Source organism: Myotis daubentonii, chromosome 8 (genome assembly GCF_963259705.1).
Source record: "Myotis daubentonii chromosome 8, mMyoDau2.1, whole genome shotgun sequence".
Taxonomy (NCBI): domain Eukaryota; kingdom Metazoa; phylum Chordata; class Mammalia; order Chiroptera; family Vespertilionidae; genus Myotis; species Myotis daubentonii.
Window position 1 is genome coordinate 21836907 of NC_081847.1, and position 927257 is coordinate 22764163.

Genomic DNA, 927257 nt, shown 5'->3' on the forward strand with positions numbered 1-927257 from the left:
GTGACACTAATCACTTCACTCACTACCCTCCCAGGAGGTAGGATCAAGTGAGTGCATGTGTACAAGGCACCTTAAAAGCATCGCGTTAACCTTACGTTCTCTGGGAGAAAGGCACTGAATTTCGAGGTACTGTGTCATGTGAATTCTTCTTCTGATATTTCAGAAAATATCAAACACCGAGGCCATATGTGCTTACATTCATACTTAATGCTGCCCCATTTAACAGTGTTTGGGGCACTAAAAACATTCCTTAAAATCTACTGCTACTTTAGATCAACAATATAAGGAGAATTATTCACTCACTGAAAAATATGGTATCACCAATAATGAAGAATCTTGAATTCTCTCTTGTTTTAGTAATTCAATTTTATTAATTGGAACATCTGTTGTTCTGATTATACTTCAGTGAAGAAAAATAAAATGATTAGGGCCAAACAGTCAGGAACATGATAACAGGAACAGCTAACTGCACTGACTCCAGTGGTGCCCATCTAGACCTGCTCAGCACTTGCTCTGGTACAGGCTGTGGTGTCCTGCCAGGAGCATCACATCCCTCCTTTATCTTGGGGGCAGGCCCAAAGTGCCATGAGTTCATATCCAGGGAGCAGATGGCAGGGAATGGCAAACAAGGGTGAAAGATAAATATCCCTCACTCCTTGGATGGAGCAACTCTGAGGCATGTTTCACCCAGTTTCCAAAAGGTCAGCAGCAGGATTGAGCTCCAGTTTTCCCCAGTGGCAACCTGTTTGATAAACCACTTCTCGTCAGCTTCTTCCCCTTCCCTGTCTCACTTTCCACTTCTTACCAGCCTTCCTGGGATCACCACTCAATCTACTTGCTTCAGTATTGTGAGGAAACCCGAATAAGAGCCTATTATTTATAGAGAAGCTACTATGTACAAGCATATCTAAGGGCTAATTATTCTGGCTTTCCTCCTACCTCAGTGCTCATGCCTTTCAGTGTCCTTAGTTGACCTTGTTTCTGCCAGACTTTATATCTTGGTATACCAAGGGACTCATCCTGGGGCACCCTCTCCTTTCCACTTCCTTTATCTGCAGTGTTCATGTACCAATAACTCTAAAATTTCTGTTTTCAGCCCTGACAGTTCTAAGCTCCTAAGCTTCAACTGCAGACTAACATCTAAATGTTCACAAGGCCAAGACAAAACTCTGGATGTCCCTTCCAAAACCTGCCCATCCATCTTGCCCATCTCAGGTTATGGTGTCGCCATCCATCAGTTGCAAAAGCTTAGGATTTTGATTCTTCCCATCCTCTCACTCCTCATCTACCCATTTGTCACCACATCTAGAACTACAACTTCATTTAAGCACATTTCTCATCTGGGCTACTGCAGTAGTCTCCTACCAAGTCTTCCTTCTCCATCCTATTCTCCACAAATATCTCTAGAAATCTTTTTTAAAACAATAAGTAAGCTATGGCATTCCCTTACCTAAACCTCCCAATGGCTCCTAATAATACTTATCATAAAAAACAAACTCCTTGTCCTGGCTTACAAGGCTCTACAGTTTCTTAGCCTTTCCTCTCCTAACATCTATATGATGTTCTCCTTAGATCATGATGTTCAAGTCTCCCTGGCCTTTTTACCTTGTTTCTTGAATATAGGAAATTAATTCCTGCCCAGAGCTTTACATTATCTGTTTCCTTTGCCTTGAATGCTCTTCTCTGAGATCTCTGTATGGTTATGTTCTTCTTATTCACATATCAGCTTAAATATGTCATCTTCATACAGAACTTTATAACCAATATAGTGCCTAGTCACTATGTTACCACAGAAGTTACTATTCCTCCTTCATGCTTATTTCTTTAATATATATTTTTAGCTTCCCTGAGTAGAAGTCAATAACAGAAACTTTGATTTATGGGCATCCCTCATATCTAGAACATAGATGAGTGAAATAAATAACAAGAATTATTATGCCTCCATTTTAAAGGTGGTAAAAATGAACTTTCAGATAATTATACAATTTGCTCAGACCAATAGAGACAGAGATTTAATAAACAAATCAAATCAGTCTGACAACAGAGCTCACAATTTTAACCACTACACCAAATTTCCTCTACCTATGGGTGATAAGGGAAAATGAATTTGAAAAATCATAATAAGCTTAGTTAGTCCAGGAACTTACTGCATCCACTTTTACAGAGTGCTTGTTTTTAAAAGACTCAGCATGTTTGAATTATTCTGAGACCTATAAAACAGCCATAGTTCTTAAGATATAAATCTTAATTTTTATGCTGTATGTGTTCAGCAGGAAGAGAAGAGAGCAAAACTATCTCTGTTTCTTTGTTCTCATCCTCTGCACAAGCCTAGTAAGAGATATCCAATAATTTAAACCACAGGATACAATTTTCAGACCATTTTTCATTGAAAATTTTAAGGAATTTATATTACTATACAACATAATTCATTCTGCATGGAAATCACTAGAAGAGTGGTCATACTCAGTAGGATTTCCTTTATGAGAATAAAATTGCATTTAACACATATGTATGTAATTTGGAATCAGAGTCACAATGATCTATAAACCATGGGATATAAATATATTTCTTGTGAAAAGCTGAATAGCATCAAAATAGAGATATTCATAAAAATGTACTACCCAATGCCCTGGCCAGTTTTGCTCAGTGGATAGAGCGTCTGCCTGCGGACTGAAGGGTCCCAGGTATGAGTCCAGTCAGGGACACATGCCCAGGTTGGGGGCTCAATCCCCAGTGTGGGGTGTGCAGGAGGCAGCTGATCAATGATTCTCTACCATCATTGATGTTTCTGTCTCTCTCTTCCTCTCCCTTCCTCTCTGAAATCAATAAAAATATATTTTTTAAAAATGTACTACCCAATGTGTATGAGGAAACCCAGCTAAAATTACACAGGAGACAATAGATCTTTTTGTTGTTGTTGTTAATCCTCACCTAAGGATATTTTTTCATGATATTTACAAAGAGTGGAAAGGAGAGGGAAAGACACAGAGAAAGAACTATTGAGTGAGAGAGACACATCAATTGATTGCTTCCTGCACATGTCCCAACCAGGGTCAGGGATCGTACCTCAGTGTCCTTTACTGGAATTGAACCTGGGACCCTTCAGTCTGGGGGCAGACACCCTATCCATTGAGAAAAACTGACTAGGGTTACAATAAACCTTTAAAGGAAAGTTCTCTAAATTTTTGATAGGTTTTATAATGAGGCTCAGCATGGATAAATTTCTTCAAAGCTTTCTAAGACACAATATATTTAATCACCTTAAAGAAGAAATCCAAGGAATAAAGGCATTTAAAATCTTAATCAAGAGGAGGCAGTCATCTACTTATATAAAAACCCTGGGTGTAACATCAGGTCCAGGAGCTTGACCAACTGGAAGGAAGTCAGTCCTGCAGGGGTCGTCTTGGAAACGGCTGCGCCCTCCCCCAGCTGTTTCCCCGGAGGGCAAGGTTTCAGGCAGGAACCCGCCTTCAGAGCGGAGCTTGGAAGTACTGAGTCCCGCCTTCAAACCAGACCTTGACAGTAGGGAGGAGGCAGCCCCATTCCTCACAGAATCTGCTGTTGGATAGCCTGCTGTCAGTGGCCTGTCAGCCAGGAACCCATTCACCTGCACCCCGGACCCTGATAGAAGGGAGGAGGGAGCCCCAATCCTCACGGAATTGACAGGCGGCCAGCTTCCTGTCAGGGGCCTGCCAGCTAGGAATCCTATTCACCTGCATATCTGTATAAAGTTTCAATACATTATATTAGAGGTCATGGTGGTACTGTTTTACCCACAGCGTCTACAGGAATTGCTGCAAATTTACTTCTCAGTGGAAGCACCTTTCATTCCCAATATAAATTACCGATTCTATTAAATGAAACTTCAATTTCTAGACTCGATATAAACAGTGAAGTTGCTGAAACTATTAAAAAGGCCCAACTTCTCATTATTGATGAAGGCACCATGGCATCTAGTCATGCTATAAATGCCATAGACAGATTACTAAGAGAAATTATGAGTCTGAATGCTGTATTTGGTGGAAAAGTTCTCCTTGGAGGGGATTTTCAACAATGTCTCAGTATTGTACCACATCCTATGCGATCGGCCATAGTACAAATGAGCTTAAAGTACTGCAATGTTCGGGGATGATTCAGAAAGTAGTCTCTTACAACAAATATGAGATCAGAGGATTCTGCTTATAGTGGGTGGTTAGTAAAACTTGGAGATGGCAAACTTGATAGCAGTTTTCATTTAGGAATGGCTATTATTGAAATCCCCTGTGAAATGATTTGTAATGGATCTATTATTGAAGCTACCTTTGGAAATACTATATCTATATATAATATTAAAATATATCTAATCGTGCAATTCTTTGTACAAAAAAATAAGCATGTTCAAAAATTAAATGAAGAAATTTTGGATATAATCGATGGAGATTTTCACACATATTTGAGTGATGATTCCATTGATTCCACAGATGATGCTAAAAAGGAAAATTTTCCCATCAAATTTCTTAATAGTATTACTCCTTCGGGAATGCTGTGTCATAAATTAAAATTGAAAGTGGGTGCAATCATCATGTTACTGAGAAATCTCAATAGCAAATGGGGTCTTTGTAATGATACCAGATTTATTATCAAAAGATTATGACCTAACATTATCAAAGCTGAAGTATTAACAGGATCTGCAGAGGGAGAGGTTGTTCTGAATCCAAGAATTAATTTGTCCCTATCAGACACTGGCCTCCCATTTAAATTGATTCAATGGTGGTTTCCCGTGATGCCTGCATTTGTGATGACTATTAATAAATCATAAGGACAAACTCTAGACAGAGTAGGCATATTCCTACCTGAGCCCATTTTTGCACATGGTCAGTTAGTTATATGTTGCTTTCTCTCGAGTTTGAAGAGCATGTGACATTACAGCTAAATTTCTAAATACTTCATCACAAGGGAAATTAGTCAGGCACTCTGAAAGTGTTTTCACTCTTAATGTGGTGTACAGGGAGATATTAGAATAAGTTTAATCACTTTATCAGTCATTGTTTGCATCACTGTTGTTTTTATGTCATGTTTTTGTTGTTTTCATATCATGTTTTTGTTGTTTTTATATCATGTCTCTGTTGTTGTTATATCCTTTTGTTACTGTTTATTAATAAATTTATATATTATTTTCATATACATTTTACTAATTTCCTTTCATCTCTCACACTTCTATTATAAAGAAAGGGCAAATAACAATATCAAAATATTTCCGCTAATTAATTCCCTTTTAATGTGCATGAATTTCGTGCACCGGGCTACTAGTATTTTTATAATTATAACAACAACAACAAATATTAGTTCTCATATCAGATTCCAAAACAATGACTGGCAATGGCACAAAGAGACATTATTTCGTCAATGTTTTCTCTCTCCTGCCCTCTTTCTAAGTCCCTTCACTTCCAATGAGTAGAGTTGCAAAACATCATAATCTAAAAGATTATTTCAGAACAAACTTAATATATATAAGTCAAACTGATGCAGAAACTGTGGCCAGCTACTAAGTGCCAACACAGTCACCTGAACTCAGCATGTTTCATTCCAACAGTCTTTCCTCCTTGTCACACAATCATCACACTAAAAGAGCAATGACACACAGGTTTATATTTCCATATGCTTTTACTTATTCTACATTGCTTTGTATGTTAGTAGCAATGGGAATATCCAAAAATTGAAGTCGCTGAAAAAATAAAAATAAAAATACTGAGAATTAGAAGGGAGATACCGGGTTACAGTTCTAAGGTACATGGTGGTCATACAAGACCACAATATCTCTGGTGGTGATTGTCAGGGACCAAAGTCAGATTAAGAAGCTGTTAAATCATTTCATCTGATCTCAGGTTTTTATTAATATAATTGGATATGATATAATATCTATCTTTTCTCTGAAGAATATAAATCAGTTACTATCACTCAAAGAGATGGCTCTGCAGAAGTGCTACTCAGAGAGAGAGAAAACCTGACATCAGCAAAGTAACTTGATTTAGATGCACAAGGACTGTGAGCTCTGTGGTCTGACCGCCAGGAACACCAGGAAGAATGACAAAGGAGATAAGGAGGGACAATGTTTCCTATGTGTAATTTCTACACTGTCGTCTCACGTACCTGTCAAAAAATCTATCACTTATATACTGAAGCTATTTCTATTACCATTGCTTTAAGGAAATATAAGAGTTCAGGTAAAAGGCTATATTTATGTAACACACACCTTCATTTCCAGTTAACTTACAAGCTTGTTATATGATTTTGGGTACTTTTTAAAGAATCTCATTTGGCCCTAACTGGTTTGACTCAGAGGATAGAGTGTCAGCTTGTGGATTGAAGGGTCCCAGGTTCGATTCCTGTCAAGGGCATGTACCTTGTTGCGGGCACATCCCCAGTAGGGGGCATGGAGGAGGCAGCTGATCGATGTTTCTAACTCTCTATCCCTCTCCCTTCCTCTCTGAAAAAAAAATCAATAAAATATATTTAAAAAAATAAAAAATAAAAGAATCTCATTTGCCTTGCTTCACTAGGTTTGGGAATCATACTGGTTTATTAAATGGCAAATATGTTCTGCTTGAGCTTATAAGAAACTCTAAGATTGGTGAGAAGATACAGGGCTTAATACCAGCTGCTCCAGATGTATTTCAATAAAAGAGCAAATCAAAATTTCTTATAAAAGTATCTCCAATATCCACTGAACAGCTACTATGTGAAAAGCCCAGGAAGTTCCAGTGATAGAACACTATCTGCAAGAGTTTTACAATCTGCTTATGATAATGAAACCCGATATAGGAAAAGAGAAAGAGGCCTTAAATGAATTATTATAGACAATGCATTAAGTACTTAAGAAGAAGTGGTTACTTTTAATTAGAGGGAAAGAAAGGGAGACTTCATGGAAAAGGTCACATATACTTTAAAACTAAAGGAAGAAGGTGGAGGAGACAAAGTCAAATGTGTTGAGTGCCTTTGTGCAAATGCTATGCTAGAAACCTTATCTAGAGGATTTGAATTAATACTCCAATAGTAAGTACGACTGTGGAAGATTCCATAATTGTCCCCAATTGTACATCCTCAACTTTAATCTATACCGTTTGTTCTGTGACATTGCAATTCCTCCATTAGGGGTGGATTGCATTTTCTGAGCCAATGATGTGACTTTCTTAGGCCAAAGTGATGCAAACAAAATCTTGAATCGTACTTGCACAGGTGGACAGTTGAACTTTTTACCATCACCAGAAGAAAATCAATCCTTGTATCCCAATGACCCTGCAAAATATGGGAGACTCATGGAGAAATATGAAGCTGGTGCAGTACCTGGAGCTAAGCCCAACCAATCCACAGATGCATGAGAAATAAATGTTTATTTTATGCCACTGAGTTTTGTGGTTGTTTGTTAAATGGAAGAAGAGCCAAGTTTAGAATCCTGTTGCATCAGAAACCTAAATTTATATTCTTTCTATCACACTGACCCTTAAGAGAAGGGGGAAACTAGAGAGAAGGATATTGCAAGATTAGGGCAACTAAATGAAAGAGAGCATGGAGGTAAAAAGGAAAAGTCTATCTTGGTTAAAATTGTCTATGATGACATAATACTTCAAGACTTTAGAAAGATAACTCTGGTCTAAATTTAGGGGAGTCTTGAATGTCAGGCTTAGAAATTTCAACGACATGAAAAGCCATAAAAACATTTGTATTATGGATGCAACCTACTGAAGTAAGGCAATCCCGAAAGCTCCATTCAGTACAAACACTTAGTGTGATCACTCATAGACTGTTGCAGTAATATAAGCAGTAAAATAATAGACAATAGACAATTATTTCTCACTTTTAAGCCAAGATTAATTGTATTCACCCTAATAGACACTCCTTATAGAATTGAAAGATTTACTCTTATTTCAAACACATCTTCTAGACTGGTCTAAATTTAAATTTACTCCATGAGTTTTAACTTTCAACTTACATCGACATATCTGTCATCTAATATTTATCAATTCATTATGTGTATATGCAGATGCATCCAGCAATTTGTAATGTGGTTAGAAGAAGTTGCTTGGCAGCTGGGAGATGAATCAGGCTAAAAATAAATAAATCTACTGCCTTTAGGCTAAAATGCTAACTAAACGAGGAAATGGCTATGATATGACAACTGTATTTACCAAATTGTGAATTACACATGATGAATGTTCAACGTCCTGGTTAGTTGGGAACCTTTCCAAGGGCTTAGGAAGAGTATATTTTAATTTACTCACTTCCTTTGACAAAAATTACTTGCTTATTCAAAACGTAACTACATATGATAAATTAATTGAATAGATTACAGGTACTGCAATATAGTCTAAAGTTCAATTATGTTTATAGTCATAACATATAGACTTTATGGTTTTTACTAAAGCCTAAGATTTACAAGTATTGAATTATTATTCCCATTGTATACTCATCACTATATTTAAGGAAAAATATTAGCAAAAGGAAGATTTTTTTCTTTTTAGCACAACACCCTCTAGTTTGTATTATATGCAATTGTTTTTGAGTCCCCTGCAAATCCGAGCAGATAAGGAGTCGCTCCCCAGGAATATAAAAGGTCAGTCTATGGGGTTCTAATATAGGGTAATAGAAGATTTGTCTTTGGGTGGTGCGCACATGGTACAACATACAGAACTTGTAACAGAAACCCACACCTGAAACCTATATATTCATGTTGACCAATGTCACCATAATCAATTTAATACATAAAATTTTTTAAAAAGGTCAATTTACAGACATGAGAAAGACACAGCTCCCCACATACCCTCTATCCCTACCCTTCCTTGCCACCAAATTTTATTCTATTACTCATGTTTTCCCCACCTAAGGTCCAAGGCTCTAGAGCAGTGGTTCTCAACCTGTGGGTCGCGACCCCTCTGGGGGTCGAACGACCCTTTCACAGGGGTCGCCTAAGACCATTGGAAAACACATATATAATTACGTATTGTTTTTGTGATTAATCACTATGCTTTAATTATGTTCAATTTGTAACAATGAAAATACATCCTGCATATCAGATATTTACATTATGATTCATAACAGTAGCAAAATTACAGTTATGAAGTAGCAACAAAAATAATTTTATGGTTGGGGGTCACCACAACATGGGGAACTGTATTAAAGGGTTGCGGCATTAGGAAGGTTGAGAACCACTGCTCTAGAGGGAGTTGGCTGTAGCTTATGTACATCAGGGGCATAGTTATTGTCCTTAAAGAAATTGGTTCTTTAATGACCAGATGCAGGCCTCAATTAGAAGGAATGTTAAGTACTACTTTCAACTGATATTCATCTGCAGATCAGATCTTCCCTTTCCATCTCTTAGACATACAACATTTCCAGGAATTTGGGAAGCATCAGTGAAGTCTTTTAAGAGTATATATTTTAGGATACTTTGATGAAGTGTGCCATTTATTTATTGTCTATGTTCTTTAATGAATAGAATGAGCATCTCAAAATTAAAAGACTTTTAGTAATCAGGCCCTGCATGATTGTGAAATTCCCATTCCTGATTACCATGGCCTCAGTCTTCAAAGAAATATGGTGAAAAGACAGATTATAAGTAAATTCAATTAGTGAGCATACAGAAATTCTTAAACTAAATTAAGACTATGGAAAGAACTGGGAGGAGACAAGAAAACTCTGAAATGAGAGTTTCAAGTGAGCAGAGAAAGATAGAGTTTATTTTTCTTTTTGAATTGTATAATACTTAGATTCAAACACTAAAATGACTTTTTTTAAAGTGTAAAACATAGACGCAGTCTAGACAAGAGGTTATATTTCCTCATTATTTATATATTTTTTTAATTACAAAAGGCACAAAGACAAAGAAAATGAATAAATCTAGATAAAAGAAACCCATGTTAGAGTTGAACTTTCTTTTTCTTGGGTGAGGCAATGTTCTTACCCAAGGACTATATTACTTATTCCATCATTTTCTGAAGAAGTTTCCAAACCAAAAATATCTTGTTTCCAGTAATTATTTCCTAGAAAGTCAACTTTCACAAGTGACTATCTTAGGCTGCTCCTATTCTCTGATAATTTAAATTTCTAAGCAAGGTTTCCCATCCAGAAATCCATGGTTTGTGTTGGAAAGAACCCAGACTCCATGAACGGTAGGATCAGAGGCTGCATATTTGGCTCTTTCCATCAGCCTCAAGGGCACAGCCAAGTTTGATTTGGGGGAACAAATTATATGTGAGTGTCGGGGGTTCTGCACCACTGGATGAGGAGAAGGCTAAGAGATACCCACTCCTTGTCCAGTTTCTCTCTCTGCCTCACAGTCTTACCACTGATGTTAAAACCACACACACCACACTGTTTCTTCTAATACTGTATCCTAATGTCATGTCAACATACTAATATATATATCACAATCTTAGACTATGTGTTTAGGGAGAATAATTACTCCTTCCTGCTTTGTCCATCACTTGCCTCTCTTCCCTGGTTCCAACTAGCTTCTGCTAAGTCCACAGGTATTTCCAGACAGTCACAGTCCACGAAGGCACCCACCCGACTCTCTCCCCCTTGGCTTCCCAGCATCCTAGGAAAGTAACTGAAAATCACCTCCCCAAACCCCTCCTCCAATTTTCCCTGCCTCCCCAGAGCCCCACTTCTTTATCCCTTTGTTGGTCATCTTAAATCTCGAAGGAAATAAAATTTTAATCCTCTCTCTGCAAATGGTTATTCACTCTTCAGTTAATAAAGAGCTGTCCTTTTAGAGTGGGAATGTTAACCAAAACCACATGAATGGTATCCAATATAGCAACCTGTTAATAACTTGAAGATTAAAAAGGAAACATAAAGTATAGTATTTTAAAAGGTTTTTAAATAATACTTTTATTTTCAGACCTAACATTTCAGCTTTTTAAAGGGAAGGAATATTTAAAAGTTAATTTATACTTCCTTCTACCACTCCTCCAATTTCACCCCACCCCCACTTCAGACATAGTCATCAAGTGAAAGGAAGAGACAGACAGACAGACAGACACATCCTAGATATCTTTCTGACGACTGTACCACAGAACAAACATGTCAATTATACAAACAACTATAAAATTCCAAATACAGAATAAAACATGGTATAATTTATATACAACATTTAAAATTTTATAGTATTTGTATTCAATGAACTATTCCGATTCAGTGTAGAAAGGCTAGAGACTTCATATGTAGTTTTGTTAACATAGAATGAGAATTTTTAAAGTCAGTGCTTATAATGCTTAATACTCAAAATATTTTTTGTTTTAAATTCTAAAGCAAATTAAGAGTTTTCATTTCTTAAGGTTGTCAGTTGACACTCACGGTTACACACGGCTTAAGGACATACGCTGCAATATTCTTTTCAGAAAGCAGCAATGAAAAGGACTCACCTGCATCTTTAAAAACAATAATTAGTATGCCAGGTTCCTTCCCACCCCCGCCCCGCCCCCCCCCCCCCCCAAAAAAAAAAGTAAAGGAGAATTTGCATACAGCAGAACTAGGAAGCTGGTCTGGTTCATCAGCATATTGTAATGCCTCCTGACAGCTTCACACACCGCCTCATCAACATCATCCTGTTTCAATTACACATTTTTGCCCACTTCACGTGTTAAGCCATCTTCACTTCTATCTCACCTCAAGCTGCGGTATTAAATTTAACTACATTTTGCCAAGTAGAGATGGATTTTCTGTAAGGCAGAAACCGAAGAATCAGTTACATTGTATTGTTGCAGGCCACAAAAGAAAGAGGAAAAGGCGGGAGTGAAAAGAACCAGGGTGGATTTTAAAGAAACAAATAATCCCTCCCCACAAAAGCCTGACCCCCTGAAACAGTGGCAGAAAGAATTAAGAATTGGATGGCGCACAGCATGGGGTCCCTCTGCCCATGAAATGGAAAAGGTCTTTTTTAAGAATAGCTGAGGCCGCTCACGCCCCTGTGATCATCCTACCAGTTCTCTCCACATCGCAAGGGTAATGAAGCAAGCTCTTTGATTTTACCAGGGAACTACTGAAAAAAGAGAAAATAAAGACGGCTTGAAAAGATGGGCTTTGCTTTAGCAAACACCCTAGAAACATGCCCCAATGTAACTGCCACCTCATGTAAAAATATATCTTCTTTCAATGCGATAAAGCAAAATAATTCCAAAAGAGCATGACTCTTATTATATGGCTGTATTCCTTTGTAAAAACTCTAGGCCGACTGACAGAAAGCTCCCTCATAGCACTGCAGAGTCGTCTTTCAAAAATAAGCATAATTGCATGAATATGTAGAGTTCAGAGGGCCACTGACAGTGGGTTTTCATAGCAACAGAGCAGGTTGGAAATCAGAATATAACAGATTTCTTGGTGTTTGGATGATTTGTGAAAGTTTCTCATTACCTTTCTCTCAAATTGACATTTCATCTGGATTGGTTAATTACCATTTTTCTGTTTCAGAGGCAAAAAATGATCCTGAATAATGCAATTGCAACTGAAATTGTCTTTACTTGAACCCCAGGTTGTGCAATGTTGGTGTTTTCTCACCCTCTTTTTACACTGAACTTAAAAGTTATTAACAAAAAGAGTGCCCTTTGACTCAAAGACCCCAAGCCTTTACTTTAAAATCTGTAAAAACTGGTGATTCTGGCCTGTTTGGGTTCTCCTAGGGTACAGAAAGGCTGGCCATGTCTGAGCAGATGACAATTTGAGGAGAGGTTCTCTGCCTCTCAGAGGCAGCTTCAGATTCCAACAGCAAGTTTGCAGACATCTAGGTTAAAAAGATGTGAGACAGACTAAAGTACAATCATAGCCCCAGCACTAAAATGATCAGTCTATGATTTGGGGAATGTTAATCCTACCTACCACTGACTAAGCTATGAAACATTTCCATTTTTAAATCAATGCCAAAGGTATTTAAAAATAAGTGGCATTTGCAATAACTGAAGCCTTCACATATAGAACTTTTAAAATCACCTTAGATTTTAATCGCAGGTCATTCCCCTCAAGCCCCTGCCCCATAATCTACTATGGAATAGGTATATGCTAGATTCTGGGCCAAAATGGAAAGCAAAACCAGACTGTGGTCCCTGTGGAAAAAAATCAACATTAATCAAATAATCAGATACATGTAGACATTGAAAAAGGAGAGATAGATATGGGGCTATGAGACACTTAGGGATTTGACTTGGCCATAGAGGTCTTGAAAAAAGATTGGGCTGATCTGAAGGGTAAGTAGGAGCTGATAACACAAGAAGGGGACAAAGACTATTCCAGAAAAAGGGACAGCATTGCAAAGAGCCTATGACGAGAGGAAGCATGGTGAACACATATAATAGAGAACATTTTTTTTTTTAGTCAACATGCTTGGAGAAAAATAGTGATCAAGTAGAAGATAAGACCAGAGAGAAGGTAGAGGCAAGAACTCTTAGGCCATGTTTAAGGGTAGGAGACAGAGATGGAAATAGGCAATGTTGAGATTTTTTCCCAGAATAATAACAACTACTCTTTATGTTTGCACAGATCACTCTGGTCACATGGTGAAGTGGCTGGATAGGTAGGTGAGTTCTGTGCTATTGTGTGCAGGAGCCTGAGCAGCGGTGGCAACAGGTGTCCATGGTGAGCTCTGGGTCTGGCCCACTGTGGTATAGCCGTGCAGGTTGCCTCACCCTTTACTTGTAGACATCCATCCTCTATCCTGCATTCACTGCCTTAATAATCTTAAAGCACAACTCTGACTATGTCATCTTCCTGTTTAGGTCCATTGGCCATGTCCTTACAGCAGCAGTCTCAGTCTATGCTGGCACCCAAGGCTTGATAATGGGATCTCAACCTACTTTTTAGGGCCCATTTCTACTTTCTTTCAGTCCAAAGCCCTACTACGTCCAAAGTGGTGTCCTTACCTCCCTGTGTTTATTTGTGTCCTTCAACCCATTTGGGATACTCTTCGCCTCCTGCTGGCCTGTCTCTCTTCATACTTGTATGCAGGCCAGAACAAACCTCCTACCTCTCTCTTTCCTTTCCTAATTCTGTCCATCCTTCCCCATCCAGCTTATGTACCTTCCTTGTTTTCTATTAGGAATTGCCAGACCATAGTAGTCTAATACAGAGCTCTTAATTTCTTCCACGTGCACTTCTTGTTATTTGGCATTTAATCATGCCTTATTTTACTATCACATTATAAATTGATAATAGTATTTTCTTTAGCTTTTCATAGGTATATGTTTTATTTCTCCACCTAATTAATGACGTGCTGGTGGCAGGAGCCATGTTATAGTTCTTTGAATCTTTCTCAGTGCCTGCCTGATACTTTGCACATTTGTAGGCCTTCAGTGAATAAGCATTGCCTGAAACTTGTCCTGAGATGTCCTTTACCTTTAACCATGTCAGTAGAAAAGGATTTTGGAGGGCACCACATAATCTATTTAGTCAGATTTGCAAAATTCACAAAGTAACAGATGTGGCAAAATTTCCAGAGTAAAATCAAACCTGAGACTCAAATAATGGATTTCACCAGTGAAGAAAAGAGATGTTTTAGAGTATTAAGTAACCTAGATTCAAATCCTGGCTCAACCAGTTACATTCTAAGAGATCTTCAGCAAATTCCTCACTTCTCTAAGTTTCTTCACCTGAAAACAAAGAATGCCAGCCAGCATACTATGTGCAAATGTATGATACAAGTCTAAGTAAACACTTGGAAAGAGGTCTGATGATTATATTCAAAAAAAGTGAATACTTTCTCCTTAACTATTATCATCATCCCTAGTCTAATGTGTATGCATGCAGTTATTTGCACATGCCGGGTCACACACACAGACACTTTAAGTCCTTTTTTTAGTTTCATTTGTGACTGCGTTGCCTTCTCAAATCTTATCTTTTTCTTCCTTTTTCTCTCTTTTCTTCTTCCTCTCTCTTTACTTGATGAACATCTAACAATAAGACTTTGGGAATCTCAATTGGAAAAATACAGCCACTATGGACAGCCTTTTCAATATACCAGTTACATTATTGAATGTAAACAGGAAGGGCAAGAGCTTCTACCTAATTCCCTTTCCTATTGTCCAGTAAGCAAACATTTCTGGACCAAGCCATTAATCCCCCCATTGTATTCTCTTCCCCACAGTCTAACTGGGTAAGATTAGAAATCAAGAGGGAAAAAAAAGTTGAGAGCTTAGGACATACTGACAATTCAAGCTCACAAAAAGTCTATGAATGCCTGAGGAACAAGAAAGGTTGGCCTTTCTCCTTAAAATCCATTTGAATCTGTGCAACGTCTGAACATAATGCTTATGTGTAATCTTCGTATATTTCAGTTGTGGTAAAATAATCAAAGCAAGACTGGCCCCATTTGATATGAGACTATGTAAATGTCCTAACATTGACTGTGCACTTAAGAATTGTATAGGTAGGCAGGCCACTCAATATATATCAGGTGCTTTAAGAAAAAAAGAATGCCAGCCAGTTCCAATTGTCAATATCTATTTATCACTTTTTAGATGTGCACTATTTAATGTCTTATGAAAACAAGCAAGCACTGCTCTGTGGCTGCTTACCAGCCCTCGAACAAAGTCTACTTAGGCTGCTGTATTTAATTTATTTTTAATAATGAAATTAATTTTTATGTATCACTGACATTCAGCCACATAATTTTCCTTATTAAAATTAATTCATTCCTCTATACAGAAGTGTAGAAATGAAATAAATGTGTCTTCCCAACCCAAAGATATATATGTTTGACTGATTTAAGGAATTCTAATCTAAAGCCATATTTTTTTTTAAAAAAAAGTCTTCCAAATTTTAATAAAATTGACCGAACCTTGAAAATATATATATATATATATATATATATATATATATATATATATATATATATATATATAAAATTTCTGAATCTGTTAGAGTTTTTTATGATTATTATTGTTATTTTAAAGAATTCTCTTCTCTCATTTCATTAAACTTTTGACATGAAAAAGTGAATGTTTCAAATAGATGGAAGAGATCTGGGCCACACTTAAGGAACCAACCAACAGTGGCTCCTATTAGAATGAAAATAAACAAACTAAGTCCAAAACTCAAAAACATTCTCTTACAGAGATAAACTGTAAGTGCTCTACAGAAAGGGAAAACAGCTCCCCAGAGAATGCCTGGGATTTGGGGAAGGAGCAATGTAACTGTTTCTGTGAGTCAAGTGGAAATACTGTAGAGGGAGGGGCTGGAAGAGTTATAAGACATGGGCAAAAGAGCTGCCAGAGAATGGAGCCAAAAGTAAGGCCCCATTTAGTTCACCAGCCTTGCAGACAAACACCAGGTCAGTTCTAAAAGGAAACAAAGAACTTTATGATAATACAGACCTCATTTGTAACAGGGGGTTAATTATACTTTTTAGGTATTTGGAATATATAAACTATATATAAACATATATATCCTATGGGATTTAGTCTTTAGTATTACTGACATCTTTCAATGCTTTAAGAAAATGAGTTTCTTATACATGACTAATAATATATACACTCTGCATTTCTAAAACCTACAGGATGTAATAATTAACTCAGGTGCTTCAAACTTCAACACTGAACATTGCTTTTGAAGAACTACAGAATGAAGATGGAGACATGATTTATTCCCATTTTCCTCATTTTCCTTCAGTAGAAAAAGGCTGAGAATGACCTCAAAAGGATTATCTGGAAGTTGTAATTATGCTTTCGCTAGAGACTCCAATAAATCAAAGATGGTTGTCTATTCTGAACAAAAATCTAGGAAGAAAACTTGTGACCTACCCCAGAGAAATATGAACAACTCTCTCAATCCTTAGAGAACAAACACGTCGCAACTGGAATTTATAACCTGGTGCTAAACTTGGAAAAGATGAAAACGATTACATGTTCTCTCTCAATTTTAAATGCAACACACCCTGTAGTAGAACCTCTGCCTTTGGGAGGTGCTGGCATGGAATCCTCTGGGACAGGCCAGAAGCTGATCAGCAGTGAGAATCTGAGTCCTTATGAGAGGAGCCTACGAGGACTCCACACTTGAAATGATTGTATCTTTGGCAATGAGGGGTATCCAAAGAGGCAGAAACAAGGATGAGAGTCAGGATGCCAAAGAAACATTTTGTTTGTGAATCATGTTAAAATACACCAAAGTTTTAAATGTTCCCCAAAAGGAGGCTCAGTCTATAACATAAAAATCTGTAACTTGAGCTACTCTTCTATGAGTATTTACTGAAGCAATAGTTATTTTAGGAATCCTACATAGGTTCATTGTACAAGATGAAATTATAAGCCAAATATTCACTGCACCCTTAGTGTGAACAACTTGATTTTTAAATGCCATTTAAAGCATTAAACTTCAATTTCTTGAAAATCCATGTAAAGGGGTTTATTGTACATGTCTTGCTGGTCACTAACCCAAGACTGATCAGATAAAATGGGAGTACCTCTTCAGATGGTCAGAAAAGCATGCTGTGCTTCCCTGTTGATTGCAGTACCTATGTTTTTTGTCAAGTGAATGTAACTGAAGCCCCTGATTTCTCCATTCAAGGTCTTCTTTGCTTACTCATTTCAGATGTATTCAAGGAAGTCACCTTCATCAATGATCCACTAATTGCTGCCACCCCTAGGTTTGTCCTTTACTAAGTTGTTTATTGTTTGTTTGTTTTTTCATTAGATCCATTACCAGGTAGCTGAGTAAAGGGCTATTTCTAATTGTTTGGCATGAAAAATCTATATAATAAAAGGGTAGTATGCAAATTGACTTTAACAGCAGAATGACTGGGAATGACTGGTCACTATGATACACACTGACCACCAGGGGGCAGATGCTCAATGCAGGAGCTGTCCCCTGGTGGTCAGTGCACTCCCACATGGGGAGCTCTGCTCAGCCACAAGCCAGGCTGATGGCTGCTAGCACAGCGGTGGTGGCGGGAGCCTCTCCCGCCTCCTCAGCAGCACTAAGGATGTCCGACTGCAACTTAGGTCTGCTCCCTGCTGGTAAGTGGACATCCCCCAAGGGCTCCTGGGCTGCCAGAGGGATGTCTGACTGCCAGCTTGGGCCCGATCCCCCAGGGAGCAGGCCTAAGCCAGCAGGTGGACATCTTCCTAGGGGTCCCAGACTGCAAGAGGGCATAGGCCGGGCCGAGGAACCCCCCCTCACTCCCCCGAGTGCACAAATTTTTGTGCACCGGGCCTCTAGTAAATAAATAAAAATAAATACAGCTGTTGTATCAGAAAATACAGAATTTAATGCTAAGCCTATTAAATCTGAATTCAAATACATACAGGTTGAATCAGAATAATAGAATCCTCTAAAGTGCAGAGTCTGGTGCAAGATGCCTGCTTCTGGACACCAAAACACTTTACTTCACATAGAAGTTAGCTACTGAGTGACTGAGCCTGTGTGTGTGTGTGTGTGTGTGTGTGTGTGTGTGTGTGTGTGTGTGTGTGTGAAAGAGAGACAGAGTTTGAGCATGGGAGAGAGAAAGTGGGTGTACATGTGTACCCCTGTGTAAAAGACTTTGCTCAAACCACAGACTTCATTCCCTTTTCTAGAGACATCTTTGAGAATCAAAATAACTCTAAAACTAGAAGTTATTTCATAAAAATATCTTATGTGTTTTTTCAGTATTTTGATCCATATTTTCCAAATCAGCCCTTTCTCCTCAAAATACATTTATCCAAAAATATATACTTTTGGTATTATTATAAGTAAAGAGAAGTATTAACAATGGCTTTGAGCTGCTATGCTTCTAATCCTCAGTTAGAACTTATACAGGCTTCTGGTTTTCCCCATTTCTTTAATGGACATGAAGGCTCACAAGAAGGTTGTGTTGATTTTTAAAGTTGAGAGCTTGGCCATAAAACAAAGTAAAAGCAGACTGTCCACAGGAACCCCACACTCTAACCAGTAATGCAAAGAAGTCTTTCTCACATACTGCACATGATCACTAATAAGATATGACCATCACAGAGGTTCTGCAGTGAAGTCCTGAATTACAAATTGGATGACAACGACTATTACTTTGACATATACCACTGACTAACATGGGCTCACACGGAATCTCCAACCACTCTGCTTCCAAGTTCTTATTTATAAAATAATACAGATATTATCAAATAGAGAATTGTCAGGAATCAGCCAAGCACAGTCCCCAGGCCACACCCACTTGCCACCTGTTTTTTGCACATAAAGTGTTATTTGAACACAGACACACCCCTTTATATCTTCTGTGGCTTCTTTCTCACTACAATGGCAGAGCTGTGTATTACAACAGAAACTGTGTGGTCTGCAAAGCTAAACATTTTTACTATCTGGTTCTTTACAGAAAAGTTTGGCTACTTCTGGTATATATTACACTGCAAGGCTGTCAGGAAGATTAAATGTCATAAATAGGAAAGTGATCAAAATGCTATTACTACCTCATATCGGTACTGCGTTTCATATATGTTGGAAAATGGCATACGTGTCATCTCATTTAACCCTTACAACAATCCTATGAATGAGCCTCAATTATTGTGTCTATTTTGTAGATGAGGGAACTGGAAGCCAGAACTCAGTAATGACTTATCACATGGTGAGATGAAAACACCAGGATGAAACCAAGATTTCCAGATCTAGAGAGTTCTTCACTACCAGCCTATATTGCCTTTACAGAGCTGGAAATTTTAATTGTTAGACACATGAGAATTTTTATTAATTAAAATATTATAAGCATTTAACAGCAATCAGACTATTAATCCCCAGAGGGAAAGTAGGGGAGGGAGGGGGCAAGGGGAAGAGATCAACCAAAGGACTTGTATGCATGCATATAAGCCAAACCAATGGACATGGACAACAGGAGGATGAGAGCATGAGTGGTGGTGGGGCGGGGGGAGGATGGGGATTTAATGGGGGGGGGGATGAGGACACATTTGTAATACCTTAACTAATAAAGAATTTTTTTTAAAAAGAATGCACACTTGTCAGGTAAGGAAAAAAATATTATGAGCATTATTTTAATATAGAATTTAAGGTGATACATAACAATATTTGCTGTAAGTGTGAACTGCTAATTTTTATCTACTCATTTGGGCACATGATTTGTTTGAACCATGGCTGGGAGTACCTTCTTCTCTATCATATTGATGTATTTGTGGTTTGGTTATAAGGTTCCAGTCAAAAACAACAGTAAGCCTGCTTAGTCTGAATGCAGTATTCGCAGATGGAGGTAGTCAAGGAACTCACCACAATTTTTGTGCCTGTGATAAGTGAGCCTTGTGAAGGAAGTCAACTCCATAGCCCTGGGAAGGGCTCAGCACTGAAAATTATACTAAAAATTAAAAATCATGACAGTTTGGTCTGGTAGGGAGGCAGCACAGAGTGACAAATGTTCTCCGCCTTATAGAAACACAGTCTCAGCCTTTATACTTTTCCAAAAGAAAACTGAGCCTTTTTTATGAAAATATTAAGATGTAATATCTGTTTAAAAGTTAAAAATTTGCCTGGCTGGTGTTCAGTGGTTGGGCATTGACCTATGAACCAGGAGGTTGTGGTTAGATGCCTGGTCAAGGGCACATGCCAGGGTCGCAGGCTGGGTCCCCAGTTGGGAGCATGCGGAAGGTAATGATGATTCTCATCATCGATGTTTCCATCTCTCTTACCTTCTCCCTTCCACTCTGAAATCAATGGAAGTATATTTTTTAAAAAATAATAAAAATAAAGCAATTTATTGATATAATTTAAGAGTTAGAGCCAGCATGACTTAATTGAATTCAGCACACTTCAACACACTATTTGAGTTTGTCCTGGACAAGGGGCTGTTCAGCGTCTTTTCCTCTTCAGGCTCTTCTGTGAAGCCTCTGGACTCTGTAAAGGTCAGGAAGCTCATTCTACATGACTGCCACCTCACCTTTCAGGAGATGATTAGAATTGTACTCGATTCTACAATGTCATACGTTTCAAACAGGAGCAGCAAACACATTTCTGAAATCTTGCATCCTACTCCTTCACCCTGCCAACCTCATCAATCTGATCATTAATTAGAAAGGGGAGACTAGAAGGGGGGAAGGAAAAGGCAGAAAAGAGAATACCGTGGATCTAAAATTTAGCTCCTAGATTTTTGCATCCTGTTTTATGAACTCCCTGTGTAGGATATCATTTATGTATTCACCTTATTTCAGGCAAACAGCTTTCTCACAGCAGCACCATCTAAGTTAAAATTAGAATGCGGCTGAATTGGAAGAGGAGCCTTGCAGCACTCGTGCCCTTCAGTATCAGCGCAGCTTGCTTTCTGCTGACAACAAGCCATCATGTGGGATGAATTCTAAAGACAACCAGAGGGACAATGATAAAGTCAATCTGAGAAGAATTAAAGCTGAGTGAAAGGGGAGGCCTCTTCTGCCCAAGCAGGTTATACGCAGTTGGAAAATAACTGAATGTGGGAAATAAGCTTTTTGTGGAATATATTTTATAAATCAATACTCAATTTAAACAGGTTCAAGTAAATGATAAATAGGATGTTACACTGTTGGAGGGCGAAAACGTTTCCTCAGTTTTCAAATTTATGGAATAAGCAATGATGCCCTCAGTTACTGAGCATTTTGGAAGTAGGAGGGATAAGTATTGGTCCTCATTTCACAGAAAAAGTGGACTATAGGAAAAGCTTTTCAGTTAAAGGAAAACAGTCAGTTGCCAAAAACAAAAACCAAAACAAACAAAAAAACACACCATAAAGTGCCAGCCTCACTAACTTGAATTCTTCTTGTACCAATTTTTAAACATATGAGAATTTTAAGTGTATTAAATATTTAGCAGAAATAAAATAGAGAATATAAATATCATTTAATTTAAAACTTTTATTTTAATCAGGCTGATTTTGGAAAGGAATGGAGGGAGAAAAATAAAGAAGGAAGGAAGGAAAGAAAGGAAGGGAAAAAAGAACAAAGGAAAGATTGATATAAAGGAATAAACTAGACTCCAACTTAGGGGGAAAAGTGGTCAAAATATTTGAAGCAAACATTTAGAATCATTAATGTTTCCATTTAACGTCATGAAATCTTGAAAATAATTTTAAAACAAAGCTATGGATGGATAATTTTAGAATGAAAAATATTAGATAAAAATAAAAAATTCTAATTGCTACTTCCCAACACATTTTTATTCCTTGTTATTTCTGCAAGTTTGGGTCAAATATTCTGAAACTGTGACCAGAGAGAGTCTTTATATTACCCCTATATCAAAATAGATGGCCTAAACTCTAACCTTTGACTGTCAGGAAATCAGCAAGTCACCAAGAACCATAACCCTAATGGGAAGTTAATTAAAAGGCAAGAAACCCAAGAAGAGAAAAGAGTTGGTTGACACCCACAAAATCAGGCCTAGGGGTATGGACCTATTAAAACTAAATTATTCATTCACTGACCACTTACTTCATGTTTATATTCTTAGTTTCATACTGGGCAGAGGGACATTAAAAAGAAAAACAAAGCAACACAAACAAGTTCCTGACTTTGCCAGTTCATCTTACGATTGAGAGGAGGAAGGCCACAAAGGGTAAGAAAGTGAATAATCACCAGCAGTATTGCATTCATTGGTTCAAATGACAAATGCTATGCAGGTTAGAGAAGCTCTTTGAGCAAGATCTCCAGTAAGCCAGGAAGAACCTTCAAAACCTGTGGAATTGGGCTAGAGGTAGAATAGGCAGGATTTGAAGAGGTGAATATCTTTGGGTTCCCCCAGAAAGAAGGCTCTGAGATAAGAAGCTCAGATGACAGTAGACAGGGGGTGGGGAAATGAGACAGGAGAAGGAAAGAAACAATAAGAAGCATTGTCATCAAGCCAGACACTATAGGGGGATACTGGAACCTGAAGTCCCTCAAGAAATCTGAGCATCACACATGGTTCAGAATTGCGCTATGAAGGAAGCAAGAGAGCTGGAGTATTTATCCAGTAGGGAAAGGGAATAATAAGCTGAAGAACCAATAAGACCCAAGGCCTTGGACTATGGGAATGGGAATGGGCACGACATCCTGGGACAGCAGGACAGTAGTGTAGGGAGAACTAGAGACTTCAGCCCTTGGACCATTAAGTTCACTGCTGAAGAGGTGTGTTGACATTAAAGAAAACTTATCCTAGCCTTCACTTAGGTAGTCTAGTGCTGAAAGCCATCTTAGGAAAAATCTGCTAATAAAAATTCCTCAACTTCAGATGAGAAAAATGAGATTCAGAGCCCATTAATGTGTTGTTTAATGGATCAAAGGTAGGTTAGCGCACACCTGAGAGAAAATACAGATCTCTTTCATCTTAGCATAAAGTTCTCTTTATTAAAACTTACATAAACCTAATATTTGTTTTGTTGGGACTTCATAAAACATGAATGCATAATGATTATTAGTAACCATTGCCTCAAAATCATAGTAGATGTTCTTGCTTGTTTCCTTTGTAGTCCTGATGTGCCCTTCCCCATTTGTGTCTGCTCTGTGCTCATTGCTAGAGTTGACTGCACAGCCCCTCCCACCAAGCAATCCCACTTCGAAGGCACATGTGCATGAAACAACATATGTATTACAAATGTTCATTTCAGCATTGTTTATAATAGAAGGATATTGGAAATAACTAACCTGTTGATAGGAAAATGAACAAAAAAATGACATCTAGAAGTTAAGATTAAATATAGTAGCTAATAATGAAATATAGGTAGATATATCACTATGAAGAGGTTTCAAAAATACACTGTTGAATGAAAAGATCAAGAATCTGTATAATCTGTATAACAGGAAACCATTCATATACATTTAAACACACAAACCATGATATATATGGCTTATGGATATTTCTATATCTTTGATAGAAATATAAAAATGCAGTTCAGAAGGTTTTACATCCAGCTCTTAAGAGCAGTTGCTCTGGGCAAGAAATGGGAAGAAGGAAATGAAGAAATGGGACTGGTGAGAATAATTTAGAATTGTCTCATTATTTTATTTAAAAAGGAAATAACGAGTTCAAAATGTAAATATTTTTAAAATTCTTGGTGGTCAATGCATAAATATTGTTATTCTCATTGCTTTTCTGAGCTTGAAATTTTTTTAAGTAAAAAAAAAACTAAACCTCTATAAATATCATCAACTTTCATTTTTTAAAAAAGGGAAAGAAATAAAAGTAAAGGTATCAAGGAAATTAATTAATATACGAGCAAATGTTCATGCCCAAGAATGACATAAAGGCTTGTTTCCAAGTGCAGAACTATAGAGAGAGGCCAACTGAGTTTGAATCTTCTATCCTTACTACTATGAGATCTTAGGGAAGTTATTTAACATCTCTGTGCCTGATTTTTCTTGTAGATAAAATAGGAATAATAAAAGAAACTACAGGAGAAGGTGTTTTGAAAAAAAAAAAAAGAGGTAATATGCAAAAGTATCTGGGAAAGTGCCTCCTACACAGGCAGAGCTCAGGGACACACAGAAGTGATCACCCTGCTTTGTTAGACTGCCTTAGACTTTCTTTACAAGAGTATTGTTTCTCTGAGTGAAACTACTTTTAATAAACTGATATGATAATTAATTATAAGAGGAGAAGATTGTACTCGTTCTTATCCACAGCACCAAGTCTTGCTTTCTAGCATAAAATACTAATGAATTTCAATAGCAAAGTTCCCATTCATTCATTTGACTAATAAGTTAAAACCTCATTATAATGTCATTCACTATACTGTGCAATTCAGCCCAGGAGATGTCTCTTGGGTCTCAGCTAGAAGAATTTAATTATTGAATTACCACGAAGACTTTTCAGTCAAGTTGTCATCACCTATGAGACAAACTTGAAGGATGAAGCTATTAAGGGTCCAGCATCTTTTTTTTTTTTTTTTTTTAGAATATAAATGTTCAAGAGTTGACATGGAGAACATATAAGACCTTAAAAAAGGCTTCAATTTAAACTAGTCAAGATAGAATGAAAGTAAGAGAAGGTAAATAATCAGGTAAAAATATATCTGAATTATCAGAAAGTTATAGTTGGAAAGTATCTATAAAATATATATAGATGCCAATGACATACAGAAATATGGCAGAGCCCTAGCTGGTTTGGCTCAGTGGATAGAGAATTGGACTGCAGACTGGAAGGTCCCCAGTTCGATTCCAGTCAAGGGCACATGCTCGGGTTGTGGGCTCAATCCCCGGTGGGTGGCATGCAGGAGGAAGCCGATCAATGACACTCTCTCATTGATGTTTCTATCTCTCTCTCCCTCTCCTTTCCACTCTGAATCAATAAAAATATATTTTTTAAAAAAGAAAAAAATATGGCAGAAGAGAAACCTGAGTGCTCCAGGGCAAAAGAAATCATTATGCATGTGGTTTTTCATTTGCCCACTGCATAGGTGAAACTAACCACACCGTTTTCACCTTATATTGTTAATTAAACCTTATATTGTCAGTGTTTCAGTACATTTACTGTCCACTTAAAAAAAAAAACACAAAAAAACAAAAACAAACAAAAAAACGAGGTCTCGTGACCACATATATTTTCCCCTAGGAGGGAAGTAAGAAAATTGAGTCAGAGTTTCAAACTTTCGCCATGCCATGCCACAGGACCTCCTTTTATTAATTGGACCCCTACCCTGAAGTTTGAGACAACAAACTCGAGGCCATTGGTGATCAGTCCTTTTTCCGAGGCGGAAGAAGGAGAGATTGGTTTGGTGAACTAACTCACTCCCACGGCTCCAGCAGGGCCAGTTTATGTTTTGAAAGCTAAAGGCATATGTTTGGTATGTAGATTATGACTCTGTCAGAGCTCAAATCAGCATGCATCAAAAAGTACCAACATTCACTAAGGGAAATGTATTATATTACTGTAAGCAATTTTGTTTTCCTATTTAAATGGATTTGTACAACACGTGAATAGAATGGCATAAAATAAGTGCACAGATCACAGATACCTTTTCCCCCAAGATACTAAGAAAGGGTTTTGGCTATCTGGCGCATCTTTCACAGAAAAATAAATGAACGCCGTATGTTTTAACTTCAAAAAACAAACAAAGCCCCAGCTTGCCCATCAACATTTAAGAGCAATTGAATAGCTGGATATTCACCTTCAAAAATGGAACTTTTCTTTACCTTATGCTAGATATTTAGTTACAGTTTAAAAGTCTAATATTTAAATTTTAAGTTCTGTAAAACTCAGTTTACACTATTATAAAATCTAATGCTATGTGGAAAATTGCTTTAAAATAGTGTCTAGGAAACCTATATAAATTTAAGATGCTAAAAATACATTTTCTTCATACTACAGTGTACGAGTATATATTACACACAGAGAAAAGTCATAGTTAAATCTCATCTCTCAAGAATCTCAAAATGCTGTTTTAATATAAGAAGTTAATTCTAACTTCTAGATTTAAACTTCTGTAATTAAACTGAGTATTTGTGAGAAATAAAAAATTAGTTTTCATGTAGGTATGGAGATAACACATTATTTGTATACTAGAGGCTCAGTCCTCGAATTCATGCACCTTGAAAGGAACTGTGGATGGAGAGGCTGGGGTGGTCACAGGGGTGTGTTTTGGCCCATCCTCCACACCCCTGCCTGGCCCCTCCTGCTGCAACCCCTGGTTCCTTGTCTGCCAGCAGCCCCAGTCCCGCAGCCGCATCTCCCATGAAGTGACAATGCGGGCCCCACTTGCATCCGCTGATGGTGCGGAGCAGGAGCAATTGGGGCCGTCAGCAGTGGGTGCAAGCAGGGCTGGTGCCATCAGTGGGTGCGAGTGGCAGCTGCTACCCCTATTGCCCCTCAGGAGCAGGGAGAGGTGAAGAAGCCCTCAGGAGTGATCAGGGCCAGTAGACGCCGGGTGGGGCGGGACCGTGGGGAGCAGGAGCCTGCTCCACCATTCTGCCCCAGCCAATGCCCACCATGTTCTGCATTCTGGCACCTGCTGTAGACGCCCACCATATTCTGCATGCACCCCCTGGTGGTCAGCGCACATCATAGCAACCGGTTGTTTGGTTGTTCCATCATTTGGTCTATTTGCATATTAGGGTTTTATATATATATATATATATATATAGATGTGCTTAAGAATATTCCTGCATAAGTATTGTTCAAGTTGTGAGATTGACTACTATAATACAATCAGAAATATATATGTTTGGTCTTGTTTCCAGTTCCTGACAGCTTCTAAAATCTTTGGAATTTCTTGAGTGATAGTGATGTTAGGAGCATCTTTTATTATTCATAACAAGTTCCTTTCAACTATACCTGAGTTTATGCTAAGGAAATAACTCTTGGTGGGCCCCTATATAGCTTCAGATGGGAGCTGATTGCCAGAGGAACTAAGTGATTAGAGGTTTGGAGCTTTCAGCTCCAACCCTGACTTATGAAGAGGGGAAAAAAGGAATTTAGAGATTGAGTTAATCACCAATGGTTAATAATTTAATCAGTCATACCTATATAATGAATCCCTAAACAATGGGATTTGGAGAGCTTCCAGGCTGAACACACTGGATGTTGTTGTGGTATGCCTAGAGAAGGCATGGAAGTTCCATGCATCCCCATATCCTTACCCTCTGCATGCCTTCCATTTTATTTTTCTTGAATAGTATCCATTATAATAAATCAGGAATAGTAGGTAAAATGTTTCCCTGAGTTCTGTGAGGCATGCTAAGAAATTATTAAACCTAAGGAAGGGATCATGGGAACCCTCAATGTCTAGCCACTCAGTGAGAAATACTGATGACATGCTCAGACTTTCGATTGGCATATGAAGTGGGATCATTCCATCATTCTGCCCCTTAATTGTGCCAACTGCACTAATTCCAGGTAGATAGTAGCATACTTGAATTAAATCATAGGACATCCAGTTTGTTGGTGTGAACACACGCACACACCACAAAATTGTTATTAGAAGCATGGTAAGTAAGAATAGCTCAGAATTGGTGTCAGAAGTGGGATTTACTATGCAAGCCATGGCTCACAGAAATATGTGGTTTGCAAAGAGAAAAGATGACAGGGCAGGGGATGAGAAACCTTTAATGCTAGACCAAGCTCAGATTTTGGTCAGTCTGAGCATTGGTCAGTAGCCTCAAAGCTGCCTACAAAGAGAAAAGTTATATCAGGACAACATAAAATAACTTTGGTCACCAAAAAAGTAATCAATGTGGAGGAAGGATAAAATCAAGAAACTGCTGAAAACATAAGGTATGAAGCAAAGGAGCTGTCTCATTTTATGGATCAACATTACCAACTTCCTAAAGAACATTTACTGGAATAGAATGTGAGACTAACTAATCTAGGGGTACTGTATTTGGTTTAGAATGCTGTAGGATAGAAGAGTATGTTTGGATCAATATAGGAATCATAGTTTATTATGGAACAATTACAGATAGCTATATGATCCAGACACACAGTAGGTTATTCATGAGGGAACAGCCAGGATGGTAAATGTATAAAATCTGCTCTAAGGTCATTTACTCTGAGAAGAGAGACTGTACAGCTCTGCTTATAAATGCCAAGTGTAACACCCCAGAGGAAGCAGTTTATATGCTGTATATGCAAGCCAGGTAGGACTGGCTTTGTGATAACTGACTTATTCACCCACTGAAATATGCTCATTACCCAGGTCATGGTAAATGCTGTGGTTAAGAGTGTACTTTTTGAATAAAACTCCTGGTAGCCTTACTACTTCAAAATCAAACAACAGTTCGAGAAGTCTTACCAAATTTGCTGTCTCAGCTCCCCTCAGGAGTCTTACAGATGTTAATAAAAACATTAATTTAATTATCAAGGGAATGCATAGAGGCAGGGGGAAGAGTTAAGGGACATATCTCACCAAGGTGGGATATTTTGAAGTGGTTATTAAAAAATGAGGTACATCAGAAAGATCATACATCATGACCAAGTAGGATTTATCCCAGGGATGCAAGGATGGTACAATATCCGCAAATCAATAAACGTGATACATCACATAAACAAATTGAAAGAAAAAAACCACATGGTCATATCAATTGATGCAGAAAAAACATTTGACAAAATTCAACACCCATTTTTGATAAAAACTCTCAGCAAGTGGGAGTAGAAGGATCATACCTCAACATAATAAAAGCCATATATGACAGGCCCACAGCCAACATCATACTCAATGGACAAAATCTAACACCATTTCCCGTAAGAACAGGAACAAGACAGGGATGCCCCCTCTCACCACTCCTGTTCAACATAGTACTGGAAGTGTTAGCCATTGCAATTCGGCAAGAAGAAGAAATAAAAGGCACCCACATTGGAAAAGAGGAAATAAAACTGTCCTTATTTGCAGACGACATGATATTATACATACAAAACCCTAGAGATTCCATCAAAAAGCTACTAGACTTAATACATGAATTTGGCAATGTAGCAGGATACAAAATTAACCCCAAGAAATCTGAGGCATTTCTATACACCAATAGTGAACTTTCAGAAAGAGAGATTATAAAAACAATCCCGTTTACCATCGCACCAAAAAAATTAAGCTACCTAGGAATAAACTTAACTAAAGTGGTAAAAGACCTCTACTCAGAAAACTACAGGACATTGAAAAAAGATATAGAGGAAGACATAAATAGATGGAAGAACATACCGTGTTCATGGATTGGTAGAATCAACATCATCAAAATGTCCATACTACCCAAAGCAATCTATAAATTCAACGCACTTCCCATTAAAATACCAATGGCATACTTCAGAGATCTAGAACGAACTTTCCAAAAATTCATCTGGAATAAAAAAAGACCCCGAATAGCTGCAGCAATCCTGAAAAAGAACAAAGTAGGTGGGATCTCAATACCAGATATCAAGTTGTATTACAAAGCCACTGTTCTCAAAACTGCCTGGTACTGGCACAAGAATAGGCATATAGATTAATGGAATAGAATAGAGAGCCCAGAAATCGGCCCGAACCAATATGCTCAATTAATATTTGACAAAGGAGGCAAGAACATACAATGGAGCCAAGATAGTCTCTTCAATAAATGGTGTTGGGAAAATTGGACAGATATATGCAAGAAAATGAAACTAGACCACCAACTTACACCATACACAAAAATAAACTCAAAATGGATACAGGACTTAAATGTACGACAGGATACCATAAAAATTCTAGAAGAATCCAAAGGCAACAAAATCTCAGACATATGCCGAAGCAATTTCTTCACTGATACAGCTCCTAGGGCACTTGAAACTAAAGAAAAAATGAACAAATGGGACTATATCAAAATAAAAAGCTTCTGCACAGCAAAAGAAACCATCAACAAAACAACGAGAAAACCCACTGTGTGGGAAAACATATTTGCCAATGTCATATCTGATAAGGGCCTAATCTCCAAAATTTATAGGGAACTCATACAACTTAACAAAAGGAAGATAAACAATCCAATCAAAAAATGGGCAAAGGACCTAAATAGACACCTTTCAAAAGAGGACATTCAGAAAGCCAACAGACATATGAAAACATGCTCAGTCACTAATCATCCGAGAGATGCAAATCAAAACAGCAATGAGGTACCATCTCACACCTGTCAGACTGGCTATCATCAACAAATCAACAAACAACAAGCGCTGGAGAGGATGTGGAGAAAAAGGAACACTTGTGCACTGCTGGTGGGAATGCAGACTGGTGCAGCCACTATGGAAGACAGTATGGAGTTTCCTTAAAAAACTGAAAATGGAACTCCCATTTGACCCTGTGATCCCACTTCTAGGAATATATCCCAAGAAACCAGAAACACCAGTCAGAAAGGATATATGCACCGCTATGTTCATAGCAGCACAATTCACCATAGCTAAGATCTGGAAACAGCCTAAGTGCCCATCAGTAGATGAATGGATTAGAAAACTGTGGTACATCTACACGATGGAATACTATGCTGCTCTAAAAAGGAAGGAACTCTTACCATTTGCAACGTCATGGATGGAACTGGAGAGCATTATGCTAAGTGAAATAAGCCAGTCAATAAAGGAAAAATACCACATGATCTCACTCATTCATGGATAATAGAGACCATTATAAACTTTTGAACAATAATAGATACAGAGGCAGAGCTGCCTCAAACAGACTGTCAAACTGCAGCGGGAAGGCCGGGGAGGGTTGGGGGGCAGGAGGTAGGGGGGTAAGAGATCAACTAAAGGACTTGTATGCATGCATATAAGCATAACCAATGGACATAAGACACTGGGGGATAGGGGAGGCTAGGGGACTGTCTAGGGCGGGGGGATAAAATGGATACATATGTAATACCCTTTGTAATACTTTAAGCAATAAAAAAATAAAAAATAATAAAAATATAAAAATAAATAAATAAATAAAATAAAATAAATAAATAAAATAAAATATTATTCAACAGTTTAAAAAAATAAAAAATAAATAAAAAATGAGGTAATATGTCTATCCTTCTCAAACTATTCCAGCAGGGAAGACTCCCAAGCTCATTTTATGAGGTCAGCATTATCCTGATTCCAAAGACAGATAAACACACTACAAAAAATTACATGCCAATAGCCCTGATATGCATAGATGTAAAAATCCTCAACAAAATACTAGCAAACCAAACTCAGCAATACATAATATATCATGATCAAGTGGGATTTATTTCTGGGGTGCAAGGATGGCTCAATATCAACAAATCAATTAACGTGAAACACTACATAAACAAAATTAAGGATAAGAATTATATGATTATATCAATAGATGCAGAAAAACATTTGACAAAATCTAGCACCCATTTATGACAAAAAAATAACTCTCAGCAAAGTGGAAATCAAGGGAACATACCTCAACATAAGATTAATTCAGAATGGCATGAGGACTGCTGGCTTCTATCATCATTTAGAAGAGCCTCATAGACTGCTCTCAACTGACCAACAAAGTAATGTTTGGTTTGTAAACAATAATTCCAAGGTGAACAGACAATAGCCTGCTTGGAAGGCCACCACTCTGATAGAAGGTTCAGATAAATCAGTTCAGCGGGATGAGGTGCAGGCTGTTTTATGATGATAGTCCCTGTATTTAATTTTGTACCAACTTATGGTCAGGAAGGAGGGTGATGGAAACCTGGCCTGTTAAAGAAACACCCACAAAGGGCATGGTCCTATGCAAATCACTATGGGAACTGGGGTGGTACATGAAGGTAAGACATATCAGTGTCCATCAGAAGAATCCTCTTCCAGGTTCACAAGGTGATTGGAATCAACAAGCAGATATCCTGTGCAATCACTTAAGGTTGCCAACAAGCTCCATGAAATGAGTGGAAATGGGGTACGGCAGCAATTCAAAAATGGGCTGTATTTAGATATCGTCCTCTTGTACCCTCTAAGGCACAAAATGCCAATAAAAATTGTCTGTCAGCCAACAAGAGACAGAGACTGCAGGTGGCTCTATGGCAGATGCCCCAGGGCCGTGGTCGGCAAACTGTGGCTCACGAGCCAAATGCGGCTCTTTGGCCCCTTGAGTGTGGCTCTTCCTAAGCCTTAGGAGTACCCTAATTAAGTTAATAACAATGTACCTACCCATATAGTTTAAGTTTAAAAAATTTGGCTCTCAAAAGAAATTTCAATCGTTGTACTGTTGATATTTGGCTCTATTGACTAATGAGTTTGCCGACCACTGCCCCAGGGGAAGGCCCTGAACATAGCTGGTGAGTGAGACTAAAGCAAGTACCCCTAAGAGATATACAAATAGCTCTTGAGAGGAATAGACACTGACCCTCCCTCCTCACCAGTGAGTTTTGTTCAACAAGTGGTAGGTGCAAATGCTCAGAGCGCTATAAAAGTCCTGAAACAGAGATAGCGCGCCAATGTGGACTGTTGAGTCAAACCTCTTCAGTCTTAGGAACATACTTTATAGACCATAGTGTCCAACGATTGGCAGCAAGGTATCTTCCTCAGAGTGATAGTTTAGTAGAGAATCAGAATGAATGACTAAAACATTGGTTCTCTAAGTAAGGGGATATAAAAGCATGAAGGGTTGGCTTAAATGCTTCATAAATGTGTGTTCATATTCAATATGAGTAGGGCTGAAGGAGTGTCCCCACTAGCTATCCCTCTGTTTTTCTGGTGGACCTTGGGAAAAGGAGGTGAGGGTGGAGGCCTATATGACTATGCAATTATTACTAAGGTGAAGAGGTCACTAGTTTGACAACTATATTTGTTCTTTCTTCCCCCATCATCTCGACTTTTTTTCCCTTCCTGATGCAGTGGTCTCAGATCCAGGGCTGCAGCTACAAGTGCTGGAAGCAGAGATGATTCTTAAACAGGAAACTGTGACTATAAATTTACACTTTTGTGTCAAGAGGTCCTAAGGGCCTGATGAGGTAGGTTGTGCCTTCACCCCTTCTGGCTAAACTGGGGTTAATGTTAAATGCTGCTGCACTGCCCACTGGTTAATTATCCTTCTTGTAGTAAAAGGAAACCCTATTTACGTCAAGTTATTATTCTCTAACCACTGGCTTTCATACTATCTCCTTTTGTATCTCAAGTAACAGTTAGCTCCGGAAGTCTCTAAAGGGAGACATGGCCCAGATCATTCTGACATAAAATAATAAATAGATTTCTTGTGTTGCCTGCAAGTCCCTAGCATCCTATTTGTGAAGAACAAGCTGTAAAGCTTTATTATTTCCCATAAAGTCTGAACAATCTGAACACAGAGGAAACCCATCAATATTTCCTTTTGAACACATTTACATGTAAGTTGTAAGCACTGGGCTAGCAGTCTCAATCAGAAAATAAGTCATAACACATTTCAAGCCCATAAAATTATTGCTTTATTTTAATGAGGTTTAACAATAAATTGAGCTTGGAAATAATCTTTGATCACAGATTCTAAATTAATGGGCAAAGACCTCACTATTATTTCATTGGCTTTTAGTTAGTCACATCAGGGCATGGATCCCAGGTTATTAAAAATCTATAAACTCCTTCTTCTCTGCTTTATTTCCCCCAATACTATTACTTAAGTGACAGGGTTTTGAAAAATAGGAAAATATGTGAAATACCTAAAATATTCTTTGTAGGTATACCAAATGTCAAATGCGGTCTTGACCTTCCCAAACATGGATGCTATTTTCCTGGCTTATTTATAACTATTAGCCAAGTTCCTGGAAGAGACCAATGAAGAGAGCATGAAACTAAATGATTTTTTAGTTATTCCAGTAACTCTACTAGTAATTACACATAATTAAACTTCAAGTGTACATTCATTCATTCACAGATTGTTTAAAATAACCTTCCTGGGCTCTGTGGATACAGCAGGAACAAAACTCCTGCTTTCATGAAGGTTACATTCCAGTAGAAGACACAAATGAAGAAATAAAAACATGAAATAATATCATGATGACAAGGGCCGTGACATCAACTAAAGCTGGGCCAGAGGATAGAGTGATGAGCTTACTGAGAAGCAGCATCCACTAGACTGCAGGCAGTGCTCTGAGTGTCACTCAGACAACAGCCCACAATCCTCAACATTCCTGTGAGTGCACAGCTATTTTTATCCCCATTTCCAATGGGCAACATGGAGGCACAAAGAAATTTCATAATTTTCCCCAAACCAGAGACTGAATTTGACCCAGAATGATGGGCTTCAAAGCCCATGTTCTTTACTCTTTTATGGGATGTGGATGTCAATGGAAAGAAAGTTCCAGACAGGAAGAAAACTCATATACATACTTCTAGTTAAATGGTTCTGACTTCAGGAAGTTCTAAGTTCTATCTTTAAAATGGATTATGCCACATGTTAATCAATAAAATAAAATAAATTGAGAGGAATTTACATAGCACTAAGAAGAAAAAGAAAAAGAGCAAAAGGAAACCCCAAAGTAGACAGGCTCTATAACACTAGACAGTAAGTCAAGTCTTTTGCGTATGGGAAGATAACTTGGAACAGAGGCTGTGATATAGATAGGTGTCTATCAAAAAGGTACAGCGAAGGAAAATAAGCAGATTAATACCATATAATGAATTAGTCTATGCTTACTAATTGGCTTCTGTATTGTATGACAATGCATGTTTGACATTGTGATTTGAGGACTAGAGATTCAAAAGTTTATCTTCCTAAAACATGGCTATCAAATTATATGAATTATTAAAAATGTTTACAAATCACTAAAATAATATGAAACATAAAACTCTTTCATAGGAATTACAAGGATGTGCTTTATGTGTCATTAGAAAATGTATCATTAGAAAATATTAGTCAGCTATTATACCAAACTCCTGTCAAGAAAGGCCTGCGCGCCCCTGAGGCCAAGTGAAAATAAGGTTTTCCAGATCACTCACTCTACTAGACAGAGAGAGAGGTACCATGTCCCTCCTCCACACCCCAGTGTACAGATGTGTTGGAATCCACTGACAATTTCCTTGGTCACTGTATGTGAAAACCACTTGGAAACATGAGGAAAGGGCAACATCACTAGATCGTTTCATTATAAGATTCCCCAAATAAAATCTCCATGAAAAAGAAGAAAGGACCACAGCCTGAAAATCTGACAATTTGCGTACTTGGCACAGTTTTATCAGTTAAATATCTGTGTGATCTTGGGCAAGTCACTTGATTCATTTCAGCTCAACTCAAGTAAACTCTCTGAGGGTGTGGTCCATGTTTTGCACATCATTCTTTTCCAAAAGATAAGCAAAGCATCTGCCACAGATCTCAGGAACCAGAGTTTGCTGAATGAATGAAACGCGTATCACTATTTACTATATGCCAGACAGATTGTTAGATGTAAAGTACACTGTCTTAAGCAACAAGGAGGAAGAACTCTTACCTAGTTTTTAAAGGGAGAAATAGGATTCAGTTGCTGACAGAGTGATTCCTAGATTTTTCTTCAAGCCTTAAAATGTAATTGTGAGACTCTTACTAAAAGCTCCATTGTCCTCAATAACAGTGATGAATAAAAAGTCAAAAACATGGTGAAAAATAAATAGGAACATCTATCATACAGGCTTTAAAATATTGATCCCATCATTTCTGAATGTAGTAGAGTGGTAAAAAGGAAAATAAGAGGGGGGAGGGGGAGAATGTCCTGTAGTGGTTAATCTCAAAATAGGCATAAGCATTAGAATGTTTCTTGGACTACTGTTAATGTGTTTAAGGTAACAGGTTTGGTGCCCATGACAAACAGTAAATTTGGTATATGGAGAAACCCCACTATTGCAGACAACAGAGAATTAAGTAAATGTTTGAAATAATAGCACTCTTTGGATGTGTGGTTCTCTAAATTTCCCCTCCCTCTATGTACATAGCTTACAATGATCAATCTCATAACTATGTGATATTCTACGTACAGAGCCCTGCCCATTCTTGATATATATACTTTGATGTGGGTTTCTCAATCTCTCATCATTCTTCACATACACTCTACTACTCATCATTCTTCACATACACTCTACTATTCAGGCATACTATTAAGAGGAAAATAACTAAGGTAATTTTTATTAATTTTAAAGCAACAGGGAGGACATGTCCTGGACTCGTGGAAGAGGAAGACCCAGTACTGCCAACTTGCCCAGCACAGCGGTTAGCTCTCCTCTGCCTCCCCTCCAGTTGCCTCTCAGTAGGTTTCCAGGGAGAACCCTGGGGCCTTCCATCCCAGTCCACCAAATCCAAACTCTCCCAGATTGCTCTCCCGCAAATAGCTCCACACACAAAAAAAGCCTGAATTCCATACTCATAAACCTATTACAATGCAGAAGGAAATCTGTGCTCAGAATAATGAGAATGTGCTTCTAATGGAGTACATGAAAAATCCGTATATGTGTGTACATGCCATACCTAACTATAGGAGTAACAGAACAAGAACAAAATCACCTGGCCATTTAAAGGGAGGCAGCAGTTTGGCATTGTATGCCATGATGTAGAAAGCAAAAAGCTGAGTGCATGTACATGGGAGGGATTTCTAAAGCAGCCCTTTGCCCTTCACACACCTTCAAATGGAAGGCTGAACTCTAAATTCAATACAGACATAATTTGAACGAGAATTTGCAAATATACGGTTAAGGTTGTTTTTGATGATCTTCACTAAGCAGAATACACACAGAAGGGGGATAAATCTTTCCGCCAAATGTCACCGGTAGGAAGAGGAAAGCTTCTGCAGGCAAGCTTTAGGAAATTATAGGGATTTCACAAATAGCATGTGATTAGAAATGGAGCAAACTCTCTGTGGTTCTGAAAAATGAGGGAGCAAATGGGAAGCACATGACCCCGCACAGCAAACATTTAGAAGGGCACTGCTGCAACTGTGAATAGGAAGTTACCTCGCCTTCCTTTAGCTCAAAGCATCAACACCGCATAGAAGCTGAATAAATCCCCCCCCTCAAAATGAAAACGGCATTTCCTAAGCATACAGAGCATGTGAGTGGCAGGTGCAAAAACACTGGGAACACTTAAAGGAATACCAGGTAAACATTAATATTCAATTACATGTTTTGGTTTGTTTTGTTTTCCTTCCAACCTTTCTTTACTAAGCTGGACTTCAGGTTCTGCTTGAACCTTATCGAGTAATCTTTTCTTTTTTAAGAAAAAATGATAGAAATTTACATTCCTAACATTCTTTCTGATCTAGTGTGCTATCTATGGCAAAGGTATGATAAAGTAGTATGGTTGCATTTCTTGATTTTAAGATAACTGACAAAGTATGACATTACCCCAAGTTCTATTTCATTTTCACCTTGTGTTTCGGCCTGCCCCTCTGCCATGTGCTGAGAAAACGTGATGGGCACCAACCATTCTGACAGTGGGCTCCTTGCACTGCTTAATAAAGTTCATGGCCATACTTTCTATATTATTGCTATTGCGACATAGTGAACATCCCTGACTTAAATGAGCAAACATTCATTATCTCCCAGCTTCTGCAGGTCAAGAACTCAAGAGTGGATTCACCGGGTAGTTCAGGTTCAGGGCCTTTCATGATGTTGCAGAAAAGCTGCCAGCCAGGGCTGCAGACAGCTGAGAGCTTGACTGGGATTGAAGGATGTGCCCCCAAGCTCACTCGTATGGCTATTGGCACATCTCAGAATATCTATTTCCAAGCTCACTCACCTTGTTTCAGGCAGACCCAAGTTCCCCGCAGTATGGGCCTCTTCAGAGGCCGAGTTCCCTCACCACATGGTAGCTGGTTTTCCTCTTTTCAGGGCTTCCACATGACATGGAAGCTGACTTCACCTAAGGAGAATGTGTAGTGTGTGCAGTAGTGACCCTCAAAAAGATAGGTCCATATCCTGCACCCAAGAACTTGTGAATGTGAATTTATTTTGAAAAAGGGTCTTTGCAGATATAGTTAAGTAACTGATCTCAAGACCTTGAGATCATCCTAGATTAGGATAGGCCTAAATCCAATGACAAGTATCCTTTTAAAGGAGGAAAAAGGGACAAGGTACAGAGAGACCCAGGGAAGATGGTCATGTGAAGACAGAGGCAAACATTGGGGTTCTGTCACCATAGCCATGGAGCCACCAAAGCTGGAAGAGGCAAGGATGGGCTTTCCCCTCGAAACTTCAGAAGGAATGGAGCCCTGTTGATATCTTCACTTAAGACCTCTGGCTTCCAGATTGTGAAAGGATAAACGCTATTTTAAACTTTCACTTTTGTGGTAGTTTTTTACGGGGCCCTAGGAAAGTAATGAGTGATTTGAGAGAAACAAAGTAAGAGATGGCAGCAAAAATGGAAGGGACAGTCTTTCTGTAACCTAATCTCAGTGATTCCATTACTCTGACATATTCTATTCACCAAAGGGAGTCGTTAAGTCCAGGCCATATACAAGGGGAAGAAATATCACAGGATTTGTAGTAAATCTTTCAAACCAATTATCTGAAGTTTTCAAAATTACTTCTAAAGAGTTTCCCTTTTCTGTTGGAAGGAAGCAGGGACAAATGTCCATGTCCTGAGGTTAACATAGGACTTTTCTTCATTGCTATTGTGACTTCCATATTTTCTCAGATACCAATCACTGCTCTACATGTTCAAGTGGATTGTTGTCATAAACTTTACTTAGTAGTGCTCTGGGTGTCATAATTAAACTCATCTAAATTAGTATTAACAGTAAATTTCCATGTGAAATAAGAAATTTCATGTGCATCACCTCACTTAAGAGTTGATTACATTCCCACCATACTCCCATAAGAGAGTTCACATGATTGAAGAGACTCCAGGAAAGGCAGAAGGAGCACCATTCTCTGAGTCCAGATGCCCAGGCTCTATCCTTTACCATATGGTCTGGGAAAAAGCAAGAATTTGTCTGGGCCTCAGTGTCCCTAGCTGTAAAACAGGAGGTCAGAAGAGGAGATCGTTAAATTCCTGTCAACTCCCGTGACAGCAGCACTCCCTCTAGTACCTCCAAAAGTCAGACTAAAATGAAAATTATACATATGTCAGACCTGAAGTTCAATATCTGCAGCAACGAACAATTGAAAAATGTATGGACCATCTCATTTTACAGAACAGAAATGATGATTTTGTTTTTAACCCCGTGGTAACAGCGCTTTCTCCCTGCCAGCAATGAATTTTCCCCAGTTAGTAGATGGCTCTCAGTTCAAACACCATCTCTTTGGGAGGCCTTGCCAGATCACCATAGAAAAAGTAGACATCCTCCCTCCACTATACATTTTATTGTCACACCTTATTTTCCTTAGAGCCCTGACATTATCTGAGGTTTTCTGCTTTTATGTGAATATGTTTATTATCTATTAGAACCTGATATTGGACTGGAATCTTAGTCATCTCCATCACTATAGTTTTCTGCATTCTAAAAGAGCACACTAATTCAGAGCAAGCACTCAATAAACATTGGTTGAATAAGTAAATTAGGTATGCTAAGTACTTTAAAGTAATAATAAAGCCAATATCTTTATGATGCTTACACTACTAAAAAGCGCCTCTGTGTATATCTCTAACAGTCTCATCTGAGGGAGATATTACAAACCCCAGATAACCACGGGTGAACAAACCTGGGCTCAAAGGTTAAGGGACTTTACTAATTAGAATGTCCTGGATTCAGAACTTCTCAGACCTTCTACCTGATATATAGTATCCTTGTCCCAGAGTCAACCTTTTATTCTACAGTACAGAGCTTGGTTCCATCAATATTTTCAGCTGGAAACACATCTCATCAAGCCACAGAGTGGTCTAATATTTCATTTTTGGGATTAGTGCTTAACTGCAAGGAGAATTAATACATTTACAAATTGTTCTGTGTTGCCCACTTTTGAATCAAGTCACATGTGCTAGTAATAGTTCAAAGAACATTTTAGTACTGGGCAAAATCTTCACTTAACAGCATTCACTACTTATTTCAATAAAGCTATTCTGCAATTCCTGCCCTTAACTACTCTGGGTCTGAGATTAACTTTTTCTGTTTGCTTGTGCCTGACCTTAGCGCATCCTAAATTACTCAAAGCAATTCTGATGGCTTTAATTGATGAGAGCACCTTCAGATATTCATCTTTTAAATACTTACAATGATTATCCCTGCACAACAGTAACTCTCTTTTTAATCTTAGCTGATAACTCTGATTAAACACATCCAAAGGCTGATTATCCCCATGGTGGTTAATGCCAGTGTCGCAGCTAACTGCTTATTTCACAGCAGGGATTGCCTTCGAGAGCCCATTTACATTATTACCCAGAATTGATTTACTCTGTTACTTCCTATTGATCACATAGGAAAAAGAAGGTATAGGCAATGTCCTGTGAAGGCCTGTGAAGATGTCCAACAATGCAAGCCAGAGGCATTTTACACTCAGCCGAAATACCACAATGTGAATGCCAGTACCTTCCAAAAAGTAATTTTTTTTAAAGACACTACTTACCATTAGAACTGTTTAGTTATTTCATTGCAAAGCCACCCGGGGATGGAATTTATGCTATCACAATAGGCCAAATAAAGAAGAGAGAAAATGAAAGGAAATCATCTAAGTGTGGGTTATGTGCGTGCCCTGTGGACAAAAATAAGCAAATTTTGCCCTAGTGCTCCAGTACCCTGCTAGAGTCCTCGAAGAAGCAGCAGGTTTGCTAATGGGATCACAGAAAGACTTCCAGTGGCAGCAGGCCTAGCTCTGCAGATTTCCATGATCACCTAGTCCTACCTTGTGTATCTTCTTGGCTGTCTTCCTGCAGTGACAGCTATGACTATGGCAAAGACAAGGCTTTCATTAATTCTTCCAGTTAATGTGTATCAAGTAACTGTGCAGGTTACTATGTCAGATGCTAAGGACACCAGATGAATGAGACTGATATGATGTCTGCTCTCTTAGATGTTATTCTGTTTAAGAAGATAAGCAATAAACAAATATAGATGCAGACAGCATTGCTAAATGTGAAAAAAAAATGACAGAGGAAGAGAATGTAGGAGTTCTCTTCAAACAAAGCCTTACCTTGTTACCCAAAAGGTTGCCTGTATTGTGTAGCAAAAGGGGTGTAGGGCAAGAGGCCCAATGGCAAGGGCTCTGCCCAGGAAATGTAGGTCAATGGTCCTCACACTTGAACACACATCAAAGTCACAGACTTTCTGATTCAGTAGGTCTGGGGCGGGGCCTGAGAATTTGCATCTCTAACAAATTCTCAGATGCTGCTGCCACTGCTACTGAGCACATTTGAGAACCAATGCTCTCTGGTTTCACAATCTTCCTACTCTTCCTACTGCCACATCCATCATAAGGATCACAAATATATGAAACTGCTTACATAAATGAAAGGGGTGGTAATTACAAAGAAATAGATCCCAATCAACATGAAATTCCTAAAGCACTAAAAGGAAATGAGCCAATCAGGTTTGATTTTAGGAGGAACAATCCCATCTCCCTCTCAAGAAAGGAAGATGATTTTTTTTTTGTTCTTCAAAAGCCATTTCTCTCTTTATGGAATATAAGTAATTTAATTATGGAAAAAGAGCTTGTGAGGGTCCTCAGGTCTCCATCAAACACTGGTGAAAGCAGCCTCTTAGCATTATGCCCACTCCGCTGCCTTCACAATCAAACCCCTGCTATGCAGCCCATGTGGCTGAAATGAGGCATGATTCTGGAGAACTCGCAGAAGCATCATCTAAGTTACCTACTCTAGAAACTGAATTTCCTCAGGACTACAGGCTCCCTTTCAACATCTTAGCTACCTCCACTGGAGGAAGCAAAAAATAAAGATTTGTTGGCTAATCATCTGATGGTTTGAATTAACTCTCCCTTCAGAGTCTGAACTTATTCACTTTCTAGCTCTGGCCCTATTGAGAAAAAGAGTCATTTTTTTCTAGACTTTTTTTCAAGGTGTCCTTATAATTTGAAACGTTTTGAAGACTTCAGATGATCCTCCCAAGGCAATGTTCTGTTGAGGCAACAGAAGTAAGGACTGTCCCAAGAAATAGAAGGCATGCAGTTTAGTCTCCATTCCGTCAATAGTGATCTAAGTAAGTCACATACATTCAATAAAATCCAATAGACATTTAAGGTCTCTCGATCTCAGCTTCCTCCATATAAAAGTGGAGATGGCCCTAGACCAGGAGCAGGCAAATTATTTTTGTAAAGGGACTGAGAGGAAATGTTTCAGGCTTTGTGGCCACACAGTCTCTGTTGCAAGTACTCAGTTCTGCCACATGACACCAGTTATACACAATATGCACGCAGATGGGCATGGCTGTGTTCTAATGAAATTTTATTTACAAAAACAGGCAGCAGGCTTGAGCAACACGTGCCATAGACTCTTTCCCTGGTTCAGGGATACTTTGCCATGCCTCTAATATGGACTCACGTTGTTACTGGGAACAATAAATTAAACTTTTTAAAATATTTTCAATTACAGTTTACATTCAACATTATTTTATATTAGTTTCAGGTGTACGGCATATTGGGCAGACAACATACACCCACCCCACCACCACCACCACACACACACACCTCCAGCACACAACTGGCACCATACATTGTTATTAGACTATTACTGAGTATATTCCCTATGCTGTATTCCATATCCTTATGACTACTTTGTAACTACTAATCTGTACTTCTCAATTCCTTCACCTTTTTCACCCAGTTCCCCAAACCCCTCTACTCTGGCAAACATCAGTCTGTTCTCTGTATTTATGAGTCTGTTTTTTGTGGGTTTTTTTTTCATTTATATTGGGAAAAACAAATTTAGCCTCTCTGTACCTGAATTCCTTTTTGTATTGTGATAAAATATTATCACTTGTCATGTTACTTCACCACAGAAATTTCAAAAGGGTTGATCAGCTAATGTTTCAAAGTACTATGATTTCTTGATGAAGGGCAGAAGAGAAGTACTAATTATTATCAACAGTACCTTTTGAGCTACCATTATCTGATTATTATTGCACCTGGAAACATAATAAGGACTCTGATTTTATACCGCTCTATGATATTCAAACATATAATGCTATGGTCTCCCACCCTAGAGTTGCCTTTCAAATGACTGATGAAAAACTGTAAGTTTGATGCTAATATTACCCTTTCACGACTTCCAAAGATTAAATAGAAGGAATAAAAGAAACAGATTCCACTATTTTATGCATACAAGTTTAATATTTTTTCCATTTATCTTTGATGATTATTCAGCCCTAAAGCCTAAAAACGAAGCATTCTTAAGAAATAAAACAGAGGTGAACTATGATGAAAATAACTGAATAAAGTCGATGATTTCTTTATTTTTATTTGTTCACCTCTAGGAAAAACTCGATTAAGAGTAAGTGTCTTAGACAAAAGTGTTTGACATTAGAAGTATGTTAAAATATGATTAAAAACACAAGGGATACTTGATACTAATTTCATCATTTCTCAGGAATATTAGTATACATTTTCTTTTGCATTCCCCCACCAGCAATTAATCAATCATTAACCAGCTTTCCACCTTCAACAATTAATTCATTTGATAGATAAGGCTCTAGCATCCATTAACATATACAAAGGGCTACTAGACAGGTGGAAAGTTCACACAGATAACAATAAACAGTCACACAATAAAAGTGCCCTCAGCCTGTTAACTACAGCATTCTGGATTTTGAAGGAAAAAGAAAGTACTTTTAGCTGAGTTGATAAGGGAAGACTTGTTTTATTGTAGAAGTGATATTTGAGCTTAGTGTGGAAGATAGCTATAATGAAGCAGAGAAAGAGCTTTTGAGATAGCCCTGAACACAAACCCCCACACAGACATACCATTATGAGCAATTCAGATCACATAAAAGGTTGTAAATAGTTCAAGATATGGCATTAAATCATGGAAGGCCAAAGATAAGGCTAACAAGTCTATGTTTAAAGTAAAAGCCTAGTGAAGGATTTGAGAGGAGTAGAGTTAGATTTCATTAATTCAGTCAACAAATATATTTGAACCCCTATTTTTCTAAGCTGCGTGGATACAGCAATAAATGAAAAAGATGCAGAAAAAAATATCTGCCTTTATTCTTGTGGGGGTGGGGGGACAGTAAATAAATAAAATAAACAAGTAAATGATACAGTGTATTTAAAAGTTAATACTACATAAGCAATTACAAATACAGCTGAGAAGCAGTTATAAATATGTTGATTAGGGTTTGATCAAGGGTTTGAAGTAGGTGAAGGAGCAAGCCACATAGGTAAGTAGAAGAATAGAATTCCAGGCAGAGGGAATGCTAATACAAAGGCAGTAAATATTAGCAAAACAGCCTTGATGAGTGAGGGAGAGGGTAGGAGACAATGTCAGAGAAGTACGGAGGATCACATCATCTAGAATATCCTAGACAATTACAAGGACTCGGGATTCAGGCATATTAATCTATATGCACTGGGCAGAATGGATTGCAGGAGGGAAAGAATTAGAAGTGAAAGCAACACAAAGCTATTCTCCAGGTGAAAATGTCTGAAATAATTCATGCGTTTGATCACTGGTTCATTCACATTAATTCAGAGACACTATGCCAGATATTGACACTCAAACTGTGACAGGGATGAACAAACCTTTCCCAGGTGACCCTGGCCCTCTAGTAAGAATGATAATAGCATAAATAGAAATATCCCAACATGCTGATAAAGCTCTAAAATTATAGAAATCTAAACTGTATCATGAACCCCCCAAATTTCTAATATTATAGAAGAGAAAGTCCCCACAGTTCCAATTTCATGAGCAGTCCTTAGTTCAGTCCCTACGTCATTTCCTTAGCAATAGCCTTCAATAAAATATGGGCCTATATTCTTTCACTCTTCAGATTACTTTTGAAAAGAAATAAATATTGGATATTTTACATCAAAACAAATTATTCAAAACATCCAAGCCATAAACTCAATATCTGAGGCTTATCATTCCACCAATCAGGATATCCTATATAATAAAAGCCTAATATGCAAATTGTCCCATCAACCTGGAGTTTGACCAGGGGAGGAGGGGGGAGGCGCAGGGCCAGCTGCAGCAGTGGCTGCAGGTGGCAGGAGGCGGGGGGTCGGGAGGCCCTTCCCACAGTGGAAGCAGGTGGCCGCTAGGGACCCTACATGTGCATGAATTTCATGCACTGGGCCTCTAGTAGACCATAAGTATATTTAATTCAAATATAAGCATTTATAAATAGATTAATTTAGCAAGCAGGACAAAAAAGAAGCAAAGACCGGTCCAAAATTACCCAGTTTGTCTGTAACCCATATGATAGCACTTTACAAACACGTTGCTGATGCATGAAGATATTATCACTGGTGGCTGGATGACGGGCTTTAGTGGCCCTGTAATGATAAACCCACTGCCACAGAGGACAGACAGGAGCTAGTCTCGGCTGTCAAGCTGTCATGGAGTTATTAAATATGGAGGGAAAATGACCCAAACAGTGTGTAATGAGCTCCCTTTTCATTCTCTCTCTACAAAAGCACATCTGTGGATTGCTAATGACTCTGAAATGGATAAACCAAATTGGTGAGAAAGGAAAACGTCTCTCAGGGAGCAGAAAAGGCAAAAGGAACACACAGGATGTTTAGAAAAATATAATTTAAAATATGAGGGCTTGTGAAAGTACTGTGCCATACTATAAAGTGGCATATAAATGTAAGCTATTATTACTCATTCTTGCATTGCCTCCCTTGCTTTTCTTTATGTTGTAATAAATTGTTAAATCTTACTAAATACAGAAAAGTATCAGGGCATTCACAGAATCTGTATGTGTGACTTTAGGAGGTGGCACTGCAATTCCAATCTGGCAATTTCTATTACATTTCCTTTGCATTTTTTACAAGACATGCCCTGTAGGCTGTGTGCAGCGACTTAAAGGCGTGCCAGGCTCTCACATCTCAGCTCACTGGGATTCTGTATCGAGTCCTGAGGACTTTTCATGTCTAGATTTCTTGTCTCACCTGCCCTGGGATGTGCAAGAAAGCCGCACCTTAGTTCAAAGGTATGACTCGATCAGAGAATTCCTCCGGCTCGTGTATTGGTAGTATTGACCTTTGTACCTCAGGGCCTGGCATTGTACAATTCTTCAACAACCCTGAACTAAGCTGAACTGGTTATTTAAAGAGATGTTAGACAAGAGCAAGCACATTAAACAAGATTGTCATAGTGTCAATCCATACACTAGAGCCACCATTTCATTTGATCATATTTAGAAATTCCAAGGTTACTTGTCTTCAGAAATCTCAGAGCTGAAGAATTTTTGATATGTGCTTTAATCCTACCAGACCTGAGGCCCTGAACCTAATTGTCCCCTATACCTGGGCTCCTGAGCATTAAAGAGAAAAAAAAACAACATGATATAGAAAAATGTTAGTTACATGCAAACAAATGGTTAGAATGAGATGGAACTTGGAGACATTGTAGAAAATAGGTCTACCTTTCATCTACCTTTCATCTAGCACCAATATTCCACCTTTGTGTGGAAATTACCGAAAAATCGGTACAGCGGTCTGGTAGGGTTAATATATATAAAAAAGTAGTGAATCAATAGGGAACCAGGCCTTATTCTCTGGTTTAAGGACAGATACAAGTCTAAAACTAATTGATCATCTGCTTGCTCTCAGGATGGTATTGGTTAACTATATCACAAAGGTATTATGTTGTTAACAAGAAAGAATGACCAATATTAATAAACACTGGGTCACATAAAACTAGAAATGAAATCACCTTTAATACTCAGGTTCTCTGAGTCATAGGGACAACTTCTCTGAACACAATGTACAGAAAGGATCTTATTTGACATAAAGATATCATCCAACTAGGAGTGAGGGGGCATTTGGCACAAGGTTAAAACAGTAACAAAGAAAAAAAAATGAGAAGTCATGAAAGGGAAAATTAAACAGTATACAGTTGATATACTTTCACTAGCAACCCACTGTGAGGAACATAGAATGTAGTATTATAGCATTTATAAAGAAAAATACCCTTTTAGTATATTACTATTTACTAAAAATCCTCAGATTTAAACCTATTTTCAAGTAATCTTTGCATTGTAACACTCTCTCTCTCCTCGCACAGATCCACAGGAAATCCATTCTTACACAACCTGCCTGTACAAGACCAAAGAGTCTCCTACAGATTGTAACTTTTTAGTCACGTTTTCTCCAGTGCTAAAACAAAAACGAAAACCAGCATTACATTTTTTTAAAATCCATGTCATACTTTTCCTTTTTTATTGAATTTATTAGTGTGACACTGGTTAACAAAATTATATAGGTTTCGGGGGCACAATTCTACATCACATTATCTGCACACTGTATCGTGTGTTTACTTTCACATAAAATGTACGCCCAGATCCAGGCAATATCATAAGAAGCAGGTACATGGAATAAAAAATTAATCAGTGCCTCAATTTTGGATCAATGCGCACCCTTAACTGTGCAATGAAACTCTCTACCTCGAGCCCCAGGCCTTGAAGACAATGTGATTAAAAAAAGAGCGTGTGCCTCTAGCCAGTTTCCTTCTCACTGGTCTCATTCCACACCACCCTACCCAGTTGGCTAAATGACTAACCAACAAGGTCAATCAAATGCAATACTTCTCTCTATTCAAATATAATGGAAATTTTGACCATTCCACATTCAAAGCGCAAATACATTCTCACACTGACAACCGCATTCCACTGGCTTTTCCCCGAAAGGGAAGTGTGACAGGTGCCTTGGCTATAATTGCCAATCAGCCCTTACATGGCAGCTGAAAACACAATACATCACTTTGATCTCCTTTGCTCTGAACACATCCACAATCAAGAAACCTGAACAAGGAATAAGAAATTGGCATCGTTTCCAGAAGCTGTCACTCAATGGCATTTAAATACTATAATATATTTTTTGCTCATATTTTTATTTCTCTATTTCAGAGACCGTCTGTCGAAGGTCTGAACAGAAAACACCTATAGTTAAACGAAATTCCCTTAGATATTTGGAAAACACATTTTATTACCAGGTACAAAACGTTAATATAAGCACATTTAATTAAATACCGCCACTGCCATTTCCTTCCCGAGTTACACACCTGAGAAATAAAACGAGGCAAGAATGCTCCTCGGATTCTGAAACAGTGTTCAAAAGAGTTGTACTCACATTTTGCAGGCAGGTCATAGCCGCATGTGATTTTCGCATGCCCAGTATCACAGCCGTTCAGGGTGCGACATTCAGCCAGCAAACAGGGGCCAGCCGCTCTGTGAATGCAGCCATCCACTGGGGGAGAGAGAAGAAAGTTAGCTCATTGTTGGCCTTTTGGAAATAAGCGAAAAATTTGATAAAGGAAGAGAAAAGTAACCCAGTTTGCTCCTATTGGAAATCACCTTAGCCCACAGAAGAAAACCATGGTGTCCAATCCCTCAAACACTATGTTCTCCCCTTCCCTACCCTACGTGTGTGTGCGGGGGTAAAGAGTACAGGGCGTGAGAAGGATTTTTAGAAGTAGTATGCTACTAAACGCTAAAAAATATATCTTCTTGAGGTGGGGGGGGGAGAGTCCATTATTTGAAGCATTTTGCAATTTCATGATGTAATTATTCTCATGTCCATTTCAAACTATCAAGTCCATGTCACTAAACACAAGGTTGGGAAGAAATACTAACACTTCTGTTTCTGAGCTGGTAAGCATTGCCTTCAAAACACAGACAAAAAACAGCCGAGAAGAAAGTGAGGAAAGCACTCTAGAACATTTGTACACACCTCAAAACCGAGACAGTAGAGTTAAAACTAATCAAAGCAAGAATCAGACCTCTGTGTTCCTCCTCCCCACTTCACCCCCACAACAGTATGACACAGCCATGACTGCGCTGCTATGGGGTGTCCAACAAGGCACTAAAAAGTGATGGGCAAGGGTAGCTTAGGTTGTGATAAACACCCATAGAACCACCCTGATTGGACAGGGACTGAAACAGAACTTGGCTGCCACTGCTCCTGCTCTGCTAAATGAGCAGGCTCCCCAACTGCAGGTCTCATTGCTGTCTGGCCTCCCATCCTGCTCCCCATCATATCTGTCCCCCCCACCCCAGTAAGAGTCACCTTTTCAAAACACAAATTGGATACTTTTGGAAATGAAAACTGCATGGCTGGATTGGGAGTGAATGCACAGGTGGAGGAGAGCTATAAGACCACAGGCACATAAGTCAGGACATTGAGAACTTGGGTTCTTAGTTGATTTTGAATGGGGTCCTTGGACAGAAAGGAAACACAAGATTGTACAAATGTGAAAATATATCAGGATATTAGGGGTCTGAAGACTGTCCCCCTCTCTCCACAGTTCACAACACCACATAATTGATCATGGATTTATTATCATTATTGTCATTATTTTGAAAGGAAGCTGGATATTTGACGAGAGATTGTCATTGAGGGACATAAAACTTTTTGAATGTCCCAGTGGCTTTGCGACCACTGACTGCCTTGAAGACATCACTTCTGGCTGAGTAAGCCTCCTAGGGAAATAGGCTCCTCCAGGCTTTCCTACACCACTACTTGCATATCTCTGAAGTTTGAGAATGAACCTGGGCCTCAAAGACACTCACAAAAAAAAAAAAAATGACATCACTCCAGGCTACTCTAAACCACAGTGTTTCAGAAAACCTATACTAAGATCCAGACACTTTTTTTTTTAAATTTCTTTATTGATTAAGGTATTACATATGTGTCCTTATCCCACCATACCTGCCCCCCCCCCCCGACCTCCGCAACTCATGCCTTCACCCCCCTGTTGTCTGTGTCCATTAGTTAGGCTTATATGCATGCATACAAGTCCTTTGGTTGAAGATCCAGTCTCTTAATCAGACATGTGATGCTCAAGCTCCAGTTTTCTTAGAAATCAGTGCCCATAAAGACACTGCTGCCCATGGCCATGGGTGGAACGTGAATAATGCTGGGCTCAGTGTGTACAGTGCATGTGCCCCACTATGGTAGTTAATACCTTAAACTCCTTAAGTGGAAATTTTATGTAAATATTAAAATAACTTTTTTCCTTGTTTAAAACTGAGGAATATAAAGAAGCAAGCAGAATATGAAAACCACCAATTACCACCCAGACAACTCAGAATTCTGCTCTTCATGTTTTCACTGTTTATGCACACACATACTCACACACATAATTTCCTCTCACAAAATAAATTTTGATGTATTTTGTTCAAACTCTTTCTTATAGCAATTTTACTTTTTAAAATATATTCTATGAAATGACAGAATTGCACATGATGTAAGTAAGAGATAGGCTAAAGTTGTTCATGTAGTGAAAACTGGAAATTACTCAGTTAAGGAGGTGGTTAAATAAATCAAAAGACTTATCAATGCAATGAACTATTATATAGCTATCCTATCTAATAAAGAGGGACTATGCAAATTGACCATCATGCCATCACTAAGATGGTGGCGTCCAATCCCCTCAGCCCTGCCAGGGTGGGTGGCAGGCGTGCAGTGTGGCCAACCCGTCCTCAGCCCCCCAGCGGCCCAGGGCTGGCCCGAGGTGCAGGCAAGCCTCAGATAGCGGCTGCCCAGCTACCCAGGGCCGCCCGAGGCTCTGGTAACCAGGGCTGGCCAAGGCTTGCACTGCTGGCAGTGGCAGCAGCAGAGGTGTGATGGGGCATCGCCTTCCCCTGATCGCCAGGTCACTTCCCACCCCTGAGGGCTCCCAGACTGTGAGAGGGGACAGGCCGAGCTGACGGCTCCCCCGCTCCAGTGCATGAATTTTCATGCACCAGGCCTCTAGTTTAAAATAACAGGCCAACTCTATGTGTAAATATTTATAAACATGAAAATATTTCTAAGTGAAATGCCATTTACAAGAGTATATATAGTATAGTCACATTTTCATTTATAAAGTTATACACACACTTATATACATATACAATTTATATACAAATACATATATGGTTTTGGAAAAATATATGCCAAAATGTAAAAAGTGATTATGAGATAGAAAACAGAAGGTGAGACTATTAAGGGAAAAAAATGACCCTAATAAGTACTTCAAGTATTTTATTTTTTTAAAATATATTTTTATTGATTTCAGAGAGGAAGAGAGAGGGAGTGAGAGATACAGCCATCAGTGATGAGAGAGATCATTGATTGGCTGCCTCCTGCACATCCCTCACTGGGGATCAAGTCCACAACTTGGGCATGTGCCCTGACCAGGAATCGAACTATGACCTCCTGGTTAATAAGTCGATGCTTATTAACACTGAGCCAACTACTTCAAGCATTTTAAAGTGAACATATTTTCTTAGCAAAGAGATAATGAGTTACTCAATTTTAAATGGATAACTAAAATGGGATTCGCTAGTGTACTTAATCATATGCTGTCACATATTGTCTACATTATTTAGATTGTAGCCTAATGCAGTTTTATAGATATCTAATTCTCGAAACCTTCAAGGTTATACCAGCATTCCTTTCTGCTGAAAGTCTAGCTAAAGAGCTATTTAATAATAATGACTATAACTTAAATGTATTGAGTGCATCTATGTGCCAGGCATTATAATGAGGACAACCTTTAAGGTAGATACTAACTTTATTATCTCCATTTTATAGGAATTTAGCAGAGGTTAGTAACTTGCCTACATTCACAAAATATTGGCAATGTGATTCAAAACTTCAGGTTTATTTGATATAGCAATCATGCTTTTTTTTTTTATTGCTTAAAGTATTACAAAGGGTATTACATATGTATCCATTTTATCCCCCCGCCCTAGACAGTCCCCTAGCCTCCCCTATCACCCAGTGTCTTATGTCCATTGGTTATGCTTATATGCATGCATACAAGTCCTTTAGTTGATCTCTTACCCCCCTACCTCCTGCCCCCCAACCCTCCCCGGCCTTCCCACTGCAGTTTGACAATCTGTTTGAGGCAGCTCTGCTAAGTGAAATAAGCCAGTCAATAAAGGAAAAGTACCACATGATCTCACTCATTCATGGACAATAGAGACCATTATAAACTTTTGAACAATAATAGATACAGAGGCAGAGCAATCATGCTTTTAACATTATAATTCACTGCCTTCAGGAATTGAATCAGACAGTCTTACCTCAATTCCTGCATGTGGCATATTGAACCACTACATTACATTAATTTTTAATTCACGTCAATTCTATTAATGAGTTATAATTTACAAACAATCATATGCACGGGTTTTCCAGTTTTGATGAGTTTTAACAAAATTATAAACTCAAGTAACCATGATGTCAATAAAGACACAAAATGTTTCCATCAACCCAAAAAGCTATCTTTTGTCCTTTCCAACAAATTTCCCTTCTTAGCACCCAGAGAAACCCTATGTTCTAATTTCATTCACCATAGCTAAGTTTTGCCTGGTACATAACTTCAACCTTCATATAAGAGAGGGGGAAGGAGGTGACCACTTCTTTCACTTAGCAAATTTTTTTAGATTCATCTGTGTTGTTGGATGGATTAGCACGTCATTCCTTTTTCTTCTTGAGTAATATTCCATTGTTGAATATACCATAATTTCTTTATCTGTATGTCAGGATAGTAAGAAGTTAGGAAAATTCCTGGGCAAGTGGAATAGGGAAGCTTAGAAAAGAAAATTAATCAAGGCCAACTTGTAGCTAGCTTGTGAAACGCAAGACCTTATCTCCCCAACCAAGGGCACTTGAGAGAAAATGGTTCAGACATAGCTTAAATCACCTTGGAACTGCAAAGGTGGGAGGAGGGGAAGAGGGAAAAAAGAAGAGTGTATCTCACCCACTGAACAAAGAAGTCAGCAGTCTTGGGAAGTCAGATGTTCTCATAAATTCTGGGAAAAGCCACAACAAAGTAAAAGGGTGACCATGAAATCTAGTCCATTGGCCAAAGTATCCTACGGAGGAACCTTGAAACCTGTAGGCAGAAAAGTATAAACCCCTAATCCTCCACCAGGCGGGGTACTCAGATTACACCCACTTGTGCTGTACATTTACTTGCTTTACTCTCTTAATAAATTTGCTTGCTTTGCTTCAATGCTGCTATCTGTCACTCATCTGAAATCTTTCTTATGAGATGGACAAGAGCCAAGGAGGAGAGCAGGCACCCCCTCTCTCTGATTCAGGGGTTTGTCCAATAAGAATCTGTTAAATGGACATTGGAGTATTTATAGTTTTTATCTACTACAAATAAATCTTCATTTTTGTAAAAGTCCTTTGTGGTTATATTTTTTTGTCCATCAAACAAATATCTATTAGTAAAATTACTGAGTCAGTATATGTTGTATTTTATAAAGAACTAACATACAGTTTTCCCAAGTGATTATACCAACTTATATATACCCCCATCAATATATAAGAGTTCAAATTTTGGCAATACTTGGGTCTTGTCAGCTTTTTTAATTTTAGCAGTTACAATGGATATAAAGGGGTATCTCATGATTTCTATTTGCATTTCCCTTATAATTAATGATGTTAAGTATCTTGCCAGGTGCTTATTGGACATTCATATATTCTTTTTGGAAGTGTCTGTTAATGTCTTTTGCTACTTTTCATTGTCGTTTTATTACTGAGTTGTGTTAAATCTGTTACGAGTTCCATCCAATTTTTTTAAATTTCAAATATTTTTTCAATTCTTGAGATTTTCATTTGGTTCTTTGTCTTACAGTTTTCAGGCTGGGACATGTAGACAAGCCAATTCACCTAATGTGCACATCTCTGGAATGTGGGAGGAAACTGGAGTCCCCAGGGAACCCATGCAGACATGGGGAGAATGTGCAAATTACACATGGGTAGTGGCCCGGGATCAGAATCAATTCTTTTTTATTCCTCATCACTTTATAACAAAATCATGTTGAATGAAATGTTTATATTCATTTATAGATTCTATATTCATATATTCTATAGATGCTATATTCATATATAGATTTTGAGGCTCCCCCACTCTGTGACTCTTTTCTTTCTGAATCCTCATATGACTTCCTAACTATTTTGCCAACCCTGAGTTCAGTCCTATGATTGTCAATGCCAATAAAACTATTGCTTTCTCTTTGAGCTCTACCAGCCACTTGCCATGTAGGGTAGGAAGGACCCTCAGGGGTCAAAGTCATTTAAGTGTGGATCTTACATAGTGTGACTTCCTTCTTTCAAAGACTGAATCCTCTTTAGTTTCAGCCTGCTTTTACTTGCTTTCTAGCATCCAAAACCAGTTTCTGTTGTTCTTTTTGAGTTTGTCAAGAATTTATAATTAATACTGATAGAAAAGCTAGTCTGATACAAGCTAGTCTGTCATCATCAGAAGCTGGAAGTATACACCACATTTTTGCTTGGTTAAATCATGATCTCATATTACTTCAGAGCTATATACTCGCATGGCTCTTGGAAAAAGTGTGTGGAAGAAAACGATGATGATGATATCCATTGTATCAATGCTGTGCTTGCTTAAAAGTGTTGTTGTGTATTAGAAAGAAAAACAAGTCTCTTTATATGCACAACCTCAATATTAGAGTTTAAATTTTTCTAATCTATTGTCAATTGTTTTGCTAGACTTCGTTTCCTAAAATACAAGTCTGATTTATTACTTCCCCACTAAAGTAATGTTTGCTATTCCTCATGTCTTATGTTGTAAAGCTCTTAATTCTAAATTATGGTCTTTTAGGCCCTTCACAAATGTGGTTCTAACTTACCCGCCTAATCTCACATCATCCCACTCTTTCTCCCTTGGCATCTCATCAGTCTGAACTCAGGACAGCTAAATCCTCACCATTCCCTAAACAAAGAGTTCCTTTGCACAGTACTCTCTACCCAGAGGATCTAGCTACTCCTCTCTTTTTTTTCCCAGCCTAGCAAGGACTTTCTCATTTTTCAACTTCTAGTTCCAGAGTTTTCTTCTCTAAAACCATTCACAACCTTCATAGGAAAAACTAATGCATTTTTTATGTTCTCATAATATTCTGTTTTATTTTGTTTTTATTAATCCTTACCTGAAGACATTTCTTCCATTTGATTTTTAGAGAGTGGAAAGGAGGGGCAGAGGAGGGGGAGAGAGAGAGAAAGAGAGAGAGAGAGAGAGAGAGAGAGAGAGAGAGAGAGAGAGAGAGAGAGAGAGAGAGAAGTGTCTGATAGAAACACATCAATTGATTGCCTTGCTCAGGCACCTGGACCAGGGCCAGGGATTGAGCCTGCACCCAGGTACTTCCCCTTGACCAAGAATCAAACCCATGACCCTTTGGTGCATGGGCCAATGTTTTAACCACTTAGCACACTGACCAGGGCTATTCTGTTTTCTACCCTAATTTTCATAGGTATAAATTGTTTAATGCTATTATATAAACAAAGCAGACTGTTTATATGCTAAAAAGTCTGTCTCCTCCCTTAGTCTGCTAGCACCAGGAGGCACAGGAGGTGGCACATTCTTTTGTATATCCCAGCGATCTTAATAACTGACATTTATAGCATTAAATTAAATATAATTAAATGTTGGAAAGAGTAGTGTGTCTTTTTTTAAATAATACTAAGAAAGTGATCAGTCTAGTTAATTCCAAAGAATCCGAAATTTAAAAGTGAAGTCAAATACACAGTTGTCTATTATAGTTACAAATCTAGCAATTAGTTTCTGCAAGGAAAGTGTTAACAATGCACAGAATCTGAAATTCATCTGCTTCTCTCAGACACGGTGCAGTCTTAGTTCCCTGAGTGTTAGGCTGAAAAGGCGGCGAAGGAACAGTGGCGAGATGTGAGATGCAATGCAGCTGCACTACTTCAGCCTCCTTCACAGATGGGGATAAATGGCCAACACTCAGGCTGGCACTGAATGGGTTCAGTCTGACCCAAGATGTCTGAGCCCGATTACAACTAAAAACCACCACCACCAACCAAAAACAAACCCAAGATCAAAAGAAGAAAAGTTGAACACAGTTTTCCAGAGAGCAAGATGACTGTTTATGCCAGTAGTTCTCAACCTTGGCTGCACATTAGAATCACCTGGGAATCTTTTTAAAATCCTGATTTCTGGGCCTCATCCTCTGGAACAGAAACAGAATTCCCGGAGGATGAGGCCCAGAAATCATGATTTTAAAAAGATTCCCAGGTGATTCTAATGTGCAGCCAAGGTTGAGAACCACTGGTCTATGCCTCTTACCCAACCAAAGAAAAAAAGACAACTAAATGCCAAAAATAAATATCTCACCAAACCTCATTTATTTTTCTTCCTGGGCATATAGCTAGAGAGCACTTCCCTTATAGTTATGTAGGGTAACAAGACTGAGTTCTGTTTAAAGGTTTATGAGTAAACTTGCCTAACTACATCATCCAATCCCTAAAAATCCTGCATGCAGTCTTCATTCCTCCACATGATCGTCCACTGTCTGCAGGCTGGATGTAGAAGATCCAGAGTAGTACAGAATCTAAGTGGAAAGTATCTGAATCCCTAAATAACTCTGTGGAACAGAGCTCCCCCGCCCCTACTTCCCATAATGGGCTGTCAACCAAGTGCTAGATAAACCTTTATCATATAAAGTCCCTGAGATCTGGGTATGTTGGTGATAGCAGTTTACCTTGACTAATATATTTTACTTCTGTTGTAAATATGGTAATGGTAACTTTTAGTCAGCTTGATTACTGCTACTTTTTAAACCTTTATGTAAAAAAAAAATCAGATTTTACTACTAGAATGAACATATCATGTTGGCCAAGTTCCTTCCCTTAGGTATGCCTCAGAGCCTTAGTCATACTAGACTATGAGCACTGTAGCCAGCCTGTCCTAATTAGTCACATAGCTGTTCCCTCTACTTTGTGATTACAACCAGTAGAAGAAAAAGGCTGAGGCCTGCCTGAAAACTGTTTGTGGTTATGGTCAACCAGTAATGGAATGATCGCTGAGGTCACTCACAGGGCTAAGAGGAAGCTGGCTGCAGCTTCTTCCAAAAACAGGCCTTTTGCTGCGCTGACACACCTGTCATTTACCATCCCGACAGCAGCAAACTGCTCGCAGGCAGATGGTTAACTCAAACAGGGGCCTTTGATTCCCAGCATATTTCCTCCAGTTTTCTAACAAAAGCTGAATGCAGAAGCCTTCAGCCTATTAATTAGGCCATCTTATTTTAGTTTCCTTACACGACAGCCCAGAGAATTAGACTGTCTGAGAGTGAGGTAGAAAGATGAGTTTCAGTTGTGCTTGGGGGGAAATTGTTTCTCACTTTCGTCAATTTTACCTTGGGGTTAAGATTTTGAGAATAGTTTTTGGGGATAGTCTTTATGTCACTATTTAAATAGCTAAAATAAAGAAAAAAGAGATGGAGCATAAAATTGCTTCAATTTTTCTGGCCTAAGATTTATTTTACCTCATAATTCCAACCAGTATTCTTCAGGTAAAGCTTCCCATGTTATAAACAATAAATAAATTAATCCTGAAAACAGTAGAGAAAAAACAAGCCACAAAGCACTGAACAGGAATCATCAGATATGGTGGACCAGGGATTGTAAGGGCTAGCAAAAAAACAAAAAACAGGAATTCTAAACACATATTTGGAAAAATACTAAAAGCACTATTTAGTGAAATCCAGTTATTTCAGATGTTGGTCCTATGAGGTCTCTTCCTTGTCTTACAAAGATAATTTTCTAAACCATTTTTAGCAGGGGGATTTTGAAGTTCTTAGATGCACACACATTCATTTAATCTTCTTCTGTAAATAAAAGACAGTAACTTAATCTAAAGCAGCCACACAAATCATATTAGCCTGAAAAAATAAGAGGCTCTCTCATTGAATATATCTCCTACAAGCCCAAGAGGATACAAAGGAGTTCTTTCTAAATCAAATCAACATAAATTTATTAAATAACTACCTTAAACAAAGCATTCTGAAAGAAGCCATAAGGAAATCAAATAATGATAATATGTCCCATCTTTGAGGATTTATTGGGGGCCTTCTGGCATGCCGACGTGCCAGTTTTCACCTTACCAGAGGCCATGTTGCCAAGGGAGGCAGGAAGGTTCTGGAGTCAGAATTAGAGGTTTGAATCCTAGCCCCACCACCCAGCTCCCTGTGCTTTGATTTCCTCATTTGTAAAACAGGCATCTCATACGACCTCTATTCAAAATCACAGGTGCTTTGTAAGTAAATTAATATATGACAAGCACTTTGTCTAATGCCTGACATGTTGCAAATGTATAATACATATTGGTTAGGCTATTGCACTTAATCATCATAACACATTTTACAGGTAGGATCTGTTATATGACTACTTAAATAATAAAGAAGTAAAAGTTAAGAAACTAATGCAAGATCATTTTGGAGCTGGGATCAGAGCTCATGTTTGCCTAAACTTAAAGTCTGTGTTCTAAGTCCTTCCTCTCTCCTACCTCCATTAATGCAAAGGGATATAAACCTTGGTCTCTCCCATAGCGAGCCAAGCAATTAGGACAGAAAGTCTTGGAAGCATATTTTCACTAAAATAAAACATAATCAACAATATATGGAATATCTTATATAGAGAATACATCTTTTAATAAATCGACAAACCTTTTGGGAGTATGCACATGTTAATTCTTTACAGTTCATAAAGCCCATTGACAAAATTACCACCTATTTAATTCTCAAAACAATTTTGCAAGTTGGTCTTGAACTTTATTATTTTTCCCACTTTGTAGCTGAAGAAACTCAACAAATGCAAGAAAAGATGGCTAAGTTCATCCACCCATTAAGTGGCTGATATAATTTAAGTTTCATGGCTCTCAAAGTGAGGTGAATATCAGCTGGGGAGTCTGATAAAAATACGGAGTCCTAGACCAACCCCAAATCTATAGAAACAGTCTCTCTGGCAGTGGGACCTTAGAGTCTGCATTTAATAACTTCCACAGATAACAGAGATACATACTGCCAACTGAGAACTTTGAGAATCACTCCTCCATGCAATCTTGCTTTCTTATCAAAGCTCAAGAAAGTGGTGAGCAGTTTATAGTCTATGGTGAGTAATCTGAGCATTCACTGGATATAAGAACTCTTGAGTCCTGGCTCTCATAAATCAGAAGACAACCCTTTCATTTAATTAGAGCCATGTCCTCATCTTCCTCCACTCGTTCTAATCAAATAGCCAAATACCCCCAGCCCTCAACGGCTTTCACTTAAAGCAGGAAATATTAGCCAGAACGAGAAGTGAAATCCAGTAGAATTTTGATTAGGCACTGCTGCACTCTGAGATATGATAATCATGAAATGCCTTGGGCAAGAACAGGTCCCTGGTGCATGGTCTCCAAAGTAAGGCTAATGGATATTCACATAGAAGATGGAAGAATATATTCTCACTTTTTGATATTCAGAATTTATGAGGTTAAAGTTTACTAATATTTAACATATAGACTGATGGTGCTTTTATATAATTTATAAATAAACACACACATACTTATAAGTCCACATAAACAAATAGGTACTGAAAGAGGTGCACAATAAAAAAAGTGGTGCCAACAGACATGGTGATTAAGAGTACTCTAGAACCAAACTGTCAGTCTCTGTCACTTAGAGTTTCTGCCTCTACATAATGGGTACCATATTAATACCTACCTTGTAACTGAATAAAGTAACACTTGTGTGGTGCCTGCGTAAGTACTGAGAGTCTTAGTGTAGTAGATCTTTCTCCCGCTGAAACTGCAGAATTATTCTCATCCATGGCAATGTGACTCTATAGGTTTTCCCATTAAGATATGTCATCTGTTTTGCCACCCCTTGAAGGCAGACTGGTCTTGTATCTAGTATCTAATTTTCTTTGACCAACAGAATGAGGCAGAAGTTACTCTATGTCAGTTCTAGTCCTAAGCCTTAAGAGGCCTTTCACACTGCTGCTCACTCTCTTGGAACTCCGCTCAGCTCCCAGGTGAATAAGCCCAGGCCAGCCTACTAAAGGACAAGAGAGCACATGGGACAAAGAGAAGCTATCCCAGCTGAGACCATATTAGACTAGCCAGCACTCAACTTTCCTGGCAACTGAGCACAAACACATGAGTGAGTTCAGCTAAGATGTGGAAAACTATCTAGCTTGTGACAAACCCATAGAATTATGAGTTATATAAATAGCTATTGCTTTAAGCCACTACAATTTGAAGGTGGTTTGTTACACAGAAAGAGCTAACTAATATACTTAGCCACTATCATCAGAAAAGATACAAAGCCAGAAACCACTCTCAAGTGAAGACACAAAGGAATAAGGTTAAATAGCTGTCTTAAACTCTTGGGAGGAAAAAAGCAATATAGTTGAAGTAATCGGGTAAAAAGTTGATTCCATTAGAGGTCACCTATAGGCTGCATGAAAGATTTATGTGTCAGGTAGTGAATAGCATCAGTGTTTCCTTTAGGGAAAAAAAAAGAAATAATCTGTGAGAAAATACAATACAATGACAAGGAAATGCACATCTTGAAGCTTTACAGATGTGAGGAATTTAGCTATTTGAAACAACCTTGGGCTGACTGAAAAAGCAACTTCTCTTCTGAACCTCCTGGTCTTGCTGGTCAATTTCACAATGACCATTATGAGGCTATGATCCCAGGAGAAGATGATAAATGTAATAGAATAAACTTCAACACATGTCTTAGTTCAGGAACTTGGAGCCATTTTCAGCTATGGGTCTTATACCTAGCTTTCTTCATCTCTAATCCAAAAGCTTAGCGATTGTTCTTTAAAATTCAGGCAACATTTCCATGTCCTAGAGAATCTAGCACCTTAACTAATTGTGCAGGTACACAAGAAACAGCAATTTTTGTTTATCCTGTTGAACTTGAATTTCCAAGTAAGAATAAGGAACTATTTCTCAGAAATAGCTACAGTAGACCTCACAAACTTTTTCTTAAAAAATCAGTCAGCTCTATCTCATTAGTAGATGTGAGAGTGAAAAAGTCATGTTGATTAACATCCTAATCAGATTCTGATAAAGACATTTTGAGTTGATGCTCACAGCATGGTAAACAAATAATTTTAAGACCTAACCCATGCATTTCAAGTCATTATGACAAACATTACTGGTTTTCTATTCATTACCAATTCTCATTTCCCTTACTAACAGAATCCCTATATTGATTTTGGTGGCTATATGACCAACTAAATATCTATATTTACCAGTAGTAGCTCTTTCAAAGATGAAAAAGATATGAGTGACCAAATTAGATGGAAGGAGATGGCATTGACTGGGCTTCCAAGCAACCTCCTTACAGAGGATATACCCACACAGATCTTTTAATTTATTATTATTATTATTAATATTAATATTATTATTATTTGTTTTTCCCACTCTTCTACTTTCATGCATAAGACTAAAACCTGGTATTCAAGCTTCAGTAGCCATTTAGTGAGCATGGGCATAAAGGTTACATTTTAGTAAGACTGTAGTGCCTATATCTCTGATGGCATCTATGGAGGTATCACATTAGCTTTGAATTACCTCTCATGCAATGAGAGAAAACTTTTTTTGTTAATGGGCTTGTCTTGTGTAAGCATTATCTGTAACTTGGAGCATAATGCCATTTTAAATATAAGCATATGTTTAATTTAGCTGAGACATGTTCCTTGAAATTCTGAGTAAGAAACTTCCTTTGATCATTAAAAAAAGTGTTAATTATTAGGAAATTCTGAGATGACAAAACTTCAGAAAGGGGACAATATAGTAGACAAAACTGCCAACAGTTCATTGGAGGGGTCAGGGCAGTCTTGACCATATCACTAAAGAAAAAGTAGCAGCTGGAAAAACCTAGAATGTGCCAATCTGGTGGCCATGTGACCTTAAGATGGCCTAGATTTCATGAGCTCTCACCAGGGGGACACATTTCCATCACCAATAAGACTGAATTTACTCAAGGTAGATGCTACTAAAGGCTCCAAAGAAGATAGTGAGGACCACATTTCTCTGAAAATCCACAGAGACAGTCTGAATGAGGGTAAATTCCCCACCCCATTGGTATTAATGGATAGATCTTCCAGACAGAAGATCAATAAATCAATCAGAACAGCTTTAAATAACGTATTAGACCACATGGATTTCATTGATGTTTTTAGAGCATTTCACCTCAGAGCATCCGAATATACAGTCTTTGCAAGTGACGTGGAACATTTTCCAGGATAGACCATATGTTAGGCCACAAAACAAGTCTCAATAAATTTAAGAAGACTGAAATCATATCAAGTATCCTCTCTGACCATAATGTATGAAACTAGAAATCAATCATAAAGACAAAAACTACAAAAAAACCACACAAACATATGGAGGCTAAATAACATGTTATAAACAATGAATAGGTTAACAATGAGATCAGGGAAGAAATCAAAAGATACCATGTTCCAAGCAGAAGAGCTCCCAGCAGGCAATACCAGTCTAGGCACCAGTCTGGCCAATGTGGATGGAGATGCGCTCACACATAACTAAGACTTCTAGGGCTTCCAGGGGCTGGAGCAGGGGAGAGAACACGTGACACAGACCTCCCACTGAGAGACTGCCAAGGAGTCCAGAGGAAGCCTGGAAAAATCTTAATAGAGACCAGGTCAAGTAAAAATGCAGAGGCAAGGAGACCTCCTCTTTCTGAGAAATAAATGAGGCAACTTTAATATTTCCTCTTCTATCAGAAACTTTCCAGGGCAGGGGACACAAGCTCAGAACTAGGAATGATGTAGGACAATATTAACAAGTGCCTCCAGGACGGCTTCATTTGTTCTCAGAGAATGAGACCTATGGAGAAAGGTGATTTTTCCTCAAGGAATTCAGCTTTTAAACTTGAACTGTATTAAATCCTTTTTCCTCATTGTCTTCCTAGGAAAGAAGTTAATATGCAATTTTGGGGTTTATATTCTCATTTGCTCCAGAAAGTACTAATGGTTTTGGGTGAGATGATAAAGAATTAAAAATCTTCAGGAGAGAAAATGAAATCTCTCTGAACTTTCACCTGGCTGTCCAAAGGAAAATGGTAAAAGCCAGTCTGTATAAATGTATTTGCAAAAATAAAAAATCTTGAGGCACACACAAAAAAATCTTGGTTTTCATGAACTCAGCAACTCATTCTGCTTGACTTTTCAAAGGACGAAGGCATCTGTAGGTCTGAGGAGATGAACAACATGCAGCCCTTTTCCTCAAAGTCCACAAATGCAGGTGGCACTTATTGCCCCAACCCAAACAGCGACTTTTTCTTCTGCCATAATTTATTGTTGAGAGGAGTATTGGGGAATAAGCTTATGTGAAGAAAAAACTTAGGGGCAAAGAACATTTTGGTCCTTTTGTCAGGAAATAATATTATTCTCTCTTTTTTACTTTTTTTTATTAAATAAAAAGTTGACCTCACTTATTAAAAAATAATTTTCAGAAAAGGTTACTTTCCCCCTGTATTTCACAACTTATCCCCCCTTTTTATTTTAAATAGAAAAAAAATCTACTCATACTCAATAGAGTAGTTCATAATTTTGATGAAATTTATATCCAGTAAAAAAAATTCAATATATGTGCCTGCATTGATGAATATTTGACCCCCAAAATATTCATGAAAATAAGTTAGTAAAAAATTCTGAAAGAGTAAAATAAGCATCATATCTTAAACTAAGTTTTCATATTAAAAAGTATTTAACCTAAATACTGATAGGAACAGAATGCATAGTGTCACATATGACTTCAATAACTACAGTTGCATTGCTATGTATTCATCTAAAATATTTCTAAATAAAGAGGTTCAGATTATTCCCCAGCCCCCACCGCCACTCCAGAGAATGTATCCATTTAGCAGGGGGGGGGAAGCATTTAAGAATGATATCCGTTGGGAATGAATGCAGCAATCTGCCATGTGGAACCTACAGGAGGGCCTTGGTGCTCATCAGACCTGCGGTGGGTATTCAGTCCCCAAATCCCAGGCACTTGTTATTTGAATGTCATGGAGGCTCCCACCTCCAGACTCTCAGAGGTGACCCCCTCCTGCAGGGATGCTGCCAAAGGAAAATACATTTGCAGGAGTAGATGGAGCAAAACTTTCTGTTTGCTTTCTCTTTTCCACTCCAGACCCGGTCACCAGGGCCAAAGCGCTTATTGTATGGTCTCTTCTGGACAAATTCCCTCTCGACCTATTCGTTCCCTCTCTGAGACGTTGCCCCAGAATGGCAGCTGAATGTGAAGAAAATGTCACAGAGTTTTCTGTTAGAGAAGGGTCTCTTTGATGAGAACTTTTGACTCACATACTCCCCCATTAAATTTAAAAAATACAGGGCTGACCAGTGGTGGGAGCCGAGAGGGAGGGGATGGGTTTCTCTATGCCAATAAAGAAAGTTTTGTTCATTCTTCAAGTTCATAGAAAAGACACTTCAGAGAGGATAAAGCCATGCCTTGGATAATCCTGCAGCTCACCAAAATGTCTATTTTCCTTTATCCCTAGCGGAACCATTTCCCCCCATGAAATACTTAGGGGAGAAGTTAAAATGAGGCACGTGTGCTGTGCTCCACAAAGGAGCCCTATATTTAACAGCGCACACATCCAACACCTCAAAAGGTTTTGAAGAAAGCTGTGTTTATTATGAGGGTTTATGAAATAAAAAGTACAAACTTTCTTATCCTGAATAATGCGCAGTGAAATTTACAGCCAAAATAAGGAAGCTGTGCATAATGTAACACTTGGCAGGAATTTTAATCAGTGGATTGGCAAGGCTAGATGCAATACTTCAGTTCCTTTTAGACATGTCTGAGCTTCCTTGATTTTAATACCACACGCTGGGCTTAGGGAGAACATTTAGGAGACTCTGTGCTTTCTGCAGGAGTGCTGACAAGCAACACCAGCTAAGTAGGGAGCAGCGTGGATGCGATAACAGTTTCAAACCCAGGGAATGAATGATGGCAAGAGACAGACGTGCTGTTATTGCAGAGCAAAGCAGCAGATTCACATTCTGATAAGGCATTCCGGCCACATTGCTTGAAGCAGGTGAAGATGCTTCCAGGTATCATTCTGCAATGGACTTTGTCAGGAGTTTCCACCCAGGACTGTTGCTCTCCCCCTTGAAGCTGTCCAGTAGCCCTCAATTCCTGAGCAGCCCAACAGCAGTCCAAACAAGTTGAAAGTCGGGTCTCATTCTGTGGACCCCAAACTGGCCATTCCAGAAAGTTATATATAATGTGATGAAAAGCTCCCGGGAACCTGTTAAACCCACCATCCCTGTCAGGATGAAACAAGAGCAATCCTGCCTCTGCAGCAACAAGCTCTAAAGAGGCCACAAAGAAAATACTTGATCCTCTGCACAACATTCTAGTTAGTAGTTAGTATCCAGTACTTTTCACATGCAATCTCAGGAAATGAAATGTTAAGAAAGAACACTCAAAAGTCAAACGGTAAAGACACAAATTATATAGTGGTCGGATCTAACTATCACTAGGAGTCTTTTTCTTTAAAATGTTTTCTTTTACTATTTAACTGTCCTTAAGTTTGTAAATGTAGTAAAGTCTGGAAACAAAAGATGTTTAAAAACATCCTTCAGGAACTCTGTAGGAAAGAAGATACATGAGAGATGGGGAGGGCAACTTGCTCTGCTCACAGGAATCAAAGGTCAAGGGACACAGAAAGTCCCCAACTCTTTGTAAACTGTTTTGCTAAGAATGTTTTCAGAAATTGATATAGAAATATTACCTGTTTATAGAGAATACTGGTTATTTTTATGCTATGGTATTTCTTTGCTAGGTAACAAAGAATGTATATACACCATAAATATCTGGAGAGTTATTATTGGGGGGCTTATGGTGCTGCAAGTTTTACTAAACCAAACATTAATGTGACTACAGTTTGGGACATCACTGCTTTATCAACCATACTACTGGTTCCCAACTCCCAATGGGAAGAGCAAACAGCTGAGATTTTGGCAAAGCCAGAAAACCACACCTCGTGGGCCCTGTAGAAGAGGAATCAGGTGTTGTTGTGTTTTTTGTTTGTTTTTAAATAAAAAAGCCATTTAACAGGGTGTATCTCTTTTTAACAAATAGTAAGATGAGGATCTTGATAGTTTTTGTTGAAAACGAATATTTGAACTGATGAAAAAAAATGCATTATCAGAGGGCTGAAGTTAAATCATGCTTCCAAATTCGTATGGAGCACTTGATACCAGATAAGCCAGGGAGAGTGTACATGGAAGCGTTTTGAATGGGAAGATACAAGTGCCCTGGAGAATCTGATGTCAGGTCCAAGGGCTGTGGGAGAAAATGAAATTCAAAGGATGAATATATGTAATTTAATTATGCTAACGAAAGATGGCTTGAGGAAAAATTCTAATAAATGAATTCAGGAGCATAAAAATTATTCCAGTATGATTGAAATTAGGTAAGAATGACTTGACAATTAAAGAAAAGCCATGAGACTTAAGTAATATGAGGTCAGCAGGCATAATATCTGGGGGACTAGGCATTTCCAACTAAGGAGAAAGCAGTAAATGCAACCATTTCGGAAACAGTTAATAAGAAGATAATCACTACTTTTATATGTCTATTTCTTTATTAAAGTAATGCTTAGCATCATTTTTAAAAATTGTTCCTAATTTATTGTAAATCTTTCTACCTCCCTACCCCTTTCATCAATACTATATATATATTGCAATATATATATATATATATATATATATATATATATATATATAAATATATATATATATATATATATATATATATATATATATATATATATATATATATAAATTAAGCTGCCCTTGAAGTCTTAACTGGTAATCTCCCCTAACTCTTCAGCCAGTTATTTCCAGTTACTGAGCTCAGTAAAATGCTGTTCAATGAGTTACTTTTCTATTACCTTATTTATTCACTCTTATTTAACACAATCCTTATGTACCTCCCGGGTTCCATGTACCACTGAGTATGTGGACAGAAATATATAGAAGCAAAGCCTTAAACACAATAAATATCTGGAGAGTTATTATTGGGGGCTTATCAGAGTTACATCATAATTAGGCTATTTAGCAATCTTCTTTGCCCTAAATCAGGGGATTTCAGAGTCTCTCCACTCCCCTGCAGACAGCAAAATCTGCCATCCAGTTGAAATCCTAATGTTGTCCTTATGTAACTTATCTCAGCCATGCCAATATCCATGTATGACCTCTTTGACTTTAAGCAGGTACAGCTTCCAGATTCAGAGAGGATAGACAAATTTCTTGTCCATTACTATTATTAGTGATTTTAGGCAACCTTCTTTGCCCTTTTTTAGTCTCTTCCCTTATTTGAAAAATGGAAATTAAAATTCTTATCTTTAAGAATTTTATTACTTGGAAATAAAACCTAAAACGAAGAAAATTATCAATGGAAGATTAGCTTGGATCAAGAATGCAGAGCACTTAGTGGTAAATGCTCATAAACAGCTATAAGCACCAATAGCTTCATCATTTTATGTAATATCAAGGGAGTTTTTGCATTAGTGTTGGTTTAGAAGAGAAACTAATGGGTCAAGAGCTGGTCTCAGTCCCAAATCAGAATGATGCATTTGTAGGTACTCCAACTTTAAGGTAGTAAGAAAAACTGAACCCCCTCCCCAAATTAACATACGTTGATAACAGTCTATAAAATTTCCAAATGAAATCTTGTAATATTATATGCCTAACCAAAAGGAAATAAACAAACAGTGGTTATTATAGGAGCAAAGGCAATTTTCTGTGTTGAGGAGGATGCCATGTACCTCATCTAGCCTTCTGAAAAAGTTGTCATGTAAAATTATTACACAGTCTTTTCAGCCCACTCAAAGCACATAAGGGCTGTCTGAAACATGGGTCTTGTAAATATGCCTGAATGTCAGGATTTTGGCTGTAACAGTGGAACTAGGAAGGACTCCAGTTGTATCTTTCTGTGTTCTTCCTGATTTATGAGCCAGAACCCTGGTATTCAATGCACATGCGACAAAACACAATGTTTTTAATCTATTGTGATTTTTGTAAAAACCAACGATTATCTAATTCTCATCCTTCATAACAAAGAGAATTTAGAAAGTAAAAAATATATTGCCTTCCGGCAGGAAAAAAAAACCACACACAAAACAATACTATATGCAATAAAGGACCTTTATTAGATCTTGAAATCATAATCTATATCCTAGAACTAGAAACCCAGAAGAATTATCGCTAACAATTTAATTATAAAACTAAATGTCATGACATACAGAATTAAACTAAATACCATGATATAGAGAATCTGAGAAATAGTTCAGCAATTAATGCATAACTATATATTGCATGGACCTTTAAAATAATTATTTGGAAAATTATTTCAAAATTCTAGAGAATTTATAAAGCCAGTGTAAAGCCTAGATAGTCTTCATTCACATTCTGCAAATGTTAATATTTTACCACATTTGTCACCATATATATGCCCATCATAAAATATTTACTCATTATACATATAGTCCCATTTTATATGTGTATATACATACATATATACACATATTATATGTTAAAAACAAATATAAAATACATAAACATTATATTCAAATATATATTTATATGTATTAATACGTATATGTTCTCATTAGCAACCTTTCTTCTAAACTGTTTGAGAACAAGATGCAGACCTGATTCCCTATTGTTCCTAAATGTTCCAGTCTACATTTCCCCAAAGCAAGGACACTGCACCCATAACCACATTATAACTCTTTAGGTTTCTCTCAGGAAATTGATGTTGGTACAACCCTACCATTCTATTCAAATTTTGTCAAATGTCCCAGAAATAATCCCTTTTACTTTCTGGGTCCGAATCCTATTCATCATAAGTGTAATTAAAACCTGTTTGGAACTGAATAATTTATGAAAGATAATTTCTTATTAGAATAACTGTTCTTCACCAATGTTTATTTTTCATGTTATACTTAAATTCCTTTGCCATCAGATTTGGCAGCCTCCCATAGTGCCACCACTGACCAGTTAAACTAGGCACTTCCATATTACTTGGAAGTAAAACCTAAAAGGAAGAAAATTATCAATCAGCTTTCATTGTTTGAATCCATGCATTTGTTAAAGAATATGAGAATAAATTTATATTGTCTCCTGGTTTCTGAAGAAACTGTATGTTAAAAAATGTGTACTGAAAGTTGTGCTCCCAACCTAAACTGGATATTTCATAGGTGTGCCTAACATAGTGTCAGATACACAATGTATTTTTTTGATAATTGCTTAATAACTTAGCAAATAAGTAGAATATCTTTAGGAAGATAGCCACTGAAACATTTTAAAGCACTTATGAAGAAGAATAAACATGAACTTGTATGAGAGAAAGATGGAAACTGTGAGGTTTTTCAAACTTCTAGGTTGACTACAAACCAACATCAAGAAAGCTTTTTGTATCAAGTTATTTATTTATTTTGATAATGTAATAGGGACTTTTCTCTATAAAAACTTAGGCTCACCCATCTAGCAGGAACCTTAATACTTTCTCATCAGTAACAAAGTACGACATCTAAATGTGGCAAACTCACTTAAGCCTGGATGCAATTCTAGACGAGTTGAAGGGCAAGAGGTTAAGCCACGGCTGTATTTATCAATATGCTTTTAAACCAATGAGTGGATCAAGTAACATACAGAGTGAATGGGAATTAAATGTAATTAAAATCACTGTCTCCACAGACAGGTCAGGTTATAACCTTTCTGCTCTCTAACCAAACCCCTCCTCTCACATGCCTCTAAGAATCATAAATAAAAGAACCCAAGATTTTCAAAAGTTTTTTTAGGATGCTATAATTAGTTTTTAAAAATCTGGTATAAAAATATAAATCAAACGTATTTCGTGGAAGGTTGTTAAAAGATACACACCAAACGAAATGCTGAAATTGAGATGGCATACTTTATATTTCATATATTATTTTGAGTTATTTTAAGGAGCTTTGATGGAGGCCAATTTGTCAAAAATGAATACAGTCCCAAAAGGGGGAGCAGCATTTCTCCATCTCTCATCATATTGGTACCCATAGACCCTTTTCCCCATTAGAGTATTTAGAGAACTTTCTGGGATTATAACCTGGAGTGGGGTAGAGGGGTAGATGGTGAAGAGAAAAATTGTACAGTATATTTAAGAGATATGTTCACCATAAAGAGTTAACTTTCTGTATTTTCTCTTTAGTTTCCATTGCCCTAGGAGCTGTATCAGTGAAGATATTGTTTCGGCATATGTCTGAGATTTTGCTGCCTGTGGATTTCTAAGATTTTTATGTTTTCCCATTTTATGTTTAAGTGCTTTATCCATTTTGCTTTTATTTTTGTTTATGGTGTAAGTTGGTGGTCTAGTTTCATTGTTTTGCACGTATCTGTCCAATTTTCCCAACATCATTTATTGAATACTGTCTTGACTCCATTGTATGCTCTTGCCTCCTTTGTCAAATATTAATTGAGCATAGTGGTTTGGGTCAATTTCTGGGTTCTCTATTCTATTCCATTGGTTTACATGTCTGTTCTTGTGCCAGTACCAGGCAGTTTAGAGAACACAATGGAATACTATGCTGCTGTAAAAAGGAAGGAACTCCTACCATTTGCAACAGCATGGATGGACCTGGAGAGCATCATGCTAAACTAAATAAGCCAGTCAGATAAAGATAAATATCTCATGATCTCACTCATTTGTGGAATATATTGAACAACATAAACTGAAGAACCAAAACAGATCCAGAGACAGAGATGCATCGATCAGACCATCAAATCTCAAAGAAAAGGGTGGAGAGGGAGGGGGGAAGAGGGAAAGATCAACCATATAAGCATAACCAATAGACACAGACTCTAGGGGGGGGGTGAGGGCACTAACGGAGAGGGGGGGCAAAGGAGGGGGTAAAGACACATATGTAATACCTTAATCAATAAAGAAAAAAATACTTTGAGGATTACATGAAAAAAAAAGTCAGCTTTCTTTCTATTAAATTCTAGCATAATAAGAACTGCACTATGGTAGAAACCAAGCAATTGTCTGATGATTGCTGAGTGGAAGCTACCTCAGAAGATGTGGAAGAGAATGTTCGCCTCTAATAGGTAAGAAGAACAGGCATTACTACATTGCTACAAGTCATACAGAAGGGAAAAGTGAATGTAGATTAATGATTAATAGTTCAACTATTATTCTTTTAAAAGAGTTCATCTATTTTTTACCATATATATATATATATAAAATCTGTGGAAAATATAGCACAGAAAAGTGAAAGTACAAAATTACCCATCCTACCACAGTCCAGAGATAACTCCTCTTAATAAGTGGTGCATTTCCCTACCCTTCTCTTCTCTGGTTTTTTTCTAGCATTTGTTCTCAAAGTGTAGTCCCAGGCCAGCCATATTTACATGATCTGGGAACTTGTTAGAAATGCGAATTTGGGGCCCCCATCCAGATATTCTGAAGGTGGGGTCTGACAATGTGGAGTTTCATAAATCCTTCAGGTGATTCTAATCATGCTATAAAGCAGGGGTCCTCAAACTTTTTAAATAGGGGGCCAGTTCACTGTCCCTCAGACCGTTGGAGGGCCGGATTATAGTTTTTAAAAAAACTATGAACAAATTCCTATGCACACTGCACATATCTTATTTTGAAGTAAAAAAACAAAACAGGAACAAATACAATATTTGTATTTGTATTTTCATGTGGCCCATGGGCCATAGTTTGAGGACCCCTGCTATAAAGTTTGAGAAGCACTGTTTAATATATAGATGTGAACAATCTAGGCCAAAAGCACCACCATTTTTCAATAGAGAAGTAAATAGTACTAGGTTTAGAATAAGATAAATCCATCAGTAAAACAAACCTTCTGACCCCTAGTTTCAAGAGTATATGTTCTTCTGCAAAAAGAAAAAGGAAAATTAGGAGAAACAAACAAAATTTTTCTCTTATTATTTCTCCATTCCTGGTCTTATTCCAGAAAGTATTAAGATGATTTAAGCTTCTGAGATCAAAGTAGTTTTGTCTATAGACAATTTTTAGGGCTCCATATGCTATATTTTAATTTGATTTCTCCAAAGTAAGTTTAACTCACAAGAAAAGAAGAACTAATCAGAGCAGAAACATTACCAGTTAGCAAAATTTCAAAGTAGATAATTAGATATAACTAATTTAAAATAGGCTTGCAATGAGAATTTGAAACCTTAGGCATTTTCCCCTTCATCATCTCAGAAGTGACATTGTTTACTGAAGAAACAGTAGGCAAATGGATAATTCCCCTTTAATAAGGTGAAACTTCAATGCAGACAGTACAGTTCTGTGCTACTGAAATTATGAGGTACTCTTGTCCATACCCTCTTGAAAGAGGAAGGAAAGAAGGCCAGCATGCTAACCCACACAGGCATTTCAGAAGACATCTGCTTACCAAAACAAGTGTGACTTGGAAGTCAGACGCAAGTTATTACAAGCCAGTGGCTTTACATATTGGCAGAGCATCGTTCTTTCCTGGGTGGTCTGATAAAGACTGGTCATTCCCCAGAATTATCACGTTCTTGAACTAAATACCAGAAGGAAAATGAAAAATAACAAGAGCAAGCCTCTCAAAGGGCCTTTCCATACTATTCAACATAGTCTTATGTATTTCTGTTTAAAGTTTTCTTATCACAGCTAAGCCAGAAGGCCATGCATACCATTACCTTTGTGATAATGATTTAGTTATTTTATATTCTTGCCCAGCCACACAGGTGGCATTTTTCCTGCACAAAGAAAACCCCAGAGGTGTGTCACATTCTCTCTGTGTGAGCAGCTCTGCTGGTCCTTCTGCATGTGCAGTCCAAAGTACTTTATTCTGCCAAACCCAGACAGAGAGTACTGGTTCATTTCCAGCTGTTGCTGAGGTTTTACATCTGATTTGATTTACTTGCCTGAAGTGGCTGTAACAAGCACCAAATAAGCCACAATTGCCAAGAGCAGAATATAAAATTAAAGGGCTTCAATTAATGAATAAGTAATAACACACTTAGAAGCGGATGCTAACTTGAATCACTGAATGAAACACTGTAACTTATTAAATTATATTTTTAAATGATTTTGAATCAAAATATTTAAAATTATGTAAATGTCATTTGGTACATGAATTTTTAAATTCATAATGTTAATGCATTAGACAATGTAATATAAAGCACAGATGTATGAGAATAACAATATGGCAAGACCCGTATGCATCCCCCCTGTTGTGAGAATGTGTGGGGGTGTATATGTGTGTGAGTTGTATTACATACATGTTAAAACAGGTATGTAAATTTAGTGGACATCAATGTACATCTTCTCTGTTATTTACTGCCTAGGAAACAAAGAAACCCAAGACAGCACTGAGAAAATACTATCTCAAATCAGAGACAGCAACTTTTAAGGTGAAAGTTCAAAATTCTCTACCAAGAGACCCAAAAAATAAACCAAGTACAACAATGTAACCCCCGTAGTAAGGACACCTCTCTCACTAGCCAGTACAGTTCCTGGGCTCAAGCCAAATCCACTGGCTGGCATTTCCCAGCAACAACCCTGAGCCACATATTTTAATAATAATGCTAGTAAAGGGCTGCTGAATGTATTATATACGGAAGCATGAACGGACTGCTGAACCTCAGAGGGGAGGCAGGGGAGGGTGGGTGGGAAGAGATCGACCGAAGTATATGCATAACCTGTGGACACAGACAATGAGGTGGTGAGGGCCTGAGGATGGAGGGGGACAGGAGTGGGTTGCAAGAGATTAATGGGGGGAAAAGGAGGACCTATGTAATACTTTCAACAATAAATACTTAATAATATCATAAAATACTTTTTTTCGTTCGTATCTGTCACTTTTAACATTTGAATAGTCAAAAATTTTCCCCTGATATAAAATTGGCATCAATCATTTATCTTTTTAATAATTTGTAATTGAAAGTTGATACCATGTAACAATTTTTAAACTGAATAATAAAAGTTGAACAGAAGGCTCTCACATGCAAAAAGAAAAAAAATAGTTTTCTCCATAAGCTAAGGTTCAGTCAACACGCATTGCCTATTCCAGCAGGGACACATAAATAAACCAGCTAACCTGTATCGTGGAGTAAATGTGTAAATGAACTAGGACACTTCTGAGGTGCCAGACGGAAATGAACAGCTGTTATGCATGGTGTCACTAGTCCCCTCTTATACTTGGATGGAGAAACAGTCCGGCTTGTGCTTTGAAAAGCTGTTCAATCATCACCCGTTAGAGTTAGAGTGTATGTAATGAGGTCACAATTTGACTGTATGAAAATCTTTGCCATCCCAACTCTCTGGACTCAGTTTTGTCCTCTGAAGTATAAATATGGTAGATGAAGAAGATCTCTGAAGTCACTGGAAGATTAAATATTCCATGACCGCCAAGATCCTACTACATCAGACACGACAAAGGAAGTCAAGAGCTATCTGGTGCAGAAATGCACCAGACACCTGGTAGGAAAACTAGATAAAAGAGAAATGGACTGGCTATGGGATAAGGAAATTTGGCTTTAAAACCAGCCCCTTACTTAGCTATGTGACTCTGGGAATGCCTCAGGGTCTTGATTTCCTCGTTAATAGAAAGAGGCAGGTGACCCGAAAGCCCCCTCAACTCTGCTTCCAGGCAATGAGCATCAGCCCCTGTGTATTAAGCAACAGTGACTCAGAAAATGAAACAACATCACAGACCTTTGGGATTTTAGGACAGCCTCGATCATTTCATAGAAAGCCAATTAGTTCATTATAACTAAAATGCTCAATGCAAGGACAATTTTCAGTGAAAGCAGATCAATGGAGTTTTATTGGTTAGTCACAGGGGGTGAATTTCTACTTGATCATTATGTTAATTTATCAACAATGATATGAGATACATTTACATAACAGCCCTGAAGTTAACACATAGAAATGTGGCTTCATTAATGAGAAGAGATAAAGAGAAGAAATATTAAAATATGTGTGAAAAGGTAAACACGGACTCAAAGCAAAATTAAACAAAAAATGCTCTTTTAATTTAGTAATAATGTTACTGGAATCTGTAAAGAATAACATTTGAGCAGAGACAGGTAAGATTTATTCATTCATTCATTCATTTATTTATTTACTTTTGTTAATCCTCACTGGAGAATATTTTTTCCATTGTTTTTTTTTTTTTTTTTTTTTTTTTTTTTTTTTTTTTTAAGAAAGAGTGGGAGGGAGGGGGGAGAGAGAGAAAGGGAGAAACACCAAAGTGAGAGACACACTGTAATTGGTTACCTCGCACACATGCCCTGGCCAGGCCAGGGATCAAACCTGCAACCCAGGTACATGCCCATGAAAAGGAATCAAACCCCCAACCATTAGGTGTGCAAGCCAATGCTCTAACCACTGAGAAACACCAAGCAGGGCCAGAGACAGGTACATTTTAACACCCAAACCCACACAAATATGATTTCATCTTTAAGATATTCATCCCTAAAGACTCATGTGTACATAGATAACTATTAATAACTGAATAAACACAGAAGCAAAACAGTCATGGACACGCACACAAGTACACAGTCAAAGCCACGCACAGCATCCACTTTTGATTTATTCGTAAGCACGGCATTAGAGAGGTAATTAGTGCATTTCTCACACTGCTATTCCACTGACAACGACCTATACTCTTTAGGAATAAAAAGGTAATTTTTTAATGTTATAGTAAATAGTTAACCATGCTCAGTCAATTTGAAAAGAAACACTGAAATAATCTATAGCCACCAATTCTGGATATTGCTGAGGGCAACTGTGGTCAGAGAAAATATTCAACACATTCCTATAATTAAAAAAGAGAGAGAGAGAGAGAATGCAATCCATCCTAGTAATTGCTTTCTGTGAAATCTAACTCTTGGCCCAAATTAATGAGTTACAGGTGTGAATCTAATGCTTTCCATTTTGCCTAAAATGTTACTGTTGTTTTTTCTGAGACACTTGGCCTCCAAAGATATTATAGTTAATTTATCATAGCATACCATCAATGTTCCGTGTTCACTAAAAAGGAGAAACGCAGCCTTTTGGCGAAATAGGGAGCTCTTGCTTTTCTCAGTGCCATCAAGTACTAATACAACTTTTCTTACCCACACATTTGAAATTCTACTTTCATTTTTTTAGATGAACTGCCAGACTAAAAGAGGTGTCAGAAAAATTTACTTTAAAAGGCAAAAAATTAATGCAGGCAAAGTCATTGCCCAAATTCACCTGCTGAACATGCCCCTGCTATTCAAATTGAAAAAAAAAAATTCAAAAACAGATTTTTTTGTTTGGAAACAAAAAGAAAAAGGTTTCAAAAAATAAGAGCAGCAGATGTAGCAGCCATAAAGTGGTTTTCAAAACTATAGGTCTTTTTTTTTTTTCAACCTAAGTAAATATCTTCTGGGATTAATAACTATTATTATTTATCATGTGCCAAACATGATAAGAAGTGCTTCTCACATATCTTGAGTTTTGTCAGAAGTAGGCCCTGAGACAGGAACTTGAGTGCAAGTAATTTGTTTGAAAGGAGGTCCCTGGAAAACCTGTAGGCGTGTAAGAAAGGGTCCGGAAGAGGAAGGAGGTACTAGCAAGCAGTTAAGTTCTATGGGCGACTGGAGCTCAGTCCTGCCAGAAAACTCTGGAAAATGTGTAGCACATGCCTCAGAGATACTCCATTTAAGAGTCGCTTTGGAAGGTATGACTTTTGTAGACTTTTACCTTTGTGAACGAGCCAGCCGTGTTCTTGGAGCCAGAATGAGGGCTGGGAGCAGGAAGTGTTCCCAGTAGGTAGAGTATAAGGTGTATAAATGAGGTCCCAGGAAATACAGGCAGGACTCCAACAGTCTGCTGCAACACACTATGTCACTTAAAGCTTCACAGTGATCTCATAATATGAATAATAAGACCCACAGTTTACATGGTGCAAGCTGAGGCTCAGGGGGGTTAGGCGGATTAACCAAGGCTAATATGATGAGGCAGAGACTGGCAATCTTGGGACACATGACTCCAAACCTTAGTCGTGACCATTTTGCTTCACTGTAATAGGAACGAGGATGAAAACAGGCTCCATGACAGCATGTCAGGAAGCCCAGGTGTGAGAGACAGCCACAGTACTAAAGGACTAATTCCTCCCCAGCGGCACAATAAGTCGCTATTGGGGCTGAGTGAAATGAATAGAAGGTCATATGCAACCGTGCGGTCCTTGCTAAGGACAAGCAAACAGATGAGAACTACCACCTGAGGTATATATCTAGATAATCATATAGGTATTTTTGCCAAAAGCTCTCCAATTCTGGGGTTCCTTCAGAGTGGTGGTTTGGATGAACCCAGGCCCTTTTTAAAGGGCACACAAAAGCCATCTTCTGAAAGGTCAACCACTGACGTGTGTGGGAAACACTGGTGGTCGTGGGAGAGTCTTTAACTTTCAAAGCTGTTGGCTGGTGTTTCAAGTTACTGTTTTATTGTTAAATTCGATGGGCAAATAATCTGACAGAGCTTTCCCCAATATTAAAAACAGAGAGAAGTTAGATAAGAAAAAACCTAATTTTGGTGGAAATAAGGGATGTGTTTGGATGATAGGAAATTAATAACAATGTCCATGGTAACTATGCATGCTGCAGCTGTCTTCTAGTTTGAAAGAAGAAATGTCACGGTATTGTATGAGATAAAATATTATGATAAAGTTACTTTCCACTGAAATTTTGAAAGATGTAAAATTAATATTATGACCAGAACACTGAAAGTCACCACTTGTAGGTGAAGGAGAGAAACTTCTAAATGAGGATCCCCAACAGACAACTATCTAACCTTTAATGAAAACAATTAAACCAATGGCAGAAAAAGAAAATGTGAGGCAATCATGTCTCCAAAATATTGATGGGGTAACCCAGCCTCGGTGGGGATCTCTGTGACTCTGCCTTGGTATCTAGCTGTCTAGTGATCAGGTAGTTTTTTGGGTTTTTTAAAACTGCAGCTGTTTATCACATGACCAGGCCTCTACCAAAGTCTGCACTGGGATATTTCATAATAGAAATGCAGTTATAAATTTATAATTACTCTGTGAATAAGCAAGAAGAAGAACCTGCTAACAAGCTGAGACACAGCCTCAGACTGAGTTCCCGAGAAAGAATCAACAGCATCGACACAGAAACCCAGGGTGGGAATAGGAAGCGGTGTTGTGCTTGGGGTGGACCTGCGTGAAGCTAGTTGGAGCCCATGCAGAACTGGTCACCTCAGCTGTGGCTGGAATCACAGACAAGTGAGGCCTAGAAGATTTGGAGAGACACACCCTGAGACAGGAATCCGGCCCATAGTAAGGCAGCTATCTCACTCTTGGGCTTCCTGGTATGTTACCATGCATGCCACCTTCACTTCCTGCATTTATTATTGAATGAACATAAGGTTCAGGACTGAAGTTGATAGAAAAATAATCCAGGACTTCCAATCTCTGTCCTGTTCTGCCTCCCTCCCTACCTCACCTCTGTCATTTACCAATCTTTAATCCTTGGTTAAATTGATTTCAGTTTTGATCACCAAAGATATATATATTCCAGTGTAAGCCAGGATATAAAATTCTATCCTCTCCTCCTCTCACCTTTTCTTCTGGTTATTTCCTTATATGTGTTGAGATTACAGTCCATTATTACTTCTGTAGAGATACCAATTCCCTCTCTAAGTCCTTATAAACTAGTTCTCTTGGCATGCTGACTCCTTTCATGCACTATTTTCTCTTAGGCATTTCATCAAATCCTCCTAAAACAACATTGTCCTAAGTGGGATCTTCAGACCAGACAAGTTTGGGAAGTGCAACTTATGCTGTCTCTGTCTTAGAGAATGATAGTGCATTCTATTCAGTGATACTTCAGGGAGGAAAAAAAAACAATGATTCAATGACATTTCAGTTTAATATTTTCTAACATATGATTATAAAATCCTATATAGGACATAACCCCTCTTATCATCACATAGGCCTAGTGTTCTAAGGAGTGGCATGGAAACTCATTTCTTCACTGCCTTTGTTACACTGATCTCCTTCTTTCCCATTTTCTAATTTGCAGCTCAGTCTGGAAATCGAGTCTGGAAATAGCGCTTCCACCTTTCCTACCCCTGTTGTTTGTCTCTGAATGCTTATCATCGACCAAATGATGTGAGCTCATTTTCATTCCAGTGTTTCACTGAGAAATGCTTCTGGCATCTTGGTGCTTGATGTGAAGGTATAATAACAACAGACTTTTTGCACAGTGGGATGGGTTTATTTCTGTCCCTCAAAAATCTCATCTCTATAGTGCTGGGGAAGCACTATAAAAGGATAAAGGAATTAATCTCCATTGGAATTGTGTGAACAGGGAAGAAGAGCAAGCTGTTTGCTACCAGTCTACTTGGATACCTGAAAGATAGAAAAAGGCAGCTCCATTTGCTTTTTCAGCCTATAAGAAAAACAGTAATGACTAGCTTTTTAGAGTGGAACGCCAACCTACCCACTGCTGAAATCCATTGATAAGTATGCCATAAATTCTAACCTCCATTATCATTCTTTAAAAGCCCAAAGATCAAAAAAGGGTTAGGGGTGAGGAGTCAGGTACTAATGCTGTTTTTCCAGTTTAGAGTAAGGTAATAGATCAAGATAGTGGGATATCAAGAATTTGACCTGAAGGAAATAGGAAGTCAATAATGACAGCCAACTGTCTTACAGCTGGAAGACAGATCAGGGCATGTTTACATGAGATGTTTAAGCTTTCTATACCTCTGACTCTTTAGTGTGTTACTGGAACACCCGCTTCATTCTTTTCCAAGTAGGAAGAGTTGCTCACCAAAATATACTAGCAACCAGAATGGAAAGACATGGATTTTTGCATCTCAGCTATTCTAGCACCTGGAAAAAAATCCACTGGGACTGATAAAAGGATTTAGTAAGTCTAAGCACTACAAAGAGGTGACAAAATTTTCCCTTCTACCTCCTGCCTTCATTCTGAATGTGTGGATTTGACTTTTCTGAGAAGAAAGTTATTGGCTCAACTCAAAACTTCAAGCTGCAGAAGGACTGCAAAAACAAGTGGTTATTTGTCCATGCATGCCCCCTTGGATCCAGAGGCAAGCACTGAGGATATCCACCCTGTGAGCCCAGCCCCATCCAGCCTGTGACTCAGTGAGAACTAACCTGGGTGTATATTAAGGTGTGAAGTTCTAACAAAAGAAGAGTCTTGGCATTAGCCTAAACCCCACATCCAGTGTACCCCGAGCAAACCCTCAGGGCTTGTATACTTACAGTTACAGCTAGATGCTAACCCCCAATATATGTGCCCAACCCAATTAGCAAGCTCCAAACTCAGTTCTCTGTTAGCATTCCATGCCATTGAGATTACTGTAGTCATTCTCTGAAGCTTGACTCACTGGGTAAAGAGCTTGGATACCCTTCCCAGTCTCTTCAGGGGATCACACTTCTCACGATGACTGTGATCATGGCTCAGTGCAGAACTTTATTATAAGCAATGAAAATGTTCCCCCCTCAAAACTTAAATTATTAATCTCCAGATATCCCTATTCATGAGAATGAGCCTACTAGAGAGCAGTGTTGCTCCATATCAGAGGAAATTCTGCCCTTTTTGGGGACCAGTTCCACTATCCCTGACTTCACTAATCTTTAAAATTCTTTCCTCCCACCAGACAGCCATGCTTCCTGGTAATGGCAACTGACCCCATGAGAAAGGTGTGCTGGATTAGAACACACATTGCTATTCCTTTTCTTTTTACCCATGTCCTATATGCAAACATTCTTTAACAGCACTGGGCACAGAGCAGAAACTTTAAATATGGGGAGCACTGAGTGTGAAGTCGAGGGGTTTAAACACCCACAGGACCCCAGTTCTGCTCACTATTCCCAAGAAAACACATTAATTTCAGGTTCCACTTTGAGGAGCAACTGTGAATTTTTCTTTTTCTTTGTCTATTTTCCAGATGACACAAGAGCTTAAACCTCTAGGAACAGAAGATTAATTGGCATAGGTTAAGCTTATCTTATTTTTAGGGATGTTCTTGGTTGAATATATAATGGTACAAACTGCAAAATAATATATAGCCATTAAAAAGATAAATTAGAATCTTATCAAGTCAAGACTTCAAAAAATGTTCATCATATATTCTTTTTATTTTACACTAGAGGCCCAATGCACGAAGATTCATGCAAGAATAGGCCTTCATTCCCCTGGTTGCCAGCACCGGCTTCCCTCTGGCATCCGGGACCCAGGCCTTCACTCTGGCTGCTGCCTTCCACCTTTGCTCCAGGCTGAAGCTGCCTCCTGCCCACTCTAGTCGGCTCTGTGGCTGCCGCCCAGAGGCTAGCCCTCGGCAGCTGGCCGGGGCTTGTGGGAGGCTTAGCTTCCTTTGCGGCTGGGGCAATGAAGGAAACCAAGCGATCTCCCCAGAGGAGGCCAAGCATCCCGCCTGAAGGAAGTCAAGCATCCGCCCACTCTGGCCAGCTCTGTGGCTCTGGCTTGCACTGCCATCTTTGTGGCTATGGGCGCTGCCATTTTTGTGACTATGGGCACCACCATCTTTGTCACAGAGTGATGGTTGATTTGCATATTACCCTTTTGTTAGTATAGATATCAGAGAGAGAGGGAGGGAGAGAGAGAAAGAGACATTGATCAGCTGCCTACTATACACGCCCCCACTGGGATCTAACCCACAATTTAGGCATATGCCCTGACTGGGAATCAAACCTGCAACCTTCAGGTGCACTGGACAATGCTCCAACCAACCAAGGCACACTAACCAGGGCATTCATAATGTCCTCTTAGGTAAATGAAAGAAGTTGCAGAGTAATATGTACGGCATAACTTCATTTTTATAAAACAAAACAAATACCCATTGTGTGTGAGGGAGCTACATATATTTAAATGAGCAAGAAGATAGTAGTAAGAAGATCCATACTAAATGGTTTGCTTCTGTTCCCTAAACCTTTTGATACTTCTAGTTGAATTTCATTTGTTACATTGAGCATGGTTTAACTTGTAGAATTTTTTTTAAAAAAATAACAGATTTTGGAAAGAGTATATTGAAGGTAAACCAGATATCATATGGGTATTTTCAGTTAGAGAGACATATAATAATTATTTTGTAAATTTTACAAATTACCTAATTTGTGATTTAAAGATTAATCTACACAATAATGTAGATTAACTACTCTATTGTAAAATCAGTCATCCTACATAGAGAAACCATTCTGATCTTTAGATTTCCTTTTTTCCCAATGACAATCACATTTCAGAGATTCTGAGCAATAAACCTGACCTATACAACTATGCCACTCATTTCTAATACCACATAAAAGTTCACTATTATTAATCTAAGGGGTTACAACACAGTAGCATGTATTAAACACTATCAGGCAAAATGAAAATAAAGATAAATAAAACTTGGGCACTGACTCTAGAGGTTCTGAGTCTAGTGAAAACCATTTTTCTCCTACCTGGGAAGGATGCCATGATAGTTCTTTGGGGAAAATAAGACACTGTCCTCCTAAGAGAAGAGTAACACCGAGGTAGTCCTAAAAGCAGCAAATCCCAAAACAAAGGGAACAAATTTAACATAAATGATGATGCCTGGAGAGTGGCACCTCAGGGATGAGGTCCTCCCAGACCTGGAGCAGTCTCAGTCAAAGGTGGGAGAATATTTATTCTATTAACAAGGAGGTCTGCCATCATTCTGGTGTGCATTATAGAGTGGAATTGAGAGCCTGGTTGGCTGGATGTCTTGTGAGGCATCAAGGAACCCAGTGAGAACTTAGTCCATGACTTGCCTAGACTCTAGACCTGATAAACTATTGAGGTGCAAATATTGAGATAACATTAGTCATGACAAGTACTTCATTTCTGCAATGCAATGGAATATTTGCCCATATTTTATAAATGATACTTGGTTAATTAGTTGGGTATTTTTGTTGTTGTTTTTCCAGAAAATAAAACATTGTCTCTTTTATCATCACACCAATCACCCTCCAGATTATTAAGAAAATTTTACATATGAACCCAAAAATATTACTACTTAGGTTCAACTGAGATGTCTTGCCTCCCCTAAAATATGAAGAGAAAGCATCAGCTGCTGGATCAAAAATTTAAATAATTAAACACACTGGGTAACTTCACCTAAATCCTTCAATTCTCAGCTCCAGGAACATTGGGGATGGTGCAGTATTTTCTTCTTACAGAAAAAGATTTTTCAGAGAACTTAGGAAAGGAGAATAAATCCTCCTTAATTAGTACCTACTAGTTGTACAGCCTAGATCCTCAAGTGCAGGAGACAGCAATTTAACTAGGAGTCCCTCAAACTTATTTTAGACGAAAATTTTGATCACTTTATATGATTGCACATGAGGTGTGCCAGCATGCTGAAAACATTAATAGAAGGATTATCAAGGTCAACTGCAAATACCACGATGTGTGGAAATGCTTCTCACCTCTCAACTAACAACAAAACCCGAGAAACCCACACATACTTATGCCCAGATGAAGAAACACAAATACATACAGGTTATGGCTGTGCTTTAATGGAAAGGATGATGACATGATGAAGAAATGTAATTACACAGTACCTTCAAAGGTTGCTTCTAGGCAAGACAGAAAGTAACTACGTTCTGCTACAAAAATGATAAATTAATTAATGCCTGTAAATATGGTTACACCTCATGAAACTATGCACCATTCTGTTAGGAACAAAGGCTTAATGACAACATAAATGATTCGGAGGGTGAAAGTGAATGGAGAAGTGTGCAGCTTTGTTCTACAACATAAAGACAAAAATCCACTCTAATATTATAAGAAGAAACACTATTTTTTTTCCTATGGAATAAAAAGAATCCACCATTATAACTTTTATGACTCCGTTGAGTTCTGTGACTGACATTTATATATAACTAACTAGAGGCCCAGTGCACGAAATTTGTGCATGGGGGAGGGGATCCCTCAGCCCAGCCTGCACCCTTTCCAATCCGGGACCCCTCGGGGGATGTCCAACTGGCCTGTTTAAACCGGCAGTTGGACATCCCTCTCACAATCCTGGACCGCTGGCTCCTAATCGCTCACCTGCCTGCCTGCCTGGTCGCCTCTAACTGCCCCCCTGCTGGCCTGATCACCCTTCACTGCCTCTGCATGCTGGCCCAGTCACCCTTAACTGTGCACCCCCCCCCCACTGGCCTGGTCACCTCCAACTGCCCCACTGCTGGCCTAGTAGCCCCTCACTGCCTCCCCTGCCAGCCTAATCACCCCCAACTTCCCCCTTTGCCAGCCTGGTCGCCCCCAGCTACACTCCCCCTGCTGGCCTGGTTGCCCCTAACTACCCCCCCTGCTGGCCTGATCACCCCTCTTGCCTCCTCCTCCCCCTGCCGGCCTGGTTGCCCCACACAGCCTGCTGTTCAGTCGTTTGGTCATCCCTCACTAACGCCCCTGCCAGCCTGGTCATAGGCAGCCATCTTGTGAGGGTGTGAAGGTTAATTTGCATACTACCTCTTTATTTTATAGGATATCCTGCTGTAGCTGGATAATACAATGGTATTATAATAGATAACATAATGGTATTATATTAATCAACTTGAATATTCATGAAAGATCTGGTTAAATATGAAAGCTGTTTGTTTGGAAAAAACACTTGAGGAATAAGGTAGCTTCATCAACATTAGATTTTCATCACAGATTTTATAGCATATCATAAAACATAAGTGCTTTCATGAGTGATAAAAATTGCTTCAATATTTGACACTCTGTGCTTCAAGGAATTCTGATTGGCAGCTGATTAGACTTTTGCTCCAGTTATTACCTTCTTTAGTGAAATTAGTAGCCTAGAAAATTGCATTGTAATTCGTCAAGGGGAAATTAACATTGTAACAGATCTTAAGGCTATGATCATATATTTACTTAGTATACAATATAAGTGTTTCTCAAGCAATTTCTAATAAAAAGTATGCCAGAGAGTATGTATTATTGATTCCTCTGGAATTATGTCAATCCATTTATGCACATTTGGTCTCTATAAATGGAGAAGTTTTATCTTCCTTGAATTCCCTGTGTGATGGCATTAAAATAAATTACAGCAAGAATGTGAACTCTCTGTTATTACTGTCTATTGCATGTTCTATTTAAAGTCATCTTGAGCACCAAGTACTTTTATAAGGATCCTTCAAATGCAACCAATACTAACAATATTTCATCCTAATACCAAATTAATAATTCATGGTCAGAATTTCTCTCCTAAAAACCAATGTGTTACATTATATGCAATGCTCTAGAAATCTTACACATGGAAGCATCATAGCTAAATAATGCTGGGAATTGGATGTCAAAGGTAGGTACAAATGTAGTTTACTAAAATAAGAAAGTTTATAAAGGTTACAAATTGAATCCAGCCCAAATTAAATTAGAATAAAGTGGGCTATAGGTATATTCCCATCAGTCTTCAGCAGTATATCCAGTCTTAAACTATATGTAGAGAAGGAAATGCATAGAGTGCATGAAAAATCGTAGGTGGTGAAATGAAGAACTATAAGAAATGATGACAAATTCAACAGATTCATGTTAAATTCATGTCTTATTTATGTTCCATTGGTATAGATAATACACTTAATACTCGTTAAATTTAAAAAGAAGCACCTAGAAAATATACTTAATTTTTCAATGAGCTGCATAGTGATATTTAATCTTAAAGTGGAGGAAATATTTAAACTGACAAAATATCATTAAAGGGTAAACCAGTTTCAAAAAGTTGGGTTTTATTTTTAAACTAGTGGCCCAGTGCACGAATTTGTGCACCTCGAAAGGAACCGTGGGCTGTGAGACTCTGGCACCGGTCCCCTCTAATGACAAAATATCATTAGAGGGTAAAGCAGTTTCAGATATTTTGTACTGTCAGTGGGTGCAAGCAGCAGCTGTGGGCCCTGATTGCCCCTGAGGGCTTCTCCACCTCCTCCTGTTCCTGAGGGGCAATCATGGCAGCAGTTGCTGCCTGGACCCGCTGATGGCACTGGCCCTGCTTGTACCCGCTGCTGGCACCAGCCTTAATTGCTCTTCGCTGTCAGCAAGTGCTAGCAAGGCTGGCGCCGTCAGCACGTGGGAGTGGGGCTGCCAGCAGATGGGACTGGGGGCCATGATAGGAGAGGGCAGATGGGGGCATGGAGGATGGGCTGAGACCCACCCCTGTGCCCACCAGAGTCTCACAGCCCACAGTTCCTTTCAAGGTGCACAAATTCATGCACTGGGCCACTAGTTTAAAAATAAAACCCAACTTTTTGAAACTGGTTTTCCCTCTAATGATATTTTGTCATTAGAGGGGACCAGTGCCAGGCACTGGCAGCGGGTGCGAGCAGCAGCTGCTGCCCCAATTGCCCCTCAGGAGCAGGAGGAGGTGGAGAAGCCCTGAGGGAGTAATCGGGGCTGGCAGAACGCCTCTCACACCTGCTGACAACACCAAGTGATCGGGGCTGGTGTCAGGCGTCAGCAGTGGGTGCAAGCGGGGCTGGTGCTGGCAGCAGGTGCAAGTGCCTGGTGGGAACATGGCACATGGAAGCAAAGAATTTTCAGTACCACCAGAGGCTCACCCCAATGACAGTGACCAGAGCCCCACCTTGGTCTGGCGCCTCTGCTCATCTGCTCCACTATTCCACAGAGGCTGATGCCCACCATGTTCCATGCTCTGCTGCCTGCTTCCAAAGCCCTCCATGTTCTGCATGCACCCCCTGGTGGTCAGCGCATGTCATAGCGACCAGTTGTTCGGTTGTTCCACCGTTTGGTCTATTTGGATATTAGGAATATAGATAGATGATAGATAGATAGATAGATAGATAGATAGATAGATAGATAGATAGATGATAGATAGATAGATAGATAGATAGATAGATGAAGCTATTTGTCACTGGCAAGGAGTAATTCTAAAGTAATAATTGTCCCTGTGAAAATAACATGTTTGGGATCCATATATGAGTATAATAAAATCATTATCAGAATATAGCATCTTTAAGTATCAAGTTGGCCTTTTGACCTTTCTATGCCCCCTTCTAAGGCTTTGTTCCTACCTGTCCCCACCCTGTTTGTGTTTGTTTATTTTGTGTCTGTTGTTTGTTTTTGGTCATCTACTCCAAATGGTAGCTGGTTTAATATTGTATTTGACATGTGAACACAGGAGTGTTACAATTCTGCCTCTAAAGCCCAAAATCAGGCAAGGAGATAAAAATAGCATCATGCTGTATATGCAAAATATGGACTATGAATAGCCTCAATGTTCTGTCATATAAACATTAATTTTAAATATGGTATTGCTGCCGAAACCGGTTTGGTTCAGTGGATAGAGCGTCGGCCTGCGGACTGAGAGGTCCCAGGTTCGATTCCGGTCAAGGGCATGTACCTGGGTTGCGGGCATATCCCCAGTGGGAGATGTGCAGGAGGCAGCTGATCGATGTTTCTCTCTCATCGATGTTTCTAACTCTCTATCTCTCTCCCTTCCTCTCTGTAAAAAATCAATAAAATATATTTTAAAAAAATAAATAAATATGGTATTGCTATAATTCATTCATTGCATATCTGATAAATGAAACAACACTAACTCTTTAGAACATTTATCTAGAGAATTTTGGAAAATTGCAATAATAAGAACATCTTAATTAATCTATACTGGGTTGAGACAGTGGGGCAAAACTTATCTTATGATAATCTGTAAATATAAAATGTCATTGGAACGCTAAACTTTAAAAAATAAGTATTGAAAACTCTATGAGGATGGATCCAAATTTTTATTAATGAGTTACCAAGAAGAGACAATCAAACCACTACAAAATAGCAAAAGAGCTTCAAAATGGGCTTTTGAAGGTCAGCATTCACATTTATTGATCACAGCTTTCTAGCTAATAGACTACAGTACTTAGATTCTTCTATTACTACTAACAGTTGGTGAGCAGCTGCATCACACTCTTAGTCAAGAAAATAAAGCTCTTGCCTCATGATGAAAACACCCCTCTCTAGGCACAGAAAATACAAAACTACAATCCAAATTCACTTCTGCTTCTTAACTCACAAGAGCACAAATTTAATGGCTAGCAAAATATACATATTTAAAATAATGAGAATTACATTATTTTAAAGTTATAATTTATTTATCACATATGTGCTACCTATTTGCTAAATACCTCATATATATTATTGCTTTAAATTCTCAAAATAAGAAAGGACACAGAGTCACCACAGGAGTTATTTCCCCTGTCAGTCCCACATTCGCAATGGCATGTAAGCAACCTGAACTACATTACTGTCTAAAATGATAAAAACAGTATAACTTATTATCTAACCATCACTATTAAATTAAAATTCCTGCTCCTTTTCCATTTCCTTTCATGAAGAGTAAATTATGAAATGGTATGTTATAAAGTAATATGAAATATTTTAACATTTCACTTGATTTACCAAAGTTCATCAAGACTGTCTTAATTCACCCTGACCAGTGTGGCTCAGTGGTTGAGCATGGACCTATGAACCAGGAGGTCACAGTTCAATTCCTGGTCAGGGAATATGCCCAGGTTGCAGGCTTGATTCCCCAGTAGGGGGTGTGCAAGAGGCAGCCAATCAATGATTCTCTCTCATCATTGATGTTTCTATCCCTCTCCCACTTCCTTCCTCTCTGAAATCAATAAAAATATATTTTTCAAAAAAGAACCTAACTGAAATTTACCATTTTCTTGACTTGTGAATGAAAGGAATAAATCAAAGTTGTTTCAGGAAGACCCGTGACTGGTTAGCAGTAGAAATCACAGGCAATTTTCATTCCAGTTGATACAGAGATCCTAGAATATTATTTAACACACATCTCTAAATATAGTAATATTTCGATCTAATGTCAGCTCTTATTATTTAATGTGTTAATGTAAAAGCACATAAATTACTATTTCACAAATTTATTGTAAAATTGTGATAAATATATTTCTATATAATTAGCTTCCTAAGTAATTCTTTGTGTTTCATCCTATGCATTTAAAATATTCTGAGGAGAGGTCCACAAGTACCATAGAAATCAACAACGACACACACACACACATACACACACACACACTTAAAAAATCCCTGCTAAAGCCTGGAGGTGGAATGAAAGAAGAGGGATGGAGAGCTGAGAACTATTTACAGCCCACTAATGGTTCATTTACTTGGGAGAGTGACAAAAAGTATGCTACTCAGAGATTATGAAAAATGTGTTCCTCATTAGACTAACTTGAACAACACTCTGTGAATGATGATGTATTGTGCCCAATACCGAAGCAATGGTGAAACTTAAGATCTTGAGTCAAGGAGGAATTTGAGTGATGGCTCAGTAAATCCTACTTTTGATGGCATACAGCTATGGTTGGCTAGAGGACTGTGAACTGTAAAAGAATTAGACACAACTTTTTTAGACTATAGACTTTTTATTGAATGATAGCTATTCTGTAATCAGCTTCTGAAGGAGGAAAATGGTGGAGAAATCCCCTCTGGGCTGTGTAAAGTGTATCTTGATTGCAGCTGAACAAAACCACAGTCCTGCCTGACCATAGGTCATTGGAAGACTACTGATTAAAGGAATTCCCCTAGTCTCAGGAATTAACTCTCTAGAACCTCCTAAGATAGTTGGATAAATAATAATAAACAATGTAGAGCAGGCAAGAATTTATTGATTGACATAAAACTGGTCATGGAATGAGTGAGTTAAGTTCAAGGAGAAGATACCTAGATCCTAATGATGTACTAATTCCTTTAAGAGATGAACTTTATTAAAAACAATTTTAAGTTTACTCACACACACAAAAAATTTGCATGAGTTACCTTAAGACTCTGCTAAAATGCAAATGGCTTACACTTATTCATTCCTCCACATTAGTCAGGAAACCCAGGGGACTTACCTGGAAACAAGTGAACAAAGGTGTTGCTGCCAAGGTTAAAGCTATGAATACCACTGTTAGATGAAATGACCGGTGACTCTCTACCAAAAGATGAGAGTGGATATTAATTAAGTATGTATGTTGTTGCTATATATATATATATATATATATATATATATATATATATATATATATAGTATACTTTACATATATCCACTCATCTAATTCATAAATCATCCTGATGATATGATTACTATTTTTATTATGCCCTTTATAAAGATGAAGAAACTGGGGACCTTGGTTTTTTGGTTTTTTGGTTTTGTTTTGTTTTTTAATCCTTGCTTGACGATACTTTTCCACTGATTTTTAGAGAGAGTGGAAGAGAGAGGGAAATATCAACTGGTTGCCTCCTGCACGCGCCCTGAGGAGGAGTCTGCAACCAAGGTAGGAGCCCTTGACAGAATCAAACCCAGGACCCTTCGGTCCGCAGGCCAACGCTCTATCCACTGAACCAAACCAGCTAGGACAAGGACCTTGATTAAAGTCAAACAAATCCTAGAGAATCAGGTTTGTGGCCTCCCGGTCTTCTAAAACAATGCTTTCTAAACTATGCTGAGTTCCCTCAGTATAAATAACCCTACAGAGGTGTAACCCCAGAGTGGCCTAAACTGGAGTGCCCAACAAGAACCACTGAAAGTTACAGCTTGAAGTAGGAAGGAGAGGAGCAGAAAAAGGTTCTAGGTGTGTTTAAAAGACTTTCATCTAATTCTTTTAGTTCTAACTGAGGCTGATTCTCAAATACCTAATTTATTTCCCAATTTATTCTTCTCCTTTACTTCTAAGAACTTTGGGAACTGAGGGGAAATATAGAGAAGATGGAAAGAAAGGGTTACATGACAGAGACAATATTCACTTTTCTACTTCCTTTCAATTTATGCTATATTTGTATGTATGAAATGCAATGGGATTTTAAATAACATATCTTAAAAATGGTCATGGAAAGGTTATTTAGACATTGATTTAATAGTATTCAATTTAAGATATAACAATAATAATGTAAACTACTAAAAAAATCCCATCATGGAATTCTATTGCCAGAGACCATCAATACAGAGGTATCATTGACAGGGAGGTTGCCCTCCATAAACAAAAAAAGGAATTGAGCTGCCTTTTCTTCCCAGGTTTAGGTTATGAAACAAACAAACAAAAAAACTTTAGAAAAAATTTTAATTCAGACTTCAAAATTTAAAAATCACAACTGAAAAGAAGTATTTCCCTGAGTTCCAAAATCCTGACAGGAGTTTGACAAGAAACATTTTTTGGAAGTCAACCATCTAAAACACTGCTTATTCATGATGCTGCCAAGGAGGAAAATACTGAGGCAAAAATGAGATGCAATCTCTCCTTGTCCAGCTGTCAGCGATGACAGAAAATTTCTCTTCTGCGGAAGAGATAAAACTTAAAAAAAGTCATACTGTTGGAAAACTGTGCCTCACCTCAGTAGGTCTGAGGAATATCTAAAAATTGCTGTAATGTGACAGCAGCCACCTGGACACCAATTCAAAAATGACAAAGATCATTTCTGTAGTACAATGTGAATAGTAGGGGATTGGCAGATCATAATGAAAAAAAAGAGAATACACATGTAAAACTACACGGGAGTCATGATTAGGCCTGCAGGGTATTGGGGAACACAGATACTGAACAAGGTGACAACTTACAAGCCTCAGATATGATTTTTTCCTCTAGTGTTCACTTTAATATTTCACTCAGTCTTCTTTTCAATGTAGCTACCAATTAGGCAGCTTAATGATAATAAATCAATGACTCTGGTAGAACTGCTAACTTGTGCAGGACTTGCACATCTCAGTGGTCCACTGGAACACTAACAGGTACCCGAAGAGCACTTCTAAAAAGTGACTACAATATCCTTCAGAGAGCATTTTTATTCTTCCTGAAGCTAGAAAAATCAAGGTATACCAGTAGAGTTGATAGGAGAAATACCCAAGGCGAGGCAAGCTCATCCTTTAAACCAGCATAGAAAGGCAGCTGGAATCGTGTTCAATGAAAACCTTCAGAACGCCCTTCTCTTCCCACCCTACTTTCCTTATCATCTCTCTTCCTGCTGGCTCTCTCTACTTTTTAAATTTTCCACTAGGCATATTATATTAACAAATCACATCTTGTTTGTAGAATATGAAAAGCCATCTCAACTCAGTGAATCCATGATAGCTGATCTACTACCAGTATTCTGCATCTAGGCTACTGGGCTTATTTTCTTATCTATAATTCCAGTATTCATATGTTTTCACTTGTCCACTATTCAGGGACTATACAAAAGACTCCATCAGTGTCAGTATTTTCTTCCTTTGGGTTGCCTTAACCTTACCTGTAATTGACCTGCTTTTGATCTTCTTCCCCAAATAGAGAGGGAACCATATTTTATTCGTTTTTGATCCTATAACATAGGGCATAGTTCCTTACATTTAGTAGGTGCTCAACAAATGCTTGTAGGAATAAAGTACAACACCCTGAAAAAGGTCTAGAACATTTTGTAACTATCCTCATTTTTCTAAAAAAATATGTAACATAAAGAAACCTTCAAGCACAGGTGCAGACTGCATGAGTAGTAAGAAGTCAGGGCATCCGGTCAGTCTGGTGATAGATCAAAACAAAATCTCTATGCATCATTTACTCTCTTCTGCAAGGCTCCCATTCAGCTGCCCAGGGTCACTCTTGCCTTGCTTATCCCAACATCACAGGTGTTTCCCCTAGAGCCCCAGAAAGGGATACAGTGGTGTGAGTTTAAAAGCTTCAGTGGCCCCCAGTGAGAGAAAGGAGACAGGAAGGGAGGAAAGCAAGGAGGGAGGGAGGACAATTGAATCTTCTAATATTTTGTTAATTCTAGATTAAAGGTCTTGCATAATAGAAAAGTACTCTTTTATATACATAAATTTTTATTTTATCTTTACTGCCCCTTTATTTCTAAACTATCTACTAGAGATCTGCTTAGCTTTAGACAATATGGCTGCATACATATTTTATTTTTTGGAGGGAGTGGTATGAGGGGGTAAAGTTGAGGGGCCTTCGAGCTGCCCTTTGCGGTGGGAAGTAGGGGAATGCTAGAATGAAGTGGGGAGAATTGTATAGTTTCAGGAAGTAGTAATTATATCCTCTAAAAACATTTAAGGGAATGAATACATGTATATTTAGAGATTCATTTCATCTCAATTTTACAGATGAAATGACAGAGTGAAAAATGCATCAACTCCCCATATCAACATTACTCCCAAATAAAAAATAAAATGAAGTTAAACTCCTCTCCCATTCATTATCACATCAAAATTGCATTTTAATATAATTCTTATTCTTATAGATGACAAGCTCTGTGTATGGTAATAATAGAATTACATCAAGTACACATAAAAATAAATAAACCTTGAAAACAAATTGTGCAGTATTTAAAAATTAATAGTTGCAGTAGAGTAAGACACAAATCAAATTCCATTTTTTCCAAGAATAATAGACTTTGTTTATAAATGTGTTCTTAAAATTTTGTGTTCTGTCAAATGTGTCTAATATCATCGTGGAAAACTCAGCATCTATTACCATTTGTCACCACATCCTTACATTTTTTTATTCCAATATTATATGAGAATTAATTTTATACTCTTGACTATCTTTCATCTTCTTGATTTGTCAAAGGATTCTTACACCCAGCGGTTAGCATTTATCTTATATCTAATGGCTGTCATGCAAGACTTCAAACTAAATCAAGACTACAATGTAATGAGGAAGTTAAAAGCATGAATAAATTATTGATCAAAATAAAAGATTGATCAAATGGTTGAAATAAGTTCTTACATTGACTTTAATGATAACCATTAATCAGAAAATAGTTATAATCCTATATAATAAAAGGCTAATATGCAAATCGACCAAATGGTGGAGTGACCAGTCACTATGATGTGCACAGACCACCAGGGGGCAGATGCTCAATGCAGGAGCTTCCCCCTGGTGGTCAGTGAGCTCCCACAGGAGAGCACCACTCAGCCAGAAGCCAGGCTTATAGCTGGCCAGCATAGTGGCGGTGGTGGAAGCCTCTCCCACCTCTGCAGCAGCACTAAGGTGAGCACGCCTAAGATGTCAGTCGGACATCCCCTGAGGGCTCCCAGACCGCAAGAGGGTGCAGGCTGGGCTGAGGGACCTCCTGAGTGCAAGAATTTTATGCATTAGGCCTCTAGTCTATTAATAAAAATAATTGATTGTCAGTACAATTAATACTTTTATGTAAACATTAGAGGCCCAGGGCACAAAATCATGTGTGGGTAGGGTTCCTAGGGCCTAGCCTGCGATCAGAGCCATCTTCCACCCCCTCGCCAGTCCCCATTCCTGCCCCACCGCTGCCCACCCTGGTTTCCTGTAGTTCCCCATTCACCATCCAGTGATCAGAGTCTGCGGGCCAGGGGGAGAGACCAAGAGGTCTGCCTTCCTCCTGCTTGCCAGTCCCCAGTCTTGCCCCGCTGCCACCCACCCTGGTTCCCTTTGGTTCCCCGTTTGCCATCATCAGAGCTTGCAGGCCAACAGGAGGGACCAAGAGGTCTGCCTTCTGCCAGCTTGCCAGTCCCCAGTCCCGCCCTTCCACCACCCATCCCAGTTCCCCGTGGTTTCCTGTTTGCCATCCAGTGATTGGAGCCTGCAGGCTGGAGAGAGGGACCAAGAGGTATGTCTTCTGCCTGCTTGCCAGTCGCCAGTCCTGCCTCACCGCCACCCACCCTAGTTCCCCGTGGTTCCTTGTTTTCCATGATTGGAGCCTGCGGAACAGGGGGAGGAATCAAGAGGTCTGCTTTCTGCCCGCTTGCCAGTCCCCAGTCCCATCCTGCCACCAACAGCCACCCCAGTTCCCCATTTTCCATCTTGCAATCTATCAGAGTCTGTGGGCTGGGGGGAGGGACCAAGACGTGGTCAATCCACCTCATAGTGATGGGTCAATCGATTGTTATGGTCGTTACACCGTTATGGTCACTGGCCTTTTATTATATAGTATTTTTTACCTTAGTATTGTAAAGGAAGCCTTCTCATTTCTGGATATTACTCTGATGGGATATTATTTCTGAGCATAGTGAATTCAGCATCAATGAGCTTTTGCTACTATGAGCATGATTACCATGGCCTCTGCTTCTTATTTTAAATATATTTTATTGATTTTTTACAGAGAGGAAAGGAGAGGGATAGAGAGTTAGAAACATCGATCAGAGAGAAACATCGATCAGCTGCCTCTTGCACATCCCCTACTGGGGATGTGCCCGCAACTAAGGTACATGCCCTTGACCGGAATCGAACCTGGGACCCTTCAGTCCGCAGACTGATGCTCTATCCACAGAGCCAAACCAGCCAGGCGGCCTCTGCTTCTTGAAACATTATAAAAAGGAGCACTTTAGTGACTTCTCCAGGTACAAATCTAGTTCTCTTGGGCCTTTACTAGTGCATTTAGTGAAGTATTGCCTGGCCTACACTATGACAAAATGCATAAAAGCACTTGTAACTTATCCTAAGTTATATGCAATAACTTGTGAAATAACAACAAGCACAAAAGGGTAACACCATAAAACACCAACTTGCCTTGTGCCCAAACCTGAAGAACATAGAAACTCCTCCAGTGATTGCACCACAGAGATATTTGCATTTTTAAACACTCTCTTTCAGATTTCCTGTAGTTTTTTCAGACAAGTATAAAGAAGATGCATGTTTACCTCCTTGTCCTCATTGCACTTTGCACTCACTAAGTATTCATCAGGGGATTGTTGGCTAGAATGTTAACTCCAGACTTCTGCCTGGGAGAGAAGACTAAAGCAAAAATATTCCTGCAGACCACAAGGAAGTAAAGCAAATTGAGTTTGAGGGGTGACATGGACCTAAACATTTTATTCTGTTCCTTATAAGAATTAGGCCTCAAGGCCATAGCTTCCTATCCAGAGCTGTTAAGTCTCAGGCAAACACATGATTTCAAACTGAAGAGAGAATAGCTCTAGGGATTTTACTTCAACAACAATGTTATCCTTATTTTGAGTATCTTAGGGGGGGAAAAAGGCCTTCAATATTATAAACCAGCAGGCTCTCCTACCGACTCCACTATCACCCCATGCCCCACAATATGGGTAGAGTTATAGGCATGCTATGTAAAACCTTTTCAGGAATTCCTGGTTTTTACCCAATTCTTTCAGTTCTGCTGATGGGACCATATATGAAAATAAATTTGAACCTTCAGTTGGGAGGGGGCATAACAAAAGGAGAGCCAAAATTGTGGCCAAATGTTAGGTATGAAAAACAGTCACAAGGCATGCTCTAAGTCTAAACCAAGAGAATATAGGAAGACATATTTGCCACAATTGAGTAGAAGCTTAAAATTCCATATTTCCTCTCAGTGTCGTCGTCGTCTTCTTCTTCTTCTTCTTCTTCTTCTTCTTCTTCTTCTTCTTCTTCTTCTTCTTCTTCTTCTTCTTCTTCTTCTTCTTTCTCTCTTCTCTCTCTCTCTCTCTCTCTCTCTCTCTCTCTCTCTCTCTCTCTCTCTCTCTCTCTCCATTTCATATAGATAACTGAGATTAAAAGATACTAAATATGCCCAGGCCAGTGTAGCTTACTGGGTTGAATGTCATCCCATGCACCAAAGGATCGACCTGTTTAATTCCCAGGCAAGGCACATGCCCAGGTTGTGGTTTCGATGTATCTTTCTCACATCGATGTTTCTCTCTTTCTCTCTTCCTCCCTCTCCTTTCCTCTCTAAAATCACTAAAAACATTTTTAAAGAAAAATTTTAAAAATACTAAATTATTTACAAGAAAAAAGATCAATAATAAAAACATGTTGATTTAAATAAATAAAAGTAAATGCCTCATCAACAGTATGTGATCAGAGCAACACATGGAACAAAAACATAGACAAATTCTATTTCAAGTTTTGATATTTAAAATATTCATTTGAGAAATATTTACTACATGCCTATTCTGTAGAAAACACCATAAGTAAATATAACAATAGAAAAGGCATAATTACTGTCATTAAGTGTCCATTTTCCAAAGGGATGACTTGTTTATTAATAAGTATATTCAAGCTAGTAATGTTACAGATATTACTTATGAGAGGGAAAAGTCTTACTTCAGGCCACTTTTCAGAAAGGTCTCTTGCTACTTTCTAGTCATAAGACCTAAGCTGAAGACAGGCTCCTCAACTTACCACTGCCTCCATTTTCTCATCTAGCAAGGGGGATAATAATAGTCCCAGTCACAGACTTGGTGTGAATCTTCAAAGGGCACATAAAGCAGAGCTGATAAGAACGCATGCTCTGATTGCTTCCTATGTGTCTCTCTTCAGAGTAGACTTGCAAGGCAAGGTGAAAAAGGGATGTCAGGAAGGGGAAAGAGGATGCAAAGACTCGGAGATGGAAAATCGTGGCATATTCAGAGAGCTTTGAACAGAGCAGTTTCTAGAATCCAAGGATCAGGGTAGGAAGACATCAGAAATAAAGCTGAAGAAACAGATCAGGGCCAGGCTGAGGCAAGATGAAGAGTTTACATCCGACCTCAGGTGTAATAAGGAGCCAAATAATATGTGTGTGCAGGAAAGTTAGATAAATGAGGTAATCTTTTAAGAATATTAAACTGGTGAGTATAAAATAGAATGAAATAGGGGAAAACTGGTTATGGTGTGAGGGGAGAGAGCATTTAGGAGGCTATTATGATACCTTAGCCTTTAAATTAAAATGTCTTGGATTTAGATAGTTTTAAATGTGTTTATGTGCTTGTAAGGGGAAAAAAAATTCTGTTGTTTTAAAACACCAAGTGTGTGGTAATTTGTTATAGAAGCCATGGGAAACTAACACAATTACAAATGTAATTTCTATTGAATAAATAGATTATTAATAAATTAACAAAATTATTATTAAAGGGTAGAGATATTTTGCTTTTTAAAAATATTTTGTTTTACCTCACATTAAAATATTCTTTAAAAGACCATTCTTGCCATAGGGTTCTTTGGAGATAGAAAAAAACATTGCTTTCAAAAAAAAAAATCTCTAAATCATTTATCTTTGTTTACTACCTTTTTAAAGAAACATCTGCATAAGATAGTAAACTCTTTTAACCAACTGCATACAGCCTTCTTGTTTTCCAAAAACTAAATGAAAAATCACTCAATGTAATCCAAAACAGCACACAGTCTTTTGATTTGTTAGAATTAGCTGTTGTATATTATTACTGGAAAATGAAACTTTGTTTAAATCTTAAAAGCAGATGACATACAATTCTCTTTAATAGTAAAACAATATTCATGCATTGTCATCTTTGTTTATTACTTGGAGAGATTTTAAGTGATTTGAAATGTGTGTTTTTTTACCTGAAATTAATATGTAATTTATATGTAGAGTATTTCAGTTGCATGTAATGATTGTGAATCTGTAGGAGAGGTGGATTTTCTAAATCGTGAGTGACTGGTTTCAACTTTTCTCCCCGATTCCCTCTCTCCAAGTCTTCAGAAGGGATTCCGAACTCACAGACTCTGGGAAGAGTCACACTACAAAGATGTGCTGTAAATTAGCTGTTGAGTCTGTGTGTTCTCTCTCCTGTCTGGCCACTTTTCTTTCTATCCTAAAGAACCCCAGTCCATCTTTTTGTTTCCTGGAGAGGCAGAAGCATTCTTTAAGGGCTGAAAATAATTAAATGCATTTCTTACTCAAATGCTCTAGTATGCAGAACCTATGATATCTTAAACACAACCAATCATACTGCTTTGTCCAAGAATTGCATTGTTTTTAATACAAAACTTTTTTCTTTAATCCTCACTCAAGAATATGTTCATTGATTTTACAGAGAGAAGAAGGGAGAGAGAAACATCGATGTGAGAAACATTAATCAGTTGCCTCCCATACCAGCCCCAACTGGTGATTGAATCTGCAACGTAGGTATGTGCCTTGACCTGGATTGGAACCTACAATCTTTTAGTGATGGGATGACCCTCCAACCAAATAAACCATAGGCTGGAGCAATACACAACTTTTTATGACATGCAGGAACTGCCTTTGGAGCAGTCGCAAGTGCTAGTCATTGTTCCTGGCACAGTTGCTATATAGGAAGGCTTCTTCATTATGGTTTTGTCAAATATGACAACAATAAATATAATATTGTCTCACAAACATAATGTGTCTAATTCCAGTCTACATCACTAAGTGTGAAGGGAGCAAACTTGGCTAAAGTTCCAAAGAAATTTATCATTAAACTATGAGGAAAGACTATTCATCCCGGGAAAGAGTCCACACTACATAGTGTCTTGTAACTTAAGATTCTTACAGAATAGATGATGAACACAGATCTCTCTATTCACATATCCAATTGCTTTGGGTAGATATTTCACAGGAAGTATCAAAATAAAAGCCATCTTATCTCACCCTTTCTACATTTCCCCCAATACATACAAACACATTATCCCCACACCCACCAGTTATTTTGGTAACTGGTACTCGCCCAACCCAGCTAGATACTTGGAGGCACCTCTAACCTCTCTATATTCCCATAGTAACCTATCATCCACCTTTATTAATTCAACTTCTTTTTTATCTGAGGAATCCATTTCTCCATTTCTTTTTTCTCTCTTTCTTTCTTTCTTTCTTTCTTTTTTTTTTATTTTCTCTATCTCCTATGTCACTACAATAGTTTAAATGATCACTTCTTAGCTATATGATGCAAGGAATTCCTAACTGGTCTTCTCTCTACACTATTTTCTATACTTCCACTAGATTAAGAGTACAACTCCCAAATGAAAGTCTGACCATAAACCTCCCCTTCCTGGAGTAATTCAAGGAATGCCAACAGATCTTTGTACCTCACACTAATTTCTACCACAGCCTTTGGTCTGGGTCTATAGAAGTATTTCTTAAACTCCAAACCTGTTTTCTTCTTACTTCACACTTTCCCCACTCTTTGAATATTTTTTTCTTTACCCAAACAATTTCTACTTATCCTGAAGGCTCAGATCAGACTTCTTTTCAGAAAAACCTTACAGATTTCTCTTTCTGCTACCCTACTCAACAATCAAAACTAAATGCCCCATTTCCAGGCTTCCACAGCATGATCTATTACTCAGAATGTGTTTAACTGTCTGTTAATTTATTTCTCCCATTCAACCACTTGGTAAGGCATTATTTGCCATTGAATCCAAAATGCCTGGCACAGTGCTTAATACATAGCTGGCACCCTTGAATTCTTGGATCAACTAGAATGAATAAAAGACATGGTTCTTAAGAATCAAAACATGTAGGAAAACACTTGGGAATGTTTTGGGGTGTGCTAATAGTGAGAATTTATCAATTAAATAAATACTAAAAATAAAAGAAATAAGCAAAAACTAACATATAAGCATTTTTATATTAAATTATATTTTTATCTTGGGGACAAGTTATAAGTTCCACTTCCCCCCAGACAGACTCAGACAGAGATTTGTGTGCAGAAAATTTATTGGATAGTTTTCTCAGGAGTGAGAACAACAGAATTGAACAGAAATATAATTATAGTTCGTTGCAAAGGAGATCTCAGCTTATCCTACTGGGACCTCTGAACCTGGGATGGCCTTTTAGAATTGGCCCCCATCAAGGCAATGGGGCAGAGCTGTTGTGCTCAGTCATTAATGACCATGAGCAGGGGCCATAACTGTGGTGAGATAGTTACTTTCAGAAAAGGTCAATTTCCATAGAGGACATTAGTTTTGAATTATTGGTAATCAATACTTTCAGCAACTGAGGAAATAAATGCTTCATTCTGGAAGCAGATATCTGGGTGGTACAGATATCCCAGAATACCTCTGACTCCTAAAAACTTTAAACTTTAGTTATGTAGAGGGCCTCTAAATTTCCATAAGGCTTACCACCTACCCTCTGGGTCAAACATGCCTTACCAAGTCTCACCACTTACTGCACATCAATCTGATAAAAATGGTGTCATCAAATAATAGACCAGTTTGATATTCAGCAGAACACCCAGAGAGTCCAGATCCCTGGAGAGAGCAAGAGAGATGACATAGCCCTGGGGCAAGACATACATTTTATGGTTGAAAATAAGGGCTTCTGTTCCTCTTCCCAGATAAGGACGGGGAAGAATGCATTTGCCAGATCATTGGCTGCAAACCATGGGCTTGAAGCTTGGCTGAGTTTGTGTTGAGGTTGTAGTAGTCCTCTATCATTCACCAGGATGTATCTGGTTTTTGTCGGAGACAGACTTATGTCAATCATCATCCACTTTGCTATCAGAGTCCAAATCTGTAACAGCATCTTTTCAGTCAGCCTTGGCAACAGAAACTAGATACCCCTGGGCTTCTCAGACATAACGGTGCTCCTCTCACTGGTTCTTTCATTATCATCTGGGTAAATGGAGCATCCTCTAGGTCTTCTTACAGAATATGGCCATCTCTTTGAGTTTCCAGCCTTCTATATATTAACCTAGCAAACCAATTTCTTTTGAGTTTTTTATTCCTTTATCCACTGTCTACCATAGCAATTCTGGCATTTCTATCTTTCATTCTATAAACCATCATTTTTCCCAAACTTCCAAGAGCCATCCTAGCAATCTATTTACACCATCTCCCAAAGTCATTACTAAGGTATTAAATGATTTATCGCTAGAGGTGGGTGTGTGTCCCTCAGCCCAGTCTGCACCCTCGGGGAATGTCCGATTGCCGGTTTAGACTGGATCCCTGTGGGGCAGCCGGATAGCCCTCTCACAATCCAGGACTGCTGGCTCCCAAACGCTCTCCTGCCTGCCTGCCTGATTACCCCTAACCACTCCCCTGCCAGTCTGATCAATGCCCAACTACTTCCCTGCCAGCCCAATGGCCCCTAACAGCCCTCCCCTGCCAGCCTGGTCCCCCACAACTGCCCTCCCCCCCTCACCTGCAGGCCTGTTCACCCCTAACTGCCCTCCCCTGCTGGCCTGATCGTCCACAACTGCCCTCCCCTGCTGGCTATCTTGTGTGAGGATGTGGCAGTCAATTTGCATATTACCTTTTTATTTTATAGGATGGGAAAGTACTCCCATGTTAATAAACTTTCCCTTATTCAACTTTATGTTACAGCCACTTTGATCAAGCATTCTCTGGCCAATCCCACATATTCTCTGCTAGTTCCTATCAGTACATATTAGCTAGAGTCCACAATTGTTTAATCTTCCTTCTATAGTATACCTAGCACTTCCTTGAGCATATTATGTTAGGGACTGACCCTAGGTATTGGTCTGATAACCTGGAGATTGGTTGAGAAAATAAAATAAATTATATTGTGATTCAGTTGTAACAGAGGCCTCAGCCAATTGTACGGGAAGCTCTGGCACTGAGATAGTACTTAAGAGATGCTCCTCATCTAGGCAACCGGCTGTGACTTTGTGCAGTCTATATTAATATCACTGGATGTTCAATAGCCCCAGGGAGGCAAGTATGACCATGGAGGGGGCAGCTCCCTTTCACAGAAGTCCAGTCTAGTAGAGTGACTTAGCTGTGAGTCCCTAGCAGACAGCACTCCCTTGTTGTCTTAGTTCTGAAAGGGGGAGCTGAATGGCACACCAGAGCATACATTCTAGGCAGTGTGGCAACGGGCCTAAATACAATGGGGAAAAGTTAAACACTCTGTGATTTTCCTTTTCTCTGGCATTGTGAGGGGATAAACAGCTCAGGTAGACTGCTGTCATTTCATGAGGTCAACACTCTTAGGATCGTAATTAAATGACTGTGGGATTTATTCTTCTTGTAAAGCTTCACATCATCATAAGAAGTAGAACATTTGGGAGAAAATAATGGTCCCTATGTAAGTATTTGAGTTCTCTGATCCTAGAAGGCTATTCTCTGAAAACTTTTAGCGTCTGAGACATTTCTGAAAGTGCTTACCCCAATGGTAGAACAATGAGATCAAGTTCTAAAAACTCTTTTGGTAACTTGGACTTAAACTTTAGAATTTTTTGGTAAAAGTGTAATTCTTCTGCATACTAAACAAGCCTCTTCCCTATTCACAGTTCCTAGTGATTTTAAACACTCAAATTTCTGATATTTAATGGATTTTTCAGAAAGTATATATCAACTTCCCTTTCATCATATTATGAATAGTATTTAAGACTAAAGACATGGACTCTAGAAAGTTTCAACCTTACTTGAGTTTCTAACATATTTACTATCTATTAAAATATATTTAGAGGTGTGTTAACTCAAGAACAAATTAAGTGTAAGATAGTTTACTATGTTAAATAAAATAATACAATTTAAATAGATTATTTTACTTGTAAAACCTTTTTCAATAAGTTTACCTTCTTTGACCCTTTCCAGCACCCTGTTAGATAAGTGGGAATTACTTTACACACACACACATCTATATATGGAAACTATGTGTGTTTCCATAGTTAATAAAGCAGATATTAACTTATTTTTTAAAAAACATGCATGACTATGAGAAATCTTCCAAAGGCCTAACCATGGTCTTTTTGCCTGAAAGCCAATGCTGTTTAACTGTACCATGTAGTCATCTATTTACAAGTTGACTTTCACCTTCAAAAGAATAGCTTGTTTTTATGTACCTAGAAACACATTTCCCAACAGAAAGTCTATAAAGCAAATAAAAATTAATCGGAGTTGGGGGTCTTAACTTTTTACAAATGCAAAACAGAGCCACAGATCAGAATTTCTCTCCTGGGGAGGCTACCTCTCCTGGTTTCATCCTTGAAGCAAGCACTGTGGGAGAATCTGAAGGAGGCAGTTCAGCTGATTTAAAGGAACATTTCTTATGTTATTCTGAAGCAGAAAATGCCTGAAGTTTCACATTTTGCATGTTATCATATACTATTGAAACCTAGGGCTGCATGAAGTTTTAAAGGATTGATACTTTTAAAGTTAGAGCAATTTCCATTTTTTAAAGGGAAGATCATTTCCTATCTTTTTATCTTGAACAGATACTCTTCATAATAATGATTACCTTAGCTGCCGAATATTTTCTCCAGGCAAAAGGGGGAGTAAAGCAGCATATGGTAAACTTATTCCTACCCCACAATCCACGTGGATGCTGACTTCAAAGCCGAGAGAAGCCCTAATGAAAATTAAACACTAATAATACTTCTTCATAATAGCACCTAGCAATTATACAATGCTTCGCACTTTCAAAGCATTTTATAATCATTAATTAGTTTATCCACACAACATCCCTATGACTTATGCCAGTATGATTATGCCCATTTTAAAGATGAGGAAGCTGAGATCCAAAGCAATTATGTGCCTTGCCCAAGGCCACTTAATGAATCAGCAGTAGGATCTGTACCTGAGTTCATCATGCTCTGCCTCATTTTCAGGACCAGCAGAGAGTGTGGAAATTCTTGAGATCCACAAACCACCTGCATGGATTAAAAACCTACTGCTATCCCCACTCAACAATGAGACCCTTTTCCCCCCCATTGATTCCTATAGAACATATCTCACAAATTAAGAAACTTCCCTTTAAAAATCTAAGTATCTAGTAAACTCATTTCAATCAAATAAAAAGAAAATTAAAACCCAGCACATTGAGAACATTATGTGGTCTCCAATATCACTGTTATGAGACCAGATATATTTGGGATGATCACTATGTAATGTTTGTTTTTTTAGCAGAAAATAAGTTGACAACCCAGCCCTACCCTGAAGCCATAATGAAATAGTCTGCTTGCTCCAAAATAGGACTACCCAGTAACACCAGCAACACAACTGCTAGTGAAATGAACCAATCCAAGGTGCCTAGGTAATTTTTTTTCTCCCTGAGATAGGCAGACAGTAAAAAATTGCCCTGAGCTCTTTAACTTTGAGGATATGTAAATCTACATAAGCAAAAGAAAACTATTCTGTAACTTTTGGAAATTTCTTCTAATATGCTCCCCATCTGAATCAGGATAGGCCAGGATATGTTGCAGTAACAAACAACTTTCCAATCTCAATGACATAACACAAAAGCGCTACTTCTTGCTCATGCTACTTGCCCATCTTAGGTTGGTGGGGGCTCTGCTCTATTTTGACTTCACTCAGATACATAGACTGAGCATATGGCTACTCTAACAAGAGAAAAGCATTATTACAAATTGCACACAACAAGATTTTGAAGCTTTAACATGGACATGACACATCATCCTCATGCTTCAGTGGCCAAAGCAAATTACATAACCATGGCTAACTCAAATGGGCAGAAAAGTGCAGAGCCATGTGTGCAAAGGAGGAGAACTATATATATGGGAATCACAGTTACACCTATCATCAAATATTTAGCTCATGCCTCCTCCAAGGTGCCTACGGAATCCCCCTCCCCCCCCCCGCCCCTGCCCCGGCTTTGATAGATAAATAGTAAAAATTTGCTTCCTCTTCAAAATAAAAAATGTCAGGGCGTGGTTCCTTTGGCCACAGAGATGTGGTAAGAGTCCAATAACAATTTTCTACTTTCCTTCCCCATCTCATGGCAACTAGCAAATGGTGGAGGCTCCGTTAGCCTATACCCCTGAGTTACGATGAGATGTGGAGAAGTACCTATCCCATCAATAGTGGAACTATCACATGAACAAGAAAGAACCTTGTTTATTGTTGATTAAAGTCCTGAGATTCTGGGTTGTGTTTTTTTTTTGGTTATGTCAGGCTAATACAACCATTCCTGACTAGTACATCACCTTAGAAGATAACATGAATTGATGACAGCCATATTTTCACCATTAAAGTCAGATGAAAAGCTTTATAATCAACAAGCTCCAAAGGAAGAAAAAATAAGTTAAATGAGGGTGACAAAATTATGCCTGATATCCATTATGTTTAGTTCTCTCTACACTCTCTTATCTTTTCTTGTTTTTGTCTTTCATTTTCTTCCCTCCCTCTCTCTCCCTCCTTCCCTTCCTCCTTCTCTCCCTTCATTCCTCCCCCCACTTCTTGCTTCCCTTTCTTTTTCCTTCTTTCCTTCCTCCCTCCCTCCCTCCCTTCCTTCCTTCCTTCCTTCCTTCCTTCCTTCCTTCCTTCCTTCCTTCCTTCCTTCCTTCCTTCCTTCCTTCCTTCCTTCTTGTTATTTTAAGCACTGAAAATCTTCAAAAAGCAACTTGATTAAAGTGAGCCTCTGGAATCAGAGATGTCTCTGAAATCATGGAATCATTTTAACAAGCAATTAATGAATAAAGGACTGCAAGTTCCAAGAACAAAGATATTGCTCCTGAGACAAAATACTTTCATAGTGCTTATTATCTAAAGACCTGTCCATCTTTACATGGTAATTCACATTGTTTTGCCAACCCCTTGGACCTTGGGTTTTTCTTACTATAATAATTATTATAGATGAATCATTGATCACTTCCTTGTGGTACACCTGGCACTTTAAATATGTATACTATCTCATTTAATCTTGTATATAATACAAGTCGTATTTTTTCCAATTTATAGATGAAAAGACTAAGATTCCAGGATAGACAGCCAATGAGTGGCTGAGCCAGTATCAACACCAGGTTCAAGTGGTATTAAAGCTCATAATATTCCCTATGCATCTCACTGCTTCATTTTCAAATTTTAGGTACTGGTTGCACAATTTCAGCATGGCTTCTATTAAACTCTGTGGTTGCAGAAATTTGAGGTTTAATATGATATGTGAGAAATGAGAGATGTGAAGGTGCAAGTCTTCAAAGGTTCACCCTAAAATAATATAATTCTGCCCGGCCAGTGTGGCTCAGTGGTTGAGCATCGATCCATGCACCAAGAGGTCACTGGTTCCATTCCCAGTCATGGCACATGTCCAGATTGCAGGCTTCATCCCCAGTAGGGGGCATGCAGGAGGCAGCTAATTGATGTTTCTCTTTTATCATTGATGTTTCTATCTCTTTCTCCGTTTCCATTCCTCTCTCTCTAAAATCTATAAAAACATATTAATTAACTAACTAACTAAATAAATAAATAAATAAAAACTTATGATTCTGCATTGTGTAAGAGGCACTCATCAAATGCCAGATTTGTCTCCTGGGGGAAATCCTGTGAGTTATATATACCACATGCCACTGACTGTCCATTCCCAATATAACAGCTAACAAATATTGAATGTTAACCATATAATAGTTATTATTTTAGGTCCTTTACACTGTTTAACATAGTCAAGCCTCACAGAAACCTTCTATGATAATATGTTCTACTATTTATGCTACAGGAACATTGAGGCACAATGAAGTAAGGAACTTGCTGAAGATCATGCAGTAGGAATATGAGCACAGTCAACTTGTTTCCAAATTTACGGACTTGACCATTCTAATATAGTGACTATCAAAAAAATCACACACAAAATGACACACACACACAAAATAGGTGAAGCAATGTCCCTTACTATGGAGGCAACTGCTATTCTAAATTCCCTTGGTTCTGCTCCTTAATTCATCCACAGACCCTCCTAAGAATCAGGCATTGTTTTAGGTACCCTGGACACTGGTGAAGAAAACAGTTATGGGGTGGGGAGCGGGGGTTGGGAGGGAAGAGCAGGTGCTGCACATTCCTCCTAGTGACCTTGGTTAAGTCATTTAATTACTCAGATGGTTAGGCACCTTATCACTTTAGTCAAATTAACACTTTTTACATAAAACAAGGGAGGACTGGAGAAACTTCCCTTCATGTCTCCCTGCAGCTCCAGAACTCTGAAGCCTAGCTGGCTACAATCCATCACCTGCCCAAGTACCAAGCACTCCCGTCTCCCCCTCATTATTGTGAGGTTTTGGCTGAAGTCATTTGGAGAAGGTTCTTTCTAACATCATCAATAATAGGAAGAATTCAAATTCAGCAGAGTCTCATAGCATCTCGACTCCATTACTAGGCACAAAAACAGATGAGAGAAGTACTTGGGTGAGCTAGTTCTTTAAAAGAATAGTTATTTATTATCCTTTAATGTGACTTCTAATATAAGTACTAGTAAACATCTTTGAAGCAACCTAAATGAGTCTTGTTTATGGCTTCTTGGTCTTTAAATGAAAGAACAATTCTTGCAGCAAAACAGAGGAGAATGGCACTCACATATTTTGCTCATAGAAAGTGGTTTGTGCTTCCCCACAGATCAGGTGAAGGATCATATTCACCACTCAGAGAACAGAATTTGTTTTAAAGACACAGAGAAGGGAAAAGTCTCAAATATAAGCTCATGGCTGATACTGGAGGCAGGTGAGTGATAAGTTATCACAGTGATTCATTATTCCAAGAGGTTTCTTATAAACATTAACCAACAAAGGTGGAAAAATTGGCTACTTGGAAATACACACTAATGACTTAGGATGAAATATAAATCATTTCACAGAACTATACTGAATCTGAAAGTTAAAAGCAATGAGAGAAAGAGAGAGAGAGAGAGAGAGAGACAGAGAGAGAGAGAGAGAGAGAGAGAGAGAGAGAGAGAGAGAGAGAGGGAAGCAAGAAGAGTGTTGCCAACCAAACCAAGGCTGAGTTCTAATCACAGCCCTGAGAGTGCTTAGACTGACAACGTCAAACAAAGTAGTTCAAGTAATAGGACTGAATGATATAAGACTATAAACTTCCCAAGAACCTTGATTTATCTTCCTTTGAGATATATTTGGGGACCATAACCAGATAAACACTAAATTGAAATTTCTTTGCAAAGCAATAAAACAGGCACTCTTGAGTGTCTACACTTCAATCATTTCTTTCCAAGGTTTTAGAATGGAAAGAGAGATTGTGCAGAGTGCAGTGACTTCACAAAGTGACTAGTTGGGAACTCACGATGCTACAGCATATTTCATTTGAAATGGGGCTCATTTAAATTCTTATAAAATGAAACACCCCAGACATTAAGATGAAGTAGAAAAAGTTCTTTCATTATGACAAATTACAGGATGATTCATTCATCCATTTTATTTCTGTGAGAGAGAAGAGAAAAAATAAATTATTTATAAAAATATCAAGGCATACTATGTCCCACAGCTGACTTCCTATAAGGCAGTGTTTATAACATTCCAGGACCTCCTTCCAAGGTGAAGAAGCTGCAAGTATGACTTTTCCTTTGTTTAAATCCTGAAAATGCTGACCCTCAAAACTGAATCACCGAGAGTGGCCTTGCAACTAACATCATTTTCTGGGACTCAGAGACCCTCTTGCTCAAAATAATACTATTCACTGAAATTCATTTAAAAAGACTTTAACATCCATTTAAAAAGAGTTTAATTCTACAACTACAGATACTTCAGGAGTAGATGACAGGTCATTGGAGAAACCAACACTGTGGAGTAAATGACCAGTTTTGACAGAGAATAGGGGAGAGGGAGGCAGGAGAAATACTCTGAGAGCATGAAAGAGTTGGATAGAAAGTGAGAATACTGATGACTGGCACTTTGAGAACAAACATTCGTGACTTCATAATTTTACTGAGCACCACCTAGGACAGCGTTCCAACATGACTGGGCTTGGACCTCCTCTGATGTACTTTCATTGGTTGCCAGGACTAATGGCCTGATGTTGCCAGGAAAGCCCCGAAGAGCAATACAAGATGAGAGAATTCACATTAAACTGAACAACCCCTTCATGTTCCTCCTATGCTCTATGCAAAACCTTGGTCACATTTGTCTCCTCCTTTTCTAATAATGGACCAAAGCCACTAGGCTTTCTGAGCCCTCTTCGCCATCATTATGCATTTTGTCACTCTATTCCCTACCTACTGATCCCCTGTACCATCTTACATACGTATGAACATTCAGACCTATCAGTGCCACATCTACTCTGCATCCTGAATCCACCCGGTTCTTTGCAGTACTCTGTCTTCTTGCCTGCCTTAGATGTTCCCTCCTTATATTGCTTCTTGGTGGACAGCTGCACTATCTTGCTCTCAAATCTGCCTGATCCCTGCTATTTCTCCAGTTATCTTTCTAAAGCATACATTTTTCTCCCCACTCCTGAATGGCAACCAAATTAAGCCTAACTTTTTATCCTTGCCTTCTAAGACTCACAAGATTCAAAAAAATCTAAACTTCATAGTTTCCCTCCTTTTCCTCTGTTTTTTTTTTTCTTATACGTGGAATATTCTGCATCTCATCTAAACCTTTTGAAATCTGAACTACCTTTAAACTTCAAATTGCAATGGCATCCACTCCAGAAAGCAATTCTCAATTCAGCCCCGGCTCCTCTCTCTCCACCTAACTAAATTTGACCTCTTTTCTGACTCCGAGTAACTTCTATTATTGCTGTTGATGTTAATATCTACTGAATGTGGTGGAAGCTGTGATATTCCACCCAGACTCTCTTTAGGAATGACGAATGTATTCGAGCATCAGCTGGGAGAGCTCCCAGAGCAGTGGTTCTCAACCTTGGCTGCACATTAGAATCACCTGGGAATCTTTTTAAAATCCTGATTTCTGGGCCTCATCCTCCAGGGAAATTCTGTTTCTTTGTTATGGGGTGGGGCCACAACATTAGTAACAAAGAAACAGAATTTCCGGAGGATGAGGCCCAGAAATCAGGATTTTAAAAAGATTCCCAGGTGATTCTAATGTGCAGCAAGGTTGAGAACCACTGTCCCAGAGGATACTCTGAGCTGTCAGCTCTCTTTGGGAAGCCCTTAGCTTCTTCCAGCAGCTGTACCAGATGCTATGCAAGGAGAGGAACAAAACCTGACCCCTTTCAGCCCAACCTGAGATAACTCTGAAGAGCTGCTCCAGCTCCAAAGCTCTTTGTGGGTTGAATGAAAACTTTGTTGAGACTACATTCCTATTTAACTACTTCTTTCTCCCAATCATGCTTCTCCATGCCACCCCCCCCCCCACACACACACACAGAGGCTTTGATCCAAAAAGTACTTCCTAGCAAACATGCTGCATGCTCCATCTAGGGAATGCAAATTTCAACATCACACTTCAACACGGTCAATTTTTCTCCTATTAAAGTCCTGTCTGTATTTTTTCATATTCCCCGTCACATGCTAGATTGCAAACTCCTCAGAGAGTGGATTGCATTTTCAGATTGTATATGTCTGCAGAGTTTAACACAGTCTATCAAGACTCAAAACTGTGTAGTGTGTGTCAATGAATAATTGAGGGAAAGAATAATTAATGCTTAAAATTAGCACCTCTGCAGTGCTGTAAGGTCTTTACACATCCAAAGAGTCATCAACATATTTTCCTTAATTGATAAGTATTTAATGAGTATTAGTTACAAATAGGGTGTCGAGTGGGATGCTCTTGGGAGGAGTGTATAGAAAGTAATACACGGCCGGCCCTCAGGAAGTTTATAATTTAGTCAGCAGGATAATTACAGCCCACGTTTAGGGCAGTGGTTCCCAAGTTTGGCTGCTCATTAGCATCACCTGAGAAGTTTTAATGACTCCCACTACTGGGTCAGAATTAATTGGGCAGGTGTGCTGCCTGGGCCTCAAGCTCCCCAGGTGATTCTAATGTGTCACCAAAGTTGAGAACCACTGATTTATAAAGCTTATATGTTCTAAGTACTGTCCTATGTGCTTAGACTAAATTAACTAATTTACTCTTAATAACAACATTAATAAGGAAATTACTATAATTATCATCATTTTATAGACAAAGAAATGAAAGCACAAAGGAGGGGAGCAATTGGCCTAAGCTCGCACAGCTGGTTAGGTGTGGAGTTAGAATTCAAACCCCCAAACTCAGGCTCTGAATATGTGTCTCTTCACCACTGTACCATGCTGCCGCGTGTCAGAGACAGAGGGAAATGTAAACTAATTCATGATTAGTACAGCTTTATACAAATATTTCATCATTTGAAAGATGTGAGGCCTTTACACTGGAAATAACAACCACCACCTCCACCTCTGACATTTGGATCGCACTTTGATTCTAAATATTAGGAAGGAAATCCAATTTCATCTATTAAGGGAGGCTGAGAATAATGATGAGTTTACAGAGGCAGATGGGGTGATAATAAGCTATATAAATACACTCAATATTTGGCTAGCACTTTGTAACTTGTAACCTAAAGTGGATTCTTATTTAATAGTTTTGCAGTACAAATGGAATACTCTTTGTAATTCCTTTAAAATTATTATTTCACTAAATAATTTTAAGATACTTTCTTCTTCATATCCAGAAACAAGTAGCAACAAGGAAAAGAAAAAAAAGATGGGGGAGGGATAATGGGAGCCATGTGAACCAGAGGAAAACATTAGGGTGTCCAGGTGTGCTTTTTCTACAGTAAAGACTCTTTAACACCCTCCTCTCTCCTTTTATTATCAACCTTTCTTATCTCCATAATTAAGACTTGCAAATAGTTCTCAAGTAAATAATTGGATCCTTAAATTGCTTTATTCCTCTCCATTGCTCATATCCACACTTGCTAAGTTCCCTTTTTCTCCATCTCAATTAGTTATTTTCTGTTGCACCCCTTATGCATTAACTAAGAGAAACAGAAGTATATCCCTGACCAAAATAAATTAGTCTATCACTGAGAAATAAAAGCGCAAGAAAAGATGTCCATCAATCTCTGTTAGGTTTAGAGCAGTTTTAGGGCAGGCATATGGATCAGAAGTTATTCTCATGGTTCCACATGTATATTTCTCATATATGTAGATGTATCACAAACATATTTCAAATTATAGAACTAGAATAAATGACAATACCCAAGTTCAAACCCTTCATGTGGTCAGAATTGAGACTTGAACATAAACTCCAGATGTTTAATGCAATTCCTATTATAGCACTGCTTTTAATGCCCCAATATAACTGAAGTTCAGAATTAATATTTGGGAATGATTCCCTAGGTCTTCAATGAGACTTGTAAAACAAAATATTTTTAAGCTCTTCCTCAGGAAGATTTAGGAACTCAAAACCTTTTATATATAGCTCAGAATATTTTAAGCTGCCTTGTAAATGCAATATCCATACATCTAGAATCATCAAAAAAATACAGTAACTGCAAAGGCAATTGATGTCTAAAATTTGGGATGTCCCTAGGAAGAGTGTTCCCTAATTTTGCCAAGTTTATAGTTTCAAAATTAGATTTTGTACCTTTCATTTATATATATATATATATATATATATATATATATATATATATATATATATATATCCCCACCCCCCGGGGATTGAAAGCCTGATTTTTGAGGCCTACTGCTGAGACTTAACTACTTGATAAATGAGGATTGTGTTAATTGTATTTAACTTGTTTTCTGTTAATGTCTAAACATCTGGCTAGATAATTTGCACTTAAAATTCTCTATAAACAACAAACAGTTCTTAACAGATAAAGCCCAGTATTTTTAAATGTGAAATTAATTAAAACTGCAAGCTCCAAGGCAGGCAAGAATAAAAAGACCATAATCCTACTACTTCCTTTCACACATAATAACATCCTACCTTTTGCCTTTAAAAAAGAAAAACTGACACTGTTTACATTTTAAATGTTAGATGAGTAGCTGAATAATCCACTATGTGATTTAAAAATCATACATTTTTAAACGTAGCCAATTTAAGAACAGAGAAAATATTAGACAGGTAAATGAACTAAAGCATATGTTTTGAAAAGCTTAATATTTCAGCCATACTATCATGTCTTCCAATTTTCTGAATTTCCCTAGGGCCTAGGCTAAAGGCCAAATGTAAGCTAAGAAAGCTGCACAGGTTTACTAAGAATAAGAAGGGGGAAGGAAGCAAGGCCCTTGGGTGTCATATATCAGAGTCCTGGGCAGAGACTACAGGGAGTGAGCCCAGGTCTGCAGAGAGCTTACTGCACACCAGACCCTGAGCCAGGAACTCAGGTAGAGCACAGATTTGAGATGCTACCTTGCTTTTCCCTTTGAAGACTGTCTTTGCTTTTAAATGTTCTTTTTGTTTTAATGAGATGTTATAATTAGGCAAATTATGACCCTCCACTAAAACAAAAGAATAATAAACAGGTCATTGCTGATCCCTGCACATAATAAAGACCACCAAACAGGACCAATGCAATATGTTAATCAGTAAACTTGAATTTCTACCAGAATATAATAATAATAATTACCAGAAAATAATTGCTGACTTTTTTTTAGTATGTGCTAGACAGTCTTCTAATGCTTTATTTATACTGTTCATTTTCTCCTTTAAACACTATTATCATAATTTTATAGATAAAGAAATGTAAGTACAATTATGGTTTATAGAGCTTAGATTTAATAAGTGGGTTGGATTTGAATCCAGGCCTTCTGTCACTAAATCCACATTCTTAACCACGATACTATCTGATGAAAAATCCTGAAGGCAAGTATACCAAGAATATAAGTCTGCAAACAGTGCAATTCCACCAAAGCCTTCTGTGACTCTCCTAAAAAGTACGTCTAAAAAATGCTTGTAAAATGAGTCTTCACTTCAGAATCAGCTATACTTTTTCTTATTTGCCTAATGCTTGAATTATAAAACAAGCTAACAACATTATCTTGCACACCTTAACAAGCACAAAGAATCATCATAATAATAATACTGTATTTTTGCATGCCTTTACCATCTTGAAAGCATTTTTATCTTAAATTAGATTATTATTATTAATGTATGCTTTTACATACATTATCTTGCTCTTAGGAAAAAATAAAATAAAAACGAAAGCAAACCACTTCAAACCATACTGGACTTTATTGAATAAAATTTGACATTCTATATTTCTAGAATTATTAAAAATAGATAATAGAAATAAATAAAATGTGTATTTCAACCCAAATACAATATTCACAATAAGTAAACACTATACTTATTCATGAATAAAAGACATTTTCTTTTCAGCATTCAAAGAATAACTATGTATAACTTTAGCATAATACTTTGCCAACATCTATGTTAATAAAAGCCTAAGCAACCATTCTGGTGGAACAACCAGAACAACCAGTCACTATGACGCACACTGACCACCAGGGGGCAGACGCTGAATGCAGGAACTGCCCCCTGGTGGTCAGTGTGCTCCCACAGGGGTAGCACCGCTCGGCCAGAAACCCGGCTCATGGATGGCGAGCACAGCGACGATGGTGGGAGCCTCTCCCACCTCCACAGCAGTGCTAAGGAGCAGTAAGCAGGCGGGTGGTAAGGAGCGAGGTCTCCTGGATTGCGAAAGGGATGTCTGATTGCCGGCTTAGGCCCAAGCCCCAAGGGGAGTGGGCCTAAACTGGCAGGCGGACATCTCCCAAGGGGTCCCAGACTGAGAGAGGACAGAGGCCAGGCTGAGGGATTCCCCACTCCGAGTGCAAGAATTTTATGCACCAGGTCTCTAGTGGGAAATAAGTGTATCAGTGGATAAAAAAAAAAACAAAAAAAAAAAAACCAAGAAAAAATGGAAAATTACCAAGGAGCTCACCTTTAATAAAAACTAGGAGGAAATTAACAGTGGTAAATATTTTATTCATTGAGAAAAATGAAATAAAAGATTACATTGTGTCTTTTTAGAAAATGACGTAAAAATCCCCATGGCAACTTTACCTACGCATTAACATAAGACTTTTATATCCAATACAGTACAGAAGGTACATATTAGATGAAATGGATGTCTCAGAAAATAAACAGTTTATAAAATTATTTTTAAATCCTTTAATGTTGTTTATTATTTGAAGACATACTGCAATAAGCCCCTTTCCAAAGTAAATTATCCATCCTATTAATTTTGTTTCTTCATTGTTGCTCATTTGTGTGCCAAATCAGATTTCCTCTGTTTAAAGCAGAGAGTACAACACTTGGATCTGGTTACGGAAAATGTCTGCTTATTGCTGCTTGAAATTTAAAGACAAGAGTGTGGCAAGATCCTGCAGTATACACAAGCTTTAGACTATTTTTTAAGAAATGAAAGGACAGAGGAACAAGAAACTTCTTAATCATTCACTGGAAAGAGATTATGAGATTATGTTCTTGAATATTTTTTTCTGGGTAATTCCATGTGTTAAAATATGAATTCTTGGTATTTTTCTCTCTGGCATAGAAAAAGTAGCTTCATTCTGCTTCATGGCCCATGCCCCCAGACAGCCGTGTTATCCACATGAATCAGTGATCACAGGCAGGAGAAGCAACATGGGGATATCTGTTTCCATGTAAATCCATCACTTTTCCTGGAACCGCAAGTCTGAACACATGATTTACTGGGAACTGGTCATTTGTGTAATCTCATATACATAAATATTTTCACAAAGGAAAAAACGATGCTTCCTAGTGTTTGGCATTTCAAAATTAAGAAGCAATGAAGTTCAGAGTAGGAGGTTCATGAAAAAACCCCTAAAAAAGATGTACATTTTCAAAAGAAATTAAGCCCCAGCTGGTGTGGCTCAGTTGGTGGGGCATCCTCCTGTCCACCAAAAGGTCGCTGGTCTGATTCCTGCTCAGGGCACATATCCAGGTTTCCCGCTTGATTACTGTTTGGGGCATATGTGGGAGGCAACTGATTGATGTTGAGAGTGTCTGTCTCTCTCTCTCTCTCTCTCTCTCTCTCTCTCTCTCTCTCTCCCCCTCTCACTTCCTCTCTCTAAAATCAATAAAAATCATGTCCTTAGGTGAAGACTGAAAAAATAAATTTAAAAAAGATGCACACTCTAACTTCTTGAATAACCACAAAACAAAAAGACACAAGAGAGGGAAGTCATGACCTTTAAGTATTCTGGCCCTCACCCCCTACCCAAACCAGCTAGTCCCCCAACAAGAATTTGTACCTCAGTAAATGGCATAATCTTTCCAACTGATCATGCCTTAAACCCAGGAATCATCCTGGACTCCTCACCCCAACATCAACACAACTACTACCAGCTGTTCAACTTCTCTAACATATTTTGAATCCTCCTGTTTCTCTGTTGCTAAAACTCCACCTCAAACTACTATCTCTCATTTCTTTCCTCCACTTTCATTCTTATCCCTAGAATGGTCTTTTTAAAGTCTTAAATGAGAACTTGCTAATTCCTCTGCTTAAAAACCTCTAATGGCTGCCATTGCAATTACAATGAGAGCAAATGGCTTTCTGTGGCACACAGGCTCCACCTAACACTGAAACCTCATCAAGTACCACTCCTTAAACTCTGTTCCTGACAAACTGGCCTTTTCACTGTCATTAAACAGAACTAACATCCATATCATCCATCCAGTCATGTTTCTTATCCCCTTTTTCTGGAGTACACATCCCTTAGATCAGTCTCTTTCTCACCTCAAAACACCTCCTTAGATAAAGTTTCCCTGGCCATCCTGCCTAAAGTAGCATTCATCTAATCTCCAGTCACTCTGCCCAATTACCTATTTCATTACAGTCCTTTCACTATTTGAAATTATATTATTCATTCACTTAGTTACTGATTAATTATTTACAAGTTATTTACTTCCAGAAGGCACATTCCATGAGAATAGGAACCTTACTTTCTTCTTCATAACTATTTGAGCACCCATAAAATCTATTATATATCACTAGAGACCCGGTGCACTAAATCCACACATGAAATCCATGCACTTGGGGGGTACCTCAGCTCGGCCTGTGACCTCTTACAGTCTGGGAGCCCTTGGGGGATGTCTGACGGTCATCAGTTGGACATCCTTAGCCACCGCTGTGCTAGCCAGCCATGAGTCCAGCTTCTGGCTGAGTGGCACTCCCTTTGTGGGAGCGCACTGACCACCAGGGGGCAGCTCATTCATTGAGCATCTGCCCCCTTGTGGTCGTGCACATTATAGTGACCAGTCATTCCACCATTCAGTTGATTTGCATAGTAGCCTTTTATTATATAAGATTAGCACATCATCAGTGATCAATAAATAGCTGAATGAATGAATGAGATGCAAAGTGTATTATTCCTCTCCTCAGATATAAATTTATCACAATGGCAGCACTTCCTCTACCTGCAGAAACCTCCAAAATACACAAGAGCTATCTCCTAGCAGTGGTTCTCTATGGGATCAGCAGAAATGATTTTGTCCCCAAGGTATATATCATAATATATGGAGAAAATGATCCTTGTGACAACTGGGGCAGTGAGGGAGGGCTACTGGCATCTAGAGTGTAGAGACCAGGGATGGTGCTAACTTTCTACAAAGCACTGGACAGCCCTAGAAAGCAAAGACTTATCTGGCCCAAAATGCCATTAGTGCTGAGGAGGGAACTGTGCTTTATATTCTTCACTTGGGCCTGACTCCTGGCATTGTAGGGCCAATTTAGAATAAGAAATGCCTTATCTTTCATTTCCCTTTACTCTGTAACTAACAAATGAGCATTGCTGTGGAATTTATGGAACCCAAGGGTGAAATAATACAGAGCCTTCACACAGTGTGTTATAGTGTGAAAACCTGATATATCATTGGTAGATATGTTCCTGGTAATTTTAACAACAATTAAAAATAATTCACCTGTCTACCATGAGGTAAAACATCTCCTTGTTCTTTTATTCATCTTCTGCTTCTGTTCTTTATTCTCTTCTTTCCATAATCTTTAACTGAGATCTTTTGGTATTCCTTAGAGTTGTTTTCAAAGCAGAGATAAAACTATGACATGGATTTATTGATTTACTGTCCTCACAAATAGGCACCATTAATAAAGTAGCTCTAGGATCATTTTAGCCTAATTGTTGTGTAGTGTTGATCACAATGGAAAAATATTTTATTTGAGGGCAAACATCTATTACGTATCATTAGCAGAAACACAAACATTAAGTTAAGGAATTCAGAAAACCTGTCTTGGTCTGCAAGCCATGGTGAGAAAGAGATGACATAAAAAGTAGGAGGCTGCCGAAACCGGTTTGGCTCAGTGGATAGAGCGTCGGCCTGCGGACTGAAAGGTCCTAGGTTCGATTCCGGTCAAGGGCATGTACCTGGGTTGCGGACACATCCCCAGTAGGAGATGTGCAGGAGGCGGCTGATCGATGTTTCTCTCTCATCAATGTTTCTAACTCTCTCTCTCCCTTCCTCTCTGTAAAAAATCAATAAAATATATTTTAAAAAAAAAGTAGGAGGCTGCAGAGTGTTTATGCTTTCATTTTCATAAGAGAAATGTGAGCACTGAACAGAATTAGAATTGAGACAGAAATGCCTCCTCGTGCCCTCCTCCTCATTACACTGGCCCTTGGCCACCTCTTTAGGCTAATGCAGGTCCAACTCTTATTCAAGACCAGCAGGATTGGTTGTGTTTATAATTTGGGCTTTTTGGATTTTAGAAAGGTAATCTAGTGCATCTATCACAAGCTATATAACACCCCCAGTAGCATCTGGGGCAATATCCTGCAATCAAGCACATTTATATTTTAGTAGCTAAACATATGAATATTAACATCAAGTATGATAAAAAATAAATATAAATAGCTCCACATTAATGAAGTTATAAAAATACTTTGGTTCTTTGAACTTTTTGGACTCTGAAAACCACATTCCAGAATTGCAGATAAAGGATTTTGAATTCTTTAGTAGTACAATGAGGAGAGACATACGCCAATGAAATAAATTTCCATTAGCTGCACTTTGGAAGAGAGATGGGGATAGAGTTGGAGAGAGTGATAGACAGAGGACGAAGGTCAAGTCATGAGAGATGAACTTGGGGTAGCATTACTCTAAGTCACAATACTTCTTAGGTGCCTTAGAGCTTGTTTCTCTCCAGTTGACAACAGGAGACAATAAAAATAAATTTCAATTTATGAATTCTTGCTACTTTAGCAGACCTACTTTAGCCATCTCTATAGACCAGGAACCTTGGGCTGGGAAGTGGATATGGAGCCCCTGTTGACTCTGCTTCTGCCTGGGTTCTCTCCCAGGCATTCTGCAGTGAAACACATTGGCCATGCAGAAGAGGGTACCAATACAGATTAAATCTGATTTACCAAAAGATGGTTCAAGTCAGAAGACAATATTAAAATATGCTATCTCAAAATGGAAACACTGGTTTTGTGTGGAGTGTGAGACTACAGGTGGCTTGATTTTTGTGAATGTGTGCACTTATCTATTTCTCCTCATAGTAGACATATATTACTTTTATAACAGATATTTGTTTTGTTTTTATGTGTGATTTTAAGTCAGTAGCCTAGCACTTGAAAAATAAAATAAATAACATCAGGAAATTAAGTTACTCTAATTAACAAATTAAAACAACAGAAAGTTAAAGAAAGCAAAAATCAATAGCCAAATGACAAAATAAAGTGTGTGTCTTTTTTTTAAATTTTTTCAATCTTATGACTCAAGGTAACTTTTAACTTAATTACAATTATTATTGGTACAGAAAGAACTATTTAAAACAACACACCTATATTTATATTCTCTGACATAAAACAATAATAATCTATTGGCACTTATGACACTATAATATTGGTCTAAGCATAGAATCACAGCAACTCCTGTTTTTCAGACCCAGGTTTTTAATTTTATAATGTAAAATAGTAATTATATATGTATATATATGTATATATTTTGTAATTTCAGTGTAACTAATTAATTTAATTTGTGGTGACAGCATAGTTGATGTTTATTGTCTGCTCACTAAAAGTGCTTGACACTATTGTAAACATGATACATATATTCTCTTAAACAATTTCCCCAAAAGGCCTATGAGAAGTATGGGATTATCATTTCAATTTTGGACATGAGAAAGCTGAGGCTTGGAAGTTAGGTCACTCAGATAATAATGGCCGAGTTCAGACTTAACAATATTTTTTTTCTTACTTCAAAGCCCATTTTTCTAACTACTGTGGTACATTTTTAATTATATGGACATAGAAAATATGACAGTTAAATTCACTTGTTTAAATTTAGTAAGCATCTCAGTATTATTCTGGCCATGGTTTCAAACAGTAACAAGTATTCTATCTATTTTATAACTCTAAAATTACTTTCTTATGGGATAGCCCTGTGAGTTGATAAGGGACCTAAATCCATAAGTAAACAACAGTAAATAAAATTTTCATTCTAGAATTCTTAGGTAATATGACCAGAAAAATACACACCCACACACACAAATAAACATAAGATTTCAAATGGGAGTACTCTATATTGCTGATAGGTATTGTTCCCCTATTTGCTTTTCTTTAAAAACTTGACAAACTTTTTTGTTGAAAAAATATTTCAAAGATACTTAGAAATAATTCTTATAAAACTGATTATATTAAGGTATTGAATAAAAATTCAGTTGAGAATTCTTTAAAAAGAAAATTTATAATTGACAAATCTGTAGAAGAATCAGAAACCATTAAACTTAAAGCAACTAAGTACATTCCTAAATAAATAATTACTGGAAAAAATTAAATTACCAGAGGCCTCAGAATATAGTACAAACCCTATGGTAGTGTCAGAAAACCTAATTTCTAATCTGCGCTCCCCTCAGATTGAGAGTGTGCACTTATCTATTTCTTCTCACACCAGACATATATTACTTTTATAAGAGATTTGTTTTGTTTTTATGTGTGATTTTAAGTCAGTTATAAGTTGATATTTATCCCCCATAAAAGATGTGAAAGTCCTGTGAATATTATTTGGAAATAGTGTCTTTACAGGTGATCAGGTTAAGACGAGACCATTAGTGTGGTCCTAAACCAAAATGGCTGGTGTCTTTATAAAAAGGGGCCCTTTGGGCACAGACCCACATGCATAGAGAGGAGTCCCTGTGAAGCTACAGGAAGAATGCCATCTACCAGCCAAAGGAACTCCTGAGGCTGCTAGAAGCTCAGGAAATAGTCCTTAAACGAATTCCTCTTCGGCCCTCAGAAGGAACCGGCTCTGCGAACACCTTGAGTTTGTAAGTCTGGCCTCCAGAACTGTGAGACAGCAGATTTGTGTTGTTTAAACCACCCAGTTTGTGGTACTTTGTTACAGCAGCCCCAGGACACTAACATATTCCCTAACCAGCTATTTGTAATGAGTCTAATGTATAGTCTTCAATCTTTCTACCAGGAATTGAAGAGAAAATATGCGTCATAACTGCCTCAGTGGGTCTTGCGCAAAGCAAAGGTACAAGTGCAAACTGTATAGCATTATCCAGGCTGAAGCACGATGAAGGCATGTTTAGACAGAGATTAAGTGGAATGCCCAGTTGGGGGTTATTTTTAAATGATATCAGCATTTTCAGGTAGAGTTAGAGACACTGATTTTCTTGGCCTCTTGTAGGTTTCCTCTTACTCATATGAATGTGAGGCATAAAGGCAACTTCCTTCTTGAAGACAGGAGAGAGAGAATTTGGAATATGATCAAAATTGCCTTTTGCTGAAACCCCTGATGTCCCTAGAAGAATGAACCTAGCCCTACCCTACTCCCTGCAATTCAGAGTTTGAAAGACCTGTTAAGATGGATCAGGATGACTTCCACCAAAACTCTGTGGCAGGAGAGAGCAATAAGAAGCTGAAATAAAATGGCCTTGAGGAAAGGGAGCACACTAACTAGAGGCTTGCATTTGGACATAGATGTTTTTGAGAGAAGATTATTGAAGAAGCACTCCAAACTCAGGCATTCTGACTCAAGGCCACCCTGCTTTGGGGAACAATGACTGGACCTTCAAATGTGAACCAAAGGGGTTGTGACCCTGGCACCCAACATCAGGTATCCCTGTGCTCTGGTGACAGACATATTCCTACAAAAGCAACTGGGCAACACGGAACAGACATTAGTGGCAGAGCTTTGCAAGGTGATCCTACCACAGCAAGACTGTGTGTAGCAACCAGAAGTAACAATGAGAATGAATGGCTCAATTCAAATGTGTTCTCTGCCTGCAGTTGGTAGGTAGAATGATTCTCCTTTGAATTTAGCAAGCTTTAAGTTTCCTGAATAATTAAGCAGGAATGGAAAATCTTAGGAAAGAGAAACTATTTTGATATACTGGTATGCAATTTCTTGAGCTATTAATCTGACAAAGAAAAGAAATGTGACTTCTTTCAGACCAAACTCAAAATATGGTAGAGACTACATATAATACCCAAGTCAGAGAAAGCGAAGCATGGATTAATATCCAAGTGGTCAATGAAGGTGCATGAGATATCAGGAAGGTGAGCCTGGGAAGGGTCAGAGAAAGGTTGTTTTTGACTGCCTTCCAATTGTGTCAGGGGGGCTGTGGTTGGATCTTACTGACAACAAGGGCTTAGAAGCACTAAGGTCATTTAAATACGAAGACCCAGAATTTGGTCCTAATTCTGCTAACCGTTTAAGTCACTTAAGGTCCACATAGTACAATTTCATCTTCTATAAAATATTGATGATAATAGTACCCTCCTCGTGAGATTGTAAGCATCACGAGAAACAATGCACATAAAAGTACTCTGCCAACCAAAAAATGTCATGCTAACAGTACACACTATCCATTGTTATACTAAAATAAGAAAATCAACCTGTACACCCTCATATTGAGTTACTAATTACCCATTTTTTTCAACAGTCATCTGCCTTTATAATTAGCAATTTAAACAACTTTAGAAGGATCCAAAAACATGAGATTCCAAGTATTAAACCATGCCAACATTATGAAATTGCATCCTATATACATGAGCATACATTGGTTTTCCATAGCTAAAACCAACCTCTTCCAGAGAGATATGAAGAATGCAAAATAATCTCTGCCAAGTAACCAAACTTGTTACATGCTATTGTGCAGAATGGGATTAGAGAAAGGGAAAAAAGTATCATTTTCTCCAACCTTTTTGATGTAATTGGTACCATCATCCACAATTATCCAAACTGCAAACAGTGTATTTCCCCTCTAGTGCCTCACTCTTCCATGCACTGCAAACTTTTAAGATGTAAAAAACCCTTTATGCCTGAGAAAGTTATAAATCAGAGAGTAGAAAGCATTAAAATAAGTGAAAAACAAAATGAAATTTGGCAGTCTCTTAAAAAACAAAACTACATAATGCCAAATAATCAGGAACAAATTACTTAATAATGTATTATGTCTCCTGCTCTTCTTCAGAGGAATGAAACTTTTAGAGATAATCTCAAAATAAAATAAGAAAAGCCACTGTCCTTAAAATTAGATGCTTCAACCCTAGTTATGATATGTGGAAAATAATAAATAAATAATATAAATACAAGAATAAACTGTTTTGCATACTCACAACTGTATACCTACTTTTGCCCCACCCTGTATGTTGCCTCCCATTCTGTAATAAGATAATACTGGCATGTCTTTGGTACTTTAGAATTAAGGCTCATTTTTCACTCTCTCACACTGTATTCCATTAGATGAGTGGGACACAGAATCATTTATAACATGGAGATGCGTATATAAAGATATCTAAGAACCTTGACCACTTTCATAGGCCCTTTGTTAATTAAATTTATTTAGTAAGTGAGGGAAGAAGTCTTGACAAATAATTTATTTTACTTTTCAATTTTTAATGAATAATAAGGATGGTAGGGAGTGATGCTATAAAGTATTGAAAAGTATTAAGGAGGAGCTAATCTTGCAGGATACATGATAATTTTCATTTCAGATATCTAAAGTTTTAGGTGAAATCTTAGTTACAAAGCACATTTACAAACAGCAATTAGTCTATGGATGGCAATACAATATCAGTGTGGCAAACAGAATCAACTTAATTTGGCAAACTTTTATGAACACCATTCTATGTGCCATGTACTCTGCTAGTTCCTAGGGAGATAGGGGTGGACAAGACACAATCCATGTTCTCAAGCTGCTTGGATGGCATAGAAGACACAGGTGTGTAAATTAATAGTTTAAGTATGATGTGAGAAGTTTAACCACAGTACAGAGGTAGCCCAGAAGAGGGAATAATGAACTATTACTTAAGAGGGAGGTAGATAATTACGTTGGGTGAGGAATATAAATGTGAGTTTTAAGTTTATTTTAATTTATATAGGCTAGAAATTAGTTGGCTAATGAATCAATCAAAATGATTGGGGAAAGCATCATGGCTCAGACACTAGAAGAGGTTTAAGGGATCTTAGTAAGAAGTGATTGCTAGGACTAAATTATGACTTTCATGACCCAAGACACTTTTGCTCCATTTAAAAAAATTAAAAATCATTTGTACTATTATTTTGGTATTAACATATATTAAACGTTTTATTAAACCAAAAGTTCACTCTTACCATCTGTTTTTAAAAGAAATTAAAACATTTTTGTGGGCTCCTATAAAATATTGTGGGTTCTCCATGCTATGCCTACTGTTATCCCTGGTGATTGACTTTTATGAGCCAAACACCCTGTAAGTATTTCACACATATTTCACTCTCTTACAGCTCTGTGTTTACAGATGAAGAGCCAGGGTTAAGGGTGGTAAACAACTTTCTCAAGGTCACACAGTTAACAAGACAGAATGCTCGACTTAAAGCATTTGGATTAGATCCAAAGTCTGAACACTTTCTCCTGCCATGTCAATTTTTCCTATAATACTCAGGACCGGTCCACAACCAATTTGTCTTCAGAAAATGAGAATGTGTGGAAGGAAAGGCCATGCATCTGGACCACACAAGCTTTAGAAATAGAGTGGTCTGTACTGAAGAAAGCCATGTTAATACAAATGCAATAACAAAATGAAGCATGCTCTGAAGCAGATGGAGGCAATGGACTAATGAATAGAAGCCTGGCTCTGAAGGCTGAGTGCTTGGGTTCAAGTCCCAGATTCAAACATGCCATTTGATTTCTCTGAGCCTTGGTCTCCTCATCTGTAAAACGAAAATGCCACAATGTCATGGTGATAACTTAAAGGTTAAATTGTTTAACACTTAAATAGTACTTAAAATCGTGCCTGGAACAGAGTAAAAACCTAATAAAAGCTAATTATTTGAATAAATTTTTGAATTTAGAACATCTTATAATGTACAATTGCAAAAATTAAAGTACTAGCTATATATTTTCCTTTTGACATTCTCTCAATATAATAAAAACATATCTTTATGTTTGTATAGTCTCCTATACAGATGTTTGACCAAAACTATACCCTTAATACAATCCCAAAATCTAGGAGATGGACATATCTAGCACTATTTTTCACATCGTACAACTGAGCAAATTAAGCTAATGAAAGATTAAAGTGACTTGATTGAGATCTGGAGTTTAGGGGGTGTATTCTATGGCCTTGCCACATTGTGAAACTAATCATTTCTTTCTAAACATGTTAATTTCTTATCCTGTCAGCACTATCTCCAGACAGTGTGATAGACTCAATAGCTGAGTTTCTCCTATTCTCCAGGCTCTTAATTCCCAAGACTGCTGCAAATGTCAATCTCCCCGTGCTTTCAACACCTTAATTCAATTGACAGCCCTACTCCTACTGCAGTGATAGCCATCTCTGTCTTTGGTACTACCTTCCCCCTCATGACATGGACTCCAACTCAGCTCATTCTGAAACCCTCTTCTGTCCTCCTCCCCACATGGGGCCAAGTGCCAAGTCTTGTTTCCTCATCCACAATGTCTCTCGCATCAGTTCCCATTACTTTCTATTGCTGTTGCCATGGCCTTTAGGACTTTATTAAATCTGCCCCTAACTATTAGAATTCAATTACTGCCTCTTGACACATAGTACATGACTCTGCTTCTGGTCTCTCCACCTTCTAACCCCTACTATGCACTGCCGCTGAAAGAATCTTCCTACAGATGAAAGTCCAGCCAGCTCAATTTAGCATTTTGGTCTACAGTCTTGTGCAAACCTATTTTTCCAGCCTTATCTCCCTCTTATGAGCTCACATCAAATCAAACGGGAATATTGCAGAATATGTCCAGCATGTTCCCCATTTGTGACTTTCCTCCTGCTAGTTCACAATCTAGATACCTTACTGCATTTATGTTTGTCAGAATTCTACTCATCCTCCACAGTTCCAGTAAAGTCCACCATCTTCCAATAATACTTGTATCTCTCACCAGCTCTCTTCCCATCTTCTTCCATCCCTATTTTCAATGTTTTAATAGTTATATTTATCATGCATTTTAATAGGGCTCAACCTAAGTGTCATCTCTTCTGGAAGCCTTTGCCATCCCAGCTTCCACCCCCTCCTATTCTTTCTTCTTTCTTGAGTTCTTTTTTCCATTCCTTTATTATTGTACTTACTATGCAGTTTAATAACTATTTGCAAATGCCTGTACCCTGCCAGAAGGTAAATTCCTCACCCTGACATACCCAGAACACTTCTGTGGATTTATTCTAATACACCAATATGTATTCTTTTAATCATATGCATAAATCAATATAGCTATCCCCATTTATATCTATACCTTGTGTTAAACTTTTAAACATATACATACAAAGCCAAAAATCTTATATAATTGATATAAATATAATACAAATATTACTAAAATGTGTTTAAAGTATAACTTTTCATCTATCAACCTAATGATTTATATGCTTTAAATCTTCACCATGGAGAATATGTATAACATTAAATTGGAGGGCAGTAGGAAGTCTGAAATCTTCCATTAAAGGCATTTCCTAAGCTTCAAACTGCTTTCCCTACATTTCCTCATATGCACTTAGGCTATGAAGAAAGCTTCACAGCAAATAAATTCTACCATTTTTACAGTAGATATCCCTAGTGAAAATCACTTAATTAACATGTATATCAATTAATATATTTAGTTATTCCAGAGAAATGTTGGGTAAACCAACATGAAAAATTAAGGATTCAAAATATTAACAAAATATATTTAAGCACTGGACATAAAAATTCATATCACCATCATAACATTATATTCTGTACTACCACTACCATTTTTTAAAGTCATAGACCACAGGAAATAAAACTCCTGGTAGTTCAACCCTATTTAAATAATAGCAGAAATGTTGTAATATTCACATAAAAATCAATTTGATATCTTCAAAAGATAAATATTTCTGGAAAAAAATGAATACTGTGAATATAAAAATATATTAAGAAGATGACTTTTGTTTTACATTTTAAACTAGAAGTAATAAAAGAAATATGAGGGAAACTTAACCCATAGCTTAGGCAAAATGGTCTTAAACAAAAATAATTTTTATTATGATCATGAGGTTTGAGAGAGTCTGCATATAAACATGCTGTTTGCAACAATGCTTGTGGGAGTGTCCATATGTTTAATTATAATGTTCAACTTTTAAACTCTAATTAAAAATTAACTTTCAACCCCAGTCCTTTCAGCCTACTTGGAGGCTGAAAGCAAGCAAAGAAAGGTAGAGAAGCTCAGATTTGTTTATGTTGGAAAACTATGATAAGAATAATACATTTTTAATTGTTCCTATTTGGACATAGAGTGCAGCAAAATAACTGAATATAACAAAAGCTTGATAACACTGAAGTATAAAATTTAAAAATACAAAATTTTCCATTTAGGTCTGTGAATATTATAGAATTGAGTATTAAAACCAACTTCTCTATTACTTATTAGAATTGCAAAATCTAAAATATATAAATTGGGAATAATATTTGGAGACTTAATAAAAAGAAGGAAAATAAAAGAGAAACCACTGGATGTTGCCACATGCGGGTAAAAAGCAACAATTGAGCTAATTATAGGCTTTCCCCTAAATGTGATTATCCCTAAGGCTAGTGAATAATGAAGCAGATTTCATTTCAGCCAACTTGCCTTCTCTATTTGCCTTGAAACAAGATCGTTGGGTAAGCCAGTTCCTTAGTGTTAGAAGCTTAATTTTCAAAGCAGATCTTCCAAAATGATTCCAGATTTAAAGATGACAAAGTTTCTTGATATTTTCACATGTTTTCTGAGGGCTAAATAAACACTTCCAAGTCAACTTACTCTTTGGGCACTTTTCTTTCTATATTTCTTCAAAAACATGATTGTATTTGAAAATTAAAAGATTAAGAAATGCTTTTGTGAAGAAATTGAATGCCAAGAACAACAAACTGCCTTCATTCCCACATAAGACTTATTTGGTTTCAGTCAAATGTTTACATAGTAATTTATTTACACAGTAATGGAAATATATCCACTGTATGTAAGCAATAATGATGCAGTTTCATCAAAAATTCATCACTTACTCCTCTGAGAAGGAATAAGATTGTAAAAATTGTTCTTTAAACTTAATGCTTTTGCAAACCATATTTCTGAGACCAAATAGACATTGTGAAAAGATGAGACTTACTATAAATTTTCAGTAAGCAATATTTAAAACCATGAATCTGAACACCAAATTTCAAATCACAATAATTTTACATTATGAAAAAATTCTGAATGCGAGGTGGTCAAATGATAACAGGTTGCACATGTGTAGGGCTTCACAGGTCACAAATCACATTTACAAACCCGTCTCATTAGATTCGCCAAATAATCCAATGAGGTAGGTATTATTAACTCCAGGCTACAGATAGGCAAACTGAATCTTAGAGAAGTTGGGCAATTTGTTTAAAGTCACAAGCTTAACAAGTAAAAAATCAAAGGAATCAAAACTATCTCTTCATATTTCAATTTCTTTATACTCTGCTTCCTCTAAAAATATAAGTGAAGCAACCAAAATGGGCACATAGTCATAATTTGTTGATTTTATTGGTGAAATAGGATAGGTAGAAGTACTAAAAAAACCAAAGGTACTGAAAGAAAAACTCCAATTTTAACAGACTATAATCATACATTGTATAAGTTAATTAACTGACAGGAAGCGGGAAAAAAGTCATTTAAGAAAATCAGTTCTCAGTAACGTTTTGGTTAAATCATAGGCACTCATTCTTTCTGTGAGAGTTTTGCCACTTTATTTCATTAATATTACTTTAGGAGGCTATCATCTGGATGAATAGTGATATGGGAAAAGGAAAGGTATAAATAATCATCACAAGTGGGAGAATTCACATTTATGTACTTAATAGTAAAATTTCCCATTAGAACTTTAAAAAAATATTTTTATTAATTTTTTAGAGAGAAAGGAAGGGAGAGAAACATCCATGAGAGAGAAACCTCGATCTGCTGCCTCCTACATGCCCCGTACTGGGGATTGAGACTGTATCCCAGGTATGTGCCTTGACCAGGAATCAAACCAGTGACCTCTTGATGCATGGGTTGACACTCAACCACTAAGCTACACCTCTTTTAGAGATTTTTTATCATGAATGGCTTCACTGTGAGATTTTCTTCTGTAGTTATATTTAGTTGTTTAGAAAAGGCAAACTGGGTTCAACTAAGACAGGGTTTGTTAAGAGGATATGAAAAGGAGGCAGAGTTCAGGCTATTTCTATAGGAGTTATAATAACAAACCATGGAGTCTAAGGTAGACCAGAGGAGAAAGGAAGACAGGAAAGGATGATGGATAGTGAGAAGGTGGCGGGGTCAATGGATTAGTCATCTCAGTAAGGTCAGATAATTATAATGGAGCTCCGAGAGCAAATAAGCCATGGTGTATTAGAAAATGAGATTTCATGAGTGATGTAATTTCTGGTGATACAGGGCCCAAGGTGTGATGGAGACAAAAGGTAAACATTTGTAAGGAAGGCAAGGAATTGAGAAGGTAAGACTTCTCAAATGGGATTCCAAGGGACAACTGCATGAGGCTAACATGACTTAAAATGGTGTAGAGAAAGAAAGTGATTCAAGAGAGAGATTCTTCAATGGACCAAGTAAGCTAAATAGGAAATTGATAACAACAATTAGAGAGGGAAGATTACCTATTTTACAGTAAAAAAAAAAAGCAAGTACAAATCATGATTCAAATTTCAATCCTTTACTCGTGATCAGAAATGTATGTAAACCACAGAAGAGTGAGACAGATGAGTGAATATGTGACATTAAATAAAGAAAATTCCCTTCCAATCCAGTCACTTTCAACTTCAAAAAGTGAGAGCAAAGATGGGAACAATACTCTGTTTATCACCTGCCATTTAATACATGATGATCAGTTCCTGTATATTTAATACAGATAAAACTTATTTTATATTTATGTCTCAAAGGTATTGGAAGTCCTGAAATATTTGTTAAAAATTTCAAAAATAAATTTTGGAAAGCCAAAAGTTTCATTAATATTAAAAATCATTCAAATGGAGGATTTTCATCTTAATAGGGAAATCTGACTTTTCATAATAAAGATAGAAACTCCTCCCTAGAGTATAAAAATCTTCATTGTTATTGGGATCATTTTATTGTGGAAAAAAACCATCAAAATACATATGTGTGGTATAGAATTCAATTGTTTAATTTGGTTCTGCATAAAATATAAATAATACATATCACATATAAGTCCATGTCTTTCAGCAAGACAGTATTTTCCCTGCTAGTTAGTATATACACAGACAAAACATTTCTGGAGAAAAATCTGACAATGTATAATAGTAAGAATCTTAAGAATTGCATAATATTGGGCATAGCAATTCTCCTAGTAATTCATTCTGAGGAGAAAACTACACATACAAACAAACATGTGCTTACAAGGATGTTACTAATGTGGTTACTTAGACTATGAATGATTAGAAACAGAACTAAACATGTAAATTTTGATATTGTCATAGAGTAGAACATTAGGCTATCATTAAAAATGAAGATGGAGCCCTACATTTGCCACCATGAGAGGATGTTTAGAATATATTAAGTAGATAAAACTAAATACAAAACAATACATATGCTTTAACTCTTTTAAAAAATATGTTTGTTATTAATATTTGTATATTTATACAGAGGAGGGGGGAGCCAGAAAAGGTATAAAGTGAAATCATAGTGAAATTTGGGATGGTAATTTATCTTATTTATTTGCATTTTCTAATTTTCCAAAACAAATCTATATTGTATACTTTGAAGGAAGAAAAAAACATTATATTATTTTAAAATTTATTTTTAGATTATCTTAGGTTGTGATGGACAGTTTAGATAATTGGCACATATAATGCTTTTAAAATTAATTATATATATACTAGAGGCTGGTGCATGAATTTGTGCAAGGATGGGGACCCTCAGCCTGGTCAGTGATTGAGGCCTATGGGGGGGGGGGGGGCAGCTGGCAGGGGTGAGGGGCAGTGGGAGGTTGGCTGGGGGGGGGGTAGAAGGGGCTGCTGGAGGTTGGCTGTGGGAGCACACTGACCACCAGGGGGCAGCTCCTGCATTAAGCGTCTACCTCCTGGTGGTCAGTGCGCGTCATAGCGACTGGTTGACCAATAGTTCCAGTCATTCCAATTGTTCGGTCATAACAGTCACATAGGCATATATATAGATAGATAGATATATTTGGTTATGACAGAGAATGAAGTTTTGTATTAATTTTATCCTAAAGCAAAATTTTTCATATTTGAATAAATCTACAAATGCCTCATGAGTGCTAATTATCTTATTTTCTTAATTATCTCACTCAAATGAGAGAGAATTTATAAGACTATACACAAATACTAGACAGGAGATGAAAAACTAGGGCAAAGAGTGCAAGGAAAAGTCAGCAGAAGGCCCCTCAGTTTCTTAACATTCCCTCAGGCAAAGTTATTTTCTCCTTCTCTGTACTCCTACTATCTTCATTTGCATGTTTTTAACAGCACTCATCACATCTCATTTATTATCTCTTTAACTGCTTGAAATTCTCACTTAGTCTCTGAGATCCTCTTTTCTAGACCTATCTCCTAGATCACACTTGGAGCTAAAAGATACTTATCAAAACTGTTTTTAGATGGAAGGAATTATTGGATTGAATTGAAAATCACACAACAGTCATCAATCAAACCTCATTTTTGGAAATCAATAACTCTATATTCATTATGTCTTATTAAGTACAAATTAGTAGTTTTTCTACCCCCGCCCTCCCCCCCAAAAAAAGAGAAGGTTTCAACATAATCACATTTGGGGGGAAATATTCTACATATACACAAATTAGGAAGGGATACAAATAAATGCTAATAGTGGTAAGAGGATGTCTGGCATCTATTAAAATTAATACATCAATAAATGAATTAATAATATAGTATTAATATATCCTCCTTACCCATGGGCAATATATTTTTTAAACATGTTTTTATTGATTTCAGAAAGAGAATGGGATATGAAGAAAGAGATAGAAATATCTATGATGAGAGAGAATCATTGATTGGCTCCCTCCTGCAAGCCCCCTACTGGGGGTCAAGCCCACAACCCAGGCTTGTGACCTCACCAGGAGTTAAACTGTGACTTCCTGGTTCATTGGTTGATGTTCAACCACTAAGCCACACTGGCCGGGCAATGGGTGATATATTTCAAGACCACCAGAAGATGCCTGAAATACAGGATAGCACTGAACTGTGTACATACTATGCTTTTTCCTATGTACAGATACCTATAATAAAGTTAAATTTATAAATTAGGCACAGTAAGACACGAACAACAATAATCTATGTATATAAAAGCCCAAGCGACCATTATGACCAGCTGACAAGAACAACTGGCCAACAGGCAAATAGCTATGAAGTGCACTGACCACCAGGGGGCAGATGCTTAATGCAGGAGCTGCCCCCTGGTGATCAGTGCACTACCACAGCCAACCTCCTGTGGTCCCTCCCCCCGGCCAGCCCTAATTGGGACTGAGCGAGACAGCCCTGATTGGCTGGGAGGGACCTCACCTGTGCATAAATTTGTGCACCAGGCCTTTAGTTTCTAATAATAAAACAGAAAGATTCTAAACATTATGTGAATGTTTAGAATGGCCTCCTCTCAAAATATTTTATTGTACTGGACTCAGTTTTTCACTTAAAGTAAGCACTTTATGGCTTCTCTTTGATATCTCTGAATTGCCAGCATCACTACTCTTGCGCTCTGGGGCCATTATTAAGTAAAATCAGTATTACTTGAACACAAGCAGTATATCTCAACAATCAATCTGAAAACCCAGACAGCTGGTAAGTGACTAACGGATGGGGAGTGCATACAGTGTGGAAACATTGGACAAAGAGGTAATCCATGTCCTGGGCTGGACAGAGATTTTACCACATTACTCTCAACAGCAAGCAATTTAAAACTTATAATTTATTTCTGGAATTTTCCATTTAATATTTTTGGAACTTGATTGACCATGGGTAACTGAAACTGCAGAAACCAAAACTACAGATAAGGGGGGCACTACTGTACATTCAATTGGAAATTGATTATAAATATATTCTATGACACAAATATGTCACATACTTTGCTTTTTTGCTGTACATTAATAAAAATCAAATAAATACTAAGAACATAAACAACTTTTCCCTAAAGAGGATGGCATGGTCCTAGCTATTCTTAGCTTTTCCAAATCACATTTGTTTTGCACTAGAAAGCTGTTAATTTAAGCAGCTAGAATGCAAAACTACTAAGTCAATTATATTCCCATTCCCTTTTCCTTTCCTCACCTCATCTTATTTTATTTTTAATTCACACTGCATATAAATAGTAATTAAAGTACAAAGCAGAATGTTACTTGCACATGTACATTTCATTATTATACACTAGGGGACCACTGCATGAATTCGTGCACCTTGAAAGGAACTGTGGGCCCCAAAGCTGCAGTGGGCACAGGGTTGGCTCTCGGCCCATCCTCCGTGCCCCCGCCCGGCCTCTCCCACTGAAGCCCTTGGTCTCCTGTCTGCCTGCAGCCCCACTCCCTCCATCACCACTCCCACATGCTGACGGCACTGGCCCTGCTCGCACCTGCTGACATTGCAGAGCTATTAGGGCCAGTGCCAGCAGTGGGTGCAAGCAGGGTCAGCGCCGTCAGCAGGTGCGAGCGGCAGCTGCTACCCCGATTGCCCCTCAGGAACAGGGGGAGGAGGAGAAGCCCTCAGGGGCAATTGGAGCCAACGCCAGGTACTGGCAGCGGGTGTGAGCGGGGCTAGTGCCAGCAGCAGGTGCAAGCACCAGGAGGGACCGTGGCGTGCAGGAGTAAAGAATTTTCAGTAACCACCAGAGGCTTGCCCCGATGACAGTGACCAGAGCCCCGCCTTGGTCTGGCGCCCCCTCTCACCTGCCCCACCATCCCATCATGGCCAATACCTGGCATATTCCACGCATGCCCCCTGGTGGTCAGAGCATGTCATAGTGACCAGTTGTTCGGTTGTTCTGCCATTCATTCTATGTGCATATTAGAGTTTTATATAGAGAGATGTTCTGTACTCTTAAATACATCTGACTTTTACAAAAGATTTAGCCAATATTTTTCTCTAAACAATAAGAAAACTTATAAAATATATGTATATTATAATTAAAAATATTATACATTGCTATAATTAATATACTGAGTAACATTATTACAATCATCTACCATTTACTTAAAACTCAAACTATCCCAGTAATGTTTTAGAATCACGCAAGGACCAAATTTAAGGACTGACTTGCCATCACTCAATTTTCTACATATGAAACATATCAAGATAGAGATTACAAAAATAAATGAACATTTTTTATATATATTTTTATGGATTTTAGAGAGGAAGGGAGAGGGATAGAGAGATAGAAACAACAATGATGAGAGAGAATCATTGATTGGCTGCCTCCTGCACACCCCCTGCTGGGGATCGAGCCTGCAACCCAGGCATGTGCCCTTGGCTGGAATCGAACCTGGGACCCTTCAGTCTGCAGGCCGATGCTCTATCCACTGAGCCAAACCAGCTAGGGCCAAACATTTTATTTAATATCATTTACTAGAGGCCCGGTGCATGGATTCATGCCCAGTGGGGTCCCTTGGCCTGGCCTGCGGGGATCAGGCCAAAACCGACTCTCTGACATCCCCAAGGGGTCCCGGATTGCGAGAGGGCACACGCCAGGCTGAAGGACCCCACTGGTGCACGATCAGGGCTGGGGAGGGACCACAGGAGGGCTCCAGGGCATGTCTGGCCCGTCTCGCCCAGTCCTGATTGGCCAGATCTTGGACCCCAGCAGCAAGCTAACCTATTGGTTGGAGCATCTGCCCCCTGGTGGTCAGTGTGCATCATAGCGACTGGTTGAATAGTTGAACGAATGGTTGGACACTTAGCATATTAGGCTTTTATTATATAGGATAGTAGAGAAAATACTGTGCGACCTGTTAATACTAAAATATATCTAGTGTTAGTAAATGATGCCTTTGCACATTAGTAAAATCAAATTATCTAAAATATGGGGAAATAAAATATCCAGATATATGTAAGAATATGTATATCTTGCCCCAGCCAGGTGACTCAGTTGGTTAAAGCATCATCTCATATACCAAAAAAGTTTTGGATTCAATTCCCAGTCAAGGAACATACCTATGATTCAGGTTTGATCCCTAGTTGGGGCACAACTGGTCAATGTTTCTCTCGCATTGATGTTTCTCTCTCTCTCCCATTCTATCTCTCTAAAATCAATAAACATATCCTTGGGTGAGGATTAAAAAGAAGAATATGCATGTTTTATGTATTATGATTTTTACTTCTTTTACATGCCGAGTTAAATGTCCTAAAGTTCCTAAAACCTAACAACTATAGTAAGTCCTCAACACCCACCAATACGTTCTGCAACGTTTAGTGAAATGATATATAACAAAATCAATTTGATCATAAGCTAATTGATATAAATAAGAGTTAAGTTCCTATGGCATCTCATCAATACTATTACAAAATAACATTGAATGAAACATCATCATTTGAGAACCAGGTGTGTATTGTAAGCTACTGTCCTTGACTTTTAGGGACTTCTTCCAACTTAGCTTAGTCATGTTATAATCATATTTAACCCTCTAAGATACAGAGGGCTTTATTTTACCTTCTCATTCAAATATCCTTCATGGCTTCCTCACATCATGCACTTTTATTTTGCCTAGTTTTTAAGGAACTCCTTAAGCAAACAGTGCCTACCCCATCCAAATATATTTATTGTGATTATCCAGTAAACACAATTGAGTGTCCAGCCATGCCTTTCTGCATTCATATTTGCCATGCCCTGCTACATCCAGTGTTCTCTACCCAGTGTCTTCCTTTCTGCCCAATGATTCTTGCTACCTTCATGTTAAGTTCATCAGGGAGGACGAAAATTTCCTCCACCCTTCTTGGTTCTTCTGGCTGGCCTACTAATTAAATTGACATGAGACAGATTAACTGGAGAAAACAAGCAAATTTTATTATGTATATACATATGGGGGTTCCAAAAGAATATGGCGCTCAAAGAAAAATCAGGCAGTTGTGGCTTATATGCCATCTTGAGCTAAGGAGAAGTGGGCAATGGTTTGAGACTTCAAAGGTGAGGAAGGCAATTCACAGGGACATGAAAAGGGTTAATATTTAGTAAATAAATGTTTGTTGGGTCATCTAGAGGCAATGGATCACAGAGAGTACTTTGGTCATATGGGCCTTGCTGGGTTTCTTCCTGTCTACCACACCTAGTTCATACTTATTATGGTTATATATGGTGGTAGTTCTTTTTATGACAGACCTTCTATTTTTAATTATTTCAGACAGTTTGTGGGAAGGTCAAGGATTCTTCCTGTGTCTTTTGCTTCTTAAAATATAAAATAATCCTCATGCCAGAGAGACACACTTTGGGGTGGAAATTTTGTTTCCCAAGTCTAAATCGCCAACCAAGTACTGAGCTCTACTTTCTTAGAAATATTACAGCACTTAAATGTGCACTCATTCATTAGGTAACTACATGATCACACATTATTTCATATTTTTTATATATTTCTAGAACTCTCAGCATATTGCTTGGTATATAGTTGGCTTTGAATAAAAATTTGTTCAACTACTGCTGCAAAAGGCTGTTATAACACTAGCTAGCCTGAAATAATATTGCTCCTGTCCCCAGAACTTGTCTCATAAAGGCATTACACTAAAGTTTTAAAGTACATAAAAAAGCTCTCTTCAAACTTTATGAGGCTGTACATTTTCTTCTAGACATCAAACTGTGCTAAATTAATGTTCTTCTTTTGCAAACATGGAGTGGTGATGTGTAGTTCATCATTGGATTTTGGGGTTTGCAAATTGCCCTAGAACTAGAGATGGCCAGATTGAAGCACAGATGCTGCTGAACTGGCTTTTAAGATAGGCACCTCTGAAAATATTCTACGTTTTATGCTATGAGATATACTTGTAGGGAGCCAATCTAGCTATACTATATAATTGACCAAAAGGAAACTACCAAGGGGGAGAGAGCAGAGAGCTGGCATATCATGGTTTGAGTAGAGCCTCTTATATTCCGAGACCAAAGAATTCTATTAATAGGCCTGTGCTCCTTTGAGGAAGGAGGCCATAAGGGAAAACTTATTTGAATGCATTAAATTCGGAACACAGGGAGAAGTTCAATGGCATAAAGCCCATGGATAATCCAGGCCATCCAAGATCAAATGACTCAAAATTTACAAAAATGGAGTAATAGTGATAGGGCCATAATGCATACAAGAGACAAAGAAATAAAAATGGGAGCGTGTAATCAGACCTCTAGCACATTGTGCAAATGGAGAATTTGGATTTTTTTCAGCAAGGGTGTGTTTACAATTCTACCCTGACAGCCAGTCAAAAGTATCAGGTATGCTATGAAGTTGAATGTGTCACAGCATCATAAGCAATTCTCTCATTCAAATCTTGCTCCTTGACAAACCTCCAAACCTAGCCTGAATATTCTGCTACCTTGTCTAGAAAGTATTTTTATGGGTAGAAGAGTGTGGGAACAAAATTTTCATTCATATTATACCTACAATCTTTTCCTTCTACTAGTCTGGTTAGGATGACTTTACATCCCATTTTGCACCAAATGGCCCCAGTTCATAACTATTTGCAAATTATTAATTATTAATAATATCCCCTTTTATGATAAAAAGCATCCCAGTTTGGATAATACATTTATGACCACTTAAATTTTGTCAAAACTGCTTAAGAGTGACCAAGAGATATGAATTATAAAATATTAAAAATATAATTCTTATAGGGCTGCAGAGAAGAAAATTTTCCAAATCCACAGTATCCAAATTCTAACTTTGAGAAGCCATCATATAAATGTATGCTATGGCCCCGCACAACTCTTCACCAAAAAATGCAAAGCAGCTCAAAGCACATGTCTCACAGATGGAAAGGTCAGTAAGGTCACCTTTGTGTATCAAAACAGCATATTTTTATAAAGTGCTGCAGAAATTTATGCCATACAACATTACGTAGCATTTAGGGAATGGCATACAGATGTACCATTTTCCAGCTGGTTGGTTTTATAACTTTTCTCCCTGAATTTCAAATATATTTTACCTGTATTTTCAGCTTAACCTGGCATCTGGCTAGCGACAATTAATATAGCTGAGGCATGGGGGAGAAACAGTACAGGAAAAAAACAAAAATGAACTGTCAAAAATAAGCTCAAATATTTCAATCATGATAATAAATGTAAATGGTTTAAATTCCTTTATTAAAAGTTAGAGACTCCGAATGGGTAGAGCTACATATAACTAAATGGTTACAGAAAGATTCTATCTAACAAGATATAGCAGTATAACAGACAATAGAATAGCAAAAGACAAGAGTAAATGGCAATATTACTATCAAATAATTCAATGTGAAAAGTATAAAATGGAACCAATAAAGAGTCTTTATTTTGCAAAGTTATGGTCAAATAATATTTCACTTTTTGTGACATTATGCTAAATTGCTTCAAAATCTATAAAGCAATAATAGATAAAAACAAGGAGATGTTGAGTATTTTTTAAGAACAACTGAAGATCATAGCAAAACTTTCTAGATATTTGAGTATATAAAATAATTAAATGATCAAAATATTTACTTATTAAAACAAGCCTGATCTAAAATTACATATATATGATATAATGTACCCAGGAATTATACCCCTGTATCAAGCAATAAATTACAGACAGTCCTCAGGTTACATTGGACTTGATGTACATTGTTTCATGGTTATACCGCCATCACCATTTATTTATAAAATAAAAAGTCCTGTCATTTCAACATATGTACATATGTGCTTTATGTTTTTTATTATTTATTTACCACAAGTAAAGGTCAGAAATTGTTATCTTTCTTTTAATTTTTTTTTATTGTTTCACTTCATTACTGCTGTGTATGTGCTCCATGTGAGTGCCGTAGGTGCTTATGTAGTTGGGTTCCGACTTACAACGAAAATCGTGTTACGTGGTGCCATAGGAACAGATCTCCAATGTAACGGATCTCCAATGTAACGGATCTCCTAATGTATATTGAAAAATAATGTATTATGACACACAAAAATTTAAATACAAAGATAGAAAATTATTCAAGATACTTCTTTCTAAAGCAATGAAATAAAATTATAAATTTTTAAATTATATCTATACCCTCTTCTAAACTAATTTAATTGCTCATAATTTCTCTTTAAATGCATAAATCATTTAGTTAAAATGCAACTAAAAGCAACAATACAAACTACTCAGAAATAAATGACAAAATAAGCCATACCAAAAAAAAGCTGTGAAATGAAGTAAAAAGTATTTTTTATGAAGTGCTACAGATACTTGTCTTACAACATTTACTAAGTAATGCAGAAAACATGAAACCTTACGTGCATATATTAGAAAACAAACTAATGTTAAATATAAACATTCAGTTCAAAGTTTTAGGAAAACCACTCCACAAAAATAGTAAATGTGGAAGAAATTACCAGTGAAAGAAGAGAAATATAAAATCAGAAAGGAATGAAGTGCAACCCCCCCCCCCAAAAAAAAAAAACACAGATAGGCAGTTTAATGAACTCAGAAAACAAATAAGTGAACTAAACAAGTACTTTAACAAAGAGACTGAAATTGACAAAAGAACCAAATTGAAATTCTGAAGATGAAGAACTCAATAAAAAAGATCAAGAATGAACTAGTAATGATAGGAAATAGAGCAAGACCAGGTGGAAGAAAGAATTAGTGATATAGAAAATAGTAATCTAGAAATGACAAGGAAGGAAGAAGAGAAAGTTGAGCATAAAAAACAATATTAGCGAACTGTATGAGAACTATCTGACTGAATCAGAAAGGGCAATATAAGAATAATAGGCATGCCAGAAGAGAGAGGGAGAATTGAACAAAGAGCCTATTAAAATAGGCTCACCAAAAAGTTGATGAGAACTTCCCAAATCTATTGAAAGAGATAGATCCTCAAATTCAAGAAGCAAACAGAACACCTAATTACCTCAATCCAAAAAGGCCTTCTTTAAGGCACATTTTAATTAAAACTACTTTTTGAGAGGTAATTGAGTCTTGAGGGTACAGCTCTCATGAATGGAATTAGTGTCCTTATAAGAAGAGATATGAGTGAGCTTGCTTCTCCTCTCTCTGCTTTCTCTCATGTGAGAATACAGTGAGAAGACTTGTTGTTTGCAAAACAGGAAGAGGGCCTTCACCAGACACTTGATCTACTGGTGCTTTCCAACCATCAAAACTATGAGAAATAAATGTTTGTTATCTAAGGCACCCAGTCTGTGGTATTTTTGTTATTCCAGCCTGCACTAATTTATGAAAATTTTATAGATAGATAGATAGATAGATAGATAGATAGATAGATAGATAGATACTAGAGGTCCGGTGCACAAAAATTTGTGCACTCGGGGGGAAGGGGGGGGTCCCTCAGCCCGGCCTGTGCCCTCTCGCAGTCTGGGACCCCTTGGGAGATAACGACCTGCTGACTTAGGCCTGCTCCCGGGTGGCAGAGGGCAGGCCCAATCCCTAGGTGCAGCCCCTGGTTGGGCTCAGAGCAGGGCCGATTGGGGAGTTGGGGCGCCGTCCCTGTCATGCACAGAGCAGGGTGGGTCGGGAGGTTGCGATGCCACCCTCAGTCACGCTCAGGGTAGGGCTGATTGGGGGGTTGGGGCACCGCCCCCTGTCACACTCAAGGTAGGGTCGATGGGGAGGTTGCGATGCCACCCCCTGTCACGCACAGAGCAGGGCCAATCAGGGGGTTGGGGCACTGCCCCCTGTCACGCACAGAGCAGGGCCCATTACTGGGGTGGGGCTCCGTACCCTATCACGCATGGAGCAGGGTCGATCAGGGGGTTGGGGAGCTCCCTCCTGTCACTCACAGAGTAGGGCTAATAGGGGAGTTAGGGCACCGCCCCCGTCACACACAGAGCAGGGCGGATCAGGGGGTTGGGGTGCTGCACCCTGTCACACTCAGGGCAGGGCCGATGGGGAGGTTATGGCTCTACCCCATCACACACAGGGCAGGGCCCATGGGGGGGGGGGGTTGGGGCGCCGCATCCTGTCACACACAGAGCCGCAGGGCAATCAGGGGTTTGGGGAGCTCTCCCCATCAGGCACAGAGCAGGGCTGATCAGGGGGTTGGGGTGCCTTCCCCTGTCACGAACAGAGCAGGGCCAATAGGGAGGTTGTGGCCCCACCCCCTGTCACACACAGAGCCGCAGGGGGATCAGGGGGTTTGGGTGCTGCCCCCTGTCACGCTGATCCCAATGCCGGGAGGCCTCTCCGCTCCTCTGATCCCAGTGCTGGGAGGCCTCGCGGCTCCGCTGATCCCGGTGCTGGAAGGCATATTACCCTTTTACTATATAGGATAGAGGCCTGGTGCATGGGTGGGGCCGGCTGGTTTGCCCTGAAGGGTGTCCTGGATCAGGGTGGGGGTCCCCACTGGGGTGCCTGGCCAGCCTGGGTGAGGGGATGATGGCTGTTTGCAGCTGGTCACACACCCTTCAGGGTGGGGGTCCCCACTGGGGTGCCTGGCCAGTCTGGGTGAGGGGCTGAGGGCTGTTTTCAGGCCGACTGAAGCTCCCAACTGCTCCTTTTTTTCTTTTTTTTTTTTTTATTCTGGGCTAGCTTTAGCTCTGAGGCTCCAGCTCTTAGGCTTCTGCTGCTGAAAGCAGGTATCTGGTTTGTTTCGTTTCTATAATCGAAACAATGTATAACTCCAGTTCTGAGATCCCTGGCTCGCTGAAAGCAGGTTTCTGGTGTTTTGTTTAGCTTCTGTATTTGTTACAATGTTTCTTAAACTGCAGGCTCAGAGGCTGGCAAGGCAGGCGGGGAACGTTGGAGTCCTCCGTCACTGAAGTAAGCAAGCCTCATGTTAGTTTCAAGCTGCCTGGCTGCCGGCCGCCATCTTGGCTGGCAGTTAATTTGCATATTGCCCTGATTAGCCAATGGGAAGGGTAGCAGTCATACGCTAATTACCATGTTTCTCTTTTATTAAATAGGATATATATATATATATATATATATATATATATATATATATATATACATATAAAGGATTTCCCAAAATTCACATAAGATTTGAATTTTGCGTGAGCATTAACAACAACAAAAATAAAAGCCTAATTTTACTTGGTTTATTGAATCAGATTATAATATCTGTTTCCCTTTGATTTCAATCCCTTCAATTTGATAATCATTACCAAATACCAATTATGGCCCAGGAGCAGGGACAATGAAGACCAATGAAGATCACGGCGTATGTGCCAGCAAAGCCGCGGAGGCCATTTACCTGATGTGCTATTCCGTACATAACCCTATACTGTATACTTTATGAATCAATAAAAAATTTACAATTTTTAATTATAAACCTGTGTTTTCTATCAAAATTACTTCTTGCGTGAATTTTGGGACACCCTATACAAGATATATACATACATATATACACACACATATATGTTTGTGTGTGTGTGTGTGTGTGTGTGTGTGTGTGTGTGTATATATATATATATATATATATATCCTTTCAGTAATGTTCTTGCATATCCTTACTATGATATCCTCAGAACTTCAGTCAGAACCTACTCATATCTTACATAGGACTCTAATAGGGTTAGTTTCAACTCTTTAGAAATGAAATTTTTTCAATGGCATAGTGTATAAGTAAGACTTGGGAGATGTTAGCACTCCATAATTTTCATAAATCCTAACACCGTCTGAAAAAACCACATCCGCTAAAGTAAAAAGTAATATGCTCTTACGCACACCCTGCTCCAAGATGAATCTGCTAAATGTCATTCCAACTTGATTGCTCCTCCTGTGTAAAAATTCTGGCTGGAACACGTAAACTTCAGGGGTAAGCTGTCCCTTCATCTCAGCCAGAACAAGGCAGTTCTAGCAAGGCCCACTTAAGAAACTAAACTATGGTCTTAACTGTGACAACTCCAGTTGACAACTAAGAACATGGGTGCCTCCAGCTTTCTGAAGGAACTTAGGCCAACTTTGTGAAAGAAGATTTGTTTCCAAAGAATTTGTCAGTCATAGATTGTTAGAGTTGAAAGAGACCTCGGGGAAAAATCAGTCATTCAATCTCCAATAATTTATTTAACAGCATTTATTAACTAGTATAGAATCAACAATGACTTCTAGTCCAAGCTTCTCATTAGCTAAAATATCACTGGGTTGCTAGTTATGATAACCCTGAAGGCATACATTTAAAAATGTTCAATTAGGTTCGGTGTATTCTATGGAATAAGGTAGAAAAACATACACTAATTTTGGAAGATTTGCACCCTCAAAATTTACTACTCTTAGCTTAAAAATGACTCTGATTTTAATATTTGTACTTCTACTAAACCAAACATAACTTGAAGAAGTAAATGTTAGTTTCTCAATGTGCTCTATACATGAAAGAACTAATTTCCCAACAAAACAATGCTGCAGAAAGAGGTGCTTGTGAGAAATTTGGGTCCACTTGAGTTTGCTGGATGGAAATAAAATCCTTGATGGAAGTAGAATGCTTTATTGGTTAGGATTAATGTAATGAAAATAGAAGGTGAATAAACTAAGAAAATTAAGTCAAATCCCTCCTTCCTAATTGTTAGAGAAGGGAAGAAGGAACATAATAGTAGGGCAACCCAATCTTAGGTAACAAAAGGGCAAAGGCTGGTCCTATGAAGGGATTGATCACGCCTTGTTGTAACTGTCTCTGGATAATAGAAGTAAAAAATGGTAAGTATTTATGCTTGCAGCATCTCTCAGTTCTGATCACTCTCTCTCTTTCTTGCCTGCTCTATATAAATCATGTTAGGATTAGGCATTCAAATTTGTATATCTCTTACAATCTACCTATCAGTTTTTAAAGTGAGGCATGTGCCATGGATAGGGATAAGTGCTTTAAATAAGTGATATCCAGTTCTCTCAACAACCTTGTAAGGTAGACCTTGATATTCCCTTTTCATAGATGAATAAGCATTGATTCAGAAACATTACATACTTGAACTAACATCACTGTCTTAGTTTGTGGTCCCAAATCAGGGCCTAAGATAAGGACTTGGGTGTAGATAGTTTATTTGGAATGTGATCCAAGGAAGCATAACTGATGAGGCAGAGAGAGAGAAAGGAAAAACTAATGTAAGGGTCACCTACTGAGGTTACCGCTATGGGGAACCAGGCCTTGAATCCAAGAGAACATCTGAGATGTCCCCCATGACTCCCCACCTAAATCCTGAGAGACTGGAAAGTATATCCAGGGTTCCTGACTCCACTGGTTGACGGTTTCTCCTGGGGCAATAACATGCTCATGCTCTGGCTGCTATTGTTATTTGGGTGATGAAGCTCCAGCAACATAGAAGAAGGATGTGGGCCGAAATCTCAAAGACATGCTCATACTTATGGTGAAATGTGGTTAGTCTGAGGTCAAATTGAACTTTGCTACTTCATCAGTGTCTGAAGTCATAGAAAAGCCAAGGGGGTGTGACACAGTACATCAGGGTCATCTGCAACAATCACACAGATCCTCAGTCCCTGGGCTTGCAGATAAGCCCAAAGGAATTGCATCATCCACGCATGCAAATTCCATGTTTTCAACTACATGCACTCAACCAAAGGAGATAGGGAGAAATCAAGGGTTCAGATGATTCTGACATCATTTGCTTAATGTGTATGTCTAAGAGTCAGTATGATTGCAGAACTGTGACTCCTCTTTTATGAAATTTTCATGGCAAAAAAATTGCCATCATGTTTTAGCATATGTGTTTTCATACATCTGGTGCTCAGCTGAAGAAAAGGAAATCTGCTTCAGTGCTGGAAGAATAAAATGGCTATGTTGACCTTATTAATATGTCTGTTAACTGTATTTTTTTCTGGGCAATGGAAAATGCAATTATCTTGCACTGGGATGCTAACTATAAAATGCTTGACTTTACATGACACAAATATTATCACACTGTATCAGCACAATTTTTCTCTCTGCAAAATCTTCCCATTTCATTTAACATTATGCTCATGCTACTGAGTTATGTGGTTTGAATGTATAAAACATTTGCTGCATGATCTGGAGTAAATGAGCGGTATGGGCACTGATCAAGAGTGGTATAGGGCACACTGCTGGTAGGACACCAGGAAGAATACTTAAGATGATCAAATCACAGAGGACGATAGGCAGGCAATGCAACAGCAGTTTAACAAACTGATAACAGGAATGAGGATCTCTTTGGGCATTCAATATTTGGGAATGGGTTGTTCCCTATCATAGTTTAATAAAACTAATATGTTAAGTAGTAAAACTGCATAATAGAAAATCTCAACAGAAAAGGGAGCACATGCTAAAATATGCCTACCATGTTTTTCACCTTCTGTACTCTTTCAGCTTCAATGAAACTAAACAACAGAGATTGAGTTGAGGTGCAGGTAATTTGTTTGGGGAAGTAATAACTACTGGTATAAACCTAAGTGGGTTTTGACCAGCATGGAAAGTATGACACATGAATGGTGAAGACCAATCTAAGGGTTTACACTCAAGCTAGTGACTAATGTGAGCAACTGGGACACAACTTATTGAGTGCCTTCTCAAGAAATGTGAAGAATTTACTTCAAGACCATCTGCCTGAGACACAGAAAAGAGGGGCATGTTATCACTTGCTCTTATCCGTATTGATCAAGAATTGAGTCAGGTATGAAATGCACTGGACTAGCTGAGGCCCAAGAGAAGTAGCCAAAAAACCACCAAGCAGAAAACACAGTTTGGGAGCAGATCTAACATGAGGAGTTAGCAGGCTACATCTCTGTTCAACTGATGCAACAGTAATAAATAAAGCAAAAAAGTGGGTTAGAAAGATGTGAGACTGAACATAAAAAATGTCTAACACTCATATTAAAATGTACCAAAGTGCCTATATAAATCAAATCCAGATGACAAAATTTTATACACTTAAATAATGTGAAAATAATATAAGCCCTGAATAATGGCATCAGCTCCCAAGTCCAACTCCATAAAAAGGACATTTTTAAAACAGAAAATCTTGTATACGAGCATTCCAAATTAAGAAAGCCATGCTACAAGGTGCTTGTTTTAATAAGGTTGAGAAAAATAAGTAACACAGTGAATAAAGAAACAACTAGTGCTTACACCAGTGGTTCCCGGCCTTAGCTACACACTGGAATCACCTAGAGTGCTTTAAAAATTACAAATTATGATTTGATCGGTGTGAGGTATGGCCAAGGCGTAAGAATTTTTCCAAGTTCCTCAGATGATTCCAACATGCAAACAAAGCTGAAGGACACTTAAGCAAAATACAAAGTAAAAACCAAAACTTTTAAATAACTCGGGAGGGCCTAGAACAGCTGTGGGCAAACTATGGCCTGAGTTTGAAATGAATAAAACTAAAAAAAAAAAAAAAAACCGTACCCTTTTATGTAATGATGTTTACTTTGAATTTATATTAGTTCACACAAACACTCCATCCATGCTTTTGTTCCGGCCCTCCGGTCCAGTTTAAGAACCCATTATGGCCCTCGAGTCAAAAAGTGTGCCCACCCCTGGCCTAGAATCTATTTTTAAAATGCAAGTATTTAGATCACATGCTTCCGCTGAGAATGTTTGGGCTTGCTATTGTTTTAAGATTTCCACAGGGGTCTCCAATATGACACTCACATCACCCTTTGAAACCGCTCAAAGTAGACTGATAGTTATTCATTTTATACTGGCAGTCGACTGCCAGGTGACCAGGGGATCAGTTTAACTTTTTCAATGTGTTCTTTGTAGATAAAGCTGTGCAATGACTGACAGAATAAATAAATTCATTGATAATAAATGAAGCAATCTGCTACTGGAAGTTTGCCCCCAAAGTATGCATTACTAAGTAAGCTTGAAGTCATTAAAATGTTGAAAGAGTAAAAGAACACTGACAAAAGAACATATGTCTACTGTGTGTTTGACTGGCATGACTTGTTAGCTTCAAGTTTCCTTTCTTCGGTAGAGAAGTAGGGCCTAAGGTCATGCCTTCCTAGTTTTCATTTTCAGCTAAAATGCATCCATCAGTACTTTGACCTGGCCACCCCTTTAAGGAAGCCAGAGTCTTGCCAGCTCTTGTTTACAAAACAAAATCTGGGGCATGCCAGTTTCCTCATGTTATCACCCAAAATGTCTTGAAATCCTAAACACAGATACAAGAGATCGCATCAAGTTTTTGTTTGACAGTTACAAATACTTTTTTATAATAAGAACAGTAATATTTGCTTTTGGTAGGTTTTCAGGCAAATGGGGGAAAAGAATCAAATCCTATTTATCCTTTGAAAAATGGAGTAATCAAGGTAATGGAATAATCCTTTTAGTGCCATTGCATATTAAGTCTGCTTGGATTTCCATCTTTCAAAAACTTAAAATACACTAAAATATTATTAATGCTAAAACTATTCAGAGCTGATCAGAATTTTGCTGAGCAATTAAGCTCACCCCTGAGAACATCTGCTATCATATACAATACTGTCAATTTTCTTCCAAACTGGTCTCTATCTCTAAAACTCAGTTAGCTTTTTCCACTAGATTATCTGAATTTAGAAGTTTATTTTATTTTCTTAAGGAATACCTCTAATCAACCTGCTTTGAAAAATTCTACTTAGCAGCAAGACACTTAATTATCTTGCTCACCTTTTGTTCAGTTGCTTTGCAAATAATGACATGAAACATTCCGTCTTTTAACTTGCAAGCTTTTCTTCTTCCTGATTAGATTCCACTTAAATAGCATCATGTTCCTTCAAGTTCCTCCAAGACGAAAGATTTTTCTTTAATCACCTGAAACCTGCTGGTCTGCCTCTTTAGCATTCTGAGATATCTCATTCAACAAACTTAAATCAACAATACCACTACTTATTCCTAACAGGTTGAGTACATTAATTCTCATCTTTTTATCAAGCTTTTATATTAATTCAAGTGTACAAAGATATGCAAAGTGGATTTTGAAATCCAAGATGATTGCAATGCATTAAAGTGGGCTTTTCCCTCAAGTCTCTTAATATACCTTCTATAAAAGGAAATGTTAACATAATCAAATTACATCTGTACAGGAAAAGCCAAGATTCTATTAAAATAAAATATGACAACTAAAAAAGTATTAATTAAACACTGAAATGCTTTCCTGTGAAAAGCTAAAAATGCAGGTATTAAATATTATTTTCAATTTGATTATAAAATATCATTTGCATCTGTCTAGGAAAGATAGGTATCAAGAATTGGATACAGTTGCTTCCCAGGGGGAAAAAAAGTACTGTGTGTTGTTTGTTTTTTTTAATATAGACAGAAACCTGAGGATTAAATGATAAAAACTGAGGATTAGAGCTTTCAGCTAGCAGCAGGTCAAAGAAATGCAGCTCATAAAAATCACAAGCATTTCCAAAAAACATAGGAAAGGGAACATTTAAGCTCAAGACTTAAAGAAAAAAAAAAGGAATTCTTAGATGAAACAGTTGAAAAGCCTGTAAACCTGAGCCATACACCTTAAGCCTGTAAAACTGTAAAGCTGTAGAAAAGTAATTATCCACAGTCACATCTAGCTTAATTTTCAATAAATTGACCTTCGTCTGCTAGAAATGTTTTGTTTTATTCAGAAACAATATTTGCACACCTGAAAATAAATAGAACTGCTAATATTTGGTTGTAATATTTTTAGAGTCTTGGTTGAAGAAAGACAAATGCATTTGCAATTAGATGCATTGTTGTTGAAATTATTCTCTATAACAATTAAAAAGGTGGGATGGGGTTCTTTAAATTACTTTTTTTTTTAAAAAAAGCAAACATTTGACTCAACAGGAGTCTAAGGAACAAATAACATTTTAGAACAAATGCATTTCTTAAAGTCATTATTCTGAATAAAAATCACTGAATCATCAATCCTGCATTAACTATAACACTAAAATCTTTGCCTCCAATTTATAAAATGAAACAAACACACACACACAAAATGATTTTTTTTTCTGTAAGTACATATCTTCCATAATAAACAGCCTTGTCCATGGGTATGCAGGGTTTAAGCAGGAGGCATTGTGACCAGGAAAGAGGTTCAGATCACTGCCTGTCTTGCCGATTAGTCCCCACCCCTGGTCGGCAAACTGCGGCTCACGAGCCACATGTGGCTCTTTGGCCCCTTGAGTGGGGCTCTTCCTAAGCCTTAGGAGTACCCTAATTAATTTAATAACAATGTACCTACCTATATAGTTTAAGTTTAAAAAATTTGGCTCTCAAAATAAATTTCAATCGTTGTACTATTGATATTTGGCTCTGTTGACGAATGAGTTTGCCGACCACTGCTTAGCATATATTCAGTGAATGAGTTCATCTGAAGGGTGGGGTAAATAATTAGTGAGGCAGCTGAGAGAGTTCAATACGATGAGAGCAGGTAACAATCTGAATGGGTCAGCCCATAACAAAGAAAAAGACAAGTGGAAGTCCAGGTAGCAAGTGGAGCTGAGTCCAGTCCCAGGAGCAATTAGAGCAAAAATAAGATACAGAGCCTGAGTCAGTACAGAAACAACAGTCTCTGGAATATCTCATGTTCCACAGACACTGGCAGCTGACCAGTACCATTTCACATCACTTTTGGAACCCTGAAAGAATCAGGCCCTTCTTAGAAGGCCAGTCTTGCTCCTACCAGCGGTCCAAGGCTAAGATGGACTTCGGGTGGGTTTAACCACCAGAAACACATCTATAATAATAAAAGCATAATATGCTCATTAGACGGGAGAAGCTGGGGCTGCGAGGGCTGAGATAAGCCACTGTGGCTGGGAGGGCCGCCTAATTTCTCGCATCAGGCCTCTAGTTTTTTAATAAAGTGGGTAAAGATCTAATTTGTCTAGTTGTCTAATATAGTTGTTAGGGGACATTTTCCACAGTCTCCTCAGTTGTGAAGTGTAGGACACTTACTATGATAGCAGTAAGTACAGTAATAAAAATCCTCTAGGATTATTTCATTCTGGAAAGGACACCTGAATAAAGGACCAGGATTGTGCATTTCTGAAAAAAAAAGTTTTACTTGCACTAAGGTGAGGCCTAATTCAAACCTTTGTCCGTAACATCATTAACCCATAGGTCTTGTCTGTTATAAAAACAATCTGCTCAGATCCTCAGGGGCAGATGGGAAGATAAGCAGAGAATTGGAAAAATTAGTATAAATTTTCATTTAATGTCTGTACCTTACATGACTGTGAGCATCGTGGAGCAGAAACCATTTTTAAAACATTGCTGACACTCAACAAATTTTTGTTTAATTAATAAATATAGGAATGAACATGAATGGATTCCCTAGCTCCAGGAAGAAGGACAATGATCAGTAATACCAGATATGCGAGGCCTGGTTATATTCTAATAATTGTGATTTATTTTAGTTCCCTTGGATGTGAAGATAGCTCACAAACTTAATTCCATACTACAATGAGTGGTGGAACAAACTGGCAGACTCAGGGTTTCTGGTGGCTTTTTTTCCTAGCTTTATTGAAGCATAATTGACAAATAAAATTGGAAGAGATTTAAAGAATAGAATGTGGTGATTTGATATGCATATCCATTGTAAAGGAGTCACCCCCATTGAGTTCATTAACAAATCCATCACCTCACCTAACATTTTCACTTTTTCTTTTGAGGAGTGGGGAGAGCAAGAACATTTAAATTCCACTTTCTTAAGCAAATTTTAATTATACAATATAGTGTTATGAACTATAGTCACCATATTACACATTAGATCATCAGACTTTATTCATCATCTGCCCTAGCAACCACTTTTCTACTCTCTGTTTCTATGAGTTTTACCTTTATAAAAAAAAAAAAAGATTCTACACTTAAGTGATACCATGCAGTATTTGTCTTTCTCGTTGTGGCTTATTTTACTTAGCATACTGCCCTCCCGTTTCATCATGTTCTCACAAATGACAGCATTCACTTCTTTTGTTAAGGCTAAATAATATTCCTGTGTGTGTGTGTTTATCATATTTTATTTATATATTCATTTGTTTTTTAATTTTTTTACTTTTCAATTACAGTTGATGTACAGTATTATATTAATTTTAGGTGTGCAACTCAGTGATTACACACCTATATAACTTACAAAGTGATCACCCTAATAAAGCTTGTATCCATCAGACACCATACACAGTTATTACAATACTAGAGACTCAGTTTATGGATTCATGCGCCTGTGGGATCCCTCAGCCTGGCCTGTAGGGATCGGGCCAAAACTGGCTCTCCAACATCCCCTGAGGGATCCTGGATTGCGAGAGGGCGGTTCTCAGGTGACGCACCCTGGACTTGGGCTACCTCCTCTCTGGGTCCAGCGTGTGGGTGAAGCAGATTTGGGGCCAACAGTGCACCAGCAGCAACCTAATCCACAGCCAATTCCATAAGGAATCAGGCTCTCTCATCTACTGGTTTGAGCGTCTGCCCCTGGTGGCCATTGGGCATCATAGCTACCAGGCGAATGGTCAGTCAGACAGTCGCTTAGTCATCTACACTAATAAAAGAGAAACATGCAAATTGACTGTACCTTCACTATGCCTTAAGCCACGCCCACCATCCAATCAGAGCGACTATATGCAAATTAACCCAACCAAGATGGTGGCCGGCAGCCACGGAGCTGGAGCAAACAGGAGGCTTGGTTGCCCCAATGATGGAGGAAGCCAAGCTTCCCGTGGCTCTGAGCTCCACTCAAAACAACAATGTTTCAATTATAGAAGGTAAATAAACCCCAGGTACCTGCTTTCAACCAGCTGTGGCCACGGAGCTGGAACAAGCAGGAGGCTTCCCTCCCACTTGCCCTGGCCGGCTCTGAGCTCCTCTCAAGGCTACAAAGTTTCAATTATAGAAGGTAAATAAATCCCAGAATAAAAATAAAAAAAGGAGAGGCTGGGCGCTTCTGTCACCAGGGGACTTTGCCAGCCTGAAAACGGCCCTCAGCCTCTCACCCAGACTGGCCAGGCACTCCAGTGGGGACCACTACCCTGAAGAGGGTGTGAACAGCCTGCAAACAGCCATCAGCCCCTCACCCAGGCTGGCCAGGCACCCCAGTGGGGACCCCCACCCTGAAGGGGGTGTGACCAGCTGCAAACAGTCATCAGTCCCTCACCCAGGCTGGCCAGGCACCCCAGCGGGACCCCCACCCTGATCCAGATCACCCTTCAGGGCAAACCAGCCGGTCCCCACCCATGCACCAGGCCTCTATCCTATATAGTAAAAGGGTAATATGCAAACTGACCCTAACAGCAGAAAGACTGGGAATGACTGGTCACTATGACACACACTGACCACCAGGGGGCAGGCACTCAATGCAGGAGCTGCCCCTGGTGGTCAGTACACTCCCACAAGGGGAGCTCTGCTCATCCACAAGCCAGGCTGATGGCTGCCAGTACAACAGTGGTGGTGGGAGCCTCTCTCGCCTCCTCAGCAGCACTAAGGATGTCCAACTGCAGCTTAGGCCTGCTCCGGGTTGGCAAGTGGACATCCCCTGAGGGCTCCTGGGCTGCCAGAGGGATCTCTAATTGCCAGCTTAGGCCCAATCCCCAAGGGAGCAGGCCTAAACCAGCAGGTGTTCATCCCCTGAGGGGTCCCAGACTGCGAGAGGGCACAGGCCGGGCTGAGGGGACCCCCCCCGCAAGTGCACAAATTTTTGTGCACCGGGCCTCTAATATATATATATATATGTATATATGTATATATGTGTGTGTGTGTGTGTGTGTGTGTGTATATATATATATAATTATTAACTATATTTGTTATGCTGTACTTTACCAATGACTATTTTGTAACTACCAATTTGTATTTCTTAATCCTTTCACCTGTCTTACCCATTCCCCCAACTGACTGTCAAAATGTTGTCTGTATCAATGAGTCTGTTTCTGTTCTGCTTATGTGTTTGTTCTTTACGTTCCACATATAAGTGAAAACATTGTATTTGTCTTCCTCTGTCTGAGTTATGTCACTCAGCACAATACCCTCCAGGTCCATCTATGGCAAGACTTCATTCTTTTTTATGGCTGAATCATATCACATTGTATACATGTACCACTTCTTTATCCATTCATCTATTGATGAAATTTTAGGTTGCCTCCATATCTTGGCTATTGTAAATAATGCTGCAATAAACGTATGGATACACATGTTATTTTAATTTAGTGGTTTGTGTTTCTTTAAATAAATACCCAGAAGTAGAATTGCTGGGTACTTCTTTATACTGGTTATAGCCTTTATTTTAAAATCTATTTTTTTCTGGTATAAGTATTGCTACCACTGCTTTTTAAAATTATTTTGTTTTCATTTTCATGAAATATCCTTCCTATCCTTTTATTTTATTTTTAGTCTGTGTTTGTCTTCCAATCTTAAGTAAGTCTCTTGTAGACAGCACATGTAAGGGTCATGTTTTATTAACTATTCAGCCACCATGTCTTTTGATTGAAGCATTTAATATATTTGCATTTAAAGTAATTGTTGCTCTATATGTATTTACTGTCATTTTATTATTCATGTTTATCTTTTGTTTTCTTCTCCTTAAAGAAACCCTTTAACATTTCTTGTAATACTGGTTTGGTGATGATGGACACCTTATGCTTTTTCTTGTCTGAGAAGCTCTTTATCTGTCCTTCAACTCTAAATGATAGCTTTGCTGGAAAGAGTAATCTTGATCGCAGGGCCTTGCTTTTCATCACTTTAAATATTTTATGCCAATGCCTTCTAGCCTGCATAGTTTCTGTTGAGAAATCAGTTGACAGTTTTATGGGAGCCCCCTTGTAGGTAATTATTTGTCTTTCTCTTGCTGCTTTTTAGATTCTCTCTTTGTCTTTAACATTTGGCATTTTAATTATGATGTGTATTGGTATAGGCCTCTTGGGATTTATACTGTGGGACTCACTGCACTTCCTGGACTTTCATGTCTATTTCAGTCATTATTTTTACAGATACGTTTTTAATTCCTTGCTCTCTCTCTTCTCCTATTGGAACCCTATGATGTGAATGTTAGTAAGCTTCAAGTTGTCCCAAAGACTCTTTAATCTATCCCAATATTTTTTCCCTATTCTGATTGGGTGTTGTCTGCTTCCTTACCTTCCAAATTCCTGATTTGATCCTCTGCTCCATATACGCTACTGTTGATTCCCTATAATGTGGTCTTCTTTTCAGTTCATGTATTTTTCATTTCTGACTGGTCCTTTTTTATATTTTCCATCTCCATTTTAATGTTTCCTATTTTTTTGATGAAGTTCTAACTAAGTTCATCACTCTTCCCCTAAGTTTATTGAATATCTTTATAACCAAAGTTTTGTATTCTGCATCTGGTAGATTGCATGTCTCCATTTTGTTTAGTTCTTTTAATGGAATTTTGTTCTGTCTTTTCATTTGGGACATGTTTCTTTGTGTCCTCATTTTGATCACCTCCCTGTATGTGTTTCTATGTATTAGGTTGAGCTGCTATATTTCCCAATCTTGGTAGAATGGTCTTATATAGTAGGTGCCCTATAGAGCCCAGAGGCATAACCTCCTTGGTCACCCAAATTGTGCACACTTGGTGCACCCCACACCCCCATGTGAGCTATGTACACCATCTTATAGTTGATCCTTGATTGCTCTTGATATACAATGGGAGGAATTTACACCCAGGCTGATTGGCTATAAGGTCTGGTCACCACCACCATGGAGGATCTACCATTCAGGGGCCAACACACAGAGCATGATATACTTCAACAGGGCTCTGGTCCCTGATTGCGTCCACCCCTTGAGTGTGTCACTGGTGGAGGTGGTTGGGTGGTGCTAGAGCAAAATCTAAAGCTTTCCACCAGGTGCACTAGCTCTGGAGGCTATCAGGAGGTTCAGCCCAAGGTCAATCACCACCTGTGTGCCCTGCTTGCAGTCACCTGGCATGAGCTACAAAGCAATCTGCAGATGGCTGATACTTTGCTGGGCTTGAAGGTACCCAGGAGAAGTCCAGCTGGAAAACAAGGCCAGCTACTGCTGGTGCTGGTCCTGAGGCCCCTTAGCAAGAAGTATGAAGTATGCCAGCACCAGATGCTTCTTATTTGGGGTTTTTAAACCTTTGCAAGATTTTAGTAAAGTCCAAAGTATGAGCCAAAACAGGCCATTTGTGTGAAAATCACTGGAAACTGCTTGGGTGACCCTACAAGTTGGGTGGGGCAGGGTCACAGGGAATCACCAGGGCAGGTAAAGAGTGTTAGCCAAGTTGAAGATTCTGATATGGCACCTGCCTGCTAACTCTGTTGGGGGAGGGCTCAGAAAAAAAAATAAAAAGGAAAAAATAAAAAAGGCTGCTGCCAGCATTTCTGTCTGGGGCAAAGCTATGCCCAGCCCTCACTGGACAATTCAGTTCCTCCCCTATGTCTCTGGTGCTTTTCGAGCTGCTGCCCCAGTGCTGAAGCTCAGATTAAATGAGTCCCAGTGAGTCTGTGTGCAGGCCTTTTAAGAAAAATGCCTGGGACTCCAGGAGACATCAATTTTAACCACAATCTTCACCGTTTTTTACAGCCAGAAGATATGAGGACTTCTCTTAGCGGCACTGACACCCTGGGCTGGGATCCTCCTGTGGGGATGGAACCCCTCTCTCCTCAATGGGGACTTCCACAGCCATAATGTCCCTCTCAATTTTAATAGCCACACATGGGTGTGGGACCAGCTCGTTCCACGTCTCTACCCTTCCTACCAGTTTTCATGAGGCTTCTTTATATCCTAAGTTATAGGACTTCTGTTCAGATATATTTCAGGTGGTTCTGAATGATGCTTGTTTTATACTTTAGTTGTGATTCTCATGTGGTTGTAGGAGGATATGAGTACAGCATTTACCTACTCCACCATCTTGACTGGAAACTCTCTATTCACCTGCTGATGGACATTTAGGTTGTTTTCATACCTTGGCTATTATGAATAATGCTGCAATATAACATGGGAGTATACATATCTCTTCAAGATAATGATTTTGTTTCCTTTGGATATATGTCCAGATGTGGATCACATGGTAATTCTATTTTTAATTGGTGGAGGAATCCTCATACTGTTTTCCATAGTTGCTGTGCCAGTTTACATTCCTCTCAACAGTGTAAAAGAGATGATTCCCTTTTCTCCACATTCTTGTCAGGATTTGTTATCTCTTGTCTGTTTGATAGGAGGCCTCCTTATAGGTGTAAGGTGATATCTCATTGTGGCTTTGATTGCCATTTCCCTGATGATTAGTTAGGTTGAGCACCTTTTCACATACCTTCTGGCTATTTGTATGCCTTCTTTGGAAAAACATCTGTTTAGCTACTTTGACCATTTTTTATTGTTTTTTTTGTTTGTTTGTTTTGCTATTGAGTTATATGAGTTCCTTATATATTTTGGATATTAACCCCTTATTGGATATGTGGTTTGCAAAGATTTTTTCCTATTCTGTAGGTTGACATTTTGTTGATGGTTTCCTTTGTTGTGCAAAGGCATTTTAGCTTGATGTAGTCCCACTTATTATATTTGCCCATTTTTGCTTTTGTTTTTTGGTGCCGACTCCAAAAAAAAATTTCTAAGACCAATGTTAAGGAGTTTACCTCCTATGCTTTCTTGAGTTTTATAGTTTCAGGTATTATTTTTAAGTCTTTAATCCATTTTGAGTTAACTTTGTGTATGGTGTAAGATAGAGACTCCCTCTCCTCCACTCTCTAACCCTCCCCTCCCCTCCAGTACCCTCTTATCCCCTCCCCTTCCCTCTCCTCTCCTCTCCTTTCCTTTCCTTTTATTCTTTTCTTTGTTTCCATGTTGCTATCCTCTGGCAGCCTCATGACTTTTAATAATATTCTGACAGTAGTAAGAGCAGTAGCTAGAATGTGTGCAGATTTTCTATTTTTATAGTGCTTTCAATATTTCTATTTTAGTGATTTGTTCAGTTAAGAAATATTTAGTAGTAAGTGTTGATTATTTGGCAGACATAGTTCCAGGAACTTGGCATACTATAATGACTAAGACAGACAAAAATCTCTGCCCCCATGATATTCACATTCTGGTAAACAAACAATATAAAGTAATAATAATTCCATGGACTCACAATGGATCCATATAGCCGTTTATATGAGGAAATTGAGATCTAGAGGCATTATGTGATATGGCCCCAAAACTCAGTTATCTAAAACAGAGCCAGAACTCAAATCTGATTTTATGATACCAAATCCTGATGTTATTCCTCCTGCGCATACCACCTCCATATCTTATACTAAACACTATGCAAAAAAAAACAAAAAAAACACACACACACAAAAAACCCTACCATCACAAAAAAACACACACACAACAAAATGGCTATTCCACCATGCCCAAAACTGCTGTTTATATTTATATTGATCTCTAATTTTACCTAAGACCATCATGTTCTAAAATAGATTTGTGTAAACATAACTGATAAAAACTGATACCAATTTGCATTAAACACATGCTTATAAATATTTTTAAACTTTTTAAAAAAGATGATTTTAATTATATTTTAGAGACAGAGGATTGGAGAGGGAGAGCAAGAAGGAAACGACATCCATCTGCTGCTTCCTACACACCCCTTACCAGGCACTGAGCCCCTGACCCGGCATGTCCCCTGACTGGGAGTTGAACTGGTGACCTTTTGGTACAGGGGACAAGGCCCAACAAATTTAGCCACAGCATCCAGGGCTCTTTAAACTTTTTATTAGAAGATAATAAAAAAGAATTTTCATTAACTGAACACACCCTTATAAGCAGCATAAAAAATAAAAATAAAACATCACTACCCTGCCAAACTCTCTCATGCCTCTTTCAGTTCCTATACAATTTCCATGGATAACAGCTATCCTGAGTTCTAATAACAAATATTTGTTTTATCTATTTTAGTGCTTTGAATAGAAGAAATTGTACAGTAGATACTCTTTTGCATCTGACTTCTTTTTCTTAATATTGTCTGTGAGAGCTATCTATCTATATATATGATTATGTGTAGTAAAGACAATTCATTCTCATTATTTATCCTCTTTACTGTTGATTGATATTAAAGTAGTTTCCATTTGGGGATGATATGGATAGTGCTGCTATAAAGATTCTTGTGGAGTCTCTTGGTGAATATTTCACATGTTTTTCTTGAGAATACACCTAGGGGTGGCACTGCTGAATCATAGGGTAGATATATGTTTAACTTTAGTAGATACTGTCAGTTTTCCAAAGTGATTTTAATAATTTACTCTCTTCCAGGTAGTAGTTTAGAATCCCAACTACTCCAGGTTGTAAATATTTACATTAGATGCTGAAATGCCTTCTAAAATGGGTACCACCAATTCATCTCTAAGATAACCTCACATTATTTTACTTGTTTTCCTAAAAATTCAGACATGACTGGCCTATATTTTAAAAACAGAAATAATATAGAAGATAAATATACTTAGTTATCCCATTAAACTCTTCTATGAGCACTTCCATGTACCAACAGGAACTACAGAACGTAAGAGGCAAAGAAACTTCAGAAAGTCTGGGGTCCCATACTATGACAAATGTCTTAAGAAAATATTTCTTAACTGAATATAACTAATCATTTAACTATAGGATAACAGTCTTTTTCTTCTTTTCCATTCCCTATACCTCTGTATTCCTGAAATAATAAAATAATATTCTTCTAGAATTAACAACAACTGCTTAATGCATACGGACAAGGTGGTAGGCAAGCAAAGTTTCTAGAAAACTGAATAATTTGTTTTTTTCCTTAATTGGAGAAAGAACCATGATTACAATTTACAAGGACTGAATGAATCTGCATTACAATAAACTAAAACCATTTTTCTGCATCTTTATTTTATTTTATTTTTCTGCATTTTGATTTTAACAGAATGCTTATCAGAGAACTGTAAGCAGTCTAACACTTACCTATTTTCTAATTCTGATGAGTGAAACATCAGAATTCATGAGGCCCTGTGCCATTTGTAAAATGAATCTTTTTTGCTCCTAAGCCTCCATGTAGAGCCCATGGAATGACAGGGACCAAATGGTATTTCAGAAACGGAGTACGTAATAGGTATTCAATAAACCTAGAGACTGGAAAAATGATTACTCTTGTATTAAAGGTGACATAAATATAAAAGGAAGCTCACTTTCTCCAGGTTATAATAAAACCATGCAAAAAATAACTTAAATCATCTGGACCTTATGACTCTCCTAATGCTCATTGGTTTAACAGTACATTTACAGATGCTGCGAAGTTACTGATAAGAAGGAAATGAGGCACACCTCCCATCTCCATGACCTTAATATTTATTAGAGATTTGATAATAACTAATGCTAGATAACTAGCCTAGCCATGAAGTGGAAAAACTAAGCCACATATATCTGTTTAGCCAGTATATTCTTTTCCTCCAGGCCTTAGTTCTTCAATTTACACTGAAACCAGCTATTTCCTAATCTGAGCTGCTTCTAATGTGCTTATGAAAAATGTATATACCTCTCCTCAAACTTAACAATTCAAAATCCTCAAGGTCAGATAAAGAAATCTGCATTTTTAAATCCTCACCAAAGGATATGTTTTTATTGATTATTTTAGAGAGAGAGAGAGGGGGGAAGAAGGAGGGAGAGAGAGTAAAAAAATCAATGTGAGAGTAAAAAACATCAATGTGAGAGTGAAACATGAATCAGTTGCCTCCTGCATGCGCCCCAACAAGGGATCAAATCAAAACCTAGGTATGTACCCTGCAACTGAATCACCCAGCCAGGGCAAGAAATTTGCATTTTTAACAGGTACATAAAGCAAAGTTTGAGAATCACTGCTCAGAATGGAATTGGAAATAAGTGGGAGGACAGAGGAGAAACAGAAATAATTTGAGCTATGTCATTTTTTTCTGTAATTAAAAAAATAATCACATAATTTGTTTCTCACTTTTTGACTAATCATTAGATTAATCAAGTTGTGACTTAAAAATAAAGATACCACCTTTAAGGTTGGATCCTCTAGAGAAATGGCTGAGGCCTGAGGTGCATGTGGATGGAGGTGAGCTGAAGCTAAGCCAAAATGAGCTAAAGAGGCAGCTGAAAGCTGAGAAGAAAGTAGCGGAGAAGGGGGTCCAACAGTGAAGCTCAATGAGATACAAGCCAATGTTGCTGCCACCAACCACATCACTGACAATGATGTGGCTGCCAGTGAGGAAAACTTGGACCCAAACCAATACGGCAAGATCTACAGACAAGCAGTCTATCAACTAAAGTCCAATGGGGAGGACCCGTAACCACACAAGTTCCATATAGATGTTTCCCTCACTCACTTCATCAAAGAATATAGTCACCTGCAGCCTGGGGACCATCTGAGTGATGTCACCTTAAAGGTGGCAGTTTGAATCCATGCCAAAAGAGCTTTTTGGGGAAAACTCAACTTCTATGACCTCAGAAGAGATGGGGTCAAGTTTCGAGTCATGGCCAATTACAGGAATCATAAATCAGAAGAACAATTTATTCATATCAATAACAAACTTTGTCAGGGAGGCATAATTGGAGTTCAGGGAAATCCTGGGAAAATCAAGAAGGGTGAGCTGAGCATCACTCCCTATGAGATCACACTGCTGTCTCCTTGCTTTCATATGTTACCTCATCTCCACTTTGGCCTCGAAGACAAGGAAACACCATATGTCAGTCAGGGATACTTGAACTTGATCCTGAATGACTTTGTGAGGCAGAAATTTATCCTATGCTCTAAGATCATCACATATATATGAAGTGTCTTGGCCCTCACTGGCTAGCTCAGTTGGTTAGAGGGTCCTCCTCATACACAAAGGTTGTAGGTTCTAACCCTATTTCAGGCACATATAAGAATCAACCAATGAATGCAGAAATAAGATGAACAACAAATCAATATTTCTCTCTCTCTCTCTCTCTCTCTCTCTCTCTCTCTCTCTCTCTCATTTCCTTGCTCTCTATAATCAATCAATCAATTTTAAAAAATGTAAATTTTTTTGATGAGTTGGAATTCCTAGAGATTGAAGCTCTCATGATGAACATCATCCCAGAGGGTGCTGTGTCCAAGCCTTTCATCACCCACCATGATGAGCTGGACCTAAGTGTATATATGAGAATTGCTCCAGAACTCTACCATAAGATGCTGGTGGTTGATGACATTGACCAGGTTTATGAAATTGGATGCCAGTTCTGGAATGATGGACTTAATATGACTCCCAATCCTGAGTTCAGCACCTGTGATCTCTACTTGGCCTATGAGAGTATCACAATCTTGTTGAAATCATGGAGAAGATGATTTCCAGGATGGTGAAGCACATTCCAGGGGGTTACAGGTGATCTACCATTCAGATGGACCAGAGGGCCAAGCTTACAAGATTGACCTTGCCCCACCCTTCTGAAGAATCAGCATGTAGAAGAGCTTGAGAAAGCCGTAGGAGTGAAGCCGCCAGAAACTAACCTCTCTAAAACTAAAGAAACTCACAAAATGCTTGATACCCATGTGACAAAAGCTGTTGAATGCCCTCTACCTTGGACCACAGCCAGGCTCTTTGATAAGCTTGTGGGGAGTTCCTGAAAGTGACATGCACCGATCCTGCATTCATCTGTGCTCACCCACAGATAATGAGCCCTTTGTCAAAATGGCACCGCTCTAAATACAGTCTGACTGAGCATTTTGGCTTTTTGTCACGAAGAAGGAAATAAGCAATGACCCCATGAGGCAGCAGCAGCTTTTTGAAGAGCATGTTTATAGATGAAAACTTCTGCACTTCCCTGGAATATGGGCTGCCCCCCACAGATGGCTGGGGCATGGGCATCGACCAAATCACCATGGTTCTTAAAGACTCGTACAATAATGTCAAGGAAGTACTTCTGTTTCCTGTCATGAAATTTGAAAACAGGAAGGAAAATGTAGGAATTGCTGATATATTGTCTAGAAAATAAAAATTGCAAGTCACATAACTCAAGCATCTTTGCACTTTTGCAAAAGATCAAGGACTCCTCGGGAATTCTTGTACATTGATATCCATTTGACTAATGCAGTTCAGTTAGCAGAAGAGATAAAAATGAATTAAGAATTCATTTTATAGGCCTTGTTACCAAATAAAACATTTGTCCTTAAAAAATAAGATACGTGGCCCCATCTTAAGCACACTAAATTAGAATCTCCTAAAAAAGGACCTAGAGCCCTGGCCAGGTAGTTCAGATGGTTAGCATAACACATCTTCCTGATTCACCAAGGTTGCTGGTTTGATCCCCAGGGCATATATAAGAACCAACCAGTGGCCCTAGCTAGTTTGGCTCAGTGGATAGAACATCAACCTGTGGACTGAAGAGGCCCAGGTTCGATTTGAGTCAAGGGCACATCTCTGGGTTGTGGGCTCAATCTCCAGTGGGGGATGTGCAGGAGGCAGCCGATCAATGATTCTCTCTCATCATTGATGTTTCTTCTCTTGCTCCCTCTCCCTTCCTCTCTAAAATCAATATATATATTGATTAAAAAAAAGAACCAACCAGTGAATGCATAAATAAATGGAACAACAAAGCCATAGTTCTCTCTCCTCTCTCTCTCTCTCTCTCTCTCTCTCTCTCTCTCTCTCTCTCTCTCTTTCTGTGTCACTCTCTCTTCTTTCCTCTCTCTAAAAATCAATTTTAAAAAAGAAATTTAGAGTCCATATAGTTGACAAACTTCCACAATTCTAAAGATCAGGAAAGTTCGAAACAATGTGGGAACGGCCGTACATTCTGTTCAAACAATTAGCCTTGGCCACTTGGAGAGTATAAACTTTGACTCTCAAATTTTCATAGAGTTTAATAATATAATTTTTTCTTAAATTCTTTTTATGATTGAAATAAACAAAACACAAACATTTTTAGGCTGCCAATATTCTTCATTTCTATAGCTGGCTTTTTTTGTTCATTATTTATTTTTAATCTTTCTTACTGGAGTAAATATATAAGTAAAAATCACACAGTGAACATGCTAAGGTAACCAGCATACAGATCAAGAAACTGAATAGCACCAGGACTCCAGAAGTGCACCCTTCTTGTCACTACCCTGTAATTCTAACCACCACCCTAACTTGTAATACCATAGATTATTTTTACTTGTTTTTGAAGTTTACTGAATAATAGAATTTGAAGAAAACTGAATAATAGTAAATATACTCATTGATGTCCAGTTTTTTTAATTCAATACTGACCTCATGAAATTCATCCATGTCGTTGTATGTACTTATGGTTGACTCACCTTTTTTGCTATATTATTCTTTTGTAACAATGTGCCACAATTAATTCATCCATACTCCTATAGATTATTTCCACTTTGGGATTAGTAACAATAGTGCTCTTATAAATATTATCGTGCATGTCCTTGAAGAACATATAGATTCATTTCTCTTAGGTGTGCACCTAGGCATGAAATTGCTGAATCAGAAGGTAAGTGCCTATTTAGCTGTTGTTTTGCTGCCAATTTTCCAAAATGGTGGCACTTCCCCCAGAAGAAAAGAACCTCAGTAGCACCAATGGTTGGTGTTGCCTGCCTTTTTCATTGTAATCATTTTCTATGGGCTGATTTCAGAGCTCTTTCCCTTAATGGCATGCATGGTCCCAATTTCTTTGTAGCTTTTACCCTTCACAGTTTATAACATTCACAGTCTATAATATTTGACTTAGCATCTATCTAACTTTTAAGGTACTAAATAGATTTAGCCATATAAAGGAGAGTCAGCTCACCCTAAAATAAATTTGCCTAACTCTATTTTACTTTTATTTTATAAGCGGAGGCAGACACAATCATTTTCAGTTAATTTCAGACTCCCTAGATATTGGAAGAAAAAAATATGGAGGACCTAAATTTTGGTAGATTGCTAAACCAAGTCTAGTAGATAAGTTCTTTTAAAAAGTGTGCAGTTTCACTAAACTGGGCTGGGGACAAGATTGTGTAGACATGGAAAGATATAAATCCCCCCACCCCCAACACACTTTTTTTGCCCCACGTTGTTCTTCCTGGTAGTAGTATCCAGCCAACAAAAATTCATTTTCAGTAATGGCTCAATATCTATACTAGTAACCAATGTATTTGTGAAAGCAACATAATGTGAAATTGAAGTTTTAATAGTTTTCTTTTTTTTTAAGAGAAAAAATGTAATTAACTCATGGAAGATGAGCTAACAACATTATTCAAGACTCTGGTATTATTTTTCATTTTCCCTGTATGCTAGCTTGTCACTGAAAATGTGGCATAGATTTAGCCAGAAATCTAACTCCCAAAAAGCATTTTGTCAGGAATACCAGTCCATTAACAAGACACCTCACAGATACTGAGATAGAAAAAGGATAGGAGAAAAAGATGGCCAGTTTGAAGGGAACCACGCCTGAGTGAGAATTCTTTTATTTTATTTTTCTTTCTTTCCTTTTTTTTTTTCTTTTTCGTTGTTGTTGAAACAAAACAGAATTTCAGATTTACATGCTGCCAAAGTATCACTTCTTGGCACTTCAAAGATAAATTGGGCTGGAAAGAGACAGAACGTTTTGTGTACTGCCCTGCAGTGTAGTAACCTGAAAGCAGAGAGTTGTAGCAATTTGCAGGGAGGGGGTTAATTTCAGACTGAAGAAAGATACAGCTAATCCACTCCCTCAGGCAGGGGATTTAGGAGGAGATTTAAGGGGGGAAAAGTATTGCACACAGAAAAATGTATGTTACTTCTCTATAAAGCCTACATTTTCCATACATAATCTTTCCTCTCCTGCTTCCCCCTACTAAGAACTAAACCAAGGTTATTATTTAAACATTAATTAAATTAGGCAGGGAGAAAGTTTGCTATCGTTTATATAACACAAACCCATATAACTTTTTTCTAATTATAAGGATTTCATGTTTGAACAAACACCTCTCTTCTAAGCTGCTGAACATATTCGGAGGTAAATTAAACTATTTGAGTGAGTTAAGCAATTACAACAAATTAGACAACAGCCTCACTTGCTCCCTAAACCACAAAGTCTTCATGAATGCTTTGCAGTGACCCTCAAATGGAACAATAAGAAAGATGTTAAAAGGTACTGTCACAGGAACTGAACGCTAAATGATACAAGCTTTTGTCTAAATCCATCCAAATATAGGCGACAAATTGCCACGTCATGCACTGGGGACCCTTTCTTGTAAAGACCTGGGTGATAATGAGATCCTTTGCCCTTCTGCAGTGTCAGGTCATATCAAACACAAATGAGCAAACTCTAGCCTGCAAATGCAGGGTGGGTGGGGCAAGCGTAGGCTTACAGTTGTTTGTACGGATAATAATACAATAATTAATAGATATTAATACAAAGGTGAACTGTGTTTTAACATACTCACAACTGTAAATCTACTTTTGCCTCACCCTGTATTTATTTAAATAATCATCTATTTATTTATAAAATGAATCAAAATACTCTCTCATTCTATTATTGTATTTTATCCAGTAGAAAGGTAATATAAATCATACAAAACTAACTCAAAATAAGCTTACTACTCCACCAACTAACTCAAAGGCCTTAATAAAATGTCACCTCTCTCTCTTCCCAATGCATCTCTAATGTATGTTATGCTTTACAACAGTGTCTCCTAAACTTCAGAATTTGGCACTGCTAAATATACGCTCAGTATTGACTCCAGAAGCCCAAGGTGGGAGTAATAAGAAATAATGCTCTGTCGCTATTCAATTATAAAATGTATAATCTTTCTCTCCTTCTGTATGCAATTCATAATGCAAAAGAAGTATCTATTATAGGGAGCTTACCAGATAGAATTAGGAGTTTTAATTATAATTCTAATTACTTATATTTGTAATATAATATAATATCTCAGTTTAATTATTTCCTTTTCTATCCAAATGCCTGGCACAATCTGAATGCAAATGTGACTTACTGAATCTTTACGTTGTTGTTTCTATTGCCAACTCTCTATATAAGCAGGCTTTCAAATATCGTCAGTTAGCTGACAATGTGCTTTATAGGCAGAGATAAAATCAAAATAATTAACCAGAATAGCACAGGCAGTGACTAATCAGGATACACACCCAGCCAATCAGAGTGGTCATCACCATCAATAACAAGCATGGCCAGGCAAGCACGTTTTGGCTGAAGAGCAGCCCCAATAAAACATGTTCTTCGAACAGTCACTGATATTTGTTGATCTTCCATGAGCTACAGCAGGGCCCATGTACATATGCACTCCCACACTCAACTATAAGTTGCTTTTCTTCTTTAATTATTCTACATTATATCATTGATATTTAGGTATCCTCAGCATGCCATCAGATACACATCTCGTTCATTCTTCTTAGTAATAATAATCTCAAATCATAGACATATCTTTCCTCTATTGGTAGATCATTTCTCTATTTACACATATTTAGGCTAACTTTTACTTAATCTAGTAAATATAATTGCAGTGTACACATATATCGTTGTGTACTGTTTTCTTGTTTTTAACTCTGAAAATTAAGATTGTAAGTCAGAAGATATGTGTTTATCTTTTTAACTGATTATGTGAGATTGTTTTCCAAAAGAGATTGCAACAATTCACACTAAGAGTTCCTATGCCCCTACAGGCTCACACATGCTGTGCTGTGGGTTGGGTTCCCTGGAAAATAGCCCTTTAGAGTTGTTGAGCCTGGAGGCAGAGTTGGACTTCTGTATCTCACATCATGAATCCAACTCAGGGAGAGGGCATAATCTTGGTCAAGACCTCTCTCTCTGACTGAGAAACATTCTTGGAGAAGGAGTCAATTAAGAGTTGTCAGCCACCTACACTCTAAGTAGCAAGAATAATTCTTCAGTCCTAAAGGGGAATCTGACCCCACCATATATGTAAAAAATTTATTTCATTGTTTTAAATTGAATTTCTCTAAATACTAATGTGGGCACATATTTCACATGTTTTTGGCCATCTGGAATTTCTCTTCTAGTTGTTCATACCCTTTGCCCATTTTTCTTTTGGCTATTAGCTTTCTTATTATCCTTTTGTATAAACTTTTTGTATTCTAGGGAGAGTAAATCTTTGTTATCAATATGAGTTACAAATCGTATGTAATTCCATTTAATTTGTCTCTTTTTTCCCCAAAATATATCAGGGGACTGACAGGAACAGGTGGCACACTCAAAGGTTTTAATTGAAAAAGTATTTAATGAAAGGGCTATGCCCATAGATGCAGGCAGGGTTACAGAAACCAACAAAGATACTAACAATAAGAAAGAGCTGCCTCTACTGCTAGGTTTTAGGAATAAGAAGAGAGAAAGTAACTAGCAGAGTCTGATAAAAGCTGGAGATGTGGAAGAAGAGGTGACTAGGTGATACAGTAAATAAAAGTTAGCTTCTTGAGGCCCGGGGTTAGCCAGAGAAGAACGTAGAGAATAATGAGTGGGAGGAGGGAAAATATAGAAGAATCAGTATGCCATATAAAACATTTTAACTTTCTGTGTAGCCAGTATTTCAATTTTTTAAAATCTTTTAAAGCATTGTTATAAGCTATTATTTTTTATAACTTTTGATTTTGAAGTACTAGTAGTTAAAGACTCACAAGAAGTTGCAAAAATACATAGAGTTCCTGTTTACCCTTCCCCAAGGAACATAACTATCTACACTAATAAAAGAGAAACCTGGTAATTGGCGTACGACCGCTACCCTTTTCATTGGCTAATCAGCGAGATATGCAAATTAACTGTCAGCCAAGATGGCGGCCGGCAGCCAGGCAGCTTGAAACTAACATGAGGCTTGCTTGCCTCAATGATGGAGGATCGTTGGAGGAAACCAACGTTCCCCGCCTGCGGCTGCAGGCCTCTGAGCGGGCAGTTTAAGAAACGTTGTAACAAATACCATCTGACTTCAGCCAGCAGATTCGCAACATTGTAAGCAAAGGCCAGAAACCCACTTTCAGCCACGGAGGCCTAAGAGCTGGAGCCAAGCCTCAAGGTAAAGCTGGCCCAGAATAAAAATAAAAAAAAAATAAAAAAAGGAGCGGTTGGGAACTTCAGTCATTCCCAGCCTGAAAACAGCCCTCAGCACCTTACCCAGACTGGCCAGGCACCCCAGTGGGGACCCCCACCCTGATCCAGGACACCCTTCAGGGCAAACCAGCCGGCCCCACCCATGCACCAGGCCTCTACCCTTTATATTAAAAGGGAAATATGCCTCCCGGCACCGGGATCAGCATGACAGGGGGCAGCGCCCAAACCCCCTGATCGCCCTGTAGCTCTGTGTGTGAGAGGGGGTGGGGCCCCAACCCCCTGAACGGCCCTGCTCTGTGCCTGATAGGGGGGAGCTCCCCAACACCCCCCCCCATGGGCCCTGCTCTGTGTGTGATGGGGTAGAGCCATAACCTCCCCATCGGCCCTGCCCTGAGTGTGAGAGTGGCGGTGCCCCAACCCCCTGATCGGCCCTGCTCTGTGGGTGATAGAGGGCGGTGCCCCAACCCCCTGATTGGCCCTGCTCTGTGCCTGACAGGGGGTGGCGCCGCAACCTCCCCATTGACCCTGCCTTGAGTGTGACAGGGGACGGTGCCCCAACCCCCCAACTGGTCCTACCCTGAGCGTGACTGAGGGTGGCATCGCAACCTCCCAATCTGCCCTGCTCTGTGCATGACAGGGGGCGGCACCCCAACTCCCCAATTGGCCCTGCTCTGAGCCCGGCCAGGGGCTGCACCTAGGGATTGGGCCTGCCCTCTGCCACCCGGGAGCAGGCCTAAGCCAGCAGGTCATTATCTCCCGAGGGGTCCCAGACTGCGAGAGGGCACAGGCCAGGCTGAGGGACCCCCCTCCCCCCCGAGTGCACAAATTTTTGTGCACCGGGCCTCTAGTAATAAATATAACCATAGCACATTGTCAAAACCAGGAAATTTACATGGGTACAATGTAATTCACTTGGATGCAGATCTTACATAGAGTTTTACCAGTTTTTACATGCACTCATTTGTGTTGTGTGTGTTTTGTGTAGTTCCATGAAATTCATCATAAGTATAAATGTGAGTACACATCACCACAGCCAAATACAGAATTGTTCCATCACAACAGAGAAACTGTATTGTATTAACCCTTAATAGTAATATCCCTCTCCCAACCCAAACCCCTGGAAACAGTAAAACCTCATTCGCTATAATTTTGTAACTGTTAGAATGTTATATAAATAGAATCATTCAATATGTAACTATTAGAAATTGGCTTTTTCCCCCCTGTCTACTATAATGCTATTGAGATTCATCCAAGTAGATGCATACATCAAGAGTTTGGTCCTTTTCATTACTGAGTAGTATTCCATGTACGGACATACCACAGTTTGTTTACCCATTTGTCCAATGAAGGACATTGGCTTGTGTTCAATCATTGGCCATTACAAATAAAGCTATTGAAACTTCCATGCCATATTTTTTGTGTGAATATAAGTCTTCATTTCTCTGAGTCAAGTGTTCAAAAGGGCAATTGCTGGATTACATGAATATTTATGTTTAACTTTATAAGAAGCTGCTGTTTCCATTTCTGGGAAGATATAGTAGATGCAATTCTCTCTATTTCCCATGCTATAAACAACTAAAAACTCTGAACATTATGAATAATTAAAAAATGCAAGCAAGAAAACAAACAAATAACAAAAATCCCACAAGACCACTCTGAAAAATGAAGTAAAAGACAGACAAGACCAAAAGGATGACAGAGTGCTGAGTTCTCTCCTTGCCCCATATATTCCAAACTTAGAGCCAAAGATATTGGTAACCCAGAAATGCCCATAGATGCAGACATAAAAGAAAAAGTCCAACAAAAGCCTACTGCCAGACCAGACAAAATTTTACATAACCAGTATATTCCAGCCTAACATAACAGGAAAACACACAAACACACACACACACACACACACACACACACACACACACTCTATGCCTCACTCTACCAGCAAGGCAAAGTAAGGAGCAGAGACCTCTACCTTTGTGAGGCTGCAATGAAGCAATCCCTACCCCACCCCCATTACAGAAGAGATCAGAGTACACCAATCAGGAAGCTAGACTTTTATCCTCATCAGATGATAAAGAGGCTTACACAGCATCACTGTGTTATCAATGGAAGTGAAACGCTTGGGGTGAGTGGAAAAGAATTTACTGAGGCCCTCAGAGGAGGACGGGATTTTGTGGAAAGCTTTATTAATGATGTAAACTTAAGGGAGTTTTCCTCCAAAGTCCCATCTTCATCCTTTTGTCACATCCTTCCAGCTGTGTCTCAGCAGAACTAGAATTAAGGCTACTGCCCAGAATTTCTGCTCCACATTAAAGCCCAGTCCAATCCAACATTTGGCTAGTTCAGTTTGTGTCCCCAGCTGCAGTCATTGTGTGTGGGGTCTGTCTGGCCATGGAGCATGCAGCTGCTAAAGCCACATGGCAGGCTAGCAAAGGGGCGAGTGTGGGTCATGGAGCAAGAGAGTGAGAGGGAACTACAAGGCAAGTGAGAAAAGGAACTCTTTGGGGATTTTATCCTTCCAAGATTTCACAGGCCTGCATTGGGGTCCACCTTTCTAGCCAATGGTCTTTTTCCAGGCTAGATTAACAGGCAAGCACCTCCCCTATTCCACTCCAAATTCATTGACTCCCGTGTTCAAACCCTTTCTCCAGTGATCTGCAGGGAATGGACAAGTGGTTCCTGGGGAGACTGAAGCTGTAGCTTCCTGAAGCTGCTTAGTTGACCACACTTAAAATGTTGGGCCTCCATTTTGCTCTTTTCCTATTATTAACTACATAGTTAGGATGATAAATGGAGACCACCACAGGAGCCAGCCCATCCACTCGCACCCAGAAGTAATGAGAAGGCCCATCCTTGGGTGGAACAAAGACAAGGTAGGGTACCTGAATTGTATTTCTCCCTGGCAGTATTTAGTGAGTGTCCCCTCTACCCCTGCCAGAGTAGTGTCAGAGGAATTTAATTAAAACAGAAGGTTTAAATAGGATCCAGAGTTGGATAACATAATACAAAAATGCTCAGGTGTCAATAAAAAGAAATCACTCATCACAGCAAGAACCAGCAAGATATCAAACTGCATGAAAAATAATGATCAATAAATGCCAACACCAAGATGGCACAGATGTTATCATTATCTGGCACAGACTTAACACATCCATGATAAAAATGCTTCAGTGAGCAATTACACTAGTACACTTCAAACAAGAAAATAGGAAGTCTCAGCAAAGTAGAAGATATAAAATGAATCAAATAGAAATTTTAGAACTGAAATACAGAATAACCAAAATAAAAGCCCAGGGAGTGAGCTAAACAATGAAGGGGACAGAAGAAAGAATCCGTAAACTGGAAAATAAAACAATGAGATGATCGGATCTGAATAACAGAGAGAAAATAAACTGGGAAAACAAAAGCACAAAACCACAGGGACCTAGCATTTGCATAATGTGAGTCCTTCAGGGAGAGGAGAAAGAGGGCAGAGCTAAAAGAGTGCTGGAAGAAATAAAGGTTGAGAACTTCTCAAATTTAGCACAAGACGTAAACCTACAGATTCAAGAAGCTGAAAAAACCTTAATTGGGATAATCCCAAAAAGATCCATGCCACTACACATTATAATTAGACTCCTAAAAACTAAAGACAAAGAAAAAAATCTTGAAAGCAGCAGAAAAAACCATTATCTTACTTATAAGGGGAAAATAATTCAAATGACAGTGTATTTCTTATTTAAACGAAGAAGATTTCAAAAAAGTGGCACAAATTTATCTTAAGAGTTGAAAGACCCCAAATTTTATATCTAAGTAGAAATATTCTTCAGGAATAAAGGGAAAATCAGCACATTCTCAGATGAAAGAAAACTAACAGGATTCGTAGCTAGCAGATCTGCCCTACAAAATTGGCTAAAATAAGCAGGAAGTGAAAGATGAAAATAGGACCATGGGACCATCAGGTAGAAGAAAAGACGAGTCAAGAAAAAGTATGCGTACACACAACAGGTTTTCCTTCTCCTCGTGAGTTTTCTAAATTCTGTATTATGCTTGAAGCAAAAATTATAACGCTATCTACTATGGTTTTAAATGTACATAGAGGAAATAGCTAAGATATTTATATTATAAATAGGGGAGGGCAAAGGAATGTAAAAGGAAAGAAGATTTCTATACTTACTTGAACTGATAAAAATGGTAATACCAGTAAACTGTGATTAGTTACAATAATCAAGACTGGGGGTATTGGTGGAGGGATAGAGACATAGATAACAATGGGACAGAAAGACTAGAGAACTCAGACACAAACCCACATGAATGTGCCAAAAGATTCTTGACAGAGGAACAAAAACATATTACCTTAAGGAAGAATAGCCTTTTCAAGAAATAGTGCTAGAGCAATTAGACAGTCATTGATATAAAAATGAATCATGGCCCATGTGTCACACCTTATATAAAATTTAGCTTGAAGTAAATCATGGACTTAAAGGTAAAACTTTCAGAAAAAAAATAGGAGAAAATCGTTGGAATTGAGGGATAAGCAGAGTTCTTGCGCTTTATACTAAAATCATAATCCATAAAATGAAATTTGGATTTCATCAAAATTTAAAGCTTTTGCTCTATGAAAGACCCTTTTAAGAGAAAATATTTTCGCCGAAACCGGTTTGGCTCAGTGGATAGAGCGTCGGCTTGCGGACTCAAAGGTCCTGGGTTTGATTCCGGTCAGGGGCGTGTACCTGGGTTGCGGGCACATCCCCAGTGGGAGATGTGCAGGAGGCGGCTGATCGATGTTTCTCTCTCATCGATGTTTCTGACTCTCTATCTCTCTCCCTTCCTCTCTGTAAAAAATCAATAAAATATATTAAAAAAAAAAGAAAATATTTTCAAACTACATATCCAACAAAGCACTAATAGCTAGAATATATAAAGAACTCTCAAAACTGCAGCAGTAAAAACGAAGGATCTCTTATCCATTGAGACAGCATGGAGGCACCTGGACAGTATCATGCTAAGTGAAATAAGTCAGTCAGAGAAAGACAAGCATCACATGATCTCACTCATATGTGGAATTTAATAACAAAATAAACTGATGAATGGAGTGGATCCAGAGACAGGGAAGCGTGGAACAGAATGCAGAATCTCAGAGGGAAGGCAGGGGAGGGTGGGTGGGTGGGAGGAAATCAACCAAAGGCCTTGTATGCATATATGGACACAGACAATAAAGTGGTGAAGGCCTGGGGCAGGGGGCGGGGTGAGCTGGAGGGGGTTTATGTGGGAAAAAAGGGAGGCACACATAATACTTTCAGCAATAAAGATTTATTAAAAAATTACAGATGACAAAAGAAACTAAACAACAAAAATCGATTCAATTAGAAAATGAGCAAAAGATATGAAGAGACATTTCACTGGAGAAGATAGACTAAAGGCAAGTAAGCAAATGAAAAGATCAGTCATTAGGCAAATGCAAATTAAAGCTACAGGAAGATATGATTATACACCTACCAGAATGGCATAAAAAAATAGTTGCAATACCAAATGCTGGTTAGGAAGCAAAGAAACTGGATCACTCATACATTACTGGTGGAAATGTAAAATGCTACAGAATCAGTGGAAAATATTCTTGCAGTTTCTGTAAAAAATAAACATGCAACAACCGTACAATATAACAACTGCACTTTGGGGCATTTAACCCAGAGAAATGAAAACTTTTTTGACACAAAAACCTGAACATGAATCTTTATATTCAAAATAACCCAAAACTAGAAACAATACAGATGCCCTTCAATGGGTGAATGGTGAAATGTACTTGGCACATCTATACCATGGAATACTACTCAGCAACATAAAGATAGCAACTATTGATACATGCAGCCATCTGAATGAATCTCTAGAGAAATATGCTGGTAGAAATAAAGCCAATACTAAAGTTACCTACTATAGTACTCCATTTATTTAACATTCTTGGAATGGCAAAGGGTTAAGGAGGGGATGGAGTGGAAGGGATATGAGTGTGGCCGTAAAAAACATGAGGGATCCTTGAGGTGACAGAAGTGTTCTGTATGTTGACTGTCAATGTCAATAGCCTGTCAATGATATTGTGCTATAGTTTTAAATGAAAAATTAGAACCTCTCTGCAAAGAAATAGAATGCAAAAACAGAGAAAGAACTTATAGAGAACTGATATTGTACTACAGTTCTGCCAAGTGTTACCAGTGAAGGAAACTGGGTAAGGCATATGTGGGTCTCTGTATTATTCTTTACAACTGCATGCAAGACCACAAATATCTAAATATAACAATTTTAATTAATAAAAAAATAAACTGCCAAATTCCTTTACAGAATGGTTTTTACCATTTTATTTTCATACCAATAATGATGAAAGAGATGCAATTTCTCTGCATTCTCACCAACATTTGTTATATTCAACATCTAAAAATTTCAGTTATTCTAATAGATGTGCTGTGGTGTCTATCATTTTTAACCCTTAAATATATGATGTATTAAAATAAAGAAGAGTTTTTCCTAAATATAAAGAAAGATCCCAGTTCCCTTTAGGAGGAGTTGCTGTCTCCCCTGCCAACTGCTGTATTTGCTTTCTTTATACTCTGAATGTTTTGTAACTCATCATGTTTTCCCTTCTGAACTTGGCTTCCTGAAAGCTTATGCAGAGATTTTTCCACCTGCAAGGGACTAACATACCCTCACTTATGCCACCATTCAGTCAGGCAGGCAAAGGGGGGGGGGGGAATGACCCTAGTGGTGATGCTTATAGAAATTGGATTAGGAGCACTGGAAGGTAGAGACAGAATTAAAATCAATTCCAACCCAGTTTGCCAAGGAGAAGGACCACAATCCAATCTAGACTAAGGAAGGTTGTGATTGCAGGTCCTGCTCATTAGGATGGCAACCGAGGGAAATCAGGTCCAGGAGGAACAGGGCAGACACACTGCTCACAAATCCTAGAACAGAGATGGTCAGAATGGTGCAGTGGGCACCAACTTTCCCCAAGAGTTTCAAAGCAAGACAGCAGAGCACCAGAGAAGAAGACAGCCTACTCCCCTGGGAGAGAGCTGGCAACAATGACAGGCAACAAATAGCAGAGAGAGGCTTTCCTGCAGAATCCCCTCCCTGAGCAGGGAAGAGCCAGAGAGGACAGAAACAACCAGAAAGCCAAGAGACCTAGACAGAAGGGGAGAGAAGACCCATTCAGTTTAAATTCACACAATCCGGAGGTCTAGGGAGTTAGATTCATTAAAATTCTCACGTCTCTTTATTTCCAGAAGTGGGACATGCATTCAAATATAGTTGAATACCAATTGTAAACACCAAGAATATAACCCAAGGTCAGAGTGTATAGGCCCAATTTTTACACTCAATTACTATTGCTATCCCTGACAAATGAGTTTTGGTGTAATCATCCTTTTGCTATCATGGTTAGTTAGAGAATGTTCATATTTTTATTATATCTATACCTTTTTTAGTGTAAAATCCCTTACCTCCCTGTTGGAAGTTAGTATTTGCATAAATAATAACTAAACCATATTAAGCAATAGAATGTTGAAGTAAAAAAAAAAGCAAGTTACATGTTTGGTGTAATAGGTTTTTTACTAAGAGGTGAATTTGACTCCATTTACATATTTAGACAAAATGAACATTTTTTTTTATCACTGCAACGAAGTGATGCTTGAGGACACTCCATTTCCTAATCTATTTTCATGTGGAGCATCATGAAAATCACAGATGTTTCAAAATTATGCCCATTGTTTTTTATAACCCAAATCCTAAGACATTAAAAAAGGGAGTTATCTGCCAACACATCTATCTAATAATCTTGCCTTTACCTGATCCAGAGCCAAAGGTTCTACCCTTGATGTCTAGATGGCAATAGTGTGTCTTGTTAATATCAGTATATTGCAGATTATTGCTAAGGACTGTTAAAGTTCAAAAAGTGTAAAAGATCATGCCTCACATACAGTTGATTGACTTCTTTGACCTAGCCTTATAATTCTTACCAGAATAATTTCTTGGGCATTTTATGTTTCTCATCCCAATTATTTTAAATCTGACTCCAAAGTTCATTCTTTATGCAGGACCTGAGTGTGATTTAAATTGTAGTAGAGACCATTGGCAGCAAAATCTCAGACATCTCTTGTGGCAATATTGTTTACGGATACATCTCCTAGGACAATGGGAACTAAAGAGAAAATAAATAAATGGGACTGCATCAAAATTAAAACCTTCTGCATAACAAAATAAGACATCAACAAAGTAACAAGAGAGCTCACTGCATTGGAAAAGATATTTGCCAATGTTATATCTTATAAGGGGTTAATTTCCCAAATTAACAGGGATCTCATACAACTTAACAAAAGGAAGATAAACAATCAAATTAAAAAATGGACAAAGGACCTAAAGAGACAGTTCTCCAAGGTGGACATACAGAAGGACAAAAGGCATATGAAAAAAGGCTAAAAGTCACTAATCATCTGAGAGATGCAAATCAAAACAACAATTGGGTACCACCTCACACCTGTCAGATGGCTATCATCAACAAATCAACAAACAAGTGTTGGTGAGGATGTGGAGAAAAAGGAACCCTCGTGCACTGCTGGTGGGAATGCAGACTGGTGCAACCACTGTGGAAAACAGTTTGGAGTTTTCTCAAAAAATTAAAAATGAAACTACTATTTGACCCAGTGATCCCACTTCTATGAGTATAATCTAAGAAACCCAAAACACTAATTAGAAAGAAAATATTCACCCCTCTGTTCATATAGCAGAGCAATTTTCAATAGCTAAGATTTAGAAGCAGTCTAAGTGCCCATCAGTAGATGAGTGATTAAAAAACTGTGATACATCTATACCACGGAATACTATGCAGTTGTAAAAAAGAAGGAATTCTTACAATTTGCAACAGCATGGATGGACCTAGAGAGCATTATGCTTAGCAAAATAAGCCAGTCAGAGAAAGATAAGTATCACATGAGCTCACTGTTATGTGGAATTTAATGAACAACATAACTGATGAACAAAAAGAGACCAGGGACATAGAAACATCAAACAGACTGTCAAACCACAGAGGGAAGGCAGGGTGGGAGGGGAAGGGATCAACCAATGAACACATATGCTTATATGCACAACCTATAGACACAGACAATAGGGTGGTGAGGGCGTGGGGTTGCAGGGGCAGGATGGGAGAGGTCAATGGGGGAAAAAGGGGACATATGTAATACTTTCAACAATAAAGAATTTTTAAAATTGTAGTAGAGGGGATACAATACTAGAGATTACACTTCAAAGTATATTTTTTCTATTACATGACAGTTTTTGATTTGTCATTTTCAAGTAATCCACGTGGAGTGTTTTATGTGTTCAAAACGTTGTTCCTTCCTGATCGTTACAATATTTTCAGGTGGAACCTATACAAACAGAGTTATCCAAAGTAAACAACAAAAATCCCTGGAGAAATCCTGTTCAGTACTGAAAATAAAAATATAAACTTTCCAAAATCGCACATAGGATTCAAGGTCACTGATAAAATTTAAAAAGTCCATAAAAATGTTAAATGTTAAAAGTCCATGAAAATTACTTTGAAATATTTGCCCATGTTTCTGGTCCATAATCATAAGGCAACTTAAGACTGAACTAAAATATCTCCAAAGTCAATACATTTAGAAAAAAACAATTTGAAAGTGGCAGGTTTTTAATCAGGTTACAAATATTAAAATAAATATAATAAAATGCATTTAACCAGTATCATCTATAATAATCTATAATAATAAAAGTATAATAGGCTAATTGTACCGGACTTCTTCCTAGACAACCTTCTCTAGATAAAGCCAGGGCTGCGAGGGAAGCCCAGGTCACAGGTGCCAGAGGGAAGACGGTGCCGGCAGCTGGGATAAGGAAGTCCGACTCTTACCTGAATTTCGTGCATCAGGCCTCTAGTTATCTTAGAATGTGCATAATTCCTCATATATAATTTATATACAAATTAAATAAATAGACAGAAATGTCCCTTGGTCTATATGCAGTATTACAAATTCACCATATACCTCTGTTTAGATGCCACTCTGTAAGACTTCCAGAGTGTAGGTCAGTGATGGGGAACCTATGACACGCGTGTCAAAGGTGACACGTGAACTCACTTTTTTGGTTGATTTTTCTTTGTTAAATGGCATTTAAATATATAAAATAAATATCAAAAATATAAATCTTTGTTTTACTATGGTTGAAAATATCAAAAAATTTCTATATGTGACACGGCACCAGAGTTAAGTTAGGATTTTTCAAAATGCTGACACACCGAGCTCAAAAGGTTCGCCATCACTGGTGTAGGTGTTAATCTATCTGGACAATAGCTTAATTACTGCATATTATCATAAAACAATAAAACTTCATTTGAATCTGACAGTCCATCTGTTAAAGTCCCCAGTATTTCAAATAAAAATAAATCATCCTGTATTCAATTAAAATAAATTTGTGAGGTTCCTTGTAGGGTAATAAGGTCAATTTCTAAAGTTTATTCATAGGAAGAGAGTAGATTAGAGGTTTTAAAAAAATCAAATCAAAATTCAATATATTGTATTAGTTTGCTGTTGTATGAACATTGGACGTATTACTGTGTAATTATTGCTAGAATAAGTGTTGGCATTCACCAGGAATCAATTAGTATTGCCCCAAAGTAGTGGTGACAGACAAGACAAAATATGACCCACTGTGATGCACATAGATCTACTGGAAGATGAAAAAATAAATTGTAAAACAGAATCTCAGGAAAATCACTTCAGAAAAAAATGACATTCAAACTCTTTAAATAATAAAGCTGGGTAATGATCCTGGATAGAATGAGTTGTGATATTACAAAATTTCATATTGTTTCCTATTCTTATCCTTCTGAATTCCTGGACAGGCTGCACTTCCTCTCTTTGTCCCCAGATGACTTGGGAAGCAGCCACAGAGTCATGCCTACATCTGAGTATTATACAGGTCAGTTTTTAACCCCATGTCCAACTCCTGTGTATTGATGTGTGTGTGTGTGTGTGTGTGTGTGTGTGTGTAAATTAAGTATAGCTTTCTATTTCCAAGAAAAAAAAATGTGGTAAGCAAACAATCTTTTCTGCCTAGTATCTCCACCAAACTCCCCTTCTTTCAAAATATCAAAACTTCTTTTAACATAATCCTAACAATCTTGCCTTTTAAAAGTCTCTATAGAAGGGTCTTTAAAACAGGTCCTCTCTTGCTCAAAAAAATCTTTGTCCAGTCAAAATGCACAAGTAGGATATTAATGGTTAAGGACTAAGTAATAGAGCTTGAATACTTAAATATGTGAATACAATGTTATTAAAACACTTTCACATTCAGGAGGCCAAAACAAAGAGAAATAAAAATAAAGAAAAGAAAAAGCTTCAAATTGGAGTGTTAGGTGAACCCCTGAGCTCTGTTTGACCCCAGAGTGGCAGGGAAGGGAAATGGCAACAGTCATTACTGTCTTCATTTGATGACACAAGAAACATCTCTGAGAATTTTAGTATTTCCCAACGGGATCTACAAATTATGCATGATTCATATCTTTAAACATCACTCCAGTCAACTTACAAAATAGAGAATTCATTGTGAAAGGTTTGAAAGTCAGACCTAACACCATTTATAATATATAACTAAAAATGTGAAAATTATAGTTATAAGATGTACTGATATTATAAACTTTGAAATTTTAGAAATAATAACATGAACAACAACAAAAAACAGAAAGTAGAGAGAGAAGAACAAGCAGAAAAGTGTATATGTGTTGATATTACACTTTTGCATTCAGAGGATTAGACATAATGCTTGAAGCAGATAAATCAAGTATAGAGATTTGAGTATAGAGACCAGATGTATAAGATTTCTGAACAAAGACCTTACTAACCAAGATTAGTAACAAAATGAGGAGGGTGGAGGGTGGTTTGAGCTAAATAGGTATAGTAGCTTCATCCTGTGCTATAGCTGACCACTTTTGAAGGTATTTATTCTAGTGCATAGGATTTAAATAAGATAATGTATTAAAATTATCAGATACTAGCTAGTATTCATTTATATAAAATACAATTATTTACTGGCTTAAATTAAATTTACATATTAAATTTACATATAAACACAAGCTGATAGAATATTTAATTTGTATCGCTTATGAATAAATTCTAAAAACACATTTATAATACTTATGAGGTTCAGTGAGATAACAGGCTATATTCCTAATGAGCAGTTTACTGTTCTCAAATATAAATACTGAAATTTGCCTTTACTTCTAAAGTTCATACTCTCACTTTGGGTAGAGATCTTTCTCAGTCATATCAATTAGTTTTTTTTAAAAATGCCGTTTTAGAATAGATACATGGCATCTGGACATATTTATGGAAAAATTGACTATCTGCTTTTGTGAATTTATGTGCCTCTGTGAGTGTCATAAAATAAGGAGGCCTAAAACTTATCATCTAACCCTGAATTCTATGATTATAGCATTATAGATCTTGTCTATATAATATACATATACACACAATTCAGTACCTTATATAACATTGTATTTTGAGAGTAAAAAATAGAGGCAGCTCTTTTAGGTACAATACTTAGTACAGTTATAAAGATTTTAACTTGTGCTATAATTAAAGAGCATTATTATAGATGCAGCATGATTTAAAGAACTTAAGAAAGCTGCGATATTATATTTAATTTTGCTTCTGATACTTTCAAGTTCTATTGTTTGATGAATCCACATTTATAATAGTTGCACCTTCCTGATGGACTGATCTTTTATAATTATATAAGGTCTCTCTTTGTCTCTAATAATTTTCTTTGTTCCTAAGTCTTCTTTAACTGATATTAATATAACTTCTTTTTAAAATTTGATGTTTGCATCCTGTATCTGTTTCTATGCTTTTACTTTCAACCAACCTAGGTTGTTGTATTTGAAGTGAATTTCTTGTAAATAGCATATTATTGGATTATATTTTTATCCACCATGCAAAAATCTGTTTTTAATTGGTATATTTAGACCATTTACACTTTAGTAGCTATATTGATTCACACACGATATAATTGGCTCATTTAAAGTATACGATTCAATGATTTTTATACATTCATGAGCTTGTTCAACCATCCCCACAATCAAATTTTGAACACTTACATTATACGCCAAAGAAACCTATTCTAATTAGTATTCACTCCCTGTCCCCCCCCCCCCCCCCCCCGCAAAACTCCCTCTCTAAACCCTGGGAACCCAGCCACATGCTTCCTGCCTCTATGGATTTACCTAATTGAGCATTATGCAGTCTTTTATGACTAGCTTTTTTTCACTCAGCATAAGATTTCCAAAGTAAGTCTATGTTGTAGCATGTACAAGAATATCATTCCTTTATAAGGATGAACAATTTTCCATATTCTTGATATAACACAGTTTTAAAATCCATTCAGCAGCTGATTAACATTTGGTGTGTTTTTTTTTCCCATTTGGGTGCTATTCTGAATTATGCTGCTATGCATATTCATGTACAATATCTATATGTTTTCATATTTTATGGGTATATAACTAGGGCTAGAATTACTGGGTCAAATGGTAAGTCCATGTTTAGCAACTTGAGGACCTGCCACATCATTTTCCAAAATGGCTACACCATCTTATACTCCTGCTAGCAATGCACGAGGGTTCCAATGTCTCCATATTCTAGTCAATAATTACCTTTTTAATAATAGATATTTATCCTACTAGGTAAGAAATAGTATATCATTGTGGTTTGGATTTATATTTCTCTGATGGCTGATAATGTTCAGCATCTTTTCATGTGCTTATTAGACATTTGTATAACTTCATTAGAGAGATATCCAGAACCCTTGCCCACTCTGAAATTGTACTTGCCTTTTTATTATTGAACTAGAGGCCCAGTGCACAAAAATTTGTGCACTCGGGGGGGGGGGGGGGGAGTCCCTCAGCCCAGCCTGTGCCTTCTCGCAGTCTGGGAACCCTCAGGAGATAACGACCTGCTGGCTTAGGCCTGCTCCCGGGTGGCAGAGGGCAGGCCCAATCCCTACGTGCAGCCCCTGGTCAGGCTCAGAGCAGGGCTGATTGGGAAGTTGGGGCACCACCCCCTGTCATGCACAGAGCAGGATGGATCGGGAGGTTGCGATGCCACCCTCAGTCACGCTCAGGGTAGGGCCGATTGGGGGGTTGGAGCACCGCCCCCTGTCACACACAGAGCAGGGAAGATCAGGGGGATTGGGGCGCCGCACCCTGTCACACTCAGGGCAGGGCCGATGGGGAGGTTATGGCTCTACCCCGTCACACACAGAGCAGGGCCCGTGGGGGGGGGGGGGGCGGCGCCGCACCAGAGCTGCAGGACGATCAGGGGCTTGGGGAGCTCCCCCCTATCAGGCACAGAGCAGGACTGATCAGGGGGTTGGGGCGCCTTCCCCTGTCACGAACAGAGCAGGGCGGATAGGGAGGTTGTGGCCCCACCCCCTGTCACACACAGAGCCGCAGGGCGATCAGGGGGTTTGGGCGCTGCCCCCTGTCACGCTGATCCCGGTGCCAGGAGGCCTCGCGGCTCCGCTGATCCTGGTGCTCAGAGGCATATTACCCTTTTACTATATAGGATAGAGGCCTGGTGCACGGGTGGGGGCTGGCTGGTTTGCCCTGAAGGGTGTCCTGGATCAGGGTGGGGGTCCCCACTGGGGTGCCTGGCCAGTCTGGGTGAGGGGCTGAGGGCTGTTTTCAGGCTGGCGGGTGACTGAAGCTCCCAACCACTCCTTTTATTCTTTTTCTTTTTTTATTCTTGGCCAGCTTTAGCTCTGAGGCTTGGCGCCAGCTCTCAGGCCTCCACTGTTGAAAGCAGGTATCTGGTTTGTTTGGGTTCTATAATCGAAACACTGTTTCAACTCCAGCTCTGAGATCCCGGCTGGCTGAAAGCAGGTTTCTGGGGTCTTATTTAGCTCCTATATTTGTAACAATGTTTCAAACTCCAAGCTCAGAGGCCGGCAGCGGCAGGCGGGGAACGTTGGAATCCTCCGTCACTGAAGCAAGCAAGCCTCATGTTTGCTTCAAGCCGCCTGGCTGATGGCCGCCATCTTGGCTGGCAGTTAATTTGCATATCACCCTGATTAGCCAATGGGAAGGGTAGCGGATGTACGGCTAATTACCATGTTTCTCTTTTATTAGATAGGATTGTAAGAGAACTTTATATATTTAGGATACAAGTCCCTTTTCAGATCAAACATGATTTGCAAATACTGTGATTTAAAGTATAAAGTCCAGTTTCTATAGCTTCGTTTTGTTGCTTTTGGTGTCACATATAAAAATGCATTGCTTAATGCAAAGTCACCTTTTGCACCTGTGACTTCTTCCGAAAGTTTTATGATTTTAGCTCTTACATTGAGATCTATTAAACATTTGGAGTTAATTTTTGTGAATGGTGTAAAGAGAGGGTCTAGCTTCATTTGTTTGCATGTAGATATGCAGTTGTCCCAAAACTATTTGTTTCAAAGGCTAGTCTTCCTTTATTAAATTGCCTTGCCAGTCAATTGCCATGGATGCCAGAGATTATTTCTGGACTCTCAATTCTATTTAATTGATCTATGTATTCATTCCTGTAATAATACCACACCATATTGATTATGTATCTTTAGAGCAAATTTTGAAATTAGAAAGTGTGAGTCCTCCAACGTTGTTCTTTCTTTTCAAGATTATTTTGGTTTCTGTAGGTCCCTTTCATTTCCATAGCCTACATACATTTAAAGTAATGTATTAACATACTAAGGCTTAAGTCTGTCATTTTATAACTTGCTTTCTGTCTCTTTCCTCTATTCTCTTTTCTTAATTTCCTCCCATTATTTGATCATTTTAAGGTGTCTATCTTGTTTGATTTATAGTATTTTTTAGTATATTGCTTTATATAATTTTCTTAGTGGTTTCTCTATATAGGTAACAGAACTTACATATTTGCACCTTACCACAGTGTACTAGTATCAGCATTTGGTGGGATCAACTTCCTGCTTAGGACCACTGAAACCATGGAGGGGGAAAAGTGTGCTTTTTCTTTATGGTGAATGGCAGATAATGCCAAAAAGTTTTTCTGTTGTTAGGCCATCCTTTTCTTGGTCCTTTGGCTAAGGAACCAGGATTTTCTTGGAGTTTTTGGCCTATGCCTATTTTGGTCCTGGACTAGAAACTTCTGCAGCACCCTGCTCAGGATATGTGAGGCAAAAAAATTCAACAAACTCACTGCTGTGTATTTCCTCAAGTCCTAGGCAGCCAACCTTCTCCTTTCAATCTCTCAGAGACTTTCTGTGCTCATTTGTTGTGTTATATTTATGCATTTTAAGTTGTAAGGAGAATGGTCTGGGAGAATGGGGCTTACTCATCTTGGTGAAACTAAAAGTAATATTTCATTTTAGTATTAAAAGTGCCCATTAGTGTTACCTGAATGGATACACCTTGATGTTTCCTGAAATAATATCTTAAGAGGGTTAGACTATTTGAGTGAAGATACCAAGTTAGTCCTTTTGTTACTACTATGCAGGCAAACATTCATTTGCATTTATCTAAAAGTAATTGTAAACATTTGAAAATAATTATATGGGTAAGTCGCTGCAATTAGTTAAAACAGTTGGATGAGAACACAACAGAATATTTCAAGCAACAGCTGAGTAGAAGATTTTAATCTCATTACAAATGATGTCAGCATTCTACCTGAGGCAAAACTAATTGCAGCATCTTCCACCCACAGTTCCAACTCATCACATACTCATGCTGGATAACCAGATGAGAGAAAATGTGCTCACAAAGGGATATGAAGCACACGGAGTTCCTATTTGGGCCTTTGCAGTCATGTAGCATGCTACTGCATGATCCAGTCAGAGTCTCATGCACATAACAGAAGGCGTCCATGTCATTTCCCAGTCTGGTCCCTCTGTGATGGCATGCTGGTAGAACTGTTCTTTGTCGGAACAGGGGAGCTATGGGGTTTTGGGGTGGAATGAAGCTAATTTAGAGTCTCTGTTCCGTCTTGGGTAAATTAGTTAACATCTGATAACTTGTTTTCTTGTCTATAACATATGGCTTCTAAAGTTGTGGCTTTCAAAGTGTCTGGCTCACCAAAAATGCTCCATAAGCACATATTTGACTCATTTTGCACTGACAGAACAGTGAAGCTAGGGCTCACATACCTCAGGGCCATGAAGATTGGCTTTGATATTCCCCCAAATTTTAATTTAAGGAGTAAAATCCCAACTCCGTAATACAGAATACCTACTAAGCACATTATGAGTTGCTAGACCTATCTACTTCTAAGGGAGTGTATCTACCAAAAATATTTTTAAAACTTGTTATCAAAACACAAACATGTAATTAATCTGAATCTGAATGAATATATATATATATATATATATATATATATATATATATATATATAAAGATTTTAACATTCCTGGTAAATTTTTCTCTACAAGTCATCAAATTTTAAGTATACTTTTCTAAAGATACATTCAAGGACAAATCTCAAAAATTTCTATTTTAATTCTGTACTTTACTTCCTGATAGTTGCTTGAAATTTGACAGGACTTTTAAAATTATATGTGGCAAAAGTAAAAATTCTTCCACACATATCCCTTATAAATAGGTAGCAGAATCCCAATATGTAAACACTTCCCATCCCTCCCTTTGCCCCAATGCTCTCTGTAAACTAAAAGGTAATTCTTGGTTAAGTGGAGTTTTCAAAGATCAAACTGCTGTCATAATTTCTACATCTTTGGCCTACAGGGACATGGGAGCACTTGAAATAATAAGTCCAGTTTATCTAAGGGAATGTTCTCTGGAAGAGTAAACCAGATTCTCCAGGTTGTAATCCTGGCTCACCACTGCTGGGTCAACAGCTCTAGTAAATCATGGAGTTGCCTGGGCTTGACCTCCCAACTAAGTGAGGATCCAAGCCCAGCATTCAACAAGTAATTTCTCATCTAGCCTGACCACACCCTTCAGTGTCAAGGAAAATGTTAGCACTATTACAAACATTTAATGGCAGAGAAATGAAAGCGCTGAGAATCTTGGTGTTTCCCAAAGGGTGATCTACAAATCCTGGATGATTCACAGGCAGCCTCTGAAACAAGAGAAACGCTGCCTGTGAGGGCTGAAGGTAAATACTGGACAAGCATGGGGCCATGGGAACAGTATAAGGCATAAATAATAGCAGATTTTTAGCAGGGGGGGGGGCGCAGGGAGGGGGGAGCGGAGGAAGATGAAGAAAGAGCAAAATAACTTCGGGATATATGACATTCCAACAAGTTTAGTTCTGTGGACAGCCACGGAAGGCCAGGAATTTTAACACTGATTAGTCACTTAAACTCTATGATGGATGGAAAACCATGTCTTAGAATTCTGAAATAACTTGGATAGTGGAAGAATTAAGGTTGGAGAAAGCTTCCCTACTGCATACTTCAAATTGGGCTAGGTCCTGCCTCATGCATTGCCAACATGGATGGGTATCACCCAGCTGCCCATACCCTAGGACCCTAACTCCTGGTGAAATTGCATTGGAGTGTGTATTTTTAACAAAACTCCCTACTGGTGTTGAAGCTCAACAATGTTTGAATCTGCTATCCTATACCACAAGGCCTTTTCTTTTATGTGCACTTAACTTTTCTTGTGGCTAAATCTATTTGGGGTGGGGGGTAAGCAGTGGTGTGTATTACTCTCCTGAGAAAGAGGTGTCTTCTCCATGACCTTATTCATACTCTCCCCTACCTCCCAGAGGATATAAAGAATCTAAGTTTTACTTATTATAATGATTAAAAATTATAAGTCAAGCATTATAAGAGTAAGAGAACTCAAATGAAAAATGAAGTCATTTTTGAAAAAAATTATCCACATGCCACTGCATCATTCCAAAATCAGATAAAATAAAATAAAAAACAACTGATGTTCTGATACAGGTTGAGTAGTCATGGTCTCTGACCTCCCTAATGAGAAGCCCTTGTCATTTTAAGGGAAAAGATAGAAAAGCATATACTTTTATATGTGAAAAGGATTAGAGAAATTAAATATTTTTATTAAATGTAATATTCAGTGCTATCCTGAAAACATATTCAATGAATGAACTAAAAAAAATGTAGTTTCAGCTTTAAAATAATGCCATACGTATCCATACCAATAGTCACCAAAATGTACAAAAGAATTTTGTTATACATACAAAAAAAGTTGTAAGATTATAGCCAAATTGGATAACACCTTAGAAAAAAGTTCATGCAAAGTTTAACATGATTAAAATTTAAATGAGATGATATTCAGCTATGTTTTTATATTTTTAAATTTTAATTTCATTTACTAAATATAAAATTATTATCTCATATATTACTTTACAAAATAACACAAGTGCCCTAACCAGTTTGGCTCTGTGGATAGAGTGTTGGCCTGCGGACTCAAGAGTCCCAGGTTAGATTCTGGTCAAGGGCATGTACCTTGGTTGTGGGCACATCCCCAGTAGGGGAGGTGCAGGAAGTAGCTGATCGATGTTTCTCTCTCATCGATGTTTCTTACTCTCTAGCCCTCTCCCTTACTCTCTGTAAAAAATCAATAAAATATATATTTAAAAAATTTAAAAAATAACAAAAGTCCATGGCCATATCTCAGTGGTAATCCACCCTAAAATTTATTCAAGGAAGTCATTCCCTTTTCCTTCAGCACCTTTGTGATAATAATTGCAATGACAGAATGATCACCCTCTATCACCTGGCATATTTATAAACAAAAATCTATTGTCAACTTTACATCTCTCATTTCCTCAACATAACTTATTGTGTCAAAAATTATGAGGTGTGCAAAGGACTGTTATTAACATATGCTCTATAGCTACTTCAATTACAAAGGAAGGAAAACATTTTTATGACATTCATGTATTGCAGTGGAAGCAAAACTTATCTTTTCTACCATATAATTTAATATCATTACTTAAATCAGTATTTAAGAATTAATGAAGAGATCACTGAACCAGAAGTTGATTTAATTTATACTATAAAACTGGGCACTGCATTAACAAACTGATTACCTTATTCTACCAGAGATCTAAGAATAATCAAACCTTAATTTTAATGTTTTCCCAGTTTACAGGATGAAATTACACAGACTGAAAGAACATTCTACTGCATGTACAAAGTTCTTACAGCATAGGATTTACTTATACAAAATAATAAACAATTATACAGGATGAAAAGGGAAAAAAAGTCTTATCTTCCTCCAACTTGACGATCACCTACATAAAAAGATAGGATGACAGTAAATATGAACAGTTCAAAAACCAATGAAATTAGTTACAGGTCTTCATTTGGAAGCGAAAGTTATGAGGACTCCATAGCATCATTATTCCTCAAAAAAAAACAACTACTGATAAAAGATGAGGGTCTCAGTTTACACCTTCAACCACACTCGACCATTCCTCCTTGCTTCCAGCTTCTGCCTCAAGCCTAGTTCACCTTGTGATACCAGCTGCTTCCAGGTTTCCTACCAACAAGGATTCCCTGGCCTTATGCATGATACTTTATTCTAGCTGTGTTATCACTCATTTCTTCATTTATTCAGCAAAAAGTAACAAAATTTTATGTGTGCTAAGCAAGGTACAAAATGCTAGGGACCCAAAAAGATGACTAAGATACATCCATGCCCTCAATGAGTTTACAGTTTTAAGATTGTAGAGAACTGTGTAAGAAAAGAGCTCCACTGTAAGAAAGAGCTCTCTCATCCCTCATGTGGAATAACTCCAAGGCACATACTAACACTGTTTCCCAGTAGAAATAACTTCTACTTGTTGCTCGTTAACTTGTTGACACCCATTTTTAAGCTTTATTTACTCTGTTTTACTCCCTCCACTTACCTGTTTGTGGTTTTAGGAATTGGCTCCCAAAGGAACTACTTGCATTCTAATCTGTGACTCAGGGTGTGAATATAAAGAACCCCAAACTGAGACAGTATGTTTTATACTTACACTACAGGCCCGATGCATGACATTTATGCACTGGAGTGGGAGTCCCTCAGCCTGCCTGCATCCTCTCGCAGTCTGGGACCCCTCTAGGGATTCTGCCTGCTGGTTAGGCCCACTCCTGGTGAAGAGCAGGCCTAAGCCGGCAATGGGCCTAAGCAGGCAGGCAAACAACCCCCGAGGGGTCCTTAGTGCTGCCACGGAGATGGGAGAGGCTCCTGCCACCGCTGCTGCACTCTCCAGCCATGAGCACAGCTTCTGGATGAGCAGTGCTCCCCCTGTGGGAGCGCACTGACCACCAGGGGGAAGCTTCTGCGTTGAGCATCTGCCCCTGGTGGTCAGTGTGCGTCATAGCGACCGATCCTTCTGCCGTTCGATCAATTTGCATATTAGGGTTTTATTATATAGGATATCTACAAGATAATCCTCCAAAGGTAAAAAGGCGGGGGGGGGGGGGGTCAAGATATAGTAGAAATATTTCATACCAGTATCCTGAATATAAAGCTGAGTTTGTCATCGGAGGTTACAGGTTGAGGTAGAACTATCATGAGGCAACAATTCACTCGTTTAGTCAATAAAGAGCAAAATATTTTTCATGTTCTGGCTCTAACAGTGTGAAGAAGAAATAGCCTTTACTCAGAAGAAATCAAAATCTATTGGGAAGGCTGACACTTGTAGTCTCGAAACATGGGCACCAGGTATCCTTCCCATTGTTGGACACATGCTCCTTAGCAATGTGACTTGCTGCTCCTCTCATCAAGAGACCTGGTCAACTTCCCGTCACTATGAATATGGGTTGGAAGTGATATCTGTTACTTTTAGTAGTTGCCAGTGGTCTTGGAAGTGGAAACTGACAGTTTCCACCCCTCCAATCCCCCACCCCAAAGCCTAGCCACCATGCTAGGAGCCCAGGCTAGACTGCAGAACAGTTAGAACCAATGGAGGAGACACCATCCCGGGCATTCCAGCCCAAACAAGGTCCCAGCTGAATACAGCTGGATGAGTGAACTCAGCTACCTTATCGAAGAGGAAAATGCCCCCAGCTGAGCCCAGCTAACTCACAGAATCGTGAGAGATAACAAATTGTTGCTTTAAGCCACAAAATATTGGGATGGTTTGTTAAGTAGTACAGAGAACTGAAACAGCAAGTAATCACAGTGCAGCTTGGTAATTCCACTAGAGTCAAGTACAAAGTGCAAAGGAGAACAGAGAAAAGGTAGTTATTGGGTGAGCGCCTACTCTAAGATATTACTGTTTAGGGAATGATCAAAGATACATAAAATGTGATTGCTGCTATAAATATACATTTTTGCTGGGAACACTGTCTATTATTTGTAATGATTAGAGAATAGCCAATTTATAAGCAGTATAACCATTCCTATGGATAATAAAAGTTGAGGGGGAAAAAGATATATAAGATTGGGCTAGTTGAAGGACAGGGCAAGTGAGAAGATTGGGAAATATGGGTAGCACAATGTAATCGTTTCCTTACTTTCTCACTCCACAGTCCTAAAATTTGTGCTCTAAATGTGTCAGATGACTATTGTCCCACCTTTTCTTTGAACCTATCAAAATATTAAGAGAACAACTTAGGCAGGGTAGTAAAATATTGCTTACCTTCTAATCACTATTGAAAATAAGATTTGCAAAATGTTTGCTTTCTTTTTTTCTCCCAGAGGAATTTTTATTCTGTTTAGGGCAGGCAAACCACATATTAGCCAACAATGTGCCCATTGCTACAACTGTCAGATGTACTGAAATGCTGACCATAATAGGTAACACAAGTTATACAAATTATTTCATATTATCATCTGTGACAGAGTTTTAGCATATTTAAAAAGAGTTTCAATGGCTCCTACTTTTTAAAATGGGGATGCATAGCATTTCATGCTTCAAAAATTAAAGGGGATCTGTTTTTCTGTACTTATTTAAATATAGTTTTTCTTAATATATTTATTCCTTTAATAATTTATTCCCATTTTTCAAAGTAGAAAATAGAGTACATTTATGAAGTTAAGGGAACAGTGGTTAGAGTTTACCTCTTTGTTTTTGATACTGCTAGAAACCAGTCAGTGCAATTCCATCTTTGTTAGGTGTCTTTGTTAGGTGTCTTCCAATATGGGTGAAATAATATGTATGTACATTTATACAGATATCTCTATGCCCATATATGTAAATAATAATTTATGGCTTGTATACCTTCTGAGACTTATTTTTAAAAAAAAAAACAAAAACAAAAAAACACACCTTTAATTCTTATTAAGGTAATTTTTACCTGAACATACAAAATTCTAAGACAGGAGCCTTATCTCTCTCCTCCACATCATCAAATTAATAGTGTTTTCCTAACAGCTACCACAATTTCTCAAAAGTGAACTTTAACAAACAAAGCATTTAGATGTTATGAAATGCACTCCCTTAATTTTCATAGAAGTTATTGCTTACACTCTGCATGATTGCTTAATTACTGTGACTCACTTATAAACAAAACAAAATGCAGAAGCAGACCTCACTTGTTCTCCTGCCCAAAAACCACATCCCATAATTAAATGGGAAGATGATGGGATATGTCTTTGAACAATGCAAGGGAGCAGTGGAACTGCTTCTTCCTGGTCATCAGTTTTGGGTGACAGTTGAATTCATAACTATAAGGGATCCTGAGGGCAATAAAGAGTAGATCACCTCAGACCAAGGTTGCTGGAGGAGAAGTGCACACTGACCTAGGAGGTGAGCTCATAGTAACAAGCATATGGACTCAGATCCAAGGAGCAGATACTAATGCATAAAATCTACCCAGGGCCCAGACAGAATTCCTGCTCAGAGGAAACTCATACACCATAGAGTGAGATGTTGTCCACAGTCAGAATAATTCCAAACCTGTCAGGTAAATTGTGTGTACAGGTAGGCAGGGACACCTAGACAAGCTTCTCCCTGCCTTCAATCGTCCACACTTAGATTCCATTTCTCAGACAGAGACCTTCTTCAAGTGGTCTTGTCATCATCATATGGACAGATGCTATCTGTGCTCTGTCCACATGCCCTCAGCTCTGACCATTTCAGGCGTGCCAGGCTGAGCTGACTTTCAATATCAAAACCTAAATCATTGTCTGATAACTGGACTTGCCAAAGACCACTCTGCCTACGCAACATGGTAAGCTTCAAGAGCTGAGGGATTACTGACCCTGAGAGAGTAGTTCTCAGCTATTGCCTGGCAGCAGCTGGTGCATAAATACCCCAGCTCCCTTATCTCTCAGGTAAGAGAACTCAAAGGTGCATGTATCAGGCATCCTCAAACTATGGCCCATGGGCCACATGCGGCCCGCTGAAAACATTTATCCGGCCCGCTGGGTGTTTTTGCCGCCGCTGCCTGTCCTGCTTAGCAGCCAACTCGTCCCGGGCCTGCAGTGAGCATGTGTGGAATGTCTGAGGGACAGTGAACTGGCCCCCTGTTTAAATGTTTGAGGACCTCTGTTACTATCCCTCAAAACTCCCTGGCCTCATGAAGCTCCAATTGTTCACCTCTTTATTGGCTTTCTTCCTTCTCTGTCCTAGTTTCTTACTCCTGTACTTGTGTTCTTTGGGTTCACCTTCTACATAAACACTTATAGTAGAATCTTTGAGGTTTGATTCTGAAGAACCCACATAAAAATCATCATCATCAACATCATCATCATCATCACAACAATAATAACAGCACTTGATACTTGCTAGGTTACTACCATAAGGACTTCAGGCTTTATTCATTTTTCTACTAAAATTTTAATTTTCAAAGCATGTACTTATATTACCCATGTCCTATAGCTGCGAAAAGAGGCAGGGGATGAAGGATAGAGGGATTTAAATAAGTTGCTGAGATCTAGATCACTGAGTTGATAAGTGAAAATCTAGATGTTGGATTCCAAACTTATGTTGCTCATTCTACTGTACCATACTGTTATCCAATAAAACCAAGATTAAAATGATTTAAATACAAAAGTTTACATGTTTTACCCTTCTCTATTTCTAAAAAAATATTAGAAGGTAGGTAGTATTTTAATCCATTTGGAACATTCCTCCACTTAATGTTTGTTTGTGTCTCCCTTTTGCCTCATTAACATTTTATAAGGAGTATGAGACCTCCTCAGGTGCAGGGACTGTCTTATTTGTGTCTGCATTCCCAGAAGCCAGTCTAATAAGTATGCCGGGAATATTAGTGGAACTTACCTGAGTTCTAGGTAATTTTATGATATGGAAATATTTTGAGGGAAGTTGATTTCAATAAGATTCAATCTGGATGCAAAGCAGATTTATGCTCTTGGTAGTGAAGTGAAATTTTACAAAATGACAATAGAGGTACATGGTCTTCCCACATGTGTTATTTATAGCAAGAATGATTTCTGCCTCAAAAGCATCTGATATTGTAATATACTGGTAAGTGGTGTTTGGATATAATAATGGAATATCTTAACATAAGTTAAACTGAATTTAGAATTATTGGGAAGAAGGCGAATTCTGGATTTTAGAACAATAAGTATTATAAGATCTGCTTCAGGTCACTAAAGATAACTCCCTTGGAAATGCAGGAAGCCACCCATTGTCTTCACTAGTAGAGAAGTGCAAACAAGGATCCCAGAACACTGATGAACCTTGAACCCATGGCAAGGTCCAGAGTTATGCACCGATTGTCTAGTCCAGACAATGGGGGCTCAAGTTATTTCCTGATCAAATAGTCTCAGAGTAAATCCTTCTAATATTAACTGACCTTTAAGATAGTCTGTCTGTTACCTCAATTACCTGCCTAAGAGCTAGATGTGTATCCAAAATTGAATAAAAGGCTGGGAAGGCCTGGGCACCAGTGGGAGTCCTTTCTCTTGCATTAGGCTTGCCCGCCTGGCCCCAATATTTCCAAATTATTATTTCTTGTCTCGTCTCTTTCATTTGCGTGCGGCCCCTTCTCCAGATCCCGAACCCTGAACCTCGCGGGACGTGGGGAACAGTCACAGGAAATATTGCTGATTCTGCCAAAGAACAGGTGATGGGCTTCTTTTTCAAAAGAAAAAAACGGGTTTTCTTGAAAATTTCACAGCCAATTTCTGCCCATTAACAATCCAATGTTTCCCCTAATGACATTCATCCTTTAACAAAGAAGTAAAGACTATAGCTTTGGACTGGGTAGTGGAGCCATGGCCTACAACACTTCACCATTTCAAATGTTTACAATCACTAATTTTAATAGTGCTGCAACCACCTATTTATAATTATACAATAGACATTCCTAAATGTATGAAAGAAATAAACTCTGATGGACAAATAAACATTTAATTATGTCAAAATACCAATTATTTAAAAAATGTGTATGAGTTAAACATTCAAATCCTAAATGGCTTCATCTTACAAAATATATAGTGCAACTATAATTAGATAAAATAAATTCATACCCCACATGTAAGAGTTTAAAAGATCTGAAACTGTAGGAGCCTAGAGACCTACTGGTCATATAAAAATAGACACAGGAAAAAGGAAGAAAATCCTGAGAGAAAAAAATAATTTTCCATAGAATAAAAATATCCCATAGATATGCTTCCAAATCACTTTTGTGTACTTTTTAATATAAAAGATTCTTTTAAAATTAATCTTAGACAAGCAGAATAAAAAATCTACAGTAATTTCCTACTTCATTAACTCATTATGTAAAATTTTACAACATTTAATTTGAAAAAATATTTCCCCAAAACAGAAGCAGCATGCAAATTGGAGTAATATTTACATGCAAATTATTTTCCACATTTTATTATGACATTTTTCAGTCATACAGCAAAGTTGAAAGAATTGTAGAGTGAAATCCCATATACCCACCATCTAGATTCTATCATTACCATTTTACTATGCTTCATATATCACATATTTATGCAACTATCCATCACTCTGCCTACTCATTAATCCATTTTGAATCTCAAAGTTATTTTCAGACATCAGAAAAATTCTCCCTTAATACTTCTGCATGCATATGATATATTTCAATATTTGCTTCCATTTTATACAATTTACATGCAATGAAACACAAAAAACTTAGTGTTCATTCACTGAGTTTTGACAAATATGTACATTTATGAACATACCCCTCTCAAGATACAGAACATTAAGCTACAGATTATTTTGAGGAAAAGAATAAATACTTGGGATAAGCTCTCTTTTCTTTCAAAAACAATCCAAAATATTCAGAATGTTTAAAGTAAAACAAAGGATTCCATTTTTTCCCTAACCTCAATAAAACTTTCAACTCGATCTCCACGGTGAAATAAAGAGCAGCATATGCAATGATGTTTGAAGATTAGCTTGGTTTACAGCAGGGATATAATGCCAAATGCCAACCGTGCCTATATTTGTAAGATACATGTAGGAGTAAGGACAGCATAATACAAAAGGCAGAGGCGGAGACTGGCCAACACACTGACACTCAGCTGTAGCTACAGCTGATGGGTGCCATCCAAGCACGGGAACCCAGTGACGTCAGACCTTCACGTTTCCAAGGAAGGTTGAAAACCCAGCCTTTTTGTGTGCTATACAGTGGGTCCTTGACTTAAGAGTTTAATTCGTTCTGTGACAGAGCTCATAACTCAAATTACTCATATGTCAAATCTTAAAGTGAACGAGTGAGACACGTGATGCTGGGCTGATGTTGTGGTGTTCACTGTGACGTTCGCTGCGCCAACTAGTGGTGGGGTATCTAAAGCTGGCTCGTAACCCAAATTTTAGCTCGCAACTCAAAGCAAAAAATCGGCCAAGAGATGGCTCGTATCTCAAAAAACTCGTTAGTCGGGACACTCGTAAGTCAAGGCCCCACTGTATATTGAACTTCTACAATGTTAACAATTACATTAAAAATCTTAAAAACATTAGGTAGTTCAATGAAATTGAGCTTATAAGTGCCCCCCTCCTCCCAAGTTTGCATTCTCTTGCTTGGAGTTTCATGCTATTTCATGGCTTATAGCTCCCTACAGAAATATATGTTTATTATGATGAGATCATATTCTGAGTCAACAGGTGAGTTTCAGAAACACAAGACTTATAGGATCCATGTTCAATATATTTTTTAAAATATGTTTTTCTTGATATTTTTAGAAAGAGGAAGGGAGAGAAACATTTATAGGCTGCCTCTTGCATTCCCCCTACTTGGGATCAAGCCCACAACCCTGGCATGTGCTCTGACCTGGAATTGAACCAGTGACCTTTTGGTGCATGGGATGACGTTAAGCCAACTGGGCCACATTAGCAAGGGCTATCAATATTTTTTAAAGTTTAAACTTGAGCAGTTAGATACATCAAATCCTATTATAATAGTAAAATTATAACAGATAGGATCAAGAGCAACCAAAAGTAAATAGTAATACAGTCTCTTTCTCCCCAAGAAAAATACCCATTACATTCCCACAAACAGAGCAGATAATATTAAGGATTTTGTAGATACCATTCCCTCTCAATCTCATAATTTGTTCACTTATTTATTCATTTAATAAATATGCATTGTGTATATATGTACCAGACAACAAGCACTGTCCTATGTCTGGGGATATAATAGTAAGAAAAATAAAGACCCAGGTTTTATGGAATTGCGTTCAGATGAGACAGACAATAAATGTACAATGTACCTTGTGATTATAAGTGATGGGAGAAAATTAAAGCAGGTTAAGAGTGAGAGAATTACATAAGGTGGTTTGAGAAGACCTCCACGACAAGGTGACATTTGAAGCAAAGTGAAAGGAAGTGAGAGAGAACCTTGAGACTATATTAAAGGAGGAGGGCCCTCTGCAGAAAGGACTTGCCAGACTAAATGGAAAGGTCTCAAATCCATCTCAAAAAAGTTTGTCAACAAATGCAAACTAATATAGGTGTGCTTCTCTTTAAAAATGCCCATCCCATCAGAGAAAGACACAAGTCATAGGATTTCACTTATATGTGGATCCTAATGAACAAAATTACCAGACAAAATAGAAACAGACTCATAGATACAGAGAACAAACTGACAGCTGTCAGAGGGAAGGGGGTTGAGAGGCTGGGTGAAAAAGGTGAGGGATTAAGAAAAAAAGCAACAACCCATAGACACAGACAACAATATATGCTGATTACCAGGTAGAAGAGTGTAATGGGGGCTAAATGGTGACAGGAGGAAACTTGACTTGGCATGAAGATACAATACAATATACAGATGATATATTATAGAATTCTACACTTGAAAACTATATAATTTTATTAACCGATATCACACCAACAAATTCAATAAAAAATTTAAATATATATCATATATACAGAGTATGTCAAAACTGAGAGAACAGTATGTTATTTGGGATTTAAAGATATGAAATTCTGCCGGGTCAGTGTGGTTGACCATCAACCCAGGAACTCACAGTTCTATTCCTAGTCAGGGTACATGCCTGGGTTTCAGGCTCAATCCCCATTAGGGGGCGTGCAGGAGGCAGCCAACCAATGATTCTCTCTCATCATTAATGCTTCTATCTCTCTTTCCTTCTCCTTTCCTCTCTGAAATCAATAAAAAATATTTTTAAAAAGATATGGAATTCTATCAAGGATTTATCACAAAGTTATTCAGAGGAGTCAATTCTAAAATTAAGATTTAACATGATTTACAATTTTTGATGTACACTTTTTGTGGAATGCATTACATGTGAGAAGGTATGCACTGCCAACAGAATTCATAAGTACTACATGCTGCATTGTAGAGTAGGAAGGGACTAATGGACAGTTGGCAGATCATCCTATATAATAAAAGGCTAAAATGCAAATTGATTGAATGGCAGAATGACTGGTTGCTATGACACACACTGATCACCAGGGGGCAGACACTCAATGTGGGAGCTGCCCCCTGGTGGTCAATGTGCTCCCACAGTGGGAGCGTTGCTCAGCCAGAAGCTGGGCTCATGGTTGGCGAGCACAGCTGTGGTGGCGTGAGCCTCTTCCTTCATGGCAACAGCGCTAAGGACCCCTCAGGGGATGTCCGACTGCCGGCTTAGGCCCGCTTTCCCAGGGAGCAGGCCTAAGCCGGCAGTCAGACATCCCCTGAGAGGTCCCAGACTATGAGTAGGCACAGGCTGGACTGAGGGCGCCCCCCCCCCCCGCCCCCGCCAATGAACAAATGTCGTGCACTGGGCCTCTAATTTTCATATAAGAAAATGAAATCTAGATGAAGTATAAAAATGTGAGCTTCTTGTATAATCTTTGGAGATTTTCTTTCCTTGAGTCTTTTTGAATGAAGTGTACGATTATGAACATTAAAGAATCTGTCTGTTGCCAACCCCTTCAAGGTGCTGATAGCAGGTGGTGCTAATGTACCTTGGCATAGGATTTTCTTGCTCAGGAGCTCAAAACAGGGAAGAGGGATTATGGCAACAACTTCACCTGACCCTGCTGTGTCTCTGTCTTTTGTCAGCCATCATGCCAGTTTCAGAAGAGTTAGAGCATAACATTTTAATCAGAAACTGGCAGAATTTGCCTTTTTTCACACCTGTCAAGACTGAAGGTAATTGTGTTCCCAGGGCCCTTCCACTTGAAGGAAATGTATGAAAATTAGAAATATAGCACATGCTACAAGAAGCCGCCAGTTTCTGAGTGCCTTTGTGAACTCTCCTTTCCGTTTAATATAAAGATAGAAAGGGAAAGGCAAGGAAAGGGAAGTTTGGAAACTCACGGTAAAATATGTTTGGCCACCTGCAAAGTTCCCACATTGAAGCTTCTACTGCTTCGTGCCTTGACATAAACTCGTCATAGTCTCCAATTACATTAATTGCTCATGTGGTAAAAACCCATCTGGGTAATAAACATAACCCCAGTTCACAGACATAATAAATCTGAAAATGTTCTAAATGCAAACAAGGGTAATATAAAGATGTTGTCCCAACATTTTGGTTTCCAAGATGCATTTTTAACAATTTTGGAGTCTTTTGAACGGCTACATTAAGTACAGGTGAATATTTCAATTATAGCTATGCTATTAATTAAGGACATTGCCATGACAACTTATAAAATGTAGGGGAAAATATTTACAATATTACAGATAAGTAAGTCTACACCATAATTCTCTGTGAATTGCCAAAAGCTGCCAGAGGGTTTAAAAGAATGCTAAATCAGTCTCCAGATGATGAAAGATCCTGAAGATGTTCCCGTGTGAAGCAGGTCTGCGTAGCATCCAGAAACCAGCAACAACGGCTGTTATGTCTAACACATTCCCCCCTGAACCTCTCTGCTCCATTAACCAGTGGAAAAATGTGAATCGGATCCTTATCAGGACTTATTATCTGTGTATTTGAGGACAAGCAAGACCCGAGTTCCCATTTTTCAAAGAAAAGTAAGCAACCTGTTAATATACCAGCAGCATTGTTTTTCAGTCCTCATGTCTTACCTAAAACAGAGGATTTATGGTACATATGCTAAATTCATCTTACTAATTTTGTTAAAACCTTATCAACTGGGAAAAATTAGACATAACTCTTTTCTTAAAAATATATTTTATTTTATTTCAGAGAGGAAGGGAGAGCGCGAGAGATAGAAACATCAATGATGAGAGAGAATCGTTGATCAACTGCCTCCTGCATGCCCCCTACTGGGGATTGAGCCCTGATCAGGAATCGAACCTTGACCTCCTGGTTCATAGGTCATCACTCAACCTCGGAGTGAACACCAGCCAGACTAGACATAACGTTTTTTAAGGAAGCATTTTATAAAATACCTTATTGGTATGAGTGCTAATATATGCAAAGATGAGTCCAATTCTTAAGAGTGCCCACTTACATACTTGGGGCTTTTCTATTGTCCTCTTTCCCTAAATGATGGGATCAAATTATTTTCATTCAAGTTCTTCTCTCACTCTTACCACTACCCGACTCTGGCACCTCCTCCTTCCCCTGGGAAAGTAGGAGTCAAGGGAGGATGGCAGAGAGATTACTTCTAAAATTCTATGTCAGGTTATCTCTATTTGGTTAAGAAAGCTGAAAGAGTTGTCTGTCACCCTGTATATGTGGGTATAAAACTCTGCCCAAACTATTTTTTCTTCTCCTCCCATTACATAGAAGAGAAGAGTGGTATTTTGAGAAGGAAAGTATTTTGGGTTCATTACATCCAGTTGATCTAACAAAATTTTGAAAAGTCACATGAGCTAGACAGAGAAATACCTTGATTCCAAGTATTTTCAAAATTTGTCTAAGTTAAGGTAAAATAAACCTATATCTAAGCCATTTGTTTAATTTATTAATTCATTCCTGTATTCATCTGTTAGTCAGTCATACATCAAATATTTACTGAGTACTTATTATGTGCCAGAAAGTTGTAGGCATTGGGAATACAGCAGTAAAACAAGACACACAAAGTCCTAACTCTCACAGAGCTTACATTTGGAGTGGGGTTGGGGCCAGGGAGACAGATAATAACATGTAGGCTCAAAAATAAATGAGAAAAATTTTTAGACTGTGATACATGCTATGAAGAAAAGGGAGAAGGGTCATTGAATAAGATGCTTAGTTAGTATAAGGGTGGGAAGCTGGTTAGTGACAGCCTGAGAAGGTAGCTTCTTAGCTGACATCCAAATGATAACAAGGGACCAGCTAGGTAAAGATAGAGCAGGAAAGAGTATTCCAAGAGTGAGTGGGAAGTACTCAGGTTCTAAGGACAGTAATAGCTTAGTCTGATCCTGGCACAGAAAGCAGGCCAGTGTGGTTGGAGCTGGGAGAGTCAAGGGTCAAAGGTGGGAGGTGAGGGCTGGGAGACAGGCAAGAGCAGGACCATCAGTAGCTGGGCCCGTTCAGGCCTGGATGAGCAGTGTGGAATTCACTCTAAGTGCAGAGTGGCTCCATTCGAGGGAATCAGGCAGGGGTAGTAGTATCATCTCATTTATGCATTTTAAATATTATTTTTGATGCTGCATGAAGAATGGACAATTCTGAGGGTATTTTACACAAGATGCTCAGGAAAACTGTACCCAAGTTACCCAGTTACCCATATCCTTAATATGCTCATTAAAATCCCCTTTATGGGGTACTTGACTCTCCTTTCCCTAATTCCTGTTTTGTAAAATTATCAAATAAACTATCATATTCAAGTAATTATCCTGATCAGGTTTTGCCTTTGAAGGAGGATAAACTAGGAAATTATATAATGCCCCCAAACAGCTCAGCACTCATGTGACCTCCCTTCCACAGTGGAGCAAAACTTCCCAATCACTATTCCAATGATTAATCACAGAGTGGAATGAGAGTGAACAAAAGATGGGAAGGTGGAAGGGTGGGAGAAGACGTATCGGTGTAAGAGGAAGTCTAAGCTAACATCATGGCCAAGAAGACACCCTGACCCTTTCTGACTTGACCAACAGTCACAATGATAGGCATTTTCATAAGAAAGATGTACAAAATGTCTGAGACATTCATTATCTTACACAAAATTTTGACAGAATTCAGTTAAAAACTAAACATGTTGAGACAGGCGCTGGCACAAAACTGCAACCTAGTCAGATGTACATCTTGATTTACTGCAGATGGCCACCAATCATTTTGCCAATTTGGATGTTCCCAATAAGGTTTCACAAACAGATCTGTTCTCAAACAATATCTGCCTTCAGTTGAAAGTGGAACAAGTATAAGAAATGTGACTTAATTCATACACACACACGCAATCACACAACAACATATACCAAGGTTACTAGTCAAGTTTAAGCCCAATTACTTTAGATTTTATTCACCAATATATTATTTGGTACTACAGAACTTGCAAATGACTATTTTAATACGTATTTATTTATAAAGATAAACTTTCCCCAAAAGACTAAAATAAATAACTGTAAAGAACATATATAATTCCCATATACGATTCTTTATTCTTTTTCAAGTATAATACGAAACCTAGTTCAATTCTCTTCTGTTCATGCTATGAACTTTTCTTCATTATTCTGAGCCTAATGAAGTCCTCTACTCAAGACATGAAAGTTTGAAAGTATTGGCTAGTCAAATTCTAATAATGTTAATGGAGATATGTGAGGTATAAAACCAAAAGTAACAAATGAACAAAGAAAAACAAAACTCATAAATACAGACAATAGTAGGGTAGTTACCAGATGGAAGGGGTAAAGGGTAGTAAAGGTTAAATGGGCCAAATACAGTATATGGAGATGGATGATGAATTGACTGTGGGTGGTGGGAACACAATGCTATGTACATACCATGTATCATAGAAATGTATACATGAAATCTATATAATATTCCTAACCAATGTCACCCCAGATATTTAATCAAAGCAATGCCTGTCTTTTTTAATTTCTTTATTGATTAAGTTATTACATATGTGTCCTTATCCCCAAATCACACCCATTCCCCCCCCACTCATGCCCCCCCTCCCCCATTGTCTGTGTCCATTGGTTAGGCCTATATGCTTGCATTTAAGTCCTTTGGTTGATCTCTCCTCCTTACCCCACCTCCCCTACCTTCCCTCTGAGGTTTGCCCAAGTCTTTGATGGAACTCCTTTTAGGATAAAAAGGTAACCCATAAAAAAATACCCAAATTGTGAAGAATAAAATGACTTAATCTTAAATTCTGAAGTGACTTTGGAGGTTCCTTCTACCCTCCAAAGCAACATAGCAGTACTATGAGACAAAATCATTCACTCTCTGCTTAAATATTTCTAAGAAGTACTAACTCCCAAAAGAGCATCATTCTGTTTGTTGTTGTTGTTGTTGTTGGCGGCTTTGGTTATTAACAAGCTATTTCTGATAATAAATCAAAACCTCTCTCCCTGCCTCTTTCATTCACTACCTTAATTTTGTCTCCAAGGACAACAGGGCATATACATCATTGCTCAGTTTAGTAACTGTCTTTTATTTATCAACTCAGAAATTCTCCCTTCCCTCCCCTCCATCAATTAACTTCAGGCTTCTTCAAGGATGAAATAATTATTTTAATTATTTTTGGACTTTGACACCCTCGTACATACTAGGTGCTCAATAAAAGTATACTGGAAGAATTAATAGACATAAAGCAATTAGCATGCCCTTCTAAAATACATCTGTACATGAAGACATTCTTTTTTGTTGTTTTTAATCCTCACCCAAGGATATTTTTCCATTGCTTTTTAGAGAAAGTGGAAAGGAGAGGAAGAGACAGAGAGAAACATTGATGTGAGAGAGACACATCGATTGGTTGCCTTCCACATGCACGGGGATCAAGCCCACAATCAGTACATGCCCTTGACTGGAATAGAACCCAGGACCCTTCCCTCTGCAGGCTGATGCTCTATCCACTGAGCCAAACCAGCAAGGGCTGAAGACATTCTTGATAAATAAAATTATCTATTTGTTGCCCAATCATACATAATTCCCATTATTAAATAGATAAAAATTATTTTTTCCTATATTTAAATTAAATTTTATATCAATGGAGGAAAATAGGAGAATGGATGAAATAAAGGTGAGAAAATATGCTTATATGTATTTAAACATCAGCGTATCTACTATTCTTAAAATTTACTATATTTAAAACAAAATTTAAGCCAAAGAACAAAAATTCAAACACAAGACCTGGAAAGCTATCCTGATTCCCCATATGGTCTTTAGTATTTAGCTCTTCTTCCTTTACCATTCAACCTGAGGAGGACAGAATTATCCTCCAGGACAAAGCAATGATCTCGTCTGACAGTGCTGCCCTTTCTCTTTTTTAGGCATTCTTTCCTGAAACTCCATGTGGTCCTCAAGAAACACAGTGAATTCCTTTCACTTTCGATTCACATTTGTTGAAAACAGATGGCAAGAGTGGTAAAGAGCATCTCTTCTGCAGAGGAAGAGCTAATATTATAGGGATTGACCAACAAATTGGTACTGGAACATTTAAGATGTTGAACATAATTGCTATTGCTTCAAGCTATAGTGCATAAATGTTTGCACATTAAACTATATCCAAAAAGTGAATGTTCAAGCACAAGTAATAAGACTCAAGTGCTTTACCTTGACTGAAAGGCAAAATATGACTGCTATGCCATCCAATGAAAAAATTTACAAAGAAATCGACTAATTATTCTAGTGCAAGAGAGAACAAGATATGAGAGTTTTAAAAGAGCACTATTTAGGGTTAAAGATGAAAAGGGGAATCTCATAATCTGATCATTGTTTAGGAATTAGGGATAAATGCAACTTTCTTATTTTTCTCCCATTTTCATCCTCTTTTTTCTTTTTCCAGGATCAAATGGTTCACCACTTCGTCTACCATAAGCTAAAAACAGTAATCATTTATTTTCCTACAAATTTGTGAGAGTCTTAATAATTAAGAAATATGCAAATATATAATCATAAGTCATGTTACTATATGCCTTTTACAGACTAAATACAACCTCACATTTGTTGGTCCCTCACACAGGCTGAATGGATAGCAAGGCCCCCACAAACTCAGCATAGATATCAGTAATCTCTGCTATAAAAGCCTAATCCCAATACATCAACCAGAACTGAAACTTTCATTGCACATCAATAATTCAGTATTCTGAGCAGTGTAGGCAGTAAATTTAAGCAGAGATGAAGTGACTGACACTCTAAGAAAATGCCAGTGGCAGGTTTTTGAGCAACAAGTCCACAGGTCACCACATCTGAAGCATTCTCTCTCTTAACCAAGAGGAAAGGCATTAGGAAAAAACAAAAAAACAAAAAAAAAAAACAACTTGTACAAATAGAGAATGACTCTCAGAGGCCTCAATCACAAAGTACATGCACTTATGAATACTAAGTAATGTTCTTAATGCACAAACTTTACACTAAAAATATATGTTATAAGAGGTGGTTTTGTGCATAAAATGTCAAAGCTATGCTTCTTAAAAACTCTGGATCTTAAAATCATCATACTACTAATGTGCTTTACAATAAGCAAGGGTTAGGCACTTAGTAAGTACTAATTGAATGTTCATGTTCATTCAATAAAGATATTAATGAATCTATCATGAACACAAACTGAAATCATCATATGATAAAGGAAAAAAACCAAAACTCATTGGAATGTGTCCACACAGTGAACGTGGAGTGCTGAGAGGAACTTTTAATAAAAAAAATCAAATGACAACTTTTATAAGGCCAGCTTTAGGAGAGAAAGAAAATCTGGGCTGGGAGACACAACTTTCCATTAGGACTAACTACTCCATGGAGACATGAGTAATTAACATATCTCCATTATCATTACTATCACTAATAAAAATTCCTACTGTATTCATTTCCTAGGGCTGCACTAACACACCACACATATGGGGGGTTAAAACCATAGACATTTATTCTGTCACAGATCTGGAGGCCGGACGTCTGAAATCAAGGTGTCAGCAGGGTCTTGTTCCCACGGGGCTGTAGGAAATAGTCCTGTCTTGCTTCTTCCCGTTTCTGGGGACTCCAGGCATTCCAGCTGCATGGCTCTAATCTCTGTCTCCACCTTTACACGAACTTCTCCCCTAAGTGTCCCCATGTCTCAAGTCTCCCTCTGATTTAGGTCCAACCTAAACCTAGGATGATCTCATCTTGAGATCCTTAACTTAATTTCATTTTCGCAAACCTTTCTCCAGACAAGGTCACCTTCACAGGCTGCTGAGGACATACCTTTTTGGAACACAACATTCAGCCCACCACCCCTTTCCACCCCTTCTGCTTCTACCTTCCTTGTTCCTCAACAGCAGATTGAAAATAAAATTATTTCCACAACTTTTCATATCATTTTGGCTATTTGCTTGGTATTCTCATGAAAATAAAAAGAGGAAATAACCAAAAAGCGCATGCAAAAAATACCCTTTCGGATAAGTCTACACTGTGACCATTGTATTATTATCAATAACCTTTGTGATTGCGATGCTCACGTTTATTTCTATGCATGTTACATTTGTAGGAGTTAAATGAAGCATAGCCTGCAGATTTGAACCACAATTCTCTTACTTTAGATTTAATAATTAATTGCCATTCATTTATGTATGACATAAATGAAAGAGTTAAGCACACACTTAAAAAGTGAAGATAAATCATATTTCAGTGCTGTTAATCAGCTTAGAAGGTGGAAGGATACCAGCATTTAAACCAATGCTGTAACATCAAAATGTCCTCAGCTAACAATTACAGCTAATATATATATATGGTATATATATTGCATACAAGCCTAACCAACGGACACAGACACCAGGGGGGTGAGGGCATGAGTGGGGGGGATGGGGTAATGGGGGGATAAGGATACATATGTAATACCTTAATCAATAAAGAAAAAAAAGAGGTGCTGAATGAGAGAAAAAAAAAACTTTTTCTTACGAAATTATCTAATTAATAACAAATAAAAAAGAAGAAAAATTTAAAAAAACAGCTAATATTTTTAACGTAAGGTTTCAACACTTAAACTGCTCTAAGTAAGCATCAAAACAAATCTTGAAGGAAATGAGAAATATTTGAAATCCTGTAAACAATAAAAAATAAATAATTTTTTAAAAGCCCTGGAGGTAAAAAATATCTATTTTTAGAGCTATTAAAATCAGTTTCCCACAGTGGCTGCACCAGTCTGCTGGGTGGAGAGGGCCAAAGAGGGGGCATGGGGGACATCTATAATACTCTCAACAATAAAAATAAATGTGTGTGTGTGTGTGTGTGTGTGTGTGTGTGTGTGTGTGTGTGTGTGTATATATATACTAGAGGCCCAGTGCACAAAAATTTGTGCACTCAGGGGGAGGGAGGGTCCCTCAGCCCAGCCTGTGCCCTCTCACAGTCTGGGACCCCTTGGGAGATAAAGACCTGCTGGCTTAGGCCTGCTCCCGGGTGGCAGAGGGCAGCCCAATCCCTAGGTGCAGCCCCTGGTCGGGCTCAGAGCAGGGCCGATTAGGGAGTTGGGGTGCCGCCCATTGTCATGCACAGAGCAGGGCGGATTGGGAGGTTGCAATGCCACCCTCAGTCATGCTCAGGGTAGGGCCGATTGGGGGGTTGGGGCACTGCCCACTGTCACACTCAAGGCAGGGTCGATGGGGAGGTTGCGGCGCCACCACCTGTCACCCACAGAGCAGGGCCAATCAGGGAGTTGGGGCGCTGCCCCCTGTCACTCACAGAGCAGGGCCCATCAAGGGGTTGGGGAGCTCCCCGTATCACTCACAGATCAGGGCCGATCAGGGGGTTGAGGAGCTCCCCCCTTCACTCACAGAGTAGGGCCGATAGGGGAGTTGGGGCACCGCCCCCTGTCACACACAGAGCAGGGCAGGTCAGGGGGTTGGGGCGCCGCACCCTGTCACACACAGAGCCGCAGGGCGATCAGAGGGTTGGGGAGCTCCCCCCTATCAGGCACAGAGCAGGGCTGATCAGGGGGGTTGGGTGCCTTCCCCTGTCATGAACAGAGCAGGGCAGATAGGGAGGTTGTGGCCCCGCCCCCTGTCACACACAGAGCCGCAGTGCGATCAGGGGGTTTGGGCGCTGCCCCCTGTCATGCTGATCCCGGTGCCGGGAGGCCTCTCGGCTCCACTGATCCCGGTGCTGGGAGGCATATTACCCATTTACTATATAGGATAGAGGCCTGGTGCACGGTGGGGGACAGCTGGTTTGCCCTGAAGGGTGTCCTGGATCAGGGTGGGGGTTCCGTTTGGGTGCCTGGCCAGCCTGGGTGAGGAGATGATGGCTGTTTGCAGCTGGTCACACCCCCTTCAGGGTGGGGGTCCGCACTGGGGTGCCTGGCCAGTCTTGGTAAGGGGCTGAGGGCTGTTTTCAGGCTGGTGGGTGACTGAAGCTCCCAACCGCTCCTTTTTTCTTTTTATTCTGGGCCAGCTTTAGCTCTGAGGCTTGGCTCCAGCTTTTAGGTCTCAGCTGCTGAAAGCAGGTATCTGGTTTGTTTGGGTTCTATAATTGAAACACTGTTTCAACTCAAGCTCTGAGAAACCTGGCCGAAAGCAGGTTTCTGGGGTTTTGTTTAGCTTCCATATTTGTAAAAATGTTTCAAGCTGCAAGCTCAGAGGCCGGCAAGGCAGGCGGGGAACTTTGGAGTCCTCCATCACTGAAGCAAGCAAGCCTCATGTTCACTTCAAGCTGCCTGGCTGCTGGCCGCCATCTTGGCTGGCAGTTAAGTTGCATATCGCCCTGATTTGCCAATGGGAAGGGTAGCGGAGGTATGGCTAATTACTATACTTCTCTTTTATTAGATAGGCGATATATATATATATATATATATATATATATATATATATATATATATATATATATATATATTAAAATAAAATCAGTTTTCTTTTGCCAGATATCAGAATGTAAACAATATGCAGGGAAGCAAATTGCTATAAAGCATACACAAATTACAAGGTTTTAGAAATGACTACTTTTGAGATCCAATTAAAAAATATGAAAGTGCCTCTTTTTCAACAAGGTAATTCTGAATAGTTTTGCAGGTTCTCTGACATTTGTGCCCTTTTTATAGACATTAGGGTTATGGCAGTTACTGATGGTCCTCAGCCCACCACCTTTGAGCTTCTTCCCTTTCCTGGAACTTCTAATTATCCTGCTGAGATCTTCCTGGAAGTGCAGAAAGCTGCATAAATGGAGGCTGGGACACCCACACATTCTCCTACATTTCTCGACAGACAGCTGACAAAAGTTGGGATAAAAATGCCCCAGCTCACATTCCGCACATTAAATGGCTATGTGCCTCTCTAACTCAGTTCCTTCACAGGTCCTGAGAGCAAACCTTGATTAGTCTTACCCAATTCTCTTACTTTAGATTTGATCCCCATTTAATCCTCATTTTGCTAACTGCTCAGGACAGAGTAGGAAATTCACATCTGGATGATGGGGCCAGACAGGGTAAGTGTTAGGGGAGTCTTCTCAGTACATTTATCTAGGTCTTTCAGGGCATGACGAGGAACCGTTCTCTCCCCTAGCCTAGATGTGCTGTGTAAAGGCGTGCTTGGGGAGCTGTGGAAGAAGACAAAAGACCAAATGCTAATGGGGGTGGACAGAAAAGGGAAAGGAGACTTGGATCTTCGATATCTTTGAACAACTGAATTAACCCTGGAATAGTCATATTTTTGGACTTCTTGAGATGTGAGATATTGAATCTCCCTATTGTTTAATCTTTTGGGTTTTCTGTCATTTTGCAGCCAAAAATTAAGAGAAATGCTTTTTCAGTGTGCAAAACACTCACACAGAATATTTCATCTCTCTATGTAAGGGCAGTCTAGCTAACAGTTCCTGTATTGATCTTTTAGCAACTGCATCACATATACTTTCTTGAGCAATGGAAACTTAATAAACACAATTGATTACAGCTAATCAAGGTTTACCCCCTTGGACCCAGTTATATATGGCAGAAAAATAGGCAGAGGAGGGGAAGCTACTGGAAAAGCAGTACTTAATCTGTGCTCTAGTTATTATTATATAAGGCCCTCTGCATATATCTATGTCATGGGATTGTATAGGGGTTAAATGAGATAACATCCATACAAGATTTGCCAAGAGCCTGTCATTTTGCTCTGTAATTATTGGTTATTCTATTACTATTGGTCAGAGAAGAGGACTCAATCCACACTAAGCAATAGTCAACACCTATTTTCTGGACAATATAAGACCAACTGGCTCTGGGAATAATCCAGAAGTGAGTTAAAGAGTTATAAAGAAAAGCAAAAGGATATGAAAAAGCAGGAGACTGGGGAGAAAATATAGCAGTTCAGGTTGTTAGTAGACAGACAGTGGTTAGTAAAGAGACTTAAAAGGCAAGCAGCAGCTAGATCACAAATTCTGTTTGCCATGTTAAGTATAGACTTAATTTGTAGTGCAGTGGGATTTCTTAAAGGTCAGGCTTTATGTTACATTAAAATTAAATAAGATTATAGAGGACGTTAGTTTATATTATACTGATGGCTACTGAGGATAGGATTGAGAAAGCCCATTTCTCTTGAATCAAGTCCCTTCTTCATGAACCAAGCTTTTTATTTCACTCAATCTTCCTGGAGATACTTATTTAGTCAGTTCTTTTTCTGACCCATAAAGGTTTGAAAATAATAATAAATTTAGAGACACTCATTCAAGTTCAGAATAGTGTGTCATCAAACCTTGCAGGCTCAGTTGAACCACATGTGAAAAACATTAAAATGTTCTGAAATGTGTCTAACAGATCATTAAGAAATAGCTTCTCAAACATGTACTCTTTTTTAGCTATTTTAATGTAAATCACAGAAAATGACACTGCTGAGATTCATGATTTTACAGTGTACAGGGTGAGTCATTGTCCCCAGAGTATTCTGTCTATAGAAATGGTATGTTAGCATATTTTCCTATAATGCTAGTATAATCCATTGATATATATTTCATTTGTGGTTTTCAGATTGGTTGTTCAATAGAAACCTGCTTTATTTTTAATCCCTATGTAATCAGGGTTGGTTGTAAGCAAAACTAGTGGATGTAAGGAGTGTTGTCAATATCTGTGAAGGGTTGAACCCCAACACTGCAATCCAATCTGAAAAGAAATATAAATCAGACTTGAAAGACTTCTGTGTATGAAGAGAAAATTTCAATCCAACCACTAACAATAGTTGAAAGCTTAATCTGAAACATGTAGACAAGATGGCTCCCTGGGTTGGGAGGGGGGAGAGTATAAGTGAAGGGACAGAAGGTAGATAAATTCTAAAAGGCAACACTGGATCTTCATAAAGTCAGCATGCCCTCAAAATAGTTCAATCTTTTGCAATGGCAAGATTTGTGTCATTTTTACCTATTCTATTTTATTTAACTGAGAAATAAAAAAAGAAAGATAACAAGAAAAGAAACAAGAAAGAATTTACAGTGTGAAAAATATATTTCCTATGCAATTAAATTCTACAACTGTCCCAATTGGGTAGAGAGAGACCTGAAAAATACTGACATCAGAGTTATTATGGGGACTTCCATTGCACCTTTATTGTATTCTAAGCTATGCAAGATATTTGATTACAGACATAATGAAAGTAGAAAAACATTTTTGTTGTTATTTTTCTCAGCATCCTGACATCAACCTTACTTACTGCCCTTTCCTTAGAAATCAATTTTGTGGTAAATGTTCCTCCTCAACCCCTTCAAAGCTCAAAGAGCATGATCATAAAACAGGTAGATTTAGCCTGGTCATCAACATGAATCCAATATCTTTTGGTTCCACTGAATAGAAAACCAGGAGGAGGAGGGGGAGAACATAACAGAACACTTAAAATTAATGGGAATAGCCCTAACCGGTTTGGCTCAGTGGATAGAGCGTCGGCCTGCGGACTGAGAGGTCCCGGGTTCAATTCTGGTCAAGGGCATGTACCTTGGTTGTGGGCACATCCCCAGTGAGAGGTGTGCAGGAGGCAGCTGATCGATGTTTCTAACTCTCTATCCCTCTCCCTTCCTCTCTGTAAAAAAATCAATAAGATATATTTTAAAAATATTAATGGGAATAGATGTTTTGTTTGACATTTCCACTTGCCATTGTTTGGAAATACAAATGATAACAACAAGTACGGGGAGTTCTTTTACAAGTAGAGTAGTAAATGGTAACTCCCCTCATAGATCAATGGAAAATCTGTCCCCACATCAACTGTGCTTAGAGGAACTGGACTTGCTGGGGAGGAATCATACATGTTACTTGTCCCTCTTGGTGTGGAGAAAGCCGTGATCACATCAGACTCAACCTGCCTGCTAATAATTGTAGGGAAAAGAAAGCCACCTTCTTTGTGAGGCCTCAAAGGGTTCTTCTGAGATAGAGGGTAGAAGGTGTGGTAGCTATCCCCCCACTTCCCTTTCTGGAACAGGAAAATACTAACTTGTATTGTTTTCCTTCAGGAAGAGCACCTATGAAAATAGGGACACATAGAGGGTTTTCGATAATACTTCTCAAAGCAGTAAACTCTTTTTAGCACAATTAATATCACACAGAGGAATAAGCTAAAAATATACTCAATCTTGGAAGTATGTAAGGTATGAAGTATCATAGTCCTTTGCTCCATGCATTCATTCAATAAATATTTACTGAATGCCTACAAATTAGGAGTCAAAAATATACCTATAAAAAAAACAGACCATCCCAGTGGATGTGGCTTAGTGGTTGAGCTTCAACCTCTGAACCAAGAGGTCATGGTTCAATTCCTGGTCAGGGCACATGCCAAGATTGTAGGCTGGGCCTCAGGAGGGGGCATGCAGGAGACTGCCGATCAATGAGTCCCTCTTATCATTGATGTTTCTCTCTCTCCCTCTCCTTTCTTCTCTGAAATCAATAACAATATGTATATTTTTAAAAGACCAAAATCCCTGGCCTCAGTGAGTTTATATTTTAGAGTTGGGACCTTGTAGTCTAATGTTTGAGGTTGAGACTAGATTCATGAGGGTGAGTTTTCTTTATTGCTTTCATCCACAGAATGAACCAGAAGGTCTTCTCAATCCCATCCAAAGAAATTAATGACTGGAAACCTGGGCCAAAAGTCATAGATAGAAGACAAAATATGCAGGAAACAAGGAGCGTGCATTTTAAGAGACCAAGAGGCCTATTGGGGAGAGAATGAATTAGAGGTTCCACAAAACAGAAAGGTCAGTGTCTGTGTAGTGTAGACCTAAGGAGCTGAAGGAACAAGCCCCAAGGAGTAGCAGTCTCTTATCCAAGACAGTCTCTGTGTAGACTGCCATAGGCCTCTCAAACTCAGTCAAGAACTTCCTTCCAGATGAACTGCTGTGGCTGACCAATCTAGAAAAGCTCTATTCATCCTTACATCTGACTTTAGCTTTTTGTTGTGTTGTTTGTTTGTTTTTTGTTAATCCTCAACTGAGGATATTTTTTCCATGGATGTTTTTTAGAGAGAGTGGAAGGGAGGGGAGAGATAGAGAGAAACATTAATGTGAGGGAGACACATTGGTTGGTTGCCTCCTGCATGTACACTGACTGGAGCTGGGGATAAACCTGCAACCGAGGTACGGGCCTTTGATCGGAATCGAACCCCTGACCCTTCAGTCTCTGGGACGACGCTCTAACCAATGAGCAAAACCATCTAGGGATGTTTGTTTGTTTGGGGGAGTAAAGATGTTTTTGTTTTATTTTTAAAAATAGACTATACTGCCCCAACCTTCCAATGTTAAAGGCATATTACACGAATTATTGATGCTACTTATGTGGCTATATTGATATTTTTAAAAAGAACAGGAGCCTAAGCTATGGATTTTTCTAGGTGTTTTTACCCAGTGGTTTTCAAGATATATAATAGCATTTTACCCAAAAGATGAATACGTAACACAGAAGCAGAAAGGCTCTGATTAGAACAGGAGCAGGAGTCTTGTCTGCCTTCTCATCACGGTGGCCTGTGAGGGGGCTCCTCAAACCCCAGGAGATGCACCAAGCACAAAGGGAAAACCTGACTGGTCTACATGGGCAAGGTGTGCTGTCTCTTATCCACACAATCCCACAGCATTGCCCTGAACCGGGGAAAAGTGATTGTCAGGCGGTACATGCTGCTTCAGTGTAAACAAAGAGAAGCCTGATTAAAAGATTTCCCATGGAATAACCAGCTGTCAGAATACAAGAACTGACAATATCCATGGATAATGCCCTGACAACCAGGGCTGTACTGACCACAATGATGCATTAGCAGAGGAGAACCATGGTGAGCTGAAAACAAAAAACAAATATATAAAAAATAAATGACTAAGGGTATTGTGAGTAGGCTAATTATCCTCACCACCAATTAGATTACATCCTTACACACACATATTCCTTATTCACCCACCAAGCATTTACAAAGTGCTTACTATGTGGCAGGATGCTGCTAAGTATTAAGAATACAGAGAAAAAAATACTATAGTAATTACTGTGAAAATGCTCACAGTCTTCTACAGGAGACAAACTTGTAGGAATGAAGCTATAAAAAAAATCTTATTTAAATAAATTTATAAAGTACTTAAATATACTATAGTACCAGGCATACAGTTAGCTAACTGTAAATGTTAGCTATTAACAGCTTCGTTCTCTGTTCCCATCCCCAAAAAAGACTTAAATTTTCAGGGGTGAAGACTCTGATAAGCAACCTAAGGTCAAGTAAGAGGCATCCAGAGGTGTAAGCTTTAGAAACAATGGAAGTTTTTGCTCTGGTGAGTATCTTCCCAAGCTGAGGGTGACAACTAACTTTCTTGGGGTAAAAAAAAGTCACATTTTATAATATATTCAACATGAATATATTCTGCTTGGGGGAAAATGGAGGTATCCAACCCACTTTTATTAAGTCTCTCCTTTGTAATGAATGATGTTAATCCTCTCTCCTGTCTCTTCAGGAAATTCGCAGTAAAACCTAAATTGATTGTGTGCGTGTGTGCGTGTGTGCGTGCGTGTGTGTGTGTGTGTGTGTGTGTGTGTGTGTGTCTAATGTTCTGCTTAAGGTTGGCCATGGGTGAAGACAGGAGCTTCTGAAGGAGGGAGTGAATAGAGGAGAGACTGATTACCGCAAGATTCATAAACAAAGCAAGAGAAAACAAAGCAAAAGCATATCAGTTACAGGTGAAAGATAGAAGAAAGGTGAAGGTGCAATGGGAACAGAAAAAAAATGAAAAACAGAGAAAAGGCAGCTCTATCTCCATGGGGAAGTCAGGAAAGGCACACAGAGTAGGTGGTATTTGAGCTGAGTCATAAAGAATGAGCAGCTTACCAGGGAAGATGGTGAAGTGGGAGGGGGAGGAAGGGATTAATTAGTGAAGAAGTATGTAGATGGTAGCCTGCTGTCTGTAATTCTGATCATTACAGCTGGAAAAGGAGCTGCGGAGAGAGCAAGAGGGAACTCAGACAATAAAGCATCCTGAGCTCCTTTGCAAGGATAAAATCCATCCAGCCATCAGATGAGTCAAAATAAAGTATCCAGGAATGGCAAATCATAGCATAGAAACTAACTTTTCTTGAGTTTTCTTTCCTTTTTGGCTGGTTTTTGTGGGGTTTCGAAAAAAGATACTAAAATGAAAATGACTTTATACTCAACCATTTTATTTTTATCACCATTTATCCCCTCTATGCCCTCTTTTACCTCCACCCCCATTTTTAAAAAAGAGTGTCTATTTTATGCTCTTTTATGATTTTCTAGGTTCTAGCAACCCACCTACAGACTCTGATCTCCTCATTCTCCACAGTTTGGACACCTAAAGTTTCAGGGGTAAACAGATCACCAGCCAGCAGAACAGTGACTGTTTTCCTGAATATATTCCTTATAATTGATCTCTTGGTTCTAGAAAAGGTCTCCTCATCCCTGAATTTATGCAGAAAAGTAGGAAAGTTTCTAGAGTTACAAAGAACTGTTTTTTTGGGTAAAAATTTTCAGTAAATAACAATTTACATTGCTATGATTTTCTTTGTTTTAATTGTAGCTTAGTCATTTCTCTTATCTATCTCTAGTGGAGAAGACCAAATGATCTTCTGTATCATATTCACAATATTTTAAACCAACTTAATTTTCATTTCCAGAGGCTGAATAATTTTCACCACTTCTCATATATATAATTTTCAGTTCTTCAGCATTTCCTCTGCTTCTGTAATTTCATGAATAGCCTGTCCTATCTTGTTCCAGGTTTAGGGGTTGTCGTTCTTTAAGAAGTCTGTCCTGTGAAATCCAGACTTCATTCATATATGTACTTCCTCTCTTAATGGCTTAATTTCACCTGAATTATATCCTGTGCAATGCTGATATAAACACTAGTCTTATCTCCCTCACTTGCTGAATGTTTCACAAAGGCAGGAACCATGCTTTATATTTTTCTATGAAATGCCAGTCTTCTTCGTGCCTTCTTCTCTCTTGGACCTTGGGACACCAAAACCTCTTTTAAGAAATAAGAGGAGAAAAATAATATAACTATCTCAATAAATACCTAAAAGGCATTTGATAATATTTAGTAGAATATTATCAAAATTCTGCTAAAAAGTTAAAGGAAACTCTAACATAAGAATAACAGAATTCATCTCAAAGACTGCATTACCAAAATTCAACAGTATACACTAAATAGAGTGAAACATTGAATCTATTTCCATTCAAATGAAGAAAAAAAAAGTTACTCCTGCTTCACCACTTTTGTTTCAATATTGTCTTTGAAGTTCTAGCTAATGAAATGAGACTCCCAAAGTATGTAATTGATAAAAATATTGGTAATAAAAGAGACAAGAGATCTTTACTTCAAATTTAAGAAAAAAATAGAGTTAATAAGAGAATTCAATATGGTAGCTGGATTCAAATAATAATTCAATTGATAGTATTCATTAATGTAATAATAACTAATCATTAGTGCATATTGAAAAAATAAATCCTATTCACAAAATCAATATAAACAAAGAAATACGCAAGAATAAATTCATAATAAAGGTATAATATCTTCATAAACAAAACTTTAAAATCATGTAAAAGACAAAGGAAGAATTAAAAAATAGAGTTACAATTTCAGTGTTTTGTGGTGACTGTTATAAACTGCCAAATGAAATTAAAATTCATATTTTAAATAGAAAGCCCAAAATATTTGCCGAAAAAAAGAGTACTTTCCTCATCAGATATTTAAGTCTATAAAGATGCCATATTCCATCTAGCATGATATGGCAACTGGAATAGAGAAAATATCAGTAAAAAATCGAGTCAAGAAAATATGTACTTAGAGGATGTAATGCATGACAAAAGCTGCATTCCAAATCAGTGGGAATGGATACTTATTTATTAAATGGCATTGATAGTTGACATCCATGTGGGAAGAAATAAAGTTAAACTCCTATCTCACACTATATTCTAAATATATAAATTTTTAAAAAACTCAATGTCAAAAAGTAAAATAACAGCATTAGAAAATAGGATATTTTAAGAACTCTGAGGTGAGGAATGTTTCTTAAGCAAAACAGAATACTCAGATGCTGTAGGGTTTTATAAAATGTGCACTCTTCTTTTCATGTATATGTCTCACAGTTTTTCAAGTTAGTTCTATTATTAAATATATCTTATTCTATTTTCACTATATTATGAAAATTTTTACTTGATTTCCTAAAACATTAATTCTGCAGGATAAGCAGAAAGATTATTTTCTTTTTCAGCTTACTAACCAAATTTGGTTGAATTTTTGGTTGTTGTTGTTCCAGAATACTTTTGGATACACTTTTTAACTGCTTTACTTCAATCTTCTTGAGAGCAATTCTTCCTCATTTTGATGAAATTCTCTTCTAGTTCTTTCATTATTTCTAATTAAATGAGACTCTACTCTGAGTTATCCAATTGTTCTTCCTCATCTAGAATATTTTCTTTTTTTAGTAAAAACAGGTAAACTAATTTCTCAATTTTTAAAAATTCTTAATTGCTTAAAGTATTACATATGTCTCCTTTTGCCCCCATTGACTTCTCCCAAGCTGCTCCCACCCCCCAGCACATGGCCTCACCCCACTACTGTCTGTGTCCATTGGTTATGCTCATATTTATGCATAAAAGTCCTTTGGTTGATCTCTTACCTCCCCTCTCCCTTGCCTCCCCTCTTAGGTTGGACGGTCTGTTTGATGCTTCTTTGTCTCTGGCTCTATTTTTGTTCATCAGTTTATGTTGTTCATTATATTCCACAAATGAGTGAGATCATGTAATATTTATCTTTCTCCAACTGGCTTATTTCACTCAGCATGATGCTCTCCAGGACCACCAACTTACACTGTACACAAAAATAAACTCAAAATGGATAAAGGACTTAAATATAAGATGGGAAACCATAAAAATCTTAGAAGAATCCATAGGCAGCAAAATACCAGACATATGTTGTGGCAATATATTTACCGATATAGCTCCTAGGACAATGGAAACTATGGACAAAATAAACAAATGTGACTATATAAAAATAAAAAGCTTCTGCACAGCAAAAGAAATCATCAACAAAGCAACAAGAGAGCCCACTGCATGGGAGAACATATTTGCCAATGTTATCACCAACAAGGGTTTAATCTCCAAAATTTATAGGTAACTCATACAAGTTAACAAAAGAAAGATAAACAATCTAATCAAAAAATGGACAAAGGACCTAAATAGACACTTTTTGAAAGAGGACCTACAGATGGCCAAGAGACAAATGAAAACATGCTCAAAGTCACTAATCATCCCAGAGATGCAAATCAAAACAACAATGAGGTACCATCTCACACCTTTCAGAATGGCTATCATCAACAAATCAACAAATGACAAGTGCTGGCAAGGATGTGGACGAAAAGGAACCCTCCTGCACTGCTGGTGGGAATGCAGACTGGTGCAGCCACTGCAGAAAACAGTATGGAGTTTCCTCAGAAAATTAAAAATGGAAATCCCATTTTACCCAGTAATCCCACTTCTAGGAATATATCCCAAGAAATCAGAACCACCAACCAGAAAGGATATATGCACCCCTATGTTCACAGCAGCACAACTTACAATAGCTAAGATTTGGAAACAGCCTAAGTACCCATCAGCAGATGAGTGGATTAGAAAACTGTGGTACACCTATACAATGGAATACTATGCTGCCGTAAAAAAGAAGAAATTCTTACCATTTGCAACAGCATGGATGGACCTGGAGAGCATCATCTATCTATCTATCTTTCTATCTATCTATTTATCTATCTATCTATCTATCTATCTAACCCGAATATGCAAATAGACTAAACGGCAGAACAATCAAACAACTGAACAACCAAACAACTGGTCGCTATAATGTGTGCTGACCACCAGGGGACACATGCAGAACATGGTGGGTATTGGCTGTGGTGGGATGGTGGAGCAGGTGAGCGGGGGCCGCAGACCAAGGCAGGGCGCTGGTCTCTGTCATCAAGGTGAACCTCTGGTGGTTACTGAAAATTCTTTGCTCCTACGCACTGTGGTCCCACCAGTACTCACACCTGCTGCCAGCAACATCCCTGCTCACACCCACTGCTGGTGCATGGCACCGGCCCCCATAGCTTGGCACCATCAGCAGGTATGATCAGCAGCTGCCGCCCCTGATCGCCCCTCAGGGCTTCTCCACCTCCGCCTGCTCCTGAGGGGCAATCCGGGCTGGCAGCCACCTCTTGCTCCCGCTGCTGGTGCTGGAGCCGCTGCTCACACCTGCTGCTGGCACCTGGCACTGGTCCTGATCACTCGGTGCTGTCAGCAGGTGTGAGCGGCAGCTGCAAGCCCTGATCACCCCTGAGGGCTTCTCCACCTCCCCCTGCTCCTGAGGGGAGATCAGGGCAGCAACTGCCACTCATACCCACTGATGGTGCTGGCCCCATTGGCACCTGCTGCTGGTGCCAGCCACAATTGCTCTGAGCCATCAGCAGATGCGAGCAGGGTCAGAGCTGTCAGTGTGTAGGAGCAGCAGTGGCAGGAGCAGAGCTGCTGGCAGACAGGGGACTGCGGGGGCGGGGGGGCGAGGTGGGAGGGGCCAGACAGGGAAGTGGAGGATGGGCAGAGACCAGCCCTTGTGCCCACTGTAGCCTCACAGCCCACAATTCCTTTCAAGGTGCACAAATTTGTGCACTGGGTCCCTAGTCTAGAATATTCTTAAATGAATTGTGAATAGTCTTATTGTCTGGATGTGTTTTGTTAGTTTGTTTGTTTAATTTTTAGGAAATACTGTTTTGAAAGCTGTGATAACGAACCATGGAAGACCGAGCTGAGGCTGCCCTGGGTTTTGTAGGCAGTGCTCTGTGCAAGTTGTTGAAGGCGTCCATTATTACCTAGGTCTTTTGGTAGATCAGACTTCTTTAATTCAGAAGGTCTTGGAACCGATGAACACACTAAGGCATCTTTATTCTAGTTCTTCTGGGATCAACAGGATTAGGAGGCCCCACCAAACAACATAAACAACAAGATTTCTTCATCTGTTGTAGCAAAGGTAACATTAGCTGCTACAAAAATGTAATGGTTTAACCCAGCAGGAGTTTATTCTATGCTCATGCAACAGTCCACTATAATTGTTTCTTGTTGGCAAGAGCTTTCCTGCACATGGTGATGCAGAGACCTGTACTCCTTCAATCTTGTGGCTCTGACATTCCCTCTGACCTCAGAGGCTTCAATAACCAGCCAACAGACACAAGACAGAATAGAGAAGTCACACCTGCTTCCTAATATCCATGACCTAAAAATGACACATATCATTTTCTTTCACATTCCATTTATGGAAACTAGTCACAGGCTCCACTTAGATGCAAGGGAAACTGGGAAATGTTATCTAGCTGAGTAGCTGCTTCTTGGCAATAATTCTCTATTTATGCGGGGCTCAATTTCAGTGTACTATTAGATGCCTATGTCATATTAGCCTAGGCCTCAGAGAGAGAAACTTTGGCCCTGGTCCTAAGCCTCTCACAATACAGGGTTGGGCAAAAGTAGGTGGTTTACTATCTTGAGTACGCTTAACACAGATTTTATTCTTGTATTATTATTTATTAATTATTGTATTACTTTCCATACCAACTACTGTAAACCTACTGTATGATGAGGCATAAAACTTACTTTTGATTCACGAAGTGATGAAAGAACAGAAGTTCTCTCGTGAGGAAGAGATCTCTTATTGCATTTAGAAAAGTACAAAGTCCATAAAGAGTTAGATGTGAAAGCCATGGAAAGTGATGTTTCAGATGTTAAAATAAATACAGCGTAGTATTTTGGGGAGTGTATTTTTTAAGCAAAAGAGAGAAAAAATTTCAAAGCATCTCATTATTATGTAAGAATAAGAACAATACAATGGTGGCTTGTAGTGCAACTGTGCAACCTTAAGGAAGACAAAAATATATATAAGCAAGCTATATGAGAGTTGAAAAAATTTTGTTTTAATAGTTTTTCATTCAATTAGCAACAATCTAGACATACAAGATCAAATACATTCAAGTATCTAATATTTAGTGAGCTTTTTATGCATCCTTATTTCAGTAGCAATTATCTGCTTAGGATAATTTCATTTAGAAGCTATGTGATAAAATAAGCCCCCACCCACAATTTGTAGACTTACGGTAAACTTTAAAATGTTTCATCATTGTGTTAAGCACTTAGGAAATGTAAAATAATTTCCCTCACCTAATTTGTTTAAATCATTTTGAGTCTTGGAGAAAAACTCAAGTAGATTAAAGAAAAAATACAAAGGGTGTTTTAGGTGTTTTGATTAACATAACTAATTACTATATACAGTATTTAAATCCTATCAATTAGGACCTGTTTAAACTTTTGCCACAAATCTTGAAAGTTCTCTGTCAAAACAGGCATTTGCTCAGAGAATTTATGTTTCATATGGTAACTGTAAAGACTCTAAGATAACTTTAAAGAAACAGAGAAAAGGAAATACCCTTGCAGAGCAGTGATGTTTCTCATTCATGTCAAATTATGAAAAGCTTGCAGTCAACAAATAAGAGACCTCACAAGACTTCACACAATATTTATCACAACCTCACTCACCAGATCCAGACCCACTTCAAAACCTTCAAAATAAAAGAAACCCAGCATGGGAAGCATGCCAACTCTTTTTGCCAAGTTGGCAGAGCCCTGCAAGTTTGAATGGGCTTCTCGATGTATAAGATAAAAGCAGGCATTTAGATCTTGTGAAGCCTCCCTGGGCACAATTAGACCTTAGGTGAAATTCCATCAACCACTGCCATTTGCACATTATATCAGGTATGCAGATGGCACAATTTAGGATTATGGCAACATGAATAGTTTTGGCTATGAAATCAAGAGAGAAAAAACTCTTAAAGTAAACATGAAGTAAGAAAGGCTTTTCCCCTCTGGAAGACGGTATTTTTCAGCTTTGATGTTTCACCTCTGGCTACTATATAATGTGAGGCATGGGAAACGAACTGGGTCTCAGGCAAAAGCAACTCCTCTCAGGTCAAGCACATGTATGCTCATGAGAGAGACAAGTACAGACTCGAGTGACTGGAATTCCTTCCTTCTCAGTGCTCTATCCACCGAGAACATCACTTCTGAGATATATCCTCGCTTCTGGGGGCAAGGTCTCTGTTTATTTCTAAATAAGTAAGCAATTAGAATTCTTCACGACTGACGTTAATTTTGCTCCCTCCACTTTTAACTAGCCGGTATTTCATTCCTTCAGTCTAACATGGCCCTAATGCTGTCCTGGCTTTACAGTCACCTCCCTCCCAGCCTTCCCCCAGTCCTGTTGTTATGCACACACAGCGTCTTATTCTCTGACACTGGGAACTCCCAGACTAGGAATTCAATGGTCTTTCTGGTCAGATGACAGAGCATGCTTCCTCAAGGATTGGAAACAAAGGACCACTCACTTGTTATATGATTTCCACAAATCACTCTGATGGTTCCCTTGCATTTAATTTTTCTTTAAATCCATCCTCTTTTGGAAAAAGAAAAGTAATCTGCCTATTTCTCTAGCTAGTATCATAGATAATGGGCCTTCACAGATACCCTTCCCTTGGCCTATGTGTAAAAACTCACTTTTGCTCTTCAGTCTACCCTGCTCTTGACCTCTCTAGGTACTCCTGCTGCTAGAACAGACTTCCGGTATCTCTCTGTCTTAATAACTCTGCATCTCACTTCAAATCCAACTGAAATCCTATTTTCCCCCCTCTAGCCTGTACCCCTTAAATAATGAACAAGTTGAAATAAGTTCACTCTTTATTGCGTTGTGTCCTGCACCAGTTAGGGTAGAGGTGCCATGGACAGCTCTGTGCAGAATGAAATTCTATTGCACCTCAGTTGTTAAAGGATTGTGTCCTAGAGGAGTGACTGAATCATATATGCAGCTTTTTCCCCAATGTCATCAGATTTGTATAATTTATGTGCTTATACTTAGCACTTTAAAATTCAAAAAAATCATTGGGAGAGCTATCAAAGTTGTGCTTTTTCATAACCCAAACTCCACAGATATCATGTTTAAATATTCTAAATGTTCTTTAAAGTTAATTAAGTTTTATGAGGTAAAATTTCTTTCAAAATATTTCATATTATCTCTAATAAAGACATCTGAAGTCATTATCCAGATAAAAATATTCAAAAAGACCATCTTAGCTGGGCAGGAAATAGTCTTTTTCCAAAAAGAAAAAAAAAATCTATATGTATAATTTTACACATAAAATTTACAATAAAAATTTAATTTTCTTACTCAGAAAATAACCCTAACTCTCCAGTTTGTTCCTGTTCACTCTTGCCCTCATCAGTGTCAGTCTTCCTCAACAACTAAATGCATTAGCTCCACGGAAAAGCAGTTCACTAGCAAACAGTTGACCTGGCATTCTTTCATTCTCTCTTGACAAACATCTCCAAGGATGGTGAGAAATAGTACAATCACACGGGTAATCATAAATTATCTTCTGACTTACCAAAAAAAAATGTTTACTGACCTGCAGTTCTGGAACTGACCGCACACAGTGTATCATACCATCTGCTCCCAAATCTACCTTTCCCAATACTTAACATGTAACATCAGGTTATTAAAAAGCTCACGTCTTTAGCATAAGTTTGTTTATGAAACTCATATAAAGTAGCAATGAGTAGAACAGAATTTTTAAAATAAGTTTATAAAAACCCTACTCTTTAAGGGAAACCAAACAGAAGTTCTTTGTGCCCTCCTGAAAACAAAATCTCTGTGAAGATAAAAAAGTTAACTTCTATTTCTATATCTCTTTTCCTTCTTCATCTTCTTCCATAAACACAATCCAATTATGAGTTCTCCTGAGACAGGATAAAACTCGCTCCAAAGTCATTACATCATCCCATCATTTCCATCATAATCTTGCATGTGATGCAAATTATTCACATTTAATGATACTAAAATATTCAGAGAGGAGAATTAAAAACTGGCAATTTTTCCACCACAAATTCCTTATGAAAAGGAGGTAAAAACACAAAAATAAGCAAATAAATGTGCTCTTTTCAGTGTGGTGATTTGGGAGATAAGCATCTCAATTTTCAAGCGCTTCTCTCCTTATCAATCACAAAATATTCATATTTGTATTTATCAAGGAATTAGACAGTATATTCTGAACACCCAAAAGACATTTTTCTTTTCAATGTAGTTTTCTCTTGGCATTTAGCTAAAAGCTAAAGAGAAACTGCTTTTAATCTGATCACATGCCCTGAACAAATGCAATCCCTGAGCAAGTTCAAAAGGCTGCCATAAATCTCAAAAACCTAAGCATCATGCTAAGACACTAGAAAGCATCGGGCTTTCTCAGGGAATCAATCTGTACCCTAAAATAATCTGAAATATTTTTAAAATTAGAAATGGATTTCCCCCTATATTTCTAAATAGCTGTTTGCCAATACAGATTTTTAAAAGAAATTTAAATATACCAGGGTGAAGTAAAACTTAAAGTTTTAATGTCTGAAGAAGTACATATAATTTTGTTACCTTTACTTTGTTTTATTAGAGCATATGGATTAAGTACGTATAAGTACATGATTGGTAAAGTTTTTCTGAACAAGAATCTGACTTATTGCAGAAACTTAAAAACAACATATTACTGTTAAATAGTACTAACAGCTGATATTTGTTTAATGTTTATCACATACCTAAGACTAATTTAAGTGTTTTACTTGTAAAAACTCCTTTAACCTTCACACAAATCTGAGTGGTAGGAATTATAGTTAACCTCATTAGCAATGAGAAACTAAGACAAAGAGAAGTAAAGTAAGTTGCCCAATATCAAACAGGTTGTATAAAATGAAGCCTGGACACAAGCATTGGCAGTCTATGGTCAGAACCCACTACATACTCTTTTAACCACTACATAATATACACAGCATAACTATCGTTCATCATATAGTTATTCTTTTATGGATGCAGTTTCTAGCATATTGTAAACTGCTAATGGGCAGAATTCCCATTTTATTCAACTTCATATATGCACACATTAGAAAATGTTTACTATACAATTAATAAAAGATATTAAGATTCATTCCCTACTCTGCTAAATAATTTTAGATACACATTATAGTTAGTGGCTTCAGTGTTAATTTAAAAATTGTTAATGTATATAATAAATGGTACAATAACTTTAATGAAAACTGAAATAAAGGGACTTATGGTACAGTTATAAAAATTCTACTTCCCTAACAAATCAAGTGCCTTTTACCTATCCATATTAATGTATGGTCCTTTTCATTTGTATAATTGGTCTTATTTTAGTGAGATCATAATTCAGAGTAGTTTTATACTGTTCTTTTTTTTATCATTAGATATAGGGTACTCCATAGTCTGAAACTTATTAAATTTGAATGTTTACACATAATTGCATTGAGTGGAAGCACATCAATTTATTTAACTAATCCCCTACTACTGGACATTTATGTTGTTTCCATTTTGTAGTCTTTAAGTATACTGCTATAAGAAGAAAATGACATTGATGCACATATAGATGGCTACATGGACAGATATTTGATAGGACAAGTACAGTAAAATATCAGTGATATATCTGGGTGATGGACATATGGGAGTTCACTCTGAAATTCTTTCAACTTTTCTATGTACTTGAAAATTACCATAATAAAATAATGCCTTAATGAATAACTATATTTATTTTGTAAAATGTCAGCTTCATGCAAACCAAAATTTTTGTGTAATTTGTTCATAGATTACTTCTAGTGCCTAGAACAGTACCTGGAACATACAGATATATGCCTCATAACATTTTGTTGAAAGTGAGCATTTTGAATATTATAATATGGAAATCAAGATTCTCTCCATCATTCTGAGTTTATTGTTGTCACTTGTGGGTTGTAGTTGTTTGTTGTTTAGTGACCTTTCTAAACAATGTGTATAGGCTGCATTCTTTGTCATATATGGCCACTGAGTTCTCTATGTTTGCTACTGATCTATAATAATAAAAGCATAATATGCTAATTAGACCAGAGGTCCTTCCAATGACCTTCTGGATGAAGCCAGGACTTCGAGGGAAGCCTAGGTCCCGGGTGCCAGAAGGAAGCCGGTGCCAGCAGCTGGGGGAAGGAAAGCCTACTCTTGCACAAATGTGCATCAGGCCTCTAGTTTAATAATAAAGGAAATTAAGGGGGGGGGAGGAAAGGGGGAGGGCGGGAGGAAGGAAAGGAGGGAGGGAGGGAAGGGAGGGAGGGAGGGAGGGAGGAAGGAAGGAAGGAAGGAAGGAAGGAAGGAAGGAAGGAAGGAAGGAAGGAAGGAAGGAAGGAAACTGAATATGATATTTCACCACCTCTGGCCTCTATTGTTTCAAAAGATAAGTTAGCCATTAATCACATTGATGGCCCTTTATACATGGTGACTTATTTTCCTCTTGTATCTTTCCTAATTTTCTCTTTGTCTTCCAACAGTTTTTCTGTTGTTGTGCAGATTTATTTGAATTTATCTTAATAATCGTTCTTGAAGCTTCTCAGATGTGTGGATTAATGTTTCTCATCAAATTTGAGAAGGCCATTATTTCTTCAAATAATTATTCTTTCCTTTTTTCTGTTCTCTTTTTGGGACTCCCATTACACACATGTTGGTATGCTGATTCTTATCTCACAGCTCTATGAGGCTCTATTTTTCTTCAAAACTTTTTCTCTCTGTTCTTCAGATTGAATCATTTCAAGTGATCTATCTTCAGAGTCACTTATTCTTTCTTCTGACATCTTTAATCTGCTACTTACTCTCTCGGGGCTTTTCATTTTAGTTACTATACTCTTTAAAGTCAGAATATTATAATTTCTATCTTGTTATTGATAATCTCTACTGATTGATTCATTGTTGTCATACTTTCCTTTAACTATTTAAACATGCTCCCTTTAGTTCCCTGAATATATTTATAATAGCTGTTCTGAACTCTTGTCTGATGAATTTTAAAGTCTTTGAATACTCAGTGATAGTTTCTATCAACTGATTTTTTGTTGTTGTTGTGGTGGTAAAAATACTCATAAATGAAATTTACTCTTTTAACTGCAAATATACAGTCCAATGTCAGTACATACATTCATATTGTTATGCAACATCACCACCATCAATCTCCAGACTTTTTATCTTCACATACTAAAAAGTTATACTTATTAAACAATAACTCCCCATACTCCTAGGCCCAGGCAATTGCCATTGATTTTTTTTTCTTCCTGAGTATCAGTCACAGGTTCTTGTTTCTTTGCATGTGTCTTTATTTATTTATTTTTTTGAAGTGGACAATTTAAATAATATCAATGGTAACAACTCTGGATTCTGATAATTTTCCCTTTGAAGGTTGTTGGGCGGTTTTTTGATTGCTTGTTTGCACTAGTTTGGGCTAAATCTGTGAGATATATAGTGCCATAATTAATAGGCTCTAATATTTTTGCTTAGACTTTTAAATTCCTGCTTTTATTGCTAATCTTATCTTGCTAAGGATTGCCCCTGTTTCATTGTAGGTTAGTTGTCAGTCAATGATTGAACAGTCATTTGGCTAAAACACCTTTGAACCAGTTAGGCTTCCATTTGCTGCTGATAAATCTTTGTACAGGTATAAGAGCTCATGCAAATTTCAGCCTATTCTCAAGTATTTCTCGCTTTTTTATTTTGCAGGGTCTTGTACGTGTCTTATGCACATACATACAGCACATAGATACCGAGCTGGCCAGGAATACACAAAATTCTTAGAGCCTTCTTGGTCTCCACTAGAAGTGTTCAGGCTCAGCCAGAAATAGGTTTGCCCCAACCCTAAGCACAACCTTAGACTTTGGCCCTTTACCAGGTCAAGATCATCATTTCTACTGACATCTCTGATGGCATGATCATCATCCATATCCAAGTCAAGGGGTCTTTTGACCATAGCAGCCCCTTCCTGGCAGAACTTTTACATCAAACAAACTGGGAAGGTGGGGATGGGAGCAAGAATGCAAGATCTCCAATATCCTTACCTGAGGTTCAGCAGTTGTTAAGGCATACCAGGTACATTCTAAGATTGTTATATTCTATTCATCAATTATCAGAGTTTTGAAATGGCTGTGTTTTGTTATTTTTTTAATCTAGCTTTATAGTTGCCTTCATTTTTATTTTGTTTTTTGTTTGTTTTTTTGAGAGATTTACCAGACTCCTCACTTTAAAATTGCTTGAAAGCTGCTCTTTAATCACTGTCATTTAGAAGAGAAATCCTCAAAGTGTGATCCTTACATTGGGATGTCAGCTTCAATAGGGAACTTGTTAGAAATGCAAATTATTGGGCTCCATCCAGACCAACTGAACAAGAAACTCTGGGTATAGGGCTCTGTAAGCTGTGTTTTAATAAGCCCTTCATTCAATTCTGATGCACATTAAAGTTTAGAACCACCAATTCAGAACATTTGTAATGATAATAATTAGTGGAATTTTCTATTGCAAGGGAAAATACTCAAATATAAGACCTTTCTGGTGTTTTACCAAAGTCATGTATTATTTGACAAAAGATTAATGAAGCATTGAAATATCCTTTGAATTCTTGGGTCTAATGATTGACATGAGTATTTTTCTATTTTTAGGACAAAAATGAGTGTTGCCTGGTAGGTACAAAAGATGTTCTAGACAGGATTTAAGAGCAGCAAACTAAATGTTATCCAGATGCACTACCATGGTACATTCAAACTTGTGAGAGTTGAGATTCAATATTTTCGCCTTCCCAAAAAATGTACACTTCTCACTATTATCACCTTTCCTCACTAAAAAGACTTGGCTATATGAGGAAAATGAAGATGTCTTTTTGTACAAGATATATATATATATATATATATATATATATATATATATACACACATATATATATATATATATATATATATATATTCTTAAAGAGTACGTTATCTATAGATTTGCATTATCTATAGATTTGCATTATCTATAGATTTTAAAGGTATTCTTCCTTTAACCAAAGTATCCTTGTAGTAATCATTTTATAATTATGATGTCCACATCCACATGAATGCATGTGTAAACAATGTTTAGTAGAAAAAAGCAGACTTTAGAATGTGTGTATTTGTGTGGTTTGTGTGTGTGTGTGTGTGTGTGTGTGTGTGTGTGCCTAGTGTTTAGGCAAAGTTTTAAAACAAAACAATACTACCTATTGTTTATAGATACAAATGAATATAGAACTAAGATAAACAAACAGAAAGGTGTACATCAAATACATGATAATGACTATCTCTTTCTGGAGGAGGTATAAAACTGAGAATACAAAGAAGATCTCAACTTTATTTCTTTTATTTAAAAACATGATAAAATCCTCACAAATTCTTAGTATAGAAAATACTATTTGCTCACAATGAAGTACAGGGAAAAACCCTGGAACTGAGAGGTAATTCTCAGATAGGACAGACAAGCCCAGAAATGACTGATTCTTCTGTTCCCGGAATAACTCTGAAGGTTAGAAGTTATTTCCAGAGACTGATAGTTAGACAGAAGGATGAAACATGGAAATACAAAGAATAAAATTTGTTATCCATAGAAATCAGCAGAGGACGGTGTGGAGACACATAAATCTATGGCTCCATCCTTATTCCCATAATTAATTCCAGGTTAATTTAAATTCATGAATTCACATTGCAATGGGTAAAAGATGGGGCTATGGAGTCAGAGAGTCTCAGTTAAAATACTGAATCTGCCAATATTTTTTCATCCTAACCTCTCTGAACTTTCAATCTTTCATCGGTAAAATCAGAATAATAACAGTACCCATCTCCTAGAACTATTGGAAGAGAATTGAAAGAACTATTAGAGATAATACATGTTCCATCCTTAGTATAGTGCCTGGCACAGAGCCAGTACCCAGGAATGTCAATTATTGTTATCATTCCTTCATGCATGTGTCCAACAGCTGGTTGGTAGGTGCCTACTATATGTCAGGCCCTTTGCAGGGTTCTGAGGACACAGCAAATGAATATGACAGACATTGGCCATGCCTATAAATTAACAAGGAAGAGACACAGCTACCTAAGAAAATACTAAGCAAAGAAAAACTTTGATGCAGACACAGCAGGGAGGGCAGCAGTCCTAATGTGTTTAGCATATGCGGAGGGCCTGCTGGAGGAACACTAAATGGAGACTACTACAGTTTATATGATGAATAGAGCTGGGGTTTGGGGGTAACAGAGAAGTAGAATCATTCCTACTTTAACAAAATCCGACTAGTGAATTATGCTTTTTCCAATTATAGTGGAAATGAAACTTGGAGCTTTATACATGGCTTTGTGGTCTATGTGTCCTGCAAGCTGACCCTGCAGGCACTGAGATCATATATACCACATCTCTGGGTCTGAGGCCATGGGTGTGGTCAACGTCCTGGAAGTTGCAGATATGGAGGGATATTTAACTTAGCAGAGGGCTTTGTGTTCCCCGTGGCTATGTCTGAGAACGAGGTTTTGTTTGTCCAAAATGACCCTGCAGCAGAAGCAGAGCGAGTGTTTTAGCTACCGGCACCTGACACATCACCTCTTGCTTAATATCTCCTAGAGAACGTTGCAGTTGTGCATTTCTCAATCCACCTGGCTCTTCCTCCCGGTTGCTGAGAGTTGAATTCACTGACACGTCCACTTATAAGTTCTGTTCAGCCCTGCGGCCAAAGCCCAGGGAGACCCAGATACGTAGGCAGCTTTAACCTTCTGTGAGCTGGAGCTTGACTCACATCACATTTTCAGACCTGGACTCTAGATACCAACATCAATGCTGACCCTGAGCTCCAGATTGGGTCAGGGTTTCCAAAGCGCCCTTTCACATCCAAGACCAAGGGCCCCAGGAAGAATACCAGGTCTCCTCTCCCCCCTGTGTGCCCAATAAGCTTCTGCTGGGTTCCTCCTTTCCCATTCCGCTTCCAAGCCTGGCTGCCTGCTGGACATACACATTACATGGGCCATTAATTCTGTTCGGTGGGGATCCCTTGCTTCTCCTCAGTGGCAAGTAATTGCCTGAAGAAAGAAATGTCGCTGTTTCTTGTTCCTTTGCCTGTGCCTCAGCTAAAGGACGTATTTTGCTAACCTTCACCTGGCCTGGGAATGTTGCATGAAGCTGGACTGCCTCACACTTTAGAATATAATAATTTCTGACTCGGCATTTAAATGCTTGGGAAAAAAAGGTTCCTTATTACTAAGCAGGATAAAATGAACCTCCAAAATAAACTTCTATCTATATTTATATGTAAAATTCTTGGGCTTATTTGGGGTTAATTGAAGCATAATTATCTATATTATCTTCCCACAAAAGACACTCTTCACCACACACAGACATTTATTTGCATTATTGTTATCCAACAATTCTGGTTATTCCTCTTTACTTGGATATAACATCACCATATCTTACAATTATCCAGTGCCTTTCATCTTTCAGTTTTTGACTATAATGATAATACTAATGACAACTACTACAGTAATAACTATTTATCTAACGCTTTGTGTTTGAAAAGCATTTTACAAAGAGCAATTAGCTATTCCACCTCTGTAAAGTAGTTATATATCATTATAACTACTTTTTTCAGAAGAGGAAACTAGGACACAAAATAATGAATTTGTCCTAACTCATTAGAAAAACTAACAAACAAACAATTAATGACTTTTGGCTAGAACAGAGCTGCAGCATTAAGCGAGCATGTAAAGCAAAGGGACTTTCTGAGTGGACACAGGTTCAGCAACGTCTGTGACCTCCTTGCATGTGCTGCCACTCAGAACTGGCAAGGTTCATTTCTCTCTATACCTCATTGCCTAGCTCCAGTTTGCAGGTAAATGAAGGCAGCTCCAAAGAATGGAGCTCAACAGAAAGAGTTCTTAATAGTGCCAAAGCCGAAGAGATTGTAAAAGTGACTTTCAAAGAAATTACCCCACCTTTTTTTATGGTGGAGGCACAACAGATACAGTAAAGAAAAACATTTTCTCTGTAAACTGAAGGGATATAATTCCAGACAAGAGGCTTGACCTGCAGTATTTTGCTTGGACCTTTATTTCCTGCTATGCACTTACAGGTCACATTTGGAGTCTCCTTGGGGATAAGGGATAGATATTTAAAACAGGAGCTCAATAATTTTTTCTTTGCACAGTTTTAAAAAGATTTTACCTTTAACACAAGTAGATAAGCTACACAAGCATTATACTACAGCTACTATATAATTAGGCAGCTATATAGACCTATACTGATAGCAGTATAAAGCACTTCCTACCTCTAAATTATTTGTTTTTAGATATGAATCTGTGCTTCTAAGCATTTAGGTACCATTTAGCTAGCCAGACAAAGTGGGAGAGTTTATAAAAGCCTAGAATTTTACCAAGGAGTAGCCATTTCTCAAAGAGGGCTTTCATTGCTTTTTAGCATTTAAACTATTTTGTAATTATTTATTCCTAGGTTAAGCTTGATTTACCTATCTAATTAGTTCCTGACAGAATGACTTAAATTTACACATTTTGTGTGAAAAGTTAACTATAAAACAAAAGTATAAAAGTCAGGTAAAATAATATTTACTAATTATAAAACTACATTTGAAAATATAATCCCTAGGGCAGGGTGGGTGTGAGGGGGAGCGATCAACCAAAGGACTTGTATGCATGTATATAAGCATAAGGGATGGATGTGGACAGCAGGGGGTGAGGGTGAGGACAGGATTGGGGGAATGGGAGGACATTGAGGGGATAAGGACACATTTGTAATATCTTAATCAATAAAGGGGGGGGGGAAGAAAATATAATCCCCCAAAATGATAAAGGAAACAAGTGAACTTAAGTGAGTATCCAGTTAAAAGCATAAACATCCAGAAAGACTGTCTTTTAGAGTTACAGATTGAGGTCAGATATGGAGGAGAAATCCATACGATAAAAGGATAAAAGATGCAACAGCCAATCAGTATAAACATCTTATTTGTATCCCAATTCAAATAAACATGATAAAAAAAACAAAATTATAAGATAGAAGGAATAATATGAACATTGATTGAACATTTTATATTTTTTTAGCTTTAAAATGGTAGTTTTATGATGTTAAAAGTAGAGAAAAATATAATCCCTACCTTTCAGAGGTGCATATAAAATATTTACTAATAGAATAATATGATTGTTCAATTTGATTCAAAATAATCTATGTATTTGAGTGGATGAAGGCAACAGGTGTGAGCACTGGGCAGGACGCATGGGAGCAAAGAATTTTCAGTAAACACCAGAGGCTTGCCCCAATGATAGTGAACCAGTGCCCTGCCTTGGTCTGGTGCCCCTGCTCACCTGCTCCCCCATTCTTCCATGGCCAATGCCCGCCATGTTCCGCACATGCCCCCTGGTGGTCAGTGCACGTCATAGTGACTGGTTGTTCAGTTATTTTGCCATTCGGTCTATTTGCATATTAGCCTTTTATTATAAAGGATCTTTTAGAAGAGTTTTAGATTTATGGAGAAATTGAGAAGATTGTATAGAGAGTTCCCATGTACTTCATACCCAATACCCCCTATTAATATCTTAAATGAATGCACTTGTTTTTGCATTTATAAACCAGTGTTGACATCTTATTATTAACTATGGTCCATAGTTTACTCATTTTTTTAGTTTTACCTAATTTTTTTTTTTTTTTTTTGCTCCAGGATCGTGTCTCCTTAAACTCCTCTTGGTTATAAGAGCTTCTCTGATTTTCCTGGTCTTTGATGAACTTGATAGTCATGAGATTTAGTGATCAAGTAATTGTAGGATGCCCTTCTACTAGAATCTGTCTGATAGTTTACTCATGATTAGGTTGGAATTATAGGTTTTTGTAAGAAAACGTAACAGAGGTAATGTGGCATTTTCATTATCATATCAAGGTACATCCTGTCAACATGATTTACCACTATTGGTTGTGGCTTTAATTACCTGGTTAAGGTAATGTTTATTAGGCTTCTCCACTATGAAGTTCCTCATCTTTTTCATAATTTCTGATAATGAGATCGTTTTAAAACGGGTTTTTCTTTTGTGAGAATACCTTGTGACCTGGGTGTTAAACACTTACATACAGAATAATTTTGAATGCGCCTCTCCTGTTAACCAGTACGACTAATTTTTGTTTATTTCTTGTGTTTGGGATTCTCAGAAACATAGGTAGTATAAATTTAGTACCAAACACAAAGAAGTTGTAAGCTTGTGATACTGAAATCTTAAGGGAGTCTTTCTTGTAGTTTTCTTGAGCTGGTGAAAATTTTTTTAAGTCCACCATCCCACTGAGAGTATAATAATTTGAAGAACTTGGTTTAAGTGAGGATCTCCTACTTTGTACGGTCTTATCTCTTATCTCAAATAACAAGTAGCCACATAGCTGCTGGTATCCAATTTCCCATCACTATTTGTACTACCACAGAGGCACATGCAGTATAGAGTTTATATTATAGTTTTAGTTCACTTTATTTTTTTCAGTACTTTCTTACTTATGGCACCCAAGAATTCCCATTTCTTGCAAGCTGATTGAAATGTTTAAATTAATTTTTATTCTGTTTTATCCATGATATATGAGTTTGCTGCAGGAAGTTTTTCTGATTTCCTTAGTCTGCCATATTTTCAGAATCTAAAGACTTTTCCTCAGTCTTGTTGGGTCTCTATCTCCTCAATAATACATGTGTGAAAATTTCTTCCCATGTTATCTGTTTTGCAATGACATCACCATGTTATTCACATTTTTCTAAGACACAATGGTTTATATCATTAATTGGTAAAATAGTTATCACAATGAACATAGAATATTTCTTCACATAACTCAGTGAAAGATTTAAAAAGAAGATGAGATGTATCATTTCAACTTAACTGCAATTAAGACATCTGTAATGCTATCAACAATAAAAATATATTAAAAAATAAAAATTAAAAATCATTTTAAAATATAGTGAACTTCAGCCATGAAAACTTAGGAGTAAAATGCTATTACTTATTTTTCTTCTAAAGATTGAGCACAATGACCACACAAAGGTTTTATGGAAGACCCACAGGCTAATGAAATGAAGCATATGTCAAGAAAATAACCAATTATCTTTAATAGTGCACAAAATTATAAACCTAAATGTGATTATTTTAATAAAACATAAAATAGAGGTGATGGTGGCAATGCCCACACTTTTATTTCTAAGTAACCTTCCATTTTTATGCCTTACTATTTTAAATTAGAAATATATTATAAAATCAATTTATTGTTTTCAATAAAAAGTCAAAATCAAGTAAAATATTAACAGTATTGCCCATAATTTTCATTGGTCATTGATTTCAAGCATGAGGTAGAAGAGTTTGACAGCTTAGCCAACCTATTTAAAAACCTTCCTAAAGCATGCCCTCACTTCTATTCTTAATGAACGTCAAATCTCATTAACTAGCACATTAGCACTTTAAAATTTGCCAATAGGTTTGAATAAGAAAATCAATTATGATAATAATATTTCTAATTGAAAGCTATAACTGGTTAAAGACCTGCAATATGACAAAACATAAATGAGACAATAGTGCCCTGGCCTGCTTGACTCAGTGGATAGAGCGTCGGACTGTGGACTGAAGGGTCCCTGGTTCAATTCCAGCCAAGGAAATGCATCTCCGTTGCAGGCTCTGGTCAGTGTCCATGCAGGAGGCAAACAATCAGTGTGTCTCTCTCACATAGATGTTTCTCTTACATAGATGTTTCTCTCTCTCTGTCTCTCTCCCTCCCTCCTGCTCTCTCTAAAAATCAGTGGAAAAATATCCTCAGCTGAGGGTTAACAAAAAATTAAAATAAAAAATAAACAAGACAATAGCCTTTCCCTCTTTCCATGTAATCTGTGGAATGCAAATTTTCTGCATTTCATTTCCCCAACTATACAAGTAAATATTGTTCTCTTTCTCTCTCAGAAATCAAAAACATATAATTATTATTTAAAAGAAAACTATGAGATCCTGGCTATATAAACACTAGAAATGAAAGGTAATACAATACTTAAAATAATTACTGTATAAATATGTATATAATCCTCAGGTTGACTGGGTTATGCATTTTTAAAAGTATTATTTTTTCATTAGAAATAAATATCTTTCCAGAGCAAACTGGTCAAAACAGAAATATCTAAACATGTCAGGGACCCAGAATGAGAGACAGTGATAGGTCAAAATTAAAATTAAGTTGCTACTATATGTGGTAGAAGCTGCCAAGGCACTACAGACGAGTAATCAAGTCTTCGCTCTCAAGAAGCTTATGCCCTAATTGAGAAACACACCCTTTCAGGTTCAATCAGCTATGGCCAGAATGAGGAGGACATTTAATCTGCACAGGGCTGCCCCTTTGACAGGGTTTTCAGATGGGACAGTTTCACTTAGAAGGGGGAATAGGTATGCAGTCAACATGATGAATAACTTCAAAATTTAGCTTCAGAATAGAGGAATCATGGTGACTGCAATTAGAGTGAAACAGACAAGGTGTGTCCTTGGAATGGCCATTACAATAGGAAAGTTCAAGCACAGACATGGCCTGGATTTCACACCTCCCTCCTTCCTCCACCAGGAACCGTCTGGAAGACTTAATGACAAATGGCAGACAGGATTAAAGCAACCAGGCCTGGGGCACACTTCTCAGAATAGAACTAGACAAGCTCATGTGGAATGAGGAAGACACATATTAGAAATCCAACTGGTGTGGGCAGCTGTAGTGTTGGTACCTAGACTGAGATGCAGGTGAGGTAATCAGGAGAGAAAGCAAGACAGGGGGGGCACTTGTGTGGGTGATGACTACCAGACTTTACCCAGGCTGTTCTGATGGAGTTTTGCTGCCAACACCACTAGCACCAGAGTTCCCTTCTTCTATTCTAACACTGTTCACTCCATATTAACTGGCATGCCGATGGTGAGAGGAAACTGCTCAGGTCTGGATAATGTGACTGCAGAAGAGTGAGGAAGATGACTGAAGCAGAGCAAGATATCTATAAAATATCTATATCAAACAGTAGGAAATATAATTAAATAGGCCATTTCCTCCTGCTCCTGGAAAGTGCTATACATCCTCCAAGATGGCTCTAATATCACCTCCTCGGGAAGCCTTCCCTGACTCCTCCAAGAATCTTTGCTACTTCAGTGTCAAGACTAGTATACAGGAGGCAATCAATACTGTGAAAGAGACAAAAAGAAAAATATTTAAAGAAGGAAAAGAAAAAAGAAAGGGAAAAAGATTGGTTGGTTCAGTATGTAACTGAATGTTGTCAGAACTGTCCTGGCTCCTGGTCCCTGCATCCCTGTTCCCTTCTCCTTCCTCATATCTGGGCCTCCTGGTCTCCTTTAGGAGGCCTAACCACCTGCAGTACCCAGGGTCAATCCCACCTGAGGTAGTCAGGATTTAAACCTTATGATCTATGGTTTAGCATTACATCCCTTCCTGCAGCTCTGTTCCTAAGACTGAGTCTTTCCTGACCAACCAGGCCAGAGCTTCTGAGTTTTTCTTGCTATGCTTCTCTCAGGACTGAGAGACTGTTGCTACTCCCAGACCCATGCCTGGGACCCCTCCACCTGCTGAGGATAGGCTAGCTGGCGGATTCTCCTGAGGGGCAACCCCCAACATACTACCAGCTTTAACTGGCCTCGATCCCTCACTGATGACATTATCCTAGACCAGGGGTGGGCAAACTTTTTGACTCGAGGGCCACAATGGGTTCTTAAACTGGACTGGAGGGCCGGAACAAAAGCATGGATGGAGTGTTTGTGTGAACTAACATAAATTCAAAGTAAACATCATTACATAAAAGGGTACGGTCTTTTTTTTTTTTTTTTTTTAGTTTTATTCATTTCAAACGGGCCGGATCCAGCCCGCGGGCCATAGTTTGCCCACGGCTGTCCTAGATTCATCCTACTACATCCAAGGCCTGGTCAGACCTCAAGGTTTAACAAGAGTGAAGCACAGAATCATGGTGGGGATTTTGAGCAATGGAGTGATTGATACCGGCCAGGAGAAAACCATTCTGTGTGTGGAGGGGATGGTGAGAGGGCACGCCACTCTGCTTGTGAATGCTTAAGAAATAATTTATGGCCCGGCCAGTGTGGCTCAGTGATTGAGCATCAACCCATGAACCAGGAGGTCACGGTTCAATTCACAGTCAAGGCACATGCCTGGGTTGCAGGCTAGATTCCTAGTAGGGGGGTGTGCAGGAGGCAGCCCATCAATTATTGTCTCTCATCGTTGAGGTTTCTATCTCTCCCTCTCCCTTCCTCTCTCCGAAATCAATAAAAATAAATAAACAAACAAATAGAAATGGTTTATGAAAGCATCACCCTTTAAATGTGTTGTTTTTCATGATTTCTTGGTGGCAACTCCTTTTTTGTGTGTAAAAAGAGTACTTTTCAGGATAGCTGTACTGCTCTTTAAAGAAGAAATCTGATGCTTGATACCTATTATGTTGATGTTAAGGTATCATTTAAATTCAAAAGACCCATGCAAAAAAAAAATATCCTTGGAACAACTGAAAGAACATATGGAATTATAACTGCTCAGATAATTAAGCCAAAAAGAGAGCAATGACCTGTCACAGGGAAAGGGCTGTGTTTTCTGCCAAATCAATAGATACACAATGGGCACTAAGTTAATATTTGTTGAATAAATGAATGGAGATGCACTAATGGTATCTCTTGCATAATACCAATAGCTTTATGATAATAGCTTTTGAAGCATGCAATTTGGCACCTCATATAAACTACTTTAACATATACATTGACATTAACGAAAAACCAGCATTAGGAATTCTCTCTGCAGGTAGAACAACAAATGAGAAAGTTCAGAGGACCAGTGACTAATCCCAGGCCACTGAACCTTATCAATTATGGGCCCACATTAAGGGACAAAAAGACAGCAGAGGTGGGGAAAACCATGCATTCCATCTGGGACTGTCTATTTAGTGGTAATTGCTTACAATTAGAATTTTAAAAAGTACAGTATTGATTCAAATATTATATATATATATATATATATATATATATATATATATATATATATATATAATCTCCATGTTTACAACAGCTGTCCTGTCCTGTATAGCTATGTGCATAAAAGCCAAACTTAAATTGCCACTCTGTCAGGAAATGTCACTTTAAAGGTCTAACATTCTGCCTCAGGCTTCAGCACTCAGGAGCCTGGGCAGACTGTAAGAAGACAAATCTCATAAACCTTGGCCTCTATCATCAGATTCCGGTCTTATGTTAATTACTGTGACAATGAAAGGGAAAAGACATTATCCAAATACATTTTATTCTGTTCTGCAAAGTAATGAGCTAAAAGGAATTGAGGAATCACCTCTTTAATTATATATTTTTTCTAATTCTGCTTCTTGACAATGTAAGGCTGACTGAAAAGATTTGATTTTATTATATATTCTAAAAGTACAACATCGCAGAATTTTGTTCATGTAAAACATTCTGGTACAGATGAGTGAACATGTATATAAAATGCAATGTGTTCTACGACGGAACCTCACCTACATAACAAAGGTATATGAATCCAGGCAGCAAATCCAAAGGTATCAGAAAACAGTGCCATTGTATCTACTTTCAAATTATCAGTTGGCCTTGAGCTCGGACTCGAACAAATTAAACTCGTAAGTCAAGGCCCCACTGTATCTTTGCATAGAAAGCAAGTCTGAAGAGCAACAATATATTAAAAATCACAAAGCAAAGGCAAAGAACCCCAGAGCGGGAGTCAACACACCTGCCTTTTCATTCAGTCATTAGCCTTCATAATGAAAATGAAAACAACAATAATAATAACAATAAATAAGTAAAACTCACCCCACTTGAGCACTGTGGCAGAGAGAGTGCCATGTATCTACCAACCATTTTCTCTCCCTGGGAACTCTGGGAGATCCCCTTCTTCCCAGCCTTCCTTGTAGTTATGTTGGGGGTCACTTGCCTGAATTTCGACCCATAAAACATGAGCATAAGTAAGCCATTTTCAAACTAGTCTATAAACATATTCCACAAGATCTTCCAGCTCTCTTCCTGTGGCATCCTTAGCGGCCACATATCATGTAGTATGTGTAGCTCAAGACATGGAAACTGCCTGGGTCTCTGTGTCACCACCTGTATGAGAACCTGAGTGGGAGCCACCAGTCCCACTAAGACTATGGCGTGAGCAAGAAATAAACCTCATTTTATTAAGCCAATCAGAGTTTTAGGTTTATTTGTTACCACAATATACTACAGGAGCAATCAAAGGACTAAGTGAGAAAACAAAATTTACTTATTTTATAAATCAATATGCTTCACAGCTATTACACTGAGTGGCCAGATTATTATGACCACCCCTTCAGTACTCCGTTGGGCCACCTTTTGCCTTTAATACTGTGATGATTCTTCTTGGCATTGACTCCACAAGATGTTAAAAGGTGATCTGACACCATGCCTGATGAATAGCACTGTCCAGTTCTGTGGGATTTGATGGTTGTGGAACCAGCTGCCTGATGGCTCTTTTAACTTCGTCCCACAAATGTTCAATTGGATGGAGATCTGGTGATTGTGGGGGCCACCTAAGCAAGGTAAAGTCTCCCTCATGTTCTTGAAAGCACTCCTGCACAATACGAGCACCGTGGCATGGCGCATTGTCTTGTTGAAAGGAGCCATCTCCATTGGGATACGCCATCAACATGATAGGATGAACTTGATCATCAATGATACTTAGATATGTTGTGCTATTAAGACATTGTTCCACACGAATTAAAGAGCCCAAATCATGCCAGGAAAACATGCCCCAAACCATAACACTGCCCCCACCAGCTTGAAGGGTTGTACTCATGCATGTGGGGTGCATGCTTTTATGCTGTTTCTGCCAAATTCTCACTCTGCCATCTGCATGATGCAACTGGAAACGTGATTCATCGGATCACATGACTTTTTTCCAGTGCCCGACTGTCTAATCCTTGTGTTCCTGTTGGAGATGTTTTATCTTGGTAACTTCAGACAGCAAAGGTGTTCAAACAGGCCTTCGGCTTCCATATCCCATACGATGCAGTGTATGGCTAATTTGCCTACAAACGTCAGGTGGTCATAATAATCTGGCCACTCACGTTCAAATATATCCCACATTCAAAGGCTGTTAAATCGCATTGTTTCCCCATATCTTCAGAAAAAAATCACTTTTACTGTTGTGGTAAACAACCTGTTTCCCTGTTTATAATGGTCTGGCCCTCTAGCAACTTCAGCGTGAAATTATAGCTAATTTGCCTACAAACGTCAGGTGGTCATACTAATCTGGCCACTCAGTGTATATAGGTACTACTGGTAGCTGTGATGGAAAGTTTACAAAAATTAATAGAAATAGTGCCCTCGGCAGCCCAGGATCTGTCTCTTGCTTCAACAGTGTTTGGACCGCACAGACCTAGGGATGCCCCTTCTACCAGCCTCCGGCCACTCTCCTGAATCTTATCCAGTCACCACCTTCAGAACCGCCTCTGAGACCAGCCAACGCACTGGTATTTTTCCTATCTTAACTACTTATTGCCAAACAACCATGAGCTCCCGAATTCGTCTGAATTATTCCATCAAGGTGGAGGCTGCAGTCAACCGCCTGGCCAACTGCATCTGCGGGCCCCCTACACCTACCTCTCTCTGGGCTTCTATTTCCACTGCGATGATGTGACTCTGGAAGGCAAGGGCCACTTGTTCTGCGAGTTGGCAGAGAAGCACTAGGGTGCTGAGCGTCTCTTAAAGTTGCAAAACAAGCACGGTGGCCGCATTCTCTTCCAGGACGTGCTGAAACCTCCCCAAGGTGAGTGAGGTGATACTCAGGATGCCATGGAAGCCGCCCTGGCCGTGGAGAGGAACCTGACGCAGTCCCTTTTGGAGCTGCAGCCCCTGGGTTCTACTTGTGCAGACCCTCAGCTCTGTGACTTCCTGAGAACCACTTCCTGGGTGAGGAGGTGAAACGCATCAAGAAGATGGGTGACACCTGACTCATTAAGAAGATGGGCGACACCTGACTCACCTCTGCAGGCTGCCGGCCCCCAGGCTGGGCTGGGCGAGTATCACGACTAGGAGCCTTTGGAGCCCAGAGGCCTTTGAAAGGCCCCTGTGTATTCCCCTGGTGTCTGGCTTTTACCTGAGCCCCCCTGAAACTACTAGTCATTCTTTTAACCACCCTGAAGCCCTCTCCCATGCATTAGACCAAATGAAACAATAAAGCTTTTCACAAGAAAAAAAAATTAATAGAAATTCTAAGATTTTGACATTCTACCATTACATAGGTAATGTAAAGGCTTCCTGAAGGGTAGAATCCAGTCACTATAGACCAGTCACACATTTAAAAAATTAGCATATGTATCTGCCTTTAACAGATCTGGAAAATATAAACAGAGATGATCCATTTCACCAAGGGTTTCATCTGAAATGACTGGGTGGTTGTGACCGCCACGCCTGTGTTCATTACAAAGACTATAGTCAGAGACACTGAGTTCCTGGAAAGAGTGGTCTTTGACCTACAGATGAAAATTTTATACCACTGTAGTGATTATCTCACTTTAAAATCAGAGCTAAGAGGACTAATTGTGACCACTTTTAAAAATCTCCTTTTAGGAGAACTCTCTTCTTGGTTATAGCCCTTGGTTATAGTGTAAGAAGGCTAAACATATTAAAAAAAAAAAACAAAACAAAACAAAATGCTAAGATTTTATGGGAAATACATTTTTGTATGCACTGATTTTGTCTAAATTTCAAGCACTACTTGTACAGTTTTAGAGAAAGCCCTCCTAAAGACCTGAGAAAATAGTACTTAATGTACCATTATTATTATTATTTTTTTTTTATTATTATTAGTTAAGGTATTACAAATGTGTCCTCATCCCCCCCATTAACCCCCAACCTCCCCCCCACACACAAACTCATGCTCCCATCCCCCCGTTGTCCATGTCCATTGGTTTGGCTTATATACATGTATACAAGTCCTTCTGTTGATCTCTTCCCCTTACCCCCGCCCTCCCCTACTTTCCTTCTGGGGATTGATAGCCTGATTGCTGTTTCTCAGTCTTTGGGTCTGTCCCTTTTCATCAGTCTATGTTGTTCTCTATAATCCACAAATGAGTGAGATCATGTGGTATTTATCTTTCTCTGACTGGCTTATTTCACTTAGCATAATGCTCTCCAGTTCCATCCATGCTGTTGCAAAAGTCAAGAGTTCCTTTTTTTTTACCGCAGCATAGTATTCCATTGTGTATATATACCACAGTTTTCTAATCCACTCATCTGCTGATGGGCACTTAGGCTGTTTCCAAATCTTAGCTATGGTGAATTGTGCTGCTATGAACATAGGGGTGCATATATCATCAGGCAAGAAGGGAATGGAATGAAATATACAAAGTCATGCAAAGGAAGGGTCTGAATCCAAGAATACTATACCCAGCGAGGCTATCAATCAAAATTGAGGGTCAAATCAGGAGCTTCACAGACAAAAACGGTCTACGGGAGTTTATTACAACCAAACCAGCCATGCAAGAAATGCTAAAGGGTCTGCTGTAAATAGAAAAAAAACAGGAAACAAAGAAGGAACGCAGCGGTAAAGAACAAAAATGGCGACTAACAAGTTTCTATCAATACCATTATTATTTTTATGTGGTATCAAATTGTTTAGTCAATCAAAAAAGTAGTCCTTTCAGAGACTTTTCAAGGGATATTAATTCAAGTCAATAAAAAGAATCCTTGATTAAATCTAACAGTAGTACATCAATTTAATTGCTCCTTATTGGTTGATTATTAGGTTTTACTTTACAAATATCACTGACAGGATTAAAAATATTTGTCATAGAATCAGAAGGCCAAAAAATAAGTATAAGAAGACTAAAAATATACTTAAATTTAATTTTTAAATACAGCCTTCCAAAAATTAGACATACTTTACAGCAATCTTAACATCTCTGGAAGTGCATAAATGAATTTAAACCTGTCATGACCTACTTTAATGGAAGTAATTACAGCCACCTTAAATATTTGTAATTTACCTTTATAATCATGCTAACTTGCTAATTTTAGACTTCAGAAATTAGAAAGTATGACAATAATTACATTTAGCAAAATCAATCATACATTTATGCCCCATAGAACAGTAAGCAGAAAACTGAGTTTGCCTATTCCTGAATGTCTTGCCACTGCTAAAAATTCATATTATATTTTTGCATACAGGTTAGAGGAACTATAAGAAAATACAGGCCCAGTCACTAGAATTAATTCTATAAACACCAACTATGTACACATATATTAAAACAAAGCAGGTTGACAAGACTTCCTAAACAACTGCCTACCTTCCCACTATAGCAGGGATTACTAGTTACCTACCCAAACCTCCACTCTGCCCTACCTCCTTAGAAAACAGAATTCTCTCTCTCCCTCTCTCTCTTTCTCTCTCTAACAAACACATTGCTTTTTGGAACAAAACTGCATGTATCCATTAATAAACATTTAATCAAGTTCAAGGACAATGTGAGACTTTAGGGAAACCTGCTTTGAAAACCTGACTCATGTTTTGGGGGCCACCTTTTTTATTTTTTGGCCTTCTTACTCCTCCTAACCCCCAAATGTATGATAGCTGGTGCTCCACTGGTCATCAGGGACCCTGACTTCACTGCACTAGGAAGGAGGAACAGAAAAGTAATAGCGTGGTTATATTATGGGATTACCACAACCTTTCTAGTTTACATCTATGCTACCTTCACATGAGATAGAAATATACTTCTATTTCCTATAAGCAACTATTATTTTGTATTTTTCTACTATCCTATCTAATAAAAGACAAAAAGGGTAATTAACCATACCTCTGCTACGCTTCCCATTGGCTAATCAGGGCAATATGCAAATTAACTGCCAACAAAGATGGCGGCCAACAGCCACGCAGCTGAAGCGAGCAGGAAGCTTGCTTGCTGCAGTGATGGAGGAAGCCAAGGTTCACCGCCTGCCGTGGCCCAGCTCTGAGCTCCGGAAGCAACAATGTTTCAATTATAGAAGCTAAACAAACCCCAGATACCTGCTTTCAGCCGGCCACAGCCTCAGAGCTGGGAGCGCCAGTGACAGCAATAATGTTTCAATTATAGAAGGTAAATAAATCTCAGAATAAAAAAAAAAGAAAAAAAGGAGAGGCTGGGAGCTTCAGTCACTGGTCATCCTGAAAACAGCCCTCAGCCCCTAACCCAGGCTGGCCAGGCACCGCAGCGGGATCCCCACCCTGATCCAGGACACCCTTCAGGGCAAACCAGCTGGCCCCCACCCATGCACCAGGCCTCTATCCTATATAGTAAAAGGGTAATATGCAAACTGACCCTAACACCAGAAAGACTGGGAATGACTGATCACTATGGCACACACTGACCACCAGGGGGCAGACGCTTAATGCAGGAGCTGCCCTCTGGTGGTCAGTGCGCTCCCACATGGGGAAGCTCTGCTCAGCCACAAGCCAGGCTGATGGCTGCCAGTACAGCAGTGGTGGTGGGAGCCTCTCCTGCCTCCTCAGCAGCGCTAAGGATGTCCGACTGCAGCTTAGGACTGTTCCCCGCTGGCAAGTGGACATCCCCGGAGGGCTGCTGAGCTGCCAGAGGGAAGTCTGTTTGCCATCTTAGGCCCAATCCCCCAGGAAGCAGGCCTAAGCTAGCAGGTGGTCATCCCCCGAGGGGTCCCAGACTGTGAGAGGGCACAGGCCGGGCTGAGGGATCCCCCACCCCCAAGTGCACAAATTTTTGTGCACCAGGCCTCTAGTGTATAAATAAAGTGATATTAACTAATATAATCAAACAGTCAAGCCAGGTTATAAAAATAGCCAAGAACAATAAATTAACCAGTTAACTGTCACGTGCCCAAAATGGAAACCATCCTTGTGTCTATAGATGCTTAAGACGTACAAAGGGTTAATTGTCTAGCTAATATGTCTGTTGTTTAACTTGATGAATTTGTTTATAGAGACTCAATTTTAACTTTACTTTATTCTATTTAGTCAAATTGTTGAAATAATAATATATATTGCAAGAAAGTCAGTACTAATGTATATTTATTTTAATAATGTTTACCTAACATATTATAAGAGACCCAGAGATAAAAATTTATGGGGAATCCAACTAATAAGAAAAGATTACCCTCTAATTCCCCAGTATACAAAATAAATTAAAATTAGAAATTCTGTAGATTTCTATTTTCTAAAATAATTTATGGAAGAAGAAAAGAAATATTCTGCTATAGAATATTCACTGACCTGATAATATGAAGAACATTTTTTAGTTTAAACTGTTTTCTGTTGTTTCTATTTCCAAGATTCTGTTTTTGAAAATCTATTAATTCTCATATAGAAATGTTACTTAAAAATGTAATTGCTAAATAGAATTGCACTGAAATCTCCTCATAAAAGCCAGGCAATTTTTTAGAAGCCTAATGCTCTGTACAATTATTTACTTCTACCGTATACATGAAAAGAGAGAGCAAGAGGGAAAGGGAGAAATAATGAGAAAACAAACCTATCTATGTCCATCTGGGCCTTAAATAAAAAGGACCCTAATTTTGGCTCAGTGGATAGAGCATCAGCCGGTGGACTGAAGGACTGACCCGGGTTTGATTCCAGTCAAGGGCACATACCAGTTGGGGGCGTGCAGGAGGCAGCCTATCAATGATTCTTTCTCATCATTGATGTTTCTATCTCTCTCTCCCTCTTCCTTCTTTTCTGAAATCAATAAAAATCTATTTTTTAAAAAAAGGGCCCTATTCTATTGTGTACTTTTCCCTCTCCTACTATATTATATAGGCTGGGCCAGGAAAACTTTCATCTTTCAAGAAATAAATAAATCTAGAAATATTTTTATTTTCTAGAAATAAAAATAATAAATAGGCATAAGATCGTAGTATCAAAGATAAATTTTCAGTATAGAAATCTCTCTCTTCCTAATCTCCTTTTGATCTCTTTCTCCTTTAAATAGGCTAAAAGAAAAAGCAAAGTGTCAATACTAATTTCTTTTTTAGTATTCACATCAATAACTGGCTGATATATTAAGCTCTCAGGCTACAGAGTCATAATTTTTATAGTCATTATGATGAAAAAATCCCCAAAGCCACAGCTCCCCAAATGTATTCAATGTGACTCTGTCCTCTGCTATGTGTCTTCATCCCAATAGCTTATAGCTGTTACAGCTTATGCCAAAGGTGTAAATACAAAGTTTGACAAGAAGAAAAACACTATTCCACATATTTTGAAGTCATATATTTCCATTATAAATTATTTTCTAGAAAATTATCATTTTTGAGATTGATGATTATAGCTAAATTAATTTTCTTTAAAGTATCACAGAACTTATTTAACATTTGTGGTTGGTATAGAAATAAAAGTATATTTTAAGTGATGTTCAGGACTTACCACCTCCTCCTCCAAGGAGACTGGCATTTGCTGTTTAAAAGAAAACAAAACAGAAGAAAGACATTAAATAATATATAAAAATATAATAGGCCAGATGTTTTAATAAAAAGTTAATAATGATCATATCTCTTATAAATACACATACTTTTGTATAAAGACTGCCTTTATTACTGCTTCATAATGGTATGAAAATTGAAATGCTTTGCTATTTTTATCTCTTTTTTCTCTTCAAATAACTATTTTTATAATGTAGTTCCTTCTAATAAAATGAAGCACATAATGTGATCCTTTTATTTTTCATTCTTTATCTAAATTAATCTTCTGGGTTCTCTATTTTATCAAGTAGAGAAAGAACAATGTTACTTAGACAATTTCAATGATTTCAAAGAACAATGTAACAAGAAAGAATAATAATTTTAATTAAATTAAACACAATCAAATAAAGCTATCTCAAGACACTTTGTAGTAAAACTCTTAAATAATAACAGATTTGTTACTTTTATCATTAACTTTTTATTGGAAGGAAAGAAAGAAATTTTAAGCATTTTTGTAAAGCAATGCTGTGACATATCTTACCCAGTTATCCATTATTCTAGCACACATATTTAGAGAAGCAAAATAATAAGCAAAATATAAGACAATTCCATTTAGAATTCTTTCAAGAGGTCAAATTTTCAGGAAGTTCCATGGCAGGTTTCTGTTGAAGTATTAAGCAACCTTATGCCTATGTTTATCTAGTCATTATAATAGCCAGAAAACAGAAGTTATACATTGCACTGACCTTTATTCCATAAAGTTTTATGTATCATAGGCATTATCTCATGCCATTAAAAAAGAAAGTAAGAAAGAAAATAAATCCCGTAGCTATATAAAGAAAGCATATGGCAACCAGGCTCCCTGTCTTTGTGGAGAATTCTGAGCTACCAAAAGATTAAAGAAAGCATCTAGAAGAGGTGTAGGGGGTCTTTAACTTGAATTTAGTGTGTTGTCCTTAGGACCATGTATTGCCACCATTAAGAGAAGCAAATAGCAGAGTATTAATGATTCCAGAAATAAAAAATATGGATCCTTTTAAGAGCAAATGCACATAAACTTATTTCCATGAGGTTAAATATGTGATGGCTTGTTAACTATTGCAGCACTAAAGAGAATATCATGAGAAAATGCCTTTGAAGATTTTCTCAATACTCAGTACGAGCACATCAAATCAAATACAGGGTCATCTAATTGTTGCTCTTGCCTTACTCTCAGTGCTTTTGTCACAAACACGGACTAGCAGTACCATTATTAGCATAAAGAAAACTCACTTCTGATGTCATAAATTCTTCTGCCACCCTATCATCTCGGGTCTCCAAACCTCTGCACACACAGTGAGAAAGCGAGTAGTTTTTTATAGAGATGGCAGCCAGCACTTAATGTCCAACCCCAAATTAAACTTTGTAACTGTTAAGCTAGAAACTTGTTGAAGGGACACTAGGAAAGATGTGAATTCTATTTTGGTCCCATAGCCCTGAGTACATGGGGAAATTTCATGATCAACCTATGTCTCTTGGCTAATTCAAACATTTTCTAAAATCTTAGCTACAGGCTTTTATAAAACTGCATGGCATTTCACACTCTTGCTCATTTTTTTCTTTTCCTATTTGACTGAGAACTGCTTCCCTATCTATAGGTTTTCCAGATCCCTGAAACTCCATCTGTCATCCTCCAAGTTTCATGTTTTCATTCATAAAGAAAAAAGGTATTTCCAACAGCAAACTATAACAGTAATGAATAGTAGCTTTTCACTCAAATGATCATGCCCAGAAGCACAATAACACAATATAGCTTACTTGCACCCAATGTTTTGCTCAATAAAGGTGGAGGCTGCCTGTTTTGAGTGCATAGCGGAAGGCCCATCTGTTTACTCAGGCACTTGTCCAATAGATGTGGGTGGATGAGTGGGAGTAGGTGTAGGAACTAAAATCCCAGCCTGGACAAACATCAAGTCAATTTGTGTCAGATGTGTGCTCATGTTTAGATGAGCCTATCTGGTCACATTTTAACATCAACACAGAAATATTTTATAAAAGTGTGGCATTCTACTTAATTTCAAGTACATTATCATTCATGTAATAGAATCTTAACCTAAGATGCTTAAATATATTCAAAGCAATTCTAATAACTGAAATCAGGATAATAATTTTTCTGAAGAATCCATCAAGTTTAAGTCTATTTTATCAATTTCTGTTCTCTAAAAAAATATTTAATGTGTACTTTATTAGCAAAAACATCAAGGTAATTGTCTTCAATAAAAGTGACATAAAAGTAGGCAAATAAAAAAGTGAACCTTTATTAAGATTTCTGAAATTACTTAACCTTCACAAAGCATGCTGTACATAACATAACTGATCTAAACACTTACTGGCCTGGTGAATTAATTATTTCTTCTTTTTACAAAAGTTAAAATGACTCTGTGTGTCTAAAATTAATAGTCATTTAATTTCTACTTAGTCATCTCCAATAAATTGTGGTATATTCCAATTAGATAGGAAGCCCTAAAACTAAGCTGGCCTGCATCTGTCGAACTCTCAATACATATTCTCTAATAATGAGATAATTCATAGGTTGAGTTCAATTTCTTTATTGACATATAAGAGGTACTTGTTTACTAAAATGTATAAAAAGAGCTAACTGTGGCCCTTTTTCTTCCCATAAAATTAAAGGCTATTAAAGAAACTCAAAGTTTATTTGATTAAGAAAGTATGAAATATACTTATATCTCTAAGTCCCTTGCTAGAGAAAATTTTGGATATGCCTCAAGTTATCCCTAGAGTTTCACAGAAAAAGAAAAGGAAAAAGGAACAAAGAAAACTTGAAGTTTATGAGCATGATGCCACTGCTTCTGAAATAAGATTACAAATGATCTTCTTTTTGCATGTTTACTAATAACACTACCTGCAGTCATATTTTCCTAAATAAAATGCCCCTTCCATCACTAGAGTAAGTGGAGGAAAAAATCACGCTACATTGCTTGTCTCAAAGACTGACTCGATGAGGAATTGAATGAGCCTTTACAAGTTAGTGACTCTGTGTATCACACTTTTTCCTCCTCCCAAATAACAATTCAAATGAGATAAACAGTTTCACTGTCTATAAAATAAAGACAAAACTGAACATAAAATGGGAGAAAAGGTTACCTAAATCTGATTTAAAAATGGTAAGTGTAGAGAATTTATTTACAATACCCTAAGCAAGAGGTTAATTTTTAAAGTTTATAAGAAATTGTTTTTTCCATATGAATTGTTTTGAAATTTTTAATTAAAATTGTCAAATTTCCATAAGTGTCAATATTCATTTTAAAATTATCAAAAAATAAATAAATAAATGCAATGTAGAAATCCTGTTCTTGGAATTATTAGCCTAAATAAAAAGTGATCTTGGTGTTGCCAATAGTGTCATTATTTTATGTTGGTCTCAAAGTACAAATAGACTATTAGATTACCCTCTTCCTAAAACAAAATCTCTTAAATGACCCTCTCTGTGGTGAATGCATCTTTTTAAGGATATATTATAATAAAATTGTGGATCAAATCATGAAAAATAAAATTACTATACTATAAGTAATCTATTCCAGGAAGTTCCTAGATGGAATATATGACATAACATTATGAGAAAAGCAAGACAAAGCTACAATTTATCACACAACAATGACAGCTCTTTTCTTCCTATGATCTCAGAACCCTTTTTAGTCTGTATAGGGTAATGGAAAAGGTACTGAACAAAGAGCCAGGTAATCTCTGCTTTACGTCTTCCTCAGTCACTAAATAGGTAGATGATGTGGGCAAGTCAAAGTCAACCATCTTATCTTCTTTCATCAGGAAAATCAGAATCTATCAGGGGTAGCAAACAGGTTTCAAAAAAATTCTAAATCATCAATTCGAAGAGATTATTCCTCTGATTTGAGAAATATTCTGATGCTAAACCTACACTCAGAGAACGATGATCAATTAATTATGCTGGTCACAGGCAGAGGGGGGCAGGGAGAATACAAATGGCAGCACACATGCCATGTATGAGGGATCACTGGATCGGATGTCTTCTCTTGCATTTGATTGAGCTTGACACAATGAAATTCTATTCAGCAATCTTAAACAAACCTGCTAACCCAGTGGTTCTCAACCTTCTGGCCCTTTAAATACAGTTCCTCATGTTGTGACCCAACCATAAAAGTATTTCCGTTGCTACTTCATAACTGTAATGTTGGTACTGTTATGAATCATAATGTAAATATCTGATATGCAGGATGGTGTTAGGCGACCCCTGTGAAAGGGTCCTTCGACCGCCGAAGGGGTCGCGACCCACAGGTTGAGAACCACTGTGCCAGCATTGTCCTTCACGTACCTAATAATGTCTGCCCTTTATGAGTCTAAAGAAATCCAGTCTGTGAAAAAATGTCAGGTAACTTGGCCTGATAAGTGTTTGGAACTATTTTTTTTCCACTTACCCAGTGATTTCTGTTATCTCTACAGTAATTATTTGTTTTCCTACTCCATTTCTACCCCCACCCAATGCTGTCTGGCAAACAAGCAGCAGCCTGGGAAACTAGTCGTTAAACATTGATTAAAACTATTTGTGCAGGGTTTTGTTTGCTTTTCGTCATTATAAAATAAATTATAATTGCTTTCACCCGAACAGGTTCCTGACCAGCTAGTTGAGTTTGTTTATGCTGCTTTCTTATTACAATAGAGGGCATGGGATGTCAGAATGATTGTAGGCAAACAATTCCCCTGGAGCTCCAGTGAAAACACCATGTCATTCACATGCCATCTATCGTAAAAGATAAAAAAAAAAGCTGAAATATCACCCTTTAGAATGGCACACGTTATTTTCTCTACACTTTGAAACTCAAAGTAGGAAGTGCTAAAAAATCTGTTAAAATGAAAACCCCAAGTACGTGCATAACTATAGAACCATTTTGTACAGGGAGCAACCATCTCAGCTGACAGCTGTGGAAATAGAGTCTACACAGACAAATACAACCACGGACTCGGTCGCAGTTTGTGCTTTACTAGATTCACACCTTCTGAACAAAATTAACAGAATGCATGAGCTTTGGGGCAAAGCTATAATTTCCTGCTTTGAAGCTGACAGAGAAAATGAAGAATAAGCTTAACCATCTCACGCGTAGAAACCAGGCATAAACACATGATCGATATTTTACATTCTGTACTTTCTGTAGAATTCAAAGGAACTGTTGATTATTTGAGAGTCTGTGTGGTTGTGTAAGCTGTTACCCACTACGAAGCCAAAAATAGAATACACCGAGCCCTACTGTTGATAAATAGGTGAAAAGGCATCAGAAATTGTGAAACTTACTTGGCAGGATTAGCAAATAGAACAAGAACAAAACAGGGTTGAAGTATGAGGGAGGAGCTAGAGCGGTCCTGCTTTGTCAATCTGGCTTTACCGGCTAGAATTCTGGGTGCGCAGTGGCTTCTAGGAATACTGCAACATGGGAGGAAAAACACTTATTTTTGTCCAACTCCTTCTTTTTACAAAGGTGTCAGATAACTTGTCTAGGATCAGATCCAGGAGAAGAACCCACCAGAAAACATTCAAATTGCAGAATCACATACAAAAATGGTAACAGAATACACATGCATGGAGGTCAGCTGATATAATTTTTAAAGGGGGAACCAAAGCACTGGAAGTTCCAAGCTCCATAATGCAACGCGATGAGTGAAGCACGTGGAGAATCAGCACAGCTTGTGCGTACCAAGCAGCCTTTCTCACACTGTGCTCCGAATCAGCTGTAATTGTGATGATAACACTGGCTCCGTTACAAACGGGATTACTTAAGTAACCCAATCTGGAGCTTTTTAAAGATTGAACAAGCGTGTCTACATAGGGAAAAAATGAGTTCAAATGTATATTAGCTTTGTGGTTGTAATGATACAAGACACTTGAACAGCAGTTTTAATGTACTTTGGACAAGAAAGGTTTTGAATACAAACCAATTCCCCGCTTGAAAAATGGAAGTTGTGCTTATGGGAGGGAATATGATACACTTTAGCCTGATGAAAACATAAGCCTGAACATGCACCCTCATTTACACACTTCTTGGGGAAACCAATTTTTTTTTTCAATAAAACCAGACAGTACCTTTGAAAAAAAAAAAAAAAAAACCTGTTTTGTATAATTTTCTTAGTTCATCTTTCTTATAATATTATAGAATCTCTATTTCTCTCCAATAATGAAACACCAAGTGAGCTTTGTAAAAAGGTTTATTTTAGACTAGAGGACCAGTGCACAAAATTTGTGCCCTGGGGGGGCGGGGGGGAAGGCTGTCCCTCAGCCCAGTTTGCACCCTCTCCAATCTGGGACCCCTCAGGAGATGTCCGACTGCCAATTTAGGGATTGGGCCTAAACGGGCAGTCGGACACCCCTCTCACAATGCAGGACTGCTGGCTCCCAACCACTTCTGCCTGCCAGCCTGATCACCCCCTAACCACTCCCTGCCAGCCTGATCAATGCCTAACTGCTCCCCTGCTGGCCCAATCGCCCCCAACTGCAGGCCTGGTCACCCTCAACTGCCCTCCTCTGCAGGCCTGGTCACCCCTAACTGCCCTCCCCTGCAGGCCTGATCACCCATAACTGCCCTCCCCTGCAGGTCTGGTTCCCCCCAACTGCCCTCCCTTCCTGCAGGCCCAGTCACCTCCAACTGCCCTCCCCTGCTGGCCTGGTCACCTCCAATTGCCTTCCCCTGCCAGCCTGGTCACCCCTAACTGCCCTCCCCTGCTGGCTTGATCACCCACAACTGCCCTCCCCTGCAGGCCATCTTTGGAGGCCATCTTGTGACCACATGGGGGTGGCCATCTTGTGCGAGGGTGTGATGGTCAATTTGCATATTATCTCTTTATTATATAGGATTGTACTTTAAAACAAATAAGACAAAAGAGCAATTCTCAGTCATAGCAAATAGATGAGGAGACTGATGTGAAGAACCTCAAAGATAAAGGATGGGGGTTAAAGGAAGTGCATGGCTGCTACCCTGAGAACACTTATTAAAGTGTGAAATCCATGGAGGCAGAGGCCATGTTTGCTGGTTCAACAGTACGATGCACAGGTATAGACAGAGAGGAATCACTGAATGGAAAGGAGGGAAATGAGAGAGATGGGAAAAGGAATGTCATATTTCTGGGACAGGTAAAAGAGCTATAATAATACAGTTACTTCTTCACAATTTTATAGCCAAGTGAGACTGTGCCAGGAGGGAGCCAAACAGAACTAGGTCAAATTCCACACTCTATCATCTTCCTTGAGAAATCTCTTGGATTCTCTGTTTCTTTTTTTTTTTTTTTTAATCCTCACCTGACGATATTTTTCCATTGATTTTTAGAGAGAGCGGAAGGGATAGAGAGAGAGAAACATTGATGTTAGAGGGTCACATTTATTGTGTCTGATCCTATACCAGGGCTGGGGATCAAGCCTGCAACTGAGGTACATGCCCTGCTAGGGCAGTTCTCTGTTTCTTTATTGGTAATTTGGTAATATAATGGTCATGGTATAGGTTTGCTGAGAGGAAAAAGGGTGATAAACTATATGAATGCACTTCATGGTGCCTGGCACATGCTGAAGCTCAGTGATTGTCAGCTCCCTGTGCCGGACCTTGATTACAGTGCTACTTCTGGCACTGAAGCTAGAATTGAAAACCACCACTAATACAAGCATTCAGAACAATCAGTTTTTGGGGCCAGGGCCATGCTCATCTTAGAGAACTACAGTCCTCTTCCCTCACTCTAAGATGCCCTCATCAGAGTTTTGGAAAGAAACCAGGACTTATGCAACAAAAGAGAGTTAGAAACAGGCCATGTTCAATTTCTTTAAAATTCTGGGTTTAGGTCAAGTAAAACAATAATTCTATAAGCCCATAAAGAAAATAGATGTCAATATTTTGCATACTATAACAGTTTTCCCCCCTTCTGGGTTATTTTGATTATTTAGTTTCAAAAGTATGCTGGGTATTTTATGTGAGACATCTTCTGTTTACTACTCAAGACTACTCTCTATACCTCCCCTTGTTCTCTTCCCAAAATGATCTCTACAGATGACATCAATGGGTCCTCTTACCCCTTGGCTCTGCTTGGGATTAGTCAATGGGGAGCCCTGGCAGGACTAGGTTGGATACTGAGAATTAGTTCAAGGATTTTATTTCCCTGGTTCACTCCCTGTAAGCTTACCTTGAGCTGATTCTGTCCTTGAATAAAGGTCACTGCTCTAATCAAGGTCATCTATATCTATCTATATCTATCTATATATATCTATCTATATATAAAGCCTAAGTGACCGACCAGTAGCTATGATGCACACTGACCACCAGGAGGCAGACGCTCAACGCATAGGCATGGAAACATGAAACAGACTGATGAATATCGGAGGGAAGGGGTGGGGGAACAGTGTGAAGAGTTTAGCCAAAGGTCTTATATGCATACTAGAGGCCAGGTGCAAAGATTCGTGCACCAGTGGCGTCCCTTGGCCTGGCGGGCAGGGATCGGGCTAAAACCAGCCCAGCGCATGGATTCATGCACTGGTGGGGTCCCTTGGCCTGGCCTGTGGGTATTGGGCTGAAACCAGAAGTCTGGCATCCCCCAAGGGGTCCCAGATTGCAAGAGGGTGCAGACCAGGCTAAGGGAACCCACTGGTGCACGAATCCATGCATCAGGCATCTAGTTTAGTTCATAAAATAACTTGCTCTCCTTTTGGGTTCTGATATTTCTCCCTCCACTGATTTCTGTGAGCTTAGACTGGTAACAATTATGCTATTGGGAGCCTCTGGTTCCTGAACAATCCCTTGAAGTTCTCCAATACCATGCCTGAATCCAACCCCTTTACTTACTCCCTTAACAAATAAGCCATCCTTGAAGCATTCTGATTTGGTTGTGCCAAAGTTCCTGACAGGATCTTGATTGAACAGACGTGGTTTATACAGACTTATCACAACTGGTGGCTAGTCTAAATCTCACATCCTTTCCCAGGCTCTCTCTTATTTCAGTTATGAGGATAGCTCCTGTCCTCATGTTCTCATTTGAGAAATAATCAATATAGAATACTAATATTTTACTTACTAATTAAATACACACACACACACACACACACACACACACACACACACACACACACACTAGAGGCCCGGTGCATGAAATTCGTGCAGGGGTGTGTGTCTCTCATCTTGACCAGCACCCTTTCCAATCCGGGAGCCCTCAGAGGATGCCCTACTGGTGGCTTAGGCCCACTCCCCGTGGTTCTCTGCTCTCTGCAGGGCCTGCCTGCTCCATACCGTAGTGACTGGCAAGCATGCCATGATGGGAGCTACCTGCGGGCCACACTTGCCTGCTCCCAGGTTGCCACGGCAATGGCCAAGAAGGCCATGCTGGGAGCTGCCTCCTCCCTGTTGTCAGTCTCCACGGAGGGGATGAGGTTAATTTGCATACTCATGCCTGATGTCCTGGTGGGCATCGTGAAGTGACAGTCAATTTGCATACTTCTTTTTTATTAGTGTAAGTACTAAAGGCCTGGTGCACAAAATTTGTGCACTTGGATGGGGGTCCCTCAGCCCTGGCCTGTGCCCTCTCACAGGCCGGGAGCCCCATGATCAATCGTCCCACAGAGGGAGGCCCTACCCATCTGCCACAGCACTGCCAGCCAGGTAGCTTGGGCCTCCCTTTGCAGGGTGATCATGGGGCAATGGTGGGGCCCTCTGACCAATCACATTGCACCCACCTTGGCTGCCCTGGCACCAGTTGGTGTGTGGTTGTCAGGACAGTCATTCCGCTGTTGATTTGCATATTATGCTTTTATCATTATAGATAAATACATAAACATAAAATATAAAATCACATCTATTAATTTGAACATGTGATTCAAGTCTTTTACTAAATAAATCCAACTTATCTTGTTATTCTTTTCCAGACTTTTCTTCATGTTCATATACTACACCTAATATATAATCCAAAATATTTATGGGTAAAAGAGTATATGCATTTTAAAATTTAAGAATTTAGTAAAAATTTTATAATTTGTAAAATATGTATTAGTATATTAAAATAAGTCAAATAGCAAAAGTTTAATATTAATAACTATAGGCTGAAAACCACACAAAGCCTCAGTTTCACTTGATGTCTGCCAATAAACAATCTGCATCAATATCTTGACATGTAGATGAGGTCATTGGACTGTTTCTGATTTACATGTAAATTACATCAGTGAAAAGTTCACATTTAAACCTTAAAAATATTCAGTCTGAATTTCTGATTGACTTTAAATACATAAATTTCAAAATGGTCTATTTTTAATGTAAAAATTATAAAGCCATCTCAACTGATGGTAAGCTTCTTAAACTGCTTTCTCTTCGTGTTTACTAGATACAAACAGTGACAGGTCTTAAACTTCAAAGCAAACCAATAACTTGGCTTGAAAAGATTAGAGAATGAAAGTTGAAACTGTTTTCTAATTACATTACTTGCAAATTTTAAGTATACTTCAGAATTTTAAAGATAAATAGGTTCAGGAGATATTAACTTATTAGAAAGCTACATAAGGGAAATTTATCAAAAACCCAAAGAGATGTAAGAATGCTTTAACTCAATATGGATTTCAAGGCCAAGTACAAGTATTTCTTTTTTAACCTACTCTAGCATATGAAGACTTCCTCTAATAGTGTCAATTTTACTTATGTCAAATTAAAGAATATTCAATACAACATGTTTCCATTTTCCCTTTTTTTCCAATTTGAACACATTGTTTCATAGCAACATTTTTCTTCCAGTTCCTTAACATCTTGGCATACAACTAAAGTGTGCTGGGTCACAGAGGAGCTGACCTGGCTTTCTATTCATCCTACCCTTAGATCATCAAGCAGTTCTGATCTAACTACTGGACCAATTTGGTCTTTTGGCATGGCCAACTTATGAAAAATTTAAAATGAGCACTTGTATGATTCATTTCTATCAGAAAGTCATACTCTGAGTCACCAAGCCAGTAGACAAGCTGACACATACTTTAGTAAGCTTACCATGGTAAAAATATGCCCATTATCACAACCAAATAAAGACATATACAAATAGACCATGATGACAATTTTCTGAACATCTATTATTTATTAAGCAATCTTTGAGTTGACCTGTATACTATCATCATCCAAGAAAGTAAAGTGGGACTTTACTTACCATATAACCAATGAGGAACCTAAGGCTATAGTGATACTAAGTTACTTGTCCCAAAAATATGCTGGAAGGCATATATTCAACCCAAAGCTTGAGCCCTTTTACCCATTATCTTACCAATTGTCTTATAGTACCAGCTTCTAAGGGATTATTCCATTTCTCCCCAGTTATTTCAAATTAGAATGATATCCAATACTCATGCTAAACAATGTATTCAAATAACACTAATGTCAAAGATAGTGTTACTATTGTTTTAATCTAGCTAGTGACCAGAATGGACAGCATATATCATACAATTTAAAATTATAAAATTTTAAAAACTTTAGTTATACTTTCCCCATGTTATTTACTAACTCCTTTGAAATATTACAATTAATAATCTGATAACATTAAAATTGACATTCAAAGAGATGAAAATTCTCAGTATGATTTTAGGCAACACAAATCATGATATATATATTGCTATCAATAAAGGGATATACTTCTTAACTCACAAGGCTTTTGACTTGAACTAAGTTAAATTTACCAAAACAAGTAGAGTACATTAAAGTTTAGCTTTTACCAAGTAAATGGAAACTGCCTAATTGAAGATTTTATATGCTTATAGTGAAATACACAAAATAAAAATAAATATATGCTCTCATTTTCCTAAATTTTTTCATTAGCACTCTTCATCTTTAAATTTAGGATTATCAAACAAAGAATATTTTTGATAACTTGAGGTAACAAATCAAACCATAATAATTTTCTCCTTTCTAAATTACAGAAGCCTAATAATTCTATTTAAAATTTTGGTTGCCTTCTATTAATGTTCAATGAAATTGTATATTGTTCAAGAATAAAATAGATATATTATTATGTTTATGTAAATCACATGCATCAAAAATCCACCTCTGAAACATGGAAAATATAACTTAATAAACATCAAGTTATATCATTCATGAACAAAAAATGTTTGCTGTATACCAGAGACAAATTATAATGTGCATCCTGTGAATATAAAAAATACCAATTACTTCTTTTATTACAGTTCCATCTGGCTAGCTGTGGATTCTATAATAGAGATTAGTTTTATTCTGGTGCATTGAAAAACACTGATACTAATCTCAGACAAAAGTATTACTGTCAGTAAGAAGCTGATTACTGACTACAGAGGCTTTTAACAAATTATTATTATTAGTTAACAGATTCAAGGATAACTAAATAATACTAAAAATAGTAGCATTTCCAATATCACTGAAATATCCATGGAGGTCACATTCCAAGAACCACCTTGGATGCATAAAACCTGGGATAGCACAGAACGCTATACATGTGTTTTTCCTATGCATACATACCTATGATAAAACTTATCAACTAGGCACAGCAAGATACTAACAATAATAACTAGTAATTAAATAGAACAATAACAGCAATATACTGTGATAAAAGTTATGTAAATGTGTCTCTTTCTCTTTCTTAAAATATCTTATTGTACTATGCTCACCTTTGCACTTAAAAGAGGCACTTTATGGCTTCTCTTGGGCATATCCAAATTGCCAGCACCACTAGTCTAGTGCTTTGGGGGTCATTATTAAGTAAAATAAGGGTAATTCAAACACAAGCAATGTGATACCTTGAGGTGGACCTGATAACCAAGATGGCTACTAAGTGGCTATCAGGTGGGGAGTATAGAGCATGAAGGCACTGGACAAAGGCATGTTCCACGTCCTAGGCAAGACAGAGCAGGAAGGAGTGAGATTCAATCACCCTACTCAGATCGGTGTCCAGTTCAAAACTCATGAATTGTTTGTTTCTGAAATTTTCCATATACTATTTTTGGACCAACCCACAGTCAATTGCTAAGGATTCTGCCACTGACTGGATGGACAGACATAGCCAGTTAAATCTGATTTAATATGTTAATGAGGAACAAAAGCACAGTGGATTAACTAAATAGAGAGGGAAAGACAATCTTATATGGTTTAATCCTCTCATCCTTTTTAGTAATGCTGTTTTGAATTAATACTTTATTAATACTTTCTTCTACTGGTAATCCATACCTGACTTATATTTTGCAGAATCACAGTAAAACCAAGCAACAGCTGAAAAAGTAGATAATTGAAAAGAAAATCTAATGAATGAAAGTTCTTATACAATCTAAAAACTGATTAGTTGCTCAGGAATCAAGGCATAATATTGGGGAAATACCTCATATTTAGTGTTAAAATTTTTTAAATGGTAATATGTTTTCTTTCCATTTCTAAACTTTGATTCTAATAAACATAGCCTTCATTATTTGCTTTTATGAACTAAAATGTATTTCTGATAATTTTTTAAAATAAGAGAATGAACTCCAAAAGGATATATGACATATATATTAAGCAGTTGGTTCAGCTTAGCTATTCTAAAGTAGTTGCTGTTACTCATGATTTTTAAAACATTTTTAAAATATTGAATTACATAGTAACATATCTATGCTTTAATTTAAATTGATCTTCCAACTCCAAACTTCTTATGGAGGTTCTGTAAGGCCCCAATGTACCTCTCCAGCCTCAGCATCCCACCTTCCTAGATAGATCCTCAGACCTTCCAGACCCAGACCACACACACACACACACACACACACACACACACACACACACACACCTGAGTCTCCTGCCAGGCAGAGTTAACCTACCACAACCACCAAATACCAGGTCCCTTCATCAATTCATGACTTGGTATAAGCAGTCTTTCTGCCTTCATTCTCTGTGTAACTTCTATTTTTCATTTAAGATCCACTTCAAATGTCATTTCCTTTGTGACACATTTTCTGACTCCCTCATGCACAATTAGATGAAGACCCATGTCATGAAAAGCTTTTCTATATAGCATTTCTCCCATAAAATTGAAATTAAGTGCCCTTCTGGGTCCTACTCCATTAGCTTGTGACCTCCCCAAGGGCAAGGATTAGGATTTACTCATCTTTTTTTTCCTATCGCTCCATCAGTGAAAATGGTTAGAGTCCAGTGTAGGATTGTGAGGATTAAAATAGAAATTTAACTAAAGCACTTAGTGGCACATACAAAGTATTCAACATATATTAGTTCTTTTTTAAGTATGAATAATCATGCCTATTTTGTAGTAAGCATTCTATAAATGTTTACTGAATGAATAAAACAGGAAGGAACAAATGATGGTTTCTAAAATGCATATCAAACAGACCTAAGTAAAACAAACAAAAAATATTAATGTGATCCATCTTTATCACTACAAAATTAAATACTCCTTACAAAGATTGAACAGAATGCTATTTTATTTATTTATTTTTTAAATATTTTATTAATTTTTTACAGAGAGGAAGGGAGAGAGATAGAGAGTTAGATACATCGATGAGAGAGAAACATCAATCAGCTGCCTCCTGCACATCTCTTACTGGGGATGTGCCCGCAACCCAGGTACATGCCCCTGACCGGAATCGAACCTGGGACCCTTCAGTCCGCAGGCCGACGCTCTATCCACTGAGCCAAACCGGTTTCGGCACAGAATGCTATTTTAAACAGCAATCAGTTGCTACATTATTACATACAAATAAAAATCAAGAAATTAAAATAAATGTATAAAGAACTTAATTGAACAGAAACTTAAGATTTGTTGAAATTCTCCTAAATGAAAATCTCCTAAAAGATTTTCTGAGTTGGTACTTAACAAAATGCTCTTAATAATTAAGTGTAGGCCAATAGTTGCTTGTCTTGCAAACTCTAATCATTTGAACATCATAGCAAACAAAAATAAAATAACACTGATTTGTTTTTAAATTTTATTTCCTGTTTTTTTTAAATGAGAAAAAGAATTTATTATTTTTAAAACATTGGTGTCCATTTTGTACATATACCAGGATTACTCTAAGTTAATCATTTTAGAAGCGGTGTTTCATGTTTTTCCCCTAATAATGTTCCACATAATGATTTCAGCAGGTATTCTTGAGGTCAGTTAGTGATACCATCATTTCTGCTTACTTTAATGTTAATGTACTTGAATTTACAATGTAATAAAAAAAGAAATTTAGATGATCAGCATGAACTTTTATTTTGCACTTGGAATACTGTGCCACAAGTCGTGGAAACGGAGCCATCATCTAATAGAAGCAGCAAAGATATTACCTGGAGAGCTCATTCCCAATGTGAATAGTGCCCGAGCAACCCTCTAACAAAGGTGAAGACCATTAAATATCTCTTATAAGCCACATGCAAGTATTTAACATAAAAAGCTCAGAATGCTCTCATTCAGTATGTCAAAATCCATCAGCTCTGTTAAATAATTCCTTATGATTTTGAACTTAATTTTATAATTTTCATAAACAAAAAAACCTCTAAATAAAAAACTGCAAATTGGTACAATTACTAGTATGTGCCAATTTAATTTTTAAGGGAAAAATTTGAAAGCCAAGCAACTAACTTCTAAATAAAAATTATATTTAATAGATAGATAGACAATACACACAACACATTTATAAATCTGGTTATGTCATAAAATTTATTTACATATAATTTATACATAAATACATTACAGATATGTTAATCTACTTAGATTTTTAACAAATATGTGTATTTTCTTCAGAAGTCAGTTCTTTTTTTTTATGTATATATATATACATATGCAAACATATCCTATCTAAGAAAAGGGTAATATGCAAATTAACCATCACTCTGTCACAAAGATGGCAGTGCCCAGTCCTCTCAGCCCCGCCGGAGTCCCCCAATCCTGGGGGGGGGGGGTGACTGCTGAGAGTAGGCAGCATGAGCAGCCTGGCAGAAGGCTTGCTTCATCGCCGGGGCATAGAACGCTTGCATAAGAAGAGAGGGAACTGGTGAGCTGAGCAGAGTCGAATGGCCCCCGACTCCCAACTCCCGGGCAAGGTCAAGTCCAGGCGGCCAGAGGGTGGAGGGGGTGGAGGATAGTGTGACAGGAGGAGCTGATGGTGGAGGCACAGGGGTGAAAGCCGGCCGAGAAAGAGAAAGGAAGCCCTTCATTGGAGTTCCTGAGAACAGGAAGGGAAGTTGTTTGCATTTCCCAGCCGTGGATGGGCCTCTGGCCAGGCTGGGGTGCAGAATGCTTGCGTCACGCCAGCGATGAGACAGTGTTCCATGTCCGGGCACAAATGGGCCTCTGGGCCGCAGAGAGCCCCTGGGCAGCGGGCATGGAGCAGCCAGGCCCCACAGAGAGCTACTGGCACATGGATTCGTGCGCAGGGCTACTAGTGTGTGTATATGTATACACACACACATACATACATATATGTATCAGAATTCTCAATCCTATGATCTGATTATTTGCCTTCTTTCAAAGGATACAATTTTTCAAAATCCCTTTTATTGTAAGGTCAATTAATCTAACTTATCTGCTTGAGCTCTGAAACAATCATTTCAAATGAATACACAGAACAAGCCTTAATTTCAGAAATTCTAAAGGAAATTAAAACTTTTATTAAAAGACAGCCCTTACAAATGTCCTATCCAACATGATATCAGAGCTCTTAAATTGATATCTTCTTCTTTTGATAATAAAGCAATAGTTATTAAAATAGGTTCTGAGGAATAAATTAAAGATACATCTAAATATATTTAAAATCTTCTAAATAGTCTTATAATATTAGTAACATTTCTTGACATTATTAATCTGGATTAATTAATTTGGATTATTTGTAAAGTATTTAAAGTGGCCTAAGATTCAAAAATTCTTAAGAAAATAATATATAAGCAATACCTAAAATTTACCTCTGGTTTTCATACATGCGGTTTTCTTAACTCAAAATAGGGCTTAAACTCAAAATATCTAAATAAATAAATTAAAAATATGGCCATTCTTCCCTCAGATAAATATTAAAATCACAATAATATTTAAAATAATAATTAAAGTAATACATACATTTCATTTATTTGCTTATGCATTCATCATAAGTAAAGTAGGGGCTTGTTCTTATTTGTAGTGAAGCCATGTCTAATTTATAAAGCTTATACTAAAAGAATAAATGAAAGGATGAATGGATGAATGAAGAATTTGGGACTCTAATGAATGCTTTGGATGAATCTAGGACTAAAAACCACTCCTATACACAGTTTTGTCTGGGCTACAGCTAACTTTGGGGTAGATCCTGACCCAGAGTTAGAATACATGCAAGTCCTACCTCTGTGCCTTACTAGCTGTGTGACCCCAGCGTATTACCTACTAGTAACTTCTTTGAGTCTCAATATCTTCCCTCATAAAATTAGTATAACACCTACCCTATGTATCTCAGAGGGTAACTCATTTGTACGCATGTTGACTATAAAATTTTCTCAACTTTTCTGTACATTAGAACCTTTTCATAATAAAATATTGGGAAAAAGTAAAAAGTCTTCCAAATGTTGAAAATATAAAAGCATACTATCTGATTGGTTTCAGAAGAATAAAAACAATTAACATAGACCCACTACCCACATATCTATAGAAGATATTTGAAAAAGTTAACTTTTTATTTAGAAGATTTTTAAGTCTGCTATTACTCTTGAATGACATACATCATTAAACAACAAGATTACATAATGATGAAAACATTTTCAAGTAGCTATTATCAGAATGCTCTCTCCATTGGTTCTCCTTTTGAAATCCACTCACTTTTTTTACTCATTCCTACAACATTGACTTTACTGTGCTTGGGACAGTTAAATATATTGCTGTGTGTAGCTGAAACAGGTTTGGCTCCATGGATAGAGTGTCGGACTGAAAGGTCCCACGTTTGATTCCAGTCAAGGGCATGTACCTGGGTTGCGGGCACATCCCCAGTGGGAGATGTGCGGGAGGCGGCTGATCGATGTTTCTCTCTCATCGATGTTTCTAACTCTCTATCGCTCTCCCTTCCTCTCTGTAAAAAATCAATAAAATATATTATATATATTGCTGTGTGTGTGTTGTTGTTGTTGTTGTTTTGTTTTTCAAAATACCTGCTTTCTGACAACCACTGATTGTCACAGAAAAGGTCAACCAAGTTGAAACCCTGGCTTTCATGTAAATCTATGTAACTCACCTTAAATAAAAACATTTTTTGGCATTTTGTCACCAAAAAAAACTACATACCTCAATGTAATTGAAAATATTTTCTTGATCATTCTTCATCTCATGAAAGAATATTCTAAGAATCCAACTATTTGAAAAGTTTTATTGTATAAAAGTAACCACATCGATGCCATTCTTTGCATATAAATCATAACATGTTGCAATAATTGGAAAGTAAATAAATAAAGGATGAGCTTCTGTGAACCCCTTTGGATTGTGGAATTCACACTCTTCATTTAGGATCCATCTCCAATTAACTCTGCAAATATTATTAAGCTTTTATTTATCCCAGACTTTTTAAATGATATAACTTGGAATAGTAGCTCCATTTTTATTCCTTTCTTGTCAATGAGATGTCTTTTACACCTTGCTATGAACCTCGCTGATGGATCCCTGTTTTCCAAATTGTACCCCAACAGAGGTATCTTAGACTATCTCCTTGGTGCATAGGAAAGTTAATTGCTGGATCTCCTTGTTGAATACATTTTGATTCCTCCCAAGAGAATGCTGGGAATTATAATAAACGTTATTGCTCTTTGTGGTGTTTTTCTTTTGGGAGGGGGGTAGTAAGTATGTGCATATGTGTGAATACACACACACAACTAGGATGTAAAGCATAAATGGATATAGAAGTTCACTGACAGAGACAAAAGTTCTCTATCTAAATAGCAGAGTTAAAAAAGAAAGGCAATATTTCTTTGCTATGTCCTAGCAAGTTCATAGATATTCAAGTTTAAATTTAAAAATTTCCAAATATTTATAGTAGGTCTTCACTGCACCAGTCACAAAGATGAAAAACAGTGGTAAACTCACACGGCTCAGGCAATATCCATCTGCTATACGAAAGTTCCCCAAAACTGTAGAGACCACTGTGCTAACGAAGTTTAAGTCATTGTAGTTTAGGATCAAAACTAACAAACAAAACCCAGAAAATAGTTCACTGAATAACTCATTTACTTACAGTTCAATCCTCTCATAACTTCAAACCATTCACAAACACTATCCTGAATTAGAAGTAGGAAGAAAAAGGTTCCTGAAATCTCCACTCTCTGATGCTACAATGATACATTTGACAAACCCATTATAACAATCTGACCTGACTTACAGTATTAAATAACTCCATTATCTAATGCTGAGGCCATCGAAAACTTGGAGCAGCAAACTAAAGAGTTAAGGTAGAGACTTATTAGACAGACAAGCATAATATTTGCAAAATAAGGCTAACAGAAACAGAAGAACTAAAAACCACGAAACTAAAAACCACATGAGAGTATGGAGTACTAATGGAAGCTCACAAATGATGACACTGAGTCATAAAGAGAATGTACATTAAGCTCTGTATTATTTCTTTAAGGAGGTATGGAAATGGATAATACAGTTTAAAAAGACATCCATTCATGGAGAGACTTCCATGTTAACATTTTAAAATGTTTCCCTTCAATCTGTAGCCCAGATTTTATGAGCTAATGAATAAAAGCCTAGATATCTCTAACTGTAAACAGAATTCTAAATTTTGTTATATTTGGTTAAGAGTGCTGCTTCCCAAAATCTTTCAATAATTCTTCAAAATTAGCTGGAGATACTTCTTTAGGCTTATGTGTCTTTAATCATGAATGATGAGCTCCTTTTGAAGTATCTGAATTGCTTTTAGTAAGATTTGCAATCATTCTGAACAAATTATAAAGCAGCCCAGAAGAAATAATGTGCTATGCTGTATTAATGCATTCCTAACTTCAGTAGATTAAGCGAAGATGATTATAAAAGTGAAATGTGTAACCTTATTCACTTCTTGCATCTATTATTGAAAAATTAAGAATTAAATGAAAGTTCTTTCAATGTTCATGAAAGGCTTTCTATTTGAAGGCTGTTTTTTTAAAGCTAAATTTTATAAAATACCTACTAATAACAAAGAAATCCTTATTAATATGCTATTACCTGACAGATAACATATCTGAGCCATAACTTTGATTATGACCTTAGGGAAGCAAGAGAATTCTTTCATTCACATTTCTAACACAGTCATTGCAAATTGGTGCCATTGTTGCTCAGCTAAACTCCATAGTAATTGATTGTGTAAGCTAGTATTTTTCAAAGACTGAGACATATGGTGATTTCAGATGGTACATAGAGACCATTTTTTTTATTTCAATAGATTTATATTTAGAATTAGGTGCTATAAAGAAGTATAGCTAAAAATATATATTTATCTAGAACATGAAGCTCATGGATATTATTAATTTTAAAAAAGTTAACTTCAAAAATGTAAATCAACTTAAAGTTATTTTAAAGTAAAATATTACATCAATATATATTTTAAATAGCATTAAATAAGTTGTACAGAGTGTGTATAGGTAAAAAACCATGATGTCAATTCTAAATAAGTAAAGTTAAGAACACAGGATGTAGTGTCTGCACTTTGAAAGTAGACATGCCCTCTTGTGTGGCATTTAATTTAGAGTTGTTTTCAACATATTTTTTGGATTAAAATATTATCTATTGCTCTTGTCTTTCCAACTAATCTGTAAGCTCAGTTACCATTGGTTCAAGTTGAGTGTTTTGCATAGATACAGACTTCATGCATTGATCTAGAGTTGCCTGTGAGAAACCAATCAGAAAGAATATATGCACTGCTATGTTCATAGCAGTGTTATTTACAATAGCTAAGATCTGGAAACAGCCCAAGTGCCCATCAGTAGATGAGTGGATAAAAAAGATGATGTACATTTACACAATGGAATACTATGTGGCTATAAAAAAAAAAGGAGCTCTTACCCTTTGCAACAACATGGATGAACCTAGAAATTACTATGCCAAGTGAAATAAGCCAGTTAGAGAAAGACAAGTATCACATGATCTCACTTATATGTGAACAAAATTAATTGATGACCAAAATGGGTCCAGAGGCATGGATGCATGGAACAGAATGACAGATATCAGAGGGGGGAGAGGTACAGGGGACAGGAAGTGATTAACCAAAGAACATATATGCATAACCCATGAACACAGACAACAGTGTGTGGAAGGACTAGGATAGGGTGGGACTGGGTGGAGAAGGCAAACGGAGGGAGGTGGGAAATGGGAAACATCTGTAATACTATCAATAATAAATAAAAATAAAGCTCCGCAGCATGGCTCAGTAGTTGAGCATTGACCTATGGATCAGGATGTCACAGTTTGATTCCCAGTGAGGGCACATGCCTGGGTTGCGGGCTCAATCCCCAATGTGGGGCATGCAGGAGGCAGACAATCAAGGATTCTCTCTCATTATTGATGTTTCTATCTCTCTCTCCCCCTCTCCCTTCCTCTCTGAAATCAATAAAAATATATTTTTAAAAAATAATATAAAAATAAAATAAAATAGAGTTGCCTGTTAGAGGCTTACAGATGTTGATAGCATTTCTTTCTTTGGCCCAAGTCAGCTTGTCTGATATTTCACTTCAGTAAATTTCTGGTTCTACTACCATGAGTTAGGCTTTAATATATAAAATAAGAACTGAAGTGAGCTCTTAAAAGTTTGGGTCTTTTCTCTCTAAAATGCTGTTACATCTATGAAAATATAATTAGAGTAAATGAGGCTTTTACTTTAGTAGATATTTAATTTTAGCCATGTTATAACAAAAAGTATTGTATCTATTATGAAATATTTGAATAACTTAGAGGTTAATTATTAATACATTATATTGCTTGGATACATGTTGAAGGTGTGCAGAGCAGGCATATTTGTATGTGTATGATATGCCATTAGCAGGCACCAATAGGAGATGCACAACCAAAGATCAAGTGATGGCACAGTGTCAGAGAAAGAGTGTAGAGAGTGAGAATAGAGAGACCACAAAACTCCTAAACCAAGTAGCTGAGTGGCAGAAGCAAATCACTTGACTTCTTTGAGCCTCAGCTTCCTCAATGAAGAGATTATTTATATAAGAAAAGTTTCCTTTAATGATTAAAGATGTCAGAGTAGAAAGAGAAAAAAGAGCCTGGTTCTAGAATATTACTGAGAACTAATCTACTGCCATCACAATTTTCTATGTGTGTCTGCTTATGCAAACAAGAACACGAACAACAACAAAAAAAATCTATCTTATGTAAGTTACTGTTAATCAAGGTATCTGTTACTTAGAGGTGTAAACATGTCTTACTAAGAAAATAGCAGTGAAAAAAATCACAAGGAAAAGAATACATCTGACTACATAAAAATGTAAAGCTTCTGAATGTAAAGGAAAGAAACTAATACACTTGCAATTAATATGATAAAGGATTAATATATTTACAATGGAAACTGTGTATATAAATATAAAATAATTGAGAAACTAACATTTGAAGAGACAAAAATATAAACAGAAAATTTATAAGGGATAGAGTGTTTTTTTAAACATATGTCAATTATTCACCCTTGCTAATAAATGCAAATTAAAATAAGAAGATAGCATTTTTTGTCCAGCAGATTACCAGAAACAATGGTTTTAATTAGAGTAACTATGGATGAGCATGGTTTGATTAAATAAGCATTATTGTACATTGCTAATAAGAATGTGAATTTTTAATGGCACTTTTGGAAGGAAATTTACTAATATGAATTAAAATATTAAAAACATAACAATGGGGGCTTGGTTGCATAAATTAAGGTATGAAAGTCCTTTTTAAATAGCATATGAACATTAAAATTATATTTATGAATTATATATATATTAAAATTACCAATCATACCTTGCTAAATTAAAGAAATAGAATATAAAATTATAGACATATTACCTATGAATATATTTTTTAGATTACATAAAACAATAAAAGAAAATGTTAGGCAGTAGATCTGTTTCTAAAATATCTATTTAGAATGAGGAACACAGTACATTCTACTTTTTGTGAGTTTCCACATTTTATATTTTTTAGTACATTACACTTTTCAAAATAATATAAAATAAGGTGAAGTGGAGGATGAACATCAATGGACAATGTACTCAAAGCATTTGATCAACTTCTCGTCACTGAAACATGTTGCTTATGCCTTAGCTTCATGAGGTTAGGAAAGCGAAGTTAGATAGATTAAAACAGAATTCTTAAGCAACTGCTTACATAGTGAGATGCTGTGAACTGGAACAACCACATGCAAGGTAGCAGGAAAAAATCCACTCTAAAGTAACACAGCCAAACAGCCCAAAGCTGCGGGTTATTAGTCAATGACAGCAGTGATCAAAGAAAGATGGCACCATTTCAAGATGAGGACCCTAAGCCCAGGGGGCTAAAAAGGCACAAGCATCAGAGAGGAACTGCAGGCCCTAAACTGCTGACAAACTACAAGCATCTTCAGGGCTGAAAATACAAGTGTCATTACGACCTTGGTGATCTAATGTCCATAGGAACTGTGACACCATCAATACCAACATCAATGAATGTAGATGGGCATGATTTTCATGTTAGGACAGAAAACAGCTCCATCTGCACTCAAGCACAGCTTTCCTTTAAAACCCCTATTTTTTTCAGAATTAGGTATTGTATTTCTCTCTTCTTGTCCTAAGGATCTACTAGATAAGGTAATTGAAATCAATAGTTGAGAAATGATACCAACCAGCACACATCCTGCAGTAGTTTGCAGCAACCACGGGTAAGGAGATGCCATTTTAGGAAAATCTATAACTACTGATGGTTAGAAAACTGGTCCCCGTACACAGAGGGCAAGGAGAAACCGAAGAAAGAGAAGAAAGAGGCAGACCAGTTCTAATTACAAGGTGGCAGTTTAAACAGAAAAGGGAATATACATACATGGCTTGACTTGGACAGCCTCAAGACGAGTGATCTCTGCACCCACCAGCAGAACCTTAAAATGTTACATAAAAGCCTTAACTGGATATTCAGTCTCATATTAAGTCCAAATGGTTTCAAAACCACCTTACTCTCTCAAGGTTATGTCCTTGAAACAGCTCGGGCTATGGGTATAGTGGGCACAACATACATTCTAAAGATAGGAGAATGGGTGAGGAACCTCCAGTTGACCAGGGGGTCATGTTCTTTCAAAGACCATCTCCAACAACCATGATAAGAAAATAGTAAGATGCAAGATGCACATTAAAAGACAAATATAGTAATTTATAAGGCAGCATTTTTGGAAGTACTCATCACTTTTAGGCAAATCTAAATGTGAAAAATCCTTATGTGATCAAAGACAACACAATTCAGTTTACCAAATGATTCTCTATGGCATTGTTTGGATAGTAAGTTTTCCAATACTAAAATCACTTTTTCAGAACACTGAGCTATTTCAGACACTTAGCCTTTATTAAATAATGCCATTGTCTATTTGTCCTTTTTTCTTTTTTTTTCAAGTTGCTTCTCATTATGTACCTAGAATGAGTACTAATCTCTTAGCATGAAATTCAAGATCTTCCACAATATGCCTCCAGTCTTTTCAAGCCTTCTAAATCATAAAAGCCCAACCATAATGCAACCATCTATCTGTGAAAAGTACCTTCTTGAGTTTATACTTCTACTTATATGGCTCCTTTTAATTTGGAATGGCCCTGCACAGACCAAGATATTATAGTAGAGCCAATAGCAAAAATGAGTACAGGCTTTGAAATAAATCAGACCTAGATTCTAGTTGCTGATTTTAACACCTGCTAGCTATGTGATATAGGCAAGCTGCCTAAGCATTCAGAACCTCTAATAAAAAAGTGAGGATATAACAACTACCCCAAAAGGCCTTTTAAATATAAATTCAGTCATGGCCAATGTACATAATCGCATGCACTGAAAGGTCACTGGTTTTATTCCCCTTCAGGGTGCATGCCAGGTTGTAGGTTTGGCCCCCAGTTGCTCGAGGTGCATGCAGAAGGCAACAGATCAATATTTCTTCCTCCCTCCCTCTCCCTTCCTCTCACTCTAAAAAAATCAATAAAGCCCAGCCAGTATGTCTCAGTAGTTGTGTGTTGACCTATGAACCAGGAGTTCATGGTTCAATTCTCTGTCAGGGCACATGCCTGGGTTTTGGGCTCAATCCCCAGTAGGGGGCCTGCGGGAGGCAGTGGATCAATGATTCTTTCTCATCATTGATGTTTCTCTCTCTCTCTCTCTCTCTCTCTCTCTCTCTCTCTCTTTCTCTCTCTTCCTTTCTGAAATCAATACTATTTTTTAAATCAATAAAAACATCAAAAATAAATTCAGATTTAGAGTATCTGAACCATCTTGGGTTATCAATAAATACTAGATAGTATTCAACTAGAGGCCCAATGCATGAAAGTCATGCAAGGGGCTCGGCCCTCCCAGATGTGGCGACTTGCCTAGGCCCTTGCAGCCTGGTTTCGTCCAGAAGGTCATCCGGAAGGTCGTTCAGCTCTCAGGTATAATTAGCATATTTTGCTTTTATTATTATATATTTTATTCCTTAATCCTTTCAGTCAGAATGAATAACTTCCTCCTCATCATTACTACTCAGCTTTGTTTATACTCCACATCTGACATTCATATCTCACATTAGCCACAGTATTAGAGTTGTATACATACTTCACAACTAGACTATATGCTATCAGTTTAAACATACAGGTTAATTTTTCTCAAAGCTGAGCACAGTTCCTAACATTGGATAGTACTCAATGAAAATTTATCAAATTTATTTGAAATGAATTCCAAATCCATGTGGTGCCAAACACGGTACTAAGAACTTAGTGAATACACAAAAACATGCCTGTTGATTGATCTGTTATATGTCATGATCTAAGGAAGTCCCTGAAAATGCATGCCAAGCCAGTCTACAAAAAAGAAATCTATTCATTTCTCTAGTTTAGAGCACCATTTTCAAATGAGGGGCAGAAAGAAATCAATCTGTCAAGCTTTTAACATACACTGAAGACATCCTTTCTTTTCCAAGGACTCAGATGAGGGGAGAGAAAAAAGCGCAGCATAAAAACCTACTCAGTTGTGGCAACCTCAGGCCACATAAAGACTTAGAAACTGCCTGTGCTTTGTTTAGCCTCTTCAACTAGAATCTCAACTTCCATAATGTCCCAGAGAAAAGATTCTCTAAGTTGTGGATTTCACTTACAGATTTGTAATAGTTTTCAAATTATTTCAGATTTAAGGTACATCAATCAATGTCTCAAGAAATAGCTTTATTACCCTCTAAAAGGCAGGAAAGTGATACACCCAAATAGTAATACTATCTTAAGAATTAGTGATGCCCAGCTGGGGTGGGTCAGTGGTTGAGTGTTGACCTATAAACCAGGAGGTCACAGTTTGATTCCCAGTCAGGGCACATGCCTGAGTTGCGGGCTCAATCCCCAATGTGGGGTATGGAGGAGGCAATCAAGGATTCTCTCTCATCATTGATGTTTCTATCTCTTTCTCCCTCTCCCTTCCCTTTTGAAATCAATCAAAATATATTTTTAAAAAGAATTAGTAATATTATAAAATTCATATTTACTGAAGAGCAGCATTTTCTTTATAAGCACAATCATTGCATTGCACAATGGAATATAATCATTGAATGTAAATCGAAAGCAACTTTACATTTATTCCCCATTGTCTTTTTAAAATATATTCACTGGGGCAGGTTTTTCCTTTACCAGTTAATAAAAACTCTAGCAGGCTCTATGATCTTTCTGAACATTCTTAGGTAATACAAAAATGCTTAGCTGCAGAATATAGTCTCAAATTAGCAAATAAAAGCTTCAGCCTAATGCATTAACCAGCACTTCTATCTTCACTAAAAGGTCAGACTATCCCTCCTCCCTTAGCTATGGACTGTAGTAAACTCACCTTTCCAGAGCCTAAATGAAAGAAGGGTGACAGAGGAAAGGGGGCTGCAAAGTTCTCACTCAACTGGTACTATGTTAGAATGGCTTTACTGGTACTTTTGTCTTGGCTTTGCCCATATTTAAATCAATCTCTCTCTCTCTCTCTCTCTCTCTCTCTCTCTCTCTCTCTCACACACACACACACACACACACACACACACACACACACACACACACACACATTTTCATGAGTTCTCATTCTTAGATGCTCCCTTCTGAGTTCCTTGATTGCAACTTCAGGGTTTTCAATGATCCATTCTGTTCCTCTAGCAAATGATCCCCCATCAGCCCCTGGTTTCCTGATGGCCCACTGCCCAAAGTCTCTGGCAGTGTTCTGTGCTTTCTCTGGCAGTCCTCTCAAGCAAAAGTAAAAGTTACTCCCTGGGTTCCATATCTGGTCTCCAGGATTCATATACCCTCGGACCATTTAGAGTGGAATTCAGTTGCTGTCCAGACACAGTTCTCTACTTAGATTCCAGAGATGATTTTAGCCAGCCTTTCGCTTTCAGATACCCCAGGTGGGCATCCCATCTCAACTAAAGGTGCTCCCAAAAGTCCAGAGGAGTCAACAAACTCTCAGATTGGTTTCCTCTGAAGCCTTCCTCTGTGAGGGGAGTCACTGCACACTCATAGGCACACACGCGTATACACACACACACACACACACACACACACACACAAATGCTTTTTCCTCAATGGAAGATGATACAAAAGGTGACAAATAATAGCACATGCTTTTTTTCCCAAATAAATCATCCTCACAAAATTATCTCTTGTTCCTTTCTAATATCTTTGGTGAGGATGGGACCCAGTAGTTTAATAGTTCCATTGAAAATATGCAGCTTGGTATTTCAGTGTCTGATATCTACTGTATCATGGTGGCTCAGAGAGAACTAAAAATAACATTCTGCTTTATCAGTATACAACTTATAGGCTTTGTTTCCTTCACACTAAATATCATTAACAGGTGACATTGTACAAGTATATAAATTGTTTATAGCTAGTATCTGCCTTTTTTTGCAGGGAGTTTATTATAATTATCATATCACTTGCAGTGCTGTTTGGTGAAAGTTTTTAGGAGAATTCAGAATTGAGAAACGTACTCACAATAAAATGCTCTGAAAGAATTTTTACACAATCAGGGCTCTGCTCCTTTACCCCATCCTTTAGCCCCAATGTGTTACTCTGTTTGGGTGCACTGGTCTAAAACTGGGAGGCCTTGAGTCATTCTGGCTAGAAGTTGGGGAGATAAATGTAGGCATCAAAGCAGCAAACGAATGGGGGCCACTTAAAGTTGGGGCATGTGAGTGAGGGGGAAAATTTATTCTGTTAGCCACTGAGGTTTGGGGAATTATCTGTTATAGCAACTGGCATTACTTTACACAAATATACTTTAAATTTTGCCCCTAGCTTTTTCCTTAAGATGATTTTAATCATCAATTACAAAAGCACTACAATCAAAAAATGAAAAAGGAAAAATTGTTTTTTTAATTCTTTTTCTTAAGCCATGTACAAGATATTGACTGGCCTAATCCAAGTTACAGGAAGAACTCTACACTACACTGTATGATAATTAAAGGGGAATCAAGTTCTGGGAAGAGGAATGAGTCTGAGGACTAGGGCAACTAGAAAAATGGGAAATTGGGGAGATGTGTTAATAATCTTGAGAGACAAACAAACTGAGTAATATTTGATGAAAAAAAAAAAACACAAACAGAAAGTAATGGGGAGGCAGATAACCCATGTCCTTAATAAGACTTGAACTTTTACTCTGAGCAAAATGGAAACCATTGAAGAATGTTGAACAGAGAAGTGATGTAAATTTTAATAAAACCACTTTTGCAGCTGTCTTGAGAACAAAATGTAGGATGTAAGAGTAGAAGCAAGGAGATAGTTAGGAGGTTATTTCAATAATCCAGGAGAGAGAAGGTGATGGCTTGGCCCAGGATGTTGGCTGTTGGGTGGTAAGAATTGGTGGTAAATTCTCTCTCTCTCTCTCTCTCTCTCTCTCTCTCTCTCTCTCTCACACACACACACACACACACACACACACACACACACCTTTCCCTCATATACAGTACACAATGATGGTCAAACTGCCAAGGTTTGCTGATAAACTACATGATATTACATGTGAGAAAAAAAATAGAATCAAGAATTTCTATTGCTTAGCTGGCATGGCTCAGTGGTTGAGCATGGATCTATGATCCAAGAGACCATGGTTCAATTTCTGGTCAGGACACATGCCTGGGTTGTAGGCTTAATCCCCAGTGTGGGCATGCAGGAGGCAGCTGTTCAATGATTCTCTCTCATCATTGGTGTTTCTCTCTCTCTCTCTCTCTCTCTCTCTCTCTCTCTCTCTCTCTCTCCCTCTCCTTTCCTCTCTGAAATCAATAAAAATATAATTTTTTAAAAGAATTACTATTAACTGAGATGGGAATGAAAACAAAAGAAGCTAAGTGGAGTTGAACATTCATGTGAAGATATAAAATTGGCAGTTGGTATGGGGATCTGGAATTAAGGGTAAAGATATGCATTAAAAAGGGAGGACATCTGTAATACTTTCAGCAATAAAGATAAATTATACATATATATGTATAAATTTGGGAGTAAGTATGTGTATGTATGTATGTATGTGTATATATCTATATTTATACACATATGTGTGTATATATATATATATCCATCTATATATTTAAATATAGATTGTAATAAAATTTGTGAAACTGAATTAAATAACCTAGGCAGGAATGTAGTTAGAAAAGAGACCCAAAGACTGTTCCTTGGACACTCCAGTATTTAGGGGTTGGGCTGATGAGAAGGAGCCAGCAGAGCCTGATAAGAAGCAGAGAGAAGAAAGCCAGGTGTATGTGGTGTTCTAGGAGCCAAGTAAAGAATGTGTGTCAAGGAGAAATGAGTGCTCAGCTGTGTCAAATGCTAAGTCAGGTAAGATAAGGACTGACAAGTAACCACTCGATTCAGCAATTTGAAAAATTTGGACACATGAGAATGACCTCATTTAAAATAAGTTCTTGAGCCAAGCTGGCGTGGCTCAGTGGTTGAGTGTTGACTTATGAACCAGGAGGTCACAGTTCGATTCCCGGTCAGGGCACATGCCCCAATTGTGGGCTCGAACCCCAGTGTGGGGTATACAGGAGGCAGCAGATCAATGATTCTCTCTCATCATTGATGTTTCTAGTTCTCTCTCCCTCTTCTTTCTCTCTGAAATCAGTAAAAATATATTTAAAAAAAAATAAATAAAATAAGTTCTTGATAAAAATATCTCCCTGACAATACTCTTCCTTTTTAGCAAGGTTATAAGTGGTTTTACTTAAATCCTTTGTTATGCTTCTATTTACTATATCACCTAATAATATTGTCCTGTTTTTCAATTTTTATATATTCTTTTTTAAAAGCATTGATACTAGTTATAAACCATACCAATCTTATAGTTTTTAGATAAAGTAAGGAGATTTGGCTAGTTGGTGTTTCAACTGAATTGTTTAAATGAAAAAATTTAAGCTGCTTGATTTCCGAACAGTTTTTCATTTTTAAGATTTCTGAGTCTTTTATTGAACTGTTCATGAAGCATACAGTAACTAGAAAGGCAATCAGCCAGCAGACATTTCCAGTATATCTGAGTATCAAGAACTAGCATGGAAATCTCTAGATATTATTTCTTCTACAGACCAAACTGATCTGTATCATGCAGTAATTCTGACTCAGTGTCTCGTTATCAGAATCTGAGAGAATATAGGATTTGAGATGAGTTTTAGCTTGAGAATACCTCTGCTTTTTCACTTTCGGCATATATGGGTGTATCAGTTATCTACTGCTATGTAACAAAACACCAAAAATGTAGGTTTAAAACAGAACCCATTTATTCTTGCTCAGGATCCTACAGATCAGCAATTCGGTGGCCAGACAGTTGTTCTTCTGGTGCTGCCTGGGATGCAGCTGCCAAGAAGTGCTGGCTGTCAGCCAGGGCACTTCGGTTCTCCCCCACACAGCCTCCCACCCTCCGGTAGGCTAGACTTGGCTTGTTTACAGTGTTCTCAGAGCACAATTCCAGTAGAGTAAAATGGAAGCTTTAAAATTTCTCAAAGTTTAACCTTAGAAGTTACATGAAGTTACTTTTATCACATTCTATTAATCAAAGCAAATCATAAGACCATCTCAAATTCAAGAGATGGGTAAACAGACACAAATAATGCATACAAGTAATGCACTAGCGAGGCAGAGTTCCTCCCAATCTCAAGTGTTCTCTGCCCAGGACAGAGTGCTTGGTTGCTCAGGCTGTGTCCCGCCCAAAGGTATCTGGCCAAGGGGGTAAGTCCTAGACTCTTGTCACTGAGTGGTGTGCCCCGCTACAGGGCTATATGCCTCCAGAGAAAGGAATATCTTTTTTTAATTTGTACAAAAGTGCCTTATGGCATAGAGGCAGTCACCTCTGTGAGCTTTGGATGTGGTCCTCTGCACAGGCTCTGAGATTCCTAGCTGCTTATGAGAGGCCTGGAGGGTCCATGGTACCAATAGCCCCTGGAGACTCAGAAATAGCTGCTGTAGCTTTCTCAGGCTAACCTTGTGGAAAAGTAGCTGAAGTGAAAGACACTCATTAGTTATGGCTCTTATGCAAACTCCTCATTCCCTCTCAGTTCTCATATAGAAAGAAGATCATGTGCTTTGCTTTGCCTAGAATTACCGAGAGAGACACAGAGCTGGTCACATCACTCCTCTGCTCATAATTTATAATATCTAATCTCTATTGAGCAGTTGCAATTAGCCAGTGTTCCAAATATATTACCTGCATTACATCATTTAATCCTCATAACACAGTACAATACAGGAATCATTATTATTTTCAATGATGAAACTCAGGTACAAAACAGGACCCAGACACCAATTCCAGAAAGTGTGGTGCTAAAATCCATGTCCTAGCCTCTGTACTATCTTCATCATTTCCTTATGTCTACAGAGCAAAGTTCAAATCCCCAAGTGTGGCAAGTCTGTCAATATTCTCAGAGATGACCTGTGGGATACGGTGTTGTAGTTTCTCCTCTGGAATGTTGAGGTCTTAGGTCTTAGAGGGCCTGCCCTAAGAAGTGGCTCCAGACTCATTTATCCAACCCCCCTTTATCAGTACTCCTTATCCCTGAGAAATCCCATGAATGCCTATCTGTGTGACTTGTCCATTTTGCCTTCTCAAAATGACAGAGAAAAAAAAAGTTCTTCACCCATTCTCACTTAATAACTAGAACGACTAGTATTTAATTCAGTTATTTATGTGTCTCAGGCACTATTCTAACTGCTTTAAATGATTGAACTAATTCAATCCTCACATCAACTCTATTAGTCAATAATATCTTCTATTTTATAGATGAAAAAACTGAGCCACAGAGAGATGAAGTATTCTACCCAAAGTTACACAGAGACAAGTAGCAGAACCCATAGCCAAGCCCTGAAAAATTGGTTCTCATGTCTACAACCATAACTTACACTCAGTGCTTTCTCTCAGCAGTATCTATATGTAGGTCCTAGAAATTTATACTTTCAAATAATATTATTGTACAAAAACCCTCAATGCTCAATGACAATATAATTTTGGGAAATGAAAAATTAATAGGTTATTTTTTATCAAGGGAAACTTTCTAAAATATTTTCATTAAAACATATTTTGAGTATTATCATTTAAATGCAATATTCACTTATATAAGTACTATTATTACTTATTGCTTAAATTATATGACTTCAGTTTTCAAAGTGATAACGTGAAAGAAGAATTGACAAACTGACAAGGAGAGAAGAGATACATATAGGAGATATTTAAAAATACGTTGAATTGCCAGATATGAAAAAGTGAAGGGTAACATCCAAAGAGAGTAGTTTTGACAAATAGTAGAAAGCTTAGAAAGCATCACCACTTATTTTTCTTTTTATAAAAATTTGTACTTTATATAGATAATTCATCCAAGGTATGTCACTAATATACCATACTTACTGGCTTTTAAAATTTGAGCCATTAGTTATGCTTTCTACTTATCATGTGGCTATAATTTTAAACCTTAGACCCTGCAAAACTGAACCTTCCATGTGTGTCAATTAAAAGTGATTTGCATGATATAAAAATCCATTGTGTTTTCAGGATACATGTTCAAAGTAACAATACTAAAAATAAAACCAAGCAATGCTAATGACTAAGATTTACTGAGTGCTTACTATGAGCTAGGTACACTCTAAGGGCTTTACAGAAATTGTGTCCTGCAAGTAATGTAGCCTTTCATCAATATTGTCCTGTTTTACACAGATGAGGACACCAAGATATTTAAATTGGCAAAGGAGGATTCGATCCCAGACGGCCTGATGACATGGCAAGGTCACTCACCATCCAAGCAATCTTGCTCCTGGTAGCTGTCCAGGCTACAGGTGACTAAATTTAATTCAGCTTTAAGTATCTACTACATGTCATATGCATGGTAATTGCTGAGGAAACAAACTGAAAAGATGAGGCTTCTGCTCTTAAGAAGCCCACTGTCCAGTAGTAGGGTGCATACGGAAGCACACTGTCACGGCACAGGGTGGCGGTGAGTGACAGGGTAACAGGGTGAAGCACCAAGTGCCTAGGTATATCATAGGTGCTCAATCAGTGCTAATAAAAATAATAACGCATACGCAGTTTAGAGCCAGTGGACAGGAAAGCATAATGAAGTCCTTCAGAAAAGAGGGAAGCAGAGGAAATTTTTACAAAGAAACAGAAGTTAGTTTGAAATTGGCTTCATGATACGATGGTACATTGTTTATATTTATTTTAATTAGACTAATCATGTGGTATAAATACAACATTAATGAAGAAAACAGAATCATCATGCGATCACTTTCTTCCTTACTCTGGGCATTATAATCACACTAATAGAGCGTTATGTCACTTGTCAAGGATAAATATAAATTTAGGCAGACTTCTGGCACTTCGTTTTCTCTTTTGCTCCAGCACATGGGTAAAACATTTGATATGTAGTCTGGCAATGAATGAAGTAGAAAATTATTGGTTTGTGTTCTTTATGTTCTGGATTTTATACAACTATAACTTTGGAGCTTAATTATTGGTTTAAGATGATTTCTTATAGCCCTGGCCAGTGTGGCTCAGTTGGTTGGACATTTTCCTGTGCACTGAAAAGTGACTGGTTCAATTCCTGGTCAGGGCAGATGCCTGGGTTGTGGGTTCAATCCCTGGTAGGGATCATGCAGGAGGCAGCTGATCAATGTTGTTCTCACATCAATGTTTCTGCCTCTCCCACTCTCTCTAAAATTCAATTTAAAAATCTTTTTTAAAATGATTTTTATAACTTTAGGAAATATACTTATATACTTTAAGTAACACACTTAGACCAATGGATAATTCTATTTCTTCCCAGACTAGGATGTAACTCTATGAGAACAGAGATTTGCTTAGCGCTCTCTCTCTCTCTCTCTCTCTCTCTCTCTCTCTCTCTCTCTCTCTCTAATATCTAGAATAGTACCTGACACATAGCAAGTGCTCAATAACTATTTGCTGAATAAAAAATAATTACTTATTAAGCTGCCATCCTGATTAGAATAGTACATCATACCTCTACTGTGAACTGTGAACACAACATTGAACAAGGGGATCATTATTGTAGTAGGTTGAACGGTGGCATCACCCCTCCAAAAAAATAAAAGGATATATCAACATCCTAATCCACAGAACCTTGGATATAAGCTTAATTGGAAAAAAGGGTCTTTTAGGATGTAATTTAGTTAAGGTATTGAAATGACATCATCCTAGATTATCTAGGTGGACCCTAAATCTAATGCCAATTGTCCTTATAAGAGACTAACAGAGGAGAGACACAGACAAAGAGCAGAAGACCATGTGAAGATGGAGGTAGATGCCAGAGCTATGCAGCCACAATCCAAGAAATACCTGGAGCCACCAAAAGCTGGAAGAAGCAAGGGGAGTATTCTTTAGAGCCTCAGAGGCAGTGCAACCCTGCTGACAACTGAGTCCAGACTTCTGGCCTCCAGAACTCTGAGAGAGTAAATTTCTGCTTTATGCAGCCTAGTTTGTGATCCTTTGTTAGGGCCACCCCAAGAAACTAATACAGTTATCAACATATCATCTGTGGAAGAAGTCTGCTGTAAGTAGTTATCCTATAACTGATTGAATTGAAAAAGTATTGGCACTCTACACTAAGAGTCCCCGATGTACAAGTAGGAAAATGAGAAATAACCATTAGCACTCATTGGTGAGCTGGATAAGAGAAGTTTCAGTAGAATGATGGGGCGGGGGAGGGGGAAAGGCCAATTACAGTGTGTCAGAGAGGCATCAGAAAAAGACAAATTGAATATTCTCAAGTATGGACCACCATATTAAAGAAAAGTTGTAAGGAAGATAAAATTTGTGGAAATGAAGTCAAGAGAGATTTATAAAAAGAAAAATTATATCATCTCTGTGTGCTGATAGTATATGCCAATAGAGAAGGTAAAACTGATGATTCAGGAGAGAAGGAAACACCGATAAAATAATGTCCTTGATTCACTTTAGGTTGTTTACAAGACTGACATCATCCCTGACTTTGGGGAGTTTTCAACAAAGTCATTATGACAGGCTTTATAATTTTTCCAGATTTATTGAGGTATAATTGACAAATAAAATAATTGTATACATTTAAGGTATATGGCATGATGATTTGATTACATATACATTATGAAATAATTACAACAACCAAGCTAATTAAACACATCCATCATCTCACAGTTACCATTTTCTCTAGTTTTTTGTTTGTTTGGTATGATAAAACACTTAAGATCCACTCTTGTCTCAAATTTCAAGTATACAACATGGTATTATTAACTTTAGCTACCACGTTGTACTTTAGATCCTCAGAACTTATTCATCTTGCAAGTGAAAGTTGTCACAAACATCTCTCCAACTTTCACATCCCCCAGTCCCTTGCAACCACTGTTCTCCTCTCTGGTTCTATGAGTTTGGCTTTTTAAAATTCCACATCTAAGTAAGGTCATACAGTATTTGTCTTTTTCTATCTGGTTTATTTTACTTAGTATAACATCCTTCAGGTTCATCCATGTTGTCACAAATGGCAGAATTTCCATCTTTATATGACTGAATCATATATACACAATGGAATACTACTCAGCCACCAAAAAGGGCATAAAAGGACATGTTTTTTATCCCTTCATCAATCAATGGACACTTAAAGTGTTTCCATATCTTGGCTATTGTGAATAATGCTGCAGTGAACATGAGATAAGAGAGTTTAAACCAATCTTTGCAAGTAGACCCCATGCCAGAAAGGAGAGGTAAAAGTGCTATTAGAGTGAATAACAGGAGGACCTAATACTGTGGAAGGGGATGATGGTGGATGTAGGAATCAGTGGAGCTTTTTCTGAAGAACCAATATCTAAGCTGAGTTAGAAAATGATAGATAGCCTTAAATATAAAACTCAAGACAAGGTTCAAAATAATTTCAGTTTGCCTCATTTAACTTGATAGTGCCTTATATACATTTCACAAGGTACACTATGGTATTTTTTCTCTTTACTTTGCAAGTAATGTAAAATAGATAGCGAATGGCATTATGGAATTTGAGAACTTAAATTAGAAGGTCCATATCTTTTGACTAAGTCAATCACAAGATTAATTTGGGATCCATTTATCTGCTGTATTTGTAACTTATTGGCAATAAAAACATAATGAATAAAACTACGCTCAGCCATTCATGACATATTAAATACTTAGAAAATCCATGAATTCCCTATAACTTCTAGATATATATGTCTTCAGTGATATATGACAATGGTTAAAAACATTGTGTATTTTCTGCCATAATGTTACAACATTAACTATGTATGCAAGCCATTTGCATAGATAGAGCTACATTGGGCACAGAAAGATTACCTGATGAATTTTTCTAACTCTTTTAAATCCTCTGGGAACTGCTTTCCCAGGTTGCAAAATAAAAAATAAAAAAAATGTTGCTCTGTCAAATCACATACAACCAAATCAATTCTCCAGACACTCCTGCAGAATACTAACACAATGTCTTGATGAGAGAATATTCAAGTAAACTGGCCATTTTTCTTCCCATTTCATCGCATTGCTGCCATATGCTAGTTGCAAAATTTTCTGCTTTTTGGGTCATGTCACCTCTTCAGAAAAATTAACAAAAGAAGATGGTTGCTTTGATTAGCTAGAAATGAGCAACTTTCTATCCGGTGAAGACTGAATTTTATGATTCTGATTAATCTGCAATTCTCTCTATCCCAAAGTACGTTGGTTCCATTTCAAAATCATGTATCTGTTGTTTGTTTTGTTTCACAAATTATATCCTTTTCTTTAAGAAACTCAATTTTTCTATTTTTTGTATTACTGGACACATTAGAAAATTAAATACTTGCCAACACAATAAAAAGCCTGTGTTTATTCTCTTTTAAAATTTTAATTTTAATATATTTTTATTGATTTCAGAAAGGAAAGGAGGAGAGAGAGAAAAATTTCAATGATGAGAATCATTGATCAGTTGCCTCTTGCACGCCCCCCACTGGGGATCAAGCATAACCTGGGTATTTGCCCTGACCTAGAATGGAACTGTGCCCTCCTTGTTCATAGGTTGATGCTCAACCTCTGAGCCTCGCCGGTCAGGCATGTTTATCCCCTTAATAAAATATATTGAAAACATTATCTGAAGACATTGTTTATTACATTCATTGCTAGTTATGCACAGGTTGTGTTTCAGTCACCTGAGGCTTTCTTATGGCTGTATTTTATGTCTCTTTACCATTTCTGTGTTCACCACTGTTTATTATACTTATTCCATCTCCCTCATTAATACCATAAAATTACAATTACTTGGAAGGCAGGTAGAGCTGTCCACTGACTCTTCTGTGTAAGAATATACATAATCCATTGCCCTCTAACAAGAAAATCTTCCCTATCTGCTGATGGATACACATTCATTAAAAATTCAATGCATGTAACATGCTTAGTCCAGTTCAAGGATATACTGAAGTGAGAGTTCAAAAAATATGTTATCACTATCACTATTGTCATTATCATTATCATCATTATTGTTTCACAGCTATCTTATTAGAAAATGCATTTCTATGAGTATAAACTTGTTTGCATAAAATTTTCAGCCTCTATATTGAAAAAAGAAGGCTTAGACTCTGAAGTAAATTCTTCCAACTCACACCTTATTAATAAGTAAAATGCATCAATTTACTCTGGCCACTAGAGGGTCATTTACCACGAAAAGGTAATGGTGGCAGAGTGCCCAGATCTAGCTCAAAACAGCAGAAATACTCAGAAATTTATAACAGCTGATGAACAAGAAATCTTATCTTGGCTACTGATTTAAGACTCCGGAAAGGTCTCATATATGAAGTGCTCCAAATAAATGATTTTTAACATTTGGCTTTTAATATATTAAACCCTCCTGTGTTACAATCCTATATAATAAAAGCCTAATATGCTAAGTGTCTGATCATTTGTTCCACTATTTGACCAGTCGTTATGACATGCACTGACCACCAGGGAGCAGACACCCTGACTGGTAGGTTAGCTTGCTGCTGGGGTCTGGCCTATCGGGACTGGGTGAGATGGGCGGAACACACCCTGGAACCCTCCAACGGTCCCTCCCCAGCCTCAGGGACTGGATGAGATAGGCTGGATATGCCCTGGATGAATCTGTGCACTGGGGCTGTTTCCGCCCAATCCCTGCAGGCCAGGCTGAGGGACCCCAGGGCCTCTAGTAATTTCATAGTGGTTTTTAAGAATAAAAAACCTAAAGCTATTGATTAGGCTCTAAAATTACAGCCTTTATATAGGATATTACTTTTATAAGTTGTCCCTCACATACTGCCCTCTTCATTCATTCAACACATCTTTTACTGAGTACCTACTATGAGGAAGGCAGATACTGCTGTGGGCACTGGAAATGTAGCAATGGAGCTCGCAAAGGTGGACACATTCATGAATGGATATACAACTAAACAGATGATCCCGTTCAAACAGAACAGCAGTAATACACACTATGAGGTGACATATGAACCACACTTAGAGGAAGTGAAGTATTAAGTCTACAGATAATGAGGGTAGATAACTGGTACAGCCCTCAGGAAAGAGTAGGAGCTTGCTTAACATTTTCCAGGAATAGCAAAGGAGGTGGGTGTAGCTAGAGCAGAAGGAAGCACAGAGAAGGCAGTTGGGGAACACATCACATAAACCCTCCAATGAGAAAGTCAAATGGTTTGTTCTTCAGTCAAATATTCACATTAAACTATAATCCAAATTTCCTAAAGAGGAGAATTGGGACTAGTAATTTCTCTTGCAGCAGACAGTCACCATGGCTGGATTCTGGCCTGACTGTTCCTCCCTGCTTTAGGAGGTATTATAAAGGTAATACTGAACCATTTCTGAGTCTGGGAAGCAGGTCAGTGAGGGCTCAGAGGAAACCACAACACAGCTTCCCTCAGCTGGTGTAGGGGAACTCGAGGGTGAATCAGAAGAGAGAATTATTGTCTTGGTTCTGTCTCTACCGGTGACATACAAGTTTGGCAAGTCATTCAATGGCTTCAAATCAGTTTTTTATCTGAAAAAGCAGGGCATTAGACTGAATAACTTCTAAATTCTTTTCCAACTTTAAAATTATTATAGGTCTTTCCATTTGTTTTTGCCTTGCAGAACTCCTAGTAAAATATCTCTTAAAAAAACAAGGAAAATATTAATAAACTTCTCTAATTCATCATTTATTACAATTCAGATTGATGACTGAATTTCTTTTATTGACATAATGCTACTTATGACTCTTGTGGATCTCATATTTGTTAAGCACAGTATTTGTAAGTAACAAGGCTGAATTTTGCAAAATATACAGGATGAGGCAAAAGTAGGTTTACAGTTGTGAGTATACAAAAGAGTTTATTATTGTATTACTTATTAATTATTGTATTATTTTCCATATGAACAACTGTAAACCTTTGTATGCAAATCAATAGTTTTGCTCCATGCTTATATGCAAATCAATAGTTTTGTGCTTTCAGTAGTTTTAAAGATTCTTTTCTCAGCTCATCCTTTCTTAAAACTAACTTCTTGTGACCTTTCTTCTGAGTTCTAAACTATTAAATAAGAGTTTATGCCTCAACAGATCTAGTTTTAATCCCAGCTCTGCCACTTGCCAGTGGTGCACCATGTACAAATTGTTAAGCGTCTCAGTGTATCCTTGCATATAAAATAAGTACCTGGAATAAAATTATCACACAAATGCTAGCTGCTGTTATTAATATTTGATTTATTATTTATTTTCATCTCCAACTGCCTATTGAACATCTTCCCCTGGATAACTTCCTCTCAATTCACGCTCAATATTGAGCATTAGGTACAATTGCCATAAAAGGAAAGCCAATAGCCAATAGACCTGTGGCTCAGAGAAGATGAAGTTTATTTCTCACTTGTGTAAATAAACTCAAGGTGGGCAGTGTGAGATGGTGTGGTCTCCATTGTAATTAGAAATTTCTATCACGTGGCTTCCATCCTCAAAGTCTCCTCACAGTCCAAGACTGCTGCTGGACTTCAGTGTTTCCATGTAATAGGCAGTGAAAATGAGGGTGAGGCGAAGGGTACATTCCCAAACGAGTCTGCTCCTTGGAGTAGAACAAAACATTCCCACTTACATTACCCACAACTTACTCACATGGCTACAACCAGCTGTACAGGAAGCTGGGAAATATCTCTGAGCCTGGCACATCATGGGCCTAAATAAAATGAGGATTTGAACACTTAGAAAGGGAGAATGGATATTGTACAGGCAATGGACAGATTTTGCCACAGAAGCAAACTGAAGACATTTTATCTCATTGAAACATATTTCGCCTCTAAATTTTCTATTTCAACAAACTATTACCATCCTCCCAGTCAGCATTAAAGGCTGGAAATATTTGCATTATTGTAATGCCTTTCAGTGGCCTGACACCCACTTCAAACGACTGCCAATGTGGCATTTACCACTCTTCAGGAGTGTACCCACCTCCCTTACACGGCAGAGCGGCCTCCCAGGTGCCCCCCGTACTTGCAGTCTCCCCTCTGCTAATCTGTCGTGAAGACTGCCACCAGGTCCCTGTTTGGAAGCAGAGCTCTGACCATGCCCCTCCCTTTTGCTAAGCCTTCACACAATCTGCACTGCCTGAAGAAAAGATCCAAATTCTTACTCTGCCATTAAGTTCTCTGTGACCTAACCAACCTTATTGCCCTGGAACCTGATATTCCATCTTTACAACTTCACCCGTGCTGTTCTACCTCCATCTCTACCAAACTATTTCAGTTTGTGTAACACCAAAGGAAGATGCTGGCATAAGGACTTGGGAGAAGACAGTTTATTTGGGGAGTTATCTGAAGAAATATAAGTAAAGGAAAGGGAAAGGGGAAAAGAGAGAAAATGCAATCATGGCTGCATTCAATGGGCTGGTTACCACTGTAAGCCACTGGAGCACTGCTGGAAGACATGGGGGTCATAGCACAAATTGTACTCCTGGAGGAGACTGGACAAGCCAGAGTTCATCCACGGATTCTTTAGCGTCTCCCACTGAAATATATTAGCTCCCAACTGCCCTCCAGGTCCCTGTGGCACCTGCAAGATAGCCAAGCAAGCTCCTCAGGTGCCAGAGAAAGCCCTGAGTCAGAGAAACTAAAGGTGCTGGTATCTGAGGTGAAAACCATCCGCATGCCAGGAACTGTCCACAGCTGCCATTGAACTCAGGAGGGCAGAGCACTGTACAATCTGCTACTGGGACCAAATCCCATTTATACTAATTTCATAGACCTGATCATGGCAACTCTTTCCTGAAGCTTTCTCTGATCTCCCAAACATGATTTGGTCACTACTTGATCTCTCTCCATTAGATCATTATTTTATTCTTGTGGAGATATTAAACACACTATCAGACTGTATGGCTCATAAACTCTGCAGCCAATCTTATATAAGTTTTTTACCTCACAGTATCATAAACAAGGAGAAAATAAACAAGTGCCATGGACATTTAAAGGCCACAGAAATCATTCTGATTATAAATTACAAAGGTTTGGCATGGTGTAAAAGAAATAAATACATGTACACAGGAACACTGTGGATTTCTTAGAACCTTAGAACCTCTAGCTCTGGAATTCATTTTAAGTGAAATATTACAGTGAGTTTAAATATCACTATGTGCTTGGTTTAAATAGTTCATGAAGATTAGGCTGAACTCTCAATTCATTAGTAATAGGCTAAGAAGAGCACTTCAGTGTGTAAAGCAATAAATATTATATATTAAAAGATAGCTCATCACTGCAACACAATATTAGACTTCCCTTCAGGGGTTTAGTTACTGGAGGACCAAGATGACTTCATCCAAAAGCATTTTACAAGCCAACACCAAGGTGAAACTCCATATAGACTCAGGAGTGTATTAGGTTATACAATAAAAACTGACTCATTGACTCTAGTTAATTTAAGAATTGGATGTTTCACATGCTATTTTAATGACCATACTTATTTTCACTCGTAATAAACATATACATTCCATTAATTCAATATAAGTACCTGTAAATAGAATCTAATGAACAACTCTTGCAGGCATTATCACTTCATTTCAAAGATGATAACACTGCTGCAAATCAACCCTATTGCCGATGTTTAATTGCATAATATTTACTGTCATTTAAGTTATTTACTTGCACTTTCAAAAACAAATTGATCTTAGTAAAAATATATAAGTATTATAAAATTAATATTGGGAAGATAAAATTCTGCACCAATATGTCTATCTAAAAAGCATTATTTTCATTTTATAAAACAGAAAAATTTAATTAAATCTAGTTAGTAGTCTAAGATTTATAAATACAAACAATTATTTTAAGTATTATATAGGGTTTCTGTCTTTGATAAAATGTTAAATGGCCACAAACTGAACATTATTAATCAACAGTCATATCTTTATGTTAATAGTATTACTGTCAAATATGAAGTTATGATGACTAGATTTAATAGGCATATATCTTAAAGATAGTACAGTCTGGTCTAAAAGGGTTAGTTACTCTAACTCCCAATCCATATTGGTATTTATTGCCATTTGTGTGAGTTTACAAAAAGGCTGTTCAATATTTTCTACTAAAGCACATTTGAGATTAGGTACTAAAATGTCTCACATGACAATATTATTTTATTAACATTTTCATTAAATTGCCCAATTAAAAGTATGTCCATCGCTATAGTAGACATTATCCTAGGGTTACAAATAAGAGAACAGAAATATTATCTTTTTCCAAATTTTATAGCACATTTACATTACACTATTAACCATTTCCATCAACAAAAGAGAACATTTCACAGTGAAGCCAAAATCAGCTAATTCAGCCATTTGGTATTTCAGTACTCTCAAATGGAGACTGAAGAACTAAGTCAATTTTTTTTATTTTTTTATTTATTTTTATTTTTTAAAAAATATATTTTATTGATTTTTTACAGAGAGGAAGGAAGAGTGATAGAGAGTTAGAAACATCGATGAGAGAGAAACATCGATCAGCTGCCTCCTGCACACTCCCTACTGGGTATATGCCCACAACCAAGGTACATGCCCTTGACCGGAATCGAACCTGGGACCTTTGAGTCCACAGGCTGACGCTCTATCCACTGAGCCAAACCGGTTAGGGTGTAAGTCAATTTTTAAAAAGCCTCAAGGAGTCAGGAAGAAGAAGAAGAAGAAGAAGAAGAAGAAGAAGAAGAAGAAGAAGAAGAAGAAGAAGAAGAAGAAGAAGAAGAAGAAGAAGAAGGAGGAGGAGGAAGAGGAGGAGGAGGAGGAGGAGGAGGAGGAGGAGGAGGAGGAGGAGGAGGAGGAGGAGGAGGAGGAGGAGGAGGAGGAGGAGGAGGAGGAGGAGGAGGAGGAGGAGGAAGAGGAGAGAACATCCATAATAGAGAAACCTTTCTAAGAGTTGTAACCAAACTATGTGACAGGAAAACTTGACATGTGTCATGGATATGATTGTGTATACATTTGGGGCTGAATGAACTTGAGAAGGAGCGGGGATAGAAGACTGTATCATAGAGGCAAAAGGAGAAAGTGAGCAGAGATTGCCAGAGGGATAGAATACATTGTCTAAGAATTCCTTTTTGAGAACAAGGTTGGTAAAGAGGAAAGGAAGAGATGAAGGAAAGTAAGGGAGAGTTCATATAAATGGTGGAAGCAGAAAGGGAAGCTGGGTCTCGCAACATCCTAGCACATGTGATATTACACTGTGTTTTATTACAACAGATTCCAAAATGTCTCCTTTTCTGAAAGAATCCCAGCTGTTCTCTTAGTGAATACGGGTTCCATGTGTTACAGTTTAAACACTTTTAGGGAAAATTATTTCGTAAATAGGATGACCTGACAACTCACATGAATATGAAGCTCACCTACTATTTGTTGGCGAAGTATTTGTGGAATTATTAAATTCCTAATAAAGATTTGCCTGGCAATGAAATGAGTAACAGCAATGCTGTACTTTTTTACATAATAATTTTGGAAATAACTTTCTCCAAAGATGCTTTCAGTTGAAATTAGAAGATTTGAACTAGATAGGTGCCAAAGATCTTTTCAACCAGAAGATTCTAAGATCTCAGTCAAATAAATAAATGGGTAATTCTAACAACATGCCAAAATTGACCCATCCCCACCTCATAGCCTCTCCAGTCAGAATGAGGACAGGAGAATAGATCCCATTCTACAGGTCTGTGTGAAGAATTCTTAGTTTCTACCATTAGTTTTCAAATAATGTGTATGCAATGAATTAACAATACTATTTTGCTTATAGTGGAACCAAGTTCATTTCTAAATAAGATTCTTAGATGTCTCTTTATTCCACAAGTGAGAAAAAATAGTCTATTTCTGTTTAACCACAAAGTGCAATAGTCTTAAAGACATGCAAATTCAGCAATTCAAACTATAATTCCAAGAAAAATATATATACCAGTGTCTTAAGAGTCTTCATTTCCTGTTTGCTTACAGTTAAGAGACTGAGTCCAGTTTTACCTGGCAGAAAAAAAATTAGCTGTCAAAATTGCAAACTTCTGATTTATAACAGAAGTAAACAAACACTAACTAGAGGGTGCTAGTATAATTTCCAAAATCCATCATGTCTCACATGTATCATTTTTCCCAAGGAATATGTTAAGTGCTTTGGAACAATATATTTCTAACAGTCTAAATTCTTCTTGAGGAATGCTGAGCCCTGGGCTTGACTGTGATGGGCATGTCTTCAAGGAGGATTCCAACTAGAACTAATACAGCTCTCAATCTCAACTTAAATACAGGACAGGCTCAGTCAAAAACTCCGCCTTCTTTTGGTACTGTGGGAACCCACACAAAGTTCAGACTCTTAGGTTGTCCATGAAAACATTTTGTCCATGCTCTAGCCAGCTTTCTCAGTGGATAGAGTGTTGGCCTGCGGACTGAAGGGTTCTGAGTTCAATTCCAGTCAGGGTTGCAGGCTTGGTTCCCAGTTGGGGGGCATGCAGGAGGCAGCCAATCAATGATTCTCTCTCATCATTGATGTTTCCATCTCTCTCTCCCTCTCCCTTCCTCTCTTAAATCAATAAAAATATATATTTAAAAAAAACTTAAAAAAACATTTTGTCCAACATTCTACATTAAAATGTAGAGGTTTTTTATTATTATTAAAATGAACAAACTTGCAAACAGACAGCTCTCTCAGGTACCTGTCTCTACTGTGTAAACCAGTGGAAAATCAACTGATATGAAGACGTATACCAGTCAAACACTGGTCATGGGATGTGCAACCTCTGGACTTCTTTAAGCTTTGGAGTAAGTGATCAGGTGGGTAGTGACAGTGTGATCCTATTATTTTCTATCTAACTAATGGTTAATAAGCCTATTTCATTTCCTTTTAAAACATTTAATCTATTATTGCATCCAATTTTAGGAAAGTTTTCAACCTATTTATCTGTTCCTATCTCTAGACATGTAGGCATTTATTTTTATATTGAATCAATATATAGCACTCCCTTCAAAACAATTTGCTATGATATAAACCATAAACTGTTAACACTGTAAAAGTAAAGCAGGGAACTCAGAGGAGGAATAAGAAGAAAAAAAATAAAACTAGCCTAGAACCTAAACATAAAAAAGAAGCCTAAAGTACTAGCAGATTATAGGTAGATAGAGAGAGAGATGTATAGATATAAATAGTAATATAGAGTGTGTGCGCATGTGTTAAAATAACAGACAAGTAAAGTTCAGGTTGCTGAAAGTATCTGAAGCTACACTAACAAGTGATAGACACTGCCTTAGGAAATGAATGCAGCCCTGAAGAAAGCCAAACTACCAGGACCCACATCCATGGAAATGGGCCTCACCTTCCCATGTCTAACTAAAAAAACAGATGCTGGCTGACTCCAACTATGTCCCAATGTACTTCAGAAGCCAGTCAGTCCAGGACAGCCTAGGATTGCTGTATTAGCCTTCACATCATCTCCAGATGGGGTTGGTATGTTTACTACTTGTCATATAGTGGGTACTCAATCAATATCTATTGAAACAGGAAGAAAGAAAGAGAGAGAGGGAAAGATGGAGGGAGGGAGGAAGAGGAAGGAAAGAAGGAAAGAAAAAATATGCTTGTAACAGGTTCTTCCTACAACACTGAAGTATATTTTTATATGTCTCAATTTTGCATTTGAAAGAAAAGATTCTTTTTTTATATGCATGAAAATTAAATCATGGTTCTATCCCTTATTTTCATAATGTTCTTATACTACAAACAAATATATAAAGCCCGTATTAATAAATTATATAGCAACATGCTATGTATTTATGAATGCATTATTTATTATACTAGAAGCCCATTGCATGAAGATTTGCGCAATAGGCCTTACTTCTCCTGGATGCTGACACCAGTTTTCCTCTGGCACCCGGGACCCAGGCCTTTGGTCCAGCCACAGCGGAGAAGCCAAGCCTCAAGGCTAGGCTTCTCCGCTCAGGCCGCAGCAAGGCTTGGCTTCTCCCATCCGGCCGCCTTGAGGCTTGGCTTCTCCGCTGTGGCTGCAGTGGAGAAAACAAGCCTCTTCAGTCTTCAGTCTTTGCTCCGTGCCTGTGTATGCAAATTAACCGCCATCTTTGTTGGGTTAATTTGCATACTCATCCTGATTGGCTGGTGGGCATAGCGGAGTGACATCAATTTGCATGTTTCTCTTTTATTAGTGTAGATAATTTAAATGTATAACACTTTAGCTTATAACAATTTAGAAATTGTTTTAAGTAATTCATCCATTTACACCAGGAGAAAAAACAGCAGTGAAGATAGGCTTGGATTAATTCTATATTTACAGTACTTTGATATAAAAGCTACAAGATATAGGAAAGCAAAGGTAAACCTTATCAATCTAAAGCTATCAACACCTCTGATGAGAGAAAAGAAAGCAAACAAGCAACAGGCAGCAACTCTGGGATTCCAGCTGGACTTTGAGTATGTTAATCATGTAATTAAGCTATCTTATTACTTTCCTAAGAATACCAGGAAAAGAAAGATGATGTGCCTTACACCTGTTACTGAAACTCCAATTTGTACTTTCTTTCCCTGTGTCACTAGCTTATCAGTTGAATCACCACAATTACTTGCTCTTTGGACACTGTTCTAGTTTCCTACATGGATTGTTGTTACACAGCTTGAGACACAGTTTCCTTCTGAATGTAAATCTCCACTGCATATCAGGGCCTCGCTTCAACCTGCTACCCTCTCCTCTGAGTCCAGGAAATTTTACAAACTAAGCAGTGTCAATATTTGGTTGAGTTCCAAGTGAAAATCACGGGAGTGGCTGATTTACAAAGTGGACTTTTTCTCAGAAAATCTGAACTGTATTAACACCCCAGCATGGTGTTGGTGGTTACACAATTGGCCAAGTTTGCCTTTTAAATAATCAGTAAATATCCATGCAGAGAATGACAGACAAATATTTGGTAGAAGTTAAAGGTTCACATTTAACTGCAAAATTCAAATGCTGTTAGGCTAACAAAAATGAAAAATCTTGTAGTGGAGAGATTTCTAACATTTTACAAAATCTAAAATGTACTCAATAATTCAGTACTTTGTGTCAAAATGTGATATAAAACTTTTCATCCTCTGATCTGCAAACTCCCCTAATCATATTTTCTTCTGTGCTTTTGTTTTGGTTATAATTATTAAAAAAAACTAAGCACTCATTGATTCATTCAACAAATGTTATTTACACACATACCTAGTGCCAATCAGTAATTTAGATACTAAGGAAAAAACTATATTCCTGCCTTCATGAAACTTGTATTCCCAAGTAGACAAATAATTTATATTTTGATAAGAGCAGGAGGTATTCTTACAGGATGGTCAGGGAAGGCCTCTATGATGAAGTGATATCTAACCAGAGACCAGAAGAATGTGGGGGTGCAAACCAGCTGTGCACCTGGGAAAACAGGATTCTCAGCAAAAGCTCTGAGAAGCATGAGGCTTGCATGTCTGAGGAAAAGTGTGGCTGGAATAGACTGAGTAGAGGACAGACAGGCCCTCCTTGAAGTGCAATGTGAGGGCCTTGGTTTTCCTTCTGACACAGCCTCTGGAGGGATGGGGAAGAGGGATGATGGACTAATCTGCCAGGGGTTTTACTTCTAAAGCACCACTCCAACTGCCACGCAGAATAAATATTGTTCTACAAAATCGAGGAAGCAAATTAGGAGGCTACTACAACCTCCATACGGAGCCTTGGTCCTGGGAGGCAGCAATGAAGGTGGTGCAGCAGATTTTCAGGCTATTTGGTTTTAAGATGTGAAAAAAAGAGGAAAGGAAAGGAAAGGAAAGGATGACTAACAAGGTTTAGAACTTCAACAGGAAGAATGAAACTGCCTCTCTTCTCCACAAGAGAAGAATAGAGGGCAAGAAGGTTTGGAGCAGGTCAGGGAAATTGGGGATCCATTTGGGATATGAACATGTGAAAGGTAACTTGTTAACTGTGAGATGACATTTAGAAATCTAAGTGGAGATGTCCATCAAGCAGTTGGAAACAGAAGTGGAGTTTAGAGGCGCGGTCTGGGCTGTGGACATAAATTTGGAGTTGTCAGTGAGTGGATGGTATTTAAAACCAGAAGACCAGATGCCACCCCTTAGGGAGAGTGCAGATAGTACAGGGAAGCTCATTAGTATCATCTGCATGACCTTATCAACCCCTCTGGCCAAGGACTAACAAGTCACCACAGGTTTGCATTTGTGTTTGCGTTCACAACCAATTTGCATGAAGCAGCATTGTTTTAGAGGAACAAACAGAAGCTGACTCAGACAAGGTGCTGCATTCACACCAAGTCCAAAGGCTGCCTCTGCCCATTGTGTGCATGAAGGTTTCACAGTCATAGCGATAGGAAAAAAAAGCAGTGCAAGAGCTTTTCCTCGAATGGAGCTTGGTATTTCTGCCACACTGAACTGTAAGATCCTGTTTTGTACAAGTCTACATACAGCATATTGATTTCTCAAGTGGCAAGCGCATTTCCGTAGAACATTATCTGTCCTGTGGAACTTATGTTGTCAATTTGAATTTCATTGCTTAGTAGTTTCCAATTTTATTTATCTTAAAATAATTTTAGGAGCTAAAGGCATAAGGAATTTATACCTGATTTTATATTTGTATATTTTATAGTAAGATTAAAATAGAAAATTATTTATATTAATACTAAGGGTCCATAGAATTCCCTTCAAAAGAATCCATAAGATACTCAAGTTTAGGAAGCACCAGTGACAGACAGATATCATTCATGAGACTAAAATAAACCTGGGCATGGTTCAAAAAGAAAGGGAGAAAATGGTTTTTAAACATGTAAGTATTAATATTGCAGGGAACTATGTATGAGGCAACTTGAAACTTTATATATAATATTTATATCATAATATATACTATAAATAAAAGCATATAACTTGTTATTTGTATGCATAAATAGGTAATTACATATACATACTTAGGGAGACAAAAGAACCCAGTGATTAAGAGCACCGGTTCTGAAGTTGGACTGTTTAGATTTTAATACCAGCCCAATCTTTTAATAATTTTATTTCTTCATTTGTAAAATCAATATAATAATGGTACACTTGTCATAAGATTGCTGAGAGCATAAAGACACATGTGCCAGGCACACAGTAAGCACTCGAGAAAGAGAGAGAGAGAGAGAAGACCAAGATAAGAGTACATTCTTCAAAACAAAAAAAGAGTAAAGTAGGTACAAAGACCAGGCAGATAGAATGACTCAGCCTTTAAGATAGGTAAATGTTTCCCTAGATACTGTCAACATTACTTTTTACCTAGAAAGCAAATGGTTCAAAATACAATCTTAAATTACAACTACAGATGATCTGTTGTTGAGGACTAAATACTCTATTGAGATAATTCAGGGCTGCTAAAGCTGGTATAGCTGACTCCCACCGAAAATAGTAACAATAGACTATGATTGCATGTATGGATGCTGTCACATCTTACAGGACCTGAGTCTCTGCCATTGGTTCCCAGTGTCCCAGGAGTTCCAGGAGAATATGCTCCCTTAGTCTCAGTTAATTGTAATCTGAGGTCACTGTTGTGCCAAGAGGGGTGTGCTATACACCTCATTTATGATCAATGAGTCCTCTTTCATTGGGTTTTTCATTCTGCTGTTGGATTCAAGTTACTTAGGGAAGACTATCAGGCTAAATTATGATGCCACACCGCTCAGAGCATCAGATTTAGAGGTTCTATAACAATAGAATTTAGAATTTTGAAAATTTATAAATTCTCAGAATCTATGCTAAGAACCTTATAATTGGCCTATTTAATCATCAGAAAAGCCTTGTGAGATTAGGATTATCATCTCCATTTTACAACGAGAAGACTGAGAAATTAAGAAAATTGCCCAAAGTTACAGAGCTGGTAACTACTTTAGGTTTCTTTGAGAGCTTTGATTTAGCAATTCTTATGTTTCCACCTCCCATTACTACTGGCGTGAATATAGGCTATGGATTCTGGAATTCAATCTTTTTGACTTGAGGTCTGCAACTGCTCCTAGTGGTTGAGACTGGCCTAGATCTCAAACTCTTCTGTGGCTTCTATGAATCATTGACAAAGAAAGTCAGTCTTTTGTGGGGATGAGAGATATAAAGAACTGCTTCCATTAAGGCCAAGGAGATCTCTTCAATTGCAAGGTTTTCTAAGGCTGCCTTGGAAGCAGCGCAGCATCAAGATAAAAAGGTGACTCCAGAGGAGCCTGGGGAGCAGAATTGGAATTTTCTGAGAGCACAAGGTCAAGCTGAGACAGACATCCTCACGGTGCTATGTTTGATTAAGGCCCGGATAGCACATGGGTCACTTCACAGGATTAAATAGGAGGAAAAGGCAGTTTCTTAGAAGTTGAATGCGATTTGAGCTTAGAAGGAAGATAGAATTCCTCATAGAAAGAAAATCATTATTTAGTTTTGGATGGCGGGGGATACTTCAATGAGACTTTTGGTTATGCTAAAGTAGGATTCTGGAGGCACTGATGTAAAATAAAAGTTAAAAGAAAAGTATAATAATAGAAAATTTCAACTTCTCTTGGCTTTTCATGGGTGGAGTCTGAGTCTTTTGGGGTTGAGAGCAAGCAGAGCTGCCAAGTTGTACACACTCCAGGGATGCCATTCCTATCACGGTCTCTGTGAGTTGTGCCCCCAGTGTGGTACACTTACAGCCTGTACAACTCTACTGTGAGGCTCTGGTAGGGAAGAGCTTAAATTCACAGAAGATGTGAAGTAGAGCAGATCTAGGGGACAGCGGGAGTGGCCACCAGTACGGAAAGCCTGGCAACAGAAATGGATACCAAACTTGACTGACTCTGCTACTGATTCTTAGTGACAGATAATGATAATTCCTCTTAGAAATTCGGTATCTTAGTGATACTGAATTTCAAGTGCTCTCTAAGGAATTCCCATCCTTTCATTTCAGATTTTCAGGATAGGTGTAACAAACTGAACAACGTTATGGGAGTAATGCAGTGGGAACAATGCAGAAGGAGTCATGTTTACGGTGGAGTTAATGAAAACCAGAGCCACAGTAGTAGGTAGACAGGTGAAAGGGGACTTTGCTTGAAAGGGACTTCAGTGGGGAATAGGAATTCAGAGTGAGCACAGCAGGTGACTAACCACTCCGGAACTCTCATCCCTGATGAATCATCAAGAATGTGATGAACTTCTTAGGGTTAGAGATGTAAGTCTTTGTTCCTTGTTTTGTTTTTTAACTTTTAAGGGGGGAAAAAAAAACCTTGCAGAGTATTTGGGAATCTTGGTTCATATTGAGTCTATGGGCCCTAGGGTTTCTAGAACAGAAACATAGTATCTTCGATCAAATAAAGAACCTGGCAAGTCCCCAAGGGAAGAATGCCAGCTATGCCGTCATCTGTAAACACTCTAAGATCAATACAGGCAAAGTCCTAGCTGCCTCAAGCTTGGCTACTTGTGCCCAGGGAAACGTTCCTGGAACAGATCCGTGAGGGTGACCTCATGTCAGCCCGTCTTGAGCACTGGGAACAGTCCGGCTATCTGGTCAGGACTGTCCAATCCAGGAGCTGGTGGAGTCATCTGCTTATAGTTTGGGCAGTACCAGAAAGACACTGAGACAAGCATGAGAGTGCAAGTAATTTATTTAGATGCCGATGCTAGGGAGCATGGGTATAAAAATGGGAAGTGAGAAAGGAAAGGTAAAGAAATAAGATTAAGTATTTATTATTTAGCAGGTTACATTTATGGACATCTAGAGCTTACTGTTGTTAAGGAACTTAGAAGACAGTATACAATAAACCCTGGTATTTATCCTAAATGAGAGGCAGGAGTGTTGAGCTTTGCTACTGAAAGTGTGGTTCAAGGGTTAACATCATCTAGAACAGTGGTTCTCAACCTTCTGGCCCTTTAAATACAGTTCCTCATGTTGTGACCCAACCATAAAATTATTTTCGTTGCTACTTCATAACTGTAATGTTGCTACTGTTATGAATTGTAATGTAAATATCTGATATGCAGGATGGTCTTAGGCGACCCCTGTGAAAGGGTCGTTCGATCGCCAAAGGGGTCGCGACCCACAGGTTGAGAACCATTGATCTAGAAGCCGTTGAAAGTGCAAATCATGGACCTCATCTCTGACCGAATGTTGTTTAAATTGAGGAAACCTGATGTTAACTTTGAACACTTCTGGTGTGCTCCTCTCTCCCTCCAAGCTGAGCTGGCTCCAGGAGCCAGAGAAAGCCCTCAGGCAACCAGTGGTAGGTACTTGCAATTGGAATCTTCCTGTCTACCTGCCACAGGAATGGTAAATGTTTGGAGATACGGGAATCACGATAGCTCTGCTACACCTCCAGGTCTCTCCTTTACTCCTAAAGAAATGCAGACCTGATTCACCTCAGCAGCTGGAGTTTCCATCCCACGTATGGTACTTGTTCTGTCCTTGAGCACTCTGAGAACAAAGCGTCCTCCATCCCAAGCAGTGTTTAAGAACACTAGCCTCATGGTCATAAGAATCTAACCAAGAGCCGGTCAGGCATCTCACCAAACCTGGGCAGGGGCATCAAGTATGGTGGGAACTTAGCCAAGCTAGATGAAATATGGACTCTACCTGAGGATGTAGTGACATCCTCTCTCCCATCTTGTACGAAACACAAGGCAACACAATATCAGTTATGATCTCTGGCTCTGCAGATAGATGGGGATTTGGATCCCATCTTCTCAACAGGTACTTGACCTGAATGACTATAGGTAAGTTACTTAATCTCTCTGGGTCTCAGTTGCCTCATCTGCAAAATAGAAATGATAACAAAAATACCTGTAACATAGGGTTTCTAAGAGGATAAAATGAGATTCTGAATATAAAGTGATAAACACAGTTCTTAACACTTATAAGGGCTCATTGAACATTGAGAAGTATATATGCAGGGTGCATGATAGGGGTGAAAGCCAAATGCAACATCATGGAAAATTAAACAGGCTCAGCTGCTGGGAGATCCAACAGTTATGTTCTATGAGCATATATTGAGGGCCCATCATTTGCCATGCATGGCATTGTGGCTAGGGAAAAACAAATAAACAAACAGAGCCTGGAGGTCTAGAGCAAGCCTGGCAAAGAGCCAGCCCATGCTCCCTAGCATTGGCATCTAAATAAACTACTTGCACTCTCATGCTTATCTCAGTGTCTTTCTGGTATAGTCCAAACTATAAAGGATTCCCGATGTGGCAAAGTAAGATCCTGTCAGAGGGACAAAAAAGTGTGTCATGTACCAGCAAGACTTAGCTCTAGACATGCATGACATGGGCAGGAATTACAGTGGGAATGAAGGCTCAGTATGTAGTTGTGATACTATTATAATAACCTGATTATTAAATAGCAGGAAAGAAGTAAAAGGAAGACTAGATAATATAGGCATGCCATTTATATAGCTTTACCAGAAAGCTGCAGTTAATATTCTCCTAGTCTGTTCCCAGCAGATCTCTGGGGAAGGGATTGGACATGAGACTTATGCTCAGTAAGGTCTGGGTAACATGGAATAGTGCTTATCTGTCATCAGTCACACCTGGGAACAAGTCAGTGGCCAGAATAGGTGTGGCCATTACAAGTGTGGGAAGATTTTAATATTTAAGTTCCTGAACAAAGGAACCCTTCTCTCTCTTGCTGCTCCGCCCTGACCCCTGGCTTACCAGCTCTTAGGCCCTGCATTCACCCATGTGGCCCACAGCCCATGGACTCCACACAGTGGACTAATGGACTTTAATTAGCCTGATGCTATATCTGACCCCTCTCCACCATGGAATGGAAACTCTAGACACTGGCCCTACTTTTGGCTCTACTGGAGCCCCAGCTACACCTTTTTCAGGAATGGTTAAGGGGAATGGGATTTTGCAACCCAAGAAATATAATTCCACGCCAATAAAAACCATTCACTCTCTCGTGCGAGTCTTAGAAAATTCATTTTCTAAAGATATTGCAAGAGCCACCCCCACTCCCACTAGTGGACCCACTGATTTCTCCAGCAACAGTTATTTAGCACAGATGTAGAACAGGAGGGTTACTTTGAAGTGAGGCCTATGTCTGAGGCCCATACTACAGACAGCCCTAAGATGAATTTATTACGAGGGCCAAAACTTGTGGGAAATAAAGACTTTCTCTGAAATCAACTACATTTCTTTTCAGTGGCAAATCCTACCTTATCTGAAATAGCCAGTGCCTATAAAACAAGTCCGCACAGATAGTAAGACTTCACTCAACTCAGAGCTCTCTATTGCCATGTATATGGTCAATGGGCCAGTATTGATACCCAGATGCATGATGGCATCTGCACACCTGGCTTTCTCTGAAATGGATTGAGATCCGGCAATTGAGCTTTAGGCAATTCATAAAGTCAGGGAGTAATTAAGGATGGTAGCTGTTCAGGTAAGAAAAATACTGCCACTGGAAATTCAAATAAGTATAGAAAACTTTATTTGCAAGATTTCTCTCAAAGAGGACTTGGAGGGGAGAAAAATCAGATTTCAATGGAGCCTGGGTAAGTAATCACAGAGGACTCACATGGGCACCCTGGGAGAGCTGGTGTAGGCTACTGTAGAATTTGCATTCTGTTAACTGGAATATGCAAATCTGGTGTCAGAGATTAACTGCTGGGTCAATAAAGAGGGTGACTTCTGGTTACTTCTGCATCCTTCCAGCATGTAAAGCTGGAAGATCTCCAAATGAATGTGGGACATTAACAACTACAATAGGTCAAAGACAATAGCATAATAAGAATAACAAATAATACTTACTGAGATCTAAATATAAGGTATGGCCCTGGATGGTGTAGCTCAGTTGGTTGGGTTTCATCCTTGAACACTGAAAGGTTGTGGGTTCCATTCCTAGTCAGGGCAAGATCCCATGTAGGGGGTGTGCAGGAGGCAGCCATCAATGTTTCATTCTCACATTGATGTTTCTCTCTCTCTGTCCTTTTCTCTCTTAAAAAAATCAATAAAAATATATTTTTTAAAAATAATAAACATAAGGTATGTAAATGACTGTACACATATTGTACAGGTATATTAACTCTCATTCAACAAGCCTATAAGAAAGATACTATTATTACCCTCGCCGTATAAATAAATTAAGTAGCACTAAAAGTCACAGTCAGTAGATGGTAGAGATGAGATTTGAACCTACACAGTCTGGTTTCAGAAGCTGTTCTTTTCACCACTATCACAGATAGTTAAATAAAACTAGTTTGTGGAAGCACCACATGTCTAGCCTGAATGGGATATCCACATGTCTTAGCCAAGCCATGATTTTGGTTAGGGTCACACCTAGAAATGTGAAGAAACAGCAAATATTTCCTTTCTGTCAGAACAAAAATAAAAATATTCTCGGACATGCCTAAATAAAAAAGCTCATAAAATTTAATTATTGTGAATCGTGTTTTGCTTAAATAAGAGTAAGTTTTCAGAATATAAAATCCAGCTAAAGCATTTGGCAGTTTCAGTAAATGTAGTCACCTGATGCCTCCCCAGTGAAATCTCCAAAACATTACAAATTTTCTTCATTTTGAAAGCATCCATGACAACAATTCTCATAGGAATTCGATTTTACTGAGAATGGCTGTTTAGTCTATTAAAATGACACATCGAAACCTAATCTTGAACAATATGACAAAGTTGTTGACTGCTGGGAATCAATGTTAGCAGTCAGACCACACTGACAAGCTGTAAGCAGACAGCTCATTTCAAAAAAAGGGCAGAAAGCCTCCTGTGAAGCCAGAAAACAAAGTCATCATCAGCTGTAGGGGTGACACAAAGTAAGAATGGTTTCCAAAGGGATGGGGGAGCGGGAGGGAATGGCAGATTACACCTGCCAAATAGATGAGTATAGATCCACAGATGAAATGCTAGGAGAAAACGAGGATGGAGCCAAAAGGGGCAGAGCAAGAAAGAATTTAAATGAAACTAAAATCCACATTCAATAGAAATGGTGCTGTACTTTTTTAATGTAGTTTTTTCACTGCCACCAGATACAGTACAGATTCTGATTAAAGGATGGATGAAAAATATGGTAGCTGAAAAAATGCCTGCAGACCATTAAGGCTGTAAAACTGTCTGCAAGGCTGCATCATAGTTTCTCATGAAGACAGAATCCACATTCGAATTCAACAACTTCATACTAAGGCCCATTCTAGAAATGGCTCTCTATTGGGTACTGAGGGATGCAAAACTGAAGGAGTGTGAAGCCCTCCCTGCAATGAAACAAAAAGTTAGAAATAAAATCACTGGAACCCTCTTTGCCTCTCAAAGGTCAATGATTAATATGTGATACACTCAAGTGTTTATCAAGCGACCAGTAAGATGATGACAAAGTTCTAGGTGGTAGACTTGAGGAAATTAGTCAGTTAACAAATAGTGATTAGATATTTACTGTCTGTATGGTGAAGGGCTAGCAAGGATAAGCTTATAACAAAGCCAAAGACTGAAACTAATATAACGCTGTCTTTCATTTATACCTCAATAAAAGGAAGGAAGAGAGGGAGGGAGGGAGGGAGGGAGGGAGGAGAGAGAGAGAGAGAGAGAGAGAGAGAGAGAGAGAGAGAGAGAGAGAGAGAGAGAGAGAGAAGAAAGAAAGAAAGAAAGAAAGAAAGAAAGAAAGAAAGAAAGAAAGAAAGAAAGAAAGAAAGAAAGAAAGAAAGAAAGAAAGAAAGAAATGCCAAAGACAGTATCTTCCTATCGTTCAGGAATGTAACATCTATTTAGTTGGAAAGATAAGGGCAAGATAGCTAACCAGACAATAATAAGGGGGAAAGGTTACAGGAGTTCAAAGGAAGAAGAAAAAATAACTAGGATACAGTTTCAGTTAGATAAAGAGTTTACAAGGTGACACACTAGTTAGTATTATCCCAGTTCTCAAATTCATTTACCACCCTGACATCATTCTTTCTACTGAGTTATCTCATTCTCTGTCTTGGCTTAGTAACAACATAAAATCCGAATACTCCTAAATCAAACTTTTTTCATTTGTAAATATTTAAATAATTAGTGTATGTTTCAGAAAGATATCTATGGAACTTTTACTGCTATCCTCATTGCAAATAAAAGGTTCTCTCCGATGAAGAATAAAAATCCACTGTTGGAAGTCTCTATGAGATAGGTTAAGAATGAGCAAACTGTTGTCACAGGTCTTTGTAATGCTACAAAAGAAAATACCTTCTAAGTTATTTGCCTGTTTTAACATAAAAATCCTCATTTTCTATCAGTTAAAATCACTCTGTTACAATCCACAGTAATGATTCAAGTTAGGTTGTCTTTTTTAGATAGTCCTGTTTTTTTTTTGTTGTTTGTTTTTTTTTGTTTGTTTTTTATTAGATAAAGTCAGCCAGTAAAATAACAGAAGGTATTTATAATTTTGACGTTTTAGTCAATGAACTGGAATCATGGTGTTATGAACTAACCTATAGACATTAGATTCTTCACAATTATTAATATTTTTATGTAAATATCTGCAGTTTGTAATTAGGTCTCTTCTCCAATAAAACTGTAACTGTGTGTGGGATGTCACAAGTAAAAGGTCTGTGACTGAATTTCACCATATATACAAATATTAATTTGTAAGCAGTCAGGCAAGCTGTTCTGTAAGCTCAGAGAAGTCCCAGCTTTCTGCCCATTTACTGTTTCTGACAAGCATCCTGGCATGAAATGCTAATGGAAGCGGCTTCAACTCCTTTGGACCAGGGGTATCATGAGCTCCAGTGGCAGGATGCCCTGCTGAGCACAGGACAGGACAAACCCTCCAACAGGTTCGGGGGCTCTAGGCTCTTCAACTGTCTTCATTCCTGAATAGAAATGTCTGTATAATATTTCTAACAAACCCGCACATGTACAAGTCATGTCACTAAAGAAATAATTCATTTGTATCATCTGTTAATGAATTCTTCCATGCTAATTAGAAATAAAGACATTTAATGCCTTTAGTAGCCATTTGTAAAAAACAAACAAATAAAAAAACCAACCAAACAAACAAACAAACAAAAAAACCTGGAGTTTTTTTTTTATTAATGTCTTCCCACTAAATAACCAGCCCTATTGTCTTAACTATCAAGTTATTTCAAATGCTAACTGACCACCCTTGTGTTCTTTCAAATCTCTACTCTTACTGAACTTTTTTGGTTGGGTCTATGAACTGCTGTTAGAGATGTATTTAAAAGTCTCACTATGATTTTGGATTTGTGAATTTTTGTTTTTCTGTATTTGAATTTTATAATAGGTGCATGTAAGTTTAGAATTCTTTCTCCTCTGGTAAATACTTGCTTTAAAATCTATTTTATGATGTAATCAAAGCTATGCCATCTTTTGTTGTTGTTGTTGATATTTGTCTGTTATATCTTTCTTTTCCTGTATTTTCTACTTTTGAACTTCGATATGTTTAGTTTTAAATGTGCCTCTACTCTGACAATATCTTTTCTTTATTTGGTAAGCTTATACATATAGATTTATTATAATTACTGATATAAATTTGGATTTATCACTAGAGTTGTGTTTTATACTTATCTGCTCTGCTTTTCCTTCCTTATTTTTTTAAACCTTTTTTTGTATGGATTGAATTTTCTTGTTTCATTTCTTTTGAATTTTTTTACTGGTTTGAAATTTGTATCCTTTTTTCTTTTTATTTCAACAGTTAATCTAATTACACTGGCTTCTACTTCTGTTGTGGCTATTGTTAAACCAGTTGTCATTCTAATTGTTGTTAGGTAATCTGTCTTTGTTCTCTAGCTGTTTAAATTTTTTTTCTGCCTTTGGTAATCTGAAGTTCAACTGAAGTGTTTCTAGATATAGATTTCTTTTTATCTATCTTGCTTTGTATGTGCTCCCCAAATCACTTCTAAAAAATTTTTAGCTATTATATTTTCAAATACTACCTCTACCACAACATTATCTCATTCTGGAACTCTGATTAAATGTATATTTTAACTCTAACCCTGATTTCTCTTAATCTCTTTTACATGTTGTGCCTTTTGTCTCTCTGTTCTGTATTATTGAATTTCTTCACATCTATATTTCACTAATTCATTCATTAGATGTCTTTCCACAGTCTACTTTATAGATTCAATTATTTTATATTTAATTTATAGTAATGTTCATGTTTTGTGTGTTTTTTTTTGTTTTTTCCAATTTCACTGGTTGTTTTCATTTACTTTTATTTTCAATTCCTCCAACTCTTTTTTGATTATATTAAACATATGTATTTCTATTCTGTATTTAATGGTCCCAATATCTGACATCATTTGGGTCCTTTGTGTTCTTACATGTTTTATAGGTTTTTATTTTAAGCTCATTTTTTAGAGCTTTATCTATGTGAATCTCTGATAGTGTTTTCCTCTTTATAGATTTGTAGTTTTCAGGCATCTGGAGGAACTGCTCACCTGCAACTCTCATTTTGTGGCATTTTGGACAACCAGGTATTTGGTTCCAGGGAATAGTCTATAAAAATGAGATGTATCTCTGTTATATAAGAATTCGATACTATTTTTATAGGGAATAAAAGACACCGATTCTAGTTTACATTTGTAGAATGAAAATTCTAGTTTCGATGATGCAATTTTATTTCAACTTTTATAGTTAGTGAATTAAAGTATGTTTCTATAAAAAAGTACATATTAACTTACAATCATTTGCTGAAGAGTTTCACATATATATTCTTTAGGCTATTAGAAAAAAATCCCATATTATGCCTTAATATTTAGGCAAGGAAACAATTTTAGAAGATGTGGAGAATGCTTTGCTCCTATATAAAAAAAAAACAAAACATTAAGGAAAGATCTAAACTATTATTTATAATAAGCTAGAAAGAACTTGTCTTTTTCCTTAATTATTTAAAATTACCTAGTAACAGTAATGTGAATTTGGAGGGGAGTACAATGAACCAATAACTTAATTAGCACTGCTTATGGACTTCTTAGAAGTGATTATTTTGATTTCTAGAGGAATTTAAACAAGTGCATAATTCTACATTTTTTTCACCTTGAGAAAAATTCCAATATAAAATAATTTCCTCAATATTACAAAATAAAATACAGATTTCCTTAATGTCTTCTGTCATTGTCAAACAAGTACACTTTTAAAGAGGAAGTGATATATTTGTAAATTAAATATGAATTCTAGATTTTGAAGTGTTTATAAATAAGCAATTTTGACGTATTAAAGCCATTTTATTGCCTTTGAATCTCCATAGACAGTCAGGCAGCTGCCTCTTCCTCTTTCTTGGACAGTAAAATACAGCTCCAATCTTCTGTGGTTGGCAAAAGGAACTATTATCACAACATGATTAAAATGAAGACTCTGGAACTCTTTCTCCTCAAAAGAAGAGGATTTTGTTTCAATTTTCTGCGTATGGTTGTTGGCTGACTAAGATCCTACTAGACAAGACTTATCAGAAAACACTTCTTAGATTAAGTAACTTTTTAAATGAGATTGCATGGACTCTGGAATTAAACAGGTGCATGTATATGTGTGAGGGGTGAGGGAATGGAGGGAGCTAGGCCTGGGAACAAAGAAGAGTCCTAAAGATAAGAAAACATAAAGGGAATTACATTTGTTTTCTGGAAAACTTAAACTCCACCAGAATACAACCTGCATGTCTCCAGATATTAACCCAAAGGACTTTATAGAACATTCATTAGAGCATTGTTTATGATTATTAAAAATATGGTGGTGACCCAAATATTATTTAGTAACATTATACTTATTCTTTGCAATATCATACCACATACCTATCTATATTCATACATATAGAAAGTTTTCAGAATATTTTTTCAGAAGAAAAAAAGCAAGTTGAAGACTATGTGCAATATGACTTTTGGGATATATACTATATGAGAAATATAATGAGAGAGGGGGAAATTTTTACCTTTTTTTCATGCCTTTCTTTACTGCCTGAAATTTTACAGTTACATATATTACATTTATTTATAAATTTAAAATTATATTTTAGAAGAAAGACTAACATTGTCTTTTTTTAAGTTAAATTAATCAGAGTATAAATCTATGTTTGCTACATTTACTTCTTCTTGGGTATGTTTTGTTTTATTTGAGAGCCATCCATCCGATCAGTGTGTTTATCTGTATTGATTCAATCCAAGCAAACTCAGCATGTTATTTCCTTTTCTTTTGTAAGTCCCCACCTGTCAGCTTGATGGGTAGCACTGTAAAAAGGCATCTTACAGTATTTTGGTTGGTTCAAAAATATGTTTGGCTTTTTTTCCTAATACAAATGTCTGCCATCACATACTTTAGTTCCATCTTTTTTTCTAATCTAGATTATGATTCTGTTTTGTTTCCCACTCTGCTAAACTATTATACTGGACATGTATGGGAGAGGATATCAATACTGTTAGTTCCTGCTTTGGATCCACAAATCTAAGTGACATCTACCAGCTGTTACCTTCTCTCAACAGGCATCTTGGCAACAAACTAGAGAGTTTCTGGTTATTTCAGGTCCAGTGTCTTCTTTTAGTGTTTGTACATACAGAAATATTTCCGTAGTACATAGTATGTATTAGCTGTTTTTCTAGCCACAAATAGCTATTATAGTTAGACTATCAGTGTGAGTGTGTGTGGGTATGTGCAAGTGTATATGTTTCTCATGCTTAATGTCTTTAATTTTTGTTACCTGGAATTAAATATTATGAAATCTCAGGGGCAGTGATTCTCTCGTATTCGTTTGTTTTTCTAAAAGAATTAAATTATAGTTATATGCTCTACAATTTTTAGTAGCTTTGGAAATACAACCCCAAAAGTGTTTTGGGATAAAATGTGTTCAAGATCAAATTGTAGAATTCTTACCATTTGCAACAGCATGGGTGGAATGGGAGAGCATTATGCTAAACGAAATAAGCCAATCAGAGAAAGATAAATACCTCATGATCTCACTCATTTGTGGAATATATTGAACAACATAAACTGATGAACAAAAATAGAACCAGAGTCATAGAAGCATCGAACAGACTATTCTAACCTATGAGGGAAGGTGGGGGCGGGGGGGGGGGGTGAGGAGGTACGAGATCAACCAAAGGACTTGTATGCATGCATATGAGCATAACCAATGGACACAGACCTGGGGGGGGGGGGGGGGGGCTGGAGGACATATGCTGGGGGGTGGGGGTTCCTGGGGAGATGTTGATGAGGGAAAAAAGGAGACTTATGTAATACTTTAAACAATAAAGAATTTAAATTTAAAAAAAAGAAAAAGAAAAAAGATCAAATTGTATTGATCCTAATTATTTGCTGCTCGTGCGCAATTGTTTCCTTATTCTGATTTTTACACATATAATGCTCTGTTCTAGCGTGGGTTCTCTTAGAGTAAGCATTAAATAAGAGTGGTAGTAAAATGAAAAGGAAGATTCATATTATAGGGGAAATTTGTGTGTGAGTGTGTGTGTGTGTGTACTTGCTATAGATGTTAAATCCCTTAAATGTTTTGATAGTTTATAGATTTGCCTCAGTGTGGCTGTGTTTGATAAGAACCCTGAGATGATGCTCTAACAAACATGAACACATGAAGGAACCAACAAGGATTCAGGAAGTCTTTCTGAATTTAAGAAATGGAGGGCAGTATCCAAAAATGTCAAGGCAGCCAAAATTCACTGGCAGAATTTTGAAAGAAGAAAGTCATAGAGAAGGGCTAGATTAGAAGATCTATAGAGAACACCTACTTATTTTCAGCTGAGGACTAATCAGCACATGCATATGATGAAACTACCTGAGGGGAATAATCTCTAGTACTAGCACATATTTGGGAAAAGTTTATTTTCCAATGAGCCAGAATTAAAAGCAAAAATCTCATAATTTACAGTGCATCAGGTAGAATACACTAAGGGTATTAAACTCAGTAGTGGGGAAAATTAGTCCTAGAAGCAAGTCTGCTCTCATCCTGCCTAACAGAGCTTAAAAGCAAATCCCAATAGAGTCAAGTTGTTTTTAAGTACCTGCAATACATTCCAAAACAAAAGTCAAGACATTGATTGAACATAAAATTATTCAATACCCAACATGGTAACTTTCACAATATCTGTCATCTAATTAACAATTATAATGCATATAAAACACTTATACACACACACATAAAAAATAAATCAGTCAATTGAAAGATATAGAACTCATAGAAATTAAAAACTAGTAAGCAAAGGCATTAAGAATCTTTATAAATATACTAGTGGCCCAGTGCACCGGTTCATGCACATTGAAAGGAAATTAATTAGAAGAAATATTTTAATATCATTATTTGCCATTTCTCTATAATAGAAGTGTCAGAGATGAAAGAAAATTAGTAAAATGTATATGAAAATAATATATAAATTGATTAATAAGCAATAACACTATGATATTACAACAACAAAAACATGATATAAAAACAATTACTGATACATTGATTAAACTTATTCTAATATCTCCCTGTATACCACATTAAGATCTCCTTCCCCAGATCCTGTTAATACTTCAGTTTTGATTATGTTAGGCTGCAATCTTTTGATAATAAATCTAGTACCATTATAAAGACCCCATTTACTATTAAGATTTCTCAGTAGCATAATGATTGCACCTACTTTTAATTTTAATTTATGACATGGCATTCCTGAAGGAGTAATACTATTAAGAAATTTGATGGGAACATTTTCCTTTTCGTCATCATCCATTGAATCGATGGAATCTTCACTCAAATAGGTGTGAAAATCTTCATCAAATATATCCAAATATTCGTCATTTAATTTATGAACGTGCTCATTTTTTGGACAAAGAATCACACATATAGATATATTGAAAGCTTTATATGTATCACACATGTGCAAGTCAATGTTTATTTTTAAATTGCCAGTGTGCATCATATGTACCGGCTGGTTGGTTGGTCAGACGGTTGAACGTACGTACAGTCGGTCACTTAGCCTTTTATATATAGATACCATATTTCAAAAAGTTAGAAAAAATATTTTATGTTAAGATTTGGAAGATTTTATTTTATTTTTTTAAAATATATTTTATTGATTTTTTACAGAGAGGAAGGGAGAGGGATAGAGACTCAGAAACATCGATGAGAGAGAGACACATCGACCAGCTGCCTCCTGCACACCCCCACCGGGGATATGCCTGCAACCAAGGTACATGCCCTTGACCGGAATCGAACCTGGGACCTTTCATTCCACAGGCTGACGCTCTATCCACTGAGCCAAACCGGCTATGGCGGAAGATTTTAAAACATCAAAATTCTAGAGCTGATAAATGCAATATACAAAATTTAAAATATACAGCAGATGGGATTAACAGCTAATAAGACAATACAGAAATAAAATTAGTAATAAAAGCTATCTAAAATGAAACAGAAAAATGACTGGGGGGGAAAAGAGAGCAAACAGAGCATCAGTAAGCTATGGGATAATTTTAAGCAACCTAATTTGCAGGTATTGAGTCCCCAAAGAAGTTGTATGAGAAGGGCAAAAGTAAATTGGAAAATAACAGAGAAAAAGCTTCAAGTAAGGTCCCACAGAACAAAGAAACTCAACTATATCAACAAGCATAAACAATATGAAGAGAGTTATAGCAAATTTATGAATTATAACTAAATTATTTTAAAAATTTATAAAGATAACCTTAAGAGGAACTAAAGAAAAATTATACCTTATGTAAAGTAACAAAGATAAGACTGATGGTAGATTTCTCAATGAAAACAAAGCAAGACATAGGACAACAGAGAAATCTCTTTCACCCAAGGACATGCTTAGAGAGAGGAAAGGAGAGAGAGAGAAAAAAAAAAAACATCAATGTAAGATGGGTTGTCTTCTATACACTCCCTGACTGGGGATCAAACCTACAACCCAGGTATGTTGCCCTGACCAGGAATCTAACCAGCAAACTTTTGGTGCATGGGATGTTGCTCAACCAACTGAGCCACTCTGGCTAGGTAAAATAATATCTTTAAAGTACTAAAAAGCAACAACAACAAAAACTTAAAATTCTACAGTCAGTGAAATATGTTTTAAAAACAAAGAAGAAATGGCGATGTCTTCAGATATTGACTTTTCAGATATATAAATGCTGAAAGAAATCGCTGACAGCAGAAGTGCACTATAAAAAATATTAAAGTCCTACAGGCAGAAAGAAAGTGATACCAAATAGATGAATACAAAGGAATGAGAGCACTGGAAATGGTAAAGCTGTGGGTAAATATACCAGATATTTTTCCTATTTTTGACATCTCTTTAAAAGATAATTAACCATTTACAAAAATTATAAAAATGCCTTGTGAAGAGTATAATATATTTAAAATAGCACAAAGATCAAAAGGGTGGAAATGAAAATTATTGCTTAATATACATGAATTATATTATTACTTGAAGGGTAGACTGGGATAATTTCAATGTGCAACCTACAAAGAAGTAACTAAAAAAACTTTTAAGTGCCTTGACCAGTGTGGCTTAGTTGGTTGAGCATCATCCCATGCAACAAAAGATCCCCAGTTTGATTCCTGGTCAGGGCACATGCTAGGGTTGCAGGCTGGATTCCCAGTAGGGGGCATGCAGGAGTTAGCTGATGGATGTTTCTCACACATCGATGTTTCTTTCTCTCCCTCTTCCTTCCTCTCTCTCTAATATCAATGAAAATATATTTTTTAAATTTTTTTTAACTAACAAGACAACAATATAAAACAAACAAGATGCATGTTTAAACCCAACCATATTAATATTTACATTAAATGTAAGTGGCCTATTATTACCAATTAAAAGTCAACATTGTCAGATTAGATTTTTTTTTTAAAAAAAATACATTTCATTGATTTTTCACAGAGAGGAAGGGAGAGGGATAGAGAGCCAGAAACTTCGATGAGAGAGAAACATCAATCAGCTGCCTCCTGCACACTCCCCACTGGGGATGTGACCGAAACCAAGGCACATGCCCTTGACCGGAATCGAACCTGGGACCCTTGAGTCCACAGGCTGACGCTCTATCCACTGAGCCAAACAGGTTAGGGCCAGATTAGATTTTTAAATCAACACCAAATTACATGCTGCCTATAATAAACCCCATTTAAATCAAAAGACACAAAAATGTTAAAAGGTAAAAGAATAGTACAACATATACTACGCTAACATTAACACAAGAAAACTGGAGTGGCTATATTATCATCAGACAAAACAGATTTCAGAGAAAATAATATTACCAAAAATAAAGAGTGTCATTTCATAATAAAAGGACCAACCCATCAAAAGGACATATTTTAGATATTTAGACAGATAATAACAAAGATTCAAAATACATGAAGCAAAAAATGATAAAACTACAAGGAAAATGAAGAAATCTACAGTGAAAATCAGAGATTACAACACTACTCTCTCAGTGATTAATAGATCTGCAGTTGAGAGAAAATCAGTAAGGGTATAGAATAAGACTATCAGCAAATGTGACTTAATTGACATTTATAGAACATTTCACCTAATGAGATCAGAGTACACATTTTAAGTACATATAAAGCATTAATCAAGATTGACAACATCTTGTACCATGCAACTCAAAAGTCTCAATAGTTGTCGCACTAAGCTATGTTATCCTATAACAATAAAAATTAGAAATTTGTAACAGAAAAATATAGATAATTCTCTAAATACCTTTCAAGTAAATTTTACATTTCTACATAACCCCTGGATCAAAGACAAAATGACAAGTGTCTTATAATTATTAGCCGTATTAAGTAAACCACTAATACGTTATGACTTTTTATGTTAGTCAAACCTACCCACTTCAAGAAATTAGGCAAATGACCCAAATAAATTCCTATTATACATTGGATTATTATCTCCTGTCTTTAAGTAGTTTACATTCAATTATCTAAAAATTTCTGAGGACAAACTATAAGCTCAAAGACCCAATAATGCAAAATTCCATTATGGTATGGAATTTTCTGAGTATAGCAGGAAAAATGAATAATGGCAGTAAAATGAATTCCCTTAGGGTTAAACAGATATATTTACTTTAAGGCCAGAACATTTGTTATTAAGCATCTCCAAATATCTGAAATCCATTAAGCAAAAATTAGCTTATCTGTGCTAAAATAAATACCAATGGGAGTGACTGATATACTAGATACCAAACCTTCCAAATACTTGACAAAACACTGTGCTAACATCATACATTGCTATGTTCTTCAAGGTAAAACATAGCTAAATCCTACCTAATAACAGACAAAGATGGTAATTAACTGTACCTCTGACACACCTCCCATTGGCTAATCAGCAGGATATGCAAATTAACTGCCAACCAAGATGGTGGCCGGCAGCCAGGCAGCTGAAGTGAACAGGAGGCTTGCTTGCTCCAGTGATGGAGGAAGCCAAGGTTCCCTGCCTGCCGCTGCCCAGCTCTGAGCTGCACTCTAAGCAACTATGTTGCAAATATAGAAGCTAAACAATCCCCAGAAACCTGCTTTTAGCTAGCCGGGCCTCAGAGCTGGAGTTGCAACACTGTTTCAATTATAGAAGCTAAACAAAGCCCAGATACCTGCTTTCAGCAGCCAAGGTCTCTGAGCTGGAGCTGAGCCTCAGAGCTAAAGCCGGCTCTCAGCTCCAGTAACAGCCATAGAAATTAAATAAGTCCTAGAATAAAAAAGAAAAAAAGGAGAAGTTGGGAGCTTCAGTCACCCGCCAGCCTGAAAACGGCCCTCAGCCCCTCACCCAGACTGGCCAGGCACCCAGTGGGGACACCCACCCTGAAGGGGGTGTGACCAGCTGCAAACAGCCATCATCCCCTCATCTAGGCTGGCCAGGCACCCAAGCGGGACCCCCACCCTGATCCGGGACACCCTTCAGGGCAAACCAGCCGGCCCCCACCCATGCACCAGGCCTCTATCCTATATAATAAAAGGGTAATATGCAAACTGACCCTAACAGCAGAAGGACTGGAATGACTGGTCACTATGACACACACTGACCACCTGGGGGCAGATGCTCAATGCAGGAGCTACCCTCTGGTTGTCAGGGTGCTCTCACATGGGAGAAGCTCTGCTCAGCCACAAGCCAGGCTGATGGCTGCCAGTACAGCGGTGGTGGTGGGAGCCTCTCCTGCCTCCTCAGCAGCGCTAAGGAAGTCCGACTGCAGTTTAGGCCTGCTCCCCGCTGGCAAGTGGACATCCCCCGAGGGCTGCCGGGCTGCCAGAGGGATGTCTGATTGCCATCTTAGGCCAAATCCCCCGGGGAGAGGGCCTCAGCCAGCAGGTGGTCATCCCCTGAGGGGTCCTAGACTGCGAGAGGGCACAGGCTGAGCTGAAGGACCCCGAGTGCACAAATTTTTGTGCACCGGGCCTCTAGTATAATATAAATGTTTTAGAAACAGAGGTAGCAACCTAAGTAATTTATAGGAGAAAAATGGAATTTTAAAGCTAGGAAAGATCTTAAAGATTATTTTAGTCTAATTCCTTCACTGCTCCAATTGCAATTAAATTGCAATTAAAAGCAGTGCTATCCAAAAGTAATGTAATGCAAATCACAAATATGAGCTACAAATGGAACTTTAAATTTTCTAGTGGTCACATTAAGAAAAATAAAGAGGAACAGCTAAAACTAATTCGATATTTAATTTAATCTAACATATGCAAAATATAATTTCAACATATAACCAATACTACAAATTATTAATGAAACAGTTTATGTCTTTTTACTAAGTTTTTAAAATCCTGTATGTGATTTACACTTACAGTACATTTATACTAACCATATTTCAATACTCAAAAGCCACATGTGGCTAGTAGCTACTGTAAGGGAGAGCACAGGTCTAAAACCATCAAGTGTTTCAATGAAGCTAGAATGAGTCCTCTGTAATTCTGATTCTCAGCAGGGAACTTTTCTAAATTCACCAGCCCACTTCCAAGGCTAATAAATCAATGCCTACCCTGATAAAATGGATTCCAGTAAACTCAATATTTCCTAAATTGAGTTAATTCTAAATGGCTTAAAATGTTCATAATGAAAACATGTTTTGCACTCAATTTTCTGTAATATATGATAGCTAATTGTTAAAAAATCTAAGAATGAGTATTCAAATAGAGGCAGTTCCATTAAGTCATAATCAAAGGTATCTAGTATCTGTATTATCTGTATCAATACATAATAGAAAAGCCATCAAGATTTTACTTCAATTTATGTACATAGGTGACAAAAATCCATTTATTATTAACACCAAAAAGATATATATTTCTAATCATTTCTTTCAAACACAGTAATGGAATTTTACTAAGCATTAAACTTTTAAAAATTGATTTTTTTCAATTACATAATTATGTACCCATCCTTTGTCTGACATTAATTTATATCTATTTCAGCAACAAGCATGTTCTCCTCTCTTACCTGAACCATTATTAAAGTACTAGAAGCCCGGTGCATGAAATTTGTGCACAGGTAGGATCCCTAGGCCTGGCCAGTGATCAGGGACAATCAGGTTCCCCACCTCCCTGCCTCCTTCTTCCCTCGCTCCCTCAGTGTTCCGCCACTGTCACTGGTCGCCCACCATGTTCCGCACCACCCCCTAGTGATCAGCGCACATCATAGCTAGTGATCAAACTCTGTCTGGGTCTCCCAGTCGAACTCCCGAGGAGAAAATTTGCTTATTACCCTTTTGTTATATAGGATTGGTATAAGATAGCCAATCTCATAACATGTCTTTGCATATTAGACCAATATTTTATATTAGTTCACTGTTTTTAATTCTATAAAGTACTTCCCCTCTATAAAACCAACATAGTTTTCAAATTTAAATTTTACTCATAAAATCTAAAGTATCTTAACCTTTGATTGCATAGAGAAAAACTAACAAAATTTGAAGAACGTTATTATTTTGCAATTACTAATATACAAGCTTTCCAACATTAGCATTCTAGTTTTCTAAAAACACCTCAACATGACTTTTATTAAATGTGTAAATTACAGTACATGAAATAAGAGTTTGCAACAATAAGAGATGGTACCTCAAATCACAGATACTAGTATGTGGTTATGATGGCTACAGAATGTTGATGAGCACTACCATCACCATTGTCACCACTTCTACCACCAAACTTCATATGTCAAGACTGCGGCTCAGAAATAATTTTATGTGCTTGACTTTTTTCCCAAGAAATGAGTTAAAAATTATCCCAATAAATTGTTTTTATGTATAATGAGCAAGCCATTATTATAACATTATAACAAATGAAGACTCATCTTGGTCTAATATTTAACTGAAGGCAAAATCATAAAATATTTTTGATGACTAGAAATTTGTTAAATTTAAAAATTACTTTAAAATAATAGACCCACAAAATTCCTTAGTTTTCTTGATATTAATTTACATATTTTGATGTCAAGTATTATTTTGTATTACAAAGTAAAGTCCAACTTCAACATACTAAATGATATTTCAGTGGCTTATTAACTCTACTAAAGCAATCAGTTTCTGATCTACATAAATGAATTAGAATCATCTGTTAACATCCTTATAAGAGCATTCTTATTCCTGTTTTTACAGAGGGGGAATATTGAGGTTGAAAGGAACTGAAAAGCTGCTGAATGACACAGAGACAGTAAGAGGCAGGGCTTGTAGTTTAAAACTTGTTGTTTCCAGTATACCAACCAATAACACTAGATGTATATATCTACATATCTATATTTATTCATATAGCTCTAGAGTAGCTGGGTTCAGATTGCAGGTAGCTCTGTGAATATTATTTTGTAAGTTATATAAATATCTAATCATTATGATGTACACCTGATATTACTATAATATTGTATGTCAACTGTAATTGAAAAAAAATTAAGAATATTCAAGGTGATGATTGCATAATTCAAATCTAAAACAGAATTTCTGCACAGACTAGGAAATAAATGCACAGCTTCCCAACATAGTAACCCTGAAGGAAATGGTTCTCATTTGGATCTTTTAACATTTTGTCTACCAAAAGGAAAGCACTTTTGTGGCTTCCGTTTACAGACTTCTATTTAAATTACTGTAAGCAGATCATTGTGTTTTGAAAGTTCAGTTCTTTTAAAAGACTTTCATTACAACTTAGAAGTTAATTCAGTGCTTTATTTAAAAAAGAATAATCATTTAAAATCATAAAGTTTCAGAAAATAGTCTGAATGCATATATATGCATATACATATACATATACATATACATATACATATACATATACATATACATATATATATATATATATATATATATATATATATATATATATATATATATATACCACAATGTGCCATGCCTTTAAAAAAGAGGAAAGCCGAAACCGGTTTGGCTCAGTGGATAGAGCGTCGGCCTGTGGACTGAAAGGTCCCAGGTTCGATTCCGGTCAAGGGCATGTACCTGGGTTGCGGGCATATCCCCAGTAGGAGATGTGCAGGAGGCAGCTGATCGATGTTTCTTTCTCTTCGATGTTTCTAACTCTCTATCTCTCTCCCTTCCTCTCTGTAAAAAATCAATAAAATATATTTAAAAAAAAAAAAGAAAGAGAGGAAAGAAAGAAGAAAAGAGGAAGAGAGTAAGGAAGGGAAGGCAGAAAGATTGAAGGAAAGTATAAAAATGTATTTGTATTGGTACAGTTTTGAAATATACAACAATTCACTATGTCAAGTCCAATTATCTAATTAAGGATATCTAAGTTTCTATTTGGAACTTCATTAAACGTCCAATTTTTTTTTGTGTGTGTGGCATTGATGAAATAAAAAATGTTCTCTGTGGAAGGAAGATGATAATTTAAAAAAAAATTAGAGAAGTATTATAGAGGAATATTTTTACTGAGGAAAACGAGAAAAGTCACATTCCTAGGGCAGAAAATTTATACTTGAAAAGAAGGTTTAGATTTGAAAACTACAGATTTCATATTTTAATACAGATATTTCCTTCTATCCTTTTTCACAACTGACTTCCCAACCAAAAGTTTCATGACTTTAGTGCCAAAATAGAGTTAATTAAAAAGCTCTATCTTTGTCATATGTTATATTGTATAAAGAAGTAATTTCCTCACCAGATTTTACTTATTTAGTTCCTTTGTTATTCTGTAAAACAATAGTCTTTACAGATAAGAAAAAAGTCTTTTCTCCTCTGTCTTCTTCATCATGAAAAGTTGTGAATGCCTACCATGCAATCAATCACTTTCATAGTCATTGCTAAAATTTGATATTTTAATGAGGATTAATAATCTGTTTAATTTATCTGTTTAACAATGTTTTACATAAAAATAGAGAAGAATATATTTAAGATTAGCTTCAATAGCTCATTCTATAAAACTGTCATTTATTATTTAGTAATGTTTCTGAAATATTCACTAATTTTAATGTGGAGTGGAGTGAATTTAGGAAAATAAATATGGTTGTGTATCATCATTATCATATCAGTGATATATACACAAGAAGGTCATGAACTATGACCTTTACCCCAAATCATATAATCATTTTACTTCACCTCTGCTATTAAATGATTTTTAACTACTTTAAGTTCAATTACAAGTTATACAAAACAGCACATAAGATTCATCTGCAGGAAAAAAAAAGTTAAAATAAATTAAAAATTGGACCAAAGTAACATCATAGATGATGCTAGAGTAGGAAGCTCCAGAACCTAGTCCCTCTATAGAAACAACTCTTGAGGTGTCAAGAACTGTCAGAGTAAACTATTTAATAACTTTAAGGTCTAGTGAAACACTTGCAGCATCCAAGGGAGTACTGAATGAAAAAGGGGTAAATTTCTTGGGAAATTTTAGCAAATTTTGGCATTTCACATAGCAGTTACCATCCTCTAGTCCCAGCCCCATGGCAGGAAGCCACGGGGACAGCAGATGCTGTTCTTGGTGCAGCTCACTGGTGCCAGGCAATAAGGACATTGCCCAACAAAAATAGAGGTTGTGTATTTTGATCCATCTGGCAATTCACTGAGGAACTGGCACAGGGGCCAGCTCTCATTGGGCTAAAGTACTTTCCTAGGCAGCATCTGTCAAAAGAATTTAGAAAGACAGGACAATTTTTTCTTTTCTTTTTGGATTCAGGCTTTAAAGGAATTCTTTGTAAGATCACTCGCTGACCACGGAACATATACTTTAGCGACCATGCATAACAAGGAATATAGGTTTGAAAAAAATTTTAAAAAAATCTCAACAAACAGACAACTGCAGACTTCATTAAATAACAAAAATAATCCCTGGGACGAAGAAGACTCTGATTTCTACAGTTACCACACTGCAATATTCAAAAAAGTACAACCATGCAAAGCCATAGGAAGGTACGGTCCATCTACAGGGGGAAAACAAAACAAAACAAAACAGAAACCATTCCTGAGGAAGCCGTCATTGAAACTTAACTATACAAAGACTTTAATTATCTTAAGCTCAAGAGGCTAAAGAAAATCATGAACAAAGAACAAAGAGAAATCAGGAGAATGCTGCATGAACAAGTAGGGAACATCAATAAATAGAAATTATAAAAAGGAATGAAGCAGAAATCATGGAGCTGCAAAGTACAATTACTGAAATAAAAACTTTCTAGAAGGATTTGACAGTAGAACTGGCAAAAGAAGAAATCAGTGAATTTAAGAATAGAACAATGGGAAAAAAAAAAGAATACAGCAATTGAAATTACCCAATTTGAGGGGCAGAAAGGAAGAATAAAGATAAATGAAGAGAACCAGGTAAAGGACACTACCAAGCATATTAATATATGCATCATGAAAGTTCCACAAAGAGAAGGATAAAGAGGCAGGGGGAGCACAAAAGAAAAAAATTAAATACAGTTAATTCTCTGTATACACAGATTCCCTATTTGTAAATTCACCTACTCAATAAAATTTATTTGTAACCCCAATATCAATGACCAGTGCTTTCACAGTCATACACGGACATTCACAGAGGAGCAAAAAATTTGAGTTGTCCAATGTGCATATTCCAATTGTCAAATTAGGCGAAGCTCTGTCTTCTTGTTTAAGCTCTCATACACAGTGTCCTTTCCACCATCTATTTAATGCCTCCCCTTTTTTGCATCTTTGTGCTTTTTGGTAGTGATTTCATTGTTTAAAATGGCTCAAGCATAGTGCTAGAGTGCTGGCTAGTGTTCTTAAGAGCAAAAGCCTGTGATATGCCTTTTGGAGAAAATTGGTGTGTTAGGTAAGCTTCATTCAAGCATGAGAGCCTTGGATGTGAGTTCAGTGTTAATGAAGCAATAATATAGTACATTGGGAAAAAGGAAAAGGAAATTTGCGGACCTATATGTGAGCCTACTCCAGAAAGTACTGAAGTAACATCTGTAATGTGTAATGAAGCTAAGGAAATATGGAAAAGCAGCTAAATTCATAAATTAATGAGATGACAACCAATAACAAAAACCATTGTGAAAAACATCATTCTGAGGCTAAAAGCTAAAGATATTTATAATAATGTTACCCAGGGTCAGAAAAATGTTACCCTCGTGGCCTAGCATTTTATTATTAAAAGAGAATACTGTACATAATTAATTGTTTATAAGAAATAAATATTGGTAAATGGATTAAAATCCTGTGGTATATTGACACAATGGAATGCTATGTGGCTGTAAGAAAGAAGGATCTCTTACCTTTGAGACAGCATGGAGGGACCTGGGGAGTATTATGCTAAGCAAAATAAGCCAGTTAGAGAAAGACAAATATCACATGAATTCACTTATATGTGGAATATAATGAAAAAAATAAACTAATGAACAAAACAGATCCAGAGACATTGAAATATGCAACAGACTGATGTATTTCAAGAGGGAAGTGGGGGGCGGGGGGGTTGGCCAGAAGAGTTTAACCAAAGAGCTTATATGCATTCTAAAGGCCTGCTGCAAGAAATTCATGCAAGGGTAGGCCTTCCTTCCCCTGGCCACCACCACCGGCTTCCCTCTGGCACCCGGAACCCGGGCTTCCCTCACGGTGCCAGCTTCATCCGGAAGGACATCCAGAAGAACATCCAGTCTAATTAGCATATTATGCTTTTATTATTATAGACATGCATAGTCCATGGACAAACAATATTGCCGGAAGGCTAGGGAGGGGGTGGAAGCAGGAGTGAAGGGGTCAATGGGGGGAAAAAGGGACATCTGTAATACTTTCAACAATAAAGATAATTAATAAATAAATATTAAATCAGGTGTCTTTAAAGAAAAGCACACAGAAAACAAGATTATGTGATGAATGGTTGACAAAAATGTATACAAAGGCTCGCAGAATCCTAACCTTATACTCCACTAGGAGCAGTGGCTCAGTATTCTCTAATTCAGTGTTTGCAGTGACTTTATGGAACCTAACTCCTTTGAATACAGAGAACCAAATGTAAAGATATGACTAGAGGCCCAGCGCACAGATTTGTGCACCAGTGGGGTCCCTCGGCCCGGCCTGCGGGGATCAGTGGACCTTCGCACTGCCACAGCCCGGCCTTACCCGCCAGCTAGTTGGGCTCCAGCCTGTTGTCCATGTCAATCTTGCACAGCACGAAGTAGTGCATGAGGTGGCAGGTGGCCGGGGAGGAGCCCGAGCCCAGGCTGGGTGCAGTGCCGCTCCCGCTCATCCTGGCCCTGCTGTGCCTGCTGCCACCACCTGAGCGCGCAGGGAGAGTGTCTGCAGGAGAGGCTTATGCCACCACAGCTGCACTCGCCAGCCATAAGCCCTGCGTATGGCACCCATCTGTCAGCTGACAGCGGGTGCACACTGACCACCAGAGGGCAGCTCCTGTGTTGAGTGTTTGCCCCCTGGTAGTCAGTGTGTGTCATAGCTACCAGCTGGTTGTCCAGTTGTCCAGTCACCCAGTAGTTTAGGCTTTTATATATATAGATTGAATCAGTAAGCAAAAACTTCCAACAAAGAAAAATCCAAGACCAAATGGTTTTTCAATGGTAAATTTTACAGATATTTACAGTTAAAGAAGAATTAACACCAATTCTCTCAATCTCTTTCAAGAAATAGAATGGGAAGTAACATTTCCTAACACATTCTATGAGGTCAGCTTTACTCTGATACCAAAGCATGATATCAAAAAGTAAAAACAGCCCAGCCAGCATGGCTCAGTAGTTGAACGTCGATCTATAAACCAGAAGGTCATGATTCAATTCCCAGTCATGGCACTTGCATGGGTTGTGGGCTCGATCTCCAGTGTAGGGGTGTGTTCAGGAGGCAACCAATCAGTGATTGTCTCTTATCATTGATGTTTCAATCTCTCTCTCCCTCTCCCTTTCTCTCAGAAATCAATAAAAATATGTATATTTTTTAAAAGTTAAAACACACAACGACCATATGACTCAGAAACCTACCCTATGCATATACCCAAGATAAATGAAAACATATATCCACACAAAAACTTGTACATAAATGTTTATGACAGCCTTATTCATAACAGCCAAAAGGTAGAAACAATCCAAATGTAACATCAAAAAATCAATGAATCCAGCTGGGTGGCTCAGTTGGTTGGAACAACCAAAAAGGAAGTTCCATCTGGGTTGGGACAACCCATCCATGTTTCCCATCCATGTTTCCCTGTTTCTTTCACTCTCTCTCTCTCTCTCTCTCTCTCTCTCTCTCTCTCCCTACCCCCTTCTTCTCTCTCTAAACAATCAATGAAAAAATATCCTTGGGTGAGAAAAAAAGAATAAATACACTAATTGTGACACACATCAGAATATTATTCTTCAGCCATCAAGAGGAATGAAGTGCTGATATATACCACAACTTGAATGAACCTCAAAACTTTACAGTAAGTGAAAGAAGCAAGGCACAAAAGGTCCCATAATGTATTATTCATTTATTTGAAATATCCAGAACAGATAAATCCATAGATACAATAACAAGATTAGAGGTTGCCAGGGGAGGAAGGAAGAAGAAAATAGGGAGTGAATACTTAAACAGGTATGGGGTATTTCGCTGGGATGGTAAAAGATTTTAAACCAAAGATGGAGGTTTTACACCATTATAATTACACGAAATACAACTGAATGTATACTTTAAAATGATTAAAGGTATATTATGTGAATTGCACCTAAATTAAGAGGAGGGGGAAAATAATGATAATCCGTGTTTTCCTGAGAAGAGTTACTTCCAGAGCAAAAACAAAACAAAATGTTTAGTGGCAATTCATTTAAACACGGGCTACTTTTCTGACCAATTTAAATATGTAGAACCTAGACAACAAACCAAAATATATTCAAATACAGCCCCAGCACAGTGCTTATATTACTAAAGCCGTACACTAACTTGCAATCATGGAGAGCAACCCAGGGCCTCCCTCATTCCTAAACTATTTACTCTTGGTAAAGCTCTAGTTTCTTGAGCCATGAGATTGGTTTCCCAATGCTAGGCTGATTGGGAACAGCAAATTAAAATGGAGACAGGAGCTGCTAAAGAATGGCATAAAGAACACTTCTGTATCAAAACTAGAGGCAGTTTTGCTTCAAGGATGGAGGCTGGCCCATTATAAAATGCAGATGTTAAGAATTCACTCAGGCAGCATCCCAACCTAGATATATCTAATGGAAAAGCAAATAGTCCTTGTAAAATAACCAGTCCAAGTGTAGCAGATGGTCTTCATGTTATCTCAAAGTCATCAAGAAATGGTTAACTTTTTGTCATTGTTGTATATTAAACAGAGAAGTGAGACATGTACTTTTCTAGGACTTCCACTGAATATACTTAAAATGAAAAGAGATTAAAAGGCATTTAAGAGAGAGAGAGCAACTCTTATTAGAAAAATTCACTTTGGTGCAATATCCTAGTGAATAACCTTAAAAGGATTTAAAAATTGATTATATTAATTAATCAATATTCAATAATATCTTCTATTGAGAAAAACAACAACAAAGTTTAACCTCATTAAAGGGCAATTATAAGTTTAATATAAAGAGTTCTGGGCTTATAGATACCTACTTACACATATCTTGTCTCTGCCAGCTCTTTGAGTAGCTGAGTTACTTTGCAAGCATTTGACCATTTTGTCTCATTTTCCTCTGCAGAACACAAATAATAGTATTTCCTTCATGGACAGTTCTACTTAACAGAGTAGCTCACAAACTCGGAGAATTCACAACTCCAAAAGATAAAAATAGTTTCAGGGAAAGTATGATAAATGATGACGCCAGAGGCAAAAGACAAAGCTAACATTTCCCTGGGAGAAGGGTCATGACTTCTCAAGCCACTGTTGGCAGAAGAATCCTGGTGGCAATTAATTGCTATATTTTTTCTCAGTTGAGTTTATCTACAGTCAGGATAACTCCCCCAACACATAGATTTGATCACATATTTTCTTGGTTTTTATTCTCAACCTTATTTTGTTCTAGACTTTTCTGGTGATCTCATCCAGAGCCATACCTTCATGCCATGTCTATCTTTGGCCTTAGACTCTCTTCGGCCCATCAAAAAAAAGACAAGTGAGAAGAGCCACCAAACAAAAGAAAGAAGAATCTGGGGTGAAGAATATGGCAGAATTCAATGGAAATAAATCTATCATCAGCACAGTAGTATTTTAAGAAACAATGAATTCTACAAACAATGAATTTATCGCTTGCTATTTCATGTCATGGCTCTGCCTAGAGATGGACAGATGAGACTATCAATCATTAAGCCACCACTTTCTAAGAATATGTCCTTGAGTAAGTCATTCTGTGTTTGTCATTGTCTTCAGCTAGTAAATGGAGATTTTTTTAAAATGCATATGTCAGGGTTATAGTAAATAGTAAGCTATATATGGAATTGAATGTATTTAGCAAAGGGCCTGGCACATACTAGTTGCCTAACAAAATTAAGCTCTGTTAGCTATGTACTAGGAGGCCTATAATAAATATTCATGAATATAAAAGTAAATAATGTATGCTCTTAAATACTAATAATGTGCAGATAATGCAATCATTAGTGCAAGACCCATACACCTTTACAAGTTCTTTGGTATAAGTTGTGTGTGTCTGAGCATGAATGCAGGTATGCTTCTATGTTTTAAAATCATTGGAACTTTGTAAAGGGCAGATTTTCATATTGAGTGCTGAAAAGGAATATCCTATTACTTAGCATTTCAGTAAACTAATTTACCACATATAATTTTAAAAGAGAGCAAATATGTCCCAGGTAAGAGACCAACATGAAAAAAGAAACACATACAATTAAAAGTTGGCTCCTGTCAGTAAGAGGCCACCCACTGCCCTTAATTGCTTCGGAAGCCCATTAAAATCAGTAAAGGAAACAGATACTAAAGACTTTAAAGTTCTTTCATGTTTACTTTTTTTCAAGTTAAAATGCTATCTTTGACATGTAGACTTTAAAGGGTTACATTACTAAGGATTAAACTGAGCCATTAAAGGAACAGGATAGCCCTATGTTGATGCATATGTTAAAATTGTGAAATGATGAAAGTAATTTCTGTGGCCTATTTTAACTATGGATCACAACAGAGTTAATGGAAGTTCATGTAAACAGCAATGAAATAATAAAACTGTAATTTGATAAAGGTACATCTATCCACATGTCAATAAAAACATATATAACATGTATAACTAAAATCATGGATCATTTTATTCCTAGAGCTTTATTTAAATGATTATTATATTTCCATCTAAAAAAATTTCCATTTTAAAATACACTTTACTTTCCTGAAAGAACTTTTTCTCCACTGATTACTAAGATGAGATGTCATACTGTTAGCTGAAAGCATTTACAAAGAGAAGTTTTCATTGTAACTTGTCACCAGTTTGATGCCTTCTATAAATCCCTCAGTATGCATTTTAACAATCCCTGATTTCTTTTTGACACCTATGAACAGAGCAGAGGGGTGGGATTATAGAAAGCACCCTTTTGTGTTTCTTCTTTCCTCTTACCTGCATTCCCAACTTATAATTACTGTGAAAACAGGCTTCTTGGCTAGGGAAGAACACCTAGGGATTTCAAAAGAAAATGCCTAAAGAAGTGAAGTCCATGATATGCTATTTAAATTCACTTAGCAAAAAATCCCCACAATCGTGACAAGAGCTACAATGAGCCCAACTGCACAAGCACTGCAAGTATGTGAAGTAAACATCATACGTATACTGGCCCCGTAACGCATTTGCCTTGCTGTGTAAGGTTCCATCTACTTGCTCTGGCTCTATTTTCACTTGACAGATGGTCACATCACTCATGAAATTTCCTGTTTATCTCCATATCTAAAAATCAACTGCAGTCGAATGTAGACTGGCAATAGACTGCTCTCCAATGATTATCCACACCAAGGGACACCACAAACCTTTCTTATTTCACATGGAAACAAAACATTTGTCTTTCTATTAGGACAACGTTAGTTCACTTTCCCCCCTGGTGCCAATTATGGCTGGTACAAATTATAAAATGTTAAAAGCCTGATTTTCCACATAGTTGTCTCAAACACAATTTTATTTTATTCAATTTTAAGTCAAGTGAAAGGTAGCTCTAGAAAAATTTAAAATGACATCAGTTCTTGTTTGTTGCCTGACAATGAAAAATTCATTTTCCAATGGCTTTCCTATTGATTAAAATGTTCCTGACATAAAAATCTCTGATTTTTATGGATTTGAATCCTAGAAGAATCAATTGGACTGTACTCATCAGTGTTAAATAATGTCAGAAATACAATGGATGTTTTTATTTACCAAAGTATTTTGGCATTTTAAACTTCTGTTAATGCAAGACCAGATTTCCAATAGGATTATCAAATGAGTAAAGTATTTAAATTACAAAAATTAAACAAATAGTTAATATGAACAAAATATGAAATTATAAGAGACTCATATATACTGTATTCACAAAGAATGACAATATGTTAAAATTGTAAAACCATGGTAAAAAATTTAATGGAAATAGCTCATTAAATTTCTCTATTATATATACACATAACAAATAAAGAAGGAACTAGAGGACATAATTTTAGATTACTGCTTTAATATATAAAGGTTGAACTTAATGAAAAGTTAGTTTTTATTTCTAATAGCCTCATTTTTATCTTTTTAAACTCACCTTAATTCAAGAATACTTCTCTGTAGCCAATATATACAATTTTTGAAGTGTTTAGAGAGGAAAAAGCCACCACAATTTCTCTAACCAATAATAATTTCTGAATTACAAGTTATAATATTTCATGAGCCATTGTATTTAAATGTACTATGACAATAAGTTAAGAAACTGATCTTAATAGCCAAAGTCATGTCATTTTAGAGCTTTACAAATATAAAGTTTTTCCATCTATTGGGATACATGGCTAGCTTTACCATGTATTGTGCTTGAGACAACTGTGTGGAAAACTCAGGCTTTTAACATTTTATAATTTGTAGTCCTCTCAAATGGCCAGTCTCTTGCAGTTGAACTCAAGTACCTAGCACAGATTTGTTTTTTTTAGGAGTTCTTTATATATTGTAGATATGAGTCCCTTTTACATTATATGTATGTGTGTGTGTATGTGTGTGTATATATATATAGTGAATATCTTCTCCCTGTCTGTGGTTGCCTTTTGACTCTCTTTTTATTGTTGTTGACACTATTACGTAAGTCTCCATTTCCCACCTTCCTTTACCCATCTCCACCCAGCCTCTGCCCCTCCTTCTTTCTGACCATCACCATACTGCTATCTGTGTCTATGGGTTATGCCTATATGTTCTGCACCTTCTTTCATCCAATCCTCCCAACCCACCTCCCCTCTGCTATCTGTCAGTCTATTCCATGTATCCAAGCCTCTGTTTCTATTTTGCTCCTCAGTTTATTTTGTTCATTAGATTTCACATATAACTGAGATCATATGGTATTTGTCTTTCTCTGACTGGCTTATGTCACTTAGCATAATAATCTCTAGGTCCATCCATGCTCTCATGAAAGGTAAGATTCCCTTCTTTTTTACGTCTGTGTAGTATTCCACTGTGTAAATGTACCACATCTTTTTTAACTACTCTACTGATGGGCACTTGGGCTATTTCCAGATCTTGGCTATTGTAAATAACGCTGCTGCTATGAACATAGGGGTGCATATGTGCTTTTGAATTGGCGTTTCAGGATTGTTAGGACAGTCCCAGAAGTGGGATTGCTTGGTCAAAAGGCAGTTCCATCTTTAATTTTTGAGAAAACAACATACTGTTTTCCACAGTGGCTGCAAGAGTCTGCAATCCCACCAATAGTGCACTAGGATTCCCTTTTTTCCAGATCTTTGCCAGCACTTGTAGTTTGTTGATTTGTTGATGGTAGCCATTCTTGCAGGTATGAGGTAATATCTCATTGTGGTTTTAATTTGCATTTCTCTGGTGATTAATGACTTTGAGCAATTTTCATATGTCTACTTACCATCTATATGTCCTCTTTGGAGAAGTGTCTATTCAGGTCCTTCAACCATTTTCAATTGGCTTGTTTGTCTTTTTGGTGTTGAGTTATATAAGTTCTTTATATATTTTGGATATTAACCCCTTATCAATATATCATTGGCATCGGTGAATATGTTCTCCCATACAGTGGGATCCCTTTTCATTTTGTTGATGGTTTATTGCACTGTGCAAAAGCTTTTTAGTTTGATATAGTCCCATTTGTTTATTTTCTCCTATATTTCCCTTGCCCTAGGCAACATATAGGCAAAAATATTGCTATGAGAGATGTCTGAGATTTTATGGTCTATGTTTTCTTCTATGATTTTTATGGTTTTGCAACTTACATTAAAGTCTTTTTATCCATTTTTGAGTTTATTCTTGTGTATGGTGTAAGTTGATGGTCTAGTTTAATATTTTTTGCATGTACCTGTTCAATTTTCCCATCATTTGTTAAAGAGAATGTATTTTCCCCATTGTTTTTTCTTGCTTCCTTTGTCAAATATTAATTGACTATATAGGCATGGATTGATTTCTGGACTCTTTTCTGTTCCATTGATCTATAGATGCCTGTTCATATGCCAGTACCAGGCTTTTTTTATTACAATGGCCTTGTAGTATAGTTTGGCATCAGGTATTATAGTACCTCCAACTTTATTCTTTCTCAGATTGCTGAGGCTATGTGGGGTCTTTTTAGGCTCCATATAAATTTTTGGAATATTTGTTCTAGATCTGTGAAATATGCCATTTGTATTTTAATAGTAATTTCGCTGAATCTATAGGATGACTTTGGACATTTTAGTGATGTAAATTTTTCTAATCCGTGAACACGAACACAGTTATGCTTCCATTTATTTGTATCTTCCTCAATTTCTTCCTTCAGTGTCCTATAGTTTTCTGAGTACAGGTCTTTTGCCTCCTTGGTTAAACTTATTCCTAGGTACCTTATTTTGTTTGTTATTGCAATAGTAAATGAAATTGTTTTCTTAGTTTCTCTTTCTGATAGTTCATTACTGGTGCATAGAAATACCACTGATTTCTAGATAATAATTTTGGATCTTGCTACTTTGACAAATTCATTTATTGGATTAAATTTTTGGTGAAGTCTTTAGAGCTTTCTATGTACAATATCATGTCATCTGTGAATGGTGTCAGTTCTACTTCCTCCCCAATTTGGAGGAAATTTTATTTCTTCTTCTTGTTAGATTACTATGACTAGGACCTCCAGTACTATCCTGTATAATAAGAGACTAATATGCTAAATGTCCTGTCATCCGGTCGACCATTCAACCAATCAAAGTGTAACTTGTTAATGATATGCTAAGGCTGCTCAACTGCTCACTATGATGTGCACTGACCACCAGGGGGAAGACATTTGGCCAGTCAACCAGTTTCTATGATGTATACTGACCACCAGGGGGCAGAGCTCTGACCAATAGATTATCTTGCAGCTGGGGTCCAGCCAATCAGGACTGAGTGAGATGGGCCGACACGCCCTGAAGCCCTCCCACGGTCCCTCCCCAGCTGGCCAACTCCCGTGTCTCTTCCTGGCCCCGATCGTGCACTGGTGGGGACCCTCAGCCTGGCCTGCACCCTCTCACAATCTGGGCTGAGGGACCCTGACCCCCAAGTGCACGAATTTCACGCACCGGGCCTCCAGTGTTTAATAAGAGTGGTGAAAGTAGACATCCCTGTCATGGTCTTGATCTTAAGAGAAATGCTTATAAATTGCCCATTGAATATGATGTTGGCTGTGGGTTTGTCATGTATTACATTGAGATATGTTTCCTCTATTCTCAGTTTGCTGAGGGTTTTGTATCATAAATGCACAAATTAATAACAAAGATAAAAGTCAAAATCCAAACATTTCAAACTATGAATCATCATTTGTTCATAAATTCAGTGTGCACAAAGGAACAAAAGGCACAATTTTTGTTTGCTTATAACGGAGAGCTTTCTATTTACTTGGCACTAAATTGGTCACGGGGTTACAAAGAGTGATGAGGGCCCTAGCTGGTTTGGCTCAGTGAATAGAGCATCACCTGCTGACTGAAAGTCCTGTGTTCTATTCAGGTCTAGGGCATATGCCCAGGTTGCAGGCTCAATTCCCAGTAGGGGGCATGCAGGAGGCAGCTGATCAATGATTCTCTCTCATCATTGATGTTTCTATCTCTCTCCCTCTCCCTTCCTCTCTAAAAATCAATAAAAATACATTTAATTTAAAAAAGTCATGAGGCAAGTCCCTGCTCTAGAAGACTAAAGTCTGAGGTAGAAGATATGTAAATATGAGGAAGTATAGGAAATACATGTATGGACTTCTGTTGTGTTCCTTCTTGCTACTTAAATTTGTTCTTAAGAAAGCACTAACACATTCTTAATCCCAAATTCAGTAAAAACGTCGTGGATTCCCTCACCCCAACTTTCCTATAAATGCATACTCTCAAATGTGCATCAAATTCCTGTTTCAACTTGAGGCAGTGTTCCTAAGATTATGGTGTGTTTGTCTCCAGTTATTGGGTTTTGTTTTTGTTTATTTGTTTGTTTGTTTTTTGATACTATTTTAGTAGCAAAAATAAGTGCATTTTTATTTTAGCAGTTATGCATTTATTTGAAACATTGATTTTCCTTTTTGATAGCTTTATACAGTTTAGTTTTTATAAAAAGCAAGGCAACAAGAAAACTAAATAAATAATAATGTAAGATTACTCAATTATGGCAAAAATTCTGAAAGTTTTCAAGAATGACTAAAGTTTGGAAAATCCTCAAGATGCCTCCTGAGAAAGAGAACAGCTGACAAATTTGTGAGTCACCCCTGCAAAAGAAGCCTTGTTAACCTTTTAGGATCAATCCTGTTACAGTATGTGTGGTGCCAAAACAAACAAAGCATTTTCCATTTTATCCCCAGAATTTGGTTTTGAAAAACAAATGATCATTTTCATCAGAGCTTCAAACCCTATCTAGTTCATGGATCTATATGGTTGCAACAAGTGCCTCTTTCTCGGTCTGTCTTTCTCCTATCTTATGAGTGTGAATTGAACACCTGAAGTTGATGCCAATCTAGGCAACAAGTACTATCAGAGGATGCGAGGAGGAGGGTTTTTATTTTTATGCTGAAAAATCTTAGCATTGGGTTTTAGTATAAACATAACAGAGATAGAGAATGTGTCCTTAAGTAAAGGGAGAATCACACCACTTCCTGATGCAACACATTTATACAGGAAACACCCCTTCAGTACTGTTCCTTACTACTACTTTCGTCTTCATTTTTATAATGTGCACTAGTAGCCCTGCGCACAAATCCATGTGCCAGTAGCTCACCAGTAGCTCGCTGCCACCCTCCAGTAGCTCTCCGCCTACTGCCCCACCCTCCTGTAGGTCCCCCTGCCCCCTTGCTCCCCCCTCATAACTTGCTGCCCTTCCAGCTCCTGTAGCTCTCCACCGCCCGCTTGTAGCTCGCTGCCCCACCCTCCTGCTGATCCCTGATCCAGTCCTTATGTGGTAGGTCGTTATGCTTCATGGAGTAACGACCATATGCATATTACATCTTTATTATATAGGATTGTTTTACTGTAAGTGATAAGAAAGCTGGTGAAAAATTCTGCCCAATATACTCAGCATGAATCCACAAAGGTTTTTCTGCCAACAATTATTCTTTAATAAAAGTTTTTTAAAAGTCATATTAAGTACTTAACTTTTAAGAAGTACTCCAACAGAAGATTTAGCATGTTTTCATTGGAATTTTCTTTTTCTTTAACTATCTCAAAAATCAAAATCCAGGTCAATAATCACTCACTTGAAATCCTTGGGAATAATGTGTTTCAGGATTCAGAACCTCCTCAATTTTACAAGAAAAATACAGTTTATGTACCATATATAACACAACATCCCGTGAGGTCTCAGAAAGCACCCTCTAATCAAACATATTAATATTTCTGTTATAAAATGTATGAATGGTCATATTAAGTAAGATTTTTTAAAACACTAAATAGACACATGTTAGTCTAGACCAGTCTTTACTTCCAAAAAGGTCCTGGTCAAGATATGTTTTGGTTTTGGATTATAGAATTGTAGATAAGATAGTATAGACCTGTACTGGTCGAGTTATAAATCAGAAGATAAACTAGCTTGCAAGAAATCTTTTTGAGATACTGTGAAAGACACTGCATGGATATAATCTAAAAGACCTCGGAAGTCCTAGCCATAGCTAGGACAAATATTTTATAATCTCTCTTATATGTAGAATCTAAACAAACAAACAAACAAACACACAGAAACAGAAAACACATTGTTGGTTGCCAGAGGTGGGGAGTGGGTAATGGGTGAAGGTGGTCAAATTATATAAACTTTCATTTATGAAATAAATATGTGACTGTAGTTAATAACTCTGAGTCATATATTTGAAAGTTGCCAAGAGAGTAGATCTTAAAAGTTATCGCAAGAAAAAGAAAACTGTAACTATGTGAGGTGATGGATGTTAATTAAATTTTTGTGGTGATTATTTCACAATATACACATATATTGAATCATGTTATGCACTTTAAATTTATATAGTGTCATATTTAATTATATCTAAATAAAACTGGAAAAATAATTAAGTGGCTAATTTTAAATCATTAATAATGTAATATAAGAATACCCATTGACTACACACTTAAATGAGTGAATTGTATGGTACGTGAATTATATCTCAGTAAAGCTGTTAAAAATTATCAATTTAGCAACATAAATGCCAACTGAGAACAAGTACAGTGTGAGCACTTATAGCATGCTATCCATTGAAGACCACAGATCCTGGAGCCAGCCTCCCTGGATTTGAATTGTGGCTCCACTGCTTCTTGGTTACATGACCCTGGTAAGTTATTTAACCTCTCTGTGCTTTGCTTTCTACTTTTCTAAAATAAGAATAACAGTACCTTCTTCACAGGGTTCTCTAAGGATTAAAAGAGCTAATATTTCTAACATGCTTAAATGAATGTCTGCCACATACAAAGCCTTAGCACTAGTCATTATTATTGGTAAAAGTGCCTGGAGAAAAGCACATCTGGGATTTCAGACAGGGTGGATTAGGAGCAAGTCATCCTACTTCTGACCCACTGAAGCAAAACAGCCTGATTTCTGAAAGACATGGAATTTCAAGAGCTTCTTGAAAAACATTTCATTGTGGGTGAAATGGAGCAAATATGGAGTTGAACAATGGCAATTGTGGGAAAACCTTTGTAACTAGAATGCAGGTGAACAGAAGGAAAGACACTGACAAAATTTGCCTAAAAGGGGAAGGAGTGGCATGCTGAGGCAGAGCAGACAAAGTAGTTAAGGGAGAATTAATAAAAGCTCTGAATCAGAGAATCAGGAGCTTGGGTTTTACCCTCTTCGGTGATTCTGATGGTGAATTAGGTGGCGAGGGCCTCACGAATCACCAAATAAACCACAATAAACCTGTGCCTGCTCCTACACAAGAATGAGTTGGGATATTTAATTACTGCCAGATATGGGCTTAACAAAGACAATGTTATTTTATTATCCACAGCTGCAGGCCATAATCTTTGGACGCTGACTTTGAGATAAAGGTTAATCAGAGAATGCTCTTGGGAGCAAAGGAAACCAGATTAGGCAGAGTGAAAAACTGGGTGGTGGTCTAATTGCAATGAAGGACCCAGTCAATCCCACCGGAATTCTGGAGCTGAGATGGCCATCCAGTTATACTGAACTGAGGCAAGAACCGCCTTTATAACCTCTGTATTGGCCTATCATTTTATTTGAGCTGCAAGTACAGCATGGAGTGCAGCCTCAAATAAGGCAGCTTCCACTAGCTGAGGGCATCTGACAGAGGGCCTGGGGCCACCACAGTTGGCACTCTTTGCAGTTGGGAGTAAGTACCCTATTCCTGGAGGGGATCCTGCAGTGGGACTTAGCATTCCTCACACCCACCTGAGGGTCCTATGTTGCAGCAGCAGCAGGGCCTGAAAACTGGTTAGAAATGCAAATTTTCAGGCCCCACTGGAGAGCTACTGAATAGGAAACTCTGGAGGTGGGGCCCAGTAATCTGTGTTTCAGCAAATCCTCCATGTAATTCCCATGCGTGTTAAATTTGAGAACCACTACTACATACACTATGCAAAATATGAAATGCACACAAAATCATTTCACTGCAGGAACAGTTGTCATACAGCCTGCACTTTGTAAATGCACGTTATGGAGTGATACTCAATTCTACTGGAAAATAAGAAAATGCAATCACTTGGAGCCCAGGCTTTGGGTCAATCACAGAGCCGTTAGTTTATAGACTCGAAGGTAATTACTAAGCTGTAGCAATATTTGATACAGCACTGTATATGTGACACAGATCAATGGGAAAGTGAGTTAATAAAACAATAAAGCTATATTCCTTGCAAAAAATCTATAAACATAAAAGAACATGCTAAGGGCAAAAAAAAATGTCAACTGAGTAAAGCAAAATGATAAGAGGTGGACAACTCTAGCCAATGCAACTTGTCTGGCATTTGACTCTCTCCTTGGGCTCCTAAGAAGATCCTCAGGTGAAAATAGCTGGTTGAGCTCAGAAAGGAGAGAGGAAATAGCCTCAAGGCAATTTATCTTTTCTTAAGAAGTGGTCTTTGTAGCTAATAGGGCTGTACAGAGTTGAAAAAAGTCAAGGAAAAGCTCCAAGTCTGCATTAGCTCTATGTAAGTGATAGCAATGAGACAAATTCTAAATAGTGATAGGACAAGATGGTGAAAATATTCTTCCTGGACATCTCATTCCAAGGATTCAATAACACAGGAGCTATGGTGTGGTTTGCAACTCATTAGGACATTCCAGGGAAACTTCTGGGGGGAAAAAAAAAGATAAATGAAGTATTGAATGCCCCACACCAATGGTTTCAAATATTGATGGTGTTTTCTTTGAGCCTGGTATTAGCAGCCTGAGCAACTGGAATGAAGGCTGTATCTTACATTACTACATTGCTCTCCCCTCTTCAAACCCCTTCACAGACATTTGTAATTTGACACTCAGAGGTAAATCTTTGAGATGTGGCTAGTGTGGTATCCGCATTCTGTATGTAAAGAAATGGGCCTGAAAAGGCTAAGGGACTTGCTTAAGGTCCCACAGCAAGCTAATTGAAAAGGGAGATATTTGTTATTAGCATTTCTATTATTCTTTACTGAATGTCTACTATGTACTGGGACTAAGTGAGAAGTTATACCAATATTTTATAAAGTCTTCACAAATCCCTTCAAGTTAAGAATTGCTATCTTCTTTCTTATTATTAACACCCAGAGAGGTTAATTAATTTGCCCAACATCACACAGAGAGTAAGATGGCAGAGGCAGTCCAGAGAAGTTGGCTCCATGCATTCCTTCCACTACACTATTTCAGGGGGTCTTGGGTGGGCCAGGGCATTATGTTTGGTAATTTGAATGTGCACCCAAGATGGGTCACTGCTGCTAACCTGCTACAGTACAGTTCTGGCCAGAATGCTAGCAAGAGTGTAAATGTGTGAACTCACAAAATTTAAATAAAAAGACATAGAAAGAGGACAAGAAATGAATTACTTTAAGATCAGGGAGTAAATAAAATGTAATACCCCAAATTCCTCAAGTTTCTGATAAATGCTAAAATAGTAAGTACTGGCTGGTAAACCATTTTAGTAATATGAGTAGCAGGAGCAAGAAATCTAAAGGCAAGGCACACATCAACTTTCACAGAAATAGAATAGTATTTCAGATTATAAAAGTCAAAAAGAATGGTATTTCTAAATAGAATGGTATTTCAGATTCTCAATGTCAAAACCTGATATTTTATTTGACTTGAGAATTTTTCTACATTTACAATAAATTATTTTTCTTGCCTTTCAGGACACTTGCCATGTGCGTAAATAAACAGTTTTATACAAAACAGTGTGACAATAGTGTGGCTTCTTCAAAAGGTAGTTAAATATTGATTTGCCATTCTCCTGGCATAATGACCAAACACAATACTCCATCAGTTTGTTGAACCAATGTCCCTAAGTGCTGCCAAACAAGTCAGCAATTAATGTCTTTGCTGAGTAGTTGGTTTCCACGATATCTACAAGAAAACGATTCTCATTCAATTGAAAGCAAAACAGGAGACAATCCATTCATTCACATGAAAGCTAGCTTGTCATTTGAAACTCACAAACTGAACTGGAAGCTCTTCTTAGGCCCCAAGACTTAGTTCCTCCTCCCAGCTGCCAATCTCCATTTCACCTAGAAAGCCCCAACCCCCCTCTTTTTGCTATTAAATTCCATATTAACACCTCCCAGCTGCCAAGCCTCCAAGCTCTCCCCTTTGTCTACCTTTATAGTGTGTGATCAGGAGCAAATGCTCCAGCAAGCTTAAAATCTTGCAGCTGCACAAAATACATTTTGGAAACAAAACCTTCTGAAACAGCGCATCCTTTAATGTTTAATTTAACCTAAGCCTATTGCTTAAAAATATTTGTCTATTGGCTGCAAAATTCCATACTGCTTGAAGGTTGTTTTTTTTCTTTTAAAGGTATTCTATAGTATAATTCACATCTGTCAGTCACAATCTGGTGGTATTTTCATTCACTTAAATATATATATATATATTAATAATTTTAATCTCATCTCAATATTTGTATCATCTATGATTTTTATTCAAAATTTATAATATTTTTAAATATTTTTTTTCATTTCCAATTTGAATCACAGTGGAGGAAACAATTTCCTTGTAGGAACCCCTCCTCCCCCAAGGAATATAAAACCCCAAGATCTGTAAATAGGAACTCTGAGGCCATAAAGAAAATGTTTGGACATAACACACAGATGAGATTTTACCCAATCTCTAATGTGAGATTTTCTGAAAAACACTTTTATAAATACATGTAAATATTTTAAATGCATACTTTCCAAATCAGGAGAAAGATATCACAACTCATTTGCACACAAAGAACATACAGTCCTGATCAGATAGCTAGTGTGTATCCATTTGCATGCTTAACCACAAATGAATAGAAAAGTAAGGATACCTAATTTTATAAATAAGTAGATTATCAATTAGATTATTGACAGATAGGTATATAAATGAACAGATAAAACACAAAATGCATAGAAGTGTGTACTCCAAACTATTTAATATTTTATTTTCAATCTCCTCCTGATAATATAAATCTAAGTCAATTATTATTGCCAACTCTGCAGCCCCATATTGCAAGTTCTTATAGAAAATATCTTTCTATCAGATGTCGCCAAAGATCGTATTAGCAAGACTGAAGAATGCTTTTGTCATATCAAATATGCCCAGCTGTTTATCGCATGGTAAAGTAGTGTTAGAACCATTTAAAGATGTGTCTGACATCATTAATCTATTTGACCTTTGACCCACAGATCTAAACTGTAACTATGGTGACTACAGCTTGACCTTACAATGCTGAGAAACTTTAAAGCGATGCAGTATTTCAGGCCACATTGTGAAGTTAGACAAAGGGGTAAAGAAGTGATGTGACAGTTTCCTGGGAATTAAGGTCAGCAGGTCAATTGTGCTGGAGCTTTTTGTGATAAGAAAACCAGTTAAAATTTTTGATCTGTTATAATTTTTAGAATAGTCCTTTGTCAGGTGTGGTGAAAAGTGCAAAGATATCAATTCAGTAAACTTTATGAAAGTTGGAAGTAAAAATACAATTAGTATTGACCATTCAATAATATAATATCCCTTCCAACAATTTTTAGATATAATGCAATATACCACTACTTTCTGGGTCTAAACAATGGCAAGTAAATAATTTCATCTGCAGATTGCTGCTCCAACGACAAAGTGACCAAAATGATAAAATGATGAGTTTTTTAAACACAGGGACATTCTCGCAATCCAATAGTCATTTAATGTCTATTAAATAAAAACTGCCTACATTCACATACAATATGTATTTGTATCAGATTATTCTCTGAGCAAAGCCTATAATAAACAAAAACATGTGCATGTATATGAATGTAGAGCTAGTGTAACACCACACCGTGGTGGCTACTCCTCCTGAATGTGAGCATCTCCTGTATTTAGGTGTGTTCTCACTGAATAATTAAAGCAGCGCCTCACATAAACATTGTGCACCTTTATTTTCAAGATTTTCTAATTACTCCAATAACAGGCTAGATTAACCTTTTCTCCAAAAAGGCATGTTCCGAGGCATTGCTTTATGGATATTTATCCTGAAGCCTGATTATTTCTATGCTAATCACTGGAAAGAAATTCTTCAGTGTGTACAGATGCAGGGGAAGGGGGTCGGCACAAAAATATTAAACAAGAGTATTTTCTACAAAAGGGAATCATATTCAAAGGGAACCCAAGCAACTAAATGTTAAAACAGTCATAAACAAATACCACAGACAATTCACATCTGCCATTCTTTTTGTAAATATTAGTGATAAAATCTATTTTGTTCTAAGGAACCTGGAAGAAGGTATCATATTTCAAATGCATTTCAGCTGATATTTACAAATAAGAGAGAATTTAAACATACACGCAAACACACATGACAAATCTTACCAGAATATATAAACACATGGAAATGAAAGAAACAAAAAACATTAAGTATTTCCTTTGTATTTTTGACTTGGAAGTTTGGAGACTCTAGAAAGCAGAACTGCTGAAAAAATAGATACCACTTGCTGCTTTATTTCCTTAACTTTCACCCACATATCTATTCAAAAGGGTAGGCAAGTGATTTTTCTCCCAAGTACCCCTTAGACTTTAGGAGTCTAGAAGTTTTGAAGGATTCTTTGGAATGGCAAAAGATTTGAAGACTTAAAAATGAAAATCCAAGTGTGGAATTTTGACAGCATGCTCCAGGAAAGAGCATGCTTCTAAACAAATCACACTGAGACACATAGTTATAAAGCCAAGGTAAATTCAGGCATGACCAGTAAAGAATATATAGCAAACAGAACCAATGAAATATTTGATCGTTTCTTTTTCTGCCTGGCTATGGTTTAGATGAAAATAAATCCTAAGTTCGAAACGTTTTAAAGTATGAGAAAACAGCCGTGTGGAGAAATACCTCATGGAACCCTCCAAAAAACATGAATATATTATCAGAAGGCTGGAAATATTCCGTAAGTTAGAAATAAAGGGGCAGGGAGATAGGGAGGGCTAAGAGCTGGGGGTAAGTTGGGAAGAACTGAATCAGAAAAGCAAAGAGACAATGTTAATACACTTCCCTTCTCTAACATATTACCTTTTAAAATATGACCAGTTTTAACCAAGAATTGCTAAAAAGCTACTATTAAAAAAGCCACAAGGCCCAGATGGTTTTCTATTGACATTTCTATAGATCTCCAAAGCACGTTTCATTCTCATGCTTCAGTCACTGTTACTGGTCTTGAAACACACTTAGTCATTCTGTGTTGTTATTTTAATACATTCACTACTGGTTATAACTTGCTAACATTTTGTAATGTTCTAATTAAGAATGACCAATAGTTTTCACTTACACATGTGCTTTCTTTGGCTTTGTTTCCATTTTTGCTGACTTTGAAAAGCTAAGTATATATAGAATTTGATGATATTGTGTACAGAAATAAAATGTATCAAACCAGTGAATTAAGATGAAATATCAGGAGAATAGACAGAAAAACTAGAAAGATGTGGAGTATTTGCACTGTTTTTTTTGTTTTGTTTTGTTTTTGTTTTTTTGTTTTTTTTTGTTTTTTTTTGTGTTTTTTTCAATTCTTTTTTTTTTTTTATTGCTTAAAGTATTACAAAGGGTATTACATATGTATCCATTTTATCCCCCCGCCCTAGACAGTCCCCTAGCCTCCCCTATCACCCAGTGTCTTATGTCCATTGGTTATGCTTATATGCATGCATACAAGTCCTTTAGTTGATCTCTTACCCCCCTACCTCCTGCCCCCCAACCCTCCCCGGCCTTCCCGCTGCAGTTTGACAATCTGTTTGAGGCAGCTCTGCCTCTGTATCTATTATTGTTCAAAAGTTTATAATGGTCTCTATTGTCCACGAATGAGTGAGATCATGTGGTATTTTTCCTTTATTGACTGGCTTATTTCACTTAGCATAATGCTCTCCAGTTCCATCCATGACGTTGCAAATGGTAAGAGTTCCTTCCTTTTTACAGCAGCATAGTATTCCATCATGTAGATGTACCACAGTTTTCTAATCCATTCATCTACTGATGGGCACTTAGGCTGTTTCCAGATCTTAGCTATGGTGAATTGTGCTGCTATGAACATAGGGGTGCATATATCCTTTCTGATTGGTGTTTCTGGTTTCTTGGGATATATTCCTAGAAGTGGGATCACAGGGTCAAATGGGAGTTCCATTTTCAGTTTTTTAATATTTGCACTGTTGAAATCCTAAATGTGAGGTGAGCCAAGAATCTGATTGGAATTCCACTTCTTATCATAGACTATCCTTCTCAGACTCAACTATGCAGCACATGCTGAACCACTTCTGGGAGTCTGTTTCTATTTTGAAGGTATTAAAATAATGCCAAGGACCTCACACAAGTGAAATATGTAGTTATCAAAGGTTAGAACCTTCTTGTGGGAAGTTCAGTGAAGAAAATTGGGACATAGAATGGGACCACGAAGAGGATGGCCTTGATTTGTAAGTAAAGGGAATTTATTGAGCTTTAAATTCTACAGTTTAAGAACTGCAACTCTGTTTTCTTTTCCATGGTCTTAAATAATCAGTATAAATTCATCCAAGGGGATAAGGATAAATAAAAAGAGATGTGAACAAGTACTTCTTCAATCTCTTCTATGGTTATCGATCTACTTAAGTTTCCAAATCTCTTTAACCAAATTTCATAATTGAGCTTTTCTTAGAAAATAATACATTTAATCCAGATTCTCAAATGAGTAGATATTACATTCTCTTATCACTTTCTTAACCTCTGAAATTGTATTCATAGTCTCTTTCTCATCCTTAATTTGTGGTTTTGGTTACTTAGAAATGAGATCTGCCAAAGTTTGTTAGTTTTCCTGGTCTTTTGATCAATGGCTCAGTTTGATTATTTCTTTTTTTTTTAATTGCTTAAAGTATTACAAAGGGTATTACATATGTGTCCATTTTTCCCCCCGCCCTAAACAGTCCCCTAGCCTCCCCTATCCCCCAGTGTCTTATGTCCATTGGTTATGCTTATATGCATGCATACAAGTCCTTTGGTTGATCTCTTACCCACCTACCTCCTGCCCCCCAACCCTCCCCAGCCTTCCCGCTGCAGTTTGACAATCTGTTTGAGGCAGCTCTGCCTCTGTATCTATTATTGTTCAAAGTTTATAATGGTTTCTATTATCCATGAATGAGTGAGATCATGTGGTATTTTTCCTTCATTGACTGGCTTATTTCACTTAGCATAATGCTCTCCAGTTTTATTTCTGTTTTAACTTTTGTCCAGTTCCCTCCTATTACATTTTTTATGCTTATGTTGTTCTATTTGCTGGCTAATTTTTTCTACTCTTGTTTTTTAATAAATGCATTTGAGATTATATATTTTCCTATGCTTATTGCTTTGGGTATATTACATAAATTTGTGATTTCCATTTTAATTTCCTCATTAGTACAGTTGTTAATAAGAGTATATTATATTTTTAAATCTTCCACCTGGATAGAAAAATTTAATCATCCTTCTATTATATTTTAAAATGAATACATTTCCATTAAAGAATGAAGTTATATGAGATTTCCCTCTCAGCCTATTTATGAAAGTCCCTGTATTTGAAAAGAATATGTATCCTCTATTACTTATCATGTACTCTTTCCCACATAATATCTCTGAATTACATAAGTATTTGAACAGACTGGAATCTCAGAGAGATTGCTAACTAACCTAAGTAACCTATATAAGTACTCACTAAGTAAGTGTTGATGCAAAAGTCAAACTCAGATCTTCCCAAAGCATACACGCTTAATAACTATAACAGATTGCTTCCAGAATTATCAATTCCCTTATCTTTCTCTCCCCAATAGACCATGAACTTGCTTACTCTCTGTCATAAAAACTGTGATAATCTGTTGCTTTGGTCAACCCCAAATGACCACTCCTCCTCGCATTCATTCTATTGTTCAGTGCTTTCCTCTTAAATTGGACTGGCCTGAGACTCACTAGAACATGGCTTGGTGATTCCACTTTTGCAATCTAATAAGAGTGCACATAAAAAATCAAATTACCCTGCTGGAATGACCACTAAGACAGGAGAAGCAGAGAGGCCACACAGAGAAGCTATATGGAGAGAGAAGTCCTGAAACTGCATGGAGGAGGGGAAAAAAGCCATCTGACAAGGAGAAGCCACAGTTCTACAACCTCAGCAAAGCTGCTCCAAGCACCCGTGCTGAGTAAGTAAGTGTGAAGAAGCCAACTCAGAGGATGGAGCTACAGTACACAGTGTGTGGAATAGAGACAGTCCTCCCCTGATTTCTATCCAAATTCCTGAATCATAGAGTCTCTGAGAAATAACAAAGTGGCTATTGTTTCTAGCTACTTAGTTTGGGGATAATTTGTTATATAGCAATTGAAAACCAAAACAGTAACCAATAGAGTGAGCCTTCACTAAATATTGTCAAATAAAAAACAAATGAAGGTAGAAGAGGGAATAGAGGGAATAAATGGTGATTGAAAAAATAAAATTTTAAAAATGAAAAATGAATGAACAATGAGTAAATAGGCAACTTGATTTATCATGGAGAGTGAACTTACTTTGTATACATAAGGAAAGCAATTTTATTTTTCTAGTGGAATTATTTCAAGTTCATATGACAGTATAACACAGGACAGCATGTGGTGGTGGTTGAGTGCAGTGTCCTACATCATTCAACAGCAAGTGCTCATTACAAGCTGCCTCTGTACTAGGCCCTGTGCAGGATTCAGAGATTATGATGATGAGCAAAACCAGACAACATGCCTGGCCCCATGAAGCTCCCTGTGTTGTAAGAGCATGGACAAGTGATTATACAGAAGTCAAACTGCATACTCTTGTGAAGGCCATAGAGGAGAGGACATGTAATTAGAATATATAGGCGTTCAGGCAAGCTGATGTGGTCATGGAGGCCAGGGAAGGCATTCAAGAGGATTTGATGTCCAGATAAATCTGAAGAACATGAAGGATTAAGGTGAAGAAAGAAAGGAAGAGTAATGCTGGGAGAGGAAGCCTGTGAGCAAATGCTAGCAGTGGAAGGGAGTCGGGCAAAGACCTATTAAAAATGTATAATAACCACAGATACAACATGTATATAATAAAAGTATTTTTATTATTTCGTTACTTAATAACTTCACTTTATTTTTTATCATCTCAATAGAGTGAGTGCTCACCAGTCAAATATGTAAAATGAAGTAAATAATTATAAAAAAACACATTTTTTTTCTTACTCTAATAAACAGGCACATTCAGATAGCTACAGATAAAATATAATCAGTTATTATTTTTAAAACTTACATAAAGGTAGAGTAGCCTAAAAATATTCTGTATTCAAGGTAAAGAAGGTCAATATAAATTGCTCAAAATCACAAACTATTAGAGCACAAGTTGTAATTAATATGAAGCATGAGATGGAAATATTTCCCATGAGAAATAATTCAATAGTTTCATATTTAAATGTTAGGATTCTAAGCAAATCTCTTTTATACTTAATAATTCCCCCTGAATTCAAAATGCATATAAATTAATTAATAAATGCATATTAATAACTTTACAAGGGTTTTGAGGGTCTTCACCTGCACATTTACACTATAATGTTTGAACATGCTTCCACATAGATTACATTTCTCTACTAAAAATGTAATTGTTTACCTAATAAAGCACAGAAACATTCTTCAGTAGTTTCTTAGGAAAAAGAAACTGCAGTTTTTATGTCTCCCTTGAAAGGAAATTAAATAGAAAATCCTGCATTTAAATAACACTAAGGCAGTGACACCAATGGATTTGGGGCCAAGAAATTCAAAGTTAAAGCTAAAGCTGGCACTCTGGCCCTAAAACAGGCTATTGTCTTGCCCCCACCCCAGCCTTGCAAATTTAATTAAATCCAAATTCAAACCCTTTGATTTAAGTGGTTTAGAAAGCTCCTATAGGAATTTCATCCTCTAGATGGCCTTTTGTGCTCCACTTCCTCTCATGCGACACAAAGAGTCTATGTACATTTTTTCCCTCTCTTAAAAAGAAAAGAGAGAATTTTGTATAAAGGAAATATTTTATCTCAAGTATTCACTGTCTTCCCAAATCCTATGAAACAAAACTTTGCACAATCCAGGCTGAAATTTCACCAAAAAGTACGCTTCTGCTTATTTAACTTAAGTGTGTGTTTTTAATATTTTTCAATGTGGATATGATTTTTCTCCAATTAACATTGTTTTCTAGTAATTAAAAGAGACTATATGACATGAGAATTTAATTACAACTTATACATTAATACTTTCCTCCAAATTATTCTTAAACATTACTTTGTAAAATATTAAATAGCAGGCTAATATTAAAGTTTAAAATAACATTTCAAAATGGTTAAAAAAAAGTTAATTTCCATTTATCTCTATGGTTTCTCACTGAAAAAACTCAACCAATAAAACAATTGGTTTTAACTTCACAAGACTTTATATTTCATTCTGTTAAAAATAAATCTGGCCTTAGCCTCCCACATTTATTTTCACCAGCCAAACATTTTTAAGTTGCACAAAAATTATAAAGTGATCTTTCATTTCATCTAAAACTGTGTGTAGATAAAAATGGAGTGTATTTCCACAATATGCATTTGTCAACTATATTTTAGATAAATGAGGGTGGTGGATTTAGTAAAGTACAGTAAAAGACCTAGAGATCCTATAATCTAAAACAAATACATGAGGCCCTGGCTGGGGAGCTCAGTTAGTTACAGCATTGTCCCAACACACCAAGGTTTCAGTTGGATCTCTGATTAGGGTATATACAAGAAGCACACAATGAATGCATAAATAAGTGAAACAAGTCTCTCTCTCTCTCTCTCTCTCTCTCTCTCTCTCTCTCTCTCTCTTTCTCTCTCTCTGTTCTCTGCCCCTTCCCCTCTCTCTCTAAAATCAGTCAACAAATCATTTGTTAAAGTAAATAGGAAATAAGACCTTATATACATATGTCATCATTGTATTCAAGAAACAGCGCATGTCTTATCATGGGATAACTAAGCCCCCAAAGAAAACTACAAGTGCTAACAGTAAACATGACATAGTAGACAGCTCTAAGAGCCCCTGGCCCGCCCCGCAGAGACATCAGGAAAACAAGCAAAGCTGTCAGAACCAACTATGGCGGAACTCTGGAAAACGGTCTGAGGTTTATTTTTCTATTTTTTCTCTCTTCACTAATTTTCAGAGAGAGAGAGAAACATCTATGAGGTACCTCCGGCACTCATCCCAACTGTGTAACAAACCTGCAACCTTTTGGTGTACAGGACAACGCTTCAACCATCTGAGCCACACCAGCCAAGGGCCAATCTGAGTTTATTAACAACCAAGCAAATACTGAATCAAAACAAAAGAAACTTTAAAACAGCAGAAACATTTTGTGATGTTTTCAACTGTAGGCTCTGTGCAAGCAACATGCTCAGGTTAACCCAGAGATGGAAAGCGGCCTGGCAAAGTATTGAAGGCAAAAGCCAATCTGCAAAGACTGGAAGTAGTTTTGGAGTATCTTTTCCTATTTTCTTATTCTTTCCTTTCTTTATTTCTTTTTCTCCACTATTCATTCTCCCTCTCTCTCTCTCTCTCTCTCTCTCTCTCTCTCTCTCTCTCTCTCTCTCTCATTTTTGTTTGTTTGTGCTACTTAGTATTCAAGTTAATCTCTGTCAAGAAACTAGCTGAATGTAAATTAAAAGAATGCAGACCTCATAGACCACATGTGACAAAGAATACAGACTTACAAAATTAAATAAAAAGTCACTAAACAGTTACAGCTTAGAGCAAGCAAAAAAACAAAACAAAACAAAAAAAAAACAGGGGAAGGGAAAAATCTGGTTTTCAGACTTACCATATTATAATATTAAAACTGTCCAGTTTTCAAAAAAACAAAACACACCAAAACTATGAAGCATGTAAAAACTAAAAAACTATGGTCCATTAACAGAAGAAATAAATAGAAACTAGCCTTGAGGAAGCACAGACATTGAACTTATTAGTCAAAGGCTTTAAATCAACTGCCTTAATAAATCAAAAGGCTAATGGAAACCATAAGTGTGATAAATAAACAAATAGTCTATCAAGAAAAAGATTAAATTTATAAAAAGGAACCAAGCAAAAGTTCTGGAAATGAAAAATTCAATAACTAAAATTAAAAACTCACTAGAAGTTTCAATTGAAGATTTGAGCAGGCAGAAGAAACAATCAGTGAATGTGGAGATAAATGAACAGTCTAAGAGAACTTTGGGACACAATGAAGCATACCAACACATGTGTAATGGTAACCCCAGATGAAGAGGAAAGAAAGAAAGAGGCAGAAAGAAGATCTGTAGAGATAATGGCCAAATATTTCCCAAGTTTGATAAAATACATGAGTCTACACATTCATGAAACTCAGAGGACTCCAAGAAGAGTAAGTGTAAAGATACACACAGAGCCACATTGTAATCAAATTGTCAAAACCCAAGGGCAAAAAAGAATCTGGAAAACAGCAAAAGAGAAGCAACTCATCACTCATTCAAAAGATCTATAAGATTAACATCTGATTTCACACCAGAAATCATGGAGGCTGTAAGGGAGCTAAAAATAATTTAAATTGCCAAAAAGAATTGTCGACCTACAGTCATATATCTGGCAAAATTATTCTTCAAAAATGAGGAGAAATTAAGACAGTCTCAGAAAAATGAATGCTTAGTAGAACCGCCCTTACAAGAAATACTAAAGTGAGTCCTTTAGACTAAAATGACAGTATACTGGAGAGCAACTTAAAATGATGCAAAGAAATACAGAACTCTGGAATAAAAAAGTAACCACATAGTAAACTAAAAAGCTAACATTATTGTATGTTTGGTCTGTAACTCCTCTTTTTATTTACAATAGGATTTAAAATACAAGTGCATAAAGCAATAATTACCCAGGTTAATGGATACATAATGTAAAAAGCTGTCATCTGTGATGACAACAATAACATAAGCAGGGAGGGGGGCTGTACAGGGGCAGTGTTTCTATATACTATTGATCCTAAATTGACATCAATTCAAACTAGGTTGTTATGAGTTTAGTATTTTGATTGTAATCCTCATGGTAACCACTTAAACTTTTTTTAAATATATGTTTATTAAAAAGGAAATGAAAATAGAATTTAAAAAATCAATTGAATAAAAAAAGGTAGTAATGGAGGGAAAGAGGAACAAAAAGGGTACTAAGCATAGGAAACAAATAGCAAAATGGCAGAAGGAAGCTCTTTCTTATCAGTAATTACTATAAATGTAAATAAATTAACTCACCAGTCAAAAGTCAGAAATTGCCATACTAGATTTTAAAAAAAAACAACATACTGGTAGTCAGAGATTGGCAGAATAGATTTACAAATACTAACCATGCTACAGCTATATGCTATGACAAGAGACTCACTAGATACAAAGATACAAACAAGTTAAAAGGGAAAGTTTCTGAAGGAAAAATATAATCAACTCAAACTAGGTTGTTATGAGTTTAGGATTTTGATTGTAATCCTTCTGGTAACCACTTAAACAAAATACAATTTAAATAAAAAATTATTATAAGTGACAAAAGACAATACATAGATAGACAATGAATGGATGGATGGATAGATGAATAGGCAAAATGATCAATACATCCAGAATTTAAAATTATAAACAATATATGCACCTCACAACAGATACCCAAAATACATGAAGCAAATATTGACAGAATTGAAGAAAGAACAGTTCTGCGGTAATAATTGGAGATTACAATACTCCACTTTCAATAATAAAGGAATATCTACACATAAGGCCAGTAAAGAAGTAAGAGGCCTTGAACACACTATAATCAAACTATACCTAACAGACATATTGAACATTCTACCAGAATAAAAATTCTTCTCAAGTGCACATGGAAAAATTTCTAAAACATACCATGTTGGCCCAAAACATATCTTAATAATTTATAAAGATTGACACATACCAAAGTATCTTCTCCAATTAGAATGAAATGAAGCTAAAAATCCATAACAGAGGGAAAGCTAGAAAAATTCACAAATACCTGAAAATTAAACAACTATACTCTTAACTAACCAATAAGTCAAAAAGGAAATTACAAGGAAACACTAGAAAATAACTTGAGACAAATGAAAATGAAAATACAACATATGAAAATATTTTGGATGCAGTGAAAGCAGTGTTCAGAGTAAACGTTATAATGGAAAATCTCAAATCAATAACCTATCTTTATACCTTAAGAAACTAGAAAAAGAACAGTAAACTAAAACCAGAGCTAGCAGAATGAAAGAAATAACAAGATTGCATAGGTAAATGAAATAGAGAATAAAAAAGGAAACAGAGTCAATTAAACTAAAATTTAGTTCTTTGAAAACATCGATAAGATTGACAAACCTTTAGTTAGACTGAGAAAAAGACAAATGAAAATAGAAATAAAAGTGGGAACATTACTACCAACCCTAGTCAAACAAAAAGGTTATGAGAGAATACTATGAAAAACTGTGCACCAAAAAATTACATAACCTAGAGGAAATGGACAATTTTCTAAAAACATGCAAACTACCAAAACTGACAAAAGCAAAAACAGAAAATCTCAACAGACCTATAATAAGAGATTGAATCAGTAATGAAAATCCCTTCAACAAAGAAAAGCCCAGGATCATATAGCTTTATTGGTGAATTCTACCAAATATTTAAAGAACAATTAACCAATCCTTTCCAACCTCCTTCAAGAAATAGAAGAAGAATGAAGACTTCCTAACTTGTTGTGTAAGGCTAGGCATACTCTGAACCAAAGACAGAATAGAACACTAGACAAAATGAAAACTATAAACAAATATCACTTATGACTGTGAATGGAAAAATTAAAAAATGCTCAACAAAATACTAGCAAACAAGACCAAGAGTATATTAAGAGGATTATAGCCATGACCAAGTGGGATTATCCCAGGAATGCATGGGTCATTTGACAAAAGGCAATCAATCAATGCAATGTACCACATTAATAGTAGGGAGGAAAAAAACACCACCACATGATCATCTCAATTGATGCAGAAAAAGCATTTGACAAAATCAGACTCTTTTGATTTAAAGAAAAAAAGTCAGAAAACTAGGGAATAAAAGGAACTTTTCCAAAATAATAAAAAGAAATTTTGCAAAACCTATAGCAAGGGTCACCACTGTTTTCAACATTATACTAGAAGTTCTAGCCAGAGCAATTAAAAAAAAGAAATAAAATGCATATGAACAGAATAAAAAGCAGTAAAACTATTTAAAACTATAACTATTTGTGACATAATCTTACATATATAGAAAAGCCCAAAGAATCTACAAAAAATTTTACTATAGATAACTGATTTCAACAAATAAGATTAATATAAAAATCACTTGTGTTTATTCATATCAGTAATAAACAATCCAAATACATAGAAAATCAAATTCTTTTATAATAGCACTCAAAATAATAAAATACCTAGAAGTAAATGTAATGATAGAAATGAAAGATTTGTATAATGTAAACTATAAAATGTTATTAAAGAAATAAAAGAAGACTAACTAAATAGAAGGGTATCCTGTATTCATAGATTGAAAGTCACAATATTATGAAATTGCAACATTACCTAAAGAAATCTACAAATTCAATGCAATCTCTGTCAAACTTTCAATAGTTTCTTTTTCACAACTAGAAAAAGCAATTTTTAAATTCATATGGAATTGTTAAGGGCCTGGAACAGCTAAAACAATATTGAAAAAGAAAAGCAAAATTGCAGGACTCATACTTCTCAATATCAAAATAGTAATCTAAATACTATGTTATTGGCATAAAATAGATATACAAAAAAAATGGAATAGAATTAGCAATCCAGAATCAAACCCAAACATATATATGCTCAACTGAATTTCAACAAGGGTTCTAAGACTATGTAATGTAGGAAGAATAGTATCTTCAACAAATGATACTGGGACAACTGGATAGTCATATACAAAAGAATGAAGTTGGATTCTTCCCCATTCCATGTATAAACTTTAATTTCAAATTAACAGATAACCCAAATATAAGAGCTAAAACCAACAAACTTTTAGAAGACACCATATATCTTCATGATCTTTGATTTGGCAACGGACTATTAGCTATAATACAAAAGCACAAAGCAATGAAAGAAAAAAAAATAGATCAATAGGAGTTCTTCAAATTAAAACTTTTGTGTATCAAAGGATACTATCAAGAGAGTGAAAAAACAACCCACAGAATGGAATAAAATATTTACAAATCATATATTCTCAAGGGTTTAATATCCAGAATACATATAAAAAACTCTTACAACTCAAGAATGGAAAATCAAACAATCAAATAAAAAAATGGACAGAGGACTTGAGGAGACAATTTCTATTTCCGAAAATATACAAATGGCAAACATGTAAAGACCCTCCACGTCAGTAGTCATTAGGGAAATGCAAATCAAAACCAAGAGATACCCTTTCACACACATTAGGATGGGTATAACCAAAAATGTAAAATAACAAATGTTGAAAAAGAGTTAGAGAAATTGGTGCCCTCACACATTGCTTTGGGACTGTAAACTGGTACAACTGTGGCTCCTCAGTTAGACATGGACTTGCAATGACCCAGCAACGCCACTGTTAGCATCTCTACCCAAGAGAAATGAAAACATATTCACCTAGAATTTTGTATACTAATGTTTATAGAAATTTATTCTTAATAGTAAAATGGTTGAAACTACCCAAATATCCAACAACAGATAAATGAATTAACAAATTTGGTATATATGTGCAATGGAATAGTCTTCAGCCATAAAAAAAATAATGAAGGATTGATATGTGTTATGGAAAAATCTCAAAAACATTATGCTAACTGAAAGAAGCCAGACAGAAAACATATATTCCCATTTATGTGAAATATCCAGATTAGCAAACCCATAGAAACAGAAAGCAGATTGGTGGTTGCCAAAAGCTGGGAGATATAGGAAAAAAATGTGGAATAACTGTTTAATGGGTCTGGGTTTCCTTTTGAGGTGATAAAATGTTTTGGCACTTAGATAGAGAGGTTGGTTGAAGAACATTGTGAATGTGCTAAATGCCACTAAATTGTCCAAAAAGTTAAAAGTTAAATTTTATGACAGTTACCAGCATGTAGTAAGTTATTATTATTACTCTTACATATTTCTATAAACAAACAGACAATATTCAGATCTGTAAAAACTCAGATACTCCAGAATGAAATCTTAGTATTTTGTCTCCTGGAAATGAATCTATTGGACATTACAGAAGTGGACAACTGGTCCTACTGCACAAATATCAATACTGAAGTTATAAGTATGACCTTTATTAAACAGCCAGAAAAGGAAGTCAAATGTGCAGGTAAACCAGAGATGTCAATAAATGCAAGCTTGAAAATAAACTTGTGCTGGGTACACAAAAAGAAAAGAAAATGCTAAGGTGAGTTGTGGACCAAACGATGTGGTGGAAAGAAGCACATATTCTTAACCACTGAGCCTTTTTTCTCCCTTTTCCCCATGCCCACTAGCTCTTCTTTTGGCATCCAGCTCATAGCCCTGGGGGTTTCTAGAAAACCTAGTCTGCAGATCATTCTGATAAAAATGGTCAAAGAGTCACGTAGGAGCAGTTAAATCACCACTTTCCACGTACTGGAATGACATGCTTACCAGAAACAGAAGTCTGATAATTAGAAATCATGAGGGAAGTTCTAACTTTCATTTTTGAGGTTTGAGATTTTATCCTTAAGTATCAATCATTCAGTTAGGAGTGAAATTTTAATTCATTAAATTTAATTCTGCAAAAGTACATGGATGATCTATTCTATGTCCAGATCCGTGGTAGATTGCAGAACAGAGGCCGAGGCTGGGGAAGGCGTGTTGAAAGCCATGGCAGCACACTCCAATGCGAGAAATGCAGATACAGTATAGGAGAAAGGGGCCACAGTCTCCATTTCCTCGTGTTATGGGGACACTGACAAATGTAGAGGGCTGCAGCGAGGCTCTGACTAAGTGGAATCGAAAGTATCTCAAAAACTTTACAGGACAGTTTAGGTATGGCAGACACTCCTCCTTTGTGGAGGCAGTGAGCATACACTCCACCCCCTCATCAAACCTGGAAGTGACCTAGGATACTTAACAGTCCTCAGAGAGCTCCCATGAACAGATCAGCTGTGGCACATGACTACATAGACAGTATAAATGAGAGGAGTTATTATTACTGAAAACTGAAAAGGTGAATTCAATTTCCCAAATCTCATTGGTATCACTACAGCCCCTGGCCACTAGGAAAGGCTAGGAAGCCCCATTTTTCAGATCTTAGTTCAGCAGCTTCTGTCCTGCCCAGGGGATATTTTCCTTTTATTGCCTCCCTGAAATCAAAGATGTCTGCTAGAAATTAAATAATCCTTACTAGAATCTATTGAGTGTGACCATAAGCCAAGCACCACACTAAACACTTGACCTACCTTGTATCAAACACAGGGACAATTACAGAATGTGATTTTCTAAAAGGAGGTGTTTCTGAAAGGCTTTTCTAAGAGAAATGAGGCCTGATTATAGCAATGACTAACAGTAAATGAGGACTTTATAGCTTGCAACTGGGTCTGATAACCACAATAACCCATTTGCTCTTTCCAAAAACTGCTTGAGGCTGGTGGGGGTAGCTGTTAACATCCCCAGGAGAGATGAGTGACTCACCCTGGTTCTTGTTACTAATAGCAGTGCAGGGTCTGAAACTCTCTCCTAGATTCCCAACACATTAGCCTTGACTTTCAGATACAAAGAATATTGCACAACGAGCCTGAAGTTTCATAATTTACTGCCTCACCTTCCTTTCTGAAATCTGCCTTGCCTTTGGTGTTTGTATGTGACCTCTGAAAGGATCTCCTGCAGATAGCTACTTATCTTCTCTTGATCTAATGTAAATATTTCCAAGCATTGCTGAAAAAAAAAATCAACTAACACAAAATTTCCAAGCACTATAACTTAAAAAACACACTCATCTGCAAGGCAATAAGCAACAGTGGGTAAAAAACTCGGGTTCTAGAGCCTGGGAATGAAGCCAGATTATAGTACTAAGTAACCTTCAGCAAGTCTTTAACCACTTTGTTCTAGGCTGTGAAAGGGGATGATGGTATTCACTACCTCAGAGAGGTGTCCGGAGAATTGAACAAGTTGATATCAATAAGTACAGTGCTTAGGATAGGACTTGGAACCTAATAAGTGCTCAAGAAATGAAAATCCTATTTAGCCCCAAATCTACCATCTTGTAAACTGTCCCCCTCAAGTAAATGAATCTACTTGAGAAGTTGCATTCACTCCTTAAGTTCCCACAGTGACGGTTTACTCCTGAGTACTTTACTATTTCCTAGATATGTAACAACACCTGCCACTGAAGAGCAAACTAAATAGTTATGTTGTTCCTCTTTGAAACAGATCCTTCACTTCATATTTCACTCTGCTTTCACCTCAAAACGATGAAAAAGGGAAATGGCCTTTCCCTTTCACAATGAAAAACTTTCCCATTTGAAGGGAAGAAACATATTACATTTGCAAAGATGAGTAGAATATTTCAAAAACTATGCCTGGCATCTATCAGAATGAGACAGATTTAAGTCAAAGAGGCAGCTTTGTGTGAGATCAGGGGCAAAACCAAAGTTTTTGGAGGAACAAAATCTTGAGAGCACTGGCTTATTTGCAAGTTCATTTGCATGAGTCTTGTCAATATCAAATGTACTCACATATTTACTGTGTGCCTGCCTGACCTGATAGATGAATAGAAATTGCTCTCTGTCCAAGTTCACCAGCAGTAAAAGTCAGCAGCAGCTGTTTGCAACCTACAGTTCTAAGGATAAGGCAATGAAAACCACATTTCATGGTTTTATGGGCTATATTTGGTGACTGAGGTTTGAACCCTACATTTAACCGAGAAATATTTAAGAATAGAATCATTTTTCCTTTCTTTTCTTTCGTTCTAGAGGTGAGAGCCACTAGACATATGACCAAACTGAGAGGACTGTAATAGATTTTCATCTTTGACTAAAGAAATTTTATACAGAAGTTTTATATGTATTGAATATAAAATACCTAGATACATTGTACAAATTGTTAAGCCTTTCATTTAAATTTTTATTATAGTAATAAGAGTTATATTTCTCAATATTTAATATACCTGGATTAGAAATTAAAATAGAAAAGATTTAAATACTTATAAATTCATTTAAAAATAACAATAAACCCAGTGTCCCTTTAAATAAAAAGCATATGGGGGTGGCTATTTTACAAACAAACAAAACATTTATTCAGAAGAGCAGAATTGTTTTACATTTCTGCAAATCACTTTAATGTCTGAAGTAAGAGAAGAGAACTGGGCTACCATTTTTACTTTGGCATTTTCAATTTCCTACGATATCACAGATTATAGAGCTTCTGTAAGACTCCACATGTATGAAAGAACAAGAGTAAAAAAGACAAATAACATCTTACTACCATCATAAAAATAGTTCTGAGCTTACAGAGCCTCTGCAGGAATCCCACATTTCATTAGAAACCACTACTTCCAACACAACATCACAGAAAAATAATTATTCAGAATATATTTTTTAAAAAACTGCTACAAATCAATTAGAAAAATACAAATAACTCGGTGGAATACAAGACAAAGAACATAAATAAGGCATTTCACAGAAAAGAAAACCCAAAGGACCTATAAAATGTCTGAAAAGTTGTGCAACCCACTAGGAGCAGAAAAATACCAAGGAATACAACTAGAATACCAGCTGTTTCGTGCTCACCAGATTGGCAAAAACAAACAAAACCCCTGAGAAGTAAGGACTACTGAAGCGAATGTTGCAACTATTTTAGAAATATAGCAAAACCTGACAATTGCCTATTTGCCACCGACTCTCCCTCTTTCTCCTTCCTAATAGCATATTTTGTTCAGGGGTCCCCTCTCTCCTGATAACATCCGTTAAGGGAAACTGGCCCTGTCCTCCAGCTAATCATCACTGTCCTGTTTAACCTTATAAGTAATCAGTTGAGGCATTGAGCTGCTATTCCATTTTAGTCAATAAGATACAAAAGAAAGCCAGGTAGGGGAAGTTTCTGGGAAACTGATCATTGTTTTGACTGCACATGATTTCTTGAAGCCATGAGGAGAGCAAGCCATTGAATCAATGTATTGAACGAACCTAGAGCAGCTCTACCTCTGGACTTCTTGTTATGTGAGGTAATAAATATCTTTATTTAAGCCACTTTGAACTCCATTGTCTGTTATTTGCAGCTGAAAGCACCCAGATAAAGAGAATTTTGCAGTATCTAGTATAGTTACCTATACCTATAGTGATCTCCTAAGATCCAGAAATTCCATTTCTAGGTATATAAGCCAGAGAAGCTGACCCATGTGGAGTAGGAGATATGTAGAAGAATGTTCCTTATAGTCCTGTTTGTACAATGGACAACTGGATGCATTTTTGCAGTTAATTAATAGATAATTTAATTATTATTAAAATAAGTAATAATTACTTTTAATTATAACAGATAGGTAATTATTAACACTAATGTATTTGTAATCCCTTTTTCTGTCCTTCTGGTAGTGAGGATACCACAACCTTGAATTATGAGATCAAGTCCACCCACTCTAAACCAACAAGCTAGAAAAAGCCCAGGTCACTGACCGTGTGAAGGGCCATGCCAACCCTGGATTATCTATCTGGACTTTTACACAGGAATCAACTTCTATATTGTTTAAGCCACTCTGACTTTAAGTTTTTGATGGCTGACAGTTCATCTTAATTTTAATTAAATAAATGGATTAAAAATGTACCAATAAATTATGACAGTGGATGCCTCTGGGGAAGGAAAAAGGTAAGTGGATAAGTGAAGAAGGTAAGCAATTTTATTATATTCTTACTAGAGGCCCAATGCACGAAATTTGTGCAAGAGTAGGCCTTTGCAGCCATGGCGGCTGCCTGTATCCCTCCCTTGCAGCCACAGTGGTTTCCTTGATCCTCCTGCTGCAGCGCTGGCTTCATCCAGAAGATCATCTGGTCTAATTAGCATATTATGCTTTTATTATAATAGATATTCTATTTTTAATTAAGAATCTAAAGCAATAATAAATAAATTAAATTGAATGTTATTCTTCATTGATTCTAGGTAGTGTACCCTTCATTGTTGTGTTATTTTCTGTACATCCCTGTGTTTAACTTCTCAAAAAAAAAATAATGACATAGACAAAGTTTACCAAAAGAAAAAAAAGAAAAAAGGAAAAGATAATGCCTTCTTGCCCCAAAAGAAAGAAAATGTGCACCTTCTATTTTTACCAAAAATATACATACATACACACACACACACACACACACATGTATGTATCATGATACAATTGATCTCCTATTAAATTGAAAATTAATACTACCCTGTGATTCTGAGAATGCTGGAATTGGGAGAATACATCCTTTTTTAGAGCAGTCTTGTAACTACAGCAAATTCATTAAAAGAATGTCAGCTCTACCCTGGCCAGTGTGGGTCAGTGGGTTGGAGCATCACCCCTTCAACTGAAATGTTGTAGATTCAATTCCTGGTCTGGGTACATGTGGAGGCAACTGATAGATGTTTCTCTCTCTTTCTCTCTCCCCTTCCACTCTCTCTGAATCAATTAAAAACATGTTCTTGGGTGAGGATTAAGAAATAAAAATCAGTTTTATGAACCATCAATTTTATCTCAAAGAAGTTACCTTAATAAACTCGATTGAGTACAAAGAGTTAGCTAGAAGCATTTTCATTATAATCATTATAATTTTAAAAAATCAGAAAGAACACAAATGTCCAGAAAGACATGCTAGTAACATGATCACTATCTATGCAAACAATGGTAAAATGGTATGCTCCCATTTTAAGTGGTGTTATCCAGGTATATTTGATAATGCATGTTCATAATTTTTTTAAAGAAAAAAGTTAGAAAGCAAGTAAGTTATAAAACTGAAAGGCTATATGTAACAGCCAGTGACACTGGGTATTGGGAATTCATATTTTTATATTCATCTTATTATGATCATTATTTTCTATCTTTTAAAAACAGACTATTAAACAGTATCATTTAATGGCTGTAGGTAAACTATAAAGTAAAATGCAACAGTTGATTGCAACAAGTCTAATGGAAATAGACAGTAAGTGATCAATTCATTTCTGATCATTAAAAACATTTATAGATGGTTCTGAAAAGCTTAGTCTCCTGAATCACTCTGTCTTATCTCTTAAATAGTATTCACTTATTTTAAAACTAGAGGTCTGGTGCACAAATTCATGCACCAGTGGGGTCCCTCAGCCTGGTCTGGAGGATCAGGCCGAAACCAGCTCTCCGACATCCCCCAAGGGGCCTGGATTGTGAGAGGGTGCAGGCCAGGCTGAGGGACTCTGCTGCTGCACTATTGGGGCCAGGGAGAGATGCAGAGATGCAGGAGGTTGGCCAGCTGGGGGAGGGACTGGGGGAAGGCTACAGGGTGTGTCTGGCTCATCTCGCTCAGTCCCAACTGGCCGGACCCCAGCAGCAAGTTAACCTAATGGTCGAGCATCTGCCCCCTAGTGGTCAGTTCATGTCATAGCGATTGGTTGACTGGTCAAATGTCTGCCCCCCTGGTGGTCAGTGCATGTCATAGCAAGCATTTGAGTGGCCTTAGCATATCATTAGCATATTACACTTTGATTGGTTGAACGGCCAACTGGTTGGCCAGACACTTAATATATTAGGCTTTGATTATATAGGATAAGTTTGTAAACATCACCTATTGGGGAATATTGAGAGGAAAATACAATTAGCATATATTTCACTAAAATCAAGCCTTGAGACCAATACGACAATTGGAGGTTTCTTTTAATTGATGAACAAAGAAATTTGTTTACTAATGAAGGATATTTTTCATAAAGGACAGGTCAAAGGAATAAATGAAATTCAGAAGAGCAAAGTATAAACAGAAATGCATGTTAGGATTCTAGCATATTATATGGTAGGTGCTACATCCTAAACTGTTTTAACTTTTTTCTTAATATTTTCTTTCATGTACTTTTTAATACAAATTACAATGGACCCTTAATGCCAGGTATTTTTATTCCATGTTGTAAGACCTATATTTGTTTTGGTTTCATATTTTGGATGGCTCCATTGCTTCCACTGACATTATAGTGTTAGACTACATGTTAATCAGGATACAAACCAGAAGCCTCTGAAAGCTGCTCCACATTCCTGGGGTAATGTGGGTGACTTCACTGTGGCATGTGGCCTCATAAATACACCCCTTTTTAATGGTCATGGTTTAGTTAGGTTATACTAATTCTCTTGGCAAGTACCAGATTTCACCCTCCTGAAGCAGATGATCTTCTTTTTATAGAGACTCTTCCTCAGTCAAGGGATTGCATTCCCAGATGCAGAATAGATAATAACTTGGGAATCCCATGGACTCGCCTAGAAGCCTACACCTGGCAGCTCTTGGAAAGTATTATTTTCCCAGGAAGGACCTAAGAAGGGAATGAGCAAAGTCATGTCATATTCCTCAATACCCCAAAGTAGTAACATATCTCCATATTTAAATATCCTTTCCCCTTCTCTGCAATCAAATTTTACTATTTTAGCCTACACTTAGCTTTCCACCACTCTTTTTCATATAATCACCATTACTGGAATACTAGTTTCATTATATTGATACTACTATTTTGCTCAAATCTTTATATGCCTGTTTTCCTTATTGGCCTCTATAATTCAGCAATCTCCTCTGTCCTTCCCTAAGATGCATTTACCACCACAGCAACAGATAAGGAGTTCAAAATTGACTTACTCTCTTCCCACAAATTAACATATTATTGTTTGTCTCATTAGCTTTGATTCTCTCCTTAATAGCACTTCAAAATATTTTCCTCCTTAAATTCAGTCAGTCTCATTTCAAACCCAGTTTTGTAGCTCAGAGTGCATTGGTTAAATTCCGCCTGACTTTCTCACCCACGGACTGAGAACAGGTTTCTTTGTCTTTTCTTTGGGATTGCTCAGGAACCTATATCTAGCTTCATGAGATGGATTTGGCCCACCCAAAATCTATTTGTGAGTAGATAAAGCAATTTTAGAAGGTTGGTTATGAAGTTTTTGGAAAACATAGAATTGAGTCAAAATGACAGGACTTATTTGTATAGCACACTTCTCCATCCTATAAGCATTTTTTGAAAAGCTGTGGGAAGACAGGGTAAACTAAGCAACAAACTCCAAGGCCCTTATTACAATGCATGTTCTACCTTCTCTTTCTTCACCACTTTTGTTCTGAGTGTCTACTGAACGTTCTCAAACCAAGACCTTCCTGTGACAACCTCACCACCCATTCCTTCCAACCAGCTAATTCGGAGACTTACTTGGAAGTAAAACCAATCTAAAGAAAATGAAGAGGACACTAGTGAGTTAGATAAAGTGCATTAAAAAATTGTAAGCTTTTTGAGCCTATATAGCATCTACTTCTCTTAGAACTACATACAGATATCACTTCAGAGTGCTCAGAACAAGTTCTTAGACTGGCACCTGCTACACAATTATTAGATACCAGCTATTTTTTAAATGGAGATAGTAATATTGTATTATTTAGTCAAGAAAAGAAAAACATTTTTTGTTTTTTCAAGAATACAGGATATAAATATGATATAAAAGTATTGTATACTTACTTAACATTTATAATCATTTATTTCTACATTTATAATATTTCTTTCTAAAATAAAGCTACTTCCACTTTCTATCAAAAATATATTTCTATATCCTGTTAGAAAAGTATTCTGGAAGCACAGAAGATGCAACATATTTTTCTCTAACTTCTTCTAAATATAAGTTAGAAAGATTTGTTTGCAAAGAACAAATAATATCAACAATGACAATGCTAATAACTTTACTGAATTACAGGGTATAAAGTATAGTTCAAACTGTTAACTTTTACCACACTTAAAATGCTAACGTAAAATTAAAGTAAATGCTTTAAAAAGATGTAAATCCTACTTTCAAAACAGTTTAGGCATTTAAAAACCAATGTTCAATTAGCATTTTTAACATCAAATGTCTGTCATTCATATTTTTCCTCTTCTCTAAGAGTCAGAGAACAAGCTTTGCTCTTTGTCAATAAGATATGATCTGTTAAGCTTACTTCTGACTTGCCCCAGGGAAGATGGGGAGCACAGAATTACCCTTAGACACTTCAGAGTGACAAATCTGTTCCTTGGGCCACTGAGGAAAACAAAGAGGGACTGCATGGGAAGCAACTCAGAGTTCCACATTGCTTCTACGTAAACATGAGAATTAAACAACTACCATAAGCTCCTCAGCTTTGTCCTAAATAAAATGATTAACTTTACAAATATAATTTAATAATTTTAAATTACTTTCAATTCACCATCATTTTTAAATTAAGAATAAATGATCATTAAAGGATACATTTTGGCAATATTTGTGCTCTTTTAATAAAAATTTGTCAAATCCAGATCTTGATTTTTAAACACACATAGATGAAACCCTAGCTAGGCATTTATATATTTGTAACACTAGCACATTTTAAATGTCAAACAAAAGGAATAAAGCCTTAACTACTGAAAGAATTATAAGATGCTTTTAAATTCCCCAAATCTAAGGTTATTAAACACTCAGAGTATAAAGGAAGTGAAACAGAGGGGACTATACATGTACTTTAATCAATATATATCATCTGTGTCATAAATCATACTCAGAAAAAATAGATTTATATTTTACAGGAAATTATCCAATGGTAAATGTGACTTAGTTTTAACTTACTTTTATTTGGAATAGATATTATAGAACATGCACTTTAGTCCAAATCTAATTGATTGCTAATACTTTATCCCTTAAAAAAATCTTTAAAATAATCAATTTATACCAGCTCCCAGGGCAAAGAAGTATTAAATGTAGTAAATCTGCTTCTCCTAGATAATACCAATGAGGGGCAATTTCCGTAGTCATTTATAAACAGACATAATATTAAACAGCCTTTGAGTCTACTTTAAACATGTGTCTTTCAGCATGAGACATGTTTATGTACCTAAGTAATTTGGACTGCAGGGACACGGCAACCAATCCCTAAAAGAGATCATTTTTAACACGAGGAGAACTACAGAGCTGTTTCCAGAAATAAGAGAAATTTGACAATTTCAAGAAACCTTCCTCTCAGAAAGTCTTTTGTGTACTTAAAATTAGCACCAATACTCTACAAAAAGTGAAAAAATGAGGTGATTAAGAGCAATATACTGCTATAGAAAGAATCACATGTCTTCCAGCAATCCACTTGAATGTAGTAAATACACATGTCAATAATCAGACACATAGTGATCTGTCCTTAGTACCTATTAGCCGTCCCTCCCAAGCTATGTTTTATTCTGACCATCTCCATGGATAAGGGTTCTGTCCTTTGATTTTTAATTACGCCTCAGAACCAGTCTTAGATACTGTTATCTCAAGGTCTGAGCATAGAGGACAGTGAGCAGAAGCATTTCTCAAATTGTTTCATTCCCAAAGATAAACTGTGAAAATATACAGCTCAACTTAACGTTGGCGGACTGTGCCTTTTGAACTGATCCTGGCCCCACTCATCACAGTGAAGATAAAAAACAACCATGCCCAGGGGTTAGCTCTGTTTTGCTAAGTGCTTTCTCAGATTTAGGAATGAACTCTTACACGCACCACTTTATTGAAGCTCATCATAGTAGAAGGAGGTGCGTCCCAGATCTCCACCTTCATAAATGAGGAAACGGAGGCTCCGAGGCTTGGCGTGCTTTTCCCAGGGCCATGCACAAAAGTGTCAGAGGGAGGCCTCAGGCACTTGGCTAGCTTGACATCCTTCTTTTCCCCAAGGTCCATATTAAAAGTCTCTTTTTTGGTGGTGTTTTTGCATTTTAAAACAAAAGGAAAAGGATGATAGGGTGCTGGAGAGTGAGGAGGGGTCAAGGACACATCCTCTATCAGCTGGATTGGTATAGTACGTGTCTGCATGGCCGACATGAAAGCCCTGGATACAGAGTAAAGGAGGGGTGACCAGCTTTCAGTTCTGTACTAGCCAGCTGCCTCACCCCATCACTTTGGGCTAGGTCCTAACCACAGTTCCTCCTTTTTTCCCCCAGGAAGCTAAAGGAGTGCTTTTTTTCTCAGTGGTGTTGTTGCTGTTGGTGTGTGTGTGTGTGTGTGTGTGTGTGTGTGTGTGTGTGTGTGTGTATGTGTATGTGTATGTATGTTTCAGTCACCCTTCTCCCAGTGCCTGAAGCTTAACAGCCAAACACGGGTATTGGGGAAAAGAACAGTGTAGCAGAAAATGAGCAGACAGGCGGGCAGGCAGAGAAATAACTGCTTTAATTTTGCTTTGATTTCTGTTTCAAGTCCTGTAATGACAGATCTCACTCCAGTGCTCTATGTTTTGGAAATATACTTAAAAGGGGAATGTGGTTGTTTTTAGATATATTTTAAGTGTTGACCGATAAAAAACAAATACCAGAACAGCTTAATATAGCATTTTACAAACCTTTTAGTATTCTAAGGCATCTGTGACCTGCAGAAATCTAATTGTTTCTCCAATACTCTTTGGAATTGTTCAGAAAGATGTGGTACAGTTTCTAACTGGTACATTAAGCATCTGGCCTGACTTTACAGAATCACAGATAGCTGACTGTGCACTCTCTCTTTATTTTATTAACATCCCATCGGCTCACGTTAAGATGTAGTACTGATGTGCCCTGACATGCATCACTACCTGTTGACAGAAAAAACTGGGCTAGACTTGAGAGGGTCTACAAACAGAAAATCTTTTAAAGATGTTTTGGCAATTTAAACAGAAACTCTGGCTTAAAAAAAAAAGAAGAAAGAAAGAAAGAAAGAAAAAAGAACAGCTTCAATTTTACAAATTTATAAAACATGCTCACGTTTCAGCATGCCAAATTCTCTGAAAATTAATCTCCAGCATCCATTCTCCCCTTCTCTAACTAACAGTGCCCCATTTTCCTCAGGGTCATACCCTCTCCCCATTCTCAACCATGTGTTTGAGTGGGATTGACCCCACCTACAGCTCTTACGGAGGCATATGCTCATCAACATTCCCTTCCACCTTCCTGTAATAGAATCTGGAATGAGCATATGAGCAAGTTTAAACAAATGAGATAGAGTGAATCCCAGGCTTCTGTGCAGGAGGTGACTGCCTTTCCCTCGAACACAGCAACATGGGAATGTAATGTGTGAAGCCTTAGAGGAGAGCCTGGAGCTGCCATGGGACCTTTGTACATCTGAGGAGGCTGCCAACACTGAGAAAAAGCAGCACACTCAGAGGCAGAGGGAAACTGCATTCTGTAAGCCGCTGTGTCCAGCTTTACCTGAACCAGACATTACATTTGAATTTCTCAGTTAGATGAACCAATAGAGTCCAACTGTTGACTAGACAATAAGGCTTGTCTGTTCAATCACTTGAAACCAAATGGTCCAAGGCATTTTACATACCAAAAGCCTGAGCTGTACTTTGTTGTTGTTGCTGTTTTTCATAGACTTTGAAGACTTTATTCTCATGAGGAATGGTGAGGTGAAGAAAAATCCTCAAGAATGCTTCTTTCTGGACTTAAAAAAAACTCTAATAAATTCTAAAATTAAATCACAAATACCATATTGGAGGTGCACTGAGGGTCACCTAGTCCTAGTAGCTTCTTTAGTAGGGATTTTCAATGAATCTGTGTATAATGAATGAATGAATGAATGAGTAAATGAGGTAGCTTAAGCCTAGACAGGTTGAAAAACCTAGATTAAGTTGTTCCATGAAATAATTATGGAATGTAGTCACTTTCAACTAGGTGTTGTTTATAGCAAAAGAGGTTTGGTTGTTTGTTGTTGATTTCACTTAGAAACACAAGTAAATGGCAGAGCCTGGGAAATCTGCTTCCAAATCCAATCTCCCCTGTTCATCAAGGAACATCTCATGTCTTCCCAAAACAAAACAAAACGCAAAACAACAAATACCTTTTCAACTCCCAATGTCTACTAGAACTCAACTGAGTTCTCAGCCCTGGGAACATGAGGTCATGAAATGAATGAGGACAACAGAAAAGAAATTCAACAAGAAAAATCTCCTAGTTGGCCACCTCCTCCTCCATTTCCTGACTACAAAAAAGGGAAATTTTGAAGAGTGTGAAGCAAGCTGTCCTGGGCCTTCTCCTTCCTCCCTTTGTGCACACTTCTACCACTTCTGACTGTGCCCTTTTTCCAGACACTCAGATGCCCTCATCTTAATAATGGCAGCTACCGTTTTCTGGGTACTTGCTATGAGTCAAGCCCTGACCTAATAAACTCATAAAGACTTAGTAATTTATCTGCAGCCATGTGGCAAAGCCAAGATGAAACCGGATATGTAGACTCTGAAGCCTTTGCTCTTGAACATGAGACTACTCTGGCTCTTCTTTTCTGAGTTGAATGCTCCTTGCTATAAGAATTAGTCCCTGCCCTCCTATCACAGCCTACAGAGCTTCATGCTAAAATTGCCTTCCTTCTTACCCCTCCCACCAGGACAACCATCCCCTTAGTGTAGCTAATCTCCCTTCAGTAACAAAGGAGGAAAGCAACCTGAAGTAATTTAGGGTAACTCTTCATCTTACCAGAGGCAGTACATAGTGTTTCAGAAGGGGTACATAATATTATAAGTTTTCTCCAACTGGCAGAATTTCAAACAGCAATGAGTTTAAAAAAAAAATGGAGGCAGTGAAAGTGTGTATATTTTTGGATTGGGTTGGGAGGGGGCTGTCTTGAGTTTGCCTCTAACGTCAGTACCGTTAGTACAGATTACAGTGTTCACAATATCTTACCTTCTTCTACATTTTCATTGACATCTTTAAAAAAAAGCAACAATACATAATTGGTAAATTCCTGCTGCCTTTATTTGTCATGTGATAAGAGCAAAGATCAAAGCAGATAATAAGAACTCAGATAACAAATGGTAGCCTAGAGACTGGAAACTTCAGCACTAACTCCCAGGCCAGTACCTTAGTTACGATGCCTATAACCAAAATTGTCCAATTCTCCTTCTCTTCTGTTCAAAATCTGCCTGAATGCAGACAAAACTGCTTAAATATGGATATAAGCCCACAGGAATTTGGCCAGGCAAAAAGTCCTTTTTAAATATAACCAACTCCCATCTGAAAATAGCTTCTAGGCATTATTTTTTTCATAAAATAATTTAATCCATGTATTTGTTATATCCACCCTTTATTGTGAGATTGTTATTCCCACGTCTCTTTCCTCCAAAATTTCAGCAGCTGCATCTCAGTGTAACTTGTCCTGCCTAACAATTTCTAGGAAATTGACTTTTCACAGATTTTAGAATTCTAAAACTCCTGGGTTTAATTGGTGTGTCCTCAGAGGCCCGCAAAAAAGTACAATCATAGAACAATAGAGGTCAATAACACCTCTTATCAAGGGTTCGCCTTCTATTTTGGTATCATCCATTCTTAGAGAGGAACTCAGAAGGTTAAACGGTTATTTAAAAAGCTTATAGAGAAAGTAAATGAAGCTAATGAAGAGACCATAATCAAATACTCCTGGAAAAGACAATTAGCTGCCTTCCTTCAGAAAAAACAAACAAACAAACAAACAAACAAAAAAACATTCCTAGAAACAAACAAACAAAAAATGCAAAAAAGAATGTTGTGAACCTCTAAGGATAAAACAAATAATATTAGTTTAAGAAAGTTGCCTTCCAGGTAAACATAAAATCAAAATTCTTCCCAGCAACATTTAAAAGTAAAACACGTATGGGCCCAAAGCAATTACTGATTAAATAGCAGAAAGCAGGCTATGAAAATCATAATTGAAAATATGATCTCCTTCCCTTAAATAAATCAGTTATTTATTTGAATCTTCTTTCTATTTATTTGTATAATAAATATTCACAGTTGGGATTACTAGCCTTCATGATTATAACATTATTATAACTCATTAATAATGAAAATAAAATGATGTAATATTTAATCTAATACAGATGCTTAAAAAGTAGCATTTTTCTATTGTAATATTATAAATATGCTTCTAACATGCTTGCATTTTTTTTAGAAGCTTGCTACCACTACCTTGTTGTAGTACAACTTTAGAAAATGTTGAGATTCCAAAGGGCTGCCTCCAAACCAAATGCCATCCTCGCCTTGGCAGGCCGAGGGGCTCATTTTGGCTTCTCTCACTCCCTCTAGCGTTTGCAAAGCCCATCTGCCTGATTATCCAGTTACCTCACTGAGCGAGAGCTCGATTTAAGTCCTGCCCACCTATGACATCACCCCCTTCTTCAACCACTGCGAGGTGAAGCTTTAACTTCAGACTTGGAGGTGGGCTGTGAGCAGTCAACTGGAATGCTCTCCCTCGCTCACTCCTCAGTGTAGGAGTGCCCCGAAGCAGGACAGCTCAGCCTGCATCTGCCCTGGGCTTTGTGTGGACTGGACGCGGAGCCCGGGAGAGGGGGAGGGTTATCACTCCAGTTCCCAGTCAGTGGAATTATACAGCTATAGCGGCAGTATATATGGAATTGCTTTTCTTCGTCTTCCTGGTAAGTGTTTCCCATATTTTTACTTACGTTTGTCCCAGAAAGTTTGCTTGGTTTTTACTCTCTATAAAGAAATGACTTGGTACCACGAGGCATCCAAATCCAAATGTTTACTCTGTCACCAGATCCAGCAATATATGTGCATGCCAGCCAGCAAGGAAAAATTTGACTAGATAGCCAAATGCAAGAAGTTACTTAAAACCTCCTTTCATTAAAAAATAAAATAAAATAAAAAGATAATAATAAACAGCTATGTTCTGGCTCTTGTAGTTTCTATTTAAAGAGTCTTATGGAGAACATTAAATTAGAAAGTTAAATGTTAAATATCAAAGAATACAAGGCAGATTTTTTTTTTCCACAGAGAGGAAAGCGAAAGGTCTTGCTAACTTGGTGTGTACTATATGTGTGGCATGATCACCAATTGCTGTTTTTACAACTGTGAAAGAAAATCAATAATCCCTCAGCCCATGAGTACGCAGTACATGAAAAGCATACATCTTGCTCACAGCGAGCTGAGCTACTCCTGGCGACTTCTTTGCCTCTGTAAGGATTAACAGCTACACCTAGATTTTAAAGCTGGCACTGCTATCCTGCCAGAGCCACTTCGGGCATTTCAGGTTTGCAAATCTCAACTAGTTAATTCAACTCGGAGGAGAGGGAGACTCTCTTCCAAACCATATCTCCTCTCCTGCACAAAGCCAAAATCCATCGCTTGGGCAAATGCAGTATGTGACTAGCATGATAATTGGCAAAGTCTACTCAGAAAAACTAACAAAGCTGAGCCTGGAAGCTATGCCTGATGTATGCAACGAGTTTGGGGTGGTGGGGGAAAAATGAGTAGAGCCCTCATCAAATGGGGTACGTAGACTATCCAATCATTTGCAACTTATAATAGGAAAAGCTTATTATATTGAAAGAAATACTTTGATACAACAAAGCTCTCAAAAAGTAGTTAAATGTATCTTCTTTAAAAAATTTTTTTTTCAGTGAATTAGGTCTGAAACAAAATGGTTGCACTGAGGTAAAGAGTGCAACAGGCCTGTATTTTCTCAATATTGTGGAGTGGGGGTATTCTTAATTATTTATTTATTTAGCAGTAAAAGGAAAATGAATCATTGATATTTGCCAACTGTAGAACCAAATTCTCACATGGCTTTAAAAATTAGCTATTTCAAATTTTCTTAATAAACCTATCTGCTCTAAAATGCACATATGTTATTTCACTAGCAGGAAACAACATGAATAAAATCACTAGAAAAGTGAGTCAGTGGTAGCAATGCCTTTCTTTTATTGCTAATTGTATAAGAATATCCTGGCCAATATAAACATAAAGAATGAATTTGTTTGTTTTCAGATATGATCATAATGCTGTCCCAAAGTGACAGATGACTGATACTTGTCTCTCTTTAAATGAGTAAAGAAAGAAATTAATCCTTTAAAAGTAAAATAAAATATTAATATTATCACTACTACCAATATTAATATAGCATGGTTTTTATAAGGAGATTAAATGAGAAGATTATGCCATTTAGTTTGCAAATATATGTGTGTGTACACCACAACATATACACACATACAGACACACATACATTTATTAGCCTGAGATAGAAAAACAAGGTTACAAAAAATGTGATTGCATGTATTTAAGTAAAAAAGTCACATCATAAATTTTTAAATACGGAGCTTCCAAAACACATCAAGTTGAAGGATCAGCAAAGATATTATTAAATGAATAAACATAATGATTTCATAAATACTGTGTTCCTGTATAATACTAACCATCATGTATTAATTGGGCTTTTTCATTTCTCTGCTCCTCTACACGCCCCCCCCGCCCCCCCCCCCCCAACACACACACCTTTCAAACCAATTATGGGTAGGTTCAAAATGCCCTATTAAATAAATACTTCCTAAACATTAACATTTGTGAAATACATAATTGGGCAGCAAATAAAGTTTTTACAGAAAGAAGAAAAACTGTAAGAAATTTTGTCATAACTGAATGTGGCAGCAAAATAGAAGGTATGTTTCTTTTGCTTTCAAGTGTTAATTAAGGAACCACCAATTCTATCAAAACTTTTTCAGAGCTAAATGAGGCGGTGTGAAATAAATTTGGTTGAAATCTTGTGGCTGTCAGACTTTGTTAGCAACCTATTAATTATCTTTACCCCAGTTTCTTCTCTAGACTATATTGCCCAATCAAATAGAAACTCCAATTATGTTCAGCATCTCCCGCCTAGGGATACAAGACCCTAATGAAAGCTCAGTGTCTCCAGATGAAAAATACAATTATCAGCTTGAAACATGCAAGAGCACTGCAGAGAGGTTTGTCTGTGCTTTTCTTGGCCACACAACCTAAGGCTGCCTCCTCTTTCTGATAATTTTCAATAATTTTAAACCCTACAAAAATCAGTAGCAGAGAACTTGCCTTGTATTAATAACATGTAAATATTTCTTCTTTCTGCTTTTTATTTTTAATATGCCAATGTGCTTAGCAATATTAAATGTTGTCATTTTTTAAAAATTTGGTTTAAAATTGCCATTTCGGTTAATCTTAACTTTCCTCCCCTTTTTAAAGGTGGGTGGGCTACTAAACAAAGAATGTGACTAATGGCAAGATCCAGAGCTAACTTAAAAATTCTGTATAAAGCCCCCCAAATATTCTTTTATTCAACCAGTTTATTTTAATAGCATTATAAATAATTGTTGGAAGTCAAAGGAAGATCATCATAAATGAAGTCAATGAGGGAAATAAAATGCAGTAAATTTCTCAAAGGCTGTAATTTCTTCCCTCCTTTTTTCCCCCTCATTCTTCTTTCCCTCTCAAACCCCCCACCCGCCGCCCCCCACCTTTTGCCCCAGAGGCCTTCACTGTTCTTCTCAACGGGAGGCTTTGTTGTAATTAAACCAGAGAAAAACTGGCCGGCAGCAGCCCACATCTGACTTGCGGTTTCTGAAAGCAGTGTTCTGGTAGCGTGTACCACCCCCCAGCGGGCAAAAACTCTATAGTAAATCTCTCAGCAATATTAATTCTCAAAACTGCAATTTCCTCTTTAGAACATAAAAGGGGCTGTTTCTCAACTCCTTCTAACGTTCTACCATTTCAAAAACTTCTAAGTCAACAAACCAACTTCCAAAAGAGAGGGTTTGTAAATGCCTTCTGGGGAATAAAACAAAAAACAACAAAAAAAAACCAAAAACCCTTCTTTCTCTTAAGATCCAAAATAGAAATAAACATTTCAGAAAGCATTTTTCAGTTTCAGAAAGCAGATCAACATCACTAAACTTGGTAGAACATCATAGTAAAACACAGTTTTGCAAACCATGTTTATATCGCACCCAAGAGCGAGTTTCAGGACTTTGATTTGTCTATTGACAAGAACACCGGAGAAAACAGATCTTAAAGAAAAATGAATGAAATATAAGTTAAGCAGAAGCTAAAGTTGCATTTGTTTTGCATATGCATAATCTCCTTCCTAGCCCCCAAATCAGGTGTCAGGAGTGTATAAAAAGCTTGCTGCAGGTATTGCTGTGCTTAAATGAGATGAGGGAGAAATTGCTCTCACGTTGACTGACAATGACAGCTTTTGTTCTTTATTCTTTCACTCTCCATGTGCACAAGTTACCGTGGCAACTTTGAAAAGAAAGCCCACAGACCATATTTGGTTAAACACCATTTTTAAAGTGTGCCACTGGACTGTGGATTGATCAGTTTATGCGTTGCTGTTTTGTTTTGTTGTGTGTTTTTTTTCCCTATTACTTTTGGTTTAAATCAGTAACACGCTACTCTGACATGAGAAAACAAGGTGTTTTATGATCTTGGATGTTCTCACCAGCCAGCACAGTGTTTGGCACACAGTAGAGCCAAATAGTTGTTGTATTAGTGTATGGAAATTTGAATATTAAAAATTTTAAGCACATCAACCAAATTGTACTCACAACACTGCAAACAGAGTTTCAAGTTTGCAATGGGAAAATATTTGCTTAACAAAAGCAAGCATAGTTTTAATTGTAGCTGCTCAAAGTCAATGCAAACTTAGAGCATGTCCTCTGCCCCAGCTCTCTACTGCTCACCTTTACCACTCTCTAAATTAATATCTTATTCAATCTTTACAAGTCTTGGTTCTCTAACTTATTGAGTCCGGCTTTAATATCATAAAAGGATCAGCATTCACTATGATGAAAGATAACATCCCAGCTTGCCTTTTGGTTTTAAGGATGCAACATTTAACTTCACAAGCCAAATACATGAGGCAGAATTAGACATCATTTATCACAAACCTGTTGGGGGAAAGAATCAGTAACATAAAGGGAGAAAGTAAAAATCCTTTGATTAGGAACGTTTATCCCTATACTGCACAAGTAAAACAGAAATTTCTTCAGGCTAGAAAACAGTCTGGATAAAACCAAGTATGAAAAGGCACACTTGCTTCTCTGGCTCTCAGCAAACCCTTCAGACTTCATGACCCTCATGAGGAGAGTTAGAAGTCCTTCTGCTTGCCTGGCATTCAACAAAAGAATTGGAACTTTCCTGAAATCTGATGATCGTGGAAAATTTAACTACCAGACAGGCTGCTTAGAAAGCATTTTGCTGTCACTATCAACTAACCTGATGTTCTCCAGTTTGTCAGTTTAACCATATATGTAGTGCATTTGAAATGCCATGTCCTTACAAAGACTTAGCATTCGCAGGTTGATAATTTTGTTGTGCCTTTGCTAGCAGCAATTTAAGCCTTCATAAGTAAACTGCTTTCCTAATACTCTAGATTACGATTGTGTGAAATCCAATTTACCTAGAAATATTCACAGACTTAGATAAATTTGATTAAGCATGTGGTTTTTCCTCAATCTCAAGGTTTTACTCAAAATAATAATGCATTTAACTTGGCTTAAGAGTTCTACATGCCATTCTACTTTTAGATTTAATATTTTAAAAAATTATCAGCATTAAGAAATCATTATGTGCAGCAAATAATTAAAATAAACTAAAACTATCTCAAAACTATACTTGGTTTAAGATTTTTTTTAATGAGCAATGATGTCAAATAAAAATCAATTTAAATCAAAGGTGGAAAATAAAGGATTTAGGGAGTTAGCAATATCAGTATATAATATAACCTTAATCTAAGTGATCAAAACAAGAAAATACCTTCTCAAACATTCCCACCTTCAAAATATTGCAGAGGAAAGGAGAAGGAATCACATTAACATATAGATTGCCCCAATTTCTTGATTTTATTTAAATACCAGTTTTCTATTCAGATTCAACTTGTTAAATTAATTTTCATAAAATATCTAAAAATGATAACATGCTTATCTATTTACATACTTTCTTAGGTGCATCATGGAAATAAATTGGAGTTTTTTCAGACTTGATGATTACATTATAAATGCAATTTAGAAAAAAACTCCACAATTTTTATTTATAAAAATAAACTGAATAAAAAAGGTCCCTATTAAAAATTTGACTTACCAGTGATTATATTTTTCTTCTTTTTGATACAGCTTTAAATACAACATACTAAATTACTAATTCCATTAAAAAATAATTTTAAAACATTTCTTTAAGTAGCCAGGTCTCCATTTATAGTTTTCCCCAAGTTACCCCATTAACAATATTTTTCTAAAAGATCTTTTTTGTTGTTGTTCAGAAGTAATGGCCTCTTTCAAGCCTACGCAGGCATAAAGGCTCTGAAGTCCATGTTGTGGAAACCTGGGCCACAGTGTCCATGCCAGGGGGGGGTATTTTTCCTTTCATCGTTCACATTCACATACATGTCTCCATGGGTGTGACTATGTAGAGCCAGGGCAGAAAGAAGGAAGTCTAAGCTTGGGGACAGGATTGCTTGTTTTGGTTGGAGAGATCTTTATAGCCTTTGATGTGCAAAAACTGGTTAGCACTACAGTGTCAAATATAAAAGGGAAGGAGAAGATGTAAAAAAAAAAAATCAAACATGAATTGAACTGTTTTGAGCTCAAGTAAAGGGAGTAGGGATTGGGGAGGGAATCTTCATGTCTGCAAGAGTATCCTTCTCTCCAGAGAAGCCTGTTTGATGTTTCTGCCTTTTGTTTTAATGCAGTTTAGGGGAGAAGAGAATGGCATTTTCTGAGAATTTAATGAGATTTAAGGCTTTCCATTAATCCCACATTATTACCACTGTTGTATTAATGGCAACGTAAGTTTACATATCAAACGGAGCAGAGGGAGCAGCTTCACAATTGTAAAACAGGGAAAATAAACACATTAATTTTCCTTCTGTTCACACCATTTAGAATTTTTTTTCCTTTTTTTATATTAAAAATGTGTAACTCAATCAATCAATATGTATATTTTTTCTTAGAGCTTGATTTGGTGAAATATTTATAGTTAGCTATAAGCTTTATCTCTGATTATCATTAATTATCACCTTAGACATACTCTTGGCTGACCTGACTAGAGGAACAATCAAAAGTTTAAAAATCTCCATTCATCAGCGTCATCTTCTCAACTTTGGAGTATGTACTCAAGTATGAGAAATGTCTGATTATTGGTAACATTTTAAGCAGGTTCTCACTTAAGATTTTTATATTGTTTTTTAATTAGTTTCTAATTCAATTTAACAAAAGTAACTGTTTTTCTAAGCTTAAATTAACCAAATTATTTTATACTTTGAATCATATTCAAGCTTATAAAACATTTACAGCAGATACTCTTTAAAATAACTTTTTAATTATAATTTCAACATTTTGGTTTTTCCATTTTCACATACTGAAAAAGCAACAGTTTTCAAGAAAAAAAAAATGCACTGTAGAAATTCAACAGCAATAATGAGCAAAGCCCTGAAGGTATCACAGTGAACCTTCACATTAAATAGTAAATCATTTAAACATTCCTCTCTGGGCACATTGCAATACCCACTTGAGACTACTTTATCCAACTGCTAACTGCTATTTTTGTTTCATGTTGCCTAAATAATAAATTAAATTTATCTGTAATTGTTTAAAGTTTTCTTTTGTTATTGCAGTTTATGATAGCATTGGTATCTGGTAACAAATTAAAATAAACTACATTTTCCGAAAGAACCAGAAACACAAAATTTTGCCTTGTTTAACATTCACTTTCATTCATGTTTGAATTCTGGAACAGATGCTATCCTTGTTGGATGCTAGGTAATTACAGGGGAAGAAGCAAATTGTTTCTGCTATTTTTTTCCTTAATTTCAGGGTCAAATATTTCCATGATACTCAGATGTTCCCTACATATACAGAAAGCCACTGAGCAGGTAACCCTGGATTACAGATACTGATCCTACCCACCTCCCCCATTCACAAAACAAACAAACAAACAAAACAAACACTTCATGTATATTATATAATGGACAAAGCAGTCATCATTAAAATCAGTGATCTCTTTGGTCAAGTCTTAAATCTTGTTTCAGAAATGGAAAATACACTTGTTGGAATTTTGCCTGTCCATATTGGAACCTAGAGAGAAATGCCTTGTCAGGTTTGATATGCTTTCCTAATGGTCATTCCAAGGATACTGATTGAAATACTGTCCTTTCTACTCAAAATACAGAGTTTTCAAATTCCATTTGCTAAAACAAAACAAAATTCTATTCTCCTGAAAAACAAATTATGACTTTTGGCCAAGAAAACCTGAAAACTAGAGTTTTAAGATAATCAACTCAAAAACCCCTCCAAGGAGGAGGGTGATGGAGTGCACATTCTGCACTTGGGAAAACTGAGGCCCACAGGAAAAATTAAGCAAGGTGTTGAGCAAATCAAAAGAAAAGTGTCTAAAGTAAACTTTTTTTTTCAACTCTTTAGATTGTAGGTTGTATAATTTTGTAAAACCATGTCCAGAAATGTCTAAAAAGTCACCATGGTATTTCTGTAAAAAAATCTTTGTTCTGTATTTGCTCACCTCTTTGACATATAATTGTTTTCTTCTTTTTATACACTTTATATCATATTATATCTAAGATTTAAAAGTGAACTCTTAATGATTGGCTTGACCTGAATTCCAAAGCCATGGAAGGGGCTTACTGCCTCTTAAATGAAATTTTGCTCTGTGTTTAATTCAAAGTGACATTAATGAACAGTTAACAGAAATTATCTGGTGATAATCTCAACTTCATCTCTTACTTTATTAATATAATAAAATGGGAAGTAAAAAACAAAGAGCTCATCTTATCCCTTTTCACTAACTACTGTGATAAAAGATGTTTTGCTTAAAGAAAGACTTAAAGTTAAATTTCTAGAAAATCTCTCTAGCATGTTAAAGTTCATTATTGGAAGTTCATTAAAACGTTTTCCTTTCACAGGAGATGCTCAGACCCAGTATGCTTTAAGGAAGAGAAATATAAAGGAAATCTATTATGCTTCCTTTTTTTCCCACGAAGACTATTTGAATTAAGTTTTCTTTACCTCTTAAAAAAGAATACCTGTTCTTGCATAACGTGACTACACCAGATATTCTAAGAAAGCAGCAAGAAGCAAAAGCTGGAAATAGCTATTTCACAGCAGGTAATCATACCTCAGGATGTAGCTACTGTACAGAGTTTATACTTGGATGACCCTGGATGGGAATAAAGGTGGGGGGTAACTGCCTGAAAAACCTATTACTATCCAGGCCTTAGCATCATGAATGGCTTTCTTCATGAGGATCTGAAGTTACTATCTCTGAGCACATTGCACAGAAGAGCCAATAAGAATTTCAAAAAAAGCAATTTCCACTAAGGGAATTAAGCTACACAAAAGAAACCTTCACACAGAAACTCTATCAGAAAGAAAAAAAAAATACATAGGAAGCCATGTGTTCTACATAGTAACAGGAAGCTGAATTGTTTCTGGCCCCCACTTTTTAATGAGCTTGCCCACCATGCTGAACCACAGCTGGAATGTTCGTTGACAACAGCGAGCCTGATCTGGAGGTGTGTGCGTCATAGGATTACTTGAATAAACAGTGAAGAGCATTTCCAAGGACAAAACAAGAGTTCATAAGTCCCATCCCCTCACCAGGAAAATAATATATGTGCATTGGATTTTCACTCACGCAAAATTTACTCACATCGTTGTTCAATAAGGTAGGAAGTATTTTATTTTCATGCCTAAAATTATAAAGGCTAATTAATACCTAAAAGTGCAGAAGAAATTATATTACACAATAGATCAATCTAAATCTATAATTTTCCAGCCATGGAGAAAGTTGAATCATAATCTAGATTAGAACTTGAAGAAAGATAAATGCATTGTGAAAACATATTGTGAGATAGAATATAATGAAAAATGTGCACAAAGCCATTAAACCATGTAGTACAAAACATATCACAAAATGGGAGCAAAAGCAAGACCTAGTGTAACATGAAATGGAATTTCATTAGTTGGATGTATTAGCTACGTAATTCATTCTTTCCCTAAAGTAGATGAAGACTTCTTCTGCTTTTCTTGCTAGAAATACCCATCTAACAATGTTTAATAAAATTATTAAAAAAAGAAATAACATAAGTAATGAAAGCAAACAATTAGCTATACTGGGATTCAAGATCTCAAAAGGTGTGTACCTATTCCTAAGTAGTAAAATAACTGATTTTTTTTACTACACATTTCTATTCCTGTACAGTCAACTTCATAAAAAGTAGACAAAAATTTGTTTTTTATAAACAGTAAAATTATTATCTTTAAATGAAACAAATTATATTCTTATTGTGTCAATTTATTCTGAATATTAAGAAAAAATTAAATATTTGATCAGCTTGGTCAGTGACTGGCTACAGAATTGATGTCAAATGAAAATGCTTTCAAATATTCAGCAAAACTTTAATTATATTTAACATTTCAAACCAAATGGGTTTGGAACATGATACTTCTTAATTTAATACCAGAAACATTTAAGTTAGAGAGATTATATGATTGTGTCCATTGTTTGTTAGGTAGCAAAAAACCCTAAGCATGCAAAAAAAAAAAAAAAAACCCTAAAATATTAGAAGTATTATAGATGTTTTAATTCCCACATCTATTTTGAATATAATCTGAAGTATGCTGATCTGATTGCTTTCTGTCTTTTTTTTTCTTCTTTTTTTTTTGTTTAACTCACTGCATTGTAGGGCTCTGAAGCTACCTGGTATACAGACCTCAACACTGCTGACCATGATCAGCCCAGCCTGGAGCATCTTCCTCATCGGGACTAACATTGGGCTGATCCTTCAGGTGGCACCTCTTTCAGTTATGGCTAAATCCTGCCCATCTGTGTGCCGCTGTGATGCAGGTTTCATTTACTGTAATGATCGCTTTCTGACATCCATTCCAATAGGAATACCAGAGGATGCTACAACTCTCTACCTTCAGAACAACCAAATAAATAATGCTGGGATTCCTTCAGATTTGAAAAACTTGCTGAAAGTAGAAAGAATATACCTATACCGCAACAGTTTGGATGAGTTTCCTACCAACCTACCAAAGTACGTAAAAGAATTACATTTGCAAGAAAATAACATAAGGACCATCACTTATGATTCACTTTCAAAAATTCCCTATCTGGAAGAATTGCATTTAGATGATAACTCCGTCTCTGCTGTTAGCATCGAAGAGGGGGCATTCCGAGACAGCAACTATCTCCGACTGCTTTTCCTATCCCGGAATCACCTTAGCACAATCCCCTGGGGTTTGCCCAGGACTATAGAAGAACTACGCTTGGATGATAACCGAATATCCACCATCTCATCACCATCGCTTCAAGGTCTCACCAGCCTAAAACGCCTGGTTCTGGATGGAAACCTGTTGAACAACCATGGTTTAGGTGATAAAGTTTTCTTCAACCTAGTCAACTTAACAGAACTGTCACTGGTGCGGAATTCCCTGACGGCTGCACCAGTAAACCTTCCAGGTACAAACCTGAGGAAGCTCTATCTTCAAGATAACCACATCAACCGGGTGCCCCCAAATGCTTTTTCTTACCTAAGGCAGCTGTATCGACTTGATATGTCCAATAACAACCTAAGTAATTTACCTCAGGGTATCTTTGATGATTTGGACAACATAACCCAACTGATTCTTCGCAACAACCCCTGGTATTGTGGATGCAAGATGAAATGGGTACGTGACTGGTTACAATCACTGCCTGTGAAGGTCAATGTGCGTGGGCTCATGTGTCAAGCCCCAGAAAAAGTTCGGGGGATGGCTATCAAGGACCTCAACGCAGAACTGTTTGATTGTAAAGACCGTGCAGTTGTGAGCACCATTCAGATAACCACTGCAATACCCAACACAGTGTATCCTGCTCAAGGACAGTGGCCAGCTCCAGTGACCAAACAACCAGACATTAAGAGCCCCAAGCTCACTAAGGATCAACGAACCACAGGGAGTCCAACAAGAAAGACCATTGTAATTACTGTGAAATCTGTCACCGCTGACACAATTCATATCTCTTGGAAACTTGTCCTACCTATGACGGCTTTAAGACTCAGCTGGCTCAAACTGGGCCATAGCCCAGCATTTGGATCTATAACAGAAACAATTGTAACAGGGGAACGCAGTGAATACCTGGTCACAGCCCTGGAGCCTGACTCCCCCTATCGAGTCTGCCTGGTTCCCATGGAAACCAGTAACCTCTACCTATTTGATGAAACTCCTGTTTGTATTGAGACTGAAACTGCACCCCTTCGAATGTACAACCCTACAACCACCCTTAACCGAGAGCAAGAGAAAGAACCTTACAAAAACCCCAGCTGGCCACTGGCTGCCATTATTGGTGGGGCTGTGGCTCTGGTGACGATTGCCCTTCTTGCTTTAGTGTGCTGGTATGTTCATAGGAACGGATCGCTCTTCTCAAGGAACTGTGCGTACAGCAAAGGGAGGCGAAGAAAGGATGACTATGCGGAAGCTGGCACTAAGAAGGACAACTCCATCCTGGAAATCAGGGAGACTTCTTTTCAAATGTTACCAATAAGCAATGAACCGATCTCAAAGGAGGAATTTGTAATACACACCATATTTCCTCCCAACGGAATGAATCTGTACAAAAACAATCACAGTGAAAGCAGTAGTAACCGAAGCTACAGAGACAGTGGTATCCCAGACTCAGACCACTCACACTCATGATGCTGGAGGACTCACAGCAGACTCTGTCTCGGGTTTTTTAAACCTAAGGGAGGTGATGGTAGGAACCCTGTTCTACTGCAAAACACTGGAAAAAGAGACTGAAAAAGCAATGTACTGTACATTTGCCATATAATTTATATTTAAGAACTTTTTATTAAAAGTTTCAAATTTCAGGTGACTGCTGCGATTGATGTAGTGGAGATGCCTGAACACAATTCTATATTTTAGTATTTTTTAGTAATTTGTACTGTATTTTCCTTGCAAATATTGAAGTTATAAACCATTTACTTTGTGTTCTACTGAGTAAGATGACTTGTTGACTGTGAAAGTGAATTTTCTTGCTGTGTTGAACAATCAGGACTGCATTCACATGAGATCCTTGTAGTATAAGCACAGGCCATTTTTCACTTTGGTATTAATAAAATGTAAAAAATAATACCTGGCTGAATGAGAAAAATTAAATTTCAAAAGATATTTATAAATTAATGTTCCAATTATTAAATTTGTATTATCCCAGTGGTTTTCAATAAATCAAAATATGTGAAGTAATGGGCAATATCAAACTTGCTGCATATCTCCATTTTCAGTCTAAGAAAACTAGATATCCTTAAGAAAGCAAGTATACCTTCTGAACTGAATACATCAGCTGGCTTAAAAGGAGTGTGAGGTCTGTTGTTAACAACACTTGGAGAATAAAGGACTTCACAAAAACAATAAAGTAAGCATGTTTCCAAGTTAGGGGAAAAACTTGTACTTAGAACAACATAAGAACTTAAACTTGAATAGTATAGTGAACACAGATATCAGAATTGCATTTTGGTTTTGCCTCTACCATCCTCATTTTTGAAAAGTGAACTCTAAAGATATAATTGTTAGTGTTTATAATGTTTTTATCACAAAGGATGTCAGACAAACCTTATACATATTAAAAACGTAGCATAACAATAAGAAATTCCCCTCAACAATGCAGAGAAAGTAGTACTTTAAATAAGTGAGCATTTAAAAGAAAAATAAATACTAGAAATCAAACTTAGATTCTGTTTATGTGAAATGTTTTGACACTGTACATAAATGTTCAATTTACTTTCACAACAACCAAGATTACTGCCCATTACTATCACTGTTTTCCAGATATTACATAATGAACTTGTAATATTTCTTTCTAGCTTCCTACTGAATTGTGAGCTATTGTTTAAAAACCACATCATTTTCTGTTGCCATGATTTTTTTTCCCAACAAAAAACCAAAGTGCATTGTACGCCCTTTGGCCAGTCTTGTATGTGCCTTGATCCAACGCTACATGTATTCAGCTTCTAAAATTCGACAAATTTTTCATACTTCCTTAAATATGAAAAATTATGGTCTTATTGCTGAATAAAACAAAAAAAAAGTACAAAATAATTGTGCTTGCTTTTTCGGGATTATGTTACTATCACTAAAGTAGCAAATTGCCCAGCACATTAGTCTAAGCACCCCCATGTATTTTTCTAGGCATAAAAATAAAACGTTGGCTACAAATAAAAAAAATAGCAGTATCTTGAGCTTGTGTATCATTTTACTTTAAAGAGTTCAGTGTTTCATGCATAAATTAATTTCCTAACAGCCTTTTTAAATACTCTTATTTTACTTATTCATTCCATTGATGGAAAACTTCAGGAGAGGTTTTGTGACCTTTCTGGTTTGTACCCTGCTGCCATTATCCTGCCAGACACTTTTTAAGGTGATCTCTGAAAAACTAATATTTTTTTAAATAGCTTTTGATACTGTTGTTTGTCATCAGAGGATTTGAAATCTCAGATGTACCACTTACCGGGTATGTACTTAAATACAAACCATTTATTCTTCTTAGCTCAGTTTCCTTATCTATAAAGTGGGGCTATTAATAGCATCCACCTCACAGGGTTGCTATAAGGATTAAATGAGGTGATATGCATGGAAACTGTACAAATGTTCAACAAATTGTAAGTTACTACTATTTGGTCAAGAAAAGTTAGCCAGGTGTTCCCAGGTTTTTGCTAGATATTGCTCCTTCTTACTATGCTAATGAATCTCTCCGCTGCCTAAGTAACCTCATTCATTATTCATTTACCATCTTCAAATGTTTTCCAATATTTTCTCTTTTGATTCCTGTTATGGAGGTTAGCTGTTTTCTAGGAATAACTTTGCAAAAATAAATGTGATTAACTTTAAATATAGGAAACATGTTCTGAAGGAAATTTGACTTTGCTTTCAGAGGTTTTGAGTAGTTCAGCTGCAGTCCTGACTGAAGTCAGGGAAAGAGCTAGATGGTTCCATAAAGTCCCTATAAACCTATGAGTTTATAAAAAGCCAAAATCCAACAGATTATATTGACTATTTTCCAGTTAGTATACCTTCCATGACCACAGGAAATTTTGTTTTCCTGTGCATTTAATAATTTTACCTGGGATAAACCAGAAACATGTCTTGTACCAGCAAATATAGAAAGCACAGAGAGGTTAAACCTTTATTCTTTAACTAGGCTTGCTACAAAATCCAAATGCTTCACTGAAAAAATAGATATCCTTTCAATAGAACAAAACCACAAGTCAACTTAAAGGGCACTAAATTAACTACAGATACATTTGCATATATCCCAAATGAAATATTCCCAATTTTTATTGATCAGATACTAACACAAAACTGTAGGGAAAATATCCAATCCTGAGTATAAAGCTGACAGATTTAACAAGAATACAACTGTTGAAGTTACCAAAAAAAAGAAGTAAAAATCACTGCCTTGCTGATTGTTTGACAAAAATCAGAAATTGTTTTTGGATGCAGCCTCTAGTAACCACATTAAATCACTGTGCTTACACTCTGATTCCCTATTAAAACGACACTGTGGTCTATATTTCAGCAAGTCTGTGTTAGTAAAGGTATTCCCCTGTGCCAAAGGAACTACTAAAAAACTCTGCTTTACTAACGACAGTTTCTGACTAAAGCATGTTGTACAGCAACATGCCAACGTGGCAGTTTTCACGAGGAATCCAAAGAGACCCACATGCTTTAAAACCTGAAGTGTGGGAGTTAAAGGCACCAATCCACCACTATATTTAATATTAGCTCATCTGCTGCTGAAAACAGTAGAGGCCTTTAAAATTTTAATTCCTTTCTCCTACTTAGCATGATTAGCAAATCTTAATTTAGCATGGTTTTGGAATTGAAGCTTCTGCACTTTATGCTTTTGGACTTTGGTTAAATTAGCAAAAGGTAACTCATGCTTATTGTGAGAGTGTAAAATGTATCTACAAGCAATTTCAATAGCCAATGATCTTCACTGAGTGGCTTCTATATTATAAACAGCAAAAGCTTTGCCTTCAAGAACTGTATTGTCTAGAGGTTGTTAGACATGAATATAATCTAATGGAAGTTTACTGTGACTGCAGTATCGAAGAAATAATTACATCTGCTTGGATGAACCAAGGAAGACTTCACGAAGGAGGTAAAATTAGGGCTAGGTATTGAAAGATATGAAGGTATTGAAAGAGAAAGCAAGAAAAGCAGATACTGCCCAGCCAGCATGGCTCAGTGGTTGAGCATCGACCTATGAACCAGGAGGATATGTTTCAATTTCTGGTGCCCAGCTTGCAGGCTTGATCCCCAGTGAGGGGCATGCAGGAGGCAGCCAATCAATGTGTCTCTCATCACTGATAATTATATATCTCTCTCCCTTTCCCTTCCTCTCTGAAATCAATAAAAAATGTATTTTTAAAAAGAAAGAAAAGAAGATACTGGCTATGGAGTGAAAATGGTAATCAAGTCATGGAGATAGGAAAATAGGGCAATAATTTTCAGCGGCTTTGTTCAGGATCACTTGGGGAGGCTTTATTAAGATAACCAGTCCTCAAAACAGAGCTACCAAATTTAAATCTCCCAAGTTAAGTAAGGTTCGGCATTTAATTTTTTTTTTAATTCCAAAGGTGATTCTGATGAGGCTGAAGACCACTGATTGATTTTATTTTAGTTTTATGTCAGGCTTTGTAATGTGGTGAATTTCATATTGAGAAGTCTGCTTGATATTATATGGCTGGTGCATAAACAATCAGTGTACTTGAGGGATATTTAGTAGAAATAAAGAATACTAGATGAAGGATGAATGAGGAGTCATCTTGAAGTAAGAAGACAAGTTAGAAGACTATACAGATTCCAGGCAAGCAGCAATAATGGCCTGAACAGGGGAAAATAGTTTTCTTTTTATTTTTTTAAAATATAATTCAAAAAATACAGGAAAGGTAGAATTCCTAGAAATTGGAAACTGAGGAAAGAATAAGAAAGATTTGAAAATGATTTTCAGCTCAGGTAAAAAGAATGCTGATGGGGCAATTAATGATAGAAAACACTAGAAAAGCAAATTTCAGAGTATTTTTGTACACACTGGGTTTGAATAGGTGACCATATGCACAGTACAGCTTTATACTGGCTAACTATTAACACTGCCCTCTTTAAACTTTCATAGTGACTCAGTTTAGATGATAAATTGTAATTGCCTTGGGTTTAACATATTTTAATGGTATCCCTCTGGAAATGTCTATAGGAAGTTGGAAATGAATGTCTGGGGACAGATCCTCAGCATCAGGAGAGGAATTCATACCTAGAAGGTTATTATCAAAATTGAGAGGTTAGATGAGATCACCAACAGAAAGTGGGCAGAGAGAGAGAGAAAATTGATGATCAAAGGATAGAAGAGGGAAGAAGAGTCCAAAAACTAAAACAAAACAATGTGGGGGGGGGTCACAAAGGAAGAAAAATCATGAGAAGAAAATATTATGAAATCAGGGAGCTAGAAATATTAAGAAAGGAGGAAGTAAAAAATTCAGTCAGGCCTGGCTGGCGTAGCTCAGTGGTTGAGCATCCACCTATGAACCAGGAGGTCATGGTTTGATTCCCAGTGAGGGCACATGCCCGAGTTGCGGGCTTGATCCCCACTGAGGGGCCTGCAGGTGGCAGCTGATCAATGATTCTCCCTCATTACATCTCTCTCTCTCTTCCTCTCTGAAAACAATAAAAAAATATATTTTTAAAATACAGTCAGAAATATAGACTGGAAAGAGGACACTGCTGAATATGGAAAAAGAGGAGATCTACAGGGATTTTGAATGCAGTGTCAGCAAAGCAATAAGGCAAAAGTCTCCAGGATATTGACAGGATAATGGGAGATAAAGAAACCAAAAATAATGATTACGACTCTAAGAAGTTGGGAGGGTGAAGGAATCTTGGTCAGTTGTGTGAAGGATCAAGATAGATAAAAAGGAAGTGAATTCCAGGAGGGATATTTGTTGACCACAGGAATAAGATGGGGCATACAGAATCAGGAATCTACAGTGAGGGCAGGAGCATATTTCATAGGAGAAAACATAAACAAACCTTGAGATGCACAGAGGTGTGGGCCAACTCACAGCTGTGACTCTAGATGACTGAAGTGAGTCTGACAACCTACAGTGTTGAAAGAGTCACCAGCAAGGACGACAAAATCACTCAGAGAGTTGGAAAAGGTTGGTATGATGGTAAGATCTCTAAAACCATTCCTAAGCAAGATCAGAAAATGTCCCAGAGATTAAGAAGAGGAAGAATGTGATGATATCAGGTGATGTTGATGTAAAATAAGCACTTCCAAAGTAAGGCTTCTGAATAAAGGTGATGTAATCACAGTCAGGAAAGTGGTCTTTCGGGGGCAGGAAAAATTTATTTGAAACTCCCTCTCCCCTCCCTTCATTTCATCAAATAGTTACAACAAGAGATGTAACAGGTAGCAGGGAGGGTCATTCTCAGGGAACAGATGTCAATTAATTCAAGGTGGTGGAAAAAACGTTAAGAAAAATGTTCCTTGTATGGGGAACTGGAACCCAAAGGTAAAGAATTTCAATGCTCTCAGTGGAAGCAGTTAGGAGATGGGCCAAAAAGGAGCTCAAATCCTTAGAGATACAGAACAGAAAAGGAGCACAGAGGAGGGCATTGCACCTAGGACTACAACAGATGATCACAGTTAAAAAAAAAAAAAAAAAAGAAGCATGTTGGCCATGAGAGATAGGTAGAAACTCCTATTAAATAGTAAAGACATTCTGAAAAGATGAAAGAAAAAGAGCTAGAACAACCAAATCACCCTTGCTCTATTGTTTGAACATCGAAACATAATTAAATCCAAATTTATCTCAAAATACACACTGAGGAAGTATTTCTATCCACCCACCCCAATTTCTACCAAGCTTTCCCACAAGTATCATAGGATTGCAGGTGAAGGGGCAAGTAAATCACATTATGGACCCCTCCCACTTCCTATCCCCCATCTCATTTTTACATTATTTGAGTGAAATGAGATTAGAAGTAAACCTCAGTGCTGCCTTGAAAGTTTTTTTTCTTCTTTTTACAGGCTTCAAAGGGAAGCATGCAGCCACAGGGGTGTGGAAGTTGGGGATAATGGGATTTTACAGACTGATTGTGTGTACACATAAAAGCAGGGCTTCCTTTGCAATGCCAGCTGGCCAGAGTGCAGAGGGGGCAGACTAGGAAATTACTACCCAAAGTAATTACCATTCTGTAAGTACAGCATAGCTCTAATAACTGTGACATTACAAAGCTGAGGCTAGTTCATATCAATGTTCCATTAAAATATATGGAACCACTGCTGGAATTCCACATTTTAATTTCATAGAGATGAGGACCAATGACAATTTTTTTTATTGTAAAGACTAGGTAAACAAAAGCCTAACAGAATTCTCTTTTTAAAATACGTTGTGTAAACCTTAACAATGCCTTACACATACAGTGGGCTTCCTAGACATCTGGTGATCATGCTGCTGCTGCTGCTCCATTCGATGAGGACCCTGTCAAGAACAGTGCTAAGTGTTTTATATATTTTAATATTGTTTAATTCACATAATAATTTTACAGGTAAGAATTATTATGTGTTGTGTGTTTTGTTGTTAATCCTCACCTGAGGATATTTTTCCACTGATTTTTAGAGATAGTAAAATGGATGGGAGAGAGAGAGAGAGAGAGAGAGAGAGAGAGAGAGAGAGAGAGAGCAATGTAAGACACATTGATTGACTCCCACTCGTGTCCTGACTGGGGCTGGGATCGAACCTGCCACCCAGGTATGTGCCCTTGACCAGGAATCAAACATGAAACCTTTTAGTGCTCAGTTGACACTCAAAACACTGGCCAGGGCATTATGTGTATTTTGAAGATGAGCAAATTAAGGCTTTGAAAGATCATGGAGATATTTTATTCATTCAACATTAACAATGATGTATTGAGTACCTACTAAAAAACTCTTAGGGCTGGGTATACAGCAGCAAACCCAAAAGAGATAAAGATTGCCCTAACCGGTTTGGCTCAGTGGATAGAGTGTCGGCCTGCGGACTGAAAGGTCCCAGGTTCAATTCTGGTCCGAGGGCATGTACCTTGGTTGCTGGCACATCCCCAGTAGGAGGTGTGCAGGAGGCAGCTGATGGATGTTTCTCTCTCATCGATGTTTCTAACTCTCTATCCCTCTCCTTTCCTCTATGTAAAAAATCAATAATATATATATATATTTTTAAAAGAGATAAAGATTATAATTGGGGGAGGCAGGAATTCAGATATTGCCTATAAAAACAAGTGAATAAAAAGTGAAAAACTGTGACAAGTGTCATGGCAGGGAAAAAAACATGGTTCTATGACTGAGCATAACAGGAGAACCTGTTTAGACTGGGTAGTAAGGGAAAGTCTAAGGCCTGAGGGATAAAGAGTCAGCCATGTGAAGAATGAGGTAGAGCATGTTCTGACCACAGGAAACAGGATGTGTTCAAGATTCAAGCGGGGAATCAGCTTAGTGAGTTTAGGAATGTCAGAGGGCTCAAGTTCAGAGAGAAAGACAGAGGTGAGCTCAGCGAGGCAAGGCTGGATCAGATCCTGCAGGGTCTTGTGGGCCAAGGCCAAGGTAAGAAGTCTGGACTTCATCTTAGTGCAAGAAAAAGCAATTGAAGGGAGTAGGTGGGGGAGGAAGAGGATGAGAATGATGTCTGGGATCAGACTATCAGATATCATTTGTAATAATGTCACTAGTAATTATGGAGAAGAATTTGTAATTTGGAACAGGATGGAGAGGAGAGAGGGGAAAAGATGCCAGATATATTTTAGGAGTTTTAATGACATCCTTCTTAAAGTTTATAGTTAGGAAGTGGTGGAACAATGATTCTGTCTGCTTCTAAAGTTTAAGCTCCTGACCATTCTCTTTAAATAGCAGGAATATTTCTTCAATAACTTTAAAAAGGAGTTTAAGTCCAGAAAAACAAAACACATTATTTTCCTTTCCTGAGATAAAAACCAGGAGACATTTTTAGGATTAAGTCTCAAAACATTTTAATGGGGCAAGTGTGAATTTTTCTACCAAGGCCTAAATTCAGCACCTGCCCCATGATGCCGAATAGTGACTTCTGGCCAATATTTAATTGCTGTACATTATCCCAAGAATAACTCCTGTCTTTACTGCAGCTTTCAATAAATTTAAACTCAGAGTTGGCAGACAAACCTTAGTGTTTACATTCACTACAACACCTTTTCATGATCCTTTTGTGTCGTCTAAGAGCCAGAATGGAGTTGCCACATCACCAAAGCTTTTTCCCAGGCTTGGTGCTCAATTTGAGATACATAATCCATGAATACAACTACCTCATCTATAAAGGTAAAGGAATGCCAAGATTATTTAATGTTTTTTAATAATTAATTATTTTTTAAGAATAATATTTGATTTGCTGAAATGCTTTATTTGGAGTATACTTATCAGACACATATAAATAGAGACAGGTATTAGAGATCTATGTTTATCCTATGCTTTTAGCCAATAACTCATAGAATCTTAGAGCTAGCTAGAAGAGATTTCATGAATTTTGGTGATGTGTGCTAACAAATCAAAAAAATTAATCCCCTCAATGTTTTAAAAATAGTACAAAATTTGAAAAAAAGTTTGTAGTCTAACTGTAACTAGTTTACAGTTTTTAGTGGAAAAACATGTTACTAGTTTGTGAATCAAAATATGGATCCAACTACTGAGCTGCACACAGCTTATAACACTCACCATGCAAGAGTTGAGGTTACATTTGTTATTGTTATTATCTGATATATGAATTATTTCACTTAATAGGTTATCTATATTCCTCATTAAAATGCAAACTCTATGAAGGCAAGTAATTTTCCCCTTGCTGTTTCACTGCTAAATCACTCCAACCTGTAGGATAATGCTGAGCACCTAGCAAACACTCCAAAAAATATTTGTTGGATGAATGAATAGAATGAACAAGCATCAATGGTGTGTCACTATCATCTGAGATAACCTTTGTTAAAGCTCTTTGTAAACTGCAAACCATTCTACAAATGCAAAGTATTAATCACCATCTTCAGGATAACTAGCATAGACAATTTACTAAGCATTCCACATCCATTACCTCCTTTACTTCCCAAGTCACAAAAGAAATGGAAGTTCAAACAGATTATGCAGCCTGCCCTATATTACTCCGTACAAATAGAACTAGAACTCCAAAAAGCAACTTGATTCCAAATGCAAGACTCTTAGCTCCAGTCTCCTGTCTTTTCTATGTTGCTCTCTTTGTTGTGAAATGCTGACCCCAAGTGTACACAACAAAATATATACTATAATACTCTATTATACTATATGTACAACTGGTATTTGAGATGATGATTATGAGCATTGTCTTTGAATTAGACAGATCCAGTTTCTGTCACTTACTTGGAATATGGCCTTGGGCCATTTAGCTAATCTTTCTAAGCCTGTTTCACCTTCTATAAAATAGGATAATAATAGGACCTCTCTAATTGTAAGGAATAAATTATATATTTCAAGCTGTGCACTTAACTCATACCTGGCTCTTAGTAAGTACCAAGTAAATTTTATTTTCATCTTTGATGATGAAGAAAGATTTTCCTGGTTTCTGATATTATAACTGACATTTGAACATAGGGTAACAAAAAGTAGGAAGTAGGGAAACAAGATAAGTAGCCTTCTGTGCATTTCTATTTTCCCTCTGTACCCTGCACTGATTTTACAGAAACAAATACTAACAGGGCATACCTCTCTCCCTCTCCCCCCAGCATAGTACTGGGATCATTCTATTACCTTACTACCCTCTGGTAAAGGTACATGTAGAAATGTCAAGTGCTAAAAAATATAAAAATAACAATTTTAAATAAAAGGTTTGTTATCTTAAAGCTGCTATAATGATAAAAGTTTTCATGTTTTCTAGAAGCCTAATAAAAATTTTTGTTGTATAAGAACAAATATCTAGATTAAAGTCACAGAGTTTTTACAGTGTATCAGTGTCTGAGCACCAGGGACAGTGTTCCAGATGAATCGGTCTCTGCTCCAGGGAATAAGTTTTATTGGAAAAGAGTGTTAATAGCCAGATACATGTCTCAGGCAAATACACAGTCTGTTGTTGTTTTTGTTTTAAATATATTTTTATCAATTTCAGAGAGGAAGGGAGAGGGAGAGAGAGATAGAAACATCAATGATGAAAGAGAATCATGCATCCACTGCCTCCTGTATGTCCCCACTGGGGATCGAGCCCACAACCCAGGCATGTGCCTTGACCAGTAATCTAACTGTGACCTCCTGGTTCCTAGGTCAATGCTCAACCACTGAGCCACACCTGCCAGGCCTACACAGTCTGTTTAAGTGCAATGCCAAATTGTATAATAAAGGCTATCTCTTTCTAAATGTGAATCAAAATTAGCATGCCGAGAGAGAGAGAGAGAGAGAGAGAGAGAGAGAGAGAGAGAGATCTATTCATCTACTAGAGCCCTGGTGGGGAACTGGGTGATGAGGGATGGAAGGGGCAGGGAACCTGGTCAGCCCTTATTGCTGGCCAGGCCTAGGGACCCCACCTGTGCATGAATTTTGTGCACCAGGCCTCTAGTAGATGCATTGAGCATCTGCTTCCTGGTGGTCAGTTCACATCATAGTGACCAGTCGTTCTGGTTGTTCCGGTCATTCCATTGTAACAGTTGCTTAGGCATATATATATATATATATATATATATATATATATATTCTCTGGTTTTATAAACAGATTGAAGCAAGACATTACTATTTCCTAATTTATTACCACAATGCCGATCTTTTCCAGGTGTAGGAATTTAGTTAACATTTTTTCTCAGATAATTCCTCTTTGAACGTTAACTAATAAATAGATTTAAAGGGTTAGGTCTAAGAGGGGAAAATAGATTTTAATATTAATTATAGTGCACATATTACCTAGAAGAAGTGTGCCAGTACACAAGCACATTAAGCTTTCTCACCTGCCCAGACAAATTTCATGAGGTCTCCGATCCTTCACCTTTCCTGACAGAGAGGTAGCAGTAAGAGCCATTAAAACCAATTATCACTTCATGGTCATTTTAGGACAAATAAGGGGAGAAAAGAGAAGAAGTTCTAATTAAATATTTAATAAATACATAAAAGTAATTTTATGTCATTTCAAAGAAAAAAAAACATTTACTTATGACAAAATGCATATGTGTGTAATATTTAAAGCTCAAATGAAAGAAATTAAGTGTAACTTCTTACCAAATGTTCACAAAATATTTAAGTATCTACTAGCTATAGTATCATTTCATATAAAAAAAATATAGGGTTAAGAATATCTTAAAAGGATGCACTGCTAATGGGAATGCAGACTGGTGCAGCCACTGTGGAAAGCAGTATGGAGTTTCCTCAAAAAATTAAAAATGGAACTCCCATTTTACCCAGTAATCCCACTTCTAGGAATATATCCTAAGAAATCAGAAACACCAATCAGAAAGGAAATATGCTCCCCTGTGTTCATAGCAGCACAATTTACCATAGCTAAGATTTGGAAACAGCCTAAGTGCCCATCAGAAGATGAAAGGATTAAAAAACAGTGGTACATCTACACAATGAAATGCTATGCTGCTGTAAGAAAAGAAAGAACTCTTACCATTCACAATAGCATGGATGGAACTGGAGAGCATTATGCTAAGCGAAAAAAGCCAGATGGGGAAAGATAAATATCACATGATGTCACTCATTTGTGGAATATAATGAACAACAGGCAACAGAATAACCAATTTATTCTTTAAAAATCTTTCTGGCACAAGAAATAATTTCAGAATATATTTATTATAATATACTAGAGGCCCGTGCACAAAATTTGTAATGGGTAGGGTCCCTAGGCCTGGCCAGTGATCAGGGCCAATCAAGTTCTCCACCTCTCCACCTCCCCAGCTCCCCACCTCCTCCTTCCCTTGCTCCCTCAGTGCCTCACTGCCACCACTGGTAGCCCACCATGTTCTGTGCTGCCCCCTGGTGGTGAGCGCACGTCATAACAATCAAACTCCCAGTCTCCTGGTCAAACTCCCGAGGGGACAATTTGCATATTAGCCTTTTATTATATAGGATATTTCAGAATATTTTCTAAAATTTAATGTCAACACTGAAGTGTTTTAATGTAGATATTAAATGTAGACATTAAAGTGTTATACAATTATCTTCCCAAAAGCCCAAGAAACTATTATTTTTATTTAAAAAAATACTGAAAAAGTGACAAGAAATTAGCATGTTCAAATATGTCATTCTTTCATATAGTGTAGTAGTTAAGAGCATAGAGCTTTGGAGTTGAGCAAACCCAACTTCAAACCATACTGGTTCTACCACTTACTAGCGAGCTAACTCTGTACAAATTACTTAATCTCTCTAAATTTGTCTTTCTAAACATTTCTTTATAGGATTGGTAAATAAATTTAAAGTATATGAAGTGCTGACTATAGTAGTGCCTGACACATTAATAAGTATATAGCATTTGGTAGCTATAGGCAATATATTCCAAGAGTTAATTGTGCAAATTCTGAAGACCTACTTCTTAGGTTCAAAGCCAAAATTTCCTATTCGTTACTTATTTGGCTCGGGGCAAATTGTTTTACATCTCTATATTAACATTAGTAAACACACAAAAACTACAAGAGTATCTTGCATATGGTAAGTGCTCAATAAATGATAATTTTAAAATTGCTTCAACTGAAGTTTCTCAGTAACTAAACTTTAAAGAGCATATCAGAGCAATTTTCTCTTCTGATATCTGAGTTGACTAGCATTAAAAATAAATGAATACCATCAATACAATCTATATCCATAATCTTTCCTATATGCCAATATGCAATTATATTGATCATGCTCCCAGTACAGACTCCCTAGTTTCAGGTTTCCCAGATACAAATCACCCAGAGATTGTGACTGAGCAGGTCTGGGTGGGGCCTTGGAATATGCATGTATAATTTGTTTCCCAGGCAAGTCCTACCCTGAATCAGTTGAAGTTATGCCCATCCACAGAACCTGAGAAGAAAATCTAGTAGTCACATATCAGAACAGAATTATTGTTTTAAGTATTACATAAGAGAAATGAGAATGTTAAAATATTTTGTATTCAACAAACATTCTTTTGGAGTATTTACTGGTAATAAATATTTACTGACCATATATTACAGTACATTGCACAAAACAGTACAGAGGGAGTTAAGTGGAAAATAGATCTATTGTTAAAAATTAACATTTTTGAGGTGAGAGTAGCAAAGAGAAAGGAAGATCATCCTTGGCAAAAAAAAACCTCATAATTACACACTGTTTCTCCTGAGGGCTTCAGAATTTACTGGGACAAGAGTCCTGTTGTTAAGAAGCATAGCTCTTTGAGAAGTCTGTTATAGTTATTTATGACACTGCTGCTATTGTGAATGAGCTAACAGAGCTAATAACTTAAGAACATTCAAATAACAAATTCACTACAAAAGTAATTTAAAGGGTATAACCATTTCTTTTCTTGACCCTCTGAACATTAATTAGTATTTAGAAAAATATTATAGTTTATCTTTTATGAGTAAAATTAGCACAAACTAGGATCTGTGGGCAACTTCCACAACTGAGGGATACGGAATCTACATCCTTCTAGAAACACAAGCATAAATGATTATGTAAGGAAACCCAAGTGCAGTAACACCAAAAATAGCACTACTATCATTCTACTGAATGTAGAACACATAAATTATAGTATAGCAAATGTGTGTATGTTTCAACATAATATATCATTAATTACATTACCCCGTGTGGTCAAGAATTACTGTTTAACAGTATAATCATTAAGTAACTCTCTATAATCTCCCGGCTAGAGAATTACTAGTTACTTGCATGCATTTGGGATAAAATGGATTTAAATGCAGTCATTATAGCTATTCAAATATTACTGGTCCATAGGAGCATGAGCTAAAATAAAGCATCTCATAGTATTACTTTAAATATGATACAAGGGAGCAGGCACAAAACTTCAGATTTTTCAGTTTTTCACTGCCCCAAGGATTAGGAAAATAGAAGGCCACTTAGGACAACTGAGTGCTCACTGCTGAGTGGTGAGATGATATGTGGAATTTTTTCTATTTACTTTTCTGATCTTCCACATTTCCAATAAAAAAAATAATCTTTTCCTGACCAGGGAAAATAATTCCTTTATTTAAGGATATTATCTGAGAGATCAAATTTATTTGAATATTACAGTAAGGCCATTAAAAACTTCGTCCTTGAAGAGGCTTAATCATGTTCCTCCTCAAGGAAAATTTGTCTTGAGTCCTCCTCATTTTGTTCAAAAACTAATAATATAAGAAATAATAATAATATACTAGTACTGAATTTCCATGTGCTACTTCCAAATGTAGGTTTCAAAAGGATGGTTTACAGTAACAATGCTAAGTGATAACAGTTTTATGGGTACTCCTCCTAGTCATCTGGTGTGTGAGCCAAAGAAACCCAGTAAGGCCTGGTGAATGAAAAATGGTTACCCTCTCTGGGCAAAAGGAGAGCCATAGCCTGCTAGTGGGTTGTCATTAAGAGTACAGGACTTAACCATGTAGGACTTTTATTACCCATCCTTTGCCCTTCTAATCTCTAATTTTTTTCATTTACTCCATCACCATTTTTTCTTTCCTAATCTCTCTTTAGCTTTGGCCTGTCTCCACAACCAGTTCCTTTAGGAGGCACTGAAAGGTATTGAATTTAAAAAGAGACAACTGTAGACAGACCTTGGACTATGTGGGGAAGATCTATGCAGCCTCCCCTACAGACAAAATGGGCATTTCCCAGAGCTGATTCACAATTGATTTGTTAAGGGATACTTCATCTGTAAGATAGCTTTAGTCAATGTTCCTGGAGCCTTTTTTCAGTTTTTTTGGAGTGCCACACCAATAAGCTTGGTCTAGTTTCCCTGACTTACTGCTGTTTTAGAAGGCAATAAGGATCCACACATCAAAGAATTCACCATGAGTCTTTAAAAATAGTAACACCCTCTGATGGTGTTACTCTCACCTCACAAATGTTGATTTTTAATAATAGGTCTATTTTCCAATTAACTCCCTCAGTATTGTTTTGTGCACTGTACTGTAATATATGGTCAGTAAATATTTATTGCTGGTAAATACTCAACAAAATGTTTATTGAATAAAAATATTTTTAACATTCCCATTTCTCTTATATAATACTTAAAACAATAATTCTGTTCTGGTGTGTGGCTGCTAGATTTTCTCCTCAGGTTCTGTGGGTGGGCACAACTTCAACTGATTCAGGGTAGGACTCACCTGGGAAGCAAATTATACATGCACATTCCTAGGCCCCACCCCAGACCTGCTCAGTCACAATCTCTGGGTGATCTGTATCATCAGGCAGGTCTGGGAAACCTGAAACTAGGGAATCTGTACTGGGAGCGTGATCAGTGTATAGTTGTATATTGGCATATCGGAAAAGTTCATGGATGTGAATCAGAAAGCACCTATCAAAGTAAATTCTGCACAATAGTCTGGACTAAGTAAGAAGATGTAATAAGTGCTCACTGCAAGATTTCAAAGAACATATTCCTCCAAGAATCAACACATGGGAACTCGGCAATGCCTCATGCAGAGCACTCTGAGGTCCTCAAACTGAAAGCTATTTGCTTTGGGTTCATATAGTGCAGAAGCAACTTAGGAGGCAAACGACATAAATGCCATCACCACATTCCAGTCCAGAAGTTTTTATTACAGTAAGTTTAGCTCAGGGCAAGCTGCCTCAATCAGCACATTGTGATGGCAAATACACTGACTGTAGTTTCTTCTAAGCGGTTTATAGCACTTGGGTTGTTTTTAAGAAGGATTCATGAAACAGCGCTAATCAACACTTTATAGTTAGAGCTGCTAGATGTAACACTCACAGTTGGTATGCTTTAATTGTTAAAATTGGTTGCTTTCCAGATGAGCACAGTTGATTTTAACTTTCAGTAAAATCATTTAAACTGACATGACAGATAACCCCTACCCTTCCACCACCAGCACCATCCCTTGAGATATAACTCAATTGTTAGAAAAGAGAAAAAAAACTATAAATGAATATAAATAACAAAATATTTACCAAAATGAAGTACCAGAAGCAAAGTCAAATAAGAAAAAATGTTTTCCAAAAATTTCAAAGACCTTTGGCAATGTTGAAACTTATATAGGCTTAATAAATGAAATCTTCTGAAAGTTGGAAAATCTTGGTTCTCTTCCCATCTTATTGTTGTGATCTTCTCACATATTAATTTACTAACCTCAAATTTCATAGTTCTAAAAGTATTCTGACAATTGTTATTCTAGACGATGTCCAAAAGACAGTTTCTCAAACCAATAACACCATAATTACTAAAATTATATTTTAAGTGAACAGATGAAGCCCAGACCATCCCCCAATTTCACTTTTTTAAAAGCCATATTTCCTCATCAAACCCCAAAGTGAAAGAAAACTAAAGGGTAAAAAAAAAGTGCCTGTCTCTTATCCACCCATGTTATCAGTTTAAGACAAGATGCAAGTGTCTTTCACTTTCCCCAACCAAAATTCAGGAACACAATGCAGAGGTCCCTTTGGCTTTTGATTTCAAATTTTATGTCAACTTTATTACATTAATGGGAGGAACATTCATTCTCAAGTTACACTAAAGTTTACACTTATACTTTACTTCCCACTCTGATTGTAAAATCCGCTTCCTTTCTTCTCAATAGTTTTTTTGTGTTTTGTTTTTGTTTTTGTTTTTTTTTGTTTGTTTGTTGTTGTTGTTGTTTGTGTGTGTGTGTGTGTGTGTGTGTGTGTGTTGGCTCTGGTCCACGGACCACACTTTGAATAGGACTAACCAGCTAGCTTCCAGCTGCAGCAGTTACTATCCAACTCAGGTCCAACCAATTAGTGACATTTGCTTCTCTAGCTTAAATATCTGTGGGATTTTGGTTAATTGGCAATTCTTAAATGGCTGCAACAATTTTAGGGCCTTCTCCTCAATTGACCTTCATCTTATCAACCTAATCAATTTGAGGAGATTGGAAGATGAAGACATTAAAGACATCTTTACTCTCAGTCTCTCTGCTCTTTAAGACCTAGATGCCTCCTGTTTTGCTCTCCTATATGACTTTCCCTTAGAAGACAAGAATTTTGGCCTATCCCCTTTTGGGAATGAATTGCTGGCTTGAAGATACTTCAAATGACAATTGTCAGTTGCCTTATCATGTACAGTTTACATTTGATAATTTCTGTAAGGCATTTAACAATGTTTAATTATATCCTCCAGGACCATATGGAGGACAACAAGCTGCATAGTAATGTTATTGGGTGTACTGAATAACAAAACCTCCAAAATTGTTCAAGAACATCCTGAAGAGAGCTCTCTAATAGCACCTCATAGGACTCTTTCCTGGAGCTGAAATTTTTCAAACATTTTATCAATATTTATATCAATTTATCAAGAACTTAAATAATGGCATGTAAGACCTTCCTAAAGAGAACTGTATCTTAGAGATAGAATTAATATGTTTAATGGCAGCAGATTTCAAATTCATGCATTCATACAAGAAAGAAATTATTGAGTGATTGCTATGTGCTCAGTGGCAAATCCTGGGCATATAAAAATAAAAAAAATATAATGTGTCTTCAAGAAATTTATGACCTAGAAAAAGAGATAAAGAAACAAATTATTATGCTGCAATGTAAAAAGTACTGCAATAGAGAAATGTGTACATGATTAAGAAAAATAGAAGTGCTACCTGACTCCCACTTGGAGAGTCCAGGAAGATTTAGGATGTGAAGATAAAGATATCACATGAGCAGTTGTTCATATAGGTCTGTCATTTGGGACACATACATGACCTGAGATAAAGATTTAGGGGAATCAGAGCATTGGTGTTCATTAAAGCCATGGGTATAGATGAGATAGGTCTAGAAGATTATACAGGAAAAAATAAGCGAAGTCAATGGATGGAATCTTGAAGAATAGCAGCCACTAAAACCTGAGCAGAAAGAGAGAGATACCCAAGAAGGAGACAGAACAAGAGTAACCTTACCAATTCCCTACATGTTGTAGTTCTTGGGGTTGTTTTATCAGCCCTATTTTTCTATATATGCACTCTTCTCATCTATTCTTTTGGTTCCAATTACCATTGATAATATGTTATTATTTTCTGCCACTTGAGAGGCAAGGTCATGTTCTAAGAGTGAAAAAGCAGAATTAGATAGGAACTTGAGAAAAATGATGAGGTACACTGGGGAATTCCACTCAACAATTCTTCGTTGAGCAATATGATAGGCCTTAGTGTATGTACATGGTGGGATATGGCAGTGAAAAAAACCCAACTAAGAAAAGGGGTAACCTCATCAATTCCCTAAAAGCTTTAGCTCCTTAGAGTTCTGTTCTTTGTCTTCTTCTCTGTCTATATACCTACCAAATAGTCACATGCACTCTTTGGGTTATGTAATGTTTATATGATAATATGTGGATGCAAGCCTCATGAAGCTTACATTCTAGTGAAAAATGGGCAGAGAATAATGAAATAACAACAGCAATTTATCTGGCAAATGATATGAAGAAAAATAAGATAGAGGAAGGAAACATAAAATGAAGAGACCTATATTTTAGATAGAGTAGACAGGAAAATGCTGAGGAGGTGATAAATTTGAGCATAAAGCCAATGAAAGTGAGAGAGCAAGTCTGCATCTGTATAGAGCATTGGTTTTTAACCCTGACTGCACATTAGCATCTCTTGGGAATTTTTTAAAACAAAAAGAATTTGTGGGTCCCACCTCTCAGAAATTCTGAATTAATTGGTCTGGGATATGGTCTTGGCACCAGATTTTTTTTTTAAAACCCATTTATTCTAATGTATAGCCAAGATGGAGTGGAAGAGCTTTAGACAGGTGTAATTACAAGTGCAAAATCCCTGAGGGAGGAGCAATGCTTAGAGTCTAGGAGAAAAATATGGGCCAGCTAACTCAGCACCATTATTCAAATAAAGATTTGAATAATGGTGCTGAGGATGAGCAAAAGTATTAAATTTTGTATTTATACATAAAAACACGCACACATACAATTTTTTGATTTTCAAGAGCAATACTTAGCAGCCTAAAGGTAGGATTGACCCAGTCCTAGGAGTTTGGATAATAAATGTAAAGAAAGAATAATAGATAATTCTTAAATAATGAGCTATTGGGTATAAACTGATGCATGAAAGAACTGAAGCCAAAACTCAAGGAGAAATGGGAGGGATGAAGTGACAGAGGGTACAGTGATCTCTTCAGACAAACCAAACAAGGTGAGTGGGGGGAACTCAGCTGACCACAATTCCAATATAAGCCAAAGGCATATGATGTCTATTAAATATCCTAAGGCAATCTTAGACGTATTTTAAAAAGTAGTGGTTGGCCCTGGCCAGTGTGGGTCACTTGGTTGGAGTATCTTCCCATACATAGAAAGGTTATGGGTTCAATCCCAGGTTGGGAGCACATATGGAAGGCAACCAATAAATGTTCTCTCTCACATTGATGTGTGTGCATTTTTCTCTTTCTCTTCTCCTCTCTTTAAATCAATAAGCATGTCCTTGGATGAGGATTAAAACAAATAAATAAATAAAATAAAAAATAAAAAGTAGCAGTTGGCCTTCATTAGATAATCACTAACTTCCCTTCTGCCTATAGAATGAATATTCACTTGAACTTGGGAAAGTAAAATCAATCCATTATGGAAGGAAGTAGCCTAATCTGCTCTGAGCTGAGTAAAAATGTTTGGAATATAATATGTTCAGTTCAGATGAGCCATTTTATGAGAGTCTCTGATGAGCATAGAGAGTGTCTAAAGATAGCCCATACGGAAAAATAATCTGGAAGTCATTTCTATTAGGAATAATAGTCTTTTTTTTAACCTGATGAGTATGATGACCTAAAAGTTGACATTCATAAGTATAAGAGAGTGGAAAAGGTCCCAGGCATAATAGAGGAGTTCCTATTTCTTTATCTTAGCAGTAAAGTGGTACAGAATAATGAATAGACTCAAAATGTGGTCATTCTGGTAAATGTTAAAAGACTAGAGTTATAAAGCTAAGAGGTCACAGTATTTCAAGGGGCACCAATGTAGATGCTGAATTCATACAAAAGAATCATAGAAGGGACCATGACATAACTGGCCCCTATCTTTCATTAGAAGACTCCCAATGCACTTTATGAATAAGCCCCTGTATGTTTCTAATGGGAAATTTTGTTCTGACTAATATGTCCTTTAATGTATTGGGAGCTGTGAGAAGGGGGGAAATGGAGAAGGGTGTCAGGGAGGCTGAACTCATTAAGAAATATTTGAAACTATACTAAATTGGAAGACTATAAACTTTAAAAATAAACAACTTTGATGCATATTAAGCACCAATTATATAGGAAACATATCGGCTGAAAGGCTCCTCAAATGGTAGAGTCAGCAAGATGGAAACTCAATGATTAGGAAATACACACATCTTGTTCAAAACCCATTTCTTCAGTAAATGAAAGTCAAATAGGGCAAAGATGAGTGTGAAGTCCTACATCTTGAGGATGACTTCTCTTCTGGACATGGAGCACCACTGTGGCTTTCTGAAGAGCATATAAAGAATGTGACCCCTGAGGATGTGACCATTCCACCCTGGAAAGCAAGCTCTGAGACGTGGTGGAAGCTGGCAAGGTCTGTCTGTAGCCAGAGTCAGGCTGAGGAAAAGATCCACTGATCACTTCAGCCGGCTCTTGCTTATCTCCTGAAGCCTTGGGCATTTCCAATGGGAAATCGCTGGTGGGATATAATTTGAGATAGGCACAAAAATAGATTTTATTGCAAAAAATGTCCTATAGCAAAGCTGTGTTACTCTAAAGAAAGAAAATTGAAAAGATAAGTTCTCCATGGAATTCAATTCACTATCGACATGTTCTGCCCTTACCTTGACTAAAAGCCAAGTAAATGGTTCTACCTCTCCACTGACCTATAGGGGAGGGGCTTTGGAGTTTGGTTACTTACCACCTCCTTTATTGAATGTTTAACAACACTTCAGGGGACACAGAAGAAATAAATGCATTTTACCAATTTATAAGATAATCTCCACATTAGAATTCTAATGTATGTAAAAAGGAATAATAAAATTAAAAATAACTTATGCAAAAAAAACTTAATCCTTTAAAACATCAATAGATTTAGTAAGGATATTAAAATACTCAGGTAAAGCAAGTTGCCAATTTCAGGTGCTTCGTCAGTATCAGATCTCAAGAAATAACATAATCGTATATCTTTTGATATCTCTCTGCAGTAGGCAGAATGCTAAGAAAGGCCTCGGTTGCCTTTCACCTTGTATAATACCCTCCCTTTGAGTGTGGGTGGAAGTGAAATCAGAAAACTTCCAAGCCAGAGAAGGATTTAATGTGTCATAAAATGGAGATGGCCACAGATGCTCAGAGTGGCTCCCTGCTGACAGTCAGCAAGAAAACAGGGACCTCAGCCTGGCCAACAGCAAGGAACTGAATTATCCCAACATTCTGAATAATGGAATGATTTTGAAAGCAAATTTTCCCCCTGAATCTCCAGATAAAAGTCTAGCAGGCTAACATCATGATTTCAATCTTTTGAAACTGAGCAGAGACTCCAATCAAGTCTTCTAATCTACAGAATTTTGAGATAATAAATCCATGTTGTTTTAAGACATTAAATTTGGGATAATTACACAGCACTAGAAAACTAATATACTTTCTATTTTTTTTTGTAGATTTTTCAGAGAGAAGAAACATCAATCGGCTGCCTCTTGCACGCCCCCTACTGGGAATCAAGCCCACAACCTGTGCATGTGCCCTGACCAGGAATCAAACTGGCGGCCTCTTGGTGCATGATGCTTAACCAACTGAGCCACACAGGCCAGGCCTAATATACTTTCTATACATAGTTCTATCTACTCACAAAAATAAAGGTAAAAAACCTGATTTTCTAAATTGTTACAAGAAAAAGATTTAAAGATAACCAAGAAGTCAAAAAATTTCACAGATTCCAGGCTACTCACAGAACATCTGAATTAAAATAAAATTTATATTTTGTAAGTACATATGAATTGATTTCCAGAAACCCATGTTGTATACATTAAAATAAACTTCATACCTTTTTCAAAAGAGGGAAACATGTTAGATCAATAATCCTAAAATATCTTAGTAAAAATATAATGCTTTAAGAGGGAGACAATATAACTTTTCCTATTTAAATCTTGGTAGAATAAAAATATCCTATTTTTAAAAGAGAAGTAGGAGTCAATAGATACAAAGGTCAGTTTTTTCATAAGGAATAACAAGGGACCAATACAACTGGTTGCCATTCGTTTCATAGTGTTGTTGCTTAAGGGAAATCCAAACGAACATTTTTTTTGTTTTTTGATATATGATCTTTACTCACTGAGGGATTCATGAAAATAAAAGGAGTTCACAAATAAATACGTGGCAGACTTGTAAACTTATACTATGAGGTTTATTGCCTTACAGATTATAAGGCAGCAAAATTATAAATGCCTTCCTCCCTCTGCAGGCAGTTCATCTGAAATAAATCAAAAGATTCCATCTGACACAATACTTGATGTCCTTTCATTTCCTCAATATAGAACATGTCCACATCTAAATCTTTGTTCAACTCAAGAAAAAGGAACATAATATAGTGGCTAATATGTGAGTTCTAAAATTAGTTGTCCTGAGTTCAGATCCTAAATCTTTCACTTCCTATGTGTGTGCTCTTAGGCCACTTAGATAACTTCTATGTGCTTCCATTTTCCCTCTGTACATGGGAAGAATAAAAATACATACCTCATATAATTGTCGTGAGGATTAAATAAGTCAACATGTAAGAAGTCTTTACAAAAGTGCCTGAAACATCTTAAGTGTTCAATAAATCTTAGCTATTAAGAAAATTGCCAAAGTTTTTCTTATAAGCATCTCTATCCTTTAGGCAAAATAAGACACCCTATAAATGAATACATTTTTCAGACAAAAGCCTATGAAGCATGATGGCTCATTACAAACCTTCACCTACTTCCTCTGCCTGCACCAATTACTTCTGAATTACACACAAAATCTTTTATGTAATGGCTGCTTTAGGTAATTGGACATGGAAAGCAGAGGGAGAGGCTCTGAAGCTGGCCCAGCTGAGTCTCAGACATTACTCCATAAATGTAGTCTAAACTGAACCAGTCCGTAAGATGGTGGTTTGACCATCTCTGTCTTTGAATTTTACTTAAAAACGTAAGTGTTTGGTCAAGGAAATCTCAAAGATACATAAAGAACATCAGTGGGATTAGAATAAAAAACTTGTCAACTGCTTAAAGTTTCCATTTGAAATAAAGGTATCATTAGTACATAAAACACATTTGACTTCTTTTACAGCCTTGAACTAAATAAATCCACTCTGAGGTTTACAACCGAGATGTTAAAGAGCATGGACTTTGGACCTAGACCAATTCTCAAGGTCCCCTCTGAATCTCAGTTTCCTCATCTCTAAAATGGGAATGATATTAGCATGCAGCCTCAGAGGGTAGTTGTGAGAGTCACATAAGATAAAACATGTATGCATATATTGCCAAATGTTTGGTACATAATAATCTCTTGAATAGAGATGATATAACATAAGTTAGCTGTCATTAGTAAATGTATGTTTTACTTCTATGTAGAGCAATTTCTTCCGGTGAAAGCTGTAGATAAGTTTCTCTAAAACTGCACATCATCTCATCTTTACGATTTGGGAAACCTTTAAAATAGGTAAAAATCTATGTGCAGCATGGAAAGAAAAGCTGCACTGGCAGCTCCGAGGAATGATTCAGATACGTCATTCTCCATCTGGGTCTGATATTACAATCCTATCTTAGGATCTGCAAATGACATTAGATCCTGATTCTTTTGAGTTTCTCTAAATAAATTCAGGAGTCTCTAATACAGACATAATATCAAATTTAGGACTGGTAGATGAGAATCGCACTTAATCAGCACCTCTATGTATATATCAAAAGCAAGTCTCTGTGTAAGAATTTAAATTTTGGGTCAGATACCTCTTCTTTCTGTTCAGATATTCCTACAAATATCATCCTTTCTACTCTTTACAAATATTAATACTCAGAACAGTCCCAGGGTTAAGTAGTTACATTCAGTTTTTCCTTTGAGTTTTATTTGTGAAATATGAATCACCTACATTGGTACAAAAAACATAACTGAACAGCTTATTAAGTTACTATAAAGTGAATACTTTCACAGCACCACCCAGGTGAAAAAAGAAGATTCCTGGATGTCCTGCATTTGCCTCTTCATAATCACCACCCTTGACTAAAGTAAATCCTATCTTTACTTTATGATTAGCATTTCCTTGCTTTGCTTGATAGCTTACCTAATTTTGCATCTCTTAATACTATATTTTAATTTTGCTTGTTTTCAAACTTTACCTAACCTGTATTCCTTTATGCCTTGCTTCTTTCATGCAAACATGAAATCGGTGTCATTTATAAACCTTATGGAGAGATGTAATTTCTTCATTTTTACCACCATGTACTTTGACATTATACAAATCTACCAAAACATATTCATCCATTTTACTGCTAATAAGCATATGAGTTGTTTTGAGTTTTGAACTATTATTAATAATGCTTCTTGAATATATCTCTATGCACCCATATGCATACTTAAATATATGGAGTTTATACCTGGGAATAGAATTGCTATGTCTCTAGATATGCATATTTTCAAATTTAGTAACAGATACCAAATTTTTCCAAGGTGGATATACCCTAGGTATCATTTATACATGCTAATAAATATGAGAATTTGTTCAAACTCTTAGTCATAGTCTACAGGCAAGACTACAAAAATAGTTCTAGAAAGTGCTACCACTGTAACTATGAGTCACATTGATGACCATGGCTCCAGATAATCCATGTGTATTTTCCATGTCTGTCTAGCTTGGTTTCCATATAGGTAGACAATTCTGTCAGGTTGAATCAGGATGGATTGCAAAACTATTCTATTACTGTACAAATATACTGGTAATCAGAGTAACAGAGACCAAGAATAGGACCTCAAAATTCTGTCTGTCCTGGAACCAGAGCACAGCGCACCCAATGAGTATTTACAACTCCTGAATACTGAAAATTAAGGATCTAGTAGACAGTAACATGTTCAATAATATTTTATCATCCAGTAGCATGTCAGTGGAAGAAACATATGTTTAAAAAGTCCATTCAGGTTTCAGGTCTGGCAAAATACCTTTGGACAACCGGAAGACAATTATGACCATTTTAAAAGACATTTGATGCCACCTGATTTGTAAAAGAAATAATAGATACACAAATCTTAGGTTGTCTCTTGGCTACTTAGTGAAAAAGTTTTCAGCATGTTATTTTTTTCTGTCATACCTCTTCAGGTTTTTATTTTTAAAAGTAGAACCATTGTACTTGTCCTAGGACTTGTCCTTTGTAAACTAGGACTACAAAATGAAATTCACATAGATAATAAAGGTAATTGCACAGATATATTCAACTGTACATGTATCTTACACAAATACCAGGAATTTGGAAAGCTTGAGTAGTGAAATTGCTACACTGTGACATGAACAGAAACCCCAGCACAACCCCTATTTCTCTGACCAAAGACAGTCCTGTCACATCATGCATTTAACTCCATCTCGGCACTATAAAGTAACTGCATGTCAGAAATAGCTTCTACTGGGTTATAACTAAGTAAGACATTAATACATTGCCAGGATTAAAATAAAATGAAAACAAGTTTATTCATTTTCATTTATAAATGGACATTTAGAGCAATTATAATTACTGGTAAGCATGAACTTCATTTAAAAAAAATCAACTTAAACAAGCTCCATATTTGCCAAATTTATAATTTATAAACCTTGAAAATATGTCTCAAAGGGGAAGATTGTACAAAAAGAGCATCTTAATGCCATGCTTTAATAGTTAAATAATGCAGGAGATATATATATGAAATGCATTAGCTAATTTTTATTTATTTATTTTTTAATCCTCACCTGAGGACATGCTTGAGAGAGAGCGAGAGAGAGAGAGAAACATTGATTGGTTGCCTTCCATATGCTCCCTGACTGGGGATCAAACCCACAAGCCAGGTATGTGCCCTGAACGGAAATTGAACTGACAACCTTTCTGTGTATGGGATGATGCTCAACCAACTGAGCCACTCTGGCTGGGGAGTATTAACTAATTTTTAAATAGACTATTTGACTGCAAAATATCACCATAAAATATTCAAGCTCCTCTGGGCTTCTGTTAAGTTTCCTATTAATATATCAAAAATTCTATTACTACTAACACATAAAGGAATGTATTTTATATGCTGCTTTATGGGAACACCAAAAAAACAAAGAGCGTCATTCAAACTCAAGTCAAGCCTACATGATGCTTACTGCTTACAGGTCTGTGAGAAGATTGTAATTAGACTGTAAACCCCAAGTTCCAAGCTGTTCTCCAAAATCATTCCAGAGACCATTCATCTAGCAGCCCTCTTATTTATATCCTGAGAAATTCAATCCTCTAGTCACTGTGACACATACACACACACACACACAAGAAATTATTCAATGATTGATTGTTCATCCTATGCTATTTCGTTTTTCAAAGTAAATAACTACATACCATAAAAATTGAAAGTAATTTGGTTTGCTTTGGAAATAAATTTTAAGTAGTTAATGTCTTATTTTAGAGAGAGGAAGGGAGAGAAAGAGAGACAGAAACATCAACAGGACCAGTCCCATAGTCCCCCTTCCTTCCTTGTGACCATGGGATTGGGTCTTTAACCCAGGTATGTGCCCCATATGGCAAGTGAACCAGTGACCTCTCATTGCACAGGATGACGCCCAACCAACTGAGCCACCCTGGCCAAGGCTAAAGTCTTAATTCACTAATCTGAAAGACTTCTTCTTCCTGTTGATATGTCTACATTTTGGACACAGTATATGAATGCTTTACCGTTCTTTAAAGATCAAGTCTAATGTCCATTCATCTCTTCAAAAATAGAAAAAATAAAATGTTAAATATATTTCAATATTTGCACACTCTTCCACTGGTAGATATTTTATCCAATAACATGATGGTATAAGAGAGAAATATATTCTATATTGCACTCTTGAAAGGGGTGAAAACAAGTTGAAGACACTGAAGGTAGGCACACAATGTCCTTCCTGGTGATCATTATCCTCCATTGGGTCACTACCGGAATCTCCTTGCTGGACCATCACACCTACGCCAAAATGATCATCTCAAAATACAATTCAGATCTTGTCATCATGTTGTTTTAAAAACCTCCAAAGCATCCCCAATGCAAGTAGATTATAATCCAAACTGTTTTAGTGATCTAGTAGGTCTTTCATCATCTGGTCCCTGCTCACCTCTCTGAACTCATCCCTTACCGCTCCCCGACTTCTGCAGGAGGATGCAGATACACTGGTCTTTTGGTTCCTCCATGAGGCCAAAGATCTTTCTCTTCCTGAAACAGACCTTCCCCTACCCCCAGAACTTCACATGTCTGACTCCTTCTCATCATTAAAGTCTCACCTAAGCTGCCATCTCTTCAAAGAGACTTTCTCTGATCACCCTTACTAAAATATGGTGCCCACCACTCTATCCCAACTCTTTCACTACCCCACTCTTTTCTTCTGTGTTCTTCATAGTACTTATCTTTAGCTAACATTTTATTATGTATGTATTTGTTTGTTTGTTTGACTCTTTATTAGTTATTCTTCCCACTGGATTATACACATTGGTAACAGGGAATTTTTTCCATATTATTCACTGCTGTATATCCAAAACCTAGACTATCACCTGGTATATAATAGGTACTCAATAATAAGTATATAATAGGTACTCAATAATAAATAATATATATTGGATAAATAATTGAAATGTTCATATTTTGGATAGTACAGTCAACCTGTGTTTACATTGTCTAAGCCAGTGGTTGGCAAACTCATTAGTCAACAGAGCCAAATATCAACAGTACAACGACTGAAATTTCTTTTGAGAGACAAATTTTTTAAACTTAAAATATATAGATAGGTACATGGTTATTAACTTAATTGGGGTACTCCTAAGGCTTAGGAAGAGCCACACTCAAGGTGCCAAAGAGCCGCATGTGGCTCGTGAGCCACAGTTTGCCGACCACGGGTAAGCCACTAGGCTGTTATCTCTTCCACTTAATTTTCTCAGCTTCCTGAGAGCAGAGGCCATGTTGTACTTATCCGTACATCCCACTGCCAAGCCTGGTGCCTGGTATGTAGTAAGAGTTACTTTATTCAACCTGCTGAATAAATGCATGCATGGATGAATGGATAGATAAATGAGGGTTTTGACTTTTTTTTTTAACCTGATATTGTCCAAACAAGAATGTCTCTCCTATTGTTAATGCAGTTTACAGATGTAGCCTAGTGAATACATGGAAAGGAAGGTATAGAAGTCACTTTTGGTGCCTGCTCAGATTCTTTTACCCAGGGTTTCTCAAGACTAGCACTATTGACATTTTTGACTGGATAATTCTGGATCTTTTTGTTTTGCTTTTGCTTTGTTTCATTTTGTTTTGTTTAGAGAGAGAGGGGAAGGGGTGAAAGAAAAAAAGAAATAGAGAGAAACAACAATTTGTTGTTCCACTTATTTCTGCATTCATTGGTTGATTCTTGTATGTGCCCTGACCAGGGATCAAACCTGCAACCTTGGCATATAGGGACAACACTCTAACCAACTGAGCTACATGTTCAGGGCTTGACTGGATAATTATTTGTTGTATAGGGGCTGTTCTGTGCACTGTAGGATGTTTAGAACCATCCCTGGCCTCCGTGTACTAGATGCCAGAAGCAATGCCATTACCACTCCTCTCCCTGAGTCATGACAATCAAAATTATCTCCAGACATTTCCAAATGTCTCTCAGGGACAAATTGCCCCAGTTAAAAACTACTTCCCTTCTTCATCTGCAGTGAATCCTTTTCTCAGCTGCTGTGAGTGTTGGCTGTGAACAAAAGCACCCTTCTCCTGAGAAATGTCCTCAGCCTCTGGGAGCTACCTGTCTCTGCGGTTATGCCTTCCCTCCAAGAATAGCTTTTGGCACTAAATGAGTGATGAAAGAAAGGAATACAAGATTTCAGTCCCTTTGCCTCCAGCTGGAACAACTCTGAGATGTTCTTCCTGCTCCAGAGCTCCCAGCAGAATCAGACCAAGACTAGTGTTCAGGTATAACTACATCTTAGCCTAGCTCTTCCCCTTGTCTCATCCTACTTCCCTCACTCTCTTAGAGGATTCTCTTGAGAGCACTATTTCAGTAAACCACTTGCATAAAAATTCCCATCTCAGGGTTAGTTTCTAGGGAACCCAACCTCAGACATGTAAGACAATAGGTAAAAAGAAAAGAAAATAATGCTTACATAAGCATTACAAATGTACCCCCAAAATTTGAGAAACAGATTTTATTCATGGTGTTCAATGGTATCTGGGTTTTCTGCAGAAGCAGTGCAGTACCAATTCAGTGCTTATGTGGCAAGTGGACAGGGTGTAGATAGATGTGGAGGTAGAGGTGCCAGGTCAGTTGTACTATTACATTCTGCCTTTCAAGACTTTCAACATGTTGATTTCACTTATATGATCTAAGTTTCCCCTTATTATGGGTGAATATACAATACTTGTCAAATTTGAAAATTCATTTGAGTCTCATTCTCCACATATCTTTCATTTGATGCAAAATGAAGAGCATGCCTTTCTCCACTTGGAAGCCACACTTTTTTTCTTCACAATGTGTATATAATGGTTATTCCATCAAAATTAAGCAGAATAACATTTCATTTCAAAGTGCTGTACATATTATGTATATAATTGTTAAGGTACAATTTCAAGTTTTATCCTATATAATAAAGAGCTAATATGATAATTAGACCAAATAGCAGAACAACCATCTGGACTACCTTCCGGACTAAGCCAGGGTGCGAGGGCCGAGGCAGCCGGGGCTGCGAGGGCCAAGCCCCTTTCACAAATTTCAAGCATTGTGCATCTAGTTTGAAAATAAAAAACCTAGGCATTTGTTCACACTGTATCTTCTGATTGGAATATTGTTTATCTTATTTTAAAATGTCCATATTTGACCCACATTTGAAATGCAAATTTCAAGATCAAAATGCTTCATAAAATATTCCCAGATTCACCCTAGCCAGTTTAGTTCAATGGTTAGAGTGCCATCTATGGACTGAAGAGTCTTGGGTTCAATTCTGGTCAAAGGCACATACCTGGATTGCAGGCTTGATCCTGGCCCTGGTCAGGGCATGTGGGGGAGGCAACTAATCAATGTGTCTCTTTCACATTAATGTTTCTCTCTCTCTGTCTCTCCCCCTCCCTTCCACTCTCTCTCTAAAAATCAATGGTAAAAATATCCTTGGGTGAGGATTAACAAAACAAAAAAAAATAGATTCCTAGATTCCCGTGGCTAAAAGTAATCCCTCCCTCCACTGGCACATTTTCCTTGCAATAATTTATTAGTGTTTAATTCATATCATTTCTAATAAAATTGCCTAGGTCTGAAAAAATGTTCTGCTCTTAATTGTATCATTCCTTGCCTCCAGCCTCACCCAACAATCAACAAATACAAGAATGTGGAAAGGTTATTTCTGTGGACTTTTAAATGTGTTTCCTTTTTTGATAAAATTTGTACAAACAAATGACAGAAGAAGAATTAAGAGAATAACAAGTCATGTACAGATATAAATTTAAGGGCTTTTACTAATATACCTACTGATTATGAATATAAACTTGTATCAAATTTCTTAAGCTTTTGTGTCATAAATTGTGTTCCCAAATTAGTTTTCAAGCAGCTATGATAAAAATAAGGCCCACCTTAGGATGTTTTTTGTTTGTTTGTTTTCAGAAACTCTTAAATGCCAGTTTTCAGAAAGAATTATTTAAAAAGCTTGTTAAAAATACAGCTACCTTGTCCTCATTAGATCTCAGGTGGGATGAAGGGATGCTCATCCAGGTCTGGAGATAGTTTCTCTGTTTCATGTCAAGAATTCTCAGAGCAGCCCCAATTCTCTCTGTTCTCCCTGGGCTAGTCTAAGACTCAGCTCAAGTCATATCTCCCTTTTAATAACCTTTGAAACTTTTTGGCCATTCCAAATCTTTATATATATAGATATATATATATAGATATATAGATAGATAGAAATATATATTCATATATATATATACATATATATATACATATATATATTCTCTTTATATATTCTCTTTATGTATGGTGTAGTTGTGGTATAACTGCCTGATTAAAATAGATTAAGTACATGATTAGAACTTTCTTATTCACTATTTCAATTATTTAAGCCTTTCACCCTCTAACTTAGCTTTAAGTTCCTACTGGGGAAAGACTAATGAATCCTTACTTCCAGTCTGTCTCTAGGGTGCTAGGCAATTTTATCTACTTTGGATTTAAAAAATTATTCTTTGTTTAAGCCAAAAATGTTTTAAAGCCTTGCAATTACTGAAATTAAAAAATATGAGAAGTATTAAATCTGGTCTTTTTTTAAAATGAACATTTTATAAATGTAAGGCTAAAAGAAGCAGGTGAAAGGAATACTGAAGCGCAGAAAACTTCCTGAGAAGAAGCATCTTTTTTTGGAGTTTTTTTTTTTGTTTAAATATGTTTTTATAGATTTTAGAGAGGAAGAGAGAGATAGAAATATCAATGATGAGAGAGAATCATGGATCAGCTGCCTCCTGCACGTCCCCTACCGGGGATGCAGTTCGAAACCTGAGCATGTGCTCTGACTGGGAATCGAACCATGATCTTCTGGTTCATGGGTTGATGCTCATCAACTGAACCACGCTGACTGGGCAGAAGCATCTGTTTTAAACATGAGGCCATACCTTTGTATTATTCAACTTACAATAGTGAGCAATAGTTACTTTGGACATTTTTGTAAGTCAAATAATAAATTCAAATACACTTTGCCCCAAAATAAAGACTATAGATATAAAGAATGGTACAAAATTTATCAAAGATGAATCACTTTAACATTCGAATATATCATGATCTGCAATCCACAAGTACAGAGATATCAGTTCTCACCACTCTCATGAGTGTCTCTGAGACCTATACCAAGTCCACCTGGGTCAGTCCTGAGTAACCTACTGCACTCAGGGAGACAGAGAAATTTTCTTAGAGTCCTCTTTTCTATGCTTTTTCTAACCTCAACACTGGTGTAGAAGCTTGCTCTAGACTAGTCCCTAAATATTAGACATTGTTACCAAGTAGTTTGGTTTGTTCATATGGCCCATGAGCCATCTCTGCCAAGCAATAGGCTCAAGAATCAGGTAAATTCTGTTACTCCCTAGGGTAGAATCAGGGGCTGAAATAGAAAATATGGCTAGTCAGAATTATTGCTACATACAGGTATTGCCATAATTTCTCAGTGGAAACTTTGAGATTCACTCTGATTAGACTGGCATGTCATCCTCCCACCCCTGTGAGCAGGAAACAAATTGTTCTGATTGGCTTAACTTGGACCTAGGAATTATTTCAAGTTCCCCGGGGAAAAAAAGAAAAAGAAAATCTTAGACCATAAATGAAAAATGAAAAACTGTTGGAAAAAGGAAAGGGCAAAATAGATGATAGAAAAGAACATCAGTTAAGATTAAGTTCAGCTGCAAGAGAAAGCCAAAAATAACAAGGTCTTAAACAGAATAAAAGTTTATTGTTCCCTCAAATTGAAGAAGTCACAAGTAAAGAACCTTCAACAGGCTGATAGGGTGACTTCACAAAATCCCCAGTGTTACAGATTCTTTTATCTTACTGCTCTGCCATACTTTAGTTACATGGCCATTCCTAACCATAAGGGAATCTAGGAAATGAAGTCTTTATTCCAGGTGATCATATGTCCACTTATCAATGAAGTACTTTTTTATGTCTTAGGACAGTGGTTCTCAACCTGTGGGTCACTTTGGGGGGTCAAACGACCCTTTCACAGGGGTCGCCTAAGACCATCGGAAAACACACATATAATTACGTATTGTTTTTGTGATTAATCATTATGCTTTAATTATGTTCAATTTGTAACAATGAAAATACATCCTGCATATCAGATATTTACATTACGATTCATAACAGTAGCAAAATTACAGTTATGAAGTAGCAACGAAAATAATTTTATGGTTGGGGGTCACCACAACATGAGGAACTGTATTAAAGGGTCGCGGCATTAGGAAGGTTGAGAACCACTGTCTTAGGAGAAAAAAGAAAGGATAAACACTGGGGGACAAATAGCAATCTCTGCTTGTGATGTATGGACTCCCAAGGTGACTCCCATGAGTCTTACCACCTTATGTTCATATCTTTGTCCTCCTCTTGAGTATAGACAGGACCTGTAACTTCCCTCTAAGCAATAGAATATGGAAAGAGGAAGGGATATAGATGATTAGTATGCATAATTATGTTTCATAAGATTTACTATTGCAGGAATTTTTCTCTCTCCCAGGAATGGCTGTGAGGAAGAAAGTGGCCATACTGGGAAACCCCATGTGTCAAGGAATTGATGGTGGCCTCTGGGAACTGAGAGTAGCCTCAGGCCAACAGCCAGCAAAAATGAAGCTCTTAGTCTAACAACCACAGGAGTGAGGAAAGAGAAGTGCAGAGATTCAGCTAAGCTGAGGCTCCTGATACACAGAAACAAAGACAATACAGTAAATGTGTACTGCATTAGGCCACTAAGTTTGCGGTAATTAGTCATGCAGCAACATGAAACTAATATACTGACACTGAAGGCAACCAACAGATGCTCACAATACTGCATAAAAGACTTAACTTAGTGCCTAATATATAATAAAAGTTCAATAAATGTTTGCAATGATCAGCAGCAGCAACATCACCCTCATCATCTAATCATCATCGTTTTCCAAACCTGAATTCCTTCAATCATCATTACCTTGCCTAGCAGCTTAATAGCAAGGAATAAAGTACAAACAGGGGAAACAATTCAATTCATATTGTTTCCAGACTTTTGGGAAGCAACCAACTTTAAAATTTAATTCGAGTTGAATTTCCATTAGCACTGCACTAGTGATTCTTATGTATCCATCTGCCCCTCCATTCCAAGACCTCACCTCTCAAGGATACAGCACCTCAAGGCCATGCCCCATTGGGGAAGAATTGAAAAGAATCAGATAAGGCACAGTACTCTAGGGGTTCAGTTAAGAATTATAGGCAAGCCTTTCGAAAATAGACCTATAAAGTCAGGCTGAAGAGAAAAGAACAATTAGCTAGAGGTTAAGTAGCAAAACAGCTGCTAGAAGACAGGTAAAAAAATGTCATGAAGTAGGAGTAAAATATTGAAAGAATATGTGATAGTGTGAGTTATCAATTGGTTTGAAACCTGAATTTATGCATTTTAATATTATTTAGCAGTCAATCTGAGCATCTGCTTAATATTCTGGTATGTGAAAAGAATACCAGGAAGGATTTTAAATATTAAAAAAAAAGAGACAGAGATAGTTAAGAATAAAGAACTGTCTGGCCAGTGTGGGTCAGTGGTTGAACATCAACCCATGAACAAGGAGGTAATGGTTTGATTCCTGGTCAGGGCACATGCTCAGGTTGCGGGCTGAATCCCCAGTAGAGGGTGTGCAGAAGGCAGCCAATCAATGATTCTCATCATTAATATTTCTATCTTTCTTTCCCTATCCCTTCCTCTCTTTGAAATCAATTAAAAACAAACTATTCATTTAAAAAATAATAAAGAACTTTTCAGAGCACTTGAAGATAAAGTTTTTATAAGACCATACAAACCTGAGCTATTTTTGACAGTAATGTGTTAAAGCAAATTAGTGTCCCCTAAATCAAGCAAAGATTTCAAAGCTAAGCCATTACATATAGTGGAGTGAGGCAAAAATGAAATCTAACACATAAAGTATATAAAACAAATAGAAATTGTTATGAGACACCATACAATAGTTAATAATTCAAAAGATGATTAAAATAAACAACATATTAGTAATAAAAACATGGACCATTCTAATAATGAACTTTTGGTTTGTGGTTTATAGCAACTCAAGAATCTTAGAGAGAATATGAGGAGAATAGCTATTATACCAGAAAACTATTGTAGTCTTTGCTTATGTTTATTTTTATTTAAAAATTCATGCAAAATAGCACATTTTTTAAGAAGTAAGAACTAGCTGAAAATAACTTAAAACTAAAGCACAGTGATGCTAAAAATAGAAAAGAAATATTCATCTCAAAAATATGTGGCATTAATTGATAGAAGATATAAAAATAATTACATAATTTTAACTACTATAATATTGACAGTGATTTTTAAATTATGGAATCAAGTAGGGCTTTTTTTTCCTAGATGGTTCATACTCTTGTTCTACAAATATGATGTATTTATCCCCAAAATGCTATTGGATATACAAGGAAAAAATTTTAACATTATTTCTGTGTAGAAAATTCCATTTCTAGAGAACTATCTTTTTTTCTTATTCTTTTTTGCTGCAGAATTTGTCTCTCTTTCTGACATCAGTGACAGGATAATTACAAGGTCACTATCCCAAAGTTCCTCCTCATGATGGAGTCGGCTTTGTACAAAGAGGTACATTACTATGAAGAAAGACCACACAAACTACTAAACTTCATCAACAAATATCACTGGTCATTATAGGGTAGGTAGATGAAGGAGATAAAATTGTTAGTGTTCTTAACAGAAACAATCACCATACCAAATGGTAGGTCAATAATGTTATAAATAACCAAAAGCCATGGTTTACCTTCCTGTGAAATATGGAATTGACAAGGGAGAGAAAAGTCCTTGAGTTTTTCTCCTTCTAGATTTACTGTTGTTTGTTTTTCACTTTCCACTGATGAGGTAAGCTCAAGCTCAAATCAAAAACCTTCCTATTACAGTGACATATGAGCCAACTGAGGACACCTTTACTCAAAAGTAAACATTAGAAGGTAACTGAACAGGACTCCTTTTTAATACTTCTCCTCCCCACCTCTCCCAGGGGAACTGGTGTGTCCACATTACAGTAGAAAGAAAATGGGCTTCCTTGGTTACTACAAAGTTCCAAATAACACATTAATTATAATATGTTTATTTTTTATGACTTCTAGGAACTTACATTTTCACCACTTTTATAATCAATTCATAAACAAGTGTATCTGATGACATATAATAGAGTTTGTTGTAGTCTTTGAATAGTTTTTAAAATATTGTGAACAATTTTTTAGTGATTCAACTGGAGAGTAATGTTAATATATCAACATCCAAAGTGAAATCAAAAGTCAATAGATTTTTGGAGCTGGAGATATTTACATCTTTTTAGTAAACTAAAAAGTTTTAAAACATACTGAGCTCAATCTATTCTTCCATTCTTGTGTTACTTAACTTAGTTCCTAATACCAGAAATGCTATCCTACACCATCTTTTTCACCTTGCAAAACCCTACCCACCCATCCCTTAATGTCCAGTTAAATTCCCATTTTCCATGATGTCTTTATCCTGACCATTACACTAAGAGATATTTTTTAGGGGAAGAGTCTATAAAATCCAGTGGTACCATTTCACTCATAGTGCCTTATATTATGACTGCTATTCTTTACTAGAGGCCCAGTGCACGAAATTCATCCACAGGAGGGAGAGGGGACCCCTCAGCCCAGCCTGCACCCTCTCCAATCCGGGACCCCTTGGGGGATGTCTGACTGCTGGTTTAGGCCCGATCCTGGGGATCGGGCCTAAACCAGCAGTCAGACATCCCTCTCACAATCCTGGACTGCTGGCTCCTAATCGCTCACCTGCCTGTCTGCCTGGTCACCCCAACTGCCCCCCAACTGCTCCCTCCCTGCTGGCCTGGTTGCTCCTAACTGCCCCCCTCTACTGGCCTGGTCGCCCCCAACTGCCCTCCCTGACAGCCTGGTCGCCCCCAACTGCCCTCTCTGCCAGACTAATCACCCCACAATGCCCCCCCTGCCAGCCTGGTCACCCCCAACTGCACCCTCCCTGCCAGCCTGGTTGCCCTTAACTGTGCCCCGCCCCCGACCCTGCTGGCCTGGTTGCCTCTTACTGCCCCCCCTGCTGGCCTGGTAGCCCCTAAACTTCCCCCCTCTGCTGGCCTGGTTGCCCCTAACTACCCCCCCAATGCCTGCCTGCTTGGTCACCCCCAACTGCCCCCCTGCTGGCCTGGTCGCCCACAACTGCATCCCCTGTTGGCCTGGTTGCCCCTCACACACCCCCCTCCCCCCTGCTGACCTGTTAACCCTACACAGCCTGCTGTTCAATTGTTTGGTTGTCCCTCGCTAAGCCCCCTGCTGGCCTGGTCACCCCACACAGCCTACTTGTTCAGTCGTTTGGTCATCCCTCACTAAACCCCCCTGCTGGCCTGGTCATAGGCAGCCTTCTTGTGAGGGCGTGAGGATTAATTTCCATATTACCTCTTTATTATATAGGACTAGAGGCCCGGTGCACAAAAATTTGTGCACTCGGGGAGGAGGGGGCTTCCCTCAGCCTGGCCTGTGCCCTCTCGCAGTCTGGGACCCCTCAGGAGATAACGACCTGCTGGCTTAGGCCTGCTCCCAGGAGGCAGAGGGCAGGCCCAATCCCTAGATGCAGCCACTGGTCGGGCTCAGAGCAGGGCCGACTGGAGAGTTGGGGCACCACCCCCTGTCATGCACAGAGCAGGGCGGATTGGGAGGTTGTGATGCCACCCTCAGTCACGATCAGGGTAGGGCTGATTGGGGGGTTGGGGCACCGCCCCCTGTTACACTCAAGGCAGGGTCGATGGGGAGGTTGCGGCGCCACCCCCTGTCACGCACAGAGCAGGGCCAATCAGGGGGTTGGGGCACTGCCCCCTGTCACGCACAGAGCAGGGCCCATCAGGGGGTTGGGGCACTGCCCCCTGTCACGCACAGAGCAGGGCCCATCAGGGGGGTTGGGGCTCCATACCCTGTCACACACAGAGCAGGGTCAATCAGGGGGTTGGGGAGCTCCCCCCTGTCACTCACAGAGTAGGGCCGATAGGAGAGTTGGGGCACCGCCCCCTGTCACACACAGAGCAGGGCCGAACAGGGGGTTGGGGCGCCACCCTCTATCACCCACAGAACAGGGCCGATCAGGGGGTTGGGGCGTCGCCACTCTCACACTCAGGGCAGGGCCGATGGGGAGGTTATGGCTCTACCCCATCACACACAGAGCAGGGCCCGTGGGGGGGGGGGGGGGGCTTGGGGCGCCACCCTCTATCACCCACAGAGCAGGGCCGATCAGGGGGTTGGGGCACCGCAACCTGTCACACACAGAGCCGCAGGACAATCAGGGGGCTGAGGAGCTCACCCCTATCAGGCACAGAGCAGGGCTGATCAGGGGGTTGGGGTGCCTTCCCCTGTCACGAACAGAGCAGGGTGGATAGGGAGGTTGTGGCCCCGCCCCCTGTCACACACAGAGCCGCAGGGCAATCAGGGGGTTTGGGCGCTGCCCCCTGTCACACTGATCCCAGTGCCAGGAGGCCTCACGGCTCTGCTGATCCTGGTGCTGGGAGGCATATTACCCTTTTAATATATAGGATAGAGGCCTGGCGCACGGGTGGGGGCCGGCTGGTTTGCCCTGAAGGGTGTCCTGGATCAGGGTGGGGGGTCCCACTGGGGTGCCTGGCCAGCCTGGATGAGGGGATGATGGCTGTTTGCAGCTGGTCACACACCCTTCAGGGTGGGGGTCCCCACTGGGGTGCCTGGCCAGCCTGGGTGAGGGGATGATGGCTGTTTGCAGCTGGTCACACACCCTTCTGGGTGGGGGTCCCCACTGGGGTGCCTGGCCAGTCTGGGTGAGGGGCTGAGGGCTGTTTTCAGGCTGGCGGGTGACTGAAGCTCCCAACTGCTCCTTTTTTTCTTTTTTTTTTTATTCTGGGCCAGCTTTAGCTCTGACTCCAGCTCTGAGGCCTCTGCTGCTGAAAGCAGGTATCTGGTTTGTTTGTGTTCTATAATCGAAACACTGTAGCAACTCCAGCTCTGAGATCCCAGCTCGCTGAAAGCAGGTTTCTGGGGTTTTGTTTAGCTTCTATATTTGTAACTATGTTTCAAACTGCAAACTCAGAGGCTGGCAAGGCAGGCAGGGAACGTTGGTTTCCTCCGTCACTGAAGCAAGCAAGCCTCATGTTAGTTTCAAGCTGCCTGGCTGCCGGCCGCCATCTTGGCTGGCAGTTAATTTGCATATCGCCCTGATTAGCCAATGGGAAGGGTAGCGGACGTATGCTAATTACCATGTTTCTCTTTTATTAGATAGGATGAGCCTCATTCGAAGGTGAAAATTGAATAAAACTTTATTGCCACTATAGGAACAAGAACAAGGACTTGCAAATTATACTGAAAAGCAGAAGAAATGTTTAATGGATAAAAGAATTAGTGAATGAGTAATTGGGCAAAAGAATGAAGTGATTAGAAAAGAGGTAATTGCTTAATGGTGTGCTATTAAACTCAATCACTAGGAATATAAAGAAGGGAGAGACACAAAAAGGTAAGTTTTACTTTATAAACCACAATCATGGGGACATGAGCTGAGAACAGAAAAAAAAAAAATAGACAAAGAGTAAGTTAGGCATTGGGAAAAGGGAGGCACTAAAGTAAGGCAGAATAACACATGATGTCAAAGTGAAGAATCTAGCCTCTCTTCTAAGATGTGACCTTTCCCAATTCTACCATGAAAACATTACAGTTATTTACATACAAAGAAGCTCAGTTTCTTAATTGAAATCTGAACTCTTCAAAATTGACCAGCAACCAAAACTGATTAGAGAAACCAACAAGTTAGGCCAAAGTAGAACCAAAGGAAACATGAAGCACTCATAGAATTTAAGAAATGCACTGGAATTGCCACAGGCATTTAGGAAGCATTATGCAATTTAGAACAGTCTGTGAATCACAAGGGCTGTTCTCTTTATAGTCAATAAGGTACATAGGGTGTGGTAGCTACACCCTAGCTCAGATCTAATCTGGAAACGCATCTTAATGAGAGTTTAGTTGCCAGTAAAAATTTAGCTGAAATGATGCCTCATAATTCTATATCTTCCTTTCAAAAAATACTTAAAAATCCATATTCTGGGCTTTTAGATGTGACTAAAATAGCCTGAGGGTTTCTGAGAGACACCCATTATACCCCTTAAGGTAATTTGCTGTTTCAAATGGTAATAGTGACCAATTATGCTTTGGTACTCCTAATACTTTGAGTTGACAGCAATGCTCTGGAGAAATTTTGAACACTAGGTTCCAAGTTTTATAATGTCTTTCTACCAAATATTTTGAAACAAATTTAACATTAAGATTTTCCATTTGCTGAGCTGTCAATCAAGTGTTAGTTTCTCTTTTAAGAAAGTACAGTGCATTACCTACCCATGATCAGTAACAGCACACATGTCCAACCTAACAAAGCTAATAATCTAAACACTTTGTCATTTTGCAACAGGAAAAAAGCTTAATTTTCTATAGAGCATGAATAAGGCTTTCAGAAGGCATTTCAAAGCAGATTCCCAGAAGCAACTTCTAAGGGCAGCTAAAAGAAAGATGCTTTTAGCATGCTTTGATATAACTATCAAAATTCTCAAATTACATAAATGCTTAATAACAAGTAAGGATTTCAAACCTGTGTCTGCATAAAATATTACCTTTCCTGGAGAAACGAAAAGAAAACTTGAAAGGCATTTCATTAGTGCTTTAACTTAAGGACATCTGTAAAGCAATCTGAAAAGTACAGCCAGTTAAAAAAACATTTTCTTTTGCTCACTCTTTTTTTGTGTCCACATTAAGAAACACATTTTTATTTACTGTTTTGTCAGCTTAATTCCTCCCAAAGGAGATTATAATTAAGTGACTACATGAATTAAAGCCTGGTGTACCTTCTTATAGCTACTGCTGATAGAAAACCATTAAGAGCAAAGCCAGGGCACTTTTATAAATAAACATTGGGAGTAAATAAAGATATATAATTTAGAAATAGCAGATTGATACTAGAGCAGTTAATATTCTAATTATATTACACTTTTTATATCACACTGACAGAAATTTTTCTTAAGTAATTGAACATCAACAATAAGATGAACAATAATGTCACAAATTAAAAAAATAGGAGGGATGGGCAGATAATAAACATACATAAGGCACGTGATTCCCATTGCATTAAATATATTGCAATTAATAATATATTTTAAATAATTCAGACAAAAGTATCCAATTAAGATGCTGTTACTTTGCAAAGCAGAAGGTGCAACAGTATCTACACTAATAAAAGAGAAACATGCAAATTGGTGTCACTCCGCTATGCCCACCAGCCAATCAGATGAGTATGCAAATTAACCCAACAAAGATGGTGGTTAACTTGCATATGCAGGCACGGAGCGAAGACTGAAGACAACGTAGAAGGAAGCCAAGCACTGCAGAAGGGAGCAAAGCTGCGGAGAAGCAAGTGGGGCAGCAGAGGCGGGAGGGAAGCAAGTGGGGCGGCGGAGGCGGGAGGGAAGCAAGTGGGGCGGCGGAGGCGGGAGGGAAGCAAGTGGGGCGGCGGAGGCGGGAGGGAAGCAAGTGGGGCGGCGGAGGCGGGAGGGAAGCAAGTGGGGCGGCGGAGGCGGGAGGGAAGCAAGTGGGGCGGCGGAGGCGGGAGGGAAGCAAGTGGGGCGGCGGAGGCGGGAGGGAAGCAAGTGGGGCGGCGGAGGCGGGAGGGAAGCAAGTGGGGTGGCGGAGGCGGGAGGGAAGCAAGTGGGGCAGCAGAGGCCGAAGGGAAGCAAATAGGGTGGCAGAGGCCAAAGGGAAGCAAGTGGGGCAGCAGAGGCCGAAGGGAAGCAAGTGGGGCGGCGGAGATGGAAGGGAAGCAAGTGGGGCAGCAGAGGCCGAAGGGAAGCAAGTAGGGTGGCAGAGGCCGAAGGGAAGCAAGTGGGGTGGCAGAGGCCGAAGGGAAGCAAGTGGGGTGGCAGAAGCGGGAGGGAAGCCTGCCTTGGCGGGTTTCACTCCCTTCTCTCCGACCGCTGGAAGCCCTATTCTTGCAGGAATCTTCCTGCAACAGGCCTCTAGGAAAGACTAATAGTTAATCACAGCATAGACCAAGCTTCCACAATCATAGACCAAGTTTCCACAATCAAAGTTTCAGAAAAGGTCATATAGTAGATAATAGGTAGTTGCAAATTCCTTGTCATCCTTCTCATCAGGAAGTAGAGTCTAATTCTCCTGCCCTTGAATTGAATCTGAGTCTACCCTGCAACTTTGTCCAACAAAATGTAGGCAAAGTAATATTTCAACTTCTGAGGTTGGGTCTTCTAATTCCTCACAAAAAAAAAAAAAAATACTTCCTTTTGGAATCCAGCCACCCTGCAGTGAGATGCCCAAGTCATATGGAGAGACCATACAGAGGAAAACTGAGGCATTCTGGTCAGCTGAGCATCCAGTTGACAACTACAAGCATCAGACATATGAGTGAGCCATCGTCAACTCCCCAGTCCAGATTTGCCTTTGAATAACTTCAGCCTAGCCAAAATTCATTGAAGATTTGAGATTACACTGTAACTACGTGACCTTTGAGAAACATCATATGTCAAGTTTGGATTACTATCAGAGAAAAATATCCACAATTATCTGAATAATCTATTATAATACCATTCCTTTTTCTAGCATATCTGTGTAAGGAAGTATTTTTTTACATATTTCCACCTAAACAATATATTGCAATACATGGAATGCAGAATCAAAAAGAGAATCCAATTATCCTCATTAAGAAAAGATTTGCAAAAAAATGTGAAGCAATGCAACTTTTATTAATATTTTCATCTGGAAATATGGTTATTTCTCATAAAATTATATATGTTAAAATATAATGTTTATTATATATTTACTGAGATATAACTCACATACCATAAAATTCACCATTATAAAGCAATTCAGTGGTTTTCACATCTACAAAGTTGTGCCACCATTACCACTAATTCCAGAATACAGTGGGGCCTTGACTTATGAGTTTAATTTGTTCCGTGACAGAGCTCGTAAATCAAATTACTTGTATGTCAAATCAAAAGTGAACAAGTGAGACACGTGATGCTGGGCTGATGTTGTTGCGTTCACTGTGACGTTCGCTGCGCCAACTAGCGGCAGGGTATCTGAAGCTGGCTCATAACCCGAATTTTAGCTCACAACTCAAAGCAAAAAATCGGCCGAGAGACGACTCATATCTCAAAAACCTCGTTAGTCGGGACACTCGTAAGTCAAGGCACCACTGTACTTTCATCATCCCCAAAATAAACCCTATATCCATTAATAGTTATTCCTCATTCCCCATTCTTCCCAGTCCTTGTTAACACTCTCCCCATTCCCTAGTAACCACTCATCTACTTTCTGTCTCCATGTATTTGTCTATTCTGGACATTTCATATAAATAATATCATCTAATCTAATAAAAGAGAAACATGCAAATTACCCATACCTTCGCTACACCCCAAGCCGCACCCACCAGACAATCAGAGTGACTATATGCAAATTAACTCAACCAAGATAGTGGCTGGCAGCCACGGACCTGGAGCAAGCAGGAGGTTTGGTTGCACCAGCGATGGAGGAAGCCAAGCTTCTGCCTGCCCTGGCCAGCTCTGGTCTCCGCTGAAGGCAACAAAGTTTCAATTATAGAAGATAAATAAACCCCAGATACCTGCTTCCAGTCAGCCTCCACTGGGAGCTTGGGTGGCTGGGGGCCATGGCCAGCCTGCAAACAGCCATCAGACACTCACCCAGGCTGGCCAGGCACCCCAGGGGACCCCCACCCTGAAGGTGCTATGGCCAACCTGCAAACAGCCATCAGCCACTCACCCAGGCTGGCCAGGTACCCCAGCAGGACCCCCACCCTGATCCAGAACACCCTTCAGGGGAAACCAACCAGCCCCCACCCATGCACCAGGCTTCTATCCTATCTAATAAAAGAGAAAAATGGTAATTGGCGTACGACGATACCCTTTTCATTGGCTAATCAGGGCTATATGCAAATTAACTGCCAACTATGATTGGCAGTTAACTGCCAACTATGATTGGCAGTTAACTGCCAACAAGATGGCGGTTAATTTGCATATGTAGGCTCAATGCAGGGAGGCGAAAGGGAAAGCAGGAAGAAGCCCCCTGCCACTGACAGTGATCGGAAACCCAGGGGGGAGCTAAGAGCTGGGGGGAAGGGCAAAGGCGGCCCTGGGGCCGCCTTTGCCCTGCCCCCCAGCCATGATCGGAGAATCAGGCGCCTTTTCCGACCTGGCCAGTGATAGCAGGAAGTAGGGGTGGAGCCAGCGATGGGAGCTGGGCACGGTCGAAGCTGGCAGTCCCAGGAGCTAGGGGACCCTTGCCTGGGCCTAAAGTGTAGCCCACGATCGCGGAGCCGCTGCAGCTGCGGGTCCCCGCTGCCCGGGCTGGACGCCTCGGCCAGAGGCCTCAGGCCTGGTCAAGGGGCCGATCCGGTGATTGGTGATCGGAGGGTGATGAGGGTCAACTCCTCTGGCCGAGGCATCAGGCCTGGGTGGGGGGCGGAGCCGGGGATTGGGGGGATATGATGGTCCCCTTGCCCAGGCCTGAAGCCTGGGTCAGAGGCGTCGGGCTTGGGCGGGGGGTGGACCAAGCGATCAGAGGGAGATGGGGGTCCCCTGCCCAGGCATGATTCCTGGGCCAGAGGCCTCAGGCCTGGGTGGGGGCCAGAGCCAGTGATCAGGGGGAGATGGGGGTCCCCTGTCCAAGCCTGACACCTCTGGCGCAGGCGTCAGGCCTGGGCAAGGGGCCGATCAGGCGATCGGAGAGTGATGGGGGTCAACGCCTGAGGGCTCCCAGTATGTGAGAGGGGGCAGGCTGGGCTGAGGGACACTCCCCCACACACACACCCAGTGCACGAATTTCGTGCACCGGGCCCCTAGTCCTATATAATAAAAGGGTAATATGCAAATTAACCCTAACAGCAGAAAGACTGGGAATGACTGGTCACTATGACACACACTGACCACCAGGGGGAAGATGCTCAATGCAAGAGCTGCCCCCTGTGGTCAGTGTGCTCCCACAGGGGGAGCTCTGCTCAGTCACAAGCCAGGCTGACGGCTGCCAGTACAGCGGTGGTGGTAGGAGCCTCTCCCGCCTCCTCTCAGCGCTAAGGGTGTCTGACTGCAGTTTAGGCCTGCTCCCCACTGGCAAGTGGGCATCCCCTGAGGGCTCCCAGGCTGCCAGAGGGATGTATAACTGCCAGCTTAGGCCCAATCCCCTGGGGAGCAGGCCTAAGTCAGCAGGTGGTTATCCCCCAAGGGGTCCTAGACTGCAAGAGGGCACAGGCCAGGCTGAGGGACCTCCCCTGAGTGCACAAATTTTTGTGCACCTGGCCTCTAGTATAATATATTATCTTTGTGTCTGGCTTGTTTCATCTATAATAATAAAAGCATAATATGCTAATTAGACCAGACATCCTTCCAGACATCTTTCTGGATGACCTTCCGGACAAAGCTGGGGCTGCAAGGGAAGCCCTGGTCCTGGGTGCCAGAAGGAACCCAGTGCCGGCAACCAGGGGAAGGAAGGCCTACTCTTGCACCCTTTTTGTGCATTGGGCCTCTAGTGTAGCATAATATTTTCAAGATTCATCCATATGGTAACACGGATCACTACCTCATTCCTTTTTATGGCCAAATAATATTCCATTGTATGTAAATACTGCATTGTGTTTATGCATTCATCAGCTGATGAATCTTTGGGTTGTTTTTACTTTTTTGGCTATTATGAATAATTATGAGCATTTCTGTACAAGCCTTTGTGTGGACATTTGTTTGTAATTTTCTTGAGTATTATTATTGACTACTATTATGTTTCAATAAGTTAAATATTTTACATATTCCTAAACTATAAATACAAAGTGTTAAACTACATCAATTAAAGCTTTTTGAAGTCCACATTAATTTTTAAAACTATGAAGAATTCCTAAAACCAAAAACTTAGGATTGACTACACTACTGCTTCTTTTCAAAAATATATGAAAATATGTTTTCATATTTTTATATTACTGTTTCAGAGAAAATCAGAATAATTTTTTGCTTACATAAAAAATGCTATCTTGACAGCTTTATTTCCCAGGTTGAGTTTAAGGAAAAATAATTATCAACCAACACAATAAAATCATCCAAAAGAGGGTAAATGTTATGATAGTAAAGGAAAGTTTTTTCTCCATAAAGATGCTCAAAAAGGAAGAATATTTTATTGATTTTTACAAACTATGAGATATTTCTAAAAATATTGAACTTCAGATACACAAGTTCTTCAAACCCATGATGTAAATAGCTACAGGCTCCTTTGTCAAGCATCAGACCTTTGAGATAATTACTTGACTCCTTTTTACTTGGAAGAGAGATCCCTAGTCCCAGCCTCCCCAGATGCCTGTGAATCTAGTTTTTATCAAATTTCTGGTAATCGGCATTCCTCTCACCTCTATTCATTGCTCACAAAATATTAATTTGATTAGTCATTTCACATCATAATTCTTGAAGCACTGATATACATTCAACCATAGGAAAGCTTTAAAATCTCCTATTAAAAACACATTCACCTATTAACTAATGTCACCCCAATAAATTTAATTTAAAAAACAAAACAAAAATACATTCAGCACATATTTTTCCAAAAGATGTTAGTTCATAAACTTATACACTAACTCTTTCGTGTGTTTAAATGACTACTTATGAGGCCAAATTGTTATATCTCATGATCCACAATTATATGTGTGCTTCCCACATTCTGAATTTCTCCAAATTTATGTAATGAGCCAGATTCTTAAAGGCTTTGGATTAGGTTTTTCTGTGAGTGATCATTTAAAGTTCTAAATAGACACTAAAAAATAGAAATGTTATCATATTCTCCCATAATTATAAAAACTCTATTTTTAATAATAAGCATGTTCTAGAATAACAACTTATTGTTCTTGAACATTGAAAGTGAAATCTTCTGTCATTGAGAGACTGTTCCATGGAGTGGGTAGAAATTTTCCTTTGACAGCTCATCTTAATTTTCTCAAAGGTCATCTCGTTACTCCTGGTTGAATCCCCATGTGACACACTAATTTAGAAATGTTTATTCATTAGTGCCGACATCTCCCAAGGGTTGAAAAGACTTCACATACTCTGTCATTCATTTGAAATGTGGATTCAGAAAGGGTAAAAACAATGCTTTTAGATCTTTGAATATAATTTTATAATATATATATATATATATATATATATATATATATATATATATCCTATATATCCTATAAAAGAGAAGTTATGCTGCAATCCAAAGGAATTAGAATGGCATGAAAAGTCAAATGCTTTGGCGTTCAAATCCTGCCTCTGTTTCTTATCAACTGAGAGGTCTCAAGGAAGTTATAGAAGTTCTCTGAGTTTAATTTCCTCATCAGCAAAAACAGAAGCAACATCTTTGAGATAAATTGTCAAATGCAAATAAATTGTCTGATAAAATATAGAGGATATGTACATTGCTAATTTTTTATTAAAGTTCATTACTGTTATCACAGTAAAAGTAGCCTTTAGACAAAATAGATCTGCCATGGAATGCATTGCAATTCCGAGCAGAAGAACAGCTATTGCCTACCTACATGAAGCAGAATAGTGGAAGGAAAGGCATGATTGCCCTGGCAGTAGGCTAGTCAAATATAATATCACATTGTTTTGTTGGGTTCTGTTTTTGTTTTCAGGGGAAGAGGAGGGAGGATAGTATGAAAGAAGAAAACCATTGTCCTCTTTCACCGCAACGGACTGGGAGAGGAAATCATTTTTGCTGAAACCCCCCAAATCTTCTTTGACTTGGTGCCCCAGCCCCTAGCACCTCCTATCTCCAATGTAAACCACAGACAGCAAAAAGAATTATTTTCCTTAAACATCATTTGGTGTTCTCTTCGACCTGCCCAGAAGTGTACAAAGCTCCACAATAATCTTGGAGATCCAACACAAGCTTTTGCCCAAATCCTACCCTACTACTCCTCATGAATGTTACATCACAGCATCTATACATTATGCTAACAAAAACTCAATTTAAGAATGGATTAATTCTTATTGCCTAGCCACCATGGCTCAGTGCTTGAGCATCGACCTATGAACCAGGAAGTCACAGTTCAATTCCCTGTCAAAGCACATGCGGGGCATGCAGGAGGCAGCCAATCGATGATTCTCTCTCATTATTGATATTTCCATCTCTATTTCCTTCTCCTTTAATCTCTGAAATCAATACAAATATATCTTTTTTAAAAAGGTAACTATTATTTAAAGCTCACTGATTATATTTTCTGATACATCCACGAGGCAGAAGACAACTCAAGTTTATATGGTAGCAATTTATTTAACATGGTAGTACTTTGAAGTACTGATTATTTTCCTGTACTGCTGCCCTCTACTAAAAATTATTGAGTGACCTAAACACATGTGAAGTATGCATTCCATTTCATTTATTACTATTTAATTAAAGATCATGTTTATATAAAACATACATATTTACTTATAGTGATACCAAGATTCGTGTTTTGTTTTTTTTTTTCAAAACTAATTAGATTTAAAAAGGAGAGAATAGTGCTGAAAGGAAAGATAATAGTACTGGAACTTATAGCAAATATCACTGTGCTTCTCAAATGAATAGTTCAGTAGTATGGTTTTATTTCCAGGCTAGATAGTCATGCCAATTAATTTTTAATCCTTTCAAAGTTAAGTATTGGTACCTTAACCACTAGTGCAGTGATGGCGAACCTATGACACATGTGTCAGAGGTGACACGCGAACTCATTTTTTTGGTTGATTTTTCTTTGTAAAATGGCATTTAAATACATAAAATAAATATCAAAAATATAAGTCTTTGTTTTACTATGGTTGCAAATATCAAAAAATTTCTATATGTGACACGGCACCAGAGTTAAGTTAGGGTTTTTCAAAATGCTGACACGCTGAGCTCAAAAGGTTCGCCATCACTGCACTAGTGGATGACCTGTGGGCCTTCTCCTCTCCATTAGTCAGTATATTCCAAATAGAAAGTCACAAAGTGAGTGGAAATTGTGAGTGTTGTGAGCGTGTTTATGTGTGTGTGAATATATATATACACATACACACATATCTGAATATCTGAATACTTTTGAAATAATATTTACTTTATTTTAACTATTAACTTTTTTGAAATTGCTAAATGTTAAAGTTACTATTTAAATCAATCTGAGAGCAAACTTAAAAGAATTAGCTATGAGACTCATTGCTCATTTTTAAACATGTCCTTATACAGTAGCTCTAATTAAATGTTACTATACTTCATCTTGATAACCTTATAATTAGCTAGTTATTAATAATAAAAAGGGAACAAAGGGGGAAGTCAGACATTATAGTCATGTCATTTGGGCAGTTTCACCAGGAAACAACTATGCACTGCCCAGGGAACCACGGCCTAATTCCTGCAAAACACTGAGGAAGGGATCCAACAAAGGGAAGACAGATGCATGCCCAGTAAAGTTGGGGTGACACAGGGAAGGTACTTGCTTGTCAGTCACACCTGGGAACAAAGATCATTGGCCAGAATTGGCGTGGCCCCTGCAAGCACATGAAAATTTAGGAATACATAATCTCCTAAACAAAGAAGTTCTCTCTCTTATGCTCTTGCCTCACTCTTGGTTTCCTTGCATTCACCCATGTTCCCTCCATAGCCATGTGGACCTGCGGACCACGCATGCAATGGATTGATGGACTGCAGCTGGGAACACAAACTGTGCTAACCTGATGTTGGGTTGGACTGTGCAGACGTGGAAAGGAAATTCTGGGTACTGGCTCTGACTTCAGCCCTGCTAAAGGCAAAACGGGACTTCTTCCTTGGAGCGACTGAGGGAGAGGAGAGCTCAGCAACCCAGGGATGTAATTCCACAGAAATAAAAATCACTCGTTCTCCTGGGAGTCTCAGAGAATTATTTTTCTTGGGCTATAGCAAGAAATCCACCACTACTAGCAACCGCAGCAGATGGGGACCTCTCTCCTTTGGTTACAGTCTCACTCATCTTAGCCTGAAGCTAAAAGCCCTTTCCCAAGTATATGTATTCCCCCTTCAGGAAAGCTATGTCAAGGTGTTTCCCTCCAGGATTCCCAGTTAGTGCTTCAACCTTGAAAACTTTCTTTTGCCTCCTCTGTTTTATTCTCTACCTGATACTGAATGCTCAAATAATTCTATAATTTTATTTCATCCTGTCAGCATTATGTTTTTTCCCTCCCATATGGACAAATTAGAAAGTGAGGAAAAAAAAATTGCAGGAGGCTAAGTTTCTTTCTTCCTTCCTCCCTTCTGATTAGATTATAGTTAGTACAATAGGATCTCTACCTATTTATTTTCTTCCTTTTTTTTTTTAAAGAGTGCAATGCCTGGCACTAAAGTGGTGCCAAATAAATATTTGATAAATGAATGAATAAATGGGAGTGAAACAGTCTCCACCCCTTTCTTTGATGTGAGGTCTTCCAGCCCACAATGTTTAGTTAGTTAACCGCCAGATTCTCAGTGAAGTAATTCAAACACTATTTAAGCACCCCAAATTTTTAAATTACCAGGTAAACTAGTTTTTTACCGTTTTATGCGTTTTCATTTTTATTTTTTAATATATTTCATTGATTCCAGAGAAGGGAGAGGGAGAGAGAAATAGAAAAATCAATGATGAGAGATAACCATTGATCGGCTGCCTCCTATACACCCTCCACTGGTGCTCGAGCCCGCAACCTGGGCATTTGCTCTTGACCAGAATGGAACCCGGGACATTTCAGCCCACAGGCCAATGCTCTATCCACTGAACCAAACTTGCTAGGGCCGTTTTCTGAGTTTTTAGATCTTAAACTGGATAGCTTGAACCTATTCATTCAACAAGTTGTTTCTTGAGCACCAATTCTGTTTGTAAAAGATGTAACGTGGTTCCATTAGTATATTTCTAACTGTACTCCAAATGTATAGCTATCACCCCTGGATTCAAATTACTATTACAGGTTGATTGTTATTTTAAGGCTATATTATAAGGAAGCTCCTTCAGAACAAAATAACAACAGTAACAACAACAAAATGAAGAATTCACTGAATCACAAATAGAGCCAAGCAAAGTACCTTTCTCACAACACTGTCTCCTCAATATTTACTGAATTGATAGACTATTGGAATTTTTCCATATTAAAGGGTTCATAGGTTAATTTTGGGAAAAGTTCAGACATAAGGAATAAGGGAACTAAAGAAGGCTCCTATTTTCAACTCAGTACTCACTAATCATAAAAAAGAAGATGAAGAGAATTCCTACCTAAGAATCAATTGTGCGGTAGAAAGGAGCCGATGTCCACTGTTCCTTCCCAACAGACTCTCATAGAAAGCTAAATGGTTCTGTGTCAAAACTGCCTCTCTGTTTCCAATTAAATGGTGCTGCAGATGAAGTTTGATAAAAATCAGAAAATATGCAATTGTCTTTACACTTTTAACTATCTTGGAAAAACGATGCCTCTGCAGTGACACTTTATATAGGTGAGTGACATGTATAATAACTGGGCAAACAAAGGTGAGAACAGTATAAACAGCAGTGGAAAGGCCCTTACCATTTTACATTGGCCATATACATATGACATTATCTACCTTCAAGACAAATAAAATTTCCACTGCATTCCCCTATGGGTTCACAGTTCCTGAGGTGGGAAAAAAAAATTTCTTAAGTCTAAATCAGAGAATTTGTTTAAATAGCAATAAGAACAGATCCTAATTTTCAGGACAATATATATTTTCTGCATTATACAAAAGGATGTGTTTTGTTTTCAATTCAAAGTTATTTAACGATTCTCTACCTTCTGGCTAACAGAAATTAGGAAGGTTTTTAATAAGAGCAGGGCTTGAAAACAGTATGGTTTAGGGCTTATCTAGCAAGTGGTTGACTAATATAAATTATTTTATGTACAAACTTGTAGGGTGCGGCTATAGGGTTAAGCCTCAGACTGACCTGTTGGCAAAGCCACAAACAAGTCCCAGCTTAGAAGGCACAGCCCTCTTAGCATAATTAGGCTTGACCTTATGATGCTCCCTAGATCTTATCTGGGAAGCTAATGGGCTGAGGGAGATGTAGCAAGTGCTGCCAAAACAAGTGAAACTCACAAGAACATTGTAACTACAGTGACCACTACCTTGTCTACCTCTGGCTATAAAATAAAGGCTCAGCTTGCCTCTGGATCTCTCTCTGTGGCCTCAGCCAGGCACAGGAAGATCCACCTACCCAGCTTATTCTCTCTGTCTGTCATTTCTTCATCCTTTACCTCCCTCACTCAGGCTTGCGGAACCCTTGGCTGAGCTGGCTCAGCACACAAATTCAACAGTGGAAAGAAAACGTACATTGATGAAATGCCTTCTACATGCCAGGTACTCCCCTGAAAATTGTGCACGTGGTATCCCATTTAACCTTCACACCTAACTTAACCTTCACACCTATGTCATCCATGCTTTATAAGTGCAGAAATTAAAGTCCAGAGAGTCTCAATATCTTACGCAGAGTCTTACAACTTGTAAGTGGGGCAGTTGGGTTTAGAACCCAAATCTGTTTGAAAAGATTAATAGTGAAAAAAAGGAAAGGAAGAGATCTTTGACTAATACATATTATAAGTCTTCCAATGTTTGTATATAAAACTAAGAGTTAGAACTAATGTGTTGTATGATAGAATGAGGTTTGAAACATCCCTTGTAGTTTCAACTAAGTACACATAAGAATGGGGATTATATGGCTTGGTAGTATTTTCTGTGTGTTTTTTTTTAAAAAAAGACGATAATGACATAAAGATTAGTTGACCATAGTATTCTGTGGGTTTTCAACTAAAAAAAGAAAAAAACACCTTATGATTAGGCCGTATTAATGGAAAAACCAATAATAGCACAGCATTCAGATATATAGAAATAATAGTCTCAATGATCTGACCAGACCACACCTGGATCGTGCATTCAGTCTGTACTTAGTACTGTATTCCCAAAATATAGTCAAAATGCATGGATTTAGAGGAACTTGAATAGAATTATTATGTCTTGAAATGATGACATAGGAAAAAGAACTGAGAAAATGGGAGAGATTTAGAAGAGACATGTTTCTGTCTTCACATATTTGAAAAGCTTCCAAGTTACAGGAAAGAAATAGATATAGGTACATTCAGTATTTCATCACAAAACAGAAATTAAGTAAAAAGTCTAGAGAAGAGATTTGGAATTCAATTTAGAGTACATATTCTAAGAATTAGGTCTATCTTGGAATATAATCACTCTATATATATGAAAAGAGAGAGGGACTTTTAAAAGTTGCTTTTGAGAGGAACTCATATATATGTACATATATAAAATTTTAGAGCTTTATGGACCCTAAATATGTTTAATTTTACTTCATATACCTTTCTAAAATGAGACAATACTAGAGAAATAATTTTTCATGTGGCATCTGTTTAATGCCCTGCCCCATAATTTCTTTATTGAACATAATACATATTAATGCACATTTTATGCAAATTTCTTAGACTAGATAAAAATGCTGGTAATTATCCCTAAGCAATGGGAGTATCCACCAACATAAATTTTTCCCAGGGTTAAAATTAGGAGTGGCAAGCAGGAGGTTTTCAACACAATAAGCTATTACTTAAGAGGAATACAAATCCAAACAAATATTTAAAACCAATAAGATAAAAACATGTCTAAGAGGCGGAAGAAAATATGACTCCCAAATGATAGTATGTTTAAAGAATGGCATTGGCATTACGGAAATCTTGCAAATTTTTAGCCAGAAAAGCATTTATTATTATTTTATTAATACCTATGTTTATAATGAATCCCAAAGGAATTGTATTAAAAGCAAATATTTTTCACAGTATTTCCCTGAAAACTCCAGTAAAAGAAATAAACCATTAAACTTTTCTAATTTGCTTTTTATTCCCCTCCTTCTCATTTATGTTACAATAATACTAACTTGAAAGAGAATAAAAATGAGAATAAGCCAGCTTAACAATTTATTTTAGCCCCAAACTCATCCATTCCTGGTAGTATCAAAGCAAAACAAATCAAACCTTAGCAAATCAAAACATTTCAGTTCTGGGATGACAGATACCAGCACATTTTCCAGACAAGCCCCAATTAAATTGGATATATCCTCACATTCTCATTTCCATATTAAAAACCACTACATGATATGCTTTTTTCACAGTGATTTGTCATATGCTTCATTCGGCTACTTTAACCTCCTTTTGGTTGATCTGTGTATTTACTAAAAAAAATTATGAAGGTTAGTACTAATTTCCACACACACATTAAGGCAATGCAGCATTCACAACAGGTCCTAACAAAGCAGCTCATATCACCAAATCTTGATTATGTAGTGCTTGAAGAAGTCCTCTGAGGCATTCTGATATGTTTAGAGACTAGCTTGCTATCCTCAGTGGCTGTTAGCAATGTGCTTAAGTCTCTGTGTGTTATTACGCCAATACACAAATTGTAGGATAATTGTTGGCACTGTGCTTTGGTATTTCAACCATGATGTTGATCTTTATATATCTTAGTAAAGGCTGTTATGGGAACTGATGGCCTGTTTTTAAAGGATGGAATAAAGGAAACCAGAAAAAGGAGGGGACAGGAATAAAAAGCACATGCTCCATGCACTAATTTAAATGTAAGTTAGAGGGAAATCCATTTGACATCACCACTTTTTACAAATATTTCATATTAGTTATTATTTTTATGGTCAAAAGAACTTTGGGGGAGGCCACAGATACTCAGGGTGGGAGAGAAGGATTAGTCCTGATATTTATTTTTGTCATAAGATTATAATTTCTGAGTATCAACAACTACACAATTTTATATAGCATCATTTATAAAACATACAGTGTCATCTCTGGAAAACTTCATGAAAAAAGGAAATAAATTGAACCTGAATCTTCAAACCTAATAACTCACTTCTATACAAGAAATAAAGGGGCTAAGAAATCAGGTCATGTATCTCCATGGGGGTGCCAACACAAAAATCTAGAATATCAGATAACTAGCCAAGTGTGTTTCAAAAAGAGGGGGAGGCTGTAGAAGTGGCAGGGTTGTAAAAAACAAAATGCAATGTATATTTCCTTGGAAACCAATTCAAATAAAGCAAATGGAAAATAACATTTTTAAGACAATTGATAAATTCTAAATGTGAACAGAGTATTATATGAGCCAAAGAATCAATGCAAATTATGTTAGTTGTGATAATGACAAAAAAAAAAACACCTTCTTTATTTTTTGAAAAATGTCTACTTTATTCTACTTAATATGTGGGAGAGAAATAAAATGGAATCTTGGAATTGCTTTTAAATGCTTTGCAACAACCACAATGAAAAGTGGAATAGGTGAAAACAAGTGTGGGAAAATCTTGGTAATTTTTGATTTGGGGGTGAAAGCTATGTAAGAGCTCATTTCTTTCTATTTTCATATATGTCTGAATTTTTTTTATAATAAAATATTTTAACTGTATGATATGTTTCATTAAAATGACTTAAGTGGTGGCCGCTATGGGCAGCTCTTTTGCTATCATGAAACAATTGATATACTATATTTCCCTCTGTCTTTGAGCTGAAATTCTTACCAGTGGAAGGGTGTTGCGATCTGTGAATCCCCTGGTCTTTCATTCTCAATTCAATTCCCTGGGGAAAAGTCAGGTGTCAGCACATTTTCTAAAATATCAGTGCTCCAAGAAAGGTTAGGAACCACTGGAAGAGAAGCTTACTGAGAAAGGTTTTTGTATATTTCTCTTTAGTTGGCATTTTAACTACTACATTTGTAGACATCTCAGCAAATAGTCAGCAATGAGAGTGGACACATGGTAGACTCTAACTAAAGGGAGTATACATCTTTGTTTGCTTACCAACTTAATGCTTGTTGACCAGGTTTAAATGATAAATTACATGGTCACCCTAACTCTTGGAAACAGCCCAAGTGCCCATCCTATATAATAAAAGCCTAATATGCTCAGTGTCCGGTCGTCCAGTCGTTCGTTCTACCAATCAAATCATAATATGCTAATGAGATGCTAAGGCCACTCAACTGTTTGCTATGATGTGCACTGACCACCAGAGGGCAGATGCTCTGACCAGTAGGTTAGCTAGCTGCTGGGGTCCGGCCGATAGGGACTGAGCGAGACAGGCTGGACACATCCTAGAGCCCTCCTGCAGTCCCTCCTTGGCTGGCCAACCTCCCGCGTCCCTACCTGGCCTGCGCCCTCTCACAATCTGGGACCCCTCGGGGGATGTCCAGTTTTGGCCCAGTCCTGCAGGCCAGGCCGAAGGACCCCACTGGTGCACGAATTGTTGCACTGGGTCTCTAGTCAATAGATAAGTGGATAAAAAAGTGGTGATACATTTAAACCATAGAATACTATGCAGCTATAAAAAAAAATAATAATAAATAAATTAATTTTTTTAAAAAAAAGAATCTCTTACACTTGGAGACAGCATGGAGGGACCTGGAGAGTTTTATGCTAAGCAAAAAGAGCCAGTCTGAGAAAGACAAGTTTCACATGATCTCACTTATATACGGAATCTAAAGAACAAACTAAACTGACAAACAGAATAGATTCAGAGAAATGGAAGCATTGAACAGACTAACAAATCTCAGAGGGAAGGGAGTGGGGCAGAGCCAGGAAGATATTAACCAAAGAATTTATATGCATAGGTGCATAATCCATGGACACAGACAATAGTGCAGTAGGCCTGGGGGAGGGGGAAACAAAGTGAAGGGATTCAATGGGGGGGGGAGGGGAATATCTCTAATAATTTCAACAATAATGATAAATTTAAAAAATAAAGTAGCAAATATTTGAAATGTAAATAAATACTTGAAACAGGTTTGTTTTTGTTGTTGCTATTGTTTTGTGTTCATTTTATTCTCATTGCCCAAATTGACTCTCTAATAATTGCATATACCAATGGCTAAGTCAGTGCTTCCCTGCCAATTATCTTGAATTCCTTTGATAATTGTGAACTTTACATTTTGTTTCATGCTCTAGTACTCATATTAATTTCTTCTCCTAAAAGGAGTACATACACTTCCTTGCAGCAAACTTGTAGTCTTCATCTGTGCATTCACTGAGAGATTTGGGAGGTACAAATATCTACAAATTAGAGGTTACTTAAAGAAATTTCACTAGGAATTTATAAGGAACTATTAGATTCCTACATAGCTAGTTTTCTCCTGTATGGGGCCATTACTGTACACTTCTCTTGTGTTACTGCTCCCCTCTAGTAGATCTGATATAGTATCTGCTCTGTAATTAAGACCTGAGAGTAGCATTACTTTTCCCTGAAAAAAAAAAAAATCAATGGACATTACCTAGTCCAAAAGCAATCACTTGGCAAATAACAAGAACTATTTTTATTTGCAGCTGAGTTTATTTTGGGGGATTTATCATTGCTGAAAAATAATTACAATATTGTGTTATATAAACAACCATTCCAATCCTATTAAGTGGCGCACAATCTCCACTTTCTGGGTGATCTGATGATAAGAAATGATCTGACTTCTATCTATTTTATTTTATGGTATCTTACTATATACAAATATGTATGAGATGATCCACAGAAAATATTTTTTCTAAAGTTTTAATTGTGAGATTATATCTTGATTTAGGCCAGAGACAACAGAAGATAATGATTTCCCAGGAAGGAATTAAATACCCAAATTATTTGCTACATAATGCACCATACTTGAAGAAAGGGGCCTATATTATTTTTTTATCTAGTGGATCTATGTAACTAAAGATGATGTTTCTGAATGCCTATGTCCAAATATACTAGGTGTACCGGTTAATAATGGTAGATTTTGTAATCAAAGAAAACACAATAATTTCAAGAGAAACATCAAAAGTGCTTTATTCAAAGTAATGTCCATCGCTAGCTACACATTTCCCCCATCTTCCAGGTAATTTGTGGATACCATCCCAATAGAACTTTTCTTGTTTTGAGGCAAACCATTCAGAGACCCAATTCTCCACTTCATATGTTTTGAAGTGCTGCTCAGAAAGTGTGTGTGCCATTGATCGGAACAAGTGGTAATCTGAAGGAGCAAGGTCTGGTGAATACAGCGGGTGGATTAATACTTCCCAGACAAGGTCTTTTAACGTGTCTTTAACTGGGTTTGAAGTGAGTGATGGTGAGTCATCATGAAGCAAAATTACTTTTCCGTGTCTTCTGGCCCATTCTGGTCATTTCACGATCAAAGAGTGGTTCAAATTGATTATTTGTTGTCGGTAGCAATCAGTATTAATGGTTTCACCTGGTTTTAGAAGCTCATAATACACCACACCTTCCTGTTCCCACCCAACACAGAGCATTGTCTTCTTTCTGAAGCGATTTGGCCTTGCAGTTGATATTGATGGTTGACCTGGATCAACCCATGATTTTGTGCATTTGGGATTCTCAAAATAAATCCACTTTTCATCGCCAGTCACAATTCAATGCAAAAAAGACTTTCATGCCGTTGAAGCAACATTTTACTGATGACTTTTCGGTTTTCCATTTGTCTTTCGTTCAGTTGATGTTGCATCCATTTTCCTTCCTTTAACATCTTTCCCATTGCTTGTAAACAATCGGATATTGTTTGCAGAGCAACGTTTAATCTTTCTGCAAGTTGTTTTTGAGTTTGACACGCATCTTCATCCAATAATGCTTGTAATTGTTGGTCTTAAACTTTTTTCGGTTGACCTGGACATTCTTTGTCTTTTCACATCGAAATCATCACTTTTAAACCAGTGTTCACAAGTATCTTGAGATGGAGCATGTTCATCATAAGCTTCCTGAAGTATACAATAACTTTTTCTTCAAAATAAAGTAATGAATTAAAACTTCCCGCAAATACTCTTTTTTTGGTATGAAATTTGACATTTTTAAGAGTAAAAATATCTATGATGTTAACACCTTCAGCAAATTTGACATATGAAGTTTTGAAGCTTGCTGTCAATACAACAAAACAGCATACATATCAAATCGCATATATATCAATATATGTGTAACTCCATCTATTGAAAAAAATCTGCATTATTAACTGGTACACCTAGTAAACCATTAACCCCCAATGGCTTGGCAGTAACAAAAGTCAGAGAATACGTAAATTTAAGGAATGAATCTGAGAAGAGAGGTAGAATTCTCTATGCAACTACTCCTCTGCGCTCATTTTGAAAAAAGCCATGGCCCCAGGAGGTTGAATGACTCACCCACAGGTCACATGATATTAATAAAAGATCCATCCTGGAGAGCCTTTACTACGTGCTATCTTTTTAAAGCTGAGATTTTAGAGAAAAAACAGTATTCTATGTAGACCATAAATAAGCCAGAAAAAAAATGAAGTTAGAATAAAAAGTATAAGGGAAACAAGTTGAATATTGAGTAGCATTTGAGAATTGAAGGAAATTAAGCACATGGAAAATAAAAATGAGACAGAGTACGAGGCTGATGAGAAAACAAATATTTAAAAGAATTCACTAAATGCAAGATGGTATTTTATGGGCCAATACAAAAGGAAAAAATATAATCAATTCTAATTTTAATATACTATTGATTTAAAATTTAAAAAATATTAAAATGGGGGGGCAGATCTTAGAATCAATGAAATCTGGCAAATCAAAAAGACAGTATATTTTAGGTTTGCCACATGGTGGTGTTAGTCACTTCATTAATATATTACCCCCGTTTGTTTTTCTCTCTCCTCTTTCTCTTTTTCATCTTTTTCTAAAGGTCATTACCACCAGTATTTTTACTAAATACCTCCTCTCGGCAAACAAAGCAATCCAACACCCCTAATAAGGCCTTTTTTTTACACTATTACAGAAATAGTCTTCTGCTCACTGATACCTAGAAACTCATCAATAGTGAATAATGATAACCCAATGTAAGTCTTACAACTTCCAAAAGCTGTACTCTAAACCTATGCTGGGATGAAGGAACATGCAACCGCTCTCCTTTTGTAGTAAATACCCTCCATCTTCAACCTAATTCCTGAAGGTTCTCTAAACCTTCTTTCTTCCACTAGACCCTGAACTTCTCATAAAGAAATTCCTTTCTCTCTCCACATACCACAGGACTACAGGTGGCACTCTCCTAGTTATTACATTAAACCATTACTTCCCCGGCCTCATCTCAACACCTTCCCCACTTTTGAGGTACATACACATTACCTGGCTTCATTACTTTTTATTCCTCATTGTTGTCATCTCTTCCTCTTCCAGATAATCCCCCTAATTCCCTAAAGAGTCTTACTCCTGATTCAGTTTTACTTTCCACTCCAAAGGATATTATAATCATTGCTGACTTCAATACCCATGTTAATAGCTCTCTAACAACCTAGTATGTTATTTGACTTCCTCTCCAACATATGCACCACCTTTACTTATGTTTCTTTGAAACTTATTAGCACCTAGAACTGCTCTACTTCCAAATTTCCAAATCTTAAATTCCAGCATACTAGTTTCTTATAGTTGCTTCTTCTTCAGGCTTTCCCACTTCTTATAATATATCTACTTGGAGGTCAGCAAAGTTTCTAAAATTGGCTAAAATTGATTTGTGGGAGAGAGAGAGAGAGAGAGAGAGAGAGAGAGAGAGAGAGAGAGAGAGAGACATTTGTTGTTCCAATTATTTATGCATCCGTTGGTTGATTCTTGTATGTACCTTGGCCCAGGATCAAACCCACAACCTTAGTGTATTGGGATGAAGCTCTAACTAGGCTACCAACTAGGGCATGCCCAATGTTTTAAATGGTCAAAAAACCTGAGATGTTTAGCTGATGAGAGAGAGAGAGAGAGAGAGAGAGAGAGAGAGAGAGAGGAGAAAGAAAGAGAAAGTTATTAACATGCAAATCAAGACAGTAGGTTTAGAACATCAGGAAGTAAGGGTTATTTTTTTTCACTGTAGAAATGAGAGAAAATTCAGAAAAATTCATTTAAGTTTGTAAAAAGTCCTTTTTATTATGGCGTCTATGTCATTAACCAAAAATCTATATTTTTTACATATTTGCATTTAATATGACTTTTTTTTCTATATTTTTGGAATATAAAAAATGGATGATATAAAAATACTGGAGACCTGGTGCACGAATTTGTGCTTGGGTGGGGTCCCTCAGGGTGGCCTGCAGGGATCAGGCCACAGATTGCACCCCCAAGCTCACAGCCCCAGCTTGGGCCACCAACCTCGCAGCCAACAGCCCTGCCTAGCGCCTTGTCATGGCCTGATGCCACCCCCTCACCTGCTCCATCATCCTGCCTACGGGGCAATCAATCTGGGCTGGGCCCCCTGCCCTCCAAGCCACCACTGATCACCGTCTGCAGGGCAACTGGTTGGGGCTGGGCCCCCTGTCTAGATCTTTCAGTGCCTGGGAGCTGTGTGGCAGCCCCACCGCCTGCCACCACTGCTGGTCACCATCTGTAGGACGATGGGCGATCAGCAGGGTGATCAGGACCCCACTCGCACCCACCTTGGCCGGGCACCACCACTCACCTGCTCCACTATCCCGCCATGGTCCCACTCGTCAGGGCCCATCAGGGCTGGCAGCGCCTCCACTGCCAGCTCTGTGTCACCGACGCCAGCCATGTTTCGTGCCACCCTCTGGTGGTCAGCACATGTCATAGAAAGCAGTCGAACTCCCGGTCAAACAATTTGCATATTAGGCTTTTATTATATAGGATACTTTATATCATCTATTTTTTCAAATGTTTATAGTTCAGATCAATTGAAAACTAAGAATATGTTGATCTCATTATCACTGCTGTATTACATTTGTGTGTGTGATCAGAAAAATCATAGAATTGAAAATTTGGGAACTTATATTCTAGCCTTAGTTCAGGTCACCTATAAAATGTGTGAATATTGAACCAGAACTTTATAAATGCAAATTATTTCCTTCTTTCCTTCCTCCCTCTTTTCCTTGTTCCTTCCTTCTAACTATCCACATATGCCAATCACGTATGAAATAGGCATTTCAGATATAGTACAACCACTAATAGTTTGTATATATTTATGAGGTCCTGACTGTGTACTCAGTACTTGTCTGAGAACTTTATAATTTATATCTTCACAATAATCCTATGATATTGGTATCATTATTATCCTTCTTTTACAGTCACAGAGATCAGGGCACAGAAAGGTTAAGTAATATGTTAAAAGTAATAAATGGTGGAAGTAAAATTCAAACCCAGGCCATCTGGCTTCGGGTTATCCAAAGCACTTTTGAGAAAAGAGAACATGACAATATGTTGACATTCCTTTGGGATAAGAAATCCTAAAAGTCAATTCTGACAGCTTTCTCTGACATTATCCACTCATGGAATACAAATGTTTAACCAGAGTCCCTTTGTGATGTACAACCATATAAATATATACACACACTATATTATATATGCATCTGTGTGTGTGTGTGTGTGTGTGTATATATATATATATATATATATATATATATATATATATATATATAACACAATATCATTGTTTTTTAAAGCTTTTCTATCACATTATTGTATTTCATACTATTTCTACTCATATCCTCATTCTATGCTTCCCTTTTAAGATCTGATGACAGTACAATGAATAACATAAATTGGGGGCAGATCTGGGTCATTAAAATGACAAACTATCTTTCATGCACTACAGCTTGTCAACAGAAAGCATACTTGGCCCCAACCATTTCTAGGGCTTCGTGAATTAAGGAACTTCAATCTATTTCCAGTTCATTTACACAGCTCATTGGAATGTTGTTCTGTAACAACTGATTGATTCACAAGTTCTCCCCTCCTCCCTTCCAATTCCTTATAAACAAAGGACAGAAGAGGCTCCTACTTCTGCACATACCCAAGACATTGTTCAGCAACTGTTAGAAAAGAATGTGATTCCATGTTATGCTCTATGTAATTCTAGAGTTGCACTTATTACACCATATGTAACTTTCTATTTCATAGCCTGGATTGGCAGCTCCTGAGTAAAATGCTTTATTCGGTTCATTTTTGGGTCCCCAGCATCTAACACAGTGCTTAACACATAGCAGATTCAATAAATAATGAGTAGTACATGAACAAACAGGTCCTCTTTCTGTTTTTTGTTTTCAGCAGTTATTTTGTTGCATGGAATTATATTCATAATTCTTTGTAATAAATAGCAAATATTCAATGAATAAAAAACTTAAGATTGTGCAGACTATGGCAATGAAACAACATAAAATAAACCTAGTATATTATAACTAACTGGCCCAAAATGAGAAATAAAATTGAACTATGAAATTTAAGAGAAAAGGAACTATTTTTTTAGTACCTTAAATTTACATATGAATTTTGTATTTAGGAAGTTCAAAATATTTTGACATTCTAATTAGTCAAGTTGAGGGAGCTTACACTGAAGAAATCTTAATTTTAATAAATACATTTTCATCAACACAATTATAACTGTAAAATGTTTACAGTTTAGAAATGAAAGGTAAAAATATAGATATTAATTGAAATGTTCTAAGGAGTAAAAGCAGTTGATTCCTATTAATTTTTAATTAGCTGTCAAAATTTACCATAAAATTTCAAAACAACTAATTATTACTCATTTAATAAAAGGATAAGCTAGTTTATAAATAACCACCAAATTACAGAGCGTCTTCCTATAAAAAATTTTGACAAAGTTATTAATACAAATTCTTTATATTAAAAAGTAATCTTTTTTCTCTTTTTAATTGAGGTTACATTGGTTAATGATATTATATGTTTCAAGTGAACAGTTCTATAATACATTATCTATATACTGTATTGTGTGTTACACTACCCAAAGTCTAACCTTATTCCATTACCATTTATCCCCCCTTACCCTCTTCTACCTACTCTCACCGCCTTTCCCTCTGGTAATCACCCTACTGTTGTCTGTGTCTCTGAGTTTGTTTGTTTCTTTTTTTTTCTTTTTTTTTTTCTTAATCACTTCACCTAGTTCACCCAGCCCCCACACACTCCACTCTGATAGTTGATAGTCTGTTCTCTATATCTCTGAGTCTGTTTCTATTTTGTTTGTTTGTTTATTAACTTTCACATATAAGTGAAATCATACCATATTTGTCTTTCTCTAACTGGCTTATTTCAGTTAGCATAATACCATTAGAATCTTAACAGAAAGTAAATGTTGTGTTAAAAAGAATGCTTCTGTTTATATTGTAATATTTCCTTGTAGAATTTTTACACAAAATATAGTTGTACTGTACTTTTTCACTAAAAATATAACAACTTAAAAATTGTCCATTTTTAGCTTAAATAAAATTTAAAATTAGGAGTAAAAATGGCACAGGTATTGAAAGAAATTGGCATCTTAAATTATGACAGCTGTGCAGGGTAGATTAGATTTTCCTAAGGAATATAGTATCTTAATATGATTATTTCCTTACAGTTTAGTGCTAAGAGAAGCTGTCATTTAAATTTTGACTAGATGAAAATAATATGTCATCATGTACCAACAATCTTTATCATGGAAGATTCACATTAATATTGTCTCTTGTATCTAAATGTAGCCTAAATGGGGTAAAGATAAGTAGACCCATGGTGGATTTTTTGTTTTTGTTTTATTTTGCTACCTTCCTGTATAATGTCCTGGATATGCATGAAAAACTGGGACTAGGAACCAGAAAACCATCCAGATCTTTGTTTCTACTTCTGGAAATGGTGAAGTATCCTATCTAATAAAAGGGTAATGTGCAAATTAACCATCACTCATCACAAAAATGGTGGCACCCATAGCCACAAGATGGCAGCACCCAGTCCTCTCAGCCCTGCAAGGGTCCCCCAGTCCCAAGGTGGGCGGTTGCTGAGAGCAGGCAGCATGAGCGGCCTGGCAGAATGCTTGCTTTGTTGCTGCGGCGACAAGGCAAGCATTCCACCCCAGCAGTGGAGGGCCTCTGGGCAGGGGGCACAGAATCCTTGCTTCGTTGCAGGCCGGGCTGAGGCACCCCCTGGCCTGTGCATGAATTTTGTGCACTGGGCCTCTAGTATTATATAGAACCAAATGTCGTAATGAAAACAGCTAGAAGATCTCAGAAAAATATAGAAATAAAGATTTGAAGTCATCAGAGAAATACTAAGGCAAGAATAAATTTAGAGGGACCAAGGTAAAAAGAAGAGTAAATCCTCAGGAACTAAGGCCTATATTTAGACTCTCCAATGATAGCCAAGAGGTTAGGAAAATGAACAAAGCTTTCAAAAGATTCTGAAGCTTGAAGGAATAATAAATGAAGTTTTTTATGTGCCAACATACAGGAAGTCCCTGAGCAGATCATACTTTTATAGGTGACCTTAGATTTGAGGTGAACCTGAAATAAACCAGTTGTCTCAAGGAATAAAGACCATCTTCTAATAATCTCAATCTTTGATGGTATTAAGATTATTTTGGAATGCTAGCATTCCAAGTCTACTTGCTTCCAAAAGCAAAAGTAAAGCTTTAGAGTAAGTTAACATTTTCCATTGCCTAAAAATATTGCTACATTTAAAAATTATAAATTGTCTAGTAAAAAAAAAAAACAAGCATTAAAGAAGGTAAGACATAGCTATAAAAAAACTAACAGAAAACAAATAGGGTACTATAAAAAGACCCACTAGGAATTCATATAATGGAATTATCAGTCATGAATTTTGAAATTAGTTATTCTTGATCAATATGTTCAAGAAGTTTTTAAAGATCCAAGATAGCGGCAGAGTTGGTAGAAGTTACACTCAACTCCTCCCAGGACCAAACTGAAATTACAACTAAATTATAGATCAATCGTCCTGAATAACCAACTGAAAACTAGCTGAAGACAAGTCTAATAACAAAGGATTTACAGAAGAAGCCACATTGAGGCTGATACCATCTTTCTTGGGTAGAGCACTTCCCTCCATGTGTGTGGCATCAGCGTGGAGGAAAGCAATAGCTCCACCCTCTGGATGCCCTTTTGCCCCACCCTGTGGAGCTTACACTCTGCTGAGGAATACAGACATAGGCTCTTTCAGTGACAGACTAACAGGCAACTGGCAAGTGGAGGCAAGTGGAGACGATATAGCCTTGGTGCCTTGGGACTTTTGCTAACCTGCTACTGGGCCCAGCTTTGATGTGCAGCTTGGTCTTTCCCATGTGCACCCAATCCAAGTAGAGGAAGCCACAAACTGTGGATCATGTGTAGCTCCTAACATGTTGCTGTGAATCAGGCACAAGTAGCATCTTACATTGGCTTACACCAGAGTTCCTCCCAATAGGCCCAGAATCAACACATCCAGTAGTCAACTTCAGACAACATCAGAGAAGGATCCAATAAGCTTCACCAGCAGCATAATCAAATGGGAGGTCTTGGCAGGAACTAAACCCTGCTGTGGCAAAATCTGCCTAGCGTGGTCAGCACTTGCACATCAGCTTGCATGCCATGGTTGGGATTGAGCTTCGCATTCAGTGAACCTGAGGGTAGATCCCATGCACAAACAAGCCAATAGCAATCAAGACTCAATTACAATGAAAGGACCCATGTAACCCACACAACAAACATTCCTGGAGTTCCCAGCTCAGGTAATAAAGGAGAGTGTACCATTAGACCCCATAAGACACCTACTACAAAAGTCTACCGCATAAAAGCTGGGAGTCATAGCAAATCTATCTAATACATAGAAAGAAACACAGAGGCAGCCAAAATGGGAAGACAAAGAACCAGGTGCCCCCCCCCAAAAAAAAAACAAAAAACAGTAGAAATCTCTAGAAAAAAGGGTATGAAATGAAATGGAGATAAGCAATTTATCAGACATAGAGTTCAAAGTAATGGTTATAAGGATGCTCTACTGCATGAAAGAGGATATAGAAACAATAAAAAAGGACCAATCAGAAATGAAGAATATAATATCTGAAGTAAGAATACACTGGAAAGAATAAATAATAGGTTGGCTGAGGCAGAGGATAGAATCAGCAATTTGAAGACAAGGTAGCAGAAACCACCCAATCAGAGCAGCAAAAGAAAAAAAGAAAATAATTTTTTAAAATGAGGATAGTTTAAGAAACCTTTAGAACAACATGAAGCATAACAATATCTGTATCATAGGGGCACCAAAAGGAGAAGAGAGAGAGCAAGGGATTAAGAACCTATTTGAAGAAATAATGATGGAAAAGTTCTGAAACCTGGTGAAGAAAAAAACAACACCACACAAGTCAGGAAGTGCAGAGAGTCCCAAACAGGATGGACTCAAAGAGGCCTACACTAAGTCACATCATAATTAAAATGGCAAATGTTAACAACGAAGAATGTTAAAAGCTGTAAGAGAAAGTTACCTACAAGGGAGTCCCATAAAACTGTCAACTGATTTCTTAACAGAAATATTACAGGACAGAAGAGATTGGCATGAAATATTTGAAGTAATGAACAGCCAGGGCCTACAGCCAAGGCTGCTTTACATAGCAAGGCTATCATTTAAAATTGGCAAATAAATAAAGAGCTTCCAAGACAAGAAAAGGCTAAAGGAGTTTGCTACCACCAAACCAGCATGATAAGAAATTTTTAAAAGCCTGCTTTATGAAGAAGATGAAGGAGGAGGAAGAGGGGAAGCAGTAAGAGGAGGAGGGGGAAGAGGAGGAGGAGAGGAAGAAAAAGGAGAAATAAAAACAGAGGAACATAGTTAAAGAATAAAATAGCAATAAATACATACCTATCAATAATCACTTGAAATGTACTTGGCTTGAATACTCCAATCTAAACACATAGGGTATGTGGAATGGGTAAGAAAACAAGACTCATATATTTGCAGTCTATAAAAGACCCACGTCAGAATACAAGATATACAAAAACTAAAAGTAAAGGGATAGAAAAAGATATTTCATGTAAATTGAAATGAAAAATAGCTGAGGTAGCAATACTTATATCTGAAAAAATTGACCCTAAAACAAAGGCTATAGTAAGAGACATAATGAAAAATGAAGCAATTCAACAAGAAGATATAACTCTTATAAACATTTATGTACCATAATAGTAGTGTCTAAATATGTAAATATGTAAAGCAAATCCTAGTGGACATACAGGGAGAGACTAACAGTAATACAGTTGTAGTAGTGAATTTTAACACCACATTGACATCAGTGGATAGAACTTCCAGACAGGAAATCTAGAAGAAAACAGCAGCCTTAAATGACACACTGGAACAAATGGATTTAATCGATATTGTCAGAGCATTCACCTGAAAGCATTAGAATATACATTCTTTTCAAGTGCACATGGAACATTTTCTAGAATAGACCGCATGTTAAGACACAAAACGAGTCCTAATAACTTTAAGATTGAAATCATATCCAGCATCTTCTTTGACCATAATGGTATGAAACTAGAAATCAACCCAATTAAAAAAAAAAAAAACACTGAAAAACAAAGAAGGACATAGAGACTAAATAACATATTACTACACAATGAATGGGTTTATAATAAGATAAGAGAAGAAATCAAAGGATACTTTGAAACAAGTGAAAATAAGAATATGACATCCCAAAAATCTTTGGAACACAGAAAAAAAATGGTCCTAAGAGAGAAATTCATAGTGTTAAAGGTGTATCTCAAGACACAAGAAAAATCTAAAATAAACAATCTAACTTAACATTTAAAAGAATTTGAAAAAGAACAACAAGAAAAGCCTAAAGTGAGTAGAAGGAAGGAAATAATAAAAATCAGAGGATAAATAAACAAAATACAAGTGAAGTCTAAAAGAACAACACAAAAGATCAATGAAACAGAGAGCTGGTTCTTTGAAAAGATAAACAAGGTTGGAAAACCTTTAAACAGACTAATTAAGAAAAAAAGAAAGAGGGCCCAAATAAATAACATTGGAAATGAAGGAGGAGAAGTAACAACTGATGCCACAGATATACAAAGGATTGTAAGAAAATAGTACAAAAACTATATGCCAACAAATGGAAAATCTGGACAAAATGGATATATTCCTAGAAATATACAATCTTCCAAAACTGATTCAGGAAGAAATAGAGAATCTGAATAGACAGAATACAACTAGTAAAATTGAAGAAGTTATCAAAAAAAACTTCCAAATAACAAAAGTTCCAGACCTGATTGCTTCATAGGTGAATTTTACCAAACATTCAAAGATGAACTAACACCTATACTCCCCAAACTATTCCAAAACATTCAAGAGGATGGAAGACTCCCAAGCTCCCCTAATGACACCAGCATTGTCCTAATTCCAAAACCAGATAAGGACACTAAAAAGAAAGAAAATTACAGGCCAGTATCCCTGATGAACATACCGGTAGATGCTAAAATCCTCAATACAATATTAGCAAACCAGATCCAGCAATACATTTAACAGACCATATGCCATGATCAAGTGGGATTTATTTCAGGAATGCAAGGCTAGTATGATGTCTGCAAAACATTAAACATGATACACCACATAGACAAATTAAAAGATAAAAAATACATGACCATATCAATAGATGTAGAAAAAGCTTTTGATGAAATCCAGCACCTATTTATGATAAAAACTCTCAGCAAAGTGGAAATAGAGGGAACATACCTCAATGTAATAAAGGCTATATATGACAAAACCACAGCCAACATCATACTCAATGGGCTAAATCTACAAGTGTTCCCCTTAAGATCAGGAACAAGACAGGAATGTCCACTTTCACCACTCTTATTCATCATCCTACTGGAAGTCTTAGACATAGCAATCAGACAAGAAGAAATAAAATGTATCCAAATTGGAAAAGAAGGAATAAAACTGTCATTATATGCAGATTACATGATACTGCATATAGAAAACTGTAAAGATTCCACACACAAAAACTACCAGTACTGATAAATGAATTCAATAAAGTAGCAGGATACAAAATAAATATCCAAAAATCAGTTGCATTTCTATACACCAATAATGAAAGGGAAGCTAAGAAAATAATCCCATTCACAATTTCTCCCCCAAAAATAAAATACCTAGAAATAAATTTAACCAAGGATGTAAAAGAACTGTACAGTGAAACTTTGATATAATAGACTAGTTCAGGTGAGTGGGTGTCCATTAAAGCCAAAAGTCTATTATATAATAAAATAGATTTCCTAAACATGTATATTAAAAATTTACAAATTTTTACTTATGTAGACATGTTTGTGTAATTAAAATTAATTATATATTAAAATTTTAATTTCACAGAAAACTTTTTACGTGTATTACTATAATTTTAAATTTATATTTAATAGGTCTATTAAATGTTTTCATTCACCAGTCACCACAAGTAAACAAATGTACACAGTTGGGGCATGGCTTGGCTCACTTCAGAACATTGATTGGCAGTGTTAAAACTGCTGCAAAAAGTTATGCCAGTCAATAACAGAACTAATTATCATGCACGATGTATTGTGATCATATGCTAATCATTCACCAAACATTGTTTACAAGCAGTGACTCTTGGATTTAAATATGTAGACTGCAGTTGTAGATATGTAATATTTCTTTATGTCAGTGAAATTACTACCGTGTTTTTTTCAGTATATGGTCTATTCACTAAAATTTGTTAATAAAAACAGTGAATTAATAACAAAAATAACCGTTTTTCATTATAAGCAAATCTTGGTTAAAAGCATTTTAAAATTAACAGGATGTTAATTTTCACATATGACATACAGACTGAAAATTTTGCCCATTAAATTCAAAGTCCATTAAATTGAGAATTTACTATACTCAGAAAATTATAAGCCACTGAAAAAAGAAATTGCAGAAGCTACAAATAAGTGGAAGCATATACCATGTTCATGGATAGGAAAAGTTAACATAATCTAAATGCCTATACCACCCAAAGCATCTATGGGTTCAATGCAATTCCTATCAAGATACCAGAACTAGACCAAATACTTCAAAAATTTATATGAACCGCAAAACACCCCTTAGAGCAATAGTGATCTTAAGAAATAAAAACAAAATTGGGGGAATCACACTACTTTGTAGTATCAAACCATACTACAAAGCCAAAGTAATCAAAATGGCATGATACTAGCATAAAAAAATATAGAAAAATGGAACAAAATAAAGAACCCCAAAATAAACCCACAACTTATAGTCAATTAATATTTGACAGAGGAAGCAAAAATATACAATGGGGTAAAGATAGTCTATTCAATAAATGGTGTTGGGAATATTAGACATATACATGCCAAAAAAATGAAACTATACTCCTTTTTTACACTATGCACAAAAATAAACTTAAAATGGATAAAAGACTTCAATGTGAGGCTTGAAACCATTAAAAATCCTAGAAAAAAACATACGCGGTAAAATCTCAGACATTTCTCTTAGCAATATTTTTTCTGATATGTCTCCTCGGACGAGAGAAACAAAAGAAAAAAAATAAAAACAAATGGGACTACATTAAACTAAAAAGTTTTGTACCATTAACAAAATGAAAAGTCAACTCACCGCATGAGAGAACATATTCGCCAATGATACCTATAATAAGGGGTTAACATCCAAAATTTATAAAGAACTTATAAAACTCAACAAAAAAACAAATAATCCAATTAAAAATGTCAAAGGACTTGAATAGATACTTCTCTAAAGAGAACATATAGTTGGTTGATAGGCATATTAAAAGATGATCAACGTCACTAATCACCAAAAAATTACAAATGAAAACCACAATAAGATATCACCTCATACCTGTCAGAAACTAAAAACACCAATCAGAAAGGATATATGCACCCCTATGTTCATAGCAACACAATTTACAATAGCTAAGATTTGGAAACAGCCTAAGTGCCCATCAGCAGATGAGTGGATTAAAAAAACTGTGGTACATCTACACAATGGAATACTATGCTGAGATAAAAAAAGGAATTCTTACAATTTGCAACAGCACGGATGGAACTGGAGAGCATTATGCTAAGCCAGTGGTCGGCAAACTGCGGCTCGCAAGCCACATGTGGCTCTTTGGCCCCTTGAGTGTGGCTCTTCCACAAAATACCGACTTCTGTGCATGGGCCACAAAGTTTCCATCGCACTGTATGTGCGCGCCCGCACGTGGTATTTTGTGGAAGAGCCACACTCAAGGGGCCAAAGAGCCACATGTGGCTTGCAAGCCGCAGTTTGCTGACCACTGTAAGCAAAATAAGCCAGTCAGAGAAAAATAAATATCACTCATTTGTGGAATATAATGAACAATGTAAACTGATGAACAAAAACAGATCCAGAGCCCTGGCTGGTTTGGCTCAGTGGATAGAGCATCGGCCTACGGACTGAAGGGTACCAGGTTCGATTCCGGTCAAGGGCATGTACCTTGGTTGCGGGCACATCCCCAGTGGGGAGTGTGCAGGGGGCAGCTGATCGATGTTTCTCTCTCATTGATGTTTCTAACTCTCTATCCCTCTCCCTCTCTGTAAAAAATCAATAAAATATATATTTAAAAAAAAAAAAAAAACAACAACAGATCCAGAGACAGAGAAGCATCGATCAGACCGTCAAACCTCAGAGGGAAGATAGGAGAGGGCAGGGGTAAGAGGGAGAGATCAATCAAAGGACTTGTATGCATGCATAGAAGCATAACCAATGGACACAGACACCAGGGGATTGAGGGCATGAGTGGGGGGTGGTGGTAGGGGCAATGGGGGGATAAGAACACATATGTAATACCTTAATCAATAAATAATAAAAATAAAATAAAAGGTTTTTATTAAAGCAAGAGAGGAAATGGAAGCTCTGAAAAACTTTTCATAAAATCACTACTCATAAGATCTAACTTTTGTATGTACCATTTGTATCAAATGACCAAAGTTCAAAGCATAACAGTTATAATGATGAGCAAAACAATGCGGACTTATATTGCAAGACTGAATCTTATAAAGTCAGGAAAATTAATTGGACACACCTAATAATTTGCAATTTCAGCTTTAAAATAATTTTACTTAAATAAAAATATAGCTCTAAAATCTAAGCTTAAATAAAAGAAAAAATAATTCTGTGTGACTAAATAAATGAAAGAAAAAAATCAGACTTAAATGTTGAGAGGACATTTCTCTTATCAAGACAGGTGACAAAAATATGAAGAACATGAGGTGATATCCAAAGCTAAAATCCTTTAGTCAATAAATATTTATTGAGCACCTACTATTGCCCAATTCTGTATTGGGAGTTCAAGATATGGCAGTGAGCAAAACATATGAATCTCTGTCTTCATGGAACTAACTACATACTGGTAAGGGAAAGAGACCAGAAACAAAATAAGTAACATCTATAGTATGAGACTATTTAAGAAGGGATGCACAGAATAAGTGGGAGGGAAACAATAGATTTTGACAATCTGAGGCCCCTCTCTGGAATTTCTACATAGAGAAGAAAAAAAAAAAAAAAAAAGAGCACCAGTGATAAAGCCTCTAGGTCAGCGGTTCTCAACCAGGGGTCACCTAAAACCATCGGAAAACACATATATAATTACATATTGTTTTTGTGATTAATCACTATGCTTTAATTACGTTCAATTTGTAACAATGAAAATACATCCTGCATATCAGATATTCACATTACAATTCATAACAGTAGCAAAATTACAGTTATGAAGTAGCAACGAAAATAATTTTATGGTTGGGAGTCACCACAACATGAGGGACTGTATTAAAGGGTTGCGGCATTAGGAAAGTTGAGAACCACTGCTCTAGGTAAAAATGAGGCCAACCAAAGCCTATTGCACAATTTTCCTGATGCCAGATAATGAGTATAATTGTTGGGGACGGTGAGCAGAAGAGAGGGAGAGACAGGAAAGTCTCCAAATAAGTTCACATCACTCACTCATAATATGATTGGAGAAACCTGGTCTGGATAAACTTAGCATAGATTTAGTGTAATTTTCTCCTGCTTCTAGTAATTATGCGATTTTGTAGTTAGCTCTCTGGATTCCTTCCTCTATTTTTCTCTCTCCTCATAGGGAACAATTCTCTTCTGATGCATTTAACATCATTTTCTCAAGGCAATGTATCCACAGTGAGACTCATGCAATGATTTTTTAAGTCGTAGACAATTTTAAACTTTTAAATACTTACAGATACTGTGCTTCGAACAAGATTTATTACTTTTAAAAAAGTGACTAGATGTAAAGTCAACCTCAAGGAAAAAGTAAGCAGGTGGCAGTGTAAGTTGTGCAGATAACATCCTCAGAACAGAAGTTTGAGAAATATGGTCCCGAGGAAATCTAGCTTCCTTAAAATTCATTGGTTCTTAATCATTACAGACCTTTGTCTAGTGTTTGCCTAAATTTAGTAAACTTTACACTTTAACAGTCTCTTCTAATACCTGTTATGTCAATATATAGAAAAATGTAGTAAAAAAATTTTTGAAAACATTAATTCTTCCATTGTGTCCATATTCTACTACTTCTTTTCTACTGGCTTCAGAAGCTGGCATGTTTAGCACTTAGATTAACATATGCTATGGCACTAGTATTTGGGTTCATTTTACTTAATTTTTCATAGGTTTTAGCTATTTCACCTTTGGTATTCTAGCACATGTAGAAACAGTATCATTTACTTTGTTCTATCTTTAATATAAACATTCCTTACAGAGGAAAATATCCAGCAGTCTGAAAAAGTGTGGCGAGGTCAGTTAAATCTTATCCAAACATACCCTTGAAGACAAAAGATTAGATAAAACTGACTGTAAGTTAAGACTAAAAAATCAAATGTTTTAAAGATAAAAGTATAAACTCCATTTATGTACACTACTAGAGTATACAGAACATTCTCCAAATGCAGCAGCTCAATTTCAATGTTCTTTCTTCAAGTACCCTTAGCAAATGTTTTGCAAAAGAAAAGGGAGCTACGCTATTAGAATGCAAAAGAAGAAGCATGCTGCATACTGCAGTAAGACAGATGGTGTAGTCTCTGAATCTATGTTTTGGTGCGTGACAGTTATGAAGTTTGTTGTGATCTGATAGTACATAGGTCTTCAAACACATTTGAATTCATCTGTCACTTAATTTCATGAATCTGGTAGTGCCAGCAAGAAAAGTATGTGTTGCTTTTAAAATTAAGATAAAATGTTATCAAACTATTAAAAATTTTATTTTCCAGTCAGATAATAAATATTCATTTCAATCCTAGTATTTCCTGACAATTATAACTCCATGAGGAAAAAAAAACAAAAACTATCTTAAAACAGCAATACTATCACTGGTTTCAGATTATTTTATAAAGTTATATTTTCAGCTATGATTATTACATTTTTATCAGGTTCAAGTAATTGGCAAAAAATGGCAGCTTTAGTATTATTATTTATTACTGCTATAGCAAGCTGGGAATCTGAAGTATTAAATTATATGTACTAAAAACAATTTTATATACTTGAAAAGGTAATACGATAGCAAATTTTATGGGTGGAGGAAAATGAAGGAATAAGACAAGTCCCCATCCATCTAATTACCCAAAGGTAATCAAGAATTTTCCACATGAACTGTCATGTTTATAAGGATACTAGTGGCCTGGTGCACAAAATTCGTGAACGAAATTCGTGCAGGGGGATGTTCCTCAGCCCAGCGTGCATCCTCTCCAATCTGGGACCCCTCAGGGGATGTTCAACTGCCAGTATAGGCCTGATCCCACAGTTGGACATCCCTCTCGCAATCTAGGACTGCTGGCTCCTAACTGCTCACCTGGCTGCCTGCCTGCCAGATTGCCCCTAACCAATCTGCCTGCCGGTCTGCTTGCCCCCAACTGCCCCCCGCCGGCCTACTCGCCTCCAACTGCCCCCCACCAGCCTGATCACCCCCAACTGCCCCCCTCCCAGCCAGCTCGCCCTAAACTGCCCCCTGCTGGCCTGCTCATCCCCTACTGCCCACCCCCCACTGGCCGGATCGCCCCCAACAAACCCCCACTGACGGTCTGCTCACCCCCAACTGGCCCCCCCTGCCGGCCTGCTCAACCCCAACTGCCCCCCCCACCAGCCTGATCACCCCCAATAACCCCCTCCACCAGTCTGATCACCTACAACTGCTGTCCCAACCTGGCCTGATTACTCACAACTGCCCTCCCCTCTTGGCCCCTAACCACCTCTACCTCAGCCCCGCCACCATGGCTTTGTTTGGAAGAATGTCCAGAAGATCCTCCAGTCTAATTAGCATATTACCCTTTTATTAGTATAGATAATGGCCTAAGAGAACATTCAGGACCTGGACATACTACTTAAAAATGTGGCTCAAAGAGTATCTTCCAATCTACTTTTTAGAAGTAATGGCATGGGGCCAGAAGAGATAATAAGTATTCAGATTATTTTTAGAAAACAAAGTAAAGTGAAAAAAAATTCATAATGATAATCATCTATTCCAGTGATGATTTCTATTTTTGAAAGTAAAACTAAAAGAAATGTGAATGAGGAACCATAATATCTGGAGGTGGGGGCAGAGGCCGGGAGAAATCCTATCTAATAAACAGGGAATATGCTAATTGACCCTCATGTCGTCGCAAAGATAACGACACCCACAGCCAATAGGAGGGAAAATGCTAATTGACTGCCCCGCCCTCAAAGATGGTGGCGCCCAAAGCCAATAAGGAGGTAATATGCTAATTGACTGCCCTGCCCTCAAAGATGGCGGCACCCACAACCACAAGATGGCTGGCAGGGGAGGGCAGTGGTGGGTGATCAGGCCAGTAGGGGACGGAAGTTGGGGGCAACGAGGCCAGCAGGGGAGGGCGGGGGGGGGGGCGACCAGGCTGGCAAGGGGAGGACAGTTGGGGGCAACCGGGCCGGCAGGGGATGGCAGTTGGCGGCAATTGGGCCGGCAGAGGAGCAGTTAGGTGTCAATCAGGCTGGTAGGGGAGTGGTTAGGGGTGATTAGGCTGGCAGGCAGAAGCAGTTAGGGGCAATCAGGCAGGCAGGCGAGTGGTTAGGAGCCAGCAGTCCCAGATCATGAGAGGGATGTCCGACTGCCAGTTTAGGCCCAATCCCATGTGGGCCATCGGACATCTCCTGAGGGTCCCAGATTGGAGAGGGTGCAGGCTGGGCTGAGGGACACCCCCTCCCTTCCCCCTCCCCCCCCCCAGTGCACAAATTTCATGCATCAGGTCTCTAGTCAGTTTATAACAGGCATATTATTCCTTAAAATTGGCAACTGAACATTATTTAGGTAGTGTTCTTACTCTGCCCTTAGTATCATTAGGACAGGACAGTACACCTCTTCACCATCCTGTACATTGCCCAGAAGGAGAGTTCTTTCATTGTTTTCTTTATATTGATTTTTTTTATTAAATGTATGAGAGTGACATTGTTGAGTAAGATTGTATAGGTTTCAAATGTAGATTTCTATGATACATGATCTGTATATTGCATTGCATTTATTTCAGAACAATAAAACCTATGCATAGTCAATCTTGGTGGAAAAGGTGAGCTATTTCACCTTCTCACCATTACTATATAGTTCTGAGTAGCCTAGACTTCATAGCTGTTACCCTACCCTATGCTATATCCACTCAACCTCTTCCATGAGGCTCTGAGTTTTTAAACTCAGGCTCCAAGTCCTGCTTCTTCTTCTTTCAGACTGATTTGGGTTGGTAATCATTTTATTCTTTGAGCATATAGCTCTAGAATACTTCCAATTATTCAATTGATCCACTATCATTTATAGTATAAAATGCTGCCTTATGTTTTCCTAGCTTAGTATGTTTTATGTTCTCATAAAAATGGTAAGATACACATTGTTATACATATAGCTCAAGATCACTCTCTCTGAAGTATTAAAAAAAAAAAAAACACTGAAAAGCTTTCAAAATATGACAGACCTTGATTACAATGGATTCTGCTATAAAAAACTAACTCAATATGTCAAGAATCAGGATACTGGTAGTAGATATAATCAGGGAACTTAAAAAAAAAAAAAAAGGTGGAATCCAAACCCCCTGAATGATGGCTTAGGGCCCCCTCTAATTTTAACACAGGAGACAGTGTGCTATGACAGTCTGGATTCCCTTTCTAATACCGGGTGGTGCAGCTAGGCAAGGAGAACTTGGAAAAAGGCTGTCTCTTGGGCATCTATGATCTTTTCTCCATCCCTGCTACATTCACCTTGGTTTTACACCTTCTTATTTCTTGCCAAAATATATATGATTGAGCTTCATGCCACTAATCTTGCCTCTCTAATTCATCTATTCACTTTTCTACTTGGCTCCTGACTCTGGCTTCTGCCATCCTGTTCTTGCCCCTTGAACATGAGGATGACAGTTTTGTCTCTCTTGCTTCTCTCTTGATTCCCTCAAGCTCTTAGCTAGGACCTACCCTACACTCCCTGCTACTTTCTGACACTGCAGGATGGAACCCTTGTCCCAATACACCACTTAGGACTCCTACTTGATCTCACTCTCTGGCCAAACCTACCTGTTACTCCTACTCTCAGAGAAGACTGTGGCTAGTCATTACAGTCAGTACTCAGGAAAAAAATCCAAAATCTGTTGCATGGTACCTATAGTGGAAGATCTGTGTTTTGATTTTCCCAGGGTTCAGCCTACTTCTTCTAGAAACAAGTAGAAATTATGACACTACCATTAGATGCTGCTTTGGTAAGATCTTCAAATATGCTACACCCAATTTTGATAAGGAGTATAAAAGTGATTTTAAAAAGTAGAAAAGTGATTTTAAAAAACACAACTTGGCCAATAAGATGCCCTCTCCCTGGAATGTAATTCCTGAGAGTGACAAAAGACTGCACTCAGTTCAGGCTAAGGCATTTGAATGGCATAATCCTATTAGGTTGTCCATTAGAGCCTAATACCTTGATCTGCACAAAAGCCTGGTATCTGCTCTTTCCCAAGATTGTTCCTCAAATTTTCCTTCAAATGTGGTATCTGTGACCACCCACTTAGTTTTCCAATATGCAGGGTGGGGCAAAAGCAGGCTTATAATTTTTCATATGGAAAATAATATAATAAATAATAATACAAGAATATACCCTGTGTCTCACATATTCACAACTGTAAACCTACTCTTGCCCCACCCTGTATTCCTATAGTATCTTTTCGCAGATTGGCTTCTGCTGCTTGTAATTGAGGAACTCTATCTTTTTCAGGCTAAAAAATGTCACGACTGAATCTGTCCACTTCTGTATACTTCTTTCACCTTACTCACAAATGCAGAACCTTTGGTACATCCTTCAAGGCCTGCCCCAGGTCCCCATCATCACCACCACACTGCCCTGCCCCATATTTAGAAATGCAACACCATCTTCCTAGAAAGATATTTCATCCATTTCCAACACTCGAATAATATCTATGTCTATCCCTACTCTGTGCACCTTATTTGAACCAATCCTACCATATTAGAATTCTTTCTTTGCTAGTTTATTTTCTCTGAGTAAACGTATGGTAGCTTCCATCCAGCACAGTGCTTAACTATAATAGGCACCTATATTATTGTTGCATCATGAGTAAAGAACAAAAACTCAAAGAGATAACGTGTTACATACTGTTGGTGCCCTACTCAAACCCTCTTCACTAGCCATTACCCATTACCGGCCATGACTATGGACTGAGAATGTTTTCCAACTGCTCCCTTCTATGGAGAAATGCACTGAAACCAATGACTGATCAGAGCATGAAATACCAGCCCTTTGTCTCAGTGTAGGGCCAACTCTGGTACAATTCACAGATACCCATAGAGTCATGCTGAAGCTGGACTATAACTACTCATAACCTACTCTTGCCTAGCTCCTCCTTCGCCTTATCCTGTTTTCCTCCCTCCCCTTTGCCTGAGAGCCCTTCTTCAGTGAATCACATATACCAAACTCTCCTTCTCAGGTTATGTCTGTAGGAACCCCAAACCCTGGAGATAATACTGAGACAAGATTTTTAACATATTTTCTGCCACAATCTAGGCTGTTGGGATGAATTCAGGGGACTGCATCAAAGTGAATCTATTTTAGATAATGCGATGGAAAAAACTGAAAAGTGAGTGTGTTGCCTACAAAAATTTCTTTAAGACCACAAAAAAGAAGACCTTAAGCAGAACAAAGAAGCCAAAAAGTGTCCAAGATCTTGTCCCTAGGAAAACTCTCTATCTGACATTAAATCAGTGTAATAATAGCAATGAAAAATGGCTATTCCATTCATAAGTGCTATTTAAATTGACACAGAATGTAAAAATGATTGTTTCTAAGTAAGTAACACTAAAAAAAATGTATTTTAAAAATATAACTCATATCTGAAGAAGGTGTGAATTGTTTTTATTTAATATATTATGGAGGACAATTTTTATATAAAAGCTAGAATTTTTATATAAAAACGAATTCATGCACCAGTGGGTTCCCTCAGCCCGGCCTGTGGGATCGGGCCAAAACCGGCTCTCCAACATCCCCTGAGGGGGTCCTGGATTATGAGAGGGCGCTGGCCAGGCCAAAGGACCCCACCAGTGCAGGATCCGGGCCAGGGGAGGGGGGGGTTGGTCACGGGAGGTTGACCAGCCGGGGAGGGACCGCAGGAGGGCTCCAGGATGTGTTCAGCCGGTCTCACTCAGTCCCTATCAGCTGAATCCCAGCAGTATGCTAACCTACCGGTCGGAGTGTCTACCCCCTAGTGGTCAGTGCACATCATAGCAAGCAGTTGAGCAGCCTTAGCATATCATTAGCACATTATGCTTTGATTGGTAGAACGGATGACTGGACGACCAGACACTTAGTATATTAGACTTTTATTACATAATATATTATAGATCAATACTTTGTAATAATATTCTACAAAGTTATATGTCCCATATTCCAAATATTTAGGTTATTCAAACATTTACATATATTATGTAAACAGGTATGGAGTGACTACTTTGTGCCATGCACGGAGCTGGGTACAAAACCATCACCTTAAAAGGAACAGGCCATTGATTTCAGAGAGGAAGGGAGAGGGAGAGATAGGAACATCAGTGATGAGAGAGAATCATGGAGCGGCTGCCTCCTGCATGCACCCTACTAGGGATCGAGCCCACAATCCCTAGCATGTGCCCTTGACCGGAATTGAACCCAGGACCCTTCAGTCCGCAGGCTGATGCTCTATCAACTGAGCCAAACCAGCTAGGGCACATGCTTCTTTTACATAGGAGGGTACAGGATAGTTAGTTAACAGTCAACAATGAAAGATAACAGTAACAACGAGGGAGTTTGTGGTCTCCACCTTGGAGCCTTGGCACATTGGTGGTCAAAAAAAAAAAAATAGGAACAGGCCAGTATGAGACTTGACCAGGGATAAAGTTAGTAGATCAGAGAAGGTAAATCACCTAGAGGCCAAAGTTACTCATTTTAGGAATGAGTGCACAAATCCAGGAAACCTTATGGTTAGACAGTAAAAGCAGAATAGCCTGGGGAACTGTACAACATTTTGCCTTCTTTTGATCACAGGAATGACTGGAGCCAACAAGGCATTTTGGAATTTGACCAAGTGATGATTTTGATGAAGGCAAACTTTCGCTCCTGACTCCCCTACAAATGAGGCCCTGACTTTTGATAATTACAGTACAGTGTGAAGTAGCACAGATGACTGTAATTCCATTGGAGCTTCACCTTGGGGAAAGGCTGGGTAGGAGTTTGGTAGAGGTTTGCATAGCAAAATAAAGAGAAGAATTTCATTGTTTAGAAATGGATTACACTGTATGTGTGCTACAAAATTTCTGATTCTGACAAACCTGTTGTTTGGTGAGAATAATTAAAGGAAAGTGATGTATGGTCACATCTTACTATCAGGAAGTTTGAGACTATCAAGAAAAGGAAGTCAAGGAGAACTAGGAGTGAACAAGGTGTGGTTTGTAGAGAGACCTGAGAGATCAGAAAGGATAAACAGACTAATTTGAATTAGAAATTAGCAAAGTGTTCACAGGATGGAGATGCTTAATCTAGACTTAGAGCTGAATGGGTTTTTCTCAGGCATTAAATAGAAAAAAGGAATTTTTCCGAGTGAGAGAGTACAGGCATGACTTGTTCAGGGAACATGCACCGTGCCTCATCCTGATCTAATGTCCACAGTACTAAAAATACCATAGAAAGAGACGGAAGTTAAATGATGATGATACTGATGTCCTGATTCTCCTCCGAGAATATGCATGCCTGCCTGCATGTTGAAGCATCATGAGGTGTGTGGGTGTTCTGGAATTCTTCAGTGAGCCGTAAACACATAAAGATATTCTCTCAACCTCAGTTAGAAGCAAAAACTTTCTTGCTAGAAAATGGTATGTAAAAGATTAGTTTCACCTAGCCTTATAATAGATGATGGTTAGGAATAATTATAAGCTAGAATTTATGCTAAAGGAGGAATCTTACATTCAAAAGTATACCAACATGGCTGTCCCATCTTTAAATAGATAGGTTAGTCTGAGAGAAAACAGCAGGACATATAGTAGTACTAGTGTCTACTTTGTAGGATGTGCAGAACCTGAAAGTAAGCCTTTGGGATTGGGGGAGGATGGGGAGCTCACTTGAGTGTAAGCCAGAGCGGCTTCAAAGGAATGAGAGCAATGAAATGGTGTCTATAAACTTTCAATTCTCAGGATGAAGAGTGTGTTAGTGTTTGGTATACAGATGTTGGCAATGGGAACAAGAATCCCACTCTCAATTTTAGCATTGGTACAAGGTGTACCAATAAGTACTCCAGGCTAGTTCTCTAATGAACTTGAAATAATCCTTTGTTATGCAAAAGGAAACTGGTAGATTCTTTAATTTGAATCTTTGATATGTTAAAGCTATTTCCCAATACCTAAAAAATGAGATAACAAAAACAAAGGACTGGTAGTCCTTCAGACCTGTTTTCTGATCCCAGATTTAGTATTTACTAACTATGCAACTGTGTGCAAGTCACTCAGCCTTTTCACTTTTCTCCACTAAAAAAAATATAAATGCATATGCTTTCATTTCCAGGGTTGCTGTGAGGAATAAATTATATAATGCATAGAAAGTGACTAGCAAGGGCATTTGAAATCATTAGCCTCTATCATCTCTGATTTGAGCCTATTTTCCCTCATACACAAAGTAGGCACAACTGACCCATAAAGAGAAGGATGTCTGTTGCTTAAGTTTTTCCATGGCTGAAATAAGAAAAATCAGACTCAATGAAAAACAAACAAACCAACCAAAAAACTGTAGTAAACAACTGTGGGCTTGGTGCTTTACTTGAAAGTATAAGAATATTACATTAGTACTTACGGCTGATAACCAGGTTAATCTGTTTCTAAAAGGTCAGGGCTGTTTCACATTACCTAAGGACTCACATTAAGCCAAGTAATATCAGAGCATGCACGAGGCCCCGTATTCAGGTTGTAAGAGTAATGAGGAGCAATTTATCTCTCACAACCATGATGGTCCTGGAGGCTCTAGCCATTAGCTGCCGTCACCTGAGCCTACCTTGGAGAATAGGTCACCTCTGCCAATGTCACATGCCCATACAAGATGGTGCTTTAGGAGGGAGCCAGAAAAAGAACAAACCTCGTCTTGGGTTAAGGCTTATGCCCTCTGGCTCACTATACACCTTTGTGCCAGGTTCCCAACCCATTCGCACCTTGCCACCTGCACACTGTGATATCACACCTCCTTCCTGGGGTGGGCCATCTACATATTGACAGCCCAAACAAACACTCTTGATGACATCTTTCTGCTTACCACCCATTGTGTTTTACTGACCATCACCCCCAAGATATGCTCTTGGACTTAAAGCGTTTCTTCTATCTCCACATTTGACTGAATATACAGGTTCTGAACTCACTCTCAGCCTAAGAGGCAACATAACACAGTGTCTGAGTTTCCCTGGGCCAGACTATGTATATTCAAATCCTGGCTCTATCATTCTTTTAACTATGTGACCTGAGATAGCTTCTTAACCTCTCTCTACCTCAATTTCTCCAGCTATAATATGGGGATAATATCAGTCTCTCAAAAATTTTTGAAAAATAAATGAGTTGGTACCTATAAGGTACTTACAGAATATCCAGTAAATATCAACAATGATTATCTTTAGATTTTTCTATTACAGGTGTACTGCCTCATTATTGCCTCATCTGGGCCCTCCATGGGGATGTAGAGCCACTCCAATGTCCAAGTAGATGTAAATGTTGCCCTGGCCCTGTGTAGATGTGCTGTCAGGAAACTGCTCACCATAGACTTGATAAGACATGCTATATGGAATGTGCTCAGAGCTTTCCTCAGCTGACAAGTATTTGCTAACTTTCCCAACACTTTGATTAAGAAAAGAGATGTGTAATTTGTTGTCAAGTGCCAAATGATAGGACACAGGTCACTTTCTAGTATATGTTATTTTAAAACAGCCATGGTTTCCATAAAAGAGCTGAACTGAGACAAGCTACCACTAAAGAGCTAAGTTCTTCACTACTCTCAAGTTAACAGTGTGTCTCTATAGCTACGATTTTCCCAATGGCAGAAATCCCTACGGGACTCTTAGCCAAAGCTAATAACAGGCAAAGGGTATATATTATGAATCCTCATTTGAGTTGATCAAGAAGGAAGAATAATGGCCAGGGTCTAGCCAAAAAAGGAAAAAAAATGCTTTCCTAACATGGTGTAGGCACATGTTTTCAATCAAATTAACTAGCTGATATAGTTTATAGTGAACTTGTAGATCAAAAGTAAAGGACTGGAGAGAAACAACTTCAGTGGTTCTCAACCTTCTGGCCCTTTAAATACAGTTCCTCATGTTGTGACCCAACCATAAAATTATTTTCGTTGCTACTTCAAAACTGTAATGTTGCTACTGTTATGAATCGTAATGTAAATATCTGATATGCAGGATGGTTTTAGGCAACCCCTGTGAAAGGGTCGTTCGACCGCCAAAGGGGTCGAGACCCACAGGTTGAGAACCGCTGAAATGGCCAGACAAAAAGACAAAAAGCAGGGGAATTACTAAATTTCCAGTTAACTTCACTTTGTTTCCAACTAAATGTGCCTAAGATTGGTACTCTTCTATATCCTATGCAAAGGAGCATAAAAGAGGACAAATCTTACCTCCATCGATACAGCACATAGTAATGGTCCGTGTGCAAAATTCAGTTAACTCAGTGAATGGAAACACTGACTCTGCAGACATTAAAGCTCAAGAGGAGTCCTCAAGCACATCTCCAGAGATGGCCTGCTGATAAGGCATGGCAGAAGATGCAATTAATAGGCATGAAGGCCAGCGAACTTTATTTATGGTCATGCTCAGTTCCTTCAATTTAACAAGGGGTTTTCTTCCTAAAAAGTAATTATTGAAAAAGTGATGGGAGAAGTTTGCTTTTACTTGGTGGTATCAGTTTTATGTGAAAAATTAATAAAGTACAATAGAATAAAAGACAAAATTCTGAAGAAATGCTCAGAACATTAAAAATATGACCATAATGAAAATTGTATAATCTCATGCCTCTTGCATTGAAAGGACTTTTTACATTGCTTTGAAATGCTTGCAATATAAAAGGTACCTAAGTTGGCCTCAGTACTTAGGAATTATATAAAGTTAAAATTAGTAGTACACAAGAGCAAACAAATGGCTCCATGCTTTTTTCACACACACAAAAAAAAATCACATAAGTTGACCATTGAAAAATAATAACAATTGGATAATTAACACCTGAATGTTATCTGCTGCTCATTTTTATAATTCAAATAAATAAAATTATTTCAATGTAAGAATTCATTTATATTATGAATATATGTTGCGCAAAGCCTCCTTTTGACCTACACTCACTATCTCTAAAGTAGACATACATACTTCTGTTGGTATATGGATATTCTATATGGAAAGGCCATTCTGATCCAATATAATTTACATTCAAGATCATATGTATTTTCAAATACGGTATGTGAAAGAATGACAGGAACAATCCTCAAGGTCTAAATTCATGTATTTCTGTGCCTTTTTAGATGTGTTGATGCTCTCTCCAGGTCCATCCATGCTGTGGCAAGGAGTAAAATTTCCTTCTTTTTTTTATGGCTGAGAAGTATTCCATTGTGTAAATGTACCACAGCTTTTTTATCCACTCATCTACTGATTTGGGCTATTTCCAAATCTTGGCTATTGCAAATAACACTGCAATGAACATAGGAGTACATATATCCTTTTGAATCAGTGTGTCAGGTTTCTTTGGATATGTTCCCAGAGGTGGAATCGCTGGGTCATAAGGCAGTTCCATTTTTTATTTTTTGAGGGAACTCCCTACTGCTTTGCATAGTGGCTGCACCAATCTGCATTCCCACCATGAGGGCGCAAGTGTTCTCTTTTCTCTACATCCTCGCCAGCATTTGTTTGTTGATTTATTGATGATAGTCATCCTGACAGGTGTGGTTTTAATTTGCATCTCTCTGATGGTTAGTGGAGGTCAGCACCTTTTCATATGTCTAATGGAGAGTATTATGCTAAGTGAAATAAGCCAGTCAGAGGAAGACAAGTACCATATGATTTCACACATATGTGAAATCTAATGAATAAAATGAACTAACACACAAAGTAGACACAGACTCAGAGAGCAGGCTGACAGTTGTGGGGGCTAGGGGTTGAGAGGCTGAGTTGAGGGAGTGAAGGAATTGAGCAAATAAAAATAGAGAAAAAACTTTAAAAAAAATCTAAATCCATTCACTAAAATGCTTCCCCAGGCACCACACACAAAAAGGAATGCTTATGTGTTTGAAATGAAGACTTACTCTTTTTTGAAAGTACTGAATATAGAAACAGGAAAATTGTTATCAGATATGAAAGCTAATCCACAATTTTAAAATAAGATAACTGATAAGTGAAATTGTATACCACTTTGAAGAAGTCAAATCAAAACTAAAAGTATCAAAGAACATCCGTATTTTCATTTTCTTAATTCTCAGGACAGAATTTGAGCTAAATGATCTTTAATATGACTTTTAACACTAACCATTTCTCCTGTTTTTAACATAAATGACTGCAGTTGCTACATTGTCATTTTAAGCAGTGTAATACTCAAATTAACAGTATGGTTTATGACAGCTACTACAGTTTTCTAACAAAAAATTAACAAACATTTTGTGAAGGAATCGATTTGGGTTGCCTCCATTAAGCATATGTAAAACAACATTATTAGACAATGGAATCAGCATAAGTTTTAGTAAAAATTAAATACAGCTTTTTTTCATTTGCCTTTCCTCCCACCACAGTGCCTTTCCCTAAAATGGTATCCCCGCCGAAACCGGTTTGGCTCAGTGGATAGAGCCTCAGCCTGCGGACTGAAGGGTCCCAGGTTCGATTCTGGTCAAGGGCATGTACCGGGGTTGCGGGCATATCCCCAGTGGGAGATGTGCAGGAGGCAGCTGATCGATGTTTCTCTCTCATCGATGTTTCTAACTCTCTGTCTCTCTCCCTTCCTCTCTGTAAAAAATCAATAAAATATATTTTTTAAAAAAAAATGGTATCCCCGCTCGTCCACCAACACAAACGTACCATCCCACAGATTCGAGTTCAAGCATGAGTTGTTCCGGAAAGCCTTCCCTGACCTTCCTAAAAAGGTAATTAATTCTCTATGATAAGCATTTGCATCATCATGCATTTTTACTTCAAGGTAATGGTCACAGCTACACAGGGTGGAGCAAACGTAGGTTTACAGTTGTTCACATGGAAAAATAATACAATAATTAATAAATAATAATACAAGAATAAGCTGTTTTGTGTACTCACAATTGTAAACCTACTCTTGCCCCACCCTGTATGTGCAACTTGATAAATACCTGCTCATCCTGCACACTGTGGATGTTCCTGTTTCTGCCGTGTCTGTATTTATAATCCTATGAATCCCCAGCACTGGCTTACGTTAAGTACACATAAAGAAAATTTTCAACCAAAAATAAAAATTACACAGCAATATGAATGAAAATCACATGATTTTTTAAGGACTTGTATAGATAAATCACATAAATTTTCAGGTCTTTTGGCAATTGTACATTTATGTTTGGCACAATTACAATCATGAATTAGCTGATATTTTTCTTTGCAAATCTCTCAAGAAGATGATGCTAGTTAATATATATAAATTCCTAAAAGAAAAACATGCTTTGGTAAATAGTTCATTGTAATTCTTCAAATAATAAATTGTTTGAAAAAAATTGCCATTAAAAAATAGAGGGTAAATACAAACCTTGATTTTAGCCCAAATAAAAAACTTTTAGACCAGATTTGAATCCAAGTAGAAGTTATAAGGAGTTAAAATCCTCACAGTACCTATACTTAATACATTAAACAATTATAATGCAATGCTACTCTGTCATAAGCCAGAGAAAGAGTAATGATAAACCAATAATTATGCATATGGGATGGGAGGGAATTGGATGGTAAATAACAAGTAACTCAGATGATTGACGCTTATTACATAATATTTACAAAACCAAAAATATATTTATATTAACAAACCAGATAGTGACATCAATGTCATTTTTGTTTAAACGTTTTATAAAAGCCTCATTACCATTGCAATTGAATGTTAAATGTCTTCCAGCATTCCAGAACTCCCAAAGTACTCAATAGAGAGTTAATTTTTTTTATTGTTATCAAAGGAAGTCTATCATGTATGATTCAGGGAAAATTTCTTTAGCATCAAATGGCTTTCTCAAACTATCTCAATTCTTCTGACCAATAATTTGGACTCTCTAAGGGACAACAGAGTTGAAAGCAGAGTGAAGAGAAAAACATTTTTAAAAAATCATTTCTGAAAGGCAGTGCCTACTGGAGTGTTTATCTCTTTGGGGAGAACTGTTGTATAGCAAATTTAGCAGGTAAGAGGAAATGTGAGTAAGAGGAAACTGACAACTGCTTTATCCTAATTATTAAAGGTGAAGAAGGCCTAAGAGAGGTGAAACAGACTGCAAGACTTCCCCAAAGAAAATAAAAAATAAAATCACCTTTGTATATACACCTTAATGAGTAACATCTACATCTTAAAGTGGGAATTCGACTTTAATAAACAATATAGCAGAGTTTTTAAAATTATCAATTAACTTGTAACTTCTCAAACAAGAAAGAATGTGTCTAAAGGCAAAGATCATTTGAAATAAAATGTCTAAGAATAAACAGATTTTAATGCTCCATTCAAATAAAGGTGTGAATGGAACCATCCTGACAGAAGTACCCTGTTTTTCTGTCTTAAGTAGCTGATTCCACCATAAACCTTAGGAGTTATTTTATTTTACTTTCAATAGTGACCATTTTTTAAAAATTAAAATGGCAACATCAAGGAAAGTTTGGAGAATAATGAGGGAGATATAGCCAAAAACTTGTAGTTGTATATTCTTTTTCTTTTTTGCTATATTTAATAAAATTAGATGGTAGATATATGGTATTCATTTTACTTTATAGTTAGTTTTTTCTTTAAAATAATCATGATTTATAGCTATCCATTTAACTTATGGTGTTATATAATAAAATAATTTTTTAAATGTTAGCATAAGACCATGATAAAAATATTTGTGGTTTCCCTTCTTAAACATTGTTTACAAGAATTATAAAGGTTTAATCACTAACTGTTTTAGCTGATATAGATTATGTAAGCTATAATCACTACTCTGCCAACATCTTGTATCCTTTTTTCACTTACTGTGATAAACTATATTTTTCAAAAATGACTGCAATAACATCTATCATCTCATAGACTCTTCTCACAATGTGACTCTGACTCTTGGACAGGGAGGTAGAATCTATGTTTCCTTCCCTTGAAACTTGGCTGACTTTCTGAGTATGATAAAGGCTGAGGTCACGCCTGGCCTGTGTGGCTCAGTTGGTTGAGCATCGTCCCATGCACCAGGAGATCACTGGTTCCATTCCTGGTCATGGCACATGCCCAGGTCGCTGGCTGGATCCCCATCAAGGGAGTGCAGGAGGCAGCCAATCAATAGTTCTCACCCTCTCCCTTCCTCTCTCTGAAATCAATAAAAACATTAAAAAAAAAAAAAAGCTGATGTCAGGACTTATGAGGCTCTAAAGGTGACAGAGCTTCTGTTACAGGGTTCCTCTGGGACCCTTGCTAATGGAATTCTCTCATCTTGCCATGAGGGGAAACAAGCCCTGAAGGAGAGGAGAGGAATTAAGGACTTCTCCTTCCACCCCAGCTGAGCAGCAGCTGACACCCAGCACCAGTTTGCCAGCCATGTAAGAAAGCAATCTTAGAAGTGGATGCTTAGCCCTTCACTGAGCCTCCCTGGGTGATGTCACATAGAAAGAGGGAAACCTTCCCCAACCAGCTCTGCCCAAATTACAAAATCATACGTTAAATAAAGTATTGTTGTGTTAAGAAGTTTTGAGGTGGTTTATTACACTGCAACAGATAACCAGATATTTGAATTTATATTATAAGCCAAGTCATTATAGGTATTAGTTTTATCAGTTTAGACAATATTAAAATACAATGAATATTTTAAAATATAGATATATTAAGTTCCCTTCCAAGTTTTTTCAGCAAATCTTGAATATTTGAATTATATTTTCCTGTATCACATATTCTTCGCATATTGAGTATCAAGATATACAAAATTATGTAAAATTGGAACCATAGCATTTTTAACAGAAAAAAAAAATCCAAAATCTCTTAAGCTAAACTCTTATTTTATAGACTGTAATATGTTAAAGTGTAAATTTTGATTGGTCCTCAGACCAAGATTGCAATTTTCAAAGGTTATTATCTGAAAACCAAATGAGTCTTAAACCCTCCATCTACATTCCTATGAGTCAGTATGTGGAAATTAACATAATAAAGATGGAAAGAGGATTTGGGGGAGAGTCTCTATGCCTGGTAAAGCACCAACCCTCCTAAAAGTGAGGACTGTGTGCACCTGCTCCTTAACTCTCAGTTTAATACTGAACTGCTAGACATATTAAGTATTGAGTTGAGACTGTTTGTAATTTAAGACTCTTCTAGGCTTTCTGTTACCTCAAAGTGACCCACAAAGTCATGAGACATATATAAATCTATCCAAGGGGCAAGAGGAAATTGGGCCCATTCACAGGAGAAAGTACTGTAAGTATACACCACAAATTTTGTTTGCCTTCAAAGAAAGGCTACATATTCACACATGAATGTACATATATATGCACATGGGTCTTATACAATGCATATAAAACTACTGGATGCCCAGTGCACAAAATTTGTGCACTCGGGAGGGGGTCCCTCAGCCCAGCCTGTGCCCTCTCACAGTCCAGGAGCCCTCTGAGGATATCCAACTGACAGCTTAGGCCCGCTGCCCGTGGGAAGTGGGCCTAAGCCAGCAGTCGGACATCCTTAGCGCTGCCTCAGAGGTGGGAGCCCAGCTTCTAGCTGAGCGGTGCTCCCGCTATGGGAGCTCACTGACCACCAGTGGGCAGCTCCTACATTAAGCATCTTCCCTCTGGTGGTCAGTGCGCATTATAGTGACCAGTTGTTCCATCAGTTGGTCGATTTGCATTTTAGCCTTTTATTATAGGGGATATTTTGGTGTTAATTCTTCAAATTTCACTTAATACATTTAATATTCGAAATATTGACATCATTAAAATGTGTTGTATTTTAAATGCATTCCAAAGAAACTCTAAAGCTCAAAAGTTTATTTTTAAAATATGAGAATTTATAAAAGGATTCATTATCAGTTACTAATTGTGCCTTCATTAGATAAGAAAGACAATTAAATTTGAGATTCAATGAATAATTTATATCAATTGATTAAATAAATACATTCAGGCTGAAATTGATAAAATTATATTTTAAAAAAACTAAGGAGTCCTTTATTTTAAGAGATTTAAAATAATTTATACAAGCAGTGCAACAAAGGTATTCATGTGAAAGATATTACAAAAAATCTGGTTTATTCCTGTTTTTAAAAATCCCAGGTGCCCCATCCATTCAAAGCTATCTGCTTTCTTATCCATCTCAGCAAAATGATTTACAATCCCATCAGAGGCTTAATTTCCTTTTACCGAATCCATCGTATGCACAGAAATAGACTATGGAAACAATTCATTAGACAGGCTTACAATGGGGCTTGTTTGTATTACCAATATTTTCCAAAAATACATTTAGATGAGATGTAAAATAAAAGGCAATTTCATGGACAAATTGGGGGTTAATCATTCAAAACATCAATATCTGTGTACTTTGTGATACACAGGAGATGGCAGCCTGTAATGGTTACTGAAGAAAAATACTGTATTTTGCATTTTTATCAATGATTACATTAGAAAAAGGAAACTTACAATATCACATTTTATTTTTTTAATCTTTATTGTTGAAGTATTACATACTTCCCCTCCAACATTACATGCTAAATATCAAACAATCACACTTTCCTGATTTTTTGCAATAGCCCCTTAGAGGGTTTTGCTGTCCAATTATAACTTTTACTAATATGTCTATTTTTAAAATTTATATTTATTGTTGAAAGTATTACAGATGTGCCCCTTTTCCCCTTCCACTGCCCCTTTCTAGCGTGCACTCCCCCCACAGGACTTCACTACCCTGTTGTCTGTGTCCATGGGTTATACATATATGCATATAAATTATTTGGTTAACCTCTTCCCACGACCCACCCACCTCACCTTCCCTCTGAGATTCATCAGTCTATTCCATGTTTCTAAGTCTCTGGATCTATTTTGTTCACCAGTTTATTTTGTTCTTTAGGTTCTACATATAAGTGAGATCATGTGATACTTGTTTTTCTCTGACTGGCTTATTTCACTTAGGCATAATACTCTCCAGGTCTTTCCAAGCTGTCTCAAAGGGTAAGAGATCCTTCTTTTTTAGTGCTGCATAGTATTCCTTTGTATAAATGTACCACAGCTTTTTATCCACTCAACTACTCATGGGCACTTGGGCTGTTTCCAGATCTTAGCTATTGTAAATTGTGCTGCTATGAATGTAGAGGTACATATATTCTTTCTGACTGGTGTTTTGGGTTTCTTAGGATATATTCCTAGAAGTGGAATCACTAGATCAAATGGCAGTTCCATATTTAATTTTTTGAGGAAACTCGACACTGTTTTACATAGTGGCTGCACCAGTCTGTATTCCCACCACCAGTGTACTAGGGTTCCCTTTTCTCCATATCCTTGATAGCTCTTGTTATTTGTTGATGTATTAATGACAGCCATTAGCCATTCTGGCAAGTGTGAGGTGATACTTAATTGTCATTTTAAGTGGCAACTCTCGGATGATTAGTGTCTTTGAGCATTTTTCCATATGGCTCTTGGCCATCTGTATGTCCCCTTTGGAGAAGTGTCTATTTAGGTCCTTTTGATAGCTAATCCTTTCCTGTTATATCAAACCAATTTGTAATAATATCTTTTGACTCTTCTCCTTTACATACAGCCAGTTCATTCAATTATCAAAACCAATTTTCAATGTTTCTTCTTTTTCTTTTCTTTAACAGCTATTTATGCAGTATTGGGTTCTCCTTAACCTTCCTTCTTTGGCTTGCCTATTTATCTCTGCACTTTCCATCAGTATTTCCCACATAGAGGACAAGAACATGTTTTAACCCCTTATGTAAATTCCTTGGTAAACAAGAACAATATCATATTCATACTTTACAACCCTCAGTACTCTTAGTTCAATGCTTTGCACAAATTATATTCTAAACTAGAGGCCCGATGCATGAAATTTGTGCAAGAGAAGGCCTTCCTTCTCCTGGCTGCTGGCACTGGCTTCCCTCTGGCACCCAGGACCTGGGCTTTACTCCAGCCACTGGCAGGCACCCAGGACCCAGGCTTCATCTGGAATTATGTCTGGAATGATGTCCGGAATGATGTCTGGTCTAATTAGCATATTACCTTTTTATTATTATAGATGTGTATTTGTTGACTTACTGTAGATCAGTGGTTCTCAACCTTGGCTGCACATTAGAATCACCTGGGAATCTTATTAAAATCCTGATTTCTGGGCCTCATCCTCTGGAAATTCTGTTTCTTTGGTATGGGGAGGGGCCACAACATTAGTAACAAAGAAACAGAATTTCCAGAGGATGAAGCCCAGAAATCAGGATTTTAAAAAGATTCATTACTAATGTTGCGGCCCCACCCCATAACAAAGAAACAGAATTTCCAGAGGATGAGGCCTAGAAATCAGGATTTTAAAAAGATTCCCAGGTGATTCTAATGTGCAGCCAAGGTTGAGAACCACTGCTCTAGATCTTTCCTTAACCTGAATCCCAATCCTGAAAGCTGATGCTCTGTTGCCAAAGACAGTTTTTCCACTTCTCTATGCCTACCTGGACTACTGACCACAGCCAGCAGCTGGATCCTTATGGTACCACCTCTGTATCCTTTCAAAGATGATGGCCTGCATCATAACACTGGGCTCCTTTATCAATAATGGTCACTTGTCTAAACTTGCACCAAATTTCCTGAAAACCAGCCTTCATACCAATCAACTATTTGGTGACCTCAGCAGACCATCACAAATCACTGGTCTGATTCATCCCATCCCAAACCCAAGCATGCCTAATCAAAAGGCATTCTGCATTATGTAGCAGGTGAAGGATCTTTACCAGCCTCATATTCTAAATGTATCTGTTTTGTGACCCAGGCAAATATATTCATCATTATAATTATACATTTAAACATTAATTGTAGGGGATTTACAGCATCAAATATAATCAGAAAACTGAACTGAACTCTTGTTTTTCTCAATTATATGTTATGGCAAGTTTTCTGTTCATGTTAGAAAAAAAAATGTTTTTAGATGCTCAGAAACAATTGACTTACACAGATCACATGGTTGGTACAGTGAGAGAGAAAAAACTATCTTTAAAAAGAAACAAAAAAGCTAAATAACTGCAGTTTAATGTAAAAAATAAAACAGATACTGTGATTGCTGTATATTGTTTTATATTTTTAAAGTGTCAATCTGAATTGGATTTAGATAGCAGTTGTGGTCCTAGTTTGTCTGCTTATAAATTACCTGACTAAAATATTTATATTCTTAAAATCTATAACTTTTCCTGGGCCAGCGTGGCTCTGGTTGAGCATCAACCTATGAACCAGGAGATCATGGTTTGATTCCTGGTCAGAGCACATGCCCCAGGTTGTGGGCTCTATCCCTGTAGGGGGGAATGCAGGAGGCAGCCAATCAATGATTTTCTCTCACCATTGATGTTTCTTTCTCTTCCTTTCCCTTCCTCTTTCTGAAATCAATAAAACATATTTTTAAAAAATTATAACTATCATTTTTAAAAATATTTTTCAGGAGGGATTTAATTCCTTTTAAAACTTTTCTAGTGATTCCCATATTTACGTATTTTCATGTATCTATTCACACCAAACTCCAACTCAAGGATCTAAAAATCCAACACCAAATGATTCATTTAATAAACTGCACAACGTGAACACTATCAGGTGACTATCATTTTTTTAAAGAAGATAATGCACAATTGCCTGATCTCTGCACATATCAAGAATACTGCTATAAAAGTGCACATAAATGACTTTTAAAGTACATATTACTTCAAGGAAACTTTCCCATCTTATTTATCCTGGCCATTTTATTTCAAGGTAACTTTTCAGTTTGAAAGTTTAATTATGCTATCAACATGTTTATAATTCAATAATTTACATTCTATGTTCCCAACCCCATTCCTACATAAGTTCAATATCCTGCAGGAAGCACCTCGAATTAAAAAATATTTACCAGAACAAAAAATTTATTAGGAGATTTGCTGTAGGAGCCTCTAGAGCAGAGATGGGGAACCTTTTTTCTGCCAAGAGCCATTTAGATATTTATAACATCATTTGTGGGCCACAGTAAATTATCAACTTAAAAATTATGTTGATATGAAAAAAGCTCCTAGTTTTATTGACTTTCGAGTCCAGCCTCTAGTTGAGTTGGCAGGGTCAGACCAAATGATATGGCCCGTGGGCTGGACCTTCCCCACCCCTCCTCTAGAGCTACATAAAATCCAAAATCTGTATTAAATACTAGGTTATAAGGCTGACTTCATTGCCATTCTATATTAACTATAACTATTTTATTGGCATCATTATAGTACATTTGCACATGAAACCTGTGTGAGTTATAACTTTTTACAGAAAGTGATAGAGAAACTATATTACAGAAAGTTAAACAGAAAATATAATCAAATACTATTGGTCTTCATGACCACATATTCAGGATTTACAATATGTCAAGTATTATATCAAGCACTTTGTAGGTATAACATCACTTGAATCTCACAGAAACTGAGTGTTTTAGGTATTATTAGTTCTGTTTTACGGATGAAGGCACTACAGTTTAGACAGCTCAAAAAGGGCAAGTCACAGAACCAAATAAATGGTAAAGAAATGTGGATTCAAACCTATGCTTGTCTAATGCCAAAGTCTATTTCTCAATCCCTAAAATTCATTGCTTTCTGAAATCTATCTTATTCCATGATTGCTGTTTTAAAAGAAGTCACTGTGGAATAAAATGTTTAGACTTTATAATATTGAGCTACTTCAATGTTGTTCTACATCAATAACTGTCTCTTGGGTTCCTTTCATGCATCTTAAGACTTTGGCCCAACATTACCAGATGGTCACTGGATAGAAAACAGGGCATGTCAATGATCACCGTCACAATGGTGAAATACAGAAAAAAAGACTTTGCAGGGAGCAGAACTAAAAAATGCCTGGGCTTTTACTATAAAGCTGGAATACATGGTTATTCATTTTCAGAGAGAAAAAAACACACAAAACTTTATGGCAGGAAACTAGAAGACAATGAGATCAAAGTTGACAAATAGACCAGCAACATTAAAACAAACATCTACTTCTTCTATAGTGGTCATCCATTATGTCCAGTAATTCCTGGCTAGAAATTATAATCAAATTAGGGAAAACATAAACCTAGATGTCTAAATACCCCAAATGTACAACTGTGATTGGACACATTGCATTCCATATTATAAAGTAGTATATTCTTTATTAAAGGAATTTCAGAGGTGTGAGTGTAAAACAGAAAAAGCAAGTTGCCCATTCTAGGAAACTCTGGATCCTAACTGTAAAGAAATTCTTTTTGCCAGAGCACAAGCACCCTAAAGAACTAGCCAATATTTTGCATTTGGGTTCCAGGTGAACAAATTTTAGTTCTCTGCTAAAGTGCCTCCCAGATAATTCAACTTTTCTTCTCTTACACTCACCACCTTCGCAGTTTAGTGTATAGGCAGTGATACCGATGGTGCCACCTTTACAGGAAGAGTCTTTCATATCTGCTTTAAATAACCAGCTCTGAAACTACAGCAACAAACTGACCAGGTGTGTGGAGACTGGAAATGTCTTTGGAGTGTTGACATCTTAAAATAAGACAAGTAGTCTGGTTTAGAAATAAGACAAGCAGGAAAGGTGAGCCTATAATTTGTATAACAAGACAGAACTTTGAACATGTTTTACCCTCTACATCTTTCATTCAATCTTTCAACTCCCAGTGCCATGGAATATATAAATTCTTTCTATGACATACTCTTGGCTTTGCAAAGTCTTACCTCTAGGATATAGTAGTTATAGTAGTTTCAAAAAAGGAGACATAATAAACTTAAACATCATTAAAATGTTCTGACTGGTAGAAAAAAATATATTCCAGAGTTCACCTAATTCATCTATTTTTTGTGTTAGGGTGAATTGTCTTTTTTTTTGTCTGTTTTCCAATAAAACTCTATTTGCAATGACAAGTGGCATTGAGCCCTTTTTGAATGAATGTATGAGTTTCAGAGAGAATAACTGGCTTATCCAATAGGCTACCAAGTTAGCAAGGTTGAAACTAAAAAGTAGCCTCTTAGTAATTTCACACTTCTATACCTTGTCTTACAATATGGCTAACAACTATTGGTAAGTAAGCAAAAGTAAAAATGTAGTACAGATGTGTAGCAGGGAGATAAAAGGTCATGAATTTCAGAAGATTGTGTTATAGACACAAACAGTGACAGGTTCTAATAAGATCCAGACACCCACTAATCTTTACATCCATACTGTGAGCCTTAGTATCGCCTCTTTCAATTGTCAATATTTCTTCTTTAAAAAAAAAAAAAAGTTTCATCCATGGCTGTGTGGCTCAGTTGGTTGGAGAGTGTTGTCTCATACACCAAAAGGTTGCAGGTTCAATTCCTGGTCAAGGCACATACCTAGATTGTGGGCTCAATGCTGGTCAGGGTGCAAGCAGAAGGCAACTGGTTGATGTTTCTCTCTCGTGTTGTTTGTTTCTCTCTCCCCCTCTATCTCTAAAATGAATAAAAACATGTCCTTGCGTGAATACTAAAAATGAGTTTCATATTACTATGGAAATGTTTAATGAAAACACATAAAATGAATCTATAAAAAATGTTTACCCACCTTCCAAAATTATTAAAATGCATATACATATAATATCAACTGTTAACAAGCTTCAGAAATGAAATGCAATAACAAAGAAATATGTCTAGTTTGGAAATACATTCAGCTAACTCTTGGGTAATTTGGTAGTTGATGATCCAATCTATTGGCTATATTTTGGGCTCCTTGCTTTTCTTTGTTTTCTCTACAGATGCTCATCTTTTTTACTTATTTCATTGTTATTAGTATTATCATCATAGGGCAGAAGAGGGAAAATTCATGAAACTCAAATCAGTCATTTGTAGTTTTTAGTATTTGATTTTTGAAGCTGGTATAAATAGTAAAATTATAAACAAAGAAAGGGTTATGTTATTTTCTTACTATTTGTAATATTACATTATCTGTAATATGTATCTCAACTAGTTTCCAATGATAATTGCCAACTACCTCTTGGCATTGTTTTTTATCTACCTCATCAGTTATATTTTTTATATGATCATTCTTAATCTGTCTTTACAACATACAAACACAATGCTTCACAATGCAAAAATAATTAGGGCTTCCCATTTGCTTTTAGCATTAACAAATATATTCATGCAAAGGACTATAGGTATGGGAGGGGAAAATTTTTTTGATTAAAAGTCAGGTAAAATTAAAAACTGGAAATAAAGAAAAAGAAAGTTAATATGTAATACAAGGAACACTGAGAGAAACACGGCATGCTGAAGGTCAGAATAAAACAAAGCAGACAGTTATAATGCAAACAAACATATATACTCTAATCCCTCCCCCAATGTTTTGCGGGAAACATACCTATAATGTTTGGCCTTTCCTTTGATCCTTTCATATTATTAATAACTAGTTAATTATAATGCTATCACTAATGCAGACATATTTGTATAAATTTTTACTTTTATGTTTGTGGGTGTGTATGTAATATTCTCAAGATATTACAAGGACTCCACCCAGCAATAAATGGGGGAGATGAGGCACAACTAAATTAAAAAGCATTTAGTCATATTCATAATCCAATAGCACCAGCCTTCACAGGGAACAACATACTGGTAGTTATCTACATAGTTCAAGTCTAAGGAAGCCAGCTCATAATGACTGCTGAGAGTTTTAAGCTCCAAAAATCCTGACTTGATAAGAAGGAAATTAGGAACCATGTTAAACTTACATCAAGCATCATGTGTATAGTTAACATCTACTACAAATCTCTTTCCTCAAGTATTTTATCCTGGTCCTCTACCTGAAGCTCCTGGTTGTAAAACTCAGCTCTGTAGTCTGTAAGTGGGGACTGCCTATAGTCAGAAAAACTAGCAATACTTCTCAACTCAGAATGACAAGAACCCAACAGAGCTTTTTAGATTTTCAATTAAAATATACTTTCAACTTTCCTCAGAGGCAGAGCTGCCTCAAACAGATTGTCAAACTGCAGCGGGAAGGCCGGGGAGGGTTGGGGGGCAGGAGGTAGGGGGGTAAGAGATCAACTAAAGGACTTGTATGCATGCATATAAGCATAACCAATGGACATAAGACACTGGGGGATAGGGGAGGCTAGGGGACTGTCTAGGGCGGGGGGATAAAATGGATACATATGTAATACCCTTTGTAATACTTTAAGCAATAAAAAAAAAATAAAAAAATAAAATATACTTTCAACTTTCCAGTGCAAACTCTCCATAACTTCATTGAATACTTGAGTGGATTTTTGTCTTAACAACATAAAGAGAACTTAAGTTTCAAATCACTCAACTCACTACTAAAACTTGTCAAATGAACTCGTCATTAACAATGCTAAAATTGGAATAAAATATTTTTAAACATTTTATTAAATGTGTGTCTTAAGCAAATAAAAAATTTAAAAACATTGTGTCTTAAATGACAATATCCATTGAAGACAGAGTCACTAAATTACATTACAAAATGAACTAATGATTTAAGTCCTCTGTATGGGAGTGGGAACTGGCAATGGGAAGGAGAGTGAGGCGGTAATAAGAAGTCAGGTTAAATGATTAATTTGAGTTATATATAGGAGAAAGATACTGTGAATTAAATTTTAAAGTAGTTCACTGTTCAAAATAATCTTTTTAGATTGAAATATATTAATTTTTTTAAACTTTATAAAACTACCTATACTATATTTTTCAATACATATACCAGGTTTCTGGTTCAAAAGGTTCCCACATTCTCACACACACACACACATAAAAGTAAACATTTATACAAATATCTCTAAATTAGCTAATTATAATTAACTGATCTACATTATAAAAGGCCTGTGGCCATAATGCCGTCGTGCCCTAACAACTAGTCACCAGGAGGTGCATTGTGGTGTCTCGCAGCATGGCGGGTCTGGGGTCCCGTGGCTGTGCAGCGGGTCTGGGGTCTTGTGCGATTTCATGCGCTTGGCCTCTAGTCTATATATATATAAGGCTAAGTGACCAACCGTAAGTATGTCCCACCATCCCATCAACTGACTGGCCAGTACATACGATGCGCACTGGCTATTTAAAAATAAACATTGACTCATGCATGCGTGATACATATAAAGCACTAGCTGGTGCCCATAGCACGTATACAGGGAGATATTAGAATAAGTTTAATCAATCTATCAGTCATTGTTTTTATCAATGTTGTTTTTATATCATGTTTTTGTTGTTTTTATATCATGTTTTTGTTTTATATCACGTTTTTATTTTTATATCATGTCTTTGTTTTTATATCATGTTATTGTTTATTTATTAATCAATTTACATATTATTTTCATATACATTTTACTAATTTTCTTTTATCTCTGACACTTCTATTATAGAGAAAGGGCGAATAGCGATATTAAAATATTTCTTCTAATTAATTTCCTTTGATTGTGCCCCAGGCCACTAGTAATAAAGGGGAGAACAGACATTACAGACATGTTCTCTGCAAAACACTGGAAGAGGGATCCAACAAAGGGAAGATAGACACATGCCCAGTAAAGTTGGGGTGACATTGGGAAGGTACTTGCCTGTCAATCACACCTGGGGATAGAGATGATTGGCCAGAATGGCCACAGCAAGAACATAAAAATTTTAAACATAACCCCCTGAACAAAGAAATTCATCCTCTTTGTTCCTTTTGGTATGCTCTGCTCATGACTCACAGTTGGATTCTTGTTATTCTCCATATGGTCCACCGCCATAGGAATCCCCACATACACTGAACTAATGTACTGCAACTAGCTTGATGCTGTACTAGACCTAGCTCCAACATGAAATGGAAACTCTGGACACTGGCTTTGATTTTATCTCTACTGAAACCCCAGCTATACTTCTATGACTGGACTAAGGAAAATGGGACTTTGGAAACCCAGGTGCATAATTCCATAGAAATAAAGCTTTCTACTATATTATATCCTTTCATGCAAGTCTCAGAAAATTCCTGTTTTCGGATATTACAAGGACTGTACCCCAGAAACAAATGTGGGAGATGAGGCATGTTTTCCTCTGATAACATTAGCATGGAGCAAAATGTAAAAGAGTACCACCATGGAATTATACCTGGTTGTGTCAAAGAAAATGGAATGAAGGGAATGATAAGGAGACAGAGGAAATAACATTTTTATATACATGTTTGGAGGTTTTTAAAATTTATTATTAAAGCATATGTCACTTTTATAATAAAAATGTTGAAAACACTTTAAAGGGAAAAAATGAAGTCATTCCCATAAAAAATGTAAATCAAAAGGGAAATAATATAGATATGCATATGGAAGAATAGAATAGAATTGAGAGCCCAGAAATAAATCAAATATACAGGGTGGGGGCTAAAGTAAGGCTATAGTTAAAGTACATGAAACACAGACTATTCTTGTATTATTATTTATTAATTTTAAGCTACTTAGCATCTTAGATATTTAATAGTCATCTCAAACTTCATATATCCAAACCATAGCCACATTTGTGCATACCCACATCTGTCCCTTCTACAAATTACCCCATTTCACTAAATAATACCTCTACTTTTCCAATAGCTTAGGCTAAAATCTCAGGACTATCCTCAACTCCTTCATTCTCTTCTTCCAACATCCATCTGAACAAAGGCTGCCATCTCCACCTTAAAATGTATCCAGAATCCAACTGCTTCTAATCACCTCCATCTTGACCACTGTGTTCAAACCACCATCATCTCTAGTCTTAACTACTGAAACATAAACCTACTAGTATTCCATGCTCATGCTTTCATTATTACCTCTCTACACTTAATTTTCCAAAAAGCAGGCAGGTCAATACTTTCTTTAAATCATTAGATCAATCATGTCACTTCACTGCTCAAAATCCTTCAAGGGCTTCCCATCTTCCTCAAAGTCAAAGTCAATCTACATGAGCTGATCCCTCTACCATTTATCTAACCCTACCCACCACAGTCTCATTTCACTCACTCCACTCCCTACATTCTTAGAGTAGTTTGAGTATAATCCCGTTGAAGCTGCTGCCTGGAGCAATCATATATTAGACATACACATGAATCACAAATTTCATTTTTTTGGGGGGGTTCTGCTCACATATTACTTCATTAGGTGCTCTTCCCTAACTATTATATATACAAAATAGCACCCTCATTTCATACTCTATCTGCTTTATCTTTCTTCATTGCACTTATAAAAAGCTAACATATACTACATTTATTGGTTTATTTGTTTATTGACTGATTCCCTCCCCCATCTGAATATTATTATTAAAGCAGAAATATTGTTTCCTGCTATATCCCAAGTGCTTAAAATAGTGCCAGAAAAAAAGCAAACACTTGATAAATATTTGTTAAGTGACCAAATTAGTATATTAACTCCTATTTTATCATGTGCAACAGAAGTCAACAAACAATATCAGGGAAAAACATTTTTAGAGTATATAGTGTGTTAGGTACAACATATGAACATAGAAACATATGTTTACCTGCAAAAAAAGCCATCTTTAAACTTGATATAGAAACACTCACTCCATTGTTGCAGGGAATCAGCAAGGAAGCTGGCCAGGGCGATGGGTGCAAGAACAGTCATTCACCACAAATTAGAATCCCAATCTATGCTACACATATAGGTGTCAGGTCCAAAGTCACATTACATATGAGATAGGAACCCCAACTGGAAAACTAACTTAAAAACTGGCCTAGAATCAGGGATATATCTAGGATCCCTACAAAATTAAATTTTAAACTATCTTGTACTTCTATAACTTCTAACACACAGGACTCCATTGGGAAAAAAACCTGCACTGATGATGAGCACAGTAAGAAAAACACCAAAAAACATATATATACCACACAAGGAGGGGAAAGTCAACTACTACATGAATATACCCTACAAAAATAAAAACAAAACCATTTGAGTATTAAGATAAGCATTTTTAAAATGTTTTCTAAGGATATATAGATCAAGAATAGGACAATGTGAAAAAAAGAACAACAAAGACTAGAAATGAAAAATGTCAATAAAAGAAAGAGAAAAGCAATAAATTAGAGGCAGCTAAAGAGAGCCATGAAGCAGACACACAGTGCGAAAGAAAATAGATGAAAAACATAAAAGATGAATTAAGGGATTCAGGGTACAAGAATGAAAAGATACATCATATGTCTAATAGGAGTCCCAGTGGGAGAGAAAAAAAGAAATGTGAAGAGGCAATATTTATAGAGAATAAGGCTGATAACTGTCCAAAATTTAAAAAAGAAATCTGCCGGGAGCCGGTCCATGCTTGCTGTTTCAAGGGACCTGGCATATATGGCATACTGTTCTTAAAATGTTTGCTCACCTTCTTGGCACTATGTGTTTTAACCAAGGTCTCCTCTCTGAGGAAGGTTGTTTCCCCAGGTAGGGATTTTCCCCTGAAGTTAGGGAGGGAATAAAACCCCTCAACTAAGTGCCAGCCGGGTAATTAATCACTTTAACTATGAACAAGCATGCTTAAGCTACATAATCTTTACTCCCTGGAATGGAGATAAGAAACGCCCTAACCTTTGTAATAGAGATTGATAGGATTGAATCAACTGGTATAAATACAGATGTAACCAGACAGAAAGAGACAGAGCTTAGAAGAGAACCAAGAAGACAGAACCTACACAGAACCTACAGACAGAAGAACTTCGCTGGAGAGAACATGGCAAAAGATCCTGGACTGAACCTGACTACAGAAATTGGCAAGAGAACCTGACTAGAACCTGGTGACTGAACCTGGCTGGAGAACCTGGACAGAACCTGGCTGGAGAACCTAGCGAGGGAACATGGCTACAGAACCTGGCTGGAGATCTGAAGCTGAACCTCTCTGGAGATCCTGACCAGAACTTGGCTGGAGATCCTGGCTGGAGATGCTGGCTAGGCTGCTGATCAACTGAACACTGTCTCTGTGTCCTTCCTTCTTCACCGACTACGTCCACGCCTTTGGGGACCCCTGGACCCGCTGGGGTTGGACCCCAGCATCTGGCGCCCGAACAGGGACCCCTAGGTAAGCCCCACTCTCGGGATGGATAGGACTCCACCATAGGAAGAGGGTGGATAGTCTTCGACGACTCCATCCACACCTTTGGGAACTGCTGGAACAGGATTCCCCTAGGTAAACACCCCCTCCCCCGCCATTGAGAACCCCACACTCGGGACAGATAGGACTCCATCAGGGTACTGCAGATCCCCCTATAGAAGATAAGTAGGGTAAGAAGGTGGATAGTACAGAACTTATATTGAGAAGATGTGCCATACTGAGTCCAAAGAAAGAAGACTCTGTATTGATCTTTAGATTAAGAAGATGTGCCATACTGAGTCTAAAGAAAAAAGACTCTGTATTGATCTTTTAACATATATGCTTGCTAGCAGAGGAATTAAGGTTACTCCCAGTCAGACAGAACGTTTTATACAAGAAATATGTCCATGCTTTTCTGAGGAAGGAAAGGTAAATGTAATGGCATGGGAGAAGGTAGGCCCAAGGAGCCTTATCCTGAACCCCACTGCAGCCTTTCTACCCTGGGAAAGTGCAGGATTGGCAAGCTCTCCCTGGGATGATAGATCAGGACTCAGGTAATAGCGGAAAGCACCAATCCTACTCTTAAAATGGATATAAGAGAGTATTTGAGGTTTTTCTTTTTAATGCCTGCCTTTAAAAAATAAAAAAGGGGGAATTTGCCGGGAGCCGATCCATCCTTGCTGTTTCAAGGGACCTGGCATATATGGCATACGGTTCTTAATATGTTTGCTCACCTTCTTGGCGCTGTGTTTTAACCAAGGTCACCTCTCCGAGAAAGGTTGAATCCCCAGGTAGGGATTTTCCCCTGAAGTTAGGGAGGGAATAAAACCTCTTAAATAAGTGCCAGTTGGGTAATTAATCATTTTAACTACGAACAATCATGCTTAAGCTACATAATCTTTACTCCCTGGAATGGAGATAAGAAACGCCCTAACCTTTGGAATAGAGATTGAAAGGATTGGAATCAACTGGTATAAATACAGATGCAACAAGACAGCAAGAGACAGAACTTAGGAGACAGAACCTAGGCACAGAACCTACACAGAACGTTCTCTAGAGACAGAAGAACTTCGCTGGAGAGAACATGGCAAAAGATCCTGGACTGAACCTGACTACAGAAATTGGCAAGAGAACCTGACTAGAACCTGGTGACTGAACCTGGCTGGAGAACCTGGACAGAACCTGGCTGGAGATCCTAACCAGAACCTCTCTGGAGATCCTGACCAGAACTTGGCTGGAGATCCTGGCTGGAGATCCTGGCTAGGCTGCTGATCAACTGAACACTGTCTCCGTGTCCTTCCTTCTTCGCCAACTCCGTCCATACCTTTGGGGACCCCTGGACCTGCTGGGGTTGGACCCCAGCAGAAATCCTCATACTGAAGAGATGGGAGACTATATTTATATTTATGTACAGATAGAGATATTACATGCACATAAACCCATGCCTATATACATTCTAATGAAACTCTATAACACCAAAGACAAAAACAAAATCTTCAAAGTAGCAAAGAGAAATCAGAGATGGTTATAGAAGCAACAATTAGATACATAGTCTACTTCTCATCAGCAATAGCAAATGCTATAAGATAATAAAATATTATCTAATCATTGAAGAAAACTCATTGTCCACCTAGAATTCTATACCCACAAGTTTACACCTAGAAATCTAAATTATTAAAGCGAGAAGATGAAATGAAGTCATTTCAGACATAAAAAGAATGAGAATTTTCTACTCCCAGACTCTTACTAAATATAAACTTCGGCAATAGGAATTAGATGCAAGAAAAATTAACGAACATAGAATTTATAATAAACATTGATTTTTTAAAAATCAGACTGACATTTTTATTGGAAGGAGGTTAAAAATAAAATTGATCTAAGATACTGAACAATATGATGGCTTATGCAAGAAGGCATATTGAATTTAAAGCATTAAGGAAAGATATGTCTACTTCAGTCTTAGTTAAAGGATAGCAGCTCCCAAAATTATAGAGAAAAAGGACAAAACTGTGAACTAGAGAAATATGCGCCCAATTAATAAGTGAAGCAGCCTCTCAAGAAAGGGAGGGTGACAGGACTACAGAGGAAACAAAGGGTACTTCAACCATAGATTTTTGTAATGGAATGTCACATTTTCAATAAAAAGTAATATTGAACAAAACTATAAAAATATTTTCCTTGAGAAAACAGATGTTTATTTTGGGGTTGTTTCTTTTGCAAATTTAGGCCTTATCTTTTTTTTTTCTTTTTTTTTTTTTTTGAGTAAGCAAGACTACCACCACAAGGTTTCAAGTGAGTGAGAAGTCTAAAATTATTCTGATTCTAAAGATTATAGAGCCTGAAGAATAACATGAACTGGGAGAGTTTTAATCTCCAGTTGACTTCTCACTTAATTTAATGTGAATATAAAATCAAAGTGGTTTTCAATTTTGAGCCACTCCAAGGAATGACCCGTCCAATTTTACACCTTGACTCTGAAGTTGTAGGACAGAAGCATAAGCAAATCAAAACAGTCTGGATTTGATATCAAAAATATTCATGGGCTTGTGGCTCAGAGACAAAATAAAAAGAAGGTGGTATAAAAACAAACCGTTCCAAATGAATATGAAGGACTTCTGGAAAAATTTAGTTAGATATGCTAAGCAACCTGGTTTTTATATTCAATTAAGCCAATCAATTTAAAAATTTTATACACTAGTCTATAAGCAGTATCTCAGTTATAATAAAAAGAAAAGTAGTCTCATACATGTGTTTTCTTCTTATATTGTCTTCCTTTCCAGAGAAAAAGAAAAGTTAAATCAATAAAGGATGGGTTGGATCCAAATAGCTATGTTGTTCATGCACTTGTAAATGAGGCCTGTAGCTTTTAAACCCAAAATATAGTGTGAATGTCCCAGTAAATCTGTATCAGAGATGTGTTTTAGGTTGAAAGGAAATGATACCAAATGCAAGTAGTTAAATGAATCGTGAAAAAAGTATAATCTACACAGATAGACCGTGTTATGCAATTGCTCTACTTGTAGAAGTCTATGAATAGGGCAAAACACCTCCCTTAGCATTTCCAAAAATAAATGTCGTTGGTTGTTCCACTGTGGCTGAATGAGGTATTTTTTTTTTTATAATGTCTGTCAAGCATTTTAAGGGAGAAAAATAAGTTACCTTAGCTATGATGGAGTTCAGAATGAGTGCTCAGGAAAATGTCTGGATTCTGGATCATGGCCTCACCACTAGTTGTATAAACTTGCACAAGACTAACCACTAATTGCCTCTATTTCCTAATCTGAAAAATGGGAATAACCGCAGCAATTAGAACACCTGATGTAATAAGTAATCAATAAATGTTCACTATTATTATCATCATTTTAATGTGAGACTATAAGTTGCCAGGAAAAGTATTTCTGTATTATAATAACCAATCAAGTACAATTTTACCATTAGGAATACATGCTTCATATCTTTAGTTGAAAATGTGCTTATTCAAGGTCCTAATATTAATCCATAATGTGTAATATATATTAATGTTAAACTACTCACTACTGGTGAAAATAAGGCTCTCCACTGTCCATAAAATTTCTAAAAATTTCATGCAGGCTATTTTCTGCAAATTTTGCTGAGTTTGTGTGAAAAATATTTATCATTATGCAAAATATTTAGTTGTATAATTAAAATACCTTTCATATTTTAAGAGCTGTAATTTAAATACTTTTTAAAAATGAAATATTTTACTATAATATTAGGCTTTACTAAGTTAAATCTACAGCTGTTCATAATATAAATTTTATCTCTTTCACATTTGAAAATATTAGTCTGAAAATATGGCTTTATGTAGGTTTATATAACTAGATACCTTTGTTAAATCTCCCCAGAAAGATATGACTCCTCTGTTTATACTTTCCTTTTATCAAGTTCAATCACCAACTATAAACAGAAACAGTATAGGGGTTTCCCCCACACACATTTACAAAAAGTGAAACTTTGTTAAAAAACTACTTTGATCCATCTATATTTCACTTTTAAAACACAATAGGCAGTTTATTCAGATGAATTAAAAGAGCAAATATTTAAATGCTCTCCATATGCAAAACAGTGAGCAAAGAGGTAGGTGAAGCATGAATATTTGAGTTGGTGAGTAATGCTGATCTCCCAAAGGAAGGGAGAGGCAGCTGCACTCACTCTGGGATTTTTAGGCTTTCTGACAAGAACGCAACCTGACTGTAAGGTCCAAAAATAATCTGCATGTATGTACGTGTTTGTCTGTTTGTGAAGGTGTGTGTGTGTGTGTGTGAGAGAGAGAGAGGGAGAGAGAGAGAGAGAGAGAGAGAGAGAGAGAGAGAGAGAGAGAGAGATGAAGTGTGACACTGGTAAAAGCTAGAAAAATAGAAGCCATTCAATCTGCAAAGAAACAAAGGATATAATAATAGAGCACATGGAACATAGCACATATTAAAAAACATGCTGAAAACTTAAATATTCTAAAACAATTAAATAGCTTAAATAAAATAATGTTTAATACAAGATGGCTTTCTAATTTTGTTTTAAGGTATAACTATATACCTTCAGGAAATACATACATACAGGAAAATAATAGATGAAATGGGAATAACTAATGTAAAACCAAGAAGAATTCAACAAAGTACCACCAGAGACTTTTTTAAAAACATGTTTTTATTGATTTTTAGAGAGAGGAAGGGAAAAGGAGAGAGAAAGAGAAACATGGATGAAAGAGAAAGATCAATCGCTGCCTCCTGCACATCCCTACTGGGGATCAAGCCCACAACTCGGGCATGTGCCCTGACCAGGATTTGAACTATGACTGCCCAGTGCATGGACAATCTTCAACCACTGAACCACATTGCTGGGCCCACCAGAGACTTTGTTCTAAGACCCAGGGCAGACTTTAGTAGAAGCTTCAATAATGTAGCCACATGATTCCTATGGTTCCCTCACAAACAGGGTTCCAGAGTTAACACCTTCACAGTTCAATTACCTTCTGCCTCTAGTGAAGTTTTACAGTAACATCAGATCAGAATCACTCATTCACTGAATGTTTACAATATGCCAGACACTATACCTAGTTCTTCCTATGAATTAATTTATGTAATCCACATAATAATCCTATGACTTACCTACTGTTACGGTGTCCATTTTACTAATGAGGCAACTAACTGAGACATGGAGTTGAATATTATGCCTAAAATTAATACAGTTAGGAAGGGGTGGAATCAGGATTTCAACCCAAGCAGCCTGGTTCTTAAACCAGGCTCTTTACCATCACATCTACACTGCATGAAAGAATAACAGAAAACATAAGAAAAGCAACCTAAGCCAAGTTACCACTATCTCTTGTCTGGGAAAATGAAACAAACTCCTAACTGGTTTCTTAGCTTCTGCACTTGTCTCCTACTTCCATTGGTTCACCACACAGCAGCAAGGGAGAGCTTTTAAAATTTAAATCAGCCCTAGCTGGTTTGGCTCAGTGAGTAGAGCATCAGCCTGCGGACTGAAGGGTCCCAGGTTTGATTCCTGCCAAGGACACATACCTGGGTTGCGGGCTCAATCCCCATGGTGGGGTGTGTAGGAGGCAGTCAATCAATGATTCTCTCTCATCATTGATGTTTCCATCTCTCTCTTCCTCTCTGAAATCAATAAAAATATATTTTTTAAAAAATTTAAATCAGTTATGCATTGTTTTTTTTTAATTAAATCTTTATTGTTCAGATTATTACATTTGTTCCTTTTTTTTCCCCCCATAACTCCCCTCCTCCCAGTTCCCGCCCCACCCTCTGCCCTCACTCCCCACCCACTGTCCTCATCCATAGGTGCACGATTTTTGTCCAGTCTCTTCCCACATCTCCCACACCCCTTTCCCCCCCCAAGAATAGTCAGTCCATTCCCTTTCTATGTCCCTGATTCTATTATAATCAACAGTTCATTCTGTTCATCAGATTATTTATTCACTTGATTCTTAGATTCACTTGTTGATAGATGCATATTTGTTGTTCATAATTTGTATCTTTACCTTTTTCTTCCTCTTCCTCTTCTTAAAGGATACCTTTCAGCATTTCATATAATCCTGGTTTGGTGGTGATGAACTCCTTCAGCTTTTCCTTATCTGTGAAGCTCTTTATCTGACCTTCAATTCTGAATGATAGCTTTGCTGGATAAAGTAATCTTGGTTGTAGGTTCTTGGTATTCATCACTTTGAATATTTCTTGCCACTCCCTTCTGGCCTGCAAAGTTTCTGTTGAGAAATCAGCTGACAGTCGTATGGGTATTCCCTTGTAGGTAACTGAGTTTCTTTCTCTTGCTGTTTTTAAGATTCTCTCTTTATCTTTTGCTCTTGGCATTTTAATGATGATGTGTCTTGGTGTGGTCCTCTTTGGATTCCTTTTGTTTGGGGTTCTCCGTGCTTCTTGGACCTGTAAGTCCATTTCTTTCACCAGGTGGGGGAAGTTTTCTGTCATTATTTCTTCAAATAGGTTTTCAATATCTTGGTCTCTCTCATCTTCTGGCACCCCTATAATTCTGATGTTGGTACGCTTGAAGCTGTCCCAGAGGCTCCTTACACTATCCTCGCATTTTTGGATTCTTTTTTCATTTTGCTTTTCTGGTTTGATGTTTTTTGCTTCCTCGCATTTCAAATCATTGACTTGATTCTTGCGCTCCTCTGGTCTGCTGTCGGGCGTCTGTATAATATTCGTTATTTCAGTCCGTGTATGCTTAATTTCTAGTTGGTTCCCCAATATAAGATCGAGGGTCTTATTAGTTTTCGTGTAGAGCTCATTAAGTTTATCGGCAGCTTCTAAACAGTTCTTGAGAGACCTTAAAAGTGTGGTTCTGAACTCTATTTCTTCCATTGACAATTTTGTCCTGTTTCTTTGTCTCCGCATTTTGTTATGCTTCCTTGGTGCACCCCCTAGTGGTCTTTGTTCGCAGTCTTATAGATAAATCTTGATTGTTGTAGCTAATTCCAGGGAGGGTTTGACCTCCAGGCCAAGTGGCTATGAGAATCAGCTGTGTCAGTAGTCCAGTTATGCATTGTTAATTGAAAATTTCCAGTTGTTTCCCATTGCACTTAAATTCCAAGTTTTCTTGTAGCCTAGAAAGCCCTACAGTGACATGATCTTGCCTCTGCTTACTCAACAAATCTCATCTCTTACTGCTTCTCTCTAAAGCCTGGTTAGTCCCAGGTAAAATGGCCTTCCTGCTATATTTCAAACCTGCCCAACATGCTCATGCTTCAGGGCCTTTCTACTAACTGTTGACTCTTCCTGGAACACTCTTCTGTCATATACTCCATGTCTTGCTCCATCCCTTCATTTAGTTCAAATAGCACCCCCATCCCTGACAGCTGAATGCAAAAAACTCCACAAACTGTCAATTCTCCCTACCCTCTTATTCTATTTTATATTTATTTATGATATTTATAAGTAATTTAAATTATATTGTATATGTGTATTTACTTATTAATTTTATTATCTGCCACTAGAATGTAAACTCATAAAGACAGATTATACTTACCACTATAAACAATGTGTCAATAATAGGCTCTTGGTAATATTTATTGAGTGAATTAGTAAATTATATACATATATATTAGTTTGATAATAAAATTAACCTTCAGGAATTTTCTTTCCTACACCTGAAAATATATGGTAAGACATGAAATAAAAACAATAATGAAATATGAAATAGCTGATATTGTTCACTATGAAGAAAATAAAGATGACTCATTGGTAATTATTAAATATATGAAGTAATTATGAGGATAAAAACCAATTGTATTTCTAAATATATTGAAAGCAAAAGAAAGAAATAAAATTATTGCATCTCATGTGTTTATTTACTACACTAATGAAGACATTTTGATACTTGTAAGATTTTCAAAATGGATTAATCAAACCAGATAGTTAAGATGCCTTAAATAAAGTCTTCAAATTAGTTCTCCAACCTTCTCCCCACAAAAAAGCAAAAAACAAATCTGCAGTTTATCTCAAACTGAGAATAGTCCATCATGCTTTCCACATAAAAGAAATCTTGAAATGGGACACCTTTATGCTCCTCTGCCTCACTCTAGTTGGATGAAAACATGAAAGCAAAGACCAAGAAGCCTTGAATGAGGTGAGCCACCACATAGAGTTAACTTTCCAGCGGGCTGTTGTGCCTACACTTCTTTAGTTTTACAATTGGGTCAAGTGATATGCAATTGATAAATAAATTAGAAATATTTTCCTTGTTTTTGCCACTAGGAGGCAAAATGTTTCCTTCCATTAAATAAATAAAGAATATATGTGTGTGCCACCATTTTGCTCACTTCTGCACTAACAACACAAACATACTGCCTACCCATCCCTGCCAAACTTTCTCCATGCTCAAGAGCCAGAGAAATACCAAGAAAATCAGGACTCAGAACGATTTGGGGAATTAAAAAGTCACACAACCACCATTAAAATATTATTTTCAGCTACACCATGGTTTGAATAAGGTTTTGTGGGTGGGCCTGGGAACTTGTCATTTATTACACTAGTTCGTTGGGAAAAGCATCTAAGTTTCAAACAACTCGCTTATAAACAATATTTTGAATCACCTATGTTTGGGACCTCTTGTTCTTAACATTAAAACAGAAAACTGAAATCAATACCCATATAGAATCTCATTATAAAAACCTATATTGTGAAATACTGATTAGTATGTTATAATTGTACAAAAATCAAGTAGTTTCTACCTTAGCAATTTGATTGACATAAGTAAGGTTTATTAAAGGCTTAAATGGTGATATTGATCTGAAGATTTAAAGAACTGTACTTCTAAGTAAAATTACTTCAGTAATCATTTTTTACAATACACAAGGGATCATATTTGAAAAGCTAAGTACAGTTAAAAAGAAAGGAATATATATACCTTTTCAAAGAGAATAACTACATATTAATATATATTTGTCATATTTGCAAAATAAAACCAAGTGTCAGAGCAGGTTATTAGATGAATCAGGTTTAACTGTTCCCATAATATCTCTCATATATGTTTTTTAAAAAGTAGTTATGTTTACAGACTAAAAGGCTCCTTATTTAAGTTAACTCTTTCAAAGCAAAACAACAACAATAATAATAAAATACTTCTTTTCTGTAGCATTCTAAAGAATCAAAATACACAACAACAATAATAATAAAATACTTCTTTTCTGTAGCATTCTAAAGAATCAAAATACAATCAATGAAATAATTTGATGTCGTTTTTAAGATGGATTATTTGTTTCCACCCTACAATTATTCTGAAGAGAAAAACAAACTATTCTGCCATTAAAAAACAAAATACTAACAAATGCAGACCTAATAAATAAGATTTTAACATGATAGTGAACACACATCTGATCTACATTGTAAGAAAGAAAACCCCTCAAACAGGCAGGGGGCAAGCTGCAAATTAACATCTGGAATTTAATCCCAGAAAATCAGATCCAATCTGAAATGCTGAGCAGTGAGCACGGCACTCACTGGAATATAATATCAGTTAGGGTGGCTAGTTTACAGGATCTATGCACCATGATAACAACTCTATAGATAATTATATTAAACAGTGGCATTTGAAAACTACAGACCCCTGAGAATAAAAGTCATAATGGAGCAAAATAAGAGGGCTAGTGTGCTCTCATAAATATCACACTCATTCAATTATTAAAAGAATGGCAGACTATTTAATAATTATTCCTCATCACAAAATCCTTATGAAAGAACAAAGAAGGCAGGAGCAGTCTTATAATAAATGAGTTCAAACAAAAGCTGAAAAGAAATATGCCAAATGAGATATAATGTTCTGTGAAAACTATTACCAAAGACTGAAAATATTTGAAATTTATAATACAGATCCCAGAAAGCACTGTAACTTCTAGATCAGTGGTTCTCAACTGTCAAATTCTGTTTCTTTGTTATGGGGTGGGGCCACAACGTTAGTAAGAAAGGAAGAATTTCTGGAGGATGAGGCCCAGAAATCAGGATTTTAAAAAGATTCCCAGGTGATTCTAATGTGCAGCCAAGGTTGAGAACCACTGTTCTAGATAATATACAAAGCTAAGGGGAGGAGTTTAACTTTCAGAACAATAATGCCCCCCTATGAGCTATTAGTGCCCTAGTTCTGGTCAGGGATCTGCAGGCCAAGTTAACTGTGCAGAAGACTGAATGTAGTAGGCTAGGATCAAGGAGGAGCATGGGGTTATGGGAGGAGGCCAAGCAGAAGTTTGCACAGGACACAGATCCTGGCAAGACTGAGGCTAACGGTGTGGTCAATGAGCACAAGGCCTCAGTAGTACCCGGAATCAAGGTAGACATGAAGCACAGTTATGAACAAAGTTAAGACAGAAGCGGTGTGGTCAATGAGCACAAGGCCTCAGTAGTACCCGGAATCAAGGTAGACATGAAGCACAGTTATGAACAAAGTTAAGACAGAAGCGGTGTGGTCAATGAGCACAAGGCCTCAGTAGTACCCGGAATCAAGGTAGACATGAAGCACAGTTATGAACAAAGTTAAGACAGAAGCAGTCAGTGATGAAAGCTTTGGGCTTGGGGTTAGGGGGCCATATTAAGGTTGAATCTGCTTTGGGGTCCAGGCAAACTCCAACAACAGTTTCCTGTGGTGGTTAGTAGGCCACAGTCTCCACGTTTAATCAAACATTATTCTAGATGTTTCTATAAAGTTAGTTTTAGATGAGTTTAACATTTAAGTCATTAGACTGAGTAAAGCAGATTACTTTCCACAATGTGGGTGGACCTCATCTGATCTCCCTGGAATAAGAAGAAATTCTGACAGCAGACCACCTCTGGACTAAAACTGCAATGCTTCCCTAGATCTTCAGTGTCTTGAGCTGCCCTGCAGATTATGGACCTGCCAAACCTCCACAGCCGCATGAGCCAATTTCTCTCATCTATCCTATATAATAAAGAGGTAATATGCAAATTGACTGTCATGCCCTCACACAAGATGGCTGCCCCCATGTGGTCACAAGAAGGCCACGCCCATGTCATCACAAGATGGCCGCCTCATGTGGTCACAAGATGGCTGCCCCCATGTGGTCACAAGATGGCCACCCCCATGTGGTCACAAGATGGCTACGCCCATGTGGTCACAAGATGGCCAGCAGGGGAGGGCAGTTGTGGGCAATCAGGCCAGCAAGGGAGGGCAGTTGGGGGAGAACAGGACAGCAGGGGAGGGCAGTTGGGGGCAATTGAGCCGGCAAGGGAGCAGTTAGGCATAGATCAGGCTGGCAGGCAAGTGGTTAGGGGCAATCAGGCAGGCAGGCAGGCAAGCATTTGGGAGCCATCAGTCCTGGATTGTGAGGGGGATGTCTGACTACTGGTTTAGGCCCGATCCCACAGGGCAGTCGGACATCCCCCAAGGGGTCCCAGATTGGAGAGGGTGCAGGCTGGGGATCAGGCCTAAACCAGCAGTCGGACATCTCCTGAAGTGTCCCAGGTTGGAGAGGGTGCAGACTGGGCTGAGGGACACCCCCTCAGTGCACAAATTTCATGCACCAGGCCTCTAGTATATATGTAAAAGCTTAAGTGACCCTTACGACCAAACAACTGGAATGACCCGTTGACCAATCACTATGATGTGCACGCTCACCACAGGAGCTGCCCCCTGGTGGTCAGTGTGCTCCCACAGACAACTTCCCACAGCCAGCCAACCAACCTCCCCTGGTCACTCCCCCGAGCTGGCAAACCTCCTGACGTCTCTCCCCCTGTCTGGCAGGCCCTGTCCGGCACCTGGCAGGCCCCAGCCAGCCCAGCCGTGATCAGAACTGAGTGAGATGGCCCTGATAGGCCCTGATCACCAGCCATGGCCTAGGGACCCCACCCATGCATAAATTTCATGCACCAGGCCTCTAGTATACATATAATGTAATCCCAATAACAAGAGTTTGGAGCAACCGCTTCCATATTCCACACAACCCAGTTCCCTAGGAGGTCTCTCCAGAGCTATCACTCAATGACATGAGAGCCTCAAAGGATAGGGACCTATCTTCTTCATCTTTGCTTCTCACACCATATCTAGGTATCACCTGACATACAATAGATAATCAATAAATCCGTTCCAGACATATCTGAGATTAAAATTCAGTTACTTTCAGCCCATGTGATTCATGAAGACTGTATTGATATACTGAATTGATATACAAAGACTTCATTTGATTATTCAAAGATAACTTCAATCTGTTCTCAAAAAGTTTCCTCAAATTGTTTCAGAAACCAAATATTGAACTATAGAGTAAAAAATTTACTTCCCCGAAACTAAGAATTGGCATATAACAATAATATCTACCCTTTATAGAGCCCTTACTGTTTGCCAAGTACCTATATTAGCCCCTTAACATGCAAGATTTCAAGCAGCAATGTAAGGTAGAAATTGTTATTCTGTTTTACAAGAGAGGAAATTGAACCTGAAAAAAAGTTTTCACAGCAGAGTTGGATTAGAATCAAGATTCTCTCATTCAAAATTCCAATCATAACCAAAGAAAATAAATGTATAACAACAAAAAAACGTTTCATTCCCATCAAAAGATGCAAACAAATGGAAAAATTAGTATTGTTGTTAGGTAGCTAAAATAAAACATATCCTAAAATGACAATGTCTACAGCATCTAAAAGAATTGGAATAGTATCAGAACACTGATGGATAACTTCTCAGGTGGAATCCAGGTGTCCCCAAAGGTGTGGACGGAGTCGGCGAAGAAGGAATGACACAGAGACAGCGTTCAGTTGATCAGCAGCCTAGCCAGGATCTCTAGCCAAGTTCTGGTCAGGATCTCTAGCAAAGTTCTGTCTAGGTTCTCTAGCCAAGTTCTGGTTTGGTTCTCTCACTAGGTTCTCCAGCCAGGTTCTCCAGGTTCTCCAGCCAGGTTCTGTGGCCAGGTTCTTCAGTCAGGTTCTGTCTAGTTTATCCAGCCAAGCTCTGTAGCCAGGTTCTGTCCAGGATCTTTTGCCATGTTCTCTCGCTAGGTTCTGTCTATATGTTCTGTGTCCTGTTGTCTTGTTACATCTGTATTTATACCAGTTGATTTTAATCCTGTCAATCTCTATTGCAAAGCTTAGGGCATTTCTTATCTCCATTCCAGGGAGTAAAGATTATGTAGCTTCAGCGTGATTGTTCATAAAGTGATTAACTACCCGCCTAACACTTAGTTTTATTCCATCCCTAGCTTCAGGGGAAAATCCCTACCTGGGGAAACAACCTTTCTGGGAGAGGTGACCTTGGTTAAAACACATAGCGCCAAGAAGGTGAGCAAACATATTAAGAACAGTATGCCATATACGCCAGGTCCCTTGAAACATATGCTGTGCAGATGTTTCTTCCCTGCAGCGACTGTGTCAAGCAGCAAGGATGGACCAGCTCCCAGCAGTGGAAACAGTTAAAATTATAGTAGATTAAATTCAGAATAAAAATTAAATGTCTTCATTTCAAAAGCTTTTCAAAGTTTAGGCAGAGACCTAACCGGTTTGGCTCAGTAGATAGAGCATCGGACTGTATACTGAAGGGTCCCAGGTTCAATTCCCGTCAAGGGCATGTACCTTGGTTGCGGGCACATCCTCAGTAGGTGGTGTGCGGGAGGTAGCTGATCAATGTTTCTCTCTCATCGATGTTTCTAACTCTATCACTCTCTCTTCCTCTCTGTAAAAAATCAATACAATATATTTTTTTAAAAAAAGTTTAGACAGAGACATGATCACGCCCATTTCTGGCATGGCCAATGGATAACAATTATAAACTCTGGACAAAACATTAAAAAAAAAAAAACTGTTTGAAAGCTCTGGAGAATTTAACACAAGCAAAGAAAAATGGAAGCAGATGACACTGGAACAAGGGGACAGAACTAGGTTGTTTCCCTGTTTTCTTCTTTTGTTTTTTATTTTTTTTAGCCTGAGGGCAGTCCTCAAGTCCCTAATGAAAGATAGCTACTACAAGGGAGGGAGGATCATGATTGATTTAACAATTTCTTAAATTGTGTGACATTCTTCCAAAAAGTTACAAAGACTAACAAGTTTTAAAGTAAAATAACTCACATTCTTCAAGTACTAAATGATACTTATGCCTTAACTTTAATCTATTTTAAATAATATATGTAAATCTTTCTTTTTAAATATTTCCCCGAAAGCCAAAACCATCTTAAGATAAGCAAGGCAACTGGAAGCACAAAATAGCAATTAGTAGGAGGCACACTGTAATTTTCTTTGAACTACATGGTAATCATATATCCATTAAATGTACTTTCTTTTTATTAATGACTTCTTTTAATCTGATCCCTTCAGCCTTCTCAGATGGAATATTAATTTGAGGAGAAGACTAACAGTAAAAAAAATAAAGAAAACTTTTAATGTAGTTTAAAAATATCAACATTTTATCTTAATAATCATAATCATATATTTCAATTATTTTAAATAAAATATTTTATTTTTACTGCCAAAGGAAACTTTTTATGCTACATTGTTCTTGAGGTCTCATAATCCACAGAGACTTGATTACTAATTTTTATAAGAAGTAAAAAGAAATAGACAAAATGACATTTATTTGTTATTCCATCATCACCATGAAAGCTATCTCCCATTAAGATATACCATCTTTCACAGGATTATTTGATTCAACAAAGCTGCTTCCTATGTTTGAGTTTAAGTTTATTTCTGAAGGCTCTGTTTTTCTTTCCACAATTGCTTGCAAAAATTCTCAATGTAATAGGACACTTTATGACGTCCTGAGAAGAAAATATTCTCAGGTATTGGTACCAGGAACAACCAAGAACTCTTAGAAACCATGTCCTTGGCTTTCATTTTCTTTAGCCATGGAAGCTCAGTCAACTGTGGCTCATCTCTAGCAACTGTGTAGTTTCATAGCATGTAATACTTTGTGCTAACCTACTGTTTGCTTAAAATAGTTAGGAAATTTCATTAGAAAAGAGTTAAACTTACTATAGTAAGGTAAGGTATAAAAATATCATAGTATAGTAAGGTAAGGTATAAAACTATCATGGCTGCATGGTATATTTTTATAAACTAAAAATGTTGATTCACATTTATTGACACTATATTAAACATCAAAGTGATAAATATAACATTTGTGAAATAATGGAAGTAAAAACTAAGTGTGTGGCTACAAACAAATAAGGAAGCACTCAGGCTGCTCAGCTCCTTACTTCTCCGACAAAGTGGTACTGGACATGCACCACTCCACACTCATGCTGTCCTTTCAGTGATGTGTGCTGGTGACAGCCCCAAGTGGGTCACAGTTTGCACATGTAGAACCTGGAGGTTCTGGTCAGTCCATGAGGAGTTCGAATGCCACGGCAGCAATGACACAGCTGCAGCCACTGGTCAGTCTCAGGGACACACCGTACTTAGTGACTGGCTATGTTCACAACTGTTTCAGGCTTGAGAAACACTCAAGCTCTTACTGTCAGCCCAACTCCATGCTATACGATTAATATAGTTATTCTACTTCATCCTCAGGATCCTGAAAAGTATGCATTTTTACCTCCATTTTTTAAAGAAAAGGACTAAAGAAATCAAGTTATAAATTCAAAGTGAGTCAAGTAGTATAATAAAGCTGAAACCCAAAGCTAGCCTCACTTACTCTAAATTTTGTTCTACCACCCAAGAACTACCTCTAAAATACAGTCATACACAAGCAAATATTAAAAAGCTGGAATGTTGAACTTATTCTTGTTGAAGCACTGAGCAAAGGTGAAGAAATTGAAAATTATGTTATTCCCACCAGCTGGGCACCCCTTCTAAGGCCTGTAGTGAAAAGGTAATCAAGTGGATTTGAGATCTAATTTTGCTGCATCTTTTTTTTCCTCTTAAGGAAAGTAACAGAGGCAAGTTTATTATCATTGTGAAACTACTGTTCAAATACTATACCCACCTTGAGGGATGTATTTAAACTGGTAGCTCGGTGACAGTTTTTATTTTTTTTAGTACTGAGCTGTTGGTGGCACTATCTTTAGACCATTTAAATGTTCTGAGTTTAACTGAATATCAACAGGATCTTTTGAACAAAGTAACAATTTACAAAACATGTTAAAACTCCTGTGCTAATATTGATATCCAAAACCCTTGAGGCCAGATGTGTTGTAGAATTTAGAGTGTGTGTGTATGTGTGTGTGTTTAGCAAGTAATTCAGTACATATTTCATAAATAAAATGACATTCTGCATCTTTCAGGGTCCCAGCAGGAAATAGGTAACATTCAAATTAGGACAATTTAAGGAAAAGTAAAAAAGGCACTATTTACCAAGGTGTGGGCACGGTGTAGAGAAACCACAGGATAGTTGGTAATCTGGGGCTAGTACTGTGGGGATTACCACCTTTAGGCTAGAGGAGTACAGGAAGAGCCAGCTACTGAGAGCTGGAGACTGAAAGGCTTATGGAAAGTGAATAACCTTTCAGGTGCTGAGACCTGCTATCTAGAGACATGCTATGGCAACCCATTGTAGAGGAAGCTAGGGGAATTACATACGTTCCTACTCTGCTTCCTTTCTCCAATCTCCTGAATATTACTTCCATTGGTCAAACCGAATAGGAAAACAGACTGGAAGGAATTAGAAAGTAGGTCAGATTTCCCTGCACACAGCTGGGTAGAGAAAGTTGGGAGTGAATCTGGAGCAATAAATGGAATCTACCCAGCATTCGCCCTGAGTGGAGTTTGGGCAGCCAACCTTAATCAAATATACTAATATTTCTGCCACTAAATGCACAAAGATGGAGACAAAATGGGATAGGTAAAGACTACCACTTCTATTTATTTCACATCAAGTTTTGCTGCCTTAAATGAGTTACCTTTAAACATTTATTTTCAGACCCTTTGTATATGGTTATTACAGAGACAATGTCACAGATGAGAACAGAGGTAGATAAAGATAAAATAACTTATCCAAAGACACAAAGCCCAGTTCTGACTCTAACACCTCAGTGGTTAACTACTCTCTACCCTGACTCATTATTTTCCCTATAATACTAGAGTTATAAAAAATTCCACAATGTACATGTTTACCTTATTTTCTGTGTAATTCCTCATCTTATAAAACCATGAAAATTGGTATGGATGTAAAGTGCACTCCGTAGTATTAATAAACCTTGAAAGAGAAGCACTAGGCTTGTAGTTTCAAAATCTCATTGCATAAGGTCTTGGCTAGCCATATAATCACAAGCATACAAGATGCACTGTCCTCAGAGTTAATGTGTTACTATAGTTCCCAGAGTCACCAGTCAGCCAGCCATCTAAAAAACATTTTTATATTTCATAGGCCACAAGAGACATCAAAGTTTCAAACATCTTTTCCATGGACTGAGTTTCACTCTTACTGGTCTTATTGGGCACAGGTTATGTTTTTAATTTCATTTTGTACACCTTAAAATTTAATTACATTCCAATTTCAATCATTGCAAGTAGATAAAAAATAAAATAAATATAAGTGTGAATAATCTTATCTTTTTAAATATTTCCACTGATAATACCAATGTTGCAATGGAATAATTTTAAATTCAAAAGCTACCAAGAGAACAATTTGCTAAGCTTCAGTTAGTGTGCACGTTCTTTCCAGCACATGCTTTAAAAGCTCCATCCTTCTACTTCCAGCCATGCAAGCCTATTTATCTGCTTTCTTCTCTTTAGGTTGCCCATGGCATGGGCTTGACTCCTGCCCGTAATAAGGTTATTGAAAGTCCCCATGAATAAGGCATACAGGCTCCAACTTTCTCTCTCCTTGGGTGCCAATATTGATTTCTTCCCTCACCTCTGTATCTGGATTCTACCCTTGACACTACCCCAGTCACTAGCTTCCTGCTACTGCCTTCAGTCTGACTCTTTAGTGCTTCCCAATCTCTAAATTCCAGCTTGACTTGTCTCTCTTGCTCCTAGAATTGCTGTTTTGAAGGATAAATATGTGTTAGCTTACCAAGGACTGAATGTGAAAAGTATGTTTTGTGATTCTGAATACACGTGGCAAGATGCAAGTGTATATAATTTAACTTATTCAAATCTATTTCTTTTCCTCCCCCACTGTGGACTTTATTTTTAAGTTATGAAACTCAAAGGAACTGTGAAGAGAGGCAAGGTCACCAACATTCTTTTGTGTCAAAATACAGGAAACTTGTAATTATCAAAACTGCTGAAGAGTGAAATCTGGATGATAGTAGGTAATCACAGGACATAGAGGCTGTTAAGCTGATCATCCAAACACATATTATACTTTTCCTTCACACAAAGTAGACTACATTTCCCAGCTTCCCTTGCAGTTAAGTGGCTTTGAGACTGGATTCTAGTCAACTGAACATGGACAGCAGTAATACATTACCATCTTACTCTGGCCATAGCTTCCCATACTCTTTTGTACTTCTGTTTGGCTGGGATGGAGACAGTGCCTACGGTCACCTTAAAAGCCACAGGCTGATGTGGTAAGGGTCTTGACTAGAGTCTCTAAATGACCTATTATCCTTCCAGGAGTGTTACATGAGCAGGAACTAAATTATTGTGTTGAAGCCATTTTCCAAAACTCAAAAATGTTTTGGCAGCCATTTATTTTCACAGTTAGCATTTGCCTAATATTACATATCATACAAGGTGAAAGTAGAACTTTAATTTTTTTTTCCCAGCACCACTGATATTTGTTAGAGGGATAATTAGCAGAACTCTAGAGACCTTCTGGGAGGGAAGAAATAGAGATTCTGAAACTCTTCTCCCTAAAAGTCAAAGTTACTGAAACCTCTCTAACTAAATCTCTCTTCTTAAATAGCATTGACCAAGGATGAGTCATAAGGAAGAGAACACAGCCCCAGGCAGCGCTGGCACTGTTACCCTGGGGAAGTGGCTATGGGAGTGAGCTATAATTTGACAAGCCCAGGTCAACGGTGGCACTGAAGGTGTAATGAGAAGGGATCGTTCTGCTCCATTTATTTGTTTCCATAGTCAACAAGTATTTATTGAACATCTGCTATAGAACCCCTTCTCTATTTCTCTAGAGGAATCCTAAATCTCTTATGAGAACCTAAGTAACATTGTTAGCTTTAGGCTCTGACACTGCTTTTACCTCCTCTTATTACCTGGAAACAGTCTTTTGCAAAACAAGCCATATCCTTCCCAGCTCTCTCTAATAAAAGGCATCTTTTTCTCCACTTTCCTCACTGCCATGTCTAGATCTTTAGTCTACAGTCATAATTCAAGTGCTGAATCCCTTTTGAGGTTCAGACCATCTACTTATATAACCAAGATAAGTTAAGACAAAAAAATAGACAGAAAACCAACTCTAATCAGCATAAACAGAAAGGGGAGTTTATTGAAAGAACACTAGGTGGTTTCAATGGAAATGAAGAAAGAGGACAACACTTTTGGGAAAACCAGAAACCAAATCAGGTATGGGGACCTCTATAGTCGGAATTTGGGGACCTGCTCTCAGTAGGACTGCTATTAATATGACTCAGCCTTATTAACCACAAGATTCCAAATTTCAAATTTCTGTAAGAGAATCTGAGTAGCCCAGCTTTGATCACTTGTCAACTTCTGGTAGTTCAATTGTAGCAACAGAGCCAATGTGACATGGCAAAAACATGACAAATAGAACTCCCATACTGGATTTTGGGGGAAAGCCTCAGGGAAAGAAAATAGCTATGTACTTAGCCCTACCCCCCAAAAGATACCCACAACATTCAAACCTGGTTCCCACAGCATATTGGAATACTCCCTGCTTACTGTATATCCAAAACTGCTATAACCCAATTATCCAGCCATGCAGGCAATGTAATCACTCCCCTCCCCAAAGCGAGTTGAACTAAAGTCACTTTCAGCAACTAAAACCAAGACTGATATCATGGATATACTCTTCTTCAAGTCCAATATCTCTAGAAGTGTCCAGAATTCCCCTACTTCGGTTATAACTGCATACCATATCAATTGTCAACATAGAAATTGTTTTCATTTTAATTAGTATAACTCCTATTTTAAAGGAAAAATAATTATTGTTCTCTATTAGTGATAAAAAAAAGAAAAAGTACAAATAAAACTAAGGACTTATTTCTGCCTTAGCTGGTATTTGGGAATTCCTTCCTCCAATATCCTTTCCATGTACCTTGCATTTAGGTTCATGGAATGTACCTCATGTTCAAAACACTACCTGATGAGTTCTTTCTCTAGTGAAATAATCCAAACCTCGGGAAAACACCCGCCATTATTACTCCAGAAATCAGAACAAAGCATGACCTCAGGCTATCTCTCTTTCCATGCTAAGTGGACAATGAAATGTGCTGCCTGAAGTTATACACCCTGAGAGTCTTTTTCTTCTTCAGAGTTCTTTACTGCCACTAAAGACAGGGCTGCAATACTGCAGACTTGATTTCTGGTTCATACCTAAATAGCTTTCAAAATCATCTGTAATTTTTATCCTTAATCAAGTTTTCATAGGGAATTCCCCATAAGAATAGTCCGTGAGTTAAGGGAACATTAAGCAATTGTAGCAAGTACTAATGGGCCAAAGTTATCACAGAGACAATTGAAACCATTCTCTTAAAGCTCCTATAATTTCTGCCTACTTCCATGACAATGGTATATCACCTTCCCTTTCTTCTTCTCTTGTTAGGTAAGAAGTGACTTCTATCTGTGCTTTGGATTTTATTCTCTCTCCTTGATTCCAACTCACCAATATCTCTAACTCAGTGTTTATCAGTATCTGATAATATTGCCCACATTTCCTTTATAGTTCCCTCTCTCTAATATCACCATTCTTCTAAGTTACTCAGGAGATGACTTTGATTCAAATCAACAAATACTGGAAATCTCTTCCTGCCATACTATCTACTCAATTAGTAAGACCTGAGTAGTTCTTAATTTGGATTACCAAGTAAGGATGTCTTGGTAATGTGGGTATAATATGAATTTAGGAACTTATAACTATGACCTTGTAATTGTTGGTCTATTAAGAACACAGAATTTTCTCTACCATCCAATCCTACCATCTTTGTGTGGCTGGGGGAGGTAGAGAGTGGGGAAGAGAAGAAGATAAATATGACAACTACATCTTCAACCAAGTCATTTATTTTTTAAAAAAAGACTGTAAGAATATCTACAAGGAGGTTATGGGAAGAAAAAGTTCAGCTATCAATTCAATTCACTACAATTCAACAAACATGTTAAACAGCATTTAAGATAACAGAAAAATTTTAGAACTACAAAAAGAAACAAGATTCATTTAGGTAAGATGATGAAAGCACACAGGTTGTGAAAAGGCTGTTTTTTGTGTGGGTTTTTTTTTTTTTTTTTTTTTCGGAGTATTTAGAGAGGCTGGTTCCTGGCACAAGCCTGATGCTCAATAAATATTTCTTGAATGTTCTTATATGCCCAAATGGCTCACAATTGGTTTTCAAACTTTAAGGGAGATCAGAATTACCCAAAGGACTTGTTAAAAGTCAAATTGCTGAGCCTCACCCCTGGAGTTTCTGATTCATTGGGTGGAAAGTGAAGCATGGTGATTTGCATTTCTAACAAGTTCCCAGTCAAGAACCAGTGCTGGCCGAAACCAGTTTGGCTCAGTGGATAGGGCATCGGCCTATGGACTGAAAGGTCCCAGGTTCAATTCCTGTCAAGGGCATGTACCTGGGTTGCGGGCACATCCCCAGTGGGAGATGTGCAGGAGGCAGCTGATCGATGTTTCTCTCTCATCGATGTTTCTAACTCTCTATCTCTCTCCCTTCCTCTCTGTAAAAAATCAATAAAATATATTTACCCAAAAAAAAGAACCAGTGCTGTAGATAAGAATTTTTTAATGCAGCAGAATTGCCTTTTGTACTGGATAATTCTGTGTTGTAGGAGGCTGCAAAATCCCTAGTATCTATCCATTGGATGCCGGTAGTGCACACCCTTCCCACACATTGTCAAATGTCCTCTATGGGAACAAAATTGCTGTTGATGGAGAATCAGTTCTCTGGATCAACCAGATTACCTTTTGGGCTGGTTTACTAAACTAATAGACCTAGTTACTCCCAGAGACACTGTCACCTAGATTTTAATAAGACATTATATAACATCTCTCAAGTTATTAGAAAAATGTGGGCTGAATAATATAAAAATTAGAAAACTTCGTATCTGTTTAGCTGTTAGATCCAAGGGTTTTGATTAATAGACTACAGGCCTGGTGCACGAACTCATGCACGGGTGGGGTCCCTTGGCCTAGCTGGTGATCTAGGTCATGTTCCAGTCATTCAGTCATAACGGTCACTTAGGCTTTTATATAGAGAGATTTATAGGTGTGCAAGAGATTTATAGCACAGAGATAGGCTTCCCAAAACTATATTATTTTGAATGATTTTTCTCCTAGACTGGGATAGCTCTTGCAATATGAATTGGAAAAACCTATAGGAAAAATAGATAATGTAACATTTATTTTAGAAATAGAAGGCCTTTCAAAAAAGAAGCAGTCACAAAGAAGGAAAAATTATGTTTAAAACACAAAAACACCTTATGTCAATTATACCTCAATAAATACACACAAGCACAGACAAACACATAAAACACACCTCATATGTAAAAAGGAATGCTCAAAAGCATTTCTGGCAAGTAAAAGAAGGGTTCTTGGGTAGAGAACATATACAAAGACACAAGAATAAGCCTAGAACTTTAAGAAGGAAAAAAAAAGGCAACAAGGCATGAATAATTAATTTACAAAAGAGAAAATTCAAATAAAAAGACACAAGCAAATTAAAACAAAGTGAAAAATCCATATTTAGCTATCAAATTAGCAAAGACTTTCAAATAAAATATCAAGAGATGGCAATGATTTTCTGAACCATGCACACAAATTATTACAGAAATGTAATGGTTTTTAGGAAAGCTATTAAGGTAATAATTTGTCTCAATAGCCTTAAAATATTTTTAACTTTAATCAGTAATTCTATTTTTAAGAAATTATCCTAAGGAGAAACCCTTTATTATGTAGGAAAATACTTTCTTTGTCATGCTTTCTCTTGTGATATTTGTAATAGTACACTATAAGAAACCACATATTGCCCTGACCAGTTTGGCTCAGTGGATAGAGTGTCGGCCTGCAGACTCAAGGGTCCCGGGCTCGATTCCGGTCAAGGGCATGTACCTTGGTTGTGGGCACATCCCCGGTAGGTAGGGAGTGTGCAGGAGGCAGCTGATTGATGTTTCTCTCACATCGATGTTTCTAACTCTCTATCCCTCTCCCTTCCTCTCTGTAAAAAATCAATAATATATATATTAAAAAAAAGAAACCACATATTGAAGAATCCTATATAATAAAAGGCTAATATGCAAAATGCCCCCTCAACTGGGAGTTCGACCAGGAGTTTGACCAAGGGGCAGGGCTGGTCAACCAAACTCCTGCTGGCTGGCCTGTCCCAATCAGCGCCTATCGGGGCAGGCCAGCCGGACCCCACCCGTGCACGAATTCGTGCACTGGGCCTCTAGTAGGTGAATAAAAAGGAAATGGTTACATGAGCCATGGCAAATTCAGTACTCTCATGTACTGGCATTGGAACCTTCTACAGTCCACATGAAAAAGGCTTAAGATACAAGGCTATGTGAAAAAGTAAGATATTCACATGGTGCATATCAACCAACCAGCAAAGGGAACCACACCGAAACATGAACAATGAAAACAAACAAAAAGATTTTGCTAAGAAATTGTGTAGCATAAATTAAGAGATTACAGCGCATTTTGGCTATCTAAGCTAGCTATTCAGGTGTAAAGCTAGAAATTGGTTTAATTGAATTGAGCTAATTATTAGTTCTCTGGAGCTAATAATTGTTAACTATACAACTGTCTAAACTGAAAGCTTTTCTTCTTGAGATACTCTACAGATTCCAACTTCTTAAAAGTCTCTAACAGTGCTCTCAGCTGGCTGCCTGCCAAGTTTTCCAGCAAAAGCTCTAAGTGCAGAGCCTTTGTCACTCACCCCCATACAGGACAGATAATGTCTATTTTAGTTAGGTTTGCAGTATTAACAGACTGGAATCAATAGTTCCTGAAGGGAACCATTTATTTTATAGAAGCAAAAGGTTGTTTGTATTCTATTTATGGTAACTCATTTTCAAAGTTACTTTCTCCCTGAAGATAAGTTTCAGTAACAAACAAGGGTCAAACATTGCTGTGCTTTTTTTACTAAAAAGAAAAGAGAAATAAAACCAACTGCATTATGATGATACAAAAGAAACCTCTTTTGGCTTCAAGATGTATAAATAAACACAATTATATTTGAGGTCAGCAGTTCCTGTGACTACAAAACAATCCTCATTTAGGTCATTTACAAAGGTGACAGAGAGGCACTTCGCTTCATTAATTCTCATAGAAAGCATGTTTTATGAAAAGAGGGAAAGAGATAGGAGGGGTAAAGGAGACACAAGGGTGCAGGGTGGGGAATGAGATAGAGATACATTAATTGTCCTGTGCCAAACCAGAAATAGAAATAGTATACACTCCACCAGGGGTGTATAATATATTTGGACAAAGATTGGTGGATTGTGATCATTAACATGGAATAGGAAAAAGGCCCTTTTCTTTTAACATTTTGTGCCCATTTGGTGGATAACTAGAGTTTTAGATTCTGAAAAAAAAATAAGATCAAGTTTCTAACTGAATTATAAGAATCCCAAGGGTTATTATAGAAATAATGGATTGGTTCCAAATTCATTCGATTGGTCCATCAACTTAATATTTGGCTTCAGAGATTCACAGATTCAAATTAGAAGCAATATTTGGCCATGTAATCCATCCATTATCAATCCTTGTTAGTTGTTCCTGTGGGATGTGTATACAAAGGAGAGAGAGTCAATAAACATATTAGACATCAAATTACAAGAGGTCTGCTCTCTAATGACTAAATCACAGAGCACACTCTTCCCCACACCTATCCACCTGCTGCATCCACACTCAACCCCCAATTAAGGTGTAATAAAGTAGGCAGCTATTACACCTGTAGCCAGGGGTCACCACTCACCATTTCCCATCCTGTGAAGTATAAAAGGGAAAAAGAATTATGCTCATTTTTCCTGCCTCCCTTTTTTGTAATATAAATGTGTCACTTCTAAAATCATACCCATGTGACTAATACCTAGGATCAGCCTCCAGTCAGTATAAGCGACATGCATGCACACAAATTTTAATGCTGTACACATGACATTTTTTTAAAGACTGTTTAGCTTTAGACTCATCTATTCATCTGCTGTGAATGGTAAACATGCCAGTTTCTTTTACTTTAATGTCAGTCATCCTCTGAGAGCAGTAGGCAAGCTGATAAGAAAGTTTCTGTTGAAAGTGGCATTTAAAAATTCACTTGCAAGATCTTAGTAATACCTTTTGGAAAACTAAAAATATGTTTAGTTAGTCAGCAATATTTTTGCTTTATCAATTAACCACAGCATATTTTCTTCTCCCAAGTCAACTTTTTCATTATCCAGACAACCTCTCCCACTTTGATGCTCTTGTCAATTTATGCTTACCAATGCAAAGTATGCATCTTAAGCCAACAGAAAACATAATGAAGGTAATCTCTACTAAGAATAATGATATTATACATTTTATGCTCCAAAATAAAGCTTATTTAACTTTTGAAGCACTTGTCTTCATTATAATTCCCTTCCATAAATATGTATGGCCTAGAGTTAAATATATGTATGACAAGCAGAGCCCTCAAAATGTAATTAGTCTGTGGTAGAATAATATATTGAGCACACAGCACGTACTGCTTATCTGGCTATGGGAACTACCCCTCCCCCACACACACCTCATCAGCTGGGGGATGCACAGGGAAGGACACACTGGACCAAACTGGGACATCTCCTAGGACCCACGGACCTTTGGAGCAGGAAAGTCAAGTCAAAATCTTTCATCTTTATTCAGTGGCAAAGCTTTCTTATGTAACACTTAAGAACTGTCAGCAACCCTATTTTCTGAATGTTGGAAACCATTCTGCAGAGCAAATGGAGGTCCAAATAGATGAAGAGGATAACCAGAGTCCAAACAGCATATGAGCTTCTACTCCCAGTTATTGCCAAAGCCCAACTGTTTCCCTGCCCCCCTCATGCCTTAGTCATGATTAAATATGCACCAAGAACCTGCTTCTTCGCATTCTCTTCCACTGAAGCTATTTATTCTAGCTGTGTAAATAACTGTTGGTTTCATTGGCTCATTCCCTCAAATGGCCAACAGTGTAATGGAGAAGACATCAGAAAGTCATGTCACTATGGTGTGATACTGAATCACAACATAGATCTGCATACCACAAATCTATATGGAGTGGCATCAGGAGTGAAGAGGGTGTTGGACAGTGCGGGAGCCAAACTATTACTAGAATCTTGAAGGACAAGCAAGAGTTGGCCAGGGGAGATGGGAAGAGAGCACTCTAAGAACCCAACCAGAGAAGGGCCAACACAAATTCAAGAGAAAACAAGACAACAAGAAATGTTTCCTGGGCATAAAGCTGTGGGGTTTGGTGTGCTATCCTATCTTTAAACATTTTTAATTGTTTTTTTTTCTTTTTATATCTTTTCCCACCTAATTCTTCCTCTTTTAATCCAGAAAAAAAAAGCTAATTTCAATATGTTTTTATTGATTTTAGAGAGAGGGATAGAGAGAAAGAGAAATATCAATGAGAGAGAAACATCATCGATTGGCTGCCTCCTGCATGCCCCCTACTGGGGATCAAGCCCACAACCCAGGGAATGTGCCCTGACCGGAAACTGACCTGGTGACCTCTTGGTTCATGTGTTGACACCCAACCATTGAGCCACCCGGGTTGGGCAAAGTTAATTTTTAATAATAAAATTAATATTTCCCATCAAAAAATGAAAATTCTCCATTTTAAAAAGGCTGAATAAGAAGCTCCTTTTAAAAAGAATTCAAGTTAAATTTAGGCTCAATCTCACAAAGTTGGAGAAAAAAACATATATTACATTTCTCTTTCACTGCAGACTGGATATATTTTCATTCACTTTTATGTTCTCATTACACAAGGGTTGATATAAGCAGGTTGGACTTGGTAATATTCTCTCACCTGAATTGCGGATCTAATAATCCAGATAAAGACTGTCTCAAGATTGTTGATATGTTTACACTGCTTGATTTTATAATAAACAATGATCTTTTCTTAACATCTTCTAATTCTCTCTAGGCATCAAACCAAGGTTTCTTTCGCACTATTAAACTGCCCAATCCTTGTTCTGCTTTGAAATCATTTTAGGCTCAGAGTTCTGGTGTTCAGTCAGGTCCTCCTCCAGTTTCTGACTTTGCATCAGGCACTCTTGTCTGGGCCCAACTGATTCAGGGAAGGCTGTTACTTGCCCTCTCTTCCAATGAAGTTGGCTCTGTGCGACTTCTATTTGCTACCTCGTTACTGGCCACAATTTGAGCTTCCAGCTATAATCTAGGTTGTTTTTAACCCATGTGGCAGTATCATTTGGGTATTTGTCACAGCAGTTGGTGACCGTGATTAGCATCTAACCCACAGAATTACATCTGGATAAATACTGATAGGGCCATCTTTATTTGCTTCACTTAATCAACTATTTGAGCTGGACTTCCCTGCAAATCTTTGAGTCATGTTTGAGCAGGAAGTGATCCCAATCTGGGCAGGACAGAACACTTGTGAATTATGTTTCTTTCCAAGGCCCTGACAATATAATTCCTGTAGTAAATGTCTACTGTTTTGCTGGGCCTGAATCCCCACCATCCCCACAAATCAATAAAAGCAGCCTAATTTCATTTCGCCACATGTTTCCAGTGTACTTACTCCATCCCTGACTCTGAGGATGGAGTATGAAGCTCAGGCCCATGATCACCAATGTAATCCTGACACACTGGAAATAAACGGTTATGGATGGACACTAGACTTAAGATGGCCTAGGATGGAAGTCCGGAGCTCCCATTGATAGCCAAGGGAGATGGACTTTCTTCCACCAGATAAGATTGTACTGAAGATATGTTTGAAATGCTTCAAGCTGAAGGTGTCAGGGGGCTACCACCTCACTCCTGCAAGAATCACAAATGAAGAGGGCCAAAGTCAGTGGACAGTATGCCTTGCTGGACCTGTCCTGGTATCTTTCACATGTAGTGAAAGGACCAATGTTTTTCCATCTACCCTACTTCATAAAATTAAGCCACCATTCCTGACTAATATATCCTAAAATATGCCAACCATGTGTTTCCTGAGCTATTACTTCCCTGTCCTCCAGACTTACTAACCATCTCCTCTTGGATGCTATTGCTTATCAGATCCCAAACATATTCTCAACCTGCTTCTCATATAACACCCTCCCAAGAAGGATCCAAGTTATTTACTGCTGCCTCATTTTTCTCACACACCCCACATCAGAGTGACATGTATGGGGTATACTTCTTTCTTATACCTATACTGCCACAAAACTCCAGAATTTACCATAGGTTCCTCACTCTCACCAACCTATGTTGCCAATGCCCTGGAATTACACATTCTGCTATAACATTTTCCAAAAAACAAATAGATCTATTCACAAATTTATTTATTCTATCAAAGTATTTTCAATAATTGGGTACAATGTCTTGCACTGAACTCTGTGGGTCATATAAAGATAAATAAAAATTGAGTTTCTAGAAATTGTCCTCAAGACAATGTAGGCTTGTAAAAGAAATAAGAAAAACATAAAAATAATTCTTACTTTAAAAAATGATGTGTGCCATAATAGGGAGTTTCAAGGAACAAGAGAGAATTTCTGGCTAGGGATAGCAGCAGAGGAAAGTGAGGAGGGAGGCATTAACAATTATAGAATGCCCATTACAGGTCAGATACCCTTGAAGGGCTTTGTTTATAGTTTGTTCAGCTCTCACCTGATATAGTCAATAGCTTCTCAATATCTACATTTGACCCTTTCCCCAAAACTATACAAAAGCCAGACAGTACTTATAAAAAGTAAAATGTCAGATCCTGTGACTCCTTGCCTCAAAACCTTCCAATGGCTCCTCATCTCATTCCTTGCAGGAAATGACCTGTTCTAGCTGCCCTCCTTCCACTCTGAAACAGCTGACTGACATGCTTGCTGTTTTTTGAGCATGTCATTCACCCCACATCAGAGACTTTGCACTGTAGTTGCCTCTGCCTGAAATGTTCTTTCTTCAAATATCTCCAGTCTCTTCTAGGCCCACTCAAATGTCACCTTCTTCAAATTATCTGATTGATAACATTGAAACCTCACTCTTCCTCCACTTTCTGCATTCTCTAACCCCCTCCATCACCATTTCTCATATTATATATTTTGGTTTTTATTAATGTATCTGTCTATCCCCCTCAGGATGTAAGTTCTATGAGGGGTGGTCTTTTTGTCTATTTTGATCAATGATATATGATATTACCACTTAAATATTTGTTGAATGACTGAATTATATACTATATATCATTTAAAATTTGAAACAATCCTGAGATTCATATTTTGCAGATGAGAAAACTGAGGGGCAGAGTGACTATTTACTCTTCTTAGGACCAGACAGCTATCAAATTGTAGCACCAGAATATGGAATCAATATGTTGGCCAAAAAAGCTCCTGTGCTTAGGGAAAATATGAAGGACTGGAAGGCTGGGCTTTACAAGATGGGCAGAATTTATCTAAGTTTATTTGTGGTCAACAGGAGTCAAAAATGACAAGAATAATGTGAGTAAAGGTATGGAGGCACAAAAGTTGGGCATGTTCATAAAATAGTATGTACACAAATGTAAACTTAGATAAGGAGAGTATGGGTATGAGTGTAATGTGCCTCTAAAGAGATGTAAAAAAAACACACACAAAACCAAAACTTGGAAAAAATGAGGTGAATGAATTCCTACAGTTTACTAATGAATCCTATTCTTTTCTTTGGCAAAGCATGGCAGTGGATAAAAATAAAGCTATATAAAGATGCTAATGGCAGTTTTCTGCCCAGTCTAAAGATGAAATTCAAACCAGTATTTTTAGCAACTCTTCATACACTCCTTAAAAAGGCAGACAAATTTGAAAATGAAATAAGGAGTGAAGACATCATGTACATTTCAGTTAGACAAGCTATCCCACATTATTTGATAAATAATCAAAAGTTGGCTGTACCTACAAAAGCTATTTTCTGAAAGTATTCTGAATACTAATTAGGAAATTCATTCAGCCCAACTATTGGATCTTCAAAAATATTTCTGGATACCATGGTAAGAAGACATTAAGATATGATAAACATAATCTGTCATTTAAATGTTATGTGTCCTATTTGACCCAGTGATCCCACTTCTAGGAATATATCCCAAGAAACTCAAAACACCAATAAGAAAGAATGTATGCACCCTATGTTATAGCAGTACGATTTGCAATAGCTAAGATCTGGAAACAGCCCAAGTACCCATCACTAGATGAGTAGATAAAAAAGCTGTGGTACATTTACACCATGGAATACTATGCAGCAGTAAAAAAGAAGCATTTCTTACCCTTTGAGACAGCATGGAAGGACCTGGAGAGTATTATGCTAAGGGAAATAAGCCGGTCAGAGAAAGATAAGTATCACATGATCTCACTCATATGTGGAATCTAATGAACAAAATAAACTGTTGAACAAAATAGATCCAGAGACATAGAAGCATAGAACAGACTGTGGAATCTCAGAGGGAAGGCAGAGGTGGAAGGGTGGGTGGGTGGGAAAAAATCAACCAAAGAATTTGTGTGCATATATGCATAACCCATAGACACAGACAATAGGGTAGTGAAGGCCTGGGGCTGGGGGTGGGGGATGGGCTAGAAGGGGTCAATGGGGTAAAAGGAGGACATATGTAATACTTTCAACAATAAATATTTTAAAAAATAATAAATGTTATCTGTCCTGGCTTCTTAAGGGTAAATTAAAAAATCATGATTAAAATGCAACTACATAAGTAATACAACGACTGAGGTCAGGCTGGGGGTAGAGGGGAGAGAACCAGGAAATCACAGAGTTATAGAGCTGGTAGTGCTCTTAGAGGTCATAACCATGCTCTTCATTTGGCAGATAAAGAATCTGAGCCTAAAGAAGTCAAGTGGCATATCCAGGTCTACAGAGTTCATGAGTGCTGGAGTCTGAACCGGAAGCTAGGCTCCTCACTCTAAGCTCACTGTCCTTTCTGCATGTCAAGAGTCTCCCCGCTTACAAAAGTTTTACATAAAGACACAGTTTTGTGTATGAAATCCCTTAAGCTGCTTAATGGAGCACCCTCGAGAGAATCCTTATGTAAATGTCTTGAGAACCGACAGTCACTGGTTCAATTTCCAGTTAGTGTGGAATCTTTATTATTCACCGAACATTAACTGTAATGATTTTTATGCTAATAGAGTTTGTTTTACCACAGATTTTCATAAAAGCAACATCAGGCAGTTTAAGATACATGAAGCATTCTTACAATAGTAGAATCCTCAGACCCGCTGTAAAATGCAATCGAAAGGAGATCTGGCATTTGATATGACATCTGTACAATGCTGGACTTACATCCCACTCTCTCCATGGAAGCTGCCTTCTCAAGAGGCACATTGCCTTCCAGACCCTCCCAAAATGTCTGTAGTCCAACATGAGCTTGATCTCAGCCAGCCTCTCCAGCATTGAATTTTTGTACTATTATTTCTTCATCTAAATGTACTGTTTTTATGTAAATACATGAAAATTTAAAACTCTATAACCTCAAAAATTCTCTCTCATTTTAACCTCATCTGTGAGGTGGGTAGAAAGACATGAGTAAAAGAACCCAAAAAGCTGTTCTAAGTTAAGGCTCAGAATACACACATTTCTCATCCTCAGAAAGTCTTTGTTTAAAGGAACTATGAAAAAAAATTGAAAAAATATGCAAATAGATAATAATCAAAAGTTTAAAATTAGCAATATTTTTGGTAAGGCACTGGCTATCTTTGTTGAAATAATTACTTTTAAGGTTTAGTGCACTGTGTTTAATAATCTCTAAAGTCAATTTATCTTCTCAGAAGTTTGGTTTTGTGTAGCATTTTTTTCCTTACTTCCCCATTTTAGAAATGCTTGTGAAATAACCAAAACATGAAATAACCATAAACAATCTTGTGTTATAAAACCATAAAATTTCAATGGAATTATGGCAGATAAAAAATAAAGATGTCAACGTAGCACCACAGCATGAAGCAGCACATGTAAGCACTAGTTTAAAGAGAAAGAGAGAGATGCATTCATTCAATTGAGTTACTGCCACTCTACAACTGAATGAAACGCAGCAAAAGATGAATGCCCAAAACAATTCACCACATTAAGTGAAAGGGAATGAGAAGCATTTTAATTGGATAAAATTTAAGAGCTGACTTACCAATGCCACATAAATAAGTAGCTCTAAATAATGTGTTTTTCCAGTTAAATAATGACTAATAAAAGAGATGAAAATGTAGACTGGGTTGTTTTTTCTGCCTCTCAGAGTCTCATTAGCATTTCAATTTAAATTCTACAAGTGCATTCAAATCTCTCATTTGTACATCTGGCATAACTCAAAACACTGCCTTATTTGTTTAAAAAAATTAAGGCAAATGAGCCAATTCACAATATCTTGCAGTGGTATTTTAATGGGTGAAAACAATGTTGTTATTTCAATGTTGCATAACAGTAAAGGTCCCCATGTGAAGAAACTGAAAAGAATTAACACTTTGTTTTTATAAGAGAATCTCAAAAACATGGAATTAAGTGCTAATGCTATCTTTTATCTCTTTCATACACAGAGTTAACATATGAAACAATCATTTCTCTTGATAGTAAGCTTAGAAATGATATCTGAGAAACAATTAATGAAACTATAATTTCAGGTCATTATGATATTATTGTAAAGTTCTTTGTGACAAAGCTTTCCTAATATACCATTATAATACTTAAAATTTAAAAAGAAAAATGCAGATAAAATTTCTTTAAACTATATGGTTAGCAATGACTCTAAAACGATAGTACACATACAACCCACATAATGATATTTTTAATGTGTATTTCATGGATTAGCCCCAGAAATCTTGATTCACAGATGAGGAACAACAATTAGAGTTCTTTTTTTTTTTTTCATGGTCCAAGCAGGTAGTAATTTTTATTAAGAATGACTTTGGTTCTAAGAATTCCACCCTCAGGTCTATAATACTTTCTGTTAAAAACAATTACATAAGAGCAAATACAAAAATATTAAATTATGAAAACAAATCCATAAGGCTCCTTTATATATACTATATACATTCAAATAAGTCAAGATTTTTCAGAGCAGAAGAATAGTTAACTGTTACAGCTTTGAAAGCAACACTATTACTAGAAAATTATAAAATACTGAACTAGTAGTAGAAACATGGAGTTATTTTCTGTAAAAAAGTAGCTAAAAGCATAAAACTACTCAGATGATCATGAGTTCTAGAGGTTTAGCCTATACAGGATTAAAGCATGGGGGAGAAGGATGCCTTTTTAAACTAAGGCCTGTGAGCTAAGCTGATCTGATAACTTCAAAGAGCTTCTCTACGCATAAGTAGTAAGACATCATTGTATGCTACTTACCAGTCTTTTGGCCAGACTTGTACTACTAACTACAAGTAATTCTGCAGATTTGTGAGTAAGATGGGGAGGGAGATGCTTTTGTAATGTATTCTTTCCCACTGAAGAATGAATTCTAGGTAAATTCTAGGAACAGAATTGGTCCTTCTAAAGGGGCCTGTCAGAGCCCTTGAGAATTCTACCAAAGTGGCAGAATTGCTTCAGGGGCATGGACAGGATCTAAAAATCTTACGTGCAGTTAAAGGCTATGTATAAGCCAGTCCTGAATCCTCATTTTATAAATCACATCATTAGTCCATACACACATAGAAAGAACTCTAGTCAATGTGCAATCAGAAATGTACTTTCAGTTAACATATTTTCTTTTCTCAAAAGGAAGAGTGATGGAAAAAATAGTTAACATTCCATTCTTCAAAAGCAAACTATTATAGAGCAATATCTTATCTTCAGCACCTTCTATTTTATTCAAATAATGCTTGCTGATGAGAGAAATCATCTATTTCAGGTGTATTCCACATATTCTATAAACTAGTAGCAGTATATGATCACTGCATTTACTTGTATCTTATCCATGTTAGGATTGAATATGAGCCTAATCATCAACTGTGAAAACTAAAGCATTCTCACAGAAAGCCATTTCTACTACGCTTACTAAGGATTCAAAGGCTCAGAATCCAGCTTTCTATGAGCCTTTAGAGGAATTATAAGAAGAGTATTCAATGTAGAAATTACTGGCTGAATTGTCTCTATAGAAAATTGAACCCACACAAATTCTTCCAGACCACCCCAAGTTGAACATACCACACCAACAGTATAAAATGAATTCTGATCCATTCATCTATTGATGGGCACTTGGACTGTTTCCAGGTCTTAGCTACTTAAATAAATCTGTTATGAACATAGGGGTATATTCTTTCTGATTGGTGTTTCAGGCTTCTTAGGATATACTGTGGTACATTTATACAATGGAATACTATGCAGCTGTAAAAAAAACAGGAACTCTTACCCTTTGAAACAGCATGGAGGAACCTAGAAATTATTATGCTAAGCAAAATAAGTCATCCAGAGAAAGATAAGTATCACATGACCTCTCTTATATGTGGAATCTAATGAACAAAATAAACTGATGAATTAAATAGATCCAGAGGCCTAGAAGCATGCAATAGACTGATGTATTTCAGAGGTAAGGGGAATGGGAACTAGGAAGAGATTAACCAAAGAACTTATATGTATATATACATAACCTATGGAAAAACAATAGTATGGTTAAGACATGGGGAAGGAACAGGAGAGGGATGCCAGGGGTCAATGGGGGTGGGGGAGGAGATATCTGTAATATTTTCAACTATAAAAAAATTTGTAATGAATTCTGCATAAGAATTTTTCTGTCGTTGGTAACTTGGGCTTCACTTTGAGTAGCTTGCTAGCTAGCGTGTGAAAACTAAGCTTCTCCCTTCATTTTTTGGCTTTTCCTGAGATACAGTACAATGGTCATTGTTAACATCATTGTTATCATCAGCATCATCATAATTAAAAGAGTGGAGGTTTTAACATAATAAGTGATGCTGATGTAAGTGGTCAATGGACCACAGTTTGAGAAACACTAACTGTTGGATGAAGTTCATTTCCTTTAACCTGATAATTAAAGTCTTTCATATTCTGGTTTTATTCTACCTTTCACTCTTACTCAGTAGTAAGAACTACTCAATTGGGTTAACCAGTTAGCTTAGTGTAGAGTACCAAAATCTGGATCTGAACCTCACAAATCCTTTATATAACACTTTTGGTAAGACCACTTTAGAGCCAGTACATGGAACATGGAAAATAGATAATAGGTGTTTGCCTTAATTCAGATGTCAGAATAGAGAGAGCCTAAGTATGGAAAGGATCATAGGGAATCAAGAAATAGGCGATACAGAGAGAACACTTTATCTAAGACAAATTGATCTCTACAAAGGGCCAATATAAAGCCATTAATCTTAAAAAGAATCTAAAAATATATAAAAGTAAGCTGTCTTTACGTTACATTTAACAAAAATTTAGTTAAATGTAACATAACTCTGTAATAATTTTTAAATAAAGGATTAAAACAGTTATAAAATTTTGTTGATTTTTCTGAAATTACTTCACAATAGTGTGAAATAATATCTGTCAATTTATATTTAACACCTAAAAGACAGTAATAAATGTCATCTAACAAATGTTCAAGGGCTTCAACAGTTTTCCAAAGGATTTCTCTTAATCCTTTCCTATTCCTGGCTCTTTTGAAATATTATCACATCATAACCCTTGCCAATTTTCTCTGCTCCAATTGTAAACTATCCAATCCTCATTTACCATCACTGTCCATGTGGTTCGATAAATCCTCCAATATCATTTACACCAACTTTATGAAATCTATATCTTTCTCAATTTATTCTATTATCTATAGTCAATATATATTGTTCTTCAAAGTCAATTGACAAACACAGACACATTTGCTATGTCATTTAATTGCTAAGAGAATGGCAAAAAATGTGATATGATAGGCAAATGTAGGAAAATGTGTTACATTAATCTGAGTGAAGACTCATATGTTATATGTCTTCTTCACTAGAAAATGTTTTCATGTCATGTTTACTTTACTTCCCAATAGAACCTGGGTAGAGGTGGATTATAAATAATCTTATAACCACCCATATGGAAGTCCAGAAAAACAGTCAGTATTTTAAAAATCTATCAGATGATACCTAGCAAGCTTCATTAGGCTTGCCATCAGAAAGATCAGGAATACTTTTTCTAATATATTTTCTTGGGCAAGGAAAGAAAAAGAAAAAATAAACAAATGAGACTACATCCAACTAAAAGTTTTTGCACAGCAAAGAAAACCATCAACAAAAGAAAGACAACCTACTGAATGGGAGAACATATTCACCAATGATGCATCCAAAAAGGAATTAACATCCAAAATTTATAAAGAACTCATTCAACTCAACACCAAAGAAAAAATAACAAAAAAACAACAACAATCCAATAAAAATGTGGACAAAGGACCTGAATAGACAGTTCTCCAAAGATGATATACAAATTGCCAATACACTTATGAAAAGATGCTCATCACTAATCATCAAAGAAATGCAAATTAAAACCACAATATCACCTTACACCTGTTGGAATGGCTACCATAAGTTAATCAACAAATAAGTGTTGGTGAGGAGTGGAAAAACGAGAATTCTCACGCACTGTCGGTGGGAATGCAGATTTGTGCAGTAGTTGTGGACAACAGAATGAAGGGTCCTCAAAAAATTGTAAATGGAACTGCCTATGATCCAGCGATTCCACTTCTGTGTATATACCTGAGGAACCCAAAATGCTAATTCAAAAGAATATATACATCCCTATGTTCACTGCCACTTTATTTATAATAGCCAAGATATAAAAACAACCCAAGTGCTAATCAAAAGACAAATGAAAAAAGAAGTGGTATATATATATTCTACTATATATATATAGTAGAATATTACTCAGCCATTAAAAAACATCTTACTGTTTGTGATAACATGGACGGATCTACTAGAGGGTATTATGCTAAGTGAAACAAATCAGACACAGAAAGTCAAATACAATATGATTTCATTTATATGTGGAATCTAAAGAAGAAAATAAACTAACAAACAAATTTGAAACAGACTCAGAGAACCGTTGATGGTTGCCAGAGGAGAGGATGTTTGGTGGACTGGGTGAAAAAGGTGAAGGGATTAAAAAGTATAAACTGGTAGTTACAAAATAGTCACAGGGATATAAAATACAGCATAGGGAATATAGTCAATCATATTGTAATAAGTATGTATCATTCCAAGTGGGTACTGGAAATGGGGGGGGGGCCACACTTTGTAAAGTATATGATTATCTAACCACTAGGCAGTACACCTGAAACTAATACCAAATAATATTGAATGTAAACTAATTAAAAAATATTTTTTAAAGAAAAAGACGGGATGGAGCTATATACCCTGGGGGCAAAAAATGCTGATAAAAGTATAGCATTACCACTCTGTGCTGGGCTTGCCAGTGAGGTGGGAGACACTCTGACAGTAAGTCACCTATGTCTGGCAGTTATGCAAAAGTTTCAAAAAATATACTCAAATTTTGAAACTCTAATATGTATAGGATGAAGTATAATGAACACAATATGTATGTGCAAAGGAGTTATATTTTTTTCTCATTTAATATCCATGAAAGCCCTATGAGTGGTAATATTATCATCATTTACAAAAGGGCAACTGAAGCTTAAAGAGACAAGTTCACCTAAGCCTTTAGACTAGAGCTAACTGAGTTGGAATTTAAATCCAGAGATTCAGATCTTGAAACTGATCCTCTCAATTATTATTCTTGTGAATGAAAAGGGTCCACATGCTAACCAGACTAGCTCAGGAAAGGCCTGCTTGGTGGCCTTACAAACTCAGAGACCTAAAGTAACCACAAAGGATGGTCTGAAATTAACTTTTTAAGTAAAAACAGTTTATGGTGGGTAGTCATGTCCTAGGCTGGCATCTTCCCTAACTAAGGTCAATCTTTACTCTGAGTCTGTCTATTGTATTTTTGCATCTACGATAACATATCTTTGGAGTGTCAAAGTTGTTTTTCTTTCTCCATACCCTCAAACCACAGGTACCACTCTGCGGAGATCACAAATTTCCTCATTGCTGACTATTAACTATCCTATACCCACCAAAGTAAAAGAAGTATGTGTCTATAATTTTACCTTATTTTTATTTTTGTTAATCCACATCCAAGGATATTTTTCCATTTATTTTTAGAGAGAGTGGAAGGGAGGGGAAGAGACAGAGAGGGAGAAAGATTGATGTAAAAAAGACACAAGAATTGGTTGCCTCCTGCACCGCACCCACCCCAACCAAAGCTGGAGATCAAGCCCGCAGCCCAGGGATGTGTACTTGACCGGAATTGAACCTGGGACCCTTCAGTACGCAGGCTGAGCTCTATCCACTGACTCAAACTGGCTAGGGCTCATTTTACTTTTTATCCTACCGCAGAGGCTTCCCTAATCTATCACCAATGGATTTCATGTAAACCACATATGTCTCCTCTTTTGATTATCTATACTAATAAAAGCCTATGTGGCCCTCGCACCTTCGTCATCACAAGATGGCCCTACAAGATGGCCGGCAGGGGAAGGCAGTTGGGGGTGACCAGGCCAGCAGGGAGGGAAGTTGGGGGTGATCGGGCTGGCAGGGGAGGGCAGTCGAGAGCAACCAGGCCAGCAGGGGAGGGCAGTTAGGGGCAATCAGGCCTGCAGGGAAGGGCAGTTGGGGGAGACCAGGCCTACAGGGGAGGGCAGTTAGGGGCGACAAGGCCTGCAGGGGAGGGCAGTTGGGGGCCAGCAGGGGGAGGGAAGTTGAGGGGGGACCACGCCAGCAGGGGAGGGCAGTTGCAGGTGACCAGGCCAGCATGGGAGGGCAGTTGGGAATGATAGGGCCATCAAGGAAGGGCAGTTGGGGGCAATTGGGCTGGCAGTGGAGAGCCGTTGGGGGCGATAGGGCCAGCAGGTGAGGACAATTGGGGGTGATCAGGCTGGCAGGGGAGCAGTTAGGTGTCAATCAGGCCGGCAGGGGAGCGGTTAGGGGATGATCAGGCTGGCAGGCAGAAGTGGTTAGGGGCAATTAGGCAGGCAGGCAGGTGAGTAGTTAGGAGCCAGCAGTCCCGGATTGTGAGAGGGATGTCCGACTGTGGGATCAGGCCAAAACCAGCAGTTGGACATCCCCCGAGGGGTCCCATATTGGAGAGGGTGCAGGCCGGGATGGGGGACACACACCCCCCCGCACGAATTTTGTGCACCGGGCCTCTAGTCCTATATAATAAAAGGCTAATAGGCAAATTGGCCCCTTGGGAGTTTGACCAATTGGGAGTTCGATTACTCCCTATGATGTGTGCTGACCACTAGGAGATGGAACAAAGGAAGAGCCTGGCTGGCAGCCAGCAGCCTGGGGAAGGAAAGCCCCAATCAGCCCTGATCTCTTGCCAGGCCTAGGGACCCTACCCATGTATGAATTTCGTGCACTGGGCCCCTAGTAATATATTAAATAAGAAATAAGGTGAAAAATTGCCATTCTCTGGAGCATTACCTCAATCTGTTGAGATTTTGCTTCCCTGCAATTGTTGACAATTTGGCTCAAATAAACACAAAAATTCTTCACAGGTTTGAATGTTTCTTACATTGATTGACATTCTGAAGACCTTTGTATTTTAGGTCTTAACTATTTTTAAAATTATAGAAAGCTATATTTGCTTCAATAACATCAATCTTTCTACCCCAGAACCTAGCAGCTTTTTATACACCGTTAACATTCAACAAATGCTGCTTGAATTAAACTGCTGGTCATCTCCATAATTAAATTAATGTTGCATCCAAGAGCAGATGCACAACAACAAATTATACTCTTTTTGGGATTAAGTTTGCCTTTATCACTTCCAGAAACAGACTAAAAAAAAGTAAACTACCCTCTAGTTCCCAGAATCCTTCTGAGGAATATGAATGGAGGTTATTTTCATATCTGAGAGTGGTTCAGAGAATGAAGCACCTCTTTTCCAGATTAATATAACTATTTTAATTGATGACTTGGTGATTTCTAAATACTCAAGCCATGATTTCAAAAAGTCCCCATCATAAAGTAAAGGAGGTAAAATGTTATGGACAGCAATGCAATCAATTCATTCAAAAATTATTAGTGAGCATCTATTATGTGTGAGACACAGTCCTAGATATCTAAGATACCTGCATTCATGGAGCTTATATGCTAATGAGATGCAATAAATAAAAACAAATAAGCAAATGAAGTAGGTGCATTCTGTTGAGAAGAATTAAACTGGGTGGGCTGTGAAAGTGGTAGCTGCTGTAGTTGAAAGGTTGGAGATGAATACTCTCTATGGGAAGTGATCACAAGGAGTCAGTCAAGCAAAGGGTCTGGAGAAGAGCAGTCCAGGCAAAAGGCAGTACAAACACTGAGTCCAGAGACTTTCTATTTAATCTAAGAGGAAAGAGGAAAATGTTCTGGGAGAAAAGAAGCCCTGGAACTGTAAGTGTATTTTCAATTTAATATTAAGAGTATTTTTAAAAACAAACCTATGTGAACCCCTACCTCACACCATACATGAAAATTAATTCAAGATGGATCAAAGATTTAAATGTAAGACCTAAAGCTATAAAACAAAAAAGAAAACATTCAATTATAAGTATAGATATTTAGTTTATTCTATAGATTACAATTCAATAACAGCATTATTTATTTTATTCCCCAAACTGTTCCTTTTAACTAGCCCAACAGAAGTTCCAGGCTCACAGGTATTTTCTCAGCCCCAGCTCTGGAAAGTATCTTCACTTCTCCAAGAAGCTCTAGTTCCTTTCATTGGAAAACTAGAGGCCCGGTGCACAAACTTTTGTACACTGGGCGGGGCAGGAGGGTGGTCCTATGGGGAGCGGGCCTAAGCTGGCAGTTGGACATCCCTCTCACAGTCCGGGACCCCTTACCCCTTACCGCCAGCCTGTGAGGTGAGAGAGGTTCTGCCACCTCCGCTGTGCTCGCCAGCTGTGAATCCAGCTGCCCCTGTGGGAGTGCACTGACCACCAGGGGGCAGCTTCCGTGTTGAGGGTCTTCCCCCTGGTGGTCAGTGCATGTCATAGCGACCAGTCGTTCTGCTGGTCGATCGATTTGCATATTACAGTTTTATTATATAGGATGGTATGTAAAAAAAAATTCCATTACAAAGCATGCTCACTACTACTGAGGATAACTGTGCTTAGGCCATGTCAGTGAACAGAGATAAAAAGCTAAGATATATATGTGTATGTATACTAATCCATGACTACACATCTATAGTTATTTCTATATCTTTTTATATGTGTGTAGAGATAGAGAAGAGAGAGAGAGAGAGAGAGAGAGAGAGAAAGAGGTACTGTAAGTTCATACTGATACCTCTGATTCCAATCATAAGCTTCATTATAGCCTTCCCCTTTCCTTATTTGTTACTTCCTTCTGTGACAGTAAGAAACCTGGTTCTCATTATCTACACTGCACTTACTTATTTGCTCAATTCTAATATTCACATATGCTACTTAGCAAATTGCTAACCCATACCACTGAAAGACATTACTTAACAAACAGGATACAATATTTGTATATCCTAGTCAAAATATTGTTCTTAAATTAGATATTTTGGTTCCCATCCCCTTAATAATTATTATTCACTAGAGGCCGGGGCTCCTCACCTGGCCTGCGGGGACTGGGCCAAAACCAGGTCTCCGATATCCCCCGAGGGGGTCCTGGATTATAAGAGGGTGCAAGCCAGGATGAGAGACCCCACTAGTGTATGATCAGGGACAGGGAAGGACCACAGGAGGGCTCCAGAGCATGTCCGGCCTGTCTCGCCCAGTCTCACCCAGTCCCGATCAATGGGCCCCAGCAGCAAGCTAACCTACTACTCAGAGAGTCTGCCCCCTGATGGTCACTGTGCGTCATAGCGACTGGTCGAACGAAAGGTTGGACACTTAGCTTTTATTACATAGGATTAGTGATAAAATTAGGTCCATTTGTTACCATTTGTATTCATTTTGGATAATCCTGCTCCAAGTCCTGGTTAATTTCAATTATCTCATTTGTTTGATACGTAAAACATTACTATGATTCTAAGATGACTCTATAATATAAAAACAAATAGTATTCCCTCCTAATCCCACTATTCTGTTCTTCTTCTGTTTTAGATACCACTTCTACCCAACTCTCAGTAGGTTACTGATTCCTTCAGATTGTGATTTATCACTCCTATATTTCTTTTGAACAAATATATTTACTTATATGTCTCTCTGTATTACATAAAAAATAGCACCCTGTAGATACTTTTTTGCATTTAAAAAAATTTTTCTAACAGTATGTACTAGAAATCACTAAAGTAAGTTTATAGATATCTCCCTCACTTTCACAGCTGCATAATGCTTATTAGGTGAATATAGAATATACCATAATTATTCAACCACTATCTTATGTATGGACATTTATCTCCAACATTTTGCAATTACAGATGATGCTGCAGCAAATAACCTTGTACATATTCATTTTTTTGAATTTGGAGATGTATCATCATGATAGGATCTAGGAGTGGAATTGTCAGGTCAAAAGATAAATATGTACTTTTGTTAGGTATTACAAATTTTCCTTTCAAAGACTGTATCAGTTTTAATTCCTATAGAAATATGTAAGAATGATTGTTTCCCTTCAGGCTCAGTGACAGTATTTAAAGAAAATTTTTGCCACTCTAAAAAGTGATAAATAGTATTTTAGTGTTGTTTTCATTTACATTTCTCTAATCATGAGTGAGTTTGAACATTTTTCATATATTTATCATATGTTCATATGTTTCTTTCTTTGTGAATTGTCTTTTACCTATTTTTCTATGGGGTGTTTGATCTTCTCCACACCACTCCCCTGGAGAAAATCATGATATTTTATTCCAGATAAGTCATGAAAACATTAAGCAACATGCAATGTATTATTCATCTGTCTTCTAACTTAGGTAAATGCACGCTTGTTATCTTTCTCACATGTTTATCCTTTTTTTACTTAGTATCCTACTTTTATTTATGACCATTACCAGGGATTCCTGTATTTGCTTTTTAAAAAATTCATCTTTATTGTTGAAAGAATTACAGATGTCCTTTTTTTTTTTTTTTTCCTTCCATTGACCCCATCTTCCCCACTCCCACTCCCTCCCCAGGGCTTAACCACACTATTGTCTGTGTCCAGGGACTATGCATATTTGCATATAAGTTCTTTGGTTGATCTCTTCCCTCGTGCCCCATCCCTCTGAGACTCCTCAGTCTGTTGCATGCTTCCCTGTCTCTTGCTCTTCTGCTTATCAGTTCATTAGATTCCACATATAAGTGAGATCATGCGATATTTATCTTTCTCTGACTGGCTTATTTTGCTTAACATAATGTTCTCCAGGTCTTTCCATGTTGTCTCAAAAGGTAAGAGAGCTATCTTTTTTACAGTTGCATAGTATTCCAAGGTGTAAATGTACCACAGCTTTTTATCCACTCATCTACTGATGGGCACTTGGGCTGTTTCCAGAGCTTAGCTATTATATATAATGCTGCTATGAACATAGCAATGCTATATTCATTCTGATTGGTGTTTCAGGATTTTTAGGATATATTCCTAGAAGAGGGATCACTGGGTCAAATGGCAGTTCCACTTTTAATTTATTGAGGAAACTCCATACTGTTTTCCATAGTAGCTACACCAGTCTGCATTCCACCAGGAGTGTACTAGAATTCCCTTTCTCCACATCCTAGCCAGTACTTCTTTGTTGATTTATAAACGGTAGCCATTCTGACTGGTGTGATGTGATACTTCATTGTAAGTCTTAATTTGTATCTCTCTGATGGTTAGTGACTTTGGGCATTTTTTCACATATCTCTTGGCCATTAGTATGTCCTCATTGGAAAAGTGTCTATTCAGGTTCTCTGCCCATTTATTAATTGGATTGTTTCTCTTCCTTTTGTTGAGTTGTATGAGTACTTTATATACTTTGAAAATTAATTCCTTATCAGATGTATCATTGGCAAATGTGTTCTCCATACAATGGGTTCCCCTTTCATTTCATGCTGTGTGTTTTTTTGTTTTTACTGTAGAAGCTTTTTATTTTGATGTCACCCATTTGTTTATTTTTTCCTTTGTTTCCCTTGCCCTAGGCATTGTATCAGTGTAAATTCTGCTATTGAAATGTCTGATATTTTGCTGCCTACTAGAATTTTTATGGTTTTACGAATTACATTTAAATCTTTTATCCATTTTGAGTTTATTCCTGTATATGGTATAAGTTGGTGTTCTAGTTTCATTTTTTGCATGTACCTGTCCAGTTATCACAACACCATTTATTGAAGAGACTATCTTTACTCCATTGTATGCGCTTGCCTCCTTTATCAAATATTAATTGAGCATAATGGCTTGGGTCAATTTCTGGGTTCTCTCTTCTGGTCCATTTATCTATATGCCTGTTCTTCTGCCAGTACCAGGCTGTTTTAATTACAGTGGCTTTATAGTAAAGATTGATAGTATTGTGATCTCTTCAACTTTGTTCTTCTCTCTCAAGATTGCTGCAGCTATTTGGGGTCTTTTTTGATTCCATATAAATTTTTGAGTGTTTCTTCTAGCTCTGTGAAATATGCTGTTGGTATTTTAATAGGGATTGCATTGAATCTATCAAGTCCTTTGGGTGGTATCACATTTTAATGATGTTAATTCTGCCAATCCATGAAGATGTTATATTGGGTGTTTGGTCTTTTGCCCTCGTTTTTTAAGAGTTCTTTGTATATTTGTGGATATTCCTTTTTGTCTATGTACATGTTGCAAATATTTTCTTGCACTTTGACATTTGTCTTTTGACTTTGTGCTGGTTTGGGCCATACAATATTTAAAAATGTTTTTGTAGTCAAATTTATCAATATTTTTCTTTATTACCTCTGGATTTTGAGTCAGAGTTAGAAAGCCTTCCCCTACACCAATTTTTTAAATGCACTTATATTTTCATCTATTGCTTATATAGTTTCATTTTTTTACATTTAGATCCCAAGTCCACCATTTTGGGGTATAATGTAAGATATGGTATGAAATAACTTCTTCCAAATGTCCACCCAATTTTTGCAGAACCATTTATTAAAAAGCCTATCCTTATCAGAGTCATTTAAGATGCTCTATTCATGCTATGCTAAATTTCCATAAGTATTTTTATTTATTTGCAGACATTTTCTCCCATTCCTTTGTTTTCTCTATTTGTGCACAAGTACTACAATATTTTAATTACACAGGTTATCTAGTATTCAAGTATAATTTAATGTTTAGTAGAGCTATTCACCACTTATAGTTGTCTCTTCTGTTTCAGTATTTTTCTGGCTATTGTTACATATTTATTTTTTTGTCTGAACCTCAGCATCAACTTACCTAACTCCATAAAATTGAACATTGGTACTTTGTTTGGATTGTATTAAGTTTACAGTAATTACATTAATATAGGGGCAACTGTCATTTTCAAAATGTTGAGTATCTATATGAAAACAGGAGAAATCATTCTATTTGTCTAACTCTACTCATGTTTTTCAGGAATGTTTAATTTTTTCCAATACAGGTTTTTCCCATCCCTCATTAAATTTACTCCTAAACACTTAATCTTTGTTGCTACTAGAATAGTTATTTCCTTAAACTACTAACCTTGGAGGTGGTTTCTCACACAATAGATAATCAATAGATAATCAAAACATGAATTATCAAAAATCCACTGTCATGAACAGGAAAAGAAACTCAGATACAAGACTGCATTTTTTTAGAATATAAAGGGAAAAATAATAAAAGTAAATAGTTTTAAGTTCCTTAGAAATGCAATGATACCAAAGAGCATAGCATTTCTCTTTACATTCAAAGGCATTTTTTAAATTAAGAAAGTTTAAAAAGTACATTACTTTTAAAGTTTAATAAGGGAATCACAATGCTATGGAAACAACATTAATTGCCAGCTAATTTTTCAAACCATCTGGGTGAAAGAAAGAGATAAATTTGAGAGAGAGAAAAAACCCAATGACAGTCAGTTTTTCATTTGATATTACAGTAGTAAAGTTATAAATAAAGCTTGAGGAAAGTATTTTCATATTGATTCTAAAATTGCCAGATAATAACAAGTCCAGAGAGCACATACCACATTGTATATCTGAAGAAGTTATCACTAAAGGTCACCATCTTAACTGTACACATTATCATTTAAAACTAGGTAGCAAAAAAGTCACACACATTTAGTTCACATACTTTTACCATCTGTTGCATGCTTTTTATGCATTTTAATTTTTTTAAGCTCCACATTTTAAAAAATGCTTTCTGTCACTACAGGCACTTTTAAAATTCTATTATTAATAGTATTACATCAGATAAACATCTCTAATAAACCAGAGAGAAAACCAGGTGCAAGTTTGATTCATTCTGGATCCCATATTTTAGGTACTGCTATTGGGAAATCCATGACTCAACCTAAGCTTTCCCATATAGCTAACAGCTGTTAGAAATATTTACAGGAGAGATATATCCAGATTATCTACTGGAAATTTATTTATATTTATTTGGAGTTTAGTGTTATCAAATAATTCATTAAGAATTAGGAACACAGGATAAAACCTCATTTATCTATAAGTCATTAAGTTGGCAACTTCATCCAACAAATGCCCAAGCTCTAAAAGACATCTAAAAAATGTCTCAGAGCCGAAACCGGTTTGGCTCAGTGGATAGAGCGTCGGCCTGCAGACTGAAAAGTCCCAGGTTCGATTCCGGTCAAGGGCATGTACCTGGGTTGTGGGCACATCCCCGGTGGGAGATGTGCAGGAGGCAGCTGATCGATGTTTCTCTCTCATCGATGTTTCTGACTCTCTATCTCTCTCCCTTCCTCTCTGTAAAAAATCAATAAAAATATATTTTAAAAAAATGTCTCAAAGGTGATATAATTAATTTTACAAACATAATTCAGAAGAGAGTTTTTAAAATTCTCACCCAGTATACATTTTCCCAGATTTTAGGCACAATTTGAACAAGTCATCACACATTTTCCAACAAATATTAGAAAAATCACACTCAAAGGAAAGTTTTTTACTTTAGACTAACCCACTTTGAATTTTATCAGAGCTTAATTGATCAAGAGGAAGGAAAATATCCAACTCAAAACTGCCCCAGGCCCCTTGCTCAGCCTGGCCCCACCCTCTAAGGGGACCCCCATCCTGATCCGGGACTCCCTTCAGGGCAGACCAGCTGGCCTCCTCCCATGCGCCAGGCCTCTATCTATACTAATAAAAGGGTAATATGCTAATTAGACCAGGAGACCTTCCGGACATCCTTCCAGACAAAGCCATGGTGGCGGGGCTGAGGCAGAGGTGGTTAGGGGTGATCAGACCAGGAGGGGAGGGCAGTTGGGGGTGATCAGGCCAGCAGAGGGGACAGTTGGGGGCAAGCAGGCCGGCAGAGGGGGGAAGTTGGGGGTGAGGAAGCTGGCATGCAGAGTGGTTAGGGGAGATCAAACAGGCACACAGGTGAGCGGTTAGGAACCAGCAGTCCCGGATTGTAAGAGTTATGTCCAACTTCTGGTTTAGGCCCGATCCAACAGGGATCCCACAGAGACATCCCCCGAGGGGTCTAGATTGTAAAGGGTGCAGGCTGGGCTGAGGGACACCCCTCCCCTGTGCATGAATTTCATGCACCGGGCCACTGGTCCTATATAATAAAAGGATAATATGCAAATAGACTGAACAGCAGAACAACTGGTCACTATGAAGCACACTGACGACCAGGGGGTAGATGCTCAACGCAGAAGCTTCCCCTTGGTGGTCAGTGCACTCCCACAGGGGGAGTGCTACTCAGCCAGAAGCCCTGAGCCAGGCTCATGGCTGGCGAGTTCAGTGGCCATGGCAGGAGCCTCTCCCACCTCTGCGGCAGCACTAAGGATGCCTGACTGCCAGCTTAAGCCCACTCCCCAGGGAGTGGGCTTAAGCTGGCAGTCAGACATTCCCCAAGGGCTCCTGGACTGCAAGAGGGCGCAGGACAGGCTGTGGGATAACCCCTCCCTCCCCCCCAAATGCATGAATTTCACACCCTGAGCCTCTAGTGAAAATATAAAACACACTGGTAAAGGTAAGTATAATGAAATTCAGAAAACACTAATACTATAATATGGTAGTGTCTTAATCACTTAAGTCTATTATAAAGGTTAAAGAAAAAAGTATTAAGATAACTATGCTTCCAATAATTTTCATGACTATAAAATATAAAAGATGTAAAATGTGACATGAAAAACATAAAATTTAAGTGGGGGAATAAGAAGGTACAGTTTTTGTATGCAATTGCAGCTAAGTTATCAGTTTAAAATGCACTGTTATGTTTATAAGATGTTTTATGTGCTTTATAGTGACCTCAAAGCAAAAACCTACATAGATAATCAAAATATGAAGAGAAGGGAATCAAAACATACCACCATAGAAAATTATCCATTCACAAAGGAATACAGCAAGAGAAAAAGAGAACCAAAGGAAATACAAAACAGCAAGAACACAGCTAATAAAATGGCACTAGTAAGGATGTGGAAAAAAGGAACCCCTTTGCAATGTTGGTGGGAATGTAAATTGGCACAGCCACCATGAAAAACAGTATGGAGTTACCTCAAAAAATTAAAAATAGAACTAGGATATTATTCAGCAAATCCAATTCTGAGTATTTATCCAAAGAAAACAAAAGCAATGATTGCAAAAGACACATTCACCCTCGTTCTCATTGCAGCATTATTTACAATACCCAAAATATGTAAACAACCCAAGTGTCCATTGATATGGTATGTACTATGTATGTACTATGTATATACACACTCACACACATACTGTTCAGTCATTAAAATTAATAAAAATTTGCCATTTGTGATAACAGGAATTAAGCTTGAGGGTGTTATGATAAGTGAAATAAGTTAGACAGAAAAAGACAAATCTCGTATGATCTCACTAATATAAAGAATCTTAAAAATAAAAAAAGGCTCATAGATACAGAGAACAGATTGGTGATTTCCAGAAGTAGGGGATGAGAACTGGGCAAAATGGGTGAAAGGAGTTAAAAGGTACAAACTTGCAGTTATAAAATAAGTCATAGGAATGTAATGTACAGCATGGTGACTATCCTATATAATAAAGAGGTAATATGCAAATTAACCCTCACACCCTCACAAGATGGCATTCTACAACCAGGCCAGCAGGGCAGTTAGTGAGGACAACCAAACAACAGAACAAGCAGGCTGCATGGGGCAACCAGGCCGGCAGGAGGGTTAGTGAGGGACGACCAAACAACAGAACAAGCAGGCTGTGTAGGGCGACCAGGCCAGTGGTGGGGCAGTGAGGGGCAACCAGGCTGGTGGGGGGAGAAGTTGAGGGCGACCAGGCTGGTGGGGGGGCAGTTGGGGGCAACCAGGCCAGCAGGGGGGACAGTTAGGGGCAACCAGGCTGGCAGAGGGGGGAAGTTGGGGGCGACCAAGCCGGCAAGGGGGGCAGTAAGAGGCAACCAGACTGTAGCGGGGGCAGTTAGGGGTGATCAGGCCGGCATACAGAGGCAGTGAGCAGTGATCAGGCAGGCAGGCAGGCAGGTGAGCGATTAGGAGCCAGCAGTCCAGGATTGTGAGAAGGTCCCGGATTGGAGAGCGTGCAGGCTGGGCTGAGTGGACCCCCACCCCATGCACGAATTTTGTGCACCGGGCCTCTAGTCTATATTAATAAAAGGGTAATATGCTAATTCGACCAGATAGACCAGAAGTCTTCCGAACATCCTTCCGGGCGTCCTTCCGAACAAAGCCACAGCGTCTGCGAGGGCCAAGGAGGGCCCTGGCAACCACGGCGGCTGTGAGGGCTGAGGAGTGCTGGCAGCCGGTAGTAGCAGCAGCAGTGGAGTGAAGGGGCAGCACCTTCCCCTGAACTACCCGGTCGCCTCTCACAGAGGGAGGCCAGACTGCGGCTTAGCGAGCCTAAGGGGAGCAGGCCTAAGCCATCAGTAGGACATCCCCTGAGGGCTCCCAGACTGTGAGAGGGGGCAGGCCGGGCTGAGGGTCAGCCCCCCGCCAGTGCACAAATTTTTATGCACCGGGCTTCTAGTAAATAATACTGCATTGTATATACAAAAGGTGCTATAATTAAAAACCCTGCATTGCATATTTAAAAGGTGCTATGGTTAATAATACTATATTACATATTTAAAAGGTGACCATTTCACAATATATACAAATATCAAATCATTATGTGTACACCTGAAGCTAATATAATGCTATATGTCAATTATACTGCAATAAAAAATGAGTTATCAAGAAATGAAAATATATGGAAAAATCTTAAATGCATACTGCTAGTGAAGGAAGCCAGTCTGAAAAAAATATGTCCTAATTCCAACTCTATATAATTCTGGAAAAGGCAAAATTGTAGATATAAGCAAAGAGATCTATGATTGCCAGGCATTGGGAGACTAGAGGGTAGGATAAGTAGACGAAGCACAGGGAATTTTTAAAGCAGTGAAACTATTCTGTATGATACTGTAATGGTGAATACATGACATTATGAATTTGGCAAACCCCATAGAACTCTACAACACAAATAGTGAGCCCTAATGTAAATTATGTAGTAATGAATCAAGATTGGCTCAATAATTTTAACAAATATGCCACAGTAATGCAAGATGTTAATAATATGGGATATTGTCAGCAGCGAGGTATGTGCAAGAGGGTATATGGATCTCTGTACTTTCTGCTCAATCTTTCTATAAGCATAAAACTTTTCTAAAAAATAAAGTCTATTAATTATTATTTATTAATTATTTTAAGACACCTGTTATTTTATTTTGTTTCTTTCTCTTTTTTTAATATATATTTTATTGATTTTTTACAGAGAGGAAGGGAGAGAGATAGAGAGTCAGAAACATCGATGAAAGAGAAACATCGATCAGCTACCTCCTGCACATACCCCACTGGGGATGTGCCCGCAACCCAGGTACATGCCCTTGACCGGAATCGAACCTGGGACCCTTCAGTCCACAGGCAGACGCTCCATCCACTGAGCCAAACCGGTTTTGGCTATTTTGTTTATTAGCTTGCTCCTTCTACTACAAGTACTACAACAACTTAAAATCCATATTTGAATTTATAATAACATCTTTTTGGATGGCATTTCACTCATTCACTAATTCATTTATTGATTAATTCATTCAATGTTCAAACCTTTATAGTGTTTGTAGACTGATGATCACCTACTCATAATTTTAAATATATAATTTGTATGTAATTCTACCTTCTTTTAAAATGTTTTAGCCCAGCTGATGTGGCTCAGTGGTTGAGCCTTGACACACGAACCAGGACATCATGTGCCCAGGTCATGGGCTCAATCCCCAGTAGGGGGCACGCAGGAGGCAGCCAATCCATGATTCTCTCTCATCATTGACATTTCAATCTCTCTCTAAAATCAATAAAAACATATTTTAAAAAATAAAATGTTTATCATGCTATATTTAGAGACTACAAATTATCTGTTGTATAAGCTTAGCATCTAAAATTAATTATAGGACCCCCTTTGAGAGTTATTTTTATAGGTTATTATTAGGATAAGTCAGTCCCAGAATATGTCCAAATTGGATGCACCCAATTTTAATTCATTACTTTTTTCTTTGATGAGTTATTCAATCAATTTGCTTTGTCAATTAACATGACTGATTATTACACTACAGATATGATATATAGTACATATCATACTATACTAGAATGAACAGGTCTGAAGACCAGTTCTTGGCACATAGGATAATCTTAATAAAGTTTTCAATGTTGCTTAAATTAATATTTTTCAGATACATGGAAAATATTACAAAAAGTATAAGTTACTGAAAGCTTAAAATCCCTCAGGGTGAAGAGCCATCTGCTCATAATGACCCTTAAGAGAAATTACATTGGCTATTGCAAAGTAGATTCATTTATTCCAGTCAGAAATTGTATTTTAGATATTGTCTCTCAGTAGCTGGCAATCAGCAACTCCACCAATCATATAATATCCAATCTTCAAAAGAAAAAGTAGTTTCAGGAAAGCAGAAATTGCAAAGGTTAATTTCAACTTGATTTTTTTCTCGCTACATGGATGACAAACAGAAAGCCATGTAAAATATATAAAATAAATAGTGAGTATAAATAAGATGGAATTAAATGCAACTTTAAAACATTTTCATAGTAAACTTTTTGAGTGATTATACTTATAGATGAATATTTCTTGACATTGATTATAAAAATTTAATGGGAACTCAAAACTGGATTAGCAGGTTATATAGTCAGGAAATGTCATTTTCAGTAAACAAGAATCAATTTTTGTTCAGGTTATTAAGCTAAGTACCTGGAGGAAATACAGATAATGGGTTAGAAATTCTGGCATTCCACAGTTAAGCAATATTGCAAATAAAAATAATCCTGGGAAAGACAGAATAAAAATGCCAAGGGGTTAATATATTTCTTAAAATATTGTTTCTCTATTTCACTTGGGAAATAGATTCAAAAGAAGCAGTAAACAACAGCTGTAACAAAGATTATGCCCCACACCTGCATAGTTTTCAAGAGAATTGAGAGGAAAATTCCTGGTTGTATGTGAAAAAATATACAACCATTTCTTAAATACACATTTAAAGAGATGAGTGTGACTGTGACATAGCCACAGAGATTCTAATTTAAAAGGTGATATAATTAAAATGTTTAAATATTAAAATGATAGAGAACTTTTAGAGGTTACATAGTAATAATAGAAATTAATTCTACTTGTTTTGAGAAAAGAGTATCATGGATTGTAAAGCTTTCTAAGTTATATAATGTCTAATCACTGGAGTACACACCTAAAACTAATAAAATAATGTAGTCAACTGTAATTGAAAAATAATTTTTTAACTTTAAAAAAGCTTTCTAAAATGAGCTTAAACACACAGAACAAAAATTAATAAAATGTGGTGAAACAGATTAGCAAAGAGGCGGTAGATCTCTTCTCTTAATAAAGTCAGGAACACATCTGTCTTTGCCCAAATGAAGCCAGTGTGAAGGCTTACGGTTGAATTAAGTGAAAGCCAATATCTCTTTTCATCAGTCATGTCTGTGGATTCCCTAGTCAAAGACTTCAAAAAGACAAGAAAGTTCTAAAATTTACAGCATGGCTTATACCAGAGATAGTCAATGTATATGTGAAATAGCATACTGATGGGAAGGTGCCTATAATAATATTTAATTATAAAGAAAGAATAAAATACACATGAAAAGACATATAAAAGGAAGGAACTCCAGTTGAAATTTTTAAAGGCATTTGAATCAGTTTGTGCCAATTACCTTTCTTCAATTTGAAATGTTATTAAAGAAATGTTTAGGATTAATTTCAATGTTATGTATCCTATATAATAAAGAGGTAAATACAAATTGACCATCACTCCAACACACAAGATGGCCACCCTCATGTGGACACAAGATGGCCACCACAAGATGGCCAGCAGGGGAGGACAGTTGGGGACGACCAGGCCGGCAGGGGAGGGCAGTTAGGGGCAGCCAGGCTGGCAAGGGAGGGATGTTAGGGATGACCAGGCCAGCAGGGGAGGGCAGTTGGGGGTGACCGAGCCTATAGGGGAGGGCAGTTGGGGCAACCAGGCCAGCAGGGAAGGGAAGTTGGGGGGGAATCAGGCCTGCAGGGGAGGACAGTTAGGGGTGACCAGGCCTGCAGGGGAGGGCAGTTGGGGGGGACCAGGCCTGCAGGGGAGGGCAGTTAGGGGCAATAAGACTGGCAGGGGAGAAGTTAGGCATCAATTAGGCTGGCAGGGGAGTCATTAGGAGGTGATCAGACAGGCAGGCAGGTGAGCGGTTGGGAGCCAGCAGTCCTGGATAGTGAGAGGGATGTCCGACTACCTGTTTAGGCCCAGTGGGATCGGGCCTAAATAGGCAGTCGGTCATCCCTCGAGGGGTCCCAGATCGGAGAGGGTGCAGGCTGGGCTGAGGGACACAAACCGCCCCCCTCCGCAGTACACGAATTTCATGCACCGGGCCTCTAGTATATCATAGTCATATGATTTATATATATATATATATATATATATATATATATATATATATATATATATATATATATATATATATGACATATAACATATACATTTCCATTTTTCTGGATGAAGAATGAATCTCACTAGGACTTTCCATTCAAAATAATGTCCTCTTATTCTAACCCAAATTAACAGAGATTTCAGCTTTGAAACACAGCCAAGCGCTCCCTAAGGCACCTTCCAGGGTCCTTCCCAGAGCTTTCCCTTTCACCCAGGGCTAGATGCTGGGGAGATGCAAAGAAAAGCACTTAGCTCTCATCTTCAAGGAGCTCACATTCTAGCAGGGGAGAGTGACTTGTAAACAAGTAATTATGACACACATGATAGATGCTAAAATAGACATTTGTTACATAATGCTTCCAAAAACTGGAATGAGTTATTGCACAGGCCTGTGGCATAGGGGGAAGATGAACAGGTCCAGAGAGTCCAGGGAATGCAAGGCCAGAGTCCTCCAAGGAAAGCTTCAGCACAGCTCACTGATAAAACGTGTAAAGGTATTATTCAGTTACTGAACCTTCCCTGACAGGTTCTATTTCCAGTGCCCATGGAATTTCCATTTGTTGCTGATATTCTCATCATATAAAAAGTTCTCATCCTGCAACAAAAACTGGCCAGAACATTTCCTCAGGCACAATGAGAACAGGGCCAAGTCATGTTTCAAGTCAATACTGATGACATCAGTCCAAAATCAGACACAATCATGTCATCCACACCAGGAGGGGAAAAAAAAGAGCCCTTTACCTTTCAAAGCTTTTTAATTATTTAGTATATCTAACGCTATTAAGAAATAAGGTAGCATTCGTTCAAAGTCTCAGGAAATAGGCCTGCCCTTTCCTCCTAATACTTGTGTATTTAAAATATTCCTATCACATTTTAGCTTTCTTCACAGAGCAGCTAACAAATCATTTCTCCAAACTGGCAAAATGTTAAAATTAGAATGTAAAACAAGCATCAGCAGGCAGAAAAAGAAAGGGGGGAGAAAAGCTTCTTCACTTTGGACACTACATAAATACGTTATTAAAATATTTGCTTCTCTTTCTTATGTGAACCGAATTTATAAATAACACACATATAAACTAAAATTTTTAAATTGGTTTAATGAGTATCTTTTTATCAAGGACATATTTTCTCTTACTTTAGCTTTTTCCAATCACAGAATATACATAGTACATTGTCACTGAAAATAGTTTGTGGATCATTTGCCACTTAAGTATTTTCAGTTTCATACATTCAGAAACCACATGCTGAGGTATTTATATTGAGGATCAATATAATAATATTTTTATATGATCTGTGCTCAATATATGCACAGAGATCATATATGAAAAATATCTTAATATGCTCTTGGAACAGCCACTACCTACACACTTATCACACACTAGAGGCTGGTGCATGAAAATCATGCACTCGGGGGTGGGGGGAGGGTCCATCAGCCTGGCCTGTGCCCTCTCACAGACCGGAAACCCTCAGGGGATGTCCAACTGCCAGCTAAGTGAGCAGTTGGACATCTTTAGTGCTGCGGGGGAGGTGGGAGAGGCTGGCTTCTGGCTGAGGCAGCACTCACCCTGTGGGAGCACACTGACCATCAGGGGGCAGCTCTTGCATTGAGCATCTGCCCCCTGGTGGTCAGTGTGCATCATAGTGACCAGTGGTTCTGCTGTTTGGTCAATTTGCATATTAGCCTTTTATTATATAGGACTAGAGGCCTGGTGCACAAAAATTTGTGCACTGCCGGGGTGGGGGAGTGGGGGGGTATCCCTCAGCCCGATCTGTGCCCTCTCACAGTCTGGGACCCCTCGGGAGATAACCACCTGCTGGCTTAGGCCCGCTCCCTGGGTGGCAGATGGCAGGCCCAATCCCGTGGTGCCTGCCCTGCCTCCCTGGGTCACAGATGGCAGGCCCAGATGGCGGCGAGGTGGGCGGTGGGTTGCGTTGTCCCACCCCACCTGGAGTATGCAAATTTAATGGCCATCTTTGTTGGGTTAATTGCATACTTTTATGATGGGCTGATGGGCGTAGTGAAGGTATGGTCAATTAGCATCTTTGTCTTTTATTAGTGTAGATGATCACAAAATAGCTGAAACTTTGGACTTCATTTCCTCTCAACAATCCCAGATGGACTTGTCTTTCATTCTTTATACTTTGAATACTCCTATTTTGTTTAATTGCACTAAACCTTGCAGTGGTTCTCAACCTTCCTAATGCCCCTACCCTTTAATACAGTTCCTCATGTTGTGGGGATCCCCAACCATAAAATTATATTTGTTGCTACTTCATAACTGTAATTTTGCTACTGTTATGAATTGTAATGTAAATATCTGATATGCAGGATGCATTTTTCATTGTTACAAATTGAACATAATTAAAGCATAGTGATTAATCACAAAAACAATATGTAATTATATATGTGTTTTCCGATGGTCTTAGGCGACCTCTGTGAAAGGGTCGGAACCCACAGGTTGAGAACCGCTGTTAGAGTCACCTGCCAATGACTAAAAAGGTTTTCCACTGTCTCTTTCTATCCAAAGACTGTATTCCCACCACTGTTTTCATTTCTCACCCAAGATGACTTTCCTTTCTAGCAATCACACCTTACCACTAATGAAAGGTCTGCTAAATTCATCACTCCTCCTCTTGCTATTCCTAGAACTTTCTTCTCAAACATTGTGTTGGTACCAAGAAAAGCCCTATATATGTTATTTGTTCTTTCCTAATTTTAATCCTAGAAGTCCATTTCAATCAGATGATAAAATGAAGTGTTGATTAATGATATCTACCCATAATTATATTTATGTCTATAAATATATCTACCCATTCAGTCCGATTTTAACTTATAATCAAAGCAAATTAATTTATTTTGTTAATATAAAAGATTAATGTAAAATCATACAATGATGAAAACCTGCTTAATGATAGGTATAAATAAAAGATGTACTCATGTGCAGGAGGCAACCAATCAATGTGTCTCTCTCTCTCTCTCTCTCTCTCTCTCTCTCTCTCTCTCTCTCTCTCCCCCCTTCTCTAAAAATCATTGAAATCATTGGGAAAAAAATCCTCGGGTGAGGATTAATATATATATATATATCTGTGCTAAATCCCTGGGGTGGCAGATTACAAATATTTTTAATTTTATTCTTGCTGCATTTCTGCATTTTTCTATTCATTTTTATAGTAAATATGTTTTACTTCTATAAAAAGGCAATTTTAAGTTATAAACTTTAGCAAAAGTGACATATATAATGCATAAAATTCCCATAAAAATGATAATTTTTAGAGAAGGAAAATTTGGGGTATTATCCTTCTACTACGTGTAACAAATGAGGAAATTTCTGCTGTCATGAGTGATATTACATGATTTGTTTGTTGCAGAATCACAAACCCTGCTCTTTTGAAATAGAATATGTCATTGTCAAAACTATATTTTCTTCTCTATCGTCTTCCTTTCTACTCCTTGTTGGCAAATTCACAAATGACTGAATTCCTCATTATTTTTCTCTCTCCCTTTCCCCATTCTTCTTTTCATTGCTAAAGAATTTTTTCTTACCAATAAAAAATTACTACCTTAAAATATACTGTATTATCTGAATTGATTTCCAGCTTAAAAGTCTTTTCCCTTTTAAAGGAAAGGCATGGAGAAGATAAAAATCAGAAAGGAAGAAGAAAGTTCAGAAAGAACAAAGTGCAATAAAATTGTATGCCTGTACTGGTCAGAAATGAGAGAGAGAGAGAGAGAGAGAGAGAGAGAGAGAGAGAGAGAGAGAGAGAGAGAATGAATATGAATAAATCCCTTCTTCCTAATATTTTCCTGTTTTCTTTAGTTATTTAAACTAAAGTCTGCTGAAGGGGGAGGGGGCGGGGGGGGGACTACCTGCATTTAGGAGAAAGATAATAATCTCAAAGTAAATGATTAACACTGAGTTGCTACCATATACCACTCACTATGACAAGCTTAAGGTTTTTGATTACTGCATAAGACTTTTAAGATATAGTTGGGCATTTATTAATTAAATGTAAGCATTAGAAAAAAAGGCAAGTTAGATGACAACATCTATACTGCTTCTTAATTCAAATCCATGTGGAAACCCAATTTTTAAATGTAGTCCTTAGTTCTGCATCAGCATTATTAGTCTTTACAAAAATCATCTCCAGCCTCAGTTTTTACTATTTTTCCTATAATAGATGAGGAGGAGGTGGGAAAATCAGAGAATCAAAGAGAGAGAAAAAGGATAAAGGAGAAGGAGGAAAGTGAAGAAAAAAAGAAGACAGAGAAGATGAGAAGAGGGAGAGAAGATGGGAAGTAGGAGAGAGAAAAAGTGTTTAACTATTGACTGATAAAAGTAATAAATAATTTTATATACATAAGATACATTGCTGTTCATAACATAACTGAATTTAAGGAGAAAAATCATAGTATTTTATCAAACTTAAGGTTTGGAATTTATGTAGGAAAAAATACCAGGTTTGACTCTATTTTTAAGAAATAAAAAGGCATGAAAAGACAACACTTGGATATATCTATTATGAATTTTTTGTAGAAGTTACAACACCAAGAGCGAATCATAATGTAAAGTATGGATTCTGGGTAACAATGATGTGTCAATTCAGGTTTGTCAATTGGAACAAAGGTACCCCTTTTGGGGCGGATGTTGATAATGGGGGAGACTATGCATGTGGGGACAGAAGGTATATGTGAAATCTCTGTACCTTCCCTTAAATTTTTATGTGAACCTAAAATTGCCCTAAAAAAATTGTCTTAATTAAAAAAGAAAAAGATGCTCCTAAGAAAAACACAGTCACTGAATTAGGAAAGCATATGAAATGTTCTCAGTGGAACATATTACAAATATTAAATACCAAATACCATAAACAAAACAGAAGTTTTGCTTTTAACAAAAATATTTATAATTTCTTCACAAAATCTAATTATTCCTGAATACTTTTAAATGCAGTTAAAGTGAGAGTAAATGTGTTTCTAAATGATACAACCACCAGTTTCTCTGCTTACATAAAAATTCATCTCCTCAAATATGTCTTGTTTCACAGGAAATAAAGTACAAGAACTATGCTTCCAAAGTACTAATCATGGGGGAATATGTAACAGTGCAGCATCCTCTACTGTATAGAATCTGTCAGTGACTGGCAAAAGTAAATCTGGAAGCCGACAGGTGAAAAAGACCAAAATAATAAAATGATTTTCTAAGGAATTGACACCAAAAAAGATCCAATGCAATAAAATCTCACAAAATCAGTATAGATTTCACAGACATGTTCTTCAGATTCCAGCACATGTCTTCCAAAGTAATTTATTCAACATGGTAAATTATCACAAAAATGTTCTTCAATTACTAATTTAGCAGTATGTCTTTCCTATCTACTCTCATTCATGCATCTTTCTATCCCAAACATCATTCCTGAATATGTACTTCATGTCAAGCATTGTGCCAGGCACTGCTAATACCTAGAAGCCACATGAAAAAACAAGCAAACAAAAACAGAGTAAATAATTCATAGTAACTCAAACATGATCAATGATAGCACTGAAATTCAGAAACTTTTAAAACCTCAATTTAGCCAAGAAGTTCAAGTATCCCTTCTATAATTATCGTAATTCTAATATCTCAGAGTAGTAAAATTTAAACTTATTTAATTTTTCTGGTGAATTTACATTCTGGGGAATTTGCTTATGAGTCATAAGAAAGTTTAAAAAATAAATAAAGGAGACTCAAAAGACCTAAAATCTCCATCTCCACCGACTTGAAAGAGCTTTTCCCTATATAAAAAGTATAAAGTCACGCTTCTCAAACACTGTGCTCACACACAATATTTCAATTTAAAAGAGAAAGAGAGATCAAATTGGTGGTTCTAAAAATAAGGTTTAATAGAAAGAAATACAGCAAACCCTAAGTGCTTAAAGAATCTTTAGAGCCCTGACAATCCAAATATGTAGCAAATACACATTTTTCTGAAGCACAAGTTTGAATTTGAATTCACTGCGAAGCTTGAGTGGGGAAAGTCTGTCCCTGCCACAGGAGGGACATTCAAACAAAAAACCTACTTTCAACCATGGGGTCTTTCCACTATTCCTAAACTGCCTGAGGACAAGGAATGTCTTATTATCTTTGTATCACTACCTAATAGCATGCATATCCAATAGCAGGAACTACAGTAATAATGATGACGATAGTTAGCATTGGGAGCTTACTACAGCAATATCTGGCACTCTTTATTGTTCAATTTTCACAACTCCACAAGTTACTATTATTAATTTCATTTTACAAGTGGGAAAGTGGCAGAACAAGAAGGCAAATTTACAGTTTTCATTCAGCTTGTCAATGCCAACAGCTAATGAATAGGTTTAGACAGTCAACACTATGAATAGCCTGGAAAGAATATGGTCTTTGGATACAAACAGAATTTGAAAAGTTCAAATTCTGGTTCTTACACACTGTGCCACCTTGGGAAATTTGTATACCATATGATTTCATTTATATGTGGAATCTAAATTACAAAGTAAATGAACAAACAAGATATTAAAACAAATTCATAAACAGAAAGAGCAGACTGGTGATTGCCAGAGAGGAGAGTTTGGGGAATTGGGTGAAAGAGGTGAAGGGATTAAGAAGTACAAATCGGTAGTTACAAAATAGTCACAGAGATGTAAAGAGCAGCATAAGGAATAGAGTCAATAATATTAGAATAACTATGTGTGGTGCCAAGTGGGCACTGGAAATATCATGGGGAACACTTTGTAAAGTATATATTATCTAACCACTATTCTATACACCTGAAACTAATACAAAATAACATTGACTGTAAACTGTAATTTTAAAAAATTTAAATCAAAAAAATACATAACTGTTCTGAATTTCAACTTGGTCACCTGTAAAATTAAGATGATATTTACCTTGTTGTGCTGCTGTGAAGATCAATGTGATAATATCTAAAAGCAGCAACTCATTACCTGGACATAAGGGGGCTCTCAAAGAAGGCTAGTCCTTCTCTTCCCATTCCTCTATCCCTTTCTCTTTATAACTCACTGTGCCCAAGAAAGCAGACCAGAGAGCCCAGCTGGCATGGCTCAGTGGTTGAGTGTTGACCTATGAACCAAGAGGTCACAGGTTTAATTCCTGGTCTGGGCATATGCCTGGGTTTTGGGCTCAATCTCTATTTGGGGTCAGGGGAATACCAGAGGCACCTGACTGATGATTCTCTTTCATCATTGATGTTTCTATCTCTCTCTCCCTCTCCCTTTTTCTCTGAAATCAATTTTTAAAAAATACATTTTTTTTTAATTTGGATTGCCTATAAAGCCTAAAATATTTATTTTGAAAAAATAAAAGAAAATCAGACCAGAGAAATCTTTTTACCCCACCCCAAGCCATTCTCAAAGTTGGTTGTAATATAGTATAAATACAAAATCCCAGGCCTATTTCCAGATGCCTGGGCCTTTGTAGTCTTTCCTAGAGTTCCAGGCTATGAAATAGCAATGTTTGGGAGGCCTGCTCCACAGGCCTTCTCTCCCCAGCCAAGTGACCTGTGACCCTCTGGCTCTTCTCCAGGAGGGAGCATTAATCTCTGAATTGAAAGACTTGGTGAACCTTCCCTCATCCTATCAGTATCAATCTAGAAGGCTTCTCAGACAATTCCTTACTTTCCTCATAAGCAAAGAGAAGGGTAGGTATTTAAAAGTAAGTATCTACACTAATAAAAGAGAAAATGCAAATTGACTGTACCTTTGCAACGCCCACCAGCCAATCAGGACTGAGTATGCAAATTAACCCAACAAAGATGGTGGGTTAATTTACACATGCAGGCGCCAAATGGCCTGGAGTGGGGTGGGATGCAGGCTTTCCTCACCGCCCCAGCCACTCTGGGCCCCTGGGCAGTGTGGAAAGGCGGAAAGGCAGCTCCGGCTGAAGCGAAAGCATTGCCGGCAGCTAGGGGAAGGAAGGCCCATTCTTGCATGAATCTTTGTGCATCAGGCCGCTAGTAAGTTTATAATTTTCAGAGGTAAAACATCAATCAGGAGATTCTAGAGTAGCATACACAAGCAACTGGGTTGTGTGCCCTTTCTTTTATTTTTTATCCCTCCCTCCCCATGATTAACCACTAAATTTACCCAAGCCTGCAGCTAACTAGAATAGCAGGAAACCTGAATCAGCCCAAGCAGCAACAAATGGGGAAGTGGTGGAGCAAGAGGCAAATTTACAGTTTTCATTTAGCTTATCAATGCCAACAACTAAACTGCAGAGTAACTCAATACTGACAGAAATCTTTAATGGGGATGAAACTATAATCAATCTTACAAAGAAGGAATGGTTTGGTAGAACACTGGTTTACAGAAAACAATAGCCTCACAGGTAGTGATTAAACAAGCTTCCAATAAAGTAATATGCAGAAAACAATTATGTTAATACTATGCTACTATTGATTTAATTCCCTGAAAAGTTCATTGCTTTTCTATTTTGGAAAATTTGAACATTTACAATAACTCTTTAGGAGGCCCAAACTCTCCATAAGGACTATAATACAGAATTTAACAGTGAAAAAGTCCTGGAATAATAATATTGTGTGTGATTTTAAAATTAATTAACTATTCTGTAAACATTATTCAATTATTTGAGCAAACATTTTTGAGAAAGTAAAAATAAAGTTAGCTTTAGATTTCTGGAGATTCATCTAATCAAATCTCTATTACCTAGAACTTTACCAATAAGAAAACTCTAGAACAGCAGTTCTCAACCTGTGGGTCGCGACTCCTTTGGCGGTTGAACGACCCTTTCACGGGGGTTGCCTAAGACCATCCTGCATATCAGATATTTACATTACGATTCATAACAGTAGCAACATTACAGTTATGAAGTAGCAACGAAAATAATTTTATGGTTGGGTCACAACATGAGGAACTGTATTTAAAGGTCCAGAAGGTTGAGAACCACTGCTCTAGAAACTGGTATTTCTGATATTCTGATATATATATAATCTTCAATCTAGTGGCCACTCTCCACATTTTGACAGAGGCGTAATGATTTCAAGCTTAATGAACACAGATAAAAGAGTCAATCTTGCCTCAAAGATATTTCTATCTTGAGAAACCTATAAAAAAAATTTAGTAATTTAATTGAATCAATACTTTTGAACTACAATTCTTAGCTGAGTCATATGCAAAGCACAATAATTACATTAACTAACATTTATTTAAATTACCACAAACACTAGATTATATTATAGAGTCTTTGAGTATAGGGGTGGGGTAAAGTTTCATCTTTATTCCAAACTCTCTTTAAGCCTAAAACACAAAGATGTAACACACATACAAAATGCTTAATTGTGGCATTATAGTAATTAAATTAATTCATAATTAATATGTATATCTATACAAGAGGAGCTTGCTTACAGGGAAAATGCAGGAAGAAAACCCAGAGGACATCTTGTCAACAAAGAGATGAGACAAAAACCATAATTATCTTGATAGAGAGTAGCTAAAAATGAGCCCAGAGAAATCTGTGAAAGTAAGGAATATTCTGGAGGTGAAAAACCTCAGGAAGTACAGTGGGCAATGCCCCCATAATTATGGGGCACTAAAGCTGTGCTTACACAAATAATATACCAATATTGTCTCTCCCCATCCCCAACCATCCTTAAAAACAAATTATGTAAGCTACTTCTAAAGGTCACTGAACAAATGTACAATATACTCTAGTTTGAAGATGTAAAAATATGCATGTTTAAAAATATTATAGGGCTGGCTGCTGTGGCTCTGTGGTAAAGATCATTAAAAACTGGCTAATGGTATTCCAAGATATCTATTCAGGTACAGATTTTTATCCCTAAAATCTCTTTAAAAATGACTGTAAAAAACAAAGGTAGAAAGGACTCTTCCAGACTGAAAGTGAAGGGATAGAAAAAAATTATTCAGGCAAAGGGAAATGGGAAAAAAAGCTGGGGTAGCAATACTTATATCTGACAAAATAGACCTCATAGTGAAGGCCATAACAAGAGATAAGGAAGGCCACTTCATAATACTAAAGGAATTGATACAACAAGAGGATGTAACGCTGGTAAACATATATGCACCCAATACGGGAGCATCCAAGTACATAAAAAAACTTCTGGAAGATATCAAGGGAGAGGTCGACAGTAATTCAATCATATAAGGGGACTTTAATGCCCCATTGACTTCACTGGATAAGTCTTCTAGACCAAAAAATCAACAAGGAAATAGAAATCCTAAATAACTCACTAGATCGGATTGAACTAATTGACATCTTCAGAACATTTCACCCCAAAGCTACAGAACATATATTCTTCTCAAGTGCACATGGGACATTTTCAAAGATAGACCACATGGCTTCTTGGTCTTTTGGCTAAGATCAAGTATAGTATCAAAGACAGACCACAAGTTAGGACATAGACTAAGTCTCTACAAATTCAAGAAGACTGAAATCATATCAAGCATCTTCTCAGATCACAATGCCATAAAATTAGAAATCAACTAAAATAAAAATAATCATAAACAATCAAACATATGGAGGCTAAATAGCATGTTATTAAACAATGAATGGGTTACCAAAGAAATCAAAGAAGAAATAAAAAGCATACTGAAAACAAGTGACAATGAAAGCATAACAACCCAAAATCTATGGGACACAGTGAAACCAAACCTGAGAGGGAAGCTCATAGCACTACAAGCTTACCTCAAAAAACAAGAAAAACATGTAATAAGTTATCTAACCCTGAAACTTAAAGAATTAGAAAGAGAGGAACAAGAAAAGCCCAGAGCAAGTAGAAGGAGGGAAATAATAAAGATCAGAGTGGAAATCAATGACATAGGGACCCCCCCAAAAAAATTTCAAAAGATCAATAAAACTAAGAGCTGGTTCTTTGAAAGGATAAACAAGATTGATGAACCTCTTGCCAGACTAACCAAGAAACAAAGAGAGAGGACTCAAATAAACAAAATCAGAAACAAAAGAGGTGAAGTAACAAGTGACCCCACAGAAATACAAAGGATCATTAAAAAAAATACTATGAAAAACTCTACTCAAATAAACTGGATAACCTTGATCAAATGGACATATTCCTAGAAAAATACAATCTTCTAAAACTCAATCAGCAAGAATCAGAAAACTTGAATAGACCAATAAATCAAAGCAGTATTTAAAAAAAAAACAACTCCCAGCAAACAAAAGCTCTGGACCAGATGGCTTCACAGGGGAGTTTTACCAAACATTCAAAGAAGAACTAACACCTATCCTCCTCAAACTATTCCAAAAAATTCAGAAAGAAGGAACACTCCCAAAGCTCTTTCTATGAGGCCAGCATTATCCTAATCCCCAAACCATAAAGATACTACAAAGAAAGAGAATTACAGGCCAATATCCCTGATGAACATAGATGCTAAAATCCTCAACAAAATTCTAGCAAATTGTATCCAGCAATACTTTAGAAAGATCATACACCATGACCAAGGGTGATTTATTCCAGGGATGCAAGGCTGGTAAATATCCACAAATCAATAAGTGTGATACATCACATAAACAGAAAGATAAAAACCACATGATCATATCAATAAATGCAGAAAAAGCATTCAACAAAATCCAACACCCTTTTTTGATAAAAATTCTCAGCATATTGGGAATAGAGGGATCATACCTCAACATAATAAAAGCCTTAGATGACAAACCTAGAACCAACATCATACTCAATGGACAAAAGCTAGAAGTGCTAGCCATTGCAATCAGACAATAAGAAGAAATAAAAGGCATCCAAATTGGAAAGGAGTAAGGAAAACTGTCTATTCGCAGATGACATGATACTGTACAGAGAAAACCCTATAGACTTCATCAGAAAACTACTAGATTTAATAAATGAATTTGGCAATGTAGCAGGATATAAAATTAATACCCAGAAATCTATGGCATTTTTATACACCAATAATAAAACTCTCAGAAAAGACAAACAAACGAACAACTCTATTTACCATTGCAACAAAAAAATTTAGATACTTAGGAATAAACTTAACTAAGGAGGTAAAAGTCCTGTATTTAGAAAACCACAACACATAGAAAGAAGTGATAGAGGAAGATATATGCAAGTGGAAAAATATACCATGTTCATGAATTTGTAGAATCAACATCATTAAGATGTCCATACTACCCATGGCAACCTACAGATTCAATGCAATTCCTATTAAAATAGCAACAGCATATTTCACAGAACTGGAACAAATTCTTCAAAAATTTATATGGAATAAAATAGACCCCAAATAGCTGCAGCAATCTTGAGAAAGAAAAACAAAGTTGGAGGAATCACAATACCAGATTTCAAGTTATACTACAAAGCTACTGTACTCAGAACATCCTGGTATTGGCATAAGAACAGGCATATAGACCAATGGAACAGAACAGAGAACCCAGAAATCAACCCAAGTCATTATACTCATTTAATACTTGACAAAGGAGGCAAGTGCATACAATGAAGTCAAGACAGTCTCTTCATTAAATGGTGTTGGGAAAATTGGACAGATACATGCAAAAAAAATGAAATTAGACCACCAACTTATACCACATACAAAAATAAATTCAAAATGGATAAAAGACTTAAATGTAAGACGTGAAACAATAAAAATCTTAAAAGAAACCATTGGTAGAAAAATCTCAGACATCTCTCATAGCAACATATTTACGGATACATCTCCTAGGACAATGGAAATTAAGGAGAGAATAAACAAATGGGACTATATCAAAATAAAGAGCTTCAGCACAGCAAAAGAAATCATCAATAAAATAACAAAAGTGCCCACTCCATGGGAGAACATATTTGCCAATGATACATCCAATAAGGGGTTAACCTCCAAAATCTATAGGGAACTCATACAACTTAACAATCCAATTAAAAGTGGGCAAAGGGCTTCAATAGACATCTCTACAAAATGAACATACAGATGGCCAAAAAGCATATGAAAAAGTGCTCAAAATCACTGATCATTCGAGAGATGCAAATAAAAACAAACATGAGGGACCACCTCATAGCTGTAAGAATGACTATCGTCAACAAATCAACAGACAACAAGTGTTGGTGAGGATGTGGAGAAAAGGGAACTCTCCTGCACTGCTGCTGGGACTGCAGACTGGTGCAGCCACTGTGGAAAACAATTTGGAGTTTCCTCAAAAAATTAAAAATGGAACTCCCATTTGACCCAGTGATCCCACTTCAAGGAATATATCCCAAGAACTCAGAAAAACCCATCAGAAAGAATATATGCACCCTTATGTTCATAGCAGCACAATTTACAATAGCTAAGATTTGTAAACAGCCTAAGTGCCCATCTGCACATGAGTGGACTAAAAGATGATGGTACATTTATACAATGGAACACTACACAGCTGTAAAAAAGAAAGAACTCTTACCATTTGCAACAGCATGGATGGACCTAGAGAACATTATGCTAAGTGAAACAAACCAGTCAGAGAAAGGTAAGTATCACATGATCCCACTCATATGTGGAATCTAATGACCAACATAAACTGATGAACAAAAATAGACCCAAAGATATAGAAACATTGGTCAGACTGTCAAACCTCAGAGGGAAGGCTGGGGAGGGTGGAGGGGGGGGAGAGATCAACCAATGAACTCATATGTGTATATGCATAACCCAAGGACACAGACAGTCGGTGGTGAAGGCTTGGGAGTGGAAGGGGGTGGGAGAGAGCAATGTGGGGGGGAGGGGGACATATGTAATACTTTCAACAGTAAAGATTTATTTTTTAAAAAAGAGTATTATAGGGCTGGCCACTATGGCTCTTTGGTAAAGAACATGAAAAACTGGCTAATGGTATTCCTAGATATCTATTCAGGTACAGATTTTTATCCCTAAAAACTCTTTTAAAAATGACTGTAAAAAACAGAGGTAGAAAGATTGTCATTTAGATCAAAAGAGGTAGGGGGAAACTTTGCCCAATATGAGACATAATAATCTTAATTATTTTAACTTTGAAAAGAACCTAAATATGAATTTGAACTCAGCCCAGTCTTTCATGCAAACATTTTTCCAGCTTTATTGACATACTAGAGGCTGATAGAGGTGTTGTTGGCAGGAGGGTAGGGGCCTAGGGCAGTTGGCCAACTGGCCCCACCCCCTGGTTGAACTTCCCGTTGAACTGCTGGTCAAGGGGACAATTTGCATATTAGCCTTTCATTACCTATACTAATAAAAGGCTAATATGCAAATTGGCCAGGATGCCCTCACAGTAACAAGCAAACAGGAGGCTGTGTGGGACGACCAGGCTGGCAGGGGGTTAGTGAGGGACGACCAAACAACTGAGCAGCAGGCTGTGTGGGGTAACCAGGCCGGCAAGGGGGTTAGTGAGGGACAAGCAAACAAGTGAGCAGCAGGCTGCGTGGGGCAACCAGGCTGGCGGGGGGGGGGGCAGTGAGGGGTGACCAGGCTGGCAGAGGTGGGAAGTTGGGGGCAACCAGGCCAGCAGGGGGGCCATGATGGGCAGCCAAGCTGGGGGGGGGGGCAGTTGGGGGTGACCAGGACAGCAGTGGGGGCAGTTGGGGGTGACCGGGCCAGCAGGGGAGGCAGTTCGGGGCAACTAGGCCAGCAGAGGGAGGCAGAGTGGCAACCAGGCCTGCAGAGGGGGGCAGTGAGCGGTGACAAGGGCCATGGGGTGTGGGAATTGGAGGCAACCAGGTCAGCAGGGGGGGCAGTTGAGTGTGACCAGGCCTGCGGTGGGGGGCAGTAAGGGGTGACCAGGCTGGTGGAGGGGGAGTTAGGGGCTACCAGGTTGGCAGGGGGGCAGTTGGGGGTGACCAGGGCGGCAGGCAGAGGTGGTTAGGGGTGATCAGGCTGGCAAGGGGGCCAGTAGGGGCAATCAGGCAGGTGAGCAGTTAGGAGCCAGCAGTCCAGGAGTGTGAGAGGGATGTCCAACTGCCGGTTTAGGCCCACAGTCGGACATCCCCCGAGGGTTCCCGGATTGGAGAGGGTGCAGGCTGGGCTGAGGGGACCCCCCCCCCATACACGAATTTCGTGCACCAGGCCTCTTAGTATAGGATAACATTGTATATGTGTAAGGTTCAACATATTGATTTGATTTACTTATATCTTGCAAAACGTTGCCACCATAGGGTTAGCTAAAGCTAACACCTCCATGTTGTCAGATAATTTCCATTTTTTTTTGGGGGGGGGGGCGTGGGGGTGAGAACATTTAAAACCTACTCTTAGTGATTTAACCACACTTTGTGTTGTTCATAAGATAGCCTTGTCTAATTAATTTAATTTCTTCAAGAATATGCTTCATATGCTAAATTGTAATTTAGACATGCAGTTCAAAAATCATAAAATTCTTATTCACTTTAATATGAAACAAGATTAATGGATGATACTTATTCCATAGTGGCCTGAGAGAGAATTTAAATTTTAGAGTGTGTGTATGAATTAACATAATAGTCAGTGGATTCAATGAAATAAAATGGTCAGAAATGCATTTGGAATGAAATAAGGAGACTAGAATTTCATACATAGATTTTTGTTTTCTTCAAGCAAGTGGCCCATTAAGCAGAAATTCCACATATATTAGGTGTTGTAACCATTTTGACATTAAACAGAATTATCATATTGCTATAAAATGCTGACAGACCCCACTTAGGAATCTTGCTAGTCAGTGATTTCATCATTTTATCAAGCATATATAAAACTGTTATCTTCAAGCTGAATGTTGCTACACAAGTTGGTTATACAAACACACTTTTTCAGTGTTATCTGAGAAAGAAGTCTCTTTGACCAAGTAATATAAGTCATTACCCAAGATATCTCACAAAACAGCCTAGACTCCTAAAAACCCCCTTATACAAGGGTAGAAACAAGTGTCCTTTGAAGGACAACTACGTATTAATTAATACACTGAAAACAATGTATTAAAGACAGGATCTTCTTGCCATGCTAAGAACTTCATTTTGGTGAGTTCGTTGTTTAAGCTTCCCACTAATCAAATTTTCTAGGATAATTACAATCAAGAAATGAATTCAGTTTTTAAAAAAGAATAATAAAAGACATGAAAAGTTTTCTTGATTTATTGTACAATGCAAAACTAATCTGCCAGAGACTCTGCCATATTATACCACTTTTGTGTGTACAGATACCCTAAGACTTTAAACCAATCTATGCCTTTTACATAAATCATACTAAACAGACATCTTTTAATCCACAAATGAATATAAAGTGGTCCTTTATAATCACAGCTCCTTTTAATATTTGTTCATAATTATAGGGTATTTTAGTTAAATTTAGTAAATGGTTAAATGCTATAGGGGGCTTATCTATTAAAACTAAGGGCATTTTAATGTAGCCCTGATTAATTCCAAATTCATCAGGAATCTCACACACTACACAAAAGACACTAAAATGCAAGCCCTAAAAGCAGTGGCAAGTTTAACAAAATGCTGTTGACATCAAATTTTTAAAATTCACCAATTTGGCAATCTCATACAGATTTCTTACTTAGGAAAATAATGCATGTGAGGGCAGCATCGTAATGCTTGACCACATAGAGCTTTTTTTCTGTGAACAAGCCAACTCCTTCCTCTACACGAGGACACCAGTGAGCAGGGACGCATGGCATCACACAAAAGGAATATAACTGGGAATTCCGGCAGTTGCCCAGGTGATGGTAAAGCACCAAGCTGAAAAACCAACAGTCACTAAGCAGCAGCAAAGGCACTAAAGAGATCCGTCCCAGCTTCACAGCAGCTGCAGTAAGTTCAGATTTGTGGAATTAGAGCACACCCTGCTGACAAAAATGGGATACCTCCGGCTGCCCAGATCAAAGCCACTGAAGCACCATCAAAGCAGGGAGTAGAGTAAGCTACCTAACATTTTTTGAATCTAAGAACCAAAAACACAGGGAATATAGGTGAACTTTTACAGGGAAAAAAATAGTTTATATGAATTAAATGCTACTGTTATTTGTAAAGCATCTGGCTTAGTCACTTACTATCAGTTGACCTTCAGCAAGTTTTTAGAATGTGCCTTAATTTTGCACTAGAGAATTTTTAAAATACTCACCTTAAGGGTAGACATGAGGATCAAATAAAGACAATATTTGCAATATGCTTAGACTAAAACCTGGCACCCAGAAAGCACTGTATCTATTCATTTTAAAAATAAATCAATGATTTATTTTTAAGCTAAAAAGAAATGATAGTATTAAAAGCTATCATATATTGAGTGCTTGCTATGTGCCATCCACTATGCTCTTTACATATTCTCTATCCTAACTGTATGACAAATATCTCATTTACAGGTGAGAGAAGGCAAATGTGAAGCCCAAAACACAAAACCTGCAAGTGGCAGAGCCAGGATTCAGGTCCAGGGATTTCTGACTCCAGAACCTATGCTCTTAACCACTGCACCATAGACAAAGTTGATTTTATTCCTCTGTTCTATTTCATTTTAAGATATTAATGTATCTTAACTAAATCCCTATAGTCAGCTAGTAGATAAACGAGGAATTAAGATACCTTAGTCTACTATAGGCAGATACTCTCAGTTTGAAAAGACTAAACAGGTATCAAATTCTGCTGCCACTAGGAATAGTCTGTTGAACCACCCAGGATTATAGTTAGTCTAAAGACACCCACCTTACCCTCCACAACACACCCAGGAATATACCATAGTAAATCAGGGAGCAGAAGAGATTCTTCTCCTATAGTGTTGAAGGCAGGAAGGTCGGTGTCCTAGATGACTCTGTAATACGACCCACTCATTCATCAAGGTAAATGCCAAGCCTAGCACCAAAACAGGTGGTAAAATCCAACTTTGTTTCTCCCACATAGAAGGAAAGGCCCATAAAGAGGTACATAAGCCCACCAGCTGGCTCTCTTGGCCAACAACACTGATGTTCAGTTCAAAAATAAAGAGATCTGTGGCAGGTGCATTCTCCCTGAGTATGCCCAGGCTTGACATGAAAGAAAACCCAGGCAGCTCCCCACCCGCAGGTGTTGGCTGGGAGTCATCTGGCAGCAGCTGAGGTATTGAAATATACACAAGCTCTATTCTACCCTTCTCTGCAGTGAATAAGTTAATACTTCAACATTGAGGGTAAAAAGATGTGAAAATACAGGTGCATCTGCAAGGTGTGTAACAATTACAGCTCAGTGCTCTCACCGGTGTATAACAAATAATCTACCTCTTCTAGGTTGTATTAAATCAAATGGAACCAAACGCTATTCTTGGAGCCAAAAGAAGAATATTGTTTTGGGAACTTTCTCACAACTCCATTCGTTAGACATTTGTTTATAGAACATAATAAAAGAAAAAATACCGTAAGTCCTCACATAACAGACAGGTTCTGAGACTTTAAGTGTAACGAACTATAACTAAACCAGTTTTGCCATAGGCTAATTTGTATAAATTAACAAGAATTAAGTTCCTTAGGCACTTCTTCATTATAACAAAACAATGTTGAAGGAAGCAATGTTATTCATGACCTGCTGTATCTCTTTACAATGGTTTATTATTTGCACGTCTTGTGTACCTATTATAGTGGAAATGGTCATCTTCCCTTTAAAATAGTAAATGCTTATTCATATTCTGAAAAGACCCTCTGGAGGAAAGTCAAAGTTAATCTAGTAATGGTCAAAATAGCAAGCCACTTTGCATTTGTATTTAATTAAATACCACCAAATTTAAGATTTTTTTTCCACTACAGGCACTCTCCTCCTTAGTAATTCAAGACTTACTTTTAATATCTTGCATACATGAAATAGTATACCCTAAAATTGTTACAAAATACTTTGTTTACCACTTCACACATTTGATTGAATGTTATCCTTTTATGTGATATATTTATCTCAATATACAATCTCAAACTTTACAACTGTATTACTAAAAGGGCCTCATCTATACCAACAGTGCCAAAACAATACAAAACAATAATTAATATGTTCTCTTAAACCATATTAAAATTTGTTTATAAGTTTTACTTCTATATGAAATATAGAAGTATGGGAAGATGTTGCATTCAAATCCAATAACCTAAATAGTGAACATGTAACATGATATTTATATTTTCTTGCTATATTTATCATAAATCACCTCTCAGAATCATTGAGCACACCTAATATTTTCTCTCTTTTTTTGTTATTAATAGAAAAAAAGAGTATTTTTTCCTTCTTTGAAGAGAAAGCAAGAATATTATCTAGAGAATTTTTCTGGTTACTCTTCCAAAATAAAATCTTTACTTATATTTACCTTCTGCTATACCCTGAATGTTTGTGTACCTTCCCAGATTCATATGTTAAAATCCTAACACCGCACCCTGCCCCCATAGGGTCTTTGGGAGGTGCTTAGCTCATGAGAGAGTGAATCCTTCATAAATGGAATTAGTGTTCTTATAAAACAGACTTCACAGAGATCCCTCACACCTTCCACCATGTAAGGACACAGTGAGAATGCACCAGGAAGAGGGCTGGCACCTTGATTTTGGGCTTTCCAGCCTCTAGAACTGTGAAAAATAAGTCTGTTGTTTACAATACCTGATCTGTGGTATTTTGCCATAGCAACTCAAACAGATTAACACACCTTACAACATGAAAATTAATTCCAGCACTGAAAGACTCTTCTTTATTATCCCTGTCCTGTTCTTTATGTGGTGGCTTCCCTTTGGTGTCTATCAATTCTCTCAGGAGAGGAAATATGGCTTGTTCATCTTTTGTCCCAGTATTCAAGAGCTAGGAACTGTTCAATGCCTGTTAGTATCAAACTTTATTTGAAGAAAAAAAAAATCTCCATTACTTAAATGTCTACAAGGCTCTTGGCAAGACTGGCTTCATGAGGCCTGTGCTTAGAATGGCCCTATGCTTGGTTTAATGGTTTGCTGTTGGCACCTTGGAATCTCAATATTTTTAAAAGAATCCACATATTTTTTATTTTGCACTGAGTCCCACAGGTATGTTGTCAGTCTGTCTGTTCATGTTATTCAATGTGAAGTGAACCCTCATGATTAATCTATGTGGAGACATGGTTCTTTCAACTCAAAGTAGTTATATGAATATCTATCCTCCAAAATAACTCTGCTAGTTATAGAACTAACAAGTACTTTCTAATTTATATATTTTTCAATACTGAAAAAGAGTCATATGAAGCAACTCTAGAACTAGTCTTATCTATGTTTCCTTTCATCTCCTTCTTTATTGCTTTCTGAATAAAATGATTTCATGGTTACATTATATCTAGAATAATAGTAATAACCTGTTTTTATTGAGCATTTATTATGAACCTAGAATGGTCATTTTACATATATTATTTTCTTTAATCCTCACAACAAATCTATGAAGATGTAATCTACTACTATTACTGATATGTTACAGTTGAGTACAAAAGTAATTAATGCAACCATGATTTGAACTCAGTTGGTCTTATTCTAGATCTGAGCTCTTAAATATTATACAATATTGAAGTGCAAAAAAATAAATGATAAACATTGTTTAAAGTAGGTTGTCTTTGGCAAATAAACAGTCTAACTCAAGGCTAGTACTGTTCAAAAGAAATGTAATATATGTCATATATGTAATTTTAAATTATCTAGTAGTTACATTAACAAAAGTAAAAACAGGTGAAATTAATTTTAATAATATATTTATTAACTCTGTATAATTGAAACATTATTATTTCAACATTTAATCCATATAAAATTACTTATATATATTCATTTTTTATACTAAGTCTTTGAAATCCAGAGTGTATGTTACACTCACAGTACATCTCAATTCAGACCAGCTACATTTTAAGTGCTCAACAGCGATGTGTGGCTAGTGTCTACTATATTAGGCAGCACAATAAATGCTAGGGTTATATAGATAATAAATGCTGGAGGTAGCAGTAGATTATTATAATCAGGAAAGAACTCGGGAAGCAGATGGAATTTGAGTTGAATCCTGAAAGGATGCTAAGGGGAAGGTATTTCTGAAGGAAATAATATAAAGAAAGCGAATAGAAGGTATGTTGGGGCAGACATTGTTTTTGAAATTAAGTATGTATCTCATATAAAGCAAACACAGAGTACCACACAGGTAATCCTTACATCAGTGGTTCTAAACCTTGAGCATCAGAAACACCTGGAAGGCAAACACATTTGCTGGGCCCCTGCTCTGAGTTTCTGAATCAGTAGGTCTGGATTTGCATTTCTAAAAAATTTTCAGTTGGTGCTAATACTGCTGGTCCAAGGACCACACTTGGAGAACCACTACCTGAAATTAACATTTGGTAGTTGATATTATTTCCACTTTATAGGTAAGAAAAGTAAGGTTCAGAAAAGCTAAGTGACTTACCAGGAGTCACATCTATAAATCATGAAATATTTATTTAATTTAATTTAATTTTGCATAATATGCTAATTAAACCAGATGTCCTTCTGGACGACCTTCCGAACAAAGCTGGGGCTGAGAGGCAAGCCTGGGTCTCAGGTGCCAGAGGAAAGCCGGTGCTGGCAGTTGGGGGAAGGAAGGCCTACTCTTGCATGAATTTGGCGCATTGGGCCTCAAGTAGGTAATATAAAGAAGGGCTGTGGTTCAAGGCCAAGTCTGGAAGTTAAATCTAGGTATGTTTGCCTTCACCTTTTTATTCCCTTATGATTTCTTCTAAAACTTTTATAGTTTTGTGGTTACATTTAACTTTATGATCTATTTCAATTCTATTTTGGAATTTGGTGTGAGATAAGAGTAAAGTTTCTTTTTTTGCATATAGCTGTTCAATTGTTCAAGTGCCATTTGTTGAAAAGATTGTCCTTTCCCCACAAATGGCCTTGGTATATTTGACAAAAATCAATTGTGGGTGTACTAGTAAATGTACATAAGTCTATTTTTGAACCCTCTTTTTTGATCCCTTGGCCTATATTCTATCCTAATGTATGTCTTTCTTGACACCAATAAACACACTTGTCATTGCCATGAATCTACAATAAGCTTTGGAATCATATAGCATAATTTCTCCAAATTTATTCATCTTTCAAAACTGTTTTGGCTATTCTAGAATATTTTCCTTTCCACATAAATTTTAGATTCATCTCATAAATCTATAAGAAAACCAGCAAGAATTTTGGTTGGCACTGTGTTGAATCTATGGATCAGTTTCCAGAGACTTGATATCTTAACAATATTTAGTCTTCCAACCCCCTGAGTGGAGTATATCTGCCCAGTTATTTAGGTCTTCTTTAATTTTTCTCAGTAATGTTTTGAGGCTTTCAATGAATCAATCTTTCAAGTATTTTATTAAATTGATTCCTAAATAAATCATACTTTATGCTATAGTAAATGGTACTTTTTAATTTCAATTTTCAAGTGTCTGTTGTTAGTATATAGAAATGCAATTGACTTTTGTGTATTGATCTTGTATCCTGAGACCTTGCTAGGTTCACTTATTTGTTCTTATAGCATTTTTTTGTAAAATTCTTATTACTTTCTACATAAATGGTCATTTCATCTGAAAATAAAGACCATTTTACTTATTCATTTCTGTTCTGACTTTTATTTCTTTCCCTTGCTTTATTTTACTGGCTAGGTCCAGTGAAACATTGACTAGAAATAAGAAAAATGAACATTCTTGCCATCTTTCCAATATTAGGGAAAAGCAATCAGCTTTCATCAGTAAGTATGATATTAGCTGAGGGCTTTCAAGATATCTCTAGTAGCAGCAGAAAGTTACTGCTAATATAAGTTTCCTGAGAATTTTTATCATGAATGGATATTGGATTTTATCAAATACTTTTCCTGTATTTATTGAGGTGAACATACTTCTTTGTTTTTTTTTTTCTTTCATTTTTAGCCTGATAATATGGTTAATTACCTTGATTGATTTTCACTTTTTAATCAACCTGAAATACTTCAGATTTTTCAACTAGGTCATGATATATTATCATTAATATGTATTTCTGAATTTCATATGCTAAAATTGTGTGGAGATTTATATATCTATGTAGCTTTCTTATAATATATTTGGCATCAGGTTTGCAAATAATTAATGATAATGTTTATTATAAATCATGTAAATTGCAACACTAATTCATATCTTTCTTGATAAGAATAAAGGTAATGCACAAATAATACCAATAACACAGAAAATAAGAATTTACATTATAATTAACTTTCCAAAGTTAGTTATATAGAACCATAAAACATCAAACACAACTGCTTTAAAAAAAATCCCCCTTTTAAGTTATTCACAACCTTTTTGCCATTACCAGGAATTTTGCAATTCTAATATTCTTGATGGAAACAGTTTCTTGGCAATAAATTATAAACTATCTACTTTTGCATCATGGAGATAATTTGAAAATCCCACTTTGATATGAATTTGTGTCATTCTCTTTATAAATGAAAAAGAGGTTGATGCTGCCCACACTCTAGTTTAATAGACCCAAACACATTGCAATCCTGTAATATTCCAAGCAGTGAAGATAAACTACCATTTCTGAAACAACATGTTTCCTCTGTGAAATAATAAGATAGAAGAGGTTAAAAAAAAAATAATCTCTTTATCAATTTCCAAAGTAGAAAGTAAGAAAAGTAAAGCCCATATTAACGTGTAAGATTCTGTTAGGAAGCAAACTGTGGCTTGATATAAAATAGGTTGCCAAGTAATAGAGGGAAAGAATCATAAATAAACTGTAAGTTCAGAAAACTTCATAGCAAACATTGGGTTCTCTGGGAAGCAGAGCTTGAGACCAAGATTAGCATGCATGTTATTAATTATGAAGTACCTTTGGAATCGAACCTATGAAAAGGAAGATGAATAATGCAGGTTTGGACAGAGGGAGAAGGTCTAGTGTCAGCCGTGGCCTACCCCACAAGTAACTCTGGAGTTGGAATAGCCCTTCAGAATTGTCCTCAGTTGGGCCAAAATGTCAGGCCTTTTTACTCCAACAGCCATCAGTCATAGATTGTGGACCATCCTGGGAAGGGGAGTTACCTTAGCTAAGCTAGCTCCCTGCAGCTGAGGCAGTGCTAAAAAGGTTGACAGCTATGGGTTGTCTACTCATTGCACTCCCAGCAGTTAGGGCAACAAGCTTTCAAGGAAGGGATGTCTGGCAGACACATCATAGTACCTACTACATTAGACAAACTGTTCAGAGATTTTTAAAAAATCTTAATCCATGCCAGAAACATCTTTTAGATATTTGCATACCAAGGTTTACATGACTCATTCCTCTACTTCATTCAGATGTCTATATAAATGTCATCTCTTCAGAACTTTCCCTAACCAATCTATCTAAACATGGTACATCTTTATTGTGTTTCATTTTCTCATGATGCTATCACCACCTGATATTTTAATATATATTTATTGTATATTATCTGGCATTTCCACTGGAGTATAAGTTACAGAAGGGAGTAACTCTTATCTTGTTCACAACTGTACCCCAATGTCTAGAACAATGTGGGGAAAATAACATATTCATAAATAATTAGAGTTCACTTAATATTTATATTGAGATTAATAATAATTTGTCATAATTGATAATTCATTATCTAAAATGTGGTTTTGAATTGAATATCAAAGGTTATAACTTTAGCCTAGATTCCTCACGAGAAACATGAAACATGCAACTAAAACATTAAGGTAAATCACTGTAATGGTTAATTTTATGTATCAGTTTGAATGGGCATGACATGCCCAGATTATTTGTTCAAAAGTTATTCTAGGTGTTTCTGTGAGAATGTTTTGGATGAATTTAACATTAAATTAAATAGACTGAGTAAAGCAGATTGCCCTCCCTAATGTGAGTAGGCTTCATCCAATAAATTGAAGTCTTAAATAGAACAAAAAGACTGACACTCCTTGAAATAAGAAAATTCCTCCTGCCTGACTGCCTTTAAACTGAGACATCAGGGTGTGCTTTTTAATTGTATATATATTTTTCAATTACAGTTTAAAATCAATTTTATTTTGTATTAGTTTCAGGTGTACAGCATAGTGGGTAGATAGTCATATACTTTACAAAGTACAACCCCTGATATTTCAGTACTCACCTGGCACCGTACATAGTCATTACAATATTATTGACTATATTTCCTATGTTTTACATCCCCATGACTAGGGACATTGGTTTTTCTCCTGCCTTTGCACTTGAACTGGAACACTAGCTCTCCTAGGTCTTGAGCCTGCCAGCCTTGGGCCAAGAACTACACCATCAGCTCTCCTGATTCTCACGCCTTTGGACTCAGACTGAAACTATACCATCATCTCTCCTGGGTCTCCAGCTTTCCCATTTATCAGCCTCCATAATAGTATGAACTAATGTCTTAGTTCATCTGGACTGCTATAGCAAAATACCACAGACTGGGTAGCTCATAAACAACAGAAATTTATTTCTCACATATCTGGAGACCGGGAAGTCCAAGATCAAGGTGCCAGCACAGTCACATTCTTGTGAAGGCCCTCTTTCTGCTCAGCCAGCAGTTTCTCCCTGTGTCTTCATATGGTGGGAGGGCCAAGGAGCCCTCTGGCGCCTTTTATAAGAGCTACTCCCATCAACTTCCCTCTTAACTGCCTTAGTGTGAATAATAAAAAGCTTAACTGGATTTCAAGTGGAACATTTAAATTCACATTTTCTGATGTTATTTTATCCAAATCATTTTGAGAGACAGACATATTTAAGACAATCATACTATTTCTTGCAAAGCTGAATTTAAGGGATTCCTCATAAGCAAATGGCTATTTTACCTACATAAAAATGCTCAAATTAATCTAGCTTACTCTGGCTGAATTTAGTTGGTTTTACTATTTGATTGTTGATATATTGAGGTTATAGAGTGTGTTTGTTTAAACAGGAGAAACGATAAGAAATAATATTTCATTTGAAATGTATTTCCACTTAGATTTTAAAAGTATACCTCAGAAAATAAATCCTCATCTCCTGTTCAAATGAATAAGTACACATTTGAAGGAAATCATAAATATTATACAATATAGAAACATGTTAAAAATTCTAACAATTTTTCAAAGTTTCTATATTCACAGATCTTGAAGATAAAAATCAAACAAAACTTGGTACTTGAAAAGACATTCTCTTTTTAAAAGATTTCATTATCCTGAAGTTTTTATAATTTATTTTTAAAAACATGATAAATGCATCCCAATTGGTTCCTATTGAAAGGAATATCTCTATTTAGTTCCAAAGAAAAGGTAGAACCTGAACTCTTCTGATCTCCAGAAGGTACTTGTTAACAAGCCCTATTAATTATGAACTGCTAAAATATTGCTATTTAACTTCAAGCGATCAAAGTTAGTAGAAATAGTTCACCTTAATGAATTTTCCTATACTAAATGTAAATATTTCCCTGGTTTAAGGAGAAAAAAAGTAAAATATTTTTCCTACTGTTCTTGCCTCTTACATTGTTTGATTCTCTCCTGTCCTAATTAAAGCCATCCCTAAAATATGCAAGAGAATCTAGCTCTTGATAGACTTGGAGGAGTCAGTTTAATTGAGTCCACACAGTAAGATTCTTCTAAACACAATGAAATAATCTTTCTCAGTTTGTAATGTGTTATGTACTAAATTGTGTCCCTCCAGAATTCACATGTTGTAGTCCTAATATCCAGTGCCTTAGAATGTGACTATATTTGGAGATAGGACCTTCAAAGAGGTAATTAAATTAAAATGAGGCCATTAGGGTGAGTGCTAATCTAATCTGATGGGTACCATTATAGGAAGAGGCAATTAGGACAGGTAGAGCCACCAGGGATGTGCACACAGAGAAAAGGCTATGGGAGGACAGAGAAGGCAACCTTCTACAAGGGGCCTCAGGGAAAACGAAACCTGACAATACCTTGATCTTGGACTTATAGCTTCCAAAACTGTAAGAAAATAAATTTTGTTGCTTAAGCCACCCCAACTTCGATATTCTTATGGCATTCTACATTACTGTGATACATATATTTCAGTGACCAAATAAATGTTTCTCATATACTTGGTCTTTGTCCACAGTTCTTGACGTATAGCTCCTGAAACCCTTAAAATTTCCTGAATGATAAAAACAATAAGAGTGTAGCTTTTGAAAAATCACCTAAAGATAGCACAAAGCTAAGAATATTCCTGGGCAGAGGAAACAGGGAACCTGAGACAAGAAAATTAAACAAAGCCAGTTTGGGGAGCTTGAGCAAGACTTTATCTCCCCAACCAAGGACAGTTGAGAGCAATGGTTAATACCTCTCCTCCCTAACCAGAGAACACAAAGCTTAAATCACCTTAAAATTGCTAAGGCAGAAGGGGAAAGGAGAAAGAAAAAAGGGGAGTTTTATCTCACTCGCTGAACAAAGAAGTCAGTAGTCTTGGGCCTTGAAAAACGTTCTCATAAATTCTTGGAAAGCTACAACAAAGTAAAAGGAATACATACCTTGAAATCTAGTTTGTGCCCAAGATATCTAGCAAAGGAACCTTTAAACCTGTGGACAGAAGGGTGTAAAACTCCTTGAACACCCACTGGGCACACACTCAAATTAACTGGGTGTCCACTTGTGCTTTATGCCAAGTGTACTTTTTTAAATATATATTTTTTATTTTTTTTCTAGGTCTGTAAAACATGCCATTGGTATTGTTTTTTTTCCTTTATTGATTAAGGTATTACAAATGTGTCCTTATCCGCCCATTGTCCTCACATCCCCCCACTCATGCCCTCACCCCTCGGTGCCTGTATCCATTGGTTATGCTTATATGAATTCATACAAGTCCTTTGGTTGATCTCTCCCCCTTAGCCCCACCTTCCCCTACCTTCCCTTTGAGGTTTGAGCATCTGATCGATGCTTCTCTGTCTCTAGATCTATTTTTGTTCATCAGTTTATGTTGTTCATTATAATCCACAAATGAGTGAGATTTTTTTATTGATTTCAGAGAGGAAAGGAGAAGGAGAGAGAAATAGAAACATCAATGATGAGAGAGAATCATTGATTGACTGCCTCCTGTACACCCCTTACTAGAAATCTAGCCTACAACCCAGGCATGTGCCCTTGACCTGAATCGAATCCAGACGCTTTATCCACAGGCCAATGTTTTATCCACTAAGCCCAACAAGCTAGGGTGCCAAGTGTATTTTTAATAAATTTGCTTGCCTTCTCTAATAAATTCGCTTGCTTTATTACAATGCGGCTGTCTGATGTCACTCATTTGAAATATTTCCTACGAAAATGCCAAGAACTGAGGAGACGACAGCCCTCTCCCTCCAACTCAGGAAGCTGTCTGATACCATCTTTTCTGCTGTCCTTTAACAAGAGCACCTTTTGTCATAATACTAGAGGCCCGGTGCATGAATTCATGCACCAGTGGGGTCCCTGAGCCTGGCCTGCATGATTGGGCCAAAACCGGCTTTCCAACATCCCCCAAAGGGTCTCAGATTGCAAGAGGGCTCAGGCCAGGCCAAGGGACCCCACCAGTGCACAATCAGGGCTGGAGAGAGACACGGGAGGTTGGCCAGCTGGGGAGGGACCGCGGGAGGGCTCCAGGATATGTCTGGCCCATCTTGCTCAGTCCTGATCAGCTGGACTCCAACAGCAAGCTAATCTACCAGTTGGAGCATCTGCTCCCTGGTGGTCAGTGCATGTCATAGCGAGTGATTGAGCAGCCTTAGCATATCATTAGCATATTACACTTTGATTGGTTGAACGGCCGACCAGTCAACTGAACACTTAGTATAGTAGGCTTTTATTATATAGGATTTGGTTGCTTGTCCTGTTCCTGAAATCACTTGAGAGCCATAAAGGTGCAATGAGTGTCTTGCTATTCATAACAGGCTCTTTTCCAGAACTGGGTTTATGTTAATGTGGGCTAGTTGCCAGGAGAACCAACTGTGCATAATGTGTTGGAACTTTAAGTCCCTCCCCAATTTCCCAGGAGGAAAGGGAAGATGGAGGTTGATTCAATCACCTATGGCCAATGATTTAATCAATCACACCTATGTAATGAAACCTCCATGAAATCCCAAAAGGACAAGGTTCTGAGAGCTTCCAGGTTGGTACACATGGAGATTTGGAGAGAGTGGCACACTCCAAAAGGGCATGCAAGCTCAGTGCCATTTCTCCATACCTTACCCCTATAGCATTCAATAAAATGTTATATCTAGGTCACATTTTCATCTATCTCTCTGTTGCTGAGTTATATCCTTTTATAATAAACTAGAGGCCTGGTGCACGAAATTCATGCACTGGGTGGTGGGGATCCCTCAGCCCAGCCTGCCTCTCTCACAGTCCGGGAGCCCTCAGTGGATATCCTACTGATGGCCACAGTCTGGCAGCAGAGGCTTGGAGCAGGCGTCCTGTGTGTGTGTGTGTGTGTGTGTGTGTGTGTGTGTGTGTGTGTCTGCTGGGGGCCTGCCCCCAGCCACACCATGGAGGCTTGGAGCAGGAGCCCCTCTGTGTTGATCTCTCAGGCTCCTGGCCTCCACTGCATGTTGTACTCTCCCTTGAGCTATGGCCAGGATGGGGGTGCTGCTTGCAAGCTGGGCTTTCCTGCTCCCGGATCGCCATGGCGACCAGGGAGCAGGCCCAGCTGGGGGCCACCAGCAGGCCGGGATTTCCTGCTCCTGGATCAGACCCAGCTTGGGGCTGCCTGCAGGCCAGGCTTGCTTTCCTGCTCCCGGATCACCATGGCAACCAGGGAGCAGGGAAAGTTTGGGGCTGCCTGCAGGCCAGGCTTGCTTTCCTGCTCCCAGGTCACCATGGCAACCGGGGAGAAGGGAAAGTTTGGGGCTGCCGGCAGGACAGGCTTGCTTTCCTGCTCCTGGATCCTCATGGCGACTGGGGAGAAGGTGCAGCTGGGGGCTGCCCGCAGGCCGGGCTTGCTTTCCTGCTCCCGGATCACCATGGCAACTGGGGAGCAAAGTTTGGGGCTGCCCGCAGGCTGGGCTTGCTTTCCTGCTCCCAGATCAGGCGCAGCTGGGGGCTGCCTACAGGCCGCACTTTACTACTTACCGATGGCCGGATCACCACAGCGACCCAGGGCCCAGCGGCACTTTCCTGCTCTCCAATAGTCATAGGGTCCCAGCTGGGGGCGGGGCTTAGCACTGCGGGGCCTAGGCAGCACAGGGGTCCCGGCTGGGGGCTCAGGTGGCACACAGGGGTCCCGTCTGGGGGCAGGGCTTATGCCCCGCTGCCCAGGGCTGCACATGGGGCCCGGATGACAGCTCACGCTGTCCCGCCCTGCCTGTAGTATAGGATAGAGGCCTGGTGCACTGGTGGGGGCCAGCTGGTTTGCCCTGAAGGGTGTCCCAGATCAGGGTAGGAGTTCCGCTTGGGTACCTGGCCAGCCTGGATGAGGGAATGATGGCTGTTTGCAGCAGGTCACACCCCCTTCAGGGTGGGGGTCCCCACTGGGGTGCCTGGCCAGTCTGGGTGAGGGCCTGTGTGTGAGAGCTGTTTTCAGGCTGGAGGGCAACTTAAGCTCCCAGCCTCTCCTTTTTTAAAAAAAAAAAAATTCTGGGATTTATTTTCCTTCTATAGACGTCACTGGAGCTGAGAGCTGGCTCCAGCTCTGAGGGCTGAAAGCAGGTTTCTGGGTCTGTTTGGCTTCTATAATTGAAACTCTGTTGCCATCACAGCAGCTCTAAGCTCTGAGGCTGAAGCTGGCTGAAAGCAGGTCTCTGGAGCTTGTTTAGCTGCTATAATTGCAACATAGTTGCTTAGAGTGCAGCTCAGAGGCTGGCAGCAGCAGGCGGGGAACGTTGGCTTCCTCCATCACTGGAGCAAGCAAACCTCCTGTTTGCTTCAGCTGCGTGGCTACCGGCCACCATCTTGGTTGGCAGTTAATTTGCATATCCTGCTGATTAGCCAATGGGAATGGTGTTGGGGTTATGGTCAATTAGCATGTTTCTCCTTTATTAGATAGGATCCGTGATTTAGTAGGTAAAACGTTCTGAGTTGCATGAGCCACTCTAGCACATAACTGAACCCAAGGAGGAGACCACTGGAACCTCCAATCTATAGTTAGTTGGTTAGAAGCACAGGTGACAACCTGGGCTTGTGATTGGTGCCTGAAGTGGGAGGAGTGGAGATGGAAGGGGTGCAAGTCTTATGGGACTGAGCCGTTAACCTGTGGAATCTGATGCTAGCACTGCATGGATTATATCCAAACTTTGTTAAATTGTAGAATACCAGCTAGTGCCAGAGAATTACTTGGTAGTGTAGGGATCCTCCTTCTCCACCCATTGTAATTGGTCCCAGAACCTTTATAGCCCTTGAAAACTAATAGAGGATACAGTGGTACATTTCCTTCAGACTTATACATTCCTGACATCCTGAGGAGGAAAAAGGGCACATCAAGTCACCAACTAAAACTTAGCTAAGAAAATATAATAATAAAACAGAATGCATGCTGAATATTTCAGAAATCCTACAGTGGTTTCAAGAAGCAATGTTAAGTCAATCTAATCTAATTCATTTCAATCTAAACTAACCCAATAAAATGGCCTTTTCCTTTGAGCTACTCCTGGGATTCAAAGACAAATAAAACTTTATCTGCACTATTTTGCTGCTAGTTAAAAAACAAACAAACAAAAACAATGCATTAAAAAAGAAAAAGCTACGTAGCATGCTCTTGAAACTATAGAAAGTAAACCAAATCTATATAATAAAAGCTTAAGCAACCGTTATGGCGGAAAGACCAGAATGACCAGTCACTATGATGCGCACTGACCACCAGGGGGCAGACACTCAATGCAGGAGCTGCCTCCTGGTGGTCAGTGCACTCCAACAGGGGGAGCACCGCTCAGCCAGAAGCCGAGCTCATGGCTGGTGAGTGCAGCAGCGGTGGCAGGAGCCTCTCCCACCTCCACAGCAGCATTGAGGAGCAGGGAGCCGAGTAGTAAGGAGCAAGCAGGTGGGCGGTAAGGAGAGAGGGATCTGGATTGCGAGAGGGATGTCCACCGAGTGGTTCTGGACTGCGAGAGGGCGCAGGACAGGCTGAGGGACCCCCACCCCCAGTGCACAAGTTTTGTGCACTGGGCCTCTAGTTATTATATAATGCATTAAGTGATAGAAGTATGTTGTAAGTACTATATTCAATATAATCCTATTTAATAAATATGTACTTGTAAAAGGTATCCCAAAAATGTATTCACACACTTTGAATAATTATAAAGACAGTGTTTATTAAAACACATTTTATTTTCAAAATTGAGCTATCAGCTGTTACAGTGTGAATACATTTTTTGGGACATCTGTATTTGTAGAGTATGTGTATATGTAATACACATTGAAAAAAAGTAAGAGTGGCATATACAAAAGTGTTAACAGTTATTCTTTGTAATTGGTACAATTAAAATAATTTTAATTTTCTGTTTTTGTTTATCTTGAGCACATATTTTGTGTTTAAAACATGATCAAACATTTTTTTAAATCTTACCTACAGAAAGGTTGCCTAAGCCTGAAATTATACAAGATTTACCCAAAAAGACTAAAGGGAGTGAATATCTACCAATATTTTAAAATTTTACACTCACTTCTGTGAGAATTGGTTACTTTTTTATTGAGTTAAAATTAATATAACATAAAATTAACATTATTAAGGTAAATTATTAAGTGGTGTTTAGCACATTCAAAATTTTATGCAATTACTTCCTCTATTTAGTTCAAAAACACTTCATCATCCCAAAAGAAAACCCCATACTCATTAAGCATTTACTCCCTATCCCCCACCTCCTCTCAGCCTCTAGCTATAACTATTCTGCTTTCTGTCTCTGTTACCCATTCTAGATATTTCATATAAATGAAATCATACAATATGTGACCTTTTGTGTCTGGTTTTTTAAATTCAGAATAATGTTCTTGAGGTTCATACATATTGTAATATGTCTCAGTACTTTATTCCTTTATATGGCTAATTAATATTCCATTGTCTGGATAAACTACATTTTGTTTATCCATTCATCAACTGATAGACATTGGGTTGTTTCTGTCTTTTGGCTAGTCTGAATAAAGGTACTTATTCATGTGCAAGCTTTTGTGTGGACAGATGTTTTCAATTCTCTTGGGCATACATGTAGGAGCAGAATTGCTGAGTCATATGATAATTTTGTTTAAATTTTTGAGGAAATGACAAAAAATTTTTTTCACAGCAGCTTCACCATTTTACATTCCACCAGAATACATGAGGGTTCTCAATTCTCTACATCCCTCCCAGACTTATTATTCCCCGCTCCTTTTTTAAATTATAGCCATCCTGGTGAGTGTCAAGTAATATCTCACTGTGGTTCATTATTTTATAACCATAACCTATACACGTTTGACATTTTAGTTCTAGTAATCATGCAAAAAATTCCAAACAATTATAACAAGTTGTGTGATGAAATTTTTAAATAGAAGAACAACTCCATTAGAAACAAGGATAAGAGTAGGGTAATTTTAAGTAGCCAATTGAGCTAATGCTGAAATCTAGGACATAGGAGATAAAGGGGGAGAAGCACATTAACCCATTAAGTCCCTAGTTAATTTCTAGTCTTACTGGATATGTAATTGAAAAAGTAGTTCACATTATCTCACATTTCTTCTAAAGATGGCATTATGCGTGAGATGAAATAATAAAATTTCAAATCAATGAAGCATAAAAAATGGAATGGAAAGGAAAAATAACTCTATACCAATTTCAAGAAACATTCAATAAAATGTTATATCTGGGCCACATTTCCTCTAGGAGAATTTAATGCATGCAATAGGAGTCACATGCAACTTATACTCAATTTATATAAACAGTAGAAACAATTCATCCATTGAAGCTTGTCATTTGTTTTCGGGAGCAAAGCAAGTATGGTTCAAGAGAAAAAAAATGAAAAAACAAATACCACTGGAACAAGCATATACTCCTTATTCTTTTCCAAAACTAAATACACATAACAGGAACTAGAAACAAGGAGTTAAAAGACTCTTTGAGGAAAAAGATATATTCTAAATACCAGTAAGGAAAGGTAAGTATCCTCAGGCAATTACTAAGCTGCATTTATAACAACTGTTAGGAAAATGTTACCACTGCTGATTACAGACATATCAATTTGATTTCCTTGCCCTTTACGTAAACCTCTTCACCATTTTCTATTCTTCCCTCCTCTCTCTTGCCTACTAAGCCTTAAACCTTCCAGAAATATTCACTGATATCCATCAGTCTACACAATGTATGCAGAGGCCACAAGGATGATTACCTGTGTCTTCAAATTTTAGGCTTGGTTTTAGAACCCCTCTACTTTAGGAGCCTTCTTCAGGTAGCTTGATGTCTGGAGAAACATGACTTGATATTTTCTTCTCTAAAAAAGACTACCGACATACAGAGCTGGAAGATTTTTGGGGAAGGCCTAGGTGACCAGATGAAGCATGGAGCGGAGGTCATGGTTTTCCTCCTCACCCCTTCACCATGGATGCTGCATGCCAGTGAAAGTGAGACTCCTTCAAACAAGGAAAGCTTGAGTAGGAGAGAGATTATTGGCCACTGAGACACAGTTTGGTGAGATACCCAGAAGTAGTCATGGGTAGGGTATACATTGAAGAGATAACTAGATTTATCAGGGACAAAAAAAATATGGAGCTTTAGCTAATCAATGTAAAAGTATAAATTACTTGAAGTTTTGTGATATCCAAAATAGGTTTGGTTAAAATAGGGCTCATATGTTAAGAATCAAATACTTTCTGGCAAAGTCTGCAGATTACAGTGGTGACTATGCTTCAAAGACTGAAACATGTATCTATTCTCTGCATTTGTTCATAGCACAAACTAATTTCTCTGGGGTAGCAGGCTACAGAGATAGCCTCATTCTCTTGTCTGATGACAAGCTTGTTAAAAAACATTAGTTCGGTGCCAGCCTGAGTTAAACTACAGTTTGGAAGAAGATGACACCAAGTCTCTAATCCCAAAAAACTAATGTATTCCTCTCTCACTGGAAAGGATTGTTGTGGGCCCTATGATGTTGACTGTGCAGGGGAGGGTGTAAGATTGCCTCAGAAATCTAAGATAGGACAGCCAACATGACAAAAGTGAAAAATGAACAGATGGAAGCATTATATAGTTATACAGAATTTCTGTACAGTATACTATCCATCTATGTAATGTCTTCTATTCAAATATATATTCCTTCAAGGAGCAAAGAGTTTGCCAGAAGAAAAATTTAAAATACAGTAAACCCCACCCTGACCAGCGTGGCTCTATTGGTTGAAGTGTCACCCCATACACTAAAAGGTAGCAGGTTGGATTCCCAGTCAGGGCATATATCCAGGTTGTGGTTCATTCCTCAGTCAGGGCACATGTGGGAGGAAGCCAACTGATGTTTCTCTCTCAAATGGATGTTTCTCTCATCCTCTCTCTCTCTCTCTCTCTCAAATCAATCAATCAATCAATCAATCAATAAAATAAAGTAGTTCCCCCTTATCTGTGGTTTCATTTCTTGCAGTTCAAATACCCAGAGTCAACCATGATCTGAAAGTATTACATGGAAAATGGCAGAAATAAACAATTCATAAATTTTAAAGTGTGTGCCATTCTGAGTAGCAGAATGAAATATTTAGATATCCTGCTCTGTTCCTCCCAGATATGTATTATCCCTTTATCCAGGGTATCCACGTTATATATGTTATCTGTCCATTAGTCACTTAGAAGTCACCTCAGTTATCAGCAAGGGAGATACCACATTCATATAATTTTTATTATATTATATTGCTCTGATTGTTCTATTTTATTAGCTATTATTGTTAATCTCTTACTATGCCTAACTTATAAATTAAACTTTATCATAGGTATGTATGCATAGTTAAAAACATAGTACATGTAGGGTTGAGTACTATAGTGAGATTTCATTTGTCAATTGTATTTTAATAATTGCTAGAAGGAAAAAGTCATGGGTGGAAGTCTCAGTCTGACAGAATGAATAAAATAGTTCACTACCTCAAGTCCACCCACAACAGCAGGATGAGACCTGTCATTGCTGCCAAGTGACTGAATTCCCAAGACTCACAAATCAGACCCACCTGATTCCTAAGTTGCATCAGTTCTATCACAATGCAAGTCTATCTACCCAATGCCTGCAACATATGGCTCAGTGTATCTACCAATCTAACAATAGCTTGACTCACTAACAGAGTGGCCTATTTTATGTTTGAAGGATAATGTTTTAACACTCAAAATTTGGACAGTAAGGTTACTTACTGGATCTCAATTTTCATAAGGAACAGCCATGATCACTATTATTTGTGTATTTATGTTTTATACTTTTTTGGTTTTGATCTTTATTTACTCATAATCATTGTCATGAGTAGCCACATATAGCACGAAAGAAAGATATAAATCGCAATTTCTTTTTTAAAAATATATTTTTATTGAGTTTAGAGAGGAAGAGAGAGGAAGGGAGAGAGAAACATCAATGATGAGAGAGAATCATGATCGCTGTCTCCTGCACTGGGAATCGAATCTGCAACCCAGGCATATGTCCTAGACAGGAATCAAACCATGAACTCCTGGTTCATAGGTCGACATTCAACCACTGAGCCATGCCATCCAGGCATAAATCTCAATTCCAACTCCTAGAACTGCTGGAAGAATTAAAAGCTATATGACCTTCTAATTGATGAACACATTGTATCTCTACTGAGATCTCCTGTGCCAGCTACCAAACTAGAGTTTTTATATCAAATGTGTCTCCTTACAAGCTTAAGGCTATCTGAGGAACCATAAGTTAAACAAAAGAAAAGAAAAAAGAAAAAGAAAAAAAAAGAAGCCTCATCCAAAAAGATAAGATCTCTCATTGTCTTCCTCATGGAACACAAACCCAACTTGAGGAATTTTTGTTACAGAATCCTATTACACTGAATGGCTTCTTACTGGAGGTTTTACTAATTGCCATTTACATGGGACACTTTATAAATTACTCAGAAGTAACGGATCTGTAGTTTAGTCAATTAGAAATCCTAACAGAGCACAATGGATCCATTTGGGTTTCCCCTCTTTTGTTTTATATTGATTTATCCTCTTACCATTGGCATCGGCATCATCATCATCACCATCACCATCACACTGAACAGTTATTAAGCAGTTCCTGATAGATATAAGCAGTATATGTATCAGGAACTGGAAACCATATAAGCTACACACATACATGTTAGGTAATTTCCTCCTCAGAACTACTCTATAAGCACTTAGAGACCTAAGGAACTAGTCTAAGGTCACACTAACAAGTTCCCTATCATTCTAATTTCAAAGCTTAACTTCTTAACAACTGTATTAATTACCTAAAACTGCTATAAAAATGCCACAAACTATAAGCCTTAAAACAAAACACATTTATCCTCTCACAGTTCTGGAGACCAGAAGTCCAAAATCAGTTTCACTGGGCAGAAACCAAAGTTTCAGCAGGATTGTCCTCCTTCTGGAGACTCTAGGGGAGAAGGCCCTCACCTCTTCCAGCCTCTGGTGGCTGCAGTATTCCTTCTCTATTGCCACATCACTCTAATCTTCAAGGCTAGCATCTTCAAATCTCTCATCTCTGTCTTCACATGGCCTTTTCCTCTCTGTGTGCTCAAATCTCAAGATCCTTAACTGTATCACTTCTACCATCTTAGGCAGTGGTTCTCAACCTTCCTAATGTCGCGACCCTTTAATACAGTTCCTCATGTTGTGGTGGCCCCCAACCATAAAATTATTTTTGTTGCTACTTCATAACTATAATTTTGCTACTGTTATGAATCGTAATGTAAATATCTGATATACAGGATGTGTTTAGGCGACCCCTGTGAAAGGGTCGTTTGACCCCCAAAGGGGTCGTGACCCACAGGTTGAGAACTGCTGATCTAAGGTAATATTCATAAACTCCCAAGGTGAATATCTTTTTTGGGGGGAGATGGGGTAGGGGGAAGGCAGCATGTTTTTCAGCCTATCACTGAAACTTTACTACTTTCCCTACTGAATTATTAATGGGTTATTGGTATGGGGGTAAATCAGAAATAGTCCATAAAGTTAAGACAGGGAATACTACCCACTATCCTTTCAGACAAGTCAGCAAAGCACAAAAGATAAACCAAAGATTAGAACCAATAAAGTAAGACAATGATACATGTAAACGTATAATGGAGGTCACCAAAACCTAGCTGATCAGGTCCATAGCAGTATTTGAACCCCAGTCTCCTTAGTCCTTGTCCAATATTTCCACAGAGCCACAAGCAAAAAACTGACCTGATGCACCATTTCCCCAATAGGCCAGACTTTCTCATGCCTTAAGCCTTTGTTCTTTCAATTTCTTGTCTCTCCGCCTACTAAAATACTATTCTCCTCAATGCTTTATAGATATAAAGTCTTGAGACTTTAATATAAAGACCTATAAAGTCTTTCCTGGTGTCCATATTCACAATAATGAATCCTTCCCTGACACTTGGCTTATATTTCTCTAATGCCACTTGTCATTAGCTCTGTGTCATATAGTTGTTTATGTATATACTAAAGTCCTGGTGCACAAAATTCATGCACTGTGGGGGGGGAGGGGGAGTTCTCAGCCTGGATTGCGAGAGGGTGCAGGCCAGGCCAAGGGACCCCACCGGTGCACGGATTGGAACCAGGGAGAGACACAGGAGATTGGTCAGCTGGGGAGGGAGGGCTCCTGGGTATGTCTGGCCCATCTTGCCTAGTCCCGATTGGCTAGATCCCAGCAGCAAGCTACCCTACCAGTCAGAGCATCTGCCCCCTGGTGTCCAGTGCACATCATAGAAACTGGTGACCAGTCAACTGTCTGCACCCTGGTGGTCAGTGCACATCATAGCAACTGGTTGACCGCCTGCCCCCTGGTGGTCAGTGCATGTCATACTGAGCAGTTGAGCAGCTTTAGCATATCATTAGCATATTATGCTTTGATTGGTTGAATGGATGACTAGACGACCGGATGCTTAGCATATTAGGCTTTTATTATATAGGATGTATCTGCCTAGAGCAGCCATGGGCAAACTATGGCCCGCGGGCCGGATCCAGCCCGTTTGAAATGAATAAAACTAAAAAAAATAAAAGACCATACCCTTTTATGTAATGATGTTTACTTTGAATTTATATTAGTTCACACAAACACTCCATCCATGCTTTTGTTCCGGCCCTCCGGTCCAGTTTAAGAACCCATTGTGGCCCTCGAGTCAAAAAGTTTGCCCAGCCCTGGCCTAGAGAGTATAAGCTCCTTTAAAACAAAGAATGTCTATCATCCCAATGTTTGGCAAAGAATTAGACACAAATTCTAGCACAATATGCATTAGAAAGAAGGAAGGGACAGAGAAAAGGAGAGGGTAAGAGAAGAAAGGGGAAGGAAGAGAAAGAATGGAAAAGGCAAATATTAAAGCCTAGGTTGTTTTAAGAAAATAGGAGATACAGTTCTTTCCAAGACAAATCTGTGAAAGCCCTAAGGAGAGAAATTTTTCAAAATGTCATAAAAAGAGTACCAGGGAAAGCAAGTGCATGTACCTTTCTTGGCATGCTCTAAGCCCTAGATTTTAGGAAAATTATTCCCAAAGAAGGGCATACAGACTCCTGTATCAGAACCGCTGCATCAGAAACTTGTTAATTGGAGGTTCCAAGGGCACCTCCTATACCTACTGAACTTGAATCCTCTGGTGGTGGAGACAGGGAATCACCATTTAAAACCAGCTTCCCAGTGATTCTGATGCCTACTGAAGTTTTACACAATCATTACTCTCATAGGTAAGGACGGAAAAGTCAAACAATGCCTTGACTATGTTTTTTTGTTGTTGTTGTTGTTTTTTGTTTTTTGGTTTTTTTTTTAGCTTGCTTCCCAAGAACTAGTACTGGATTCAGTGACCATTCTCCTTGAAAGGTAAAAAATGAAAGTCCAGTTTCTGAAATGACAAGGTTGCAAGTCTGCAAAGTGTTCCAGGGAAAAATGCCAAAGACTCAGAGAGGGGATTTGGGAAAGGTGCCAGGATGACTCAACACTGAGCCCCTCTAGATTATGAAGACATTACTTTAAACAGCCTGGTCATGAGAATGATACCTACAATTTGCCTGACACATCCAATCAATGATAGTGTTATGTCAGTTTGTGGTTTCCTGTCATCTCAATTATTTTTCACTGACTTAAATTCTTCTTGAAGGCGCTTCAGGGCTTGAGAAATTAAGGAATTCCCTAGTGTCCCTTCCTGGAGTTATATCATAGATCTTATTGATCTTATGCTCCATTCCTCATTCCTCAAATCCCTTCTTAGACATGATTTACCAGACTTCCTCAATCTTCTTATAAAATGTAACAGTTCACAACTAATCTCCTCTAGCACTTCATCCCCAACAGCCTCTCAGAGTTACAGATGCCGAGAGAAGATGACATCTTAGGAGGAGGCTCCTGTCTTTAAGCTTTGGACATCACTCACTCTATCATTTTTATTTTATTCTTTTATTCTGCCATTTTTACAAGACATATTTATTTTTTAAGAATCAATATTCAATTTCACTTTCCATGCAGTATAAATCAAGTATTTAAAAAGTGAAGAAAATGTATTTATGGTTTCAAACTTATTTTAAACCATAGCCAAGCTCAATTATTGAGGCTCATCCTTGCAAATTCTAAACAGAGTCAGAGTATGAAAGGTTGCATTTCTTCCTTATTGTTAAAGAATAGTGCTTTAATAGACATTTTAAATAAAATAATGAGCTGTAAATCAGTCTAATTAGAGAATTTGTAAGTACTCAGAAAATGTAAGAAATAATTTAAGAAATTATTTTGCTCATTAGTTCTTGCTATGAATACTATAAAACATGTTTAAGACCAGTAATTTTTCTACACATAAAGATAGAATTATATTCACAAGATTATTTAACACATTTTAGTAGCTATTTCACCAATGAATTAAAATGAAAAATTTGTATATTTAATTTAGAAATTTTCTTATAGAAACAAATAAACCTTAGTTCACTGTCATGATATACTCTCATTTATACATTTTAAGGAAGACCTGAATATACAAGTGGAATTGTAAGAGATTCCTGTTTTATTTATTTAAAATACCTTATTTCTAAACGTCCTCACAAAGCTTAAACAGGTCTCTTCAACCCCATAGTACGGGGCATGTTTCTGAATTAATTTCCACCTGGAAACCCATGGGATGAAAATTATAACTGTTTGATAAATTAAGTTGCCAAATGAAATGGATTAGCAATCAGCGAAATTGCCTGATAAGCTGTCAGATCCATTTTGGATTGGGATTCATCCTCTTTCTCCACCTGTTCATTAAGCTCCAAGTTCATAGCAACTGCAGGGACTGATTGCACATTAACAAGTTGTTGATGTGGGGAGGTGTGCCTAACATTCCTATACTGACACATTCATTTAAACATAATTCTCTGGTATTTATTCTATTCACAATCCACTATAGAAAAATATTCCTCTACCCTGAAGTTTAGTTTTGGACATAATAGAGGTGTGGCATATCATAAAATTAAACCCTAACAAAGCAAATCAGATTGTAACTCAAAGTCAAAAGAAGCTGGGGGAAGTTTCATGCCATAAACTTGTTTCTTCAAACAGTTATAAAAACGAAAAGTATAGTGGAACAGCTGCTGCCTTTGTACTGATTGAATGTCAAAATAAAATATTTCTGTCCCTATTCTGAAGCAAGTATGACCTGCTTCTACAACTAGAAAGCAAAACCAGCTAAGAATGATGAAAATAATTCTCAACCTTTCCTTCTTATCATAATGGTTAAAATCTTCCTTTATATAACACGAAGTTTAATAAACCATTTTCAATCAAAAAGCACCATTTTCAATCAAAAAGCACCAAGTCTGAGCTATAAATAAGAATTTTGTTCTTAATCAAGTATCAAGCATTGACTCTTTCCTTTTTAAGTATGTAGAATTTACTTCATGAAGGACCATTCATCAAACACAAAGTTAATAAAAACCAGTAAGTTCTCTAAAACTGCTCTAGTTTAATATATTTTTATTTCATGAAAATGCAAGGATATCTACGAGAGAGAGAGAGAGAGAGAGAGAGAGAGAGAGAGAGAGAGAGAGAGAGAGAGAGAAAGTGTGGATGGAAGAGAGACAGAGAGAGAGAAAAAAAACACATTGATGTAAGAAAGGAATATCGATCAGTTGCACCACAATTGGGGATCAAATCTGTAACCTGGGTATATGCCCTGATAGGGAAAAGAGCCCACCACCTTTTGGTGTAAGGGACAACATTCCAACCAACCAAGCCACACTGGCCAGGGGAGGATATCTACTTTCTATTGATGAACTATTTTTTCACTATTATTTTTATATGTAATTTTTATATGAATTAATTATTGAAATTCAGAGATGAATGTCATTTTTCCATTTTCTTACACATACCTACCAAGACCTTAACTGAATAAAAATTAAGTAAATCAATAGTCAAATGACTACAATTATATTCAGTCAATAGAACACAGTGAGTATCATCCAGATGTTTTTCAACCCACAAGTAACAGCTCCCCAGAAGTCACAAATAAGAAGGAAAAAAGCTTTTAGAAATTAGGTTGACCTTTATATGTAGCAAAATATACACTCCATATACATTCCTTTAGTTAAAATTAGTATAAGTATACAGCAAAAATTCTTCAATTTTACTGTATAAGTTTGTAATTGTTTAAGCAAAAGAGAATTGAGAATTCCAAATTAGATACTCATAAGGTAGACAGCCGCTGGGCCTCATGAAATGTCATCTACCATCATTATAAAGGTCAACTTTTAATTAGATTTACTAGAATGGACTTCTGATAATTCATGCAATTATAAAAATGAAACCATGGCAGATAGCATTTATATTTATTGTTAACTACCAGCAGAATTAAAAACTACTTCCCCAATCCCCCATCCTAATACAAGCACAGCTGCTTATCCTCCCAGAGGACTGGTTCCCTCCTCTACAGTCTCATTCCTATTGGCCCAGTCCACATGGAAAGTGGCACTGAGAGACAGTCCAACTTCTGATACTATGGCAGTAATGTTTCTTAGAACAACCCTCTCCAAGTGGAATCAGCCTAGGAAAAAGCCACTACCTCTACCCTCTTGTATTCCACTCCTCCAGCCCTCTGGAATTCTGCTCACCCCACCCTGCATTTTAAGCCCTGCTGAGGAGTCACCAACATAGCCTGGGGCTTAGAAGGCTACGGCAAGAAACCAGGAAAACCTCAAATAACCAATCTAACCCTACACCTTAAAGAACTAGAAAAAAAATAACAAGCAAAGCCCAGAGTAAGTAGAAGGAAAGAAGTAATAAATATTAGAGTAAGCCTGGCCAGTGTTGCTCAGTGGTTGAGCATCAACTCATGAACCAAAAGGTCACAGTCCAATTCCCAGGCAGGGCACATGACTGGTTTTTGAGCCCAATCCCAAGCAGGGGGTGTGCAAGAGAAAGTCGATGAATAGTTCTCTCTCATCACTGATGTTTCTATCTCTCTCCCTCTCCCTTCTTCCTTTCTCTCAAATCAATAAAAATTAAACAACAAAAACGACATTAAAAAATCAGAGTGAAATAAATAACAGAGGCTAAAAACACAATACTGTACCAAAAAAAATTAAAACAAGAGCTGGTTCTTTGAAAAGATAAATAAGATTGATGAAACTCTAGCCAGACTCATCAAGAAACAAAGATAGAGGACCCAAATAAATAAAATCAGAAATAAAAGAGAAGTAACAACTGACATCACAGAAATACAAAGGATAGTAACAAAATACTATGAACTACTATATGACAACAAATTGGACAACATAGGTGAAATAAAAAAATTCCTAGAAACATACAGTCTTCCAAAACTAAATCAGAAAGAATCAGAAAACCTGAATAGACCAATAACAATTAATGAAATTAAAGCAGTAATAAAATGATAATAATAATAAAAACTCCCAGCAAACCAAAGTCCTGGATTGGATGGCTTCACAGGCAAATTTTACCAAACATTCAAAGAAGAACTAACACCTATCTTCTTCAAACTATTCCAAAAAATTCAAAAGTAGGGAAGATTTCAAGCTCTTTTTACAAGGCCTGCATTATCCTAATTCCAAAATCAGATAAAGACAGTACAAAGAAAAAAGAATTATAGGCCAATATCCCTGATGAACATCAATGCTAAAATTCTCAACACAATATTAGCAATTCAGATCCAGCAATACAATAAAAAGATCATACACCATGACCCAGTAAGATTTATTCTGGGGATGCTAGGCTGATAAAATATTAACAAATCAATGAATGTGATACAGCACATAAACAAAATGAAAGATAAAATCACATGATCATATCAATAGATGCATAAAAAGCATTTGATAAAATCCAGCACCCTTTTATGACAAAAACTCTCAGCAAAGTACAAATATAGGGATCATATCTCCACATAATAAATGCCATATATAACAACCCTACAGCCAACATCATAATTAATGGGGAAAAACTAAAAGTGTTTCCCTTAAAGTCAGGAACAAGACTGGGATGTCTGCTTTCACCACTCTTAGTCAACACAGTACTGGAAGTCCTAGCCAATGCAATCAGACAAGAGGGATAAATAAAAGGCATTCAAATTGCAACAAAAAAAAGAAGTAAAACTGTAGCAGGATACAAAATTAATACCCAGAAATTATGGGTGGCATTTTTATATACCAACTAGAGACCCAATGCACGAAATTTGTGCAAGAGTAGGCCGTCTTTCCCCCAGCTGCCAGCACCACTCCCTCTGGCACCCGGGACCTGAGCTTCCCTCTGGCCACTGGCAGGCACCCGAGACCCGGGCTTCCCTCGTAGCTACAGCTTCATCCTTTCTAATTTTTGCTAATTAGTCTGGTCTAATTAGCATATTATGCTTCTATTATTATTGATAATGAACTATCAGAAAAAGAAACTAAGACAGCAATTCCATTTACTATTGCAACAACAAAAAATAAGGTACCTAGGAATAAACTTAACTAAGGAAGTAAAAGACCTGTACTCAGAAAACTATAGAACACTGAAAAAAAGAAATAGAGGAAAATACACACAAGAGGAAGATACTGTTCATGGGTTGAAATAATTAACAAAATAAAAAGTCCATACTACCTAAAGCAATCTATAGATTCAATGCAATTCCTATTAAAATAGCACTGGCATATTCCAGATTTATATGGAATAAAAAAAGAACCTGAATAGGCTCAGCAATCTTGAGAGAGAAGAGCAAAATTAGAGGGATCATAATACCAGATATGAAACTATACTACAAAGCCATTGTAATCAAAACAGCCTGGTACTGGCACAAGAACAGACATATAGACCAACGGGACAGAACAGAAAGCCCAGAGATCAACCCATGCCTTTATAGATAATTAATATTTGACAAAGAAGTCAAGAGTATACAATGGAGTGAAAACAGTTTCTTCAATAAATGATATTGGGAAAATTGAACAAGTACATGCAAAAAAATGAAATTAGACCACCAACTTACAGCATACACAAGAATAAACCCAAAATGATTAAAGACTTAACTATAAGTCACAAAACCATAAAAATCCTAGAAGAAAACATAGGCAATACAATCTCAGACATCTTGCATAGTAATATTTTTACCCATATAGGGCAAGGGAAACAAAGGAAAAAATAAACAAATGGGACTACATCAAACCAAAAAGCTTTTTCACAGCAAAATAAACCATCAACAAAATGAAAGGGGAACCCACTGTATGAGAGAACATATTTGCCAGTGATACATCTTAAAAGGGGTTAATTTCCAAAATATATGAAGAACTTATACAACTCAATACCAGGAAGACAAATAATTCAGTAAATCAACAAACAACAAGTGCTAGTGAGTATGCAGAGAAAAAGGAATTCTTGTGCACTCTTGGTGGGAATGCAAAATGGTGCAGCCATTATAGAAAACAGTATGGAGATTGCTCAAAATATTAAAAATGGAAGTACCCTTTGACCCAGTGACCCCACTTCTAGGAATACATCCTAAGAATCCCAAAACACCAATCAGAAAGAATAGATACACCCTTATGTTCATATCAGCATTATTTACAATAGCCAAGATCTGGAACCAGCCGAAGTTCCCATCAGTAGATGAATGGATAATAAAGCTGTGGTACATTTACACAATAGAATACTATGTGGCTATAGAGGAGGAACTCTTACCCATTGTCACAGCATGCAGATTATAAGCTAAGCAAAATAAGCCAGTTAGAGAAAGATTAATACCATATGATCTCACTAGTATGTGGAATCTAATAAACAAAATAAACTGATGAACAAAATAGAACCAGAGGCATGGATACATAGAACAGTCTGACAGAGGTCAGAGGGGTGAAGTGAAAGGGTATTGAATAAAAGAAGGTGAAGAGAGAATATATATATACATAGCCCATAGACACAGCCCAACAGAATGGTGAAGGCCAGTGGAGGGGTGGCAGGGGCTGGAGAGAAGTGGGTAAAGTTGGGGGAAAATGGGAGATATCTATAATAGTGTCAACAATAAAAATAAATAAATTTTAAATTAAATTTAAAAAACTACATTGCAGGATTATTTTTATATCTATGTTCTGCAAAATGAGAGACTTTCTGGGAATCTCACATGTGGAAAGAGACCTTATGAGGCTTTTTCCTGGCTGCTTTATTCCCAAATGTAGGTTTGAAATTGTCATTCCTAAAACTGGTTTTGGTTTTCCCAAAAGAAGAATTGTTAATAGTAATATTAGTAATAATAGTAGGAGTACTTTCATAGTATGATAGTTTATTTATTCCTAGTGCTGCTATCTATGAGAGGAAAATGTATTATATTTATATAATTCCAATAAAAAACTACATAAAAGAACCCTAATTTCTCATCCTCAGCTATAGAGAAACAACATTTACATTTTTTACTTTATTATTTCTTCACTTACAGAAGAAGCCTTAAGATGGATTGTTTACTATGAAATGCTATAAAATGATTTGTCGAAGTATATCTTATACATTCATTAAAATATTACTACTTGACCTATGATTCACCACAATGTAAATGTACCTGTCCTTGGCATGTGGGAGTAAGTACAGGAATAATTAAATAAACAAATCATCCTTCTTCACTATCCACTTTAAAATTCTTTTTATGGCAAATTGAATTAATCTTTAGCCAAAGCCAGCCCATTAGAATTGGAAAGTTAACCACTTTTTCATTACTCAGCCTATAATTCACAAGTAAATAAAAATTATATCTCTTTCAAAATATTTTTCTGTGATTGTGGTACAGGTGAAATTGTCTCCAAAAATATAATTCAAAGAACAAAATTTTTTGATCAACAGGATTAATGCAAAATAATACAAGGACCTAATCACAGTAAAGCGATCATCCTATATGCAACTACATACATAAACCTGTCTGTATGAATCTTTATAGCAGCTCTATTAGTTATTGCAAAACACTGAAGAGAACCCAAATGCCCTCCAATTGGTGAATGGCTGAACAAACTTTGGTATACTGATGCAATGGACTACTACTCAGAATAAAAAGGAATGAACTACTGAGACACATCTCATTCTGAACCTCAAAGGTTTTATGCTTAGTAAAAATTCAATCTCATAAGTTTACATGCTATCTGATTCCATTTACATAACATTCTCAAAATGACAAAACTACAGAGATAAAGAACAGGAGGAAGGTAGAGAGGTGGATGACACTACAAAGGGGTAGCATGAGAGAGAATGAGAATCTATACCTGGAACAAAAACTACACCTACACACACATGAATGCAAGTTAACAGTGGTAAAAAAGGTAATAATGTCTATAGTCTAGTTAATATAATGTATCAGTGTTAATTTCCTGGTTTCGATATTGTATTATAGCTATACTAGAGGCCTTGTGCATGAATTCATGTATGGGTGGGGTCCACCCAGCCTGCCCCAATTGAGGCCGATGGGGCCAGGCCAGCCAGGGGGAGGGGACGCAGGAGGCTGGCCAGGGGAAGGGCTGGTCAAGGGGAGGGGCCGCAGGAGGCTGGACAGACAGCCCCGCCCCTTGGTCAAACTCCCAGTCGAGGGGACAATTTTCATATTAGCCTTTTATTGTATATCACCTTTGGGGGAGGCTTATACAGGTGAAGGTGAAGGATAGAAAGGATTCTTTATACTATTTTTGTAATTTACTATAATTATTTCAACATAAAAGTTTAAACAAACAAAAATGGTTGTTGGTACAAGAACCTGTATTTGAACTTGTGCTACTGCCCTGTGTACCTTACTGCCTACAAAATGTTTCATTAAAATATATCAAATATGTATTATTTCCTACAGAGAAGGATATAATATATAAAAGGCTCATCTGGATCAATTTTAAAGAAATTCAAAACATTTTATTAGGAAAAAAATAAGACACTGAATCATTTCATTCATGGCAACTGAGCCCAGGCATTGCAATGTACTAATACAGACATGGAAAGAACATTGGGAGTCTGATAGAAAGTGATGACTGCGCTGCTTTGGCACCTTGACTGCAGGCACTGCCTCTCTTTCCTTCTCACTAGAGGCAGCCCGAAGGTCTCCTGCCATGTTATCTTGTTCACCAGGAAGGTTAACAGCTGTTCCTCTCCATACACACTAGGTAGACAAACTGCACAGCAGAAAGCTATAAATAGTCATTACACTGTACATTTGGCATCTCTTTTCCATCTACCCTGATGAGGTTTCCTTGTGAGATACAGAACATGGCCAAATTATAATCATCACAGCCAGAGAGATGAGCTAAAACGTGCCAAATGGTTTTTGGGACAGAGTGAAAGTTGCTTCCTGGCTTCATATTGATTCATTAAAACCTTGTACACATGTCATGGCAACTACAAAAAATTACACATGCTGTATAGGCAATGACAAAGAATCGAAATAGTGATTAAATGTTTTCCTGTTAGTGATGTTTTCCTGTTTCACATCATTTTATTTTATTTCAATAAAAAATACCAGTAAAAAGTATTTGTTATTATTTATAAATCAATAAAACATTTTTTAAAAATCAGAGCCAATCTGGTTCATTGTATCAAGTCCCCAGTGCTGAATGTGCTATTGGTCAGAGGTGCTACAAATTCAATTGCTTGTAGCTCATTTCAACAAATATATAATATCAAGTGTTTATTAAGAACATAAGGGCAGGATATTGCTGTAGGAGGTAACACAAAAATTGAAAGACACCAGTCTGTAGCCTCAAGAGGGAGATAAACAGGTGTATATTTAACAAAACCCAAGAATTACTGCTATTTTTAAGTGTGCTAATGTGGCAATTCAATATTATGCAATAATAAGAGACAACTCATGAAAGTGGTCTTCAGGTATTTAAGAAGAAAATACATGTCATCAGTTATGCTCCACAGGAAAAAAAATTAGAATCAATGGCTAAAAATTACAAGAATATATAGAAAGTTGGTTACACACACACACACACACACACACACACACACACACTTTTAAAGATCTTGAGACTATCATACTAAGCGAAATAAGTCAGACAGAAAATGGTTATGGACAGAGACTTAATTTGGGGTGGTAAACATACAATACAGTGTACAGATGATGTAGAATTGTGCAACTAAAACTGTATAATTTTGTTAACTAGTGTCACCCCCAATAAATTCAATAAAAAGGAAAACAAAGAAATAAGTCAGACAGAAAAAGTCAAGAACCATATGATTTTACTCTTGTGTGGGATATGAAACTGAAAGCAACAAATGAACAAACAAGAAAAACAAACAAAAACGCTTAGACACAGACAACAGCATGGTGGTTACAAGAGGGAAGGGGATGAATATTAAAGGGTAAAGGGAATCAAATATATGGTAACAGAAAAAGATTTTGGTTGGTAAACACAGTATGCAGATGATGTACCATAGAAATGTATACTTGATGCCTATATAATATTTTTTTTAATCCTCACTCAAGGATATGTTTATTAATTTTTAAAGAGAGAGGAAAGGAGAGAGAGAGAGAGAGAGAGAGAGAGAGAGAGAGAAACATCAATTGGTTGCCTCTAATACACAGCCCCATGGGGATCAAATGCAGAACCTAGGTGTGTGCCCTAACAAGGAATCACACCCACAACCTTTTTGTTGTAAAGTATGATGCTCCAACCAACTGAGCCATCCAGCTGGGATTATATAGGGGAAACCTATATAATCTTATTAACCAATGTCACCACAATAAGTTTTTGAAAAAATAAAAATAAACAGATAAATATTTTTAAATTAAAGCCCACATTTATAGAATTAATTAGCATAATAAATCACTGACAACTTAATAACTACAGTGATATCTGATTAAACCTCTGTATTGAAGAAGAGTTTATGAGACCTTGCAAGGGCCTGTCTCCTCCAGAGGCCCCCCAGATCAGAGAAAGGCATCTTGGTACCCAGACAACAAATGAACAGTCTATAGAGACTAGATAGAAGGGAGACATGTAGCCTGCAAGGTAATCTGAAGATGGAATTCTATCCAAAAGAAGTGACTCATAAATCACCAAGAAGATCCTCTCTCTTTAGAGAGGCAGCAGATGAGAAAGGAAGTACAGAGGTATCAGAAGAAGAGAAAGCAAAAACCTGAGCTCTAATCATGGCAAAGCAGATACAGCACAAAGTGACTGACAGCCAATTCTGAGGGAAGAACAAGCTGGCTAGGCTTCCAGACTTCCTGCTAAGCTGCCAGAACCATGCTTATGATGAACAATGTTATAGTTCTTCATGACACCCTTTTATTTACCTATCAAGGCATGTTCCTACTATCCTGTGTGAATTTAATCATCAGAGAGAACCTTAAGACAAACTTGAACTTTACCTCAATCCTGTACCCCTGGAAAACAGGAACATTCAAGAAATTGACCTCCCCCCAACTCTTCCTCATGTAACTTAGATAAAACTCACGGACAACCCCTTGTAACCTATGACAAAACCAAGGCATAGACCCTACAAATTTCCATCCTTTAATGATTAGATGAACTATTTGTCCCCATCAACCATTCTGGTTGGTCAATGCCTGGACTTGATCAAATTTTAGTCAGGTTTACTCCTTCTTCCAAGCCTCTGGGTTTTGACCCATTCTTGAAAATGGATGGTTAACAGCCCCTCCTTGACTCCCCCTCTCAAGAATCAGTTGACCTCAGCGAAAAACATTCCCAGATCCACTGTCTGATCACGCCACTCATTCACCCCCTTGCTCCACACCCAATTCTTTTTAGCCCATTCATTCTTCTCTGGAAAAAAAAAAAAAAAGCCTTATTTTGCTTGACCTTTGAGGTGTTTATAGTTCTCATAGTTGAAGTGGTTCTTCCTATTGCAATACTAATCCTTCTCTTTTTGCAATAGTCCTCTTCTCTTATTGAAATCATCTTTTTAAATAAAGCCAACATTTAATTTTAAGGAATCACAACTATTACATATTTCTTGACATATAGCCACATAGTAAGATACATAGGAGATCCAGACCACCATATACTAGTATAACACTGTTATTTTTCAGTGTTCAAACATGAAAATGACTTAGATAATTGATTATTAAAATAGTTAAAAAAATAATTCATAGCTAATATGAAAAGTTGAAACCAAATAAGTGAGGTTTGGAGATCACAGAAAAAACTTCTTTACATTTTATTTTTGTATAGTATAATTCAATCATCTCTTTATAACCTATTCTTTTTTTAAAAAAAAAAGCTTAGGAAACTTGTTTTTATGTTGGCCAATTGTTACCTCAAGCATAAAACCAGCAGTAATACAGCTGCTAAATTTCTTTCCAAAGAATTTCCTGTAAAATCTGTCACTTTTCCATTGCTCCAGTATCCTCTTCTCTACTATGTAAAGTCAGCACGTTAACTGTGGCACATACACAAAAATAAATCCTCAAGCAGAAAAATACATATGACATTTCTATACCAGGAATGATATCTTTTTCTATGATACTAATATTCCTGTTTATAAAAATATTTTAAATAAGAAATACTTGTATAACAAATACATTAAAAAAAATCAACTACTCACCCGCATTGACTATAGCGTCTACCTCTAGCAATGTGATGTCACCTCTATAGAGAGAAACTTTTTCACTCAAATTTTTCTTCACCTGTGATGTTTCCTGAGTATTTTCTTCTGTAATAAAAAAGAAATATATATTAATAGTAATATTCTTAATCAATTTAATAAATAGAATTTTGATACAAAAGCCAATATGAGTCACACTCTTAATATATTAGACAAATGGAAATAAATGTGTAAGTTATCAGGGCTGTGCCTTATTTTCCACATATTGTGTATTCCTAAATACAAATGCAGTATCATGTATATAATAAGCACTCAATACATGTAGTCATGTTACATTGGTCAACCAAAAAATAAATGTTTTTTATTGTTATTAAAATGTCAATTTTGGCCGAAACCGGTTTGGCTCAGTGGATAGAGCGTCGGCCTGCGGACTGAGGGGGCCCGGGTTCGATTCCGGTCAAGGGCATGTACCTGGGTTGCGGGCACATCCCCAGTGGGAGATGTGCTGGAGGCAGCTGATCGATGTTTCTCTCTCATCGATGTTTCTAACTCTCTGTCTCTCTCCCTTCCTCTCTGTAAAAAATCAATAAAATATATTTTTAAAAAAAATGTCAATTTTGAAATAAAATTATGTAGCACCAGTTTCACAAGGAGATAAGAAAAATATGCACAAATACCAAGACAAAACAAATTTTCACAGTGAATGAGCTTATTTCTACTTTGTTCAGTTACCTAAAAGACATTATTGAAAATAATATTTACTCAGAACAAAAACATTTAGATGCAGTTCTTTGCTACTTCTAACTAACAAGCTATCCCTCAGAATGAAATGGATTAAGAATACTTGAATGTGTAAAACTACTCATTTCTTAAATTATATTAACCTTTGACTCTAGAAGGCACTGCTAGATTTAAAAGAGAAATACCTCTGTCCTACACACAACAGCCAAGTAGTATAATTAAAAGTAAAAGATTACATTCTAAAACCCGACATTTTAAAATGTTTTAGAGAAATAATATAGCCTGCATTTTCTTTTAAACAAATAGAAATGTTAAGACATTAAACAAAGCTATATGAAATTAAAATACAATAAAATGTTATGCTTTTTAAGATATCTCTCGAAAAACTGATTTATGGACTCCAATTTTTTAAAATATTCATGATTTGTGGAAATCTTTCAATGGGGATGATAATGCTATTAATTCACTATGATTCTTTCATATGAGCATACAATTTGAGGTATCTGAATTGATTAGAGGTGACAGGTTATGTCACTTGAATTGTCCTTGGGACCCAGTAACCAAAGAAAAAATTGTTTTCAATCAAGTATCAATATATTTATTATTGTTGTTGTTGTTACTGTTCCCTATCAGTGAAAGAGATTCGACTTTTTGTGCTCTTACCAAGCTGCCAGTGACTAGCCCAAAGACAAAGACTTTGAGCCAGAAGACTTTGAATTCCACATCCAATCAATTTTGATTCTTACTACTTTTACCAAATTAGAAAGACCTGTTTCCAGTTAAAGATTGTTGAATGACAACAAATACTTGGTGGCTTTGACATAAATTTCTGGATATTTGGACTATTTGAATCTAGACATTTAAAGACCTTTCAGTGAAGACAGGTTCAGAATTCCATCAGGCATTAAATTGAAAAGCGTATCACAAATGAAAGTGAAAGGTTAATTGTTTAAACTTGGGTCAAAGAGTTAAGGATTCCTAATCCATCCTCCAGTTGCATCTTTTTAAGAGAGAGAGAGGAAGGGGAGGGAGGAAAAGATAGAGACAGAGAGAGAAATAGAAACATTGACTTGTTATTCCACTTTTTTATGCATTCATGGGGGAATTTTGTATGTGTCATTGGTGGGGAGCTCTCTGTGTCTCCATCTGCTGTTGCTGGAAGTGGGCTTCTTGGACGTCATGAGAAAAAGAATTTTCTGAGATTCATACAGGAGAAGAAAGTATTGTAAAAAGCTTTATTTCTTTGCAATCAAACCCCTTAGTTTCCAAGGTCCTATTTCACTCTGTCCCACCAAAGAAAAAGTCTCATTTTGCTTTCAGCAGAGTTAGGATTAAAGCCGTTGTCGAGAGTTTCCATTCCATGCCTTCACAGCCTAATCCAGCATCAGGCTAGCTTAGTTTGTGTTCCTAGCTATAGTCCATCAGTCCATTGCATGTGGGAGCCACAGGACCAGATGGCTTTTGAGGAAACATGGGCAGGAGCAAAACCAGATGAACAGAGAGCCAAGAGCCAAGAGAGAGAGCTCCTTTGCCTGCGGAATTATATATTCCCAAATTTTGGGAGGCTTGCAATGGCCCCACCCCCTCTGGCCAATATTTCTGTCCCCTGTTAGACTAAGAGGCACCTTCCCTACATCACCCCAACTTTACTGAGCAAGTGTCCAACTTTCCCCTTCCCCAGTGATCCCCAGGGAATGGATTGGTGCTACCCTAGAGAGTGTGAAATTGTAGCTTCCTGGTGAAGCTGCCCAGATGGCCATGTTTATAAAGTCTGGCCTCCCTTTTGTTCCTTTACAATTATTCATAACTAGCTCATTACAATGGTATCACGCTGACTGGGGATCGAACCCGAGACTTTGGCCTATCAGGATGACATTCTAACCAACTGAGCTGCCTGGCCAGGATTCCTAGTTGCATTTAGTTCTGAAAAGTATTTCTTCACTTTTTTCATGAAGCATATGTATGTAATATTGCATGTAGAGTAATGTGACTTTTAATGTGACAATAAACCATGTATTTCTGCAAAATTTAAATAATGGTATTGGAAAGTATCAAAGTTTAAACCATTTGTACCACAGTCCAGTTTTCTTAAATCCTAATTTCTCATCTTCAAGCTTAAAAAAATGAAATATTTTGAGCCTAAATAAAGGTCCAAGCAGTTGAATATATTGAATAAATACACTGCTCTGGCAGGTCAGTCAAGTAAGTTATTCAAACTGATCTTATTAGAATTATCAGCAACATAAATATTTTTATCTCTCTCTCATGAGCATCTTTTTTCCTCCTAGCCAGACTTATACTTGCTGCCCAATTCCTCACATGGTCTATCAAAAAGGCAGAAATGTACTCAAAAACTACAATTAATAATATTAATAATTATCAGCATTTCCTGATCAACAATAAACCAAAACCAAATGGCATTGTTTTGACCACCAACTATTTTCTGTAACTACAACAATGTAAATTACCACTAGAGGCCACTTATTTTATTTGAACAGCAATGCACTTCTTTTTCACACAACTGTGTTCCAACAGCACTGATCCAATCTACATCCTGGGTTTTCATTAATACATAAGACAGAACACTGTCAAGTATCACTCCCTCATGGGCATTCTATATGTGCACAAAGCACCAATTCACATTTTGTATATTACTGGATTTATCTAACTGCAAGTTGAAATATCTGTCGGTGCGCACTTATGATAGTAATTGTTCTTCCAGATTGTATACTATTGATTATATTTTTTTAAAAAACAGACAGAGATAGAGAGTAAAATAGTAAAAACAACTTTTATTCAGACAAGGCTGCAATAGGAGAAAAGAGACCTCAGTATAGAACAGGGCTCAATAGCAAACACAGAAAGGACAAATAGGGTTTTATAGCCAAGGAACAAAGTGGGCATCAATGGAAGGAAAATTACTAAGAGGAAACACTGGGGATGGAGGGAAATTGTGGTTAAACAGACTTAGGACTCTTACTACAGGCAGGCCAGGGTGATCAGATATAACCTGGGGAATAGGGGCAGAGGTGTGGAATTTTAATTAGATATTGAGGGTGATTAGATATAAAGGGTAGGGAATTCTCTCTAAACTGATTAGGCAGGATTCTTGCTAAAACTGTGCTATGCAAATCTGGCAAGGATGGAGCCAAGTTGAGAAAAGAGCTTAGTGAAACCGCACTAAAGTTTAGTTAAGAGAGTTGTCAGTCTCTCCTCTCATTCAAGGAAAAAAGAGACATTCTCCTTTCCTTTGACCAATGTAAGTCCATTTTTCATTAGGTTGTCTTTTGTTCATTACGGACCAACTGAACCAACAACTGAGACTTGACAGTAGATGATATTGGCTAGGGTGATGTGAGCAGTCATGCATTTAGTGAAGATGTCTATGAAAATAAAAAGAAAAAATAAAGATTAATGGATGGAACTGCCTCTATAAACCCAATTTGAGTCCAGAGGGCAGACAGTTGAGAAGATTTCTTCATGTTGGGCTAGAACCATATTTTGCAGTTTGAATGTTTTTGGTGATGGCCTCAGGTGTTCCAGTGAATTTTCTGAAGGGCCCGCACAACAGCAGGCATGAAGATCGACCACACATGATGTGTTGTGATGACTTCTTTGAGGTTTATGTCAGGTCCTCCAGCTTCTGCTTGCAGGGCTTCAGGAAAGGGGCAGTTTTAGTTCTCGGTGATGCCAAAGCAAAAGGAGGGAAGAAAAATTCAAAACATTTCAACAGTTGCAGCCAAATATTGGAGGAAACTAGACTTGACAAAATGTTCAAGACAATAAATAGGGCTTGAATTTGATAAGCCACAGAGGTACACATTAGTTTTCCACTGAAACATAAAAAGTGTCTCGAGTCACCTCCCCATTTTTATTCTTGTTTACAAAATAAGTTGTCTCATTAAGTCTGGCCTGATTATTTACATAAGTGCAACAAGAATGGTAATTGACCACTTAGCTCCTTTGAGTTTGCTTTCCTGGAACTTATAATAAAGATTCTCAGGTTAGACTTTTTAAAACTTCTCAAGACTAGGAAACCAAACTTCTCAAGACTAGGAAGCCAAGCCAAGAACTAGATAGAGTCTGCAATACCTATAATTTGTTGAATTCCTCTATCCTCACATTTCCAAAAATATCCTAAAGTTCCTAGGCTTGCCAGAAAGTAACCTGCCTTACTTAGCCACAGGGCTGGGAACCCTGTAAACCAAGTACATGGCTATTATTTCCAAGAGGGCTGTGTAAGCATTAGCTCTATAAAGTCAACCTTAGTTCCTCAAAACTCTCTGATAATATCTGATTCTGTACACCATTCTGAAGTATGACTTTCCAGTTAAAGCCTTAGTTATACAATTCTTTTTATGTTTGAATTTCTTTAAATTGTTATTGTTCCAAGTTTTACATATGTCCCCTTTTTCCTCCCATTGACCCCTTATAGTCCACCCCTGCCTCCCATTCCAGGCCTCCACCACCCTATTGCCTATGTCAGTGGGTTACGCATATATACATACAAGTTCTTTGGTTGATCTCTTCCCATCCATCCATCCACCCCTCCCTTCCCTCTGAGATTTGATAGTCTGATCCATGCTTCTATGTCTTTGGATCTATTTTGTTCTACAGTTTATTTTATTCATTAGATTCCACATCTGAGTGAGATCATGTGATACTTATCTTTCTCTGACTGGCTTATTTTGCTTAGCATAGTACTCTCCAGGTCCTTCCATGCTGTCTCAAAGGGTAAGAGATCCTTCTGCATAGTATTTCATGATGTAAATGTGTCACAGCTTTTTTGTCCACTCATCTACTAATGGATACTTGGGCTGCTTCCAAATATTAGCTATTGTAAATAGTGCTGCTATGAGCATAAGGGTGCATATATTCTTTCTGACTGGTGTTTGGGATTCTTAGAATCAATTCCTAGAAGTGGAATCTCTGGGTAAAATGGCAGTTCTATTTTTAATTTTTGAGGAAACTCCATACTGTTTTCCATAGTGGTTGCACCAGTCTGCATCCCACCAATAGTGTACTATGCTTCTCTTTTCTCCACATCCTTGCCAGCACTTGTCATTAGTTGATTTGTTGATGGTAGCCATTCTGACAGGTGTGAAGTGATTCCTCATTGTTATTTTGATTTGCATCTCTCTGATGATAAGTTACTTTGAGCATTTTTTCATGTGTCTCTTGGCGATCTGTATGTCCTCTTTGGAGAAGTGTCTATTTAGGTCCTTTACTCACTTTTTAAATTGGATTGTTTGTCTTCTTTTGTTAATTTGTATGAATTCTTTATATATTTTGGAAAGTAGCTCCTTATGAGATGTTATCATTAGCAAATATGTTCTCCCATACAGTGGGATCCCTTTTCATCTTGTTGATGATTTCTTTTGCTGTGTAGAAGCTTTCTATAGTTTGATGTAGTCCCATTTGTTTATTTTTTTCCTTTGTTTTCCTTGCCCTAGGAAAACATATTGCTATGAGAGATGTCTGAGATTTTGCTGCCTATGGGTTTTTTTGGGATTTTGATGGTGTCATAACTTACATTTAAGTCTTTTATCCATTTTGAGTTTATTTCTTGTGTATGGTGTAAGCTGGTGTTCTAGTTTCATTTTTTTTACATGTACCTGTCCAATTTTCCCAACACCATTTATTGAACAGACTGTCATTACTCCATTGCATGCTCTTGTTTCCTTTGTCAAATATTAATTGATTGTATAGCTTGGGTCAATTTTTTGGTTCTCTGTTCTGTTCCATTGATCTATGTGCCTGTTCTTACACCAATACCATTCGTTACAAATCTGGTATTGTAATCCCTCCAACTTTGTTATTCTTTCTCAAAATTGCTGCAGCTATTAGTGGTCTTTCTTTGGTTCAATATAAATTTTTAGAATATTTGTTCTGGATCTGTGGAATATGCCAATGTTATTTTAATATGGATTGCATTGAATCCAGTAATTGCTTTGGGTAGTTTGGACATTTAATGATGTTAATTCCTCCCATCTATGAACATGGTATATTCTTCCATTTGTTTGTATCTTCCTCTATTTCTTTTTTTAATGTCCTGTAGTTTTCTGAGTACAAGTCTCTTAACTCCTTTTAAGTTTATGATGGTGGCTGGAGGCTTGTCATATATGACCCTTATTATGTTGAGGTACAACCCCTCTATTCCCACTTTGCTAAAAGTTTTTATCAAAAATGGATGCTGAATTTTGTCAAATGCCTTTTCTTCATTTATTGATATAGGTCATATGATTTTTATCCTATCCTTAGAATCTTATTTAAAAATCTTTCTCTACTATGCTTCCACTGACTGTCATCCAGAGTGCTGCCTCAGGAGTTCAACTAAACAATGAATCCCCAATCAGTCAGGAGTGATGAGGAAGACTTCTAAGATCAGATATAGAAGATGATCAGATAGCCAGCATAAAAAATTCTCCCTAAATTTACTTAACAGAATTCTTACTAAAACTGGGCTATACAGGTCTCACAATGGAAGGGCTTAGAGAAACCCAACTAAAGTATTATGTGTTTTTTTAATATGTGACATTCAAAAGTGGTATTTAAAAAATAGTTGTTCCATTCTACTTCATACTCTGAGCATAACAAATTATTAATTTTGCATTGATTTTATAATTATTTGTAATAGTTTGGCACGTCAGAAAAATTGTGAAAGATATGGAGGGAAAAAGATTAGTGGGCATTCCTATCTTACCCATCAACATAATCTCTACCTTTCATTGTCTATGAGCTATTTTACATTTCCATAAATCGTAGAAAACAAATAATAATGAAAACAATTCTTGTCCACGTAAATGCAAATAAATTATATTCCCCTTAATGGAACTGATATTGTCCTGTGGGCAATTTACATTTATTTATAAATTTCATTTCAGAGTTTCTTACTGCCTGTAAATGTGTGGTTCTTTAAATTCTCCTTTGAATCAGAGTTAAATAAAATTGTTATGTGTTCATTTTATATTTGTATGAGTCATAATCTCATCTTTATAAAAGCATTCCCTCTAATAGACATTTTTTAGTTTGGGCTTATATATTTAACTAATACTTGTATAGCACAAACTATGTGCTAGGTGCTGTTCTAATGCTTACAAATATTAGCTTCTATAATCCTCATAACAAATCTATGTGGTACATATTACTAGTATTCCCTCTATGTAGATAAGGAAGCTGAGGCATACAGAAATCAAGTGGTCTGACCAAGTATACACAGCAGTTAAGTACAGGCCTGGGATTTGAACCCAGGCAGCCCATGCTCTTAACAACAAACTATGCAGGCTCTCATTTACCTATTTTTATTTCAAAGAGTCCAATTCTAAATGAGGTATCCATTATTTAGGTCCTATCTGTCCTTTAGTTGCATAATGCAATTTCACACCCATAAAAGAATCATTATTTGGTTTGCCTTAGAAAAAAATGTAATTGGTTTATCAGAATGGTTATCATGCTTTGAAAATATTGCAAAGGCCTCAGCAGTTTTCTGCTACTAGTTGACAAAGTTTCCTAACATAACACACACCAGGGATTAGAAGACTATATAATAAAATCAAATCTGCAGATATTAATCATGTATCTTATATGTGCATTTTCTCTTTTTTATGCAAAATCATGAGTCCCAATCCATCCTCTATTTACACTGGGACTCTATTATTTACATTTATTCTGAGTTCTGGCATTTAAGTTACTATTGTTACTATTTCACTTCTTTTTAAGCATAGATAAGCCACTTCAGAAATACTGATCTATTCTATGAGGCAGAAATACAATACAATGCTATAGTAACAACAAAAGAAAATTCAACCAAACATACATTAACACTCTAGTAACATGAAGATACTTAAGGAGAAACAAACTGTTAACTGAATCTTAATTAAGATGAAGTGACCAACACCCACATTGTTTTGAAACCATGACTTTTAAGGCTATAATAATTATTGACAATATAACAGAATTTTCACAAAAGTAATAAGTATTTCATTTTCTCTCAGGATTCTTTGAATATTATGGTAATAATTAATTAATATAATTACTAATCCTGGTTTGCCTGTATTCAAAAGCTCTTTCCATTTAATGTATTATCATTTGTATAATTTTCTTATTAACAACTGAACTGCATTTGACACTATGCCAGATATTACATAATTTAAACACATAGCTGCTAAATACCAGTAGGGAAAAAAAAACACACACACACAAAAGCAGTGACCTATTTAATCAATAAGCAGAATTGGAAAGGAAGCCTAAACAGAAACATAGATCCCCAAAGAAACTCCTAAAATAGTTTTGGTTTGAACTAAGACCATGGAAATACAGGAAAGGGCATGCACCAGCAAAAATATTCAAGAGGAATATTTAATAAAGTGTTAGGGGTCTCACTGGAGGAGGAAAGACAGGAAATTGCTGAGGTTGACTTCCTGGTTTCTCACTTGGTGGCTATGAGAGGCAATGCATGGAAGAGCCAATTTAGTAGGGAAGATAAGTCCATCTTGGATATCTTAGATTTAAACTTCCTGCAAAATATTTAAGTAAAGGTGCTGTATATACAAGTCTTGGTGCTCAAAAGAAAGGTTTTCAGGCTAGAAATGCAGATTTGGGAGACATCATCATATGTAAAGGCCCTGGCTGAAATCATCATGGGTAGACATGAAATGAAAATGAGCGAAAACAGAACACTGGAGAACACCAACCTTTATAGGTAAAACAAAGAGAAAGAACATGAAAGAGACACGAAGAATAAAGAGACAAGAGAGAAAGCAACAGAGGCCTATGAAGGAGGAAGTTTAATAAACATGTTACCAACACTGTCAAATGTCACAGACAAGTAATAGAGGACTAAAAACATCTCGTTAGATATAACAATTATGTCATCACTGGTGACCTTAGCAATTACAGTTTCAATAAAGCCAAAATATGGATGTGCCTACAAGCGGACTTAGACCATAATGCCCCAAGAGATGGTGAAGAAATAAGATAAAAAGAATTGACCTCATGGAGTAGAATGTCCAGCTGACCAGAAAATTCCACTGTAAAGTAAGAAATAAAGTTCAATCTTCATTCAACCATGAAATCATTGATAGGTCTCTGTTACAACAGCCCAACCTTTCCTTAACTTGCCATTGAACAAATAGATATACCAATTTATCTAATCAATTTCTTTGTGAAAGCACTTACATCATTCCCATTTTTGTTAAAAATAACATAATCTGAACACCTTTATTTACATATTAATCTTCTAATTGTTTCTTTATTTTCAACTCCTAAAAGAGAATTTCAAAGTCACACACACGCTTTTGATGCAGACTACAAGATCGCACTGCTTTGTTTGCATATGGGTGAGAGGAAAACAAAAACACACATGGCTTTACTGTGAGAGAAGAGAGAGGAAGTGCTCATATACTTGGTGACTTCAGAAAGAATAAGGTAACAGAGGGAATCCTTTTACAGTATGTACCTATGTCACCATGTTGTACACTTGAAATATCTTACAATTTTGTTAATTATACCTCAATAAAGCTGTAGAAAAATACGCCCGAAAAAAGATAAGACCTGAAAGGCCATTTGGATTAGAAGTTCCCTGTTTATCCATATACTAGAGTGAGGTCCCTTGGCCTGCCCTGCAGGATCAGGCTGAAATTGACTCTACAATATCCCCTGAGGGGTCCTGGATTGCGAGAGGGAGCAGGCCAGGCTGAGGGACTTCACCAGTGCATGATTGGGGCCGGGGAGGGACGTGGGAGGTTGGCCAGCTGGGTAGGGACTGCGGGAGGGCTCCAGGGCATGTCCAGCCCGTCCCACTCAGTCCCGATTGGCCAGACCTCAGTAGCAAGCTAACCTACTGGTCGTCTGTTCCCTGGTGGTCAGTGCACATCATAGCCAGTGGTTGAGTGGCCTCAGCATATCATTAGCATATTACACTTTGATTGGTTGAATGGACGACTGGACAACTGGACACTTAGCATATTAGGCTTTTACTATATAAGATGGTTGAGAATTTTAGAAATTAGATTTCTTAGATTCTGCAGTCATTACCTCTTCCAGTTAGTTATCCTAAGTCCTCTAACTTCAGTTCAATTTTAAGTTTCCTACCACATATCCAACTAGTCTGTAAATATTATCAAGTCCAGCCCTAACCGGTTTGGCTCAGTGGATAGAGCATCTGCCTGCAGACTGAAGCGTCCCGGGTTCGATTCTGGTCAAGGGCATGTACATTGGTTGCAGGTACATCCCCAGTAGGAGGTGTGCAGGAGGCAGCTGATCGATGTTTCTCTCTCATCGATGTTTCTAACTCTCTATCCCTCTCCCTTCCTCTCTGTAAAAAAATCAATAATATATATATTAAAAATATATATATATATTACCAAGTCTACTCTTAAAATATCCCAAATTAATTTGCTCCTCTTGACACTCACTACAACTTCCCTGGTGTATTAAGTTAAACATTAAAATAAATTGAAATCAAAATATAATATCTCTTGCCCTAATCTATTTTACCAACCTAATTTTCCACAACTGCCCCATCACTCTGCAGTCTAATCACACCAGCCTTTTTAATGCTTCTATGTCTTTGCTTACATTGTTCTCACGAACCCAAATGCCATTGCCTTTCATACCCTTGACAAACTCCTACTCCCTGTTAAGAGCTACTATAAATGCCAGGTTTCATGAATTCTTCTCCACTACTCCAAATGACTTTGTCATTTAATACATTATACATTATCGATTACTTTATGATTTTCAGTCTCTGAAATGAGACTGCCAAGGCTAGATTGACGTCTTTTGCACATTTGAGTCCTTCCAGATTCCTAGCACAATGACTGACACACTAGATACTGAAACATTTACTAGAAGGAAAGGAAAACTGAAGGGATAGAATAAAAATAGAAACCTAACACAATGATATTTTCAGAAGCAAGGCTAATCACTTTAAATAGTGAAAAATAACAAGAAAGCTTGTTAACTTTCTAAGCAAAAATGGTAATGACTTGGATATATTTTAATTTCCTAATTCACAAATCACTAACTTCCAAAACTTCTACTTTTTTATTCTTTAGTCTTCAAGGTAGATTCACAAAATGTGTTCTGAAGAACAAGGCGAAATTTCTGGGGATAGGACAAGCCATCTTTTTCACAAGCTTTAAGGTGATTCTTTTTTCTTTTTTAAAAAATATATTTTATTGATTTTTACAGAGAGGAAGGGAGAGATAGAGAGTTAGAAAGAAACATCGATGAGAGAGAAACATCGATCAGCTGCCTCCTGCACATGTCCTTCTGGGGATGTGCCTGCAACCCAGGTACATGCCCTTGACTGGAATCGAACCTGGGACCTTTCAGTCCGCAGGCCATCGCTCTATCCACTGAGCCAAACTGGTTTCGGCTAAGGTGATTCTTGAGCACATTGAAGTTGGAGAACCACTGCTCTAAATGATTATCTATATATATAAAAGCCTAAGTGACCATTATGACCAGTTGACCGGACGACCAACCAGTAGCTATGATACACATTGACCATCAGGGGGCAGACGCTCAATGCAGAAGCTGCCCCTTGTGGTCAGTGCGCTCCCACAGTCAACCTCCAGTGGCTCGCCAACCTCCTGTGGTCGCTGCCTCCAGCCAGCCATCCTCCCACGGTCCCTCCCCCTGGTCAGCCACCCTGATGGGCCTGATTGGAACTGGGTGAGACAGCCCTGATTGGCCCCAATCGCCCCCAATCGCCAGTCAGGCCAAGGGACCCCGCCCGTGCACAAATTCGTGCACCAGACTCTAATTTTATATATAAAATCATAGACACAATTTTTAAAATAATATTGGAAACCCAACAGACTGTTTGTGTGTGATTTTTTAAAACAGGTATTTTTTCTTATTTTATTAATATATTTTTATTGATTTCAGAGAGGAAGAGAGAGGGAGAGATAGAAACATCAATGATGAGAGAGAATCACCAATTGGCTGCCTCCTGAACACCCCACCCCTTCCCATCCCACACTGAGAATCGAGCCTGCAACCTGGTCATGTGCCCTTAACCGGAATCTAACCTGGGACCCTGCAGTCCATAGGCTGAAGCTCTATCCACTGAGCCAAATCGGTTAAACAGACTTTTAAAAACTATGCATAACATTCAGAGAAAGGAAAAGCTATTAGCTTTCTGACTCACAGTGTGTTTCTGAGCTTCTCCGTGTTGTCACAAACCTGGAAGGAGATATAACTACTAGCTATGCTTCAGATGCTGGCAATGATAAATTCCATAACTATACACATGATCATTATTTTTAAGGTCATAAATGTTCAAAATTTAGGGAAAATTATGAAATCTGCAAATCTAGACTACTGAAGGAAATAAATACCCTGAAACTCTGGGTCAGCACCCTCTTAACCTTATCCTTCAGCACAGATATATAAAATCATATACACATTTGCACAACCATCAACCCGTACTGGAAGTGTCAGCCCTAGGTTAGTCTTCACTGCTTTTAAATCTTATGTATTTGAAATAATAAACAATATATATTCTTTCATGTCTGGTTTCTTCTGATGAACATTATTTTTTGTGTAATTTTTGTTGTTATATGAGGCTGTAATTTGTGCATTTTCATTGCTCTATTTATTAATGTCCAATATTGGATTGATTATACCATTTTAGCTGATGAAAATTATTTCCAGATTTTAGCTAACACAAATAATACTGCTGTTTAAAAAAAAATTATTGAAAGTATTACAGATGTCCCTTTTTTCCCCATTGACCTTCCTCCTTCCCATTCTTATCTCCTCCCCAGGTCTTCACCCCACTATTGTCTGTGTCCATGGGTTATGCATATATGTATATAGGTTCTTTGGTTGATCTCTTCCCCTGCCCCTCCCTCTGAGGATCCTCAGTCTGTTGCATGCTTCCATATCTCTGAATCCATTTTGTCTGTCAGCTTATTTTGTTCATTAGATTCGACATGTGAGATCACGTGATACTTGTCTTTCTCTGACTGGCTTATGTCACTTAACATAATACTCTCCAGGTTCCTCCATGCTGTCTCAAAGGGTAAGTGGTCTTTCTCTTTTACACCTGCATAGTATTCCATTGTGCACATGTACCACAGCTTTTTTATCCATTCATCTACTGATGGCCATGTGGGCTGTTTCAAGAACTTAGCTATTGAAATAGGGGTGCATATATTCTTTCTGATTGGTGTTTCAGGCTTCTTAGGATATATTCCTTGAAATGGGATCACTGGGTCAAATGGCAGTTCCATTTTTTAATTTTTTTAAGGAAACTCCACACTGTTTTCCATAGTGGCTGTACTGATCTGCATTCTTGTACATAGTACATTCCCAGTACTGTATTAGGATACTTTTTTCACTACATCCTTGCCAGCACTTGTTTGTCAATTTAGTGATGGTAGCCATTCTTGCAGGTGTGAGGTGGTAGCTAACTGTTGTTTTAATTTGCATCTCTCTGATGATTAGTGACATTGAGCATTTTTTCATATGTCTTTTGGCCATTTGTATGTCCTCTTTGAAGAAGTATCTATTTAGGTCCTCTGCAAAATAAGAAGCTTCTGCACAGAAAAAGAAACCAACATCAAAATGAAAAGGGAACCCACTGTATGGAAGAACATATTTGCTAATAATATATGAGATAAGGGGTTAATTTCCAACATATAAAGTATTCATACAAATAATACTTCTCTGAACGTGTCTGTACTTATCTTTTAGTGACTATCTGCCTAAATTCCTATTGAAAGTGCTGGGATATATAGGAACTATGTGTAGGGCAAAAGTAGGTTTATAGTTGTGAGTATGCAAAACTCCATTTATTCTTGTATTATTATTTTCCCTATGAAAAACTGTAAATCTACTTTTGCCCCATCCTATATATCTGAGTACAGAGAGCTTTAGTAGATGCTGCCAGAATTTGCAATTTTCCCAATTTATTAACTCCAGGCAGCAGAGAGTTTCAATGCTATCCACATTCTGACACTTGGAATTGTCAATCTTTTTTAGTATTAGCCATTCTAATGAGTGTTGCAACAGCATCTCCTTACAGTTTTAATTAGCATTTCCCTGGTAAATAATAAGTTGAGCAATTTTTCACATATTTATTAGCCACCTGAGTATCATCTTTGTGAAATGCCTATTCAAGTCTCTCCCATTTTTCTAATAGGTTGTCTTTTTCACATTGATTTATAGGATTTCTTTACCCAATATGGATACAAACCTTTTGTCAGGTATAGGTACAAGTATGTTCTCTTGTCCTTTGGTTTACTTTTTATATTTTATCAGTATCTTTGATAAGAAAAGTTCTTACCTTGTCCAACTTAACTTGTCAACTTAATTTTGTCTAGTTTATGAATCATTCCCTTTATGTTCTTAAGTTTTGTGTCCTATTTAAGAAATATTTTCCTACCTTAAGATAATAAAGATATTATCTAATTTTATCCTCTAGAGTAGAGGCTTCATTATTTTACTTTTCACACTTAGATCTTCAATCAAATGTGCATGGTGGGAAGTAGAGATCAAGTTTCTTCCTTTCTCCCCTCCCCACCCATTTGAGTACCAAAGGACCAGCAACATTTTATTTAAAATATTATTTTTAATTGGTGAAAAGTAAAACCACTATGAAAATATCAATCACAAACTTAATGCATCAAATAACAAAGCAATGAAATATGTTGGAAACAATGAGAAAAATGACAAACATAACAGCAATGCAAACTTTAATATAATTCTCAATAATATGACAACTAAGCAGTCAAAATATGAAAGGTATCTGAATGTATATAATAAATCCAATAAATATACAGAACTGTAAACCCTACTAGGAATTCACCTTCTTTCTTGGTGCCTAGGGAACACTTTAAATATTGATCTCATATTTATCCTGTGAACAAAATCTCAAAAAATAGAAAGTACAAGTGCCTATTCTCTGATCACATTATAATAAAACTAGAAATTAATATTTTAAACACACAGTTCATAATTTTAAAATATCCACCTAAATAACTCTTAGGTCAAGAAGGAAATCACAGCTGCATTTATTCGTCACTTAGAAATAACAAAACCAGTGTGTATAAAACCATATTGGACTTGATCAAAGATATGATTAGAAGCAAATTTATAAGTAATTTTCACACAAAAATTAATGGGAGCATTAAATCATTAGAAAAACCTAGAAGAGGAAATATGATAAGATTATGTAATCTTTAGAGAGTAGAAAAATGGAAGAATTCAAAATAATCCCAGGCCTCAAAAATACCAAAATACACATACCTCTAATCTAATTCAATATTTAAAAAGAGAAAACATAAGACATAAAATTAGTAATAATAAAGGGAGTTTAATTAGATATGGAAGAGATCAAATGTTATAAGAAATTACTATGTACAACTGTTTGCAAAAATTACCAAATAAATACCTCTATGAAAGGCCAGGGTAAAAATCTAATTATACCATGTATTATCCATTTGCAACCTGCATAATATCAGAGAAACTTCTGTAACACACTCTAGGATTCCTACTAAGAAGTGGTATTCATTTAGTCATTCAACAAATATCTAATGAGGATCCTGTACATATTGGAGTATGTGATGAATACTAAATACTAACTTCACAAGTCAACAGGATCGCTGGGCGTGCAGGGATCACATAGCACAGACAAGTGAATATGAAATTACAACTGAGATGCTTCAACAAAAGAGAAGTTTGGGGTGGTGGGGGGAAGAGAACTGGCCTCTACCTCAGTCCGCGAGAATGGGGAGAAGAGGCTTGTAAAAGTAAGTGGGCACATGACAAATGCCTACTCTCTACTGTGTCGGATGCCTTAAAAAGAAATTCTTACTCACTCCTCAGGACAGCTCTGGACAGATAACTTGCCCTATGCACAGTCTGATAAATGGAGGTATAGGAATTAACATCCAACCCTAGCCGGTTTGGCTCAGTGGATAGAGCGCCGGCCTGTGGACTGAAGGGTCCTGGGTTTGATTCCAGTCAAGGGCACATGGCCAGGTTGCGGGCTCCATCCCCAGTAGGGGGCATGCAGGAGGCAGCCGATCAATGATTCTCTCTCATCACTGATGTTTCCATCTCTCTCTCCCTCTCCCTTCCTCTGAAATATTATATATATATTAAAAAAAGAATTCACATCCAAATTTTTTGGCTCCAAAGTTCCTAATCTTTCCTTAAGTAGAATAAGAAGTCTAACTGGCTATAAAACACATACATACACAAACCTCAACATAGATGCAATAAAAGAGGACACCAAACAATACATGCTGTGGCAAAGGACCCATAGAGTCAAAAGAGACTGGATAGTCTTTCAAGTTAATTAATGCATTGGGGAAAGCTATCACTAGAGGGCGACATTGCAAACACTATGAATAACAAGTCAATAGAAAAAAAGATCTCTAGGGTAAAACTAAAAGCACTGCAATATTTAAGCCCATTTTTAAAGTACTAAAAAGGAAATGTTTTCCTGTGCTCAAATACTTTATAGAATGGTTAAAGCATGTATAAAACAAAAAATAAATGCACCGAATATTCTTTTTTAACCTGAAATGTATAGAAACATTTCCTTGGAGTTTCACAAAGATTACTGTAACATTAATGAGGATAGATGAATAAGCCTAAAAACATAAAAATTTATTTTCTAAATTACCATTGTTATAGCAGCTTTTCAGTTTAAAAATAATCACCTCTACCTTTACATTCTTAGGATTTTTGTAGCATAGTTATGTTAATGAAATTAATTTATTCTATATAGAACTATTTTCAGATAGGCAACCTATAATTAATCATTCACTCATGAACTTAAGCTTTGAGATAGTACCTTTAAAAATAGCAAAAGCAGAGCAAGAATTTTTCTGAAGGAAAATAATTATCTGGGCTTTCTCACCTCCCAGTCACTCCATAATTCAGTTTTCTGAGTTTTGGCCCCACTGAAATTGTTCTGGACAAATGTGTCAGTGGCTGCTTGTAACAGACCTGAATGACTCTTTGAGTTATTTGTTTGTGCACCTTTCTGCAGCAACTGTCACAACCAAACAATCATCTTTTCTGAAACACTGATTCTATCTCTGGCAATCAAATTTTACTATGACTTCCTTTTACTATGAACACTCCTCTGTTGGTTCTCTCACTGGCCATTGTTACAGTTTAGAATTTCGGTTTCCATCCTTAGCCCTCTTCTCTCCCATGACTCTTTTTATTAGAGAATCTCCACTCTACTATAGAGAGAGCTTTTCAAATTTCATTCTCTGGTCTAGTTCTGACAGTTGTACACTAGCTATCTTTACTTGAATGTTACATAAGCATCTCAAATCCAACATGTCCAAACTTAACTCCTCACTTTTCACTAAAAGTGTGTGATTCCTCCTCCATTTCTTTGCCATAAGTCGGGAAGACAACCATCTAGTCTTGTAAGACAGAAATTCTACTTCCCAAATCATTCTTTATTTCTGTCACCATTGGAACTGCCTGTTTTACCCAGGAATTACAATTTTAAGGGTGTTTTATTAACTATTTAAACTTTTTAAAAAAAATCAATATATATATATATATATATATATATATATATATATTGATTTTTTTTTTTTTACAGAGAGGAAGAGAAAGGGATAGAGAGTTAGAAACATCGATCAGCTGCCTCCTGCACACCTCCCACTGGGGATGTGCCCGCAACCAAGGTACATGCCCTTGACCGGAATCGAACCCGGGACCCTTCAGTCCGCAGGCTGACTCTATCCACTGAGCCAAACCGGTTAGGGCAACTATTTAAACTTTTGAATGTGGATTCCTTGGTAAGGAAAAGGGAACGGATGCTGCATTTCCTTTCACCACAGAACCTGCTCCTCTCTAAGCCTTCCACCACTGCCACTTCCCACATCCACCTTGCCTGACATACCCTATAAAGAATTTGAGCTTGGGGCTTAATTTTACGGACTTAGACTTAAAGCACTACCTTAGACTTGTCTACCTGGGATTCAAGTCCCACATTTTACCTCTCTCCAATTCATCCTTCATATTAATAGAGTTTTCCCTCTAAAATGCAAAGTGCAAAACTAAGCACTACAAATGTCTCTCCCCTGATTATCTACAGGTGAAGGAACTACACGAAGTCAAGACTTCTTATGATCATACCTCTGCTTTCCTCTACAGCCTCCTTTTCGACCATCTTGCCCTCTACTTTGAGCTGTTACAGCAAATGATCTACAACTTGCACTCAAAAGATAACTTCCCATTCTGAGTAACTGGGATGTCCATCTCACCTTTCACTCTCCTATCTACCTGCTTGTGGAATTCTTCTTCACCCTTCTACATCTTGCTGAATTGTCACCTACTCTAAATGTTTCCTCGGTATTCTGCAGGAATTCCCAGCTTGATTTGCTTCATTACTATGTGGATCACACCACATTGAAATTACTCATTTGGTTCTATCTCCCCCACACAGTAGTGAGATCCTTTGGGGAAGACATCCCATTTTACCCCTTCTAGTATGCTAAGCATTATTAGCAGAGAACTTGGCAACAGCAGGCTCTCAATAAATGTTTAAATAAACTGACCAAGTAAGTCCCCGATGTCCGTACATACTTTCCAGACAGGACAATTTAGTCATTTGGAACTTTCCAGCAGACATTCATCCTCCTATTGCCCGCCAGGCACAAGGAGATGGACCAGCTTCTCCTCCCTAACTTAATAAACATCACCTGCCACTTAGCCAATTTCCAAATCTAGGGACATACCAAATTATCTCCCCCTCAACAAATCTCCACAGCCAAATAACCAAGAGCTTCTTACTCTACTTTCTGCATATCTCTGCCTCTATCTCCTCCTCTTCTCCAGTATCACACAATTCTTTTTCCTTGCCAAGCCTTGTGATTACCGTTTCTCCTCTTCTACTTCTATGTAAGCAAAATGTTCTTAAAATGAAAGTCATATCACTCCTTCAAGCCCCACAGAATAAAGGCAGAACGCTTCAGAACAGTCTATAATCTTGTTGCTCCTTGTGGTTAGGAGTCCTGCGGCAGCATCACTTGGGAGCATCACCTCACCTACTGAGGATAGGGTCCTACTCCTGACTTACTGACTCAGAATCTGTACTTTAACAGGGAAGTCATATATTAGTTTCACATCATAAAAAGGCATTGGTCTGAGAGCTTTCATTCAATGGTTCCTGACTGTCTCCGCCACTGCCTCACCTGCCACTCTCCCATAGACAGAGAGCTTGCTGCCTTTAGAAATGGCTAAGAGCACTCTAGAACTCAGTAGGTCTTTAAGTCTTGCATCTTTTTTTCTACTTCCTGTTGCTCCTCCACCTACTCCTAAATTGATTCTCTTCTTTTAGGTCCTAGCTTTATCATTTCCTCTTTAAAGTCCTCCCAACCCTATCCCCTTCTCTTTTGTCCCTTTAGTCCCTAAAAGACTACATTTCCTTTTGTAATTTAAAGAATCTTATGGCATCAGAATTTTTTAAAAAATATATTTTATTGATTTTTCACAGAGAGGAAAGGAGAGGGATAGAGAGTTAGAAACATCGATGAGAGAGAAACATCGATCAGCTGCCTCCTGCACATCTCCTACTGGGGATGTGCCTGCAACCAAGGTACATGCCCTTGGCCGGAATGGAACCTGGGACCTTTCAATCCGCAGGCTGACGCTCTATCCACTGAGCCAAACCAGTTAGGGCTGGCATCAGAATTTTTATCTCATTAAACTTTGTATTCCAAGTACCTCAAACAAAAGTAGGAGGGCCTTAAAAATGTTAATTGAATTGAAATAAAAATGAGAGTCACTAGTCCTGATAAAGTAAGTTTGGTGTTTTCTATTCTGTTCAGGTCAGTTTCTGCATAGACAATAAATAAACATTTTTTTCCTCTACTGTAAAAATAAAAATAAATAGAAGTAAACAAATGAAAGCTAAACATAGAGATCCTATTGTAAGAAATAATCTGGTAGTGACTGGAAATTTTATTTGATTAAAGATTAATTCAAGTACTAAAAAGTACTACCAAGTGGATGAGTCACCTTGAGCCATCTCTGAAAAAATAATTCATCATAAAAAGGAACCATTAGACCAGATAAGTTTATACTAAAGTTTCAAGGTGGGAGGAAACTGGATAATGATTTTGAATGCCTGATTATGTGTGCATGTGTGGGGATGGGTGTAGGAGTAAGGGGTTAAAATATTTGCCACTGTGAATAGTTAACTTTCACAAAGTAAGATGTGCACAATGACCAAGTAGTAATTTATATCCAAAGTTATTTCTGTGGGTGAGAAAGTAGGAGTACTAGTGAAAGACTATTTAATATGTTCAGAGAAAAAAGTCATGTATGAATTCTCTACATGTAAATGATGAAAAAGAGGAACAGCCTTTAAGTGTTCAATCGGTTGATCTTGAAAAATGAATTTTTAGATAATACAGTTTCACTAAATCCTGTATACTGATTTCAACGTAAAACATGTCTGAATGGAAGAAAAACTTTACCTTAAGGTTTATGAAATTGTTTCTCCTTATTTTTAGGCCCTCTTTTGATATTATTTACATATCAATTGCACTTGGTTATTTTATTTATTAAATGAGAGACAAAGTAAATCTTGACTAATTCACGATGTTAAAAATTAGTAGAAATTGTAATAGGAAAAACATCTACAATCAATTTTTATTAATAAAACATCTACAACTAATTTTTATTAATAAAATAATTAATAATTTTTCAAGTTTTTCAATAATTAAATCCCAGAGACTAATTCCATCTGAAATGTATCTAATACCCAGCCTAGACAGAGGATCAATAATAAAGTGTGGCCCTAACTGGTTTGGCTCAGTGGATAGAGCGTCGGCCTGCGGACTGAAAGGTCCCAGGTTCGATTCTGGTCAAGAGCATGTACCTTGGTTGCGGGCACATCCCCAGTTGGGGTGTGCAGAAGGCAGCTGATCAATGTTTCTCTCTCATCGATGTTTCAAACTGTCTGTCCCTCTCCCTTCCTCTCGGTAAAAAAGCAATAAAATATATGTTTTAAAAATAATTAAGTGTGACATCTAATTGGCAATGTGGCAAATTAGCTAATTCCAATTTTATCTGGCTATTGATAAATAATGTTTGTGTTTTACACATAGAAAAGAAGAGGAGCTTCTTTTTCCTTTACAGTGATTTTACCTTTTCCTTTTTAATATCCTCAGCTGATCAATGGCTCAAGTCATTTCACAGAGAGGAAATTAATTGGCTAAAGAAAGAGAACCAAAATGAAAATTTATTGAGGAAAGACACACAGAAAAGAAGACCCCCCCCAAAGAAGCACAATTAAAAACCCCTTAGATAAATGCTTAGATAAGAGACTGCCAGGCTCAGAAGATGCGCAGTAAAGAATTTCCTTCTTCTCAACTATAGTGGAAATAGAATATGAAAACTTAACATCTTCACCAAAACAACTATGTCCCATACCCACTGTGTCATCCAAATTTAGATTCCAATTTTGATTTCAAATTGATCAATTAATTCAACACTTATTGTGCACTTTACTAATTGATAAGTAGCACTATGCTAAGTGAAATAGAGACAATGGCCAATAAAAAAAAAAAGTGCTTACAAAAGTTCTTTAGGAACTCAAGGAAGAGAATAATTTTTCAATATAAGAGATGTATGTAACAGGACTTAACATGATTAATTCCTTCTATCAATATTTAATGTGGACATAAAGAATACCAGGTGTAATTCAAAGCACAGTGAAATGATGAAAAATAAGGCAGCTCATCTACCCTAGATAAGCTTTGAAAGTGGTAGTGGAGATAGAAAAGTAAACAGCCAATTACAATAAAGTACAAGTACTTTGTGTCAATAAGCCAAGCAGAGAAAGACAAGTACCATATAATTTCACTCTTAGGTGGAATCTAATGAACAAAATGAACTAGCAAGCAAAATAGAGAGAGTCTCATGGGTAGAGAACAGGCTGACAGCGTAGTGGGTGGCTGGGGGATTGAGTAAAAAAGAAAAAGGGGCGGGGGGAAACTCATGAACAAGAACAACAGTTTGGTGATTGTGGGAGGGTGTGAAGGAAGGCATAGGGGGGATAAATGGTGATGGACAGAGACTTCGTTTGGGGTGATGAACACACAATAATGTGTTGTAGAATTGTACACCTGAAACCTGTATAATTTTGTTAACTGGTGTCACCTCAAAAAAAACCCAAAAATCAGACCTTTAAAATAATTAATTAAAAATTTTTTTAAGAAGTGCTTTGGAAATACTATAGAGCAGTGGTTCTCAACCTTCCTAATGCCTCCACTCTTTAATACAGTTCCTCATGTTGTGGTGACCCCCAATTTCATTGTTACAAACTGAACATAATTAAAGCATAGTGATTTATTACAAAAACAATATGTAATTGCATATGTGTTTTCCGATGGTCTTAGGCGACCCCTGTGAAAGGGTCATTCGACCCCCAAAGGGGTCGTGACCCACAGGTTGAGAACCACTGCTATAGAGGAAGGAGAGTTAAAAGCTATGAGGCTGGAGAAGTAATGGCAAGAAGTAGTAACACTATGAGTCAACCAAAATACTGAGCACTTTGAGGTATATAAAATACCTACAATAATCCTACAAGGGAGGTGACTATAATCACCTCCTCTCATAAACTGTGGAAACTAAGGAAGTCTAAACTTACTAGAGGTCACAGTGATAAGGGTGGAGCAGGAATCTGAACCAGTTATGTGCACCCAAAGATCTTTCAGGATCATAAGGAGGCCCTTTATATGAGTTTAGTCCTTTATCAAAAAAGGTCTTTAAAGGGTAAGATGCCAAAAGAATAATTTGATCAGATTTACATTTAGAAAGATTGCTTTGAGAAGGTATGGATGGGATGGAGCAAGACTTTAAAAGACAGGAAGATGAATTCTGAGGGTGGCATTATAATCCAAATAAAATATCTTTAAAGCCCTCGCCAGTTTGCCTCAATGGACAGAGTGTCAAATCAGACTACGGACTGAAGGGTCCCAAGTTCGATTCCTTATAAATCAGGCCAAGGGCACATGCCTGGGTTGCAGGCTCAGTCCCCAGTCAGGGGCATGCAGGAGGAAGCCAATCGATGATTCTCATCATTGATGTTTCTATCTCTCTCTCCCTCTCCCTTCCTCTCTGAAATCAATATATATATATATATATATATATATATATATATATATTTTAAAATCTTTAGAGCATAATCTCCAGTAGTGGCAGGGGTGACAGAAATAGAGGCATAAACAAATGGCATTTTAGAGAAGAAATTTTAATAATTTAGAACCTGCTAGAAGTGTTACTGGAGAGTACTATATGATAAATTGAGACAACTCCAAAATAACGGTAAAGATGAATAGGCTTTCTGAAACAAAGATAGTAAGTTTAGTTTTGGCTAAGTTGACTCAGAAACAAAAGTGTAACCAACTTCAATACCTTAAGGTCACACATTGATGTGTTAACTTTGAAATAATATTAGGTATTTTCAGAGCTACTTTAGTTAACAAATTTTAACTATTCGTAAAAGTATATGGATTAAATTTAATTTTTTCATATTTTTCTTAAATATTTTACATCTTGCCTAGTCTGATGTGACTCAGTGGTTAAACATCAACCTATGAACCAAGAGGTCACAGTTCAATTCCCAGTCAGGGCACATGCCCTGGTTGTGGGCTCAATCCCCAGTGTGGGGCGTGCAGGAGGCAGCCAGTCAAATGATTCTCTCATCATTGATGTTTCTATCTCTCCCTCTCCCTTCCTCTCTGAAATCAATAAAAATAAAATTAAAAATTTACATCTTATATATTTCCATATTGCACTGTATTGGACTGGTAGAATCGATTAATCATCTAGTAGAATCATCTCAATTTACTCTCTAAGCAAAACAGAAATATTGCTATTCATAACACTGAACCATAAAACCACACCTAGCATAAGTAAATGATTTTCAAAAGATTTTCAGCCCTTAAGAACATACTTATGGGCCCTCTAATCTTTTTTAACCACTGAATAAAATAATTTGTTGGTATAATCTTGCTTATTTTCAAAGTATTTCTATTCACAGTCTCTCTCAGTCTTTATAATAATTCTATACATTATAATAAAAAGCAAATAACAGACAAATGTTTGGAATATACAGATGTGAAATACAGAACCACAACTTATGCATCAGTTTACAGTTCATGCTGTACACAAACATATACTACAAACTTGGTTTATAATATTGTATAAAACTGAAATTTAGAAAGTTTGGGTTTCACAATCTTTGATAATCTAGTTGAAAGGAGAAAAACATTAGAATACAATTTATTATGTTTATAACCAAGTAATAAGATAACCTGAGGAATTTATAATTATTCAAGCTTATGGAAAGAGTTAGTGGAGACTAAAATGAAAAGTAAATATAACCTCTGACTGTGAAGACTGGGTTCAATGACTTGACATGAGAAGGTTAAGAGTAAAATTTCATCTCTATCCCACAGACATGATGTTTCTGCCTCAAGGAAACTGTGGTTAGTTTTTAAAAGTTATATACACAATTCCATGGCATAATACAAAATTAATGTCAGGCTTTTGTTTTCTTCAATATTATTTCCTGACACTTCCATATCTATTACCTGTCACTTTGCTATGTTTTAAATTGTTATATTTTAAAACTTACACCCTATGAGCTCATGATGTTAACTGTACAAACCTAATACAGCCATAGATATTTGCTACTGTAATAATTATCATTGTGTAGCAGTTACCAGATCTTAAAGAAAAATATTCTAATATTCTAGTCATCCAAAATAATGCCCAAGTTCACATCCATATGTATCACTGCATTAATTCCATCACCCTAAAAAGATAAACCTATTCAAATCTCTCTTCTGTAAGGATTTTTTATTTATGTAAACCTATTTCCAGGACAGCCCTTTGTATTCATGAGTCCAAACTCCTTATCTCACAGCTGAGCAAACGGAGGCCCAGAAAGCTTTTGATCAGAACAGGTCCACGCAGATTTCAAAGCAAGGCGAGGATAAGGACACATATGCAATACCATAATAAATAACGAAAAAAAAAATACCATTCATCTTTTCCTCTTTATACGGCTGAATACTCCCCCCTTGGCCTGCTCCTTTCTAAGAAGAATTAGAGAGAAGGGATAGAGGCAAATTCAATAAAATTTTGTTTGGTAATTTCGTGTCTCAAATGCAAAGGCACTGAGGCTAAGAAAAGAAAGCAGGTTAAACTGAAACTAGTCCCTACACTAAGAATTTGGACCAAATTTCAAATGTGCATACTAACGCTGACTCATTATCTCCTATAGGTAAAGATGGCTTCTATCTCAGTGTCCTCATGGATCATAATCGATGAGATGCATAATCAATGCATGCCCTTAATTCATTTCACAGTAATGGCAGATTATGTATATCACTGGTCACATTAAGTATTTTCACTTTTCTCTATTAAATTATTCTATAAAATTATAAGATACATGATTGCATTTAAGTAATTTTTCCATAATTCTTAGACTCTTCCTCAAAAATTATAAAAGTAACACTTTCACTGAAGCCAATATAATAATACAAAAATATGAAAAGGAAAAAAGGTCATCTCTATTCCTTCTTTATCCTCCATCCCATATATCAAGATAATTATACCTTTTTTATTTCAAATGTATGCAATATGTTTTATAAAAACAAGTTTTTAAAAACAGAGTACTCTGTGAGTTATAACTAGCTTTCCTCACTTATTAAAACATCACAGACATTCCTTAAAAAATGAAAACAAAGGCTCTAGCCAGGTGGCTCAATTGGTTGGACCGTTATCCCAAACACCAAAAAGATTGCAGGTTCGATTCCTGTTGAGAACATATCCCTAGGTCGCGGGTTCAATCCCAGTCAAGGTGTGTACAGGAGATAACTGATCAATGTTTTTCATCGATGTTTCTCTCTCTCTAAAAATCAATAGAAACATATCCTCTGGTGAGGATTAGAAAAAGAAAAAAAAAATCATAGAACCCATTTTTTAAGAGCTCCACGATATTGCATTGCAACCATTCTCCCTCTTGATGTACATTAAAGTTATTTCTAGCTTTTTGTCACTACCAACAATGCAGTGATAAACATGTCTGTATCATTGACTATGTCACGTTGAAACAAAGTTATACCCTTACATATAGACATATAGTCAGTGAATTAATAAGAAAGCACTCAGAAGAGAACCCAGTATATGAAAAGGACTTTTGATCAAGAAATCCTCTTTGGAGAAAGGCTCAGGAGAACACATTCTTGACAACTGAGATATTATGTTCAAAATGGATCACAATCTCTTCTAAAAGTTCTTAAAATAGGGAAAGACTGAAGAATTAGGAACAAGGTTCAGAGTTCGTATTATTAGCCTGGAGAACTAAAACAACCAATTATAGGTTCAAAAAAAAACCAGTCCTCTTCCAAGGAGAAGCTGCCTAATAGAGTATGATTTACGTAATTTAAAAAAGAATTATAGACAAAATTTAAATTTAAAAAACACACACACAAGCAAAATGCATAAGATGTTTCCTATATAACACCAATACTTGAGATAAATTTGTCATTTAGGATCAGGATTTATACCAAAAACAAACAATATTAAGTAGAAAATTAATATGCATATCTCATTACAACATATTTATTTTACTATTTTAAAAAGTTTTTGTCATATACAGTAAAATACGATCATTTAACATCTCAACAAAACAGAAAATAATATAACTAAACATCAGAAATAGCACAATTTTTAAGTGTAAAAATTAAAACCTGTTTTATCAAGCTTTCTATAGATATCAAATTAAAGAAAACTGACCAGAATATTATCATACTTCATCTTGAAAATATATTTATTGATTTAAAAAAACTCTACAATGAATGGTTGGTTTTGAGCTCTACAGAATTTTAAAAACAAGAGGGGTACCTTGCAAAGTTCTATGATAAATAAATGTACTTTTTTGGTTTTGGCAGACTGTATTTTCATTCATCCTTTGAAGTACTGCTGAAAAAGAAGCAAGAGTACCATCACTCTCAGAGGACAAAGGATTGGTTATGAAAGTGAAAACAGTTTATGATAACTACACACAGCAGACAGAGAATCCTGGAACTAAAGCATCAACTGCCTTTCTGCTTTAGTAGACGGCCAACATTTTTCCATCAGGACCCACAAAATTCGGTCATTTCTTACTTTTCTTCCTTTTCAGCTCTCCATGTTCATTCTGTGAAGTCCTATTGGTGTTAAACACACAATAAAAAATATATGTTTCTATCACTCTTTTGCTCTGTTTGCCTTCTTGTCTCAACAGTATTTCCCTTTCCTTCTTCAAAACAGTCTCTTCTCAAGGAGTCTTCAATGAGAATTTCTTGATTAAAAAATGGATTGGAAGACAAGATGAGGTAAAAGAGGTCTTTTCATTGTGCCCAAGCTAGAGGGGAAAAAAAAAGAGAGAAAAATGATACAAAATTATCTAATAACACTTCTTATTTTCACTGAAAGAAAAAATAAAACACTCACTTGACCAATTTTATTGACATATCTTTGTTACAGGTATAAGTTCCCACTGCTCCAAGTTTTTCAAAAACAACTTCCCCCCACATACTCATGCATATTTCTTATATTATCACTTAAAAAGCAAAACAGAATTATAAATTGTCAGGAGTACAACTGAAAATAGCAATTCTAAAACCTCAATAAGTAAATATCTAGAAAATCTCTATGAAATTCCCTACTATATGGTTTGAAGAAAAAAAATCTTTGTGCAATATTTTTAAGCTGCAGTAAGACTAGGGCTATCTTAGAAGCCATTCACTGAACTCTTGGCACTTAAGTCTCTGCTATTCTAGGGAAAAATCAAGAATGTAAGACTTAAAGAGTTCCAATTAATCAACAATTTAACTGCTAGCAGTGTAAAACATTTTCATGCCTGAGAAGCCAGTGTTAAATGGTTAAATAGCCAAAGAAGAGATCATCAATTACAAATAAAACATATACTAAAATATTTAAAATTCAATACAGTTTTCACATCTAAACATTTTCATTGGTTTCTAAAAGTCGCTGCTAAGACTATTATGTCATCATGCTATGTACCTAAATGTTCCTGGTGAATCTGAATACCATAGAAGTGAGTCTATGATTCAACAACTCGAGACAACTTCCTATATTGTGAAGCAAAGTTGTGCAAGAGCAGAAAAAGAAATACAAAAAGATGCTAATATTCTTTCCTACTTCTTTTACCACCCTTACAAAAGAAGATAGCTCCACCCCAACTTTCCCATCTCCCACGCCACCCTCCACTAGACACTCCCCACTCCTCTCAGAAAAAGAATTATTTTATCCAACCAAAACACAGCAACCAGGTAAAATACATAAGAAGAAGAATACCTGTAAGATTTTTCTTCCCATAAATTGTCCCAGGCAAGGATCCTCAGGCACTCTCTCCATGTTGTCCTCCACCACTTCTTCAACCATTAGAGATGCATCCTGAATGATGGTGGAGGATTCAGAAGTTTATAGTAGATGTGGCATATTGAGATCAAGGATCATATCCATCTCCTCACAAAAAGGGATGGGCCTTTCAGTTAATCCAGATGATTACATTACATGTTACTATTCTGATATTGAGCAATTTCTACTCTCAACCCCAAAAATCCCATCATTATATCCCTCAAAATCTTGAATATATCATTCTCCTTATTTTTCCCTTTGCTACTTATTATTTTAATTTATTTATATCCTGGTCCATTCCACAAAAGATGTTGGGTTGATATTACTCTTTATTACTAAAGCTACACCTAGAAAGTATCCTTACTTTAAGGTATTCTCCATATATATATCATCTCTCATAAAATCCACATGCAATGAACTAACCAAAACCTACCCTGATATTCTGAGTAAAAAAGGTTAAGAGAAGTATGTGAAAATACACTTCTGTGAGAGCCTAGGAATAATGAGTGAAGGAGATGATTGCTAAGAACTTAATAAAAGAAAAGTATATTACAAAGAAAACTAGAGGAGACTATATGTAAATTAAAGTGCTACCACTTTAGGTAACCACTGCTACCCTCATGCTACTCATCTCCCCTTCTTTCCAACATAACTTTTAGTGCTTAATTTTTTAAATAAAAATATGCTCCTTATAAAACATTGTTTTAAGAAAACCATATTAAAATTTCATGTCCTTTACTCTTTCTTGTGCATATCTGAACATACATATATTTCTGACCACAAATAGACTGTTCTTGCTTCTTGTTTTAATATATCTTGACCATTTTTTCACATGGCACATAATGATCTCACTCATCTTTTCAAATGTTTACATAACACTCCCCTGCATCTAGGCATTATGCGCTACTATTTCTTTGCTCATTCTCTCCCCTTCTCTAATCTCCTCTGAAAATGGAAATACCTGGTTCCATGCCTCATGTCTCTCAAACATTTGCTCATATTTTTTAGCTCCACTTTTTAATCTTTAGATTATAGGATGTTTCCCCCACTTTCTTTCTAAATCATTAACTCAGCTTTTAGCTCTTCCTTTTAAAAAAAATTTAGCAATCATATTTTTGTTTCTGACAACTCTGCTGATTGCTTCAGGACAGTCTGGCTTATTTTTTAAGCTATTTTATCCTCATATCTCTCTGAAGATACAAATTACATTTATGATACAGTATTGGTTTCCTCACCATTACCATCTATTATCAAACTGTTTATTCTAAAAAGACATCCATTTTTAGTTTAAATTTTATTTTATTTTATAATGAGTAAATTTGAGCATGTTTATATTTCAAAACCATTTATATTTAATTTTTATAAAATATTATGTTTTTTTAAAATATGTTTTTACTGATTTCAAGGAGAGGGAGGAAGAGGGAGAGAATCATCGATTGGCACGCCCCCTACTGGGGATCAAGCACAAAACCTGGGCATGTGCCCTGACCTGGACTTGAACCTTGATCTCCTGGTCCACATGGTTCAACACTCAACCACTGAGCCATAATAGCCTGGCTATATTTCTTTTCTAAGTCAATAGACAGTGATGGCCTACCAAAAATAAATAAATACCATTATGTTCTATCTATTGCCTGTATCATTCCCATCCTCCAGGCATCACTTTTTCTCTTAGTTCATAGTTTATTTGTATTGTTGTTTTTCTGATGATCCTTGGTATTGCAAATTTGTGAGTTGTGTTCTGAAGCTACCTAATTGGCCTAGTTTTCTCCAATACATTTATGTCTGTCCCTCTCTGAAGGCAACCTCCCAGAATGAGAGAGCTGATGTCAGGATGAATGTGAGCTGGGGAAGCATATCAAGAGGCATGTTTTATCTTACAACATGTGGTCATAAAGCAGGTCGTAGGCTGGAACCCCCAAGATTGCCAATACCAGGAAGATTCTAATTTTGAGGTAGAACATTTTAATGCATTTCTCATATGTGGGACCATTTTCTCTTTCCCTTCCCTTCACCTCTACTATGTGTCTTGGTAGAATTCTCTGGCTCTGTTCTGCAACTCTCTCCAACCCCAATTACCAGGAGTCTTCTCATTATCTGCAGAACAGAAGCCACGACTCTATCCTAGAGACAAATACTATTTCCAGCTGATAATCATTCAGTACAAATGAGGAAGGGTGAACCTCAGCTGCTACAGACAGTTTTTAAATTAGCTGCTCTGATAACTACCCACAGACCACTGAAAATGTTAACACAAATGGAATTTCCTGAGGTCCACTGAAGAAAAACTTCTCCCTTTCTCTGCTCTTTTTTCTTTGCTCCTCTCATTCCATCTGTTTTCTATCTTCATGGAATTTCCCAAAATGTGCTACACCATTGTTACCCTTTCTTGTTGCCCAATGCTATTATAGGTCTAAATTTTTTTAAAAAAAGAAATACATTTTAATCATTTCAAATACATGTGGAGAAAGTTGAGAGCTTTTGCCATCTTTTAATAAATTCCTCTTTAAATTTTTAACATGTACTTTCACCTATATACTTTCAAAAATATCAAGTAAAAAGTATCCACTCATATAATACTATAAGTAGAAATATTTGCATAGTATACTATTCATAGTATTCTTCTATTTTCCCCATTTCATCACAATCTCATCTGCTAGACTACGTTTTATTATTAAATCATCTAGAATTCATCTCCTAATTGTCATTTTTTCATCTCATTCATTTTATTAGGAATATTTTCTCTAAAGTTAGATTTCAAAGTAAATTAACAATATTTTGGATTTAAGCATAAATTTCACTGTTTGATTAGGTTTTGGTTTGTTGTTTAGTTTTTTTCATCAATGGTTAATGGATACAGGCCTACCTTGTTTCAATGTGCTTCACTTTATTCTGTTTCAAAGACGTTGTGTTTTTACATATTGAAGCCAAAAAATTATGACTCGCTTAATTTTGATAGTCATTTTATTGCAGTGGTCTGGAATCAAACCCATGTTATCTCTGAGGTATTCCTGTACCTTTCTCTTTTTGTGTCCAGAATTCTTTATCCTGATACATTTCATTTTGCATAAGTACTTCCAACAATATATTCATTTATCTAAGTTTCCAAGTATAACAGTTCAGTACTTTGGAACAAATATATATATTTTGCCTTTCTCCTGAAAAACAGTTTTTGCTTCATAACACTTTTATATCAGAACTAGAGGCCTGGTGCACGACATTCGTGCACTCCAGGTGGGGGGAGGGTTCCTCAGACCAGCCTTCACCCTCTTGCAGCCTGGGAGCCCTCGGGGGATGTCTGACTGCCACGAAGGCAGGAGAGGCTCCTGCTACCGCCCCTGCACTCGCCAACCGTAAACCCGGCTTCTGGCTGAGCATGCTCCACCTGTAGGAGCACACTGATCGCCAGGGGGCAGCCTCTGTATTTAGCATCTGCCCCCTGGTGGTCAGTGAATGGCATAGCAACCAGTCATTCCACCATTCAGTCGATTTGCATATTAGCCTCTTATTATGTAGGATAAAGGCGTTTTTCACTGTTTCTTAATATCCAGTGCTGCACAAGAAAAATCAGATACCAATCTGAATCTTTTTTGATTAGGGTAAGCCTGCTTACTTTATCTGAAAATTTGATTTTCTTTTACTTTTGGAATTCATAAGTTTTACCAGTATTTGATTTTACCAGAAACTTGATCCCAGTGTATCTTATTTGATAGCATTCTTCAGCCCAAGAAAAGTTTATTCTACTATTTTATTATCTAACTAGCTGCCTGATGCAAGAATGGACCTTCCTTCTGCTAGCTGCCAGCACCACCTTCGCTCCAGGCCAGAGCCGCCTTTCCACCTTTGCTCCTGGCCGGAGCCACCTTTTCTTCTCCCTACGCTGCCCTGAGGCCCAGAGCAGCTGGGAATGTGTGGAATGCCTGTGTCCTGCCCTGCCCCCGGCCGCTCAGTGCCTGCTATGCAAATTAACCCATCTTTGTTGGGTTGATTTGCATACTCACTCCTGATTGGCTGTTTGGCATGATGAAGGTATGGTCAATTTGCATCTTTCTCTTTTATTAGTGTAAATGCTTCATAATATGTGCATACTTTTTACATCTGAAATTCCTATTAAACAGATACTAATCTCTTGGATCTACTTTTTTTTTATTACTAAATCTTTATTGTTCAGATTATTACATTTGTTCCTCTTTTTTCCCCCCATAACTCCCCTCCACCTAGTTCCCACCCCACCCTCCACCCTCACTCCCCACCCACTGTCCTCATCCATAGGTGCACGATTTTTGTAGAGTCTCTTCCCGTATCCCCCACACACCTGTCCCCCCCCCCCCAAGAATAGTCAGTCCACTCCCTTTCTATGCCCCTGATTCTATTATAATCACCAGTCCATTCTGTTCATCAGATTATTCACTTGATTTTCAGATTCACTTGTTAATAGATGTATATTTGTTGTTCATAATTTGTATCTTTACCTTTTTCTTCTTCTTCTTCCTCTTCTTAAAGGATACCTTTCAGCATTTCATATAATACTGGTTTGGTGGTGATGAACTCCTTTCGCTTTTTCTTATCTGTGAAGCTCTTTATCTGACCTTCAATTCTGAATGATAGCTTTGCTGGATAAAGTAATCTTGGTTGTAGGTTCTTGGCATTCATCACTTTGAATATTTCTTGCCACTCCCTTCTGGCCTGCAAAGTTTCTGTTGAGAAATCAGCTGACAGTCATATGGGTACTCCCTTGTAGGTAACTGAGTTTCTTTCTCTTGCTGCTTTTAAGATTCTCTCTTTGTCTTTTGCTCTTGGCATTTTAATTATGATGTGTCTTGATGTGGTTCTCTTTGGATTCTTTTGTTTGGGGTTCTCTGAGCTTCCTGGACTTGTAAGTCTCTTTCTTTCACCAGGTAGGGGAAGTTTTCTGTCATTATTTCTTCAAATAGGTTTTCAATACCTTGCTCTCTCTCTTCTTCTGGCATCCCTATAATTTTGATGTTGGTACACTTGAAGCTGTCCCAGAGGCTCCTTACACTATCTTCGTATTTTTGGATTCTTTTTTCATTTTGCTTTTCCGGTTGTGTTTTTTTTTTTGCTTCTTCGTATTTCAAATCATTGACTTGATTCTTGTGATCCTCTAGTCTGCTGTTGGGAGTCTGAATAATATTCTTTATTTCAGTCAGTGTAGGCTTAATTTCTAGTTGGTCCTTTATCACAACCTCAAGGGTCTCATTAGATTTCTTGAAGGTCTCATTAAGTTTATCGGCAGTTTCTAGAAAATTCTTGAAAAACCTTAAAAGTGTGCTTTTGAACTCTATATCCAGTAGTTTGCTTTCCTCCATTTCTATCATTTGTGTCCTTTTTCTTTGTTTCCGCATTTTTTATGCTTCCCTGTGTTGATAAAGTGGTTTTCTGTGCTAAGTGTCCTCTAGGGCCCAGTGGTTCAGCTTCCCCAATTACCTGAAGAGGAGACTCTTGGTGCACCCCCTTGTGGTCTTTGTGCACAGTCTTGTTGTAGTTAAGCCTTGATTGTTGTAGGTATCACTGGGAGGAATTGACCTCCAGGCCAATTGACTGTGAGAATAAGCTGTGTCTGCAGTGTGAGAACTTCTGTGCTGGAGACACCCCTCTGGGGCAAGACTTGCTTCAATGGGGCTTTGGTGCTCACTGAGTCTGCCCCCTGAGTGTGTCCTTTATGGTTCCACGGAGCTGCAAACTGGATGGTCCCACTCTGACCTCTGGGTACACTGAGATCCTCCTGGATCTCTAGGGAGGTGCTAATCTAGCCTCTGCCTTAGGCTATCCAGCAAAAGCCTCCCTGCAGGGCTTGGGCGGGGCGGGTTCCACAGGATCAACAGGGTGGGCTAGCAGTTATGGCTGCTCTCAGAGGCTCCCCTTCTCAATGTCTCGGCAATCGCTGCAAGCCCCTCCAAGAGAAAGCTGCCTTCGAGTTCCAACCGATGCCAGACAGTCCCGCTTCTCCCGTATGAGTCTGGGTCCCCAGAGACTCGCCCTGAACTGGAGCTCAGAGCCCCAGACTCCCTCCCGATAGAAAACGATAACGTGCCCTCAGCCGCCAGCCCGCTCCGAGTGCGCCTCTATACCTTAGTATTTTACTTCCGCACTGCGCCTCCTCTGAGTCTCGGTATGCTTTTCTCTTTCCTTCTAGTTGTAGAATTTCCACTCAGCCAGCCTTCCTGTGGTTCTGGACGATGTCTGTTCCATCTTTTAGTTGTATTTTTGAAGTGGTTGTGTGAGGCAGCAAACTCCGGTGTTCACCTATGCCACCATCTTGGTTTCCCCCTGGATCTACTTTAAAGGTCTCAAACTTTCCTCAAAAATGCTCAATTCTTTTGGCTCTACTGTCTGAGAGAAATCTCAATTTCACTGTCAATATTGCTTCCTCCCTTTTCAAAAAACTTACTGTAAAATGTTTTAGATATTCAAAGAAAGGTAACATATTATTTAATAAGCACTATGTATCTACCACCTTACTTAAAAAATACCTAGATTACAAAAATACTTTTCTTTCCCTCCAAGACACAACCTAAGTATGGTTGTTTATCATTTCGATGGATTACTGTGTACATTTTTACCTATGTGTATATCTGTAAAACTATATATAATATGGCTTTGCTCTTTTTTGTAAACTACAAAAGCAGAGCATCTTCTCTGTGGTAAGGTTGGCCCCTTATTTTATTCATTCACTCATTCATTCATTCATTCATTCACTTTTGCTGACAGTATTATAGATATCCCTCATTTGCCCTCTCTACCCAGGTCCACTCCACCCCAGGCCTTTACCACACTATTGTCTGTGCCCATGTGCTATGCATATCCTATCTAATAAAAGAGAAAAATGGTAATTGGCGTACAACGCTACCCTTTCCATTGGCTAATCAGGGCTATATGCAAATTAACTGCCAACTAAGATTGGCAGTTAACTGCCAACAAGATGGAGGTTAATTTGCATATGTAGGCACAATGCAGGGAGGCGAAAGGGAAAGCAGGAAGAAGCCCCCTGCCACTGACAGTGATCAGAAACCCAGGGGGAAGCTAAGAGCTGGGGGGCAAGGCAAAGGCGGCCCTGGGGCCACCTTTGCCCTGCCCCCCAGCCATGATCGGAGAATCAGGCGCCTTTGCCGCCCTGGCCAGTGATAACAGGAAGTAGGGGTGGAGCCAGCGATGGGAGCTGGGCACGGTCGAAGCTGGCAGTCCCGGGAGCTAGGGGTCCCTTGCCTGGGCCTAAAGCGGAGCCCACGATCACGGGGCCGCTGCAGCTGCGGGTCCCCGCTGCCTGGGCCGGACACCTAGGCCAGAGGCGTTAGGCCTGGGCAGGGGCGGAGCCTGCAACCACGGGGAGCTGGGGGTCCCCTGCCCAGGCCTGACACCTCTGCCACAGGCCTCAGGCCTGTTCAAGGGGCCGATCCGGTGATTGGTGATCGGAGGGTGATGAGGGTCAACTCCTCTGGCCGAGGCATCAGGTCTGGGTGGGGGGCGGAGCTGGGGATTGGGGGGATATGATGGTCCCCTTGCCCAGGCCTGAAGCCTGGGTCAGAGGCGTCAGGCTTGGGCGGGGGGTGGAGCAAGCGATCAGAGGGAGATGGGGGTCCCCTGCCCAGGCATGATTCCTGGGCCAGAGGCCTCAGGCCTGAGCGGGGGCCAGAGCCAGTGATCAGGGGGAGATGGGGGTACCCTGTCCAAGCCTGACACCTCTGGCGGAGGCGTCAGGCCTGGGCAAGGGGCCGATCAGGCGATCGGAGGGTGATGGGGGTCTATGCCTCTGGCGGAGGCGTCAGGCCTGGGCAAGGGGCCGATCAGGCGATCGGAGGGTGATGGGGGTCTACGCCTCTGGCCGAGGCATCAGGCCTGGGCAAGGGGCCGATCCTGCGATTGGAGGGTGATGGGGGTCAACGCCTGAGGGCTCCCAGTATGTGAGAGGGGGCAGGCTGGGCTGAGGGACACTCCCCTCCCCACACACACCCAGTGCACGAATTTCGTGCACCGGGCCCCTAGTATGCATATAAACTCTTTGGTTAATCTCTTCCATCTCTCCTACCTATCTCCCCTCAAAAATCTGTCAGTCTGTTCCATGCTTCCATGCCTCTGGACCAGTTTTATTCTTCAGTTTATTTTGTTCATTAGATTCCACCTATAACTAAGATCATATTATACCTGTCTTTCTCTGACTGGCTTATTTCACTTAGCAAAATACTCTCCAGGTCCATTCATGCGGTCTCAAATGGTAAGAGATCCTTCTTTTTTACAGTTACATAGTGTTCCAATGTGTAAATCTACCATAACTTTTTCATCCACTTATCTACTGATGGGCACTTGGGCTATTTCCAAATATTAGCTATTGTAATTAATGCTATGAACATAGGGGTGCATATATTCTTTCTGACTCCTGTATCAGGATTCTTATGATATATTCCTAGAAATGGGATCACTGGGTCAAATGGCTGTTTTTAATTTTTTGAGGATACTCCATACTGTTTTCCATAGTGGCTGCACCAGTCTGCATTCCACTAGCAGTATACTAGGGTTCCCATTTCTCTACATCCTTGCCAGCACTTGTTGATTGTTGCTTTATTGATAGTAGCCATTCTGGCAAATGTGAGTTCATAACTCACTGCAGTTTTGATTTGCATTCCTCTCTGATGATTAGTGAGGTTGAGCATTTTTTCATGTCTCCTGCCCATCTGTATGTACTCTTTGGAGAAATATCTATTCAGGTCCTTTGCCCATTCTTTAATTGGATTGTCTGTCTTCCTTTTGTTGAGCTGTATGTTATATATTTTGGAAATTAACCCCTTATAGATGTATCAAGTGGGTTCCTTTTTCACTTTGTGGATGGTTTCCTTTGCTGTGCAGCAGCTTTTTAGTTTGATGTAGTGCCATTTTTTTTCCTTTCTTTCTCTTGCCCTAGGAGAAGTATCAGTGAAAATTCTGCTACATTGAGATGTCTGAGATTTTCTGGCCTATGTTTTTATAGAGGATTTTTTATGGTTTCACAATTTACATTTAAGTCTTTCATCCATCTTGAGTTCATTCTTTCGTATGGTATAAGTTGGTGGTCTAACTGCATTTTTTTTTTTGCATGTACCTGCCTAATTTTCTCAACACTATATTTACTTAAGAGACTGTATTTACTCACTTGCATGCTCTTGCTTTTATCAAATTTAATTGATCCTAATGGCATGCATAGATTTCTGGGGTCTGTGAACCATTCCATTGATCTATATGCCTGTTCTTGTGCCAGTACTAGGCTGTTTTGATTACAGTGGCTTTGTAGATTAGTATGATATCCAGTATTGTGATCCCTCCAACTTTGTTCTTCTTTCTCAAGACTGCAGTGGCTATTTGAGGTCTTTTGGGCTCCATATAAACTTTCAGAGTGTTTGTTCTAAATCTGTGAAATATGCCGATGGTATTTTAATAGGGATTGTGTTAAATCTAGATTGCTTTCAGTAGTATGGACATTTTAATGATGTTAATTTTTCCAATCCATGAGCAAGATATATGGGTCCTTTGTAACTTCCTCTATTTTTTTTTTCAATGTCCTATAGTTTTCCAAGTACAAGTCTTTTACCTCCTTGGTTAAGATTATTCCTATGTATCTTTTTTCTTGTTGCAATGATAAATGGGATTGCTTTTTGTTTTCCTTTCTGAAAGTTCATTATTGGTGTATAAAAGTGCAACTGATTTCTGGGTATAAATATTGTATCCTGCTACTTTGCAGAATTCATTTACTAAATCAAATAGCTTTGCGGTGGAGTCTTTAGGGTTTTCTATGTACAATATCATGTCATCTATGAAGAATGACAGTTTTACTTCCTCCTTTCCAATATGGATGCCTTTTTTCCTCCTTGTCTGATCGCTGTGGGTAGAACCTCCAGTACTATGTTGAATATGAGTGGTGAAAGAAGACATCCCTGTCTTGTTCCTGTTCTTAGGGGAAACGCTTTTAGTTTTTGCCCATTAAGTATGATGTTATCTGTAGGTTTTTCATATATGGCCTTTATTATGTTAAGGTATGATCCCTTTATTTCCACTTTGCTCAGAGTTTTTATCAAAAATGGGAGCTTGATTTTGTCAAATGCTGTTTCTGCATTTATTGATATGATTAGGTGATTTTTATCCTTTGTTTTGCTTATGTGACGTATCACATTAATAGATTTGCAAATGTAGTACTAACCTTGCATCCCTGGAATAAATCCCTCTGGGTCATGGTGTATGATCTTTTTAATGCATTGCTGGATCTGATTTGCTAATAATGTTTTGAGGAGTTTAGCATCTATGTTCAAGGATATTGGATTATAATACTCTTTCTTCATGGTGTCTTTATCTGGTTTTAGAATTAGGATAATGTTGGCCTCATAAAAAGAGCTTAGAAGTCTTCCTTCCTCTTGAAATTTTGAAATAGTTGGAGGAGGACAGGTGTTAGTTCTTTGAACATTTGGTAGAACTTGCCTGTTACATCATCCAGTCCAGGACTTTTGTGTGCTAGGAGGTTTTTTTTAATTACTGTTTCAGTTTCATTAGTTGTTATCTATTTAGGTTTTCTGATTCTTCCTGGTTGAGTTTTGGAAGATTGTATGTGTCTAGGAATGTGTCCATTTTCTCCACATTGTCCACATTATCCATGTTGTCATATAGTTGTTCATAGTATTTTCTTACAATCCTTTGTATTTCTGTGATGTCAGTTACTACTTCTCCCTTCATTTCTGATTTTATATATTTGGATCCTCTCTGTGTCTTGCTGAGTCATGTTAAAGGTTTTTCAATCTTGTTTATCTTTTCAAAGAACCAGTTCTTGGTTTCATTGATCTTTTGTATTGCTGTTCTGTGTTTTGTTTTTGTTTTGTTGTTTTTTTTTTTGGGGGGGGGGGGCTCTTATTTCTGCTCTGACCTTTGTAATTTTCTTCCTTCTACTTACTCTGGTCTTACTGTTCCCTAATTCTTTGAGTCACAGGATTAGATCATTTGAGCTTTTTCTTGTTTCTTGAGGTAGGCCTGTAATGCTATGAACTTCCTTCCCTCTTAGGACTGCTTTTGCTGACATCCATAGATCTGGGGTTTTATATTCATTTTCATTTGTTTCCAGAAAGTTTTTATTTCTTCATTGATAATCCATTCATTATTTAACAACATGCTATTTAGCTTCAAGGAGTTTGAATGTTTTTGAATCTTTTTATTGAACTTAATTTCTAGTTTCATGCCACTGACATTATTTCAATCTTCTTGAACTTGTAAAGACTTATTTTATTCCTAATATATAATATTTGAGAATGTTCCATTTACACTTGAGAAGAATGTATAATCTGCCAATTTTGGATGAAATGTTCTGTCAATATCAATTTAAATCCATCCTACCTGTATGTTGTTTAAGGCCACTGTTTCCTTGTTCTTTTGTCTAGATCTATCCAGTGATGTCAGCGGGGTGTTAAAGTTCCCTAAAATGATTGTATTGCTCTCAATTTCTCCCTTAAAGTCCTCCAAGAGTTGTTGTTTTTTTAATATATTTCAGCGCATCTATACTGAGTGCATATATGTTTGACAGGGTTATATCCTCGTGTTCCATTGATCCCTTTAGTATTATGTAATGACCTTCTGTGTATCCTGTTATGGCCTTTGTTTTTCAGTCTATTTTGTCAGATGTAAGTATTGCTACCCCTGCTTTTTTTCATGTCCGTTTGAATGGAAAATTTTTCCATCCTTTAATTTTCATCCTGTGTGAGTCTTTTGTTCTGAGGTGGGTCTCTTGTAGACAGTATATATATGTGTCATGTTTTCTTATCCATTCAACTACCCTATATCTTTTGAATGGAGCATTTAATCCATTTACATTTAAGTTTACTATTGATAGGTACTTATTTATTGCCATTTTATTCTTTATGCCTATGTTCCTCTCTATATATATTTCTTCTTCTTACAGCAGTCCCTTTAATGCAGCAGTTCTCAACCTGTGGGTCGCGACCCCTTTGGGGGTCGAACAGCCCTTTCACAGGGGTCGCCTAAGACCATCGGAAAACACATATATAATTACATATTGTTTTTGTGATTAATCACTATGCTTTAATTATGTTCAATTTGTAACAATGAAATTGGGGGTCACCACAACATGAGGAACTGTATTAAAGGGTCGCAGCATTAGGAAGGTAGAGAACGACTGCTTTAATGTTTCTTACAATGCTGATTTGGTAGTGATGAATTCCTTTTTTTTCTGCTTCACCTTCAATTTTCAATGACACCCTTGCTGGATAGAGTGGTCTTGGTTTCAGATCCTTGCTTTTCATTATGTTGAATACTTAATGACATTATCTGGCCTATAGTGTTTCTGTTGAAAACTCAGCTGATAGCCTTATGGAAGCTCACTTATAAATAACTCACCATCTCTCTTTTGCTGTCCTTAAGATTCTCTTTGTCTTTAATATTTACCATTTTAATTATGATGTGATTTGCTGTGGGTTTCTGTGCTTCCTGTGACTTTTTCCTTCACCAGGTTAGTAAAGTTTTCTGTGATTAATTTCCTCAAACAAGTTCTCTATTCCTTGCTCACTTTCTTCTCCTTCTCGTACCCCTACGATGCAAATATTGTTCTGTTTCATGTTGTCCCAAAGTTCCCTTAAACTGTCCTCATGCTTTTAAAGTACTTTTTCTTTTTGCTATTCTGAGTGATTTTTTCCTACCTTGTCTTCTAATTCACTGATTCAACCCTCTGCTTCTTCTAATCTACTATTAATTCCTTCCGGTATACTGTTTATTTAGCTATGTTATTCTTCATTTCTGACTGGTTATTTTTCATGGTTTCTATATCCCTTCTCAAGCTGTTGAGCATTCTAAAAACATTACTTTATACTCTGTTTCTGATAAATTGCTTGCCTCTATTTCATGTAGCTCTTTTTCTGGAGAGTCCTCATGTCCTTTCATTTGGATACTGTTGCTTAGTTTCTCTATTTCTGATGTTTCTTTGTGTTTGTTTCTATATATGGATAAGACTGCTATGCCTCCCAGTGTTATTTAGTGGCCTTCTTGTGGGAGCTAGTGGTGTAGAATCCTTGATCTTCTGAGTTGGGTGCTCTAGGGATATCCCTTGTGTTCGTTATGTAAGTCCTCCTGTTGTACTTGGATCCTGATTACTATTGTCCCATTCATGGATGGGCTCAGCCCTCAGACTTGCTGACTGTGAGATTCAACCGTGACCACATCATGCCAATTGTTACACAGATGCTGACAGAATAAAACAGGACAAATAAACACCAAATCAAAATCACACACACACACACACACACACACACACACAACACTACAACAATAACAAACAAACAAAAAACAACATTGAAAAAGAAAAAAATATACTAAAAGACATGAGACCATCTGGAGGATAACATTTATTTCCTTTTAGAATTTGATACCTAAATTCTGACATATGGCATTCATTGTTCTAATTCAGAGGTCTGAACCAGTCTAATTTTTATACCTTAGTAAATAATCTGACTATTTCTGGTTACTTTCAGTTTCTTTGTCTTTAGTATTATCCAGTTACTTATCTTCCTCTAAATTTACTGTGTTTTATCTAACGATTCACATCTTTTAATTCCAATTTTCGAGAGTAATGTGTCAATATTTAACATATATGAAGATGGAGTTCCAGAGGAGAATGGAGAGACTGATGACAGTCTATATCCAAAGAAAGAATGACTGAGAATTTTGCAGAATTAAAAGATTAGATTCTCTTAACCCATATGAAGACAGACTTATAGAGTAGACTTTTCAGTCTCACACACATTTGCCAAGAGAAGAAAACTCTGATGTTCTCTGCTGGAAGTTAAATTCTATTTTGTAAGCTCTCTTTCACTGAAGCATGATCTTAAAGAGCCTTGGCCTTATATATGGCCTCAATTTCAACTGCTCATCTAGGCACTAAGATCTATCCCCTCAAACCAATGTAAACTTTAAATACCAGCCTCTAAGTCATTAAATGTTCTAAGAACAGCTTTGGAGTCAACTTAGCACTCTGAATTCCAGCATTTTCCATGGATTTTGGCCTCTAGGGATTTTAGTTGGCAATATTTTTAACTATATATAAAACTTTTTCCATTATTTCATTTCAATATAATGTTTCTTCCATTCTAACCAGAAATTTTCAGGGTTGTTTTTTTTTTAAGATTAACTATGATTTCTGGGCTATCTGCTTTGCTTGTTTTAGTATGTCTTCTTTTTAGCAATGATTTTCCTCAAATATCTAGTATTTCATCGCCTTCATCTTCTTAAATGACGATCTAGATTGTTCAGTACTGATGGCTGATGCACCTCACTAGTTTATTTTCCTCAAGAGTCTCCCCCACTCCCATCATGCTCATAATGTAAGGCTGAGGGACTTTGTGGGTGATAAAGGAAAGAGACCAGCTGAGAGATTTTTCTTCAAAATCTATTGATTTTATAGTCTTCTAATTACCTTGATGTTTCCCAGAGGGCCATTTCTCTGCCCTAATGCTGCTATCTTTAAACTGGGTAAATTTCTGAAATATTACAGAAGCAAGCATTTATTCTACTAAAAAAAAAAAAAAACAGACTATCTTCCCTATGTTAAGTTATAGACTGTTTAGTACAAGTGGTTTTTAATAATCTAATCTTGTCAGTCTTATGTCTTCTAGAAAGCCTCCAAATTTTCTGGCCTATTGGCTATACCCCTTCCTGTTTTCCAGAGCTGCTATGGATTTTTTTCTTATTCTTGTATTTCCTTTGTCCTTGCAATTTGGATTCGGCTTGCTACCTCCAAAATAGCCAGAAAAGTAGAAAATTGAAGGGCAAGTCCTTAGAAGAGTCTCAAACATTTAACATCACATATCTGGAAGCTTCAGTTTATAGTTTCTTCCCTCCCTAACATTTTATCCTATCAACAAGCCCCCGAAAATCCTTTCTAACTCTACTTCTGGTTCATCTTATTAAAGCGTAAGTAAAGAAATTTGAGTACAGAAGTTAGAGGTATTTTTTTCTTTTATCATGCACAATTTACTTTATATAAGAATATTCTTTATTATGAAGTTATAGAAATTTTACAAGCTTCACAGTTTTATAAATGAGGTAAATTAAATATGCTTGAATGAACAAATATATAGTGATAAATGAAGAAACCTAAGGCATGAAAACCTAAGAATTACACCAATTCTAAAAATTGCTATTTTTCTTCTTCAGTGAATCTCAATAGCATAAAACCAAAAGAACAATGTATATTTTTTTTCATTTAATTTTCTAAACAGAGAAAATGCTTTATACTCCATTCTTCTGTTGAATAAAAATATTCCACACAGAAAATATACTCCCAGGCAGCATGAAAACTGTTTAACTTGCTATTCCCATAATTACTCTATTAAGAGATTTTCTGACACCCACAATTTCCATCTGGATACTCTAAGAATGCATTCATGCCACTCTAAGTCAAATGATTACTGTTTTAATGGTCTCACTTAGTAAAGTGTCATATTCAAAGCCTAGCCTCAGTATTTAGAATAAAATTAAAGGCAATTATATTAATACTAGAGGCCTGGTGCACGAAATTTGTGCACAGGAAGGGTCCCTAGGGCCAATCGGGGCCTTCCTTCCCCCGGCTGCCAGCTACCAGCCCAGGGCTTCTTTCATTCTGCACCGCCCCTGATAGTCAGCACATGTCATAGCAAGCTGTCAAACTCCCAAGGGGAAAATTTGCATATTAGCCTTTTATTATATAGGATTGTTTATACCCAAACCAACTAGGTATTTTTAAAAATAAAACAAAACACTGACTATACAGGTTTTTCCTTTTAATCTTTCACCATGATGTTTGTTTTTTTGTTCATTTACTTTATTATATTATATTGTATCACATTCTATCATATATGTAAGCCTGGATGCTGTACATATAATAAAATGAAGAAACTATTTAAAAACATATCATGTTCAACCTTTTGTAAATTAAATAACCCCAAAATTATCTTTTATATAAATCCTATTTTACTTAAAAGTCGGATTTGCTAAAATAAAAGCCAAGAAAACATTATTATACTTCCAAGATTTAAACAAGATATGTCTTTGATAATACAATTCTTTTCAGCAGCCCAACAAACATTACTGATTAACATTTGGGTATATTGATACTATGGCAACTAACTGACCAATAAAGTGAAGGAAGGCTCTTCCTCAACTTTATTGACCATTTTATGTTGGTTAAATAACCCCTTATTTTATAACTTTCCAAGGCACCAACTGATTCCAAATACAATCAAGCACTCCTGAAACCTTTCCACAAAATGAACTGATATACCTTCAGGATTTCTAGGATAGAAACCATTATTATGAAATTCTTTGTCTCTTCTCTTGAGAATCATTAGTATTAAAATAAAAAACTTAAGTGCTAAGCAATTAAATTACTCAATATTCCACCCCCACCAATCTTTTAGTAGAAATGGTTCTTTACAGGATTAGTTCTTTTATTGTGTAGTTTGACATATTCCCTGGTTAATACCCATAGATACTTTAGTATGAGAAGCAAGTTCATAGAGATGCAGCTAAAAGCTGCAAAATGTAGTTTTATGTTCATTATGTGGTCCACCCTACTAAAAAAATGATGACTGGTTTAAAAAAAAAAAGTAAAGAAACAGATTTTAAAAACTTTCAATTGTAAGTGCAACCTTGGAACACTGATGGAATTACAGAGAAATGTGAATGATTTTTAAAAATGTTGTAAAGTGGTAGTCGTTACACAGCTACTTGAGGAGACAAAGCCTTCCTCCTCATAGTGTTCAGTTATTATTGCCAATTTTATTGTCCACAACTTTACCTAGAGTTGTATGTGTTTTTTAATTAAAAACAAACATCATGGCATCATAAGTAATAATTTATGAACATTTTTATAATGCACAGCATAAAATACATCTTTCCAAAAATCAAATATAATTAACAGTAAACATGTAACACATAAACATATCAGTAATGCTTTTAGAAAACAAAAGGCAGCATTAACAGAAGATAATTAAAGAAGATATAGAGCCAGAAGGCCTGGGATCAAGTTCAGACTTTGCTACTTGACAGCAGTGTGACCTTCGGCAAGCTAATCCCACTGTACCTCAGTGACCTCATTTGTAAAATGAGACAATAATAGTGCCTATTCTTACTTCACTGTTGTGATAATTGCATAATTTAACATTTGTAAAGCGCTTATAACTATATTTGGCAGATATTAAGAATGTTATACGTATCTGGTTTTTAAAAAGGAAGGCCTTTTCCTAGTTCCAAGGGAATGTTTGTTTCAAATAATTCTTAGTCTATCGTCACTAACTTTCACCCCTCATTTCCACACACACAAACACAGTTTGTTCACATAGATTAGGTTAGCAATATCATTGAGTTAAATTCAAAAATGAAATATCCATCCCTTTTAGCTGGGTAAAGCTCAATTAAGCTATCAATCAAGAAAGTATGTTATGTATCACTTACTAAAAGTATCAAATAAATTAAATATTTACATGCCCATCATGATGAAATACATTTGGTATCGGTTATATCATTCCATGAAAGGAGCTTTTCTTAATTACTAAATAAGACTTTGTGAAAATATTGTTGTAACTCTTACAACTAATTTTTTTAAACTTACATTGTAAGATAAGAATAGAAATGCAATAGAAGAAATAAATGAACAAGACAAAAGCAAATAGAAAACAATTGATTCTATTCACCAATATGTGCTGAAATAAAAATATTTCGATTCAAAAATATTTGCTGAAATAAAATTTTGCTGTAGGATTCTGATAGAAATATTATAACAGATTAAATTCCCATCAGCACTTTTATTTTGGCCAAATCAATGAATACAAAATTAGCAAATTCTACAAAACTGCAATCTGTTTCTATTGGTCATGATTTGTTCATATTTTTTAGTGTATAAAATAATAATACAAAAAAGGCTCTAATTCATACAAGCTATCTTAGAATATAACCAGCGACTCATGTGCAATACTTTTTAAAATAAAGGTTAGACTTTTGTCATTAAAAAAATATATTATATAGGTGGCCCCATTGATTAGAGTGTTTTACTTAAAAGTCGGATTAAAAGTCCCTGTACCAAAAAAGTTGCAGGTTTAATTCCCAGGCAGGGCACATACCTAGGTTGTAGGTCCAATCCCCGGGCACATACCTAGGTTGTAGGTCCAATCCCCGGTCAGGGTACATACGGGAGGGAATCAATTGATATTTCTCTTTCGTATCTCTCTCTCTTCTTCTCTCCCTAAAATCAGTAAACATATCCTTGGATGAGGATTAAATGTATGAAGTGCTTAACTTTTTCAAGCTCAATGTACCTAGGCCATGATAAGGATCCCAAGGAGGAAAAAAGATTAATTCCATTTTTAGAAGTTTTATAAAAAATACATTCAAATTAATAAAGTTGACAAAATAAACCATTGTGTTAAAAAATTATAGCTAATGCCATAATTATTACTAGTTATCAATGTTAATCACCACATGTGTACTAAGAAGTGGATGCCAAGACCCCACCCACCCAGATTACTCTAAAATAAAAAATTAAAGTCTAAAGTAAAAGGCAAATTTACATTACTAAAGCATGGAAGATAACAATGAATCTCTCTCCCCAAAATTTATTTTCTATGAGATACAATCAAAAATCACTATTCAGAAAAACTTTTGTACCTATGGGGAGCAACCACAAGAAAAAAAAACACCCTGAAGTACTTGTTAATAATAGGTACAGGCTCCTGGGCCCTAACCATATCAACTGAATCAGAATCTGTATCAGATGCTGAATATGTTACATAAACTGTAAATATGCTAACCAAAATTATACAGATTCCAGTCATTGTGCCAGGAATTGAATACTAAAATAGTCTCAGTAAATCTCAGCTGAGAAGATACTACTAAACATCATACAGAATTCAAAAGGCAGAAACTGTTATTGAATTCCTGTCAGATGTCTGAATGATTTACAAAATGGGTATGCTAACTATTTCTTGCTTACTTGTACTACTTTACCTTTCTATTTTCCTGATAATGAATTTAACAGCTGACAGAAAAAAAATAAGAAGTTTTAAAAAGCTTTCACTATATTATGCCAACAAAAAATACAAATTAGTGGAGAACAGTATGGTGCTTCCTCAAATTAAAAATGGAACTTCCATTTGACCCAGTAATCCCACTTCTAGGAATGTATCCCAAGAAAACAGAAACACCAATCAGAAAGAATATATGCACCCTTATGTTCATAGCAGCACAATTTACAATAGCTAAGATTTGGAAACAGCCTAAGTACCCATCAGCAAATGAGTGGATTAGAAAACTGTAGTACATCTACACAATGGAATACTACGCTGCTGTAAAAAAAAAAGGAGGGATTCTTAACATTTGCAACAGCATGGATGGACCTACAGAGCATTATGCTAAGCGAATTAAGCCAGAGAAAGATAAATATCACATGATCTCACTCATTTGTGGAATATAATGAACAACATAAACTGATGAACCAAAACAGAACCAGAGACACAGAAACATTGAACATACTGTATAACCTATGAGGGAAGGCGGGGGCGGGGGGGGGGGGGTAAGGTGAAGTGGTAAGAGATCAACCAAAGGACTTGTATGCATGTAGATGAGGAAAACCAATGGACACAGACAGTAGGGTGGTGAGGGCTTGTGCTTGGGGGTGGGGGTGGCAGGGGAGAGGTCAATGGGGGGAAAAGGAGACTTATGTAATATTTTAAACAAAAAAGAATTTAAATGAAAAAAATAAAAAATATAAATTATTTTTAAGATCAATAATATAGTCACCAAAATTTCAGAACAAAAAATGTTCCCTAATTCAGAAATCATGCCCTTGGTGTGAAATATCAGTAAGTACTTGAAATAACTCAATAAATAGCAACTGGTTATATAATGATCCTTTTATAGGTTGACTACAATAATATTTTATACATTTAGTAACTTCCTTATAGGAATTTTACATTACAGATTAGTAATTATCCTCACTACATAAATAGAAGAGTTGCCCTAGCCTGTTTGGCTCAGTGGATAGAGCGTCAGCCTATGGACTGAAGGGTCCTGGGTTTGATTCCAGTCAAGGGCACATGACCAGGTTTCAGGCTCGATTCCCAGTAGAGGTGTGCAGGAGGCAGCCAATCAATGATCCTCTCTCATCACTGATGTTTCTATCTCTCTCTCCCTCAACCTTCCTCTCTAAAATCAATGAAAATATTTTAAAAATAAATAAATAAATAGAAGAGTTAAGAATAAATGTTTGCACAAGCACAAATACTGAAGTGAAAGTTAGATTTCTTAACCTTCAAGGTAATGTCCACTTATCACCTTTCGTACCTCTCACGAGCGCTCTCGTGTTTCACACGTCATCTGTTAAGGACCGCTCACGAGTTTTCTCGTTTTTCAGGAGCCATCTGTTATGGACCTTAGATGTCAACACACTGTCTTGTCCACATCGAATGAAGCGATCTCATTGGTGGAAACCGTGCAGGTCAATCTACGAAAAACTATATAATTGCACGAACCCATAAAGCATTGCAGTTACATTGTATTTTGGTCATTCGAATAGTCTTCGTCTTCAAGTTCCTGGTGCTTTTAGAAATGCCCTCTCTCAGAAAATGGAAGGAAACCAGCGAAACTGATACACTTCCTTTCGTGTTGTTCCATTCTAAGGAAAAGGATGAAATGGACAAAAAAAGTAGTGCTGTACCTTATAAACTGTGGACTTTTCAATTCATTTAGTGTACAACGTCCTCAATCCACAAGCAAAAATGAAGTATAAACAGTTTCTGCTATCGGTGGCGAGAGACTGGATAACAGATGACAGTAATGAAGGCTCTCCAGAACCAGAGACAAATCTGTCCAGCCCTTCCCCTGGGGGTGCAAGGAGAGCACCTCCTAAAGATCCACCCAAAAGGTTGTCAGGTGATATGAAGCAGCATGAACCTACGTGTATTCCAGCGAGTGGAAAGAAAAAATTTCCTACGAGAGCCTGCAGAGTTTGTGCCGCCCATGGAAAAAGGAGCGAATCTAGATACTTAAGTAAATTTTGTTTGGTCCTTCTTCATAGAGGAAAATGTTTTACGCAGTACCATACATTTAAAAAGTACTAGGAACTTAAATTAATTGTTTAATTGTTTTTGTAAATAAAAATGTTATAATTATTGAAAAACAACACCTAAAGTGCATTATGATCTGTAGTTATGATGATTTAAATAACGTGCAGTTTGCCTAAAAACGTGCGGTCCCTGGCGTATGTCTTAGAGATTTCTATGCGGTACACAATGTGTTATTAGGTAAACTACTTTCCTCAAAATAACTGCCCCTAAAAGATGAGATTATTATCCTATTAATTAATATATAAATAAATTTCATTAAAGTCCTGAATAAGGAAGGCAAAATGCCTGCTATGAGCTCTATTAATTAACTCTTTACCAGTAACCTTAGTCAAAACAAAAGAGAAAAGAAATAAGAGGCACAAATATTAAGAAGCTACAAGAACATCACTTGAAAAAGGTTTTAATGTCTATCCAGAAAATCCAAGAGTATCTCATAAAAGACAGACTAATAACAAAATGCCAGATTAGCATTCAAAAATTATTACTTCCTTATACCTCATCAATAACTAAGTAAAAAATTAAATGAGGATAAATATCCCATTCATAATTTTTATATCTATTAAATAAATACCTAGCAATAAGCCTGACCAATACTAACAAGATAAGATGAAGAACATTATAAAACATCACCTGATCAAATAAGAATGTAAAATTGGGTATAAAACATTTATATACACAATCATTAAAAACAATAAAATCTGTAATACATATAACTAAAAGTAATTTCCTTAATGTAAAATAAACTCTTGGGAGACACATAAGAAAAAATTATTTTTTTTAAATAAGCAAATAATATTAGGAAATAAATCATTAAATAAACATGCAATCCACTCACACCAGTGTTTGGCCCATAGTAAGTGCTTAGACAGAAAAACAAGTGGCTAATAAATTTATTAAAATGTTATTTAAATAATACTTTAAATTATTTAAGTCATTTAAACATTATTTAAATCATTTTAAATCATTCATGGGAATAAAATGATGGTTCAAAACTTTTAAAGTGAAAACTAAAAGTATATGTCAACTGAAAAACCTTGACCCTTTTGACCTAGCAATTCCATAGCTGGAAATTATTCTTATGATATAAGCATGCACAAGAATACAAAGATAAACATATGAGGACATCTGTAAAATACTGGTTGTACTAGCTAAAACAAAAATTTATATAAAATGCCCATCAATGAGGAAGTGATTAAATAAAATCACAATATCTTCATACAATATAGACTATAAAGCCTTTAAAAATAAAACCAAGTAAACCATTAGATTTTATGAAAGGATTTCTGTAATAGATTATGAGGTTAAAAAAATACAAAAAAAATTAACAGTATTAGAGTATGATCCTGTATGTAAAAAAGGATAGAAGCGTTCTAAACATACATTTATATAAAGATAAAATTTTTCTACAGCATAATCCTGAACATGTACTGACTGCGACCCAACAATTACACTTTTATGACTCTATCTTGTAGAAAAACATATACACAAGAATTACAAACATATTCATCATAACCTTGTTTGCAATAGTTAAAAAAATTGGTCTGATCAAGGATAAAATAATTTATGATGAATAAATTTAAGTAAATTATGGTAAAACATATAGCCATTTAAAACAAAACAAAGAAATGTCAAAATATAATGTAAAATGGAAGGTCCAAAGCACCATGTATATATAATGTTAGTTTTTATGCTAAAACTAACAAAATACTATATATGAGTATACATATAGTAGTAAAGTATTTATAAAAGCCTAACAGGCAGCAGGATTAAGAGTACAGATACTAGTACTAGATTGGCTGGGTTAACCATACAATTACCCTCTTAGCCTCAGTTCCCCATACTTATTACTTCCTAAGGTTTTTAGTTCTTCATAAAAACTACCTACTATTTATAAATACTTAACATGGTTGCATTAAATAAAAATAAACTAAAAAACAAATGTCTAGAAAGATAATCACCTAAATGTTATCAATGCTTACCTGTTTGAAATTCTGTGTTTGGGGAAGGGGAAACTCATTTTTTTAAACTCTATATGTTTTTATACCTCCTCAGTGCTTTATAATGGCCATAATTTAATGCATTCCTTTGTTTTATAAATATACTAGAGGCCCGGTGCACGGAATCAGGCATAGGTGGGGTCCCTCAGCCTGGCCTGTGGAAATTGGGCCGAAACCAGCTCTCCAACATCCACCTAGGGGTCCCAGATTGCAAGAGGGTGGTTCTTGACACATTGTATGCGGGAAACGTATTTATACATTTTACGTATTTATACGTTCTACCAGTGTAGTAGAGCGCAGGACACGTATTAATACGTTTTTTATGGACTAGCAGTAGAATGCAGGTAATGTATAAATATGTAAACTAAAGTTATCGTAATTTTACTGAACGTTGCCATTTGCACACAAAAATTAGCAAAAATGGCCCGTGCCACCTGCTAGCACGCGATAAAAACTACCCGCAAACAATGTGTTAAGTGATGCACCCTAGAATCAGGCTCCCTCCTTTCTGGTTCCAGATGCATCATCCGAAAACCGCAGCTACCAAGTCACCGTAGCTCAGCAGCTCCTGCGTTGAGCATCTGCCCCTGGTGGTCAGTGCACGTCATAGCTACCGGTTGGACAATTGAATGGTTGGATGGTCACTTAAGTTTTTATATATATAGCTAACAAAATATAAATACACAGATATATAAATGTATAGTAGGGACCAACTCTAATTAATTAATGCCTATGATAAAAATTTGATTTATCATTAGTTTTAATATATCCTTTTTAAAATAATTTTTATTAATACAAACAATATTTAAAGGAAAATTATGTTATTTACTTGTAACTAATTAGAAGTAATTACATTTTTAAAAGTAATTACAAAGCCTTAAATAAGTTGCTAAAGTCAATTTGTAGGCTCATTTCAAATGTCAGAGCAGTTAAGCATTTTTTATCAAAGTAATAGAGTTCAATCCATATTACACATTTACTTTTAAATAAAAAGTACTTCATAGTACCAAAGAAATCTAGAGCGGTCTCTCATACAGAAAGAAATAGATGATATGTGTGTGTATATATCTTTATTTTTATATTAATCCTCATTAGAGGATATTTTTCCATTAATTTTTAGAGAGTGGAGGGAGAGACAGAGAAACATCGATGTGAGAGAGATACATCAATTGGTTACCTCCCACACGGGGATCAAGCCTGCAACCGAGGTATATGCCCATGACTGGAATCAAACCCAGGACCCTTCAGTTTGTAGGCTGACTCTCTATCCACTGAATCAATTAGGCTAGGGCCATGGCATATTTGGAGTAACAGTATAACCCTACCTAGAAAAAAAAGAGACGTTTTTATCCTATTATCATTAAAAACTAGTATTTACCCAATATAGTATTACATGAGCATAGTTAAATAGTCTTTAAGATCCTACCCTGGAACTATTAGCAAATTACGAATGGTCAAAACTAAACTGAGAGTATCATATCCATTATGTCACTTTTCAGTAAAAGTAAATCTCAGATAACTTGACATCTAGATTTGGGTATGTGTAGAAGAAAATAAGAAAAATATATATCTATGCCTATCTCTCTTTCTAAAAGTTGGCTGTCCTTCATCTATTTAATTTGTTCCCCAAAGATATACAGGCAATTCTGGTAATCACCATTTGAGCCACTAATGGGAAAGGTCACAAGATTCCTTATTTAGTTTTTTAAGTATTGATAATTCCAAAGAGTCTGGCCACAAGTACTGTGTTAACTATAAAAAGAAAGTAGGAGAAACAGAGTCATTTCCATAAGCTTCTTATAAATTTAAAATTCATGGTGGCCCCTCTCACCAACTAAACCCTGAGAGAACCAATAATCAGCATTTTCCTGTGCCTCCAGGAAAATCAGGTAACAATATTTTCCAGTGAGACCTGCAAAATAAAAAAAGTACCATGCTCTCACTGTGCCAATCAGTGTTTCCAAGTACACCTTGGCTTAGTGTATTTAATCACTTAATTAGAAACAGAACAGTCATCTGCATTTAGTTCTCTGCCTTACATTAAGGAAAAAAATCACTAGTATTCCACTCACCAACAGAAAGTATTGGTAAATCACATTGTCAAGGATCAGAAAAGGGAAGAAAACTTATAGAAAATTATATAGTATCTACACTAATAAAAGAGAAACATGGTAATTGGCGTACGACCGCTACCCTTTTCATTGGCTAATCAGCGAGATATGCAAATTAACTGTCAGCCAAGATGGCGGCTGGCAGCCAGGCAGCTTGAAACTAACATGAGGCTTGCTTGCCTCAGTGACGGAGGATCGTTGGAGGAAACCAACGTTCCCTGCAGCCGCAGGCCTCTGAGCAGGCAGTTTAAGAAACATTGTAACAAATACCGGACTTCAGCCAGCAGATTGGCAACATTGTAAGCAAAGGCCAGAAACCTACTTTCAGCCGGAGACCTAAGAGCTGGAGCCAAGCCTCAAGGTAAAGCTGGCCCAGAATTTAAAAAAAAAGAAAAAGAAAAAAAGGAGCGGTTGGGAACTTCAGTCACTCCCAGCCTGAAAACAGCCCTCAGCCCCTCACCCAGACTGGCCAGACACCCCAGTGGGGACCCCCACCCTGATCCAGGACACCCTTCAGGGCAAACCAGCCGGCCCCACCCATGCACCAGGCCTCTATCCAATATAGTAAAAGGGTAATATGCTCCCAGCACCAGGATCAGCGTGACAGGGGGCAGCGCCCAAACCCCCTGAGCAGCCCTGCTCTGTGCCTGATAGGGGGGAGCTCCCCAACCCCCCCCCCCCACGGGCCCTGCTCTGTGTGTGACGGGGTAGAGCCATAACCTCCCCATCGGCCCGCCCTGAGTGTGAGAGTGGCGGCGCCCCAACCCCCTGATCGGCCCTGTTCTGTGGGTGATAGAGGGCGGTGCCCCAACCCCCTGATGGGCCCTGCTCTGTGTGTGACGGGAGCAGTGCCCCAACCCCCTGATTGGCCCTGCTCTGTGCGTGACAGGGGGTGGCGCCGCAACCTCCCCATCGACCCTGCCTTGAGTGTGACAGGGGACTGTGCCCCAAACCCCCAATTGGCCCTACCCTGAGCGTGACTGAGGGTGGCATCACAACCTCCCAATCCGCCCTGCTCTGTGCATGATGGGGCGGCACCCCAACTCCCCAATTGGCCCTGCTCTGAGCCCGAACAGGGGCTGCACCTAGGGATTGGGCCTGCCCTCTGGCACCCGGGAGCAGGCCTAAGCCAGCAGGTCGTTATCTACCAAGGGGTCCCAGACTGCGAGAGGGCACAGGCCAGGCTAAGGGACCCCCCCTCCCCCCCGAGTGCACAAATTTTTGTGCACCGGGCCTCTAGTTTTATAATAAGAATCTCAATAGACAGACACATTAGAAAACATCTTGTTCAATTACAAGTAAAGAAAGTGCTTTTACTATGTTTGACTGTTTTCATCCAAAATCTTTCTAAATACTTCCAATCACCAATAAATAAAAAAGCACTGTGACAGAGTCCATTCCTTTCAGAAGCAACTAATAGTCTTCATTTTTTTTTTTTTAACCCCAACAGAATCACTAATACAAGAGAATTATAAAATCTGGGAAAATCTCTAAATGTTATTTTCATATGGATAACAAAACTTCAAATATAATTTGATGGTAGAATCCCCTCTTTGTTAGAGTTGTCTAGATTCTGAATATATCTGAATCCAATCTCTAGGGAACAACCAGCTATCTGAAATCCATGGCTTCCCCTACAGATAGACCAAAACTAAACCTCAATATTTACAAACCTCCAAAGGCACATATATCTTCTGCTGTGGCAGGCACATAGCCAAGCATATGAACTTTTATTGACCTATATTTATTATCTCTATTTTAGTACATGTTTCATCAGTAATCTTCAACTTGGTTCTAAATCAAAGACTTAAGTGAACAGTAAATTGTATTGAAAACCTTGCTTTGAATACTTATATGAAAACTCAATAATGGAAAAGGATGGCTTTGACTGCTCCTAGTCTGTAACATATCTCAGAGTATCTGACCTAAATGTATTTAAGTAAAATCCATATTTATTAGTATAATTAACTTAATGGATTAAAAAGAAAACTGGTAGACTCTGTGGTGAAATTACAGACTAGGAAATACACAGTAAGAACTTTTCATCTTGTGGTCTCCATGCATATAAAGAGATATGGGTGTTTTTATTTCTAGTACGTTATTTTAAAATAGAGGGACGGAGGCAGAATGGACTGGAAGTGGGGCAGGGGTGAGGAGAGAGGATGAAGAGAGATGATGCTCCAGCTGCAGGAGCAACCCAGGAAAAGGGAGATAATGGCTTTGTCCAGGACAAGCTAAGTGCCCCCTGCCTCACAGCCAGAGCTGGACAAGGGGCTGTGGCTGAGGAGAGATGGTTGTTGTGGGCTCCCTGCACAGCACTTAATAGTAAAAACTACGACGCACAATAAAACTTATTTATGAGTTGTTAAAATAATCTTGGAAAGAAGTTAAAAAGACTGAGTGAAATAAAGGCAGAGGACAAACAAAACTATGTAGTGAATCATGAAATCTCCATTTGAAAAGTAAACAAATGTCTGACTAAACCAGTACTCACACCTTCACAGAGAATATCATTACAAAAAAATTTTTAATGGTAAATACCATTTATTGTCAAAATTCTTACAAGTTATTTAGCCTATTTAGCTTAATTCTTCTATGGAGAAACAAATACTTTGTAGCAAAGTTGTTTTTTGAAGCAAACCAACTACCTCAGTAAGGGCTTTAAGAGGATATAATATTAACACATTGTTTGCGGGTAGTTTTTATCGTGCGTTAACAGGTGGCACGGGCCATTTTTGCTAATTTTTTGTGTAAATGGCAATGTTCAGTAAAATTACGGTAACTTTAGTTTACGTATTTATACGTTACCCGCATTCTACCGCTAGTCTATAAAAAATGTATTGTATAATACGTGTCCCGCGCTCTACTACACTGGTAGAACGTATAAATACGTAAAACGTATAAATACGTTTCCCGCATACAATGTGTTAAAATAATTTTTAACAGTTGCTTTACATGTCAAGACACAGTAATGCCAAAGTAAATGCATTTAGAATGGCAATATTTTAAGGTTTTCAACACTTCAAAATATTATAATAGCCTGGTCAACATGGCTCAGTGGTTGAGCATCAATCTATGGACCAGGAGGTCACAGTAAGGGCACATGCCTGGGTTGCCAGCTCAATCCTAGTATGGGGCGCGCAGAAGGCAGCCAATCAATGATTCTCTCATCATTGATGTTTCTCTCTCTCTCCCTCTCCCTTCCTCTCTGAAATCCATATAAACATATTTTAAAAAATATCATTCTATAACAGACTTAAATTTTTACATTTACACCCATTTAACTTAAGTTCTGTTGACATTTAAACTCAGATTTTGAAATCATCAAGTTTAGTTACTAAGTACTATCCTATCTAATAATAAACAAACATGGTAATTAACCGTAACTTCGCTACCCTTCCCATTGGCTAACCAGCGAGATATGCAAATTAACTGCCAACCAAGATGGCGGCCGGCAGCCAGGCAGCTGAAGCGAACAGGAGGCTTGCTTGCTCCAGTGATGGAGGAAGCCAAGGTTCCCTGCCTGCCGCTGCAGGCCTCTGAGCTGCAACTCTAAGAAACATTGTTGCAATTATAGAAGCTAAACAAGCTCCAGAAACCTGCTTTCAGCCAGCTTCAGCCTCAGAACTTAGAGCAGCAGTGATGGCAACAGTGTTACAATTATAGAACCCAAACAAACCAAGATACCTGCTTTCAGCAGCTGAGGTCTCAGAGCTGGAGCCAAGCCTCAGAGCTAAAGCCGGCTCTCAGCTCCAGTGACAGCCATAGAAGGTAAATAAACCCAAGAATAAAAAAACAGAAAAAAAGAAGAGGTTGGGAGCTTCAGTCACCCGCCAGCCTGAAAACGGCCCTCAGCCCCTCACCCAGACTGGCCAGGCACCCCAGTGGGGACCTCCACCCTGAAGGGGGTGTGACCAGCTGCAAACAGCCATCATCCCCTCATCCAGGCTGGCCAGGCACCCAAGCAGGACCCCCACCCTGATCCGGGACACCCTTCAGGGCAAACCAGCCGGCCCCCACCCGTGCACCAGGCCTCTATCCTATATAGTAAAAGGGTAATATGCCTCCCAGCACTGGGATCAGCAGAGCCGCGAGGCCTCCCGGCACTGGGATCAGCAGAGCCGCAAGGCCTCACTGCCCTGGTGTCAAGCGGAGCCACGAGGCCTACTGGCACCAGGATCAGCGGAGCAGCGAGGCCTCCTGGCACTGGGATCAGCAGAGCCGCGAGGCCTCCTGGCCCCTGGAGCAGCGTGACAGGGGGCAGCGCCCAAATCCCCTGATCGGCCCTGCTCTGTGCCTGATAGGGGGGACCTCCCCAACCCCCTGATCGGCCCTGCTTTGTGTGTGACAGGGTGTGCAGCACCCTAACCCCCCCATGGGCCCTACTCTGTGACGGGGTGGAGCCGCAACCTCCCCAATGGCCCTGCCCTGAGTGTGACAGGGGGGAGTGCCCCAACCCCCTGATCGGCCCTGCTCTGTGGGTGTCAGGTGGCGGTGCCCCAACTCCCCTATCGGCCCTACTCTATACGTGATGGGGGAGCTCCCCAACCCCCCTGATCGGCCCTGCTCTGTGCATAACAGGGGGGAGCTCCCAAACCCCTGATTGGCCCTGCTCTGTACGTGACAGGGGGGAGCTCCCCAACCCCCTGATTGGCCCTGCTCTGTGTGTGACAGGGTACAGAGCCCCAACCCCCCTGATCGGCCCTGCTCTGTGCATGACAGGGGGCAGAGCCGCAACCCCCTGATTGGCCGGCCCTGTATGTGACAAGGGTGGCGCCACAAGCTCCTGATCTGCCCTGCTCTGTGCTTGATAGGGGGTGGCGCCGCAACCTCCCCATCAGCCCTGCCTTGAGTGTGACTGGGGGTGGCATCGCAACCTCCCGATCTGCCCTGCTCTGTGCATGACAGGGGGAGGCGCCCCAACTCCCCAATCAGCCCTGCTCTGAGCCTGACCAGGGGCTGCGGGGCAGGCACCTAGGGATTGGGCCTGCCCTCTGCCACCCGGAAGCGGGCCTAAGCCAGCAGGTCGTTATCTCCCGAGGGTTCCCAGACTGTGAGAGGGCACAAGTGGGTCTGAGGGACACCCCCCCACCACCAGTGCACAAATTTTTGTGCACCGGGCCCCTAGTCAATAATAATATAGAATACTGATAAATACATATAACGCATGAATTCTCATATTTGTCTCAACTTACCTATGCAATAAATAGTTCAGTAAAATATTTATTGAAATTTATCACCGAGCTATCTGGCTTTTAAAACTTAATAAAACCAACTGTATATCACAAAGATTTAAAGAATTTGTTACCTATATTAAAAAACATCTGGCTTAATTTCTAAACCTGTCATTTCCACATGAAACTTTGGAAAGAAAGCAAATAAATACATGAATATACCATCAGGCAAATAATTTATCATTTGTTCAATTCACACAGAAAATATTTCCGGAATATCTACTGTGCATCAAGCACTATGCTTGCTAATTATAAACTCATAAGGAGACTGACCATGATTAGATAATCCTTAGATTAAGTACATACAAATAAATTGATATAATGCTCCAGGAAAAGGAACATGGCTCTATGAAAACATATAAAAAAGGAATCTGTTCCACAGTAAGAACGTAGGGAAGACTTCAGAGAGAATACAAGGGTTGCAAACTGAGAACTGAAAGCTGAGAAAAATTAGTAAGGTGAAGCTGGGGTGTTTTGCTCTGAGTCTTCTTCTGCTTCTAGAGATTATTTTACTTTTAAATTATCGTATTCAAACTGAGTATGACAATATATAAAGGAATTAATATCAAATGATTAAATAGGAAACACTCCTTTCCAATTTTTTTATCCCTACTGAGTTCCATCCTGTTTTAAATACCATTTTCCTGTTTAGTCATTTTAAATTTCAAAGAACCAACTCAACCTGAAAACTAGTAAGAAAGAAGAAATGTAGCATTTATTCTTCCTTTTTTGTATAAACTGTGATGCATGAAAACAAAAAACTCGATTCAAAATATTTCTTTATATAAGTTCAACTAATAAATGAAAAATGAATGATAATACTAAAATAACATTATTTTATAACCCCTAAAAATAATGATCATTAATGGCTACTAAAGTAATTTAGGTGAAAAGTTGATAGGGAGCTTTACAATGGATGAATTAGCCTGATCATACTTCAACTAGTGACTAGTTTTATCACCACAGAGAGAGAGAACCAGACATTATGTGCCTTCTAATATTACAGGAAAGAAAGTACAACAACCTATAAAGTATTATTTCAAATAATTAAACTCAAGTCTGATAAGCCTCTGTATTTACCAGGTCATAAGAAACACAGGGGCAAGAGGAACATGTTAAATGAACACAAAGATGCAGTCAGCAAAATGCAAAATGTAAAAAATTCTATAAGACAAACAACCTACTTTATTCATTAAATAAATTACAAAGCAGGGAAAGGACAGAGAAAAAAGAAATTGTAGGCTAAAAGAGACTTAGGAAATATATAAATTAAGAGAATATGTGGACCTTGTTTAGATCTTGACTCAAGCAAACCAACTATACAAAGAAAGCAAAACCCTTTATGATACAGGAAAATATGAATACTAATTAGATATTTTATTATATTAAAGAATTAATTTTTAGATGTTATGATAGTATTGTGGTTATATTAAAACAATAAAAATGCGTCCCTATCTTTTAGAAATATATACATATGCATACATAGATATATTTATAGATAAAAGTGATATGATGTACAGGATTTGTTTCAAAATAGTCTGGAGAAAGGTACAGAGAGCTTTGGTATAGCTGAAATAAAATTAGCCACATATTAACTGTTGAAATTGAGTAATGGGTGCATAAAGCTTCATTATACTCTCTATTTTTGTATGTTTTTAAATGCTCATTTTAAAGTTTGAAAAAAAAGAACTGTCCTTTGTAGACTGTTAACCTTTGAGATATTCTTATATAACATACTGATTGAGCCTACCTATGCATGAAGCACTATTCCAGATGCTAGAGACAATATAATAGGAGAGATGAGCATTTTTAAATCCCCTACAACAAAGCAACTGAGAAGTAAAAGAGAATTATTACATAATCGCTAATACAGAGGAAGAAGTAATTAGAAGCATATAATTCAAGAGATTTACTAATAGTATTGATAAATATGAACATGAATAATAAACAAATGGATTTCTGTTTTGGTTTTGGTAATCATCTCCCATTACTTACCACTTCTGATCCATAGCTTTCCAAGACTACCAAAGTAGTATGTCAATGTGAAAATACATTGCGGTAAAAGTAGGTTTACAGTTGTCAGCAGGCGAAACACGGTTTATTCTTGTATTATTATTTATTAACACATTGCGGACAGATCATGAGAAGTCTCGCTTCATATTACACAGTGTTTTACAAAGTATCATACTTTAAAAAGATATTAGCTTGTAAGAACATGTAATAAGTAACTTCAAAATGCAATGGGTATTTAATTTTAAAGCTTGCCTTTAACATTTATGTAAAATCATTTTTGTACTCGCTCAATAGAAACTTACCTGCCACTGAGTAAAGCTAGCAATAAAACTACTAGTCTGCAATGTGTTAATTACTAGAGGCCCGGTGCATGAAATTCATGCACGGGGGGGGGGGGAGGAGTCCCTCAGCACAGCCTGTGCCCTCTGGCAGTCCAGGACCCCTTGGGAGATGTCCGCCAGCAGGCTTAGGGGGATCGGGCCTAAGCCGGAAGTCAGACGTCCCTCTCACAGTCCAGGGCTCTTACAGTCTGGGACACGTCGCTCTTTACTGGCCGCCTGCAGCAAAGGCACTTGCCAGCTGTGAGCCTGGCTTCTGGCTGAGTGGCACTCCCCCTGTGGGAGCACACTGGCCACCAGGAGGCAGCTCCTACATTAAGCGTCTGACCCCTGGTGGTCAGTTCACGTCATAGCGAACAGTTGTTCCATCGTTCAGCCATTTGCATATTAGGGTTTTATTATATAGGATTATTTTCCACACCTTTGCCCCACCCTGTATTATCTACTTGCTTTTTCCTTTCTACACAAACATTGATTTTATATTGTTTGGCAATTTTTGGTTTCCTTTTATTAGGACAGATTAAAATCAAAATATGAGTAACATATTCAGTCTCTCCACTCCTTTTTAAACTTTCTACTACAATATAACAATAAACATTTAATTAAATAAAAGAAAACTGAGCAAAGTAAAAAAAAAATTTTAAAACAATAGCTTAAGAAGTTTCCATGTAATTATGGATATCAAGACCAAATGAACTTCTATAAAGACAGAGATAATAATAAACTACTAAATTTAAAAGAAACTATGTGACAAAGAATTATAAATTATCTTCTTTTAAAACTTAGTTTGAAATCTCATATTTAAAAAATAAAGCTACAAATATCAATATCTACACATATACATTCATAAGCAGTTAGTTCATAAGCTTAAATGTTTCAAAATAGAATATAAAAATATAACTATATTTATAATTGCCCTTTGATTTTTGGAATTTATATTTTTCAAAGATCTTTCAAACTGTAAAAATACTAAAATTCTTTTGACCAATATTTTAGTTATCTAAGACTAGATACATAACACTAGCAGGAAGTACTTAGAAAACATATATATTATATAAAGAAATTAACAGATATTACATGTAGAATGAGCCATTCTCTTTCATTAAAAAAGAAGGGGCCAGTCACCAAGTTCTACATCACAACAGAGAGGAACAAGTAACATTTAATGAAGGGAATAAAGCACTGTTTAATAGAAATACAATTTTGATCATATCACCTAGTTCCCCATGAAGGCCTGTCATTTTCAAAAAGCATGAAGGAAAAAACTGAAATACACAGAGCAGTTGTAAATCACTTATAACACTCATATTGGGAAATAGGATTAAATAAATACAACGGATCTTGTTAGAGAATAACAATGTCAGATGTTAATGTATCTTATCTGATTTGGGGGACACATTTTGGTGTGTAGTGTCTCTAAAAACATCCAACACTGAGTTCTTAATAACCCAGATCAATCCTACACTGTTACATGCTGAATGTTCAAGTAGAAGCAGCCAACATAAAGGCCAAGCCTCTATGCAGAGGTGAGCTAACCCAACCTTGGGCAATGCAGCCTGGGTTTCATTACTGCTTTGTCAATTGTTGTGGCAGCAACAGGAATCTAACTCTATCTCAGGAGTCAAAAACATGTTTAAAAGAACATCATGTATTGCATCCTTAGAAAACTGACCAGCTAAATCTGTGACCAAGAAAGAAAACCAGATGAATGAAGCACGGGAAAAAGAGAGGTTTATTAGCATAAAAAGTAAAGCTGAAGTATTCAATACCAGCTTCATATAAACAAAAGAAATAATTGAGACCCAAACATTAAGAGGCACATAGCCCTAGGTCAGTGAAGACCCAGAATTCTGTCCTTTTGATATCTAGCTCTGTATGCCTTTCATTACACAGCACTACCTACTCTTTCAATGATGTCTTGATTAGACTATTATTAAAATAACTTGCATTTACTTAAGACACTGTGCAAGGAGGTCAGATCTGTACATCCCAATCAGCTAATGACCCCCACTAGAACTAGGGGTAAACACACTACCCACTTGCCAAGGGCACACTTTTCCAGGCAGAGAAAGGTCTAAAAGAACCCACATGATTTGCATTCCTAGAAAAACAAAATTCTGTCTAAAACCCCAAACTCTCAGGTCAATGTGTTTTCTTCACAGGTTCTAAATCTTAATTTGGCTGCTACTTCCCACAGATTTTATCCATAGGAACTCCATGCTAGTCTTATTTTGGGCCATAATATCCTGTATAGTTCCATCAAAGACCACAATCTGTGAAATCAGCATGTTCCAATTTACTTTTTTAAAGTTACCTTTGTTTCTCAACTGTTACATATCTTAAAAAGCACCCTATTTCTTTTAAACTTGACATCCAGACCATAAACACCAAAAATGTTAATTCAGAGATAAACATATTAAACATACATTAAATTTACTATGTTGCTTTTAGAATTTTCTTCCATGAACCTTTATAATAGTAAAAATTTCATTTATATTCTAATACATATATTTTCCCCTCAAACAATCTAGACTCTAAATCGTAACAAGTTTGATAAAGAGTAAATTTGTCATATAATACTTTATATGTAGATATAATACCAGACCCCAAAAAATGTATAAACACACTTTGAATAATTATAAAGGCAATGTTTATAAAAATGCATTTCATTTTCAAAATTGAGCTATCAGCTATTAAAGTGTATATACATTTTTTAGGGACACCCTGTATACTCTTCTCTAAAATTATGTGAAGTGTTACTTGGTTTTTCTCTATTCTTTTTGATACGCGCTGTCTTTGAAACATATCCAATCCTTAAAATAAAACTGAAGAAATCCAATATAAGTAAACATAATCAAAACAAACTCAAAGGGTCACACCATAATCTCTAATATCATTTGCTCCAAAAACTAGTGCAATGTAATTTTTTAAAAGTACCCATAAAAGAGTACCATAATATAATCGTGGTGTATTTTAGAATGGTTAGGGTTAAGGTTAGGGTTAGAACTTTAAAATTTTTTAAAAATAATAATTTTCTAAATTTAAATAATATATAATAGATTGCTAAAAATAATTAAATGACAACTGACAATGATTTAAAATAGCAAAACTGTCATCTCTTTATTGAATTCCTATTATTCATTTTTGCCAAAAACTGTCCTGCAGAAGTCATAAAAAAAAAAAAATGGCAACAGTATCTACCTGAAAAATATTCTGAGAAACTTACCATCATTTTGGCTCTTGCCCTTCACTTCCTCCTTCCACGATAGAATAGTGTTCAGGGGAACGTAGTCCCTTAGGTATTCTTTGCGTCTTTCCTCTAGGGTCATCTTCAGTAAGCGTTCTTGCAAAATAAAAGCAGAACTTTCATTTGTATTTAACTTTTAAGATCAGGAATTATTTTATAACTTAAATATTAACCATGCTAAACTACCAAAAGAATCAATGTGGGCTTGAGAAACACCGAATGCAAATCTAATGACTCTACTTTGAAGTGTAAAAACATGTCCAATTAACACTATATTAGCAGAAAGAAAAATAAGGAAACTCTTCCAATCAACATCTATTGATAGTCTACTGTGTGTCCGGTGATATGTTTACACATTGCAAATACAAAGGAGATCCTAGACCTTGAGAAGTTCACAAGACAAAAAGAGGAAATGGATGAGACAAAATAACAGCTACATAAATAAAACACTAAATCCTAACACAGGTATGTATAAATGCTAAGAGCAGAAGAAAGGCAGTCACCAAGATATTTTAATATGAAGATGCCATCAACAATAAAAGTGCACTTTTAATTTAATAATACCTGTCTGGAAGTGATGTAAACAATACTTTAAATATATATCTATTACAAGATTAAAATATTTTTAAATGCATCTTAGAATTGATAATAATGGTGTCATTTGTAAAGAATTCACCGTGTGCCAGATACTTCACATATATAATTTTATTGAAATAATCTCAACAACTCAACAAATACATAGTATTAGTATCTCTATTTTCAGATAGGGAAATAAAGCACATCAGAGTTCATTAATCTGTCCTAGGCAAGAGAACGTTCCATGAAAATCCAGTCAGATATCGCCATTAGAAACTATAGCCTATACAATTTGCCACTATACTGTACTGCCTTCTCAAGAAAAGCTCCCCAAAAGAGGTGATGTGTATGCTGGTTCCTAACAGGAAGAATTTTATCATGAAGAGGTAAAAAGTAAGGATATTTCAGACTAAAGGGTAAGGTAAACAAAGATCAAGAATAAGAATAGTTTAATGAAGCTGCAAGATATGCTATGAAAAGAGAAGTGGCTACTGAAGTGAAAAGTAACTTGAAACAAAAATTAAAATAAAAACGTATAGGAACTTGTATACCATGCTGAACAGTTAAACCTTTATCCTATAAAGTAGACCACTAATATTCAAAGTTAATTATGCATATCCCAGAAGGTACATAAAATTATCCACTAGGATACAAAGAAAAATGTATATAATTATATTTATTTTTGTAACCTAAAGAAATAAGGAAGAAATATAAAAACTGACACTGGCATCCTCACTCATTCTATAAGTCAGCTGTCTTGTATCACATACTTTACCAAAGTTTGTATTCTCCCTCTCCAATTTTCTTTCAGCATATTACAAGGTATTAAAGTTTAGGTGATGGATTTAAGGATAGTATCTAGCATTAGATAACCTAACACAAAATAATCCCTTTGAAAAATTATTCCAAAGAAATAAACTGCAGAAAGTATTCATGTAAACACAAGTGAACAAGAAACAGGGAGCCAATATTTTTCCCCACTCCTAGAAGTTGCTTTTCTTCAGCCACGTAAGTAGACAAAATAACAACAACAACAAAAGCTGTATTTTAATCAGATGGATATATTCAAATCACAATACTACAATACTCCAGGGTCAACACTATTGAAATTCAGATACCGAAAGGGCATTTAAGTTGAAATCAAGAATCTGGAACTCAGGAGAGAGGTCTAGCTAGAGATTTTGGAAATTATAACCTAAACTTCTAGTCCTACAGGAAGTTCACAGGGAAGGTAAGGGAGGGGAGCAAAGCTTTAAAAAAAAAATTTAGGGAGTACACACAAAGAAGGGATAAAATGAAATGAAGTTTAGATGTCACTTGGGGCGCATGGTGAATCAAGGTCCCAGTGATGTGGAAACCAGCAAAGAGTTTAAATATGGAGACGAGAAGAGATATTACCAATTGCTACAGGAAGATCAGAAAGAATAAAAATTAATAAATCATTGGTTTTATCAACTGGATCACCCAAAGCACTGAAAAGAGAATAAAGTGGTGAACAAAATGGTCTGGGTTCTAATGCCAAATCATGCAAATCCATGTGATCTTGGGTTACTTAAGCTCCTTATGATTCAGCTTCCTTTTGAGATAGGTGGTAGGTATCATTCTCAACTTACAAGTGAGGCAACTAAAACAGAGAGGTTAAATAATTTACCTAAGATGTTACAGATAGAAAGCACTACACCTAGGGTTCAAATCTATGCACATGGTGTTCAAAGCTCTTGACCCTAGAGTATAATACCCCACAGCAGTGATGGCGAACCCATGACACGCGTGTCAGAGGTGACACGCGAACTCATTTTTTTGGTTGATTTTTCTTTGTTAAATGGCATTTAAATATATAAAATAAATATCAAAAATATAAATCTTTGTTTTACTATGGTTGCAAATATCAAAAAATTTCTATATGTGACACGGCACCAGAGTTAAGTTAGGATTTTTCAAAATGCTGACACGCCGAGCTCAAAAGGTTCGCCATCACTGCCCCAGAGTGTTGTTGTGAGAATTAAATGAGATCCCATGTAAAGTACCTAGAAAAGTACTGAGTAGGACTCAAATAGTAACCGTAACTATTTTATATTAGTACCATCATCATTGTTATTACAGAATGACTTTAGAAAATCAGTTTTATTAGAGTGTAACTGGGGTCCAGGAGGCTATGAGAGACTGAGAAAAATAAATGAAAATAGCAAACTCCAAGATGAAAGTTTTATGAGAGAATTGCATGGATTGCCCTTCTCCTTTGCTAGTGGGAGTGGGGTTCTTGGGGTACCATTGGAATAAGAATTTCCGGGGGCCCCCAAGGGAGGATGAGCTATAGTAGAAAGCTCTATTTGCATGGAATTATATCTTTTGTCTTGCAAAGTCCCATTTCCCTTAAACCAGTTTTGGAAGAGGTACAACTGAGAATTCAGTAGAACTAAAAGCAAAGCCAGTGTCCAGAGTTTCCATTCCATGATGGAGTTTGGGCCAGTGTAGTATCAGACTAATTGTAGTCCATCAGTCCATTGTGTGTGGGGTCCACATGGCCGTGAGCCATGTAGGTAATGCAGTGGAGTGCACCCCCTGTGACTAGAGCGCCAGTAGCCAAGTGTGCAAGAGAGAGAGCTCCTTTGTTCAGAAGCAGTTCTTCATGTTATAAGACGTGTGTATCAAATTTTCCCAAGTTTGCAATGGCCACACCTATTCTGGCCAATGACCTGTTCACAGGTGTGACTGAGTACCTTCCCTATGTCACCCAGACCTTACTAGGTATGCATCTAGTTTTCCTTTGTCCAGTCCCTTTCCTCAGGATCTGCGTGGAACAGAACTTCAGCTACCTGGCATAAATGGCATGCCTGTATTATCTGGCCTTCCCTTTGTTCCTTTCCTGTTAATACCCATATTATTTACAATGATATCAAAAGGAAGGCTACGTTAGGGTAGAAGAGACTTAAGCATTCATATAGGTTGAGGAGAGGAACCTGAAGACACTCAGAAACTAAACATACCTGAAAGGGAATAAATGATAGCACAAGATCTCAAAGAATTCAAGAGATGTGACAGCACAGAGGGGTTAATCTTAGAAACAAAGAAGAAAAGTGCTTTAAGATAGAAACAAAGCTGAAAAGACAAAGAACCTGTGAAGAAAGAGACAAATAATACTATGCAGTTATTCATGTTATATGACATGTATTTTCTCCATGAATTAAAAGGCAACTTCTGGCAGTTCTATGGAGCACACCCAGGCCTTTCCCAAATCCCATCTTTCTCCAGGGCTTGCAACGTGCTCCCTCATGCTCTCTCATTCACTCATTCATTCATTCATTCTCCCTCCCTCTCCCTTTCCACTCAAACCTCTCCTCTCTTACCTCTCTAAAGACCCAGTGTGTCTGCCTTTCCCCCCACAACCCCCCCCCCCCCGCCCCATCTCCATCTCCTAAGTTCCAAGGGCCCTTCTTTTGCTGAAATTTGTTTCCTGAGCCCATTTCTTCTAAAGCTCACTTCTACCTCTATGGCCTCCTAAATAAACTTTCTCTTATTAAAACAAACAAACAAAAAAAGGCAATATCATCTGTTTAGTAGGAGGATGGGGTCTTGATGGAATAGGAAGCTTGAAGGGGATAATAAATTTAAATAATCACACAGCAGGAAAAGGGATGACTAGAACTTATTAAAGCACTTCTAAAAAAGCTCAGATCACTAATATGGAAGTATTGCAATATTACTAATCAGGTTGAAATATATGAAGCAATTGTAGTTTTAATGAGTGTCAGAAAGTACATACGGGAAAGCGACCTAGTCTTTTTCATTGCATTTATTGAAAAGTTTAAGTGTGGACACTTAGGACAAAACAAGATCTATAATAAGACAATAAGATAAAAATGAGATAGTTTCAGTACTTGAAATTGTAATACACATTAAGTAGTTTTGAATTAGGGTTCAAAATACTAGATCAACAATATCTAGTTAACATATGTGGGGAACTCCTTAGCTATTCGTTTAAACAATGAGACATACTGAAAGCTACATACATATACTAGATAGTTTCTTTGGTATTACACAAAACTTTTCCTTGAAGAATGCTTCACCTTTGCAATAAATCCTTTCTTTGTTAATCAAGCATATAAGCAGGCAGACCTACTTATTAGATGGTATACTGAGTTAAAATGTTTATACAATGCCTTGATATTTCAATGAGGTGGGTAAGCTTTTAGGTTTAAATAACAGCTCCAAAAATATGACACCATCCTCTCCAGTGCAATAAATGGAAAAAGGTCATCAGCTTCTTTAATACTAACTACTGTACTGAAATCTTTAGCTCCTTCTTGATGGTACAATATGTATTTTAAAAATATTAACTATTCAAAAATAGACATCCTAATAAGACAGACACACATATTAAAGTCTTCAAGTCTCCATAAGTTTTCCCTTTAACATTAAACTTCAGGCAAAAATAGGATAGTTTGTACAAGAGAAGTTATTTTGTTAAATGCCTCTCCTAATTGTGCATGTGCTTCTTTATTAGAAAATATTAATTTGGTTATATTTTCTCTTATAATTAGTAGCAAACTAAGAATTAAGACATTGAAGATTCTAAAAAGCCTGCTTATCACAGTTCAACTGCGTAGATGTTAAATGAAGGAAGCATTATAATATTACTCAAGAACATTGTCTATTATGACAGAAAAAATAGTTCTTAAGTAATCACTATAATTTCATTAATGATTCACATATTAAAATCAATCTCCATATCTTTCATTATTTTGTCTTCGATATTGTCAATCATACAAAGCTAACATTTGAAGGCCATCAATAAAAATGGGTATAAATGATTTTTCAATGCTTACAAAGTAAATCCTGGTTGAAAGTAAAGTAATTGCTACTGCAAAAACAAAACAATTATTTCACACTGCTTTATATATCAGGCTATTATTTTCAACAGCATTTGTTTTGTAACAACACAATTTTTAGTTCTATATATGATCATAATCATTAAAACAATTAAATAACATACAACCTACTCTTTCAATACCTTAGAAACCATTTTCATCAGTTGTTCAGCTGTTATGTTAAATCTTCCCAGTAGTTAATTGGGAAAAAAATTCCCTTTTCAACCCTTTCCTTGTACATTGTTTGAAGTAGCCCCTATAGAGAGAATCCTTTTCCCACATTCATTTCTTTTCCACTATTTGCCTAGATGTTTACAGAGGCCAGGACTTGCAATAAAAATCGACAGGTTTTAGAGAGCTATAATCAAGGAAATCAACTTTCAACCTAGTCACTCCATATCCTTCTTCTATAAAGAAGATGGGGTACTTAGGAGAGATGTGCACTCCTCACTCAACCTCACACCATGCACAGGTTTAGTATATCTCAGCAGATAGCAATGTAAGTGCTTTTTGCTCCATTTCTGTAGAAAAGCTAAAGAATAAAAAGGAGTGAAAAGAAGAAAGAAAAAAACTCCAGAGTTTCAAGTTTTACCTTAGAACAGTGGTTCTCAACCTTCCTAATGCCGCGACCCTTTAATACAGTTCCTCATGTTGTGGTGACCCCCCCCCCCAACAACAAAATTATTTTCGTTGCTACTTCATAACTGTAATTTTGCTACTGTCATGAATCGTCATGTAAATATCTGATATGCAGGATGTATTTTCATTGTTACAAATTGAACATAATTAAAGCATAGTGATTAATCAAAGAAACAATATGTAATTATATATGTGTTTTCCGATGGTCTTAGGCGACCCTGGTGAAAGGGTCCTTCGACCCCCAAAGGGGTCGCGACCCACAGGTTGAGAACCGCTGCCTTAGAATATTATCTAACTATCATGCCGAAGAGAAGAGAAGAGAAGAGAAGAGAAGAGAAGAGAAGAGAAGAGAAGAGAAGAGAAGAGAAGAGAAGAGAAGAGAAGAGAAGAGAAGAGAAGAGAAGAGAAGAGAAGAGAAGAAGAGGTTGGCTGGCAGGCACACTTCTGTGTCTTACAGAAATCAGTGCCACTTGCAGGGACGTGGATAAGCTTGGATATGCTCAGAAGCCGGGTGGGTTCATTCACGGAGAGTGACACCCGTCTCACCACCTTACTCTGAGCCTCTTCACACTATGAACGGGGGTGGAATGTCGAAAAGCACCCCGCGCAGAGAAAAGCCCACGGAGATGTCCCTGACGGCACTCCTCCTCACGGACAAGACGCTGGTTGAGGTTTCCCCCAAGAAGAGTTCCAGGCTTCAAGGCACCCTGCGGCGCGGAAGTGGGGGACCCAGAGAAGGGACCTGCGCCCGGAGGTGGGGACCCCCTGCCAGCCGGTGGGCAGGGGCGAAGAGTGCCTGCAGGAGGGGAGCGGAGGCGCAGCGGCGGCGGCCGCAGCGGGTGTGTCCACCAGCGGGCACGTGTCCGTGGGACACGCCGGCCAGGCGTGCGAAAGTCCCAGCAGGAGCGTGGAGCCCGGGTGGGGGGACCCAGGGAAGTTGTGCCGGGCCCGGGGACGGCGGCGTGGAGCGGGTGTCCGTGTCCACGCCGCGAGTGAGGCTGCGGTAGCCCCGTCCGGGGAGGTGACTGGGCGCAGCGGGCGGCCGCGAGGGGCGTGCGCCCACCCGTGCGCGAGCGGCAGGGGCCCGGGGGCGGCGCGTGCACGCCGGGGGGGAGCGCGGGTGTGGACACACGGACACACGAGGGAGGCGGCACCGGGCGGGCGGGCGCGAGGCGGGAGCTCGGGCGGAGGGCACCGCGGCACACACTGCCCTGACCCCCAACCCCCACCCTTCACCCACCCCCACTCGCGCCCCAAGACTCGGCAGGCCGTTACCTTTCTCCTCTCTCCACACCTTTTTCTTCTTGTTGCTGGGGTACATGTTGCCGTGGGGGTGGCTGGCTTTCAGCTGCAAGTTCCCCAGGCTCACGGGCAAACAGGGTAGTGTGGAGTGGGAGGGCTGGGAGGGGGCACTCGGGAGGGAAAAAGTGAAAAAGGCTCCGGGTCCCACGCCGCTCGCAGCTCTCCAGTCGCCGCCCTCCTCCCTCAGCCCGCGCTCGGCTTCGGCTCCCACCCGCCTCAGCCCCGCGTACGCCGCCACAGCAGCACCTCGGAGCCTGTCAACTAGGTCACGCCTCGCGCGAACCTAACACCCGCGCAGGCCCCGCCTCATAGCCGCTAGCCATCGCCGCCTCCCATTGGCTGCACCGCCCGCCGCTCTCCGCGTTCTGGCCACCGCGCGCCCCGACTTCGGCCCCAGGGCGCACGCGCAGGCGCAGGCTCGAGCCCGACGCCAAGGACGTTGGGGAGCGGGAGGGGGCGGAGCCAGGGCGTGAAGGTGCTGGCAATGGCCTCGCGACGAGAGTGGGACGAGGAGCGAACGCCTGGGAGGAGCGAGAGGAGGCAGACACCCCGCCTCTCCAGGCTTCGTGGGGCAAAGAGGAGGGCGTGGCCTCTAGGCAAGGTGCTTGAGGTGACTGAGGGGTGGCGTGGGGATCCCAGCCTTAGGGACTGGAAGATGTGGGAGTGGGAGACGTGAGTCCACACGTTGTCCATGCTCACTCCGACTGGCCCGTCTGCACGGAATTTACCGGATAATCTGAAGCTGTCTTCCAAGTGGGCAAATACTGCATAACAGAAAGAAATGAGAGGATTGGGAAATGGTTCCAGGTCATATACAATGGGCTCCTCAACCTTGTAGTGAAAATTACAGGTTTCACTGGAGTTCGGCGAAGTTTGAAAAACACCAAGGTAAACTGGACTACTCAAGTGTTTTAAGAACCAGCCAATAATAGTGCGCGACCAAAATGTTATATGGGAAACAGAAGCCTTACCTCAAAGCAAATTCAAATAGACGTTACCCAGAGCCAAAATGTTATCGTTTTATTCCTCCACCAATTGCTTCAGGTCGAGGTGCTGGTGCAAAGGACTGGCTATGTTCAGGGTAATACTAAAATCCAGTGCCAGTAGAGTCCACCACAAGAGTAGATAGACCCAGAATTTAGAGCAAGTTTGGCAAGCTCCTCTCCAAATTTACTGTGCTTCTAAAGAACAGACAATCCACAGGGCTGACTTGGTGGGTGCATTCAATCCACATTTATTCGACAATTGGTCTGCCGTGTTATATGTGTTCTACTTAAGCAAGGTGTGTAAGACCAAATAATGATTTGTAATATTTTTTTTAGAAAAAAAAAAAAAAAAAGCCCTAGCGGTTTTGGTTAGAGCATCGTGGCTTCAATTCCCAGTCAGGGCATGTGCCCGGGTTGCAGGTTCAATCACTGGGCACGTTAGGGGGGCAACCAATCCGTGTGTCTCCAGTTGTAAAGAATGAAATGTTATGAGTAACAGGACGCTCTCATGAGAGTAATTCATACTAACGTAATACTTTTTATTTTGACATTGCCCCTTCTGTTTTTCTTTTCGTGCTAAATACATAAAATTTTATTTGGCTGAGAGACCTAGGAAAAGCTTTGAGAAGAAATGACATTTGAGCTAGTAATAAAAATATGCACTGATTTTTGGCAATGGAAAAAGAGAGCTCTGATTCAACTTACATTATAATTGGAATAGATTTAGGAAGAGGATAAGGATGAGAAAGAAGATGGGGGTTCCATGGACTAGTCAAAGAAGAGAACAGTAATATTAATATTAGGCAATACGGGAGCAATTACAGGTTTTTGTGGGAAAGGTATTTTCTTACTTAGAAATGCTAAATGTAAGGTGTCTGCCGGAGAGTGCACCATACTGGGCACTTTACCTTCAGTTACCACAGGGACACTGTTTCCACCCATCATAGCTCCAGTCCTTCTATCTGTGCTTCCTTAGGAACATTACACTATTGATTATTCTTTGTCACAAGTCAGTTCAAAGAACTGGAATCATCCATCAACTTTTAAGCTTTCTCAAGTCTCTGTCAGGTTTTTTTATAAAAAAAAAAATTCTCCTCTGATCCCACACCCGTCTTCAGCTACTGTTTCTTCCTTTCCAAAAGATTGGCAGTGCCTTACTTTTTGCTCTTCACTATTATTTGGGTTCTATCCTATTATCAACTGTAATAGCTCTAGCGTTGGTAACCAATGAACTTGTGCTATTTAATTGACATTTGTCAATCTTTCTTTTACAAAATCTCTCAGTAGCATTTAACATTGTTAACCCCTGGTCCTTCTTGCAGTATTCTTTAACTTTCTTACCATTTTAAATGTCCTTTCTGGCCATTCTTTCTTACTATCCTTAGCCAGCCCATCTTCCTTTTCCGCTATTACATTTTGAAATTTGTTAAGATTCAGTACTAGCCCCTTGTCTCTTTTCAGTTTATACTTTTTTCTTTTAATAATTTCAACCAGCCAGGCCAGCGTGGCTTAGTGGTTGAGCATTGACATATGAACCAGGAGGTCATGGTTTGATTCCCGGTCAGGGCATATGCTCAGGTTGTGGGCTGGATTCCCAGTAGGGGGCATGCAGGAGGCAGCATATTAATGATTCTCTCTCATTGATGTTTCTATCTCTTTCTCCCTCTTCCTCTCTGAAATCAATAAAAATATATTGTAAAATAATCATAATTTCAACCATACTCATGACTTTCAGTGATTCTCAACCAGGGACAGTTCTGCCCCCCGTGGTATGTTGGCAATGTCTGGAAGCATTTTTTGTTGTCACAGCTGGAGGAAGAATGCTACTGGCATCTGGTGTGTAGAGGCCAAGGATATTGCTAAGCATCCTGCTTTGCACAGGACAGCCCCTAACAAAGAATTATCTAACCCAAAATAATACTGCTGAAGTTGGGAAACCCTGAGTTACACCAGTGATTCCCAAATGTATTATCTCCAGCAAAAATTTCTTCTTGAGCTTTAGACTTATACATTCTACCAAACACTGAATCTCAACTTGAAGAAGTTGGTATTATGTACTCATTAAAAGGCATCTGGAGCTAGATACCTGAATTCAACTCCTAGGTTCCCCTTATTGACTATGTGAGCTTTGACAAGTTTCTCAAAGTCTCTGTACCTTGTTTATTTGTTTTTTAAATCTGTTATATGGGGATGATAATATAGTATGTGCCTTATAAGACTGATGTGAGGAATAAATTAATTAAAACATATAGAGGACTTAGAAGAGTACCTAGCACAGGTAAATGTGGCAGAGATGCTAATACAATTTCCTCTCTCTTGGTTCATAGAAACTATATTTCCAAGTCTCCACTGAAGTAGTTAGGACATGTGACTGCACTCTGACTTGGTTATGGGATAAAAATTATGTATGCCACTTCCAGCCCTGAACAGCACATCCCCTATGCGTTCATTCATATTTTCTCTTTCCTTTCCGGGGTGATCTCAGAAGCATCATCTAAAGAAGGATATTCTCTTGGATGTTTTTTTTCCAATCCTCACTTGAGGATATGTTTCTATTGATTTTAGACAGAGAGGAAGGGAGAGAGAGAAACATCAATGTGAGAGAGAAACATCAATCTAGGAGGCAAATCATCTGCTGGACAATGCTGAAAATTCTGGATCCAAATGGGAACTGAAAAAAATATTATTTGGAGAATGTTTAATGAATGATATTTAAAACTTTAAACAAATTATACTTAGGCAATTTTTTAAAGTACAGAAATTAGGAAAAGTTCCATTTTGAAGTCTGTTGGTGAAAAGTCCGGTAGCTTGAACAGTGCTCCCCAAGATTTCCAGAACCTAATTTCTGGAACCTGTGAATGTTACTTCATTTGGCAAAAATCACGTTTCACTTTGCAGATGTGATTGAGGATCTGAAGATGGGGAGATTACCCTTTATTATCTTGGTGGGTCCTGAACATCATCATTCATTGTCCTTATAAGAGGGAGACAAAGGGATGTTAGACTACAGAAGAGGAGAAGGCAGAGTGATGCCTGAGCAGAGATTAGAATGAAGTGGGCATAAATTGAGGAATGTGGGCAGCCACTAAAATCTGGGAGCTACCAGACAAGGAAGGATTCTCCCCCAGAGCCTCCAGAAGGAATTAGACCTGACCTTGATTTTAGTCCTGTAAGAATCCTCTTGGACTTCTGACTTCCAAAACCAGGAGAGAATACATTTCTGTTATTTTAGCCCACTATATTGGTGGTAATTTGTCAAGACAACAATGGGAAACTAATAAAGGGGAAAAACCTATAAATTCAAGACAATAAATGTAAGAGTTTCTGAAGCAATTACCTGGACACACTGTAAAAGTTGAATATATTTTAGGCATAACTTCTCAACTGCCTCCATTTCTTGGTTTATCTTTAATATTACTGTCCTTTTGCCTAAATATTCATTTTAGTTTCTGGTCCTACCTTGAGAGCACTCATGAAATGCCCATATTATTTAAGATAGTAAAGAAAGTATTTTAAAATTCCTTTTAATGAAAGACTATTTTAAAAAATCATAGATGACGTGGATATATGTATTTGTCTTTGTCCCAGTGAAAGCTCAGGAGTTCCTTACTTGAAGAGAGGATAAATGATGTTTTCACCCAGATGGAGACCAAAGACTTGGTCCATATGTTTTTTGTCCACCTTAGCCTTGAGATATTAAAGTAAAATGTCAGGTCAGCTCATGTACTTAATTGTTTTCACATAAATGCAGCTTGCACCTTTTGAGGTAACGTAAAATAAGCCAGTCAGAGAAAGATAAATATCACTCATTTGTAGAATATAATGAACAACATAAACTGATGAACAAAAATAGATCCAGAGACATAGAAGCATCTAACAGACTGTCAAACTTCAGAGGGAAGGTGGGGGGAGGGTTAAGAGATCAACCAAAGGACTTGTATGCATGCATATAAGCATAACCAATGGACACAGACACTAGGTGGGTGAGGGCATGTGCTGGGGGGTGGGGCGGCCAGGGAGAGGTCAATGGGGGATAAAGAAGACATATGTAATACTATATGTAATACTTTAAACAATAAAGAATTTTTTAAAAAACGTTCAGCAACTCTGAACATTAATATTAGTGTGGACAAATTGGACTTATTCACCTTCCTTCAGTTTCAAAGAGCAACTGTCTATTTCAAGCCTACCCCTTATCTCCTGTCAAAGGAGTAGCAAACTAGATATGATTCCTTCCCACAGCCTGCTCTTCCAGCACCTGCCTTTATTCCTGGTTGAAAGAAACTTCCTGGCAGCTCATTGGCCAAAGAGTAAAGAAATGGTTGCTTAGCAACCAAGTCCTGACACCACCACCACCCATCCCCCCCATACACCAAAACTGTAAAGAAGCTGTAGGCCAGCCACATAGTTCTGCTTATGTTATAGTGAGGAGGAGCTGTTTAGAAGATGAAGCTCTTGTCCCTATTAATAGAGATATTGATAATTCTTGGGGTCACAATTAAAAGTAAGTTTTTCTGTCCTTTTTATTCTATGTGAGGCTCTTTTCCTTTAACAGTACTAAGGTTATTTAAATCAGAAGTAACCTCACTGTTTGCCCAATTAACACCATTTTTGAATATTCAGTAATGGTTGATAGTAATTATACTCTCATTTAGGATAATACTTGAGAAGGACATTTGTGTGAGTGTGTGTGTATCAGAGATGGAGGGAGGGAGGGAGGGAGAGAGAGGGAGAGAGAGAGAGAGAGAGAGAGAGAGAGAGAGAGAGAGAGAGAGAGAGAGTTGGGAGAAGAGGTTGAGCAAGTGTATGAGGAAAGCATTAAAGTCATTTTTATAGTACAGGGATATTTGTAAGTTTTATTAAATCTAAAATACCATGAAGATCTAGTTCCAGGACTGTAAAGGACAAATAAAGGACTCAAAGGGTGGTAAATTGTAATAAATTTATATTCATATAATCTTTTTGGATTTTTTACAATAATAACTCTACTTTCCATGTTTCCTAACTAGTTATTGTCTTGTAATGGAAATTATTTTTCAACCTTGTTTCTGAGGCCATTTATTGGATTAACTTTTACCCAATCCTCAGATAAGTTAATCACCATGAATTCAATTTAAGAAATATTTGCATTTAACCCAGGAAATAAAGGTTGGTATAATCCAAAAATCAATTAATGTAACACACCACATCAATAGAATAAAGGACAAAGACTACAGGATCATCTCAATTGATGAAGAAAAAAGCTTTTGATAAAATTCAGCGCCCCTTTGTTTAAAAAAAATAACACATAATAGACTGGGAATAGAAACTTCCTCAAACCTTATAAAGGCATTCCTCAAAAAACCACACCTAATATATTTAATGGTAAGAGATGAATGCTTTCCTCCTAAGATCAAGAATAAAACAAGTATGTCCACTCTTGACATTTCTATTTAACATTGGACTAGAGGTCCTAGCCAAGGCAATTAGATAAGAAATATAAATAAAAACCATCAATTGAAAAGAAAGAAGTAAAACTATCTCTATTCTCTAATGATATGATCTTATATTTAAAAATCCCAAGGAATCCACTAAAAAATTATAAAAACTAATAAGTTCAGCAGAGTCACAAGATAAAAGATCAATATATAAAAATTCATTTCTATATGATCTCAATGAACAAAACAAAAATGAAATTAACAATTCTATGTACAATAGCATCAAAAAGAATAATGTACTTAGGAATAACTTTAACAAAAGAAGTGCAAAGTTCATACACTAATGACTGCAAAATTGTTCAAGAAGTTAAAACCCTTGCACTAACAGGATTAGCTCAGTGGATAGAGCATCGGCCTGCGGACTGAAGGGTTCCCAGGTTCGATTCTGGTCAAGGGCATGTACCTTGATTGTGGGCACATTCCCAGCAAGGGGTGTGCAGGAAGCATCTGATCAATGTTTCTCTCTCATTGATGTTTCTAACTCTCTATCCCTCTCCCTTCCTCTCTGTAAAAAATCAATAAAAATGCTTTTTTTTTAAAAAAAAAAGAAGTTAAAACCCAAATAAATGAAAATACTTCCCATTTTCATTGGTTGAAAAACTTAATATTCTCAATATGGTAATATTCTCCAAATGGATCTACAGATTTGATACATCCCTATCAAAATCCCAGTTGACTTCTTTGCAGATATTAACAAAATTGTAGGAAAATTCTTATGAAAATGAATGTTTTCCAATTTCAAAACTTACTACAAAGGTACAATAATCAAAACAGTGTAGAGTTTGCATGAGGATAGACATGTAGATCAGTGGAATATCATTGAGAGTTCAGAAACAAACCCTCACATTTATGATCGGTTGATTTTCTAGCAAGGATGCCAAGACAACTCAGTGGGAAAGAGAAAGAATAATCTCTTCAACAAAATAATGAGGACACCAGGAGAGCCAAGTGCAAAAGAATGAATTTGGATGCAAATCTCACACCATGTGCACAAATTAATTCAAATGGGTCAAAGATCTAAATATACTTGCTAAAGCTTGAAAAAATCTTAGAAGAAAACATAGGCATAAATCTTTGTATCCTTGGATTACATGTGCTACCAAAGAACAAGCAAAAAAAAAAGAAAGAAAAAATAGATAAACTGGATATCATCAAAATTAAATACTTTTATGCTTCAAAGAACATTATCAAGAAACTGAAAAGATGACCCACTGAATGGGAGAAAATTTTTGCAAATCATATATCCCATAGGGTTTAGTATTCAGAATATATAAATAACACTTATAACTCATCAAAAAAATGACAACCCAATTTTTTAAATGTGCAAGGGAACTGAACAGATATTTATTCAAAGAAGATATACAAGTGACTATCAAATGCATGAAAAGATACTCAAAATCATTGGTCATTTTAAAAATGAGAGTCAACACCACAATGAGATACCACATCACACCCATTAGATGGGTATAATTTAAAAAGTGGAAAATAACAAGCATTGGCAAGGATATGGAGAAATAGGAATGCTCATACATTGCTAATAAGAATGTAAAATGATACAGCCACTGTAGAAACAGTTTGGCAGTTCCTCAAAATGTTAACATAGGATAATCATATGACCCATCAATTCCACTGCTATGTATAAACCCAAGAGAAATGAAGCATATGTCCAAACAGAAAACATGTACACAGATGTTTATAAAAAAAGAAAAAAAAAAAAAACCACTAGAGTCCCAATGCACGAAATTCATGCAAGGGGCTCGGCCCCCACCCACCACAGAGGCCACCTCTGCCTCTGCCCCCACCGTGGCAGCTTTGTCTGGAAGGCTGTCAGGTCCAATTAGCATATTATGCTTTTATTATTATTGATTATTCATTAGAGTTAAAAGGTTTAAGCAACCTAAATGTTCATCAGTGAGTGAGTGGGTAAACAAATTGTGGTATATATGTGCAATGGGATATTATTCAGCCATAAAAAGGAACAAAGTACTGATACATACTATAAGATGGATGGACCTCAAAAACATTATAAGTGAAAGAAGCCAGATACAAAAGACCACATCCATAGAGAAGGAAAGCAGCTCAGTGCTTATCAAGGGTTGGAGAGAGGGGAATGGGGAGTTATTTAATGAGTACAGAGTATACTTCTGGGATAATGAAAAAGTTTTCAAACTAGAGAGAGATTGTGGTTGTACGACATTGTTAATGCACTAAATGTCACTTAATTGTGCACTTTGGAATGGTTAATTATATGCTATGAATTTCACCTCATTTTAAAAAATGGTGCAATACTTTGGAAAATAACCTGACAGTTTCTCAAAAGATTAAACATAGAATTACTGTGTGATCCAGAAATTCCACTGCTAGGTATATGCCCAGGAAAATTGAAAACCTATTTTCATACAAAAAAACTTGTACACAAATGTCAGCCTTATAGGTAGTAGCCAGAAAGAAAGGAAAAACCAAATGTATACCAACTGATGAATGGATAAATAAAATTTGGTATATCTGTGCAATGGAATATTAGCAAAAAAAAGAAACAGAGTACAATGGATGAGCATTAAAAACACTATTCTGAGAAAAAAACTACACATAAAAAGACATATATTGTACGATTTCATGTATATGAAATATTCTGGATAAGCAAATCCAGAAGATAAAAATTTAATTAGTGGTTACCTAGGACTCAGAAGTATAGGGGAATTGAGGAGATGATGACTAAGGGATTTCTTTGAAGGTAATGAAAATGTTCTGAAGTTGTGGTGATGATTGCACAAATCTGTGAATATCCTAAAAGTCATTGAGTTGTAGGGTTAAAAGACATATTTAATAAAAGTTATGTGCCAATGTATATTGGGGATACAGGGCCATCTAAGACATAGTCCTTATCCTCGAGTAGTTTAGAGTCTAGATGAGAAAAACAGGTAAACAAGTTTTATTAATTGTAAGGTTTTGTAGATATTATTAAAATAGAAGTATTGAGGTATTATAGGGCACAAATGAGGGAGTGAACAATTGATCAGAAAAGACTTCATAAAAGAAATGGCATAAGTTGAATCTCGAAAGATTGGTGTTCACCAAGCAGAGAAAGGAGAACAAGAACATTTCAAACCGGATAAAGGTAACAAAGACACAGGACAAAAAAAGCATGATCTATAAATAAGCATATCAGTTTGCTGTGGCATAGGATATAAAAACACAGCAATTAATGAGGCTGGAGTGGTAGGCAGAGACAGGCTATGAAGTTTGGACTTTATCCTGTGAGCAATGGGGAGTTGTTTAAGGATTCACTCATTGAAGAACATTAATAGAATTATGCTTTGACTTTGGCAGTAAAGAGGTGAACGGGCTCTAGTTGTGTAACTCTGGTGACTATTGAATAGCCCAATTAAGAACAATGAGGACTTAAATTATAGCAATAGCAGTGAGGACTGAGAGAAGTAGATGGATAACAAGGCTAGAGAGAATAGTGTCATTAGAGTCCAGGGTCAGATTGTACCAAGAAGATTGGAATGGCCAGTAGTGCCAAATGCCAGAGAGAATGGGGAGGTAAGGGCCAACAAATGAGCACTGGATTTAATAGCTGGGGAATCTACATTTCCAGGACAGTTGTATTGGAGGAGCAGGAACAGAGCCTCATTTCAATTCATAGGAGTGAACAGGAGAGAAAAAAGTAGAGACAGTGATGATGATTACAGAGCTCTTCTTGGAATATGGTGTTTTGCAGGATCAGACATGAGTTTTCAACAGATGATTTATTGATTGCAGGTCTACAGAGACCCAGGGAAGTGTAGAGAGGAACAGTTGCTTTTCAAGCTAGTGCTAAAAAAAACTAAGATTCATACATAAAATCAGCCCTTAAACCCCACTCTTTTTTTCTCTCTGCCCCTCTACTATAACACTCAGGGCAAAAAAAAAGAGTGTCCTTTTCCACTCAAATATACCTTACAAATTTTCATATTGCCTGTTCATTTTTTTTTCAAATGCTCAATGTACTTTGATTTTACCTATATAAAAACACTTAGAGAAGGATGATACAATTACTATATGATTATCTCTGACTCTGCATTCATCTAGAGAAAGTTTTTAGAAGTTTGTTTTTTGGTTTTTTTTGTTTGTAAATTCTCAGAATAAAGTAGTTGATGATGATGGAAAGAATGAATAATGTACCTCCAAAGTGTGGCTTAGAAAATGGACGTAGAATTAATAGTGTGTTTTTTCTCTGTCACCCTACCAACTCAGCAGCTGACTAAAGGTAGTGTAAGGTAATATAACTGAAGCAGTGCAAAGGTATTGCCAGGAGTTCTGGCTCTAGATCATCCAAGGTTTCTCTATCCTCTTTTTCTCTTTCTAGCAGTAATTCCTCACTATCATACACTTCTATAATTAGAAAAAAAATAAATTTAATTTAAAGAAAACTTATAGCAACTCTCTCCCCTGACACTCATCCACCTGGCAACTCTCTTTCTTGGCAGAAAACACACACACACACACACACACACACACAAAAAAAAAAAAAAAAAACACAAGTAGCTCACCAGTCTCATACTAATCATAGGTCAAGAAGCAGTTCCCTAGCAATCATGTTTAGGTCACTGTCATGTTCAGAGGCCATGTCCTGGGCATATTGCAGAGGATGCTGAGCCTTAGCAATACAGGCAATCAATATCCTACTTCAGAAATGTTCTTGCTATTACCAGTGCTGTTTTGAATAACTTGTGAAATCAAGGAATTCTAAGTTACCTTTGCTGTTTTTTTTAAACCTTATACCTCCAAAAAAGGAAAGAATAAATTGCAAGTATCCAGCCACAAAAATCCTATGCAATCAGATGCCAAGTTCCCTTCTGTTTTGTCTCTGCTACACACATTTTTTTTTCAACCCATTAAAATTATTAGCTACTCAGTATACTTACCTAATTCACTTCCAGGTCTTTCTTAGTATGTTCTGCAGATGGACTATCTGCCATGAAGGGCTGTCATCCCATCTTCTTCCCTATCACCACCATAAATCTACAGCATAACATCCTGCTTATATTTTAAGGTCCATCACAAGTTCTACATACTCCAAAACTTTCCCAAGACCTTTCTCATGGCACATTGTGCCTTTATTTTCTTATGCATCATAATCTCATAATTTAGTTTAACTCCCTCAATAGATTGTTAACTACCTGAATGCAGAGACTGTGTTTTACTTACTTTTTCTATTTCCCATATTCATTGCAGAACTTGGCACATAGTAGATGCTTAATTAGCACTTATAAAATAGACTAACAAATAACATCTGTGTAATACTTTAAAATTTTTAAAATATGTTCCGCAAACCTATGGAGTAGGTCATGCAGACATTTTTATTATTCTAAATGTAAAGATTTTCAAAACCCTGAAGTATAGAATTTAGTAAGACCTGAATCCTCTAATGCCGTGGTTCTCAACCTTCTGGCCCTTTAAATACAGTTCCTCATGTTGTGACCCAACCATAAAATTATTTTCATTGCTACTTCATAACTGTAATGTTTCTACTGTTATGAATCGTAATGTAAATATCTGATATGCAGGATGGTCTTAGGTGATCCCTGTGAAAGGGTCGTTCGACCGCCAAAGGGGTCGTGATCCACAGGTTGAGAACCGCTGCTCTAATGGGAAACAAGGTTTGTTTTGTGCTTTTTTTTTTTCCTCTCCATATCACCTGTTTGTTATTCTAAGTCTGTAATTCTCCCAAGTGAATTGCTCTGTGTATTTACCGCATAATCATATTTACTTGCCTCAGGCCGTTTCTTACATGCTATCAAACAGCCAGATGTAAAATAAAAAATTTAATCAATCTAAATATTTTAAAATGTAGTATTCGTATGTTTGCTTTCATATAGAACAGTGGTTCTATATGGATGAGGCCCAGAAATCAGGATTTTAAAAAGATTCCCAGGTGATTCTAATGTGCAGCCAAGGTTGAGAACCACTGATATAGAACAAATGGCTAAGTAATTGACTTATTTACTTTTCCACCAGGTGTTTTGGCAGTATGATGATTACAGAAACTCCAACAGTGGCATTTTATTAGTTTTTCATTGATTTTGTGATTTTACTGGCATTTGCAATTTATTTACTGTATCTGTAATCTAATTTTTATAGTTTACCAGCCAATGAGATGTGGTAGGCAAGAAAAACTTGTTTTTTTAAAGATTTCTTTTTAACTCTGTCCCCACAACCTTGGAGCCAAGGCTACAGTGCTGGGATTGAAGATAATTATTCCCAGATCAGAAAGAGTGATGTACACCCTTCAGTTTCCCTGATAGAAGAGATTTTTTTTTCTAAAAACAAACAAAAAAAAGCATTGTCCTACTGATATGGCTCTGTGGTTGAGCATCAGCCTATGACCCAGGAGGTCATGGTTTGATTCCTGGTCAGGGCACATGTAAGTTGTGGGCTCAAACCCCAGTCGGGGGTGTGCAGGAGGCAGCCAATCAATGATTCTCTCCCATCATTGTTGTTTCTATTTCTTTCTCCCTCTCCCCTCCTCTCTGAAATCAATAAAAAAATATTTTTTTAAAGCATCAAGATTCATCAGTTCTGGAGAATGAGTGGGAAGGCCCTTGATGAAAAAGAAATTAGAAATACTTAAAGGATAAAATAAGAGATAGGAATGAACTGAAAGAATAAAATTTTTGCCCCAAAATGTGCAAGAGCATATGGCTAGTCAGTTGTTGGGTGCACAGGTCTTTTATCCTGTTCGACTATGCCAACTGTTGTGTCTGAGTCCCTCTGCCAGAGACTGGACCTCCTTGGTTGCCGGGTATCAGATGGAAAAGACATGAGAAGTCGTGGGTATATAAGAGAGTCTTTATTATAGCCCAAGTAGCCATTGCTACTAAGGAGCATTAGACAAAGCAATCCAGTAAAGCAGTCCTTACTAATACAGTAGCAAACACAAGAGCCATCCTAGCAAAAACAGTCAACACTAGCTGGTCAGTAATTATCTTCCCCACAACATAGCCCCACACATAGGAGCTATACAGGAGCCATCCTAGTAAAAGAACCATCACCGGTTGGTCAGTAATACATCTTCCCTACAATGCAGCCCCCAACATAGGATCTACATAGGAGCCAACCACAGGCTGGTCAGTGGCAACTTATATACAAGCTCAGACAAGCTCAAACAAAAGAGGCTTCATGCCAAATAATAACCTCAGTATTTGGGCTACAGAAAGGCACACCTGGGCAGTGTATAACTTGCTTCATCCCTGTACCTGCCTATGGCAACTTGGCCTTGAACACCCTGATTAGGATTCCTATGCTCAGAGTGGCCTTGAACATATAGCATACACTAACTGATTAGGATTCCCACAGATGCAGTAGAGGTACCATAGAACCAAAGATTTGTTAGTATACAGAGGTGGGCAAAAGTTGGTTTATTACTATAGTAGTACAAATAAAGAATACAGTAATTACTAAATAATACTACAAGAATAAGCTGTTTTGTGTGCTCACAACCGTAAACCTACTTTTGCCCCCATATACTAAACTTTGTCATTGCCTTTTATATTTTCTTTGTTCTTCCTTGAGATAATAAGCTCTATTTTGAAAATGCCAGACTGTCGTAGATATGCTAAGAGCAACCAAGAGAAGGAATTGGAAATGAAAGGTGGCTGCAGCAGATATGAGCACAGGTAGTTAGAGTTCACTGGGGGGCCACTGTTGTAACAATCCACAACCGTCTGCCCTCAGGTAAACTTTTCATTTTTCATTTTGAGCTCTCAATCTCTCTTAATCCAAGCTAGTGGCGTTTTTTTCACCAGAGCTCTTTAAAAAACATTGTGGGTTTTCTGTGAATCAGATGGCTTCACTCCATGAACCTGAAACCATATGGATAATTCTTTGGAGGCAGTGGGCTGTAGTGCTAGCTTCCTCCTTACTCCATCTCAATGGAGTTTTTAGTAATTTAAAAATCTAGTGTATATAAAATGATGTTTCACATTATGCAAATGTTTCATAAAATTTACTACCTAAGTCAGTTTTTGTAAAGACAATGGAGTTTATGTCATTGTAGAAGCTTGCCATTGAAAATCAATCTATTATGAATCCTTTGATAAAGTTTGGAGAGACAGTGAAATAGAAAGAGGAACAGCTCTAGAGTCAAATCTGCATTTGAATGCTATATGATCTTGAACAAGTTATTTATTCTCATTTGGTGTCAGTTTCCTCATCAGTAAAATAGGAATACAAACATTCTGTGCTCAATGTCTTGGTGGTTGTTATGGAGGCTAGATATAAACTATGTAAAGCAGCTGATATATAATTATAGCTAGAGCTACAATTCTAGAGCTGAATTAAAAGCTTCCAAGGGTAACTGTATATCAATCCTTTCTGATGATGTACTTTATTATACTTATTTATTCATTATGGTGATATATTACTGATCTTATAAAACATATCCTAAAGTAGAAATTAAAAAGGAAATTTTTTAACACTTCACATAAGTAGATCAATATTTTCTTCCTGCACTGAGTGACTTGTGTCTTTTCATAGAGAGTGATGGAATTTATGGAAATATCAGTATTATAGAGGGAAGTAATGAAACAGTTGGACAGGTCTCCAGCAATCACCAGTGTTTCTCAACTGATAGAGAAAGCGTTCTTCAAAATACTATTTGCAGCAGAAATTTTTTTCCAGTAGCCAATAAAAAACTTAAAAGCCTGAAATTTAGAAAAGAAACACTTTTTTAATATTTTCCCTTGACCAGGAACCAAACCTGTGAGCCTTTGGTGCGTGAGCTGACACTCTCCAGCGGTTCTCAACCTGTGGATCGCAAACAATAAAAATACATCCTGCATATCAGATATTTACATTACGACTCGTAATGGTAGCAAAATTACAGTTATGAAGTAGCAACGAAAATAATTTTATGGTTGGGGGTCACCACAACATGAGAAACTGTATCAAAGGGTCGTGGCATTAGTAAGGTTGAGAACCACTTTACCACCCAGCCAGGGCTCTTTTATCTTCTTTTTATGTCTTAAGCTATTAAAGAGTTTGTTTCTTCAGTTAGATTTTTATACCTCCTCCCATTTTACTATCTAAACATATCCCACCTTTGATGATTGCTGTTAGCCTTGTCATTTTCATGTTAATATTTAACCAAAGACAGTTTGATTTTCTGGTCCAGTGTATAATACAAACTTTATTCCATTTGATAGCCATAATTTTCTCCTTTTGCTATAATATAAATGATACTGTATACTTCCTTTTTAAAAAAAAACTATATTTTTTAAGTATTTTTATTGATTTCAGAGAGGAAGGGAAAGGAAAAGAGAGATAGAAACATCAATTATGAGAATTGAGAATCATTGATTGGCTGCCTCCTGTAGGCCCCCTACTGGGGATCGAGTCTGCAACTGGGGAATGTGTCCTTGACAGGAATTGAACCTGGGACATTTCAGTCCACAGGCCAATGCTCTATTCACTGAGCCAAACAGGTAAGGAAGGGAGAGGGAGAGAGAGACAGAAACATCAATGATAAGAGAGAATCATTGATTGGTTGCCTCCTGCATGCCTTACTCTGGGGATCCAGCCCATAAGCCAGGCATGTGCCTTGACCAGGAATTGAACTGTGATCTCCTGGTTCATAGGTTGACACTCAACCACTGAGCCATGATGGCTGGGCGTTAAACTTTCTTCTCTGTGTCTATACATACTGTTCATACTAACTTTAATTTTTCTGTATACTTTAGAGCAGTGGCTGCACATTAGAATCACCTGGGAATCTTTTTAAAATCCTGACTTCTGGGCCTCATCCTCCAGCAATTCTGTTTCTTTGTTACTAATGTTGTGGCTCCACCCCATAACAAAGAAACAGAATTGCTGGAGGATGAGGCCCAGAAATCAGGATTTTAAAAAGATTCCCAGGTGATTTTAATGTGCAGCCAAGGTTGAGAACCACTGCTTTGGAGACTATATAATAACTAGAGGCCCAGTGCACAAAAATTTGTGCACTGGGCGGGGGGGGGGGGGGGGCGGGGGGCAGTGGTCCCTCAGCCTGGCCTATGCCTTCTTGCAGTCTGGGAACCCTCGGAGGATGTCCACCTGCTGGCTTAGGCCTGCTCCCTGAGGGATTGGGCCTAAGCTGGCAGTCAGACATCCCTCTGGCAGCCCGGCAGCCCTCGGGGGATGTCCACTTACCAGCAGGGAGCATACCTAAGCTGCAGTCAGACATCCTTAGTGCTGCTGAGGAGGTGGGAGAGGCTCCCGCCACCACTGCTGTGCTGGCAGCCATCAGCCTGGCTTGTGGCTGAGCAGAGCTCCCCCTGTGGGAGCGCACTGACCACCACGGGACTGCTCCTGCATTGAGCATCTGCCCCCTGGTGTTCAGTGTGTGTCATAGTGACCAGTCATTCCCAGTCATTCTGCTGTTAGGGTAAATTTGCATATTACCCTTTTATTATATAGAATAGAGGCCTGGTGCATGGGTGGGGGCCGGCTGGTTTTTTCTGAAGGGTGTCCCAGATCAGGGTTGGGGTCCTGCAGGGGTGCCTGGCCAGTCTGGGTGAGGGACTGATGGCTGTTTGCAGGCTGGTCACACCCCCTTCAGGGTAGGGGTCCCCACTGAGGTGCCTGGCCAGCCTGGGTGAGGGGCCGAGGGCCATTTTCAGGCTGGCCAAGCCCCCCGGCGATGGACGCTCCCAGCCTCTCCTTATTTTCTTTCTTTTTTTTTTTTATTCTGGGATTTATTTACCTTCCATAATTGAAACTTTGTAGCCTTGAGTGGAGCTCAGAGCCAGCCAGGGCATGTGGGAAGGTTGGCTTCCTCCATTGCCAGGGGCAACCCAATCCTCCTGCTCACTCCAGCTCCGTGACCACGGCCGACTGAAAGCACGTATCTGTGGATAATTTATCTTCTATAATTGAAACTTTGTTGCCTTGAGTGGAGCTCAGAGCCAGCTGTGGCAGGCGGGAAGCTTGGCTTCCTCCATCACTGGGGCAACCAAGCCTCCTGCTTGCTCCAGCTCCATGGCTGCCGGCCACCATCTTGTTTGGGTTAATTTGTATATAGACGCTCTGATTGGCTGGTGGGCGTGGCTTAAGCCGTAGCGAAGGTATGGTCAATTTGCATGTTTGTCTTTTATTAGTGTAGATGGGAATATATCAAATCACATTGCCTTTTCCAGTTTATTTTTTATAGTTGTAGTAATGGAGTTTAAAAATTACTAAACATTTACTGTGGCTATAATATCAGTCACACTGTCTAATTTCTTTTTTTTTTCTTTTTTATTTTTTTTATTATTAGTTAAGGTATTACAAATGTGTCCTCATCCCCCCCATTAACCCCCAACCTCCCCCCCACACGCAAACTCATGCTCCCATCCCCCTGTTGTCCATGTCCATTGGTTTGGCTTATATACATGTATACAAGTCCTTCGGTTGATCTCTTCCCCTTACCCCCGCCCTCCCCTACTTTCCTTCTGGGGATTGATAGCCTGATTGCTGTTTCTCAGTCTTTGGGTCTGTCCCTTTTCATCAGTCTATGTTGTTCTCTATAATCCACAAATGAGTGAGATCATGTGGTATTTATCTTTCTCTGACTGGCTTATTTCACTTAGCATAATGCTCTCCAGTTCCATCCATGCTGTTGCAAAAGACAAGAGTTCCTTTTTTTTTTACTGCAGCATAGTATTCCATTGTGTATATGTACCACAGTTTTCTAATCCACTCATCTGCTGATGGGCACTTAGGCTGTTTCCAAATCTTAGCTATGGTGAATTGTGCTGCTATGAACATAGGGGTGCATATATCCTTTCTGATTGGCGTTTCTGGTTTCTTGGGATATATTCCTAGTAGTGGGATCACTGGGTCAAATGGGAGTTCCATTTTTAGTCTTCTGAGGTAGCTCCATACTGTTCTCCACAGTGGCTGCACCAGTCTGCATTCCCTCCAGCAGTGCAGAAGGGTTCCTTTTTCTCCACATCCTCTCCAACACTTGTTGTTTGTTGATTTGTTGATGATAGTCATTCTGACAGGTGTGAGATGATAACGCATTGTCGTTTTGATTTGCATCTCTCGTATAATTAGTGACTTTGAGCAGGTTTTCATATGTCTTTCGGCCTTCTGTATGTCCTCTTTTGAAAAGTGTCTATCTAGGTCCGTTGCCCATTTTTTTATTGGATTGTTTATCTTCCTTTTGTTAAGTTTCATGAGATCCCTGTAAATGTTGGAAATTAAACCCTTATCAGTGGTATCATTGGCAAATATGTTCTCCCATGTAGTGGGTCTTCTTGTTGTTTTGTTGATGGTTTCCTTTGCTGTGCAAAAGCTTTTTATTTTGATGTAGTCCCATTTGTTTATTTTCTCTTTAGTTTCCATTGCCCTAGGAGCATTATCAGAGAAGAAATTTCTTCGGCATATGTTTGCGATTTCGCTGCCTGTGGATTCCTCTAGTATTTTTATGGTTTCCCATCTTATGTATATAATAAAAGCCTAATATGCTAAGTGTCAAGTAATCCAGTCATCGGTTCAACCAAACAAAGCATAATATGATAATGGTATGCTAAGGCCACCCAATTGCTTGCTATGCCATGCACTGACCACCAGAGAGAAGACTGTCAACCGGTTTACCAGTCGCTATGACGTGCACTGACCACCAGTGGGTAGATGCTCCGACTGGTAGGTTAGCTTGCTACTGGGGTCTGGCCAATCAAGACTGAGTGAGATGGGCCGGACATACCCTGGAGCCCTCCCACAGTTCCTCCCCCACTGGCCAACCTCCCATGTCCCTCCCCGGCCCCGATCATGCATCAGTGAGGTCCCTCAGCCTGGCCTGCGCCCTCTCACAATCTGGGACTCCTCAGGGGGGGCACATTGACTATCAGGTAATTCCATCTATATAATAAAAGCCTAAGTGACCATTACGGCAGAATGACCAGAACAACCAATCACTATGATATTCACTAACCAACAGGGGCAGACACACAACACAGGAGCTGCCCCCTCGTGGTCATTGTGCTCCCACAAGGGAGCACCGCTCAGCCAGAAGCCAGGCTTATGGCTGGCGAGCACAGCGGCAGGGCAGGAGCCTCTCCTGCCTCCTCAGCAGTGCTAAGGAACAGTGCGAGCCGAGCAGTAAGAAGCGAACAGGCAGATGGTAAGGAGCGAGAGGTCCTGGACTGTGAGAGAGCTGTCTGTCTCCCGGCTTAGGCCTGATCCCATGGGGCCTAAGCTGGCAGTCAGACATCCCCGGAGGGGTCCCAGACTACGAGAGGGTACAGGCCAGGCTGAGGAACCCCCCATCCCTGCAGGGCACAGATTTCATGCACTGGGACTCTAGTACAAATGTAATTAGGCTAAGTAATTTGTTTTGAAGAAAATACTTTAATTGAGAAAAAAGTCTTATTATAGGCAAAGCATTAACTTCTAACGTGTTAAGTCTCTAATAATGCTTTATTTGCCACAGTCCCTTTTAAAATACTAATTTACATACATTATTATCTTGAAGGCATCTTAAATCCTTTAACAAAGTGGACCTCATATAATAATCTTAGTAATATGTATAACATTTATTAAACACTGAACATGTGTTAAGTATTGTTCTATATATTTTACATAGATTATCTCATTTGATACCATAAATTAATGAAGTAGGTACAACATCAGGACTAGAACAGAGGCCTTTTTGACTCATAGGCCACATGATGAACCATGATGCTATTTTACTTCTGACAATGAGAATCCAAAATGATCACTTATCAATCTTGGGACAAAGTTTCATTTGTAATAAAAATCTTATTCTGGTGTAATTTATTTTATAACCTGAACCTAAAGAACATTTTGTAATGTACTTAATAGTGTGAAATATACATAATCTTTTTAAATTTTTATATGCTTGATATTAAAGCATTTGTCAACATCCAGTTATTGAATTTTTATTTAGAATTTGCCAATTACTCCAGTTTGACAAAGGACTAAATATCAAACATTTTGGGATAGTTTCTATAAGGTCTGGCTTACAAAGTAAATGGAACAGACAGAATTATGAGGCCAAGTATTAACTCACGAGTGAGAGAAAGAATAAAACATAACAAATTAATAAATATAATACAAAGGAAACATTTGAAAATTTATAATCTGCTCTTAAAGTACAAACTCATGATTTTGGGAAATATAATATTTTGACTACCTCATATTTGTCTTGAGTTAAATTCTTCAGTTTGTAAAATGTGAGTGTATGATATTCATGCATGTTTTACTTCAGGAAATATATAGGGTCGTTTATACTGAGCATCAAATAATTTTTCAGTAATTAAAATGATCAGTCCTAATACAGTGATTAAGTTGACATGCTATGATGTATTACTCTGTTATACCAGGTTTTCAAAGATTTCTTTTTCTAAATATATAAGTTAAGAGCTTTTAAGTACTATGCAGAAATAAAATATACTAAAGATGACATATATTCTATATAGAATATATGCCATATATTCTATTGGCATATATTCTAGTTTTTATAAAAAGATTCATTAAATTGCTTGTGGAAATTGTTTTCTCAATTATTTTGAAGCCTGATGTAATTATTCTAGTCTACATTTCTCAGATATTTATATCATTCAACTATATTAATTTTTAGCATCTCTCTGACATATAAATCTATGAAAATATAAAAGATTGCATTTCTTCTCCATTTTAATATCTCTATTAATAAATAGCATTTATTTACATAGATACATTTAAATTAAGTTCTAACTCAGAAATCTTTCCATTATTGTGATTAATTCTGTTATTTGTAGAACTCTTCCAAAATGCTTGATTAAATATCATCTCTGGTGTATTTAAGGGAAAAAAAGAAAAAGAAAAGGAGAAAAAATAATTAAAAAATATCAGTGAAGGAATTAAACACATTATTTAAATTGCACATTATTTTTCAACTATTATTCTTAGAGTTCTAAAAATTAGAATGTTTTTTAACAGGAAATTGTATTTAGTGAAAGTTTTTGATGTTTTCAAATTTTATAGAAATGTTTTCTATATTGTAGATATTGAAGCAGAAAGACATAATAAAAAGCAAAAACAAAGAAATGTCACCACACAGGTAAATATTTTGCTAAATCATTATATTTCCTAATACAAAATTTGGGCAATAGGCACTGTTAGTATTAATTTGGCCTGCTCAGAATTTGTACACAAGTAATTATTGATTGTTGTTTCTGTTCTTATTTTTTTCATTCTCAATCAGTAGTTTATATTCATCCATTAAACAAATATTTACCCATTCTGTGAAAAGATAAGACAAGCATTCTCATAAGCCATGACCTGTCAGAGGGCCTAAATCTTAAAAAGGACAGAGGCCAGTCTGGCTAATAGAGTCACAGATGCTTTTTAAACTTTATTAACTTCATAATGTTTTCTGGCATTTTGGAAGTAAGGAATTCAACATTGTCAGTCTATTCTCAACTCAGCACCCACAATAATTCTGTAACTGTAAGTTATTGAAATCATTCCTGTACTTGAAACCTTTTAGTGGCTTCGCATCTCAGTCAAACCAGAGTCTTGCTTATTAGACTTGGTCTGCACCAGTTTTATCTCTAACATCCTTTTACTACTATCTCCCTTATTCATACCATTCTAGACATACTCTCTATCCTGTTCCTCAGAAACCTAGGGCATGCACTCACCTTTCTGTTCTTTCTGCTTGAAATGCCCTTGAATCCAGATATCATGTGGCTCCCTTCCCTCACCTCTTTAGGTCTTTGCTCAAATGTTATCTTTTTGGAAAGTCTGTCCCTTAACACACTGTAAATTTGCAATCACTCTTCTAAAATTGAAAACCTTATCATGACACCTTCTATCTCCCTTCCATTCTGTATTTTTTCTCTAAGAATTACCACTATGTACATACCATATTTTTAAAATATATTTTTATTGATTTCAGAGAGGAAGGGAGAGGGAGATAGAAACATCAATGATGAGAATCATTGATTGGCTGCCTCCTGCACATTCCCTACTGGGGATTGAGCCCACAACCTGGGCATGTGTCCTTGATCGGAACCGAACCCGGGACTCTTCAGTCTGCAGGTCGATACTCTATTCACTGAGCCAAACCAGCCAGGGCTGTACATACCATATTTTGTTATGTTTGTTGTCACTTTCCTTCCATTAGAATATAAACTCATAAGAGCAGGAGTTTTTGTCTGTGTTGTTCACTGTGGTTATCCTAGCAACTAGAATAGTGCTAGGCACATAGGAGGCACTCAACAAATGTTTATTCAATTAATGAATAAATATTAAATCAAGATTAAAGGACTAAACTTTGAATAAAAAGGTTTATGTAAATCAAAAACTCCTTTCTACATTGCAACATTTTCTAAATCGCTCCAAATTTAGCTCATCTTCAGTTATCATAACCATGACATCCCATAATTAATGGTGGGATTATTATGTACAGAAATAAATTTGATCGTGGCATAAAGCTCAGTTTGTCCTAAGGCAAGTGGAGACTGAAGGGACATCAGCTTTATCAGGTCACCTTGCTTTCCCTCGTGGGCTCTTGATATCTTGTCATATGTAATGCCTGCCCAATAACATCTGAAAGATAAAATAGGTTTACTGATTTAATTAAATATGCTACTATCATTTACTCAAGATGTGGTTATAAAATGGGTAGATTCTCCATCCCCTGGACTCTTCTTCTTCTTTTATAATTATCCATCCTGGTATCATACTTCTCTAAGTGTTACCTTAGCTTTCATTTTAACTGAATCTAGTAAATCTAGTTGTCTCATGAAAACTTTCCCTGTAGCCCTCTCAAACATTTTCTCCCACAACCAAATTATGTTGGTCCTGGTTGGGTGGTTATCCTTCTCCCTTCTTATTGCCACATTCTCATTGGGAGAGTAATAGAAGATAAGTACAGAAGTTACTTATGGTCTTTCTCCCCAACTATGTTATCTGTTTCTCTCTGCTCTGGAAATTTCAGTATCCATGAATCCTAACCACTCATTTTCTTTTTATTTTAATTATTTTTATTGATTGGTTTTAGAGAGAGGGAGGTAGGGAGAGAGAGAAAGACATTGATTTATTGTTCCAATTATTTATGCATTCATTCGTTGATTTTCGTATGTACCCTGACTGGGGGTTGAACCCACAACCTTGGCATATTAGGACGATGGTCTAACCAACTGAGCTACCTGGCTAGGACCTAGCCCCTCATTTTCATTGTTTAGATATTTTTGCTCTGATAACTATACCCTCCTCTCTACTTCCATAACCTAAACTATGCATTTTCTAAATTAGAACTTCAAGTTTCCAAGTCTCTGCTGACCACTTGGTGCTTTCTAGGATACTCCATCACTGGATCTTAAATCCATTTACTTCTTTTACTGCTCATCGTTCCCCTCAGATATTCACTTGTCTTCTTACTTGGCTTAGAGTTGATGGTGCATTACTACAGGACCACAGTCCCTTTTCCAAAACCCCTTGGGAACAATTATGTTTCAAAATTCAGGTTTTCTTTTAAAAAAAAATACTGTGGTTAAAATATATATAACATAAAAGTTACCCCTCATAACCATTTTTAAGTGTATAATACATTAGTGTTAAGTACGTGTACATGATTGTACAATCAATCTCCAGAATTCTTTTCAACTTGCAAAACTGAAACTCTATATCTATAAAACAAAAACTCTCAAATTCTTGCCTCCTCCCAGCCCCTGGCAACCACCATTATAGTTTCTAGCTCTATGAATTTGATTACTCTAAGTACCTCATATACCAGTAAGTGGAATCATATAGTATACTAGAGGCCCAATGCACGAAATCCTTGCAAGGGGCTCCAAGGGCCAAGGCAACAGTCCAGCCCTTGCAGCAGTAGCCCTGGCCACCGCCCAGGCCCTCACAGCAGCAACCCCAGAATGACGTCCAGAAGGATGTCCAGTCTAATTATCATATTTTGCTTTTATTATTATAGATGTCTTTTTGTGACTGGCTTATTTCACTAGCATAATGTCCTCAAAGTTCATCCATATTATAGTATGTGTCAGAATTTTTCTCCTTTTAGAGGTCTGAATAGTTTTCTATTATATGTATACGTATACCACATTTTGTTTACCCATTCATCTGTTGATGGACACAGGTTTTTTTACAGATTTTACAAATGTTGGCTGTTGTGAATAATGCTGCTATGAACGTGGGTGTACAAATAAATATATGTTTGATATTCTGCTTCCAGTTCTTTTAGGTGTATACCTTAAAGTGGAATTGCTGGACCATATAGTAATTCTAATTTTAATTTATTGAGGAACCATCATATTGCTTTCCACAGCAACTACTCCAATTTCTTCATATCTGTGCTAACACTTATTTTCCATTTGCTTGATTTTTTTTTATAGTAATCAAACTAATGGTATATCATTGTGGTTTTGATTTGCATTTCCCTAATAGTTGAGGTTCTGTTCATGTGCTTGTTGGTCATTTGTGTGTCTTCTTTAAGGAAATAGCTACTCAAATTATTTGCCCATTTTTTAATAGGGTTGTTTGAGCTTTTTGTTGTTGTTTAGATGTAAGAATTCTTTATGTACTCTGGATATTAACCATTTATCATATACCAGTATATGATTTGTAAGCATTTACTTCTATTCCATCAGCTGCTTTTTCACTCTGTCGATAGTGTCTTTTGTTGCACAGAGGTTTTCATTTTGATGTAATCCAATTTACTTAGTGTTTCTTTGTTTGGCCTGTGCTTTTGATGTCAAATGCAGTGTCATAAAGCTCTTCCCTAGGTTTTCTTCTAGGAGTTTTATGGTTTCAGGTCTTACATTTAGGTCTTTAATCCATTTTGAATTAACTTTTATATATAATTTAAAGTAAGAGACAAACTTCATTATTTTATAGGTAGATACCCAATTTTCCAAGCACAATTTGTTGTAAAGGCTGTTCTTTCCCCCATTGAATGGTCTTGACATTCTTATTGAAGATCATTTGACCATATTTCAGAGGGTTTATTTCTTAACTCTCTATGATACTCCATGTCTGTCTTTATGCCACTGCTGTACTATTTGGATTACTGTAGCTTTGTAAAAAGTTTTGATATCAGCAAGTGTGAGACATACAACTTATTTCTCAAGATTGTTTTGGCTATTCAGGGTCCCTTCAAACTCCATATAAATTTTAGGTTCAATGTTTCTATTTCTGAAAACAATAATGCCATTGGAATTTTGATAGGGACTGCATTAAATCTGTAATCAGTTTGAGTACTATTGACATTTTAGCAATATTAAATCTTCTACTTCGTGAGCACTTGATGCCTATTTATTTTTGTCTTCTTTAATTTCTTTCAGCAATGTTATATAGTTTTCAATATGGAGATACCTTTCACTTCCTTGGCTAAGTTTATTTCTACATACTTTATTCTTTTTGATGCTATTGTAAATGGAATTGTTTTCTTAATTTCTTTTTATGATTGTTCATTGGTAGTGTGTAGAAGTGCAACTGATTTTTATGTGTTGGTTTTATATCTTGTAACTTTGCTAAATGTATTTATTCTAACAGCTTTTTGTGAAATCTTTAAGGTTTTCTACATGTAAGATTATGTCATCATCTGCCTGACCGGCATGGCTCAGTGGTTGAGCATCAACCTATGAACCAGGAGGTCATGGTCCAACTCCCAGTCAGGGCATATGCTCAGGTTGCGGGCTCAATTCCCATTGTGAGGCATGCAGGAGGCAGCTGATCAATGATTCTCTCTCATCATTGATGTTTCTATCTCTCTCCCTCTCCCTTCCTCTCTGAAATCAATAAAAATATTTTTTTAAAAGATCATGTCATCAGTGAACAGAGATAATTTTACTTCTTGCCCGTTTAGATGCCTTTTATTTTTTTCTTGCCTAGCTGCTCAAACTAGGACTTTCAGCTATGTTGAATAGAAGTTGTGAAAGTAGACATCTTTGTGTAGTTCCTAATCTTAAAGGAAAGTCTTTCAGTCTTTCACAAAAGTGAAAGATTGAGTATGATGTTAGGTATGGATTTTTCTATATGGCTTTTATTATATGAGGGTGTTTCCTTCTATTCCTAGTTTGTTGAGTGTTTTCATTATGAGAGGTTGTTGAATTTTGTCAAATGCTCTTTCTGCATCAGTTGAAATGATTATGTTAATGTGGTATATTACATTGCTTGATTTTTGTAGGTTAAAACATCTTTGCATTCCAGAAATAAATCCCACTCGGTCATGGTATAATCCTTTTGATGTACTGTTGAATCTATTTGCTAGTATTTTGTTGAAGATTTTTGCATCAATATTCATCAGGATTATTGGTCTGTAATTTTCTTATAGTGTCCTTGTCTGGCTTTGGTATTGGGAAATACTGGCTTCATAGAATGAGTGTGTAAGTGTTCTCTCCAATTTAATATTTTGGAAGAGTATGAGATAAAATTCAGGTTTTTTTAGAGGTAAAAGTGTAATACCATACACAGAGAGAGAGAGAGACATTATATATTATATTTATAGAATACCTCCAGCAGTAGCTGGGAAAATAAGTTGTTTTCAAACACATTTAACATTTTTGTAGTAAAACATAAATATTCACATTAAATCAGATAAATCAAGAACATAACTTTACATCAGGTGCAGGCAGATTTTTTCACCATCTGAATGTGAACACAAAACTGTTGAAAAGCTTTCAGTTTTCAGATATTTTTGGATTTTGGAATTGCAGATAAGAGTTCGGGGGTCCTGTGAAATCTCTCCCTTGTTACAGAACTCCCATTTAGTTACTCCTCTTGCGCTCCATCCATTTTATTGGTAAAACATCAACCCTGATTGAATGCAGTTCTCCACATATCATTTCCTGCACCTGAGTACCTGAATGTGGCTGGAAATGAGCACAATCAGGCAACCAATCTCATTTCAATTTTATGACCACAAGCCTCAAGTAGGCCTCAATGTGTCTCTGCAAACCTGAACATTTCCTTAATCAAATTTCTCTCCCTCTTTAATGATACTGTTTCATATATTCTGCTCAAAATTCAACACTCTCAGCTGATTACTTTTCTGGGTTTGTTTTCTCGTTGAAAAAAGTAGACAGTCTGAAGAGCAAATCTACATCCTCCTACACCAACCACTCTATGAGTCTACCAGCATCTATAACCACGTAAAGTGCCTCAACTTTAGTCACAAACTAGGACACATCTCTACTGGGATGTCTAAAAGGCATGACACTTGATGTGTTGACAACTGGGATGTTGATTTTCCTCAACCCCAAATCTGTTCCTTCCCTAGTGTCTAATTGTACCAGTATTTGGCTCTTTCATCCACCAGATGCTTGGGATAAAAATTTAACTTCTTTCTCTCGTGCCCAATACAACACCTAGCATGGGTCTTTAAAATATATCCTGAATCCAGTCACTTAAATACTCCACCACCAGCCACCAGCTTCACCCATGTAGACTCTATGTTAGTCAACTCCTTGGTCTCCTGCCTACATTCTTGCCCCACTGCAGTCTATTCTCTTCAAAGTATATGTCCCATTACACGAAGACATATACTCTTGTGTTCCACAGGGTCCTACATGATCTGGTCTTTGCTGTTTATCTGAACTTTGACCACTCTCCCCATTACTCCATTCCAGCCATCTCAGCTTTCATGCTAGCTTGGAATATCCAAGAACACCTCTACTTCAGTGCCTACTGTTTTTCTCTGCCTAGGATGATCTGCCAATTAATCACATGGCTCTCTGTCCTCAATACACCAGGCATCTACTCATATGTTTCCCTTCAAATTTTTTTTCAAAAAACAAGACTTTTTTTTATTGCTTAACTAATTTTAATAACATGACATAAAACCCATACACTTGATATAATCATTACACAAAACACTTAGATGATACAGTCTTCTTTTAAAATATAAAATAAGGAAGACGTGAAAATAGATGTTTCAATTAAATAAGTGAATTTTATTTATTTATTATTGACACTATTGCAGAAGTCTCCCATTTCCCCCACTTAATCCATCTCCCCCATAACCTTCACCACACTGTTGCCTGTGTCCATGGGCTATGTATATATGTTACTTGGCTACTCTCTTCACCTTCTTTTATCCAGTCCCCCCACCGCCCTCTTGCTCTGGCCTCTGTCAGTCTGTTCCATGTATCCTGGTTCTACTTTGTTCATTAGATTCTACATATAAGTGAGATTACATGGTACTTGTCTTTCTCTGACTGGCTTCTTTTGCTTAGCATAATAATCTCCAGGTCCATCCATACTGCAAAAAGTAAGAGTTGTTTCTTTTTTACAGCCAAGTAGTGTGCCATTGTGTTAATGTACAACAGCTTTTTATCCACTCATCTACTGATGGGCAGTTGGACTGTTTCCAGATCTTGGCTATTATAAATAATGTTATTATGAACATATCCCTTACCCAGATTGAGATTTCATGTTTTATCACCATATGCAGTTACATATCTATGTAATTGTTCATCTTTGATTCCCACACTAGAAATTAAGCTCCATGATTATAGGTTAACTAGAGGCCCAGTGCACGAATTCATACATTGGTGGGGTCTGGCCAGCCCAGCCCCAATCAGCAGATCGGGCCGGGCCTGTGGGGAGGAGGAGATGGTGGGACTGATTGGGGCCCAATTAGGGCCAGGCTGACTGGGGGAGGGGCTGCAGGTGATTGGCCAGTGGGCCCTGCCCCCGATTGGGGTGAGGGGGCTGATTGTGGGTGGGGCTGGCCGTGGGGAGGGACTTTGAGCAGTGGGCCAGCTGGCCCACCCCTGAATGGGGTGGGGGGGCAATCGGGGGTCAGTGGCCAGGGGAGGGGCCGTGGGAGGGTGGCCAGCCAGCCCCACCCCCAATTGGTGTGCAGGGAGCTGATCGGGGTGGAGCTGGCTGGGGGGAGGGGTCATGGGCCAATCGGGGTGGTGGGGGCTGATCAGGGATGGGTCCAGCCATGGGAGGGGCTGTGGGCGGTGGGCTGGCCGGCCCTGCCCCTGATCGGGGTGGTGGGGGCCCATCATGAGGTGGGCTGGCTGGAGGGAGGAGCTGCAGGAGGTTGGCCAGCAGACCCCACCCCCTATTGGGGTAGTGGGGGCAATCTGGGGTGGGACCCGCCAGGGAGAAAGGCTGCGGGAGCTTGGCTGGCCAGCCCCACCCCCTGATCGGGCTGGTTCACTGGCTGCAGTGGGCATCATAGGGACCAGTTGTTCCATCATTATGGCATTCTGGTTACTGGCTTTTCATATATATAGATTACACATTGATTTCCTCCTTGCATTTGGCTATGCTTATTCATGCTCCTGTCAAGCTCTTCCTCTACAAAATACTATGCTACATTTTAACATTTAGCAAAAATAGCATTTAGTAAGAACCCCCCCCCCACCCCCCGCCCCAGACCTTGAGAACCTTGTCCTATCTAATATCACCAAGCATTCTGTGGCAACTACACTCTCTTACTTGCATCACTAGGTGTCCTTGCTTCAGGGCCTTTGCATTTGATATTTCCTCTGCTACAATTCTCTTTCCTGCGGTACTTTTATTACTAACTCCCTCCTTCCTCCCAGAAGGGTCTACTCAAAAATTATCAGAGGACTTGTCCCTAACCATCCTATATCAAGTAATGCCAAGTTTTATCAATTTCATCCCCTTAGTCTTCTTTAAAAACCTTTTATCAGTTGACTATTATCTTTTCCACCAGAACATCATTTTCATGAGGGCAAAGTCTTTTTACTGTGCATGGCTGTCTCCCTTACAAATGTCTATCTTAAAACAGGGCCTGAGATAGACACTCAGTAAATACTTGCGTGATGTCTTTTATTGAATTTTATAATCTTTAGATGCTTTTGAGAGTTAGAGAAAGGCTCTCTATCTGCCTGAGCTCCGTTATACTAGTACATGCTCCAGTTGGCTGTTATACTGCCCACTCCCTTTGAGTAAAACAGGAATCAAAATCAAGAAACAATGGCCACTGTAGAAGGAGAAGATAGAAACACTAGACAATCAGAGGCATTTGACAAGTTTGCATTACCTCAACTTAGCTGTTGGCTAGTTTTGAATCAAACTTTTGTTTCTTTTAATGACAATAGCATATGATAATCCCACTGTACCAGAGAATGCTGGAGGCTCATCATCGTGCATGTTCTCTTCTTTATGATACCCAGATATTATGTTCCCAGCTGCCTGAGGACTTGGGTAGAGCTATTTTATGGTTTTACCCAGTGTAAAATGGCTTACAGCACTGTGCCACTTTAATAGGTCTGGCCTATTAAAGAAAACAAACCAAATAAAACAAAAACCCTTCTGCACATAGTCTTCCATGCTCTTTCCCTTTTGCCTGCTGGATATCAGTGCTTAGGACAACCTTAGGATTCCCATGTCAAAGTCAGCACACCCTCTATTTGCCTGACTCCCTGAGTGACAGCATGGAGCTGCCACTAAGTTGAACACTTGCCTATTGATTTTGAGCCATTATACATTGTGAGTTTATTTAACATGCAATATTTGGCACATACTTATTTTTTTATACAGTCTAACTGGCTTTGTTTATTTACTAGAGGCCCGATGCACGAAGTTTGTGCAAAAGTAGGCCTTCCTTCTCCCAGCTTCCAGCATCAGCTTCCCTCTGGCACCCAGGACCCGAGCTTCCCTTGCAGCCCTGGCTTTGTCTGGAAGATTGTCCAGAAGGACGTCTGGTCTAATTAGCATATTATGCTTTTATTATTATAGATTTTAATAAATGTATTGGAGTGACATTGGTTAATAGGATCATATAGGTTTCAAGTATGCATTTCTATGATACAAGATCTATATATGGCACATATTTATATTTATTAAAAATTCATAGCTTATATGCAATTCAAATTTAACTACGCATCTTGTATTTTTATTTGCTGAGTCTGGCAACCCCACATTCAAAGCCCTTACACAGAAACTTGTACATGAATGTTTGCAGCAGCATTATTCATAACAGCCAAAATGTGGAAACATCTCAAATGTCCATCAGCAGATGAACAAAATATAGTATATCCATATAAGGAATGTTATTTGGCCATAAAAAATAAGGAAATGCTGATGCATAAAAAACATGGATCAACCTTGAAAGCAATATGCTAAGTGAAAGAAGTCAGTTACCAAAACCCACATAGTATAGTAATTCCAGAATAGGGGAATCTATAGAGATGGAACATTGATTAGTGGTTGCTTGGGACTGAGAGTAGGGGACTTGGGAAAATAGGGAGGGTAATAGCTAAAGGATTCATGGTTTCTTTTTGAGGTGATAAAAATGTTCTAAAAGTGACTGTGATGATGGTTACACATATCTGTGAATATTCTAAAAACCATTGGATTGTTCACTTAAACATATAATTATCCCATATAATAAAAGCCTAATATGCTAAGTGTCTGGTAGTCTGGTCGTCTGTTCAACCAATCAAAGCGTAATATGCTAATGATATGCTAAGGCTGCTCAACCACTCACTATGATGTGCATTGACCACCAAGGGGTAAACAGTCAACCAGGCAACCAGTTGCTATGACATGCACTGACCACCAGGGGCAGACACTCCAACCGGTAGGTTACTTTGCTGCTGGGGTCCAGCCTATCAGGACTGAACAAGAGTCCTCCTGTGGTCCCTCCTCGGCTGGCCAACCTCCTGCATCCCTCCCCGGCCCCGATTGTGCACTGCTGGGGTCCCTCGGCCTGGCCTGCGCCCTTTTGCAATCCAGGATCCCTCAGGGGATGTCAGAGAGCCGGTTTCGGCACGATCCCACAAGTCAGGGACTCTAGTACATTTATAACTATAAAATGAGAATTATATCACAATAAAGCTGTTTAAAAATAAAAGTCCTTACTGCATAGCTTCATGTCCCTGCATGTTCTAGCCTCTGGGTCATTGCTCTGATGTCTTTGCTACAACATGGGAAGGTGTTAAGTAGTGAGGGAGTTAAATTGTGGAAAGAACTTTGGAAAACATTTTTTTTTGCATTTTTATTTCAGCTAGTCACAGGATTTTCTTACTTTCTGTCTATCATAAATTTGTTGTAATATGAAGGCAGTATCAACATCTTTGTCTTTTTTTTAAGTGTACACAATTGATATTACCATGACAATTTACCAGTAGAAAAGTAAAATTCTCTGACTATTTTATTTATAAAATTTAGGTTTTAATGCTTGGCTCTGCAGTTCAGATGACAATACAATAGATTTTAAAGTTTTTATTTATAAAAGATACTAGGGGCCCGGTGCACGAAATTCGTGCACTGGGTGTGTGTGGGGGAGTGTCCCTCAGGCCAGCCTGCCCCCTCTCACATACTGGGAGCCCTCAGGCGTTGACCCCCATCACCCTCTGATCGCCTGATCGGCCCCTTGCCCAGGCCTGATGCCTCCGCCAGAGGCATAGACCCCCATCACCCTCCGATCGCCTGATCGGCCCCTTGCCCAGGCCTGACGCCCCTGCCAGAGGTGTCAGGCTTGGACAGGGGACCCCCATCTCCCCCTGATCACTGGCTCTGGCCCCCGCCCAGGCCTGAGGCCTCTGGCCCAGGAATCATGCCTGGGCAGGGGACCCCCATCTCCCTCTGATCGCTTGCTCCACCCCCCGCCCAAGCCTGATGCCTCTGACCCAGGCTTCAGGCCTGGGCAAGGGAACCATCATATCCCCCCAATCCCTGGCTCCGCCGCCCACCCAGGCCTGATGCCTCGGCCAGAGGAGTTGACCCTCATCACCCTCCGATCACCAATCACCGGATCGGCCCCTTGACCAGGCCTGAGGCGTCCGGCAGAGGTGTCAGGCATGGGCAGGGGACCCCCAGCTCCCCGTGGTTGCAGGCTCCGCCCCTGCCCAGGCCTAACACCTCTGGCTGAGGCGTCCGGCCCGGGCAGCGGGGACCCGCAGCTGCAGCGGCCCCGCGATCATGGGCTCCGCTTTAGGCCCAGGCAAGGGACCCCTAGCTCCCGGGACTGCCAGCTTCAACCGTGTCCAGCTCCCATCGCTGGCTCCACCCCTACTTCCTGCTATCACTGGCCAGGGCGGAAAAGGCGCCTGATTCTCCAATCATGGCTGGGGGGCAGGGCCAAGGCGGCCCCAGGGCCGCCTTGGCCCTGCCCCCCAGCTCTTAGCTCCCCCTGGGTTTCCGATCACTGTCAGTGGCAGGAGGCTTCTTCCTGCTTTCCCTTTCGCCTCCCTGCATTGTGCCTACATATGCAAATTAACCGCCATCTTGTTGGCAGTTAACTGCCAATCTTAGTTGGCAGTTAACTGCCAATCATAGTTGGCAGTTAACTGCCAATCATAGTTGGCAGTTAATTTGCATATAGCCCTGATTAGCCAATGAAAAGGGTATCGTCGTACGCCAATTACCATTTTTCTCTTTTATTAGATAGGATGAATTCTTTTCCTAGCCGGGTGACTTGGTTGGAGTGTCATCCAGTACACCAAAAGGCTGCAGGTTTAATTCCTAGTCAGGGCACATACCTAGGTTGCGGTTTCAATCCCTAGTCAGGGCGCATATTGGAGGCAATGAATGTTTTTCTCTCACATTGATGTTTCTCTCTCTCTCTTTCTCTCACTTTCCCTTGCTCTCTCTTTAAAATCAATTTAAAAAATATCCTTGGGTGAGGATTAAGAAAATGATATGAATTTTTAAAGTGAACTGAGCAGTCATTAGAGTGATTGCATTAAACTACTATTTTTCCCATGAATAGATGAATTTTTTACATTCCTGTTTTATTTTTTAAGTTACACAAAACATGAGCAAAAATCTTTTTCTTTGTAGATATCAGTGAACAAAGTCAAACAATTTTTATCATATATATTGGAACGAAGAAAATTGGTCAAAGTAACCAATAAAAGAGAAAATCTCTTGGAAAAAAAGAAGAATCAACATAAATTAAGAATAAAAGGAATTCAAAATAAAGATATATCGAAAAGAAATAAAAATTATTGTAAGTTGAATTGCCTTCCACATGTAAATGTAAAATAACTGTATGTAATCTAAAATTGAATTTTAGAGCTACTGTTTTAAAAGTCTTAGGATATAGTAATAAATATTTATATATACAAAAGCCTTAAATTTGGCAGTTTCTGACCCTCATTTTAGATTCAGAATTTGTACTGATGAAAATAAGCAAGGTTAATAAATAGAACTCCTGGCGGAGGGAAATATCAAACAATTATGCAGATAAAACATTTATTACCTATTCTGCTAATTGAAATCCTTATACTTTGAAGAAAATCAAAATTAATGTAATACTCTTATTTTCCCTAGTCTATCTGAAACTCCCCTGGTAAAGACATGCCTGATTAATGCATCAATTTCTCTGGATGCAGGAATGGTCTAGATTAGAGTCTAGACAATATAAACAAGGTCTGCATAGATTCTGTCTATATAAGAGTTAACCAGTGCTCAATCATAAAATTTAAGAGTCAATTTCAACATTTTAAGTCTGATGCATGAAAGCTTTCTCTTTTCTAACATATGTATGAATTTATATTTAAGAGCTCTGACAGAAAAAAATTAAGATCAGTTTTTAATGGCATTATAAAAAATTATATAAACATCTCTTTAACCTATTTTAAATCTAAGTGATATACATTGAAACATTTCACCTGACCATTTTTTTTTTCATCAAAACATGGCCTGCCTTTTATTCAGCATAGGTACACTGATTAGCATTTGTAGTATAAACCTCACTCAAACTGAAACATTTATGATTTCCCATCTCAAGTATTTAATAAAGTGAAGCACTAAAGACATTTATGGAGCAATCTGTGGGTAGAATCCTGCCATATATTTGCAGACTTTTCCCCTAATCATTCTAGATCATTGGTTCTCAACCTTCCTAATGTCGCGACCCTTTAATACAGTTCCTCATGTTGTGGTGACCCCCAATTTCATTGTTGCAAATTGAACATAATTAAAACATAGTGATTAATCAGAAAAAAATATGTAATTATATATGTGTTTTCCGATGGTCTTAGGTGATCCCTGTGAAAAGGTCGTTCGACCCCCAAAGGGGTCGCGACCCACAGGTTGAGAACTGCTGTTCTAGATGCTTCACCTACAATTAAATCGGGTAATTTTTAGTGGCCATCCTTTATCAAGTTTTTTCATAGTATTTAAGTTGCACAGAAACACAGTTTCTTTCTGCACTTGTATTTAATCAGTTTATATATTGTTTTATTAAATTCTATAATTATGATGAAAGTACAACTGGTACAAACAGGTTTAAGAACAAGCATTCCTGATTTTTGGTAAGCAAGGGATGGGAACAGAAGTTCACACATGCACAATCCCACGTGCTGCAAGAATTCTATATGCTGTGGACTTCAGTAATTTGAGTAGAATAAATGAAAAGAATTGGTTAATTTGGCAAGTAAGGTAGGTAGTGGTTGTTTAAAAAAGCCTTTCCTGTTTAAAAGAGTAAATAATGTCACCCTTCAAATGAAATTTCTTTCCCTTATATGCAAGTGGTTATAGTATGTCTAATAATCCTATATAATAAAAGAGTAGTATGCAAATTGTCCCCTCGACCGGAGTTCTTCTGGGAGTTCAACCAGGGGGCAGACCAGCCAGGGGAAGGGAGGGAGACCCGAGCCCGCAGCACTGGCAGGTGGCCAGGGGAAGGGAGGGAGGTCCGGCTGGCAGCCAGCAGCCCCTAGGGACCCTACCAGTGCACGAATTTCATGCACTGGGCCTCTAGTAATAAGTAATAAGCTAACTCTGAGCATTTTCTATATTATTTCAGTGCTTTATTCAATATAAGGTAGTTTACTATGGTCTTCAATCTGAACTATAAGTTGTGAAACCTGCAGTACAGCAAAATAAAATAATTTGTTTAGCATCACAAAAACAATGTTTAGTAGGGAAACTGAGATTTGAACTTAGATGGTCTGGTGCCAAAGTCCTCCAGCTCTTAGCCATTATGCCATATGCCTGTCACAAAAGAAAGCTGACAATATCATGAAATTTTAATCCTATGTGTCTCAAAAGAGTTTGGGGGAACTATTGAAGTTACACAATAAAGATACTGCAATTTCCTGAGTACTAAATTTACTTGAAGTTTTTAAGGGAAAATAAATAATGGTAAATAATTAAAAACATTTTTATTTTAGAACTATGTAATAGCTATAATGTATTCAAGACATTTCACATTTTGAATTATCAAACCTAAGACTTAAAAATTGTCTTCCTGTCCTCCAGTCTTCTAGGGAGTGTACATGCATTCATTCATTGCTGCCTATCTAAATGCTCTAAGGACATTTGAAAAGCCTTGTCTTACAAGTTATAATATCCATTCACCAAGCTTTACATAACTTAGAAAATGTATCCTGCCAGAAGTAAATATAGAAGAGTTATTACTGCTTGTTTTTTTTTATGAGAGTCTTGATTTAACAATGATTTTTTTAATGTTTAAATCTTAATATTTTAAGAGCACTCTTCTCCATATTTACCCCAAAATACTGGCTTGCTGCTCAATTGAAGAGTTGGCTCTAGATATACATAAAAATATTGATGTGTGTGTTACTCAAAGTATCAGGTAGGGTTTTGACAGGAAACAAATGGCATGTTTAAACTGAGTCATTTGAGAAAAATTTAATAAAGGGACTATTTCTAAAGGCCCAGGCAATGTAGTGGGAAACCACAAAGTATTTTCCAGGTTGGAACAGTACCACCCGTAGGCCTGAGTGGTCATAGGGCAATAGTGGCTACTGGAATGCTGAGAAGGGAAGCAAAGTGGAGAGGGCTGTCTGACACAACTACGACCTCAGGTCAAAGGACAAAGTCAGCCTGCCACACCCAGAATGAGAAGCCAGGGAATAAAATACTCCTACCTCATGCTCTTCCTACCCTCCATCCCTCCTGCTGGTGCCTTTCAGCCCAACCTAACCAGAAGCTGGAGGAGAAGAGAGTTTATTGATCCAGTCCATGTGGGTTTGTGTGCCAGGGAACAGAATAGAGAAGAGTTGATCTAGACAGGCAATCAGAAGACATCCAACACACCAGGTTTTCATACAAAGAAATTAGATGGCATGAACTAAAAGGATGGACTTTTAGTGATATGGAATAGTGTAGCATAGTTATTAAAGGTAAAATTTCAGGATATTAGAATTATGAAACTTTAGAAGTCATCTAATCTAATGTCATCTTTGATCTGGTATTTCTGGCAGGTGACAACCAGCTTCTACTTAAATACTGGTGACAACTCACTACATCATATAAAGCAGCTTATGACATTATTTAATACATCTCTTTCTTATGTTCTTAATGTAGATTAAACCAAAATCACTTGCCAACAGTGATCTTAAGTAGTAGACTATGTTGATATTAAACTCTGCCATTTGGAGCCAGACCTAATCATCCTGTTATTGATTGCTCTACGCAGAGTACAGTGGAGCTGTTACCCTACCTCCTTGAATACTGTGGCTCATACATATTGTTTCTAAGATCCTGCTAGTTGTTCTTGGTACCATTATCAGTGATGACGTATAATGAACTTACAGCAAATTGAAATATCTGCTCACCTAAAGTACTAAACCAGTGTATCAGTCAGGGCTCAACCAGAAAAAAAGAACCAATAGGAGATATATGTTAAAGGATTTATCGCAAAGCATTGGTGTGCATGATTGCATGGGGCTGCCTGTCAACAAGGGCAGGCTGGAACTCCTAGTCCAGCAGCTGAAGCCACTGTTTACAGGTTAAATTTTTCCTTCTCAGGGAAACCCCAGCTCCATTCAACTGATTAAGCCTTTCATCTGATTAATTCAGCCCAGCCCAGATTATCTGGATAATCTCCCATACTTAAAGTCACCTGTTTATGGGTTTTAATAACATCTATAAAATACCCTCCCAGCAATAGCTACTGTTTTATTTAATAACTGGGGACTGTAGCCTAGGTGAACAGACACATAAAATTAATCATTACAACCAAGTATCTTCCAATTCTAGTATGTTCATCTAAATATTTGAATCTAAGCCTAAGATTTTAGATTTATGTATATTAAATTTTATTCTGTTTATTTTATACTATTATTTTAACCTATTGATTACAGCAGCTAACTCATCAGCTATTCTCTTCTATTTTCTGTCATTCAAAATGTTGATAATCATGCTTTCCAATCTTTCACTCAAGAAGTTAGCAAGACAGGGTCAACCTTAGAGCCTTAATAACCCACCTTCAATAATCCACCATAAATTTCTAGAATTATATTTACCCACTGATCAACCAGATACAAGTCTACATGTAATGAGGTTGAAAAAATAACATTTTATTAACCAGAATACCTTGTAAAGTGATCACTGTCCTTGTTTTGGAAGTTGGCTTAATATGCACTTGTGGATAGAAGGTAGGCAAACACCTTTTCCTGATGCCCCACCTCTAATCCACACAGAAGCCTAGTGTCAGCTGTTTCCAAGTATTCAAGAGTGGAAAGAAATTGCACTGTAGAGCCAGAAAGAGACATCTTGTCATTTTATTTTTGAAGCGTAATAATAAAAGAGAATAGAAGGAAAATATGGAGAAATTAAGGGGTCAGAAAGATGGTTATTATGCCAATTTAAGAAACCAATAAAACATCAAAGTTGGAGAACCCAACTGAGGTTTTTAACTCATTGATAACCCTTAGAATTGTTTTTGTTAGTGAAATTAATGATCTCATTTTGCTTTATAAAATCTTTGGTAAAAATCAGCCTTCCTCATAAATGTGTTGTAAGAGTGAATATTTTGGGGGAACAACTAGTAGTGATGTTGAGTTACCTAGGAATATGGGACAACCTAGGAAATGTACCTATTGAATCAAGTTAAGAAAGTAAAGGAAGCTATAGAGAAGTAACCTTCTAAAGGGAGGGTTTGAACTTCACAGGTTGTGGAGTGAAACAGGAATATGGGCTACACATGGGTGTCAGACTGACTAAAACTGTGCTAAATTCTATTCTCATCCAACATTTTGTACAAAGTATATCATAAAAGATGGGATATGAGTGTTCTGTATAAATGCTATTCTCAGACTTGCTAGTCCTTCAGAAGTAAGAAATGAGATTTAATCTAACATTCTCAAAAAAACATTTCTAATTCTTAGTGATCACATCACCTTAACTGAAGGCTCACAAACCATGCATAATCATCTGTTCTGAAAATTCAAGAGATTTCCCTGGCCTATTTGGCTCAGTGGGTTGGAGCATCATCTCATACACCTAAAGTTTGAGGGTTTGCTTCCTGATCAGGGCATACACTGAAAGGATGTGAGTTCCATCCCCCATCAGGGCGCTTATGGGAGGCAACTGATCAATGTTTCTGTCTCTCTGTCTCTGTCTCTGTCTCTCTCTCAAATCAATAAAAATATCCTTGGGTGAGGATTTAATAAAAGAAAAGGTGATGATTTAAAAAAATAAAGAGATTAACATCAAGCTATTTCTGGAATATTAATATATTTCTCCCTACCTTGAAAATAGAGGAACTACTTATCCATTTTCCATTCTCTACCATTTGTAGCTTTACCTAGAATTTCTCAAATATAACCAATAGCATTTTACTCCCATTACCTCAAGGTAAGATATGTGCCTGGCTTAGTATCTGTCACATAGTTAAAATGAAAAATATTTGCTGAATTAAACTGAGTTAAATTCTTTCTATATAGAGGTAGGATATAAACTCAGGTCTTCTTACTCCAAGTCTACCATTCTCAATAACATACAACAATATAGGTGCTATATAAAAATAACAAAGCCTTACATTTTTAGAGTACATTTGAATAGTTTTACAGTTGAACACAATGCTTTCACATCCATTACATTTTTTAAAATGGCATGTTCATTTCACTCAGCTAATTATTCTTTCTGAATCAGAATTGAGTCTAATAGAGTAATTATCTTTATTACATTGTTAGCAAGACAAATCAATAATTAATCATGCAGAGGGAACAATAGAGCCTGTTCCTGCAGGCCACTGGAACACGCCTTCTATATTCTTCAATGCATTTCTCCTGACAAGGTCCTTCCTGGCATTTCTTGGATTTAATCATTATTAATTTTGGAAATCAGATCATTACAGTGTTCTTGATTTGGGGAGGAACTGTTTTTGGAATATTGTGTTAAGCCAGTCTTGGCATTCTTTTTCTTGTTTCTGTGGTCTGTGACCAGGTAGGCTAAATTTATCACTTGTTTTCCACTTTATGGACTTTTGGAATGTACGTAGAGGATATTGTGAAGTGCCGTTCAGATCCTCTCTTCAATGAGGGACTTGTTGCCCCAGTTGCTGGAAGTGCTGTATGCAGACAGCCTTCAAGCAGTCAGTCCCTTCAGGGACTGTCTCAGGTGCAGAATACTGCATAGCCAAGGTTATGCCTCCTCCCTGGGGCAGCCCACTTCCTATGACTAGTCAATTCAGGAGAATAAAGACTGGACCATATCAGCCTAACTTGGGATGAGTTAGAAAAGCCATTTAAGCTCCAGACCACCCTGTGGGGTCAGAGAAGGGTTTAATGGGCCTGCATCATAGCTTCTCCTGCCCAATCCATCTTCTTCCCCAATTGTGGTTCCCAAGGGCACGTCTTTATAACACTATGAACTCTTAAAGTCTGCTTATCAGGAAACCCAATCTGCATGCCATTTCCTATTACTAAAAGTTTTTCTTTAAATCAACAAGTTGTATGTAAATGAGTTGTTTTTAAAAGAAAATTACTGAAGATATCCCATTCTAGTAAAATGGTGGGCTAGTCCAATGTGGAAATCCTGCTGCTACAAATATCTGAAAAAGCATACCTAAAGCTTGCCAAAACTTTTCTAATTTTATTTTAATGCAGAGCTGGGCTCTATCATTTATTTCCTCAGGTACTAGAAATGATGAAAAATAAGCATGGGCATTGATGTTTTGGCAAGCTATGATCAGAACTGGTAATGGGCCCTGGTCAGTGTGGCTCGGTTGGAGGATTAAAAAAAAAAAAAAGAAGAAGAAGAACTGGTAATGGATGAGCCTTGGATTTTTCTCTTTTTTAGAATATAATTTTATTGTTGATAGTATTACAGATGTCCCCTACTTTTTCACCCTTTATCCCCCCTCCTCCCAGCCCCTAATCACCCCCTCAGGTCTTCACCACCCTATTATCTGTGTCCATGGGCTATGCATATAAGTATATATTTCTTGGTTTATCTCTTCTCGTCCCCCCATCCCCACATTGAGGTATGTCATCCTGTCCCATGCCTCCATGCTTTGGGTCTTATTTTGTTGGTCAATTCATTTTGTTCATTAGATTCCACAGATAAAGGAGATCATGTGATACTTGTCTTTCTCAGATTGGCTTATTTCACTTAGTATAATATTCTCCAGGTCCATTCATGCTGCACCAAAGGGAGATCCCTCTTTTTTACAGCTGCATAGCATTCCATTTTATAAGTGTCCCATGGCTTTTTTTTATCCATTCACCTACTAATGGGCACTTGGGCTGTTTCCAAATCTTAGGTATGGTAAATAATGCTTCTATGAACATAGGGTGCATTTATTCTTTCTTATTGGTATTTGGCGGGGGGGAGGGGGGAGGTAGGATATATTTTATTTATTTGTGTCTTCTCTGTTTCTTGATGAATCTGGCTAGAGGTTCACCAATCTTATTTATCTTTTTAAATAACCAGCTCTTGGATTTATTGATATTTTGTACTGTATTTTTTGTCTCTATGTCATTTATTTCCTCTCTGATCTTTATTGTTTCCTTCCTTCTACTTCCGCTAGGATTTTCTTGTTGTTCTCTTTCTAATTCATTTAGCTGTAGGGTTAGGTAGTTTATTAGTGCTTTTTCTTGTTTCTTGAGATAGGTCTGTAATGCTATGAACTTTCCTGTCAGGACTGCTTTTGCCATGTCCTGTAAGTTTTGGGTGGTTGTGTGCTCATTTTCATTTGTTTCCAGGAAGTTTTTAATTTCTTGCTTGATCTCATTGGTAACCCATTCATTGTTTAATAACCTGCTATTTAGTCTCCATGTATTTGAGTATTTTTGAGGTTTTTTATTATAGTTGATTTCTAACTTCATGCCATTGTGATCTGAGAAGATGCTTGGTATTACATCAGTCTTCTTGAATTTATATAGACTTGTTTTGTGCCATAATATGTGGTCTATTTTTTAGACTGTTTCATGTGTTTGTATTAGTTACAAACAAGAAAGCTCCTGTGCTCCCATAGTGCCTTATTGCATAGTGCCTACCACATGACTATTGTAACTTTTGGTAAACATGTCTGTCTCCCCTGCCAGGATGGGGCAGTGTCTTGATCATATATGTGAACACAATATCGATCACTGTGTCTAACACATGGTAAGTATTCAATTCATATTGATTGAATAAATATATAAAAGTATGAGTGACAGAGAACAAGTTGTCTCCAGCTCTCCTTTTTCTCATTAGTATCTGAAACAAGCAAGTGAGCACTTTTTGTTCCAAAGATTTGCTTATACTTATTATAAACAAGAAGAATCTGTATTAATTCCACAAGGAAAAGTGATGGGGATTAAGGAATAGACTTGATTAGGGAAATTTATAGTTGAAGGGTCAACATGAGAAGGCATAGGTTCGCCGTTCTCCCTCATCCCTCAGAGAGGTGAGATGGGTCCAGGGATTTCTGCACACATGGAAAGTCTATCTGCTACACTGCCTACTTAGAGTACAATCATGGGGAAAAAACTAGCCTTCTCAGAGGTGAGCTATTTGGGCATCTAGCTGCCTGGAAAAGTCAGATATCTAGCACCTGGAGACCTTAAGGGCCCAGGGGAAATTGAAATCCCTCCTACATTCATTTAGAATGTAGCTACTGGTCTGACAGAAAGTTGATTTTGGGTGCATTCTTTCCCATGGGGAAGAGGGGCAGCTTGTTTTTCATGTGATATGAAGTTGGTATCTGTATTAGTTTGCCATAACAAAATACCAGAGGCTAGGTGGTTTAAATAGCAGAAATTTGTTTTCTCACAATTCTGGATGCAAAAGTCTATGATCAGCAAGGTTGGTTTCATCCTATTGCTTCTCCCTTTGGTTAAAGATGGCCATCTCAGAGGACTTCAGGCTCATGAAAATCCTTTACATAAGTTCAGGATGTTCTCAAATCATTTTCCCAAATTTGTAAATCATTAAACCATAAAAAAGAAAACTATCATGAAGATAACTTTCTCTGATAATTGAGCTCTCTTATAGTAAATAGAAGTTGTATTTCAATATATTTGGAAAGCACACACAAAAAAAGAGTTACTAATGAAAAAGTAAAAGCCATGGATGGAAAGCTGTAGTAGTAAATCATTTCTCTTTTGTACATGCATGGAAGAGTTAATTTTTCAAGTTATTCACCCTCTTTGAAAGCATGTTAATAGGACATTGCTATTCCAAACACAGATTAGTAGGTTTTCCCCCATTATCTTTCCTCCTTAATTATGAGTATGGATAACATATGACTCAAAGCAGAAATTAGATGCTAAAATGTCTGGTATTACTAAATTGATTGGATAACTTGAAAAATTCAAAATAATCATGAATTAGCTTTAAATTTAGACATTAGTTTAAAGTGCTTACATTTTAAAAAGAAAGTGAACAATTCTGATAGCTTATCAAGGAGAAGAAAAACAAGAGGCACTTAAGTCTTTGTGGTCTGTTTAATGAAGCATCAAATCCCAGAATGCCTTCCTTTAAAATGGCTTCAGGAGGGGTTACTCTAATCAGAGGTTTCACTGAGTGCTGTAATGGACTTCAAGAGGCACTGTGAATTTGTGGAAGGGTGTGTGTGTGTGTGTGTGTGTGTGTGTGTGTGTGTGTGTGTGTGTGTGTTGCGGTGGGGGAAGGACTCTAAAGCTAGCCAGATTTTTCCTATCTGTAAACTGGTGAAAATGTTTTGAAAATTGTGAGGCGTTATATACATTTGAGAAATATCATGATTGCAGCAGGTTAAATTCTGTTTTTTATTTTCATTAAATCCTATTAAAGTTACTCTGAGTCCCCATCCCACAAGGCAAGTTATTATTGATACTCTTTCTGTGTGTCTTCCCTAAGGTCCTAAAGGTGGCACACTTACTCAGCCCTCTTTTATTCCTGATGCTCATCCCCAACAGTTCTCAGATTCTCTAGAAAGATCTCAGAAAGATTCTAGGAGAGGAGGGGGGAGCCTTGGGTAAAGCTAAATTTTTACCTCCAATCTTAGGTGTACACCTGTCATCTTGGAGATGCCCATTGCCTATGTCCTTCCTTATGTCCTCTTCTAATGTTATGGCTCTGAGGTTTATGGTCCATGCTTAATTAAGGGAGTCTGGGAGCTGAGAGCCTGGTGTCTAAGAGCCGGCCTCTAGGTATACCAGGCAAACCCTTCCCTTGGAGGCCTTGCTTCCTGCCTTCTGCTTTGGGACTTTGTATCCCCTTTCCAGACTTGGAACATCTCTTTCCCTTTTACCATCAAAAGCATCTCACTGTCTCCTCCATCATCCAGACCCCTTCACAAAAGGCAGGACAAGCATACTTTTGTAAGCAGTTTCTACCTTCTGACCAAAAGTAAGGTGATGTTCTTGAAATGCAGAGATTAAAAAATAAGGAGAGAACAAAAGTCAAGCTATTATGCCAGCACATTATTTTTAAAATATAAAACACAAAAATAATGTTACTTTCCTTTGTTTTTTTCATATATAGTAAAAAAGCGATCAAAGAAAAATTTCACAGCTGAAGGCGACCAGCTATTTAAGATGGGCATCAAGATTCTCCAGCAGTCTAAAGGGCAAAGACAAAAAGCACAGTAAGTCTTTATCCAGTTACATAAGCCAAGTTAAATTTCCAGGTTGAGAAAAAGAAGAATTCAAAAACTAGTTTCAATGTCATTAAAATGTTACTGCTATAACAAATAAACATATTTGTTCATAGGTTTTTATTTTTAAGGAATCCTTCGTATTATCAGCATAAATAAATAGAACCATATGTGAAATTGTGGTTCCTGCACATTAAGTAAAATGCAGAATTAAGGCACTTATCTGAACATTGAGGTAAAAATATTCTCTTTTGACTTTTTATTAGATACTAGAGGCCCAGTGCACGAATTTGTGCACCAGTGGGGTCCCTCGGCTGGCCTGCAGGATTGGGCCTAAATAGGCTCTCCTCCATCCCCTGAGGGGTCCCAGATTGCAAAAGGGCACAGGCCAGGCCAAGGGACCCCACCAGTGCACGATCAGGGCCAGGGAGGGATGCGGGAGGTTGGCCAGACTGGGAGGGACCGCGGGAAGGCTCTGGGGCATGTCTGGCCCTTCTCGCTCAGTCCTGATCGGCTGGACCCCAGCAGCAAGCTAACCTAGCGGTCAGGACGACTGCCCCCTGGTGGTCAGTGCATGTCAGTGCAGCAGTTGAGCTGCCTTAGTATATCATTAGCATATTACGCTTTGATTGGTTGAATGGCCGACCAGAAAACTGGACACTTGGCATATTAGGCTTTTATTATATAGGATTCCAAATAAAATTAAATTTGTTTTTTAATTAGTGTAGTTGTTTTAGAATGCTTTATTCTATGTATTTGTTCATTACTTTCTCATTTTAAAGCACTTTCGTGTATGTGATCCCATTTTATCCCCAGACTTATGAGTTAAGAAGTAAGGGATTTGATCCTCTCATTCAGTCATTCAGCCTCTTTGTATGTATGAGAGGCAAATTGTTAAATAAGTCAGTGCTATTAGAATTTCCAGATGTTAAGCAAGCATGTCAGGGAAATGCAAATTTGTCTGACAGAGTCAAGAAGCCTCTGTGACAGCCAATGTTAGCTGTCATTAAGAATTACTCCACATCAACAAAGAAGGTTGGGAACTATGCTGCTGCCCCACACCAAGTTTCGAATGTGCTCTAGAGGTGCATTTAGCCTCCCCCTCTCCCTGCACCCACCTTAATACCAGATACCTAATTGAACTTTCCTTTTGCCCCTGCTGCCCAGTTTCTCCTCTTAGGGATTGCAGCCCAGATCTTAATCCCATTTAATTTGCCAACAACCTTCTCCAGCCCTGGGTCCTGCTTCTAGTATTTCTTATATTACCTTGGACCTTCCTGACAGGGGGACCTAGATACCTACCTCTCCCTCAAAATCAAAGACACATAGAAAGATTGGTTTTGCAACCCATTGCTGCACCCAGGACCAGTGAATGGATATACTGCTGGATCCTGCAGTCTGAGGTTTCTCTGCCCTGATCCATGTCAGTGCCCGTCTATTCTGAGCATCCCACCAGGCTATGCAGTTGCAGCAGCGAGCCATGGGACAGAGAGCTTTTGGGAGTCTGTATCCTGATGTCAAATCTATCTCTGGATGCCAGACATGTGCATTCATTGACCTTTGAGACCTTCTATCTTACTTGTGTTCTGTTGCCCAGGTTCTCAGCTTGCTCTGACAATTTCTTGCTCAACCTCCTGGCTTCTTTTTTATTTTTTCACTGAAGTCTACTCTCTGTTTTGCCATCTGGGACTCTAATGCCTACCTGGATGTCACTAGCCCATCCTTTTTTGTCTATTCATTCGGTCACAGCCTTTTACCAAGAGCAGGCTGTGTTAGCATCAGCCTGGAAAGGTGGTACATAAAGCTGAGTCTCCTGATCCTTCTAAACTGGTAGCAATGGCAGATATGTGTGTTTCTTCCAGCATTTGAGTCAGTGTCACAGGTAAAGGTTAATGCTTTCATGTCTTACCATTACCAGAAAGGAAGTTATAATAGTAAAAATCAATCCCAAAAGTACTCTCTGTCTCTGACACAAGTTTTGACCTTGCAAGTCTCTCCATCACTGCTGTCATACAGATCCGTTACACAGATCCATTACTGCTGTACAGAAGGTGGCTTCTGACCCCTCAGAAAATGCAATGTGAGGCAATCCTATGGCATCTATATTTGCAATCACTAAGCTCTCACACCATTTACCCACTAATTACAGGAGAAAATTACAGTGCCATAAAACTTTAGAACCAATGCAAAAGTGGTGGTGAAGATGATGATGATGATGATGATGATGATGATGATGATGATGATGATAGCTAAATTTATTGAGTACTTACTCTATACCAGGTGCTATACCAATTACTTCCTATGGATTATTTCATTGAATCTTCCCAGCAACCCTATGAAATAGGTGTTATTATTATCCCTATTCCATAGGCGAGAGAGGCACAGGGAAGTTAAATAACTTGCCCAAAGCTCTGAACTAATAAGTGGTAGAGCCAGGATTTGAACTGAGGCAGTCAGACTCTAGAGCCCTTATAATCATTAGGTTTTGTTTGGTTATTGTTTTTCCATACAGCCCTGACTTTGATCTGATAAGAATATGTTGTGTTATAAAAAATTATTTCAGAATATTAAGGGACTATTGTTCTCATGATAGTAACTTCCTAGAAGTGACAATCAGTTTTGATTATTTTCAATTGATTTTTATTATATTGTTATATATTTCAGAATTTACTTTATAAAACAAATGTTCATAGTGAACTTGGAGTTCACTATCTTAGGACAAGTGCCTCAATTTTTCACTTCACTTGGTATATAAGCTTGGTATATATAATGTATTTTATATATTTCTCCTTTTTACCAGCTTCCCTATTTGTCAGATATATTGAAATTTTAATCTTAGACTAATCTAAGGATAAAACAATCTACTGGTCTAGAGGTGTAATGGACTTTAGCTAAACCATATTGTTAAGAGCAATGACAACTGGGTCCTAGAGAGAAGTATTATGAAAGAGGGAACAGAAAATTTCATTTTTAATTATCAAACTTCTAACCGGATATTCTTGAAACAGAGCCTACATATTCTTTGCCAAAGCAGCTGACCTCGGAAACTTGAAAGCTATGGAGAAAATGGCTGATGCTTTGCTATTTGGAAATTTTGGCATGCAAAACATAACAGCAGCTATCCAATTATATGAGCTGTTGGCCAAAGAAGGATCCTATAAAGCCCAAAATGTGAGTTTTGGAAAAAATAAATCTCAAATAACTACATCCTGAAATAACTATAACATGTAAGAGGAATTGAGCAATAGTCTTCCCACACTACTTTGTGAATCCAGACCTAGGGAGTTACTGCAATGCACAGAATAGTGTAGTGTCAGGGCAGGGAACCAGCAGCAGCCATGGGCAAATCCTTACAGTTACATTAGTGATTTTCAGGAATGGAACAGAACTGTTCTCTACTCCACTTTCCATGTTCATGTGTGTTCTGAGAAAATTTGAGAACTCTGAATTCTTAACATGCGTTTTATATGTAAAGTATATTCACCTGTACAAAGAAATACAGAACTAAATCTATTACCTTGGGATGATGTTTTCCTGGTTTTCACATTTGAAATACTTAATAAGCTATATATATTTACTTTTCTACTTAAAAAATGCATTTCATTTTATTCCAAGGATAACATAAGCATTTCATAGAAAATTTGAAAAAAATTCAAAAAAAAGACCTTCATAAACCAACTACCCTGATTCAACTATTGCATTTTCCCTTGGTTTCTTCCTCTCTGCATCTTCCTTTTTACACCATTCTAATCACAATACAAGTGCATATGTCATTTTGTTTCTGGCTACTTAATGCTATAGCAAAATCATATTTTGTTTCTAGTCTTTTTAGTGAAAATATTTCTTCGTAATTACAAAAGAAATTCATGCTCATTACAAAAAGAAATGTGAGAATACACAAAGTATGAAGAAGGAAGTCAAAGCTGTCTAAAAACTTTCCTCCCAGATACGTGTGTGTGTGTGTGTGTGTGTGTGTGTGTGTGTGTGTGTGTGTGTGTGTTTTGTTTTTTTACCATCCAGTAAATTTCAGAAACTATGCTTTGGAATCAGAAAAACTTAAGTTTGAATCTATACTGCCACTTGCTTATTGTGTAGCTATGTAAGAAAACCTTTTTCCCTTCTTCTGCATGAGAATTTGACCTTCCTTCACTCTAGCTCTGTTTCCCTGGTAATTTGATAGGAGTAAAATGTTAACTGTGTTTCTAGGGAGCATTGCTTATGATTGAAATGATCTCTGATTGGAAAGCTTCCTTTGGACCGGGAGGAACGATGAACTATAAATACCTAACGGTCATAGTGATTCTTACCCTGGACACTATATCTATGGGGTTGTTACATGGGGCATGACATTTTTATGTCAGGGTGGCTCCCACACCCACCCAGTGTTAATATAAGCCCCTGGATCTGAGCCATCATCTAAGGGACCAAAGATGGCTACTGGAATATTGTGGAAACTGCAGGGAAGATTTCCTGACAAGAGGGCCTGGTACTGCCTTCTGAAACTGTGGTTCCTGTGTGATACCCAGCTGAATAGACTGTTGGTAAATGCAGCCTATTGGAGTCTTATGAGTCTTTATGTTTAGTTGAACCAGAAATTGGACCAGAAGACTGTGGGGCAACCTCTCTAATTTTTAACTGTAGTTAAGATAATGATAAAACCCTGGCAACTATCAGTCTGCTCTCTGTGTCTATGAGTCTGTTTCTCTTTTGTTTGTCCATTTACTGTATATTGTTCTCTAGATTCCACATGTAAGTGAAATCATATGATATTTGTCTTTGTCTGATTGACATTTCACTTCCAGAAAATCCTTTAGGTCTATCCATGCTGTTGCAAATGGTAAGATTTCATTTTGTGTGTGGATGAGTCATATTCCATTATATAAATGTAAAGCTTTACAAACTAGCCATGGGAATGTAAAGTATAGCATAGGAAATATAGTCAATAATATTGTAATAACTACATATGATTCCAGGTGGATACTATAAATATCAGGGGGAACATTTGTAAAGTATATGGTTGTCTAACCACTATGGCTATACACCTAAAACTCATACAAAATTAATAGTGAATGTAAATTATAATTTTTAAAAAAACTTCACTGGGTACTGTGTCTGTCTGATTCACTGCTGTATCACTAGCATTTAGCACAGTACTTGGGACAAAAAATATAAATAATTAATTATATACTTATATAATTATATACTTATATAAATAATTATATACTGATATAATTAATTATATATGTATATGTAATTTGTTATATAACAATTAATGATGAATTAATCAATGGAGTTATTGTAGGATTAAAATAATATGTACAGGTACTTAATTCCATGCCTGGAACTTTGTAATCATTCATTATAAAAAAAAGAATATAAATATCACTCCCACTATTATTATTCTAGAATTTTACCTATAACTATGTAGAATTTATTTTTGAAAATGACATCATACTTTAATTGCTGTTTCCTAATTTGCTCTTTATTCACTTAACAATACATCATAGACATCTTCCCATATAAATATATACAGATTAATATCATCATTTTAAATAGCCATATAATTTTAATTAATGTGAGTTGTTGAATACTATTTTTACCCTAGGTAATGTTTTGCAGTTAAATATAAAATAATTATATTTACAAAACAGTAAACAGATTTATAAATGTTATAATAAAATATGAGAGTTATCAAACCTTCTTTCTCCATATTTGGATAACCAAAAATATAAAGTTTCAAGACAGATCAAATTTTATCATCATGTCCACCACTAAAATGATACCACCTCCTAGCCCTTCCAGTGAAGATGGTAGCTTAGGTAAATGCAGTACTCAAATCCTCCCACAACTACATCAGAATTACAATTAAACTATAGAACAACCACCATTCAGATTCTCCTAAAATCTAGCTGAACAGAAGTGCTATATAACTAAGGATATAAAGAAGAAGCCACATTGAGACTGGTAGGAGGGGTGAGATGCAGAATGGGCTAGTCCCACACCCATGTGTGTTGGATAAAAATTATGAGGGCTATCTCAAATGCAGTGGTGCCCCCTGAGAATCAAGGGGTCTTAGCCCCCCACCAGGGCCCCAGCTCAGGGTTCAAGTGCTGGGAAGAGAAGTCCCGATAACTTCTGGCAGTAAAGCCAGCAAACTTTGTGGCTGAGTGAGACGGAGGACTACAGAAGTCCCAGGAAGTTCCTCTTAAAGGGCTGACACACAGACTTATTCCAAGTCACTCACTCAGTTTAGCACTGGGCACCAGGGACATACAGGAAAGGAGGAAGTTTTCTAGCTTTGGGGCAAGAGTTGGTGGTGGTGGTGGGGGGGGCGGGACGGGGGGGGGGGGGGCAGGGGAGCTTTCTCCAAGACAGAAATGGGAGCACAGGCCATTGTTTCTTGTCTGGGCTCTCCCCTCACAGAGCCAGCAGGCAGGCACCATATCTGAGTTTCCATCAACCTGGCTAACACAGTTTGCCCCACCTTGGTGATTCCCTAAGACCCCACCCTACCCAAATTGCAGGCCCAACCCAAGCAATTTAGTGGCTTTTCCATACAAAAAACCTATCACGGCTCATGCTACAGACAGCATTCCTAAAATATTTCAAACAAGTAGCATCTGGCCTCAGCATACTGTGTACCTCTTGCTAAGTAGCCCCAGGCATAGTACTAGTGGTAGCTGGACTTCGTTAACAACTTGGCTTCTCCTGGCCCCATCTCCAGATCACTTTGTAGCTCATGCCAGGTGGCCCCAGGGCAGGACTCGTGTGGTAGCTAACCTTGGCCTGCACCTTTTTGGAGGCCCCAGAACAAGCACACTTAGCAGACAGCTTCAGATCATGCCAAGGCACCACCCTACCTCCTCCACAGGGACACACCACTTGGGCAAACTGAGTAGAGCCCCACTGAAGTGGGTCCTGCTCAGTGGAGTTAGTCCCTACACAGCTGATCCTCCTCAGTGATCATAGCCAGCCCTTGTAACTTATCACCCTGGGGGTAAACCCCTCCCATTGATGTACCAACAGCAATCAAGGCTCAACTACCACAGAGGGGTGTACATATCCCATGCAGGGGGCAAACCAGGACCTACAGGACACCTGGTACACAAGGCCATTCTACCAAACCCAGGAGATGTAGCAGCTCTAATACACAGAAACAAACACAGAGAGGCAGCCAAAATAAGGAAACAAAGAAACATGTCCCAAATGAAAGAACAGAACAAAACTCCAGAAAAAGAACTAAACTAAATGGAGAGAGTTTAAAACACTGGTTATAAGGATGCTTAATAAATTTAAAGGAATAGTAGTTGAACTTAGAACTTAAAGAGATATAAAAACAGAGATGGAAAACATGAAAGGAACCAGTTAGATATGAAGAATGTACCAGCGAGATGAAGAATACATTAGAGGGAATCAGTATTGGAACAGATGAAGCAAAAAATCAAAGTAGAGATTTGGAAGATAAGGAAGCAGAAAACACCCTCAGAACAACAAAAATAAGCAAGAATTTTTAAAAATGAGAATAATATTAGGGGCTTCTGAGACAATTTTAAGCATACCAACATTCTAATCATGAGGGTTCCAGAAAGAGAAGAGAGAGAACAAGAAATTGAAAACCTATGTAAAAAGTAATGATGGAAAACTTCTCTAACCTAGTGAAGGAAATAGACATACATGTTCAAGAAGCTCAGAGATTCCCAAACAAGATAAACCCAAAGAGGCCCACCTCAAGACATGTCATAATTAAAATGTCAAAGGTTAAAGACAAAGAGAATCTTAAAAGCAGCCAGAGAAAAGCAGTTAGTTATCTACAAGGGAGTTCCCATAAGATTGTCACATTATTTCTCAACAAAAATTTTGAAGGCCAGAAGAGATTAGCAAGAAATATTCAGTGATGAAAAGTAAGGACTTACAACCAAGATTTCTCCACCCAGCAAAGCTATCATTAAGAATCAAAGGACAGATAAAGAGCTTCCCAGACAAGAAAAAGCTATAATAATTCTAACAATGATAGATTCCACATAGTCTTCATTTATTTGAGATTTTAATTATAGATGTGTTTCATAGAGGGACTATAGTTATTAGCACTGTGCTACTAATGAAAAATATTTTAGTATCAATCTAATAATCACTTTGATAATTCTAGTATTGCTGTGTAAAGCATTTCATCTTGACGTCAATGCTCTTTTTGTAGTAAGAGTATAGACCAGATCTAAGTTGCTCATTAAGGTTGATTCACACTTTTGTTTGGTAGCAATTTGAGCTAAAATAACGATTTCAGATGCTTTCAAGCCTTGTACCACAATTAATGGAAACTTGCTTAATATTTTTTCTCTTTTAACGATAATGTCTTATGTAACAAGTAAAAGGAAGAATATTTAATTTTTAAATTCTTATTATGGAACCTGAGTAATTAGTTTTGAAATATAATAAAATATTCTCTATGCTTAACTCTTTCCATTCAAATCCCAGATGCTATAACAGCTCCTTAAAAAGCACAGCACAATGGTTGAGTTCAGAATCCAGTCTTATAAACAAATCTAATTTGCAGAGTTCGACCTTTAAAAGCCACTGAAAGTGTCATTGATGTCATCACTATTATGTAGCTTCTCTTTCATCTGGAAGCATTCTTTTCTGGATTAAGATCTTATCAGTCTATAATCCATCTCATTTCATCTCAGCCCTTATCTCAGAAAAAGATCAAATACCAAAACCTGATTATTGTAAATTGTTAGGAGACAATGCCCACGTGTAAAGGAATAAGCCAAAACTGACTACAATCAGCATATCTACTACATTAAGAGCCCATAACATCTTTTGTCTTCCTCTATTGCCTACCATGCTTTAAGGAATGTAAAAAAAAATAGAAAAGAAAGAATGAATGAAAGTTGAACCCTCAAAAATTAATTCAAAATACCCATTGTTACTTTTCTGCTGAAGAGAGAGGGAGTGTCTCTGGAATGGTTCTTTGCAGCTGGTAAAATGATGGTTTTAGTCCTTTATTTCAAGAGTGAGCTTTATACAGAAGTGAGCTCTTCTCCACAGTCACAGGATGGAAATTTAACTCCTACACAACTCACTTCACAATTTCATGACCTCACAATTTCTCAGAAGGATCAGGCCAAAAAGTATGGTAGGCTTTGCACAAAATAATACACTGTTGGTGAAGCATATTTAAAAATACAAGCTCAACTGAATAACACAGTATCTTAATTTTCTGATAAAAACAATCTGGCATTAGCCATTCAACTTAATAGTTGATGAAATATTTGTTTACTATCAAAGTTTCTATGTAAGTAAACCAGATTCTAAATTAAGCAGAATCAAAAATTGCAAGCATTTCAAGAAAAATAAGAATCTAATATTGACTCCATAAAAGGAGCTAATTAAATCATTTTAAATATAAACTTAGAAGGGTTACAGGAGTGCCAGGATTCCAGATGCCTTCCATTACTAATAATAGCCTTTGTGGTCAACTATCCTAACAATGGAGCCTTGGAGACTAAAAAGGAATTGGCTGAATCATACAATTTTTTTTTTTCAGTTTATGGATTAAGTAGATTATACAAATTATACTTATAAACTACAAGTTAGAGCTATAAGCTTTGGGGGAACTGAACTCTATAGTCAATTCCCTAGTTTTAAAAGTAGCATAGTTCTTTGTTCTTGCATGATGTTCTCATGAACTAGATAAAAAAATTAAAATGTGGACTTTGATGAAGGTAAATAGACTGTAGACTAATGGATCGATGCCAATGTAAAAGCAAGTCTCTGGCAGTCTGCCACAGAATTCTGCCTATGACCCTGTGCTCTTCAAATATTTCATCAACAATTGAGTTGGATGGCTAATACCAGACTGTTTTTTAATATAAAGCATGAAAAATAAGGCATATTACCAAAGATATGCATAAGAATGTGGAATGAGCTTGTAAAAATGCTGACAGGAATGATAAAGCTCCAAATGAGTAGAACCTTGAAAAGATTAGAAACACCAAAACAGATTTTATAATTATATTCTGACAAAATACAGTGTTATGACTCTATTAAGAAGAGGAGGGAGGAGAAAAAATGAGAAAGTGATATAGATGACCTGAATAAATATCTGTCAGATAGACAATGTGTGAAATATATAATTTAACAGCAAGTAGTAGCAGCTTATCAGGTGTCACAACAGTGGCAATTATCAGAAGAAAAATGCTAAAATAATTAAAAATTGTTGTTTATGAATAGAATAAGGAGTGACTTAGAAAGGAGTATGGTATTGATGTTTATATTATAAGCCTTCAGAAGTATTAGAATTTTAATTTTTATATACGTATGCATCCATTAGTTTGATGAAGTTATATAAAATGTTAAATTTATATATTAACTCTACCCTCAATAGAAATTGTGTTTAAAATAAAACAAGGATACTTAAGAAATAAAAGCTTAGAATGTACTTTTCTCAAAAGCACCTAAAGCAGAGTGCAAGGAACATCTTTTTGAGCTGAGTTCAAATCTCTTGACCCAATTCAGTTTCATCCCTGGATACTGAGAGAATTTGTAAATGTCACTGCCAACTTGTCAAAGACTAACAAGGGCAGTAAAAAAGCCAAAAACCCTGGAGGCTGGTTGCCAAATTCATCCAAATCACACATAGTGTTGATGAATTTAATGGAAGACTCCCCATCATATTTTCATGATGTTTGTTTATGAAAATCCCATAAAATGAAGCTGTACTATTTGTCAAGCAGCATGGGTTCATTAAGAACAATTTGTATTAAGCAAGCTGTTTTACAGGGTTGCTAAATTGAGAAATGGGAAACTTGTAGTAGAGGTGATAATTCCTTATTTTATCCATTATAAGACACCATTGACTATAAATTATATACTTTTAAAATGTCAGTTATATACTTGTATCATATAAAAGTTGTCAATTAAAGCATAAATCAGTGTTTTCTTATTAGAATTTATGTTTTATTTCTATGTAAAGTTTTGTTTTGGACATTTTAGACATAGATTTTTATCATAGACCAGTATTTGGTTATATAAAAAAGGTAAATATAAGTTAATTAAGGTGTTCCAAAATTCTTCTCATTGATAATCCAATTGAATCAGTTTAAACTTGGAAAACTTAGTTGGTAACTAGCTTTGTCCAACACAATATCATTCTCTGTACCATTAAGAAGATCATTAGGGCCCACCCAGTGTGGCTTAGTGGTTGAGCATTGACCTATGAACCAGGAGGCACAGTTCAGATTCCCGGTCAAGGCACATGTCCGGGTTGTGGTCTCAATCCCCAGCAGGAGGCATGCAGGAGGGAGCTGATCAATGATTTTCTCTCATCATTGATGTTTCTATCTCTCTCTCCCTTCATCTCTGAAATAAATAAAATACATATATTTGTTTTGATAGTTTTCTTAAAGTTTTTAAGAAAAGAATATCTTTAGAGCATGTTCCTCGATTACTTCCAGAATTTCTTCCAAACTACTGACTCATTCTGCACCTGTTAATACTGACTCCAATTTGACTAAATATACTTATTTTTTTCTTCAGTTGAATCACATGTTGCTGGAAGTTCAGTTCCAAGTCAGCAAGAAGTATCTGACAATGTTCAATGTTGAACACCCTAATCATTATATATCATGTTAAATAAATTGGTCACCACAGATTCTCATTGTTTAAGAGTTTCCATCTATTCCTTGGGATTTGTCAGTTTCTCCTGCCTTGAGTTTCAAGGCTTGGCTTGCAGCCATTCATTTTGCACATAAATTAGTAATAGAAAGTAACACAGTTTCATCCACTTTGGGATATCTTCCCTTTTTTAGGAACTTGTAACTACTTTGTTTTGACAAGGCCATGACAGAAATATGGCATCCACAATGTAGTCCAGATTCAGAGAACACACAAGATGGTGATTGTAACCCAAAATATATTGCATGAGGAAGGCAGAATGGGGAATCTTTGTAGAAGAGAACAATTGAGGTACCAGACAGCTGCCCTCAAGTGTCTAAAAGGCAGAGAGTGTTGCAAAAAAGGAAGTGATTTGTAGAGCACCAAATTACTATACAGTTTAAGGCAACAAAGTACTAAGGCAACAACTACTATATAGAGATTAATTTTGCTTAAGTATCTATTAACTTAATGAGCTTCCCACCAACAGAGATGTCCACTTGTATCAGTTGGGATTTTCTGAGTTTCAAGTACAGAGAATACAACCTAACTGGCTTAAGCAAAAGTGGGATTTATTGGCTCATGTAATTGTGAAGTCCAAGTTGTAGCTGCCTTTATAACCTGGATCAAGAGGAAAGAATGAAGATATGAGGACATACTTTCTTGAGCTCTTTGCTTTCTTTTTTTCTATTATGGCTTTATTTTGAGCCAGCTCACCCCATGTGGAAGCAAAGATGGCCAACAACAGCTGTAGATATCCTTCTCCCTTATATCTGAAAGTCTATGTGAGAGAAGCCAGCTTCTTTCCCAATTATTTCATCAAAAGCACTGGGTTAGATCACAAGCCAACCCTGAGTCAATCATTGCATCCAGGGACCTAGAGGGTAGTATGCTAACTAAAATGGGTCAGTCAGAGAAAGATGAATACCATATAATTTGACTTATTTGTGGAATCTAAAGAACAAACAAAACAGAAACAAACTCATAGATAGCAAACAGACTGATGATTGCTGGAAGGGGGTGGAGGGAGTTGGGAGACTGGGTAAAAAGTTGAAGGGATTGATAAGTACAGATTGGTAGTTAAAAAGTAGTCCTCAGAATGTAAAGTACAGCATAGGAAATAAAGTCAATAATTTTGAAATAAACTATGTATAGTATCATGTCTAACCACTATGCTGTATACTGAAACTAAAGCAAAACTGTAATTGAAAAAATAAAAATATATTGAAAAAAGTTATTTGATTGGTTGAGCCAATGTCAGGTGACTTCCCCTGGATTCAGAAAAGAGTGAGAAGCCCATTAGTTCAATGAACCAAATGACAGAGAATTGAAGGTGGTTTCACAAAGAGAATCCAGGAAGACAAAAAAGTATACACTGACTACATCTACATGTAAAATACAAACAAAATTAAAAAGTTAAAATTGAAAAAGTATTTTCAAAAAATAATCACACAAGGGAAAAATGTTTATATATATACATACATACACACACATACATACTAGAGGCCCAGTGCACGAAATTTGTGCACAGGTAGGGTCTCTAGGCCTGCCAGCAATATCAGGGCAATCTGTGGGGTGACCGGCAGGGCGATTGGGGCCCCCGCTCACAGCACACATTAACTCCTGGTCAGTCGAACTCCTGCCCATGGGGACAATTTGCATATAGCCTTTATATATAGGATTTTTTATTGATTTCAGAGAGGAGGGGAGGAGAGAAAGAGAGAGAAATAGAAACATCAGTGGTGAGAGAGAGAATCACTGATTGGCTGCCTCCTGTATGCCTCACACTGGGATCAAGGCCTGCAACCCAGGCATGTGCCCTGACCAGGAATCAAACTGTGAACTTCTGGCTCACAGGTCAAAGCTCAACCACTGAGCCATGCCGGCCGGATGTTAATTTATTTTTTAAAATATAAATGATACTACATTCTCTAACTAGAAGCAATAAAACTAAAAGTTAATGACAAAAAGATAGTTTAAAATTTAGCTTATACATTCTAAGTCTCCTAGTTTATAGCAAATAGAGATAAAAGAGAAACTGAAATGACATATTAAAACTCAACAATGATAATAACACTACTATAAAGTTATGGAATACAGCTAAAGCAGTGGTCAGCAAACTGCGGCTCGCGAGCCACAGCAGCTCTTTGGCCCCTTGAGTATGGCCACGAAGTTTCAATCGCACTGTACGTGTGCACCCACACGGTATTTTGTGGAAGAGCCACACTCAAGGGGCCGCAGTTTGCCAACCACTGAGCTAAAGCCATATGCAGAGAAAAATATACAGCTTTAAATATTTTAATAAACAAGAAACACAAGTTTATATCTCAAAAGCTAAAAGAAAAAACAGCAAAATAACTGTACAAAAGAAAACAGTATTTTAATAATTTTTCAGATAATTGTATATATTCTTCTTTAGTTCCTCACCAAAACTCAACATTTATGATAACTTTTTAAAGGTTAGAGCAATGTGGAATCTGAAATCCTATCAATGGACTTTTCCTACTTCTTAAATTGAAATTGACTGGTCTATCTTGCATTTGAATGGAATTTTTTACTCATATATGATTTCATACATCATACAGTGATCATTTAGAAAATATTGGTTCTCCAAGTTATGCAAATCTTTCAATTTGACAAATTTCATTATATGGTATCATAAGAATCATGTATGCTAATTGCCATTGATATCATCAAAAGTCTTTAATGGGGCTCATAGTATCAGATACAAGTTTTCCAAATTTCAGTTTTTTTTTCTTACAAGCTTAAATTTATGATTGACAAGTACTTTTAATTGTTTTGTTGAAGTACCCAGCTTGCTTTATTCATTTCTAGGAAAATGTCTGCCAATCCGAATGAACATAATCAGTTCATTGTTCCTTCAAGTAAAGATGGTGTTCCATGAAAAAAGTGGCTAGTTCAGCTTGCAACTCAACCATTTCAAGAATTTCTTTTAAATACTCAGCATATTTTACTGTCAGAAGTGCTTTATATCTGCTCATATAGAATATTAAAAAGACATGTATTTCAGAGTTGAGATAATAAAAATAATGCTCTTACTGCCTTATCACAAACATTCTAAAATGAAACTAGCATATTTTCCTGTGAGTGTAATTTATGAAAAATAATAATATAAATGGAGGTTTGGGGCAGTTCCTTGATTCATGCTAACATGCTACCAGTTTTACTTACCATTGCTCTTCAACATTAGTGTTAATGTCACCATGAGAAGAAACACAAATACTATCTTTGAAGTATAAAAATCATTTTGACCTTGAAGACCTGGTGAAAGGACTTGATATTCCAAGTCATTACAAACTATACTTTGATAACTACAGAGTTAGGATATAGGTTTAGTTGAGTGTAACTGAGACCCAAAATAAAATGACTTACACAAAACAGAATTGTATTCTCCCTGCAGTTCAATTTGAGTGGAGAAGGTGGCTCTGCTCAGTGGTAAAGTCATCAGGAACTCAGACTCCTATTTGGTGACTTTGCCATCTTTAGGATAGGCTCTTTTTTGCACTGTCCAAGTTGGCTCACTGTCATGTCAGCATTCTAGTTAATAAGAAGAGGAAGAGGAGAAAGGGAAGGCACACCTTTACAAACATGATGTGGAAGTTGTTTACATCAGTGTCACTCGTGTCTATTGGTAATAACCACATGGGCACATCTGACTGCTAACTACGGAGCCTAAGGAACACATTAAGTTAAATCATGGCATTGCTATTTATTTGACCTATGACACCATCAAATTCTTATGGTTCAACCTTAGTGTTTTGATTGCCACATCCTCGGCTATAAATCAAGAGTTCTTTTACTACAGAAGAGTGTTTCTCAACCTTCCTAATGCCATGACCCTTTAATACAGTTCTTCATGTTGTGGTGACCCCCAACCATAAAATTATTTTCGTTGCTACTTCATAACTGTAATTTTGCTACTGTTATGAATCATAATGTAAATATCTGATATGCAGGATGTATTTTCAAATTTACAAATTGAACATAATTAAAGCATAGTGATTAATCACAAAAACAATGTATGTGTTTTCCGATGGTCTTAGGCGACGCCTGTGAAAGGGTCGGTTGACCCCCAACAGGGTCATGACACACAGGTTGAGAACCGCTGCTCTAGAAGGAGGGGGAATCCTAAGGTACAACCAACAACCCCTGCCACAGTTTTTTCAGTAAGAAGAATTTATTTAATTTTATTTTTAAGAGTTTACTCTTGGTGTAGTGCATTTTATGGGTTTGGACAAATATATATATTTTTTTGTCCACATTTATGGTATCATGTATTCACTACCCTTCAAAATCCTCTGTACTTCACCTATTCATTCCTTCCTTTCCACCCTCCGTAAACCACTGGTCTTCCTACTGTCTGCAGTTTGTCTTTTCCAGAATGTCATATAGTTTGGAATCATGGAGAATGTAGCATTTTCAGATTGTCTTCTTTCACTTAGTAATATTCATTTTTGTTTCCTCCATATCTTTTCATGGCTCAATAGCTCATTTCTTGTTAACACTGAATAATATTCTATTGTAGAGATATATCAGTTTACTTATTTATTCAGCTACTGAAGGATATCTTGATTGAGTCCAAATTTTGGCAATTGTGAATAAAGCTTCCATGAACATCTGTGTCCAAGTTTTTGTGTGAACATAATTTTTTATCTCATGTGGGTAAATTCCAAGGAGTGTGATTAATGGATCATATGATAAGAGTATGTTTAGTTTTATTATTGTTTATGTTTAGTTTTGTAAGAAACTTCCAAACTGTCTTCCAAAGTGACTATACCTTTTACATTCTTACCAATAATGAATGAGAGTTCCTGTTGCTCCACATCCTCACTAACATTTAATGTTATCAGTGCTTTGGATTTGGGTCATTTAATTTAATTTCATTTTTTAAAAAACATTTTTGTCCACTTCTCACTCCATTGTCTCCCTCCAATGACTAATCAAGCGAAAATGCTGATCTTAGCACCTAATGTGCATGTAAGCATTATTTTCATCCCAATACACAACAGTGGGTTAGTAAATACACAATCTGAGAAGGTAGCATGAAGACATGTTATATTCAGTTTTACTGATGTGAAATACAGAACAAATGGCATGTGTAGATTTCAGAAAAGTCACTCTGAGGATTTATTATTGATATTTGTTTTGTTCTGTAAGGAAACCTTGAGAAATCTTATTTTTAAAACTTTAAAACTTCTATATAGTGGTGTAATCATTATTGAAAGGCAAGCAGTAAACTGGGATGTAATATTCACCAAAATATATAACAGACAAATGACTAATACATATAGTTTATATGAAGTTCCTACACAACAATAAGAAGAGATACATAAACCTAGTAGTAACAGTCAAAGGATATGAACATACAAATGACAGAAGAAATTAAATGGCTAGTAAATAAGAAAAGATACTCAATCTCATCAGAAATTCGGGAAATCCTAATTTAAATAAGATTTTTTTATAGATTAGATTGGTAAAACTGAAAAATTGTAGATCATTGATATCCAGTGTTGGTGAGATTATGAAGGAATGGGTAATTCACATACTTTTGGTAAGAGCGTAAATTTGTATAACCCTTTGGTAGGCAATTTGGCAGTACCTGTTAACATTTTCACTGCAGAAGCACTTTGACTCAGCGATTCCATTTCCAGTTATTTGTTCTAACAAATATATACCTGGCCCAGCCAGTGTGGCTCAGTGGTTGAGTGTCAACCTATGGACCAACCAGGATGAAACGGTTCAATTCCCAGTCAGGGCACATGTCCAGGTTGTGGGCTCAATCCCCAGTGTGCGGTCTGCAGGAAGCAGCCGATCATTGATTCTCTCTCATCATTGATGTCTCTCTCTCTCTCTCTCTCTCTCTCTCTCTCTCTCTCTCTCTCCCCCATCCCTTCCTCTCTGAAATCAATAAAAAATATATTAAATATATACATATATACAAGTACAAGAATTGCAATGTTTTTTGTAAGAGCTGAAAATTTTAAATACCCTAAATAGCTAACAGTAGAGAAATGGCTATCTTATGAAGTTATAGCATGTCTACCTGTAAGTATTGGCAGGACAAAATCTCCAAAATGTATAAAAAATTAAAAATAAGTTATATATTTATTTTATGAAAGTTTGGTGACACTTGGAATACATACACTAAAATGTATCCACAATGTTTAAGAATAGTAAACAAATTGGGAGTATAATAATGAGGGGAGACTTGCTCCATGAAGTATCAAGACATACTTTAAGCTGCATTAATCAACATAATTGCAAACCACATTTTGTTTATCCATTCATCCTCTGATTATGGACATTTGGGTTGCTTACAACTTTAGCTATTATGAATAATGCTGCTATAAACATGGGTATACAAGTATTTCTTTGAGATCCTATTTTCAATTCTTTTGGATATATATCCAAAAGTGGAATTGCAGAATCATATTGTAATTCTGTTTAACTTTTTGAGGAATCATCATGTTGCTTTCCCCAGTGGCTGCACTTTTACATTCCCACCAATGGTACACAAGGGTTCTTGTCTCTTCATATCCTTGTTAACACTTCCTATTTCCTAGTTTTGCTTGTTTGTTTTGATAGTAGCCATTCTAATGGATATGATGATATCTGATTATATTTTTTATTTGTATTTCCCTAATGGTTAGTGATGTTCAGTATCTTTTTATGTGCTTATTGGGTATATATATATATATATATATATATATATATATATATATATATATGCACTTTGTTATGGTATAAGAAGTAAGTTAATACTAATTATTATGAAGCAGATACTTAAAATATCCCTTACCAATATAGATAAGAATAATTGTGAAATAAATGTATTTATTGACTTTTTCTTTTGAGCTTTAGGCATTGGGGTTTTTGTCTTCTTATGGAATAGGAATGGAATATAATCAAGCCAAGGTAAGATCATTCTATTTTTTTCTGAAACAAAACTGATTTTTTTTAAAGGGACATTAACATTGAATAGAGTCTATTCTTTAGTCAGGGGTGGGAACATCTGGCCCGCAGGCTGTAGAAGGCTGGAAAATCATTTGATCTGGCCCTGCCAATGCATTAGGGGTGAGTTAATTGAAGGATTGACCAAATATAGCAGGCTGATTTTTAAGTTGATACTTTTGTATGGTGTGCAAACAATGTTATAAACATCCCAATGGCCCTTGGCAGAAAAAAGGCCCCCCACCCCTGCTTTAGATAAAGAGGTTCACTCTAGTACAGTGATTAAAAGCACCAACTCAATAGTCAGAGAAGTTTAGGGTTAAAATGCCATAATGTTCCATAACACTTTTTTAATGTTCCGTATTTCAGTTTCTTCATTACAGATAGATAATATCTACTTCATAGGGATTTGTGATGAGTAAATACAATCTCATGTACAATGCCCTTTTCACAGACTGCAGAGATCACTAATATTCCCTCCCTCCCTCAAAAAAAAAAATACCAACTGTCTTTACAGAGGAAGAGAATGAAATTTGGAATTTATTTCGGGTTCATTTCTGTGCTAAGAACAAGAAAAGCAATGATTAGTTTGAGTTTCAAAATTTAGATTATATATATTCATTTATTTTTAACTAGGCACTGATATATTACACTTTTGGAAGTGCTGGAGGAAGCATGATGTCCCAGATGATATTGGTTTGTAAATTAAATATTCTTGGACCCAGATAGTTATGTTGTAAATACAGCATTGTCAGAATACTAAGAATATATATATCTGTGTTTTAGGGTTACAGATATTTGTCAGGAATCAATGTTCTACAGAATTGTGAAGTTGCCCTATATCATTACAAGAAAGTGGCAGATTATAGTGAGTAATCCGCATAGTTTATTTTAAGATAAACAGACTTGCCAAGCATTTAACAAATAAATCAATATCAATTGACATATTTGTGAAAGTATCAACAGACTATGCTTTTAACATCTGTTATAATAAAATTCGTTTAATGCAATGTAGAGTTTTCTGATTTTTTAATAGTTACTTTTCAAGTTTTAAATTACTGTGCTTATCTTTCATTTTTGTTAGTACATGACCCCAAACAATTCTGTTTTACTTGTTCTTGTGACCTTCTTTCCTTCTATTGAGAATTTGAATGTAGCATCAATAAATACTAAGATTTATAATATGACATGACTTGTTTAAAATTCCAGGATAAATGGATGTTAGGTACACACATTGGCGATCTCTATTATTGCACTTGAGAACAATTCAAGTAATCATTATTCTATCACCCTATCTTTTGTCTACAAAAAAATAGAGCATGAGATTAATTTATGTTCCTAGAATAATTTTCAAAGCTGTGTGTCACATTTCATCATGCAACATTACTGAATCTGACTACATAATAGAATTTTAAATAAAAGTCTGCCAAGAAGTGCGTAAGGTAGAGTCCATTTGACTAATTTCTATAATCACAACAACATCTAAATACACATTTTTGGCATTATTGGAATCTAAGAAAAAAAGGAAAATAACTGATTTTGAATTTAAGATGCTATATAAAACAAGATCATTTCATATGTTTAATGAAACTAGAATCACCATATGTATAGTTCAAACTGCATGCTTTGTTGGGTTTATTCAAGCATAGTTATCTTTATATTTCTTTTCAGATTATCCATAGGAAGTAAGGAGAAGTTATTGCTCTTATATTATAGTTTCAGTCTCTGAAAAAGATAGTAGTGGAAGGGGTCAGTTGCTTGTTCCTAAAATCCAAAAAACTGTCTTTTTTCTTCCTTTTCTTTCCTTTTCTTTTCTTTTCTTTTACTTCTTTTCTTTCCTTTTATTCTTTTCTCTTTTTATTGTTTTACGTTTCACTCTATCTACTAGAGTAGTTATGTTATAGTCATACAATAACTCTCTTTTTTTTAAGGCGTGACAGGTTTTTGTTGTTTATAATATGATTTTTATTGACTTCAGAGAGAGGAAGAGGGGGGAGAGAGAAAAACGTCATCAGTTGGCTGCCTCCTGCATGCCCTCTACTGGGGATCAAGCTCACAACCCAGGCATGTGTCCTAACTGGAATCAAACCAGTGACCTCCTGGTGCATGGGACTACGCTCAACCAATTGAGCCACACCAGCTGGACAACTGTCTTTTTTTGTTAAACCTACTTGGCCAAGATCTTCAGTAGGGTTTGATATATGTTAATACAAGATTTGTATGGGTTGCAAAGCTTGCTTGCACTTTTCTCAGAACCGAATAAATCCAGCAAATTTATATCACCTTAGGTCACAGTGGTTCTCAACCTTCTGACCTTTTAAATACAGTTCCTCATGTTGTGACCCAACTATAAAATTATTTTCGTTGCTACTTCACAACTGTAATGTTGCTACTATTGTGAATCGTAATGTAAATACCTGATACGCAGGATGGTCTTAGGCGACCCCTGTGAAAGGGTCGTTTGACCACCAAAGGGATCACGACTCACAGGTTGAGAACCGCTGCCTTAGGCTATTTCCTTTGTTAATAGACCAGATCTCTGCACAACTTAAAGAGAACAGACCTAACAGTGTTCTCTCTAAGTTGACTATTATCTCTTGCAAACGTGTGTATTTTGGCTATTCTCTGGCTTGTTTCTATTCACAGTTGCTGACAAATTGGAAAAAAGTGAAGGTATTCCAGTGGAAAAAGTGAGACTAACTGAGAGACCTGAAAATCTGAGTTCTAACAGTGAGATTCTAGATTGGGACATATACCAATACTATAAATTTTTGGCCGAAAGAGGAGATGTTCAGATACAAGTAAAGTATACAGACAACCTTGAATTTTAAGAACATGTAAATTACAAGGGGCTTGATTTGCTCTGAGTCTTAGAGGGGTTAACAGTGCCCATCCTAAATGAGAAAGGGAAGAGACACCCTCTCCTCTTTGTCCTACTCTTTTTTTACCCCCTGTTACTTGCAGTTTCTATGGCCCATGGAAGAGCCAGTTGCCATAGTAATGACAATTTTTTTTTACATTTACTCCTAAAAAATCATTTTTAAAAAACATAGATTTTAATTATAGAAAAAAGCACCATCCAGTGTTGATTTTAATATGAATGAACTCCTTTTTACCAGGACCCAGAAATGTTCTGTCTATGGGAGTGAGAAAGGGATGGCCTTTGTGAGCCTTTCAGAGCCAAGAGTTAAGGCCTCTAGGTTCATGTGCCCATGTGTTGCTGTACACTAGCAGGCCACTCATTAAAGAAGCCATATGCTCAGCATCAACCAATTACCCAATGAAAGATATAGTCTGGAATTTTTTCCTGCTTTTTTTTTTAAGACATGCCAACTGCATCCAAGTGGATCAACATACTATAGTAAAATCAAGTGAAATTTTTCTTTTCTTTATTTAAATTAATACAACTGCTAAAATAATTTTCAAAAATCATATTTTCTAGGTTTCTCTTGGACAATTACATCTAATTGGGAGGAAAGGTCTAGATCAGGATTACTATGTAAGTCAATCTCAAGATTCTATCATGTGGGGAGGGGAGCATAGTAGTGAGGGAGGATGGTGAGCCAGTGAAACGGGAGGGGGTATAGAAGAATTGCTGGGGGTGTAGAAGAGAAGCCCACTACTGCTTCCTTAGTCAGATCAGTTTTCCAGCTTTTGAGGAAGAATAAGTTCATCAGAGGGAGCACCCTTCCTACCTGCCTCCAAGGACAAAAGGGTAGGGGCTTCTGAAGGAACAGTTGGGGCAGGGGAGTTCCCATGCTCTGAACCTAGCCTCTTTCTATCCAAACAGACTTTTGGACTGGGGTAGGATTAGGAGGATACCCCACTGCCGGGGTCCAACCCCAGCAGGTCCACAGATGCCGGGGTCCAACCCCAGCAGGTCCAGGGGTCCCCAAAGGTGTAGACGGAGTCGGCGAAGAAGGAATGACACGGAGACAGTGTTCAGTTGATCAGCAGCCTAGCCAGGATCTCCAGCCAAGTTCTGGTCTCGATCTCCAGAGAGGTTCTGCTTCGGATCTCCAGCCAGGTCGAGTCACCAGGTTCTAGTCAGGCTCTCCTGCCAATTTCTGTAGTCAGGTTCAGTCCAGGATCTTTTGCCATGTTCTCTCGCTAGGTTCTGTCTCTAGGTTCTGAGGCCAGTTTCTGTCCAGGATCTCTTGCCATGTTCTCTCCAGCGAAGTTCTTCTGTCTCTAGGCTCCGTGTAGGTTCTGTCTTCTTGATTCTGTTCTAAGTTCTGTCTCCTAAGTTCTGTGTTCTAAGTTCTGTCTTATAAGTTCTGTCTCTTTCTGTCTTGTTACATCTGTATTTATACCAGTTGATTCAATCCTATCAATCTCTATTACAAAGGTTAGGGCGTTTCTTATCTCCATTCCAGGGAGTAAAGATTATGTAGCGTAAGCATGATTGTTTGTAGTTAAAGTGATTAATTACCCGCCTTACACTTAGTTGAGGGGTTTTATCCCCTCCCTAACTTCAGGGAAAAATCCCTACCTGGGGAAACAACCTTTCTTGGAGAGGTTACCTTGGTTAAAACACATAGCGCTAAGGGGAGCAAACATATTAAGAACCGTATGCCATATATGCCAGGTCCCTTGAAACAGCAAGGATGGACCGGCTCCCGGCACCCCACCTGCTGGCCTTGGACTTGTCCATTCCCCAAATCCACCTGCAAGTCTCTGCTAAGGAGCCTGAGGACCAGCCTCAGCCCATTTAGCTAGATCAGAGGACAGGCAGCTTTTAATGTAATTAGAAGAATTATTCATCATATTTATGAATTTTCAAAGCTTCTTTCAATCACCCTGCTTAACCTTACTCTATCCCAGTGAGGTTAGAAGATTAATTAACAGTTCAAATTTAGTGAAAAAAGAGCAAATCCGATACAGGATCCTCCTCAATTAGATACCAGAGCTCTGGGATGAGGTCTTGTCTAGATCCTGACTATGATTTCAAGGCCCTAGATCCCCATAGGCCTGGGGAAGTAACTAGGATTCTTTTTATAAGACGATTTTTCAGCCCTTGTTATTTTATAGGAGCCACGTGCTCAAAGGAGCACACACCCTATTTTAACATGGTCCCAAAGGCTAAGCAATAGAAATTACTTTCTAAGGCAGTTACTTAGAGTGATCTGTTATTACCTCCCATCTCAGTTCATATTGTTATGATATGAGAATGTCATTGGTAATATAGTTTGTTTTATATGAGATATAGTATATATTATGTAAATTCAAAGTTCATAATATGTGATAAAAATAGGTAGCAGTTGAAATAAGCATATGCTTATGAAGGTCTTCAGATTAAATTACCTTAATCATTAGCCAAGGTTTTAGCTCTTTTTTTTTTTAATTAAATCTTTATTGTTCAGATTATTACATTTGTTCCTCTTTTTTTTTCCCCCCCATAACTCCCCTCCCCCCAGTTCCCGCCCCACCCTCCGCCCTCACTCCCCACCCACTGTCCTCATCCATAGGTGCACGATTTTTGTCCAGTCTCTTCCCACATCTCCCACACCCCTTTCCCCCCCAAGAATAGTCAGTCCATTCCCTTTCTATGTCCCTGATTCTATTATAATCAACAGTTCATTCTGTTTATCAGATTATTTATTCACTTGATTCTTAGATTCACTTGTTGATAGATGCATATTTGTTGTTCATAATTTGTATCTTTACCTTTTTCTTCCTCTTCCTCTTCTTAAAGGATACCTTTCAGCATTTCATATAATCCTGGTTTGGTGGTGATGAACTCCTTTAGCTTTTCCTTATCTGTGAAGCTCTTTATCTGACCTTCAATTCTGAATGATAGCTTTGCTGGATAAAGTAATCTTGGTTGTAGGTTCTTCGTATTCATCACTTTGAATATTTCTTGCCACTCCCTTCTGGCCTGCAAAGTTTCTGTTGAGAAATCAGCTGACAGTCGTATGGGTATTCCCTTGTAGGTAACTGAGTTTCTTTCTCTTGCTGCTTTTAAGATTCTCTCTTTATCTTTTGCTCTTGGCATTTTAATTATGATGTGTCTTGGTGTGGTCCTCTTTGGATTCCTTTTGTTTGGGGTTCTCCGCGCTTCTTGGACCTGTAAGTCCATTTCTTTCACCAGGTGGGGGAAGTTTTCTGTCATTATTTCTTCAAATAGGTTTTCAATATCTTGCTCTCTCTCATCTTCTGGCACCCCTATAATTCTGATGTTGGTATGCTTGAAGCTGTCCCAGAGGCTCCTTACACTATCCTCACATTTTTGGATTCTTTTTTCATTTTGCTTTTCCGGTTGGATGTTTTTTGCTTCCTCGCATTTCAAATCATTGACTTGATTCTTGTGCTCCTCTGGTCTGCTGTTGGGAGTCTGTATAATATTCGTTATTTCAGTCCGTGTATGCTTAATTTCTAGTTGGTTCCCCAATATAAGATCGAGGGTCTTATTAGTTTTCGTGTAGATCTCATTAAGTTTATCGGCGGCTTCTAAACAGTTCTTGAGAGACCTTAAAAGTGTGGTTCTGAACTCTATATCTTCCATTGACAATTTTGTCCTGTTTCTTTGTCTCCGCATTTTGTTATGCTTCCTTGGTGCACCCCCTAGTGGTCTTTGTTCACAGTCTTATAGTTAAATCTTGATTGTTGTAGCTAATTCCAGGGAGGGTTTGACCTCCAGGCCAAGTGGCTATGAGAATCAGCTGTGTCAGCAGTGAGAGAACTTCTGTCCTCTAGGGAGGTGCTAATCTAGCCTTTGCCTGAGGCTATCCGGCAAATGCCTCTGTGCAGGGCTTGGGCGGGGCGGGTCGCACAGGATCAACAGGGTGGGCCAGAGAGAGCAGTTATGGTGGCTCTCAGTCCTGTCCCCAGGGGCTCTGCCTCTCTGAGTCCCAGCACCCGCTGCAAAGCTCGGAGAGAAAGCTGCACTCGCTCTGACCGAAGCCAGACAGTCCCGCTTCTCCCGTTTGAGTCTGGGTCCCTAAAGACTCGCCTGTATCTGGAGCTCAGCGTCTACAACTCCCTCCCGATTGAAAACAACAACCGCGCCCCCCCGCCGCCAGCCCGCTCCGCGCACTCCGCACCTCAGAACCTGACCTCACCACTGCGCCTCCTCTGAGTGTCCGTGTGCGTTTCTCTCTCCTCCCAGTTGCAGGACCTCCACCCAGCCAGCGTTCCTGTGGTTCTGGGTGATGTCCCCTCCGTTTTTTGGTTTCACTTTTGAAGTAGTTGTTCAAAGCAGCAAACTCCGGCGTTAACCTATGCCGCCATCTTGGTTCAGCCAAGGTTTTAGCTCTTTAGATGGGAATTTCTGGATTCACAATATTACTCCAATGTCAGATTTCAGCCTGCAAGGAATTTCTCATGCAACCATGGGATGCATAACTAAGAAGAATTCTCCATTTTCCACAAGCATGAAGCTTGATCATTAAGGCATTAAAGTTTCAGCTACAGAGAAAATCCACCAATCTTTGTAGAGTGCATAAAACCCCACAAAGCTAGGTACTTCTGGTCAATTCCAGCCACCTAGCTTTGTGAACACCAGATGGGAGGTAGCTGCCTCCAGGTGAGGATGAAGTGCTATCCAAGGCTGGCATTGAAGGATTCTGCTTATGTAGTGGCAACAGCCAAGCAGTTGGCATCACTCAGGAGCTCAGTCTAGCCCTCCCATGAGCTCAGTCACAGTGGTTTTACATCTCTATTATACAGATGTGGAACTGAGGCTAGAAAATGAAGTAAATTTCTTCAAGTCTCACAACTAGGTAATAAGGTTATTATGACGCTAAATTTGAACATAGGGCTTCAGCATTTAAAACCTGTGCTCTTTCCATTAAACCTTATTTCCTTTGACCTGGGGGGAGGAGAGGGAAATAGGGATTCTAAAATCTAATTTCCTCTCTTATAAAGCAAAAAGAAGGAATGACATAATCTCTCAGGTTGCTTCAGATCTAACTTTCTGATGGTGGGTTAGGCCCCATTCTTCCCATCCATACATCTCAAAATATCTGGTTTAGCCCTGACTGGTGTGGCTCAGTTGGTTGGAGCATCATCCAGAGTGCTGAAGGGTCATGGGTTTGATTCCTGGTCAAGGCATATACCCAGGTTGCAGGTTTGATCCCTGGTAGGGGCACATATGAGAGGCAACCAATTGAGGTTTCTCACTCTCTCTCTCTCTCCCTCCCTCCCTCCTTCCCTTCCTCTACTCCCCCCGCCCCCTTCTCTCACTCTAAAATCAATTTTTAAAAAGCCACACAATATATTCTTGGGTGAGAATGGGGGGGGGTGTTAATTCCACAACCACCACCCCCCCCCCATGGTTCAGGCACATTCTGGCGCATGCACAGGCTGGTCCTTGCTGCTTTTCTCAACCTAATACACTGGAATTTCCATGGGAGACTCCAGTCAAGGTCTAGGAGCTCAAGATTAGTTGGCTTATCAGTTAGTTTAGGCTGCATCAGAAACCACTCCCAAATTTAGGAAGCTTATAACAACAACCACTTATTTAATTCATGATTTTGATTGAGCTCAGCAGAGTAATTCTGGCCTTGGCCAGACTCAACTAATGTTGGCTGGGGTTGCTCATGCATCTATAGTTAGCTAGAGTATTATTGCCCAGAGCTGGTTGGCTTATGATGGCCTCATCTGTGACAGGATGACTGGATCTCTCCATATGCTCTCATTCTCCAGCCAGTTGGCTCAAGCTTTCACATTGCTGTCAAATTGCTTTTGTTCTAAGGTTCTAAGAACACAGAGCAGAAAGTCTGTTGAGGCATATGGTCAGAACTCACAAATCACTTCTGCCACATTCATTTAGCCAAAGCAAGTCACAAGGCCAGCAGCATTGAAGAGGTAGGGAAAAAGGCATCTCCCCCTAATAGGCAGAACTGCAGAGTATTGTGATGGTCATTTTTGCAACAAGCTTAGTTGCACCAGAATCGACTTGGAATGGCATGGGAAATGCAAAGGAGAGAGAGAAGATAAAAGTATAAACCCAAATTCTGAAAGACTTACTACAGATCTTCCCATGGCTAACTTCTCATCCTTTAAGTCTTACCTCCTCAGAAAAGATTTTATTGATCAACTCTACTCTTCCATCACTTATCATATCACTCTGTGTTTATTTTCCTCTAGCCTGTATCACTCTCTGAACTATATTGATTTTGATGTATTTATTGTCTCCCCAAAGTGGAATATAAATTCTTATCTGTCTTGCTCACTACTATGTATCCTGTACTCAGATTGTACCTGGTACTTTGAAAAAAGTTACACAGAATCATAATATTAGAGCTGGAATGGGCCATAAATATTAAAATCCAGCCCCCTTGTATAAATGTACTAGAGGCCCGGTGCATGAAATTCGTGCACCAGTGCATTCCCTAGGTCTAGCCAGCAATCCAAGCATGAGTGTCTAGCATGGAATGGCAGGTCCCAGCTGACCTCTGGGCCAAGAACATGGAAATTAGATTCAGGCTTTTGGGACTCCAGTACCAGCTGCATGACTCTTGAGTGTCACTAAATAGACTCAGATATTAATAATACCATCCTTATAGTGTCATTGTGAAGATTATATAAGAAAAAACTATAAAATACTTATCACATAACTGGTTTGTATTATTTCATACCCTTCTGATTATTTTTGGTGTTCCTTTTATCCCACCTATCACCTATTATCTTACTGCTATTTACATATATTCCTTTCTTCTCATCAGTATTGCTAGGGAACAGATGTTGACCAGTGTTTTTTGTTCATCTATGAATCACTTAGAAATCTTTCATATTATCATATATACGGTAGTACGGAATCAAGTGTTTGAAAGGATAGATGAAGAACAGAAGAGGTGGATGGATGATGGGTGCATGATGTGATGAGGTCCAGCACCAGACAGACTGACTTTACTAACAAGCATGTGGTTGTCAAATAAGTTGGCAATATTTCTAGAGCAAAGCCTATATAATAAAAGGCTAATATGCAAATCGACCAAACAGCAGAACAACCTGTCATTATGACGCACACTGACCACCAGGGGGCAGACGCTCTATGCAGGAACTGCCCCCTGGTGGTCAGTGTGCTCCCACAGGGGGAGTGCCACTCAGCCAGAAGTCCTGAGCTGGGCTCATGGCTAGCAAGCACAGTGGCAGTGGCGGGAGCCTCTCTCACCTCCACGGCAGCACTAAGGATGTCTGACTGCCGGCTTAGACCCTCTCCCTGCAGGGTCTAAGCCGGCAGTCAGACATCTCCTAAGGGCTCCTGTATGGCATGCGAGAAAGCACAGGCCAGGCTGAGGGGCCCCTGCCCCCCAGAGTGCACAGATTTTGTGTACCAGGCCTCTAGTTTATATACAAAAATACTACCCTCATGTTTTTCTTAAACATTCTCTCCTGTTTGTGAAGGAGCAGAACCTTGCACATCAACTGAATCAAGGCTATTTAAAGAGCAGTAGAATTGTGTCCTAATAAGACACTTTGGAGAGTTCTGTACTTCTCATTCCTGGGGCTGATTTCTTTCATTACTCCATGTGGTCTCTGAGGAAAACTTCTGGAAGTTCAGGATGAGGCTAGGGAAGGTACAGGGCAAACCTTATGTGTTCTAGACTGAGCCATTCATTTAATGTCATGACCTAGAGAGAATCAGAGGCTTTGCTGGCCTCCTTCAATTTGACTTAGAAAGAATTGGCTTGAAGTTCACCTCTGCAGGAAGATCTGGTCTCAGCAGGCAGCCATGTGTGTCTGGTCCTATTCACTCTGCCTTATAAACATTAGGATAAATCCTGCCAGTTGTGTAAACTGTCTTGTAAGTACATAGTATCAACATAAATGCTTACTTTTTCAAAATACTAGACTGTTGGGTCTGCAGCTGGGACTCATTTGTCCTCCACTAAGCCACATGCCCATCGAGCTTTTCCCAATGTGAGAAGTCCTCACATTCTAAAATGTATATGAGATAGATATATAATCTCCAGCTCTTCAGGTTTATGGTTCAAATAGCATTTGGAATAGTACCTTGAAGAAAGTGGGCGTTTCATAGATATTTTTTAATGCATGTTGAATGAAATTGTTTGCTTTTAAAAAAAACATTTTTGTAGGATATGTTCATGACTACCAATAATACTGTTCGTTTTCTCTCCAGAAAGCATTATACTACTTCTTAAAGGCAGCAAAGGCTGGAAGTGCAAATGCCATGGCATTCATAGGAAAGGTACATTTCTTTTTTTAAATATATTTTATTGATTTTTTTACAGAGAGGAAAGGAGATAGAGAATTAGAAACATCGATGAGAGAGAAACATCGATCAGCTGCCTCCTGCACACCCCCCAGTGGGATGCACCCACAACCAAGGTACATGCCCTTGACCGGAATCGAACCCGGGACCCTTCAGTCCACAGGCCGACGCTCTATCCACTGAGCCAAACCGGCCAGGGCTCATTTCTTAAATGAGCTGATTGAACCCAGCGTAGGTACAATGATGCAGGCCTCTTTCACAGAAGCAGCTGAGAGAGGCATGTGGCTACACACTGAGGGTAGTATTCCTGAGGTGATAGTTTGGGAAGGAGCCCCACAAAACAGTAGCTTTTATCTGGGACACCAAATGCAACCTTGAAAGTGCACCTGTCTTAGGGCTCCTTGACTTAATATAGCTCGGAATCCCTCCCATGACCCCTTCCCCTGGCATGTAACAGGAGACCCGCGATGGTTGTGCATCGAAGACTGGTACAGTCTTCAATCCAATGAGTGCCTCCTTCCTTAACTCCAAGAATGAGACCCAGATCCAGGCTGACCAAAGTGCAGCCTTGGGCCGCCTCTGATGGGAGTCCTCTCTGGCTCCTGAGCAGCCTTTGTAGAAGGTGCCTCTAGAAGGATATGTTCTGTCTTCTTCAAAGACCACTCGCTCTGCCAGGTGCTTGCTGCCTTTGGCTCCCTGCAGCCAGTTTGCATTTATTAGTAACCATGGGGACAAGTGCCCTGCTTCCAGAAGTGCAATCTACAGTAAATGTAGATACAGGAAACATGAAAAAACATACAAATAGGGCTCATGTTTTGGTCCTTGTGCAAGGTCCCTCCAGAACGTATGAGGTAAATTGTTTCTTTAGTTTTTCCTTTTTAAAAAGTTGAAGTGAAATTCATGGAACATAAATTAACCATTGAAAGGTATGCATTTCAGTGGCATTTACTATATTCACAGTTTTATGTAACCATCACCTCAAATTCCTTAGTTTTTACACTCTCTTTAATTTTTTTTTCTAGATGTATTTAGAAGGGAATGATGCAGCACCACAAAATAATGCTACTGCTTTCAAATACTTTTCCATGGCAGCCAATAAGGTATGTACTCAGTCCATTTCTGCAAATGCATAAAAGCACTTGGCTTGTATTACATGGACTCCTAAGCCTCATGCCTGGCTTCTAGACCTGGGAGGAGTTTGGTATCCAGGAGAGTAAGAATATTGTTAACAATAAAACATGGAGCTTGGTTGGGTGGGAGGTATGTCTTGTCTTCTTGGTAAGTGAGAAATGCCAATGACTTGTGCTGTCCTGGACAGACAGAAGTTCAGCTTTCCCTTCGCCCATGCTGCAGATGAGGCTATCTAGTTCCTAAAACAAGAAATAAAAAAGATAAATAAAAGACAGAGGAAGGGAGAACTCAATAAATAAAGCAATCCGTTCAGGACAAAAACAACCAAGAAATGCCCAGTTTTCTCCCATTTGATCTTACCCAAAAGCCAGAAATTCCCCTGGCCTGAGAAGAAGGTTGTCAGAGAGGCAGCCAGGACAAGATGATGGAGAGCAAGGCTCTGGAGACATTTGGTTTGAATGCCAGTCCCGCTACTTACTAGCGATGTAACTATGAGCAAGTACTTAACCGTTCTGTGCCTCAGTTTCCCCATCTATTAAATGGGAGTATAAGAAGATTTGGCTCATATTGTTGTTGTCAGGGTTTATTGAGTTGACATTTCTGTGCCTCCTATTATAAAAGTAGATAAAGCATTGCCTGGCACATTGTAAGTGGCATGTGTCTGCTATTATATTTTGCAGCCTGAGACCAGTTAGAGTGAGCTTCAAAGCATACCTAAGGCAAAATGGATTGAATATGTGAGGGAATATATAAATGGTGTATTTGGATCCTGCCATTGAAGTTTTTGCCTTGGTTCCTAGGTTCAGTGAGGCTGGTATCTGTCAGATAACACTTAGTAGACTACTCTGAATCCCTTTAGTGCATAAAGAGCTCCTAATCGTAACACCCATCAACCTAATGTTGGTGAGTGGCCTTAATAAACTTTCTATCCCTACACAATAGGAAACATTTTGTTGTCTATGTCATACTATAACACTAGCAGTAATGATGTGCTCAAATTGGGGAATATTTTTAACTGTTCTTTTTTAAAAACCCACATGCTGCTTTAGGAGCCTATTTATAAATGACTAGCACTTTGGTGCTGCTGCTATTGTGGTGTAAATTACTGAGAAGGCTGGTTGGAGGCTCCTCTTCCTTGTAATTTATATGAAACTGTGGTGCAGCAAGACAGTTATCTGGAGTACCATTAGATTAGGATGACAAGGGAAAGCCAACTGAAAAAGAGGTAATGTAATGGGAAGATCTCTTATAATCTGGCAAATAATGCTAATTTGTCTGTCCAAAGGAAGAATGCCAGGAAGCTGAGTGTGTAAATTAACCCAGCTCCCAAACTATCCAGGGTTGTATAACCAGCAGTGATCTGAGCTACTTGAGTTCTAAATCTGACCTACCTTCATTTACAGAGGAAATCTAACATGTACTTAAAGTGGTTGTTCTGAATGGCATTAAGTGGACATCACCGATATTCCTTTATCACCACCTGCACAATTAGATTTCTTACTTCGGGTCACTACTAAAGTAAAAAGTTTCTGTCTTCCACTCTTTGCACATCCGTACTCTTCTTTCACTAATAATTTTTTTAAAAAACATTGCTTTTTTCAATTTGTTTTTAGGTCATATCAGTACCAGGTTGCAAAGATACAAACGTTATAACCTCTTTGGACTTTTGTTTACTTAGAATCATGAACATTTATCCTATGTGATATTGGGCCCATATTCTTCAGGATTTCTCTCTCATACCTCTGAACACATCAGGTCCATCCCCATCTCCATACTTTTGTCCTTCCTTCTCCCTTCCCAGACTCTCCCATTTTGAATCCTACCCATCCCCTAGACGAGAGTTTAATCCTCTCTTCCTGCACAAAGCCACCCCTACCCTCTTTGGCTCACATAATCTTTTTCCTCTTCTGAAATTGCCCTGCATTCGTGCTACTCCTGCTGGAACTTCACTGCTTCTACCTTGTGTCTGAAGTCATGTCTCCTTAATTAGAAAAGGGCTACAGTCTTAGTACAATATTTTCCAGATAAATGATTATTTTTTCACAGAGTTCATGTGAGTTAACCTAAGCAAGAGCCCTAAAGTGGACGTTATATATGATACAGTTGCCCACACATGTTATATTTGGCCCAGAAAGTGTTTTTATAATTAGAGAATTTCATATCAAAATCTCAATATCCATATTTTCTTGGAAAATGGGAAGAGCAGACCTATAAGACCACTATTCCATATAATAACAATTACCTAGAGAAACTAGAGAGGGTCAGAATAACTTGCCAGCTGCCTGATTAAACTGCCTTGATTAATCACTATGGGTGAATTTCAAATATTTTGAATGATTTTTCAGTAATTTTATTTACCATGAATTCTTCTGAAACTTAACTTGGATTTTTAAAACTGTTTTAGGGTAATGCAATTGGTCTTCATGGGCTTGGTCTTCTTTATTTTTATGGAAAAGGCGTTCCTGTGGTAAGTTAAATAATTTCATTATCTTTTCAACATGTTTCTAGCAACTTATAAAGTAAAATTCATCGTCATTGATTAATTTTAAAAAAATTAGTGTCTATTACCTGGTTTGCCAAACTATCACATCTGATAATAGAGAATAAAATAATCTAGTGAAATGTTTGCCTAAGAGACATAGTATTAAACTGATAAGAACAGATACTACACTTGATCTTAGCCAAAAGGCCGAGAAGCGATTGCCTAAGAGACATAGAACAGCCTTGTGACAAGAATTACAAACCCTAATCATTACCTAAGGAATAATAGGCAAATGTAATAGTAACCTTAGAAATCATCTAACTCCTGAGGATTTTTTTGATAGACAAATTTTGATAACCTCTGTCTTTGAGTGACCTTCCCCAATGTCTAACAAAACTTACTATCAATGTAGGAAAAGTCATAATTTACATTGAAAATGAGATAATTATTTCCTAACATAATTTAATAATGAAACAAAATGTATAATACTTCTGATACTATTTTAATTAGCCTAAATCACAAAGGGCACTATCTATACTCTTTTTTTTTTTAAGTAGAAGACAATTGTTACCATGGAGTTATATCTCTACCTCTGAATAATAGAGTGTAATTATCTTGCAGAATTATGGTGAAGCACTTAAATACTTTCAGAAAGCTGCAGAGAAAGGATGGCCCAACGCACAGTTTCAATTAGGCTTCATGTACTACTGTAAGTGCTATGAATATGATTATTAACTTTGCTCCTTTTTAAACAAAAATCAAAGGACTGGTATGTGTGGTTTAGATAGAACATTCAGGCAGCAATTTGAGTAGGCAAAGAGGTGCAGAGTCAGGAAACATCCCTTTGAAAAGGTTGAGTTGCCTTGTGATATCCAATACTACATATACCCAGAAGCAAGTATGAAACTCAGAAGAGCCCTAGCTGGTTTGGCTCAATGGGTAGAGCATCAGTCTGTGGACTAAAGAGTCCAAGGTTCGATTCCAGTGAAGAGCACATGCCAGGGTTGTAGGTTTGATTCCCAGTAGGGGGTGTGCAGGAGGCAGCCAATCAGTGATTCTCTCTTATCATTGATGTTTCTCTCTCTCCCTCTCCCTTCCTCTCTGAAACCAATAAAAATATATTTTTTTAAAAAGAAATTCACAAGAAAGGTCAAACTTAGAGAAAAACATTTGGGACATGACAAACATCAACTTGCAGGTGTTTGTTAAGAATAACTGAGGTTGCAAATGAGAGTGTGAGAGGGAGAAGCAGTGGACCATGGTTAGAAATATGGTGATCCTCAGTGCCATTAAAATGATGAACAGAGAAGACTGGTCACAAGAAGGCTGGAAAGGCTTGGTCAGAGGTGGGGAGAGGGAGGTTATCTTAAGGAAGCCAAAGGAAGGAACTTTCAAGAAAGAGTAAATGAGTGAGCATCCTTCTGAATGCAGCAAGAAGCCTGGTTCTCAATTTTAAAAAAGAGGAGTTGAGTATTCATGGGACTTGTCAATATTGAGGATGTTAGTGAGATTATTGGACAGGTTGGTGTAGAAGCCAGATACAATGGGTTGAACTGTGAGGGGACAGTGAAGTAAAAATATTCTTGGAAGTACTGCACCTTTAAATGTAAGGAGAGAGATGTGATGGTGGCATGAAGGGGACTGAAAACTAAGAGGGAGTTGTTTTTAAGATGGTGAGAGTTATGAGTATAATTTTTGACAGAGGAAATAAAGCCAGCCAATAGAGATGGTTAATGAATCATGGGAGAAATGAGATAATTGATGAAAAGGGGTTCTGGAAAAAGTAGAGTGGCATTAGGATCTGTATACTTCACAGCGAGGTGGGACTTCTCATCCTCAAAGATGAAGGCAGGAAGGCAGAATGATGCATATGTAAATCTGGGGATCACAGGAAAGAGGCAAGAGGAAGACAAAGAGAGGGTTTCCTCAGTGAGTTAGGAGGTACAAAGTTGTGATCTGAGAAAAAAGATAGTGTGATTGGGGTAGGAGGTCTCAGAAAGCCATGAAGTTCTGTCATCATCTCTGTGGGGACTAAGAGAGGACTGAGGGTGGCCAAGACAAGTACCAGGCAATCTGAACAACGTGAATCTTCCCGTTAAGTGCTTCCTGTCAGAGTTGAGGGTGGCGTAGCTGCAGACTACATCAAGGAGGTCAGATCTGGCCAAAAAGTTGGCTGGCATTTTCCACAGAAGCTGGGGCAGGGCCTGTTCTGCACTGTCTTGGGGGCTTGCCTAACATGCCCTTATTCTTCTAGTTCTTTCCAAGTCACAGGCTCAGGATCCATCAGACTCCTTAAGTTTCTAGAATAACAGTAATAGTAACAGCTAAAGTTTATTAGTCTTTATATGTATTAACTCATTTAGTTCTCTAGTGGATATCCCACCATTTATAGATGAGCAAACTGAGCTATACTGTGGTTAAACATCTTGGCCAAGATCTCAGTGAACTGGGATTCAAAACCAAGCAATCTGCCTCTAGAGCCTTTGCTAGTAGCCTTTACATGACATACTTCTGAAGGCTATTAAATGTTAATGCAGGAGAGGAATTTAAGAACCAACTAGGGATAGCCCCTCCTTTTGCAAATGGAGTGCCTAGAGGTGCCCAACTCACAAAAGAGAGAGCCAAGACAAGAATCCCGGCTGCTGGGAGTATATTGATCCTCTGCCCCTTGCTCAACCATGAGTTGAGTCCCAGCAGAGCCCCCTGGAGCTGGGATTTGCCTGCTGCAAACTCCATAGTTATGGCTGGGAGGAACTATATTGGTCTCCTGGTATAAAGATGACAAGGATGCAGAGATACATCATGGTGGGGCTCTGGTCCTCAGAGACCAGCATTTGGTCTCCTTTTCACATTGAGAAGATATTTTCATGAAACTAAACAGTCCTTCAGTTTTCTGAATGGGTCAAGAACAAGGATTTCTATATTCTTATAATCAAAATCACCACCACCACCACCACCACCACCTTCCAAAAAAACAAACAAAAACAAAAAACAAAAAACCAGTGGTGAGGAGAACCAAGATGGCGGCGATATAGGCAGACGCGTCCCAGGTCGTGTCCCGGAGCAAATGGAATGAACAGCTGAAACTAGTAACACCCACACCGAATTGGCGAAATTGCTCAGCTGGTGAGAGGGTTTGCAGCCGGGAAGAGCAGAACTCCCCTGGAAAGGTAAAAAAAACCAGGGATTTGGGCAGGAAAGTTTGCCAGACCTCTGAGCCCAGAGAGTCGGAGGGAGACCGCGTGGCAGACAGCCGCGTCCCCTGGGACAGGCACAGCCCCTGACGGGGGAAAGGAGAACCGCGGGATTCCTGGCGCCGCCAGGGAAATTGAGAGCTGGGTTCTGTGACCGCGGAGGACTGAGCCTAAAGGGGGCAGCCTGAAGAGCTGACCTGACCATACAGTCCCGGTAAGAGAAGAAGCTTACAGAAACCAAGCCTTCCCCGTTTCCGCGGCCGGCGTTTGTTTGTCTGTTTTCACTGAATCCTGTTCATGGGACATTTCGGATACAGACACTCACCTGTGCTGAAGAGAGGGAAAGTGTGCGGAGGAGTGGAATCTGGGGAGAGACTGGGGAGAGAGGGGGAGCCGGGAGAGGTGGCAGCGAATTGAGTGCTGAGACACCCCTGAGCCCAAGACTGGGGCAGCCATTCTCTCCAGAGAGTGAGGCTCCTCCCCCCGGCCCCCAGGCAAGGAGCACAGCCACACCCAGATTCCACCCTGTACGAGATCAAGGATTAAAATAACCTTATCAGTCCCTGGGAGTTAACAGGGTCTGGCCTATAGAGGGATTTTCAATCCCAGCAACAACATAGCGCCGGTAACTAACTATTACGCAGTCAGCTCTGGGCAGTGAACTTCCACTGGAAAGAGAGGCCCTATAGCCCCAGAGGCCAACCCCAGAACACTGCCACCCAGAGGCTGACCCACAAACTGACTCTTTGCTAAACACAAAATAAGGCAGTCTGGGAAATAAATGCGACCTGCTTTAAAATAAGGACTGTGGTTCACAACACAGAGGAACAGTATATCGCAGGGAAACTCAACACTCTCCTGAATACCTGGAAGGTCTAAGGCGAGCCACACTGAAGAATAGAAGAACCAAAGGACCTGCACTACTGCATTTTTTTTTTCTTTTTTCACTTTTTAACTAAGAAATCAAATTTTTTATTTTTTTTTTCTGTTCTTTTTTTTTTTTCTTTTTCCATCACCTGATTTTACCCTTTTAATTACTACCTTCTTATTTTTTAACCAGTATTATTACTGCTACCATTATACCATTTTTTAAAGTGCCATTTTATTTTCTCTTTATTTTATTTTGGGATTAGTGTTCTCCATTCTATTTTCATTGTTATATTATTGGTTGTTTCTAGTTTGCATTCATATCCAGGGAGCTGTTGCTGGAATTTGTTGGGATTAATGGCTGTTCTATAGGAGTATTCTCCTCATATAAAAAGTCTCTTCCCTCTTCCACTTCATTCTCTCTTTTTGCTCTTTTTTTTTTTCTTTTCTTTTCTCGCTTTTATTTTCCCCCCTCCTTTTTCCCGATTTCATTTTTGCACTCCTTTTTTTGGTCCCTACTTTTCTTTTCTTTTTTTTCTTTTATCTTTTCCTCTTCCTTCTTCCTTATCCCCTAATTCTCTTAATTCAGGTGGTCACCTTTAATTGGGGTTATTAATATCGTGAATATATTTGTGTATAGTGCCTGGTACGTGGTGCCTTGTTGTGTTGTATTTTGTGCCTTTAAATCAACGCAGCAGATCCAAGCAACAGCAACCTCCTGAGCACCTCATCCTCTGCTGAGGAACAGCAGCTGTACGTGAAACCTCGCCCCACCAGCCAGAAGAGCCACCACAGCTGTGAACAGCACCCACCAGAGGAGCTGCTGCCAACTGAAGAGCAGCTGCTACCGCAACCGCCCGAAGAGCAACCACAGACCAAGGAGTCACTGCCACCAAGGGAGCAACCACTGAACAACTCAACGTCTAGATATGTCAGTGAGATCAAATATGGGTAGACAAAGAAACCCCCAAAGGAAAGAGAAGGAGGACTCTCCAGAAAAGCAGCTAAGTAATACAGAGGCATGCAACATGACAGATAAAGAATTCAGAATAAGGATCCTAGAGTGCATAAACCGGATGGAGGAAAAAATCGACAACCTCTGCAAGAAGCAAGAAGAAACAGATGAAAAAATCGATAACATATGGAAGAAGCTAGAAGAAACAGATGAAAAAATCGATAACATATGGAAGAAGCTAGAAGAAACAGATGAAAAAATCAACAACCTAAGTAAGACCCAAGAAGAAATGAAGAGTGATATAGCTGCAATGAAAAACTCCATTGAAAGTATCAACAGTAGACTAGGAGAAGCGGAGGACCGAATAAGTGAATTAGAAGATAAGGAAGCAAAACACACCCAAAATGTACTGCAATTGGAGAAAAAAATTAAAAGACAGGAGGAGAGCCTAAGGGAGCTTTGGGACAACATGAAACGAAACAACATACGAATAATAGGAGTACCAGAACAACAGAAAGATGAACAAGGATTAGAAAACCTACTCGAAGAAATAATATCAGAAAACTTTCCTGAGGTGGGGAAGAAAAAAGTCACACAAGCCCAGAGAGTCCCAAACAAGGTGAACCCGAAAAGACCCACACCAAGACACATCATAATCACCATGGCAAATGTTCAGGACAAAGAGAGAATCTTACAGGCTGCAAGAGAGAGACGGAAAGTTACATACAAGGGATCTCCCATTAGACTGTCAAATGATTTCTCAACAGAAACACATCAGGCCAGAAAAGAATGGACTGAAATTTACAAAGTGATGCAAAGCAAAGGACTGAATCCAAAAATACTCTATCCAGCAAGGCTATCATTCAAACTTGAAGGGGAAATAAGAAGCTTCACAGACAAAAAAAGGCTAAGGGAGTTTGTCACCACCAAGCCAGCAATGCAAGGAATGCTAAAGGGACTGGTATAAAAAGAAGAAATAAAAAGCTCAGAAAGAAAACAGCCACACACACACACAAAAAGAAATGGCTACAAACAAGTACCTTTCAATAATAACTTTAAACGTAAACGGACTAAATGCTCCAACCAAAAGACATCGAGTGGCTGAATGGATAAAAAAACATGACCCATACATCTGCTGTCTACAAGAAACCCACCTCATTAGAAGGGACTCACACAGACTGAAAGTGAAAGGATGGAAAAATATCTTTCAGGCAAATGGAAAGGAAAAGAAAGCTGGGGTAGCAATACTTATATCGGACAAAATAGACCTCAAAGTGAAGGCCTTAACAAGAGATAAGGAAGGCCACTTCATAATACTAAAGGGATCAATACAACAAGAAGATATAACCCTGGTAAACATATATGCACCCAATGTAGGAGCACCCAAATTCATAAAAAAACTCCTGGAAGATATCAAAGGAGAGATCGACAACAATACAATCATAGTAGGGGACTTTAATACACCATTGACAGCACTGGATAAGTCCTATAGACAAACAATCAGCAAAGATACAGCAATCCTAAATGACTCACTAGATCAGATGGACTTAATAGACATCTTCAGAACACTTCACCCCAAAGCCAGGGAATATACGTTCTTCTCAGGTGCTCATGGTACATCTTCAAAAATAGACCACATATTGGGTCACAAGCAAAGTATCCCCAAATTCAAGAAGATTGAAATCATAAAAAGCATCCTCGCAGACCACAATGGCATAATACTAGAAATAAACTACAATAAAAACAACCCAAAATACTCAAACACCTGGAAGCTGAATAGCATGTTATTAAATATTGATTGGGTTACCAATGAGATCAAAGAAGAAATTAAAAACATCCTGGAAACTAATGACAATGAAAACACAACAATCCAAAACCTATGGGACACAATGAAAGCAGTCCTGAGAGGGAAGTTTATAGCTCTACAGGCCTATCTCAAAAAACAAGAAAAAATGGTAGTAAATCATCTAACTCTACAACTCAAAGAATTAGAAAGAGAGCAACAAGAAAACCCCAGAGTGAGCAGAAGGAAGGAGATAATAAAGATTAGAGCAGAAATAAATGACATAGAGACCAAAAAAACAATACAGAAAATCAATGAAACCAAGTGCTGGTTCTTTGAAAGGATAAACAAGATTGACAAACCTCTAGCCAGACTCACCAAGAAGCAGAGAGAGAGGACCCAAATAAATAAAATCAGAAACGATAGAGGCGAAATAACAACAGACCCCACAGAAATACAAATGATTGTTAAAAAATACTATGGACAGCTCTAGTCCAACAAACTAGACAACCTGGAGGAAATGGACAAATTCCTAGAAAAATACAACATTCCAAAACTCAATCAGGAAGAATCTAAAAATCTCAACAGGCCAATAACTATGGAAGAAATTGAAGCAGTCATCAGAAAGCTTCCAGCAAACAAAAGCCCAGGACCAGACGGCTTCACAGGGGAGTTTTACCAAACATTCAAGGAAGAACTAAAACCTATCCTCCTCAGACTACTACAAAAAATTCAAGAGGAAGGAACACTTCCAAGCTCATTCTATGAAGCCAGCATCACCCTAATACCAAAACCAGGTAAAGACAACACAATGAAAGAGAATTACAGGCCAATATCCCTCATGAACATAGATGCCAAAATCCTCAACAAAATCTTAGCAAATCGGATCCAGCAGTACATCAGAAAGATCATACACCATGACCAAGTAGGATTTATCCCAGGGATGCAAGGATGGTACAATATCCGCAAATCAATAAACGTGATACATCACATAAACAAATTGAAAGAAAAAAACCACATGGTCATATCAATTGATGCAGAAAAAGCATTTGACAAAATTCAACACCCATTTTTGATAAAAACTCTCAGCAAGGTGGGAGTAGAAGGATCATACCTCAACATAATAAAAGCCATATATGACAGGCCCACAGCCAACATCATACTCAATGGACAAAAACTAACACCATTTCCCCTAAGAACAGGAACAAGACAGGGATGCCCCCTCTCACCACTCCTGTTCAACATAGTACTGGAAGTGTTAGCCATTGCAATTCGGCAAGAAGAAGAAATAAAAGGCATCCAAATTGGAAAAGAGGAAGTAAAACTGTCCTTATTTGCAGACGACATGATATTATACATACAAAACCCTAGAGATTCCATCAAAAAGCTACTAGACTTAATACATGAATTTGGCAATGTAGCAGGATACAAAATTAACCCCAAGAAATCTGAGGCATTTCTATACACCAATAGTGAACTTTCAGAATGAGAGATTATAAAAACAATCCCGTTTACCATTGCACCAAAAAAATTAAGCTACCTAGGAATAAACTTAACTAAAGAGGTAAAAGACCTCTACTCAGAAAACTACAGGACATTGAAAAAAGATATAGAGAAAGACATAAACAGATGGAAGAACATACCGTGTTCATGGATTGGTAGAATCAACATCATTAAAATGTCCATACTACCCAAAGCAATCTATAAATTCAACGCACTTCCCATTAAAATACCAACGGCATACTTCAGAGACCTAGAACGAACTCTCCAAAAATTCATCTGGAATAAAAAAAGACCCCGAATAGCTGCAGCAATCCTGAAAAAGAACAAAGTAGGTGGGATCTCAATACCAGATATCAAGTTGTATTACAAAGCCACTGTTCTCAAAACTGCCTGGTACTGGCACAAGAATAGGCATATAGATCAATGGAATAGAATAGAGAGCCCAGAAATCGGCCCGAACCGATATGCTCAATTAATATTTGACAAAGGAGGCAAGAACATACAATGGAGCCAAGATAGTCTCTTCAATAAATGGTGCTGGGAAAATTGGACAGATATATGCAAGAAAATGAAACTAGACCACCAACTTACACCATACACAAAAATAAACTCAAAATGGATAAAGGACTTAAATGTACGACGGGAAACCATAAAAATTCTAGAAGAATCCAAAGGCAACAAAATCTCAGACATATGCCGAAGCAATTTCTTCACTGATACAGCTCCTAGGGCACTTGAAACTAAAGAAAAAATGAACAAATGGGACTACATCAAAATAAAAAGCTTCTGCACAGCAAAAGAAACCATCAACAAAACAACGAGAAAACCCACTGTGTGGGAAAACATATTTGCCAATGACATATCTGATAAGGGCCTAATCTCCAAAATTTATAGGGAACTCATACAACTTAACAAAAGGAAGATAAACAATCCAATCAAAAAATGGGCAAAGGACCTAAATAGACACCTTTCAAAAGAGGACATTCAGAAAGCCAAGAGACATATGAAAACATGCTCAAAGTCACTAATCATCCGAGAGATGCAAATCAAAACAGCAATGAGGTATCATCTCACACCTGTCAGACTGGCTATCATCAACAAATCAACAAACGACAAGTGCTGGAGAGGATGTGGAGAAAAAGGAACACTTGTGCACTGCTGGTGGGAATGCAGACTGGTGCAGCCACTATGGAAGACAGTATGGAGTTTCCTTAAAAAACTGAAAATGGAACTCCCATTTGACCCTGTGATCCCACTTCTAGGAATATATCCCAAGAAACCAGAAACACCAATCAGAAAGGATATATGCACCCCTATGTTCATAGCAGCACAATTCACCATAGCTAAGATCTGGAAACAGCCTAAGTGCCCATCAGTAGATGAATGGATTAGAAAACTGTGGTACATCTACACGATGGAATACTATGCTGCTGTAAAAAGGAAGGAACTCTTACCATTTGCAACGGCATGGATGGAACTGGAGAGCATTATGCTAAGTGAAATAAGCCAGTCAATAAAGGAAAAATACCACATGATCTCACTCATTCATGGACAATAGAGACCATTATAAACTTTTTTTTTAAATTAAATCTTTATTGTTCAGATTATTACATTTGTACCTTTTTTTCCCCCCATAACTCCCCTCCTCCCAGTTCCCGCCCCACCCTCCACCCTCACTCCCCACCCACTGTCCTCATCCATAGGTGCACGATTTTTGTCCAGTCTCTTCCCACATCTCCCACACCCCTTTCCCCCCCAAGAATAGTCAGTCCATTCCCTTTCTATGTCCCTGATTCTATTATAATCAACAGTTCATTCTGTTCATCAGATTATTTATTCACTTGATTCTTAGATTCACTTGTTGATAGATGCATATTTGTTGTTCATAATTTGTATCTTTACCTTTTTCTTCCTCTTCCTCTTCTTAAAGGATACCTTTCAGCATTTCATATAATCCTGGTTTGGTGGTGATGAACTCCTTTAGCTTTTCCTTATCTGTGAAGCTCTTTATCTGACCTTCAATTCTGAATGATAGCTTTGCTGGATAAAGTAATCTTGGTTGTAGGTTCTTGGTATTCATCACTTTGAATATTTCTTGCCACTCCCTTCTGGCCTGCAAAGTTTCTGTTGAGAAATCAGCTGACAGTCGTATGGGTATTCCCTTGTAGGTAACTGAGTTTCTTTCTCTTGCTGTTTTTAAGATTCTCTCTTTATCTTTTGCTCTTGGCATTTTAATTATGATGTGTCTTGGTGTGGTCCTCTTTGGATTCCTTTTGTTTGGGGTTCTCCGCGCTTCTTGGACCTGTAAGTCCATTTCTTTCACCAGGTGGGGGAAGTTTTCTGTCATTATTTCTTCAAATAGGTTTTCAATATCTTGCTCTCTCTCCTCTTCTGGCACCCCTATAATTCTGATGTTGGTACGCTTGAAGCTGTCCCAGAGGCTCCTTACACTATCCTCGCATTTTTGGATTCTTTTTTCATTTTGCTTTTCCGGTTGGATGTTTTTTGCTTCCTCGCATTTCAAATCATTGACTTGATTCTTGCGCTCCTCTGGTCTGCTGTCGGGAGTCTGTATAATATTCGTTATTTCAGTCCGTGTGTGCTTAATTTCTAGTTGGTTCCCCAATATAAGATCGAGGGTCTTATTAGTTTTCGTGTAGATCTCATTAAGTTTATCGGCAGCTTCTAAACAGTTCTTGAGAGACCTTAAAAGTGTGGTTCTGAACTCTATATCTTCCATTGACAATTTTGTCCTGTTTCTTTGTCTCCGCATTTTGTTATGCTTTCTTGGTGCACTCCCTAGTGGTCTTTGTTCGCAGTCTTATAGTTAAATCTTGATTGTTGTAGCTAATTCCAGGGAGGGTTTGACCTCCAGGCCAAGTGGCTATGAGAATCAGCTGTGTCAGCAGTGAGAGAACTTCTGTCCTCTAGGGAGGTGCTAATCTAGCCTTTGCCTGAGGCTATCCGGCAAATGCCTCTGTGCAGGGCTTGGGCGGGGCGGGTCGCACAGGATCAACAGGGTGGGCCGGAGAGAGCAGTTATGGTGGCTCTCAGTCCTGTACCCAGGGGCTCTGCCTCTCTGAGTCCCAGCACCCGCTGCAAAGCTCGGAGAGAAAGCTGCACTCGCTCTGACCGAAGCCAGACAGTCCCGCTTCTCCCGTTTGAGTCTGGGTCCCTAAAGACTCGCCTGGATCTGGTGCTCAGAGTCTGCGACTCCCTCCCAATTGAAAACGCCAACCACACCCTCCGCCGCCAGCCCGCTCCGCGCACTCCGCACCTCAGAATTTGACTTCACCACTGCGCCTCCTCTGAGTGTCCGTGTGCGTTTCTCTTTCCTCCTAGTTGTAGGACTTCCACTCAGCCAGCGTTCCTGTGGTTCTGGGTGATGTCCCTTCCGTTTTTTGGTTTCACTTTTGAAGTAGTTGTTCAAAGCAGCAAACTCCGGCGTTAAACCTATGCCGCCATCTTGGTTCTCCTCCTAAATCCCATTATAAACTTTTGAACAATAATAGATACAGAGGCAGAGCTGCCTCAAACAGATTGTCAAACTGCAGCGGGAAGGCCGGGGAGGGTTGGGGGGCAGGAGGTAGGGGGGTAAGAGATCAACTAAAGGACTTGTATGCATGCATATAAGCATAACCAATGGACATAAGACACTGGGGGATAGGGGAGGCTAGGGGACTGTCTAGGGCGGGGGGATAAAATGGATACATATGTAATACCCTTTGTAATACTTTAAGCAATAAAAAAAAAAAAAACCAGTGGCACTAGAACAGCTTAACTTTGGGTTGGATTTTCCCATCTTATTTGATATAGCAGGCATCACTATGACCATATATCCATCGATTATAACGTAAAAAATAAATAAGAGATGGCTCAAAATCATTTTACTTTTCAGCTGGCTCTGGAGTATGGAAGGATTATAAACTTGCCTTCAAATATTTTTACTTGGCATCTCAGAGTGGGCAGCCCCTCGCCATCTACTACCTGGCTGAGATGTACGCGACAGGAGCAGGAGTGTTAAGGTCATGCAGAACTGCTGTGGAGGTAAATAATGAGATGTTTTTAAAGCACTTTTCATTTATCATACAGAGGAGGCTATACTGCCCTTAAATTGTTGATGCCTCTGATTTTATAGATATCACCTCTTTTCTCCCTGCTGGCAATGTGAGCACTGACATTGGTTAGGGAGGGAATGCACTGATGTAACTCAAGTTGGAAATGGAGGAAAAGAAATAATCCCTCTCCTCTTGCATTTGGCTTTTCATCAAGTTCAGAGCTCCATCAAATGCAGTTAAGGAGCCTTGTTTCAGCCTTCAATCAAATCACCAGGACAATTTGGCACTTCTAGTGGGATTAGGCAATGCAATTTGGGAATCAAAAGGCTTGATCGGGCCTGGAAAATGTAGTTCACTTCCTCCCAAAAAGCAGGGTCTTTAGGTATTTGATGATTTGGATGACAAAGTGAATTATTTCAGCCTGAGCCAGTGATGTACTTTTCAAAAGAATGCTTTTAGGATCTTAATGCCCTTTATTGATTTATTAAATACTTCAGCTGCACAAATATAAATATATCCATGTTGCAATCTGGCCTCTCTGAAACTCAGTTCAAAAGCTGCCAGCTAATAATCTATCTTTAGATTTGCTCCTTTGCCAACTTCCTAATGAATTATGTATGGCTAACCTCTTTTGGTTACATAAGGGCTATTCAGCTAAGTTGACATTTGTCCCCATAGAACTCTCACAGCTCCCTTGTGATTATGTCACCTCCAGCCCCAGGCACTTTCTTCCCTTCATTCTCTCCTTTCCCTATCAGCTGTGACCTTATAACTCTCCCTTGCAGAGCAGCAGTGCCCAGAAAGGCCTTTTTAAAAAAACAGAAGTCAATGTAGTCTTGTCCTACCAGATCACCTATAAGTCAGGAAAGTTCATTACAAAACATCAAATAAGCCTCAGGAAGTTTTAGCTCAAGACCAAAAAAAAAAAAAAATGCACTTGTAATCTTTGAGTCTATAAAAGGAATTAACTCTTAACCCTAAATAATTTGCAAAAGCCATGCTTTAGACTGGAAATGCTTGCCTGACCAGCCAGCAGGAGCTGAAGACTGATGTCATTTATCCTTTACCTGGAATGAAGTATATTGTCTAACTAGTCTACTTGATTTCTTTTCCCACATACAGCTTTATAAAGGTGTCTGTGAACTAGGCCACTGGGCTGAGAAATTCCTGACAGCATACTTTGCCTATAAGGATGGTGATATAGATTCTTCTCTTGTTCAGTATGCACTACTTGCAGAAATGGGGTATGAAGTAGCTCAAAGCAATTCAGCATTCATTTTGGAATCTAGTAAGATAAGTTAAAATTCCCTAACCATACATATTCATATATGATTTTATTACAGGGGTATTTTAAGTCTTCCTAATGGAATGTCGCATTTTTTTTTAGAAAAGGCTAAAATTATTGAAAAAGAGAAGATGTATCCAATGGCACTTCTCCTGTGGAATCGAGCTGCCATTCAAGGTATAGAACCAGATAAAAATGAGCACCTACCTGTTCCCTGTCCACCATTACTCATCTTACTTGCTCCAGCTGAGTTCTTGGGCAATAGGCAAAAAGGTGCACAAGTAGGTAGTATTTCAGATTGTACTGATGTTAGGATCAGCTGTTGGTTACAGGTCATTTCCAACATTTTCTTTTCTTTGTTATTCTCCAAGTCTCAGTTTAGCAAACCATATGAATTCTTCTGTGGCTCTGTCTCAATGGCACCAGAACAGTTGTTTGACACATGACAGTTTTACTCAAGAATCCAGTTTTCTTGGTCTGGCTTTAGTCACTCATTTCCTGAGCTTTTTCTGAATTTAATCAAAAGTGTGGTGTATGTTATGTCTCAATTAGTTTATAGGTAAAATTACAGATCTCAGACTTGTTTGATTTCTCTTTTAAAATATCACATTGATGATTGCCACAAACTTCAGATCTTTATTATAACCATTAGCATGTTAGCATCAGAAAACAAACAAAAAACAACAGAGTTAATTGGCCAGATCCTCTTCCCTTCCTGGAGCCCCGCTTATAGGGATCACATGCTCACATGCCATAAGGAATGTTAAGATAGCATTGGTGGGGAAGCTTTGACAAGTGGCATTTGCATCACTGTGTCTCGTTCCATTCTTTCCCTACAATTATATTACTGAGAGTGGAGAGATACTGCAAAGCTGTCACTGTTGGCATTTGGATACGTGAGGAACTCTCTTGCAGTAAGAGAGCAATTTTGCTTCCAATTAAGTTTCTTAAAATCATCTCATGCTGAGTCCAAATCACCCTTTTCTACAAGAAGGGAATGAGATAAAAAATTATTCTCAGCTGATGTTAATATGAAGCAGAAGAAAAAGTCACAGTGGTGCCTCCTCACACCCAGCTAAGCTGGTAACACAGCAGCAAGCCATCCAGCCAATTTTAGTGAGAAATTCCCTAAAAAAGAAGTCTATATTTTCTAAATGTAATAAAGACCTTGTTTGGAGTGGGGAAACAACACCAGCAACCTCTCAGCTATTGTAAATTAGCCCAATTTCAACAAATACTTGTTTATTCAAAGCCAGGAAATGGTGTGAAAATTGCACCAAGGAAAAGAGCCATTGAAAATGAGTGGAGAGGGAATAAATGGTGATGGACAGAAACTTGACTTGGGGTGGTGAACACACAATACAGTGTACAGATGATGTATTGTGGAATTGTGCACCTGAAACCTGTATAATTTTGTTAACCAGTGGCACCCCAACAAATTCAATAAAAAGGAAAAATGGCAGATACACATATATGAAAGAAAATGAGGGGACATTAATATTAAACAGAATTCACCAATATAAGAATGTTAGGAGGAGAAACCAAGATGGTAGCATAGGTAAACACCGGAGATTGCTGCCTCGCACAACCACTTCAAAAATACAACTAAAAGACGGAACGGACATCATCCAGAACCTCAGGAAGGCTGGCTGAGTGGAAATTCTACAACTAGAAGGAAAGAGAAAAGCAAAGCGAGACACAGAGGAGGTGTGGTGCGGAAGTAAAATACAAAGGTGCGGAGGTGCATGCGGAGAGGGCTGGTGGCTGAGGACATGATTGTCTTTCTCAATCAGGAGGGAGTATCAAGCTCTGAGCTCCAGTTCCAGGCCAAGTCTCTGGGGACCCAGACTCATTCGGGAGAAATAGGACTGTCTGGCATCGGTCGAGGGCAGCTTTCTCTCGGAGGCGCTCGCAGCGATTGCTGGGGCCTCTGAGGGCAGGACTGAGAGCAGCCATAACTGCTCGCTCCACCCTGTTGATCCCCTGGGACCCCGCCCCCACCCAAGCTGTGCATGGAGGCTTTTGCATATGAAAGGCCCGGCCTTTTGTAATCTGAAAATTACTTAACAAACTTCAGCTGGCCCAAGGCCCCATGGCAACTTGCATTGCTTTACAGCTGGCTTCTGCTGGGTAGCCTCAGGCAGAGGCTAGATTAGCACCTCCTTAGATCCAAGAGCCAGTGTACCCAGTGGTCAGAGTGGGACTATCCAATTAAAACTCCTCAGATCCATAAGGGACACACTCAGGGGGCAGACTCAGTGAGCACCAAAGCCCCACTGAAGCAAGTCTTGCCCCAGAAGGGTGTCTTCAGCACAGAAGTTCTCCCACTGTAGACACAGCTGATTCTCACAGCCAATTGGCCTGGAGTTCAATTCCTCCCAGTGTTACCTACAACAATCAAGGCTTAACTACAACAAGACTGTGCCCAAAGCCCACAAGGGGGTGCACCAAGAGTGTCTACCTCAGGTAATTGGGGAGGCTGAGCCACTGGGCCCTATAGGACACCTAGCACAGAAAGCCACTCTATTGACACAGCGAAGCATAAAAAATGCCGAGACAAAGAAACAGGACACAAATGACAGAAATGGAGGAAAGCAAACTACTGGATATAGAATTCAAAACCACACTTTTAAGGTTTTTCAAGAATTTTCTAGAAACCGCCAATAAACTTAATGAGACCCTCAAGAAATCTAGTGAAATCCTCAATGTTGTGATAAAGGACCAACTAGAAATTAAGCATACACTGACTGAAATAAAGAATATTATACAGACTCCCAACAGCCGACCAGAGGATCGCAAGAATCAAGTCAAAGATTTGAAATACGAAGAAGCAATAAACACCCAACTGGAAAAGCAAAATGAAAAGAGAATCCAAAAATACGAAGATAGTATAAGGAGCCTCTGGGACAGCTTCAAGCGTACCAACATCCAAATTATAGGGGTGCCAGAAGAAGAGAGAGAGCAAGATATTGAAAACCTATTTGAAGAAATAATGACAGAAAACTTCCCCTACCTGGTGAAAGAAATAGACTTACAGGTCCAGGAAGCGCAGAGAACCCCAAACAAAAGGAATCCAAAGAGGACCACACCAAGACACATCATAATTAAAATGCCAAGAGCAAAAGACAAAGAGAGAATCTTAAAAGCAGCAAGAGAAAAACAGTCAGTTACCTACAAGAGAGTGCCCATACAACTGTCAGCTGATTTCTCAACAGAAACTTTGCAGGCCAGAAGGGAATGGCAAGAAATATTTAAAGTGATGAATACCAAGAACCTACAACCAAGATTACTTTATCCAGCAAAGCTATCATTCAGAACTGAAGGTCAGATAAAGAGCTTCACAGATAAGGAAAAGGTAAAGGAGTTCATCACCACCAAACCAGTATTATAGGAAATGCTGAAAGGTATCCTTTAAGAAGAGGAAGAAGAAGAAAAAGGTAAAGATACAAATTATGAACAACAAACATGCATCTATCAACAAGTGAATCTAAGAATCAAGTGAACAAATAATCTGGTGATCATAATAGAATCAGGGACATAGAAAGGGAATGGACTGACTATTCTTGGGGGGGAAAGGGGTGTGGGAGATGCGGGAAGAGACTGGACAAAAATCGTGCACCTATGGATGAGGACAGTGGGTGGGGAGTGAGGGTGGAGGGTGGGGCGGGAACTGGGAGGAGGGGAGTTATGGGGGGAAAAAAGAGGAACAAATGTAATAATCTGAACAATAAAGATTTAATTAAAAAATAAAATAATAAAATAAAATTTTAAAAAAGCCAAAAAAAAATTATGAATAACAAATACACATCTATCAACAAGTGAATCTAAAAATCAAGTGAATAATCTGATGAACAGAATGAACTTGTGATTATAATAGAATCAGGGGCATAGAAAGGGAGTGGGCTGACTATTCTTGGGGGGGAAAGGGATGAGGGGGATGCGGGAAGAGACTGAACAAAAATCGTGCACCTATAGATGAGGACAGTGGGTGGGGAGTGAGGGCGGAGTGTGGGATGGGAACTGGGAGGAGGGGAGTTATGGGGGGAAAAAAGAGGAACAAATGTAATAATCTGAACAATAAAGATTTAATTTAAAAAATTTTTAAACTAAAAATAAATAAAAAGTTATTTACAAAAGAAATAGAAAACTTTAGCTAGGATGCAAAACTAAATGGGGAAAAAAAAAAAAAGAATGTTAGGCCGCTAAAAATAATTACCTGTCACAAGAGAGGTCAGGCATGAGTATCCCCAAAGATGTGGCTCCCTTGAGGTTAGGAAATCTGATAATGAAAGTTTCTAATCAGTTAAGAAATCTAATAATGAAAGTTTCTACTCAATCACTGGTGGTGCTTCTTTCAGCAGTTACTGTGTGTGAGGAGGGTGGTGAGCCATCAGGACTCAATCACCACCGTCCTGTGTCTGTGAAATTGAAGGGGAAATCCCTACCCTTGTCAAGTGACCCCTGGGAGCCTGTCGGGATCCCCACATGCCCCCAGTTATCTCCCTAATTAGGGTGCAGCCGAGTCCTCTGGAGACCCTGCTGTTTACTGCCTTCTATTATTAGAGATTTCAGGGGTCCTGCTTACTGCTTGTACAGCTCAGAAGTACACAGAAGTCCTGTCCTTTTGTGTTTATGGCCCAGAAGGAATCTTGGAGTCAAAGGAAGGCAGCTTTGGACAAAATTAGAGATTGAGTGGGTTTCTCACAGGGCTCCTGGGGCCTCTTACCTCTCTAGGTCCTGCAGACCCCTCTTTTAGGCATTGCTTCTGTACGCTCTTGCTGCCAGCTACCTGTACATTTTGAAGTACCTGGGAAGCAAACCATGATAACTAATGTCTTGGCAGCTTAAGGATTTTATGACGTTACCTCTACTCAGAAAGGGCTAAAGATGGCTCGTGGTATTACATTTTAATAGAGGATTCTGAAAAATTAAAAGAACTTCAGTACCCAAAATAATCAATTCCAAAGGATTTTAGGCATTGCACTAGGCCAAATGGAATTTGGAAGGAGTCCTGTAGCCCTTAGTGATATACGTCAGATCATACGAATGAACTCAAGTGTGTTTAAGGAATATTAGGAAGGCTAGAGGATATCAAGAAAGTGACGTTCGAGAAGGCTAGCTAGTCAGGGAGGCAGAGAAGGCATGACTTGTAGGTCAGGTAAGACATCTGGAAATCATTCCTAGTGCAAACTGAAGCTCTGGGGGGATTTAGCACAGGGGAATAACATTATTTAATTTTACATTTTTAAAGATCATCTTGGCTGTTGTATGGAGAATAGATTAATAGAAGGACACTTTGGAAGCTATTGTAGTGCTCCAGGCTTGAACTAGATGGTGGAGGAGAATATAAGAAATAGGTATGTTTTAGAGGTAGAACCAACTTGGGGATGGATTTGATCATGGAAGTCGGGGAAAAGAATCCTCTATAATAAAAGAGAAACATGCAAATTAGCCATCCCTCTGCTATGCTCAAGCCACGCCCACAAGCCAATCAGAGTGACTATGCAAATTAACCTGACAAAGATGGTGGTTAATTTGCATACACAGGTGTCAGGCGCCCCAGGAGGCAAAGGCAGCCGCAGCCATGGGCTCCCAGGACCTTTGCCGGTTCGGGAGGTGAGGCCACCCGTGCCTAGCCACGCCCGCAGGCTCCTGGGACCTTGCCAGTGGAGAGTGGGAGGTTTAGAGGACTTGACAGAGCAGAAGACCACTGGACATAGAGCAGAGCGAGAGAGAAGGCAGCTTGGAGGGCACGGCTCCCTTTGTCACACCAGCTTCCTCATCACAGCTGTGGAAACTGACAGCAGGGAAGAGGAAGTCCCACCCCGACAGAATCAGCCAGAATCAGCCATTGGTCAGACAGCTCTCAGCAGCCTGACAGCCAGGACTCTCACTCACCTGCATCTCAGACCATGACAGTAGAGAGGTGGGACTATGTCTAAAGAACAACTGTTGATACAACGTAGCTCTGCAGCCTAAAGATGCCGGTGTTATCGACAGAAAATGTCTGCAGAGCAGCGTGTGTCTGATCTTAAAAGAAGGCGGCGCCTGTGACAGGATGTATCTGACCACCAGCTATTGGAAAAACATCGCTCTGATGCCGAAAAACACCGGTGTTATCTACAGAAAATGTCTAAAGACCAATGCACCTTTCAAGTTGAAAGAAGGCGGTGGCGACGACAGACTATGTCTAGAGAACAGTCATCAACAAGTACTACCAATACCAGTAGGAACTGCCTTCTCAGTGAAAATGGAGTACATGAGGATGCAATTCTCAAACATAGTTGTGGTGGAATGACTGTTTGATGTGAATTTTGCCTACCACTAAATTTCTCTGATGAAAAACCATCCGATGGGAAATTTACTTGATGTTGTAGCAAAGGGAAAGTCTGTCCAAATGATATACATTTTCCAGATTGCCCTCTCTCTCGCTCTGCTCTATGTCCAGCGGTCTCCTGCTCTGCCAAGCCCACCAAACCTCCCGCTCTCCGCCAGCAAGGTCCCAGGAGCCCGCAGGTGTGGCTACAGCCTCTCCTCCCAGGGCCAGCAAAGATCCTAGGAGCCCCCGGGTGTGGCTACGGCCTCGCTTCCCTGGCCTGCGAAGGTCCCAGGAGCCCACAGGCATGGCTAGGTGCGGGCAACCTCACCTCCCGGACCAGCAAAGGTCCTGGGAGCCCGCGGGCATGGCTACGGCCTTGCCTCCCAGGCCTGCGAAGGTCCTGAGAGCCTGCAGCTGCAGCCGCCGTCGCCTCCTGGGGCGCCTGACACCTGCGTATGCAAATTAACCACCATCTTTGTTGGGTTAATTTGCATAGTCACTCTGATTGGCTTGTGGGTGTGGCTTGAGCATAGCAGAGGGATGGCTAATTTGCATGTTTCTCTTTTATTATATAGGATAGGGTGAGTTGCTGGGAACTGAACATGAATCATTTATTTTATTTTTCTAATATTTCTACCAGGCAATGCATTCGCCAGAGTGAAAATTGGAGATTACCATTACTATGGCTATGGGACTAAGAAGGACTATCAAACAGCAGCCACACATTATAGCATTGCAGCCCATAAATACCAGAGCGCACAAGCCATGTTCAATCTGGCCTACATGTATGAACATGGTTTAGGTACCACAAAGGTAATTGAATTGGTAATAATCCAAACCTGGTAATGGTGGCTCTATGGGACGGGGCAATTTATAAATGTTTTGCATTTCATGGATGTCATCAAAATGTAGAGAAAGGAAGGAAAAGGCTTAACATTTGCTAAGTTCATCCCATGTGCCAACACATATTACTTACCCCATTAAGAATCCTCTGAGGTAGAAGTAATTTCCTACATTTATGCCCAAATACAATACTAAGGAGTAGACTAAATCTAGACTTGGCCAATTTGATTTATAAATTTATGCTTCTTTCAAGAAATACTGGTGGGCCTTGCCCCAACTCCCTTCTACCTAGTGACCTTTTCCATTGACTCTCAAGCTCTAAGTAACAAGGAGAAAGTGGAAATTAGGTTAGAGGTGGACACTGAAGTGACATTAATCCAGAAATGTCTTCTAAAACACCCTCTGTGTATATGACACAGTGCTCAGCACTCCAGAGAGGCCCAGGGTAATGGATCTCCATCCTTTAAAGATTACATGTGACTTGAGGAAGTGAGGCATATTCATTAAGAAAAAGAGCTAACAAAACAAGGAAATATTGGGTAACTCCCTTAGACTCATGGTCGGCAAACTGCAGCTCGCGAGCCACATGAGGCTCTTTGGCCCCTTGAGAGTGGATCTTCCTAAGCCCTAGTGTACCCTAATTAAGTTAATAACAATGTACCTACCTATATAGTTTAAGTTTAAAAAATTTGGCTCTCCAAAGAAATTTCAATCATTGTACTGTTGATATTTGGCTCTGTTGACTAATGAGTTTGCCGACCACTGCCTTAGACAGTAAGTGTAATTAAGGCAGAAAAGGGCTTTGGTATTTGACAGGGTGAAAAAGGTTTTAAATATCAATAATGATAATAGCCAGGTTTTGGTTTGTTATTTAAATCACAGAACCACTCAATGAAATAAGCCCTATAATTGTCCTCAATGAAGGCATCAAGGAACCAAAGTACAGGCCTGGCCGGTGTGGCTCAGTGGTTGGGCATCAACCTATGAACCAGGAAGTCACGGTTCGATTCCCAGTCAGGCCATATGCCCCAATTGTGGGCTTGATCCCCAGTGTGGGGCGTGCAGGAGGCAGCTGATCAATGATTCTCTCTCATCATTAATGTTTCTTTCTCTCCCTCCCTTTCCCTCTCCCTCTCCCTTACTCTCTTAAATCAATAAAAATATATTTTAAAAAAACTGAAGTACAGAGAGGTTAGTAGTAGTGTAAGAATTTGAACCCAGGACTGCCTGACCCCTTGTGTTTTGCGGAAAGACTGTGCCTTGCATTGTGTCATCCCTAACACTCAAGGATATATTTCACTTCAGTGTTTATATTCTGGGCTGCATTTCCAGAGCCAAATAATGAAAGGTTATCAGCTTTTCTGTGCTTTTTTGTTTGTTTTTAATGCTCTCTTTTTTCTTCCAGTTGTGCCAGTAATTGAGAATTAGAGGTAGGGAATTTCCTATGTGACATCGGCTAATGGTCCACACTGCAACCAAAGTACCTTGGTCAGGGCCTAACAATCCAGCAGTGAGATCCCTGCCTTTCTGTGCTGCCCTGTGGCCTTTGGGCAGATTACTTTTTCTTGTTGTTGTTCATCCTCACCCGAGGATTTGTTTTCCACTGCTTTGCAGAGAGAGTGGAAGGGAGGGTGGGCGAGAGAGACAGAGGAAAGAGTGGGTGGGGGAGAGAGAAACATCGATGTGAGAGAGACACATTAATAGGTTGCCTCTCGCATGTGCCCCAACTGGGGCCGTGGATTGAACCTGCAACTCAGGTACATGCCCTTGACAGGAAATCAAACCAGCCACCCTTCAGTGCATGGGCCAGTGCTTTAACCACTGAGAACACTGGCCAGGCTGGCTGATCACTTTTCATCAGCCCTTGCACCCTAAGCAGTAGAAAGAATATTAACCCCAAATCCAGTCTGTTTTCCCCATTTCTAGAAGCTGCAAGCTTCCTGTGTTTATGGCAGTGGTCGGCAAACCGTGGCTCGAGCTACATGCGGCTCTTTGGCCCCTTGAGTGTGGCTCTTCCACAAAATACCACATGCGGGCGCGCATGTACAGTGCGATTGAAACTTCGTGGCCCATGCTCAGAAGTCGTTTTTCGGCCTGGGCGAGTCTATTTTGAATAAGTGGTGTTAGAAGAAGTTGGGGGGGGCGGGGGCGGTATCGGTTGGTTGGGCGACTGGAGAAGCGGTGCGGGCGGGCCCTGGGATAGGCAGCGCTGAGGAGGTGAGCGCGATTCACGATTCACGCAGGAGTTGAGTGAGCCAGTCAGTCAGCAGTCTCATTGTGCAGTCGTTAGTGCTAGTCACGTCCGCAAATCATGCCTAAAATTAAAAACAGCATACAAACCTGACTTACCCAAACTTTCCAAGGAGATGCAAGGCCATTGTTCACATTAGTGTTTGTCAGTCATTGTCATGATTTAATTTTATGGAAATTGTAAGGAATTTAATTTTATCAATAAATAATATCATTATCAAGTATGATATCAAGATTTATTCAACGTACCTGTAGTTTAACTAAGACTTAAAACTTTAAATAAAGTTTATTAAGTTAATTTTAGGGAACATTGTGGAGTGAAAGAAGATGTAGTGTCGAGGATTGAGAAAGGTATGTTGAGATGGTTTGGACATATAGAGAGGATGAACGAAAGGAGACAGACGAAACAAGTATACAAGACGAGTGTGGATGGGAGAGTTGGAAGGGGTCGACCTCAGCGAACGTACCTCAATCAGATTGAGGACGTTTTTAGCAAAGGCCAGCTTTAGGAGTACCCTAATTAAGTTAATAACAATGTACCTACCTATATCATTTAAGTTTAAAAAATTTGGCTCTCAAAAGAAATTTCAATCGTTGTACTGTTGATACAGTGGGTCCTTGACTTATGAGTGTCCCAACTAACGAATTTTTTGAGATACCAGCTGTCTCTCGGCGGATTTTTTGCATTGAGTTGATAGAGTAATTTGAGTTAACGAGCTCCTTAACGAGCTCGGTCTCGGAATGAATTAAACTCGCGTAAGTCAAGGCCCCACTGTATTTGGCTCTGTTGACTAATGAGTTTGCCGACCACTGGTTTGTGGGAAGTGAGAGGCATAGGGATTGGATTGTGTAGCTGTGTTAGGTGATTCTTTGGCTGTTATTGAGGCACTCCCAGTTCCCCTCTCTCACCACATCTGCAAAACAGAATAGTGATACCTGTTCTGCCCCAGGCAGCTTCCGAAAGATTGAAGCTTTACTTCATCATTCCCCGTGGAAAACAACCATCATCATGGTGAGAGGAATGTAGTTTGTTTAAAAGATAAAAGTGACCCCCACCCCATAGATTAAATTCAAATTAACTCTCCTACCCCCACCCCACCTCGAGCTGTGTCAGAGGATTTTCCTCCTTGGAGTCACTGCTGATGGCTCCCCTAGGCACTTGCTTCACAATGTTAAATAACAAATGTTGAAACATACATTTCATACATTTAGAAAAAAACTCTAACGTTTCTCTCTGAGTTTCTGTTCTTTTCCTGTCCGGGTTCCTGTTTTATCACAGGGCACTTTGATCAGTCTCTCTCATTCACAGACATTTTTCTACAGAAAGTCTCTACACGTAAACACACACACACACACACACACACAGAGGCCCACACATGCACAGGTGTGCTCAACCTCAGGCCTGGGTATGGAAATTTTAGATTTAGTTAATGAGGGCCATTGCTCCTTGTCTTTATTAATTCCCTCTGTTTAGCAATTAGAAAATAATAACCAAGTACTATACTCAGGTGCCAGGTTTATTAATCTTGTTATCTCACAGTCAGGTTAACAAGGAGATCCCACCTTTTCTAATCCTCAAAATGAGTATGCTGATAATTAAAAGCCCAGAGCTTGTCCCAGGGATGGTTAATGAAAGCAAAATAACAATTAGAACAGGCTTTCACAGCACTTAAATCATGTAGTGATTACACATTTGTTCAGCAAGGCACTTTGAAATCCTCTTTATTAGTTAATCCTTGTGCAAACCCGTGGGAAAGGTGAGTATAATATTATTACTAGGCTTTCTCTGAGAATCAAAAAGGGTGTAGTATAGAATCAGGTTTCGTAAACTCCGTATTTAAGCCCACTAGGAGAAGAAAGTGAGATATAAATCAACTCTAAGAAAATCAGCGTAAAAATGGTTCTCATCTATTTTTAGGAAAGAACATTGGTATTAGGGTGGTGTAGGAGAGTTATCCTAATAGCCTCACCGAGAAGCATCTCACGCCTCAATTTCTTTACTTCTGATTAAGCTCAATAAGTTTTTTACTTAAACTGTGGCCCAGAGCTGACTGCACCATTGTTCTGAGAACAAAAAATAACTACCTGGGAGAAGTTGGGAGATGACCTCCCAATTCTAAATTTAGAAATTCACATTCTATATATAATTCTATATTCATCTCACAAGTTGTTATGAAACTCTTTCTCAATTTACACTTGATTCAGAATTACTTCAGAAATTTAACCTGGGACAAAACCTGGTGCCCATCCCCTCCTGCCCATTCCTTCTGCCCATACCCTGGTTCAGGCTGGAATTTCTACTCACATAGGCTTCTGTAAAGGCTCCTCAGGAGACTCCCATTCTAGCATTTTCCTCTGAGTCTGTGGCAGAGATAGGTCTGTCCACCAGTTCCCTGTAATGCCCATCCACAGGGAGGTCTTGCTGCTGCTGTGTGTCTCCTAGTCAGAGGCTGCCTCTCCAGGCTCCCGTCACATCCAAAGGAATGGGAGTGAAGGTGTCGCTTCTGGTCTAAGGAGGCTGAGAAGTAGATGGAGCTTCTCCCTAGTCTCCTTCCCCTTCCACTGGCTGAACACAGAGACCCAGAGGCTTTAGGGACAGTCCGAACCATGTGGCAGGAGGAGCTTGGGTTCCTCCATGATCACAAGAAGGAAATTCCCCACCGAACAGGAGCACCCACTTGGAATGCTAAATATGTTAAGCCGCTGCTATTTGGGGGTTATTTGTTACAGATATAAGCATTACTTAAGTTAATCCATACATAATCCATATAACAAAATACTATCAGGTTATTCTTGATAAAAAAATAACTTTGGTAGCATTATTTCTCCACCTTTCTCCCCCCTCCCAACCATGCACATACACACACACACACACACACACACACACACACACACACACATACACACGAGAAATATAAGCAAGCAAATAGAAAAATAAATGTTATTGACTTTCTATTGCCTAATGAAGTCCAGACTTCTTACCCTGACCTATCCTATCTTGATCATAATGGCTTGATGTGCCACAATTTCTCTATATACCTTCTAGACTACTTTTCCTTCCCCCACAAAAGACCTTGAACCCTCTGACCTTTGGTCACATCACTCCATTTGCTGGAATTATCTCTCACAGTTTTTCCCATTGAAGACCATTAAGTTTTTCAAAGACTAGTTCCAATATCATCCCCTCATGAGCCCTTCAATGAAACCTCAGATTTAAAAAATACCTACCTTCCATACTGCTATAGCACTCTGCCTCGCTTTTTTTTTCTCTATTTATTCCTCAGATATTTATCCAGTAATTGTTTTATATCAGGAAGCACTGTGCTTGGTTCTGAAGGTACGAGAGGAACAAGAGAGCCTTCAAAGAAATCTCAGTATACTACAGAAGAGACATGTGCCTAGCTATAGTGAAAGCCTAAAATGGCACCAGTACATGGTCACACAAGTCAAGTGCCGTAAGCGCGTTAAAGGCGGAAAAATTGATTCAGGTGGAGGAATCAGTACTGTCAGGCCCAGTTCTGAAATGTTTTTGTAACATGGAGCATAAGAAACAAATGACAGTCTTTTTAAAAGAAAGAAATCATGTGTATATTTTAAGATAATGACTAGGAACTCTCTCCTAAATTTTAAAACAACAGGTGTGTGGGGGGGGGGGGCGGGGGACGGGGAAGATTATCCTTTGGTGATGAATTTCAAATTTACATAGACTTATCTTTAGGCTGCTCTGAGACCCAATTTCCAACATTGGTCTGGGGTTCTATACCAACAAATAATTCTGACACCATCAGGGTGTCCAAGAATTCAACTTAATTTTGACACTATCTACCCAGAGAAAACATCAGATTCCACAGGTTAAAGATTGCCCCGCAGCCTCAGTTTCAGATGCCAGTCCCAAGCCCAGGCTGTTGCCTGTGCTTCTGACCCACTGACTGTAAGTCAGATGTTCCCACGAAATGTCAGGTTTGAGTAATTTGCTAGAGCATCAAATCAGAGAAACGTTTTACTGACTAGATCACTGGTTTATTATAAAAGGATGTAACTCAGAAACAGGCAGGTAGAAGAGAAGCACAGGGCAAGGTGTGTGGGAAGGGATGCAGGGGGTCTGGGGTGGGACTAAAGTTCCAACCCACTAATAGCATGGTTGGTTCTCCTGGCAACCAGCCCCATTCATAGGTGCTTCCAAAGGTCAGCTCATTCAAAACACACCTTTCTCACTCTAAACCAGCTATTTTCAACTTTTTTCTCCTCGTGGCACACATAAGCCAATTACTAAAATTCTGTGGCATACCAAAAAATATATATGTTTTGCCAATCTGACAAAAAATAGGAATAATTTTGATTCATTCACACCAGATGGCTATTGTTGTGTTGGCTGTTGTCATTTTTTTATTTGACAATCTAAGGCAGTGGTTCTTAACCTTCCTAATGCCACAACCCTTTAATACAGTTCCTTATGTTGTGGTGACCCCCAATTTCATTGTTACAAATTGAACATAATTAAAGCATAGTGATTAATCACAAAAACAATATGTAATTATATATGTGTTTTCAGATGGTCTTAGGCGACATCTGTGAAAGGGTCGTTTGACCCCCAAAGGGGTCGCGACCCACAGGTTGAGAACTGCTGGTAAGGGGAAAGAGGTCAATGCCACTGACTAAATAGTCAGGTATTGCATGTTTTAAAAATTACAGCAGGACACAATGTGCCAGGGCACACAGGCTGAAAATCACTGATCCAAACACTTAGGAAATTCCAAGGGCTTTGGAAGCTGTGAAGCAGGATCTGTAGCTGAAGACGAAATATATATATATATTTCTTATAAATCACAATATTGCAACCAAGTACATAACACATTTTTGGGGATCCTTCAGGGAAAACAAAAACTGTATGTACTGACTAAATTATAAATAGTCCTGTCAAAAATAAAAGTAATTATGGTACAAAGCATTTATATTTCTCACTTGTCTGGTCTGACCACCTATGGAGAGTTAGAACTGTAGTTGTAATACCAGAATAGAATTATTTTCTGGAAAGAACAAGTTAAAGTTAGAAATTTAAAATGATCCTCTCATGAATATGACAGGATAGACTATATACCTCTTAAATATGATCACAGCTTTTCTTGACATAAATATGTTTCCTAATGAAATAATTAGAAATGTGGGGAAAAATTATGTGTGTAAAACTTTATCACAGAAAAAAAAAAAAAAACACCTACAAACAACCAACAACCAAAATGCTCTCCAATAGAAACCCTGTTACTTGAACTATCGTGTGGTAGTGTGTGGGTCCCATCAGGTATTCTGTGGCCTCAAGTGAGCAGGCTAGAAGCAGACTGTCTGGATTTGAATCTCAGCTCTGCCACTTACAAGTCACATGAATTTGGGTAAGTGGTTTAACCTCTCTGTGCCTAAGTTTCTTCATCTTTAAAATGGAGTTATAATATCATCTGCCCTATAGAATTGTCATGATATTCAACTAAGTGACAGTGATGATTGGCATGTAGCATAAGAATTTAATTATTAGCCCTTGTTATGAAACACTATGCAACCATTAAAAATAAAATGTTATAGATTAAAGGAATATCTTAGGACATGGTATAATTGTTTGAAATGTATTGAAATATATTGAAAGTATAAAACATAGTATTACCCAAAGTGAAAAATTCCTGAATTAAAATTATATGTATAAGAATATCTCTATATATAGAAATCTCTATATATAAAAAGCCAGTGACTGGAACACTGTAACGACCAAAATAACCAGTCACTATGACGCCCACTGCGGCCAGTGAACTGGCCAGATCAGGGGGTTGGGGCCAGCTGGTCGACCTCTTGCAGCCCCTGCCCCCAGCTGACCCCTCCCCTGATCGCCCTCCTAGGGGGTGGGGCTGGCCAGCCAACCTCCTGAAGCTCATGCCCCCAGTCTGCCCCACCCCCGATGGTCCCCCCATCCCATTCTGGGATGGGGCCAGCCAGCCCACCGCCCCTCTCCACAGCCGGCCCCACCCCCAATCAGCCCCCACCACTCCAATCGGCCCGCAGCCCCTGCCCCCAACCAGCTCCCCTACCCCAATCAGGGGTGCGGCCCACTGGCCAATCACCCTCAGCCCCTCCCCACAGCTGGCCTGGCCCTGATCAGGCCCGATAGGGGCAGGCCGCCAGCCAACCTCCCACCATATCCTCCTCCCAACAGGCCCAGCCCCAATCTTCCCCAACTGGGGCCGGGCTGGCCAGATCCCACCCATGCACAAATTTGTGCACTGGGCCTCTAGTATAGATATAAATGCTGGAATGCTGGAGGGAGATATATAAAATATTATCAGAATTTACCTCTGTACAGTGAAATTGTAGGTGATTTTTAAAACTTGCTCACTTCTATATTTTCAAAGTTTCTTTAATTTAGCATATACTATATTTATAGGAAAAGAATATTCAAAAATTACCTGTTCCAATATAAAAAAAATTTTTATTGTTAACAATATTACAGATGTTTCTCCATTTTCCCCCTTTTCCCCCTCCATACAGCCCCACCCCCAGGCCTTCCCTACACTGTTATCTGTATCCATGGGTAATGCATACATGCAAAAATGTTCTTTGGTTAATCCCTTCCCGTGCTCTCCACCCTCCTCCTCACTGGGATCTGTCATTCTGCTCCATGCATCCATGCCTCTGGACCCACTTTGTTTATCAGTTTATTTCATTCGTTAGATTCTATATATGAATGAGATCATGTGATATTTGTCTTTCTCTAACTGGCTTATTTCACTAGCATAATAATTTCCAGGTCCACCCATGCTGTTGCACTTTGGGGCGCCTTCATCATGTAATTGAATACTTTTAATAAACCAGATCCTTTATTGCTGAAGAATTCTGTGTCTTCGAATTATAAGAAGCTAATTGAACATGTGAACATTGGCACCCCCAACATTTTAGTTAGAAAAAGTTAATTCAAAAAGAATCTGTGATTGCTTTACAGAATCTGTTAAATCACTGAAGTTAAAGTGAAATAAACTCAAATGTACCACAGAAAGTTTAAGTGTAAGTGGGATAGGAGAACAATGGACTTATTTAATGAACTCTAGTCATCATCAAAACACTATTGAGAAGAAATTTTTTAGTTGAGCTATTTGGATTTTTTATTAAATAGACTAAAGAATAGGGAGTCTTTTCTAGAGTCTAGTAATAAAATTTCTTTTATATGGGTTACCCTGGTTAGCCACAAGCGTTCAGAAATTTCTTTCTTTGGGAATTTTAAAGACTTTTCTATCCTACTCCAACCCCATTATAAATTGTGAGGCTGCCTGGGCATTAAAGGTACTTTTCACTATTTTTAGTATAAACCTAGTGACTGAATTGTGATGATTGTGCCTCAAGAAACAAGTTAATAACTATTGCTTGCCTCAAATAAGAATGAATGCCTGAGATATTGACAAAGGCTGCCTTCCCCTGAATGATTCAAGTCAATATGCCTTTCATCTGTGGGGCAGGTGACATGCCATTCTAATCTGCGGGGCACTTTCAAATGAATACCCATTGGATTTGTTGGGATTAGAGACACAAATTAAAGTTGTTGTTTTTTATGACATCCATTTTCTCTATTGCCAGGAAGATTTTCTCAGAACAATCTTCTGAATTTTAAGTATTTTAAGCAAGAGTATTCTTTTTTTCTCCAACAAATCAATTTACTGGACCACAAAGCTTTGAGAAAACGTAAGAAATGACCAGCAGAACATAGCTGAGAGAGGACATGCCCAGAAAATGGATTAGCACAGGTCACAAGAATTCATAACTACTGAACTCCGTGTAATGAAGTTCTGAGAGATGGAGAACAACAAAGAGATACTGCATGGCCACAATTTGTGAAAAATACCTCTTCTTCCCCTTCCTTTGAAAACAATCCACAGGCACCCAGCAAAGTACAATTCTGGGACTGTCCCAGGGCACTTCAATCTTTAAAAGCAACTCTGCTTAGCCTTTTCACTACGTTGCTTTAGAAAACAAAGCAAAAGTAAAGCAAACAAAAACAAGCCATAGCAGGTGAAAACTTTTTTTTTAATGTTTATGTGCCATCACAGAAATTAATGGTTATAAAAAAAGAAAAAAAGTTCTAAAAATAGAATATGTCCCTTGAGGAATCCAATTCTAGCCTGAGAACCAAAATAATGTATTCATTCATTCTACTGGTATTACCAGTTTTACTATGTACTCAGCATGTCATACAGCACTGGGAATTCAAAGGTAAAGCAGGAGTCCAAGTCCTGGTCTTCAGGACAAAGAGACAGGCAAATGAATAAACAAATTCTATTAACGTCAGCTCTGAGAAGCACATGAAGAAAACTAGGAATTTTAACTGCTTGTTATTATCTGTATTGTTATTTGTTCTAGGGAACTGTACTGTGTCTAGTGTTCTCCTGCCCCTTGAAAAGGCAATCATGCCTAATATCAGGTCCAGGGGTATCCAAGAAAGTGTTTGGAGATTGTGTTAGTTTCCTATGGCTGCTGTAACAAATTACCACAAATGTAGTAGCTAAAAGCAACACACATTTACTATCCCACAGTTTCTGTAGGTCGGGAGTGTGGGTGAGCTGACGGGGTCCTCTGTGTAGGCTGTGCTCCTTACTGGGGCTCTGGGGAAGCATTCACCTCCCGGCTCATTCAGGTTGTTGGCCGGATTCAGTCTCCTGTGCTTATAGGACTAAGAACCCCTCTCCTTGCTGGTTGGTTTCATTCCTTCTTATTCCTTCCCTGGGGCCCTCCACGTGAGTCCTTCGCAAGTATAGAATTTCTGACTTCTCCTGCTAAGCTCTCCAACTTTCTCTCCTGCCCTCAGCTCTGAGAAAACTCTATGCTTCAGAGCTCAGGTAATAATATTGAGTCTATCTGGACAGACCATGATCTCTCTATCTTAAGGTTTGTAACATATTCACAGGTTCCAAGGAATAGGACATAACATCTTTGGGGGAGCCATGCTGCATACCCGAGATAAATTACAATATTTTACACAACGGCTGCTGTTTACTACTGAGGATGGGCTATTCTATTTCTAGGACATTCACTTGGCCAGGAGGTTATATGACATGGCTGCTCAAACAAGTCCCGACGCTCATATGCCTGTCTTCTTTGCTCTCGTGAAACTGGAGACTATGCATTTGCTCCGAGATATCCTGTTTTTTAATGTGAGTTTGTCTTGAATAGGTCCCAGTGACTAAGTCTTGGGTGGTGGAATGGAGGGACCTATTCCCCTGAATAGAGTGGGAGGCTTGGATTGTTTTTCTTTCTAACAAAATGTCTTTTCCCAGCAGTTTACAATGAGATGGAAATGGATAAAATTGGATGATACCCTTGGACAATACTGGGATTTATTTGCGATTGTCCTCATTGTTGCTATGCTGATCTACTTGCTTAGAAATCGCTACGGGTAGGATCTGGATTCTAGGAAAACCTGCTCATGGGAGCCAGTTCACTCCAAGGTGTCCTCACTAAATAAAGAATTTTCTTGTCAAACTCAAGAGTCTGCCGCGGATTTCCCAAATGCCTGTGATGGAAAATGGACAAAGCTTGGGACCTGTCCTCTGAGAAATCATTTCACTTCCTGCTTAGTTGAGGTGACCACTTGAGGGGTATTGGGGACTAGTCACCCACGGCTTCATTACAAACTTGTCATCTTAGTGATCTAGTTCTGAGTCAGGGATAAAGACTCCAATTCCAAGCCAATTCTCATGCTATTCTTAACAACCTTTCAAAAGAACAAACGGGTGTCTTGGCTCCTGCAGAGACACTGAGATAGGGAGAAGGCCAAGGCCCGGGAGGGCAGGAACACAGACCACTCAGATCTGATAAATACGAAAATTATACATAGAACCTTCCTCTTGTGGGGTTGATCCTGTGAACCACATCAAAAACCGAATGAGCAAAAGCTCCTGTGACATCTGTGCCCAGGGCCAACTCACACTCCTCACCCAGGAATTGGGTGGAATTCCCTTTGGATGGGACCAACCTCCAGATGTCTATCTCCCCTGACAGGCAAAGCAGGAGCCCAGGGCTAAAGGTAGGGTGGGCAAGGAGAGTGCACAAGGCCCATGACGCATCTCAAAAGGTCAGGCTTGTATCTCAGCTCTGGTTAAAATATAGGAGCAAGGGTAACGTGACTCAAGTTTCCTGTCTCAGCTCATTGTTCCAAGTAAATATGAGCAAGGCCTTTGAAAATATGAGTGGTTTAAGAGCATTGCTGAGACCTCTCTCTTAGTGGCTGTTTCCTTGTAACACTAAAGTTTTGAAATTACCATTTATTTGTAAGGATCTAAGTTCTTAGATAAGGAGCTCTTTCCACCAGAAGGTCTAAGGGTGAAGGGCAGAAGGTTTATCCTCCTAGTATTCATTCATTCATTTATTCATTTACTTATTCACCATGTTTCCCAAGAGCCTACTCGGTACAAACCACTTGTCACTGTATATAATTTGCTTTTTATTAAGTAAGAATTGCTATGTGTAAGCACGTAGGACAGTGTCAGGTCTACAGGAAGCACTCTGGGTTCTCTACACTACCTTAATTCATTAATTCTAAAATTTCTTTCCAAATTTTAACATTTCCAAAATTAGGATACACTCAAAATGAATAGCATTTAGATTTGAAGAACTCCTGTATTATTATTTGTTCGCTCCATTTAACAGGAAGCCCCTGAATGGCTGAGGCTCTTTCACCCTTACACCCTAGCACCCCAGCACCTAGCACCATGGCTGGGACCTCATAGTGCCCAGTGAATTGGTGGAATGATTGCAAAAAGGAAAGAAGACTTTCCCAAGGGCACCCCCACCTCACCGCCTAGACTGCATGTCACCTCTCTTCTCTGAACTCTCAAGGCCCTTCAGTCAGACCTCTTTTATGGCATATCTCATGTTCTACCTTGAACTACAGTTGAGTGCCTGTTACCCAACACCATTGAAATGAAGGCAGGGTCCCCACCCTATTTACCTGAGGATCATAGTACCCTATTTGGCACAGTGCCTTCACTAGGAGTCTCAAAGTACTTTTGTTCTGATACCCAATGTCAGCTTCACTGTGGTCTCTAGTGATCCCAGTGTGAGCTCTGTCAGGGGAGCAATTAAGTCAGGGGTGAGGAACCTTTTTTCTGCCAAGGGCCATTTGGATATTTATAACATTACTAGAGGCCCGGTGCACAAAATTCATGCACTAGGGGAGGTCCCTCAGCCCGGCCTGCCCCCTCTTGCAATCCAGGACCCCTCGGGGGATGTCCACCTGCTGGCTTAGGACCTATCCCAGGCAGGCCTAAGCCAGCAGTCGGACACCCCTCTCACAGTCCAGGACCCCTCGCTCCTTACAGCCACCTGCTCACTGCTCCTTGCCACTTGGCTCACTGCTCCTTAGCGCTGCTGCGGAGGTTGGAGAGGCTCCCGCCACTGCGCTTGCCAGCTGTAAGCCCGGCTTCTGGCTGAGCGGTGCTCCCCCTGTGGAAGTGCACTGACCAACAGAGGGCGGCTCCTGTGTTCAGCATCTGCCCCCTGGTGGTCAGTGCGCATTATAGCCACCGGACGTTCCACCATTTGGTCAATTTGCATAGGATGAGTTATCTTAAGTTGTATTTCATTCGTCAGAAAATAAAGTCTAGGTAAAGATAAAGTGCCTTTTACAAAAGGAGCATTCAATCTTCACCTAAGAGCATTAGAACAAATCTCTTACATTTGAGAGCTATTTGGATTTTTGGCATAGAGGTAAAACAGCTATCTGAGGTCTTGTGATTTATTCCTTTTAAAAGCAATATCTGTTTACTAATCAATCTTCTCATGCAAGCAAGAGCAACTTTTACATAGGAAAAATGGTAAGCTAGCATCACAACAGCAGTACCTAATTCTTGAAAGCCTATGATTCATTCCCTCAGAATAATAACAGCTAACATATCATGCTTATTATGTGCCAGGCACTGTTCTAACTAAATGTATTAACTCATTTGTTCTTTACAACTGCCTTCCTGGGAGGATACTGCATCATCTTCCCTCTTTTACAGAAGACGTTGAAACTGGGTCAAGTAACTTTCCCAAGAACACACAGCCAGGACAGCTGGTTCAGAGTCCATTTTGTTGACCACTGCACTGAACTGCCTTGACAAAGTTCATAAACAGTTTTGCAGCTGTGTGGATCATGTAACTGAATGTAGGTTTTCCTGAAACTGTTCAAATTATCCAATGTCTCTGCAATGCCGAGCATTGTGTAGAGCTTATGATTCCCAGGACTGATTCAAGATCTTGCAAGGGGCTTCCTGATAGCTTGCTGGTCATTAGGTCTGGAAGATGCCATAAAATATAGGCTCCTCCGGCAGATTCACAACATGAGTGCCAATCTCCAAGAGCTGAACATTTAGCTGAAAAAGAACTCATGGACAGGAAACGATGTAAAAAAAAATGCTAAAGGAGGGGGAACTAACAAAAGTTCAAGATGGTCTGGGACAAGAAAGCAAAGTGAACTTGAGCTGGACTTAGAGAATGCCTGAGCTTAGCATGAAAGAGACAGAGGCTTGGGAGGGCGGGCAGCTGCACAAGGACACATTCAAGCACAGGGCTGAGTGTGTGTGTGAGACCGTGGATGGAGTCACCTGTCTGGCTCCCACACACACAGGTTGTGGCCGGAGGGAGAACACGGAGGGAAAGACTGGTACTTCATAGAAGGCTTTGACCTCTAGAAGAAGGCACTGTAATAAATTTGTTAATTGCACTGGCTTTGTCACATACAGGACTGAAGTCACTTGCTGGCTGTCTTTTATTTATGTGACCTTTGAGAACTTACCTCTCGAGGCCTGTTTCCTCATGAAAAATGGGGATAATGGTACTGTTAGCCACCTTTGAGGGAGCTGTGAGGATGTGACAAAAATGCATATCAAAGGCTTGGCACACTGCCTGGCAAGGGTGTAGAACATGCTGAGCTTTCAAAGGAGGGCTTTACCAACTCATGACACCTTAGGAGAGGTTAAGTAAGCTGCCTCTGAGAACAATGAGTACACAGCTGGCTTCTCGAGAAATGATACAGACAACCTGTTTAGAGATCCCAAAGGACTTTCCTATTTCTCCACTTGGTCCTCTAGCCACCTGAAGCCTGAGCATTTCCTTTTCAGGTGGGACTTACAGTCAGATTCTCATCACCCAGAAGAATAACTGGGAGCTTTCAGCAAAATTCAGGGATGCGTAGCAAATGCTAAATGCTTGGTTCCTAGGAGAAAATGTCATCTTCCATGGAAAATGTAGAAGGCAGTTCACGCTGCATATTTTAGGTTCTAGAGCCCTTCACTAAGGCCCATATACCTACAGCAGTAATGCATGCTGTACCACTTTTGTGGACTAGGGAACCCAAGGCTCATCAGTGTTCACCTCAAATCTTCTCCTCAGATGAAATTCAAGTGAACTCTGAAGGGGAAAGAAGTCCCCAAAACATCAACATGGAGTCTGAGAAAACGTAAAGATGGGAAAGGAACCCTGTCCCTTCCGTTCTAGGACCCAAGTCCTCAGATCAGACTGAACGCTGCTGAGATCATCCAGCCCAACGGCTCACACCATAACATGATAGAGGGGTGTCCCATGCTTCCCTCAGTGACAGGGACTCCCTCCCTAAGGCCATGATTATTAACCAAAATGGGAAGGTGAGAACGTTTTGTTTGAAAAAGCCCCTTAGGGACTTGGAAGGCAGGCCTGTAGTCTCCTTTGAGACTGAGCACCAAACCTGTAATTTTAGATGAAAACCCTGAGGCCAAAAAGATGGAGTCGGACTCAGCCTTGGGCACCAGCAGGGCCAGGACTAAACCCAGACCACCTGACTCCCAGTCCCTGTGCTGCCCTTTATCTCCAGTGTTTATTTTGGCAAGCGCTGGCAGATCCTGTGGAAACTTCCTCTCCAATCTCCTACTCTCTAAGCATAAGCACAGTTTAGATTGGAGCTGTTCCTGATTATTTGTTTGCAGGGCTGGCTCTGATACACCAGGAACCACGTCCTGGGAGATTCTTGTACGAGGTGTCTGGAGATTGAACAGACTACATTTGCACTTTGAAAGTGAAGGCTGTTTACCTTTGTCTTGTGTCATCCATGGCTAGCAACACAGGACCAACTCTGGCTTTTAAAAAGCCCCTCTTTAAAATATTTTTTTTTTTATTTCAGAGAGAAAGTGAGAGGGAGAGAGATATAGAAATGGAAACATCAATGATAAGAATCATTGATTGACTGCCTCCTGCACGCCCCACACTGGGGATTGAGCCTATAACCCAAGCATGTGCCCTGACTGAGAATCGTGACCTCCTGGTTCATAGGTTGACACTCAACCACTGAGCCATGCCAGCCGGGCCAAAAGCCCATTTCCACAGCATCATGCACACCTGAGAGTCTGGTAACAAGTGCAGTGTCAACAGTCCATCCTGATAACCAGTGGTCAGCCACCCAAAGCTAAGGCAGAGGGAAGTGACTGAGGAAACCATGCAGTTGCTTAGCTCATTGAGTTTTCAAGGTCAGAATGTTCTCAAATTCTCTGGTTTCATTTTGGATAAGTCCCATCAGGCTTCCAGAAAATTGATCCTAATATTCCTAGGAAGTGAAATTTGAGGCTTACTAAATATACCTTGGGAGGTTCTATTTTGAGATACCATGGACTCAAACTTCAAGGTAAGGGAATCTCAGGGCCAGTATTCCCTGAAAAAAAATGTAATATAGTAGTTATGTTGGCTTTACATAATTTCAAATAAGCAAGCTATGTTCTATACCTGAAGTACCAACTTCATATATGCTAGGCACCCAATTGTTCCCAAAGAGAGCAAATTAGTTATCTATTGCTGTGATAACAAATTACTCCAAACATAGCAGCTTAAACACAAACATTTCTTATCTCAGTTTCTGTGAATCAGAAATTTGTGAGGCTTATCTGGGGGTTCTGGCTCAGGGTCTCTCCTGAGGTTGCCATTAATGTGTCAGCAGGGATCAGTCACCTGACAGACCAGGGTTGGAAGGTCTGCGTCCAAGATGGCTCATCCCACAGCGTGGCAGTCCTCACCCCTAGGTGCGCTCCACTGTGCTGCCCAAGTGCCCTCTCAGAATGGCAGCTGGCTTTCCCAATGAGCAACCCCAGACAGAGCAAGGAGGAAGCAATGCCTCTTATTAACAGAAGTGACACACTTCCATTTCCATATTCCATTTGTTGGAAGGGTGTCACTAAATTCAACCCATACTCAAAAGGAGGGCATGGAAGCTCCACCTTTTAATTAATTTATTTTTATGTTTGAAATAGTTTATTTGCTTTTTTCCTTTTTATTGAATTTATTGGGGCTCCACCTTTTAGAGAGAACCATGTCAAAAAATTTGTGAATAGATTTTAGAACCACCATAGATACCAGAAACATTATTTCCTTACCTGTTAACAACTTATCAGGGCTCAATATACCTTCCATTATTTTTTTTTTAATATATTTTATTGATTTTTTACAGAGAGGAAGGGAGAGAGATAGAGAGTTAGAAACATCGATGAGAGAGAAACATCCATCAGCTGCCTCCAGCACATCTCCTACTGGGGATGTGCCCGCAACCCAGGTACATGCCCTTGACCGGAATCGAACCTGGGACCTTTCAGTCTGCAGGCCGACGCTCTATCCACTGAGCCAAACCGGTTTTGGCTATTTTCAAATTAATATTTTAAATCAACAAGATAAAAATCTGTCAGGAAGCCAGACAGAGATTTCAAGTATATCAATTTCTGGAAGGGCAGATCCACTTATTGTAAGTTTTCTGAAGGTAAACTTCACATTATTAATGAAACAATAATAAAACACTCCCACCTCCCAAAAGTTCATGACATCTCTTCTTCGGCAAGAGAGGCTAAAATAATTTATCAATATATAAAAGCCCAGTGACCGAACGGCGGAACAACCAGAACCACTGGTCTACCAGTCACTATGACATGCACTGACCACAAGGGGGCAGACACTCAATGCAGGAGCTGCCCCCTGGTGGTCAGTGTGCTCCCATAGTGGGAGCGCCTCTTGGCTGACCAGGATGAGCAGTGCTCCCACAGTAGGCTGATCCCCACAGGCCACGCCCCCCACCAGTGCAGGAATCCATGTATGGAGCCTCCAGTGAAGAAATAATAAACACTACACCAAGTATCCTTCTTTTCCCCAGTTATCAATTAATATTCATTTCTTTCCAATTGGATTCCTTATACAGATGCCAATCCATGGTAAAATACTTTTATCCCTCCTTACTTAAGGGATACATACTGAATATAAAAACTGTACAATACAGGCCACACCAATTCCACCTAGTGGATAAAAATGGTACTGAAGCCAGCCAGTGTGGGCTTGATCCCCAGTAGGGGGCATGCAGAAAGCAGATCAATGATTCTCTCTCATCATTGATGTTTCTCTCTTGCTCTCTCCTTCTCCCTTCCTCTCTGAAATCAATACAAATTTTAAAAAAAAATTATAAAGCTCAGAAAAATTAATTTCCTGAAGGTTCCAAACAATTAAAGCTTAATATTTCAAGCAGACATTTACTTAATTTTACTACTGTCACCCATCCTATATAATAAAAGCCTAATACACTAAGTGTCCAGTTGACCGGTCGGCCATTCAACCAATCCTATCTAATAAAAGAGAAACATGGTAATTGGCTTACGACGCTACCCTTCCCATTGGCTAATCAGCGAGATATGCAAATTAACTGCCAGCCAAGATGGCGGCCGGCAGCCAGGCAGCTTGAAACTAACATGAGGCTTGCTTGCTTCAGTGATGGAGGACTCCAACGTTCCCCGCCTGCCTTGCTGGCCTCTGAGCCTGCAGTTTAAGAAACATTGTAAGAAATATAGAAGCTAAACAAAACCCCAGAAACCAGCTTTCAGTGAGCTGGGATTTCAGAGCTGGAGTTGATACAGAGTTTCGATTATAGAACCTAAACAAACCAGATACCTTCTTTCAGCAGCAGAGGCCTCAGAGCTGGAGCCAGAGCTAAAGATGGCCCAGAATAAAATAAAAAAAAAAGAAAGAAAAAAAGGAGCAGTTGGGAGCTTCAGTCCCAGCCTGAAAACAGCTCTCAGCCCCTCACCCAGACTGGCCAGGCACCCCAGTGGGGACCCCCACCCTGATCCAGGACACCCTTCAGGGCACACCAGCCAGCCCCCCACCCATGCACCAGGCCTCTATTCTATATAGTAAAAGGGTAATATGCCTCCCAGCACCAGGATCAGCGGAGCCGCGAGGCCTCCAGGCACCGGGATCAGCGTGACAGGGGGCAGCGCCCCAACCCCCTGATCGCCCTGCGGCTCTGTGACAGGGGGCGGGGCCACAACCTCCCTATCCGCCCTGCTCTGTTCCTGACAGGGGAAGGCGCCCTAACCCCCTGATCGGCCCTGCTCTGTGCCTGATAGGGGGGAGCTCCCCAACCCCATGATCGCCCTGCTGCTCTGTGTGTGACAGGGTGCGGCGCCCCAACTCCCCCCGCCCAACGGGCCCTGCTCTGTGTGTGATGGGGTAGAGCCATAACCTCCCCATCAGCCCTGCCCTGAGTGTGACAGTGGCGGCGCCCCAACCCCCTGATCGGCCCTGCTCTGTGGGTGATAGAGGGTGGCGCCCCAACCCCCTGATCCGCCCTGCTCTGTGTGTGTCAGGGGGCAGTGCCTCAACTACCCTATCGGCCCTACTCTTTGAGTGACAGGGGGGAGCTCCTCAACCCCCTGATGGGCCCTGCTCTGTGCGAGACAGGGGGGAGCTCCCCAACTCCCTGATGGGCCCTGCTCTGTGCATGACAGGGGCGGTGCCCCAACTCCCCAGTCGGCCCTGCTCTGAGCCCAACCAGGGGCTGCACCTAGGGATTGGGCCTGCCCTCTGCCACCCGGGAGCAGGCCTAAGCCAGCAGGACGTTATCTCCCGAGGGGCCCCAGACTGCAAGAGGGCACAGGCCGGGCTGAGGGACTCCCCCTCCCCCCCGAGTGCATAAATTTTTGTGCACTGGGCCTCTAGTCTACACTAATAAAAGAGAAAGATGCAAATTAACCATCACTCCACAACTCCACTACACCCACAAGCCACGCCCACCAGCCAATCAGGAGTGAGATTTCAAATTAACCCAACTAAGATGGAGGCGGTCAAGGAGCTGGAGCGAGCAGGAGGCTTGGGTTGCTCCCGGCAATGGAGGAAGCTAAGCTTCCCTCCTTCCCTGGCCCGCCCTGGGCTCCGTTCAAGGCTAAAGTTTCAATTATAGAAGATAAATAAATCCCAGATACCTTCTTTCATCCCGCCCTGGCCTCCACTCAAGTAGGCATTAAAAAAAAAAAAAAAAAAGGAGAGGCTGGGAGCTTGGGTCATCAGGGGGTGTGGCCAGCCTGAAAACAACCATCAGCCCCTCACCCAGACTGGCCAGGCACCCCAGCGGGATGCCCCCACTCTGAAGGGGCTGTGGGCAGCCTCAAAATGGCCCTCAGCCCCTCACCCAGGCTGGCCAGGCACCCAATAGGGACCCCCACCCTGAAGGGGGTGTGGCCAGCCTGAAAACAGCCCTCAGCCCCTCACCCAGGCTGGCCACACCCCCATGGGGTGAGGGTCCCCACTGTGCGGCTTGACCAGCCTGCAAACAGCCATCAGCCCTTCACCCAGGCTGGCCAGGCCCCCCCCCCCATGGGACCCCCACCCTGATCCGGGACACCCTTCAGGGCAAACCAGCCAGCCCTGACCCGTGCACCAGGTCTCTATCCTATATAATAAAAGGATAATATGCAAATTGACCCTAACAGTAGAACGACTGGGAATGACTGGTCACTGACACACACTGACTACCAGGGGGCAGACGCTCAATGCAGGAGATGCCCCCTGGTGGTCAGTGCGCTCCCACAGTGGGAGCTCTGCTCAGCCACAAGCCAGGCTGACGGCTGTCAGCACAGCGGTGGTGGCGGGAGTCTCTCCCGCCTCCTCAGCAGCACTAAGGATGTCCAACTGAAGCTTAGGCCTGCTCCCCGCTGGCAAGTGGACATACCCAGAGGGCTCCCGGGCAGCCAGAGGAATTTCTGACTGCCAGCTTAGGCCAGTTCCCCTGGGGAGCGGGCCTAAGCCAGCAGGTAGACACCCCCCAAGGGGTCCCAGATTGCGAGAGGGCACAAGCCGGGCTGAGGGACCCTCCCCCCACCCCGAGTGCACAAATTTTTATGCACTGGCCCTCTAGTCAAAGCATAATATGCTAATAATATGCTAGGGCTGATCAACTGCTCGCTCTGATGTGCACTGACCACCAGGGGGCAGATGCTCTGACCAATAGGTTAGCTTGCTGCTGGGGTCCAGCCAATTGGGACAGAGATTGGCTGGACATACCCTGGAGCACTCCTGTGGTCCCTCCCCAGCTAGCCAACCTCCCGCATTCCCTCTCTGGCCCGGTGGGGTCCCTTGGCCTGGCCTGCACCCTCTTGCAATCTGGAACCCCTCAGAGGATGTCAGAGAGCTGATTTCAGCCTGATCCTGCAGGCCATGCCAAGGGACCCCACTGGTGCACGAATTCGTGCACCAGGCCTCTAGTGTTAAATAATGTGTCCTCAATTAATTGTGTTTATTTTTCATACCTTTATTTAATTGTATTTACTTATTTGAGAGAAGGAGACATCAATTTGATGTTCCATGTATTTATGCATTCATTGGTTGATTCTTATACATGCCCTGACTGGGGGTCAAACCTGCAACTTTAGTGAACTGGGACAACACTCTAAGCAATTGAGTTATCTGGCCAGGGCTTTCCTTTATTTTTTAAAAAACAATGGAGTTTATTTTTGAAATAGGCCAGTGTCGATTCCTCTCCAGCCCCACCTCACCATCCACATGTTCAGTTGGCATAAAATAAACAAAAGTAATATCCTCAGTAAAAACTTCATGATTTATAAAGATAAAAAGTACAAGTCTCCCTCCTGGTTTCTGCCTACCACTTGCACCCCTGACAGACACTCAAACCTGATGACAGACAGTCCCTTTCCTCAGCAGGAACCACATGTCAGCATTCTTCAAAAACAAACGCCTATAAACATGTCCTTTAGGGAACACAGACACGTGGAATTTATCTGTTCCTCAGTCACCAGTTTGCACTTTAATACACAGGGTTTTGGTGGGCGTTTTTATTTGTTTTTGTAGTCTCCCTTTAAATTCTGAAAATTAAGCTAAAAAAACCCCGCCTTTCCCAAATTCTACTTCCTCAATATTCTTTTCCTTTGTGTTAAAAACAAAAACAAAACAAAAAAGCTACCAAGAGTATCCCAGCTTCTGATATCGATGAATTTCCTAACTGAAGAGAGCAAGAACAGTAATTTCTTTTCTCTTACAAAACTTTGGCTTTTTAACTTAGTCTTCCAAAGGATATGTTTTCTGCATAATTTAATTCAAATGTAATGGAATATCTAGGAGTACAGGGTGAGACCCAGCCCCTAACCAGGAAGAGCTTAGTGCTTGTATGTTGGAGGGAGGGAGGCGGACGGGAGAGGAGCAAATACTGTAAAATAAGTTATTAAAAGCTGAAGAAGAGGCTGGGACCCGGCCTGGTTAAGTGAAAAGGACAGCAAAGTGCTCCCACTGACTGGTAGAAACAAACTCGCACTCTTGTGTGCTTCCCAGCTTCCTCCCTGCTTCCTCCTATGGCCACCTTCTTCCCCCACACTACGCTGTCTGAGCATAAATGCTTCCAAATGATTGTGATTGCTCCTAGTGGACTTGGATTAGAATAACAGTGCCTAAGGGCTGAAATGACAAAGTCCAATCAGAAACAGCACTATTTATCACTGTGCAGACACTTTTATGTGTGATTTTGCCTCCATAATTATCCTAAGGGGGCGATAGGGGTCCTGCCCAGATCCTGGAAGTAAAAAATAAACAAAATTAGAGTTCTGATGCTTTAAACAAGTGAGGAAGGATCCAATAAAAGTGCACTCTCTTCTGAAGTGAAAAACTACCTAATAGCTCTGGAGAGTACATCAATCTCTGTTCTCTTCATGACAAAGCGACAGTGTGACAATTTTGGCTTAATCATCTTACAATAGTCATTATAAAGTCTGTTTTTATTCTAAATGAGCCAGAACACCAGAGAATCTACCAACTTGTCCTTCCCTCATTTCCATTGCTATGGTCCTCTTATAGAAACAACAGGTCAGGAGAAAGGTACAAAATGTCAGCATGTGTAATATTTTTTCATCAAGTCAGCGATTTTTATGTGAACATATTTGTGTATTTTTTTGGAGAAATATCTTCTTGCTTTCAGGCTGAGTCTGCAAATAAGGCACTCAAATCACTAGAAAAGAGAAACCATGCGAAACTGAAAAGGTTACTAAAGATAGTGTTAGGTTATTCTAATTATTTGAAAAGTCTGTTAGTAAATAGCTAGTATATTGCTTCTTGCTTCAAAATGTAATAATTTTGGATGTGAAAGTTACCCATCTCAGATGAAAATTCTGGACCACATTAACATTGAATAGAATATTTATTGTGACTTCTTCCCCTGTGATACAAGATTGTTTATTTTTCCGAGCTCTCCAAATGAGACAGTTGCAGAACCTCTTTCAGCTGGTTTTGCCTGAAATTAATGAGAAAGATTAAAGACATCAGAAATAGATAAATATGTAGTCCTAATGAACCCCTTCATGCTGTCTTGTATTGAAAAACACCCCCCACCCTAAGTAAATAAACAATAAACAGCATATGGAAACATAAGTCCACTAAGAAAACTGATTGGTCTTACTGTTACCTGTGAATCATGATATTTCCATCCTATCATATAATAGATCTGATATGTGGCAGGCACTGAACCATCCTCATTTCTGTACATTTCTATAAAGACAAACAATGGTTAAAGTCTGAAAAGATGCCAGTAGGAAAAATAATTTGCTCAACAAAAGTCGTATCCTCCAAAGAAAATGGATATTAGGAACTTGTGGGATTCTGAAAATGCCTCCCATGAAAAACCCTCTACACCTGAGAAGCTGACAGTAGGGAAGGAGTAAGGACTGTTTGGAAAGGGAGATGGAGACACGGGATCTGAGTTTGGAAGGGAGGACAAGAAATCTGATGGTGCCCGGCTGGGGTGGTTCAGTGGTTGAGGATTGACCTATGGACCAGAAAGTCACGGTTGATTCCCGGTCAGGTCACATGCCTGAGTTGTGGGCTTGCTCCCCAGTGTAGGGTGTGCAAGAGGCAGCCAATCAATGATTCTCTCTCATCATGGAAGTTTCTGTTTATCTCTCCTTCTCCCTTCTTCTCTGAAATCAATAAAAATATATTAAAAGAAAAAAAAATCTGATGGTGCCTTAAGAGGAAAGGAAAAAGCACTGGCAACGTTAAGGGATATACATGGCAGGACACATTTCTCAGTGATTCCCGGGTGGCGAAAGGGCTGGCTCCCTTACCTTGGTACACCGCTGCAGCCGCCAGCATCGTGTCTCGGTGCAGGAGAGCTTTTCTATTCCAGGCACAGTTACTCTCACCCATTCCTAAAAGTACACTACAGGCAGTTGGAGATAATACAGCAAAAACCCTGAGCAGCTCAATAAATACCACAGATTTACTTTTATCTCCTAAATAGTATACCATGCTCTAATAGTCATGCAAAACATCCTAAATAATCTCATTTTGCTTTCAGAATGCAGCAAGGCTTCTTAGTGACTCTAAGGCAAAACTACCTGGAGCGTCTGGATATCAAGACAGTGAAGAAGTCAAATTTCAGGAGGCTAGCCCCATAGCACACTTTACTTGCCAGAAATGGTCTAAAGTGAGCCAGTAGGGCCCAGGCCGGGGGGCTCAGTCGGAGTGTCGTTCCATACACCAAAAGGTTTTGGGTTGTGGGTTCAATCCCTGGTCCGGGCATGTATGGGAGGCAAGCTATCGATGTTTTTTTTTCTCTCTCTCTCTTAACCCTCCTCTCTCTAAAATCAATGAACATATCTTAGGGTGAGGATTAAATAAACAAACAAACAAACAAATAAAGTGAGCCAGTTGGGCAAAAAGGAAAGTGAGTGGCCCTCACAGTGAGTCATTAGGAGCTGCCAAGTGCCTTTCGAAGGATGCCACATTTTATGCCCCTTTTAGCTGCTGTTCAAAGGAGGACAGGACACTGTTACAATGCCTCACCCCTTCTAAGCCATAAATGTAATATGATCATGAAACCGGGAAAAGGGCTCTGAGACTTGTTAGATAATACCAACTAATGCAGGGGTGGGCAAACTTTTTGACTCGAGGGCCACAATGGGTTCTTAAACTGGACCGGAGGGCCGGAACAAAAGCATGGATGGAGTGTTTGTGTGAACTAATATAAATTCAAAGTAAACATCATTACATAAAAGGATACGGTCTTTTTTTTTTTTTAGTTTTATTCATTTCAAACGGGCCGGATCCGGCCCGTGGGCCGTAGTTTGCCCACAGCTGAACTAATGTGTTGTCCCAGATTAGGAAAAAAATTAGGTACCTTCTTTTCAGGGGCACTTTCCTTAATGTTTTAAAATTCATTTTTAGATTTCTTTCTTTCAAGTTGATAGCTAAAAGCTACATTTGATTTTTCCTAATGCATATACTTAAATAAAATTACTTTGTAAGGCTACATTTTAAACTACTCCTCAATATTAAAAGGATTTCAAAAGCAAAATCCTTTATATTTATTGTCTATCTACTACATGACTAGAAATCAGTTTCTTGGTTTTGTTTTTCTACTATCACAAAAGAAACCAATAAACTTTTCAACATCAATGTTCTTTATTGGTTTAAAAATAATATTCCAAGTTTTCATGCCTTTTTTGAAAACAATCAACAAATTTGCTGTACTAAGTAAACCTTTTTCTTCTCTCCAATCCTAAAAGGCTCCTATTATTCCCTAAAATAATGAATCTCTAATACTAAACGCAATGCCCCGCATCCTGTGAGTATAACAGCCCAATTCATGAAGAACAACAGACAAACCCAGGAAGAAAAAGGTGGATCTCAGAGCAATGGCTCTGCGTCAGACTGGAGCAGTGGTTCTCAACCTTGGCTGCACATTAGAATCACCTGGGAATCTTTTTAATATCCTGATTTCTGGGCCTCATCCTCCGGGAATTCTGTTTCTTTGTTATGGGGTGAGGCCACAACATTAGTACCAAAGAAACAGAATTTCCAGAGGACGAGGCCCAGAAATCAGGATTTTAAAAGGATTCCCAGGTGATTCTAATGTGCATCCAAGGTTAAGAACCACTGGACTGGAGGATCTCCCAGGTTTCCAATGCTGACATTTTGGACCCATTACATAATCTAATTTTAAAACATTCTCCTGCATAGTGAGTATCAACTATAGGTAAACTGGGCTCATGCTGGAAGAGTCTATTGCTGATGATGGTGGTGGTTTCCAAGACTGACGATTAGATAACAGGCAGCACCCATGAAAAACAGGTTTCATTTTTTAAATGTAAATATTTAATGCATTTCTATGAAATGCCTTCTAAATAACCGTTATTGGGATCTGCTAATTGAGATTACTAGGCACAATGCTTTTCCTGAAGGTCTGACCTAGGCGTAATGCTCTTTCTGATACAGATATTCAAGAGCACTACTATACAGCATGGCCAGCATCTCTGCCGCCAGGGCAACCCACCCTCTCACAGGGACATGCATGGCCACCCCGAACTTCCCTCCTTGCAGAAGCACTGTGATGGCACAAAGACTGAGGGATCAGAATCCCAGTTCTGACCCTTCTGTGACCGGAAGCAAAGTCATTTAATCTCTACTAAACTCAGTTTTGTGATCTTCAAAGTGGAATGATAACACTTCCTAACGCATCCTAATGAGCCTGTACTGAAGACCACATGGGAAACACATCTGGGGACTCCTGAGCAGCTCTGCACTTTGGCATAACAGAAAAATCTGGAAGGAGGTAACTGATTAAGACTTTCACAGTGTTTTTAAGGTTAAGTTCAACTGTTTATTAAAAAAATCTGATTTATTCCAGTTTACTAGGAAAAATACTGAGTATTGTCTAAAAAAATTAATAATAATAACTGAACTTACCTTAAAACTACTGTGATAGCCTCCAAAACTTTTCATGCATTCATCGCTGATATACAACTTGTTTTGTAAAGTTAGGTCAACATTCTTGACTTTTTTCTGTGAATTAATAATAATGGCAGCTTGAATGAGAAATGCCACAACCATTAAGAAAAATGTATAATGCAATGTAAAATTCGAAAAAACAATTTGAAGGTAGCACCATCTTCCAGTCTGCAAAGCCGCACACCTGGAATTCTCCCACGCTTCTCCCTCCTCCATGCATCCCCTGACCACCTCTTACAGTCTCAGCTGCCTCTGACCTCTTATCAGGAGGGTAGTAAAGACTTCAGGATCTGAATTAGGCTGCTACACTAGGTTTAAACCCTGGCTCTACCACTTACTAAATACATCACCATGAACAAGTGACTTCTCTTTGTGCCTCAATTTCCTCAGGCAGAACAAGAGGTTAACTATGGTAGCTCTAGTCTCACCTTCCTCATAAATATGCTCATAAACATAGCTGCAGGGTGATCCCTCTGACACGCTAACCTGATTATCTTTCCTCTGTGCAAAATTCTTCCAAGACACTACCAGGCTCACCTGAGAAAATCCAGAAGCTTCTGATGGCCTCTCCTGCATCATTTCCCATCACCCCCACATTCTACATGCCCAAGCAGTACTGCAGTACTGTACAGTTCCTTCATTAGGGAAGTGTGCACCCTCTTACATCTCTACCTTTACACAGCCCACTTTCTTGGCTCGGAATGCAATGCCCGCCCTGCCCCAAGCCTGCACCCACTCTTCATTCTCCTGGCAAGCCCATTTAGCTGAGGTGCTGCCTCTTCTGCTAAGCATCCCTGACTCCCTAAGAAGGTTTAGGGGCTTTTACTCATTTCTCCCTGTATTGATCTCATTTTACAGCTAAATACAGATGTCTGTCTCTCCACAGAGCATAAGCTCCCTGACATCAGGAACTGTGTATTCCTATCACTGTGTATTCCTATTCCTATCATTTATTCCTATGCTCAATAAGTGGTAAGTGAATGAATATAAACTCAATCAGTTAATGTTTGTAGCTACTTTGTTAGTTATCATTTTTACAAGTAATCTTTAAATAATTCCTCTTAAACCTTCTAAGGACAGGAAATATCTAAGACTAAAACACATGATTTGTGTAAAAGACTATAGAGTAAAAATAGGGCATTGGCAAAGCCTCTTAAAGGTAAATAAAAGGCAACAGTTGCCCCAAATAATGATCAATTTAAAGTCCAGGTTATCACCTGGGAGGGGGTAGGAGTCAACCTTCTAGTTTACAGCTTTGTTTGGATGATAGTTAAAAATAAAAGCCGCTGTACACTTAAGATTAGTGCATTTTACTGAATGTCCATCTAACTTCAATGGAAAAAAACCCCACATAGATCAAATACCCAGTATAGGACTCTGGATTCAAATCATAGCTCCAGACTTACTGTGATCACAGACAAGATACTTAACTTCTCGATGTCTCAATGTGCTCATCTGTAAAATTAGGATACTAGGAAATCTCAAAGAACTGCACCTGACACAGAGTAAGTACTCTAGTTTCAAATCAGAGGGTCGCAACCTCTTTCAACTGATAGGTCTAATTTCTAGTCTCTCTTTTCTTTCTTGAAATGAATCATAAGCATAGCATTTTTTGTGCAGCAGAACAAAAATAAATGCTGTATTTGAAAAGTACCCTTATCATAACAGTGAATGATAAATTACCAGCATACCATCATCTCTCAAGCTTTCCAGTAAAGGGGCTCGGTGATCAGGGGGAGCCAAGTGTTCGGGGCAGTGCTCAGGAGGGAGTGTGTGAGTTATTACTGCTTCCCTGTCACGGTGGGCTGCACGCTAAGGCTGCCAGGCCCTGTACTGAAGTATAATAAATAAAGAATGACTATAATAGTAAGTTTTCCGCTACACGTCTTTCCCCTTGTGGTTCTCAAAGGAGGTTGGGCAATGGCTCAAATGGACCTGTTACAAATGGTTAGCTATGAGAAGCAGTAGAATCAGGTAAGAGCGTTCCAGTGCAAGAGTCAAGAAGGCAAGAGTTTAGCACCTAATTCTTCTACTAGGAGGTAAGTGTTCTCTTTTAGGCCTCCTTTTTCTCACTTGTAATGCAGAGATGAAGTAGTTACCAGAGAGTGGTTGAGGGAAGCAAGTGCAATAACGATTACAAAAAAACTATAAGTCTGTAAACAAAGTATTTCTTTTTATAATCCTCTTGCTTTAAATCACTTTGTTTTCAGGATCCAGATGAAGGCTCCCTGGTTTCACACAACACACCTTTAATCCACATAGCTTCCCCATTCATCAAACTTGTTTATGACATTTGTGTAACAAAAGAATCCAACCTCACAGATGCTCATGGGGTTGGGGGTAAGTTGAGGCTTTCTGAAGAGAAAGTCACTTTTCCAGTAGCCCTCAGTGGTAGCTGTGTGTTTTTGCATACCTCACCTCTTTCATGGCTGGGGGCAGGGTCTGTGTCCTCGTAGCTGCTCCAAGCCTCTTCCAAGTCATTACTTCTCGGCCTATTAAAACCCTTGCCCTGCTGAGACCCACACCACTCCTGCTGCTGTCAGATATCAGGCTCCCAGGCCCTCCTGTCATTCACCTGGTTCAATTTCCCTCTGTGCCCTAAGTCCTGCCACCAGCACAGATGATTTCACTGTTAATAACCAACTGTCAAGTACCATGGCCTCTAAGATTTCTTAAGTCTCCTCATCACTAATGGACCTCTCCATCGCGCCTATAACATGTTCCAAAATCATTAATTCAAAGATCCCATCTGCTGACCATTTCCTGTGCTCCAGCGTTCTTGGTATTTCAACCATAATCACTCTCTGACCACCTTAGGATCACTTGTGCACGTCTCCTCTATTTTTTGCCAATCCATTAGCTTGTTCTTTTTTTCTTTCAAAGTACCGTTCCTTCCAGCTTAGATTATTTCAATTACACTCTTGGAATTATTTTTAAATTTTTCAATTACAGTGGACATTCAATATTAGATTATATTAGTTTCAAGTGTATTAGACATTTATATAGTTTAAGAAGTGATCCCGCTGAGCCCTAACTGGTTTGGCTCAGTGGATAGAGCGTCGGCCTGCGGACTCAAGGGTCCCAGGTTTGATTCCGGTCAAGGGCATGTGCCTTGGTTGCAGGCACGTCCCCAGTGGGGGGTGTGCAGGAGGCAGCTGATCGATGTTTTTCTCTCATCGATGTTTCTAGCTCTCTATCCCTCTCCCTTCCTCTCTGTAAAAAATCAATAAAATATTAAAAAAAAAAGAAGTGATCCCGCAGATAATTCTAGTACCCACCTGGGCATCATACAGTTATTACAGTATTATTCACTATATCCCCTAAGCTATACTTTACAACCCATGACTATTTTGTAACTACCAATCTGTTATTCTTAATCCCTTCACCTTTTGCACCTTTGTCTTTATGTCACTCTCAACTAGCAAAGTCCCAACCCAAACAAATTTAACTATCAGTTCTGTGCCCGGTGTTGTTGGAGAAAGTGTAAAAATGCTTTAAAGTGCCTTACCTTGTAAATCTTCCATCAATTCAAACATTCCAGGATAGTTAACTTGAATTTCATCAGTGTCCTATTTAAAAAGAAAATATTCATTTGACATTTATCACACAAAAAAATCCAGATTCAAAAGGCCACAGAGATTACCCCGACCAATCTCTCATGGTAAGCAGGACTCTTAGTTACATCATTCTTCACAGATGTCATCTGGCTTATGTTTGATTTATGATGATTTCAAATTGTAGAATAAATATTTGCCAGTTTAAGAGAACACGTTCTAAAACTCTATCAACTGGTTCTAGTTCTTTCTCGGGGAACAACACAGAATCAGTCCGTTCCGTGCTCTGCAAACCATTGCTCTCTTCTTCACATCTAAAAATTCTGCCAGGAGACTGTAGGGGAGCAGGGTTTCACCCCAAAATATGTTTCTTTGGATTATTTGAGGTTGATTCTTTTTTAAAATCAAAAGGCTTCAGAAAAGCTTTTAACCTTAACTGCCTAAAAAGAAATAAAAAATGTATAGATAGAAAGAATGTGATACAGAGCAGGTCGCAAGTGAAGTTTCCTCCTCCTGACTTCTGATACTCTGTCCCTCTCCCCAAAGATAACCTTTGTTAACTGTCTTATGCATCCTTTCAGAACAATTTTTCCTCATAGACTCAAATACAATTATATCACTTAAAACCTACATATGCAACTATTTATGTACTATCTGTACATACATACTAGTACATACTCTTTTGCTCTTTTTCTATATTGCACTCTTGGATTTTTTAGAAAATAACATCTTGGAGATCTTCCCCTGCAAGCATATACCTACTGCATTCCTTTTTAACAGCTGTGTACTATTTCATTAAATAGATATGCTTTACTTATTTAACCAGTTCTCTATTAATGGACATTGGGATTGTTTCCAGTTTTTCTTTTTAATCCTCACCCAAGGATTTTTTTTTAATTTTTTTTTTTTACTGATTTGAGAGAGAGAGAAAGGGAGGGAGGAAGAGAGAGAAACATCCATGTGAGAAAAAAACATCAACCAGTTGCCTCCCATAGGCTCCCCAACTGGGGATCGAACCAGCAACCTAAGTAAGTGTTCTGACCAAGAATCAAACCTGCAAACTTTTGGTGTATGGGATGACACTCCAACTAACTGAGCCCCGAGCCAGGGCTTACTTTTTTTTTTTTTTTTTTTTAAAGAAATTCATGAATCAGTTTGTGAACTTTTTAACAAGACAGTCCCTGGGTAATTCATTTCTTCTACATCTTTTTCTGTATTAAGAAACTATTTTTAAAAAGAGATCCTAAGATTAAAAACAGAATTTCTTCCAAGCTGATATGCAGCCATTAAGCAATGTCCTTTGAAAACCATTCTTCAATGAAACAATCTAAAAGCACTGTCTCTCAATCAAAGAGTACCACAATAGCTTTGTCAAAGGCCTCATTCAAATTAAGATGGACCACCTGCATTTTCTCCTAATATACTAGTCTGGCACTTGGTCCTACAAGGAAATGAGCTTCATTTAGAATGCCAAATGACTCTGAAAATAATTCACTAAGAGGGTCATATAAATGTAAATATAACCTTTTGGCTTTAATTTAACTTGATTTCATTTAAAAATAGGAAACCATAGCAGTATAAAAGCAATATATCTAATGTTGTATGCAACATAAACCTGTATAATTGATTATATAAAAGCTTTTTTGGATGGGTTTTTTAGAAAGTGAATTAGAGTGCAACGTTAATACAGCACTTTAGAGGCAGTGCATATGTCGCAAGGAACAAATTTATAGATTTATTATTAAATCAGCAACTGTCTAATTTTGTAAACTATAAAGAAGATTCTACACCAATATTTTTGTATTATATTAATGTTTAAGTTATTCAGTTCATGTTTGGAGAAGAACATGGAAATTATTCTGAATTAATAGATTTCCCAATTAAGAGAAATGTAGGCTTTTCAATGCTATGATATCAGGTTAAGTATTTTTAGTAGAAATCTTTCTAAAACGCACAATCCATTTGACAACCATGGAAAACCACATGGAGTAACAGAATTGTAACACAATAGGGAAGACAATTCTTAAGAGGGTGAACTAGAAAGATAATCTTTAAACCAGTGGATTCTGACTTATTTCAGTCACAGTCCTCTCTCAAGATCTGATGAAATTACATACAAACAACAAAAAAAACATGTTTCTTTACAACGTGGATCCTCTAGTTTACTGACAGGAACCCTGTAAATCCAAGAAAATCAAGCAGGGATTTCTGTTTTTTTACTGCTACATATGATGTACCTGGAATAGTGCCTGGCACAGAGAAAGTACTCAATAAATATTTGTCATAAGATTGAATAAAATCAATTTTAAGACAAACAAACAAACAAACAAACATATCTTTGGATGAGGATTAAAAAACAGAAGAGAGCGATAGAAAAAGTGCCAAAACCTTCCCATAATGCTATTAATGCCTATCGTTGTCTACCTTTAACATGAGAAGCTATTTCTGAACTACGTAATTACTGGGTTCCTCGAGACTCCTGATAGTTACCACAGTCAGTGTATTAAAGCCAGCTCTCCCGAGCAGATGTCCGAGGTCATTGACAGCAGTGAAAGGAGAAATGTGTGGAGAAAATCCTCCTTCCCTTTCCGTTTCTGCTAACTGTAATGAACACCGAAGTTCATAGAGGGTGTCGCCTCCAAACATCGCACCAATAAAAACTCCATCTGGTTTTAAAACATAATGAATCTGTAATAAATACAAGACAACAAAACTTTTCAAAATGTTATATATAAAAATGGTAAAAGAATAAATATATGGTGTCTAAATCAATATCTTGTAATTACATTCTTATCTTGTCAAATTAATAATCACATAATTTAATAAATAACACCTAAGGCAACAACTATCAGAAAGGCATTATACTTAACATTATTGTAAAGATAGACAATACATGTATTAATAGTATTAGTATCTGTAAAATGTTATTTTTTACTAATAGAAAACTTATTTTTATATTCAGAAAAATAACAAAAGAAAAAAGTATATAGTGTAGAACAGTGATTCCCAAAGTGGGCGCTACCGCCCCCTGGTGGGCGCTGCAGCGATCCAGGGGGGCGGTGATGGCCACAGGTGCATTTGTTTTAACGTTTTTTGTATTACCTTTCTATTCTGAGTTCAATAAACAGTTTCATAATTTCAAACTTCAATGTTTCTAATTTACACCTTTCTTTACTATATTTTACGAAAAAGGTAGAAACATTAATACATATATCTTTCTGTTTAATTGCTATTAAAATTTTAAAAAAATTAATTTCCAGGGGGCGCTGAGTAATATTTTTTCTGGAAAGGGGGCGGTAGGCCAAATAAGTTTGGGAACCACTGGTGTAGAAGATTGCAAAAGTCACAATTCCCTCTGTGTCTGTGTCCTCTGAAATGCCATTCTGTAACAGCTCCCATCAAGAGATGGAGTTTACTTCCCCACTCCTTGAATCGGGCTGGCCTGTGACTTGCTTTGGCCAAAGCAAGGGCAAGTGACAGTGCGTCAGTGTCAAACTGAGGTCTCAAATGGCCTTGCATGCTTCTATCTGCTCTCTTGGAGCCCCGTGTGGCTACCATGTGGTGAACAAGCTAGCTGAGGAGCAGAGGTAAGCCAGGCATCCCAGCTGAGGCCACTCTTGACCAGCAAGATCCAAGACAATCTAGTAGCGGAGCACAGACACATGGGTGAGCCACATCAGAACCAGAAGAAGTTCCTAAGTCCAGCCCAAATTCCCAACCCACAAAAATCACAAGACACATAAATTGTTGTTTTAAATCACTAAGCTGGGGTGGCTTGATATGCAGAAAAAGCTAATTTATAAAGAAACCATTATGATTCACAACATTAACCTGGAAACACATTAGCTTTCCTTCAAGAGAAGTAACTAACTTTCTTTCTAGCTTGAGAACAAAAACACTGTAATTGGTAACTTAAGCAAAGTAGTGGCTAGAAGGAATTCCAGAATCACCAATGTTTACTCATGACCCTCTTAGACCTACAATCTGTAACTAGCTTTAACTGGCTATTCTCTACAATGAGGAACATCACAGGAAAGGATGGATTCCGAAGTAAACCAGGACCCAAATCACAGCAGGCTCTTCTAATCAGAGTATCCATCTTGAATTTATATTAAATATATTATTTAATTACATATTTTATATTATAAAATATACAAAAAAATTTATTATAAAACATGAAGCAATTACAAAACACTACTAGGATATAAGCAAACTGCAAAATCCTTGGTTTCTTCCCTTTTGCCCCTTTAGAGTTACTTCCTTCTCTGGTCACCAGACTCTAACATAGCAAGTATCTAATATTCAGTCCTGAGCTTCTGCAGCTTCTCTCTACCTCAGAGGGCTTGTCAATTCCCATGGATTTCACAAGGATTATTTTCCGAACCTTATGTTTAGCTTGTAGATCTTCTTAGAACTCTAAATTCATCTTCAACTTACTGTGCCATGAACATTTGTCTCCTGGCAAACTCACCCCCCAGCACATCCAACACATATTAGTTCTTAAACCAACTCCCCTTTACAATTGCCGCATTTCTGTTCGTTATCATTTTCTATCCCCTTTATCTGATCACTATCATTTTTCCTTCTACTTTTACTAATTATTCCCCCAGGTATCCAGACTCAAAACTTTAACTCCTCCCTCTCTTAGATCTTCAGATCTAACCAGCCACTAAACTGTGGATTCTTCCTTTGCAGAGTCCTAAATACCTCTCTCTTCCTTTTCACTCCTATCATTCCCACCTAGGTTTAGTTTATTTCATGCCTGGAGCACTGAAACAATCTCACTTCAATTGAACCAACTTCTGGCATCAGCTTTCTAATCAACAAAAGGAAGACATCTTGCACAGTTATTTAACACATATAAAAGAACACAGTGATTGGCAAATGGTATGTGCCTCACATATGGTAGTTATTATCCTGCCATCCAGTTGTTTAATCATGTCACCTTCCTCTTCAAAATTCTCCAGTGACTCTGAACTGCCTAAAGAATAAACTCCAAATTCCTCATTCTGTCACCCAAGTCCTCCCAAATCTGGTCCCAGTATACCTCACTTCCAAGCACTGTGCTAATCCTCCAAAGAGGCTTCCTCTTGGGCCTCTCATGCTCCTGGCTCTTGTACCGGGTACCTATCCTGATTCTGCCTTTCTGGAATGTCTTCCCACTCCAAACCTAACCTACCCTCTAAGGACCTGCTTAAGTAATTCCTTCCTCTTGAAGCTTTCTTGGCAGATCCAAGCCAGAGTGATCTGCTTTTTACCTACCGCTCAGCTCTTCGCTGATAAATATCAACCAACCAACACCTACTGAGAACTCTCTAAGTATAGGCATGAGGAAGATACAAATATAAATAAATAAGTTCGTACTAACAAAAAATTTATAGGCAATTAAGGAGGAAAAAACCCCAATCAGAAAAAGTCTTGTAATATCAAGATTACCTTGTACAAGTTACTAGAGTCTTCATAAATATTTAAGTATCTCCATACTAGATTTTTGAATTGGCAGGGTGGGGGGAAATCTCCAATGTATTTAATATGTCAAAAGGCATCAAACATATCCAGCCCACAGAATATAATAAATACTTAATTGATTTGCTTTAATTTCCAATTGTCAGACGTATAAAATGGAAAACATTTATAAGTTTCCATGTGAAAACAGAAACATCTATAAGTTTCTACTAATAAATAGAATAACACATGCTACTGGAATCAACATTAAATTTCTTACCTGTTCAAGTGCTCGAGGAAGGTCATTCACCCAGTGCAAACTAAAACATGAAAACACGTATTTGTTCTAGCTTAATTCATATAATTAATTAGTGTATCACTAATATAATGGAAAACCACAAAAAAGGAGTTAATTTAAGTTTAAAATTGCATATCAAAATTCACTGATTGATTTTATACAGGTTTTTAAAAATATGCCCAGGGTAAAACTTCCCTCTGTCACGCTAGAAAATGTGATAGTATTTCACTTTGTTGATATGATTATATGTGCAATTATTCTTTGCTGAATAAAGTAAAAGTAAATTTTTCAAATAAGACATACAAATGGCCAACAGGTATATGAAAAGATGCTCAACATCACTAATCATTAGGGAAATGCAAATCAACACCTTATACCTATTAGCATAGCTATAATGAAAAAAACAAGAGACAATAAATGCTGGCAAAAATGTGGAGTAAAGGGAACCCTTGTACACTATTGGTGGGATTGAAAACTGGTGCAGCCACCATGAAATAGTATAGAGGTTCCTCAGAAAAATTAAAAATTGAACTACCATATAAACCAAAGGAACTCTAGGTATATATCTGAAGGAAATTAAAACACTTTTTATTTCAAAGAGATACCCGCATGTCTATGTTCAGTACAGCATTATTCACAACAGTCAAGATGTGGAAACAACATAAGTGTCTTGCAGAAAAAAGGTTCCCCAACCCTGCCTTAGACCAAGCCTCTGTAATGTTTTTCATTTCATGAAAGATTCTGAATACTTTTCAAAAATTTGTTCAGCAATAGAATCTGAATACTTTTCTAAGTTTGCTCAGTACACCTCAATAAACAGGGAAGAAGTTACAAACTCACTGAAGAAAACAGCAGAGGTGCCCAGCCAGTGTGGACCAATGTACAAGGAGGTCAGGGCACATGCCCAGGTTGTGGGCTTGATCCCCAGTAGGGGGCATACAGGAGGTGGCAGATCAATGATTCTCTCTCATCATTGATGTTTCTCTCTCTCTCTCCTTTCCTTTCTGAAATCAACAAACACATATTTAAAAGAAAAGAAAAGAAGAGAAGAGGAAAGAAAAGAAAAGAAAAGAAAAGAAAAGAAAAGAAAAGAAAAGAAAAGAAAAGAAAAGAAAAGAAAAGAAAAGAAAAAAGAAAAGAAAGGAGAAAGAAAAGGAAACAGCAAAGGTAAACAACTCTCCCAGTTTAACTGGGACTGAGGAGTGTTCAGGGACACAGGCTTTCTAGTGCTAACACTGGCAAAGTAATGAGCAAATTGTGATGACTGTCCACCCATTTTAAAAACAATTATCAAAAGGGTTGTATTGGACATGTTGAATCTTTGAAAGAAAATCTGACAATAACAAGGCAGGAGAAATAAGGTACCACATAGAATATTTTATTTTCTCTATTAGACAATAAGTTAAGGACAGGATCCTTGTCTGAATTCATTTTGGTATTACCCCAAAGCATCTAGCTCACTGCCTTGCATATTATAATCTACTAGAGGCCCAGTGCACGAAATGTGTGCACGGGTACAGTCCTTAGGCCTGGCCAGCAACCAGGGCTGATCAGGGCCTTCTTTCATTCCACACCACCCCCTGGTGGTCAGCACACGTCATAGCAAGCAATTGAACTCTCGGGCTCCAGGTCGAACTCCCAAGGGGACACTTTGCATATTAGCCTTTTATATATATGGACTAGAGGCCCGGTGCATGAAAATTCATGCACTGGAGGGGGGTCCTCGAGCCCGGCCTGGCCCCTCTTACAGTCCGGGAGCCATCAGGGGTGGGAGACAACCTGGTGATCAGGGGAAGGCGATGCCCCCATCACACCTCTGCTGCTGCCACTGCCGGCAGTGCAAGCCTCTGCTGGCCGTGGTTACCTGAGCCTTAGGTGGCCCTGGGCAGCTGGGCAACCACCATCCAAGGCTTGACTGTGCTTCAGGCCAGCCCTGGGTGGCTGAGGGGCTGAGGGGACTGGGGGATTTCAGAGGCAAGCGGGCCCAGCCTTGCTGCATACTGCCGCCCCAGTGGGGCTGAGGAGACTGGGTGCCATCATCCTGTGGCTGTGGGCGCTGCCATCTTTAAGGGCATTGCAGTCAATTAGCATATTCCCTCCTTATTGGCTGTGGGTGCTGCCATCTTTGTGATGGTGTGAGGGTCAATTAGCATATTCCTGCTTTATTAGATAGGATTCAATAAATATTTATAATATGTTTGTGTTATAAGTGTGGAAAGACATGGTAGAAAGAACAAAGGGGGAAAAGTAATCCTGAGGACTATATTTCTATGTAGAAAAAGAATTAAAATAGAAGGAAATGCTAGCTTTTCCTTATTTACCAGAATCCTATCTAATAAAAGAGAAACATGGTAATTAGCGTACGACCGCTACCCTTCCCATTGGCTAATCAGGGTGGTATGCAAATTAACTGCCAGCCAAGATGGCGGCCGGCAGCCAGGCAGCTGGAAGCTAACATGAGGCTTGCTTGCTTCAGTGACGGAGGAAACCAACATTCCCTGCCTGCCGCTGCAGGCTCTTAGCTGCAACTCTAAGCAACTATGTTACAAATATAGAAGCTAAACAAAACCCCAGAAACCTGCTTTAGTTGCCAGGCTTCAGCCAGCAGGATTGCAACATTGTTTCAAATACAGAAGGTAAACAAAGGCCAGAAACCTGCTTTCAGCAGCGGAGGCCTAAGAGCTGGAGCCTCAGAGCTAAAGCTGGCCCAGAATAAAAAAAAAAAAGAAAAATAGGATCGGTTGGAAGCTTCAGTTATCTGCCAGCCTGAAAACAGCCCTCAGCCCCTCGCCCAGACTAGCCAGGCACCCCAGTGGGGACTCCCACCCTGAAGGGTGTGTGACCAGCTGCAAACAGCCATCATCCCCTCACCCAGGCTGGCCAGGCACCCCAGTGGGGACCCCCACCCTGATCCAGGACACCCTTCAGGGCAAACCAGCCGGACCCCACCCGTGCACCAGGCCTCTATCCTATATAGTAAAAGGGTAATATGCCTCCCAGCACTGGGATCAGCGGAGCCGCAAGGCCTCCCGGCACCGGGATCAGCGTGACAGGGGGCAGCGCCCAAACCCCCTGATCACCCTGCGGCTCTGTGTGTGACAGGCTGCGGTGCCCCAACCCCCTGATCGGCCCCGCTCTGTGTGTGACAGGGTGCAGCGCCCCAACCCCCTGATCAGCCCTGCTCTGTGTGTGACAGGGTGCGGCGCCCCAACCCCCCACCCCCCCACGGGCCCTGCTCTGTGTGTGACGGGGTAGAGCCATAACCTCCCCATCGGCCCTGCCCTGAGTGTGACAGGGTGCGGCACCCCAACCCCCTGATCCGCCCTGCTCTGTGTGTGACGGGGGCGGTGCCCCAACTCCCCTATCGGCCCTACTCTGTGAGTGACAGGGGGGAGCTCCCCAACCCCCTGATTGACCCTGCTCTGTGCATGACAGGGGGTGGCGCCGCAACCTCCCCATCGACCCTGCCTTGAGTGTGACAGGGGCGGTACCCCAACCCCCCAATCAGCCCTACCCTGAGCGTGACTGAGGGTGGCATCGCAACCTCCCGATCTGCCCTGCTCTGTGCATGACAGGGGCGGTGCCCCAACTCCCCAGTCGGCCCTGCTCTCAGCCCAACCAGCGGCTGCACCTAGGGATTGGGCCTTCCCTCTGCCACCCGGGAGCAGGCCTAAGCCAGCAGGTCGTTATCTCCCGAGGGGTCCCAGACTGCGAGAGGGCACAGGCCAGGCTGAGGGACCCCCCCTTCCCCCCGAGTGCACAAATTTTTGTGCACCAGGTCTCTAGTCTATATATATAAAAGCCTAAGCGACTGTCTGACCAGTAGTTATGACATGCAACGATCACCAGGGGGCAGACGTTCACAGCAGGAGCTGCTGAGCTGCGGTGACTTGGCAGCTGTGGTTCTCGGGTGATGCACCCAGAACCAGAGAGGAGGAAGCCCGATTCCAGGGTGCATCACCCAACCCCCACAGGCCAGGCTAAGGGACCCCACTTGGGCACAAACCCGTGCACTGGGCCTCTAGTGAGTTTATGAAAGTTGAGGTGCTATATCATATTATCTCCATTCAGGAGTCGATGTCCACAATCCTTTACCAGAGAAATCATACAGTTTATAAACAAAGAAAACCAGGTTTGTGACTTTAAAAATAAAAGGCATTAAGAATTTACTCCCATATTTATTTTATTTATAACATCTATTTTTTTTAAGTACAAATGGATTACCAACCTTAAACTGCTAACCACCAGGTCAAATGTATTTTCTCTGAAAGGAAGGAATTCTTCATCAGCTAAAACAGTGACAGTAGGAATTTCCGTTTCTAAGGTATTTTTCTAAGGAATAAAAAATAGAAGTTCAAAAACACATTTATAAAATCTCAATTAATACAATTACTGTTTGTTAAACCTAAGTCATGTTATATTTCTTGTCAGTTTCTATCTCTTCTGGGGGATAAAAGGGAGCCACAAAGAAGGCACTCAAAAAATATTTCTTAAATTACACTTAAGACCAGTCAAAAAACTGGTTAGCTGGTTGGCAAAACATAAATAGGACACTTATCTCACACCAAAACAAATCTCAGGGAGAACCAAGATGGTGGCATAGGTTAACGCCGGAGTTTGCTGCTTTGAACAACTACTTCAAAAGTGAAACCAAAAAACGGAAGGGACATCACCCAGAACTACAGGAACGCTGGCTGAGTGGAAGTCCTACAACTAGGAGGAAAGAGAAACGCACACGGACACTCAGAGGAGGCGCAGTGCTGAAGTCAAATTCTGAGGTGCGGAGTGCGTGGAGCGGGCTGGCGGCGGAGGGCGCGGTTGTTGTTTTCAATCGGGAGGGAGTCGCAGACTCTGAGCACCAGATCCGGGCGAGTCTTTAGGGACCCAGACCCAAACGGGAGAAGCGGGACTGTCTGGCTTCGGTCAGAGCGAGTGCAGCTTTCTCTCCGAGCTTTGCAGCGGGTGCTGGGACTCAGAGAGGCAGAGCCCCTTGGGACAGGACTGAGAGCCGCCATAACTGCTCTCTCCGGCCCACCCTGTTGATCCTGTGCGACCCGCCCTGCCCAAGCCCTGCACAGAGGCATTTGCCGGATAGCCTCAGGCAAAGGCTAGATTAGCACCTCCCTAGAGGACAGAAGTTCTCTCACTGCTGACACAGCTGATTCTCATAGCCACTTGGCCTGGAGGTCAAACCCTCCCTGGAATTAGCTACAACAATCAAGATTTATCTATAAGACTGCGAACAAAGACCACTAGGGGGTGCACCAAGGAAGCATAACAAAATGCGGAGACAAAGAAACAGGACAAAATTGTCAATGGAAGAAATAGAGTTCAGAACCACACTTTTAAGGTCTCTCAAGAACTGTTTAGAAGCTGCCGATAAACTTAATGAGCTCTACACGAAAACTAATAAGACCCTCGATCTTATATTGGGGAACCAACTAGAAATTAAGCACACACGGACTGAAATAACGAATATTATACAGACGCCCGACAGCAGACCAGAGGAGCGCAAGAATCAAGTCAAAGATTTGAAATGCGAGGAAGCAAAAAACATCCAACCGGAAAAGCAAATTGAAAAAAGAATCCAAAAATGCGAGGATAGGGTAAGGAGCCTCTGGGACAGCTTCAAGCGTACCAACATCAGAATTATAGGGGTGCCAGAAGATGAGAGAGAGCAAGATATTGAAAACCTATTTGAAGAAATAATGACAGAAAACTTCCCCCACCTGGTGAAAGAAATGGACTTACAGGTCCAAGAAGCGCGGAGAACCCCAAACAAAAGGAATCCAAAGAGGACCACACCAAGACACATCATAATTAAAATGCCAAGAGCAAAAGATAAAGAGAGAATCTTAAAAACAGCAAGAGAAAGAAACTCAGTTACCTACAAGGGAATACCCATACGACTGTCAGCTGATTTCTCAACAGAAACTTTGCAGGCCAGAAGGGAGTGGCAAGAAATATTCAAAGTGATGAATACCAAGAACCTACAACCAAGATTACTTTATCCAGCAAAGCTATCATTCAGAATTGAAGGTCAGATAAAGAGCTTCACAGATAAGGAAAAGCTAAAGGAGTTCATCACCACCAAACCAGGATTATATGAAATGCTGAAAGGTATCCTTTAAGAAGAGGAAGAGGAAGAAAAAGGTAAAGATACAAATTATGAACAACAAATATGCATCTATCAACAAGTGAGTCTAAGAATCAAGTGAATAAATAATCTGATGAACAGAATGAACTGTTGATTATAATAGAATCAGGGACATAGAAAGGGAATGGACTGACTATTCTTGGGGGGGAAAGGGGTGTGGGAGATGTGGGAAGAGACTGGACAAAAATCGTGCACCTATGGATGAGGACAGTGGTTGGGGAGTGAGGGAGGAGGGTGGGGCGGGAACTGGGAGGAGGGGAGTTATGGGGGGGGGAAAAAAAGGAACAAATGTAATAATCTGAACAATAAAGATTTAATTAAAAAAATAAAAAAAAAAAAAAAAAAAAAAAAACAAATCTCAGAAAGCTAAAAGTTTAAGTGGAATAACTGAAGCCACAGAAGTACTAGATGAAAATATTGGTGAACATTTTTATACTCTTTGATGAAAATGCATAAGTAAACATGACTCAAAAGGCAGAAACTATAAAGGAAAAGACTGATATGTTTGATGATAAATGAATCAAAAACTTCTAAAAAGCAATAAATAATGTAAACAACACACTTGGGGAAATATTTATGACATATATAATGAAAGATTAATATCCCGAAAAAATAAGCTAGAATAAAAGCACTTAGAATAAAAATATGTCAAGGGTAAAGTAGATAAAGGACAGGTATAGACACATCACAAAATTATAAAATTTACAAATTAAAAAATACTAATAGCCAAATATCAGTAGCCAAAAGACATCAACAGTGATTTGGTTGTACTAGTTATCAAAGAAATGCAAATAAAAATAACAAGATTCTACTTTCTGTCAGATTGACAAAGACAAAACAACTGGACGAATGTTGCCAAAGAGGAGAAAAGAGTACTTTCATTTAAAGTACTCTTAAATGGTTATTCAATCTTCCTAAGGTCTATCTGGAATCCATAAATTCTATTACTAGGAATTTATTGCAAGGGAGAAAATAAATAAAACACACAAATTGCTTTATATGATTACGTTCATCACAGTGTTGGTTATTAAGAAACTAGAAATATAACTGTACTACAATACAAATTTAGCTAAATAAACCATGGAATATTCATATATTGGAATACTACATATCCAATTTAAAAGACAGTATGTGTATGTCATTCACTGATATAAAAGGATGATAGTCTGTGAAAACATAGTATGTTAGCATAATACTGTTTGTATAAAACTGTACTGGGGACAGTTAAACATCTACAAAGATGGAGACCAAAATGTCACCAGCAGATGGCTCTGAGTGATGGATCTAGGGCAATGGTTGGCAAACCGCGGCTCGCGAGCCACATGAGGCTCTTTGGCCCCTTGAGTGTGGCTCTTCCACAAAATACCATGTGCAGGTGCACACATACAGTGCGATTGAAACTTCGTGGCCCATGCGCAGACGTCGTCGGTTTTCAGCCTGGGCGAGTCTATTTTGAAGAAGTGGCATTAGAAGAAGAACTTAACTGCTTTAGGTATCTGATAGATGAAACAAGTGTACAAGACGAGTGTGAAGGGAGAGTTGGAAGGGGTCGACCTCAGCGAACGTACCTCAATCAGATGGAGGGCGTTTTTAGCAAAGGCCAGCTTAGGAGTACCCTAATTAAGTTAATAACAATGTACCTACCTATATAGTTTAAGTTTAAAAAATTTGGCTCTCAAAAGAAATTTCAATCGTCGTACTGTTGATATTTGGCTCTGCTGACTAATGAGTTTGCCGACCACTCATCTAGGGGGATTTTTTTCCTTTATAGTTCCTGTATTATTTAGTTCTTTTTTGTGTTATTATTTATAATCAGAAAAAAAGAGTTATTTTCATCTCGAAGGAAATAAAAATAAAGAAACAAAAAACTAAAAATCAAACCAGGAGACCAAAAACCAACAATGTGTTAAAAAGCTACCTACCAAAGCATTTTCTGCTATGTCCGCTTGGAAAAACTTTCCAACAGTTTCCTGCAATAAAATAATAAAAGCTGATCCAATGTTACAAAAACAAACAAACAAAAATCCAGTAACAATAAAACAAATGTTGAAATTTCTAAAGGAGAATGTGATAGTTACAGATTAATTTTCAGCTGTGTAAGGGTATTTTTCTGCATAAAAGCATTATGATGCAAATACCTTAATAACACATATTAAGTTACAAAGATTTAAATATATGCACCCAACCTTATACTTAATCTATTTATATTTAATTAAATAAAGAGCACAGGTGTAACTAATCAACATCCTTAATTTACTCCACTGGGTTAGGCATATGTATTAACTTTTCCAAAGCATAATATGCCCTGAGCTAGTCCCCACTCTTCTTGTGCCACAAAAGGCTTGCGTTGGTTTTCCAGCCTTTTAGTTGTTCATCAAGAGCTTACAGAGTAAAGAAAAGATTTAACACAGACACTGAGGGGGGAGGGGGAAGAGAATAAGTGGCTTTCTTTTCCCTGTTTCACTTATCCTCCCTTCCTTCAAAGAGGATAGGATACCATATTTCTTTCCAATTAACACCTTCATGTTCTCTTTTCTCTAGGATCCAGCTCCCTCCATTACTATCTAAACCCATCTTCAATTTCTATCTTCTTGAAACAGCAGATGCCTCCCAATCTTGAAAAAATCTCCTTTAACCACCTTCAAGTTGTTTTGTTTGTAATCCACAATCCCACTTCTTACTAATGTCTTTCTCCTCAATTTCCACTTTCACTGCTCTATGAAGACTATTTCACTAACAACCTAAGGACCAATTACAGTCTATCTGCTCTCAGTCTTAGTTCACTTTACCTGTTAAGGGTCTCCTAGAAACATCACTGCTTTCTACTCTTGTTCCCCTCCTCTGCTAGATATGTCAATCCTTTCCACTTCACCCACATCCCCTTCTTAAAGAATTTCCCTGAAAAATAAAAAATAAAAAATAAAGAACTTCCCTTCCCACAACTTGGAAAGGTCAGCCCACAGTTACCTGGCCACCTGAGGACAACTGGTATGCAGATGAATGTTTAACTACAAGCTCTCCAAAAAGGGGGCCCTAAGTTGTAGTGTTTGCCAATTTGCATGGTGTAACTACTCCAATAGAGGATTTCATGCTACCAACGTGATGGAGCTAAATGTGGAATTGGGAAGAGATGTTACACAATAGGCTTTCACAAGCCAGCTCCAGTACAGTAATGCCAGGGGTGAAAATTAGGCCAACCAGACTATGTGTCCCTGTCCTTCACTCAAAAATGTAAACTAAGAGACTTGGAGTCAGGGTAGAAGTCCCCAGAGCTGGAACAGCATGTAGACTTGGGGTGGAAGCAGTGGAGTGCTGGTAAATATTTAATAACTGGCTGTTGGTTGGGGACTGCTTGGTAGCATTTGCCAACTTCCATGGTGCAAATACTCCCACAATGGCTGATTCCAAACTATCAATATGATGTCACTGACCACGGAGTTGGGAAGAGATACTAACCATCAGCTCTCATGAGCAAGTGTGAGCTAACTCCAGCACACCATTGGGTGTAGGTTACTCATATCAGGGCCACATGCATTGATGAACACCAGGGATAGAAGAGGTCAAAAAGGGGAATGGGAGGCATAAGTAATACTTTCAACAATAAAGATTTTTAAAAAATATTTTAAAAAGAGGAATCAATGAATAAGTCTTTTAGCCTGAGCAACCGGAAGAATTGATTTGACATGCCCACTATATCTAATCAGTCATCAAGTTTTGTGGATTCTGCTAGATCTCTCTCATACATACATCCCTTCCTGTATCTCTTGCAGCCTCCACACAGGTGGCAGGTCTTTAACTCTTCTGTCTGCACTGCCTTTAACGCAGCCCTCTAACTGGTCTATTTCTTATCATCTTCCTTCTTCAATCCTTCTTGCATACCATCCTAAAAATTAATCTTCCTCAAACATCCCTATATCACATCCTACAGTATTCTACCTCTGTGCCTTTCCTCCTGCCATGCCTTTACTTCCAATGCCTATCAAACACCAATTCAGTTTCTTTTAAATCCCAGATCAGATTCTGTACCCTTTTAGAGGTCTTTTACCACATGAACCCTTACTGATATTTTCTTTCCCTTAACTCCTGTTGCAGTTTAATAACTGTACCATTTCTGTGGCATTTACTACTATCAACAACAGTGGAGCCTCACACATATCCCTGCCTGTGTCCTGACTCAAGTGTATGTTTTTTTCTACTGTAAGTAGATTTTATATAAAAAATCCCAGTTTAATCTGTATCCATCAGTGGCTTATATATAGGGATTAAACTAATAAATGTCTTTATGGTTGAATTAGAAAGTGCAAAATAAAATGGTATAAACATTAATAAAGGATACTTATCACACTGAAATTAATATATTTTCTAGCTAAAATATTAGCTTAATCACATTCTTTAAATTTGAATTGTTAAAAATATATATTTTTATTGAGAATTATTAAAAACATGTGCACAAAGTAGAAATAAAGAGCAACATATCTTATATACATTTAAAAAGCTATCATTGGGAGCACTGTATAAAATAGATTCAAAGTAAAGAAAAACAACTTTAAGGAAAAATACTTAAGAGGGGACACAAAACAACCATTAGTTCAACCACCTAAAAAAAAATTATTAATTCTGATATAATCCAAATATAATTAAGAAATTCTTTCCTTAAAGTCAGCCAATTTTATTTCTCAAAGTAAATTAAATAATAAATATACCTTATTCAAATTTTGTGCTATGTAACCTCTTCCACAACCGACGTCCAAAGCAAGGGGAAAATCTCTAAAAAACAGACACAGAAGTTATGTTTTGTCTGTAATAATATAGTCCATAAAATAATTATTAAGATCTAATTTTGCTTGTAATTCACTAGGAACTAATTTGTAAGTGAATTCAACTTTCAAAAAGTATTATCATCTCTGTTTTCTGCCTTGCAAGTTGTAAGTACCAGAAAATATACCAGACAGAGAAAGTATATCTGGTCCAGCCATTCACAGGATCTCACAGTCAACTGGCTTTCCATATGGAATCCATGACAGTGGATTCAAAGAACAGATTTAGTGAGTGTATTTTAATTTGATAATATATACAGATAAAGAGTAAAAAGAAGTTAATGTAGATTAACATGAGCCCAGCTGGTGTGGCTCAGTGGTTGAGCATCGACGTATGAACCAGGATAGGAGGTCACGGTTCAATTCCCAAGTTGCGGGCTCGATCCCCAGTATGGGCTGTGCAGCAGGCAGCCGATCAATGATTCTCTCTTATCATTGACTAGAGGCCCGGTGCACAAAATTCGTGCCCAGCCTGCACCCTCTCACAGTTCAGAAGCCCTCAGGGGATGTCCAACTGATGGGTTAGGTCCGCTCCCCACAGGGTGTGGGCCTAAGCCAGCAGTTGGACTCCTTAGCACTGCCGTGGAGGCAGGAGAGGCTCCCACCACTGTCGCTGTACTCACCAGCCATGAGCCCGGCTTCTGCCTGACCGGTGCTCCCTCTGTGGGAGCTCACTGACCACCAGGGGGCAACTCCTGTGTTGAGTGTCTGCCCCCTGGTGGTCAGTGAGCATCATAGTGACTGGTTGTTCCGCGGTCGGGCTGAAACTGGCTCTCCAACATTCCCCAAGGGGTCCCAGATTGGGAGAGGGTGCAGGTCAGGCCAAGGGACCCCACCGTGCACAATTGGGGCCAGGGAGGGTCACGGGAGGTTGGCCAGCCAGGGAGGGACTGTGAGAGGGCTCCAGGGCATGTCCAGCCCATCTCGCTCAGTCCGATTGGCCGGACCCCAGCAGCAAGCTAACCTACTGGTAGGAGCATATGCCCCCTGGTGGTCAGTGCACGTCATAGCGACTGATCGACCAGTTGACTGCCCCCTGGTTGTCACTGCATGTCATAGGGAACAGTTGAATGGCCTTAGCATATCATTAGCATATTACACTTTGATTGGTCGAACGGCTGATTGGTCGACTGCACACTTAGCATAATAGGCTTTTATTATACAGGATGTTTCTATCTCTCCCTTTCCCTTTCTCTCTGAAATCAATAAAAATATATATTTTAAAAGAAAACACAAAAATATTCCACATACCTATCAGGAACATTCTAATTATTTCTACTTCTCATGACTTAGATGTCATCATATGAAATGCCATGAAATATCATATGTTAAACTAAAAACAAAAACACCAACTAAATAATAGCTCACTTTTATTGCAGTCTTACCCAGTTCAGAAGTATGCTAAGTGTTCAGAGTTCAGTAAATTAACCCAAGGTCATCCAACTAAAAACAGCAAAACTTGACTTCGGTCAGTTTGGATCCTTAACCAGAACCATTATCCCCTGTACTATGCTGTCTTCTCTAAATATACCATGTCATACTAAATCAGGACACATTTAATTGTAGGCCATAGGCTTATGAAAAATTTGTGACAAGAAAACTTAAAATTTTACTCACTAATAACATTTTTCCTATTGGAACCCAAAGAGTCCCTTTTCAAGTTCTGTTGAAACATATGTCAAAAATATAGAACACCAGTACACAACTGGAGAACCACCGGTGAAAGAGAACCATTTATTTACCTAATACCCTCTATTTTGATTATGAACACAGGTAGTGTGGCACTGAGAAGTACACAGGCTTTGAAACCAGAAAGACATGAGTTAGAATTCTGGGCCTGCAATTTACTGGCTCTGTGACCAGAAACAAGTGATTTGATCTTGCTGTATCTCAGTTTCCCCAAGCATAAAATGGAAAAGTTATTATCTCCCTCAGGGTTGGTGTAAAATTTTTAGTAAACAGTACATGTATTTAGGCTAGTACAAATGCTCAGCAGAAGTTAGTTATGAGTTATGATTATCACTGATTAAAACAGTATTAAGTGAGCCTCAGATAATGCAAAAAGGACCTTTACTAGTAATAATCTGTGGGATTCGTGGACACAGACAGTAGTGGGGTGAAGGCCTGGAGAGGGGAAGGGAGTGGAGAGGACAGAGGTCAATGATGGGAGGTGGTGAAAGGAGGACATCTGTAATACTTTCAACAATAAAGATAAATTTAAAAAAATAATCTGTGGGTTAGTTTTTAAAACTCATCACAAGATTATTGCTGACAATATAAACTACTCTTTCTAATACAAGAACATTAGTATAAGGACATTTAGACTGGCATTTTAAACTAGTGTCCTGGTGCACAGATTCGTGCACACTGAAAGGAAATTAATTAGAATACTTTAATATCGCTTTTTGTGTCTTGCTAATGAAAAGAAAATAGGATTCCACCAAGTCTCCTATCTACCTACTCCAGGACTTCTGTGAGGATCAAATGAGATGAGGCACGGGAAAATGCTTCACAAACCTTTGGTTAAACTGTAAAATATTTGCACCTGGCTATAAAGCAAGTTGGGTTCCTGGGCTGAAGAAACTCCAAGGAGGCTAGTTGCTAAGGAGAGGTAGCTGGGCGTTGCTACATAATGTCATTACCTGGCACCCACAGCCACTGTTTCTGGGCTGGGCTGGACTGTGGGCCACATTTTATGCCATGGGGTCTTGGCAGCAACGACTGTGATTTGGTGGGGTGTCGCTCTGGTGTGGTGGCGGGGCTGTGTCCCACTTGGGGAAAGCAGAGTGTTGGTTTGTCGGAGTCAGATCTGCGGTGCCATTTATTTTTAAACTAGAGGCCCAGTGCATGGAATTCATGCATGGGTAGGGTCCCTTAGCAGCTGCTGGCTGTCAACTGCTGGCTGGGGCCTCCCTTCCCCAGCTGCGGGCTGCCAGCCGGGGCCTTCCTTCGTTCAGCACCACCCCCTGGTGGTCAGTGCCTGTCTAAGTCCCGGTTGGTCGAACTCCCGCCATGGGAACAATTTGCATATTAGCTATTTATTATATAGGATGAACAGTGCATGTCATGGCAGCTCCTGCGTTGAGCATCTGCCCCCTGGTGGTCAGTGCACATCATAGCTACTGGTCAATGGACAGACACCTAGCCTTTTATATATATAGATCATTTAATTCCAAAGAGTTACTAGTTCTTTCTACAAACTGTTCTTTTTTCAATAGTATGACTTAAAAAAATTATTAAATTCACAGATTTTGAAAATTTGTTTAATTTATTAAATCATAAATGGCCTAAAGTTCAGGCAAATAAAATGACAACAGTATAGAGAATTAGCTATTTTTTAGATCTTTAAAATAATGGAACTAATGAAACAGATGAAATAGGGGCAATTATTTGTAACAATGAAGCTTTTTTTAAAAAAATATTTTGATTTTTTACAGAGAAGGTTAGATCTTTAAAATAATGGAACTAATGAAACAGAGGAAATAGGGGCAATTATTTGTAAGAATGAAGCTTTTTTTAAAAAAATATTTTGATTTTTTACAGAGAAGGGAGAGGGATAGAGAGCCAGAAACATCGATGAGAGAGATCGATCAGCTGCCTCCTGCATGCCCCCTACTGGGGATGTGCCCACAACCAAGGTACATGCCCTTGACCGGAATCGAACCTGGGACCCTTCAGTCCGCAGGCCAACGCTCTATCCACTGAGCCAAACCGGTTCGGCTGAAGCTTTTTTTTAACCTTGTGAAATTAAATCATCCCAACACTATTAAGTAGCAAGGATATAACTAAAATATGATTGAAAGAGTTTGTGATTTTACAAAATTCTCTTTTTTATACACAAATGTAATAAATTCATCCCATATTGGTCTAATTTAATGATGTTTTTTAAACAAACAAAAACGCACAAAAAGTGATTTACTAACATCACAGAGTAATTCTACGCAAAGATGTGGTTCCCACCATCCTATACAATAAAAGCCTAATATGCTAAGTGTCCGGTCATCTGTTAACCAATCAAATAGTAATATGCTAATGATATGCTGCTTAACTGCTCGCTATGACGTGCACTGACCACCAGGGGGAAAATGCTCCAACTGGTAGGTTAGCTTGCTGCTGGGGTCCGGCTGATTGGGACTGAGCGAGACAGGCGGGACACGCCCTGGAGCCCACCCACGGTTCCTCCCAGGCTGGCCAACCTCCTGCATCCCTCCCCGGCACTGATTGTGCACCAGTGGGATCCCTTTGCCTGGCCTGCGCCCTCTCACAATCCGGCACCCCTCGGGGGATGTCAGAGAGATGGTTTCAGCCTGATCCCGCAGGCCAGGCTGAGGGACCCCAGTGGTGCACAAATTCATCCACCGGGCCTCTAGTGTAGTTATAAATTTGAATCTGTAAAGTTTTTACTATGCCTAATATAGAGCAATATCCACCGAGATTTTAATAATTACTTAAAGAAAGTGTTCTTTTCTCAAATCTGCCTCTATATAATTATCATAGAACAGCTATTGCCATTAAGAATACTTAAGATAAAATAGCCAAATTCTCTTCTAGCCTGATTGGAAAACAAATCTAGGTAAACTCTCCTTTGCTTAGATGATAAAGGATTCTGTTGCTATTTTTAGTTAAACTTTTTTTTTTAAATATATATATTTTTTAATATATTTTATTGATTTTTTACAGAGAGGAAGGGAGAGAGATAGAGAGTTAGAAACATCGATGAGAGAGAAACATCCATCAGCTGCCTCCTGCACATCTCCTACTGGGGATGTGCCCGCAACCCAGGTACATGCCCTTGACCGGAATCGAACTTGGGACCTTTCAGTCTGCAGGCCGACGCTCTATCCACTGAGCCAAACCGGTTTCAGCTTTAGTTAAACTTTTAAAGCTAGGTTTAGTAAATATTAAAAATTCACATGCAATCAATTTTTTCAAAAAATATATTTTTTATTGATTTCAGAGAGAGGAAGGGAGAGAGATAGAAACATCAATGATAAGAATCATTGATCAGCTGCCTCCTGTACTGGATACTGAACCTGAAACCCAGGCATGTGCCCTGATTGGGAATCGAACTGTGACTTCCTGGTTCATAGGTTGAGGCTCAACTGCTGAGCCACGCCAGCTGGCTGCAGGCAATTCTTTATCTCCATTTTTGGAGCTATTTTTCCATTACTGGCTTTTGGCTAGGTCAAGTAGATCAGTCATTCAGGCTCAGAGGGAAGCTACGCCTTTTGCTTCCCATTCATTTTTTCTTTAAGCAACAATGAAGAACACTTGCTCTTCTACACATGAAAAAGAAGAGACTTAGAGAGGGATTAAAATCACTAATGCTAGTAATAAATTCGTCCAGATTCTGTCATTCCAGATATCAAACCCTCATCATTTAATCTCTCAAGTCTCCAGTCAAAGTTGATTGTATTTTGTTATGTATTTATCATCACCAACCTGGCTATGTCATATACACGGTCCGCAATCCGACTTCCAACCTGAAGGATTGAAGAGACAATGATGTACACGAGTTAGGATGAGTAGGTTTAACAGAGAAATAACACTCTTTTTCTAGTATTTAACAATCCATAAGTTATTTATATTTCAACATGTTTGTAAGTACTTTATCCCCTTTCAATGTGACCATAGCAACTTTCTTTTCAAATTCTAAATAGGAACATAAGAAATAAAAATATCCCAGGAAAGAAATTGAGGCAAATTTCTTCAGAATTCAAGTAAAGAAAAATCAAGACTAAACATATTCTACATATTTTATATTTGTGTGTGTATGTGTGCCATATATATGTATATAGCTTTTATATTTCATGTGCTATAAAAGCACAAGAATGAAAATCAACAGGAACATAATAGAAACATTAATTATCCACAGATATTAGCATATAGTATATAAAAGTAAAAAAGTATTTAATTAGCTGGGGTGTATTACAGGTCAATATGTAAACTTAATCACTCAATTAAAAACTCTATCATTTGATGACAAATAACAAAGTCTGTAGAACTCCTAAATGAGTAAACAACTTCCCTGTGCAATGTTTGCCAATTAGAAAAAGTCAGCCAATTCTGAAGAAAACTGCAATTCCCACTCCTTCCCTAGCCCCATCCTAATTTAAAAGAGGTCATAAAAAAGGTGCCTTCTTTTGCTGGGCTAGCTTCATCTGGCAGAAATGAATGCAGGAGGCTAGTATTCCCCACAATCTATACATTCCCTCATAAACACCCCAGAGTTTCTAGTAGGACCTGAAAGTTTAGAACATATGTATATCTGTTGGGGGGTAGGAGTGGAGAAGGGAGGAGGTACAGCAGAAGTCTTTTCCCAGAGTCCACTTTGGACATTATGCCCAATATGTATAACTTGTATTTATTGTAAAAAAAACTCTCATATGCCCTAACTGGTTTGGCTCAGTGGATAGAGCGTTGGCCTGCGGACTGAAAGGTCCCAGGTTCGATTCTGGTCAAGGGCATGTACCTTGGTTGCGGGCACATCCCCAGTGGGGGGTGTGCAGGAGGCAATTGATCGATGTTTCTCTCTCATCGATGTTTCTAACTCTCTATCCCTCTCCCTTCCTCTCTGTAAAAAATCAATAAAATATATTTTTTAAAAAAAACCTCTCATATACTTTGTTTCATTTATTGTAGTCCTGTACATTGGCCAGGCCTCAGTCTAATTGTAATACAGGAGCTTTTCGTGGAGAAGGCTGGCTAGGAATGTCAATCCTCTGCATGTCATCATGAACTCTGAGAAGATAATCAATGATCAGATCAGGCCAGGGCTTGCACAGAGCTCTGACCAAAGTAGGAGTTCCGTGTTTGTTACTTGACTTCTATTTTGCTCGAGCCCTAAAGAAACAACTACACAGGCCTCAGCTTTGTACTGTCTATTCAGAGCGTAGAAAGCCCTCAGTCTCTAGTCTACCTGGGCTGAGAAGAGGAGGTCTCTCAAACCAGCACAGACAAACGAGAGATCTTAATGTATCTTAGTTTGATCTTCACCAAACAAAAATCAGATCCTACCACTCCACTGCTAAAATCCTTCAACCGCCTCACATTCCTCTACAGCAGCGCTGGCCAATAGAAAAACAGTAAGAGCCACGTGTGTAGTTTAAATTTTCTTAGTAGCCACTTTACATTAAAAGAAACAGGAGAAATTAACATATTTATTTAACCCAATATATCAACAATATAATTTCAACATGGAATCAATATAAAAAGTTATTAGTGAAATATTTTACATCCTTTTCCATAGGTCACTGAAATCCAGTGCACTTTATGGACTAGCCATATCTGAAGTGCTCAGTAGCCACATGTGGCCAGAGATTACCATATTAAATGGGGAGAAAACCCGAAGTCCTTACCCCTTTTGGCTCTTACAACCTGGGCTCACCCTGCCCTCCTCTCCCACACTCTCACCAGGGGCCTCAACGAGGTCCTTTCGGCCTCAGGCGCTCTGCATTTGTCTTTCCCTTTGCCTGCAAGGCCTTCCTCCCCAGATCTCAGGGTAGATTATTATTATTTTTTTTTAAGAGTATTGGTTTTCTTTTTTTAAAAAAAATATTTTTACTGATTTCAGAGAGGAAGGGAGAGTGTATAGATAGAAACATCAATAATGGGAATCATTGATCAGCTGCCTCCTGCACGCCCCCTACTGGGGATTGAGTCCGCAACACGGGCAAGTGCTCGTGACCAAAATAGAACCTGGGACCCTTCTGTCCGCAAGCGAAGCTCTATCCACTGAGCTAACGAGCTAGGCTCAGGGTGGATTCTAATGCCTCATCAGATCGCCTGTCATGTCGATGACCTTCCCTGACCATCGCAGTCACTATACCACTTCACTTTATTATCTCACCTTACTTCTTAGCTGACATCAATTTTTTGTTCACTGTCTCGCCTCCTACAAGAATGAAATCTACGGAGGGCAGAGGTCTACTTTGCCCTGGACATATCTATAATTCAAGCAATATGAATGAATGAATGAATGAATGAATGGGTGAATGTGCACCTTGCAAATATCCGAGCCCAGCCTTTCCGTGATTAGAGCAGAGGCCCAGAAAGGCAGGGCGCTGCTCAAGGTCACGCGGCGAGATGGGGTCGGTCGGACCCGGCCAGAGCTTCGGACTGAAGCCCAGGCTCGGCGCCCCCACCCCGCCCCGCGGACTCACCTCCTCCTTCAGGTACTCAAACTTCATAGGCTCGGGCTGCCGGGCCGCCCAGTTCTTCTGTTTCCTCTTCAAATCGCGATCGAAGATATTTAGGGCTCTGGGTGAGGCGCTGCCCGGGGGAGAGACGCCAGAGGCGACCTTTCGGACACCAAGGTTCTTCCCCGGGACCCCAGCCACCGAAGGTCGCCGCCACCCGAGCCAGAACCGGGTCAGCGACAGCATCTCCCGGAATGGTGCCATTTGCTAGCGCGCCTGTCGCGCGCATGCGCCGCCGCAGCTTCGGCGACTACTGTAGAGCTCTTCGCGGAGGGAAAGCGGAGGTAGTTTGGCCCAGGTCGCCTGCCATTGCGGCGGAGCGTCACGCAGAGGATTGTGGGTGCGGTCCCACGTGAGGCTCGGAGAAGGCTCCCAGGAGGTGAGTGGGGTAGGGTTCTCCCGGGACTGTGGAGGGGGCTGGACCTGCCTGTGACAGGAATCGTGAGGGATGTTCCCTTCTTCCTTGCTTTCCGGCCTCATTTGTCAGACTCCCTGGGTCCTTCCCAGGTCCTGTGGCAGAGTCCTGAGACTTGGGAGCTGGGAAGGAGACCCTCGTTCCGGGCCACCCTGGTGTTCTCCGCGTTAGAGGGTGGGTGTCAGGGGAGGGGGGACACAGCTGAGGGCGTCCGTCCTAGGTGAGGTCGGGCCGCCTTCCCCGCTCTGGATATCGGAGGTGTGCCCAATGCTCTCCTTCTAAGCGTGTGTCTGCGTTACCTCTGGTCGTTGGATGAGATGGTACCCACCTCGTAAGGCTGTTCAAAGGGGTCAATGCTTTAACACATCTAAAACTCGCAGACCACCACCTGGCACTCTGTTATTCATACTACTTTTTTAAAAAATATATATATTTTATTGATTTTTTACAGAGAGGAAGGGAGAGGGATAGAGAGAAACATCCATGAGAAACATCGATCAGCTGCCTCTTGCACGCCCCCTACTGGGGATGTGCCCGCAACCAAGGTACATTCCCTTGACCGGAATCGAACTCTTGACCCCGGGACGCTCTATCCGCTGAGCCAAACCGGCTAGGGCATTCATACTACTTTTAAGTGTGCGCGAGGGTTATTGAAACCTATGATTTTTCTTGGCGTATAAATATGGTTTTAAAATTTTAGGGTAAAAATACAGCTGTGTCGTCAAGCCTTGCTTTTTTGGAACAAAGCACCGCTATCCTGTTTGGTTAGTTACCTTTTGCTCTTAATAACCAATGGCTTTGGACTCTACAAAATTTCAAATCGAGAGATACTAAAACATTAGTGACTATTTTCAGGAAACAGTGCTAATTACATACACACGTATTCTAATATGTTAGGGGGCGGAGCGGGATCAGCCCATTTGGGCCTTGGTCACTTCTAGAATAAGAAGTCGTAGGAAGACATGATATTTATTAACTAGAGTGAGACTGCCTGGTTCTTGAAGGATGGTCGGACCTAAAGAGGGAGCTTTGTGAGCTAAACCCGACTTGATTTTGGTCTGTTTTGTTAGGAGGTTAGCCTTGTAGAACTAAAGGCTGTTTGTCATAACATGATTGACAGAGTGAGTGGGACCAGAATGTGAAGAAAAAAATGAGACCAGTTGGGAATCTTAACTACATTAGCTTTTAACTTGTAATGCATACAGTTATACAAACAGAAATAGAGAAATTCTAAGTGAGTACAGTTGGTTAGTAAGCATTTGTCCCAGAATTCTTCTTGCTTTTGCCTTAAATATATTTTTTCAAGTACTCTGTGATTGAAAGGGATATTCTGATAGCTTTTAGTTTTCTGCATGTGACTCAGACTAAGTTTCTAAATGAAATTAAACTTTTTACTTTTATTTGCATTTAACTTAGACTATATTGTGAATTAGTATTTTTTTTCCTGAAACATCTCATTTAATTATATTACTAAGCCTTCATTATTGTAACATTTGTTTTATTTTTCAGTATTTGGTTTCTTCAAGCATTTGTCCAGTCAGACATTTAAAAATGTCATCCAAACAAGAGATAATGAGTGACCAGCGGTTTAAGCAGGTTACAAAGGACCCAAGATTTTGGGAAATGCCAGAAAAGGATCGAAAAGTCAAAATTGACAAGAGATTTCGAGCAATGTTTCATGACAAAAAGTTCAAGTTGAATTATGCTGTGGATAAAAGAGGACGCCCCATCACCCACAGCACTACAGAGGACTTGAAACGTTTTTACGATCTTTCAGATTCTGATTCAGATCTCTCGGATGAAGATAACAAAGCATTAAACCAAAAGAAAATAAAGAAGAAAAAACCCCAGAAAAATGAAATTGAATCAAATCTAGTTGAGAAAAAGAAAGAAACCAAGAAAATTAACCAAAAGGATTCTGGAAATAAAAATGATTTGGATAACTCTGACAAAATTCAGAAAATGAAAAACTCATGCAAATATAAGAAGGCAGATTCAAAAATAAGTCCCAAGAAAGATAGTGAAGAATTTGTGCCAAAAAGTACAAAAGGGGAAAAAAGTAATGTTCAACATAATACAGACTTGTGTCCCAAAGGAAGTCTAAGGACAGTAGACTCAGGCACTTCTGAAATTGTGAAATCTCCCAAGATCAAGTATTCTGAGACAGGAAGAGAAATGCAGTCAGGTTTGTTGGAATAAATTAAGGATTCTTTGGTATTACATTATTTATATTTATTCTAATCTTTTTCAAATGTAAGTCTATTCAATAAGTATTTTTACAGTATAATGGGGGTGTATCCATGCTTATTTAAGAGTATAAAGGTACGAAAGAAAAAACCATATAATCATTAATATTTGATTTAGTACTATAATGGCTAGAAGAGATATAAAAAATTGAGTCCTGAGGTTAAACAATAAATTGGATTTGTGAGCACTAGGAAGAGCTGTATTCTCTAATCAGATAAAGTGTTGTTATGTTCTCATCAAATGATAAGAAGAGTTGTGCCTGAAGAAGATAATAGAGTTGGGTACTCATTTATTTCTTCATTCAACTACTGTAAGTGATTAGCATTTAACAGATAGACCATGAGTAAGGCGTGGCTCCCCGCTCAGGGCTACTGTTAGCTTATATAATGTCTGTGAAAATTAGAAGAAGGTATGCCCTTCTGAACACACAGAACTCACAGTTTGGTGAGGGACAGCATATTTAAGTGAAGCAACAGGTTCTCTTAACATGAGTAGACATAGCTTTTCTACACAGAGCATTGCTTAGAGAGTGGAGTTTGCCTTGATTTCAGTCTATCTTGCCCTTTTGCAGATCCTCTATTGCAAAAGACAGCTCTCTAAACTGGAGCCCTGGTCGAAGGCACTACTTTTCAGTCACCCCAATAAATTTAATACACATTTTTTTAAAAGCACTGTCCAATAGAAATATCTAATTTCGAATTTCCTATAAAACATGTTAAAAAGTAAAAAGCAGGTGGAATTAATTATATTAATATATTATATTTAACCCAGTATATAAAACATTATTTCAATATGTAATCAATATAAAAAATTTAGCCAGGCTGGTGTGGCTCAGTGGTTGAGTGTCAACCTGGAACCAAGAGGTCATGGTTCCATTCCCGAGCAGGGCACATGCCCAGATTGCGAGTTCGATTCCCAGTAGGGGCATACAGGAGACAGCCGATTGATGTGTCTATCTCATTGATATTTCTGTCTCTCCTCCCTTGACTCTGAAATCAATAAAAAAATATATATTTTTAAATGATAACAAATCATTAGGGGACTGACTAATAAGTAAGTTATGGTACATCCAAGTGTGATTATGAAATATGCAGTTTTAAAAATAGGCTACAAAATAGCATAAATGGTATGATTAGCTACTTAAAAATAAGTTAGTGGATATATCATAGAAAACAAATTTAGGGAGTTATGTACCAAAATAACCATCCAATTATCTCTGAATGAAAAATTGCTAGTCATCTTTTCTTTCTTTATATTTTCTTAATTTTTTTGTAATGAACAATTTTATAATTAGGTGGAAAATGATAAAACTGTTTTTTAAGGAACTGGATAAGTAGTGTTTACAATCGCTACTAGAGCAGTACCATTTAAGAATAGAGGCAATCCCACATTACCTAGCATAAGGTTTTGTATGTGGTGGGCTCTGAGCAAAAATTGAATACTCCAAATATATCTAATGTTGTCAAAAATATTAAAATACTACATCTCTTTAAATCTCCCATGTGTCACACCCAAAGTGTGATATGTAGTATTACTATCATGTGAAAAGATGTCATATGTGAGATATTCAAAACTTTTTTTATGTTAATAGTTATGTATTTACTTCAGCATCTTAGGAAAAAATGTAACTACTACATTTCAGGGATTTTATTTAGAACAAAGCTAATATTTAAAATTTAATTTAAAAATACTCAATTTAATGAAAAATATTGGTGATATGCAAAAACCATGAAAATGGTATGAAATGACTAATGCTTGATAAATATTGCTATAATTGTTAGGCATAGGCCCCCAAGATGTTATTTCTGAGCATGTTGATTAAAAGCGAATTCTGATGCTTATCTTACAGTAAAATTATTTCACCATTGTGATGTCTTTCTAATCCTATATACAAAACTTATAATATTGCCTTCTTTTTATTCTTTCATACCTACTGCATAGTTATTTTTTATTACTCCCATTCTTTTTTGGTACTAAAATAAAGCCTATTTCCTACTTTTTCTCTTTAAAAATCCTTTCCATTTAGTTTCAGATCAAATGGCATCTTTGTGAAGCCTTCCTTATTATAAATACCTTTCTGCAGGCAAATTTAGATGTGTCTCTCTCTGTGGTGCTTTAGAATATAGCTTCATAAATCACCAAACAACTTCTTTTTGGTTATGAACTCATCAAAAGCATGGGATCACATTACAAATCATCTCCCTTTTCCCTTTCCCTAGCTCAGTGCTTTTAAATACTTAATAAATATTTGGTCAATGAATGACTATTTTAAGACTATAGGACAGTGATGGCAAACCTTTTGAGCTCGGCGTATCAGCATTTTGAAAAACCCTAACTTAACTCTGGTGCCGTGTCACATATAGAAATTTTTCATATTTGCAACCATAGTAAAACAAAGATTTATATTTTTGATATTTATTTTATATATTTAATGTCATTTAACAAAGAAAAATCAACCAAAAAAATGAGTTCGCGTGTCAGAGGTATCACAGGTTCACCATCACTGCTATAGGACCACCCTTTGTAACTAAGTTACAAAGTTCAAGATTTAGCAGGAAAGTTAAAATTATTATTTCACTCTTTTCAGAGGTGATGTTAGTCACATCACAACTCCTGTTATCACTGCACGTGAATGAGTCAAAAATTTTATTTAATCTACAGCTACAAGCCAGCAGTCTTCTTGCTATGTCTTCTTAGATGACTCAAAGGTACTTGTAATTCAACATATCCATTATGAGTTAACTCATAATCTGCTTCTACCAAACAAACAAATTGGTTCTTTTCCAACATTGGTTGTTTGTCTGTCCAGCTAGGTCTGCAAGCCAAAAAGCTAGGACTCATCTTTCATACTTCCAAAACTTCTTTGCCCCGTACTAAACCCGTCTCTGATCACTATTAGTTTTACTTCCTAATTGACTCTGAAGTCAGAAGTGACTCCATTCTCTTCTCTACATCTCTACTGCCACCACCTTAGCGCTATCTTCATTTCTTGCCTTGAGTATGAACTACACTTCTCTATTCACATCGACTCTGGACTCCCTCCAGTCAGTTTTCTATAGCGCAGTCAAGGTAATCTTTTCAATATGCAAATCTCATGTCTTTCCTTCTGAAAACATGTGGCTTCTCATTACTTTACAGCAAAGTCAAACCTTCTACATGGTTTTTGGATAGTGTAACATTTTAATTATTACTTGGCTCCTAGCTATCTGCAATCTAGACATGCTTTCCAGCTTTTTTCTATTAGTGGATCTTTCCATGTACTTTTCTTGCTGTGTGGAACATATCCCTAATCTATTTGTCAAGCTGTTTACTTAATCCCTCTTCATCCTTCAAGTAGCAACTCATAGCATTATATAACATTCCTACTTGGTATCTATCCTAGTTATAATTATATTTTTTAATGTGTAGTTTAAAATTTTTGATTGATTTGAGAGAGAAAAACACCAATTTGTTGTTCCACTTACTTATGCATTTAGTGGTTGATTCTTGTGTGGTTCCCTGACCAGGGGTTGAACCTGCAACCTTAGTGTATTGGGACAGCGCTCTAATCAATTGAGCTACCCAGCCAGGGTCTAAATGTGTATTGATATGATTGATTTTATCTGTCCATCCACTTCACTCAACTGGAAGTTCATTGAGGGCTTTGATTGCTTCTCTTTTGCTTCGGGCGCCACATGCTGGGGTCCAGCCCCAGCGGTCCAGGGGTTCCCAAAGGTGTGGACGGAGTTGGCGAAGAATGATTTACACGGAGACAGCATTCAGAACTCTCTAGCTTCCCTTAGTCTCCGTGGACCTTCCCTGTGCCTGGCTGAGGCCAGAGAGAAAGATCCCAAGGCAAGCTGAGCCTTTATTTTATAGTGAGAGGTAAACAAGGTAGTGGTTACCAAAGTTACACTGTTCTTGTGAGTTTCACTTGTTTACACTGTTCTTGTGAGTTTCACTTGTTTACAGCATGGTTATACTTCCTGCACTTCCTCAGCCCATTAGCTTCCCAGATAAGATCTAGGGAGTGTCATAAGGTCAAGCCTAATTATGCTAAGAGGACTGTGCCCTCTAAGCTGGGAATTGTTTGTGACTTTGCCCACAGGTCAGTCCGAGGCTTAACCCTATATCAGCTCCCCACAAGAAAAACACCAATTTGTTGTTCACTTACTTATGCATTTAGTGGTTGATTCCTGTGTGGTTCCCTGACCAGGGGTTGAACCTGCAACCTTAGTGTATTGGGACAGCACTCTAATCAATTGAGCTACCCAGCCAGGGCCTAAATGTGTATTGATATGATTGATTTTATCTGTCCATCTACTTCACTCAACTGGAAGTTCATTGAGGGCTTTGATTGCTTCTCTTTTGCCAATGATTCTATATTAAGCACCTACCACATAGCAGGCACTCCATAAATATTGAATGAATCTATGAATCTACTTATATCACCTGGTATATACAAGGTGTCCCCAAAAAATGAGTACATGCCTTAACAGCGGTTCTCAACGTGTGGGTCGCGACCCCTTTGGTGGTCGAACGACTCTTTCACAGGGGTCACCTAAGACCATCCTGAATATCAGATATTTATGGTACGATTCATAATAGTAGCAACATTACAGTTATAAAGTAGCAACGAAAATAATTTTATGGTTGGGTCACAACATGAGGAACTGTATTTAAAGGGCCAGAAGGTTGAGAACCACTACCTTAACAGCTGATAGCTCAATTTTGAAAGTGAAATTTATTTTAATAAACACTGTCTTTGTAATTATTCAAAGTATATGTATACATTTTTAAGAAAAATATATTTTTATTAGCATCAGAAACCAAGTCCTTGGGATTTGCCTTAAACATATGACCTTATGAAGTAAACTGTAACACTGGATAAATTTGAAAAACCTTAATTTTGAGATACCATATTATTATTATTAATAATCTTAATGTTAAGATTTCTATTAAATAACCTGGTTAAGCATGAATTTTCCTGAATTTATATTTTCCTGTAGTCTCTTTCATAGAAATTATATTTTTTACTGGATTTGAGGTTGAAATAACTTGGGTTCAATTTAATTCCATGTTTATATTTTCTTAATTTCTCCCTCCTTTAATCTTTTTGCAGTGGTTCCGCTCTCAGTGGCAAGACACAGTGATGGTTATGAAAACTCACTGGGTAAAAAAATGTTTGATAAAGATGTTCTGGAGGAAGATTTAGAAAGCACTAGTGAAATAGGAAGTGATGAAGAATCTGAAGATGGGATTACAGGCATTGGTAGAGCTTCAGATGATGATGATAACAGCGATGAAAATGAGGAGGATGAGGATGAAAATGATGATAGTGAGGATGATGATGAAAGTGACAGTGGCCCTGATCTTGCAAGAGGTAAAGGAAATATAGAAACTAGTTCTGAAGATGAAGAAGATATGGAAGATTTACTTCCAGAGGAATCTGGTTTTGAGCATGCTTGGAGAGAACTAGATAAAGATGCTCCTCGGAGTGATGAGGTAATGTTTTGAATAAATAAGATAATTTGTGAAGAACACCATACAAGTAGCTTTTATGAATGGTGGGACTGATGTCATTAAATTAAATGGGAACTGCTTTATTGCTAAATAATAACTACGATTCTGATGAAAACCTCTTAGTGTCTGTCTAAGCAAATAAGGAAGTTCTACATTAAAATTACATGAAATTTTTAGAAAAATAATTTGATTTCAGATCCCATTGCATCTATTACAAGTGCTACAGGGTACCATACTCAACTACCTTGTTTATGCATGAGGGGCAAAATAGCAAATTTGGTAGTGAAAAAAAACAGGTCATTATCATGTTCTTATTCAAGAACTGTCAAGTTAAAGGAAATGTTTATCTGTTGTAGTTTTACTATTGTGTGAGCGGAAGTTCTCTTTTTTTATTTCTTAGATTACACGTCGATTGGCAGTTTGCAACATGGACTGGGATAGATTAAAGGCAAAAGATTTGCTGGCTCTGTTCAATTCATTTAAACCTAAAGGAGGTGTTATATTTTCTGTAAAGGTGAGAATTGATTTTATTTTGAAGTAAATATTTCTAAGCATTTAAGTTCATTCTCATTTTTTAAAATCATAGTTTTCCTTTTAAAGGAAATAATTTATTTGGAAGTTATTTAATACAGTTAGGCATGAAACTGATATAGCAGGTATAATAAAAGTTAGAAAGAGGTAAAATTGTTACTATTGATGGGTTATGTGATTATATATAATTAAAAAACCCAAGCAAATCAATAGAGATGTTATCATAAGCTCAGTAAAGGGGTGGGGCATAAGACAAATATTTTGGAAGTAAATTGCATTCATTATTACCAGCATTAACCAATTAAGAAAAAATCTACTTTAGCATCAGAAACATACAAAATCCTTGAGAATTGTCTTAAGCACATGACCTATATGAAATAAACTATAACACTGGATAAATTGAAAAACCTAAATTTTGAGATACCATATTTTTAGAGAGCCAGCATTATGATTAAGAATCCACGCTTTGCAGTACCACAGATCTATGTTCAAATCTTTTCGTTTGTTGCTTTTTTGTTCACATTTTGATTCTGAAAAATGCTATGTGACCTTGGGCATTTTATTAATCTCTCAGATGTGTTTTCTCATCTGACAAGTAGCTACAACAATACTATTTTCTAGTATAGTTTTAAGGATTGAATGAAAAGGATCTCACACTGAGTAGTACAGTGCCTGAAGCAGCTCTAAATAATTATTATACTTAATTATTTAAGATGTTAGTTCTACAGTTTTAGTGTAGTTTCAATCAAAATCTCATTTCAAAAGAAAGTTAAGAAAAAGGATATAAGTATCATATAAAAGAATAAACAAGTAAGGATGGCTAATAAATTTTTGAGAAATCATACCAATATAAAAGGACCCTACCAGTTACAATTTCTATACATTTTATAATGCTATGGAAATTAACAGGTTTGGGTAAAAAAAAGGGGACAAATAAATGGAATGGTATAGATAAAAAGAATTTAAATGATGAGGTAGATCATGTCATTGGGACAAGTCTTTGTATAGAGAACTTAGTTCAGATCCCCACCTTATGAGAGCCCCAAATAAACTCCAGATAAAGTAAAGGAAAAAAATTAAAAACCAAACCACAGAAATAGAATTGTGTTTTTGTTAAATCTTGAGTTTTAGGAGATTGGTAGTAGAAATTTCTACACTTAGAAAAGGAAAAAAACACACACAAAAAGAATCAACAGATGTGATTACATATATATTTTTAAATTCTACATCAAATCCTATTATATGCAATTCAAAGTAGTAAGGAAAACTCATGCCCAGTTGATAAATTGGATATTTCACACAATTCCAAAAAATATGTATTAGTTAAATGTATGTTAAGCCTAGTAGTGTCAAGACAATGCAAATTAATAGTTATATTTTCTTTTTTTAATCTTTATTGTTGAAAGTATTATATAGGTTCTCTTTTTTCCCCCATTAACCTCTGTCAGCCCCGTTCCATCCCCTCCTACTGTCCCCACATACATACAGTTATATTTCTTGACTCAAAAGTGGTCAAAATATAAAAATACCAAATCCTAGTGAGGATGAATCCTTTTTCTTACACCAAGACCATATGTATATATCTAATGTATGTGATAAAACTGTCATGTAAGAGTGCCTTTCTATTAAAAGGAATGTCTTTAAAAAAAAAAAAGCATTGAATAAATTATGTGACTTAGAGATAAGGTAGGTATTAAAAAATTGGGTTTTTTTCATTATGTTTTATACGAGAGGCCCGGTGCATGAATTCGTGCACGGGTGGGGTCACTTGGAGTGGCCTGTGGAGAACGGGCTTCAGTTCACGCCCCCAGCCTTGCAGCCCCGCAGCTCGCCTGGCACCCCACCTTGGCCTAGCGCCGCCCCCTCACCTGCTCACCATCCCGCCTGCGGGGCAATTGATTGGGGCTGGGCCCCCTGCCCTGTTCCCTCAGTGCCTGGGAGCTGGGTGGCGGCCCTGCCCCCCACCGCTGCCACTGGTCGCCGTCTGTGGGGCGATAGGTTGGGGCTGGACCCCCCTCACCCCCCGCTGCCACCTCTGGTCGCCATTGGCGCGGCAATCGGGTCCCTGCTTGCACCCGCCTTGTTCTGGTGCCACCTGCTCACCAGCTTTATCATCCCGCCGCAGTTCCGCTCTCGTCGAGGCCCATAAGGGCCAGCAGTGCCTCTACTACTGCCCGCTGCCAACTCCGCATCGCTGACGCCCTCCATGTTCCACGCTTCCCCCTGGTGGTCAATGCACATCATAGTGAGCAGTCTAACTCCACGTCTCCTGGTCGAACGACTGCCTGAGGGGACAATTTGCATATTAGGCTTTTATTATATAGGATATTTCTTTAATCATTTTTTGTATGTTTTATGTAAGCTAGTTAATCCAGTCATTTTTCATGTGTATGTTTACATTGAGTTCCTTTAGAATCTTGTTTTTGGTTTTTTAAATTTTTCCCTTGGAGCCCTGAACCATCTTGTCCCAGTTGATAAATAGAGGAGATAGTCTATTTTTGTTCTCAAGTCCCACATCAGTTACTCTCCAGCCAAAATGATCATTTTTAAGGAGATTCCTCAGGATGCTTTAGCTTCCTATAGTGGGTTTGGAAGTGAGTCAACCTTGCTGTTTTCATTGAGTCCAATTGTAAATTAGAGTTACTGACCTAGATAGGTCTGGATGTTGAAAGAAAAGGAAAGTATAAATTGCATTGATTTTATTTTTTCTATATTTAGATATATTTTTCGGAGTTTGGAAAAGAGAGGATGAAGGAAGAGCAAGTTCAAGGACCAGTCGAGTTATTAAGTATTCCTGAAGATGCCCCTGAAAAGGACTGGTATTAAATTACTATCTATACTAATAAAAGGGTAATATGCTAATTAGGGCGAACGTCTTTCGGACTTTCATCCGGACAGTCACAGCGGCTTCGAGGCCCAGGGCTCACAGCAGCCGTGGCCTCAGGCAGCTGTGAGCCCCAGCACATGCAAGCCTAAGCCGCAGTAGGACATCCCCTGAGGGCTGAGGGACAATCCCCCCCTCCTCCCCCCCCCCAGTGCACAAATTTTTGTCTACTGAGCCTCTAGTACAGTGGTTCTCAACCTTCTGGCCCTTTAAATACAGTTCCTCATGTTGTGACCCAACCATAAAATTATTTTCGTTGCTACTTCATAACTGTAATGTTGCTACTGTTATGAATCGTAATGTAAATATCTGATATGCAGGATGGTCTCAGGCGACCCCTGTGAAAGGGTCTTTCGACCGCCAAAAGGGTCGTGACCCACAGGTTGAGAACCGCTCCTCTAGTAGATAATAAAACTAAACCTTATAAGTTCATGTTACTAATTCAGAATTCTGGTCACTAAAAGTTAGGACTAAAGTTTATACATGCCATTTATAGTTAAAACAACTTGCAAAGCAGATTAAAGTCTGTCAGAAGTGGCATACTATTACAACAATATTTTGTGTGTGTATTTCTGTTTCTGTATTCATTAAAATAATTACTGCTTTTTCTGGGATGTATATTTCCACATAAGTGGCATTGAAACTATTTGCCTTCAAGCTATGTAGTTTTTCTAACTTGAGTATTAAATACAAAAATAAAAGATTGATAACAACTTTGGCACGTTAATGTAATATAGAAAAAAATTAACATAGTTTTTAAACCACTAGGTGGAGCTATATGTGCGCTTAATAAAAATCGTGGTTAAGTACTATATTATTGGTGGCAGAAGAGAGCAGATGGAGACGCTCTTCATAACCAGAACCAATGCTTTCCTAGTATATTTTATAATACAGTGCTTGTCCATCAGTTTTATTTGAGAAGGGGTTTTGAGGTACCAAAACAAACAAAATAATTAACTTCTAAAACTAAAATAACAGGTAAGCACTTATAATTCTTATACTTTCCTTTTCTAGATACCAAATTCCAAACAAAATACCTAGTTTGTACCTTGTCAGAATAATAAATTGAACTTAAATGTTTAATGTTCATAAAGGCAAAGTCATGGAGGAAGAAAAGATTGGTATGAAGGTTGTAATATATTTTCCTTGAAACAATTGCATTTATTTCTTAAATGTAAATAGGTATTTGTGTTCCTGTATAAGTAAGCTTAATGAGTTTTTCCCTTTTTAGGACCTCTAGAGAAAAATTGAGAGATTATCAATTCAAACGACTAAAATACTGTTATGCAGTAGTAGAATGTGATTCTCCTGAAACAGCCGCTAAACTTTATGAGGATTGTGATGGCCTGGAATTTGAAAGTAGTTGTTCCTTTGTAGATCTGAGGTAATCTCGAGTGTCTCTTATCAATTTAATCTTGTAATAAATGTGATTATAAGAAATAAAATATTAGAACTGGTAGTGCTCTGTATTGTTTCATACTCTCTTTTTTTAATATATGTTTTTTATTGGTTTCAGAGAGAAAGGGAGAGGGAGAGAGAGAAACATCAATGATGAAAGAGAATCACTGACTGGCTGCCTCCTGCACACCCCCTACTGGGGATCAAGCCCACAACCCAGGCATGTGCCCTTGACTGGAATCGAACCCAGGACCCTTCAGTCCACAGGCCAACACTCTATCCACAGAGCCAAACCAGCTAGGGCCATATTCTCTTTTTTTAAAAAATACATGTTTTTATTGATTTCAGAGAAGAAGGGAAAGGAGAGAGAGAGAGAAACATCAATGATGAGAGAGAATCATTTATTGGCTGCCTCTTGTACTCCCCCCACTGGGGAACAAGCCTGCAACTGGGCATGTGCTCTGACCAGGAATTGAACCAAGACCTGGCTCATAGGTTGATGCTCAACCACTGCACCATACCAGCTTCGCTATTTCATATTCTAAAAGAGGATTTTTTTCTTTTGGGAGAACTCTGTCCTGTGGAACATCACTCTTAAGAAAGAAAACTACACTCAGTCGGTGTTGCTCAGTGGTTGAGCATCAACCTATGAACCAGTAGGTCACAGTTTGAGTCCCTGTCAGGGCATATGCCCAGGTTGCAGACCCGAGCCCAATGGGGAACATGCAGGAGGCAGTCGATCAATGATTCTCTGTCATCATTGATGTTTCTATCTCTCTCTCCCTCTCCCTCTCTGAAATCAATAAAAATATGTTATATATTTTATAGAAAAAGAAACTGGAATGAGAAAATGCTAAAGTATTTTGGATGAGCCACCCCACATTTGTATCCTTTCAAATATGTTGGCTATGATTTTAGGATTATGGGTTATATATAGTGATATTTCTTTGCAACTGTGTTTTAGAATTAGGAGCCAGATAAATTACTTTTAAAAAGCGTTAAAAAAAATAAAATAGCGTTGAAGTGGGGGGCAAAGGAATTTGCTAATAAACTGGTACTTCTAAATCTGTGTTATTAGTACAGTAGCCACTAATCACATCTGGCTATTTAAATTTATTTAATTAAAATTTTAAAAGTACTGCCCTGGCCAGTTTCACTCAGTAGTTAGAGCATCAGCATGAGGACCAAAGGGGCATGGGTTCGATTTCCAGTCTAGGGCACGTAGCTCGGTTGCAGGTTCCATCCCCAGCCCTGGTTGGGGTGTGTATAGGAGCCCAACCAGTTGATGTGTCTGTCTCACATCACTGTTTCTCTCTCTTTCCTCCCCCCGTCCTCCCTCCCTTCCACACTCTCTCTTCTAAAGATCAATGGAAAAAATAGGTAAAGATTTTTTAAAAAAGCTTAAATACTTACCTGGCAGGGGAGATACCATCATTATGAAGGTGGTTTTCCCAAGGCAAGGTTTATCCATTGCATTCCGGATGTGCTGACCCCTGCGATTTCCCCAAATGCGTGAGAAACTCAGATGCATAATTTGTGGTAGTGGGGGACTGAGGAAAAAACATTTCTTTTCAACTTAAAATTTATTTGCTTAGATACAGAACATTACCATCATCACAGAAAATTCTGTTTAATAACACTGCTCTAAGTGCTGCTCAGTGAAAGAGTGGATGGAATTGCTGGCATTGTCTTTAGACTTGGGCATTATTTTCACCGTGTGCTCAGGCTTCACTGACCAGAGGTGAAAACCTTAGGTGGTTGTGACTATCAGTTCTAAGGAAATGGAAAGCTGAACTACTGTACCATTTTGTCATTATCCTAGTCTTTGGAACCTAGTAAACCATTCTACTATGACACTTTTCAGGAGAAACTATTTCTTTGTATGCAACTTTGTTAGAGGCTTTGTTCTCAAATATTTTAGGGGGAAAATTCATCAGTTCTTAGTCACTATGACTTTAAAGCAGCGGTCGCCAACCTTTCGGACCTCATGGACCACCAGTGGTCCGTGGACCACTGGTTGGCGACCACTGCTTTAAAGGCATTCCAACTGGTAGAAAAATAAAATAAAAAATTTGGAATTGGTATTTGGGGTAAGATTTAAGCATGCTTAAATATATAGCAAGAAGGGCATATCTCATGAAGCAAGCTATTTCCTTCTATGTTAACAATTTCAATAGGAGGTGCTTGTTTTGAATGTTTAAATAGTAGTTACCAAACATTTGTTAGAATGTCAAACTCTGGGTATCATGAATTAATGTTAACATGTTCTTTTCAGGGTTGTTCTGTTTCCTTTTGGGGGCATTTCTATGCAGTATTAGAATAAGCTCTGGCAGTGCCTAGAAAGTCAAATCAGTGACCATTCACTTTTTTATTTTCATCTTTACATTCACTGTTTTATTTTGTCATATGTAAAAGAAAATAGAGTTTTCTGCTGCAATCCTGTTATCTAGGGAAAACTCTTTTCGTCTGCTTCAAAATATAAAAGCATGCATATTAGTAACAGTTAAGTATATTAGTCTCAAAAACAAATCTATTTGTTTTTCTTCTAAGTGTGTGCAAAAGTATAGCTGGAGAAGGATGTTATGTAGACATAATGAACCTCAATTATCCACTCCTCACCCGCCAAAATTATTTTTATGCTTTTCTTGTGGAATTAAAATCTCCTATATAAATTACAAAAGCTAAATCCTGTAACCATGAATTATTTAACTCTACTTCCCCCGCGCTCCCAATTCCTTAGCCTCATGCCTAAGAATTGCATAACAGTTATTTACATTTAACAGCTATCTACTTGTAGAAAAAAATTGCAAGGTCAGATTGTTAGGATTTTTTAGTCTTGGAGAATTAACTTTAAGCTTTTCCTTATTTTCAGTGACACCTCCTGTATATGATACTTTATATTCAGAACATTTAACCATTAATAATTCTATTTGATCTTCAAAATATTATGTAGCAAGCCAATGACTGTGCTTTCAGGAGTCTAGTTCTTTTTGAAACATGAGGGACCCATGTGTGTTTGCACCTGACTCATATTAGCTGACTCCTAATGCAGGGTTTCTACCTACACAGAGTTCACTTAAATTTAATAGAATTACAGATTTATAGCTTATGAATCTCAGAAGTTTTGTGCCAAGGTTATTTCTAACTTTGTTTGCCTCATCTACATGTGTGTTCTGTAGAAATTTTTATATGGTATGTATGTATGTATAAACTACAACTAATTAGAAGAGATTCTAAACTCTGGTTGTTTATTACTGTAGCATATGTTTAAATACATTTATTTTCTCTTTGTTTCTTAGGTTTATACCAGATGATATTACTTTTGATGATGAGCCCAAGGATGTAGCCTTAGAAGTGGATTTAACAGCATATAAACCAAAATATTTCACATCTGCTGCAATGGGAACATCAACGGTATTTCTTAACTTTTAAAAATGTGTAGCTGGACTCTATTGTTTTAAGAAAAGACTTCATGTACTATTTACCATAGCATCTTTAGAAATGGACAGTATTCAAACTTTTAATGCACAAGTATAAATAGAAATGAGACCAAAAGTGTATTTGCATCTTTATCTACCACATCTGTCTGAACCTATTTACATACTTTTGTTATGCTTTTAAGCCCAAGTCAATTACCTGCAAATGTTTCTTTTTTTTCTCTCTCTCTTTCCCACACACTCTTAGTCAACTAGATTCTTTAATAAGTAATATGTCAGTTATTAATATCCTAGGGAATAGTGGGAATAAGGTAGTGTAAAGATTACCTCAAATTCTAGTTAAAAGAAGACTAGTGGAAATTTAAAATAGAAACACATTTTTTCTGCAAATATCCAAAACTGTAAAAAATAATTTAAGAATAATTCGGGACTACTAGATGTCACATTAATGCTTAATAACACACAGCCAAATGATTCCTGTTGAATTAGTTTATTGTTTTGCTACATACCTTCTCTATTCTCTTCCCTCCATTAACTTTCTATCCACAGCTGGACCCCACAGTAGGCATATAGGCTTCCCACTGCATTTCTTGTGACAAACCACCATGCTCCTCTGAGAACAGACTGGTAGCAGAGAGAGGGGCTTCAGTATCTGTCAGGTGCATGTCATGCATGCTGTGGCGGGCACTGCGTGGCCTTGATTAGTAAAACCCCACCATTATGAATAAGTGAAGACTAAAAATTAAGTCACATAAAGTATAGAGTCATGTTATTTTAAGACTAAAATGTGACCAGAGCAAGCCTGTCCAGTCAGCCAGTCTGGAGTTACTAGGGTCTGGCTATATTGTCTATATCTGTCCCAGTTCCAGCAGTAGTTTTGTGGTCATCAGCTCAAGTAATTATCAGAATAGGGATAATTCTGAATCTTGTGACTAGTTAGAACCAAGGCAGTGCCAGCCTATTTTAAGGATCAGATTCCTTGGTTAATTGGTGCCCATTTTGTTGTACTGATCTGGGGAGATTAGTCTGAGGAAAGAAAACAATGATGTAGAACCCATCCTGTGATGAAGATAAAACCATTATGACCCCATCTGGGAATGGGCGTTGCATAGAGGACAGGAATCAGTCACCAGATCCATCATGTTATGGATGAGTTCCTGTAATGAACTTACTACCTGTAATAAGTTAATGGTAAATATTCTCTCTGTTTTATTGTTATTGATTTGAGAGAGAGAGAAAAGGGGTGGGGGGGAGAGAAACATCAATTTCTTGTTCTACCTATTTTTGCACTCATTGGTTGCTTTTTGTATGTGCCCTGACCAGAGTTTGACCCTGCAATCTTGGCATATTGGGACAATGTTCTAGCCAATTTAGCTCCCTGGCCAGGGCAATGATAAATATTCTTTAACAAGTTTGGGTGGCTGACATTTTTATTTTTACTTGTTTTTCTTTTTCATTGGTGAAAGGTGGAGATCACTTGGGATGAGACTGATCATGACAGAATTACAACACTCAACAGGAAGTTTAAAAAGGAAGAGCTTTTGGACATGGATTTTCAAGCCTATTTAGCTTCCTCTAGTGAAGATGAAGAGGAAATAGAAGATGGGCTACAAGGTACTTACTTGTTAACCTTCTGGTCTACATTTGTAAGCATTTATATGCCTAATCTAGACTTGTGAATGGAAATATATCTTTGGCAGTAGCTTAAAAGGGAATACCAAACTAATTCTTAAACTGTCTGCAACAGGAAGTTTAGTAATCAGAATTTTTATTAAAAAGTATTTTCTTGGTTGCAAATGCTTTAACCTTAAACATTTCCTTTAAAACTTAAACAAAATAGATCCATAGACATAGAAGCATGGAACAGACTGTCGAACCTCAGAGGGAAGGTGGGCGAGGATGTGTAGGTGGGAAGAGATCAAAGAACTTGGATGCATATATGCATAACCCATGGACACGTGACAGTAGGGTGGTGAAGGCCTGGGGTGGGGGTGGGTGGGCTATAGGAGGTCAATGGGGGGGGGGGGACGACATATGTAATACTTTCAACAGTAAAAATTAAAAAAATTTTTTTTTGACCTAACCAAAAAAGCTTGGTTGGTAGACTTGTCATGGTTCATATAGTTATGCAATCTCTTAATAAATTAGTGAAATGCTTTACTACCCCCTTTTTTAAAAATAAAAGCTTCTTTTGGATTGATTGAATATTTTTTACATTCTATTCCTCAACTGATTTAGAAAATAGACTGTTTTTGTTTATTTAGTGATTGTCCTAGAAGTCATACTGACATCCCTAACTTGGAAAAGTTTAATGGTAAAATTTTTACTGCCCTATATTATACAAGAAATCTTAAAGCAACTTTTATAGTATCCTGTGTATTGTAATTCTGTTTTTTATTTCATTCCCACAGGACATTAGTATTATTATTTTATACTACCTTTGTTTAAATTTACCCATATTTCCTCCACTTTTTTTCCCTCTGTATTCTTTTCTAAATCTTATACTTCTGTCTGGGATCATTTTTCTTCTGCCCCCCCTTAAGTAAATCCTTGATAATTTCCAGTAGTATCTTCTGGTGTCAAACTCTCTTGAGTTTTAGTCTAAAAATGTCTTTATTTGTGTGTTTTTTTAAAAAATATATTTCATTGACTTTTCACAGAGAGGAAGGGAGAGAGATAGAGAGTTAGAAACATCGATGAGAGAGAAACATCGATCAGCCGCCTCCCGCACATCTCCTAGTGGAGATGTGCTCGCAACCAAGGTACATGCCCCTGACCGGAATCGAACCTGGGACCCCTCAGTCCGCAGGCCGACGCTCCATCCACTGAGCCAAACCGGTTTCGGCAAAATGTCTTTATTTTGCCTTTACTTGTATTTTTACCAGTAAAGGTATTTTCACTGGTAAAACATTCTAGATCAGTGGTTCTCAGCCTTCCTAATGCCGCGACCCTTTAATGGTGACTCCCAATTTCATTGTTACAAATTGAACATAATTAAAGCATAATGATTAATCACAAAAACAATATGTAATTATATATGTGTTTTCCGATGGTCTTAGGCGACCCCTGTGAAAGGGTCGTTCGACCCCCAAAGGGGTCGCAACCCACAGGTTAAGAACCGCTGTTCTAGATGGACAGCTCTTTGCAACTGCATTCTAGCTTCATTATTGTTTTTGAGAAGTCAACTATCAGCTTAACTTTTTCAGTCTTTTGAAGGTTGTCTAGATTGTTTTTTTACTGCTTTTAATGTCTTTCTTTTTGTCCTGCAGTTTTACTGTAAACTAAGAGTAGGTTTTATTTATTGTGCGTGGAATTTGTTGGCATTTCTTGAATTTTGGCGTGGTATTTTTCATCAGTTTTGGAATATTCTTAGCCATTATCTATTGAGATATTTCTTCTTTCCTCTCCCTCTGGGATTCCAATTAAATATTTGGTAGATCTTTTCACTGTAACTTTCATGCTTCTACTCTAATATATTTATATATATCCTATCTAATAAAAGAGAAAAATGGTAATTGGCATACAACGATACCCTTTTCATTGGCTAATCAGGGCTATATGCAAATTAACTGCCAACTAAGATTGGCAGTTAACTGCCAACTAAGATTGGCAGTTAACTGCCAACAAGATGGCGGTTAATTTGCATATGTAGGCACAATGCAGGGAGGCGAAAGGGAAAGCAGGAAGAAGCCCCCTGCCACTGACAGTGATCGGAAACCCAGGGGGGAGCTAAGAGCTGGGGGGCAGGGCAAAGGCGGCCCCGGGGCCGCCTTTGCCCTGCCCCCCAGCCATGATCGGAGAATCAGGCGCCTTTTCCGCCCTGGCCAGTGATAGCAGGAAGTAGGGGTGGAGCCAGCGATGGGAGCTGGGCACGGTCGAAGCTGGCAGTCCCAGGAGCTAGGGGTCCCTTGCCTGGGCCTAAAGCGAAGCCCATGATCGCGGGGCCGCTGCAGCTGCAGGTCCCCGCTGCCCGGGCCGGACGCCTAGGCCAAAGGTGTTAGGCCTGGGCAGGGGCGGAGCCTGCAACCACGGGGAGCTGGGGGTCCCCTGCCCAGGCCTGACACCTCTGCCAGAGGCCTCAGGCCTGGTCAAGGGGCCGATCCGGTGATTGGTGATCGGAGGGTGATGAGGGTCAACTCCTCTGGCCGAGGCATCAGGCCTGGGTGGGGGGCGGAGCCGGGGATTGGGGGGATATGATGGTCCCCTTGCCCAGGCCTGAAGCCTGGGTCAGAGGCGTCAGGCTTGGGCGGGGGGTGGAGCAAGCGATCAGAGGGAGATGGGGGTCCCCTGCCCAGGCATGATTCCTGGGCCAGAGGCCTCAGGCCTGGGCGGGGGCCAGAGCCAGTGATCAGGGGGAGATGGGGGTCCCCTGTCCAAGCCTGACACCTCTGGCGGAGGCGTCAGGCCTGGGCAAGGGGCCAATCAGGCGATCGGAGGGTGATGGGGGTCTACGCCTCTGGCCGAGGCATCAGGCTTGGGCTGGGGGCAGAACCAGTGATGGGGGAAATGAGGGTCCCCTGCCCAGGCCTGACGCCTCTGTCAGAGGCGTCAGGCCTGGGCAAGGGGCTGATCCTGCGATTGGAGGGTGATGGGGGTCAACGCCTGAGGGCTCCCAGTATGTGAGAGGGGGCAGGCTGGGCTGAGGGACACTCCCCCCCCCACACACACACACACACACCCAGTGCACGAATTTCGTGCACCGGGCCCCTAGTGTGTATGTGTATATATATATATATACACACACACACACACACACACACACATTTTTTTGATTTCAGAGAGGAAGGGAGAGGGAAAGAGAGAAACATCATTGATGAGAGAGAATCATCGATTAACTACCTCTTGCATACTCCCCCACCCCCACGGGGACTGAGCCCACAACCTGGGCAATGTGCCCTGACCAGGAATCTAACCATGACCCCCTTGTTCATAGGTTAGTGCTCAATCACTGAGCCACTCCAGCTGGGCTACTCTCCTTTATTTTTATCTACTAGGGGCCCGGTGCACGAAATTCGTGCACTGGGTACGTGTGGGGGGGAGTGTCCCTCAGCCCAGCCTGCCCCCTCTCACATACTGGGAGCCCTCAGGCGTTGACCCCCATCACCCTCCAATCGCAGGATCGGCCCCTTGCCCAGGCCTGACGCCTCTGGCTGAGGCGTCCGGCCCGGGCAGCGGGGACCCACAGCTGCAGCGGCCCCGCGATCATGGGCTTCGCTTTAGGCCCAGGCAAGGGACCCCTAGCTCCTGGGACTGCCAGCTTCGACCGTGCCCAGCTCCCATCGCTGGCTCCACCCCTACTTCCTGCTATCACTGGCCAGGGCGGCAAAGGCACCTGATTCTCTGATCATGGCTGGGGGGCAGGGCCGCCTTTGCCCTGCCCCCCAGCTCTTAGCTCCCCCCTGGGTTTCCGATCACTGTCAGTGGCAGGGGGCTTCTTCCTGCTTTCCCTTTCGCCTCCCTGCATTGTGCCTACATATGCAAATTAACCGCCATCTTGTTGGCAGTTAACTGCCAATCTTAGTTGGCAGTTAATTTGCATATAGCCCTGATTAGCCAATGAAAAGGGTATCGTCGTACGCCAATTACCATTTTTCTCTTTTATTAGTGTAGATTGTCTCTCTGTGTTGCATTCTGGGTATTTTCTTTAAACCTGTCTTCCAGTTCACTAATTTTCTTTTCAACAGTGTTGAAAATGCTGATAGACCTATGCATTGAATTCTTAATTTTGGTCATAGTATTTTTTACTTGTAAAGGTCCTGTTTAGCTATTTTTCAAATCAACAATATCTTTTTATAGTTTTCTTCTCACTGTAGATACTTTTAACACTTTTATTCCTGTAAACAGAGTAAGCATGTTTTATAGTCTTTATTAATTTCAGTATTTCAAATCTTTGGGGGCTGATTTCTATTTACAAGATAGTTCTGTTTACTTGTGTGCCTGGTTAACTTTGTGAGCTGATTTGATATTTCAGGTGAGTGTACCTCATCAAAGAGAACCTTCATTTACTCTGGTCATTCTGGGGCCACATCACTGCATTTTAAGGCTTGAGTTCCCTGGATTTTGTGGGTGATGCAAGCCTTCATGAAGGCGGGTTTATTTCTGGTTGGCCCTTGCCATGAGGATATAGTCCTCTGGGGCCCTGCTTAATGTGGGGGTACTAGTTGAAATTCCCTCCTTTAAGGTCATTAACTTTTGTCCTCATGGCACTGCCCGGCTGCCCAAACTAGTTTAGTCCCATAGCTGTTTCTTTTGTGGATCAGTAAATGCTCTCAGGTTAAAATAGGTCTAAGATTTTTTTAAACCTCTTTGAAGTTTTAAAAAATATTTTTAAAATATTTAATCCAACTGGATACTCAGTGAAAGGGTTGGTCTGAAGTACCTAGGTCGCCATTACTGGAAGCAGAAATTCTGATTATCTATATCTTTATTTTTAAAATTTTTTGATGATTGAAATGATTAAGGGTATATTTTAAAACTGTTTATGCTGTTTGCTTAAAATAACTCATTTTTTAAAAATAGATTCAAAACATCCTTTTTCCCTACACTGGATCAGGCTCTGTTTAGAAATTTGGTTGCTTGATTGTCATTTCTAGGCAGTTTTTGGTTGACACTATCTCCCCGATCTCTTCACAACTTCATCTTATCTAATAGAAGAATTCCCAATCATGCAAAATTATGAGTAAGAGATTTGGTGCTGAAGAACTACATATGTGAAACAAAGACATAAATGTTCTAAAATAGCAGGAATAAATAGTATTTTACTTGTAGCTTAACTTTTTCATAGCTAATCCTTTTGGCTTTCCTTTACATATCTATTGTTTTTATAACCTAAATGTGAATTTAATTAAATCCTAACGTGTTTTTTAGGATTATTATAGGTCCTTTAAACATTAACTTTCTTAAGAAAGATCCTATGATTGGGCTGTCACCATAGTTTCAGCCTACTGCAGATATTGCTTCATTTTGCTAAGTGTTTCATAAAGTGCTACTTTTACACTGTGTTCCATACATGAAATGAAAAATCATATTTAATCTAGTTTCTTTGTTCAGATATCACATATTAATAAAACCGTATAATTGCTTGGGTATTTAATAGTCATTGAAAAGATATATGATTCACAATGGTAGTTATGTTGGTCACAAAAGCCTTCACATTTTTTAAAGGTCTGAGTGGGTGTTGCTTGTTAATTTCTTTGGCATTCCAAGTAATTGAGTATTCATTTTATTTCTAGTGTACACAGAACAGCGAAGTCCTTTTTCAAATGTCCTTTGTCTTTTCTGCCCCCAGATATGCTAATGTATTTACATTTTCTTTTTATTTGTATGCCTAAGTGGTCATTTAGCACTTGACTGAAAATTCTGGATAGTTTTTTTGTTTTTCACTAGCAGCTCTGAGATAAAGAAATAAAGAGGACATTCCGTGTACTTGTGAAGATTGGGTGCAAGTTTTTCAAATAGCTTTCTTTGATTGGTTTGAGAGAACTGAACTAGATTTTTTAAATGACATTATTATTAGGACAGCTAGTATTGTGGGAAAAGAAGCATTAATTTGTCAGTATATTCTTATTAAGATAGTAGAGGCCCGGTGCATGGATTTGTAGGGTCCCTCGGCCTGGCCTGTAGGGATCAGACTGAAACCAGCTCTCCAACATCCCCCAAGAGGTCCCGGATTGTGAGAGGGGCGGCAGGCCAGGCCGAGGGATCCCATCGGGGCCGGGGAGGGACTGTGGGTGGGCTCCAGGGCGTGATCTGCCCCCTGGTGGTCAGTGCGCGTCATAGCGAACAGTTGAATAGTCAAACTAACGGTCGGACACTTAGTATATTAGGCTTTTATTATATAGGACTAGAGGCCTGGCGCACAAAATTTGTGCACTGGTAGAGTCTCTAGTAGCTGCTGGCTGCCAGCCGGGTACTCCCCTCCCCTGGCTGCCCACCCCCTGGTCAAACTCCTGGACGAACTCCCCGTCGAGGGGACAATTTGCATACTATGATTTTAATATATAAAATTTAAATCCTGTGTTGTATTTTACTTCCCAAGACTTTGTGTCTTAAATGTCCCTGACCATACATACTATAATCTCTTGAAGATATACTCTTCCTATCACCAATGAACTCAACATAGAGGACAGTTATACTGTAATGTAGAAGATGGTTATACTGATGACCTCCAAGGAACCACGCCTCCTGGTACTCAAACACCTGTGTAATCCCCTCCCAAAATGACTCTGGGTTTAGTGTATGACTTGCTTTGGCAAATAGAGCATTAGCAAGCATGAGGCAAGTAGAGGCTTGATAAGCACTTGCCCTCTTGGAACCCAGCTGTGTTGTAAACAAAGAAGCTCAGGTTAGACTGCTGAATGATGACAGAGTGAAGTCCTACCCTTTCACAGATCCCTGCCAAGATCCCAGATATATGGGTGAAGCCATCTTAGATCCACCAGCCAACCCATGAGCTGGTTCCTTGCTCCAAAAAGAATGCCTCATCTTTTTTCTAAATCAGCGGTTCTCAACCTGTGTGTCGCAACCCCTTTGGGGGTCGAACGACCCTTTCACAGGGGTCGCCTAAGACCATCAGAAAACACATATATAATTACATACTGTTTTTGTGGTTAATCACTTTGCTTTAATTATGTTCAATTTGTAACAATGAAAATACATCCTGCATATCAGATATTTACATTACGATTCATAACAGTAGCAAAATTACAGTTATGAAGTAGCAACAAAAATAATTTTATGGTTGGGGGTCACCACAACATGAGGAACTGTATTAAAGGGTCGTGGCATTAGGAAGGTTGAGAACCACTGTTCTAGATGTTGTCATTTTAGGAGGTGAAGGTAGAACTTCTGTAGCCATCTTTTACCATGACTGGAGCTTCTGCAAAACAAAACCAGCACACTGAGAATGGGAAATTGTAGAGAAATAAAGAAAACCTGAGTCTATGACAACATCATAGAGTTGCTGAGTTAACTGTGGAGCTAGTTGACTTCTGGACTTTTTATTACATAAGATTGGGTCTGCTGGTTTCAAGTGCTGTCTTTATGACATAGTGAAGCTATTATATGTTTTCTTAGCCTCTGTGCCTTTCTTTCCATAGCTATAAGATGCGAGTTATAATAGAACCTGGCTCATCGTTGGAAAGATTGCAATAATATACATATAGTGCTTAGCATACTACCTCATGTCATATTTTTTACTTCTAAAGCTTTAAGGATTAATGGCTTTTTGTGTGAAATATATGACTCATTAAGTTATTTAAAGCATGCATTTTTCTTCAGTATTTGAATTGATTGCAAGCTTACTTGAATCTGTAATTTAGTACCTCTGTTAGATACAATAGTATATTTGAATGCCTTAGAGTTATTAGATGTTCCTGGTGTTGTTTATAAGAGATCATAGGAGGGCTTCTTACTGTTACAATTAATTTGTTCACTCATTATATAGTATTAAGGCTTTCACAAAGTATTGTCCTTGAATTGGAGAAAAACAGACCTACATGAATTATCCCACATTCTAGGGCTTCAGAAAGTAAATTTTAGTACTGGAAAAAATCAATTTAAAGTAGGCCATCAGAGACTTACCACTAAAATTTCAACCTGGAAGGAGCTTGCTTCTAATTATGTTTTCAGAAGTAAGCTTTTAATAGAAAGAAATACATTGCCATTTTGTTAATGTGTTCCTGATGTTTTATCCATTGAATTACGGGATACATGACAGAATTCAATCCAACATTACTATTGTGGCACAAAGCACAAACAGGAAAAAAATGAATTTCAGCTGTTTGAGTGAAAATGTAAAAGTGTGATAGGATGGAAAGAATGTCCTGGACTATTTTTTATTCATTTAGAGAAAAAAAACTGTAAAAACATTTACTTAACCAATCTTTTTTCCATATCACCTTTTTAAAGATGTAAGGACAGTATATTGACATTGATGTTTCACAGCTAAATGCTTAGTAATGTCGGCCATTTTTAGTTAACATTTAGTCATAGCTCATAGAAAAGAGGGTCTTCTTTTTGCTACTTCTAAATTTTTCTTTACTGGGACATTTAGTCCATTCAGTAAGTCTGTATGTTTTGCATTAAAACCCAGGTCTTAATTTATGGTTTTGCCTTGGAGAATTACAGTGGAAATATAGAGCAAACAAACTTTTCACGTATTGGTTTTCTTTGGTATTTGTTACCCACAAGTTTTATACTGTTCCTTTGTATTCTAATTATTTTTATAAAATTGGGAAATGGAAATGTGAATGTTTTTTCCAGATAGGGAAATTGAGTAAACTTCAAACATTCATTTTTGTTAATGTATTAATGAGATCCTGAGAATCATCATACTTGCTCACGATCAAATCGAAAGGACTCATTATTCTTTGTTTTGGATTATAAGCAACTTTATTTGTCTCTTCAGCCTGCACAGCTAAGTCCATGTATCAAATGTATCCCAAAAATATTTAGCCTTCTTTTATTGACCATAACATTTTGGTAGATGGAGGAGAACATAAAAGAAGGATAAAATGTCATCCCTGCTGTTTCGCTTATAGGGAACATAAAATTTGAGGATGTTACATGATTACAGAATTATTTTTAGATAATTTTAATAAAAAGTGATATTCCCAAGTGCTATGACAGTACTAACTTATATTGCAACATATTTTTATTATAAATAAGACATAAGGTTTTAATTCAATTCATTTAATATTAAGAAGGTTAAGTCTGTCATGGCTGGTGCAGCTCAGTGCTTGAGCATCAACCCATGTACCAGGAAGTCCTGGTTCGATTCCCTCAGGGCACATGCCTGGGTTGTGGGCTCAATCCCCAGTAGGGGGCTTGCAGGAGGCAGCCCACCAATGGTTCTCTCTCATTATTGATGTTTCTATCTCTCTTCCTCTCCTTTCCTCTCTCTGAATCTATAAAGAAAAAAAAAAGAAGTTTGTCTAGTTTTGATATTCTATTATTACAGTATGTCTGGAGTTAGGTGTGAATTACTTCTGTACTAGAGGTCCAGTGCACGAATTCATGCATGGGTGAGGTCCCTCGGCCTGGCAGGTGACCAGGACTGATGGGGGCCATCTCACCCATTCCCGATCAGGGCCGGCCAGGGGGAGGGCCCGTGTGGGTTGGCTGGCCACGGGAGATTGGCTGTGGGAGCGCACTGACCACCAGGGGCAGCTCCTGCATGAGCGTCTTCCCCCTGGTGGCCAGAATCCGTCATAGCTACCGGCTGGTCATTCAGTTGTCTGGTCATAACCTTTTCTTAGGCTTTTATATATAGAGATATAGATATTAAATGAAATTGATTTTTTTTTTTGTTAGGTGATGCTGAAGTCAATGTAGAAGAAGATGGGAAAACAAAAAAACATCAGAAAGATGATGAAGAACAAATTGCTAAATATAGGCAACTCTTGCAAGTTATTCAAGAAAAAGAAAAGAAAAGAAAAGAAAATGATATGGAAATGGAAATTAAGTGGGTTCCAGGTAAGAATTAGATACTAACTAAATGTTGACTTGTTTTTATTCCTTTTAGGATGTTGAGTGCATTTTAGATGTCACAGAGAAAAAGATTAACTCCTCTTTGGAAGCATAAATTTTAAAAATCTTATTTTTTAGGAATGTTTTGGGGAGGAAGTTAACATGGCATTTGCATACATAATTTAATTCTTAATTACTTAGGACTTAGTGTTTTAACTCTTGCCAACTTATTTTGATTTTACTAACTACAAATTATTCCTGTTTATTTATGAAAGTAAACCTTCCTAGGTTTGATTCCAGTATTCTCAGGATATAGAAACTTGAATCCAGGTACCATGTGTTCTGAAGTCATTAAACTTTGCCCTAGCTGGTTTGGCTCAGTGGATAGAGTGTTCTCCTGTGGACTGAAGGGTTCCAGGTTCGATTCCGGTCAAGGGCATATGACTGAGTTGTGGGCTCAATGCCCAGTAGGGGGTTTGTGGGAGGCAGCCTATCAATGATTCTCATCATTGATGTTTCTATATCTCTCTCCCTTCCCCTTTGAAATCAATAAAAAATATTTTTAATAAATAAAGTCATTAAACTTTTTTCAAAATATGTAATTCATAAGTGGACTCTTCACCCATAACCCCACTAGACCTCAATTAATTAGTTTAGGTTTCACTAATACAAAATATGTAATACTTAGTTTTCCATCTCAGATTTGCTGTGAATAGTCAAAAAAGTATGGCATAGTAAGTGATTTGTATAACTGCCTGAACCGTTCAACTTTTTTTAGAGTAGTACAGTACTAATTAAAATCATGTCAGCTAAACAAAGACAAAAGCTAGGATAAAAGAGGATTATTTTCTAGTGTATACAGGTTTTCAACAATCCTGGGCAAATCAGCATGTACCTTTGCAAACAATGTTGATTTTGCAGGTTACTGCTTTTTATATACATGTATATCTTCTTTTTTTTTTTTCAACAAGTATAACTTGTTACTCCCACCCTCTCCAGTAGAGGAGGATTTACTATTGCCCCCCTCCTTACCGACCCACCCCCAGTTCCTCAGGGACTTGAGATAGAAAGAAGCATTGGAAAAGTTCAGGCTTGAGTTCAGAGTTCCTTGTGGATGACATTTCTCTCAAGCGGAAGCTCTTTGGAGCTAATTTTTCTACTTCTGTTCCAATTTCTCAGGCCAGACCCCAAAAGCTAAAGTCTGATTGAGGTTGTGGGCAGATATTTGCATCTTTTACCAAATCCTATATGTTAAAAAAAAAAAAAAGTGTATTTCAAAATCCTAATTATAAATTAAGAAGTAATTATTCACATTTCAAAGAATGACTAGTTTTATTTAAAATTTTGATGGCCTGGGATTCTCATAATGTGCCTTAAAAATATTTTGAATTGCCAAAACCGGTTTGGCTCAGTGGATAGAGCGTCAGCCTGCGGACTGAAAGGTCCCAGGTTCGATTCCGGTCAAGGGCATGTACCTGGGTTGCGGGCACATCCCCAGTGGGAGATGTGCAGGAGGCAGCTGATCGATGTTTCTCTCTCATCGATGTGTCTAACTCTCTATCTCTCTCCCTTCCTCTCTGTAAAAAATCAATAAAATATATTTAAAAATATATATATATTTTGAATTAAACTTTGTTTTTGCAAAATGAGATCTCTCTTTATTAAATGAAAACCTAAGATAATTCTAATTAGTTAGAAAGTGTCCCTCCCTTGTCTCCATCCACACTCCCATTAATTTTCAGAAGGCCATAACTCACCCCATACTGTTTTACCAGTAGTTAGAACACAGGGTAGAGGAAAAAAAATAGTAGAGCAATAGTTTAGTCAATAACAGAACATATTGTTGAAAGTTGAAGGAGCCAAAAGTGTATCTTTTAAAGCTAGGTATAATTTTAGACAAGGATTCAGCTCTTTCAGCCTCTAGATCAGTGGTTCTCAACCTGTGGGTCATGACCCCTTTGGGGGTCGAACGACCCCTTCACAGGGGTCGCCTAAGACCATCAGAAAACACATATATAATTACATATTGTTTTTGTGATTAATCACTATGCTTTAATTATGTTCAATTTGTAACAATGAAATTGGGGGTCACCACATGAGGAACTGTATTAAAGGGTTGCGGCATTAGGAAGGTTGAGAACCACTGCTCTAGATGGACGAATACTAACCAATAACACTATTTCTTAAAATTAAATATTCTATATTCAGTTTTTTCTCTTTCTTACAGCTAGTATATTTTTGCATTGAGAATGCATGGATTCTTTTTATTTGGGGGAAAAAAGCATATGTTTTAATGTTTGAGAATTGAGTGACTATTGTAGTAAAAATATTAGGATGGACATGTCTCCTGCATAGTCCTGAAGGAAAGTGGTGCTGTTTTGTAACCCCATTATCACATGAACAATGGTTGAGAGAATTTAGTTAAATTAGCCTGAATAAGAAAAGCCCAAAAAGTGACTTAGTAGTTATTTTCAAGTGATTGAGGGATGATTATGTAAATGGAGATTTAATCTCCCTTTTTATCTCAGAAGTCATTACTTTTGCCAATGGATAAAAGTTGAAGGAAAGTAGATTTCAAAGTAATATAAAGAGGAATTCTCTTATTTTTAGAATTGTCCAGCAAAAGAGCACAAAGTCTGCTCTAAGGGGTTGAGCACTCTTTGTCAGTAAGTCTCACAATAGGCAGTGCAACCATACTGCTTGGGATGTTTCTGAAGAAATGTTTTCCTTGACAGCCTTGACTTGATTAGTCTAAGAAATGTTGAATTCTATCTTTAAAGTATGTTGTAATTATAGCTTAATTCTAATCTTTGAACTGACTGAAGATATTTTAAATGAACAGATTTTTAATTGAGGTATTTGGTTGACTGAGAAAGATTTAAAATTAACTTGATTGAGAAGTTTTATAGCAATATTTCAGAGTTAAATTGAATGAACCGGATCTAGCCTTTGTCTTTATTAACATGTTATGTAGTACAAATACCAAAAAGTGATATTTACACTTATGTCTGTAACTGGAAAATTTAAGCAATAGTTTTCCTGGGATAACCTCCCTTGGTCATGATGTATATATTTCTAGACTCAGTTTAGTAATGTTTTGTTAACGATTTTACACCTGTGTTAATGAGGAATATTTGCCTGCAGTTTTCATTTCTTATAAAGTTGTTAGTTTTTGATATCAGGATAATGCTGACCTCATGAGATGAATTGATAGCTGTTCCCTCTTCTATTTAATGTCATATAAAATGTTTTGAAATGTAAAAAACATTATCTATAATTCCATTACCCTGATTCAGCCACTGAGTGATTAGATAGGTTGTGGTTTAATTGATCATTTCTCTATTGTTGAATATTTAATCATATTTCTAACCTTTCACTACAGTAGAATTATGGCATTAAAAAGAAATGTAACCTAAGGCCATTACCAATTCCAAACCCACAAATATCAGTACTTTCTTAGATCTCTTCACTTTCATTACCAGCCAAATAATTGGCTTACTATTTTAGGGATTTTTACTTTTAAAAACAATTTTTTAACAAAGACGGTTTTCTTTTTCTCCCCCGTTTTAAAAATGTCTCTGCTTGGAGAACTAGTAGAGACCACAAAGAGAAGCTAATGCTGGCAGTCAGGCTCACTTACTAGTTAGTTACGTGACTTCCTCGCTCACATAGCAACTTTGCATATGCTGTGGATCAACCTGTGGTTCTCTCACAAGTTGTTAAAACTACCAGTGTCAAAACTCAAATTTTAAATCTCAGATGCCAAGCATCTAAGATGTTATAAATAATCTATAGCCTTTTTGGTATTTTGAAGTATTTTCATAGGATACCTTCCCAGAAATAGAATTGGAGTGTACCAGTTTATAAAGCCTTCAACAATGAATAAAAGTGCCAATTCCATGGAATTGTCATCAACATTGTGTATATATTTTTTACTGTTAGGTGAGTGGAGGAAAATTGATATTCTGCTGTACACTGCATTTTTAAGTCTTTAACTGGAATACTTGGTGTGTGTTTTTTAATCCTTGGACCCAAGGACATGCCCATTGATTTTAGAGATAGGGAAAGGAAAAGAGGGTAGGGGGAGGGAGGGAGAAGTCGATGTGAGAAACATCGAACTCTCGCCTCTCATACCAGAAATTGAACCTGCAACCCAGGTATGGGCCCTGACCAGGAATTAAACCCCAGCCTCCCCAGCCTTTTGGTGTACAGTATGATGCTCCAACCAATTGAGCCATACCAGCCTGAGCTAACTGTAATATTTTTGACGGCCCCATATAGGGTCTTATTGTTACCTGTGAGTCCTTGGCATGTACTTACATGCATCTGTGTTTGTGAATGTAAAGGGTTTTTTACTTATTGGACTTGTTAGTTGAGATAAATGAGCTAATCTTGCAGAACTTCAGTTTACTTATTTGGAAAATGGGACTAATAATACCTTTCTTAATTTGAGTATTTATAAAGGTACCTTATAAGCTACAGAGTATTGTTCACATCATATGTATATTTTGTTGGAATTATATCTTAAGAAATACATGTTCCCGGTAATACCATAATTACCCTGAACCTCACGACTTTTTTGTGATGTTACATTTCAGTAAGTCACACAATGTCAGTGTGAGATTACACTATATTATTTATTGGTTTTTCTGCAGCTTGAATTTCCAAAATATTAAACTCTTCAGAAAAATAAGTACTCTTAATCACTAACACTTGCTGGAATATGGTTTGTTGGTTTGGTTTTTAAGAGGAATTAGAGTTTAACCAGGGTTGGTGAACCTTTTTTTCTGCCCAGGGCCATTTGGATATTGTTATCACATCATTTATGGGCCATTCAAAATTATCAACTAAAAAATTAGCCTGCTATATTTGTTCAAACATTTAACTCACCCCTAGTGAGGGCCTTATAGTTGTATAGCCTATCATTTTACATTAGGCTATACAAGTATAGTAACATCAGGAGTTTCATTCCTTAAGGGAAAATATTAAGGGAGGTAGATAACAGGTATATGGGTGTAACAACCAGAATGAAGTACAGTACTCTTTCTCTTGATAGTCTAGTTATGAAAATGTGATAATACAACCTTATTAATTGGGATTGTAAATAAGTAATAATGTTGAATTATAAGATTTTTAAAGAAAGTGTAATTCATTATTTTAATGCAGAGTAATATTTTTCATCTCAGTGTATTGTTAAAAAGGTATCCTGAGTCACTTTGATGAGTAGAGAAGGTGATGCATGCAATTAGCATAATGGGCCTTAATCAGTGATGTGCCTCATTAGGGAATTTGTAGTCCTATATAATAAAAGGCTAATATGCAAATCAACTGAATGGCCAAAAGACTGGTCACTATGACGCACACTGACCACCAGGGGGCAGACACTCAGTGCAGGAGCTGCCCCTGGTGGTCAGTGCACTCTCACAGGGGGAGCGCTGCTCAGCCAGAAGCCAGGCTCAAGGCTGGCGAGCGCAGTGGTGGTGGCGGGAGCCTCTCGCACCTCCACAGCAGTGCTAAGGATGGCCAACTGACTGGGAACAGGCCTAAGCCATCAGTCGGACATCCCTCGAGGGCTCTTGGACTGTGAGAAGGCACAGGCCGGGCTGAGGGACCCCCCTACTCCCCCCCCCCTCCCAGTGCATGATTTTTATTCAGTGAGCCCCTAGTTTACATATAAATGAAGCTTAATCAGTTTTATCTCATATACTAAATAACCTCCCCTATATTATAAGTTCAATTAATATATGTAATAATTTTTTGTTATAGATAGTGAAAGCTGTATATCCAGAATATGAACAAATAATAACATTTCTTTGTTTATAATCTTAAAAGAGATTAGATATGATAAAAAAAAAAAAAAACAACCTCCTTTTTCTGATTTAATACACACTGGTGAAAAAGATAGCTGGTCTTTTTTCTATTGAACATTCTTCAGTATCCCAACTTTAAATATTTATTGAGTACCGACTATATGCCAGGAACTATTCTAGATAACATGTGAACAAAACATACAAATCCTTGACCTCATAAATCCTATATTCTGGTGAAGAGGAGGACATGAGTCTCTCATAAGAAAAATACTTGAGCAAAGAAGAAAGGAAGTAGAGGACAGGGAGTGAGCCCTGCAGAGAAAAGTGTGTGAGCAGAGGAAATAGCAAGTGAGTGTCCTTGAAACTGTAGCTTGCTTACCATGTTTGAAGAATAGCAAAGAGAACAGTATGACTGGAGTGAGTAAAGTTGAGAACAATCGATGAGGTCATAGAGCTAACATGGGGCCAGATCATGAAGGCCTTTAAGGGCCATTTTAAGGGTTCAAATTTGTTCTGTGAGTGGGATGCAAAGCTGTTGGGGTGTCTCAGCTGGCAAGTGATAAGATCTGACTTTTTTTTAATCCTCACCTGAGGATATATTGGTGTGTTTTTTTCTTTAATCCTTGATGATATGTATCTGTTTTTAAATTGATTTTTAGAGAAAGAGGACGGGAGAGAGAGAGAACATCGATATGAGAGAGAAACATCGTTTGGTTGTCTCTTGTATGTGACCCAATCAGAATCAAACCTCCAACCTAGGTATGTGCCCTGACTTGGAATCAAACCCACAACCCTTTGATGTATGGGACGATGCTCCACCTGGCCCAGGCTTTTTTATTTTTTTTTATTTTTCCAGTTTTATTGAGATGTAATTTACATACATCACTGTATGAGTTTAAGTTGTACAGCATAATGGTTCTACTTAATATAGTATGATGTGATTACTACAGTAAGTTTAGTGAGCATCTATCATCTCATATAGATATACGTATTCTTAACAGTATCACTCTGGCTGCTACCTTGAGAACAAATCTAAGTAGGAGGCAAGGACAAAGTTGGGGAGATCAGTCAAGAGGCTATTGCAATCCTGAGATAATGAAGATGTGGGTTTGCAAGGAAACCTCAAAAGTTTTCTTTTGGTCACATGTTAAGTTTAAGATACCTATTTAGAGTTCAGGGAAGAGATCAGAGCCAGAGAGGTCAGGGTTGGAGATAGAAATTTGGGAATCCTTATTATATAGGTCTCTGAAAGTGAAGAACACCAAGGGAGTGGTTATAGGAAGGGGGGAAAAAGGTTCAAAACCAGATCCCTGCAGCATTCCAGCATTTAGAGGTTGAGGAAGTGAACAGAGACCATTTCATTATAAGATAGCTGGGAAGAAACTACCAGAAATGCAGGAAGGAATTTAGGGTTGCGGGGTATCTAGACAGCCAAGTGAAGACAGCATTTCAATGAGAAAAGCGTCAATAATATACAAGCTAAGAATGACTATTGGATTTAGCAATACATATAGATCATCAATGATATTGAACAGTTTGGTGGAATGGGGAGGATGAGATTGGTATGGGATCAAGAGAGAATGAGGAGTGAAATTGGAGACAGCCAGTACAGATAAGTCCTTTTTCTAAGATATTTGACTACTATTAGAAAGCTGTAGGTATCATGACACTACACCCCTTAAAAAAAATACTTCAGTGTGTAACTTCCAAAAACAAAGACATTCTTCTACATGAACACAATGCCCTTACCACACTAAGATAATTTAATATTGATAAGTCAGATTTCTCACTCATTCCAACAGTATTTTTTATAATTCTTTCCTGATGCAGGATCACTCACTTCTAAAATATCTACAGTAGTTGGCTTACAGAATACCCAACAATCTGGATTTCTCTAATTGTTACCTCACAATTCATGTAGAAACTTTTTGGCAAGAATTCTCCACAAATGATGTTGTATACTTCCCATTGTGTCATATCAGGAGGCATTTAAAGTTCATTATCCCATTATTTGTGCTGTTAACTCTGCTCATTACATTAAGGTAGTGTTGGACTGATTTTTCCATTGTAAAGGCACATTTTTTCCCTTTGTAATGATGTGGGGTGTGTGAATATTCTGTTTCCCAACATTTTACCTGGTTAGTCTTCATTGGTGATCTGCTTGACTATTACATTGTTGGTTGCAAAATGCTGATTTTCTACTTCTATCATTCTTTCTACATTTATTAGCTAGCATTTCTAACTAGTGCTGGTAGAGCTTCCTCTAGCTAATGGAGCTTTCTTCCTGCTCTCTTTAAGTTACTATAGACTCATAGATTGACAGATCTTGAGTTTTGCTATAATGGATCACAGAGGAATAGGAAGGAAGCTGGAGGGGAAAGAGAGATCAAGAGAGCATTTTTCTTTAATATGGGAAAAATAATGGCATGCTGTATGCTTTGGGAATGATCCACCAGAGACAGGGCAGGAAATGATGCAGAGAACTGCATTCTGAAGTAGGCAAAGGGAGTTGAAATATTTTTGCACAAGTGGAGGAATTGGCCTTCAGTAGATGTGCATGGACATTTCATCCATTGTAACAGGAGAGAAGGCAGATAATGTGGTCACAGAGGGCAATGGGTAAAAATGATGGTGGGAGCTTGTGGTACTCTTACTTGTATTTTGTTAGTGAAATAAGAAGTAAGATCACCAGCTGAGAGTAGGGATAAAGGAGGAGGAAAGGATTTGAAAAAAGTAGATGAGATAATTGTCTAAGAGAGTGGCAAAGAGGGAAATTTCATAGTATTGCTGAAGAGCAATAAGGGTGCACTTGAAATTCATGGTCATGTAAAGTAAGATGAATCAATATATTTATCTTTTCTTTGGCCACATTGCTGGGGTAATACAAGCATGGAGTAAGGAGAGAGTTGGATTAAGCCAGACTAGAAGTTCTGTCAACCAAATATGACCAAGCAAGAGTGGGGCAAGGCAGTTGAGGACAAGGGAGTGATTGTAATGATGGACCATCGTATCTGTGTCGGGTTAGGAGGGAAATGAGGGTATGCTGAGGCGAGGTATGGGGGGAAAGTGAGAGGATTGATGGATTGCAGATCCCTAGAAGAATTGTTAGCCTTGGGGTATGAGAGAAAATAAAATAGAAAGATTGGAGAATAGTGGTTGAAGAGTAGGATACAAATGAAGATTATGTTGAGATTGCAGTTTTTGGTAATGACATGTTCTAGTTATGATTCCAAGAGTGAGTTTCTGAGGATGAGGTGAGTATAGAATAAAGTAAGTCAGTGCTGTGAGGCCCAGAGTGTTGGACGGGTCATCTGTGTATATATTGAAATCACCAAGAATTATGACAGGGTTAGTATTGGAGAGAGCAAGCAATGAGCCAACACTTAGCACTTCAGTAAATGATATCTACAATAAAGAAGGATAGAAGGTGGTATAGTCTTCTACATGATGTTCAAAATTGCGGGCTTTGGGGAGGAGGGCCAGCAAGTGAACTGGAGTTGGCAGTGAGTAGCAAGAAGGACAGACTATGGGAGAGAAAAACTCACCACCTTAAAGGGGTACAGGAGAAGCAGTGTCCCCAGAAGAGAACCAGGTTTCAGTGAGACTCAAATTAGCAGGCAAATGGATATAGAGGATTTTGTTGATGGCTACTAATGACTGCTTATGACTGATGAATGTGTAGAAGTTTCATTGTTGAGGAAAGGTGGAAAATGTTCAGCATTTTTTAGGAGAACGGATGATTTGGAAGTTGTAGACTTCTTCTGGTGACACATTAAATATGGATAAAGGGCATAATGAAATTGGTACTGATGGTCTTTGGAGAGATCTTGTCAGCAACACCCAGTGCTGTGGATACTTACTCAGTCAAAGGAGGCCTGGAAGCGAGGTTTCTTGTCTCACTCCGCAAGAGGAGTGCTTTCTTGGCTCCCACTAGTTGAGGCAGGAAGTGGGGGTGCAGCTGTTCCTTGCTCTACTTACTTACTCTTTCCTCCACTCTTTACAGTTGTAATTCTATTTTTATTCTGGTGTCTGCTCTTATGCTTTGTCCATCCTTTTCCCCTCCTTTATTCCTTCTCCATTTCTCTGTCCAGTGTCTCACTGGGAAGCTTAAACACAGACATCAATGACATGTATCTGTGGCCATTGTATTCAGAAATAAAATATTTTTGAATCAATTGTGCATTCATTTTTCTAGGCGGCCCAGTTTTAAACATTTTTTAAAATATATTTTATTGATTTTTTACAGAGAGGAAGGGAGAGTGATAGAGAGTTAGAAACATCGATGAGATAGAAGCATCAATCAGCTGCCTCCTGCACACCCCCTACTGGGGATGTGCCTGCAACCAAGGTACATGCCCTTGATCGGAAATGAACCTGGGACTCTTCAGTCCCCAGGCCAACGCTCTATCCACTGAGCCAAACTGGCTAGGGCAGTTTTAAACATTTTAATTTCAAACATCTCAAAACCTGTTCACTATTTACTTTTGGCTATATCTCTATTTCCATTTATTGCCAATGTATCCATTATTTGAAATATATTCACAAAAATGTTTTTTTGGTCAGAACTTTTAAAATAACCAGATGTTTAAAATTTTGAGTTGAATGTAGAGAAAAGCATTAAATGGAAAACCTGAACTTAAAATAATCTAGAAGAATTTGCAATTTGATGATGGAGAGGAAACCAGTTTACAGTGCCCTATCATAACTTGTACACAGCTAGTTAAGTGGCTAGAATTTTAAAACTTAGGTTTTCCCTCTTTCCTTGAATCATCGTTAAACATGTTAACTATAAGGACTTTGTAATGTAACAAGCTGAAATTTTACTATGCAAAATAAATGTTTTTTAATCACTTGTGGAATGTGTACTAAAATACTGGAAGCAGCTAGGGCTATCTAAAAATGCTGCTAGCACATTTCCTCCGTGCCAGTAAATTTCTCAGAATTTCCTGGATTATTTTAAAGATTATATTCTCATTAATACTAAGATTTCATTTAAAACAAGTTTTTCCAAGAAGCTTTTTTTAAAGATCTAAAGAAAAAACAGGATATCTTTATATTAGTAGTCGTTTCAAAAAGTCTTAACACTTCCATACTTAGGAAGTTTCAGGTTAATTGGTCTGCTGTTTTAGGATCCAAATTAAATATGTAAATCGATAAGAGATTCCGGGTTGAGGCATCTAGGATGATTCTGTTCGCATGGTCCTGTCCTGCCTTCTCTGCACATGTATCACATCAGTTGTATTGTTTGCATCCGTTGCCACTATTTCCAGACAGTAGTGCTTTTTTACTTTGCCATAGATTTACAATCTGCCTGAAGTCAGTTTAAGAAGAGAGATTGTTTCATGTATTGTTTCCCATAGCCCACAGCTGTGCTGATTTGTTTGAAGTTGTGAATTCTTTTGTCTTGAAAGCAGAAATTTTGCCTATTCTATTTGAGGTTGTTCTGTGTCGTCGTTATTCTATATACTAACTGCCTGACTAGCAAACTGTCATTATTCTCACACTTGTTCCATATGTTATTGTGACAGAATTCAGTCAGCCTACTTAACTTTCAGCAGTTTCATTATTGCTGTTGTTTTTTCCCCCAAACTGGAAAGTCTTATCATCTCAAATTTACTATCTTAACACATTCATTTTTCTCTAATTTTTTTCATTGTATTAGCATACACCTAAAATTTACCATCTTAACCATTTTTAGTGTACAGTATTCAGTATATTCATATTGTTGGTCAACCATCACCACCATCCATCCATCTCTAGAATTCTTTTCATCTTTGCAAAACTGAATCTTTGCATCCATTAAATAATAACTCTTCATTTTCCATTCCTCCAGCTCATGCAATCACCATTCTTCTTTCTGTCTCTGTGATTTTGTACCTCATGTAAGTGGTATTTTACAGTGTCTTTTGGTGACTGGCTTATTTCAGTTACCAAAATGTCCTCAAGGTTCATCCATGCTATAGCATGTCAGAATTACCTTTTTAAGGCTGAATAATATTCCATTGTTTATATGCCATATTTTGCTTATCAACCCAGCCATTGATGGGTCGCTTTTATGTTTTAGCTATATAAAATATTCTTTTTTACACATTCTCTTCTACAGGTATACAGTTGATTCTATTATACTAGTAGCCCGGTGCACTAAATTCATGCACATTAAAAGGGAATTAATTGTCCGAACCGGTTTGACTCAGTGGATAGAGCATCGGCCTGCGGACTCAAGGGTCCGAGGTTCGATTCCGGTCAAGGGCATGTACCTTGGTTGCAGGCACATCCCCAGTGGGGAGTGTGTGGGGAGTGTGCAGGAGGCAGCTGATTGATGTTTCTCTCTCATCGATGTTTCTAACTCTCTATCCCTCTCCCTTCCTCTCTGTAAAAAATCAATAAAATATATTTTTTTAAAAAGGGAATTAATTAGCAGAGATATTTTAATATTGCTATTTGCACTTTCTCTATAATAGAAGTGTGAGAGATGAAAGGAAATTAGTAAAATGTATATGAAAATAATATATAAATTTTAGTAAATAAACAGTAACAAAAGGATATGACAACAGAGGCATGATATAAAAACGACAAAACATGATATGAAAACAACAGTGATGCAAACAATGACTGATAAAGTGATTCAACTTATTCTAATATCTCCCTGTACACCACATTAAGAGTGAAAACACTTTCAGAGTGCTTGACTAATTTCCCTTGTGATGAAGTACTTAGAGCTTTAACTGTAACATCACATGCTCTTCAAATCGAGAGAAAGCAACATATAACTGACCATGTGCAAAAATGGGTTCAGGTAGGAATATGCCTACTTTGTCTAGAGTCTGTCCTTATGATTTATTAATAGTCATCACAAATGCTGGCATCATGGGAAACCGTTGCCGAATCTATTTAAATGGTAGGCCAGTGTCAGATGGGGACAAATTAATTCTTGGAATCAAAACAGCCTCTCCCTCTGCAGATCCTGTTAATACATCAGCTTTGATAATGTTAGGTCGTAATCTTTTGATAATAAATCTGGTACCATTACAAAGGCCCCATATACTATTGAGATTTCTCAATAGCATGATGATTGCACCCACTTTCAATTTTAATTTATGACCTGGCATTCCTGAAGGAGTATTAAGAAATTCGATGGGAAAATTTTCCTTTTCAGCATCATCTGTGGAATCAATGGAATCATCACTCAAATATGTGTGAAAATCTCCGAGTATATCCAAATTTTCTTCATTTAATTTTTGAACATGCTCATTTTTTTGGACAAAGAATTGCACATTTAGATATATATTTTTAATATTATCTATAGCAGTGGTTTTCAACCTTGGCTGCACATTAGAATCACCTTTTTATAATCCTGATTCCTGGGCCTCATCCTTTGGAAATTGTTTCTTGGTTATGGGGTGGGGCCACAACATTAGTAACAAAGAAATAGAATTAAAACTTTATTGTGGGGAGCCGCTACAGTGTTTTTGGACAGGTTCAAGCCTTGGACTGATGAGAGGGCACAGTCCTCTCATTGCCACATGCAAGTCTCAGCTTGGAGGGCAGGGCCCTCCCAGCACAATTATAGCCAACAGCTGTAATTGTAAGCTTGAACATATGGTCTGAACACGTGGCCCCACATGCCTGAGTGATGTGGACTTGATAGAGTTCAGGTGCATGTAGTTGAGTAGGATTGAAACCTAGGAGAATGTTGTGAACATCTTGATCATGCCCTTACTTTGCCTCGTGGCATCTGCTATAAAATAAAAGCATGGCTGTGGGCGTGGTCGCTGTCTCTCAGAGAAGCAGCATCCCACCGAGACTCTGCTTCATTCTCTTGTCTGTCTTTTCTAAGCCTTTCAACCGCCCCCACTCAGGTTCACCCTTGGCAGTGCTGGTGAGGCACACTTTATAAAGATAATGCCTCCATGTTCCCAGGGCGGGTTCCTGCCTCAAACCCCACCCTTACAGGAAACAGCTCCGGGAAACAGATGGGGGGAGGGAGCAGCCGTTGCCAAGACAACTCCTGCAGGACTGACTTCCTTCCGCTTGGTCACGGTGGTTCTGGTCATGATGAACACCACCCAGGATTTTTATATAAGTAGATAGATCCCCATTTTTCATTCTCCTTTTTTGGTTTCATTTCTCCTACTTAGTTTTACATGTTTCTCAATAATCTTTATAATCAAATGCCTGCATCACATTCCATTGTGTTTCTAATTTATAAGTTATGAACCACTCCCCTAATATTTTAGGCTCTTTCTGATGTTTTGCTATTGTGGATAACAGTCTTATATTGAATTTCTGTTTTAAAAATCTATTTTTTATTGATATCAGAGAGAGTAAGGGAGAGGGAGAGAGGGATAGAAATGCCAATGATGGGAATCATTGATTGACTGCCTCCTGCACCCCCTGTATTGGAGATTAAGCCCACAACCTGGGCAAGTGCCCTGACCAGGAATCACACCATGACCTCCTGGTTCATGGTTCAATCCTCAACCACTGAGCCATACCGGGTAGGCCTATTGTATATATTTTCATCTCATTTATAGTATTTCTAAAAAGTATAGTTTCATAAAAAAGGAATAAAGCACTGATATATGCTACAAAGTGGATGAACCTTGAAAATATTGTGCTAAGTTTAACAAGCCAGTTACGTCTAAGACCACATTTTTTATATAAAATATTCAGAACAGGGAAACCTATAGAGACAGGAAATGGAACCTATAGAGACAGGAAATGGAACAGAATATAAAAAATTTTGGACTATCCTGTTGGATGTGTTTTGGACTATCCTGTTGGGAAGAGAAATAAGGTATCTTTCTGAAAAGATGAAAATGTTCTAAAAATAGACTTTGGTGATGTTTACACATCTAAATGTACTAAAAACCATTGAATTGTATACTTTAAATAGATGGATTGTATTATATTAGATATTTTTAAATCATTTGGGACTGATTTTTTTTCATTCAACATCACATTGCTGAGATTTATCTGTTTGTATCTGTAGCTCATTCATTTGACTGCTGCATACCACGGTTTGTATATGCATATTGTTGGATATACATCTGGGATGTTCTTTAGCGTTTACTATGGTGATTTAGGCTACTATGAACATTTCTATACATCTTCTGGTATGTGTTTCAGTATTGCTGGGTATTTATCAAGGAGTGTAATTGCTGGGTCATAGGGTGTGTGAATGTTCAGCTTTACAAGATGAAACACTAAATTCTTTTCCAGTATAATGATACCGGTTTACATTCCCACAAGCAGCACTTGATTTGCATTTCTCTTATCACTAATAAGTTAAAACATCTCTTCATATATATATTGGCCATAATATGTTTCCTCCTCAGTAAAATACTCAGATATCTATCCTTTGGACATTTTTCTGTTATATTATTTGTTCTTTTTCTACTGATTTTTAGTAGTTCTTTATCTTTGATACAATTCCTTTGTCTTTTATAGGCTAGCATGTCTCTTCTATATGTAACTACACACACACACACACACTTTCTTGGAAGTGTTGTCTAATGAAAAATGTTCTTGATTTTAATATTGTCAAATAATCTTTTTTTAAATAGTTAGTACTTTCTGTGTTTCCTCAAAGAAATCATTGATGAGATCAATGTTCACCTTTGTTTTCTATTAAAGGTAGAGTAGTTTAAGGTTTTTGACATTTAAATCCTTGATCCATCATGAGTTGATTTTTTTTTATTATTATATATTTTATTGATTTTTTACAGAGAGGAAGGGAGAGGAATAGAGAGTTAGAAACATCGATGAGAGGGAAACATCGATCAGCTGCTACCTGCACACCCTCCACTGGGGATGTGCACGCAACCAAGGTGCATGCCCTTGACCAGAATCGAACCTGGGACCCTTGAGTCCGCAGGCCGATGCTCTATCCACTGAGCCAAACTGGTCAGGGCATGAGTTGATTTTTTTAAAAATATTATATAATGGATCCAATTTCATCTTCTTCTACATGGAAAATTTTTTATATTCTGTTCCATTTATTGAATATCCTTTCCCCCAATAATTTGGCATGTCAACTCTGTCATGTTTCAAAACTGCATGGATCTTTGCTTGGCTCTCTTTAGTCTGCTTGTCTGTCCCTGAACACAAAAGGGGTCCAAGCGTCTATCACTACTTGAGCCAAATTAAGCAGAAACCAGGTTGAATCATATATGAACGTTTATTCTAATAATGCTGGCAGTATGGAGAGAACATCAGGTCATCCTGTAAATTCTGCTCTGATATCCCCCTACTAGCCAGCTGGTTATATATATCTAAGGAAGAAAGGCTTACATGCAAGGGGGAGGTGAGGTGAGGGGAGGGCAAGGTAATGGCCTCAGGGTCCATGGTCCATATATCTCCTTCCAGGATCTTGAAATCCAATAACAAGGTACTGTAGTTAATTTTCAGTGATATTAAAATCCAGCTCCTCTAGTCCCTGGGACTGGAGAATGGTCAGAATTCCATAGGCAATCTCCTGGAGGGGGTATGGGTCCAGGGTCTGTAAGAAAACCTCTTATCTATAATTAATAAGGTGAATCATCTCTAAAGAACTGTGATCCTGTTCTTGTTGCATGCCCTTCCTTCCCTCTATCAGCACCACACTTCTTAAAACTGAATGAAGAGCACTATGATACACACACAGCCCTATCTGTACTCTAGGCCAGTTTATGTGAGGGCTCTGTGAAAAAAACAAACACCACTACCCCTAGCAACAACAACAAAATTTGAAAGAGCTGTATATCCTCAGGAGAGAGCCAGGTTTTACTTAGAACAAGAACATAATGTTCAGAATTATATAGTTGGGTTTTTACTGATGATGTATTGTGAATTCCAGAGAATTTAGCAATAGAGAATTAAAGAGGGAAGGGAGAGGTTGGCAAAAGAGTGGCTATGCCATTAACTTCAGAGGATTAGAACATGGGAGGTTAGGAGGAACTTGATGATTAGGGGCTTTTTGTGGTGACCAAAATAAGTAGAGATAATAGGCACAAAGAGATTATTCCTGGTGGGTTCCAGGCAGATTTTGATGGTGAGGCTGTTAATGTTGAGGATTAGGGTGAGAAGGGTATCTGCTGGTGCCATGGATGTGCCAAGCCAGTTCCCTTCTTAACCCCTTCCTGGGGAGGATCAAGTTTACGGTGAGCGCTAGAGATTTCCCCTTGACTCCTATTGACAGAGTTACAAGTGAGGAAGCCAGGTAACTAAAGAACACACTACGCGAATCCCAGGGCCCAGGGACTCACTCTTGGACCCTGTCAGGAAAGGATTAGCCTTGCTTCTCAGTGCTGCCTTTTGTTCCTACATCTTAAAATAGTTTACTATTCTGAGTTTCACTATGATGTATCTAGGTCATTTTTTGCTTGATGTGTTTATATTGCTTAGAATTAATTGTGTACTAAAGATGAGTATCTTTCATCAGTTTTGAAAATGTCTCAGCATTTTCTCTTAAAATACTACCTTTTCTTCATCTTCTCTACTTTCTCCTTCTGGAAATCCTATTTTATATGTGTGGTACCTTCTCATTCTCCATAACTCATATTTCCCATACCTTTGAATTTATGTAACATAGTGGGTAATTTCTTCAGTTCTGTCTTTCAGTTCATTAACTTTTTTCTTTACCTCATTATAGTCTGCTGTTAACTTGGTCATTGACTGTAATTTCAGTTATGTTTTTTACTTCAGGAAGTTTTTTTCCCCCAAGTCTGTCTCATACTTTTCATAATCTTATTTTTTAATTTCCTCTTTTGTTTTTTTAATGTGCTGATTTTATATTCTGTATCTGAATAATTCCAGAATCTATAGTCTTTATAGGTCTGACTTCTATTATTTTATTTCTGCTTACTCTGGTTCATATTGAATTTTGATTGTGATCTCATTGTTCTTGGATCTTTACCTATGGGAATTCTTTAAGGCCTGGGTCAAAAGTGCCTCTTTTAGAGAGTATTTGCCAGGTGCCTAAGGGCATTTCCAATCCAAAACCAATTGAAACCAAATTTTTGGATTGGGGTCTTTTGGCCCACACAGATAGTGAGAATCCCAGCCACAAACCCATGGATTTGTGGGCTTGTAGTTATAAATTCTCTGGGGGAAAATGTATTTTTACTTTCATTGTTCTGCCCATAGCCGAAGCCCAAGCAGGCATGTATTCCCTCTCAGTTGTCAGAGGAGGAGCAGCACCCATTTGAAGGCACCCGTTAGGATCCTGGCTTCATGGTAGTGGTCTCTGATGGGACATTCTACCATGATGTGGCTTTCAACATTGTCTGCCGTCTCCTGGGCTAGCAGCCTATTAAAACCCAAGATCTATTCTCCTCTATAGCAGATTAGTATGTGTCCCCAGAGAAAACTTCCTGCTCTGAGCTAGTTTCACAATTCTATCTAAGCTTTCTTTTTGTGGCTGGACTCTTAAAAATTCCCCTTTTTTTCTTAACTTCTTAGCCATTCATTTAAAAATTTTCATGTATTTTCTACTTGTCTGTAAACATTATATGTGAAAAATAACAGAACAAGTAGTTCTCCAGTCCTCTTTGCCATAAATTAAATAGAATGGCTTCACCAGACCTGGCCAGATTTTTCTTCTGTTAGCATTAGGACAGCTTGATTGCCGGGGTCCAACCCCAGCAGGTCCAGGGGTCCCCAAAGGTGTGGACGGAGTCGGCGAAGAAGGAAGGACACGGAAACAGCGTTCAGTTGATCAGCAGCCTAGCCAGGATCTCTAGCCAGGATCTCCAGCCAAGTTCTGGTCTGGATCTCCAGAGAGGTTCTGCTTCCATGTTCTCTTTCTAGGTTCTCCAGCCAGGTTCAGTCACCAGGTTCTAGTCAGGCTCTCTTGCCAACCTCTGCAGTCAGGTTCAGTCCAGGATCTATTGCCATGTTCTCTCCAGCGAAGCTCCTCCATCTCCAGGTTCCACGTAGGTTCTGTCTTCTGAATTCTCTTCTAAGCTCTGTCTCCTGAGTTCTGTGTTCTAAATTCTGTGTGTTTCTGTCTTGTTACAACTGTATTTATACCAGTTGATTCAATCCTATCAATCTCTATTACAAAGGTTAGGGCGTTTCTTATCTCCATTCCAGGGAGAAAAGATTATGTAGTTTAAGCGTGATTGTTCGTAGTTAAAGGGATTAATTACCCGCCTGGCACTTAGTTGAGGGGTTTATTCCCTCCCTAACTTCAGGGGAAAATCCCTACCTGGGGATTCAACCTTTCTCGGAGAGGTGACCTTGGTTAAAACACAGCGCCAAGAAGGTGAGCAAACATATTAAGAACCGTATGCCATATATGCCAGGTCCCTTGAAACAGCAAGGATGGACCGGCTCCCGGCACTTGATATTATGTACATTGTGATAACAAACTACTTGAAAGGCAAAGAAAACATAAAAATAAAGTTACAGATAAATATAAGAAACAATGATTCCCTAATGGGGCCCAAATGTCTTATACTTAAAGTCAGATTTTTAAGAATATTTGATTCTAAGAATCAGGGACAACTTGGTTCAGAATAAACTGAATTACAGTTAAGTTCTCACCCAATGTCTTTGATAGGTTTTGTGACTTTAAGTGAAACAGTGTATAGTGAAGGTAAATTTTTTCATAGGCTAATTGATACAAACAAGAGTTAAGTCCTGTATGGCATCTCACGAACCTTATAATAAAATGATGTTGAGTGAAATATTATTTGAGGACCTTCTATGTACTTGCAAATGGAAGGCATCATTTTAAGGGAGAATAAGGATATTTAGAAGAAGTTCGAGTATGATAAGGTCAAATTAAAGACAAATGTAGAACAGTTCCTATATATTGAAATAGCTTTTAGACAATTAACAACATAAAGCATTTACATTTTTTCATTCAGCATGTAGTATCTTCTCTGGATACTTCATTGAATGCTATATATGAGAACCATTTCCCAAACTAGCGTCCCAATATCCTCTTAACCTTATTATTTGTATTATAGCTGTCTGTGTTGTTTCCATGTAGTAGATATATAACAGTATTACCTGCATACAAAGGACATATGTTGGTTCTTCCTGATTAGTAATTTTTGCTGTTTACTATTGTTCCCAAAGCTAGTTGTTACTTTACTTTTTAATTTCATGCATTGTTGCTCCCTGTCCATGAAGTTGGGAACAAATTTGATGAATTTATTATCTCATTTTTACTTTCATTCAACAGACATTTATTATACCAGGCCCTCCACTAGCCACTAGTTACTTGGGGGGGGGGGGGGGGGGGCGCAGTTGGAGCTCTGGCCTCTACCCTCATGGAGCTTGCAACCTAGTAAGGGAGATAGCCATTAATAATAATAATTCTTAAAAATCACACAAATAAATATAAAGTTCCAACTGTGAAAAATGGTACAGAGAAGAATATAGTTTAGCTTATTCAGTATGCTTTAATGATAACCCTGCATGCGTAATCGCTTGATTACCATGGAGAGTAAAAACACACCACTGATAAAAATCCTCATTACTCATATGGACCTATTATCCCTGTGACCTTTGTTAATTATATAAGTAAACTAGAGGCCTGGTGCATGAAAATTCATGCACTGGAAGCGGGGGTCCCTCAGCCCAGCTTGCCCCCTCTCACAGTCCGGGAGCCCTCAGGGGAAGGCAACGCCCCATCACACCTCTGCTGCTGCCACTGCCAGCAGCGCAAGCCTCGGCCGGCCCTGGTTACCTGAGCCTTGGGCGGCCCTGGGCAGCTGGGCAGCTGCCATCCGAGACTTGCCTGCACCTCGGGCCAGCCCTGGGGGGCTGAGGGGACCAGGGGATTCTGGAGGCAAGCGCGTGGGGCGGGCCTGGCCTTGCCGTGCACCTGCCACCCGGGCGGGGCTGAGGGGACCGGGCACTGCCCTCTTCTTGGCTGTGGGTGCTGCCATCTATGCAACAGTATGAGGGTCAATTAGCATATTCCCTCTATTAGATAGGATATGCTTTTCCATCTTCCTGACCATTGGGGATAACTGGACATTTTGAAGGGGTGCCTTTGATGCCAGTGTTCCTTAGGGCATGATTGGTAGTTTTCTCTTATACCCAGAGTGAATTCCATCCAAGTTGGGAGTTTGGGTAGTAGCGGTTAGTTACATTTCAAAAGCTACTTTTGGAATTGAGTGTTAATATAGATAGTTGGATTTAAACATGCCACCGTAAATAAAGTTCGAGCTGTAAGTGTTCATAAATATTCTCTGGATCCTAAGTCTTCATAAAATATAAAGTGCCAGTTTCAGCCTGTATCAGAAATCTTAAAGCATGCATTTTGTTTTTTATAAACAAAACCCATTGTGCTACTTGGAAGTTATTCATGTCCTGCCCCTTGAAGACCTTTTGAATATTTCAAATGAGTAGCATCAAGAGAAATGTATAGTCTTGTTTTTGTTTATTTTCAAAGGTTATTTTAAAGTATTTTTCTATGTATGCAAATTACCAAAATAATTATAAATGGATTGCACTTAAATTATTATTGTCATAATTGAGTCATCCATGTTCATGGTTGGCTTTGAAAGAGTTTTTACTCCTTATTTGTAGGATTATTGATGCTGTTTTTAGCTAATCTGGCAGTCCTTGAGTATACATTAAAAATGTTTTTAAACAAAACTATGCAAAACTTAAAACAGAGTTGTTTTTCATTCACATAGTGGCTGCTCTCAAATGAGGCTAAAACTGAAGAATGTTCTTGTGCGTATGCCAAGAGGCTTCTGGGATGGGCATATTTTTGAGAATTTAGAACATAAACAACTGTGATCTGTGGCAAGAGATTTAAATGACCTCATAATGACGATGAGAACAAAGCATTTTTAAGTTATCGTTGTGCTGTGTTAATCCATGGCAATGTATTTGTCATTTTACTATTTTGGTGTGTTATATGAAAGCCCAGCAAAAAATAATACAGACAGTATTTAACTGAAGATGCTATTTATTGTTGTAAATAAACAAATGCCAGAAAAATATAAAATATTTCCTGGGAATAAATATTTCATGAATTATTCTAGAGCTATAGGACCTTTAAAAAAAACCACATGAATTGCTTTGGGATAAAGGCCATTTGTTTAGATGTTAAAGTTTTGATTCATTTTCTGTTGGAGAGAACATGTTCCAAACATCAAAGATCAAACAGTTGGCTTGAATAAGAATCCTTCCTTCAAGACAGATCAGTTAAGTGCTTAAGTACTTAGTCTGTGTCTGGCACTGTCCTAAATATTATGGAATACAAACGAAGGTGACTTAAGTTGCCTTTGGTCTAGTTGGAAGAAAAAGCATACTCAGATGAAACTTCTAAAGTGGAAAAGACATTATATAATCAAATACCAAAAGAACCCCATATCATTTATAATACAAATAATGAAATAGCCTTTGTTTTCAGAAATGTCTTCTAATAATTGTCCAGAACAGTGGTTCTCAACGAGGGGTGATTTTGCCCCCCAAGGGGACATGTGGTAATATCTGGAGACAATTTGTATTTTCACAACTGGGGCTACTGGCTTCTAACGGATAGGCTAGAGATATTGCTAAAAAAAGTCCTAAAATGCACAGGATTATCCTTCACAACAAAGAATGTGTCTGGTCCTAAATGATAGTGCTGAAATGAATAACCCTGATGTAAAACCTACAAATGTCTGTGTTGGTCAGTTTTGAAGTTGTTGAACATGAACTCCCATCTTCCTTAGACCTCTACAGCCCCTATAAATGTTCTTTACCTGAGGCCCTTGGATCCTTGCATACAGATGAACATTGGGTATCTGTAAACTCCCTGAACATAATATGCAAGTTTTTCTAGTACATTGTTTCAGGGAGGGATTCCACAGCTTTTATAAATTCGCAAGTTATGTCCCAAGAAAAGCCAGAACAGCTCCATGCTTATTATCGCCCCTGAAGATCTTCCAGTAGAATAAGATGGGGAGGTTTGATGATTCTGATGCTATGTAGGCCTATGTGTGTTTGTGTTTTAGTTTTAACAACAACAACAAAAAAAGCTTACAAAGTTTTTAAAAATTAAAAGCTTTAAAAATAGAAAAAAGCTTATAGAATAAGGATATTAAGAAGGAAAATATTTTTGTGTAGCTGTATAATGTGTTTATGTTTTAAGCTAAATGTTATAATAAAAAGAGTCAAAGTTTAAAAAAAAAAAAAATGAATGCCCTGGCCTGCTGGCTCAGTGGGTTGGAGCATCATCTCGCACACCAGAAGTTTGCAGGTTCGATTCTAGGTTGTAGAGTCAATCCTGGTCAGGGCACGGATGGGAGGCAACAGATTGATTTTTCTCTCTCACATCCATGTTTCCCTCCCTTCCTTCCTCTCTCTTTCTCTCTAAAATCAATGAAAACATATCCTTGGGTGAGGATTAAAAAAATATTTTTAAGTTTATAAAGTAAAAATGTTACAGTAAGCTAACATTAATTTATTATTGAAGCAAAAGATTTTTTAATAAATTTAATATACCCTAAATGCACAGTATTTATAAGTCTACAGTTGTATATAGCAGTAATTTTCAACCTTTTTCATCTCATGGCACACATAAACTAATTAATAAATTTCGGCAGCACACCAAAAATATATTTTTTTTGTCAATCTGACAAAAAATAGATATAATTTTGATTCATTCATACTGGACAACTATTGTTGTGTTGGTTGTTACCACTTTTTTATTTGACAATCTAAGGGAAAAGAGGTCAGTGCCCCTGACTGAATAGTCAGGTATGCATGTTTTAAAAATTCCTGTGGCACACCAGTGTGCCATAGCAAACCAGTTGAAAAATTGCTGGTGTATAGTATTGTCCAAACCCTTCACATTCACTTACTACTCACTCACTGACTCACCAGAGCAACTTCCCAGTCCTGTATGTCCCATTTTTAATTTTTTATACCATATTTTTGTTGTACCTTTTCTATGCTTAGATATGTTGAAATACACAAATACTTATTGTGTTACAGTTGCCTACAGTATTCAGTTCAATAACATGCTATACAGGTTTGTAGTCTAGAAGCAATAAGCTATACAGTAAGCCTAGGTGTGAGCAGGCTGTACCATCCAGGTTTGTGTAAGGGCATTCTACGATGTTCACACAGTAAAACCGCCCAACATGAATTCTCAGAAAGTATATTGACATTATTCGATGCATGATTATAATCAGAGAATACATTTTGTTGAAAAATATATCTAAACATAATACTTAATATTTTGGAGTAAATAAAATCTTTCTTAACTTGTTTGGAAATTATACAGTAGTAGACTACCTTAAAGATTATTATTTAAACACATGTAATAATATAATACTATACATTTAGAATGTGAAACTCGCTTGTGTCCTGACCCTTTGGAATAATATATGTTATTTCATTTTTGTTATTTGAAATCAACTTATTTTGTCAGGAATTGCTGCTTTCTCTCAAATGGAGATCCCAGTTTATATTTCCTAGGTGCTGTGTGTCTCTTGATTCGGTCAGAGATTTGGACCTAGGTGCTGTGTATCTCTTGATTCGGTCAGAGATCTGGACATGGTTTTATACATTTCACATTTCTCCTAAAATCTGCTCAGTAAAGAGAATTGTTTTTTTCTTATAAGCAGCGTTTTGAAACTGAGAGTTATGTTTCTGATTTGGCATCCAAAGAATCAGAGATCCTACCATCAGTATGTCATGAAAACAAATCTACATAACCTTGAGTATACATACAATTTAATACTTTTCTAAGTCATAGAAATTCGGAGATTAAATCTGAGTTTAAAAGCCATGAAAGGGACCATAGAGATCATCTATTGTACTTGTTTTATGCTGCCCTTCGGGGCTCAAGATTCAAAGCACTACTTTTAGTTGTATATATTTGAATTTCTACCAAATATGTTCTTTGAGAGGGAAAAATGGTGTATTTGGAAGGGACAGTTGCATGCTTCTGATCTAGACCAACCTCATTTTGCAGGTGACGAACCTGAGGCCCAAAGCTTTAGATTTTACTCATGGACTTTACATTTCTTCATTCTAAGTCAAACCAGCATTTCAGATGTATCTGGTTATGGTATTTCGGATAACCAGGAATTCAGATTTCATCTGTTTAGCTTCCTAGCTGCATGTTCTTAGGCAAGTTACTGAACTCTCAGTCTCAGGAAAAATGAGAATTATTATATCTTTAAGATTGTTTTCATTATCTTAGAATTTAAAATGTATCTGGGAAGATTATCTGGATGGACCATGTCAGCATTTTGAATCATTCTATTATTGTTTTTTAAAGGGATTTTGTATCATATAAATATGAAACCCCTTCTTCCCCAAGCCCAACCATGACCTCCAAAGAAATACTACAAAGTAAAACAAACATCTTTATTATTAAAGGGGACCACACAGTAGTCATATTTTCTGTACTTTGGCACTAATGAGGGTCTCCATGGGCTGATATTATCAGCCTTGGGACTTTTTTTTTTTTTTACATTCTCAGACACTCCAGCTATTACATAAGCCACCTAGAAACATTCAGGAGCTGCAGAATACAAGAAACAAAGACTTTTAGAGTCTAATGAAATATAAGAGCAAATAACAACATTGAAAGAGTTAAACCATACGAAGTGGAATGTGAACTTAGTGGTCCTTTTGATCTTAAAGATGTGGCCTGACAGAGTGCTTAAGGAGTGATTATGAGAATGCTTTCTTCCTGGGGTATTGCAACAGGGGTTGCCTTACCAATCAGCTTTTGTTAATCACCTGTTCCAGAATTACTAGAATCTCAAAGCAGTTAATATAGAGAAATGAAATTTGAGGCTAAATAAAGGATTTTTCTTCAGTGGCTTGATCATATATTAAGTTGATGGGTTTGTTTATTTATTTTGGTTTGGTTAGGTTTATTGTTGTTTGCTATTAGGAAATAGCTTTGATATAAGTCGATCCTACATTATTTTGTGATCTTGTAGTATTGCAAAATTCACTTTTGCATTTTACATTATTACTCTGTTAAATATATATAAATTACCTTTTTGGTAAATTACATTTTAAATATAACTATTTTTATGTTTTTCCTTAGGTCTTAAAGAAAGTGCAGAAGAGATGGTCAAAAACAAATTGGAAGGAAAGGATAAACTGACTCCTTGGGAACAATTTTTAGAGAAGAAGAAAGAGAAAAAAAGACTGAAAAAGAAACAGAAGGTATCAAAGATAATTATGGCCAAATATTTATTGAACAACAGTTATGTATGAAACAGTACCAGGTGCTCAGCACCTATTATCACACAGTGTAACTACTCACTGGAGTAGGCCTTGTTACCATTGCAGTTTTAAGAAAGACAAAAAGGAAAATCTAATAGTTTAAGTGTTTTCTATGAGGCTACATAATGTTATACAATGTCTGGTAAAAACCCAGAGCCACTTTAATCCACAGCCGCTATATTCTAAAATTTTGCATTTAGTTGATGTCTGGATATGAAACAGCTTGATTCTCTTTTGTTTTTTGAGGAAAAGAGGTACATACAGACTTCTTTACTTGAGGATATATGCATATAAAAGTTGTCATTAAGTCATTGCAGAGTTAGCTTCTTTAATGATAGCAGAGACCACTTAAGGGTTTTGCCACTGAAAATACTCTTGTCACCAAGTGCAGCATTCTATCAGTAAAGTCATTTTCTTAAGATGGTATCACTAAGTACAGAATTTTACAATTTGAGGAATCTTAAATGATTAGTTCTAGTCTGTCCCTGATGTTTTATAGTTGTAGAAAATTAAGTGATTTGTCTGAGCTCTCACTCCAGTGTCTCTCTACTGCACTGTGTTCTCTCTCTCTCTTGTACTTTTGTAAAGCTGTGACTTTCAGGGCTTATAAAGATAGAGGGCTACAGAACTAAATGATACAATGGAGTACAATGATTTTTTTACTCCTAAAGTCAGTATTCCTGTAAGTGGCTAGGGAAAGGGGTAAGACCCCTACCCCATTATTGGTATGCTACCTCTCTTCTTCCCTAGAACTTCCTTTAAAACTAAGTAGGCAGAATAATTTCACAGGTCATTAAGCCATCAGTTTATTGGAAGACTTACAAGTGGATCTCTGTAGGGTCGGTAAAGTAGTTCCTTTGTTCTGAGACCTTTAGCAGCTATTTGATTTTATTTATATAAAATAAATTATATCTTTGATTTTCATTTGCTAGGTGCCTTCCCTTCATTAGACAAAAACTGGGCACATTTTACCAATAACATTAAAAATACACCCAGTTTGTTCCAGACTCTGTGTTCTGTACTGGACTTGGTGATATCAGCAGATCCCTTCCAACTCCACGGGTTCTCCATATGTACAAGGATTTCAAGAAAATTTTTCAAGTTATAGTTTTCCCCTTTTCAGCTCTGTGACTTTAATTTTGATACTGAGAAATGTTTATTGAAGAAATGAATACATGTTTATGTGCCATAGTTGATAATAAGTATAGTTTAAATCTAAAGAACAGTTATACATGAGTAGATTTGAAGTTAGATATAAATGTTCCATAATCTTTGTTAGAAACATATTTTTGCTGAATCTATTATAATATTTTAGTGAAAAAAATTTAGACGCCCTGTTCTTAAAAGGGTATTAATATCATAATGAATATTTTGGGGCTTGCTGGGTCTTCTTCAGCGTGCAGGATGATGCTTAGCAATGTGCATTCCAAATGCTTCTGTTAAAATGACTCATGTTTTAAATTCCTGGGAATAAACTCAAGTCTGATCTTGGTTCCCACATGTTCTGTTTATTTTATAGACTTGAATTTTTAATTAAACATGCTAATTTAGTAGATAGTCTATTCACATTTTATTAGCAAAAATTTAACTAACAAGATTTGCTTAAAAATAGTACAAGAGTATTTAGGGGTAGATTGTGGATAAAAAAAAGATATTTGCTGAAATTTGGGTGATAAAAACGAACAGGTGGATATCCCAACTGCTTTTACATATATTTGAGTTTTCAAAATAACTTATTTTTAATTAACCAACAAATAAAGTGTTTTAAATAATAATTTAAAAGATAACCCATAATGTACTACTCATACTATTTATAACACACTGCTATTTCTCAATTTTCTGAGAGAGAAGGCCACCTCTCTTCACTGACTAGCCATCTAAAAGTATTTTCCTCCTTTGAATGTCTATATCATTTTATTTTTGTCTCTTCTTGCATTTCCTGTCTTGAATTATTACCACTGATATGTATGTCTATTTGTGTCTAATTTCTCTTAATAGATTGTAAAATTTTTAGAGACAAAAACCATGTATCTGTTAACTTTCATTTCTCCCCATTGCCTTACATAGTTTCCTGCATTTATTAAGTGTTCCACAAATATTGGTTGAACAGAAGAATAACTTAGATGGGAGTTATTTTATAAACTGAACAATTTATTAACTGGTTCAATTAAATTATTTTAATTTAAATGTGATTTGAAAGAAATCATATTATTTTCCTTCATATATATACACGCATATATATATATGATGGTCCTTGTAATAAACTATATGTGTTTTACATTCAACCTTAAGGCTCTTGCTGAAGAGTCCAGTGAAGATGAACTTCCCTCTGATGTTGATATGAATGACCCATACTTTGCTGAAGAAGTTAAAAAAATTGGTAAGCCAGCACACATTTGTAGTTTTCAATTGGAATCTAAAGAAAAAAGGTAACATTGGTTGAAACAGTATAAGCCACTCATTGTTTTAAAATTCCTAGTATTTGTATACCTCCCCTACGGCCTTATAAGTAGGTCTGTCTTAGGGTATAACCACTGACCAAATTAAGAAGGGTCGGCCTGCTCCCTGTACATGCAAAGAGTAATGTCATTGCAAGAGGTTTTGGGTAACATGATTAATTTAACAGTATACTGGAAAATCCTTTCTGGGAAATATCCTTATAGACAGGTTGACTATAAAAGATTGAAAGAAAATGGAATAGTCATCTACTTGTATGCTTTCACTGCTTTTTTATAACGCATCCACTCTAGGTCTCTTTGCAAAGGCTATGGAGAATTGAAAATATGAAATAAATTTGTTTAGTGGATATGTTTATAAATTTAAAATTTTTACATGGTGTTATATGAAAGTTTTTCTGCTCAAATATCCAAAAACATCCATGTTTCATATTCTCTTTGCATTTATCCTGCTTCCTTATAACTGAAAAGCAACTTCCTCCCCTTTTTCTTTGAATTCCCTAAACTATCTGGAATTTGATTTCCTATATCCACAGAGTCTTATTTCCATTGCATTTGCACCACTCATTCTTTTCTGAATGCTTTTATTCTTACCTTTTTGGTATGTATAAATGTGTGTGGTAAGGTTCAGGCCAGATTTGGACAAGTCAGTGCAGAGACCACTATAAGCATTTTCCATTACCTCTCATGCATTTTGCTTTGCCCTGATCTGAATACCACACACATGAACCCAAAAGGCTTGCTCCTGGAATAACTCCAAGCTGGCATTGTAAAGAGAAGGATTTTATGAAGTTTTCCTGCTTCTTGTCCCTCGTGACTAGTGGGCCAGAATAGTTCTCAACAGGAAAGTCAAAATTGCTCAAAATTATTTCCTGGTTGTTACAGCCTTTTAGCACTGACATTTTATTGATGAAAAGGAGATCAAGATGAATAAAGTCTATTATAGGATGTGAGATTCTTAGGAATTGGAAAGGGAAATGGAAACTTAGCATGTTCTGCTTTTTATCATACCTGAGCGGTCATTTCTAGATGATGATGGATTTTAGTCTTATCCTCTGATTTCAGGAAACCAAGTTTATTATATGGAGAAATGCAAAGCATTATAGTTTCCTTGTTCTCATTCCAAAGTGCTTCATTTGGCATGTGAAATCTGGTCTGATTGCAGAACTCAGGACAGGATTCAAAGAGTAAGTTAAATGGTTTGATGGCTTGGGGTAGCTTATTTCTTGGAATCAGCACATTTCAATTGTGAATAAGCTTTTTCTAAAGTTACTGTCAGAAGTTCCAAGGGAAAGTATAGATAAAATTTGCTTGCTTTCAATATACTTCTGATTTCAGAATACTGCATAGGAGTAATTATATATGGGCTTTTTTTTTTTTTAAGCAAAAATAATAATAGAAAGGCTGAGAACTTTTTAATATAAAACTTAGCACTAAAAAATGGTATCTTGCCATGTTTGTTTACTCATTCTATCAGTAAACACTTTTGAGTGCCTACCAGATGCTGGGCACTCTGCTAGGCTAGACATACAACAGTAGTAATATAGGCAAGGTTACCTCCCTTGAGTATAGTTTTAGGGAAAATGTGCTAACCTGGTAAACAAATAAGAATATTTGAGAATATGGTCAGTGTTTTAAAGGAAATAAATACAGTAATATAGAGGATAAAATGGGGAGAAATAAGGAGAGTAGCTTACTTTACACAGGGTAGGCAAAAAAAGGCTTCTCTAAGGTGGTGACAATAGAGCTGACATCTGTAGAATAAGAGAGAATCAGGTATAAAGAGCTGGGGGAAGAGCATTGCCAATGAGAGAAAAGTGGGTAGAAAGGCTATGAGATGAGAAAGAACTTGTGGTGGAGAAATTGAGACTGCAATACAGCTGGAGCATGGACAGCGCGGGAATTTGGCCAGGCTGGGATGCAGGACTGACCCTGCAGGGCCTTGTCCTGGAAACAAATTTGGATGCTGTTCTTCTGACAGTGGGAGGTCACTGAAGGGTCTTTAAGCAAGTATGTGACATGGCCTGGTGTATATTTTAACATTACTCTGGTTCCTGTGCAGAGAACAGATTAAAGAAAGGCATCGGTAAAAGCTGGGAGATCAGTATTTTGCAGAGGTCTTGATGAGATAATGGCATATCAGTAATGGAACTGGAAGGAAAAAACTGAGTGGGATTTGATATATGTTTGGCAGGTAGGCTTGCTAATTTAGTTAGATAAGGACGAAATTTAGCATAACTCCTAGATTTTTGGTTTGAGTCTCTGGAAGAATGCTCTTCCACTTACTGAGGAAGGAATGTAGGAGCAAAAGGTTTGGGTGGCAGCAAGGTCAGTAGGTTCATTTTGGATATAATTGCTTTGAGATCTCAATTAGACATCCAAATGTAAATATTAGTGTAGGAGATATGCTGAGTAGTCAAAGTATAAATATAGATTACAGATCAGTAAAATAATATTTCCAACTATGGGACTGGAGGTAGAAAGCATTGATTAGAGAGGAGAATGCAGGATTGGACTGTCACTGTTATACTAGCGAAGGTACTACATGGAAGGTAGCGGGAAAGTCTAAGAAACTGCGGAGGAGCAGCATTAATGTTTGGAAGGATATGTATATATATATATATATATTTCAAATCCCATGGTTGAAGACAGATATATTTTAAACCAGATGGACTTGGGTACATTTATGATACCTTTGCCCTAGGCAAGCCCATAGAACTGAACTTACACTCTTCAAATTAGGGAGGAACTGAGTTCATTGATTGATGCCAGACATGGTGTTTGGCTTGGGTTAGGAGCCAGTTTGAATGCCAGAAATCTTTTCTAATTTTTCCTTCTCTTTTCTCCCCTTACACTATAAACTTGCTATAATTTTTTTATTTTTTGTAAACTTCAAACTTGATATCAAATGAGTTTCAAAAATGTAATGTACTTGTAGCATGAAGTAAAAGTTACTGTTTTCTAATTGCATAAGCTCCTTATTAAGATTGTTTTTTATGAAGTAGGAGTGAAATAAAGTACATCACATGTAAATATACCCCATTAAAAGGTAGCCTTTGTCTTGACAACTTTAGATATTTGATAAACCACCTTGAAAATCTAATAATATGGTACACATATTTTATTCATTCAGCCGGTATGTGGAATGCTTATTGTGTACTGCTCATATGTTGTTTTACAGTTTGCAAATGCTTTTATATTTATTCTGTCCTCTAATCCAAATATCAGCCCACTTTATAGATGAGTAAACTGAAGCTCAAGAAACATAGTTGAATTGTGTAGGACCAGTGGTAGATGGTAGAACTTGAACCCTAATGGGTTTCCCTTTACATTTTGTAATTCTACAAGTACATTGTGTAGATCAAAGCCAGAGCCAGGACATGAGGAATATGTATAAGAGCCGGATATGAGGAATTCCTGGATTTCCAAGCAAAGCCAGAATGCCCAGGTCCAGAGAAAGATTAACAGACTGCATCTGATTATGGGCAAGTGATTTTGAATGCAGGAATGTGCTGCAAAAAGTGAATTAGTAGTGGGTTTACCACTCCTGTCTGGTCAGTACTGAGACCATGTCTGCCCTCCACTGAATTCTCTTAACTACTGTCTCACAAGAAGTGCTTAACTAAACCTTCTGGAGGAAGGTTTTTATGGGAACAGTTCTATGACATTACAAGTAATGAAAAATGGAATTTCTTTTATTGATAGTCATTTTACAGATCGATTTATTGCAGCACATTTTTTTCCATAGATGTACTCTGTTAACATTTTTTGCTTAAAGGGATAGCAGCCTCAGTAAGGATTTTTTTTAGATTTATTTTTTTAACTATAAAACTCTAATACCTGATTTCCAGTCTCTGTTAGTATTCATCCTAGTAGAGTCAATCCATATGTACTTTTTGCAGCAGTCCTAAGAGGTGTGTGTGGTTTCTAACTTGCCAAATAATTCACTGAAAAATAAAGATAACTGCAGAATAGGACTTTCATTTCCATCGTACTCTTCATTTAACTTAGGTCTGAAAACTTTCCAAAGGGAAAAGATAAATTAAGATGTGCCCTCTTAATATGGTCTTGTTAACAGTGCAGAAAGGATCTCTACACATTATTTATCTTTTGGCTAAACAGTTCAGTCTAGCACACAGTAAATTCTTTGTGAGCGAAGACATTTTCATCACGCTAAAATTGGATATCATTTTTAACCCTGACCATCTTGGAGCTTCTTTTTTTCCTCCCTTGCTGCAGTCTTCCTTTCAAGTTTATTTTTATGACTTTTCACCAGGTTGTTATAAAATCCGGAACAGTTCATTGTGGGCTCTTTGAAATTATTTCCCACAGCTGTATGTGAAGATCTTTATCTCTGTTATGGATTAATCAGATACAGCCTGATTTTTTTTCCCCTCCCACAGAATGATCTTCTATATTTGTCACTTGTCCATTCACTTCAAAAGGAGCTCTTGCCTTGAAAGCATAGGAACTTAAGGTGTGGGAGTCAGACCCAAAGAAAGTGAAACCTTGATGATATATATATATATATGTATGATACACACACACACACACACACATTTAAAACAGAGAAAAAAGTATATTCTTAAAGTGGATACATCATTTCCTGAAAAACATTTGAAATAGGAGCAAAAAAGATTTTCATCCTAGGGAAAGGGGCTGCATACAATAGTATTTCTTCTTAGAAGTGTAGACAGATGCCTTGGTAGTGTGCGGGGTGAACCAGCAGCACTTTCATGCTGGCATGCTCTCGGCTGGGCACGACTACATAAGTACAGCAGGGACCTAATGCACACAAAGCAGTTCTTAAAGCCTCTCTACTTTAGGCTTTGAACTTTACTTTCTTACTTCACATCAAAATGCATTTTAAATGGAAAGGCTGTTACAGGGAGAATATTTGATAGCAGAGGAGGGTAGTGTGGTTAACAGGAGAGAGCCTGAGCCACATTACTTGGATGTGAATTACAGTTCTTTCACTTACCAAACTTGAGAATAATTATTTAACCTCTCTCTGCTTCAGTTTTCTCATCTGCAGAATGGGGGTCATAATAAATAATAGAATCTATCTCATGTTATGAGAATTAAATTAGTTAATATATGTAAAGACTAGAGGCCCGGTGCACAAATTTGTGCATCAGTGGGGTCCCTCGGCCTGGCCTGCGGGATTGGGACAAACCTGGCTCTCCGACATCCCTCAGGGGTCCCAGATTGCAAGAGGGTACGGGCCAGGCCGAGGGACCCCACCCATGCACGATTGGGGCCGGGGAGGGATGCGGGAGGTTGGCCAGCTGGGGAGGGACCAGGAGGGCTCCAGGGCATGTCTGGCTCCTCTCAGTCCCAATTGGCCGGACCCCAACAGCAAGCTAACCTAGTAGTTAGAGGTCTGCCCCCTGGTGGTCAGTGCACGTCATAGTGACTGGTTGACTGTCTGCCCCTGGTGGTAAGTGCATGTCATAGTGACTGGTCGACTGTCTGCCCCCTGGTGGTCAGTGCACATCATAGTGAGCTGTTGAGCGGCCTTAGCATATCATTAGCATATTATGCTTTAATTGGTTGAATGGACGACCAGACACTTAGCATATTAGGCTAGTATCCTAGAACAGTACTACTCCTTGACATAGTAAAGTGCTATGTAAACATTAACCATAAACTTCAGAGACCATTGTTTCTTTGCATTGGAAAGACAGAACACAGCTTATTCAAAAAGACAGGGTCCAGCAGTTCAGAGAAGACCAGCATTGTGTGTTAATGCTCTAGAGTAGCACAACAATGGCTTTGTAGATTCTGAACCCTCTTTCTTTTCAGACTAGTCTTTCACACATTAGCAGCCTGAAACCAACTCCCTTTGAATTCCTTTCACTCCAATAGCCACAAAATAGGAAGAAAAAAAAGGCATCAATCAGCCTGATCACCAAGGAGCCTAGTCAGATTATCGTAACAGTAGCAGCAAGCCCTTTATAGTGCCACATGGCAGGCATTAACTAAGATCTTCGCATGTACTAATTTACTTAGTCCTCACAACACCCTATGAGGTAGGTGCTATTATCCCCATTTTACAGGTAAGGACACAGGTACAAACTGCCACAGCTAAACCCCACTGGTAGAGCCAGAATTTAAAGCCAAGTCACCGCTCCAGAGTCCAGTGCCCTTACCTGCTGCACATTCTCCCTCCCATTAGGATGAGGACATCTCAGCCAACACCCTGTGGTCTCTAGAAGTCCTGGAGCCCCTGAAAATACAAGCAGTTTTCCAGTCAGGACCAGCTCTTACCATAAGTGATTTTGCCTCATAATAGAGTAGGAAGTTAACCAAAGGTCAAATTTGTCTTGAGACAAGGAGAAAGCTTTTTGTTAAACTATTACTTACAGGTAGTTACTGTCAAATTGTTATTATAAAGATGAAGTTTTCATTTTGCAGATGAGTTTAAGTAGCTATACTACCCTGTATTTTCTCATTAGGTTTTTTTCTTAATGTTTAACTCATTAACCTATATGCATTTTATTTGCCTGTACATTAGGGGGTAATACAATAACTTGATATTTTTTTTAAGTAATGTCTGATGCTACATCTTACATCCTAGCTATATTATTGTTTTTCTGTATTATACAGTACAATATTTTTTGTAGTACATTTTAATAAACTGTATCACTTGTATATCAAATCTATCTTGTTAATCTTTGTAAAGATTTCCTTGAATGGAATTTTATCTAGAATTTCGTTAAATGTATGTATCTTATCATGAGTGGATATGGAATTTCATCAAATGCTTATTCTATATGTATTGAAATGATCTTATGGTTTTTCTCTCTCAGTTAATAATATAATTATATATCACTTTCAAGAGAAATTGCTTTTTTATAATATTCAGTTAACTCATCCAGAAGTATTATATTTATTCCATTCTCAGTAATCTCTTAGTAATATTTTTTTACGGACCCCTGTTGGGTCCTTAGCACTGCCGTGGAGGTGGGAGAGGCTCCCACCACCGCCACTGTGCTCGCCAGCCGTAGCCCAGCTTCTGGCTGAGTGGGAGCACACTGACCACCAGGGGGCAGCTCTTGCATAGAGTGTCTGCCCTCTGGTGGTCAGCGCACATCATAGCAACCGATTATTCCACCATTCGGTGGATTTGCATATTAGCCTTTTATTATATAGGATTATTCCTAGATATCTTACATTTTTGTTCCTACTGTAAACATATTGTTGCCGATAGTCTTGTAATTTTTAACCCTCCAATTTTGTTTGGTATAAAAGAAAAGAAGAAATCAGTGAAATCTGCAACAGATGGCCCATCTCCAGAGGAGGAGGCAGAAATAGAGAAACAAAAGGTAAGCGATCATCGGTACTCACACTAACATTCATAGCTAATTTAAATGAAGTTCATCTAAATCCCATAATACAAGGAGACGTATATAATACTCTTTCTAATACTTTAAGCAATAAAACAATTTAATAAAAAATAAATCCCATAATACAGACTTTGCTTTCTATGGTTTATCAAATCCTAATTTCTCTCATTATTATAAAAATCATAAGTTTAATGTACAAAAGTAAAGTCTTTTCTTTGAAGTGCAGTGAACCTTTTCTTCAGTGACTCCAAAGGCCCATGGCTCAGAGTAATAGGTATTTTTGCTGAGGCAGGAATTGGAGTCAGCAACATCCCTATGACTGATATTCACATCTGTATTTGGGAGTGAGCCTGGCTTGTCACTTAAACTCTGCGTTTTAATGGATCTTTTCTGTTCGCCATTTATTGCATATACAGTAATACTCATAGAGTTAAGGAGCACAAAGATGAGCTCTCTTGTGGAAAATGGCTCTAAAAAGAAAACCAACTGTAGGTGCCAGTGATGAAAGTAAAAGGAAATTAAAGCAGTCTGAAGTGGTAATATTGGAAGATTCACAAAAGTCTGACAGTATACTCTTTATTTTCTCTAGTATACATCATTATTTACTTGGTTCTTGAGAATTCACATTTAATCTTATCACATGTCGGTAGAAAATACCTATTTAGTGGAAAAGATATAGTTCAGAAACAAATATTAAGATAGATCACTTCATAGAAACATATCAATATTGAAACATAAATGCAAACAAGGCAAAAGGAAAATAAATTTCTTGTTGTTAATATACATGTTTAAAGAGTAGCTTGTACCACAATATACTACGTTTGCTGTATTTAGTATCACTGCATTAAAAGACCAGAGTGAGAATGATAAATTTTTATTTGGGTGACTTGGGGACTCATTCCTACAGCCTACTAACCAGTTACACTAACGCGGAATGTGGTGTAAATACAGACTTTCACCCTTCTCCTACTGTCAGTGATGTTGCTTCTGAAGCGTTTATCTAAAGCTTACAGCAGTACAAAGATCTCTGGGTTTCTTTGTGAGTTTCCGTAATCCACAATCAGTTTACAGATAACAGATGTTATCCTGGATCATTGGTGACTGAGTTCTCCTTTTCTGGAGGGCATTTCATACTCCATATTCCTGTTTGGGGAAGAAAAACATTGTTGGACATTTGAACTTTTTTTTCCTCTTTATAGGCTGAAATGGCTTTGCTCATGATGGATGAGGAGGAAGAGAACAAGAAACACTTCAATTACAACAAGATTGTGGAGCACCAGAATCTAAGCAAAAAGAAGAAAAAACAGCTTATAAAAAAGAAGGAGTTATTAGAGGATGACTTTGAGGTAACCAGGGACAGATGCCATTAGCCTCTTAAAGCTGGTGTTGACTCTAGTCTAGAGTCAGGTCTGGAGATAAAAATTAAACATAGTGAAAGTCAGCCTTGAGATGTCTTAGGAAGGACTATGGAGCCACAATTACCATCTCTTAGTCCTACACAGCCAGTTGAGCACCGGGTGAAACCATGGTGGTTTGGTAGGAAGATAGAAGATAAATTTGGGGCTTGTATCTGACCAGATCTTGGTTTCAGGGGTGCCTCCTTTTCCATAGTAGTCTCCCAAATCTTTTCACCTATGAATCACCCTCAGTAGCTACTCATTTTGGCACTAAGGTTAAAAATGTTTTAATGTACTTCCAATACAGTGACTTTGCATAAAACTTCAGCAGGAGATACCATCTCTGGCTGACTTATCTCAGCCAGAAACAGATTTCACACTGTAAGCTTGGGGTACCACGCCTCAGGAACCACTTCAACAATCCTTCATCTGCGTGGCCAGTATACTACAGGCACATATGTATAGACCACTACAGTTCCCTTCCAAGGAGATTGTTGCACGATTGGAAAAGTGTGTCCTGCACATTGTGATCTAAGAGTAGGCTTTAAAAGTCCATTGACGATCCTGTGGGAAAGCAACTTTCTAATGAAGCTATGCAAATTACTCACATTTATATTTTTATACAGTTAGCCACTCACTGAACTTTTTTTCCAGTTACAGTTGACATTCAACATTATATTAGTTTCAGTGTACACCATAGTGGTTAAGCATTTATATAACTTATGAAGTGATCCCCTCATCCTCCAATAACAACTCATTGACTTAAAATTTGGCCCCATTTCTGGGCCTTTTGGTTTAATAATTTATTTTTATTTTCCTTTTTACAGGTAAATGTTAAGGATGCACGGTTTCAGGCAATGTATACTTCCCACTTGTTCAATTTGGACCCTTCGGATCCTAACTTCAAGAAAACAAAGGCTATGGAGAAAATTCTTGAGGAGAAAGCCCGTCAAAGAGAACAAAAAGAACAAGAACTAACTCAGGCAATAAAGAAAAAAGAGAGTGAAATTCAAAAGGAATCACAAAAGAGGTCCATTGATCCTGCCTTGTCGATGTTGATTAAATCGGTAAAAAACAAAACAGAGCAGTTTCAAGCAAGAAAAAAACAAAAAGTCAAATAGCTGCATGTTGTTTCTTTTTAGATTAGAAATGTGATCTCCCTAAAGTTTACAAAAGTGGTAGAAAGAATATTTATTGGGAACAAAGCTACCTTTCAAGAATATGAATAAAGTCTTACTCTGACTATTGAAAAATGTCTCTTGCATATAATGGTTAGACCTAATTGTGTATGATTGACATATTTGTGCTCTGTTTTTCCACAGATTAATCGTAGATAATTCAGTTAATCTAAATTATAGTATTTATAAAATACTAAATTTTATATTTTATCAAATTCAGTTCATACTAGAAGATTATTCTAAAGTAGCTTCTTTTAAAGACTTTACAATTCTATGTGAAAAAATAGAACACAGTGCCGAATTTATTTTTCTAGCCCTAATGGATGGAAGCCAATAACTTTCTTTGTTGTTTGGACATGCTTATTATAGTTGGATTATGAAATTAATTTGTAAATAAAAAGTACTAAGTATTTTTATTATTTTATATATCAGTGATTTATTTTATTTTAAGCATCTCAAATAAACTACTCTCTGGAAAATATCTGAAAAACTTTCTTCTTTAAGGGGACAACTCCATGAAGAGGCAGTTCCAGGTTTTCATTGCTCTGAAATTTTCGTGAGCTCTACAATGATTTTTTTTTTTTTTAAGTAACATAATTCTTTCATCTACCCTTCAGATTTTTGGAATGCTTCGAGAGTGGATTTGCTGCTATAGAGTTTAAGGAATCTTAATTTTTTTTTAAATTAAAACACACCTTCAAGGCCTGGATCTCATCTAGTCTAGGTTTTATAAACTATTCACTGTCCACTTAGAAGAATTAGGTGTGCTATATAAATAAATGAAAATAGAAACCAAGATGGTCACATGGAACGAATGATAAATATAGTAGCTTCTGAAAGACATAGGAGTTCAGCCAGCTTTGTGGTTAATAGTTAATTTGACATTTTTTTGGTATAAAAATTCAAGTCTACCAATGTAGTATTGTTTTTCTTTTCTGTTTTTTGCATTCATTAGTTGCTTCTTGTATGTGCCCTGACTTGGGATCAAACCCACAACCTTGGTGTATTGGGACAACATAACCAACTGAGTTACCTGGCCAGAGCAATGTAGTAATTTTTTTTAAGCATGTAAGTATGTAGCCCTAGCCGATTTGACTCAGTGGCTAGAGCTTCGGACTGCGGACCGAAGAGTCCCAAATGTGATTTCCATCAAGGGCATGTACTTTGGTTGTAGGCTTCTCCCTGGCCTAAGCCTGGTCAGGGCACATGCAGGAGGCAGTCAATCTGTGTTTCTCTCACGTCAATATTTTTCTCTGTCTTTCCCTCTCTCTTCCACTCTCTCTAAAAATCAATGGAAAAATGTCTTTGGGTGAAGATTTAAAAAAAATGAAAAAGAATGTACGTATATAAAACCAACATCAATGCCCTACCAGCCTGGGGACTGAAAGGGCCCAGGTTCAATTCCAGTCAAGGGCGCATGCCTGGGTTGTGGGCTCGGTCCAACGTGCAGGAGGCAGCCAATCAATGATTCCCTCTCATCATTGATGTTTCTCTCTCTCTTCCTTTCCCTTCCTCTCTGAAGTCAATAAAAATGTATTTTAAAAAATGATATCATGATACCAGGAGGTTACAGTTCGATTCCTGGTCAGGGCACATGCCTGAGTTGTGGGCTTGATCCCCAGTAGGGGATGGGCAGGAGGCAGCCAATCAGTGACTCTCTCTCATCATTGATGTTTCTATCTCTTTCTCCCTCTCCCTTCCTCTCTGAAATCAATAAAAATATATTTTTAAAAAATTAAAAAAAAATGATATCATGATAATAGGTGTAGCCCGGCCAGTGTTGCTGAGTGGTTAGATCATCGACCTTCACACGAAAGGGTCTCAGGTTCAATTCCCAGTCAAGGGCACATATCTGGGTTTCGGGTTTTTTAAAATATATTTTTATTGATTTCAGAGAGGGAGAGAAAGGTAGAAATATCAATGATGAGAGAGAATCATTGATCGGCTGCCTCCTGCACACTCCATATGGGGATCAAGCTAGCAACCCAGGCATGTGCCCTGACCAGGAATTTAACTGTGACTTCCTGTTTCATAGGTCGAGGCTCAACTACTGAGCCATCCTGGCCGGGGTTGCAGATTTGATCCCCTGAGGCAACCAGTGTGTCTCTCACATCAGTGCTTCTCTTTCTCTCTCTGCGCTTCCTTCCACTCTCTGAAAAATCAATGGAAAAAAATATCTTCAGGTGAGGATTAACAACAACAAACAAAAGATACTAGGTATATAGACTGTGAAAGAGAAAGGAAAAAAGAAGACATTTAAATTACTCATTATAACAGAAAAATGCAGAGTATTGTACAGGGAATTGGGTTTTTCTAGCATAAACAACTGATAATTCAACCCAATAAAGCATTGTTCCTGTTTACCAATGTGAACTTCCTGATATTTATCCACTTGTCATTGAAAGATCATGAATCTTAATGTGTTTATGAATTTAGCCTGTGAACAGTTATGTAATTTTTTATATTTCATTTATGCAAGGAAAAAGACTTGTTTCTTCTAAACTGTTTATAGTGTAGGGATTACTCAGTTTGACTTCAAGGTTTCTGGGAAGCTTAGCCCTTTGGATTTTAATTGTTTTGGTTTGAGTTTTTGTTTTTGAGCCCTTTTTTTTTTTTAAGACACTGTATTTAATTATAAATCTCATTTTCTTAGGCTCATAATTGATTATAACAGGTAAGTTGAGCACGTAACTTATGCATAGCCCTAGTTCCTTTTCTCAAAGAGGTGATATTTTTTAGGTAGAAAAAAAAATTAGAATAGCATTATGAGGTACAGCATTAAATAAACATTCTACATCAAGAACATTAGGCTCTCAATAAATAATTGCTGGTAGTAACACTCCGGATAAAAAATGGCCACTGTTACAGTTCAAACCATTGGAGGATAGTTTGGGTGACTTCATATTTTTTAATTGATTTTTAGAGAGAGAAGGAGGGTAAGGGAGGGAGAAACATCTATGTGAGAGCACAACATCAATTGGCTGCCTACTGCATGCCCCCCACCAGGGATTGAGCCCATAACCTAGGTATGTGCCCCAATTGGGGATTGAATGGGCAACCCTCAGTGCACTGGGACGATGCCAAACCAACTGAGTCACACCCGACAGGGCTGGGTTACTCTTAGGGTCACATTTATTTGGATTTTTGTTGCTGTTGTTGTTGGGACCATAGAGAACAGGTCAGCATTATAGCATCCAGAGTCATAAGTGAATCAAGACCAGTGAAGCTCTGGTTTCTCAGACTTCTTTTATATCTACAATAATAAAAGCATAATATGCTAATTAGACCAGATGTCCTTCTGGATGTGATTCCAGACATCCTTTTGACGAAGCCGGGGCCGGAGCGAAGCCCGGGTCCTGGGTGCCTGCTGGCGGCCAGAGTAAAGCCCAGGTCCTGGGTGTCTGCTGGTGGCCAGAGGAAAGCCCAGGTCCCAGTTGCCAGAGGGAAGCCATTGCTGGCAGCTGGGGGAAGGAAGGCCTACTCTTGCATGAATTTCGTGCATCGGGCCTTTAGTGTGTGTGTGTGTGTGTGTGTGTGTGTGTGTGTGTGTGTGTGTGTGTGTGTTATGTACTAGAGGCCTGATGCACAAATTAGTGCACGGGTGGGGTCCCTTAGCCCAGCCTGAGCCCTCTCTCCATCCGGGACTCCTCAGGGGATGTCAAACATCCCTCTCACAGTCTGGGACCCCTCGCTCCTTACCGCCCGCCCGCCTGCAGCAGAGGCGGGAGAGGCTCCCACCACTGCTGCTGCACTCGCCAGCGGTGAACGCGGCTTCTGGCAGAGCAGCGCTCCCCCTGTGGGAGCACACTGACCACCAGGGGGCAGCTCCTGTGTTGAGCATCTGCCCCCTGGTGGTCAGTGCACATCATAGCGACTGGTCAGCTGGTCGACTGTCTGCCCCCGGGTTGTCAGTGCACATCATAGCGAGCAGTTGAGCAGCCTTAGCATATTACGCTTTGATTGGTTGAACAGCCGACCCGGTCAACTGGACACTTAGCATATTAGGCTTTTATTATATAAGATACATACATACACACACATATGTGCATATGTATGTGTGTGTGTGTGTGTGTGTGTGTGTATATATATAAATATTTATTTGATTTCAGAGAGGAAGGGAGAGATAGAAACAATCAATGATGAGAGATAATCAACCATTGGCTGCCTCCTGCACACCCCCTTCTGGAGATCAAGCCCACAGCCCAGGCATGTGCCCTTGACCAGAATCGAACCTTGGATCCTTTGATCTGCAGGCCAATGCTCTATCCAGCTAGGGCTGGTTTCTCAGTCTTTCATCATCAGTCTTGGGGACCAGCTTAGTACCCACAGTCATTGCTACTGTCTCCAAGGAGATGGGTTAGAGACACAGGCAGAATACTAATGATGGCACTCATTCCATATTCTCTACCGAGTAGGCCAATGTTAGGTAACATCATGGCCTTTTTTGCTCATTAATATCCTTTGGTATAATTTTTAAAATTCCGATGGACAGTCTGCATCCTACACCTATTAAATTGTACCTATGGGATAGGATCCAGTCATTATTTTATAAAGCTCCATTGGTAATTCCAATATGCAGCCAAGGTTGAGGACCACTGTAGAAGGAAAAAGAAAGCTCATTTTCTGTTTGGTCCACCAGATCAGAAACAAATGAACTCAATATCAACTTGATCTATTAGCTCTTGCTGCTTTATAAACCACCCAAACATAGTGGCTTAAAACAGCAAACATTTATTATTTCTTATGAATCTGTGGGTTGGCTAGGCAGTTAGGATCTAGGCCAGCTCAGCTGCTGAGCTGCAGCTTGTTGGGACTCCACATTAGATTCTTCACATGGTGACAGAAGGGTTCCCAACTGCAAGAGAAGGTAAGTCCCAAAGAGACAGGCCAGTAAGCCAGGACAAGCAGAATAGGGAAACTGAGACATAGTTACATAGCAGTTTGCAGCCACCTAGTAAATCCTACCTTCCCTAAACCAGGGACACTTAGAGTAAATGGTTTGCACTTCGCCCCAACCAGAAGGTAAATAGCTTAAATCACCCTACTCAGCGAGACAGTAGAAATCCAATTAGTGCCATTTGCCAACCACACTCAAGGACAGATGAAGTTAAGAGAATAAATTTCATTTTGGTAGATCAGTTTAAAGCTGATGAATATTCTGCTAATCCTCCCCTAATGCCTCCCCTAAATGCCTAACCTTTAAAAGTCCTCAAAATGAAAGTCCCAGTGCCTGCTCTCCCTCACAGGAGCATGCCTGTACCTCCCCACCCCCCTCCCAACCCCTCCCCACCTTTACACACAGGCATGCATCTCCTAAACTTTAAGGGACCCCATGAGGCTTGCAACCAAGGCAGCCAAGGGCAGTGGCACTTTGTACCAGGCAAACCCCCTGAATCTATCCCCAAGGCCTCCTCCCCTGTTCTCTGAATTCTTAGTGAGCCAAAGCAGCCCAGCCTAGGTTCATTCCCCAGCTCTTCCTTGTTTTTTACTGCCCCCTTAGCTTGAATAAACGTCCTCTACAATTCTCCTGGGCTCCTGTTGTGAAATTTTTCCTGCTTGAAGTCGAGAGCCCATACACTACAGGCTGGCCCGAAGCAGGCCCGCTGGGGTCAGGTCCCCTTTCCGGTAACTCCAATGCGCAAGTACACTATCAGAGGCTGTTGCCCATTGGCAAAACCGAAATCAACAAGTGGCAATGTCACAATTCAAAAAGTCACAAAGAGACATGGACAAATTGGGGTTCATTATTAAAACAAGACACATAGGTTTCTTCTTCTGTGGAAAGGGATTCAGGGTTAGGATTTCCAATTGGGGGCGATTACAGAGCTGCTATGCACATGTAGGTGTTTGTGTGAAACACAGGTCTCTCTTGGGCAGACAGTAGGAGTGGAATCCTGGCTCCGATGATAAGTATATGTTTATAGGAAACTGCAAAAAATTCGTTACTATAGTAGTTGAATTATTTTGTATTCCCACCAAGAATATATGAGTTCCAGTTGCTCCACATCTTCACCCAGAAGCACTTAAAATGGTCAGTTTGTGTTTTGTTGTTGCCAATCTAGTACGTGTGAACTGGTGTCTCATAGTTTTTTAAATCTGCATTTCCCTATATTACCTTTTCATAAACTGATTTCTCATCCACATATATTCTTTGGCAAAGTGTTCAGATTTTATGCCCATTTAAAAAAAATTGAGTTACTTTTTGCCCTGTAATTGAATTTTAAGAGTTTATTCATCTAGATACAAGAACTTTGTCATATGTATGATTTTCAGATATTTTCTCCTATCTTTGCTTGTCTTTTCATCCTTTTAACAGTCTTTCATAGAACAAAGTTTTTAATTTTTATGAAGTCTAATTTATTAATCATTTTTTTCTTTTATGGACTAACTTTGGTGTCATATCTAAGAATACTTTTACTAACCCTAAGTTACAGACTTTTTTCCCTCTGTTTACTTTTAAAAGCCTTATAATTTTATGTTTTACATTTAAGCACATGCCGGGGTCCAACCCCAGCGGGTCCAGGGGTCCCCAAAGGTGTGGACGGAGTCGGCGAAAAAGGAATGTCACGGAGACAGCGTTCAGTTGATCAGCAGCCTAGCCAGGATCTCCAGCCCGGATCTCCAGAGAGGTTCTGCTTCGGATCTCCAGCGAGGTTCTGTAGCCATGTTCCCTCGCTAGGTTCTCCAGCCAGGTTCTGTCCAGGCTCTCCAGTCAGGTTCAGTGTCCAGGTTCCAGTCAGGTTCTCCTGCCAATCTCTGTAGTCAGGTTCAGTCCAGGATCCCTTGCCATGTTCTCCCGCTAGGCTCTGTCTCTAGGCTCCGAGGCCAGTCCCGGTCCAGGATCCTCTGGCATGCTCTCGCCAGTGAAGTTCTTCTGTCTCTAGGCTCCGTGTAGGTTCTGTCTTCTGAATTCTGTCTCCTGAGTTCTGACTCTTTCTGTCTTGTTACAACTGTATTTATACCAGTTGATTCAATCCTATCAATCTCTATTACAAAGGTTAGGGCGTTTCTTATCTCCATTCCAGGGAGAAAAGATTATGTAGTTTAAGCATGATTGTTCGTAGTTAAAGGGATTAATTACCCGCCTGGCACTTAGTTGAGGGGTTTTATTCCCTCCCTAACTTCAGGGGAAAATCCCTACCTGGGGATTCAACCTTTCTCGGAGAGGTGACTTTGGTTAAAACACAGCGCCAAGAAGGTGAGCAAACATATTAAGAACCGTATGCCATATATGCCAGGTCCCTTGAAACAGCAAGGATGGACCGGCTCCCGGCAAGCACATACTACATTTAAAATAATTTTTGGATAAGGTGTGAGGTTTCAGTTGATGTTAATTGTTTTTATTATTTTATTTTTTAAGTATGGCTGTCCAACTACTCTGGGACAGTTAATTAAAAAGACAGTCTTTCTCCATTGAATTGTCTTTGTATTTTTTTTTTATCAAAAATCAGTTGGTGAACTACCACAACTCAACCAAGATGAAATAGATAGCCTGAATAATACTGTTAGTGTTAAAGCAATTAAATTTGTAATTTAAAAGTATGCAAAGAAAGAAATTCGCAGGCCCAAGCTTTAAGGAAGAATTTTTACCAAATATTTACAGAATAATTAGCACCAATTGTACACAATTTCTTACAGAAAATAGAAAACACTTTTCAAGTTATTCTATAAGACCAGTATATCCTTAATATCAAAACCAAAGACCGTACAAATAAAACTGTAGACTGATATTCATTGTTATAGACTTATGATTGGTTCTGGAGAATCAGTCTGCCTCATGAATTTAAGCATAAAAATCCTCAACAAAATTGAATCCAACAATGTATAAAAAGAATTATACACCATGACCAATGGAGTTTAATTCCAGGTATGCGAAGTTGATTCAATGTTGAAAATCAATGTAAGCCACTATATCAACAGGATAAAGAAGAAAAATTATATCATCATATCAATTATGAGAACAAGTATTTGACAAAATCCAGCATCTATTCATGATAAAACACACACACACACACACACACACACACACACACAAGTTTGGGTTATTAGGGAACTATCTAAACTTGATAAAGAGCATCTATAGTAATAAAAGCATAATATGCTAATTAGGCTGGCAAGCCACTGTGGCGGGGGCCGAGCCCCTTGCATGAATTTCATGCATCGGGCCTCTAGTCTATATATATAAAAGCCAAGTGACCAGAACGACAAGTCCCTATGATGCACACTGAGGTGGCCAACCGGCCTGATCAGGGCCCCAATTGCCCGCCCCTCCCCCCCCCCCCCGCAACCTCCCGCAGACCCTCCCCCCACCCCCCCCCTTGCCCAGCCCGGCCCCCGAACTGGCCCCCCAACCCCAATCAGGGGCAGGGCCAGCCAGCCAACTGCCCGCAGCCCCTCCCCCCAGCTGGCCAACCACCCGCGGCCCCTCCCCCACACTAGCCCAGCCCCCATTGCAGCAGATGGCCAGACTCCACCCATGCATGAATTTGTGCACCAGGCCTCTAGTTTACAAATAACCCACAGTTAACATACTAGTGAAAGACGGAAAATAAGGGAAGGTTGTCTGTGTAATCAGGTCTTTTGTTTTCTGTACTTTGATGCTTTGCTGTGGCCTACCTGACTCTAGGAAATAACTTGCAGGCAACCATGCCTTTCAAATGCAAACCAACTAATACAGGAGCTAATTTGACTCCCACACCTGGGCCACTACTACCCTGCCCTAATCACCCTAGGGCCAGGCACCAGACACATAGGGACCACACAATTATGCAACACAATACTGGAAGTTCCAACTGCTGGGGAAGGTGGGCAGGGGAGCGGGGAGAAATTTTAAAAGCATACAGATTAGAAAAGAAAAAAATAAAACTGCCCCATTTAAAGATGACATGATTATCTACATACAAAATTCTACAAAAAAAGAAAACAGACAAAACAAAACAAAAAGTAAAAACTAATAAAAGTTCAGCCAGGTTACAGGATACAATGTCAACACACAAGAATCAATCATGTTTCTACATACTAACAATAAACATGTGGAAAATAAAATTAAAAACATTGTTTCAAAGAAAATACAATGCTTAGGTAGAAATTTACCAAAAAAATACAAAATTTATATGCTGAAAATTTCAAATGCTAATGAAAGAAATCACAGACTTAAATGAAGAGACATTTCATGTTCATGGATTGGACAACAACATAGTAAAGATGTTGATTTCCCCCAAAATTGATCTGTATGCTTAGTGCAATTTTTAGAAAACTTATCTTTTTTGTGCCCAGTCAGTGTTGTTCAGTGGTTGAGTCAAGGGCACATACCTCGGTTGCAGATTCAACTGGCCAGGGAGTGTGTGGGAGGCAATCAATCAATGTATCTCTCTCACATCAATGTTTCTGTCTCTTCCTCTCCCTTTTACTCCCTCCAAAAATCAATGGTTCTGTTTCCCTAGAGAATCCTGACTATTAAAAAGAATGTGGGTGATGCCCCATAATGGAGGATAGAACACACACAGTGTGTAATCTTGCTTTGTAGGTTTTAAATATTCAGATTTATTTTAAGGAATTTATTCATGTGATTATGCAGATTGGCAAGTCCAGACTCTGTAGGGGGAGCATCAGGCTGGAGACACAAGGAAGAGCAAATGCTACAGATCAAGTCCAAAAGCTGTTTGCTTGGGGTAATCAGCCTTTTGTTTCGTTCAGGCTTTCAGCTAATTGGATGAGGCCCACCCACAGTATGGAGGACCATCTGCTTTACTCAGCATTCACTGATTTAAATGTTAACACCCTCATGTAGGTCAAACATCCAGAACTACATTTGACCAAATAACTGAGCAACATGGCCCAGCCAAGTTGACACATGCTAGTATTAGCCATCATATCCCTCCCTATGATGGAGGCATTTGTGCCTCAGCAGCTGGGCGGTTCAGGTGCTTGCTGAGAGCTGACATCTGGGTTCTTCTCCAGGCACCCTCTGTTAAAGGGAGCTTGCCTTGTCCAAGACCACACATCCACCCTCCCTAAACAGGTTATTGTGAGGTATATAAGCGAGGCCCTTTGCCTCAAGTTGGCACAATATGTAGTAAAGAGCCATCCCTGGTACTGAGCTCCCATAGAGATCAGCTGTTCAACTTCTCTTTCTGCATAACCCTACTATCCCTACAGCTATCTCCTGGTAGTCATCCCAAATAAACTTCCTGCATGCAAATTTCAGTTTCAGAATCTTTTCCACTAACACGGGGATCAGCAAACTATAGCCTGCTGGCCAAATCAAGCCCACTGCCTATTTTTTTTTAAGTAAACGTAATGGAACAGAACTATATACCCATTCATCTATATACTGTTTATGGCTGCTTTCACATTCCACTCAATATAAGTTATAACAGAAACTGTCTGGCCCACTATGTCTAAAATATTTACTATCTGGCTCTTAACAAAAAAGTTTGCAAACCCTTGCCCCAAAACAGCAAATACATTTTTATAACCTAAAATTGAAAAATATATGTAAAACTGAGATTTTTTTATTATTAAAGAGAACTACATTTAATTATTATCACAAATGATTACTCAGCAGGGTTTGGATGAGAAATAAAATAAAGACATAATAAATGTATAAATTTACTCCATATATATCCCATTCATGTCTTTCATAAAATTAAAATTTTTTAAATATATATTTGTTGATTTCAGAGAGGATGGGAGAGGGAGAGAGAGATAGAAACATTAATGATGATAGAGAATCATTGATTGGCTGCCTCCTGCACACCCCACACCGGAAATCAAGCCCACAACGCATGCATGTGCCCCAACCCAGAAATTGAACCCTGACCTCCTGGTTCATACGATGATGCTCAACCACTGAGCGATGCTGACCGGGCCATAACATTAATTTTTGTCTTACTTTCAGTACTTTGTTTTATAATCTAGATTTCACATAATTTGTTTTGTTGATAGTAAAGATTAAAGGATTAAATATAAAATATAAGGGTACTTAAAGCATTCAATATTTCAATAGAATTTCATAAAATTTGCAATATAAATGTAAAAAATAAAAAATTTTATTTTTTATATTTTTTTCTTCAGCATTTTTCTTCTAAAATATTCAAAATGCATTAAATTGTTTAATATGAACAAATTATTAATTAATTTCAAATTTAAATTAACACTATATAAAGGTCAAATTTGTACTTGATTTTTAAATTGAATAAAACCTTTAAAATATTTTCATAATATAAATCTTTTCACAGTTTTAGCATGTGGTGTCCATCCAGTTGCCCAAAATCAGTATCATCCTTGGCTTAAGTGGTATCTAGACTGCATTTACACAACATGCACTATTCCTCAGCCACTGTGTGGAACTGTTGTAAATACCATCCTAAAGAGTGATTACTTCTGGAGCATAAATGGAGCATCCAAAGAGAAGCAAGAAAATGGATACCCAGCACTCCCAGAAAACAATGCTTCATTATTCAAATACCTATTGCATTTCTGCAGAGGGAAAGGATTTAGCAGTTCATCAATGTGCCTTTTATCATTATTATTATTATTATTATTATTATTATCCTAAGAGCTCTGCCATCAAATTCTCCCACCCTCCAAGCATTGTCTGCTCTGAAGATAGTGCTCTCCCAAGTGATATAGATGCCATGTGTCCTTTCATCCATTTTTTTGCACATGTCTATGACATGTGATACTCTCTACTAGTATCTGGTCTTATTGTCTGGGTCTAAAGGCAGTACCAGCAGTGGCTCCCATTGGAAAAACCCAACAAGAAGCAGCAACAAGGAGCTCCGGTCAACAGGGTCAGACTCACAGGCATAAAGCATGGAAGAAAGGGATGAAGAATGGATGGAAGCAGGGCAGGAGGAGGTGGGGCATGGTCACAGAATAGTCGTACAGCGACTTACCCTGTAGAGCTAGTCTGTGGGCCAGTGGAAATTGTCACGTATGTCATCTTTGGAACATGTTCTGAAGGTCGCTGACCTCATCCTATTTTATACTTCCATAGTAACCCACCTCTCATCACAAGAACGTTAACCATTTAGAATACATGCATCTTCAATTTACTCCCAATCAAAGACTTAGACTTTCATTTATAGTAGAATTAACACAAAGGGCAACCAAAGCCCTCACCCTAAGGTGGAGGGTTGAATACTTTTTATTAGTCTTTCTTTTACCATATAAAGGTCATAAATTACAACTTTGGGGATGTGAAAATAAAAACCTCTCATGGACACAAGAGAATGCTGATTTAAGAAATAATTATGACCTGGTTTAATCCTGTAGATTTTCCAAATTGGCATGAGAATTTCTGAAGTATTCCTAGAAGTGTGCCTTACCCAACTGGAAGTGGTTTTTTGTTTTGTTTTGTTTTGTTTTTTCTACCTTACATATGTGGAGGGCATGGAAAAAATATATAATCAAACAAAAAATTTTTTTTCTAGTCAAGTCATGTTCCTTCTCTAAAGGGGAAAGGAAAATTAATATTTACTGTCTACTGAGTGATCAGTGGAAATTTATTTCTAATGAGTGTCTATCAAGTAAATTAATGTTTATTGAGTGTCTACCAAGTAGCTCCTGGGAGAGAGCAAACAAGTCAATCAGCCAGGCTAGAGAGCCCAAGCCATTGTTTGAGGTTCATTGGTGACATGCTAGCTAATGAATTATTGAAGAGAGTCAGGCATCACAGAGAAAGGCGATGAAACAGTCAGGTCGAAAGAGGCAGAAATGAGCCACCATGAAACCCTGAAGACAGAGAGAAAGTGGCTGCCAAATTGTATTTCCCATAATTGAGATCCTCAAGGGTCCCTGGTGTCCTTGCATAAGTCCATCTTTACTGACATCAGCCTGGGAAGATTTCTGTCCCTTCCTAGTCATCGTTTTCTGAGACAGCCAAATGGGATCAGTTCTTAACGACTTTGCTGGTAATGTTACTCATGGCACAAGATGCACGTTTATTGAAAACACTACATTTTCAAACACAAAAAAAATTGTGTAAGTCATTCTAGATAGAAAAAGATAAACCTTTTCCTTTAACTGAATTCTCAGTCAATCTCCTTGGGTTCTATACAACTAATCTCATTTCCTATAGTTTTGTTCCTAAAATAATGGCAAATAAAGCTGAAGTGTTCAATACCTACCTGTTTTGACTTCGGGAGTAATACAAATAGCACTGCTATAAACATTCTCGATGTGTCTGGTGGACATTCTCATCATTTTGCTCGGCACATAACAAGAAAGGCATTGCTGGGTTTCTGGAGATACTAGTACATATTTTTAGCTACAGCCCTCAGAACAATGGGATGTGGTAAGAATGGTCCCTTTAATGGACAAAGAACAGGTGCTAAGCTTCACATGCCTTGTCAGACTCTTGAGAGAGGCATATGGCTACCTGAGGACAGGATTTAGGTTAATGCAGAAAAGATATACATTTTAACTTTTATGTTGTAAAACAACTTCACCAGAAAAGTTCAGTAACCCCAGAACTAAGGTCTGCCTGGTACACAGTCTAAGCTTCATTCCACTTCACTGCATTACAAAATCCAAATTCACCATAAGCAGGTCCCATTATACTCCCTTTTTCTGCTTGGAAAATTTATGGCTGGGTGGTTGGCTCCCAGTGTCTCTTTCATTGTTTGATTTAGCACTAGGCTTTGTTCTGGAACGCAGAGACTATTTTTCATAATTTATACCTTCCTTGGGATTTTTGGGTCAAAGATCATAAGCTGGGAGCTGGCAACACAGTACTAGAAATATCATCTCCATTAGGATTGTTGTGGGATTCTGGATAACTGTGCTTACTATTGGGTTGGATTTTTGTACTTGGCTCTATCTTAACATCCAAGGACACGTTAAGCAGGATAATCTGTCCATGGAATATCTCCAGAGGCACCGACATCTTTTTCCATCTGAGTATTTTTCCTTCTGTATAGCGTTCATTCTGCCCTAAAAGACAGCGAGCAGTTACCCAAGAGAACACTGGCTTTTAATAACTCTGAAAAACGAGTAAGCATTTTTCTTCTCATTTCATGAGGGGGGAAACTTGAGACACAGAGAAATTACATAACTTTCCCAGATCACACAAATAGTTCATAGCAGAAGTGGTATTAGAGGTTAGGACACCTCTCTCTCTGTCCACTAAACCACCATAAAATGTCCCCAAAAGCATGCTGGGTCCAGATTACCACACCAAGATTTATCAATGGACATGACCATTTTGCCCAAATCAGCCATATTCATTTCAGCATATTTATTAAGTAATAAACCTGTGTCAAGTGCTAAGACTCATTTTTAATTAATTTGAGATATATATATATATATATATATATATATATATATAGAGAGAGAGAGAGAGAGAGAGAGAGAGAGAGAGAGAGAGAAACATCCACCCATTGTTCCACTTATTTATGCATTCATTGGCCGATCCCTGTATGTGCTCTCACTGAGGATCAAACCTCGGGACGACACTCCAACCAACTGAGCTACCTGGCCAGGGCCTCCGACTCATTTTAATAATGTCCAATATGGATCAAACCATCAAACCGGTCATGTTCACAGAGACACTGATGTCCTGCTCCTCCCACTGGTCAGCTTCTGTCTAGTATGATGGAGTCCTATTTAATAAGTCATCACTATTTCCCTCAAAAGTGTTTTAGGAAAATGCTCCTTGAAAAGTCTTTTAGGAGAGTTACCTTTGAAAGTCCTCCAGAAATATGCCACATTGGCGACTAATGTAATAAGTACTGCTGGGTCAGTTCTTCCTTCAGCTATTTCTGTTCCTTTTGTTGACTAACGGTTAAAGCTGCAGCTGGTGTAGAGTCATCTTTAATGAAATGCATTCTTGAATCATATTATGTTTGGCAACATGCTCATACCCTGGGAGGAGAGACAGAACTGAGGAGGGCTGAAGGAAGAGCTACTCACATCTGCCATCTCAGAAAGTGGAACGAACGGTGGGCAGAGCCATCTAAGCAGTTTAAACTGTTACTGTCCTTTTTGTATAAGCTGAGTGTCCATGTGATGCAGCCCCACTATGATCAACCTCTCCCTGAAACTCAGGCTGGCTACCATTAGTTTTTCTCTCTTCACTATTCTAGAAAGATAGCTTAGTTAACATACTTTGGCTTTAAGTTTCAGAAGCCAATATAGATTAAAAAGGAGGAATTATAAGGATATGGAGGTATCTGGCCAAATCAGAAGATGAACCTTAATTGGTTCCCTTCCCAGTGTACATGTCCCTCCTGTCCCCTTGCCAATAGTGCCAGGTTTCTCCTTGGGGATCTGTGTGGATGTGGGGGTAATGACTCCAGCTCTAACTCTAGGGGTGAGATATGTGACCTAGACTCATCCAATCAACCAAGTTCAGTCCACTTGCCACAGTGATTCATTCAAATATGAACATGTGACCTGCATACATCCAATAAGCATTGCTCATGGGACTTTAGTGGGAATTCTGAATATCTTTCCTTCTGGAAGAAAGAAAAAAATATAGTTCTGAGGACTTGTCATAGTGAAGAGATGCAAAAAAGCCAGGTCCTTAGAGATATCATTGATCCATTTGACCAAGTCTCACTTGAAATGAGATTCCTCCATCTTTTCAGTTATATAAGCTAAGAAAATCTTCCCCTTCTCTCTCCCCTTTCTTTCTCTTTTTTTGTCTCCCTTTCCCATCGTACCCACCTCCCTCCCCACCTCTGTCTCCTCTCTCCCTGCTCCTCCCTCTCTCTTTTGTCCTCTCCTATCCTCTTGCCTTTCACTCGTTGGCCATATAGCTAAATGTGGTTCCCCCAAATAAATGATAGTTCCTAGATTTACCTCAGTTCAAGTAAACAGGCCAGATTGAATTAGAATGTCCTGCACCAATATCACATTTCTGGACATCAGGGATTTTAGTGGCTCAGTCCACAGTAGCCCTAAGGCAAGATTTGGAGAGAAACGAGATTCAAGAGGCAGAAGGCAATACAAACTCCATTGTTGATCCACCACATCAGTTACATGGAGGGAAGCTGGAGATAACTCAGATCAAATTTGTTTCCTAATAAACTGGGTGAGTCATGGACCCCAAGATCAAAATAAACGGAAGGTGATGAAATATTATTTTAAGTGGAAGATAAGTTGTCAGCAGATATATTCTCCAATTACTTTGGTTTTTCTTCAACAGAAATCAGATGAAACACTATCCTTTTGAAGAAGTATATGTGGTGCAAGATTTCATCAAGTAAACCAAAGGCAATTCCTAGAAGCCTTTTGAAAAGAAAATGCTAAAATTCCTATGACCACAAGAGATGAAAGATGGATGGCAGGAAGCAAATGGTGAAAGAAGAAATAAAGAGCAGCGTTTGTGTTTGAGGACCTCTGTTCAGAAGAGTTGCTAAAAATGATTGCCCATTGATTTAGAAAAGTTCTGGTTTCCAAAATTATAATTCTTTCACAAATAAAGTACTATGAATTTCTTTCAACCTGGCACACACAAGAAGCTTTTGGTTCAAGACTCTGTGTTATGATTATCCTGTTGTGATGGTAGACACAGCTCAGGAATGTCCTGTGCTTAGCTGAGCTCATTCTTCTGGTTCAGAAATGTTGCAGATTCTTATTCATTTCAAGTTTCTTAAGGACAAGAGACCTTTGAACTTCAGAAAATGTTACTTGGCCTTGTTTCATAACGGTGTTCTTCAGCCCTGGTTGGTGTGGCTCAGTTGGTTGTTCATCATCCTGTGCACAAAAAGGTTGCTGCTTAAATTCCCAGTCAGGGCACATGCCCAGGTTGCCCAGGTTGCCCAGGTTGCCCAGGTTGTGGGCTCAGTCCAGGTAGGGGGCATACAGTAGGCAGCCTATCAATGTTGCACTCTTTTCATGTTTCTCGCTCTCTCTCTCCTTTGATCTCTCTCTAAAAATCAATTTTTTAAATCTTTAAAGAAAAAAACAAAGGGGTGTTCTTCGTGAGTAGATATTTTTTCCCCCATAGATCCCCCAAACTGCATTTTGAAAGGTAATTAAAAAGTTTGTAGCAGTCAGGCTTTTTTTCAAGTTGACAGAAACGCAATCCAAACTAGTTCTGGCACAAAAGAGAATTTGCTTGTTTCTGAGAAGTCTAAACATGGGTATGCTTCAGGGATACATTTATATTTTAAGTCATCATTGGCTTTAACAAACATCAAGATTTCAGATGTTCTAATACATGTACACCTATGTTCATAGCAGCATTATTTAGAATTTCCACAAGGAGGAAACAGCCCAAAGATCTATCAACAGATGAATGGATAAATAAATTGTCATATATCTACACAATGGAATATTATCCAGCCATAAAAAGGAATGAAGTACTGACACATGCCACAACATGGATGAACTTGAAAGAAATTCATAGTACTTTATTTGTGAAAGAATTATAATTTTGGAAACCAGAACTTTTCTAAATCAATGGGCAATCATTTTTAGCAACTCTTCTGATCAGAGGTCCTCAACCCCCTGATCGGCCCTGCTGTGTGTGTGACAGGGGGCGGTGCCCCAACTCCCCTATTGGCCCTACTCTCTGAGTGACAGGGGGGAGCTCCCCAACCCCCTGATGGGCCCTGCTCTATGCGTGACAGGGGGAGCTCCTCAGCCCCCTGATGGGCCCTGCTCTGTGCGTGACAGGGGGGAGCTCCCCAACCCTCTGATGGGCCCTGCTCTGTGCGTGACAGGGGGCATCGCCCCAACCCCCTGATTGACCCTGCTCTGTGCGTGTCAGGGGGTGGTGCCGCAACCTCCCCATCGACCCTGCCTTGAGTGTGACAGGGGCAGTGCCACAACCCCCCATCGGCCCTACCCTGAGCGTGACTGAGGGTGGCATCGCAACCTCCCAATCAACCCTGCTCTGTGCATGACAGGGGGTGGCGCCCCAACTCCCCAATCGGCCCTGCTCTGAGCCCGACCAGGGGCTGCACCTAGGGATTAGGCCTGCCCTCTGCCACCCGGGAGCAGGCCTAAGCCAGCAGGTCGTTATCTCCCAAGGGGTCCCAGACTGTGAGAGGGCACAGGCCAGGCTGAGGGACCCCCCCTCCCCACCAAGTGCACAAATTTTTGTGCACCGGGCCTCTAGTAGTTAATAATACTGTATCATGTAGTTGAAAGTTGCTGAGAGAGTTGCTCTTAAATCTTCTCACCACAAAAAAAGAAATGGTAATATGTGATGTGGTGGAGGTGTTAATTGATGCTATGGTGGGCACCATTTTGCAGTATATAAGTGTTTCAAATCAATAGGCTGTACACCTTAATTTACACAATGTTACATGTCAATTATATCTCAACCAAGCTGGAAAAATAAAAATAAAACGTACTGCATTTCCTTGATGATCTATCTATCGTCTATCTAGGATGGGTATGCATTTATTTATATATTTACATTATTATTTTCTTTTTAAGGAGGCCTGCAACTCTGATTATATGTAGTTCTATAAACAATAGTAGACATTGAGGTAGAGGAGCAAGTAGGTTTGAGAACATCTATAAATTATAACCCAGAGGCCACTGCCTTAAGCGACCCCTAGATGCTGTCGTCATGGGTCAGAATGGTGGAACGGGGAGGGGTGAGAAGGTGGTGGTGAGAGAGGAAGGTTCTGGCCCTCCGAAATAACTTGGCAAGTGATGGCTTTCTGCCGAGATGAGTGCTGGGCACCACCAGCACAGGAAACAGAGTACTTGATGGCCCCTGTCCAGCTCCCTAAGTACGGGGACCTGCTAATCAAGCCACCAGCCCCATCTGCCCATATGTCTGGTTTTTCTTTGAATTGCGCTTGCCGTCCTTTGCTTTTGAAGATGACACTGCCAGTAATGCGCCCCAGCTGGAAGAGCAGGTGTCGCTGATAAGACCAGCGGGGCCCAGCGGTCTTCCCACGCTGGAAACATATGGTGTTTCCTCTTTGTTTGGGAGCTGTGGTTGCCACTCACAGTCTCGTGTGAGGTGCAGTTGGTTTTTAGACGTGTGGGCTGGCTCATTAAGAGGCGCCTCGCTTCTCATCCTCCCATGTGCCAGAGCCTCCCTAAACCACAGTAAATACTTTTCCTCCCTACACTGCTCAGTCATAATGTGGGAAGTAGATTCCAGCTTCATTCACACTAATGCTGTTCATGTCATTGATTTTATAAATCAATGACACACACGTTTAGCTGTTTTAAGAGGATCTTTATGAAAGGATAAAGGATATCAAAGCATAGCTGCAGAATCCACTGAAGAGAGTATTTTTGGAGAGTTATCTTTAAAATGAATGCCAGCCTGGCTGGCGTGGCTCAGTGGTTGAGTGTATGACCCTATCGCCATTTGATTCCCCGTCGGGGCACATGCTCGGATTTCGGGCTTGATCTCCATTAGAGGACAAGCAGGAGACAGCCCATCAGTTATTCTCTCTCATCATTGATGTTTCTATCTCTCTCTCCCTCTCCCTTCCTCTCTGAAATCAATAAAAATATATTTAAAAAATAAAATAAATGCCACTGTGTATAGTAAAATAAAATGAAGAGTTTAACAACAGCTTTCATGCTTAAAAATCTACATTGATGACTTGAGTTTAAACCACTTCAAAATTAAAATTCAGCAATGTCCTATCATCAGCAAATCACACAGAGATCTGAGTGTAACTTCCTTCATTTTGACCCTCCTGGAAGCAGACCCTGAAACAGGATTCTTAGTGCCAGAAGTTTGAGGGATAGGGTCCTAGGAAACACTGATGGCGGCACAGGAGAGGGAATCAGGGAAACAAAGGAAGCTGACTGAGGGTGAGTTGGTTGATAGACAGGTTACAGGTTACCACTGAGGACAACTAACGCTTCACCCTACTGGTGTAGCTTTGGGGCTAGCACAGAACAATCACTTTTGAGTGCTTCCCCTATCCCGGGGGGACTGAGGGGACTAAGAAATGTACAGACCAGTTTTTATTGGACGGCTGCTCAGGGGCCTGAATGCCTGCAAGCAGAGTTGGGGAGAGGCTGGTCTAACAGAGAAGCCTGCAGGCAAAGAGATTGAAATGCTGGCGGTTGGAATTTACATGGGCTTGGACGAAGATCCAAATTCCTGAGGAAATATGGTAGTATCTGCTGTCTATGAGGTAGGTAGGATTCATAGTTTTACTGTTTTGCTACTTGGAAAACAAGGTTAGAGACTTTCCCATTTTATACTAAGGTTCTTCTGACTACAAGTTCTTTTATTGAAAACCCAACTCTGCCCAGCCAATGTGGCTCAGTGGTTGAGCATCAACCTGTGAACCAGGAGCTCACGATTCCATTCCTGGTCAGGGTACATGCCCGGGTTATAGGCTCGATCCCCAGTAGGGGGTGTGCAGCTGATCAATGATTCTTTCCCATCCTTGATGTTTCTATCTCCCTCCCCATCTCCCTCTCCTTCTCCCTTCTTCTCTCTGAAATCAATAAAAACATTAAAAAAAACAACTGAAATTGGAACAAACAGAATATAGAATGTATTGGCTCCTGTAACTAAAAAGCTCAGGGGTAAGTCTTCAGGTTCAGCTGGATCCAGGAACTCAAACCATAATAACAGCACTATACTCAGGGCATCCTCTTCTCTGCATATTTACTCATTAAATATTTATTTCCAGAAACTACACCAAAGAAGTAGTTGACAGGATACCTTATGAGAAAGTCAATGACCTATGGGCAAAGTATAAGTTAATTTAAGTTAATTAAATATTAGTAAGTAAATAAATAATAATAAATTTATATGCATATTGGGGAACTGTGACAAGCTCTAAAATTTGAATATACCTATGTAAAAAGTAGCCCATTTTAAAAAAACACACCTAGAACCATGTATCTTATTTCTTATTCCAGTTTCATCTGAGACTTCACTGATTCTATCACTCTTGCTGGTATTTCACCGATGGCTCACTAGTTCAACATCTCATTCAGAGAATTTCAAGTGGTGCCTGTATGCATAAGTGACATGTCAGATCGTCTCTGTTGGGTTGTGGTTACTCCACCTCAGCAGACCCAGTGACTATTTGGTATATTACCTACATAAATTCTTTCTGTTCATCTAACCCTGACAAAGGGCGTGGTCCTCACCCTGTCCCGAAATGCTGATGTCAGACCCCCAAAATAGAGCCCGGGTTAATAGGATTCAGCAGGTGACTGGAGAGGGAATGTTTCCTGGTGGTGAGTCCAGCAGAGAGAACGGCTGGAGTGGCAGGTTGTGGAAAACCTGAACGGAAGAAAAGCTGTTGTTAGTTCAAGGGAAAGTAGGAGCGGGTGCCATCAGGATGCCAGGAAACAGGGGACCCAGGAGCACAGCTGAAACAAGAATGAGATGACGGAGCATTCTGCAAGTTGGATTCCCCGGGGAAGCAGACTCTGAGATAAAGTTTGGTGTGTCGGATGCCTATTGGGGAGTGTCCTTGGGAACAACGCCTGAGGAGAAGAGGGGAAGGAAGCAAGAGCAGAGAGAGGGAGAAGTTGAGCTGCATGGAGCTAACAACAGGCTCAGCCAGTTCATAAGGAGCTCAGAAGTCAGAATGGGTCTTCAGCGTTGTCCTGAGTCAAACGGAGATGGTGCTCCAGCATTGACTAGTCATCGGATGGGAGCTGTCCCAGGAAGGGGGTGGCCTTGGCTGAGGCAGCTCCCCCAAGTTGAGGCAATCCCCGAGGCATAAATGACGTAAAAGTACATCTTCTGAGCTTCAGATCTCTGTAACTGCTGACTTGAGAAATGGACGAAGAGGTTGAGGGCCAGGAGTGGGAACAGAGAGAGAAAGATGATAAAGGTGCCTGCAGAAAAATCACAGAAGACTGATGCCAGGTTACCAAAGCTTGTGTCACCACTCTCACAATTTTACCAAGGACCGGTCATTATCCTAGGAATGGCTCCATGAGAAGTGTACCCCGGAACTTCTGATGTTCCTGTGACCTCCATTCTTTCGCCTGACAGCCCTCCCCATTAATGTACTCCTCACATGTCATACAGTGTGTGAATGTGTTTCTTCCTTTTGCTTTGAAAGTGGATTTTCTTCGTCTTCTTTTATTTCACAGTTCAGTGTTTATGGAAAGATCTTTAGGAATTAATACAAAACCAATGCAATTTAAAGATCTCGGAGCCAAAAGACTTTGGAGGAAAGAGTTTTAAGCCTTCAAAGTACAGATGGCAGCCAACAGCTTCAGCTATTGAGATATTTTTGGTCAGGAAAATGCTGGAATATTAGAATGAGACTTTCTTCCTCTCTGTTTTTCTCTTCTGTCTCCAAGTTGTTCCATAGGTCACATATTGAAATGAAGAAGACTTCCAAATCCGATCCCCCAAACTATGCTTTACCTCCACAAATGTAGAGGAAGGAAAAACAAAGAGGAAAACTTCAGAAGAATGAAATTGTACATGTGTGGTGTTGGAAAGAGGACGGGATTGGAAGCCAGGAGACTTGGGTTTCTGGTCCTAACTTTGCCACTGAAAGCAGCTGAGTGACCTTGAAGAAAACACTGCCATTTCCTTGGCGTCCTTTCTAAAAGGAAGGGGCCTGGGCATGGTTATCTATACACCCCCCACCCACACACTGCTGTTTCTTTTCTTTTTTAACTTTTAAAGCAGTTTTATTCTTGGTTCTCCTTCTTCCCATTAAGTTTTCTCTGTGGGGCAAGGTTGTTTTCCATCCCTTGATAAAAAACGTGGGCAGCTGGAATAACTTTTCGGGTAAGTTGTAAGTCTAACTTTCCTTTAAATGCTGAGATTCTATTATTGACATAATTAGGAGTAACAATAACACACATTTGCAGAGTTATGTTAAAGTCAGCAACTTACCACATGTAGTAATTCATCTGATCCTCACAAATGCTGGCAGTCCTATGGAGTAGGCTAGGCACATAGTAATGATTTTCCATTTTGCTGCTTGGGAAAGGAGTTTAGATACATTTGGTTACATAGTGTATTAGGGCTCTTTCAATCACAAGTTCTTCCTAAAAACCCAACTTAAACTGGCCCAATCAGGTAGGTCTTCAGGCTCAACTGGATCCAAAAGCTCAGACTATGACATTAGCACCTTGTCTATTCTCCATAATCTAGTCATTCTCTTCTGTGTATGTTTTTTCATTAAATTAGCAAGTATTTATTTGGACACCTGGTATGTGTTAGTTATTGTTGTAGGCACAGGGGATACAATGAATAAAACATTGTATTTAGAACAGTGACTAAAATATGGCTATTTTAATATTCATGGAACGTATAATCTTACATTCATGGAAGTTTTCATAAAATGTACATTCTAGTGGAAGGAGAGGGCATAAGCAACAAACAATGTGTACTATGGCAGATTGTGATAAGGACTATGAAGACGACAAAATCAGGAAAAGTGTGAGGAGGTGGGTATCTACTATTTTTTTAAAAAAATTAACTAATTGTTTTTAATGCTTCCCTTGACCCCACCTCTTCCCCTCTAAATATCACATTACACTTCCCTTTAATTCTTTTTTTTTTAAATCCTCACCCAAGGATATTTTTTCCATTGATGTTTAGAGAGAGTGGATAGAAGGGAGGAGGGGAAGACAGAAAGAGAGACATCAACATGAAAGAGACATTGATTGGCTGCCTCCTGCATGTGTTCCTGGGACTGGACCTGCAACCGAAGTATGTGTCCTTGACCAGGCATCGAACCCTCAACCCTTCGGGCCACTCTCTCTGTTATTTATTGCAATCTAACAAACCACTTCAAAACTTATTGGCTGAAATCAACAAATATTTTATTATCTTCATGCTTCTATAGGTTGGCTGGCATTTCCTGGGCAGTTGTTCGCTAGTCTTACCTAGATTACAGTCAGATGGTGGCTGAGGGTGGTCGTCTGGAGACTCCCCTGGGGTGCTGGGACCGCCGGGATGCTTTACCTCTCTGTGTGATGACAAGGCCTCTCCTCTTCACGTGGCATCTTATACGCTCTCTCAAGCAAACCGGCCAAGCTTCTTAAATGGCAGTTCAAGGCTCCCAAAGCTAGTTGTTCCAAGAGGGAAAAGTAGAAGATCTGAGTCCTCTTAAAGACGAGATGGCAAGTGCTATTTCTGCTCAGTCTATTGGCTGACACAAGTCCCAGGCCAGCCCTGATTCAATGTGGGAATAGGGAACGTAGGCTAACCGTGCCCCAAAGGGTGGGGTTGGCACAGCAGTGGCTGGAGTAAAACAGGGAGCTGAGAAGTTACAAAATGAGACATGAGGATGTTTGACATAGGTTACATTTCTTAAACTTATCTGCCAAAGGACCCCATTTTTCAGATGAATAAAAGTACCTTCCATTATCCCATATTGACAAAGTTTTTCAGGACAGACTTAGGTTGCTTAGGTCTAAATAGACCAGTGACGGCAAACCTATGACACGCGTGTCAGAGGTGACAAGTAAACTCATTTTTTGGTTGACTTTTCTTTGTTAAATGGCATTTAAATATATAAAACAAATATCAAAAATATAAGTCTTTGTTTTACTATGGTTTCAAATATCAAAAAATTTCTATATGTGACACAGCACCAGAGTTAAGTTAGGGTTTTTCAAACTGCTGACACGCCGAGTTCAAAGGGTTCGCCATCACTGAAATAGACACTAAAGACAATGTTATACTGAAGCAATAAAAACCACCATCTCTCAGTTATGACTGATTTCTTACAGACTGTTCTTTCTGACATTATGGCTGAGTCCATCTTAGCATTGATTGGGCATCATCCATTGGAACACACCTGCACAGAATCTCCTTCCCCCTGTATACTCAGGATTCTGGTCTGTGGTGGACATAAGTTAATTGCCCACATAGCCCTTTTTTTTTCTCTTACTTTCCTAACAACACCCCACTTGGGGATTGGATGACATTGGCCCCACTGTCAGCTCAAGAGGTGAGCTATGTTGGGTTTAAGGCAATCCGTTCACTCCATATGCTAACACTAGGGACTGGGTTGGAGACAACGCTCAGTGATTTTCTGGATGCAGATGAGGGAGTGTGTCACCTCAGTTACTATTGGTAACCACCTTGTAAGCACAGAGAGAGCCAGTTTTGGGATGAAGCCAACATGTGGGGGGCAGAGTTGAGGTAGAAGGACTTTGAAGAGCCTTGTGTCAGCTGTGAGCCTGAGTTCAACTGAAATCCAGATTTCTCAGTTGCCATGTGCCAATAAATCTCCTGCCTAGCTTAAATCAGTTTGAGTTTGATTGTCTATTGTTTGTAACTGATTGCACTCTACCTTACTGCTCCTTGGAGAGAGATGACCAAGCAGATTCAATTAACCACATAAGCTTTATGAGATTAATTGCAAGAGGCTTTGTTTTATTTGGCATAATTTCACCATTTCCCCCCTAGCACACATTTGCTCACAAGAGTAGAACCCTGGCTCCCTTCAAAAATCTTGGTTGGAGGAATATGAACAGAGAGGCCATTCTTTAAGAATAGATTTCCCATTTTGAGGGGCATTCTATAAAATAATTGGCCCCAAACTGACTCTTCAAATCTGTTAAGGTCATGAAAAATGAAGGAAGATCAAGCAACTCTTCCAAATGTAAGGAGGCTGAGGAGACCTGACAATTGAATGCTACATGGAATCCTAAATTGGATTAGTGGTTAGAAAAAGAAGATTAGTGAGACAACTAGCAAAATGTGAATAGGGTCCTAACCGGTTTGGCTCAGTGGATAGAGAGCATCAGCCTGCGGACTGAAGGATCCCAGGTTCGATTCCAGTCAAGGGCATGTACCTTGGTTGTGGGCACATCCCCAGTAGGGAGTGTGCAGGAGACAGTTGGTAGATGTTTCTCTCTCATTGATGTTTCTAACTCTCTATACCTCTCCCTTTCTCTCTGTCAAAAATCAATAAAATATATATTTTTTAAAAAATGTGAATAGGCCTGAAGATTAGTTGATAGTAATGAGTCAATGTTAATTTTCTAATGATAATAAATCTGTGGTTACATAGTTTGTCAACATTTGAGGAAGCTGGATGAGGTCAAATGAGCATATTTGTACTACTTTTGCAATGTTTTTGAAAGTTGGAAATTATTTCAAAGTAAAAAGTTTAAAACATGTTTAAATTAAAAAAATAAAGTACAGGTTTGGAGTGATCCCTTTTTAATGCATTGATTAGAATTGCCATTGCCATGACATTTCGTGAATGTAGAGAGCATATGAGCCTATAAAACTGCCTGGAAACATGCATTTGCAAGACTTGGAATTCACAGTTGTACCCTGGAAAAGGCTAAGCTGAAGGAAAATCTACTGCTGTTATGAGGCCTTGTTAAGGGTCTCTGACCTGGTCTTGGAAGAATGCAAAAAATGTTTTGGTTTGAGAGTAAGACAGATGTCAATCCAGAAAATTTTAAAAGCCGGCAATTGTTCAAATAAGACTTTCAGCCTCAGATTGGAGAGCACAAACGATTTGACAGAGAAATGCAGAAGAGGCTCATCTGAGCCGGTTGTTTTGGCACCCAGGAGTGAGGTGTAAGCCAGCATTTAGAATGGGCGAGCCTGGAAAATAGATTTGGTGGAAAAAGATGATTCACGCACCAATAATAATAGTGATAAATACTGCTGACAAGAAACTTTTAATTAACAAATGGAAAACAAGCCCAAGACACATATGCCGAGTCCCTTAGAAGTGAGGTCAGAACAAATTCTTTTCAAAAATGGGAACATTTGCAGTAGCTCCTGCCCTGGAGTCTATTGATCCTTTTTTTTTTTTTTTTTTTCATCTTGGAAATACGTTCTCCTCTCTTTCAGAGGAAATCTAATTACTTTCCTGCTGAGTTAACATGAAGATTATTCTGAAATGCATCAGAAAAATCACTCACAGAACATTTATTCCTTTCTCCAAGTACAAAGAAGTATCTTAAGTTTTATTTTTCAGAATCATTAACTATGATTCTGATTCATATTCTGCAATTGGAAAGGAGTCCGGGACCAAATTCTGGGAAGTGAGTTCCATCAAAACTTGGAGACCTTGTTTTGAGGACTTCCTGTTCTAGAATGAGGCATTGGCTGGGGTGGGAGAGATGCAACCCTCAGGGCATTCAAGGGGGAGCCGATGTTAAAGTTCTGTGCGTGACACCTTTACCTGAATGTCTACCTCAGAGGTGGGACACCCTTCGTTAAATAGGATCATCTCTGATTTTACCTTTTTTTCCCTACCTTCTGACAGCAACTTTCCTTAAATTTCTTCTGTACTCCAAGTTTCCCCCTTCTCCTTTCTCTTCTTCTCTTGTCTTTTTACTTCTTCTCAGGTCGATGACCACAGTCTTCTTTTCCATTATCTGGAGAGTTTAATTTTGCATGATTCTAGGGAATACGGTGTTGAGGAGAGGAAAAAAGTGACAGCCAATAAGCATTAAAAATCTTTTTCCCATGGAGGCTTACTGGGCCCTCCAACTCCAACTTCAGTCCCATCCAGGGATGGTTGAACCTAACAAAAAAAAACCCATTATCATTTGTATCATTCCCTTGAGGGCCAGTGCTGATTTACAATCTGGCCTCACTCCTTGCTTAAGTCCAAGCCCCATTTTACCAATGTCCTTGTTCCTTCTTTTATACTTTGAAGGGCCAGGAGTTGGTTGTAATATTATTATTATTATTATTATATTTGTTAATCTTCACCCAAGGATATTTTTCCATTAGTTTTTAGAGAAAGTGGAAGGGCTGTGTGTGTGTGGGGGGGGGGGGGGGTGAGACAGAAATATTAATGTGAGAGGGACACATTGATTGGTTGCCTCCTGCATGCGCCTCAACCAGGGCTAGGGATCGAATCTGCAATCCAGGTATGTGCCCTTGACCGGGAATCAAATCAGAAACTCTTCAATGAATGGGCCACGTTTCCTCATGTATAAAATGGACATAAAAAATTGGATATAAAAAGGGTTTTGAACCCCATACAGCTATACAGAAGGAAGTTGCTGTTGTAACTTTCTGAGTATAGAGTTCTCTACCTATCTCCTCAATGAGAAAGAAAAAGAAAAGGAAAATAATAAACTTTATGGAAAGATTGATTGCTAGTGGCCATTTCTGGCAGGCAATGAACATTGCAATAGGAACGGGAAAAAAAAAAAGTACAAGATTTAGGCTTCTTGAGGTTTTTGGCTCAGCCCCCAGGTAGTCATGATGCCAAAGGTTGGCCAGCAACACGACACAATCACATTGAGTTAGGCTTTGTTGAGATGTTATGGAACATGCGTTGGAAAGAGCGAGCTGGGCTGTGATGCACCTGGGACTCCTAAGAATGCTGCAGGAGCTCAGCCAGGAGAGGCCGCGGAGGCGTTCCAATCATGTAAACGGAGTGATTCTGTGGACCAAGTGTTCCTGCTTGCCTGGACATCAGAAAAATGGCCCAGCTAGAATGGAGGTGTAGGTAGCGTGTGTGCAGGGTTGGGCTTATCCTGAGCGGCTTCTCCTCAGAAGTACTGCCAGGCTCTTGGTAAGTCGTACAGCCTAACCCAGAAATTGGCTCTGTTCCCGGTTTTTGCCTTCTTGACTGCCCCTTTCCAAAACAAACCCTCCTGTAGAAGTACTTTAATGAATGAATCTGTTGCTACAGATTAATGGATGACTCCTATTTCGAGTCAACAACCTCCTTCCTGGAAAAAACAGTAGTTCCCAAAGTGTGGCACCCAAACCAGCAGCATCAGCAATTATCTGGGAACTTAGAAATGCAAATTCTCAGGTTCCATCTCAAACCCATGGAATCAGAAACTCTGGGAGTGAGGCTCAGCAATCCGTGTTTTGACAGGCCCTCTAGGGCAGCGGTTCTCAACCTGTGGGTCACGACCCCTTTGGCAGTCGAACAACCCTTTCACAGGGGTCGCCTAAGACCATCCTGCATATCAGATATTTACATTATGATTCATAATAGCAGCAGCATTACAGTTATGGAATAGCAACGACAATAATTTTATGGTTGGGTCACAACATGAGGAACTGTATTTAAAGGGCCAGAAGGTTGAGAACCACTCTTCCAGGGGGTTCTGAATCACACTAAAGCTGCTCTATGCCATCTTCTTTGGCCCATTCACAATCAGAGCTCCAATAATTCTTCCCTCTGCTCTGACATTATCAATTTCCCCTCTCTATTGGATCATTTCCATCAGCACACTTATTCATGCTGCTACTTTTCCCACTGTACAGCAAACATTCTCTTTTTTAAGAAAAATTTATTTTTATTGATTCCAGAGAGGAAGGGAGAGGGAGAGAGAGAAAGAAACATCAATGATGAGAGAGAATTATCGATCGGCTGCCTCCTGCATGCCCCACACTGGGGATCGAGTCCACAACCTGGTGTATGCCCTTGATTGGAATTAAACCTAGGGCCCTATGGTCTGCAGGGCAATGCTCTACCCACTGAGCCAAACCAGCTAGGGCCTGACTTATATCCTTTTATAATAAACCAGTAAGTAAAATGTTTGTAAGCCACTGTAATAAATTAATCAAACCCAAGGGAGAGTGTGGTGTTGGAACCTCCAATCTATAGCTTGATCAGAAGTACAGCTGACAACCTAGACTTCTGATTGGCATTGAGGCAGGGGCTGGGGGCAGGGCAGCCTTGTGGGACTGAGCCCTTAACCCAGTGGTTTGCAACCTTGGCTGCACATTAGAATCACCTGGGAATCTTTTTAAAATCCTGATTTCTGGGCCTCATCCTCCGGAAATTCTGTTTCTTTGTTATGGGGTGCGGCCACAACATTAGTAACAAAAGAAACAGAATTTCCAAAGGATGAGGCCCAGAAATCAGGATTTTAAAAAGATTCTAATGCGCAGCCAAGGTTGAGAACCACTGCCTTAACCATTCAGATGTGACACTAACTTCAGGTAGATAGTGTCAGAACTGAGTTGAGTTGTAAGACACCAGGCTGGTATTTGAGAATTGATTGCTGTGGGGGTAAACCCCACACATCGTAATTGGGTGCAGAATCCTAGCTCCCTCTTAAGTCAAAGTCCTTCTCCTCAGCTGCCTCTCTGCCTCATCTGCTAACGCTCTGCCCTGGCTCCTGCTCCAGCTACATTAACCTTGCTGTTTCCTGAACCCTTCAGGCTTGCTCTTGCCTGATAGCCATTGAACTGTGTTTCCTTCATTTGAAGTGGCTGGGTCCCTCCATTTCTTTAAGTCTTTTCACAAATGTCACTTTTTACAGTGAAGCTTACCCTGTCCACCCAAATTAAATCACAGCACCACCACTCCATCGTACATACCTGCTCTTTTTTTCTCATTGCACTTACCATCTTTAACATAGTATATTACTTACCTATCTAGGTTTTTTTTTTTTTGCCTGCCTCCTTGCACCAGAATATAAATTTCACAAGGGCAGAGATCTGTCACAATTAATCCCCAGCTCCTAGAGCAGTCCCTGGCACATGGTCAGCACTCAATAAGCATTTGTTAATGTTCAATTGAATGAATACATGAATAAATTACTCCATGAGTAAATGCATGTGGAGTTATTTGGAGCCTCAGTGATACTGACGTCACCACTCTGTGTCTTTGATCTTAACGTATCTTGTCCAGAGGAGCTGGAAGTTTTCCTCCCGTTGTCATAAACCCATATGGATTTCATTTTTTATTGCTATCATCACTGAACATCATATCTCCAAAATCTCAAATTAAAAAGAATATGAAAGTGGAAAGGGAAACAGAAAAGGAAGCTGAACACTCCAAACTGAAAATTGCAAGGGGAACTAGCACGTCTAAGCTTGAAAATATTCACTGTTGTTGGTGTTAGTTTTGTACTGAGGCCAGAAGAAACTGATGGGACTTGGAACATGACAGCAGTCAAGTTCAGTATACAGAGGGTGGGGAAACATACAGGAGACCCTGGTGACAGCCAGAAAGAATGGCAGGACATTTCAAATACAGATCTTGGGAATCAAAACTGAGTGAATAACAAATGCATTATGACTGTAACACATTGAGAAGGTTTTGCAGTTTCTTCAGAAGCAGCTTTGGACCTAAAAAGCAAATGGTATCAGTTTCCTATTGTTGCTGTAACAAATTATCACAAACTTGCCTTTTTCAGCTTCTGGTGGCTGCTCACATGCTTTGGCGCATGGCTTTGCTTCCATCTTCAAAGCCAGCTATGGCGATTCAAGTCTTCCTTACTTTCTCACGGAAACTTCTGGTTTCCTCCTCCACAATTATTTATACTGTGCCCATCTGGGAAATCTAGGGTAATCTTCTATTTTAAAATCAGCTGATTAGCAACCCCCATTCCATCTGCAACTGTAATTCCCCTTTGCCTTGTACAATAACATATTCAAAGATTCGAGAGATTAGTACATAAGCATCTTTGGGGGAGGCATTACTTTGCTTACTACAAACTTGAATCACAACAGTTTCTTGTTTATTTGTTTAGAAATGGTTCTAGAAAAAAAACAGGACCAGCACAGACAGCCTCCTTTTATCCCTGTTTCTCACTGGCAATTCAAACTATTGAGTACCCAGAAGCTGTGAAAAAATATAATATGACTGGTGAAAAACTAGGAAGTATCCTTGGCCAACACTCAGCAAATATTTATTGAATGGAGGATTAAAAAGTAGAGTGCAGTTAGAGGTGCTTTTACTGGCACCTTCCTGCAGGAGCGTTTAAGATCCCTTGGGGGCAAATAAGACTACTTCCGACAATTTCCTATCTGTCATTATGTTCGTTTGTTTTTAAATATACTTTTATTGATTTCAGAGAGGGGAGAGGGTGAGAGAGATAGAAACATCCATGATGAGAGAGAATCATTGATTGGTTGCCTCCTGCACGCACCCAACTTGAGATTTAGCTTGAAACCCAGGCATGTGCCCTGAACAGGGAATCGAACTGTGACCTCCCTGATCCAGATAGGTGGATTCTCAATCACGGAGCCACTCCAGCCTGGCAATATATTGTGAACCTTGGAGATAAGAATAGAGACTAGAAGAACATTATACTAAGAATCACATAATAATGTTTCTGAGTTTCTCAGTGAATGCTTTTGGACCTGGGTGAATCTATAGATATTTTTCTACTTGCCTGCTTTCCAGTGGTATAGATGATTTTTGTAACTTTCCAATCGATCTTCATTCGATGTCTCTTTCCCAGCATCCATGAGTTAATAATCCTATATAATGAACGGCTAATATGCAAATTGACTGAATGGCAGAACGAACAGTCGCTATGATGCACACTGACCACCAGGATGCAGATGCTCAACACAGGAGCTGCCCCCTGGTGGTCAGTGCACTCCCACAGGGGGAGCACCACTCAGCCAGAAGTCAGAAGCTGTGCTCATGGCTGGCGAGCACAGCAGCAGTGGAGGGAGCCTGCCTCAGTGGCAGTGCTAAGAACCCCTCAGGAGATGTCCACGAGGAGCAGGCCTAAGCCAGCAGGCGGACATCCCCCGAGGGGTCCTGGACTGTGAGAGGGCACAGGCCAGGCTGAGGGACTCCCTCCCCCACCCCGTGCACAAATGTCGTGCACCGGGTTTCTAGTGTACAAATAAACACTGCATGAATAATGCACGAATTCATGCCTTTGTCATCAGTAACCCTCTCCCCTGGACTCTTGAACTGACCCTGACAGAAGATAATGTGCACTCTGCATCAGGACACTGTTCTTAACTTTCCTAGAGATGCACTTCTAGATGCCTAGCTGTGCCCAGCACATAGTAGGCCTCAATAGATATGTGTGGGTTTATAGATTGGGTTAATCATCTGTAAAATGAGTGGAATGGAGCAGAGGCACGTCCTCTCAGGCCTTACATGGGGTTCTTCAGAAGCAGGCCCTGAAACAAAGATTTGTGTGCATGTCATATGTGAAGGCAGGACTTCTGAGGAGACAGGTACAGGAGGAGGGGGACAAGATGATGGGGAGGAGGAAGAAGCCAGGCAGAGGAATGACTTAGGGCAGAGTACCAGCCTCTGCCTGGTCCCACGAGGAGGCTCTAGGGTCTAAGCCAGGGGTGGGCAAACTTTTTGACTCCAGGGCCACAATGGGTTCTTAAACTGGACCGGAGGGCAGGAACAAAAGCATGGATGGAGTGTTTGTGTGAACTAATATAAATTCAAAGTAAACATCATTACATAAAAGGGTACGGTTTTGTTTTGTTTTTAGATCCTGCAGACCGTAGTTTGCCCACGGCTGGTCTACGCTCTACCTTAGAAATTGTACTTTCTCAAGGAAAGGGACCTGGGGCTTTTACATTCCAGTACCAAAGGCCACCCAGGGGGACGTGAACTACTAGGTACTTGCAGCTCTCAGCAAAGTGGACAAAGTGGCTCCAACAGCCCAAAGAATGGCCTCCAAATAGAGCCCCAGGGCTGGCTGTTGTAAGCAAAAAGCACAGAAGCCAACAGAGGGGCACCGGAATGGGCAGAGAAATCCGAGGGGCACTAGGTGGAGCCCCAACAGTATTCACCAGAGCTTCTTCCAGCTCTAATTATAGAAATGGGACGTAAAGTGACACACTGTGTCCATGTCGGTAAGTGCAACAATTCACATTTTGAGAATTCGGAGAGGCATCTCTTTATTGAGGTGCATTTGTCTTTAATAAATATGGCTTTCGGAGGGAAGGGGGACATCTGTAATACTTTCAACAATAAAGATACATTTTTAAAACCATAACATAAATGTGGCTTTGCTCCCAGGAAATAAAATTTTCCAGTTGTAAATATGGCTTTAAAGGACCATGGTCTATATAATTTCTGCCTTTAAAAAATTCCATTTGGTTGTTTCTAGGGATATTTTGGACTTTTCTAGTCCAATCTATTATACTTGTAGAATTGGACTAGAAAAATACAGTTGACCACATACCAGATCCAAATGTTCTCCTCATTGGTTATGGTATTAATTTGGTTTAATATTGATGTTTTGGACATTATTCATGGCATGGTTAGAAAACCATAAAAGTAAAACTTGAAGCATATGTCTCTGGCTCATTTCTGAACAAATATCCCAACAATTAAAGTAGAAAATAACTGAAAATAAAAGAAAGTGAAGAGGCCCATCTCCTTACGATCCTGGAACCACAGAAGGTAGAATGGCCCCGCGGAAGATTAAGACATTTCACTTACAAAGTTTTAAATTAATCTGGTTTCCACCGAGGGCAGGTCAAAAAAGGCACTTGAAAGCAATGCAAAGTGTTGGTTTTGGATCATTTTAATGTTAAAACACATATTTAAGCCATTTACACAAGATAAACTAACAATGTTTTTGGCCAAGGGCCTGCCAATTACAATGTTAAAAGAGCAGCATAAGAAACCATGAGTTGTTTGGGATGTAACTTGAGCCTGTTCTTTGGGCCAGCAAAATTGTGAAAGACCAACATGTTCCTGGTTTAGACCAGCTTGTTTCTGTAGGCTTATGGGCTTCTGTGTGTCAAAATACTCTTGGAGCTGTTTATCTCTTTGTCTAAAAAGTGACTGGCAGGGTTACTAAGATACCATTTGGCCAGCAGAGTTACAAACAAGACACAATAACTCCAGTCACCTAGGAGCTGCAGTAACGGGTTATTAAGTATACCAACACGTACTTCCTGTCATCCTGAGGATGGTGATGATGGTGGTGAGGAGGGGATGGAGGGTATTTTGCCAAGCTCCTTTTTGTTGCTAGAGCATCCTGGAGCTTTCGGACTGGCCTTTCCTCTTCCTAGATCTTGTTCCTCCAGATCTTGGCTCTTTTCTTCATTGAGGTCTAATCCAAGTCACCTCTTCTATGAGGCTTTCCTAGGGCAAATCTAATACTGTTTTCTAAGACATGCACGATGACATGACTGCTTTATTTTCTTCAGAACACTCAGCACCAACAAAAGGTATTTGTTCACTTACGTTTTTAGTTATTTATTGGGGGCCTCTTCTAGGCTCACCACTCATTTATGGAGCCTCCTGACTCACAGTCCAACTGCCTTCCTTTCCCTTCCCTGGATCCATCCTGTACCATGAGGAGCCCCCATACATGCACAAGCCCCATCCACCACACCACCATGCCTATAAAGGCTGAGGTATGGCAAACAAAAAGAGAACCGGTTGCAATTTATCTTGAATTTCATTTTTAAAAATAATATAGGTTTATGCCTGGATAGAAAAATGGCTAGATATTTATGATAAAGAAAGTACATTTAAATAAATGTCATATCATTCATTTAAATATACTGGTAAGAAGGTAGAACCTAAGTGGTAGATAAACGGGTGTTTGCTTTTTAATTTTTCAAGTTTTCTGTGTTTGAAAATTTTCCTCACAAAGATTGGAAGAAACACACAAAAAAGGGAAAGAATTGGTTTGGAAGTTAGGAGATTTGTAATTGGGTCACAGCTTTGCTACTCACTGGCCATATAACCTTGGACAAATCCCAAACACTGTGATAATTGTATTTAAAAAATAGTTTGACTATTTGTTAGTCAGGACTCTTGGTTGGAAGTGACAGAAAGCCATCTCAAACTAGGAGAGAGACGGGCACCTGTAACCAGAGGGAGGGGGCTTTAAACCAGACCATGTGAAATTTCTCCCCACTTCTTGACTCTGCTTCTCTTTTCTAGTCTTAGAAAAACTAAGATGGACTTTTCAGATGGACTTTCTCCATGCAACAGGGAAGAAGAATGGCCACAGATTATACCTTGTTCCAATTTAGTAGTCCTGAATTCTCCCTCAAAAAATCCAGGGGAAAACTTGGATTGGCCTGGAATGAGTCATGAGATTAGATTTCCCCCCAGGGATGGTATGTAATTAGCGAGGCGTGGATCATATGCTCATACCTGGGCCAGTCTGCCAGGACACTTTGACGAAAAGGTCCAGCAAAGCCACTTAAAATGGGGGTGGGTGGGTAGGCGGGGGGGGGGGGGGGGGGCGGGGGAGATCAGTCTCCATAGTCCAAGGGACATTATTGCGAGGGCGCAGAGGTTGGGAAGGGATGATGGAGAGAGAAAGGAAACCAGATGCCTACCACGGCCTGGGCTCTGTAAGGAATCTTCTAGTGGTGATGTTTTGTAAGTGCTGATTAGACTCCTGTGTAGCTAATAGATGCTCAGAAAATGGTTTTCAGATGAAAGGATATAGTAAAAAGCCATGAAAATAACCAATTGTTTAAAATATTAGTAATGGGAAGGCTCTTTTTTTTTATTATTATTAGTTAAGGTATTACAAATGTGGGGAAGGCTCTTTAGAGATCAGCTAGTACTAATAGGTCTGCTTTGAGCCTCAACTTCACAGGCCTAGAAGCTTATAATGGCCGAGCTATGATATAAAATAATATTGGTCAAAAAGGCATTTGCTAATTATGTCATATTAATAAATGTAGCCTGTAAATAGTTTGCAAGGCTAAACTAATAAATGAGATTTCCTTTATCATTTCACAGATAAAGGAAAATGAGGCCCCAAAATGGTAAGTGATATTCTCAAGGACATGCCGTTACATCTAGAACCCAGACATCCTGATTCCCCACACTGCCTCTCAGACTCTCTTTCCAGCCTTCTTATTTCAAACCAATTCCCTTTGCCCTCAACTCTCAATAGATTAACCATCAGCTAATACCACCCAGGCTAATCCAGACCAGCTAATAGCAAAGAAAATAGAGGCTAAAAATTACAAAGAAAGGAAAAGAAAAAAAAGAATCCCCTTTTGTTTAATTGTTATTCTAATGAGTTAAGCCTTGGATTCAACATAGGCAGGCTCTTCTAACAGCAAAGGAGACAGAGCAGTTGGCTTCCCCCACAGTCAGCTTGTGGATAAAAGTGTGTTTATACAGCTGGGCCGGTCCAGAAGGAGCCAGGGCTGCAAACAGTTGGTGAGCAGGCCGATGGCAGGCGACAGCTGGGAGCATCTGTTTCCCATCAGAGACACGAGTGCTGTCCTCTGACCCTTGGGCCCAGCTTCCCTGGGGGGCCTGGGTGTGCTCCCAGGTCTCAAGGCGCTGACAGCCAACTCACTTGCTAACACATCCTAAGGGTACTCATGGGTCGGAAAGCTCTAGCCTGGGATTTGGAAGTAAAGCTCGGAATTCAGGCAGGGCCGGTGAGGTTATTTATGATCAGCGCCTAAAGCATACTTTAATTCTGTAGTAAAATCTGTCAGAAAGAAAAGGTCTTCCATTTCCTCTCCCTTCCCTTCCCCTTCTCTCCCTTCTCCTTTCCTTCCTTCCTTTTAGCTAAGCAAGGATATTGGAAGAGAAAGCTACTCTTAATTTTTATAGAAAAACAGAATTATGCTGCTCCTAAATTTCTCTACAGCCACTAGCCACATTGGTCAGCATCTTGAAAAACATTTTTTGAGTCCTGTCTGTAAAATGAACCTCATATAAATGAATATTCAACTTTGATAGTAATCAAAAGATATGACTGGTTAAAGTATGCCAGTCTTAATTTGGATCCCCCTGAATACAAACCCAGAGACAGGAACTTAGGTGCAGGAAGCTTTATAAAAAAACACAAAACTTAGCTGTTGAAAGTATGACATATGTCCCCTTTTGTCCCCCATTGACTCCTTTTAGCCCGCTCCTGCCCCTACCCCAGATCTTCACTACCCTATGAAGCTTTTTTTTTTTTTTTTGTAATCCTCACCCAAGGATGCTTTTTATTTTTTTAAAATTAATTTTGTGTGTGTGTGTAGGGAGGGGGGGGTGGGGGGGGGCAGGGAGAGAGAAACATTAACTGATCAGTTGCCTCCTGTGTGTGCCCTGACGGTGAGCGAATCTGCAATCTACTAGGTATGTGCCTTGACCAGGAATTGAACCTGCAGCCTCTTGGTGTACGGGGCAATACTCCAACCAACTGGGCCACCTGGCCAGGGCACTGCAGGAAGCTTTTTGAAAGGTGGTTGTAGACGACAAAGTGGGGGACAATGAAGAACAAAGTAGGGAGGAGGAAAAGCCAAGGTGTAGTAGCTTCATCAATGGCTGCTGCAGGCAACTCAGGACTTAGTACCCCAAGAACACTAAGAAATTTAAAAGACGCCTTGCAGGAATGGCCTGCAGGACAGAAGGCTGGAGCATTTACACCCTTCGGTGGTTGCAGGTTGCTCCTGGGGCGTGTATTAACTTCCAGGCTATGCTTCTTGGGCATTAAGGTTGAGCAAGCTACTGCAGCATCTCTCCCTGGGCCAGAAAGAAGAATACAGGGAAGCTGCCGGCCAGAGATGAAAGCAGAGGTAGCCATGGAGATGTAGTAGGGATACCAGACGCCTCTGAAAACAGAGTAGCCAGAATAAACCCAGGTAAGCTAGACTAACTGCTGATTTGCATAAGGCATCCCATTATACTATCCTCTCTACTTTTGCATATCTTTGAAAATTTCCCTAATAAGTTAAAAAAATTTTCATACCCCTTAATACTGTATGCAAATTTCTTTAATGTCATCTTCATGCTTAAAAGAAACATTGTTCTTCCCAATACTATCAGGTGCACTCTTCTTTATAAACATTATAAAGGATGGACAGAGCCGAAACCGGTTTGGCTCAGTGGATAGAGCGTCGGCCTGCGGACTGAGGGGTCCCGGGTTCGATTCAGGTCAAGGGCATGTGCCTGGGTTGCGGGCACATCCCTAGTGGGAGATGTGCCGGAGGCAGCTGATCGATGTTTCTCTCTCATCGATGTTTCTAACTCTCTATCTCTCTCCCTTCCTCTCTGTAAAAAATCAATAAAATATATTAAAAAAATAAATAAATAAAGGATGGACAGAGAGATGTTTTTGGTTCTAAACTGCATAAAATAATAAGGGTTAATAATTCCAAACAAAGGATATGCTTTAGGTTTGCTATGACTGCATTGAATTCACAGAAATAGACAATGTAATGTAGGCAGATATTAAGAAAAGCATAGAGGGGGTCCTCTTATCTTAGGCAAACTTCTACCCAAAGCACCCTAGACCAAGCATGTCAAACTCAAAGGCTAACACGGGCCATATAAATAAGGCATGCGGCCCACGGGCTGAGAGCTTGACATGCTTGCCCTAGAAAATGGGCACCCGTTGTTTGTGCAGCCTAGCTTTCATGTCCCCTACTCTTAGGAAAGTTTCCCAATTTCCTTCTTCCATTTTATGCAGTTTACGGAGCAGGATGCAAGGGTGAGTTCTTCCCTGAGTCCTTGTCCAGACGGATTCAAAGAATGAAGCCACGGACAAAAGGTGGTAGATCAGCAGTTCTCTACCTGTGGGTTGAGACCCCTTTGGGGGTCGCACGACCCTTTCACAGGGGTCGCCTAAGACCATTGGAAAATACATATATAATTACATATTGTTTTTGTGATTAATCACTATGCTTTAATTATGTTCAATTTGTAACAATGAAAGTACATCCTGCATATCAGATATTTACATTACGATTCATAACAGTAGCAAAATTACAGTTATGAAGTAGCAACGAAAATAATTTTATGGTTGGGGGTCACCACAACATGAGGAACTGCATTAAAGGGTCGTGGCATAGGAAGGTTGAGAACCACTGTGGTAGATGAAAAGGGTGTAAATTTATTGGAAGCAAATACAGGCTCCCAGGTAGGTAGGAGGTCTCAAGGGGGTAAGCCACAAAGCCCCTTTTCTAAGGTTTATAAATGCTGTAGTTTTTTTGTCTCTTGATACTTCCCTCTAATTGGTCATTCTTTTTG

The 927257-nt window shown here is 38.2% G+C and overlaps 5 protein-coding genes, 1 non-coding gene and 2 pseudogenes across 32 annotated transcripts; 5 read left to right on the forward strand and 3 right to left on the reverse strand.

Moving 5' to 3' along the window:
- Nucleotides 1–47405: 47405 nt before the first annotated feature.
- On the reverse strand, nt 47406–666541 carry LOC132240154 (ADP-ribose glycohydrolase MACROD2-like). Its single transcript, XM_059707493.1, has 6 exons — nt 666261–666541; nt 658882–658998; nt 593654–593761; nt 248049–248078; nt 48351–48567; nt 47406–47478 (listed from the first exon to the last, which is right to left on the reverse strand). The coding sequence occupies exons 1-6, from the start codon at nt 666304–666306 to the stop codon at nt 47406–47408; spliced, it is 591 nt and encodes a 196-aa protein (XP_059563476.1). The 5' UTR covers nt 666307–666541.
- Nucleotides 122498–162868, forward strand: LOC132240092 (lysine--tRNA ligase-like; annotated as a pseudogene).
- FLRT3 (fibronectin leucine rich transmembrane protein 3) lies at nt 369969–382593 on the forward strand. Of its 8 annotated transcripts, XM_059705500.1 has the most exons (5): nt 369969–370219; nt 372390–372541; nt 376629–376723; nt 378523–379284; nt 380305–382593. In XM_059705500.1, the coding sequence occupies exon 5, from the start codon at nt 380348–380350 to the stop codon at nt 382295–382297; it is 1950 nt and encodes a 649-aa protein (XP_059561483.1). In that variant the 5' UTR covers nt 369969–370219; nt 372390–372541; nt 376629–376723; nt 378523–379284; nt 380305–380347; the 3' UTR covers nt 382298–382593. The 8 variants fall into 8 exon arrangements, with proteins under 8 accessions (XP_059561483.1, XP_059561484.1, XP_059561482.1 ...); XM_059705501.1 differs by lacking the exon at nt 376629–376723; XM_059705499.1 differs by lacking the exon at nt 372390–372541.
- Nucleotides 666542–711395: 44854 nt separating the features above from the next.
- On the forward strand, nt 711396–777367 carry SEL1L2 (SEL1L2 adaptor subunit of SYVN1 ubiquitin ligase). Of its 3 annotated transcripts, XM_059705506.1 has the most exons (17): nt 711396–711460; nt 714478–714640; nt 730004–730057; nt 730730–730789; nt 730880–730961; nt 732740–732894; nt 733536–733592; nt 741180–741248; nt 742295–742372; nt 744808–744870; nt 745507–745594; nt 757086–757234; nt 758368–758533; nt 758633–758707; nt 765490–765662; nt 776993–777121; nt 777248–777367. In XM_059705506.1, the coding sequence occupies exons 1-17, from the start codon at nt 711411–711413 to the stop codon at nt 777365–777367; spliced, it is 1731 nt and encodes a 576-aa protein (XP_059561489.1). In that variant the 5' UTR covers nt 711396–711410. The 3 variants fall into 3 exon arrangements, with proteins under 3 accessions (XP_059561489.1, XP_059561490.1, XP_059561487.1); XM_059705507.1 differs by lacking the exons at nt 758368–758533; nt 765490–765662; XM_059705504.1 differs by lacking the exons at nt 733536–733592; nt 758368–758533; nt 765490–765662 and having other exon boundaries at nt 711411–711460; nt 777245–777367.
- LOC132240411 (U2 spliceosomal RNA) lies at nt 744953–745104 on the reverse strand (annotated as a pseudogene).
- A 12037-nt stretch (nt 777368–789404) lies between the features above and the next one.
- On the reverse strand, nt 789405–821683 carry NDUFAF5 (NADH:ubiquinone oxidoreductase complex assembly factor 5). Of its 15 annotated transcripts, none has more exons than XM_059705512.1 (11): nt 821444–821683; nt 818724–818764; nt 813168–813231; nt 810387–810434; nt 806536–806639; nt 802290–802329; nt 799055–799252; nt 796519–796579; nt 790346–790429; nt 789688–789770; nt 789405–789516 (listed from the first exon to the last, which is right to left on the reverse strand). In XM_059705512.1, the coding sequence occupies exons 1-11, from the start codon at nt 821681–821683 to the stop codon at nt 789424–789426; spliced, it is 1056 nt and encodes a 351-aa protein (XP_059561495.1). In that variant the 3' UTR covers nt 789405–789423. The 15 variants fall into 15 exon arrangements, 12 of the variants coding, with proteins under 12 accessions (XP_059561495.1, XP_059561496.1, XP_059561506.1 ...); XR_009454028.1 differs by lacking the exon at nt 789405–789516 and adding an exon at nt 792969–793064 and having other exon boundaries at nt 789719–789770; XM_059705513.1 differs by lacking the exon at nt 799055–799252.
- A 36-nt stretch (nt 821684–821719) lies between these two features.
- On the forward strand, nt 821720–888166 carry ESF1 (ESF1 nucleolar pre-rRNA processing protein homolog). 4 transcript variants are annotated; one of them, XM_059705509.1, is made up of 14 exons: nt 821720–821858; nt 823404–824079; nt 829243–829625; nt 830044–830157; nt 832893–832993; nt 834290–834442; nt 837756–837870; nt 839360–839507; nt 849207–849368; nt 875181–875302; nt 877655–877742; nt 885073–885146; nt 886367–886513; nt 887392–888166. In XM_059705509.1, the coding sequence occupies exons 2-14, from the start codon at nt 823446–823448 to the stop codon at nt 887683–887685; spliced, it is 2535 nt and encodes an 844-aa protein (XP_059561492.1). In that variant the 5' UTR covers nt 821720–821858; nt 823404–823445; the 3' UTR covers nt 887686–888166. The 4 variants fall into 4 exon arrangements, with proteins under 4 accessions (XP_059561492.1, XP_059561493.1, XP_059561494.1 ...); XM_059705510.1 differs by lacking the exon at nt 821720–821858 and adding an exon at nt 821889–822068; XM_059705511.1 differs by lacking the exon at nt 821720–821858 and adding an exon at nt 822117–822243.
- LOC132240358 (U1 spliceosomal RNA) lies at nt 835862–836028 on the forward strand. The gene has a single exon (XR_009454280.1). It is a non-coding gene; the product is annotated as a U1 spliceosomal RNA (small nuclear RNA).
- Nucleotides 888167–927257: the final 39091 nt, after the last annotated feature.

What these genes read in the sequence shown, in the direction of transcription:
- FLRT3 (XM_059705500.1), top strand. Translation starts at nt 380,348, where the DNA reads ATGATCAGCCCAGCCTGGAGCATCTTCCTCATCGGGACTAACATTGGG.
- LOC132240154 (XM_059707493.1), bottom strand. Translation starts at nt 666,306, where the DNA reads ATGTACCCCAGCAACAAGAAGAAAAAGGTGTGGAGAGAGGAGAAAG. An exon ending in GGTGTGGAGAGAGGAGAAAG is followed by an intron (nt 658,999 to 666,260) that starts GTAACGGCCTGC and finishes TTATTTTGCAAG; the next exon opens with AACGCTTACTGAAGATGACC. An exon ending in GGAAGGAAATGGCAGTGGCG is followed by an intron (nt 47,479 to 48,350) that starts GTATTTAATTAA and finishes TTTTTGTTTTAG; the next exon opens with CACTGGAGAAAACGTGACTA.
- SEL1L2 (XM_059705506.1), top strand. Translation starts at nt 711,411, where the DNA reads ATGGGCATCAAGATTCTCCAGCAGTCTAAAGGGCAAAGACAAAAAGCA. An exon ending in GAATCGAGCTGCCATTCAAG is followed by an intron (nt 758,708 to 765,489) that starts GTATAGAACCAG and finishes TATTTCTACCAG; the next exon opens with GCAATGCATTCGCCAGAGTG. An exon ending in GAGATATCCTGTTTTTTAAT is followed by an intron (nt 777,122 to 777,247) that starts GTGAGTTTGTCT and finishes TTTTCCCAGCAG; the next exon opens with TTTACAATGAGATGGAAATG.
- NDUFAF5 (XM_059705512.1), bottom strand. Translation starts at nt 821,683, where the DNA reads ATGGCACCATTCCGGGAGATGCTGTCGCTGACCCGGTTCTGGCTCGGG. An exon ending in CGTGTATATGACATAGCCAG is followed by an intron (nt 813,232 to 818,723) that starts GTTGGTGATGAT and finishes TCTGTTTTTTAG; the next exon opens with AGATTTTCCCCTTGCTTTGG. An exon ending in GGCTGCAGCGGTGTACCAAG is followed by an intron (nt 789,771 to 790,345) that starts GTAAGGGAGCCA and finishes TTGTCTTTATAG; the next exon opens with AAATGTACAGAAATGAGGAT.
- ESF1 (XM_059705509.1), top strand. Translation starts at nt 823,446, where the DNA reads ATGTCATCCAAACAAGAGATAATGAGTGACCAGCGGTTTAAGCAGGTT. An exon ending in AGGAAGAGAAATGCAGTCAG is followed by an intron (nt 824,080 to 829,242) that starts GTTTGTTGGAAT and finishes ATCTTTTTGCAG; the next exon opens with TGGTTCCGCTCTCAGTGGCA. An exon ending in ATGCTCCTCGGAGTGATGAG is followed by an intron (nt 829,626 to 830,043) that starts GTAATGTTTTGA and finishes TTTATTTCTTAG; the next exon opens with ATTACACGTCGATTGGCAGT.